This window comes from Plutella xylostella, chromosome 25 (assembly GCF_932276165.1).
Source record: "Plutella xylostella chromosome 25, ilPluXylo3.1, whole genome shotgun sequence".
Classification (NCBI taxonomy): Eukaryota; Metazoa; Arthropoda; class Insecta; order Lepidoptera; family Plutellidae; genus Plutella; species Plutella xylostella.
In genome coordinates this window covers 3,471,532-4,567,389 of record NC_064005.1, presented here as the reverse complement: position 1 = coordinate 4,567,389, position 1,095,858 = coordinate 3,471,532, and the positions used below count along the sequence as shown (strand labels likewise).

General features: G+C 38.8%; 86 protein-coding genes and 6 long non-coding RNA genes across 122 annotated transcripts; 42 read left to right on the top strand and 50 right to left on the bottom strand.

Annotated features, from left to right (window-relative positions):
* Positions 1-63,295: 63,295 nt before the first annotated feature.
* LOC119690555 lies at positions 63,296-68,318 on the bottom strand. Its single transcript, XM_038106015.2, has 2 exons — positions 67,452-68,318; positions 63,296-63,380 (listed from the first exon to the last, which is right to left on the bottom strand). The coding sequence occupies exons 1-2, from the start codon at positions 68,303-68,305 to the stop codon at positions 63,368-63,370; spliced, it is 867 nt and encodes a 288-aa protein (XP_037961943.2). The 5' UTR covers positions 68,306-68,318; the 3' UTR covers positions 63,296-63,367.
* Positions 68,319-114,806: 46,488 nt separating this feature from the next.
* LOC125490546 lies at positions 114,807-121,350 on the top strand. Its single transcript, XR_007267736.1, has 3 exons — positions 114,807-114,857; positions 120,661-120,763; positions 121,276-121,350. It is a non-coding gene; the product is annotated as an uncharacterized LOC125490546 (long non-coding RNA).
* A 5,364-nt stretch (positions 121,351-126,714) lies between these two features.
* On the top strand, positions 126,715-160,635 carry LOC105382407 (Down syndrome cell adhesion molecule-like protein Dscam2). Its single transcript, XM_048630236.1, has 31 exons — positions 126,715-126,912; positions 129,003-129,103; positions 133,154-133,228; positions 133,308-133,452; positions 133,778-133,953; positions 134,284-134,374; positions 135,118-135,268; positions 136,221-136,385; positions 137,347-137,482; positions 139,164-139,283; positions 139,653-139,817; positions 140,499-140,643; positions 141,007-141,155; positions 141,778-141,985; positions 142,223-142,418; positions 144,016-144,179; positions 144,334-144,416; positions 144,526-144,663; positions 145,113-145,316; positions 145,539-145,668; positions 146,144-146,328; positions 146,704-146,883; positions 147,036-147,224; positions 147,382-147,606; positions 148,089-148,285; positions 148,650-148,764; positions 150,491-150,656; positions 155,186-155,337; positions 155,749-155,916; positions 157,372-157,479; positions 159,089-160,635. Exons 1-31 carry the CDS (start codon positions 126,779-126,781, stop codon positions 159,205-159,207), a joined length of 4,680 nt encoding a protein of 1,559 aa, XP_048486193.1. The 5' UTR covers positions 126,715-126,778; the 3' UTR covers positions 159,208-160,635.
* A 1,712-nt stretch (positions 160,636-162,347) lies between these two features.
* Positions 162,348-163,933, bottom strand: LOC105382336 (protein NDRG3). The gene has a single exon (XM_038107522.2). It carries the CDS (start codon positions 163,500-163,502, stop codon positions 162,522-162,524), a length of 981 nt encoding a protein of 326 aa, XP_037963450.2. The 5' UTR covers positions 163,503-163,933; the 3' UTR covers positions 162,348-162,521.
* A 7,972-nt stretch (positions 163,934-171,905) lies between these two features.
* On the bottom strand, positions 171,906-174,330 carry LOC125490604. Its single transcript, XM_048630396.1, has 6 exons — positions 174,280-174,330; positions 173,831-173,932; positions 173,451-173,552; positions 172,889-173,003; positions 172,401-172,649; positions 171,906-172,099 (listed from the first exon to the last, which is right to left on the bottom strand). Exons 1-5 carry the CDS (start codon positions 174,328-174,330, stop codon positions 172,411-172,413), a joined length of 609 nt encoding a protein of 202 aa, XP_048486353.1. The 3' UTR covers positions 171,906-172,099; positions 172,401-172,410.
* Positions 174,331-175,999: 1,669 nt separating this feature from the next.
* LOC105381421 (translation initiation factor IF-2) lies at positions 176,000-182,889 on the top strand. The gene is made up of 8 exons (XM_048630395.1): positions 176,000-176,065; positions 180,677-180,698; positions 181,032-181,144; positions 181,273-181,328; positions 181,429-181,676; positions 181,844-182,115; positions 182,215-182,287; positions 182,528-182,889. The coding sequence occupies exons 1-7, from the start codon at positions 176,000-176,002 to the stop codon at positions 182,272-182,274; spliced, it is 837 nt and encodes a 278-aa protein (XP_048486352.1). The 3' UTR covers positions 182,275-182,287; positions 182,528-182,889.
* A 115-nt stretch (positions 182,890-183,004) lies between these two features.
* LOC105381423 (putative nuclease HARBI1) lies at positions 183,005-185,125 on the bottom strand. Of its 2 annotated transcripts, none has more exons than XM_011551142.3 (6): positions 184,520-185,125; positions 184,235-184,431; positions 184,029-184,161; positions 183,807-183,966; positions 183,225-183,372; positions 183,005-183,143 (listed from the first exon to the last, which is right to left on the bottom strand). In XM_011551142.3, the coding sequence occupies exons 1-6, from the start codon at positions 184,772-184,774 to the stop codon at positions 183,077-183,079; spliced, it is 960 nt and encodes a 319-aa protein (XP_011549444.3). In that variant the 5' UTR covers positions 184,775-185,125; the 3' UTR covers positions 183,005-183,076. The 2 variants fall into 2 exon arrangements, with proteins under 2 accessions (XP_011549444.3, XP_011549445.3); XM_011551143.3 differs by having other exon boundaries at positions 183,011-183,143; positions 183,807-183,948.
* An 11,643-nt stretch (positions 185,126-196,768) lies between these two features.
* On the bottom strand, positions 196,769-206,033 carry LOC105382408. The gene is made up of 13 exons (XM_048630272.1): positions 205,762-206,033; positions 205,520-205,617; positions 204,880-205,054; positions 204,151-204,384; positions 203,212-203,373; positions 199,904-200,041; positions 199,674-199,774; positions 199,496-199,589; positions 198,939-199,100; positions 198,421-198,669; positions 198,147-198,324; positions 197,699-197,895; positions 196,769-197,521 (listed from the first exon to the last, which is right to left on the bottom strand). Exons 1-13 carry the CDS (start codon positions 205,804-205,806, stop codon positions 197,363-197,365), a joined length of 1,992 nt encoding a protein of 663 aa, XP_048486229.1. The 5' UTR covers positions 205,807-206,033; the 3' UTR covers positions 196,769-197,362.
* Positions 206,034-217,400: 11,367 nt separating this feature from the next.
* Positions 217,401-220,468, top strand: LOC119694820. The gene is made up of 3 exons (XM_048630394.1): positions 217,401-217,806; positions 218,218-219,544; positions 220,453-220,468. Exons 1-3 carry the CDS (start codon positions 217,401-217,403, stop codon positions 220,466-220,468), a joined length of 1,749 nt encoding a protein of 582 aa, XP_048486351.1.
* Positions 220,469-223,050: 2,582 nt separating this feature from the next.
* On the bottom strand, positions 223,051-226,995 carry LOC105382339 (protein max). Of its 4 annotated transcripts, none has more exons than XM_011552197.3 (6): positions 226,774-226,995; positions 226,630-226,695; positions 226,270-226,398; positions 225,947-225,997; positions 225,389-225,512; positions 223,051-224,816 (listed from the first exon to the last, which is right to left on the bottom strand). In XM_011552197.3, exons 1-6 carry the CDS (start codon positions 226,813-226,815, stop codon positions 224,662-224,664), a joined length of 567 nt encoding a protein of 188 aa, XP_011550499.1. In that variant the 5' UTR covers positions 226,816-226,995; the 3' UTR covers positions 223,051-224,661. The 4 variants fall into 4 exon arrangements, with proteins under 4 accessions (XP_011550499.1, XP_011550500.1, XP_011550501.1 ...); XM_011552198.3 differs by having other exon boundaries at positions 225,947-225,991; XM_011552199.3 differs by having other exon boundaries at positions 225,947-225,973.
* A 4,161-nt stretch (positions 226,996-231,156) lies between these two features.
* On the bottom strand, positions 231,157-233,877 carry LOC105382343. Its single transcript, XR_005253823.2, has 3 exons — positions 233,008-233,877; positions 232,707-232,798; positions 231,157-231,448 (listed from the first exon to the last, which is right to left on the bottom strand). It is a non-coding gene; the product is annotated as an uncharacterized LOC105382343 (long non-coding RNA).
* A 2,721-nt stretch (positions 233,878-236,598) lies between these two features.
* Positions 236,599-238,090, bottom strand: LOC105382409 (testis-specific serine/threonine-protein kinase 2). The gene has a single exon (XM_038107326.2). It carries the CDS (start codon positions 237,832-237,834, stop codon positions 236,812-236,814), a length of 1,023 nt encoding a protein of 340 aa, XP_037963254.1. The 5' UTR covers positions 237,835-238,090; the 3' UTR covers positions 236,599-236,811.
* Positions 238,091-238,212: 122 nt separating this feature from the next.
* Positions 238,213-251,810, top strand: LOC105382344 (exocyst complex component 5). The gene is made up of 14 exons (XM_048630301.1): positions 238,213-238,684; positions 238,876-239,004; positions 239,572-239,679; positions 240,182-240,379; positions 240,623-240,871; positions 241,202-241,419; positions 244,096-244,323; positions 244,812-244,971; positions 245,769-245,912; positions 246,436-246,524; positions 246,771-246,960; positions 247,938-248,094; positions 248,777-248,949; positions 251,521-251,810. Exons 1-14 carry the CDS (start codon positions 238,652-238,654, stop codon positions 251,614-251,616), a joined length of 2,172 nt encoding a protein of 723 aa, XP_048486258.1. The 5' UTR covers positions 238,213-238,651; the 3' UTR covers positions 251,617-251,810.
* Positions 241,717-242,879, top strand: LOC125490581. Its single transcript, XR_007267777.1, has 2 exons — positions 241,717-242,273; positions 242,517-242,879. It is a non-coding gene; the product is annotated as an uncharacterized LOC125490581 (long non-coding RNA).
* A 550-nt stretch (positions 251,811-252,360) lies between the features above and the next one.
* On the top strand, positions 252,361-366,476 carry LOC105382345 (ETS-like protein pointed). Of its 4 annotated transcripts, none has more exons than XM_011552207.3 (12): positions 252,361-252,518; positions 269,375-269,507; positions 276,339-276,453; positions 335,630-335,746; positions 341,060-341,263; positions 341,576-341,704; positions 361,121-361,230; positions 361,629-361,764; positions 363,675-363,833; positions 364,270-364,388; positions 364,705-364,862; positions 364,980-366,476. In XM_011552207.3, exons 2-12 carry the CDS (start codon positions 269,385-269,387, stop codon positions 365,041-365,043), a joined length of 1,434 nt encoding a protein of 477 aa, XP_011550509.1. In that variant the 5' UTR covers positions 252,361-252,518; positions 269,375-269,384; the 3' UTR covers positions 365,044-366,476. The 4 variants fall into 4 exon arrangements, with proteins under 4 accessions (XP_011550509.1, XP_048486253.1, XP_011550512.1 ...); XM_048630296.1 differs by lacking the exon at positions 252,361-252,518 and adding an exon at positions 266,762-266,787; XM_011552210.3 differs by lacking the exons at positions 252,361-252,518; positions 269,375-269,507; positions 276,339-276,453 and adding exons at positions 317,805-317,963; positions 325,953-326,358.
* On the bottom strand, positions 266,053-266,966 carry LOC105382346 (ATP synthase subunit d, mitochondrial). Its single transcript, XM_011552211.3, has 3 exons — positions 266,805-266,966; positions 266,504-266,722; positions 266,053-266,357 (listed from the first exon to the last, which is right to left on the bottom strand). The coding sequence occupies exons 1-3, from the start codon at positions 266,918-266,920 to the stop codon at positions 266,090-266,092; spliced, it is 603 nt and encodes a 200-aa protein (XP_011550513.3). The 5' UTR covers positions 266,921-266,966; the 3' UTR covers positions 266,053-266,089.
* Positions 366,477-370,291: 3,815 nt separating the features above from the next.
* On the top strand, positions 370,292-372,303 carry LOC105382349 (39S ribosomal protein L37, mitochondrial). The gene is made up of 5 exons (XM_011552212.3): positions 370,292-370,510; positions 370,644-370,991; positions 371,181-371,470; positions 371,663-371,832; positions 371,989-372,303. The coding sequence occupies exons 1-5, from the start codon at positions 370,332-370,334 to the stop codon at positions 372,235-372,237; spliced, it is 1,236 nt and encodes a 411-aa protein (XP_011550514.3). The 5' UTR covers positions 370,292-370,331; the 3' UTR covers positions 372,238-372,303.
* Positions 372,304-372,946: 643 nt separating this feature from the next.
* Positions 372,947-382,013, bottom strand: LOC119691097 (E3 ubiquitin-protein ligase synoviolin). The gene is made up of 12 exons (XM_048630295.1): positions 381,722-382,013; positions 381,317-381,409; positions 380,915-381,067; positions 380,299-380,493; positions 379,254-379,438; positions 377,464-377,606; positions 376,242-376,511; positions 375,786-375,919; positions 375,280-375,291; positions 374,735-374,835; positions 374,012-374,164; positions 372,947-373,625 (listed from the first exon to the last, which is right to left on the bottom strand). Exons 1-12 carry the CDS (start codon positions 381,848-381,850, stop codon positions 373,556-373,558), a joined length of 1,638 nt encoding a protein of 545 aa, XP_048486252.1. The 5' UTR covers positions 381,851-382,013; the 3' UTR covers positions 372,947-373,555.
* LOC105382411 (AT-rich interactive domain-containing protein 4A) lies at positions 380,991-409,679 on the top strand. Of its 2 annotated transcripts, none has more exons than XM_048630283.1 (26): positions 380,991-381,082; positions 382,901-382,944; positions 384,880-384,990; positions 385,266-385,422; positions 385,819-385,984; positions 387,819-388,037; positions 389,332-389,494; positions 392,533-392,670; positions 393,034-393,161; positions 393,487-393,655; positions 394,068-394,204; positions 395,614-395,864; positions 397,949-398,030; positions 398,874-399,017; positions 399,920-400,043; positions 400,707-400,856; positions 401,123-401,165; positions 401,575-401,685; positions 401,987-404,246; positions 405,000-405,139; positions 405,546-405,731; positions 406,085-406,196; positions 406,657-406,754; positions 407,171-407,308; positions 408,151-408,291; positions 408,711-409,679. In XM_048630283.1, exons 1-26 carry the CDS (start codon positions 381,049-381,051, stop codon positions 408,740-408,742), a joined length of 5,478 nt encoding a protein of 1,825 aa, XP_048486240.1. In that variant the 5' UTR covers positions 380,991-381,048; the 3' UTR covers positions 408,743-409,679. The 2 variants fall into 2 exon arrangements, with proteins under 2 accessions (XP_048486240.1, XP_048486241.1); XM_048630284.1 differs by lacking the exon at positions 380,991-381,082 and adding an exon at positions 382,286-382,457 and having other exon boundaries at positions 382,903-382,944; positions 407,168-407,308.
* A 6,448-nt stretch (positions 409,680-416,127) lies between these two features.
* On the bottom strand, positions 416,128-427,574 carry LOC105382350 (pre-mRNA-processing factor 39). Its single transcript, XM_048630300.1, has 15 exons — positions 427,393-427,574; positions 426,619-427,302; positions 426,336-426,476; positions 425,824-425,979; positions 425,060-425,221; positions 424,506-424,631; positions 423,729-423,855; positions 423,114-423,261; positions 420,940-421,090; positions 419,054-419,164; positions 418,471-418,635; positions 417,911-418,131; positions 417,170-417,438; positions 416,682-416,880; positions 416,128-416,493 (listed from the first exon to the last, which is right to left on the bottom strand). The coding sequence occupies exons 1-15, from the start codon at positions 427,429-427,431 to the stop codon at positions 416,280-416,282; spliced, it is 2,913 nt and encodes a 970-aa protein (XP_048486257.1). The 5' UTR covers positions 427,432-427,574; the 3' UTR covers positions 416,128-416,279.
* Positions 427,575-429,022: 1,448 nt separating this feature from the next.
* On the top strand, positions 429,023-430,812 carry LOC105382351 (39S ribosomal protein L9, mitochondrial). Its single transcript, XM_011552214.3, has 5 exons — positions 429,023-429,156; positions 429,414-429,573; positions 429,662-429,831; positions 430,029-430,229; positions 430,589-430,812. The coding sequence occupies exons 1-5, from the start codon at positions 429,085-429,087 to the stop codon at positions 430,745-430,747; spliced, it is 762 nt and encodes a 253-aa protein (XP_011550516.2). The 5' UTR covers positions 429,023-429,084; the 3' UTR covers positions 430,748-430,812.
* A 1,889-nt stretch (positions 430,813-432,701) lies between these two features.
* On the top strand, positions 432,702-433,866 carry LOC125490582. The gene is made up of 2 exons (XR_007267778.1): positions 432,702-433,260; positions 433,504-433,866. It is a non-coding gene; the product is annotated as an uncharacterized LOC125490582 (long non-coding RNA).
* A 1,669-nt stretch (positions 433,867-435,535) lies between these two features.
* On the bottom strand, positions 435,536-439,562 carry LOC105382412 (translation initiation factor IF-2-like). Its single transcript, XM_011552290.3, has 3 exons — positions 439,430-439,562; positions 439,033-439,189; positions 435,536-437,689 (listed from the first exon to the last, which is right to left on the bottom strand). The coding sequence occupies exons 1-3, from the start codon at positions 439,450-439,452 to the stop codon at positions 435,548-435,550; spliced, it is 2,322 nt and encodes a 773-aa protein (XP_011550592.3). The 5' UTR covers positions 439,453-439,562; the 3' UTR covers positions 435,536-435,547.
* Positions 439,563-441,211: 1,649 nt separating this feature from the next.
* LOC105382352 lies at positions 441,212-442,294 on the top strand. The gene is made up of 2 exons (XM_038107607.2): positions 441,212-441,467; positions 442,024-442,294. Exons 1-2 carry the CDS (start codon positions 441,254-441,256, stop codon positions 442,173-442,175), a joined length of 366 nt encoding a protein of 121 aa, XP_037963535.1. The 5' UTR covers positions 441,212-441,253; the 3' UTR covers positions 442,176-442,294.
* LOC105382353 (scaffold protein salvador) lies at positions 442,284-449,708 on the bottom strand. The gene is made up of 10 exons (XM_038107608.2): positions 449,516-449,708; positions 449,143-449,311; positions 448,837-448,918; positions 448,352-448,477; positions 447,771-447,888; positions 447,299-447,409; positions 446,509-446,686; positions 445,928-446,064; positions 442,993-443,125; positions 442,284-442,476 (listed from the first exon to the last, which is right to left on the bottom strand). Exons 1-10 carry the CDS (start codon positions 449,598-449,600, stop codon positions 442,407-442,409), a joined length of 1,209 nt encoding a protein of 402 aa, XP_037963536.2. The 5' UTR covers positions 449,601-449,708; the 3' UTR covers positions 442,284-442,406.
* A 377-nt stretch (positions 449,709-450,085) lies between these two features.
* Positions 450,086-451,498, top strand: LOC105382354 (diphthine methyl ester synthase). Its single transcript, XM_011552218.3, has 5 exons — positions 450,086-450,286; positions 450,390-450,572; positions 450,796-450,967; positions 451,057-451,188; positions 451,278-451,498. The coding sequence occupies exons 1-5, from the start codon at positions 450,152-450,154 to the stop codon at positions 451,457-451,459; spliced, it is 804 nt and encodes a 267-aa protein (XP_011550520.3). The 5' UTR covers positions 450,086-450,151; the 3' UTR covers positions 451,460-451,498.
* A 45-nt stretch (positions 451,499-451,543) lies between these two features.
* LOC105382413 (rap guanine nucleotide exchange factor 2) lies at positions 451,544-456,947 on the bottom strand. Its single transcript, XM_038107289.2, has 2 exons — positions 456,669-456,947; positions 451,544-456,092 (listed from the first exon to the last, which is right to left on the bottom strand). Exon 2 carries the CDS (start codon positions 456,052-456,054, stop codon positions 452,527-452,529), a length of 3,528 nt encoding a protein of 1,175 aa, XP_037963217.1. The 5' UTR covers positions 456,055-456,092; positions 456,669-456,947; the 3' UTR covers positions 451,544-452,526.
* A 483-nt stretch (positions 456,948-457,430) lies between these two features.
* Positions 457,431-471,849, top strand: LOC105382355 (serine/threonine-protein phosphatase 2A 56 kDa regulatory subunit epsilon isoform). Its single transcript, XM_048630298.1, has 9 exons — positions 457,431-458,348; positions 459,785-459,981; positions 461,345-461,539; positions 464,594-464,784; positions 465,257-465,335; positions 465,720-465,854; positions 468,423-468,542; positions 468,946-469,175; positions 470,572-471,849. Exons 1-9 carry the CDS (start codon positions 458,210-458,212, stop codon positions 470,654-470,656), a joined length of 1,371 nt encoding a protein of 456 aa, XP_048486255.1. The 5' UTR covers positions 457,431-458,209; the 3' UTR covers positions 470,657-471,849.
* Positions 471,850-472,404: 555 nt separating this feature from the next.
* LOC105382356 (nuclear-pore anchor) lies at positions 472,405-477,962 on the top strand. 2 transcript variants are annotated; one of them, XM_038107642.2, is made up of 4 exons: positions 472,405-472,873; positions 474,653-476,295; positions 476,374-477,421; positions 477,802-477,962. In XM_038107642.2, exons 1-4 carry the CDS (start codon positions 472,699-472,701, stop codon positions 477,849-477,851), a joined length of 2,916 nt encoding a protein of 971 aa, XP_037963570.2. In that variant the 5' UTR covers positions 472,405-472,698; the 3' UTR covers positions 477,852-477,962. The 2 variants fall into 2 exon arrangements, with proteins under 2 accessions (XP_037963570.2, XP_048486242.1); XM_048630285.1 differs by having other exon boundaries at positions 472,406-472,873; positions 476,374-477,448; positions 477,802-477,924.
* A 6,186-nt stretch (positions 477,963-484,148) lies between these two features.
* Positions 484,149-485,138, top strand: LOC105382357 (polyglutamine-binding protein 1). Its single transcript, XM_011552221.3, has one exon. It carries the CDS (start codon positions 484,224-484,226, stop codon positions 485,076-485,078), a length of 855 nt encoding a protein of 284 aa, XP_011550523.2. The 5' UTR covers positions 484,149-484,223; the 3' UTR covers positions 485,079-485,138.
* Positions 485,139-485,284: 146 nt separating this feature from the next.
* On the bottom strand, positions 485,285-495,210 carry LOC105382358 (cystathionine beta-synthase). Its single transcript, XM_048630393.1, has 10 exons — positions 494,853-495,210; positions 494,568-494,674; positions 494,191-494,361; positions 493,014-493,195; positions 491,472-491,711; positions 488,245-488,377; positions 487,287-487,464; positions 486,798-486,932; positions 486,126-486,311; positions 485,285-485,789 (listed from the first exon to the last, which is right to left on the bottom strand). Exons 1-10 carry the CDS (start codon positions 494,942-494,944, stop codon positions 485,693-485,695), a joined length of 1,521 nt encoding a protein of 506 aa, XP_048486350.1. The 5' UTR covers positions 494,945-495,210; the 3' UTR covers positions 485,285-485,692.
* A 260-nt stretch (positions 495,211-495,470) lies between these two features.
* On the bottom strand, positions 495,471-519,518 carry LOC105382360 (venom carboxylesterase-6). The gene is made up of 12 exons (XM_038107574.2): positions 519,380-519,518; positions 512,759-513,066; positions 509,444-509,682; positions 507,942-508,136; positions 506,567-506,762; positions 505,666-505,800; positions 504,845-504,980; positions 503,877-504,110; positions 498,458-498,636; positions 497,916-498,085; positions 497,263-497,370; positions 495,471-496,351 (listed from the first exon to the last, which is right to left on the bottom strand). Exons 2-12 carry the CDS (start codon positions 512,888-512,890, stop codon positions 496,174-496,176), a joined length of 1,902 nt encoding a protein of 633 aa, XP_037963502.2. The 5' UTR covers positions 512,891-513,066; positions 519,380-519,518; the 3' UTR covers positions 495,471-496,173.
* A 1,463-nt stretch (positions 519,519-520,981) lies between these two features.
* On the top strand, positions 520,982-522,526 carry LOC105382362 (lipopolysaccharide-induced tumor necrosis factor-alpha factor homolog). The gene is made up of 2 exons (XM_011552225.3): positions 520,982-521,490; positions 521,685-522,526. The coding sequence occupies exons 1-2, from the start codon at positions 521,093-521,095 to the stop codon at positions 521,797-521,799; spliced, it is 513 nt and encodes a 170-aa protein (XP_011550527.3). The 5' UTR covers positions 520,982-521,092; the 3' UTR covers positions 521,800-522,526.
* A 112-nt stretch (positions 522,527-522,638) lies between these two features.
* LOC105382414 (lipopolysaccharide-induced tumor necrosis factor-alpha factor homolog) lies at positions 522,639-523,830 on the top strand. Its single transcript, XM_011552292.3, has 2 exons — positions 522,639-523,023; positions 523,581-523,830. Exons 1-2 carry the CDS (start codon positions 522,719-522,721, stop codon positions 523,684-523,686), a joined length of 411 nt encoding a protein of 136 aa, XP_011550594.3. The 5' UTR covers positions 522,639-522,718; the 3' UTR covers positions 523,687-523,830.
* A 62-nt stretch (positions 523,831-523,892) lies between these two features.
* On the bottom strand, positions 523,893-524,543 carry LOC105382361 (NTF2-related export protein). Its single transcript, XM_011552224.3, has one exon. The coding sequence runs from the start codon at positions 524,447-524,449 to the stop codon at positions 524,039-524,041; it is 411 nt and encodes a 136-aa protein (XP_011550526.2). The 5' UTR covers positions 524,450-524,543; the 3' UTR covers positions 523,893-524,038.
* A 763-nt stretch (positions 524,544-525,306) lies between these two features.
* On the bottom strand, positions 525,307-543,607 carry LOC105382364 (ribosome-binding protein 1). Of its 9 annotated transcripts, none has more exons than XM_048630286.1 (22): positions 543,454-543,607; positions 542,791-543,000; positions 540,785-540,946; positions 540,085-540,258; positions 538,748-538,910; positions 538,050-538,256; positions 537,566-537,705; positions 536,460-536,572; positions 535,914-536,046; positions 535,384-535,464; positions 534,952-535,107; positions 534,443-534,548; positions 534,064-534,191; positions 533,471-533,602; positions 531,138-531,278; positions 530,488-530,592; positions 529,597-529,866; positions 528,835-528,951; positions 528,103-528,162; positions 527,425-527,520; positions 527,091-527,153; positions 525,307-526,978 (listed from the first exon to the last, which is right to left on the bottom strand). In XM_048630286.1, exons 2-22 carry the CDS (start codon positions 542,989-542,991, stop codon positions 526,958-526,960), a joined length of 2,769 nt encoding a protein of 922 aa, XP_048486243.1. In that variant the 5' UTR covers positions 542,992-543,000; positions 543,454-543,607; the 3' UTR covers positions 525,307-526,957. The 9 variants fall into 9 exon arrangements, with proteins under 9 accessions (XP_048486243.1, XP_048486244.1, XP_048486246.1 ...); XM_048630287.1 differs by having other exon boundaries at positions 535,914-536,049; positions 536,463-536,572; XM_048630289.1 differs by having other exon boundaries at positions 535,914-536,049; positions 536,463-536,572; positions 542,791-543,016; positions 543,454-543,595.
* A 116-nt stretch (positions 543,608-543,723) lies between these two features.
* LOC105382366 lies at positions 543,724-549,341 on the top strand. 2 transcript variants are annotated; one of them, XM_011552232.3, is made up of 5 exons: positions 543,724-544,057; positions 544,274-545,430; positions 545,520-545,697; positions 547,080-547,187; positions 547,426-549,341. In XM_011552232.3, exons 1-5 carry the CDS (start codon positions 543,964-543,966, stop codon positions 548,994-548,996), a joined length of 3,108 nt encoding a protein of 1,035 aa, XP_011550534.3. In that variant the 5' UTR covers positions 543,724-543,963; the 3' UTR covers positions 548,997-549,341. The 2 variants fall into 2 exon arrangements, with proteins under 2 accessions (XP_011550534.3, XP_037963366.2); XM_038107438.2 differs by lacking the exon at positions 547,080-547,187 and having other exon boundaries at positions 543,728-544,057.
* Positions 549,342-549,345: 4 nt separating this feature from the next.
* LOC105382367 (dimethyladenosine transferase 2, mitochondrial) lies at positions 549,346-553,258 on the bottom strand. The gene is made up of 7 exons (XM_038107694.2): positions 552,765-553,258; positions 552,299-552,440; positions 552,005-552,144; positions 551,368-551,517; positions 551,108-551,247; positions 550,509-550,673; positions 549,346-550,062 (listed from the first exon to the last, which is right to left on the bottom strand). Exons 1-7 carry the CDS (start codon positions 553,164-553,166, stop codon positions 549,900-549,902), a joined length of 1,302 nt encoding a protein of 433 aa, XP_037963622.2. The 5' UTR covers positions 553,167-553,258; the 3' UTR covers positions 549,346-549,899.
* An 8,956-nt stretch (positions 553,259-562,214) lies between these two features.
* Positions 562,215-579,326, top strand: LOC105382368. 2 transcript variants are annotated; one of them, XM_011552236.3, is made up of 5 exons: positions 562,215-562,457; positions 575,448-575,555; positions 576,641-576,739; positions 577,389-577,477; positions 578,519-579,326. In XM_011552236.3, the coding sequence occupies exons 1-5, from the start codon at positions 562,346-562,348 to the stop codon at positions 578,852-578,854; spliced, it is 744 nt and encodes a 247-aa protein (XP_011550538.3). In that variant the 5' UTR covers positions 562,215-562,345; the 3' UTR covers positions 578,855-579,326. The 2 variants fall into 2 exon arrangements, with proteins under 2 accessions (XP_011550538.3, XP_011550539.3); XM_011552237.3 differs by having other exon boundaries at positions 562,218-562,457; positions 576,641-576,718.
* Positions 569,694-571,594, top strand: LOC125490579. Its single transcript, XR_007267775.1, has 3 exons — positions 569,694-569,976; positions 570,560-570,719; positions 571,474-571,594. It is a non-coding gene; the product is annotated as an uncharacterized LOC125490579 (long non-coding RNA).
* Positions 572,085-572,667, bottom strand: LOC125490580. Its single transcript, XR_007267776.1, has 2 exons — positions 572,608-572,667; positions 572,085-572,475 (listed from the first exon to the last, which is right to left on the bottom strand). It is a non-coding gene; the product is annotated as an uncharacterized LOC125490580 (long non-coding RNA).
* A 1,269-nt stretch (positions 579,327-580,595) lies between the features above and the next one.
* Positions 580,596-585,446, top strand: LOC105382369 (ecdysteroid-regulated 16 kDa protein). Its single transcript, XM_011552238.3, has 4 exons — positions 580,596-580,818; positions 582,427-582,537; positions 584,423-584,607; positions 585,071-585,446. The coding sequence occupies exons 1-4, from the start codon at positions 580,746-580,748 to the stop codon at positions 585,161-585,163; spliced, it is 462 nt and encodes a 153-aa protein (XP_011550540.2). The 5' UTR covers positions 580,596-580,745; the 3' UTR covers positions 585,164-585,446.
* Positions 585,447-587,942: 2,496 nt separating this feature from the next.
* On the bottom strand, positions 587,943-610,242 carry LOC105382370 (glucoside xylosyltransferase 1). The gene is made up of 6 exons (XM_011552239.3): positions 610,051-610,242; positions 609,459-609,765; positions 608,886-609,078; positions 608,573-608,688; positions 608,219-608,401; positions 587,943-588,800 (listed from the first exon to the last, which is right to left on the bottom strand). Exons 1-6 carry the CDS (start codon positions 610,200-610,202, stop codon positions 588,624-588,626), a joined length of 1,128 nt encoding a protein of 375 aa, XP_011550541.3. The 5' UTR covers positions 610,203-610,242; the 3' UTR covers positions 587,943-588,623.
* Positions 610,243-610,421: 179 nt separating this feature from the next.
* LOC105382371 (putative OPA3-like protein CG13603) lies at positions 610,422-612,047 on the top strand. Of its 2 annotated transcripts, XM_011552241.3 has the most exons (5): positions 610,422-610,662; positions 610,747-610,915; positions 610,997-611,139; positions 611,225-611,446; positions 611,602-612,047. In XM_011552241.3, exons 1-5 carry the CDS (start codon positions 610,521-610,523, stop codon positions 611,673-611,675), a joined length of 750 nt encoding a protein of 249 aa, XP_011550543.3. In that variant the 5' UTR covers positions 610,422-610,520; the 3' UTR covers positions 611,676-612,047. The 2 variants fall into 2 exon arrangements, with proteins under 2 accessions (XP_011550543.3, XP_011550542.3); XM_011552240.3 differs by having other exon boundaries at positions 610,423-610,662; positions 611,225-612,047.
* LOC105382372 (probable DNA-directed RNA polymerase III subunit RPC6) lies at positions 612,043-613,366 on the bottom strand. The gene is made up of 4 exons (XM_011552242.3): positions 613,065-613,366; positions 612,776-612,980; positions 612,445-612,696; positions 612,043-612,325 (listed from the first exon to the last, which is right to left on the bottom strand). The coding sequence occupies exons 1-4, from the start codon at positions 613,262-613,264 to the stop codon at positions 612,089-612,091; spliced, it is 894 nt and encodes a 297-aa protein (XP_011550544.2). The 5' UTR covers positions 613,265-613,366; the 3' UTR covers positions 612,043-612,088.
* Positions 613,367-613,823: 457 nt separating this feature from the next.
* Positions 613,824-614,471, top strand: LOC105382374. Its single transcript, XM_011552244.3, has 3 exons — positions 613,824-613,932; positions 614,113-614,234; positions 614,311-614,471. The coding sequence occupies exons 1-3, from the start codon at positions 613,858-613,860 to the stop codon at positions 614,468-614,470; spliced, it is 357 nt and encodes a 118-aa protein (XP_011550546.3). The 5' UTR covers positions 613,824-613,857; the 3' UTR covers position 614,471.
* LOC105382373 (mediator of RNA polymerase II transcription subunit 6) lies at positions 614,467-616,265 on the bottom strand. Its single transcript, XM_011552243.3, has 5 exons — positions 615,952-616,265; positions 615,694-615,868; positions 615,295-615,400; positions 614,835-614,995; positions 614,467-614,726 (listed from the first exon to the last, which is right to left on the bottom strand). Exons 1-5 carry the CDS (start codon positions 616,140-616,142, stop codon positions 614,511-614,513), a joined length of 849 nt encoding a protein of 282 aa, XP_011550545.2. The 5' UTR covers positions 616,143-616,265; the 3' UTR covers positions 614,467-614,510.
* A 150-nt stretch (positions 616,266-616,415) lies between these two features.
* On the top strand, positions 616,416-618,562 carry LOC105382376 (protein farnesyltransferase subunit beta). Its single transcript, XM_011552250.3, has 4 exons — positions 616,416-616,762; positions 616,852-617,665; positions 617,749-617,857; positions 618,031-618,562. The coding sequence occupies exons 1-4, from the start codon at positions 616,676-616,678 to the stop codon at positions 618,251-618,253; spliced, it is 1,233 nt and encodes a 410-aa protein (XP_011550552.2). The 5' UTR covers positions 616,416-616,675; the 3' UTR covers positions 618,254-618,562.
* Positions 618,563-618,806: 244 nt separating this feature from the next.
* LOC105382377 (cysteine protease ATG4D) lies at positions 618,807-620,780 on the bottom strand. The gene has a single exon (XM_011552251.3). The coding sequence runs from the start codon at positions 620,597-620,599 to the stop codon at positions 619,184-619,186; it is 1,416 nt and encodes a 471-aa protein (XP_011550553.3). The 5' UTR covers positions 620,600-620,780; the 3' UTR covers positions 618,807-619,183.
* A 247-nt stretch (positions 620,781-621,027) lies between these two features.
* Positions 621,028-626,519, top strand: LOC105382415 (U3 small nucleolar RNA-associated protein 25 homolog). Its single transcript, XM_048630100.1, has 8 exons — positions 621,028-621,614; positions 621,772-622,392; positions 622,597-622,839; positions 623,205-623,479; positions 623,791-623,961; positions 624,434-624,629; positions 625,061-625,237; positions 626,301-626,519. Exons 1-8 carry the CDS (start codon positions 621,159-621,161, stop codon positions 626,463-626,465), a joined length of 2,304 nt encoding a protein of 767 aa, XP_048486057.1. The 5' UTR covers positions 621,028-621,158; the 3' UTR covers positions 626,466-626,519.
* A 151-nt stretch (positions 626,520-626,670) lies between these two features.
* LOC105382379 (putative transmembrane protein INAFM2) lies at positions 626,671-638,193 on the bottom strand. Of its 2 annotated transcripts, none has more exons than XM_048630237.1 (2): positions 637,797-638,193; positions 626,671-628,482 (listed from the first exon to the last, which is right to left on the bottom strand). In XM_048630237.1, exons 1-2 carry the CDS (start codon positions 638,086-638,088, stop codon positions 628,301-628,303), a joined length of 474 nt encoding a protein of 157 aa, XP_048486194.1. In that variant the 5' UTR covers positions 638,089-638,193; the 3' UTR covers positions 626,671-628,300. The 2 variants fall into 2 exon arrangements, with proteins under 2 accessions (XP_048486194.1, XP_037963461.1); XM_038107533.2 differs by lacking the exon at positions 637,797-638,193 and adding an exon at positions 630,991-631,638.
* A 1,648-nt stretch (positions 638,194-639,841) lies between these two features.
* LOC105382381 (4-coumarate--CoA ligase 1) lies at positions 639,842-644,424 on the top strand. Its single transcript, XM_038107350.2, has 9 exons — positions 639,842-640,295; positions 640,451-640,658; positions 640,814-641,132; positions 641,311-641,494; positions 641,731-641,876; positions 642,181-642,307; positions 642,723-642,950; positions 643,263-643,433; positions 644,168-644,424. The coding sequence occupies exons 1-9, from the start codon at positions 640,173-640,175 to the stop codon at positions 644,294-644,296; spliced, it is 1,635 nt and encodes a 544-aa protein (XP_037963278.2). The 5' UTR covers positions 639,842-640,172; the 3' UTR covers positions 644,297-644,424.
* A 96-nt stretch (positions 644,425-644,520) lies between these two features.
* LOC105382380 (3'(2'),5'-bisphosphate nucleotidase 1) lies at positions 644,521-646,872 on the bottom strand. Of its 2 annotated transcripts, XM_011552253.3 has the most exons (6): positions 646,651-646,872; positions 646,396-646,515; positions 646,140-646,284; positions 645,929-646,033; positions 645,180-645,466; positions 644,521-644,854 (listed from the first exon to the last, which is right to left on the bottom strand). In XM_011552253.3, exons 1-6 carry the CDS (start codon positions 646,768-646,770, stop codon positions 644,591-644,593), a joined length of 1,041 nt encoding a protein of 346 aa, XP_011550555.3. In that variant the 5' UTR covers positions 646,771-646,872; the 3' UTR covers positions 644,521-644,590. The 2 variants fall into 2 exon arrangements, with proteins under 2 accessions (XP_011550555.3, XP_011550556.3); XM_011552254.3 differs by lacking the exon at positions 645,929-646,033 and having other exon boundaries at positions 646,651-646,870.
* Positions 646,873-648,989: 2,117 nt separating this feature from the next.
* LOC105382382 (zinc finger protein 3 homolog) lies at positions 648,990-657,204 on the bottom strand. The gene is made up of 11 exons (XM_048630391.1): positions 656,834-657,204; positions 656,227-656,514; positions 655,615-655,765; positions 654,946-655,049; positions 653,411-653,598; positions 652,589-652,722; positions 652,138-652,346; positions 651,307-651,444; positions 650,199-650,330; positions 649,666-649,803; positions 648,990-649,235 (listed from the first exon to the last, which is right to left on the bottom strand). The coding sequence occupies exons 1-11, from the start codon at positions 656,957-656,959 to the stop codon at positions 649,005-649,007; spliced, it is 1,839 nt and encodes a 612-aa protein (XP_048486348.1). The 5' UTR covers positions 656,960-657,204; the 3' UTR covers positions 648,990-649,004.
* Positions 657,205-657,847: 643 nt separating this feature from the next.
* Positions 657,848-662,202, top strand: LOC105382383 (TRAF3-interacting protein 1). The gene is made up of 6 exons (XM_011552259.3): positions 657,848-658,033; positions 658,220-658,337; positions 658,589-659,667; positions 660,460-660,612; positions 660,901-661,112; positions 661,961-662,202. Exons 1-6 carry the CDS (start codon positions 657,899-657,901, stop codon positions 662,115-662,117), a joined length of 1,854 nt encoding a protein of 617 aa, XP_011550561.3. The 5' UTR covers positions 657,848-657,898; the 3' UTR covers positions 662,118-662,202.
* A 2,509-nt stretch (positions 662,203-664,711) lies between these two features.
* On the bottom strand, positions 664,712-666,414 carry LOC125490603 (cyclin-dependent kinase 7-like). The gene is made up of 3 exons (XM_048630390.1): positions 666,307-666,414; positions 665,736-665,908; positions 664,712-665,271 (listed from the first exon to the last, which is right to left on the bottom strand). Exons 1-3 carry the CDS (start codon positions 666,412-666,414, stop codon positions 665,130-665,132), a joined length of 423 nt encoding a protein of 140 aa, XP_048486347.1. The 3' UTR covers positions 664,712-665,129.
* A 1,299-nt stretch (positions 666,415-667,713) lies between these two features.
* Positions 667,714-671,092, bottom strand: LOC105382385 (cyclin-dependent kinase 7). The gene is made up of 7 exons (XM_038107610.2): positions 670,847-671,092; positions 670,544-670,712; positions 670,286-670,420; positions 669,815-669,980; positions 669,305-669,482; positions 668,734-668,906; positions 667,714-668,269 (listed from the first exon to the last, which is right to left on the bottom strand). Exons 1-7 carry the CDS (start codon positions 670,898-670,900, stop codon positions 668,128-668,130), a joined length of 1,017 nt encoding a protein of 338 aa, XP_037963538.2. The 5' UTR covers positions 670,901-671,092; the 3' UTR covers positions 667,714-668,127.
* Positions 671,093-671,322: 230 nt separating this feature from the next.
* Positions 671,323-673,793, top strand: LOC105382386 (DNA-directed RNA polymerases I and III subunit RPAC1). Its single transcript, XM_011552262.3, has 6 exons — positions 671,323-671,551; positions 671,681-671,981; positions 672,182-672,301; positions 672,487-672,669; positions 673,016-673,243; positions 673,654-673,793. Exons 1-6 carry the CDS (start codon positions 671,498-671,500, stop codon positions 673,761-673,763), a joined length of 996 nt encoding a protein of 331 aa, XP_011550564.1. The 5' UTR covers positions 671,323-671,497; the 3' UTR covers positions 673,764-673,793.
* Positions 673,794-674,180: 387 nt separating this feature from the next.
* LOC105382389 (mucin-5AC) lies at positions 674,181-693,201 on the top strand. Its single transcript, XM_011552263.3, has 7 exons — positions 674,181-674,494; positions 681,703-681,868; positions 683,143-683,480; positions 689,515-689,703; positions 692,256-692,444; positions 692,639-692,817; positions 693,067-693,201. The coding sequence occupies exons 1-7, from the start codon at positions 674,260-674,262 to the stop codon at positions 693,124-693,126; spliced, it is 1,356 nt and encodes a 451-aa protein (XP_011550565.3). The 5' UTR covers positions 674,181-674,259; the 3' UTR covers positions 693,127-693,201.
* LOC105382388 (NADH dehydrogenase [ubiquinone] 1 alpha subcomplex subunit 8) lies at positions 677,556-678,280 on the bottom strand. The gene has a single exon (XM_038107604.2). It carries the CDS (start codon positions 678,129-678,131, stop codon positions 677,601-677,603), a length of 531 nt encoding a protein of 176 aa, XP_037963532.2. The 5' UTR covers positions 678,132-678,280; the 3' UTR covers positions 677,556-677,600.
* Positions 693,202-693,265: 64 nt separating the features above from the next.
* On the bottom strand, positions 693,266-694,150 carry LOC105382390 (40S ribosomal protein S29-like). Its single transcript, XM_011552265.3, has 3 exons — positions 693,990-694,150; positions 693,799-693,898; positions 693,266-693,336 (listed from the first exon to the last, which is right to left on the bottom strand). The coding sequence occupies exons 1-3, from the start codon at positions 694,049-694,051 to the stop codon at positions 693,328-693,330; spliced, it is 171 nt and encodes a 56-aa protein (XP_011550567.1). The 5' UTR covers positions 694,052-694,150; the 3' UTR covers positions 693,266-693,327.
* Positions 694,151-694,548: 398 nt separating this feature from the next.
* Positions 694,549-701,094, top strand: LOC105382392 (adipocyte plasma membrane-associated protein). Of its 2 annotated transcripts, none has more exons than XM_011552268.3 (7): positions 694,549-694,652; positions 695,406-695,534; positions 695,882-696,090; positions 696,366-696,654; positions 696,886-697,079; positions 698,753-698,970; positions 699,381-701,094. In XM_011552268.3, the coding sequence occupies exons 2-7, from the start codon at positions 695,413-695,415 to the stop codon at positions 700,266-700,268; spliced, it is 1,920 nt and encodes a 639-aa protein (XP_011550570.3). In that variant the 5' UTR covers positions 694,549-694,652; positions 695,406-695,412; the 3' UTR covers positions 700,269-701,094. The 2 variants fall into 2 exon arrangements, with proteins under 2 accessions (XP_011550570.3, XP_037963211.2); XM_038107283.2 differs by lacking the exon at positions 694,549-694,652 and adding an exon at positions 695,180-695,202.
* On the bottom strand, positions 697,274-698,311 carry LOC105382391 (transmembrane emp24 domain-containing protein 5). The gene has a single exon (XM_011552267.3). It carries the CDS (start codon positions 698,023-698,025, stop codon positions 697,312-697,314), a length of 714 nt encoding a protein of 237 aa, XP_011550569.3. The 5' UTR covers positions 698,026-698,311; the 3' UTR covers positions 697,274-697,311.
* Positions 701,095-701,640: 546 nt separating the features above from the next.
* LOC105382417 (presenilin homolog) lies at positions 701,641-707,305 on the bottom strand. 2 transcript variants are annotated; one of them, XM_048630238.1, is made up of 9 exons: positions 707,012-707,305; positions 706,292-706,524; positions 705,818-706,027; positions 705,111-705,331; positions 704,821-704,919; positions 704,596-704,673; positions 703,827-704,015; positions 703,023-703,135; positions 701,641-702,580 (listed from the first exon to the last, which is right to left on the bottom strand). In XM_048630238.1, exons 1-9 carry the CDS (start codon positions 707,159-707,161, stop codon positions 702,425-702,427), a joined length of 1,449 nt encoding a protein of 482 aa, XP_048486195.1. In that variant the 5' UTR covers positions 707,162-707,305; the 3' UTR covers positions 701,641-702,424. The 2 variants fall into 2 exon arrangements, with proteins under 2 accessions (XP_048486195.1, XP_048486196.1); XM_048630239.1 differs by lacking the exon at positions 707,012-707,305 and adding an exon at positions 706,607-706,671.
* A 460-nt stretch (positions 707,306-707,765) lies between these two features.
* On the bottom strand, positions 707,766-711,088 carry LOC105382393 (26S proteasome regulatory subunit 4). Its single transcript, XM_048630241.1, has 9 exons — positions 710,977-711,088; positions 710,597-710,884; positions 710,298-710,468; positions 709,821-709,949; positions 709,423-709,608; positions 709,027-709,127; positions 708,841-708,937; positions 708,378-708,587; positions 707,766-707,962 (listed from the first exon to the last, which is right to left on the bottom strand). Exons 1-9 carry the CDS (start codon positions 710,977-710,979, stop codon positions 707,828-707,830), a joined length of 1,320 nt encoding a protein of 439 aa, XP_048486198.1. The 5' UTR covers positions 710,980-711,088; the 3' UTR covers positions 707,766-707,827.
* Positions 711,089-711,273: 185 nt separating this feature from the next.
* Positions 711,274-714,208, top strand: LOC105382394 (signal recognition particle 54 kDa protein). The gene is made up of 7 exons (XM_048630075.1): positions 711,274-711,553; positions 711,633-711,809; positions 711,912-712,141; positions 712,321-712,471; positions 712,809-712,957; positions 713,305-713,566; positions 713,681-714,208. The coding sequence occupies exons 1-7, from the start codon at positions 711,476-711,478 to the stop codon at positions 714,137-714,139; spliced, it is 1,506 nt and encodes a 501-aa protein (XP_048486032.1). The 5' UTR covers positions 711,274-711,475; the 3' UTR covers positions 714,140-714,208.
* A 213-nt stretch (positions 714,209-714,421) lies between these two features.
* On the top strand, positions 714,422-716,772 carry LOC105382395 (CCA tRNA nucleotidyltransferase 1, mitochondrial). Its single transcript, XM_011552273.3, has 6 exons — positions 714,422-714,547; positions 714,678-714,874; positions 715,197-715,480; positions 715,604-715,924; positions 716,015-716,231; positions 716,450-716,772. The coding sequence occupies exons 1-6, from the start codon at positions 714,437-714,439 to the stop codon at positions 716,766-716,768; spliced, it is 1,449 nt and encodes a 482-aa protein (XP_011550575.3). The 5' UTR covers positions 714,422-714,436; the 3' UTR covers positions 716,769-716,772.
* On the bottom strand, positions 716,764-718,759 carry LOC119691076 (abscission/NoCut checkpoint regulator). Its single transcript, XM_038107591.2, has 6 exons — positions 718,595-718,759; positions 718,428-718,514; positions 718,282-718,355; positions 717,755-717,992; positions 717,343-717,585; positions 716,764-717,125 (listed from the first exon to the last, which is right to left on the bottom strand). The coding sequence occupies exons 1-6, from the start codon at positions 718,640-718,642 to the stop codon at positions 716,916-716,918; spliced, it is 900 nt and encodes a 299-aa protein (XP_037963519.2). The 5' UTR covers positions 718,643-718,759; the 3' UTR covers positions 716,764-716,915.
* LOC105380368 (DNA repair protein XRCC3) lies at positions 718,450-719,951 on the bottom strand. The gene is made up of 2 exons (XM_011549901.3): positions 718,771-719,951; positions 718,450-718,516 (listed from the first exon to the last, which is right to left on the bottom strand). Exon 1 carries the CDS (start codon positions 719,837-719,839, stop codon positions 718,877-718,879), a length of 963 nt encoding a protein of 320 aa, XP_011548203.3. The 5' UTR covers positions 719,840-719,951; the 3' UTR covers positions 718,450-718,516; positions 718,771-718,876.
* Positions 719,952-720,608: 657 nt separating this feature from the next.
* Positions 720,609-731,270, top strand: LOC105398349 (probable pterin-4-alpha-carbinolamine dehydratase). 2 transcript variants are annotated; one of them, XM_048630078.1, is made up of 4 exons: positions 720,609-720,841; positions 721,085-721,288; positions 721,534-721,635; positions 731,209-731,270. In XM_048630078.1, the coding sequence occupies exons 1-3, from the start codon at positions 720,692-720,694 to the stop codon at positions 721,615-721,617; spliced, it is 438 nt and encodes a 145-aa protein (XP_048486035.1). In that variant the 5' UTR covers positions 720,609-720,691; the 3' UTR covers positions 721,618-721,635; positions 731,209-731,270. The 2 variants fall into 2 exon arrangements, with proteins under 2 accessions (XP_048486035.1, XP_037963512.1); XM_038107584.2 differs by lacking the exon at positions 731,209-731,270 and having other exon boundaries at positions 721,534-721,770.
* On the bottom strand, positions 721,814-725,553 carry LOC119691073 (L-threonine ammonia-lyase). 2 transcript variants are annotated; one of them, XM_038107582.2, is made up of 10 exons: positions 725,397-725,553; positions 725,150-725,260; positions 724,968-725,038; positions 724,584-724,871; positions 724,261-724,423; positions 723,889-724,047; positions 723,584-723,720; positions 723,093-723,192; positions 722,637-722,768; positions 721,814-722,072 (listed from the first exon to the last, which is right to left on the bottom strand). In XM_038107582.2, the coding sequence occupies exons 1-10, from the start codon at positions 725,415-725,417 to the stop codon at positions 721,914-721,916; spliced, it is 1,341 nt and encodes a 446-aa protein (XP_037963510.2). In that variant the 5' UTR covers positions 725,418-725,553; the 3' UTR covers positions 721,814-721,913. The 2 variants fall into 2 exon arrangements, with proteins under 2 accessions (XP_037963510.2, XP_048486034.1); XM_048630077.1 differs by lacking the exon at positions 725,397-725,553 and having other exon boundaries at positions 724,968-725,040; positions 725,105-725,222.
* On the bottom strand, positions 725,744-728,365 carry LOC119691018 (L-threonine ammonia-lyase). 2 transcript variants are annotated; one of them, XM_038107316.2, is made up of 9 exons: positions 728,186-728,363; positions 727,919-728,029; positions 727,758-727,828; positions 727,303-727,593; positions 727,053-727,215; positions 726,830-726,985; positions 726,611-726,747; positions 726,288-726,513; positions 725,744-725,996 (listed from the first exon to the last, which is right to left on the bottom strand). In XM_038107316.2, the coding sequence occupies exons 1-9, from the start codon at positions 728,210-728,212 to the stop codon at positions 725,826-725,828; spliced, it is 1,353 nt and encodes a 450-aa protein (XP_037963244.2). In that variant the 5' UTR covers positions 728,213-728,363; the 3' UTR covers positions 725,744-725,825. The 2 variants fall into 2 exon arrangements, with proteins under 2 accessions (XP_037963244.2, XP_048486033.1); XM_048630076.1 differs by lacking the exon at positions 726,830-726,985 and having other exon boundaries at positions 728,186-728,365.
* Positions 731,271-733,630: 2,360 nt separating the features above from the next.
* On the bottom strand, positions 733,631-737,223 carry LOC105398696 (L-threonine ammonia-lyase). The gene is made up of 9 exons (XM_038107317.2): positions 736,923-737,223; positions 736,731-736,841; positions 736,029-736,099; positions 735,589-735,879; positions 735,145-735,307; positions 734,715-734,870; positions 734,429-734,565; positions 734,027-734,252; positions 733,631-733,858 (listed from the first exon to the last, which is right to left on the bottom strand). Exons 1-9 carry the CDS (start codon positions 736,944-736,946, stop codon positions 733,688-733,690), a joined length of 1,350 nt encoding a protein of 449 aa, XP_037963245.2. The 5' UTR covers positions 736,947-737,223; the 3' UTR covers positions 733,631-733,687.
* A 610-nt stretch (positions 737,224-737,833) lies between these two features.
* LOC119691019 (L-threonine ammonia-lyase) lies at positions 737,834-743,050 on the bottom strand. Its single transcript, XM_048630074.1, has 9 exons — positions 742,783-743,050; positions 742,308-742,421; positions 742,085-742,155; positions 741,470-741,757; positions 740,982-741,144; positions 740,277-740,432; positions 739,507-739,643; positions 738,357-738,582; positions 737,834-737,996 (listed from the first exon to the last, which is right to left on the bottom strand). Exons 1-9 carry the CDS (start codon positions 742,807-742,809, stop codon positions 737,838-737,840), a joined length of 1,341 nt encoding a protein of 446 aa, XP_048486031.1. The 5' UTR covers positions 742,810-743,050; the 3' UTR covers positions 737,834-737,837.
* A 986-nt stretch (positions 743,051-744,036) lies between these two features.
* Positions 744,037-745,007, top strand: LOC119691020 (DNA-directed RNA polymerase II subunit RPB3). Its single transcript, XM_038107321.2, has one exon. The coding sequence runs from the start codon at positions 744,149-744,151 to the stop codon at positions 744,974-744,976; it is 828 nt and encodes a 275-aa protein (XP_037963249.1). The 5' UTR covers positions 744,037-744,148; the 3' UTR covers positions 744,977-745,007.
* A 114-nt stretch (positions 745,008-745,121) lies between these two features.
* On the top strand, positions 745,122-749,762 carry LOC105398695 (L-threonine ammonia-lyase). Its single transcript, XM_048630304.1, is given in 11 exon segments — positions 745,122-745,313; positions 745,405-745,509; positions 745,611-745,681; positions 745,774-745,906; positions 746,269-746,420; positions 747,576-747,738; positions 748,145-748,159; positions 748,162-748,227; positions 748,760-748,896; positions 749,195-749,420; positions 749,645-749,762. Coding segments are annotated over 11 exon segments (1,242 nt in total). The 5' UTR covers positions 745,122-745,247; the 3' UTR covers positions 749,753-749,762.
* A 71-nt stretch (positions 749,763-749,833) lies between these two features.
* LOC105398657 (40S ribosomal protein S25) lies at positions 749,834-751,194 on the bottom strand. Its single transcript, XM_011570815.3, has 4 exons — positions 751,105-751,194; positions 750,797-750,889; positions 750,325-750,508; positions 749,834-749,951 (listed from the first exon to the last, which is right to left on the bottom strand). Exons 1-4 carry the CDS (start codon positions 751,105-751,107, stop codon positions 749,872-749,874), a joined length of 360 nt encoding a protein of 119 aa, XP_011569117.1. The 5' UTR covers positions 751,108-751,194; the 3' UTR covers positions 749,834-749,871.
* A 4,789-nt stretch (positions 751,195-755,983) lies between these two features.
* Positions 755,984-762,950, bottom strand: LOC105398658 (peroxisome assembly factor 2). The gene is made up of 11 exons (XM_048630196.1): positions 761,758-762,950; positions 761,575-761,682; positions 761,288-761,421; positions 760,635-761,145; positions 760,337-760,504; positions 759,692-759,838; positions 758,776-758,934; positions 757,979-758,141; positions 757,474-757,555; positions 757,046-757,103; positions 755,984-756,639 (listed from the first exon to the last, which is right to left on the bottom strand). The coding sequence occupies exons 1-11, from the start codon at positions 762,866-762,868 to the stop codon at positions 756,500-756,502; spliced, it is 2,781 nt and encodes a 926-aa protein (XP_048486153.1). The 5' UTR covers positions 762,869-762,950; the 3' UTR covers positions 755,984-756,499.
* On the top strand, positions 762,647-775,291 carry LOC105398659 (peripherin-2). 2 transcript variants are annotated; one of them, XM_048630195.1, is made up of 6 exons: positions 762,647-762,706; positions 773,032-773,200; positions 773,659-773,830; positions 774,205-774,325; positions 774,652-774,759; positions 774,976-775,291. In XM_048630195.1, the coding sequence occupies exons 2-6, from the start codon at positions 773,128-773,130 to the stop codon at positions 775,252-775,254; spliced, it is 753 nt and encodes a 250-aa protein (XP_048486152.1). In that variant the 5' UTR covers positions 762,647-762,706; positions 773,032-773,127; the 3' UTR covers positions 775,255-775,291. The 2 variants fall into 2 exon arrangements, with proteins under 2 accessions (XP_048486152.1, XP_037963382.2); XM_038107454.2 differs by lacking the exon at positions 762,647-762,706 and adding an exon at positions 772,607-772,816 and having other exon boundaries at positions 773,032-773,188.
* Positions 775,292-775,685: 394 nt separating this feature from the next.
* On the bottom strand, positions 775,686-778,461 carry LOC105398660 (isopentenyl-diphosphate Delta-isomerase 1). 2 transcript variants are annotated; one of them, XM_011570819.3, is made up of 6 exons: positions 778,320-778,461; positions 777,836-777,964; positions 777,419-777,604; positions 777,058-777,186; positions 776,438-776,613; positions 775,686-775,991 (listed from the first exon to the last, which is right to left on the bottom strand). In XM_011570819.3, exons 2-6 carry the CDS (start codon positions 777,962-777,964, stop codon positions 775,850-775,852), a joined length of 762 nt encoding a protein of 253 aa, XP_011569121.3. In that variant the 5' UTR covers positions 778,320-778,461; the 3' UTR covers positions 775,686-775,849. The 2 variants fall into 2 exon arrangements, with proteins under 2 accessions (XP_011569121.3, XP_011569122.3); XM_011570820.3 differs by having other exon boundaries at positions 778,370-778,390.
* A 747-nt stretch (positions 778,462-779,208) lies between these two features.
* LOC119691165 lies at positions 779,209-806,034 on the top strand. The gene is made up of 10 exons (XM_048630226.1): positions 779,209-779,255; positions 779,340-779,418; positions 779,657-779,767; positions 780,099-780,286; positions 785,898-786,058; positions 786,384-786,558; positions 801,854-801,954; positions 802,259-802,357; positions 802,803-802,981; positions 803,473-806,034. Exons 1-10 carry the CDS (start codon positions 779,209-779,211, stop codon positions 805,759-805,761), a joined length of 3,429 nt encoding a protein of 1,142 aa, XP_048486183.1. The 3' UTR covers positions 805,762-806,034.
* A 330-nt stretch (positions 806,035-806,364) lies between these two features.
* LOC105398661 (probable cytochrome P450 6a14) lies at positions 806,365-809,053 on the top strand. The gene is made up of 5 exons (XM_011570821.3): positions 806,365-807,256; positions 807,454-807,656; positions 807,741-807,989; positions 808,063-808,314; positions 808,781-809,053. The coding sequence occupies exons 1-5, from the start codon at positions 806,577-806,579 to the stop codon at positions 808,951-808,953; spliced, it is 1,557 nt and encodes a 518-aa protein (XP_011569123.3). The 5' UTR covers positions 806,365-806,576; the 3' UTR covers positions 808,954-809,053.
* Positions 809,054-809,527: 474 nt separating this feature from the next.
* Positions 809,528-811,524, bottom strand: LOC125490602. The gene is made up of 2 exons (XM_048630389.1): positions 811,518-811,524; positions 809,528-810,747 (listed from the first exon to the last, which is right to left on the bottom strand). The coding sequence occupies exons 1-2, from the start codon at positions 811,522-811,524 to the stop codon at positions 809,528-809,530; spliced, it is 1,227 nt and encodes a 408-aa protein (XP_048486346.1).
* A 428-nt stretch (positions 811,525-811,952) lies between these two features.
* On the bottom strand, positions 811,953-815,479 carry LOC105398662. Its single transcript, XM_011570822.3, has 6 exons — positions 815,310-815,479; positions 814,485-814,667; positions 813,871-814,018; positions 813,209-813,352; positions 812,674-812,887; positions 811,953-812,507 (listed from the first exon to the last, which is right to left on the bottom strand). Exons 1-6 carry the CDS (start codon positions 815,455-815,457, stop codon positions 812,001-812,003), a joined length of 1,344 nt encoding a protein of 447 aa, XP_011569124.3. The 5' UTR covers positions 815,458-815,479; the 3' UTR covers positions 811,953-812,000.
* A 5,231-nt stretch (positions 815,480-820,710) lies between these two features.
* On the bottom strand, positions 820,711-833,606 carry LOC105398666 (transmembrane protein 245). Its single transcript, XM_048630280.1, has 13 exons — positions 833,075-833,606; positions 832,641-832,787; positions 832,135-832,363; positions 831,435-832,014; positions 830,898-831,069; positions 830,298-830,465; positions 829,352-829,547; positions 828,959-829,143; positions 828,368-828,502; positions 827,864-827,960; positions 823,014-823,185; positions 822,238-822,417; positions 820,711-820,908 (listed from the first exon to the last, which is right to left on the bottom strand). The coding sequence occupies exons 1-13, from the start codon at positions 833,435-833,437 to the stop codon at positions 820,890-820,892; spliced, it is 2,643 nt and encodes an 880-aa protein (XP_048486237.1). The 5' UTR covers positions 833,438-833,606; the 3' UTR covers positions 820,711-820,889.
* Positions 823,575-825,639, bottom strand: LOC105398663. Its single transcript, XM_011570823.3, has 2 exons — positions 825,277-825,639; positions 823,575-825,050 (listed from the first exon to the last, which is right to left on the bottom strand). Exons 1-2 carry the CDS (start codon positions 825,427-825,429, stop codon positions 823,578-823,580), a joined length of 1,626 nt encoding a protein of 541 aa, XP_011569125.3. The 5' UTR covers positions 825,430-825,639; the 3' UTR covers positions 823,575-823,577.
* A 12,559-nt stretch (positions 833,607-846,165) lies between the features above and the next one.
* Positions 846,166-1,015,096, top strand: LOC105380823 (zinc finger protein 541). Its single transcript, XM_048630388.1, has 23 exons — positions 846,166-847,221; positions 902,161-902,218; positions 949,892-950,028; positions 950,991-951,070; positions 965,858-965,959; positions 979,044-979,180; positions 990,454-990,572; positions 991,725-991,867; positions 992,184-992,212; positions 992,621-992,723; positions 993,641-993,750; positions 997,323-997,457; positions 1,008,806-1,009,009; positions 1,009,490-1,009,631; positions 1,009,947-1,010,137; positions 1,010,240-1,010,809; positions 1,010,894-1,011,142; positions 1,011,401-1,011,602; positions 1,011,944-1,012,138; positions 1,012,480-1,012,718; positions 1,012,947-1,013,066; positions 1,013,168-1,013,265; positions 1,014,081-1,015,096. The coding sequence occupies exons 2-23, from the start codon at positions 902,201-902,203 to the stop codon at positions 1,014,220-1,014,222; spliced, it is 3,465 nt and encodes a 1,154-aa protein (XP_048486345.1). The 5' UTR covers positions 846,166-847,221; positions 902,161-902,200; the 3' UTR covers positions 1,014,223-1,015,096.
* Positions 1,015,097-1,019,330: 4,234 nt separating this feature from the next.
* On the bottom strand, positions 1,019,331-1,031,053 carry LOC105380797 (dolichyl-diphosphooligosaccharide--protein glycosyltransferase subunit STT3B). 2 transcript variants are annotated; one of them, XM_011550401.3, is made up of 15 exons: positions 1,030,759-1,031,053; positions 1,030,459-1,030,677; positions 1,030,136-1,030,379; positions 1,029,612-1,029,810; positions 1,028,141-1,028,312; positions 1,027,635-1,027,813; positions 1,026,125-1,026,315; positions 1,025,618-1,025,808; positions 1,024,840-1,024,942; positions 1,023,890-1,024,132; positions 1,023,533-1,023,630; positions 1,022,733-1,022,861; positions 1,022,166-1,022,250; positions 1,021,862-1,021,885; positions 1,019,331-1,021,463 (listed from the first exon to the last, which is right to left on the bottom strand). In XM_011550401.3, exons 1-15 carry the CDS (start codon positions 1,030,938-1,030,940, stop codon positions 1,021,386-1,021,388), a joined length of 2,337 nt encoding a protein of 778 aa, XP_011548703.2. In that variant the 5' UTR covers positions 1,030,941-1,031,053; the 3' UTR covers positions 1,019,331-1,021,385. The 2 variants fall into 2 exon arrangements, with proteins under 2 accessions (XP_011548703.2, XP_011548704.2); XM_011550402.3 differs by lacking the exon at positions 1,021,862-1,021,885.
* Positions 1,031,054-1,034,641: 3,588 nt separating this feature from the next.
* On the top strand, positions 1,034,642-1,046,665 carry LOC105380798 (BTB/POZ domain-containing protein KCTD3). The gene is made up of 14 exons (XM_048630317.1): positions 1,034,642-1,034,802; positions 1,035,014-1,035,327; positions 1,035,763-1,035,916; positions 1,036,218-1,036,294; positions 1,036,406-1,036,499; positions 1,036,746-1,036,966; positions 1,037,233-1,037,445; positions 1,037,630-1,037,746; positions 1,038,019-1,038,158; positions 1,038,733-1,038,907; positions 1,040,569-1,040,665; positions 1,045,223-1,045,398; positions 1,045,606-1,045,620; positions 1,046,393-1,046,665. The coding sequence occupies exons 1-14, from the start codon at positions 1,034,756-1,034,758 to the stop codon at positions 1,046,554-1,046,556; spliced, it is 2,004 nt and encodes a 667-aa protein (XP_048486274.1). The 5' UTR covers positions 1,034,642-1,034,755; the 3' UTR covers positions 1,046,557-1,046,665.
* Positions 1,046,666-1,048,343: 1,678 nt separating this feature from the next.
* On the bottom strand, positions 1,048,344-1,053,180 carry LOC105380824 (CAAX prenyl protease 2). The gene is made up of 6 exons (XM_038107165.2): positions 1,052,891-1,053,180; positions 1,052,529-1,052,773; positions 1,052,036-1,052,203; positions 1,051,683-1,051,751; positions 1,051,450-1,051,512; positions 1,048,344-1,051,156 (listed from the first exon to the last, which is right to left on the bottom strand). Exons 1-6 carry the CDS (start codon positions 1,053,004-1,053,006, stop codon positions 1,050,954-1,050,956), a joined length of 864 nt encoding a protein of 287 aa, XP_037963093.2. The 5' UTR covers positions 1,053,007-1,053,180; the 3' UTR covers positions 1,048,344-1,050,953.
* Positions 1,053,181-1,053,384: 204 nt separating this feature from the next.
* LOC105380825 (F-box only protein 11) lies at positions 1,053,385-1,085,424 on the top strand. The gene is made up of 15 exons (XM_011550432.3): positions 1,053,385-1,053,776; positions 1,056,449-1,056,701; positions 1,058,632-1,058,799; positions 1,059,435-1,059,642; positions 1,060,067-1,060,229; positions 1,065,842-1,066,066; positions 1,068,145-1,068,389; positions 1,068,827-1,069,153; positions 1,069,507-1,069,614; positions 1,071,057-1,071,143; positions 1,071,512-1,071,817; positions 1,082,154-1,082,334; positions 1,082,719-1,082,866; positions 1,083,139-1,083,237; positions 1,083,523-1,085,424. The coding sequence occupies exons 1-15, from the start codon at positions 1,053,680-1,053,682 to the stop codon at positions 1,083,650-1,083,652; spliced, it is 2,745 nt and encodes a 914-aa protein (XP_011548734.3). The 5' UTR covers positions 1,053,385-1,053,679; the 3' UTR covers positions 1,083,653-1,085,424.
* A 6,229-nt stretch (positions 1,085,425-1,091,653) lies between these two features.
* On the bottom strand, positions 1,091,654-1,095,516 carry LOC105380799. Its single transcript, XM_011550404.3, has 8 exons — positions 1,095,283-1,095,516; positions 1,095,005-1,095,187; positions 1,094,687-1,094,917; positions 1,094,444-1,094,584; positions 1,094,115-1,094,235; positions 1,093,651-1,093,795; positions 1,093,491-1,093,547; positions 1,091,654-1,093,400 (listed from the first exon to the last, which is right to left on the bottom strand). The coding sequence occupies exons 1-8, from the start codon at positions 1,095,394-1,095,396 to the stop codon at positions 1,091,858-1,091,860; spliced, it is 2,535 nt and encodes an 844-aa protein (XP_011548706.3). The 5' UTR covers positions 1,095,397-1,095,516; the 3' UTR covers positions 1,091,654-1,091,857.
* Positions 1,095,517-1,095,858: the final 342 nt, after the last annotated feature.

Below are 1,095,858 nucleotides of genomic sequence, written 5' to 3'. Positions count from 1 at the left end.
CGAGATCTCTCTAATAGTTATAGACCAAGATGCCACTACATGCTGAAACGCTTGCAGACTTCGTCCAGACTTTTCAAATTATAATTCCAAATAAAAATCGTCACCACCGCCACGTTCCGAAAAAATAACATCGGTAAAGTAAAACGTACATACAACGTAGATATACCTTAGTACAGTTCATAATTAGTGATCCCTTTGCCTAGCCGCTTTCAATGCTCCAAGCTAAAGAAAACGCCTTTCAGATTCGCCTTTGAGATTTTTTCTCATATTTCTTTTGGTATTTACTCGTTAGGGTTCGGATCGGACTAAAATAAAACGAGATTACGTAACGAGCCAACCCAAACGACCACGTGTCTCGCAAGTCTAGGTAGGCTATAGGATCTATATACCTTGTTAGATTAATAAATAATCAGTAAATAATTGATTAAGTTCCGATATTTCTAAGTAGGTACCTATGTGGACGGATTGGTAACTAAACTTATTACCTACTTACCTGCATAACAACGATAATGTCTCTAATGAAAGTTGACTTTGATTCCACCAATTTCACTAGGTACTAAAATTCAATCCTGCGTAGGTACATATGTATAAAGCACATAGCATAAATAGGTTTATTAAATATAGATAACATTTAACCTCAACGTTTTTGAAACAGTTTTGCTGCCTGCAACCATAATTTTGCCGCTATCTGCACATTTTCGCGTAACAAAACACACAAAGGCTGTTTTGCAGTGTACCTACACTGCGTTTTATTCAGGTTTTATTACAGGCACGCGTCTGACATTCTACAGCGTAAAGGACAATGCCCACCGACAGCACATTTAACATTTTCAGTTTTTTTATTAGTCTGCGGGTTTAATTTCACGTTCGCGGTACGCACGGCCACGAAGTACCGGCCAGCTGCGAGTAGGACCCACATATTGAGGGGTTGCGTTGATATTTTGGATCAAATTAACACTTTATTGTATACAAAATACATTAGGTAGGTACAGTAAAAGATTAAACTAAACAGTGACAAGGGCGGATTTATCGCCTTAACGCGATCTCTTCCAGTCAACCCTGAAGGTAAGGAATTTAGGGTAGTTACTGATTTATTTACTTTGTTTAAGTAGGTACCTTATAATAAGATAAGGATACTAAGGATGTATAAGTATTATAGGTGAGTACGTTTATATATAACCCCTATTCTAAAAGGTAAGTTTTGTACCAAAGTACCTATATTATTAGTTTGAAATGTCTGGTATCTGTGTGGTCTGCTATGGCTGCACTCTGGCACCATGTATACGAGTATGTTACAGTTAATGAAAAACGAGAACCCTGGAAACATCCTTTGAAGGATGGACTGATATTCGAACATAGACAGCGTTCGTTGCTGCATTTAGGCACGGAACCCTAAAAATGTGGGTACCATACCCTTGGTAAACCCACCTGTTATTAAAGCTTGCGAAGCGTAGACGAAATAATTCCGGCCCTTTATGGAATGGGAAACCTCTAGTCACTACCACTCACGATTTGAGCTCTTGGCTCTTGGATGTGGGTTGGCTGGTAAGTACCTACACATAAGGCCACTGGTATAAGCCGTCCTATCATACATTATAATGTGTACTAGCTACCTATCATACTACAAAACATATTGAACCCGAAGCCCTCCCTTATTGGCTTGGGGCGCCTCCTGTGATAATCTAAGGGCACCACCAGTATTTGGTCAGTATACCTACTATCTACGGTAAGCCACTGTACCGTTGTAGGTATTTTGAATTATACAGGATGTTGAAAAAGTGGTATACCAGCGGTGGTAGCTCAGTCGGGTAAGCGCCCGCTTCTCACGCCAGAGATGCGGATTCGAATCCCGGCGCCGACATGTAGCAATGAGTTCTTTTAACTTAAGTACAATGTATACCATTGCTCTTACGGTAAAGGAAAACATCGTTTAACGAAACCTGCATATCTAGATCTAGCACATCTAGATTATGTGAACCCACCAACCCGCAGTGGACCAGCGTGGTGGGGAAATGGTTCAAGCTTAGGAAGGCAGTTCAGACCTTGGGGATATGCATAACGGTTCCATTCGAGAGAGCCAGGTGCAGGTACTTACACTCCCACAGAGAATAGAATAGAATAGAGTGGTATAACGTAACGGCACCAGTAATGGACACCTTAAGGATTTTTTACAAATGATTTGGAAGTTAATCGCTCAGTTTTTGAGTTAGAATATTGAAAGTTGGTATGAATCGTAGGAATATCTTGCTGTTTAAGATGAATGTACACTAGCTCGATTTGAACGATTAGTATTTCAGGAAATTTTATATTTGTAAAATATGTCCTAAAACCACAGTAATGGACACCCAAACTCCAGTTATGGACACCCAATGTTGGACAGTGATTTTTTATTGGATAAAAGTATAAAATATGATTTTATGCTTATATTATTATAATTATAGCTATGATTAGTAATCATAACCGTTTACACAAACATGCTTGGTCGCCAGTTACACTGTGGGAGCTATCAAAGACGGCTAATTTAACTTTCTAAAAAAAAGTTTTTACGGAAACACTAAAATTTCCAATTCATAACATTATAAATCCTGTCCTACTGCATTTTATTCATTTTCTTTGTATCATTATGTTCCCCTAGTGGGGCAGAGGGCAAACACAACAGTTTTCTATCGCATACTGTTGACATCAGCCAGCTTTGCATCGGACCACGTGATTCAAACTTCCCACATCTCCGTCCGATCGAGCGCCGCCAGGTCTATTTAGCGGCCTTGCTTACGCTTACCCTGCTGATTCCATTCGAGAGCCTGTCTCAGGATTTTGTTTTAGTCTCTACGCAGGGTATGGCTATTCCAACTTCATTTGCGGCGTTTTGTCTGTGAACCAAAAGGATCTTCATGGCAGCTTTTCCTCAGATCTATGTTGGAGATCATCTCGGGCCAGAAAATCTTTCACAGGAGACAGCGTTTAATGAAGACCTGCAGCTTCTGTGTACCTATGTATCTTTGTGATCTACCAGGTGTCGCAAGCGTATAACAGTACCGACATTAGTATCGTTGGTGATACATATCTTTCACTGTAATGGAGAGGTGTTTTGACTGCCACATGTATCGCAGACATGTAAATGCACCGTTGACCGTATAAGTACGGGCACCCACCTCTAGGCCAATTCCACCATCTCTCAACAACACTCTCGTCTCAACTTCTTGCGTTCCTAAAATCCTCTTGTCATATCATATCATCTGGGTTATCCAGGTTTTGCATTTACACCAGCCAGAAAATGCTTTTAATTTAAGTCTTTTCCTTTCACAAACTTTTATCTCACTATCCTTTTTTCTACTAAAATTTTGCTCTTAATTCCTTCTCCTTTTAAAATCCCTTCTTTTCAAATTCTCATGATATTCTTACCAAGCTTAACTGTTCTATTCGTCACACGATCACTGTCTATTTCTATTCTCTGTGGGGCTGTAAGTACCTGCACCTGGCTCTCTCGAATGAAACCTTTGTGCTTGTACCCCTAGGTCTAAACTGCCTTCCTAAGCTAAGGGAAATAGTCCATTCCCACTATGGTGGTCCACTGCGGATTGGTGGGTTCACATATTTAGATGTGCTAACTACTACTATCATATTACTAGTTTTATTTCAATTAGGTACATTCTGCTTCTGTGAGCGTGTTTTTCTACAACAGCAACAGTCGCGTGAAGACTTGGATTTTCATATGCATCTTGGATCAATACTTGTTCTGGAACACTAGCAATAGGTGTAGGGGTTCCCCCTACACTATGTTTGTGTCTCCATAACGCATGGCTGCAGTGGCCATCATGTACATCCATAATAGCATCTCCCATTTGCTTGGGCGTATATACGTTTTTCTAAGGCAATATGAAAAATCCAGTGATGGACACCCAATTATGGACACCTGTACAATACTGGTATCCTTCATTTTATTCATGTTTTACAAAAACTACCAATATAATTATGAAATTCTAAAGACAATGAAATAAGAAAATTCAACATTACCTTAAAACATTATTTTCGACACCTGTCCATAACTGGATTTACTGAAAATTTGCAAACCAGTAATGAACACCCCCCTCTGAAATCATTTCTATAAACGTAAGCTCTCCTATTCTTTTATAAATATGTGCGTAATTCAGTATAGTTTCCATAAAATCACAGCAATTTCATATACCTAAAATAAAACGAAATCACCGACCAAAATCTACACTTAAGTCCTTAACGAATTCCTTAACAAATCTCGGTTTCATTTGTGAACCCCCATCAAATGAACTTTTTTGCCTCACAATTTTGAATCTAAATGGATGACATAAGTAACTTGTCTATATAACAAGGAGGGATGTCTAGGCTTTGAAACTAAGGTGTTGCAATTTTCGTAAAACTATGCATACTCTTATTTTAAACAAAATAAGTTTGTAAGTGTCCATTACTGGTTCCATGTCCATTACTGGTGCCGTTACGTTACTAAGCCGAAACGGGGTAACTCAGAGGGCCATTCTGAATAACTTTTGGAAACTCGAGTTGTTTAAAATGACCCCCTGAGACCTCCCTGCCAGACACCTTTCGGAGTATTCCTCTTTTGCAACAATCTGTATATCTTCAACAAACTCTTGAATAGTACCTGAGGAATTATAAAAATTTATAACAACGGATGAAAATGTTATGTTTTTATTTTTAGGTGTTGTAATATATTTTGAGTAAATGAAATAACACCGCTATAATCTATAGTTATTAAAATCTATTGTGTAATTACGGTATTATTAGTACTTATTTAATAAAATGAAAAAATGTGACCGTTAGTATGAATTAATTTCTGTTTTGTTACCATTCTTGGGGCCTAAATAATTAATTAAACTTTAGATATTCTTTCAATTTAACGTATTTAAAGGAAAGCCACAGTCTTCTTAAATGACATTATCAAGGGAAAAAAGTCGTATATTCTTTAGAAATCAGTTAAAAATTCAATAATGTCTCAGTTTTGTTACCACAGTCAACAAATCAAGAATTATTTTTAATGCCTGAGACGTAATTTAAACCACAACACATTAATAACTTTTACATAGGTTGGGGAATAACTAATATTAAATAATTAGAACCAAATAAATTAGAAAAGTAAAGAGTTTTAAACAAAATAGTACAAAATCTTCGAACAAAATGCAGGGACAGCTACAAAACGGACGGTAACAAAATAGTTGGGCTTGGTTTACATGGCACCAGCACAAAATTTTAACATGATGAATCTAAAACATGGGCCCTATTTTACATGAAATTCACTTCAAACATCTTCATAATAGGTTTAACTCTAAATTGGGTTATATCGCTCGAAAAAACACATTTATAACAAAAAAAAAAAACAATAAATAAACAGTCATAGCAATCCGACTTCCGTTATTAAAGTCGCCATGTAAACCGATTCTGTTACTTTTTCGTTCCAACTATATGTGACCGTACCCTCAGTAACAAAATCGAAGTAACAAAACACGCCCACCTAACCTTTGAAAAAATATATTAGCTGTTCAGTTACTAGCAGTGATAAACCAAATACCACAATTTGTTTAGCATTAACCATGCCTTTTTATATTAATTTATCGAAAGAAATGTGTTAATAAATAATTGTTTACGGTAGTAACAAATCTGACGACTAATTTGGTCATAGTTTGACCGGTAATAAAGACAGTCTCACAGAGCTACCCACGGAGGCCTTTTTCATTTTTTTAAGCCGGCAATCTCTAATATCTTAATATTGCCATATTTTAAAAACGAAAAATAAGCATTTGGTAAATTTTCTATAGGAAAAAATGCGGTAACAAAACCGACATTTCCGGAAGTATCAAAATTAGGGCCGCAATTATTTTCGATTAAAAAATATAAAACTGCTATTATTCGCACTTTTAATGATGTCAAACGATAATTATTTAGTAGATCTTCCATAAAAACCACTCCAAAAGTTCGGCTACTCAGATTTTTTTTGAATAAATTGAGCTTAAAGTTTCATTTTATGCTGGGGACAGGGCAAAATCGTGGGTCACGACTTGTTAAAATATTTTTGCAAAATTCAGTTTAAGCAGGATTTAATAACATTTTAGTTTTAAATATAGTCAATAAGTTATATTTTCAGTTACAAGGCATTTTTTACCAATATAAGGAAAGAAATCCCTGCAAATAAATAAAGAAGTTGAGGGACATGCCAAAATGGCCGTTGTTATAAATTTTTAAAATTCCTCACCTACCTAATTCGAAGACATAACTCGTCAGAAATCATCACCCAATGACAATAAGATGTTACTATACGACCTTCAGAGTGTCCCGGAGGGTTAACCCAGCTTTAGAAAAAAATTAAGGACGATCGTAGCTGGAGCGCTTTTAAACGCTTCTTCTTCGTTTTTCGTAAGCTAGGGTGACCCTTTTGGGTCTGGGGGCATCGATCACGGAAGCAAATAGAACGCTTTACTACGGTCGCAGATATAAAACTCCAAGATTGCCTCCCGGACCTTTCTGTGTAGAGTTAGGACGGATTACATCCTTTTTTTGAGGATATCAGAGGATTTCGGACGAAGCTGTACTGGGGTTCTGTTTATTTATGTAACAAAAGGTTTATGTTTGGAGATACAAATGTTTTACTAACAAATCATCATTCTGTTTGCTAAAGTAGGTAGGTAAGTATTTCCTCTTTTTGTTTTAACTACTTTTTATTCAAATAATTTTCTATCTTGTTGAAGATTTCAATTTTTTTGCCTTTATAAACAAAACAACAATCATATTATCAACTGAAGCTCGAGCTTTGATTGAAAATTTGATGCAATCCGTGTATTGAGAACTGCAAAGTCGATTTCAATCAAAGTTATCGCTCTATCCATGCTCTCAGTAAGGAACCTAGGTACCTATCTTGGTAGGTAAATACGCGGCGTGGAGATAGTTTCAGCTTTTCAGTTTTCAGCACCACCCTGCTGCGGAATAGATTTATTGCAATTTACAATATGCTTCAGCGTACGGAGCGATGGAACGGTAAATTTATTTCAGACAGTATAAAAGCTTCAAAATTATGTTAAGTAATTGTGTAAAAAAGTAGTCATCAGCAATCTCTAATAGCTACCGGGGTTTGGATCTCAGTTAAGAAAATAAGGTATACTTAGTCTCTACAATCTGTGAACCGCACATCCTGTTTCATTAACTCATTTTATTTATTTAATTGGTACTTTATTGCAGAAATACCTATAATTTAGTTATAAGTGTATAAAATGTGGACTTAATGCTAATCCTAATTAATATTATTATATCCATCATAGGTTTAAGTAATGTTAAATGTTACAAAGAAGAATTTATAAATTCGCAAAAGCTTTGCTTTCTGTATAGCATTATCGTTATCACTTATCAGGAAGTAAGTACTTACGTAGGTGGTCTGAAAAGTTTCCGACCTCAACGTGAAGATGGTAGCACACATCAATTAAAGTCAGGGAATATAATTGTGCATCTTTTGACAGCAACACTTCAAAGTTTCAGCCATTTTTGACGCGCGGTTTTTATTTTACAGTCGTTTGAGTGAGTCGATGTGAGCATTTCCGTGAAAATGGAAAAAATCGAGTATCGAGCTGTCTTAAAATATTTGTTTTTGAAAGGGAATGCCCCTACGAAAATCAAAGATGAGTTAGATTCTGTGTACGGGGACTCTTCACCGTCATTTACCACAGTAAAATTTTGGGCAGCCGAATTTAAACGTGGCCGTAAGAGCTTCGGAGATGATGAACGTTCGGGACGTCCAAAAACTGCAACTACTGACGATAACATCGTTAAAGTTCACCAAATGGTGTTAGACGACCGCCGAATTAAAGTGAGAGAGATAGCAGAGGCAATGAAAATGTCCAGAGAACGTGTTTGTCACATATTAAATCAAGATTTAGGCATGAGAAGGCTGTCCGCGCGTTGGCTGCCGCGTTTGCTAACGTCAGACCAACGACGTGTTCGAATGAACATTTCCAATGCTCTGTTGGCGCAGTTTAGGCGCAATAAATCCGAGTTTTGGCGCCGCCTAATTACTACATCAGAGACTATGTAGAAGAATAAAAAGAAATTTTAAGAAAAAAAATCTTATATCTATGTTAGGTCGGAAACTTTTCAGACCACCCACGTAAGTATAATGAACATGGAGTTAGCTAGTAAAACTTCCACACACACAACACAAACACTCACACCTTGTACTAATGTACTCCCTTGCGGGGTAGGCAGAGGTGCATTGCTGCACCCACTTTTCGCCAGAGTGTTATATTAGTCCCAATGTAATAGGGGGCGGGCCTATTGCCATTTTACGGGCACATAGGTACAAGACCCGAGAACAAATATCTGTGTTTAAACAAATATCTGCCCCAGGCGGGAATCGAACCCGGGACCTTCGGCTCACTAGACTCACTAACCACTACGCCATTCGGTCGTCATTGTAAAACTTTCACTTTCTGGTATATTCCTAGAAAGATTGTTTAAATCAGAGTTTTGTTACTGCTTGTGATTTATTTACTCGATTTTACACCGAGGTATACATACGTATGGTTGTTGCGCCGCACCCGACAAAGATAAACTATCTACATGGCAGGGTTCGTACCGAACATGACATATTTTGTAACGAATTTTATAATAAATACTGCTTAAATTTAACACACACGTACTTACTACATGCTTCCCATATTATGTTGTAATTTAACAAGACAATTAATCTGGAATCATACTTTAGAAACAGATAATGTATTTAGTACAACGTGTCTAACTGAAAATTGGGTGCCCAGATTGTCTACTGTGAAGGTGCTTCTCCATCTATGTAGTATATATTATACAGCCTTTAAGTACATAGTAAGTATTTTGTATGGTTTAGATATCATTTAGGTAATAACTGACCCACAAAACAAACCAATAGTTGCACTACACTGTAGAGATGCATAATTGCTTGGTATCGTACAAAATCGAAGCTTATTCAATTTAGTGTTCTGTTGGAGGGCGGGGATTGGATGCGGCGACTGCGGTCAGAACTCGATGCCAAGCTGCATGAGCTAGTTAAGTATCAATTTACAAATAGTATGAAAACCGCGTTTTACTGTACGGTAATTTTAATATTATTTTGTTGGTAAAATCAGAAATATTTGGTTAGAACATTAGTGTGTTAATAGTAGGTCTCTAGTGGGTATTATCTATCATTGAATGCCCGTCTAATATCTCATTGTCTGTCAAACAAAAAAGATATAATTGACAACATTTCAAAATTTTATACAGTTGAAATTCGAAAACCATTTAGAGATATGGCTCTAATATTCACAAAAAAAAATGTTTCCGATTTTTCTATTCATTTATTTCAGAGAAAAACATAAAAATCTAAATTATCATTCGTGAAATCACGTTGTGGCATAATAATAGGGAATATGCAAGTGGTTCAAATAAAGGTCAAATATTATTTATAATAAACTTTGTTGTTTCATAACTACGACTCCATCATTATTTTTGATTATAATTTATTTTTGAGCAAGTAAATGAAGTTGAAAAGTACAAAAAAACTTCGGTAAATTCTAACTTCCGAGAAACGTCACCCATTTTCTTAGGGCGGATGTGACGTCATAATTCTTTATATATCAATCTCAGAATAATAACTTCTTTGGTCGTGGTTCGGTCGTATAGTTAAATAAATGTCAAGTGTAAACAAAGAAATGTTAATGTCACCGAGTATTTGTGATGCTCGTTGTGATCAGATACGATGGATCACATAAAAATTCTTCCAATACGTGTAGATCCTAGCCTCCTATAACCTCTCCACTTCTTGTTTGATATGCTTGTTTGTTTGCAAAGTTTAGGACTTTTTATATTTTTTGTTGGTAGTGTATGGGCTGCCACTAGTTGTTCTATTGTAATGAGGCTTAAACAGCCATTCGCTAGTCAACGAGCCACTCAAATATGCTCCATATTGCAACACAATAAAATTAAATTTGTATTGTAAGTATTATGACATGAACATGACACAAGTTGCTCTTTCTACTTTTAGGTTATAATGGCAGTCGTAAGTATATTTCAAAAGTTGTTATTTTTTTCTAAATTAAGTTATGGAAGAATTCTCGTAATCAGAAGAACTGGACACATTAAATTTATTACGCAGTATGAACGAGTAAACTGTGGCCAGCTGCGGAAAAGGACAGCAAAGACTATTGAAAAGTCGAGAGCCGTGTGCCCAAATATTAGGGAATATGCATATATTTTTATACTCTTATTCGATAGTTTAGATAAGGGGGTTTAGACCTTTGAGATATGCACAATGGTTCCATTCAAGAGAGCCAGGTGCAGGTTCTTACACCCCTACAGATAATAGAATAGAACAACCCACTAACCCTAGTCTCTCTTACTGAGAACCAAAGTTACAGTAAGTACTTACATACAATACAAATATAACTTTATATTCATATTGCCATAATAGCGTAATATTGTGTACAAAGGTCCTCTGGTTTGCGCGCTCCCATTTCAAAAGAGCTACTAGCAGCTGTTTACGAGCTCCTATTACAAAACAGCCACTGGTCACACTTTATTACCATTACAAAACAGCCACTGATTACACTTTATACACTTCCTTTTTCGTTTGTTACCATGACAACATTGGTTTGTTGAAAATACAAAAGTACTCTGTGATTACTTGATTAGGTAAAAATCTATGCCGACTGACGGGACTCATTATTCTGAGACGTGAAATTAAACGATTATGACGTCACGACAGCCCGCCATCCTGACGGGAATTTCAAAGTGGTCGTTGTCGCGCTTATGAAAAATGGCTAGCTAACGGGAGAGGTGAAATGAGAAAGCCAGGGTTTAGCTTGACACAAATTTATTTAGAGGTCAAGTGTGGGTTAGGCCTACACTACACGATCAGTCAGTTTTCAGTTGGCACGGATAGGGACTCCCCTGAGTCGAAGAGTATCGGCGTGGAATCCCGATAACGCGACCGGCGTGGAAGTCCTCTTCTCCAGTGCCCAGGTAGGTAGGCAGGCAGGTCACGTGGCCGTTGCGTGCGCGTGGCGTGTAGCTCGGCTGCGCGGCGTGGCCAGCAACACGGAGGTAGGGGGTTGCCGAACCAGCACGTAGAGGGCGAGCCGTAGAAGTAGGTAGAAGTTCCGTGCAGTCGGTAAACCGTACCGTGGACGTAAGCGTGAACCTCGTAGTAGTAGCGTGGACCTTGGAATAGATAGACATCCAACGCATCAGTACACAGTTATCATCTAGGTTCCACATACCGTCATCAAAACCTACAGAAGAGCACCTAATCTAACTTGATTGAGGCGGCAGTGGAAACCAGAACGGAATACCTAACATTAATTAAATAAGAAATAGTAATAATAAGGAAAGGCCGAAAGCGGTACACTAGCTGCAGCATAATTTGGAATAAAACTACGTTAATGCATTTAGGCAAGCTAGCGTAATTAAAATAAAAGAAATAAAAAAGCTGATTATGATGAAATGTCTAAATGATCATGCGTAATTGCATATCCGCCATCTTGGCTGCTATAAGTGCGCAGTTAGTAAAGTTAGCTAGCGCGTAAGCAAGCGAATAAAATAAAATGGAAGCTAAGTTATACAAATCTATGAAATTAACACATTTAAAACACAATTTAATACGTAAGAAAGCTAGACAAATCTGTTCACAACTCACCCGAAAGTGGGGAAGATTCACACACTGAATTTAGACTTTAAGAATGAATAACTAACATAAGTTATTATATATTATGCAGCGATAAGACGTCCGTTCAGAGCGGAGCAAAGTGGAAATGCGCGCTGGTTAGAGAGACACGCACTCGGCGTCCCGCGGTCTGAGGTGGAATGGAAGGAGCGCTGGCCGCCGACCGCTGATGGCGGGGCAGGCGGGCCGGAGGGTCGAGAGGGGATACGCAGCTAGGCAGGTTCCAAAACAAAAGGGCCAGTGTTGTAGTTAGTGTCGATTTTAAGAGTTTATCGAAACGTCGATAGTTAGTATCGATAAGTAACTAAATAAATGTTTTATTTAGGTACGTAACTACTACTGTCTTACTAAATTAAATTTATATTAGGTAGGTATTTATGTCTAGTACATAAATAACGCTACAGTTACCCCGCTCGCTGCCCAAGGATTTTGCCTACTGATAGAAAAAAATCCGCAGCTAAACTAATGCTCCTATCAAAGATACTACCTTAAAAAAATATACTTCACTTTCAAATTCTGTCATACTTCACCTTTCAAAATAACCTTATTAAATATAATTTAAAATAATAAGGCGTCCTTACATAAAAAGGCAACTGATATAAAAATCTGTTGACTTAAGCAGATGTCTTTGATAAGACATAAAAATTAAAGGGTAACTGTTTTAATGAGGGAAAAAAAAGTTGACTACTGTGCATAATTAACTAGCTTCAGGTCCTTAATATGCCAAGCACCAAGGTCCTTTCCAGTCATGTCCTGCAATTGATAAACTAGAGGAGATTTCTTTGCAGTGACTCGACATTTTAAAAATTTGGGGGCTAATTTCTTGCTGAAATGTTGGTCTTTGTCACTCTGAAAATACGTTCTCTTGTAAACTATGTCGTTAACTTGAAATTCGGCATTTCTTCGCCTTAAATTGTAACGAGACGAATTTTTCATGTGCGCTTTCCAAAGAGAAGCTTGGACGTTATTGAAGATACCGGCCAGATGACCAACATTTTCGCAATAAATATCGCGAGGTAAAAACAATACTTCGTCTCCCAAATCGGAATCCAGGTAGTGGGATCCGCAGGTGACGAGTTCCCTACCATGAACAAGAAATGATGGTGTGTAACCGGTAGCTTCATTTACAGAATTGTTCATGGCGAATTGAATTTTGGGTAAGTTAGCGTCCCATGACCTATGATCATTCTCAATGAAAGTTGAGACGCACGTCATGACAGTTTTGTTGTAACGCTCAACAGTGTTCACTTGAGGAGTGTACCTTGGCGTAAAATAAACATTAGGGACTTTATATTTTTTAAAGAAGGAATCCAAGTTTCTACTTATAAATTGGCTGCCGTTGTCCAAAAAGATGGTCTGGGGGACCCCGTGGACCAGAAAAACAGAATCCTCTAAGTGTTTGATGACACCATCGGCTGTTGCCCTTCGCATTGGAAACGTCAGGACATACTTAGAGAAGCAACATACTACCACTAGCAAGTATGTATTTTGCTTCCGACTCGAAGGTAGGGGGCCGACAAAATCGATGGAAATCATCTGGAAAGGACGAGAGCATTGTTTTGGCCTTCCCATCTCACCCAAGGTAGTATGGTTAGGCAGTTTATAAGCAAGGCAGGTGGGGCAAGAGGAAACAAACTTGACAATATCACCGTGCATACCCGGCCAGAAGTAGTGCAGAGCCAAACGATGGTAGGTTTTGTGAATCCCCAAGTGACCAGCTGTAGGTGTAGCATGGTTTTCGGATATCACTTGCTGACGCAATTCGTTTGGTACTACTTCTTTCCAAGCAAACTCAGAAGTGAGGTGACATTTGTTTCGGGAAAGTCGAAATAGGCGTTTGTCTTTAATTTGGAAGTTTTGAAAACCAGAAGGGTTATTCAAACATTGGTTATAAATACTTTTATACCAACTATCATTAGTGGTGGAAATGTAGTCTGCTGTGGAAATTGCAGAGATAGGGACAGCACGGGAAAGGGCGTCGGGGATAACATTGTCTACACCTCTACGATGCTTAATATCAAAGTTAAACATCGAGAGACGGATACCCCAGCGAGCTAACCGGCCAGTTGGATTGTTTAGAGATAAGAACCACTTTAAGGCAGAATGATCTGTATAGACAGTGAATGACTGCCCATTTTCGAGGTAGCAGCGCCAATGTTCAAGTGCTATCAAAACAGCGAGAGTCTCTCTTTCCGTTATGCTATAGTTCTTTTCTGCTCCCGTAAGCGACTTGCTCATATACGCAATCGGACGTTCAACACCATCTACAGTTTGAGTCAGCATTGCACCTACCCCATAATTGCTGGCATCGGTGTGAACCTCAAACGGTAGGTTGTAGTCGGGACAGGAAAGAACGGGTGCTGATATGAGACACTCCTTTAGCTTGACACAAGCGGCATCTGCTTCAGCAGACCAAGAAAATGGTGGGGCGTTCTTTCTGTTCGAAGTCAGCTTATTGAGTGGTCCAGCAATGGTGCTGAAATTTGGAACAAAGCGGCGGTACCAGGTAGCAGTCCCAAGGAAACGTTTTAGATCTTTCCTGGAAGTAGGGGTAGGGAAATTTAGGATCGCCTCTACCTTCTCGGGATCTGTCCGCAAGCCTTGTGCATCCACCACATAGCCTAAATATTTAAGCTGGCTGCGAAAAAATTGGCATTTATCAATATTTATTGTGAGATTAGCCTGCTGCAACTTTTGAAGAACACAGAGTAGAAGGGAAACGTGCTCTTCAAAGGAGCTACTCACAGTGACGATATCATCTAAATAGCAGAAAGCTTTCAAATCGAAATCTGGCCCAAACAGTTTATCAACAAGACGTTGCTGAGTCGCAGGGGCATTGGTTAAGCCAAATGCTGTAGTTTTGAAGCGTAGGGAACCGCGTCCGGGAACGTAAAACGCCGTTTTGTCTCGGTCTTCCTCTGCGATAGGTATTTGCCAAAAAGCTTTTGACAAGTCGATTGAGGACATGTATTTAGCATCCCTAAGGTTGTCCAGGATTTCAGAGATGTAAGGAAGGCTATATGCATCTTTTTTAGTCACCGAGTTGAGCTTACGACTGTCGAGACAAAACCTAGGCTGACCGTTACGTTTGTAGACGATGAGGACTGGAGAGGACCACTCACTCTCACAAGGCTCTATTACGTCCAGCTTCAGCATTTCGTCTACCTCTTGTGTAAGGATACGCTGTTTCTCAGGTGACATGCGATAATACCTTTGACGGACGGGAGGGGAATCACCAGTATCAATGCGGTGGGTGATTAAAGAGGTCCTACCCAATCCCTTTCTTTCCATGGAGATATCTTTAAATTGTTCTATTAGATTGTCAGCAATGATGCGCTGCTTATCATCCAAATGATCATAAGAAGTGACATGAGTGTCGGTGGAAAGGGACAAAACTGAAATAGGGGCTACATTAGAACTGGTTATGTCGATAGAGCCAAGATACTTGGGACATAACTGGAATTTACGCCAAAAATCGATACCTAATATAAGTGGAGTATCAATTGCAGGAACCACATAAGCTCTAATGATATGAAAGTTACCCTCAAATGTGATAGGTAAATTCACATAGCCAACACTCTTAATAGTTTGACCACCAGCAGCAACTACAGTCACGCAGTCATCTTTTAGAATGGGACAATCTAATTTTAGGTCATTATAACTGTTGTTACCTAAGATGGTAACGGCAGCACCAGAATCAAGCAAGCCACAAGCTTGTATGTTGTTAATCAAAATATTTGCGTAAGGCCTAGAATCGTTTTCTGGTTTAGATTGCAGAATTGAAGTTACTTTATAGTAAGTGGAGAAATTTTTGATGAACTTTAACCAACAAGCCCAATCTTGTTCATCAAAGTTGTTGGCACTACAATTCTGCTTATTTAGTTTTTTGGCCGAAAAGAAGCGTTTTGGCAATCGGGACAGTCATGAAATTTGACGTCAGGACGACCACAGCGGAAACAAACAATTTTACGTTCAGCTTTACAGCTTCTAAGTCCATGGGAATCAACCCGGCAGCGAGGACAGAAAAGCTTCTTTTCAACTGTGTGAACAGGTTTAGGACCTTGAAAAGTTTGTCTATAATTATTATTATTACCATTGTTTTGAAAATTAGGCTTGTTATGGTAATTTGTGTAGCCGGATCTTTGATTTTGACCATAGTTGGGGTATTTATTGTTACCAGAATACGGTTTAGGGTAAGATTTTACGTTTTCTGAAGGTGCTGTGTGATAAGGGTAGGCATAATCCGGAGCGAAAGTAGCAGAGGTTATCTTAGGTGGTTCGTGAAATTGAGACAATCGTGATTGCACGTTCTCATAATTCTTGCAGAGAATTCTAAGAGACTCGATGTCTTTGATATCTGGGGAAGACGTTAGTACTGTGGCATATGCAGGACGAATATTATGTAGAATAATCTCCAATTTCTCCTCTTCAGACAGTTCCCTATTTAGCTGAGAGAACATTCCTGCCATAATTGAGAGATATATGGTTATATTCTCCTTCTCACCTTGCGTACGTGCCCTAATTTCAGAAAGAAAACGGTAGTCGTAATCCGCATGAGTGAAATCGTCTTTCAAGCGTTCACAGACCTGATCCCATGAGGATACCTGCTCTTTAATACAGCGAAACCAATGTAAGGCCTCGTCAGTAAAAATCTCGGTTGCAAAGGACAACACCTTATTCGGGGAGATATTACGCGCCTTGATAAACTCGTTCACCCGTATTATAAATGCGCGGGCACAAGATTTGCCATTAAATCGCAGACTAGAGAAGTCGTTGGAAGAACCGCGGTCACACGTGACGTTAATTTGAGGAATTGGGCAGATGGGAGTGTAGTTACCCTGCGAAGTTTGGGGCTGAGGCTCATTGTCAGCGAACTTAAATTCACCCAATTCTTCAGTTAATGATTGATAGCGGCCCATAGAGACTTCCAAAGCTTCCAGCATTTGGGGTGAAGTAGATGCATCAATGCGATTGATCCTATGGAACAAGTGGCTAGCGAGGTTTTGAGCACGTTTAAATACATTTAGGTCAGGTTTGGTATTCAACGTTTTGATAAAACTCTCCAGTTTATCCAAACTCAAGTTTACTCCGGCTATATCCTCCTTTATATTTATTGAAGATTCTAAAATATCCTCCGAAGGAAACAATCGACATAATTTCGTTATTTGTTTGCGCAATTCTTCAACCGTGCCATCAGCTTTCTCACCACGAATAGCTACTTCGTAGGAAAGCTCGGGCTTTTGAAGAGACAAAAATTTTATAACACGTGCCATATTTTAGGTTAGAATTTGAAAAAAAAAATCTCGCAAATCTAAAGTGAACCAGTAAGTGTGAACAGATTTACCTAAACTAAATGATTCCGTTCTGTTACAAAAACAATTACTAGACAATTCTTTTCTTTGCACACAAAAAAATTTACAGAGAAAAAAAAAAATTGCAAAGTGTGCAAAACACGCTGGAATAAAATATATAACTAATGTCCTGTGCGAACCAAAATGAACAGAAAATTAAGGAAAATAGAAAACAATATTTTATCGATATCGATAAGTTTAAATTTTGTCACAACACTAAAATATTGGAATGTCGCACAGCACTTTAGTTACGAAGTGTAGCTGAAATAAATAGAAAAAAAGTCTTTACAAATTGCACGCACACAAATCAAGCTACGTCACCAACCAAAAAATGACTGACCGTTAGAACCACGTTGGGCGCCAGTGTCGCGCTTATGAAAAATGGCTAGCTAACGGGAGAGGTGAAATGAGAAAGCCAGGGTTTAGCTTGACACAAATTTATTTAGAGGTCAAGTGTGGGTTAGGCCTACACTACACGATCAGTCAGTTTTCAGTTGGCACGGATAGGGACTCCCCTGAGTCGAAGAGTATCGGCGTGGAATCCCGATAACGCGACCGGCGTGGAAGTCCTCTTCTCCAGTGCCCAGGTAGGTAGGCAGGCAGGTCACGTGGCCGTTGCGTGCGCGTGGCGTGTAGCTCGGCTGCGCGGCGTGGCCAGCAACACGGAGGTAGGGGGTTGCCGAACCAGCACGTAGAGGGCGAGCCGTAGAAGTAGGTAGAAGTTCCGTGCAGTCGGTAAACCGTACCGTGGACGTAAGCGTGAACCTCGTAGTAGTAGCGTGGACCTTGGAATAGATAGACATCCAACGCATCAGTACACAGTTATCATCTAGGTTCCACATACCGTCATCAAAACCTACAGAAGAGCACCTAATCTAACTTGATTGAGGCGGCAGTGGAAACCAGAACGGAATACCTAACATTAATTAAATAAGAAATAGTAATAATAAGGAAAGGCCGAAAGCGGTACACTAGCTGCAGCATAATTTGGAATAAAACTACGTTAATGCATTTAGGCAAGCTAGCGTAATTAAAATAAAAGAAATAAAAAAGCTGATTATGATGAAATGTCTAAATGATCATGCGTAATTGCATATCCGCCATCTTGGCTGCTATAAGTGCGCAGTTAGTAAAGTTAGCTAGCGCGTAAGCAAGCGAATAAAATAAAATGGAAGCTAAGTTATACAAATCTATGAAATTAACACATTTAAAACACAATTTAATACGTAAGAAAGCTAGACAAATCTGTTCACAACTCACCCGAAAGTGGGGAAGATTCACACACTGAATTTAGACTTTAAGAATGAATAACTAACATAAGTTATTATATATTATGCAGCGATAAGACGTCCGTTCAGAGCGGAGCAAAGTGGAAATGCGCGCTGGTTAGAGAGACACGCACTCGGCGTCCCGCGGTCTGAGGTGGAATGGAAGGAGCGCTGGCCGCCGACCGCTGATGGCGGGGCAGGCGGGCCGGAGGGTCGAGAGGGGATACGCAGCTAGGCAGGTTCCAAAACAAAAGGGCCAGTGTTGTAGTTAGTGTCGATTTTAAGAGTTTATCGAAACGTCGATAGTTAGTATCGATAAGTAACTAAATAAATGTTTTATTTAGGTACGTAACTACTACTGTCTTACTAAATTAAATTTATATTAGGTAGGTATTTATGTCTAGAACATAAATAACGCTACATCGTGATGGTTGTAATTTTTTAACTTTCTTTAAAATACCTTAAATTACTTATTTTGGCGTTGAATTTTTTTTTTACTATTATAAAGTGATGTAAAACTATCCAATAAAAGTATTAAAAAAAATTACGCATATTCCCTATTAAACGCGCTTTTACTTCTAAAACATGAACAAAAAAAAACATGTTATGTCACTGTGACAATGACAATGACAAACATCACTCAAATGTCTGTCACTTTTATGTGTCCTTGTCAATGACGGAAGTTCGTGATTGGTCCTTGCCACAAAATAAAGTTGAAGTTGAAGTTGATTGGTCCTTGTTCATGTCAAGTTAATGTCATCCAACTTCTTTTTTTAGGTTAGGCAGGCAACCAAAATATTTTTATCCTAAGCCTCGACGTGACGTCACTCAAACTATAAATATTTTGAACTTTGAAATTAAAAAAATATATTAAAACATAGAAATATTAAGAAATAAAAGTACGGGTCATCTAAATTTGTGATATCTCGTCGAAAATAAAATAAAATCGGTGAGCATTTTATTTGAAATGTTGTCAATTTTAGTCGCCGCCTCTATGACACCCATATACATCTGTCAAACATAATAGCCTACTACTTGCCTACTACATACACCTCTTTTAGCTTAGCAAGTAGGCCTTAACATAATGTATAGGTAGTATAGGTACCCTTGTGATAGGTACTATACTATAATGTATCTAGAATTCCCTTAGTCCTATTTCCTCAGTTGCCCGTACGCAGCAGCGGAGGACGGACATTGTCTAATTGTTTATCTATAAACTGTTTGTTGCGCGTGCGCGTCAAAGATAAAAATGGTGAAGTGTGCCAAGTGTAGTAAACTTGTTGGCAAAAAAAGTCCCGGAGTACAGTGCAGCAAATGTAACAAGTGGTTGCATGGCACCTGCGCGTCCCTATCCACTGAGCAGTTGAGTGCCTTGTCCCTAACGGACTCGATTGACTGGAAATGCCGTGGATGTTCTAGCGCGGCGGGAGGTAAGCCGAAACGCATCTCGGTCATTCTACCAGACCTGGAGGACGAAGACTCAGAAGTTGAAGGAACTAACCAAGGTACTCAAGAAAGGCTGTTGCACGAGATAAAAAAAGAGGTTCGTGAAATGCGGCAAACGGTCCGCGAAATCATACGCGATGAATTGCAGAGTACCCTCAAATTTTACTCCGATAAAATAGATGACTTTGAAGATAAAATGAAAGACTATGACTGTCGAGTAAAACTAATGGAAAATCAGTGCAAGAACGCAAACAATAAAATTGCAAACTTAGAACTCAAGAACGAGGTCCTGCAGCAAAAAATCAATAAAATGGAGCAAGCCCAATTCTGTAACGACATCGAGATCTGTGGCGTCACCGAGGACGAAAAAGACGTTAAGAAATTAGCTTCGCTTATGAGCAAGATAATCCAACAAAAAGAAGAGGACATTGTAAAAGTGTACAGGAAGAAAAAACCCATCAAGCCCGGCGTAGCACAAGGAGCCCGTGCCATGGCAGATGCGCCTATCGTCGTGACCCTGCGTGAGGGGCGCCGCGACTCATGGCTAGCCGCCGCGAGGAGTACCAGCATCAGCGCCAGGGACCTCGGGGTCAGTGGCGACTCTAAGGTCTTCGTGCGTGCAGCATTGAGCCCTACTACGGCGTACCTGCTATGGAGAGGAAAAACAGACCTGAAGGAGAAATCACTATGTAAATATGTGTGGTGCAAAGATGGCTTGGTAATGGTACGTAAAAATGACGGGGATAAAAAAGTGTACTATGTGCGATCTGCCAACGACATCGAAACGATCAAGAAGGAGCTGCTAAAATGAGGTATGTAAACTTACATTAAAGTTTACTCCACTTCTCTTAACTGCGACAATATTTGTTTTATATTGTCATTACAAAATATACATCTTTAATGAATAATTATGAAACAGAAGTATATGAATCAACCCACTCCACTTGGAGCGAATATACCCATGATATAAATCCTCGACAAAATAAACTACTACTTTTACAAGTCAATATAAGATCACTGATAAAAAACCATTCCCAACTAGAGTACATTATCGCCACAAGCAAGCCAACTATCCATATAATAATCGTAACTGAGTGTAATGTGAATGACCTGACAAAAACACTGTTTGGATTCAATAACTATACAATGTACACGGAGCTACGAAGCAACCGGAAAGGAGGAGGCGTTATAGTGTACGCTCATAAAAGTGTAACTTTCCTACAAATACCAGTGAATATATCTAGTTTTGAGTGCTTACTTGGTGAAGTGATAACAGCCGATGGCTATAATATGTATGTGTGTGCTATATACCGGCCCCCTAAGTTAAATATTTGCAATTTTATTAACGAACTATCAAGAGTGTTGAATAACTATCCGATAAACTCAAACTTTCTAATTGCTGGTGATATAAATATAGATATCTTGGTGTCTAGTCCGTTGGCAAGCTCTTATCAAAATACCTTATCTGAACTCGGATTCCAATCGTATATTAATCAATATACCAGAATTGAGACCACAGTAAAAGGCACATCTAAAACATGCATTGACCACATTTTCGTACGCGATACTAATGATCGAGGCGGGTACAATAACACTACCCTACACTCAGCTGTTGTGCGAAATGCACTAGCCGACCACTTCATAACCGGTCTCGCCTATATCAGTCAAAAGCCGATTGATCAAAATATAACTATAAACAAAATAGATGATAATAAGCTGAGATTAGAGCTTGACAATATTGACTGGACACCAGTATTTGATATAAATAACCCTAACGATATTCTAGATTTTATAGTGCATAAATTTAACAGTATATACGATCAATGTTGTATAAAGAAAACAATAAAAACTAATCAAAAATATAACTGTAACTGGATATCAGATAAACTTAAGCAAATGTGTAATAAAAAATCAAAATTATTACAAATACATTTAAGTGATGTAACTAACAAACAAAATGAGATTATATACAAAAGATATAGAAATAGAACAAACAGATTTATTAATAAAGCAAAAAATAATTTTACAAAAAAAGAAATTTATGATAACTTTAAGAACCCAAAAAAGATGTGGGAAATTGTTAATAGACTCACAGGTAGGATTATAAAAGCTGTAGATGACATCCTATTAAAGTCCTTTAGAATTAAAGCAAAAAACCTAGCAGATAAATTCTCTCAAGATTTTGAGAAAAATGTCTCCGACATTGTAATCTCGTGTAATGAGCCATTGCTTGATGAAAATTCATATATAAATACGGCAAAAGTATCACTAAGAATTAATAAAATTAATGACATCATAGTAGAAAAACTTATTAAAAAAATTAACGACAAAAAAAGTCCAGGATACGATAAGATAAGAGCCAAAGATATAAAATACATCTCCTTCAAAATAACACCAGTTATAAAACATTTAATTAATCAATGTATAAGTACTTCGACTTACCCCGACCAACTAAAAATCGGTTTAGTTAGACCAATTCACAAAAAAGGTTGTTTTACAAATACAAATCACTATAGGCCTATTACTATACTATCTTGCGTAGATAAAATTATAGAAAAATATTTTGGACAAAAAATTAATGAGTTCTTATCGAACAATGGCATCATTCATGAGAAACAATTCGGATTCCAAAGAAAGAAGAGTACCACTCAACTTCTATCTTTGTTTACTGAGGAGGTTAATAATCACTTGAATAATAAAAGACATGTACTTGCAATCATGATTGATTTCAGCAAAGCTTTTGATACACTTAACCACGAAACGCTTTATAAAAAAATGCAGCAGAATGGCATACAGGGACCAACGCTGGATTGGTTTAAAAACTATCATACTAACAGATACAATACAGTTAGTATTGCCGGTGAGCATAGTGACCTAAAACAATCCTTACGGGGCACGGCCCAAGGGTCGGTTATTGGTCCAACTGAATATTTGATTTATGTAAACGATATGTGTAAACTATTCCAGCGTGCTTCTGTTTACCAATTTGCTGACGACACATGTCTAATAGTAGGATGTCATGACCTAGAGGTTGCGCAATGTACAATGCAAAAAGAATTTGATCTGTTATGTAAATGGGCGCACGACGTTGGTTTATCCATCAATTATGAAAAAACTAAGTTAATGCACATTCACTCATCATACCTAAAATCTAGCATTACACCAACAATCGTAGCCCACGAACATAACTGTATGCATCTTCAACAAACACCATGTGATTGTAAGCCTCTTGAAATTGTAAAACAACATACCTACCTTGGCCTAGTAATAGACGATAAATTTAATTGGGGTCCGCATGTGGACCATGTGTGTAATAGGTTAAGAGCTATATTGGCTAAGATTAAAATTCTAAAACAAAAGATACCATACAACACCTTGAGATTACTATACTTGTCCATGGCAGACTCAATAATAAACTACGGCATAACGAGTTATGGCTATACCTATAAAACATACCTAAAACGTATTTATAACATCCAAATCAGACTGTTAAAAACAATAGTACCATTAAAAATTAAATATGAACATAGAAATAATTATGAAAACTTGTTCCAATATTGTAAAGTAATGAGTGTATATGATAAAGTAAAACTTGCAATGGACAACATTTCATTTTCTTTACCCTATATTTTTATTAGCTATTCGTAAAGTTTATTAAAAATTAGAGGACCCGTATTTTTTTATTTTGTATATACATAAATTTTTGCATGTTATTTTTAACTTTAAAGTTAATTATTTTAAAACCGGAAGTGTCGTCACATATTAGGCTAAATTTTTATTTTTGTCTATTGCCCTAGTCTCGAAAAAAAAACATAAATGACACTGACAAGTGACATTTAAACTTTGTTTACATGCCAACCAACAAATGGGTCATTTTCAAATGACATTGATATTTCTGATGATACAAAGTACCTACTTATCATGAAAAAAAATAAGCAAAAGCATTTTTTCAGCTGTGTAGGTGGTGGCATGCTCTGGGACATATTATATAGAGGTCATATCTTAATACATACTAACCATTTTATATGATAATTAAAAAAAATAGTCAGAAAGTGTCAGAACAGAATTTGTGAAAATGACCCAAATAAACAACAACATCACGATAAAACGTCAACGTCAATCAAAAATGAAAGTGACAGTTACTTTGTTTTTAAATCTATAGGCTTTGATCATCAAAATGCATCGCACCTGATGCATGACGTCATCAGCACTTTTTTACTATTTTATGATTTTCTCGAAAATGATACATCCAAAAAATACAAAAACATTTTTTTTGTGGCCTTTAGAGCTAAATCTCGAAATGGTTTTCGATTTATAGCAGCTTTAGTTTTTTGAAATGTTGTCCATTGTATGTGATAATCAGAATAAGATACAGTCACTTAACTTAAAGAAGAGATATGGTAGCCTACGAACTCTGCCAAAAACACCCACATTTAATATACCTAATTGTAATAACGAATACGGAAGAAGAATTTGGACGTACAGCCTACCCCATATATTAAACTCACTACCAAAAACTTTAATAAATAATGTAAGAGATGCAAATCCAAAGCAAGTTCGAAGTTTACTTAAACGTTACTATATATATGACAGATATAAGAAAGAAGGGGATGTACGTGCAGATAATTCACATCCAGAATGATAATTGTACTATGTTTGTATTGATAAGGCACTTAATTATAACCACATAGTTATGTAAATGAGGGCAACCTTCCCAGGGATAAAAATCTCAAATATGTAAAGATTAAACCCGGGAATTACTAATTTATCCAATTAACCTTTTTTATGAAATAAACAGTTCAAATTTTAAAATTTTAATTTTTTTTTTTCTTAAACTGTGACAGAGTGGCCCGACCTGTAGCACCTCGGTAGCAATAGGAACTTTGGAAAACTATTACGTGGTATGAAGCCAACTTTATATTCTGCGGGCAAACAAAGAATCCGCGATTGAAATAGTGATGGGACGACTTGAATGACTATGTACAATGTTTTTTTTTGTATAAATAAATACCTAATAGGAGTATTCTTGTTACCTATTTGAAGGTTCTGACTTTTATATTTAAAGGTAGTCTTTACCATATATCCCTATATTCTTTCTAGAGCATTGCTATGATATTATACAGATAACAGACAAAACTCTACCAATTTTGTTGGTTTTAAGTAGTTTATTGTTGTAAAAACTATTCATAGTTACTTATTTAAAAAATAAAAAAATCTGCAAAATATTATCGTATTTATATGTATGTTTTAACATTTTAAATCTCTTAATAAATATTGACTCATGTGCAGTAATCACTCTCTAGACATAAGACTCACGTTTTCATCAACACTCCCTCAGAATACTTCGAATACTTACTTTTCTGCTAGGCACGAGTACACTAGAGTACGCGCCACTGGCTGAATCTCAAAACTCAGTCAAGTTTTAAAAAGTAAAAACTCTTGCCGCCACATTCAAGTTCGAAATTTGAATGTTTGTGTTTGTGGTAGGTAACGTACGCACACCAGGAAAATTACTGTCATTTTTGAAAATTTAATGAATGTCATTTTACCTTTCTAGCACTATAATATGTTAGTAGTTAGGTTAGATACAATATTTTTAACTTTATCTTGAAATTATAAACCACATTTAAATGAAACTTTTCATTGACATTTCGTACACTTCAACTCTTCACGAAAAAGTTCATAATATTTCTCCCACAAGATTCCCCATCTACGCCGTCTAAGCACTAGCACAATCTTCCTAACCCTCTGAACAAATTTATTGACTTATGAATTTTTCATTTCCTCCAGAGGAAGTTCTCGGCGGGAGTATTCCAATTATCCCCGTTGGCCGGAGTGGAGCACCCGCTCCATCTGCTAGATTGTTGTTTATCGCGCCATGGAATATCGGCAACTGCTTATTATTAGGTATACTTACAGATTTTACACATGGTGACTTGGAGGTTAAAGGAACAGCACGTGTATAGTGGATAAGACCATAAGTCTGTATGTTTCGCTAAACAAATTAAACTTTAGATACAGCGATGTAATGTTCCATCGATGCCGAAACATTAACTATTTCGCAAATAATGAATTTAAACTACGACTGGATGTTCCGAGGGATTTGTTGCGCTTTGGAAGGGTTTTCCCGTGGGATTTTTGGAAAAGTTGTCTATTAAATCATTCAGGGTGTCGGCTAACTTCGTGCCAAGCTTCGTTGTACCGATTTCGGATCACAGAATAATCAAGATAATTATTCTGAGTGTAGGTGAGCCTTAATATTGATATCGGCGAGTTGAGGGTAGAGGATAATATCCACGTAAGCGAGCAGCGCGTGGGCACTTTTCACTTTTGTGTGAGCAGCCGTGGTGAGCAGGCGGTCAGATTGAGAGAGTCGACCAGGCGCGTGGAGCCGAGGCGGAACACCGTGTGCGAAGCTAAGTCACCTTTCTATTTACTTTTTATCTCTCGTATATGATTGAGAAGTTATACCTACACTTTATTTCTTGAAGGACGCTAACCCACGGCTGCAATTTCCATCACACTGGTATAGGGATTAGATAGGTACACTAAAGGTCTTCTACCTCGCTCATTCAGTATTTAGCTAGCTAGAGAAAAACCTACACATTACACATTCCCTAGCTTTGGTTCAACTTATTTTAGTTTAGAATAGGGACTTCTGGATAGATACAAATAGGCAGAAGCGGGATGGTGATGATGATGATGATGATGATTATCAAATAACTAAAACCTGACAATAGATCTCACTTCAAAAATAATAAATTCTTATCAAATAAAAAATATACACCTACCTTCAAATTTGTTCTATGGATTTTTGTTCAAATTATTGATTTTTCATTAGGTAAATAAATACTTCTATAGAATCTATGCTATAGTAATTATTCAAAGAATAAAGTAGATACATACTTAAATAAACTTTTCAAAGATGATTTATTGTAGTATCTATATGGCAGAGAAGATTATTTGACTTTGAGTTTAAAAACAAGTAACAGCGCAGGGAAAGAATTGATTGACGGAGAAATTTACTCTAATAAGTGTCAAGATATCACAAATAAGGGTCCTAGATACTTAAACTAAATCATTTCTGGTCCTATATTGCTCAATAAATACAAATGGCTTGAAGGTAGATCAGATTCCTGTCCAATTTGCATATTTTCAGAAAGTTATGTAAATTCTTACCCATAGAAGTGTTTGTTTCCTTGTTAAATCAATAAATTCTAATGTAAATAAAGATAGCACGGATATAGTAGGAATAAAGTTAGCTAGGATATATTTATTACAACTATTTATAATATATTTGAATAAGTTTATATAATATTCACTATTTCATAACAATTATCCTATATTCCAATAAGATCAAAGAATATTCACTATTTCATATTATATATTTAATCTTTTAAAATAATAAATCACTTCCCACTTGGCTACAAAATTAGAGTCATATTATTATATTTTCAAATACTTATCTATTATGAAATTCATGATTTAATTAAGTTACTATACTGTAAATTATTGAACTATTCTAGTTTCAGTTAATTTATGTTTATAAATAAAATTGTCCCCTTTAGCTTTGACAGCATGTATTCATGTTGATTTATTTACATGAAATAAATATAAAACATGTAAATATATAAGGTTAGGAGCAAGGGAAGTGATTAATAAGTTGGTCGGAGGAATGTCCAAGTCAATGGTTGTGTTCCACGAGGGCTCCGATTGAATATTTGCTATTATTTATGTATTTTAGAGTCTTATATATTGATTCGATCGGGTGTAGTGATCAAGGCCTACAAAGCGTATGGAGGGGCTTCCCTTATTAACCAACTCCAAAAAACATTATTATCTATTTTATTATCTTTATGTACTTACCTGTAAATATGTATTTATCGTACAAATAAAAGTTATACATTAAAGTTGTAGTATATAGGTCAATAATTATAGACAGGTAGGATGTATGTAATAAGTTCTAGGTCATAGTTTTATTTAATTCACTATTCTTTCGTTTATTGGGTTACAACACAACGTAGGGTTTCCCTGGATGTTTCATGGCCAATCTAATGCAGTATTTGTTTCACTTTTATTTCACTCAGGTTAGTTTTGTTGTAGTTTTCAAATATCTTCTTAGTAAATCCATTAGGTAGGAGTTAAGTAGGCAGGCGGTAGGGCGAAACGTTACAATTTGGTGCCGTGACCAGGATATTAGGGAATTTGCTTCATCTCTTCATGTTAGATATCAGGCAGGTAGATTTCTGTTCTTTTATCTGGAAGTTAACAAGCCAATTTGATTATGATAGTACTTATTTACAAATAAATCACAATATAAACTCACTTTTGCATAGTAGGATAGGTAACTTACGTTTGTCTTGAAAAAACATTAAGGTTTTTTGTTTGCCTTTGCGATTAGTAAGTAAATATTTACTCAATATGGCAGTTTTCACATAAAGGCATTTCTTTTAATGTTATGGCTAGAAGAAAGTTTCAAAAGTTTGTTTTTAGTCGGAAAAACTTTATGCAGTATTGCACCACAAACAATAAAAGACAAAAGGTTATTTTTTTTAACAGAGTAACTTTTATTGCGTCACAGACCAGTATAATATTTGGCAGTGTGCTGTGTGCATTATTTTACATTACATGAAAATCACTGCAAGTTATAATTTTTCACTTTACTCGTACTAATACTCTCAATATGTTTACGTTATAATAAGTCTCTTGCGTTTTGTTCGTAATGATTTGTTACATACTAGGGGTAGGAAAGTGATTATATCCTTGATATAATCACAATTTGTTGCCGTGGAGTGATCGAACTTATAAACGAAAGAATTACCTATTTATCATGAAATAGGAAGCGCAAGAGGCTAGGTTTTGTATTGGAACGGAATGTAATAGGGAAGCATTTGTGAAGATAGATAGGTAGGTAGTTGATAAAGTTAGGATGAGGAAATGGAAATAATCCATTTATTAAAATGTACTTAATAAGTAGGGGTTGTAGTAATGTTATGTAGCTCATTAAAAAATTACAAAAGATTAGGGGTTGTATGTGGCTATGCTCCTCATGGAGAGGAAATAATAATCATCATCAGCAGGGGTTTGTATATGCATTTAAGATATGCTCCTCGTGGAGTAAGGGGAAATAATCATTATCATCATCAGGGGTTGTGTGTGTATAAGACTATGCTTCTCGTGGAGTTAAGAGGATATAATCATCTTCTTATTCAGAACATTTTCTATAATTTTTAATAGGTAGGTACCTACTTACCTTTAAAGAGATTAACATCAAACATAGTTGTATAAAGACTGATTTATCTGTAGGTAGGTCATATTAGTGTTGCTCTGAATCACTATGAACGATCTCTCTGATTATGTAGCTGATTAGGGAATTATTAGTGAATAGGGGTTGTAGGTAAAATAATGATATGGTCTTATTTTAGGTAAAAGCAGTAAATTTATTAAAATAAAAAATTATAAAAAAAAACAAATGTAACGAAAAGACGGCGCATTTTAGTCCTTATGAACAACCTGAAATTATTAGAATAGATATAGACATTCTGGCTCAGGTAGATGAGGGGTGGGGATTTTGGTCTGGAGGTGCGGTCGGCTGCATTGGTGGGTCGAGGAGTTTGCGTGGCGGGGCTTGTATGATTGCTGCTGGATTGGACTGGCCTGGTTGGGGGGGGATCGGTAGTTATAGCAACTAGTCTATAATTATTAATCATCCTTTTGGCTGGGTTGGTTCAGTTTGGTATTGGTTGTATGAGTTTTGTTGTGCGGGTTCTTTGGTTTGTTGATGTGGTTGATTGTGCTTCTGGATTGGATCTTTGCTTGTCATCGACTAGGTGCTTAAAAACTGGGCTCTAAAATTACTATACTTGAATGTTTGAAAGAGTAGATAATATATTATACAACATTGATCATAGGAGTTGGGATAGAACTGTAACACTATCTATGCTATCATCCTAAATTAGAGTAACCGGAAAGGTCCAAATGTCTAATTATCAGATTCCAGAGAGCCAATTAGTAACAGATGTTATCAGACATTTTCCTAAACAAATACAATGAGTTACAGTTAATAAAGAAAAGAAAATATAACATTAATCTCATTTGAAAGAAAAAATAATAAAAAATATTTTGTGATGAAAGGGTACTGGTCAGACATAACAATAAATTTAGAAAACAATTAATGTGTAGCAAGTTACTGTTGTTGATAAGGTGTTAGACCAGGTGAAGTAGGCTAGGACCTCATTTAGTATCAATATTTGTTTGTAAGTTAAGAACTATGTGGGTAGTTTAGTTGTTATTTTGAGCGCGGTTGCAATTCACTTCTTCATCTGAGTCAGGATGTTTACTTCATAGTATATAAGCTCAGAGTTTGGTTGTCAAATAAAGAACATCATCATCATCATCAGCATTCAAAAAGTATGTTATATCCTGAAAAGAAGAATAGAATTTAATTAGAAAAGCTAAGTATTGTGATGATTTACATAATTATAAAAATTCAGGAAATGACTATTTAGATCAATATAACTTAAGTAGACTAATAGGATAATACATTTAGGGAATGGTTTTATGAATGGTAATCAATATTGGATCTACAGGGGTATGATTTTCATAGCAATCTAACAAAATCTAAGTACAGGGTAGTATAATTAAAATTGGATTACAACATATGTAGAAAAGAAATAGGTACTTACTTATTGTAGAATAGTAACTTTGGTATATAAGTAGTGAGGGATTGTGAATGTTTTGTCACAGTGGATGGTTTGATCAGTGGTTTATCATGGGTTTTAGTTCAACAAAGAGTGTAGTTGGGTTTGCATTGTTATGTTTGGTCCTGAAATAAAACAAATAATGATATAGGTATAATTCAAATAAAATTATGTAAATATAGGAGTTGGAGACCAAATGATTAGGATAGGTACTTATTTAAAAGGTGAGGGGTTGACAATAAGTTAAAATATGTTGGTTAGTCTTGTCAGTATTAATTCAAAACTGTATGGGGGATAATTAACTGAGTTAGATTTTTATAACAATAGATCTATTATAAACACAAGATCCGTAAAACAGAGCTATTGTATGTATAAATAACTAACAATTCAGAGGTTGTTTATTTTGAATCACGATAGTTTGGGCAAGAGGACTTAGTTTAGTAGCATGCATACAGGGTATTTGAAAGAATAATGACATTTACCTGTAAGATTCACTCATTATTTTAGAGTTTCGTAAGTTTAATCGGGTAAACTTTAGATTTCTTCGTGCGATCGATGTTGTTGAACACAACGACGCATGCTTTTGTTTTGATTAGTGCGGAAAAAAAAAAACAGCCAAACAGGTTAAGGTTATGTCAGGTTGACATTGACAGTTTAGTTTTAATAAATTTGACAGTTAGACAGGTAAGGCACATTTACACAAACAGCCTAGAATAAGGATAATGGAGACCGTGTTTTTCAAATAGGGGTTGTGAAGGAGAGTTGTAATATCTCAGAAATATTTTAAGTTACCTAGTAACATTATTTTCGACTTAGGTAGTTACTGAGGGTAGAAAATGGTTGAAGTAGAAGTAGTAGTTAGACATATTTGATAAAATAAATAGTGTATTAGTGTAATAGGTTGTAGAAAAAAAAACTAGATGGCGGTATTTTAATGTTTTGGTATCGATGGAGTATTGGGGTGGATTTGTCTGTTACATGAGAGTAGGAACTTTCAATTTTGGTAAAATTGATCTGATATAATTTTCTTTTACATAGAAAACAAAAGGGTAGGGTATTTACATAGCCATTTCCCGGAGATTGTGTCGTGATTATAATGTTTCGAAAAATTGAAAGGGCAAAGAATGTGGAAGGAAGAAAACTACTTTAAACGTCATTTTAAAGTCTGAATGATAAGAATGTTAAAGGTACCTGGCCAGGTCTCACACAGTTGATTAAAGGATGATGAAGAATGAAGTTTTACTTATTTGATATTGAGTGCGATTTATAATCATGACAAATACAACTGGGAAATGAAGGGTTTATTGATACTTCGTTCAGACACACACACACACATTTATAAGGGAAACTTTGGTATATTGTTTCTGTAAAACTTGATTGAGTAGTTACCTATTATATAGGTAATTATTTAGCTAAAAAAGAAATTTATTCCAAAAGTTACCTTTATTTCACAAATATTTTCCAAATGATCAACTAATGTAGATACAAGAATTATTGCTACTTATGTAATAAGTATTTTAATAAAAATTTAAAAATAATAATACTGAGTAAAATCTTAAAAGAAAAAAAAAAGATTTTTATAAATAAATAGTTAACTTTTTTAAAACTACTAACTTAATAATATGTGGGGATATCTCACACACGGCCATCCGACCCTAAACTAGGCAGAGCCTGAAATATGGGTATAATATCGGACCGTTAGTTAGTAGTGTGCAAATTGGTTCAAGTAATTTACACACCATACACTCTTAGTCTTGCTTTTGTAGTAAATTGGCGAAGAAAGGCGGTTCTACTCGGGCACAAACGTGGTACAAACGCTTTAGTCGATTTATTATTTAAGTTAGCTATGCACGCATTAACACATCGACGTCTATACAGGCTATAGATGTTTTTACAAAGTACCTTTTACAGACTCCACACAACACACTACACTTTACACAAAAAAATACAATTACTTTGAAACAATTTGCTTAGAAAAATATCTACATACCAAAAGTTGATCATGACGGAAAACAAATACACTTTACACCAAAAACACATTCTGATCGAAGTGTAAATAAACTAGATGTATTTTCTTTTAAATTTAGGTAGGTAAATGATAGAAAATAAAATTAATAATTAGATACATTATATTTTATTGATTTAATCAGTGGGGAGGAAGAAGGCCTTGATGTTTATTAGAGTGGCGTGAATCAGAGAAAGAGGATGAGAGTTGTGGTGAATCGAATGTCTAAGAACATATGTATTGAAAAAAAAATACCTACAAACATATAGTTAAGTGAAAGTGGCTTTAGTAAAATATCATGGCTGTTCTCCTGCGCTGAAGGAAAGATTCCGATTTCACCTTAATCACACAACACTATACAAAAGAGAATATTTATGAAGATTTTGGTGTTAGGTTAGGACAGCATAGTCAAATTATACTGTTGTATGTACAGTATCTTCATAATATTCTATACTCAACATGTACTTACTTACTTAAAGAAAAATATATATTTTCAACACGAATTTTGTCATTTTGCTGAATTGGAGAGGGACTGAAAAGTTGTGAATCAGTTGTAAACATGAATGCAATAATGGTTCACAATAATAATTCTCTTTCTAGTTTTGGTAAAATGATAAGTAATAATTCTACACTCTACATCAAGCTCGGAGATTGGTGGACATTGTTCCTGGGGATTGTTAGAATGAGACTTGAACTTTATTAATTTCTATTGATGATGCATCGTCGAAAACATAGGGCGTGGGAGAGTTCGTGCTCTAAGAGGGCGTGTTAAAGATGCTATAGAATTCTTAAAAATAAATTTAAGGTTTTGTGGTTTCTCATTTAGCATTGGATCCTTCTGATCGACAGGGTATCCCCTTGTTCCCGGTTTATTGGAGCATGAATAATCTACTAAGTATTCGATCAATAGTTATGTAAATAATAAATAATAATAGGGATGGTCGTTGATTTTTGATAATTTCTGGGGATCTTGTTGGCTAATCATCTGAGTCATTTTACACTCACACACACAGACATATTGAGGTGATTATCGGAATTTCCTTTTACAAATTTTTCATCGTTTAAATTCTATGAATTTGATATTTGCGAAAATAAAGGGTGGTGTATATTATTGTGTATATTTTTTCCATATCTCAATTATATCATATACTTGCGATACTACAAAAATATAAGGGGTTGAATGTAATGTTCCATCGATGCCGAAACATTAACTATTTCGCAAATAATGAATTTAAACTACGACTGGATGTTCCGAGGGATTTGTTGCGCTTTGGAAGGGTTTTCCCGTGGGATTTTTGGAAAAGTTGTCTATTAAATCATTCAGGGTGTCGGCTAACTTCGTGCCAAGCTTCGTTGTACCGATTTCGGATCACAGAATAATCAAGATAATTATTCTGAGTGTAGGTGAGCCTTAATATTGATATCGGCGAGTTGAGGGTAGAGGATAATATCCACGTAAGCGAGCAGCGCGTGGGCACTTTTCACTTTTGTGTGAGCAGCCGTGGTGAGCAGGCGGTCAGATTGAGAGAGTCGACCAGGCGCGTGGAGCCGAGGCGGAACACCGTGTGCGAAGCTAAGTCACCTTTCTATTTACTTTTTGTCTCTCGTATATGATTGAGAAGTTATACCTACACTTTATTTCTTGAAGGACGCTAACCCACGGCTGCAATTTCCATCACACTGGTATAGGGATTAGATAGGTACACTAAAGGTCTTCTACCTCGCTCATTCAGTATTTAGCTAGCTAGAGAAAAACCTACACATTACACATTCCCTAGCTTTGGTTCAACTTATTTTAGTTTAGAATAGGGACTTCTGGATAGATACAAATAGGCAGAAGCGGGATGGTGATGATGATGATGATGATGATTATCAAATAACTAAAACCTGACAATAGATCTCACTTCAAAAATAATAAATTCTTATCAAATAAAAAATATACACCTACCTTCAAATTTGTTCTATGGATTTTTGTTCAAATTATTGATTTTTCATTAGGTAAATAAATACTTCTATAGAATCTATGCTATAGTAATTATTCAAAGAATAAAGTAGATACATACTTAAATAAACTTTTCAAAGATGATTTATTGTAGTATCTATATGGCAGAGAAGATTATTTGACTTTGAGTTTAAAAACAAGTAACAGCGCAGGGAAAGAATTGATTGACGGAGAAATTTACTCTAATAAGTGTCAAGATATCACAAATAAGGGTCCTAGATACTTAAACTAAATCATTTCTGGTCCTATATTGCTCAATAAATACAAATGGCTTGAAGGTAGATCAGATTCCTGTCCAATTTGCATATTTTCAGAAAGTTATGTAAATTCTTACCCATAGAAGTGTTTGTTTCCTTGTTAAATCAATAAATTCTAATGTAAATAAAGATAGCACGGATATAGTAGGAATAAAGTTAGCTAGGATATATTTATTACAACTATTTATAATATATTTGAATAAGTTTATATAATATTCACTATTTCATAACAATTATCCTATATTCCAATAAGATCAAAGAATATTCACTATTTCATATTATATATTTAATCTTTTAAAATAATAAATCACTTCCCACTTGGCTACAAAATTAGAGTCATATTATTATATTTTCAAATACTTATCTATTATGAAATTCATGATTTAATTAAGTTACTATACTGTAAATTATTGAACTATTCTAGTTTCAGTTAATTTATGTTTATAAATAAAATTGTCCCCTTTAGCTTTGACAACATGTATTCATGTTGATTTATTTACATGAAATAAATATAAAACATGTAAATATATAAGGTTAGGAGCAAGGGAAGTGATTAATAAGTTGGTCGGAGGAATGTCCAAGTCAATGGTTGTGTTCCACGAGGGCTCCGATTGAATATTTGCTATTATTTATGTATTTTAGAGTCTTATATATTGATTCGATCGGGTGTAGTGATCAAGGCCTACAAAGCGTATGGAGGGGCTTCCCTTATTAACCAACTCCAAAAAACATTATTATCTATTTTATTATCTTTATGTACTTACCTGTAAATATGTATTTATCGTACAAATAAAAGTTATACATTAAAGTTGTAGTATATAGGTCAATAATTATAGACAGGTAGGATGTATGTAATAAGTTCTAGGTCATAGTTTTATTTAATTCACTATTCTTTCGTTTATTGGGTTACAACACAACGTAGGGTTTCCCTGGATGTTTCATGGCCAATCTAATGCAGTATTTGTTTCAGTTTTATTTCACTCAGGTTAGTTTTGTTGTAGTTTTCAAATATCTTCTTAGTAAATCCATTAGGTAGGAGTTAAGTAGGCAGGCGGTAGGGCGAAACGTTACAGCGAGCGGAAATAAAAAAGTGGACCTTTGTGCCTTTGTAAGTCAACATCATCAAAGTGTTTTACCCTCATCGCAAAATTGCTATGATTGCTGCGGGATGACATTTTAAATTGACAGTTTAAGCACAATAAAAAAAATGCCAGCGTATTATCTCAATCCGCACTCCACAGCTGGGCTGGTCTGGAGTCAACATAATCCTCTCCCGAGTAGGTATCTCTAAGCTGCCAAGGCACGCCACGCCACTGCCAGCACAGGTATTATGGTCAAAATTATGTTTACTTATGTATTTGGTTAATAGGTAAATTGTAAAGTCTCGGGGTGGTTTAGATTATGAAAAATAAAGTTTCAGGGCTCTCTATTTCGAATGTTACGTACTACGTACAGTGCTCCAAAATTGATAATGCGCATAGAAATCTTTGACAGATCGGTTGTTTTCGATTATGTGACACATGATATTGACTCCTATTTCTTTCGATCATGGTGCAAAATGCAAGTGTTTTTTTAAGGCTCTTACGATTTAATGATTCGGGTTTAAAGATCTGCATGTGCATTATTAATTTTGGACAAGTGTACCTTTTTTATCTTTATGAAGTTACTTTTGAATCTAAGAATAATTTGTAACGTGAATGTAATAAGTAATTAGGCAAGCTTGGCCAACCGAATTCCGAGTACTTATTCTTATCCTTCGTCGAAAAAGAAAGGACTTAATTACTCTCTGCCATGATCCATGCATTATGCATGATAGTAGAACAACGACCCTGATTTGTTATTGCCTCTTCCAAAATACCTTAGATTACAAAAAACGAACTACGGTAGGATCTACCTACTTAAAAATTATACGTTATGTAGGTAGGTAGGTACTTACCTACTACCTGTAGGGAAGATTTATGTCGGAGAAAATGTATCAAGACTATTTACGATGATTGCAACAATATTCATAAACTTTTATAGGCACAGCTAGTACTTGTAAAATAAAATGCTTTTATAAAAGTGGTAATATTAAATATCTCCCATTAGACATCCGTAAAGCACCATCATTGGCTTCATTTAAAAGAATGTTGAAGGAACACTATCTTAGTATTTAACTGCATATGTTGTCTTGTTTTTGGAGCTCTTATGAGCCGTTTTCCTTGACAGCTGTCAGTTGAGCTTTTGGGTAAGCCGATAGATGGCGTGAAAACGCAGTGTACCAACTGTAAAAAATTACATAGAGAGCAAAGAGTACTAAACTCAGAATAAGAACTCACTAGTTGTGATTAAATGTCGGGTGGTAGCGCGAGCCATCCTTCCGAGGCTCAGACTGCATGTGGCTTGGGATAGTGCTAAGTATTCTGTGAATAGTTCTACCCGCGCCGTCACGTAGCGTTCTTTTCTCTATGCGCGCCGTTTGAACGGGTGCTGCGTGCGAGAACTGATTTTCTATTTTTATTTATTGTATGATCCTAAATAAGATCCCAAAGAAATACTTACAAGACAAGATGAGAATGTGTGCCGTCGGAACGGCTGTACGCACAATCGCACTGAACGCTGAAGCAACAGTGACATCGACATCATAGAGAAAATAATACTACAATTCTACCTACCTACGTCACTTTCACATTTCGTTAGCCTCACAGAATAACATATTGTGATCTGAGTGTGTTCTGAGGGTTTGAAAGTTGGTATACCCCAGACAACGCCATCTATTTCTCCAAAAAGGAACTTTTTTTTTTTTTTAACAAACGCCTCATTATATTATTTCAGACTTACGTATATATATCCTATTAAATCTGATTATTATATTTATGTAGGTCTATGTAGTCTATTATAAAATATATATCCTTATTTTAGGTATATAAGTATAATTACATGTAAGTTTATAGATTTACCCCCTTATTCATAGAAAAGTTACAATACGTTTTAACTAATAAACTGTTTTGTCCCTCTCCGACAAAGAACAATTTGTTCTTTGACAGAGAGGGACAAAACAGTTTATTAGTTAAAACGTATTGTAACTTTTCTATGAATAAGGGGGTTAGTTTGTAGGGACTTACCCCCTTATTCATAGAGAAGTTACAGAACGTTTTAACTAATAAACTGTTTTGTCCCTCTCCGACAAAGAACAATTTGTTCATTGACAGAGAGGGACAAAACAGTATATTAGTTAAAACGTTTTGTAACTTTTCTATGAATAAGGGGGTTATAATATAATAACTAAATCATTATTTTAATTTTTCCTTTACATTTCTTTAGTACACTTGACCCCTCTTTAAACAAAATATCCTTCCACCCTAAGGTTGTCTTGAAAAAATCGCTTTAAGCGATAAGACCGCCATTTTTGTACATATATGTTAGTATTTAAGTTTTTGTAAGTTTCTTTTATGTGTACAAATAAAGAATATTCTATCTATCTATCTATCTAAATAAATAACTTAGACTTTAAGTACATGATTTTGGCCAAGAAACAAGTTGGATAAAAGGACGATTCCGTATGTGTTTTCTTTTTGAGAATATGGGCGAGTCTTGGCATGGTCTGAGCGTCTGATTTCGCATAATGAGACTACCGCGGTATCTATTGTGACATGTGTGCATGATGTGGTAGGACTACCGAGTGCATTAAAATTTTAATCGAAATTGTATTCCATAAGTATTGTGCAATGAAAAAGTTCCACTCACAAAAGACCGACACCAACCAACCCCAATTTTTTTAAACATTTAATATAAAATTTGATCAACATATTATTGTTTTTAGTTGGTAATACCATTATGCTCTGTTAAATGTACTTCAATGTTGAAGAAGGCGTCATTAAGCTAGCTTTTTCTGTTTAGGATTAATTTGGTGCTTTTCTCAGTGGTAAGTTTTCATTGCCCGTGCGTGTAGTACTCGTATAATTAGTAGAGCTAATGAATCCTTATATAGTTTTGTAACGATATTCGGAGTAGTCGTGAAGTCAGAGGCCTTCAGGCAGCTTGAATATATCTTAAAGGTGGCTTGACCACTTACCCGACAACTCTTTCAAGACTAGGCCTGAAATCCTTCCCTGTTTGTGATGATGATTCGGAATAGTAATTTTTAAATTCATTGATGTGATATTTGAGGTAAGGGTACGAGGTAAAATAAATGTACTTAAGTATAATTTGAGCACACGTAACTGTCCCACTTGTTCAGAGTCCATACAATCAATAACTCATACAACGCTGATATTGATCACATCATTCAAAAGAAGTGCCCTTTCCGTTCGCGAAATATTTTTTTACAATTTCAGTACAGGGTGAGCTGACCTCGTTCGCACATGCGGAATGGAAAATCAAACTCTTTTTCGTGGTAGTGTAGATTCAGAGTCAATACAGCGATGTGCGGGGGGTCGGGAGTGGGGACGGGAGGGGGCGGGGGGGTCGGCTGGTCCATTAACCCCCTCGGCGCGTTTATTCGCCGGAATAGTGTGCAATAAAATACGAGCGCCGACCGGCCACTGGCCGCGGCAAAAAATACACCCAGAAAATTATTCTTTTGAACGGCACTGGGATAGATAGATAGCCGCAGAGTACTACAACCCCGTGCAGAGGGGGGAGGGGGGCTGCGGTACTTTTTCCCCTGTTTGTTTCCCTGTTTGCTGTGCAGCCTCGAATTAAGCTGAGCTAAAAATAACCCGACGTGAGATCTGACTGGACGACCGGCTGGGATGATCTTGATGCATACCGAATGTAAATATTTATGCTTCGTGAAAACTGATGTCCACGGCTGGTTGGGCTGGCGGCTGGAGCCACTGTGAATCATTTCTGAAACGTTTAAAGTTAGGTACTACCGACGATCTTTGTTTATTAAATACTCATATAATGCATGTCGACGATATATATGATACATTTTATGCTTTGTGTTAATATTATTTACTAAGGACGTTAATTTGACCTCAAAAATACAAGAATTTATTTGTTCCAAGATCACGAAAGCATTTATAGTAAAAAGAGCTTGAATCACAGAAATAAAAGTCTCACTGGACACAGCATTAATGTTCCTCCACAGGTCATCGTAAAAAGGTTAAATGTGGTTTTATAGCACGTACTTAGGAAGTACGTGAATCTTTTACGGTGATATAATAAGGTTTGTAAGTATTACTTAGAATTTCTTGAGATGTAGTGCCAATTAGGTACTGAGACATTATAATGAATGCAGTTAGTTGTACGGGTTGTACCCTCACCCACGGTTTAGGAGAAGGAAACCACCGTAACAGACCTGCACATCTAGATAAGTGAACTCATCAACAGCAGAAAAAATATCGTTCCACCTAAAGGTTGCCTGGAAGAAATCCACTACTTAGACGATCACAACTACGAACCCATGTCATAATTCCAAGAAACCATTTTGTCGGGAGACCTGTTGGAATTGTAGTAAAATACAATTTTATAGTTGCTTAGGTCGGAGCTAAGCCTCGCTTTATAGACGCGAGAAAGTCGGAGGCACGCCTGACGCCACTCCGCTTCAACCGCAGGTCCATTTCCATCCAGACGCGATTTTTACAATTTTAATCGCATAATTAAAACCTCTACCGAGAGTGAGGAGCTGCGATATAGCACATTGGACTTAAGAGGGAAAGAGATGCCAACTGCCAAGAACTGGTAAAAGCCGCTGAATGAAAAATTCAAGTGGAAGTTTAAGTCCGCCCAACACTTACGAAATATAATGCAGACGGAATAAAACAAGAGCATTATTAAGCAATTAGGCTTGTCGGGATTTTGCTTCTTTTGAAGTGATAATTTATAATTGCGTATAACTCCAATTTACTTACTTTTACTCTTTTGTTACCGCTCATATCCATTTTAATTTCGCAGGTAGTGACAAGTAATGGCTTCTTAACCCGAACATGAACTGTTATACAAAATTAACTATAAAAAATATATTAAAATAAATAATTTTTACAATTTTTAATGTAAATTACCATAACATATATGGAAAGTGATATATGGGATTGTATATCAGATGTTTGAAAATTGTAACAGCATAGTCAATAATCATGTTAGTTCCTACTTCATATTGTATAATATAACCAACATTGTAACTGTATCACAAAAAAGAATTGGTTATGCATACCATCGGCTTTTGTACAAAACAAGCTCAAGCACTCATACGCTTTAGTTTTAATTAAAAACAAAACTATGTTATGTGCAAATAAAATAAATGGAAACTGACCGGCCGGCCATGTGCACATGACAGTTAAAAACGATGTTCAAACACACTTTACCAAAAACTGCGAACAAACTAACACAAGTGTTTTAGAGCGAAAATAAAATGGCTTTTGAATATTCCGCGACAGCCAGCTCTGCGGAAACTGAAAACTCTAATTCAATACGCAAAATCCATTTCCGATCGTTGCGATGAGGATATTTTTTCGAGCTGTACAAAGGAAGGGTTTTCAGTAGGTATGTATGTATAAGTCTTGCTTTCTTGCGTCCTTTTGGTAACGGACGCATTATATGTATATCTATCTATATTTATAAAAGCGAAAGGTCCCGTATACAGTACTCATCACGAAATCTCAGAAACTACAAGTTCTAGGAGTCTAAAATTTTGCATGGGGGTTCTCACTAAGATGGGATTTTGCGAAATTCAACGCCTAAGGGTCAATTTATACTGGGGCAGAGTCGAAGCGCAGCAAAGCGTCAAATTCTTCACAACTAAAGTAAAGCCGCACGAATGGTTGGTTGCGTTGGTCACGCGTAGACGCGCGAATCGCGAAGAATGCGTGCGACTTTTTAAAATCTCAGTAGCAATGTGTGCGTTATGCTGTGGAGTTAATGTTGTATTTGTATTGTTCAGTATTGAATAGACGCTTCGATGCGCTTCGACTCTGTACTAGTATAAATTGACCCTAAGGGGATAAAAGGGGTGTCAAAGTTTGTAAGAAACTTCTAATGTTTTGATAGTAGGGTTTTCAAATTTGGAAGGGACGTAGTTGAGGTACCGTAGAGGTGCACTTAAAATAGGTGATCCCGAATTTCACACGCGAACGCGAATTACCGAGAATTTTTTTTTTTATGGAAAATCTAAACTTCTGACAATCCGTTTGGTCCGAAGTGTGTGATAATAAAACGTGATCTTACACTACCAGAGGCATTACCCGAATCCGCGCTTCATGACTAGAGGCCACTTACATTAGGCATGTATGTAAGTGTCATTTCGTAGTCCAATAACTCCAAAAACTCGGGTCTTGGGTGTTGATATTTATATTTAGTATGACTGTATCTATGTATGTATTTGTGTAGATATCTCAGCTGTCCAACACCCATAACACAGGTTCTGCGTAGCTTGGGGCCGGATGGCCGTGTGTGAGATGTCCCCACATATTACTATTATGTTGTGTCGTTACCATCTCGGGACCATGGGGTCCCGGACATTTGGAAGGCGTGAATGGGGCCGAAGCCCACATGTAGAGGCCCGTTTGAAAACATTGATCTATATGAAATTTATTATTATTAACTGCAACGTCACTGATAAAGCTACTACTTACAATGTATAAAATTTAACCCTTGGCTAGTCCCCCACTGTATCTCAGTACATTATTTCCGAGGAGCTTGACACTTCCTTATTCTTCAAAAAGTGTATTATATTTTTCACGGCGAAGCAATCTTCTGTCGCGTCCAAACCGACGGGCCATAAAGTATGCTCTAAAATGTACTATAAACCAGCGTAATGCTGTACTACTGCTGTACAGTATAATCTGAAATAAATTGTGTCGGCTGCTGACGTTCCCGAGTATGTTACCTATGTTCTTATCTTGGTATGTAATGGAATATATTATATTACATACCAACATAAGACCAAAGGTAACATAAGTACTCTTTTTTCCGGTTCACTTATAAGTGCAGGATGTATTTGTGTAGTAGGTATAGGTTGAAAAATCACACTAGACCACACTTTCTTTGTAAGTATACCTATTTGATTCGTTTTTACTATTAAAATATCAGAAAAAACTCTTTGTAATGTAGACTTAGATTTATTACAGTAAAATCAAAAAATATTCACGGCGTTGCTACGACGGCCGTCGTAGCTCCGCGATGCTACGTCGTAGCGCGTAGCATGCTACGTTGATCTCGTAGCATGCTCGTAGGCTTATCGTTACTGGTGGCAGTGACGATGACGTGCGTGCGTGTCATCAGATCAGACTTATTTCAGTACTAGCTGTTCTCGCGAGCTTCACTTCGCCTTTATAAGTTTTTTCCGTGGGAATTCCGGGATAAAAAGTAGCCTGTGTCTTATTCTAGGGTGTCGGCTAACTCCATACCAAATATCATGTAAATCGGTTCAGCCGTTTTGACGTGAAGAAGTAACAGACATACACACACACACACAGATACATACTCACAAACTTTCGCCTTTATGATATTATAGTTGGATGTAATGTAGTCTATATTATATTCTAAACAACTAATTATCAATTCCAATCCCAGATACTATTTAACTACAAATAACTACCATTTTACACCACAAACACTGCAACTTTAAACTGCAGCCAGAAACGCCCCACATAGTAGAAAACAGGGCATCCGCAAAAGCGGTCCGTTTCAAATACCTACTTACGAAATACTTGTGAAAGGCCGGGAAACAAATATGGCGTGTAAATGCAACAATAGAACGTCACGGCGCGCAGTGCTCGCGGCTCGCTACAGACAGAGAACGTAATTGTTTAAAACTTTCGCCGCGCGCGTAATGGCGCGGAAACAAAAGAGAAGCGGAGTGCCGCGACGGAAGTGTCAAGATCGACCCCCGCCGGGGCAACGGAGTACTGCCGTATTACAATATACTAGAGAGAGGTTTATTATAAGCACTTTACAGTCATTAATCATTATCCATTGCCAGGTAAGCGAAGGTGTTTTTTTACTTTTACAGTTTAAGAGTTATCTATATGGCAATAACATGAACGAAACTAATGAAGCTATACATTAAATTTAAAACAAATAATATACACCTGTTACACTTAGGTGCATAGTTTTACAATATGAAATTGTTACCTCTTTTACAAATAATGCATATAAGTACTTAAATCAATATATGTAGCAATGAAACAATAGCTTTTATTACATTTTGAATATAAATTTCCAATATTTTATACCCATTTAGGGTGCACCGCTATAACCACAAAATTAATGCGGTATGAATTTAGCTTATTAAAATTACGATATTTAATTTGAATTCCTACATTTATAGTATTCACTTACATGTAGAAAGCTTTTAGTCAATTCAAATACGCGAATTTTGTACTTATGAATAATATTTAAGGTATATTCCAGCATTGCAGTATACAGGATACACGATTGAAAATATTGAAATCAATCATAAAAGGAACTTTGCATTGGTGCACAACATCCGTGTAATGAATAGGGTAACGTAACGTACCTAGGGACATTTTCGACTACCCCAACTTTGAATGAAGCTATCGCAGCGTACAACTAAGATATTAATGTGAAATTTTCTTTATTCGGTAGGATATATAATCTATTATCACTAGTATTTGTGCTTAAGCTTTAGTGTGGCCAGATTTTATTAAATTAAGATAAAAGTAAAAATGCTTGTTTTGACCCAAGGTACGTTACACGTTTGTACCTTGGGACACTGTTTCCTATAGCTTTGTACTATGGAAAATGCAAACTTCTAAATAACGCCTTATATCTCTGTTCTTATTTATTTACTGCATCTCTCTTCTGTCTAGTTTCACTCTGGCACTAATAAGAACAGAGATATAAGGCGTTATTTAGATGTTTGCATTTTCCATAGTACAAAGCCATAGGAAACAGTGTCCCAAGGTACAAATTTAATCGTGTCCCAAGGTACAAAAAAGCAATATTTAACCAAAATTTAAATATCTTTATTTTTAATTAATAGGAATCTTTCAGATAATTGCCATGTCATAAAATTAAATAACTGAAAAGTTATACGTGACATCCATGTCTTTATTTTGAGCATGCCTCAATGAGATAAAGCAACACAAAAAACTATACAAAAGCTACTTTTGACTCCAAAAAACTTCATACTGTCTTCACCACACACTAGATGCTGGTATGATCACGAGACTCACTAGTTTTGCCAAGCGAGTAAAATACTATGCCTAGGGTAGAATTTTAATGTGTTTATTTAGCCGGTTTTTAAAATACAATCAATGTCCCAAGGTACAAGCGTCCCAAGGTACGTTACGTTACCCTACTTGGATTTATAAGCAGATTGCACTTATGAAATACGCTCTTCCTTAGATGCCGAATGATTATTTGGTTCAGAGATAAGAAAAAGTTATCGTAAAAAAATCCCAGCACCGAGAAACCGATGAAGCGATAAGGGCTCATTTTGTAGATACACTTACTTTCTATTTAACGCCCAAATAAAACGGGCCGGCCTAAAACCGAAATACATTTCTCATAAAAATGAGGTCAAAGCAGCCTTTGATTATCTCGTCGGAGAGCAAATAGCCATTCGAGCCGATACGCGGCGTAATTCACGAAGAAATGCACAAAATGTGTTCTGTTTTATTAGCCGGGCCAATAAATTGTGTACGTGAGTCAATACCGCCCCACGCGCCGCGCATCACAGGAAATGGGCGACGCGTGAGCCTCTTATTACTTATCTGAGGAAAGAACCAATGAGATACTATAAATATATCTTTTCGCAGATCTCTCGATGTAATCAAGGACTAAGCTACTACTATCCACTACCATTTAATTAGCTCATACACGCACCGGTGTACCAGAGACGGAGAGGTCTGCTTGGCCACTGTTTGTCGTGTGTGGTGGACTCTGGTCACCGGAGTTGAGGTTCTGTGTATTTTCCGATTTAAACATTCTATTCTATCTTCCACTCACTCTTTGGATATAATTGTTTCACTGGGTCCACCCATAGACTAGAATGGTCTACCCCAATCCTATCCATACCTATTACTCTGCTAACGATTATTTTAATGACTGTACATTAGATTAAAGTTACAGTATAGAAAGTATAAAATATAATTAAGCTTATTTTACGCATAGTTCTTTGTTTGAACCCACCATTGCCCTGCACAATGCACAACTAAGAATAAAATTTAGATCCCACATCTTAGCCTCACTACGTTCACGGAAATTCGTTAGTTACCGTAAGTAAATACTCCGGTAATTCAGCGGGGTACATAAATCCACATGCTCTTTAAAGAAGTAAATTAATGTTTGTACAAAAAGTCTATCTATCGGGATCTCGGCGTTTTAAAGCTCCCTTCTTGCTGAAATCGATTTGCTATCGAGAGCTCTGTAAACAGTGCCTTCGATAAGTAATTTTGGCTTACCTTGTAAGCGACTCGGCTTTTGCGAACAATAATTTCTAAGTACCTTCTCAGTTTTGAAGCATTTATTGTTAGATTTAAGAGTAAGTAATTAAAAATGTTAAGTACACTAAACGTTAAAACCTCACATTTGGATTTCAAGATGTAGAAGTAGGTAGATGCGTAAATCCTTGTTCATTTAATTGGAGGTTAAGAAAAAACAGTAGAAACACTTTGTATCCATTTAGATATCAAACAAAGTGCCTCGAACGGAAAATTGAATAAATATTACATTTGCCCTTGAAACATCGGAGCCCTGCTAATGGTTGGTTTTCTTTTGTTACAGAAACAATCTCTACATTATTCATTTGAAGGCTTTGAGTAATGGCGCGAGGATCAGGGGGGGAACGTCATAGCTGGTGGAGGCATCCAGTCATCATTACATTTTAACCTTTCTTTAACTTCCAGTTTCTCAACATTAATTTGTGTATCACAGTTACTGCCAATCATCGATAGATAGAATTAAGTGCATCACTGGCTTTTTTTGGAATGACAGACTAACAAACGGCAAATGATTTTTCCGTATATACTTTAATAATATTTTATAAAGCTAAACTCTAGAGCAAAATAATTATCATAATAAAATTATGAGCAGAGATTCTGCACCTGTACGCGTTCATAGCCTCATTTTTTTTCATTATTGTTTTTTATAAATAATAATTGATAAATAAGTACTTACTTTTTTAATTAGGTACGCACAAAAAACAATTTTCGTGTGATTAACTTAAGAAAATTGCTGAAATATCTCTGAAAAAAAAAATGTAATAAGGTTGGAATTCGAGGTGGGTAGGTATTAAAAATAACTCTTAGTAATACGATCCAGCGGCCCGCGCCAGCCCCACACTTGGCGACCCTCCAAACAATATTATATCATTTTACCACATTTATTTAAGTCCGTTAAAGCATTTTGGCAATTATGCAACGGCACCAGTCTTGAATTTTTGCTTATTTTCATTTCCTACATGTATGCTGTTTTGGTTCTATATTCGTCTTTCCTTTTGCCTTGTTGTTATATTATATCAAATAGTTGTTTTCTGAGATATACAACCCACAATATGTATTTTTTAAAATATAATAATGTGTAAGGTAGATATAACCCGTTTGAATTGATCTTCTCAATATTTCAACTTTACAACATATTTAAACTACGTACAATGAGTTTTATCATTATAATAATGAACCTAAAACTTCATTTCGAATCTGGTATACCTATACCTCAAGTATCATTGAAAGTATAATATAGAAACAATACCGTCGGCAAACGGGATAATGGTACATCCTGCCGGCATTAGGACGAATGGAATGGACAAAGAGAAGAGGGAATTTTTGAATAAATTTATTCAGCAACGCAAAATTGAAATCTCAGGTGGGTAGCTAGCTGGCCGCCCGGCTTGACCAGCCTTACTCGACCCCTCTTACCTCCAGCGCTCTTCCACAGACACATTGTCAAAGCAACGATCTATGGATATTGAAGTGGCAATGTTGTCTGGTTGGTATCACCTTGAATTTGTATTCCACACCTTTCCTGCCTCTGGCCGCCAATCCTTAGCGATTTGGAAAAAATCCCCCTTGTAAATCTCCGTACTTTATGTGATCAAACTCATATTGGATGGTGCGTGTCGTAGCACATATTTATATGGCGGATAAATCTATTTGTGGCGAAGGAAAAGGAAGAACTTGACAATTGAATAACGAAATCCATAAACTATTAAAACGGGGTTATGTTTGCAATAAGTATTACAAACATCGTTTTGTGCATACCAATCGACATTATGTCATCAAAAGGTGAAGAAGGAACAAGGACAAGGAAGGTTTTGAATGACTTTTCCATTCACCCTTTTTTCAACACCCCAAATATGTGCGTACCTAAACTAAGCACACACTAAACTTGCTATTGTTTTTTTCCGTATAGTAACACACACAGTAGAAGTGTTATATTTGCATCAAATCATCGTTCACGATGTGTAGTGAATCGAATCTGTCGTTTGGAATTTGTGTAGACTTCGATTTGCCGGTCGTAGAGAGACGAAATGTGCGAGTGTCGGGATTGGATCAGGCGTCAAGTCTGCTGCTTTTTTACCCACACATGGTAACGTAAGTGTTGTACGTTTGGCTGTCTGTCGGCGCAGCTCCAAAACTGACGTGCCGATGTGAAAAGAAATGTTATGTGATCGGGTTTGTTTTAAGCCATATTTTAACAATAATAAGTAAACTTAAACGGAATTATAAAGACTTTCCCCCTTATTCATAGAAAAGTAATAGAACGTTTTAGCTATTGAACTGTTTTGTCCGTCTCTATCTAAGACCTCCGAGGTTTATCTTTCAGTTTAGTAGCTACTTTATGCCGGGTGTGAGACATTTTAAGTCCCGACCCCAAGATAACCCATAAGCCATATTGTTGTTTCAATATACCAGACTCGCGTCCCGTACTACGTTCATGAGGGGAATTACCCCGAAGAAGCTGCCGTAATATCCCCCTGTATCCGCGGGTACAGCATCCCCCTGTATATCCGCGGGTACGCCATTGCGCGCTGACGGAGTCTGTGGTGGCTAAACTCGGTTTATCGGATAGATGGAAAGGAAATCGAAATATTGACGCCTTTACCGCGACATTTTAAGGAGCCTGTATGTGAAATAAACTTTTTATATCCATCGTACAAGTATCGCTACCAGATTATTAATATTTTGTTTAAGTATATTTCGTAAATAATACGATTTTTCGTAAGTACATAAACCTTTAAAACTTCACGAGTTTCACGACACACAATTTCTTTAAGGCTATTAAAGTTGTCGAGTATCGCTGGCAACGCTCATTACGAGAGCTTGTCACAATCCTCTCAAACAGAGAGCGGCAAGCATCAAACAAAATGATAATAATGGAGCTTCCCACTGCCAGACTGTGGGGAAAAGATTTATTTGCGCTTAGAAACTCATTTGGCGTGGACCTCGAAATAAAAAGCAACACAACACAGCTTGAAAATATTATTTGTGTAAACGCGGCGGAGGCCCGCTACGCTAATGTGTTCGCATAAAAAATAAACATGGCCGCAGTTCTTGCTTTCCCGTGTAAATAAATTGGCACTTTCGCCAACTCGATTTGGGTTTGCGTGACGATTAGGTAAACACTGCGTGACATTGTGTAAAACCTTTAGTTTACGCATCCTCAAGTAGCCTGCATGTATATTGCTTGTTGTCGTTTGATTAAACTGTAGATAAATCATTCTCCAACTAGTAATCATTGTCTGACTAATATAAGGTCAACCGGGGCCATTGCGCCACAATACTTTGACTTTCATATTCATTTGATCATAACAAACAGACTATACGCCCTATTTAGCTATAACTTGTGATACGTATTAGGAAATTTTATCTAGTTTCATATTTTGATACAATTTTGTAGAATTTTAAATATCTTCTACATGTTAACGACGTTTCTACAAAAAATGGGATTTTTAGGCGCAATAACCCCTAGTGGGGCTAATGCCTCTTTCACTATTATTGTGTGCTTGGAAGAGTTTTTTACAAGTTTAAGTAGATATAATTTATAGAATTACTATTAACGTACCTAATTATTAGCTTGTTAACTAAATACTGCGCTTAGTTAAGGAGAATTAGTTGATCAAAAATTTTCGGGGCTATGTCGCCTACATGCCCTAATTTCTTGTAGTGGCATTTACCCCATCCAAGATTCCAGGGGTGCTCAACATTTTATTTATGAATACTTTATTGGACTTAAAAAAGTATAAATACTTACATTACAAATTAAAATACAGTATAAAAGCATACAAGGGCATATTTTTTCTAATTTTCAATCAAACCACAACTTTAAATTAGTAAGTATACAATTTTTAGAGTCTGACGGAATTTTGCTCTTACAAGGATAATCATTACAAAACTATTTAGAGTTTTAAAAACAAGTGGGATCATTCTGTTAATATGACTATTTTTTAATTATTATTGATTGTACGATTATTTTCTATATACCGTGTTAACAACATTATAATGGCGACACCAAATGACGCCAATTTTATAAAACATTTAGTTTATAATATACTCAAATTATTTACGTTTTAGTTGAATTACCAATCTAAGAATGTTAATTCTGATACGCTGTTAAATGTTCTTCAATATTGCAGAAGGCGTCATTAACCTTGTATTTTTCGTTTAGGAGTAATTTGGTGCTAATGTCACTGGAACTTTTTCATTGCTCGTGAGTGTATAAAATACATTTATCATAACATAAAATGTTTAGAACCTCTGAAAATGGGGCTATTGCGCCGTAATAGAGGCAATAGCCCCAACAGCCCAGAGGCATTTACCCCAAAAAAAGAGCTAAATCTACAAATTTTGAATTGCATATTGTGTCCGAATCTTACGTTATTTCAATAAAATAATCATTACAATATGTAAAGCAACAAAACAATAACAGTATTAACAGTTAAGAAACATAGATTCTTTTAAACAAACACACATTTGGAACGATTCAAAAAAACGTTTCAGGGAACCTGAGGTGGCCGAAAAAGGTGAAAAAATTAAAATGGCAGATTATTTAAGAAAATTGCCCCGGATACGACATCTACTGGTCAGTGGTAAAAGTTTGAGTTCCAAAGATAGATAGCAGATGACTCCAGTAGTTCTAAAGTTTGTGGTTCGGAAGATAAATGGATTCGAGGCATTAGCCCCGTAGGCGACTTGGCCCCGGTTGACCTTAACAATGAATGTGAGCATGTGCGCATGTGTGTGAACAATGTTTTTACTATAAATAACGTAACCTATAGGTTTGCATTTGCCAAATAGCTTGCACATAGATGTAAATTGTACAATATTTGGTAGCAACACTAAGTTACCTAAACGTTTAACCTATGTGAAACAGGTAAATATGTACTTATCACATGCCAAAAGCGTTATCTAATAACACGAGCCGCGTACATCGCACAATATTCGCGCCGCGGGCAGTGGAATCAGTGTGTCGGACGTCTCATATCGACCTGCCGATATTCAAATGTACAGAGATGGCAGGTTTCTGAATAAAAAGGCAATTGAAAAATTCCCGGCCGGCGACGCGGCCCTCTGTAGGTAGACACGTGCCTGATACATGTGTTGGGTGTCGGCGCTTTGTGTCCGGAAAAGAAACTGATTTTGGTCCACTGGTATGCATGTGTATTGGGTTTCAGATGGTTTGTAATTCGTCCTGTTTTGCTTTACAGATTTATTTTTTCAAAATGTTTGGAATGGGTTTTAAGTAAAGCGTGTAATCTTGTATAAAAATGAATCTACTTCTTCACTACTGTAGAGCTAGACTAGGGTTTGTCACCGTGGAGAAAGCATAAGAAAGTCAGCGCAGGGAACTAACTGATCTGATACTTGAAGAAGCTCCTTTCGTGCCCCCTCGCAGTCTACTCCTATTATATACTGCTATAAACTATATTACCTATAAAACACTCTTTAATTTGTTCCACAATAAACAATCAACAAGGCGGTGCACTATAAACTATAGCTTAGTGCAGCCTCTCGGCGCAGCGAACGGAATTCATTTAAAAACTCATTTCTCAAAGTCACGTAAGTAATGTTATAAGCTGTCGATCGAGAGTTCTCGAACTCTGCTCCAACTACACAAAGAAAACGTGATCTCTTCATATTGCAGATGAAATATTACTGGATACAGCTCGGCTCACGGTCTTTAATGATGCCTTCAGAGCATGTAGGAAGTAGGATCTCATCTCTTTATGATGATATAAGTAGCACAAGTTCGAATAGTATGATGGAAAGAAAATACATAACATGGCGGATAAGTTTTTCCGTGTCAAGAAACAGTCCAATGATGAATAAATAAGTCCGCATTAGAGAACGGTTGCGGAATCTGTTTTTGCATATTTGCATTCAGGATCGAAACGTAAGCGTCGGCCATACTTCATAATTCAAATTTTCATTTGATTAATTACTCGATACGGTTGCGCTGTAGCTCCAATTGCTTCCAAGCTTACAATTTTCAGTTTTCGCCAAATCATAATGGAATATTCGGCGATACAAACTGGAATTCAGCCCAAATTCCGATGGGCGAATGCTGTTTCAAACGGCGCTGGCTCGATTTGCCGCGCAAACAAAAATCGTAAATTGCTTATAATGGCGTTGAACAAAGAACCCACTCAGCTGTTTTGTTCCAAACTCACAATAAATTATGTGAACACATAAATCAGAATTGAATGTTCTTTTAGTATTTATACTCATGGTCCTCGGTACTAAATTGAAAAGTTTATAAGACTGTTTAACGGAGAGTAAGTACTTAATAGCTATAGAAACTATCTTCCTAAATAATATATTTATACAAGAGTAAGTTTTAGTATAAATTAAAAAAAATAGGTTCGATTTTGTTTTCTAGTTTTTTCTTTGTATAATTTTCAATCACATGAATGTAGGTATTGTAGTGTGTTGTAGTTTTGCATCTATAGCAGTCGGTCATATAGTGAGGGCCACAACGGCCAGTACCCCTACTCTTGAAAGGCAATGTATTGCGTCTGTCTTGCGTTCCCAAAGTCAAAACTATCATAACTTCTCTTCAAAGACGTTTTGCCAAACAGTAAAAATACAAGTATGTTCAGGTAGGTAATGCCCATTTTTAAAACCTAGAAACAAGAACATAATGCTTACAATTTAGAAGTTACTTTGAAAACAGGATAAACATGCTGATTCTGGCGGAATCTAAAGCAAATTCTTCATTCTAGGTAATAGATTCTTGATGTTAGGTGCAAAAATCGGCTTACATAGCTGAAAATATTTGTCTTTTTACTTAAAAAAAAAAGATTTTGAATAGAGGTTAGCGTGGTTTTAATAACAAGAGTAGGGGTACTGCTTTAGTTTACTATCTTGATTCGGCAAATGGATGTCTCCTTAAAAAAATCTACCAGGAATTGGAATCCGTCACCTTAGGAACTAGCTTAGACTAAGTAAATATAATAACTCGGCACGCCACAAGCTGAGTTTAACCAATGGCGGTGTAATTTCCTCTGTTCGGCTCGACATCCGCTCACTAGCGCCATCTCAAAACTACCAATATGTACCCAGATGCGATGTTTGCGGCGCGGATTACGGCATGTCTACACCCTGTATGTACCGCGTGTGTGGGGGACAGACATCTCTACGAGTTCATGTACTGCTGGAGCAATATGCCGATGTGATGCCCAAGTTTCAGGAGAGGTTTGTTTGAAAACTTTAAATAGAAAAACTTCTCATTCATTATACTTATGAGTGCTCTATGAGCAATTTTAGGTGGTAGTTGTGAATAGGCACTGTAATTATACCTACTCTATTTCATATTTTAAAAGTCAAAAGAACAAATTAATGACCACTTCATTTTGAATATCGACCAATAGGGAGTCTCTTCTAGTGATTAGTGATTCGCCTACATTAGAAAAAGTGTGGATTGGTTTATATCACACCAAAATATTACCTATTGTCTTTTCTAGTATACAGTATAGGTAGTTGCCTTATTATTTTACCCATTCTTTTTATGATAATTAAACGAATAACATTTATGTAGAGAGGTTATTGCGCAAGGAACTTAATCTCCATAAAAACATGTAAATACTATCCTTATTCTGATTGTATCCCGATATATTTATCGACATGTTACCGTCCACACAACTGAGATCACAGGATAACCAACAAAGCGATCTCCCGTGGACACCGGACAGGACAACACATGTCGATAGTCATTGAATAGCTTCCCACTACCGTAAACAAACTTATATTTACCCCCCTTGCAAACCTTACTTAATCCTCCGTAAGGATGAATATTGCGTGATTTACCGCAGAGTGTTAATTTAATCAACCTGTTAAACGTCGAACAAAATTAAAGTCCTATTCTGTGTCTCTGTGAGATTTTATGTATCGTTTTATGGTTAATATCATGTAATATAATAATCAATAAATTTGGAATAGTTCTAGTTGTCTATGGTTCTAGAAAGCAGAGGCAATGAATCTATAAAAAAACTATTCCCATGGCTTACGTGTATCTCTGCTTATGTATTTGATATTTTTATTTTTGGATTTACTAATTTGATACTAATTTAAAACTAAATTAAATTTGATATTTAATATGCACCTAACGGTACTTCATGATATGATGTACTTAATTAATATATAATGTAGTATGTAAGTAGGTACATTTTTTACCAGCTAGCCCTACAAAGTATGTTATTGACGCTTAGCCTCTGATAGACAGTGTAATTAATAATAATGAGCAACTTTTAACATCATCGACTCTACTACCATTAAACTACAGTGTGTCCTTTTAGCCTACCTAACTACAATAAGAGATCATCCTATCAACATGAGTGCCGTCAGTGGCTAGCTATGGACAACATTTCAAAAAACTAAAGCTGCTATAAATCGAAAACCATTTCGAGATTTAGCTCTAAAGGTCACAAAAAAAATGTTTTTGTATTTTTTGGATGTATCATTTTCGAGAAAATCATTAAATAGTAAAAAAGTGCTGATGACGTCATGCATCAGGTGCGATGCATTTTGATGATCAAAGCCTATAGATTTAAAAACAAAGTAACTGTCACTTTCATTTTTGATTGACGTTGACGTTTTATCGTGACGTTGTTGTTTATTTGGGTCATTTTCATTAATTCTGTTCTGACACTTTCTGACTATTTTTTTTATTTATTATTAAGAGATGACCTCTATATAATATGTCCCAGAGCATGCCACTGCCTACACAGCTGAAAAAATGCTTCTGCTTATTTTTTACATGATAAGTACCTACTTTCCATCATCAGAAATATCAAGGTCATTTGAAAATGACCCATTTGTTGGTTGGCATGTAAACAAAGTTTAAATGTCACTTGTCAGTGTCATTTATGTTTTTTTTCGAGACTCAGGCAATAGACAAAAATAAAAATTGAGCCTAATATGTGACGTCACTTCCGGTTTTAAAATAATTAACTTTAAAGTTAAAATTAACATGCAAAAATTTATGTATATACAAAATAAAAAAATACGGGTCCACTAATTTTCTATAAACTTTCCGAATAACTAATAAAAATATAGGGTAAAGAAAATGAAATGTTGTCCATTGTCTGCATGAAAGAACTGAATAGCCATAGACTAATATTGTTGTACTAGAATAGCCGTCCTCCATTAGCGGTGCGCGATTCTAGCCATAGACATCATAGAGGTGGAACTAAACGGCGCGGTTACATACTCTTTGGATAGAGCCTACGCACAATGGCCGCCTCATCGCAGGAAGCACACGCGAGCGAACCTTATTCAGGATATCAGGGTGGCGGCGCGGTGGCATTTAGACTCCAGAATAGGCGTGTTTAAGCCTTTGTTCCGCAGGTGTGCACTCGTCAGACTCGTCACAATAGTTTTTACACAGATTATAACTGTTACTATTAACACAGAATAATAACTAGCAATAAAGTACGTTTTTACACGCGTGCACAGTAGTCTTTATATTTTTTGACCACCAGCAGTTCAGGGATAGTCAAAATGGAGATGCCTATATTAGAATAGAATAGAATACTCTTTATTATGCACCATTCAAGAAAACATTACAAAAAAAATCACAACTTATAAATAACATAGTACAAAAAAGGCGGTCTTATTGGTTAAAGCAATCTCTACCAGACAACCTTTTGATGGAAGAGACAATTTTGACATAATTATATTATGTTCATGATACCTAATTACCTAAATACATTTCATTGTTTAGAATTTTTTGTAAAACAGCAAAGTACTCAATTCATAGAACAACGCGGACTCTGGTGACCATTCATACTCAATTCGAATACGACTACAAATCTCTACGCTGCAGCTGCTTAGCCAAGTTTGGAAATTGTCCTTTTATTAAACGTATTTCCTATTAAATTTCTGTGTCGTAAGAGGCCAAATTTTCAGTATATTTGTTACATACCTACTGTGCTTGGCCGTTTGGAGTGTTTGTTTTAAATGGTAAGTACCTATACAGTATACATGTATAGATATATCTCGTTATAACCACCCCGCGGGACTATCCCCGTCTCCTCTTGATTCGGCCTTCGTTACCGTGTATTGTAATGTTGGTACTTAGATTAACAATATACGAGCGGGATCGTGTGTCACATACAAAGACGAAGCAAAAAACTGTCCACATTTTGTTTTTTTAATTCCAAAAAGTTTTAAGTTCTTCTTTATTATGAAAGCAGTTTGGAATTCTTCATAATAAATACCAATTCAAAATAAGAGCTCTTTAGAAGTGAGGTGTTATTTGTTCGTTTCTGACACTCCATCTTCGTATATTTTTAATCTAAGTGTTGAATGATACAACACGCTCAGACGGCGTTCGTTTACGCATTACGCTGTTCGGGAAATAGTCCCGGGAATACGTCCATGTATACTTTGAAATAATCACGTGATTTTCCTGCTTCCTAGTCGATACACATACAGGGTAAGTCTTTCGTAGGTGCATATCCGGAAGTAGTTATGTTACAGAGCTCTTTATTCTGAACAACTTTTGTTATAATGACCTTGGGATATAACGAAAAAAAAAGATGCTTCCCCATACAGAAATTGGTTGTGTACGTGACACTGTGTATGGTGAGAAGATTTTTTTTTTCGGGAATATCCCAAGGTCAGCATAACAAATATTGTTCAGAATTAAAAGCTCTGTGACATACCGATGTGGATCTATGAAAGACTAACCCTGTATAGTAGGTAAGTACTTGCAAGCTATGACGTTTCTCAGTGACTCTACCGATATGCTTTTCTTATTGTTTCAGACTATATTGTCCATTTTTAATTAAAAATATTATTATTATTATACCATAGCTACACTATTTTCTCCTAGATTTATTACAACCTACTAGCGAACCAGTAATAAGCTTTCAGCCGATGCGAGTGCTTTAATACTTCTACTTTTTGAAAAGAGTTAAAAAACATCACAAACCAAAGGCCGAGCCTGGATCTGGGGGCAACTCATGCAATTTGCGAAGTTAGAGCCTTGTTTAGACTGAAGTTACCTGCTGAAACTTCTTCAGGCAACTTCAGAATTCGATGAGCCACTGATTTGGATTGCCGAGTTTTACCCGCAAAATATAAAGTTTATTCACCAAAGTAGCCGCCTTTTATCACGGATTTTCTTATATTGAAATGCAAAATTGAATATTTTTATTGCTTAACTTGAGTGATGGTCAAGTTTAAATTATATTCAGTCACCAATATTATTATATATATTATTATACAAATAAGGTTTGTACGGAATTTGAACAACCATGTTTACTGTCGATTGTTTATTTTCAATAGAAGTGGACTTAAATAACAATCTCAACACTCTGCTATGGGCCGCACTCTATAGGCATACAACAACGTAATTCAATAACAAACACCAGCCTCTAAGCGGTTCACACCACACCTCTGTAACATTCACGTGCAGAGAACAAAGCCAGCTCCCCCCCTCCTCCCCCCGGCATTAGTCCTAACTGGGGCACATTTTTCGCAATTTCCCGTCACCACAGACCTCTAGAGGCGTTTTGTGGCGCTCCTTCCGCGCTCGGCCTGCCGGGTACGCCCCTCTTGATATGTGGGAGTGTGGTGCGGCAGATTGAGAAATATATTCTTTTCGCTTTGCGTTCTAAGACAAATCAGTTAAAAGTTCAATCTGTAATTGGTATTAGAGATTACCTTTAGTATAAGGCCGCCAGATATACTGTAATTTTCTGTTCTATACAATGTGTTATTTTTCGAGTGATTTCATCGAGAAAAAAACCCCCATATGGGGGGTCAAATCTCAATATTCTAGAAATGGCGGCCTTTTTTAAGTTTTAGATACTTGGTTTTCATAAAAAATCTTGAGATTTAAACGTCTTACGGACATGAAATAAAATGATTTTATCCGCAAAAAGTCATTTCTATCCAATAAAAATATGCACAACTGCTAAAAAGTTACATAAAATAAGTTACAAGCATCTAATTTTTTTGACAAAAAAATCAGCAAAAGTTAACATTTACTTGAATTACTTTGAAAATAGCCCCCTTTGATGGTATCTTTATGGATGGAGTCCTCGGTCGATAGTTGAACCGGTTTGACGTCCGATAAGAATTGACTAACGCGTAAATAATTATGTCTCATAGTGTTAACGTGTAAATATGGAGAGTAATAAAGTGATAATAAACGAATTCTTGACATTTGTTCAGAACAAAATTGATAAATTAGATGAGTTAAGCGTGGTACAAATCTGTGCTACCAACTTTAACGATAGTGAAATTGAGCATGGTAAATCAGTGCTGTATGAAAACATATCTGACAGTGGAAGGTGTATACTTCGAAAAGGAGATGATAAAACAAAGAAAAACATAAAGGATGTCATAAAACTATTTAAGGACACGCATCCGGATCGGCAGCCCATTTTTGTGGCTCAGGATTTAAATAAACTTCCCCCCGTGACATTCGATTACATCGATGTAACCCGCCTGTTGAAGGACCTTGTGACCATGAAAACTGAATTACAAAATCTACGAAACGACTGTGTCTCAAAATCTGAGATCAAAGGGTTTGAGGACAAAGTTTGCGGTGATCTACGTAATTTAGAATCATCGATAAACAAATTGGATGCGCAAAAATACCCCGCAACTACACCGTCAGTTCAAAGGAGAAGTCCTAGACGTCGAACTAATAATGAAAATATGAACGTAACGCCATCCTCTAACAAGATACCTAACGGATCTAACGATGTTGGTAGCGCGGTGGATCTTCCTACTAGTCAGTCGAGCCCGCGACACACGGAACCGGTTCGCGTGCCGACGTACAGAGACATCGCTGTGCGGCCGGCAGTACCTACACGGCCGCCCGCCGTGCCGCTGCAGGCAAACTCCACCCGTCCTGTGAGGGCCGATAAGCATGATAATAGCTTCACTCTCGTCGAGCGTAAGAAACGTAAGCGCAACACTAATATGAGTGGGACTGCGCAGAAGCCGAGTAAGTTACAAGTGGCCCAGTTGCCGGTAACTATCTATGTTTCGCGACTTATGAAAACAACGACCGTGGATGATAAGGGTTCGATTCCCGGCTGGGGCAGATATTTGTTTAAAGACAGATATTTGTACTCGGGTCTTGGGTGTTGATATTTATATTTAGTATCTATCTATCTATGTATTTGTGTAGATATATCAGCTGTCCGACACCCATAACACAGGTTCTGCCTAGCTTGGGGTCGGATGGCCGTGTGTGAGATGTCCCCACATATTTATATTAAAGACCATATTCAGGAAATGAATGAAGAATGCATCGACGTTGAACTGTTAACACAATCACGAGAAATGTGTTTCAATTCATTTAAAGTGTTAATATCACAATGTAAAATAGGTACTTTCCTAAGTAGTGACTTCTGGCCGTCTGGAGTTAAATTCAGGCGGTACCGTGACAGTAAAGTACCTACTCGTAAATAAGCAGTAATATGAATACTTTAATATGGATAGTACAACTAACAAAATCAACTTGTTATCTTACAATTGTAAAAATATCAAAAGATCCGTAGAACATGTCCGTACCCTGTGTCGTGACTTTGATATTTTAGCATTACAGGAAACGTGGTTACTCCCGCACGATCTAAATTTTGTAAACGAAATTGATGATAACTTTAACTGTGTGGCAAAATCATCCGTTGATACTTCAGTGGGTGTTTTGAGAGGGAGACCATTTGGTGGACTCGCTTTACTATGGCGAAAAACCAAATTTACAAACGTCTCATTAATTGAATGTGATACCGACCGTATCTTAGGTATTAAAATTAGTAATGGCTCTAACTCCTTCTTAGTTTTCTCGATCTACATGCCCACTGATAGTATTGATAACCTGCCAGAATTCACAAGTTGCCTGGCGCATATTACTGCTAGTATTGATAATTACGAAATACCAAATGTATATATTTTAGGTGATTTTAACTCTCACCCCGGCACCTTATTTTGCAACGAAATGTTTAGTTTTTGCAATGACCAACTGTGGACTTGTGCAGATACAGAGTTATTAGGTTTACGTTCAAACACATACACCTTCATAAGTGAGGCGCACGGCACGCGCAGGTGGTTGGACCACTGCCTGACGACGACAGCGGCCTGGAGTACCGTCGTCTCGGCGAGGGTATTGTACGACGTGGGGTGGTCGGACCATCTCCCGCTTGCTAGAGTGTTCGTTTCCTTGTGAATTAGTCAAACCAATGTGTTCTAGTCAGAAATCTAGTTTACCTAAAAGTATTATTTGGGGTGAGAGAGATAAGGAGCAATGTAGCCTATATTTTAAACATTGTAATGAGAAGTTGAACGGTGTAAAAGATGACGTAAGCTGTGGCGAATGTATGAATGACTGTTGTATGAATTTGAGTAATCATTATTTATATATTGACGATGTGTATGCTGATATTATAACTGTACTACAGGAGGGCTCCATAATTAGTGCAGGTGTGCGTCTTGTTGAACAGAGAAGTAGAAAGAAAAAGGTGCTAGGTTGGAACTATCACGTGCGAGGTAGTCACCAGCTGGCACGATTGCATTTCCAGTGCTGGGTGGCTGCAGGTAAACCTAGTGCAGGAATCATGTTCGAAAATATGAAGTCGAGTAGGACACACTTCAAAAACACTCTAAAATGGTGCCAGAAAAACGAAGAGACCATAAAATGTAATATTATAGCGGTACATAGGAAAAACAAGAATTTTGTTAAGTTTTGGAACTCCACTCGAAAACTTAGCTACAAGCAAGGTCTACCGGCTTCGGTAGAAGGGCTGCAGGATCCTGGCGAGATCGCCGATATGTTTGCTGGCAGGTTCAAGGTCGCCCCGCGGGCGGCTTCCGCGGAGGGCGCGGGCGGCGAGCTGGCGGGGGCGCGGCTGGCGGAGGAGCGGCTGCAGTTCACTGCGCGGGACGTGGCGCGCGCCCTCGCCGGCATGAAGCGAGGCAAGTCGCCCGGCCTAGACGGACTTAGCGTGGAGCACCTGTTGTATGCTGGTGAGAAGATATGCACAAAGCTATGCAACCTGTATAATATGTGTATTAGGTACAGCTACCTTCCTAGTGCGCTAATGAAGACCGTCGTTGTGCCGGTGGCAAAAAACAAGACCGGTGACCTTGGATCTGCCGGTAACTATCGTCCTATCTCGTTAGGAACCATTTTGGGTAAGGTGTTGGAGCGTCTGCTGCAGCCCGAACTGGTGGGAAAGTTAGATATTTCGGATGCTCAGTTTGGTTTCCGCCCCGGTCTTTCAACGGACTCGGCTATACTGAGTTTAAAACACACCGTAAAATATTATACCGATCGATCTACCTCAGTATATGCCTGTTTCTTGGATCTGAGCAAGGCATTTGATCTAGTGAATTATAATATTCTCTGGAACAAATTGTCGAGCTCAGATGTTCCGAATGATGTGATAAGTCTGTTGAGGTACTGGTACGGAAACCAAACTAACTGCGTGAGGTGGGGCGACGCGACATCTAACGAGTACAGGTTAGATTGCGGAGTTCGTCAGGGTGGGCTCACCTCGCCGGACCTCTTCAATCTGTACATCGACGACCTGATTCGGGGTCTGCGGAGCACCAATGTCGGCTGTCATATTGGGGGCGTTTGTGTAAACAATCTCAGTTATGCGGACGACATGGTGCTCCTCAGCCCCTCGATCAGGGGTCTGCAGAAACTACTTTCGGTCTGTGAGCATTATGCAAATGCGCATGGACTGAAGTACAACGTGTCGAAGACCGAAATGCTGGTGTTCAGAGCGGGGAGGGGTCCGGAGAGGGTGCCCGAAGTCGTTCTGGATGGGGCACCAGTTCGGGTTGTGCAGCAGTTCAGATATCTCGGCCATATACTGACGAGTGACCTCAGGGATGACACTGACATAGAGCGTGAAAGACGGGCACTCTCGATCAGATGTAACATGCTTGCCCGAAGATTCCACAGATGCAGTGAGCAAGTTAAAATAACTTTATTTAGGGCATACTGCCAGAACATCTACACTGGGCATCTGTGGATCAACTACACCCGGAAGGCGATGAGCACCATGAGGGTGCAGTATAATGACGCATACCGCACCCTCTTGAGGCGGCCGCGGTACTGTAGCGCGTCGGGCATGTTCTCTGAGGCGGGAGTGCCTGACTTCTTCGCAGTCCTGAGGTCACGTATAGCGACATTCTGGTCGGGGCTGCGCAGCACTGGGAATGCAATACTGAAAGTGGTAAGTGAGGATTTTAGAAATCCATTCTACAGACACTGGCTCTCTGTTCATCAAGACGCAAATCGAAAATAAAAATGACCTTACCTATGTAATAGGTATATATATGTAACTGATAATAATTGTAATACTACAATTTAATTTATTTGTGTAAGTATGTTTGTGTTTTATATAATGTGTAATATGGGTGTCTAGCCTGAAATAAATGACAATTTTTTTTTTTTATTTTTTTTTTAGGTATTCTTATAAAAGTATTTGAGCTAAGCTAAACAATGATACCAAAACCGTATCCGTACGTGGAGGCAGTCAAGAATTATTGAAAGTTTAAATACACCTAACGGAGCTCGTGTAAGTTGATTTCCATTACAATCAGAACTCTTTCACTAAAAATTATGAAAGAAACACCAAAAAAAGTGGTTAGGTGTGTTTTGAACTTTCAATAATTTTTGACTGCCTCGACTTACAGATACGATTTGGTATCATTGTTTAGCATAACTCAAATACTTTTATAAGAATACCTCTAATCTAAAACTTTAAAATGGCCGCCATTTCTAGAATATTGAGATTTGACCCCACATATGGGGGTGTTTTCTCGATGAAATCACTCGTAGAATACACCCTTAAAGTTTGTCGGGTTCGAAAAAAAACACATTGTATATGTAATAGTTTTTGTTTAAAACACTGTCACGGAATAATTACTGCATTTTATTTTATAGAACTTACGACTAAAAATAGGGTTCAATGTCGAAGGTCCAGTGAGTCTTGCCCTGTTTACCCGTCTCTTGGTCTAAATTCGCAGTAATCTTGTAATGTTATAGTAAGCGATGTTTATTCTGGCCGGCGGAGTACGGTCGCCGATTTCTTTCACTTATCGAGTTGCCTTCACATACGATTCTTAGAACTTTATCCAGGCTGAGCTAAGCTAAATATAGAGGTATAGTGATAGATATGGGAGCGTAGCAATGAAACACGAGTGTCTTACGAAAGCCGGTTTATTACTGCCCGCTCCAGTGTCGCGTGCGTATTCATATACCACATTTCTTCACCCTTAATTTGAGACCCTGATAACAATGGACAGATATTTTACATCAAGTATTTTATACATAATCTTATATCTAAGTTAATTACTATTGACACGATTTAATTCTTATAATTTATTTTCTTAAGCCTAGGTCTTAGTCGATCAGCGTACGGCGTACCAACAACGTTTTCATCAGCAGATGGCTGGTCAATATTGCGTGGGGGTTGTGTCCCACTGGTACTCATTGTTGGTGCGCCGCTACTATCGCCATCCCCCGACCGCTCCGCCGATGCTTCCACCCACACTTCATTTTCAATGTCCGTCTCCCTGTTAGGGATATCATTTTGCGATGTTGGTAGTTCAATTGTTGGTGGAAGCTGTCGTGGGGGTGAACCTTGATCCAACGGTGATGCTACATCCGGCAACTGTGAGCCGTTTAAATGTGTATCTAGGTGAGCATCAACGTTGTTTCCCACTAAACAATTACCTTTATATCGTATAAGTTGATCGATATGTCTTTTACAAGTTACCGCATGATCAAAACAATAAACTTCATACATCCTTTTACCTATTGTTCTTGTAATTTTGCCCAATGTCCATATTTGCTTTTTTGCTAAGTACCACCTGGCCCACACAATAGAACCCATTTCAAGATGTCGACAACTATTATTAACATTGTTATGTTGTGTCTTTACCATCACGGGACCATGGGGTCCCGGGCATTTGGAAGGCGTGCATGGGGCCGAAGCCAACACGTAGAGGCCCGTTTGACAACATTAATCTATATGAAATGTGACACTAACCGACGATTTTCCCTGTGTAAACTATAGAGTAAACCCAAGGAAAATCCCCGGTTAGTGCAGGACTATTGTAGGATATGGAGAAAACTAATACAGGGTTATGGAAGGGGGTGCTAAATGGACTGGGTAACTGGGACTATGGAAGGACTATGGCCCCTGCCTGACCTATATGTTTCACACACGGATAAAAAGGCAGGGGGTGACTCGCACACACAGTAAATGGACCCCCAAAGCAGTCGCTAGCACATTACAGTGACGTAGCAACAAGGGGGCAACATGGCATGAGGTGCTTAGGATGGAGAGGTATTCCACGGCTCTCAGGACAATCGCGTTATCGGTCAAGATCCCTACAAGCACCTTACTGGGTAATACATCCTTCCTCGAGCATTGCTGCTCTAGCGGTACACCACTCAAGCCAGCCAATGAAGGCAAGCAAGAGGTGGGAGATCCTGTTCCTCGTCAGTGTTCACTCTGGACAACCAATAAAGGCAAGCCAGAGATGAGGAACAGGGGTTCTCCCCGGCATCGGGTGGGTGGGGTCGCTAATGCCCAACAGCTCGCCACAAGCTGCCCTGCCGCAACATTGTTATTATTATTAACATCGTTATCGCAAAGTTGACGGAAAGATACAATCTAATCTAGACCTTAGGTTACGGCCGAACATTAACTGGGCAGGGGAAACTCCCGTTGTACAGTGAGGCGTATTTCTATATTCGAAAAGGTATCCTAACAATTTTTCGTGCAAAACAGCATGTGAAATATCGTCTTTTAAGATGCATTTAATCATCTTCTTGCACGTTTTTACGGAGTTTTCCGCCTGACCGTTGCTGCATGGATGATAAATAGGCGAGTTAACATATTTAATTCCGTTAACCTTACAAAATTCATTGAACTCATGTGAATTAATTTTGGCATCGTTATCTGATACTATAGAAATTGGCAACCCATATAGGGAAAAAGTATATTTTAATTTTTGTATAAGTTCAGAGGTAGAAGTACCTTTACTCATTTCTAAACACTCAAGCCATTTACTATAAGAGTCTATTACTATTAAATATACTCGTTGCCCAATAGACATATAGTCAATGTGAATCCGTTGCCACGGACCGGGAGCGCGCGGCCAGGCGGCGGGCGGCGCGGCGGGGGGCGCGGGGCGCAGCGCGCTGCACGCTGCGCACGAGGCTATCCAGCGCTCGATGTCGCCATCGATTCCCGGCCACCACATTTTACCTCGCGCGATACTTTTAGTTTTTACTATTCCTAGATGTCCTGCGTGAAGGTCCTCAAGCATCCTATTTCTAAATATCGGAGGAATCACTACTCGGTGTCCCCGAAGTAGACACCCGCCTTCTATTTGCAAGTCGGTTTTGCAGCGGAAGTAAGGCAAGACTTCCTCACAACGGATTTTACGTGGCCAACCTACTATCATATATTTCATAACAGTTTTTAATGTTTTGTCACTTGAGGTGGCTTCTAAAATATCCTTTGAATTTATGGGCGCAACATTACTGTTCAAGAAATTTAGAACCGGTTCCACTATGTCTAGCCCCTCCTCCATATTACTTGATAACGGTAACGGTGCCCTTGAAAAGAAATCGGCTACGACATTGTCTGTGCTAGATACATATTGAATTGTATAGTTATACGCTGATAGTATTATTGCGTACCTCTGCAATCGTGATGCTGCCATAACCGAGATGCCGTTTTTATTACCGAATATGGATAATAATGGCCTGTGGTCTGTTTTTAATATAAATGGTACCTGGCGACCATATAAATATTGGTGAAACTTTTTTATACCAAAGATTATCGCCGTAGCCTCTTTTTGTATTTGGCTATAATTCTTCTCGCTATTAGACAAGGATCTAGAAGCAAAAGCTAGAGGTTTTTCAATGCCGTCGGGCCCGCGTTGTGCCAACACTGCGCCGAGCCCGCCGGGGCCCGCGTCTACGCACAGCACCAGCTGCGCCGCGCTGTCGAAGTGCGCCAGCACGCGCTCCGACGACAACTCACCCTTCACTTCCTCGAACGCCTTCTGCTGGCGCTCGCCCCATGTCCACTGAGCATCAGCCCGCAGCAGCTCGTGAAGAGGACTCAATAGAGATGATGCGTTAGGTATGAAACTTCGGTAATAATTAACCATACCTAAGAATCTTTTCAGTTCCAATGTATTTGACGGTCGTGGAATGCCTAATATAGCCTCAACCTTCTTAGTGCTAGTTCTTAATCCATGTTTGTCAATCACATAGCCTAGGTAGGTGACACTATCCCGGAAAAATTCACATTTTTCCTTTTGCAGCCGTAAGCCCGCATCTTTTAAACGTGCGAGTACTTCTGTTAACCTTTCCAAATGAATTTGTTTACTAGGCCCTGTGATACATAAATCATCACACCATACACTAACCCCTTCTATTCCTACCAGTAACATTTCCATGGCGCGTTGGAATATAGCAGGTGCGTTCGCTAAACCATACACAAGTCTCGTATATTTATACAAACCTTTCTGAGTATTAATGGTGGTCAGCTCTTGAGAAGACTCTGATAGTTCCATCTGATTAAATGCGTTACTAAGGTCTATTTTGGTGTACTTTTCACCCCCGCCTAACTTAGCAAAGACCTCTTCAATCCGTGGCATTGGATATTTATCAATATTTAGAACTTTATTCAGAGTAACGGAGTAATCACCCGCTATTCTTACTTTTCCACTTTCTTTTAAGACTGGTACAATAGGTGTGGCATATTTTGAAAATTTTACTGGTACTAATATACCTAAATGTACCAACCTGTCTAGCTCTTCATTGACTTTGTCCTTTAAGGCGAACGGTACTGGCCTAGGTTTAAAAAATTTAGGCTCAGCGTTTTCTTTTAAAGTTAAATCGACTTTAAATTTGTTAAAACGCCCTAATTCATCATTCCATAGCACACTAAATTCGTTAAAAAGGTGTTGAATGTCCTGCCCTTGATGTTGTAAGCTAATATTGTTATTTAATGACGTATCAAAGTACATGTTATACATCGACATAAAGTCACGTCCCAGTAAAGGTGGTCCGCCGTCCTTTATAACGTAGATTTTAATACTTTTGGTTACTGATAAATAAGTTATGTCAGCCTCAATATAACCCAAAGGTATGATTTTATGTCCTGTATAGAAACAAAGTTTCAAATCACATTTATGTAATAAAAGTGATCTAAAGTATTTATTATACACATTTTCTGAAATAACTGTCGTTGAAGAACCAGAATCCAATTCCATGTCTATCGCAATATTATTTAACAATACTGATAAAGTAACTGGTTTATTGGTAACATACCTCAAATTGAATAAATTGCATTCCTTACAATCATGAACATCCTGATCCTCCATCACTGCAGATCCTTCGGAACACAAGTTGTGTAAATTATGCACTTTTTTATCACTGCACATTCTTTTTAAGTGACCTTTAGCACCACACTTTTGGCATTTATAGCCTTTGTACCGACACTTTTCTTCCGAATGACTTTTTAGCCCGCACAATGTACAACGTCGCTGGTTAACGGATCCCGCTCCGTCAGCCTGCCTCGCCTCAAAATGGCTGCCGCTGCCGCTCGCACCGTGACCTCGCCCGCTGTTGCCAGCCGCCATTCTGTAGACTGGCTCCTGCTTCACCAACACAGCTTTAGCCTGGCGTGCACAAGCTGCTTGCTGTGCGACCTCCAAGGCTTTTGCTAACGTGGTCGTAGCCAAGTCCATCTCAAATAGACGATCGCGCTCCGGTCCATCGTTCATTCCGAGCACGAATTTGTCTCGAAGAAGTGTGTCCAGCTCACTGCCGAAGTCGCAGTAGACAGCCAGCCCCCTCAGCCGTGCCGCCCACGTCTCGACGCTCTCGCCGTCGCCCTTCGACGCTCCATAAAACTTCGCCCTGTCGGCGAATGACGACCTTTTTGGTGTGAAATGATCGTCGAGTTTTTTTACCAGGTTTTCGTAGGTGGTCGCTTCTAATTCGCTCGGATAGACCAAATTCCGAGCCAAGCGATAGGCTTCATCACTCAGGTGCGTCAGTAAAACTGCACTTTTGTCTCCTGCTTCGATTTTGTTAAGCTTAACAAACTGCTCCAAACGACTTTTAAATATTTTCCAATCCTGACTAATGTCGAAAATTGGAATATTCCCGATAAAACTCATTTTTTTCACAATTTTTACAACACGCGGGTAGTCGCCTAGTCCTCGCCGCCAGATGATAGATATGGGAGCGTAGCAATGAAACACGAGTGTCTTACGAAAGCCGGTTTATTACTGCCCGCTCCAGTGTCTTCTTCTTCTTCCTTGCCTTATCCTTATTTAGGGTCGGCTTTGTTGGTCATGTCACGCCATTTTACCCTATCCTCTGTCATATCCTCATTCACTCCACACTCTCTCATATTTTCTTTCACGCAATCAAGCCACGTCTTTCTTGGTCTTCCTCTCTTGCGCCTTCCTTCGGGTCTCATTTCCAACACTTTCTTTGTCACATAATCATCTTCTCTTCTCATGACATGCCCAAACCAAGAAAGACGATGGCTTTTCATCTTCTCCACTATAGGAGCCACTTTCATACTTCCCCTTATATACTCATTTCGTATTCTATCTTTTCTTGTAACACCACACATCCATCTCAACATTCGCATCTCTGTCACATGCATCCTTTTCTCATCGCATACTTTGGTTGCCCAGCACTCAGCCCCATACAACATCACCGGCCTTATGACGCTTTTATATATTTTGCCTTTGATCTTAATTGGCATCTTGCGATCACACGTCGTGCCGGTGAGTTGTTTCCATTTCATCCATCCTGCATTCATTCGTCTCGTCACATCCCTGTCAATACTTCCATCACTCTGTAGAAGGGAGCCGAGGTATCGGAAATCCTCACCTACTGCCAGTGGCGAGGTACCCAGAGATATCGACGCAGCTGAAGTAGGCCCTCCGAATTGACAGAACATGTATTCTGTTTTGGTCCTACTCAGTCTCAATCCCACACTCTCTAGGGTATCTCGCCACTGGTTCAGTTGCACCTGTAATTCATCCCCACTCTCATCGACAAGCACGATGTCGTCTGCAAAGAGCATGCACCAGGGCGCCTCCTTCTGAATTGCAGATGTTAATGCATCCATTGCCAATAAAAATAGGTATGGACTCAGGGATGAACCCTGGTGCACGCCTACTCTGACCTCGAACCTGTCGGTGACCCCGACTGCGGTGCGGACCTGTGTGTTGGCACCTGCGTACATGTCCTGAACAATACTTATGTACTTTACGGGTACACCCTTGTTCTGCAAGCACCGCCACAACAGGTCTCTCGGGACTCGATCGTAAGCCTTCTCAAGGTCAATGAACACCATATGCAGGTTTCTTTGTACAGCTCGAAACTTTTCCATCAATTGTCTCACTGCGAATATGGCGTCCGTTGTACTCCTTCCAGGCATGAAGCCAAACTGGTTTGCCGATACTGTCGACTCCCTCCTAATCCTACTTTCGATAACCTTCTCATACAATTTCATCGTGTGTGCCATCAACTTAATTCCCCTGTAATTTCCGCAATCTTGAATATCTCCTTTCTCCTTATAAATTGGCACCAGATAACTCCCTCTCCAATCAGTTGGTATTGACTCCTCTGCGAAGATTTTATTGAAAAGATAGGTCAACCAATAAATACCATCATCTCCCAATAATTTCCAAACTTCTACAGGTATGTTATCTGGGCCAACAGCCTTCCCATTACCCATTTTTCGTAATGCAAGCTTGACTTCCCATTCATTAATCTTATCTACCATTCCTAAATTAAGGCCCTGCGGTTCCGGTAAACCCACTCTATCATTCTCTACATTCAGCAATTGTTCAAAGTAATTCTTCCATCTCACCTTTATTTCTTCATCTTTTGTTAATACTCTTCCATTCTCATCTTTCATACATCGTATCTGAATCATATTTTTTGCATTTCTTTCCCTATTACGCGCTAATCTAAATAGCGCTTTCTGTCCTTCCGGCTTTTCAAGTTGTTTATACAGTTCTTCTTGTACTTGGGACCTTGCAATCGCCACAGATGTTTTAGACTTCTTCTTCATAAGCTGATATATTTGCCTTTTCTCTGCTCGCTCCAGTGTCGCGTGCGTATTCATATACCACATATAGGTAATTGTGTTTGTGAACTAAAGTGTCTTGCAAGGGATAATTACTTGTACTTACATGTGTATTTTTCAGAAAATAGCTTTTGTGTCGTATCTACGGTGTGTTGTTTTTCGGACCCGACAAACTTTAAGGGTGGATTCTACGCGTAATTTCATCGAGAAAAAACCCCCATATGGTTTGTCTGACTCCGAGTCGAGTCAGTCAGGATCAATAATTGTGGTTTAATTAACTACATTTTCAACACTCTGTATTTTGATAGAATACTAAAATATCTACTTACCTAATGATAAATGAGTAATGTTTGTACTTTTATGAATATTTTCTATTTTATTTAGAATTGGGACATTGGGACTAACATAACGCTCTGGCGAAAAGTGGGTACAGAAATGCACCTCTGCCTACCCCGCAATGGAGTACATTAGTACAAGGCGTGAGTGTGTGTGTGTGTTTTATTTAGAACCATGTACGATAATAAAATTAATACAAGAATAAGAAAATGTATGTAAGTATAATGTACGTTTGATATTATGTTAATAGTAAGTTTAAAGAAATCATATTTACGTGGAAATATTATTTTCGTTATTGAGGTTACAAGAAAAAGGGTGCGGCATAATAAGTTTATTTCTTAGAAATAGACAAATTACATTTATATATACCCAGTATAATAGTAAATACATTAAACTTGTACAATGTACATCTTTCTTCATGGCAATTGCTCTGCTTTTTTTAAAGAAGAAGAAGATTAGTTGTTCCAAGTTAGGTGTTAAGCGTTCTTTATTGACTGATGTCCGAAAAGCAAATAATTTATGTTGTCTGAAGGGCATGTAAACTACATGTAAAACAGTCATCTCTTTCTAGTCGTGTGACCGTCAACCGTGATTGCAGGTAAAAGTATGAAAAAGTATGTTTATTTTTCATAAGTAATACTTCATATTTCATCAGGGATTTTGAAAAAGGCTACGAAACAATGAGGTGGCCCCAAATGGTTGCGTATTTGTTCGCACAAATGACTCGCGGGTGGTGTGAAAGCCTTTCAAAGGAGGGGCAGAAAGCCTTGCCTTTGTGCGGAAGAAAAAACCTACAAATGCCTACTTTATTTCTGCGTCTGGGGTAAGTTCCCCTCTTTTGCATCTGTTATCAAAGTGGTCTTATTAAATACCTACTCCCTTTCTGGATTTACCGAAATATCTTCTTTGTATATGGACATGATGCTATTTGATATCCTCAGATTGTTATAGGTTTTGTACGCGATCTTCATTTGTTTGGATTTTTTCCTCTATCTCATCTTCCCAAGTCCCAACTCACAATCCAATATAACACGGTAAGTTTACGTGATCGAAAATATACATTTTCTATTAAATGTACTTTTTCAATTCAGAACAAAAACAACACACTTTGCACCTCTAACTTTGTACATCCTTTCTTTTTGTTTTATGTAAGAACTTGCAACTTTGCAACCATTGTGGCAAAAAATGTCGTGCTGCTATTGGACTATACAGCCATCAACGACGGTGCGGCCGTCGTAACTCATAACCCACGAGCGCTGCAACAATCATCTATATAGATGCTGTGGCCAATGATGATGATGTAAGAACTTAAGAAGCGTCTGAGGAAACCAATTTACCTTCATTTTGTACAAAGTTGTAGAAAATAAATACACTTTGAAATGAACGTAGTCGCTTCTGGTTAGGTCAGCTTAGTGGTGAGCCGTCGGAAGATACAGCCACCACCTGATATACATATACTGTTAGAAAAGAGATAAATATTGATTTACGTCCATATATATAAGTTGGTTGTTATACAGGGTGGCCCAAAGAGTGACGTCCAAAGGAAAATGTTTGATTCCTTAGGTCAAGGGGTAGCCAAATCACCCCCATGTATGTTCAGCAATTTTTAGTAGTTTAGGAGTTATTATTTTTTTTCCAATTTTTCTACGAAAATCGACCTCGGTGGATTAATTATGTTTTATTATTTTTTGGATAACTTTTTTAAAGCATTTTTTATTTTTGTGTCATCCTCTGAAGTTGTTCTTTTAACCATAAAAGTTTCAGCTTCCTAGCTGTAATGTAAGTTAGTAATTTTTTTATCGAAAGTTCGAATTATATCATCGAGCTAGACTGCTCTGAATTTTCTACTTGAAATTAAAAATTGAAAAAGATATTCTCATGGTCCCTTATTAATTTTAAAAACTCCGCAAGGTTCCAAAATTACATAAAAATAAAAATAAACTATTGCTTAATAGGGTATTATTTGCAGAAAAAAGCCTTCAAAGGTACCTAGGTGGAAATTACCTAATTAGTAAATTGTTTCAGAAAGTTGAAATATTCCTGTTATGTCATTACTAAGGACTAATTAAGTTAGAAAATGTATCAAATTAAAGGGAAAATTAAATTATTTACTTTTTTTTAAAATTTAAGTTACATTTTTGAATGTAAATTCTTAGAAAAATGTTTTAGTCTGAGAGTAAGATTTATGAGATAATTTTATTATTAATAATAAGTAAATAAACTCTAATAATTATTTTACACATTTACTCACAATAAATTTTCAAAATGGCGACCTCCCATAGCAATACACAACCTACATCTACGCAAAAAATTCTCTTTAAGTCAAAAAAGTGACAAATGTAAAAAATATGACATTTGTCAAAAGGTTAAACATGTAAAAAAGTACCTTTTCTCAAAAATGTGACATATGTCAAAAATTTACATTTGAATGAAACAGAGAAGCGTATAGGCGACTTAAAGAAAATTTCTTGCGTAGATGTAGGTTGTGTATTGCTATGGGAGGTCGCCATTTTAAAAATTTATTGTGAGTAAATGTGTAAAATAATTATTAGAGTTTATTTACTTATTATTAATAATAAAATTATCTCATAAATCTTACTCTCAGACTAAAACATTTTTCTAAGAATTTACATTCAAAAATGTAACTTAAATTTTAAAAAAAAGTAAATACTTTAATTTTCCCTTTAATTTGATACATTTTCTAACTTAATTAGTCCTTAGTAATGACATAACAGGAATATTTCAAGTTTCTGAAACAATTTACTAATTAGGTAATTTCCACCCAGGTACCTTTGAAGGCTTTTTTCTGCAAATAATACCCTATTAAGCAATAGTTTATTATTATTTTTATGCAATTTTGGAAACTTGCGGAGTTTTTAAAATTAATAAGGCACCATGAGAATATCTTTTTCAATTTTTAATTTCAAGTAGAAAATTCAGAGCAGTCTAGCTCGATGATATAATTCGAACTTTCGATAAAAAAATAACTAACTTACATTACAGCTAGGAAGCTGAAACTTTTATGGTTAAAAGAACAACTTAAGAGGATGACACAAAAATAAAAAATGATTTAAAAAAGTTATCCAAAAAATAATAAAACATAATTAATCCACCGAGGTCGATTTTCGTAGAAAAATTGGAAGAAAAATCATAACTCCTAAACTACTAAAAATTGCTGAACATACATGGGGGTGATTTGGCTACCCCTTGACCTAAGGAATCAAACATTTTCCTTTGGACGTCACTCTTTGGGCCACCCTGTATAATAAATGTGATGGTATAGTCAGCAAAGAGATAAGGAAATACAAATTTAGCCGCAGCCCTTTATACTTTCGTAGTAAAATCATAGATACCAATGTTAAAATGCTGTCTCAACAGAGTGCACTTATTAATCTTGTCCTGTATTGTGTTTAAACGTTGGATGTGCATCGGTATGAATTTCTTCTTAACATATGTCATTGTCCGTCGTTATAATCAGTGAACAATCGTCCACAGCTGAACGTAAAATTTGCCTTTATTATCTACAGAAAATCTGTAAAATAATAACTAAAATACATCCGAAGATTGCATAAAATGGAAATTGATTACCAGTAGTAACTTCACCTTGCATTTGAATAGGTATATTTGTTTCTGTATACTCTAGTAGCCTACATACAGAGTGTTTAATTAAAACCCATTTATATCGAGGCCCCTCCACTCGCTGCGGTCACTACTGAAAGTGTTTGATTAGGATAGTCCTTTATATATCTTGGCGGATTTTCATATCCAAATATACCCGAAACAGTTAAGTATAGACAAAATAATGTAAATAAGAATTACTATTTAAGTGCAGACAATAAAAGGCCTGGGTGACTAGAATAAATAACGTGGTTCAAGTTATATCCTTATGTGCTAAGTTATAATATGATATTTTATAGATATAATACATACTTAAATCACTTTAAACCATTGATACCCGGGTCCGCGTTGTATGCCTTACACTGTCTTTACTCTATTGTCTAAGGCTACGACGCGATCGTAACAGCAAAGTGCTACAACGCGGTGGCGTAGCAAAAGTGCTACGACAACGGTGTAGCATTCATTTCATAATAGGAATCGGTGAAACAATGGAACGGGAATAATACGTTAATTACCTCTAAAATATAAATAAACACTTACAAGTAAAAAGTAAGATGAAGATTATTGGTAACTTTTTAGTTTTTTTGCTTTTACAAATATAAATGCTTTTACATATGGTAGCATGTTCAAATGCATGGTCAATATTAGCCTAATGCACCGCAGCTACTGTTTCGCAGGCCAGACGGACTTTTCATAATTTAAAATGAGTAAAATAAAGCAACCTTGACACCGGCTGAGAATAGCCTAGACAAAGTAGACAGATATACTTAGGGCGGATTCGACCAACGTCGAGTAACTTTTTACTCACGAGTAAAGTACCAGTTACTCGCGAGTAAGCAGATTTTGCATTCTACCAAACCTGAAACCAAGATAAGTAGCTTATCCCAAGAATAAAATGTTATACCGCCAAAATTTACCGTGTAACGAGCTTATCCGAGAGTAATTTTGTAATGGCGGCAGCACATCAGCTGATTAGAAAACCGTCATAATGACATATAAACACATCTGTCAAATCATAAACAAAAGTACGTTAAAAGGCAAATTCTCAGAATAACAACAGCGAATAAAATATTAAAACATAAACAATTTCCTACTATTATAATCCATTCAAACTAAGTTGGCATGTCATTTCTATTGCATGCTTTGAAAACGCAGCTATTTTTATTTTAGTTGCAGTATAGTTTCGTTCCTCGTTCATTCAATTAATCATGGTATAACTTGGTAGAATGCAAATGTACTTATCCCAGATATTTACTCGCGTATAAATTTTATTCCGGTATAGTTATTCTCGTGTAACGAGATGTTTGGACGAATCCACCCTTAGTGGTGTTGCTGAATAATTTAGTCGATTAGGTAAATAATGAGGAAACGGTTAGATTCTGAGAATCTCTTCAAAGTTTTATTATTATATAATATATGTATACTAGCTGTTCCCGCGATCTTCGCTTCGCAAAAGTTAAAAAGTTTTCCCATGGGAATTCCAGGATAAAAAGTAGCCTATGTTCTTTCCTAGGTTCTAGACCGTATTTGGTATACAACCAAATTTCATTCAAATCCGTTCAGTAGTTTTGGCGTGAAAGAGTAACAGACAGAAAGACAGACAGACACAGTTACTTTCGCATTTATAATATTAGTTAGGATTCTATTCTGATGAGGGCTCTCTATGAAAAGTACGTTGTCCTTTCGAGTGGAACCTTTGTACATATCCTGATTTCAGCTAAGCAGCTAATTATAACTTTTATGGGTTTGACAATCATAAGGCTGTTAACTCGGCTTTGAGGTGCTAAACTTTGACTTTGTAGAAAACTCTAGAACATATGCATTTATGTACATTGTATAGGATTTTAACGTTTTATGTACTTAACATTAATTCGATCCTACTCATTAGTACTTTATCTCGCCGAGACGTGTCAGTTTCATAATTAGTTCAATTATTAGAGAAAACGTATCGCTTTGTCCCTGTATTTCGCTTCTACTGGGTATAGTGCGACATGCCTCAAAGGTTTCATCTGATAGTTGCCAGTTTACTGAATGAAGACCCTTTTAAATGTGTTGTATATTTTGTATTATGAATATCTATGCCCGATGACGCATAGTAGCGATGCTACGTGGCGTAGCAAAACGCTACGGGCTACGGCGTAGCATGATTTATCAAATATGTGATATAACAAATATGAGATAGCAAGTATTATAATTATATTAAATGTCACGAAGGTATATGTATAAAATTGTTAGCTCTCCATATATCTGTAAGCGTAACTTTAAATATAGTACAGTAATCAATTGTTTCAGAATCGTATCGGGCGGTATACTGCCGTATTTATAGATTTGACAAAGGTTTTGCAGGTAAGTAGAGTAAAACATACTAATTTTCTCAATGATTTAAAAGTTGGCGCTACCTATCAGACTGTCATCAGATCTGATTGAGTATGACTAAGCTTTTTACCATGGTGGAACCCTGATTTAGCTCCAATGTTGAAAAAAATGAAATTCGTGTGTTTCGCGTCGATTTATAAACCTGCTATAAACCTTCTGTCTATGAATACGGCATGTACAGTGTATAACTGCGTGTGCTGGAGTAGCCAGTGATCGATGAGCACGGGTCCCGTGGGTCCCGGGTCCACTGTCTGTCATAAATATCCATAAGCGGAGCTTTCCTTTATGCTTCTGCAGTGATAGGTATGTAACGGCTTATCGTAGAACCTAAGATCTTGGCCTACCTACAAGGCTAGAAGCAAAAATAATCTCTAACCTCCTGACCCCATAATAATTAAAGGTAGGACATAAAGTGAATCAAAATTCCTGCATCTGACATTTCTACGAATAGTCAGGAGGCTAAATACACTTTTCCTCCCACTAGTAAACCGAATCTCTTAGATATTCAAAAACGATCAAAAGTTGGGCATGTTGGGATACGGATTACAAGACTTAAGTGCAGGACAGGACATCTGGCAAGGCGGGAAGACGGCAGTTGCTCCAAGTCAGTGCTAGAGTGATGCCCACAGAGCCTTAAATACAGGTTTCAGAATAGAGTTTTAAACTTACGCTACGCTAAACTAAAGCTTACCTATACTTGAGCTTTTATTTCAAAGCGCATGCAAGCGTGTGTAGCTCGGTATAGTGGTAATATTGTTTACGATAAATGAAATAACGAGCTATGAATCCTTTTGATTTAAGCTGTTAAATAATAAAATATCACAATTTCTCGTAACTTAGCAGTCACAATGGTGATTTACGACACATTCAGTAACCCAAAAATCCTCGTACAAAATTTCTAACAGCAATTTTCACAAACCGATGTCGAATGGCAATGAAAACGATACATCAAAAACGCTACAAAGCGTCGATACATTATATTCGCTTTCCGTATACAAATAGGCAGCACCAGTGATGAATGGCCCGCGGCTCCAGATATAAAAGCAGATGATATTGGAATTGCCCGTAAGCCGCTCCGATATTGGGATGAGTCCTCATAAATTGTGTTGTGCTTTGCGTGCATACACGTGACTTTGATGGTCTTTATATGGTCAGTATGACGAGGAAGGCCGAGGAAAAGTATTGTGGTGCCTATATACCCTATTCTTTAGTACACTTGACCCTATCTGAACATAAATATTCTACCACCCAAAGATTGTCTTGAAAAAAATCGCTTTTAGTGATAAGACCACCTTTCTTGTACCTATGTGTTTGTATATAAGCTTTATAAAATCTGTTCTTGTGTACAAATAAAGAATATTCTATCTATCTATCTACCCGAGTCAGAGTTGTTCTATGGCCTATGTGGACAATTAGGTTAGGGGCCTGATGATTATAGACATAATGTCTCAAGTAAGAAACAGGAGACAATATTTTGTAAGGATGTGGACACCTTCACATTGTAGAGAGAATGAATATCGTTAGAAATATAACTATATATTTTTTAAATCAAATGTGTTAATAATAATTAATCACTGTTTATAATTGCATTTAAAGTAATATGTAAGTATGTCGATAATTTTTACTTCTGAAATCGTTTCCAATACCCCATCCATAGGGGCAAGTTATTTATGCATCGATTCATCGTGTATATTGTACGAGTAATAAATGTGCGGGTCCCGAATCCCCGCGGCCGCCACATTACCGCGCCATTGATAAAGGTTTCCGCGCGGGAGCACATCATTCGCAAAAATATAAATTGCACAGCGAAATATCTCACGGCCGGTATTCATGGCGCGCAACTACAGAGCGAATACTAGAAAGAAAAGGTAAAAAAGCTTTACCCTTTCAAAAAAAACACGTAAATAGGAGAACGCTCGTTCGTTTGGTCCGGACGCACACTGGCGCGCGCCGCCTACATACGCCGAATAAACGACGTGAAATGGGAAAAAAGTTAAATATGTATGAGTGCGGGCAAATATATAAATCGGTATATAAAAGCGTTTATATGAAACAGGGAGCGCGGCCGGCCGGTGGCTCAGTCGCGCCTCAGCCTCCACCGGGGATGGTCGTCGCGCGCAACTTACGAGTTGCTTCGTGCGAGTGAATGCGAACTTTCACGATTAGATTGTTTGGTGCGTTAGTGAGATGACTTTGTTACACTATGTTGGGACTTTCCTAAGTTCTCTGGATGGAGTTAGTGAACTTTGTAAGTAAAGTTTGTCTCTTTTTGGCAAGTTTTCTAACTGTTCGAGTCGTTACAACACGTAACTTCTGAAAGTTTCGTCTGAAATTCTAAGGACTTTCATTGCATTAGTTACATTTTTATTTTTTTTGGATTATACACCTTCTTAATTATTTCAACATTTTAAATCTTCTATACAAATTTTAACATTATTGCATGCATAATATATTATGGTTCATAAAAAGTATTAACTTACATAACAGTGAGATGGTAAGTTCAGTTCAGTACAATTACAATACAATTCCTTCCAATGAATCTAAATTTATATATAAATAAATCTAAAGGATAAATTTTAACATAAGTGCAAAACGTAACGTAACATAGTAAAGAGGTGTTAATAAAAGTACAGCCACCGCGATAATTTATCTGATTATCATAAAAACCCCGCGGCACTCGACGAGAAAAATTCAAAGTTTAAAATAATTATCACAGCGAGCAGACTCCACCGTTTTGCAAAAGCGGTTCTCATAAACAGCTCGTTAGGGCTCAGATTAGCGTGAAAGAGTGAGTTTGACAGGACTCTGTTCATGAGAAGTGGTTTAATTATCTTAGCTGCGGTTTAACAAAGTGTAGATGCCGTAGTCAACTCTTTGTCTTCCTCTGTTCCACTGCATTGTCAAAACATAACTAGATCTGGAGATTTTCTGAGAGTTTATATTAGTTTCATTCCAGACTTAGTAATTTAATTTCAGCATTAGTTGCAATGGAGGTTCTACTAATGGATTTTATGTTTCCGAAAACTGTATGTAAAAAGGAAACTTATACCGTGACCGAAATTTAACCTTAAGTGGTAGCTACTTACTATATTTTGGACACGTGTGTCAAAAAATAATGTGTACACCAACTACATATTTGGCACCACTTCGGTACGTAGTGTAGCGCAACCAATGCGCTCTGCAACTATTCCAAAGTTAAAACAACTTTAGACAGTGGCTGGTACTTGAACACCGGTACGGTTTAATTAAATGTTTTGATTAAATATAAAAAAGCTTTAAGTTTAACGTATGAAACATGAGCTTGCACTCAACTCGAATGCATATTGTATGTGTTTTCAATTTTGCAACGAGTAAGTTCTGATCATAACTGACAGACAGACTGAAAAATATGTAAGTAGTTCATTAATAGTTTTATAAAGGTTCATATTTTAAAGTCAAAACAGACTTACTTCGTTTGGTAGAATCACATAGATATTTAATTATATCATACATGGATACATACATCTACCTATTACAATGAAATAAAAAAACATTTTATCCTTAATATACGACTACGTATTTATATAAATTATCATTGCGGACATGTTTCTCGGTGTAGGTAAATGTGCTCGTGTTAGGGATTTGTCCGTTGTCGGGAAAACAGACCGTGACCACGGGACGTGCTTCCAAGTTTACTATTATATTTTGTGCGTAGTTTGGTAGCGGGCTCAACAAAGCTCTACTACTCTAGTAATATACCTGACTGGCAAAGATTATTATATTATCGCAACGTTTTGTTCTACAACTTTTGAAATTGACGGCAAAATTACATGGTCGCCACGTCATTCATCATTTATGCTGGATAAAAACAACACCCTGCTGTATTAGTATCCAGTAAACCAGTATTACCGGTACAGACTGCTCAGCAGAAACCACCAGCGATTAATCAGGTGGAACAGTTATTATTCCGGCCTCAGTCGGGGCTGTATATAATATTGAAACAATATATTTTCGCCGCAATTCCGTTTGACAGTTAAATTAGGAAGTCTTGGGGTGTGCAAATGAAACGTCGGTGAGCGAGCGCCGGCGGATAATGGTCCAATCAGTTGAATACTTGTTACAGTCGACTCCATAAATATACTTTTAATAATATAGACTTTAGAGCTATCGATACCTAAAATTATTTGTTAAAACTTCGTATTTATGTCAGATTCTATAAATAAAATTTTCCAATATAGTTTGACTGTAGATTGACATTGGTAAAACAAAGGGCGAATGAAATTATGTGCCTTCAGAATTGACACTATCTATTCACTTTTGTAAAAAAACAGCCAATTACTAATGAGGCCGTGGTACACTCGACGTAGCCAGTTCTACGATACATATTTGTTGGGTCGACTGTACACGGTGCTTCGGTAGGCGCGTTTGTTGGAAAACTTTTCATTGATTTATTGGATGTTTTTGATATTTGATTTGTTGGATAAATTTTGCATTTTGCTTGCTGTTGTTACTGTTGCTTGAAGTACAAAGTACCAAGTGTGGGTAATTAGAAATTTAAATAACTGAATTTAATTATGGCTAGGTACCTACAAAGTCATATACATATATTGTTTCTTTTATAGTAAGTAATAAAATAAAACGTCTTTAATTTCGTTTTTACATGTATGCTGTAAGTATTCATGTATTTTTAACTTCGTGAATATATCAAAACTGAACACAGTTGTCAAATAACTGTCATGTATTTACATAGATGTCACTATCCCGCAAACTACATCGCGGTATTAAGATTTCTTACATGTGAACGACCGTATGAAATATATAAATAAACATTACTTCTACTACCAGCGATCCGATAAGGCTACCAAGCCTTTTCATGGTCCTTACGAGCCGGATCTTCAACTTCGTGAATATCTTAAAGTAAAAAAAAATAATTAATTCTACTAGCGACAGAATAATATTTTTATAAAACTGTGTAAAGAAAAAAATAGTGATTGTGGCTACATGCAGTCATGCAGTAGCTCGACGGAATTCACAAACATTTTCAACTCGGGGGAAGAAGTAACTTTTTAATCTTTTATGAAACCGCAAGGTGGAGCTCCCTTCTTTTAAATTAAATTGAAGAAATGCTTTCCCCGGGACTCTAAAAAACATGAAACGCAAACACAAATGTAATTTGTTAAGACAGCTACACAAACATGTTAACGAAACATTTTCTACAGAACTGAGAAGGATTTTTTGAAGAAACTGAGTGAATTATCAAAGTGTCAGTACTGAAATCAAACGACTCTTTACTTATTTTGTGGAAAAACTTCAGAAAACACAGCAACATTTCAAAAAAGAGCCTGGAACTATAAACTCTGCCCCGGTCAGAAATCAATCCCGGGCCTGCGGCGCTGTGGTCAATGTCCTACCTACCTAAGCTCATAAGCTTCATGGATAAAAAACATGAACGCTTTATCATTTCAAAATTTCATAACCTACTTACATAAGCTTCTTGTTCTTGATATTAATTGAACTGAGATTAAAATCCGTTTCAGTATTTTCTTAATGTGTTGCGGGAATTTTGTAATTAGGCGATAAATACTAAGGAAATTTAATTAAATTTGTTTGTAGGTTCTCTGAAAGTGCCTACTTACCTGTACTGAAATATTAATATACATGTTTTGATTTATACTTATGTATAAGTAGTTTCAATTTGATGTTGAAGATTAACTTTAACTCACTAAATTTGATCGGCTGATGATAATTATAGTATCCCAAACTAATTTCAGTAGTATAGTGTTAAAAGAGTATGTAATCTTTCCACTAGGCTTTACCTCCCTGGCTAATATAAATTAGACCTGGACTTCAATTATTTTTTTGATTTTTTTGCTTCTTTAGACATAATGCTTAGTTGTAATTATTATTGTTGTTCATACTCTAATTTGTTTTTCTGTTGCAGGTTAAGATGGCGTTCAAAAATTTGCTCCTAACTTTATTTTTAGGTAAGTAAATACATACACAATTATAGAGAATTATAGTATGTTTACATTATGATGCTATGTGAAATATATGTACAACGAGTCGCAAACTTCTTATAAAAAACAAAAGCAGATGTTTAGGACATAGTTTTATCTTTATCTGAATCATTAAATGCATTTAACATGCCATCCGCATGCCCTCAAGCATTTCTAAACTTATACTCCACCGTTGGACCCTCTCAATATCTATTATATTCGCGCTCGCGAGACATCAAAGAAGGTAATTGGTACTCGCTGTACTCGTTTATTTGTCGCCGGCTGCTGTGAGCCGTGGCGCTGGCGTCCGCAGGGTTATTGTGTAACTTTCACTGTCGAAGGCGAGAGCGAGTCGCCGTAGCAGTCATAATTTTTCACCAATGAATAATTTATGTTTAGTAGGTAGATGTCAAATAAGTAAATTTTAGAATTTTAATTTTTAATCTAATGGTGTCTAGTCTCGATGTAGCTTCTCTCCCACCATGGTTTAAGTCACATAAAGGCTCATTTTTCATTGGTCAGATTTAAAAAGTTATCTGGGTAATAATTCTGATTCTCTCACGTCTGAATGTTTGCTTCCTCATAGTTACCTGACTATTGAAAAACGTTCCCTCCTCGTCTACATACTGTCATTCTCGGCGGCAACTGTTTCAGAATAAGGCTCCACAGACCGGCAATTACCGCATGTTCCGCCGGATTGGACCCGCGCAAAGAGAATAATTACACCTTTGATTACGAAATATGAGTGCGTATTTTTTGTGTACTCATATGAGTTCCGGTGACGTTTGTTGCCAGAAACAGATGTATTAAATTGAATATAGGTATAGCGTTGACTTCTATTACAATAGCAAGAAATACTAGTAGATGCTATATATAGATGGTGTATTTATATCTGTGGTAAAAAAAGAGAAAGTTAGAAGTGATAATAAGATAATCACACATACAACTCTAATCCAGATATTTAAAACAGGTTCTTAAGGTTATAGAGATAGGATAAAAATGTATTCAATCAGCAGCCCTCTGGTCAGGGACAAGGTTGTAATAAGGCTCTATCTGAGTTCAACATTTAAAAGGCATAAGACGGATTAAAAAGGCTTTAATACTTTCTTGTAAAACATTCACTTTGAAGATTTTTTGCCTCTTACAAGGTTTACTCTGAAAAAGTTCTTAGTAGATGAGTAATATTCTTTCAGCTGTATTTTTTCTAATAACATTGGAAACATTTACATTGCCTAGCCTAGTTTGGGGTGGTTGGCTTTGGCCCGTCGTGAGTGAGATGTCCCCAAATATTATTGCCAGTAGAAGGTTCATGAAGAACACCGGACAACAAATCTAGAAAATCCCAACTAGGAAAACCGAAAAAAAATAAGCAAAGCTTGCGGGAATAATATAATAGCAACATGCTGTCAGCTTATAAAAAAACTAGTTCAATATCGTTGTCCGTCATTAAACTATAGAAGCATCAACTTTCATACCATTATATTTACAAATATAAATACTATGTATTTGTGTAGATATGTCAGCTGTCCGATACCCATATTACAGGCTCTGCCTAGTTTGGGGTCGGATGGCCGTGTGTGAGATGTCGCCACATATTATTATATTATTTGCAGCCTCCTCTCGACGGGACATGAGTTTATCTAGAAGCCCGGCCGTCCCTGCGGCAATCTTTTCCCAAAATGCGATCGTAACCCTTCCAAATCCCGCTACTAACAACATAAAACTAAATACGTCCTTATATTTAGCACTTACGTAAGCATATAATGGGACGTCGTAACATCCCAGTTGCGATTAAATAGTGCGGGCAAGCGATAGCTGCGATCTTGGACTTGGCCACTTGTTTTATTTTCTGAGTAAGTTTATTTTCAGGCAAGGTATGAAATTCACAGCGATTAATAATTAACAAGTTAAAATATCTAACGATATTAATATAGGCTTGCAAGTCACTTTTACCGACCTCTTTGTGGATTACAGTCATAAGTATTATGCAGTATGCTACCAACAGCTCTACCCATGCATTTTGTGAGCTTCACGTCTCAATCAAGAGTAATGTTAATTATTTATTCATAAATAATATCAGAGAAGCAGAGAAAATAAGCGTTTCAGGACGAAATATCGCATAAGCCACCGAAATGACAAATTGAAACCTGAAGTCTTTCCCGGGCTCTCGGAAAAATGCCAGCTATTATTTGTTCATTTGTTTCCTTGTAGCAAGAACGTTGAATTTGCTCGTAACGGCTTCTGCCCCACATAATGAGTTCCTTCTTCGACTTTTGTTAGCGTACGTGGAACATTATTCTGAGTTCCATACGCATTCTGTACATGGAGTGTGTGTTTACTTGAGAATATTATGTATATGACTGTATATGTATATAGATTATAATAAAGTTTCAGTATTTATTTTATGAAGACACAAATTGTTTGATTATTGTGGTTTTGACTCAGGGGGGGGTCACTGCCTTAATGGCTGAACTTTTAGTAGAAGGTAGCGGCATCTCTTTATATTACTCTTATTACCAAAAAAGATGTAAGATGGCGTTATGAACAAGACCATAGAACAATAACAAGACACATAGATAAGTAGTATTTGAATGTCAACATTGTCATGATCTATGGCTATTATGAAGAAATTGCGTGTCAGTGTCAGTTCAGTTGTCTTACAATGTCTCGCAAATAACATTTTTGTAATAAAAGCCTATACTCTCGGTATACTTATCGTTATTTATAAATTTTATATACCTACAAATAAAAATAAACATGGTGTGTTGAGAAAAAGCATCTTTATCCGCAAAAAGTGTTTTTATGAAATTCTTGTGACCTGACAGATTCCATATGGATCCAGGTTCCATGTGGTTCCACGGCACTGGCAAAGAGCGATCGACATCTTCATATCCGCTGAAGATTAAAATACTATGTGTACCAAACTGATAAATGTCGTCAAAGATTTGCCTCGCGAGGATAAATGATGCACTATTGGACGAAATGACTTTATCACCACAAGTGACAAGATTTGCTTCTCTTGGGAAACATAAACTAGCAAAACATGAAGTGGTTTTCATGGTGAAAGGAATAAAAAAGGAATACACACACCCACTCGCATATTATTTTACAAGTGACATGAACAAAACTGAACTGAAACATTGTTATATGCGAGGTAATAAAGAATTATATAATAATTTGTTTTTTATTTATTGTTGCATGTAGGTAGGTACATAAATAGATTGAACTTACATTTAGCTAATAAATGTAATAACTGTTGTGTGTAACTACGTTAAGGCAAATATGTCTTATATCTTTATAGATTGAAGTTAATAGCCGGATCCCCACCAGACGATCCAACGCGATCCGATCGCGCGATCCAAGAATTCTTACATACTAAACTTCTTGGATCGGGCGATCGGATCGCATTGGATCGTTTGGTGGAGATCCGGCTATTAACTTGTGATAACAATATCTATATATATACAGGGTGTCCCAACAGGGCACCCTGTATGTATGTACAATGAGGCTGAGAAATATAAAGAGATGGCGTGGCGCTGTTCAGTATGACGTATAGAGTATGACAAAAAACTCCTCGAGATGCCACTCTTTTCAGAATTGTTTATTTTTTCTCTATGTTTTGACTGATGACATTCTTATGGACTTTGGCAGAACTTGATACATAGCTATCAAACGACAGAAATAAAAAAAAACTCATTTGGAATTAAAAAAAATACAGGTTTAAGGCAAAGCGAAGCTAGTTAAAAACCTAAGTGAATTAAAGTTAAAATTTTATAAAGCTAATAGTGGAGCTCCTAAAATGCCAAGCGCGTATTACACCGTATAAAATTACAAAGAAAACGTTGTAAATATTTAAATGTAGTATCAAGATTCAAGCCTTAAAATATCTACTTCACATCATTTTTTTTGTATGAAAGCAAACTTAGGATCACTTTTACCAAACGCTAAACGTATTTAAAATTGTATTTAAGTCTAATTTTAAATACATTTTGTACCAACTGACAAACGTTTGACAGGCTAGTAAATACGTTTAGCGTTTGGTGAAGTTCATCCTTAGTTTTCGTTCTGAGTAAAGGGAAGAGATATACGACTCCCATTTAATTTTAAAAAGGGACATCTGAAAATTCGTATAAATAACGTCAACGGCCACATAACGCACAATCGGGTGACAGGGGCATGTTTCAGGAGGCATTTACATTTTTTTTCCATTACTGAAACCGACAGCCCCTGTAAGGCCGGCCATTAGCCCAAATGGGGATAACCAAACGATATATACGACGGCTAAATTTACTATCTAGTTAGAACATCGAATTAAGGAGCAGAGTAAACTAAGTAAAATTTTGTTATTGTTAGCTGTTTTAAGAACTTCAGGCCAATCAATTTGCTTTCCCAACTCTTTTGTTGTGATCGATATAGTCCCAAAAAATAGAGACTTACCTATTTTGATAATTTACAGAATGTTCCAGTAGACAAGACAGCTCTCTTATACAATTTTAGTTTTATCTATCAACATCAATACAAAATTATATTTTTATTATGTTTGTGTGTGATTTTACAACGGCAGCCGATATAATAAATATAAGGTTTGATGGAGGTTGCCGTTACATTAGAAAATAAATTTAACGTAGGCACCATTTAATTATTTAAAGAGAAATCTTTATGGCCTGATGTTAAATGCACTGCAATGTACACATCTAGAATCTGTTTCTGTATTCCAAATAACAACAAAAATATCTGCAAATGTAAGTCCAAAGGTCTCCCGCGTCTCCCGCCATATCTCGATGTCGGTTTTGGTGTATTTTTCCTCATTCTTACGAAACTAATTGGGTAAACGTTTGACATTTGTTCGCATTACGCCGGCTAGGATGTCCTGGGTTTGATAAATTTGTCGAAATTCTTCCACGCAAGCCTGGTATTCACTATTAATTTTATTACTATTTTGGGTTCTGTCCATAGAACAACGCGGACTCGGGTGTGTTCTGTCAGTTGTCTGTTACCTAAGTATACAGGGTGTTGCAAAATTGGTATACTAAGCCGAAACCTACATGTGCAGCATGGTATATCTAAGCCCGAAACTGAAATCAGAATTTGAAAATTCGCGAAAAAAAAAACATTTTCCATAGAAACTTTGTTGGTCACGTGACTTTTTACTATGGAAAATTAATTTTTTTTTTCGCGAATTTCCAAATTCTGATTTCAGTTTCGGGCTTAGATATACCATGCTGCACATGTAGGTTTCGGCTTAGTATACCAATTTTGCAACACCCTGTATAAGAGTTTAATTTTAAGTATGTCGTACCTAATTCGGTATGTTAAGTATTTTTTTTATGCTAATTCCAAAACCTTTTCAAGATATTATCTTCCTAAAAACTGCGTAATTCATAAAAAAAACAAATATTCAAAGATTCCGATTCTTTTATGAAAAATAAAAATATTATTTTTCCTACAAGACGCTCCGCAAGGTTTAAAGTTACAACTAAAGATATGTCACTTCGTAATGTCACTTCTGTGCAGTACATGAGTACGTAGACGTACATCCTATAGTTTGTCAATTTAAAAATGTATTTAAAAAAATACATTCAAAAATAAGAAAAGGGTAGGTGAAACCTTACCTTAGATTTTAATTTATGGACCTAACTGGCAACAGACATAGCTACACGCATTACAACTACGAGTACGCCAAACTTCTTATACTCCCTTTTCCCGAGCGGTGGTTAACTAAATGCTCTGACTGAATGAGACTTTATGATAATGTATTCCATTCCACGATTTAGCAAATATCTCGGGGCTAAAATAAAAACATAACAGAGACTACAATGCGAAGATACGTTTGTTTGTATAAGAGCATATAAAAATGAATTTTGAACAATATTCGAGGGAAAATCTCTTCAGCGAGAAAATACTGTTCACTTGAAATATGAATAATGTATGGACTTAACTTGTGTTTTCTATTATATAACGTCACTTGTTTTTATTGCTTCATCAGACAGAATAATAAATAATTAGATGGTCTGGAATAGGAAATTTTGAAATGCGTACTAACATCATTGTACACAGACAAAAACAATATTATAGGAACAGTACACTTAACTCTTTATTAACCTTAAACCTAACAAGTGTCCCTACTAAAACGTTTTTCACTGTCTTAAGTAATTTAAATTTATGAACGTAAATACAATACTTTCATTATCAATAAACATTATTACTCAACTTCAGTACCTACTTTATACACATAAAATTTACAATTGCCGTTTAACATCACGAATTTCAGGTGTGAATAAACCACATTATATTTATTATGAACGTGTAAGTATTTCGATATTGCGAATGCCGTGTGTTAGCATGGGCTTATTGTTTGACACCAGTAATAGGCTCATTAGCATTGACGGTCGACTGGTGTAGTGGTTAGTGACCCTGACTGCTGAGCCGAAGGTCCCGGGTTCGATTCCCGGCTGGGGCAGATATTTGATTAAAGACAGATATTTGTACTCGGGTCTTGGGTGTTGATATTTATATTTAATGTCTATCTATATTTATGTATTTGTGTCGATATATCAGCTGTCCGATACCCATATTACAGGCTCTGCCTAACTTGGGGTCGGATGGCCGTGTGTGAGATGTCCCCACATATTATTATTTATAGTATTTATACCAATACCCGATTACTACTCATAAAGGTGCCAATTGGTGGCCCTCGAGTACAGGTATTACAATTTACGAAAAAGTATACTGTTTAAATTTTTTCTTCGTTTCATGATAGTTTCCGCTCCAGGCCCCACTTGGTATCTGAGAAAACGTTAACTTTTATAGTTTTCGACTAACCCGTTCTAGACGTACTGGTTTCTAACATAAGAACAGGCCAAGCAATCCATCGCCACCAATTTGCATCTTAAGTTAACAACTTTGCCCGAGATTTTTTCAACCGATTTTCTTATTACTCTGTATTGTTAGTATTGTTTTATCTTTTTTTATTTAGAGAATGAAGGATTCATTTGGTTTAACATACATTGAGTCACCTCTTTTCGGATTGCGTTACCTGGAAAAATATATGTAGCTACAAACGTGCTTCCACACACTGAGTGTCCAACAGAACACTAGCATAGCAGCTAATTCAATACACATTCACAGAGTAAGCTTTATTATTCTGTTGCATGACACACAATGCGATATTGTTTTGTTTCAGGTAAAGCCTACCATGTACCTGCTGTGTGTGCATGAAATAATGAAATTTGGCTTTTGGGCTGAGGCGGCTCAGCCAAACCGCATTATGCCGTTTTTCCAGCAAAGATATGCTATGCTACGTTGCTATGGATTCATTTCCAATCATATTCATTGGTTCACATAGCATATCGCTGGTGGCCGGTACCTTTCACATTATCGCAGCATAGCTGCATAGCTCATCTCAGCTGCAAACTCTAACTCAGCTTTGCATACGGCAACTAAAAGGTTTTATTTTATGGTTGATTAACTAGATATCGGTTATTATGTAGGTATAGTTTTGACTATTTTTGCATCATAGCATGGGTCCGTTTAAGGATTACCTAAACGTCTTTTTAACAAGGAGGAATTTCAATTTCAAGTTTTATGTACACTACATAGGGTAACATAACGTACCTAGGGACATTTTCGACTACCCCAACTTTGAATGAAGCTATCGCAGCGTACAACTAAGATATTAATGTGAAATTATCTTTATTCGGTAGGATATATAATCTATTATCACCAGTATTTGTGCTAAAGCTTTAGTGTGGCCAGATTTTATAAAATTAAGATAAAAGTAAAAATGCTTGTTTTGACCCAAGGTACGTTACACGTTTGTACCTTGGGACACTGTTTCCTATAGCTTTGTACTATGGAAAATGCAAACTTCTAAATAACGCCTTATATCTTTGTTCTAATTGATTTACTGCATCTCTCTTCTGTCTAGTTTCACTCTGGCACTAATAAGAACAGAGATATAAGGCATTATTTAGATGTTTGCATTTTCCATAGTACAAAGCCATAGGAAACAGTGTCCCAAGGTACAAATTTAATCGTGTCCCAAGGTACAAAAAAGCAATATTTAACCAAAATTTAAATATCTTTATTTTTAATTTAGGAATCTTTCAGATAATTGCCATGTCATAAAATTAAATAACTGAAAAGTTATACGTGACATCCATGTCTTTATTTTGAGCATTCCTCAATAAAATAAAGCAACACAAAAAACTATACAAAAGCTACTTTTGACTCCAAAAAACTTCATATTGTCTTCACCACACACTCGATGCTGGTATGATCACGAGACTCACTAGTTTTGCCAAGCGAGTAAAATACTATGCCTAGGGTAGAATTTTAATGTGTTTATTTAGCCGGTTTTTAAAATACAATCAATGTCCCGAGGTACAAGCGTCCCAAGGTACGTTACGTTACCCTACGTACATAACTGTACAAAGTAGTGTCGCGTAGAACCATTAGTTGAAACCTTTGATAAAGTTTAAACCCATTCATACCCAACTACAACATAATATAATATAGAAAAGGGAATCACTTAGTTTAGAGTACACAGCCCAGGGACGCCATAAAACTATAGGAGGTAGTGTTTTGTAGTCCCTCAGGTGAGCAGATGGCCGCGGGTTCAAAGCTCCTGCGCGGGGAATGGGAAGGGAAGGGGGGTAAGGGAACAAAAGATGCTCGTTTCCTAGGTCCTTCCGCACCGCAGGCGACGGCGGGGGCGGCGCAGGCGCGGGGGGAAACCCTACAATAGAGGCATTGTTTGTGCCCGGTGACAGGAAAAACTCCGACCTCCGTAGTGTTTCTCTGCATTTTTTATTTATTCCTTTTCTTTTTTACGCTGCCTTTGACTCCGACTGCGCTGGAAATCAAAGTCGCTTTGCGCCGTGCGCCCGAGTCTCGGATATCGTTAGTCAATAGCAGAGTTCCCGAAGCTTCATGACGTGAGGAGTTGAGTACCATTATGGGTGATGAAAGGGTGGAATGTGTACTGAAACTTCTGAATGATTTCTGTAATAATCTGAGTCTGATTACACAGACACAATGTGATTTCTTTTGAGCCGGCATGCATGCTTTGTACCAGTCTATATAGACAACTAAGATTACTGGCTTATTATATTAGACTTGTGAAATACCAGTAAAAGGAAGTCTCCTAAAAATAAGAGCTATTAAATAAACTGAGGTTTACCCCGTAAATGCCTACTCTACTTCTGCCACTCGAATGAAATCTTTGTCAATTTATACTGGGGTTTACATTATGTTTTGTTTATGACCGTTCAGCTATAAAAATGTAGATGAAATATTTTTCTTTTAAATGTAACATATTTCTTAAAACCTTGGCCACAGATCATTCCGTTTGAAAGCTTCACAGGAAGTGAAATTCACGCTCGAGCAACCTACACTGGGTACCTTATTATTTATGTACGGTCAGCAATCGCAACCAAAATGGAATACTTACCAGAACCTGCGTATTGAAATGGACGGACTATCGGACAGTATATTAAAAACTGTTAAATAAATAGCTAGAAAAATATGTTTTACCTATTGTTTAGTTAAATAGGGCTTAATACGGATACTAAACTTAAAAGCTATGTAATTGTATGTTTGCTAACCGCATAGACTAGCTGTAGTAAGATGGCAAATTTAGTAAGCAAAATTACAAAGGTACAAACTTGCTCTGCTGGCTGTACAAAACACGTCCAGGCAGTGCTACGTAAGGTCGGCAATCCAACACAGGACTCGTAAAAATTTTATGTAACACAACGACGACCGAAAGCATTGGACGATGAAGTACTGGCTACGACTACTGTGTATGTGTGCATGTGTGTTTGTGTGTGTGTGCGTGTGTGTATAGGAGGGGAGGAATCATCTATACACACATGTTGACTTTACGTAAGATTTCGTTAAGTTACACAGTAATACAGTTGACCAGAAACGAATACTTACAGGGGTTATTTACTTTCGTAAGTTTTTTTTTTATTTCTGAAGGAATACAATCAAACCATAAGAAATATAAATCCAACTTCATAAAAAGTCACATAGCTAAAAAAGAACACTAACAAAATCAAACATTTGTTGGAAACGAAACAATTTCACGAAAACATTTTTCATCACACATACACACATACGGGCGGCAACAGGATGCGCCCCCCGCCCCTCTTGACCCTTCCCCACCCCGCGGCCCCGCATCATTCGGATTCCTTATTTACCAGTTTTTCGCTATCACCCCGCGCCAATCTGGCCGAAGGATCTGCTCATCTAAATTGTAGTTTGGGCCGTCTATTGTTTCTTGGGCTATGTGATTATTGTGGCTTAGCCCTTCGTCCAGTGGACGGTAATTGACTTTCGTGGGCTGTTTCGGACCTTGTTCGTCTTTTATGTTCGTTTAGGTTAGTGTTATACAGGGTGTTTTAAGTTAAAGTACACATGTGGAATAAGTCACAAAAGTTACGAGTACATTCTATCCTACTTAGAAGTATGGAAAATCGTCATAAAAAATACTCCTCTTGACCGCTAAAGCTACTATGAAGTGCTAAGTAAAAAACGTAATTTTCTTAATGTCATGAAAAAAAAGTTGTTTGGAATAATATTAATAATATCATTCAAAAGTGAACTTTAACCTTGGACACCCTGTATGAATCCTAGGGCGTCCAAGAAATGTAATAAAGGAAATGGTTAGTGCTTAATTGAGTTAAACTTCAGCGGCACAGCATGGCGGGTGGAATAACTGAATGGATCATAAAACACTATAGCTACAAGGCGGGCGAGATAACTAGACACCTGGGTTAAATGACATTTGTCTTTAGTACTGAGTGCAAAAAAGTAAATATCGATATTACCAAAAATATTTCTTTTCATCCTCTGATAGCAAATCAGTATTTTTATAATTAAGCTCGGAAAAATAATACCTCGCCATACTGCGCAGTTTTAATGAACTAATTTTATAAAGAAAATTGTTGCGGGAACGTAAACATAATATTAGAGATGCCACGAATATTCGGCTACTATTCGGTATTCGGCCTATTCGGCCAGTTTTTTCAGTATTCGGTATTCGGCCGAATAGTAAGTAGTATTCAGCCGAATACCGAATACTTAAAAAAGTAGCAAATATCTTACAAAAAATAATAAAAAAAAACAATTTAATCGAAACATTTAACTATCAAACAATAATTAATTGCGAAAACCTGAATACAACATCGCGCTTGCGACAGTTGCGCTTTTCTTCATAAAATATACAATACCTGCTACTGAGACACAGGTATTTTTTAACAAAATATACTAAATTTGGCTACTGATTCGAGTTGGCACAACTGGTGGTCAACCAGTTATACGGATCTGCCGTAAGATTAAGAAGAACACTCTTTAAATAAAACTTTAACTTATTGAATTATACTGGATCACCTGCCGAATATTCGGTGGCCGAATATTCGGTATTCGGCTGAGAGCGCCGGCCGAATTTTCGGTATTCGGTATTCGGCCAAATCACTATTCGTGGCAACACTACATAATATACATGTAGCGCCCCTATATTTGAAATTATTCTGGCTATCAAAAAACCCGCATGCGAAATACATACTTACCTGACTTTTGTTGTATTGTAATAAAATTACAAAGTACAGAAACTTTGGTTTCGGCTTAGTATACCCTTTTTGCAACACCCTGTATAAGTCCTGGCTGTCCATGACACAGGCATGTTCACCACCTTTTAATTTTTACCAAACACTGCAACCTATATTTTTTGTAACTTTCATAATCTTTAGTTTAAATTTATAAATATTTTTTCATTTCAAGTATTCAAGTTGTTACCTACAGTACCTAGTAACAAAAAAGTATGCGATAAAAAATAATTATTCTTAATCGTCTGATAATTCTTATGCTAACGCTACAAAAGGACGAGAGCGGGGCCTCGCGCGGGGAAGAGGGAGTGGGGTAGTTTTTTGGGCCAGGTGTCTAGAAACTTTGCGCGGGTTGTACATACTGTGTTTCTGCTCCGGCCGGTCTCTCTACAAGTTTTATTGCAAGATCGTAAAACTTTTTGCGTAAACTGCAGACCTAGTTAACTATTATACTTACTTAAAAGCAATAATCGTAATAAACTGAAACGACACCGGAAAATAAACTAAATTTTAGTTAAATACATTTTTTTCTGTTGAAATTACGTATCTATACTCCATCAATAACCCATATTACCTATAATCATATATAAAGCATCTATATTAAACAAATAGCTTCAAAAAGCCATATACATATAGTTACAACCTAAAAAGCGTGTTTTTAATTTAAAACACACACAGTTTTAAATTTCAAAAGCTAATAAAAACAATGCGATAAACGGCGTCTTCTTTGAAAGCGTCCATAACGACCCTTGTATGAGACATTTATGTGCAATATTCGCCTGAAGAGGGACAATTTAAATATTGCACACAGGACAGAGGGGGGGTGCCCCCCCACTTACCGACAAGAACAGGAGGGTTACTCTATATTGACGAAAAACTAAGGAAAAAAAGCTGCCGTGCAATCGACACGTTTATTGCAACGAGATAGAGTCGTGGCTCGCGCAGCAGCGCTCCGAAACTTTGATTTTCGTCATATAGAGTGACTCCCAGGTCCTAGGCACAGTGCACGACTATTATAGAACAGTGGTTATTGAATATGTTACCGTTTGGCTAAAAGATTCTGCCTATCCATGGGCGACACACGGAACTTTGTATATTATTGTTTTATATTGTTTGTTTAGTGGGTGTGATAATAATATAAGAAATCGAGTGTGTATTGAGGCTGTAACAAAAAGGATAAAATAAAACATTATATATACAATAAAGTACCTATTTAAGTGTAGGTCTAATATTTTTTTTATATTTGAACGCGTCTGTGAAAAAAGTAGGTATAATGCTACTATTGTTTTTTTACTGTGCCCTAGGCTGCCTAGGTAGCATCCCTAGGTCCGCGTGTGTTTCCGCATGACCTATTGTTTCCAGCTGCTTTATGATGTAACATGTTATCCATTTTTTTCCTGTTTCATGTTTGTGACGGGCTAAAGTTGCAGTTTTATTGTTCCTTTGTTTCATTTTTTATAGCGTAACAGTATTGAAATTAAAATAAGGTGGGGCTGAAATATACGGTAACCGTTGTTGTTATATAATTGTAGAAACGAGAGCAATACTTTTCTAATTCCTTCTGCTTTTATAAATGCACCATTAGAAATCCTAAAATATTTTTGACCCCGATACCTCATCTTGCTTTTAGTCTCTTCAAATTGTCTTTAAATACTCCATGCCACTTGTTTAAGATTCCATGTCATTATTTTTGATGATGATTGTAACAGACATTGTGTTTTTTTGGGTTTTGCGCAAATGTTGATGCATAAGGCAGACGCTGGGCCTACAATAATATTGTGCAATACCTATATTGATTATGCAATTAAATTTAATTGCGTTTTGAATCCAAATGACGTTTGCGCAATCTTAAATATTAACCCTAGACGATGAATTATATTACATAATTTCAAATATTGCGCAATATAATTGATCGTCTAAGGGGCGCCTAAAAGACTTTGCAATTTTGTAGTAACGAACATGTCAAAAATAAGTTTAAAACAAGTTCATACAAAATTTCCTCTGGTAGAAAATACACATAAACTGAACAAAATAAAGCTTGCAGGCGCCGGGAAATGAAATTCACTCTCAATTTATCGTAAACTTGGAAAGAAAACCCACTTTTTACAGCTTCAGTATTCATTTGAAACTAATTAATAGGGAATAGCGGTTTTTAATTTCCGTTTTAGCCGAACTATTCAACGGAATTAATTTAAACAATCACCAATGAAGAGGCGGAAAGGGTAATTACAATTAAATTTAGATTTTCGTATAATTTCGGCGGTTCCATTAAGTATATTGGACAGTTATTACTTAGGTTATTCTACCCGTATATTATATTTCAATAAAGAAAAATCTATTTATATGTCTGGTTTAGCTAAATTGGTTTAGATTTTTTTGTTAAAGTTCAGGGTAGGTATAACAGGCAAATTTGATTTGATTCGGGGAATTTTAAAAAGGAAATCCGGTAAAGTTTAAAAAAATACAGATACAGGCTGTTTCAATAGTCGAAAAGAAGAAGTTGTTCAGTACGACCCCTTTTTTAACACTGTTTAAACCTGTACATTTGGGAGTTTCGGTGAGTGAGCCTGCGAGGTCATTGTGCCTGTGACACGATGGCGGCGGTGCATTTCCGCCGGAAGTGCAGTGACGCCGCTACACTCCATGTGGGGACACCGATGAATGGGAAACCTTTGCTTTCTAGACAAAGGTTTGTTCATACATATAGGTACTTTCATTGTTCTTAAGTTAAATAAAATATATTGTACCTATATGTATTTTTAACATTAAATTAATCAATTGCTTCTATTTTGTTTTACATTATGTAGGTAATTTATAACAATCAAAACCCAAAAAAATCTACGCCAGTCGGGAATAAAAAATATATGTTATTTTTTATCAACGAGGTTGTCAGTTTTGTGATTGGATTTATGATGCCATGCATGGCACATGCCTACTAAATTCTGTTTGAGAAAGTTGTTATGGTTTCACACGCATAACAGTAGAAAGGTTTTAATTAATGTGATTGAACCCCTAATCACTTACTAGAAGTTAGTAAGTAGTATAGGTTCATCCTAATCCTAACTAATATTATATAGATGTCACCGCCTGTAGCACGTCCCTTCTGGGTAAGATCGAGGACTGGAAAGTCGACGCAAACTTAATAACTTCTGACCACAACGCAATCACCTTTACACTGCGAACGGGAAAGGCACTAGAACACCTAAAGCCAATCACAACGCGTATGTGGGCCATTATTTTATTTTGGGTACAATTTGACATACTTTTACAGATATTTTTTTCAAAAATAAACTTCTTATTAATTAACCTTTTAATATTTATTTATGTTAATTAACATTTATATTATTCATTAAATACATTTGCAGCGATGTTTTCTTGCTATTTCTTAAAGTTATTGACGTTTAATCGAGGAACGATGAGAAAAAAATACTACTGCGTTACTTTCATACAAAATTATGTTTTATTGTTAGGAACATATATTTTGGTTCGTAAACATATACCAGATAAAAAGTAAGAAAAAAAACATTAATCTAACAGTTTAAATTACAAAATATTCTCAGTTTTGTTATTCATTCTATAATAAAGTTTCCCACTGCGTTACCAATCAATAAGTTTTAATGCAATACTTTTCGAAAAAAGGACAAAATAATCATAATTTTTTGCTCAAAGTTTTAGAAATAGCTCTAAATAAGGTCAATTATAATTATTATATTTAGTTTAACATTCTTTCTAATATAGAGTAGCTAAAATGTTTGTGAATACTCTCAGGAAACGAGGGACAAATAGATAACGCAGTGGTTAATTGGTAACACAGTGGTATCTCAATCACAATCTTTATACTTTCTTCAATTAAAACTAATCATAATGTGAAAAAAACTATCAAACTAAAATTAACAGAACTCTTTGTTTAATATCAAACATTAAAATCGCTGAAAATATAACAACTTAATACTAAGAAATATTTCTCATTTTTTTTGCCTATAAAGCCGTTGTTTTTCAGCCGCTGTTTACGTCATTGAGTCTGAAATGTTATACTGTAACAATATAATATGCTCAAATGTTATATTTGTACCATAAATTGAGTAACAGATACCTGAAAACTATAAGAAAAACCCCTGAGTTACTATAGCTACAACTGCGTTACTGAAAAAGTAACGAAGTGTAGCGGTAACGCAGTTGTAAAACAATAACCTATTTGAAGTTAGTACTTAAATGAATACACATACATGGGATATCAAAATGCCCTAATAATTGTTACTAATTATTACATATATTGCATGAAATAAAATAATAAATATCTATAAAACTCACGGTATGTCGCCGGTAACTCAGTGGCGTCACAATAAATACACGCGCTTCTCTCCAGGACTCTCATCCGAAAGACTTGTTCATTTTATCCGTCCCGCTCTCCTTCCTGCACTCCGATACAAATACACAGCCATTCAAATGATCTTAGGTGTAAGAAAGTGAAAAAAAGTTTATTTATGATTGAATTTCCTAGGGTAACCTAGTGTAGGTGGATTTTTTCTTAGGCTTGGGGACTCGGCCAGGAATATTAATTGTCCCATAATATGTTCATATACAATCATGAATATTACCGTGAAGTAAAGTTTAAATAATGACTTATTCGTTATAATATTCAAAAAAATTGTTTCCATTATAATTTTTTACACACGTTGTGCTTGTTTCATATGACTCGCTCCGAGGGACAGACAATTTTTGTATGAAAAACAATTGCGTTACCAAAAACAACAACAGAGTTACCGTAATTTGTAAATAAATAAAGTATTTTACATAAATTCATTATATTTTCTGTGACCGGTGTCTTATTTAATTGCTACAGACGGTAGCTATATTCCTGAATTTCATTATTTAATTTTTTTAAAATGTTTCTTTGTAGGGGACCGATAATTGTCCCTAAAATAAAATAATGGCCCATGTATAATACCAAAAAGGCGAACTGGTCGAAATTTGCGTCAAAACTAAAAACCCTCCTGGTTGAGAAAAATATCACAACTACGTCCGTACAAGAGTGTGACAATCCAGAAGATCTTGAAAATATGATCTCAACGTACACTGAAGCCATCCACGAAGCCTGCGAAACGTCCATCCCAACCGCAGGAAAATGGAAAGGGGAACCCAAACCCCCGTGGTGGTCAAAGTCGCTTGAAGATCTCAAAAAAGATGTGTTGAGGAAAAAAAGAAGAATAAGGAATGCTGCTGCAAGCAGAATGCCCTATGTCATAGCGGAATACCAAAAAACTAAACTAGAATACTCCGAAAAAGCCGAGAAAGCCCAAATAGAGAGCTGGAAGGAGTTCTGCACGACTCAGGAAAAAGAAAGCATGTGGGACAAAATCTACAGGGTGATAAAGAAAACCTCAGGCAGGCAGGAAGACATGCTCCTCAGAGACACTGCGGGCAACACTTTATCCCCACAACAGTCAGCAGAACTCCTAGCAACGACGTTTTACCCAGATGACTCCGAAAGCACCGACCAACCATTCCATGCGGAACTGAGAGAAAAAACCAAGGAAATACCACGGGAACATCTAAGAGATAACGACCCACCCTTTACAACTGTGGAACTCGACCTTGTGCTACAAGCAATGAACCCAAAAAAGCCCCAGGACCCGATGGCTTCACTGCCGATATCTGTGGCGCAGCCATCCAGTGCGAGAGGGAGGTGTTTATGGCGATAGCCAATAAATGCTTATCATTTAGACACTTCCCATCGCAATGGAAAACGGCGCACGTGGTGATCTTGCGGAAAGCTAGCAAAGAGGACTACACGCACCCAAAATCCTACAGACCTATAGGGCTACTCTCAGTTCTCGGAAAAATAGTTGAAAAAATAATGGTCGCTCGCCTACAGTGGCATATCTTACCGACGCTCAACAAAAACCAGTACGGCTTTATGCCCCAGAGAGGTACCGAGGACGCTCTCTATGACCTTGTAGCACACCTAAGAGAGGGAATGAACACCAAAAAATTTGTTGTACTTATCTCCTTGGACATAGAGGGCGCCTTCGACAACGCATGGTGGCCCGCTTTAAAACATCAACTGGCAAAAAAAAGGTGCCCACAAAATCTGTACGAGATGGTATGCTCATATCTCAGTGACCGAAAGATCAAGGTCAACTACGCTCGAGCGGCATGTGAGAAGGGGACCACTAAGGGATGTGTCCAAGGCTCCATAGGAGGACCAACTTTCTGGAACATCATCCTCGACTCACTGTTGCACAAACTAGAGGCTGAAGGAGTGTATTGTCAAGCATTCGCAGATGACGTGGCCCTTGTCTTCACAGGTCTAGCAGTAAAAACCCTAGAGGTGTCGGCTAACAAAGTACTCGATAAAATAGTGGAATGAGGAACTCGCAACAAACTCAACTTTGCACCACATAAGACCAACGCGATGCTGTTAACGAAGAAGTTGAAATACGATTTGCCCCAACTATTCATGGCTGGTACAAAGATAAACCTCGTAGAGGAAATAAAACTGTTGGGCCTCATCATAGACCGCAGGTTAACTTTCAAAGCTCACATAACCGCTCAGTGTAAAAAGGCAGCAGACATTCACAAACAGCTAGCGCGCGCAGCGAAGGTAACCTGGGGACTAAACGGTGAAATTGTGAGGACAATCTACATCGCAGTAGTGGAGCCCATCATGACATACGCCGCAAGCGTCTGGTCACAAGCCGTCGAACTGGAAAGTAACAAAAAACTGCTTTTCTCGCTACAAAGAGGTTTCGCACAAAAAATATGTAAAGCCTACCGAACAGTGTCGCTCACATCTGCACTGGCACTGTCGGGCTTGCTGCCTCTCGACCTCAGAATACAGGAGGCAGCAAATCTGTACAAATCAAAAAAACTCTTGTCAGCTGACTACCTCCCACCGGGCAAAGATCTCGAACGGAATGTAGGGTACTTGGACTTACCACATCCGTCCACACTTACCTCTACCAAGTACGAGATCCTTGAAAACACCACCCTGCTGGACACCGGCTCCCAAATCTTCACGGATGGAAGCAAGATAGAGGGAAAAGTCGGCGCCGCCCTAAGTTGGTGGGAGGATGGCAAAGAAAAACTGTCCGAGACTTTTGGTCTCCACCCATCGTGCACGGTCTTCCAATCGGAACTTTATGCACTTCACAGGGCAACAAAACTGGTGAGCTCTAGCACGGATAAAAAAGTGAACATCTTGAGCGACTCGAGATCATCACTCGATCTGCTCCAAAATCCGAAACTCAGCCACCCCCTGGCAAGAAGCATAAAGGAAAACATTGCGAGGGCTGTGAGCGATGGCGGAGAGATACAAATGTTCTGGTTGAGGGCGCACGTAGGAACTGCCGGGAACGAAAGAGCCGATGAGCTCGCCAAAACAGCAGCACTACACAGCACCTCCCACGACTACGACAAAGTTCCCCTGTCCTATGTCAGAAAAAAGATCAGAGAGGAATCGGTCCGAAAATGGCAAGATCGATACGCGACCTCGAGTACAGGAGCAGTCACGCGTAAATTTCTACCGGATGTCAACCAAGCATACCGAATTACGCGAACTTCTAAATTGACCCCTGCTCACGTACAAATGCTGACCGGACACGGGGGGATAGGAGAATATTTGTACAGATTCAAACTTAAAGGAAGCCCTGGATGTGATTGCGACCCCAACATCAGTGAATCGGTATGGCACATCATTCTGGACTGCCCCCGTTTTCTTGCTGCAAGACATGATCTGGAGACATCGATAAACAGGAACTTGGTGGAGTCGGAATTAAAAGATATTCTGGCAGACACCAATCACAGACCTCATTTCCTATCATACGCAGATCGAATCTTCCGAGTAGCAGCAAGGAGAAACAGCACAATTTCTCGCCCTGAAGCCCAATCAACATCAGTATTCCAATCATCAAACCCGACCATCTCAGCACCACAACAAGTGACTCCAAAAGCAACAGCGACAAACCAGCTGTTGTCTTGTGGCGAAAAAGGAGAAGCCGGACTAAGACGCCGAAGTGTGGCTCTGTTCATGGACAGTAGCAGCGAAAGACTCGGCATCAGCTTCTGTGTCTCGGGGGCGCGAAAGCGTGTAGCCATATCACCCGGCCTAGCCTCTCTCCTAAATGGAAGCACATCCAAAGCTACCATGAAACGTAAAGCCTATGACGCACTGCCGGTAACACTAGTGGGAAATCAGTCCTGCAGATTAGTACGATGCCGTAACAAGACCATCGCACTATTGGAATGGGCCGATGACACCCCGTTTGTCCAGGCATGCTCATGGCTCACTACGCTTGGAGAGAGAGCACAAGATAGTAACGTCCCCAAGATAATAAGCGTAGACGCAATGGTGATCGAGCATAAGAAAGGTGAAATTGTTGACCAGCTGGGCTGCCTAAAAGCCTCAAAACAACACGAAATAGTTGTGTATGAGGACAGAGGTGAAGACCTAAGCTTTCTCAGTGGACACATACCCGTGAGGAACAACAACCACCAACAAACTGAAGCGGTCACCGGATCAGAACGCCTACCGGAGAGGATGGCTTCCGAGTCCGTCGCTGCTGCTGAACAGCAGGAAATAAATATGAGGATGCAGAGCAGAATCTCGCAGGGGCGCGCACAAGGGTTCCTTCAGGCATTCAAATCAGCTGCCCAAAGCCTTATGGGGAAACCACAGAGGACACCTGAGTGGCGCCAAATCCCCAAAGGCCCCATCCGAAAAAGAACGGCCCAAAGAACCATAACAAGAGCCGACATGGGTCAGGTGGTCCCACCGAAGCTAAAAACAGCAACCTCCCCTAAAGAGCATTTGGAGAATGCCGTCATAGAATTTGTGGCAATAACAACCGCCACAAAGCAGGTAAACCTCTTGTCGTGCAAAACCATCATGCAGACCTACAGGCAAGAAAACGAAGGCCGGCTAAAAATTCTACTCGAGGAGGCCGAAGCCTGCATATACGATAACAGTAGTTGCCAAGTCCTCAGAGGCAAAATGACTGGAGCGTATATGGCGGCTTACAGCGAGGAAAGCGGATTTGTACCCTGGGAATGCAACTCCTCAAAATTTACTGTGCCACACAACAACCAAATAGTGGTCGTCGCCCAGTGCACCAGGATTATGCTAGAGGATAAAATCCTAGCAAAAGTGGAAACCATCAACGCCAACTGGAATCACTGGACGATGCCCACTATCACTTGGGTGAACGGGGTACCTGGATGTGGGAAGACAACCTGGGTGATAAATAACTTCGATGTGAGCAAAGACACCATTATCACAACAACAACTGAGGCGGCCATCGACATAAGAAACAGGCTAGCGCATCGTATTGGTGACATGGTCAAAACTAGGGTGCGTACGATGGCATCAGTCCTGGTAAACGGCTTTAGAGAACATGTCGGTTGCCAACGCCTGATAATTGACGAAGCCCTGATGAACCATTTCGGGGCAATCGTAATGGCCGCCCACCTGTCTCGTGCCTGTGATATTGCTCTGATCGGAGACATCAATCAGCTACCATATATCGACAGAGAGAACCTATTCGAGCTTAGGTACAATCGCCCAACACTGGTAGCAAACATCACCCAGGAGCTGTTGTGCTCATACAGAAACCCCATGGATGTTGCATACGCCCTAAAGGAAGTATACTCAGGCATATACGCAGCCACAGCGCGCATCCAATCCCTGCAGCTGAAAAGGTTAACAGACGCAGTAATTCCCAAATCCCAAACCAACACTCTGTTCCTGGTGCATACACAGGAAGAAAAAGAGACCTTGACCAGCTAAGGGTATGGTGAAGGAATGGGCTCACGCGTCCTAACCATACACGAAGCACAGGGATTGACGTACGAATCCGTTATTATCATAAGAACAAAAGATAAAATAAAGTTGCACGATAGCATACCTCACGCAGTAGTGGCGCTGTCGAGGCACACCACCACCTGCACCTACTATGCGGATGACACCGAGGACGCTATCGGCAACCTCGCTAAAACGGCAATAACTTCGCCAAAGAAACGCATCCTCGAGTACAATCTAAAAATGGCAGTTAAGAATCGAGACGAAGAGGTCATTGCACTTTCTGGGGAAATGTTAAGAAGGCAAAACGGGCCGGAATAAATCATAAAATATAATTTTGGTTAAGAGCGCAAAATATAGGTCAAATTGGGAAAATAATTTATATAACTAACCTATTGATTATTATATCATAACTAACAATTAAAATAAGTTATCTTTAAGAACAGAGTCACACACTAACATCAGGCAAAACATGACCTATAACGACTGAGGGGCCGAGCCATTGCCAGGTGTCTACTAAGTTCTCCGAAGACAGCTGGCATTGGCCCTGTCCTTGTTAAGTTTGTTGCCATTACTAATGTAAGTGTGACTCTGAAAACCATTAATTTAAAAAAAAAGGAAAAAAAAAAGAAAAAAAAAAGAACAATATATATATAAAAGATAGAATATATATACCTATATATAAATGAAACTTCCTTACCGAGTAGAAAGTAGATAAAAGAATTAAAAACTATCTCATAAAAATTACCACTCTTCAAAAGGCACGGACATAAAGTCTGTGGAGTGATAACAATAAAAAAAACTAATATTATACCTTCCCACCATATTCTTTAAGTCATTCCTCCACCCAAAGGTTGCCTGGAAGAGATCGCTTTTAGCGAAAAGGCTGCCTATTGCTTTAACTGCACTGTATAAATTGTTATTTGTGTTATTTTTAGTCAATAAAGTAGTATTATATTCTATTCTATTCTATTATAAATGCGAAAGTAACTGTGTCTGTCTGTTACTCTTTCACGGCAAAACTACCAAACGGACTTGAATGAAATTTGGTATATATATTGTCTAGACCCTGAGAAAGAACATAGTTTTCTTTTTATCCCGGAATTCCCTACATGAAAACTTTTTATGGGGAAGCGAAGTTCGCGGGATCAACTAGTAATGTAATACTTGGTGGTTAGATGTTATTTATACAGTACGTTTTTTAATAAATACTGTACGTATAAAAAATTTGCCTGCGTATTTCTAGACATAAGTATTCCTGAACATCCTGCAGGCAGTCTGGGGCGGTTTCCGGCGGATATCGACTTCTGTTGCGACTTCCTTTCATTACGATTCGAATAACTCTCCTATTTGCTGGAAATTCCACGTATGTGTGAATGTGCATATGTGTGTGTATGTATTTGTGTACCTATGTGCCACAGACGTGTAGAAAAACTGTAAGTTTGCTTGTTACAGCAACATAAACAACTTTTTTTAATTTAAAAATTTACTTCAATATGATTCATTGGAATGTAATGTAACAATATTTTTTAGTTCAAAGGCTGATATAATTTAATGATTTAGGTATTAAAAAAAAAAAAAAACACGCACTCACGCCTTGTACTAATGTACTCCCTTGCGGGGTAGGCAGAGGTGCATTGCTGCACCCACTTTTCGCCAGAGTGTTATGTTAGTCCCAATGTAATAGGGGGCGGGCCTATTGCCATTTTACGGGCACATCCAAGACCCGAGAACAAATATCTGTGTTTAAACAAATATCTGCCCCAGCCGGGAATCGAACCCGGGACCATCGGCTCAGTAGTCAGGGTCACTAACCACTACGCCATTCGGCCGTCTATTATTTAGGTATTACATAATTATTATCGTAAAGTGTTTCTAAGCTCTTAAACATTTTAATTAAAAACTTTCATCCTACCATCCTCAGACTGCTACGGCCTACGTAGGCTACGAAAATGCTACGAGTTTACTACGAGAAGCCTACGAAATGGCTACGACATGCTACGACGAGCCTGCAATTTTAAGTTCATCTCAGTAGCGTTACTAGTAATATTATATGTAGGTATGTCTAATAGTTCAGGCAACACAGGCTTGCATCGTGTCAGAAAACTTCGGAAAGCAACAGAGTTCGCAACAACCATTCACATGTGCTTTACAACCACTACCAAAAACAGTATAGGTAAATTTCAAAATTAAAAATATTATAAATTTCCTAATCTAAAGCCGCGTACAGACCGGGCAAACGAACGCAAACGAACGGGTTTTGTTGACCTTCGTTGCTGCAATCTGCCCTGTATTATGTATGATAAATATCCATCGTTGGGCGTTCGTTCGGCGTTCGTTGGCCGGTCTGTACGCGGCTTAACCTGAAAGTCACGGTTTAGCTATTTTGCGCATACATACGTAACGGCTGAACTGGTTTTGATGAAGCATGGTTCAAACACTACAGGACCAAGTTAAATAATTGTGTGTAATACTTGTCATTATTGAAAAGAATTATGTTTTTCTGGAAAATGTCTACGTTATTCTGGTACATAATATCAAGTCATAATCAATTAAGTATATATGATGTTGCGTAATAATAATGTATCTTCAAACCCTCCCGCATTTCAGATACGTTCGATACACTTGGCATTTGCATTTACGCGGCGCGCGGCGGCTTCAATAATAGTGGGTGTTGTTCATGTGTGTTTTCCTTTTTCCAGGTTCTCTCTCCGGGGCGCATTGTTCGAGCTGGCAGGCCGCCCCCACCCTTGCCGCCCCCACCGCCCCGCGCCCCTATAGTGGGTTACGGTACGTCGCTCATTGCCCCCCATTTTTTTGGCGAAAAATACATTGGAAATTACGTTTAGAACTAGGTGAGGTATTCATGCAATTTCTAATAAACTCACGAGCAATGAAAAAGTACCAGAGACATAGCACCAAATTACTAGCTCCTACGAGAGATTACCTTAATGACGCCGTCTAATATATGAAGTACTTACCTTTAACAACGCATCAGAATATTACAAACTAAAATAAAAGAATAAATATTGAACAAAATCAAATTTTAAATTTAATGTTTTTTTTTCAATATTGGGGTCGGCATTTTGTGAGTGAAATTTTTTCATAGCTGATTTTTAAATTATTTAACTGAACACAGCTTTAAGAACTTCCTATACAAATCATTCTAGGGTAAATTGGATTTATTGTAGGCTACCTACTTCTATTGAGCTTGGGCGCTGAATGCAATCAGTACATAGCTTTTCTTGTCTAGTACCTTCACAATACAGGTTTTGTAACATGAGGGGATCAGCCAAATTCGTTTTATTGTTAGTTCTGTACAGTACAGAATGTATTCTCTAATGTTTTTATATTTAATCCAGTGTAAAGGAATGAAGATTAGTTCTTGCAAGGATTGTAGATGTAAAAGTTATATGAAGATGAATGCGCCAGCTTAGTAAGACGTAAAGTGCGAGCGCAGGTAATAAGACTACTATTTCTACTTTCCTCTGTCGTGTTTTGTAAACTTAGAATAAAATATGCTGAGTAAGTAAGTCTGCTACAAGTTTCCAAACGTGTGCCGTAATGGAGGTGTTAGGTTTTAACGGTACCAACTATATATTTTAATTATACAGGGTGGATTTTATCAGGTGTGTCTAACTAAGAACCGATCTTGTACTCCTTCTAACGGAAATGTCGCTGATAAAATTCCAACCAGTATTAATATATAATTACTAGCTGACCCGGCGAACTTCATACCGCCTCTTACCCTATCCTACCCTACACTACCCTACACTACCCTACACTACCCTACACTACCCTACACTACCCTACACTACCCTGCACTACCCTACACTACCCTACACTACCCTACACTACCCTACACTACCCTAAACTACCCTACACTACCCTACACTACCCTACACTACTCTACACTACCCTAAACTACCCTACACTACCCTACACTACCCTACACTACTCTACACTACCCTACACTACCCTACACTACCCTACACTACCCTACACTACCCTACCCTACCCTACCCTACCCTACCCTACCCTACCCTACCCTACCCTACCCTACCCTACCCTACCCTACCCTACCCTACCCTACCCTACCCTACCCTACCCTACCCTACCCTACCCTACCCTACCCTACCCTACCCTACCCTACCCTACCCTACCCTACCCTACCCTACCCTACCCTACCCTACCCTACCCTACCCTACCCTACCCTACCCTACCCTACCCTACCCTACCCTACCCTACCCTACCCTACACTACACTACACTACCCTACCCTACCCTACCCTACACTACACTACCCTAAACTACCCTACACTACCCTACACTACCCTACACTACCCTACACTTCCCTACACTACCCTACACTACCCTATACTACCCTATACTACCCTACACTACCCTACCCTACCCTACCCTACACTACCCTACCCTACCCTACACTACACTACACTACCCTACACTACCCTACACTACCCTACACTACCCTACACTACCCTACACTACCCTACACTACCCTACACTACCCTATACTACCCTACACTACACTACCCTTCCCTACCCTACCTTTCTTACCTTTTAAACCTTCCCTGAACTTCCACGAATATTTCAAGACCAAAATTAGCCAAATCGGTTCAGCCGTTCTCGAGTTTTAGCGAGACTAACGAACAGCAATTCATTTGTATATATAAGAAAGGTAACTGTATATTAGTACGAGCTTTATACATTACACACACAACTGTCATTACGAAAAATAGGTAAGTGCTAGTCAACCTCTTTACCTTACTTCAAGGAAAAGTAATATTGTCACACGGAGTAACAAATTGTGTTAGCTTCCCGGCGCTTTCCCGAAACCAGCGCAGATAATGGCACTCACGGCTTCATGTTGTTTAGTGAAACAGCTTAATGCTTTATTTTAACCATTTAAATAGGTATAATGGGAAGGGTATGAAAGATGAAATTATGCTAGAAGTCCGGTGAACGTAAACAAAATATATTTTAAGTAAAAAAAAGTCACAATAACTTATCACTGAGGTACGTAACTAAAGTAACGGTATAGCATAAAATAAGGTAACAAACAAACAAACTGAAATATATACTTACTTTCTTAGCAGAATTTCATTTTAATGTGCATGAATATGATTTATTATAATGTTATCGTGTCATTGTAAGTGCAATAATGACATTGCAACAATTTCATAATCTATGAATCCATCTAGATACAGTTACAAGTGACCGTTTTATGGGTGTTTCATGGAAACAGATGTCCCACATTACGCGTGGGGCCACCCAGGTGCCGGAGCGCTACTTCAGCTTGAAATGTATTTTTTTCGTAAACTAGAAAACATATACCTGTCTCACAGTTGGGTTGACCAGTTACCCGACAACTGTCTCAGTACAAGCTTGCTTATGTTGGGGTCCACCAACCCGCACTAGTCCAGCGTGTGGGACTAGGAGTAAAACCCTTCCTCCATTGAAAGGAGACCCATACCCCAGCAGTGGGGATATGGTGATGAAACTAGAGTGACCCGCAAGTACTCGTGTATACAGCACTTGATAAACATCATGGTAAACACTGTCTGATTTACTGCACACTGTTGTCAACTGTTCTTTTTTATGATTTCAGCTGTAACTTCCGTCTTCTTTAAAATTTGCAACAAGTGCCTAGCTAATTGGTCCGATAATTATGACTAACTATAACAATGCATTAAATTTGGCAATAAAAAAGTGCATAGGTAGGTAGTGTTAGTTGGTAATTAGTGACAGAAATTCAGTTTGTTATTTAAATTGTTTGTTTGCGCCAATAACCAATCAGAATAACATTCGCTGCGCCACGAGTAGTATAATGTATACTAAAATAACGAGCGTTTCGGACGTGACGTATGTACCTACGTATAGTTTTTGCGCATATGCAAAATAAAACAAACATGTTGGGTTTACGCAGCTGGTGTACAGGGGGATAAATAATGCATGTTCGGTGCTCGTTGTCGGGACGTGATAAATTGCTATAAGTTGGCCATTATTCCAACGATCTATCATCGCTGCCGATACCGCGAACCTCCATAATAAACACACGTCACGCTTTGTTTTTCTAACCACCCTGTGTATAAAGCTTTTTCTCGTACGAGCGAAGTAATGAAGAAAGATACGACCTCGCGCCGGAGTTCAGAACAATGTTTGGTAACTTCGACAATACCTGAGATAATGTTCTCAAAATAATTTGTTTTACTCACTTTAAGTTACTTGCTAACCATTCTAAGGCTGTATACAGAAAGAAAGCTAGTTGCCAGCGGCGATCGCTTTATACGGACATTTTCACATTCGGTGTAAGTAGCCAGCTTTTTTTCTGTATACGACCTAACTTCTCATGTTGATATGGAGTGTGCCATGATATTAATGTCACGCCTTGCAAATCGGGATCGCAAAGCCTTAAAATCGCTGCGCTTCATATGTTTTTAGTTTACCTGCATATAATTATGATAATATACAGAGATATTAGCATGAAAAATAATAAAATAGCTACATCAGACGAGCGTGATGTTACTTTATTACACGTTAAACTACCAGACAGTATAGCGCAGATAAAATAGCATTATAATATGCAACAGCTTTGAAGGTTGCCTCAGGTGACGATAATGGTTATCAGTAGCTCGTTATAACTGTTATATGCCCCAACTACCCCATTCGTGCAACTCTTTTTTAGCTATAGCAAATTTGAAGTGCATTCATGCGAGGCACACTGCATTCTCCTTGAAACTCAAAACCCCGGAGCGTTGATGTAATACGAATCGACTATCGTTTAAACCTTAACCATCTTTTTTCATTGGTTTCAGCTAATTTCTAATAAAATTAGTACTGACTACGAATAAAGATAAAGGGAATAATACTGTTCCTAACTATAAATTACTTTTTTATAACAACAATAAGTATACGAAAGATACGACCATATTGTGAAAATTAATAATTACGGTTCAATGTTCACGTTATACTGATAGTAAATTGATACATGTGTTTAATACTATTTTGATTAATTATGAGTATCTGCTGTGTTGGTAGCTAATGGAATTGGGATTGTTGTGTTTATCAGATAAAGTAAAATAACTTTCACGGTGGAATTCCAGCATAAACATGAGCCTAATTATTCAGCTTCCCAAATTTCAAATTTTATCAACATTGTTTGGCATTTTTTTAAATTACACTCCCGGGCAATGAAAAGTTTCCACTGATAAAAGCACCAAATTACTCGTAAACGGAAAAGGATAGCTTAATGACGCCTTCTGTAGAAGTACATTGTAGTACATTTATCTAAGTATTAGGATATTAACAACTAAAAACGATAATATTTCGGTCACATTTTAATTTAAATATTTGACTAAATTGGGGCTGTTTGGTGTCGACATTTTGTGTGTGGAACTGTTTCTTTGCACGTGAGTGTAGTTTGATGCGCAAATCAAAACCTTGGCAGACTGTTATCCCCTTGCCTATCTTCTGTCTATCGAAGATGCATTGTTAATATTCACTATGACCCCCCCTCCCCGCCCCCGCCCCCTAGAACTCATTCATCACCCTATCGATACGCTTGACGCCCCCGCTGTAATGACCTGCGATTAGTCAATCTAGGTATTAGTAGGATGTGGCTTTACGGGCGAGTCTCCCGTAGCGTATCCGAGGCATGTATTTTTTTTAGTATACATAGATTGTTTGACTTGACATTGAAATAATATTTATGGCTTAACATTTATCTCATTACGTGCTGAAGTACATTATTATTAGAGATCATTAAAGATACATTACTGCTACAGTAAAATTATCAAGTCAAATAACTTATTACAACAAGGAAAATACGATATAAATACATCTATCCATATTACACTTTTAGCGTAAGTACCTCGGCTACTTTCATACAATGTACGCTCTATGGGTAGTCCTCCTCTATTCAGGAGACTAGATCCTAAGTGTTCAAGGCACTTAGGTATCGCTACCACCATTGTTATAAAGAAACCTGCATTTTTCCCCATAAGGAATGCCTATATGATAATCTGGTTAGTTATATTATCCGACAATTATTATAATTATTTTATAGTGTAATTTTGATTCATGTCCTATGCATTAAACTACAGTAGAACATGATTTGTAAATTATAGGTAATAGGTAAATAGCAACTCTTAAAAAATCCTATGGCCAAATTAAACCAAAACTTTAGTAAAAGGTCACCCTTCTTCAGTTTACTACTTATACCGTTTTTTACACACACAGTATATCTCCCAAATAATTTATCACGACAAAAAATAAAAAACAAACGGAAACAGCATAGATAGAATGTCTCTTTACAAAAGATAGTATCGTCGGGAGCTGTGCCAGGCCTGGCGTCGAACCGGCTTACCCGCCCTGAGTAACTGCCGGCTCACTTTGCTGATTGTTTTACTATGGACTTCCCCGGAAATTTACTAAGTATATTGAGACATTGATATTTTTGTACGTTCGGTATCCAACTTTTCTTTACTAAATTTATATATTGTTTATTGAGTTAGTACCACAAACTTTATGTTATGTTAATAGATACATTATGATAGGTTTTGCTCACGTATGCAAGTTGAAGATCCAGGACTCGGCGTAGGGGTCCCCCGAAGATGAAATCCGAAGGAATCTTGATGCTTACTCACTAAATTCACTTTGTCTCTTTATAATATAGTAAACCGAATAGCACCGCCAGCGGTTCGCAGACAGGCCGCTGCGGCCAAAGACCGACTTGCGCCATCCTTTGTATGGTCATGTTCCAGTGCAGCAGCGCCTTAAATCACGCAGAAGCTTCGTCACAACCGAACCGCTGACTAACGAGACAGCGCAGGAGTTCAGGTTGAGCCGCTGGAGAGCCGATACTTCCCACTTGCGTCGGTTTGTCCAGCCAGCCGAGGAGCTGCCTGCTGGAGGGTGTGAAGAGGTGGCTGGCGTTGCCCGGACGAAGGACAATTTGAGGCGATGGGATATGCTCCCAGCCAATGCCAGCACTCTATGCAATTGCGGAAGCCTCCAGACTACGTCACACCTTATAGAGTGCCCTAATGCCCCAAAGTGCAGTCAAGGAGACCTGATGAAGGCCAATGACCACGCAATAAGAGTAGCAAAATACTGGAGGAAGTTAGCTTAGTGCATTTACACGATAGAAGAAGATATAGTAAACACATACAATGCCTAATGGTAGCTGGTAATATTCAACCGTATTTCAGAATTTCACTATTAATCCGATAATTACGACTGCTCCGAATTACAATGCAATGGCAGTACAACCCGACGAAGACTAACAGCGATAAGTGAAATTAACCTACCATAAAAAAGAATACTTAGATTATTTTTATCTACCCACATACAAATATTAAAAGTGTTCGACCGGTATCAAACCTATAAGAAAAGTTATAGCATGCAATTAACATACTTAGGTAGGAAGTTATGTAAACCCAAGAAAACCCCTAGTCCCTATTTTCGCTAAACAAATAATTTATAATAACATTAATACAATTTAGGTAGGTACGTTGTACACCACTCCTCCACTGTAAAATACGGTGATTGCAAAAATAGTTTGAAGAAGTTTGACCCTCTCGTCACGAGCAAAGTTCCACGTTCTGAACAGCTTGTTTTATATTAACTTTTCAGATTTTTCATTCAGAGCATGCACTTTATGAGAGATTTTCCATCCGTTCCTTTCTAAGAGCACATATTAAAATTCCATTGTTTTATTGAAAGCTGGATTTCTCGATATTTTCCATTGAAGTCTTTGTTCTCAATTGCTTTTGTTTCATAGCTTTTTACTGAAACATTATTATATTATTGGCTAATGTACGTTACTATATGTGACATCAACTACTATGTATGTACCTACACATAAAAAGCCATTAGAGCTACAAGAACACAGAGAATTTAATTTCCGTCTTATATTGACTCACAATGTTTATCAGGCTGGTATATTCATTAATAGCGTACAGTAAAGCTTTATACACTTAATTAAGTTCTCAAGATGCCGTATCTCTATCACATGTAAGTATATTCATAATATAATGTACATATGTAGTTATGTAGTTTATAAAGATTTATCGAAGAAGAAAAACAAAGCATATTAACTAGTACTTATTACTAAATAATAATTTGAAAACTAAAAAGAACAAAGCGTATAAAATTCGTAAATTAAACTAAAGAAATTATCATTATAACTAAGTACCTATTTAAAACTAAAAAATAAATAAAAATGAATACGTATTATTATATTTAACAAGGTGCCTCGCAAGCCAGTCACCCGCTTTTCGCTGTACATTTGTACGAGTACCATAGAATAACGAGTACTAGTACTACTACTGTACTTGTTATTCTATGATTTGTACACACGTCATAGATCGTGAGCCGTATCGCCGTTTTTGAGTAAATAAGTATGTCGTTAGTATTATATAAGTAGTAGTATTTAAGATCTTCAAATCATTTATTCATAAAAACATACAAGTCACAAACATGCATTATATCCACTAGAAGTTTCGTCAAAAAAATTAATATTAATTATAATATACCTACAAATATACTTACTACTTACTTATTATAACTAACTAATCAAAAATACCCCTCCGAGCCACACCCGACCCAAAGGTACCCATGACACTGGCAGCGTTACCACGCTGCACAGCCAGGGATAGCCTCTGCATCAGGTGTGCCCCGGAAGAAGATCCCAGACCACGACTCCTCAAGCGTCTGGTGATTTCCCTTAAGAAGGCCCTGCCCTCTTCTCCCCACACCCCCATCGTCTCCACAGCCAAGGGCACAAACAGATAGCTGGCTATATTTAAGTAATTTAATATATTCTTTCTACTTGGCAGGTGGCGCTGGATAGGGGATTACATGTGCAGAGAAGATGGAGGAATCACAAGTGAGTTACTTATTCATACATTAACTATTACGCCGATATATTACCTGACCAGACCCCTTAGCTTGAATTTTCATCGTGAACGTGAAGCAGAATAATTCATCGAGTAATTTTGTATGAAAATATGAACTGCGCCCCCTGGCGGTTGGTAGCAGAACTAAAATTTTCCTACAAAATTCATCGAGTAATTTTACTTCACGTTCACGATAAAAATTCATGCTAAGGGGTCTGGAAAGCAAGTGCAGTTTCTTAGCCAACCGGCTAATCAAACTGACGACTTACACTCACGAGAAATGAGAAAGTTCCAGTGACAACAGCACCAAATTATTAATAAACGGAAAAACTAACGTAGCCGTGAGCATTATTGAAGTAAATTAAATGTAAAAAAATAGGGTCGTAAGTGCAACTTTTTCATTGCTCGTGAGTGTACACAGCAGAATAAATTGAACAGAGCCATTTAAAGCAAATTTCATTTTGAGCCATCAGCATGACCAATTTCATCCCGTCGACTTTCCGTGAAATAAAATGATAGGAAAAGCCTAAATTGAGCCGGCTAGTGTGAGATATTGAGTGGCGCCGCGGCGCGACGTGTGTTGGACGAGTGACTTTATTTGCCGCTACATATTGCTCCCCTGCGTATCAGACCGGTTGAGTGGAAGAGCCTATTACAGACGTAGGTTTATTGGGAATTAGTTGAAAAAGATGTAAGGAAGAATGCTCTCCAGGCTAGTGATGGACATGTCCGTGTACGAAAGGAACGTCTATAAATACGGCGCACCCAGCAGTCAGCAGACAGTCAGCAAATTAGGCTATTCTGACTGACTAATCTTTCACCACTAGTGTTTGTCTTCGAAACTAGCGTTTAGAAGAAGAACTAAGCGCCACACAGTAGGCATCATCCTCTCTCATCTAGTCACTATATTATCTAAAGTAGTATATCAGCAATCATTCCTGCCATCTTACTTGCCTTGCCATCTCGTTTTCGGAAATTAATCAATTAAATGTAATTAGATTCAATAATCCGTTCCTTCGCTTAGCTCCGTCAGCTAAGCGGCTTTTAAACAACTTAACGCTATGTTACCTCAAGCTGCGAACATGTTTACTGTTCGATTAGTGAACTTTCAGCACCAACTACTAACTTTATTAAATTAAACTTAACATAAGATGGGTCTGGGTCGTGCATAGTTACTCAAGAGCTTGAATACACTCGCGGGCAATGGAAAAGTGCCAGTGACATTAGGACCAAATTACTCCTAAATGTAACAGGCTAGCTTAGTGACGCCGTCTGCAATATTGAAGAACAGAATCATATTATGAACTACAAACTAAACTAAACGTATTTACTAAAGAGCACACTGCAATCCTAATATGTAGAAAAGGGCTTCACTTATGAAGGTAAACTTACGCTTATAATTAAGTACAGAATATTGTTACAAAAATTGGTTTAGTAGGAAAGTAGGACTCTACTTGTCATCCTGAATAACGTTTAACTACATCTCTCATTTATACGACGACCGCCAGACCTTTTTGTTTTACTGTCCCATCACTTTTGCATCACCCTGTATAGATGGATATATCGTTACGCAACCGATAACCTAAAAAGGTTTTGAATGTAGCGACAAAAAGCCTCTTACCCGCGTGTAGCCACTGACTGATGGCGGCCATCAGCCTCCGGATCAATCGACCGACTGATCGACCTGTGTAGTGATGGGACAGTCAATAATCATTGATCTATGTAGGTATAGCTTTGTCATTTCATCTGGTATATTACACTCACGTGCAAAGAAACAGTTCCACACACAAAATGTCGACACCAAACAGCCCCAATTTTGTCAAATATTTAAATTAAAATGTGAACGAAATATTATCGTTTTTAGTTGTTAATATCCTAATACTTAGGTACATAAATGTACTTCAATGTTACAGAAGGGGTCATTAAGCTATCCTTTTCCGTTTATGAGTAATTTGGTGCTTTTATCAGTGGAAACTTTTCATTGCCCGGGAGTGTATTAATATTATTTGTTTGTAGGTACTTACCGCTAACAAGAAGTAATAAAAGCGGTTTGATGATTAATTTGAAGCTATATGCCTATAGTTTTGATTCTACTCTGTGAACCTAGAGGTAGAGACATACGGTCACGGTTATTTTTATGTTTCTTGACCTGTTTCCTAACAACACGCTGCAGGTCAGACGGATATATAATACATTTTATTTGTCATAAAATGCAGTCTCAAATCATTGCGCAAACATTGTGCAATTTTACGGGCAATTTATTCGAAATCGTTCTATCCGTTGCAAAAATTTCAGCGCCGCCCCGGAAAATGGCATACGAAAAACAACAGTGTAACAATTTGTTGCGGTGCATACAATAATTGCGAGTGTCATTATCGCAAGCGTTCGGATAAAGCACCCACTTACTCACTCAGTCACTCGTTCAGTCATTCGTTCACTCACTCACAGAATTACACAGCAACATGGAAATTAACGAGCGTTTTATTTGAGCCATGTTCGATGGAAAACGTTTCTCATTATGTGAGGAGAGAATAAATTGGAGCACACTGTTTGCAGAACACTTCAATGGTGCTACGGATCCGGACCGATTCAATTTGGACGAAATTAAACTGCAATCCGGATCGGTGGAACAAAACCGGATTGTGGATATAATCCCTTAAACACGAAAGCGGTCAAGTAGGCGTATAAAACTTGATTAAATTAAATGTTAAGAGTTGTGTCATTGATGGATATATTTTCTTTTCCCAAAACAATTTTCGTGCAAAACAGTTCATATATTTTGGAACTACGAGACGTTATTTACCAAAAACAGCTCAGTGAACACATATTGATAGACAAATCAAACTTATAATACCCCGTTTTCGCGGTCACGGCTCTAAATACGTAACAATATCAACGTTAGAACCCATGTACAGTGTAGGTACATAATCTCTCTAGCGCCATTGACAGCGGCTGTCAGAGCTGAGAAGGGTTGAGAAATACATTATGGAGTCATCTCACATCTCATAAGTATGGTTATTGAAATAAAGATTTATTATTTATTATTATTATTATATCCGTCTGAAGGTCACATTGGCATAACCAGGTTACCGAGATGTTTGTGTAGCGGGATCCCGATCGATTGGGCAAGGAAATTATGTAAATCAACGGTTGTTTATGGTTTCATGAGTAAACACTTTAGTGCAATTGTGATAGGTAGCTGCTTAGTAGCTGAAATTACTGAGTTCTATTTATTGATTTCAGACTATTGCTCAATGCTCAGTACCAAAAATAAATAATAGGTATATATATATATATTGTTGTTGTTTACTAACAATAGTGAATGTTATTACATGTTGGGTCTGCTCTAGTAAGTTTAAAAAATCTATGCTGGTTACATAGACCTACCGAGAGGAAGTTCATTGATGAAATTACACCTGTAAAGTTTTAGTTGAGTGAAAGAGTGTTTTAATGGGATACGAGTATATATAATACATAAGTAATATTTATATAGTTGTAATTGAGCACATTAATAATTATATTAGTTACCTAGATACTAGACCTAGCTTAAGGCAGCACTGTAAAATAGTTTTTTTCCCCTGTGTGGGTTAAAAAACTTAATAAACCATCCAATAATTGAATTTCACAAAATAATTGGAGCACATGAAACGATTTACCTGTGTGACCCGATTCGGGGAATTTTCAGAATATTTATTTATTAACGGATAGGTTTGTGACAAAAGCGTACCTACACTGACAATTAATTGCATTCGCATTCACATCGAATGTATTTTATTTTTTGTTTTTTACCGGTTGTATAAATGATGCGATATTATGTACCTCGCTAAAAGGGATCGTATGAAAAATTGAACATAGGTTTCAGTATACGCCATTCGAAGCAATTCAATTTTTTCAATTTCAATTTATTTATTCTGAGCAACATATATCGCATTGAATATTTACATAATTAAGTAGGTACTAATTTAACATGCATTTACAATACAATTAAATAATATTATAATACATTAAACAAAGTAAATTATTAAAATATAATTATTCACATGATCTATCATTTATAAATTCATTAACAGAATAGTAACATTTCTTTAATAACCATTTTTTTAAATTTGTCTTGAAGTGATTGTATTTGCTGACAGATTTCAAGTGTAAGGGTAATTTATTAAATAACCGCGTATTCTGGTACTGAGCGCTGTGCATATAAACTTGCAACATTGGCAGAACTGCGCCACCCTTGCTGGGGATGTCCTTCCTTCTTGTTGTCAGTCTAAATAGTCTTTCTTCGTCAGTCTCTACCGTCTCAGGATGCTTAGCCATATCGCAAAGTAGAACTAGCAGATAAAGACAAGGAACAGTCAAGACTCCAAGTTTAATGAAAAAATCTCTGCATGATTCCCGTTGAGATATTCTAAAAATTATCCTTATGGCCCTTTTTTGTGCAACAAAAGCTTTTGTGATATTGTATTTGTAGCTGTTTCCCCATAGTTTAATGCTATATCTCAAGCGAGATTCAACTAGTGAATGATATATCATTTTTAATTGCGATATAGTCGCTTCGTTTCTAAGACTTCGCAATACGTAGCAAGCTGAGCTTATTTTATTTGTCACACTCACTAGCTCTTTTTTCCAATTTAAACGAGAGTCAATGTTTACGCCGAGGAACTTGACTTCATCCACAGTTTCAATATGTTGTCCATTTAATTTTACATTTAGTACTTCATTTTTACCACATGTCGATTGAAATAGCATTACATTCGTTTTATCAGAATTTATTATTAAATTATTATTCATAAACCATGTTGAGAATTCTTGAAGAGTCAAATTTATTTTATCATTTAATTCGTCAATATTACTAGCTGAAATTATAGCGTTAGTGTCATCTGCGTATATTATTGGAGTCACATCTGGAATCTTGGATCCAATATAGTTTATTAGGTCATTTATAAACACTATAAAAAATATTGGACCCAAAATTGAGCCTTGCGGAACTCCGGTTTTGAGATCTACCCAGTTTGAATTGAAAGTTAATTCTTCACCATAATTAATGCTTTTCAACTCTACATATTGTTTTCTATTACTTAGGTAACTCTTTATAAGATTCAGTTGTTCATTACGTACTCCATAGTGCTCGAGCTTTTGCAATAAAATTTGATGATCTACGCAGTCAAAGGCGGAGCTTAAGTCCAGAAACACACCTGCTACCTTAAGTCTCTTATTCAAATCAGTTCAACAAACTTTGGAAATACGTCGTAATAAAGGGTTTTGGCTAAATAATAAAAGTTGTTTAGATCTCAACACGTAACACACTATCAGATGCCTAGTTGATGAATTTAATGGTGAAAAAATTATGAAAAGGCGTCTGTTTTTCGGTGTTACGAACATTTCAATTATTAGCTAGTTATGTATATCATCGGATACTTCGGATAACTTATCCGATATTATTCAGATCACAGGTTATCCGTCAGAGGACTAAGGTTACCGATATAGCTGGGACGCCCTCCTGCCCGTTGGCTGTGGCTGGATGAGGAAGGCCGAGGACCGAGTATTGTGGCGCTTCTTGGGAGAGGCATATGTCCAGCAGTGGTTGATTATTGGCTTATGATCATGATGACTCAGATCAGATCATATTGTACATATTAAGTATTCATATATGTGATTATCAATGTCACCCAGTACTATAGTACCTACATAGTACATCGTTTCTACTAGTCCCTATGTCACTGTGAAGTGAAAGCTCTATCGCTTACGTCTTCACATACCGTATATCGTTATAGTACAACCAACTTTGTCCTACAGCCTCCCCTCGCGGCCACGAGACAGAATGGCGCATACTGCGCTCCACAGATGGCGCTGTTTGCATCTGCACCGGTCAGCGCTACAGAAAGGATTATCTCATTAGGTATGAATGTGTTTTGTTTTTTTCTCTGTCTTCCTCTTCCTATGGTTTATTTTGCGACTTTGCGTGGTGCTGGCTTTGAAGTACAGCCAATTAGCGCTTTGATATATCATACGTTGCAGTAATGAATGAGGAAACAAGATATAAAATACGTTATTAATTAGTTTTCCATTTTCTTTTCGCGTTATATTTTTTTTCTATGTTTGTAGTAAATAATTAAATTAACTACATATTATTATAATATATTATTATGTGTACTTACTTCATTAAAATAATATATTATAAAATTTAAGTAATCATTATTATTTTATCACATAGTTAAACGTTTAAACCGTGAACATTATTTTTTTATTAGATTTTTAATACCTGCGAGTAAATTACACCAAAGCAGTGGTTGTACGACGCCTCCCTGGCCTGTCAGAAAGCCCCTGACTCGCGTAAACACTCTTTTCCTTAGCTTCACAACGATAACGAGGTGTAAAATGTTTTCCTTCAACTGTGTTCGTTATTCACAGCAACGCAAGTTCGCTCGTTACCGCCGCTACGGACGTGTCAGCGGCCGTCTGGGATACAGGTGAGTCTTATACAGGGTGTCCCACAAATAGTTAACCAAATATAAGAGACATTTTCATGGTCACATGACTTATTTTACTAGTTTTACCATGGAGAAACAATAATCGTTTTTCGCGAATTTTCGAAAGTCATTTAACAAAATATAATTTGACCCCCTGAGTCACACCTTTCAGTTGGTCCACTAATTACGGGACAACCTGTATATTATTATAATATTAATATTGTTCGACTATTGATAAAAAAATAATAATATTCTTATTGTGAGCTTTGAAACAATGGTAAAATACTATTGATAACCTAGGGATTTATTTGCGACATTGTAATCTATCTAGGTAGTCCATAATCCATATACTTAGTATAATATTATGAAGTTCGCAAAACATTACTAGTATCGCTACATCATCATTACTCCGAAGCCGATATATGGCAGAAGTTGCGAACTCATATCTCACTTCTACACTTTCTACACTTTTAAAGGTTTCCCGTAAAAATGCATACAAAAGTATTCATATTGTATTTATACTTAACGATGGTTCCGTTAAAATGCTTCAATGATGTGAAATAAAAATGCGAAATACCATGTTGGTAGTAGTATTGAGGTTTCTTTGTTTAGGCTGTCACGGTAAACTAACCAAATCATTAAGGCCTGGGTCTCCTATTTTATGCTATATGCGGCGTCCGACTTTGACGTAAACGTTTCGATCAACGTCCTACGGCCTACCTACGGCGTCTACGCGCCAACGTCGGCGTGTGAGGGAGACCGCATCAGTACATTTCTATAGTGAGCATAGTGACGCGGTCTACGGCGTGACGCTGGACGCGACCTACGGCGTAAATAGGAGACCCAGGCCTAACATTCTAACCGCAGTCAGCTCAAGTTTATAGTTATGTTAGGCCTGGGTCTCCTATTTTATGCTATATGCGGCGTCCGACTTTGACGTAAACGTTTTGATCAACGTCCTACGGCATACCTACGGCGTCTACGCGCCAACGTCGGCGTGTGAGGGAGACCGCATCAGTACATTTCTATAGTGAGCATCGTGACGCGGCCTACGGCGTAACGCTGGACGCGACCTACGGCGTAAATAGGAGACCCGGGCCTTAGAAGTGAACGAGAAGCTTCCAAAAGCTTCCTAATTCCGTTAATATAGGCGGAGTAATGTCTGATGACAAAACATGTTGTTTGCGGCAATCACGCACAATGGTGGACTGACCCCAATCCGAGCTGGCATTTCAGATACCGTCTGCAATTTGGACCCAGCTGTGGGCGACGGCCGACTAGGACTTGAGTTAGGGGTATACTTAATTGTAAATTGAAGTTTTCATGTTTCACAATCAATGAGATTGAGCTGATGATTTTGATTAAGTATGATGAAGGTCTCATGTTTTAACTTCAGATAGATTGAACTGGACCTATTTATTATTTAATGTATCGTTACATTACTCATATAGGTAGAGACAGATAGTTTAAGTCTTTCCATTACTTTTATATCTCTAGTCCATCCATCCAAAGGTTGTCTGGAAGAGATCGCTATAAGCGATAAGACCGCCTTTTGTGCCCTAGTTAAGTGTCTATGTAAAATTGTTAATCATTTCTTGGTATACAAATAAAGAGTACTCTATCTATCTATATATTCTATATGGACAATATACAGAACATAATATATGAAAAAGTTATACATTCATATCAAAGAAATAATTCATTCTGATCAATTTTAGTGCCCAAATAATCTGCAACATTAGTTTTGATTGAATTCTACTTTTAATTTTGTCTAGGCTACTAATTAAACATAATATTTGATGATTCGCGGGAGGGTCCAGTGTGATTGTCCGGTCGGTCTCGGCGTGTGTCGGCCCGGCGAGGGCGGCCGAGACAACAAATGCGGGATGAGCGATCAAACGACTTTGCATTTTTCATCGGTTACCAACTGACTTTGCAATATCGCCGTCCTTTTAACGAAATACTCCGAATACCTTTTCAGATATTCTGACTTTGTGCCACTTTCGAGTCGCTTAATTCAGTTGTGTTTTACTTTTTATCAACCTAATAAAAGTCGAGCTTCAGGATCGATCGGAATGAAAACGTGTTCTTATTACACGGCAGTCGGACGGACTTTTAAAAGTAACTATTCCATTTTGTCTGCTCATAAGAACGTGCGGTACTCAAAGGGGAGATATTGCGCTCTCTGTTTGAGTTGATTGAGAACAAGAGTAATTCTCGGCTGTTTCGTTTTGTCGTGCACGCCGGGCGAGGACGACTAAAAGCGGTCTGTTGCATTTTTTAAGGCGTCAGCTCGCGGCCGGTCCGTTTGCGAGCACAAACACACGGCTCAAGCCAACTAATGGACTTTTAAACGCGTTTTTTCCTCCCGCCGCGTTTGCATCGCATTCTAGGTTAAAGTTCTACATCTCGGTGCCAAGTATTGCGAGCTCGTGAAAATATTTACGCTCCTTTCCGTGCTCTTTGTAGATTCGCTCGCGATTAGGTTTAATTTCGCCGGTGGACGGAGCCCGAGACACTGCAACTATTTTGTACTCGACACTACCGAGAGCCGGGGATTTATTGCGTAACTTTTACAGTCGGTACTGGAGTTTTGGAAACTTTTAATCTACTAAAAGGTTTTGTTTTATTAGTAGGTACTTAAGTGATAGTTTAACCTTTAAACATTCATTGCACTACGGGCACTAGCATTTTCATTAAATATTGCTCATTTCGGTTAAATAGTAACGTGAGACGTGTGTGGAAGCGCCGGCGGCGGCGGCGGCGGCGGGTGGGCGCGGGGCGCGGGGCGTGTTGCATTCCACAACGGATTCGCAAAGCTTTGAGGGGATGAGACATTGCAATTCATTCCCGCGTTTAAAAGCAAGACTGTAATTTCGCAGGCCTTTGTCTCGAGCCCGGGGACGGTTTGTAGGAAAATATGCGCATTTAGAAGGAGACTTTTATCGTTTCCCAAGTGCGGCTGAGCTGCGTATTCACAAGAATACGTTGTCAGTGCCATTGCGAGGTTTTGTTTCGCAAATGAAGAAATAATTTCACCCGCTGCTCGTAAAAGAAGAATATTACTTTTTTCACATTCCAAGATAGCTTTTCTCTTATGTTATAAACTAATTAAATTCTGGTCAAAAATGCTCAGTAAAAATTACTTCAATAATTTTGAATGAGCGCGGAACCACCCTTTCAATATACTCAGATTACTTTACATAGGTGTGTCAGAATATTTACACGAGGGTTCATTCAATTTCGTAGTAATTTATACGGCGCAGTGGGTCACTGCACCGGCTGAAAGTTTACAGTATTGATTTTATTGGACGCGCCCGAAAATATAAATTGGGTCTCGTTGTAACTACAGAACAATCCCTTGCAGTGGAGTTGTGTTATACACATCATGTATTACGTCGGTGATTCTGCATGAACCTCTAAGGGTATAAGGGCTGTAGAAGCCTCACTGTTGGTGCTATGGACTGTGCTGTACAAGCGGGGTCCATTGGTTTAGGCGGAGTAGGACGTGAATAGGCCGGAGTGCGCCGCGTTCTAGGAACGATTTCAATTTAGAGCCTGCCATTGTTCGATAAAATTATGCGATCAACTAAATGTTTTATTGTAGATACAAAATTTTAACGAGTAAATCTCAGTAAGTATTATACTTATACTAAGGTATTTTGCGAATGGATACGAACTGTGTATAGAGTGCTTCTGTAACTCATACATTTTAAAGAAGTCTGCCTTAATGAATATTTACTAGCTTTTGTAACAGCTTTGTGCCGGCTGGAAGGAGAAGATCTATGACTTTCCCTCATCTTCGGCTTCTTAGAGCTACTCTGTGATTTATTTTATGTGTACACTTAACTTTCAACCATCATTCATACTCTTCCATACTTTCTTGAAAAACCTACCTACTTTACTAACCTCTTGCAGACAAATTTAGCTCTTACCATGCACCATCTTTATATAAGTATATGGTATGTATGTATATATATAAGTATCTATTATATTTGTATGTATGTATCTAAGTATTTATTATTAAAACATAAAAATATCACTAGTATTTAAATGCAATACGTGTACACCTTCCTCTTCTACTCAATAAGTCTCTCATTCACCCAAAGGTTGCCTGGAAGAGATCGCTTTTAGCGATAAGGCCGCCTATTGTGCTTACTCCTTTTGTAATTTAATGTATGTTGTGTGTTTTGTTCAATAAAGTTATATTGTATTGTATTGTATTGTATGCACGTTTTAAAGATGATACAAAAATCAAAGTTCAGCAGTCTGTCTATGTATGAGGCCCCAGTAGATGTGATCCAACGATCTATTGTAATGTATTCAGCTGGAAGACGTATGGCTGGTGAAATTGTAAGAAGCGTATGCTGAACGGTAAAGGTGATCCAAGCAGAAGGAAAACACTTAGATATTTTAAATATTCCATCATGATATAAGGTATAAGGAAAACACCTGAATATTATGTCTATACAAAGAGGAACAAATATTTTCTTTCGATAACAAATAAGAACTTGTCAAGTTATTTTGTTACGATAATTGAATCATTACACAAAAAATAATGAGGGGTTATAATGTTTATTTTTTGGGAATATGATTTAGAAAACTAAAAGTGTAGTTTTCTCGTAACGAAACAAGAAAAGTAAAAAAAAAACCATCATCACCAGTAAACAGAGACGCTTAGTGCGTCCTCTGCTGCACAATGCTATAACTTTCACAGTATTTCTTAGAGTCAGAGACATAGTCTTCTCTTTCGCTAGCATTCCCCATACAGGAGTCATCGCTCTAAGCCTTACTCTCACTGCAGCAGCTACGGCTTGCTTCTGACTCCAGCCCAAATCTCAGACCCAGAGGAACGGACGACATCCTAAGCTCCATTAGCGGTCTCCACTCAACAACTCGTCTATTTAATTTCTACCCTTGGGCCAATCGATTATGCAAAATAGAAGGATTTATCCCATGTCGTCTGACTAAAAAGACTTATTTGCTAATATTCCCAAAGCCAAGGTAATCCGGGCTCCATCAATAAATTCGTTAAAAGCTAAACTCGGACCCATAAAGATTATTGGGTATTAAACCCAAGGTACACGATTCGCCAGGTATTATCGCCCAACCATAGCTCGTAATCATATTAATTCGTACGCAAATATGAATTATTATTTCAACGCTATTAGCTCACCGTCCGTACTCCATTAGCAAATTAATGGGATTATCATTGACATGGTATAGTAGCACTGAGCGACCGCACGAACGCCCATAAGTATGTTAAGTGGTAACCATGTTAATTGCTATTTATTTATTGATGGTATTTTTACTAAGCCCGATGGTCTGATGACATTGTTAAGGTGGCCGTTAGACACTGGACTAGACTCGTACAGGACCGGAAGATGATGGCGTGATAGGGAAGAGGCTTATACCCAGCATTGAGCAGATACTGGCTAAATGTGATGATGATGATGATGATTTTTATTAATATAATATTTTATTCCACAGATTACAGCGCGCTTGTGAGACAGCTAGGGAGGCGCGGGATTAAGTGCGAAAATGTACTGAAATGTAATCTTCTAGCCGCGAGCAAAAGGTGAGCTACACACTCCACAACCCCATTCACGCCCTCGCCCCATTAACAATCATAACACATTGTCTCTGAGGTTGTATTCACATTCTATAGCCTCACAGCTTAAGGTTTAAAGTCGGGTGGCGTAAGAAGGCGTCGCCTCAGACACTTGTTACATAATTAGGAGTCGCGCGTCGTCGCGGTCATTGCCCCGGCTGACTTTGACCCACTTTTCACCCTAATTTTCTCGTCTCACCCCGCAGACAACTTTGTCTAACTTTGCGTAATGATAACATGCGTTGCCGTATTGTTTTACTGAAACTGGGAACTTGCCAACCTGAGATAATGCCGATTTTAATAATCACTTGTACTTGTAACTCATGCTAAAATACTTTTTGACTTTGTAAAATATTTTGACATAAAACTGTGTTTCTTTCTATTTTCTTCATTCGTACAGATACTAATAATAATTAATATATAATTTTAATTCATAATTAAAAACTAATATATTGGGATAGTTATCAGAAAACCGTCATGTATCATGTCATGTTGTGTATTGCTTGCCATTAACTGTAATAGAGGTAATAGCTTTCATCAAAATTCGAAAGATGTAACAATGTTTAATGGATATATCGGGTCAGAAAGCTTGAAAGGAATAACATTTTTACTTCCATCATAAAAGTGGAAAAAGGATAAAAGTAAACTGCAGTGCTAGTAAGTAATATTGGAGATGGATTTTGTGGAAACTTATTATTTACGATGTTGGGTCCATATTATACTTTCATGTCAGATCTCGGGACGAGCTTTCGGGACTCGAAGCTTTTAAGGCTAGCCGGAGTGTGTTTTCTTTCCATTATACCCGCGGGTGCGCACTTCTCCTATGATGTTTTAGGTTTTTATAAGCAGTCCGGAAATAGCATAGTAAGAGGTCGATTTGTATTAGAGAACTTTATAGTTTCGATATTACTCGAATACCTTACAAGGTATTACATAATATTTATCCTCTATTTTGCATTCAATACTTTCAGCACAACTTGTTATATTTAGTATTATAGGTACTTACGATATCGATTTATCAAATAAATCCGTATGTTACGTGAATTGTCTGTTTAGTATCTGAAATAAAAGAATAGACGTTACACATTTGCTACGAATCAGTCGTAACACGGGCTACACATTTGCTACGAAAGTTTCGTAGCATGGGCTACATACAATGGCTACGAATGCTTGTAGACAGATTTTTTATACAGATCGTTTATTTGAATACATTCTTGCTTAATTAGTATGTTTATTACTAATAAGTATGTTTAATACGTATGTATTATTTAAAACTGTGTTATTGTTTCGGAATCCAATTAGTTTTACGAACACGCACGTGCGTTACCAATTATTTATTGTAGCGACATTTCACATGTTCACGTCAAAGACGACGAGAGCAAACGTATTCTGAATTTATTCATGATTTTCCTTCGTCTTGGGTCTGATGGTAATTGCCAGTGTCCCGGCCACATCAAACAGAACTCAATTATGACCTTTTAATTTCGGTTTACTCTAATTGAATGCCTTTTATTCTATTGTAAATGGAAAATGGTACGGCGGCGTATAATGAATGTTCCAAATTCAATTTCGGTTTTCAAACTTTGTGCGACTTGTTTTCGTGTCTGTGGATTGGTTTGATGCTTAATTACGATAGGTTTTGTGAGCGGTTTTTTATTTAATACATCGAGAATCTCGGTGAGTATAGTTTACTCTGCCTGGTTTGATCGGGCTCTGGAGGTTTGAGAACTTTTAACCTCGTAGGATATCCTAACTAATATTATAAATGCGAAAGTATCTGTGTCTGTCTGTCTGTCTGTCTGTCTGTCTGTCTGTCTGTTACTCTTTCACGCCAAAACTACTGAACGGATTTGAATGAAATTTGGTAGCCTATGTTCTTTTTCAGGGTCTAGACCATATGTATATCAAATTTCATTCAAATCCGTTCAGTAGTTTTGGCGTGAAAGAGTAACAGACAGACAGACAGACAGACAGACAGACAGAGTTACTTTCGCATTTATAATATTAATATTAATAATAATATAGTAAGGATTGTTAACACTTTAAAATTATTACAGATATGACGTCAAGCTGAGGCTGAACAGAAAAGATGGAAAGTTGCAGAAATATGGATGTAAATTTGATAAACCTCAACATAACATTAATCGACACAGACATGGTAAGTACTAACCTATAAGTTAATAGTACAGTTTAGGTGTTAGACCGGGATTCGAGCCCGGGGCCTTCAGCTTCGGCAGTTTAAAGAGTGAACTAACCACTGCACCATTCAGCCGTTAGGCGGTTCTCACACTGCTACGTATCGCGCTGCGTGTTGCGTGAATGCCTGTTGTTGCTTGTAAGTACCGTACGTATAGAAAACATGCACATTCCAACACACAGAAATCGCATCTACATGCGGTCACGCAACACGCAGCGAGATGCGGGGCAGTGTGTAAGCCGCCTTATTCTCAAATCCGTGATTTCAAATTCCGAATACAGTTACGTCACGAATCAAGATGTATTGGCGGCGGCGGCGTTTGGAAAAATGGAAATTCAAATGCAATTCCGCCGCCGGCATACGTTATTTCCCGGCACGCTGATGTAGGTGGCGCTGCAAATTGCCGTGAAAACTTTCAGATACCAATGAAAACCTTATAAGTTTTCATAATTATTGTGTGCGAGCGTGCAAAATTGTTATTCTAAATATCTTCGTGGTATAATATCAGCAGAAAGAAATACGCTTAAATTAAGAGAATAGTTATTTCTGGGATGAAAGTTATATGTCTATCTATATTTAGGCCAATATTCGTCCGAACCATAATAATATATGTTTCATTGAAAAGAATATTATAATTACTTACCAGATACAATTACTGAAACCCTGAGCTTTCCCCTTAATAACGAGTGTATGTACGCATATCTACATGTATATAGGTTTAAAGAATACCCGAATACATTTTCATATCTCCCGAGTATTTTCGTCTATTCAGCGGCGTAGATCTCGATTCCTCCCTTCATTTCCCGCAGGTGTTTTATTGCCTTCGGTCCGACATAAATTGTCTACACTCGCGCACAAAAATACCTTGTGCCTTGTGCCTTACTGCGTACCACGAGCCGAGCGAATTGGCGAGAAATATTACTTATTACATGGTTTATTCTTATCACACACGCGCAGAGGCGGACTCGTTTAAGTAACCCTGTTGGGACTACATAAAATAAAAGCTCTATTTCGTAAATCACTCTAATGAAATTACGACGACGTGGTCTGCGTTTTTTCTTCGGCAAAAGTTGTATATATACGTTGGAAGGTCCCTAAAAGTATATATTAAACGAAGAAAGATGATGATTTACAAATATCAGTTGCTACTTATTTTACCTGCAAAGTCTGCAATGGACGGCGCGCGTTCAAAAGTTCAAAAACAGAACAATTCAAGACTAGCCCAGGGGGCCCTGTTATTCGATCCAGGTTTCCAAAGTCCGAGTTAATAACAGTCTAGCCACGTCTAGCGGTCTAGATCCGATAAATGTTTAACAATTTATGTAAGTACTAGTTTCACTTCAGTCCGAATAAAAATACCTACGAAGAAGAATAAACTGGACTAAGCAAGAAGTAAGTTCCAGTTGTAGAAACTAAAGCTTTGAAGTTAGATGCAACGGCAACTCACGGAAAAACAACTTGAACTAAGTTTGAACTTCTCTAGAACATCAGTAGGTAATACTTAGTAACTACCTAGTAACTTATCGGTATTTCTTGGGATTCCCGCTGCAGGGATGCAACTTAACTGATTTTTTTTATGGTCTGGATGGTGTGGAATACCACACTAACATCTTAAACTTGCTTCCTAGAAATTTAAATTGCGGTGCCAGAAAATAGAGTCAAAGTTTAACAAATACGTGTATGTATGTTTTATCAAGATTGTATAAACTTTTTCTTCAGATATTATTTTCAATATTTTCTACCTAATACTAGAGTACGCTAATACTAGTATGTTAAATATTCAATGATGTTCAGTCTGTAGTTGGTAGGCGGGCCAGTTTGCTATTTTTGCGAGGTCGCCCGCGCCCGCGGCGTCTGCTCGCTGCATCACAATCAGGTCGGAGTAAACTTAGCACGGCCGGCAGCCTGCTATTCCTGGCATAGTGGATTTGTATAAGGTTTACGTAGCACAATTAGTGGCAGAGCCGAGGTTGCGTAACGGGTAAAGGTAAGCCTCCACCTATCGTAGGTATCGCACCAAACGGTGATAGTCATAAATGTACGTATAGTATAATGAAACGGCATCCTCAACACCGATGCAGTGGACGCTCTTGTGCAAATGACTATACAAAGAATACGGAATGCGGTGCGTTCGTTGCGTGCGATGCCAAAAGGCCGTCGTGGATTCAAACGTTCAAACCCAGAAATAATGCAATAAGTAACTATTACATACTCCAACAAGTATTGCTACATCCAATGGCATTTAAGTGCTGCTTATGTGGAAGGAAATTTTTCGTGAGGAAACCTGCACTATGCACAATGCAGTTCCACATTCTAGGCATGTATTTCCCTAATAAAAAATACTGCGAAATAGCTTGCGACCTATTACCTCACTTAAAAAATAACAGTGAAAAGCTCTTGCTAGTCACATCTGACTAACCCTTCGGATATTATATTCGTGAGCATATATGTATTGTATATGTATATTATATATATACATATATATATATACTCCCTAAGGTAGTTCACCCCTCGTGTGTAAAGGAACCTTTGAAAAGTCACGGCTGACAAAACAGGCGCTAGACCTTACATATTCTAATTTGTGATTAGTACCAGTTAAAATATTTAGTAACTTTCATAATGATTGAAATTTCAAACATTTAAAGATTATTAGCTGGCAAATGACTGTTGCTTAGAATATCAGGTATATCATAGTAGTACTATCTTACTATAAATGTTATCGAAAGTAACAAACTAAACTATGAAAACTTTGCCCGTAATCCTTTATTGAAATCTCGCGCGCAAATTTTGCCTGTAAAATTTAAGCGTGGTCATCTACATAAAGGTCAGCAAAGGTCACGCTTGATCCGAACGTACGCGGTGGAAGCACTGAACGCTAGGTTATATCCGTAGGGTGTCAGATCAATACGAAATACGCGAGGTAGCCAGCCTCCGAATGTGTGTGATTTTGCGGAACAAACGTACGACCAGTGACCTACAAACAGTGGCCGTCCGACGTGGATTTTTTTATTCCTCGTATCGAGAGTATCGAGACAGAATAGTAATGAATGTTTACCAAAGATATATTATATCGCCTATGGCAATGGAAATATTGAGAAAATTTAATATTGGATTTATATTGGCAATTCTTGTCGCCGCCCGGTGGCGGGAATTTACGATTGTAGCTCTCTCCGCATCGTGGGGCTCACCATAAACTGCTAGATAATCGATTCTATGAAATAACTCGGTGCAGACTCCTGATGGAAAAGGGAACGAATTTGACGTATTCAGATGTGATAAAACCGGCGCGGCTCGCTTGTAGGAACTTTCTAAATTGGAATAGTTCGTCGGATATTTTGGACCCGTCCGGGAGGGGGGAGTGGGTGTGGACCCACACTTTTTTTGTCAATGTTGACTGACGAACTTACTTTGTACTGTTTGTACGTTAACGTGCTATGTAGCCGGGTATACAGGGCATATGCCAACGTAGTGCAGCCAGAAGTCATTCTACATTATAAGGTTTTAACTTTATTCTATCTTTCTACGAGATCGAGATTTATCTATAGTTATTGTTGCGAGCTTTGAGGAAACAACCAAATAATTCAAAGTAAAATTTATAATTATTAAGTAATTGTATTCGTTCAATTTAAATAATTATTTGCATCCGAATGCAATTTTACGTAATACTAAGTATTTTATCCGCGACATAACAAGAGCATAAAGTCTTGTTTTGTACTGCATTTCCATTCGGCGTTTTATCCGCGCCAATAAAGGAGAATCCAATTTTATGTTTGTCTGGTCAATTTAGTATTCTGCTATCTGTGTGGCTGTAAATTTTTCTCTGCCACTTCGATTTAGTGCACGTTATAAATTCTGGACAAATGCTCTTCAATAACAAATAAAATGGAAAAGTGAATTTTTAAAACCCATTTTCCTTTATTTTCTTGCATTGCACATGGCCTCAAAAGGCAGCACAGCGTAGAGCTACGACATAATAGTTAAACTAACGAGTAAAAATTATTACCGTTGCAGTGGTCTGCAGTTTAGCGAGCAAGAAGAAGTCGGCATATCATATTTTCAAGAGGAAACGTTTAAAACGCTCAGCAGGTAATAAAAACTCTTTGGTCACGATCCGATGATTCCGTTCCGAGAACATGCATTTTCATTAATGAACTTTTTCTTACAGAATTGCGTCCCGAGCTGGTGTATACGTTTATAGAGCAGGCGGTGCAGCCGGGGGCTCATGTGGCGTTGAAATGTTCGGCGGTGGGCGAGCCCCCGCCCCGGTTCCGATGGACGTTGGACGGACAGCCCATCCCGGCGCATCACGGGTAAGAACTCGTTAGCAACGTTGTAGCACTGATAGAACAACGTTGGATGCAGAACAATGTTGGCATCAAAGTGCCTGTCAGCTTGTACTCGCTACCCAAATAGGCTACTGCAAAGGCTAGTTCTCTAGTAAAATACGAGTATCTTTCCGAATTATGATAAGAATCAGATTATAAATTTTAGCTTCAATCTAAAATATTGATATTTAGTTCTTTCCATCACTCAAATTTGTAAGACATTATGATTTTATAATTACCTACTAATAGAAAACTTCTTACAAAAAATACTTTCAATGAATTTGTAATCACGCAATCAATAAATTTTTAGCGCAACAATATCCGAAGGGCGGGAGAGTGGTCAAGGAGGTCTCGGCTCCAGCAGCAGCTACATGCTGTCGACCCTGACCATCAGCAGCGCCAGGGTAGAGCACGGGGGCCGGTACGAGTGCCGCGCGAGCAATGCGCATGGAACTGTCAGCCATTCAGCCAGGCTCAATGTCTATGGTCAGTACAAGATTGGCTGTTTGACAAAATTCCATTGCCTCTTTGTTACTTTTGTTTATGGTGATAAAAATGCTGGCTGATTATTTTTATTGATCGTATTTTTAAAACAAAACAGTGAATGATTTCTTTTTTGTTACTGGCCACTAATAAATTAAAATTAAAAAGAAAGTTTAGGTGGGAAAAGTAAAGAAATATGCTCTTCAATTTATATGTTTTTGTTTGTTGTTGTAGGTATTTTATATTTTCAGATTCTATACGAAACGTTTGTTACTTATCTGGAGTTTGCTTTACTTACATAACTGGGTTATTTCATGTAATGCAATATTCCAGGACCTCCATACATACGCTCCATGAATGCAATAAAGGCGGTTGCGGGGACAGATATTACTGTGTGGTGTCCCTACTACGGATTTCCAATTGAGTAAGTTTTTATTCTATCTTACCTATCTTCTTATTTATTTTTGTAGGCACATTTATATTAACTTTAAGAATACTTTAAGAATACTGTAAACATATTCAGAAATAATTTTAAATATGATTATCACTTTCTTAATGCTTAAGTTAAAAAATCTTTATTATTTTAGGTCATAACTAACATCATAATAAAATTATTGTATAGGTACTCTGTAACAAATGTCCATTGACCTACCTATGTATTACTGTGCAAATCCATAACTAGTTTCAGCTTTGCAACTGTTTCACAGCTACCTAAACATTCGAAGTAATGGTTTTCAATGTGCATGAAACTAGTTTTGTATTGTGCTCAATATATCGGCTCAATAGCCAGTTAAGAGTATCGAGGCGCTCTTTGGCATAATCCTATATACAAGGTGTTCCATAAGTTAACGTAATCCCGTTAGGAGTTGATATAATTCTTAATTTTTATCAACTTTCATTTTATTGACATAATTATATACAATATTGCAAAATTTGCGAAAAAACATTAAACGTCCCATACCAAAAACTAACACAAACAACAGAACCCAAAAAAAAACACAAATTTTCCCAAAAATAAAATTTTCTTAAGATTTGTGTCACCTCCTACCCGGATTACGTTAACTTATGGGACACCCTGTAGGTATATCAACCAATGTGGATGAGGATTTGGCCAAGTTGCATCTCCGGCTATATGAACTGGCCCTAACGCATCCTCTCTCTGCCCAGTTCAGTAAAATGGGAGGGCGGTTCAGTCGGGGACCCCCGCTACCAGCAGGTGGACGGGCAGCTGCGCATCAGCTCCGTGGACAGGACCCGCGACCAGGGCGCCTGGACCTGCTCCGTCATGACTCCTGGAGGAGAGCTGGCTAGGAGAGAGGTGGGGGTTTGCATTGACACTATACTCACACACGGCGATCCAACCCCATGCTAGGCAGAACCTGAGATATATGGGTCTCGGGCAGCTGATATATCTACACAGATACATATTGAATGTACAAACGACAACCAAACACAAGGCAAATATAAATGCTCATCACACAAATGTTCCGAACCCGCCGCCCCCAGCTTCGGAAGCATCAACACTACCGCCTTAGCTACGGTGCCGTCTAGGTAACCACATTGTAGGTAACCTCACAGTTCAGTGAAGTGGGAGGGCGGGTCCGGCGGCGACCCCCGCTACCAGCAGGTGGGCGGGCAGCTGCGCATCAGCTCCATGGACAGGACCCGCGACCAGGGCGCCTGGACCTGCTCCGTCATGACGCCTGGAGGAGAGCTGGCCAGGAGAGAGGTATAAAGTAACTTTCACCGCGAGGCTTGCTTCGCAATTTTCGATTTTTTGGAAATTCCACTATAAAAAGTACGTTTATTATATAAACCTTCCTCTTAAATCACTGTATCTAGTATCTGTTTAAAAACACATATGAATCGACAGTGAATTGTTATTAAATACGAATATTTACATCAATAACATTTTTTGTTCATAATTTGTAAAAGACAGTTAATTTTCTCTCAAACGCTCTGTGACAAAAATAACGATAGGCTTACACTTGTCCAAAATTAATAATGCACATGCAGATCTTCACACCCGAATCATTAAATCATAAGAGCCTTAAAAAAACACTTGCATTTTGCACCTTGTTTGAAAGAAATAGGAGTCAATATCATGTGTCACATAATCGAAAAAAACCGATCTGTCAAAGATTTCTATGCGCATTATCAATTTTGGAGCACTGTACTTACTTACTCCGCTGGCGCAGAAGAACAAGAATAAATTAATAGATACTCTCACATTGTAAATGCAAACATTTTAACTTATTATTCTCTTTCAGGTTCAAATGACGGTAGTGTCACCACCGATGCTATCACCGATGATGTTTCCACCTGGACTGAGGTCCGGCGAGAGGACCCAGCTGACCTGCACGGTGACCTCTGGAGATATGCCCGTCTACTTCTCGTGGCTCAAAAACCAGATGCCTATATCTGGAGCCTCGCAGGTGAGTTTTATAATACCTAATAATCATCAGTTATTTCGGGTCTTTTGTTAAATGTAACATAAATCACAATAAAAACATATTTATACAACGAGAGCACAATTCTAAAAGTATAGTAAAGTGCTGTTTAAGTAAAACAATATTTAGACCGATCACAATTTATATACATAAGTATGTACTTAAAACTTACCTAAGATGCGTAGGATAAAAAAAAACATAATAAATACTACATGTTTCAATCCGTACGTCCGTAGAATACGGATACAATAAACGAAATGATTCAATATATTAAAAGGTAAAGTATCTGTAGTCTTTTACCAACAACGGACTAAAGTTAATCAAATTAATTATTTAAACCCCGAATATTACGCATAACTTGAAAGTATCCGAGGGCATTTTGTGTAAAACATTTCAGTTATTTTTTTAATTAAATTCCTTTTAAGAAGCTTTACCTAGGTAAATAATAAATACTGGTAAATATAACTATGTATAACTTCCTTCAAAGGAAAGCGGAGTCCATTGAACTACAATGTAATTACAGGTAACGAAATTAAGCTATTATATCTGAGCCTTGACCAGAAACAACAGAATAGATGTTATTCGCTAATGATATTATTATCTTTTAGAAGCGCCCAACAAAAACAAAAAATATGTACATAGATATAATTATAAATACCAAAACCAACAACTTTACAACACTACAAAATCTACTTCAGTCTTGCTCATCAGTAGCAATAAATTCAACTAATCACGGCGTTCAATATAGGTACTCAAGTTATTCTTAACTTAACATTTTCAAGTAGGAAACTGGGCTATGGCGAAGCCCCATTAGTGCGTTGGGTCATTGCAGCGTCGTGACTACCATACATATTTTATGTCCGTTCCTTCACGACGCAACGCAGTGTAACGCACCAATGGGGCCTCACCCTAACAGACTATTCTCTACCATCCTTACTACTACCAGGTGGAGGAGCGCACGGCGGAGTTCCTCAGCATGCTGGTGTTCAAGAGCCTGGCGGCGGCGGACAGCGGCGCCTACACGTGCGTCGTCACCAACGCCGCCGGGAAGGCCAACACCTCGGCTGAACTCAACATCAAAGGTAACCTTAGTGAACTACGCTAGTGAAAAAGTTCCACCTGCCAATGACGCTCCGTATGTCAGTGGAACGTTTATTGCTCAGGTGCGTCGTCACCAACGCCGCCGGGAAGGCCAACACCTCGGCTGAACTAAACATCAAAGGTAACCTTAGTGAACTACGCTAGTGAAAAAGCTCCATTGACGCTCCATATATTATGTCAGAGGATCGTACATTGCTTGTCGCCGCGGCACGTGTTTGTGGTCGACGTAGAGAAACGTCGCAATATCGCGATTCGCCATAAATACGGTGTAAATGGTGGTACGCGCATTTAACGAGTTTATCGATGTCAATAATGAAGTTTAAAGAACCCGTGCCGAGTGGCTAGCTCTACGGCCAGTCCCCGCAGCACGGGTCCGTTATCGACGTAGGCAAACGTCAATATATGCCATACGGGGCTGAGATTGGTGGAACGCGCATTTAACGAGTTCATCGACGTCGAAAAGGTATCTTATAAGCGAATGTCGGCAATAAATCTATGCCTGTTCTTTCTGTACTTACCTATACTGTCAAAGCAAGGCAGCAATACGTTTAAGTTCGACATTAGATTAAAGTTATTTTCTGCAACTCAGCGTTAGTGGACAAATTATGTTGGTATTTATTCCGCGGCACGGGTCCGTTATGCGAAACGTTACAATATCGTGATACGCCATAAATACGGATCTGTCATTGGTGGAATTTAACGAGTTTATCGATGTCGATAAAGAACCCATGCCGCGCGGCCAGGTGGAATGACGTGCGGCCGAGTCCCTCATGCTGGTACATCAATGTCAGAAATAACGACAGAATATTAATTGTTGCCTAATAAACTTTTGCTAGTGTTGACACTCTGTTTTACATTGCATCGATGGCTAAATTAGGGAAATTTATGGCACTAATCTCGTACTTATTTGAAAATATTTGTTTGTACACATTATGTATGCGTCAATAAACTGTGAAATACATAACTTTGTTAACAAAATTATTTCCCATATTAGTAGGTATTAATACGATTCGTGAAATGTATTCCATTATTTGGTATTACATAGGACTGACACATTATTTGGTTTACGAGGAAGTCTATAGATTTACAGTTTTACAGTGTGAGAATAGAGGTGTAAACATTTTCCAATGATAATCACGTGACTGAATTAATTTTACCCTATAATAATAATAAACCACTGGTTATTATATTATTATGTACACAGGTAGCGAGTAAGGGCTTGTTTACCTATATCAATCATACGTCTGAACAAAAAACCGCTTCAGCGGAAAACCGTATGCCGCAACGCAATTAATTTTGACGTTTCGATGTCCAATTTAATACGAACCCACGTCAAAACCAACATTTATAATATTATTTTGATCCTTGAATTAATTCATCATCACGTCCCCACTGCAGGAGTACCGGTCTCATTGCGGTCACGTGTAGTCAGGAGCTAGTGACTGTTGTGAAAGTCATAGTTTTCGACCCCAAAGAGACAAGTATTAAAAAATACATTTTTCCTATTATATTATTAGGTATTGTTCTCGATCGATTTTGATCAGAATTTACCATCCAAATACTTGTGAAAAGTGGCTATTCTTATTCCGTTATATGAAATCTAAGAGAAATGAGTCAGTGCTTATTATCTATTTTATTATAATGCTGTTGAATTAATTTCAGTGCCGCCATACTGGCATATAGAGCCCACGGATGGGTCAGTGTTGCTCAACGGGTCACTGACCGTTAGCTGCGAGGCCAGGGGACATCCGCAGCCCAGCATTTACTGGACCAAAGTTACCGGTGAGTTTTCATTTTAACTCATTCTAATTTCCTAGAATATTTCCTCGACACGGTTGTGAAAGTGACAAATTAATTAGGTTTTTAGTTATGAAGTTTGCAGAGAAAATTTTACTTAATTACAGTAAACGCTGTTTTTCATAATTATGTCAGTCGCCAACTGAGATAGCCTGCGCGCGTAACGCGTAGAGTGAGCGCAAAACTAGCAAACCTGTAAACAATGAAATGCATTCTAAACCAATACGCCCCGCTAACTCATTCGGTGTCAAACTTTTTAACAAGATGCAGATAAATTACCTACGACGGTGACAAAGGCTTTAAAAACCAACAAAATAAACTTTCGCAAATTGACATTAGCAATTCTTCTCACAGGCAGCACTGAGACATCCCTAGGCGGAGTATCGGACCCGGTGGTCCTACGCAACGGCTCCTTACGCCTGGAGTCAGCTTTAGCAGAACATTCTGGACAGTACCGGTGTCGGGCAGACAATGGAGTCCCGCCCGCCCTCACCAAGTCTCTCAACGTACATGTCTATGGTATGATGTAGTTTTTTTTTCAGGAACATTTCAATTTAGTTTTTTTATCTTTTTACAGATCGAATTGATCCTATGTATGTATTTTTCTGGATATCAATTATTATATTGCCTAAAATACATAACGTAATGATATGATGAAGCAAAATAGTAATTAAATCACTAGTTAAGTAGTTATAGTTGTAGTATACAATAGAATTTAATCTCAGTAGCAATTTTCCAAGAACTCAAAGAAAAACTAAAGTTTTTTTAAATATTTACTTAATGCAAAACGCAATCTTCTATAGAGCCAGTGCGGTTTCAAAGTTGTCCGGCTAAAGCGACGGTAAAAGTACGAGAAATTATTTTTGTAGCTGACATCTTGAGTTTCTCAGTTTTCATACTGCTTTTCTTTCAAACATTCTTTCCACCAATCCTAGCACAAACTAAGTAAGTATACCTATATAATACAACCTTGGAAATGCTTCCAATTAAAATGTCACGATATAATATCACTATGTAATCCTACCACCCCACATGGCTATTCCTATTTGCGTATTTGCCAATACTGCCATGATTGGTCAGTATATTCGCACAAATTATTTCCGAATTTGCCTACATTTTTGGTAAGTATTTGTCACAAACAGCAAACATCCAATCACAAATACGAATAGACAAATAAACAGCATAAAATTCTATGCACAGAGCCGGCTCGGTTCGAGAGTCCGTCCGCGAACGTGACGGCGAAGCTCGGCGAGACGGTGCGGCTGGCGTGCGTGGCGCGCGGGGACTCGCCGCTCACCACCGCCTGGAGCTACTCGGGAAGGGCGCTGCCCAACTCTAATTATAGGTATCTGAAGGCCTAGCATGGGGCGCAAGATGCACACGTCAAGATGGGAGGAAAGTTTTTCGCCGCACTCGCTGTGAGTGAGCGCGACGCAAAGCTTTTGTCACGTCTTGGCGTGCGCGTCTTGCGTTCCGTGCTAGGCGTTCTGAAGATAGCAATTTGATGAATATCTATACTTATAGTTATAATCGGAGAATGACGGAAAAAAAAAAGTTTGCGTGAATTTAGATTCTTGTGGATTCTCACCTCGTAGAAATTGAATGTCCACCATCTTGCTTTTCTATTCATTAAGCTATGCGATACGAGAAGTAGAGGCTTGTTTAGATTATTGTGGCTCTATATGTATGTGTGTTCCTCCTTTTCTAGAATGAGCATATCAGAAACCCGGAGCACAGAAGGTCTGCGCAGCGAGCTGGTGATAGAACGGACGGACAGACGAGACTCCGGGGTGTACCGGTGCCAGGCATCCAACCCTTACGGGAGGTCCGACTTCTTTGTGCATCTGGCTGTTCAAGGTAGGAACTCAAAATTATTGTTTCCTTTTTATGAGGTGGTTTGATGTTGGATGGAGGATAATGAATCTTCTTCTTCTTTCGTGTCAGTGAACATGCGAATTTTTATATTTGTTCAGACCAAAAAGAAGCAACTTTGATAGCATTCTGGTTGGCCTGGAGTAAGTCTTCCCGTGTGCAGGTGGAAGGGCACAGGGGACAGGAGAGTAAATGCTCCATAGTCTGGGGGGCGGTACCACAGTCGCATAGGTTGATACCGACGGTATAGCCCCACTTGCAGAGATCGTCCTTGCAGCAGCCTACCTCTGCTCGCAACCGATTTAGAGTCTTCCAGATGTGCCAGGGAAGACTGTTACCGGGAGCAAGTTTTTCCTCAAGAGGTAGGAAAGGATCCTGGGGCTGCTTTGAGGATAATGAATTATGATTATTATCATAATATTCAGGCCATCCTCAGTTTTCTGACTCAGTGATTCACCCTACCTAAATAAATGTTCAAATTCCTCTTTTAGAGATTTTATAGGATAATTGCATCATTCTTCATTATTTTAGCGATATTTATGCCTAAACTAACCAATTTAAGCTCATGAGGAAAATCATCATGGAGTGGTCTTATTATTTCCCTTAGAGCCTCCAGAGCCACCAGCAAACTTCAGAGTGGTGGAAGCCACTTCCAGAACAGTACGACTACAATGGCGGAGGCCCTACGATGGAAACTCACCAGTTTTGGGATACGTGGTGCAGTACCGCCGCCATGACTCCACCGCGCCCGATGTGTGGAGGGACGCTGACTCGTACAATGTCACTGTTTCCAGTCATACTGCTGAGTATTCTGAGTAAGTTTGTATGACCATTTATTTTTACTTTCACAGGTCTACTGTTAAGCTAAAATTCTGTGTTCATGTCCAGTATTAAACTCTTTGAGTCCTTTGATTTTACTTCACTCTCTTGTAGTATTACCCGTGAGCTTCCCAAAAGCGCGGTATTGCGCAACACACTATATATTATTTCTTGTGACTGATTTCATGGGACACGGTGAATGCACCAACAGAGTAATATTTATCTTTTCTTAGAATGGAAGGGGCAACAATATCCGGGCTAGAGCCAGCCACGGCATACCTGGTGAGAGCCAGGACGGTAACGGCTCAATTTGCCTCAGCTCATACGAGGGCTCTACTGGCTCTTACCCTCCACGAGCCACCATCGAGAGCCCCACTTGGATTAAGAGCTGCTGCTCCGAAGGCTTCTACTATTGAGCTGTTGTGGCAGGTAAGAGGTTAAAAAAATCATATAAAGTACCTATTTAAAAAATATCATAATGGGGACTACCGTTTTTTTGCTCACCAGTTGGCGCCACTGTCGACTGAGGTTAAGAGGTAGCATAGCTGTCAAACTTATCAAAGGCGACTTTATCAAATTGGCGCGAAATAAAGTTTTAAAATCTTGAATCTTATAAGCTTATTAATTATAAAATAACTATCATCATATCAAGTTACTATGCCGCAATGTTGTGCAGATCCGTTATGTTCGGAAAGAGAAGGAGGACATATACCATACCAAGTGATAAAACTGTTCTAAAACAGTGGCTTGTGAAATAATTTTTATCCGACAATCTCGTGTTTGTGAAAATCATTATAACCAATTTCAGAAAGAACATAATGTAAATAAGGATTAGGCATTTAATAAATACAATAAAAATAAAAGAATTACACACTGATTTAACTTTTATTTATCCTTTCCGTTTAAACACACAAAAAATATAACACATTAGTAATCCACACAATGAATGCTGTTTTATCACGATGTTTTCATTCACCGTAAGAGCGATGGTATGTATGGTGGCCTGCGCCTAAAAGTATACGGGCGGAGATTTTAAAATAGCGATCTCATGCTCACATGCTGCTCAAGCAAATCCACATAAACACCACTGCTACACACATCACACACAACACATCCCCGGATTTATAACAGATGTAGCTGGTCCCTTCATCATCAGGGATCGCTATTTTAAAAACTCCGCCTGTATACTTTTAGGCGCAGATCACCGTACACTGTACATAAATTCCAAAGTAGTTACTCATTGGTGACAATATCTAGATCTGGAGTTTCATTTTTAGTGTTCACACTGCTATACAAAGTTTCTGAAGGCCACTCAACAGTATACACTGAATCATTTTGTTGTATGATGCTGTCCTCTACGTTTCCAACCAAGTTACTGTTACGGTCATAGTTTTGGTGTCTGTAAAAAGAAAAAAACATAGCTGTTACCTAAGCAAACAAGCATACATGTCGTAAAAAATAAGTTTGTAAACAGTAAACAAACTAACCTCTGAAATAGCTGCTCTTTGAGACCGCTTATTTATGCGCCTCTTTTCCTTAATTCAGCTTTCAAAGCGTGCACATTCATCGATAAATAATCCATATCTGCGATAATTTCGCGAAAAGAGATCACTTTTCAACAGGGAAATGAACGAAAATATAATTTATCACGAAGCCCGCCAAACAAATTATATGAAAAGTAAAATGTCACTTGACCTCAGTGAACACCAGCGCCCCTAGCGGCAAATTCACACGCGTTACTCCCCATTGTAGTATAGGGTGATTAACCTGCTGTTTCAAGATTGAACATAAAATATGTACCATGTACCTAGCTAATTCTGTGTTCTTCTCTAATTTTTTTTTTGTTGATGAAAATCACTCTTTTCTATAGCTATACCAAGCTCCGGATATTAACCCTTATACACTCACGAGCAATGAAAAAGTTCCACTTGCCATTGAAGTTCCATAAGTCGGGAACTTTTTCAATGCTCGTGAGTGTACCTATACTTCTACTTCCTTCACTAACATCTTCCCTCCACCCCCCTAGCCTCCGCCAGCCCTATCCTGGAACGGGGAGCTGCTGGGCTACACGGTGTGGTGGTGGCCCTCGGCTGACAGCAGCATGGGCGGCTCCAACGTCGGTATGGAGTTCGCCACCGTGCGCGGGCAGATCAACAAATATGTTATTGAGGGGCTGGAGCATTATACCAGGTAATTTGTGGTCTTAGTTTTATGTCAAGTAAGGATTTGTCTAATCGGCAGTGAGTTAACAAATATTCCAGGAGGTGTTAAAATTCTGCCTAGTAGTAGCACCACACAATAATTGGTAATCACATGAGTAAGTAATTGATTTGTTTTCCATCAGGTATTCCATAAGCGTACGAGCTTTCAACAGTGCTGGGGCGGGACCGGCTACAGCATCTGTCAATACACTGACACAGGAAAGTGGTAAGTCTTCAACTATCTTTTTCCTGTCTTCTCGACTTCTCCGATTTCGTTCTATTATAGTTTTAGAAATCCGGTGCAAAATCTCAGAAGCCTCATATTCCCTCCCTAGTGCCGTCAGAAGGCCCGCGCGCCGTGCGTTGCCGCGCCGTCTCCCCTCAGAGCCTGAAGGTGGAGTGGTCGCCGCCGCCTGCGCACGCGCACCATGGGGCGTTGCTGGGGTACAAGCTGCTGTACCGGCCCGAACATAGTGAGTTGTATGTTTGTACTTATTGCTACCAGATATAGAGCGAAATGGTGAATCGTGTGGGGGAGTCAGACTTGGACAACATATCAATATGATACCGCTGTGTTTTGGAGTGGATCCAATAAGCTGACCCGCTACAGCCTAACCCAAAGACGGATGAATGTTATATGTATCTATGAATTCGTAGGTACATAGGTCTCAACAATATTCATCACGACCCATTACGTCCCCACTACTGGGGCACGGGTCTCCTTCCAATGAAGGAAGGGTTTAGGCCTAGTCCACCACGCTGGCCAAGTCAGGTTGGTGACAATATTAACATTCCATTAGTCTATTGAAAATTCTTATTGCCACGCGACGTCAGTGTAACAAACTCCTACATAAACTCAATCATGTATCGCCAGCTATATGTCTGGTACTGATGCTAAGCGATGGCAGTTGTTTGTCGGCAGCGGCGGACTGGCTGGAGTGGGAAGTGCGGGGCGGCGGCGGCGTCACCGCCACGTCTGGAGCTGAAGTCAAGCGCGTGGCCGGCGTGGAGACGCTCCTGCTAGCGCTCAGGCCACACACCAACTATACCATACAGGCGCTGGCGTACACGGCCGCTGGGGACGGCGTGCCCGCTCATCCTATACATTGTACCACGCAGCAGGATGGTGAGTCTACTTCTGAGATTTTAATCATAATTACTAAGTATTAAGGTGACATGCAACAAACATTAAAACATATTTGAATCTATTGGTCACTTGCTTTGAGGGTATAGTAAGACAGCAACTAAATGGTCGAAGGACAGCAACATACTTAAATATTTTACTTTTTTGGTTCAAGTCACCCTGTATTACTGCCTGTAATATTACCTGTATTTTTTCCTACTTTAGCTCCCGCATCACCGGCCGCTGTGAAAGTGGTGGCCACATCGGTGACGTCCTTGGCCGTCAGTTGGCTGCCTCCAAGTCGGCCAAACGGACCCGTACTCTACTACACAGTGTTTTACAGGGAACTTGGCAGGTAATTACTAATTAATTTACGAGTGTTCATGTGCTTGAGTTAGAATAAGAGGTAGTGCCTAATAAGTTTGGCAGTTTAATTAAGGTACTTAGATTTCTGCCATCTGTGTTAAATTGTTTTAGCAATGTGTTGTGTAATGAATGAGTCGTAAAACAATCCTATTTCTTCTCGAAAGTTCTCTACATGTTATAAATCTACCCTAGTGAGTAGGTACCAGCTTTGCCAATAATATATTTACAGTTTATATAGTACACGGTAATATAATATTCATAATCGTGCGAAAGACCAGAAGGTGTTGTGGTGACAGAAGTGAATAATTTGTCTTTAGTATCAAATATTTATTTACTGGTGTTGATAAATTACCTATGTTATATTCATATTTTTATACAAACTGCAATAACCTTCAGTTTTTATGGGCACTACCTACTTCATTAAATCTTACCATTTATAACTAACCTAACGTCCTCGATCACAGGGACAGGCCACCACAAACAGTGACAGTACAAGCGGAGGAGGCGGACGCGGCAGTGGGCCTCGGGGGCTCCACGGAGCTGAGGTCTCTGAACGAGGGTGCCACGTACGAGGCCTGGGTCTCCGCACACTCAACCGCCGGCGAGGGCGAGCCGTCCGCCCCGCAACCTGCTACTACTACTTCTAGAGGTAAGGTTCTATACAAAAAGAAAGCTGAATAAAGGTTACCTGCACCAATCTGTCAGTTTCATACTATTTCCGAACCAGCGCTGATAAGCAGTTTTCAGATCGGGTCCGGAATTAGTACGAGTACTAAGGTTGGTTTGTTCAGCTGGTTTATGGCAAGCGGAACATATTAACAGTGACATTTTTTGTGAAGGAAGAAGACTAACTGTGAATTGCTGATATGCGGTATCTGAGGTTGAGAGAAGCGAAAGCGATGTATGAGATACTGCTAAAAGCGAATCTGCTTCTCTTCTTCAACTTGCTTTAAAATAGTACCTCTAGATTTATCAGACATAGGTACCTAACAATATCTCCCATCTGTGTACATTTTCCCAACAGCCAGCGCCCGGTTGCTATCATTCGGCGTATGGGCGCGAGTGACATGCGGACACCCTCTTCGCCTGGCTTGTACCTGGCGTGGGGAGCCCCCGCCGAGGACGCGGTGGCTGCGAGGAGATAGGCCCGTCACTCACGACCCGAGGGCCCATCTCACTCCGCATGGACATCTTGCTATTCATGGTGAGTTCAAAGCCTTTAATTTGAATCTTTAGTTATGTGACGTTGCATCTACCTTCAGATCTTTTTGTCAGGCTCAACACTAAAAAACGTACTCAAATAATCACACGCTAGACATAACAACACCTTAACCAAAGCCACTTCCATCCAAACAGAAGTGGACGCATCAACGTCAGGCAACTATACATGTTCGGCCCACAACTCGTTTGGGTCCGAAGAGGTGACGTATAGAGTGGAGTGCGCCACGCCGCCGTCCTCTCCGCTGCTGAACTTGGACCATGCCGCTCATAAAGAGGCCAAGCTGACCTGGAGGACCACTCATCATCCGGCGGCTCCACCTCATGGTGAGGTCTTCTCTATTATAGCTAACTCTTCTTCTTGCTTTTTTGTTCAACAACAACAACAAAATACTTGTTAGCCTTCCTTCTGTAATTTACGTGCTGGTTTTTCTGATACACTACCGATCTATAGCATAAAAACAGTGGCTATACCTCCAACCAGGTTTCACAATCTGGTGGGTGCGAGTGCGCGACGAGAGCGGTGACAGCATAGAGTCAGCCATCCGCAACGAGGAGGAGAAACGTCTAGAAGCCGGAGGGGAGGCGGCTAGCGTGGTCCTCAGAGCCTTGGCATGTGGTGCTCTATACTCTGTGAGGGCCGTCGCCCATTCCCGGGCTGGTTCTTCGCCGAGCTCCGCGCCTCTGTTGGTCAGGACGAAACCGCCAGGTTGGTTATTATTACGCTTTGTCCATTCGACGCAGATGTATATAGGAGTCAATAAATAAAAAAAGTTGTGTTTTTTGTCTGTATCCTACTTCCTACTAATATAAAAATAACGAAAATTTGTGAATGTGTGTGTATGTGTAATGTGTATGTGTGTATGTTTGTTACCTCTCCACGTCAAAAAGGCTGAACCGATTTTAATAAAATTTGGTATAGGTAGATATCTGACACCCTGGATTAACACAATAGGCATATAATCCCTCGCGGAATTCCCACGGGAAAACTTTTTAAAACGAAGCGAAGCTCGCGGGTACAGCAGGTTAGCAATTACTTCTAAATTCCTAAACTTAGCATTTAACTAAGATGTTAGGTGTGACTTCTGAGTCACCAACTCATTACACATGAAAAATTCCACGTCATACAGATTTTCTTTTACCTTCGTACCGTCAAAGCCCTATCGTATAAGTACATCATCTTCCCCCCAGTCCTAGTATGGGAGGGCGGAGGGGACCACTCGGAGGCGGCGGAGGCGGCGGTCTGGAGCAACAGCTCGGCGCTGGCGCTGGACGCGCGCAAGGCGGTGCGGTGCGGAGCGAGGCTGGTGCGCCTGCAGTGGAAGCGAGCGGATAGTGGCGCCGCCTGGCGGGACGCTGACTTGACGTCTCTTCATCACCATCGAGAGGTTAGGACAACTTCATATCATACCGATCCAGTTCAAGCGAGTCCGTTATTATTCTTTAGATCCAGTTTAATTTTTTTACTCACTTTCCTTTCTTGACAAATCCAATAGTCATTTATCTAAACTATAGTTCGAGATTCTTGTAGAATTCTCATGTAGCTCACGCCCTTACGTCTAAGGGTAATTTCAGACAGAGTGGAACATGCAAGCGTTTAATATTTACATTACAATTACAATCCTACTTATTAACTTCAGCGCCCTTGGGTGCTTCTATGCTCCACAACAATGACGAAAGTTTTCAGTCCTTGTAGAAGTTGAGATTTTCAGAAGAAATGTAGAATATTCTAGAAGAGTTTGCTTCTAACAGGTGATAGTGGGAGGCCTGACCGCAGGCGCATGGTACGCACTCCGACTCTGGACTGCCACGGAGTCCTCACGACATCAAGCCGTCATCTACGCGGCCACCACCACACATTCTGGAGGTAAGTGCTTATGATAGTCCGGTTCACTCAACTTGACCAATTCTTGTTGTCGCCATTTTGGTCAACTTAAGTGAATTGGACTTTATGCTATCAATGATTTATAGGCATGGTTGGTTTGTTAAGTAAAGTTTTATCTTTGGTTATTTCCTTTAGCTATAATATAGGTATATAGTTAGGAACATGAACCTTGTTACAACTAATTAGTAATATGTAGGTACATATTATAGATACCTCAATATGAAAGTTTGTAGGTATTTGCGTACATTAAATCCCCAAAAGTAATTTGATGCTTACACGGATATTTCATTCTCTTGGGACTCCTGTAACTCGCCTTAATCATAGAACTATAATTTCCATAAACTAATTAGTTAGAGTCTAAAATGGTTTCGTAGTTATAAATATTCAAGTCCGATTTTGTATTTCTCGTTCCTAGTTTATGAAACTGGACTACCTAAGCTGTACTTTTTGTGCAGGGTCAATAACGATATCGTTGTAATTATGTTTAGACTAACCAATCCCTTGCATACTCATGGATAGTTAGCTGCAAAACTCACAAATCGTAGTAAAAACTTCTAACATTAAAATCCTATAAATTTCATCTATTATAGGTTTGGTAACAAACAAAAATTGTAAATCCTACCTTCGTGTTGTTCAACAAACTTCACGAAGTTGAAGAGTTGTTGTATTTCGTGACTTGCAGCAATATTCCAATTAGGGTGCCCGCAAATATGCCGTAATGTCACCCACTAACTTAGTCAGCGACTGCGAAACTTGGGGTTTCATTGCTCTTTTTATAAATAAAAGGTACAAAATTCAATTATGTACTTCTATGGAATGGGTATTTCATGTTTTAAAAGGTCCTAGGTAATGAAATGGAACTTTATAACTTGGAACCCATATTTTTCTATGAACTCCGTAATGTATACCTATACCATTATTACCTATAACAATATTTATACTTCGACCTCTCAGAATACGTGACCGAATTGATTGTGTTCTAGGAAATCGTGAATAACTGTAAATATTAGAATATGATTGGGAATATCTGAATATTATCGACAGGTATCGCAGATTGAGTGGTTAAATTTCGTCAGAATGAATTCTCGTAGCGTGAAATTTCAGCTATTGCTTTACTTTAATCTGTATTCATATTAAAGATCAATATTCAGATTAAAAAATCCTTTTTATATAGAGCTCCGATATTTCTCGTTAACGTAAAATAAATAGCAGATGTTAATTTTATCGGTTCATTCAATGGATTTATTGATAGCGTTGATTGGTAAAGTCAAGCAATTCTTGATATTGCCGTTATTTATGGCTTTACTACGGATAATTACCTTGTACTTAATAAGTAAGTATACTTACTATAACCACTCTATACAGAATCATGTAATTAGGTATTCAAAATTGAAAGTTTACAAAGGACTCTCACTAAATCCGTTTTAGCGATAAGATCACAATTTTTGTACCTATCGTATTTGTAAGTAAGCTTTGTACTTGCTCTTGCGAGTGTACAAATAAAGAATATTCTATCTATCATACATACATAGGTACTGCTTGCATAATTTAATAGATAATAAAAAAATAATCATTACTATGATCATGATCGCGAAAAGTGGCGTTCATGATCTTTTGCAGACACAATAAAAAATATTTTGTCTGCAAAACATATGCCACTTTCTCGCTGATAGCCTCAATTAATTACTAATTTCCCAAATACCCCTAGAGCGTCTCCGCCGCCCAGTAGCCTTCCAAGCGGAGGGCGGCGGCAGCGTGGGCGGGCCGCCCAGCGCGGACGCGGAGCGCATCCTGGGCGCCGTGTCGCTCGCCTTCGCCGCCCTGGCCGCCGTGGCCGTCACCGCGCTGCTGTTCGTGCTGCTGGCTAGGCGGAGGTATGATTCATTCACTGACACAGAGACACATATTAATATACTTAGCCCATACCTAAATAGTGCACTGCTGGACATGAGCTTTAACAGCCACCCGAGACCTAGAACAAGTAGGTAAGTACTCCCGATGCAAGGCGGGCCGGCAGATATTTATTTATATACTCCCCCCCATGCCTTGGATCGTACTCTGGGCGTTTGGCACAGCAGTCAGTTACCACTACGTTATCCAGTCGTACATACAAAACATACTGATGTACAGTCGAACTATAAAGTCCTGACAATAAAGAGTGCGATTTTGCTAAGACTTTTTATCATTGTCAGTTGATTACTTACTTTTACATAAGTACATTTTAAAAATAAAATACCGATTGAATGGTATTCAATGGATCAATTTAATACGGTCTTTAACAATTAGTGACGATCCACTTCCGTTTTCAGGACTTTATAGTTGCACTGTACTTATTTCAGCCAAAGATTGCTATAGACATCAACTGCAAATATTATGTTATTGTTCATAAGTCAGTGTTTTATTTCAATATTTCAAGAAAACACAAGGCATTAGTTATTTAATCGAAATCAAATTCCGCAACATCGTTTTACCTATCAGTCCTACCACGGTAAATAAAAGAAAGACGACGCTATAATTTACTCTATTGACCTCTTTTGTTTCCTCCTTTAACTGTCCTTGTTTGCAACTCCATTTCAAAGGACAATAACAATCAATTTGAATCCACCTGAAACTTGAGACTTTGCCGCTGCCGGCCAATAAAAGTCAACATTTTACAAAGCAAAATGGGTCACAAAAACCTTTCTTGATACCGATCTTTCCGGGTACTGGAAGTATAGCTTTGAATTCGTTACTCGGAATTCTCGTAAACATCTTATTACAAATAAATGAATGAGTACCATTTTTATTATACTCGTATAAAATAGGTTTAAACGGGCATTGTAATAGGCAAGTCACGTAAATATTTTTCCAACAACTATACCTATCTACATACTTACTTTACTCATCATACTCAACGAACAATCGAGCCCTCCATTACTTAACATACAGGAGTATTTACTATAAATGTAAGTAGGTATAATACACCTTAACAGTTTTCTATCACGGAAGCTTATTTTATCAACAAAGGGTAAACTCCAGAACATAAAAAGGTTCCACACCCTTTCATTCGTTTGGTAAGTGATTGTTAACTGAGAGATAATCATTATTTCCCTTTCAACTTTACTGAATAGAAGAAGTTTACCAATTTTCGTAACAACTTCCTAACAGAGACGTTAGAAGGGTACCTACTTCTTTACCGTATTTGTTGTGACTCGTATTATTATTTAATAATAATCAGATATTTTAACACATGTTACGAGTGCAAGCCCTCTCTACACATATTTCGTCATACCCATATTCAAAGGAACTGTATTGTGATTGCTTCATTATTCATTTAGTGCTGACAAGTAAATTCCAAAAGTTCCGTGGGACAGTTTTTAGTGTTAAAGGTGTCTTTGTGCTCCAATCGCGGTAGCCGAAGGTCAATCCTCTGATCATCGAGATCAGATAGTTATAATTAGTTTTAATCACTTCTATGTAATCATTTAATAATAATTAAATATCTCAAAAATCAATTTGAGTTTTTAAAAACCCTCTTCGGCGTCCAGTTATCGTAATTGGCGCAGTCGACGGAGAGGTAGTCGAGTCAGTGAATCCAACTTCGATCTACTGATAGCAGCATCGCCGCCGCGTTGACTATCTCTACGAACCTACAAGTGTCGCCGACAGAGGACCCACCCGCGTCTTCATCCGAACCTCGATGAGCCCAGGCGCTATGCAGAATCATCTGTTAATACCGATAATGACCCTAATGGTGGTCCAAGCTCAAGCCGACCATCCACAAGCAACCAACATCCGACTAGACAGCTTAGCTGACAGCCCTGGACTACTACCCTTCAGACTTGGCCCCACTAAAATTATTTCCCACTACCATACATTCCTTGAAGAGATAGACCTTGAAAAAATAGACCAATAAATAGATCTTATAAAACTTCAACTTACTGACTTAGCTAACGGGATTCCCAATCAGCACTTCTTTTCTTTTAAATACATTATCTTTCACCTAACTAATAGATTAAACGAAATTTCAACTAAAATCAGCACTTTTGAACCGACTCGAGTTAAACGCGGTTTATTTAATCCGTTAGGCACCTTTATAAAAAGTATATCCGGAAACTTAGACAACAATGACGCTCTGAGATTCGAAAATGCACTCAAAATTCTGCAGAATAATGAAAATTTACTGTCTGAAAGTTTGTCTCAGCACATTAGTCTATTTAAGGAACTATCCTTACAGCAAAGTCAGGTATTGAATAACATAAGTAGTAATCAGCGAACATTAGAAAAGGCTATCAGTTACATAGTTAATGTCACTAGTACTGATAAGGACCTCTCAATAAAATATATGCAGCTGTCGCAACTGTTCACGATATTAAGCTATAATATTCAAAAGCTTTCCGACGAAATTAGTAGAATAGAAAATATATTAGCATTTAGCCGCACTAAATCCATTCATCATTCTTTACTATCTAGCAAAGATCTTAAAGGAATGTTGAAAAAATTAAAACAGTTATACACTTCAGATAATGTTTTAAGTTTAGATATTAGGTATTACTATGATTTAACTAGCTTAGGATACTATTTCATAGAGAAAAAAATAGTTATAGTATTAAAGTTTCCTTTAGTTTTACTGCCCACGTATGACCTCTATAGACTCTGTCCCGTACCTAACAAATATTCCCAAATTATCCTACCCACACTCCCTTTTATGGCAACTAATTCCAAGGAATTTGTCTACATGGAGGCAGAATGCCAGAAAGTCGCTACGTGGTACATCTGCAATCATAAAGCGCGGATCCAGAACAAGGAACATCGAGATTGCGTCTATGACCTCATCTACCAACAGGAGATAGAAGGAACGTGCCACCCCACGCCTATCTCTCTGTACAAGGAAGCTCTACTGGAGCTAGATAGTCAACACTATATCATGTCATTCCCGAAACCAACTAAGGTGCAACTAAAATGCGGTCAAGAAGAACATCGACTATTAGAAGGCAGTTTCCTAGCTACAATTCCACATAATTGCTATATAAAATCCCCAGAATTCACTGCTTACAACATCGAAAATAAAGTTCTTGGATATGCCGTTGAAATCACCGCTTCCCAGAAATTGCCGGAGTCATCAAAATCACAAGTTCGCTATAACTTTACAACAATCGACTTGAATAAATTGCACAATATTCAACAGCAAATTATGACAGAATCGCCAGCGAAACTCGATACTGCTGATGTGAGTTCACTGTATCACACCACTATACCTGTGTACATCATCATACTATCCGGTGCATCTGTACTGACAATTATTATATTGATTCAACGCCGTCGAAGAAACATAAAATGGAAGCCAAAGCTGCAGTCGAATGCTGAGACGAAGCTGCCCTCTTCTGCGAATGAGTCCATGACGTCCCTGGAGGAAAGGAAAGCCGCGACATTTGCTGTACACGTCAGCAAATAGTCACTCGTCTAGGAGGGGAGGTGTTACGAGTGCAAGCCCTCTCTACACATATTTCGTCATACCCATATTCAAAGGAACTGTATTGTGATTGCTTCATTATTCATTTAGTGCTGACAAGTAAATTCCAAAAGTTCCGTGGGACAGTTTTTAGTGTTAAAGGTGTCTTTGTGCTCCAATCGCGGTAGCCGAAGGTCAATCCTCTGATCATCGAGATCAGATAGTTATAATTAGTTTTTAATCACTTCTATGTAATCATTTAATAATAATTAAATATCTCAAAAATCAATTTGAGTTTTTAAAAACCCTCTTCGGCGTCCAGTTATCGTAATTCACACCTGTGACAGTCAATAGTAAAATTGTTGTATAATATTGTGTGCTTCTTTTGACACTACTGTCAAGAATTTAATATGGAAATGACGTACAATTGATTCTTTTGCCTGGTTACGATTACGATCTAACCGTCTATGGAGAAATTGGAGCTAAATCACGCAAACATAAGTTATTTGTAGCTATTCTGAAGTTAGAATTTCTAATTTTGACGCTGTCAAACTTTACATTTTGCTAACTAAACATGACATTGGTAGCTATTCTGAAGGCAGAAATTCTAATTTTAACGCTGTCAAACTATAAATTTTGCTAGAAAAAAATGACATTTACGGGAACACTCATAGAGTCGCATTTTAATTAAAGAAATTAAGGTTTTGACAGCGTTAAATTTAGAATTTCCGCCTTCAGAATCGACATCATTGAAATACAGGAACAGTCATAGAGTCGAATTTTAATTAAACAAATTTAAGTTTTGAGAGCTCTAAAAGTAGAATTTTTGCCTTCAGAATCGACATCATTGACCTGTCTAGTTCACATAAAAAAACTATTTTCCATATCATGTGAAAGTTGATAAAAATGACCCCCTGACTTACCGCTTAACCTATACCCTTATATAACACCCTTATTATGTGATCCCCCTAGCACCCTCTGGCCGTGCGGCGGTCCATCGGACGAGGAGATCCGTCGCTGCAGCCACTCCGCCGCCAGCACCGACAAGTCCGTGTGTCCCGAGCAGCAGAACCTCAGGAACTGCCAGCACGACTACAAGCATGACAAACTGTCACCCGCTTCTGGTGAGGAAGGATTGAATGTGAAGGCTTGTAGACAGCGAACTATAGTTCGTCGCTTATAGTAGATAAAACTGCTACTGCTATTGCGAATCGTAAAGATGCGAGCAAAGACGTTACGGTTTCTCCTATGCATATGTCCCCCTTGAGTGTAATTGCATGTGTGTGTGCGGTTTTTGCTTTGTTCCCTAAAGTCCGTTTTAAATTAGGGCAACAGTGACGGACCTATAAAACTGTTTTTTTGCACTTAACTAGTACGTACGCGTAAAAACCAGGTTGCTAAATTGTGAATCTTTACCAGTCCGCAGCTATAGACATTGAAGACAAGATTCTAATAAGTTAGCCGGTAGTCATTAGTATATGTAGGTACAGATGGACGAGAATATTTATCCACAACTATCACACTTTTCCCTATAGATGTATACGAAATAAGTCCATACGCGACGTTCGCGGTGGGCGGGGAGGCTACAGCCGCGACTCTGGACCACACGCTCCAGTTCCGCACCTTCGGGCACCGCGAGAACGACGCGCCGCCGCACCGGCCCTGCAGGAAGCACCCGCAGAGGCACCGCGACCGCGCTGATGGTGAGCATTTTGTGTCTTAACTTCTTCTTCTTAGTTAAATGTAAGAGCCAGGTGTAGTTCCCGCCACCGCGGTCTGTCACAAGCCAGTTCTATCATTTCTTGGTACGACACGACATTTGCCTTAGGTATTATTAAGTTGGTCTACATAGTTTTTTCTCCGTCTCCCTCTTCCCTTATATTTATTACATTTATAATAAAAACACAAACATAGCTAGTTATCTCTAGTTAAATTCAGAAACAAATTGGGCTATATCTGCCCAAATTGATCATCCTTTGAGTGAATGAACGACTTAATTAATAATACTTAGAAGAGGAAGTATGTACTTAAACATCACAATATATTGAGCTACATACGCAAACAGATTCAGAAAACCACTCAGCTAATCTTGCAGTTCAAACTATGTAGGTACACTGTAAAACTTCCGGGCTGCTCAAACATCGTGTAAACGAGCTTCAGCCTTCATTCTAATCTTAGCAATATCCGCATTTCTAAAAAACCACTTTGGTTTCTAATTTTTTACGGTAGGAAAAACATTACAAGAGAATTTTTAAATAATCTTTTGAGGCCTTTCGGCGTCGACTTTGTCTAGCTTACGTGACAACCAACAAAAAAAAAATATCTCCAGTCAAACGTGTAAAACATTAAAAATAAATCTACAGTCCTTCACCAAAAATGTTATTCATATTCTATTTGCACTTAATAATATCGAAGATGAATACACATAAAGTTTGCATTGATGCAAGTTTTCCCAGTGACACTAGACTAGAGCATCTAGGTATTCTATAGCAGAGGTCTGTAAGGCGAACTACACAGAGATCGTCGACAGTACAATCTCAACTTTCTCAATGGGATATTGTTTTCCTAGTTAATTATTTCTCGTCTGTTGGATGTTTTGTGTTAAAATAATAAGATTCTGAATGACTTTCAGCCGGAGAAATCTTTTAGTAGGTATTCTTTTTGTGCTTACCCTTTTTCTTTAGATTCGAAATGGAAAAAGTATCTCGATGCTTTCGGATCACATTACCTATTTACAAGTTTTGTAAAGGGATCGGCCGGGATAATTGGTATTGAAGATCCGAGACCGGCTTTTGTGTTCTTATCATTGATCATCTCAAGTATCTTCTGAACTAATAAGTATGATTTGATCAATAATAATTGGAAAAATAATATAGAATTCTGTTTTCCCTTAATGTTTAGTGCCTATTATGTATATGCTATTATACATTTGTCCGTGAAAGTATGGATCAAATAAAAGGACGTGACTCGGGGGACTTTGTCAATAACTTGATGTAGTCCTGCTACTTTCAAAAATATGAGTTGTTTTTCATGCTTTATCATTATCAACTTTGATAATCATGTGACTATTTTTATAGACTTAGTTCGGAAAATGCCATATCCATACGTTCACTGACACCCTGTAGACTAACTTTAAAGATTCCTTTTTTCATGAACAGTGGAGAAGCACCACTCGGACTGTGAGCTGCAGCAGCTCAGCCGGTACGAGAAGGTGCGGCCGCGGCACTGCGCCGGCTCCTCGTACTGCGTGCCCCTGCCGCACCATGGTGAGCCTCCTGTCTCTCTCTCTCTCTCTCTCTCTCTCTCTGTGAGCTGCAGCAGTTCAGCCGGTACGAGACGGTGCGGCCGCGGCACTGCGCCGGCTCCTCGTACTGCGTGCCCCTGCCGCACCATGGTGAGCCTCCTCTCTCTCTCTATCTCTCTCTCTCTGTGTGAGTTGCAGCAGCTCAGTCGGTACGAGAAGGTGCGGCCGCGGCACTGCGCCGGCTCCTCGTACTGCGTGCCCCTGCCGCACCATGGTGAGCCACTCTCTCTCTCTCTCTCTCTCTCTCTCTCTACCTCTCCCTCTCTCTCTACCTCTCCCTCCCAAGACCCACACTGGTGATGATGATCAGTTCCCATAGAAGAGTAAGTAGGTAACAATTTACAGGCGTTATATAGCGAGAATCCATCCATCCATCTATCATAATTTCAAATGTACTGTTGCATCGTGCTTTCGAATCTGGCCAATTGAATTGTCTCTAATCTTAGGAGAGTCAATGATCATGATCATAGAGCTAGAAGGTTGCCGATAAATATAATTTATCTGTGCTTCTACGATTCATTTCAAAAAGTATAAAGTGGATATTAAAAACAGTTCCTCGAAAGATAACGAAATAAATTGAAAACTATAATTAAAGTACATTATTTGACGGCCACCGGGATGAAATAAAACGAACCCGATAGCTATTTTAAGCAATCGTCTGGGGAAGGTTCCGGGAAGCTAGCTGGCACTTAGGGCCATGTTTGTTTATTGTTAACCTTTGAGCCAGTCCAAAGAGTGTTCAAAGGGGTCACTTAGATGTCACTGGCAGCGGAGTTCACGATTCGATAAATAAATAATTCGCTTTTGACGCTCATTCCCCGTTTGAAGTTATAGTAATTACTGAAAGCACGTATTTACAACCTTTTACTTACAGATTAATTAAGGATAACTGGAAATTGGTGGCCACACCCATACAGACGAACGACCCTCTGGTTGTTTTAACTATTGATAGAGCTATACTATAGTTACTTAAAACAGTGTGTTGTTAGAAAGAACCGAATCGCACCACAACACAAATCCTTTTCTTTGTCAATCAATATAGGTCTGTACTAAGTATCTACTTACGTATAATCAGTGTGCCGGTCTCCAAATAACAGGACAAACATGAAATAAGTCCGATAAAATAAAGTTAATCTGTTGACGTAGGTTCTGTAGTCCCATAGCGTACACGGGAAATAAAAACGTCCAACTTGGTATTAGGATTGAGTTAGGTTAGCTTCTGATCATAAAATGACCGCAAAGGGACCTATGTAATACCTATCTAACTTTTAAAATAAATTGGAGTCATTGGGGATAAGGGATAAACAATAATGGGCTTTACTGTACTTATTTACTTCTCCGTATACAGGGGATTGCAGAAAGGAACTCAGTAACTCATTCTATCCTCATACTAAAAAGTCACGTGACTTACGTGACTACCAAAATTGTTCAGCTTTTGTTTAATCACCCCCTTTCGAATCACTATACCTATCACTTTTGCAAAACCCTTCATTACCAAACGTGTAACCGACAGGAAACCCCTATACCATGTCTATCCTGAACATCTTCTATCAAGCACACAAAAATTGCAGGGGCAGTGAGCGCGGGCGGCGGCAGCGGCGGGGGCTTCTCTGAAGTGTACGCGGGGGACTCCAGCGCGGAATCAGGCCCCGGCTCGCTGAGCCCCCGCACCCACCACGAGCACAGCTAGCGCCAGCGCAGGCCCACGGACCGACGCAGCTAGGTAATGGGGACTTGTGTGTGAGGGGCCTAAATTGCTACAACCATACAACTGAAATGCTTGTCTCTCTAGAAGGCAACGCAGGCCCAATGGAGGGGTAGCTAGGTAATGGGGACTTGTGTGTGACGAGTTCTAAATTACTGCAACTGAAATCCTTTGAAATGCTTGTCTCTCTAGTAATGTTCTTTAACAAATTGCACGCAGGCCCAACAAGAAGCGTAGCTAGGTAACGGGGAGTTAAGGAGGAGGAGTAAGGTCTAATATGATGGAACATTAATGATTGTCCCTCTAGTAATGTTCTTTAACCCTTATTATGACTTAAACAGGTTTCACCATCACAACGCAGGCTCAATGAGAGGCGTAGCTATGTAATGGGGACATGTGTGTGAGGAGAGGCTTAAATGCTGCAACTGAAATGCTTGTCCCTCTAGTAAAGTTCTTTAAACCTTTAGACCTGTGTGTAAGGAGATTTCTACCGCAGAGTTATCCGCTACCGCTGGCAGAGACGGTGATGGTATATTGCGGTCCCACTATTGTCATAAATTATGTAAGTACCTATAGTGTACGTAACCCACGGCGGCAACGGATAACTCTGAGTTTTAAATAGGTCATAAGACTAAATTGCTGCAATGGAAATACTTTTTCTCTCTAAAAGTTCTACAGATCACGTGATGATTATAGAGTAACACAAAGGTCTCGTAATGAGACCTGTTAGTTATTATTAACATTTTTAATAAGTCTGAGATCTCTCCTTACTCCAATAACTATTCCAAGTCTTATGAAAGAAATCTTTTGTTAGCGTATTATATGAAGTATTATAATACAAACCAACACTGCCACTGCCCTACACTACCAACGAAGACTTTACAATATTTATTTACAAGACAATCTTATCGATCAATTTGTATTGTACTTCTTCCTAGAATTGTATACATCGTAGGTAAGTTTTCAAATCTACGTAGGTACTCAATCAATATTCAACGACAGAACTTTATACATAGTTTTCTTTACACAATCAATATACACTAATTACGTACCTACATGTTTAGATGTAAGAAAACTGATATTGCCAAATACTCAATTAAAAATGTTTGTTGTCTGTGGTAAAAAATAATAGCTGTGTAGTTAAGTAATTATTTGTGAAAAACACTAGTGAAATCCTGTAAATAACTTTTCTAGTCAGACTGAAATATACTTTTATCTGAGCTTAATCTAAATGTAAATATTTTGTAGATAACCGTCAAATTCTAGTCAATTTATATAAATTTTAATGTTGTTAATAATTATTATGTATGACAATATGATTGTATCATGTTAAGAGGGACATAAAAATGACTAGGTGTTCCCTACTTATTTGAAAATATCGAAATTAAATGTAAAATAAATAAATCAGTTTCAAACCGGCCTTTGTATTTTACTTAATCTTCCTCGTTATCTTAATTTAACTTTGCACTGCTTCCATTATCTTTAAATTATGAATGCTTATTCGAACTGTCCTTTAAAAAGAAATAACATTATTTACTGAAATTACCTACCTTTTACAAACTTTGAAGTAAGAAAACATCATAATTTCATGCCTGGATGTATGAATTCCTTAATTTTTATTTTAAAATAATTGAATAAGTATTAAATAATAAAAAAAGTTCTTTTATATTTTCAAGTACTAGATATGTAGATGTGCCTAACTACTATATTAAAATAATTGCTATAAAAATACAACAATTCAATAGCGAATTCACCGTTAAATCGTGTCAGCATTCCAAACAAAATAGCCTACATTTTTGGGACAACCTCGCTAAGGAATTCTCGGATTGAATCCCTACATTTATATCTTCTATTGGTTACCTTCACTCACCACCGTCGATACAATATGTTTTCCTAGAATTTAATTTTATTTGACCGACTCTCCTCTATGTTACATCAATCATGCGAAGTTTGCCTGAAAGGTATGGAGGAAGGCCCATCCTCTTACAAAGAGATTTTCTGTACAATAGCTCAATATACTATACCTACTGTATAGGTAGGAGGCTAACATATTCAGATACAATTTTGATGGATCTATACAGAGGGTTGAGAAGGTAGGTATTAAGCTATTGTTATAAGTATCTAATCTATGTATGTAAGTAAATGTAAATACATAGGTAATAATAATAATAATACAGTATATTCGCTCAACACTACCAAAACCTTACCTTTCCAAATTCGTTAATTAAGTAGTCGGCTTACCAGTAGGTACCACTTACTCCATTTGAAAGTGGCCCATAGAGAGTACCGTCATTCGAGAAAATTTACCGCCCTCCGCCGCCCAGAATAATTCATCTAGAAAATTTTATTCCTCTTTTTGTATTACCTATATTTTTTGATGAAATATTTTCTTAATCCGTTCAGCGCCGCCGCGCCGGTCAGTTGAAAGGGGGGATATGGGGGGACGTGGCTTCTCTGTCAAAGGATCTACCCCTCCCCCTCTACCCCCGGCAGGGGTGCCAGCATGCACGCTCGTTCAGTAAAAATGCTCGCCAATAAAAAACGAGTAGAGCGTCGAATGCATATCGTAAATTAATTAGAAACATCAAAAACGCTTACTTGAGCTTATATCATGTTTTTTATCAGCTGACTTAGTCGTAGTAATTGTGGAATAATCATTTATAAGCGTTTTTGTGACTAGGTTGCTCTGAAAGGGATTTTTAGCAAGAATATTTAGTATCTACTTCCTTAATAAAAATCGCAGCTCAGCTGCTGTTCAATATAAATTAAATCCTCGGCTGTATATGTATATATTTCAGTTATGTATCTAAATTAAATTAATTAAGTGCTCACTCCATAAATGCTCGGTCAAGAAAATATTTCATGAAGTAAAATCTTTATCATCCATTAATCCTGCCAACCTGGCTAACGGTACCGTAATATATGCAAGGAAAGTGAGTAATACTGTAATTTAAATTAACTCATTATAAAAGACAATACACTTTAGCTGAATTCAATTTCCATTATCCACTTTAAAATTGAATATGCAAATTAAAGCTCATATGGAAGCTCTCTCGCAGCTACCTTGCACTTTCTAAGTAGGATATGGTATAACTAGTCCAACTTTACAGACAATAATAATTCACTTAGAAGCCAAAAAATAATTTATTTCCATAAATATCTAAACAAGGAACAACAATTTGTCTACATTTGCAATGTGTCTACAACAAATGCGTTCGTTAAAGCTCGCGTGAAAGCATCATCATGTGCGTTCATCTAATCGGTCGATACAGGCGGCGCGGCGGCGGGGCGCTAGCTGACTACCTGAACAGCCCCTCGCCCTGCACGAACAGGCGGAAGGCCTCCGCGATCTTGCCGGGCTGCTCCTCCAGCACCATGCCGCAGTCCGACAGGCTCAGCCACGACGTCTTCACCGGGTCCAGCCGCCCGTTGAAGTTCACCGCGTCCTCCACGTGCGGCGTCAGCGCGCCCGTCACGTTCAGCACCGGCACCTTCAGCGTCTCCTTGTTGTCCCGCGAGATGCCCAGGTCCGAGCGGCGCAGGTACGCGTCGATGAACAAGGACAGGTTGTGCGGGTTCACGTGCGAGAAGCACTCCTTGTACACCTGCGACAGGTCGTGGTTGCGCTCGTCCGTGCTGCGGCCGAAGTGGTGCCACATGAGGTAGTCCACGGCGCCCTGGGTCATGCCGCTGGCGCGCAGCTGCCGCGTGTTGATCTTCTGGTACAGCCACTCGGTCCAGCCCGCCTGCGTGGACGTGCAGTTGATCAACGCGAGGGCGTCCACTTTCTGCGGGTTCGCGAGCGCGTATCGAGCTAAGATATTCGCGCCGGCCCCGACCCCGAATCCGACGAACGATCTGATCCCGAAGTGTCCGAGCACGAAGTCGATCTGCGAGGCGAGCTCGTCCATACTGGGGTAGTTGTAGTCTACGGGCAGCGGGGGCGCGCCCTCCTCCTGGCCGGGCGCGTTGATGTGGTAGATGCAGAACTTGTCCAGGATGGGCCGCATGTCGGTGAAGTTGAAGAAGGCCTGGAAGTTGGCGGCGTAGTTGAGGCCGAGGTCGTGGTAGGTGAGCAGCGCGGGCCGGCGCCGGTCGCCGCGCACGGCCACCAGCAGGTCGCCGCGCGCCGTGGCCACGCGCTCCTCCGCGCACGCGCCGTCGCTCAGCAGCCGCCGCTCCGACGGGAAGTGCAGCTGCACGCTCTTCAGCTCGTCGTCCATGTGGTCCAGCGACATCATGTCCAGCAGGGCAATGTTTTCTGTTATTGTCGTAGGCATTTTTATATTTTATTTATACTTCTTTCCTCAAAAATATCAATATGGGTTTCTCCCAAATTGTTCTATCGATTGAATCGTTGCTTTGAACACTTCGTAAGTATATCTTGTATAATAACAAAGTAAAACGTTTTCTGGATGTGGGGCAGTGTTAATTTTCTTGAAGCGCTAATAGGATTAGTGCAGTTGCGTCAACAGCTCGCCTATGTTTACTACGCCCATCTCTTGTTACTGACCGCGACGTACCTTGTGGTAGGCGCCTGGGAGCCGGTGTCTTCACTGCATCTCTGTGTCGTCACTTGTCTTTGTTTCCGCGTCGTCGGTGGTTGCGTTTCACTTATAATTTGTGAGGAAATGGTCAATAAAGGGCTGACCGTGGTCGCGTGGAGTCCCCCCGACAGTGTGTTCGGCACTGGTCGGGCGCCTCCGCCGGCGCTCGGGCCGCTCGCCGCTCACTTCACGCCGCTCGCAACTCGCTTAACTCCGGTCCCGTGCGCATGTCAAACGAAGAACGTCGATTCTGGGTTTTTTTTCCCTAACTTTGGCAGGGACGTTGTTGTGTAACTTTCGTTAGGTCTCTTTGTTATTGCGTTAAGTAATATACTTACCTCCCTATCTACCTTCAAGGCCCCACTTTGTGTAGGTTTTGATGGGCGATTTAATCAGGTTGATACTTTTTTCTGTGAAATATTTTGATAACTGAAGGAAGGTCTCAAGTATTAGGTAGGTAGAAAAGCAAAGTGTAATGAAAAACTTTATATATATTATGTATACTTAAATAAATTTCAATAATTTTTTTATATTATTATAATGATGTGAACTTAATAAGTAATTATTAAGTTAATAATAATTATACCTACTATAACGTGGGCTAACTTATTATTATAACGTCAAAATATTATTGGCCCCTGCCTAATTAATTACTTAATTAAATATAACATTGAAGGACACCATCAGAAGGTATTATAGGTACATACATACTTTATTTAAATTAAAACAGTAGTTTTTACTTCTATTACGTCACGTTTCACGTCTATCAGCGTTAACTGCCCCCCAATATGTTAATTAAGTGCCCAGGTGGGTATGACTTCGTTAAAACATGTTCTATGTATAGCTACGTACTCGTAGCATTTTCATGTCGTGTGCGATTGTATTTTGTATCGAACCAACAAGAATTAATAAATAAAAATACGACTATGAAGTTGGCAAAGAACGATGAAAAATGCAGCTTTGTGCTTGATAGGGTCGTGACTAGGGCATGCAATACCGTAATACCGGTATTGCGTAATACTGGGATCCCGGACAAAATCCACGCTTTTTTCAATACCGGTATTGAAAGTTAATACCGGTATTGAAGTAATACCGGAATCGGTCTCTTTTTAGGCTTTAAATCAAGCGATTAAGATATCCTATATACTATGAAAGTGCACTTGTTTTCAACCGTTACATGCGGTTTTTGGCCTTTGGAAATCTACTTGTTGTCCATGCATTCTAAAATTTTAACTCTAATACTCAATTCTCATAAAATATATTACATAATACAGAATTTGATTGCTTTTTCTTGTTGTACTTTGCCCTATACGACCTTTAAACAAAATATATGCCATTTATAACAAGGAAGTCTAATACCGGTATTAATACCGGGATCCCGGTATTGAGTTCTAATACCGGAACTCAATACCGGTATTGAAAATATTACCGGTATTGCATGCCCTAGTCGTGACTCCTGATACAGTTTTAGTACATACAAAATATACATTTTATACTGTTTTATTTTTAGTTTATAAGTCGTTTTTGTGTTACTTCCTTTTGGCGCGAAATAGTTTTGTATTAAATATACGAAGTATTTTCTGGCAAACTCCTAGCAGCAAATGTTTATAAAGGAGCAAAAGCAGCTGTCGCGAATGCAATCAGCGGTGCAGACTGTAGAGGACACCCTTCGTTATCGACTATTGAAACCTGAACTCTGCTATCTATTGAGCTCAGATAACTTCTGTGCTGCGTCATCAACTTTACTATCGGTATGTAATGGTATTGAGGTAGGTTGGTATTAGTAAATTAGTAGTCTTTTGTTTAGGACGTAGTACCTAGTCTTATACGACGCGGAAGACAGTTTTCAAGGGAAAAAAAAACGTGTAGTCTGTATGCAACTTATATTTGCGTCACATGGCTTAAATTAAAGAAAGGCACAAAAAAAGAACATTTCCCATTTTAACATATTGATAGTACTTACCTACTTAACATATTTATAAATTATGATGAAGAATTAGTTTAAGCCATAAGTAAGTAATAAATTAACTTAACTTTATACGAGTAGTTAATATCCTCGAACTAAATTGAGTATATTTAAGTACTTATCTTAATTTAAATCGTACTACGTAACTTTACATACATTCGTGACAAGCGCCATAGCGTGTCGACTGGTGACAAATTAAAAATAAGCTGTAAACTCAGGTGTAGGTGCTTCAAGGCTTTACAAAAACACACTCATAACGTTTAGAGCTATAATTTAATAGTGAATAGCCGAATAATAGAAGACCCGACGAATATAATATTTTCCCTTCCATGTTTAGGTAGAATAAAACTACAGTTTATGTAATCAAAACTTAAAAAACTATTTTTTCAGGCCTACTTTATTATGACCGTAAATTGATCCAAATTAAGTTTTCCCGCTTCAGAATCATACCTGTATCGTATTGTTCTATACTATTCTACGACCACCACTACTACCTACAATCATAATCTTCTCTGTACTACACTGCATGTTTCAAATTTCCGATTGGCCCCCGCAATCCGCAAGCGAGCAGGGGCCATAATTACTGGAATAGCCACCTCCACGGCCCCATTATCAACATTATTGCCTAAATACCGGCCGCTTGTATAGGCAGCACTAATCGGCTGAATTACAATGATAATCTAGCATTTATCATTGTGCAATTAACACATTGGTTAAACAGAATTGTTACTAAGTTTTTAACTTTTATTTATCTTCAGTTAAATCCCATCATTGTATATTCTCGTGTTTTGCTGAACACCAACAATACCTATAAATGTTGAAAATACCTATACAGTGCCACCGCACGAGTGGCCACTGGCAATGCAAATCAAATAATACCAGCAGAACATTAGAGGTATACCAAAACAATAATTACTTACTTACACTGAAAACTTTCAGACTCTGCATGATTTTCTCGTAACTCGGATGCAGCTTAATTAAAAAAAAACACTGCCCGTGAGTTTTTGAATGAGATTTAAGGGATTTATTTATTTAGGGATGGTTTAGTCTAACGCTAAAGTCTGTTACAAAGTTAATTTGAATCTTATATTCATAACACAGAGATTTGAATGAGGTAACGACAAAGTATTGTACCTGTTTAAATCTTGAAGTAATTCAATGTTTTATTTTGTATATTTTTAACATGAATTAATTCTATTTCCTTTCAATTTGGTTGTCTGGAAGAGATTACTTTTAGTTATAAGGCCGCTGATTGTGCTATTTATTTTCTGTTCATGTTTGTAATACTGTTTCTATTTTTGTGTGCAATAAAGAGTATTTTATCTTTATCTTTATCTTTACACTACACAAAAAGAAAATGAGTGAAGAAACTTTCCGCCATAATAAATGTATTACTCACCTGATCATTGTTCGGGAAAGGTTCTCTATAACAGTAAAATAGATTAATTAATGGGGCTACGTCTTATCTGCCCTTCCGTTTCCTCAGACAGTGGTCGTTGGCTGTGTGCTCACGATCTAAAGGCTTTAACTACTTCAAGTTGTAAGTAGAATGTTCTAGAATGTTCCAGTACTTTTGGAGAGCTTCGCAATTGATAACTTTTTTAGTTCTTCAGACATTTAAACGTGAAGTTATTACAGCACGGGGTCTCTCTGAAACGCAATTAAAAACTTCAGTGGAGCGCGACGATTTTTCAGCTTCGATACAAAGATAGTGGCTACTATACGAAGACCTGCCAATCCCCTAAAACGCTAAGCAAAGGGGCAGTCACACACAGAATGGAAGATCCAATTGCACTGGTCATCCTGGACTAGTTGGTAATTTTGCTCGTTTTATTCGTAGTTCAGCCGATAAAATCGATAATCGTTTGTTTTTACTGCCACGGCTGTGTGTGTGGTGTGTGTTCGATGTTCGTATATCCTTCTACCTACCTACCCTCTACCATATCTGCATACATGGGAGTGGACGTGGAGGCAATAAAAAATGACGAAAATGGGTCACGTTTACTGCATGCACACAGATAATAATGGGAATGAATATTCAATTTAATTTTCGGTTGGCTTTATTGTTTGCATACGCAGAAACATCTTATGACAAAATTAAATGATGAAAATAGTAATTTCGTCTTAGTCTAATTGATAGGGTAAAAACACTAAAAACTCAAAAAAAAACTTACATTAATGTAAGTTTTTTTGTGAGCTGAAGAACCCACTACGTTTTCGAGTTAAACTTGCGAGCGAGGGACATCCTCCTGCCCAACCTTAGACAGGTAACGTTAGTGGATTCGGAAGGCCAAGAGCTGAGCGTTGTGGCGCCCCTTGCCAGAAATCTATCTCCAGTAATGGACGACTACGGAGTAATGATGATGGAAGTTAGCGGAACCACAATAAAAAAAAACTGAAAATAAAATAAAAATGTATCTGCAAATACCACTAGTTACATCTAAACCGATATCCTAGAGCTCTACCTAACTATATTGTCCTATAAGTCTCTACCTCTAGATTCGTAGCGAGCATTCTGTCAGGACGAGTAAAGAAGCGATATACAGGGGGATCCCCGACACTAACGAACCACCCACCGGGACGGAATACACCTGTGTACGAGGAAATACCAACTCTTTTATTCGATACCTCGTTTGTATTCTTCAATTCGATTTGCTTCAGGACACTGTCGTGTGAATTGTACGATTCTGACGGAAAATCTTTGTTCGTATTGGTCGATGTCGGTTTATCTGGATGATACTGATGTAATTTAGGTATTTGAGTTATTTCTAGAACATAATACTACTTCTTCTTGTCATGTCGATGGCAACCGTCTTAGACTTGCGCGGCCCAGCCCAACATAATACTGTTTGTTAAATAAACAAAGAATCAGAATCAGAATTTATTTAATAAAAAGAGATTACATTACCAACTACAGTGGTCTCCATGCACACTAGGCTAAATGCCTGTATAGTGACAAACTTCATCATCACTTAATATAGCTTCATCTAATAAATGTTGAATTAACCAATCCGTATAGTATCTATAGCACATATAAATATGTAAAATACAAGAAAGTTGGTACATTTGCCGTCTACGCTAGCTACTCTTCAAAAGTTCAAAAAATCCACTTTGCTGAAAGATTTTCGGCTTCCTTGTATATTTTATTTGTCAATGAAAATGTCTCGAACGTAAACATTAGTCGCGCTCGATCGTGTAGAGCTCTCAGACCCTTCATTAGCGATGAGCCTCGGACACTTGAACAACCTTGTTAGACACTCGATACCTCGCCGAGTCCTAGCATGGCAAACACAACCAGCAAATAGAAAGTAAGAAAGAAAGAAAATTCGTTTATTTCAAACACACCCAGAAACAACACATACATTTACAGGAAAAGGATAAAAAGTAATAAAACTTAATAAAAAAAAAACCGGCCAAGTGCGAGTCGGGCTCGCGCACAAAGGGTTCCGTAGCAGCAAAATTACAGTTAAATCAACCTATCTCAAAAACTATAAGAGATACTTTGATCAAACCAAAAATCGTTGAAAGAGTTAATTAGCATGCATCACCTCTATTTTTTTTAGAATTTTATACCCCGTAGTTATAAAAATAGAGGGGGGGGACATACTTTTTACGACTTTGAGAGCTGATATCTCAAAAACCGTTCACTTTAAGAAAAATGTTTTTTAGAAAACTTTATATCATTTTAAAAGACCTTTCCATTGATACCCCACACGGGTATGTACATCGAAAAAAAAAAATTCATCCCTCAGTTACATGTATGGGGGGCCCCACCCCCAATTCTTTTTTTTACTATTTAGTGTCATATTTTTGTAGCGGTTCATACAACACATATTCCCATCAAATTTCATCACTGTAGTACTTATAGTTTCCGAGTAAATCGGCTGTGACAGACGGACAGACGGACAGACGGACAGACGGACATGACGAAACTATAAGGGTTCCGTTTTTGCCATTTTGGCTACGGAACCCTAAATGAGCACGAATGTTGCTTCTCGGTGCCTATGACATTTCCTCGTATTTACAATTATTTACATCCAATATCTATAAAATTTAGCAGGCTGCGGCCCAAGACGCTATGCTAAAAAGACACACAAAGATTGTTTACCTTTTATTTGTTTATTGATATTTTGATTAAAAAGACACACAGAAATTGTTTACCCTTTGTGTTTAGTAAGAAGAAATAAGCAGTGCACAGGAAGCTATGACAAGACTTTACACGCTTCATGCTAGGCCCCCTGATTTGAACTCCTGTACAAGTGAAAACAAGATGAAGACTTGACAAACCCCGTGGCGAATGATAAGGGTGCCTAATTCGAGGTGCAGAGAACAGGCTGCCGCATCTTAGGTACCTGGGGCCCTATTTAGTAAGTAATTTTTGTCATATTTTACACAATTTGAATCCGATATCGTTGTCAAAATCAGTTTGCGATAGAGAGCCTGCCTTAAGTGCCTGAGTGTTTAATAGGTTCCTTATAGAGTTGTTGATAAACTCACGGATGATGAAAAAGTTCGACGTGCCATTGACGTTCCATATTATTATGTCACTGGAACCTTTTCATTGTAATTTGGCAAGTCAGTTAGAATTTGGAGTGTGATACAAATATTTCTTATTTGATACGTATACTCGTATAATGTGTACCTACCACTACTATCTAATCTTTCCTATTTTTTATAATGATTCAGATTTCAGGCCAGACCTTTGTGTTACTGACACACTGCCGTAACTTTTCCACTTTAATATAAAATAAATTCTATATCTGTGGCTAGGATGTAAGTATAAAATTGCCGCTCTCATTTATTCTGCACACCGGATGTGCCGGACTGTCCTCAGGAATATTGCGGAAGTAAATCGTGATTTCTATAGTTATTACCTAAAAGTTTAGATACTATACCGCGCGCAATATGGCTATTGATAGGAAAATCGAAAAAGGATTTTAATGTGCTGTCGACAATTCAATATGAGGTAGGTCCTTTAGTCGCTTTCCAGTGATGTATGGAACGGCAATGGCAGGTGGAACTTTTTCATTGCTTGTGAGCTTATTAAAACACATAAAACGAATCAGTGCGTACAAGGGCAAGCTTAATATGGTAATCATGGTAATGTAACACTGCCAAGGAAACTAGTTATTGTTGTATACTGACCACCCGCCGAGTACCTGCAGTGTGGAAGCCGCCGGCAAGTCTGTAGAAACTAGAAACTAAGCTTTGGCATTGTCTTGGGCCAATAAACATCTTTCTAAGTATCTAGGTAGGTAAATCCAGTTTAGGTTTTTTGATTATTTTGGTAAGTAAATGTTTCACACTCGCAACAAATGAAAAAGTTTGACCCCACAACCCACCCATTTTTTAAAGCATTTAATTTTAATGTTTTATTGGTTATATTCTGATAAAAAAAAAAACAAAAATAGTCTTAATCTATATTAAAGTACATCCCTTTTAAGTTCGCAGAACCTGTATTAGGGATGAACGCTCTTTCCCAATAAGTGATCTGATGCGCTGTTGAATGTATGTACTTACTTCAACATTGAAGACAGAAGTATAATTTGGTGCTGAATTTTTTTATTGCTCGTGAGTGTATAATATTAACCAATGTTAAAGCCTATAATGCCTAGTTTAGTAAACAAATTGTTACCAGGTATACCTACTTACTTACTACGGGTTACTACGCTACCTGATGTAGGTTTCTACCTAACTACAGGTAACGGGACTATAAGTACCTACAATTTATCTTGAAGAATTCAGGTACACCTCTGCCTAAGACCATGGATATCGCCTATTGTCTCGATTTTGAGCGCTTTTGTTTGAGTTTTGTAATTATCGGTCTTATTTAAGTAGTTTATCTATTATGTAGCTGGGAGTAAGTTTTCCAACAATTTGGTCAACTACTAGTCTTCTTGTCTGAATGTAAATAAATATTATTATTCGGATTTATGTAAGTACTAACGGGTAATCCGGTGGTCGCCTAACCTAAAGTCCTAAGCTTAGCTCGACAGTTTGAAGCCTGGCTATGTGTTCTCTACAAACAGACACGCTCACAGAGCGGGTTACATACACCTAAGAACGTAATATATGGATATTGTTTTGAAATCGGGACAGCATGGTTTCACCGATCATACAATAGTTAATAGTAAAAAAAAACAATAATTGTAGTTAAAATATCAGTTTATTTAGGTACGTATTGCACAATTAATAAGAATCGAACTAGAACAATTATTGCACAATAACAAGTCAATAAAATTAAATACTTAATTAATACATTTTCACAACCGTTGATATTCGATGATTCATCTCGTATGTGTTAAGTTGCTGGCACTGGTGTCTTTCAACTTCATAGAAGTTATCAATAATTTCGTATTTTTTTCTGGAATAAAAAAAACACATATTTAATTTCATTTATACAGTAATTAAATAAAATCTGAGTACCTATATTATATCAGAAACCTTTTTTATAAAAAATACATAGGTAAAATTCTCATTTCAGTAAATTCATTTTACTTCCATGAGTAAATTAGATCGTCATAATTCATAAGACATCATGCCCAATGATAATTATATCATACCAGCGCTGCTGCACAGCATACTTGATCTTGTCGTTCTCAGTAATGAACTAATGAAAGTAATGAAACAGGCAGTTAATACACAAACTACAAAACACTACTCACCATAGCCAAATCATTCTTTCTGTGCGACCCGCCTGCGCGCGCGCCGCGGCGGCGACCTCTCAGCCGGCTCTGACAGCCCGAACACCTCCTCCGCGTAGCCCAGGTCCACAGGCTCGAGGTCCACCAGGTCCGTGGTGCTGAGGTCCAGGTCCACCTCCAGGTCGAAGTCTAGACCTAGGTCTAGGCTCGGAGGCACTTGTTCCTCGTGTGCAGCGTCCATTGTGGTGAGGCGCGCTTCGGCGTCCGCAACTGTATTAAGAATGAATTTAGTGAGTAAATACTTATTATTTAATACTCAATAAATTACAAAACTAAAGGTTTCATGGTGAAATAAAAAAGCACTATGGGGACATAGCTAAGCTGACTTTTTTAAATAAAAAGAATATAGGTAAACCCTTATTATTTCTAGCAATAAATTGTCTATCTAATAAAATTATGATGCTGCAAGTAAATAATTATAAAATAATCTCACAATAACTATCTCTTACTTTGTCGTTCAAGCTGCGCGTTAATTCTCCTCAGCTCATTGATATCCTCTGGGGGGCTCTCGGCCGCTCTCCGCAACTTGTGGGTTATCTCTATGATCACATTGGATTTCGCCGTCTGTAACAAGACATGTTAGAGTTACAGAAATTATAAGTGTAGACGTAGATTGTAATTGCTCCAGTTTCAGCTTAAGTTTTCCCATGAGATAAACGTAACCTGATAATTGTCGCTGTAATCCTGTATTTACAATAAGTCGGTACAACCTGTTATGTTCCCTATGCCCTATATCAATGCCGTCAGCAGAAGTTCTTCTACCTACACATGTATGAAAGCATCTAAAAGGACAATCAAGGTTGTAGACTCATTCAGTTGTATTCAGCTCACCTATAGTAAAATTATAGGGAGCTGGTGTCACCACCAGTAGTTCACTAAGGGCAGATTTTTCAGTAGGCAGATAAAAAATAAATGTGGGGAATAATTCTGATTCGGTCTCGTCTGCCCTAAAATCAACCCTAAACGTATTATATATTATACCAATTTAACATGGTTAGAGAACAAACTGACCTTAGGATCGAGGTTGGCTATTTCCTTGAGCTCCTGCAGGATCTCGGCCTCCTCCACGCGCCGCCCGCGCTCGTAGAAGGCGTTGCGCATGCGCCGTTCCTCCTGACATACACAAGTATATTAGTAAGTTCAAAGGCAACCTATACGATATCAATATTTTTTGAGATTGATATAAAGCTTTCCTTTGAATTGAAAAGTAGTTGATCAACACAAACACAGTTCGGTTGTAGGTACGTGTATGATTCCGAAGCCAATCATTATTAACTTTATGTATATAGTTTCAGTTCATATCAGATAATATGCTTTTAAACTGCTATATGAAAAATACACACAGATGAATTGAGATACTAGATAATAATGGGACAAAACAACAAACTTACAGCGTTCAGTGGTTTGGGGTTCCCCTTGGGGCGGCCGCGCGTGCGCTTGTCCCGCGCGCCCACCAGCGGCCGCCGAGACTCCTGCACATACAAACAAACCAACTAAACAATAAAAATCACACTAATGATAAATCCCACAATGAGAAAAATACTGGGTGAAAGGCAGAATAGATGCACATAACGTAACGAAACCTGAAATTGTAACGAAACTAAGATTGATTTTACAGAAACTGATCGTCAGTTTCATTTCGGTACATTTTCTGAATTCTATTCTACCCTACTAGAGCTTATACCGATACAAAATATTATTATTTATTTAGGACTTTTCATGGGGGGAATTTAAGCCAGTGGGTTGGGTGATGATGATGAATATTTGTTAATAAGATTTGTGTTTTTTAAACTATACATATACATTTTAACAAATACATAAGTTATGAGAATGTCCTTACCTGGCTACTATCCGAGCTGTCGTAAGCGTCCCGATAACTAGAACGATCCATTTTACACCACACACAAACACAGTAAACACACACACAACACAAGCCCTTGGTGCAAAAGACAAGAGTAGAACCTGTCTGTACAAAGTGTGAAAGTAAATTAACATAATTTTTGCATCCCCACGGCTTTTATATGCGCCTGAGCACACTAAGGGCTGCGTAGATAGGGCGCGGTGCGGGGAGGTAGGTGGAGGCTAAAACAATAGGCTTCTCAGAATAACCAGGTACCTACTTAGGTCTCCCATAGGTAAGCAGGTAGAAGAGAACTCAGGAAAGGTCAAAAGATGTACCATTTGATGGATTAACACTTATTTGGAAAACTTACCTACATTTTTTTATTCTTCACTGAATATATTTTCTGTGTTTTATTTAGGTACATTTAGGTAATATATTATTCAAGTTTGATACGTTAAATTCGAATAATCTCTTGGTCAGGGCATATTTCAGCAACATCTAGAAAACCGTATGAATAAACAATGATTACTTATACAAAATAACACCATCTAGAAATCTAGAGGTTACTTTACTTGCGTTAAAGCACATACCTACATATATAATTTACTATCGCAATAGTATAATACATCAACCTTACGTCATATAAGAGAAAATACGTTCTTTACATATGCTTTGGAATTCTATTATATTCTATTCTATTCTCTGTGGGGGTGTAAGTACCTGCACCTGGCTCTCTCGAGTGGAACCTTTGTGCATATCCCCAAGGTCTAAACTGCCTTCGTAAGCTTGGACCATTTCCCACCACGCTGGTCCACTGCGGGTTGGTAGGTTCACAATAGTTCACATATCTAGATGTGCTAAATCTAGATATGTAGGTTTCCTCACGATGTTTTCCTTCACCGTAAGAGCGATGGTATACATTGTACTTAAGTTAAAAGAACTCATTGGTACATCATACATGGTCAGCGCCGGGATTCGAACCCGCATCTCTTGGGTGAGAAGCGGGTGCTTACCCGACTGAGCTACCACCGCTCCAAATATGCTTTGGAAAGAATTGATTTTATTAAAATTCAAAAATTTAAATAAACAAAGATACTCACAAAATGACCTAATTATAACTACGGCAGTAGCTTCAACGCCCAGATGATTCTACCTCGCAACTGACCAGGGCCCCAAGTCTGCTATTGGTTACAAAAAATATCAATGAAGATATCCCATAGAGACTCCATTGCAACTCCATTGTCATTGGCCCAAAATCGGTAGTCCCTACGTCTCACGGCCAGTCTCGATAAAATATAAATGCTATTGACACAGAATGACTTCTGGGTGATCGTGACGTCATCTTGGAATATTATCAGTGTTGCCGCTTTTGTTAGAATTGTAATGCCAACATACACGGATCGTCCGACTTAGGCTTAATTTGACGTTTTTCGACACTATTTATTTAAAAGTATAACTGTTTTATCTGATTCGATGCTTTTTAAATTCAATGAAAGACGTGTTATGCCATTTAAATATATTTTTCATATATTAAACTGGCAGTATAAGTAAGACCATTGGCAAAAAAAAAAAACTCTATGGTCGTGTCGATGTGTTTTGGTTTTGTTTCTTCTGTCATCAATCATCATTAACATTTTATCGTTGGCTACAAAACTTACAAAATAAAGTTGAAGTTGAAGTTGTTTTGTTGTGGTTTTGTCTGCAGTTGAGGATAAAGATGGCTCCACCATCACTGGAGCAGCTAGAAACACTCCTGGGCTTCTTGGAGGAGAACAAGGAGCTAGCTCTTGGCCGGTGCAATCGCACAAAAGAAGGGCGCAGTTTGGCGAAACGCCTTTGGTCACAATGTGCGAATATTTTAAATAGTGTTTCGGCAGATTGTCCCAGGCGTGAGCCCGATGCGTGGCGATTAGTAAGTACCTACCTAATTTATATTGTGAAGTTGTCGTTTAAATATGACTAGGCTCATTTACTGCCAGTTTCTATAACTCTATCTATCCATAACTGGTAGTTACTTTCATACGATTTTGACATAATCAAAAGTAACAATCTGTCAAAATCGTATGAAAGTAACTACCAGTAATGGATAGATAGAGTTATAGAAACTGGCAGTTAAGGCTGTCACTAAAGCTGGAAGAAAATCAGAATCTGTCAAATCTAGTGAGGGGGGGTTGAGGTATGCGGGGCGTTCTACGGACAATGACATGAAATTTTAACATAGTACTCGAAAACATAAAAGTGAAGACATGCCACTTTGTTAAAAATATACTAAGTAAGTAATATTGTTTTGTGATACGAAAATATTTATTTTTATTTGAAAGTATTTTTAATATTTAATAATTAATTATATATAAAGTCGTACCCGTGCCGATATTTATACAGGTTGTTGCAAAAAGGGTTTAATACTATGCCGAAACCTACGTGTGCAGCATGTTATTGATGTTATTTCTAAGCCAGGAAATGAAATCAGAATGTAAAAAAATCGCGAAAATATTATCAGAGTTTAATAGTTCAGGGTGTTGTATTAAACTCTGCCCCCGTGTAATAAAAAAAGTATAGTTAGCCGAAAGGGCGTTACTCAGGCGTCACTCTGAAAAACTTTTATCCTACGTAATTTTTTATATTCATGAAAAAAACGCTTCTTCATATAATTTTTTTTTGGTCACGTGACCTTTTAGTTAGACGACCTGTTTTTTTTTGGTGTTTCAAAAGCAGAACAGTAGTTTGCAGAACTCTGCATATACAGGGTGTCACAAAAGGTTACGTAGCTGGCAAAGGGATATGGGGAGGTCACCAGAAAAATAATAACATGTAAGTACCCCCGCAAGGGAGTACATTAGTACAAGGCGAGAGTGTGTATTTTTTTTTAAGTACTTATGTGTATTTGGGATATGATAGAAATAATATTTTTGTTTCTTAAAAACCAAAAAATTTACACCTTGCTGCGCTCTTTTGCTCACTGTAAGTACACCTACAAATATTGCTGTATTAAAAAAAACGGTTTTGTTATAACGATTATAAAAAAAAAGTTATTTTCATGTCAAGGAGTCATTTACCTAATTACGATTTCACTCAACAGCAGGTGAACTGAAAAAATAAGTTCTAGTTCTATCATCACTTTAGATCGCAAACATTGTAACTCCACTTTTCTCGGCGAAAAGTACTCTTTAGTGTCAATAGAAACGTTTTTTGAATTCACATGTTTTCCTCTTTATTCGAAAAAAAAAATGTATTCCGCATTTTACCATTTGTTTTCCTCTAAACCCCAAACCGTGATTTTTAAACAAGAAAACTTAGTAATTATACCCTTTATTCTCATATACAACGTGCGATGTAGGCGAACGTGAACGAAAACTATGCAATAAGCCTTTGTTTTTATTACTACTTTAGTAAATTACAATAACATACTCAACAATGTTAATTTTTTTTTGCAATGTTATGTTGTTAAATTAAGATCTAATATTTTATTAACATGAAGTTACTTTCAACTTTTTTTTGCATCTATGCGTCGAATTACAGCATGACGGCTGCTGCAGCTTCCTGCTGTCCTGTCCTCCAACCAATCCCACCAGTACTGCAGGTTGCGTCGAATACGAGCCATTCTCTTCGACTTGACAAGACAGGTGCTCCCGGAAGGATCATAGATCGCACGGAACCCGTACCGTATAGAGGCAACGGACTCCTTTGCAACAGCCCCCCAGATTCGGAAGTAGCCCATGCACTGCATGGCGAGCACAGCTGCAGCAATTTTTTCGTAATGAATCATTGGGATGTCATCCCCGAAGGAGGCTCTCAGCCTACCTCACGACCTGTGTGACATTAGAAAAATGCACTGTGCTAACGCCGTTTGCGAGCTTGATTTGCAGGACCGCGTTGTATGCCAAGTTCCACAGCAGAGGGGTCCAAGACCTACCGCTGTGGAACTCCGCAACTGAACTTCTTCAGTGAAAACAAACCCTCTCTTTTCGCATCCTTAATGTACTTGTTAGACACGTATGACCTCTGTCAATTTTCTGCAGATGACGAGATAGAGAAGACAAGTGATGGTATACAAGAGCCGCCCTAAAGGTTCGCCCTCTAGGGGATAGAGTTGAACGCGGTTACTATTTTTAAGCAAACAGCCAGCGCAACAACTCGCCCGTGGTTCTTATCCTGCTCCGACAGTGAACGAACGCAAAGTATTGTACCCACTATTCGAATCCGCATTTCGGATGCCAAACTGACTGTCCGAAAGGTCGAAACCGTACCACCACAGAGGTATGACTCGTTCGAAGAGCTTATCAGGCTCTTACAGCAATCAGATGTGTCGGTACACTGAAAGATAATCTACAGGCCTGCTTTATTTATTTAGGAGCACTAATGGCCTCCTTTCAGTCATTGAGTCACTGGCACTCAGGCTGCGGTTGAACAGGAAGATAGACTGTCTAAACAAATCATTTTTAGGCTAGTTAAAAAAAACTTTAGGTGGGTAGTATGCCAACTAGAACTACAAATAAAACAGTATTTTTGTCTCCTCTAAAATTTGGTCACGAGGAGTTACGATGATTACGATCTAAGGTGACGCTGACGATATTTTATACAAGGTATTGAAAAAAGGGTATAAAGCTTAGCCAAAAGTGGATTTAGGTGCCATTCTGATCCACTTTTCTTCTACAATTTTGAAAATTCACGTAGCAAAACCTTTTACATAGAAACTTATTCGATCACGTGACTTTTTTACTATAGAGACCGAATTTATTTTTCGAGAATTTCCAAAACTTGGAGAACAAAAGTTGTTCAGAATAACCCCTGAGTCAAACCCTTTCGGCACAGTATACCCTTTTTGCAACATCCTGTATAGGTAATATCAGGTTTATAAAAGACCTGGGCCTGTAGAGTGAGACTCGGCATGGGGAGTCATAATTTATAGATCTTTTAGGTTGCAGTGGCGAATGGGCACTGGTAGCCCTGCCCTTTTCTATAACTATAACTATAGGTAATTTTATGGCAATTTAAAAATGGTATAACATTTATCTATTTGAAAAAATCATTAAAAATATACATTACCTATCACCCTAATTTAAAAAAAAAATTCAGCCCTTACTTTAAACTTATAACACCCCTCTATTTCCTTCAGGGGTTAAAAAACCTGTGTATTTAATATTTTCTTATGAGTTTTTTTTAAAAACTAGGCTCTTACATAGTTGTACATAATATTATGCGGTATTTTATTCCACTTGTAACGCATAAAATTCATAGCTACAGTAAACATTTCATTTTTTTCATGGCGAGATACAGTCGCACTTAACCGCTTTTTTGCAAAGCTTGTTAAATAGATTTAAAAAAATATGTAAATTTTAGATCTTCAATTTTTAAAAATACTTACTTATTTTTAACAACCTGTAGTGTACAGACTACCACATCTTAAAATATATATATTTTTAATTAACTACGGTTTTTGGTTTCAAATAAAACAAATTATGAACTTACTTTTCAACACCCTGTATATTGTGTAGCTTACCTACCATACACAACCGTTAAAATAAAATAAATTACCCCTCAGAATATAAACAGGCTCGCGCTTTGGCATACTGCATTGACCGTATAGTTCTTATTCGGAGAATCTAATAAGTGTCATTATGTGCAATGTTTACCTTTATCTATGCATCTGTAACTCTATAGTAAAAAATGTAAACAAATCGAAAAGGCGAAATGTTTTCTAAGAATTTTCGGCTTTTCTGCATCTAAAATGATTAGAAAATTAACTTTCCATAGCAAATGCATATGTATTATAATACTTGTAGTCATAATTTGTTGATTTAATCAGTTTTTGTGAAATATTTGATAAAAAATAAAATGGCGTGGGTATCGCTCCTAACAGGCCGCCACCAGGGCGACGACTGAAGAAATCTGAAATCTGTCACGGTGTCATCATTTTTAAACCGGAATTTATTAGTTTTTTGCAAAAAAAGTTGACTTCTGGTCCATTAAATCCAACTCTTTAAGGTAACTTTGTTAAGAATTTAATTACCTACACATACATATAAGATTCCATGAAAATGGGCCCTCTGATTTCGAGGGTTTTTTCATAATAAGTCAAAAAATGGCAAAAGACATGGTGTGTTTGCAATTTTTTTTAACATACTTATTATAATCCTGCACCAATTTCTAAGCAACTAACATGTTCAGTATACCCTCTGCTACAATATATATTTTTATCAATGTGATAGAAGCTACCGTTTTTCCAATCTAATCAAGTATATCAAGCCGACTTTAGCATTTTAGCTTTAGGGATCCCCTTAATGTAAAATATCTACATACCCTTACAAAACTTGTAAAATTAATTTACTTTTGTTTCCGTTTTAGTACTACAACGAGTACAAATCCAAGGTATTGCAAAAAATAAAAAAAACAGAAGCAGGAGCTGTCGGCGACAGGTAATGATAACTCACTGTTATTGTAGTAGTCACAATCTGAACAAATATTTAAATGTCTTAAGCTGGTATTCACTATATGCAAACTCAGGTCGAGCAGCCTCAACTTTATGTTTGCTTCAGTCTGAGGCTGCTCACTCTGAGAGGAAGGCTCGAAGCACATCAGCTTGAGGCGAATTGCCTCATCTTGATCCGCTACGTGAGCGTTTAACCACCTGTCTCACTTACCATGTTGACTAATTTACCTTATGTTGCCGTGAGCGTCAGGTTGTGCAAGTGTCTCCTAGCACGGCCTCTAGTGGATACCCAGTTTTAAGCTGTTTTTATATGTTCCAGGAGGAGGTGAATATAATATAAAAGATTTAACTCCTCTTCAGGAGCGGCTGTATGCCATATTGGGGAAAGATGTTGGGGAGCCTTTGCCTGGAGTCCGCCACAATCCCCTAAATGTAAGTATTTAAAAAGAAACTGCACATTAACATATATTATAGCACATAAGTTCTATGCATATTAATTTCTTATTCTTACTTATTTCTTAAATCTAACACTAATCTAACTTCTTGTTTCATGTTAATAGAATTCATCACTTGAGGCTGTGCAGAATGAAGTTTCTGTGGAATATATGGAGGAAGTGTAAGAAACATCAATTTAACATTTCATATACGAATATGTCTAATTATAATTATATGGAGGTACCTAATTAGTAGAAATTTATAAGTTATTTTAATTTTAGATACCCTGAAGACCCTTTGGCCGGGCCATCATGGGCAGAACCGACGGCGTTACCGCCACATGTCGCCGCCATAAACCAAGAGGTGCTCGCAGAGGTGCACGCTAGTGAGCTCGACATTGCTGAGCCGCCAGCGCCGCCAACGCCCCAACCTGCGCCACCAACGCCCCAACCTGCGCGGCCAATGCCCCAACCTGACTCTGCTGGGCCGCCGAGGCGACGTCGTCGACGACTGAACGAGGGACGTCATGGTGTGTTATCTAATCTAATATTAAAAAGTCAAGTCTTTTTCTTAAAAAATATTTATTACTCTAATCACATTATTATAAAATAATATTAAAATGATTATTCTCCATTATTGTTCATTAATACCTGTAACAATAGACAGTGTTAGTAATCACAAATCTTTATTCATCAGATCAAGAACAAACACTTTTGGAGCAGGCTCAGCAGAGGCACTCCGAAATTGACGCCCAGAACGCCAGGGCGACGGTGAGGCTGGCCGAAAGCCACGAAAGACGGGCTGAAGCCACCTTCAAACTCGCCGAAAGCCAAGTGAAGATGGCAGAGAGCCTAGGAAAAGATGCTGAGGGCAAAATGCAAATTGCCCAGGCAATAACTAGGCTCTGTGCTATAGTAGAAAATTACGGGGCCAAATTTTTCCAAACGTCAGTCAGCTCTCCCGTAAAGGTATATTTTAGTAACATAAGTAGGTACCTACATATTATGTAAGTTCTTCAAACAATTTATTTCTTCTGATTAATTTTAAAATTATCATTTCCTTTTTAGACGCTCAAGAGGAAACATAGAACGCCGCCGTCGCCGCCGCCGGATACTGATAGCGACTAATAGCTATGATAGGGTAAGAAAACCAAGTTAAACTTTGGCAGCATAATCGAGTGTGCCTTTCAGGTTTGTGCCTGTGCAATTAGAACTGGGGAACTAGGCACAGTCACCTAAGGCGCCATCTGTAATTAGCTTTTAATTAGTTTTTCTCCACATTAACCATCTAATCTCTTGTTATTATTAAATACGTGATGCTGCCCTTGATTTTGGATACACAAAATATACTTCCACTAACATATTACCTTTCTCTCCACAGCCTATCAACGAGCGCCTGCTGAAATGCCCGTCCTTCTAACAGGTCCCTATTAATACGACGATTGCGTTGATCATCGTTGATGGCATTAAGTAAAATGCCAGCCTCAGTCGTCAACTGATTGCCAACCTGAAAATATAATATAACATTGTTGATTTTTCTAGATTGTTTAATTTAAAGTTAGATTATTGTTGCTTTCTCTACACTGTTTAATTTAAAGTTAGATTATTGTTATGTTTCTAGATTGTTTTATTTAAATATACATCTTATATGTATATTAAAATTTATAGTTAAAACTTTAGGTAAGTACTCTAATGTAGCAAATTAAAGACTGATTATTGCCAAATATAACATTGTTGATTTTTCTAGATTGTTTTATTCCAACATACATATTATATGTTTAGTACAGAGGACGACACCTTAAGCTTAATAATTGTAAGTACTTAAACTTAGACTTGCCTGATGCTGCCTTTGCTTTTCGGCTTCAACTTCCTCTGGTGTCAGGAATGGCACGGGTGCACCAGTTTTGTTTGCTATATTGTGCAAAACACATCATGCATTGACTATTTTCCCTGCCATGATTGGGTCATAGTGGAGGGCACGTGCCGCAAGTAGACATCTGAAGAATTATTTAAATATGCTGTATATTGATAATTGTAAGGTTCATAATCTAAGGTAACTTATGAAGAATTTTTTATACCTGAATCTGGCCTTCAGTACACCAATGCAGCGCTCCACACAATTACGTGCAGTCACATGGAGGTTATAAAAATTATGTTGGGGTGTGCCTTCCACTGTATTTAAAATTGGGGTGACCATTGTCCTCCTTAAGGGATAGCCGCTATCACCTGTGAAATATATATAGTTAACTTTCAATCTATAATACCTGTGACATTGTGATAAGCAATGAAAATGTGAACCTAGATGATTTTTAACACCATTCAAAATCAATAAATAAATATATAACTTAGGTTGCCAGCAAAGCCATATCATTAACTAAATCTAAAACCTCCACAATGTGGGTTGGTGGGTTCACATATCTAGATGTGCTAAGTCTAGATATGCAGGTTTCCTCACAATGTTTTCCTTCACCGTAAGAGCGATGGTATAAATTGTACTTAAATTCAAAGAACTCATTGGTACATGTCAGCGCCGGGAATCGAACCCACATCTCTTGATTGAGAAGCGGGCGCTCACCCGACTGAGCTACCACCGCTCTTATCGACTGAGCTACCACCGCTCTTATCTGATTCTATATAAACTTGATTATTCTAAAACATACCTAATAAAAACACATGGTCACCATTCCTAGCCGCCTCTGTCAAGTGCTGACACAGTGGATGGCTTTGCCACACATTGGAGTCATGGGCTGATCCCGGGGTACTAGCATCCACACATAAAATATTCAGCTCAGAGTCGCAGATCTGTAAAAAAACAGGATACTAATAAAGTCTATAGGATAACATATCTATAATTAAGCACCAATTTTCAATAAGAAACTTACAATCATAACATTAAGCGAATGATATCCCTTTCGGTTAAAATACCGCTCCTCATGTTCAATAGGTCTTAAAATGGCTATGTGTGTGCCATCAATGCAGCCTAGTACCCCTGGGATTTTAAATATTTCATAAAATCTGAAACAAATAAGTACTAGTTAGTTAGTTTTAAGATGTAAATTATGTGTGTTGTGTTTGTTTATAGACCTACCTTGCTTTGATTGCAGTCCGTTCAGTTGACTGCATTGGCCATTTTAAATATTTTTGTATTATCCTGGCATCATTCAATGCCGCAGTCACTTGCCTCAATGCCCTTGAAACTGTTTTTTGGGATACATTATGTATCGCACTTTGGCCAACCAAAGTTTGGTAGGAGCCCGTTGCGTAAAATGTTAATGCAATCAGTATCTGAAACATATTAGGTAAGTATTAAGTAGATAGTCTTCTACCATCCAGTACAGAACTATTTTATGCCAAATTATAGACGGCTCCTTACCTTCATCATAACAGATATACCATCTTGCCTGCGTTCTTTGGCTATCAGGGGAGTTAAATCCGCGGCAATCTCCTTCACCACATCCTTACTGAGGCGAAATGTCTTGACAAACTCCGAGTCCGGCAAACTTACGAAAGGATCGACATTCCGCCTCATGAAGGCGCGATTTCGACGCCGCTCCTTCAACTCCCGCCGACCTCTATCCACTCTGTCTGCTAATATCAGCATTTCCCACCGCAAATTGAATCGATCCATATTGACAACGTATCAACAAACAACGACACCGTGACAATACGTGTATATTAGGTGTATCTGCTCAATGGCCTCAGAATGGTGATTTTTGACAGATAAACCATAATGAAGCAACTGACGGAAACGTCAATAAATAGTGGACTAGGAAAATTGTCACCCGAGAGACGATATCGGTGTGGCACTTGTCAGTGGACTAGCGTGTTGTTCAATGTATTATGAGTGGCTTCACGGTGGCTTCCATCGAGCTGACACTATGCTCTTAAAAAATACAAGACTGCCAAATGTGTCATTTTGCGCTGTCGACATACAATCGACATCCAATTTTACTCTAATGCTTTTAGTAGACTTGGGGCCCAGGTACAAACAAACTGATAATCCCTACCGAAGGTCATTAGCTGATCCCTTTGTTAATTTCCTTAAAATAACAATTGTTCATTTAAAAAACAGCTGTAACGCAGCTTTTTAAATTTATTACCTGGGTTTCTTTGTAAAAAAAAATGTTAAGATAAAGTGTAACCTTTTTATAAAAAAAACATTAAGTATTAATAATTATATTTGGTACGTATGTTATGTTTGTGAATAGCCTGCTTTGGTTTTTGTTTAACCAGAAGAAGAGGTATATTTTATAGGTAGGTAGGTACCTAATTGTTTTTTTTTTCAAAATTTAGTCAGATTTGCCTACAATCTTATGAGCAATATTAGCATTCGACCCGCAATTTCATATTTTCTATCAATGCTACGCATCTACTACGCTCGTAGCAGGGCTACGCCGTAGCTTACGTAGCAAAATGTGTTCGTAGCAGCTCGGTCAAAATCAAAAACTCGCAAAACTTATTTTGTTTAGAAATCATACAGCAACATCACAAGTTCATACATGCATATACCTATAATGGATTGTGTACAGTAAATTTAAATCACTTGTGCTTTTGGAATTAAGGGAGGGAGTGAGGGATAACAATTCTAAGCATATTTGTAGGCACTTCTTTAGTTTGGTTATGTCTTATATTGATCCCATTCCCATAAATCTAATGTGATTTTGGTGTTACACAAAGCTGTCTCCTGAAACATTACTTTGTCTGAATGTAAATTGAATTTTCCGAAAAAAAAACTGTTTTTTTTCACTATCATGATGATTACTAAAGCTGGATGTGCTTACATAATAAAATAAATAAAAGAGTACATGTTGTGTACACAAGGTTCGTTAGGAACGGAGAAGACCTACATCGGCAAGTTGTTATGTACCTATACTGATCTATGTTCTAGATACAGAGTATAGTTGAACATACAACACATTGTGTTACTACTTTATAAATCACAGCCTGTGTAGTTAATAATTTATAAATTTAATGGAAAATATTTAATTTATGTTACTTATAGTCTGCAAAATATATATTATACCCTCCCATCGTAAACACTTAGTGTTGTGGAACCTCAACCTTTTATATATCTCGACCTTTTTATACTTTGATTTCCTTTTTTTACATAATAATTTGAATTTGTATTTATTTATCATTCCTTCAGCCGTCAATATTATCTTTCATTACATACGTTTTTCTTGACAACAAAACCCGTGTTTTCGTATAATTTTCCCCTTTAAAGTAGATTATACAGTCCGCTATCCAGTTCCCAATAAAGTGGTCATATCGAGCCGCGAAAGCCATTTACGATTAACTAGTTTCTTTTCCCCTTTGTTTTCCCCGTTTCCAGATTTTCCCCCAGTTTCCCACAGAGTGTTTTCAGGTTTCCATACCGAAATATTATGTAACGCAGTGAGTTATAAGTGATCTGATTATGATAACCCGGAGCCGCGCAAAGGATTCAGTGTGTGACCAAGCGCAGAACCCCGACATGGAAATAACACAACCATCCGTAGGTACAAGTCGAGAAAATGTAAGTACCAAATCCCACCATATTATGAGCGTAGCCAGCTCCCACCGTAGCTCGCGCTCCACAGTTCTGGCACAAAGATTGTCCGTTCAGGCAGAGTTCAAGCGAAAGGCCTTAGAAAGGGAGCGCGCCTTAGCTGAGCGAGAGGCCGAGGTGGAAAAGCTTGAATGCGAAGCGGAGATGATGGCCATCGAGGCCAGGTTCGGCAGCCAACGTAGCGGCAGTCATCACTCTCAGGCTCGCTCGGTTGTCTCCATCGACCGAGTGGAGGAATGGTTGGATGTTAACCAACCCCTACCTGCTACTATACCATATAACACCCTCAACCCTGCCACACCATACCGCAGCCCGATCATAGGCGCGAATAAAAATATGGACGCCACCAAACCCCTGCCCCAACCCACACCCAAACCCAACCTTTACAACGTCGATTCCGTAGACCTTGCGACTATGGTCAGAGCAATCGGCGACACCGCCACTGCCGCTAAAGCTCTAGCTTGTAACAAACAAAAACCGAACACTAATCTCCCTACCTACAATGGGAATGCTTTAGAATGGTTACAATTTAAACGTATCTATCAATATACTGAAGATTCGTTCTCCCCTATAGATAACATATCTCGACTGCAGGCAGCACTCCGCGGCGCCGCCAAGGAATGCACCGCGACCCTGCTAGCGACAACCCTCAACCCTCAGGAAGTAATCAACGCACTGGAACAGAGGTTTGCGAGACCGGAAATAATAGTTAACCAACAGGTAACATGTTTAAAAATGTCACCTAAACTTACCTACGATTTAAAGGATTTACCTAATCTCGTAACTAAACTACAAAACTGCGTTGCTACTTTAAGAGCACTCGACCAACACGATTATTTGATTTCACCGGAACTTTATCAAACGGTTTTAACTAAATTAACCCCTATCTTATTAGAAAAATGGTTTGACTACGCCCATTCCCGCAACTCTAATAAAAAACTGGTCGCGTTATCAGAATTTTTGGAAATAGAATTAGTAAAACATGTGAAGTTTGGTTCGCTAGCCAGCTATAATCCCATTCTACCGCAGGACCAAACTAGATTTAAGGGTGCTTCACACAGGCGCGAGGAAAACGTCTTAGCCACAACTAGTAACGCAAAAAAAACACAATGCGTATATTGTAACAATAAACACGATATTAGGGAATGCACACCGTTTAGGGAATTGCCAGTCAATGACAAGTGGGCGTGGGTAACAAGATACAGAGTGTGTTATAGGTGCCTAAAGAGCCATCCACACACGTGGAGAGAATGTTCACCGAACCTAAAATGTGGAGTTGACTCATGCAGTAGGAACCACGACCCGATGCTACATAGGCAGGAAACGTCAGGTCAAATAGCGAACAACACAGTCAACGTAACATGTCCACAGCCCTTACCAGCTACAGTAGACGAACCGTCAAACAACACCACAGTGGTCGACACGATCAACACAGCTATCAACACATCATGTGAACAAAGACAAACTCTATTAAAAATTATCCCAGTAACTATTAGTGGACCAAAGGGTAGCTACGACACCTTCGCTATGTTAGACGATGGGAGTACAGCTACTGTCATTGACCAAGTCGCTGCCGGCATTATAGGAGCTGAAGGGCGCCCGGAACAAATTAGCGTACAAGGAATAGGAGGTATGAGGATAGATGTCCAAGTCGAGTATGTCAGCTTCGACATAAGAGGTAAATACGCCAACGACAGCTACAAAATCAACAATGCCAAGAGCATGGAAAAATTAAATCTCCGTGAACAAACAATACAACTAACAGACGTTCAAATGTTTAAACATCTATCTGACATAGCAGACAAGATATCATATTCCGATGCAAAACCAACAGTGCTCATAGGAGCGTGCGATTGGAATTTACTCATTACCCACGAACATCGTATTGGGTCTGCTGGGGAACCAGTAGCATGTCGTACTGCTTTAGGTTGGACACTATATGGTTCTATGTCAAGTCGTAACGTTACCAACTTAGTCGCCCAGCATAATATCTTTCACACAAACACCCACAAAAAACACAGTGACAACTCGGAGCTAGAGTCCCTCGTTAAAACTCAATATAAATTGGACTCGTTGGGAATAACCAAACAAGTTAAATTAACGGACGCAGAGGAGCGAGCCATTCATATTTTAGAGTCCACGGCACGCCGTCTCCCAACCGGCCGATTTGAGGTAGGCATGATTTGGCGAAATGATATCGAGCACACACCAGATAGCTATTATCAAGCTCTTAATAGGTTAAAAGGTTTAGATAAACTTATGAAAAAAGACCAAACTTTCGCCGACGCTTACAAGACATACATAAACGGCCTACTGGAAAAAGGTTACGCAGAAACATGCGAACCATCTACGTACCACGAAGTGTATCAAAAGATGCCACCGCACGAACCAATACGATGGTACACTCCACATTTTGGTGTTTACCACCCACAAAAAAAGAAATTACGCGTTGTTAACGACGCTGCTTGTAAGACATATGGAGTCAGCTTGAACTCGCTTCTACTCCCGGGGCCAGACCTACTACAACCCCTCTTAGGAGTGTTGTTTCGATTTAGAGAGGGACGTATCGGTCTCACAGCCGACATTAAGGAAATGTTTCCACAAGTACGCATCCGACCACAGGATCGTGATGCACTCCGCTTCCTTTGGACAGAGAATTCAAACATAAAGGAACTAAGAATGACTTCCGTTATTTTTGGCGCATGCTCAAGCCCATTTACGGCGCAATTTATTAAAAATAAAAACGCCTTAGAATTTAAGACTCGTTATCCTGAAGCGGTAAACGCCATTTTACAGGACCATTACATGGATGATTATGTAGGTAGCCAGGATGACGTACGTAGCGCTTCCCGCATCGCATTAGAAATCGTGTCCATACACGCAGCAGCTTGTTTTGAAATGAGAGGCTGGATTTCAAACGACAGCGAGGCTTTAAAATTGTTACCCGAATCGTTAAGAGCTACCCAACCGACTGAGGTAGAGTTATGCAATTCTCAGAATAATGTAATTCGCACTTTAGGCGTAGCTTGGCTTCCTCAACCTGACTTGTTAGGTTTCCGTACAGGATTGGGCGGAGAACCTATCAGTAAACTAACAAAACGCAAACTGTTGTCACATCTAATGAGGGTTTACGACCCGCTAGGACTGTTAACGCCCTTAATAGTTAAAGGCCGCATCCTCTTCCAACAATTATGGCGTCACCCAAACATTGATTGGGACGCACTACTACCAGACAATTTATGTCAGCCGTGGTTGGAGTGGTTCGAAGAGCTCGCTTCAATTGATACACTACGCATCCCCCGTTGGTACGGCGTAAACAGTTCAGATGCTGACGTAAGTAGGGAGCTCCACGTATTTGCCGACGCGAGCGAATTGGCGTACGCTTGCGTGGCATATTTTAGGTACGTATTTAAAGACGGTTCCGTTAAAACCGCGCTTATAACAAGCAAAGCCAGGGTATCGCCACTCAAACCGGTATCTATACCTCGTCTTGAATTGCAAGCTGCACTAATAGCTTCTAGAATCGTTATTAGTATTAAGGAACAACATAGGCAGAAACCCACACAAACCTTTTGCTGGACAGATTCTATGACCGTTCTACATTGGATTAGGAGTGACGCCCGAAACTTTAAACCATTCGTTGCACACCGCTTAGGGGAAATTCTAGAAAATACTAAACCAGTCAACTGGAGGTGGCTACCGACCAAAGTTAACGTGGCAGATGACGCAACCAGAGCAAAAACTATTAACTTTAACGAAACTCATAGATGGTTTACGGGTCCGCAGTTTTTCCTTAACGCAGAGACCAACTGGCCTGTAGAGCCTACCAATGTCGATATCCCGCTCACAGACCTTGAAGTGAAGGGGGCATCGGCCACTGTCAACGTCCTGAATACAGACCTTCTTCCCTTCATACACCCAGTTGCCGCGAACCCCACACGGTTTAGTGAGTGGACACGATTGCTAAGAGCGACCGCAAGGGCTCATCAGATAGCCGCGTTTTGGAAAACCTTAATTCAGTTCAAACTTGGGCAAAATTCCAAAATCCGATCATCAATAGAACATCAGTCACCACCATTGAAAATAAATGTTAACACACACCCCTCACCAACATTGCCCCATCTCACCGCGTCTGACTTAAAAGTAGCAGAAAATCACGTACTGCAAAGATCGCAGCTCGAAAGCTTTAGCGAAGAACTGAAGAACATCATTGAAGGGAAGCTAGTTCCAAAAACTAGTCGTTTGAAGAATTTAACACCATACTTAGGGACAGACCACATACTCCGAAATAACGGGAGAATCAAATTTGCCCAAGGCATTGCAGACGAAATGAAAACCGCGATTATTCTCGATGGAAGACACGAAGCAGTTCGGCTCTTAGTACATCACGTTCACAAAAGATTAGGGCATGCCAATAACGAAACCGTGGTAAATGAATTAAGGCAGACATATTGGATAGTCCACTTAAGAAGCACGGTTCGAAGACTAGCAAGTACCTGTCGCTTTTGCCATGTGAGAAAAACCCTCCCAAGCATCCCTCCAACTGCAGATCTGCCACCAGAACGACTTACCCACCATGAACGTCCATTCACTTGTAGTGGGCTCGACTACTTCGGCCCGACTGATATCACTGTTGGACGTCGCAAAGAGAAAAGGTGGGTAGCGCTGTTCACCTGCCTGACGACACGAGCGGTTCACCTCGAAATTGTGAACACCATTTCAACTGATTCTGCCATGATGGCTCTTCGTCGTTTCATCGCGCGCAGAGGAACACCAAAAATTGTGTATTCAGATAACGGAACAAATTTTGTTGGAGCTGCTAAGCAATTGAAAGAATTTTACGGATCACAAATTTTCGACTTCGCCGCAAATAGAGGCATAACATGGAAATTTATCCCGGCTAACGCGCCCACGTTTGGAGGTGCATGGGAACGATTAGTTAGAAGTGTTAAAACGGCACTATCAACCACACTGCTGCAACGAGCGCCGAAAGAAGAAACGTACGTAACGTTCCTAACCGAAGCCGAAGCGATCGTCAACTCTAGGCCTCTCACACATGTGTCGACAAATCCCAATGATGAGGAAGCTATCACCCCATTCCATTTTCTAATTGGCTCCTCATCTCACCTAACCATACCGACGCTTGATGATACCGACCTATCGCGAAGACTGGAATGGAAAAAAGCTCTGAGGCTAGCAGATCACTTCTGGAGCAGATGGGTACGTGAATACTTACCGACCCTCCAACATAGAGTTCCCGTCCCGACTGCCCCTACAACTTTCGTAGTTGGTGATGTGGTTATCATCGCAGATCACACCCTCCCAAGAGGGGTTTGGCCTAAAGGAAGAGTCGTGGCCACCTACCCCGGAAAAGATGGAGTCGTCCGGGTAGTCGATGTCTGTGCAAAGGGCTTCATACTTCGCAGACCCACAAGAAAACTAGTCAAACTTTAAGAAGCAGCATTTAGGAACCGGCCGCGGCCCATCCTTCGTCATACTATCATTATGTACATTCTCCATTTCGTTGCCATCCGATAATTACATTGTTTTTATTATTATAATACTTAATTTAGTTTTCTACCGTATTGACATGTCAAATTCGTCTTGTTTTGTTTTGTCTACCGTATTGACATGTTAAATTCGTCTTATTTTGTTTTGTTCTTTTTTTTGTTTAGGTAGGTACGTCTTTTTCTCCCATTATACTCCACATCCAACATAATTATTTCCCACATCTAGTAACTTCTCTCACCAACTGAGCTTCCACAATTAACAGCAGTTTGTGTGCCACTAATGTCGCACACGGGGGGAAGTTTGTTGTGGAACCTCAACCTTTTATATATCTCGACCTTTTTATACTTTGATTTCCTTTTTTTACATAATAATTTGAATTTGTATTTATTTATCATTCCTTCAGCCGTCAATATTATCTTTCATTACATACGTTTTTCTTGACAACAAAACCCGTGTTTTCGTATAATTTTCCCCTTTAAAGTAGATTATACAGTCCGCTATCCAGTTCCCAATACTTAGGGTGGCTTTTATCAAAGTGATAAATGTATTTAACTTGTTATTTAAACACAATTTGAAATTAAATTTCGTAAAACATCTTTTACCACGACTTAAATATGATTAGTAATCTGTTAAACCTAAATGCGGTCAAATGGCTATTTAACTTTACTAAACACATTTATCTACTACGCATGTCATGGCGTCAGTCGCGGCGATCAGCTGACCGACCGGCTGTCAAGAGAACTTTTCCATTTCTAGCATTTTTCCTCAGTGATGTCTAGTTGTTGTCTGTGAGAGATTCAGAGGTCATTGTTCAGAGGTTATGTTGAGGTTATCTAATAAATAATGGATTTGTGGGATATTTTGTTTGATGACGATGATGAAGAATTACTTCTCTATATGAATAGACCTCGCTCATTACGCTATATTGCAGAAAGAACTAACTTATTTGAGACACTACCGGATACCAAAATTGTTAGGAGATTTCGTTTGACAAAACAAACTGTATCGCTATTCTATTCTATTCTATTCTATTCTCTGTGGGGGTGTAAGTACCTGCACCTGGCTCTCTCGAGTGGAACCTTTGTGCATATCCCCAAGGTCTAAACTGCCTTCCTAAGCTTGGACCATTTCCCACCACCCTGGTCCACTGCGGGTTGGTGGGTTAACATAATAATATCTAGATGTGCTAGATCATATATATATATATATATATATATATATGTAAAGGATATATATATATTTATTTATTTTAAAACATAGTAGTAGGGATCTAGGGATTGAGGGTGTTTGCCCCGCGGCGCTGGCAGCCCGCCAGAGTTATAAATGTAATACGATCCAGATACCGAACACAGATAAAACAACATTTTATTTGATTATATCAAAGACTTTGTGTGATATTTGCTCTTTTCGTGTTTTATTCTTGCGTGTTTTATGTCTTTGTCTTTACTTACTAGTACTACATACATTCGCAAGCAATGAAAAAGGTCCACTCCCAAAATGCAGACACTAAATGGCAGACACTAAAATTTAAAACAATTTTTTGTGTTGGTAAAATTCTGTCTCCCTGTTAAATGTACTTCTTCAATATTGCATTTCCGTTTAGGAGTCATTATTTGTTAGTATGTCACTTTAATAGGGAAGCAACGAGATTTACACAATAGTCGGAGTTATATAATACAAGTTCCACATAAGTTACATAATTTGTACCTAATTACTCATAATTTTTTAATGCAACAAGAACTTTAAACTAAAAATGACCGTTAAGTTATTGCTGCCTTGCTTTTACAGTTCCGGATACCAAGTAACAGACTCTTGCAAAGCGGCAAACAGCAGTTCTAATTAGAAATAGTTTTTCCCAAGCTAGTTTGACCCCTCTACATATTATACATGTAAAGTTGTACACAATATCACATCGTAGAAACCATATTCGCGCGCCAAGCGTTCAAGCAGCCCTAAAGTGCAGGCTACACAATATTTCCTTCGCATTTCAAAAAGGAAAAGAAAATATGTACGCCATTCCAACTGTAGGGAACCCTTTCACACGAGATTTATGATTTACCATTTGCAAGAAAGGTCTGCAACAGTCAAACGGTCTTACATTTATAAATGTCTACTTACCTTTGCTTAGCTACAGTGTTTTTAGAATGCTCATTTTGCTTTTATTAAATTGTATTAACGCGCTCTTTCTATAATTCTATGGTTAGTTTACTAATTTGTTTACCTTTGATCTCCATTTTGAGAGGACTAGTCACCAAAAGGGTGACGCAAGACCAGATTCATTAACTTTCCTGAAATTAATGTGCTTTTGTAGACGATACACTATCTTAGCAATCTCTTGCAGTGGCAGGGAAACGACGGATATAAGCTACGGCATGCTACGGTATCGCAACACCGAACACAAGGATGTCTAAAGTCTATTATATATACCACCTTTACCTCGCTACCTGCAGAAAGACTGCCACCACCATATTCCAGACCTACTACCACTACAGACATGTAATGTTTATATATAGGGTGTTTCAAAAATATTATAGTAATTTATTTTTTTCGCAAATTTTGGCGTTCTGATTTAATTTCCGGGCTTAGATATAACATGCTGCACATGTAGGTTTCAGCTTAGTATACACTTTTTGCAACACCCTGTATGAGGCATATATGTGACATTGTGTGTTCGTGTGTGTATCACAGCCGGTAATGGAAAACCTAGAGCTGAATAGTTGAGCAAATAGCGCGAGACCGACTCCCATTGTGGGCTCACCGACTCATACTCTGTACTTGCCAGATGGCGGTAAGCGAATGTGTACTTTATGATTCGGAGAAAAGATTGTGGAAACCGGTTCTCGGTTACTTTTTAGTTTTTTTGTGGCTTCATTAAGTTGGCTGCCTTTCAAGCTATGCTTAAAAGAAGTAGGTAGTGTTTCAGCAGTTCAGCCCCCCCTACTCTTGAAAAAATATGTATTGCGTCTGTCTTGCTGATCATATTAGTACTGTACGCTTTTGAAGAGAAGTTATGATTTTTTTAATGTTGAAAACAATATTGACACATTACATTGCCTTTCAAGAGTAGGGGTACAGTAGGTGTGTAAAGAGCAAAAAGAGCATTTATTATTGAATTTTATAGGTAGATGATCTGAGGTGCGATCATAGGATTCGAAACTACACTGGAAAAAACAAATGAGGTTTCCAATTTTATAATCGCAGCACAGGGCCGTACGTTTCAACGTTTGTGCATGAATTAAGATATTTTGACATACTTTCACTGCAGCTATAATATAATATACTTATTTATGCGGGTACCTACTGTACAATCTCACTAATCCAGGACTTCTATACCACAGCACGTCCAGTAATCCAGCAAAATATTATAAAGCCTTAACCGTAATTTGAAGAGGCGCTGCATCTTCAGAAGTATCAGAATAAAGCTTAGTACTTAGATGTTATAATATTATGATTTATGCAGGTAATATACCTATTATAAGTAAATGTATGCTGTACTCATCTGAAAGAAAAGTCTGCTCATGTGAAGTGAGATGCATAACTTGAATGAGTACATTTTTAATTAAAATACTGAGTAACAAAAATACCGAAACATACCTACTAATAATAAATACTAACTGTAGATATCAAGAGCTTTATTTATAATAAGTATAACAACTTCTGAGCTATATGCATGAGTAAGTAAAGTAAACCTATTAGGAAAGACAGGACAATTTCAATGAATGAAACTAAAAACTCGTCAATTAATTGGCAATTACCTTTGATCTGAATATCTTTACCCGGGACACTGGAATACACAGTCACGCTCTTTGAGTGAGACTCTTTGTTCTACAGATGAAAGACATTCAGATATCGAAGTACCTAATTTGATTAAGATTTATTTAATGTAATACTTTGGTGAATATGTATATTTATGTATTAGTATACTACCTGCCTCAGCATATTGACTTTTTCATTTCAATGTATCTTGACAAAAAAAAATTGGCAAAAATGTAATACTTAACTAAACATTATTATACATACATAACAAAAGTACCTCAATTATTTTTTTTCTGAAGTTTTAGTTTGTGTAATACGTATACAAATTCTTTAAATGCAAATGGAGAATATACCAATGATAACAATTGAATAAATGATTTGCAAAACGACATTTATTTTTGTGAAATGGCCATAACTTTTCAATTGGAAACAAATTATATTTTCAATTAACTAGGTAACGGGATAGGACGGGCACCTCCGAAATAGTACATCACTCGATAATACATTCAAATTAGAGAAAAAAATATGTTACTATTCCTCCACACATACGTAGGAACATTGATACGATAACCCAAAAATATAGGTTGGTACAGTAGGTAGAAAGGGGGTGAATCAGCAGGTCTAGTACAAGTTTGATAGTTTGTCGAAAACTATAAAAGTTTACGTTTTTTCTCGCATACTAAGTGGCGCCTCTAATGGAAATTATCATGAAACTTTTGACAGATAATGTATGTAGATGACAGGAGAAAACGTAAACTTTTTCATAAATAGCATAAACCGTAGGTACTAGAGGGTCTGGACTCTGGCCACTATTGATACAATACGAAGCTATGGATGGACCTTTTCACAAAAGGCTCGTAAGTCTCGGAACACATTTCAAATCTTTTGCTGACACTTTCTGTCAGTTTAAATTAGTTTAACGTTCCTTTGTGCATCTGGGCGTCAGGCGTTTAATGAATGATCAAACAAGAAGGACCTGCAAAAGCTATGGAATCAGTTAAACGCTATGCATTCTGTTTACGGACCTAACGGTATGTGTGTTGAGTTGTAGACAGAGCTGATCAAATATGAACCCTATCGCTGAGAGCCGACAGTGCAAATCATATTGAAATTCAACTCATCCCAGTTCGATATTAGCTACTTGGAAAGTTAGATCTTGATGTAATAAAGCTCAGCTTAAGCTTCATATATTTCTGTGAATAAAAGTTGTACTGAGACAATTTTTGTTTAGTTTTTGTGTAGGAAGGAATGCAACCTTATCTCGAAACTGAATGAAATCCTCTTGAGAAACCAATAACATTAACTTTATTCGTAGTATAAGATTGAGTTACAAACACTTAGAGATAGCCCTTAAAATCTTTTCAATTATATGTTTGAAAATTATAATCACAAATGACTGACCTAAAGCTTATTGATTTCAAAGCCGACTGTGACTAAACTGTGGAGGAGGTCGTCGAAGTCTCTAAACCTCTTCGCTTTACACGCCGCGGCCTCCGCACTGGACAACATTTCAGTAAGAGCCGCTGAAAATTGCCCCAGGATTGCCTCTAAATTTGTATTCTGCAAATTAGAAAACATTGATTAAAATAGCATTTTTTATAATGCTCTGATCCCCGATTGTTACTTATAGGCGGAATTTCCACAGGAAACTTTAAGCACGCTGCAGAAAACCTAGCCATAAAATATCTACGCTTTAAAAATTGTAGACCAACTAAATACTATACTAAAACAACTTACAATGTAAGTGACCAAGCCAGCCACGGCGGTCCTCTGCAGCATCATGACCTCGCAGCGCCGCAGGTGTCCTCGAGCTGACTCTATGAGCGCGCTGACCGTGCGTCCCTGCCCTGGAGACAGCTGCACCAGACTCGAGGGTCCTCTCTGACAAGCGTCTCGTGCATCGCATACTTCTACCCACACTTCTGTACCTCCTTCTAGAAGAATCAGATAAAAACGGCATTTAAAAAAAGTCAGTTATGAACTTTGTCATAGTTAACCACACTATGGATTGAGTCGTTTATTCATAAATGTTATAATTGCATTAAGTAATATGTTTTTACATGGCCTTAAATTAACTTACAAACACACTTTACAGTATGTACTAAAACATTGGGTAGGTATTATTCCGTTTATGAACCAATGCCCAGCAGGCTATTGTTAGTAGAATTTGGCTTTTGTTTCTTACCGACATAAGGCAAGAAGGTTTCAATCGACAGATGTTCGTAATAGAATCCTAAAAGTAGAGAGTTTTCAGCACCAAGTCCGCAGTAGAATGAATATTTTAACGGAGTGTCTGGGTCCACTACCGCCAACGTACTTATACGATGGATTGACTCCAATGCTACGCCTATGGGCGGCGATACCTGAAATATGACATAATTTAATTGAGTAATTAATTCTCTTGGCTTTCAATTATTATTTTTTTACAATTCAATTCAAAATATTTCTAACGTGTTTACCATAATAATTCCAGGCATGGGGATCGTATTAACTTGGAACATAACGTCAGCATAGACAAATCCTTGCGTGGTGCAACCCAGGGCTAGGGAACAGCCGCATTCAACCAGGATCCTCGCTCTTCCCGCATTTCCCGCCATTTCCGCTGTCACCTGACGCCATTCGGTCTCGTTGGAGAAATCGGCCAGTTCGTTCAAAAAGTTTTCTTCTAAGGAGTATATTGTTAATGTTTCGGTTAATGGGACTCCATGCTGAAAAAAGGTAAATTAATGATCGACACCATCGTTTATTATCTTAATTGCTATAGAAATTATATTATAGCCACGTCGACTATCTGACCTTAGGTACAAAGAGACCTTTCCCAACGATACTATTCAGGGTGTTGCAAAAAGGGTATATACTAAACAATGTAATACTAACTAAGAATATGATTTATCTAAGCCAAAAAATCGCGAAAAAAAAACCTTACCCTTTTTGCAAAATCCTGTATGTATTGTACGTACGTATGTTCTCAGCATACCTGGCATTCACTTCCAGAGCAGTTGCCTTCGCCCAGGCTGGTGTGCATCTGCTCTTCAGCCATGAAGTACCAGGTGATGCTGCAGCTGGGCGCCACACGGGTCGCGTTCACCGTCAGCGAGACCTGCGCGCCCGCGTTCACCACTCGCGCTACTGGGGACACCTGGACATAGACAATTACACAATCACATCACGACCCACCAGTCCTTACTGCTAGGGCACCGGTCTCCTTACCGCCTACAATTAATTATACAAGTAGACACATTCTACAGAGAAATTAGCAAGGTTACGGTATCATTAAATTAATTTTGATAATTGTTTAACGATGGTTAGATGGTATTGGACTAATTAATTTACTATGGATGATATATGTGGAAATAAATGTTTAAAAATAAAAAAAATATATCAGTTTAGTTTTAAAAAAGGTAAGCAACTACAAGCGAGGGGTCCAGAGGTTCTATTAGACTCTATAAGCACGCCCTCAAGAGATCTAATGTAGCCAAAAAATAACCGCTAACCTTGTAAGCCATAATAAACATTGCTTGTATAAAAACTTTCCTGTAAAACGGGAAGAACTGATTCAACAGCTTCAACGATCATTTTGGCGGACCCAAACTCATCTTTTACTGTGACTGTCACTGAAATCTCGTACCTGAAATAAAGGTAAAATACAATTGCATTTAATATGAGAATGATAAAAAATATGATTTTTGTACATTAAGTACATTTTACTTACTTGCCCGCTTCAGGAATACCAGGATCTATTAGAATTTCATTTGAGTCTTCATTTGTAAAGAGATCGCAAGGCTCGTCGTTCTTTAAGCATGACCATTCGTGCTGAAATTCATCAATCAATTTCATAAATTTTATTAAGATGCTTCTTAGCGTCGAAATAATTCAAGGGTCTATATTCAAGGGTAATTAGAAGTGTCAATAATTATGTTCAAAAGTGGTAAAAAAATTAACCTTTAAATCGTCGGCATAGAAGTCATGGCTGAACACAGAAGCCTCGAGGTAGAAGGGCGTGTCTACGCTGACGGCGAGCTGGTCCGCGCTCAGGTACACCTCCAGCCCCCGACGCAGTACGCTGAACGGCAGGATCGCCTGCCAAATATAATAATAAATAAATAAATAAATAGTCATTTATTTCGGGTGTATAAAGCCCATATCAGAACATTACATCAATAATTATAAAATTAACGTTAAAATTAAAATTAGGTACATTTAGGCCTAATTTCACACCATTCGGTTAGGTTAAAAATACCTCGGTTTGGTTACATGTTGGACCGTTAAGGTTAGTGAGTGTCCCACCATGCTAAATCACGGGGTTAACTCCCTTGATCGGGTGATAAACTTGATTGCTGCTGTGGGGTTCCGCTAAGACTTGGTTAAGACCGGTAACCAGGCAACGGGTTGTTTACTTGTCACTCATTCTGTCAAGATTCAAGATGGAAAAATGAACAGAGCCTTTGATAAACAATGTTTGTTTGTTTCAATGTATTTATTAAGTATTCATAAAAAACACAGTACAATTAACAATGACCCACAAAACCAGTTTACTGGTTTGTCTGTGGATTCAGACTTCACTCTTAATAAACTAATTATATTATATTCTATTTTTAAGAAACTTAGTGCTTAACAATAAATTTAACTTGATACTTGTTTAAACATCAGACAATGATATCGATTCTGAAGGCGGAAATTCTAAATTTAGAGACGTCAAAACCTTAATTTCTTTGTTTAAAATTCGACTCTATGATTGTTTTCGTAAATGTCATTTTATGCTAGCAATTTTTTTAGTTTGACAGCGTTAAAATTAGAATTTCTGCCTTCAGAATCAACATCAATAGGTATCTATATTTTACTTAACAAATGTTTTTTTAACAATCTTGAGAATCTTGCCTTATTTGTTTCATCCCTTATTTCAGTAGGTAGATCATTTAATAATTTAGGTAATTGTTTTGTTAAGGTTCCACCTCCATAGAAGTTATTAACCCTAGGTATTTCATATTTACCCTGAGTAACCATCCTAGTACCTATACCATGCTGCTGTTGTGTTATATGCTCCGTACTGCCATGGTTGTTCATTGCTAATAAATATTTATGCTTAAGGCTGACTGGTAATACTTTAAGAATTTTGAATTTTGAATACTTTAAGAATTTTGAAAATATACGAACTAGATGTTGTGTGACATGAAAAATGAAGCGAAACTGTCTGGGTTTTATATAATGTCAAACCGAGATAAAAGTTTAAATTTAATGTCCTCACCTAACTTGGAACCGCAATATAGAAACACAAATTGATGGCCCTACCTGGAAATCGAACCCGGGATCCCTGGGTGATGAAGCTGAGCTTCTACCGCTAGACCACAGAGGTAGATTCAAGAAGTTAAACCTAATGACTTAATGAGAACTATTGAATTAAGTGAAAAATCTTCTAACAAAATATTTTAAAATAAGACCTTACTTAGAAATTGATATGTTATTTCCCGAGAAGTTTCTTTTGGACTGACACTCCATCTTGTTCGTTGTATTGTTTTTCAAAGGGCATGGCGTAATAATATTATTTTCAATGACGGATGTCAAAAAACAACCTCGGTAGAAATAGTAACCATGGCAACCTCAAAACCAAAAAGTTTGGTTGTTTGAGGTTGTTTGAAATCACAGAGACTTACCCCCTTATTCATAGAAAAGTTACAATACGTTTTAACTAATAAACTGTTTTGTCCCTCTCTGTCAAGAAACAAATTGTTCTTTGTCGGAGAGGGACAAAACAGTTTATTAGTTAAAACGTATTGTAACTTCTCTATGAATAAGGGGGATAGACAACAAATTTCAATGAATATGACAGAATATTGAGTGAAGTGTGAGGGAAATGAGTGAATGATACACATAATGCTGGATTTATGAATGGTCTGTTAGATTTTCGTCGTGGGACTCATCCAGTTAACAAGGGTAATAATCCTTAAACGCGTCGTCAGCAAATCCGTTATTGAGACTGTAACTAACAGAATCATGAGTAACCAGGTCTTAGAAAATAATTCTTTGTCATTGTCATTGTTTTTATAATTAAAATTATATAAACATACGTATTAATATAAACATACCTATTTATTTAACATTTCCAGAGCGTTGCACCTTCAACCAATGTTGGTAGAATGGATGGTTGAATGTTGAATAATTGTTGTTTAATGTTGAATATACTCAAGAGCAATGAAAAAGCTCCAGTAAGGTATGAGACGGCAGGTGGAACTTTTTCATTGTTCCATAGTGTATGCTAATAAGTAAGTAAGTTAATTTTATCATAACATCACTTAAACACGTATGTTTAATTTTTATTGTGATACCTATACATTTTATAACAATACCAATATTACTATCTTATTCCTTGGAACCATAACCATACATTTGGCGTTGAATACGTTGAGCCCTAGGCCCCCTAGGATTTTTAGACGTTTAACTAGTTTCATTCATTTACAAAAAGGCGGAAAATACTTTCATGGCAGTAGCATACTTTTCATAGTAACATCTCCTAGTTTAAGTTCCGTTGCTGTAAATCTGGCACTGTAACGTATCTCCTATTTACTCTGTAACCAACAGCAGACAAAGTAGGGTGCTATAAAATTGACGGAAGCCGGAGTTATCGGAAAGTAATTGTAAGTGAAAATTGCGTGAAAAACTGCGTGAAATGAGACTACCAGCCCTCACTATAGTGCCACAAACTTATCTGTTCCGGTGAGAGCGAACTAAATTGGTCGATTAAATGCGAAAGTTTGTTAGTATAATATATGTGTGTGTGGGTTACTTCTTCACGTCAAAACGGCTGAACCGATTTTTTACGAAATTTGGTATGGAGTTAGCTGATACTCTGGATTAACACAAATAATAACTACCTAACTAACTGTTTAAGGTGAAACGAAGCTCGCGAGAATAGCTAGTATAGTATATTTTCCTTTCTAGCGAGCTGGTTGCTTTGCTTAAGTTTTTCGTGTTTTTTGTGTTTGATATCCAATAATCATATTCAAATCTCCACATAGCATAGCACTAAATGGTTTTTTTCACCTAAGTAATCGTAATTTATACACACACATAATCGCACATTTATGCGGAGATTACACTAGTACAAGAGTTAGTTTAAGAGTATTGGTCGTAGCCCGATTATCCTACTTCTTTATTAAATGACGTGACGTTGTTAGAGAGCCCTCGGTACTTGGGTTTACACGTTTATCATCAAAGCAACATATCTGCTACAAAAGCACCCAGAAGCAACTTACATGAGTCAGAAAGGCGCCGCTACTGGTCTTGATGACGTCGACCTGTGCGTTGTAGGCCAGGTCGGCCACCATGGACATGGCGGGCACGGCCAGGCGAGCCCCGCGCTCCGAGCTGACGTCCACCTTCGCGTCCGTGGAGACGCTCTGGACTGTCCATTGGAACTGTGGAACAGGAGGGTTACTTTGTACTGACGAAAAACGAACGAACGAGAGCTGTCGTACAATCGGCACGTTTAATACAAAGAGATAGAGTCATGCCTCGCGTAGCAGCACTCCGAAACTTCGTTTTTCGTCAGTGTAGAGCAGTGTTTTTCAACCTGTGGGTCGCGACCCCCTGGGGGGTCGCGAAGCTTCTGTAGGGGGGTCGCCAGTGTTTGAAAAAACTGGGTATACTTAGGTCTCCAACCATAAATAATAATACAGTAACAGTACATGATAAGAAACCGAAGGGTCAAGGGGGTCGCGGAATATTTATTTATGCCAGGGGGGTCGCATCATGAAAAAGGTTGATAAACACTGGTGTAGAGTAACCCGCCAGTTGCGGTATAGGTAATTAAGTATTACTATGCGTATAATATGCTCATGAAACAACTCGGACTCGAGTGTGCATACCCTCAATGAATATGGTCAACTCTCTTAATTTACCTAATTTTTTAGCGATGGTTTTGGCCTTTTCATAGATTATTTTAGGGTAAGTATTATTTAATTTTGACTCAACGTGATTTTTCAGATCTTATCTTGTCGGCGAAAGCACACACGAAGACTTGGGTTCATCATCGGGCTGACAGGATTGGATAAGTAGGTAGTCATATTAGCGTTAGTCGCTGACTAACCAAGTGTAACTCGGACGTATAGTAGGACCACGTAAGGAGGCTCTTTCGTGAAACGCAAAATATTATAGATATTGTATGCATCTCGCATTTAGTTTTACTCCCTTACATGATAATCCTCAGTCGGCGTGCACATGGTCACCAGGGCCTCCAGCACATACTCCACGTCGGCATACGCCACCTGGCTGCCCAGCAGGCTGATGGAGAACAGGTCCGCGCGGCCCTCAACATGTTGCAGCTTGGAGTCCCCTGCCGAGTTGTCGATGTGGAAGGTCTTGGGATCGCTGGTGACGCCGTGTGAGGAACCCGTCACGGTGAACTTGAAGTCTACCCCGCGGAGCAGCTGGAAGTTTGGATAATCTTCGGTTTTAAAGCCGGTGTGGGTAGATAAAAAGAGACAAGAGTAACAGTTCAGTGTAATGCATCAAGGGAGCTTTTACATATACAAGTGCAATGGTTAGGTATACTTAGGACTTAGGTAACTACATCAAACTGAACTTGAACATCTAGAACTAGAAAATCTATGATTTTCACACACGCACAGTGTGTGAAAATCATAGATCTTTTGTGGTGGTAAACGGTTCACAGGTAGTGAAAACATTATGTGTAGAAACTATGTAACACCCCTCCACAAATTGTAACTACCTAAACTAGAAAGCATACTGTAGGTGCCTAGGGTATGAAAAACATTTTTAGTTAGCTCGTGTAGAGACTACTAGAGACCGTCTAGCTGCGCCCCTAATATTGTGTTAGTTAAATATTTCGCCATTGTTTCATAAAGATCTTTCAAAAAATTATCAGTAAGTAGTTGGCCTCCAGCACTCGCCAGCACTCTAACCTGCTCGTTCTCAATAACATAGACATAGGGCACGGGCTGCGGCGCATTGAGCTTGGCCTCCAGTGCGCGGACGGCTCTCCACACCATCAGCGTGTCTCGCTGCGAGGGCTGCTGCAGCGGCGTCCAGCGGACTGTCCACCGCATGTCCAGGTCCTGCCCTGCCGCTGTCTGCACCCTGGTGGTGGCGTGGGTTTGTCAGGATATCAATACAAGCACATTATTTGGACCAAAAACAAACAAAAACAAAAACCCAAAAATAATACCTACAGTACAAAGAGGCGGCCTTATTGCTTATAGTATCTCTACCAGACAACCTTTGGATGGAAAAGAGAGAATATATAAAGGGTGAGATATCGATATCGATCGATTTTCTTTAATACGAAGCAGTGCAATTTATAGAACGACTCGAGTGAAATTCAAAGCTCAGTATTATTGATTAAGTAGGTACTTGATTCGCCTTAAAATATTTTTGGCATTTCCGGGATCACAACTAGCGTTAATAATCCTGGTTATCAGCTTAACTATTTTTTTTCTTAACACATTTCATAAAAATTGGCCCAGCCGTTTCCCCGTGAAACAGTAACAAAAAATCCATAAATTCGCCTTAATAGACTATAATAAGGTCGTTGTAGCCACTCACATAATAACTGTTTCTTCAGGTTTTTCAATGATTGCTTTGTCATCCTTAGGACAGACAAATTGTGGCGCCAGAATGCGAAAGGTCGGCTTTTGAGCGTCCTGAAAATCCGTCAAAATTGGTATAACCTGATTGATAAGTACCATACCTAAATTACCTATATAGTAGTTAGCTTAGACAGCACTAAGATATCTGTGAATATTGTTTTATAAGAAGTACCTAATACTTAATAAAATATTACTCACAATAATCACCGCGATTATGACAGTAATAAGAGTTATTCCAATCATTTCAGTAAGGGTCCACGAGAGGGCATTCTCAAGTGACGTGCCACTTCACTTGTTCCTTGGTCTACGACCAGCGCACCCTGGGCATTCAGCAACTGACAACAATCTGAACGGCCAATCCTTTCCGCTGACAAACCCTAAGTAGACAAGAATTGATGATGGTGATGTCCTCTTCGTCGTATCCGACAACAGCGACTTGCAACAGTGTTTGTCACCGACACGCTAAGACCTACATAAGGTTGTAAAGGAAAAACTATAGCGACTGAACGGATAAGCTCGCTTTGTAAAAACTGAATGAGCACATTGTTTCAATGGCCTCTTTGTTCGGAGCTGTTTCATGTTTGCATGTCATTTTACAGTCAGATTTTTAACGATAGCTTTTACATGTATGTTGGAGGGGAGATTGACTTAATTGCTCTGAGCGAGGGTGGAGTGAAGCAATTAAAGTGAACGTAGGCATGAAAAGTACCTAGAAACCGTAGCTACCTTATACATACTAGATATTATAGAGTTTTTTTTGTATATTTGTAAATACAGTATGCTAAAACTCTACCCTCTACCCATTAATTGTCATAGATCAGCACATTGCGAAGCTTGAGCGACACTTGATAAAAGCTCAGTGTTGGTTTGCTATACCTACCTAATTAGACACCTACCCAAGGGCGTACCCAGGTAGGGGCAGGGGGGGGCAGCTGCCCCCCCCCTAGAAGATAAAATAAACGTAATTTTTCCTGCCAAGTCGGAATTAAAAACGTGTTATCTACTCTTACCTACCTACCTATTTTGTTTTGTATCTTAATCAAACTAATTAAGGTCAACTGGGGTTACGTTGTATTTTTAGATCACTAAAAGTTTTCGGAATAATGGGAGCAAAGGTATGAAAATTTTAATGTAAAAGTTAGATATTTACTTTAAGAAACTAACGACTATTGAACAACTATTTCTTAACAAATTTAAAGCATTGATTTCTTTGCTGGAATCTTATAAAAGTTTCTTATTTAGTGTCTTAAAAAAATCGTGATTTTGAACGCATTTTCCAGGTTTGAGGAAAATGTGTTTTTAGTATGTAACTATTCAATAGGTAAGCTTTCCGTGAAATAATTATAAACAAACAAAAAACCCGACTGCACGCTAAAAAGATGAAAACAAGCCCCAATGTTACTGGAAAGTATCGCAGGCGTGGACCAGCAGAGGGTTCACCATTTAGCTGAATGTGACTTAGATAGGTGTATCTTGTGTGGCGGTCAAGTTGGTCCCCGCCTGCGATACTTTCCATTAACATTGGGGCTTGTTTTCATCTTTTTAGCGTGCAGTCGGGTTTTGTGTTTATTTATAATTATATTTTTTATTTGTAACTTTTTAGTTGTTTTTATTTTATGGAATTGTACTTATGTTAGTAGTCACGTTTTAGTTTATTAACATTTTTTATTTCAATAATTTTGATTTTCTGATTGAAATACCTACAATATGCATATTTTTGTAATGTGCTAATCAAGCCCTTTCATTTGATACCCCACACGGCATAGTTGGAAAAATATTATTTTTTCGATCATCCCTTTATGTCCTCTAGAGGGCGCTTTAATGTAACGTCACATAGCCTATAACCATCGCGCAATAAATACGCTTCTAACGATACATCATACATCAAAATCTATCAAGCCGTTTAGGCTACAGGAGGGAACAAAGAAACAGACATACATACATACATACAAACATACAATCGAAAAACATTACCCTCCTCCTTCGGCAGTCGGGTAAAAAATAAGAGACTTTATCCAGTAAATTTTTTTGTGCAATAGTATGGCAGTTAATTTAGCCAAAAGAAACTATTGACGAATTCACAGGTGATTTAGTAGAAATCAGGAAAATGCGTCTAATTTTCATGGACGCATTTACTCCATGATAAATCCTAATAACATTTTTATGAAAAAAGAACTAGGTACCTAAGTACTCCTGTAAAGTGAGTAATAATGTAGATTTAATAGTGGTGACTGACAGTTGTGAATAAAATAAAGTAACATCCTCTCATTTATATTCTTTAGAAAATAGTAAGATTGGATCAAATACGGGTATTAAACTTAGATATCAATTAAAATATGTGCATGGCAAAACCCATACCCTTCAATAAGTTTAGTGTTCATAAATAGTAAAAATCCTTATCGAGCTGGTTTCAGTGATCGTAACTGATCACTGAGGTTAACACATGGCACGGCCTTGGATGGATGACCGATTTCAAATGGTTCTTTTCTGGACGCTTCCGTGCTTTGGATGGCACGTTAAGCCGTGGGTCCCGGTTGCTGCTTCGACAGCAGTTGTTAAGCCTAGTCAGAGGCCTTCGGGCAGTTTGAAAAAATTTGACAGTCGGGTTGTACACTTACACTTACCCGACAACTTTAGTGTATTGTACTCAATAAAAAACGGCGATACAAAGGAGAATGGCCATTTCTCTATGGCGCCATGACCCAGAGCGGCCATTGATGAAACATACACTGATGTGTAGTCCGTGACTACAGCATATACTGGTATTAATTTTATTATTATAAGACATGGGAGAACGAAGATATAGGTGCTGAAAGATCAAGTCTTTCTACTGTACTAGATGTTACCCTCGAGCTAAAAATTGATTTTAAAAGTGTTTCCGTGGGAATTCCTGGCTAAAAAGTATTTTATGTTACTTCGGGATAACGGGAACTTGAATAGAATGAAATAATTTTTGAAATTGGTCTCTTTATAAAAATAGGTTTCTGAGTGTGAAATGTGCAAAAATAATTATGATATTATTTGCATAAATAAAATCATGTAATACATTTTGTGATGCGCTATGAATTGGGAATCCCATGATTTAGATTATAAAACTTATTTGTGCGTGTACCATTCAGCAAAATCTTATTTAACGAAAAAAATATATTTAATTAATTTACTTTTGAACCCTAATATCTCAAGAACCCCATGGTTTAGATTTTTTTAAATATTTTTCCCTGATAATAGACATTTTTATCAATAACTTAAAATAGGTTTGGTGAGTGGCTGCTAACTTATGCAAAGCGGGTCAGGTTTCGCCATTCTTCTTTACAGCGAAAAGCGGGTCGTGAGCATAATTATGTATGTAGGTATTAAAAGGTTGACGATTTCTGTTTTGAGGCAATGCGTTGCAACAACCGCAATAGCCCCATTACGCCTAACGCATTTACACCAAGACTTTTATCAAACATAAAAAAATTAACATCATTAATTCATCAAATAAAGCTATTTCATTGAAAATTTGTGTCTATATAAGTAGCCCAATGACTATTGTTTAGAATACCTACTGAATAAAATCAATTGATAAAGAAAACTTTAGATTCACATTTTCAATCACCTGTCACAGTACCAAACTTTCAAAAAAATGTGCAAATCACAAAATGACTGAATACTTGGATAATATTATGTTGACTACAACACCATCTGTCTGCAGTTCATGTAAAGTATTTAGTTTAAGCCACCGTAACTAAATGGCATTTTTCAATATTGATAAAGCCGTTTTCAAATAGGATCGAAAAGATTAATTTGGCCCGTAGACGCAATGGGACGTAGACTGGGGGGAGTAGTAGATCCAACAGGTGGGACAGACTTGGACATAGAGAGTCGTCTGAACAAGGCAAGAGGCGCGTTTGCCCAGTTGAAACCAGTGTGGAGCTCCAGCGTCATCACCCGGCGAACAAAAGTGAGGATTTTCGAGTCTAACGTGAAGTCAGTCCTGTTATACGGTTGCGAGACATGGTTCGTTCGGAAAGACCTATCCAGCAAGCTACAAGTATTTGTCAACAAATGCTTAAGGCGAATCCTGCGGATTTACTGGCCACGAACCATTTCGAACGCGGAACTGTGGAGACTGACCAAGCAGAAACCTATCGACCAAGAAATCCTCATTAGAAAATGGAGGTGGCTGGGGCATACCCTTAGAAGACCTGGAGAAACTCCTTCGAAGCCCATACTCACCTGGCAGCCACCTGGAAGCCGTAAAAGAGGCCGCCCAAAAACAACCTGGCGACGTTCTGTGGAGAGTGAGGCAAAGGTTATGAGGATGGAGTGGGAGGATCTCGCAGCCGCTGCCCAAGATCGAGTCAGATGGAGAAATCTTCTCAAAGCCCTTTGTCCCTGCTGAGGGACGTCAGGATGGATGTATGTATGTATGTATGTAGACGCAATTGGCCTAGTTGACCTTAATAAAAGACAATTTTCATGATTTTTGTTTCAATATACCCGACCGACCATCATCTCAAGAGCTGCCCCCCCCTAGCTGAAATCCTGGGTACGCCCTTGCTGACCTACCTACCAGCAGACAGTATCATCACATCACTATTTGGTGCATTAGGTACGGTCACTTGCTCGAGTAGGTACCTAAGAGATCGTCATTACCAATAATCTAGGTAGTCTAGGTGGACTAGACTACCAGATACTAACTTTAATCTCTACTTTATTTCCCCTGATGTTCTTCTTCTATCTCCTGACTGAAAGTATGACTTAAGTAACCTACCTATTGGGTGAAATCGCCAAAATTTGTACATTTTTTGTCCATTTCTCTTGGTTGCACTAAAACCTACTAAATGAGAAAAATAGACGCATTTTTCCTGAAATAAAAATGACATATTATGTATCTAGCCTATCTGAAACCTAGTTAAACATTGTGAGATATGGCGTTTCGACTTTCTCCGTGTTCGGCATCATAAGGGTCACAGTGACAGTTAAACAAAGTCCATTTTTCTCTCCACCTTTAATTTGCAAGGTGCGGGTGCCTATATAAATAGAGTGAGTCGCCCGCGCGCCTCAGTTGTAATATCACCATGCAGAAATGACTAGGTTTCAGATAGGCTAGATACATAATATGTCATTTTTATTTCAGGAAAAATGCGTCTATTATGTAGTCTGAGCCTATCTGAAACCTAGTTAAACATTGTGAGATGTGTTTATTATCGCATGGTGGAGAGAAAACCAACTGTGACCCATAAGCTACTGATGAGTATATCAGTAGATAAATATTTGAATCTATAAATTTATAATGCATAGATTTCTAGGTAATAGATATACTAAAAAGAAAGGTATAAGTATACATAAGACTTAAGTACTTCCTTATTATTCCTGACTTGTCAGAAAGTTATGGAAGGTATGTACCTATACATATAGGTAGGTATTTATTCATATGGATACACACAGTGCCTCTTCGAAAGCAATACTTATAAGTAATTATTGATCAAAATCTTGTTATTGTCAAGGCAATATTTTTAACATACACTAGCCAATGGATGGAACCAGTGAAATACTTTGTAACAATATTTAAAAGCTGTAAAATGTAGAATATCGATCCAGGCCGCTGGGGCTCAGGCCAGCACATGCTGACTAGGGTATGTAATTCTGGACTGACCTCAGAAATGCAGCAGCCGACCCTGGAGCCTCGAGGACCTGCTCAGTCAGCCCTGTACGACGACACGGCCTGCAACACCTGGCGCGGCATCTAGTCCTTGGAACGAGGAGTGGTGCTTGAAGGGAAGATAATTTTACTAAATATCTCAGCCTCATCAGCTACTGGGAAAGATTAGATGAAGGCTGTGACACTGGCGGATAACTAAGTATTCAGTTTTTCAAAACATGATGCAGGTCACTATATTCATATTCTAGATTGACAAGTAACACACAGTCTAATTTTGTATTCTAACTAACTCGGCGGTTAACGAGTTCCTGTGCAGTCCTACTAGGAAGGAAAGTTATTTTATAAGCCTTTGCACTGATTTTGTCGGCTACTATCATTCTGTATCATCATGTGTGAATATTATGAGCTCTGGCAGCATTCCTTGGTAGATGACATCAATTAATAAAGATTGATTAACACAACAATAACAATTATAATAGTTGATAAATGAAACCCGGCTAAATGATCAGTCATGCCACCAGGATAAGTAAAATGTTCAGTACTTCATATGAAAAACATTAACAAGGTCACCTTTAGGTATGTTCGTCAACACTAAGGGCAGGTCTCGGCCAAAACCTTAAGGCTTCGCCTTGTTGCAACTTCAAAGGTACGTAGGTAGGTACCTACTTACATTGTTGTAGGTTCGATTTTGAAACCATTAAGTCAACCTAGATAAAACAAAATAAAATAGCTCGATTAAATAAAGATGGTACGTAAAGATGTTAGTTGTACCTGATCAGACCTGATGCAACGACAGCCAACATAGACTCTCTAATCTGTGGAAGCAACAATCATGGTGGCGGGAACATGGACAGTTGGACGAGCCACCTCGAGCCTGACTTATCAATCAGAACTGACAGTTCGCCAACAGCCGATAGCTTGCGGCTATCTATAGGTAAACTTAGGTAGTTAGCTATACCCAAGAAAAAGTCTTTGGACATCGATATGACAGTGGAACGGCGAATAACTGCGACATTCTTTAAAACAAAAAGGCTTGTTGTTGTCCAGCTAAGGAAGGTTACCTACTTCAGCGACCTGGTATGGTATTGCATTCTGAAAGAACTGCGAAGAGTTAATATTATGACTAATAATTATTACTTATTTAGAAAGTTTTCAGCAAACTCTAATAAATCAAGCAGCTACCACCTCACCGCTCCCGGTTATAACTCTGTACTAGCTTAGTAGATATATATACCAGTTCTAGCCTTCAGCTAGAGGCCAGAGAGCTCCTAAATGAGATGCGAGTACGAGCATGACACATGTAATTTTTTACTTGGTAACTAGTTACGTAACTAACTGAAAGATCCATAAAACAGTTGAGGATTACTCAAAATGGAATTGTGAAAACGGCACGTCTGCACCTTAACCAGTCAGTCTAAGTAGTTTCAGCAGATACAGTGTTGAAAAATAGTTATGAAACGTTTGTGCCAGAATCGAATTAAAAATACATTTTCATTAGAGAAGCCGTTTAGGCATGAATAGGTAGGTACTTTCACACTTTGGATTGTGCTCCAAATGATGACCTTCGAAATTCATAGAAATTTAATGACGACTGCCATTGTTTATTATCTAGCCCCGTACATTGAGTAGGGCTGCGGCTATACGTGATGTGATACACAGTACACAGTAGGTATATGCATGTTCCCAGAATAGTGGAAGTTATAATTTTACCAAAAGGTAGTCGTCTCGTGCAAGAGCACCGTTACTCGATTTATTCGATACACAACTAGTAGACAGCTGCTTCGTAGGAGGTTCACGCATTTTTCAACAAAGAGCTCGGATACACACTCACAATCCACTGGGACATAAGGAAGACAGCTAATATGGTGCCACTCAGAAACCGCGATGACACTCCGATCATGATCACCCGACAGTTCATAATAAATTCGGTAACTTGTGAAGCGGTATGGTATAGCAACAGCGACTTTCACGAAATCAGGAATTAGCTCAGTGCTTTTAGGTTGAACACTCGCCGGTGGGATTCACTTTGCTCACAGCCGAGAAAAGAAAAGACTCAAAGCTGGAATCTGCCGATGTATCATGACACTTAAGATAGTGTCTGGGGGGTCACTTTATATGACGAAAAACGAACTTTCAGTGCACTGCGGCGCGAGCCGCTCTATCTGTTTGTATGTATTAAACGTGCCGATTGCACGACAGCTCTCGTTCGTTCGTTTCTCATCAGTATAGAGTAACGCTCCTGTACTTACCGTGCGTCACCATTCCCATGAGCAGTCCAATGATCTTTAGGCAGTTTAGAACAAAAGCTGCATTAGTCAGTTTCTTCAGCAGAGACATCGAAATAAAAAATTTATTGCACAACTATCCCCAGGAGCAGTCTACAGGTCACTTTGGGCAGTTCAGAAGAAAGCTGCTTTAATAGAATTCCCTACCTCAGCGGAGGCATCAAATTGAGGTGCTATAACACTTTTAGAAGCGGTGCACGTTACCCGATTTGTTGTCATCCATGCCGATGCGGCTACGGCGACTGCAGGTGGTTACTCAGGCTTCGTTGGTGTGCCCTTGTATGGCTAACATGACCAACCTTGGCAGTAAACGTTCGTCTGCATATGCTAAAATCACTGATGAATAGCGCACGTTCCTATATACCTTCTAAATAAGTCACTCATAATGATGGCTGATGATGATGATGACCGTGCTAGCAATAGTGCAGGCGGTTCCGCTGAGCATGAAATCTCTTCCCAGACAGGGGGCGTTTGGATCTGGCAACCAGAACAGGAGTGCCAGTTGTGCGCAGCGATGCAGGTGGGACAACACAGCCGCCAGGGCAGGAGTACATGGCCGGGTCTATGCAGCGATGCAGGTAGCACAAACCGGTGGCCAGGGCCAGGACCGGGTGTACGCTGCGATGCAGGTGGCACAAGACGGTGGCCAGGGCCAGGACCGGGTGTACAGCCGCCAGGGCAGGAGTGCATGGCTGGGTCTATGCAGCGATGCAGGTACCACAAACCGGTGGCCAGGGCCAGGACCGGGTGTATGCTGCGATGCAGGTGGCACGAACCGGTGGCCAGGGCAGGAGCGCAGGGCCGGGTGTACGCTGCGATGCAGGTGCCACGAGACGGCGGCCAGCGCGGGAGCACAGGGCCGGGTGCAGGTTACACGAAACTTCAATTTCACCGAATCGGCCTGCCTACCCTCAGCGGGTAGGTACCGGCGGATCACATTACTCGCCGCACATGCCACAATGTCCCAACATACTGAAACTCGGAGCCACGTGCTTCCTGTAAAAAATCCTATGACGGTCCTGGAAAGCTCCTGTTTGTAAAGCCTTACATAAGCTATAATCAAGTGCATTATTGTAATAGCAAAGTTTTTATCAACTGTTTTCTAAAAATATTAGAAATTGAGGGTAGAAAAATATATTTTTATTATTTTTTCCTGTATAAAATTAACATATGCTTTACTTAAAGCGGTCATTAATGTAAGTATCTAGCTCAAGCGCCACTAGTAGGACCGGAATATGTGATCAATCATCACCACGACTATTGAATCGGACCCTACTGCGTGGGATAAAAACCCCAAGCGCCGGAGCATTATGACCAGTGGCTGAGCTTTTAAAAGCAGTAAATAATAGCATTTTACTCACGGCTTATCAACTCAACTGAGGCGCGCGGGCGACTCACTCTATTTATATAGGCACCCGCACCTTGCAAATTAAAGATGGAGAGAAAAATGGACTTTGTTTAACTGTCACTGTGACCCTTATGATGCCGAACACGGAGAAAGTCGAAACGCCATATCTCACAATGTTTAACTAGGTTTCAGATAGGCTCAGACTACATAATATTGTTATATACAACTTCACATAGAAAATTTTGGTAAATCATATTAGTAGAATAAGTAACGTATTAAATAATTTGTATTTTATCATATTTTGTACAGTGGTTATTGAAATTTACATAAATTTAATTCTTAATAAAAATATCATATTTCTTTGTTATGCTCTTTGTAACAGTATTTTTTTGTATAAAATAGTATTAAATCTAAATTATTTTACTGGCATCACCACGAGCAAAAGTTTTCTTAGAAGTGGCGTTAGTGTCGCGTCTTCGCCATTTTGTTTGTAGTCGTTATCGAAGTTATAGTGAACTCGGAAGAAAAAAGACTTTTCAGTGTTCCCCTTTGTAACAACCGACAAATTAAGTTAAAGGAAAGTATTTACAAAGTAATTCCTGCACGTAAAATCATAATTTCAGTCTGTTTACTTTGCAGTTAGTCAAATTTTCGGAAAACTAAATCCACGTGTGTTAAAATATTTTTAGCTTATGAACGTAAGAATTTTTGTTCCATTTTGTTACAATTTTCTTTGTAACGTTACAAAAAGGAAAGCTAAGGGCACATTCAGACTGACAAGAATGTGATGACATTTTTTAAACTAATAAATTACAAAAACATATTAGTTGTACAGAAGTTTAATTTCAATTATCCTAACTAGTGATACCTAATACCAAAATAATTAATAATTCAATTAATAAAAAAAAACCTCATAGATATATATATTTTTTAAATATTTTTGTTCAAAAATTACGAAAGTAGTTCGTGTTTTAATTATTCAATAGATACGGTCAAAATCATAACCCTCCTTTTCGCTTCGCCGTAGTGCTGATTAAATAAAAATTGTTTTATTTATTCATAGTAGTGTGATCGAGTCCGTATAGTTCCTTTTTGTAACATTTTTGTAACGTTTCCCTTTTGTTACGTACAAATTTTGGCGATTTCACCCTATGTCTATGGTTGTAATAATGGATTCCCGCCTAAAATAAAAAAAAAAAACATGGCTGTCAAGTTGTAATCTGCCGCCCCGCTTATGAGCATTATGAGTGTCTACCTATCTATACATACAGTCCACTTACCAGTTTAACATTTCTTATTAGACGCAAATAAAGATTCATACAGAACGCATGTTTGTTTGAGTTTAAATAATCCCAGCAAGTAAAAGCCGACCTTATCATCCTATCATTTGGTCCAAATCGAACCGGACTGAGCGCGAGCGAGCCTACCTGCGAGAACAAAAAGAACCACCGGGACAGAGATAAGGCGGCCGGCGGACACCTGTTTATTTGCAAGATTTAGTGCAATTATAATTGAAAAGTTATAAACTTGAGTGCGAGTGCATAAATAAACAATAATTACGTGATTTTGAGACATTCTTAAAAACTTCTAATATGAGACATTGAGTGAGTGAGTTACAGACTATGGACAGGGTGCATTTACGTTGTTTTTAAGAACTATACCTACCTAATAAATTACGGACTTAGTGCTTGTGCTGGGATTATTACTTGTGAGCTACAATGACTACTACGAAGGAGGTGGACGAGCTTATATCATTAGAAGATGAGTTATTCGATCAGTTGGAGCGATCTATCAAAAATTACAAGAAAACGGCCAAGGAGAAAATTAAGCTACCTTATTTACTTACAAGGTTGGAGTTGTTGGAACAATTATTTACCGACTTTAAAGAAGGACATAAGGCGATTGTGTTAGCTTCGCAAGATAGATCTGACGCATATTTTACGCAAAATACGTATGACATTTTCGAAGATAATTATGTGGAATACAAGGCGGCGTTACAAGAGGTTATCGAGCGGTTGTCACCGAGTGCAGCGTCATCGTCAGCGCCCGCCACCGACACCGCGGCGGCGGCGGCGCCCGGCAGCAGCGCCGAGATAAAGAGTGAAGTTAAATTACCTCAAATTAACTTACCTACATTTAGCGGAAGATATGAAGAGTGGCAAACATTTTATGACATGTTTTCGTCGCTTATACATAAAAACCAGAGCATTACGGCAGTACAGAAATTACACTATTTAAAAAGTTATTTAACTGGTGAAGCCAAGAATCTATTGAGCAACTTTTCAACTACAGAAGCTAATTACGAAGAAGCTTGGAAACAATTAGTGAAACGTTATAACAATAAAAGAACGCAATATTGAGAAGTTTATTTGCTATGAGAAAAATAAACACAGAATCAGCTGGTGCAGTGAAGAATTTACTTGATACAACATCTACTTGTCTGAAGTCCCTGCAAAATATGGGTATCGATACGAGCTCGTGGGATGCAATTATTGTATTTTTTGTCGTATCAAAATTAGACACAGAATCCATGAGACAATGGGAGCAGCATGTTAGTATGGTTACTGATGAGTTACCAACCTGGGAGCAACTACGAGAATATTTAGAGCACCGATTCCGGTCGTTGGAGATGATCGACACTAACGTGACGCGTCCTAATCAACCTGCCAAGCCTGTCACGAAAGCTAAAATATTTCACACTGCTATTGAGAATAAACAGAAGAGCAATGATGTTGAGTGTGCGATGTGTCATGAGAATCATTATATTTATCACTGCAAGCGGTTCGGGCTAATGACACCTAATGAGCGACAAGAGTATGTCCAGAGTAACCGACTGTGCTTCAACTGCTTATCACCAACTCACGCAGCATTGAAGTGTCGGCAGTCAAGTTGCAGAAAATGCGGAAGGAGGCACCATACCATGCTACACTTCGAGCGAGTGGAGAAGGAGGCCAGGCGCGAGGGTACGTCAGCGAACGAGGCTGCAGCGACGGCGTCACCGAGTGGGCACGAGAGGCCGAGCACATCCCAAGGTGACACGCACATCACCGCAGCGCATTCCAGAGGAGAAATGCAACCCAACAGCGTGCTTCTTGCGACGGCTAGAGTAAAGGTATTTAATTCGACAGGTTGTAAACAAATTATTAGAGCTTTACTCGATCAAGGATCGCAGGCATCTTTTGTAACTGAGGCTACTGTACAATTACTAGGGCTTACACGTAAACCTGTTAGTGGTTGGGTGTCAGGTCTGGGAGATGGTCGTATGAGAATAAAACACACTGTTTCGCTTCGAGTAGAGTCACGCCATAGCCCAGAAAGTTCGATACAAGTTAATGCGTATGTGTTACATTCCTTAACTTCTTTACTTCCCGCAGCTGAGTTGACAGTTCCTGAGTGGTCAGAAATTGGTCACTTACCTTTAGCTGATCCTACATACACGAAACCAGGTAAAATAGATGTACTTCTAGGTGCAGAGGTGTATGCTGAAATATTGCAAGATGGCTTGATTAAGCAATCTGAAGGGAGCCTACTAGCACAGAATACCATATTCGGATGGATTTTATCTGGAAGAGCGGCGAGAGGTCCTGAGGAACTAGCAAAGGCAAATGTTATGAGCATGCATGTACAAGTGAAAGAAGATGACTTATTGAAGAAGTTTTGGGAGATGGAAAATGAGCCTAACACAATACACAAAGAGATGACCAAGAGTGAGAAAAGGTGTGAAGAGATTTTCGACGCAACGACAGTGAGAGATGATGAAGGAAGACTGGTGGTAAGGCTACCATTTACAACAGAAGATCCTAAGAGTCAATATGGCAATTCAAAAGAGATAGCTATCAAGAGACTAGAGATTTTAGAGAGAAAACTAAAGAGAGAACCTAAACTGAGAGAAGAATACAATAAAGTGTTTGAAGAATATTTGAGTTTAAATCACATGAGAAAGGTGAATGAAAATGAGCTTGAGAATCCCAAGGCAGTCTACTTGCCTCACCACGCCGTAGTGAGAGAAGACAAGGAGACCACAAAGGTGAGAATCGTCTTCGATGCTTCGAGTAAAGGGACTAACAATGTCTCGCTGAATGACGATCTACTCGTGGGTCCGAAGCTGCAGCAAGACTTGAGACACATACTAATGAGATGGAGAAGGCACAAGGTGTGCATCGTCGCGGACATTGTGAAGATGTACAGGATGGTCCGTGTGGCTGATGAAGACACCGATTTTCAGCGAATAGTTTGGAGATTTTCATCGGATGAGTCACAACCTATACAGCACTATAAGCTGTTACGGCTAACTTTTGGAACAGCATGTGCGCCATATTTGGCTGTCAAATGCCTACAGAGACTTGCTGAGTTAGAAGAATCTAAATATCCGTTAGCGGCAAAATTAACAAGGCAAGATTTCTATATGGACGATCTAATCACGGGAGCTGAAACAGAAGATGAAGTTATGAATATATACAATGAGATGAATGAACTATTGAGATCAGGAGGTTTTGAGCTACAAAAATGGAACAGTAATTCAGAGACAGTACTACAGAAGATTAGGAAAACAGAGAAGACAGGACAGGAGCAAGAAAAAGGATCTGATTCAATCAAACTAAACAAGAGTATAAAGGTTCTTGGAGTGAGTTGGAATAGAGACGCTGATAGTTTCGAGTACATGTTAAAGTTACCAGAGCCCACAGATTCGATATCAAAGCGGCAAGTGCTTTCTGATGTCGCAAGATTATATGACCCTTTAGGCTGGATCGCCCCTGTCATAGTTCTGGCGAAAATTCTGATACAAAAACTGTGGCAATCGGGTCTAGAGTGGGACGATCGTTTGACTGAAGATCTACTGAGTGAGTGGCTTGCATATCGACGCGGGTTAGTAGATTTAACACAGCTAAAGCTACCGAGATGGTACAATGCTACTCAAACCTCGAAAATCGAGCTACACGTGTTTTCGGACGCTTCGAAGTCAGCTTTTGCAGCAGCAGTGTATGTTAGAGTGATAGACGAGTGCAACCAAGTACATGTACACCTGCTGACAGCAAAAACCAAAGTTGCCCCCATTGAAAAGGAGATTTCGATTCCCCGCCTCGAGCTGTGTGGGTCAACGTTGGCAGCAAAACTTATCAGCGAAGTGTCGCAAGTGATGGAAATACCTAAAGAGGATTTATATGGCTGGACTGACTCCACCATCGTTTTAGCATGGCTTAAGGGAGGCTCAAGTCGTTGGACGACTTTTGTGAGCAACCGAGTGTCCACGATATTAAACATCATGGAGTATGAGCAATGGGGCCATGTATCGTCGGAGACAAACCCTGCGGACTGCGCTTCGCGAGGCATGCAACCACATGAGTTGCTACAAAACTCATTGTGGTGGAATGGGCCGCAGTGGCTTTCTGAGCCTAACATCGAGAGTGATGGTACTAAGGTTGAGGACACACACGAGGAGGAAAGAGTCAAGGCTTTAACTGTTTTATCAAAGATAGATGAAGAAGAATTCATTTGGACAAGATTTTCGTCATTATCGAGAATGCTAAGAGTACTAAGTTATTGCAGAAGAATTTTGAATTTAAAGATACCAGAAACCGAGAGAGCTAAATTAACAAAATTTGTTACAGTAGAGGAGACAAATGAAACATTACTTTGTTGTGTTAAAGAAGTTCAAAGGCGAGAATATGAAAGCGAGATAAAACAGTTAAAGACTCGAGGATGCGTTCCTAAAAAGAGTAATTTACGTACTCTTTGCCCTTTTCTTGACGAAAAAGGAACATTAAGAGTTCAGGGACGTATAGCACAATCAGACGCATGTTATGACACGAAACATCCAATAATTATGCCTGCTAAGGATCACCTTACCAAGCTCATAATTGTTGATGCTCATCATCAAACTATGCATGGAGGTCCTCAGATTATGTTAAACTTTCTAAGAGCAAAATTTTGGATTATTCATGCCAAGGAACAAGTCAAGAAGGTTTATCGAGAATGTGTTATCTGCTTAAGATATACCACCAAGAAGACAACTCCATTCATGGGTCTTCTTCCTGAGGCGAGATTAAAACCAAGTAAACCATTCAGGTCTACTGGAGTGGATTACTGTGGTCCTATCAACATAAGATTTTCACCAGGCAGAGGAGCTAAATCGTATAAGGGCTACATATGCCTCTTCGTCTGCATGGTTACCCGAGCAGTCCACTTGGAAGCGGTTACTGACTTAACTGCTAAAGGTTTCATAGCAGCATTCAGGCGTTTTACTGCTCGGCGAGGCCATTGTCAAGATTTATATAGCGACAATGGCACTAATTTTGTCGGAGCTGATAGAGAGATGCGAGACATGTTCAACAGTGCAAAATCATCACTGACGGAGGAAATTGCTTCGTTACTTACCTTGGAGCGTACAACGTGGCATTTTATCCCTCCCCACTCCCCAAATTTTGGAGGTTTGTGGGAGTCCGGCGTACGTAGTACAAAGACGCACCTGCGTAAAGTAGTTGGGAATAGTACACTTACCTATGAGGAGATGTCGACAGTTCTGGCGCAGGTGGAAGCGTGTCTAAATTCACGACCTATTTCCGTACTTAGTGACGATCCAAGCGACCCTCTCCCCTTGACACCAGGCCACTTCTTAGTAGGTGAACCTTTGTTAAATCTAGCTGATGATGATTATACTAAGTTTAATGTTCAAGGATTAGACAGATGGCGCTTAACGCAAAAAATTGTAAATGATTTTTGGAACCGATGGTATAAGGAGTACTTAGTTAATTTAAATCAACGGTACAAATGGAATACTAAAAGTGTTGAGCCCGAGATAGGAGATATTGTTATCCTGAAAGAAGACAATTTACCCCCTGCTAAATGGGTACTAGGTAAAATAATACTTAAACATACTGGGCCTGACAATATTACTCGTGTAGTATCAGTGAAATGTAAATCTGGAGTGTTCAAGCGTCCAGTAAGTAAAATTTGTGTAATTACTAAATAGTTAAGTTAAATAAATTGTTAATGTCTTAGAGGCTATTTACTTTAAAGATTGTCAGTTTATGTAGGTTGTTAAATTAGAATAGTAAATGCTGAAGCTGGCAATTTCTACTTGTTATATTTAGTATTGTTTAAATTGTTAACATTTTGTTGTCAATATCTGAGTTTAAGTTTTAAGCTAGAACTAATACTTACCTGTTACAGTGAGCAATGTTATGTAATGGTGGGCGGCTAGCAAATACTTACGTTTTAAATAACTACATGTATTATTATATTTTAGAGATACCTATTTCATTGTTAATACGTTAGGAATTTAGGATGTTGATACTAAAATGTGTTTTGCAGTCGTTAAGTTTATATCGAGTTCGTTCTAAGATATAAATTAGTTCTAAGTCTAGAGGTTTAGTTTGCATTTATGATCTGATATTTTAAATGTACCTACTTAAGTAAAAGAACTAAGTTCTTGGTGGGCGGAATGTCTATGGTTGTAATAATGGATTCCCGCCTAAAATAAAAAAAAAAAAACATGGCTGTCAAGTTGTAATCTGCCGCCCCGCTTATGAGCATTATGAGTGTCTACCTATCTATACATACAGTCCACTTACCAGTTTAACATTTCTTATTAGACGCAAATAAAGATTCATACAGAACGCATGTTTGTTTGAGTTTAAATAATCCCAGCAAGTAAAAGCCGACCTTATCATCCTATCACCCTATTAGGTAACTAATTACCTACTATTCACTAGTTTGAGAACCTTCTCCACTTTTTTAGCCGGTTAAACAAAATAACATCGCAGTTCGACGCTCCAGTTGATTTAGCTCAGCAACGCAATAAATTCTGCATTTTAAAATGAGATTGCGGGAATATGAAAACAGTTTGGTGAGCAAACAAGGTTGAATACAACAAAGAGGAAAGCGCCTCGCTTGCATTGCAGCTGGATTCAGCGCAGTCTGCTTTAAAAACAGTGACGTCATCGATAAACAAAGGCAGCGAAACGGGATGAACCACACCTTTTTTTCTGTTGTTTATATACCCATAGTTAATATAAATGTAAATAGGTACTAAGACTTTTAGGTACCTAATTACCTAATTATAATTAACATCACAAGGCTATACATTTTATAGGTATACATATATACCTACGTTACTCGGGAAAGCACCTTTCCTGCAACCCTAATTCGTATTCATTCAACAGTTTAGTAGATACTGGTAAGTTACCGTAAATAAAAATACAGAAATGTATATTTTATAATATATTTCATCAAGTCTTCTAAAATGAAATAGGTATAAGAATACATTATTGTATTTAGGTACACTTCAAGAGTAGGTACATCAAAATGTCATCATGTCAGCAAAAAAGGATGATAGGTACTTATAGTAAATACCAGTGATTTTAATGTGGTAGTTAATCTGAATTAAAAAAGAATTTCCTCAATTCCACTTCCACATATAAAAATTTACTGAATTTCAATCAAGAAGACCAATTAATTATACTAGTACTTAATTGTAACCTTAATTTATGCCTAAAACTTACTTAATTGAATTTTCTTAAAGCATTAAGTTTATACTGGTAGCGGTTTTGCCTTATGCATTTTAACATCATATACATGTTAAGCTGCAAAAAGCATATATTTTTCGTTATTTAAAAGTTTATCTGTATGTTAGGTACATTGATCCGTATGATTTATACAACTGTATCTTTAAGAAAATTCAACAGGGACTAATTTATTTTAGCTTACTTAGATATAACACTATATTAATGCTTATGATTAGAAACAGTGTCGGTTAGCGATCAACGTTTTTGATTAATTTCACATGGCTTTTATATCAATTCGACAGTTCTTCAGGAAATATATTAATTATTAGGGTGCTTACATAGAGAAACGGGTTCCCTGTACCGGTAACCTAATTATGCGACAGCGCAAGCGCTCATGACATTTAAAAATCCGGGAAATGCTCAGTGAGTGAGTGCTTTCGCATAACCAGGTTACCGGTACAGGTAGATTAGGATTAGGGAACCCGATTCTCTATGTAAGCACCCTTATGGACGAAAAAGTAGGTATGTCACAAACTGACGTCATTATAATGTAGAGGGTGTTTCAGAGACAACTAAAACGGTCACAACGAGATTGTTAGCATATCTATTATTATAATATTATGAAATCTCCAAAACACCCTTACTTCATATTTTATTAATTGTGTTCATTATAAATATACATTCTAAATATACAGAAATGTGTGTCAAACACGCTTTAAACCTGGTTTAATCCTTTTTGTGGTAATATAGCCATTTTCTAAAATGTATTTGGCACCTATTTACATTCAAAATTATCCCACTTTGTTACCTGGTTCTGACTTTAAAGGACTTGCCTGTTCACATGCATTTAAACTTAAGGCTTTAGGCTATATCAGCTAATGTTATCATCCAATCATCAACAAACCTAGGTATATAGCTATAGAAATATCATGTATTTTGACAATAAAATGTAATACAGAAGTTATACTGTAGAACTTGAGTATGATATAAAAGATTTAGAACACTCACTTATTTTTTCCTGAGAGTATTTTACAATTAAACTTACTCTGACATGATCTAGATTTTACAAAACTGCCTACATATAATACAATCGCTAAACAGCATAAAAAAACATAGAAAACATAAACAGAGTCCGTTCGATTAAAAACGCGTTAAACAATCGCACAGCTTTACACTCCCATCCATTTAAATCCAGTTCCTTACCGCACAACCTTTTTAAACATAGAGATAGCACTACTTTTTAAAAAGATGTCACACTTTTTTGCACTTGCCACTTTAGTTTCTGCAGGGGGTGTGTAAACTGTACAGGACTACCTATGCGGAGACGCCGATCTTGAGTTTCTTGACGCGGCGGGTGGTGCCCTCGCCGTCGGAGCTGTCGGTGTCATGGGAGCTGCCCTCGGACTTGAGCCCGAGCTCGTGGGCTTCCATGTACTGGCCCGTCGCCCGCGCCTTCTCCAGGGTGCGGACTAGAATGGGGAGACAGGGTTTGTTATTTACTTTAAAGTGAAGTTTATTCTAATATGTTGTAATTAGTTTCTTATTTGGTATGATCAGGAAATAATTAGTTATTAAGGTAGGCATAAATGGCTCAGTGTTAAACTATTTTTAAAATTTTCATAATCAATTTAGATTGTTTTGAGGAGGCATATTGCTGATAACATTTGTTATATAGGTTAATGACGAAGCTTTTAGTGGATCGTAGATTTTGAATTGATTTTGATTGTAGAATTTAAATTAATGAAATATGTATTTTAAAAAATTTAGAGTGTGATATTGGTCAAAGTTTTTTTATTATAATACTCTTATGCCCTGTATATAAAGCCAGAACATGTACCAAAGGATGAACTCAAGTTCAGCACTATGGTAAGTCAGTGAATGATAGCACTGTATGACAATTTTAAGTTGTGCTCAATTTGTCAATCTCTATTGTGAACATGACAAATTAACAAATTGAATGTAGTGGAAAAATGTGCAGGTAATAATTTTATTTGCTTTCAGCTTATTATCTTTAATAAGATCGTCTGCAGAAATAACTTACTTTGTGTTTCCAGCATAGTGTTCTGTCTCCGCAGGTCATCAATATCTTGCTGGTGTGCCATATTTTTCCTCCTCATGAATGATATGTATTCAGCTGCCTTCTTCAGTATCTGCGCGCGACTGGCCTGAAGATAACAACATTGTTTACATTAGGAATCAATTTAAAATCAAAAGTTCTAATAATACCTATTCTCAAAATAATATTTTATGGCAATGTTTTATGCAAGGTTTCATGCTTGAGCAATATTTTGTATACAGATGCTTTATATTTTTATTAATCAAACACAAGAGTTCATGGATAATATTGTCGGCTTATCCCAGTATCTTTAAAATTCTTTTAAAAATACTAATTTAGGACATAAAGCCAGAGCTTCACAAATGTACAGGCTGTGGGGCTAAATAGGCTTTAAAGTTTAATCATATAATTGTAATGACCTTGTGACATGAATAGAAACTAAGGTCGTAATTAACTTATGCTAGACCATGAGAAATGAAATGTTTTGATACTCTATCCCTTTTGAACCGAGCCCGCAGGCCCGGCAATGATTGATCTCCGTACCTTCTCCGCTGCACCACTTTGCTTGCTCTGCTTAGTATGACGATGCTGAAACTAAAGTTGGCTTGATCAAAGTATATGCCTTACCACTTGAAAGATATTAAAGTTTAGTGAGTTTATCCCCATGTGCACTGATAGTACATCAACCTTGAGAGTGCCCTTGAGCTACAAAGGAATGTTTGACTTTAGTGATAGGTTTTTTACTACTGAAAATCAAACTTTTTACTTATTCCACTGGAGGGAAATACCCAAAAAACTTTAATATTCTTTAAGTGGTAAAGCTTTACTTTTAATTTGTGATTGTTATTTATACAGGAGATACACACCACTTTTTCCCCTTGCAGGGCTGGCACAGCGTCACGTAATGAGGTAAAACTGTCTTTGATGTGATCCCTTCGTTTCCTTTCTAGAGCATTATGGTGAGCTCTTTTTTCCGCCTGTAAGCCACTACCACCCTTTAGAGAGAAAAAAATCTTTATAGTTTTGAATGAAGTCTCATAATTACATTAAGGAAATATAATAATAGGTAATAATAAAAATATAATAATAGGTTCATAATACAAAGAATAAACTATAACAAAGATTTACTTTTGTCTACTTATCAAGTGACAAAATGTAAAGACCATGTCTCGTGCTTTGCTAAATTACTGTAAAACATAACCTATGAATGAAGGGAATAAAATTACCTGGGAGTAGTAGCCACCACTCAAACTATTTCTCGTGTGTGAACGGGAGTCTGAGTCATTATCAGCCTGAAATAAATATTGATGAATAAAAATAAACAGAAACTCTGATATTGATAAGCACTGTCAAATATGGTAAACACCTACATCACTTTCAATGTCGATATCACGATCGTCGTCACTCATCATGTTTATCGCTTATGGAAACCTATATTCCTATAGAATTACACAGAAAGAATTTGTTTATAATAAGGTAATATAAAAACAAACTAAAACTGTAATTGTATTATAAAAAACTATTTTTCGCGTTTGTGCATGACATGATCGCACAAAAGCGTGACAATTTTTTTACTCGACTAAATAAAAAATATATCGCATGTGTACAAAAAACACCACAGATTGCGATGCACGATGTAACAATATTATGAATAGAAAGAGACAGACGTATTTGACATTATCGATCGTACACTTTTTGTTTTAGTCGGCTTATTTGTCGAGGTCATGCCCATATGTCATAGGTACGTCAGAAGTGCGTTCAGAGATAAGTGTTAAAGATATTTTAATTTTGTTAAAAGGGCATCGGCAGTCGTCTTTTGTTTGTTGAAACCAGAAGAATATACCTATGGTAGGTAAATATAATATACATTAATGTTTTTTTCAAATCAGGTATTTTTATTATACTTCAAATCTATAAATATGAGCCAAAGCCTTAACTAAACTTTCGAACGCTTTCTATATAACGTTCGTTTAGAAATAAGGTATGGAATTTTAGGACAATTTATAATTATTATTATTTACAACAATATACTCTGTTATATATTGTTTAATTAACAAATGAATAAATACAAATGGTATTAATATGAAAATTTATGCACAAAACAAGGAAAAGGCCAGTCAGCCTCAAGCATCCTTCTTCTCAAGTTTCAGAACGTAACGCGCCGATTGAGCGCGATATTGAAATTTTTAGTTTTTTACGCTGTTGAAGTTAAGTTGTGGTTAATTTAAGAAAGAAAAGATACTCGAATTTTGTTTTGATAAAAGTTATATTCAACAAAAGTTATGAATTCCAGTAACATCGAGACGGTAGATGTAAACGATGCAGATTTTTACAATCAATTACAAGAAGAAATTGGATTTGATATGGCAAGATTGAAAAAAAGTGTAACAATTGTGAAAAACTTACGGCGTAAGTCTTGAGGTGTTATTAAACCTTACAATAATTTACCTAGTTAACCACAGAGGAAACAAATAACTAGATACTTACTTAAAGTCTACTTAAGATAGCTATCTAAAGCCGCACTCGGGGTAGCCAGGGGAAAGTTTAATAGATCGATGCAGTGTCTCTCCTAAGCTGATTAAGTATTTGTTTATTTACAGTAGATGCGGCTGAGATGGAAGTTGAAACGGCAGCCTTGTATCACGCAGAGCTGTGGCACGATATAGAAGAACTGAAGAATTCCTCGGAGAAAATTCATGATGAAGAAACCGACCAGGAACATACAAAGTAGTAAAATAAACACTTTAACCTACCCCATACTTATGTAATTCAACTTGCTGTGGATTTATTTTCTTTTGTCGCCATTTATTTATTTATTTATTTATATTTTATAATACTTACATAAGAAAAAGACAAGCTTAAGGATACTACAATATTTGATGAGAACTTATTTATATATATACTTATTTATGATGAACTGATGAAATTTTAATAAAAATAAAATCGTCATAAACTTATACGAAAAAAACCGGCCAAGTGCGAGTCGGGCTCGCGCACAAAGGGTTCCGTAGCAGCAAATCAGTGTAAGCACAATAACTTAACCAAAATTACAGTTAAATCAACCTATCTCAAAAACTATAAGAGATACTTTGATCAAACCAAAAATCTTTGAAAGAGTTAATTAGCATGCATCACCTCTATTTTTTTTAGAATTTTATACCCCGTAGTTATAAAAATAGAGGGGGGGGGAAATACTTTTTACGACTTTGAGAGCTGATATCTCAAAAACCGTTCACTTTAAGAAAAATGTTTTTTAAAAAACTTTATATCATTTTAAAAGACCTTTCCATTGATACCCCACACGGGTATGTACATCGAAAAAAAAAATTCATCCCTCAGTTACATGTATGGGGGGCCCCACCCCCAATTCTTTTTTTTACTATTTAGTGTCATATTTTTGTAGCGGTTCATACAACACATATTCCCATCAAATTTCATCACTGTAGTACTTATAGTTTCCGAGTAAATCGGCTGTGACAGACGGACAGACGGACAGACGGACATGACGAAACTATAAGGGTTCCGTTTTTGCCATTTTGGCTACGGAACCCTAAAAATACAGTTAACTTAGTTATATATGACTGCAGCGCGCCGCTACTCCGGGGACGAGGAGGAGAGAGCCAGGCGTCGCAGTCGGTGGCCGCCATCATCATGAAATCATGATGGTGTCCGACAACCCAGGTGCATAGCTATATACTTGTATATTGCACGCGCTGCTTTAAATACTTAGTTATAATATTTTCATTGTTATCAGTTGTTTTGGAAAACCTATCAAGTTTAATAGTTTTTAGTAGTGCTGCCACGAATAGTGAATTGGCCGAATACCGAATACCGAATATTCGGCGACGCTGCCGGCCGAAGCGCCGAATATTCGGCGCTACAACCTGTTTTTTTTGTTCCTGGAACTGAGAAATGCTAATTATTAGGAGACAGAATGCTGTGGCAAACGAGTTGAATTTTTATTTGATAATAGTTCGCCTAGATCGGATGGCCGATCCTTACAAGGTCAGCAAACAAAAAACAATACCCGAACCTTTTGAAATTTGCAAAAACTTATCTTTCTTCACCGTGAAGTAGCATTTATAGTGAGAGGTTATTTTCTGAGGATGGTTACAATGAAAAGCGCAATCGTGGGCTACCAAAAAATGCTGAAATACTCGTTTTTATCCAGCACAACTTAATATTGATTAATTTTAAGTACTAAAATGTTGTGTTTTGGAAATAAATACAAAATTTTAATCAAAATAACAAGTAATTTTTTACATGATTTACTATTCGGTATTCGGCCCGAATAGTACGCACTATTCGGCCGAATACCGAATAGTAAATCATGTAAAAAAAACTGAAAAAACTGGCCGAATAGGCCGAATACCGAATAGTTGCCGAATATTCGTGGCATCTCTAGTTTTTAGTTTATTCTAGAAGTACTATCTTGAACGTTGGATCATACGGGATAACTATAACTAGTGGATCGGTATGGGCACAAATCCCTTGAACTGTACGGTGTAGTGGCGTGGCTGGTCGATACTGCTGAACTGAGAGTAGTCTATGGTCAGGACATAACTCGTATCGTTGTACGTCACGGAGTTGGGTGCATCCAGGTCGCTCAACCCTGACACTGTCACGTTCACGTAGCTGATCGAATCAGGAGCCGGAGCCTGCAGTAAATGTCAATGGTATCAGCAAGGTGTCATGTACATACCTACCTACCTATCATCCATATAATAATCTAATCTAAGGGGCCGTCAATTAATCACGTGAGGCTCAAAGGGGGGGGGGGGAGGGGGTACTGAAAACCTCACGAAACATCACGAGGGGGGAGGGGGGGTTCTCGTTAGACATCACGTGTATTATTTTTTTGTCAAAAATTAGGTATTTCTGAACTGATATTTTGGACGGCGCAAAAATTTTAACGATTTGTAGTATGACCTATTTTTTTTCTAGTCAAAAATTGCCTTTACATAGACTTCCAAAAAATACACGTGATCGAGAGGGGGGAGGGGGGGTTGGTCCCAAACCTCACCAAATATCACCAGGGGGGAGGGGGGGGTCAAAAAATGAGAAAAACGACCTCACGTGATTAATGGACGGCCCCTAATTAGGATGCCATAAAATCAGAAAGCCAATTTATAATACACGGCTTGCGAGCGTAGCTCATCGCTGCTTTTGCGTCCATAGCCATATAACCAGCTATAATCATCTACTGATGTTGCTGTTGAAGCCTCTTACCAAAGGATCCAATTCCACATTGGTAGTTGTATTCACAATTTCACCCTCTGTTTTGCCTAAGATGAAGTAATAAATTTGGTCTTGGCCTGAAAAAAGTATCAAATTAGATTCCACCAGAAACTTTCTTGTGTCAGTAGTTAGTTCAATAGCTAAGTAGTTAGGTAGTTACTAACTAACTTACCAAATTCGTAGACAAAGTCTTTGCACATAGCAACAGTGAACGTAACGCAATAAAATAATAATTTTATATGCCACATTATTGCAAATTAATAAAACTGATATTACTCTGTGCCGCCCAGGTATGAAGTACTAGGAAGTATAGGAACCTAGCTCGCTATGCTTATTGCTTTGATTACCTAGGTATGTACCTACCTACGACTGTAACTTATTTGGACACACTAGTGATTATACGGTGCTTATGTATTGTACTTAATTATAACTGAGCTATAATTAATTAGTAATCCGTAACCAAAGAGTACAAACATCTTAAACGAAGTTATTGTGACCGGCAATAATATATAATATAAGTATTAATATATATATTTTGGACCACCTTGATGTAAGTAATATAAGTATTCAATTAATTTATTTAGCGTTGGATTATCCGCTCTTTGGCCCCGTTTTCTTGGTTAACGGAAATGGAATTATTCCCTTAATCACGACGACGTAGTGTTTCGGCTTTCCGAGACTGCCGCGTAGGGAGTAGTTTATTTTGACGAGGCCGATTTTTTCGTCGTATAAGACGGACTCAGGAGTGTCCAGGAAGCTCGATCCGATAACTGTGACGGTCACGTGACGAATCATACTAGGCGAAGCCTGCAAGTAAATGGTAACTAATTTTATATACATAGTTAGGATCTTGTGAGTAGCATGCAAGAAATGGACTCCACATTGGCCCCTCTTGTTTGACGAAACATGAAATTTCGGGGCATAATGCAATGAGGGTAAGTAGAGTCGTTGCAAACAAAATAGGGTTTCTGATTTCTCGACCTGTTTTCGTTCTCGAGCTTCGAGAATTCTCGAGTCTTCTCGAGTCTCGAGCTTTTCTAAGAAGACCTTTAGAAAAAAGTTTTATTTACATAAAAAAACACAAAATCTCCTTTTTTTACTTTGTCAACTTAATCACAAAGAAAATACTCTAATAATACTCATAATTAGCTGTCTAGCTAATATTAGTTTATTTTGTTTATTACTAGTACAAGGTGGGCCAAAAGTAATCACCCTATTGGAAGTTGCTCTCATTTGTGAAAATGGCCACCAATTTCAAATCCGTTTTGATATTGGTGGACTAGACAAATGCAGAATACAAGTTCAGAAGCCATGGAGTGGTATACTCCCCAAGAACGTGGAATAATTGTGTTTATTCAGTTTTCGGGTCGCCTTTTTTTCGTTTTATCTCTTTTTTGGTTAGTTTTTCTGGGGTTTTTTGAAGTCCCGTGTTTATGTGAATAAGCTCGTGTCTCTGGAAGCCCTCAAGGACAACATTCGACACGAGGGCGAGAATCTCTCGCCCGAAGTTTTCGCTGAAGTGATGAGAAATGCCATAAAACGAGACCGTATGGCCGATATACGGCTAAATGGGCGCCATCACAATTGATCTTCTCGACTTTAACAATAAAATTGTAAAGGTTAAAATAAACATAACCAAAAAACAGAATCGTACAGTTTTTCATTTATAAAAGAAATGAGAGCCAAACAATATCGGATGACTTCTTTTCGTCCACCTGAACTAAGAAACAGTACGTAACTATTACTACGTTATCTTTTAATCATAAATTGGTATTATCAGTACAGCACTAGCTTAAATGGAGATGAAATATAATAAATCATAAATACGCGCATGGTATGCGTGTGTATGTTGCTAGGCGCAGGAAAATTTTAATTGAATATTCTTATTTTTTATCTCAAGGCTCGAGAAATTCTCGAGTCTTCAGATTTTTTTCTCGTCTCGAACCAAGCCGAATTTCTCGAATCTTCTCGAGCTCGAGAATTCTCGAGCAGAAACCCTAAAACAAAACTTCCTATTGTGTCCGTCAAGTGAATGCATGACAAATGTTATAAATAGGTTAGTTACCAGTTGATTCAAGTATACACCTGTTTTAGTCTGGCGACGTTCTATCTGGCCCTCCGTTCTACCCAATTCAATGTAGTGCGGGCGATCTGGTCCTGAAATATTTAAATTACCTATTACTTACGTATAATTTAAATTTCTGAAGCAAGTCCAAGCAAGGCTTGCCGTTGGGCACGAAATATTATCGCAATATGCTGTGGCGACAGAATTAATCACGATATTCGAAAGAATATATAATTATATCCTGCTAAGAGGTATTAAAAACGACCGACTGTGGTGCGGAAGGATAAATTTAATACAGTACCTAACCCGAAGTAACCGTTGGACAGTCGCCCACCAAGCTAAACCGTCCAGCTTGGTTGGAGGATCCTTCCTTTTTAATTGAGGAGTTGCAACACCTTCGATCCACCATATTGATTACCCTTACAACATCGAACACGACCTGACGATGGCCATCCAGAGCAGCAGCAGCAGGAAATCTTCCTCCAAGTCCACTTCACAGAAGACTAGCAAACCTTCCAGCACCTACAAAATCCTTCTCCTAACCTGCCTACTACTATACCATACCATTCATCGTAACACTTGTTTATAGCTAAATAGGTAGTTACCCTGATTTAAATACTTAAATTTGTTGCTACCCAGATAACATGTTAGCTTGCTGCAAGTTTGTTTTTTGTGTGATATACAGTTGCAACGTCAAATTTCCTATGGCAAGTTTATTTCAAATTTGCTGTAAGATTGTGAAAGAAGGTTTGCACACAAAAAACAAACTTGAAGCAAGCTTACATGTTATCTGGGCGGGTGGGACCCACGGCTTAACGTGCCGTCCGAAGCCCGGAAGCGTCCAGAAAAGAACAACTTGAAATTGGTCACCCATGCAATTGCTGACAGTGCCAGAAGTTGCTTAACCTCAGTGATCAGTTACGATCACTTAGGCCTGGTCTAGGATAGGTACCTTAGCTATAGGCTGTATTATAATAACTATGGCAGTTTTTTATGGCAGTGAAATCTTACTTACCAAATTTGTAAATAAAGTCCTGAAAGTTCCGAGTGCTAAGCACTCCAGTAAACGTTGCAAATAGTAAGAATAATTTTATATTCAACATAATTACATAAAAATATATAGGTAGGTCAAGCTTACGGGCAACGATGAGAAAAAGTAAGTAATAAGTTTACTACGTTTTAAATACCTATATTAACTATAGTTACTTAGTTAGGTAAGACTTATCTACAGGGTAAATAATTTATAGGTAGGGTAGACCGGGGACAAAAGTACCTAACAGCGGGTAGAAAGTAACAAAGACTCTGTGGACTTCCCCAATAGCTTTAACGTCTATAACAGGTGGCGAAAGATGGCGAAAAATAAAGATTTTAAATTAAGACTTTCACTTTATTTTATTTTCGGGCAGAGGTTCCCCTTAACTAGGTGTCTAGGTGACGGTGCAGTAAAGAGTGAGGCTCTCTCGGCCCTTACATCTGGTTTTATAAGAACTCCCAACAATTTGAAAAGTATCGTAATCTAGGCGGAAATGGAAATGCTTACAGTATCTAGATATTCTATATATTAAAACTATATAATCCAAAACAACTCGTAAAATCATTAATTATTTATATTATAATTACTACATACTAATAATATTTTTAAAATGATCTTTTAATTAAATAACAAAACTTGGTACTTAATTTAACTGTTCCGGTAGTATAATGGCGCCACTGTCGCTAGTGCGAAAATAATGTTATATTATAAAGCTATTTATAACTGTATATTAATAATTTCAGATATAAATCATATTCTATAAATCTTTACAGTAATTTGATCAACATATAAACAATAATTCAAATCCCTACTAATATTAAAATGTACATCCGGTAGTGACGTAGCTACTGCTGGGATGCATTCGCTAACACGTCCCAAGCGACCGCTGGTTGTCAGCATGCGATGTCCCCCACGCTTGATATAATTTTCCGCGCCCATGCTGCGAGGTTGTTTTAGTAAGCATTTCGTGATTTTACACACCAAAAGTAAGTTTTTTGGTGTTTATTCATTTAGCGTTTACGTAGAATTAATATGCCAAGAACCATATGACAATTTTTTCATTGATTCATTATAAGATTGTCTGTAGCATGTCATAAATTGTTTTCGAATAACACGTGCTGTTTTAAAGTCATGTCGCCTGATATTTCAAAAATGGGGATGGGTACAAAAGTAACAGCTCGCAGCAGGACAAAAGTAACGTGTTACTTTCGTAAGTTTGCCATGTCACATTGTAAATTTTTATTTTTTGTTGTTTTGATTAGATATTTGTGTCATAATATTGTATATTATGGCGCAAATAAAACAACTTCTTATCAGTTACTCAGTTTAAATGATGGATCTCATTTACAGTTTATATTAAGAAGTTTTTTTTAGTTTTGTCAATAAGTAGGTACTAAGATTTTTTTAGTTTTGATAGTTTTTTAAGAAGTTTTATTATCTAAATAATTTGATTGTTTTTTTGTTCTTTCTTTTGAATCGTATTTATAACTGTTACTTTCGACCCATGCCTTGTTACTTTCGTCCTGACCATGGGGTCGAAAGTAACGATTTCCCTTTTTTTTGAGGCTTCACAATTTCTTAAATTCGATATGCATTAAGTAAAGTAATAATTGACTATATACGAAAGTTTTATGTGACTATTTATTTTATCGTAAATGTTATTAATAACGAGAAATCAGACAGAAACTACAAACTGTTACTTTTGTCCCCGGTCTCCCCTACCGGCGTTGTAAATTTATAATCGATTTTAGTACCTAAGCAATTTTTGCATGGTTTTGGTAATGGTATGTAATTATCGGCTTACTGCCGGTTTCTATAACTCTATCTATCCATAACTGGTAGTTACTTTCATACGATTTTGACATAATGAAAAGTTACAATCTGTCAAAATCGTATCAATCGGCAGATAATGTTATATGAAATCCCACCAAAATGCCAACTCTCTCGATTCAGTCATTGCCAAGTCACTGTAATTATAATATACTTAAATGTTGATTTATAACAGTAACTAGGTACGAAATAATTTGAATAGGGCTTGGCTTCTATGAGATCTCATACCTTTTTACTATGGGAAGGCTTTAGTTTTCCACCAACCAAGAGTTGGCTGGAAGAAATTGCTTCTTGGCCTTTGTGTACTTCTTACTTTTTCTGTCTTCATGTTTTTGTCTGTGTATGTTTATATCTTTTGTGCATACAATAAAGTGTCTATAAATAAAAGCTGAATCAAGAGACTTGGCATTTTTTACAATTCTAATTACACAGCTTTCTTTAGACTATAAAAGACAACATTTAATAAATATTTAATGTTCATTCATTACGATAAAGAGCAGCTCTACAGTATGTTATAATTTGCCTTGCAATCTAGGTGGACAAAGGTGTACGGTATTTAAAAAAACTTTCGACTGTTCACCCAGGTGATCTCGAGAGGTGTGCGGTGGGCAAAAAGGGCGCGAACCTTCACTAAAAAGTACTAAAATAAGCATTTTTTTTATGCTTGCGTGCCTTATCGTTATCGAAGCACCAACTTCAAAAAATTATTATGTACCTACTATTTTTTAACGTCTGTCGTCTGAGCGCCTGTATCAGCCAGCTCTCAGTGACGGATAAGCACAGTTTTTTTACCGGTCTTCATCCAAAATATGGATGGGATGTACCTACTTAGGTACCTACGAGATGTATACTTGACGGCTTATAGTTTAAAGCGATTTCTTCCAGACTACATAATGGTGGAAGGAGGGTGGAAGCATATCAAGCTGATGATGATAACTAAACATGGGAGTTAGTGTCAATACATTCATACCTATGTGCCTATAGCCTAATAGTTAACCTCTATTTATACTTAATGAAAATCCGAATAAATATGTTTTGTAAAAATATATACGTATTTATTTTCACTATTGGCGACGAACAAAAGTACAGCCGACAATTGTAAAAAAAATATCAAAATAAGTATAAAATTTATAAAATCTGTTGGCCTAATTTATTAAAAAATAGAGTCATTTTTCACTGTATGTTGCTTGCATGATTCCAGTGGAGGGTGGGTGCTAGTTGACGGGGTGGAGGCGGCGGTGGTCAGTCGTGTGAGCGCATGTGTATGTCGTCGTGTCGCTCGCGCGCGGCGTCGCGGTGGTCGCCGGACACGCGCGCCGACGGGCCGGCCGCGTCGTGCTTGCCGTGCGCGGGCGCCGGCGCCGACTGCACCAGCCGCCCCACCAGGCTCGCGCTGCGGTCCTTGCGCGGCCGCGTCCACTCGTGCGACAGCACCCGGTCCAGCGTCAGCCGCAGCGTAATGTCCGGCTCCAATATATGCCTCACGATCGACTTCGCCGCCGCCGACACCGAGTCTCTGATCCGCGAGCGGAACACCCAGTTGCGAGACATCTGGTCCTTCAGCAGCTTGCGCAGGTTCGAGTCGTCGAAGGGCATCGATGCGTTCAGCATGATGAACAGGATGATCCCGAGAGACCACACGTCGGCTAGCTTCGGGTTGTAGGGCGTGCCGCTCACCACCTCCGGCGCGGCGTACGCTGCAGAGCCGCAGTACGTTTGACTGAGGACTCGTCGGTTGTCTCCATCCGTGCAGAATCTGGCAAAGCCGAAGTCCGCCAACTTCACGTTAAACCGACGCGATAGTAGAATGTTCTCACACTTGAGGTCACGGTGCGCTATATTTTTACTATGAAGGTATTGCAACCCGCTTGCCATCTGTCTGAACCATAGCTTCGCTTGATTTTCTGGGACGACACCGTTCCGTTTTATAAAGTCTAAGAGGTCACCATTATCAGCATATCGCATAAATATAAACACTCTCGGTCCTCGCTGTAAAATACTGTGCACTTGAATGATGTGTGGATTTTCTATTTTGGTGAGGATGTCCAACTCTCGGGGGAAAAACTTTTCTAAAAAATCCCTCGGGGCCTTTTCTTTGTCGAAGATCTTGCAAGCGAGGTGCATCCGCTTGGGGCTGGCGGCATCGCAGTACTCGGACAGGTGCACACTGGCGTAGGAGCCCTGCCCGATCTTCCTGCCGATGAGGTAGCCACGCTGCTCTAGTGCGTTCACCTCGGAGCTTCGAGGGCCGAGGCGCTCAGCCATGGAGCTCTATCGACTTTATCTTTACCCGTTTACGATACATTTGACATCTCACTCACTGTCTACCAATAGTGTCCAAAATCTCCTCCGGTCTAATGTCAAAATGCTCTGTCTACAGAGGGTAGTTTATCTATTCACAGCCCTCTTATGAGAGAAGTTATCAACGAAAATAAAAAATCGCTTATAGCACGCACAAAATTTAGGGTAAATATTAACTACATCACAAAAAATTTGGATATAAAAAACGCTTCTACTTGTGATAAAAAAAAACTTCTGAAAAGACGTAAACCTACATGAATGACGTTTATCGTTGGTTTCTAAAACTAAAACAATATTTTTTCAAATGTGCCTGTGTTAGAAAATGTCCAATAAGGTTTGATGTATCATTGTGTTTATGATTTTATTTTCCCTCAAACAGCCTGCTTTTTGGAAGAAGTAGCAGATCATAATCCAGTAAGTTCCTTGTCCCAGCCAGTCCATCTATAAATCTCTAATCATTCAAACTCAACGTGTGACATCTCAGAATAATAACGTCATAGCGCTTCTTCAAACTCTCAGAATAATAACAGTATCGCTTTAATCAAACTGAGAGCAACATCAAAACGCAGTTATCTGTCATGCATCAACTGTCTTGTCAATGTCATTGTCAAACTAAATGTCAAAGCGGCTGTAATTTTTGTGTTTTGTTTGTTTGTGGGTGGATTTCCGATAAAAATACTAATAAATAAGCACCAACACAGTACTTTTAATATACCATAATTAGCTTCATGATCAATTTTGTTCGTCCATATTCAACTGTTTATAAATTTGTGCCTTCAAGATGATGAACCAATACTTGAGAGAGTTGGAAAAGGTTTGGCAATTTTTTTACCTACTTACTACATCTACTCAATAATCTTTACGGGCCTTAGCATGCTATTCTAAAAAAATATAAGATTGTGGTTTAGGCCCCTTCTCTTCCTCATCCAGCCACGGACAGTTCTTAAATGGAATATTTATACTTTATTCCAACACTTTCTTATTCTAATATGATTGTCTTTACAGGACCCTTTTGATCCAGATGAGTTTGTGGAGAGGATGGTGAGGCGCAGTATGGAAGAATCAGGCAATCAGAATGAAATACAACCTGAAATGATACATGATATCTTCACTCAAGCCATCCAAGACTTAAAAGTTAGTACCTATTTACCATCTATTTACATAATTATTTATGTGTATCTTAAGTGGTCCGTATAGTGCTGTGTGGTTTTGGGTGCATAACTCACACATCAACTGGATCTTATAATATATATTGGCATACACTGGGCAGTCAGCAATGATTTTTTCAGACTGGCTAATCCTTTCGCCATACTGACTAACTGAAGTCAAAGCAATGAATTAGGTAAAAATTGTCATCATGCACCATAGTATTAAGGAAAATATGATAAAAAATTCTCAGAGCACATGCGTGGTGGGAAATGATCCAAGCTCAATTATATAGTTTAGCAAAAATCAATTAGAAAATGCCAAGTGCAGGCACCTCTGCAGAGAATATAATGGACGAGGAGCAGCTAAAATTAAACATTGTTTTGAATAGCATAACATATTTATGTTAAAATTTGCTGCAAAAAAAAGCCAAACTCTCTCAACACAACTTCTGCTCTTTGGGTATGTCTGAAAATCATAAAAAAACGATACCTAGAAGTAAAATACAGCATTGTTCAAGCAAACTCACAAATTGACTATTGACAAATGTTTCAGGTTCTCCAGGAGAGGCAAGAGAGGAAGTGCGCCCGCCTGGAGCAAGCCGTGCAGGAGGAGGAGAAGCTCTACGGAGCCAAACTGTCAGAGATCATGGACCAGCACACTGTGAGTATAGCTGCTCGTAGAATATGCAGGATATTTGTCCGTTCAATTTAAGATGTCATATGTGATGCAACCCTTTTAAACATAAAGTACAACCTGATGGTCATGACAGTGCTTCATAGCTATGACTGTTGTGCTAAGAGCCTCTGGGGATGATAACAAAATTTTATAAACTCAAATAGATTTGTTCTTAGTGTCCTGGTTCTGCCTGGAGGATTGCAATAGGCTTGCATCTTATTACATTGGGTTTCTGCTAGTCTTACATACTTACTTTTGCCCTCGACCCTCCAGCACTGTGTGAGTCTGTGCAACTTAAGCTGTGTACAGACCGGCCCAACAAACGCCAAACAATGGATATTTATTATACATAATACAGGGGCACATAGCAGCAATAAAGGTCAGCGAAACCCGTTAGTTTGGCCGGTCTGTACGCAGCAGCTTTACTAAATGCATCTGTATGACCCGCACAGTCAATTCTGCCAATGTCACATTTCAACCTCTCCAGCACTGCGTGAGCGTGTTCAACTCGCTGGACGAGCGCATGTCGCGGTGCGGGGGGCAGGCGCAGGACGTGGGCGAGAAGCTGGGGGCCGCGCGAGCGCCGCGGGCCCGCGCCGCCGCCGCCCGGGACCTGCTGGCGCACCTCGCGCACTTCCTGAGCCCCGGGCCCGTGTTGACGGACCTGTTTAATGATCCTAATAAGGTGGGTTTGTGTGGTTTATTATTTCAATGATCCTCCCGTTTCTCTACTAGTTGTGAGGTTTTCTTATTATTATAATAGTGAGTGATTACCCAGGTTGGTCAATATTTATGTAAACAGCTATAATGTCTAGTTTACCCCATTGCTGATGCATACCTCCACTATCTCCGCATAGTATTAGTGTGTAGTATATTACAAAATCATCATCATCAGCCTGTAAGATTAAACAAATAATAATAATTCCAGCTAAACGAAGCAGCGGATGTGATTCAAAAACTGCACACGATATCGCAAGAGCTGCCTCCGGAGAAATTCGAGGTGGCCAAGAAGAAAATTGAAGCCAAGTACGATGAGATAGAGAGGAGCCTTATTGAAGACTTTGTGAAGGCGCAGAACCAAGGCAACTTGGATAAGATGAAAGACATTGCCAACATCATGACCAACTTCAAAGGGTATTCGCAATGTGTTGACGCATTTATTGAGACCAGTCAAATGGTATGCACTTATTTATATATATTTAATATTTTATATAATATATGTTAAGGTTTGTTTTACTGTCTAATCACAAACAGTTTGTTTTGTTCTGATAGTTGTAAGAAATGCGTAAAAAATATGCCAAAAAATATACTAACTTATTTTTACATGGAGCATATTTTGCAATAAAATTGCTGGTAATTTCACAGTCAAGTCATCATTAGAATTATGAACAGCCCAGTGGCGGTTGCCTCTACCAGAAAGCTTCACCAAACTGTCCTTGGCTTCTTATCCATCCACTACCACCTACACCCCATATCCAATACTAAAGTGCCTTTATACACCCTACAGAACACTCTACAAGGCAAGGACATATTCTCGGCAGTCCTACCCCTGTGTAAGAAGAACTACACGATAATTCGAAGCGTTTTCCCGAACCCCGAACAAGTGATGAGCAAGTTTGTGCTCAACATCTTCCATCTGAAGCTACAGAAGTACATTCAGACGAAATTGGCCGACAAGAATGATGTGGAGAAGTATCTGAAGAATCTATACGATATGCATACTAGGTAAGGTTTATTGGATGTAGATTTTTGGTTAAACTATGGTAAAAGAAACCCGTACTTAAATACTTTGTCAAAGAATATTCAAATGAAGTTATAAAGAGAGTTGTTTAGTCCTGTAATCTAGTTTTCGCAATACGACTGTGAAAGTGTAAAACATCAGCACGGCTAGTATGGCCATAATAAGACAACATGTGAAGTGACTGATTAAATTGAGTCACTTTTTGATATCAGTCTTAAATGTTAGCATAGGGGGTACATGGGACTCGTTTTATTTGTGTGATTCGGAATTAGTCCCAGTGACACTGTAACTTTTCTGCTCTGTGCAAATAAGTTTTTCAAATGTAATTTTTTTCCGAAAATCTCTCATTTGTGGTTGTTGTTTGTATTGTCTATGGTTTTTTGACAATTAAAATGTCACCAAACGTCAAACTTGAAGAAAATTTTGACTGTTTGGGGCTTTCGAGAGTTTCGAGTGTATTATTTTGGTAATATTACTTTGCTTTGCGCTACCCCATGGATTCATATTGGCTCATTAAACTACTTTATTGAGTTTCTTGGACATCGTCTCATCAAATGATATACGACCAAGCTTGCTCCCGACCAAGCACGCTCAGATTCCTTGGGAGCTCCTGCTATCGGCAGCCGTCGATGCATCGGATCCCTGAGACGAAGAACAAAAACAGCATGCCACCTGACTGATGACCCACCCACTGTCTACCCAGACCCAGGAGCTAGAAGGCCTTGAGAAAAAAGCCCGGGCAGGATCATGACGGGCGCAGCAGAATATCATCTTCGATGCTTGTCCCACGGCCTGACTGAATAATATTTATATAATCAATGGAAGGAAAAAACAGTAGGTAAGTGCCAGTACCCGTGACATCTTATTATAATTGGGCATATGCACACAAAACAACTCAAAAATTTTTTTTCACATGGCACTACTTGGTCGGCTAGGCCTAAACCCTTCCTTCATTGGAAGGAAACCCGTACCAGCAGTGGGGACGTGATGGGTTATGATGATGATGAAGATGACAGTAGGAGTCATAATCTTAGTTCATAAGTATAACTAAAATCTAATGAAACATTTTTGTTTGTTACAGAACATTGAAATTGGCTTGTAGGCAAGACGGAAGATGGTCAAAACTGGTCAGAAATTGATGGCCTAGACACGGTTGGAGAGCTCTTGTTGGCAGAAACCACATGAATGGTGAATGGTGGTGCTGAATGATGGTCAGATGACATCAGCAACCTTGTGGTGAAACAATGAACTGGAGCGGCACCGAACTGAAAAAGTTGAAAAACTTGGCATACATACTATGAGACCCATTTGATGACTGATATTTGCAAAGTTCAGACTGATTATTGTGATAGTTGATAACTAAGAATACCTAATATGCTTTTATGGTGTGTGAAATAGTATACTTTTTATAATTTATTAATTAAAAGTTTAATAAATGTTTTACCTAAAGAAAATTTTATATTTTTATAACCATTTAAGATAGTTGTAAGTACATGCTAGCATACCCACTTATTTTTTTATAGTTAGTGTGTAGTTGATAAATAATAAAGCCTGACTAGGGTTTGTCACTGTAGTGAAAGGATTAGTCGCTGACTACCCGGTGTGCCGGATGTATTCAATGTACCGTTTATATGATTTACACTTCATGAACTCCACATTTAGCATTCAAACTATTCAATTAGCCACTTCATCTCAGTTAGTGTGTTGTTCATGTGTTGTTGATAAATAATAAAGCCTGACTAGGGTTTGTCGCTGTGGTGAAGGATTAGAATGAGTCGCTGACTGCCCGGTGTGCCAGATGTATTCAATGTACAGTTTATATTATTTACATTTCGTGAACTCTATATTTATCATTCAAACTATTCAATTAGTTACTTCATTACCTACATACTTTGACGTGAATAGGCAAACTTGAAGTATAAGTATGAGAGACAACTGAAAATCTGTGGTTTGTTCCTAAGGGCAAACATATGCGCTGAGTTGCTTCCCTTTTGGTCTGCTTCAACACACACATTTCGCCTCTTAATTTAAGTGTACAAATGTTTAAGTGGAACAAATTAATGTCTATCTATCTAACTTATTAGCACATGTCAGCGACAGGATTTGAATCCACATCTCTTCCGTGAGGGGCGGGCGCTTACCCGTCTGAGCTAACACCGCTACATATAAGTAATATGATATATAATTTTAGTCAAATAAAAAGAGGATGTGTTTTGACAAATGTTGTTTTTAAAGCATTTTCAACGGGTTATTAGAGTCCCGGATCATCCTCCCTATAAGTATTATAGTAATTTTCCTTTCCTGCATCTCTTCTTGTAGAGCAACGATGAAATTAACAAAAACTAAACAAATAATAATTTGTGTCACATGTTATCACCACCTTCGAATTTGAGTGATAAAATGCTACCTAAACAAATGTCAAACTGAGACATGTGTGGCCAAATTGGTACACCCATGTTAGGAAATACGACAAATCTTCCAATCTCGCTGTCAAAATTGTAACTCACATCTTTTAGTGATTATTTCGTGTTGGCCATGTTAGCGTTTGTGAGGACAACTGATATCACGCAATTTGTTGCAACTAGCTGTCATTTATATCTTGTCGCAGCCATACTGTGCTACGCGTGCAGGCGTGTATTAAATTAGACCTTATCTCCCAGCACCCAACGCATATGCGACGAGCTGATATCAGCGGGGCTGGTCTCCGCGGCCGGCAACTCCTCCGGCGGTGAGCTCCGTCGAGAGGCGCTTATCAACGGAGCCATGGCGGCTGCGGGGGATGGGTACAAGGAGCTGCAGTTGAGGAGACTCAAGGCGGTGATGGCCAACTCGCTGCATAAGTACTATAGTGAGAAGAGTCACACGAAGAAGCAGATTCAGGGTGGCGGGTATGTTGTGGTTTGTTTGTTTTATATGATTAATAGGTTTTTGAGGAAAGAAAAATAACAATATTGGACTCATTGATGGGTATTGGGTACGAAGAAATAGTGGTCAGACAGTAGAGGAGATGGAAAATTATAAATACGTAGGTATATGTTATTCAACTCATCAACGGAGCCATGGCGGCTGCGGGGGATGGGTACAAGGAGTTGCAGTTGAGGAGACTCAAGGCCGTGATGGCCAACTCGCTGCACAAGTACTATAGTGAGAAGAGTCACACGAAGAAGCAGATTCAGGGTGGCGGGTACGTTGTGGTTTTAATTTTATACGCTTGATAGGTTTTTTTAGAAAGGAAAAATATAATATTGGACCTATTGATGGGTAAGAGAAATTGTGACCACCATATTAGTTAGCCCCAGTACCTAACAGCCTTCAATCTAAATTCTGCATTTAAAGTTAACCAATCTGATCTGAGTCATTTTCTCCCCCCGTCCAGTTTCCAAGAGCTCCGGCGCGACCTGCAAGCAGTTATCGGGGCTCGCGCCAACATCAACATAGCACAGATAGAGAACTACGGAGGAGAGACCTTCCTGAGCGAGGCCCTGGTGCAGAAGATGCTGGCCGAGTCCAGCACCGCCTTCCTGAGGTGCAGGACTGTGAGTAAAACATTCACTAGTGCTTCTATGGAACTGTTTCCACGCCTATCCGCAGTGGCAGATAGCAGACGTGGTCGCTGTCATTGTCTGAGAATTAGTTTACAAATCTGACTCTGAATCTGTTATAGATTTTTACTATTTATTTCGATAAATTTAAGCTAATTTAAATCTGGCTACTCTTGGTTGCCGAAATATGAAGTTTCGGAGAAGTATACAACATGTTGTTTTTCGAACCCGACAAACTTTAAGGGGGGATTCTACGGGTAATTTCATCGAGAAAAAACGAGTAAATGTAAATTTTTGCTGTTTTTTTGTCAAAAAAACTAGATTAGGTGCTTGTAACTTATTTTATGTAACTATTTAGCAGTTGTGCATATTTTTATTGGATACAGATGACTTTTTGCGGATAAAAGCATTTTATTTCATGTCCGTAAGGCGTTAAAATCTCCAGATATGATTTTTTATGAAAACTAAGTATCTAAAACTTTAAAATGGCCGCCATTTCTAGAATATTGAGATTTGACCCACATATGGGAGTGTTTTCTCGATGAAATCACTCGTAAAATACACCCTTAAAGTTTGTCGGGTTCGAAAAACAACATATTGTATAATATAATGATAGTAGTTGGTACGTTAAATACGACTAGTCATCGTTGAAGGCTGCATGGATCGCAGCCCGAAATGCGGTATATGATCAAGCAGTGAGAAGCTTTCCTTAGAATATGTAACGACGCAATCTAAACATAGTTGGAAACCAACATGGCTTAATCACAACTAATTAAACATATTCGTTCCAGCTATGCACCCCTACAGAATTACCCGGGGTGCTCTCCTCCCTGCTGGACGTGGTGATCCAGTACGTGCTGGTCGAGCACGTGGACTACGCGCTAGACCTCGGCATTCAGTCCATACCGATTGCAGAGAGCAAGTCGCCGCCTCAGGTGGGTGTTTAAGAAAAAAATAACAATTAAAAAGAAGTAAATATATTAAGATATTAATATTTCGGTTAAGTACTTAATATAAACCATCTTCTTTCTTCAAAGCCTTAAGCACTACCAATCACTTTTTCAACATCACCAAAGGTTAACTGGTAGAAAATGCTGCTAGCATTAAGTTCGCCTTTGTACCAATTTACTTTGTGCAATAAAGAATTTAATAATAATAATAATAAATAAAGAAAGAGGTTTTGTTTATAAATACATAAACTGTGTCATTATAATATAAAACATAGGTGAAATAAATACATAGAAATATACACAAGAATAAATAATAATACATCAACAAAATAATTCATGCCCAGTCTAAGTTGCCGGTGCATTTATGCAGCGTCAAAAAACCCTAAGGACTAGTATTGTAGCACTGTCTTTTCAGCAAGGGTGGCAGGCCCTTGCTGACATCGCGTTTGATTTCTAACCGGTTAATTTGAATGCCGTATATTTTTTAATACTTATTTGTTGTTTCCAGATTTACTTCTTCGACATTGTGAATCAAGCGAGCAAAATAATAAAGATGTTTGAGCAACACTTTCAAGAAGCCATCGTGCCTTGCATTAGGTAAGTAAATTAAACTACATTACGGTTAAATATTTAGTAAGGTTTCTACTTCGTTATGTATTTATCAGTATTGTAAAAATTACGAGCACTAATATCATTAGCCAATACATTGTTCTTTAGTAAAACTTCTATGAAGAACTACCGTCCAACAACACTCTATCTATTGCCACGCTTACTAAAACCATTATAGTCGCCCTATCAGCTCAATTAAAACCCAGACCACAAATCATAACCTTCCCTCAACAGCTCGTCCTCAAAACAAGCTGACTATATCCAGAAGAAGTCCACCATCATGGAGCAACTGGCCAACAAGCTGGACGCGGGGCTGGAGCGCGCGCTGGCGGCGGTCGTGGGCTGGGTCAAGCTGCATCTGCAGACCGAGCAGAAGAAGACCGACTTCAAGCCTGAAGGGGACATCGACACTTTGGCTTCGCCGGTGAGAATTTAAGAATGTAGAGGAGGAGAAAGAAGGGTGTCAGGATCGTTCCTTGTGGAGGCCCATAGGGTCTCTGCCCTCTGGGAGATCTCTTGGGTCAAGCTGCATCTGCAGACCGAGCAGAAGAAGACCGACTTCAAGCCTGAAAGAGACATCGATACTTTGGCTTCTCCAGTGAGTACTAGGAATGTAGAGGTAAAGAAAGAAGGGTGTCTGCATCGTCCCTTGTGGAGGCCCATAGTCTCTGCCTCCCCCTTTGGGAGAAAGGCGTGAGTATATGCGTCCTTTCGTCAAGTTACTGCAAGATGGCCCTATCGTAACATCGCAAGTGGCTAGGTAGCGCCACCTAGTGTCGGTCAGTGCAACTCCGTCAAAGAATAGCGTGAGATTGGCTTTCAGTATATAGGTAGTTACCTATAAGTTACAAGACGCCAACAATCATGGGGCAACCAGGTAACAAGCTGGACGCGAGGCTGGAGCGCGCGCTGGCGGCGGTCGTGGGCTGGGTCAAGCTGCATCTGCAGACCGAGCAGAAGAAGACCGACTTCAAGCCTGAAGGAGACATCGATACTTTGGCTTCCCCGGTGAGGATTTAGGAATGTAGAGGAGGAGAAAGAAGGGTGTCAGTATCGTGCCTTGTGGAGGCCCATGGTCTCTGGGAGATAGGCGTGAGTATGATGTATTCTTGCGTCCTTTTTTCAAGCAACTGCAAGACTTTAAGGTTTTTACGTAGGCTGAAGAAGAATAATAACCAGTGTGTTTCCACGGGGAGTCTGTAGTGTCAACAAAATCCTACGCAATGTAGAAAGGATAGCAGAAATAAGATGTAAAATAATAGGTATAGACCAAAATCAGTTTATTATGTGCGAGTACGCGCAGTATACACTCTATTTTGCAGTGTATCTGCCATCTTTTTATGCCAGTCTTTTGCTAATGTCTTGTTTGCTCATTGAGCTAATCCAACGTCTATCCCTCAGGCGTGTCTAGCGGTCGTGGCGTACCTAAACACGGTGTTGGACAACATACACAACGGGCTCGAAGGCGACAACCTCAACGCTGTCACGTTGGAGCTGGCCATCCGACTGCATCGCGTCATTTACGAACACTTGCAGAACTTCCAGTTCAATTCTGCTGGTAAGTATTTTGTTTGTAAATATGTATTTGGATTTTTCATGCAATCATGGATTAAATTAATGTAAACCTTACTTGTGTTATGGTTCCTTGGTACAACTTGGATACTTAGGGATTTATAGTAAAATTTGTACATAAAATAAATTGGTTAGATTTCCTAGAGCACGCAACCATGTAACTATGTACCATTGTCAAATGATTCGGTTAATTCGATTAATGAAATAACCCTACGACACACTTACAAACCGGCCTTTGCATCACTGTCACTATTAAGGAGTCTACACACCAAACCCGCCGACCCGCCGACACAGCCCGGCGGCTTGGTGTCGGCGACTTTGTTTCAAGAATCATGTCGGCGACTCGTACCCGCGCGTGCAAGTACTAAAAAAGTTGTACTGATTTCTTGCCGCCGACACTCACCGACACAGCCCCATGACACATGTTGGCGGGTTGGCGGGTTTGGGTCGCCGACACCAAGCCGCCGGGCTGTGTCGGCGGGTTTGGTGTGTAGACTCCTTAATAGTGACAGTGATGCAAAGGCCGGTTTGTAAGTGTGTCGTAGGGTTATTTCATAGTAGAGTAGACTCCTTTACATTCGAATCCTTCATCAGAACAACCCGATGTCAACCCCATTTTCGACTGCCTCAAATACTAAACCACTATTAACCTCCCAATCCCTCCCCAGGTGCAATGATAGCGATATGCGACGTCAAAGAGTACCGCTCGGCGGCGTGCTCCCGCGGCGCGCGGTCCGCGCCCGCCCCCGCGCACGCGTTGTTCGACGCACTACACGCCTTGTGCAACCTGCTGCTGGTCAAGCCCGAGAACCTGCAGCAGGTGTGCGAGGGAGAGACGCTGGTGAGAGACGCACTGTTGTACGGTGTTAGAGTGAGACGAGAGATAAGCAATAAGCTCGTTCTCTTCGATGCGCTACACGAACAGTGTAACCTGCTGCTGGTCAACCAAGAGATCTTGCAGCAAGTGATCGAAAAAGAGACACAGTATGGTATGGTCGGACTGACTTGTTAGATTGAGAGGGAGGACCAAAAATATTCGTTTTTTTGCGCTCACAATAAAATGACTAGAGTTCGCGTTACGACTAAAGTCTTACGGCAAAATCGGGAGCTAATCTAGCCTATCTTATTATCTGAAATTTCTAAGAATGAAGCCAAAGAGTAAATAAGACTACGTTGGAAACAGCGCTATATGGCTATCAGAATTCAGTGGTGGCGCGGACTCTTAAGAATCATCTTAATAAGTTACCCGTGCAACAAAAAAACCCTCATCCAATCGGTCCAATCTTCTCGGAGTTTAGTGGTCTCACATACTTCACCGAGAGACGTATTATTATGTCAGAGATCAGAGACTTACAATAAGTACTATTTTTGATAGGTCATAAAACATAACAGGTGAACATAAATTTATATTACCTCTTTAACAGTCTACTTATGTTCTACATTAGAGGTGTCATGGCCGCCATAATTCAAATGCGAAATTGCACAAAAGCTCGACAGGGGAAAGCTATAACTTTGACACTAAACACATTTCTGGCTGGCAGTCAAAGCGAATGTAAACACTACGTTTTTACACCACTAATTTGCGTTTTATAGACGAGTGTTACTGGTTGCTGAGGGCCGGTTCACATGACTACAGAATCTCTTGTCAGGTGGTATACAAATAGTACGATACTTAATTTCGAAAACGAGTAGAGCAAAAGTTTTTCTGACCTACGGGTTAGGAACACCTTTTGAACAAACACAAGTGCTATCTGTATTATGTACACTATACTCTGTCCATTATATTATTGGTTTTTAGACAGTCGAAATCCCATACATTACATATTTGAGGACTGCAAAGGAAAACCAACTTTACTTACCAGACATAAGGAAACGTCAAAAATACAATAACATAGTGGAAGCTCTATAGACAGAATTATCTACCATTTCCTATTATGTAATCTTACGAATGCTCAATGCTATGGTCGCCGACGTCACAGCAGAGTATATGATACATAAGTAATAAACTAATTTGTGATCATGATTGCTATTTTTGTACCCTACATCGCCAACGTCCACACCATGTTGAATATGTCGCAGGCATCTGGTTTAATCTCCTGTTTGATTGAACCGCTAGCCCGTTCATTGGATGACGCTAATCAGTTGAATGACTAAAGAACAACTCGTCAAGTGGTTGACTGTAACGTCCAACGTCTTGACTGAACGTTATTCAGCGAAGTCGTTAAATGGGATATAGTATAGCAACTTTGTAATGTCTAGTTAGGATGAACATGACCAGACAAGAGTCAACAAAAAGACTATGTTACAAAGCTCTCATCTCACAAATTAACTAAACAATAACAATAAACGTACCTTGATATTGTTGTTCATAATTATCCAGTTTCAGCAATTTTTTTTATTTGTAACTATCCGCCGGCGGTGTAATAATAGGTAAATCCATGTTGTCACTCTATTTTAACATAAATAACGCACTACAAAGCTAATTTATTTGCAAAAAATAACAATACAAGTGCTTTTTGTGTCAGCTGTTCGCTGTTAGACGCCATATTTCTTTTATTCACCACCTGACTGATTTTAAGTCCGCTAACTAGTTGGACGTTTTGTGACGCTTGTACAATCAACGTTCGGCCTAGTCATACAACTGGATAGCGTCATCCAATGAACGGGCTAGCGGTTCAATCAAACAGGAGATTAAACCAGATGCCTGCGACAAATACACCGGTTCTCGTCCGATCACCGAAGTTAAGCAACATCGGGCGTGGTCAGTACTTGGATGGGTGACCGCCTGGGAACACCACGTGTCGTTGGCTTTTTGCATTTTTTTTATTCATAAAAGCCATGACTCGTCTTCTGTTGGCCTTAGGCTCCTCAGCCTTCCTCATCCATCCACTACTGGATCTCTGAGGAAGGCCATAGGTAACGTAGTTTACAACGGACGTCTCCTGAGTTCAGGCATTTCTTTGAAAAACGTCTGTTCTACTATGAACCTTTATTGGCCTATAATTATGATGATTCATCTTCATCCTACATAATATACCTATATACGTAAATAAAGAGTCAAATCTTAGCTTTTTCCGTCTATCCAGGGATTCTGCCAGCACCCGTAAATGGTACTTGTAAGATGGTTTTGACGATAAATCACCACTGTCTATTAGTCTACTCCAAAAGTGTGTGTCATTTAGCATAATGCAATTTTGGACACACGTGCCTTTCAATAAAACGTTTAATTATAATTACTGATTGCATACTAATTAGCACCTAATTACTTATGTTATTAAGTTAACTATAAAGTAAAGTTATAAGGAGGCCTTTGCCCAGCAGTGGGACACTAAACAGGCTACATAAAAAAAGTAAAGTTAAGTTAACTATAAAGTTATGTTTTAAGTTAACAATGTTATAATTTTGTTCGCAGGCGGAGTTGGATCGAACCATTCTTCTGAACTTCATCCAGCTGAGATCCGACTACAAGAGCCAGAAGTTGGCCAACTGTCTCAAGGGCCTGTCATAATATTTGAACAACAGTGTCGGATTCTTTCAAAACACATAGTGAAACACTACGGTGGTACTACAATAATTGTTGCTCTAATATCAGTGGTTAGTTTATATCTTCAAATGTCAATGAGATGCAAAGTTTTAAAAATGAATATGCTAATTCGGTGCACGGGCTTGGATGCCCTTTTATCATAATTATGTGTATATTTAGATGATGTTTTTTTATTTAATCGTAGCTGTAAGGTAAAATGTTATTTATAAATATTTAAACAACGATTATTTTAGATGTTATTTATTATAAAACTTGAAAGTATTATGAAATACACAGTCACGCTATTTTTTAAATATTCGTGTGTTGTTATTTTCAGTTAAATGATAAAATACAGTAGTATATGTTCATGTTAATGATAATTAAAGAGTCCATTAATAGATCCAGTAGATTCAACCGGAACAATACAAAATATCCGATTAACTTTTTAAATGTCTCGCGCGCCCATGTGGGTTACATTAGCGGTGACCTCATTATTTTGTTTAGACAATCTTTCATCGAGTTTCACTTCGAACTGACGGCGCAAACGGCTTCACATTTCGCCAGCTATGCAAAGGTTTTACCTTGACGACACCTAGAGGGGTCGGAATCGAAGCTCGTATCATGTTATTGGATAATGGTGCGCGCATACCGTGTTATCAGCAGTATGTACTCGGCTCCACTACGTTCATTCATGTCCCCTCCACCGCGTCGGTGAATGAGCGCGCGAGTGTGCGTGTGCGGCGTGCGCCCGCGCCAGTCCCGCTCGCTCCGGCCCCGTGACCGCCGCCCGCCGCGTCTCTGTGCTCCACTCAGTGTCAACAACCAAACTATTTAACAGTGTTCTCGTGTTCTATCGCTAATCTGGATAATCTCATCAAAATTGAGAGGTGAGTCTGCGTACAATCGCACCCAACGTTTATTTTCATTCAAGCCCCCGCCGCCTACGCTCCGTGTCGCTATTTGAGAGCGACGAATTTACATGTTATGTTTCGTTCATCGGATTATTTCGTTTATCGCTGGTGCGATGTGAATGGGTGATTAGGGTGTCGCTCGCACAACATCTAAGATGCGTTGTGATTCATGTGTGACGTTGTGGCCATGCGTCCACGGTGTCGGCACTCGGCAGTACGAGTGTCGGGCTAGCAGGGCGATGGTATCTAGGCGCGGCGCGTCCGCTTGGTTTTTATCCCATCTACCTGCTTGTCGAGTGCCTTTTGTGGGATCGAGCCCCCGCTAATGGTAACGCGTATCGGTTCCAATACCTTCTGAGCAAGTTCAGTTTTTATTTTTACACAAGTGGCTTGAGGTTTGCGCTTCTAGGAGTGCTGACTTGTTGATTTGCAGGCATCGACTTTCTGATAAGTACCTACGGCGATAAGCGTTATTAGTTTTGTAGGTTTCTAACTTAATCCCTTTGGAACAGTTAAAGTGAACTTGATCCTTATTTAATTTGTCTTCCTTAGCAGCATGTTCCAAACCAAACTACACAGCTACTTTTGTGTACTTAAGCCCAGGGTTATTAAGTTAGTTTAGTAGGTACCTACCTACTTACCTACCTTAAACCTCTTATCTGATTATGCTACACTTTGTACTGAATGAATTCACTCTATTTTTGAGAACGTGTTCACTTTTACTTTGAAGCTGAGAAGGAATGTAGATGTAGGTCCAAACTTCAACTGCCAATGTTGGTTGGTAGGTAGGAATCTCTAGCTAATCTTATCTGGAATCACGTTTTTGGTTTCCAAAAACTGTCGATATGTAATCAAGATAAACTAAAGCATTCTATTATTAACTAATGGTTGATTACCAGTACCACCTATGCAGGCAGGTACTTTTATATTCATTATGATATATTATCATTAATTAGTCATAAATACTTAATTATTGGCTAATTAATGGTTTGCTTACAATAATTTTGTGCTGATGATAGTCAACTGAAGTTCATAACTCCTCTTTACGGTGCTATTGCTAACCGTCGTTCTCTTTCATACATAAAGTTAGTTGATTTAAATGATCTCCTTTCTTCGTTCGGTGGCTGCCGACTTCTCGGAATCACAAGACTGTATCGCACAAACGAACACTGTAATAAATCTAAACCATAATTTACTTATTTATTTATTTAATTCTTTATTGCACAAATATAAAATAAATGTACAAAAGGTGGGCTTAATGCTAAGAGCATTTTCTACCAGCCAACCTACAGGAGGTACAGGAAAACTGGTGCAAAGATGTGCAAAAAAAATACCTAAATAAACATGAAAGATGAAGGAACTAAAAACGTCACTTAATAATTATCTAAATATAAATAATAAAAATACATTCTAATACTTATATAAATTAATACAAAGGATACATAACTATAATATGTATACAATTAAAATAATATAATATATAAAAATACAAAATAATAATATAATATCCAGACAGATATATAATAATAAGATATTTAAAGTTTACACACACACACACACACATTAAATTTAAATTTGTACCTTTGTATCAACGTTTGTAATAATATAGTACTTACCTCTGTATCCAAATGCTTATGCTTAGGGCTAGGTAGGTACAGTAGGTACTAGGTAGTAAAATAACTACCTATTTAGTCTAGTTTAAGTATACTTAACCTATTCCCTCAGCCTACTACAGGTCGTACTTTTAAAACCAGAACATCTTCAAGTCTAATAATTTCAACATCGTCAGCGCCCGACAACTAGAGGTAATCGGACTGGATAATCCTGACACAGGTGACAAATGCTAGATCGCTATTAAGTAGGTATAATAAATAATACACGCTGTCTCTAGAAGATCATCAGATCGGCATGGTCTAACTACCACTCTACTTAATCAAAATCAGGCCTGGTTTCACTGAACTAAGAAATTATTTCTTTATACTTACCCAAAACTATGTAGGGGAACCCGGGGTAAGATGGGGTCGCGGGGTAAGACGGGACCCCCCACTTATATGCAAAACTATACATCTTAGGAATCTGAGTAATGAGCCAATAGAAAGGCTTAAATGATTGACCTTTAGTGCGCCAGTGTCAGCAGGTGTGAGCGCATGCGTTTTTTGTGTAAGCTCAATTGTTTGTTTTTGCGTAGTGTCCATGTTATTTTTGACCGGTAGAAACAACGTCACAACACAGTAAGTAAAACAGTGGCATTTTTGGTAATTGTGTATTTTATTTAAGGTTTGGTACGCTTTGTTTAAATATGTGCAAAATCACTTTAACATTGAAAATATTTTTTTTATGAATTATTTTTATAAAAAATATAACGTGGGGCAAAACGGGGTATTTTTTGAGGGGCAAGATAGGGTACGGATCTAGCTTAGTTAAGATTTTTTTTTTCTCCAACTCGATAATTGACATTGTAGAAGGGCTCTAAAAGGGCTACAGGGAAGTTGGCTTAAAGACCAAGCAGATACTGCCTACGAAGAAGAATAAGAGCGAAGATGACTGTGTCTACCTCTACTGTGAGGATATCAACAGTCCTACTTTAAATCTAAGGAAAAGTGGGTCGGATTTCAAAGGTGCAGGCGTTGGGCAGCACAGAAAAAGTATTGTTTGTCTGTTTTGTGCCCCACATAGTATACTTACCCCATCTTACCCCGTACATGGGGCAAGATGGTTTATTTCCCATTTTTTACATTTCTTAAAATAAGTCAATTGTAATGATTACTTTTTTGGCAAAAGCTGTGCCAAAGTGTTCGTCATTAAGTTCCTAATGAGCCATAAATAATTGATAACGTTGTGGTTATAAATACCTGTTGTTTTTTTGATTTTCCCTTAGCGACCCCGTCTTACCCCGGGTTCCCCTACCTACTTACTTATTTATATGAATGATATTAACATACCAACCTACTGTTTAGGTTGATTTAATAGATCTTCATTTGATATTTCTGTCGTGGCTATAAAAGGCAAAGTTGTTAGGAATACATTTTTTACCCAAAATAATGCCAACATCCGGCGAAGTTAAGCCGAGGAACATCTAGGCTCCGGTATCTCTACAAACATTGCGACTTCACTTCATCCTAGTGAAGCATTACTTACTACATAATATGTATAGTAGGTATATAAACATCTTGTATTTATGTCCTACGTGTTCTTTAATCTGCACTTTTGTTCAATGACATGTAAATTCAGATTTAACTAACACGCACACATATATATCTGTATCATATTCTTTTTATATAAGTACATAAATATATCATTATTAATTACGAATGTCTGAATGAAATATAATTACATAACCAAACGGATATAAAATATAAATTAATGAATGACTTATGTATGCATGTATGTAGGCTTAAACTCCTAATCCACTAATCCTTAAAATACTACCATAGTTTATCTCCATTTACTAGTAATATTTTCTAAATAACTTTTTATGATAGATAGTGAAGTATACCTATCACACAACTTTTCCCTGTATGAATCACGCGAGTAAATTTTCTTAATTTTTCTTGTCTTGTTATCACGATGCGCACTCGTGACTTTAATTTATAAATATCTCTTTATGCAATCACATCTGAAAGGGAAAACACCGTGTCTTTAATTAAACTATCACGCTGTATCAAATAAGCCCTAAACATATCTGCTGCGTATCTGATGCGGCTAGATAAACTAATGTGACACGACACCCACAAAATGTTACGAAGATAGTGGAACATAAACAGATTGTTGGGTAGGTGTAGGTACTGATCTATTTTTAAGTAAATTTGTATCATTACTTATTTCATGAATCTTTACTAATTAAAGTATTAAAACGGAAAATTGTTAGCACGGTTTCTTAAACTTCTAAAAGCTCAACGGCCAGTAGTAACTTTAAGTTTTCATAAAGTTTGTTTGTTGCCGTTTGAGATTACAAATTATTTTTTTGCAACATCCTGTATAGCAAATCCAGAATCTAGCTAGCTGCATTCACGTGACTTCATGTTATCTGCTGCCGCTCATTTCGTTGCCAAGGTTGGTTTGCAGCAAATACCTACCATAAAAGTTTATTTCTTTATCGTTTCGCAGATGCAACTAAAGTATAAAAGTTTGTAGGTATGATATAAAGTACTAACAAAATCCTATAAACGTATTGAATTAATGTAAAAACATCGTAAATCTATCTCTCCATCCATACCTAGCAATGTCCATAACAAACCTTATGCTTATAAAATTCACCTCAAAGAAGACATTTTTGTGTATGCCCCCCTCATTTATGATTGAAGTATTAATGGCATCATTATGATCTCCACGCTAGGAAAGCGAGGTGGAGATATCACAGACATTGGTTTAGTATCTAAACTATCTAATCTAATGTAATAGAAGTGACAAAACCTATAGAGCTGTAAATTTGTGAAGATGTTACATATATTATTTTGCATTAGCTACGTATTTATTCGTCCGTGCGCCACCCGCCAACGTTGAAATTATTTTATAACGACGCCTTCTGGCGTACACATCTTGAGACAAAATAAAAAATATGTCGATCAACATGTGACGGGCTGAGCCACAACACGCACACACACACATACATACATGTGAGGTCCCAACTTTGTCTTGCAGTCCTTGGGCCAATAGGATACGTGCGTGTGCCTGCTTGGTTGCTATTTTACTAAGGTGCGGCAGGAGTCGGATTCTGAAATTCGAATAGTAATAGTTACCTACATAGGTAAGTACTCATACTTTTGTTGTTGTTGTTGTTGTCCTATGGCAACCCAGAGGTACAGGGGGTATCTACTAACGTCCGCCCCTTTTCTTCGGCTGCATTTTTGGCCTCATACTATTAATACCTCATTTTATAAATTGTAAATTTTATCGTTTTTAAAATATATTTTTTAGACAAACAAAGCAACTGGCTAGCATCCCGGGACCAAACTTACCGTCTAATCAGCCTACCACTTTCCACAATTCTCACCCTAGTGTGCGTTACCTCACCAATGTGTGGGTGTAGGGTGCATAATATACACTGGTGTGCATATTGCACCTTGCACGCAACGGGACCGCAGGTAGTCCCGACGACCAGCTGACACATTGTGACTCCACAGCAAACTGCTATAGTTGTAGCACTAAAATGTATTGTGTGGATAGTTTATGGTTTATACTGCAGTGTTTTGTTTGAGGTTCGAGGCTCGTGCTGAAATTTCACAAGGGTGTTTGATCCTTAATTTGGTTTATGCTTATGGTAGATTTAGAATAAGTAGGTACATAAATAATGACGATGACCTTGCATAATGAAAACACCTATCGAATCATTATTTTATAAAATTCTACCTCCTTAGATATACTGTAGATCTTTTGCGACGTGTCTTCTATCGTATCTTTCTAGGCCTTCTTATGCATTTATAAGTTATTCAGAATACCCATTAGATTATATATAAGTACTTACCGTACCTACCTAAGGTTGAAATAACTTTCTATAATCAAGCAAAATAAGCAAGCTATGCAATACAAAAGTAATCCTGGCATGACTGCCAATCATACGATCTTCCCATACAGTAGTGAGTAGTGACACAGCAACAACCGGCCCAGAGCTAAATATAGTACAAAAACAAAATAAACCGACTCGGTCGCCCTTCATACTCAATACTCTCTCATTTGCAACCATAATTTCACTTCAAATAAGGTTCACAATCCAAAAGCATGACATCTTTGACTAATTGGTTGACGCTCCGTATGCGCCCGCGCACTGAATTTTTAATGATGAATTAATTAGTAACGAACACTATCAGAAAATTGCTTAATCCCGGCAATGGCTTATAGTTACTCTTTCTAGTGCGTGAAGATAGGCAATGTCGTCAGCTCTGATCAGGAAAATACCGGTTTTGGAGTTCCTCAAGGAAGTATTCTGGGCCCTACTTTATTTCTAATATATATAAACGATCTTTGCAACCTTAAACTAGAAAACGGCATTATTCTGTCGTACGCTGATGACACTGCTCTACTTTTTTCTGCTGACGCGGAAAAGAAAAATCTAGTTTACGATTATGCACAAAGAGGTTTCAATATTGTTAACCGCTGGCTTCAGCATCACCTACTTACACTTAATGCCGAGAAAACAAACTTTATTGAATTTTCAAAACAAAAACCCAAATCACAATTAAAAATTCCAAACGTATACGCTCACTATTGTAAATCCCTGGGCTATCCCTGCACCTGTCCTACAATTACTAACACAAACAAAACTAAATATCTGGGTATTATCATCGACGAAACTCTATCATTCAAGCAACATATAGAAGCTCTAAGCAGCAGAGTTCGTAAATTAATATTTGTATTTAAAAAGCTTCGTTTTATATCAGATTCCAAAATTATCAGACAAGTCTACTTTGCGCTGTGCCAATCAGTATTAACATACTGTATCACTTCGTGGGGTGGCTCGGCTAAAACCTTATTATTGAGAATCGAAAGAGCTCAAAGAGCAGTTCTTAAAGTCTCAACATTTCGCCCTTTCCGTTATCCGACGAAACTTCTATATGAATCATGCAAAGTACTAACAGTCCGCCAGTTATTTATTTCAAGTATAGTTTTAAAACAGCACACGGCACTTCCCTATAGCCCAGAATTAACAAACAAAAGGAGAGTAGATAAAGTTTGCACAATAAAAACAACCAAACATGCGTTAACATCTAGGTTTTACTTGTTCTTGGGACCAATCCTTTACAATAGGTTAAATGCTAAATTAGTCCTCTACCCGTTAACTTACACCAAGTGTAAGAACGTTCTCCAGAAATCTCTACAAGAGATGTCCTACGAAGATACAGAGAACTTATTAACTATTGTCAAGTGAGAATTGTTACCGTTAATTTAACTTATTATTATTAGTGTATAACTAAACAATACTTTTAACTTATATAATTACCTACACCTAACATAAATTGCCTTGTTTATAATAAATCTAACATAAAACATTTAGAAAGTAAGATTACTTAATATTTTCTGTTCTAAGATTATTTAATTTAGATTCTAAAATTGTTTAATTTAGAGCTTTTCCATCTGAAATACAGGAAAAACTCTGTTATTTCCTAGTTCAGATCAGCATTTTAAACTACCTTTAGCATTAAGAGTTGACCTATTATTGTATATCACATTTAGCATTAAGTATTTTCTGAATAAATATTCTATTCTATTCTATTCTATTCTATTCTATTAGTGACAAAAAAAACTTGACTTAGTATTAAGAAATTTATTAGATCTCTATTTATCTATTCAGTCACAGGGTCCGTGTTGTCCAAAATTGATTAAAAAATATAGCCCACTTTCTGCAAATATATATTTACTAACATTATTTTAGTAATGCGATGCAAGTGTGTATCCTCGCTACGTCCATATGCTCAGAGGTCGTTGACATTCTGATAAATATTAATATCTCTTCATGTCCAATGAATAAAACATAACAAATACGTAGGTACTTACTAAGTTCTAATTCAGTTTTGAAGCTTTTATTAAAAGTTAATTTAACTTAGTAGGTATTAATTGTAGATGAAGGAGTCTCAGGATCACTAATCTGAAAGTTAAGTGGCGGACGTTAGTGGAGACCCTCTGCACCTCTGGGGTGCCATAGGAACAACAACAACAACATTAATTTAGGCAAGTATTAGTTATAAAATAAAAAATCCTTAAGTTGAAATATCTACAAGCACATAATTACGTAAAGTAAGGCCAGTTTTCTCGAACATGTCGTTTTATGAATCCCTGTATCAACAATAGGCGATAACTTGGTCACATGTTCTTCAAAGTCACCGCAGATCGTAGGTGTTAAAGCCCAAACACCAAACATTCGCGTACAACGAACCAAATAAAAGCGTATTTTTCTTCAAAACTAGTTTTCCATTATGTGGGTGTCAAATCAATGTTTGAGTCAAGGTATTAGCTTCAACCAGTTCAAGCTTCATTGTCCCTTGAAAGCTGTAAGTGGACAGCAAAATTAACCCTTTATATCTTAGTAATAAGAACTATAAGCCTCAATAAGCCGGGGACAAGCTTCGCGTTGAAGTGTGAGTTCCATTCATTAGTTGCGACTTGCGTGGGCGCCGTTGCGTTAGCTTTGAACTTTACTATAAACAGACTCAAGTCCAGTAATAGGTCCTAAATGCTTTGCATTCAAGTACAAAAGCTCTCTCAAAGCTTTCAGCTACAAAATGCACTTTGTATAGGTACTTACTTTATTTCTTTAGCTTGGCACACTTTTACCATGAAGGATCTAAATAAATACCAATCTACTTTTCTAACTAGAATGAAGACTGAACGACCTAAAGATAGTGTTTCAAGTAATTTTACTTATTCATCAACACAGGTTTCCATTCACGTAGATACTGGTGGTGAAGTAACGGGTAGAATAAGCGGTTAAAATCAATGTCGCATGTTACTTTAGTGGTTTCCAATGTTAATTTGTACTTTCTTAGCAAATTATCCCCAGGCTTCCTGCCACTGTTCTAGTTTCACGTCTCACACTTGTTTTGAACTAAAGAACTTGCCCACGATTTTTTTTCCGATAAGTGAATATGTAGCACATAAAAAAAATCCTTCAGTTCAGTAATGACTAAGATGTAAGTTTATGAACATCTAGACTTAGTATAACTAGCTAATATACTACAACTACAATTCTTAGACATCTATCTATATATATCTATCCTATAATGAGCAACGGCAATATCGTAAAAAATACTGTCAAATTTCGAAAGTTGAAACTGAAAAACGACGCATCGCCCGCACTAGCACGGCACCCAGTATTTCTCACATTAGTCACAAAGAGTTATGAATGGCTGCGAGTCACAGGCGAGGGCAGAGGGGGGGGGGTGCTAAATATAGAGCTGGAACAGGTGGCCTGCACCCTCCCTGCCACGCAAGTTGGAGCTGCAACCTCTGTGGTTAACTGTACCGGATTACTTGTACGACACTGCAATAAAAGTTTACCTAGTTCCTTCACCGGTACTTACTAGTACTGCTAGGGTACGCATAAAACGTTATCAATCGTCAGATAATATTTTGACCCAACAGTTCGTCCTGTGTTCACACACGGTCTTGTTAATACTATCTTGTTATTATAACTTACGATCTCGGTTGTGAATGAAGTAGGGTAAAACTGCCAGTTATTAGCCATTGTTAGTTACTGGCCACTATAAACTTAAAAATCATAAAATAAGGAATGAGGCATCACCTGCCATCTGTGTTTTTTAATAGAAATTTGTTATCTAACTGACTTTGATTTTAGTACAATTTTTTGCCACTATGAAAAAAAGCGCCATACTATGCCGCCTTTTTCTGACAGTTGGCGGTCGGACTTCCGCGTGTACGCTTCAGAGTAACGTATTTCTTAACGAAACACATTTCTTCAAAATTGACATTATTGGTGATTGAACGCAATTTGAGTGATTTCTTTAGCATATTTATATGGTGTTAATCGTAAGTTTTATTAATATATTATAGTTTCATGCAATTACCTTTGGGAAGGTGAGTTTTTGGGGGTGGCCAATAATTGAATCAATATATTGCAAATTTTCTGTTACTGGCCGCCTATGCCAATAACTAAATAAAAATGCAAGTACTCTATTAAGATGAAAATCGGCTGTTTTCACAATATTTATAAGTTGTAGTATCGTGTGGCAAAATATCACGCACTTTTATCAATTAAATCCAGTTACTGGCATAGGTGGCCAGTATTTAGTGGTGAAGTGGCCAATATCCGACCGATGTATTTTGTTATAGTGCGCAAACCATCAGTAACGGGATGCCACCTAAACGAAGACAGTATTCTTCAGATGACTTAAATAAAGCCTTCAAATTCATAAAAGACATAAGACAATAGAAAATAGTTTTCAGAAATTCAACAATATTTTATTGAAGGATATCGATCGACGAACCGTCTTGCCCAAAAGCTCGACGACTTTCAGCCCCCAGAGCAAGCTGGGTTTCGAAAAGACTTTAGTACAATAGATCTACACAGTAACGCAGATTATACAGAAGACCGAAGAGTATAATCAGCCTCTGTGTCTAGCCTTTGAGGACTATGAGAAAGCCTTCGTCTCCATAGAGACGGGCAGTTTTGGACTCGTTGGGGAGATGCTAAATCGACTGTCGCTATATCGGGGTGTTGAGGTGTCTATACAATGCTGCTACTATGACTGTCCAAGTACAGGACCACAAGGAAAGACCTATCCAAAGGCAACGAGGAGTGAGACAGGGTGATGTGATATCTCAGAATCTGAAGACCGATGCATTAGAAGATGTCTTTAAGACGTTGGACTGGAACGGACATATGTCACACCTCCGCTGCGCAGACGACATCGTCAATATGGCAGAATGTCTGCCGGAACTCAGCTGGATGCTAAGTGGCCTAAATGCTGCTTCCCAATCTGTAGGCATCCCTCAAAGCCTGAAGACAAAAGTCTAGTCAACCACTGCACAGTGATGACGTATGGTGCAGACTGGTGCACCGATTTAAAGTGCACATGCTATGGAGAGAGCTATATGCTTGGGGTTGCTCTGATAGATCGTATCAGAAATAGGGTTATCTGTCAAAGAACTAAGGTTACCGACATATAACTGTCAAAATGTGCTTAGATAAAATGGCAGTCATATCTCCCGATTCTGCCGAAGAACCGATAACCGTTGGATTAGACGAGCTCTCGTATAGAGACCACGACCAGGCAAAAGCAACGTGGGACGCCCTCCTGCCCGACGATCTTATGCGGGTAGCTGGTAGTGGCTGGATGAGGAAGGCCGAGGACGAGGACCGAGTGTTATGTTTGGGAGAGGCCTATGTCCAGCAGTGGATGAGTATTGGCTGATGATGATTCTATGACGATGAATAAAATACGCACGTACAGCGTCGGTAGATCTTGCTTTGCTTGATTGGTTGTATGTAAAGTACGCAGGAACGGTGTTTATTAAGTAATTATATAATGATGTATACAAAAAACATGTAATTGTAAATGTTATATTCCTAATATTTTATTCTTAGAAAGTTGATTGTTTTTTTTGTTTTTGAAGTTTAGTTGTGGTTAATATTATTCTGCAACTGATTTTAATAAAGTTTTTATTAAAGGAGACAACATTAATTTCAATTTTTTTGAGGTTTAAAGCTTTTTTATAAAATTATTTCCTGTGGCCAATAACCAGCCTATGGATGGCCGGTAAGTGATTTTTTTGGCCAATAACTGCAATTTTACACAGGTTTGCAATAACATATATTTTTTTATCAGTTATAGTTTTCTAAATAAATTATTGATTTACTGCGAGGCAAAAGTAGCTTTTCTAGATTACATTCATACACCATCTGTCAATTTTGGTTTAATCTGTATGAAATAATTCAGCTTTGAAGTGGCCAATCCGCTTAGTTGGCCAATAACTGGCAGTTTTACCCTAGTAACTAGTAGATTGAATAGTCGATTGTCATGAATGATATCGTTATGAATAGTTGGTTTCGTGTTTTGTATTCACACAAAATTTTCCATGTGCTATCATCAGGCCACGGCAAGTAGATATTTTAGTAAATTAGATTGATAAATCTCGAGCCCTACACTTTATCTACTTAGGTATATTATATTGTTTTATATTTCAGTAGATTTCATGCAAAATTTGAAGCATTTTATTAATTAGATTCCAAGGTTTAAAATACCTACTCTTTATGGAAGTACATTAATAATATTACTAGGTAAGTACTCTTAAAGTTTCCCAAAAAAATATTCATTGAAAGAAGGCAAAGGTAGTTATTCGGACATTATCTCTCAGTCAGTGATTTTCGACTATAGTTTCACCTCCTTTGGAAAACAAAAGGTTCGGCTGTCTTGAAAAGTAGGAAAGCTCATCCATATATTTTCGTCAATAATATCACGTGATATTTACTTTAATTTATATAGATACTTGTTATGTATACGAGTACACACTTAAGTTGAAAACTTGAACATTGGGTAGCCTATATTTAGGACGAAGCTTATGTATGTACGGTATATATTCTTATCAATTTCACAGCTCGTTACACATACGTACTGTGATTGATATTGTAATTAAATTAAGGTCTCAATTTTATTGTCCCTGCATGCTTATCATAGTGACCTTACGCCGATAGTCCTACGAATGATTCTAAACCTTTAAAAACACCTTTGTCAATGAGTGATCTTAAAGAGTAGGGTACAGTGCTCTCATTAATTCCTTAGGTACAGGGGTTAATTTTGTTATTCATTATAGCTATTATATAGGGTACATTGGCTTGCTATTAAGGATTCTCACTGACAAAATTCTACGTACTATAAAAAAACCTTCTAGAATTAATGCAGTTCCTAAACAAAGCTCCCAATTCGTCGTAAGTCGCTGCGCTGATTGTGACTTACTGGGTCTGTAAATCTGTAAACGGGATATTTTTTCTCAGAAGCGTCTGTCGACCAGCCATCTGTCCAGGTCCAGATGTGATTAACCCTCCCATACCTACGTCTGGCGTTTACATTTCGTTCATAATCCATCATCTCTCGTCATAATATCACTGTACTTATACTTTGTTTTAAAGATTTATCTTCTGAATTTAGAGTTTGTACCTATAGGAACAAAAAATTATCGCTAATTCCGCGTCTCATCTCTTACGTAACAGTTATCACTGGGCTATAAAGATTGATTTGACCGAGCCGCAGATTATTAATAACCGTTTGGAAGCGAAACGGCACCCGATACCGAGTGTCGTCCATCATGAGTCGCTAGTTGGCGGTGTCCCCGAGTGGCGACCCTGAACGTGGTAATTATAGCCGCTGCAGCCCTGCACTTGGTGTTGGCCCCGTCGGACCAACGAACTTTATCTCTCACCAGCATATATAATCCTCTAGCGTCGTCGTAGGAATAACCAACACTCATTTATGTATGAAAAGGTTTTCACAAGACCCTGAGCTTCCTCATTGTGCAGGTATTGTTGGATATTCTGTAACCCGTGTGGGTACCTCACCAGCCACAGTGATAATTATTTTAGTTTCTCACCGCTTCAATAATTTTGCGAGATGGATTGGCTTGTGCGTTGTGACTGGCTAACTCTCTCTCTAAACCATGGAAAATATGTTTGTGTGTGTACTTGCTGCTAATATCAGAGATAAAAAAGAAAGTAAATAAAATTCTGGGCTAGAACACAACGGTTTTATCGGGATAGTGCTGAGAATGTTCCGATAACTCTGTCGATGTTTACACAGCATCCAATGTGACCGACCGTTTGCCTAAACAAAGACTTGCGCCCGAATACCTGCATCAAAACCAACTCTGAAGAATCAACACATGATATTTTGATTATACTAAACTTCCAACTTTAACTTTATAATGTTTTATTTGGAAGGTATATTCCTAGTCTTCGAAGTTGCCAAATTGCGCCGTTGACCTTTCGTCGCTGAATAGAGAAACTTGGCAAATAAATAACCGTCATAATGTTCTGAAAATGACATGAAGATAATAAATGGCATGCTTATTAGCTCAAAACAGTTTATTTAATAATAAACTAATCAAAACACCACCATTCCAGGTTTTCCTCGTAATCCCTTTGGTGGTTCCTCTGGTTTAGCCATAGGAGGGGGAGTCTTGTCTTCTTTAGGGGTTTTCTTATCATATCTGGCGAGGTCGAAGTTGGGCTGTTCCTCAGGGGTGTGGGGCCAGAAGGTGGGGCAAGCCACGAAGTCCTGAGCCATGTCAGGGTACAACTCGAAAAACATTTCCATCGTCATGTCGTCGAATTTCGGTAAAGCCGCAATCCGCGCCAGCTCCTTCTTTGCCCTGTGGGACAGGAAAATTTAGCGTTATCAATAGGAAATACAACTGAATTTAAATAAACTTATATAGGTACTTTGTCTACATAGATACTTTTTCAATAGTCAATAAACAAAGCGTAAGGCGGTTATTCCAAAGCAAAAATATCGTACGCGGCAATCTCCACGTTCCGTTCCGTTTTGTATTTCTGTATTTCCTCCTTCACCTGTTTCCATTGTTCTTCTATCTGTGCCGTCTGCGTGTCCTGAGGGTAGGGCACCTTCAGCTGCTGGTAGCACTGCCTGAACATGTCCACCATCCCCTCCACGGGCACGGTCTTCTTGTACAACTCCCAGTCAATCGGTGGAGGCGTCTCGGGAAACGATTGGACTCTGGAATTAACAGGACCATTTATTTATATTTCAGTTTAATTGCCAAGGGAATACATGGTGAGGAGGTAAGATTATGTTATACTTTCTCAAATAGCTATCAGATTTGGCTTTGAAAGCCATGTATTGGGCTTTTTGGTTTAAGGCAACTTTCTTCTCCATTTCTACCCAATTGATAGAGGATTTAGCAAATTTTGCCATTCTTATTTGTTCAAAAATTGCACAATATTGTGTTACACAGAACCCAAAAACCACTATTGATTTGTACCATAGTGAAAAATAAAAAATAACCCTCTATGGATTGCAATCAATAAAGAGGTCAGTGCTACCAAAAGTTTTTGTCGAACTCCTTGGTCTTTGGAGTTAACATCCCACTGCACCTCAATCATTGCATTCTTTAGAAATTGTCCAAATATTCAAAATAGCGGCGGCAGTCTACAGTCCACAGCTGCTAAATGAGCTCCCGGCAGACATGTCCAAAATTCGGATCAACGCATACATAAGTGATCCGATTAGATAACACGCAATATTGAACAGATTGAACATTCATCACATGAGAGCTTGCGTGCCTGCTGCTGCGGCTCGGGTTGCGAACCTTATGCCTTCATAACAAGGAAATCTAAACCCTTAAGCACGATACATAAGGACCAGTAGAACTACCCTCCGGCAATGTTAAACTTAAGTGCATTGTCCGGAGAAAGTGGTAGGAAGGTTATTTTTTCACAAGATATTCCGTGATGAATTCTAAAATTGTTGTTCTCTCCAAATGTGTTAGTCTGTTTGGATATTCCATTGTGTGCTTCTGCAATCTTATCTGTTGATTCTTGATATCTTTGCAAATGTGTTCGTGATATCTGTGATGTGATATGATATGATACCCGTTACTTCATACCATTAGAGTTTGTTATAAATATGACGTGAGCCATAAAATCATGTAAGTATAGGTACGAAGGCAAACTTTTGTTGGTTATTTATCACATCATGTCCTATTATCTTATGCCTAAGAATATTTAATTTTGAACGCTAGAGTTAATCTTTCAACACAATCGACATACCTAGGCGCTCCACTACTAATACATTCGTGGCTAACAAATCCTTTGCAGCTAATTCCGAACCTTACCCTACTCTATAAAATCAGTCTACAAATTGCCATTCGAGAACACTCTGTTTCAATTACGACAATATCAGTGTTCGGTGCTTATGTTCCACACCTCGCTAACTTTTCATGTAGCCTTTGCCAGTTAAACATGGTCTTTAAAGCGATGTTCGGAAGGGTGATAGAATGGTTATAGATAGAGACAAACGCGTCGTTTCCGGCGGATGTTACCCGGAGTGACGGCGTCGCAGCGTGGTCGCATCACAGGCGCCGAATGCCGACGATGACATATTTACAGTGTCACCTCGACTTCACACTCCATAAAAGCCAAATTAGCCTCTACCCCCTTCTTAATAAGAAGATAACCTTGACTGGCGACCACGTGCCTCCAGGAACTGTTTTCCGGTAGATCAACCCGTTAATTGTAAACTAATTTAGATCGCTTTGAAGGGATTAAAATGGTTTCTGGGGATTTAAATTAAAAAGTGATGAGTTTAAAAGTGATAGGGGGTGACAGTCAAAGAGTTTTTAGTTGAAGTTTGTTGCGGGCTTCAGTATAACAGATGTGATGGCCATTATTTTGGCTTCACTGTTTTGTTTACTTCCCAAAGGAAGTGAGTTGATTTTTTGCTCTTGTGGGTATCTCCCAATTTACTAAATTTCTTTAGTTAAGAACTTGATTGCCTGTCAATGGCTGATTCGCAAGCTTTTCTGACAATAAACACTTTTATCTAATTACTAACCCTCAGGGCTTAGAAATGGAAGCGGAACGATAATTTATTCGGCAAGCCATCTCTTCAATAGTAAGTAATTCTAGTTTCCCCATCAGGCTTCTTACTTGTCCTGTTTTTACCACGTAATGCCGTGGCGCGGGCAAAAGGAACAAAAGCCCCGATAGAGCAAGGTGAGATGGTAACCGGTTCGAATCCTGCGGTTGCGGTGAAGCCTTATTGGTGGGACGTTTGGCAGTGACGGTGGGAATAGCTTTTGACAAGTGATTTTATGATTGAAAGTGATTTTACTCGGTATCGGCTACAATGTATCTGAGGGTGTTTATGGGCTTACGAGAATCACTTTTTATCCGTTCATTGATCTTATTGGATGATGATGTACGGTCGAACGAAAGTATACTTGTTAAAATTACTTTTCATTCCTTATAGTTTTTTTTCTGGCAGCAGTAGAATGAGTAGGCTAAAAGCAAGGACTTTGTGCTAAAAGCTATTGACTGTGGTGTAAACCTTATGGGTTCGTAATTAATAATGTGCTTCCAAGTTCCAACCACAAATACCTACAAATACGGCTTAGCCGATGAAGACACATAAAATTTCTAGGTTGGATTAATTACCACCGATGAAATTTTCATGATGACCTGAAGGGCTAGCACGAGGCGCAAGACGCGCACGGCAAGACGTGGCTGAAGTTTTACAACGTGCTCACTCACATCGCGCGGCCTTGACAGCGACCGCGACGGAAAACTTTTGTCATGTCTTCACGTCGTATTTCGCCCAATGCTAGCCCTTCCAAAGTACCCTGCTAACCTGGTATATCCTCTTCCTCAGCCCCAGCGCCATGAAGCTGGAGTGGACGGACGGCGAGGACTACGGGCTGGACGAGGCCGGCTTCTACGAGGGCACGCCGCCGCCCGCGCCGCCGCCCCGCAAGCATGTCTCCTTCAGCTTGCGACTCGATCTGGTGAGTTTGTATTTCTTAACTACAGGGTATACCGATTACGGTATTTTTTTATATACTTACACCGTATTGCACACCAATTAGATAAATTATACAATACATTCTTAAATTATTTGCATAAAAAGACGGGCTAATTGCCAAAAAGCAATTTCTTCCAGCAAAACTTCGATTGATGGAGATCTATTGTACTTATGAATCTCTTTTTGGTATACATGACTCAGTAATAGAGGGTACCTAGCACTGAGGAGTCACTAAAGATTGCAAAAAAATGGAGTTTACGAGCGCTGCCTAAGAATGTATCTTTTCTAATAATACAGTATGTATTCTATTATATTCTAATAGTCTGCGCCTTTACCACCATCTAATCTATTTTGCGACTTAAAAGTGATATCCTTGTAGTTGTCTACTTGGTGCATCAGGTGATGGTTACGGAAAAAATGATTTTGTATGATAGGTACTTGATTACAGTTTGATAAAGGATTAAATATTCAGTACACTGAGGTAAGTAAAACTAGTCATAACATAACATAAACAAAGATAACTAGGTATCTGATTTGATAAGTTACTTAAAAACCTTATCTCTTGCTGAAAACGTGTAAATTTATTTCAGATAAAGTACGGAAACGATTAAAATACCTTTCGTTTGGAGTTGCTATGCATGAGATAATACACACTTTGAGATAGGAGGTACTTGGTACAAACAAAACGATATTATGAATAATTTCACTGAGCTGAATATACCTGGGTTATTTTCTAATTACATATGTACTTAGGTACGCACGTAAATATAGGCAAGAATCACGTTCTGACGGTGAAGTTGTTTTGCTCAAGAAAGTAAAGATGTCACCCAACAAAGTAGTATCGTTTAGAAATCTTTGATTCAGGTATTTCAAGTACAAGTTTCTTTATAAATAAGACGTTTAATTGTAAAACAGTACCCACTTAGAAACAGTTGCCGATGACCCTCTGCAAATATTATTGTGAGATTTGTAAGCTTCCGTGCATTTTCACATTCTTTATTGATCTTGGTTATTCAAAAAACATAATATTTACATGTTTGTGGTAGAGTAGAGGTACATAGGTATTTAAAATTTACTGAGTACCAAGTTGGTGCTAAAAACCTGCTTAGGTAGATACTTTGTACACATAACAGTTAAGACCTAGTTCAGCAATTATTTATAAAAAAATTACTATAACGAAAAAGTATCTAGTTAGTTGGTTATAGATAGAATACACTGGAAAATGTCTTTACATTGTAAAACAGATCTTACCCTGCAATTATTGATTCTTCTTCTTCAGAAAGACCAAGAAAAGTATCCGTAAACATGCATTTACTACTGTTATAATATAATTCTAGAGCACAGACAGAAGTAGCCTATCGGGTATCGGTAATTACTAGAACCTATACTTTTTAAAACCAGTATGTTCTCTTACTGCAGGTCGACCAGTTTCGATGAATGGTCTTTAAGTGAAGCCTGTATGTTTTTTTTTGTGATTGTTTAAGTATTTATAGAACTTGTACCGACGTTCTGATAGAGATCAACACGCAATTTATTTGCGATTATTGTGAAGTTGTGAAAACGATATATATGTCGCAGGCATCTGGTTTAATCTCCTGTTTGATTGAACCACTAGCCCGTTCATTGGATGGCGCTATTCAGTTGTATGACTAAAGGACAACTCGTCAAGTCGTTGATTGTAACGTTCGACGTCTTGACTGAACGTCATTCAGCGGAGTCGTTGAATGGGATATAGTATAGCAACTTTGTAATGTCTGGTTAGGGTGAACATGACCAGACAAGGGTCAACAAAAAGACTATGTTACAAAGCTTTTATCTCACAAATTAACTAAACAATAACAATAAACGTACCTTCATATTGTTGTTTATAATTATCCAGTTACGCCACAATTTTTTCTTTGAAACTATCCGCCCGCGGCGTAATAATAGGTAAATCCATGTTGTCACACTATTTTAACACAAATAACGCACTTTGAAGCTAAATTTATTTGCAAAAAACTAACAATATAGGTGCTTTTTGTGTCAGCTGTTAGCTGTTAGACGCCATATTTGTTTTGTTCACCACCTGACTGATTTTAAGTCAGCTAACTAGTTGGACGTTTTGTGACGCTTGTGCAATCAACGTTCGGCCTAGTCATACAACTAAGCAGCGTCATCCAATGAACGGACTAGCGGTTCAATCAAACAGGAGATTAAACCAGATGCCTGCGACATATACATATAGAGCTATCTTTCTCTCTCCTGGTGGAATTATTACTTAATAAACTGATAATATGTGTAAGGTACAGTCGTAAAGGTCCTATCTGCTAAATATGCTGTATTGTATGCTTATAATTAGCGTTATCCGCAATGTGACCATTCTTCAAAATTCATCATCAACTCTATATGATCAGAACATTCAGAACATACATAGTGGGAGTCACACATACCTTCAGCTATGAATATCCTGGGGAACTTTACCGACCCTTCCTACACAAGACACCGCACCGGTATACCGGATGCCGTGTCGCCGGGCGCACCGGACCGTATACGACGGACAACGGATAACCAACGCTCATATTTTTTTTTACACCAGCTCTTCAGCCAGTAACTGAACACCACGCTTCTTGGCCACGTAGCCCCTAGTGCACTATGACGACCGTGTTGGAGAAAAAGTAAATAACTGACCACACGTCATTAGATTGTTGATCGGTTCCGATCTTAGATTAACAATATACGTTCGTTCTATGTTCGTTTATTGTAAATCTAAGGTCCCGATGGTAAACATTGTAGGACTGCAGATCTGCGTCAGAGTTTCCTATCGCGTCATAGAGTGTCTTATGATTACTCTTAGCTTTGATTTCCAGGTAGTACTAAGTAGGTTGTACCTAATTTAAAAAATATACCTTAGAGCCCATAATTTTATAGAAGAAACAGGCTGAATGCGTTTTAGGCGCCTAAAGACGAAAGTAAACAGAATATTTCATCTTATATTTTATACCTCATACTTTTATACCTATGCATAGAGAAAAAAATTCAAACTAAAATGCTCACGGTCAGAATTTCCGGCTGCAAGCATTTGCAACAAAAATAGCGATGAATTAATTCTCGTTTTAATGAATACCACATTATAAGTTCCTACCTCACGAAAAGTTTGAAGAATTTAAAATGTTGTGACAAACCTAAGCTCATCAGTTGACAGCTCATTCATCATGAAAGTTTTAAATACCACAGCTTTAAATGAGATCTCAATAAACTTCTTAATAATTTAAAGTGTCGACGTTTTGATTTAATATCTCCATTAATATAATTGTAACGTACTTTAATCATAAACGGCTTTCTCCCTCTAGGGATGATCATTAAATAACTGAAAGGGTTACGATAAATTAAAAGTACGCCTTGTCTCTGAAGATAGATAACCAATAGTATTGATAGATTGTAAGCTTATATTTTTAACTACAACCGAAAAAGATGTGTGATATGTATAAATACTAATAATAATAAAATAACGATGCACGTTTTTAAAAGCCTTCGAAGAATATTATGTTCAGGGTATCCAATTGAGCTAACTCATGGCCGAAACAAATATTATAGCCGATTCTAACTGAGTATATTTTTCGTCTCGTGAAATGGGTATCCACCGGAGCGCGTCTCATTAGAACTAGTCGACTTCCGGACACCCTTAATTACAAAGGGTGTAGCGACGACCGACGAGCTTGCTCCAGCAGGCAGGATATGACAAATCACTTGTAATATTTCTACTAAGATACCCAAGTTAGTTATAAATGTTTAGCAACATAAGTCCAGTCGATTTGAAGAAGAAGATTGGCTTATGTCAGTGATGAAAATTCTATAAGAAAGACTTGAAACATTCGCATGTGAGACCAAAATGTTAATCGTTGAATATTAGTGCAAAGTTAGTAAGCTATAAATACCTAGTGAATGATTATTGTATATAAGTATATATAATAACTAATAAAACGAATTATTATGTTTCCAAACTTTGCAATGTTTCATTTTCTCTGTAAACCGGTATTTCAGAAACGTGCAGCATATTAACAGTTTATCAACTTGTTACATAAACTGCCCTTGTGTTTAGTAAATAAAGTAACTGTTTTCAAACTATCCTCGATGTTTCTGCGAGGCGGTCGAAGTCGCAAACCTACTGTTTCTCACTGAAAAATTCACTGGATTCAGATTGTTTTCGCAACAAGCCAATAAAGGCCTTCCATCTATGCCAATCACTGGCTGAACTTTAGATACTTACTTATATCTTACTGTGTTTATTAGAAAGCTACTAGGCATAAACCTCCACCATGCTATGTAGGTATCAGTTTTCATAGTACCAAGTCAAAATCCTGCCCATTAATCCCAGCTCATTCGAATAAGAAAGTTTATGTTCATCCCTTCAGCTTCGGTAAAGATTAAAAAAGCATATAAATTACTGAAAACATACGAGACGCTTGACAAAGTGAGACAAGATCGTCGAGGGCCGAAGATCACTCCGCTTCTGAACATCACTTGACAAACAGCCAATTATCTTCAACATTCATTGCATGAGCGTGCTTTTCACTAAACAAACTACGTGTTTATTCTTTGCACATAAATAAAAAAAGAGTTTGAGTAATTCCTTAGAATTAGAACCTTATTTAATTATTATTTATTATAAGGTAGAAAAGTTCGCTAATAATTAGCGAGCATTTGTTACAAAATCACTCAACTCTCACATCAACCGTTGTTTACATTTAGGCTTATTGAGAACCAATTGTTAACCCTTTACCGCATGCTATAACTCAGAATGACCCCGGGGCCTAATAGACTCTTGGGTCGGGTCCCTCACTTCACGCAATGGTGATTTCGAATCACTATCCCCTCGCTTTCCACGAAACAAAATAATTTAAGGCCAATTTGATTTGCCTGCCGCTCCTTGACTCTTCAAGAAAAATGCTTTTGATTGGGTGGGTCACTTCCGGTGCTCCTTTCTGTGATGTTGAAAATATGTTTCTCAAAATAGGGCATCTTTTAAAATACGATAAAAGAGTCACTTTGACTAATGCCTACGCTTATTCTGGTGAAGTACTGCGCTGTTTCCGCCGGGAACAAGATTTCTTTCATTGAGACAAATATAAACAAACTATCCATCGTCAGGGGGGATAATGAAGGTGTAAAAGATTTGGGTTCGTGCCCCTCAATAAAGATAATCACGTGCCAAGAAGCCAACAGGGGTTGCCACGACCCCACAAGTCGAGCGTAAAAATATACTTACGCCTGCATTGTAGTGTTAACAGATTTTGTCACTCCAATAAATACATGAAGATTATTATGTTCTAATCAGTGTAATTATTTATTGATGCACAATATAGGTACCTACCTATAATGAAAATGTAACGTATGATATCTTCTTCCCACCTCCGAACATGTAGGTACCTACAGATTTATTGTATTAGGGATCAACTACTGATCAGTGTCATCATAACAAGATGACAAATAGGTGAAAGGGTCCCCTTTGACCCCGTACAAATGTGACGGCCATACTCTGATTGAGTCGGGGGACCCTGTAATTCGATTTTGATGTTTTTATTGTGTCGTTTTGATATACTTTACAATTGAGAGTGTCAGTTGTATGGAGATAAAATCAGAAAGGGTTATTGAAATGATTTCATTTCGGTAACGATTGAATTAACTTATTTTCCCAGTATAAGTAATGTATAATGTGTAATATACAGTCAATGCGGGTTGTAAATTATACGTACTTACATCATTTATTCGTCCATCTGTGGCTGAAGACATAGGTCTAGATAAGTTTATTCGTATCTCGGATCTAAATGTTTTCATAGGCGTGTTCATTGTGGAAATTTACTATGATCATTCGATTGTTTCAAAATTTTGTAGGTAGAGCACTGACAAAGACAAGACAAATTACAAATCACTGACATGTCCAGTGTCCGCCAAGGAAGGAAGCATACTTTACATTTATTCAAACCACAAATCAGTTTTACATTCGCTGAATTAGACAAAAAAGTTCAAAGAGCTTTTATTATTAGTTATTTGTATTGTTTGTGAGATATTTCCACGCGGTGCATGTCTGCTCAACGGAAGCACGATCGTGCTTTGATTAGAATATCAAATTCAAGATCGAATCATACTGTAGCTTTTCAATTGTTTGATGATAATATACCTAGCTACTTAGTTCTTAGTATCTAGCTTATTCTACAGTACGATATCTATGTTTATCTATATTGTTTTTGAAAAACATACAGCTCAAATTTATAACATCCAATAGAATCAGCTGTAAAAAGCCTAACATATTTTAAATTTTAAATAAAAGATAGGTAGAGTTTTGTCCGTCAACCTCCTGAAGTTTTAATAAGTAAATTGAATGCTTCGACTAATTTTAATGAATTATGTATGTACCTATAGACTCTTAAAAGAGTAAAATTACTGAACTCACACGGAAAGATATCTGACACATTTTTAAGGCGTTTGACAGCTTCTTGGTGCTTTTAACTGTTTTAACATGTAAAATGATTTCTGAAAGAGATCGCTATAAGCGATCAGACCGCCTTTTGTACCCTAATAAAATTTAAATGTGAAATATTTATTTATTTTTTGGTGTAGGTACAAATAAGCGTACTATATGATCTAACCACGTTCTTCATAAAAAAAGTTATAGGACACTTTCTTCTTTCTTCTAGCCCTTGAACTGTTTAGTCACACTCTCTGACAGAGAACAATTTGTCCTGCGTAAAGCGTCCTATAACTTTTTCTATGAATAAGGGGGTATATTTTGGTTTACCATCATTCTATTCTAAAACTAACTTCTCTTACCCCTTAGTGCGACGAGGGCGGCGGCCGCGCCGACGGCATCAAGAGCGAGCCCGAGGAGGAGCCGCGCGCCATGCAGAAGGTGCCCTCGCTGTCCGACCTCACCGACCCTGAGGCCTCCTTAGGTGAGTGCCATGTTTATCTTCTTCACTATCAAACAGCATACCAAAGCTACAGTAGGGTTGGTCACGCTTTAGAACTGCCATAGTGACCAACAAAGTGCTTGCTCTGATGAAACTGAAAGCAAAATACACAAAACATGTAATAAAAATTTGTTGTCAACGTCAAAGAGGTTGTCCACTCAGCTTATGCAGCGCCTTTGGTTAGATCAAAGGACACTGCGATGGTATTTCAGTTCAAGCCTCGTTAGTGACGCACTACGTTTAGGTAGTTAAAAAAAAGAATCGCATCATTCTATTGCGATTTACGAATTATTGTCAGATTTATATCACGGCAGCCGTAAGCATTACCCTGACTTGTCGTTCACACTACCACTACTGACGTTTTACGTATTGCTCAATAGATGTAGGTACAGGATTGAAGACTAGATTCTAGACCAGATGTAGACTTCCTCAGTTAGGCGACCATCTCCTGAGGAAGACGCCAATCGACCGTTGCCGGCACGTGGCGAGGCGGTTCGAAATTTGAAATCAACTGTCATTTATAAAGTTGCCAGTTACAATTTGAATAATGGTGATAGTCGTTTTGATAAACAAACGAGGCATCAGTTAGGATAGGCGAATTTGTACGTTAGTAAAAGATGCTTGGATTTACTTTGCTCACCAAAGGATATTGTAAACATTAGATACCTATATACCGGTTGGAAACAGAAACATACCTGTTATACCGCTTTTCCTCCTCAAATATGATCAAATATTTCGAAATAAATGTATGATCAATGTTACGACTCATCATAGTCATCATAATAACAATTATTAATCTTATCTACCCTGACTCATGCTCTTGTCAATTCATTTGATGTAACATACCTACTAGGTGTGAGGGTCCGTAGACAGAATGGCGACTGCCCAGTATAATTTTCATCACTAATTAGCTAGGTCAGTCACGTCGAAGTTAATTCGTTACTTAACGCACGCATACACATACCCTCTTATTATAAAGCGAATAGTAAAGATAGTTCTGGCTTTTATGAAATGTCTGGATTATAACCGGGTCTAAACCAGAAATATTTTTAGTCAACGTTTTATAATAAGGGGGATAATAGTCATACTATTTAAAATTTAAACATAGTTTCAATCTTCTCACCTAAACACTCTTATTACGTATGAACTTAATGATTTGTTGGCATTAATCAGCCGTTTTTCTCTCATCGATGATAGTTGTACTCTGAATAGAATAATGTGCGGTATCCTCTTTACTGAAGTGGGCCATAGTTTCAGCGCGCTGGCGTTTTGTAGGTGACCCACTTAATACTTGTTCTTTCCCATTGCCCCATTGTATCATATTGCAGTAAATATTCGGTTTCTTCAGGTACCTATAGAAGATACTCTATTCTTTATACCTCTTGATTCTTAACTACGAAAGTTATCTTGTAACAATGTTAACTTCTTAACATATTCCATGTGTCGGCTTCTCCTTAAAGTTGTACCGACTCATAATTACAGAGTCACTGGTATCAAATCCAGAAATATTGCTTACCATAATTTAATTTCCTGGTCCTACCCTTAATTAGAATAACAAATTATTGCAATTACTTACCATATAATTATTTAACCCACACAGGCCATCGAACTTTCATGTGACGAAATGTTGGGAACAAACCTTACTTTTTCTTTTGAGTCAACTAATAATTTTCCGTATGTAGTCTTGTGTTAAGGTCGATGTTGTGTTACTGGCGGGATGGCGGCTGCAGGGTGGTCGGTAGAATACGGGCCCATTGTTTTGGGTGTCTGTTTGTATGTAACATACTGTACATATATGTACATTGTATATATTTGAAGAGCTCTTTCGTCGGCGACACACGTGGTTATTTATGAGTCAGTAATGGCTCCCAGATCTCAGTGAAGGACAATGATGTCTTTGAATTTAAATGAGACATCAAAAAGCTCTACTACATGCAAAGAGCTTTAATACCATTGAAAACTCTTTTGTCAAAAACTCTTAATATTTTAATTAAACTACGTTAAAAGATCCCAGGATCAATATCTGTAGATATGTATGATAGCTATACGTATTCATTGACAGAAAAATATCAATTTTACCTATTGTTCAGCCTGATGCTAACAGTCTATTTTTTGCCACTCAACCCAAAAAACCTTGTGCCGACATATTACCATTTCATATTTATCATCCAATCTGAAAAAGGAATTGACAAAGAGTAACAAAACCAAATCTCCAGAAGAGACAGGGCAAGTTCATTACCGTGACATTTGGAGACGAAAATAGCCGCATTTCGTTGTTTGAGATGAGATGTCGTTTTGTTTGCATTTTTGGGGCTGTCTGTTGTAATCTTTATTTGTCATGTCTGCTCTTGTATAGGTAGTTGGGTCATTTATCTTTGTTCCAAGTCAATTAAAGTTATACTTTCGTGACAGTTTTACTTCAACGTTAATTATTGTATAAAAATATGAGCATTTAAATGTTTAATTTGGTTATTTTGGTAATATTCATTCATTTGGTTCCCTAATTTTTTCTTGTAAGTATTGATTTACGCTTAAAGCTACGTTTGTTGCGTAGGTAGGTATAATATGTTCATTATTTGCATAAAAACTCCGCAAAAGCATTTTTATCGGACGATTATTGCCTCGCACACCGCTCCGCTAGCCCGCTCCGCTCTGGTGGACAGGCAGCCTAATTCACTAGGTATATATATTTTTTATGCAGTCTGTATAGTGTCCCACTGCTGGGCAAAGGCCTCCTTATGAACTAACTGAACACCGTTCCCGTTCCTGTGCTTCCTATTTTAAATATTAAAAATAAAATATATACTAGGTATACTATACACCCTTCTAGTAACAGTAAGCATCTTCACAAGTCGGCTGTAGTTTGATACTTCGCCCCCAGCGTTCCGAGTGATCGGTGCGTCTCGCTTGAACACAACTAATTATTCCTCTACAAAGAACCTATCTTTAGCGGGGTTTAAGGTTTCCTACCACCCTCGTAGTCTTCTATTACACAGTAATGTAGTCTTCTATAGTTAACAGCCTTTGAATACATTATTTACATAGCATTTATTAGCTCAGACGTGGTAGTTTAGTGACATAGATAATTTAATTATTCATTATGGATTGAATTTTAGGTTCTCGGATCGTTTTCATACATAGAAGTCATTTCGAGAACTGCATTGCATTGCATAAATACTACAACTGAAATTTAAATAAAAAAATTGTAGGTATACATACATAGTTATCATTCGTCAATAATACCTACGTGTTGTAAAATGTGATAAAAAAGCCATTTATTTTCCATTTAATAGAGCGTGGGCGGCTAAAATGTAACAAACTCAGTAATTACTAATGCAATATGAAGCGACCACTGTTTGTTATCTGCCGAGTTATCGTGTACCTACTCTACCTACCGAGTAGAGAACTACTGTATTTTGCAGATTGTAATGTTCTGTTATTTAGATGGATTTGTATATTGATTGATGCATTTAAAGTTATTAGTTGGTAAAGGCCTCCGCCCTTTGCCCAGCAGTGGGACACAACGTAGGCTATTTAAAAAAAAGTAGGTTAAGATTCTTAATTCAAACAATGTGAAAGCTTTATACAACGCACACACATAACTTGTGCGTTATACATATAAAGCTGAAAATATAGCTTAAGTAATTAAATTATGTATTATACGAACCAACCTTATCATTATTATGTCAAAGACTGAGCTTTTGAGATCCTCCTACATAATTATATACTTATTACAACTACATAAACATAAGTGATGCAGTATTATCAGTTGGTAACATTATAATTAGGATTCAAAGTGGCGGTAGTTTTTGATCTAGATGACCCATCAGAATGTTATGCTGTAAACATACTGGTATTTGCCGAACATAATTAAAGCTTAAATTGTGATATTTGCCTAGTAGATAAAAGTAAATGCTTTAGGCAATAAGGGCGCCTTTTTTAGTTATTTTTTTAGGTACTTATTTTCTATTTTCGTGCAAATATGTCGTAATAACAATGTCTTCGTTTTTATCTCAAGTAGGTAAGTTAGAAGAAAAAAAAGGGAAAGAAGAAGAATACTTACCACCTTACAATCCATCTCCATGTTGATAGACTATACAGGATGTTGCGGTGTCCACTTCCTGCGCTCGCTGCACTGTTGATGCGAGCACAGGATGTTGCCAAAACTTTGTAGCCCGAATATTTTCATATAATGTTACTACTTGTAGTTGGATTCTCAGAACATTCAACGGATTTAACAACAATTTTCTGAAAGGTTTACTAACAGCAATTGTATTACAAATTAGACTTATTGTAATAATATAAAACTGGCTAGTTCTTGTGCTCAAATAGAGCTGTTTCTTCTGTAATATTATAAACAGTTCATGTTTACCTGCACAATGAATGAAAAGGGAACCTCCTCTATTGTTGAAGTCGGTTTATAATTACATGAGTTGTTAGTAGAAATTAGAATATATGTACAACTTTTTGATATATACGATCAGGGTTATCAATCTCCGCTTCTAATAAGTATAAATCTTCAGCATAAGCTTGAACGCTTTAAGCAGTTATATTTTATTATAGTCCTTTGAATTACTTATGTATTTTTCAAGTTTTAACTAGTAATTCTAATGCTAAAGTAGCCTTAAATATCTATATATTTTTAAAGTTGGTAAAACTGCGTTAAATACACAGTCTCACATGTTGCATGTCATGCGTGGTCGCGGTCGCCGTGCGTGCGAGTTTCATTCAATATTCACGTTTTTTTCTGCCCCATCAAGTGGAATCGACGAAGTATCGAATAACATCGAGTTTTAAAAGGGCTTTTAAAATTTATATTAACGGCTTCAATGGACACCTTGAGGTAAATAACCTTTTGAACAGAATTATATATACAGTCATACATGGTTAGATGAGGAGGATAGAGTCAGACGTAAATTATAACATCGACCAGTATAAATACTTAAGTAAGTGCTAAGCGCTTATTTGATCTTAATTTTCTCAGTAATTTTTAATGATACTTAGGGAACAGTAAAAAGACAGTAGGTAAGTAACTCTCGAGATTTTGAATAAAAAATCTGATGTTCTCCATTAGTGAGTAATGAGAATAACAAACGAAATCTACGATAATCTTAGATTTTATGGATATCATTAGAATGAGTCAGATCCATCTTTATGATCTGACAATAAAACGTGTGTTTATCATTGATTATCATCATCTACAATTACCTAATCATTTCACATTTGCTTTATTTTGCCTTTAATTTGGATAGACTGGGAGGCCAAACAGGGTCGCCATCTCCAATTGAAAACATGACAACTTCTATTTAATTGTGTTTTTCTAAAACTGCAACGTTACGTAAATCTGTTTGCAATGATACATTCTACATGCCTCCAAGTACATAGTATCTAGTACTTACTCTAGACTCTACGAACTAGCTGTAGTAACGCCCTTAAGAACTTACATACCTTACCTCACTAGTTGACTGCCACAAAAGAAATTAAAATACAGATTCGACATTCCAATCACTGGTATATTTCCCCGATGCCCACTGCCCTCGCATTTGGTTCTAACCGTTGACTATTTCTGTCCTAACCTAAGTTCATTCATATCGAGAATGCCGGACCATTCTCACACACATGCGCTAATACTGCACTCACATCACATATCCACGTATTGATGCATATGATAATGACACACACACAACATATAAGCACAAACTTACATCAGTTATGTTCATAAATGTAGAATATTATTTGTCGCTTTAGTTAGAATTTTCATCATCTGATGATAACTTCTGTTTCTGATTTGATCTTATTTAAATAAGTACCTATCTGATTAACCGTTGAATAAGAAACTTAGTAATACTTAGGTACTTCAATCAAAGAAGAACAACTGACGAAGTACCTATATCAGTAAACAACATTTTAACTAAAGCTTTAGCCTGAATGCTACAATTTTACCTCTATATCAATAAAAGCTTGTAAATATCAGAAAGTGAACTTAACTTTTGTAACAGAGCGTTGGATTAGAACGTGCCGCTTCATTCATTCATTCAAGCTAACGAACATTGTATTTTATGAATGGAGTGGAAGAACACAAGTTCATCTTGCAACAACGTCGACCTTGCTGCCTTGACCATAGAAATCAATACGTCTTGTCATCTCGGTGAATGGAGGAGACAAGAAAAGCTCTTCGGAAGCCTGGGCGCCTGGTACCGGAGATCGACTAGTCGACGGACATGTTGGTTTATTTGTTGGGCAGTTGTTGTCAGAATAGATTTTAAGTTCGATTCTGTACGAATTTTTAAACATTTGACCACTCTTCTTTAGCTGACTGTGAAGTCAATGTACCTTCCTACCTAACCTAATCTGCAGATTTGGTTTTATAGCATTTATTAGTTTAGTTTACATTTACTTAAATACACTACATAGAGGATAAAGAATTCTCGAGGTATATTTTAAACCTACTAAGGTGATTCTTTATCACAAAAGCAATAAAGTAAGGCTTGATATCACGTTATAAACATGCGTGCCGCGTCACTGGTGCCGAGATGGCAGTAGCATCGCAATAGGCTCGTCGTCACCTCTGCCGCGTTCACAGAATACTAATCCAGAATTATTATTTTTTAAGTATGAATATCTCTGGATTTAAAGTTAAATATGGCACTATGTTGTCTGTAATGGAAAAAGTAAATGAGTGAATATGTACTGTTTTTTAATAAAATTATCTTTTACGAATTGATCTCAAAGTCATTCTTCATGACATAGAAAATATCTGCGGTCATGAATTTCGTATTTTTGCTCAGAAAATACTTTGATTGCTGATCCTTTAAATATACTTAACCTCAAAAAAATTATGTAAATATGTAGGTACTTAATCGTAAACATAGGATATTTTTTATTTATTTAATTTGCAGCTAGGTAAGTAGGTAAATAGTAAGATGGTTGTTTTGCATAAGTACTTAGGTAAAACCTTGCTGTTATGTCAATATTTACATAGGTTTATTAGATATTTTGTGTCAAAACAGCAATAATCTCCCTGAGTACTTATAATAAACTCCTTAGCTGTAAAATTCTGAACAAACACATTACTAAGTTTGTTTATACAATACATAAGTATGTACATGTAGGTAAGTGCTGAGGTAATCTGTAAATAGGTTTATGATCTAAATATCTATACCATATAGCTCGATAGTGTACTTAATTACTAATTTCAATATCTAACTGTGCCTGTAGTCCATCCACTGCAGGTCATAGGGCTCACCTAGGCCACAAGGCAAGGCATTGTTCTTGACATGAGACACTCGCGTGTCGCGTAAATGAAGATCTGCAAACCCCAAATCTGTGATTTATTTCTAACTAGCTGTTCCCGCGCGCTTCGCTTCGCCTTAAAAAGTTTTCCCGTGGGAATTCCGGGATAAAAAGTAGCCTATGTTCTTTCCCAGGGTCTAAACCGTATGTATACCAAATTTCATTCAAATCCGTTCAGTAGTTTTGGCGTGAAAGAGTAACAGACAGACAGACAGACAGACAGACAGACAGACAGACAGACACAGTTACTTTCGCATTTATAATATTAGTTAGGATAAACAATAGACGACTATGAGTTATGATGTGATAACCTGGCACGCTGCCTGAAACCGCCCATAATGATGCAATTTATGATAAAATACACACAAGAAGTAGGTACCTTCGTTCTTACATAGCTAGGTACATAAGTATTTACTACTATATCCAATAGCTATTACCTATAGCATACATATAGTAATGTATAAATAAACAGTCCTTTTCTGGCTGATGTAGTTTAAAAATACACAGCTTCATGCGTATGCGCATTGTATTATAAATAGTAAGCAGCGCCATCTACCCAAAGCCTTTGAAAACACAACGCAAGCAATATCTGGAAGTTGCTTAGTAGTTCATTGATGTGCTACCAGGTGGCGTTTCTGTTAGTTCTTTGACAACATGATAGATGGCGCTACTGGAACTGAAAAGTTTTTTACACTGCTGCTCTGTATTGTGATTTTGTGAATGTGGAATAGTAAGTGCAATAGTTAAACTTTTAGTAAACTTAATTTAAAATCTACCATCCCTTTATTAAATAATTATTACTTACTTATTTGTATTATAAGTAGGTTGTTACTTTATGGGTAAGGCATTTAAATTTATACTAGGTGCCTACTTACAATAAATTAAAAATATGTTTTGAATCATAATCTTAAAATCTTTAGCCAATTTAAAAACCCAAAAAATCCATCAGCAACATTAATTGCATTGTTTTGAAACATAGCCCCTAGTGTAGTTGTGACGTCACGAGGGCGGGTGAGAGCGGCGGCGCGGGGCGCGGGGGCGGCGGCCGTGGGAACCACGCGGCAGGTGCGAGCCGGCCACTGATCCTGAACACACACACACACACACACACGGGTCAAGATGCTATTAGTGAACATGTGTGGGTATCAGACAACTCAGGTGATGGTCTTGAGAAAGATGAATCTCGCTGAATGGCTAGATCTCGAGTGGCGTGGCATTTTGGCAATGGCAGTTTTATGTAAAAAAAACCGGCCAAGTGCGAGTCGGGCTCGCGCACAAAGGGTTCCGTAGTAAGCACAATAACTTAACCAAAATTACAGTTAAATCAACCTATCTCAAAAACTATAAGAGATACTTTGATCAAACCAAAAATCGTTGAAAGAGTTAATTAGCATGCATCACCTCTATTTTTTTTAGAATTTTATACCCCGTAGTTATAAAAATAGAGGGGGGGGGACATACTTTTTACGACTTTGAGAGCTGATATCTCAAAAACCGTTCACTTTAAGAAAAATGTTTTTTAGAAAACTTTATATCATTTTAAAAGACCTTTCCATTGATACCCCACACGGGTATGTACATCGAAAAAAAAAATTTCATCCCTCAGTTACATGTATGGGGGGCCCCACCCCCAATTCTTTTTTTTACTATTTAGTGTCATATTTTTGTAGCGGTTCATACAACACATATTCCCATCAAATTTCATCACTGTAGTACTTATAGTTTCCGAGTAAATCGGCTGTGACAGACGGACAGACGGACAGACGGACATGACGAAACTATAAGGGTTCCGTTTTTGCCATTTTGGCTACGGAACCCTAAAAACAGCGCGCTTGCTGAAATTAAGTATGCATGGTAAGTTTATAAAACCCCTATGTTAGATACATGGTGCAAACTACTTGAATATACGCGACCCAAATAATAAAGTATTATAATAGGTACTTAGTAGTACTTACTAAAATTTAAAAATTTCTACTTATCTGTAGGTCTGTAGTTATACATTTTATTACTTATTTGTTCCGAGTTTTCGCATCGCCGCCGCCACCGCCGCTGTCGCCATCACCCTGCAGTAAACTCAATAAAAGCTCGGTTGAAAGTCAACAAAAATTAGATTCCTTCCGAAGAGGGTGAAAAATACGAACTTGATAAAAGCCTTTGCATACCGATAGCTTCGTAATTACGTTTGAGTGGTTCCCTAAGCGCTGGTGAGCTTTCTAAACATATATAGGTACTTACTTACCATAGAGTATAGCTTATAAACACACGGGCAATGAAAAGGTTCCGCTGAGAAAATCGCCAAATTACTCATAAACGGAAAAGGCCACCTAAATGACGCCTTCTGCAACATTGAAGTAAGTACATTTAACAGAGCATTAGGATATTCACAACTAATAAAAAAATATATAAATAAACAAAAAACCCGATTGCACGCTAAAAAGATGAAAACAAGCCCCAATGTTAATGGAAAGTATCGCAGGCGGGGACCAGCAGAGGGTTCACCATTTAGCTGAATGTTACTTAGATAGGTAGACCTTGTGTGGCGGTCAAGTTGGTCCCCGCCAGTTTTATTTGTAACTTTTTCGTTGTTTTATATTTTATGAAATATTATGTCAGTAGTCGGGTTTTAGTTTATGAACATTTTCTATTTCAATAATTTTGGTGTTGTGATTTAAATACTTACCTACAATATGCATATTTTTGTAATGTGCTAATCAAGCGCTTTCATTTGATACCCCACACGGCATAGTTGGAAAAGTATTATTTTTCGATCATTTATGTCCTCTAGTGGGCGCTATATACATTTTAATGTAACGTCACATAGCCTATAACCATCGCGCAATTAAGACGCTTCTAACGATACCACATACATCAAAATCTATCAAGCCGTTTCGGCTACAGGAGGGAAAAAAGAAACAGACAAACATACATAAAAACATACAATCGAAAAACATTACCCTCCTCCTTCGGCAGTGGGGTAAAAACGGTAATATTATGTCAAAATTTTAAATTCAATGTTTGAAAAAATTGGGGTCTTTTGGTGAGTGTATTATATGTAGGTATAACTAGGTATAGACATTAGGCTATCTATGTACAATTATATCGGATCCAAGAGTCGCAAGACACGCAAGCGAAGTATACATTCCAAAATATGTATATATTACAAAAGTAGTTCAAAATAACGAATCACCCCCTATCGGCTTACTATACTTATACCACTTTTACAACACGTTCTATATCCTGAAAAAAGCAGCATTTAAATAAGTATGAAAACATTGTTAGCTACTTACCAAAACCATTTAGAAACGACTCCATGGCTCCTTGGCGTAACACCAACCTATTGTAGGCTTTAGTCACAGTGCAAGGTTCATTAGGACGGATCTAGGAACAAAGGTGGGATACAGTCGCCTGAACACTTCACAATACGCCTTTCAAGATTCGATACCTGCCGTGAAGCTCTGATTGGCAAGCCGTTTCAGTTTCGTTGGGAAATTTACACGAAAAGTTTCTAAAATGTATGTAATAAGTTACTACTTTTGTTTAGCAAAGACTTTATTTATCTACTTATCAAAAAACCCACAAAATTGTTAGCTCAATCCATGAAATGAAAAAATATATTCTGAACTTATTTTTTTAAACTCCAACTTGGTAACTTATTGTAATCTGTGCTCCACAAATCTGCTTTAGATACTTGGAATTCAGACAAAAAGTGAGCTTTGAAAAAGCTTATTGCATGTAAAGGCACAATTACGTGTAATCGACACCTCATTGTGAGAAAAGCTCCCGCGATTTAAACCGTAAAGCGCTGCCTAGCTATTAATTAGCGGAGTTAACAAATGGTTAATAAGTGCTATTAGCTATCGTAGTGTAAAACTGTTAAATTATGCAGTAGGAACACGATTGCAAATTGAATTGAAATTGGAACTAAGAACTCTACATAAATGAGATTCTTTACAAGTCTGTCACCAAACTAAGGTTACTGGTATTTACTAGGTGACACTTTCAGTTTTATCAAAGTGCTATCATTAAGCTGTAAGTAGGTATAAAGGACAAATTCATCTTTCATTCATCATCAATAGCCTCTCTATTATCTATTACGAAAATAAACAGTCTCGTATGATTCGTTTAAAATACATTCATTTATCAATAGTAATCCTAAAAATATTATGAACTATGGTTTATTGTATATTACCTATTGGGCCATTAATTAATTTAGCGATGCAATTTCAAAGAATTTTGAATTTAGTACTTACAAAGAAGTATGTATATTTAAGGGTGGTGTCACACAGAGCGTGACGCGGACACCTGCGCCCGCGCCGCGTCCGCAGTTCCCACATTAGCACATCAAGTTATTGCTACATTATCACAGAGTACTTACTAAACTAAAACAACCACGTCTTAGTTTATATAGGCAATACTTCAAATCACAACCCATCACATCCGTCCCCACTGCTGGAGCACGGGTTTCTTCTAATGAAGGAAGGGTTTAGGCCTTGTCCACGGGAGGAAATAAGAAGATTGTTTAAATTAAAATGATTGAACTACATTATAATCCAATAAGTTCGTCGCATCGTTTGGATTGATTTCCTTGACCTTATAACAGACTTGGTATAATAACTAGTACTTACCTAGATAACCATCATATTGTAGCGTACAAATGCGTAGTTACGAAATATACAGTAGCACTTTGACTTTGCACGCGATTTGTAACTTACTACCGTCGAACTGAGTCCCTGACGAAGTATTTCAAAAGCTGGCAAATAACTGTCGATATTACATTTAAATATGTTAGTTTATTTATACATTACTTTTACTTCGTGTAAAAAGAGATATCTGAGGAGCTGTTTAAAACAAATCAAGAAAAAACAATCTCAACTAAAAGCAATCAGCACAAAATTGCAGCAATTAATGAATGCGATTTACTTTCAAGTGTCCATTCTATTGGTTGCTAAATTGTCTTTAATTAATTATAATTGGAGACCCTTCTAAGTGGTAGCCGTTATGGCGACCCGCATCGCAGCGGGGGTGAACTACCACATTGTTTACAACATAAGCACTTGGAAGTTCTCACAAATACTTGACAAAATCTATGTGAAATGACGGGTGAATAAATAAGCACTTAACGCCAGTGTCATAACATGAGTTCATAACCGTTGGCCCAAGACCCAAGACCTTTCGTTACAGTTCACTGCTGGAGATGAGCCTCGGGTCTGAAGAAATTGGTAGGATCTTTCGCATTGTCGTTTGGATAATGTAGCACTTAGGTACGTATGGTATGTTATACGGTTGTGCAAAGACCACGTCTTTCACTAACGTAAGATCAGATGTTCCCATTATCTGGCAGCAACTTTTCCAAACCCGGAACACACAAAGAAAGTCGAAATGTATCGTCTATCTATAATCTCCACTAACCTTCTGGGAAACTTTGAAACTGAATACAAAAATATCAAGAAGAGGGACTAATGCTGCGACCGCTGACCACGACTGTGCCGTGGCGTGTAGGATTTCATTAGCCAGAAGCTGTGTTCCTGGGCTTCCCGCGGATCCACAATGGCGGCGCTTCCGGCCGGTTCCCGCCAAAACAGAAATAACCTGACCCAGTTGCGTACGTCCGGCTCTCCCGGCGCACGCGCAGTCTGCGTTTGCATTTCCGGTCCATGACAAGTTATTTTACGCCGTATGATTTTTTCAGCCCATACGTGAACGGTTTCGACATCTGAAGATATACTTATTAAACATAGAATCGGTTCCAAAATTTCCGCTAGGACAGCGTTGCACACAGACACTAAAAATAGCAATCGGCGCACATCCGATCGACTTGACCTCGCAAACTTTTCTTCATATTGTAATTAGGGCATGCAATACCGTAATACCGGTTTTCGTAATACCGGTATCAGGGACCAAATCCACGCTTTTTTCAATACCGGTATTGAAAGTTAATACCGGTATTGAAGTAATACCGGAATCGGACTTTTTTAGGCTATAATAAAGCGATTAAGATATAGTATTCCTATGTACTGTGAAAGCGCACTTGTTTCCAACCGTTTGATGCAGTTTTCAGCCGTTGGATATCTACTGTAGTCCATGCGTAAACGGACACTGGATGTAAAAATAATAATTTATTGTAAAATTTTAACTCTAATACTCAATTCTCGTAAAAATCTATTACAAAATACTGAATTTCATTGCTTTTTCTCGTTTTATTTTGACCTATACGACCTTTAATCACAATATATGCCATTTATTACAAGGAAATCTAATACCGGTATTAATACCGGGATCCCGGTATTGAGTTGCAATACCGGAACTCAATACCGGTATTGAAAATAGTTCCGGTATTGCATGCCCTAATTGTAATGCACTGCTGCGATCATAAAGTACGTTTAGTTTCTCTGTCCAATCTGTGCCACAGTCTGTAAAAGATGCTTGTTCAATTTATTTGCAAGTGACGGTATGCAGACAGTTCATTCGGTAGTTTCGTAGCATGTGTCCGTTGTACACACAGCATGCAAGGAGGCTTGCATAATGCTCGTAGTTTGTAGAGCGGAAAGGGACATGAATCAAGTTGCTTCATTTCAGCTGTGACCTTGCTGTTTCGTGCCACAACTGTGGTGTGACTACACGTGTGTACCTCCACCTAGTGTAGCTTAAAGGTACTTGATCTCTACACAATATATATTATTATGAATGACGTAGGTATGAAAATGTATGCTAAAATCGTTTTGCTCGAAATTTTGCGACTACGCACTTTATGGTTGGACAACTTCTCATAACAATATTACGCTGTTTTTTTTTCGCAATTGTAATTAATGAGATAAAATTTAAAATATATTGTTATTATTAAAAAAATGCATGTTTACCGCATGTCGGTGACGAGTGTGTCACTAACTGGGAATGATAAGGAGCGGCAGTTTCTTTGTCGGTAAAGATCAAACGGTCATTCCGCGTATGGCGAGTCTCACTTCACGAGAGTGGGCTCAATCGTCAAACGTTACACTTTCGCGGTTCCTGGAAACACCACGTTTTGTGGAAGGAGTACAGGAAATAGAATGTTGCAGATTAATGAGTATAAGCTATTCATTAATTAGCTACTTAGTTCGAATTTTCAGGAATAAAGATAAGTACTACTTTATTAAAAACATACATTGATGGTCTAAATAAAATCGGGGGCACTAAAAAAGTCTCGAATCCTCGATTAACGTATCGCCTGCTCCTTATATATGTATGTATATAGGCAAGTACATGACATCGTGGCCAGTAGTTGATGAAGACGCCCATTATCTCTTGTCTCTGTTATCTAAACTTTCGATCGCCCGAGAGCGGCGGCGGCGGCGGCTCGTCAAATTGAACATGCTCGATTGTAACGATTTGTTTTATTCGATTTCATATCGCTCCCGGCCCGATTAGGCCACGATTTCAACGATTAAGTAGCCGATTAAATCGAATGATTATTGCCTACTCTTGAACCCACGTTTGTGGATAGACAGATGATAAAATAAAAGTTTAAATGAGTCAAGTCGACTACTCAAGACATGTGAGTGTGGAAGTGGAAAGACAGTAGATTTTGAAATATCTCACGATTTATCCATATGTTTATGCGAATGTATTTTTTTCTACGTAGATCGGAAGTCAAAATTTGATTTTGTATTTAGCCAAAATATACTTACATACTGTTGTGATAACGAGGCTATTATATTCTGATTTACCGAATGTAAAGTGTAAACACAGCTTAATTCGTCTCTGTCATTTCATTAACTTGCAAATTTCAGCCTAGCCCTGTGTCTGTACCTCCATGCAATAATAACTTTGTATGTTATATAGCCTATGGCTAAAACTGTAGTTCTATATTCAAATCCTGCTACTTTACCATACTTTACCCTCGTGGTATGGGCGCAATGCCACTCTCTAGCCAGAGTTTTGAGTCATTGTTAAAAACAAAAAAGAAAGCATAAAATTATAGCATCTATAATGCGAGTGTGACTTGCAGATCTATTCTATATAATGGTATTTATCAAGTATATGCTTAAGTTGTGTCCGCGTATTAATTGCTCCAGTTTGAGACTTGGTGGGTTGGCACAATGGAAATACCCTAACGGCTTGTTTCACAATGTCTGGTTAGTGGCTACTTGTGAAGATACATGATGTCACTGTAAAAAGAAAATAACAGAAAGTGACAGCATGTATTTTATCTCACAGGTAGCCACTAACCAGACATTGTGAAACGGGGCCTAAATGTACAAAACTGTTGCAGACAAATGTAACTGTCAGGCACTGTCTTAGGCGTGTAAGTTACACCGTTAAGATTTGTTTGAGTAAGTACCTAGGTGCCGGATATTTACCCGCTCTGCCGGTAGGAGCACGAAACAAGGATAAATACCGTATCCGATTATAGAATAGTATAGAATACTCTTTATTTTGCACCCTTAAAAAACATTACAATTTCACAACTTATATATAAAATAGTGCAAAAAAAAGCGTTCTTATTGCTTAAAGCAATCTCTACCAGACAACCTTTGGATGGAAGATAGGATTATATAGGATTCATAACCTTAGTATTTATTATTGAATTAAATTTTAAATCTGTTTTGTTTATTTATTGATTGTAAACATTTCCTCCACTAACAGTAATAAAACACTCACACCTCGTACAATTACAATTATCTCAGTAACAATATGATTATATCGTTAAATTAGCTTTCCTTATTTTTCACACTTGTGTAGCGTTGATTTTTATCTTTTTATCCAACTTTTAGAATATATAGGTACCTACGTACTTTAAAATATGCGATAGATCTTTCGTTTGTTAATGTTTAGTTCACGCTGCGGCAACCGAAGGATTGTGGGACTTTGTTTAGATCAGTATTTTCAGGCCAAACAAAACATACTGAAAACATATCTTTACTGTCATAGTCATCATAGAATGTTACACATATGCTCACAAAATAACTGTGCCTGTTCACGGAAAACCTAACCATTGTAAACATCTTATTAAACCAGCAGAAAACAACCTGTTCGATTCCTATAGTAAAAGTAGTTAGAGATTATCTACCCAGAGATTTGTGCCCTGACTAGGTTGGCTGTATCCCGAGTGCTTCAGACAGTCTTAACTGCCCTTTAGGCCTTAAACTAATATCCACCTTATCGTATGTAGCGAGGGTAAAATTTAGCTGTAGCTAGGCAGTCGGTTAAGCCGGTACAGGTGGGTGCATGATAGGACACTGGTCTCGGGTGCTTGGGCGGCAGGTGTTTTCTGCCTCCTCCCATCGGCTGGGAGCATTGCTCTAGTTGAGATTTACTTAGGTATTATGCACCTGGCTGTTCCTGGGTTGTAATGCCTTTGTGCGGAACGGCCAGTTTTAGTCGATATGGGTATCACTACTTACTACTTACGTAAGTATATTGATTTTCAAAAGATCATTCAGATTTCAGTATTAACAGACATACTGAAATCTGAATGATCTTTTGAAAATCAATATAAATGTAAGTAGTGATATTCATATAGACATACTTATACGCAACTTATATGAAGTTTAATCACGATGATGGCTTATTTTTAGTGCAGGATAGAATTAGAATTGTAAAACATTTATATAAATTTCAAATCCATGCCAGAATCGTCTATCTATGAGAAATTATGCTGTAAAACTTAAAGGTTGTAGATTTTTAATTTGCATTTGTGTTTTAGCACGTTCTACCTCTATAGCAATTATTCTTTTATAATTCACACCAGTTCGTTATGCATACGCTTTATGAATTTCACACTTAGTTAATTCAAAGTTCCCTTAGAATCAGCAGACGCGGCAGTCAAAACAGTATTTTAAAACTACCAGTTTCATTTTTATTGGACTACTGGTTTATTTATGAGTTTGGTGGTTGCAATTAAATCGTGCTTGTAATTGTTGATGGGCGTAGCTAAGCTGCGTGACCCGGCGGCGGCTACCGGTTCTATCGTATCATGGGGCCAACTGTACCCAAGTAATGCGACTTACGAATGAGTATTAAAGCTTAGTATTGGTGCAATGGGAACCGGGTGCATTGAGTTACATAGTTAGGTTTTGCCTTTTGGTGACCTGCTTTTTCAGTCCTGGTCTGAGCGAAAAAGGAGAAATTGTTGTCAACTGTGGCTACGCAGCTTGAATGTGTATCCTCAGCATCAGCTTACATAATACATAATATATGGCTCTAATATATTTTTCGAGGCATAATAATAGGTCTAGATAAATATCGATAGTGGTGCCCTCCTTCAGATGCCTAGTTACTTGGTCGGAGTTTACTTGACCGCAGCTTCTCTCACTAGTAAGTTTTAATATTGGAAACCTCACGATGTTCCACTACTATAGACATTACCAAAGTTTAATTTAGCAATTTAATCTAATAGCTTTTAATTTAAATCTCCGAATCGCCGTTTCACTTTAATTTCTTCAATCAATTCGGTCAAATCACGCCTATGAGACGTAGTAATACGTACGTACCTAATAATTATAATTTAAATATTAATTATTAACACCATGGCTAAAGAGCTTCCAGAAATTAATCGTATCCGTTATGAATAGGATATTTCTTAAGATCATAATAAGGTTTTGAGCAATTCATGAATTTAATTACCGTTCGTTAGAATCATCATTAAATTTATGCCACTTTATCAGTGCCATCGCCGTTTCCAAGTCTATGTAGGTAAGTAGGTACACGCTGATTGTCATTGTGTGATGCAACTCTCATATCGTGAAAAGGAATGATCTGGACCATACATTTTGTAGTAAATTTTAGTATTTAACTGAAAAGTATTAAGTAAAATAAAAGATGTGATATTAGTAAAATGCACCTACAGCGAAGAGCGGTTGGAGCTTGCGACTACCCCTTCACCCCCCCTTCGGGGATTACAGTCGTGAGTGATTTAGCTGTATTTTGGCCAACGCTTTCACGTGGTCAAGGAATGTTTACTTTTTCAATTACAATGCTATTTTATCAACAATAGAGGTAGATAAACAATATTTAGCAGTACCTATTTCACTCCCTGGTCTTAAACCCTGAATTACTCCAGGCCTTATTTACGTTGTATATGTATATGAGCTATACTTACACCCATATACCTAAATCTATCTATCCCTTTTGCACCTATTGTATATGATGGTTTGCGAGACAAGGCCAGCGTTGCAGTATCAAGAAGGACGTCATCCATCACTGGCGCGTAATGCGTCCATGATATATGATCGTTTTACGGACGAATCCGGTCTCTAAACGACAGGATCGATTTTGAAACACACTGTTTAATTCATGTTTTCATTTGAGCCGTAGTAGCCCATTCATTTTGGCCGTTAAAATAGAATTGTAAAGGGTTACTTAAAGCTTTTTAAGTAGTTTATGTATAGTTGTTACAATAACTTATGGAGTGCCAGCCAACGAACTACACTTAGAATCTGCATTCATAGCAACATGTAGATTCGATTAGTAGGTATAGAAATTGTTAAGTGTATGGAATATATCATTTTAGCATATAACCGTGGAATCAATAACTCAGTTTGGGTAAATACACTATTTTATCACTAGAAAATAAAGTCTTGATTTTAAATATAAATACTAAACATTCTGGCTTCTCCAAGACATGCTGCAAGATGCTCTACATGCTGACTTTCCAATCTACTTATAAAATTATTAGACGCGGACTACTAAAATGAATCAATGATACTTATTTAACTGTAGTTCCAATAGAGAACGTACAGTTGTAAAGAGGTCATCGTTTGTCCGAGCAGACAGACAATTTAATGTGTAGGTTACAAGTTAACGGTAGCCGGAGCATCGCGCACGTATATGTAATAATGTACCCGCCTGTACCTACACTCCGACACTCACTTTATATTATTACACACACACACACACACACACCACACACACACGCACAGCGCAATGAATGGGATGCTGCCGCCACCGCTTTATACGATTGTTAGGGTTGTCAAACCAATCACGCTATAAGTCACACGTGTTGATTTTAATTGCAGAATACGAACCATCTCAATATCTCATTACAGTTTTATCGGGCAATAAACGTAGTTTACAAGCGCCGGCAGCAGAAACCGCGATTGCGGTTGATCAGGGTTGGCTCATTGGGTTTTATTCGCAACCCTATAAATAAAGCTGAGATTATTGAGCGAGTTTCCCACGGGGCGCGAAACTGGTTGGCGGCTCGATAAGCTGAAACTTACCAAGACCGTTAAATTAGTGCCCCCAGTGACAGTTTCCTGCCTCGTATATGCCTGCTGATATACTCAGTCGATCAGACCAGACCATGGCCAAACATATATATGTAGGTACCTCACAAATAAACTTATATTAAAGAGATTTTTATACAGACTGAATGGTCAGGAGTCGGGGTCGGGGTGTCGGTTGATCACAATCACAAGCCCTTACTTATCATTATCACGGTTAGCATTTTCAAAATACATATTACTGTTGTTTTTTCCATGATAATGGACAGTGCAGTCCGGAGCATAAACTATCTATCAATGAGGCGTTTGTTAAAAAAAAAAAAAAGTTCCTTTTTGGAGAAATAGATGGCGTTGTCTGGGGTTGTACCAACTTTCAAACCCTCAGAACACACTCAGATCACAATATGTTATTCTGTGAGGCTTCCGAACTTCCATGAATGTTTTCGCAGTTTCCAATCAATTTTTCGCACATTTATCCGAGTCGCCTTAATCCATTGTTGCGCCTGGCTTTAATCATTTGGAAATTTATGATGTCCTTTATTTTTACAAGTTGCGACGGCACACATTCTCATCTTGTCTTGTAAGTATTTCTTTGGGATCTTATTTAGGATCATACAATAAATAAAAATAGAAAATCAGTTCTCGCACGCAGCACCCGTTCAAACGGCGCGCATAGAGAAAAGAACACTACGTGACGGCGCGGGTAGAACTATTCACAGAATACTTAGCACTATCCCAAGCCACATGCAGTCTGAGCCTCGGAAGGATGGCTCGCGCTACCACCCGACATTTAATCACAACTAGTGAGTTCTTATTCTGAGTTTAGTACTCTTTGCTCTCTATGTAATTTTTGACAGTTGGTACACTGCGTTTTCACGCCATCTATCGGCTTACCCAAAAGCTCAACTGACAGCTTTCAAGGAAAACGGCTCATTGTTTAAAACTATGATTGGCAGAAAGTGACAGTTTTCAAACGATACGATATCTTCATAGCGATAAACCTATCTCTGGTTAACTAACAGTACAGTTTACAATCACTTTACAATTTGTTTAGTTCTAGTCACGCCGCCGATGGCTGTCAGGCGGGTGGTTTCGGCGTTGTTCTCAACGATGCATAATTTGTTATGACCCGCTCTCACATTTGACACAGCGCTCGCACGACTGGGTCGGCGACTCAGTCGGCAACTGAGTCGGCGAGGCGCTCCGATGGACCCCGGCCCGTTTTTTATTGCTGATCGTTAATGGATTGTTTATTAATATCGTAATTAGTCCGAAGCGGTCAGTCAAATCACGCAGCTTCAGCATGAGAAACTGTTTCACATATCGATCCATATAAATAAATGGACGATCTCGCTTCGTTTAATAAGACTTTTAAATGGAAACACTAGATTTGAATATGATAGGTGGCTGATAAATGAGCGAGATAAAACTGACATATTGAAACAATTATAAGTGAAGTAGCGAGATGTGTATTAGTGTGGTGAGTGCTCCGGTAGATCTTGTATAAGTGGATCGGGCTGTCAGAGGTCGATGTATTAATTATGTCGATAAATCAATCTGCTAGTCCACGAAGGATTTCTTTTATTAATGTCTTTAAACAATTCACCAAAAAATAATATACCTATGAGGTGCTATGATATATTATGTAATAGGTTTATGCTTTTGAATAATCCAAGTAGTTAACAAAAAATATATTTATCGATAATATCACAGTACTTATCGGTATTATTTACAGTAATACGGTAGTGTTGCTGGCGTGATGAATATGGACCCACAGCACAGGCCCACAGCCCAACATCACGTGGCCCAGAGCTCGACAAGTCTGCACACACTCTGATTCACCTCTGACACACACAAATTACGCTCCGACATATGCACGATACTCTTTTGTTTCAGCATCGCAAACAACTGCCGGCGAACAAAATAACCATTATTGAAACAACGCTTAATTATCCCGCGAGATTTTAGCTTTATTTTTTCTTTATCGCCGGCCGGTGTTTCACTGAAAATAGTCCGAGTCGACATCTCATTAAGGCCGTCAGCAGGCGCCGCTTTGAAAAATGTACCATTTAACCCTCGACTCCTGTAATAGCCGCTGAAGGGTTAACCGCCACGAATAGCCGAATGCGGAAGTGGGCGATGCTATCGGCGCCAACTCGTCTTTTTAATAGTTTTAATTAGGAAATAGTTTAATTTTTATGTTGTGTGAACGTTGCCACTAGTTGTCAACCGGCGGCGATGGGCGTGAGAAATGACCACTTTTATTGGCGACCGCTCGGTTATCTTAAAACGACGGAATTTCTAATTCGACATCGTTTCAGACCTAATCTTAACACTTAATATTAATAGTGCATTTTTTTCTAATAATAATCGGGTCTTTTATGTAACCAATAACGTGTCTAACAACTTTTTGATACATTTTGTCGCGACAGACAGATAAGGGGTGTTTCACAATAGAACGGTGTCATATTCCAATTATGTCAGTGACATGTTTTGCATGATGATTCTCATTGGGAGCTGTCTGGTGACCACGCCCTTTCCTCCAGGTGAGAGATGTGACAGTTACATGTAACCTCACCCTTACGTCTCAACTATATTTGGGGTGCACGGTTTAATGAATAAGATAGGTATATTTATAGCATGTTCTTATGTATACAAATAATATATACTTACCATTGTGTCATTCTGAAGCGACGCGTCAGCGAAAGGGTGCATAAAGCTTCATATTCTATAAATCCCAGCTATATTTTAAAATTATCATTTGCTTTTTTTCAGGTAAAGTACCAATGCTCCATACACTTCTGAAAATTCCAGAACATGTTAAGGTAAACTAGACTACCTATTAAACATCACTACATATACCCCGGAGTCCCTGAAAACAGTTTAAAAAAATATGAATATATAAGGAGACTCCCTTCTTCAGAATAATAACGGCCTCTCAAACTTATTTGCCCTGTTCAAATACATCTACATAGGTACTTTTTTATAATGATTAGTTCTTATTCTGGGCAGCCATGGCTGGTTGCGTGATGTCGGCTCAAACTGGATTCGTATTAGAACTGACAAACCGGTTGCGTCCATTCAGTAACGGACCCTGATGACCGGGTAATCACTGGGAAAAAGTTCCAACTCATTGATGCTTAGGTAGCCCGCCATTAGTCCACGCTTTGATTAAAATTATTAAATCTCGGCCACACGGCGTTTCAACATAGAAAATTGTTTCTAATAGGCTTAGTTAAATGTCTTATTGGGATTGGGTTTTATTGACGGGTTACTAATTAAGTTTCTACAATCCGTGTTGCGTAGGATTTTGATGTCTCTATAAGATGACAATCCGAGGGTTAAATTAAATATAAAATTTGAATTTAGAATAATAAATTTCGAAAAGAAAAATGGCCGTACTGATTACTGTGCATTAAACGGGCGGACAGGTGCGAGGGCCTCGTCCCACCGGCCGGTTATTTTCAGGCGAACTCCGAACTATATCGGTGCTGGCACGTTTCGTTTTGTGTTTTGGAAAAACAAAACTTCGGGCGTAACGGTGAAAAATCACCTCGCACTTTATGATTGATCATTTCGTGAAATTAGGCCTGTTCTCGTTCGCACGTTAGATCTGGGAATGAAGACAACCGATTATTATTCATAATTTTATTATTATGCTTAAGATAGATAGATATTATTTACCTCTGCCTACCCCGCAAGGGAATACATTAGTACAAGGCGTGAGTGCGTGTTTTTTTATATTATTTATTCTTATACAAAGGTACAAAAGACAATAAAATTATCAATCTCTACTTTTCTCCTTTAATATTTTATATTATGCTATAGCTCTTCCCGCGATCTTCGCTTCGCCTTAATAAGTTTTCCCGTGGGAATACCGCGATAAAAAGTAGCCTACGTGTTAATCCAGGGTCTCAGCTAACTTCATACCAAATTTCGTTAAAATCGGTTAAGCCGTTATGGCGTGAATACACGCATACATACATACTCACAAACGTTCGCATTTATAATATTAGGTAGTAGGATTTTTAACCGTATTATATTTTTTTGTTTAGTTCCATCCAAGCTTCATACGGGAACAAATCCACCCGTTCCCAGACTTTAGCCGTGAAAGCGCAAATGTGTTGATTTAAAGAAAAAAGCAACCAACACCAAGTGAGATATTGTGGTAATTTGCTGATGGCCGTTGTCTTGACGCTTTCATAAGTTATCGGTTAATTATAGCTTTTTAAATGAACTTACTCGATGTTGTTTAAAATTACTTAAATAAAATGCGCTAAAATATGCGCGCGAGTTCTTAAATGGCACTTGTAAACGATTGTCTATATGATTAATTAAGTTCTTTAAAAATATAATTTGTGTTTTTGTTGCTTATTACTTTAACTCACGGAGATAATATGTAGTATTTTGGATATAAGTATGTTTTCTTTTTCAATTTAGATACACATAAGAAAGCCTTATATAAGCCTTATACTCAATAGTGGACGAAAGAGGGCTGATGATATGTTTTCAACATTTCCCAAGACTTTGAAATATATCTATCACTTCCGTATAGTGAAGTAAGTAATAGGATACAATAATCACTCTTCTTATTGTGTGCGAATCGTATCGGGTGACGACGACAAATCGCTCGTGCATAATCGTAAATACGTTTTTTTACCTCACCTATTCAGGAACAACAATCGAACTATATCCGGTGCCGTGAAGAAGCCATACTGTGAGACACAAAACATTGCTCACCGTTTAGCCACTCGAAACTCACCACTAAGACTATCGTACCAGAGTACTATATGCAAACCTGTGTAGAAGTTTGCATTCCAAAAATAAAAAGCATATCCTTTATTTGGTTACGCTGCAGATAGTTTGGCACCAAAAAGGTTTTTTGTAAGCGCAAGCTTTGTAAAGGGAACTCCTTGCTTCCAAGAAGTTCGCATGCGTCCGCGCGGCTCTTACTGGCCAGTCTCAAACGAGGTTGCGCAATTTACCAATTACTCTTTGCATAAGAACCTCCTTAGTAAACAACTCCATGCTCGTTCTGTTGATTATTTTCAATCATCTTGATGTGGGATGGGATGGGATATGTTGCTTATATCCCTCAATTGCAAACTAAAGTTGCATGATTGATTATTAAGACTGATTATTATTTATCATTACTTACATAGTTTGTACAAATGTATTTTGTACTTCCTCCTAGGACTGAAAATATACAGTGTTATTTTGGGCTCGACTTCAACTGCTTTTAGCTTAATTTTGTAACCATTAAAATTAACACATTGTAGCTACCAACATTGCGTAATTATTGAAATAGCACACGTTCGTAATACTTAAAATAAAACGAAGTAATAAAAGCCTTCATGAACCTAATTATTATTATTTAGACAGAGAGAGATAAGATAGGTAAATTCAGATGTTAATGTTATATGCAAATCAGAAGTTTCAAGATAGACTATCTTTACATGTAACACTATACAGCAGAAAAACATTCAGTACGTAATTTCAAAACGATCAAGTGGAAACGTGACACCTTCAAGTGTTCCGCTATTGACCAGCCAACTGGCGTATCGAGTGGAGAATCGAGAACCAGTCGAGAATGAATCGATTCGGAGACGCTGCCTTCATTCACAGATTACTAGCAGATCTTCGCGAGCAAACGCATCCCATTCAAGACAAGCGAGTAAATCAACCGAGAACCGAGTTACTGTAAAAGGCAGAACGGGTGCGGGCTCGCCGAACGGAAAACAACTTTCAGCGGAAGGTTGTGGAACCACTTTCGTCTGCACGCAGTTTGAGATACGGCTTTTTTAGATGGCTATTTCTGTAGGCTCTCTGCTCCAATGTAAAATGCAGTATGTACTTTAAAGTTTTTTCCAACTATGAACCGTATTGTACTGCGATAGGCTTTAAAATGATGTTTTGTGGTATGGAGTTGTAGCGTTTAGTAATTGTCGGTGAATTTATGAATGAAGCGCAGCGTTGCGAGCGGAAGCTGGTCGGTGGTAGTGGCTTTCCCGCGCTGGCTGGTTTCATTAATAATTAAAACACTGCAACTGGATGAAATGGCCGGACGTTGAGATGATTTCTAGCCGCTCTCGGCGCGGCGGCGGCGGCGGCGGCGCGAACGCACCTTGTAAATGAAATAAAACTACTTACATATGGAAATTGATGTTGGGATTGTGTAAACTTTCCTTTGTTACGTTGCATCAATTACCATTTTTGTCGTTGTATTTGTATGTTTTATTCTTACTCTTCCTGATATTGGAAAAGCAAATAGATTAGTAGTAAAGAGACAAGCACCAGGAACCTGATCCCAGAACATGAATTACCCTACATGAGTAGAACTACCAAACTTTCTATCCACAAAAAAGTTCCTTTTGTCGGTGTTGTACGAGTAATCTTCCTAAATAACACTGATGCATCATAATAATGTGCATCATTATACAGTAGCCCGTACCGTCTCTGTCTATCATTCCAAAGATGGCTTGCATTAATTTGTATCTACTGACCGCAGAGTCCACAAGGCACACGAAATAAAATTTGACCACGTCATTACGAAATTCATAATCCGCTATAGAACGAGATGGATAGAGCTGTCACAACCCGTGTTAGAAGCAGACGGATGACGCTAGATGACGGATAGAGAAGGAGCTATATGGTCGGTAGTAGTGGGAGAAGGACAGATGCAGTAGCAAGATACGCCGCTGCGTCCGGCGTCCGACTTCCGGCGCTAGGATAGTGGCAGCTACTGTCTTTTACATGAATCTAAAATGGCTATTTAGATCGACATCAATCGATATATCTTGAATTAAGATTGGTTTATTTCGCAAAGAAAAATATTGCGTAAAATAGAAATTTGTGTTTAAATTCACGGCTTGACGTTACACGTGGCTGTTACCTATTATGCACAGGATATGATTACCAGTTGCGTTTGAAAAAGTTGTCACATCAAAACCACAAACTTTTCTGTTTGCGTAAATTAACAAAAAATACCGTCAGCTTAAACGCACTTTACATAATCTGGTTAACTGGTGTGCCACAAGGTCCTGCGGGCCTCGTCCGGTGCCCACGTCCTATTTACTCGCATCAGTAATTGTTGGCCCGTCTTTTTGTTCATCTCTGACCTTAATGCCCTCTAGATCCGATTCCCTCAGTGGCTTTATTAGATTAGCCGCAGTTTTTCGTTGTATCAATCTGCCTGCTACCTTACATGTAGTACGGTTATTTTAGAGTTATGTTTTTGTATTATAATAATTATTTTTATTTAAAATACTTATGCTTAGATATTTATCAATCTAGTTTAGGTTATAAATATTTATGTATATATTATAAAGTTAAGTAACTTATTTCCTGATAGCGAATACAGTATCTTTATTCTTTTTTTCTGATAGAAAATGAGAAATAACTTAACCTAAGCTTTTTAATGAAGTTTAATATCTAATTAGCTCCTTCCTCTGCCCACGCCCTGTACAGTAAGTTGTCTGGACTTATTTTTATCACAATTAAAGATAATTCCATTAATAGAACTTCATATTTAACAATATAATCATTTAATTTCAGAACGCGTTTTGGCGTGATCTTTCACTTTGTATGATTCTATTTTCAGCCAGCAACTTTCTTGTTTTCTAAGTTGGCAGCCCTGCGGGGTCCACTCTGTCTAGTCTATGCATTAATGGCCGCCACTTCCGAGGCGCACACCCCGCTAATAGTGGCGCTCTTTTTGTTTCTGTCTGCCACTCAAGAGTAACTCGATTAATGCAATCAGAACCAAGCCCTTTGACTCCACAGACCCTTACTCTGTGAGACAATCATGGGAATTAATTGTGTTATTCCTGGCAATGGAAGTTTTTGTGTTTTTGCTAAAATTGAAATTTTCAAATGTTTTCAGTTTGTTACACGCAGCCGCAGGTTACACGTAGACAAGAAGGAAAACTGTAAACCAAAATTTTAGAACGATGTTAAATACGCACTATTTATTCTCTGATAGGTTTTTTGTTGGATAGGTTTTTTGTAAAAAAAAAACGAATTATACCTCTACAGTGAATTTTGGATTACGGTACTGTTAATTAATTAATGATTTTTATTGCGCAGTATATATTTATTGGGTATAAAATAACATCCGCTGGCCGTTTCCATTCAGGTTCACACGAGCCTCAAATCCAAGCCTAGAGATGAAATGAGTTAACAAAATGTTTGTTCACATTTCTACTCAATTAACTGGTTCGTTTCATTCATGCTTAATTATTTACGCTTCCGAAACGTAATTTAAACCCTGTCTCTATATAAATATGGGCTAATCATGCCTGTAGCCTCGACTTGTCATGTGACAGAATCGCGTCGAACACTCATTTATGAATGAACGCACAGTGGAGCGACTTCCGGCTAACTGTTGAGATAGTACGACACACTTCCTGGTTCCTGCCATAGTATCTTTAATTAATGTTCGAACATAAACAGACCGATATCTCGACGCGACGCGCGACACAAAAACAACCTCAACCTGTTGGATTAAAGTTCGTGTTTGAACGAGCGTAATAATCGTGAGAGTCGATTTCTGGTATCGAGATCGCTTGCAATATGAATAAAGATATTCTGAAACTGACCAAGTCTCTCGCCTGTGCCGAAAGCGTTCTTAAGTGATGGTTATAAGGTGTTTTTCGTGGTGGCTCGCGGGAGCGGTGGCGACTCGTATCCTGTCGAGCGTGTTTCTCCCGGCCCTTCCCGGTGTTTCACCGTTACGCAATATATTGTAAATAATTAGCGGAAGGAGATGCCCGTGTCTTATGGAGATGCTGGCTTTCTGGTTTTTTCACCGGCCACTTCCGGCTAACTGTGTAACTGTGCATGTGGGCACAGCGAGTACTGCGCAGTGGGCAAGGCTCGTCACGTGTTGCGTGGTACCTCGAATAAACTTAACTTTTCACGCGTTCTCGTAGCAGCGTACACTATGACTATTATACGAATTATTGTGATATGTGGGGACATCTCACACACGGCCATCCGACCCCAAGCTAGGCAGAGCCTGTGTTATGGGTATCGGACAGCTGATATATCTACACAAATATGTATATAGATAGGTACATAGATATTAAATTTAAATATCAAAACCATGACCCGAGTACAAATATCTGTCTTTAAACAAATATCTGCCCCAGCCGGGAATCGAACCCGGGACCTTCGGCATAGCAGTCAGGGCCACTAATCACTACGCCATTTGCCCGTCATTAAGATGAATATGCATTATTTTATGAAATTTTGAATAAGTAGCTTTTCGTTAAAATTCAGCTTGGACATTCGAATACTGGAGATTCATTAACTTTCAACTCTATTTGTCGCTGTGGCGCTGTGCCCCAACATGGTAGTCGCAACTACCTACAACAAGTGCTAGTTAATACAACTACAAAACAAGTGTTCACAGTCATTCACTAGCTGGTCTCCAGTTCTCTACGTCGGCGGGTAATTGACAAGTGTCGTGTGACTAGTACTAGTAGCGATTTCTCGGAATAGCAAAGCCTCTTACGAAGGTTCATTCATACTAATTCTCTTTCACCGGTTAATGGCGCAGCAAAAAAGGCAATTGAATGGCTCGCAATTTTCTGTCGAAGCTAAAAAGGGTGCGGAATTTTAAAGAGTGCTTTAGGGATGTGCTTTTAATTTAGCTTGTGCTTCTGAACAGAAAAGTAAGATTAAATGTTGTCCTTAAAATACCTACAAACTTATAATTTAAAGAAGGTGCACAATATCCAGTTGAAGAATGGTTCATCATCATCAGCATATAGCAACATCCTCTCCCAAAGCACGCCACAGGATGCGCTCTATAGCTTTGAATAATGGTTGAATAATAATTATGGCAATTTGTGTATTTTTAATCTAACTCTAGATGCAACAATATTTTGTGATGGAGCGGGCAACTTTGTGTTCGAAATTAATTAGCAATTAATTACTTATTTACTTAGCAATATCTAAGCTTAGTTAGTTTTATTTTGTTATGTTCGAAATTAAGTATTAAAAATATACTTTATTGATAAAATGTTTCATGTCATCACTTGTGTCCGACTGTGCACGACTGTGTAGTGACGACCGCCGAGCGCGCACCGCGCTCTGAACCTATCTCTAATTGCAGTTATAACTTTCAGCAAATTGCGCTCCTCGCCCGATCATATAAACTTTAAGCTCTCTACGGTCGGTTATTGCAGCTTCTGCTTACAAAAATATTCTAAGTGAAACTCATTGATTTAGTCACTTAACTTTACGAAGTTTAAAAAGAGTAAATAGCATTTTTTCATAAAGTATGAATAGGTATAAGTTTTTCATAATTTATATTGAACTTGTGACTAATTTGGTAACGTATTTTAAATAAAAAAATAAGGTATTTGTTTAACGATTGTGCACATTGACTACATGGCTAACATAATTCTAATACAACAAGCAGTTAAATCCTATCGAACAAAATCTAAACACACTGCTCTATTTGAATAACATAATTATGGTGAAGCGAAGCTCTGGATACATATTAAAATATACATATTATATTGATAATTCTTTTTTAATCGAGGTTCAATCAGGTCGGACCGGTCCTCAAATGTGTTCCACGCAACATAAATAATATAAATAAATATAGTTTGGTCGCCGTGCGAAAGCGCCGCGCGTGAGAACTTACCATCGACCAATCGGGACCCGGGGTTTTATAAAAACCGACAGTAGAAAGTCGAGTCTATGGGCAAGACCTATCCGGAGTTTTTGGACTACGGGGAGTAGTTTTTAATTGACTTTCGTCTAAATAATGTATAAATTTCACGCCGAATAAAAATTATTTTTTCTTTCTTTCTGCTTTTAGAGATTTCGGAAACCTATAGCTACAACTTACTTATAAAGAGATAACGACTAGAAAGTAATGAAAATGATAAAGGATGAATGTTATATTACCTACCTGCTAAGTACGGCGAGAAAAAATCCTTACATTTAAAATCAATCACATAATAATAAAGCTCTAAGAAGCATGACTTTTTCTAGGCTGGTGAAGAACACACAGCTTAAAAAAGTAAAAACAGAATAAGTTACTAATTTTATTATTTAAAAAATCCGCGAGTTGGTATCGACCCTTATTTTTTATCATACGAGTAGTCTATATATCTTTTCATTTATGTCTGGGTCCAATCTGCAGGGTATACGAGGCTGGGGCTGATCTTGTAGTTCTTGTCTTCATTCACAGAGAGACCTCACATCTCTGGTTTGTTTCGGGACAGTTTTTGTAGCCATCTCTATGAGTTAGTAAAAAACACGTTAATGACGCTACTTAAATATGCATGATTTAATACACTTGATTTTTTTTAACCTACAGACATAAACCGTCTCTGTATCTATATCATACTTTTCTTTTAAGTAAGTGTACAAATGTTTTCAAAATGGTTCCATAGTTGTTTTGGTAATCCGTACTTATACTTATAACATATAAATAAAAAACCGGCCAAGTGCGAGTCGGGCTCGCGCACAAAGGGTTCCGTAGTAAGCACAATAACTTAACCAAAATTACAGTTAAATCAACCTATCTCAAAAACTATAAGAGATACTTTGATCAAACCAAAAATCGTTGAAAGAGTTAATTAGCATGCATCACCTCTATTTTTTTTAGAATTTTATACCCCGTAGTTATAAAAATAGAGGGGGGGGGACATACTTTTTACGACTTTGAGAGCTGATATCTCAAAAACCGTTCACTTTAAGAAAAATGTTTTTTAGAAAACTTTATATCATTTTAAAAGACCTTTCCATTGATACCCCACACGGGTATGTACATCGAAAAAAAAAATTTCATCCCTCAGTTACATGTATGGGGGGCCCCACCCCCAATTCTTTTTTTTACTATTTAGTGTCATATTTTTGTAGCGGTTCATACAACACATATTCCCATCAAATTTCATCACTGTAGTACTTATAGTTTCCGAGTAAATCGGCTGTGACAGACGGACAGACGGACAGACGGACAGACGGACATGACGAAACTATAAGGGTTCCGTTTTTGCCATTTTGGCTACGGAACCCTAAAAATTGGCTTATATATCAGTTAAGAAACAGAATATATACCTATACATATACATATTTGTTTTGGAAAATAACTCTAAAGACAGTCCTTTTCAATTCACTCATTGTAAACAAAAGCTGTAGGTATATAGTAATTAAGACATAATTATTCCTATTCGTTTATTTAGGAAGACACTTTTAACACAAACACATACATAAATCAGACTACAAAACCAAAAAAACCGCCTAAAGGGCTTATTACGAACAATTAATTTATTCCAGATCTTTTCACAGCTCCAAATATAATATTTAATTAAATCGGGGCCAGTGACCTCGCTCAATTAATTTAAAACAAATGATTATAATATCTATTAAAGAAATCAAGATACGCTGAAGTCTGCCTCGCGTTTTATGCAAACAGACTATTAAATCTGTGGCGTTATCTACAGAAGCAGCGGGACTCCGAACTAATTAAAAGTATCTGGATATCTTATCTGGGACCATAAGCAACACTATCGGGGGCTTATGTAACCACGCAGCTACTGCAGCAGTATGCTGTCAGGTTTTCACGAAGACTGGTCCTTCTCATTTTAGAATGACTAGTAGCAGATCTCTACGTTGCTGTTAGTTAAACATGTAGGTTTTTTGTTTCAGATTGAGATATTCTTTAACTTGGATATTTATCATAAGCTTTTCAAAGGTAGCTTTTATAATTATAAATAGGTATGGGACGTTGTTCGTAAAATGTTATATGCTTATACTTATGTAATATTACATCTTAACAATGTTTCCTCTAATACCACACGCTTTCCTGAAACTCACTGCCATTGATCAGCGAGCATTATATCGAAGCCTGAATCGAGCGATCTGAAATATCAATGTAAACGAAGGTTTCCCAAGCGAACCAAATAGTCACCTTTACCTTTATCTATTAATGAAGCAGTGTTTTGAATAAAATAGTAATTAATACCATAGAGTCAATATTTACGAACGATCCACCTCGTAATTTTGTCCGCATAAATTTACAATTTGTGTATAGCTTTGCGTATATATTAATTTGTCGGCGCTCTATGACTGTCGAGGTATGTTCACACGTTATAGAATTAGGAATTTCCTTTTATTTGATTAGTTTTTTTATGGACTTTAAGCGATATTAAATTTAAATTACAATTTACTTTATATTTAAATATGGGTAACGAATTTCAGTTAGATATTTGTTTTTTTTTTATAATTTGTAGTACTTAGTATGTTTTGCATGTATAAGGGTGCTTTTCCACCAGAGATGTGCTATGCAGCTATGCTGCGAAGATGTGATATCTACGCTACGAAAATATGTGACCGTTTCCACCAATACTACGCTAGGTAGCTGTGCGAGGAAGATGCGCTACGAAGATGCGCCGCCGCAAAGTAGCTGTGCGAGAAAGATGCGCATCTCGAGCTATGCTATGTATCGATAGTAGGGAAACGACGGGGGCGGCGGCGCCATAGCTACACCACTCGCGATGGTCCATAGCACATATCCATAGCACGCATCCATAGCACACATCCATAGCACGCATCATTCCATACAAAAAACATATCTTAGTTGAATCCGTTTCCACCAGTGCTAAGCTATGTGCACTAATAATTATGATTGGTGGATATCAAACGCATCCATAGCATCGTAGCATAGCACATCTCTGGTGGAAAAGCACCCTAAATCCTTATTCTTATTTTTGCTGGTACAACCCATGCCTAAGGCGCCTCAAGAACTTCTCAAGACAAAGGCAAAAAAATCGATAACGCATCCAAGACTATTGTCTTATTTAAATGTTATCTGACCATTTACGATAAAGCCAGGTTTTCCCATAGACGTAATGCGCCTCTCTGCCCGAGGCCTTGAGTCACTGTTTGTCTTTCTTTGTGGTCATCCGCGGTGTCGCTTCAGCAAACAGACCCATGGCCGGAAATTTGTACGCGTCCAAAATGGAGATACAATCACTTTTACTTGACGTTACGACGACTGTTTAAACATAATATATGCTTAAATCCTTTTGAATGAACAGTTGCTTTCTCAGTTTTACAACTTCAACTCTGAACTGAGTATAATATCATTGATGCCATAGGTATAACATGAAAAAATGGTTATTTGGTTTCGTTAGAAAAGCCGCTATTTACTTTGGAATCACATAAAATCATACATATTTGAAAGAACTGCTTAATATTCACATAATCATCTACACACAAGTACTTATTCTAAGTAGATACAAAGCATATTGATCTTGAAGGTGGAGCTTCATTCAGCGGCCGCTCCCTTGTGAATGGTGGTCGCTCAATGAAGTTAATGTACCGTGCCACGAGCGTGGAGTAGGACCATTGATTTATGGCATTCTATGTGGACGTCACACGCCATTGCCTGCTGATACTAAGTGGGATCGAGAGGAAATTGTCTCTGGATAGTTATTAAGTTGCAAATATTACAATGATTTACTTAATGAATACAAAGAACTTTAAAAAGACCAACAATAAAAAATACAGCTATACTATACTCTGGTAATATTACAGTTTCTTCCCTAATACTTGACTGAGATAATTTGCTTACACTGGACATAGGTAACATCTGCATTGATTGATTGATTAAAAATAAAATAATGAACCTATTATAATCATCAGTTTGGCGTGCAAAAAGCACATTAGCAGGCAGGTGCTACTATTTACTTGCTGGAGTAATGTTAATGAGATATTTTATGAAATGTTATGAAAAACGGGAAATTATGAGTGTTTTACGAGTCGAACAACTTTAAGTGTGGCCAAGAAATATGGGTTTTTTTTGCTACATATAATTAGAAGGCTTTATATATTATCACTGATATGATGACTGTGACCAAATATTCCATTAAATTTTAAGAAATCGGTCTGTGCATGTTGAAATACCTTCGACCTACTCTTCCAACATATTACTGCCTTCTCAAATATAAAACATAAGTAATACAATACGATAAACTGTTATTTGCACAGACTTAAGTATGTACACAAACTTGTGGTTTTAAGAAAACGAAAGTGTTATAGTGTAGTTGTACTTTTAAGAGTTTTTTTGTAACTTCGAGCGCCTTTGTAGGCCATAAACTTAAGGCATAAATTCATATTTGTTCTTTTACACTAGACTATATACAAATCGTTATTAAAAATAATTAAAATGCTAACATTAACTTTTTATGTATCCCGTTGTCAAGGGATTTTTATCAGTGGGTAAGTAAGATTTAAATGCATAACGAGAGTTACTTGATAAGCTTTTACATCGTATTTTTTCAATAAAACTTTATTGAATTTTGATAAATGATTATTAGAAAGGTATTTGTAGAATTTTATGGACAATAATTATAATACCATATCACTAATAATAATACCTATACCTATGATATACAATATGCAGGTACTTACTTTAAAAAAAGTAAGTACGCACGTTGAACTCTTTTCTATTGAATTTATTAAATTATGATCGAACTAACTTTCATTGATTATTGATTATCAGTTTTTACCAGTTTATCAGTGAGCTCAAGTGAAACAGTTTGGACTATTGTCAAATGTTAATTGTCTATGAAAAATATTTTATTGCTATTTAAATTTGTTACTATATTATTAGATGTTGCAAAACATTTGCCAACCAAAATCGATCAAGAAATAAATCAAAAATAATTATTCAATTTATCTACACGCCAACGTATCCACTAGTAATAGATGTATTCATCACAAATATTCATGGTTGTTCATAATTAACACAGGCTATAACCATCGGTTAGATGTAAATTATATCACTATAACATTATAGTAAATAATTACTGAGGAAGCACGCAACTGGGCTGCCATCGTCTCATTTAATTAAATGTATCAAAGTATCGACTGTTCGTAAATATGTAGAGTAGGAATAATGTTACAAAATATTTGAATCATTATAGCTATCCATAGTTTAATTAAATTAAATCATTTTTCCATCAATTATTTTTCATTACATTCTATGCGGGGATGTGAGTACCTGCACCCTGCACGTGACACGAATTTTACAGTTCATTGGAATTAGCACAACGGTTCAAAATATGTTTGAGCTCAAATGTAACTATTAGCACAGAATAATAATTAGTACCATTAGTGATAGATCTAATAGTGATCTACTAATTACTTATTAATGACTTGAAGTATTCTCCATATCTTTCCTAGGCTTAGAAACTTAAACATTACAATATATTCAGTGGCGGCGATGGCCAGAAACTAGTTCGTATTCTCCAGCCGAGAATATTTACGATTCCGAAACCAAATTGATATTGAACTATAAGAGTATGTTTAAAGCTTCATTGAATAATAAATAAAAGTCAGGTTTTCAAAACTAGATGTGGAGGTAGATTGGGAAACTGACAGAAACATGGATCCATATGACAGCTACAGACGCAGACAAAAATATGGCCCTGATCATTATATTTGGAGTTTTATTTGTTTATCGTGAGAAAATTATCTACTATCCACCCATGTAAAAAGTTGATTTTGTTGCTGCCGTTTTTTACATTTGTATCCAAGTACCTACATATAACTTTAAAGTAAAGTAAAGTAATACAGTGTTATCAGAGTTTTAGTTAAAAATATGCAGAGTTTGTCGCCTTATTTTATCAAAATCATATGACGTACTGAGTAAACATAATTTTAATAAAATTTATAAAAAAAAAAAACGTTTTGTCTACGGAATCGGAAGCTGTCCGCAAAATACCTAACTATACTTTCATAGTTTCTACAAGAAGCGTGGGTATTTTTTTATTTCCACGTTTTCTTACAGTTGACCACCCGCGATTAACAACCTATTACGATTATTTAAGACGGGGAATTAAAATTTAGTTTCGAATCTATTCTCACAGTGGTTTTAATGAGGTGATTTTTTTGGTAGTTAGGTAACTTAAAGTTTTTTCTTCGTATAAGGGGCCGTCAGTACTCGGATCAATTATATTTATTTCTTGAAATGGTACATACTTATACAGTTCAGTTTTTTTTATCCTTTTTGTGACATACATAAAACTCCACCCCGTACATAAATCCGCATTGCGCAACAGAAAATTCCCACCAGACACTTAGCATACAATTTGAGCAGTACAATCCTCGGAGGTCTAATTTATAAATATTGGATATCTTTTCATTCGAATGCAACCTTCTCGCTGATGAAAAGATTTGGGCATGTTCTCATGAGCTGCGCATTGTGGGCCGCCGCCGCGGTCGCGAACAAAACGACGCGCAAACCAAATGTACCCCTAGAAGACAGGGTGGGTCCCGGGAATACTGCTCCATTGGACCCTTTGGATGAGGACTGTGTGTGGCTGCGACTGATGTTGACTAAATTGCATGTGTGATGGTCATCACTGAATTCACTTTTTTTTGTAGCTAGTATGAGTGAGTGTGCATACTTAGTACAATGTAAGTGTATGATATGTAAGTATTATCATTTTATACGTACATACATTTATCTATCTTCAAAGACTGCATAACCACAGGACAAAATAGAACCATAACATAGAGTCATCTCATACTTATAAGTCATCTCATATCATTATTAAATGTTAAATCAAAAGTGCCCCACTGGGTTCAACGCTCAAGTCGAACGTGAAATGGAGCGGAACCATAAAAAGTTGAGCAAAAGGCGTCGAAAGAAGGCAGCGAATTTTAGTCAAACCTGTTTAATGAGGATCGAATTTAAATACGAAAACACAGTTCCCACGGTGACGTCGGAGAACGGAAGCTGGAGGGAAAGAGACAGGCTCATATTGATAGAGGGAGAAGACATCATTGCTACGGGACGAAAGCTACCCAACTATTTGATTCCTGTAATAGCTTTATAGAAGCTAAATTTAATATCATGCTGTAACAGCCTACACTCTGGAGCGACGGCTTTTTACTGGTGGCAGGTGAATGGATGAGGAAGGTCGAGGATTGAGGGTTGGGGTGCTCCTTGTGGTCTATGCTTTGGAAGGAACCGGTAATGAGTAGATGAGGAAGGTAGAGAATAGAGTGTTTTGGTGCTCTCTCTATGTCCAGCATACTAATGGTATGATGATAACATTATTTAAATATAACATAGTCCAACATAGCTTTCATATGGACTGATTATTTTGTATCTTTGAAGATATAAGTGACCTTATAAGCTGTAAATTTCAAGCAAAAACTGCAATCGCTTTACAGCTGTGGACTTAATTGCATCGTTTTCATTCACGTGATTTACTGGCGATGCCAAAATCTGGAATGAGTTTGAATAAAATCCGCCTTTCGCTGTCCGTTCCCACAGTCTCTCTTCATAATATTTATTTATTTAAATTTTATTGTAAAAACGAATATAATGCTATAAACTTTTTCTAGTAGTCGATAGGTCGCTGCTTGCATCTTTTACTAGTGTAGTGAAATACTTGAATAGATAGACTTTACAATTTATTAGGTAGCAATCGTGTTCTTCTAAATTAAAATGTTCATATTGCTAATTCAACTGACAACCATTAAAGCGCTGTTCAGGTAGGTACACAACAACATTTTGATTTAGAAATGTACGGTCAGGTGCAGAGAAACCTGACCCCCCTCTCATAGTAACAATGCTTCTGAGGGGGGTCAGGTTTATCTGCACCTTACTGTACCATATCAGTGTATGTATGTTTATTTGTGTGTGCTTCCTCTGTGACTGGGTACTTCCGATCAGGTGTCTTCTGGAGAGATATTTACTACATGCTCTTATTTTTTATATACATACACCTATCTTAATCCGGCTTCGTTATAAGAAGTAAGCCCTAGTCGAGATGTTGACAACCAAACTAATTTAGTAAGAAACGACAGACCTTACCCCTAAATCAATAAATTACCAAAAGTACCTAATAATAATCCATTTTTTCTCCTTCCCATGTCTTAATAAATCAAAGTATCAGACGTTTAAACTCCTGGCAGTCGAGGAAAAGCCCACTTCACATGTGGAGATCTCAGAGGGGGGTAATAAAGTTCACGGGGTGAGGGGAGGGGTATGCGGAGCACCTGGCGCTTCCAACATCGACACAATAATTTGTTCCTCTTTACAGGGGAAACCAACCCTTGTTACAATGTGTGAAGAGTGTGAGTTGGTGTAGTGTGTAGATGCTGCTGTTGCCTTGATCACTGTGATTTGTTGTGGGACTACTTCGTCCTTATTTCGATTTTGGATTCTTTGTTCTCCGTCTGTTCAGCTTACTTGCTCTCTGAGCTATACTGAAGTAACCTTACTTCTCTTTCTATAAGCCAGTCTCAATAACTCTATCGATAGCTGACAGTTACTATCATACAATTTTGACTGTTAGCCTAAATTATATTACTTTTTTAAGTAAAAAAAGGCTTTTGTTCTTACTTATAAATTTAAATAATAGCAATGTCAGTAAAATGTTTCAAACTCTTTTATTTACAGAAGAAAACCTAAGATTTAAAAATAAATTGCTTAAATAAATAAATACATGAAAAAACGGAATTGGTGAATATTACTTTAACCATTGGTTGTGAAACTGAATGTGGCAACGCCGCCACATCTCGTCCTGTTTGCACAAACGTCTGGGGGTCACTCTATGTGACGAAAAACAAAGTTACGAAGCCCTGCTGCACGAACCGCGACTCTATGTCGCTGTATTAAATGTGCCAATTGCACGATAGTTCTCATTCGTTACTTTTTCGTCAGTATGGAGCAACTCTACAGTTCGAGTGAAACTCTTTACGTGGAACTTGTTACGTTGGTTTACGTCATTAACGGACTCATTTATTAGCAGAATTTACGTCTCGGGAAATCTTTTTACAAAAAAAAATCATCATCATCATCATCAGCCTATAGCAGCCACTGCTGGAGGTAGGCCTCTACCAAAGCACGCTACTGGATGCGATCTCTAGCTTTACGCATCCAATCATATCCAGCCACCTTTCGCAAGTCGTCACCCCATATAGCCGGAGGGCGTTAAAGGAAAGTACCTTTTGGCATTTCTCGCGCACAGAAACAAGTAAAGAAAAAAGTTAAAAAAGTAATTTAAAAAATGAGCATGTCTGTTTGTTTTTAGGGAGCTTTCGTCTTACACGTAAAATCTCTTATACATTTCTGCACCCACTTATTTTGCTGTTAATAATATTATCCCAAATATAATTATGATAGGGAGAGGCGAATAGAAATAAAATATGATTGTCATTATTAGTTTCTTAGTAGATATTCCCTGTATCATGGCACAGTGAGCCTGATTAATTAATTGAGAAGAAACGTAAGCTTGTATTGGATACCAGTACAAGGTGCGATGGAACACAATATAGGTAACTATGACTAACGATGAAAAAGTTACAGTTAATTATTCGTGCGAAGCAAGAGTAACTTTTGAGGTTGATTATATGAGTTGCATAAGAGTATCCTCCACTCTACAAAGTATAATGCTATAATAGGGAACAGAAAATTAAGGCCAATTATTTGTCCTTTTTTCCGTTTATAAAGTTTGCAAATATAACCAAAACAAATTTTAAACATACCCATACCTTTGGAGTTATACTATATTTTTTACCATAGACCATATCCATAACCATACCGAATCAAATTTTAATTCCACATGTTTCACTTGGCTTGGTGACAACCATCGTACTTCCACAATGGCCGCCACTAACCCGCCGTGAGCCGATCCGGAAACTGCCATTAACATCAATATACCTTCCCAGAACTCATCCGACAATCCTTCTAACTCAAGTTTTTTTTCCAACTGTCCACGTGCTATTGAGGAGACAAATACGAAGAGTCAATGTTTGACACGGGCCGCTAGAGCCGCGCCCAGCCCATAGATAACAATAAGTATTGAACCTACTTTTAGTGAAGTCTGGCACTCCTTGCTGCCTAACCCTGAATGAGTGTGGATTGGATTTCTTTCTTTATTCCTTGGCCAGTATCAAATCGCTACGAAAGGGTTACAGTTGAAACTAAAGCGTAACCCTTTATTGTGGCGTAGCCGTTGTTTTTTGAAGATTATGATAGCAGAGTACTGAAAGATTAATGCAACATATGTGGCAATTTAAGTAATGGTTATTTTGTTTGGTTATTAATTAAAATTTGTGCAAAGATAAGAAGTCAAAATAAGTTAAAAGTTTTTCATGATGTAAGTGTAAAATTTTCTAATATTATGCGATTCGTAGCATGTTTGCTACGAAATTACACAACTAATGACCACTATAGAAATTGATAAAAACTTTGCTCGTTATCCGGACCGGAAGCGCTACTCGGGCGAGCAATCACTGTAGACAAATCTATGAATGAGCGCACGGTTATCCTTTGTCAGGGTACAAAAACCGAAGCCTCGGTTGATACCTGTGCCTGTGGCAATCCCGTCTCGGCAATATTTACTACGCCTCCCGTCCCTTTCACTTCCTCTACGTCGGCGACAACCTGCCGCGAGCGAGACGCACGACGCCGCCGCTCACACCAGAGGGAGACGGCAGATTCATTCATAACCGTGTCCGCCGTCGACCGCCATCCGGTCCGCGCTTTGCCTCACGTGAAAAAATAACACTTCATCTCCTTCTGACGCACAGTCTCCTCCCGAGTGCGAGCAGGTGGGCCCGGATGTGCGGAGCGCCAGCGCCTTCCGACGGAAACCGACAAAAAACTGTGAGAGCGACGCTCCCAAAATCTGCATCTAGACGAGTCGGAGAAACCACACGAGTGACGTGTAGCAACTATCCTAGTGCTTGCGGAGATGTCGAAGTACCGCGGTTAATGAGGGGGACACTCGCAATTTTCGTAAGCTCGCTGGGAGTGACATTGTGGCGAGCTTCGCCCCTCCGCCGGCACCCATTCAGCCAGTCGCGCTCCGGCATCGGAGACTCGCGCGCGCGCCCACTCACGCTCGAACCTGGAACCTATTCCTAATTTGATATGACCGGTCCGAAAAACAAAAAACTGTCGCGCCAGCACCGTGTTCCGAACGCCACGGTGACCGACCGAGTGGATTTTTTGTAATTAGTGTTTTTTTGTGTGTGATATTATTTTCACGGGAAATACCTACCTACTGAGCCTACGATGTCCCGAATTGTACTAAATGGGTAATTGCAGTATGTCATTGGATAATGGGCCCCGCTGATACATTTTGCGGCTGGATCGGGGGCGTGGGTAGCCGCGTTTCGCACTTGACTCTCGCTGCTCTTTGTTTGATGTTCCATTTGAATATTTTCAATTCAACAATGCATTTTTCTGTTGCCACGACGTGAATACGAAATGGTGGTGTATGCTGGAGCTGGATAGGCGGTATCGGACTGTATTGTTTGGTTTTCGATAACACGCGGTGGCTATGACATGACTGCATAACTGTTTTGTGATCTGAATGCAGATGAATCAATAGAGTTGTAATTAAATTAACTCTAAGCATGTAGGTACTATAACATTATAACGCCCTGATTCAAAAGCTAATTCCAGGTTATGGCCTAATGTATCGCATTCGTAAACAACGGCATAACCTTAAATTAAACTTAAATATTATTTAATTTAGGATCCAAAGCGTGTAACTAAAACTGATTTTGACAACAGTGTATGTGTATAAGCAGGTACTTATGCCTAATTCTTATGTTTACATTTAAAAAATTTTGCCTACACTTAAGTTAAACGAAACAGTCCTTTTCAAATTTAGTTTAACTTCGAACGATGACTCCAATACTCTACGCACGGCCTACCTACTTACACACGAAAAGTAAAAATAGTGCTGTCATATTCAGGTAAGTTGTTATCAGACAAGTTTGTCAGAGCCGTGGGAATGAGCTGCGAGGCTAAACAATGGGAGAGATAAGGCTCTGTGGCTCTACCCTCTATTACCTTACCTCATAATGGCCACGCTATTGGGACGATGAACGAACCTGAATATGTAAAGAGTGAATTACTGGAAGATAATTCGTTAAAAAAGGGATGAGTGAAAAGGGGAAGTTTTGTTTAGAATGTTTTATTTTGAATTTACTTAAAGAATGAGATTAGGTTCTCAATTGATAAGTAAAGTTTTAACATTAGGCTTTATACTTAGTATTTTATTTAGGTTTCCTGTTTGTACTTAAGTGTTAAGTGTTTAGGTACTTTAGGTAATATTCAAAATAAGCAAGAAAATATATTCACAACTAATGTTAAAGCAAATTTAAATAAATTTAGCATGATAACTACATGGCTCTTCCACTCTTAAAAGTATATTACGGTGACCCAATTTACTAAGGGGGGAGGGGTTATTCCTGTTTGATGTATTTTTATTTTTTAAACATTATGTTTGATTACTGCCTATTTTATGAAATAAGTAGTCATTTGCTTAATTCCGATTATGTAGGTATACCAGTAACATTTTTTAGTTATTTACTTTGCATATACATAAAAAACTATCATCATTCCGATTGCAAAAGTCAACGTAATTTCAAATGTTCAAGGGGAAATTATGCATTTCAAAAAAACGCATTAGAAATGTAAATCAGTAATTAGTAGGTATTAATAATCGGATAGGCAGAGCGCGGGCCGCGGGTTGCACTCACATCCGGCCGCGGCGGATACAGGTGCCATTTATTTGGCAGCCATGTTGCAAATCGTTACGTTTAAAAACCTCTTTTTTTAACACCTAAAAGGAACTTTTAAAAAGTATTGTCTGCTATATTTTTAAAGCTCGAACCTTTTAACATCTGCTTCGTTTCGTTGAATATGTCTTATGAAAATTATACATTGTTATTGTACGCACTTAGGTAATTTCGGCTGTATGTAGTTTGCAATTAGTAATTAGAATCCTAATGTCTTAAGTCTTAACTTCTATAATAACAAGAGCAATTTAATTATACAATACAAATAACATTATCTTAGTCCAAACCTTCAAAAGGCTAAGTAAAAATATCAATAAATCAAGCTTTTTTTCCATTGACTAAAAAATATATAGGTAGGTAAGGTACTAGAACTTTGTAGTAAGATTTTTGAGTATTACATAGTCTATAAATTTGTATAATTATCACAATAGCGATTTCAGAACTATGTACTTGTACTTATAGTAAGAGGAGTATAAAAAATTGTTAAAGAAACCTTCTATGCGCAATTAAAATAACTTTTTAAGTTTTTTGTTTAACGGCCAGTCATTAAACTATTTGGTGAGCCAGTAGTCTCCGCGGAGGTCGCACCACGAGGGGCAAAGGTTTGAATTTTCGCAGCCAGCCGACCGTGGCACTGACTCACTTCACTCACTGCCACGACAAAGGAGCATTAAACCGAACACTTACATTCTCAACCCAAAAACCGTGCGTTACAAAAAAGATACGTAGGTTTATTCGACCAAATCATTCGATAACACGGTACCTACAGCTTAGTCGGTTATTTTTGTTGTAAATATCGTTGTTTTCACACTGCAGTCCGAATTTAAAATGTTAGTTAAATTTAGCTTTATGTTAATAGACACTAATATCGCTTGTGTCACCACTGGCTAATTCAGAGGCTGAGTGACGAACTGGGAATGCGAAAGAAATCGCTACCCGCGGGTTTACGATAGTGACCGAAATAGGCACCCCACGGAATCATGACGCGCGTTGACAGATAAGTTGATGTAAGAATAAGAGCCTGTCTCAAGATGTCTAGATAAAAGTTAGCATGCTGTTAAAATCTTATGGAATTTCAGAGACTTTCACAGAAACTTTCAGCAAAATTTATTGCTTTTACAAATTCGAATATGATAATTAATACAAACAAAGTAAATGAACAAAAACAAAAAACTGTTCTCAAATGGGAATATTACATAAAATGGCCGCACCGACACTGAACTTAACCTCACCGTGAGAATTTGCATACAAAACTTCTGAAAACGCATCTATTTAAATGTTTAACGACAGCGGGGAATCGTTTATTCCATATCAATTTCAGAATTTAGAACATTTACATTTATATTGAGTTTTAACGAAATACAATACCTAAGCTTTAGAGTTTATTCAGGGCGTAAACAAAGAACCCATCAAAATATATTTTTCCTCTTCGAATTTCAAACGTAGAAGCTTATCGAGCGGTTGCGTTTATTTTTCTCTAAGATTTTTCTCGGCTCGTACCGTGCGCATGCGCGTAGGCGACGGGAGGCGCCAGCCAATCCGCGCGCCGCGTGCCCCCGCCTCGGCACGCCTCGCCGACACACTGAAAACTGCTGAAACGATACCATTCTCAATAACACGCTATATGCCACCTTATTACATTATCTCCTCCAACAAAAAAACTAGTCTTCCTGACACCCATCATTTAATATGTATTTCATCAAATTGATTAAATCGTGGCACACGACTTTTTCCGGATATATATGAAACCTAATAGTGAAAAAAGAATGTAGGAATAAAATCCTTTAAAAATATATAGGTAATTTATATTGTGACATTACATCACACAGCTAGTAATTTAGTATCTCTACTTACGTCTAAAAAAAATAGCGCGAGTGTTGCGTTGGGTACGTGAGTCACGTAGCTTATCTACCCTTTTTTTCTCGATGCTACCAAAAGTGGCAATAACTTAGGTAAGCAAGCTGTAAGACATTTTTTGCATCAGTTTAGCCCAGTTACCCTTATCTGGCTTAAATCCTTACTTAAATACCAATCATTTAAATGCAAAGCTTGATTTTCAGCTAATGTTATTTTCGAGTTAATTAGGCACTCGCTTTTACATTATTCTTAGAATTTTAACGTATGTAGCGCTGTAGTGATTTACGATATCCATTTTTAAACCACGATCTGTAAGAGCAGCGTTTGGATATTAATTTTATGTTAATTACCTATAGTATTACAGCCATTCTGAATGTACTTAGAATTACAACTGGCCTTAAACATCCATACCAGTTCACGTAGAAGAAAAATAAGATTCATATTTCGAACAGAAGCGCTATTAGCCGTCAACAATAGAGTCCGAGGTCCGAGCCAGCAGTGGCCAGTACAGATGTAATAACAGTTTAATCGAATGTTCCGAGGTCAAATCACTTGCGGTCCGTCCGACCCGCATTCCCGCCTCGCTTCAAAATATTACACAGAAATGGAACATTCTACACAAATTATTTATCTTTCTGGAATATTGTTAGTTAATCCAGTGATAGATTTATTCGTTTTTAACCGTCGATGATCGTTGTAAGGAGGTATATTTGTTAGATCGTTGCGGAAATAATGAAAAGCTTTCAATTCATATTCAAATTAATTTTAAATCTAATACATTGTCAGCAAGTGGATACAAACATACTGCATTGATTAATAGACCTAGATATGCACTATTGCACTGGCCGGAAGCTAGCCTGTTCAGAAGATGGTAGTTTAGTTATTCACACGTGAACTATGCAGACAATGTGTTCCAAGCTGCCGTCATTGTATTCCAAGTTATCACTAACAACCATATAAATAAAAGCTTAACTGCTTACGTCCAAAGCTGCTATGTGCATTGTCACATTGATATCAACAAAATTGTTGTTAACGGCTTCTGTACAACACTATTGTTCTAAATTTGAATCGATTTGTTCGAACGAACTGCCGTGTTGTTGACGTTGAGGCAACAACTCGCAAAATTTAGTAACTGACGTGCCGGGAAGCAAATTATACCTACTTAACTTTGTTGCAAGAAATTATGCAAAACCCTATTTACAGTTGTTAACCCCATTTTCAGCGCCGTTTCAGTTTTCTTTAATATTTTAACCAACATATTTTTTAAGTCCATCCTTTTATAACCAAAATAACATCACTTGTTTTTAAACTGTCACTCACGGCAATTATTGGTCCCGGACAAATAGTATCGAATCAAATCGATTATGATCCCGGTCCGATCACTCGCGCTAATCGCCACAGATTGAAGGGCCGGGTCAGCTAACTCGATTGTCGCCTCGTCCCTCACCCCGAGGCTATCATTTGTCTCCTTTTATTTTATTTAAGCTCAACTGATTTAAGTTAAATTGATTGAGCGTCCACTGCGGTTGTAACTTAATATGGATATGGTAGAGAAAGTATGGCACCTAATTTGTTTTTTGTGTTGCTTTCAACACCTCTTTTTTACTTGACATCTAATGCTTGTAACTTGTTTGTGATCAATTTGGTACTTATAAATAAACACTATAAAAGTAGGTATATGTGTATTGACCACTACCTATAAAAGTAATACTTATTATGTTTGTGTGCAGCTAAAACCTAAGACAAGATGAGTCTCCCGACTAATCCTGTCAGTAGCGCAATTTAAAGTCGCAACGCAAGCAATTAAAACCACAGAGTAAATCTTTGGTGTGGTGTCAACACGGCCACAGAGTAATTAAAGATAGGAGGCGCGTGTCTCCCGCCCCGGGGTCAGCGGGGTCACGGGATCAGCGGGTTCATTCTAACTTACGTAAAAAGAAGTATCAGAACGCTACTGTGCTAACCACAACTCTATCTAGTTGTATTAACGTTATATGCCGATTATATGACAGCTCTCTGTGTTTTGGTTTTTGTAAAGCTAGAGTAGACTCAGGAGACCCCTACACGGTCTGAGCCCGCATACGAATGGGAGGATGCTGCGGCCAATTAAAACCCGATTTTTGACTGACATTCTGTTAGTAACAGGCTAATAAGTCTTTCTGCTGGTCAGTTAGCAGCGGTTTTTGTAGATTTTTTGTATAACTTGACAGCTAAGAAATAGTGATCCAGTTCTGTTGTGTAATTATAAAAAATAGATGACAATTAAAGATTCAAATTCATAATGAGCTGTCCAAAATAATCAACTATCTGAGTTATCGCTTTAAAAATATTTTTGATGTCTAAATTAAACCATCAAAAGAGATTAGACCCAAAAAATCATATCAATCAGTGATATACAAGGGCTATTAAAGTCACAATCATATTTTTCAATGGGACAATTCAATGCAGAGATTGGTTCCTTTATGGTAGGTAGGTACTTTAAGCTTTTTAGATTTTATTACTCGAAAACGGTCACATACAAAGAGATCGTGATCACATAAATTAGGTGATGATATAATATGATGTATGGTATGATGCTACTTACATCATAGTGCTCTGTACTGCCTTAAAGAAAGGGACAGCTTATAGCAGCTAGGCGGGAGCGAAAGAGGGACCAAAGGTCCGGTAGATCTTTGTTGGCAACATAAATTATACATGTACGACCTCTCTTGGACATAATAGAATGGTTTTGACGTCGATCGTTCAACCAGACATTGTTCCTTAATAAGGAGAGCGGTCAGTTGTGTTGAATGTGTGATATAAAGGGACCTGCATGTGACTTTTAAAGCAAATTATATCCAAGTTTGTAAAGCTACGTTGAATTTGAAACAATAAATCATAGTGACTATAGTAAGATGTCGATAATTAACCGTTGTGCCGCTGTCTTAAAAAAAACTGTACTTATTACTTAATACTTAACTAAAATTACAAACGATTGCATAACTTTTCAAATGGTGAAAGAGGGTTAAAATGATTTTGATAAGCCACTTCGTAAAAAAACATAAAAAAAAACGAATTATTTTCATTACTACCTTGCAAGGAGGCGCCTATGTACCTACCTAAATACATACATACGTAACAGTTTATAGCTGTGTTTTCCAGTTGGACATTAATAAGTCATCCCACAAAATTTGGCCCCATAATGTTTCTTTATGTCTGTATGTATTTAAATTTGTTTTTGATTAAGAGCTACTTCTTTCTATTAGGTTCCTAAATGAATTAGATGAAGTGTATAAGGGCCAAGGGTCGCCCCCTACATTCATCTCAGTACAGTTAGATTCACTTAACTTGTATTTTTTTTTGTAATAAAATGTTGCTTTGGTATCTATGAAATTTAATTAGTTAGGCAGATACCTACTTTGACTCGATCAATATTCAAAACTATATATTCATTTTCGATATGTTTAAACTAAACAAGTACAAAAATATTTTTATCTGATCTTAACTTTTGGATCCGTACACAGAGTTAGAAACAATTTAACCTTCTTTTTAATATTCGTGGGACTTATAAATACCCTTATTACTTATTACTCACAGTAATGATTAAAACGCGTGTAACAAAAGGATTAACTTGGGGTTTGTAAAACTTCAATATATTTCCAATAAACCAACCAATTTAGCCCCTTTCATGGAACAAATAGACTTGTTAGACAACGAGCTTCACAAAGCCACTTAACCCTTGAACTGGCGGGTGGGTCTCATAGACCGCTGTTATTAAAAAGCCGATGATAATTTTATTAAGATCTTGTTTGCTGTGTGTGATCGTTTTGTGAGTGAATACAGTTCTATTACATACAGATGAGGGTTTAATAATAAATTTGTAAACAAAGAAGACATCATAGTTAATAGCACCATTTAAATATGTTTCGTTTATCTTGTTCTAGTAATGATACATTTTGTAATAAATTGAGACCACCTTTAGTGCTACGGGAACCGTTAAATAAAACAAACATATTTTTAATTGCTTGGTGGTCACGCACATCAAAAATTACTTGTAACCGTCACTTTCGATTTGAGGGGTGGGCTAGCACGACGCGAGCGCTGGCAACAGGTTGTCCATTTACCTGCAAAATTTATTTATTATGAGTTTACTTATTAAAAATACAATTTGATGCAGTTACTTCTTATATTTTACATAGAGCTAGCCCGTAACAATGTTTAACGTCATGCTTCAGAATTTCACGTAAAACTGTAACACGGTCTATGACAGTAACCGTGTAAGCGAAATGGCCCTTCACGGGCGGGCGCGCCGTGTGGGAACCGCAGCTAGGGGTTGACAGGAAGTGGCGGGGAAGGGAGGCATAGACAAGTGGGGTGCAGCCGGAAGCACCCTGCATCGGATCGCGGTGCCACCTGTGGGAACCCGCGCAATTCCAATTTGAATACCGAAGCTTTTGTCTCGTCGCAGCGCGCGTTCGATATTTGAAAATTGTGTCGTGGCAACAGAATCCTTGTTTTGAGAGTCAAGTGCGAAATATGCAGGTTACTTAATTATTCGAGCGTTTTTTACAGATGTTGAACTGAATTAAGCGAACTATGAACAGTGATAATAGTTTTAAAAACATTTCCACCGTGACGTAATAAAAGTACAATCAAAATGAAAAACAGCGAAGAATGTTTAAAGGACTCTCCATCAAGAACTCTAACAATATTGTGATATAAATTGATCTTTAATTAATTAAAAAGTTAAGTTTTGTATATTGTGATTGTTGATATTATAAAAAGACGTTAATATATAAAGACAGTATATTCTATATAGAATTAAGTAAAACCAGTGATAAAAACGGGCTGATAGAGCCTACTTCTGAGTAGGCTGAAAGTGGAAGTATTCAGTCCCAGGCAGAGACAAGTGGAGGCAACGGCGGCGACGCAGGCATGGGAATCAAAGTCATGATGAAAGCTTTCAATAAGCCTAAAGGTGAGTGTCTTATAATATACATAGTTATAAACTGAAATGAACAAGAGTGAGGTGGGTGTATTAAAAAGTAGAATATCACTTTTGTAAATACTGATCGTCTTTATTATGTCCAACCAGTAATCAAACTGTTATATCATCAAATGCTAGATTCAAACCGACCAGTTCTAAAAATTCAAATTTAGAATGCTCTGCCCCATTGTGTATTGCGCGATGTGTCGGTGTATCATCCTCGGGCCGCTAAAATGACGCAACGCTCTCGGTTTCGCGTGCACTTGTCCCAAATGTGAAGTCGGCGTGACGCAGAAAAATATCGCGTTCGTTCTCTATACTATAATATTGTAGGTGTACCAGTAACGTGTACTTTAATACGCTTTACACGGTTGAAGTCCGACAGATAACGAGTAGGTTTGAAGTTTGAGGAGCGAATGTAAAATATTATGTGAAATCTCGCAAGGATTGCACACTGCATGCGTTGTCTGTCGTCATTTTAGAGCTGCCCGGCCCTATTCCTTGCTTAGCAATCATGTCAACCTATAAACGCTTTTTTTTTTTCGAGAAAGGCAACTAAATAGGTTGTAGGCACAATTTTCTCAGCGATTTAGAACCTCTAACGAGTTTCCAGATAGCAGGGTAGACCGTTGCGTCAGTGAGGCGGCCATTACAATAATTACACGAGGTACGTCTCACGCAGTATGAGTAGGGAATACAATCCCGGCCTTTATTTGGGATCCCGGGATTTCGGGACTGGATGAAGACAATCCCGGGATCCCGGGATAGTCCCGGGATTAAGGTCACAAACAAAAACACGTCTAACGAATCAACGTTTTTAGGTTTATTGGAGACACAGTATTTATAATTTAACTTTGTCAGACCATACTTAGTTGAAAAAAAAATATAGTCAACCGGGGCCAAGTCGCCTACGGGGCTAATGCCTCGAATCCATTTATCTTCCGAAAAACATACTTTAGAACTACTGGAGTCATCTGCTATCTATTTTTGTAACTGAAACTTTTACCTCTGACCAATAGATGTCGTATCCGGGTAAATTTTCTTAACAAATCTGCCATTTTAATTTTTTCACCTCTTTCGGCCTCCTCAGGTTTCGTGACACGTTTTTTTGAATCGTTCCAAATGTGTGTTTGTTTAAAAGAATCTATGTTTCCTAACTGTAAATACTGTTATTGTTTTGTTGCTTTACATATTGTTTTGATTATTTTATTGAAATAACGTAAGATTCGGACACAATATGCAATTGAAAATTAGTTGGTTTAGCTTTTTTTTTGGGGTAAATGCCTCTTGGCTGATGGGGTTATTGCCTCTATTGCGGCGCAATAGCCCCATTTCCAGAGGTTCTAAACATTTTATGTTATGATAAATGTATTTAATACACTCATGAGCAATGAAAAAGTTCCAGTGACATTAGCACCATATTACTCCTAAACGAAAAATACTAGGTTAATGACGCCTTCTGCAATATTGAAGAACATTTAACGGCGTATCAGAATTAACATTCTTAAAACGTAAATAATTTTAATATATAATTAACTAAATATTTTTAAAAATTGGCGTCATTTGGTGACGACATTATAATGTTGTTAACACGGTATATAGAAAATAATCATATAATAAATAAAAAATAGTCATATTAACAGAATGATCCCATTTGTTTTTAAAACTCTAAATAGTTTTGTAATGATTAAAATTCCGGCAGACTCTAAAAATGGTATACTTACTAATTTAAAGTTGTGGTTTGCTTTTATAAGATAAAGATAAAGATAAAAGATAAAAAGTATTTATTCGGTGTCTAGCACCACACACCAAAATATAATAATAACATAAGTAAGTACACAAAAAATAAAACATAAAAACGAAATTAAAAGTGAAAACAAACAAACAAAAGAACATTAAGAATAATTAAAAAATAAATAAATTAATAATATATATAATGGTGTGAGTTGTCCAGCACCGAAAAGGCCCGCGCCTCAGCTTACACCGCTACAGATGAGGTGGCATCCACCCACCTGACGCGGCACTGGTTTTCAGTCGCGTCCTAGAGTGACTGTCATTTGACCTACTTTTATAAAAAAATATATATATATATTGTATATAGGTATACGGTTATACGTAAATTTTATACTTAAATACCAATACTGGATAATATAATAACAATCATAAAAACATACACATAATATATAAAGCAAGAATGTATACAATAATATGGTCCTAATGCAGAATAAACTAATAAAAATACTAAATGAGGGTAAATGTGCCTTCGGCGTTTCAGCGGGCGAGCGACACCGGTCACACCGGTCGCCTCGCTTGTTTCAGCGCTCAGAACAGCCCGTGCCGTCGGCTGAACACTACGGTGAAACAGTTTTACAAACACAATAGATACAGTGTGAGTGAAAAAGGAACACAATTAGCACCACACAAGATCTATTTTTCAATTTTTTCCAAATTTATTATTTTCAAATTTATACTGTATTTTAATTTATCACGTAAGTATTTATACTTTTTTAAGTCCAATAAAGTTTTCATAAATAAAATGTTGAGCACCCCTGGAATCTTGGATGGGGTAAATGCCACTACAAGAAATTAGGCTACGTAGGCGCCATAGCCCCAAAAAAATTTGATCATCTGATTCTCCTTAACTAAGCGCAGTATTTAGTTTACAAGCTAATAATTAGGTACGTTAATAGTAGGTAATTCTATAAATTATATCTACTTAAACTTGTAAAAACCTCTTCCAAGCACACAAAACTAGTGAAAGAGGCATTAGCCCCACTAGGGGTTATTGCGCCTAAAAATGCCAATTTTTGTAGAAACGCCGTTTACACGTAGAAGATATTTAAAATTCTACAAAATTGCATCAAAATATGAAACAAGATAAAATTTCCTAATATGTATCTCAAGTTATAGCTTAATAGGGCGTATAGTCTGTTTGTTATGATCAAATGAATATGAAAGTCAAAGTATTGTGGCGCAATGGCCCCGGTTGACCTTACTTCTTAAAAAAAGATAAACAATAGGCTACTTGACTCTTTTTTAAAGTAGGTCTAATATGATTAATAATTTCTCTATTAGACCAAACAAAATAATCTATTATTTTTTTGGACCTAAGGTGGGTCTACGCTAGACGAACCGAGCATGAGCGGAGCCATTCAAGGTTTCGTCGTTCACGGTGTCAGGTGTGGACTTATGTACAACGAACCTACAACGATTACTGTCCTCGAACACTGCGAGCGCGAAGCAAAACCCTTTGTGTTCGTCAAAAAACCGACAACAGGCGGAACGCAGCCGAGCAACGAACGAAATGTTCGCAGTGCGCTCGTTCGAGGCTTGTAGGTCGGTCCACACTATACGAATTGTGTTCGACTCGTACTCCGCTCGTGCTCGGTTCGTCTAGCGTAGACCCACCTTTGCCAATTGCAAAACTTTAACTTAAAAGTTCTATTTTTCATAAACAGGCGAAAACGGTGTCACCCATATTTGTTTATAAATTATCACATCTGTGACGTCACACGGGTAGAAAACAATCATTTGACATTTAACTAATGACAACAAAGCTACGAGAATACCCTTACATACTAATTTACCCTTTTTTGTCAATCCCGAAAATCCCGGGATTGGCAAATTTTAATCCCAAAAATTTCGGGACTGGAAAATGACCGGGATCCCGGGATCCCGGGGAGCGGGATCCCGGGCTTGTATTCCCTAAGTATGAGCCACTGATCTTGAAAGCGAAGACCTTGTCTGGGAATTGTTACATTATTGTGTGTTTTGAACAAAACAATGCTATTTTGGGTATGAAGCTTTACGATTAACCGGATATTACTTGGTGATATTATAATATATTATATTATGTAGATAGTTAATTTTCATTACATAAGTGAATGATTATATCACCGAAATTAAATGTCATTTAATAACGGTGATAAAAATGTTTCATTAAAAAGTTCTCAACGGTAATAAATATAAATAAGTATACCTACAGAAGCATTCGAGTATAAAGCTGTCAAAAAGCTGGTCGTACTTTATGGTCAAATGTTCCCAACATCATAAAAGGTAGTAAAGTAACAAATAAATAACAATCGAACACAATAAGGAGCGAGACTCGACTACAGTAGCTAGATAATAACATGTTTCAACGGAGGTACAGTGGTAACACTCCCTGACAGACTAAAAAACGCATGTCTAAGTGATATACGATATACCTACTGTCTCTATTATTCTTAACTAAATTCATAATATGGATCAATTTAGTGTAAAATATTTGCATATATACCTACTTACGAACATAATCCTCAATATCATTTACTTAAGTCTCCTTCAATCACGAACAACAATGTGCTGAACATTGTCTGTAAAGCTGCTACTCACTTTCCATCCTCCTTTCTAAACCCTACAACCACAATGATCATCATTAGTCAGTATCATACAGGAGCTACTGTACCCGCACCCCGTATAGCGGCGCAGGCGCAGGAGGTCATTTCAGCTTACAAAAATCTAGGTTTCGGAACGCTTCTGCGGTAACCATGACTCTATCTCGTTATTTTAAACGAGAGCTTTGGTATTACATGACAGCTTTCGTAAGTTTAATTTCTTACCATGCTAGAGTGACCCCGCAGGCGCGGGGGGCGCGGGGGCGGCCATTCACGACGCGCGACGCTGATTGGTCCATCCGGCCGGCGCGCGCTCAATGAGTTGATGCGGCTCAATGGGACTCGGCCTCTCGCCTACATGCTAGATCACTAGATAGGCTAATAGACTACGTACTCATCTTTGTGGCTTGTTTAGTACGGAATTGTATTTTTTTCATGATTTTTTACTACACAGCTACTGAATCTGAATGAATTTAAGTAGGCTCTGTAAACGAAATAAAAAAAACTTCAATCTTTTTGGTGTTCGAAAGACAAAATACTCAGGTCCAATTCACGTAACATCGTCAACTTTTTAGACACCTGGTAAATTGATTAAATATTATTATGTAAATAACGGAAAAGTATTACGATTCGGCTAACTGCGGAACCCCAAAAAATACCCGTCTCATAATAACATGAGCACCGTTGAAAGTTAAGACGAAATATCCATTTGTTTCATTTACCGCTTGACTAGTTCAACTTATGTGTGAAACGGTTTGAAAAATAGCATAGGCTATACCGTAAACTGAACGCACCCCTTTCATGGCTGGTTGGACAACCACTTTATGACATCGATACCCTGCTTGGCTCGAGTGCGTTTTGAAACGCATTCTGATTAAAAATACGTATTACCTAAAATTAATTGCTGTTCTCACGGCATTTTTAAGGATGATTATGAGTTTTTCGATCTTACCAGGGTGCATCATACAAGAAACACAACAAACCTTGTTCTAATGTACTCCCTTGCGGGGTAGGCAGAGGTGCATTGCTGCACTCACTTTTCGCCAGCGTTATGTTAGTCCCAATGTAATAGGGGGCGGGCCTATTGCCATTTTACGGGCACATCCAAGACCCGAGATCAAATATCTGTGTTTAACCAAATATCTTCCCCAGCCGGGAATCGAACCCGGGACCTTCAGCTCAGTAGTCAGGGTCACTAACCAATACGCCATTCGGTCGTTCTACATCGGTCGTCGCCATCATACAAATTTACATTGTTTCTAAATACTCTCTTATGTAGGTATAATTCATAATTTTCTATAAGAGTTTCAGTTTATTTGTACAATCCTGAATTACAAACGCCTTACTGACTCTCGTAACGCATATTTAAAACAGCTATAACTCATTTTCTCCCCACCACTACATACGGGCATTTGCAGCCGCTAACAAAAGAACATGCAAATTCCTTGTTCGTAACTTTGAATAATGCACTTATTGTGTTGTTGAGTATCGCAGATAAAACCTTGAGGGTAAAGAGGGGAAGAGGTGGAAACAACAGGTGTACGACGAGGGTGGTAGAGAAACACTTGTTGCATCCCCGACAGTTTATTTTATTCAACGGCCAATAAAATTGCTGGATTACTTAATTCCACATTAAGTTGTAACCAAAGTGCAACAATTTATATAACTTCCAACGCGATAAAAAAACTCTTCAGGTGTACCTTTCCTTGTAAATATATTGACTTAAATTGCCTTTTTATTGTGGAAGCGATCAGATAAAGTAAAAATTCCAACATGTTAGTCTTAACAGCGTTCTAGTGTTTTCCTTAACCAAAAATAGTGTACCATCCACCCATCAGTAGGTTCAAGTAGGTTGTAACAATGGTCTGTGGCCACGGCCCACTGACCACAGACACAGGGCAGAGACAAAAGCTCGAGCCATTCTTTTCGTCGCCATTGTTCGAAATTTGAACTTGGACAGTCGCGTGACGTAAGTGGCGCGTGCGCAGCTCCGCATTTAAATGAAGACTTCTAATTGGTTATAATTACCTCAAATTACAACTGCGAACTTCACTTTTAAGGGATTCCGGCCTAATTCCGGTTTATGCTTAATTATTCTGGACTTCGAGTGCGAGTGGTTTAAATTGACTTGTTTCATATTTATTTCATAGATCCTTATTCCTAATTTTGACAATTCCGTATGAGGTCATCCCAATGTGGATGCGTTGATTTACCGTTGCAGACAAGGTAGGTTTGATCACCTTGAACCGCCCCCCATGGAACTAATATCTTAATATCCGGCCCATTGTAAAGATATTTGCGCTATTCACAATTATCTATGGAGAACTTGTTAAAATACGTTTTCACCTTGTTTTGTTCTCTGGCTGTTTCAATGCCTCCGTCAATTGTCTTTAAAGTTTTAATTAAAATTCCCATAATCGTTACAAAGTAGGAAGGCAAGACTGTCGAAAATTCTTTGAAAACCTTTTTTGTTGTTGAAGGTAATGTTTATTCGGGTTGCAGAATTTGATGCAGCCAGAAAGGCATTTATCGTGCAGCCTCCCATTCTTAATCCTGTCCATTCATTAGCAGTACAGTGTGGTCAGCGTAGAAGAGAAGCTGTCTGGAGCTGTATTGAGCTCAATATGTGTGTGTTGCTCGTGACGTATATTCCCTGCTCTCGCCCGCTGTGCAATCTCTGACGGATGGACACCATCGGAAACGGGCCTCGTAATTAAACCGAAATCACTTGAGACACTAATTACAGTAATTACGGAAGCGGAAGTCTTGATACTAGTTTTTGTGGCGACTTAAAGAGAGTAGGAATGACAATCTGGCCGCTAAAATGCCCGACATGCATGTCGCGTATTCCCTTAATAGCATTTGTTTTATTTCAAAATTGACATTCCTTTGTTCCTTGAAAGCAACGTTTAAAACCTAACGGTTTCTTTTTTCATAAGGTTTTAAAGATGGAAAAAGGTTGAATAGGATTCGCTTAAGCAGTACGGTTAAGATTTTAACCTTCTTCGGACTGCAACATTACATTATTTATTCTTTTTTCTGCTCGCCGCGGCTGCACCTGCGTTTGTAATTCTTATATCATTATATCATTCTTTATATCGCACCATGACTTTACTTTTATCTTATGCGTATTGGAGTCGTAACAAGAAAATTATTTAAGGCCTCCATTACCCTTAATGTGTCAGTTTATGGCTTGCGTGCTCCAATTTCAAATATAAAATTTAATTTATATTCTCTGATAGTCGATTCAAGACATTCCCATAAAGGATAATAATGAACATGTTTTTATTCGATAGCTTCACGTTTCGCAAAGATGCTATCTTCAAAAGCATAGATTAGCTTGAAGTTATCACAGAAGAGCTGTATGGAGATCGTATCAACAATAGTTACGACCCTGTACATAACAATCGCACACGTATATTGCTTTATACTGCCTACATTTTTATGTGTATGTGTCGGTACGCAATTTCAACCGTGAATCAAGCGCAGCTGCGGCAGAACATATAGTTATATATTATTGTACATATATTATATGTACATAGGTACTGAAAGTAAATCACAATTCTCATACGCAAGAGTGCAATTAATGTCTTTATATTTTGCCAACTGCGATGCATTTTATTGCATCCTTTTTAACATAACTTGTTGTGCAACATTTTAAACGCAGCACAGCCGAACAATGTGTCGGTACATTGAATGTCCTAATAAATCGTCATATTTTACCACAAACGAAAGGTCACTACTTGTTCTAATCGGAAATGCAAAGCTCGTACATGGCATACAGAACTGAACTGTATCGTTTGCCCTTTGCAACCATATACGTTACTGAAGATGACACAACTACAGTAAACTTTAACTACATTATGCCCTACGCCAACGATTTTGGAAAGCTTTATTTAGCTAAACCTTCACAGTAGCTCACAGATTAATAGATTAGCCTGCAGCTACCACGGCGCCAAAACTTCCTCACAGTCAGACGGCCGAGTCAATGACCCGTAAACGAAAAAGTTAGTATATTGAATAATGATAACAAGAAGGCTCGGATAGAGCAGATCAGAGCGCGATGGGGCAGCGACCGTGGGAGAGCAACACAAATCTCCGCATCTCAGAACTGGTCGGCAGGTGTTCGGAGCAACACTCACACACTCGCAGCCACAGCCTGCCACACACACACACACACACACACACACACACACACCCACAGAACAAGCCCGTTTATGAATGAAGCCTGCGAACGAGATTTAAAGTCACTTTCAGTTTGTTTATCGCTGATTTATTTTACACTCCGAATGCTAAGGCTTTCTTTATTAAGGCTTTCGTTAACTTTCATCGGGTCGCCGAAGGATTAATGAAGGGTTTAAATTAACATGTTCTGCACTGTCTCCTGTAATTGATACCGGTGTTTATTAAAATAATCAATTTGTTAAGCTGCTTCTGAACTGCGCGTGTAATGAACAGCGATATATTTCAAGAAGATCATCATTTATTTAATGTAGGTGTTTTTCTTTTATTTGTATAAGAATACTGTATGAGGTATTTTAGATCTATTTTTAGATCTAGAATTATCAACCCACCATACAATTATATATTCTGCAAGAAGAAAAGACATGTTGGCATTTAGCCATGCAGTTCACTTTACCAAACCTTGCTGACACACAACCACTTTAGCCAACAAGTACTCATCAGCGCACCGGTAATTCAATAATATTCAAAAAAAATTTAGTGCCAGCAACTTATTGGACAGGACCTCTTTGCACTTTGAATTTCTCGAACTATTTTCTGCCGCAAAAAGATTTAGTGCCAACTTTTGGTAATAAGGACCTCTTAGCACAGACTTTTCGAAGTTTTATCTCGAACTTTTTCCTAAGTGTTTGTTTTTTTTGTTGCAGACATCCCGTCTCAGGTGCCGCCGCTGACGCCCGGCACCAACAAGAAGATGGCCGAGGCGCTGAAGGCCACCTTCGCCTCTTGGGAGAAGGAGCAGCTGCGTCTCGGCGTACCTAAAGGTGAGTCTTCATGATCATCATCATCATCATCAGCCTATAGCAGTTTACTGCTGGACGTAGGCCTCCTCCAAAGCACGCTACTGTATGCGATCTATAACTTTCCGATTTATATACACTTTCAACCTACTTGATGCCTAAAGATAAAGATGAGACTCACTATGTTATATCCATTGATTGGAATACTATTCTAAATAGATTTCGTACAGCATCGCAGTGAAATAACAAAATAAAGAAGTTAGACCCTGATTGTCATCAGCCAATTAATCCGTTTACTAAAAGATTATCCAGTCGTATAGATTAGTTAGTATACCTAAGTAGACATCTATGTATACCTACCACACTAATCGTGAGAACATCCTGTAAAGCTATTGCATAATATATTATATTATATTTGTTTTCTATCACAGCTCGCTCATTGCAGGAAAAGATCAATTAATTTGCAAACGCCCTTAGCTATCATTTCCTCGTGTCAACTTAGTAGAAAACCAATTTAAATTACGTCCAAGATCAGAATCTGTATCAGTACTGAAAACTTAATCAAGTGAAAAAAGTTTACCATTAACTTGCAGCTAAGATGGTTTTATAGATGGTTCAATAACTTCATCTACGTAAAGACAGGGGCGGAACTGACTGTATGGTGTTCATAAAAACTGCTGAGCCAATGTAATTTAAAATGGAATAATAGTCATAAAAAATTGCACAGCTTGATTATTCTAAACTATTTAGCAGTTTCGTTTTACGATTGCAAAGCAGTCGCAATAAAAAGTTTATTTTAATTTGTAATCCAGCATATTTTGTATAACATTTTGATCTCTGGTATTCAACATTTGAATCTACATAGATTGTAACTTTAAAGTCAGTTACAATCTATGTAGGTTCAAATGTTGGATACGAACAGTAGATTCTTATTTAATGTAACGTAATTATGTGCATAAAGAGTTAAAGGTCTACTGCTTACATACTAATCAATAAAAATACTACCTTGAGTACCACTATAATATTAGTACCTCTGTTACTGATTTTCGATAATCAATAAAAATATTTGTTGTTATACAGATAACAACATAAAAATATTGCTATATACATCATATTTATATACTCGTATCATACAGTAGACTATATATTAAGTGGGGGCACCCACTATAAATAGAAAGTCTAGTTTTATAATTATCATCATTATCAATTACCTTTATATATTCAGAAATCATCCTGCATCGACTAACGTGTACAAGTTAATAAATAATTACACCATAACATTACAGGGTCCTAATTTTCTGCTGTAGCGTACACAGGGATGGGCACCTATTATGCGTAGGTACTTACATAGTAACTTACCACAGTTAGTGACCGTAGCTTAGCATAATAATGTTATGATAATGCGACGGCTTAGCCAGGCTCAGCGTGGCTGTCCTGGGCCAGTTGACAACTGTTGTCGTCAGGACACACAGTATACAGTGATAGATGAGATAAAGTTGTGGTTAGCGCTGCAGTTTTGTTTTTCCTAAGCTTTGGAGAGCTTCGCTAACACGACTCTATCTAGTTGTATTAAACATGCCGACTGCGTGACAATTGTCATTCGTTTATTCGCCGTTTTAGAGAGTAACCTCGCAGGACAGCATGGATTACGAAGTTTCGGATATCTATCATGAATTCGGTTGAAATCATTTAGGCTTCGTTCCCAGAAAGCAAACTCACTCACTCGTTACTACGCACAGAGAGGCAACTGTCTAATTATTTACAGCTATCACTGGCCATGTTATCTTCATCATCAGTCACCGATAGATCAGTGATAGCGTGAGATGGGCAGGTGGACGGGGTCACTGACCTGCGCCGGAAGTGCGTGTGTCTGCGTCGCGTCTGCGCGTGCGCACTTCCGACACCTATCCGTGGTCATTCACCATCCCTAGTCCCTCAGGTTCTGAATAATAACAGTAGCGACCACCCCTAAAACTTTGAAATAGGGATTATATTTGGGTGGATTTTTCGCTTGGAAAATGACAACCTATAACTGAACCGATTGGGTTGCCAAATCAGGATGTGACGTATGATTGTGGTGTTTTGATTCAATTGAATTCTGTCGAGGTATTTCATAATACAGTAGTTTTCCTGGAAGATTTTCTTACTTTAGAAATCGATTTTAGACACAACAAATTATTATGGCTAGATGGTTTGCCCACTTAAGCCAGCTGAAAACCAGCGCTGTGGCCACAGCACACACTGAGCTGGTGCCTTTTCTGGACAGCAACCTTGTTTGTTTGTATTGTATTATTTTCTGTTTTTTTCAAAAGTTTTTTTTTGTAGTATTCTTTTTTTTTGTTTCTGTTTTTATTCTTCAGTGTGTAAAATAAATGTTTCTTTCTTTCTACTTCGAAAAAAGGAGGAGGTTCTTAATTCGTCTGTATGTATTTTTTCAATATTCTCCTGTAACCAGCCTGCAATACTGTTTTCCAAGTGGCAGCATGTAGCATGTAGTTCAGTTTTCCACGGCACCAACACACAATGCTGCCGACTGATAACACGGGGGCCGATAAGGAACAGGTCCTGCCGGTAAATAGCTTTCCATGCCTTTAATTAAGGCTGATCGGTGTAGCGAAGGTACAGCAGTTCAGAGTGGGGTAGGTTTCGGTATTTTAAACCAAAATTTGTATTTTCATACTCTTCCAACTTTTATATTAGGTAAGGTTGGGTAAATAAGTAGTAGGTACATAGGTAGTTTATTTGTATTCACAAAAATATATTAAATAATTAATCTACATTTCATCAGATCTTATAATCCTACAAAACTTGTAGGATATAAAATATTCACGACGGGTGAAATAATTAACAACAAAAACATTACAAGTGATTGAAAAGTGATCACTGTCAGTAGCTGTACCTTCGCAATGTGTCTCCTTGGCTAAAGAAAAACGATTGTCGATGCAAAAGATAACAGTTTGCGCATACATAGGTACCTATTCTCGTAAAAACTTTGACTTGTACATCACGTCACTGCGAGAATAGGCCCCCCACTGTTTATTGCTCTCGACAATGCATTTTAATTTTACGATAAAAATCGGATAATGAGTATGCTTTACTTTGCATAAATTGTATGAATAAAGCCAACTATTGCGATTGCAATGCTGAATGAAAAAAAACTAATTAAAATACAAAAGCGTGCAAATAATGTGGAGCTATGTCGGCAGTCGTGTAAAACATGCAATTCAGTTTTATAGTGAATTTTGCACTGTATTTATGTATATCAAAAACATATTATAAATATTCCGGTCCACTACTTAATTGCATAGAGTCACTCGGCAGGAACACTCTTTTATATCCAGGAAATTATTATAATCTTTTCAAAGCTTTGCTTTCCTTCATCAGTTAAATAAGTTATATGATTCTATGAAATCATAGAACAACTGAAATTATATACAGCATGATTTCTATCAGTCAGATAACTATTATACAGACATTTAGAAACAGGTTCTGAGAGTGTCACTACAAATAACACACATATTTAATTAAATAAACCCCATGTCTGTTAGTGTGTCCAAGAAGATGTCCAGATTGTCCAGATAACTCTCCCGGCTTGTTATCTGGACATCTCTTGTAAATGTAATTGCCATACGGTCTCCGATGCACTTTGTTTTACATACGTTACGCATTTTTAACGTTTTTGTTAATTTGTCGAGAGTCTTAATTAGAAGTGTGCTTTTCACAACGATAATGAGAAGATGGTTGGCTAAGAATATTACATTTTATTTTTGTAAATTTTACATAATTTTATTAAAGCCTATCTTGATGTAGGTATGCAAATTTATTATTTTGAACATAACGGTAAAGATTTATAAAAGGACAGTCGCTTACAAAACAGACAGTTTTAATTCTACTCTCAATAGCTAGAGAAAATATGCACTGCACTTACCGCGCTGCCGCTGCTCCGTGGCTATGTCTAGATATCATGACAGTATTTATCGACTAACTTTATTGCGCGTTTCCATTTCTACTCTCCTCAAAAAACAATAATTTATCATATTTTTAATAACATTTTGCATAAAATCTAAAGCTTTTGTGTGTGTTTGATAATCTTTCACATAAAAACTAATCGACGAATTGTAATGAACTTATTATTCAGAAAAGTGAATATTACTTTAAGCCTGGATTTACTATTGGCTACATTTTAACCCGGAAATCCCACGGTAAAACATTTTAAGACGTTGCTATAAGCTCGCGGAAAAAACAAGTTGTAATTTAAAAATAGGGTTGCCACAGCCTATGGACACAGTGGCGATCGTCCCCGGTTAAAAAGCCAACATTACAACATAAACATAAAAGTGCGTGCTGCGGCGGTCTCCTTTACATCCTTAATTAAACTAGTTATTCGTAATTAACCTGTTCGGGGGCTTTTACCAGGATCCCTCTTAGGGCGGCCAATTTGTTACTTTGTCGTCGATCTATTGATTTATCGTTTTTTATGGAAGGCACAGACTTTTTAAGTGAAGGTTTTGCGTTCACTGAGGGAGGGTAGACGTGAGGATAGGTTTTTGTAGGTAGTTATGTTTTGCGTTGTTTGTGAAGCGACTTGTTGACTTATTTTGTTATACAAGCTATTTGCTTGCAATATGAAAACTTACCTATTTCAAGAGTTACATACCTACTTAAATAGTTTTCAATAGTGGTACTTTCAGCCAGTAAAGATCCCCCCTGTACCCTCACTGGCCCCGTAGTCCGCAGTCCATACTACAGTAACTGCGCTCGGCTCCTCCAAGGTCGGTGGTCTTCCGTCGATGAGGCAAGATCCGCCGTTGCCCCACGCCGCGCCTCGCTGCCCAGCTAATTGTCGTTTGTATCATGCTGTAGCGTGCTATAGTTCTGTGTGGTATGATTGTTGACATGACCTAGGAGTGAAAGGGTTCATGATGATGAATACACACGCTTCCCAAAAGATAATACTAAATAATAAAGGTTGACTAGAAGAAATAGAAGCGAAGAACAGTATACAATAAAGTGCTAAATAAATATTGCGTAAAAAAAGTCATGGCATCGCAGAATTTTGAGCAAACGTAGTCAATACCACACCCTTTATTATTATACACTACTTACAAGCTACTAGATTCCTATTTTAACAAACTCTGAAAATCTCTTCGAACAGTAATTTTACTGCCCAGGATTCTAAGAACATTAGTTGCATAACACCCTCTCCACCATAGACCAAATATATATATCCTATAGGGCCGACCCTCCTTCACCGCAACACACCTAACCTCATTCCTACTTTCAGACCTCTTTCTTCACCCACTACCATAACACACCTAACCTCATTCCTCCTTCCAGACCCGCGACAGTGGAGCGAGGCAGCGGTCACCGCGTGGCTGCGCTGGGCCGCCCGGGAGTTCTCTCTGGAGGGCGTGGCTCTGCAGCAGTTCGCCCGGGCCCAGGGCAAGGACATCTGCGCCATGGGACGAGAGGCCTTCGTGGCCCGCGCGCCCGCCTTCATGGGAGATATATTGTGGGAGCATCTGGAGATACTACAGAAAGGTACGTTGGGTTACTTTCACAGATGTAGGTATGTGTGGTGGAAAAAAGAGCCGAATGGAGGTGACTCAGAGGCTGATTTTGCGCTGTGATTTTTAGGAATTCGTGAACCACTTTGGCAATTCTCTGTAATTATAAGCGAATTATTTGACCCAGAACCCAAAAAGGTCCACAGATTATGTAGCTGAATCTTGACAACATCTGTTTAGTAGAAACAGATACCTACCAATAACGCGCATCTACAAACAAAAGACGACCACCAAAACAAAACTTTACCCTCACTCCTTGGCACTAATTCACATTTCCCCTCCTCAGACGTGGAGAAGGAGCGGTCCCTGCTGGCCAACGTGCCCCCCAACATGTACGAGAGCAACGTGTGCCTGCCCGAGCTGCCCGACTACCTGCCCCCGCCCGCGCACCACTACAACAATAATAATAATACTGGTGAGTAAATAATATACTTGAGTGCATATTTATGTCGATCCTGAAGGCACAAAAAAATATTTTAGCGATGTCAAACTATAAATTTTGGCAGTGGAAAATTAGATTTACCTAAACACAAATAGAGACGAATTCTAAACAGAATCCATAGATTTCATTAAAATTGTAGGATTGGTGCCTTTAGAATCATCATCATTGCTTAGTTACTTATACTGCCATAGGGCAATGTCTATAGGGTGATGGTGGACCCAAGCTTCTGAACTTACAGGAAAAGAGCCTCCTCGAGTGACGTATTATCTATACCTTAAATACGTCTGGAATTAAAAAAAGGACAGGTACTGTGCTTTGCAATAAACGGAGTTTAAGTATACCTCAAATATAACAGTGACACATCTGATATAAAGGAAGAAAACATACACACAGTGACAAAGTGATATCATTTGTAACACTCAGTATGTGTAATATACAATAACCATACCTACCTGAAATGTATTTTGGCATCGGCCACTAAACACACCGCCACCTCTCTGTACCAACCTACTTATTCTAATTTTACATTTAATTATTTCACAGTCAATTTAAATTTCAAATCATTTATGTCACCGTGGGTGTTCGTCCCTCGTCTTATTAAGATAAGCTTTATTAGTTTTGTTTCTTACGAGTACTCTACTGCCGTCACATTTACATGACTGAGAACATGACTTAACCTCGTAGGTCACTTTCCTCGCCGCATATATCAATACTTACGCTTTACGATCAGAAACGTGACACATTTAGAGTGATATTTCAAAGGCTTCGTACTTAACAGCACGCATAAATCTTTGCCTAAAGCAGTAGCGCGGACAGCGGGCAATCAAATGACAAACCCTAAATTAATCGCGGCATAGTATACTCTATGGTCTGTCAAACGTTCACAGATAAAAGCTTATTTCGATTAAATGTGTAACGGAACGTTTATGGCGCGTAAATCATACAACGGGATGTTTTGACTGGCAACCACGCTTAACTGAAAACTGCTGAAATAATAAGAGCTAGGAACAAGCACAGAGCTGCGGGTGTCATTAACATGGGTGGTCTCGTCTATCATCAAACGTACTATACTTATTTCTGTTATTAAATTTAATACTTGGCCGGTAAAAGGGACGATAAAACAGCTTCAATTCCGCGCTGTATGAACTTGTTTTTTTTATGCGTGAAAAAACTTAAAGCAAGAAAATGGCGATGCTGAAAATTTAGCTTAACTTTGTAATGATTGTTTAATTATACCTGCATGGATATTAATTTTATTATTTAAGATTTTGATGAAATAACATGCATTTGTGTCTAGATTCAAATCGTATTACTAAATACGCATTACGTCCATACCACGGTTGACAACTATCTCTAATCGACATTATTGCGTAGTATCAAAATCCTTGTGGAAAAAAACTAGCAACATTGTACGTCCTGTTAAATTGTCCGGAACAATGTGTCTCGGAGGCGAGCCATCGTTACAAGCATTTGCAAAACGTACAACATAACAATAAATCATACTGTACCTACAGTGTGCAATTACAGTTTTTTGCAAAGCTAATGTAAGTGAGAGCCATCAGTATGGAAATGGTCTAAGTAAAAGCGAGAGTAGCTATTCGCGACTATAATTAAATCGTTTACTAACAATATTATCAACTCAAAAATAATAACTCAAAATTCATGCCTAAAAAGATTATTAATTATTCAGGATTACTTACATTACTTCAGCTTAATTTTATGTAATATTTTATTTATATATGGAATAAAAATAGGAATTTAAATATGTATAATTACATATTATTCTTGGCATTCTTACTAAAATCAATTTCTTCTAAGCAGTTCATTCAAACTTTGGCCCGCTTTCGCCCCCACCCTGGGACCCTCCGTACATCCATGTGCGTTTTACTGCATCATGCATCGGTGCTTCTGGCGCAACTGGTGGTGACCTTGACGCCATTTTTCCGCTCTCTTTCCAACGTTCTCGAGGTCCCACCAAAACGTCTTCGATGTACAGCGAGATACATTTCGGTTTTAATACACCCCGGCGAGGTCAATGGATGTGATGTGACATTGCATTAGTGCTACGCCGGTTGCTACGACATTTCGTAGCAGTTTTTTTCTTTTGTTTCATATTTTGATAATGCTACAGTCAGTTACAGGGTTGACCTGCTGAGAATTGACTTTTTAGATAAGTTGACAGGATGCAAAACATGAATTATTTACCTACTTTTAAAAATATTCATATTATTTAGTTGTAGCCACTTCTAACGTTTAAGTCTATATAGTAAAATTATTTACATTTAGTTCTAAGAATGTTATAGTTGCATGCAACAAACATGCGTTGCTAATGCGCAACTCATGAAAACATTACATGCTCAATATAATTGCCGGATAGATAGCCGTTACTTGCCACATTACCAATCGACCATCAATACACACATCCTTTGTGCAAACACCAGTAGGTACCAGCAGTTTAACACTGCATTAAATCATGTTGCGTAACTTTGAAATGCTATTAAGATCTTGATAAACCACTTATAATTTGGTTTTACATATCTATTTTCCCATTAAACATGAGGCCATCTCGATTGAATTATAAGGTTTGTTCCACCCCTCCACTGCGGTTTTCCCTCCACTTTTCGAATGTGGAAAGCGGGCCGACCTCGTGGTCACTCAACGGCCACATTTTAGTCGTTCCTCGGCGAACATGTATCGTTCTTTATTCAAAAGTGTTAGTTCTAATCCAGTTTGAAGTGGTTCAGCGTTGTGGCTTGTCTTCGCAAGTTCAGTGTCAATTTGTTTAGTATTTAACACACTCTTTTTAATTTATGTATCCATTCTTACATGTAAAATTTAAAGTCACAGTTTAGGTAATTTGTACTTTTTGCTCTTGTTTACATGATCAACTCACTCTTTAATTTTCTATCAACACTTTAAAAATATTTAATTATATTTCCATACATTAAACACCAATAGTTTCCCAACTTCCCTCACAGGTCCCCTGTTAGTTCGGTGCAAAGTGCGTGTGTACAGTGGTAGTGGTTCAGTATGGATGTAGGGCTCGGGGTGACATAAGCCATGTTTCTGCACCCGAGTGCGCGCGCGCGGGACCCCGTCGAGCTGGATCCGGTGATGGTGTGGCGAGGTGAGTGGCTCGAGTGCATCAGAAAACATACACGGTTTCAGAGTCAATGTTATTATTTGTGTAAAAAATCTTATGCAAATTATTATAAGTAGGTTTAGTATGTTGTCAGCACAGTCAGATCTGTTGTATATTTGTAAAACTTTAAATTACTATTTATTTACTATACGATGTTGTGAAAAAACCTAGGCCACCCACATTTCAGGGTCCAAAGCCAAATACCATTAACAGTTTCCACGCGTGCCAATAAATAAAAGAAAAACTGCAATAAACATTAATTGAACCCAAGTTTCTACGCAGGCGTCGCCAACTGAACCGTAGTAATGTAAACTAATGCAATTAGGTCACATGAAGGTCACCGGCGCATTCGCCATATTTTGCAACTAATTGTATTTGTGTATTAATATAGTGCAGGCGCGAGTGTGTGCAAGTATCCGCTGTGTCGCAAGGAGCATCCTCGGTTGCGCGCGCGCAGGTAATCGCCGGACGCGGGAAGCGCTTGCGCAACGCCTGAAGGTTTCATGGCCGCCGCCTAAACCCTTCATTTGGGCCTTATCGATTTCTTCATCGATGCGTAGCACCGTGAACACGATCATTTCTATGATATTACATATACTACTTACGGTTTTAACCAACATTTAATGTTGATAGAAGTACATAATTCAATTTAACGTTACAATTAATGGATATAGGATCAAGTCGCACATGTCGTTCGGTTTACGCGGCCGCCTTCGATCATAATAATTTATTTCCATAAAGTGATATGGGCAGTTAATCTAGCGCAGTAAATGGCCGCGATGGCCATATCCTGCGCATGCGACGAGATTTATCACCTGGTCGCTGGCCACGCCCCCCAGATGGCTCAATACGACGCGCTATTTCTAATAGGCATATCTATTGTCGATACGAATACAAGTATGAGGTTAGCAAAGGGATCTTAAACATATACTGCGATTTCATCGTAGATAATTATTACAACATAGGGCGTGCTGGCTTTTTATTCACTGCCATAATTACATCGTTCAGTCATTCAGTATTTTTAAATGTTTTAAAACGTCATAGACTGCATCCAATCAAACAGCTGGCCCAAAAGTGGAGCACAAAGTCAATCGTATCGTATCGTTTTCATGCCACTTCATAACTGCCAATCGATTTGAAGTGTCGACAAGAAAAATATTGAGCTTTCTTAGATGTCAATAAAAAGATACGTGTCGTATCGAGCAGCCACATCCGGTCGCCATTGTGCTTCCATTGGCTTCCGGTGCAACCCGATACTCACTCCTGCGCACGTGCGCGACCTTTTCAAATATCGAACTTTGAAAATTGGAACAAAGGGCGTAAGAGAGAGACGGGAAAATTAATTGAGTGTTTCATGGAGGTGGAAGAAAAGGATGGGGAGCTGTCAAGTTTAAACTCTGAATTTATTTATTAAATGACCGATTCAACCGTTTCTTTAGGTCCTAAGTCATTGTTAGATGACGAGTCAGAAGTGGCTCGAGCCATTACTGGCGGCACAATGTCATATAAAAACTGAACACTCATGAAAGTTTTAAAACAGGCACGTGCGTTCATGTCTTTGTCCTCTAGATTATAATTTAATGTACGGTGGCCTGCGCCTAAAAGTATACAGGCGGAGTTTTTAAAATAGCGATCTCAAGCTCACATGCTGCTCAAGCACATCCACATAAACACCAATGCTACATACATCACATACAACACGTCCCCAGATTTATAACAGATGTAGCTGGTCCTTTCATCATCAGCGATCGCTATTTTACAGGCGGACTGTATACTTTTAGGCGCAGGCCACCGTACCTACGTCAAGTTAGGACAGCTCATCTCCAATTATCAATTTATCGGTATTCAAATCGTAACGGCAAATAAAAGGCTTAACATTTCCCCGCAACTATTTACAATGCATACTTATTAGCATCAAAAGATTTAGTTTTCATAACATTCTTATGTGCCATTGTTGACCCTTTTATACACACATTGAGCTAGTCTAATAATCCGTAAAAGTGTACAAGCATTGTACAAGTTGATGTAAAAAATCTTACATAATAGCTTCTTTAGCATCAGAAGGCAGGTAAGAAGCATTGTGGAACTCAAGGGTTGGCCCCCGAAAAGAGCAAAAGCTTTAAATGTACTTATACATGTGGGGTGCTCGGTGAGGGGGCACTTGTCCTTCAATAAGGTCTTAATAAGGGCCCTTGCGAATGTCTTGCACCCTTTTATTATATCACTTTGAATAGTATTCCCTGTTTACTACGAGTTTGCCGCTCGTGAATAATCGAATACGGACCATACGTATCGTATACCATCGTGTTAAGCAATCATTTTAAACTGTCACTAGGTATTCTTTACCTCTCTGTTATTATTTATTTGACAATGACAGCATGTAGCCACTAACCAGACATTGTGCAACAGGACCTGAATATAATATAATAATGATAGATAGCATTCGTTGGAATTAAAACCCCCAAACAGAATATAGTCTTACTTGTTAATTGCATTATTATTATTTATGCTAGAAAGTAAATACAATATATAGCTCTCTTCGTATCTATTTATATAATACACAATCCTCGCGTTACCATGTTATACTTCAGGTGTCCTTGATTCGAATCTAAAATGTGATTTGTATGTCAATGTTATTGGTTCTGAATCAGCTCTGAATACGGCCATCGAATCACAAAAGCCTTTGATATTTGGAATGGAGCAAGCACCTTTCTTTAAAAATTCTTTCGTTGGTATAATTACAAACCCCATATATTTGCATAAATTTAATAAACGTGGAATTGTATTAAAATATATTTGATTAATTACTTATAGTGATGCGACTTGTTTTTAATTTAGCTGATAGCGGCACACTTACATATTTGATATCAAACTTATTGTCTGTCGCCTGTTATCAAACTAATACTTCTGAGAAATTCGGATGACACAAAAATGCCGCTTCTTGGAATAGTCCCGAATAAATCATTATCGATACCAGATTATTTCTATTAGGTACTTACGGAGAAAATATTATAAATCTTGAACTACAGCTTCTGCAAATATCAAAGTACCTATCAATTAAAAACTAAACTCCGTTCATAGATATTTTCACATACATACGTCTATGATATGTTACATCTGACTTACCCTAAACTTTGATCTACTAACTTGGATATTATACTCGATATCATCTTAACTTTTATTATGAAATTAAATATAGGTAGGTATTATATTAAACTTAAGGTGCCAAATCTAAAATTTAATAGGATGATAATATCGAACACAATTTAGAAGTAATAAGACGAAATCAAGCGATGAAGTATTTTTTAACGGCTTCAGAACTATGTATATTGAATAAAAACCTTAATCATACGATTATTTATAAATTAAAAACCTTTTTACACGAAAACTGATATCTATGCAACAAAAAATCTATATTCACAATGCAGGTGTGATTTTCGCAATACTCGTTAAAAATCGAACACCGAGCATAGACATAGACGATAATCGAACACCGACCTATGCCGTGAGAATTATCTCCTCCAAAGAGTTTTCGCGGGTTCCCTGAGAATCGCATATTGCAATACGCGTGTCGGGTAACACGGGTTCTGTCTGGAACACTTTGTAGGCGCCGACAAAGCCCCGGAGCGGCACCTTTGATGCCGAATTCAATTAATTGAGTATTTGCGGTGCTCTACGCCGATTGCGGGAATCCCGGCAAAAACAAATATTTGCCTCTCCCAGTCTTCATTACCCGTTATTAGGTGGCCGCTCTGCATTTTAATTGTCATCGCCATTTTGTCGTCGCTCGTGGGAGATGATCGCGTTTCCGGAAGTTTCCATTCAGCTTCAGGTTTTTTTCTCGGAGCTTTAGTGCAGTTCTTTGCAGTGAGCTTAATTAATATGTAGTAATTATCAGTCTTACGTCGTTTTTTTTCTATTATTTTCAAACTTATGATAATTCATTAAGTACATTTAATTAAGTATAAAATATGTACCTGGAAAACATAAATTTCCTAATTTATTTACATAATATTTATTTATTTATTTGTAAGTTACAAAAACAGATTGTTATTAACACATTCTTATAAATTCATGCTTGTGGATCTTAATGTAAATAACAGTCCAAAACTATGTAACAAAAGCATGCTAGAGTAGTTTGCTACACAAACATTTGTTTAGGTTAGTAATTATATTTTAAACTTAATTTTAAATCTATGAGGTAACTAGTTAAACTAAATCATTAATTAGGTTAGTTCTAATCTAATATAAATCTATTTAATGGCAATAAGTGCATTCGGCGACAAGAGGCATTATATTCGCGCAAGTTAGATTTGACAAATAAAATATAAATTAGGATGGAATTAGTAACAAAATTTAAATTTCCATAAAAAAATAGGATACGTGCTTAGTCCTACAAGTCTTAATAACGCTTTCTGAAGCGCCCTTACTATATTTTTTACCAGCCAGTTAATACAAAGTTTTCATATTGTTATCATGAGAATTGGGTGGCAGCCGGACAGTAGTGGGCGTTAAATATAATGATACTATATTAAAATATTTTATATACTTTTGCAACAGCTATATATGCTACTGATAATGCGAATAAAAGTAATTATATACACCCTACCGCAGCACTGATAGCTATAGACTATAGGTAGGTACCTAACTGACATATTTTTTCCTTCTTACATTATTATCACCCAATTAATACGGCATGTAGATTTCAAGAACTGCAACTTTAATTGATATTGCAATGTCAGAAAAGCGTAGGTACATCTAGATAAGAGGCACGATCTGAAACCCAAAATATTAAGATCATTAAAAAACTTATCAACCGATGCCTCGTGAAGATAGTTTGTGAAAGTGTCCGTTTTCATGCTAAAATGTACTTATATTTAATTTTTAGGTTAAATTGCAATAAATCTAGACCTACGCGTGACACCAACTACAACTACATTGCAATGTTTGTAATTTTAATTGTACTTATACATACATAATATAATAATTCTTATTCTGACCGTAGGTGAATATTCTGAGAATTGTTCCACATTTAAAAAGTGGACAAATGTCGTATCGCTGGCCATCTCCGCGTGTGACGGAGAAGAGATGAATTATGAGCACCGGAAGTGGCGTCATAGACATGCTCCAATTTAAAAATACTGTATCTAAATTTGTTTCTATTAGATTCATTGTGATATACACAGCCAAGTATTCCCCCTCGTACAGCAAACGTTCTTGATAAATATTCAATAGGCTAATTAGTTTCTAACAATCGTCGATATCCGTGCGATATCGAAAAATCACAGGATGCCTAATGAGCACAATAAATGAAATAAAATCGGAACGATCCCGAATTCCTAAAAGCGGATGTCATATTCGATTAAAAATTTAAATTGTGTTTTTGTTTTATTTGTACTTTTGAATACAGCTAAGGTTTAGGTTTAAATAATTTCGAAGATACAGCTGAAAAACCACCCATAATAATATTACGTACTATTAAGAAGTATTTAGTCGTATCAGAAAAGGGACGGTTATTTATTTTGAAAACGGAACAAAGCTGAAGTGGGTTGGTATTCACATTCGTCTGCTTTGACAGTTCTGGATGAAGTGCGCCCGCGCCGTTGCCGTTGTACAGATTTATGGTGTGTTTATTAGTGTTTTATCTAAAAAAGATTGTTTATCTGCCACTTCCGTCGCCCACCGCGATACGCTCACTAGCGCTTTATTGTTTACACTTAATGTAATTCAAAGCAGGGAATTCCTTGGTAAATTGTGTTTTTAAATTTAAAACACAGCCCGCTGGGAATGGCGGTATTTACTTTGTGCATATCGATGGCTCGGCGGCTTATTTTAACATCGCTCACCTCTTCGATCGACGCTCTTGCCATACGTAATTTTGTTTCCTTCTTATCGTGTCAACGTCAATGCACTATAGTAATTCAGTAGCTTTCGTAGAATAGCGTCTTTAAGATGAAATCCGATTAAAATTAACAACTCCCCCATTTCATATACGAATGACAGTTTTCTATTTCCTGCAAGTACCAGGCTATTAGTGCATCTGAGGAGGTGTTCGCTAGTCGGCGGAACAATATCCCGTGTGTGTTTATTTCCCGCCTCATTTATTCAAATATGGAAAACTCATTTCCTCCCCCATTTCCCGCCAACTGCCGCCGCGCCGCGCTGCTAATTGCTTTTCTCCGCTGTTTTGCTCTTCTTCATCTTAATTTTTTACTTATGTATAAACGGTATAAAATAATAGTTCCTGTATGGAAGAAATCAATATCTATCTATCTTCAAACAATGAATGACTACTATAGAAAATTGCATACAAGGCGGCCATTGTCATCGGAATAATAGAATCTATACTTATAAATCCGTTACGTGTGGTCTAGCCTCCTTCCGTTTCGCCGTGTCATAAAACCCAAAAACCATATTTACTCCAATCAAATCCATTAATATTCTCCACGGGCCTATTGCACGGCGTCTAGTCACAAAAAATGGCGATTACATTCGGATCTGCGTCGGAATAGCTTCCTCTGCGGGGACAATGGGGGTTATATCCGGTGGCACACGTGCTCAGGTGTCTATTATATCTGCTCTCGAAGCCCCGGGTCCCGGTCCACCCCTCGAAATTTGACCCGGTTTGCGCCCGGCCCGCCCCGCGCTCGTGCCCTCCCATCCGAATTTCATTTGTCGTCATCTTCGTATGGGGAATCGATATTTTTGCACATCTGCCGTCTTATATATCCTTTGTGTGTAGTGTGGACCCTAAATTTTACAGCAGTAGATAGAGATACATAAGTACTTACATAAAGTTTTTATTATGATAATTGCGCTGAAGTATTTGTTGTAGATTCGTGGCTGCTCATTTCATTGCCACGGCCGCGGCGAATGCTCGAAATGGCAATTTGAAATTCAAGCGAGCCTGTCGCGCGAACAATGGGAACCAGCGCCAAGGCCGAGTGTGCGTCACGTAATTATATTATAATTACTTCATACATACGTTCAGTAACGATATGATGAGGTTTTAAAAACAACTCGAAGGACTTCAACTTTAATCAAACTTTTAAGGCTATTTCTAGTATGGTTTATCTTTTTTTCGACAGAGTCTGAATAGAGTTTTAAAAAATTACTTACCCGGGTTTTACGATTTTCGTTCTTGTCAAGCAAAAACTATAAACTGAAATCATTTAACTTATTTCAACTCAAGGTTTTAAAATATATCTAATTACCTACTATCACTAATTTACTAAAGACTCTACCTACATTTTGAAGATATGTTTATTACTTATACCGCAAAAACTAAATTGGGATAGGTGTTAAAAGTTAACGTCGATGATTATTCTAATCCTACGACTAATTCCTTATTCTATGACTGTGATGAAAAACTGCTTTATGTGACTAATGAAATAAAATGTATTGCTTTTTTTCTTACTTAAATTATTTAAAAAGCATGTGAGTTCGACAGCCGCAGTGTTCCCATCAAAATAAGGATATATAAGATTCCCCGAAAAATATCTGTTCAAATAATGTGTTATCTTCATTCTTTTGTTCTTTGACTGCAAAAAATAGAGCGTTGTTTAACGTATGAATCGTTCATTTTAACAATAGATTTAAATGTAACGTCATTAGGTTAAGCTATCTTATCAGGGTATGTGAAACTTTGTGTCAGTACCTAACCGGTTTTTTGTAACTGGTGATAAGCGTTTTTGTGCAAAACTAAAGGGTATTAGTATTAGGTATGTAGTTATGTACTTATTATCTTATTATCAGTAAAGATGATTAGTAAATAAATGAACTTTTCTAACACAAGTAACATTACAAGAAATCCTAATTACTTACTTTTATTTACGAAGTTATTTCATAAAAGCTCTTACGACCACATTTTTTTTAAATGTTATAGGCCTGTATCAAGTAACAGAGGTTTAATCAATTCTTAAGGCGCCTGAAAAGGACAGCATAACGTCAGCTAGATGACTGAAAAAAGCTCAAATGTAAAATGCCCATAGGTATCAAAATTAGACGTAACCTAAAACAATGGGGCAAACTCAAATTTTCATAAATTCGAGTCAGCACACCGCGTAGGGTTGGCAAAAAAATCAACGGTCGCGCAACAGTTGTGGCTGCAACAGGTGGCGCGACAGGTCGCCAACGATCGCGCGCCTCGGGGCCGCTCGGCCGCACTCGGCTACGCTCGGGCCGATTTTCCACGGCCGCCCTCTTGCCCGCCCGAAAGCTCGCAGTCACAGACTAGTACATCTGTTGAACGCACACGCTAAGCGCGCACGCTCTGTGCTGTTCACGAATACGGCCGACGAATTTAAACGTGGAACTTTTCGATTGCACCGTTCGATGACAAATTTAAATTGTTATTTTTGAATTATATTTTGCGTTCGTTCGTCAACGTTTTTAAAACTTACAAAATAATCGTAAAAAAATTAACTTAACGTTTTTAAACAAACCAACTTAAAATAAAATAAACCACAAATGTTAACAATAAATTTGAGTGTTTCCAAAAGTGTTACAATGAGGTGCTAGTGCTTATCTCAGCTCGACCGGCGGCATGTTGCTGCTGGAGGTGCCCCGAGAGGCCGCCGTCGGGCCCGACCTGCTCCCCATGTCCCTCACCAGGACCTACACAGACTATACCAATAAGCTAAACAAATTCGACGCGAGTGTAGAGCGGTTAGGTTACGAACAGTCACATGTGAACAGTATAGCGAGGTTGAATTATGAACATACACCGACGGCGAAGTACCCTGACCAGAGGTTGTTCGATCCGGCGGCAGAGGCAGTCTGTTTAGACCCCAACTATGCTTTGGCTACAGGTAATGTGCTTTTTTAGGCCTAGACAAGTTAAGCTTTATAACAAGTGAGTTTTATTATTGTTACAAGTGAAACCGTGTAAGATTTTCCTTAAAATGTTTCCTTGTATAATTTTAATCTATTTATTGAGCCCTCAAATACTTTAGATAGATAGATAGATAGATAGATAGAATATACTTTAATGTAACTTTAGAAGGAAAATGTTTACGGAGTTCGCCGCAATTCAAAGCATTTGTTATCTTTCTGTTCATTAAATATTTCTAATTGGGAATAAACTTTAAGGAAAATAGTTTAATGGTTAATTTAATAACGTACTTACTAAAAACAAAGTACCTACACTGTGAAAAATTATTACTTTTACAACTCTTTGCATTTTATATTATTGAATGAAGCTTTTAAATAAAACTTGTATTACAATAAGCATATTTTCAGTTGACAACCTAAAAACAGCATAAAATAAACACAAATTCATTCACATTAAATTAAAGCTTATAAATAAGTGTCAGTGCGTCCATTGAGAGCTTTCAAAGCTCGCACCGGAAGCACTTTCGCCGTCGCCATGTTGGATCCGGCGCGGGCGCACTTCCGCCGCGTGATGCGCATAAAAAGCTCGCAATATACACGGTCCTTTGCATAAAAATCAATCTGATTCATAGATTTTATACTTGTATATAATTTATTATTATGAATTAAGCTTACAACAAAGTTAAGGAGAAATAAGTATAAAAAACATATAACACGTAAAATTATTGTAAGTACAAGAGTTCTTGCCTACAGCCCAATTAAAATCGCATTATGTGACCCACCACCACCTTGAATCACGCAAAAACCAACTGACTGAAATAAGCAAAGTTAATATTATACATTTTACTTTGTGTAAAGTGCGAGGGAGGTGATTATTCTAAGTCCAGTTCTCACATTCGAAATATGAATAATTCGGTGGCAGATAGCGATCTGTCTTGTCTATGGCTCGGCAAGGGCAGCAGTTCCATACAGCCAGCTAACGGTGCAGGTCGGTAACCTGCCGGTAATCGCTTCCTTCCTTTAGCGGCCAGTAGCAAATCTCATTCAGCCTAGCTGACGTGACTGAAATCGTTAAATACTAATTAAATCGTTTATTATCGGACTGCAGCTCTTTGCTTTACGATGTATTGAGGGATCTGTCTTGTTTATGGCGTGAAGGTGCTGCGAATGTGTGTGGATAGTTGGGTGTGCTCATTTTGATTAAATTTTTATTAGTAAGTAGGTACCTGGTATTTATTTCACACAGTGCCGAAGTTTTTAGGTAGTATAAATAACAAAATACAGTGCCGAACACAGTAAAAAAAAGTATAGAGGAACGTCATTCCACAGATTGTAATAAAATTATGCCTATTTGATTAGGTTAAGTCAAAGGTTGAGTAAAAAATACTTTCCCGGTCTTTGATATTTCTCGGTAGTATTGAAGTTACACAGAATTATTTTGATAAAATACATGTTTTCGACTTTAGATAACCTTAACTTACTTAGGTTTTAAAATATCTACCTACCTACCATCTACGTAACCTCACAAGGTACCTATCTTAAAAGATCCCTCACTTTGAATTCGGTTAAAACAAAGGAGCCGCTTTATATCCATAAAAATACAACCGATAAGTCGTTAGAACCAAAATAAATGTGTTAGAAACACCTGTCTATGAACCGGCGACGTTTTGCTCACAACAGCTGTTTCACACCCATAAAACATACAAAATATTCAACATTTCACCTTCAAATGTTATCTTTTTCTTCCTCCTGTGTCAACCCACTGTGTTGTTTCAAGTTTCAAGACCTGTGCTACACTAATGCCCTTTGGTTCTTTTACTTTCTTTATATCATTGTAATATTGCACCAACCCTCCCTTTGCCACCACTACCTTGTACCTTGATCCATCTGATGTTGTCTCACGTAGCCAGGTGCCAAATTATAAGCTACTGCATAATAACCAAAAAAAAATTCATCCAACCTACTTTTAGACTTAAATCATGTGCAATATAAGTGCAAGACCACACTTAACATACTGGAGTAAAACCTCAAAGATTTTAAATTTAGAATTGCATTGTTTTCATTCGTCAAAACCGGCCAGCTATAAATACGGTTAGCTGCGTTGCAAAATCGCCTCTCAGCTCCCTACATCCGATGTGCATCTGTGACGTCACTCGAGTTATCGTCACGTGCCGGCCCATTCATATGGCGACTTCCGGCGCGGGCGTCGCCACTTCCTACTATCATCCTCCATTAATACTGCGCTAGAGTTGAATGAAGCCGTAACGCGTGTTACTAATCTCACTATAAGCACCCATAAGACTAAGGTTATAAGATAAAATATTAGTTACGCATCTGATGTGAAGTATATTTAAGTGAACACTTTTTAAAATGAAGTTACATAATTAGAAGTGATGCGGCTTCAATGTAATTTTAAGAATATAAATGTACGAATATGAGCTATCGTATCTGTCACAAACAATAATAATTACAAACATGAAACAGGAGCTTGTAAAGCAGGCATCCCGTAATTTCATTAACTTGATGACGTCACAGTGCATTTGACCGAGTGCCCGGCCCGCCATTTCCGGTCTGACGTCGAAACTCCTTGCTTCCTGTCTACAATGCGGTTAGGCGCAATCACGGCACAATGGCCCACAGCTGATACTCTGTGAACTCTTAAAAGCGTTCGAAGTTTGAAATCACCCATAGACAACTTTTTTATCATTGCTTTAAGTTGCCAGTAAAAAAGGTGCAAATAGGTGAGAACTTTTTACCTTATTTTATGTAAATCTTTAATTTCGAAATTCGATCCATCCGCTTTAAAAAGCTAAAGTAGGCAAATCGGCTTATCGGTGAATAAACGTTTAAATAAGAATAATAATGTAACATCATAGCTTTAATGGCTTCCCCTGCCTTATGTCGTCTATAAACGCAAGGCGAGCCCCAGTGTTTGACTTAATTTTGCTCCGGTATAGCTACAGGTGCTCCTAATTTTTACTGACCCTTCGTTGTTCTTTCGTAATATAAACAACTGACTGTCTCTACATCTATTTTATGATTACAGACTATACTATTACACTGCACCGATCTGATTACCTAAAATTTAATTAAGTAACTTCTAAGTTTTACGGCTATGAAGCTTTTTCTGAAGATGCGACTCTGGTTCAAATGTAAAGTTCTTTTATATCCGAAGCTACAGAACACTTCAATTTTTATTTATCTTATTGTTTACATAATACCTATATACTATACAACCTAATCCACATAGCTTCCCCCCTACACTAGCAGACTACCACGGCCCCAGTCCTCGGTTAGCACGGAGCAGGTGCCGCGACACCTGCGCAAGCGCATAGAGCGGCCGGCGGGCGCGCACGATTCGCGATCACACTGCTGTCGTGCTATAACTGCTTCTAATACCACGTGATAGAGTCCTGGTTAGGCTTCGGGATACTCTGGCTTTCTGTTTTTAACGTAATTTGGTATATAGAGTCGTTGTTAGGTTAAGCCGATGTGGATTTGTGTTAGTATTCATCGCTCAAAGGCTTCCTGGATGAACTCGCTTCTGGCCGTAAGGCCGCTGCTGTATACACTTTGACCTAGCTAACAATTTTAGAAGACTTTTATACTAAAGCGATGAATAACAATAAGAAACTAATATTTTAATGAAATCAGAGGGCTCATTAGCATTGTAAAGCTATCGACAGCTGCAATAGAAACCTGCAATCTGCGGATTAAATTATGACGCCCGTTGATTATACCATTTCCAATGCACATGTTCCAATCCTATTAATGAATAAAAAAAACATTGCGAATTAAAACGGATATTGCTGTTTAAATGTTTAATATTACCCACATGTGACTGGAATCCTATATAAATGCTTTTATGTAATAGGGACTTTAGTCTGCACTGCCATTGCTACAGGAGTCTATTAAGTAGGTTAAGCCCCTGTTCCACAATGTCTGGTTAGTCGCTACCTGTCGCATAAAATACATGCTGTCACTGTCTAAAAAATAATAACAGAGAGTGACAGCATGTATTTTATCCGTCAGGTAGCCACTACCCAGACATTGTGGAACAGACCCTAAGTTTCGTTTCCTTTGGGTATCACATAGTTAGCTCTATGTACTTAAGGGCCCTACGCACCGCTGCAACCTACTACCAAAACCAATGAAAATATCTAGTTATGAACCTAAGAAAAACTTAGTGCAAAACATTGGCTACGCAAATACAGACACACTCAATTTAAATTAAATCTTCAGTTTATATTTATTATAGTTTACAGATTCAATGCCCAGCTGCTACATATTATTAATAAATTATTAAATCTGGAATGATACTCGACCGGATATCATCATGTTTTTATTTGATTTTTGAAGGCACCCTGTTTACTTTCATTGATTTATATTAGAAAAAAACATCAATGTAGGTATAGAGAAATAAAATGGCCGCTGTAATTAAACTGGGAAACAGTTTATTGGCAATAAATATCGGTGATCTGGTGTTAATTTCTCATTGCTCTGCGTACGTCGGCCAAAACAGATTGGTCTTTTATTTTTAAACAGAAGTTGAGGTCATAGCAGTAGCATTGTGTTTACAGCCAGTGGACGCTCACTCTACCTCAGAACATTAATTTTAAAGAAACCAAATTATACTAAATTGCTTTGCTGAGCCATTTATCTACATTTAAACGTAGCAAGAAATATAAATATATGTAGGATATAGGTTAAGTAATAAAATGTTTAATATAAAAAAATATAATTATGATTTTGAGTCGAGATGACACCGCGCTGGCCGGCGACACTCCGCGTAAATTAAACACATCCTGTCGAAAGATGTTCCAATTTTGAATTTGATTTAAACACCATACGCTGACAGCCATTTCCTTTCATTCTTAAAAACTGTCTTTTCCGCGGTTCTTAATTTTATTTATAATTTCTCCAACCTACATATTTCCACTGCAGTGGCTACAGCTCGACAAATTAAAGATGCTGGGAGTGTATCACACATTTTACAACCATTATAGACGGGCTCTCATATAAATTTATTTTTATTTTGTCATCGTGTTAACAGTCTGGAGACATGGTTTTACTCACTTATACTCCACGCCAATATATTTACGTGTATCATCTGCTGAGTGAGATAATTCCATGTCCCCTAACCATTAATACAGCTCTTAACTTATTACATCCTAAATTGTTTTAATTTTGTTTAAATTACTGTCAATTAAATGTGAATTAATTTAATTGATCAAATGTGTCAAAACAAAGTGCAGACAGTTTGACTTTAACTGTCACCATACGCTCACCTGCGATCTCCCGAGTTCTAAATTTAAAAATTCATAATTATTTTGATTGACTTCCGCTCTAAAATGGGAATTGGCGCCAACGTTCGTTTATAGTTCGCTCGTATCGTATAGCGCTAGTTACCCTGTTAAAAAAGCTGAATTTAATTTTGTGTCATGAAAAGGACAAATTATTAAAAAAATAATGTTGTCATCAAGTCGACGCCATATGGAGAGCTTAGCGCGTGCTACAAAAAGTCATCATCGTTTTCGCAGGTCTCGAGTTTCGGCGAAAAGAAAAATAAAAAAGTTTGAGAGTGCCATGTGGCAGCTGGCGCGGGGTCTAAGGTTACTCTCGCATGTGCCACGGCTACAGCGTTCATTAATCTTCAGTTTTTATACCAGGCCTAACTGTACTTAATAATCTTATGGTAACAAAGACAGAACACAAGTAATACCTATCTACAATCTACATCCCTACCTTCCTTTTTAGAGCATTAGGTACAAGCAAGGTGTTTATAGCAATTTTTGTGATACTTAACTACCTAAATGAGAAAGAGTATACTTAATAAATAATCAGTTTGGTTGGGTCTTTATTTTGTCTTCGGCACCCGTAGCCACATACTACATACTAGCCATACTATTTGCACTCCATATACAGACAGAATTCTTCCAAATAATCCAAATTCGCCTCATCTATATCAATTTGAGATTGGAAGCGCCCTTGAGCCCGCCAATCGCAGCCGGTGGCGGTATCAGCGACCTTTCGACCCGCGAGGCGTGGCCGCTGATTGGTCCGCCCCCCGCCCCGCCGCCCCCCCGCCGCGCGTCCACGCCCCGCGCCGCTCCATCGAGCGCTAGAGCGCTACGCACTAGCCTACGAATGCGAATCTTGTAGAGATTTATTTTCCGTGCTCGTACCTAACAATCTTTTCTCGGGAAATTTTTATTTAGTTATAATATTTTTGTCACTTCATTGGTGCATGTTAGTATCAAAAAATACACTCTCGTTTTAATTAACCATTCGGGCAAAAAAATAGTTTTTATTCTTTAATTTTCTTTTTCTTCACGCCTCAATAACATAACTGTCCAATTTTCTCTAAATACCTAAGCATATTTTATTTATACCATATTTATACATACTTCATTGGTAGGTATGGTATCTGGTTATAACTATCCCCTACAACACTGACGCATTGCAGGTCACAGGTTCACATCCCGAGTCGGCTTTTTACGTGCTTTCACGTTTTGTCTGAAATTTATTAGGCGTTTCAGTAACGTCGTAATTACACATGGGCATCATTAAAATAGTTGTATTTGTCGACTTGACAGTAACAGTGATTTGTTAACGCCACTGTTCTATTGTGATGTTGCGGTATTTTAAATACTTTCCGGAAAATTATGGACATTCTTGGCTTTTTACCTAATTTAGGAAATGGTTATTTCAACTTATTGTTGTGTTTTGTTTTTTTTTATAGCGCGATGATATTTAGATTGGTTAGAAGTATTTTTGGAAGTAGGTAGGCAGTTAGTTTGGTCTGGTACTAGTTATTATTCTGTGGTTTGGTAAAGTTAACAAAGAACTTACCAGATACGTAGGTAGGTACTTGTAAGCCTTAAAATATCAAATAAATTTTACTCAATTAGGTACCTACTTACTATGAAAAGTTTCTTTACATTTTGTAAATTAAAGGTCAACATATCCTTCTCTTAACTTTCCATGAGTTTTCATACTTTTCATGCAACTTCTTAAAAAAACAAACGAGTTCGAAATTCAAAGAGTTTAAAAACAAAATGTGCATCTCCCATTCGGCCCGCGGTCTGTGGTACAGTTCAGGCGAACAAAGGGCGCGCGGTGAACCGCGACCGTTCCGTGCGCTGCGCAGGCCTCACGCACGCCTGTCTGTGCCTCTGTGCTTTATTATTGTTCCGAGGAATCGTGGAACGTTCCAATTTTGATTTTTGCATTTTGCACTGCAGAAGAAATAATGTGATATTGCTGCTCATACACATTCATTCATGCCCATAGGTATACTTAGAGCGTTGATCATCATCCTATGTTATCTAAACCATCCACTTGAGAAACTTACGGCCTCTCATTAATTTCTGTACCCATACGACCAGCTAACCCTGACCTCTGTTCTCTTCCAGGCGGGTACACCACGGGAGGTCCTCGAGACTCCCAGTACGGATACGCCGAGCCCACGGGAGCCGCCGCCGCCCCCGCGCCCCCCTCCGCCGCCCCTTCGCCCCTTGATGAGGTAAGTTACCGTCATGGAAAAGTTTGAGTTTTACAATACAATATAACTTTATTGATATACCTAACACACACTCTTAATAGCCTGCCTTATCGCTAGTAATATCTTTCAGACCACCTTTGGTTTAAATTAACAAGCCTAAGGTGTTTGTTCCACACTCCATGTATCGATCGCCATCATAACGCAATCTCTGATTGAATTATTTTTAGGGTTTAATGCCTCAAAATGTAAAAAACCCTTATTGGCGTGATGCATTTACTCGTACTTCAAACATTATTAAAATGGCATGCGAGCGAAATTACGTTTTCATATGTTTGAAATTGAAGTTATCGCACGACAAAAACGCATCTTGTCATCCATCACATTGGACTTGCCTTTATTAACCCCTCGCCCGTCCACAGTACTACCAGCCGGAGTACCCGGGCCCGGCGCCGGCGCCGCTGTACTCGGAGGAGTACTACCAGCACGCGCACCCGCAGCCGCTGCTGCACGACCACAAGTACCAGCCGCACGTGTACACCAAGCCTTATCCAAGAGGTGAGTGTGTGTAGTCAGCCTTATCTAGGAGATGTTTGTGCGTAGCCTTAGCTAGGAGATGCCGCGTGTGTAGCGACCACAAGTATCAGTCGCATGTGTACACCAAGCCTTATCCAAGAGGTGAGTGTGTGTAGTCAGCCTTATCTAGCCTCATGCGAGAGGTGAGTGTGTGTAGGAGATGCCGCGTGTGTAGCGGGCACAAACTTACCAGCCGCACGTGTACACCAAGCCTTATCCACGAGGTGAGTTGCCTTATCCACAAGGTGTGTGTGTGTGTGTAGTCAGCCTTATGTAGGAGATGCTGCGTGTGTAGCGGGCACAAGTACCAGCCGCATGTGTACACCAAGCCTTATCCACGAGGTGAGTTGCCTTATCCGAGAGGTCAGTTGCCTTATACGCGAGGCGAGTGTGTGTGGTGAGCCTTATGTAGGAGGTGCCGCGTGTGTAGCGACCACAAGTACCAGCCGCACGTGTACACCAAGCCTTATCCGCGAGGTGAGTGTGTGTAGTGAGCCTTAGCTAGGAGATGCTGCGTGTGCAGCGCGCTTAGATTATAATGCTTTAGGCCCTAAAAGTTTGGGGTCTCCTCTGCGACACCCGGAGTGAATATTATAGTAAATAATTGATTGGGTATCAAGTATCAACTCTCTTTTATAGTTCGTTCTGTAGAGTCATTCCGGATCCAAAAATCTCAATTCATTGACCATACTACAGTAGAAAATTACAACAATTACTTAATTAGTGCAGAACAACGTTTGTTACTACAGAACAAAGCTAAGGTTATGACATGAGATAATAGAAGGATAATAGCGACATTAGTGAGTCGAAATATTCTCCATTTAGCGAGCATTCTGTCGCTACTAACATAATAACCTATTTGTACTTAGTTCCCATGTAAGGAACGCAAACCACGCGGCCTGCTGGCAAAAAGTTAAGAACCTAATTACCAGGGCAATTGAGCTCTAATTGGCTTGTGTTTACCGCTTTCCCGCCTGCAATTAGACCCTCTTATTGGCTATAAACAAGTGACGGCCGGTGTAGATCCCCATTTGTCTAAATTCCATTCAATTCCGCTAAAGATCGAGATTTTTTGCTACATTTTTGTGTAAATAATAAAGTACGGTAATTAACTGTTTTACCTGATTAATATAGCTAACTATGAGACTGAGTAAATTAAAAGTGTTTTTTTTTACCAAAGCCACTATTAATAAACTCACGGGCAGGAACAAAATCAATATTCCTATCGTTTCTTCTTCCTGTCCAACAGATAGCGGGTCTTAGACAAAAATGGCTTGACACAAACACTAAAGTGTGCCAAATATGGGTCCGAGTTGATGGTGTATGACTTAATAAAAAGTTTTAGCTGCGTTCACTGCCCGGAAAGTTTTTAAACGTAACTGGCACAAAAAGTTTCGAGCTGAATTTCCTCCTTTCAACATCTGAAATTCTGACCTTCAGTCCTTCATGTTACACGACCTCTTTCGACAAGTTCTTAGGTTCATTTAATTAAAAACAGAGTCCAATGAATCTGGCAGATAGTATTTCAAACGACGATGTAACAAAGTGTGGCTCTGTCATCTCGTTATTAATTCAGCGTCGGGTTCGTTTCTGTTGTATTTTAGACGTGCGCGTGCGACTCGTCAACGTCTCTAATTGGATCGTCTAATTGATGTTATTTTTAACGCTCTTTTTCCCCTACACATTACATTGTTATGACTGTCACGGTTGGAATATCTTCAAACTGCATTGACCATTGAACCTCAGAACAATAAACCACACCACAAATGACAACAAAAAGTTTCAAATATGTAATCCAGATTTTATTTTCCAGAGGCACAGACCCACACCACAAATCCTCATTCGACAAAATAATCAAAAATGGAATCCTAATTTTCTTTTTAATTCCTCAGGCACAGGCGCCCGGTACGGCGGCGAGGGGTACGGGGAGGGGTACGCCACAGAGTACGCGAGTCCCTGCGGCACAGAGTGGAGCGAGTGGCAGGGCGACCAGCACACGCTCATACCGCAGGACAAGCTGCCGTATGCCGGCTCCGGACCGCACTTTACCGGTACGTGTTATGTGGGATTAATGGATTATAAATTTGTTTGGGCTTTGAGCCAGTCAAATTATAATAGTGGCTGTAGTACCTACTACGGTGACAAAACAGTCTCCTAGTTATAAGTTTTTACACGCTAAGAAGAACGCGTATGATTTATGCGACGAATCTGCATTGTTTTTATAAGCTTTCATCTCTAACTTGTTGTGAAAGAACAAGGTGATTGAAACGATAACATTCCAAATAGAAATTCAGTTACTTTCGCTACAGGCCTATGGCGCGGCGTAGCAAAATCGTAGTTCGTAGCGGTTTCGTAGCACGTCGTAGCAAAAATTTTAACCCCAATAATCATTATTCCTTTTTTGATTAAACCTTGTTGCGTATTCAACCTCTTTAATGGTAGGCAATGGTCCGTATGTAGTAAAGCAACTGTTTCTCACGCTTGCAGGTTCAGGCCCCATCCAGCTGTGGCAGTTTCTGCTGGAGCTGCTCACTGACAAGAGCTGCCAAGGATTCATCTCGTGGACCGGCGACGGCTGGGAGTTCAAACTCACTGATCCTGATGAGGTAAGTTTTTAGTATTTTATTACTATAGGTGCAATAATATATGTGCCCTTTTTGAGAGCCCTTTTTCTTACGGAATGGGGAGCAGTTTTTAGTTTTTAGTGGACTTTCGTAAAGAATGTATTCATTTTACAAATAATGTTTGCTTTCTTCTTTCTATCTTTCAATAGCTTGCGCATATTATCAGTAGCAATTGCTATACATTTGTCCTATATATACCCAGAAATCAAAATATAAATCCTAATACTTGGAAGACAAATCACATAGGTAACATACTTACATGAAAACTATGTATATTAATCCCAATTTTTTGCTACAGGTGGCCAGACGCTGGGGTATCCGCAAGAACAAACCCAAGATGAACTACGAAAAGCTGTCGCGCGGCCTGCGCTACTACTACGACAAGAATATCATACACAAAACCGCGGGCAAACGCTATGTCTACCGCTTCGTGTGCGACCTGCAGAGCTTGCTCGGGTAAGATGTAATGTCACTTGGAATACAACATTAGGCTGTATGTGATCAATCAATACCTTTGCCAATTAAAAAAAATAGAATTAAAAAAATAAAATCTTTTTTTCTTTTTTTTTCTAGAATATCGCCGGAACAGCTCCACGCAATGTACGAGCCCAAGATGGAGAAGAAAGAGGAGGACTGAACTCAAGCACTCACTCGCGACTCGCCGCTCATCTCGTCACCACATTTAAATTATTGCCCAGTCACTGTCACTCGTTCATGATTTCAGTTGTCTCCTACTTAATCTGTGTAGGTGGCGTCCATGTCGCGTTTGATTCAACAGTCTGTGTTCTGATCTCCCGTGCAGCAGCAGTGGACTCGTCATTGTCTCTCATCTCATATTCATAGTCCCAGATAAACCAATGGTGCCTTAATACATCCCGGATCCCAGCGTACATTTCACACAATACTTGTTCATTTCCTACATATCGGTCACAGTCACTTCCTAGCGCCAGTATTATGCGGCACTGTATCTTGTCAAATGAAATTAAATTAACAAAACTTGCATACGATAGTCGAGTTACATTTCAACAAGCCAATTCGTTTGTCAACTAGTGAATTTTATACCATTCGTTTTAATATACATTTAAAATGATATATTTGCAAAATTAAGTGCTAAAATAGTGAAATTCTGCATCATTTTTAACGATAAACTGTAAATATAAGTTAATTTTGTTACTTTATAAAGAATAATTAGGTATTATATTATAGTAGGTATTAAGTGTTGTATGTTTGATTCGCAAATTGTTGCAATATGCGGCTTAAATTAAATACATAGGGTAGGGCGATGATGATACTGAAACGATTTTTATAAGATAATCTCAAAATGAAAAATCCAAAGATTTCTTGTTCTAAATTCCCACCAACACAAGGGTGAAGTCAAATGACTATTTGTACGTATTTTATTACATATCAGATTTTTACTTATTAAATTACAAAGAAAACCTCCATGTGTGTCCGAATCGATGGTCAGTTAGTAGAATCGAATCTCAATTCGATTAAAAGATGGCCGATTCGATTATGAATATCGGAGAGGTACTCACTCAGTTTCAATACTTGAAGACATCGGGTCCCGTGTGAATTTGTCGTTGATCTCGTGCTAAGGGATTGTAATGTCTTACTAGATATGAAATTAATTAGTTGTATTATTTTCAATTTTTATAGCTCCTAGAATACACCGAAGATATTTCCATAAGTTTTATTTTATAAAATATCTTTCCTCCATCAATATTATACTTTGTTTCAAGTGGTTATTTCGGACTCACTTGAATAAGCTAATAATGTAATCGGTGCTTCTAGTGTTTTTTTACGTATCTATAATTTATGATCCATCTTCACCATGGCAATACTTTAAGTTTGTATAATGTCTTCCTGCCTGTTCATACATCAAATTTAGGTAATTCTCACTGATCAATAGTTATCCAAAATAAGATTCTTTCAACATTATCCTAACTGGAATATATGCCATATAAAGTGAGAGAACTATTGTAGTTATGGCCAAATTTTTTAATGTATAAATGTCGTTGTATGTATTGATGGAAGATATAAAATTAAATATATATATTTACAAAATGACTGCTTGTTTTTATTGTATTGTATTGTATTTTATTTATATAACAATATATAACAATATTAACAATTGTATTTGAAAATCTTAATGTCTACACCACCACCACGTAACATAATATAATTAATTAATATGATGTGTTATACAAGTCAAACAATAAATTTTTATCTATATTCAATTTACAAAATATAATAATCATTAAAAATCTCATGTGGATAGGTTATGTTAAATTTAAAATATTATCAACAATTAGAATTAAGTTAAAATTTAAATTACTTATTAATTATAAAAAGATGTCAGACTTATCAGTATCACTTAAATATTCTTCCACACTATAGTAACCCTTCTCTAACAAATACGCTTTTAGATTGTTTTTGAATTTAGTATGGGAGACAATCTGTTTTAGATCGCTTGGTAGTTTATTAAACAGAAGCAGGGCCTGATATCTCGGTGTGTGTTTAACAATGTTAAGCCGTGGACACATTTCAGTTTTTAGGTTTTTTCGCCTTGTCTTTAATCTTTCTGTCCTTTCTGCAGCAGACTCGAATTTATTTAAGTGTTTGATGAGATTAGATGTGCACACCAGGATATAGAGGCATGGCGCGGTAAGTATGCCAAGTTGAACAAATAGTTCCCGACAGGATTGTTGCTGTGGAATTCGTAACATTGTTCTCACAGCCCTTTTTTGCATTACAAATGCTTTTTTCATATTATAGTGGTAACTGTTACCCCAAAACTGTATGCTATAGCGCAATTTAGATTCGACTAATGCATAGTAGACTTGCATGAGATTTTTTAGTTTTAGTTCATCTCTTAGACTACGGAGGGCAAAACAAGCCGAGCTCAGAGCACTTTCAATTGACTTGAGTTCCTCTTTCCAGTTCAGGTGGCAATCTATCTGTATGCCTAGAAATTTTGCAGATTCTACACATTCCACTTTTTTACCATCAATATAAACATTAATCTCGTCATTGCTCCTACATGTAGATTTGAAAAGCATTGCATTTGTTTTGCTTGCATTTAGTTTTAAATTATTGATACTAAACCATTTGCAGAAGGCACTTATGGCCATGTGAACCTTCTCGTTAAGCGAGTCTATGTCTGTAGCATTGAATATTGCGTTAGTATCGTCCGCGAATACAACTAATTGAGTATCGGGTACAGATCTAGTGACGTAATTAATTAAATCATTAATAAATATAATAAATAGTATCTGGCCTAAGATAGATCCTTGAGGCACACCTCTAGCAATTTTAACTAAGTTTGATCTATGTACAGTTTCATGGTCGTCCTCTATGGTAAGCAGTTCTACAAATTGTTTCCTATTACTAAGATATGACTGTAGTAGGTTATAAAATTTACCTCTGACTCCGTAGTGTTTTAATTTATAAAGTAAAATTTCATGATCCACCAAATCAAAGGCAGCACTTAGATCCAGGAATAAGCATGCTACTTTCATTTCTTGGTCAAGCATCATCGTTACATCATTTACTAATAAATCTATTGTGCCAATTGATTTTTGATAGCCAAATTGTCTATTATTAATTACGTTATTAAAGTTTAAATGGAGTGTCAATTGATTTTTAATAATTTTTTCAAAGATTTTTGATAGAGTTGGTAAAAGTGATATGGGTCTATACTTTTTAGGATCAGTGCGAGATCCTTTTTTGTGAACAGGTAGTATCCTAGCAATTTTTAGCTGCTCTGGAAAAATTTCGTTCTTCAGACAGTTATTAAAAAATGTACTGAGAGGTTCTGCTAAAATGTCTATGTTATTTTTTAATACGCAGATTGGGATTTCATCATAGCCAGATGATGTTTTTGTTTCCATACATTTAACAATTTTAGCTATGTCTTCCGGGGTCGTGAGTCTCAGATTTATATCATCATTAATCCTGTACTAAGCTTGCACAATACAGATATAATATTCTTTGGAACCTACATAATACTGGTAGAGATTGCTATAAGCAATAAGGCCGCCTCTTTGTACTGTTTTATTTTTAAATTTTGTTTTTTTTGTAATTTTTGTTCTTGGTGCAAATAAAGTGTATTGTATTGTAATACCTCCTAATCCCTGTGGTGCTCGGAATCTAGAAATTAATCAAAAAATCACTAATGACGCCCCTTCCTGGCGGCATCTTCGGCAACTTCTGCATTCCAGGCACCAGGGGTTTGGGGGTAGATTTTATAAAATGGAATTGGCATGACGAAGGAGGTGGCCTTGACAGTTTTGGAAAAAAAGCTTACAAACTGAAGTTATAATATTTTTTTCAACGTGTGCCTCTAGTTCTGCCTAACGTAGTTTTTTTTCCTCAGTGGTACTGCCTATCTCCACAAATTACATATTATAAAATACACCGTAGTGTCTCCTACTAAAGGAGAGGCGTCTTCTATACTTACTGGATTCATTGGATGTCCAGCTCTGGATAGAGACGGGCGATTTTAATCACTGTTAACTAATTACGGTTTAATGTATAGTGCCACAAACTTATCTGTTCCGGTGAGAGCGAACTAAATTGGTCCATATAATCTATGTCAATATGAAATTCATTAGTACAGTAAGTAATGAGGTATGGACCAATTTAGTTCGCTCTCACCGGAACAGATAAGTTTGTGGCACTATACTTTTTTAATATAAAGGATAGGGTAAAATGACGTGACGCACAAAGCCGACCCAATTTTTTTTCTATTAATCTGTGTAAATAAGTACTTATGTGTGACAAACTTATCTGTTCCAGTGAGAGCGAACTAAATTGATCCATATCTCATTAAGTACTTACAAATGAATTGTATATTGTAAATGATTAGATGGGTTTATTAACACCGCAAGAGCGAATTAAAAATACGAGCAAACTTAAAATCTTATAGAATTAAGGAATATTAGTAATTTATGTGAGCTGTCACCGGAACAGATAAGTTTGTGGCACTAGTTACTTACCTAAATCATGGCAGGTTCAAATTTTTTCAATCATACTGACAACTCTGCTCCACCATTTGAGCATTCTGCATGCCAGGGTTAGCACGATACCAAAATCGCTTGTCTCCGTGATCACTTGGGCATGGTAGTGATATCCACTACATATACATGGAAGTAAAGCCTCGTATTCACTAGGCGACAAATCGTCGCAGAACCTGTCTAGGCACATGTCGTCTACGTGTCGCCGCGACGTCGCGCTCTGTTCTACGACGTCGCACGCGACTATACAGCGACATCTACGTGTCGCAGAACAGGTTCCGTGTTTTGGCTCGCGAGACAGAACTTCCTGCGACATCAGTCTAGCGCACAGAGTACTTTGTGTCTAGCGACCGTTGTTGCAGAGTGTGGACGCGTGCGCGACTTCTAGCATCAACATGCCCGTAGAAAAAACTTTATTGACTTCCTCGGGCGACATCGGCGGAGACTGCTGGTGTGGACAAGCAACATGTATCACGACATGTTACCAAAATGTTCTGAGAACACGCACCGTAGATGTTCTGTAACAGTCTCATAACTTGTGCCCTAGTGAATTCGAGGCTTAATAAGTACTTACGTACATACCAAAATATTACTCACCACCTCGCCAAACTTTATTCATTTCCGGAATTTCTTCTTCCGGTTCCTTCCGTCAACTTCCGCTTCCGTCTGTGAAATAATGACTCTGTGATTTCAACATTTTTACTCTGTAACAATGACGAAAGAAAAAAGCTGTAACGACGTTACACAGACCAATGTAGTCAACTGACAATCCAAATATTTTGACATTTGACTTTGACAAGTTTGACAGATATGTTTTAAAGAAATTTGAGGTTATAATATAAAAATAATAATCCTTCGATTCCTTCGTTGAAGATTTTTAGTAAGAAAAACATATTTAAGTTGAAAAATGAGGCTAACGCAGATTCTAAATCGTCAACATATAGGTTTTATGTTCAAAAAGCATTGGGTTGTGCAAGGAAAGCGGGTTCCCCTGGACACTGGCATTGAGGCCGAGCTCAGGGAAAAGGGCATCCCAATAGAGGATGCTCTGGAATTTGTAAAAGAAAAGCCACAGCAACATGAACGGCAAGTTATTTATCATTATAGAAACAAATAAATAATTTACTTAGGAGATCCATAGACGATTTATAGTAATTTTTGCTACTTCTAAATTTTGTTTTGTTTATATTGAATAATCTAAAAACTACGTGCATTACAGGTTAAAAATTGTTGGATTCTACGATCCACCACTACCTCTTGATGAGAACCACCCTGAGTACAAGGAGCGGCCATGCTACACCATTTCCACCAACAATGTCTTACTTGAGGGCATTTCTCAGGCTCAGGTTCTCACTAAAACCGTAATAGCGGAGGACAGACTACCTCAGAAAATAGAAGAGCTGGCCAGCCGAGAAACCCCCAAGGAAATACATGTGGGTGTGAAGAAAGCTATATTATCAGCTAATGTGTTTGATTGTGAGCAGAAGAAACTTCCTAAAATCAAGGATCCTGTTCGACCAGCATACAACTATCCCCGGATCTTGGGTATTACTGACAGAAGAAAGAAGTGAGTTTCTATTTATTTTACTATTTTAAGGTATGATTTCTTAACTGTTTTGTTATATGGTTTTAATGTGTTGTTGACTTTATATTTATTAGTTTTTGATTGGTTGTTGCAACAGCTCCACAGAATCGGAATTTCACAAATATCACAATTTTACTTAATTAACTACAGATATCTTTATTTTAATTTTAGTATAATCCTTACCAACAAACTCCTGCAGTTGATAGAAAAGACATCCAACACTGACACACCCAAAGGCCGATATGTCATCAATGACGCTGAAAGCAAAGCTGTATTTGAGAAGAATGAAGAACTATTCCAGTTCCAGGAAGTATCACACATTCTGGTGACTTCCAGGAAGCCGCTGAAACATGATGTTTCAGAGAAAGATATTCCATTTGTCCAGATACCAGACTTGTACCCTGTTAGACACACTGTCACCATGAATCCAGTACATTTCTACAGTGAAGACAGCAAATACCGTGAGTAAACTTGATGTGTATACTGTATATTAGCTATATTTAATTTGTGACCATTTTATGAATCCCTTAAGTATATCTAATTATATTTATTGTCATAATTGTTGAATGTTCTTTAAAACTCTAGCTTAGATAGATCCTGGATATTAAATAATCTTACCACAATAGTAATACATAACATATATTTTACACCAGCAATCCGTCCATCGGTGAGCGTGAAGCATCCTCACACCACATGGCTGCACTACAACCACACAGAAGTGGCCAACCTGTTCGAGACGCCGGTCACCAATGAGCAGCTGCTCGGCAGGTCACTGACACATGCCTTTGGAGTTGCTACTGCTTACGCCAAGCAGTTACATGGGGTAGGTGTTATGATACTGTGGATATCTTTTATGTTACAAACATGTATAGCATGTATATAATTAAGGAATTCATTTTATATGCAAATGTCTGACTGAACTCTAGAGCATGTATATTATCTTTATGAGTCGTCTTTAATCTATTTAATTTGCTTTCAGGACAATGTCCAGGACCTACCTGAACCCGTCTACATAAACTGCATACAAACAGACGGACAGAAGTACCATTTTGGTGTCCTAGAACTTAACACTTTGAATCTAGATGGAACTGAAGGCACTAAGAACGTATGGTATTGCAAGAACAATGTAACGCTGTATGATTCAAGCAGGTATTTCAATGGCATGCCAGTACTTGAAAACTATAATCCTGAAGTGTATGGATACATAAATGCCTTCTACAACTGTTAAATTGTAAGTTAGTATTATATTTTAAGTAGTGTTATGATGAAATATAAACAAGGATAGACTTTGAAACTTTTCTTATTTTATTTTCTAAAAGTAGATAAGCTAGATTTTGTCTCAAAATATTTTGGCTTATCAGGATTGGGATAACATAATCTACCTATCTTAACATAGATGGTGATGAACATCTTTGAAAAAAACTCTGATATAATGTGTGCTTTATACACAGTGTGAATGCATGATACATCAGTAGCTGTCTCAACTTAACCCATACATAAACAAGACAATATTGCAAATTACATGTGAGTAAATAATTAAGGAATTCATTTTATATGCAAATGTCTGACTGAACTCTAGAGCATGTATATTATCTTTATGAGTCGTCTTTAATCTATTTAATTTGCTTTCAGGACAATGTCCAGGACCTACCTGAACCCGTCTACATAAACTGCATACAAACAGACGGACAGAAGTACCATTTTGGTGTCCTAGAACTTAACACTTTGAATCTAGATGGAACTGAAGGCACTAAGAACGTATGGTATTGCAAGAACAATGTAACGCTGTATGATTCAAGCAGGTATTTCAATGGCATGCCAGTACTTGAAAACTATAATCCTGAAGTGTATGGATACATAAATGCCTTCTACAACTGTTAAATTGTAAGTTAGTATTATATTTTAAGTAGTGTTATGATGAAATATAAACAAGGATAGACTTTGAAACTTTTCTTATTTTATTTTCTAAAAGTAGATAAGCTAGATTTTGTCTCAAAATATTTTGGCTTATCAGGATTGGGATAACATAATCTACCTATCTTAACATAGATGGTGATGAACATCTTTGAAAAAAACTCTGATATAATGTGTGCTTTATACACAGTGTGAATGCATGATACATCAGTAGCTGTCTCAACTTAACCCATACATAAACAAGACAATATTGCAAATTACATGTGAGTAATAAATTAGGAAGAAATAGTTCAGACAGCCTACAGAAGTGACTGATACCTCAACTATTCAATCAACTCTAGTTGATCACGTATATACTCGATTTTCATGAACCCCGGGAATGTGACTATAAGACCAACATCACTTGTCTAAGAACTTACAAACAAAAATTACGATGTGATGTGAGGAGTCGGCAACAAAAAGCAATCGGGATGTAATGTATTCATGTGTATATCCAATATATTTACATGAACATAAATACATTATTTTTGATTGATGCACAATGCTAACACGTCACTAAAACGCTTTGTACATTAAATATTAAATATATTATGTTATAGTAAAGTGAAACAAAAAATCAAAATTAAGTGGGCTCATTTCTCCGTTGTGAATTTCTGCAGTCGTCGTCTTCTTAACTCCTCGGCGGCGGCGTCAGTCGAGTCACTGGGAAGAGAATATTGATATGAATAAATATAATTTATAATATTAACCATGATTACGTTACATCATTTCTAAAGGGTATGGCAAAAATGGTAAGTATACAAAGCGAAAGGAGGTCATACTGAACAACTTTTGTTCTACGAATGACCCCATGACAGTCACCCCATTTCCGCTTAGTCTATTTTGCAACACCGTGTATTGCTTTTTGATAAGTCTCAATTAGGTATACCTAAATCAAAACTGTTTCCATGTATTAAGAACGAAAGAGACTGCCAAAACACAGGGTAGGTATCCTAGTAGGGAAGCTAGGGATCTTAATTTTAATAACTTGTACTTTCTCGAGTTCAATATAGAAATTGATCTCATTAAATTACTGCACAGATACGTACTTGCTAGTGCTAGTGGAGCTCATAACGCTCGAGCTGGGCAGGTCCTTGCTGGGCCCGGGCTGGGCCGCACTGGGCCGGGCGTCGAGTCCCGACGGCGACGTGGAGTCCGGCGCCGGCGCCTCGCCAGCCCCTGACCGCTCTGGGGACTCTTTACTGTGGAGGATAAAGAAGAGATAAATAAAAATTATTTAAATGGATATTGCTATAATATATGATCTGACAAAATACCAGCTAAGGTGACCTCATTGTAAACCGGGCCATCCAAAAGGAATGAAGCCTGAAGACTGCTAGTTTGTACTGTTCACATTCGTCACTATAATCTGCTTCTGCAGGTGCCTGATCTCAATAACTGGCGACAAGTCCGCGGACAAATCCGCGTGTGAATGTGTTGGTGGGTGCGGCTCGCCGCTCGGCGCGGCGCTCGCCGTCTGGGTACGCGAGCGACGCGTGAAAAACAGATTATGTGCCTTGTGCAAGGCTCAAAAAAGTTCACAATCGACTACACTGCAACTTGGGGCTCATGTAGTGTGTGGGCGATGACGAATTTGTCCACGGAATGGTACGGCTCGGGGCTCGGCTCGCGGTACGTGAATTGAATGGGGTGCTTTAGAGTAAACCACTCACACGGAGTCAGTCTGGCCACCGTGGAGTACTGCTGCATCAGCAGCACCGCCGCGTCCAGCATGGCTTGGATCTCTTGTAATACTAGTGTACATCACTCACACGGAGTCAGTCTGCGTGGCGACGGTGGCGCCGGGGTGCCGCGCGGCCACCGTGGAGTACTGCTGCATCAGCAGCACCGCCGCGTCCAGCATCGCTTGGATCTCGTGTAATATTAGTGCACATCAAGAGCGGTGGTAGCTCAGTCGGGTAAGCGCCCGCTTCTCACGCCAGATATGCGGGTTCGAATCCCGGCGCTAACATGTACCAATGAATTCTTTGAATTTAAGTACAATGTATACCATCGCTGAGGAAGCCTGCATATCTAGATTTAGCACATCTAGATATGTGAACCCATCAACCCGCAGTGGACCAGCGGCAGCGTGGTGGGAAATGGTGCAAGCTTAGGAAGGCAGTTTAGACCTTGGGGGGCACAAAGGTTCCACTCGAGAGCCAGGTGCAGGTACTTACACCCCCACAGAGAATAGAATAGTGTACATCACTCACACGGAGTCAGTCTGCGTGGCGACGGTGGCGCCGGGGTGCCGCGCGGCCACCGTGGAGTACTGCTGCATCAGCAGCACCGCCGCGTCCAGCATCGCTTGGATCTCTTGCAGCAACTGGAATTAACGCATCGAGGGTTAAAGTTTAACTGGTTGAGGCCCGTGAAAAGAGACACAATTAAACATCTATTGGGTCTTTACCACGGAGTTTTGAAGGGTTTTTTTATTTTATTATTAAGACACATCAACAGTACTTACATTATACAGTTACAAAATGGTGGATGGGGTTAATAGCCGCGTATCCACCTGTCGCACGACTCGTCGAGGCATGCCTCGGGTTTGCTTGAACGCGATCCAATGCTCGGTTTGTATGGTCATCACCGAGGGTACTTTTATACAAACCGAGCATTGGGTTGCGTTCTAGCAAACCCGAGGCATGCCTCGCCGAGGCGTGCGACAGGTGGATACGCGGCTAATTAGTAGTTAATTGTAGAGTGCACAATTAACGCTATGGCACTGGTAACAGAGAAGCTACTCAAAATGCAGCCTCACTTCGTTGTTAGTTCGCTCATTGCACAATAGACCCCACTAGTAATAGAGCATCAACTCACTTGCAACCTCGCCTCGATATTCGCTCTTTCGTTTCCCTCCATGCGTTGTAGTTCAGCCAGTGAAAGCGTGGCGAGCCCGGCGGGGCGCGGGGGCGGCGGCGGCGGGGGCGGGGGCGCGCCCCATGACATCATAGCTGGGGAGGATAACAAAGTAAATATTAGAGGTTGTTTTACTACGTCGCCTGTAATCGTGGACTACAGGATATATCCCTCCCAAGAAGCACCACAATACTTCGGCTTTCCTCATCCAGCCACTACTGGCTGCCTGGCTAAGGTCGCGGGCCGGAGTATTTTCCACGTTTAAACTATCCTATTTATGGTGGTTACACTGGTCGCTTTGTAAATCTCTTGCAAACGGTATGTCTGTAAGATCTACGAATAAAGGGGTTAGTCCGCCTAAAGTTTGACACATTTTCCAAAACTTAGAACATAATCTTCCACCAAAGCTTTACTTACGAGGCGGCGGCGGCAGATTCGGCGGCAAGTTCAAGTTCGGCGGCATATTGAGGTTCATATGCGGCATATTGAGGTTCATATGGGGCAGCGGCATGTTCGGCATGTTGGGCACATGGGGCGGGGCCGCATTGGGCGGCGCGGGCGCGGCGGTGGGCGGCTCGGGCGCGCGCAGCACGTTCAGCCGGCAGGTCGGGCACGTCTGCTGCCGCTGGAACCACAGGCGGAGACACGCCGCGTGGAATATGTGGTTGCATGGCAGCTTTTTCGCACCTGAGAATGATGGTTTTAGGTTTGTTGAAAATTCCTATAAAGAGCTGTACAAAATAATTTTGCTGAATGGTGTCTAAAAGATAATTTGTTGTGGTTTGTGAGGTCGCGCCTTTTCATCCATTAACCATGCCTAAAATAACGTGGCATAAAACATTTGTAAGAGGGATTTTATATTTACACAACCTTGTTTTTACAACAATAGCAATAATATGTGAAGTTGTGTTTCTCTGACCTTGCAATCGCTTATGTGACGTTATTTTAACAGTAAAATCTTACTGAAACGGTACCTATTTGGGCCGATATCGCTTATCACAATCGATTTCCTAGAAATTGTTAGCCGGTCACACTTTTTTATCAAAGGGCTATACTGAAGTCTTTTCATACTTGGAACTATGAAAGTCCGGGTACAGGGTGTTTATTTATTTCAAATAAGGATCTCCAGCAGCAGGGTGTTCAATGTTCATGTTGCGTATCACACGCGACACTGAACCTTATCTCGTAGGCAGTAGGGGCGACATACCGCTGTGCATGTCCTCGCGACAGATGATGCACTCGTTGTCCGCCGCCGCCAGCTCGGCCGCCGTCGCGTCCGGGTACAGGGTGTTCATTTTGCGTATCACACGCGACACTGAACCTTATCTCGTAGGCAGTAGGGGCGACATACCGCTGTGCATGTCCTCGCGACAGATGATGCACTCGTTGTCCGCCGCTGCCAGCTCGGCCGCCGTCGCGTCCGGGTACAGGGTGTTCATGTTGCGTGTCACACGCGACACTGAACCTTATCTCGTAGGCAGTAGGGGCGACATACCGCTGTGCATGTCCTCGCGACAGATGATGCACTCGTTGTCCGCCGCTGCCAGCTCGGCCGCCGTCGCGTCCGGGTACAGGGTGTTCATGTTGCGTATCACACGCGACACTGAACCTTATCTCGTAGGCAGTAGGGGCGACATACCGCTGTGCATGTCCTCGCGACAGATGATGCACTCGTTGTCCGCCGCTGCCAGCTCGGCCGCCGTCGCGTCCGGGTACAGGGTGTTCATGTTGCGTATAGCTCGGCGGGAGAGGACCACGTCGTTGTACGCTTTCTTGAAACTCCTGTAATGATTGTGAATAGTGTTAAATTTTTTTGTACTATCCTACTGTAATAAGTCGAAAGTACCTAAGGAAGATTGTTACTTTTACACGGGAAACGGCTGGAGCAATTTTAATGAAATTTGGTATGTAGGAAGCTGACACCCTGGGTTATCACTTAAGATACCTTTTATCCCGGAATACCCACGGGAAAACCTTTTACGGTAAAGCAGAGCTCGCGAGCTAGTAAAGTAAAAATTTGAATAAAGGTGCACCAATAAACCGTAGGTAATGTCAACAGTCAAGGAGAGGTTGTAGTTTGCAAATGATGGATATTTTAGCGTCTGCTATAATCTTGACTTGTCACCTTAGCCTCTCCGTCATTGTACATTCATAAATATTATGTATCTTAAATCTTTCAAGGTAAATTATTCATACCACACACGTATGTTGCCTTTTACAAAACATCAGATTAGAAGTAACAAATTAACATTATTTCGTCTAATAAATTAACATTGAACCAACACTACAATGGGCAGACTTCCTGAGGATGTTATTATGTAATATACCTTCAGACGTAAATTCATCGCACACTAACTATTAACTAATTAGAACGAAGATTTAATTTAATTCACAATAGCGTGATGGCGACCAGCGAAAATCATCATTATAATAGTCGATGGGATCACTCTAGCTTACGAAAGAAACATCTGAGTGCTGTTTTACTAACTCCGAATCTATCTCGTTGTGTTAATAAAAGTAACAACTGCATGGCAAATCTCGTTCGTTTATTTTTGGCAAGATAGAGTAACCCACAAGTGCATTTTCCTGCACGCACTATATTGCTCATCCCGTTTCACATTAGTTTTTCTTACATCTTTGGCATTACTTATTTGAAGTGATTGAAAATAACATCATTAGGTAATTTGTGTAAGAAGTAAAACCTATACCACAATAACCACATTTATAATTTGAATTACAGATGGAACTAATTGTTATTGTAAGTTAAAATACTGTATCTTACCGACATAATGCATAACGCATGATAAAGACAGACAGGGATGTCATGTTTAATGTAAACTTAACCCAGACGTCGAAAATTTTTGTAAATAACTATTTAGACTAGAGTAGTGCGACAACTCGTTCACGCTCTTGAGTAACCAATGAGCCAAGTTCGAAGATAAGGAACGTGTTTTAGTAATATGTGAATTATAAATTAAAATACAGTAGGTACATAGTCTATAGAATACACGTATATAGTCTATACACGTGGTATCTAATCTACAAAAGGTGTAGCAAAAATGGTGTAGTAGGTAGGTATATCGAAGAGTCACCCACAGATCCAACAGAGGCTGATTCTAGACAGCAACTATCTAACCTACTTTCCAAAAGCCAGAAGGGCATGGGGCGCAAGGCGCGCAAGACTTGGCAAAAGTTTTCCGTCGCGCTCACACACATCGCGCGGCCTCGAGAGCGAGTGCGACACAAAACTTTTGTCACGTCTTGCGCCTTATGTTAGGCTAGCTGATCAAAACGTCACCGTCCACGAAATCACAAGCTAAACCGCTTTCGACCAGTTTTGCTACACCCTGTAATAGTGTGCCTTACCTCATAGTCTCATACACACCCGCTTTCGGCCATTTTTGATACACCCTGTAGTAACATCCTCACCTCATAGTCTCATACATGGGCCGGAACGCGAACAGCGGCAGCGTGTAGATGCGCACCATGACGGTGACGAAGCCGATGTACAGCAGCACCTTGAGGAAGTTCACTGCCAGCTCCGTGTACAGCAGGACCGCGGCCTTGGACTCCCAGGGCGCCTCCCAGCGGGAGTCTATGGCGTGCAGGATGTACTGGGGAGAGCAGGGTTGTGTTTAGAAGGCTTAGGTTTTGTGTAACTGTGGGCTTTGTAGTGGTGTATTAGGTCAAGAGCCCCTTATCCGAACGGACAGTTAGTTAATAAAAATTTACGTCCATCAGAAAAAAATATACATATTTATACGATGAATAAAAACATTTTACTTTGTACTTGAAGGAAGTTGTATATACAGTTAAGTTATATCGAGCACATGTTGAAGTTTAGAGTTTTGAGGAATACATATTTATTTATGATACCATTGCATTGCAATCTAAAGGCATACAATGATTGGCAAAGGCTTTGGAGATTACCGCGAATATTTTCTAAAGGGTTCCGAATTAAAAGGTGCCCTTGGGAACCAGAATTAATTTGATTATTACAACATTAGGTATAGTTAAGTAATAATTTAAGTCTATTGTAAATAGTAAATGAATACGTATTCAAACGATAGAGTGTAGAAGGCGAATGTCAAGGCGCAACTGTGACGTATGGACCGTTCATTATTTATTTATCCAACCGCCAATGCATGCATACAATGTAAACATGTGATGTCGTGTTCATATGCTATTGTTATTATTTATAACTCCTGGAATACTTTTAGGCCGTTACATATGCAGATAGGGGATTTAATCAATGGGAGCATTATGAGCAGTATTTTCCTCAAGAGTCGGTAACCATACAGCTTTTGATTACAAAATTATGTTTCCTACAAGTGTTGTTTTAACCATGTCATATTATACATTCATAGATTTACATTAGAAGAAATCCTTCACCTGCTGATGGACCTGCAGACCATCTATCCATAATGCCATCCAGTTACAACCTTTAAACGGTAGACAAAAGAAGCTAGCTCACCTTGATAAGTATATTGGCAATCATGATGATCAGTATGGCATACTCAAAGCCAAAGACCAGTTGCACCGAAGGTCCCTTGGCCATGGTGACCTGGTACGCGTGCACTATGAAGTACATGTCCAGGTGTGCCAGCAGCATGAGGAGGGAGAGGATCCTCACGTGGAACACCAGGCCAATGACTGGACTCCGCTCCATCTGGAAGGGATAATGATAATTAAAATATGTAGATAATTTGTGGAGGGGAATTTTCAATAATGGGTAAGTACTCTTACTTAAGCTTTTAATAATAATCATAAGCCAGTCTTCCATTGCTGGAAATATTACTTTGTACTGACATCTCCCAAAAAATACTACAACAATTATTGTTACACATTATTTAACTGGCTACTTAATAGCATTAAAAAATATTCCACTCCTTCAAGTAAAAAATCTTTGTGTTTATTGGTGGTGACAGCAAGTATTGTTGGTGGCAATGAAAATTATAGATGGAAGATTTCCAGCTCACAATATGAGAGAGTGAGACAAGGCACTTTGACAACTTAGCTTGATCCTTGTATGCCAGAGGACCTTTGTACCACTCTTTCATACATGTATTTTAAATAACTTTTCTACTCACATAGTCAACCCTGTCTTCGGCCAACCAATGGAATGCTTTCAGGAAGAGCAGCACAGTGAACAGAGCTATGAACTTAGGGTTGAAGTCATCTCGGAACACTGTGAAGGCTAGACATGTCTCTGTGATGGCATACCATGACCTCTCTATTAAGTGCTGAAAGAAAATATACCATTTGTTTAAAGGGCATACACTGATCTGAACAAAGGTAAGATTAATATTTTTTTTACTACTATTCTGATCTTCTAATAATAGCTCTTTCAACCTTCAATCATCAATGTACATTAAATACTATTATAACTTGTTATTATACATTATTATTATTATGATTAGTCTAATTAAATCATTTAAATTTGTAGTAGTATTTGTAAGAGTGATATAATACTCAGTTGAAATGGCTCTTACCTCAAATTCTGCTGGTCTTAGTGTTCCAAAGAATACTTTCCTCATAAGCTTTCCAATTAAAAGAACTAAAATAAAAGCTTGCAAGTACATCACCTGAAATTAATAGCTAGAGTTAATATTTAAATGAGATTGAATAACTTTATAAAACCTAGAGATCTAGAGAAAGTAGATACAAATAACAAACTGGTATACCCAGCATAGTAATTTTATAATCATTGTGTACCTATTGTTTTTATCCTTTAAAACTAGCATACAGATTTTAGACCATATGCTTTTATGATAAAATTATCATAATTCCAAGATTTTGCCTACTTGTTTCTTACAAGATCTATAGGTGCAGTTCATGGTCAATATGAAATGGAGAAATCTCTCTACTGCATAATTAAAAGAAGCTGGAATACTCACAGCCATACTAGGGTTGGAATTAGTCAGGTACACCACCGAGGGATAAAACTGTTTCTTCTGGTAATAGGCATTGCCGATAACCACGACCGTAAGAGTCAGACTAATAACAGTGGCCAGTAGGGCCTTCATCTTGATGTTCTAACAATCTACAGCAACACAATCACTTCAGCTCGTCACATTAATGTTACAGGAAATTTCTAGACACTCCAAACACGATTAATTATCAACAAATTCATTTTCAAAACATCTCTTCGTTTCGTTCTAATCGAAAGTAAAAATTATTTTGACGTGTTCATTGTGTCATTGGTGAAATTTTGTGCATTCAGAATTTAGTGTATTCTAAAATCAGACATTTCATTTATACATTTATTAAATAGTTCTTGATAGGAACTTAAAAATATGATAATCAATCAAAATATAACTTAATTTTGATTATATTTGTTGTAAACAGAACGTACAATGCCATTTAAATTAAATTATGAATAACAATAATATTGAATTGATATTGTGTTAAGAACAGTCGTGGCAGAGACTAGAACTGTCCATAGACAACATAGAACCTTGATTAAAAAGTATAAACAGCTGTCAAAATGGAAGAAAGAAGAATGGAAGCTATCGTTTATTTTCATTGATTTTTTGTGATAAAACTATAAATTATGGTGAAATGCTTGGTTTATTATTAATTGATTAAGTTATTTTTACTATTGTACTCACTTAGTCGCAAGATACTGGTCAGGTAAGCTTCAATTTCACTAAGAACTCAGTTACCGCGCAATCAACATTATTCTTCTACTTTCTATTTTGTTTCTAAACCAAATAATAAATTTGTCTCGGTTTGTTTGGTATTTATTGTTGTGATCAACCTCACAGATATCCACATAAAGTACATACAGCGTAGCATAATCTAAGAAAAACTTAAATAATTAGGCTACCATGCTAAGGATTCTTCTGTTTTCGTTGACGATGCAATAATGCTTGAGGGCGTACTCCGTCGTAGGCACCCAGTCTCCGCCAGACATGTCTACTGACGACCCGTATACCTTAATGTTTACATAAAAATGCTGTTTATATTGTTTATGTCCCTTATACTGACACTTAAATATTTTAAAATTATTTTCCCCTACAACAGTAATTTGCGTATCTAGACTTAATTTACTCATAAGTACCATTTTCTTCTGCAGGTTACATTGTCTGGATTCAGTCAAAGGTTATTGTTAAATATGGTAAGTGTTCTTAAAATGTTAATTCAAAATTACACCCCAAAATTTTATCTTATTGAAAAATTCAATATAATCATACAGTCAACCCAACTAACTACATACCTATGTACAGTAAGCCAACATTGAGATACATTAAGAAACTTCTATGTCTATGCTCAAAACTCTCTTCTGGAAAAACTTGTGTTTTATTATAATTTATCCATATTTTAGTCTATTTTGATTTAAGTAGTCCAGATACATAAAAATCTTTATATGTTATTACAAATTGTAACTACACTCGCGAGCAACCAAATCGACTCAAGCCTTGACGGCGCAAACATACATTAATACAAGTAAAATTATGAATAGAAATAATAAAAATGATATGTCATTTAAAAGCTTAAGATGTCAGCTTTAATTTGATATCATTATTATTGAAATCCATTCATCATTTTTGAAATAAATGATGTCTGAACGCAATTGTAGGAAAAACGGGAATTTAGGAAAAAAGGGTATGGGTATCGTATTATACAAATTAAACAAAAAATGTTAAGATAAAAATTTATTTATTTAAATCAATACTTTGTATTGCCCCCTCTTGCCCTAATTACAGCCTGCAGCCTGTTTCTCATAGACCTTATCAACTTTTTGACAGTTTCCTGAGGAATGCCGTCCCACTCCTCTAATAAAGCTGTCTTCAGCTCGTCCACGCTTGCAGGGACTGGATTCCTGGCCCGAACTCTTCTTTTGAGCTCGTCCCATAAGTGTTCGATGGGATTCAGGTCAGGACTGAGCGCAGGCCAGTCCATCGTGCGCAATTCCTTCTCTCTCAGAAACTGCCGACTGACTCGTGCCGTGTGGCAGCGGGCATTGTCGTGCATTAGCACGAAGTCTTCACCGACAAATTCTGCATAGGGCACAACATGACCGAGTAGAATGTCGGTGATGTACCGATCAGCTGTTAACCCGCCTCCTCGGCCGCCTCCAGGCACGAAAACAAGTGCGGTTTTTCCCTCTAGAGAAATACCAGCCCACATCATGCAGGAACCGCCGCCATATGCTACTGTTTCAGCGAAACAACATTGGGCAAATCGTTCCCCCGGACGCCGGTAGACCCGGCCTCTCCTGTCACTGCCATGCAGACACACTCTGCACTCATCAGTAAACAGGACCGACCGCCATTGCGCAATGCTCCAATCGAGATGCTCTCGAGCAAACTGAAGACGCGCTTGTCGGTGGCCTGCAGTCAATTTGGGGCCTGATGCAGGTCTTTTTGGTGTCAAGTTGGCTTCCTTCAAGCGTCTTCTCACTGTCCACTCGCTGACAGCCACTTGTCGTACACGTCTCAGTTCTTGCTGCACATCAACGCCCGTAAGGTGTCGATTGCGCAGCGAGGTTGAGACAATGAAGCGGTCGTCTCTCTCTGAAGTGCAGCGGTGGCGGCCCGTTCTTGGTCTTCGATTGAAGGCACCAGTCTCTTGGAACCGTCTGTATACTCGGGATACAGCAGACTGGCTCAAGTGGAGCTGGGCAGCGACTGCTCGCTGACTTAACCCTTGTTGCAGCAAGGCAACAACTTGAGCAGCTTCTTCTGGTGTGGTATCCATGGGTTTGCGAAAACAAGGAATACAATGCAACGAGATGTGTACCGGTCAACTTGCAACAAGCGACTGATAAGGTACACCGGATGTGGAAAGGTTTTATAGCGGGATCAGGTAGCGCAAGGCGTGGATTCCTAATGAGGTAATTAACACTGACGGGCAATTAAAATGCGTCATTAAATCTGCGCTTAGTTTTTTTTTATGGTATTGATCTTAATTGAAAGCCTAATTCTTCAGCTTTCGAATGACATATCACTTTTATATTTACCATTTATCGTTTTAGGAAAATCAATGTATATGTGCGCCGTGAAGGCTTGAGTCGATTTGGTTGCTCGCGAGTGTATAATAACATTTTCAGCAGGGTGATGACCCCCCCTTCTTGCCGGTTGGCACTGATGTGAGTGCCAAGTACAAGGGAGCTTTCTGTGAGGCTAAGATTAAGAAAGTTGTTAGAAACATTAAGTGCAAGGTGAGTTAAATAAGTGGGTCATATAAAATTATTAATCTATTTTATGTTTACTTTCTTACAAGATTTATAAATAAAGAAATGTATAAAAAAATTAAAGAAATTGATTTTTGGTTGTATGTATTTACAACCTAGCCATCGTAGTTATCTGTACACATGTTAGTACACATGTTATCTTGCAAGCTGTTACTCCATTCTACATGTGTACAATGCCTTTGTACCACAAATATAGTAAATACTGTGCATTGTTTAAATCATAATTGAACTTTACTCTCCAGGTAACTCTTAAAGCTGGTGGTACAGTGACAGTGAATGATGACGTCATCAAGGGCACACTGCGGGTGGGGAGCACCGTGGAGATCAAACAGGACCCCAAGAAGGATGCCATGGAGGCTGTCATCACCAAGATACAGGATTGCAGTCAGTACACTGTCGGTGAGTGGACAAGATAATTGGATTACTGCAATAAAATTTACTTGCTAAGATATGCCATCACAGTCAATTCAAATGATCAGGAAAATTTGGCCTCTAAACACGGGTTTGATGCAGCCTCTATCAAAATTCATTGGCAAAAACTCGATTCTTTATTACTTTGTGATATTGCTACAAAGATCTGAGGGATAACATAATTATGAGAGCTAAGGTATAAAAAAATGATTGTTAATCAATATGACGGTTGATTAAAAGTATAACAAAGAATATCAACTTTATTTGTCATCTTAATAAAATCTGTAATGTTAGTATACCAGTTCTATAAACCGAACCTTTACTCACATTCAGTGTTATACAACTTATACACGAAACCCGTCTTATCACACTATTTTATTCCAGTATTCGACGACGGCGACATAACAACACTGCGTCGGTCGGCGCTGTGCCTCAAGAGCGGGAGGCACTTCAACGAGAGCGAGACGCTGGACCAGCTGCCGCTGACGCACCCGGAGCACTTCTCCACGCCCGTCATAGCGGGCAGGCGAGGGAGGCGGGGCCGGGCACAGTGAGTAGAGCGTTGCATTGGGTTGTTTCACAGACGTCTATTCTACTAGATTCCCCAATGGTATGTACTGCGCGTGTCTAAAACTAGTAAAAAATTGAGCATTTCTCCACTTTTGTTCATACATTTAGCTCCATCGAAATGTGTGTACAATAGACGTCTGTATAGCTGAACATAAAAGAATAGAGAATCATTGAGGGCGTGGCAATCTAAGAAAGTGGCCACACTATTATAGTATAGAAAACGGACAAAAGTATCACGATACTTTAGCAGAAAAAATCAAAACGAGAAATGTTTCAAATATTTACTAATTATAAAATGCCACTTTTTGGGGAGGTTTATGTTAAGAGAAGAAATTAGTAGGGGAGAGGGGGGCAGTCTTGAATGAATTTCATTAAATCAAATCAACTGTAACTTTTATTTCATTGTGTATTTCATAATGTTTTTTTTTGCACTGAAACACTTATTGGATATGGGATAACCAACACGGTTATCCCATTATAGGAGAAAAGTGATAGTATCACACATCGATATTTTATTACAGTTTTTTCTTGCTCAGGAAAAAGTTCAAATGTGCCCCGGCAATTCTTCTAAAACTGTGTTTACCGATTTTCCTGCAACAAATTATTTAATTGGTCAGAAAAGCAGTGACTTGCAAATTATTATGTCTGGGGAATTTATACCGACTCTTACACTGAGTTGCAGAAAGGATCTTTAAGTTAATGTCGGCATTAAATGTATTAATGCCTTGCTTTGACAGTATACGGACAGAAAGAGACAGACATAGATTTAATGTCGACATTAGCTTAAAGTTCCTTTCTGCAACTCGGCATTACATATTCTTACACATATTTTTACAATAGGTACTCTAACACGGAGAGACCGACACACATAGACACCTACAGCTGTAAAACTTATCGATACCCTTTTTGAGTCGGGGGTTAGTAAAAAAGTATCTAGACCTGATGTTTTAACGACATTCGCATCCAGACCCTGATGTCATGTAACGTTTGACACTAGTATTTTATAACCTCTATAAGAATAACAAATACACATTGAAAGGCATTCTATTACATTAAAATAGTACTTTTTTACAAGAAATATAAGCAATGTATGTTAATGGTTAGAAATTAAGTACCTACTCACCAGTATAAAACGCTGCTCTTTCATAAACATCGTATATATTGACTAATACTTCTCCAGCCTCATTCTCCGCCAAACATCGTAGGTAAACGCTGTAAATCATCTGTCTAGCTTCGCTGCGAATGGCTTTATTCATTTTCACCTCGTGAACAAACTCAACAATCCACAAAACTCCAAAATTAAGCAAAATTCGATTTGTTTATACAGGAACAGGGCGAGTTTGACATTCAAACCATAGAAACAGACCACAAATCACAAGTTTTTTTTATTGCCAGGTTTAAATCTGTTTAGTTCCAAAAACATTAATCTCTACTTTTTTGTGTTCAGCTATAGGTTGTTTAGTTTCCGCAACTAATGTAATAACAATGCCAACTTCAAATTCTGTGAAGCTGAAATGTCTGTTCGCCAACTTCGCTTCGCCCTAAAAGGTTTTCCCGTGTGAATTCCGGGATAAACACACATACATAGATACAGGCAGTCGCGGAATGCGTTTGCTTATGTTTATACATACTATGTGTGATAATATTTGCATACACTGTCCAGTTGCTAATCCGTCCACCTGAGAATCTGTCCAGTTGCGACTATCCACTTATGACGGAAGGCATAAATAAGTCAAGTAAAAAAGATCGCTTTACCAACAATTCCTTTAAACATCTTCAACTACATAAACCCGTAACCCTCACATCCTTCACAGATCAGACGACAGCGACACCGAGTCCACGTCCCGGCCCTCCAAAGCCGACAGCGCTGAGCGCGAGCCGCACGTCGGCCGAGTAGTCCTGGTAGAAGCAGCGAGCGGGGCCGAGCGGCGGCGCCCGCAGCAGCCCGCCTTCCCCGCGCTGGTGGCCGCGCCTACGGGACAGATTAAAGTCAAGGAGGATTACTTGGTGCGGTCGTTTAAGGATGGACGATAGTGAGTACAGTGATCTTTTTTCTGAATCATGCTTTCTAAGGACTTAAGGGAATATGGAGACCCGAGACGTTGCTACGAGTGTACGACTGCGTTGTTAGGTAGACGCACTAGGTATCTATAAACTAGCCACTACTATCGGTCGAGTAGTGCTAGTAGAAGCAGCGAGTGGGGCGGAGCGGAGGCGCCCACAGCAGCCCGCCTTTCCGGCGCTGGTGGCCGCGCCTACGGGACAGATCAAGGTCAAGGAGGACTATCTAGTGCGATCGTTTAAGGATGGACGATAGTGAGTATTACTGACTTGCTGGAATGTATAGAAAAATGATGGTATTGAGTAAAATGCGGAATACCCGCCAAACGCTTGCGAGCGACGCTTTTGTATTTAGGATAGCGCTAAGGGAGAGGCTTCCCGCGTGGGAGAAGGTATTTATGTGCATTAGGTAGAGGCGCTACGCATCCTTAATTCAGTCACTAGTGTAGTCACTAGTATCGGTCGAGTGGTGCTAGTAGAAGCAGCGAGTGGGGCGAGGCGGCGGCGCCCGCAGCAGCCCGCCTTCCCCGCGCTGGTGGCCGCCCCGACGGGACAGATTAAAGTGAAGGAAGACTATCTGGTGCGGTCTTTCAAGGATGGACGATAGTGAGTATTGCTAGAAAGTAGAACGCAGAATAAGCGCCACACGCTTGCGAGCGATGCTTTTGTATTTAGGATAGGCGTAATTAGAGAAACATTCCGTGTGGGAGCGTTATTACACCAGCGTTTTATTAGGTAGCTAGACACACCATGCAGCTCTTAACTACCCACTAGTGTTGGTCGAGTAGTCCTAGTAGAAGCAGCCAGTGGGGCGGAGCGGCGGCGCCCGCAGCAGCCCGCCTTCCCCGCGCTGGTGGCCGCACCGACGGGACAGATTAAAGTCAAAAAGGACTACTTGGTGCGCTCGTTTAAGGATGGACGATAGTTAGTAAATTATTGCTGTGAATGTTGAAATTTTGAAATGTTGTTAGAAAAACCCGGCACCCGCAATAAGGTACTATTTCATACTGCATCACGATTCTGCTGCTTTGATTATATAAGCTCAATGCAGCGGAAGCCCTAAGGAGGTATCTAGAGAATACGGAGAAACGTGACGGTAGGACACCGCCGTCAAAATAAAGTGCTGTCACACAAATCTACATAACTAAGATGTACCATGTAGTATGCCTTTACCTACAAAGGGCTCATATCCAACAGTAAATCCCTACTACATAATAATATTCATCATGATGATGACACTTACAAAAAACCCTTCTCTATCCCCAGCTACACAGTCCCCAAGAAGGAGGCGCGTCAGTTCCGCGCGGGCGGCGCGCCGCTGGAGTGGGCGGGCGTGGAGGCGGCGCTGCAGTACCTGCACCACGGCGTGCTGCCGCCGCACTGGGACCGAGAGTCGCTGTTCAGCGAGCCCCGGAACACGTCCGACGATGTGAGTGTGTGTGCTGTTGTATACTGCATTCGTTCTTGCGTGATACAGAACGGAAACAATCTTTGTGTGTCTTTTTATTGAAAATATTATTAAATAAGTAAACTACAGCGAAATTAAGCATTGTTGTTACAGTCGTCGAAATATAATAGGCACGTTTGGACAGCTACACAAATTTGCTATTTACGCTTGTTTTACTTGATATTGAATACAAAAAAGACACATAATCTGGCTTATTTTTTAACGGCCGAAAGGAAAAAGAACTTTTAAAGCACCAAAACTTATTGTTGAGATTAGATGATTAATATTTGACACCAGTTGTCATCCCATACATTTTGTCGGCCCTCTTATATTTCGAGGACTGTAGTAAGTATGTATTTCATTGTTTTTTTTTTGTTTTATTTAAAAACTCGTTTTTTCATAAATTCAAGTAAAAAGACACACTATAAGCCCCTTCTCCCATTACGATCGCGCGACTCTATACTCTCCAAGACCAGTCGCCGCGAAGTATCTCACATACACCGCGTAGAATACCAGTAATATCGTAGTGTGAGAGTGTCCACATAAAGGTATGTGAGACAGTCGGCGGCGCGTCGGTGCGCAAGAAGGAGGCGCGTCAGTTCCGCGCGGGCGGCGCGCCGCTGGAGTGGGCGGGCGTGGAGGCGGCGCTGCAGTACCTGCACCACGGCGTGCTGCCGCCGCACTGGGACCGAGAGTCGCTGTTCAGCGAGCCCCGGAACACGTCCGACGATGTGAGTGTGTGTGCTGTTGTATACTGCATTCGTTCTTGCGTGATACAGAACGGAAACAATCTTTGTGTGTCTTTTTAATCGTAATATAAACTACAGCTAAAAAATGGTTCAATTACGAAAGTAAGCATTGTTCCTAGTAAGTTTTCGTTGGTTTTTGAGTTATATTTGAAAAACTGGTTTTTAATAAATTCGAGTAAAAAAACACACTAAGTACGCCCGTGCGTTTCTAGTGTCTGAGACTAGTTGCCGCGAAGTATCTCACATACATCGCGTAGAATACCAGTATCGTAGTGTGAGAGTCTCCACATAAAGGTATGTGAGACAGTCGGCGGCGCGTCGGTGCGCAAGAAGGAGGCGCGTCAGTTCCGCGCGGGCGGCGCGCCGCTGGAGTGGGCGGGCGTGGAGGCGGCGCTGCAGTACCTGCACCACGGCGTGCTGCCGCCGCACTGGGACCGAGAGTCGCTGTTCAGCGAGCCCCGGAACACGTCTGACGATGTGAGTGTGCCGCACGGTTGTAGCTACAGCGAAGATAAGGTCGTATAATAGAGTAAAGCGCCGATCTGTCAGTTTCCTACTTTTTCCAAACTAGCACTAGATAAGCGCTTACAAAGTCTCAATTGAAAAATCTATCGGCGCTGATAAGAAGCGCTGGCAGACTACACATAAGTGGCTTTGAAGCTCTTACCGCAAAGTCAACATCATCCTTTATCTACTCGTATCTAAAATAACAGTGCTGTCGACTTAGCGTAATTCGAAAGCCATTTGTATGATATTTTGATCAGCGCCCCTGTCGGTGACGTAAGAAACTAATAGAACGCATAGGCAGCGTTCCCACTACGCCGGACCGGCAGATCTGCCGCGCCGGTAAATCTGCCGGAAGAGCTAGTGGCTGTACAATTTATATGAAGCTATTCACATTATCCCGGGTCCGGCATTTTTGCCGAGCCCGGCATTTCTACCGAACGTTTTGTCACTACGAATTGCCGGTAGAACGACCGGGCCCGGAGTAATGTGAACGAGTTTGTGCCGGTATCTGGCCCCGCTCGCCCCGCTCGTGCTCCCCTCGCCCCTGGATGTAAAATGAAAAGCATGGAAAATCTTTCCCGTAAAATAGGGTGTAAGTACCCAATGTTTTCTTTTATTTTGCCTTCTATTAAGATACCACCACAACACAACAATTTCGTCGTCCATTGTGCGTGCAGGTCCAAATTCAACTGAGGACTGTCTGAATTTCTTCCGGGATCCGATGTAATGTGAACACTCTGTCCGGTGTCCGGTTTTCGGCAGATCTGCCGGTCCGGCGTAGTGGGAACGCTGCCATACAAATCGAGTGAGTTTTTTGGTGCAAATAAAGTGTATTGTATTTTATGTGGGTTCCGCTCATCTCGCATAATCTTTATTGACCAAAACTCATTTCGCATAACTCGTATGGTCTAAACTTTTTTGGCCGAACCATCACTTTGCCAAGACTTATGTGGCATAAGGCTCGTTTCGTCTAAAACTCTTTAGGCACAATCTTTAAACACCTAAGTTTCGTTAGCTCAAATTTATGTTCGTCTATACCTATGTATAATCTTGTTTCTCCTAATGTTATCTTAATAAATAATATATTAAGTATGTAGTAAATGTACAAATTGTGGTATTTTTCTCCTACATCCCGAAAATCACGATGTTGTATGATCAAAAAATCGAAAGTTAACGACCATTATAATTATTACAAACCCCATGAGATTGAAACCTAAAAATAGGTGCGACGACGAGCAAAGCGAGGAGGAGCGTGTTAGGTGCACATGTTCATCAAAACCAAAGCGGAGCGCAGCGAAGCGGAGCGGAGCGTTTTCCAAACAGCGGAAACAATACAAGGCACCAGTTTGCGCTATGTAGGGAGACGCTCCGTCAAAGTTAAAGCCAAACGAATATTATTACTTTGTATAAACCTATGCCATAGCATTATTAGGCTGTTCAAGATTTGGCCATACCATTATTAGACTAAACAATGTTATGCGAAATAACTTTTTACTAAACGAGATTTATGCCATACGATTTTCGGCGTAACGAGACTTTGACCAAACGTTACTATGCAATACGAGATTAGGCAAATAAATCTTATGCCAAAAAAGGTAGAACCATTTTATGTACTACGCATTTAGGCTCAATATTGCTGTCATTATGTGTACATATAGGTACCATAGGCTACTTACCTATGAATCCGACGCGAAGCTCCAAGAGTCAAGACCACGCTTATACAATATTTATTAAATTTATTTAAATCCCCTAATTCCTCCACAGAGTTCAGACGACGAGCCGCGCGAGGAGAAGGACCACTTCGTGGCGCAGCTGTACAAGTTCATGGACGACCGCGGGACGCCCCTCAATAGGAACCCCACCATCGCTAACAAGGATATTGATCTGTACCGGCTGTTTCGGGTGAGTAAAATTATGTTGTATGTAATTATATACTCACTAGCAATGAAAGCAAGTGACAAAAGCACCAAATTACTCCTAAACGGAAAAGGCTAGCTAAATGTAACTTTTTTCAACAATGAAGTTTAATATTGTAATGAACATTGAATAGCGCATCAGAATATTACCAACCAGAAACGTAAATATATTAATCTAATTCTCTTATTCTACATATCTCAATGAAAACTTGTAGCACCAGTGAAACACATTTGCTGCACTTGCGTTTGTCAGCGACACGATAAGAAGAAGAATAAAAAAGATTCCGACGAATTGAGAACCTCTTCCTTTTTTTGAAGTCGGTTAAAAATATGTTGATACTGTTAACAGGTGGTCCAAAAGCTCGGCGGCTACAACCGGGTAACAAACCAGAACCAGTGGAAGACCATCGCGGACAAGATGGGCTTCCACCCCGTCACCACCAGCATCACCAACCTCTGCAAGCAGGCTTATAAGAAGTAAGTGCTGGATTTATAAGAAGTAAAAGTGCTGTCTCTTCACATACAATAGCTGACTGAGCTGTATAGTGTATAGGTCACTTCTTGTTCGCAATATGATTACGTATATAAGAAACGCGTTCATAAACTACAATGTTTGGCAGTAAAACTTATGACGAAAGTTGAAAAAGCTAAAGTGACTAGTGAGGGAGGGATGCCCATGAAACTTTAGCTTATGTGTGCCTTTTCTTCTGATAAACCTGTAGTTGTCGTTTTTTCATGGTGCTGTGAACGTTACACAACATCCAGCCTTAACGTCTGCGTACTAAAAGTCGTATCTTTCCAGATTCCTCCACAGCTTCGAGGAGTTCTACCGCAAGCTCGGCGTCACCCTCGTGGCGCACCCCCGCGGCGCCCGCACCCCGCCCGCCGGCAGGTCCCTCATCCGGGACCGGGACAAGCTGCTGCCCACCTCCTCCAGCGCCTCATCCACGCCCACCGGCACCCCGCAGCAGGTATGTAGCTGTCTCTGTCGCACCCAGCACTAGAGACACGCCCCCGGCCGGCAGGTCCCTCATCCGGGACCGGGACAAGCTGCTGCCCACCTCTTCAGCGCCTCCTCCACGCCCACCGGCACCCCGCAGCAGGTATGTAGCTGTCTCTGTCGCATCCAGCACTACCGGTCCGGCCTCCACCTCCATCCGGATAGATTTAACTGAGGCATACCCTTACATCCTCACAAGTCACCTTCAGTCCTTGAAACTAAACTAGCAATAGTAACCAATCAGTTAGAATATAAAATAATAAAATATGTTTTTTATGAAATGTTCATTTTAATTATAAAATTTAAAACTACATAACACTTTGTTACAAAAACCCAAAATTACCTATTGTAACCGTTAACTTACCTCACATTAAATCCGGCAGCGCGTCAACCGCGAAAAAGACTCTGACAAGAGCGAGACAGACAAGAGCGAGAAGGAAGACAAGGCGCCGAGCGCGCGCGCCAGCGACGGCGAGGACAGCGCCGACAACCAGCCGCTCGCGCCGCCCAACAACTACAAGTAAGATAAATGTACTAGGCTACAGTCAATTACTAGACTTTGGCTATGCCCTCTGTTAATAAGTAAGAGAATAGAACTCTATTGTTTAGGTAATAAGAGGCATTTTAGATTACTAGGTGCTGGCAATGGTTTCCCGGTAAGTAAGAGAATTATACTTTATTGTGGATGTAAATAGAGCTATTGTAGATAACTAGGCGATGGCCCTGCCCTTTGTAAATGAGTAAGAGAATTTAAACTATGTTGTGGAGGTAAAAAGAGCAATTTGCAAACTACAGTGAAACTATAAAGTCCTGAAATTAATGTTTGAGGAACTAAAATTTTCAGGAGCCTGGCACCATTAGAAAAGAAACATAAAAGTCATAACAATTGTTTATGTCAATAGGCGGTTGGCAGTTTTTTTGAATCTTCTTATTAATTATAAGGATAATCTAGATAAAAGCAACAATTTACGCTTGGTTGCAATTAGGAAGATGAAGATAAATATTCGTAGTCAAGCTAGTGAAGTTATTTATCGAGTTTTATACAATGTTTAGCGGAACATCAAGCTGGACACATTTTGTCGAATTTGGAGGATGTTTACGCTCGTACAGCGCGTATGACGGGTATGTAGCATTGTACAAATTGTAATAACTCATTTTTTATTAGTACCAACGCTTCATTTATCGATAAACCTAGGTTTAGAGCCCAAGTCGAACATTGTTTACATACCACTGATTGTAGGTTTCATCTGGTTTCAGTTGAGTCAAACCTTAACATTTTGATACTTGAAGATATATTTTTTGTTTACTTACTAAATTCACATTGTGTGAATTTGGGGGGCATTGTGTAACTCAAAAAGATTTTTTTATTTTATTTTATAGTTATATCGGACCAGCGTGCCAAAGAGGGCAAAATATGGAATATTTCTAACTCCTGGAAGAAACAGAACTGGCCGTCCAAAAAGAGAAATTGATGTCTTTACTATGTGTGCCCTTCGTCAACAGATCCAGTTTTTTTATACAGTTGTAATAACGTTATGTAAATAAATATTTATTGGTTTCACTATTATAGCCTTCATATTAACACCTTCTAGCTTGTATAAGACCTTTTTTGTGGATGGTAAGTTGTTTTTAAAATACATAAATAGGTAGGAAGTTAACAGGCAAAATTTCAAGTATCAAAGTCAGTTATGTTTCGCTATATAGGGTTGCTACATGAAAGATAGCAGTGCCCTCATTTAATTTCAGGACTTTATAGTTTCACTGTACCTAAGTGCTAACGGGCGTCTTTGATTAGGAGGCTGTCAAACTATAACATAACCAAATGTAAAAATAACAAGGACGATAACTATGCGCACTAAGACTTTCTTAACAAGTGTGAACCTGTTTATGTTTATAATGTACTCAACTTATTGTTCTTGTCATCAACAGGATCATAATCGAAAAGGAAAAGGAGAAAGAAAAAGAAAAGCCGCCACCGCCGCCGCCGGAGAAAGAACGCGAGAAAGAGAAGGAGAAGGAAAAGGAGAAAGAGAAAGAAAAGGAAAAAGAGAAGCTTCCAGAAGAGAAGCCGCTGATAATAAAACCACGCTCGGCGTCCAAGACACGGAGTCTATCGGCCGTCAAGTCAGATACCTCGGAGAAGCGGACGCCCAAGCCAAGGAGACCTATGTCTTCTAAGGGTATGCATTATTTTTTGTGTTGTGTTTTACCTTAGTATTAGTTTATCTATCATAACGTTGAATTATATTATACAGGGTGGCCCAAAGAGTGACGTCCAAAGGAAAATGTTTGATTCCTTAGGTCAAGGGGTAGCCAAATCACCCCCATGTATGTTCAGCAATTTTTAGTAGTTTAGGAGATATGATTTTTTTAACAAATTTTCTACGAAAATCGACCTCAGTGGATCAATTACGTTTTATTATTTTTTTGGATAACTTTTTAAAATTATTTTTTATTTTTGTGTCATCCTCTTAAGTTGTTCTTTTAACCATAAAAGTTTCAGCTTCCTAGCTGTAATGTAAGTTACTTATTTTTATGTCGAAAGTTCAAATTATATCATCGAGCTAGACTGCTCTGAATTTTCAACTTGAAATTAAAAATTGAACTAGATATTCTCATGGTCCCTTATTAATTTTAAAAACTCCGCAAGGTTCCAATATAAAATAAAAATAAAAATAAACTATTGCTTAATGGGGTATTATTTGCAGAAAACAGCCTTCAAAGGTACTTGGGTGGAAATTACCTAATTAGTAAATTGTTTCAGAAAGTTGAAAGATTCCTGGTATGTCATTACTAAGGACTAATTCAGTTAGAAAATGTATCAAATTAAAGGGAAAATAAAATTATTTACTATTATTTTTTATTTAAGTTACATTTTTGAATGTAAATTCTTGGTAAAATGTTTATGTCTGAGTTGTAAGATTTATGAGATAATTGTATTATTAATACTAAGTAAATAAACTCAAATAATTTTTTTACACATTTAGCAAAATGTTTAAGTCTGAGTTGTAAGATTTATGAGATAATTGTATTATTAATACTAAGTAAATAAACTCAATTAATTATTTTACACATTTACTCACAATAAATTTTCAAAATGGCGAACTCCCACAGCAATACACTACCTAAATCTACGCAAGAAATTTTCTTTAAGTCAAAAAAGTGACAAATGTAAAAAATATGACATCTGTCAAAAAGTTAAACATGTCAAAAAAGTAACTTTTCTCAAAAATGTGACATCTGTCAAAAAGTGACATCTGAATGAAACAGAGAAGCGTATAGGCGACTTAAAGAAAATTTCTTGCGTAGATGTAGGTTGTGTATTGCTGTGGGAGTTCGCCATTTTGAAAATTTATTGTGAGTAAATGTGTAAAATAATTAATTGAGTTTATTTACTTAGTATTAATAATACAATTATCTCATAAATCTTACAACTCAGACTTAAACATTTTGCTAAGAATTTACATTCAAAAATGTAACTTAAATAAAAAAAATGTAAATAATTTTATTTTCCCTTTAATTTGATACTTTTTCTAACTGAATTAGTCCTTAATAATGACATAACAGGAATCTTTCAACTTTCTGAAACAATTTACTAATTAGGTAATTTCCACCCAAGTACCTTTGAAGGCTGTTTTCTGCAAATAATACCCCATTAAGCAATATTTTATTTTTATTTTATTTTGGAACCTTGCGGAGTTTTTAAAATTAATAAGGGACCATGAGAATATCTATTTAAATTTTTAATTTCAAGTAGAAAATTCAGAGCAGTCTAGCTCGATGATATAATTTGAACTTTCGACATAAACATAACTAACTTACATTACAGCTAGGAAGCTGAAACTTTTATGGTTAAAAGAACAACTTAAGAGGATGACACAAAAATAAAAAATAATTTAAAAAAGTTATCCAAAAAAATAATAAAACATAATTGATCCACTGAGGTCGATTTTCGTAGAAAATTTGTTAAAAAAATCATAACTCCTAAACTACTAAAAATTGCTGAACATACATGGGGGTGATTTGGCTACCCCTTGACCTAAGGAATCAAACATTTTCCTTTGGACGTCACTCTTTGGGCCACCCTGTATAGCCACACTACTTTTGCCTTTATAACCAATTTCTATAGCACGGTTCCTGATATTTTAGATCGCTCAATCTGTGTTTATACACGGCGATTTCATTGGTTTGACATTCATTGTACGAGTTTAAGAGAGGACTCGTTAACCAGTGAACATTGCAATAATATCGGTATATATTTCAGGTGAGCCCACTCCGGGCAGCTCGCGGTCGTCGCGGCGGCCGCACGTTTCCACGGACAGCGACAGTTCTGGACGAGCTTCCAGGTATTATTGAGTAACAATATGTAGTTCCAATAATCATCTACTACCAATCTCTGTGCTTGCTGTGTTTGCCAGTTTGTGGTCTCCACTCGAAGAAATATTTTTATCGTGTCTAGGGTTGGCCACCCTGGTAAAAGGATTAGCTAGTCAGATTGGCATCAGTCGCTGACTGTTCAGGTTGGCCAGGAGGTATGCATACTATAAGAAAAAAAAAATTAAATCGTTTATTCATTTTCAAAAAAGACATATACATTTATGCATAACACCCCAAACAATACAATTGTTTCTCGGGGTAGTACACTCTAATTAGCTAGGTATTTTTATAAACGCTTAAAGTAAACAAGTGATACCTCACTCGAGAAAGCCCCTTTCGTGTGCCTTGCTATCTTTGCCAGTTTGTGGTATTCACAAAAGTTATCTGCCCCAAAGGGTTATCTTTTGGAAAATTCTATTGGCCTACTTACAACTTGCAATCTCATTGACCATCTTCAGAAATCCGATACATTATAACCACATACAGCCTTCCTCTACATCTATTCCATAATAACGTATCACAGCGTGCTGTCGGGCACCCCCCGCAGATGCGGCCTGGTGCAGAAGAAGCTGCAGAGCCGCCGCAGCCAGAGCGCCAACTCTCAATTTGCCACCTGAAATGTTATCTGCCCCAAAGGGTTATCCTTAGGCAAATTTTACTGGCCTACTTTAACTTACAATCTGATTGACCATCGTCAGAACTGCCAAAACGTTCCTCCCTTAACCAGTAAATTAACAAAGAAGTATCCAAATTCCTAAGCCCCAATCACATACAGCCTGTCTTTCCATGTATTCCATAATAACGTATCTCAGTGTGCTATCCGGCACGCCCCGCAGATGCGGCCTGGTGCAGAAGAAGCTGCAGAGCCGCCGCAGCCAGAGCGCCAACTCGTGCAGCAGCGGGAACACAATCGCGTCCAATAGCAGCAAGCGACCCAGGAAGCGGAAGATTACTGAGTGAGTATTGGAGCCGGAGGGAAGCGAAAAAGAGAATGAAAAACTTTATACTGAATTAAAATTGTATTGTTCTTGTGTAAGTGGTGTAGCAAAAGTGGTATAGTAAGCTGAAAGGTGGTGGTGAGCTCGTTCTGAACAAGTTTTCTTCTACAACTTTGGGAATTCGTGAAAATCCCCATAGCATAAAGTCCAAAGTAGAAACTCAGTTAGTGTTCAGTCTATGTATTTATTTAACACCCATGCCCAAATAACCATATTTCTGGAGGTTTGACGACAAACCTCACTCTTTGAAGCATGTCGTCCGTAAGTATGAAAGAATGGACGACTAAATAGATTGGAATTGGGATGTTTTTTCAACTTCAAGTCTCCCTTTAGAGATATGCAAAGTTTCAAATCGGCATTGTATACGAATAGATATACCTAAATTACATGTAATGGACAACATTTCAAAAAACTAAAGCTGCTATAAATCGAAAACCATTTCGAGATTTAGCTCCAAAGGCCACTTCTGAAAAATTCTTCTGCTTATTTTTTTTACATGATAATACTTTGTATCATCAGAAATATCAATTTCATTTGAAAATGACCCATTTGTTGGTTGGCAGGTAAACAAAGTTTAAATGTCATTTGTCAGTGTCATTTATATTTTTTTTCAAAGCAAAGGCAAAAGACAAAAATAAAAATTGAGCCTAATATGTGAAGTCACTTCCGGTTTTAAAATAATTAACTGTAAAGTTAAAAATAACATGCAAAAACTAATGTATATACAAAATAAAAAAATACGGGTCCTCTTATTTTTTATAAACTTTCCGAATAGCTAATAAAAATATAGGGTAAAGAAAATGAAATGTTGTCCATTTCACTATTACACCGTATTTAATTGAACATCATCAAATTTCCAGACCATCAACAAGCGAGCCACGTCGTATAGTGGGCACGTCAACAAAGGCGCAAGTGGGCGACAAACTGAAGGTCTATTACGGGCCCACACAGTCAGAGTCTAAGGTGAGACAGAAAACTAGCGTGGTGAGTGGACACTTCTCTTGTCATAACCCGGGCCGTTGAGGAGCGGAATCCAAAATGGCGACGAGTATAGCCTCGTTCAGTTGGTAGTTAGAGCTTGCGAGACAGTACATAAATAAATAAATATTGTATTTATTCGATTTGTTTGCGCAATTATCGTTTGGTCTGCTGTTTTGTGAGCGTTTGGTAGTTTTGGTAGATTTTCGATTGTGTTGCGGATTTCGTAATTGTGTGAATAAAGGTTGAGTACACGCGCCATTTTGGGTTCCTTTCTTTTATGGATGGGTTATACTATGTGTGTTGTTTGAGATACATAGTTCAGCTCTTAAAGTTGATTTGCATGAATAAGTATAATTAGAAACATTTAACAAAAATAGCTTTTAATTTATAAGTACTACAATTATTATGATCTTAAACTTAAAGGGCGCGGCCCCATTGTTGCGTTGCATCGTCGCTGCCATATAAATAATGTTACATGACCGTATCTTTGCGACGATGCGACACCAACGCAACGCACCAATAGAGCCTCACCCTAAACCATATCCTCCATATTTGTTTGCATTGTGCATTGCGAAATATGCCCCCGAATCCCAAATAAACATTTCTACTTTAAGCCCCAGCGTTCCACTAGAAGATCCTAATTTCCTTATCTCCTTACCGCTTCAGGTGACATACGAGGCGAAGGTGATCGAGATATCTGCAGAGGGCATGCTGCGGGTGCACTACACCGGGTGGAACACCAGATATGATGAGTGGATCAAGCCGCAGCGGATAGCGTTGAACGTGTCTCAGCATGACCGCACGCATAATAAGAAGGTAGGGTTGAGTTATGTGTTTCTGCATTTGAGATGGAGTGTCTGGCCCGGGAATCGAACCAGCGAAATGTGGACTGAAATATGCTGTGATTTGTGATTGATAGAGCTATCGGAATTCATGAGCATTGATTTCATACAAATAACATAGCATATTTAACAAGAAATAGTCACAATTCAACATAAATATTTCCAAATCAACATAATTATTTGATTAATTATGCCTGCGTTTCATTTTCTTTGGTTCTAATATATTTTATCACATTACAGAACAGCAGCAGCACACGGCGAGTAAGAGCTAAGAGGACTGAAGGTAAATTGACTTTATTCTCATACCAATAATCCACTTCATCCACTTGCATGGAAAAATTATCTTGCTGTAATGAGCCGCGATAGAGTACTATATCTGCTGATGATGGTAACGCTGAGTCAACTTGAATCTGGATGTACCAATAGAATCAATCATTGATGATAATTATAGTGTGGCGATTAGTGTAACCATTAGTGCTGTGCACTCCCTGATGCATGCGCGGCGAGATGCGGGGCGAGGCCGCCACAAGCGTGACAGCGCAGTAGCTTATTCCCCCCCCCCCCCCCCCCGTCTCGCTGTGCGCATACCTCAGGGAGTGCACATCACTAATGGTTACACTATAGTCAAATGTGTGATATGGTTAGGATAGCAGTTGATAAGATTATGCTGATGTATATGTTTTTATTTACAGAATCGTTGGCTCGCACGGACTCCGACAGTGACTCGGACAGCGCGGGCGCGCCGCGCGACCACAAGCGACCGCCCAAGAAGTTGGATGATAAATCATTGTCCAGCAGTAAACGTAAGCACATTCAGCCCTAGTCTCGATAACAGTACAGTAAATCATAAGACAGTCATATTTACGAATTACTTATTCAATTGTTTCACTTGGAAAAAAAAGTTTAGCATTTTTACAGTATACTTACCACAAAAAGGTATCCTCTAGCTAAGTAAGCCAACTCAGTTTGTAAGGTCCCCTATGCATTGGCATTAAAATAAATGGTGCACAGTAGGATTTTGCATTTTTGCATTTATAAATATGAATACATATGAATATATAGTTGGCATGAATTATAACGCTAAACCATCCTTCACATCAACAGCGCCATCGCGTCCCAACAAGGACTCGGGCAAGTCGAGCGACAGCAACGGGTCCAGCAAGCCGCGCAAGCGCCCCGCGCGCCCCGCGCCCCCCTCCCCCGCCAAGAAGCCGCGCCCCCCGCCGCCCGGCCACCAGGGCCGTGACTACGACCTCAACGAGATACGATCAGAACTGAAAGGACTACACACAGTCAAACAGGAGCCAGAAGACGCAACTAAGACTGAGGAGAAAGAGGTCACTGGCCAGCCTGAAACACAACCTGATAAGCAAGCGGAGGATGTTTACGAGTTTAAGGAACCGGAGCCTTTTGAGTTGGAGCTGCATGATGATAAGAAGAAGCGCACGCATAGAATATTTGACGATATTTCTCCAAGCAAGTACACGTCGACGTTGTCCAAGTCGCTGAGTGAAGAGATATCAGAGGACCCGCTGAGACGGCCGGCGTTGAGGTCCCCATCGCTGTCGCCCTTCAGAGACTTCTCCTCTAGGGAAGTCCCCGGCCAGAGCCCTGAGGAGGACTCCAAGGACGCAATGTTCTCAATGGACGATGATTCCTTCCCATTCGAGGGCAGCTCCGGACCGATATTCGAAGGGTTCACGCCGGCTAAGAACCAAGAGACGTATTCTAAGAAAAGCAAAGTGTCTAAGCTACGGGAGCTGATAGATGACTCTCCGGACAGCCCGGCTGATGACGAACAGTCTTCAGACGATTCTGATGAGATTATGAAGGAAGACGTGAAACCGAGAGAGAAGCCCAGGGACCTTACACCAGAGCCACCGGCTCCGCCTAAGAGTCCTGAAACTCCGAAGTCTCCGGTTGTAGTTAAAGAAGAACCCAAGGAACCCAAAGTGTTGGTTCTAGAAGCACAATCGCCTAAAGAGGTGACGCCAACTAAACACGAAATACCTAAGAATACTCCTCCAAAACCAGCTGAGACAAGCATTCACTTGGCTAATGTGAAAGATGTGCCCAACATTGAATCCATAACGATTATCAAGCTAAGTGATTTGTCGCTGCCGTCGATTATAAAGAGAAGTGACATTCCGCTGCCGAGCTCGCCGGCGCCCAGCCCGGTGGTGCCACTCGACATACCGCTGCCAAGCGAAAATCCACCCAAAGAGATGGAGACTAAAGTCAAGGTTGAAGCTAAGAAAGAGAAAGTTGAACTCGAAGAGAAGGAAAAGAAAGCTAAGAAGAGCGAACTGGAAGACAAAGAAAAGAAAACCAAAAAGGCAGAGGCAGAGGAAAAGGAAAAAAGAGCTAAGAAACTTGAGCAAGAAGAAAAGGAAAAGAGAGCTAAGAAGCTTGAACAAGAAGAGAAGGAGCGTAAGGCCAAGAAGCTGGAACAAGAGGAAAAGGAAAAGAAGAAGAAACTGGAACAGGAAGAGAAAGAGAGGAAATCTAAGAAACTTGAACAGGAAGAAAAGGAGAGGAAAGCCAAGAAGGCTGAAGCAGATGAGAAAGCTAAACTTAAAGAAGAGAAAGCAAAAGTTAAAGAAGAGAAACCAAAGGTTAAAGAAGAGAAAGAGAAGGTGCAACCTGAGCCAGTGCCAAGTCCAAAAACACCAAAGAAGATTGAGCCGCCTGCTAGTCCGCTAGTCGATACAGAAGAGGATAAATCAGAACCGGACAGTCCGGCCCGGATCGACGTACTACCGGACCCGCCGCCCGGGTTCCTTCTACACTCAGAAGGACCTAAGATAGCAGAGAAACTCCTCAAAGCCATCAACAGCGCTAAGAGACTGTCCATGTCCCCACCGCCAGCCACCGCCGACGCCGCCGACCGACCGAAAACACCCAAGAAAGATGCTCTCAAAGTTACCAAACCAGACGCCAAGTCTTCTCTATCACCCGTTCCAGAAAACAAAACGCCACTTGGCAAAGAAATGATCAAACCACAATCCAGACCAGGCTCAGCCAAGAAAGATCTGGCTAGAAAGACACCAGACGCACCTGATTCTATATTTGGCGAGCCATCCAAATTTACGGATGCCAAACGTGAATTGAGTGACATCAAAAAGGTTAGGCCTAAGGAGGCGTCGCCACCAAGACTTCAGAGTCCATTGAGTGTTCTAGAGAGACGTAAGAGTGTAGCTGAACTACTAGCGCCGCAAGGGAAGAGCAATAAGGTTCTAAGTGACACCATACAGAAGTTGTCAAGCCAGATCAACCAGACCGCCAACATCAGCCAGATCCCGCTGCCTCCGTTCCCAGTTGAAAGTAGAAGTGAATCGAGCGACTCAGATGATTCTGATAGAAGGTAATTTCATGTTTATTTACCATAAAATTGCTAGTATCCAACAATTATAAATAATTAAAAACTGGCGTCAATGGAAATATGCGTCAAAATCTAGGATCCACTTTTTAATTCGAGAAAGCCTCTCCAGCAGTTTCTAAAAACTATTAACTTGGCATCATCCTTAATGGGTCGATTACACCTAACAAGTACAGTGGCGAGTCAGTGCTCGGTTGGTATAAACACTTTGACGAGTGCTGGGCCGAGTACTCAGTCGAGAAAAGAGGCGAGAGAGTCACTGTCACTAGCATCCCAATTTGTTTACTAGGCGGAGATCCCACCACCCCGATATTCTTCTGCCCCCGCAGCGACACGCTATCCCGCTCGGCACGTATAAACACGCACTCGCTTGTCACTCGGCCACTCGTCACAAGGTGAACATATAAGGCTCCTCTCCATGTAGTCATTTAGGTTTCGACGATTCTAAATTGGACGGCACTACCCTCCCCATTCCAAGCTACCTAGTTCATGTCCACACAACTCTGCAGGTTAATAATTGACAAGGTGAATAAATATAAGACTTCTTTCCATGTAGAGTATTTACATAAATAATGCTTCTAAATTAAGCGTCACTACCGTTACCGTTACCGTTAATAATCGACAAGGTGGGCTGGTCTCCATGTAGACAGTTCATATATGTTCGACAAGCAACACTTCTAAATTCAGTATCTCTACCCCATTCCAAGCTACCTAACTCACATCCACACAACTCGGCAGGCTAATAATCGACAAGGTGAACATCGAGGGCTGGTCGGCGGGCGTGTCGCGCACGCACATCGGCAAGTCCCCGGGCGAGTGGTCCGCCGGCGAGTCGCTGCTCATGCTGGAAGACGCCTGCAAGAACGAGAGGAAACATAGTGAGTAGAGCTGTCTCTGTCGCGCTAGGTGTTAAGTTGTGTTTTAGGATTGGTCTTTGATACACGGGAGCAGTAAGTTAGAGTTAATTATGTGCATATGAAATAAACAAATTAGTGCAGTAATAAACAAAGTTGTATAAACTGTAACTTTGACAGTTTACGCAACGAGAAAATTTGCATACTCTTGCATATAATGCAACGGCTGCACCTACAAAACATGAATGACAAAACTTGTAAATACTCGTCAAACATTCTTCTTTTTAGGGTTCCGTACCTCAGAAGTAAAAAGGAACTCTTATAGGATCACTTTGTTGTCCGTCTGTCTGTGACCAGTCACCACCCTTTTATATTATAAAAACTTACACTTACCATACTGAATCCTCATCCTAAACATCACCTCTTCCAGGCGCGAGCGTAGTAGTAGCGGGCGGCATCGGCTCGGCTCTCGTAGACGCTTGCAGCGGCGCGCTAGAGCAGGACAGCAACATCTCGCTGCTGCTGTGCGAGGAGAGCATCCCCGGCTCGCCCGCGCCCGAGCCCGAGCCCGACGCGCAGGCGCCCTTCGCCTCGGCTGCGCGCGCGCAGACCACTAGTAAGTATACATACGTTTTATGCTTCTTGGTTGAATTTTTACAGTAAAGTTTAGCCATAGCCGATATATGAGAAACTTTTTGAACTGGTAACCAGAATGTCAATAATAAAATTTCACCCAGTATAAAATACCTATAGCTTATTTTATTATAAATTTTATACTCTGCGTGTTTTGAATGTTGCCAGATCACCAAAATGACGGCCATTGTTAAATAAAGCTAAAGTAAAAAGTCTTCTAACTCTACTTGGACGTATTCCAAACGCAAATTGACATCTCGTATTGCAGAACATTCAAATGTATAAACACTCGTCTTTTTTCGACCTTAATACGTCATCATAAATGCATATTTACAGAAGAGCGTCGCACAGAAGCGAACCCAAACACTGCGAACCCGTCGTGGCGGCGCGAGGGACAGGAGCGCTCGCCCACCGCGTCGCCGCCGCCGCCGCCGCACTCGCCTATACGGTCAGTAACGTACCCCATTTACTAATCATGTAGAGATGTAAAGAGAGACAAAGGTAGTGTAGGCGCCGATGTGTGCTTTGTGTATAAGAATATATATCATGTTTTAATTGGCATAGTAATAGTAGTACTATCACGCTGGCACCATTTCATCCAGGTTACTGCGTGAGCGCTAGATTACACCTACCGAGTACAGTGGCGAGTCAGTGTCCTCGGCAAAGCACTCGGTTCATTGGTCGAAAATCGGCCGAGTATACTGTCTCACCACTGTATTCGTTAGGTGTAATCGACCCATATTTCTATTCGTCGCTGGGTTTAGCGAAGGTCCAATCTCCAACCTCCAACCTTAGAATTTAGATACGACGATCGCCACAAGGCTTGGTGGTCTTCCGCCTTCATGACCTTACCAAAAGGCTCTCCCTCAAAAGTAATAAATATAACAAATTGTAAATATTTTCCTTAGGGAGCGCAGTGCGTCGGAGCGCGGCAGCCCGGTGGAGCGCAAGGAGGAGGAGGATGCGAGGCGAGACGAGACGCCCATGGAGATCGACAAGCCCATCGGTAAGCACAAACACAGTATATTATGCTTCCATAAATATATTGTGAATGATGTTGGAGGAACCCTAATCAGAATGCAGTTGAGATTTGTCTACAGAGCCGATTTTTAGGCTTATGGGTGGAAGATAGATGAATGAAATAATATTTTATCTATTTACAAACAATCTCTAAATATTTAATTAAATAAATTATAATTCATTATATTAAAGTTAAATATTTTTCATGTCATGTATCACCCGTCAGTGGATCATAAAATTAATGTGTTTGCGCTGGGATGGCATCAATATAAATTTTACTGACTGTACAGTATTGAAAACAGCACTAAATTAATATGGCTATGTCTTCACTCTCATAATCATAACCCAATTAGAAATTAATCAATGGGTATCTAACATTTACATATTTGTCTCTATCAGTAGGCGTCCGCAGCCGCAAGGCCTCCGAGAGCTCGGGCGCGGGCGCGCCCCGCCGCGGCCGCCGCCCCCGTCGAGACACCGACGAGGCGCCCGCCCCCGCGCCCGCGCCGCCGCTCAAGTACAACTTCTATGTCGATCTGGGTAAGTGGTGGTTTAGTAATAAGTGTGGACGGTGCCAGTTTCTTTTGACCGATTATGTAGTTTAACTTAGGTACTTATTATTTATTTATATACTTTATTGTACACATACAAAAGCAAACATAAAAGACAACAGTTACAAATCAAAAAACACAAACGTATATAAAGGCGGGCTTATTGCCAAAAAGCAATTTCTACAAATTTAGGTGAAACTGGGTGAAAGAAAAATACTTATTTAGGAGTAGTATTTTTTTACGTATGGCGATTACGTCGCCAGCCACTCGGAGGTCTAATGGGCACATACAGGCGTTTATTTCTGAACACAAAGATTGAGATTGTCAATATTCCTACTATTACTTCAGTATGCTCTTGGCTATGTCACCCAAAACAGTATTAATCCTTGTTTATTGGTATAGTTGATAATCTGTCAATTATTTTGCCCTAATCCCATACATTTTTAACAATACATATTCTTTATGTACACTCGGTAGACTCGGGGAGCCACTTGAGTGCGTCCATAAAAAAAAAACACACACACACACACACGCCTTGTACTAATGTACTCCCTTGCGGGATAGGCAGAGTGCCTATCCCGCCACTTTTCGCCAGAGTGTTATGTTAGTCCCAATGTAATAGGGGGTGGGCCTATTTCCATTTTACGGGCACATCCAAGACCTGAGAACAAATATCTGTGTTTAAACAAATATCTGCCCCAGCCGGGAATCGAACCCGGGACCTTCGGCTCAGTAGTCAGGGTCACTAACCACTACGCCATTCATCGTCCATTTACCAATATTAAATAAGACATAACTGACCAGTTACTAACTAGAACCTTCCACCCGTAGACCCGTCGTGGGACAGTCAGAAGCGCATCAACGTGCTGACGGGCCGGCTGGCGGATCTGCGCAAGGCGTACCACTCGGTGAAGGCCGAGCTCGCCGCCATCGACCGGCGCCGCAAGAAGCTCAGGCGCAAGGAGAGGGAAGGTAAATAGCTGCGTCGTCATTATATTTTCTAGTAAATTGATTTCAGCCATCCGAGAATCCATAAGGTTGACCTGGTACCAAGAATCTGACATTAACCCCCAGTTTCATCATACTCGGTTAGATCATTACAATGGATTAGTTCATCAATTATACGTCATCTTCATAATACAAATCCCTGGTTATGATCTAACGGAGTATGATGAAACTGGGGCTAAGCGAACGAATGGTTGTTGCAACCTTTGCTTTGGCCACTTTTAAATTGAGTGTTGCAAAAGTAACAAATGTTAGCAAGTTTGTGTGTGAAATCTAGTAAATTTTCGCGAATTTTCTAAGGTCGTGGAACGCCATTAAGTTCAATTATCCTATGGTTTTGACGACCCTGTGTCAAATTTTACTATAAGTTGTATTTTTGTTTCCAGCTGTGAAAGCGGCAAAAGCGGCATGCTCTTGATGAAGGGTGAAGTAAGCTTATCGCAGTGCCGACGACTTGGATCTCACACGACAACACTCTGGCTGAGGAGTCTTCATTCCTGGTTCCTGCCCTTACGTTGCTTCTTATTTAATTTTATATGAATATTTTCTATAAAATATCCGTGACCAAAAAATGACACTCTCAAAGCTTTTTGATGGATATTTTTATGATCATTTCTTATGTATACTTATTCAATTATGAAATATTAGGGCAGGAACCTTCGATGTGAACATTCCGTGGACTGACTTGTACCGTTGCGGTTATTCGTTGTAGAATAGCCAACGACAGGATTTCATTTGTTAGAGCGTACTTTGTATCGGTTTTTGAAACGTCGACCCTATAAAAATACAATAGATTTGTTTCATTTTTTGTCGTTTGGCGTTTTGGAAGCCGATATGTATGAATTCATATTATGAGTATGCATTTGTGAGACGAACCAATAACAAGCCTTGGTTGTTGTCAAGTCTCATTTTTAAACGCCGCGCAGCCTGATGGCCTAGTGGGAGTTTTTGCACCGTTGCAGCAGTGAAAACCATACCTAAATTTGTAGCAGTGCAGCGAATATAAATCGCGCGCTGATCAAGGGCCATCTATGATGAAAATGGTGGGTGGCAGGAGTATTGACAGTCATACAAATATGGCGAAACAAAATGAGCGCCATTTTAAATTAATGTATCTTTATACTTTATACCGATAGGCAGCATGTGCTATAAGAATTTGCTTTTAGTTTTTACTTCTAGAACAGTGCAAAAACTAGAATCTATAACCATGACCACAAGGGTTACCTTTTATTTTTGTTGTAAATTTAATGATGAATGAATGTTAGCAATTAACACTCATCATCGATATATCTCCGAATCTTATTTATGTATGTAAATAAACTAAAATAGGTATATCGCTAGAGGTGCCACTCGTGGTAATAGACGCATTTTTCCTGAAATAAAAATGACATATTATGTATCTAGCCTATCTGAAACCTAGTTAAACATTGTGAGATATGGCGTTTCGACTTTCTCCGTGTTCGGCATCATAAGGGTCACAGTGACAGTTAAATAAAGTCAATTTTTCTCTCCACCTTTATTTGCAAGGTGCGGGTGCCTATATAAATAGAGTGAGTCGCCCGCGCGCCTCAGTTGTAATATCACCATGCAGAAATGACTAGGTTTCAGATAGGCTAGATACATAATATGTCATTTTTATTTCAGGAAAAATGCGTCTATTATGTAGTCTGAGCCTATCTGAAACCTAGTTAAACATTGTGAGATGTGTTTATTATCGCATGGTGGAGAGAAAACCAACTGTGACCCATAAGCTACTGATGAGTATATCAGTGGATAAATATTTGAATCTATAAATTTATAATGCATAGATTTCTAGGTAATAGATATACTAAAAAGAAAGGTATATGTATACAAAAGACTTAAGTACTTCCTTATTATTCCTGACTTGTCAGAAAGTTATGGAAGGTATGTAACTATACCTATAGGTAGGTATTTATACATATGGATACACACAGTGCCTCTTCGAAAGCAATACTTATAAGTAATTATTGATCAAAATCTTGTTATTGTCAAGGCAATATTTTTAACATACACTAGCCGAATGGATGGAACCAGTGAAATACTTTGCAACAATATTTAAAAGCTGTAAAATGTAGAATATCGATCCAGGCCGCTGGGGCTCAGGTCAGCACATGCTGACTAGGGTATGTAATTCTGGACTGACCTCAGAAATGCAGCAGCCGACCCTAGAGCCTCGAGGACCTGCTCAGTCAGCCCTGTACGAGGACACGGCCTGCAACACCTGGCGCGGCATCTAGTCCTTGGAACGAGGAGTGGTGCTTGAAGGGAAGATAATTTTACTAAATATCTCAGCCTCATCAGCTACTGGAAAAGATTAGATGAAGGCTGTGACACTGGCGGATAACTAAGTATTCAGTTTTTCAAAACATGATGCAGGTCACTATATTCATATTCTAGATTGACAAGTAGGTAACACACAGTCTAATTTTGTATTCTAACTAGCTCGGCGGTTAACGAGTTCCTGTGCAGTCCTACTAGGAAGGAAAGTTATTTTATAAGCCTTTGCACCGATTTTGTGGGCTACTATCATTCTGTATCATCATGTGTGAATATTATGAGCTCTGGCAGCATTCCTTGGTAGATGACATCAATTAATAAAGATTGATTAACACAACAATAACAATTATAATAGTTGATAAATTAAACCCGGCTAACATGTCTTAACTGGGTAGGTAAATGATCAGTCATGCCACCAGGATAAGTAAAATGTTCAGTACTTCATATGAAAAACATTAACAAGGTCACCTTTAGGTATGTTCGTCAACACTAAGGGCAGGTCTCGGCCAAAACCTTAAGGCTTCGCCTTATTGCAACTTTAAAGGTACGTAGGTAGGTACCTACTTACATTGTTGTAGGTTCGATTTTGAAACCATCAAGTCAACCTGGATAAAACAAAATAAAATAGCTCGATTAAATAAAGATGGTACGTAAAGATGTTAGTTGTACCTGATCAGACCTGATGCAACGACAGCCAACATAGACTCTCTAATCTGTGGAGGCAACAATCATGGCGGCGGGAACATGGACAGTTGGACGAGCCACCTCGAGCCTGACTTATCAATCAGAACTGACAGTTCGCCAACAGCAGATAGCTTGCGGCTATCTATAGGTAAACTTAGGTAGTTAGCTATACCCAAGAAACAGTCCTTGGACATCGATATGACAGTGGAACGGCCAATAACTGTGACATTCTTTAAAACAAAAAGGCTTGTTGTTGTCCAGCTAAGGAAGGTTACCTACTTCAGCGACCTGGTATTGTATTCTGAAAGAACTGCGAAGAGTTAATATTATGACTAATAATTATTACTTATTTAGAAAGTTTTCCGCAAACTCTAATAAATCAAGCAGCTACCACGTCACCGCTGCCCGGTTATAACTCTGTACTAGCTTAGTAGATATATATACCAGTTCTAGCCTTCAGCTAGAGGCCAGAGAGCTCCTAAATGAGATGCGAGTACGAGCATGACACAAGTAATTTTTTACTAGGTAACTAGGTACGTAACTAACTGAAAGATCCATAAAACAGTTGAGGATTACTCAGAATGGAATTGTGAAAACGGCACGTCTGCATCTTAACCAGTCAGTCTAAGTAGTTTCAGCAGATACAGTGTTGAAAAATAGTTATGAAACATTTGCGCCAGAATCGAATTAAAAATACCTTTTCATTAGAGAAGCCGTTTAGGCATGAATAGGTACTTTCACCCTTTGGATTGTGCTCCAAATGATGACCTTCGAAATTCATAGAAATTTAATGACGACTGCCATTGTTTATTATCTAGCCCCGTACATTGAGTAGGGCCGCGGCTACACGTGATGTGATACACAGTACACAGTAGGTATATGCATGTTCCCAGAATAGTGGAAGTTATAATTTTACCAAAAGGTAGTCGTCTCGTGCAAGAGCACCGTTACTCGATTTATTCGATACACAACTAGTAGACAGCTGCTGCGTAGGAGGTTCACGCATTTTTCAACAAAGATCTCGGATTATACACACTCACAATCCACTGGGACATAAGGAAGACAGCTAATATGGTGCCACTCAGAAACCGCGATGACACTCCGATCATGATCACCCGACAGTAGGATCATAATAAATTCGGTAACTTGTGAAGCGGTATGGTATAGCAACAGCGACTTTCACGAAATCAGGAATTAGCTCAGTGCTTTTAGGTTGAACACTCGCCGGTGGGATTCACTTTGCTCACAGCCGAGAAAAGAAAAGACTCAAAGCTGGAATCTGCCGATGTGTCATGACACTTAAGATAGTGTCTGGGGGGTCACTTTATATGACGAAAAACGAACTTTCAGTGCACTGCGGCGCGAGCCGCTCTATCTGTTTGTATGTATTAAACGTGCCGATTGCACGACAGCTCTCGTTCGTTCGTTTCTCATCAGTATAGAGTAACGTTCCTGTACTTACCGTGCGTCACCATTCCCATGAGCAGTCCAATGATCTTTAGGCAGTTTAGAACAAAAGCTGCATTAGACAGTTTCTTCAGCAGAGACATCGAAATAAAAAATTGATTGCACAACTATCCCCAGGAGCAGTCTACAGGTCACTTTGGGGAGTTCAGAAGAAAGCTGCTTTAATAGAATATCCTACCTCAGCGGAGGCATCAAATTGAAGTGCTATAACACTTTTAGAAGCGGTGCACGTTACCCGATTTGTCGTCATCCATGCCGATGCGGCTACGGCGACTGCAGGTGGTTACTCATGCTTCGTTGGTGTGCCCTTGTATGGCTAACATGACCAACCTTGGCAGTAAACGTTCGTCTGCATATGCCAAAATCACTGATGAATAGCGCACGTTACTCGATACCTTCTAAATAAGTCACTCATAATGATGGCTGATGATGATGATGACCGTGCTAGCAATAGTGCAGGCGGTTCCGCTGAGCATAAAATCTCTTCCCAGACAGGGGGCGTTTGGATCTGGCAACCAGAACAGGAGTGCCAGGTGTGCGCAGCGATGCAGGTGGGACAACACAGCCGCCAGGGCAGGAGTACATGGCTGGGTCTATGCAGCGATGCAGGTAGCACAAACCGGTGGCCAGGGCCAGGACCGGGTGTACAGCCGCCAGGGCAGGAGTGCATGGCTGGGTCTATGCAGCGATGCAGGTACAACAAACCGGTGGCCAGGGCCAGGACCGGGTGTACGCTGCGATGCAGGTGGCACGAGACGGCGGCCAGCGCAGGAGCACAGGGCCGGGTGTATGCTGCGATGCAGGTGGCACGAACCGGTGGCCAGGGCAGGAGCGCAGGGCCGGGTGTACGCTGCGATGCAGGTGCCACGAGACGGCGGCCAGCGCAGGAGCACAGGGCCGGGTGCAGGTTACACGAAACTTCAATTTCACCGAATCGGCCTGCCTACCCTCAGCGGGTAGGTACCGGCGGATCACATTACTCGCCGCACATGCCACAATGTCCCAACATACTGAAACTCGGAGCCACGTGCTTCCTGTAAAAAATCCTATGACGGTCCTGGAAAGCTCCTGTTTGTAAAGCCTTACATAAGCTATAATCAAGTGCATTATTGTAATAGCAAAGTTTTTATCTACTGTTATCTAAAAATATTAGAAATTGAGGGTAGAAAAATATATTTTTATTATTTTTTCCTGTATAAAATTAACATATGCTTTACTTAAAGCGGTCATTAATGTAAGTATCTAGCTCAAGCGCCACTAGTAGGACCGGAATATGTGATCAATCATCACCACGACTATTGAATCGGACCCTACTGCGTGGGATAAAAACCCCAAGCGCCGGAGCATTATGACCAGTGGCTGAGCTTTTAAAAGCAGTAAATAATAGCATTTTACTCACGGCTTATCAACTCAAACTTTCGTTGCGAAATCCTCAGCAATGGCTGCGTGCGCAGCAGCCGGCAGGCCCCGCGCCGCCTGGTCCGCATCACGCTACAGCTCCCGGCAGCGAGGACTCCGCAAATTCAATATTATATTTTTCCCCGTCGGAGCGAAGCCGACGAGAACCGTGGCTACATTGAGCCATTTTGCCGAAGTGTTCACTTCAAAAATCAAAAACCAACTGAGGCGCGCGGGCGACTCACTCTATTTATATAGGCACCCGCACCTTGCAAATAAAGGTGGAGAGAAAAATTGACTTTATTTAACTGTCACTGTGACCCTTATGATGCCGAACACGGAGAAAGTCGAAACGCCATATCTCACAATGTTTAACTAGGTTTCAGATAGGCTCAGACTACATAATATATTACAATCTGTTTGTTGACTTATTTACGTATTTAGTTCTGTTAGAATACGTGGTGAATAGATACATCATGTCGGTACAAATAAGAAAGATTTTTTTAATGTCATTTTCTCTGCCTAACAGTGCAATGAACTGAAATTGATCACTTGTCTCCAATTTATCGAATAATTTAACTTATAAAATTAATTAGCTTTGTCGTGTTATTATTTTGAAGTTGAGTTTAACGCGATTAACAAAGTTATAAAATCGCAATACAATAAAATATAAGAAAATATTTATAAACATGCGATGTAGAGTTTGTTAATTGAGTTACACATAATTATTATGGATAAGATATGGTTACTTTTTAATGAATTTAAATATAGGTATGTGAAGATAAAGACAGTTTGTTTTCTTTTGCAGTTTATTTTCTACACTTAAAAACAAATGCAAATATTGCAATAAAGTGCGCCCATTGTCAATGACATCATATTCTTCTACCAATACAGACTTCTGTGTACAATATAAACGCTAACATCATACTATACACAATAAAACCAAACAGGTACTTGGTGTTTGTTTTGGTGCATCCACACAAAGTTCATTTAAAAGTGTCTTACCTCAAGAACGGTCGTGAAACATTATTTGCCACAATAGTGTTATTTCATCTTTTAGAGGTTGCGAGTCTATTTTGCACACTGTGTAGATGCACTTTCACATCGCATTCCGACTGCTTTCAAATTGTTTTTGTATGTGTGTAAAATGTAACCACAACGAAATCTGTGCAAACAACCAATAGGTGGAGTTAATAAAAGAATTATTTACGAAAGTTAATCAAGTCAAATGTCTAATTCATAAAACGACTACCCCAGCCGGTAACTTAACAAAGACATGGTTGATGACTTAGCCTAGCCCACTCTGGTGCAACAAAAATTTTTCCCTGAACGTCGCTTCCCATAATGTCGCTCCTCAACAGACGTCTTACCTGCATTCCCATTACATCGCTGTTCATGTTACTGTTAGTCCCAGAATGTCGCGCTAACTTATGGTACAGTCATGGTTAGTCTTTTTCAAACAATATTTTAAGATTGCTCTCATATTTGAGCTCTCATTTTTCTCATATTGCTCTAAAATTGTTCTTATACAGGGTGTTGCAAAAAAGGTATACTTACTACAAAATTCGTGAAAAAAATTGTTAATTTTCCATAGAAACTTAGTTGATCACGTGACTTATTACTATGGAGAATGATTTTTTTTCGCGAATTTTGAATTTCGGGCTTAGATATAACATGCTGCACTTGTAGGTTTCGGCTTAGTATACCCTTTTTGCAACACCCTGTATAATATGTATACAATAATTAAAATAAGAATTCAATAGCGTTATTTATTTGTTTTGTATTTCTAATTATTATAATTTTTATGAAAATTCTGACTCTGACAGTACTGATTCTAACCATAAATGTGGCGCGGTGTGCCGGGAACCACTGTGAAGCGAGGAGCGAGGTATTGGGAATTGAGGTAAAACGCAAAGCGACATTATGGGAAGCGACGTTAAGGGAAAAATTCATCTTAACATCTCCCGCTAGTTATCATAATTTTTGTCCGACCGACAAATCAACCTTTTCCATTTACACTCCGTCACAAGTTGTTACATCACTAAACAAACGTTCGTCTATCTCGGAGGATGGAACCTCGGGGCGCGGGCCGCGAGGCGCGGTGGTCGCTAGTAGTAGTTGGGGTACTGCGGCCAGCCCGGGTGCGGGTGCTGGTAGGGCCCGGGCGGCTGCTGGTACCCCCACGGCGGCGGCTGGTAGCCCTGCGCGTAGTTCTGGTCGTATTGAGGAGGCGCGGCCGGCGGCTGGTAGTAGCCGCCTGTAGGTGCCGCCGCGGCCGAGTTGTTGGTCGTGGAGGATTCCTTCTTCTTCACGTCGGTGGGCCTGTGGAGAGGGTAGTGATTTAGTATGTTTTTCTGGGAGCAACGTTGTGTTCTCGTCGAAACACTTGTATATTTTAATCAATAACTTCAACTGCATTCTTTTATAATATTTCATGTTCTAATTTTGTTGATAGTTTAGCTTTTTAATTGATTAGAATCAATCAAATAACTATAGCGTCCAACACTCACGCAGCAGGCGCAGGCGCGTCATGCTTCTCCTTCCTGGCCCGCTTCCTCAGATGCTTGGCTAAGGCCCGCTGGTGCAGCGCCGCCGCGCGCGCCGCCGCCGCGCCGCCCAGCTCCTCCGCCAGCTCGCGCCGCCGCCACGCGAACCGCGCGCTCGCCTCCGCGTCCGCGCCCTCTTGCTTCTCGTAGGACTGGACTAGCTCTGTGGGAGAGATGATGGGTTAAGGTGATTAGTTGCAAAAAGGAAAACTTTAGACAGAAAATATATCAAGCATTTTGTCACATCAAGCGACGGCTTCGGAAGATTTAAGCGTAATTGATGTAAGTTTATTACTTATTTATAATTTATAAAGCCGAAATAAGTCAATGTTATCCAATAATTATTTGCTAACAAGTAAAAAATATATTTAAAACTCGCGATGTAGTTCTTGAAAAGTCTTACTGACTGATCAAGTTGCGCCTATAAATATTATTATCGTCAAGCAACGTACCTTCAAGCTCACTAAACGGAGTATTAGGCGTGTGCAGCGCCAGATCCAACCGCTGCAAGTGCAGCCTCTCATTCAGCGGATCCTTCGCTATCGCGTCATCCAGCACCTTCCTCGCTCCCGGCGCGTCCGCCCGCACGTGGTACAGGAACCGCGCGTATTTGATCGCGAGCGCTGAAGCGATGGACTTGCTCTTGGCGGCCGCGATGTACTGCTCGTAAAGCTGGACACATTTGTCGTAGTCGCCGCGCCGCCGCTCCAGGTTCACGCGTCTGTCGAGTAGAATGGGATTGTTAAAAATTACCTCGTTTTTAGGACGCTACAAATAGATTGTGAATAGCGCGGATATTTTATAAGGTACACTACGATTTGTATGCATTTTTTTATTTCGAACGTTACTTCAGAGAGCCTTATCAATATCCCGTACAAATCCCGGTGAATCGGCAATCTATCGATAATTGTATCAAAATCATTTAGGATCTCTGTTATGTCCTAGGTCGTTTGAGGTTGTTTGGAGGTCGCAATAGTCTACATCGTACCTATCAATTTATTTCTTGTTTCTGCGAAGGACGAATATTTAAGAATTCTTGATACCTAAGATTAGAGAATCTTACCACTTTCCGAGTATTTGAGTCCATTTACCGCTATAGATAGAAAGAATACTATTTGTACAAATTTAACAAGTTGTACCTAACTTATTTAGAGTACAAAAGGCCGTCCTATCAGCTAGAGACAACATCTCACCGGTACTGTATCTGCACAAGACTCGGCTGCTGCTTCTCGGCCCTCTCCAGTATCTCGGCAGCTCGCGCGTCGTGCCCGCGCGCCTCCTCGAAGTGCGCCCAGTGCAGCGCCAGCTCCGGCTTGTCCGGGTGGTGCACTGTGCAGGCTCGTTCTAGCACGGAACGTTCTAGAGCGACGAGCTCGGGGTTGGTTTCCGAACGCTCCTCGAGGAATTTTATTAGCTGGTGGGGAGAGAAACTCTTGATTTAAAATTATTTATTTAGCCTAATAATATACATGTGAAAATTGTGTTCTCATTAAAATCGGTGATACGACTAGCGAAATATCATTTGAATAAAAATTCATATAGAAAGTGAAAAATGCTTGCTTGAGTCATTTAACTACCCTTTTGGGGACAGCCGGTAGCTGCTGCATATTGCATGTCCTCAGGGTCCTTAATGCACTCAATGTTAGCAATAATTAAAATTACATTAGTCAAATATGCAATCCGGTATTTGTCCGTAGACTTTGCAGGTTTCTTCAACTATTCGCCAGCTTACACTAAAGCAACCTTCACTCACCCGCATCCAAAACTCGTCATACAGCGCACATGCTATCAGACACCGCTCGTGCAGCACGAGCGCGCGCTTGAGCGACCCGTGCTGCTTCTCCCACTCCAGATACGCCTTCCAGTTCTTGAGCTGGCACCGCTCTAGGGGCTTCACGTGGAAGTAGGGGCGCTTTATCTGTGAATTGAGGGGGGATTTAGTTGTTGACTTCACTTGGTTGCATGTACGGTATACTGAATTAAAAACGGAAAGAGGTGTACAATTTAAAATCAAATAAGCACATAACTTTTGAACTTTCGTACCCGTTTTGCCGATTATAGGAACCGGAACGTCTAGACATAGAAAAATTGGGTCGTAAAACTACATGGTACATGAAGCAATCTAAAGTCTGTTTTTTAACATTCTGAACGCAAGGTAATCTTTCTATTGGCGGAACAATTGATTGTTGATGAACCGTTCAGAATCTGACAATTTAGTATCTGAGATTAAAAAACAGACTTTCCGCGATGCAAATTATACCTAGAAGCAAACGACAATATTCTATTGCACAATATGTGCAATATCACAATCAGAGGCTACAACAGCTCATACTGACCCCCTCCTCGAAGGTCCAGCGCGCGGCGACCTCCTCGCTCGTCGCCTTGTGCACCTTGCGCCGCGCCGCGATGATGCGCTCCTTGATCGCCTGCGCCTCTTCGTCGGATGCCTGCACAAACAACATATATGGGGTTAAAGTATGGTATGAAAGGGAACCCGAGGAAGCCCTGGGTAGTGCCGAGTATGGTAGTGACCAGACTTCTAGATAGGGTCGTTACTTTCATACAATTAGTACACTGAAAAAGTAAGGATCTGGGCGTCGATCACGAGTGCTGTCAACTCAAATCGCTAGCATAATTCGATAGCAATTTATATTACAAGTGACTACGTTGGCGCTGTTCTTTTTCCATATGTTTGTCGTACAACGCTAACGTATTGCCACGTTAGCCCGTGATAGACACAGTGGTATTATAATAGTAACGACCACTTAGTGATAAAGTGCCCATAAACTATCCTGTCATAAATACAGGGTAGTTTATGGGCATTTTATCACCCTCGCCCCCCCACCTCGCCTGACTCTCACTACTACAGATGTACAAGCGACATGACTCACCACGTGATCAGGCGGCTCGTCTTCGCCGGGCGGCAGGTCCAGCGCGCCCCCGCGCCGCGCACCTCACCCCGCACCTCCCCTGTCTCTCATCGCTACAGCTGTATAATCGTTTGCAATAGAATCCAACAATCATGTAAACAAATATGGCGGACTGACATTGACAGCGTATTGTTTATGCCCATAGTGATGTCATAGTGTTCTAATTAGATTAAATATATAAGCCATAGACTATAAAATAAAACTGATTATATATAAAAAGTGTTTATTAAAACAAATTTAAATCTTCGTCTTCGTCATCATCACTATCAGAAGTGTCGCCGGTGACCGTAATTATAAATGGAACCACTGTGTCATCGCTTGCCGTGTCTAAAATGCCGTCGAGCTTTTTCATTTCTTCCTCTTCCTTTTTTCATTTTGATTAATTATATTAAGCTCTTGAATTTTTTTTTATTGTATTTAAATAATATTAAATTAAAATAATTTATTAAATTAAAAATAAAAGATAACTTCAGATTACGAACAACACTAACTTTTCAATGACTTAGGTGGAATTTCACCAAACGCTAAACGTATTTAGTAGCCTGTCAAACGTCTGTCAGTTACTACAAAATGTATTTAAAATTTGATTTAAACACTATTTTAAATACGTTTAGCGTTTGGTAAAAGTGACCCTTATAGAGTTCGATGAGTAAAAAACTAAGATGACAGCTTGTCAAATACTTCGAAATTTTTACGTTGCAAATGTTTTAACAAATTTAACTTATAAATACAAGTTAAACCGTGTTGAAAATAATGTAAAAACAATGGTGCGTTCGTTGAAATCAGACTATGTTCATAATTGCTCGTCAAATGTATGTGATTACGGAGTAATCGTGACAATTTGGTTTGTTTACATGATTGTTAGATTCTATTGCAAACGATTATATACGACTTGACTCACCACGTGGTCGGGCGGCTCGTCCTCACCCCCCACCCCCCGCACCTTGCCTGTCTCTTTAAGTCTCTTATCGCTACAGCTGTCTGTAGAGACTCACCACGTGGTCGGGCGGCTCGTCCTCGCCCGGCGGCAGGTCCAGCGCGGGCCCCCCGCCGCCCCCCGCGCCGCGCACCTCGCCCCGCACCTCCCCTGTCTCTCATTGCTACAGCTGTATACAGGGTGTTGTAAAAAGGGTATACTAAGCCGAAACCCACATGTGCAATTGTGCAGCATGGTACCTATATCTAAGCCCAAAAATTAAATCGGAATTTCAAAATTCGCGACTATGCTGCACATGTAGCTTTCGGCTTAGTATACCCGTTTTGCAACAACCTGTATACACGACATGACTCACCACGTGGTCTGGCGGCTCGTCCTCCCCCGGCGGCAGGTCCAGCGCGGGCCCGCCCCCGCCCCCCGCGCCGCGCACCTCGCCCCTCAGCCGCACCAGCTCCTCCTTGCTGACGATGTTCTTCACCGACTCCGACATCACGTGCTCTTGGAAACTGGAAGGGAAGTTGTCATGAATGTCATGTCAGATGTAAAGGTGGGGTTTTTACGATGACATGACGTTGAAACCATTGGAAATCCTACTAAAAGGAGGCATAGAAGAGAAGAGCTCACGATAAATACAAAAACTTTCGTCAAATGTGTAAAGCGTGTGACTATAATATCTCTACACCATTGACATATATATTACTAGCGTAAGGACAGGGCCTCCCACTCAAAAAATGGCACCCGCGCGTTGGCCCTAAAATCGTCATTTTAGGGCCAACGCTCCTCAGTCGACAGTTGTCTGTGGCCGAGAGATGGTCTTGTGAATCTTGTGATAAATATGTAGTTGTGTTGTGAAAGGCTGCAAAAACCATTATACGAAGGTTAAAAAGAAACATCGAATATCGTATCATCGGTAATTACCATTAAATTAAGTAATAAACACATTCATCACGACCCATTACGTCCCCACTGCTGGGGCACGGGTCTCCTTCCAATGAAGGAAGGGTTTAGGCCTAGTCCACCACGCTGGCCAAGTGCGGGTTGGTGGACCCCAACACAAGCAAGCTTGTGCTGAGAGAGTTGTCGGGTAAGTGGGCAACCCGACTATCAGATGTTTTCAAGCCGCCCGAAGGCCTCTGACTAGGCTTAACGACTGCTACCGAAGCAGCAACCGGGACCCACGGCTTAACGTGCCGTCCGAAGCACGGAAGCGTCCAGAAAAGCACCACTTGAAATTGGTCACCCATCCAATGGCTGACCGTGTCAGTTGTTGCTTAACCTCAGCGATCAGTTAAGATCACTGAGGCCCGCTCGACTACGGACGCTACACACATTATAAATTGATAATTATTTTACTACCAAACTCTTCAATGGCCGCGCGCTGTAACCTTGTACGGACGTCATTTTTTGTTGACTATCCTCCGAGAACATTTTCTTGTTGCACACACTTACGTTTTGGAGCGTTATTTTTAGTCCATTTGTACGGGACGCTCTACAGGTCTACAGCCCAAAACAGATTTGTCTTAAATTATTAATATGGCGCCTGCAAATAATAAAACAATGTCCGGGACAGTAAATTATTAACGCACGTACAAGGTTACGTCGTCAAGATAGTTGCTAGGCACTGACATAGTTCAAACAAATTATGACAGATGACAGTTATTTTGCTTGTATAAAGTAGGTTTGAGTAAAATGTTCTGAAGGGCCTATCCTTCCTTTTGAAATCATTGCTCTACACATATCTAATCTATCGCTTTGGATAGTGGCAGTGGGAGAAGGGGTGATAATGCATCTTACATGTCGAAGTGCTTGGTACATCCGACCGTGGGCTTGCCACTTCACGTCCACCTACCATCCGAGTGGAACTCGAGGAATGTCACTCCAGCTTTACGAAAACTATGCAAACGAACTTGCATCGCGATAGAGCTATGATTAGCAGCGTCGGAAATATTATGGCTTTCGAAAAGCTAGAGTGACCTTCCAGGACTCACGGCTCGCGCGTCGCCCGCCTCTGTGCTGTAGGGAACAGGGGTGATGCTCACTTGTCGAAGTGCGTGGTGTAGCCGAGCGTGGGCGTGGCCAGCAGGCGGTCGTAGATGTGCGTGACCTCTGTGCTGTAGGGAACAGGGGTGATGCTCACTTGTCGAAGTGCGTGGTGTAGCCGAGCGTGGGCGTGGCCAGCAGGCGGTCGTAGATGTGCGTGACCTCTGTGCTGTAGGGAACAGGGGTGATGCTCACTTGTCGAAGTGCGTGGTGTAGCCGAGCGTGGGCGTGGCCAGCAGGCGGTCGTAGATGTGCGTGACCTCTGTGCTGTAGGGAACAGGGGTGATGCTCACTTGTCGAAGTGCGTGGTGTAGCCGAGCGTGGGCGTGGCCAGCAGGCGGTCGTAGATGTGCGTGACCTCTGTGCTGTAGGGAACAGGGGTGATGCTCACTGGTCGAAGTGCGTGGTGTAGCCGAGCGTGGGCGTGGCCAGCAGGCGGTCGTAGATGTGCGTGACCTCTGTGCTGTAGGGAACAGGGGTGATGCTCACTTGTCGAAGTGCGTGGTGTAGCCGAGCGTGGGCGTGGCCAGCAGGCGGTCGTAGATGTGCGTGACGGCGAGCGCGTCGCCCGCCTCCGCCTGCCACTTCACGTACGCCTCCCACAGCCGGTCCGAGCGGAACTCCAGACCGCACGCCTCTGTCGGTGGGAGTAGGGGGTTTTAGGATTGAATAGGTTGATGCTTCTTTATCGGTATCGACAACAAATATCCCGATACTGTCATAGCAGTGATGAGCTACGCTACAGGTGATAAAAGGACTAAAAATAATTCATCCATAAATAAGTGATCAGGAATCCGAATTATCCATATTTGAGGCATTATGTAATAATAAAATAAATAATAATAAATAGTCATTTATTTCAGGCTAGACACCTACACACACACACACACCACACCACACCACACACACACCACACCACACACACACATCCACCACTTCTGTAATAACACACATACCATGAGCTATACAGTAAATAAATATACATTTAGAAACAGGCATTCAATGGGTAAACATTCGAGAGAATTTAAGCCACTTTTATCCACGACACATTCTAGAAGACGTGTTATAAATTAGAATAAAAGAAGAAATATTATTTTCACTCACCGATGGCGCGTTCGTACTGCGAGCGGATGTACGCGTGGTCCTCGCCGCGCGTCGCTTTTACATGGTTCAGGTAATGAATCCACAGGTCCACTGACAGTGGGATGGCTTTCAGCCCTCTTTCCAACACCTGAAACATTCAGACGGTGAGACAAGCCCAACGGGCGACCGAGTGGGCCGCGAGCGACGCCACTGAAGCAAGGGATTCAATGTATAGCATTTATGTCTCATTCAATTTAGATATGTATATAAGTGGTCGGGCATATTACACCTGTTCGCTCGCCGCGCCGCGCCTCCCGCCGCCGCTCTTCTGTTCTAAATGCCAATGGCTATAAGGAAGCCCTGTAGGGTCCATGTTGCCATGGATTAGTTAGTTAATCTTAAATATATCCACGGTCCATTTTGTATGTACTTAAATAATATACATGGAAAAGTATAACAATACATCATGCGTGTACAAAGTATCATCAATATAAGCACTACACTATAATAAAATATACAGCACAAATGACAAATCACTAAAATGAAATTGTAATGAAGATAATAAAACACTCCAGTGTCGGTCGGCTTTGTGTAACGAGCATCGCGGGCCTCGACGCACTGTTGGGAAAAAAAATAGTTGCAAAATACCAAGTTATGAACTAAATCAATTTAAAATCCAAGAGTTCACATTAGACATAAAGTATTTAAATGAAAATTATCATTCAGTGTAGTATAGAAGCCTTACCAAACTGACCAAGTGATCTTAAATATTAGGCATTTCAGTGGCACGGTACTTACGTCGAGACACTTCTTTTTACTTCCTTTTCTTTTTTCGTAGTCGGCGTACTTGCGCCAGTAGCCGTAACAGTACGGATAGTGGGACAAGAAGGCGTCATACGCCTCGCGCGCCGCGTCCACGTCGCTCTGAAGACAACGCAACACACTCAATGAGACATGTACTCAGTCTACGGAAAATATCAATGAGCGTCAGTTTATACATCAGTTGGCCCTTGCCAATCGTCACTGAGACTCGGTGCCTAATCGCTTCATAAAGCTGATTAAGTTATTAGCTTGTGTTTTCATCATATTGTACCTAACTTATCCCACTTATTTCCTCTTTATAGAGTAAAGATTTTATCTCACTTTTGTTTTGTCTTAATTTATATCTGCAATGTGCGTACCTAGAACGGGGCGCAATGCAATCACCTTTTCGTGACGTGACGTCGCAAATTTACCGTCGCACTTTCTCTCAAGGCCGCGCGATATGATCGAGCGCAACGTAAAACTTTTTCTCATCTTGGGTCCCGTGCTAGGTAGCTGTTTATGAATAGAAATAAGTAGTGGCCACTCACCTCTTGGTCGACGTACTGCAGCAGGTAGGTCCAGCCGGTGAAGTCGGTGGGGTCGTCGTTCACCACCTTCCAGTACTTGTCCAGTTCCGGCAACACTTTCTTCTTTGGCTTCTCGTCTGTTGAGGACCTCTTCTCAGCTGGGATCGGCTTGCTTTCGCCATTCTACGATAAATCAAATAAAATTTCGTTTATACGTTAAATTAAGTGAAATGTAATGAAATCGTTTATTTTTTCGATGTAGAATATTAGAATTACTTGTCAAAAGTCATAATCTACCACCAAGTGATTTATATCATACCTATTCTACTACTTTGCATTACTTTCTTCAAGTTAATTAGATTCACAAACCTATTCAATACTATATTTAGTACTTAACATACATAATATTAAGTATGGATGAGACTTGTTAATGCAATTATAATTAGTTTTTAACTGCATAAAAACAATGGTAATAAAATTACCTAGCTATAAATATACTTGCTAAGCTGTTAGGCATATTTATAAATGTTTATTTCCTATGACCAGTTGGTGTAGTGGTTAGTGACCCTGACTGCTATGCCGAAGGTCCTTGCTTTGATCCATAGCCGGCGCCGGCGCAGATATAATATGTTAAGACAAAATACTTTGACTCGATCTTGGACGTTCAATGTGTGTTGTTAGTATCATGGAATTGTTTTTGAAAACATATTGTCTTTTAAAGTGTACTCAACTCGTGAGTGACATTCTGTAAATAATAAACATATATTTAAATCTACAGTACATACCTTAGCTACAGCAAGCTTCTTGCTGGCGGACTCGCTCTCCGAGGTGGGTGACTGGGGGTCGTAGTCTCCCTTCTCCTCGCTGCCTTCTGGCTTGACTCGTTTGCGGGACTCCTTCCCCTCCTTCTTGGCTGAGGGCAGCTCATCTTCTGACACTACCTGTGATGCAGAATAAATTTTGTGAAGGCAAACTGCAGTTATAGATTGAAATCATGATATTTGACTCTAGTGACATCAAGGCATAATCAAAAATCAATGGTGTCAATTTTATCAGCATCTGATAATAAAATCGTCGGTGAGAAACAGAAAGACATTAGAGAGTTAGTAGGATTTGTCACTATGGACGAGGGATTAGCCAGTCTGAACAATATCAATCACTGACTTCCTAGGGGGTACCGGAATAGGTAACTTGCGGACTCCCTTCTATAATTTGAACTTATCCTTTTGATTTATGCAATCTACCAAAAAATATAGAAGCCACCACTCATTATGAAACTGTTTCTCTATGTATATACCTCAGTATCAGCTGGCAGGTCAGCAGGTTTGGGTCCAGGCAGTTCATCATCAGACACATTTTCTGCATCCTTGACACTCGGCTTCTGCACTGCCGGCAGCTCGTCCTCAGAAACCACTTCTGTTTCTTCAGCTCCACCCACCTAAGGCAAAAAATACAGTAAAATTCATGTCTTTGATGGAACTGAACAAGAATTCAACAAAATTATTATGCTTTACATAGACCAAATTAATTTAATAATCCACATAGCTAAAATAAATATCTACACAGTTTAAATTACTGACCTCTGATTTTATTTCTTTTTTAACTTCAGATTTGACTGCTACAGCTTCTGTTTTTGTGACAGGTGATTCTTTTTCCTCTTCTTTGGAATCAACTTCTTTCTTTATTGTTATCTTTACTTGTGATTCTTCTTTGTCAGATTTAATTTTCTCTTCCACATCCTTCACCTCTTGTTCAAAACCCTCTGTAGTGGTATATCCTATGTTAGCGAAGTTACTCACATCATTTGAGACCTCACTTTCAGGCTCATTGTCAGTCTCCATTTTAGCTGGTTGACTCTCAGACAGATCTCCGTCAGTATCAATAGAAGGTCTCTTGCTAGCAGCATTGCTGTCTGTGTCTCCTGCTGCGAGCTTGTCCCCGTTTTCCCCCATTTCACTCGGTCGAGAGTCCGCGTCAGACAGCAAATTATTCATAGAGTCACTAGGGTACTGATTGGCGTTGTCTCCAACATCAAATGAGTCTGTGTTGAACCCCTCGGCGTTGTTCTCGAGGTAGTCGCCGACGCTGCCGGCGGACAGCTCCACGGCGTTCAGGAAGGCCTGGTTGGACGCCGACGACTCGTCCACGCCGACCGCGTCCACGCTGTTGAACTCCCCCTCCGTCAACAAGTGAGATAGACCGTTGGAATTCTCATTTATGAGAGGACCTTCATCGGTGTCCATCGGCCCGTCGGATATACATTTCTGAAATGTGGTATTTTGTGTCAAAATCGCTTATAAACTCTTATCAAAGGTTAGATAGGTTATTGTAAAAGAAATGGAAAGATAACTTACCTGCAGTTCAGACTGAGCGTCAGCCACTTCCTCATCCATTTGTAAAGAAATTTACCACGCTCACGATCGTTAAACTAAGTTGTATTGATCAAATAAATTCACACAATCACTAACACAATGCTATTACCCGTGAAACGAAAATCGAAAATGGCGTTGATTTTGATTTCATTTCATAACAAAATGGCCGGTCGAGTCTTTTCTCCTGTCATATCAAACCAACGTTGGAAAACAATGATGATTAAAACATAAATATATTTGTTCAAAATGCACCGTTGTATGCGTAAAATTATGTGTACTTATTTTGAGCATTTCAAAGGTTTTTTAAAATGTATGATTCTGCTGTGCGTAAATAGGTGCAGGATTCCTTCAAGGAGGATGGCATAGGATCATGGATCATAGGGTGGTGCATTTGGATGTGCAGGGATATGAAACCGGCATCAGCCTGAGGATACCAATGTGATTAATCTTCTAAGCTTGCCGGTGCGGTGGTGTGATTACAAACTGTTACAGTGAAACTATAAAGTCCTGAAATTAATGTTTGAGGAACTAAAATTTTCAGGAGCCTGGCACCATTAGAAAAGAAACATAAAAGTCATAACAATTGTTTATGTCAATAGGCGGTTGGCTGTTTTTTTGAATTTTCTTATTAACTATAAGGATAATCTAGATAAAAGCAACAATTTACGCTTGGTTGCAATTAGGAAGATGAAGAAAAATATTCGTAGTCAAGCTAGTGAAGTTATTTATCGAGTTTTAATACAATGTTTAGCGGAACATCAAGCTGGACACATTTTGTCGAATTTGGAGGATGTTTACGCTCGTACAGCGTCTATGACGGGTATGTAGCATTGTACAAATTGTAATAACTCATTTTTTATTAGTACCAACGCTTCATTTATCGATAAACCTAGGTTTAGAGCCCAAGTCGAACATTGTTTACATACCACTGATTGTAGGTTTCATCTGGTTTCAGTTGAGTCAAACCTTAACATTTTGATACTTGAAGATATATTTTTTGTTTACTTACTAAATTCACATTGTGTGAATTTGGGGGGCATTGTAACTCAAAAAGATTTTTTTATTTTATTTTATAGTTATATCGGACCAGCGTGACAAAGAGGGCAAAATATGGAATATTTCTAACTCCTGGAAGAAACAGAACTGGCCGTCCAAAAAGAGAAATTGATGTCTTTACTATGTGTGCCCTTCGTCAACAGATCCAGTTTTTTTATACAGTTGTAATAACGTTATCTAAATAAATATTTATTGGTTTCACTATTAGCCTTCATATTAACACCATCTAGCTTGTATAAGAGCTTTTTTGTGGATGGTAAGTTGTTTTTAAAATACATAAATAGGTAGGAAGTTAACAGCAAGTATCAAAGTCTGTTATGTTTCGCTATATAGGGTTGCTACATGAAAGATAGCAGTGCCCTCATTTAATTTCAGGACTTTATAGTTTCACTGTACAAACTGATTAGGGGTCTGCGTGTCTACGATTAAAAGTTCCGAATGCTGTCACTTGACGAACCATTGACGAACGAGTAACGACTGCATGAAATGTCAATCATATGTCAATCTTATGTCATGTCACCGAACTCTGTGGTTTGTTGTGGAATGGAAAGAAAAGAAAATAACCTAAAACATTTGTAATTTTAAATTAATTTATTTAGATTTGTAAGGTGTGCAATTATGTTTGGCATACGTGCTAATATCACTAAAAGTGTTTCAGCAATCACTGATATATTGAAACTACAGACACGGGTGTGTATATAAAATATTCATACTCATTTTCAGGAACAAACCTTCTCTCTGCTATGCATAGATAGTATAACATTTCAATCCAATTTAATAATACGTCTGGTCTATATAAATAAAAGTTATTTGAGGGCCAATTGCTTTTATTATCATCAGCCCGTTATTGGCTACTGCTATACATATAGGCCTCACCCACGTCTGAAATTGTGAATACATTATTAATAACAACAGTAACTTAAAATTTTAATATTCACATATTTCAGAACACATTTGTCTTGAAAAGGAAATGGCCTCCTCCACTGCATGGTAAAGGTGGTAAACCATCCAAACTAAGAGGAAGACATTTTGTATATGATCTAGTTCAAGATACCAACATTCAGAAGAAGCCAGATATCAAAATTATTTTGAGTCAATATGTTGATGGTAAGTTACCTATTATACTTTTGAGCATGTACTTATTCACTTTTTATGTGTATTTTGTTTTACAATTATTAACAATATCATGTTTCAGGGGTTGGTACTGTTGGAGATGTGTTGTCTCTTCGTCCAACAAAGGCCTACAAAGAATTCCTCATGCCAGGTCTGGCCGTGTACGCCAGTCCGGAGAATTTAATGAAATATCAAGTAGATGAAAGCAAACCCAAACAAGATGATACTTTCAGTTCACCGTATGTGCAAAGGGTAAGTTTTAATTTACCTAGATTATTATTGTTTTTAAAAAAATACCACTATACTCAACAATCATAACATGCAAAGTATAAAAAATATATATTTAAAACTTCTAAATCTGATGTAATTAGCAATGAGCATCATAATAATACTAATTTAAATGTATAACAATTCCTGAACTCAAACTGATAAAACCTGTTTCTTTTCAGACTATGAACTGCTTATCCAGACTAGTGCTGCAAATCTCAATGAGTAAACACGAGCCGTGGACATTGGAGCCGTGGCACATCCGCACATCATTCCGGAAAGCCGGCTTTGTAGTTCCAGAACATGCCATAGAGATGCCTCCCGCACAGATCAAAGGACCAGACCCTGACTTGCAGGAGAAAGAATTCTACATTACTGTTACAGTAAGTAATAGTTATTGCCATTAGCAAGCCACTGTACGAAAATATGATTGTGAATAGCAGCAATGACATATTATTATTATCTTTTCTAAACTGTTTACCTCTCAAAGACTCAGATACCTTATAAATACATATTAGATTTCCCTTTTTTGGCAGCTGCTCTTATCAGAATTTTGATAATTTTATTTTTTATACATAATGTGTACTTATAGTAAATAAGAAAATCGACAAGCTAGTTCATCACAGTAAATTTGTAAATGATGTCATACATACCTAATGCTGCTAATGATTCTATCTAATCTCTATTCTGGAATGCAAAGTCTCTTTAGGCGTTTTATTTATACCTACACCGTTAATTCCAGATAAACAAGAGAGAGAAGGTGAACGTCCGCTGCCGCGTCCACCACTGGGCGACGGGGCTGGAGCGGCTGCCGTGGGCCGAGGCGCACTGGAAGCAGCCGCGGGACGCGCTGTTCCCGGAGCAGGCCGCCGTGCTCGACGCCATGCCGCTGCCGCAATGAGTCGAGTTATTGTAGATTTATTGTATTATGTAATTGAAATTAGGAATAAAGTTGGTTTAGTGTAATTATTGAGTTTCGGTCTAAATGCGGGCTTGGAGCGCGATATAAGTATTTTCTAAAATACGCTGTGATTGGTTTAATGCGCATTAAACTGGTTTATCGACGTAGATAATGTGTGTAGCAGGGACTGGAGAGCCAACCTAAACTTCACAGTCTAGCACACCATGCTACAGCCACTGGCATGGCAAGGAGAATATGAGTAAGACTTGGGAGTAATAAGTACAACGCGTGTTTTTTAGCAGAAATAATTAATATTCTAAAATAAACTTTATTATACTTACCTAGTAACGATAAAGAATATTCAGTAGCTAATGAGCGAGATAAGTAGGTACATATGTATAACTATCACAAGAGACATGAGACAAAATAAATGTATTATAAATTTATAATAGAGGTACAGCTTACAGTGCAGTGCAGTAGATACCGATACCACCTTATCCTATTTATTTATTTATTTATTATGGTTCACCAACATTTGTTACATCAAAACTATTACAATTCTATAATTAAATACAAACTAGATGCACAAACAATTATAGGTAAACACTGCATGCACAAAATTAAAAAAAATCGTCAATTTAGTGGCTACTTAAAATAAATTTAACTACTTATACTAATTATAAAAATAAAATTATAATTGATTAAATTAAATTAAAAATTTAGATTAATATATTAATTGATTGAGAAATTAATTGTATTTTTAAATTTAAACAAAGAGTCAGCATGAATATCAATTGATCCAGAACATTTATTTAACAATCTGCTTAACCTAGGAATGGCAGAGTTAAAACCGAGAACTGTATTACGGTGAGGCGGACACAAAGGTTTTATTGGTTGTCTGGGAAGTCTTCGAGGCACCAAAAAATTAAACTTGGACAAAATTTGTGGACAATCAATTCTATTTCTAATGATTTTAAACAGAAAACTTAGGTCTAGTAGATCTCTTCGTTTTTCTAAGGAAGTAATTTTCAAAAAATCTAATCGATCAACGTATTGTTTTTTTTTATTTAAAATTCCTGCAAAATATGATAAGTGTCCCACGAAACGCTTTTGGATACGCTCAATTCTGGCAATATGGGTTGAGTAGTGGGGACGCCATACTACACTACAATACTCTAACACACTCCGAACAAATGCATTATAGAGTAAGATTTTTGTGTTCGGGTTCCGGAAGGCTTTGCTATTTCGAAGGACAAAACCAAGAGCTTTATTTGATTTTTTTACAATGTGGTCAATATGCGGCAAAAAAGTTAATTTTTTATCCAGTGTAACGCCAAGATCTCTTACTGTTGTGACTTCTAGCAAAGTATTTGACTGAATATTATATGTAGACAATATTTCGTTAATATTACGAGTGAACCTAATATAAAAACATTTTTTTGCATTTAAAAACATGCCATTTACTTTGCACCACTCGTTTAGCACATTAAGGTCATTTTGTAAAAGTATTGATTCATCTGCGGATTTAATTACCTTTGCAAGTTTTAGATCATCAGCAAATAAAAATGGTGTCGAATTTTGTAGCAAACCAGGGAGATCATTTATAAAAATATTAAAGAGAATCGGGCCCAAATGCGATCCTTGTGGGACTCCCGAAGTTACTGAGTAGTTCCTTGATTGAAAGCCGTTGACAACAACATAAAAATTGCGATCAGTCAAGTAAGATCCTAGCCATAACAAAAGCGACCCGAAAATTCCATAAATACTCAGTTTTTTTATTAAATTTTTATGATCTACTTTATCGAATGCCTTACTGCACGGCTAGTATGGCCATAATAAGACAACATGTGAAGTGACTGATTAAATTGAGTCACTTTTTGATATCAGTCTTAAATGTTAGCATAGGGGGTACATGGGACTCGTTTTATTTGTGTGATTCGGAATTAGTCCCAGTGACACTGTAACTTTTCTGCTCTGTGCAAATAAGTTTTTCAAATGTAATTTTTTTCCGAAAATCTCTCATTTGTGGTTGTTGTTTGTATTGTCTATGGTTTTTTGACAATTAAAATGTCACCAAACGTCAAACTTGAAGAAAATTTTGACTGTTTGGGGCTTTCGAGAGTTTCGAGTGTATTATTTTGGTAATATTACTTTGCTTTGCGCTACCCCATGGATTCATATTGGCTCATTAAACTACTTTATTGAGTTTCTTGGACATCGTCTCATCAAATGATATACGACCAAGCTTGCTCCCGACCAAGCACGCTCAGATTCCTTGGGAGCTCCTGCTATCGGCAGCCGTCGATGCATCGGATCCCTGAGACGAAGAACAAAAACAGCATGCCACCTGACTGATGACCCACCCACTGTCTACCCAGACCCAGGAGCTAGAAGGCCTTGAGAAAAAAGCCCGGGCAGGATCATGACGGGCGCAGCAGAATATCATCTTCGATGCTTGTCCCACGGCCTGACTGAATAATATTTATATAATCAATGGAAGGAAAAAACAGTAGGTAAGTGCCAGTACCCGTGACATCTTATTATAATTGGGCATATGCACACAAAACAACTCAAAAATTTTTTTTCACATGGCACTACTTGGTCGGCTAGGCCTAAACCCTTCCTTCATTGGAAGGAAACCCGTACCAGCAGTGGGGACGTGATGGGTTATGATGATGATGAAGATGACAGTAGGAGTCATAATCTTAGTTCATAAGTATAACTAAAATCTAATGAAACATTTTTGTTTGTTACAGAACATTGAAATTGGCTTGTAGGCAAGACGGAAGATGGTCAAAACTGGTCAGAAATTGATGGCCTAGACACGGTTGGAGAGCTCTTGTTGGCAGAAACCACATGAATGGTGAATGGTGGTGCTGAATGATGGTCAGATGACATCAGCAACCTTGTGGTGAAACAATGAACTGGAGCGGCACCGAACTGAAAAAGTTGAAAAACTTGGCATACATACTATGAGACCCATTTGATGACTGATATTTGCAAAGTTCAGACTGATTATTGTGATAGTTGATAACTAAGAATACCTAATATGCTTTTATGGTGTGTGAAATAGTATACTTTTTATAATTTATTAATTAAAAGTTTAATAAATGTTTTACCTAAAGAAAATTTTATATTTTTATAACCATTTAAGATAGTTGTAAGTACATGCTAGCATACCCACTTATTTTTTTATAGTTAGTGTGTAGTTGATAAATAATAAAGCCTGACTAGGGTTTGTCACTGTAGTGAAAGGATTAGTCGCTGACTACCCGGTGTGCCGGATGTATTCAATGTACCGTTTATATGATTTACACTTCATGAACTCCACATTTAGCATTCAAACTATTCAATTAGCCACTTCATCTCAGTTAGTGTGTTGTTCATGTGTTGTTGATAAATAATAAAGCCTGACTAGGGTTTGTCGCTGTGGTGAAGGATTAGAATGAGTCGCTGACTGCCCGGTGTGCCAGATGTATTCAATGTACAGTTTATATTATTTACATTTCGTGAACTCTATATTTATCATTCAAACTATTCAATTAGTTACTTCATTACCTACATACTTTGACGTGAATAGGCAAACTTGAAGTATAAGTATGAGAGACAACTGAAAATCTGTGGTTTGTTCCTAAGGGCAAACATATGCGCTGAGTTGCTTCCCTTTTGGTCTGCTTCAACACACACATTTCGCCTCTTAATTTAAGTGTACAAATGTTTAAGTGGAACAAATTAATGTCTATCTATCTAACTTATTAGCACATGTCAGCGACAGGATTTGAATCCACATCTCTTCCGTGAGGGGCGGGCGCTTACCCGTCTGAGCTAACACCGCTACATATAAGTAATATGATATATAATTTTAGTCAAATAAAAAGAGGATGTGTTTTGACAAATGTTGTTTTTAAAGCATTTTCAACGGGTTATTAGAGTCCCGGATCATCCTCCCTATAAGTATTATAGTAATTTTCCTTTCCTGCATCTCTTCTTGTAGAGCAACGATGAAATTAACAAAAACTAAACAAATAATAATTTGTGTCACATGTTATCACCACCTTCGAATTTGAGTGATAAAATGCTACCTAAACAAATGTCAAACTGAGACATGTGTGGCCAAATTGGTACACCCATGTTAGGAAATACGACAAATCTTCCAATCTCGCTGTCAAAATTGTAACTCACATCTTTTAGTGATTATTTCGTGTTGGCCATGTTAGCGTTTGTGAGGACAACTGATATCACGCAATTTGTTGCAACTAGCTGTCATTTATATCTTGTCGCAGCCATACTGTGCTACGCGTGCTGAAATCAGTATACACGACATCGACTTGCCTATGCTCATCAATAGCTTCCGATAAAAATTCCACAAATGAAACTAAATTGGTGCACGTAGACCTCGATTTCATAAACCCGTGTTGATGATCTGAGAAATGTCTTCGGAAGTGATTATGAATGTGGGGATATACGAGGAGTTCAAATACTTTACTGAATATTGTAAGTATAGAAATTGGTCTGTATTCATTGATTAGGGTGTCATCACCGATTAGGTACTTATGTATATCAAGTGAGGTTCCAATGTAAAGCTTAAGTTTAAAAAATCGCTTTTAGTGATAAGACCGCCTTTTTTGCATTTTGCATTAAGTTTGTATTTAAGCTTTGTATAATCTATTCTTGTGTACAAATAAAGAATATTCTATCTATCTATCTTAAGTAAGTACTTGTAGTGAAGGATTAAGCTATAATTTCTTCGTATGTCACTGCCTGCGTGATGAAATCCGCATTATCCGCATCGATGTGAATCTATTCCTGAGCTTTAACATTAGGTTCTAAGGCGTTTAGGGCTTCCGGTTGTTGCTCATAGTTGGCTTCGACCGCCGCTGGTTCCTCTGACAGCACCTCTTGTTCAGGGAATACTTCGGGTTGCGGAACTTGGTCATGAAGTTGAGGATCCGCATACACATTTGCTTGCTCAATTTGCCCAGTTTCACCAAATTGCCCATTAGGGTCGTATTGGGCGTTTGGATCATATTGTGCATTAGGATCATATTGTGCATTCGGGTCATATTGTGTATTTGGATCGTACTGTACAGTCGGATCGTATTGTGCGTTTGGATCATACTGTGCGTTTGTGTCATATTGCCCAGTTTGGTCGTATGGTGCGTTTGGATCATATTGCCCAGTCTGATCGTACTGTGCGTTTGGATCATATTCTGCAGTCTGATCGTATTGTGCATTTGGGTCATTCGGTGCAGTTTCATCGTATTGTGAATTTGGATCATATTGCCCAGTCTGATCATACTGTGCATTTGGATCGTACTGCCCGGTCTGATCGTATTGTACGTTTGGATCATATTCTGCAGTCTGATCGTATTGTGCATTTGGGTCATTCGGTGCAGTTTCACCGTTCTGTGTGTTTGGATCATATTCGCCTGTTTGTTCATGTTCTACACTAGGGTCGTACTGCCCTGTTGGTTCGTAGTGCCCAGTGGCATTAGGCGCCACTGAATCATTTTGAGCCGTTTCTTCTAAGTTCGTGGATGGTTCATTGAACTGCCCAGTTGTATCATACTTGCTAACATCTACAGCTGGAGTTACATACTGCTTATCTTGGTTGGGGTCAAGTTGTTCTTCCACTGTTTCATTTTCGGCATACACCGTCTCAGGATACAATCCTACTGGTTGATTATTGTTAAAGGGCTCTTTCTCAGAATATTGTGGTGTATTATCAAATTCATTTTGATCAGTGTTGTCGAGCTTGTTGTAATCAACATTGTTCTCTATTTCAGTGATGTTATTATCATAGTTCGTCGACTCTGCGTTATTCAGTTGGACATCTGCTGCATTTGCCCCGATAAAAGCATCAGAATCATCTAAATTGTTGTCATTTTTATCAAAATCAATATATTTTTCAGCCGGTATGTTTTTATCAGAAACATATGCATGTGCTGTCTTAATTTCTTTGACTTGCATATGAATTCCTATATTTTCTTTTTCTATTATACTTTGGATTGGGACAGTTAAGGCAACATCTTCTTTTGTTGTATTGTTCGAAGTCGAGTCTTGTATTTTGGTTTCAGTTTTATTTATAAAATTTTGATTGATCATAACAGGTTCGTCATGTTGTGGCTGGTAATGTTGACGTTGGGGGTTGCATGAGTTACTGTATAAGTTTGCTTTAATTGGACTATCGTATTTTGTCAATTCATCATTCTTAGGGTAGTCAACATAATTACTCTCACTTGATGGTGTCAGATCTAAATCATTGAATTCTTCATTTAATTTACGCTCGTATTTTTCTTCTTTTTCATCTGAAGACTTGAATGTGTTGTACCCGTGCATTTTCTCATTATTTTTATTATCATGAGCTGAACTCGTGTACTTAGGATTAACTATATCTGCGTGTTGAGTGAAATCATAATCTGTCTCTCCAGTTATTGGTTTAGATTTGTACATTGAATATTTGTTTGGGCCTATTTCAAGTTTTTTAGGAAGCTCAAACGTATTTTTAGAAATTTCACGATCTCTATCTGGTATTTCACTGTAATCTTCTTCGTTCAAATCAGTATAATCTTTGTTGTTACTTTTACCATAAATAGTTTTCACACTATCTTTCGGTACAGGGTCATATTCAGAATCTTTTTCACCTTTTTTTAGTTTGGACAAGATTTCGTATTTTCTTTTCCAGTCGTTTTCATTGTTTTCATCATCATTTTTTTTAGGAGTATAATACTTGGTGTCAACTGGTATTCGGTGGTCTGATTCTAACTTTGGTATAAGAATGTATTTCTGACTGATCTGCTGGAGCAGCAGTTGTTCGTCTAAGAATCTTCCAGATGAAGTCATTGGCATGAGAGCCATATCATGTCTTGCCATTAATCTCAATTCGTCGCCATGCTTTGGATTTGCATGTTCGGGGCTATAACATTTTTGTAAAATTTTTGGCTTAAAAAAAAACAACATTTAATGTATTTTCAGAAAACAGTAAGTATAATTTCATCATAATCATCAGCCAATAATCATCCACTGATAGACAAAAACCTCTCCCAAGGAGCGCCACAATACTCGGTTTTCGGCCGTCCTCATCCAGCCACTACCGGCTACCCGCCTAAGGTCGTCGGTCCAGAGGCAGGAGGACGTTCCACGCTGCGTTTGCCTGTTCGTGGTCTCCACTCGAGAACTCGTCTTCCCCAACGGTTATCGGTTCTTCGGCAGATATAACCAGCCCACTGCCACTTCAGCTTGCATATTTTGACAGCTAGCTCAGAGACTGAAGACAAAAGTATTCAACCAGTGCGTCCTACTGACACTGACGGTAGGACTGGTCTACCGATTTAAAGTCGCTCAGCGTACTATAGACAGAGCTATGCTTTGGTTTGGGTTTCTCGGATGGATCGTATAATAAATGAGGTTATCTGTCAGAGGACTAAGGTTACCGACATAGTATAATGTTGAATAAGTTTTATCTGATCATTATTAGTAAGACATGAACATATTTAGCTTCGCGGACGACATCGTTATTATGGCAGAATCTCTGCAGGAACTCAGCTGGATGCTAAGTGGCCTAAATGCTGCTTCCCGACGTGTTGGCCTCGGTATGAACTTGGACAAGACGAAATTCATGTACAATGCTCACATCAAACCGGAGCCGGTCGCCGTTGGTGAGGCAACAATCGAAGTTGTGCAAGAATATGTCTACCTCGGGCAGACTATTCGGCTAGGCAGAAGCAACTTCGACAAGGAGGCTGCAAGGCGCATCCAACTGGGTTGGGCTGCATTCGGGAAACTTCGCCACATATTCTCCTCGGCCATTCCTCAGAGCCTGAAGACAAAAGTCTTCAACCAGTGCGTCCTGCCAGTGATGACGTATGGTACAGAGACGTGGACACTGACGGTAGGACTGGTCCACCGATTTAAAGTCGCTCAGCGTGCTATGGAGAGAGCTATGCTTGAGGTTTCTCTGATGGATCGTATCAGAAATGAGGTTATCCGTCAGATGACTAAGGTTACCGACATAGCTGTCAAAATATGCAAGCTGGAGTGGCAGTGGGCTGGTCATATCTGCCGAAGAACCGATAACCGTTGGGGTAGACGAGTTCTCGAGTGGAGACCACGAACAGGCAAACGCAGCGTGGGACGCCCTCCTGCCCGCTGGACTGACGACCTTAGGCGGGTGGCGGGTAGTGGTTGGATGAGGAAGGCCGAGGACCGAGTGTTGTGGCGCTCCTTGGGAGAGGCCTATGTCCAGCAGTGGATGATTATTGGCTGATGATGATGAACATATTTACCATAGTTGGCATCCGATGGTGAGAAGCTGTGGGGATAGTGGATCGTAACTGGTCGAGGCGTGCAAGAATAAACTCATTGCGTTCTTTTCGTTTTTTATCTTCTTCAAGAAACGTTTCATAATGCTTTTTCAAAGCATTTACTACCTCTGATTTTATTCTGAAACGTACGTAAGCACTTTTAATGAATTTGTGACGGTAATAAAGTACTTAAGAGTGGATTGGTTTTAATGCGGTTCTGCATATTCAACTTGAGTTCTAATCTGCAGTTATCTACTAATTACATAGGTTACATAATACCTACATACAACACAACATAATAATCTACCTAAAGTGAAGACTTTCAGTAGTCAAATATTTAAACTTCCTGAACAATATTTTCGATTACTTAATAACCTACCTCTTCTTATCCTTTTTTCCCATGAGTCTACTTGGAACAACAAATGAACAGTTACGATGCTAACACCGCGGGCCAGCAAGGAGCTCGCATGGTACTGATGTAAACAAAGCTGTGATGCGACCTTCTGCAAGGTTTCGCGACCTGGCGCCTTCTGACACGAACAGTTTATTGCTGCTCGTTCAGATATGAGAACTTTTTGAATGGAAAATAAAAGAGGGATTTGATGGGCATAAACATTGCACAAGCATGTTTAACGGTGATAATCAATACACGTTTTGAACGTAGGTAGTACAAAAATAAGATATTTGGGCCATAAAGGGAAGATTTATGAAATTGGGCAAATTGACCCGTAGTGCAAAAAAAGATCCCGACGAACCTCCTCCTTTTTTTAAAGTCGTTAAAAATAGAATCAAATATTTAACTTCCTCTTCTAACTAAACAGAAAAGCAAGAAAGGTATAAATAAACGTGAAGTTAACACTTTCAGGCTTCTAGTAAGTAGGTAATGCAGTCTGTACGTGCACCAGCCCTGCGGCAGGCGGCACCTGGCACCGCCTCGCTGCGCCCGCGAGCGAGGTGACTCTGACCTTCGACTGAACTTTACGAGCAGAAGCACGAAGTTGATAAATTAGGCACGAAAGAACCTATCTATGTATATGGAGCCGCAGGTTACGGTAGATTTGATTAGGTACCTATTAAGGATAATATTATATGCATAAATAATAATTTACTTCGTAGGTACCTACCTAACTAGTAGTAATCAGACAAGAAGAGCCCCTGCTAGGGCATGCAATACCGCAATACCGGTATTCGTAATGAATTTCATTGCTTTTTCTCGTTTTATTTTGACCTATACGACCTTTAATCACAATATATGCCATTTATTACAAGGAAATCTAATACCGGTATTTATACCGGGATCCCGGTATTGAGTTGCAATACCGGAACTCAATACCGGTATTGAAAATAGTTCCGGTATTGCATGCCCTAGCCCCTGCACCCACGATGGGCATTGAGATGTAGACGTACCTAATATAGGTAGGCACATTGGGTCGGTGGCCACCATGGGCATTGAGATGATGGTATCTAAGTAGGCACAGTGGCTTGAACAGAAATCTGACCTCGTGACATTGCTACTGAGAGAGGGTCAGGTTTATTTGCAGCCCCTGCTAGTGGTGCTCAGTCGTTGTGACTCGGAGGACAAGTAGCTTTTGGCAGCGCGCTCCATGTTAAAAAGTGTTTAAGCCATATCTGCCGAAGAACTGAAACCCATTGGCTACCGTAGGGATTGAATGTTAAAGGATGATATCATCACGACCCATTATGTCCCCACTGCTGGGGCACGGGGGGCACGGGTCTCCTTCCAATGAAGGAAGGGTTTAGGCCTAGAGGAGGATATAGAAGAAGCTAATTCAGCAAATGAGATTAGTATCTTTGTTATTTTTTACATAAAATCCCAAGTCCCAAATCTCCCTTGCGAGTTGCGTCGGGAAAGAACCTTTACGTGCATGAACTGCGATTCAAAAATTATTCTGAGATTTCTAGTACCCATGTAATTCACAGAATATTATTGTTTACCTGTCACTGTCAACCCACAGTCCCAGACCAGACAAACGAAACGTCAAAATACATAACCAAAACAAGGCTTTATTTTTGGTGAGTAAAAATCAATTTATGGTATTGATAAACCGCTAATTAAAGAGTTAGCAGAGCTTTACTTTCACCAAGAATCCACCAGAATTGTTATATCCAAATTTAATATCGTAGAAAAACTCATTACATAAACATAACCTAAATTGTGTTTCAGAAAATATTAATTTAAAATATGATTCACAAGTGGTTCCACAAGATTGTTCGTCGCAGAACCAGGCCTATTCCTGAGGACAAGGCGTTTGTTTGGAAGCAGAGATTGAGTATAGCCTATGGCCTTATAGCTTGGAATTGCTTTGGCTTAGTTTGCTACAGTGTTTATAAGGGAAAAGCCGATTGGGCACATTATTATGGCCTCAAGACTGACGAGGAGAAAGAAGTTTCCCCAGGTAATATAATATAATAAGTTTTAACTATCCACTAATTATCAAATTAATTTTGGTAAGATCCAATCTGTCCATCTCGTAATTACATTTCATCATTATTTTTGTTACATATTTGAATTAAATGTTACATATACTTTTTGAATTCAAATCGTGTATGACTGGTGCTAACTAGTAACATTAATTACTGCAGTAGAAGGCTACAGTTTCAGGAAGTTGTCCACTATGCAAAATATAATAAGCATTTTGCAAAGAGCATTTTTTGTTTATATGAAGAATAGCTGTTCCCGCGCTCTTCTCTTCGCCTTAAAGAGTTTTCCCGTGGGAATTCCGAGATAAAAAGTAGCATATGTTCTTTCCAGGGTCTAGACCGTATGTATACCAAATTTCATTCAAATCCGTTCAGTAGTTTTGGCGTGAAAGAGTAACAGACAGACAGACACAGTTACTTTCGCATTTATAATATTAGTTAGGATATTTATTAAAAACTGTAACTAATAACAATTATGATTGATAGGATTCCCTGGTGAGCATAGTTTAATCAAATATTATTTTCTTGCAGGTTTGGCCTGGTCAAGGACACTGAATATACCAAATGCCAAAGTGATCAGAGTGTCCGGTTTGAAGAAAGTTGATGAGTATGAAATTGTAAATGGACAACAGGTGATGAAAGAAAAGAAGGAGCTGGGAGACCCTGAATTGTTAAAAGAATAATAAAATTAGTCAGTTTATTTAAATGTAATGATAGTTTGTAAATAAGTGTAAAATATACAAATATGATATGATTCAGCCAAAAGATGAATCATTGAAAAAACAAACACCTTTATCAAGAATTAATTTATTCTTATAAGTTAAGGCACAATATAGGAAGGCATGAGTTGATAAAATATAGTTGATTTTTCTTAAATTATAAAATCACAGCTGAGTAAGGCGGAGTGTTGTGGGTCAACAGTTGGAGTGGGGGTGGTATTGTATACCACGCCTCCTCCTCTCTATCTCTTGAACCAGAGCAGATCTGAAACAACAAAACATGCATAAATTTCCAGAATAGATATATTATCTATACACATTTGATAGAGATTATTGGAGATAACCTACCTTGATACCACATATATCATAGATATACACATTTTTATCATTTATTGTTGGTTAAGCCATACAGCCAAAATATGGATAGGTACTGATACAAAGTGCCAAGAGAAGGCCATACAAATGTCAGACTATATTTAACATTCCCATGGAAAATTGTTAAGGTGAAATGGAACTAATGGCAAAAAGCTAAATAGACCTATGTAGATAACGTCAAGATGGCACATGGCGGCGCACAGTGGACGGCGAGGTGCGAGCGCAAGGCCTGAGCTGGACGGAAGCCAGAGCGGTTGCTGAGGACAGAACGGCGTGGCGCACGCTTGTAAAGGCCCTCTGTACCACCGGGGTACCATAGGACAGCAACAACAGATAACGTAAAGAAATGTATCATAGGCAAGTTATGTATTACAGTAATGAATAAACAATGCTCGAGTGTACTGACCGGTACTGCTCGTACTTCATGACGATGAGCTGCAGCTCCTGCTTGTAGAGGCGCGTGAGCATCGCCGAGTAGCAGTCCAGCTCGCTCAGCCGGAACATGCTCCAGCGCAGCTTGTGGTCAAGCTCCTGGTCCGCTGCAGGGGAAATAGGGGTTTTTCATTTGTTTTTAATGTACAGACTTATAAGTCGTTTGCAATAGAATCCAACAATCATGTAAACAAACCAAATTGTCACGATTACTCCGTAATCACATACATTTGACGATCAATTATGAACATAGTCTGATTTCAACGAACACACCATTGTTTTCACATTATCTTCAACACGATTTAACTTGTATTTATAAGTTAAATTTGTTAAAACATTTGCAACGTAAAAATTTCGAAGTATTTGACAAGCTGTCATCTTAGTTTTTTACTCATCGAACTCTATAAGTCATTGAAAAGTTAGTGTTGTTCGTAATCTGAAGTTATCTTTTAATTTTAATTTAATAAATTATTTTAATTTAATATTATTTGAATACAATAAAAAAGAATTTTCAAGAGCTTAATATAATTAACCAAAACGAAAAAAAGAAGAGGAAGAAATGAAAAAGCTCTACGGCATTTTAGACACGGCAAGCGATGACACAGTGGTTCCATTTATAATTACGGTCACCGGCGACACTTCTGATAGTGATGATGAAGAAGACGAAGATTTAAATTTGTTTTAATAAACACTTTTTTATATATATTCAGTTTTATTTATAGTCTATGGCTTATATATTTAATCTAATTAGAACACTATGACATCACTATGGGCATAAACAATACGCTGTCAATGTCAGTCCGCCATATTTGTTTACATGATTGTTGGATTCTATTGCAAACGACTATATGTGTTCCATTGTTGGGCAAATAACAACCTATGTCATTACAGCAAACTATAACGAAGATTTGGTAATGAGGGTTACAAAGAATAAGTATGCTATGGATCGAACCAAGCCATATTCAATACAGTGATGTTAACTATAAACTTGCCTGCAGGTAAATAAAAATATCATTAACCTATTGCAATCAACTTAGGTCGGCTCCAATAGCCAGCGCAATTTAACACTTGTCATATCCTGCGTCTTGCGATTCATGCTATGGGGCGAAGTACCGGTGCACTTTGATCGTGTCAAGTATAATTCTTCTTAAACTAGAGCTGGTCTATGGTTGGTCATCATCATCAGCCAATAATCATCCACTGCTGGACATAGGCCTCTCCCAAGGAGCGCCACAACACTCGGTCCTCGGCCTTCCTCATCCAACCACTACCCGCCACCCTCCTAAGGTCGTCAGCCCAGCGGGCAGGAGGGCGTCCCACGCTGCGTTTGCCTGTTCGTGGTCTCCACTCGAGAACTCGTCTACCCCAACGGTTATCGGTTCTTCGGCAGATATGACCAGCCCACTGCCACTTCAGCTTGCATATTTTGACAGCTATGTCGGTAACCTTAGTCCTCTGACGGATAACCTCATTTCTGATACGATCCATCAGAGAAACCCCAAGCATAGCTCTCTCCATAGCACGCTGAGCGACTTTAAATCGGTGGACCAGTCCTACCGTCAGTGTCCACGTCTCTGCACCATACGTCATCACTGGCAGGACGCACTGGTTGAAGACTTTTGTCTTCAGGCTCTGAGGAATGGCCGAGGAGAATATGTGACGAAGTTTCCCGAATGCAGCCCAACCCAGTTGGATGCGCCTTGCAGCCTCCTTGTCACAGTTGCTTCTGCCTAGCCGAATAGTCTGCCCGAGGTAGACATATTCTTGCACAACTTCGATTGTTGCCTCACCAACGGCGACCGGCTCCGGTTTGATGTAAGCATTGTACATGACTTTCGTCTTGTCCAAGTTCATACCGAGGCCAACACGTCGGGAAGCAGCATTTAGGCCACTTATCATCCAGCTGAGTTCCTGCAGAGATTCTGCCATAATAACGATGTCGTCCGCGAAGCGGGGGTGTGACATGTACTCGCCATTTATACATATGCCATGTCCTTTCCAGTCCAACGTCTTAAAGACATCTTCCAATGCATTGGTGAACAGTTTCGGAGATATCACATCCCCCTGTCTCACTCCACGTTCACGTTGCAGTTGGATAGGTCTTGTCTTGTGGTCCTGTACTTGGACAGTCATAGTAGCGGCATTGTACAGACATCTCAACACCTCGATATAGCGCCAATCGATTTGGCATCTCTGCAAGGATTCCAAAACTGCCCAGGTCTCGATGGAGTCGAAGGCTTTTTCATAGTCAACAAAGGCTAGACACAGAGGCTGATTATACTCTTCGGTCTTCTGTATAATCTGCCTTACTGTGTGGATGTGGTCTATTGTACTAAAGCCTTTTCGAAACCCAGCCTGCTCTGGGGGCTGGAACTCGTCTAACTTTTGGGCAAGACGGTTCGTGATAACCCTTGAGAACAGCTTGTATACATGGCTTAAAAGCGAGATCGGTCTATAGTTCTTCAGAAGGGTTTTGTCACCCTTCTTAAAGAACAATACCACGACGCTCTCAGACCATGCCTCCGGTGTAATGCCATTGTGAAGAACCGAATTGAAGAGCCTCTGGAGCTGTTCGAGGATTGCAATACCTCCAGCTTTCAGAAGCTCTGTAGTAATTCCGTCTTCACCCGGAGCCTTGTTGTTTTTAAGCTGCTCAAGGGCTATCCTAATCTCGCCTATGTCGACGTCAGGGATGTCGTCAGTGTAGTGGCGTATTAGTGGCGCTCTGGAATCGGTGAGCTGAGCCACAGACTTCTGCGCGTGTGAAGCATAAAGTTGTCCGTAAAAACGTATGGTTGGTCACCAAGGTTAAAAGTTTAGCCAGTCAGAATAGAGTCAATGGCTTGCACCGGACAATGGTTACAGAAACAGTTGATTTAATGAACCCTATAGAATAATGGATATGTTACCTTTAGAGTAAACAATGAGCCAGTGCGGGATCTCGTCGAGCAGGTAGGGCGGCACCAGCGCCCCCGCCAGCGGGCTCACCAGGTAGCAGCCGCCCACCAGGCACGGGTGCGCGTAGGTCGTCTGGTGGGTTATCTCACTGTTGGTGGAATGTGGGTGGTTAGCGGGTGGGTTTATATGCTGGCCTATGTATAGTAGGTAGGTATACCTATTGTATGACTGGCAATTACTTTCATGCGATTTTAAAGTTAATCAGTCACATAGATACTACTCCTTTTTTAACAGACACGCAGTCACAATTTCAGACGAGAGGAAAACTTTAAACATACATAAAAATATGCTCACGACTGTAATTCCCGAAGTCGAGACTCGCAAGCAAGTCACCCGCTTTTCGCTGTACATTTGCGAGCCGTATTGCCATTTTGGTTGGAGTACATACAATGCACTGGGCACACACCTAGAAGTCTAGAATAATAAAACTCCATGGCTTGGTAGTTCCAGACTTCTGGACTCAGAATCAGAACTATAAATGTAAATAGTTCTGATTCTGAGTGCTTGCGAGTCTAAGCAATGACAAACTAACTTGAAGTAATAAACGCCATGGCTGGGCGTGGACACCCGCTGCCACGGGCTGGGCACGCTCTCGAGCGGGTGCGTCCAGTGCGTGGTCTGCGTGTTGTGGTCCATGTAGTAGCGGCGGCCGCGGAGCGTGCGGTCCGCCGACCAGCCTGGGGGCAGGGGCAGCTCGCATTCTTCTGATGCTGGAAAACGGAGTATTAATTATGTAGGTATTTATGCTAATAGACATACTCACAGGAACAGACATAATGACCTTGAGTAATTTATTTTTGGAGCACTTCAGTCAGCAAATAGTAAAATAATGGCTAAAGTGCCTATTACTGCTATTGCATGTCATTCGCTGATTCGCCTTGCGCCTTCCCTTTGCCTATTGCGTTCTAATCTATAGCTAATCCCAGACAAGGATAAGCTAGCAATTGAACACTTTAATATAACCTCACATGTTTTAGAAGCACATAGCTCACAGTGGGAGTACGAATCATTTCATATTATGTATATGACAATCGAAGAACCGAAGGGGTAAACGTGTTTTGGAGTGGAGACCGCGAAATGGGGGCAAACGTAGTGTATGTAGGACGCCCTCCGGTTAGATGGGGTGACAACATGCGAATAGGTGGCTGGTAATGATTAGATGCGGAAAGCTATAGATCGCAGTGGACTGCTATAGGCTAATGATGATGATGATATGAGGCTATCAGAGCAAAATAGGCGTATCTTTTGCAGACACAATTGACTTTTAACTGGAAAGGAACATCACTTTTGCGCTGATAGCCTCATATGAGGATCTTCCATACCTTGTTGCGTGGAGATGACGGTGCTCCCGTGCGCCGGAGCGTGGTACGGCAGCGCCGACGAGTTCACGTAGTTGGAGTAGATCGGGGACGACTGGCTCGTGCTGGCGAAGGCTGGAACAATTCGGTAATTGTATTAGTGGCAAAATGTGATGGATGGTATTACAAAATCCGGAATTTACCGCAATAAGAGAGATGCTTTTTCATTTTTCGGCATCTACCATTTGCATTGTCAAAGACATGCAACATTACTGCTAAGCAACATTGTTATCGGTTCTAATTCTGTAGTAGTCTGTAGTAGAACCTTGGTAAACAGGTTGCTAGTATGAGTGTTCATCATTATCATCCTAGTATTTATCCGACCCTAGCATCCTCCCAGTGTCCATATTTCTGAACCATTAAATAGCAGGATGCGCAGAATTCGATTACGAGTTTACAGTCATGGAGTATGGAGCTGGTTCCCAGCTTTTCTCACCGTCAGGATGCAGCCGTATGGAGTGCGGCGCGGGCGAGGGCAGCAGGCGCGCGCTGGCGCCGAGCTGGCGCAGGCTGGCTTCGCGGGACCCGTACACCGCCTGCCGCTGTTGCTGCACCTACAGGTCACAATAGATGTGCATAGAGATTAACATCAATCAGGTTAGTAGAGATATACCAAATTCAATATATTTTTTTTTAAGTAATAAAAATTTCTGATGAACCTCTTATTTTACAAACTACTGCCTCTTCGGATAAGGGGGATACCATCAATGCAACTCATGCCATGGGTCATGCCAGGGTTTATACAACACAATTTCCATTAGGTTCCCTTTTGGATAGACTGATATTATTGAATATTCACCTCACAATATTATGATGGGGAAGTATCTCATATCATCTTCCCTTACTAATAGAATAACTATTTTGCCACTGCTATTTTGATATAATATATCTTACTGCTTTCCCTCCAGCTGTTTGTCTAGGGTTCAAATGAAATATTAACTGGAATTCATTCAACAAATGATTCATTATGCTGCATCATTAGTTGGTAAAGCTAAAGAATAAAGTAATGTTGAATACCTGCTGTTGATTCTGGTATATGGGATCCTCTGGTTGCTGCTGCGGCGGAGGCAGCTGGCGGTAAAACCTGTGGCTGGTCTGCCGGCTGAACGAGCCATCCAGGTCATTCAGAGTAGACTGGGATGCCTGAAACAACATTTTACTAATATTGAGGCTTATTTTACAAGCCAATTTAAAATGTTATCACATACTTTATATTTAGTATGTATCCTACTTTTGTACAGCAAAAGCAATAAATAAGTTAAGATACTTTTTATTAAGTACATAAATCCATAAGTTAAATTATTAACATGAAGAGTAGGAATAAGAATATGAAATCAATAAAACTATTTCAAAAATATTTCCTTAATAAAATACTTATGTAAAATTATAAACCAAACCATTTGAGCCCATATTCATCCACTCCTGGACAGGACAACAAATTATACCTGTCATGTTAATTTTCCAATTAATGATGTAGGTATTAGTTAGTCCCAAGTCCTTACCAAGTTAGATTCCAGGTGAAATTGTGAGTTGTAGCTGCTGGAACTGCTGCTGCCATCACAGTTTGTGGATAAACTTGCAAACCTGAAATGACACATAAACAATGTGTAAATCTTACCATTTACCATCATGATTATGATAGAGAAGACAATAATAAATTGAGGTACAGTTAAATACTGTCTGTAATTTAATAACTACTTACCTATTTATACTATTAAGATGGTTCAATAACATAGTATCATCACAATGAAGATAAGGCACCCAGCATTATTCTGTATCTTTTATACATTTATTAAATAGTATGTTACCTGTGTGCTAAGCTGGGAACAGATTCACTGGGGGTGTACTTCCCAGCATGCCCACTCATGGTCTGAGCTTTACCGAACTTGTTCTCATGGCTGGGGCTGACGGCGTCGTGCACGCCGAACGGCTGGCTGCGCGGCCGCCGGTTGTGACCCGTCGTCCACACGTTAATTACTGGAATTCATGCAAAATGACTCACTGTTTATTTTTGTTCATAACATTGGCATTGCCGCAAACTGAAATGTGAGTATTGCGTAGATATTATAAGAGTGGCGTAAGATACGAACGGGAAGTAGGAAGTTAGAATAAGTTTTTGAAGAAAGTGACAAGTAAACACTTGCAAACTTAATCAAAACACGTAATCTAATGAAGGCTTACTTGGTAAATCTGGAGGAGTGTCTTTCTTAATATATTTTCCAACCACTCCTTCATTTGTAGTCTTTTGTCCTTTCCGTGATATCATTTTTTCTGTTTACTAAACTAAACCAAAACAAATTATACAAAAATATTTTTGATAAAGTTTCACATCACAAACCAAAAATTCAATTTTGACCATAGAGAATATTTTAGTCTTTTTTATTTGTTTTTTTTCAAGCAATGGGCATTATTTCATACAGCTTTGTCTTATATTATGTCTTTAAATATTGGAGGCCATTTGAAGGCAAAGAAAAAACTCTTAAATAAACACATGCTTGTTTGTTGTTAGGAATTTTGGGATTAATATCGAGGGATGATAATAGTAATATGGATAATAATAATAGTCTATGGATTTTAGACGATGGATGAATGTCATTCTTCCGAGCTTGACATTGACATGACAACGGTTCGTTCCCTACAGGTACAGTCTCGGTCTCGTCTACACTAGTGAATAGAAGATATACCAGTCTAATTAAACTCTTATGAACTACGCAATAAAAACGGTGCAACAATAAAGTTTCCTTTCTTTACTGTACTGTGTATACTTTTCACGTGTGGTAGAGTGGTAAACCAAAAGTTTTATAAAATTAAGATAAAATGTTTTATTTAATTGGATTAGGACTAGGGGATGCTAAAGATATTACTGTCCGAGGTTTAGAAATTGTAAAAAGATGTGATAAAGTATTCCTTGAAAGTTATACCTCAATACTTACTGTAGGAAAAGAAGGTTTGGTTAGTTTCATTTGTTTCTATTACTTAATTAATTGGTATTTAAATTAATCTGGTTGTATTAAATTCAATCTGATTCTTTACTTTACTTTGTTTTAATTTCCAGGAGGAGTTTTATGGAAGGCAGCTAATATTAGCTGATCGAGAACTGTGTGAGAGCAGCATTGATGAGATACTGAGGGAAGCAAAAACATCTGAAATAGCTTTATTAGTGGTTGGAGATCCTCTAGGAGCTACGACACATACTGATATGCTACTACGAGCTAAGGACTTTGGGGTTGAGACTCAGGTTAGGAAAACATATATCTATACAAATATTTTGATCAGCATTTTTTTAGCCTATTTGATACAATGTCTCTACATTTGATTGTGTATCAAATAGGCTCCAAAACTACAGATAAAAAAATGCTTTCAGAATTATATCCTTGTGGCCTATAGGCTGCTTTATATCTTGTAATTCCCATTAAATCACTATTAGCAATAGTAATAGTTTTTTTTTCTATATATTTCAGATAGTTCATAATGCATCTATAATGAATGCAGTAAGCTGCTGTGGACTGCAGCTCTACAACTACGGAGAGACAGTTTCTATTCCATACTGGACAGACACTTGGAAACCTGATAGCTTCTTTGAGAAAATTATAGGAAACTACTCCAGAAACTTGCATACTTTATGCTTATTGGGTAAGACTTTAGTTAATTGATGGAAAGGGCTCATAGTGTCACACTAAAAATGCTGACAAGGAACTTACCTATTACAATGTTTTTTTCAGATATCAAAGTAAAGGAACCAACTGAAGAATCCCTATGTAAGAAAGTCCGCCAGTATATGGATCCTAAGTTTATGAGTGTGAAAGAGGCGGCATCTCAGCTATTGCAGATTATTGGAAATAAGCCTGATGCAGGTGTGTATTTTTACCAAAAATTATTGTTACATCAGGATAAAATCTAACTATGCAGAATATTAATTATAAAATTAATTTGACTATTTCAGGTCTTAGTAAATCAAGTTTAGCTGTTGGTCTATCAAGAGTTGGGTCCCCTGAACAGAGGATAGCTGTGAAGACATTGGAGGACATGCAGAGCTTCGACCTCGGTGCTCCGCTGCACAGCCTGGTCATACCCGCCCCCAACATACACCCATTAGAAATGGACTACTTAGCTCAATTCAGATAATATCAAGATTTAAATTGAATTACATTATGTATATTGTAAATTACAACAGTGTTTATCTACACTACAGCAATAAAACATTTTTAATGAAGTAGGTAATTATATTTTTATTATTTACAATAAAACCATATTATAAACAAAATTCGAGTCGCAACTATAGAAAATAATAATGATGTATTAACTCATAAATTGGTCCACAAGCTACCACATAACTACAACATAAAACTAGGATTTTAAATTATATGATTTGTAATTTTAAAAGGCATAATAGTTATTATTTGGTCTAAGTTTCACAGTTATAAAATATTGAGAAAATATTATGTTAAGAATATACAAAAACGGAATGTAGACATATACCATAAGGTTAATACAAATTTATATTATTCAAACATTTCTAGATAAAACTGGAGAATGGTGGGTTATAATTATTTTAATTAATAAATTTAGAGGCATAACTTAGAATAGTATGGAATTTTACACTATATAACACTAGGACAAATTCTTAATTTATAATTATACAGTCTTTAGACTTAGGGTACATACATGATCATAATAACATTATTATTATCAAGAAAAATACATTTTAACTCGTGCTTTTTATCTATCATGTGAGATTACAAATTGTGAAATACACAAACATATAAATAGACGATTCATCATAATTTTGTTCCACTCACTCACAGGAACGAACATACCAAGGTCTCAACAATAGCGCACGCATTCCGGTGTTAAATGCCGTATTCATATCATGATTGATAATTGTCATTTCTCAGCTCCTTAGATTTACTTTCCAGCTGTTGTCCATAAAATGAACCTCAGTCTAAGTTTCTTTTGGCAAGGTTTCGCCTGCAGAAATATACAGTCTGCCATCAATAAATTAATAGATTTGGAATATGTACAGATCTTTTTTGCTACTTCTTGCAACCATACATAAGATGGATTGAAAAGAGAAGAATATAGAATATGATCCAATTCATAGGGGTATTTGAAAATGGTAGTTAGCCCATGATCTAATGTGTGATAAGATAACCATTTTCATACGCCAACTACCACTCAGCTCGTGCGTGAGTTCAGACGGCGGAGACCTGCTGGTCGTCGTCGTCGTCGTCGTGCGGGTCGTGGTAGTAGTCGACGTGGCGCGTGACGCCCTCGTGCGAGTGCGCGCGGCTCAGGCGCTCGAGGCGCGCCACCTGCGCCAGCGTGTAGGGCGCGGGCGGCACGCGCGGCGGCGGCACGGGGCGCCCGCACGCCGCCGTGCACGAGCCGTGCCCGCTGTCGCTGGACGTGGCCGAGCCCGTCTTGCGCAGCGGCATAATGAGCGACGTGACGCTGCTGCTCTCCGCGGAGAGGTCCACGGGCAGCGGCGTGGGCGTGTCCGAGTGCGAGCGCTCGTGCGCCGTGCGCGGGCAGCACATGCCGGGCATGGCCGGGTCGCGCCGGTGCGTGCACGGCGACGGGCCCGACGGCGGCGGCCGCGGCTGGTGCGGCCGGGTCTTGGCGGGCTCCGAGAGTGCTAGTAACTTGCGTACCGCCTGCGGAGATGCTGCACCGAACTTGTTGCCCTGAAAACTCTTTTTGCTCTCACTGGCTGAGGATGCGCTGCTGGTCGTGGAGAGAGACGGTGACGGGTGCCGGCGGCGAGGCATGGCCGGGGCCGGCCCGGCTCCCTCGCACTCCAGAGACAGTGCGTGAAGACGATCTTCATCTGTTTCCACATGCATGCGATTTAGGTAAGCTTTGACTCGCCGTACCATTTGTGCTTCTTCAAACATCTTTTTGGGGTTAGGTACATTTGAGGACTTTTTCCGTCTTTTTACGGTCACTTGTCCTTGCGGGACTCCACCCGTAGTTAGTTGGTTCAGCGCCACCATAGCATTGGAGGGCGGTTGTTTCCCGAGTTCTAATAATGTTAAGAGATCATAAGGTGAACTGCACATGTTGACCAATGTTCTCACTTCTTTCGCAATCATGCGAAGTTTCTCGAAGTTCACCATGCCCTCTACTTTAGTATCATTGCCCAAGTGGATAAATGTAAGATCTTTCCTCACCACTGGATAGAATGGTACAACAGGTGATCTGACCTGTTCTGTTGTAAGTAGTTGTCTGTATTTGGACATGTTTCTTGAGGGATCCATCAATGTTTGTAAGTCCGAGAACAGTTTCAGGTATTTGGTAGGTAGTTTTTCCCATGACATCCTCAATCTTGATACTGCACCGTGCCCAAGACCAGATATTATAGCAAACATTGAATTGAAGTTTTTACATTCTTTGCAGTGTCGGGCTACCTTTATAAACTGTTTGATTATTTTTGAGCGACGCACAGGGTTCTGCTCCGTGACGACCTCGGTGACCACCCAGAACATCTCTTTGTTCACGAGCTCTGCGAATTGCGACAGCATGGGGGTGCCATACCTACTGTTCAGTTCAAATAAATCGTCCACATACTCAGTACTCTCTATTTGTCTGAATATGCAGAAGTCTTGTAGTGTCAACTGAACCGCAACTTCAACGGCATTCAGCTGTAAGAAATGCACAACACTCTCTCTCAGAAGTTCAGGTGCCATTTCATCAGGTACTAATGTCTCACTTATTCCTTGTGTTTTTAGGTAGTATCTAGAGCTAAGACCAATTCTTTCAGCAAGGTTTTGTAATTGGTCTGGCAAGCGGTGCTGTTTGATGATACCTCCTTGTGCTACAGACACTTCACACAGAGCAAAGTTGGAACTGGGATCAGTGATACCAAACTCTTGCAAGGTTAACATAACTACCTCTCTGGCAGTTGTTTCTTTGTGCACTAATAAATATTTGCATGTTTGGTCAGCTCTGTATACTTTCAAAACATGTTCAGGATAATCAGATGATTGATATTCATCATAACAAATAGATATCAAGTCAGGATTACTGTGTGAACTATAGAATGATGTGCTACTATTAGCCTTGCTCAGCGATTCAGTGTTGGATAAAATACTGTCATCATTATGCAGACCATCATTGATGGTATTTTTTGGAAGTATATTCATCTTCATCAATGCTTTTTGCAATCTTCTTTTTGGGCCCAATGTCATGAAACCTTTCTGTGGTTCCTTCTTGACACTGAGCTGTTGTGGTTTCTTAGTTGGTGACTGAAACACAGGATTCAATGTATCATCACTCAATAGTTCAGCTGTAGATAGCCTTGCCCTTGGATCTGTTTGCCATCGCACCATGTTGGTGCATCCTCTTTGCCGTGGAGAGTTTTCAGGTACTAGGAGCATCTGCTTAAAAGCCAATAAATTGCTTTTTACCGTAATGCTTAAATGTGTTGATCCAGTAAATATTTCCATGGCCTTTGCATGACTGACATGCCTAAATGACTGGCCATTAACCTCTAATACTTGATCACCTCTCTTCATTCCTACTTCCTCTGCCTTTGAGTGTCTCTCAACTTTAAGAATAAATATTCCATATCCTCTCTCATATCCACCTAGAATAGTGAAATTCAGTGGCTCATCTCGGGATGATCTTGATAATGTAACATTCCTTGTCCGTGCCTTAGCAGAACATGCAATATTTAACAGTCTCAGTTGGCTTTCCATCTTTTCTCTTTCCAAAAGGGTTTCAAAGCTTTCCAAAAAGTCCATCATGCTAGGATCTGTTTCAAAGTCAGTAAAATGGTTGTTAACCCACAGTAGTACAACTCTTGTAACTTTGTCTCTTACAGAAGGCTCAGAAAACCATGATAGGAGCTGTTTTGCCACCACCAGAGGACCCTCAATGAATGTTCTATGAGTCAATAAGAAGTCTTCAACATAGGTTGAGTCCCGGGAGTTATCTTCAATCAACTGCAACATTAGATGTTCTGGAGTTCCTCTAATCACAACATGTCCTTGTTGGTGCCCAGAGTCTCCGGCTGCACCCCTGAACTCCGTCACCAGAACCACCACACCATTCTCATCTTCATGACGTTTTATGTTCTCCTCACCTTGGTGTAAAATTCTGTAGTAATCAGTCTGTGTTATGCAGACAAACTGACAATCATCACATCTTGTAGTCATAATGCCTCGATGGTATAGCTTCTCTAATGTAGCCTCAGCCATTCCAAAGCTATCACCAACATCCAGGTGCTCAACTTGTCCATTCTGGTGTTTAATCTCAACATGTCCATTGATGAGGACCGACCATGAGTCATGTTCCTCTCCATCATTCATGACCACAGTTCCAGCTTTCTCCACAACTGCAAACACCATAACTGCACAGAGCGCTCGCCTTACAGTCAGAGTCATGTTTGTAAATGCTTTAAAATGCTGAGTAAATTCTAGGAGTATTTCTATGTCTTCATCTGTGCGTTCACTTGGATCCTTTTCTAGACATTCTCGAACAGCGTCTCGGACAGTGAGACTGTCCAAGCTCTCCTCCATATCTTCTTCCTCATCTGAGTCCACAATGGACTCAAGCAGTCCAGACAGATCTACCTCCATGTCCATGTCGAGGGAGCTGTGTACAGAAGTCATGGTGTCGCTGCCGCTGTAGGCAGAGCTAGTGTCACTCGCATTAGAGCACTTGAGAGTGTGGGGATACAGCTCCGGACTGTGACGGCCCCCGCGCCCACCTCTCAACATTGTGAAGATTCTGGCCTCTTGTGAGTTACGTCCAGCCTCTGCAATAACAAATGAATTTGTTAAAACAGCTGACTAAAGTATTACACTATTAGGTTTATTTGGTTGTTAATTTAAAATTTAAACTAAAAAGGTTATTATTATTCTTGTTTTGTATAAGGTTTTCCCCAATAATAATAGAGCCCAAACTCAGATGTTCACAAATAACACACTGCATACAATAGAAATGCTGCAAAATATAGCATAATATTGTTAAAAACTTATAGCCTTTTGAACCTATAGCATACATTAACTATTTACATAATACACACAACAGAACCCACATATCAATGAATGCTTGGCTAACAGCTTCACAGTGTATATTACAATGGTATTATGAAACTATATACTTTAACAGTGGAACTAAGTAAGTACTTCAATTACTGCGGGTCACTTTCTTCCACAAGTGCGTCAGCTCAGTGGGAGCATAATCGTAGCCAATTTCGTCCACTCCAAGCTCAATATTGAACTTGAATTTGGGTATATTTGTGCCCACCAAATGCAAATAGATGTAATAATATTGTAGGAAACATAATTTGTATCTTTAATTGCATGCAATAAGACACTCGACCACCTACCTTTGAAATTTCTATTTATTTTGCATTCATGGCGGAACTGTCAGCGCTTCCATGTTGCTTTCTACTGATTTATCTACACCATCACCCAGTATGTTTACGTAACGATAATGCCTTTCAGGATGTGCTCAACACCACGTATCACAAACATATATTGATATGAAATCAATTTCAACTCAATATGCACATGAATGAGTAAATAAAATACAAAAAGAGATTAGAAAGCCACTTTCGCCCAACCAACAACGAACGCTGATAAACCATAAACTAAAAAAAAAAACTAAACGTCCGACATAGACAAACAAAATGGCGGCTAAACATCATAGAGCAAAAAAAAATATTTGAAAAGAACAGTGATATTATATGAACAGTGATATTGACTGGATAATACAAATGCAATAAATAAACACATTATGAAACATTGTTTATTTAATTTTTATTTAAAGTTTTGTTAAATAATGTTTAATTAATCGTATAAAAATGTCTATGGTCGGCCTACGTTTGGCGTTGAATTCTAAATATTTGGAACGAAGCTGTAGCACAGGAAGTAAATAGGCCTATGAACCTTCCATTTAATTAAAATCTAAGTTTAAAGCAGTTAAACCGCTAACATCATATTTTAATCTTCTTTATTAAATTATAATTGAGTTATTAAATATTGATTTAGCCTATTAACGGCTTTACTGCAAAAATATAAATAAAAAGTAATTGCACGACTACTACGAAAGCTCCGATACATCTCCATCTATTTTCAGAAATAGGTACTTTTTCTATAAGTATAGCGTTTTCGCAGCTATAACCAGTGATGATAATCTTTTAGTTTTATTATCTTTTAAAAATTAATCGTTTTTCGCAGTGGAATAAGTCGCAGAAATATATAATAAACCCTGTGAAAGTGCAATATCTCGGAATAATCTCATGATTCGCGTTAAAATGCGTCCAGTTTTGCTCTTGAAACGGATGGTGAGCGATGGCGAGAATACGGTGATAGATTTTTGGTGTTAAATTTTGCTCCGTGTCATCACCCGTTTAGTATCTCATCGCGTCCAAATCGGATTATAACCAACTTGTTTTGCAGTTATAAGTGTTTCTAAAGTTAAATCAACCAATATTCCGGGACGATTAGTGCGGGGAAATATATTGTCATTGACTGACCGGCTGATATTACACGAGGCTTGTATGTATATGTGACTTCTGCCTTCTGCTATTCGCGACACGCCTCAGAAAATAAAGTTATCATTTGTGAATCGAATTGTTGGGTTTTGTTATTGTGTCATTTTGGTGTTATAGACGTTATAAACTTACGTAACTGTTGTGGAATCTTGAAGTGTGTAAAGAATGGCCTGAGTTTGATCTCTCCATTACCGTCATGAGTGACGAAGGAATGTTTGTTTAGGCTTGTAATATTGTGCTGCGACCTCACGGGAAGTGCGCGTTCGTCTCATAGAGCTGGCTGGATCATGACTCTGATTAGGGAATCAAAACAAGTATCACATTGATCGCGCTCGACGTTTTGTCATTTGGAACAATTTTATATCGCCAAGATGTCTTCGGGAACGTTTGTGGACAGGATTGATCCCTTCGCCAAGCGGTCTTTGAAGAAGAAGACCAAGAAATCCCAGGGATCGTCCAGATACCGCAATACGCAGGATGTGGAACTGCAGGCCTTGCCCCTGCTCAAAGGTGATGCCCCTTCCCTCCCGCAGCCTGCCCCGGCCCCCCCGGCCTGCCGCCAGCATTCTGCTGACTGCTCACACCACACACACTCACTCATTGATACCTTCAGTTTTACCTGACTCAACAACTTGTTGTAGTGACCCAGTGTATGTCATTGACATCAATAATTAGGTTATGTGATTTCTAGTATAATGTGGCTGCTTGGAATGCCTTAATTTCAATTTTACTGTTAGTGAAATACTTCAGTGGAGTAGGTGTGACATTTATTTACCTACATAAATCAGTTAAAGTGGACCAATTAAAATATGTGGCATTAGACATTGATCAATTAGTTGCTTATAATAGGCTGAAATTCTTCAGGAAACAGGCAACAAATTGTAGCATTATCATGAAATAGTTACATTAAATAACATTATAATATGTCTGCATATATATTATGTATTATGTTGTAGATCAGGAGCTATCTATGTTACTGTTGACCTCTAGTTTACCATTGCATTTTCTCCCTATTTTATTGATACAGCCTAGCATGCCATTCTGATCTGTCTTCTGTGCACCTTTGGGCAGATCTTGAACCCATTTAAACAGCCCCTGCTCTGCTCTGCTGCCAGTTGAATCTTTTAAAGTGTCAATTGCTTTCATTGTAATTTCTATTGATGTGAGTAGAAGTTTACTGTATATAACTATAGGCACAATACACAGTTATGAGTATAATATCCTGAGCTTTACCTCTGGCTGACTGTACTCATATCAAAAGATCTATCAACATTATCATTGGACAAGTAGCAAGACATTTATAGTAAAATCACATTTTTGTTCTATTGATAACATATTACTGTTATCATCTTTGCATATGTGACCACTATCTCTGTTTGATAGTGAGAAATTGATTTCAAACTGTTAACCATGCAGTCTGTAGAGTTATGTACCTACTGTTAACTTATTATTGAAATCATAATGATGTATGTTTACATTATACTAATATTATAAAGAGGAGAGATTTGTGTGTATGTATGTGTGTAATAAAATAAACTCATGGTACTGAATTGATCTCAAAAAATTCAGTATAATCATCATGATAATGCTACATTATTTATGGATGATAATGGCTACAAAAGATCCTGAAATACCTATAGGAACTTACATTAAATGAGATACAAAGCATTCGCGAAAATATATAATAATAAAACGAACAATATTTATTTTAGAATAAATTTATTATTAAAATCCTTTATTACATTCCATACATTTACATTTTACTCAGTTAATAGATAGGCAAGCTCTCTAACATTCAATATAAAAAAAAAACTGGTGCCCAGTTGGTATATCATCAACACATCCTTAGAAACTGATTATAGTATGTTTCCACACCACATAATTCATCATCATACATTTACTTATTCCAACTACATAGTGCTAAAGCACAATAATTCTGATTTCAGACGTGGCCAGTAGCGAACAGGAGGAGTTATTTATGCGCAAACTGCGGCAATGCTGTGTTGCGTTTGACTTCATGGACCCAGTGGCCGACCTCAAGGGCAAGGAGATCAAACGTGCCACCCTCAATGAACTAGTGGAGTACATCACCGGGGGCCGCGGGGTGCTCACCGAGCCAGTCTATCCAGAGATTATTAAAATGGTATGTTCACTGTGCTAAAATTGAACATGTTTAAAAACTAGCCGTTCTTAATGTCTCATTTAATCTGGCTTATTCACCTCAATTTAGAACAAATCGGTTCCCTAGCATTGCAATAATTCATAAGTTCTGAGACCCAAATGATCAGTTACAAAAAAATCCTTAAATTTTATGCTAGTCTTCAAAGGTCAACAAACCTTTGTAAATGAAACTATTTTTTATCTTATCACAGACATTTAGCAGTGGATATTATTGATCTCTTGACATTTTACAAAGCAGATCACTGATTTGGCACCTTTTCAGTTGTACTAGTTAGTTTGTTGTGAATAGTTTGAATGATCACCATTCTTTCATATTATTTATTGGACTGAGTTTGTGTCCTTATTAATTGTTTTTGCTATCGGAGACAGCTCTGCCTGGCTTCTCTGATGGTAAGAAATGAGGTTATTCATTAAAAATAGCAACAAAGCAATAATAGCTCTGTAAAACCGCAAACCATTTATTTAAGAAAATAACTATAATTATCTGCTTAGTATTTCAATTTTAAGTTAACGTAATGAAACTGAGGAGAGATCTGGTAATTACCATAAACTTAGATACACACGGCATACCAGCTGGAGCTGCATCATCCTAACCTGAGCAATGGGGACTGTAACAGAAGTCGTAACTGAAATCAGCTACTGCAGAAATGTCTACACATAACAACAGTCTATAGCTTACATACACAAATATAAACATATAGCCATCAAAAATCTTGCAACACGATCTCAAGGACTGGTAATACCTAATTTAGGAGAAATTTGATCTATCTGCAGTCTGCCTGTTGTTGATTCTTATACTACACCTCTGGAATACCTTAGGTAGATAAATAAATCACAGACAATACATAAAATGCTCTGTCTATACCTATTAGGTGTTAGGTGTTAGATAATATAAGTATTAGAAATAAATAAATTAGTGGTCTAGCATGCCTGCGGCAAAAAGTCTGGTTACACCTCTGAGATAAGGAACTCTCGACTTTGCCTATTTATCGGACGCATGCCAGCCTTGCTGTAGAGAAATAAATGCTGGCCAAACCGTCCATAAATAAACTTCATTTGGCGAAGCCTCTTCTCTAGGATGTAAGTAGGTACTTTAGGATGCCTGCACCGGTATGTCATTTCACACTTTGTGCTGAACCAGCGCCGATACCCGCTGAACACTAACTGTAACACCAGTCATGGTAGCCAGCTTCCCTAAAGCGCGTACACCAAACTGCGGCCCATAACACGCGCGACCTCTCGCTCTCTCCCATGAAACAACCGCGAGTGGGAAAGAGACATCCTACTTTTATCTTCAAGCTCTAAAGTCCTCATTACTGTCGCAGATTTCGGCCAATCTGTTCCGCACGCTGCCGCCGAGTGAAAACCCGGACTTCGACCCGGAGGAGGACGACCCCACGCTGGAGGCGTCCTGGCCGCACCTGCAGCTGGTGTACGAGTTCTTCCTGCGCTTCCTCGAGTCCACCGACTTCCAGCCCACCATCGGGAAGAAGGTCATCGACCAAAAGTTCGTCCTGCAGGTAATGTACAACTTTGTTTGGCAGTATTGTATTGGGTTTTACTGGTGAATGATGATACAAGCATCTACACATGAGCGTTTTATAGTTAAGGAGGTCACAGAATACCTATTTTAAACTGTCCAAATCTAAAATTATTTGGTGCCTAACCTATTTATGGAAAAAATGCTCTTATCATTTAAATTATGCTATGCCAATATTTTTTTGCGACAGTTTGTTGCATCAGCGTCACTGTAACACTGGATTAGCCTAAAAATAGATAGTTTTTGCCCCATGCCGAGTTTTCAGTCTAGAGATAACTATTTGCATCCGAGACTGAAAAATTGCATTTTTTAAAGTAAGAAGTTACTTACATAAAATGTATAAAATCTAAACGAATAAGATAATGAATCTATCCATAACACATAGTAAAACTGTCCAATCCTATCCTAACAATGTTTTGTTTACAAGTTGATAAAAATAAGTTGTGACTAAGCGACTAGCACTTGCATAGTAAATAAACCGCAGGAATGTATCGATATAACATTATTTCATAAGTTAAACCGAGAACGACAAATACTGAAATAAAAAATACTATATAAAAATGAATAAAACACGTGGATATCCGCGTCTCCACTCCGCACTGAGTAACAATAGAATGTAATTGGACTTATCAGAATAGACGATTATTTGAACCGTTCAGGAAAATACCGCAGATAAATAGTTTCTTCTAATACTACGATACTTGGAGCTAACCTATTGACTCTGCCCAGTACATAGTTATGACAATGTGTATAATCTAATAGTGTCGGTCGCTTTTACAAATCAATAATAAATCACTGTTGTGGTTATCAGATAACTTTAAAACTAATACTTAGATGTATTTGAAAGATAAACAAAATCTACGATTTAGTGCTACAACAAGGCGCAAATATACAACAATGTATATTGAGTTCTACGATTTTGAACGCGGGATTTACATGCATACCAGAACTGGATCCCTATTTCTCATCTGTTTGGCATATGATACTATAAGTACTTTTTTCTTTGCAAATGTATATTACTTTTTTTAATGAAACGTATTATTATTTGAAAATGCGGCTACTGTAGGTCCTATCTAGAGATATATTTGTATAGGTTTTTAAATGATTAGAGGAAGCCTATTTCTATTGATTGTTAGGAAATCTGTTATGGATAACTTCAATTACACAATTCACACAGATACAATTCCTAGCACAAAAACTACACTCATGTTAAACATAAGTTTAGTGCTAAATCTGTTGTGTGTGGCTTCAGTCAGATATGTTTTATTAACGAATTTTTGCTCTGACTCGTAGGACCGTAGAAACATTCGGAAGTAGCCCTTTGCGTTTTATAAATACCTTGAACGGAACTATCCTACAATACATAGACAATCCAGCAGGTTCATGGACATTACCTACCTGACAGCAAAATTTTAAGAATAAGAACCAGTTTCTGCCCCAGCAACAATTAGACCCACAATAATTAAATTTCGTCGATCTATTTCCAATTGCACGACCATATTTTGGGCTATAGGACGTCACGTGATCAAATAGCCATAGCGCAGTAGTTATCCGCAAGGTCATACGGCATAACCGCATAGGCACTTATAAGTAGGTCCCTGCCTCTCGGAACAATCAGATTACTTATTCTTTGTGTCGTCGGCTCATCAGTTCTGTGCCTCCTCTAGAGTGTTCAAAGGTATTGCGTTTATTAGTTCCGCATGGGCAACCACACGGTTTGATCTTTGAAACGGATAATGATTTAACACTGTCGCACATATACATATATTTGTATATATACCTATATTCTATACTCGTCTTCACCATTATATTAGATGGACTGAAGCCCTTACACGGCTGCCCCACTAAAGGTTCCTACACACGTATAACCAAGGTGTACTTATGTTGTATAGACGTGCAATTAAAACAGTTCTCGGGCGCTGGGAACTGTCCGGGTTTAATTGCAGATGTTGCTGTTTTCACTTCTTTCAAAGTTTCACGTAAACAAAAAAGTTTTCACGTGCCATTACACGTTCTGGCTAGGGTTGTAAAAGTAGTTAAGATTATAAGTTTCTATCGTAGATGGAGCTATGAAAATGTAATTACATCGTGATCTTACTCTTTAATTAACCAGACTACTTTCGGGACGAATACTCCCATAAACCGCTGGATATCGAAGTTACATCGACTTTGAAAAACAGACCGATTTAAAACTGGTACCTAAACATTACTTGTAAACTTGCTTAAAAGTTTAATTATGAATTGTTCGTTTATTTTCGTCCTACGAGATTGAAATAAGGAAATTAGATTTTATCAACTAATTTTAAGATCTATTTTGGTTGAGATGGCTGAACAAATGGCCGAACGGGGTAGTAGTTTGTACCGAATAATCTCAAAAACTTTACTGAACCGATATCAAAAATATTTTGTAAGAGATAAAATTGCATCTGCCTTTTCCGTCAGCTATATTTTTCCTCAAAATCTTTTAGCTCACATTGAAGAATAATTCAATAAAACGAATTCACCGCCAAAATCTTAATCAAACCACTTTTCCAATTGGTTTTCGTAATTTTTTATGTAACCGTACTCGTGGTCACCAAACAACAACAGCCTACATGAGGAAAGCCTAGGGTGTCAGCTATTAGTCCTTGTCGGCCGTGGTCTGTCGGCTGACATAGGATTTACTGACGGCGTGTTGGGTGACCAGAGGCTTCGGACGACAACACAATATCAGTCATTCACAGACGCTGTCGTCCTGTCGTGCTAAATTATGCCAGCGCCCTTGTAAACAGAATTTTGACGAAACTGGACACAGAAGTTTGTCGATTTTCATTCACTTGTGAACTGCTAAGACTGCTCGAATTCATATAATAATAATAAAGTATATCTATGTACAATTATTTTAAAGAGTCTACTGCTTAAGTTCCGCATCCAAATAGCTTCTAAAAAGCCGTTTTGTCGTGAAGACGTCACAAACATACAAACACTCACACTTACAATATTAGTACTTAATATTAGTGGAATTTTATCTCTAACCACCGACACACCCCCCCAGCTCCTGGACCTGTTCGACTCGGAGGACCCGCGCGAGCGCGACTTCCTCAAGACGGTGCTGCACCGCATCTACGGCAAGTTCCTCGGCCTGCGCGCCTTCATCCGGAAACAGATCAACAACATCTTCCTGCGGTTCGTGTACGAGACCGAGCACTTCAACGGCGTGGGCGAGCTGCTTGAGATACTTGGCAGGTGAGTGAAGAAGCCGTGAAAACATTTTTTTTTCAGCCACATAAATTACACTGGTGCAATAGTGACCAATATCTAAGAGTGCTTAGCATGAAGTTCATTGAATAAAAGCGACTATACCTACTAGGACTACTAGCTTGCGATCCCTAAATTAATTTAATAATAGCTAAGTACTATAATAGTTGAGATCCAGAAAGTTTAACAGCAGTTTTAACAACCTTTACCTTTATTATCAATCTTTTAACATTAAAGCGTAGGAAATGGGGGTGAAGTCTTATGAACATAAACATCGTCCATCAAACGACCAATACATTTACATTAGAATCCTCTCTCATCCGGCAAGCTATGATTAAATAGTTTATAGGCGAATTTTTTTTGATGTACAGTCTGTGTCAACGAAACCTGACCCCTCTCAGGTGGCATTCTCACATGGTTTCTATGGCATAGTCCGCTAACGTGGGGTTGTCTGTTTCAGTATAATAAACGGGTTCGCGCTGCCGTTGAAGAGCGAGCACAAGCAGTTCCTCGTCAAGGTGCTGCTGCCGCTGCATAAGGTAAAAAATACTTTGCTTTTACTTATAATTTTATTATGTATTTGATTTTAATGATAAATTGAAAACTTAATTATTACCGTTGTACACTGTATTGGTTTCATGTCGAAAATATGTTTATTTTGCTACAGCACACTTTAAATACCTACACCATTAACACCATGCAGTTGATTTTAAAATAATCTGCAAAATTATTTAGAACCTACTTTGATTTCACTTGCTTACGATGACAGAACTTGCTGGAGTATTCTGGAGAATTCTGGAGATTAATATCTGCTATTTTCACATTTTCTTAATATGATGTTATTCTACACACCTCTTCGAGCCGATCTGTCGGATCGGACCCTAAGTCCAATTTTCGTCTTCAACATTCCCATATCTCCGCAGGTGAAGTGCCTGTCGCTGTACCACGCGCAGCTGGCGTACTGCGTGGTGCAGTTCCTGGAGAAGGACGCCACGCTCACGGAGCCCGTCGTGCGCGGCCTGCTCAAGTTCTGGCCCAAGACCTGCTCGCAGAAGGAGGTAAATACAATATAATGTTTGTGAACAGCACATGATGAGTGAGTGCCATTTTGCAAAAAAAACTGCTGACGTCTCCCTCTCACTGAGAGCGTGATGACGCCGGTGTTTACGGCCTCTTACTTCTTCTGTCTACTTATAATACTCGTAGTTATCAGGTTGTTAAGGTATCTTGCAAGGAGTACCACTAGCTTCGCGTCCTAAATATGACTTAGGTTTACGTGACCATACTAAAATTAATCGAAATATTATAGAAGATAATACAAAAAATCTTTGTTGTTAAAAAAAATTATCAGCTGAAAGAAATCTACTCCCATTTTTATGTTTATTCATTTTTTTTATCATCTTGTCGACTTGTTTACGTTGGCTTCTTCAATGATCAGTATAATCAATCCGACAGCATTGTTGTGACACTTCCTTGTGTGTCGGAGCCACTCGCAGCCGGCCAATCACTGAACTGTGTGAAACTGTCCGAGTTATAAATAAAAATAGACCATTGTGTTTTTATGGATCTGCAAATTGCTTGGCAATTTGCTTAGCAGATAATAAATATTGAAGAAAGTGATGACACTTGCCTAGTTTGTAATATGTAAGTTGTTATGTTTATTCTGGTGTATAATTAATTTCAGTGATGTTTTAGACATTTCTAATTAGTAAATTAATACAACTACGGCAGCCGAAACCAGGCTCAGCTATAGGCTAGGCTATACGACCCTTTTAAAAGTTATCACCTATTACACTGTTTAATGGACAACATTTCAAAAAACTAAAGCTGCTATAAATCGAAAACCATTTCGAGATTTAGCTCTAAAGGCCACAAAAAAAATGATTTTGTATTTTTTGGATGTATCATTTTCGAGAAATTCATAAAATAGTAAAAAAGTGCTGATGACGTCATGCATCAGGTGCGATGCATTTTGATGATCAAAGCCTATAGATTTAAAAACAAAGTAACTGTCACTTTCATTTTTGATTGACTTTGACGTTTTATCGTGATGTTGTTGTTTATTTGGGTCATTTTCATAAATTCTGTTCTGACACTTTCTGACTATTTTTTTTAATTATCATATAAAAATGGTTAGTACGTATTAAGAGATGACCTCTATATAATATGTCCCAGAGAATGCCACCGCCTACACAGCTGAAAAAATGCTTCTGAAAAATGGTTCTGCTTATTTTTTTACATGATAAGTACTTTGTATCATCAGAAATTACAATGTCATTTGAAAATAACCCATTTGTTGGTTGGCATGTAAACAAAGTTTAAATGTCACTTGTCAGTGTAATTTATGTTTTTTTCGAGACTAAGGCAAAAGACAAAAATAAAATTTGAGCCTAATATGTGACTACACTTCCGGTTTTAAAATAATTAACTTTAAAGTTAAAAATAACATGCAAAAATTAATGTATATACAAAATAAAAAAATACGGGTCCTCTAATTTTTTATAAACTTTCCGAATAGCTAATAAAAATATAGGGTAAAGAAAATGAAATGTTGTCCATTACTGAGTACTGCCTAATTACATTTATTTACTTATGAGTATGATCGTAATAAACAGTACTTACATACCAGACAAGACACGTGAGCGGTGACGTCACGAATATTTCGGCTTACCCCGCGACACGGCCAACCACCGCCCACTAATAGCAACACCGTGACTCAGCTCGGGAGGCTTCTCCTTATACGCGTAAACACCCCGCCTACCAACAGACCGGCTATCTACATTGTCGCGTTTTATTATCTAAGGAAAACTGTCGTATATTTTATAGGTGTTGAAGAATCTACGATTTGTCCAGCTATAAATATGTGTACGGGTGGGCGTGGTCTGTATGAGCCGATTTTATGTTCTCAAATATGGGGAGCACATAAATATGATAACACCCGACGATTAAATCCTAATGAAACGGCGTGAAGTCGAATAGTCTGGTCTAGGAGACGTCAGATGTCTTCGCTATAAAACTTTCCAGTTTATTGGGTTTGTTGTCAGACGACCTACATAGTGTCCATCAATGAAGTGTTTCATTTTGTTAGCGTGATGTTTTATTTGATATGCCTATCGTTTAGTTGCCTATAAGCTAAAATTATAACACATTTAAAATACCGTTACTACTTTTCATACACCTACTAGAACTAACTCTGCTACCGTAGCACCATCGAACATTAACAATCGATAGTTCTTAATCCCTAACCTGTGCTGCAAACTGACAGTTGTATCTGACGGAATTTTGACATGCATTGGCAGCCAGCGCTGCTTAGTATTTTTGTTTCCTAATCGGTTCGGTGGGGGTACGGTAGCTGCGGCCGCTAAAGTTCATTATAGACGTCGATAAACACGTTTAATGCGCGATCCAACAATCACAGGGCCGTGATTGGTGTAGTGACATTTATCTATGTCGATAACAAACTCGTGTAGCGGCAGCTGCTATGCAATTTGACCAACAAAGTTATATAACATTCTGTAGGTACACGTAGGTTTCGGCTTACTATACCCTTTTTGCAACAACAACCTGTATATATGATTATAGCAATAAGGGTATAAGTAGTAACGAGGCATGGTCTCCGGTTGCAGGTGATGTTCCTGGGCGAGATCGAGGAGATCCTGGACGTGATCGAGCCGGCGCAGTTCGTCAAGATACAGGAGCCCCTCTTCAGACAAATCGCCAAATGCGTCTCCAGTCCACACTTTCAGGTATGATCCTTATCTACGACGTCCGCCTATAGTCTGTGCTAGGGCTTTGTGGCATCATTGGCTGCACGGTGACCTCATGCCTATATCGAAAGAATGCTGTTATGCCACCATGTCTTTAGCGATGCAGTTCCAATTTTTATGATATTCCAAGATACATTACTTGTAGTTTACACTTTTGCATCAGTACAAAATTAATCCATTAATATGCTGTATGCGGCCTGCTATTACTTTAGTGTATAGTGTTTCAAACTTTAAAAATATTCTTCCATATAATATTTCCCGGCTAAGTAAATAATGCTAAACAGTTTTTATGAAAATATTCTGCCCTGTTGTGGTGTTAGTAACACAAATAACATACATATTTACTATTTTTAGTATAAAATGTGATCTGTCACGTTTCCAGGTGGCGGAACGCGCACTGTACTTCTGGAACAACGAATACATAATGTCGCTGATGGAGGAGAACAACCACGTGATCATGCCGATCATGTTCCCGGCGCTGTACCGCATCAGCAAGGAGCACTGGAACCAGACCATCGTGGCGCTCGTGTACAACGTGCTCAAGACGTTCATGGAGATGAACTCGAAGCTGTTCGACGAGCTCACCGCCAGCTATAAGGCGGAGCGGCAGAAGTGAGTTGGCTTTTGTTTTTGAGTGAGGTTTGGCCGAGGGCAGCCGTGAGGTCCCGTTGGTGATGGGCGTCGCACTGCGTGGTTTTCAATATTTTGACAGACATGACACTGGAAAATATGTGGAAAACAACGCAGCGCGGCGAAGTACCACAGCAATTGGACCTCGACCTAATACTTAATATTAGTAGGACAACGTCACTTTCCAAGCAAGGTTAACTCTAGCATTACGCCCCAATTATACAAAAGCATAAACAACAACACCCTTTAGTACATAGAAAGTAGTTTAGGTAGATATTAAAGCCGTTTATGTTTACTGAAAGCTAGATTAACATTAAGAGAGTTAGTCCCGATGTTTATTCGCTTATTGTAGAATTTCGGTGCTTACCAACTAAGTTAACATCCCTTAAAATTTTATGAACAATCGATACTAACGTGAAATTATCACGAGTATTACGTCAATCAAGCTCTTCACTATCTTTATGAGCTATCTTTATATCCCATTGCGGATTACGGTACGATATAATTCGCGGAAACATTTAAATACACTTTGTAGTGACGCCAAATTGGTAGTTACTAGTAATGACGGAACGTTTGAACGACTTTGCCTCTCAGACGGGCGCATGTTTGGCGCACTTTAGCACCAATAACTCTCTTAGCACAATATTTCATACAAAATATGAACGGTATGACGTGTTGGCTCGCATATACATTCCTTAGATAGCTGCCCGACCGTCATTGGCGTTACCTGCTGTGTGAAATAGACGTCTGCTATATAATTAGCACGTTGATTGTTGACTAAAGTTGTCTGCACGTTTTCGAACTATAAATAAACAGGTAGTAAACAAAACTGATTAGCTGATTACTGACAAGTGATCGCTGAGTTTCAATATTAGAGCGCGCGTTCCCGCAATCTTATATACTGCGCTTTCTCGTTTACTGCACCACTCGGTTTTATAGACGGTTTTATTGGGATTCTCCCGAAGGATGCAGGCATTAGAACCGTATCTTAAAGAACTCTTAATCGTAATAAAAGAATGAAATGGCATATAAACGGTATTGCAATAGTAATATTTGTTTGGTTGTGCAGGAAGTTGGTTATATCGTTTTAGAAACCTTATCATAGAAACGGATCTCGTTGGATTATAAAGGCGAAACTTGTTTTTATTCTTTCACTTAAAAATTACTGAACAGCTTTTCACGAAATTTGCTGGAAGCTGATACCCTGGTTTATCAGGCGAAGCAAAGCTCGCGGTTTTTCAGTAAAAGTCTTTTTCACTGAACCTAAATACGAATTTAGGTTTTACACGATAAGGACCGCCTATAAATTTATTGAAACATTGACGGTTCGTCAGTGACCGTACACGATAGTAACTTGTCCTTCGTACGTTATTTCCAGAGAGAAGAAGCGCGAGAAGGAGCGCGACGAGCTGTGGAAGCGGCTGGGCGAGCTGGAGATCAGCAGCCGCGCGCCCGCCAAGTGATGCCGCGCGCCGCGCCACTAGACTAATGCGATCGATTTTATTTTCACTTATGTATTCATATTATCTATTCGATTACATTTTTGTTAATGACGTTATTAATTTTTTATACCTCTAACGGCAGTGTAGTGGAGCACGGCGACGCCGCCGCCCGCGCCGCCGCCGCCAGTCCGCGGGCCCCTAGTGCACTGTCCTTCTTGTACTTGTATTTTATAACAAACAAAAAAACATTTATATAGGTCACTAGTTTACTTTTAGGATTTTTTAATATTGTTAAATTGTTTAAATAAGTTAAAAGTTGTATTGTATCGTTGATGCATGGTCGATTGTATCGCATTTCGAAGCACCGAGAATTATATTAATCGGGCACACAGCTTTCGGCTGATTACAATTGTACAAAAATGATAGGAAAATTTGAGAGATAATAATTTGTTTAGATTGTGCCTCCCGGGCGGCGCTGCCCCCGGGCTCCCCGTAGGTTGTTGTATGAAATTTTCATTTCACTTAGATGCTCGATAAAAAAATGTAATTTCGTCGTACTATCATTTTGTATAGTTACATAGTGTAAATAGGCATTTATTTATTATAAAATTATAGCAGTGTGATTTTTATACATAGCTGCGGGTGTGGGACAGGTCCGTGCGGCGGCGGCGGCCCGGCCCGGGCCCGGCCACGGACCACCTCGGTCCACGGACCAGCGTGGACCAGCGCGGGCACGGACCGCGCGGGCCGCGGGCACGGCCGCGGTGGCGCGCCAACACCGAGGTCAACTACTATGTTAATTCGATCATATTTGAGTAGAACAATGCTAAAGTAGTAGATATGATAATTTGTAAGGGAATAGTCATTAATTTGTATGATATTACTGTAGCCTTAATATTTTTTTCTATCTTGAGTGGTAGCGGCGGCGGAGCCCTGCGCGAGCCACCGGGTGCGCATGTATGTATGTACACTATGGAGATGTTTGTTATGTAAAATGCATTAACATTGCATAAATTATATATGATACTTATATATAAATTACTATTATAGAACACAGTATGGAAATAAAAAAATTGACTCACACTGTACATTATATCATTGAATTCTTGAGTGATGTGTATCAGCGGGCCACGCTGGCGACCCCTCTCTGAGTTGCGATCATACAAACTAGCTAACTACGCCATTCGAGAAATACACTACAAATTTTCACATTACCCAGTTTTTCATTTCATATTTTTTAAATGTTAAATGTAGTTGTAACAGTTGCGCGACCTTCGGCCGGACATTAACTTTAGGGCGACCTTTAGACCACCTGAAACCTGTAATAATATATTTAAATTAGTTTCCGATTGTTAGGGGTTGCTTGATTTATAACGTGATAAGGAATATTTCAGTACAAATTAGTTCCCAGAAATACTGAATTTCTAGTGACGATATGAGAGCTAGGTAAAACTGAACTTAGTTTTGTACTTATTTTAAATACACATGGATTAATAGAAATAGGAAATTATCACTTTAATTTATGCTGGGTTTACATTTGTATAATTTTCCCGAATACATCTGATCTTCGTTGTTGGCCTCGGTGCGAATCATGGTTGATAATTTGAATATTTATATTGTTAATTTAAACGTAGCCGAACTTATAGAATGCTATATTATCTTCCAGTCAACCTAGGGTGTTGTGGACAAAGTGATAAGTACCTACATAGGTTAGATTCATATTACGCCGCACTCACACCGAGGCTACGCAACGGAGATCTGATAGGTTGTACCCTTTTGACGGGAACTGATAAAAACGTGAACCCACTTTAGCCAAGAACAGTATGTCAACAAACAGAATGATACCCAAATATCCATCGGTGCGTTGAACCGAGATCGATACTCCGCGCCACTCCTCAAGTTCAAGTTTGGCTTGTCGCCATGGCTACCGGCGCACAACACCGCATGCCGCGCTCACTAGCCATTCCTCGACCCGCCACTTGGCACCGCGAGCCACCTCCGAGCGGTTCCAACTGTCGCATCTTGAGTCAATCACTTCCTGCTACACTAGCACGGCCGCCAACATGTGGCTGAGCGCCTACGCCCCTCCCGCGCCCGTGCCGCAGCTCCCGAAGGGCCTGGTGGAGTTGATGGAAGGACTCAGCAAGGATGTCCTCAAGAATAATCCGAGTGAAGACGAACTGCTCCAGTTCTGTGCTGATCACATGAAGAATCTGTTGAACTTACGAGGCGCCAGTGGTAAGTACTGGACTGTGGTACTGTATTGGGGTTCTTATGGTTATCAGGGTGTCCACTATCTGGAAAGTCAGGGAAAGTCAGGGAAAAGTCAGGGAAGCTCTAGGTGGTCAGGGAAAGTCAGTGAAATTGATGGGCCACCTGGAAAGTCAGGGAAAAATGACCTTTTTCTAGCAAAATTGTTAGTACTTTCCTTTACTAGTAAGACTTCTTTTTTACGTGAAATACATAAGTCATAAAATAAAATCTCGTTTAGTTTTGGAATATTTTTGACCTTATACAATTAAGTTTTTTTAAATCTACGTGATTTAATAAAATATGACAGTTGGAAAAAATAGTAGGAATTCTAAAAGATTAGCTAGAACCCAGACTCAGCTCGTATATATACAGGTTGATGCAAAAGAGGGTGACTCAACTCACCATTCAAAACAAATTTAGTTTAAAGACTTTTAGAAGTTTGTGAAAAAAGGGTCATTTTGTTGGTGCAGACGCGCTCATTAACTGACTTGGAAAAAAGGAAGAGGTTCTCAATTTGCTAATTATTTTAAACGTCAGCGTCAGTGAGATCGCATACGCTGCCTCCGCGCGGCATCTATTAATAAATAATCTATTTTTTTACTAATTTAGCAGAGCAAACCTTTATTCTATTTTGTACTACATGTTTAATCAAAGTTCATAAAACACAACTAAGTAACAACTTTGTCTGGCAGGAGAAAGCCATACTTACAAAAAAAATAGTTCTGTTTCAATTTCTATTTCGGTTTCAATTTCTACTTTTATGGTAATCAGTCTAATTTTGGTCAGACTATTAAACTAGGCAGTATAGCAACTTGGACTAAGGAAGCTGCAAGGCGGATGCGGATGATGATTTTTTCGGAAATTTTCAATACTCACACAACAAAAGTTGTTTAGAATGACCTCCTAAGGCTTAAGAGGGAACCTCGAGAAATAGGTATTTAGGAAAAGATTTGCTATCGTTTGTGCACTCATTCCCCGGGGCTCAGGTGCTATAGAGATACATGTAGCTCGTGACAAACAAAGGTACTTTTCTTGATAAAATTTCACGGGAAATCGTTATTCACCAAGTAAATATCAACAATTCTTTTTGATTTTGATTAAATAATATTCTAACGGTAGGTTTCGCCTTTAAAAAATACATTGTTTTTGTTTAACAACGGCATGATTCGGCGCAGTTTTGATCAAAAATTTGCGTTGCTTGAGGTGCCTATAAGTTTGAATCTAAGTATAGCAAATTTAGAGAACAAAAATAACTATAAACCTAGTAATTTATTGTGTCGTTAAACTCGTTAATATCCTAAAAAATCATGGAGATTTGAAAATATTTAGAAGTAGAACAACGTTAGTGTGTCTTAAGTGCTATACTTCCCTATTAATATACCATTTTTGCCAACCCTGAATACATATTTTACGCAGTCAAGTTATAATAAGTGTCAAACAAATGAATGTAAAACTTTGAAATCAAGATTTTGTCTTCAAATTACTTAAATTAGGTTCATATGTTGATATTTGGTCAGGGAAATTTTCTGGAATGGTCAGGGAAAGTCAGGGAAAAGTCAGGGAATTTTTTGGAGCATTCTGAGTGGACACCCTGGTTATGTAAATCGGCCCTTTGTTCTTTGTCTTGTCACAGTAACAGCTCTTTGTCTCACTCGCTAAGAGTTGGGGGAGCGCAAAGCCCTAACTTTAAATAATATACTGTTTTACGTGGTATGCTACTTCTCCTTAATGATGATAATATCTCAATTCATTTTTGATTTCCAGAAGGTAAAAAGCCACTATCATTGGAACAAAAAATAATAAAGGCTCAAGAAAAGATAAGAAAAAAGGTTGTACTACGCATGAAGAAATATGACGAGCAACTAAAGCTGCGGTCGAAGAGGAGTAGTGAAGGAACTAAAATCAATATTGAAACTCCTAAATATGAAGCTTCAGATAAAGCAGAAGAACAAACTGAGGAAAGAAATTGTGAAGATGTGTCAGCAATATTGGCTAAACTACCTGAAGAGAAGATAGATAAAAGTTGCGAAGATATTTCTCTAATTGAGAAAGCTGATCAACCAGATAATGAAGATAGTGGAGAGAAAGAAACCGTACAACTGATTGAAAATGATTCAGAAAAAGAAACTGTAGTAATGACTGAAAGTCTTGATAAATCGGATACCGACAAAGGTGTTCATGATGAACAAGTGAAGGAAGAAATTAAACCTGTAGTAAATACAGATTTGGAAAATTTGAAAGATACTGAATCAGCAGAGTTGGTTGTTGAGCAACCGAATGAGATAGAAAATGCCAATGATTCTCTTATATCCAATGAAATTGCTGTTGACAAAAACAACACTGAAACAAATAATAAAGAACAGGAAATAATTGAGGTTCAAGTAGTAGAAATTCATTCAAGAAATGGTGTATATATTAATGATGATACGATCGTTGTTGACGCTCAACATATTGAGGCACATAGTGAAGCAGATAAGGTAGAAATCGAAGAGAACAGTGATGTAACCATAGTAGATAATGACATACTACCCGAGTCAAATTCTACAACTGACGAAGCTGAAGTTACTGCTGATATCAACCTTGTTCCATCAGAAACAACGGATGATGGAGAAGCAAGTGATAATGTTAAAGAAGATGAATCTTTGCTTGTCGTAGAATCTCCTAAGGTCGAAGATTCTACTATTGTTGCTGAAATTGCAGAAACATCAACTCTTGAACCAGCTGAAACACAGCCTGAAAAAAATGTTATTGATTCAGATGATTTGGACACGGCTTTGGTTGAAGCTGGAGAAAATGTACATACCAGTAATTCACAAATTGAAGTTGACTCCGAAGTAGAAAATGGCATTAATGGAAACAACGAAGGTAGCATGAACGACAAATCTGTTGAAGAACACATTGAATCTAGCAAGGCTTATGATACTGTATTGGATTCTGGTAAGACTGATGCTACCGAAACGGAAACAGCTTTTTTTAGTAAGTCACCAGAAATTATAGATGAAGATTGTTTGAAAGATAATGAAGTATGTATTATTGCAAAATCAAACTCCACTGAACAGGAAACGGGATTAGTGCATGACGCTGGCGAAGATCAAAACTTAAAAATCGCTACGGAGGATGACGTTGCCGCTGACAAATTCGTATCGGATTTTGCCACATCAGAAAATATTGACATAGACATTAATGCAATAGCCAGATGTGATAGCATTAATGAAGACATTCAGGATCGCCACAAGAATATGGACTTAGAAACGGCAGCTGTAACAATACAAAAAGTATTTCGGACTTTCATGTTCAAGAGTCGAGCGTCCACTTTGGATGAAACTGCTAACGAAGCAGGGTCCATGGATATGCCCTTCCCTGGCGATGAGATGCTTCCCAATGACGCCATTAATATACTGAAAACGGTAATATTTTTGAACTTCATTACAGTGTAAAAATTATTCAAAATTGCTTTGTTCTAAATTTCTGTTTCGTATTTTCAGGAGGAAGAATATCATAACTCCAATTTGAAAGACCGCAGGCCACTCGGAATAACCAGAATGGATACAGTATTGCAAACGGTAAATGAGGAGAAATCCATGTCACTGTCCGATGACTCGTCCCTGTCGAGCGCAGCCACCATCATCCAGGCCCACGTGCGAGGGTTCCTCGTCAGAAACAGACTGCATTCACTGAAAGCTGCTTCTCTCGGCTCTGTGGTAAACACGGATCGAAGATCAACATCTTTGGACGTCAACAATGAGCGGAATAAAAACAAAACTGTGTTGAACATACACATTGTGCCTGAAGGTGGACATTACCTGAGCAGAGACGAGAGTATGGCGATGTCGCTCGACCTGCCCTACGACAGCGAACCACCGCACTGGGGCCCCTCCTCGTCCCTCAACTTACATCCTCTCAGCGAACGACGGAAGCAACTGAAAAGAGAGGACGCCATTCAGTCAATTTCCCCACCCAGTAACAACAGTGGAAAGCTGAGTGAAGATGTCGAATCGGTTAAAGATATGTCTGGTAACGGCGCTGAAGCAAGTGCACAGAATTTAGAAACACCTGCTACCCTTGTTAATGATGCTGAAAATACGATGAAAGAGGGTGAAAATGTCGATACGACTAAAGAAGATGAGAATATCGATAACTCCGCTAAAACCGACGATGATAAATCTTCCAAACCTGACGACAATATTGATGAATCATCTAAACAAGACGATAACATTGACAGTGCGACCAACGAACCAAGCAGTGGGGCAACAACCCCCACAGCGAGTGTCACTGGAGAAACGGTCGTGGAAGTCCTCAAAGATGGAGAAGATATTGAAAGTGTTGATGATAAACCTGACGAGATCGCAGAGAACAATGTAGATGTCATGAAAGCGAATGAGGAAGATGAAATGGATGTTATAACGAAAGAAGATTCGCACAATGGGTCGATAGCGGACTCTGACAGTACATCTAGATTAGTTAACTCGGGCGAGTTTCACGACCTAGTCCTCCCTACTCCGGTGAGCCGAGGTGACGCCACGGTCGCGCGCGGTGAGTGAAGACAACCTCTATTAGCAGGTGATAACTCTTTCCCTCCTAACAAGGCATCGCATGATCGCTTACTCTTGTAGTCAGATAGAGTGTGCGCTTATGCCTCGTATTTAGCTAGCTTAGTTAGAAAGTATGCCGATAAGTTGACTGTTTTTAATGTAGGTAGGTAAGTATACTTGTTGTGTTTCATTCTTTGTTTTTTCGATATACCGTGGAGTTATGGTACAGTAGTTAGATCGGATTGTTGTATTATCTGATAGCATAGGTAGGTACTCACATGAACTTATTTTTATTAACAGCTATAATTAAGCTCATTATTATAAATTCTAAAAACGACTAATCAATTTCCGAATTAATTTATAATTTTGTTTCTTTTTCAGAATTCAAGGAGGTGATAGTGAAATATCTGCTTTGGAATCATTCATCATGATTTTATCGTTATGATTAGCTATTAATGTAATTTTATTATAGTAAGTAAGTATACACAATGTTTTAGTTTTGTTAGGAAGTGCCTATTATCACTAATTTTAAATAAATAAATTATGTACGGTGGCCTGCGCCTAAAAGTATACAGGCGGAGTTTTTAAAATAGCGATCCCTGATGATGAAGGGACCAGCTACATCTGTTATAAATTCGGGGACGTGTTGTGTGTGATGTGTGTAGCAATGGTGTTTATGTGGATGTGCTTGAGCAGCATGTGAGCTTGAGATCGCTATTTTAAAAACTCCGCCTGTATACTTTTAGGCGCAGGCCACCGTACCTACCTCAGTCTTAGGGCGCCTTCAAATTAGTCGCTAATTGTCGCGCGGAAGCAGCGCTGCTGCAGCGCTGCAGCCGCGCTGCTGTCTAAATTCCATATAAATTATTAACGCGCGACTGCAGCAGACTTTGAAAGCAGCGCTGCTGCAGCGCTACAGCAGCGCTGTTTCCGCGCGACAATTAGCGACTAATTTGAAGGCGCCCTTACATTAATAACTTTATCAATCATCATGTTTTGTAGTAAAAGCAAGGAAGACTTGCTTAAGTGCATTTTAATTACCGCACTTAACTATGTCAGAAATAGTCAGACATCCTTAATTTTTAGGTAGGTATCTCCAAAAAAAAGTTATAGAAGAAATTCGGTACCGCGAGCTTGTTATTATTCTGAGAATGGATCCACATTGCCGTGGTTCACAGATTATAATGTTACTGTCTAATCTCAAAAGTCAAATGACACTTTACAAAAAAGTCTTGTGGTCTTGTTTGGTTGGTTTTTTCCGGGGTTCGCGTTGGTTGGTGCTCACGTGTTCCTCAATTTTCGCGTCTTTGGACCCCTTTTTTGGGTCAATTTAGCAGTTAATTCTTGTTATTTGTAGTAATTGTGGTGTTGGTAAGTGTTTAGTGTTGTGTTCGTCCATCCATTAAAAGTGTTTGTTCCATTTTAATAAAAATGGAGCATCATTCGGATCCCCCGATCCGGCTGCCGCCAGATCCCCCTGATGGCGAAATGCACAGTATGCAGACGCCCGAACAACCCCCGCTATCCCCCATATTGTTCACCGAACCATCCCAGGAGACGCGAAAGCGTCCCAGGGATGATCAACAGTCGCAACCGCAAGGTAAGCGCGTTATTGTTAGTCCCGATCTGGCATCCGCTAGCATCCAGACTATCTACACCCACCCAAGCCTCGACGCCGTCAAGGTGTACGATGATTTAGACGCAGGCCCGTTCATTGTTAACGTCAGCCAGGAAGTCCCTTCTGGAAATCCTGCCTCTGGTGCCCCACTTAGGGCTATCAAGTTCGGCCAATTTTTATATCAAAATAAAATAATGGATATTACCCGAGATGGTGTAAAAATGACTGGTAGAAACAGAGTCTCAGTTGAGTTTAAGACCGCAAAGGCAGCCAATGAATTTGTCCATCATCCCGCACTTGCGCAAAATAAGTTCAAGGCTGTTATCCCCACATATAACATCACCCGTATGGGTGTTGCCAAAAGAGTCCCGGTGGATCTCTCACTGGACGATTTTGTCAACTCCCTTGACCTACCACAGGGCTGCGGTATGGTGCTGAAAGCCCGCAGATTTAGCAGAAAGGTGGTCAATGATGGCGTTACAACTCATGTCCCAACGCAAAATGTAGTGATTACATTCAGGGGACAATATCTCCCCGAGAAAATATACTCTTTCCGGGCTGTGGTAGAAGTTGTGAGGTATACATACCCCACAATTCAATGCTACGCCTGCTGTAGATTTGGACACACCCAGGCTCAATGCCGTTCAAAACCAAGGTGCTTCAAGTGTGCTCAACCACACTTGGGTGAATCGTGCAATACTCCCCAACCAACTTGCCTTTACTGTTCTGGTAATCATCCCTCAACAGACAAGAATTGCCCTGAACAGTCAAGGCAAAAATCAATTAAAGTATTAATGTCGCAGGACAGCATCTCCTTTGCTGAGGCAGATGCTCGCTTACCCTCAAGCAAAAAGTCTTTTGCTGAAGTTGCTTCAACCAAACCAAATGGCCAGCCTCCCAACCATTCCTACAAAAAAACTGTAGTCACACAACGCAGGCCTAGGTCCCCCCTTCGTCCTGGATACGACAAACTTGCCCATCAGGCCATCATCTCTTCTCCACCTTCTTCACTTCCTAATGGAAGTGCCCTGAGTGTAATCACTCCCAACGACAATTTGCTAGACCACCTCTTGTCTCTGGTTGTTAGTCTGCTGGCTAAATTCAGTGACACCTTACCGCCCAACGTTGCCCAAAAATTACAAGTTATCTCGTCCCTAATTCACAATGGCTCTGAACCCACCCCCAATGGCTGTGAACCCGATCCGGGTTCTTCAGTGGAATACGCAGAGCATTAGCAGCAAGAAAAGCGAACTGCTCACATTAATTGATGACATCAAGCCCGCTGTCCTTGCCATCTCGGAGACATGGCTTGTGCCGGGGTCCCGTTTTCGGGTTTCTGGTTACTCATGTCTGCGGGATGACAGGGATGACGGGTATGCTGGGTGCGCTTTGCTAGTAAAGCGTTCCCTTACCTTTTCTTCTATCCCTATCCCCCCCCACGGGCAGGAGTTTAACGTCGTAGCTCTTAGGGCTATAGGCGTTACATTCGTGTCCGTCTACTTCCCTGATCCTCACCCTTCTCTTCTTCCTTCTTTTTACAATATAATTTCTTCTCTTCCACGGCCTCTCCTGATCATGGGGGACTTTAACGCCCACCACTCCTCTTGGGGCTCTTATCGTACTGACGCATTTGCTGTCGCCCTTTTAGACGTGCTTGATACCTTAGATGTTTGCATTTTAAATGACGGGTCTCCAACCCGTCGAGTCCATCCTCATCAAAACCCTAAAAGTGCAGTGGATCTATCCTTCTGCTCTCCTCTTCTCTCATCATCTATATTCTGGAGGGTCCTTCCAAATACTTTTGGAAGTGATCATTTTCCCATTGCAATCACCATACCCAACAAGACCAGCATTCTCACTGACAGATGTGCCTTTCCAAGGTATATGGTTGGTGAGAAAGACTGGTCCAACTTTATCTTATCAATAGAAGATAAACTTAGCCTGATCCAGCCCTGTTCTAGAGATAATTTCCTGGCGAACTATGACATGTTTGAGAGAGCATTAACATCCTCTGCAAAAAACAAAAAAACTCGCAAATGCCAAAGAGTCTCACCGCCTTGGTGGGACTCCGACTGTACCACGGCCATTGACGAACGCAATAATGCAGAGGGTGTTTATCTCTCAAACATGAACATGGACAATTTTATTAATTATAAACGCATAGCGGCTCGCACTAAAAGGCTTCTTAAAAAAAAGAAGAAGCAGGGCTGGTTCAGGTTTTGTGAACGTCTCTCCCCCAGATCCCCCCCTTCCTTAGTGTGGAGATATATCCGACGTTTCCGCGGATCTCTGAACGTTGAGGATACTACATGTAACGATCCCTCTATATGGCTCGAAGGGTTCAGTGATAAGCTGGCCCCTCCATATGTCCCACACTATGACTCTTTTCCTCCACCCCCGTCTATTATACAATCTTCAGACAGACTGGATTCACCATTCTCCATGGATGAACTTCAATCTGCTCTATCAGGTCTATCCGATTCATCTCCAGGTATTGATGGCATCCCGTATTCTTTTCTTTCAAAATCAAGCCTAAGGATCAAGCGGGTCTACTTGGAGCTGATAAATTACTTCCTTGAGTATGGAGTTACTCCGAGCTCTTGGAGTAAGCAGATAGTCGTACCTATATTGAAATCTGGCAAAGACCCTCGTGATCCAAACTCCCGACGACCGATCGCCCTATCCTCCTCCTTGGCTAAAGTTTTAGAACATTTAATAAAGTGCAGGCTTGAATGGCTAGTCGAGAACAAAGGCATCTTAGCCAAAACCCAGTTTGGGTTCAGAAAAGGCATGAGCACTTTGGACAGCCTCGCGATTCTTACTACTGACATCCAAATAGCCTTTAAGAGGAAAGAATACCTGGTGGGTGTCTTTCTTGATGTAGCATCTGCTTACGACAACGTACTTCTTCCTGTGCTCAGGCAGAAAATGCGCCAGCTGAGTATTCCAGTGAAGCTTACCCGTCTGGTTTGCAGTCTATTGATGGAGAGATCCATTTTTATTAAATCACCTACATGTTCAGTAGACCATCCCAAATTTGTTTGGAAAGGCCTCCCCCAGGGTTCAGTCTTGAGCCCTCTTCTGTACAGCCTCTACACGTATGATCTTGAACGGTCCGTTGACTGCTTTTGCGATATTCTACAATATGCTGACGACCTAGCACTCTACTATGCTTCCTCTTCATTAGCAGAGACCAATGTCCAGCTGAATCTGGCCTTAAGATACCTCTCGGACTGGCTGACTCGACATGGCTTATCCTTATCCACCCAAAAATGTACAGCAGTCGTATTTACCAAAAAGCGTACCATCCCTGACGTGGACATCGTTATTGGAGAAGATACAATTGCTGTATCAAGTGAAGTCAAATTCTTAGGCGTGATATTGGACTCCAGGTTATCAGGTACCCATCACATGAGCTATGTGGCTCGGAAGTGTGAGAGGGGTGTCAATGTCCTCAGATCACTGTCGGGTGTTTGGTGGGGTTCTCACCCGTACTCACAGAAACTGCTCTATAATGCTATAGTCCGGAGCCATTTCGACTACGCTGCCTTCATAATAGATCCATGCAATAAAGCAGCTCTGGAAAAAATAGACAAAGTGCAGTATAAATGCCTTCGCATAGTTTCGGGAGCGATGAAATCCTCCCCCACTAATGCCCTCCAGGTTGAGTGCGTTGACCCTCCTCTCTCACTTCGGAGGCAATACTTATGTGATCGATTTTTCTTCCGAATTTTTCAATCAACCTCCCACCCTTTATTGGCCAAACTTGATACCCTTAACCGCCTATGTAATGCTCAAGAAACCCATGGACTTTCCTATCTACTAAAAACTTATATCTTTTCTGCTAACCTCCCTCACCCTACATCAAAATTTAATATTAACCCTCTGTTTGATGTTCCTTACGACGCCTTAGTTTTTCAGCCCAATGTAATCATGGATTTAGGTATCCGTAAAGACTCTCCTGCCGCTGAAAAAGCTCTAAGTGCGAAACTCAATTCAGAGTGGCCAGGCTGGCTCCCCATTTTCACAGACGCTTCCAAACTCTCTGAAAACAGCAACGTGGGTTTGGCCGTATGGCTGCCCAAGTACAAAGTTGCACTCAGTTTTAAGCGTCCCCCTGAGTCCTCGGTCTTCACGGGCGAGGCAACAGCTATTCTCGAGGCGCTTCTGTACGCTGAGTCACACAAACTTAACAAAACTATTATCCTTTCTGATTCGGCCAGTTCCTTACAAGCAATTATTTCCTTTCCCTTTAAATCCAAATCCAAATTCCCTATCATTTTAAAAATTAGAGAAACCCTATTCCGTTGCATGACTCAGGGTATAGAAGTAGCTATCGCTTGGATACCTGGGCACAGTGGTATTATTGGTAATGAGTGTGCAGATTCCTTTGCTAAGGATGCCGTTGGCTTGGGCCTGGACACTCATTACCAAAATTTTGCCCATGACCTTGCCTCGCTCGCAGGACCGAGGCTGGATAGATCCTGGAAAGTGTCCTGGGACACTTCTAGGAATTTTAAAGGTAAATTTTACTCCCATATCCAACCTCATATCCCAAAAAAGCCATGGTTTTTTAAAGCAAAACACTTAGATAAACCAGCAACTTCCACTCCTTGTAGACTGCGTCTGGGCCACGCGTGCACCCCGGTGCACTTGGCTAGGATTCGGGTCCGTGATAGCTCTGTCTGCGACTGCGGTGCCAGTGAAGGATCTGTTGATCATCTCTTTTTCGAATGTCCCAACCTTCAAACCTCCCTATATGACATCCTCCCCCCCACCATTCCCAAACCTATAAATACTAACTATCTTCTTACCCTTGTACATACTCCCCTTGTTAATATACTGTACAAATTCCTTAAGACTAACAATATTAAACTGTAAATGTGTTTGTACATATATACTAACAAATCTAACCATTACTTGTGATGTCCACTTATTGTTTGTATATATTGTGTTTGTCTGGTTGTTTCAGGTTTTAACTGTAAATAGTCTAAAATAACCGTAACGACTGCTTTCCAATACTGTGAGCATTGGTCACGTGACTCTGGCCCAGTTAGCCGTGTTAGTCACACACGGCAAAGAGCCATTCAACCAAAATTGAATTGAATTGTTTGGTTGTTTGTATTTCATTACCTATTCATTTTATTGGAGTATTACCGCAACTTTCAGTCTTAAAACAATAAAAATGCCTTTGCCACCTGCATTGGCCGCCAGACTGGCCAAGAGAGGTCTTTTAAAATCTGGTTCAGCCACCGAACCGTCTTCTGGAAATGGTCAACCTGTGCCTCAAGTCAATGAAGAAATTATCGCCGAAGACTACGATAATAAACCCGATGAGAATAAGAATAGTGACCAATATTGGGAAGGTATCGAGGGTATCAATGTAGACCCTATCAAAGGCCACAAAGGCTGCCCAAACAAAAGTAATATTTACCATGAATGTTCGGAATTCTGTGTCAAAACATGGAAGCAAGGCAAAGTAGTTCCTGATGAAATCTACTTGGAGAATAAGAGAAAAGTACTTGAGCTATGGCCGCTGCCCGCTGGTTGGGAGGAAGTATGGGATGAAGGTTGTGGGCAGCATTATTTCTGGAATGTTCACAATAATCTTGTGTCATGGCTTCCCCCAAGCCATTACGACGCGGTGCCGACAGAGAGTGCAGCTCACCTGCGCGAGGAGCGTCTGCTGAAGGAGGGCGACGACAGCAGTGAGGGGTCTGACAATGAAGCCCCACCCCCAGAGATCAAGAACCAGGAGATACAGAAAGAGAAAAGACGCAACCGCTATGAGCGAGAGAAAGAGTTGGTGCATCACAGAGACAAGAAGAAGGGAAGAGTGAAGGACAATGACTTGGACCCCATGGATCCTGCATCTTACTCTGATATTCCTAGAGGCAAGTGGACATCAGGCTTGGACTCCCATGCTAAGACGGGAGTAGACACCACTGCTTCAGGGTCTCTGTATCAGATGAGGCCCTACCCAGCCCCGGGAGCTATTCTTGCAGCTAACAGGGCTAACTCTCCACCACCTAATCGTTAATTCTAGTTTATTTAGTAAACTCATTTGTATAATAATTAATTAAATATGTTTTTCATGTGATGCATTATTTATTATTTAATTCCTGGTAAAGATCTAAAATTACCAACAGCAACCTTGTTGAAAATTCTGTAGGACCTATAGAGTTTTTCAGCCCAATTTTCGGTTTTGGTTAAGATGATAGCAAACTATGAAATAAAACAAAATAGTATGTCAGATTGTGATGTATTGATCTCTGTAAGTAGAACAATTTCATACATCTAAAAATAAAAATATGTGAGGATAACTCAATCGGTTTAAGTATAAAATAGATATACGATGAATGTAAAATAAAATGCATTACATAAAGGCTAAATGTCATTTTGTAGAGAAACCCATTGTCATATAAGTTGTGATTATCTTAGGTATAAACGTACAAAAACCACCAAAGGTAAATGTTTAAATACATAGTCAAGTCTTTGTACAAGTTTCGTAACATAATATCTAATAGAAAGTAGAGGAAGCCCATACTTAATTTTAATTGCATTTTCCTATTAAATATAATTTGTTGAACTTATAATACATTTTGTGAACACGTCTTTCTTTAAACTTAACATAATTAACTAGAGTGGAGGGTCCTATTTCCCGTTCATTTGCTTGGCTGTGATGTGCGTGAGGAGGTCTTCGGAGGTGATCACTCCCACCGGGGTCTCTATCTTGGTGGCAGCATCTGTAGACAAAGAAAATATATTTGACACTAAACAATAAAACATTGAATTAATGAATAGGAGGTTTGTGAGTTTGACAAGATAAAAAGTGTACCTATAGCTACTTATGAATCAGACTGTGTACCTATCACTAAAATACGCTGAGTTACAGAAAGGCACTTTAAGCTAATGTCGGCATAAAATCTATGATGAAAGCGACAGACATAGATTTAATACTATCAGCATCAGCATAATGTTCCTTTCTGCAACTCGGCATAAGTCAGCCATTGATTCCTCTAACACATTACTTGTATCAAATAGCTCATCTTCCATAGAAACAATCAAAAGCAATCGCTTACCAGTGTCAACGAGCACGACAAAGTTTGCAATATCCAGCATCCGCGACACCTTGCCGAGCGTGGGGCGGCTCGCCAGGTCCAGCCGGCTGTACTTCTTCACGAGGAACTTGTCGAGCGAGTCCGCGGGCGAGCCGGCCAGGTTGGCAAGCCGCCGCCGCGCGTAGTCGGATGTGAACACGCCCACTAGCGATCTGGGGGAGATAATCATTATTGGTCGTTTGTTTACAAAGTGGCCAAAGACGTGAAAGAGCTGGAAGTGTTCGACTGGTCACTTTTGGCACTTTAATGTTGGAGGCCAAAATCCACTTCTGGTCGCTGAGCCAGCGGAGTAAGTAGGTAAGTAAGTTGGAAATAAAATTCTACCCCACATATGGTTGACAAACTGTAAGTTGGTCTAGGGTTTGTCACCATGGCGAAAGGATTCGAATCATTTGCTGCACACAATTGATACGCCTCATCATAATGATGACCAGCCCGTAATGATGCAATGCTGGACTGTAGGCCTCTCCAAGGACCGCCACTCCATTATGCCCTAAGCCTCCATAATAACCACCCCTACTGGCCCACGCTACGTTTATCTGTTTGTAGGTTTCACTCGATATTTCTTATATTGAATGACCACAAACTTCAACTTCAATAGCCGGATACATAATAAATAAGCATGTTACTATACTAACCCCTTATCGTTCAGGACGGTGAGTAGCGGCGCGCGACTGGTCTTCAGTTTGGTCAGTGCCTCGATGGGGGTCGCCGACAGAGAGATGCTGGGGACCTGCGATGCCAGCGCGGAGTTCACCTCGTTTTTCCACCACCTGGAATCATGAGTAATTACTTCATCAGTACTCAAAACAGTACAGTAGTAAGAGACGTGTAGCGCTCATAAGAAGGTCTAGCTGAGGTGTGAACATTGACTGATGATGATGACAGCGGCAAAGGGGGTTTTTCATTTGCAAGTCATCTCTGGCTAAAGGGATCACTGTGGAAAAAAAACAAAGGGATTACGTAATAGTTGTTACCATGACTGTATTGCATAGGTACACCCTTCTCCTTCCCTTGTTTAATTGCTATGTTAATCCGAAAGAGGGTTGGAACAACTTTCGACTAAAAAACTTCGACTGGAAAACTATTCAAAACTGCTACCGAAAATACCATCACAAATCACGTACCAAACGTTCTCCCTGTCCTCGACGGGCTTGAAGTCGCGGGTCTCCATCCACTGGTCGGAGATGAACTTGGTCATGTAGTTGCGTATGCTGTCGGGCAGCAGCACCACGCACTTCTGGCCCTCCTTGAGCGAGCGCGCCGCCTCGATGGCGCCCGCCATGGCCGACCCGCTGCTACCACCTGGCGGTGAAAGATTTATTAAAATTTTGCCTTTTTGAGCGAGTTTCGCATAGCCTTGGGGTAGGGTTTCCTTTGGATACTCCGTAATAAAATGGACTCTAGGAATAAAGCTTTATAATAGGAAATTAGTTTGGGATATCGGTCTTATAGTTTCGGAGCCTATCCAGATTTAATTATTATTCTTTGCATTAAACATTGCATCTTCCAAAAATTCGAAGAATTTGATTTCAAACAAGAATTATCTATTAAATAGCTCGAATTCATTTGCATTGACCCGTTAACACTGAAGAGGGCTGTTATCAGACTGGGTATGACGTATGATTATATTTTTTTGCAAAAGCAATACATAATCAATGTATTTACTTCTTGTTTCTACAACATTGACCGAGTTATCGGTTTGCGAGACTAGTAAATATTTAGAGACATGTCGTCATTGGTAAAATATTTGTTTTGAACATAATATGCGTTTCTTTTCAGAAATACTTAATTAAACCGTAGCTGTTTTACGTAAGTATTTGGTCTAGGTAAATCGGTCTAGATCTTAATCTAGGTCAAGCAAGCAGACAGTATTAAGAATTTGTAAGACGTGCAAGAAAAACACGCGATTCGACTCTTTGAAATAGTCAAAAATTTGTGTAGGTACTTATCATACGCGCACGTCAAGACCTGACAAATGTTTTGCATCGCGCTGACTCACATCGAGCGTCCTCGATGGAGCGAGCGTGACGGAGTACTTTTGTCACGTCCTTAGCCCCATGCTAGGCTAGCAGGTCCACTCACCGCACAGCAGCCCCTCCTCGCGGATGAGTCGTCGCGCCATCTGCAGCCCCTGCGCGTCGTCCACCTTCACCCAGCGGTCCACCACGCTGCGGTCCAGCGCGCGCGGCAGGAAGTCGTACCCGATGCCCTCCACCTGGGGGAATAAAGCATTATTATTTATAACTAGCTGTTCCCGTGCGCTTCGCTTCGCCTTAAAAAGTTTTCCCGTGGGAATTCCGATATAAAGCGTATGTTCTTTCCCAAGGTCTAGACCGTATGTATACCAAATTTCATTCAAATCCGTTCAGTAGTTTTGGCCTGAAAGAGTAACAGACAGACAGACACAGTTATTTTCGCATTTGTAATATTAGTTAGGATAATGATGTCGAAGAACCGATAACCGATAGGTTTCGATTAGTTCTGGATTTGAGACCGCGTACAAATGTATAATAGTTTGCAATAGAATCCAACAATCATGTAAACAAATATGGCGGGCTGACATTGACAGCGTATTGTTTATGACCATAGTGATGTCATAGTGTTCTAATTAGATTAAATATATAAGCCATAGACTATAAAATAAAACTGATTATATATAAAAAGTGTTTATTAAAACAAATTTAAATCTTCGTCTTCGTCATCATCACTATCAGAAGTGTCGCCGGTGACCGTAATTATAAATGGAACCACTATGTCATCGCTTGCCGTGTCTAAAATGCCGTCGAGCTTTTTCATTTCTTACTTCTTCGTTTTGGTTAATTATATTAAGCTCTTGAAATTTTTTTTTATTGTATTCAAATAATATTAAATTAAAAATAAAAGATAACTTCAGATTACGAACAACACTAACTTTTCAATGACTTATAGAGTTCGATGAGTAAAAAACTAAGATGACAGCTTGTCAAATACTTCGAAATTTTTACGTTGCAAATGTTTTAACAAATTTAACTTATAAATACAAGTTAAACCGTGTTGAAGATAATGTGAAAACAATGGTGCGTTCGTTGAAATCAGACTATGTTCATATTGCTCGTCAAATGTATGTGATTACTGAGTAATCGTGACAATTTGGTTTGTTTACATGATTGTTGGATTCTATTGCAAACGACTATAGTGTGGATCGCCCTCCGGCTAGATGGGGTGATGACTTGCTAAAGGTGGCTGGTTATGATTGGATGCGGAAAGCTATAGATCGCATCCAGAGGCGTGCTTTGGGAGAGGCCTAAGTCCAGCAGTGGACTGCTATAGGCTGATGATGATTTGTAATGAGTTGTTTGTAATCAAAATCCACCAACACCGTTCGTTCGTCCGGTATAATCACGTCACAATTTTATTCCTTAGATTACATTTATCTGATCTGATGAAAACTGAGTCCTAAAGTAGAACGGAGTTGGCCGATTTTGATACCAAACAACTCATATTATGTTACGGGGTGTAGTGTTGGGTAATGATTATGATTATTAAGATTAGATTAACCGAGAGGAGCTGTTCATGTTGGGAGTTCAAATCCAATCCATTAAAAAAGCTCTTTGGAAGAGGTCTACGTCCAGAATTGAACGATTAATATTGAAACATTTTGCGATTCATATCATTTTATCATTCATCAGGGACTATCACGTGTATATTTAAGTACTACCTAATCACGTGAAAATTGATAATTTACTTATAATATCTTAGTAGTCATAAAACTCATAAATTAACCCAGATAAATAATAATTACATTACTTAATTAGATCGAAGTCACGATCATATTCATCTCGCAACGCTCATCACATGTTTGTTGTTATTGTCAATTAAAATTGATAAAGCCGTTTTGTTGTCGATAGCGACTTTAATTATGAATAACAATGAGATACGATTTATACAGCACATTTACTTTAGGTAAGTAAGTACTTATTATGTAATGATTTTTTGTAACTAGATTCATAGTTAAAAACCTGTCTGTAGGTTCGTTACAATATGTTATTATTGTAAAATGTATAATAACTATCTTCCTTATTGCCTGGTACTAGGTAGGTACCTAACTATGTACATTAGTGCAGTTTTTATCTCCAGACATACACCGACAGCATTTTTGCAAATGCATGCTAATAAGATCCAAGGCTACTGATTTATTTATGAGGTACGTATCTAGAATAGAATAGAATATTGCTTTACTGAACACCACATAAATCAGACATACTAAAAACATACTTATAGACTAGAATTAATACATACTACTAAATTGTCATACAAATGCATATTATAGGACTCAGAGTTACTTTTATGTTATAGAGGTGTAACTTTGGTGTGAAAATAATCACACAAATGATTTTATTACGTACCAACCCTTCCCTTTAAATTTCTTTACTCAGTAGATTAAATCTACTAGTATGTAAAGTAGTAGATTATCGAACTAAGATCGTCAGCGGCACCCACTTCTGAGAGATCAGTATTGGCGATATGGCCGTCTACTGTGTAGATACTGTTTCCTAAATATTTTTATGTTCAACTTGGTGATTAATCAACTTCATAAAACTGCATATCGGTCTCATTCAGTTGTTGTGGTTCCGCCAGTATTGATTCTAGATATAGAGTACGTACAAACCTACCTCACTCGTTCCACAATTCAGAAACAGTACCACCCTAACAAAAACAACCACCAGCAGCGCACCACCAACCTCTTAGAACTGCACGTGGGTCTCGTTGAGGTGGTCCGGCTGCGCCAGTATGGAGCCGCGCGGGTCCACGCCCACGAGCACGCAGGCGGGGCAGCGCTCCCGCAGCTTGTGCCCCGCGCCCGACACCGTGCCGCTTGTACCCGCGCCTACTACAACCATGGCCACGTCGTCGTCTAGGGACCATTAGACGCTACTTACCTATACACTAAGTAACTAACTAAAAACGATTAGGGTGAGGCCCCATTTGTGCGCTGCGTCACGTCTAGGTAACTTACTAAAAAAACGCATAGGATGAGGCCCCATTTGTGCGATGCGCCACGTCTAGCTCACTAACTTAAAAAACCGCTTAGGATGAGGCCCCATTCGTGCGTTGTGCGTCGTTTCGCGTCGTCAATGTGACAACGCCCTTATGAAGCTTACTGTATTATACTAACCTCATAAAAATGCACATCCGTCTCATTCAGTTCCTCCGGCTGCACTAGTATAGATCCACGCTCTCAGTAGATCCTAGAGATAAAGTACGTACCTCGTTCCACAATCCAGAAACAATACCACCCTAACAAAAACAACCAGCAACACACCACCAACCTCATAAAACTGTACGTCGGTCTCGTTGAGGTGGTCCGGCTGCGCCAGTATGGAGCCGCGCGGGTCCACGCCCACGAGCACGCAGGCGGGGCAGCGCTCCCGCAGCTTGTGCCCCGCGCCCGACACCGTGCCGCTTGTACCCGCCCCTACTACCACCATGGCCACGTCGTCGTCTAGGGACCACAGGATCTCTTCCGCGGTTCCGTCGTAGTGCGCGAGAGGGTTGCATGGGTTGTTGTACTGCGGGGGAAGGATTTAGGGTTATTAGAGGCTTTTAAGACGAATATTTTTTTCAGCTTTTTTAGGTCAAACATCAGTATAAAAAATGCTACATATACATAGGATATCTGTCTCTCCTAATGTGCACCATATAGCTAAGGTCCGACCGAAGGTTTCGGTTTCGGTTACGACCGGAAAATCAGTTGCGGTCGGACCTTACATTATAACGCCCTGTCCTTGTGGCTAGGTACTATATTCAATTGTTTCAATTGTTAAGTACCGAAACTATCAAGGAATTTTCATCATTACAATAAGTCAGTAATCACAATACATATATCGAAGTAGAAGAGTGACCTACATCACCATGCCAATCAGTATTGAAATTTCTTTCAAATTAAATCACACGATAACGCATTGATCAACACACACACTTGTTTAAACAATATTGCGTCTTATCTTGGATATAAAACTAAGCGGGCCTTCAATGTTGCTATCAGGAAGTTAACGCAAAAATTAAATCGAAACGCTTTATCTTATTGTAATGTTAATATGAAGTCGTCGGAAGGAAGATTGAATAGTCACATTTGTTGTCTTCATCATCTACCCTAGTCATTGTGATTTTCATGAATTTCAAATGCGATCACACTATGATTATTTGCGATATTATTATCAATCATGAGTAGGTCGTATAATCACTATTGATGTGATGTGATGTAGAATTAGAATGCAGGTAGGCAGCTTACGAGTATATCACTGCCTGAAAATATTGGGAGGGTACACCCAGTCAGCGTTGTTCTATGACATAGACCCGTGACGGTGAGTCTAATTGCTACATACTTAAAACGGGTTTAAAATACTTTGTTTGCCAATTGTCCTGTGAAAAGGCTGTGTGTGAAGTGAAGTAGTCTTAACAGAAACATACATAAATAGAGACACCGAACCGGCACCGTAGCTTAGACGGTAGTGAAGCTGCTTCCGAAGCTTGGGGCCGCGGGTTCGAATCCCGCCCAGGGCAAACATTATATCTATGTATTTGTTTAGAGATATCAGCTGTCGACACCTATATCACAGGCTCTGCCTAGTTTGGGGTCAGATGGCTGTGTGTGAGATGTCCCCACATACCTACCCCCCCATTACCTATTATAATATTAAGTGCCAATTTCTCCATAGTCGGTTAGAGCATAACCAAGGAGTAGTTGACTTTCGTCACAGCTGTCATGAATTTTATATGGAGACGACGTTTAATTTATAAATCAATCCCTGTCGGTTAGATAAGCGACTATGGAGAAATTGGCACTAAACCCCTTTTCCTGGTGCACGTACCTGGTCCAACAGCACAGCGTGCGGGATCTCGCCGGCGAGGCGGCGCGCCACGCTGATGTTGCTGTCGGGGTCCGCGGACGCCGCCTCGGTGGGCGTGCGCACGATCTCCGCGCCGAGCGCGTTCAGCGTGTTCACCTTCTCGTCGGACATCTTCTCGGGCAGCACGATGATGCAGCGGTAGCCTGGAGGATATTTGTATTTGTTGGTCTTTGAAGTTCATTCAAATTTTGATGCTATTGCGCCTAATACTTATTTGAAGTGCTATGCAGCGTTTTCGTGCACTCCTAATATGGCTAATAATGAATTAAACATACACATATTGTTATCAGCCAGATATAAACTTTCTCCCTGTTAAGGCCTTTCAAGTAAGAACCATCAATCCATACAAATATAGTATTTAGTTGTGGGCATCATCAGTGGGTATCTGTTAGCTGATGATGATGACACAATCATTGGTTTTAAACATGTCTTTTGTTCTTTTGCGTTATCATCATAGCAGCTTGATATTAAAAATATTACATAATCAAACTTATCAATCAAGTTTCTTAATAAAGAAGCTTGATTAAAAGAATCAGTAACTTTGACCTTGTTTTTTATTCTATCAATAAAATATTTACTCTCACATATTTGTCGCGCCTATCAGTAGGTATGTACTGACTTATCAGTTCAAGTTGTTTACATGGTCATATCCACAGGAAACCAGTAACCTCACTCTTGTTTTCTAAACACTCAGTAAATAATTATAACAATATCCATTTAGTTTCAATTTACAAGTATTTTTAATTAACAGCTATTTACTCTTCTCAATAAGTAGCTATGTTAGAACATTGCTAGGCTGTAGAATAGAATAGAATATGTATAATTTCTATTCTATTCTATGCTGTAGATATGCCATAACCTGCTTGTAGTACCATTCTTACAATGAAGTTACTTTATGTATAATTTAAAGTGCATTCAATGATCATCATCACATTACTTTCTGCCCTAGTTTCTTTGAGTACTAGTTTGTTGTTTATAAGTTATCGTATACTAAATTTTTATTTAAAAGTTATTGTTGCTGTCCTAAGGTACCCCAGTGGTACAGAGGGCTTTTACAAGTGTGCACCACACCATCCTGTCCTCAGCAACTACTCTGGCTTCTGTCCAAAAAGTTATTGTGTAAGTATAAGTAAGTTACCTCTGACAGCAGCGGCCAATGCCAGACCAATTCCGGTGTTCCCGGAGGTGGGTTCTATGATGACAGACTTGCCGCGGATCAGGATACCTTTCTTCTCTGCATCTAGCACCATGCGGTAGGCAATGCGGTCTTTTACTGAACCTCCAGGGTTCAGGAATTCACACTTGGCATCTAAAATATATTTTGTATTATTAGAGATACTCTATAAGTAGTTTATTGCATCCTAGATACCATCAATTTTGTAGTAAAGCAGTGATTCACAGAAGCAAATTAGTAAATAAGTTGGCATACTTATAAGGTGACATATACCCAGTAGTAGCCTGTGAAATTATGATATTATAAAGGTAAGTTTGTTATAAAAATAAAAGTATACATACACATTTCACATTTTAACCCTTCACTTTTAGGTATATTGTTTAGTTTAACTAGAGGAGTGTTGCCAATCACTTCCAGTATGTCAGGTTGAATCTTCTGATTCCTGTCTCTGAAAATAGTAAGTGAAATTAAATAACGAAGTTCTAAGCCTAGTTATATTATTAAATGCTAATGAATTATGCTATACATAAATTTACTTATGCTACTACTGCGTTAATTTCATATTGTTTACTTTTTTTAAATGTAAATTCCTGAGAAATAAAGTTAAATTGAGGAAAAATACTTACAGAACTCTTACGATATGATCCATATCTTTGAGGTTGAAGTAGCTGGTTTCTCCATTGGTTCCATTAACAGCACCGTTGGTATTTACCGACATTTTTAATGAATTTAATAAGTTCTTACAAAACACAAAACTGGTTTTAAAGAAAATAAAAAGTTTAAAACTTTGCTTGATTGAAAATCTTAAAGTTTATATATCAACATTAATATCATTGGACGCCTTATATTACTACTGTATAAAAAACAAGATTCGTAAAGAAATCAACAAGAAACTTGGCGATAAATGCGATTAATAAAAATGCAAAACTAAATTGAAGAGCCTCGTGCCGTGCCAGCAAGCGTGCCAAAGACAATGTCAAATTTTCATTTTCAGCATTAAATGTCAGATGTCACCAATCTAGTTTGACATATGTCAGACGTCACTTTTCACAATTACACACAGACTAAGATTTGCAGCCCGAAGACTTCGCAGAGTAATGTGCGTTTACACGGCTATACGGTTTAGGACATGTCGGGTGGGTAGGCAACGGTGGCTCAGTTGGGTCGGGTACACTTGTTCGCGATTGGAATAACTTGAAATGGGCAGGCAGGTTCTATAATTTACTCAATAAAAATAAATGGCATTTAAAAACAACATTTTATTATTAAACTATCAACTTTGTAAGCACTAGTTATAGAGAGATATGCATATTATTTACATTAATAATACCTAAGTCAGTACAAATAAAACTAAAAACACAACACACTAGTAGTAGGTAGGTACTTATTCCATATTTACAGTAGCTACAAACACTATCAACTTTTGTATAGGTATACCAAAATTGCACTGTAAATTTATGGGCTCCATCATCCATTTCTAAGCATGAAAGAAATGGAGCAAGCCACAACCACCTTTTCAATCCACTAATATTCTCATACGTAGGTACCTGTAAGTACCTTCACCATGCTTACACTACCACCTAATTCTAGAGATCAACAGTCATCCATGCACAGTTTACACGAGCGATATCGTAAAATCATGTTATCCGAAGTAATAAAAACTATAAATTGAAATACGATATAGTATTTGCTATAGAGGAACTATGTTTATACAAATAAAGCCTTAGCTTAAATGTTTAAATTAAAATTTACATTATGCTGTAAAAAATCTAGTTAATATAAATCTCAACAGAAAAGTTATAAGTAACCTACAAAAACTTCTTCAAAAATCCAGATTAATCGCTCGTGTAAAACTAACCAGCTTCATCACTTCACCATCCACGACCCTATTCCTACTCATTTTAGTTACACAGTAACAAAACAAAGTCCCGAGGCGGCCCGGAACGTTCAATGCTTGGCGAAGGTGTCATAGAGCCAGTCCCAGAACTGCACCCTGGCGCCGTCCGGGTCCTCCTCCATGGTCACGTTGGCGTCGATGTTCAGGTACCGCACAGTGGAGGTGTCGTTCACTGGCAGCCACTTGAAGTCCACTATGGACTCGTAGTCTACTGGTGGTGTGGGGTTGCTGTAAATGTGAAAGGTGTTAGTTTAGTTTTGTTCTATGGAAAAAAATATTACTAAGTACTTACAAGATGTTAAAAAAGTTTAAGTCGGATGAGTTCTAAAAGGCTGTGCTACGCGTTGAACTCTTTTGTATTGAGAAATGTAATTTTATATACATATTTATGTATTTAAAATTTGGGCATAAATATTAACATTAACACATTTATATCTGTTCAGTCAAATGCTGCTTCCCTACTTGCAGAGCTGTATGAATTAAATTCAACAAAAGTGGGGTCTCTCTTCAGCTAGATCTACAACGACAACACGCTTGCAAGTCGGGTCCACAAAAGAAGCCTAGCCGAGAGACGTAACATCACCGTAATTACCGAATGTAACCTTAAGGTCTTCGCACATTATAACAACTCACCGGCGACTCGACTCTATGCTAGATATTGATATTTAAGCCCTGTGTCATATGTTCAAGGTTTAATTTCAAAAAATGATTATAAAGTAGTGTACATGTACGGTGGCCTGCGCCTAAAAGTATACAGGCGGAGTTTTTAAAATAGCGATCTCAAGCTCACATGCTGCTCAAGCACATCCACATAAACACCACTGCTACACACATCACACACAACACGTCCCCGGATTTATAACAGATGTAGCTGGTCCCTTCATCATCAGGGATCGCTACTTTAAAAACTCCGCCTGTATACTTTTAGGCGCAGGCCACCGTACAACGAGTGGCCTACGCATCGTACACTAAATGTCTAGAAAAACTATAGGAGTGCTAGTAGAGTTGCTGCCGCGTTGGCGTGTTATAATGTGCGAAGACCTTTATTCTCCAATGACTGAAATCTAATCTGACTGGCTAGATCCTTTTACTGCTTAGAACTCCAGAACCCAAGATGATTATATTATTATGATCTTTACCCGGTCTTGGCGAAGTTGGTCCACATCTGCACCATGCGGCGCGACACTGCCAGCTCGGGCGAGCCGTCGTCCAGCCGGTAGTTCAGCCGCGAGAAGTAGAACAGGTACCTGCGGGTTGTACAACCATGTGTTAGGAAAGCATATAAGTATTATATGAGAGATTCCAATGCAGGCTTTTTATTTGTATAAAATGTTGCAAAGTACCTAAATGGTACTCAAACTACAGCACTTGTCTTTGGATCCACACTCTTTACCAGATATAAACTCTGGTAGTTACATCTCTAACCATGAATCCTGCACAACAGGGGGCGCCGGCGAGTGCTATCGATCACCGACTTCTTGATATCCAAACATGTAGATGCATCTCAGAGTGACGAGTCTACTCACGAGCCCCAACACTCTTTTAGCCCTATCCTAATCCTAATCCTAACTAATATTATAAATGCGAAAGTAACTGTGTCTGTCTGTCTGTCTGTCTGTTATTCTTTCACGCCAAAACTACTGAACGGATTTGAATGAAATTTGGTATACATATGGTCTAGACCCTCAGAAAGAACATAGGCTACTTTTTATCCCGGAATTCCCACGGGAAAACTTTATAAGGCGAAGCGAAGCTCGCGAGAACAGCAAGTAATGTATAAATCACAAGTTACCCCATCTCATCCCCATGGCAGGCGCCGGGGTGCGTGATGCCGAGCATGCGCTTGAACAGGCCGAGTGCTCCGTCGAACGCGAACCGGTAGAAGTAGGTGGGGCTGCGCCGCGCGCCCGGCCGCCGCAGCGTCTCCAGCACGGGACGCAGGAACATCACGTCTGTGAATAACTGCGGAGGAGAAGAATGATTAATAAGTTTAAATCGATCTTGTGTATTAGGAAGAGTAGGAACAATAATCTAAAAATATGGGTTTATGAGCCGAAAGTTTTCTTCCTCTAGCTCTTCAAACTAGCCTTAAACGTGAGGTCGCAGTGCTTCAACCTGCCTTAAAACATGAGGTTGTCACAACAATAGTATAGATAGATAGATAGATAAGTTATTTATTTACTTAACACACACGTATGTGTTTCTATAGGATTAATTTGGCGTCTAGCGACATGACGCTCGACGATACGCCCATAGAATATTTCATTACAAACCAGTAGAGCCGTTGAAACATCCTTCAAGTATCATTTCGCATGTCTCAGGTTAATAACTCACATCAATCAGACTGTCCAGGTTCCTGTTGTCGACCGGGCGGTCCTGGAAGTAGAAGGAGCGCACTAGATCCGTCACATTGCTAGCGAGTGTCTCGTCCGCGCCCGCCAGCAGCTCGGGGGGAACCACGCGCCGGAACTCGCGGTCCAGCTCGTTCAGTAGCTTGGGGTAGCGCTGCAGGCCTGGAAGAGGGAGAGTTGGGGTAAGTAAGTGGGGGTAATAATAATGCAAAAAGGATTCAACCATAGACAAAGTCCAGCTCACTGAGTAACTTGGGGTATATATAGCGCTGCAGACCTGGAAGAGGGAGAGTTGGGGTAAGTAATATTAAGAATACTGAATGAGGACTCAAAAATGTTGTCACTCTTTGGCAACTGGAACTTGAGATCCAGTTGGTACAGCGATAAATCTTTTGTTTTAAAGATACTTCGCATAGACAAGCGTAATAGAAGCTTGGGGAAGCGCTGCAGGTCTGGAAGAGGGGGTGTTGGGGTAATACTAATAAAAAGGACTCAATTATAGAGAAATTACAGCTCGCTCAGTAGCTTGGGGTAGCGCTGCAGGCCTAGAAGAGGGAGGGTTGGGGTAGGTGGGGGTAAGAATACTGAAAAAGTACTTAATAATAAGGCCAATTCACACACTGTTTAGTGCGATTGTTAATAGACGTACATTGCTGAGTATGTATGGCTGATTCAAAAGTTTTGGAAATAATATCCACCATAAGCCAAGCAATGTACGTCTACTTAAGACTCGCACTAAACACTCTAAACAGTGAATCAGTCTATAGAGGAAGTAAAACACTAGACTGAACTCGACCTCATGTTGCAGAAATACTGTCACTCTTTTGCAGATTCAGACAGAAACAGCGATAAATCTTTTGTTTTACACTTTGCATAAAGAAGCTTCTATAAGCTAAGGGGAGCGCTCCAAGACGGAATATGGAAGAACATATTAGGTTCCTGCTGAGTGCATCTTATAAGTACTAGTAGTTACGCATACCTACTACTTATAGATATTTATCCATCATTTATTATTTATGTCAGCCAAAGAAAGCTAATACTTTATTACATTGCAATCTACTTAAACGTCGTAAAACGTATGTAAACAAGTGTAATAAGGTGAATATAAACGTGGTTAGCGATGTTTTGTTATGCAAGTGTATCACATAATGCTCCGAACTGTCTAGTGTTGTCTTGTCTCATTACCGGCATTATGTGAGGGCGTGTTTACATAACGCAACAGCGCAGGAACGCTGTTATTCTTCCATTGAAACTAGGAAGACTGTTTTATGGATTTTGCTCTTTTGTTGTTATTTGCAAAAACAATTTAGCTCTGCTTATGTACATACTAAGTAATGTTGTTGAATAATCGCTTACGATTTTCAATCGAATGATGAAGCTGAATAAATCCTCCGCTAGAAAACGATCATTGCTAACCTAGCCAAGTCCATAGTCCATGTATAATTAATCCGCATTCAAGTTAGCCGAGTTCAAGTGGAGTAACGACCGCAGCGGCGCAGTGGCTGCGGTCGCACTTGCCTCACTGGTTACCAAACTGCTGACTCCACCGACACCGGCTTCGACCACCAATACCACACTTCAAGACTACTAGACACTCTTGTATGTATCCATATCCATAGTAGATGGGATGATACCTGATACCTCTACCTAAATGTTATTCACACCATGACTCCAACGGTTCTACCTTTTTTGGCATAAGATTTTTTTGCCTAATCTCGTATTGCATAGTAACGTTTGGTCAAAGTCTCGTTACGCCGAAAATCGTATGGCATAAATCTCGTTTAGTAAAAAGTTATTTCGCATAACATTGTTTAGCCTAATAATGGTATGGCCAAATCTTGAATAGCCTAATAATGCTATGGCATAGGTTTATACAAAGTAATAATATTCGTTTGGCTTTAACTTTGACGGAGCGTCTCCCTACATAGCGCAAACTGGTGCCTTGTATTGTTTCCGCTGTTTGGAAAACGCTCCGCTCCGCTTCGCTGCGCTCCGCTTTGGTTTTGATGAACATGTGCACCTAACACGCTCCTCCTCGCTTTGCTCGTCGTCGCACCTATTTTTAGGTTTCGATCTCATGGGGTTTGTAATAATTATATTTGTCGTTAACTTTCGATTTTTTGATCATACAATATCGTGATTTTCGGGATGTAGGAGAAAAATACCACAATTTGTACATTTACTACATACTTAATATATTATTTATTAAGATAACATTAGGAGAAACAAGATTATACATAGGTATAGACGATCATAAATTTGAGCAAACGAAACTTAGGTGTTTAAAGATTGTGCCTAAAGAGTTTTAGACGAAACGAGCCTTATGCCACATAAGTCTTGGCAAAGTGATGGTTCGGCCAAAAAAGTTTAGACCATACGAGTTATGCGAAATGAGTTTTGGTCAATAAAGATTATGCCAGATGAGCGGAACCCGACTCCAACACCCGCAATCAGACATGGTGACTGGCGCCAAATTGCAATGATTTGTTAGATGACCGGCGGTTATCGTTATTATTATCCAGTAACCACCAATCATCGTAGCTTCAAATTATTTTGTTGCTCAACCTATGCTCAACTCATAGATATTGACGGATATTATCGAGCCGTCAATAAAGCAATTTTAAACGTCGAAGGCCATATCGCAAGCTCATCGTTCAATGGACGCTTGGCATTATGTTCGGCTTTGTTAGGTCAGCCACATATTGTGGCCATCATCTTGGTTAAGCAACGCAGATCCTCGAACACAAAGTCGAATCATTCAAATTATGTAAACGGGACATTGCAAAATGTCACGTGCGTCATGATTTTATGTTTCCAGAAGACTTCATTTAGATACGGACGTACCGGTACGAGCAAGCATTGCAAAACAGTTGTTTTGATAAGTATCCTTGGCAGCGTTCGCGGAGTTGTATAAACACGATAATATCCGTTAGCCGGTATACTTACTGCAGCAGAAGTGTTAAATTATGTTATTCTTCCTGCTCACACAAACGGGAAGGAACTAGCTAAACTCTCAGACGGGATTGGAAACACGTGCTCAGTATTACATAACTATAATAGGTAACAGATTAAACATAATATCCACACTGATTATAAAATATAAATGTGAAAGTGTGTTTGGGTATCCTTCTCCCACGCCAATGCCATTTTACGTATTATTCGATGCCTTTTAACTATAAAATACGTTTATTTACGCCGGTTCCTGTTGACCTTAATAACCCAGAGCCATCTCCACAGAAGCGTTTCGATAATTCAGCCCTCCCATTAAATTAATTTCAGTATGTTCCTGGTTGTTATCTAACCGTTGCTTTGTGTGCCGTCGAGGGACATGGCGCGTAACACTGTAATAACATGAATTTTCTTCGTGATGGGTCAAACAACGTCTGCAATATTGTATCGTTACTAAGTAGAACATATAAATTGAGGAGCAATTCTTCCGGGGTTGCACCCTACCGAGAAAGTAACTATAGATAGACAGATATAGTATTTTATTTTTTTATTATTACTGTTAAAAAAAAGCCTCACCAGTTGGAAGTGCATTGCTTCCTTTTCTTTCCGTATTGTAATTTGTTTGAGTAAATGTAGATTAATAATGGTTCCAAAATATCCCATAGATAAGTTAAGGATAGCAAATATAGGTAAGTACATAGTATTTTGAGGACGTATATGCAAATGCTGATTTTATATAGTAAGTACATATTAGATTAGAAGTGGATACGGAGGGATTCTTTATTGAAATCTTCAGCACGAACGTAAAATCTCTCGATCAACCTAGCCTGTGCCTATTTATCCTTTATCCGACTTTTCCAAACAGTTTTATTGCGATCGAAGCAATTATAAGTAAGTAATTTATAAATGTCAGTATTTTACGTTATTTAGATAATTTTATCAAATTACACAGGCGCGGAATACAGTTGCGAAGTGGTTGCGAAAATGCGATATTCTGATATTCTGAACATGTTATCAAGTACCACAAGAACCTAGGGCTCGCATATTTAGGTTCATAATATTAAATTGCAAGGTGAACCACCCAGGTCTTAAGACCTAGGGTTATACGCGGGAAAGACGCAATTACTTGTTACATTTTGTGTTTTAATAAAATAATAACATAAATGGAAGCCTGCCGATTCCGTCAGGTTATCAGGGGCCTCGTACGGTAACCAAATTTTGTAACAGCTCAAAGTTTGTATTGGTACAAAATAAGAAATACAACATAATGTGAAATTAATCCCCTCCATACCACAATTTGGTAAAACGAAAACATTAAATTAAACTTATCGGTAAACACAACCCTAACCTCAAATACCTACCTATAATATGTACGATTTAGAGAGGTGAGTGATTTGAATTTAATTGATTTGCATTCAACCCACTAAGCCTATGCTCGTGGCAATCATCGGTAGGGTCACAGGCTTTCCGCTCACTTGCGACACTCTCGGGACTTCCGCCCCCAGCCCTTGTAATTGCCGACTATCCGCCGCGATGTGGACACCCTAATCACATAATTGCTCCCTTGTGACATATCACCGTTGCCACTTGGTGAACGTGCGAAACTTTGGATTAATTAAGAAAATTGCTGTAGGCTTTTAGCCTCTATTTTTCGCGTAGGTACCCTTGTGTTATAGTGGTGAGGGTAAATATGGTTGACGATACAATAAACAAACTATTAAAGTACGTAATAGGTACTTACCTACTCATATTTATTTACCAGCTATAAGTAGTTTTAAAAAGCTTTCCTGATGTCCGGTTAAATGTCCGTAAGAACTGTACAAGAACACATCCTTATTGAGGCGCTCATAAAGTTGATAAAGTGATGAGATAAGTTTTGAAAGCTCTCTTATTTTATGTGACCGTGGTTGAGTTTGAAGGTTAGCAAGAATACATACAAGCGAATAGCATTCCTCAAGATAGTATTACATGCATACCAACGAGCCATACTTTATAATTTAATATGATTTATTACGTGTTTTATAATTTCAGATTCCAATTAATTAATTGAATTAAGTATCTTAATTAAATATCTTAAGCATATTATGTCCATTAAAGTCACTCTATTAAGTAGGTAAGTGGGTCATAAAATGCCACTTTAAATACTTTTCATTGGTACAATATCTAGACGCAGTGACGAAAATTCCGATTTTCCAGCCTAATCTTGACACAATATACTGCATGTAAAATGTTATTGTTGTGTGTTTCTTTATGTAAATGTACACATGCCTAGCCATAATATTACTCTCGTGAGTATCTCATACTATTGGGCAATTATGTCTGTGTGACAAGTGTTTGCCATTGAGAATCGAAACAAGGATTCGAAAATAACTAATGTATATTGCACCACCACTACTACATTTATCCGGTCCTAGAAGAAATAAAAACAACAAAAACACAATCAACAAACTCACGTCGAAACAGTATAATCCCTTCCTTGGCATTGTACCCGGTCATGAACGGCACGTCAGCGCCGGGCAGGGCGTCCCGGGGAGCAGTCGTGAGGAAGGCGTCCGGGCCCGGCGGCTCGATCACCGGGACGAAGGGCAGCGCCACCGTGCTGTGCAGGTCGGCCGCCGGCCCGGACGCCCCGGCCAGGCGTGCCCCGGCCTTCACGAGCAGCTCGCTTGGAGTCGCTCGGAGGTAGCCTGTGGGTGGGTGGATTTGTTAGTTTTATGTTCTATAACTAGAGGATGCTGTAAAAAGGGTACACTAAGCCGAAAGGGGGTGACTCAGGTTTTACCTTTTCGGGTTATGGCTTACCTACGGTTTGCCTTTTTTGCAACACCCTGTATAATGGATGGCACATGTGGTTAAATAACTTTAATTCTAACGATCTCCTCAGGTTAACTCAGTGAATCGAGCTAATACTAGTATTTTGTTGACATGCAAATCAAGTTACAGTAATAGATAATAGAGTTGAGCTCAACACTCAAGCAGTTATCCGGATTGTGCACGCGACTGTGAACCGGCCCACACCGCATGACATAACAATAACACGCATAATATCAGTCAACCAGCCGCGACCACGACGCGCCGTGACACAATGCATGATGACGGCCACATCTCACCTACTTTCGGTGTTTGGAGACAATTGGATTTTACAATGTGGAAATTTGATACTATTTTTTAGACTACACATATATTATGTATTTTTGAAATTGCGTAATCTGTTATCCAATATGTAAGACGAATTTGCGTTTCCGAAACAATACTGAATCTAACACTTTTAGATTGAAATAATGAATGAAAGTGGACCCAGTGCGCCGCCTTGCGGAACTCCACATTTATTCACGGTTTTCTATCATTTTTTCTTCATAAACTTGTTCGTTTAACCGCTAAAACGTCACCTAAAACGTATATTAGTCATAAAGATACTGACCAAGTAGCTCAGCGGTGCTGTTGGTGTCGATGCCGAGCTCGCGGCCGAGCGCGAAGGCGCGGTCCCGGGGCGCCGCCGCCAGCGCCCACGGGGATATCGCCACGCCGCTCTCCGCGATCGCGCCGTGGAACAGACCCTGCAAGTGTGCGCGATTAGAGATGGTTTTCATTGTCACGCTTCGTTGGTATATGTGAGATTGGCCTTTCTTAAGTTTTTAGTCTGATACTTACAAGGTTTTTCTGATTATACTAGTTCTTATTTTTAATTGCGATTGCATCTTTTCCAAAACAAATACACTGGTGCATGTCACCCTTAGCTACCTATTTATTTTAAAAACAAAGTTTACAAAGTTTTGATACCATCAACTGTTTATGAAAATGAAGTAAAGAAACATTAATATTGTGGAATAAGCCATGAACTCAACTAAGCTAGTATTTAGTTCCAGTTTCTACTTCCATTTTTTATCAGTTATTCTGTCTATTATCGCGCAACAGTGCCAATGGTCACTTCGTCTGACAAAGCCGATGGGACCTAGAACCCGAATAATAAAAACATTAAAAAGAAAGCGCGTTTGCTCGTTGAACTCTTTTCTATGACGAAGCAAGCTTGCTACGAAATATTTTTTTTGACATTTGTTTCAATATACCTTCCACTATGCCTCATGTCTCATCATTTATAACTGTTAAAGGTAGAATAGAATTGAATAAAATAGATATTCTTGATTTGTACACAAAAAAACATGGTTATAAAAAAACTTAATGGTAACATATAATATTATGTACAAATGGCGGTGTTATCGCTTAAAGCGATTTACCAGGTACCTTTGAGGCGGGCGACAGCATGTGTAGGTGCACGGAGGCGGCGCCGGCGGACTCCCCGAAGAGGGTGACTCGGCCGGGGTCGCCGCCGAAGTACTCGATGTTGTCGCGTACCCACTTCAGCGCCATCACCTGGTCCTGTAGGGGAGACGTTATTGTAGGTTTTTGATTGTTTTGCGGTTCTTTAATCTAATAGGATTATATTTTAAACATTTTAATAAGTTTTTTCAATGATCAATTTGGAAAAGCCATGCATGAGCTACCCAATTTATTTTTTAAATACAAAAATCTAACATTTTCTATAAATTACAACAATTTTTCATTTCATCAAATATGCATATTTACAAGTCTTCAGTATCGGTTCATATATTAATAATAATGAAATACCGAGACGTCCTTAAGCCGAGTGCATTAGTTCTACTAGTTAGCCTTTTATAATACTTTTACCGGACCAAATGCCGATAGTATTTTCGACCTCAAGTAATTTTAGTATCAAACTTGACCCAGTTCTACTAAAATAATAATTAAGTTTAAATACTTTTACGTTACTTGGCTATCGGCCTTTTTAATACCGACCAATGTCAGATGTAGATCGATAATATGAAATTAAAATGTGTTATGCAAACTTATGTAACGTAAGGCCAGCCGCATTTTGATGACAACAACAATGTTACGCAGTCATAAATTTTGGATTCCAAATGTATTCTTAAAAGTATTACGGTCTTATAACATTGTTAGTTTGTGTCAATAAAAACTGCACACACTACCGCATTACTGCTTATAATATATTTGTAAGATCCAAAATTAATACTCGTATAAAACAGCTAGGAACGTAACACTAAAAATCTATTATCCACGCTACCAGAAAACGAGACACTAGCCATCACAGCTCCAAAACCCTTACCTTAAGTCCCATGTTCCCAGCGACCTCATCATTCTCCAGACTGAGAAACCCTAGCGCCCCGAGGCGGTAGTTGAGGGTCACCAGCACCACGCCGGCTCCCACCAGGTGGTCGGGTCCGTACAGGAACGAGTTGCCGCTGCCCACCGCGAACGCGCCCCCGTGGATCCACACCATCACCGCTAGCTTCGGGTTGTAACTGTAGGGATGGGTATACGGTATTAGGGGTGGTTCCAAAGTTATGTGATAGGTTTTGATCTGAGGGTTAGAAATCAGAAAAGGGATATTCAAAAGGCTTGTAGTGCGAATTGTCGAATGAATAAAAATCAGGATAAACTGGGTTTGCATTTGTTATGTAATAAGTAAATAAAGAATGAAAATATCTGATCTCGCGGGGTGACGAAATCATAACACGAAGAAGTAAGTTATTCAAGACATGTCTGTAAACTGTTGAACTCCATGTAACGACGTCTACACAGACAGTTTTGTTGCATAAAAAACTGTTGTTTTATTGCAATCTTACAACGGTAATGGGTCTTAACAATCGTAACAATAACTCTTTCCCGTAAAACCCGTAAGTACTTGATGGCTGAGCAATTAAGTTACGTACAGTGCAAGCCATCTATATAGCTCATCGTTTAACTACTGCTTCATAATGATATATTTATATAGGTAGATATTTTTTTCAATTTAATTTACAAAGTTATGTTATATAAAATTGATATGTGGTGTGGTGCGTGTGCCATCTAATAATAGGTATTTTGCCGCATGTTATAACATCTATATTTGGATTAAATGAACCGGTGGTTTGACCTTGACCAGATAACAAACGGTTAAATATAGGAAATTTTGAATATGTTTTAAACAAGTTTTACCACTGTTTTACTTATTTCATCTCGGTGACATAACATAACATTCATATTGCTCAAATGCGAAGTAGACATGTATACATTTATCTCTAGTATGATGTAATACATACCTACAAAAATATTTGGCTCAAACGGGATATAATCTGATCGCATTTTATTCTTTACTTTTATTATTATTACTCACACTGTACCAACATACTCTACATAAGTTGAATGAGTTGCTCCATATCTCGCCGCCACACGTTTGGAGTAAACCGTGTTTGTGTTTTGTTTTTCCCAACAACTACACCTCTAGACTACGTAGAGTAATTACATTGTTGGTTGGGTATTTACGTCTTTCACATGGTACTAGGTTGGCAGAACTATTCTGAGAAAATTAACATACGAGAAATGTATAATCAGCTCCAAAAAATCCGCATGGTTTATTATATTTGGTGGTGACGGGAACCATCCGAATATCATCACATTCATCACCCTTCTTAGTAAGACACCCTTCAGTCCTCACTTACCCAGTGAGCGTATCCGGCAGAGCCGGCGAGTACACATTGAGGTACAGACAGTCCTCATCCCCCTTGTAGGTGTCGAACAGCATGAACCGGTGGGGACAGACCGCGCCCTCCTCTAGGGCATCTCGCACGCCCAGCCACGGCTCCAGCGGCGCGGGCGGCCGGAAGCGGAGCGCCCCGCGCGGCGGCTGCGCGTATCTGGAGGCGAAATTTAGGGGTAAACTCTAGGTAGGTTGGATGTGAAATGAGGTGGATGTGAGCTCCAGCGGCGCGGGCGGCCGGAAGCGGAGGGAACCGCGCGGCGGCTGCGGGTATCTGCGATGTGGGATGGAGATGAAGTCTGGGTAGTTTGGATGTGGAATGATTTGGATGTGAGGGGTAGGGAAAATATGAATGAAAATGAAAATTTTATCAGCTACTTATTGAGTTTGTAGTGAGAAATGCAGCTGTTAACTCTGGTAGTTTGGAGTGAAATGATTTGGATCTGAGGGGTTTTCAGCTATTGGGCAGGTATGTGGCTGCTACCCGTGATGAAAAGTCGATGCGGCGGTGAAATAAGCGGTAATTAATAAGTTATCGAATTACCGGAAACAGTCTAAAGGTCGGTGTAAATTGACGGTAGTAGTAAAGTAAGAAAATTCAATGTTCCTACTTAGTAACCCTTGAAGATAGTACTTTATCTGTATGTACTAACTAGTGTCTAATATTAATCATTATATGTAATTAATCCATCTTTCGACCGTCCGACTGATCCAATCCTACCCTAGTAGTATCGTCAGTATCGTTCCATAGTAGAGGTATCATTAAATCGTCGAAATGGGTAAATACGATTGCATTCATCGCAAAGATAATTCAAGCTGTCCCTTCGGTACCTTCATTAATATTTATGATTCAATCTTTTGCAGGTGATTATGAGGTAAAATAAATGACGGCGCGCTGGATTCCACAAAGCGCAGTTACATTTAAGTATCCATCAATCTTCTTCAAACACAAGTAAATGACGCTTTAACAATGTACACTTCGCTTTAATACGAAACTCAAGGGAATCAACTTTTTTGGGCCAAAAATGGCAAATGTTTACTCAAAGGTATGCGCCGGAGAGGAGTGAATTTATTGAAAGTGCCGGCTTTCCCTTGTAACCAATAGTTTCACGGTTCGGCTCATTCAGGTCTACATTACAAGCGTTGCTTATTTCGACGACTTTTACCCAATACTGTTGTACTGTTGCCTTGTTAAGTAGTTTGAATTTTAAAACAACCAATAAGTAATTCATTATCCATACTTCGTACATTGCCACGTGGACCAAATGGAACGGTAGATAAGGTTTTATACAGATAAAGTTAGCAGGTTGGTTACTTTCTAGATACCTATATTACTAATGTCGTATGTCTCTCTATTCTAGAATCAGAACCAATGGGAAAGCTTCCACGGGAAAAGGAAAGCAAAGCCGTTTAAAAATATACCGGTAAACAAAGTAATCTCATACTATGTTTGGCGATACATACCTGATCCCCTTAAAGCTATAATACGGGGTCTGATTATTGGTCCTCGTGATGAGCCGTCTCCCCCTTAGCTCTCCCAGCTGGGTGCGCACGACGGGCCCGCCGCCCACGCGCATGCGGTCCACCAGAGCGTGGACCAGCCGCGCCGCGCGCGCCGGCACCGCCTGCAGGCGTCTCAGCGCGTGCTTGAGGCCCACTGACTCGCTGACCGTGCTGGAGAGGCGCCGCCATGCTCCTGTCACCTGAGGGGAGATGGGAGGTGTGAGTTTGTGCTTTGGGGTAAAGTTGTTGGGGTCAAACTGGATTCATATTCGTTTATTACAATATTGTTTGATTATGTTACAACCTACGAGTGCTACCTACGAGAATAAATAATACCTACCTACCTAAGCACCAAATAAAAACTGGTATTAAAAAATCCTCTTATCCGTTGCTAGTAACATAAGTTATATCAAGAATTACAATACATGTTCACCTGTTCTACTTAAAGTACAATAAAGAGCTGCTTGTAAAGATGAAATGACACAAAAGTGTCGATCAGCGCGAACATTCAGACTGCGACACGCAACGTGCAGTTAAGAGCTCGTAATAACAATAATCAACATGTCATTCACCCAGTGTGACCACCAGCCAACATAATAGCCATCATTGAATATTGAAACCACCAATCATCTCGTCTAGAACTTGCCATCTTCACTTAGACACCTCTCAAACGAATGGCTTTGAAGAAAATATTATGAGGAATGATAATGAATAAAGTACCTAGGTGCCCCAAGTAATCCATGCCTAGCTTAGTACATGTTAGTACTTAGATACTTCAATTAAAAGTTTTAAAAATAAGTTATGTTTAAGTAGTTACCTATCCTAGTTAGCTATTGCAAATTATAATTGACAGTATTGAACTTCAGTGGCGAACACTGCCCTCATTGACTTACAATTTTTAAGATATTTATATCTTTAATATGAAAATCAGTCATAAGTGTCATAACCCATAAAGGTATTGTTATGTAGGTATACAGGTACTAATTGATAGAAGATCGACCTCTGCCCTGCGTCACGCGCGACTTTGACACAGATATATTGTTATTGGTTATCTAAATAGGTGAACATAATCTATTAAAGTTGCCGTATTTAGGAAGAAATGACACTAATACATATTGCATTTTAAGTGGTATTGCTTTACAGTATTATTAGTTGCACTTGTACTTAGAACAAAACACTTTGTATAATAGATCACTGCGATATATGGACCTCACGAAAAAACTTTTTAGTCCTATTCTCAAATTCATGCAGTACATATTATTATATGAGTAACTATATACCTTAAAGCTTTAGTATCCATAATTTTAATGTTGTTTGCGAAATAAAACGCTTTAGAATTTACGTCCATCACGTGGGATACTTAATATTAAATTAACGTGATTTTTTCAGGGCATACACCACACCACTTTAATATCAATCATTATCGTGAACTTTTAAAAGTGACAAGTGACGTCCAGTTATGTTAATGCCTCGACCGCACAGTGTTTAAGCATTTCTTTATTAATATTATGTTACATCATGTAAAATGCGATCCTCGTCATGTGGTTATTTGGGACATATTGGTAAAGTACAACCTCCGTGGATCACCTTGTACCTACATCTTAATGAGATAATCCATATATTTTTTGTTAATAAGTAAGTACTTAAGTTTATTATTGATTACTTCTTCGGTAAAAGGGGCAGCGAGGAGTATTATATACCTACCGTACAAGCCATACAAATAATATAATTGGTATAATAAAATAATTCCTTAGTGATGTATCCTAAAGCTCACAGTCTTATCATTGTGTTCATTCACGTATTCATCAACTTACAATGTAAGGAATCGATTTTGATCACGGTCCAGCCAGATGTGTTTAGTAATACATTATATTGCTTGTATGTGAGTACATATAGATATCATGATATCATTCATTAGGTAGGTAAAGTCATAGTAAATAGGCAACAGTTTAACCTAAAACTCCGCAGTTACTCATACTTAGGCAATTCTAATAACTATATCACACTGGATCGAATAAGAAATTATTTCTTTGCGACACTGGTAATTCTAATGTAGGTTCATTTATTACTACTTAGGTATACATAATGAGATAAAATATACCTATAGTGTATAGTCACGTTTAGTGTTACTACGTTACCAGGAACGATTTCAGATTAGAAATCACAGAAATGAGGAAAATATTAGTTTTCTTCTTATATTGTTACTTGAAAAAATATTTAAAAAATCATTAAGTTTGTACGGGTAGTAAGCAGTTACATGGTATAGTACGGATAGGTTAGGTAGATTGGTGTATCAACATTTCATTATTTTATCATACTTAATGTTAATTGTTGAAGGAACGAGATTATTACATTTTGGAATTCACTTTACGTTAGAATGAGTAAATTATTTAATTTACTTTACTCATAATTCTCAGTAATTATTTAATTTACTCATACCGAAGGTAGACCGATGGTACCTTTAAATATCCCTTAGATGTCTCTTTCATGGTAGCAATGGTAGTCTAATTTAAGTTGTTGCAACTTTGCAATTTTCATTTTCTTGTGAAGCCACCACAAAGCGTGCAGATGCTAATCTTTTGTAATGTCGTTATTACTCGTACGCACGTCCTGACGAACGGCAATATTCGGTTTCATCACTCAAATGAAGAGGAAATAATGGGATCCTTTTAATTCTACTCGATTATTCTTGCTTCATTTCGGTTTTCTTGTGCGCAAAATAGAGCATCATTTTGAAACCGCATTCAATTCTCACGTGAGGAAAAGTAGAGCACAGTGTCATTATTGTCATTCGGATTAGGAATGTGAGCTTACGCAGATCTTTTATATGCTCGTAAATATTGGGTAATACATACCTACATACCTACTAACAGCACTTATTTATATTAGAAGTTTGTTTGTATGCAGGACTTGCAGGAGGTACATATACAATATAGAGTCATCATCTACGAAATGTACCGTGCTTTTCTAATTTAACATTAATTAACTATAGTTACTGTATAGTATAGTTGATGAATTCACACATATGTAGGTAGATATTATATACCTACCATATATGAGAAAGGCAAGAATATTAGGTACGGCCTGGTGATGATGATGATGTTATGGGGTAGTAATTCAACTGGTTTCCTTTTCAAAAAGGGGGCGGATGCCCCGCACCCACAGCTCTAACATCTTCGGATCGGACTCGGTACAGAACTGCTTTTAACCTTAACCTTACCTATTTTCTGTAATTTGGATGTAGGTTCTGACTGAAATCATGAGTAATGGACTTACTTTCATAGTGTTGAGATGCGTAGCCGCGTTGGCGATGACATCTCCGAGCGCGGCGGGGGGGAGCGCGTTCGCGCCCAGTGCCAGCGCGCATGCGCACACCAGCGCCGCCCGCCACCAGCGACCCGCGCGCATGTCGCCCTGCTGCCCTGATCACTGACCACTGTACTGTCCACTGTCCACTGTCACTAGCACCGTGTCCGACTGTCCAGCCAACACCGTGGCGGAACAATCATGTCAATGCCACTCACAGCTGAAAACTATTTCGGCACTTCTCCCAGTAGGTACCGAAGGTAGTTGGCAGTAGTAATCTGAAAAAATAATCTTTGCTTGTAAAATTACCAACAGTAAAGTTGTATTTCGGGGGTATTTTGTAACGTTATGCAGCGTGCGCTGCTTATGTATGGTAAAAATTACAAGAATATTGATTATGTCCAGTTAATTTGGGCAAATTATGTCAGTGTTGTCGGTAGCTCGCAATTACAGTACGCAGCATATAATCAAGTTGTCGTTGAGTCGAGAGCTCTCTAGAAATTGTAGAGTGAGTGGCGTTTTATCGACACTAGCTACCTACTATCACATTTTGGTAGAGATAAATACAAAAGGATACTAAAGCCACGGTAAGATTCGTCGATCTTCCTTCCGTTTTCTAACTATGGGTTTACCATTGTATTGTAAATGCATAACTTAGTATGATCAGTGGGACTTATAGCTCAGTGCAGAAGCATTATGAGTCCGAAACCTCCACCACCCTACACGGCCGGGGTTTCTGATTCAGATTTAAGTTTAAACATGTTAGGAAAACACTGAAACGTATCCGGAGCCGGATGTCAACTGATTCAAATGGCAAATACGTTTACCCTGCTGACCGAGTCTAGCTGCACATTTCTACCATTAACCTCTACTCGCACGGTACGTTCTCATGCAGTAAACTCTCGATTGGCAATCAAACGTGTTTACAGCATATAAGGTTTATTTTTGCTCAACGACAAGCAATGTGCGTAAAAGGTTAGACCGTATCTGACATAACACATATAACCGAGTTACAAACTTACAACACTAACGTCTCCTGAGAATTTCGGCAAACGCGCTGAGTGTGAGTGATGGCGTTCCGTCTGTACTCGTAACATTTCATTATAGGTTAAGTATTGGTGTTATTGGCAACCGTTTAACGTATTGTTAACTTATGTTACGGTTACGTATTTGTTGAATCATAATATTACGAAAAGTAATATATATATATTTAAGATATATGTACTAACACCCATATGATTAATTTTATAGGTTGGTAGAGATACCTAATACCTACTTACTGACTTTGAATAAAGTTGCTTATGAAATTATCATCTTCATTACTTATCATGAAAAAAAACTAAATAGCCTTAATTGGACACTACAACAAGCCAGCACTGAGTCACACAAAATACAGATGAAAATAAATGTATCATGCTGAAATGCAGATCCTTGCGTAGATCCTGTGACCCAGTGGGCCCCGCTCGCAGACACAAAGTCACTTTCACCGTCGGACTTGCAACACCGCGACTCTCAACAAAACTGTCCAGATACATTCATCGACGACTCACACAAAATATTCCATCATGAGTGCAAAACACAAAGGGACTAAAATGTAACCTGTCTTAGCTATTTCTATAATATGTATAGATAATGAGTACAGTGAAAGGTAACTTTAGTAGTTCTGTAAAATTTTATGTCATTACGAATGCACATTAATTGTATAATACCTACTTAAGTACATCCGAGTTGCATTTGTACACTTAATAGGTTCGTCTATCTTATGTATACCTACTTAATAGGTAAGGTACTTAATAGGTACTTCTAAGCTGGCAAAAACATAGGTTTGAGAAAGGCATAATGTTTTACAAACTCTGTGTAAGTTTAAATGGATTTCCAAAACAATCGTAAACAATTGTGTTTAATTAGCACCGTGCCAATGACGAAATATTAACATTTCGGCATCTTGGTTTCATTGCATAGTTCTTAGAAGTTTTTTTTTATTTGAATTGCGATCTGATAAATATTGCAATTTATTTGTATAAAATGTTAGTAAGTACTAGGTACCTACCCAACGTTGACAAAGAAAAAAAAATAGGTTTACATTCAATTAAAATAACTTGACGATTTGAAGTGATTTTATTTAAATAGGTACAAAACTTGATATACAAATCAATAGTATAAACATATCTTAGTAACAATTTATTAAAAATCCTTAAAGATAGGGTACGATCGCACCGACGACGACGAGCAATAATTTAATTTTGTATATCAACTTTTTTTTCATACAAAAGAGTTCAACGCGCGCAAGCCAGATTCATAATTTTATTTTGTATATAGTCTATACCTACTTAGATATTATATATTATCATGGTACTTTTTTATTTGTATTGAAATCAAACTCCGAAATGTTTTATATACCTAAACATAAGCGAATGATATACGTTTATACTAAGGATACATTTCGCAAAAAAACTTTTTCATTTAAAGCAATTTGTGCTGATCAGATTCGATCTTCGACTATGTGTATAGCCAGCAGCCTAGTAACTATTACATTACATAATACAGTTGTATAAGTAGGAAGCTTCAAGCAACGGGTTGAAAACCACCATAGAAGGTTCTGTACAGTCGGATTGCTGTAAAGTGATACTAGCCGTTGGGTTCTTGCTCCTACAATGAACGACATAAGATTGGAAAAAGCTCATGTAATGCCTTGACGGTACTTATCGTCTGTGAGATCACTGACTAACTTCCGCGCTTTGCGTGTTTCTTCCGGCAGCGGCCATGTAACGTAAGATACGAGTAAATTCAGTGAGATAAAAGTTACAGCACTTTCTATTTTGAACTAACGCGAAGCCAATGGCTACAACCGACTAGGTAACAATACTAATTACAACACTTGTAGTGGTACATAGGTACAGATAGGCACCTGTACATACTTAACCTAAACAAAGAAATTACTTAATAATCTCCGGAGCCCTCTTTTTTAACTCCTTTCTAGGTACTACCTACTTCTACCTACTTACTTAAAATTACCGCAACACATTGATAGAATGATTCTCGAAGCTCTCGATTATGAGCTAATGGCCTACTCCTGATGTGGTGACTCTTACGAAAATCTTTCAAAATCTTAACTTTTCTCAACAGTCGTTTATGAATAGGCAACTATTGTGACTCGCTGGGAAAATTGTTTGGTATTTTTTTCTAGTTGACGACATGCATGCATGTGAGGTTACGGCACTCGCATATACATACAGACATACATGCATATGTATAATAATGTGATTGTTGTGCCAGGACGTAACGCCTAGTGCCTAGGTAGGTACTACGTATGAACCAAATTATGAAAGAATTAAGTAAATAAGTACATACATTTAGGGTAAACATTTGGGGATATCAATTCACAATTGTACCAAATTAAGCCACTTATATCTACCGCGGCATTGATTCACTTACCCGACGCGCTATAATTAACCTCCTGATGCCTAGAATTTATTTTTTATTTACGTTGTTCGTCAGCTCGAAAGATTACGTACTAAGTATAGTGTTTTTTCTCTATGGTCCCAAGCCAATCCCAAGCTCCTAAGTCCTATGTATGTACGAAAAAAAATGTACTCGAGTCCGCGTTGCTGTGTGGTTGCTGTATGGGCTGTATGTGGCTGTATGCTTCTTAGGAGCTGGGTAGAATTTTTTCTATGTCTGTCAAAATTTACACGTAGAGAAGTGAAGTGGCCAGTGGCCATAGAACAACGCGGACTCGCCAGTGGCCAACGACTGGTTTGTTTTTGCATAGAAATCCGCATAGCGGATTCGAATGTAATTACTGTCAACAAAAAGAAAATGTTAACCATCTCCAGCCCCAGGCCACACTCAAAGAGTTTGATCCTAACTCAGGTTGAGGATATTCTATTCTATTCTCTGTGGGGTTGTAAGTACCTGCACCTGGCTCTCTCGAGTGGAACTTTTGTGCGTGTCCCCTAGGTCTAAACTGCCTTCCTAAGCTTGGACCATTTCCCACCACGCTGGTCCACTGCGGGTTGGTGGGTTCACATATCTAGATGTGCTAAATCTAGATATGCAGGATTCCTCACGATGTTTTCCTTCACCGTAAGAGCGATGGTATAAATTGTACATAAATTCAGAAAAGAACTCATTGGTACATGTCAGCGCCGGGATTCGAACCCGCATCTCTGGCGTGAGAAGCGGGCGCTTACCCGACTGAGCTACCACCGCTCCACCGATATTGATATTATTTATCAACGACTATTTGATCTATAGTTAGGTATATACGATATATATAATAAATAATGAACCCTTATCACCCATCAGAACTTCTTAAAATAATAGGGGAGGGTGTTCAGAGTCCACAACTCCACATACATATATCCTAATCCTAACTAATATTATAAATGCGAAAGTAACTGTGTCTGTTTGTCTGTTTGTCTGTCTGTCTGTCTGTTACTCTATCACGCCAAAACAACTGAACGGCTTTGAATGAAATTTCGTATACATATGGTCTAGAGTCTAGACCATGATAAAGAACATAGGCTACTTTTTATCCCGGAATTCCCACATGAAAACTTTTTAAGGCGAAGCAAAGCTCGCGGGAACAGCTAGTTTATAATATATCTTTTGCTGACTGTTACCACTAATTTTTTGGTGAAGAAAAACCGTTTCAAACTAAGTATAATGCGTGGTGCACTACTTATTTTTATTTTTATTTTTATTTATTCGGGTTGACAAACAGTTGTACATTGTAATAATTATAAATAAATATCGGTAAATCTTAAGATATAAATGTACAGCCCACAACGTCATCCACAGAATATTTACTTAATTACCTAGTTGGGAGTTAACAAACTTATAAAACTAAAACATCTAAAGAAATTAAATTATTCCTAGAACTTAAAAAGACATGCAAAATATGCATGCATAATAATGTGTATTTAGAGAGGACAAATAAATAAATAAATAATTTTTAAAAAAACAAGCGGGTATAGCTATGGAATACATGTGAGATATAAATCTATAGGTACCTAAATAAGTTAAATTAATATGCATGTATGCAAGTAATTAATCAAATTAAATTAAATAAAAAGTAATTCTAATTACTACAAGACAAATTACTGATAATATTCTTTTTGAATGTTGATAGAGGCTGGTGGAATATGTCAATTTCGTTAAAAAATTTATTGTACGTATCGACCATGCGATGGAGAGGTGCGCGCTTGCCTGCATTACTTACTAGAAGTTGTGGAGAACAGTTGGTAAGCGCGGACCTCCCGACGATGGACAGTTCGCGGTACGACAAAGCAAATTTTATTGGTCAAATCAATACAATCAAAGTTATTGTGACATATGCCGTACAGTGTCATTGCCTCCAGTAAAGTACGTCTATCTTCAAGAGTTTGAAGTTTATATTTCTCCAGAAGTTTTCTGTAAGATAGAGTGGCACGATAGCAACGAAAATGCATTGCACGCAAGAACTTTCTCTGCACTCTCTCGATTATATCCTTATATTTGGTGTAAAACGGATTCCAGATAGATACAGCATATTCCAATTGGGGCCTAATCAAACTTTTGTACAAATGCAGGTAAGTAGAAGGTTGATGGAAATCATGCGAGGCTCTCATTATAAAACCGTACATTTGATATGCTTTATTAACTATTTTATCAATATGTAAGTCAAGATGTAGCTTATGATCAAATAGTATTCCTAGGTCTCTTAGTGATTCGACTCTTATTAGCGGTGCATCGCAAAGAGAGTAGGTAAAGTTAACATTTGTAACTTTTTTTGAAAACGTTATAAAATTGCACTTTTGTAAATTTAGTTTAAGTTTATTTTGATGGCAATATTCACTCAAGCGGTTTAAATCTTCTTGAAATAAATAACTGTCATTAATACTATAAATAGGTACTACACTACAGCAAGCTTTTTGCGGAATAAACTGTAGCAATGAAGACAATCAACCACCCATTACTGGCAAGAAGTGAAAATAACAGGATATTTACGTGGTACCTACATGTAAAAGTGGATTGATTAAGGGACATTCCTACACATCTTCTGTGGTCGCAGAGGTTGCGGATGATCTTTGCCTAGAACTCTCGTTGCGAGATCCGAAAATTACCACCGCAATGTTAGTCATCATGAGGTCAGGAAGCAGCCTAGGTACATACTTACGAAAGTATGTACATTTCTATTACTTATCTAGATGGTTAATTACTTAAATGGCTAGGGAATAAACAATCTCTACATTACAGGAGAGCAGTAAATTGTAGATAAGTAGATAAGCACATGTTAAGTTACTAAAATAAGGGGTGATCACAATAGGACCAATACTTACACATCCCGATCAATTAAAATGTAGTTACAAATTGTACAGTAGTTATTGACTATAACTACTGTACAATCTGTAGGTACATTGTAATTTTAGGAATCAATCGTATGTTAATGTATATTAAGGAATCGTTGGACACACTTACATAAGTTTATTAGTAAACATTACAAAGATATTACACATAATCCGTTGTGTGTGTGCGTAGGTATATGGCAACAATTAACACTAATAAATAAACTAGGTTGCATTAAAAGCGAAGAAACTTGATTTTTACCTATGCCGGCTAGTTTTTGTCGTCAAATGGTGAATAGTTAGTGGTTGTTTGGAAGGTGTTGGTTTTATCGCGTTCGTTTCGAGTGCGTGCGCGTGCTTTGCTCGCGACCGGCCGAGGGACTGCCGGCGCCCGCGCAGCCGCCGCCACTCTTACTTACCTAACACCACCCACCACCGTGGCTGCTAAGACTACCTATTATAATACCTACTTAGCTACTGACATACTTTACCGGCGATAGTTTCAAGTATTTATTCGACAGAAAATTAAAAGATTTGCAAGTTGAAGTGGCAGTGAGCCGGACATATCTGCCGAGGAACCGATGACCGTTTGGGTAGGTAGACCATCAGTTCTGAAGTGGAGACCACGAACATGGCCGAAGCGTCTGTAGTGCCTAAGCGCTGACCAGTAGGTAGTGGCTAGATGAGGAAGGTTGAGACTGACTACTGTGGCACTGCTTAGTAGGCGATCTTATCAAGGAAATTATGTACCTACGTATATCTAACGATAAGAGTCAATGATATTCTAAGGTGTCCTATCTCTGGCATTTGACGATCGCGATGCTGAAATAAATTAAAAATAAGTATATGAAAATCGGTACAACCTCAGACCAACAACAAAGGTATATACAACCGTTTCGGAGCTACGAAATACGAATATATACTCTAAGCGTCAATTCACACGTACCACAACCACACCACGTCGCAGCGACATAGTGTGGTCAAGCTGTGGTTACGTGTGAATAGCGTGGCAGCGGCTTTTTGCAGTTGCGTTGTGGCAGCGACAAAATGTCGATGTGGTTGTGTTGTCGCTGTCGTTGCGATGTGGTAACCACGTGGTCGTATGCAGTTAATAGGGAAAGGTTGGCGGCGTTGGTTGGAAGGCGCGTGGCGACGTTGCCGACGTGTATGTGGTTGCGATGTGGTCGTATTACACAGGTGGTCGATGACAACGGCAAAATGTGGCACGTGTGAATTGGTTTATTCATTTTCAATACAAAATATACGCCCGGCCACACGGCGTAGTTGTGGTGTGGCTGTGGTGTGGTTGTGGTACGTCTGAATTGACCCTAAGGAGCTACGCTACTAGTTACCACAGATAGATATATAAATACATACATACAGTGCGGTGCGACAAACTTATCTGTTCCGGTGAGAGCGAACTAAATTGATCCATATCTCATAATTGACTAATGAATTATATATTGATATAATAGATTAGATGGGTTTATTGACACCACAAGAGCAAATTTACCACTACTGACAAACTTAAAATCTTATAGAATGAAGAAATATTACACATTTAGGTGAGCTGTCACCGGAACAGATAAGTTTGTGGCACTGTAGACACGTTAAACTTATAACAAACATCTTTTTGTGTTGATGTGTTGTGTAAGTGATAAAAAATATAATGAACATTTGAATTTACCGCCTTTTTCTCGAAGTTGTCCTCCTAACGAAACAGTAAGCACTGCACTAGACTTGTGTAATTCAGGCTATAATTTTTATTTATGAACGTAGCCAATAGTTTTTTTTATTGTCTCTTTGTTTATGTTGTTGACAGTTGAAATGACAGCTGACTGACAAAAACATGACGTATTTTTATCAATATTTTTTCTAGATTTCCTGATAATTAAATGATTGTCTGAATATCTTTCACATCAACAGTGCTAAAGTGTTACTAGTATTTGCCATCTGTTATTAGTATTTTCCTAAAATGGCTGCAAATCAAGGCCCTAGTATGCCTGCCTCGGCGCCTGAAGATCTTCCTCCGCCGTATGCCTCCGTGGTTGGGAACCAGCAGTACTACGGCTTCGTGCCGCCGGGCGGGCCCGCCACGGTGACGGAGCCGGGCATGTACCCGCACCAGAAGTTCTACACGCCGCCGGGGGTGTACCCGCACCCTCCGGCCTCGGTGACCATGATGCAGCCACAGTCGAGCGCTGCGCCGCCGCCGCCGCCGGGCGCTGTGGCCGTCGTGGTCTCGCAGCCCGTCGGCAACGAGCCCGCCACCGTCACCTGCTTCAACTGCAACAAGGTGGTCACCACGCGCGTCACCTACACCACTGCCTGGCACACACATCTCGTTGCCGGATCTGTCTGTGTCGTCACCATGTAAGTGCTACATTTACCTTATTGTTTTTCAATCTATTAATGATTTAATTTAATTAAATTATTACCCAGTGCTATAATAAATCCATAAAGTGTGTTAGATTATGATATGGGTAACTTGATTATTAAGCATTGCGCAATGTTTTACTCAGGTATTGTTTCTCATAATTTTATAAATTATGAATGTTGTATTTCAGGGTATGCTCTCTGTGCTGCCTGGGGCTCGTGCCGTACTGCTTTGACACATTCAAGGATGCCGAGCACTACTGCCCCAACTGCAACACCTTCATTGGAAAAAACAACAAGTGCTAAACCACTTCCAGTGAAATTCACAGCAAAACTGGTTACCATCAGGCCATGATTTAAAATAATATTCAACAGAGAACTTCCATTTTCTTCTTATGTGTATTACGTCTTGATATTTCAAACAATTTCTAGTAAGTAATGCATGAGTCACTCCTTCACAGAGACATTTCATAACATCACGGAGTGCACTTGCACTTATTGATAATTCTGTTGTTAGCGTTGTATCATCCAGTGATTCACTCCACATGCAAGTATCCATGTTATCATCAAAACAAGTTCATAATGGGTTTACTGGAACAGTTGTATTTTTCATAAAATTCCTACAATATTTTATTATATTTAGGTACATTCCATCATTTTCTATAGTATTAAAGTTTTGTTCACTATTATATTTTAGACAATATGACTATGAAATCTATAAAGTATCCAGCCAAGTTGAGTTGGTGCTGCCAGAAGTGAAGCTAAACAAAGTGATAAATTGGCCTTAATTAGACAATTGTTGTACAAATTTAATATAACAAATTGTGTATTAGTATTGTCTGATTCACTAATGTGGATGTGCTTATATTTCTTCCTATTTTGTTTTATTTTGATGTGGTTTTTTAGTTTTACTTTATTTAGCAGCTTTATGTTAGTGAAATAATTGTAAGATTGTATCTTTCCTTATACCTATTTTATTGTGATATATGTACCGTTTAATAAAATGTAAATAAATGCTTTATAAAAAATAAAATACAGTATTACTCTTTACCCTTATAAATACCAGCACAAAGGTACAATATAATCACATAGATATAGATACAGTTATCTCACCTGATAAGACAACAAAGCAAATAATGTTGATAACAGCCTTATCACACACCACATTATGATCAATAGACACCTGTGAATATTTACATGGAGTACAGTGAAATCAAGTGAGAGAATGAATAAAGAAAACATGGATAAAGGTGAAATGGGATTGGCTGAACTGCAGGTACAGTCAGAGACAGTGACGGTGCACAGAGAGGTGCTGGCTCCCCCTCCGTACACGCCTTATGTGGTGGACACAGAGGCGCCGTCGCGGGAGCGCCCAGTGATCCACCAGACCATCATAGTGCAGCAACCCCTCAAGAGTGGCCCCACCAGCTATGTCTGCCCTGCTTGCCACACCAGAGTCACTACCAGAGTGGAATACATGAACACTAGGAAAACCCATATGTCAGCTGGATTCATCTGTGGATTGACATTGTGAGTTACTGAAATTCCTTTTGTGTTCAATTTGAAAATACGGTTATCAGGGTCTATAGCTAACTTTAGGTCCTTTCTTTGTGGATTCTTGTAGATTTTACATGGAGTTATGAATGTGTTTCTCCTCCTCTGACTCTCTGCTACCTATATTGAATTGAAGACTAAAAGTGACTGAATGAAAAAGATTTTTGATTATTAAAATGTATACTTATCTAGGAACCTGATGATTTGTCACCATATTTCCCTACTTAAATGGTAAATATAACTGTGAGATGGTTCATATTTTATCTGCAACAGATATGGTAGGATATGTGATTATAATTTTTAAGCTCAGCTAGCTGCCAATTACTGTGCATACATATAAAGGAGAATCAGATAATATGCTTGAGCCAAGATTATAAGGAGGATACAAGTAGCATACCTAATGATTGTCTGGCTGCCTTTTGTACTGTTTTTTCTGTTTAGGTGCATTTGCATTAGGACATAAAGAGGATTGTAATTGATTATTTTGTAAGTATGGCATCATGAATTACAATGACATGTTTTATTTGTTCCAGTTGGTGCATGCTCTGCTGTTTGGCTGCTATTCCCTATGTGGTTCCATGCTGTAAGCAAAGTGCCCATTACTGCCCCAATTGTAAGACTTATTTGGGAACAAACTGATCAAATTCAACAAATTTTAAGCTAAGACAAAATTTAATATTAATCAGTGTAAAACATTGTGTTGTGATTTGTGCTCATCATTGGGATAGGGACGTCATGTTATACAATACATTTTCTGTAAATAAAATTTAAACAGGCATCCAATTAACTGAGTTTCTATTTTGCTCCCCAACAAGACTTAATAAGAATTTCAATTAAACAATTACTATGTACTTAAGTAATGCTGTATTAAGAAAAAGTTGTTGTTAAATACTAAATAATTGCCATATTATCCTTGAAGTTAGGCTTAATTGGCACAGAAATGTCCAGTTTATACAATATTAATCTTCACACACTTAATTATCACAAACTCTTAACTATATGGAACTTGCAGTCTGAAACAGTCGGATGCGATCTTCCACTTTCCGTCCACGGCCACGATGAGGAATGTCTGTTGGAAGGGCTTCTTGGTGTCGTTGTTCTGGTATGTCACGTCGCCGCAGGCTTGTATCAGGTATGTCAACTTATTAGCAACTAAATTCTCAGCCAGCGGTTGCGCATCTAGTGTCTTCAAAGTGTGAGAGCTCGGCGGCAAATCCATCAGGAACTTTTGTATCTTTTCATTGCCGTTGATTCCGTTTCCGTTCCAAACGAGTAATCCAGTGTCCAAGTACAGCTTTGAGGTTAGGTGGCGGCTGTGATCCACTTGTTGATAATATACTTTGGTGAATTCTTCGGCTGTTTCACAAGCATTATCGATGTTTTTTATTACAACTTCAGCCATTTTAATGCATGTAATTTCTCAAATAAATGTTTTCAAACAACAATAAAAGCGTTCAACTTTGTCAAAATTTGTGATATTTGACAGTGACAGTATTAACGATGGAAAATATTGACATTGACAGTTCTAATACTAATCACAGAATACAAATGCTCGCGTAGCGGGATTATTATTCTGAGAAATTACCTTATTACTTTTTTGTGTATTAAGTTCAGAAGGCAAAAGCAAAGTATCGTTTATTTTCTCTATGACGCAAATATGAATAAATGGTGGTTGTTGGCTTGTTGGCAAGAGACCGAAGCGAGGACACAATGCTCGCTCAAGCTTGTGTCCAGCACAGAGCACAGGAAACTTTTTATTCACACAAATATATTTTTGAGCTCGAGACGGCTCGAGTTGACATCACTGGCATTATTTTTGGGGAGACTGGCCAGATTGTAGGACCCAAACTAAACAAAGTAGGAAATTGCATAAAGAAAATAAAATACCATAGGTAATAGGTATATTGATGTCGATTCTGAAAGCAGAACTTCTAATTTTAACGCTGTCAAACTAAAAAATTTGCTATCATAAAATGACATTTACGGATACAATCATAGAGTCGAATTTTAAACATATAAATTAAGGTTTTGACAGCACTAAATTTAGAATTTCTGCCTTCAGAATCGACATCAATAGCTTGTTAGTAAAAAAGCTATGACCCTATTATGGCTGATATTATCCCTGAAATCAGAGTGATCAAGATGCACGCTCAAAGTCTGCCGGCCGGTGACCATCAGCCGATGCCCGTGGTAATTAGCTTCATACACCGTATAATTGCGCGTTGCATGCTAAATGTAAACTATGAATAACAAAAAATATTTTAATTATGAAATATTTTATTTGATGTCTTTATCCAATATATTATAATCATTAATTATCATACAATATTACTTACCTAATTTACAAATAATTCGATATTGAAGCTTACATACGGATATAATAGTCTCCAGAATTTCATAAGTAATTTGAATTAAAATCGAGTCAGACGGAAATACAATAAAAATTGTCAAGTAGCAACATTCGTACAACATCGCGCTCATTTACAACTGATGTGTAAATTGTTAGTTATTCATGCGATTGCTTTAAATTATATCTAATTCTAAAAATAATCATTATGTTTTCAATAAATATGTAATCATGGCAGTCCAATGCTATTAAAAAAACTGATTGAATCTGAAAACGGAGCTTTTCTTTGCAGTCTGAATTGTTGGGCTACATATGAAAATATCTGAATCCCAAGTCCATAAATAAACTTCAATTTAAATGATAACAATAGAAATTTATAAAAAAATATCAAAATCAATCAACTAAGTACCTAAAAGTTTACTATTGCAAAATCACATTGCATTTTATAATTGCTGGCTACTCACAATACACTGGAGCTCATACAATTATAAGTACACATAAATATATCCCGCTGGAACAATCAACATATCAAGCGTAATTAACGGATTCAAAATTAAAGAACCTAAATATAAAATATTAATAATGGCAAATTTAAATCTGTCAGTCACAAAATATCTTCACGAAAACGTTATTATTAATTTATTCAAGACTTACGAAAGTGAGCTGGGACACAAATTATCTAAAAATAAGCATTTTTACTTGCAAAGTCAATTAATTCATTAACTATGTACCGCTTATACAGTTATGATTATGATAAAACATTAAAATAAACTCATTTTTCATGATATTTTTATAGTGAAAATACCGAAATAGTTAGTTTTGTTTTATACAATAAAATCATAAAATAATTCATAGATCGATGATGGTATACATACTTAAAATGGATTTGTGTGATAATAAAAAAAAATAATGCGTATGCGTACTTACACATTCCTAAAATAGTGAAATAAGAATTAAGTCTATTGTAAACAATTAAAGTATACTTTGTAATTAATTAACAATTAATTCGAGGATGTTAACATTCATAGTCACTTAGACATCAGGCTGCCATTCATTTACGTAGGTACTGTAAATAATTAGGTTTAAGTAAACTGAACACTATAAGGTCCTGTCTCACGAAAGAATGCACTGTATCATGTATTACAAACACAATAATTTGTGTAAGTGCAATAAATATGTATTACCTAAATATATGCTAAATATTAACGTTGGCATTGACACGTGCGGACTTACGTGACACAGGATGTTCATAGATATTGGTTGCACTACCGTTACTTCGACAACAATTCAATTCTTTGCTACTTACTACATATTGCATTCCACCAATAGTCCAGATTCAACTATGAAGCTGTCAAAGACAAAATTTGTATGAACTTGCCAACGGTACAGTTTATTTAGAATTGTGTTACACAAGTCGGTCGCAGGCAATGGCAGCCCGTGAACTATCCCGTATATAATGTAGTTTGCACTGCTCTCTGCCGCGCGCTACCTCCGGGTGGCTAGCGGCCGCACACTGGAATGACGTTTCGCCACTTCTATAAACCCTCCTACCTTATTTAACTGTTATTTTTCTTCTAAGTCCACCTGTAAAAAACGTTCAATATTATTAGTACATCAAGTTATTATTATGTTAACTAAAAAAATAATTGTATAGTCGGTGGTAGGATATTGTATGAATTTATAAAATATTTATTACCTGTAAAGGTCCATTGCTTGAATTCAGTTTATGTTTGTCTGATAAACCTCCTAGTAGTCTCTCCTGCAAACAAAGAAGCATGAATCAGTTTGCAGTTCTTGCAGTTTTAACTTATACAACTACTTATACTTATAAGAGTGGGGTCGATATAGTTTTTTTTAAACAGTTTGATGCTATGAATTTAGAAAGATTCTGCTATCTCTTCTGGTAAATACAGCATTTTCAAAATGGAGAGAATTAAGCTTTATATATATTTGCATTTTCTGAAAAGGCGAGCAGTCATATAACTCTATGTCAAACAAACGTAGTTTTACAGTGCGATGTATGTCGTTACCTGTGTAAGCCTCTCTGCGTCTGCGAAGCTGTTGTTGTGGTTAGCGGCCTGCGCCTTCCGCAGCTCTGCCTCCAGAGAGTCGATTTTGTTCTGCAACTGGAGAACAAATTTTATGGTTACTATCGCAATCACAGTTGTTCAGCTAGTGAACGAAACCGAACTTCAAACAGCAGTAGCCAATCACAAGCGATCTTCAGAAACAGTAGCTTGTTTTTGTACACGCCGGTTGAAGTTTAGATTTGACTGTATATTTATTAGAAAGGGATAGGCAAGGACTAGAACATAAAATAACATATGTTTGTAATATACAATGTACATAGAGGAAACGAGCATAGATAAAAGGAACGACATATTACTATAAGAAAGACAAGATCGTAGAAATCCGTAGACATATACAAATAAATGGTCGAGCCTAATGAAAAATTAAGGAAAGTGTTCTTGTACCACATCACAGAGAAAAGAGCCAAGTTCCTTTAAGGTTGGTTTTCGTTGCAAAAGCATGGGAATACTCAATACGAATTGAAACCGGGCCGTTAGTAACACTTTTAGTCAGTGTTCTTAATGTAACGACCGGCCAATCATGTAATTATATTCACATGCTTTGCAACCGACGACACGGGGGTACGAAACAACAGCCACGGCCACAAGTAAGCGTCACGAGTCCGCTACATTCAGTACCTCGGCCACAATGGTCGGTAGCGTCTTCTCTATGCACGCGTATGCGAACTCCAGGGGGTCCTGTTTCACCATTAGTTAGGTTAATGTTAGTAGGAAAGTGCCAGTATTTATCATCAGCCTTAAAATTAGAAGAATATGTTTTGCAGGTTTTGTCAGGCACATGACAGTGAACTTCGTTACAGGCTAGGCAGCGGCGACTGCATTATGCTTCGCTGGATATGTTAGTCAATGAATGGGTGAAAAAATTGGAATAACAAAAGAATGTGTCGCCATTCATAAAATTATTAGATAGGTTAATTTCTGAGTGCATTTTATACTTACAGTGTATGCCGTTAGTACACCACTCGTAAAGACAACCATGGAAAAAAACGGTACATCACTCTCCACGCGATGTGGCAGAGCGAGACAGACAGCTGTTATTTGTCTACGAGCTACGTACGCAGATTCACTGTCTTGTAGTCTTTACACAATTTCGCACCTAATCCTCATGTAGACGAGAGAGAGAATTGTGCTACGCCACTCCACAGTCTCTCAGGCCGCGAGTATCAAACTTACGACGGGCGGGGCGTCGGGGGCTCCGCCGTATCCCGTATCGTACACAACGCTATGTTTTTAATGCATTTGATTACATAGCCGTCGCGCCGCTCCGCCGTCGCTCCGAGCGCCGCGAGTTTCGTACCCGCAGACTGATGACACATCTATTGTCTCCAGTTATGTAGACGAGGTAGTTACCTGCGCGACGGTGCGGCTGCGCACGTGGTCCAGCTCGCGCTGCTGCTCCGCCAGCTGCTGCGCCCAGCGCCGCTCCTCCGCCGTCACGTTGTGCTGCAGCCGGCTCAGCACGCCCTCCTGAGGATATGTTATTGATGTTGTATATGTGATTCGTATGACATCTTCATCAGTGCCCCTGTCGGTAATGTTTGAATTCGAAAGTAACAAAACGCATACGGATTCGGGTGAACCGCCAAGAAACATCATCTCGTGTATTTTTTCTTGATATGGACGCTAGGTGCTGCTATAGTGCGTTGTAAGCAAAAGAGGGTGACTCAGGCTCAGGTGATATGAATTAATGAGTCAATATATTTTGTAACTACGCATTATCGTTGGATTTCACTTAAGTATAAATACAATATAATCTAATCAGGTATGATAGTGCTGCAGCACTGGTAGGAATTCTGAGGATAAAAATGTCGAAATATTAGGGTTTCCCAGATGCTATCCGATATCTTGAAATAACCGTCAACTTCATTTAATCATTGTTGGATACAGATTTTGTTGTGATCCTATATATTTGATATCGGCACGTACACGTAGTATTGTTTGAAACACATGTATTTATGCTACATGACTTTTTATCAAATAATTTTTTATCTTCTTAGTACCTACCTCCGCACTCGAAAATTTAAAATATATTATGCAGGTATTAAATTTGCACTTGCGCTCCCAAATATCTTATCAGCATTACTTTCTGCACTGACGCAAACAAGCACTTACCGTGTCATCGATGATCGTCTTGTACTTGTCGACTAATCCCTGCAGGTGTTGATTCTGCGCGCGCATCTCCTCCAACTTCGCGTCGTCCTTCTGCGTGGAGACGGGCGATGACGTCACCTTCTTGGCTTCTAGCTCCTTCTTGAGCGAGGCGGCGAAGGCATCGAGCCACGCGCGCCCCGGCGCCGTGGAGGGCGCCACCGTCGGGCAAGCTGACTTCAAGATGGCCGCCACTTCCGAGTATTGAGCTTCTTGCGCTTTTGTTAGAGCATCCTGGTGGGGTTTCACACGTTTTTGATAAGTGTGTTAGGTAAATTTAGGTTGGAATGACACCGATAACGAGCAATGGAAGGTTACAACAACAAGCATTCAGGATCGAGGGTAATGTAACATAGAGGTTGCAATGCGAAGCCGGCCAAAGAATTTTTACATCCATACCTACCAAATTTTGATACATGTGCTGGAAATGGCTGCGTGATTACTTAGAGCATTGACGCTAACATAGGTCCTATAATTTAGTACCCAACGCGTAATAATTTTAGTTATATTCTGTAAATTTTAACATAACCGGATATTTTAAGCACTTCGCACCTTGTAAGTGAGGTCGCACGAATAGTTAAAGCCCCAAGGATTAAAGGAGTATGTACAACATTGACCGAGGAATGGGAGCCAATCACACCAGCGATTTATAAGTGAGGCCAACCGCGATCAAGTGATGTAATTTCGTGTGAAATTTAACGTAAAGAAAAAATTGGAATAAATGATGTAATAAACACTATGCATAAGTCATCTTCTATCATGAACGTTATGTGTGTAATTTTGCCCAATAAACGGTAGGGTGGCCTAACTTACAAATCGCTAATACTCTTGGATGCGGGGTAAAGGTGGACTTACACGCAGCGAGTCTTGGGCCGGCATCGCGCTAGCGGGTTTCGACTGAAGAGCTTTTTCGGCCGATTGTAACGCCTCCATTACTTTCCAGTTTTTAGTTCTCAACTCCTAAGTGGGAGTTAATAAGAAGCTCCAGTTAAATTTAGTGGTAAAAGAAAAGATTTAGATTTGATTATTAATAGCATCGTTTATTCGAATTTTATTCAAAGAATGTTTACTTTAGAATCTATGCATTTATCTGTGATAGTGATAAAACACATACACATAACAGACAAACGTTAAGTATTTTAACATATTTTTTGTGCGTTGAAACGACGTGGTGAATATTAATAAAAAAAACTTCTCTATTGCAATTTATTTGAACGAAAACTTCTGTCGTATGCATACATTACTGTCCAAAGTTTAATAATTGTTTCCGCTAGAGACGCCACTTTACAAAGCGTTAACTTTCTGTTTTATGACAACTATCAAACCAGCTCAGCTACATACCACCACCGACACATTAGCAATCAACAATCCATAAGCAGCTTCGCTCGCCTGTCAGATCCATACAAGTTCCATCCGATATGACAAGCGAGCAACGCTACTTAAGTATTGTCAATCGCTAATATTCGGTGGTGGTAACCCCCCTGTACTAAGCCTCATATACTCACATTGTTCTTATCCTGGTAGGCCTGCAGCTGCGCCCGCAGCGCCGCCGCCTGCTCGCGCTGCTCGCTACAACCTCGCTGCGCCGCCGTGAGCTCGGCGCGGAGGGACTCGATCACGCCCTCCACTTTGGCTAGCTCGGCCGCCTGCCGGGTAGAGAGTGGTAATGTTACATAAATTTGGTGTGAATGATTGATAACTCGCTGTATTGTAACAAATAAATAAAAGAGGAATGTTATTTATTGATTATCTCACTTTTCGTTTGTGGGTGTTTTTGGAGACATAATAGGGAATATGCAAGAGGTTCAAATAAAGGTCAAATATTATTTATAATAAACTTCGTTATTTCATAACTACGCCTCCATCAATATTTTTGATTATAATTTATTTTTGAGCAAGTTAATTAAGTTGAAAAGTACAAAAAAACTTCGGTAAATTCTAATTTCAGAGAAACGTCACCCATTTTCTTAGGGCGGATGTGACGTCAAAATTCTTTATATATCAATCTCAGAATAATAAGTTCTTTGCGTTTACGGCGGAAGTTAAATAAATGTCAAGTGTAAACAAAGAAATGTTAATGTCACCGAGTGTTTGTGACGCTCGTTGTGATCAGATACGATGGATCACATAAAAATTCTTCCAATAGATCCTAGCCTCCTATAACCTCTCCACTTCTTGTTTGATATGCTTGTTTGTTTGCAAAGTTTAGGACTTTTTATATTTTTTGTTGGTAGTGTATGGGCTGCCACTAGTTGTTCTTTTGTAATGAGGCATAAACAGCCATTCGCTAGTCAACGAGCCACTCAAATATGCTCCATATTGCAACACAATAAAATTAAATTTGTATTGTACCTAAGTATTATGACATGAACATGACACAAGTTGCTCTTTCTACTTTTAGGTTATAATGGCAGTCATTAGTATATTTCAAAAGTTGTTATTATTTTCTAAATTAAGTTATGGAAGAATTCTCGTAATCAGAAGAACTGGACACATTAAATTTATTACGCAGTATGAACGAGTAAACTGTGGCCAGCTGCGGAAAAGTTTTTATTATAAATAAAAGATAATATGTATGTTATACGTTATTATTTTTGTAGAATTAAATTCGGGGATAATCATGTAGCATGTGAAAGAAAACATCGTGAGGAAACCTCAATATTTAGATTAAGCACATTTAGATATGTGAGCCCACCAATCCGCAGTGGACCAGCGTGGTGGGAAATGGTCCAAGCTTAGGAAGGGGGTTTAGACCTTTGAGATATGCACAATGGTTCCATTCAAGAGAGCCAGGTGCAGGTTCTTACACCCCCACAGATATTAGAATAGAATGACCCACTAACCCTAGCCTCTCTTACTGAGAACCAAAGTTACAGTAAGTACTTACATACAATACAAATATTACTTTATATTCATATTGCCATAATAGCGTAATATTGTGTACAAAGGTCCTCTGGTTTGCGCGCTCCCATTTCAAAAGAGCTACTAGTAGCTATTTACGAGCTCCCATTACAAAACAGCCACTGGTCACACTTTATTACCATTACAAAACAGCCACTGATCACACTTTATACACTTCCTTTTTCGTTTGTTACCATGACAAAATTGGTTTGTTGAAAATACAAAAGTACTCTGTGATTACTTGATTAGGTAAAAAATCTATGCCGACTAACGGGACTCATTATTCTGAGCCGTGAAATTAAAAGATTATGACGTCACACCAGCCCGCCATCCTGACGGGAATTTCAAAGTGGTCGTGATGGTTGTAATTTTTTAACTTTCTTTTAAATACCTTAAATTACTTATTTTGGCGTTGAATTTTTTTTTACTATAATAAAGTGATTTAAAAATATCCAATAAAAGTATTTAAAAAAATTATGCATATTCCCTATTCATTTAGGCCGGTTTTATTGGGCGTTTAACAAAGTTATAGGTACTATGTTCTTTTCAATGATTGTAAGTAATCTGTCGGTATTTGCAAGTAGGACTTAATTTAGAATGAAAAGACTCAAAGTTAAAATTATATTAATCATAAAAATGTTTTTTTTATTTTTTTAAAAGAAAGTTGGTAGCAGCCTGTGCGGACAAAATATATAACAAGGAGGAAGTGAAAAGCTTGTAGGTATACACTGTTAATAAAAATAACATTTAATGTAAAGCAGACATGAGTTGTAGAGGGCTGATTTCCTCCTACGCTGACTTTACTAGCGCACCATAAACACAAAAATCTACAGGACACTTTTTGTTTGACATACATTTTCATACATGGCGCTGTATTAACGCCCACTACCCAGCGTAACAGAAAACCATCCCTTAACTTACACCGCGTTGTACATACCTTGTGCTGATCAGTCAGGTTAGACGGCGGCAGTCCGTTCTGCGCAGGCGCAGCCTTCATTTGTTTCAGCTCGGCGATCTCTGCCTCTCGCGCCGCGGCCGCCTCGCGTAGGGCTGCCACCTCCAGGGAGAGCTGGCGTGGTGATAATGTGTTACTACTGTATGGGGGTGCTTTGTGCAGGTAAAGGTGTCTAAATGTAGCGCGGCATAGCAACGTACGTACACTCACGCAATGAAAAAGTTGATGTGACATAGCACATGGTAGGTGGAACTTTATTATTGCTTGAGAGGGTAAATGTCCGCATTGGTTACTCTGAATGCGCTTTTATCAGCGCCATACTAAACTCGTGGCAGCCGCGCTATGTTTGGGCGCAACTTTAACACAATACACGCGCAAAGCGATTGCATATCTCGAAAAGCAGAATTCGAATCTAGAAAAATGTACTAGCATGGTAGTGCAGTGATTTATGCATTTTCTATCGCTTTGCAAATTCATTTGTACAACGGGAACAACAAATCTTGGCGATATGTGAAAAGCTTAGATCTCATAAACGACACGAAAAATAGATTTTTCAATGTAAAAAAATAACTCACTTGTTGCTTCTGTTTGTCGTTTTCCTCCTTGAGTTTTTCGGCTTCAGTCTTGAGTTTCTCGGCGTTGCTCTCGGCAGTCTGGGCGCGGGTCGTCAGCCGTTGTACTTCAGCTTGCAACTCAGAAACCCCTGAGGACATATTTTATGTTTCATTCTTCTACTCCAATTACGTTTATAATAACAATCTCATGATGGAAAATTTATGGACTCTGAAAATTTTGCTTATAGACCGCTATCGACAAATGCATTAGCAGTCTGTGAATTTTGTAAACATACGGGTTTTGCCAATGTAGACAGTTTCTTCTGGATGTTTCCATTGGAGGGAGAGGAGGATTATTCAATCACGTGGCTAGCCTCCTGCAACACCCTGTATAACATACCGTGGAGCGTCTCCTGCAGCGCCCGCAGCTCCTGCTGCGCCGCCGCCTCGCCGTGCAGCGCGCTCTGTCGCGCCACGTCCAGCTCCGCACACACGCGGTTGGCCTCCTGTAATGTACAGGGTAACATGGTTAGTTTTATTGGTGTCCACAAAAGCTGAACCAAAATATGTAAAATATCAATGAAACTTGCTATGAAACCTCAATTTATTGAAATTGTAGCCATCATAAATATCCAAACTCGATCCAATACGATTTGCATCGTAAACTATCACCCCTTAACACTCGATTGTTCAATTCCATGCTTCCAGCCCACCCCATACCTCCCGATTGGCCAACCTCAATCTCCCCGTCCTCCCATTGGCTCACCTGCAGCTGCTGCGCGGTATCAGCGGCTAGTTGCTGCGCGCCCAGCACGGCGTCGCGCGCGGCCGCCGCCTCAAATACGACCGCACAAACAACAACAGTTCTTATTGGCCAACCCTAACCTCCCCGCTCTCCCATTGGCTCACCTGCAGCTGCTGCGCGGTGTCGGCGGCCAGCTGCTGCGCGCCCAGCATGGCGTCGCGCGCGGCCGCCGCCTCGCAGCGCGCCTGGCCTGCTTCTAGGGCTCGCGCGTTCAGCTCCGCTTGTAGCGCGTTCAGTTGTGCTACGAGGGCTGTTTCGGACTGCGGGATATGAAGAGTATAGGTTAGTGTATATTGCTACGTGAACACATTTACAGTAGGGCTATAATAAAAAAAATGTAAATGGTCTAAAGCCCACTGGCTGGATAGACGACCTGAGATAAATTTTAATAGATTGTATACCTAATGATTCAACGAGGACGTAGCCTGTTGTAGTTGAGACGAATAACGATGTAACTTTATAAAACAGTAAGTAGAATGATGATATACCTAATGATTAAATGAGGATGAGTAAAATACGTCATGTTTGATTGTTACCTCGGACAATCGCTGGATGTGCATCTCCATTTGGACTCGCTGCGCCTGCGCCTCCGCTTCAGCGTTCAACTTGGCTTGTAACTGTAACAATAAATAGTTTGCGTCAGTATCGCTAGCTGTTTATATTATCAGGCATGGAAATTAGTAGGTATTTTCTATAGTGTTTATACATGTTTTTTTTGCCTACATCTTTTACAAAAAAAACTGATGCTTCAAGAGAACGCTCCGCAATAGAACGTTTTTATAGCTTTATTAGTTTATTAAATCGGTTCCTTTCCCCCAAAGTGAGGGCAAAGGCAAGTCAATGTAATCCTCATTGACAAAAAAAAATTACCGACTATGCGTAGTTAAAGGCAGAGTCAGTGTAATCCTCATTGCGACCGCAGGACCAATAACCCTTAACCGAGTATCCATTTTATACTGACCAGCATCTTGTCCTGGTGCTTCTCATCAGCCAGGCGCTGCAGCCGCTCGCGAATATAAACCTCATTGACAACAACTATTGAACCGACTATACAGGGTGTACTGACCAGCATCTTGTCCTGGTGCTTCTCGTCGGCCAGCCGCTGCAGCCGCGCCTGCGAGGCCGCCAGCTCGGCCGCCGCCTCCTCCGCCGCGCGCGCCGCCGCCGTCGCGCGGGAACGCTCCGCGTTTAGGGATGTTCTGTGGGGTACGGGGTGGGGTTAGTTAATTAGGAGCTATTTAATGTTGAGCTCAATAAAGATGTATTCGGTAAGTGATTCATGCTAAATAAATAGTCATTATTCATCGTTCCGAAACGGATTGATAGTGAATTCAAAGATCAAGAAAGCCAATAAGTCTGGCCTCCCAGTGGTGGATCCTTGTGGTTACACAAAACCACTACCATGATTACCCGGTCGAGAGTGTTGAAAAGACATTGCATGTTTATGGTTTCTACTTAAGAACCCATCATCGTTTCCCACATGGCCTACCCACTACCACTTTAGCTTACAGATATGTCTGTACGAAGTATACTATCAGGACTATTATCGGTTGGTTGTGACGTATATTTGTCTAGCTACGCTTCAACCTATATCAGAACTGTTGCTGTGTACCGTAGCTCCTTGAGCTTGGCGTGCAGCGCCTGCGAGGCGTCCTGCTCGTCCGCCAGCGCCTTCTCCTTGTCCGCCAGCTGCTTCTTCAGCTTCTGCATCGGGTCGTTGGGGCCCTGAGGAGGTGGAAGGTTAATTATTGTATTCATGTTACAGGGTAACATAATATAACTTTCGTCTAGTCCAACTAACTCCTAGGCGCCATTTACCGTTAAACAATGGCAAAAGACATCATAATAATATGAAGTAAATAATCAAGGCAATATGTGATGTAGTGGGCTGTAAAGAGCGGTGGAATTGAAATTATCTGGTGGTGAAGAGGAACTTATCGTAAAGTTAGGTTAGGCTCCTCACTTCAATCTAGTTTTGTTGTTGGAACTTGGAAGTATCTTCTATTTATCCAGTGTTTATTAGTAATGTGCCGTGTAGTGTACAACTGTACATACCTCGGTCCAGTCGGCGTGCTGCAGCGCGTCGTGCTGCTTGTTGAGCAGCGTGTCGGTCAGCAGCTGCGCCTCGCTGCGTGTAGTGTACATACATACCTCGCTGAGTGTAGTGTACATACCTCGCTGCGTGTAGTGTACATACCTCGCTGCGTGTAGTGTACATACCTCGCTGCGTGTAGTGTACATACCTCGCTGCGTGTAGTGTACATACCTCGCTGCGTGTAGTGTACATACCTCGCTGCGTGTAGTGTACATACCTCGCTGCGTGTAGTGTACATACCTCGCTGCGTGTAGTGTACATACCTCCGCTGCGTGTAGTGTACATATCTCGCTGCGTGTAGTCTACATACCTCGCTGCGTGTAGTGTACATACCTCGCTGCGTGTAGTGTACATACCTCGCTGCGTGTAGTGTACATACCTCGCTGCGTGTAGTGTACATACCTCGCTGCGTGTAGTGTACATACCTCGCTGCGTGACTACACGCAGTACACTAGTACATACCTCGCTGCGTGTAGTGTACATACCTCGCTGCGTGTAGTGTACATACCTCGCTGCGTGTAGTGTACATACCTCGCTGCGTGTAGTGTACATACCTCGCTGCGTGTAGTGTACATACCTCGCTGCGTGTAGTGTACATACCTCGCTGCGTGTAGTGTACATACCTCGGTCCAGTCGGCGTGCTGCAGCGCGTCGTGCTGCTTGTTGAGCAGCGTGTCGGTCAGCAGCTGCGTCTCGCTGCGGGACAGCGCCGCCTCGCTGATGAGCCGCACCAGCGACTCCACGTTCACGGCCGCGTCTCCACCTGGTCAATAACGCACTTTTAGATGGATATAAATTGCATAGACAGGCACTTCTACTCATGTAATCATGGTGAACTCTCTTGTCGCTAGAGTTATGTTAACCGGAATGTTATAAGAAGTTTCCCATTTTCATTTTTTCAGCTCATAAAAGAGACAAAAACAAATATCGGTGGTTCAAACAAAAATCGAAACCGCGGCCCCGGGATCCACTGCAACTTTAAGTTAACCAAACCATCAGTCACTAATAACTACCTGTTCCCCTCAGCTCAGGGTAGAGCTGTAATAGCAAAGAGGCGAACAGCAAAAAAGTTCTATTAAAAAATAAATAAAGTCACTAATTACTCACTCAACAGCGTCATAACATTGGGCTCCTTGTTCTTGTTCTTCTTGGCCTTGGGCGGCGGGGTGGCGGCGGGCGCGGGGGGCAGGGCCTGCTTCAGCAGCTTGTCCGTGGTGAGCTCGCTGGGCGGCGCCACCGTCAAGGGCGGCACGATCTCCTCGCGAGCCACTTCTATGGCTTCTTCGATCGGTGACTTCTTTTCTGGCTTCTTGGCTGTGGGAGTAAATTTACGTCAGATACGAGTACACATAGTTCATAACTGTAGGACTTGGCGGCACTACAGATCATTGTAAATAGTTTTAGAATCTATCGGTATATCATATGCGGTACTGGAGTTCACGATTGGAAGTGGAAGACATAAAGTAAAGAACTCAGGGCAATGTCAATGTTATTGCAATTACTCTGTAGATTACATCACAATTTTTATGAGTTTAGTGTAGGAGGATGTGTACTGAGATAAGGGCATAATATCATTTACAAACTTTTATTTGAATCACAGGCTGGAAATAGATCTTTATTATTACTTTATATGACAAGTAATAAAAACATGTGACAGGTATCTGGTAGCCGATGACTTATGAGGTTTGAGGTCCAACCGTGGACTACGGGCTGATGATGAAGTCAACAGAGAATTTGGGAATTCTTTGACTATATTCCACATGTGGCTGTTGGATAAAGCTATAAAGTACAATAACAACACTAACCCTTCCGTTGTTCCTTGGGCTGGTCCCCGCTGTTGCGTCGCTCGCGCTCGGGCTCGGCCTTGGGCAGCGCCTCCACGACCCTCGCGCCGGTCTTCGCCTTCACCGCCTTCTCTTTCTTAGCTTCTTTTTTCTCAATCACTACTTCTTCCTTTTTCTCGGCGGCCTGTATTGTGAGTATCAGGTTTAGTTTTTGATGCAAGGAGGTTGTGCGTTTTTTTTGTTTAGTTGGTACAGTTATTGATTTTGTAGGTATACTGGTTATGCTTATTAAGTATACGGTATACTAGGATTTTATGGATGTGTATTATGTAATGTTCAGTTAATTGTTAGGGAAATCTTGTCGTGAATTGAATACTCAATTATGCTGTATTAAAATAACATGTACCTAATACTTATCAGGACATAATATAAAACACATAACATGCACGTCGCATACTTCATGCTCATGCTTTCATTCACAATAAGCAATAAAACATTAGGTACGTGACAAGCACAAGACCGCAAGTCGTAAAGTATAATAAATATTTCCATTAGAAATAAATCGACGCCACGTTTTATATCGACATTAATTAGAAAGAGAAATCTACTGAAACACACAAAAACTACAATATATAGATAACACACAGCTAGAACACACACACTGACTACCCACTACTGAAGCCACCAACAAGTTACAAAACTACTGCCAACACCAATATCTACACTACACGGGACACTAAGGGGTATAGAGGAAAGGATATTTGGTTTGCCAAATCTGACAAAACACTGGTCTTACAGACCAATATTTTCTGGAATGTCCCTGTGCATTGCCAGATTTAGTTAACCAAAACCACATTTCATTCAAGAGAAAGACACTTCAGTTGTACTTCGTAATGTTTACTCATTAGACGCTGCATAAGATAAATATTTCAGCGCATGTTGTTGATGTTTACCAAATAAGACACGACAAATACCTAGAGAGCAATAACATTACGATACCGCACTGAAAAAACGTTCTCATTGAATTAACGCTGGTCCAGATGAGGATATGTACCGTCGTCTCTAGCGAATTACACAATACAATAGGTACTAATAAATCCCATAATATTTTCCAACAGAGATGTGCAATGCCGCGTTACTATGGATGCGTTGGTTATCCACCAATCATATAAGTATATTATTATGTATTGGTCTACATAGAATAAATTTACTGGTGGGAAAGGATTTCACAATATCGCAGCATAGCATATCTCTGGTGGAAAGGCACCCTACAGGTGTAATTAGCTAGCCGCGATAGCCACATCTAAACCAGCTCTAGGACCAGGGAAGGGAAGGGAGGGGACGGGAGGGGGACTCACTTTGTCGCCGACGAGCGAGGATTGCAACAGTTCGAAATCGTCCTTGGGATGGATCTCCTCAAAGTGGTTGGAGGCGGCGGGCGTGGGCGGCGCGCTGGGATCGCTCACGCAGCTCGGATCCTCTTTGTTTAACAGTATCGGCTTTACCTTAGGATCCTTGCCGCGCTTGCGTATCTGCAGACAGGCGCATACTGTACTACCACCTTTAGCTACGTCGAGAAACCACGCTACGGATATCGGGTGATGATATGATGATAAGTCACATTTGCTGTGCATCAGCCTGTGTTTTTTAAGCCGTGTTTGACCAGTTCCCATTGTGCATAAACATTAAAGTATGATATGCATGATGATAACTTATTTAAACGACTTAAATAAATGAATAGCATGAAAGATATGGCTTAGTAGGTTGATACAGCGAAACAGTGATAAAGTTGCATAACAACGATTCAGATAATGTGACGTGACGAAATTAAGCATTACAATGTTAACATACCATTTATATATCCACGAGGCAAATAACAAGTGAATGATGAATGAAGGACATACAGAACAGCACCGTGACCCATTGATTGTGAAGATGGCGAGAAATGTCTTACTATAATTATTCATACATCCAAATCCACCACCTTTAAATAATGTTACGGCAAAAGCTCTTAAATCTACAGAACATAATGGGGTCAGTTATAAATAGCATATGTACCTTGACATTGGGCACATTGTCTCTTGGCACGTCGACGACGACAGGTGCGGTGAACTCGACGTGGGGCCGCGCCGGGGCCTCCTCGTCCGCGCCGCTCTCCGCCGGCGCCTCGCTCTCGTGGTCGCTGCCGGCTGTCGACTCCTTCTTCTCTTTCTTAGCCAACTGTAATAATGTGAAGTTTTATAGTGGGATGTATGTGCATTGGCTTTTGATTGGGTTACTATTACTACTGGTATACTGGCAGAGTGACTCAGTCACACAATACATTTTAAATATCCTGTAGATATAGCTGATCCACTAATGGCAGATCTGGTGATGTAGACTAAGGGCCAGTTTTTTGATCCCTAGTTAACTCAACCATTGGTCATAAATGGCAACCATTAGTTAAAAACCAACAAAATTCGTATGCAGCTGTCATGCTTGACACGTGACTTGACTAATGGTTAAAGTTAACCACGGATCAAAAAACTGGCCCTAAGTATACTAACAAATGAAATTTATGTGTAATACATAAGTTTTTGGTAACTATTTAACCCATATTGAATTAGAACAATGTATGATCAATGAAAATTCTAATAATTCAACACGCTATTGGGAAGTACCTACTGAAAACATAAAAACTATATCAAATAGTCTGTCGTATTCTACTAGACAATACAACAAGCTGTTTAAATTCATGTTGTAATGTCTGACGCACATAAATTACCGAAAGTGTAATATTGAACAAGATAATAGTAGTATAATTGCAATGCACACATAGTTGAGGAGACAGAGTGTTTAAACAGATGCGAAATTACACGCCACTGATGTCATAGTTTTACTATTATTAACTAAGTACCTACCTAGAAACATTGAAAAAATATCCTATTAAATCTTATTATCAACCTTTTTTTAAGATAGACATATTTAAATATTGTGAATGAAATCTACTGTTTTATAGCAACTGGATGAGGAGAAGCTTCACATCATTATCATTCCTGCATGCTATAGGCAACTTTTTATACTATAATTCCAATAGGAAACCCTTATTGACTACTAAAAATTAAGTTAGTTCTGTATAGTTCTCTACATTTATGCATGCAAAATTGGCTAGCAATAGTAAAAAAGCCTATGTGTATACAATAAGGGTGGCCTTGGCTCGGACTTTGAAGTAGTGTGGGGGTGCGCTTGGCTTAAGTTGATTGCGCCTCAATAAATATTAGTAGACCCCAACATACAATGTATTTCATAATTCCAAGGAACATTACTACTGCAATCTGCACCCAAACACAAACATTGGCCAAGTTTCAACACACACTATTAGTATGTGGATAAGTTTAATTGTAACTGCATGTTCAACAAAGTAGATGAAAAATAAATAAAATTGTGTTTATATAACACTGCCACATACACTGTTACATTATTTAATTCAAGATGTGTGCAATACATACATTCTTTACTATTATGATTGACAGGCATAATCAGAAAAGATACAAAGTAAGAATGTATCTGTTATCATATCATAGCTAAATCCACTTCAACTTGCGTAGATAAACAGTCATAGATCACAGTTGGAATTTGCCACAAATCCATAGTTATGTTATCTTAACAAAACTCTGCCTATTTGGATTATGGATATCTTATGAGCCATCACAACCACATGAAACTTCCACTTAGCCTTTTATGCCTTGCATTGTAAATATGTTAATAATTGTACCTGATAATTATTACAACAAATATCAAAGATGATCCTCTAAATCTCATCTAGGTTTCCCCAGCATCTTCTAATTTCCCTTTTACCACAACAACCCACAGCTGTCTGGAAAAGTTCTGTCTTAGATTTATCATGTGCAAACACCAGACATAAGTAAATATAATTATAAACAAAGATTCTTCCACTTTTAAAAAATAATTTCACTTAATGTAAGCTCTGCTGTTTAAACCTATGGCTCTTCACTTTGACCTATGACTGTGCTCAGGGATGAACCTCATAAATTTCTTATACTAGATTAGTCATAACTCCTCACCTTCTTGTTAGCCTTCTTCACATTCTTCTTGGGCTTGTTCTTGCTCTCTGCCAGCGCGAGCAGCTCGCTGGCGGCGCGGCGCTGCTGCGCCACCGCCTCCTCGTAGCTCGTGCCGCTGGCGGAGAACAGCCCCACCAGCAGCAGCACGGCCGCGCCCGCCACGACCACGCCGCCCAGCACCAGCAACGCTTGCAGCTCCATCGCTGCACCCTGCAATCAGCCGCCGCTTTTTAATTTTACGCGACAGCACAAAGACGCGCTTTAACGGCAGTTTTAGACGAACTTACGGTATAATTAAGGTGTCTAGAATGTGGAGTTAGTGATGGTTACAAAGGTTTATTGGTAGAGTTCGTGGGCAAAGAGCCGGTATGCGGAAATTTGCATTTGTTGAAGAGGACCAGCCACCACAAAATGAAGGTGAGCTGACACGTAAGCAGTGACACATGTCAAAGGTTATTGACAGTGGATTCTTCTTCAGGAAAAGCGAGGATGAGAAGAGTTTGCATTGCTTTCTGATGAAAAAGTATTGTGAAGAAATGTTAAATGATTCAAATAAGAAGCGATGTTCTTCCACATTCCTGAAACGAAGTGTACCCGTAGGCAACTTCTATAAACTGCTGCTAATGCTAATAAAACTGTATTTACATTTTAAGTATCTCTTACCTGTACTTAATATGATGGTATGAATATTTTAAATAGGTTTTTCCTTTGTTCAACTCACTACGACATGTAAATTACAAAAAAAAACACTTCACGTTCACTTTACAACACCGCGGCCGCATCAATAGGTGACCAAAGACAATTTTCTGATTATTTGTTTTTTTTGTGCATTCTGTCTACGTCTCAGAATAAAGATTTGTAGACTGGCCGTTCCATTTTATTTACTTAATACCAACTGTACCAAAAACTTGAGCAGTGTATGTCAGGCGTTGCTCTGTGTTTTATTGACAGTTGATACCGTTTAATTAATCTGTGTTTTTTGTCCTTGTTCTTCCTCGTAGCCAGAAAAATAACAGCTGTCCTCAATTTAATAAAATTATATAGTTCTTTCATTTCAATTCAGTTTAAGTTTAAATAATATTACCAAGTGCAGCCTTGTGACTTTTATCCACGAATGTAGATACCTACAACTATTATTCTCTGGAAAGATAGAGAGACTTCTCCTGGTAGAGAATGTCGATTCCACCACTTGTTTGCAGCACTCCACCACCTCCAGACCAGTGCGAGGACGACAAAGACACAGAGGATTATGATTTACGCTATAACTGTAAGTTTCTCATGTTCTAGAATTTGTTAAAATTGCGTTGAAAACCATCATTTTAATGGGCTTGGTCCTGAGTTGGATTTTTTTGTACAAGTGTCATTATGTATAAATTCAATTAGTTAATTTTAATTATAATGAATCATAGGGTGTAATGACGCTTAGACCCTTTCTTTTTCTATAATTTAACAGTATAAGTATTATAATAAATCTACTTTTCAGATTCACAAGATGAAGATGATGATGACAGCAGTGAATACTACGGAAACTTCTCTTCCTTTAGTTTTAAAAATAATCCAGAAGAAAATATTGAACTACCTAAAGTGATACCCAAGGATGTAGAAATAAGTAGTGTATCACCAGAATGTGACTTTGTAGGAAATTCTAATAACTCTACTAAAACAGCAGAGATTCATGAAATTTTTCAATCTGTGGATCTTCCAAAACATAATGATTTTCAATTAGAATCTCCAAAAGTGGAAAACAATGTTGAAGTAACTAATCACTGTGATAATCTAAAAGCTACAGAAGACTCTAAAGATGACCATTTTCAAGAAGCTTTGGATTCTGTCCAGGAAGATAGTACTTCCGACAATGATAAATCACTAAACAAAGAAGAAGTTGTTGAAGAATATAGTCATACAAGTACTTCAAATCATGTAGATGATGAATGTACAGAAGCAGGTCTTCATAATTTACAAGATCCTTCTGATGATCAAATTAATTATAATGAAGAAAGTCCTGAAAAAGAACATGAAGAAGTCACTGCCACTAGCATAGTCAATGATACTAACATAGATGATATTGGAATTGAAGATCTAGATTTAAAATTTGACCAAGTATCCATTGACAGTGGAAAAATTACTCAAGAAGATGATGTTGAAGAGCCTGTCTGTGAAGTAAAAGATAATATAGTATTTAATGATGATCCATGGGGCAATGAAGAAGACAATAGTGAATTCCAAGCAACATTTGATGATTTTGAGATGAAAACAACTGAGCCAAAAACTGAACCTGTAGAAAATAATATTAATTCAGAAGCAGTTGCCGATGATGATGACTTTGGAGACTTTGATGATTTCCAATCAGTGGAGGTTAAACCCAATGAAGCTGTACAGGCACCTGAAAATCCACCATCAACCAGTTTCCAATCTATTGAAATCCATAATGAAGCAGTAGAGAAAGTGCTTAGTTCTATATTTGAACATGATATTGAAGGTACAGAGGATGAAATTGTGAGAACATTAGATTCTTCTCTCGGAGAGACTTGGAGACAATTAAAGGAGATTGAAGTCAGACAACCCTACATGATCAATTGGAATAGCTCATTTGGTCAAAAGACACTTCTGAAGGCACTGTGTATAGATTCCAGAAACATTGTAAGATTTATTCTTTAACATTTATTTTCCTCTTACAGTAATATTAGGCTGCATAATAAAATAACTAATTACTGTGTTTAATTTTCTAGCTCTTTGGACCAAAGTGGCAGCATAATATGCCTAAATATGCTGCAAATTTGACTGCTGCACCATTGCAACCTCAGAAACCTGTCACATCTAATCTGTCTACTGATGCCCTGGCTGCGGACCGAGTCACCAGCAAACCCGACACTTGGGAAGATCCATTTAGTTCACATGGGAAAGAATGTGAGTATCAGTCATTATTTACCAAAATACATCATTTAACATTGTTGAGTTTACTATTACTAACAAATCATTGACAGAATCGACTAACACTGTTGTAGAAATGCTAAAAAGCACATCACATCTGAATCTTACAATCAAAACACGCAAAATAGCACTGGGATGTAATATAATATGAACTGACACAACTATAACACGGCTAACCAACTGAGTTTTAGATATTTATGCTACTGATCATCTGAGCTGTATACCACAAGAGCCATCTTCCTGTAATTTTAATATTAACCTTTAAGTATGGACGTGGAGTCTCACAGGCTACCTTATGTTTACGTTTTCATAGTTTTGCCTATTTCCCCCCGCTCCCCGCGATTGAGCGTCTCAGTAGCTTTTGTTTTAGTTGCCAAATTACCAATGAGGGAGGAGGTTGAGTCGTCCGGTGAATATCATGTGAGTAATGACCATCAAAAAATTGACTGGAGCCTGTCAGGCTACACGTCCATTGTTTTCATACAATGTATTTTGTATGGGCAATTATGTTTTTTTTAGATTTTTTTTTCAAAATGTGAAAAATAAGTAATGCTGGTACTTCTAAAGGTAAAGGTAATTTCTAAAAAAACTAGCACTTGTGCATGTAGTGCCTCATGTGCAAAGACGTGATATAAATAGACGATTGCCAAGAGAACTGAGGTTGACTAATGAATCGAGTTTTAGGTGATGATAATTATGGTCACAGAAGGTGTCCAGGATCAAGAAACCAGTCAAGGGTCCACAAGAGCATGTAGAATCTGTCCCGCGAAAAAACATAAGATGAATACCTATGTTTGTGTTGCCTGTGTGTCTCCAAGTGTTCTAGACCTCTGTGCATTGACTGCCAATAAATTGGCACTATTAGACTGTGGTCAATATTTTATATAATAGTTACCTGAAGCAGGTGTTTTGTGTTTTCGGTTACTTATGTATTATATTTTAAGAAAATAAGACTAATTTTGTTATAGTAATAAGTTTGACTGTTTTTTATACCAGAAAATGTAGCCTCAGTAAATTAGGACTTAAAAGTGCCATAAGTTTGAATTTTTAACATTTCTATATTTTTAAAAATAATATTTGATTACATAAGCACGTTATTTTATTGCTTAATGCTTTAAATTCAATATCCAATCAGTTTTAAAGTAATCTAATATAAAATTCTCAAAAAAAAAGTGTATGCATATAGGAGCCTGTGAGGCTCCACGTCCGCACTGGTGTTAAGAAAAAATGACGTCCATACTTAAAGGTTAATGTACTAATCTATGGAATACAGCTTCATAATTATGCTCACAGAGGTGTTTTTTGCATGTCTTGCACACGGATTAACTCACCCCTCCTTGCTTAACCCGATCCCTTAGTCTCCTATGCTGAAGCCCTCCTCCTTGACCTAGAGCACCTAATGGCGACTCTCGACCAAATGGCCCATAACCAATCCTCCCTCAAGATATCTGATCTACTGTCTCATGGTAAGTGAACACTTCATACATTCATAACTCCCTGTCATGTTTGTGATACATGTCATTTAAAATTTACAAGAAGAGTGTGGTGTTTGATGATTGTAAATTAAGTAGGAAATCAAAACACAGAGTTAAAACTTATTTAGCATTTATAATGTAGTAGTAGAAACTTCAAGTAAGGGTATGCCTCAATCACCATTACTAAAAAATTGTAAAACATGTTAAAATACAAACTTTAATGTTCCAGCTTGCAACACCGAAACCAGTACAAGCAGCTCCCCGCCGCGACCGAGCAACCTGGACGTGTTCGACACGACAACCAGCACGGCCGAGCAGATATACCCCTCGTCCATCAACGTGCAGCAACTGCGGCAGATCAGCCTCCCCGACACACACATCTTCACCCCCACTGACTCCGAGGTACCTCGTTCCACCACCATACATTACGACACTGCCACTGGAGTGTCGCAACCAGAGGAGGAACATTCAGAAGATGAATACTCCGACTTTCAAGACTTCCAAGCTACAACGTCAATTAGTAAGCCTGAAGCTGGCACTAGCACTCAACAGATACAGGAACCAGTTGTCGCACCGGTGAAGCCAGTTGTTGAAAACAATCAATATGCGATAAATTTACTTCAACCTATAAAACTGGAGCCGACGACGCCGACCCTCAACTGGCCCGACCCGGGCGAGGTCAAAACCACCTTCGATGATTTCTCAGACTTTGTGTCGAGTGCCCCGTGGCCCTCAGAGCAACCTGACTCTATGAAGTCAATCACAACTGAAGTAACCCCCAGTACTGAGAATGCTAACTTCACTGCAGCGTTTAGTGATATTCCTGATGAAATAACCGCCAGTGAACCGTTACCGGCTGCATCGACTGCTCAGCCAGCACTTCCCACAAACGATGATATCGACGACGATGATGACTTCACCACATTCCATTCAGCCATTCCATCAGTCACTAGTGTCTCAAAAGACGTGGATGGGCCGAGCCCAACGTCGATACAAAAAGTTGCAAACGAACCTAGTCTTGATTTCACTTATCCTCTGGACTTCAATGTAGACTTTTCGAGCTTCGAAAGCAGCGTATTCAAAACTAGTGACATATCAGACACAAAGGCGGCAGTTATTCCAGAGCCATTGGCTACAAATAAAAATTACATTCCTAATAGTTTTAGTGTAAATGCTAAAGTAGAAAGTCATAATGCGGCGGACACGTCGCCCGCGCTGCCGGCCGGCGGCCGCGTGCTGCTGCCCACGCCCGCGCCCCCCGCGCACTCTGCGCACCTCGCGGCCCCCGCGCCGCCCGCTGCCGCCGGGCAGATCCTGCAACCACTATCTCTAGAGGGATTCTCGCAAATCAACTGGCCTAACCCAGGATCGCTAGACTTGCAGGACTTGTCTAGATTCAATCCTGTGGAGACGCTGCCGTCCCTGAAGGGGGAGATAAACGGGGGCATGAGTAAGAACTCGTCGCCGGCGCACAGTCAGAAGAGCCGCGCTTCGGATGACGACTGGGGAGATTTCGTGTCGAGCCGCCCGCGCGCGGCGCCCCGACGCCCGGCGGCGGCGGCGGCGGCGGCGGCGGATGATGACGAGTGGACGGACTTCGTGAGCAGCCCCGGCCCCGCCGCACACAACGGAGTCAACACCATCAGCTTCAACGTGCACACCAACCTTAACGTCCACAAGAACACCACCAAATACAAAATAGACAACAAATTACCCGTCGACTTGCCCAGCCTCAACTACGTCACGCCAAAGGCGAACCAACACAGGAGTTACAGCGACCGACATTTCCAAAACTTATAACAAGACAACAACGGCTGTGTTTTTGTCACTACTTAATGTAACTATGTACTTAATTAATTAGTTTATTTATTGTACGATAGGATGGTGGCGGTGCAATAGAGTTAATATATTTATCAATTAATTAAGAATTCCATATTTTAGCGAAATACCACATGAGTATCACATTCTATGACGTATAGTTACTAGAGAGTAACATCAATTATTTTAAAAACTGTTTTATCAAAATTCAATCGATAAACCAATGAATTGTAGCAATAATTAATATAGAATTACATTTATAAATTTGTATTTGTGTAAATAAGTATCCTTGTGTATATAGTGTCTCAGAAGTAAATAATAATATGTAAAAGAATATCGCATAGTCAAGGAGATAGTTACCTGGTGAGATTGTTTCATAGCCTCATTATTCACTTCAGTTTCAGTATTTCACTATCTCTTGCAAGTGATAGTACGTGTGTTCTTATTCAAAATTCGTAAAATAATAGGTAATATTATAGGTATTTTTATTAGAAACCAAAATTACCTAACATAATGATGAATGCTATTAAGTATTATTGTTTAAATTCATTTCATGATCTATTAATGTTGTTATTATGTACATAATATTATAAATGAAATAAAACTAGATATTCTTTAAAAAAACAAACTGTTTATTTTCGATCCGGTATTATATATATGGTGTTTCTTCTATATTTTACACGCTTCCATTCTCAATTTTCAACAGTGGTACATAACAATCAATCGACATTATTATTTACCATAGGCACTGTCTGCTTCGTGTAAATAGTTTGATATGAAATATTTACACACATACTCCGAACGGTCTATACGTCTATACCCATAGCCCTATCTCTTTCTGTCACATGTATCTCCACTCTTGCCAGAGGCAACAGCTAGTGTTCCCTAGTGCTCTTGCTCCACGTCAGAGGCCTCCATATCGTCGTCTATGGGCGTGCCCGCGATGGTCTCCTTCTCATCCAGGTCGATGGCCGATATGAACTTGGGCAGGTTGTTCTCCATAGTCACTCTGAACGGACACTGGTCGAACTCCGGCCAGGATATGAATCTGGAAATAGAACAAAAATCGTAGTACCTAGTGTAGTAAAGTGCACGTGTCATAATTGGATTGTAGGTTTGAATGGGGCTTCACGAATCACGCACACAATAGGTTTTCGAACGTCATGTAGGTAACAAGTTGGAGTAAGGGTTTGGTAAAGATGTTTTTTAAAGGTGGGATGCAAGTCTATTTCTAGAGGATTCATTCATATTTATTACTGACTGGCGTCAGCCAGCGTATCTGAACTAAATCGATGGAAGGTAACTGTCATCATCACTCCACATAAAAGGCTCACATTACGCAAACTAACTCTGCTGTACGGGATCATTATCGACGTAAATAAACGTCGCGATTCGCCATAAATACGGCGCTGTGATTGTTTTATCGTCGTCGATAACGAACCCGTGTACCGGCCGCTGCTCTATTTCGCCTAAAATTCTTACACATACACATACTTTTTAAAAACCGTAAGCTTCTGCTGCAAGGTGAGGTCCCCGAACTCGGTGAAGATGTTGATGTGCGGTAGCGGCGCGTCGTGCGGGCCGGGTGCGCGCGCCGCGCGGGACTCCGCCGGGTCCTGCCCCGTGATCAGCCACACGCCGCAGCCTGGGATCCACTGCCTGGGGTGGAGGGGTTCATTTGTTATCAACTGGGGTAAAATTTTACTGTAAAGCTACGTACAGACGGCCCAACGAACTCCTAACGATGGATATTTATCATATGTACATAATACAGGGCAGATTGCAGCAACGAAGGTCAACGAAACCCGTTCGTTGGCGTTCGTTTGGCCGGTCTGTATGCAGCTTTAAACAATTCGTCTCACTACAAGTAGGTAGGTAGCAGTATAGTCAGAGTACAACACCTACAAGGTAGAACGAGATACCATGAGTCGGTCCGCCATTTATATAACTTTTCTTTATCGGCGCAACTTTTATCTTCAACTGGATTGTGCAGCTTTGTCCTAAGTTCGTGTAGTTTGTAGGTATGTGTTTGTACCTGCGACTTTGGCGTCAACGGTTTTGCTCATCAGAAATAATAGAATAAAGGTACTGACTCCAGCATCGGTATAATCCGCGTTGACTTGGAGATCATGTGCGGTCTGAAGAAGTACCACAGCAGAGGCAGGTTGTCGCTCGAACACGGCAGTTGTTGCTTCTGCTTTATGTTCACTAAATACAGGCAGTATTCGTCAATCTGTAAGTAAAAATATGGGTCAGTTAACCAAACAAAATATTTGTAATGCAAAAACTAGAGACTCCAATCTTCCTGTATTTCTTTAACAAAAAATAACGGAGTCATTAAGAATATACATACCACCGACGCTTTTTTCTTATCTGGTGGATGCATCCATGGAAGGTAATATGTCTTTGGTATTTTCGTGATGACTTTAGTGTCAAACAGCAGCTGGAACATCGCTGGCAGTGACTTGTGCTTCACATTCTGCATGCCTTGGTCCGTGAGGAACTGGAAGGTAATATTGTAGAAATGGTTGATTGCATATCAAAGTGAAATATTTTCTGTCTTCTTCTCTTCCTTAAGAAATGGATAGTCCTTTGTCTTTGAGAGGACAACAACAGAAGGAATGTATATGACTATTAATAGTATTCATACAAAATTTCAGTATTTTATTTAAAATAAAATCTTATATTTATTTATTTATTTGATACTTTATTTCACAAATATGAAATATAAGTGTACAAAAGGTGGACTTAATGCTGGCTATATTCTGGCTTACAGATGACTCAGGATGTTATAATTATTTATAAGTTCAGCTATCCTACCATAGGATGTAAGCCTTGCCGAACTGAAAATAATAAGATGAAACAAGGACACTTCAGAGAGCCACATACAGGAACTTTAACCCCTTTCCAGTCAGGATGTTATGGGGAATTATAATATCAGAAACTTATGAAATAAAAATTGGTTATAATATTTTGTGACAGCATCTTACATTAAAGTAGTCCCCGGGCATGGCCATGTATAGGTCAGGCCGGCCAAGCTGGTTGTGAGAGTGGTGGAAGATGATGGTGTTGATCAGGTGCCTCACAAATGATATGCCAGGCATCGCCCCAACTATCTTCAATATTCTATCTGAAACAATAATTTATACATTTCATGTGTCAATGCTTTTATTGGTTGCAGAACTATGCTACTGATAATATCATAAAATTAAATAATAGAAAATAGTGCTATTATGAAAATTATATTATGAGTTTATGACTAAAAAACCTTATTAAACACTTACCATTATCATCTGTTGTGAGATCCCCCAATAGTTCTTTGATTCTGTTTCCATTGTCAATTTTATCTTGAAAAGCTAATTTCCACATGCCAAAAAAGTCTGCTACCTTGTGTGAAAATTTATCTGGGTACTTTTTTTGTAGTTCCTAAAACAATTAAAGCAAGTATTAAATAATCTTACCTAAGTATTCTACTTAAGTATAATTATTCTTAGCTCTACAAACATACAGACGCTTGGGATTGTATCTGGCAGAAAGAATCTCTCTGGCTATACAGCCAGGTAATGCAGCTAGCATTATGGGAACCTTTGAGCCAGGTACGGTAAGAGGAGGTATTTTTGATTAGTTTAAGTAGTTTTTAATTTGCATGTTTATTTGTTTATTAAAATTATTATATAGTTATTTAAGTGACATTGTTGTTCTATTTTATTTTATGTACATTACTTATTATACTTCCATAATCATACCCACCATTATGAAGGGAGAAAAGTTGTTTGAGACTTCATACAGATGAAGAGGTTCTATACGATGTTTCAGGAGTTCTTCAGTGAGGAATCCAAAGCCAGGGTTAACCTCAACCACAGGTGAACCGGTATTTAAATGTTCCTTAAGTGTTTCTGCTATATCTGTTGCGGTGTTTTTATGTATCAAATACATACTTTCCGGAGTTTTGTATTTACGAAGCAGTGTTTTAGGTATGGTTTCCTTGATATTATCATAATAAGGCAATGTTTCCAAATACTTCATAACATCTGGAGCTAGTTTCGGATCCACTTTTTCAGTTTTTTTTAGTTTGTGTCGTAATCTAAAGGGATATTTTAGGGGCTGCTTATTCCCAATGGAGCACAAACAGGTTCTTGTACTTGAGAACATTGTTTATAAAACCAAATTACATTAACACCACTTTATTTTACAAACAAACAAATGTTTATCAATAATAATAACCTCAAAAAAATGCTCAGCTGATAGCATTTGACACTTCTGACAGTTGACCGGACTGAGTGGACTGCATTGACATGGGAAGCTGCGTTGTAAAAGCGGGGTGCGTATTGCGACGTATAAAAACGAAATGTATAATTTCACATTAATAACGTTCACAACATATAATGAACGTTACGTATAACAACAAAATCTATATTTTCATAAGGTATAAGATTCAATTGGTATAACGTACATTTTATATAAAATCAAAATATATAATACTTACGAGGACTAATATCAATTCGTATAACATACATTACGTATATCGATTAAAATATATACTATCATTTAGTATAAAGTTCATAATCTGTGTTTAATTACCCAACACCGTCAAACCCCCTAGCACCAAAACCTAAAGATAGGTGCGACGACGAGCAAAGCGAGGAGGAGCGTGTTAGGTGCACATGTTCGTCGAAACCAAAGCGGAGCGCAGCGAAGCGGAGCGGAGCGTCTCCCCACACAGCGCCAATAATAATAATGTCAAAACCCCTAGTACCAAAACCTAAAGATAGGTGCGACGACGAGCAAAGCGAGGAGGAGCGTGTTAGGTGCACATGTTCGTCGAAACCAAAGCGGAGCGCAGCGAAGCGGAGCGGAGCGTCTCCCCACACAGCGCCAATAATAATAATGTCAAAACCCCTAGTACCAAAACCTAAAGATAGGTGCGACGACGAGCAAAGCGAGGAGGAGCGTGTTAGGTGCACATGTTCGTCGAAACCAAAGCGGAGCGCAGCGAAGCGGAGCGGAGCGTCTCCCCACACAGCGCCAATAATAATAATGTCAAAACCCCTAGTACCAAAACCTAAAGATAGGTGCGACGACGAGCAAAGCGAGGAGGAGCGTGTTAGGTGCACATGTTCGTCGAAACCAAAGCGGAGCGCAGCGAAGCGGAGCGGAGCGTCTCCCCACATAGCGCCAATAATAATAATAATGTCAAAACCCCTAGTAATAAAATAAAATAAAATAAAAAGCCTTTATTTGTTCCCAAATATAAACCATTAATCATCACATTAAAAATTAAAAAATAGTTATGAAATAATTACATTGATATAAGATTTAAAAATTGGTAGGTGTGTTGGATTAAATTCGATTAGGTACAATAAATAGCATTGCAATTAAATAAAAATCTCACCATAATAATAAAAAATAAAATAAAAAATTATAAATAAACATTAAAACTATTAAAGAAGAATGGCGAAACCTGACCCGCTTTGCATAAGTTAGCAGCCACTCACCAAACCTTTTGCTGAATGGTACACGCACAAATAAGTTTTATAATCTATATCATGGGATTCCCAATTCATAGCGCATCACAAAATGTATTACATGATTTTATTTATGCAAATAATATCATAATTATTTTTGCACATTTCACACTCAGAAACCTATTTTTATAAAGAGACCAATTTCAAAAATTATTTCATTCTATTCAAGTTCCCGTTATCCCGAAGTAACATAAAATACTTTTTAGCCAGGAATTCCCACGGAAAAACTTTTAAAAACAATTTTTAGCTCGAGGGTAACATCTAGTACAATAGAAAGACTTGATCTTTCAGCACCTATATCTTCGTTCTCCCATGTCTCATAATAATAAAATTAATACCAGTATATGCTGTAGTCACGGACTACACATCAGTGTATGTTTCATCAATGGCCGCTCTGGGTCATGGCGCCATAGAGAAATGGCCATTCTCCTTTCATAGATTAAAGAGACTCATGCATTACAATTAGGTCGTGTATGTACATTAAAATTTTGTTTTCACATTTTTATAATAAAATTACATCTCAAACATTAAATTTATTTATAAATTGGTTCTAAAATTTTCATTTATTTACCTACAATTTTATTTTATATTATTCATGCAACTTTAAAAAAATAATGAGACAAATGAACATGCTTCAGTATTTATACAATTTAACCCTAACTTATTTTTTGTTTTATATAATGGGATCCCGTAGTCGGGTAAAGGCCTCCTCCAGATTTAGCCACTCGTCTCTGTCTAGCGCTACGTCCATCCAGCTATTGCCGGCCACTGCGCGGATTCCATCCACCCAGCGCTTGGGCGGGCGGCCTCGGCGGCGCGAGCCGTGGGCGGGGCCGAGCCACGCAGTCACCAGGATGCTCCATCTGTGGTCGGTACAGCGAGCTAGGTGACCAGCCCACTTCCACTTCATACGTCTCGCATGTAGTAGTGCGTCTTTAATTCCAGTCCTCTCTCTGATATCTTCATTTCGTATTTTGTCTTTTAGCCTTATGCCAAGGATGCTACGTTCCATTGCTCTTTGACAGGTTGTTATTCTTTTTGCGTTAGCTTCAGATAGACTCCATAGAGCAGTGTTTTTCAACCTTTATCGTGATGCGACCCCCCTAGTGTAAAAAAATATTTCGCGACCCCCTTGACCCTTCGGTTTTTTTTAATCATGTATGTGTACTTATTTATGTTACAGTACCAATATTCATTCTATACGACGTATTTATGGTATCCATGATAAGGATATATATAAGTACATACTTATCGGATATAAAAACACATTATTTTACAATTAAGTCTTCAAAGGCGATGTCATCACTACAAAAAACAAAATAAATAGCTTTATCAATAAAACTTGTGGTCGTCGTCTTATATCCAAAATAATTTTGATGCTTTTTCGTCGTCATAATCTTTTACTGAAGAAGTCGGTTGTTGTGAGAACATCAAGGCATATACAGGTTGTTCCAAAAGTCAACGTCATGCCTTGAACGGCTGATAGGCCAGCTCGGGAGTGGCCAGAACATATTCTTAGTAAAAAATCCATAATTTTCGATATATTGACACTAAGTATATAAATTTGCTGAAAATAGTCACCTCGGTTTTTGCGTGCCGCCGCGCCGGTACAAAATTCCATATTGAGGTGTTTTTGATGTTGCATGTCTTCCATGTCTTGCCTGTATAATCCTACATCACAGTCCAAGAAATAACGAGTAATGCTGTATGTTTTATGACTATTGACAAGTAATTGTAAAATTGTACGTCAAAATAAACGATACTTCATTAATTTCAAAGACCTCAATCTAAAATTGTTTGAAGATTATTTTTTTAAAGTTTATTTTAAATTTTCGCTATAGGTAACAGCTGAGACCTGGCGACCGACCCCCAACAGAAGCTTCGCGACCCCCCAGGGGGTCGCGACCCACAGGTTGAAAAACACTGCCATAGAGTAAGTAAAAGAGAGGGCGCTACTGTGCGCAGAGTAAACATTAGCTCCGTGTTATTTAAACTTTAAAAATAATTTTACCGTCTAAATTGTCAAAAACTCGAAGCCTAAAGCTAAATTTAAGTGAAATATAATAGTGTAAATAAAGACAGATGTGTAAAACACAAAGAAAGTGACAAAAAAGGTCAAAAGTGATAAAGTCAATAAACCAGTGATTAAAGTGAAATAATGTACTAGTGCAGTTTGAATACCAAAAAAAAAGGCTTTTTATAAGTGATTCTTAAGTGGATAGTTATAAACACAAACCCAAAAGCCAAGGACTATCGAATAATTTGTTTCATAACCTACAAAAATTGCATACTCATTCTCATAAAAACAGTACAGTCAACACACTACAAGAAATAAGAATAACAACGCCATCTATCAATTCCCAAGATCAACAGCTAGTTTTGTTTTCGGATGATCAATCAATAAAGTTTTGCCACTCAACAATAGAGGGCGCTGTATGCCAAAATACAAAAAACGAAAGTGCTGCCACCAAGTCTTAGCGTCAAGTAGCGTAACAAAAATTGTAGAGCTTTATAGCGATAAAATTGTAGAGTAAAACTCCAACGAAAAAGTAGAGCTATACATGAAAGTGTAGAGTCGCACGCACGTAGAGACATAAAAAATAAAATAAAAATATATAAATTAAAAATATATATATATTGATACAATGTCTGAATATCACCAACTACTAGAAGCAATTAAAAACATGAACTTGGAGATGAAAGACCAGCTTATTACCCTGGATAATAAAATTGAATCATTGGAGGCAAATATAACAGGCAAAATCATAAACAGTATTGATAACAAATTCGAAACAATTCAATCGGAAGTGAACACTTTAAAGGATAAAACTAATGCACAGGAAAAGGAACTAGAAAGAATTGACCGTGAATCAAGAAAGAGGAATATAGTTATATTTGGAGTAGCAGAGGAAGAAGAAAATGGTGCATATGCCGAATTGGAAAAAATGGTGACAGATATAATAACAATAAACCTCGAAATTGAATGTAGCCGGCAAGATATACAATTTGTGACTAGAATGGGGAAGAAGAGGGAGAATAAGCCAAGACCAATATTATTGTCAACCACTACAATGGGAAAAAAGATTGAAATAATGAAAAATAAATATAAGCTCGAAAGCACCGGTTGCTATCTGAAAGAAGATTACCCTAAGAAGGTGCTAGAGATCAGGAAATCACTGCAAGAAGAACTAAAAAAAGAGATAGAAAAGGGGAACCGCGCTTACATAAAGTATGATAAACTGGTGATACTCAATAAACCAATCAACAATAAGCGTCGCCTATCAGAAAGTCCTGAACACCAAAAAGAGGCTAGCACATCACAAAAAAATGAAAAAACACCAACAAATAGCCAAAATCAACCTATAAAGAGAAACAAAACGTCCAAAACAAGTCCAACAAAACAAAAAAGTATGAGTTCGTTCATAAACAAGAACTATAGAGAACTTAAAGCAACTACTACTAGCCCTACTCAGAATAAGCTAAATGATACAAAAACGACACCCAAAAGAGTTTAGCAACGACAATCAGGCCCCCCCCATAGCACATTGCCCCCTCCCACCAATACTCTCCCAACACGGCTGGTCCCCGCGGGAGTTAGCGACTATAACCCTCCAGACACACTAAATAAACTACACATATGCACTTATAATGTACGAACACTTCTACAAGAAGAACGAATGATAGAGTTACAAAATGCGCTGAAACATATTAATTGGGATATCATCGGTATTTCGGAAATCCGCAAAGAAGGATATGGCATTGAAGAAAGAGACTGGTGTATTTTTCACTACTTTGGCGAAACTCAAGGCACAAGAGGCGTAGGTTTTCTAACTAAAAAACACTTAAGATCTCAAATCATAGAGTTCGTTGGATTCTCTGATAGAGTTGCCTTACTAAATCTGAAAACTCAAAATGATCCACTCTCTATTATACAAGTTTATGCACCGACAGAGCGAGCCACAGATCAGGACGTGGATGCATTTTACCAAGACATTGGTAGAGCAAGAGAAAAATGCTTCAAGAATACAATCATCATGGGAGACTTCAATGCTAAAATTGGTATCCAAAAAGAAAGTCTTGGCAAATTGGTCGGCACTTATGGCTCCGGCGATCGAAATAATAGAGGAGAAAGACTTATAGACTTTGCAATGGAGGATGACCTAGCAATAATGAACACCTTTTATAAAAAGAACATAAACCAACGATGGACATGGTTGTCGCCTGATGGACATACAAAGAATGAAATAGATTACATCCTGTCAAATAGGAAAGATCTCTTCACTGATGTCGAAGTCCTAAAGAGTATCCCTTTCCGTTCAGACCATAGACTCTTACGAGGCACACTATACCTTAATAGTAAGAAAAAAAGCAGAAAATACTTTACGAACAGCCACTCTACACTAAAACATGAAGAAGAACAAAACAAATACATAGAGCTACTGGAACATAAAATTGAAAAATATCTAATAGAAAATACATCAACTCAACAGTTATACGACACAATAGAAAAGGCAATAACTGAAAGCTTAATTGAAGCAAAAAATGTAACTAATAATAATGTAAACAACAATAAATTCAATATATCGGAATCCACAAAAGCGCTTATACTAAGGAGGCACAACTTAATAAACAAAACCATTAAAACAAAAATAGAGAAAAAATGTCTAAGTGCTCTACATAAATCCATCTCAAGAAAACTAAAAGAAGAATATAAAAACTACAAGCTTAAAGTTTATGAAGAATGGTTGATAAAGACAGGAGGCCTAAAACGTGCAGAAAAAGCTCTACGAAAATCTAGAAATTGGATTCCTAACCTAACAAAAGAAGGCAAAACTACGAACAATAGAGAAGAACTTATATCATTGGCCACTGAATACTATAAAGAGCTTTATAAACCGAAAGTTGACGACGATGAGTTATTAAATCGAGATTATACACCACTAAAAGGAACGGAATGTATCAAAGAATTTAATTTAAAAGAAATTATCACTGCTATGAGACACCTCAGTAACGACAAATGTCCAGGATCTGACCGTATCATAAACGAGGCAATCAAATTGGGCGAAAAGTTATTGGCAGGTCTACTATGCCAACTTTTTAATAATATCCTGAAAGAAAAGAGAGTTCCGAGACAATGGACTAAATCGGAAATCATACTTATTTACAAAAAAGGTGACCCGTCAAATATTTCAAATTATCGACCAATCAGCCTGATGTCAAGTATATATAAAATGTTCGCTTACTGTCTTCTGAGAAGAATCGGACCGACAATTGACCAGAGACAACCAGTTGAACAAGCGGGTTTCAGACCAAAATTCTCAACGATTGATCATATCCATGTCTTAACACAAATAATTGAAAAGTACAAAGAATTCAACTCTTGTCTCTATGTAGCGTTTGTTGACTACAAAAAGGCATTCGACTCAATCTCCCACCGGTCTATTCTAGAGGCTCTACAACACCACAAAGTTGAAGAAAATTATATTGAAATTATTAAGAACATTTACGAAAACTGTGTTAGCAAGATCAGTCTTGAAAGGCCCGGAAATGAATTCAAAGTCGGCAGAGGCGTGAGACAAGGTGACCCATTATCACCAACAATTTTTATAGCCGTCTTAGAGACCATATTCTGCAAATCTAGATGGAAAGATAGAGGAATCATCATAAAAGGCAAGATGCTGAGCCATTTAAGGTTCGCTGATGACATAGTCCTATTCGCGGAATCGGCACGAGACCTAGAATTTATGCTACAAGACCTCCACAATCATAGCACTAAGGTGGGCTTAGAAATGAACTTAGATAAGACAAAGATAATGACAAACGGCTGTAGAAGAATAATCAAAATTGATGGAGCACCAATAGAGTACGTTGAGGACTATGTATACCTAGGCAAGCTAGTATCATTCAGAGATGTTGACAAGGAAGAGATAGAAAGAAGAATTGCAATAGCATGGAAGAAATTCTGGTCTCTTAAGGAGATCCTGAAATCGAACGTAGCAATAAACCTCAAGAAAAAGGTTATGGACTCATGTATCCTTCCTTCTCTTACGTACGCCTGCCAAACATGGAAAACCCCTAGTACCAAAACCTAAAGATAGGTGCGACGACGAGCAAAGCGAGGAGGAGCGTGTTAGGTGCACATGTTCGTCGAAACCAAAGCGGAGCGCAGCGAAGCGGAGCGGAGCGTTCCCCACACATAACGTCAATAATAATGAAAATACGAAACGACAATCTTTTATACTTTTTGTGCATTATACATTATGATAATTATATCCGTTGTAGAATATATGTTATAAACGTTATGCATTTTAATCGTTATATCAATTGAAATTATATTTTTTGAACGTTATTCTTAACGAAATTATGTATTTAGTAATTATGCCTTTCGTTTGTTATGCACAGTGATCGTTATACTTAATAAATTTATATCATATGGACGTATACCTTGTGAATGTTATACCATTCGTTTTTATACCTCGTATTACTTACCCGTAAAAGCGATATCGCATCGTAGTTGGTACCATTTTTATAACTTCTCCCGCGACCGCGCCATAGTTGATGTCGATAAACTCTTAACGAGTTTGCGCTAGGAGTAGATAGTAATACGCTTACCTCCAATCACAGCGTCGTATTTATGGAAAATCGCGATATAGTTAGTGACGTTTAGGTACGTCGATAATGAATCCGTGGCTTAGAGTAATAAACCCGTGGAGAGCGCGCCACTGGATGCGATCTTTAGCTTTCCGCATCCAATCATATCCAGCAACCTTTCGCAAGTCGTCACCCCATCTAGCCGGAGGGCGTCCCACACTACGTTTTCCTAGTCGCGGCCTCCACTCCAGAACACGTTTACTTACCCCCAAAGATATCTGAAAGAATACCTACCTCATTTAAGTATGTATGATGCCATCCACCTGAAGCATGATTATACGTAGTTAGCTCTAAATGGCTCGCGTTAATAAAAATATTAAAAATTTAGATAGTTAAGTAGGTACTTAGTTACTTAATACTTAAGGAATGTTGTAAAATTATAATTATTGTTCCATTCTTTTATGATTGTTTCCCACCGAAACGAGAACAATGTCACTGCCATCAACGACCATCACAACATTGACATAGTAGAGCTAATTCACCTAGATATCGAACTGGCTGTAAATAAGCAGGTAAGTATATAGTTAAGTACCTACTTATACCTAAATATTGAATAGGGGAACTTCAGGCCAAAATTTCATCCCGAAGTCCCTAAATAACAAATAGGAGGACTTACTTAATACCTATAACTAAATAATGTAGTATCCGATGGCCTATGAGCTTACCTAGGTATTCCTAGGCTATCAGTGAGTTCGCCCTTGCAGGGGCAGTAGCGTTTGTATGCGTAGGCAGCATGTAGTAGAGTAGGTAACTTTCCAACCCTGTCCATGGGGTAGGTACCTACTTATTGGCGTTTTGGATAGGATAGGTATACATAGGTATAGGTACCTACTTACCTACATCATGACCTGACCAAACAGTTCGAAGAAAAATGCAAGCATCATGATTATCTGATTTACGTAGGTATAATCGTATATAAATAATAAAGCTAGTTGAATATCGGAATCATTCTGATAAAAATCAATTTGACGCACCCACGATAGATCTATAGGTATAAATAGATGTGAGTAATTACCTGGGAAAATAATTAATCAACTTCTTTCATTACTTTAAATTGTCTGGCTTATCTCTGATAATTAAACGTATTAGCGACAACGATACAACTTGGGTAGTCGTTGATTTGTTTTCGTGACAAAAAGTTTGAAAACCAAGTGAATGCATTTTGCGAATTATACTTATTGCAACAAATTACAAATGTTGAGACTGCTGTTGATGCTGGGCCTGGCCGTGCTAGCCAGAGGATCCTCCGTTACCTTCCACGATTGCGGTAAGTACTTACTAGCGATTTGAAATAACTACCAACACTAAGGAAATAATGTTTGTCTGAATCTAGCTAACCCCTCCGGTAGTTCTCCAAAACATGCATACTTACCTAATTATTAACATGCATTGCGGATAACGAAGTACCTAGAACCTAAAATGGTGACACTATAATATAGTCAGCAATAGCAGGCTTGTGAGATGATGTGAATAGCGAAATTTTCCGTCCACGCTAAGTTGCATTGTATATTCACATCTGCTGACGTGACGGCTATAAAAGCTCTAAACTATAAATAGTTTTTTTGTTACTTATAATAAATCTTTAAAAGATTAACGATTAACTAAGTACTTAAGTGGGTAACTAGGTTCGTTGGGTATAAGTAGTTACTGGACACCATTCAAATCCAGGTAGATTAATCAGAAATGATTAAAATAATTTCAGTTAGTATTATAAACAATGAAAAATCGAAAATGAGGACTGATAAATTTGGCAAGTAAATGTAGAACTTAATCAGGTTATCTTATGCAGGTAGGCAATTATACGTACCAATATGATAAATTAAGACAAGTTATCTTTGATGAAGCGGCGATGGCAACAAAATAAAATAAATAAGTATCTACATACCTACCTATGCAAAAAAAACATTAACCTCTACATGTCACCGTATGCTTTGTCCTACCCTTGGTCCCGAATCCTTATCTATCTAACTACCTAGACTATAATGAAACATACCTAATACAACAGCATAGTAAGGTAAGTAGGTACCTACGATGAACATTAATTCAGTTTTTAAATAAATCTTTTAAAAAACCCAGCTAACATAGGTTGGCAGTTATCGTAAACATTGATTGTTAGTTTTATTTGCGACTGCTGAGATTTAAAGATAACGTCATCGATTCATCGAATACTGATTTATGTTTATTGTGATAGCAAACACAGCTCATAAAAAAGTATTAAGTACCTACCTATCAGACTAACCATTTAAAATTACATAATTATGAAATAAAAAGTAAGTATACTAAAAAAGTTGTTCAGATTGACTCCCTGAGGCACCCCCTTTCCGTTGTTCCACTATTTACGGGTCACCGCTGTACTTATAATAGTGTTCTCAAAAGTGCCGAAATTATCTGTAATGCACTAGGAGTCTACTTACTATCGCTTAAAAATATCTTTTTGGCTAATATTTTCACCACAGTGAAAAACCCTGGTCTAGCTCTTAAATGTCAATAAAAGAAGGAGTCGTACCTCGGAAATGGAATTCGGCTTTTATCTCACCAATCCATAAATCAGGTCCAAAGGATCGAGTTGAAAACTATAGACCGATCTCGAAACTGTGCTTAGTCGCTAAGGTATTTGAGCGCATAGTTTACAGGCAACTGTACAATCAACTTAGTGCTTCTTTCAGTCCGGCTCAGCACGGGTTCCTTAAGGGTCGGTCTACGGTTTCCAACCTTGTCCTTTTCAATGATTTCGTTACTGTACAGATGGATTCCGACAATCAAGTAGCTACTATTTATACTGATTACAGCAAAGCTTTTGATAGAATTGATCATGCACTACTAATTCAAAAGTTGCGAAACTTAGGTGTTAGAGGCAGCTTGCTGAGGTGGTTTATTTCGTATGTTCAGAATCGGAGTCAGGCGGTTGTACTCAATGGGTTTTCCTCGTCTTGGATGAGCATTCCATCGGGAGTCCCGCAAGGTTCTTTATTAGGGCCTTTGCTTTTTATAATATTTGTTTATGATATTGAACGGTGTTTTGTCAATTCTGAGTATCTTTTATTTGCCGATGATATGAAGGTATTTAGAATTGTCAACAACCCTTCTGATGAGATGCTCCTCCAAGATGACCTCCACAGGTTGGATCAATACTGTTACACCAACAAGCTCGAATTAAACGTGGACAAATGTTTTTTTATAATTTTCACCCGTAAACGCATCCCTTTTAATAGCACGTTTATTTTAAGAAATCAGGTACTGAAACGTGGTTCACACACTAAAGACCTCGGTGTCATTCATGATAGCAAGCTGTTGTTTGATCTGCATATAAGCAATATTATAGGTAAGGCTTGTAAAGCTATGGGTTTTATAATGAGGGTATCTAAACCGTTCAAAACTATGAAATCCCTTAAAATATTATACTGTGCTTATGTCCGTAGTCACCTGGAATACGCCAGTCAAATTTGGAATCCCCAATACGGTATATACAGGGTGTCCCAAAAGTCAACGTCATCCCTTAAAGGGCTGATAGGTCAGCTCATGAGAGGCCAGAATATCACAATATGACCTTAGTAAAAACTCGATAATTTTCGAGATATTGACACTTTTATAAATTTGCTGAAAATCGACACCTTGGATCAGTTTTTTGGGTACCGCCGGTAGAAAAATCCATATTGTTAGAATTTGTTTGGTGTTGCATCACCCTGTATAGCCCTGCTATTGATCGCAGTAAAAAAAAATATCGAGTAATGCTGTATGTTTAAAAAAAACACGCTTTTCAAAGTCATAAAAGGTAATCGTATTTTTTTATAAACAACTTTGACTCTACATACTGTAAAAAAAATATACCACGCAAACCTGGCACCTTATTTGAAAAGATTGCTCATTTAATGCAGTTTCCGAAATGGTATGAAACGTTGCTATTGTTTCAGTTAACAAAAAAGTTATTGCTATTTTAGTACAAAACGACCTCGATGTAAAATTGTTTGAAGGAAATTTATCTTACTGAATTTATTAAGGGTAAGTCATGTTGGAATGAGTTAAAGTAAAATAGGTGGTCGGGTCAGCCGTGGCAACATAGATGACGCAAAAATAGCTAAGAAAAAAATTACCAAACTCTTATAAAACATATTTTGCGTTTTTTACAACTTATTTAAAAAAAAAAAACAAACATTTATTCACTTTTATTTTTATTTTTTATAATTATAACACCACATTATTATATTAAGTAAAAAATAATACTCATTAATGGTCATAATCATAATTTTGGGAGTTTGGTTTTGTTTAACAATAACTTTAAAATAAATAACAAGTAATTAGAGGTAATGTTAATGACAAACTGATATGTCCCTTTTTTGGATACTGTGGGTGTACAATGTACAATGTGTAAGCGTTTTACTTGTACAATATCACACATTTGCACTATTCAGGAATGTACGTTACCATGCGCTACATTTATGGGGAATGTGGAGTTGCTATAGTCCACTTTTTTCGAGAAAGATACTCAAAATGCGTTTTTTTTTATTAACTGTGACAACGTTGTTTCTTTTCCCACTTCCGGCCACACCACCTATTTTACTTATACTCATTCCAACATGACTTACGCTTAATAAATTCAGTCAGATAAATTTCCTTCAAACAATTTTACATCGAGGTCGTTTTGTACTAAAATAGCAATAACTTTTTTGTTAATTGAAACAATAGCAACGTTTCTTACCATTTTGGAAACTGCATTAAATGAGCAATCTTTTCAAATAAGGTGCCAGGTTTGCGTGGTATATTTTTTTTACAGTATGTAGAGTAAAAGTTGTTTATAAAAAAATACGATTACCTTTTATGACTTTGAAAACCGTGTTTTTTTTAAACATACAGCATTACTCGATATTTTTTTTGACTGCGATCAATAGCTGGGCTATACAGGGTGATGCAACACCAAACAAATTCTAACAATATGGATTTTTGTACCGGCGGCACGCAAAAAACTGATCCAAGGTGTCGATTTTCAGCAAATTTATAAAAGTGTCAATATCTCGAAAATTATCGAGTTTTTACTAAGGTCATATTGTGATATTCTGGCCTCTCATGAGCTGACCTATCAGCCCTTTAAGGGATGACGTTGACTTTTGGGACACCCTGTATATTGATAGGTTGGAGAGAGTGCAGCGGAGATTTACTAGGTTCCTGGGTTTCAAATTTAAATTGCCACGCATGAAATACGCACAGAGATGCATAAAGTTTCATCTTTTGCCTCTATATCTGCGTCGTGATATCTCCGATGTCCTCTTTCTTGCCAAAGTTTTAAGGGGTTCTATTGATAGTCCTGGCCTTACTCCCAGCGATGAGTGGCTGAATCGATTTCAACAAAATCGCTAATATCGTACTCCCACCGCACATTTTTGCGGCTCATTGTGTTATGACGTCACGCAAACCGTTCAGTGAAAATTATAGCGTTACTGGGTGAATTTCCCGCGGCCAAAAATTGCGTGGCATCAATGAAATCGGTACTAAAAAACCAAGTTATAATTTTCTAATATTTTTTTCCGGTCAAGTGAAATAGTTATCTATGTGTAGCACTAAATATTGTATTAATAGGATTAATGGATATTTTTAAATAAAATATTAAACCTCCAAATCTTTCATTGCCGTGTCTGTCCCCACGTAACCACGTTTTGTATTATTCTTCATTGATGAAAAAATATTGAGTATTGATAGTTAAACTTAGTTTCATTTGATACATTAATAGTTAAAGTATTGTCACGGAATACATTTATTGAAATATATAAAGAATATAACGAACGGTAAGTGAAAATTCATGTGTCCCAGAACTTCTGTTCATCGCCGTGTCCTAAACATGATCAAGGATATTGTTTTACCTATGAACTTGGGTGCCCCTCTGAGTGCGCTAATCGTTTCTTACAAGTGTCGCCTAACTGCTCGACGTGGCAGGAGGTTCATCGGTGCCCGCGTTTTTGCGCAATAGTAAAAATCAGTAAAATTTTTGGGGACTGGACAATTTTTCTTTCATTGCCGTGGATAGATATAACTTCTATAAAATTAAGTTTGTCTTCTAGAATAAGCATTCAAAAGAAAGCTTTTTGAAAATATTTACCTTATAAAATGTTTATTTCTTCGAATAGTTAATACTTTTTTAGTTATTTATATTTAATGCCTTGGTTTTCATCGCCATTCTTTCATTTCCGTGGCTTCCGTGGCCAATATTTGCTATGGCAATGAAAAAAAAGCCACGGCAATGAAAAAAATTTCATTGCCATGTCTTGTTAAATAATTTGTATTCATTGCCGTGGTTAGGTTATTCATTTCCGTGGTCAGGTTATTCATTTCCGTGACTTATGTTTTCATCGCCGTGGTATGTATGATTAGGCAAAGTAATATATCTTTACCATCTTTTACCTGTAATACAGGTAATACCGATCACTGACATTACCTACAGGACTAGTCAAATTACCTCTTTTTGCAGTGCGTTAAAACGGGTGCGTATCGCGATGTATAAAAACGTTTCGTTTTTATACAAATATTATAATTATAATTATTATAATGAACGTTATGTATAAATAAGATCGGTGGTAGCTCAGTCGGGTAAGCACCCGCTTCCCACGCCAATGATGCGGGTGCGAATTCCGGCACTGACATGTACCAATGTGTTCCTTTGAATTTAAATACAATGTATACCATCACTCTTACGGTGAAGGAAAACATCGTGAAGAATCCTGCATATCTACCTATAGATTTAGCACATCTAGATAATATGTGAACCCACCAACCCGCTGTGAACCAGCGTGGTGGGAAATAGTCCAAGCTTGGAAAGGCAGCTTAGACCTTGGGGATATGCACATTGCACAAAGGTCCAGTGGAGAGCTCATTCGAGAGAGCCAGGTGCAGGTACTTACACCTCCCACAGATAGTAGAATAGAATATAATAGAACAAACATCTCTGCAGGAACTCAGCTGGATGCTAAGTGGCCTTAATGCTGCTGCTTGCACCGTGTAGGCCTCCGTATGAACTTGGGCAAGACAAAAATCATGTAGAATGTTCACATAAAACCGGAGCCGGTGATCGTTCGTGAGACAACTATCGAAGTTGTGCAATAATATGACTACCTGAGGCAGACTATTCGGCTAGGCAGAAGCAACTTCAACAAGAAGGCTGAAAGGCGTATCCAACAGTCTTCAACCATTGCGCCCTGCCAGTTATGACATATGGTGCATATACGTGGACACTGATGGTGGGACTGGTCCACCGATTTAAAGTCACTCAGCGTGCTATGGAGAGAGCTATGCTTGGGGTTTCTCTAATGGATGGTATCAGAAAAGACTTTATACGTCAGAGGACTAAGGTTACCAACATAGCTGTCAAAATATGCAAGCTTAGGCAGGTAGCCGGTAGTGGCTGGATTCGGAAGACCGAGGACCGAGTGTTGTGGCGCTCCTTGGGAGAGGCCTATGTCCAGCATTGGATGATTATAGGCTGATGATGATAACATGAACATTTCATATTATTATACCAATTAAAATATACTATGATTTAGCATAAAGTTCATAAAATATTCTATCATATCACATAATCTGTTAAATTACACAACACCATCAAAACCTCTAGCACCACAACCTAAAGATAGGTGCGATGACGAGAAAAGCGAGGAGGAGCGGTTAGGTGCACATGTTCATCAAAAGCGAAGCGGGGCTACATGGGGAGACGCTCTATGTTTAGGTTTTGGTGCAAGGAGTTTTGACTGCGTTATTATTATTGGCGCTATGTAGGGAGACGCTTAGCTAACCAACATGTGCACCTAACCGCACCTATCTTTATATTTTGGTGCTAGGTGTTTTGCCGGTGTTGTGTAATTCAGCACAGATTATGTCATATTATAGTATATTTTATGAATTTTACATAAAATGAACAGTATACTACGAATTGGATATTATACCTTATGAAAATATAGATGTTATAGGTAAGGTTTATCATATGTTGTGAACGTTATTAGTGTGAAATAAAACATTTTGTTTTATACGTCGCAATACGGACACCATAATGTTACTAAGAGAATTCCATACTATATTCTTATTTTTTTTATACATACTGTCGATGTCGTTCTTTCTTTCGTTCCAATATCTATCCAAATATTTCTGCCATACATACCTGTCTAAGTTTGCGTTTCCCACACAGTATTTTTAATTAATTGCAGTGGATTGATTCTTTCATTTCCATTGTATACAGTTCTTTCATTGCCGTGGAAGTTTGTTTCATTGCCGTGGGCCTTTGTTTCATTGCCGTGGACGCTTGTTTCATTGCCGTGAACGCATGTTTCATCGCCGTGGCACGAGATTTTTAATCATCCGTATCTCATTCAGTTTTTAACTTATCTGCTACCCATTTAGTAAGAACACTAACATTAACAAAAACTTTAATAAAAGCGTTTTTCTAATATAAAAAACCTCAAGATAAAAAAGTCCACGGAAATGAAGATTTTTTAGGACTTGTTGAAATCCACCCTACTAAGCCAGAAATTCGCACCACGAGCTCATCACACAGACTAGATTATAATGTCAAAATTGCACTGAGCCGCCCCTTTGAAAAAAGTTCCTATTCTTGCAACGCAAAGCCATTACAATGGCTAATTTTCCTATTTTTGTAAGAAAAACAGCCTGTAATTATACCTACAAAGTGATGTGAAAGTAGTTACTGAGGATTGCAAACCAGTCTCCCTGGATATTCAAAGGAGTTGACGGACAATTTGATTGAAGACTTTAGCTCCATGAAACTAGCTGATTTTAGCGTAACAAATAAGGTGAGTATCCACGAACATAATAGAGGTACATGTGAAAGTTTCTTCAACTAAAGGCGGTGATCTATTCGCGAGCAAAACCTCCAATAACCTCTAAGTCCGCGGTCTAAAAAACCTCCAACGAGGTTACAAAAAGAAGGTTTGCTGAAGTAAAGTGACAAAGACCCTTGGTCTGGAAGCACGCCACGACTTTGCCAATGATGAGTGTAGACTGTTTGGTTCGCTAATGGATCACCAACGAGATTCGACAAGCCAACAAGCAACAATCTATACCGTCGCCTCGCCAGTGGATGACCGCCTTAACACTCATGTTCTTAAGGCATGAAGAAGAAGCCTTAAAGGAAATATCCTTCAAAACAAAGACAAACCTTATTTTACCATTGTTGTAGTCCTATGGCACCCCAGAGGTGTCATAACATCTGCCACCTATCTTTGTTTAACCACCTATGTTTGGTCTCGCTCCAGCCAAGTCCAGTGGCTAACAATATATACCTACTAATAATAATAATAAGATAAACCTTCCTATACTATCATAATGTCTGTAACCTAAACCCCATGATACTAACCAGAATTTTGGTATTTGTAGGTTTTTACTGCGTTGCAACTGGCTCCAGACTGGAATTTATAACCAAGACTAAATATTCAAGTGCCTATCTGAAGTACTTAACAACAAGTTGTATTAAGATCTTATGAAGTTAATACCTACCTACATAAGAAACTAAATTGGCATATCATTCTGCTACTGAGTAAGTCACTTAAGCTGATTTCAATTTTCTTATTTGTAGCAAAAAAACCCTAGCACAAACACTTTAATTTTATGATGCACTGACAGTATGAAAAATAATTTACTTGGCTTGCTTATCTAGATTCTATATCTATAAAATATTATTTGATTCATCTGTTTTCTAAGTACCTTAGGATTAAACTGTAGTGCTGCGGTGGGTATCTTTTGTAGTAAAAAAATATACCTATGCTGGCTCAATCTCCGCCTACTACAGAAACAAGACTATCTATTCTTGGACCAACAGAACGCCTATCTCAGCTATTGGAACACCCAGGCTTGCTGCTCCATTTTACTTGAGAGCTAGGCTGGCTGAGCTAAAATTAAGGGGATATGTACAAAGGTTCCACTCAAGAGAGCCACGTACAGGAGCTTCACCACCTCTCAGAATAGAATAGAATAGAAAATCTACTAAATAAAGTTGTATCAATACCTTGATAGTGCAGTCAGCAATAGATATTTATGCCACCCCAGTAACAAAAATTTTATCCTCATGGGTGGAATAATAATATTTTATCTATACTTACTAACTTAAGTATTACTTACCTTAATATTAGTTATCATTATTTTCCATGTTACATAAATATTACCTATCAGTGGTCATAATATCTAAGGGCTTGCGTTGGGGTGGCATACATATCTCTTTGGTTGACTGTACAATATATTATTATTATATCCTAACCTATAGAATTACTATTAATCTATTAATCTTATTTCAGATAATCAAGAAGCAGTTTTTTAGCTAATAGAAGAGAACCTTATGCTTGATATTTCAGAACACTAATAATAATTGTGATGTGATTTAATATGATACTTAATAAACACAAAATACAGCAAAAACCATGTTTCATTTCATTATTTACCTGTTGATGTTGCACTTGACTAAGAGGTCATTCATGATCCTATTGATTTATAAAGGCTTGATAGGAAGTATTCCTTCTTAAGAGTCCGGCAATGATAACATTGCAACATGGAAGAATTGTATAAGTATGTAACATTGTAAGTTGTACTTTTAATATATGGATACCTTACCTGTTGCAATGTTATACCCTTGCTATTTCACCAACTGAGCAGAGTGGCAAGACAGTACTCTTCGATCTTAAACCATTCCGCGGATCACAATTTAACAAGAGTGCTCAGCGGAGGACACTGTCTCGGGCCGCTCTACTTGGTGGTGTAATCAGGGTGTTAGCATTATCTGCTTTATGAAGATTAGGTAGACACATTTTTTATGTTTAAAGCAGGGTTTACTTACATGATAACATTGTGTTTTTAAATAAGCAGACACTTGGTCCATGCATATTGTTACAACTCTTATTACTAGTTATTACTTAGAACTGCTTTAAACATAAAGAATAAAAAATAAAACAGCCGCATTCAACTTTTAATATGATTAATACATTACGAGTAATCGTTTATAGAGTTTACAATGCATGAGTCTAATAAGTACATACCTAAACTATGATCACTTACGACTTACGAACTTTTGGATTTCGATATGATTATGGAATTGTATTAAGTATGTGGTTGAAAGCACGATCTTAGAGTATGGGTTTGCACTTATTATTCAGAAATATTATCACGGTACAAGATATTGTTAGTATTTCACTGTAATTGTAGGTTATGTTGAGTATTTTTTCAATAAATTTCCGCCTTGATTTAAAACTTTCACAAGATATTTCCTTGGCTATACGGTGACACGCAACGTCTTCTTCTTCTTTCTGTAAACAATGATTGATAGTTTAATATCTATAACTTTGTAACAAATTATCGTAATATTTTATCGGTCTATTTTATAAATCGAGTCGATCTGAGTCTGCAACTTAAGCACTCCATCAGAATACTATACTTACGTAATATTATTATGTATTTAGTGCACAAATATCTATTTAAATAAGGAAATTCCATTTGTAATTTTGTTTTATCATTGTTATTGTATGTAGTATGAATGAATTTCACAGGTTCACAGAGTAATTTGATTTTTAGTTTGAATGCGTTCAAAAGCCCCTAATTTCAAATTTTAACGTTTACAACGTTAAGTTTTTGTGAATAATAAGTAAAAAATGGCATGAGTGATGACTTTAAACTAGTGTTTAATAAGTATTTTAATTAATATTTTACTAACATTGAAAAAATAAAAACATAATATGGACTGATGATTACCGGATTTCTTATTTCAAGCTTCGCTAGTACTTCGAACGCACACCAATTTTTTCCTTGTCAGAGCGAGAAAAAACACAAGATCTTATACAATTTTATAGAGCGACATCTCTTTCTTTCACCTCTATTGAAATACGATCGCAACATCGGCCTGATATCGGCTTACTTCGGCTACCGTTTCAAAAATAATCACTAGTCGTTTCTTGATATATTTTCTACGTTGTCCCTGGTCCGCGGCTCAGTCAAAACCGAGGTGGTGGTACCAACTGAATCGGCCTAAATTTTTGAACTGAGTTTTAATTGGCTTTTTTGGATAGCAACTATTAATCGCTGGGAGTAAGGCTGCTGATCTATTACGTAAAATAGGATTAAGAGTTCCTCATCACAGGACTCGTAAAAGGCCATTATTGCATATACCGACGTCTAATAGTAATTACCGGCAGAATAGTTTTTTGGTACGGGCAATTAATACATATAATAGGGTTCTCTCAGATTCTGAAGTTGATTTGTTCTGCAGTAGTCTACCTAAAATAAAAGACGTTCTTATTAAGGCGTCGTCGGCATCTACTTAGTGGGTAGCTCCTAATTAACTATCTAATCTAATATTCCTAAGTTCCTAGCATCTTAAGTGTTTTTCTTACTTTACGTTTTCGCTTGTAAGTTTTGAGTAGGCTCATTAACAATAAACAGTGTACTTAGACGTGGCGCTTGCTGCTATTATTATTATGTAATAATTATAGTTTATTTTTATTTTTGATTATAACTACAAGTCATTACTTTTTGTCACTATAGGTGGGAACCTATTAATGGCATTTCCGTGTTTTGTAGAATTTTATAATTTTGTTACCATATAAGTTGACGCAAATGCTGTTGGTTCTCCATGAACAATATAAATAAATAAATATAAATAAAAATAATGTCACCGACACGAATAAAAATAATACTTACTACTAATATGGGAAGATAGGTACCTACACTAAATAGATAGGTACACAAATAGACAAAACCCTTCTATTTTAAGTCGGAAACAATTAACTACAATGTTATTATTACTAATTCAATATCTATCACTTAAAGGTTATTATCAAGTTATCAGAGATAATCTCCCTTATCTCCAATAATCAGTTTGAATATGGCGGTTCCATTGTATTTTTGATAGTAGGTAGACTGCTATCAAATCTATTGGAGATAGTACTGCATGTGCATACGTAGGTAGAAGGCTATGGCGCCATATTTAGGTAACATTAATTAAATTGCTATCAAAGCATAATACCTATTTATATGTACTTTACCTAACAATGGAGATACCTAATCAACAGGAACGAACTTCCTCCTTCGAGGTTAGGTTAGGAGGACGCTGGTAGGTACCTAGTATAACTTTTATTCCTAGGTAGAACATTGAACTTACTTACGTTTACAACCAGGTTCAGATCAATGAAAACATCTCAAATACATAAATTAGGTATGCTAGCAAATCGTAAAACTACTTACTTACCTAAAATAACTAGAGATTCACACAATCAGAAATGAACATAATATACCTAGTTATCTAGGGGAGATTAGTCCAAAACCGGGTATGTGGGTAAAACCGGGACATGTCATTATAACCACTTAGCAAGTGTCTAATTTTCGCGCGCTTTGCTCACTGCAGTCGGCCATCTTGACGACACTGTCAACAAAAGTTGAAGGACACTCGTGTGCGCTCGTATAAAATAATTGCAAATCAAGTTTTTAGAGTGTTTTGATCTAATAATTCATGGAATTCATTCATTTACTAAGCGTCGGAACATCCAGGTATGTGGTATTGGTTTTTAATCTTGGTTAAAAATGTTTTCATGTTTAATAAACACTGCTTAGATTTTTATTGCATTTCGGTTTGTGGTTAGTTTTTTTATTTTTTTTCTTGCCAGGGTGCTTGGGGCAAAACCGTACGGGGTAATACCGGGTAACCGGGTGGTACCCGGTTTTGTACAAGAATCAATGACTAAGTGTTTAATTATTTTGAAAAATTGTTATTATTACTTCATCACCGTACAAATCGGAAATCGAACAAAATAACATCACAAAGAATAAAAAGACAAATCTTCCGGAATTTAAGATTCTGTTGTTACCGGTGTTAGGGGCAAAGTCGGGTATATAATAATGGTATACCCGGTTTTGGACCAGGCATGGGGTAAAACCGTAAAAAGTTAAGATTTAGAAAAACATTATTATTATTAATTAGAATAGTTTAAACATTGATTTTGTTGAGCAAGACTGTTAATTATAAGGCATAGTAAGCAAATTTTAATAAAGTTGATTAAAGCTCCTTAATTTTGATTTTTTATTAATTATTTACCTTAGCGTCCCGGTCTTACCCCACATTCCCCTATATACAGAATGGTTTCGAATTTTTTTACTAATTATAAATGATCAAGATTTTGGATACCCAAAATACCTCAAAAGTAGTCAACTTACGTAGCGCAAACCACTGAGCAAATTTAATATGTAATCAAAGCGCAAACCACACAATACTGTGACCTGTCTATTCCAGGGTCCGCGTACGACCTGGAGGCGGTGGAGATCGCGGGCTGCGGCGCCACGCTGCCCTGCTACCTCACCCTCGGCGAGGACATCCCCGTCAGCCTGCACTTCTTCGCTGGTAATGTTGCCATACATAAATGTCGATAGATAAAAGCCGTAGGTAATATCCCTATAAGCACATACATATGTTCACGACTGTAATCCCCGAAGGGGTAGTCAGAGGCGACTTGCAAGTGAGTCACCCGTTTTTGCTGTACCGGCAAGCCGTATCGCCTAACTATATATAGGTATTATCTAGTTCAGAGGTTCCCGATTGGTGCTCCGCGGAAGGAATTGTAAAATAGCCCATAACTTTAGGAGCGGTGGTAGCTCAGTCGGGTAAGCGCCCGCTTCTCACGCCAGAGATGCGGGTTCGAATCCCGGCGCTGACATGTACCAATGAGTTCTTTTAACTTAAGTACAATGTATACCATCGCTCTTACGGTAAAGGAAAACATCGTGAGGAAACCTGCATTTAGCACATCTCTAGATATGTGAACCCACCAACCCGCACAGCGTGGTGGGAAATGGTCCAAGCTTAGGAAGGCAGTTTAGACCTTGGGGACATGCACAAAGGTTCCACTCGAGAGAGCCAGGTGCAGGTACTTACACCCCCACAGAGAATAGAATAGAATAGCCCATAACTTTGCTCGTCTGATATACTTAAAGAAATCTATTAGGTACCTTACCTACCTACATATCGGATGTACAAAGTCTGCGCCGACTTTAACTGTTTCCTATCTCAACCAACCTAGACTAGTCTAGGTCTAACTAAATGACTAAGTAGATCGTTCATAATTTCAACTAATTTCGAGTTGAAGAGCAACGGCTATGCCAAAAAGTTACGTTTATTTCCGTGATAATTTGCATTTGGTATTTTATGGTGGCGTGACACTGAAAAACAATAGTTTATTTATTTAAATTCACTATGTAAAGTATATTATGCAGCGGAAAAAATAGACTACCTACTGCCTACTTTGGATGAATCACCAATATGGATGGGTAGGGTGGATGGGACATGTCGTGGATATAGATGGCCCCTTTTACACAACGATCTCGGCCAAAAGTATAAATTATAAATAAGTTTTTATTTTAAGCGTTTCTATGACTGGCTGGATAGACTAATTTCGGTTCGATCACTTACAAAATCAATTATTGTTTCAGATTTCGCCTCCTCCAGTTTGGATCAGAAGGTGATAATTACCGTAAATAACATCAATTTGAATACCGAAGTTACCCCAGGTAACGTTGGACTTTTTTTTGGTAAGATCATGCACAATTTACTTATCACCTTGAATGAAAATGATGCATTAGGATCAGTTTACCTACATATCAGCTAATCAATGTAATTTATCAATAACAAAAAAATATTTATTAAGTACGATAGCAAATCTTATAAATGCATATAGGCTAAAAAAATTGATTGTAACTAAGTACATTGTATAATTTACTTCATCATCAGCCAATAATCATCCACTGCTGGACATAGGCTTCTCCCAAGGAGCGCCACAACACTCGGTCCTCGGCCTTCCTCATCCAACCACTAACCGCCACCCGCCTAAGGTCGTCAGTCCAGCGGGCAGGAGGGCGTCCCACATAATTTACTTACATAGACATATTTCTAAAGAAAAATCGTGCTTTTCTGATTACTTTATCAGCATCTGCTACAACCAAGGAGTAAAAAATCTGATGCTTGATTTTAATTGAAAGACCTTAGGAGGAAAGGACTCTCCTTATAACTAAAATGTTTAAATACTTATCCTAATTTAAATTAACACCTCTACCTCTATATAATCGGCCCACCCCGCAAATTAGTATCTCGGTACAATACCCTATATTTATATTTAGGTAGTTATTATGTTAATAAAATTACCTTCCTTCGCTATAACTTACCTTCCCGGTACCTTTGCAGAGCCGTGCGAGATGGCGGTGTGCCCGGTGCCCACGGACTGCGTGTCGTCCATCACCAGCGTCATGAGCGTGCCCCGGAACATGGCCCTGGTCAGTACACAACAACATCATCAGCCCGTACTCGTCCAGTAATGAACCAGGGGGTCACTCTATATGACAAAAAACACAAAGTTTCGGAGCGCTAGCCAGGACTCTATCTCGTTGCTAAAAACGTGCTGAATGCACGACAGCTCTCGTTCGTTTGTATTTCGTCAGTATAGAGTAACCTTCCTGCAAATAGGAAATGATGATTCGGAGCGGTAATGCGCTAAGCTAGCTTGCACGATACAGCTCTCCGAAACTTCCTACCCGAATTGCATTGCCCTTTTCAAAGCAGGCTTTACAAGCACTTCTCAGAACGTCTCGGTTAACCCACTCGTAACTTTATAGGTACTTAGAATGAGCGCTTCTGTCTATAAAAGTACATATTTAATGTAAGTGGTAACTATATACCAAGATATTTCATGAATCCAAACAGCATGTCGTTTTGTAACCATTAAGATTAGTGCGATACCGGAGCCATTCTCATAACAAAAAAAAACGTTAGGTACTGCGTGCTTACCACCATCTTCTTAGAAGTCAATAACAAGGTCTCAGGGTCCCTCCGTTTAAAGCATATATTATACTTATGCATATTATACATTCTTGTCATAATACTAACAAATTAAGAATAATTATAACAAGGTAAACGCATAACTTGTTTTACTTACAAGGAGACCAACTAAGTGTAATCTAGTAATAGGCGCCAGAAGCGACTCGAACGTAATACTTACTGAGAAAGTAAGCTATAGCATGTTAAAAATGTGGTGATAGTAAGGTAAGTTATGTACGTTATCCGAAAATAAAGTTAACGTATCCGTTACCGATACGTTAACCTCGTCGCAGGGAACTCAGTATGCACTACGGCAATAGGACTGCCATTTTGAACTTTATAAATTATACAAAGATTAATTAATATTGTAAAGTCTGTTAGGGTTCAGCTTGACTGCTTTTTGGTCCCTCAGATGAGTTAAATCCGTCTGTGCTTAGTAACATTTGCAGAACTTCCTCTTTTTGCATTTTTTTTGTATGAATAAACATGATAATCCGCAGAACTCGCGCGGCTACCTGCGCTGGCGCGTGTACAACGAGCGGCGCGTGCAGGTGGTCTGCTACTCAGTGCTGGTGCAGACCCAGAGCCCCCTGCAGAAGATGCTCCGAGCGGCCGCCACCAACTACACCGCACGCCCTCCTCACACCCCCCGGGCAAAGAATGCTCTAGAAGGAAAATCGAAGAATGCAATTATGCCGGTAGCCACCGCACCACCACTCCACACCCCCCGCGCCGTAAAGAAAGCTCTAGAAGGAAAATCGAAGAATGGAATAGCGCCAGTCGGTAGAAGGTGCCGCGTCAACCCAACTGTTAAAGCAACTGTTGAAAAGTTATAATCTGACTGTAGTTATGATGTTAAATAGAGATTTGTAGATAGATTGGTGGCGGTGTGGCACGTGTAGTGGTGGTAAAATAATAGACGTTGAAAACATTATAAATATTCTGCAAATTCCCATAAGCATTATAAATTCATTAGAAAATTATTATGGCAAATCAATAAATTCCACTAGGTGCATTGGCTGTTCCGCCGTTTCTGTACATTTATCCACTAACTAAGGCATATAATACCTGGTGATTGCCTACAGCTTATTCTTATTATTATCAAGATTAAAATTTTATATTTAAAATTATTATGCGTAGGTATTTTAACTGTTTCGATATGTATTAGATTAGAGAAATGTGATATATTTTATTTTAACCCTTACTATTTTGTTTTTATAACTTTCGGAGGATATAATTTCGACACTATGAAAATTCTAAATTGTTTTGTTTTACTGAATAAAAGACTGACATTGTAGTCGTACATGATATGAAAGTTTCATTTCATGTTATGAAAACTGCCTGAAATAATAACAATGTCTGGAAGAACAAAGATCGGACAACTAAAAACATTATGCATACACAGTAGGGTGTAATATAATAAGAACTTAATTTAATTTGTAGGCACATTAACATTATGGGTCTACAATCTGAGAAAAGAATTTGGGATATTAAGGTCTTCAGGGGTTCTTTGATTTTACGGAATCAGTCTAGTCTAGTTCCTTAAAATCTAATGATTATGATGATGATCATTTGCGTGAAAAATAATGGGCGACTATAATGCGTACCCAACTTAAATCTCGAAGAGAGGTGTCTCGCTAACTATTAACTTGTTGTGTGTATTGAGGTTTTGAGTTAAAATTTCATAATGAAAGTAACTTTGTCAGACAAGCACCTTGAATTAAAAGAAATGCGATAAGTGATTGCATCGGTTGCTAAAGTTTTATTTCTGTTCAAAGCTACGGTTACTATTCTGCCTACTTGTTCTTTATCTTTCTTCATTACAATACGGTGTATCTAGATATAATCCGAAACCAGCAGCTCAAGTGCTCATATTATATGGCAAGAGTGAGGACGTAATGTTGGTGCCTTATTGCCGTGTGTTTTACGACTGCCATGTCGGTGTGAAACACGAACCGATGTGCGAACATTGGTTATTATATTACATTTTCTTATTATTTCTAACAAAACCACTCCTTACACTAGCATGATTGGCAAGCTAAAGAGAAATACCATATTACTTAGGTGCTTAGTTAATCACACAATAATCTAAGAAACCACCAAACCGCCCCGCGCCGTGCGGTTAACATATCTAAGGTTGTTTATAGGTTTGCATAGAAACTCTAAAAGGCAATCCTGGTAAAATGTGGATAGTAAGTAGGTATGCTGCTCCATAGAAACTTTGATGGTCACGTGATTTTCTACTAAGTATTATTGGTGTGCAGTTTTTTTCGGTTTACAGTTCCAAATTTCGTAGTACAAAAGTGGTTCAGGATGACCCCCTGATCCTTTCGGCTTAGTATACCACTTTGGTAACATCCTGTAGTCTAGGTGCTAACTAGGTAGCTACTTCAGGTTGCAGAACTATAGCAACGGTTGGACTAATAACTTCTGACCAAATTATCCCCCATGAATGGTAATAGGTCTGGTTAACGATAATGCACATCTTCATAATGAAATAATTAATTAATTGAATGGCCCAACTAAAGCTGCCGTGCAAACGCACCTTACTTTTCCAAGACAACAAAAGAGTCGCGGTTCAAGTCGAATGCAGTCTTATTGTGATGCCATAAGGTCGGAGGTGAGATGGGGGCATACGGCAGTCTGGGAGGCTACTAAGTGGGCAGAGGAGTGGAAGCATCAGTGCTTGTCCGCGCCTCGCCCCGGTCAGTCGTCAGTTGCTCCACGATGGCCCTCCGCTACCTCCTCGCGTGTGTGCTGGTCGCCGCCGCCGCCGCCACAGACGTCAGCCAGTGCCCAGGTCAGTTCTACATTACTGGAGCAATACAATCACTCCTTTACATAAGCCGAGATCTAGATCTAGTTACCAAATACCGTTGTAGCCGGATTTACATCGGTTAAGTGTGATTGTCCACTTTTCAGTTTCGTTTTCGTAGGAAACTTGTAGGTTGATTGGTGTCGTGTGTTTTCCTAGATAATATTTTGCAATAGAACCCGGGAAAAATCATTGGACTGCTTGTTAGCTCTGTGCTTATATCAAGTACCTACTGGACTTATTAAAGTTTTGTGATTGTGACCATGATCCCATGACCCTACGAACTATGAATAAACCGAAAAAATAGATAAGAATATGTCAACACAACACACAAGATAGGAGCAAGCTTAAACGACAAGGATATAATTATGTATAATTTATACGGAGCGGAGACACTTTATCTTACTACAAAGCGTGGACAAAGTGCATTTTCTATTCACCCGCAGAGGTGTGCTATTCTTAGAAGTAATTCATTACACTAGAAATTGCGAGCAGGTTTAACGTTGTATTACAGCATAGGTAAGGCATAAGTATTTAGATAGGTAACTTACTACAAATGGGATGAATACATTTATGTTGTTTGGAAGTAAGGAAGCTACAATTATTGAAAGTGTTCTTTGTTTTACTAAAATCGGTTCTTATTTTTTAAAGTTAAAAATGCGCTAGCGATTAGCGTTAGTTAATTGAATTGTCTTATTCTTAGGTACTATTTTATTGATAGACAGTTACGATGGCTATTTAAAGTACCCATTCAAAATGCATCTCTCTAAACGGAAGCAGGAAACTGGCAAAGAAAACTTGCGCGTGCAAATGAAAGAAACAGTAAATATAGGGCGAGTCTCACGGTTAGGTCAAGGGAGACAGCTGCAGACAACTTGTCATGAAATCTAGCCTAGGTATCCTAGCTTTTAACACTAATTGCCCTACCATGTTTGTAAGTCAGTGGGTGCACAAGAACAACCTCTGATTGAAGATCTATACCTGCTGCCTTCCTTAATTATGTTCTGTATTTTAATGAATTTATAGATATTTTTATAATAATAACATTATATATTTATACCTAACCACCTTATAAAGCTTTAGTAGGTACTTTTATACATTATTATGATACTAAAATATCCAATAAACATCGGACAAAGAAGTTAATCGTAAAACCTACTGCATTTAAAATTATGTATTATTCCGTTCTCACATTCAACAAAAATTAATGATTCCGATCATACGAGCCGGCAGACCGCCATACATTATTTATAAGGTTTTTGTTCTGCACACAGTAGATCGCGTGACGTACTCTCAGCGTGAGGAGTCTAATTTATTCCAACAATAAAAATCCTGTAGGTACAAGTAGAAAAACTCAAAAGAAACGTACATGATGCCGGTTCGACTTATTTTAATACGATTAATCAACAGTGAGACCTCAAAAAACTACGGTACCTATAAAATATATTAAATATGGGTACGTAAATTAAACATAGTTAATTATACGGCACGGGTACCCCATCAAATTGTATCTATGTAGTTAACAGCTGCTTGTTTCTCGATTATGTTCATACATATTCGCCAATAATTAATCTAATCCCCTTACCATTGCAGGCAAGTCGGTGGAGAACCTGACGAGCGACGTGAAGCTGGAGAAGTGCGCGGCGCCGCCCTGCCGCCTCAAGAAGGGCACCAACCAGGCCATCACCGTCAGCTTCACGCCAGGTACACACACACTCTCCTTATGATGATACCCGACTTGGATATTCGTATTTGTGATTGGATGTTTGCTGTATTTCATCATCATCATCATCACGACCCATCACGTCCAGTGAAGGAAGGTTTTAGGTCTAGTCCACCACGCTGGCCTAGTGCGGGTTGGTGCACCCCAACACAAGCAAGCTTGTGCTGAGAGAGTTGTCCGGTAAGTGGGCAACCCGACTGCTGTATTTGCCAAATACCTACCAATAGGCAAATACGGCAATAAGTTTGGCGAATATAGGTACTGACCACATATTATGGATATTTTGGCAAATAGGTACGAATAGCCACGTGGGGTAGCAGAATTACGAGTAAGGGCCCGTGCACTGCGATTTTTGTAGCGCGTCAGTTTGAAAAAGATCTTTAAAAGTCACGCTATTTAAATAATTTCTCCGCATTTTACAAAACAAGAGATTTTTTTAGAAACAAAAAAATCGCACTACAAAAAATCACAGTACCCGCACAGCCTAGCCTAATGCAACAAAGAATCGCATGCGTTTTTATGTCATCACTTAACACACTTATTACCGAATTCGTAATAGCGAGTCATCAATAAACTAAAATTTATAATACTTATAATTTGTGACTATGAACTGCCAATCTGTACACGCCTAACCGGGTTAAAACAATTAGTAAAATAATGCCATGTACTACTCATTACGAGTTATGACCAATCGAAGTTTGATTACACAAATTAGAACTTTCATTTGAAAGGTTTTGGACGCGCGTTGATGTCTTTTGTATGGGGACTGGTGTTTGCTACGAAAACGATCAAATTCAGGCAAAAACAAAAATAGTAAATTTTTCTAAAAATATCGCTACTGTAGAAATCTTGGTAGTTTTTACTTTATTCGAGGAAGATTAGAAGTCTTGTTGTAACGTCACAAATTGTACGATTTAGTTAGTATGTTGCTGAAATAATTTACCAATTGGTAATGAAAAACGTGTAAAGTGTTGATTTAAATATGATTTAGAAGATTTTGTAATGAACAAAGAAATTTGCCGGAATAAAAAATCGCATTTGATTAAGTATAAACATAGGTATGTATTGTGTACCTATGTACATAATATCAACATAATATACATAGGGAAATTATAAGGCGTGTAATAAAAAGGTATGAGGAAAAAACAAAAACACGTAGCTAATCGTGTATTTTTCTTCGCTTGGAGATGTTAATTATACCTACAAGAGCTGCTAAACCACTCACTACAGTGAGCATAAGGTCAACCGGTCTGACAATAGCACATCAGCAAAAACTACTGTTTTTGTCATGAAATGTATTTTTACACTTTTTACATCCGTTTCGTAGTGGGACAAAAAAATGTTTAGCGATCAAAATATTTAATATAAAGTTTGCCTTTTAGGTAGTTGGATAACATCTTACGTTTAGGACCTTTCTGTCTCGGTACTCTCGCGGTCCACTTTTGGGCGTTGAATTTGTATTGATTTGTTTTATTTTATATACCTGGTGAAAAGTTTTTCTGCTCATATAACTTTAGGAATGTATTTATTATTATGATTATTAGCAAAACATGCAACTATTGCAATAATTGTATTATTTGCTAGACATAATTCCAAATACACATGCCTACCACCACTTAGTCTACCCTTACAATATTAATACCACCTTCCACTACCACAAATTCTGTTCATCTTTCAGTCCCAGAACAAAAATCCCTCCACGTAATTACTACACTCACTCACTCACTCTTGATGGCTCGTTGACCCAAAGTGGATCTTGGCCTCCGCTACCAAAAGACGCCACTTCTCTCTGTTCTACGCAAGTTCTCGCCAGTCGTCCGTTTTGAGCTCTTTAATTACTACAACCGCAACTAATTCCACCCGCAGACAAAGACATGTCGGACATCCGCAACCACGTGACGGCCGAGGTGTTCGGCGTGAAGCTGCCGTTCGTGGGCGTGGACGGCGCCTCCATCTGCGGCAAGCTCGAGACGGAGAGCGGGGAGAAGGCCAGCTGCCCGCTGAAGGCCGGCACCCGCTACCTGTACCGCGACGCCTTCCCCGTGCTTAAGGTAACAATCTTACCGGTAGCCCTTCATCATCATGCAGCCTTCTATCGCCCACTGTTGGCTATAGTCATCATCATCAGCCTTCTATCGCCCACTCTTGGGAATAGGCATGCTTATTTGTACAAAAAATCTACCGGTTCTGTGCCGCTCTGGTCCACTGCTTCCCCGCAACCCTGCAGATGTCATCGGCCCATCTAGCAGGTGGTCTGCCAACAGCATTGCGTCCGTCTCTAGGCCACCGTTCTGTGACCGCCTTTGTCCACCTTCCGTCCTCCCGATGAGCCAAGTGCCCCACTCCCATTTCAGTTCGTTACGACAGGTTTTTAAAAAACCTATTTAGGACACCAACGACCCAACATAATTTAATAATTGACGTACTTACGCTAGTGCCTACTTAAGCTTGTTGTAAGCAAACCAACTTTTCTGAAATACATATTTTAAGTCATTTTTAATTATTTTTTTAAAGGTGTACCCCACGCTGTCCACCAAGGTGCACTGGGCGCTGCAGCACAACAACAAGGACGTCGTCTGCTTCGAAGTACCCGCCAGGATCAGCTAAACAAAAGAACGCGATGACGCAGCAAAAATTGACGTCTTTAAAAATGTATTAGGGTAATGATTTTGTTTTGTCTATGCCATGAGAATGATCGAAATAGAATCGTCAAGTGTAGGCCTATAATTCTATGACTAGGTAAGGATGTGTGTATGACAAAGATCGCGGAAACGCAGTACTGTGACTTTGTTTAACGTGACTATTATACTAAGTAGTATTGAGAATCGATTAAATAGTTTTTAGATTTAAGACACTAATGGGAATATAATATATTTATATTTTTAATAAGTATGCTTTGTTTTATTTGGCACAAATATATAAAATTGACATGTAAACTACACGTGTCGTAATAAATAAACAAGTCATCGATGAGCGTGGTGGCCGTGAATGTCCTATTGAGCAATGTGTACAAACACATCAATTATGTAAAAACCAGTCTTCCACCAAAACTTGATTTGCATAACATTTTACAATGATGTGGTCTCGGTCTCGACTTCACAGGCAATGCAATATTATATTCAAAACGAGATTGTTTTCAAAACCACGGCAAAGTGATCAATATCATTGCCTATAAAATGGATCTACATTTTCCGCTTCACAATACACGTATATTTGTAATTAAGTTGTAATTAAACCCGCTCGATGGCCGTCGCGGTACAATTAGTAGTCCGACATCACAGCTCAGATCTCATTAGGGAAGTTGCTTTGATAGAATACCTATGTACTTACTTATGTTGTATGTACTGGAAAAGGTAATAAAACTTAAGCGAATTATTGTACTTTAGACTGTTATCTGAGCTAAATTTATGTCACGCCGCTCTAACTATTTAAACATGTGTGTGTGTGTTGGTATCACACAATGGACTCTAAAATACATCGAACATCTCGCGAAGTACTAGCAAATAAGTACTAAATATTAATGTTTCATGTCGGTCGATGTTAACATCCATATGTAACGGCGATGAGCCATAAAAAAGATGATATATATCTAATAATAATAATAATAATGCGGCAGGGCAGCTTGTGGCGAGCTGTTGGGCATTAGCGACCCCACCCACCCGATGCCGGGGAGAACCCCTGTTCCTCATCTCTGGCTTACCTTTATTGGCTGTCCAGAGTGAACACTGACGAGGAGCAGGATCTCCCACCTCTTGCTTGCCTTCATTGGCTGGCTTGAGTGGTGTACCGCTAGAGCAGAAATGCTCGGAGGAAGGAAGTATATCCAGTAAGTGCTTGTAGGGGTCTTGACCGGCATCCGCGATTGCTCTGAGAGCCTTGGTATACCTCTCCACCCTCAGCACCTCATGCCATGTTGCCCCCTTGTTGCTACGTCACTGTAATGTGCTAGCGACTGGTTTGGGGGGCCCATTTAATGTGTGTGCGAGTCACCCCCTGCCTTTTTATCCGTATGTGAAACATATAGGTCCAGGCAGGGGCCATAGTCCTTCCATAGTCCCAGATACCCAGTCCATTTAGCACCCCATTCCATAACCCTGTATTAGTTTTCTCCATATCCTACAATAGTCCTGCACTAACCGGGGATTTTCCTTGGGTTCACTTCTATAGTTTTCACAGGGAAAATCGTCGGTTAGTGTCACATTTCATATAGATTAATGTTGTCAAAGGGCCTCTACATGTTGGCTTCGGCCCCATGCACGCCTTCCAAATGCCCGGGACCCCATGGTCCCGAGATGGTAACGACACAACATAATAATAATAATAATATGTGGGGACATCTCACACACGGCCATCCGACCCCAAGCTAGGCAGAACCTGTGTTATGGGTGCCGGACAGCTGATATATCTACACAAATACATAGATAGATAGATACTAAATATAAATAACAACACCCAAGACCCGAGTACAAATATCTGTCTTTAAACAAATATCTGCCCCAGCCGGGAATCGAACCCGGGACCTCCGGCATAGCAGTCAGGGCCACTAACCACTACGCCATTCGACCGTCTTCCGACCGTCCATCTAGATGCAATATTTTTTACGCTCGCAACAAAACTACATCATAATTTATATATTTTTAGAGTTAAATTGATTTAATATAAAATAATGAGTATGCAAAGCTGAATGTTACACTGAAATGCTAAATTGGATTAAAATAAACAATACAAATTTATTTCACAAAATATAATTGTAAGAATAATGAATCTCATTTTCATAATCTCAAGTACAAAAATGTAGGTAAGTATTCTAAATATTTGAACATACTTAGCAAGGCACTAACTTTTAGTGAGGTAAAAAAATCTCTCATGTCGACTCTCGTCACATTATCTTGTTTAACGTCTATAGATCATTAACAAATAAGTTTTGAAGCAAACAACTGCGTCTTTGACGACAACTTTGTTTATCGAGGCCGGGATTCAAACATAGGACAGATCCGGTGACATATTATAGGAATTATTCAAATTGTTTTGCCCGACGACATACCTAATTACTACTATTGTGACAATATCTGATAAAATAAATAACTTAATCTAGACGCTAAATAAATATGCCTAAAAATAAAGTCTTATCCGGATCATTGTATTGTACGTATAATACTTAATAATAATACTTAAATTAATCTTAAAGATAAATAAACAAGTCATAGGTTAAAACGGTAATATTAAATATTGTAGGACCCTGCATTGTAATACTTTTATATGGTAGATTCGTCTGTAATTACATATTAAACAAATACATACATAATAAACTATGTTATGACTAATTAACTATTACAAACCAATATGTAAGTAATATAAACAAAATGACCTAACAAAATGAACTAACATATTTTGTGAATACATACAGAGAGGTTCAGATAGTTTTATGTTAGATAAACGTAGTAAAAGTTAATACAAAATTACAATTGAAAAAACTTAACGGTAGGCATATTGATAAGAGTGCCTACATACAAAAGGTCAAATAGATGCATGTAGACCAGTATTAGTAAAAACTTGTTTATAAATACATTATACAAAAATACCTATATCTACCGTAAATACTTGCTTTTGTATAAAAGCCAGTCTCACTCTAAATAAGGCCAGTATCTAGCTGTTCTCTAATTTACACGGAAAAAATCAAATTCCTCAATTCGACGATTAACATACAATAAGCAAACCAAACTCTTAGTTTTGTATGAGTATTTCTTTTCTATTGTATAAAATTTAAACTATACATATTCAAGTTGAGTGTAGTTAATATAGTTTGGCTGCATTTGAGAGCAGGACGCAAAGATACATTTACAATGAGCAAAGAGACAGCACCCAAAAACTATTATATACACAAAGACATCGATAATACAAGAACATAACTCAAAATTTACCTAATTGTCATCCTTCAAATGTAAGCTACTGCAGGATAGTTGCAAGAGTAGTATAACAAGCCGAAAGGAGTATATGGAATGACCACCTGAATTACCCAATTCCAACTGACTATACCGCTTTTGCAACACCCTGTCTTACCTCTACTCTACCTCGTGGGCAGTGTATAGTTCCCGAGGGTCGCCCGTGGTACCTTGAGGAAGGCGTCCCGCAGCGCGCCGCACGAGGTGTTGACTGCGGCCGCCAGGTGGCGCTCCAGGCGACCAATCACAGCGCCCGGTACATCCGAGCTGAGAGAGTGCTCGTCCACGGCCTTGTAGATTGCCTGGAAGGAGACGAGCGGTTAGATTTACAGATTTATAATTTGTAGGTACATACAGTTTCTTAATTGGTGCATCGAAACGCGTATAGTTATAGTCTCATAGGGCATAGGACCTTCACAGTTCTTCTCCAGATGTTATGTCCTGAGAATCTAAGCCATTGCTCAAAATCTGAATAAAAAGGTATTACACGGTGAGTCTTGCACGGGCCACCTATGCAACGCATCGAATGCATGGTCCAACATGGCGGCTGAATTTAGGAGGGCAGTGTTATGTAATGGTATTGTGGAGATTTTTTTCACAGCAGCAATTATCTGTAAGCTGACCAAGCTGTGGGCCGCGTCCTCGAGTGAAACGGACAGGCAAACCTAGCGTGGGTATCCCTCCGGCCCACAGTGGTTATTTGGGAAGTGCAATATGTGTAAGAAAGTAAATTCGACCAAAGATTTAAATAGTTATATAACTAGGTCCATAATAAACCTAACTACCAAGTTGAGGCAAATCTAATCTAATATAGATTACCTTCATCTTGACATTATAAATACACAAGAACGATGGACATACGAGGTTGCAGTTTGATGTTAATAGTTTGATCTATTAACTAATATTTAATCCTAGACTTTTATTTTCTGCGTGCAACACGTAAGCTCTTTCAACTAATATTTGCACAACTGGTCTTGTTTGACCACGCTAGTCCGGTTAGTGATAGGACAAAGATACTTTTAATGTTTATTTTTGTACTTTAATCACGCTCAAATAGTATTTTTTGCGTCTTGTGGCAAAATTACGACGATAAGAGGTCTCAAAACAAGTTTGGTGAGAGACAAAAGACAATCAGGTTAAAGATTCCGCATTTGATAAGATTTAAACCGCCTTGAACTGTTGTTATGATTATTTTTATCTATGTAATGCCAACGACACGCTTTGTATGCAACAGCCATACCCAGAGTTGGGGACTAGTGATATTCTAGAATAATAATATAATTAGCAACTTTATTTCATTCATAATTATTTTCAGTATATTTGTGGAAAATTTCGAACACATCATTTACGAATGCAATTAGTGTAAAAATGAAATTAGAAATACTTCATGGTTCAGTTCTTTAACGATTCCGAGAACCTACTCACGCCTGACCTACGCTAATAAATATTAAAGAGGGTATCTAATTACTTTTAATAACGTATAATAAATAATAACAATACCTCATAATTACTACCTATCGATAAGTAATTACTAATGAATACCTACAAATAATTAAACTGACATCATTTTACAAAATAAACAATAGAAATCACTATTAGAACACCACCAAACGATTATACGTACTAAATCAAGAATTTGCAAAAATACTTTCCTGAATACCGCATTCAAATCAATTCAGTCAAACGCGACATATTCACGGATCATCATCATCACGACACATCACGTCCCCACTGCTGGTCTCCTTCCAATGAAGGAAGGGTTTTATTACTTTTATTCCTAGTCCACCACGCTGGCCAAGTGCGGGTTGGTGGACCCCAACACAAGCAAGCTTGCACTGAGAGAGTTGTCGGGTATGTGGGCAACCGAACTGTTAGATGTTTTCAAGCTGCCCGAAGGCAGAGGCGTTCTCACGGATAAACAACAACCCTTTAACCAGCAGAAGGATCTAAGTGTAGCAGAAAAATGAAACTTTGGGTATGGGTTATATATGTAAAGCTTAATTAAAATTCGAATTTTAAAAAAAAAAAATATATATTTTATATGAAAAAAACATGGTGGCAATTATAAACAAAATTATACCTTAACAGATGCTCAATAACACTGATGATAATTTGAAAGAAAGGAAGCAAATAAAGGCACCGAATCACCAACTAACAATAATAAATTGCAATTTTCAATCCAACCAAACAATCTGTCTTTTCTATATTTTTTTTCTAAGATGGCCGACCCCGGATCTTACTTCCTCTTTCGAATCACAGACAAACCATAGACAATGAGCGATTGCTCCGTTCCAGCTATACTCTGGTCAATCCCAGATCTCAGAATAATAGCTAAATTACAATAAGATCATTATAATGGGAAAGAGTGTTACTTATTTAATACAAGAATAGTATTTAAAAAATGTAAACGCTAACAGTCGGCCGTCCTGTTATTAGGAATGTCCCCATTCCCTGTCGGCCATTCGAACGCAAGCTAAAAACCTCTAATTTGTTAACAAACCAAATGAATCAACTAAATTATACTTAAACCTATTAATTAAGTTACTAATATATGCATTATTCTCAAGTGCCCTTAGCAAACATTGAAACACAATCTTCTCTGAGAAATATTTAAAAATAGGACTAAACGAAGTTCCTAGATAATTAAATTTGTAAACCATATTCCGGTTGTTCTTATAGATGTGATGCTGCTACGCTGCATTCGTTGTTGCTCGGAGAATCTGAAACAGTACCACATATGCGATTAGAAAAAAAATGATATTAATTCGTACAAATAGACAATTTAAACATTGATTAATAAATTTTTATTTAATTTTTATTTATTATAAGATAAATGTTGGGCTATCTTAAAGTGAAAAAAGATACTCCGGCTAGAGAGCCGGTGGAAAGCTATAAATGGCATCCAGTGGCGAGCTTTAGGAGGGGTCCACGTCCAGCAGTGGACTAATATAGGCTGATGATGATGATGATTGTGATGAGAAAGATTGATATTATAATAAAAATGTCATAAAACTGGAGTAAAGGCTTAGTTTACGTTAAAAAAAATGTCACTAGTATTGTGGGCACCGCTTGTGCTTCGGCATACCATTCACAACCCAGTGTGAGTACCGCTTGCACATCGGCATACCAACCACATATACTCGGACAACATACTTACTCTTTATCAGATAAATAGTATAGTGGGCACCGCTTGTGCTTCGGCATACCATTCACAACCCTGTGTGAGTACCGCTTGCACTTCGGCATACCAACCACTGTATACTAATTATCATTAGGTGAGCACCGCTTGTGCTTCGGCATACCATTCACATCCTAGTGTGAGCACCGCTTGCACTTCGGCATACCTTTCACCTTTTATTATAACATTATTAAAGTGTGCTAACCGTCTTCAATATCAGAACAATACTGTTCGGCCAGCCATTCTCGTTATACATTTATAATCTTGTTTTCATAGGTAATATATTCCAATTCTTCTGCTTTATATATGATATTCTTGTATCATCATTTATTATTATAACAATTTAAATATCTTGATCTATTAAAACAATACTGTTCAGCCAGCGATTCTCATAATATGTATATATATATATATATAATGTAAGTATCTTCTTTCGATATTCTCATCATGTATTTCAATTCTTCAATTTTATCTCTTATATTATAATCATCATCATCTTGTCTTCATATTAATCAACATTTTCTTTATAATTTATATTTAAACATTTTTATCCTAAAACAAAAAGAGGGATAGGAACAGGACAGTGTGTACAGGAAAAAGTCAGACTACGTTTATTTATTATTTATTTTTATTTATATTAAATTAAATTGTCCAGTCAATAAGTCAATAAGTATATAATGTCAGTCACTGAGAATTGTCAGAGTCTCCTGAGCTTTCTGTTTCGTCTAAGCAATTTGATGTTATACCTGAGCCACTTGTGTCATCGCTATTGAACGTAATCCATTTTTTAAGATGATCCGCTGGATAAACACTTTTATATCCCCTTTTTGAAAACCCAGGTATACTTGTTATTTGGTATCGGTCGTTTTCCAAGACTGCAGTAATTTTATATGGCCCTCGATATTTGGGTAGCAACTTTTTACTCTTACCATCCGCTGGGAGATTATGATTTGGGATCATGACAAGATCGCCTTCGTTAAAGAATTTAGTCGGGGCTCTGTTTTTATCGTAATGCTGTTTCATTTTTATCCTATTCTTCTCTAGATTTTCTTGAACAGTCATTTTGATTTTGTCCCTATCAGTTTCATGTATCTTTCCATCTTGAAGAGCGTTCTGAATAATTCCCTGATTAGTACAAGTGGTCCTTTTACCAAACACTATTTCTGATGGAGCTGTCCCCGTACTCCTATTAGTGGTGTTGTTTAAACTCCATTGTACTTTTCCGATATGAGTATCCCATTCACGTTCGTCCAAACCGTGATTAGAAGCAGCCAGTGAATCCAAAATGGTACGATTATATCGTTCGATTTGACCATTAGCACGTGGGGTTGCTACGGCATTAAGAATGTGCTTAACACCAATGGCCTTTATGTAATTTTGGAACGACGTTGATGTGAAGCTTGTACCCCTATCAGATATGATAATCTTAGGACATCCTATGATGTCAAATATATCTTGCAAAATCTGAATTGTAGTTTTAGTTTTTACATTTTTAACGGCCCTGATGAAAATGAATTTGCTGAACCCATCTATCACTGCGAAAATATACGTATTACCGCTTTTACTTCTCACAAATGGACCTAGATGGTCCATATGGAGGGTATGGAATGGACTATTTCCTTTAGGGATTGGATGTAAATAACCGCTGCGCTTCGAGGTCGAGGATTTGTTGTAGGCACAATTGAGACAAGCTGAAACATATTTACGAATGAACCTATTCATTTTGGGGAACCAGAAATCTTGCTTTATTTTGTCTAAAGTCATCTCTAATGAAAAGTGGCCTGACTCGTCGTGGTTCAATTGGCAAATCCTCCATCTCGCAGCATTCGGTACGACCCATTTTAGTGAAGTACCTACTTTTCTGTATAGTTTATTATCTTTGATTGTGTAATTATCTGTGATGTCTTTAATCTCTTTGTTACCTTGTTCCAGAATCGTTCTAATCAATTTTAACTTTGAATCGGTCATTTGCACAGTATGCAACCACTCTGAGGTATTTAGAGCATCAACTTTGAGGACGTCAAATTCGCGAGCTTCCGCCAAATTATCACTTTCATTGCACGGTAATGGGTTTCTGCTTAAAGCGTCAGCGTGTCTCATACTATCTCCCGGTTTGTACTCTATCGTAAAATTATACTCTTGCAGTAAGAGCCACCATCTCGCAATCCTCGGAACTAAGTCTCGTTTTGAAAGCGTGGACCTTAGTGCATTGCAGTCAGTGCACACTTTAAAATTGAGTCCTATTAAATAGGTACGAAACTTTTTAAGACTAAAAACGACTGCAAGAGTCTCTAGTTCGTAGGAGTGCATAAATTGCTCATCTTTGGTAGTCTGCCTGCTGTAGTATGCAACTGGTCTCAATGGCGACTTTTCATCAGGTTTTTGCAGCAGAATTCCGCCAATACCCAATTTGCTCGCATCACAGTGAACTTCGGTTATGTAACTCGGGTCGTACAGAGCTAATAGTGGTCTCTCAACCAGTTTGCTTTTTAAAGTTTCAAAAGCTTTTATCTCGGTTTCACCCCACGACCATGGTGTGTTAGCTTTGGTGAGCGTAGTCAGAGGTCTTGCGATACTCGCGAAGTTTGGTATGAACCTGCGAAAGAAGCTGGCCAAGCCCACAAATTGCCGTATCTGATGAACGTTTGTAGGTGGGGGAAAGGAAGATACCGCGTCGATCTTCCTTTTTCCTGGCCTTAAACCATTGTTTGAAACCTCGTAACCTAAATAGTCTAAGCTGGTTTGAAAGAAATTACATTTTGTGATGTTTAAAGTGAGACCCGCTTCGCGTAGAGATTTTAGTATACGCCGTAACTTTTCTAAGCCGTCCTTAACTGTCGTAGCTGGTGAGAGCAAATCATCCATGTAAGGTATTGCTAAATCATATCTATCCTTTCCCAGTGCCTTATTGATCATGTGTTGGAAAACAGCAGGGGCATTGACTAGACCAAACGGCATTCTGGTATATTCGAAATGGCCATCTGGGGTAATAAAAGCCGTTATATGCCTTGACTCCTCACTCATGGGTATCTGATAATATCCAGATTTTAAATCAAGACTGGTAAAATATTTTTTACCATTCAGTCTATCCAACTGATCGTCGATCACTGGCATGGGATAAGAGTCCTTAACAGTTTTTTTGTTAAGGGCCCTGTAGTCAACGCATAGCCGATATTCTCCATTTTTCTTCTTGACCAGTACAATAGGGCTCGCATAAGCTGATTCCGATTCTTGCACAATTTTGTTCTCTAACAATTGATTGACTAAGTCCCTAACTACGAGACGTTCGCTGTAGGGCAAGCGATACGGTTTGTATGAGACCGGTGTCTCGTCTTGTAATTTAATATGCATTTTGCATATGGATGTTTTACCTAATTCGTCCATGTTTAAGGCAAAACAATCTCTGTACTCGTTCACTAAACTTAGTAACAAACTTCTTTCTTCCTCTGTTGCGTCAGATCCTACATTAAGCATGTCAATTGTTATGTCGTCTACTCTTACATCCGTGTTTTTGTCATTGTCCTCGAGTATAATTTTATTAACATTTAATTCATTATGCTGATCTTCAGATTGTACATCAATTGGTAAAATTCGTGCACGGGACAATAGCTGACCTTCATGTAAGGTTATTGCTTGGCTTGAAAAACTAATAGCCACTATCTGACACAACCCTTCATTTATCGGGTATACTCCCGGTAGAACAATCAACTCATTTCCACATTTAAAGTTAGAACTGCCGGGTAAATATAAATAACCAGTGATATTTTCGTTGGCTCTAGTGACTAGACTATGGATTCCATTAATGCAAATTTTGGATACATTATATAATTTAATTTTTTTGTCATCTGCCAAATCGGATTTATCCGTGTACAAAATTAGTTGCGTGTTTGTCTTATAAATGATAACTTCCGATCTTTCAGTTAAATTTTGGCCAATAAGTAACTCGTAGCCAAGAAATTCATCTGGTACAACATACGCGTCTATCTTTGCATTAACAAAATCCACAGTCACATCTATTTCTACACGGCCCAAAGGTTGCATACAACCAAATGCGAATCCTTTCAATATTGGCAAACATGTAGTTTGTAACTCTAAATTTAAGTCCAGAACACAACTTTTCTTTATCATTGTACATTGACTTCCTAGATCTAAGAAAGCCTGCCTATCAGTACCGTTTACTTTGACTACTTTAAGATAAATATTTGATTCACATTTTGGGGTTTCATTTCTATTTATATTATTAATCATATTAACCTTTTCATTAGATGTAGGCTGGTTTGGCCGTTCGTTCCTGTTGACCATACCTCTTCGACAGTGTTCAGGAATATGTCCCAACAAATTGCATTTGGTACAACGTTGCAATTCTTTAGGGCATTTAGGGACAGTATGTCCTAGTTCTGAGCAATTAAAACATCGGGGAGTCCTTTGCGAATTATAAACTCTATTGTTTCTATTGTTTTCTGAGTTTCTGGGTTGCAATATGTTCGTTCTTGCTGTAGGAGCCGTCCGTTTCAAGTCCTTACTGGTTTTTGTTGATATGACTCGCAGATACCGCAGTAATTTATTCGGGCTCTTAAAATTAGCGCCTTGTGCGTTTAGTCTTATATTGTTATCGTAGATTCCATGAATGATGCAATCTACAGCATCCTTGCCTTTAATATTACAGTGATTAACAAGTTTAGCTTTATCATAGAAGTATTCTTCTAATGTCTCCTCCCGGCGGCTCTTACGATCAAGCATTTCGGTTAATCTGTCTGCGTAATTTCTATCATCTGGGAAGTTCTTTAATAGCTTCCTTTGCCATTCGTTCCATGTTAAATCAACAGACGTAAGGCCCTCGTACCATCTACGGGCTAGGCCCGACAGTTTAGAAAGTGCGTGGAATATTTTCTGCTTTTCCGTCCATTTATACATAACCGCGATTTCATTGACCTTATTAAGCCATGCTCTTGTGGATTGGTTCTTTAGACTTGGGTCAAGTTTTGGTACTACATCCTGAACTCCCACGAACGCATTATTTTCATGATTAGTGAAGGCGTTCATGAACCTTTCCATCACTGATATTTCCATTTCACGATGGGAACGGGCGTGACGCTGTCGCTTTCGAGAGGTTCTACGCGTACGTGATCGTGATCTACGCTCGCGGTAGCTGCAGTCAGTTGCAGTCAATGAGTCAGAGCTGTTGGTAGAACTGGCATGTCGTTTACGTTTACGATCATACTCGTAGATCCCATCAGACGAAGATGAGCTTGATGATTGATGTCTCTTATTTCTGCCTCGCAAACGTGTACGTAATTTACGGGAAGACCGAGAACGATATCTTCTTTTCCGTGATGATAGCGATGCTCTTGTTCTCGTCCTGCTACGACCTAAATTTCGAGAACTATCAACGGATAGTTCTCTGGATAGAGAAGTTCTTGGGGTTATTTCGGTCTGTTCCCATGACTTCGACGGTAATGGCGGTGTATTAGACATATTTTCATCTTTCAGCATTAATTTGAGAATAATTTAATCAGGTAAGTAAGTATTGATATAAAGTTGTAATTAAAACAGTAGGTATGTACATATAGTCCAAGTCATCGGGGTTTTAGGAAATTGGGAGAGAGATTGCAGATTAATTACAGATAACAACTTAGTTATGTAAGTAAAATGTTGTATAACTTATTAGTACTTTTATGGTAAATCGTTCATTATAAATTATATCTTCAATATATTGTATCAAATAAATATAATACACTTAGGCATAGTCTTATGCATATTAATTATAAATACCAATAGTAAAACTATATAAAAAGTCAAAAGTAGGTATTCTAAAATCTCCGATGTACACGATGGCCGGTAACAGGTAGTTTTACCCTATATTCGGTATTAGACTTTATGACGGTAACTGGTAGTTTTACCCTATATTCGGTATTTGACTTTTAACATCTCGCTCCGACGTGGATAGGTTCTAATCGTCGTAATCATACGAATATGTTGCAGATACCAGATACGCTGGTACGTAACCAGACACATAGAACACTTTAGTAAGTAGGTAAGTAGATAAAAGGTAGGTAAATAGGTACCCGCCTTACTGTAAGAACTGTGAGAATATTTCAAACTTATGCTGGTAGGGAATCGAACCCATTTATTTAGAATATTATTATGTAAACATCTGAGTTTGTTCGACACGAATAGAGTAATATACTTAACTCTAGTTATTACTCTGTGGAGTATCGAACGTATGTATAGTGCCACAATCTTATCTGTTCCGGTGGTCAAAATGTGTACTAACGAGACGTCATTGTCAATCGTCATTTCATACTCTGTGCGTTATTTGAGTTGTCAATTTCTGCGAAGAGGCTGACGCTACGTTATTTAATTTGTTTTGTGATTTTCGGCGTGTAATAATGCCGAAAGCGCTAAAAAGTGATGCAAGAAAAGTAATACTAGATATATTGGCTTTTATGCAGGAAGAATAACATATTCAGGCGCCTTTAATTCCGTTTGAAAAATTGGAAAACGAGTTGCAGCGGCTACAGGTTAGTGTTGCCAAATATGACGAATAATTTTACCCATATACTCACATGTAATTTTAATAATATTTTCCCGAGAGGCCCGTACCCCAGCAGTGGGGACGGGATGGGTCGTGATGAAAGTATATAATCTTTATTTTTCTTTGATTACAGGTGTGAGTGAAGCTGCGAACCTTAGGCAGTATACCAAGAAGAATTTCTCGCACCTGCAGTGATTTTAGACGAAATAATAATGATTAATGACACCTTCTTCTTCCACTACGAGTATCAAGGGTTGGCTGGAAGAAATGGATTTTTGGCAATCAGCCTTTGTACATTGTCTGAATTTCTTTTAATTTTATGCTCTTGTTTCTTGTTACTTTAGAAAATGAAAATAATTAAGTATTATAAATAAATAATAATTAAGTACATAATAGTTTTTTTTTAAGTTTATCTATCTCGTTATTCCCACGACCCACGATATCATTGTAAAATCTAGATTAAGGGCCACTTGCAGAAACATATTAATTCTAGATTTAGTGTTAAATCTCGATTTAGTGTCAAATTTTATATGGACTGACGTTTCTTAAGTCGACATTTGACACTAAATCTAGATTTAATTTGTTGGTGCAAGGGCCCTTAATGTCTTAAGTGCGCCGTGCGCGGCATGAAGCGCGGCAAGGCGCCGGGCCTGGACGGGCTGAGCGTGGAACATGTGCTGTGTGCGGGCGACAAGGTTTACGCCAAGTTGTGCAGCCTGTTCAACATGTGCGTTAGGTTTTGTTACCTGCCCAGCGCACTCATGATAACTGTGGTCGTGCCGGTGGCGAAGAATAAGACAGGTGACCTGGGATCTGCTGGCAACTATCGCCCTATCTCCCTGGGTACTATCATTGGGAAGGTGCTTGAGCGGCTGTTACAACCTGAACTGGTAGGCAAGCTTGACATCGATGATGCTCAGTTTGGTTTCCGTCCCGGTCTGTCAACAGACTCGGCTATACTGAGTCTGAAGCATGCCGTAAACTATTACGTCAAGCGTTCAACCTCAGTGTATGCCTGTTTCCTGGATCTGAGCAAGGCATTTGATCTGGTGAATTATAATATTCTTTGGAACAAATTGCTGCGCTCAGATACTCCTAAAGAAATTGTGGGTCTCTTGAGATTCTGGTACGGAAACCAAACCAATTGTGTAAGGTGGGGCGACTCGACATCTAACGAGTATAGGTTAGACTGCGGGGTGCGTCAAGGTGGGCTCACCTCTCCGGACCTCTTCAACCTGTACGTCAATGAGCTTATCGTGGGTCTGAGGAGCACCAAGGTCGGTTGTCATGTCGGGGGGGTTTGTATGAACAACCTCAGTTATGCGGATGACATGGTGCTCCTCAGCCCCTCGATCAACGGTCTCCAGAAGCTACTTTCAGTCTGTGAGAATTATGCCAATTCTCACGGGCTGAAGTACAACGTATCTAAGACGGAGATGTTGGTGTTTAGGGCTGGCAGAGGTCCGGAGAGGGTCCCTGAGGTAGTTCTGAATGGTACACCAGTTCGGGTTGTGCAGCGGTTCAAGTACCTTGGCCATATTTTGACGGAGGACCTGAGAGACGAGTGTGACATCGAGCGGGAAAGGCGGGCACTCTCGATCAGATGCAACATGCTCGCGCGTAGATTCCACAGATGCAGCAGTGATGTCAAAATTACTCTTTTTAAAGCATACTGCCAAAATATGTACACCTGCCATCTGTGGATCAAGTACACCAGAAGGGCGATGAGCACCATGAGGGTGCAGTATAATGATGCATACCGCACGCTCATGCGGCTGCCACGCTTCTGTAGCGCGTCGAGCATGTTCGCGGAGGCGGGGGTGCCCGACTTTTTCGCCGTCCTCAGGTCACGTATCGCTTCTTTCTGGTCGGGGCTGAGCGGCTCCGGAAATGCAATCTTGAATGCTGTATCGCAAGATATCACCAATCCTTTTTACAAGCATTGGATATCTGTTCATCAGGACGCGAATCGCAAATGACTGTCTTTTGCAAATAACTAGTGTAACCCTTTACATTATACTAGTTATTATTGTAAGACCTAAGACTGTAGATGTAGATTTTAAATTTTAATTTTAATTTTAATTATTTTTAAGACAATATGGGTACCTATGCATTACCTGAAATAAATGACTATTTATTATTTATTTATTTATTAAGTATATCAGAACATAATCAGAACTAAATTTGTTTCTGTTCGCCGTGGACAAATTTTTTATACAACAAATGGACGTAGTTACGCAGAAAGGACTCAACCCACACAATCCTAGTTCTGAGATATAGACGTTTTAAGTTCTAATCGGTATTCTTCAGCAATGAAAAGCATCTTATATGTGGAAATTATCTTAAATTATGCATATTTATTGTTATTTTACTATTGCAAATCATGGTATAGCTATAACGAATATTTATTGAGTTATTAATGAAAATATGCACTTGGATCCTTTCTCCTAAATTGCTTTTTCTATGCAAGCAGGAAAATTCGACGTTTCGCAGAAAGGATCCAACCAAATATTTATTTTTATAAAATATTTTTTTTAATAACAATGTGGTTTTTAAAGTAAAATATTTATATTGTAGACACAAGACATTACTTTTTTACACAAAATAAAAATTATAAATCAAAATTAAACCTATTATTAAATAATTTATATTGAAATGTAATCGGAAACAACATTTCACATCTATATAAAAATCTAACCGGAACTGTATTCTCAAGCGCAAAACTCTGGATCAACTTAACCGATTTTGATATTTTTTTTACAAAATAGAAGCCTACGTTTTTAGTGAGTATCTACGACCCGTTTGTATCCCATAATTTTCAGGATAAAGCATTTTGACGGAAAGCAAACCTCATAGAAAAAAGTTGGGCACGAATAAAATTCTAACCGGAAATGTGTTCCTAAGCGCAAAACTCTGGATCAACTTAACCGATTTTGATATTTTTTTTACAAAATAGAAGCCTACGTTTTTAGTGACTATCTACGACCCGTTTGTATCCCATAATTTTCAGGATAAAGCATTTTGACGGAAAGCAAACCTCATAGAAAAAAGTTGGGCATGAATAAAATTCTAACCGGAAATGTGTTCCCAAGAGTAAAACTCTGGATCAACTTAACCGATTTTGATATGTTTTTTTACGAAGTGGAAGCCCACTTTTTTAGTAAGTGTCTACGACCCGTATTTATCCCATAATTTTCAGGATAAAGCAATATGAACATAAGCAAACCTCAAAGGATAAAGTTGGACATAAATAAAATTCTCTTTTACTCTAACTTCACTTCATCATCCTTGGTATATTGCAACTATCCTCCTTTTTATGCCTCTGTAGGATATCCGTCGTTCCCTGTGCTTACCATACGATCGCTGAAAAGTGGGATTTCAGCGATCGTATGGTCCGTATCACTTCGACTTTACTTTGGGGTTGGATATTAAAATTTATGTCAAGATGCAGAATAATTATAAAACTCATAATCATTAACCATCATCACGACCCGTCACATCTCCACTGCCGGGGCATGGGTCTCCTTCCAATGAAGGAAGGGGTTAGGCCCAGTCCACTACTCTGTCCCAGTGTGGGTTAGTGGACCCCAACACAAGCAAGCTTGTGCTGACAGAGTTGACGGGTAATTGGGCAACCCAACTGTCAGATGTTTTCAAGCCGCCCGAAGGTCTCTGACTAGGCTTACAGACTGCTATCGATTTTATTATAATCATAAGGATTGCGATTATGCTTCTTGCCATACATCAAGATCTGGATCTGGATATACAAGATGCTCCTGGTTTACTGAATCTGCATCCAACTCCTCAGATGCAGACTGGTTTAGATCTTTAAAAACTTCGGCAATGTGGTCATACCATCTTACAAGTCGGTCTTCCATAGTAACAAGGAGATATCCTGGGGTTTGTTGCAATGTCTATTTGATTCTTTCTATAGATCCTTCATGGCAGCCGCTGTTTGTTTTCTCCAAGATATATAATCAGACTAACAGCATTGGTCCTTTTTTTAAATTACGTTTGATATTTTGTTCACAAAGAAAATACTCGTACGCAACTCGTGCTTCTTTAGAATGGTAGTCTAGTTCGATGTTAAGTTTTCCTTGGAGAGTTGATCATATGCTATGTTCCTTTAGACATCCATTCTTTCTTTAAAGCCTCGAATTCACTAGGGCACAAGTTCTGAGACTGTTACAGAACATCTACGGTGCGTGTTCTCAGAACATTTTGGTAACATGTCGTGATACATGTTGCTTGTCCACACCAGCAGTCTCCGCAGACATGTCGCCCGAGGAAGTCGTGGCAGTTAGTGCTGCGTGCTAGAAGTCGTCCACACTCTGCAACAGCGGTCGCTAGACAGATGTCGCAGGAAGTTCTGTCTCGCGAGCCAAAACACGGAACCTGTTCTGCGACACGTAGATGTCGCTGTATAGTCGCGTGCGACGTCGCAGAACAGAGCGCGACGTCGCGGCGACACGTAGACGACATGTGCCTAGATAGGTTCTGCGACAATTTGTCGCCTAGTGAATACGAGGCTTAAGTGTTCCTTGTGCCTTATTATTTCTTTGCAACTTTTTTAAAACATGTCTTTAATGCCAGTGCAGTTATCTTTGAATGAGGCGCGTCGCCCACACTTAGTAGGTGTTGATGTTGTTGATGGTATTTGTTGTGGATCTGGATACTAAGTTATCTTCTGACTTCTGGGTCCTGCAGCTTATTTACAGCGACATCTTTGGCAGATCTTGTGGCCTGCTTCTGAGCTCCCGCTATCGTCAAGCAGATTTTTCCAACGACTAAGTGGTGATCACTCTTGACTTTAGCAACCCTCTCTTATTTCTAACATCTAGAAGTGAGTGTCTTCATTTTCGAATAATCAAAATGTGGTCGATTTGGTTCCCGGTCCGAAAGTCGTGTGAGACCCAAGTCACCTTCTGACATTCCTATGGAGTTACCACCACCGAACATTAGCCATTAACAATCTTTAAGCATCGTCGCTCGCTTATCAAATCTTGTATGAATCTGATAGATGTTTGAGAGTCAAGCGACGCTGTTTATGGATTGTTAATTGCTAATGTGACTTGCCCACACTAACATACGGTGCCGATACATGGACGATGACTAACGAAACTGTGCAGCAAATCAGAGTTCCACAAAGAGCTATAGAGAGAGCCATCTTAAGTATTTCGCTTAGAGGTATTCCCAACGTGGTGATCCGTCAAAAGAGGAAAGTGTTTAACGTCGGTATGCGGGTCGCCGAACTGAAATGGAAGTGGCAGGACACTTGCCTCGTAGGGAGGACGGAAGGTGGAAAAATGCGGTGACAGAATAGTGGCCAAGAGACGGAACAAAAACAGTTTGAATCCTTTCTGCCAAATAAAATTTGAACTGTTTTATTAAAAACTTATATTCTATGAAACATCTCAGACAGTTTGAGTCCTTTCTGCTTAATACAAATTGACTTCTTTCAATCAATAAGTATTTCGCTAAAACGACTCAAGACGGTTTGAGTCCTTTCTGCTAAATACAAATTGTCTTTTTTCAATGAATAAGTATTTCTCTAAAACGACTCAGACGGGTTGAGTCCTTTCTGCTAAATACAAATTGTATTTTTTTAATGAATACGTATTTCTCTAAAACGACTCAGAGCGTTTGAGTCTTTTATGAAAAACTAAATTTTTCATGGTTTCATAGGAAATGCGTTTCTGTAAAAGGACTCAAACAGTTTGAGTCCTTTATGTGAAATAAAAAAATGTGTGTTTCATACAATGTGGGTTGGTCCCCCACATCAAAAAAGTATGTTGTAGTTGGTTTTTTACTGTGTTTGTTTTCTTGACAGGTAGACCCTACGTTAAATATCATGTTCTAGTATATAACTCAATTTTGACGAAGTTGTGGATTGAGGCCTTTCTGCGTAACTACGTCCAAATGTCGTTTGATATATTATATCCTCTTTCATTTACTATCGACCCTATATTTTGATTTATCTATACTTAATTACTTATGAAAGTACCTAATTATAAAAATAGGTAATAGCAGAAATGCATTGTCGTTTAAACCAGAAATAGGCAAAATTTAATCGATGGCATCACTGGATTCGATCACAGCGAAGTCGCCACCGGAACAGATAAGATTGTGGCACTATAGGTACAACCCGACTATAAAGTGCCATGCCAAACCATAATCAATTGACATTTTGTTTTCAAAATGCTAGTAAATAGGTACCTAGCAGTTTTTGCAAAATCGCATTCTTCATTTTCATAACTTTATGGTTGTACTGTACTGAATGTGTATTTATTTATTGAATACTTTGTTGTAGCTACCTAGTGACTTTGGATTTATCAATCTAGTCATGGAAGTAAATGAACTTTGCTTTACTTTAATTATTGTTCCGTTAAATTTGTAGTTAACCAAGTAGGTATGTGTATAGTTTTATTTATTAAAGTACGTAATGTGTTTATAGATTAACTTAGCTTATAATACCTACTTATTTTATACAACTGTTGTGATTAGGTACTAATCATCAGGCTGACAAATTTTCGTCGTAAAGTCAGTGCCGGGTCACAAGGACAAGACGCCATTTTACAATCGTAAAATGAACACACTCGGGTTAGCGTCCGCGAGATTCAAAAAGCATGACGCAAAAAAAAATAATTAAGCAAAAGTAATACAAGTAAATAAATACTAAACATTAACTAGCTGTTGCTGTTAGTAAATCTCCGATTACAGTTTTCGGTATTGAGATCTCAATAATAAAGTTAACACTAAGAAAATACGTGACTATCGCGTTTAAATAAACGCGTGTTTTAATAACTTTGTGTGGGTTAGTCTGATTTGAAGTTTGTGTGATATTAGTTTAAAAGAATAGTAAATTGCTTTTCAATAATCATAGAGGCTACGTAGTTCTAATAAAGATTACGCTTCGCCGAGCACTTGTTGATGAGATTGTAAAGTTATTTTAATAAAATGACTTACCGGTAGGCGCGAACCACTTTCACTTCTGATATAAACAAAATTATACCTTAACAGATGCTCAATAACACTGATGATAATTTGAAAGAAAGGAAGCAAATAAAGGCACCGAATCACCAACTAACAATAATAAATTGCAATTTTCAATCCAACCAAACAATCTGTCTTTTCTATATTTTTTTTCTAAGATGGCCGACCCCGGATCTTACTTCCTCTTTCGAATCACAGACAAACCATAGACAATGAGCGATTGCTCCGTTCCAGCTATACTCAGGTCAATCCCAGATCTCAGAATAATAGCTAAATTACAATAAGATCATTATAATGGGAAAGAGTGTTACTTATTTAATACAAGAATAGTATTTAAAAAATGTAAACGCTAACACAATATAATGTACACTGCCGGTTTGAACTTTGGTGGAGTTTTGTTTTTTCTTTGTTTCTTTTGGATAGTGATCTGCAATGAGTGGAGTGAGGCGGAGTGGGGTCTTGTCGGATGATGCAGTTGCGCATGAGTTGGGGGATGCGTTTGGTGTTCCGGATGGTGCGGTTTCTGGGGATGGTTTGGGGGAGTCGTATTCGGAACGGGTTTCTGCCCGGGGTGGTTTGGTGAGGGTGCTTGCAGGTGGTGGCGTTCTGCTTGGTTCGGCGGCGCTGTCGTCTCCGTCCTCATCGGCTTGTCGGTCTCCTTCACTTGCTGGACTTCCGGGCGCTTCGGGATCGGCACCGGAGGCTGTGTCGAGGTCTTTCGGCTGCAGGACCTCGGGGTGCTTCGGTGTCTGCACTGGTGTCTGCCCGGCGTCGGGGCCGCTCGGCTGCGGGAGTGCCGGGTGGCGCGGAGCCGGTTGCATCCTCTAGCATGCCGGATGGGTTGGATGGGGGTGAGCTTTCGGATTTCTTGTCTTCGGATTCGGGTGAGGATGGGACTGGTTGGGGGGAGCAGGAGTGGACCCGGGGGCCGGATCTCGGCTGCTTTGGTGCTCCGAGGGTTCGGTCTTCGGAGCGGCTTCCGGGCGGAGCGGGGCCTCTGACCTGCTTTTCTTTGTTCTTTGGTGATGACGTGCTGGACATTGTTGTGGACCAAACTAATTTATACGCTGTACAAGTAGGATCGAGAAATTATACACCAACAACTAAAGAAGAAATCATGGCTTGGTATAAATTGGTTTGGTCCACAGTGGTGTTTGGTGCGTCATCGCTGAAGAGTGGAGGGGTGGGTCGGAGGTTTCGTTCTGTTTGGAGGCTGTTTTGGGGATTGAACTTTCGGAGTGTCAGGGTGGCTGATCTGGTTTCTGGGTCCATTCTTGTTTTTTCCAGTCGGTCTCATCTTTGTCCGAGTCTGGGTCTGGGGACGGGGGGTCCGGGGGTTCATTTTCGTCTGGCCTGTCTGGTGTGTTGGGGGATGCGGTTGGTTCTGCGTTGCTTGGTGCTCTTGCAGCTGGGCGGCTTTGATGTTGGTGAGATGTTGGTGCAGATGTTGAGGCACTTTGGGGTCTTGGGGCTGGGGGACTTCGGTGTGGATTCTCTGGTGTTGGTCTTGAGGTGCTTGCGGGTCTGGTGGGTGGGGGAGATTGCCAGGCTGGTGGGGGAGATTGCCAGGCTGGTGGGGGTGGGGACGGTGGTGCCGTCGAGCTGGGTGGAGCGTCGTCGCCTGTGGGTGCCCTCACCGAATCGTTTTGGGTGGAAGCTTGTTCTGGGTCCGGTTCTTCTGGGTCATCTTCGGAAGTCGTACCATCTGGAGTGCCGGGCATGTCTTCCGGCTCATGGGCGGTGGCATCATCTGGTGGGACTTTGTTCCGCTTCATTGTGGATCGTTGTCTAGAGGAAGCAGGGAGGGGGCGGAGCTTTGCCGGGGTTTGGACTGGCGGTGTACATTATATTGCCACCATGTAGGTACCTACAAGTTGATAGTGGCATATATATGGCCACCACAAAAAAATGGAAATTCGAATAAAAAATGTCGATTTTGTTTATAAATAGTGATCATATCGTCTTCTATACTACATGTTTATATAAAAAAAGAAGGTTACTCACATTTTTATCTGCAGGATTGATGAGATATTTTTAAATAAACTTTGTACTTTTGAAATGAGGCAATTTTTTTTCAAGTGATATTTTTTTTATTTAATGTTGGCACTACTAATTGATTTGATTGAAGAAAAAAATACTGATATGCATTCAGCTATGTATTAGTGACGTTTCCAGTAGCAAGATCGAATAAACTTTTAGAATTCTCAGGCCTATAAGATGGTGGCACGTATATTGCCATCATCTTAAATCGCATCGTTAATCTACGCAATCTAAAAACCTATTATTGAAGTTTTTCCTAATCAGCATTGCAGTAACCGACAGACGCGTCGCAATGACGTCACCATCGAAGTAGTAAAAAAAGGTGGAAGGAAGCTCGCTAACTAAAAATTGAGGCACCCTAAGGCTGGCCATACACGGACAGCTTGAGCAGTTTGCCAGTGACCAACATACACGAACTGCTCGAGCAGTCAAATTCAACTGCTTCAAGCTGCCATTGATAACTGCTTGCAGCAGTTGTTATTGCACTTATGCGCGTCACAATCGATGTTGTCGTCCATTGTAACAAATGAAGCGTGCGGACGGGAAGCGTCCTCGACGTGGAATGAAGAGCGCGGGGCCCGGAGGTAACTGCGCGAGACCAGTCGACAGCTCGAGCAGTCAGTGTATGCCTGGCGACTGCTTGACCGCACGATGAAATTTCACCGTGCTGCCGACTGCCCGAAGCAGTCGTAACTGCTCGAGCGGTTCCGTGTATGTGTTTACGTAGAAGACTGTAGTTTGCTGTGCAGTCGCAGCTTCAAGCAGTCTATCCTGACTGCTTCAAGCTGTCCGTGTATGGCCAGCCTAAGTAAATCAAAATTTCATGTTACGACAAGCCGAATCACACACATTACGTCGCACCTACGCACTCACACACTCTCATGTCACCGCCATTGTAGTGCCTCAATTTTTCATAAGCGGGCTTCCTTCCGCCATTTTTTTTTAATTCAATGGACGTCACAGTGCCTACTGACCTGGAAGGCGGGGTGTCGCGCGGAGTGGAAGGCGCGCCGGCTGCCGTGCGCCAGGAACACGCCCCGCGCCGCCGCGCCCGCGCACGCGTCCCCGTACACGCACTGGTCCGTGCGGTAGTTGTACCGGCACGGGAGCACGTGTACTGCGCCGCCGTTGTAGTGGAAGATTATGTTGATTATGTCCTGCGGGGTCATAGGTTTTAATTGCAGAAATATTTGTAAGGCAAGTCAATCTACAGGATATACAGGAAAGTTCACAATAACATTAAATATGAAACAAATATTTTCTTTTTATGATAATATGTGTGCAGTATAAATATGATGTTATAGGAGTACAGTTATTAAGAAACATACCTGATCACCCCAAGGGATATAAAGCTTCCATTCTAACATGATAGGAGTGACATAGTCCACCCAGGCAAAGTCTCTCATTCTTGTTAAATTCATCAGCATCACTCCAGAGTTCAGACCTATGAATAAATAAAAGCAACATAATTATTAATTAAAAATATATTGTGTATTGAATATGAATGGGATGCCAAACTCATATTACCTTTATTAACAGTAGGACTAATGTAAAATGGTATTTTATAACATAAAATCATTTAGGTAACTCAGACATCCATGCACACATTATAAAACTGTCCACCTCTTAAATAATATTTACCATTCTTTCCATAAAAGGGATGCTTGGCAAATCTAGGGTACCATGACATGTTGGGGCTGTCATCTTCCAGAGTCATTGCAGATATCTGGGTGCTGTTGAACTGACCAAAGAACTGCCATAATTCCTCCGCAGGGCCTAGGAATATTGTGTCCACATCCACATATATCATGGCATCAATGTGCGGAAGCAGCTTCTGTAAAATAAATCATACAAGCATGCTTCAGATATTTTTAGGCATTATATGTACCTAGGTACCTATAGGTACAACAAAACAGTATTTTTATTAATTTAACTTTTCTTCATCCCACACTATCAAAAATTTCAACTGAGAGAATGATTTTATCCTGCTAGGGTTGCTTACTTACTAAGGCTTTGAAATGACCTTTAGATGTTCTATTCAAACCAATACTCTAAGATTCAAACTTATCTTTAGTTATAAAAATAAGTTTAAATAGAACATCTAAAAGTCATTAAAGCCTCAGTAAGTAAGCAACCCTAGCCGGATAAAATCATTCTCTCAAATTGTAGCTATAAATCCACCTACCTAATGTACCTAAGGTGGTTTGAACTTACCGGTATGAAGAGCCTCTGAGCAGCGCACTTGCTGAACAGATACATCCAATCCTGCTCATGATCTTTAGGAAATTTTATTCTGTGCAATTCAAAGTCAAATTGATTTCTAGTGAGATTCTTCCAATTATTTAACTTTTCAACAAACTTGGGATGTAAAATATCATCCGTGAAGATTACAAAGTGCACAGGAGATTTTGTAAATATAAGGACTGATTTAACAACATTAAGAGATTCATTGAACCTAGTATCACACACTACAAAAGAAACTACAATTTTCCCACTTGATGTTTGATATTTTTTCTCTGGTCTGAAAATTAAAAAAGAAATTAAAACATTTGGAACCAAACATACTGTACTAAATTAAATAAACACTTAATAAAATGAAATTAAAAATATGTTAAGTATCTAAGCTGATACTAACAATTATTATGGTTATGAGTTGAAGCTTTCTTTAAGTATAGTTTGTTGCGGATGGATTTGTAGGGATTAGAATTGGCTACTAGAGTAAAATATATTACATGAAACTGTGTAAACTAAACACCCTTTACTTAAGTTTATTAGCTGAGGAAGTAGAAGTGCCGACAACAATTACCTTTCTAAACTCTTTGAAAAACTCTTAGACAAACTTTTATGAAAATTTAAGTTAGGACGGCTTGTAGAGTTTCCATTACTAGAAAATATTATCACTAGAACCAATCCAATAAACAACACTAATAATATCTTTAAATAACTAAATCTCCTCATTTTTACCGTTAAAACTTTAAATTTTTGTTAATTTTGTGTTTTTGTTGACATTGTTTTGTTGTTGACGTAACTGTCAATTTGAATCCGCTAGCTAGAAATGCCAGAATTTTGTATACTGGGATAGGGTTTGAATCTTAAGAGACTCATTATTATTTCGAGGAGTAAAGGAGAATTCAATAGCTTACACTACGAACGTCAACCATCTGTCAAAGTGTGTTGGTCTGTGTCGAAATAGGGTTAGTTTTCGAAAAGTCTGATGTTATGTGAAAATATTTCTTGTACATTTTTGCTGTGTGATTGGCCTTTATTAGAGTTACAATGGTTGTAGGGGCATTTCCTATCGCTAAACTAGCGGTCCTATTAGTAAAACAGATCAGTAAACCCATAGCAAATGCATGCAAGGAAAGAGCGAAACATCATCCCTTTTTCAGGACTTATGTGTGTATGCCTCCAGCTCAATGTAAGTAAACACCATAGAAATATTTCCTAACTGTAACTCCCATTCTTAACCTGAACTACATTTACATTCTTACTTGAATTTCAGTTTACAACTGGTGTGAAGTGAAGGCCAAAATGTGGGTATTGAATCTTGGTAAACCAGTGAATATACCTGTTCTTAGCCAAGAAATGGCTATAGAGCTTGGTGCGAACCTGCTAGGCGAAGGAATTATATTCGTCATTGGTGCTGGCTTGCTGTTTATAGAATACAACAGGTACGTGGGCTATTTTCTTAGTAATGATGATTACTAAATTGGAAGGCTATTATTATAACTAATACTTTGTGTAAATTACAGACAGAGCAACAAGGAAGCAGTGAAAGAGGCAAAGCGAGAGGAGGAGATGAAGCACATCAACAGCACACTGTCGGATCTGTTCTTCACTGTGCAACAACAACAGGCACAACTCAGAGAAATGGAAAGAGTTGTTGTTGAATTAGGTTAGAATTTTACTAATGAAATTAATTATAGTGAAATTACAATCTAGGCAGTAATATAATACTTACATATTTTATTTTCTTCTAGCCTCAAAACCAGCGCAGCCTGGGAAAGTAAAACCATCACCAAAGAAATCTGATGAAGGTCCTGGAAGTGGGGCCCAGCCAGGGAAGACTCCACCGGTCACCAACTGTGACTACATTATAGAGAAGACACCTTTAGCACACACCCCATACCCAAACACGGGATTCATTCTCAGATCTCTTAACTACATACAGATGGATGTGTTGAGCTCATCAGCTTTTACAGGTACAGCAACCAACAAAGTAATTGAGAAAACAGCTAAACCAGAAGGCAAGCCTGCAGTGACCACCCGCAGGCGAGACCAGGCTATTGTTACAGGGGCTTTAAACAACATTGAGAATGACTTTAGGAGTTTATTCTAAATTATTTATTTGTTTTAGGAGATCAAGTGACCGACAGTCACAACATTTGGATAAATGGGGACATGTATAAGTCACATCTAATACACTTGTAATATTGGTTTGTAGATCTTGTAAATATGTTTTTCTGTTATTGTTTTAAATAGCAAGCTTAACTTCTGTTATATTATAACTGTATTAAGTATAAGACTTGTAAGCTTTCAATATAATCATTTATCTGAACCTAACTGCCATGCCAGTATGATGTATTTATATCTGTTTGCTTTTATTTAACATTGTTTTGATTAAATCAATAAATTATTGAGTTACACTTACACATATTTTTAAATATGTATAATGTACTGTTTGTCTTGTGTAATCTTTGTAATTTGATAGTTAAAAGTAAGAAAGCTCTTTTTGAAATAGAAAATAGTCACATACATAAGGGATTGTAAGATTCAATGATGTAAATAAAACTTTAAATTACATGAAATTGTGTTTATTAATTTAAAGTTCCTGTTAATCAAAACTATTCCAACCATTCAGTCATATATGAGCAATCCTGCGGATTCACCAGACCAGTAGGGCAGCAGTTGTAGACTAGGGGACAGACTCCACAAGGGACCTGCACCAACCCAGGTGCCGGTATCAGGGACTCTATGGCTCGGTACACTCGGCTTCCATCAGGGTAGACACTACTTTCAGCCTTGCCATCATAAACTAGAGTGTTGAGAATTGTAATCACATCTTCCACATCAAGTGTAATCTGTAAATAAATAATGAAAGTGTTATATCCTCTCTGTGAAGAGAGGTAGGTAATACCTACATTTATAAGTGTGCCTATCATGGTTGGGTATGAGCTATTTAAATAGCATAATTATTTACCTTACTTATTCCTAAATCAGCAATATACTTTTGCACTTCAGCTGCTGTGGCATATGACTGTGTTCTCCCAAAGATGGGTCCTCGAGGATTGTTCTTGATTTTGTCAGCTCTCTGCTGCAAGAACCTCAGGCACTGCCTGTTTAGAATATCAACAAACTCAGACTCAAACTCTTGATCTTGGTACCATGCACCCCCAGATATAGACCTGTCTGGTTCCAAATTATACAGCATATAAACTTTTTTTTTGGATGCCTGAAACATATAAATAAATTACTGTAAAGGTAGCAAAAGGAGGGAATAATTAAAAATACATAGAAATTTAATTACTTACATTCACACATTTAACAGCCTTAATCAGCTTTTTACTCTCGAGGCTTTTTAATACTTTATTCAATTGGGTCATAGCAAGATTTGATCTCCTCCTGATATCTCTAATCCATATTCCCTTATTTTCTGCTTCTTCTATAAGGTTATAAACTACTTTTTCTTCATTGTCAGCTCCTTTCACTGCCTGTTTACTAGATGCTGTTTTTAACCTGAGGACGATAAAAAAACAGCTGTTAAAACTTTGTTTAAAAGTAAGAAATAATTTTAAATAATACATATTAGTAATCAATAACCTGTAAATGAGCGCGCCTCCTTGATTGTATAAATCAAAGGAACCCTGCTGTAACAATGCATTTATAGCAGTAACTCTATCAGCGGGAGATAATTCAGGAAATGCAGCTGATATATCCTTGTCAGATATTCCTTTTGGATTTTTCTTTGCAATAGCTAATATTTTTTCAGTTATCGAGTCTTCTTCTTTTACTGTAGCCATTTTACGTTTATGACTTATTTGTGGTTTGCAAAATCGTATAATTTACAAGGATATAAAATAAAATTTCCACTGAAATTCTCGAACAAAATATAACCATATATAACCTACAAAATGCCTGAAAAAAAAAGCGTCACAGATTAGATATGTCATTATCTCGGAATGATAACGGCCTCGTTTGTCAACATACCCTTTTTATTGTTTTTATTAAAAATGCCGACAGGCTAGCGGACTTAAAGATATCTAGGTATGGAATGCACTACGCTGTTCAAACTATCGGACGTAAGTCGCGGACGTAACCTTGGACTGACCTTCAGCTTTCAGACGTCCGAGAGCGATCTGGCACGAACTGTCCCAAAAGACCGTGCACATTATCAGTCGCGGCTGACAGCCGCGTCCGCTAGTGTGGTGGCGTCTTAAGCTGCGTCTGCTAGTGTGTCCTTGTGGCACCTTAACTTTAGATTTTTGACATTGGCACTTTAGTTTGGGTCTGTGTCTAGGTTTTTTTTACAGTTATTAAGTTTGTTTCAGTTCACTTTGTTTACTTTATTCAACACATATTCTTTTTATGCCCTGTTTGCCTGTAGCCTTAAGAAATGGCTGAGTTGGATGTGGAATCTTCAGCTATATCTGTGAAAACTAGAAATCGTACCTTAGAACCAATTACTAAGGTTAAATTTCAATGCTAACTTGATAACCCCTACATCATTGACTTAACTATATATTCATTGCCCCACATGCTGAATGTAAAACCCAGATTTATGTTCTCAAATGACTTAGGTACCTCAACTTACTACCTCCCTAAACCAATTTTAAACACTTTGAAACAAAGAGATTGTTTTTTTTTCCAGGCAGGGTACATGGATGGAGCAGCTGATGGCCAGGCTTCAGTTTACCAATCTAGCTTTGATGTAGGCTATCAACAAGGTTTACACTATGGAATTAAGTTTGGATTGCATGATGCGCAGAACTGGTAAGGAATTATAGCTACTTTTATAATGTCTATTACTTTCTCATTTCATGTACTAAATACTCTTGATTGATTTCAGGCTAAAAAATTCAAATCTACCTATTGGAAATCAAGAAATGAGAAGTGTAAACTGTCAAATATGTTCAAACAGCACTGTGCCACAGCAAAACATAGTAAATCTTGTAAATGAACAAAAGGAGCAAAATGATAAATACCTAAAAGATAAAGAATGTCAATAATTTCATGAGTTTCATTTAAATACAATAAATAATAATTATTTTACATAGATCTAGGTTTCTTTTCAGGTGGAGGTTTCATGTTCTCTTGCTTGATTTCAGTTTTGATTTCGGCATGTCCTTGAGCGTTGCCATTGGTCATCTCGCTGGTGCCGGGGTCCACTGGCTCCTGCTTGATGGTCACGTTGGACACATTGCCATCAGCTGTCTTCTCATTCTTTTCTGTTGCATTTTCTGTTTTAACTGTGACTCCATTAGCCTGTAATTGTAAGGAATTTAGGTTCTGGTCTGTTTTTGCCTACTCAAAAAACAGCTGACAATCAAGTCTCAAGTAGTCAAGCAAGGATCTAAGTGAAAATGATCATACCTGATTGGTAGTTTGTAAGGTAGGCAGAGGAAACTGCCGGACCAGTTCTGCCAGCAGCATGTCCACTCTTTGTCGCTGGAACAGTGTGGATGGCTCTTCCTTGGGAGTAGTTGACACCTCTTTAGGAGCTGATTGGCCGGCAGAACTGAATGGGCTTAGACCTGAATAAAATAAAATTAATGAAAATATCAGCATAAATAAAATTACATTTCATAAAACTAAATATATTATTAGAGGTATTTATAAAGAGGCAACTAATATAAAATGATTATGTCTACATGAGTCTAGTTACTTTAAATAGTTAAAGGTACATTTTAATAATAGCTCGGTCCTGGTTCCTTTCTGGTGGTCTAGGAAGTGGTGTTTAAATATTGTATATTTGTATGAAGAATATGTGTTATCTGAGGTCTAAATGACTGAGCCAAGTTATGTTTGTTTCAGTTACTGAATATTTACTTACCAGGTTTGTTTGCTTTGAAATCCCACCAATATCCCTTGCTGGGATGATATCTGGAGTAAGACATAGTCTCTTCAAAGGAACATTGTAGATGGTGGACTGCTGATAGCTGCAAACCATAAACCACATCAATATTGATGTTAAATCTTAAGTAGGTAATGCTATGAGCTGACAACTGATAATAACAGCTATTACCATGAACATTTGAATCTCTTCCTCATACTTTTATATATATTTTGTTGACACTAATGCTAAAGACCAAGGTCTTGTAACAGTAGTTAGTACCCATAGATGTATAATACATCCATGTTAGTACCATTATCAGAGTTAGTTAAAGGTTACACAATCATTAATTAAAGCTTAAATTTAACTTTTGTATCAAGATGAATAATTTCAATTTACCAATCTTGAGTTGAGTACACTAGCCAGATCTGGAGCTTGGTACACAATACCAGCTATAATGTAGTAGTCGGCAAGTGGGATTGCATTGGTTTGACTTTGCCTGTGTTGCTTACGGATCACATAAAGAATGGGATCTTGCACATGTATAAGTGCATATTCCACACCTGTCATCATCCTGCAACAAAAAGTCAAGAGTAAAATACATTGAGAAAATCATTGAGTTGTAATGTAAGCGAGAAGTTTTATGCTTTTGCTTACTTCAGTTGATCCATGCTTAAACGCTGCATTTTAACGACTTCATTATTACAAGTTCGATCAAAGAAAGGATTAGATCTTTCTGAGAAATAGTCCATAATATTGTTAGGGTTCAACAAAGGTATTAGTGCCGAGTCGTGCCACGAAAGCCCTAGTGGGTTTTCCGAGGCAATTCCAATTCTTCCAGGCATCATTTTTGATAGTATAATATGTTGACTTCACGATACTGATAATTTTTTCACGAAAAATGTAAATAAACACAACAACGAATGCAAAACGATCAAGGAGCACGGAAATCACGGAATAGGACTAACCACAGAACAGTAAAAAGGTAAAATATTGTTCGTGTCAAGTACGTTTTTGACACAGACCACACACTTTTTTTGGTGATTAATGGGACTCACAGAGCAGAAATAAATATGTATAATAAAATATGTTAGAAATTTTGAGGTTCATTTTATTAAAAATCTGATTTGTGTTGTTTTATAGAATAGAATTGCAATTCTATTAATTAATCGTTGCTGAAGGGTATCGTTTTCAACACTCGTTTTATTTAAATCGCTTAGGATTTACAAATTATTAATACGGCGTTTGTAACCCTTTTATAAAGGTTAAGATATTTTGGTTTGCTGTTACCAGACTCTACCCTAGTTTAATCATCAAGACGTCCTCAGAAATAGATTAACCGTCGTTTCGATCATAGGTATAAGAAATAAAAGATTTCATTATGGAAAACAAAATACGATGTTATCACGATATTGTATCTCAGGCGTTTAATAATGAAAAAGTAACAACAGATACATCTCTTGATCAGGTAAATATTGTAATACCTCCTACCTATTTCATTATTATTGCAATGAATGCATATATTCAATATTTTATTAATTCAATTATTTATTTCAGATTGAAGTCGAAAATATGGTCTTAAAAATTTACAAACAATTTGAAAGAAAAGCAGCTAATGATCCTGATCTCCCCATACTTAACAAACATGTACATAGCAAATTATTGAAAACCTGGCTCATGAGCTTACCAAAGACTTATGAATGTCTGGATGCGAGCCGGCCGTGGCTTGTGTACTGGATCCTGCATGCACTGTGGCTATTGGACGACATGCCGGACGCAGAGACTCTGTCCCACACCGTGCAGTTCCTCTCTCATTGTCAACACGCAAATGGTGGCTACGGAGGAGGCCCTCTGCAGTATCCTCACCTAGGAACAACCTATGCAGCAATCAATGCTCTTTGTATTATTGGCACAGATGAAGCTTATGATTCAATAGATAGAAGTTCATTACAGAAATTCCTATGGACTGTCCGTGATGTTGATGGATCATTTGCTCTCCATAGAGGGGGAGAGCAAGATATACGCGGAGCTTACTGTGCTCTCAGTGTAGCCAAACTCACTAACACATACACGGATCTCCTGTTTGACAAAACTGCCGAGTGGGTGGTCCGATGCCAGACATATGAAGGAGGGTTTGCAGGGAGCCCTGGCATGGAAGCCCATGGGGGCTATGCCTTCTGTGGTATTGCAGCCCTAGCTCTCATGAACAAAACTCAACTCTGTGACACTGATTCATTGCTGAGATGGTGTGTAAATCGCCAGATGAGACTTGAAGGTGGCTTCCAAGGTAGAACCAATAAACTTGTAGATGGATGCTACTCCTTTTGGCAAGGGGCTGCATTCCCCATCATAAGTGCCATCTTATCTAAAGGTCAGTTGCATTATTTATATCCTACTCTTCAGTTGTTGTGTTTGCCAATGGTCAAATATTAAAACAAATGTTATATTTTGCAGATAATAAGGAGTTAATAGAGACAGTATTGTTTAATCAAGGAGCCTTACAAGAATACATAGTGACATGCTGCCAAGCTCCAGAAGGTGGGCTTATTGACAAGCCTGGAAAGTAAGTAATTCCTTATTTTAATGTGATGTGAATTTGTTTTGTTTTTTGTGATGTACATATTTTAATTGCACCTGCTTTGAACATAAATACAATTTACTATCATTTAATACTCAACAAATCAGATAACAATTTTTTAAAATAAATGTGATTAAATACATTTTTAAATTTTTCAGGCCTCGTGACATATATCACACATGTTATACTCTGAGTGGATTGTCAGTGGCTCAGCATGGCAGCGGTGTGGGAGACCCATTTATTGTTGGAGCTCCTCAAAATGAACTGAATAGGGTTCACCCTCTACACAATATAGCACCACATATGGCATACAATGCATTACACTACTTCATAAGACATCCACCCCCAGTCATAGACAAAGAAGTTAATGGATCCAACTGAAGTGTGAAATATGTAATTATGACTTTTTGCTGTAAATAAGTGTTACCCTACCCTGGAATGTGTGGGTTTGTTAATAACTCTTACCATAGACAATTTATGTAGCCTTGTACTTATGACTCTCATGTGGAGTAAGCAGAAGTGCTTTACAGCACCACATACTTTACGATAATGATACATAATATATATGTTACTCCTGGGAACTTCTGCAATGCAAGCATCTGGCCCAGATGGTGATCTAACTTGGGACAGACAGTGTACTACCCACTGCATCATGCTGTGGTTTTTAATAATTATCTCCTAAAATATAAATATAGATATATAAACATAAATATATAAACATAGAAATGGTTTCATTTCTATTTAGATGTATGTTTTATTAAATTAATGAATTGGCTATTTAAGGTTCTCAACTTTATAACTAATCAACCTTTCCTCTTTACCAAATAAATAACATCTATTTTTTAATATAAAATATGAACACAAATATTTATTGTTTTATTTTTTTACTAACATATTTATGATACCTGGTTAATTAGTGATTTAAATAAGTTAATGAATATTTAATTTCCATTGGTTTATTTCTATGTAAGTATATACAATTATACAGGACTATAATTATTTAAAACAGCCAACAATAATGCACAAAGTGCAACTTCACCTACTAGTTAATGCAGACAAATATTATGCAGTTAGATTTGATAACAGTAAAGTTATAATAAGCTGTTGCATCAACATACAAGTACAAGACCACTATACAGAAATATATTACTAAATTATGTATAAAATTAAAAACCGGTAGTGTGTTCAGGTAACTCCAATATTTGCACATAGTTAACAATTCCAGATTGTTTCAACAGTATCAACATTGAACTACTTAAATGAATAGTCATTAATATGGTGATATCCTCATTTAAATGACAATAATCAAAATTATATTAACACAAATTCTTCTGACTCAATATCCGTATCACTATCATTTATTGTAGGAGTAACCCAATTTTGCTCAGACTCATAAATAGAATATCTTATATTAGGAGGGTCCATCATGTGTTTGCGAGATCCATTGTGAATTGTAAAAATGGGATAGTCATTGGTGGTTGATACTCCCTGAGGAGTTATAAATGGCTTTATTACATTTACAAATGTTTCAAAGTCACTCTCTGTTGCTAGATAAAACCCTAAGCAACATGAAGGATCCATTTTAGTTATGGGCATTTTTCTAGGTGAGCGGCAATGAAATGTTTGCAGAGAAAAGTTTGGCTGCCACACATCAACCATCTCTTGACAGTAATGTGGATCTAAATGTATTAATCTATCGTCTTGGTACCCCACAAAGTACAAGGAATGTTTTGGTCTGCCACCAATAATGCCAATGCAAAACTCCAGTGTGAGTAATGAAGTAAGACACGGGCCATAAATGGGATTAAGTTTGTCAGTGCCTAATTTTACAGGAACTAAAAGAATGAGTGACTTCCAAGGACCAGTCGCTTTTCTGCATTGTGAGACCACATCTTGCACATAAATAGTAGAATCTTGAGCTACATACACTTCCAAACTGTCAAATTCATAGTTCTCTTTGGATGCATCTGCCATGACAGCCTTCAAGCAATGGGCAACTGAAGCAGGGCCATACCAATCTCCTGGTTTCTTTCCCAAGCTCTCTCCTAGCTGGACCATTTGATGGATGGACAAAGGACTGTTGACTGAAGATTTGTCACCAAACCATTTCACTATAGTACGGTGCAGACAGTCTTCTTGAAATTCTCTAGCATTTTGTATAGTCATGTCAGGGGCCCACCTCCAGGACCTGCCGAGGAAGTGGCAGACCAGGGCTTGGGCCAGCAGCATCTGTCCGCTGCGCAGCATGCAGCCCCAGCCACAGTCTGTAGTGAAGGTCGACCCTGACATGGTGGGGAACTCTCTTCTGTATGTCATCCAAAGTCGGCTAGTGAAGTCAGACTTAAAGCCCTCAATGCCTTCTCCATATATCTGTTCAATAGGTTGGTTAGCTGTTGCCTCAGTTCCGATTTCAGTTGATGATTCGAGTGATCCCGTCGGACTCAGCTTCCGATGGTAGCATCGACCCAGCAACCACACTGGGGATTCTTTGGAAAAACTTGTCTTCATTTTAACTGTCCATCCAAACTTCACATTATTCCACATAGACAATAACCGAGACTCAACTTTTCCTTTTAAATCTGATGCTTCATCATTGGTTTCCCGTGGAGGAGCCTTAGCAGCAGCGGGTCTATCGAGGGCCGACAAGGAGGGCATATTTTGCGTCAACCCATTTTCTGAAGACATAGTAAATGAAGACTGCGGCCGAACGTTACTGGAGCCGTTCATTACTATTTACATTCATAATAATGACACAGTAACAGACTACACAGCTTTTTCCTGTTGACTCACGTTTATGTACTCAATCATTACATTTTTCCAAAAAAATAGCATACGAAATCGAAAATACACAACACAAAACTTGTCAAAATCAGACCATTGCCATCAAAGACAAGAGAAGATATTGACAACCAAGAAAATACACAGATTAAATATGCTACCTATACCTACTTTTAATTTTTTTAAAGATTGGTTTCGTTACCGGTCTAGCTACCCGTCTACTTTTGGATTTTTGGTGATGTGCGATGTGTAATAAACTGACGAGAGAGAAGTCTAGGGTTTAGGTCTATAAGTAAATGCCTATACCTAGCAAACTCTTTATATCATACGGTCTATGTGTAGAACGTACATACAGACAACAGACTACTTTTTTGAGATTCTCCAAAAAGAAAAAAAAAGTCATAACAAATAAACCACGAGGACTGTGAGAGAATTTGGGAAAATATTTAAAATTTATGAATTAAACATTTCCATACGTCTTCGTTGAGGATATTTATTCAACCTTGCAATGGGAAAAGGTGGAAAATATTTAGGAAAAAAGAAACGAGGCCCGCAGCGGCCTACAACAAAAAGGAAAAAGAAGGAACCTAAAGATAAAGAAATTGTAAACAAAAAAGCTTTATTCAATAGGTATAAGAACAAACAGAAAGTGGAAGAGGAGATCGCCAAGAAGAAGAATCTTGACCACCGACTACAACTGCAGCAGAGACAGGTTACTCACTCTGAGAGTGAAGAGGAAGAGGAGGATGCTTTTGGTCAACTAGTGTCATGTTTTAGCAACAAAGCGTCGAGGAAGCCCGCCGTAGTGAGTGAGAGCGAGTCCGAGGAGCAGTCCGGTGACGACGACGGCAGCGACGCGGACATGGCGGCGGCGCCGGCCGCGGGTCCGCCTGCCGCCGACAGTGACGACATGCAGGCCGAGTCAGATGATGATCACGATGACGAAGATGATGACGCTAATGAGGTAATATCCCTTGTATAATATGTATAACTATATTATTCACAATCAAAATTACTGTCCACATAGGTCACAAGGCTGCACATTAATTAGTACAAGGTGTAAGTGTAGGTATTATGTTAGGTCAGGAAATCTCATTTATTTATAAAATGTTTGTCTACAGATTGAAGAAGATTCAGAATCTGATGCAAACCTGGAAGAAAATGAAGAGCCTGTAGATGATCCATTCACACAACACTATGCTCATGACCTCAGTGATGAGCTGCTGGTGTCGCTGGCCAACACCCCGGTGGCGTGCGACCAAGTCTCCAAGTCATGGCCCGTCCTAGGAAATATCTCCATCACAATACCAAAACCAGTTTCAACTCTTTCAAAAAAAGTGAAACCCAAAATGTCTATATTAGAAGAAAAAGTTTTTGCAGCTCCAGGCACTGTACCTCATATTATAAACCACATCGATTTTAACAAGTTACACATTAAACCACAAATACAGAATAGTTTAGTTTCTGCCAACAAATTAAACTTAATAAAAAAAGATTTAGAACTAACAGAAATGTTAACACCACTGCAAAAGGAACTGTTTTCTGTAATGAATAATTACCAAGACTTGTACTATCCTGAGAGGAGTTTCACGAATGCTGATGAGATCCGGTTCACCTACTGTTTACATGTTGCCAACCACATGCTGAAGACTAGAACTAAGATTCTACACCATAATGCAAAGTTGGCCAAGAAGCCAGATACAACTGAAGAATACAGAGACCAAGGACTTGTGAGGCCTAAGGTGAGAAACCTATAATATTTAATGTTGAAGTGCCATCAATATTTTCTTTTTATTATCTAGAGTTGTATATTGTCTGCATTCAAACTTGTGTAATGTGTATGCTATATCTACAAAGATATCAGTATATAACTAAAAGCTTTTATTTTGCTGTACAAAAAACACTCCATAACTTAAATTAACAATAAAACCTTTGACTAATTCCAGGTATTAATAGTGGTTCCCTTCAAAGATGCAGCCTACAGGGTGGTGAACACATTGATGGACATACTGATGCTGAAAGAGGCCGGACAAGTTGTCAATAAAAACAGATTTGAAGAAGACTTCACAGGGGGTGAAATTGTCATGCCAAGGAAGAATCCTAAGCCTGAGGACTATGAGTTATTATTCAGTGGCAACTCAGATGATACTGTCAGACTGGGAATGACTTTAACAAAGAAAACTTTAAAGGTTTATAGCACTTGATAACACATAGCAGTTACTAAAAGAATGATCAATAAATATGTATAGTGAACCAGGTGTATATTGCTTAGGCATTCTTAATTAATTTGTTCTATTGTAGTTGCATACCTATCATCATCACGATCCATCACGTCCCCACTGCAAGGCACTGGTCTGCTTTCAATGAAGGAAGGGTACCTAGCTGACTGGAAATGGAATCATCCTTGAAACAAACTGTCTTTCAAATACTTCATAATTTCAAATAGATCTATTTTATATTATCTATCATCAATTTTATACCATTCCTGTTTAAATATCTTTCTAAGCACTTCATTAACAGCAAACATACCAAACTAATAAAATTCTTGTTTCAGTTATACACAGACTTCTACTCATCAGACATAATAGTGGCATCTCCCCTCGGGCTGCGCATGATAGTGGGCGCGGAGGGCGAGGAGGACCGCGACTACGACTTCCTGGCGTCCATCGAGCTGCTGGTGCTGGACCAGGCCGACGTGTTCCTCATGCAGAACTGGGACCATCTGCTGCACGTGATGGACCACCTGCACTTGCAGCCGCAGAAGACTCACGGCACAGACTTCTCGAGGGTCCGCTCGTGGGCGGTGAATGGATGGGCGAAGTATTACAGGTGAGTTGTATTTTTGTTACAATACTTTATTAAATAAGGCAGTAATAGTTACAAATAATTATGTACAATTAAAATTCGTGAAAAATTATGATTAATTACACGGCCCATTCCTGTACTATTCCAAAAGATAGGTAATTATAATCCAACGTCACCAACGTGTACAGTGGGCTGCAAAGAAACCCGACCCCTTTTCAGTAGCAATATCAGGGTCGGTTTCTTTGTCAGGCACTGTACAAGGTACCATCTAGATCTAGAATCATGCATTTACAATACAATCCTCTTACTATACTCATTTTGCTCCCCTATTCCAGACAAACCCTGCTATTCTCGTCGGTGGACCTGCCCGAGATCAAGGCGGTGATGAACCGCAAGTGCCAGAACTACCGCGGGCGCGCGCTGGCGGCGGCGGCGGCGGCGGCGGCGGCGGGCGGGCGCGGCGCCATCCGCCAGGTGCTGCTGCAGGTGCCGCAGGTCTTCCACAGGTAAAAAACTTTTTTTTTTAAATAGCCTACTTGTTTTTACACTGCTGGGCAAAAGCATCTGAACCCGCTAACTTATTTACTATATTAAGTCTCGTATGTCACTTATGATGAATGGATTGCGGAGTCATTAGTAACTCTGACTGGTATAAAGTCCCGGGGAACACCTCTAGGGCAAAATATTTGTTTTCAGGTCTTGAGTGTTGAATGTTTGTATTGTGTGATATGTACAACTCGCTTTTTTAGCGTACAGACGATGGGAAGAACCATCCGGTCTAGTATGAGACCCATAGCTAAGGTATTTTACAAGTTCATTGTATGTATGCTCTAAAAACAGAATTAACCCTTTTAAATGCAGACTGATCTTAAATATTATCACCACATTTTGAACACTACTCCATGGACCTAACGTGAAACACCATTACTCACCTCTATACCATTGACTTAACTTTGAATCATCATTACTCACCCCCAGATTCAACGCATCATCTCCCCTAGACGCAGTCGAAGCCCGCTTCCAGTACTTCGTCAAGTCGGTCCTGCCGGCGGCCCGCGACGCGCTCATGGGCCACACGCTGCTGTATGTGCCCAGCTACTTCGACTACGTGCGCCTGCGCAACCATTTCAAGAAGGAGGATGTCAGTTTTGTGCAGATCTGCGAGTATTCTAAGGTTGGTTTGCAATGCCTTATTTCTATGAGTACTGGTAAATACGGCAAGAGAATAAATTAGTATATCGTGTTAGTTATAACACAATATAGGTACTAATTTATTCTCTTTGTGATACATACTTATACTATTCTTGCCTTCACTGGTTACCTCCTTGTATATATTTAAATGATCAGTGACTTCCACTATAAACCGCAACATTTCTTAAATGTTATATAATAAGTGAGAGTAAAGAGGCATATAGACAAAGCAACGATAAGAATATAGATCAGCTGTCCGATACCAAGGGTCTACATAGTTTGGGGTTGGATAAGATGTCCTGTGTATAATATATCCCCACATATTATTACTATAGACAGGATCAGTCCGTTTGCCATTTGACATACTTGTTTATATTCGAAGCCTATATTAATTTCATGTATTTATTCCCCCAGGACGGCAAGATAGCCCGCGCGCGCGACATGTTCTTCCACTCGGAAGCCCACTTCCTGCTGTACTCGGAGCGAGCTCACTTCTACCGGCGCCTGCGCGTGAAGGGAGTCCGCCATGTGGTCTTCTACCAGCCGCCCACCTACCCGCACTTCTACTCCGAGATATGCAACCTTATGCAGGTATGGTTTGTATATTTATTGTTTTGTTACATAATACTATTATCAAGCGTGTAACATGTATTATAGTTAAGTGAGGCAGCAGCATGAATTAGGGATACATCTTCAGTCTCTCGATATCACACTTTATTATAAGTATCTTTACAAGTATCGATAATAATTCTGTTGATTACTAACACACGGCATACTTGACAAATTCACTAAAATTCAAGTCCGTAAAGTTGCAACATACACAGATATAGCGTGCTTCTGTTACCAATGAAAACTCGAACCCACCTGCCACCAACCGGAAACCTTAACCCATAAGGCCGGCTCCATACGTTGGTCCCAACGCTCGTACCAACGTTGGACTGCAAATTGGGTGAGGCGTACATACGTTGGCTAATAAACTAGTTCTGTCCTGGCAGGGCCAACGTGAAGATGTCCAATATGTTAAATGAAATAAAAGACAATACAATACAGAAATGTTAATTGCTCTGACCACTTTTACAATACTTATTCTGTTGAATGCTGCGCTATGCATCAGCTATTTAATTTTTATTTTTATGTTCCTTTCGAGTTGTGTCCCATATTGGTTGTTGATATTAAATTTATATTTAGTATGTAACTATGTATTTGTGTACATATATCAGCTGTCTGACACCCATAACACAGGTTCTGCCTAGCTAGGGGTCGGAGGGCCGTGTGTGAGATGTCCCCACATATTTATTTATATTATTGGATGTGCTTTCAATAAATTCTAAAACTTTTTCATGATTTCGTGGATGAGAAAGCCATTTTCGCTCAACGTCCGCACTCGTTGCGTGTTGCAACAGCACTGAGCAAAGCGCCAACGTGTGGGCGTGATCGCGAGCGTTGGCGCAGATTCCTTTGATAAAACCGACACGAGACGGCCAACTACCAACACTCGCCCCAACGTTGGGGCCAATGCAGTTTTCTAGATCCATACGTTGGACGAGTAGCGTTGGGACCTGCGTTGGGGCCAACGTATGGAGCCGGCGTAAAACCAGCACTACGCAATCTCTCTCCCAAAATTACCATAAACAATAACCTCTACCCGTTTCAGGAGTCGAACCAAAACAAGTATGGCGGCAGTGAGTTCAACATGAGTGTGACAGTGTTATACTGCAAGTACGACCTGCAGCGGCTAGCGGGGGTGCTGGGAGCCCCGCGCGCCGCCGCCGCCGCCGCCGCAGAGAAACAACTGCACATGTACATGACCGGGGACTAGTTGTGAAGCTTGTATGTACTGTTTGTTGATATTATATGAAAATTTATTTCGACACTTTTCACACTTTTATTGTGCCCTTGAATCCTTTTTGCAGTGGACTGATAATGTGTGACAGGCAGTGTGGATTTATCTCTTTCTATGTCGTGTGATGTTGAATACTCACTATGCATTTGACAAAAGTAACAGGACAAAATGAAACACTCAGTGAACGTAAATAATATATGCATTTTATTGATACGAGTAAAAATCGCTCTACAAATTAGGATGTCATCTAATCTACGGACATTGTATACTATTGATATGGATCAGTACGCGGGCCCACGCTGTAGGTCGGTCTATTTCCAAATTATTATAATAAATAAATTGTGTATATCGCCAGACTAAAAGTCCAACTGCAACTTTGTAGCCACATAACCATTACAGTTTTAATTATGTAAAGCAAATATAATCGGTCCGAAAATAAAAAAAACACATTATTAGTTCTAATAGCCACCAGTTAAAATACATAGCTTTTAAATGACCAAAAAGATAAAAGGTAATTCTAAAACTGGGCGGTATTTTAATTATTGTGATAATGTCGACTTCAATTCCTTTGAGTATGTGTGGAGGGTCTTCTAAGTTACATGTCCAGCTAACCCCTGATATGGTGACTAGTTGTTCCATTCGTACAGTAAACTATGTACTTTCCTAACCGTTATATGTAGTATCGAGTAATGAGATCACTAACAATAATAAAATTAATAAGTAGAACAGTATAACACCGATACTACAAAACATCTAGTATACAAGTCATTTCTAGATAAAACTTAACATTACATAAGTACCATTCTCACTTATTCTTACACAATTAGGCAACTAGGAAATAATATTTTAAAATGCACAATTAATAAATCATGCTTATATAAAATTTTACTAACGTAGTATTATTATAATATAATAGTAAATTGGTGTCATGGTATTTAGTATATTTTGTAAATAGTCTATCGTGGAGTGAAGCCGCATGGCTGGCCCAACGAAGCGTATGTTTGAATCAAACATGTCTGAAACTATTGCTGATCCATCACGTCACATTTTACAAATAGCGTGTTATATTACATCGTCGTGTTTGCAGATATCGATTTCAAATGGTCGACAAAATGCCTTTACAATGTATATTTCCATTAATGTCGTAGGTATTACCTATAATACATGTAGGTACACTTACAGTCTTCTTACATCCAATTACTTACTTATCACGATTTAATCCCTTTTCGGGGTGGACGTCGAACGCGAAACGTTACGCAAATGTTATAATTACTTAGCCGTCTACCGATATCAATCCATTAATGCAAAGATACGCTTCATTCGCCTAAACTCTAGTAACTTTTGCACTGGTTAGTGGTGGCGAGGAAGCTTAGCTTAGCTAAGAGGCATTTGCGAGTCTCAAATTGTGTTGTGACGTTCCATTATCCAAGCCGGCACCAGTGCAAAAACACTCAAAGATAGTAAGGCATGAAGCTAACAGTAGTCGCTACTGTGCACAAATTATAACTTAAACAATAAGTTATGGAATACCCTTGGAGCGTTGGAGGAAGAACCACCTGTATTGGCCGAGCACATAGTTGTACGTTTAAAAATTTAACAAAAGTTTAACCTACATGTTGTAACATTTCATTTCCACTACATTGCATACCATAAACTGAAAACCCCTTGGTGTTTATACAGTTTATGCAGAGTTGAAATCTTAAGTGAAATGAAAAGTTACATCAGCATAGTTTACACTGAGCTTAAACATTTAAAGCGGCGGTGGTGTACAACTTGTTCGTGTGGTTGGACAGCGCGGAGGTGTTCGTGTGTCATGTGGCTTGGCCTGGTGTGTCGGGGGGCGCGAGGGACGTGTGGTTGGCGTCGTAGTCCTCGCCGCTCGCGAGCGCGGGGTCGATGCTCGGCGGCTCCTCGCTCGGCGCATCCTCGGTCGATGTCGCGTTCTCGAACGGCTCCAGACTCGCGGAGTCGTTCATTGAGATATTGCTTCCTCCTAGAACAGATTTAATATAGTGTGGTGAGGGAGAGTGACTTGAAATTTCAATCGCTATCTCTCTGCATCGGAAACGACTTGCATACACAAATACACATCGACAGTTAAGTAATCGTTGATGCAAAACGAAATTTGTGTTAAATAATCGGTAGTTTAACATTATTCAGTTCTCGTGCCGCTTGCAAGATTAAAATATCTAATGTAAATATTTAAAATATTTTGAGCTTCCGAAAAATTCGCTATGCCAATGAATCACTTCGGTAAAAATATACCTATTGAATATCTAATGAAAACATTTTTATTGCGTCTGTTAACAGGAGTGTTGGTAATATAAACAAAGAATAGCCGAGAAAAACACCGTTTGAACCAGGTCTATTGTATGTTGCTTTATGGCGCGTGGCTCTCTGAAGCGTTCAGTTATTTCAGGCATTATGGCGCAGACGAGATTTACGTCTTATAAACATAATCGGACAGATCGTTCAGAAATGTTCAGTCGGACGGAAGGTATATTTAGAAGGTGAAGTTGAGCGATGGCTTGAATGTTCAATGAGCTCCCGATTATGAATTGTATGATGAAATCCATCAGAGTTCGGGCGTCTTGTGCCGGGGGTACTAGGGAGTTTAGACTACCTGCAGTTTTCTACTGCACTGCAGCTATATTGTAAACTTTTCTATTGTCATACCCGTCTAATTAAATATTAGAACTGGCAAGTAAGTAGGTATGTCTTTTGTTACACAGCTTTTTATTGACATGATGATGATTAGGATTACAATAGTTGACACTAATATAGGATTTGATTCTTCTCTAGTCTCTTGTCAGCCAAACCAGGATTTGTCGCCGTGGTTACAGGATAGACAGTAGATGAGAGTCTCTAACTGATTTTCACTAGGGGTGTACAGTACAAAAAGGTTTAAATGTAAAATGTGTAGAAATGAATCCCACCAAACACATAACGATCGGTAGGTACTACTAAAGGTAATCTATACATAGAAAAATAAAGAGGATCGCCCAACTCGCTATTTCTAATAAATTTTGTTCTAAAACTTTTTTAAATTCGCAATCTTTCCCTACAGAAAAGAAAAGTGACCAACAAACTTTTTAGGTCACGTAAAAAACTTTTTTTTCATGAATTTATAATTATTGACGAACCATAGTTAAAACAATAATGATCAGGGTGTAACACAAGTGTCTACCTTTCGGCGTAACATAATTGAAACACATTGTTCTTACGGGTAGGTATCGCTGATTTAGCAAAATTATTTTTACACATATTACGTCTGCCCGAAGAACAATAATCTAAAAAAAATTGAACTTCGAACGTAGTCTACGAAATTAGAATAAAATTCTTTTAAACAGCGATGATATTATGGATGAGAACTTCAATTACCGGTGTTAATTGAAGTAGTAGGTAATGCTAATTATCTTAATGTACTGATTAGTTGATATGAAAGCTCGTTCAGTCTCGTTTAATCATTTATTGCTGTTTGGTCGTAGATAGGTAGGTAAATAAGTATCCACACTGAAGCCCATTGCATTGCATTAACATTTGCATTCTATTATGAATTGATGAATTTTTTTATATCGTAGCCCCATTTAAATGCAATCGTATCCAAATCTCTACCATGAAGACAAGCATTGCTGACCTACATCGGACTCGCGGTAACCTGGTTTCTTGCCCTTCTACCCGCACTGCCCACTACCATAAGTGCAATGTTTGTGCCTGCAGAATTAGATCATTATGAAGGTGTACCCATATGCTAAATGGAATGATAAACAACAATATTCTGTCTTTAACAATAGCGTTTCTAAAACCACGATAGGAAACTGAAAAGGAATAAGAACTGATATAGTTTGAAAAGTATACATCGTCGGCACCACACGCCACTGCACTGTGACTGTGACCTGGTTTCGTAAATCAAAAGTAGGTCTTCGCTCTAACAAAGTCAATAAAATTCCCTTCTCATTTGAATGCATGGAAATGTTCCTATAGTAGATACACCTACCTAGGTATATGTGAGATTTTCGTTTATGAGCGATTATTATCTAAACGTTCTTATTATCTAGCAGCATATAATTATGTACAAGGAGGGAATAATGCACATAGGAAACACACTGGGAACACAGATCTATCTACACATAAATTGAATTGAATATACTTTATTGACAGAAATTTGTGAGTACTAGCTAGGATAGCGACACCACAACTAATATCACACAAAAAGTATAAAGAGAAGTTGATAACATGTTATACATAAAATATGTATGTGTTTGACCTCATCTCGGAAATGCTTCAATTATTAGGATGCAGTCCGTTATGCATGAATTTTAATTTTGGTCTCAAAAGTCTAGCAATCTGAATGTTTTTGTTTAGTCTAACAATAAGAGGTGCAACTTGGTTATTGAGAGCTAGCTGATGCCGGCCCTGCAGCCGGTGCCTCATCGTGAGCATGTGGAGTAGAGTTAGAGAAGTGAGTGAAGCAGGGAAGCGCGTCAGTCGTGTGACCTACCAGTGTAGGGCATTAAGCATGTGGGCAAAGGTGTGGTGCTGGTTTGCTTCTCTACAGTGTGAGCCACCTTGCGTTGCGCGTACGGCGCGTCCTTGGGCTCCCAGAAGAAGACGTAGTAGAGCGAGAGCATGATGGCGGCCAGCGACACGCAGAACACGTACACGAGCACGGTGAGCACGCGCACGGACTTGTTGTCGCCCTTGCGCTCGTACAGCGAGTCCAGCACGTGGTGCGTGGCGGGCGCGGGCAGCGAGCGCACCGAGCCGCCCGAGCGCCACGACATGGCCCCCTGCTGCCGCCGCGCTCACTGCGCCGCGCCGCCCGCCGAGCCCACCATTCTTTATATTGTTTATCCCTCCATATCGCGCCTCGCTTCTATTCCCGACTCGTCACGATCGCGCCTCGCCTGTCATGCTCGGGGATTAACGCAGATTGCACCGTTTAGCGACTCGCCGCTTTTATCAGACACTGATTGTACGACTTCGGTTGATCAAACAGAAATAATAAAGGTTTGTTCGTGCGGTTGTTGACAGGCCGCGTTTGGGTGTCGGGTTGTTATTTGCGCGGGGCTCGGATTAACAAAGTTAATTTGGCGTTGTGTGGAGGACAGTAAGTGGGCCGCAGCCGGGCGGCGCGCGCCACCCCCGCCCCGCGCCCCGCCCGCCCGCGCGGGTCGATACGGTGACACCCTGGAGATGCACTTCCTCAACTTGTCAGATGCTTCCAGACAACTTGTTGGAGACTCGTTCAAGGTTGCATAACTCGTCTCCACCACGAGGGAGAGGGGAGGGGGATGACTTCAGTATTAAACCTTCATTCCAAAATCCAAACACGTACCGGGCGTTAGAATAGAAGCATTGATCGCGCACCCCTTGCTCCTTAGAAGATTTAACCCATTCACAATGTCTCTCTTTAGGTAACTAGCTACCACTAATTCATACACTCAAAGAAAAACAAGACCATTGATTGGTCTCTCGGTAATGGCGGCAATAACACTGAAAGTTTTTTATTTCAGATATAAAATTTTATCGTAAATTTTCTCAAAGACAGCTTCCGCTTGACCGTCGTATTCATCGTCATGAAATTAAATGTATGTAAATGTAATGCTAATGCACCTACCTATATGCAGTACTTACCTACTGATTAGCCAAGGGGAGCTATATTAAGTTCCTAGAGGTACGTAGAAAATTATATTCAGACTATATCATGAATACATTATCTGTTAAACGAGAGAGAGAGAGAGACGAGACTCCATAAACACCACAAATTGACTCTGATATTTGCATAAAGATGAAAACTATCTATCTATAGCTTATGCATAGAGTGGCAGCAGCATAATTAACTGCACCGATGGCGCCTAGAGCCCTCTATTAGATGGCGGCGGTGGCGTGTCATGCCGAGATCGCCGAGCGTGGTTGATGACTCGACCGGACGTCGAGTGCTCGCAGCCGGAGCGCCGGTCGGTCGTTACTGTTTTACGAGCCACTACGACCAGTCTCTGGTTTGGCTCATTTCAGTGGCATACCTATCTTAAGAGCCATGTACTTAAATAATATTGAAAAAGTATTCTAAAATTCGAGACCAAATTTATACTTCATAGCGTCAACTCAATCGAGGAAAATATGATAGGAATAAATGCGAACTTGTATGGCGCCGGCTGAGGCAGTGCAGCGTACTCCCCTCGCACCATACAAAATTGCGTTTACTTTTCATTGCTCGAACAGTGTAAACTGTAAAACACTCCGCATAAAATTTCAGTAATCCACCTCTGGCACTCCGGTAGTCAACCGCGTGCCAACTCTGTATCTGCATTAATCCGTTGCATTAAGACCTCTTGTTGCCACATGCCACATGCCCAAAGTCAGCATCCGATTTCCCTTGGCCTTCCCCATCACTAATGAGCATTTTTCATGCAGGTAGGTACCTTAATGCCATGTTTTTTTTTCAGGTGGGATTTTTTCCGGTGTTTGATATCCTAGTAACTACCTATCGATCGGCTACGGGTTGAGGATAGCAATGGAATTGCTCCAATAAGTAGAAATGGATTAGGTACCTACTGAAGTTTACACGAGCGACACACACACAGAAAGAATATTATTAAAGTTTGCGGTTCGACACAACACAATTGGGTTAGTCGACCACTAATCGCATTAGAGAAGCCATCCTCGCCGAATTTACAACAACTTCACCAATGTTAAGCAAATTTACCATAAGTACCTATACATACCTCGAAATTTGTGAAAACTTATAAACAGCGAGTACTTGCATAATGCGCTTAGATCGGATACGGTACAAATGTAGTAATCCTCTTAGGAAGCTGGCGGTTTCTTCTTCACCGAGGCCTTCCTTAGCTTATAATGCTCATAATATTGAGATTTTTTAAATTTACCTAGAACTTTTTTGTCACTAGATCTGTAAGTCTTTAAAAAAATATTTGTAGATCAATGGGGCCAATGACGAATCGTCATTGAATGGGTCAGATTCGCAGATTGATGTATTTCCGAATTTTCACAAAGCTTATTACCTTTTTGAAAATATCAAACATGAACAGTGAGACAAGTGAGTAAATAAATAATGCACTTCTTCAGGCACTAATAGGCAATTCATATCGCAACTAATCCGATTGAGTTCTAAGTCGTTGCTTACCTAACGCCTGTAGCTGGCGCGGGCGGGAATAGGTACCTATTGATCTTCGATACTTTGTTTAGATTTAATGAAATATTTATTCCTCATCTGTGTGTAGCATATGCTACCTATCTGTTGTAAAGTGTTAAAATAAATATTAAAATATTACGCCTCTAAATCGGTGACCGCCGCGCCACTGCAACACTGATTAAATATTTAAAAAAAAAAAACACTTACACCTTGTACTAATGTACTTCCTTGCGGGGTAGGCAGAGGTGCATTGCTGCACCCACTTTTCGCCAGTGTTGTGTTAGTCCCAAACTCCCAATGTAATGGGGGCGGGCTTATTGCCATTTTACAGGCACATCCAAGACCCAAGAACAAATTTCTGTGTTTAAACAAATATCTGCCCCAGCCGGGAATCGAACCCGGGACCTTCGGCTCAGTAACCACTACGCCATTCGGTCGTCAAAATGAAATATTATAAGTGGGTCATTCTACCAAACATCGATTTTTATGTTCGCGTGAAATAACTCTTAAAATATAATACCTAGACGTTAATAATGTACTATCACAATCAAGCCGGGATCGTGTTCTATGTGTTCTCCATAAAATATAATGAAAATTTTCATTATTTATTGAAAAAACCATATCGACACTATGTGATTTGTCACGTCGTGTCGATTGTTCGCGAGCGTGGTAGCACGGTTTGAGCAGCTATAAAAAAATATTGTGTAGAGATAGGATTATATTTCACATAATAAAATAAATTACAATACTTTTACTTATTCATAGTTAAATATTATATTTTTCCAACAATTAATTAAAAAAATACAGACCATTCTACAACCGTTATAAAAAAATAGTCACAAATGTCGACGTTCATAAATCACGATTTTATGAAGGTAAATATTTTACTCTGTGAACATATTTTTTTATTAATGGCAACTCTAAACCACACCTGTCATTGCCAAGTCTAAAATTTTCGTGGGGAATGAATAGTTTTTTTGTAATTCAAAATTCAATATACGTTCTACACCTGTGTCAAAGTTGACCTGTCACAAATGAGGAGGCTATAAAAAATAAATGGATCATTCAATTACAATTTTTGTTACTTGACTTAGTGAGTATGAGAGTACTTAGCACATTTTTAAAACATGCACAAGTTTAACATCATATTGAGGCTGATATGGCGTATTTTGTCGATGTTCTCACTAATGTCGATGTCACGCGTGATGAAAAATTGTTCGACAATTGTGATTTTGTTCGACACGAGGTGACAGATGCTTCTAGGACTTTGGTCAAATATCTATTAACTGTGTATTTTTTTTTCTATTGCTTATTGCATTCACTAATATAATTGTTTACCGAGATAAATATGTCAAAAAAGTTAACAGATGTATCAAACATGCGATGCAGGCGTTATTATATGTCTTGTCGACACTTGTGATTTTATTTGATCGACACAAGTGACTGTAGCTTGTAGTGTGTTGTGAAATTTCTGTTAATTATACTATATAATGTACCGATCTTTTTACCTAGGTTTAGGGTTTTTACCAAAATAGGGGTAAAGACGAAGTTAAAGCACAAGAAATACACGGTTTAAGTAATAAATATTAAAAATGAGTAATTTAATGCTAGAATAAGAAATTTGACAAAAACAATACAGTAATTATGGAAAATACTTTAAAAAAATAAAGTTTTAAAAAAAAAGGAGGCACCAGGATTAATGCAGATTATTTTAGACCATTAAAGGTTTACGATTATCAAATCAAACTTATTACAAAATGTGCTAAGGAAAAGACAAGGATGAAAAAAGCGATTCTGAGATTATTGATCTAAATAAAAATAAAATATTTGGAATAATAGTCCCAAATAATGTATTATTTTCATTTAATATGATTCCGATGACCTTGATTCATATTTATTTTGTGGTCACCTAATAAAACCTAAATTTCCACCATCAAAAAATTTCGACATTTGTGAAGACACTTTTGTCGAAATTTTTAATATATTTTTTAAACTTTTTTCAAAATATAATTTCAATAGACAAAAACATATTATGGTTTATATGTGATGAGAATAATATTATAGAGTAAAGTTGAGAACCTTAAATGATTATTTTATGATAAAAAACATGGATTGTATCACCCATGTCGACTTCATAGTCACTCGTGTCTATTTAATAAAACAAAAAGTTCATATTTTTTCCTAAAATAATTCTACTATATCTCTGATTTTTTTATTTAAAGTTCCCATCATTATGTAAAAGTTAAAAATCTACTTCAATATGCGTAAAAGTTGATTTTGTTTTTATTTATTTTTTTAATCCGTACGGTAGAATTACCCAAGTAAACAAGTATTCATGATTTATACATAGGTACTTAATATGTAGTTATGTAACTAATGCAGGTATATCGGACTGACAATTTACAATTAGCATAAAAATATTTTTACGTGTTATTGCAGTAGTTACCTGTCTAGGTACCGACTGTAAAAACCTATCGCAGCCTTTTGGCACTTCTCCCAAAAACACAGTCACTTAAAAATCCCTGCATAAGCAAGCACTTAGTTTTTACTTTTAGAAATGTGCTACTAAAGGCGACATCAGACGGTTCATATTTCGTTCATTTCTGTCTTTCATTCGACATCTTTCATTCGAAATGATACGTGTGAACACAAAATGAAACAAGAGTGCCAAATGAATTAATCAATGAACCGATCCAACAATGTTTGATTTTGGCAGTAGAGCTATTCGGACAATTTACTATTACTACTACTACTACTACCGTTTTTTTTTAAACTAAGTAGTTACTTACTGCTTAATTACTACTTAATCACGTTTTTTTGTCTTTGCATTTATGTATTTGTAATCAACCCTTCGTTGAATATAATATTATTATTCTGTGCCATCGTCTGCTGCGTCATGCATCGTTTAATTCATTTAAATCTACGACTACAAATATTGCACCCGTCATTTAGATGGGTGCACTATATGTACCTATATAGTCATTTAAGAGTGATTAATGATCCAACAATCCTTTAAAATTTAAATATACTAAGTACTTGTATTTCTTATAATTAAAATGGTAAAACAAAAGCACTTGGCGAATGAAACCACTATCACTCTACGTAGGTACGGTGGCCTGCGCCTAAAAGTATACAGGCGGAGTTTTTAAAATAGCGATCCCTGATGATGAAGGGACCAGCTACATCTGTTATAAATCCGGGGACGTGTTGTGTGTTATGTGTGAAGCAGTGGTGTTTATGTGGATGTGCTTGAGCAGCATTTGAGCTTGAGATCGCTATTTTAAAAACTCCGCCTGTATACTTTTAGGCGCAGGCCACCGTACCTAAGTACTTATATATTTTGTCCCTTCATAAATTGCACCTTACCCTATCCGGAGTTGATCAATTATTAGATAGATAAAACAATTTAGGTACTTATCTTGTCTTTTCATTATTACGATTAATGAATATTTATAAAAACTTGGTCTATTTACGTACTTATTAACAAATATTTAGGATTGGATCGCTATGGAGGTATTTTAAAATATTTCATTTTTCGCAATGTAGCATACAGCATACACGATATTGCAAAAGTGATATGGTGTACACTAGTCCGAAAGAAGATGACACGGTCAGTAAGAAATTTAATTATAAGTACCTAATTCTGTGTTTTTTTGTGATTTGAAAAGTCGTTTTTTATATTATTTTATCTATAAAAACTTTGTCTGTCTGTCACATGATTTTTACTTGTATCTCCATAATAAATAGCTACTTATTCTTGTATCAACTAAATGGAACCCGATAATTATGGGTAATAACTTCATAAAGTAATAGTAAACCTAAGTACCTATGTCGTTATATTCAATAATGAAATGGGCTAGCTAGTTAGTGGTAGCGGCTCACACATTGACCGATTCTGCACTTGACCGGCTTTTGTTATTTCTCCTCAATTAATTAATTGAACGCTTCATTAAACCGAAAAGGTTTTACAGTCGTGGCTTATGTCCATTTATAAATTAATTAAAGTGAATGAAAAGGTATGTAATTCGTATGTTTCATCATTGTAATTATGCTTCCTTTACTTATGGAACCAGTCGTAATGACTTAATAATCTCTAGCTACGAATCTGAAGTGTTGTCATAAATGTTGGTGATGGTCAGTTATCAGCTCACCTGCATGCGTGTGGTGGTGCAGGCGGTCCAGCGCGGGGCCGGGCCCAGGGCCGCCGGGGTCGCGGCGCGCGCTGGGCCCCAGCTCCGTCTCGTTGAGCGGCGGCAGCTCCGGCGACTTCCACACACAGATGTAGTAGAAGGACAGCAGGATGGCGGCCATAGACACGGACAGCAGGTAGGCCAGCACGGTGAGCACGCGCACGGCCGTGCTGGAGCTCTTGGCGTACTCGTCGCGCGGCAGCGGCGCCTCCTCGGAGACGCTCTCCTCGTCGGCGGGCCCGCACACTGACATCCTGCCCGCTCCGGCCGCGCGCTACATCTCCCACCGCCGCCCGCCACCGCCGACTGTCCGCGCAACCACACAGCTCCCGCTAAACCGATCAACTACGTCATCGGCTTACGCGTGTTACCACTTGTAATCACATCAAAATTTACAGTCAAAGACGCGATGGATCGCGCACTCACAACTCTCACGTTTGGCGGAAGTCGCCACTGAAATAGATATGGATCACGTGCATTCGCCGCCTCGACCGGTATTTTAAGTTATTGACTTTGGAAATGGGGCAGTGAAGTTGACCAAAATAGAGGCTAATATTGAATGAGGCATATTTATTGCATTAACTGGGTGGTTTATTTATCACCAAGCCCGAACCGCTAAATTATATTAAAACGGTCTATACTTTTTCCTGTAGTTATTTGCCTAAGTGCATTACTAAATACTTAAGTATCTATGTAAGTAGGTAGTTACCTACTTAATTAGGTACTTAAGTACTTATATTTATCGTAAGGTATACCTACCTAGGTAGGTACAGTACCTACCCAGTATGATTTCGGGATCAAATTCCAATGTTAGTACCTAAGTATAAAGACCGAAAGGTCCAATGTTCGATGTACAACCAAAAACGTACCGCGTACAATTATACCTATTTATGTTGACAAGATAACCATGTATTTGATACCGGTCCAGTAGTTTCGAAATCAATTCAATTAAACCAAATTTATCCTCTTTATAACATTAGTGTACCTACATCTATAGATACATAGATGTACCTATTATTCCAAGCGCTGCTATCGTAACCACGGTTTGCAGAGAATTAAGCGTAACTGTGTACTTACTAATGATACATATATGGCAGCTGTGCACTCTTCTCAGGCTCAATTTACAGCCATTTTTGATCATTTTTAATCCCAGTAATTTTTGTGTCCCATTTAATTTAAGTAAAGTTGTTTAGAAAGAGCCCCTGAGTCACCCTGTTTCCAATCCTTTTACGGACACCCTGTTTAGATTTCTGTGTTAGCTACATACTTACAATCTTTTAAAACCTCTACCAACATACGATAGTTATAGATAGCTATAGGTAACGCGTGAGTACCACGATTGTCTATTGTTTTTGAAGTACCTACATCGCGGCCCGCCCACTTGGGAGAGGAAGGTCGTCCATTAGGGATAATTGGATCAGTTCCGAGGGTATGTGGGTAGACACAGGCCCTTGTCGCATCGCAATCAATCAAACTCCAGTAGATAGGTAGGTAGGTGATCTGTACTATAGCTATTATTGGCACTAATATAATAGTAAGTATCTATGTAATATGTAAAGGCACTCATGATACTCAGCAACTAGATACCGGCCTTCATTACCTACGATAATTGGATCCTACCCCTTGGGATGTGCGTGAGTTCTCTATTATCTACTTACAATTTAATTAATTATTTAATATTATGTAACGGTTGTTAGCTATACGGTTTACATAATATTATACTCGTAGGTACTCGTATTTGCAGCTAGAATTTTTATATTTAAATTTGAATTTTATTAGTGGATTTTAAGCCATAATATCAGAATCACGGATTAGATTATAATTAAATTCGATACCAAGCATTTGTCCAAGGAACATCATACTTATCTAAACGAGAAGCATTTTGTCATACATCGAAATAACTATTCTTCTGAGCTACGAACAAACTTTATCACAGAGTAAACGTCGTGTTTTGACGTCTTTCAAAACAAATACGCGGATGCTAATCTATGATCACTAAATCGCCGCAAAATTCGAGGTTATTGAGACAAGTTTTATATTTTTTGCGCATTTTATCCAATGATATTGTATTGTATTGGCGCGGGTCGTGTATAGTATTCGAAAAAGTACAGCTGAATTGAAATAAACAGTCTTGTGGCTTAGTAATAAAACTATTCACCAGTCGGAAGATTAATTCAATCTTATCTCGCCTAATCGGTATTTATATGGTTTAATCTCAATATTTTAATAGATAAGCCTTCCAATAGGTTTTTCTTTTTACTTTGTGGAGTATTCCACATGCACCGTGCTATTATATATTGATCAGCTGTTTCTACAAGATTTAAATCTTATTAAACAATGGCAGCGCGAATTCATAACAACATAGTGTACGGGCCCGAGGAGCGCGGCATTCCTGCACATTTGTCTTACGGACAACTTATGTACGATGGTTTAAAAAAAGGAGGAGATAAAGTAGCCCAGGTACGCATTAATTTATCATGTGTTCAAAGACATCTTTTTTTAAAACATAATTATCTTATTCACTGAAATTCATTTTCTTCACAGTTTCTTTTGGCATTACTATTCATTCTTTCTAATAGTTGTAATTTTTCATGTCTCTTTTCTTTTATTTCTAGGTTTGTGCTGAAACAGGTCAAAGCACAACATTCAGAGAAATTCTCCAGAAAAGTGTTAATTTAGCCACAGCGTTGCAGCAGCTGGGACTAAAGAAGGGAGATGTGGTGGCTCTCAGCAGTGAGAACCGGTTTGAGTTCACAGTGGCGTCGCTGGCCGTCATGTTCAGTGGAGGAGTGCTCTCTACTCTCAACATCACATACTCTCCTGGTCAGTTTTACATCTTCTCATCATCTACATATACATGACATAGAAAGAGAGTGAATATCACATCTCAACTAATAATTTTGATGATCTTTCAATTCTACTCATGCATGCATGCTAATCATATTGGTTAATTAATTATATATCAATTTGTTTTTCAGGAGAGATAACTCACCTTCTAAACATAGTCAAACCGAAGTACATATTCACCTCACCCATATCAGCACAGAATGTACAGGAATGCAGCAAAGGATTGAGCTTCGTTGAGAAGATTATCCTTTTTGGTGATTACGAGGTGGTGCCGGCCATCATGTACAATGAGCTGCTGAAGGTGCACGTGGAGATTGATGACTTCACGTTGGTGGATGTGAACGGGGCGGAGGACACCATGGCCATCATGTGCTCGTCGGGCACCACAGGCCTGCCCAAGGGTGTCGAGCTCACCCACGTCAACTTTCTGCTACTCACTGAGCATTTGAGGTATATACACTGTAGTTGTTAAAACTTGAAAAAATTAACAAAATGTACAAAAAATACTATACTAAAAACTAATATTTAATTATTTCTTTACATTTACTTTTCCTTACCTTATGTATTACATACATTGCACTACATTTAACTCTTGATCTAATCACAAATATACTATTATTATTTCTAGGTATTACCTGGAAACGTCCATGGCTCAGCGGCAGCACAACATCCAGTCCTTCCTCGCCATCATCCCGTGGTTCCACGCGTACGGCTTCATCACGTCGCTGGGCGTGCTCGCTATCAACCTGAAGGTCGTGTTCATGGTGCGATTCGAGCCTGACCTGTTTTTGGAGACCATTCAAAACCATAAGGTAAAACATTGAATAATAGGATATGTTATGCATTTCTGTCAGGACATGGGAGTTTTAATTAAATGTCAAATTTTTTATATGTCCACTATTATGTATCCATATTATTTATTTTTTTATGCGTATAAACGGTATAAACGTTACTGTTGCTCATTGCGTGTTCATCCAAACTTCACACCTACACGAATGACAACTATGCTATTATAAATTCACGTAATTCCTAACTCGGCACACTACAGGTGAACATGGCGACGATCGTGCCGCCGCTGGCCGTGTTCCTCGCGAAGCACCCGCTGGTGGAGAAGTACGACCTCACGTCGCTCAACGAGGTGTGGTGCGGCGCCGCGCCGCTCTCTACAGAGATACAGAAAGCCATCTCGAAGAGGTATGTTACAGTAAGAAATGCGATGTATAGATACATTTTGTAAAGAAATTTTCAATCGATTCAGTTTTTGATTAATTTATAACATTATTGTATTAAAAAGCGAAACGTTTCATGTTTTCCAAAGAATGGCTCAAAGCGGGGTTGTCACGAAAAGCCCGATTTTAGTTATTGGCCCTTGTTGTCGGAGAGCGCTCGAGTAGTATATAATAATAGCAAGATATTCACTCAGCTCGAGCCTATTCTTACCCCAAAAACCCTGAAGTCCGTATATACTATCGAGTTCTTATCGCTCGTATGTCCCCAGAATAGGAATCGGGCACGTGCGGCAGGGCTACGGGCTGACGGAGGTGACGATGGCGTGCTGCGTGGACCTCTCCGCCGCCGGCCAGCCCGGCTCGTGCGGCGCGCCCGCGCCCGGCATGCAGATCAAGGTAGGTACTCAATAAATAAATGAAATAAAAGAAACTAACTTGGTCCTCAAACTAGGATTACCTGCTGTGCAAAAATACACGGGCTGTAATATTAAAATTATTGAGTCATCTTCATTATTATCTGTTCGTAATCGTAAGATAAGCTTCATCATATAGCTATACGCTTGTATCCCTTTACAAACATACAAAACATCAATGTTTGAATGAATGAATAGGCAATAGGAGCTCTACCTAGGGTACAAACACTAAATTCTCAGCCTCCTCCATGCAGGTGCTACCGGCTAACTGATGTACCCGGAGCTTAATAAATGTAGTTTTTAATTTAATTCGAGCAGATGCCTACTTTTCGAAACTTCAATCCCCATGTGCAAATGGCAATTCCATTCCTTCACATAACACACTCGTACCACTCCAGGTGATCGACATAGAGAACGGGCAGCGTCTGCCGGCGCGGCGCGAGGGCGAGCTGTGGATCAAGTCCCCGTTGCGCATGAAGGGGTACCGCGGCGACCGCGCGGCCGGCGACGCCCTCGTTGACCCACAAGGGTTCGTCCGGACCGGGGATATTGGATACTATGATGAGAACGGATACTTCTACATCGTGGATCGGCTGAAGGAACTCATCAAGTATCATGGTTTTCAGGTTAGTACTTTCTATTGAAGTTTATTTTATTTTAGGAGTGTTCTAGCCATCCCTCCGCATTAGCGCCTTTTTATTAAAGGTAACCAAGGCATGTAAATTCTTGAGGACCATATACCGTACAGTCTTTAAACAATGTATTGTTTTGTGATAGACTTGTGTTCCATTTATTTTATTTGCATGGCATAGAATTTACCCAGCTACATAATAATAGAGCTTTTCCACAAAATAATTATAAATATTCACATCTCAACCAAACTTTTACACTCGCACTATCCATCAACTCCACAAAACCAACCGCCCTTCGTCCGCTAGGTGGCGCCAGCCGAGCTGGAATCCCTCCTCATCCAGCACCCGCTGGTGGCGGAGTGCGGCGTGGTGGGCGCCCCGCACGAGGCGGCCGGCGAGCTGCCCACCGCCTTCGTGGTGCCGCAGCCCGGTGCCAACCCCAGTGAGCAGGAGCTGGTGGACTTTATTGCGGAGAAGGTAATGTTTGGCAATGTTACCCATGTTATGCTGGCACACTTGGCTATTCGTATTTACATATTAGCCAAAACTGCTATGTGTGGTCAGTATATTCGCCTAAATTATTGCCGTATTTGCCTACTGTTTTGGTATTTTTAAAATACAGCATATACGAATAGCCTAGCCTAGTGTGGTACCAGCACTACTAACGATAAATTTTAGAGTAAAAGTAGATGGGATATTTCAAAAAGAGATGAGTATATGAAACTATTATAGTTAGTTAGTTAGTAGTAGGGTAATACATAGCTTTTTAAATTCTGCAAATCGAATAAGACACATTTTGGATAAAAATGCAAATATAAGAGATTTTATCATTGCAAAGTAGATTATTTATGAAACGAAAGAAGCTTCAAGTTTAATTATACTTTAGACATCGCATTCAGGAGACATGCTAATTTTACTTATTATCAGTGATTAATTCGTAGCTATGATAATGATAACAATACATTATGTTTTGGATTAAAAATAAAACCCTCAAAGCTAGCGATAGTAAAATCGATAGCAACTACAATGTACGAGTGACCATAACATCGGTCTCTGTCCTTTGAATACGCATATTTTTGTGCTCACATCAACAGTCGATGTAAAATTCTTAATTCCAACATTCACAACATTTTGGACTTAAGAATGCATCAATGACTCATCTTTCGTCTACAGTTATCGTTATCAGTAATATGCCCATTGTTTGGTTGCAGGTATCGCCGGCAAAGCGACTACGAGGCGGCGTCATATTTGTAGAAGAAATACCAAAGAATCCATCCGGAAAGATCCTCAGACGAGAATTGAAGAAGCTACTACTGACCAAGCTGAAGAGCAAACTATAACAGTGACCTTTTATTATATTACTAGTCAATTCCCCCCTTATTCTTAGATAGATGATTCTATCGGTCTGGTACCGATCTGGATAATGTACCTTCTGAGATTAAAGGCTACGCTTAGTTATTTTTTCCTACACATGCATTTAAGTATTATGTTGACTTTACTTTAAGTAATGTGCATATTCCAAGACGATTTCCAATGAACAAGCAATAACAAATAAAAACATATGAACTTGTTAAATATAAACCTTTTATTTCCAACATTTACACTTACATACATTACACCTACACCTAAACTCATCACTTCTTCGCTAATGCATCTTTGAGTTCTTGCGGTATTCTCTCTAGCGCGTATTTATGTAGCTCTGGGTTGACGGCGGCGAGGACTCCGGTCTTGTTGGGGTGTGGCTCGGCAGGCCCGTACTTGTAGCGCCGGCCGAGGACGTCGGTCAGCGCGCCGCCCGCCGCCGCCAGCACCGCCTCCGGGGCGCACGTGTCCCACTTCTTGCAGCCGGGGCTCGCGAACACGTATACGGAGGCTTTGCCTTCTAAAAGTTGTAGCACCTGGAGGGTTAATGAAGATTTGTACTATTAATTACACAAAAGGAGAAGCTTTTTGTTAAGTATGATAAAGAGGAATGTGAAATTGATGATAATATTATTATGTACTTAGGGTATATGCATCAGTTTATCAGTAGAAAACAGTTGAAAAGAATCAGATTCAAGTGTGAGCCACATATAGACAACACTTGAGTGCAATAAATGTAATTCTTAACTACTCATGTGTATTGGACAAACATTATCAGTGCACTTCAATTACAAACAATGTAACAAAATATCTTTGTCAAGTGTAATCAGAGCATCCAAATACTACAAAATGGTATCAAACCTTGTAACCAGCGCCTCCCACTCTCAACACTTGTGAAGCATTCATGACTTGCAGCGCTTGCTCGACCACGGGGTTGGAGTGGCTGCGGGTGGTGGTGATGATGAGCGAGGAGGGCGGCGGCGCCAGCGAGAACCCGCCCACGCCCGCGCCCTGCAGCCCCCATATGTTGCGCCCCAGCTTCTTGCCCACCCCCAAGCCCTCCTTGTAGTAGGGCTGGTGGATCACCCCGGCTACTGGTGTCTCGTTCACTGATATGCCTATCAAAACTGTCACATGCTCAAGGAAACCTGAAACAAAAAATGGTTTTGATAAATTTTTCGTAAATATAGAAACTGCTAGATGATAAGCAGACATGCATTGTACAAAATATATTTAATCAGGAATGTATGTACAGTGTTAAAACTCAACTACAATGTTATAGGTTACATGATATACCTTTTTTCATGAGGAAAGACATATGACAGGACCCTTATTACATTCGAATAAGGGTGGTTTATGTTTGTATCAGATGTCTTTCCCCGTGAAACAAGGTAGGTATAATCATCAGGATATTATTTTATGATTACAAACTGTGCAAGAAACCAAGGTCAAAGTTATGTGCTCCTATTTAATCATTGTTGCCATGGAAACATGTTATAATGCATGGTTAATAAAAATAAAAATGAAGTTAGTAAACTAATAATCTAAAAAACTAAACACCTACAAGTTACATAAAGCCCATTTGTATTCTTCAATGTAAATCCATTTACCATAGTTTGATTGTTGTAAGCTTAGATACCACTTCATACTAATAAAAGGGTGGGTCATGTATGTTTTCCATCTTTCCCATGGATCTCTCTTCAACATTAGGGCACCTAGAATTAGGAATGTCTTAAAATGTCCTTACTGATACCATATTAAATTTACTAATTAATATAAAATTTAAGCGAATACTTTGGGTAGCAACAAAAATAGATGTACCTTGAGTGTACTCAGAGGTGCCGTCGAGTGGGTCCACCCACACCACCACTTCCTCTTCCTTCACCCCCTGCAGGTTCCCGGGACACACCAGCTTGAGCACTTCCTCATCCCCTTCTGTTATGAGCCAGTCACTTGGGATCTCACCCTGGGGAATATAAATAATAATTACCGAGTCTGGAAATATTTTTTTATCATAATCACACAAATTACTTACTACAAATTAAAAAGGTATATAAAGTTTTAAAGTATGACTTACCTCATGCTCAGGTGAGCCTTCCTCACCAATGATGTTTATTTTAGGATACTGCGCTGCTAAAGATGAAATTATACATGTTTGTGCTGACCTATCAGCTTCTGTTTGATAGTCATCTTTACCCTGAAATCATTTCTGATTTTAGTAAAATATATAGATATAGTCACTTTAGTACAGGTGTGATTTGTGCAAGCTATTAGAAGCCACTACATAAGTATTATTGTTCAGTGAAAGATCTTAAATTAAAAGGAAACTAACTTTTTCTACAATACCAAGTTCCCCTTTGCTCATCACATCGCGCACAATTTTACCCGCTCTGCTTGCCACTGAAACTGACGAAGCTAATAACCTGACAACAAGAGGAGCTGCGGTAGCCATGATCTTGTGAGTTTAATTAGAATTTATCAATAATTTTCCTATCGCTCGTAAATCCAAACAAAATAAGAAAGTGAAGAGACGTGACGTCAATGACCTCTGTTTGACGTCTTTCGACACAGATTCGTTAAATATAGCTTTTGAATTTAGCGTTATTATTCTAAGGGTATTCAAATCAAAGAATTTTATGAAAGTGGAACACCTTTCTCTTTATGTACCCAGCAACCTCAGAATATTCCCAAATTCCGAGAGAAGCGCGAGGCTGTTAATATTATGAGAAAATATATTTTCCACCCAATAGCTCTGCTGCCCGCCGACCTCCAGGGCACTAGAAGAAGGAGAATAACTTATGATACCTACTTGCAGTAAAGATAGGCAGATGTGCATATGAGCGCCAAGCTTGGCGCCCTTCAGCCCGCTGGACTGAGGACCTTTGGATGAGGTAGGTACGCCGATAACATTCATACATACATCCATCCTGACGTCCCTCAGCAGGTACAAAGGGCCTTGAGTAGATTTCTCCATGTGGCTCGATCTTGGGCAGCGGCTGCGAGATCCTCCCACTTCATTCCCACAACTTTTGCCAACGCCGATAACAAAACATTATAAATAAATTATGGTAACTACAGTAGTTTCATACTTCTACAGCTTCCATCATCTAGTTGTATCAAAGTCTACAGAGATTCATTGCGAGTCTTGGCTGATGATGATGAGTGTTCAACTGGCGTCGATAAGCTAAGATTCTGAAGAACCTATTTGACGACTTCTCCATAGTAATAACTAGTATTATACCATATGAAGAAAAGTATGAATCCGTTTCAAAAGTGTAAATCTGTTCTGTTTGCTATATTTCATTTGTAATATTCTGTTCCGGTTTATATGGTCATCTAGCGACATAAAGTATACATCCTATTGAAGAATCAGAGGGTGTATTAGGTATTTGGTATAAAAATAATTATGTTATCTAATAAAATATATTTATTTAATATACTGATTTATCCCCATTGCCATAAAATACTTAAAACTAAAAAGTACCTACAATATAATATTTTAATCTTATACATACTGATTTAGGTAGAACAGTGATAAACAAAATTATTAACAATTTAAACAAGAAGGCACATTAATTGATCCAACAATAGAAAACAATAAAATATTTTGTTCAATATATGATCACGCGATGGCGTATTTCCTACTAACACTCTGTTTGATAAATGCAAAGGTGAAACATATTATTTACATTTCGTTTCTGCCTTGTTATTCTCAAATTAACAGAAGCATAACGATTTTTAACAACGTTAACATTTTAAGTACAGAAAGTACAAAAGTAAATAAAATACAATTTGATCTGGAATTTTCATGCATGCATCTTTCACAAGTCCTTAAAAATAGGCTTAAATCTTAAACTAATAAAAATTCTAAACATAAACAACAGTTACAACTTCTATGATACATTTAAATTGCACATTGTAAATTACGCAAGAGGTCAATAAAACTCGGAAGTGCAAGAAATATTCAGATTAACTACGTTTATAAATATACAGTAAAATATATTCTTAATCTTAACATGTATGTTGTGTGTTTTGTTCAATAAAGTTATATTGTATTGTATTGTATTGTACAACTCAGATGATCATGATCATGCAGGTCTTTTCTCTATATTCACATATTGTAGGTTTTATAGTCTTTTATCATAATCATATCCTATTAAATAGATAAATGGGACAACTCACAACAATTAACAACTCAACACTTGCATATTACTTTTCGGGCGAAGATGATGACTCTAGTGTACCTAGTAGTAGCAGCACTAGCAGAAGCACTGTATTGTAGTGTCTAGACTGTCTAGAGGAATCGCTGTAAAAGCTTTGTTTTCATCCAATACCAGACACGAAAGATTTATAATAAACGTAAAAAGTAGCATTTCTTCAACCAAAAATAAAATATACAAGGTATTTTTAAGATATTTAGCAATACATTTAAAATTGGTTCGCGCGACCACTATCATCGATAAACGCAGAGACAGCGTACAATAGCCTCGGCCAGTCAGTCGGGAGCAACTTCTTCGCGTGTCATGCTACCACCCCACATGGTTATTCGTATTTATGTATTTGCTAAGCTGCCATGTGTGATCAGTAGGTATATTCGCCAAAATTACTACACTTTTGGAATCAGGCAAATAAAGCAAACATCCAATAACAAATACGAATCGCCAAGTGATCATATCGATCACAGTTCTAGCTCAAGCTGTCCACGAGCATGCCGGTGTCGTGGTCCTCCTCGCTGACGTCCAGTATGTGCGCCACCACCTGGTCGATGGTGTGCGTCTCGAGCATGCGGCGCACGCTGGCGTCCTCCACCACGCGCAGGAACAGCTGCTTGCAGTTCTCTCGGAGTCGCTGCACTCGGGACCAGCGCCCGCGGTCGGCTGGCGTGCCGTCGCATTGGGTGATCACTTTTTCTAGTAGCTGTGGAGGGTATAACGTTGGATTGTTAAATTATGGACGTGTGAAAGAAACCATGTAATCGTGAAAGGGGAACTGTTGCAAAAAGAGTTTACATTCAAAGATGGGTAGCGGCGGTAGCAAACTCTTTCTATGTTCTACGAGTATCACACATAAAATATACTGTTGAAAGATTGTTGGAAAGATTTGAGCGTATTGAGGGCAGTTTGCAGGGGCCTACTGCAGAGTCTTTACTAGTTCTAGCTTATGTAGTAAATACCAGCACCCCCCATAATAAACAGTTTATGATTAACATCATATAATTTTTCCTTACGATTCGCCGTCCTACTCCATGGGGGGTCACACTCGTCCAATTATTGAGTGACCCCCTGGCCTCACTGACTGTACTTAACTCGCCATAATGCAGGTTGTCCATAAATGTAAATGTACTCACCACGTCGACGGACTCGCCGGGCCAGCCCAGCTCCTCGAGCGTGTGCATGTCGATGAGCGCGGCCAGCAGCCGCCGCACGCTCTCCGACAGCTGCGCCTCCGACATCAGCGCGCTGTGCCCGCCCGGCGTCGTCTCCGGCTGCGGGAGAAACAGTTGTCGTGAGTACTTGTACAGCAGTGGTGGTTTATTAGAAGCAGCGACTTTGTTATATTAATACAGGGTGTTGCAAAAAGGCTTCGTATATCCTTTTTGCAACACCCTGTAGATTATGATAAGCGCTCCTACACAGGGTGCCGCCGTCGCGCCGCACCGTCACAATGTAGATTCCATTTGCCATAATTTGAAATATTTACTATACTGGTGTGGCTTGTTATGAAGATCACAAGCAAGGTAATGTCAAAGTTATGCGGCAGCGGTATCGTGTGTAGGACCGCTAATTAGCGAGAAAATGATTTTTTAGCGCTATTTACCACCTCTTAGTATTAAAACGACATTCGACAGCCATTAGGGCTGAATTTCAAACATCACAGTACCTTCTTCTCAGGCGAGGAGGCGGCATCATCCGACCCGCCGGTCTCTATGTCCAGCACCTGCACCTCGGGGCGCGCGGCGGCGGTCTCCATGCCAGCGAACAGCACCTTGGAGTAGGGGTGATCGTTAATGGTTTAATTCATTAATTTATCACATTAATTATATTTATTAATTAACTACATTGACATAATTTCATTAAATTGATATTGATAATTTAAAAAGTTCGTCAATTTACCGACCGTCCGTATTTGACTTGCAACGCCCTCTATGATTTTCGATCAGAACAAATTGATCGCCAAGGCGCGAGGCGGCCAAATTCAAGGTCACGGTTATTCATTATCGTATTGCAATGTAATGCACAGGGTTATGGTATTTATGTGTATAGTAATAGATGCGAATTATCGTTGAATGCTCCATTAACGTTTAAGCGATGTAATGCACAGGGTTATGGTATTTATGAGTATAGTAATAGATGCGAATTATTATTGAATGCTGGATATACCATCAACCATAACTTTATTTTCACTAATTCACTGAATGATAATTTAAACTCGGAAGTCGAAAGTAAAATAATTTTCACGTCGCGTAAGTATTATTGTTATTGACGTCGAGTAAAGTATTTCTTAAGTTCGGTTTCGGAAGTTGTAGGTACAGTGTGACAAACTTATCTGTTCCGGTGAGAGCGAACTAAATTGATCCATATCTCATTATTTATTAATGAATTATATATTGATATAGATTAGATGGCTTTATTGAAACCACAAGAGCGAATTACCACTACTGGCAAAGTTAAAATCTTATAGAATTAAGAAATATTACACATTTACGTGAGCTGTCACCGGAACAGATAAGTTTGTGGCACTATAGGTATAAAGTAGGGTTAGTGTAATGATTAAGTTAGTTAAATTAGAGTAATAAACTGTACAAATAAACTTGGATTAGTGATAAGTGATTGCAGTAAACTGTAAATAAACCCATTTCGAGAAAAGTGCCAGTGGTGTTAAATTTGCTACGAGTAATTTCTGTAAAAAGACTCTTTCTTATAAAGGAACCACTACAAACTTGAAAACGCATTCAATTATGATATTTTATATTATCAATTAACCATTATTCAGTTTTAACTCTTATTCTCATCTCTACCTTGGAGCCGTCGTGCTCGTCCAGGATCCGGTCCGAGACCGCGTCCAGTAAGTTGAGGATCGAGTCGAGCTCCGAGCGGCGCACTTGCCCGATGTTGTCGTTTGTGCCCTGCGGAGGTTGGGAGTGGCTTTAGTTTCATTGTGGGAAGGAAGTGAAATTAAATTTGAATAATTAAGTAATATTCTATTTAATTTTCAGGTGCATCGAAATTGGTACGCTCAATACTACAGATACAAAAAATTCATTTGAATCTCTATTGTCACGGATTGATAAAAAAAACATTATTACTTTGACACAGCGGACTATGTATAATAGCAATACATACCTATACATACACGAGATTTTATTCTAACCGCGTGTACTACTAGGTACAACGACTTTCAGCGTCAACAGGGCCGCACCCTAATTCCACAACTACACATATCACACTCATCAGCAAATCCATACCAGCACTTGTCGCACATGCAGCAGGTACTCGTTGAAGATGGCGGGGTGTTTGCTGCGCACGTGCCGCACCAGCATGTGGCCGCGGATGTAGACTTTGGCTATACATATTATACACTCTCGACATGATTCTAAACCCCTTGTAATACGACTACAACCTTGCGGCATTAACAAGACTCGCACCCAAATTCGACAACAACACATATTACACTTTAAGTACACTTCAAAGCTTCGGCGAAACTGACGCAGCGACAGTAAATTGTAACTGTGACACTTCTACCGAACAAAAGTTACTGTCGCGGCGTCTTCGTTACTGGAGCCGCTTTGCTCTCAATTCTCTTAACCGTAAATGCATACCAGCACTTGTCGCACATGCAGCAGGTACTCATTGAAGATGGCGGGGTGTTTGCTGCGCACGTGCCGCACCAGCATGTCTCCGCGGATGTAGGCGCGCGCCGTCACACAGTACATGCAGCGGCGCGGGCGCTCCAACTCGTGGGTCGATGTGTGGCGCTTGAGGTTGATCTCGGTGGCGTATTTCTTATGGCAGACAGTGCACTGGTATTCTGGGGAAGGGTGGTGGGAGGAGATTAATAAAAGGGGTGGAAAATTTATTGGGACTCCTATCTACTATAAAATTGCCAACCGTGCGGCACTGTTTTATTATTTAGTACTGCTGAATAAGATAATAAAAAGGAAATAATTTCTACGAGCTAGAACGGTTGTTAATCGACATTATATACGGTCTTTGAAATTCAAAATATAAACACACACGCATATACGAATTACTACAAAGACTATAACTAACTTCTGTCCTCATGAGCCTTCATGTGGTCGATGAAGATCTGCTCGCTGGAGAACTGCCGCTTGGAGTAGGGGCAGTCCTCGAACGAGCAGAGCAGCGGCGCCAGCCCATTGTGCTCGCGCATGTGGATCTGGAGCCTGCAATATACAATGTTAAGTATAATAATAGTAGGTGAACAACGATTCGTGGGAGGAAAGGCTCAAGTTCGATTTCGCGCCACTCCAAGTACATACTAACTTAGGCTGGCTGACAGGATTTTGCTGTTTCAGAAGCACATAAACACGTGTAGGCGTATTTTATTATATTCATCCTGCAATTCTTCGCAAACACATTCACAGAGCAAATCACATCAGCACGCACGCAACTGGCTACCTGAAATATCGAAGTATTTTCATACATCGTTTCAAAAATAATTCATACGTCACAATAACTATCTGCTAGCCTTTAAATACCTGGCGTGAGACCTGAACGTCTTATCATACTCTTTACACAGGAAGTTGAGGTGGCTCTCCATGTGCCTCCGCAGCTGCGCCGACTGGATGAAGGACCGCGGGCACTGCGCGCACTTGAACTACACTCACTCATTCACTTTGTAAAATATAACACGAGTCCTATGACGTTTGACAGGTGCCTGGGAAATAAAGGTGGTTTTCCTTGAAAATATATAAATTTATGGATTTGACAGCTGCCATAGGACTCCTGCTATATTTTCTCTGATTTTAGCTACATGCCTTAACCTTAACATACCTGGCTTGCTATGCTTGGTTGACGTTTAATAAATAGCGTTAGTTGATAAAGAATAAACCTATTAAAAAATAAGCATACCTGGCGTGAGACCTAAACGTCTTATCGCACTCTTTACACAGGAAGTTGAGGTGGCTCTCCATGTGCCTCCGCAGCTGCGCGGACTGGATGAAGGAGCGCGGGCACTGCGAGCACTTGAACGGCTTCTCGTCCGTGTGGCGCAGCACGTGGCGCCGCATCACCTCGATCGTGTGCGACGTGTAGCCGCACTGCGGGAGACAAGTTAGGATTAGTACACAACGCTAGCGCTGGCGCCCTGTTTGACGGTATTATAGTACTACAGTAATACAACACAGTGACCCTGACTACTGAACCGATGGTCCCGGGTTCGATTCCCGGCTGGGGCAGATATTTGTTTAAACACAGATATTTGTTCTCAGGTCTTGGATGTGCCCGTAAAATGGCAATAGGCCCGCCCCCTATTACATTGGGACTAACATAACACTCTGGCGAAAAGTGGGTGCAGCAATGCACCTCTGCCTACCCCGCAAGGGAGTACATTAGTACAAGGCGTGAGTGCGTGTGTGTGTTTTTTAATACAACACATCTTAGCGTCATAGCGCGGCGTCAAGTTAGCGCTCGGTAACGCGCTCTTTTTGACAAACCCTTTAGCTTGACGAACAGCGCACGCGTGGTATTTCAGTATGATGTGCATAATACTAGACTACTAATCTTGTGAGACCTGTAAAGAACAACAAAGAAAAAGATGGGCCGCAAAACGCGCACGTCAAGACGCGACAAAAGTTTTGCGTCGCGCTCGCGCTCAATCTTGAAAACTTTTATCATGTCTTGACTTCCGCGTTTAACGCCCCCTTCTGGTGAGAACTTAGTTTGACGAACAGCGCACACATGGTATTTGTGAGTTGCACATGATTAGCTTATTAATGTTATTTGAAACTCGGCGTATGATGTGCAAAATACTATAGACTACTAGGGTTTATGGCCATGAGGAAAGGATTGGCCAGTTAGCGTATCCGACTGACCAGGGTGTGTTAGATAGATAGAAGGAAGCACTCGAGGAGGCTCTGTGCTAGGTATGTGGTTTGTTTCGAAATGAGCAATGAGTCGATATTTTTAGGGAGAGGTCACACTGCAACTGCACGCCTTAAGTACCTATACATTTTATTTCTGCCTACATACCTGTTTTGATTCAAAGATTTGATTTATTAAATAGCTACCAAATTGGATTTTATGACTAGCATTAATTGGTAATATGTACTGATTTGTGATTACTCACCCTTCTATTTGAGTCCACGTTAGTATTGCAAAAGAGAAAATTAATAGCAGGTTAATAAAAGTAAAGACTGAAAATAAGGTTACGATTTATGTTACGTTATGATGATGATGTATGATGCTGGCTGGATTCAAATTGAGACTGGCGGCCATCTTAGTGACGTAGTACACTATTTTAATAAATAGTATATTAAAATACTTAAATCAAACATGATGTACTTTTTTGTTGTCAGTTCTTTTAGGCGATGTATGACGTCATGCTGCTTTTATTGTAACAAATGTGCGGTAATTGTAGGATGGTTATAAAAAGGTAATAAGCTTACCACTTCGCATGCAAACTTCTTGTCTCCATGTATTTCTAAATGCTTCATCAGCGCTGGACGAGATGTGGTTGACTTACCACAGTGGTCACACTCGAAATATTTGGCTGTAACAAGAACTTATATTATACTAGCTGATCCGGGAGCTTCGCTTCGCCTTAAAAAGTTTTCCCGCGGGAATTCCGGGATGATTGTAGCCTATGTTCTTTCTCAGGGTCTAGACCATCTGTATACCAAATTTCATACAAATCCATTCAGTCGTTTTGGCGTGAAAGAGTAACAGACAGACAGACACAGTTACTTTCGCATTTATAATATTAGTTAGTCCAGTGTTTCCCCGCGAACTTGACTATATCGTCCATCCATCTTGCGGTCTCTCGCGTCCTCTCTGGCTATACAGTGAGGTAATGCAGCCAGCATTATGGGAGTCTGCATCATGGATGAGTCTTTGAGCCAGGTACGATAAGAAGAGGTGTTTTTGACATAATTTAAGTAGGTTAAGTAGTTTGTAAATTGCATGTTTTTTTGTTAATTAATATATTTTATTTATAGTTTTTTAAGTTACATTGTTTTTTTAATTTAAATGTGACATTGAATTAATTATGAATTAACTTTGTGATCTGATTAATTTCTAATTAAATTAACTACATTATTAGTTATTGTAATACTTACGCCAATGTACTTTCTGTACATGATTCACATAACGTCTGAATGTGTGAGCGGCAAACTGGCAGTGCTTGCATTGAAACGGCTTGTTCACTTTGATGTGTGACCTGAGGTGCACCAGTAAATTATCCTTTCTACTAAATGATTTGTTGCAAATCTGAAAAATAAGGTTTGCTTATACATAAAGTTTATGACATTATTAATGATGATGATGATGATAAGCACATCCTTTCTTCAAAACCATTTTAGTTCTATTCCATTACTATTCATGCTAATTAACTGTGCACTTGACTGACAAAAACCAGAGGTCATTTTAACTAGGGTGTGACCCCTGGTTCTTGTTGGCCAGGTGAACAAGTAGTACATAGACATATTTACTTTATTAGGTATTGAGTACAGGTACTGGAACATCAAACATCCCAAAATTGTAATAACACTATCTGTCATGCTTGTAACCATACATTTATAAACTATGAATTAAAACAACTTGCAATATTAATACATAGCAAAGGCAGGAGGTTGGTGAGCCTTTTCCAAAGGAAATACTTAAATAAATTTATCAACAATATTCCAATGTATTTAATGTTGATATCAACCTTGTTTATAGTAGGTACTTACTTCACATGGGTACTGTTCGGGCACGCCGGTGCCGCAGCCCAGGCGGCTGTGCCTGAACACGTGGGACGGCCGCGAGAATATCTTAGAACATGTGGAACATTCATACATAGGTCTCTCGTGAGCATTTGCCTTGTGTTCGGCAAGAATGTTGTCGTTAGGACATCGCGCTGGGCATAAGTCACATTTTACACAGTCCGGTAAATTACAATGTTCAGTACGGACATGTTTTTCATAATTACTTTTAAATTTAAACTTTTTGGAGCATTCTTTGCATGTGATTTTTTTTTCCTGAAATAATTACAATACTTATTATTTAATAAATATAACAACATGGGCAAAATAAAAACCTCAGCCCAAATAAAAGCTTATTAAGCCTATATTTTGGTGGATTTAATCCTTCATTGAGACTGTTACATATTTTATTTTAAATTGAAAACATAAATTGTTGTCATCAAAGCCATCATTTCTTGCTAGAGATTAGCATTCAATAGCTAACAACCCTGGCGAGATATCCCATTCACACTTAAACTCGGGTACTAGTTTAAATAACATCAAGACCAACACTAGTATTTAATTCAGTTCTTACGTCTTGACAAATCACACTTACATGAACACTGGAGACAAGACCCTCTAAAGTAAGTTTGTTGGATTCAGACTTAGTTTTCATCATCTTGACCTTCGTTCTCTTGCGCGATTTAGCTTTGGAAACTTTTCTAGATTTTTTAGGTGGCATTTCGAAGCACCACCACCACCAAGTTACCACTTATAACTATTATCAAAAGTTTCCTGTTAGATTTCTTCCCTGAAAACTGTTTACTTCCAGTTGTATCCTGCCTGCCCCTTTTATAAACACACTTGGAAGAACAAGTTTTCAAGTTTGATATAACTTTTTGTTCAGGCGTCGAGTATATTTTGTCGACGATTTCACTATTTCTTCATAGCAGGCGCAGGCGCCATTTTGATATATATTAAAACCACAGAGTAATTTTATTAAACGTCATCAACGTAGTGGTTACTTTCTCCGTAAGCCGCGTCCGCTAGTGTGTCGGCGCATTTATTCTGCGCTCAATGTGAATGGCTGTCAGCCGCGATTGATAAGTGTGCACGGAATTTTTGGGACAGCGCATGGACAGTGCAGCGATCATAAGGCCTTGTCCGCACAGCGAATATTTCGCCGCGCAAAATACAGATACGGCAGTTTAATATTTAACTATCGCAACACTGATTCAGTGTGAAACATTTCCGTTTCCGATTTGCCTCCACGGCGGAAAATTTCAAATGATATTTATATTTTATGGCATACTTTTAGTAGAATAAAAGTTGTTCCAGATTTTTTTTATTTAAACCAACAATAAATAATCTAAAATTCTAAACTCTAAAACTAATTAACAACCTAAACTAAAAGACAACCTTTAAAAATAATACTTCGTTATAATAGTTGTTCCTTCACAATTTTTAAGATAATGGGTACGTGGGTATGGGTACCTATCATAGTACAACGCAGTCTCGCGTGTATGGTGGATTGTAAATAAAATTCTATCCTCCTCCGTTCACAAGTTTGGTAAATGTTTGGTAACGGAACGGAAGGGACGGTTGCTGTGGTAACCACACCAAAACAATGTCACTTGCATAGTGTCATTTAATTATCAACTTTGGATTGTCGGTATGTGCAATGGAAAAGGAACTGGACCAAGAAATAATAAAAGCGACGCAGAACGCTCTTGGGAAATATGTAAAACGCCCACCATTAAGTGAAAAGTTACTTAAGAAACCCCCTTTTAGATTTCTTCATGACATTGTTACCTCGGTTAGTCAAATATTGATTTTATGCTAATTAAAAAGTAAGAAATTATAGTGTGTTCTTATGGTTCTTACCTTACCAATAATAAAAACAGTATGCTAGCTGCAATAGTCAATACTTATTACGTAACACTTGCAGTAAATAATACTTAAAATGCTTTTTAGTTTTAATTTTATACAATTTATTTTTCAGGTACTAAAAAGTACTGGTTTCTTCGAGGGGTTATTCGATGAATCTGAACTAGTGTCTGATAATGTAAAAGATCGTGAAACCAAGATATTATTCTTAAATAAAGTTATTACAGTTGTGGGTAAGTACACACCTATAACTATACCTTACTTGTTAGATAAGTATTTGATGTAGATAATATTGTGGTGCAAAAAGTGCTACAAAATCATATTCATTGTTACCTACATATAGTATGCCCAGTCAAATATTTATGATTTCTTACATAAGTAATTTTAATTAAGTAGGCATGTACCAAATAAGTCAATGGCAGGTACATTATACCTTCCTACCCTACATTAACTTACAGGTACCTATTGTTTTTTTATGTTTCAGGTCTAACAACAGGTCAACCTCTATCAGTAAAACCGTCAAAAATTGTTGCTGGTCAAGAAGCTGATAAGACAAATGAACTGTTACAAAGTATAGCGTATGCTCTAGATAATAAGCTAACGTCTCATGATGCAGTTAAAAAGTTTAAAGATGGAACGACCAAGACGGAAAAATCAGAGAAGAAAGGTAAAGATACTACAAAAACAGTAAAGAAAAATGAAGAATCCAAGCTTACTTTGAAGAAAACAGATAATTCAAAATCAATACAAAAAGATGTAAATAATGAAAAATCTACAAAAGCAAAAAATGAAAAATCTGTTACCAATTCTACCAAAAGTAAAACAACTAAAGTTGAAAAGGCCAATGATAAATTAACAGTTAAAAAGGAAAGTCTCCCAAAACCATCTAGTAAACAAGTAAAGGTAAATAAACTAGGAAAATCTAACAAAGATGGAGTGGATGGCATTGACAAACAAAATAGTAATGAAAATAGTAAAAATAAAGTTGATCATGAAGAGTCTGAAACAATAACAAATAAGATTGAACTAGAAATTAGTGAAAAAAATGGGGTAATGGAAGAAGATCTCAATAAAGAAAGAGAAGGTGTAGATGCCCCTCTTAATTCTTCCTATGTTATAGCTGAGAATGACATCAACTCCTCATTATCTTCTCAAGATTTGATGGAACCTGACTTGAAAGCCGTTGAAAGCAAAGACATTGCCAATGATAGTAAAAAACAAACTGACTATAATGACTCACAAGAACCGAAAGAAGCAGTCGACGCTAATAGCTATGAAGCGACAAGTAAGAATTTAAATGATGAATTGGTTCAAGATCTAAAAGTAAAGCCTCAACCTATTAAGCTAATAAAAGATGTTAAAAGCTCAAGCTTAGATGAAGCGCCAAATGTGAAACCTTCGGAGAAATCTGGTGTCGTCAGTCGACCGCAGTCAGTGCGGCCGTCGTCGTCGCGACCGGGCGCGCCCAGACTCAGGGAAAAACATGACTATGTGTTAAATGGAAACGAAAACCTTATCGTGGGTAAAGTCAACATCATACAAGAAAATATGTCTATAGATGAGGTGAGTAAGTATAATTTATTTAAAACTAGCTGACCCGGCGAACTTCATACCGCCTCTTACACTATCCTACCCTACACTACACTACCCTATACTACCCTACACTACTCTACACTACCCTACCCTACACTACACTAAACTACCCTACCTACCCTACCCTACCTTTCTTACCTTTTAAACCTTCCCTGGACTTCCACGAATATTTCAAGACCAAAATTAGCCAAATCGGTTCAGCCGTTCTCGAGTTTTAGCGAGACTAACGAACACACGAACAGCAATTAATTTTTATTATATAGATAGATTATATATTCTATTCTATTCTATTCTCTGTGGGGGTGTCAGTACCTGCACCTGGCTCTCTCGAGTGGAACCTTTGTGCATATCCCCAAGGTCTAAACTGCCTTCCTAAGCTTGGACCATTTCCCACCACGCTGGTCCACTGCGGGTTGGTGGGTTCACATATCTAGATGTGCTAGATGTGCTAGATATGCAGGTTTCCTCACGATGTTTTCCTTCACCGTAAGAGCGATGGTATACATTGTACTTAAATTCAGAAAAGAACTCATTGGTACATGTCAGCGCCGGGATTCGAACCCGCATCTCTGGCGTGAGAAGCGGGCGCTTACCCGACTGAGCTACCACCGCTCCGATAGATTATATAGCAAACATTAGTTTTGCCAATCAAGGTAGAGAAAAAGGTTCCACACTCTCGAAGAAAATGGAAATAACCCCCTGTAAACTCACTAAGTGCTGACTAACAAAGTGACTTTATGTAACATGTATGAAACATTCCAGGAAGATGATTCTAGTATAATCATAGTGGACCCGAAGGCAGATGCAGCTCCGGAGGAATCATTGCAAATGTCATCAAACCAACATGGACATTTGGTGCAGCAGATTTTGGATTCTACCAAGGAATTTTCACAGAGTACAGGGAAGACTGAAATAGTAAGTAAGAAAGTATAATGAACATACACTACAAGTGCCTAAAAGGTCAACCTAAAAATCCTTCAGGCCCTGATTGTTAATCCAGCTGGGCCAGAAAATCCTATCTTTTCAAGTCCCATACACCTTTCATCATTAGCTGCGTTCCTCAGCCCACGGGCCATAGACCGAGCATAGGATCGAGTTAAGAACCGTGAGGCAAGCCTCGCTGAGGTGAGACTGGTGGGTACCTAGGCGACTATGAATACACGTCCCTACCTACCCATCTATAACATGTGTTCCAAATCACAGGAATGGCAATTTGATGCACTGAAAGCGAAGGAGGCGTCTAGTCAAGAGATTGAACAGCTGAGGTTCAACATACAAGCGCTGTCGAGGATCGCGAACCCGCTGGGCAAGTTGCTGGACCACATACAAGAGGACGTAGAGGTGATGAGGCAGGAGCTGCAGCAGTGGACCAAGACTTACGAGGATGCCGCTAAGGAATTATCCAAACAGAAAATGTAAGTAATTTTCTGAGCAACAATTTTCCGTTGGACATCAGGCGACGAATTTTGTACCAGAGATTTTTTGTCTTTGAGGGCTTGTAGGTTAATATAGAATATATACAAGGTATGGCCGATATTGCCTAATGGTTGGTAGGTTACATCTACATTCATAGAATATGACTGAAAGACATTCTACATATAGGTATGTAGGTGAGTAGGTACGAACAGGCGGAGGAGTGCGTAGGTATTCACTATTACCTGCGATTGCTGTATTTGATAATGATAAATGGTAGGCATTAGATAGGTAGGTATTATATTAAATAATAGGTAGGAAAGTTACGTCTGGTTCTTATAACATTATGTATCTTGATATAATGAGAAATAAGGATGTTCTACTTACCTCAAGGGTTGAGATTCATCTGATTCAATACTGAAGGATCTTCTTCTGCCAGAAAAACTTCTCTTATGCACACAGATGAACATATTATTTTCATTATCAAAGCTTGAAAACGTGATCCTAACGAAATATACAAATTCTTAATACTCTGAATTGGATAAAATAGATAAATACTTATGTAATTACAAGCATTCAATAGTACAATACAAAATTTTACCAAAATTTAACATTCTACATTATTGTTCTGTTATTTAAGTTAGATCAAGTTTTTTATGGTGTGCAAATAAAGTTTATTGTATTGTATTGTACTGTACATTTGTATAGGTAGGAATACACAACCTATTAAATATAGGTGGAAAATAAGGATTGCTCTAGTAAAGTGATGACCATGAACCATGAATAAACAGTGCAAATTTCTGTAACAACTTGAGTAACTAAGTACTATAACCGGAATTAATGTTCACAGGGCCAATGAAGAGTCACTTCATCCACTACATACAAGAGTAAAACAGTTGGACATGGACATTAAAGAGAAACATGAGAAAATCAATGATCTGAGGGTCATTATACACAAGAACACAACAAGGATTAACAAGTTGATAGCTAATGGCAATGTGCAATAATTATTATACTATAATGTAAACTAGGTAATCACTATTAATTTCATTTTACAAAAATCTTGCAATATATTTTTATCCTAAGAATTTAGATTGATTGTTTTGTTTTAATTAAGTCCTACCATGTCCTAACTACTAGTCCCTAACTAAGGTAAGGTAAGGTATTCCCAAATTCACCAAACAGAAACACTTTTAGCGCAATAGGTATTTTTAATTTCAAACTAAACCATCTAAACTATCACTATTTATATAGATAATATATGAAAACTAGCCTAATAAATTGAGTGAATACATGCAAAAATATTGATTGAGTAGATTTGCATGTAATGCACTCATACAATAACATATTATTAACTTAGCCTATTGTTAATCTTTCAATGGACAGGAAAACAAACCATATGGTACTGAACTGCTGGAGACTAATATATCTGTTCTAGGATTCATTTCTTGTATTGCTATTGATAAGAGATTAACAAATTACATTTATTTTAATATATAGATTCTATGTTTTTTTCATCTTTTCAAATTACTGTAGGTTTGTTGAGATTGGGAAACATAAACAATACAATGGTAATATTATTAAATAATGCAAACTTAAGTAAATTTATATTTACACTCAACTCATATACCTTTATTCAAATGCATTAAATATCCATTACAGATAAAAACACAATCTGAAATCAAATTCATAAAAATACAAGATGGCTACAAATAACAAAAATCATGAATATAATTGAAAATAACACAATATTTCTCCTACTTAGGTATAGGTGGATTATTTGAGGATGTACCAGCCACATCACAGAGGCTGACATAGCAGTTGCCCCCAACTCGAGCCCGTCTCTGCCCTTTCAGCATTAACGCAGCTTGCTCTATGCGCATCACCAGCCTGTGTTGGTTCTCTAGTCTCTCTAGGCAGTTTTTGCAGATAGTTTTGGGGAGAGGATCTGATCTAGATACCTAAAATAAAATGTAATAAATAATTACATTATGAAAAGGACAGATATAGGTCGGACTGACCATAACAGGAGCATAATTAGGCAAAATTTACTTACATTAATTGAAAGGTATCTGTTGATTTTATCAGATATGCTCAGGCGAATTCCTTCTTCGCCATAAATATGAAGCACAACCCGATGCATCTCCGAACACAATCGACAGATGAAGCCTGTGAGTATTCCTCTGTCTAGGCTACCCATCTTGTGATGATTACGAATAACAATCCACACAAAGTAAAGTTGATCCGCAGCAGGTTCAGAGTATCTTCCACGGTAAACTTTCCATAAAATTATTTGAATTGATGATATTTACTTGAAGTTCTTTAATTTATATCTAAACACGAAAATTTCTCTTCTGAACCCCAATAAACTATATTTTTGTGTTTATTTATTTATTTTTCAACCAAAAGATCAAAGACCTTGGAAAATCGATGATGTACACAGAACAGAATACATAACAATATTTGACAGCTTCTTTTTCTTTGCTGTACAGATAAAGTCAGATTATAACTACAGATCTCAGAATAATGCTAAAAGCCTGTTAAGCCGCGTACACACCGGCCCAACGAATATCCAACGATGGATATTTATCATACACAATACAGGGCAGATTGTAGCAACGAAGGTCAACGGAACCCGTTCGTTGGGCCGGTCTGTACACGACTTTAATGTTTTGTTGGCAAATGATGGAAGACAATCAGTGAATAATTGGGTGTGCTCATTATCACTACACACACAATATTAGTCTCAAGCTGCGTACAGACCGGCCCAACGAACGGGTTTCGTTGGCCTTGTTGCAGCAATCTGCCATGTATTATGTATGATAAATATCCTTCGTTGGGATAACCGTTGGCGTTCGTTAGGCGTTCATTGGCCCGGTCTGTACGCAGCTTCATATAATCAAAGATAAGGGTCAATTTATACTGGGGCAGAGTCGGAGCGCAGCGAAGCGTCAAATTCTTCACAAGTAAAGCAAAGCCGCACGAATGGTTGGTTGCGTTGGTCACGCGTAGACGCGCGAATCGCGAAGAATGCGCGCGACTTTTTAAAATCTCAGTAGTAATGTGTGCGTTATGCTGTGGAATTAATGTTGTATTTGTAATGTTCAGTATTGAATAGACGCTTCGATGCGCTTCGACTCTGTACCAGTATAAATTGACCCTTAGTCTATGCTCACTATACTCAAATTCATGTTGTCTTGGTTGTTTTAAGCCGCGTACAGACCGGCCCAACGAACGCCAACGAACGGTTTTCGTTGACCTTCGTTGCTGCAATCTGCGCTGTATAATGTATGATAAATATCCATCGTTGGGATAACCGTTGGCGTTCGTTGGCCCGGTCTGTACGCAGCTTTATAGATGCTGCACTGCATGTTCACTTCATATCTAGATGTACTGGCCTGGATGACTACCAGGGTAGCAGGAGCTTCTCTTTGGGCTGGATCCACTTCTCTCAAATGCATTACACCTGTATCTCCAAGATAAAGGTGAGGGATTTATTTGTAGATACCTATATACCAACCTTACCAAATATAGGAGATTCCTTCCGCCTTTTTTTCTACTTCGATGAATGTTATGATAGGATTTGAAAATACAAGACAAAGACAATGATATTTTTTAAAAGGGCATTTTATTTGCAAAAATATATTTGATCTTATCATAACTCGATCGATCGACTCGGAACCTTTAGTTTATTAGTAGGTATCCCTGCCCCAACGTTTAGGCATCTCATCTGTACTGTTTCGTTGCTAAAAAGACCAGCTTATTTAAAAAATCCACCCCTTTAATAATTTCACTTATGTTTATTATACTGTCTTCTGTCTTAAATTAAATAGTCCTAGCGTTAATTACTCAGGACAACAAACTAGCAAGTTGAAGAGACAACCTATGAATAAAAAGATAAATTAAAGATTATCTCTTTGTAGTCCGAATTGCACTTCATTATTTTGTACATAAAAGTCCGGCCATAGCCGCCTAATTACTTAGACTTCGGTCTATTAAAAATGATAGCATTAGAAGTATTAGAACTGCAGTCTTTTCGCCAGCGAGCCTCCGTCGATGTTCTCTAGAAGCTTCCTCTTGAGCGAGGGTTTCTCCGTCTCCACCTTGGACAGGTTGGAGGGCATCGGCAGCTTGTTGCCGACCGACGGCGCGGGCTTATTGCTGAAACAACATTCTATTATCAAACTACTTTCCATATGATTGTATGAAAAAATGCACGGTCAGCTTCATAAGTAGCTATAAACTTTTGTAACTTCCGAAACTTCCTGCAGAACAAACTGTCAATGTTGCCCGTTTGAATTATAATGAATAGGCAGTTTGTGAGTTTCTCTTATCTACTCGGGTACTCTTGTTTGGCAGCTAGCATCACAACAGTAATAAATCTAGGGCAGAAAGAATTTCCCCTACAGTACTTAGGTCGGGTCTTGATGGATGTTGAGTGAAAGACGCATGTTATACGTATGTTCAATCACTAATTTATTTCTATAATTAATGGGTATTTAAATATGTGCATTACGTGCATGTAAAAGGTATTTCCGTATTGGTCAGCATTATTATTACTGACTAATACGGATGTATAATCTAATGTGTACGACTGTACGTGACAAACCGTACAATACACGCACCTGAAGTAGTTCATCTGCAGCGCTGCGGTGCAGTCGGCGCGGCGCGGCGGGAACAGCGCGAGCAGCCGCTCGAGCAGCAGGATGAGGTCGTCGGGGGCGGCTGAGAAGATGTGCCGCAGCTGCTGCGCCGGGAACTGCTTGAACTGCACGTAGTCCGGCAGCCCTTTGAGGCCCTGCAAGGTGGTTGTGGGCTTAGTTACCCCATTCCTTGGTAGATAATTGTTTTGAGACGAGATATTTGGCTTAAAAAGTTTGCGTGTGGGTATTCCAGTATGAAAAGAGCGCAGTCATAGGGAACTTTCAAATTATGCATATTAGTTCTCGAGTTTTAAAAATGGCGTAGGTATGCTTGTGCTGGAGCGGCCATCGGCACAATGGAAGACGTCACACTGCTGTTTCAGTCAAGTAATATTTTCTGTCTTTTTTGTTCCGAAAAACCGAAAAACTAATTCTAGCATTACAAACTTCACATGCTTAAATATCAGGTTCTACTTTCTACAGTGAGCTTACAAGAAATTCCAATTAGAAGCAAGCCTTCCTCCCAAATACCCATACAGTACAAAACACAAACCGGCCAATTCTCCTCATTGGGTGTTCCAAACACATGGAAGATCTTGGTGAGCTGGTCCAGATCAGACTCCCCGGGCAGGAAGGGCACTCGCAGCAGCAGCTCTTTCATATTTACTTGAAGTTCTTTAATTTATATCTAAACACGAAAATTTCTCTTCTGAACCCCAATAAACTATATTTTTGTGTTTATTTATTTATTTTTCAACCAAAAGATCAAAGACCTTGGAAAATCGATGATGTACACAGAACAGAATACATAACAATATTTGACAGCTTCTTTTTCTTTGCTGTACAGATAAAGTCAGATTATAACTACAGATCTCAGAATAATGCTAAAAGCCTGTTAAGCCGCGTACACACCGGCCCAACGAATATCCAACGATGGATATTTATCATACACAATACAGGGCAGATTGTAGCAACGAAGGTCAACGGAACCCGTTCGTTGGGCCGGTCTGTACACGACTTTAATGTTTTGTTGGCAAATGATGGAAGACAATCAGTGAATAATTGGGTGTGCTCATTATCACTACACACACAATATTAGTCTCAAGCTGCGTACAGACCGGCCCAACGAACGGGTTTCGTTGGCCTTGTTGCAGCAATCTGCCATGTATTATGTATGATAAATATCCTTCGTTGGGATAACCGTTGGCGTTCGTTAGGCGTTCATTGGCCCGGTCTGTACGCAGCTTCATATAATCAAAGATAAGGGTCAATTTATACTGGGGCAGAGTCGGAGCGCAGCGAAGCGTCAAATTCTTCACAAGTAAAGCAAAGCCGCACGAATGGTTGGTTGCGTTGGTCACGCGTAGACGCGCGAATCGCGAAGAATGCGCGCGACTTTTTAAAATCTCAGTAGTAATGTGTGCGTTATGCTGTGGAATTAATGTTGTATTTGTAATGTTCAGTATTGAATAGACGCTTCGATGCGCTTCGACTCTGTACCAGTATAAATTGACCCTTAGTCTATGCTCACTATACTCAAATTCATGTTGTCTTGGTTGTTTTAAGCCGCGTACAGACCGGCCCAACGAACGCCAACGAACGGTTTTCGTTGACCTTCGTTGCTGCAATCTGCGCTGTATAATGTATGATAAATATCCATCGTTGGGATAACCGTTGGCGTTCGTTGGCCCGGTCTGTACGCAGCTTTATAGATGCTGCACTGCATGTTCACTTCATATCTAGATGTACTGGCCTGGATGACTACCAGGGTAGCAGGAGCTTCTCTTTGGGCTGGATCCACTTCTCTCAAATGCATTACACCTGTATCTCCAAGATAAAGGTGAGGGATTTATTTGTAGATACCTATATACCAACCTTACCAAATATAGGAGATTCCTTCCGCCTTTTTTTCTACTTCGATGAATGTTATGATAGGATTTGAAAATACAAGACAAAGACAATGATATTTTTTAAAAGGGCATTTTATTTGCAAAAATATATTTGATCTTATCATAACTCGATCGATCGACTCGGAACCTTTAGTTTATTAGTAGGTATCCCTGCCCCAACGTTTAGGCATCTCATCTGTACTGTTTCGTTGCTAAAAAGACCAGCTTATTTAAAAAATCCACCCCTTTAATAATTTCACTTATGTTTATTATACTGTCTTCTGTCTTAAATTAAATAGTCCTAGCGTTAATTACTCAGGACAACAAACTAGCAAGTTGAAGAGACAACCTATGAATAAAAAGATAAATTAAAGATTATCTCTTTGTAGTCCGAATTGCACTTCATTATTTTGTACATAAAAGTCCGGCCATAGCCGCCTAATTACTTAGACTTCGGTCTATTAAAAATGATAGCATTAGAAGTATTAGAACTGCAGTCTTTTCGCCAGCGAGCCTCCGTCGATGTTCTCTAGAAGCTTCCTCTTGAGCGAGGGTTTCTCCGTCTCCACCTTGGACAGGTTGGAGGGCATCGGCAGCTTGTTGCCGACCGACGGCGCGGGCTTATTGCTGAAACAACATTCTATTATCAAACTACTTTCCATATGATTGTATGAAAAAATGCACGGTCAGCTTCATAAGTAGCTATAAACTTTTGTAACTTCCGAAACTTCCTGCAGAACAAACTGTCAATGTTGCCCGTTTGAATTATAATGAATAGGCAGTTTGTGAGTTTCTCTTATCTACTCGGGTACTCTTGTTTGGCAGCTAGCATCACAACAGTAATAAATCTAGGGCAGAAAGAATTTCCCCTACAGTACTTAGGTCGGGTCTTGATGGATGTTGAGTGAAAGACGCATGTTATACGTATGTTCAATCACTAATTTATTTCTATAATTAATGGGTATTTAAATATGTGCATTACGTGCATGTAAAAGGTATTTCCGTATTGGTCAGCATTATTATTACTGACTAATACGGATGTATAATCTAATGTGTACGACTGTACGTGACAAACCGTACAATACACGCACCTGAAGTAGTTCATCTGCAGCGCTGCGGTGCAGTCGGCGCGGCGCGGCGGGAACAGCGCGAGCAGCCGCTCGAGCAGCAGGATGAGGTCGTCGGGGGCGGCTGAGAAGATGTGCCGCAGCTGCTGCGCCGGGAACTGCTTGAACTGCACGTAGTCCGGCAGCCCTTTGAGGCCCTGCAAGGTGGTTGTGGGCTTAGTTACCCCATTCCTTGGTAGATAATTGTTTTGAGACGAGATATTTGGCTTAAAAAGTTTGCGTGTGGGTATTCCAGTATGAAAAGAGCGCAGTCATAGGGAACTTTCAAATTATGCATATTAGTTCTCGAGTTTTAAAAATGGCGTAGGTATGCTTGTGCTGGAGCGGCCATCGGCACAATGGAAGACGTCACACTGCTGTTTCAGTCAAGTAATATTTTCTGTCTTTTTTGTTCCGAAAAACCGAAAAACTAATTCTAGCATTACAAACTTCACATGCTTAAATATCAGGTTCTACTTTCTACAGTGAGCTTACAAGAAATTCCAATTAGAAGCAAGCCTTCCTCCCAAATACCCATACAGTACAAAACACAAACCGGCCAATTCTCCTCATTGGGTGTTCCAAACACATGGAAGATCTTGGTGAGCTGGTCCAGATCAGACTCCCCGGGCAGGAAGGGCACTCGCAGCAGCAGCTCGGCTAGGATGCAGCCCACCGCCCACATGTCCACGCCAGTGCCATACTGACGCGCGCCGAATAACAGCTCTGGTGATCTATGGAAATGAGAGTAAAGTATGAATAAGTATCATGAATGTTGCTACAAATTTGAATTACTATAACTATGCCATGCATATTGATCAGGCTTTGACACTATTAACGTATTTTAAAGGTGCATGGTGAGGGGCATTGCGATAGGATGCACTCCAAATACCCTTATACTAATCCTTTTTTGCAAGATGGCTGCCATTATAGCAAACATAGGTCATTGTTTAACAACAACAAAATTACTGAAAAAGACATCATTCATTCAATAATTAGAGAAACTTATTTAATAAGGGTTGTTTGCATGTTTATTGCAATATATATTAATTTATACATATCTTACCTGTACCATCTGGTCACAACTTGATGTGTGTTTATTCTGGAGGGTGACCCAAAAGCCTTGGCAAGACCAAAGTCACCAATTTTGAGGATGCCTTCTCTGTTTATGAGCAAGTTGTTTGGCTTCAGATCTCTGTGCAATATCCAGTTCTGGTGTAAATATTCTAAACCTGCACAGATAACATGCTTTGGGCATTAAGTCCACCTTTTGTACACTTATAATTATGTCATATTTGTGCAATAAACTATTAAATAAATAAATAACATGTACTACTAAACATAACATCAACATTTAAAGGGTTAGGTAAGGCTAAGATGACCTTGATAGGCTGATTATAAGATTGGTAGTTGAAGCACTAGATGGCTACTAGGGAAAAAATATTATTATTAGAGGGATGGTGGCAATTGAAAAGTTGTGGTAAGGGACTAGGATTGATTCTAAATAATTTTTTTTAAATATTTGTTATATAATTACCTTTTAAAGTCATGATCATGTAAGCCTTAACATTTGCTGGGGTAAGTACAATATTAATATCCTTTATAATTATTTCCAAGTCCGTATCCATGAAGTCAAACACTAAAGATACATTAGATTTCTGTCCAAATACATCTGAAACAGAAGGCAGAGCATTGTTAGAATGAGATAGGTCTGCAAATACCTATCAATGAGAAATTGTGTTAATTTTTCAATAGCTAATGAGGGTAAATTGTTATTATACATTGAGTGGCAGACCTAATAGTCCAATAAGGTTGATATGTTGCAGCTCTTGCAGTAACTTGATCTCTCTCAAAGCCGTCCGGTTGATTCCATCCTGGGCCTCCAGTCGGGAGCCTATTTTAATCTTCTTGACAGCCACTATCTGTTCTGTCTTTACATCTCTAGCTTTGTATACCGTAGCAAACTGTAAAACAAAAAAGGTGAAGAATGTATGAACTTTGGTTTAAGGTTAGGATGATATTGTAGGTGTTAAGTATTGGCCATAATGTTATAAAATTAGACACAGATGTTTCTACGGGTTAAAACTAAATTAATTACCTGCCCTTCTCCTAGGAAATCTATTTTTTCATAGCGTGTAGTTGGCTCATCCATTTTAAAGTAGTTTTCTTCAATAACACAACACAGTTACAATAACATAGCTTTGACATAGATCATATCACAATTTTATTGATTCCCCTGGCTTATTATAACTGCGTTTATACGGATAATAAAGTATAAAATCATACAAAATTATGAAAAACCAACACGCTAAACGACGACAAATTTCAAATTTGACGTAAAGTTTTGTTTACAAAATTTAAAAAGTTTTGCTTTTGTCTGTGAACCACACACAGCCGAATGACGACACAGGCAGCAACTTGCGTTGCGAGAGCAAGTATGTAAGATACGAACCTAAGAATGGTAACACACAGAGTGCCTAGTTCATAGTGCCCACAGACTATAAAATATTGACACTGACAGACTTGAAGAATTGTCAATTTCAATTTCTTTTCACTAAAAGTGGTTGTGGTTGTTCATGTTTTCAATCTTCATTAATATTTTAATTAAAGTAGTTTTCCATTAAAATAATAGAAATTTATGAAATTCTACTGAAAAGTGTTACTCTGTTTTTGTTCCTAAATATACATACAACTACCAGAACTACTCAAACTTTCTAAGAACAACTGTAAATAAAAGTAAACAAAAACAATGCCGAAATTGGATGAAAGACCTAAAGTAATTATGGAAGAATTTAGAGTTAAGGTATGTTTTTAACCGTGTCAATCATATATTCCTATAGTAGGAATACGGAATACAAATTGAACTAACTTTTGCTAATTTAAAAGTATAACCTAAGATGTTGTTTTGAAAGCATGACATAACCTCTTTCAGAATGCACCTGATGATTATGGAATGGAAGATGAGAAATGGAACTTCAAAAAGTACAAGAAAAACTTCCGCATCGTTATTGTCCGTATGAACAATTTAGAAATGGAGTTTGACCTCATTGGCACTTATCCTGCATTTGCAAATGCCTTCCGTCGTCTGATGCTCAGTGAGGTGCCGAGCATGGCTATTGAAAAAGTAATGATAAAAAATAATACCTCGATTATCCAGGACGAGGTACTGGCACACAGACTGGGGTTGATACCACTCAAAGCTGACCCAAGGAATTTTGAATATCGTTCACCAGGTATTGCAAGCCACTTATTGAATTACAATAGAATACAATAATTGTATTTCATATTTTAAATTAAAATCATTGTATTTTAGATTAAATACTAGCTTTTGATTAATTAACTGATGATCAAAATTTGTGATTTACTGGTTTACAACCTTATTTTGACAAAGAAAGTTAAAATTCAACAATTTATTTAACAAATTTAATTGCAGATGCTACTGAAGGGACAGAATTTAACACATTGGAATACTCCCTGAAAGTGAAATGTACCAATAATCCTTCACAACCTAAGGATTCATTCAGAGCTGAGGATATGTATGAAAATCACAGTGGTTAGTATATTATTATTTAATACATAACAAAAGTAAAAATAAATAATGCACTTACTGATACTCCAAATGAAACATAGATGAAGGGCATAATTAAAAAATTATAGCATATACTTACTGTACCTAATAAAGATTTATTTATAATGAATTCCATTCTTTCACACAGTACATGGTATTTTTTCCGACAGTGTATTCAAAACAAATAAAGTGGCATCCCCTCGGCAACCAGTCATCAGTCTACAAGGAGGCGGACGTGGGGCCGGTACATGGAGACATCCTCATCTCCAAGATGCGGCCGGGACACGAGCTGGACCTCCACCTGGTGGCTGTCAAGGGCATCGGCAAGGACCATGCCAAGTTTTCACCTGTTGGTGAGTTTAACTGCTGTAACTGGAGATTTATAAGATGACAATTAAGATACTGAAGATGTACTAATTTAAACTATAGGTAGGTATGTACACTGGACTGCACAGAAACCAATTGGAGCACTGTCACACTAAAAGGGGTCAGCTTTCTGTGCAGGCTATGTTTAGGCTGTACTATTCTAAAAATGTTAGCCCATGGATTATGTGTGTATTCTTCAACACCATTTTATAAGACTGTATGTTTTAGGACTCTCAGGCATCTATTTATTATAGTAGTTAACTAAACTGTTACTCATAAACATAAATCCTTGCCTCAAAAAGCCCCTTACTAATTAACAAATCCTTCTTCTAGCGACGGCCTCCTACCGGCTCCTCCCAGACATCCAGATAACTCGTGAGGTGCGCGATGCGTCGGCCACGCTGCTGCAGCGCTGCTTCTCGCCCGGCGTCATCGACATCGACGGCGAGGGACGCGCCTTCGTGAAGGACGCACGCTACGACAGCTGCAGTCGCAATGTGTATAGATACGACGAGATCAAAGACGCAGTTGTGCTCAGTCGGATTAGGAATCATTTTATATGTGAGTCTTTTGAAATGTATGACATGTGTGGACAATGAACTTTTTCGTAAAATCCGGATGATATTGTGCTATATTGGGCTCATTGATCTGCCTATACTCCTAATAGATATAGTTTTGTATATTTTGGAACAACTCATTATTTTTATCCAATGCCTCAGTATCTCGATTCACTCATTTCAACATTTTGGTCCCAGGTTCAATACCAGGGTTCAACCATCTAGATTGATCAGAATAAAAAATCGGTATCGACTAATAAAAGTCAATAGTACCCTGTCCTTCCAAGATACAAGAAGAATCACTAAACAAGTGTGAAAAACGTAAACTCAATTCTAAACCTCACTAGTTTTTTCTTTGACAAACCTTACACGCAGCCTTGTGCTGGCACCTATTGACCTGCATCATTGTTTCAGTCAACGTGGAGTCGGTGGGCGCGCTGCCGCCGGCCGCCATCTTCATCGAGGCCGTCAAGATCCTGCGCGACAAGTGCAAGTCACTGCTGGAGGAACTCAATAACATTTAATATTTTTGAAAATAAATTATGAGGTAAAGACGATTGTTTTGTTTTTTATTTATTAGGGGATAGTTGATCCAATAGATCGAATCGTTCGCGAATTCAGTGTTTTATCAATATCGGTAAGTATCACTTATTTACTTACACTTATTTTTTACCTATGTGTTTATATGCGCGTGGCGCTTAATTTAGGTACTTAGAAGTTTTTTTCTGTAGGTAAGTCCGAAGATGGCTGATGGCTGGTTTCAGGGAAAATGAAGTTCGTAACGGCAGCAGAATAGCTACACAGATCGGTTTTTAGACATGATTTATTGATAGTTATGATTTAGAAATCTGATTCGCAAAAACTACTATAATCCGATTGAAGCGAAATAATTAGGTCACGTCAAACCGTCAAACATTCAGCGCCCTGAAGGACAACCATTTAGCCGCAAGCTCCCAAACACTGCAGATAAGATCAGACTCACTGAAGCAAGAAAACTGAGCGAAAGTATTTTGTCCGTCAATGGATATCTGTTGGTGCGACTGGTCGCTTATGCAACGCGGGGCGCGTGCGGCAGTCGTTAGCGCCGCCTCGGACCGACCGCATCAACAACATTACAGTGTGAAACCAGTGCCATTTTTACATAAACAAATAATTAGGAATAACTTTTATTTTTTTGTTGAAAAAAATATCGCTAAAATGTATTTTAGGAAAATTTTAATACTGTTTGTTTTCACATTCGTGTCAGAAAATCCAGGTGAGTGACCTATTGCTTTACTTAAGTACTTTACTTGCATCTTAATTTTAATGTAATATGCCCAATTAAGTAGTTTAGGCTAGATGGTGTACGTAACGGTCTCTCCGTACGCATCAGCAACAAGCTCGGTGCAGCTCTGATAATGCCGGCTATTGTATAATAGGTACGTATTTACTCCAATTTAATTAGGTAAACTTGTTACTTACATATTATTATTTAGGTATGTTATTTTATAGATACAGGTTCTTTTTTATTTACGTACCTATAGGTATAGTACCTACCTACATAAATATATGCAAACGATGAAGACCTAAATATTAACAAACTTGACGAAAATAGTGTGAACCCTGTAAATATGGAATTCAATAAAATGTAAGACATAACTTAGTATGTCACATAATAATATTATTATGTAGGTACTTGGAGGAAGCGGAAAGCTTTTATAAAGTCTACCTATATGTAACGTATCTGTCTCTACCCAACATGAGAGTAACAGTGGTCAACCGCAATTTTCTCAACTCAATGGTACGCCAACTCAACATAATCCTCCAAATATTTGTTATTTAATAACATTAGGTACCTATTAGGAAGTTGGAATTCATTCTATCAAATTTTCCCAAGGCGAGGTACTTACCTAGATTTTAAAGTGTGGTAAATGTGAGTTAAATAACCTTTAAAAAGAGTATGTATTGTAGTATTATGAATACATAAGTAACGTGTTATACGTATTCTTATAAGATTTAATATATCAACATAGTTTCGATGCATTTGGTAATCCCATAAGTCGCATTCGGAACGCATGTTGTTAATATTGATGGTATTTACGAAACCATAAGTTAAATGAATGCCTGTGTCGACCTTTGGCCTTGTCCCCTCCAGCTGCAGACCTATTAGAGACCTAACTGCTGATCCCTTCGCAATGTCTGATGAAACTGCTCGTCTAACCGCATCTAAACCGCGGAGATGGGGCAAAATGTACACAAGACTTGGATTATAGCCATATCATGTTAGAAATTGGAAGATCGTGTGTTCTGTATTGGCCGTTAAAAATTATGGATGCATCTCGAACCTATCAAAGAAATTTCAGCACGAATGTTAATTTTACAACTAAGTAGATTCGGTGTAAGTATACCTATTAGTTCGTTAGAAAACTTTCCTAATTCAGGTTTCTTACAGCGTATAATACCATCTCCAAATAGTAAATTATGTCAATGATATGCATTAGGATAAGTTAGTTTATAGTTTTTTAATAACGTATTTATAAGTAGGTACTGAAGTTCGAATGTCAGTTGGTATATTAAACACTTCTTTATTTAGCTTACACGCGAGCTTAGCATCGCATTTAAAAGATTTATATAGCCATCATATTTCGCATGGGATAGTGGATAAAGATAAAGATAAAAGATAAAATACTCTTTATTGCACACAAAAGAAACAGTATTACAAACATGAACAGAAAATAAATAGCACAATCGGCGGCCTTATTACTAAAAGTAATCTCTTCCAGACAACCAAATTGAAAGGACATAGAAATAATGAAAAAGGGTAGCGTGTGAAAATAAGAGATATTTATAAACTACATTAATATAAAGTATAAACGATATGTAAATACCTACATATAATAATATATAAAACCTACATAGTTAATAATAAATATATACCTATATATTCTATAATAATACATAAATATTATTAAAAATAAATAAATAAATAATTGCTGGTGCATTCTAATCAGGATAAGATAAATTTAAGTAGTGCTGTCGGAGCTTGTTTTTGAAGGATGGTAGAGAGGGTGCGAGTCTGATTTCAATGGGCAGATCGTTCCATAATTTAACAGCCTGAAATGTGAATGAGCCCTCATAAAACACAGTTGTGCAAGATGGAACATGAAGGCGAAGGTTATGAGATGATCGTAGTGAGCGGCTATGTGTAGAGCATCTCAACTCAAAACGCTCCTTAAGGTATGTTGGGGAACAAGGATGTACTTACCTATGTAGCTTTATGATGTTTAATAAATACATTAAGTAAGTATTCACTTTCTGAGCTTATTTAGTACAAACAAACAATCAAATCTTGCCTCTTTATCATGCTCTTTATAATACTAGTGTAGATAGATAGCAATCTCAGCTAAGGTGCTGGCATTTAGCGTAGCGTGTGTCACTGCATGTGTTAAACGGTACCTACAGCGGATTTAAGGAGATTTATCATAAAGTGCTATAACTATTGTTGTTTTACGCAGATAATTGGTTAGTAATTAGACATGAGCCCGCGGGGTCAAGGTTGCTGCGCGAAAATAATCCCAGTCGAGTGCGGCGCCGGTGCCGATTTCACAAACAAACGTTTGAGCAACGGCGTAATTAAAATTAGGGATGGTTCATTTACTTCATGTCTCTTATTGAAACGATTATATTTTTGTTTAGAAGACTTTAAATCAAGTGTATTCTACCTACCTACAAGAAAAGGGGCCTACCTATATAATGTTATTGGAAGCCTCTACAACTACGTATAGTGACCTATCCAGAAGTGTGTTTTGTTGTTTATCAACGTGATCAAGTGTTCTTTTGTGATTCATTTCATTACCTACCTTGACGTGATTATGAAATGTATGAATCATAATAATTATAATAACGCAACACGCTAAGTTTATGAAATAATAAAACCCAAAAGCTAGCTTTAGAGCTTTGCATTTTTTTTACGTCCAGTAATTATGCTCCAGATTGTACATTTTCGCAACACCGGCTCTCAATGATAAAGTGGTTAACCCAGTTGTTGGTGCAGTGACCTTCGGCTCCGACTGCAGCCTGCGACCCACAGCCAGTCCGCTTTGGTCAAATATTACGTGAATTATCCGCTTTCAATCACTTATTACCTCCGACTACTATCACTTTATGTCTGTTGGCGCACCGCAGATAGCAACCAATATATCTGATTTATATAGGTACTTACTAAGATTTTAGATACAGTATGTACGTCCTATATGTACCTATCTAGCTCGGTAGGTATATTAGGTAAGTATAGACCATCAAGTTATGAACGCCAAATAAAGTCAAATAGGTAGTTTAATATAGTTTGCTATAAACATAGAGTTATCAATATTCAAAAGCCATTACTCAGTCATGTAGTGATATCTGCTGTTGAAGCGCGCCCTCGGGCGCGGCGCGTCGTCGGGCAGGCGTGGGACGGCCCCCTCGACGCAGCACCCCTCCTCCCCCTCCACCCGCGGCCGCTGCGTCTCGTGCACCCGCGCCCGGGTGAAGTACCCGAAGTCCGGCCGTTGCACGCACATCTTATCCAGAACACACTTGTCCAACCCAGCTTGAGTGTTCCGGCATTGGCTCAAGCTGAAATCTCCGGAGCTTTTATCTATGCAGTTGGCGTACTGGGCGAACTCGTCCCTGCAGGTGGCCTTGAGGTGTTGGAAGAAGGTGAGCGTGCATGAGGTGACCTCCTTGCCGAGCGGCAGACAGGCGCGCGGGTCGCCGGTCTCCTGGCGACACAGCATGAACTCGTTGTTGACGCTCTCGCAGCGGAGACCGAGATGCGGCGCGGCGGCCATCAGGGTGGCGGTGGAAAGGTCCACCTCCTGCACCTCCAGCTCCTCGAACGTGGGGAGCTCTACCTTGTCTGTTATCACCATGTTGTTGAGAGATGTAATAAGGCCGTTATTCGAAGTAGTACCTAGTTGAAGATAACACAAAGTATGCTATAGATAATGAATGAAAGATAATATTTTTGTATTTTGAATAATATTTGTGTTTGAAGAACTTGACGCATCCGACCCTGACAAGTGACAATGACATGTGCATATGTACAGTGAAACTATAAAGTCCTGAAATTAATGTTTGAAGAACTAAAATTTTCAGGAGCCTGGCACCATTAGAAAAGAAACATAAAAGTCATAACAATTGTTTATGTCAATAGGCGGTTGGCTGTTTTTTTGAATTTTCTTATTAATTATAGGGATAATCTAGATAAAAGCAACAATTTACGCTTGGTTGCAATAAGGAAGATGAAGAAAAATATTCGTAGTCAAGCTAGTGAAGTTATTTATCGAGTTTTAATACAATGTTTAGCGGAACATCAAGCTGGACACATTTTGTCGAATTTGGAGGATGTTTACGCTCGTACAGCGTCTATGACGGGTGTGTAGCATTGTACAAATAGTAATAACTCATTTTTTATTAGTACCAACGCTTCATTTATCGATAAACCTAGGTTTAGAGCACAAGTCGAACATTGTTTACATACCACTGATTGTAGGTTTCATCTGGTTTCAGTTGAGTCAAACTTTAACATTTTGATACTTGAAGATATAATGTTTGTTTACTTACTAAATTCACATTGTTTGAATTTGGGGGGCATTGTGTAACTCAAAAAGATTTTTTTATTTTATTTTATAGTTATATCGGACCAGCGTGCCAAAGAGGGCAAAATATGGAATATTTCTAACTCCTGGAAGAAACAGAACTGGCCGTCCAAAAAGAGAAATTGATGTCTTTACTATGTGTGCCCTTCGTCAACAGATCCAGTTTTTTTATACAGTTGTAATAACGTTATCTAAATAAATATTTATTGGTTTCACTATTAGCCTTCATATTAACACCTTCTAGCTTGTATAAGAGCTTTTTTGTGGATGGTAAGTTGTGTTTAAATACATAAATAGGTAGGAAGTTAACAGGGAAAAATTTCAAGTATCAAAGTCAGTTATGTTTCGCTATATAGGGTTGCTACATGAAAGATAGCAGTGCCCTCATTTAATTTCAGGACTTTATAGTTTCACTGTAATAGCTGTATGCTGAACACAAAAGAGTAGAGATTAATGTTTTTGGAACTAAACAGATTTAAACCTGGCAATAAAAAAAAACTTGTGATTTGTGGTCTGTTTCTATGGTTTGAATGTCAAACTCGCCCTGTTCCTGTATAAACAAATCGAATTTTGCTTAATTTTGGAGTTTTGTGGATTGCTGAGTTTGTTCACGAAGTGAAAATGAATAAAACCATTCGCAGCGAAGCTAGACAGATTATTTACAGCGTTTACCTACGATGTTTGGCGGAGAATGAGGCTGGAGAAGTATTAGTCAATATATACGATGTTTATGAAAGAGCAGCGTTTTATACTGGTGAGTAGGTACTTAATTTCTAACCATTAACATACATTGCTTATATTTCTTGTAAAAAAGTACTGTTTTGATGTAATAGAATGCCTTTCAATGTGTATTTGTTATTCTTATAGAGGTTAGAAAATACTAGTGTCAAACGTTACATGACATCAGGGTCTGGATGCTAATGTTGTTAAAACATCAGGTCTAGATACTTTTTTACTAACCCCCGACTCAAACAGGGTATCGATAAGTTTTACAGCTGTAGGTGTCTATGTGTGTCGGTCTCTCCGTGTTAGAGTACCTATTGTAAAAATATGTGTAAGAATATGTAATGCCGAGTTGCAGAAAGGGACTTTAAGCTAATGTGTACATTAAATCTATGTCTGTCTCTTTCTGTCCGTATACTGTCAAAGCAAGGCAACAATACATTTAATGCCGACATTAAGTTAAAGATCCTTTCTGCAACTCAGTGTAAGAGTCGGTATAAATTCCCCAGACATAATAATTTGCAAGTCACTGCTTTTCTGACCAATTAAATAGTTTGTTGCAGGAAAATTGGTAAACACAGTTTTAGAAGAATTGCTGCCCCGGCCCGGTCAGTTCATTTGAACTTTTTCCTGAGCAAGAAAAAACTGTAATAAAATATCGATGTGTGATACTATCACTTTTCTCCTATAGTAATTACATAATGGGATAACCAACACGTGTTTCAGTGCAAAAAAACATTATGAAATACACAATGAAATAAAAGTTACAGTTGATTTGATTTAATGAAATTCATTCAAGACTGCCCCCCTCTCCCCTACTAATTAAATTAATAAACCTCCCCAAAAAGTGGCATTTTATAATTAGTAAATATTTGAAACATTTCTCGTTTTGATTTTTTCTGCTAAAGTATCGTGATACTTTTGTCCGTTTTCTATACTACACTCACGGGCAATGAAAAGGTTCCACTGAGAAAATCACCTAATTACTTCTAAACGGAAAATCCTAGCTTAACGCCGTCTTCTGCAACATTAAAGTACATTTAACAGAGCATCGGGATATTAACAACTAAAATCGGTAATATTTTGTTCCAGTTTTAAATATTTTATTTGAAAAAATTGGTTTCGTTTGCTGTCGGAATTTTGTGAGTGGAACTTTTTCATTGCCCGGCAGTGTATAATAGTGTGGCCACTTTCTTAGATTGCCACGCCCTCAATTATTCTCTACTCTTTTATGTTCAGCTATAATAGAAATAGACAATCAAACTTGAAGCGGGTTGTTTTGTTGTTCCATAAAGTAGAGACGGCGGCGACGTTTGTTAGTCGTTACACTGTTTACATGGTTGCCTACATGTTCCTACCTAGGTACTTTTATAGTTCACGTACAATCGATAGATACTTATCTATCCGTTTGGTTTTCTGTCTAGGTACTTTCTTATAATTATTTAATTCAAACACGTCAACAAGGTCATTACGCTCGCTCAAATCATAAGTTAGGTTCCTTCTATAAATACATAAACTTAAAATCATTATGTCGTTGTATGCAATACATCGCAACATTTCATGAACGCAATCAATCATTGCAGAGCCGGTGCCCAATTTAGTTTTTGCAACACCCGCCGATCTTTGCACTTCAAACAGTATAGTAACATTCCTACAGAAAGCACTTTCCTTTTAACACATACCTAGTAGGTAGGTAAATAACTAAGGGTAACTTACCTCTGCTTTGAATAAATTTACCTACGGAAGGTACCTACCTAAGGATATTTAAAATTAATTAAAAGTATTATTTTCCTAGAACTTCCTAAGCTGTATTTATTTTCATACAAAAGAATTCAACGCGCGCGTACTATGACTAAGTTTTTCTCCAACTATAAAAATAAGTAGGTACTTATTTATTTTATCGAATTCACGATCATCACATAAGTTTCATAATATTATCCGTCCTACCAGAAGGCACAGGAATCGATCGTCGCAAAAGTAATCTGAAGGGCTGGCACGGGGCGCATTTAAGACACGACAAAAGGTCTCCATCGCGCTCGCTCTTGAGGCTTACTTTTGCGGCGATCGATTCCTGTGACGTCACGATACCTACAACCCAATCAACACTTGCCATTTCCAGCTCACAGCCAATCAGTGTCGTGCCCGGCGGTGCGCACGACCAGCGGCTGGCTGGACCTGTTCCCGCTGCCGTGCAAGAAGCGCGCAGACTGCACGCCCATGGGCGCCAAGCATCTGTGCTGCAAGGGATTCTGCACCAAGGGCGTCAAGACTGCAGCGCCGATACGGTAGGTTTTTGCCTGCAAGACTTTAGCTTGGTTTCTTCGAAGCATGTCGTAAAAGAGCACTAAAGCTGGACTAGGGGTCACCGTGGTGATTATAGCCAGTCATGATTCGCTGAGTGCTCATGCAGGGTGCGCCGGGCGTATTTATACATAGGTATAAGGTACACTTGATACGTACTCTGAGAAGCTGTTTTCATGCACCCCAGCTTGGTTCGAGTTTATGGGTTAATTTTCTTTAGTTAAAAAAAAAAAAAAAGTTATTAGGATATTCTTTGGATTTGCGTACCGCTCTTTCTAATGCTGGAATTGCGTCTGGGGCAAACGATTTCGGAATCGGAGCTGCATGTAGAGTTGGCTATTGACTATCCAGTTGAAAGCCTTTGCTATTTGGATCGAATCATAACAATAGTTACTTATCATACACTTGCACGTGCAAGTCACATACAACAACGGACCATTTCACAAAGTGCATGTGATGTAATACTCGTAATAAGAGCTTTTCCGTGACGCAGTAACAGGCATGCGGCCTCTGCTAACCCAAATCAAATAGTGTGTAAAAATATTATAAAAATATGTAATACCTATTAAAAGTAGATAGGTATATATATATATATATACTACCACCTTTCCGGAAATGATTTTGGTGGTTGTAAAGAATACCTACTGACTTACCTAATTATTAAAAGATATGCACTAAAAGACAGGATGCATTAAATTAAATACTAAAAACTCCGGTCAGACTTTGGATTTCCCTGATTGCTCTTTTAGTATTTTAAAATTCCTTAAATATAGTTACAACAATATTTTTATACACAGGGAGTTTTATTAGTAATCAAGTCATGCCAATTAACGGAAATTATTTCCTTCAGAGTCTGTCTATTAATTTTTACATGGCCTACCTAATATAACTATGATTACAGACTGATGGATGGTTAAAATCTAGCCTGTATACTACTTATACTTTTCAATCTTTAAGACATTACATCTCTACCACCGCTTTGTACATAGGAATATGCATTTATTGCTTCCATTATCATTTTTCATTAAGTAGATGCCATAAGTAGTAACATATTATAATAGTTTAGTTACATAGCTCTAAGGAGTTAAAGTATGTTAGATATTTTTATTTAATTGTGCTTGTTTGGTTCTTACGGGGCGATTGCATGTAACAGTGTTTGCTTTATAATAATTCAAAGTTGCTCATACGTTTGTTAGGAATGCACTTAAGTACCTACCATATATTTTATTCACGTTTGTCACTAATCATTTCATTGTAGAACCACCGAACCGAGCAAGAGCGACGCATCACCACCGCCCGATAACCTCATACCAGTCATACCATTGAGTAGTTCGAGTAGCACCACCTCATCTACCACGACAACGACAACAACCACCACAACGACCCCCAAACCGACCACTACAACGACTACAACGACCCCCAGACCGACTACTACTACAACAACTACAACTACAACGACTCCCAAACCGACTACCACAACTACAACGACCCCCAGACCCAGCACGGAGGCGCCGCGGCCGTTCCTGCAGATCCTGCCGATACAGACCACGCAGGCCTCCGCGCCGAAGGCCGTCAGGGCTACGCCGCAGAAAGTTGGTGAGTCATTGCTGTCATTTTTTTATTTAAAGAAATGATTATTGACTGCTTCTTACTAACCCATATTCCTTAGAAAACTTCTATAGCCTAGTTACAATGTTTTTCAAATAAACTGATAGCCTCTTGGTAGGTACTTACTTGAGTAAAAAAATATTATATTTTAATCTTATTCTAATATTAATTTCAGTAACTAAGTACTTGCAATGATTTCGTTTATGGATGAAGTTATCTCTACTAACTCAAAAGCCAATAGGCTAGTGCTAAAGATAGATGGATAGCCCACCAGAACAATCATCTGATGTAGACTAAACTTCTATTTGTTGTTGGTTAGTTTTATAAATTGCAGCAATATTATACTATTTAATAATGAGTATGGATTTGGATTTTCCATTTATACGAAATAAAATATTATGTACAACTTAAACGATACTGTACCAAGTATTTCTCGGAAAATTACCAACAGTTACGGATCTCGAGATAGTTGCGAAATATGAAGCTCTTGCATGCATGATACTTATATTTAGCCGATAGTTTGTAGTAAAAGGGTACTTACTTAAGAAAGATAACTAAATATTTATGCAGTGGTAATAAATATCATGATATACAAATACATATATATCTATTGTTATTACGAGTAAGGTAGATAAGTATTAGGTATCATTGAAGAAGTTTTTTATACTAAGTAAGTATCTAAAATATCGATAATTATGATTACCTACGTAAAATTGATAGATATTTATAATATAGATTAATTATTAATTGCAATGAAACAACCGACCGTATAATTCGACTTGGCGCTTTATTACTGAAAACCATAGAGCACGACCATAGACTATAGAGGTGTTACCATAGAGTATAGAGGGCACGATGCAACGTGCCAGTGCTACGTCTACACAGAGTACACGACAAACACATCACTCCTCCACACTAATTTTGAAACCTGTTAACAAACAATAAGACAATAAAAATACAATTAAAAATAAGACTTATGCTAAAACTTATAACTAACATTTTTATTTCTGGGCCGTAAACACATACGAGGTGGCGATGTAGGTGTTAACGGCCGATCGGCCTGTCGTGGAGGTGTTAACGGCGGATCCAGTTGACCTGAGGTGTTCGGAACCGAAATCCCTCGCTCACACTCCACATGCCCCTCCTCCTCCACTATTTGTTCCACGGGCGGGTCGGCCACGACCGCGCTCGGCACAGGAGCCTCGGTCTGCACTGTTGGAGATGGTAAGGCCAACGGCATGGAAACAGACTGATACTGGGCGGAACTATTAGCAGTGACCGAGCTCTGTGGCGATGATGAAGGTTGACTTACATCTAAGTCACGGCTAGCATCTACACTCTTAAATAACTGATCGATATGTCTTACACATACTTCATTAATATCTAATATATATACACTGTACATTCTATTTCCTAAAATTTCCTTAACTATTCCCTTTTTCCAAAACCCTTTTCTGGAACTGTACCAACGTACCCAAACTGTATCACCCTCAGTAAATTTCCGTTTTGAAAGAGGTTGTTTATTTACACATGTTATCTTGTCCTCTTTAGGCAATATTAAGTCTAGCCGTGATCGTAAATTTCTTCCAAACATTAATTTCGCCGGAGACTCACCTGTAACACAGTGCTCTGTATTTCTGTATACAAATAAATAATCCAGCAGCCGTTCACAAATTATTGTCTGAGGTAGATTGTCACTAATAGCGCATTTAATCATTCTTTTGCAGATTCTAACAGCATTTTCAGCTTGTCCATTACTAGCTGGATGATAAATGGGTGACGTCATATACTTTATACCGTTGTTGGAACAAAATTCCCTGAATTGTGACGAGTTGATTTTGGCATCATTATCCGAAACTAGAGTATTACAAATTCCAAAAACTGAAAATAAATATTTCAGCTTTGAAATCAACGCGCTCGTAGCAGTGCCATTATTCATAAGCAAACATTCTACCCATTTTGAGTAGCTATCCACCACCACGAGGTACACACTCTGACCTAACGACATGTAGTTAATGTGCACGCGCTGCCAGGGGCCGGCGGGGCGCGGCCAGGGCGCGGGGGGCTCGCGCGGGGGCGCGGCGCGCACGCTCACGCACGTGCCGCACGCGCCGGCGCAGCGCTCGATGTCGGCGTCGATCACATCGCATCCCTGGCCACCACATCCGGGCACGAGCATTACACTTCATTTTAACTACACCCAGATGAGTGCTATGAAGCTCCACTAACATTCGTTCTCGTAACGATGACGGAATAATAACTTTATGACCTCGCAATAAGTATCCATTCTCGTATTGTAGGTCTGCTTTACATCTAAAGTAAGGTAGGACTGACTGACAACGTACTGAACGCGGCCATCCGTGTTGCATGTATTTGATGACAATTTTCAAGACTTCATCATTATCAGTGGCCCTTTTAATATCGTCTAACAACACGGCCGGTGTACTTTCGTCCAGGAATTTCAAAGAAGTGTACATGTCGAACTCTCTGTCACTATCAGAAACCGTTTCTGCAACCGGGGCGCGCGAAAAATAATCCGCTACTACGTTATTTGCACTTGATGTATACTGTATGACATAGTTATAGGCCGACAGAATAATCGCATATCTCTGCAAACGTAACGCCGTGGTTACCGATATGCCCGAATTTTGATTGAAAATCGACACTAAAGGCCTATGGTCGGTTTGTAAAATAAACGGGTCGCTGCGTCCGTATAGGTACTGATGGAACCTTTTCACACCGAAGATTATAGCCGTAGCCTCCTTTTGAATCTGGCTATAATTTCGTTCGCTAGCATTGAGAGACCGCGAGCCGTAGGCCAAAGGCCGCTCGGAGCCATCCTGCGCGCGCTGCAGCAGCACGGCGCCCAGCCCGTGCGGGCCCGCGTCCACCGCCAGCACCAGCTGCGCCGCGGGGTCGAAGTGCGCCAGCACGCGCTCGGACGCCAGCTCGCGCCGCACGGCCGCCACGGCCTGCCTCTGCCGCGCGCCCCACTGCCACGCCGCGCCCGCCTTCAACAGCTCGTGAAGTGGACTCATTACAGCCGACGCGTTTGGGATAAAATTCCTGTAATAATTTACAACGCCTAGAAAACGCTTGACCTCTGTGACATTTTTAGGCTCCGGAGCATTTAAAATAGCTTCAACCTTTTTAGGGCAAGTTTGTAGACCATTTTTGTCTATAACATAACCTAGGTAGGTTACACTGTCTTTGAAGAATTCGCACTTGTCTTTTTGTAAACGGAGACCCGAGCTATTCAATCTATGTAGTACCTCCCGTAGTCTGGCCAAGTGAGTAGTTTTATTAGGCCCCGTGATGCAAATGTCATCGTACCAGCAACTAACGCCTTCTATCCCGGATAGGACTGTCTCCATCGATTTCTGAAAGATAGCCGGCGCGCTGGCTAGGCCGTACACCATACGGGTGTATTTAAATAAACCTTTACTAGTATTAATAGTTGTAAGCTCTTGGGATGGTTCATTTAGAACATATTGATTGTACGCGTTTTTTAGGTCTAATTTTGTGTACTTCTCTCCACCTCCTAGTTTTGCGAACACTTCTTCAATGCGCGGTAATGGGTACTTATCGACTAAGAGGTCTTTGTTCAAGGTAACCGAGTAGTCCCCGGCTATCTTGACCTGTCCGTTTTCCTTCAGTACCGGCACAACAGGAGTCGCGTAGTTGGAGTGGTTGACTGGCACTAAAATACCTAAACTCACTAACCTATCAAGTTCCGCTTCAACTTTATCTTTTAAAGCGAATGGTACCGTGCGTGGCTTAAAAAACTTAGGTACGGCATTATCTTTCAATCGAAGGTCAACTTTAAATTTATTGAAAGTACCTAACTCATCGCGCCACAATTCAGGGTATTGTTCCAACAGCGTGCCTACCTCACCATCAGTGTAAATTTTATTTAAATTTGTAGTTAACACTAAGTTAAATGCGGACATGAAATTTCGACCCAGTAATGGCGGGCCGCCATTTTCCACTACAAATATCCTAATCGGTTTTGTCTGACCATTGTATGTAACATTCGTTTCAAAATAGCCCAGGGGAGAAATTTTATGCCCGGTATATAGACACATTGTTATGTTACAAGGCAGCAGTTTATACAATGAGAAGTTACTCTTATAGAAACTATCTGAAATTACAGTTGAGCCTGAACCAGAGTCGAGTTCCATAGTAACATACTGTTGTCCCACTATCAAGTCTAAAATAAGCGGTTTATTTGTCACGTACCTTATATTAAAGTTCTGGCATTCCTCACACCCCGAGTTATTATCGTCATCCTCAATATTGTTTATTCTTGAGTTCTTGTTAGTACACACTTTTCTTAAATGGCCCTTAGATCTACACTTTTGGCACTTGTAATTTTTAAAACGGCACGTATCTTCTGAGTGGTTCTTCATACCACACACCCTGCACCGGGTCTCTGAGCCCGGGGCGCCGCCGCCGCTGCCGCTGTCTCCCGCGCCTCCGCCGCCAGCGCGGCTCGAGCCGCCGCCGCCGCCGCTGTAGCCGCCGCCGCCGCCGCCGCGACGCGGGCCACCATCGCGCTGAGATTTAGCATCAAACGCAGCACGGTATATTGGTTCTTCCTTGATGACCAATTTATCAAATTGTTTCGCCTCCCTTGTACACTCCGCTTGCTGCGCCAACTCCAATGCCCGAGCAAATGTTAATCCTGTTGGATTTTGCTCAAACAATTTGTCGCGTTCGGGACCTGAGCCCAGGCCGAGGACGAAACGGTCCCTGAGGTTCGTCTCCAGGGCTGCGCCGAAGTCACAATAGCTTGCTAGACCTCTGAGTCGCGCCGCCCAGTCCCCTAAGCTTTCGCCTGCACTTCGAGTCGCCCCGTGAAACTTAGCCATGTCCACGAAGGAACATTGTCTAGGCTTGAAGTGAGCGTCGAGTAAAGCCACCAATTCCTCGTAGCTTAACTTATCCACATCGCTTGGATAAGCAAGATTTCGAACTAGCCGGTATGATTCATCGGAAAGATGCGTTATGAGAATGGCACTTTTACAGTCTTCTTCCACTTTGTTAACTTTCACAAATTGTACCAAGCGTCCTTTGAAAATGTCCCACTCGCACGATTTGTGGTCGAAGGTAGCCAAATTACCCAAAAACGCCATTGTTATCCGTTTTTGCAACACGTGAGTAGATTATCCTCGTTCGACAGTGATAGATATTTATAATATAGATTAATTATTAATTGCAATGAAACAACCGACCGTATAATTCGACTTGGCGCTTTATTACTGAAAACCATAGAGCACGACCATAGACTATAGAGGTGTTACCATAGAGTATAGAGGGCACGATGCAACGTGCCAGTGCTACGTCTACACAGAGTACACGACAAACACATCAAAAATACATAACAAAATTAGAGATATATTTTCGCGATAGGTAACGAGAGCAAGAAAAACAAGAAATTTTCATAATAACGACGTATAACTATAACTAGCTCCACTAACAAGTTTAATTACGGGCTCTTGCGTTTTGCGTATTTACCTACAAGTTTATTACGTGAATTACCGGCTGTATAGAACGAATGCTTTCTGAAGTCGAAGCATGGAGACTAGGTACTCCATAGCTATTAATTCTCAAATAAATGTTCCACTTACTGAAAACTGTGTAGAACTTATTTTTATCGCACGCGTTGATGTCTTTTATAAGAGAAAATTTACGTCTTGGAGAATAGAGTAAGTAGGTACTTTGTAGCGTAGGTGTCTAGACTGTCTAGGTTCCCCAAACTTCAAACTCCCGATATAAAGTCGCTTTGTGTTCTATGGAAAGAGCTGTTGGAGTTATCTTATAATGATATAATGGTTACATCAGAAATGGTTAAGTATAGATTAGGGAAAGTTCGACATAAGTTAGTTCTTAAAACATGTAAGCTGAAAGTGGCCTGTCAAAGAAAATGACCGTTAGAGTAGGTAGAGGAGAGAGAGGCATATCCAACACTAGACAGCGAAAAGCTGAAGATCAGCGTATTAAAAATGCCCTCAATCCGCAGGCAAGTCATCGTCATCGAAGCTGGTCTGCCCGAAGCCGGGTCAGGCGGCTGCACAGCTGTTCCCGCTGCCGTGTGAGAAGAGCTCGCAGTGCCGCGCCAGTGTGGGCGCCGACCAGGTGTGCTGCGAGCGGCGCTGCGTGCGCGGCGTGCCTGCGCCGAAGCCAACCACGCCCGCGCCGACGCATCAGCGTGAGATATACTTACTGCCCTTTTCTCTATATCTATAGGCTTCTGGCATTACATTTAAGTAGTTAACTACTTATACACCCATCTACTTATATTTCTGTTAAAATGTATGAGCTGATTTGGCAGTGGGTTGGTCAGCAGGCAGTGGCGGATTTACAAATTTGCCGCCAGTAGGCCATTAAATTTTTGCCGCCCCTACTGACTTCTGAAATTCAATTTGTTAGTTTAATCCCGTTATTAGTATGATTGTGAACTTAATGATGTGGATATTTCTAAGTCTATCTGTCACCAACTTCAAATGTTTCATCAAATCTTATTTAAGGTTCCGTACCTCAAAAGGAAAAAAGAAACCCTTATAGGATCACTTTGTTGTCCGGCTATCTTTTTCTCATAAACGGGTAAAAATATCAAAGCTGACATTTCGCAAAGATATACAAGGTGGGCTAAAAGTAATCACCCTATTGGAAATTGCTCTCATTTGTACAAATGGCCGCCAATTTCAAATTTGTTTTGATATTGGTGGACTAGACAAATGCAGAATACAAGTTGACAAGCCACGGAAGCCACACTTCCCAAGAACGCCAAATAATTTTGTATATTCAGTTTTCGGGTCGCCTTTTTTTTTCGTTTTATATGTAATTTTTCCCTGCAATATCGCCCGATTTAACCGTTTCAGACAGTTTTTGTGGGTGTTTTTTCAAGGCCCATGTTAATTTGAATAAGCCCGTGTCTCTGGAAGCCCTTAAGGACAACATTCGACACGAGTGCGAGAATCTCTCGCCCGAAGGTCTCGCTGAATTGATGAGAAATGCCATAAAAGGAGCCCGTAGGGCAATCAATTGTGACGGCGCTCATTTGGCCAATATCATCTTCTAGACTTTACCAATAAAATTTTAAATGTTCAAATAAACATAGTTAATAAAAAATCAGAATCGAAGTTTTTCATTTAGAAAAAAATTAGAGCCAATCAAGATAGGATGACTTCTTTTGATCCACCTTGTACAAATGTACGGCATCGACAAACTAGTAAAATAAATTAATGAAAAAAAAAAATGTTACCTTCCATACATGTAAAATGGGGATGATTTTTTTTGTTGGTGTAAGGTATTGCACAGGTCTTTCAAAAATATCAAAGGTCTTCTCAAACCATTTTTTTATTCAGTGACTGGTTTGCGAAATATTAAGCTTCAAACTGCGAATTCTTGGTAGACTCAAGTGACTGTTTGGTCCAAAAATATCACTGATGTACTTAGTACATGTGACAAAATTCCACATTATCCACATAACTACCATTACAGCCGTTTCCAGTTTCTCCAAATTCGAAAGTATTCCCGCCGCTCTATTCCGGGTTTTGCCATTCCCGATTTCACTCATTTATTTAAGCCAGCGTTGTGTCGAGTTTACAAAAAATTCCTGTAGCAGCATGAAAAAGCGTCAATCTTGGCTAGTTTAAGACGTGACATAAGTTATGCATCGCGCTCACTCACATCGCGCAGGCTCAAGAGCGAGCGCGACGACGTCGAACTTATGTCACGACTTAAATGCGCCCCGTACTAGCCCTCCTGAGCATGATTTAGCAGCCATAGTTGCCACTAAATTCAAAGAATATAGGTACCTACATACTGATTATATGACAGTGCGTTTATTTATATGTAGATACGTGTACACACGTAAATTTATATTTAAAAAAAACTGTAAAATAAAAAATCCTAAATTTGCCGCCCCTCTAAATCTGCCGCCCTAGGCACTGGCCTTTTTGGCCTATAGGTAAATCCGCCACTGTCAGCAGGGAACCTATCTACAAAAAGTACCAAGTTCTAGAGTAGGTAGGTAGTCTATGTAGACTTAGAAGAGCGCATCCATACCAACATCGATCATTCTTACAGACATCTGTTAGCGGCCGACAAGTTCATTTACTTCTATGTGCCGAATGACTTTGGATTGGCCAAAAACTAACGAATGTTCATAGGCGAACGACTAAAGAATACCTAAGTTGATATCATGTAGTTTTATCTTGGCAGGATGTAGGTAGTTTAGTAACTAGCATTACCTAAATGTTTATCCATATTTAGAGCGGCGTCAAGCAACTGACAAGCAGTTCTACTTCCAATAAGGAAATGTCGACTTGTGCTGTGCACTAATCATACACATTTCATTTCATGCATCGCGCTTTTATTGCTGTGGTTAGCTAACGGACATAAAATGTAACTTCAATGCTACAAAGAAATCATCTCCCATGTATTGTATCATTTAGTTTAGGGTGTTTCACAACATAACTAACTACACTACACGGTCGTCATGCACAGAATGTATGCAAGAAGAGTATTCCATATCTGCAACGCTTGACGCTGCTAAGAAGTAATCATTATAAGAACATTAGGCATCCACCTTTACTGACACAATGGTTAACTTTGCTGAGACCTGGTTATGTTACCTATATTTTTTCCGTTGCAAAGTTAGCGTTGTCGTCCTCTACCTTCCTTCCTTCCTCGACAAAGTAAGTAGAATACTTACCAAAAGCCGTAACCGGAAAACATGTATGTTTTACCCAACAGCCCTCCTAGGAGTGATCCCGCGCGACTGCCCATCCGAGCCGCTCGGCGAGCTGTTATTCGAGCTGCAGACGTGCAAGTCCGACGCGGACTGCTGGCCGCGCGTGTGCTGTCCCGACGGGAACAAGTCCTACTGCCGCACCGCCAAGGCCAGGCTGGACCTCGTGCCGGTCGCCAGGCAAATTGACGGACGTAAGTTCGAATGATGTTATTATTCTGAGCGTTCAAGTTTGAGTTGTAGGTTAGTTAAATCTAGATGGCGCTAGAAGTAAAAATAGTTGCATTCAATTAAGTGTAGATGGCGCTCTTAATTCAATTAAATAGTACTAAATGCCAAATTTAGATGGCGTTACTACCTATATAATTTAACAAATATTTTATTGCAGCGGTGAGAATGTTAGAAAAGTACGTGCAATGTACGGCGCCGCCGCAATACGACCTGTTCCCGCAGACGTGCAGCTCGTCAGTGGACTGCTTCCCCAACTTGTGTTGTGCTGAAGGCGGCAAGAAGCACTGCCGGCCGCCACAGAGGAGCTTGCTGGCTCTGCTTGCCGGAGTCTCTCAGGTGAGACAAGTGCAATGGCTATGGTTATTATACTCACCCTTAATAGAGCAAAACGCAATCTCTGATTATTATAAATTCTCACTCTTGGTAGACCAGTGGTCAATGGAGGGTCTCCAAGTGATGTATCATGGCTGGCAATCACTTGAACATGGACATCCGAAGTATGCCAGTGTGACAGCCATACACCACACCACTTCATTTAGAATGAAATACCTGACTGAACTAATTAATTATATATATTTTTTACAGAGATTTGGATCAACGATAGGCAACCTGCGACAGGCACAAGCAAACCAGAATAAAGTATAGCTGATATGTACCTAAGATGTGATGAAATTGTTTTTATACTTTTGTACTTAGCCAATAAATTAAAATGTTACTGAAGTCGTTTTGTATGATTTCTGTTCATCCTCTTAGAAGTGTTGTAGTCTAAATAAAAAATATTAAATTGGATTTAAAAGCTTTATTGGTTTAGTCTTACATTAAGAAAACAGCCAGCTGCGTGGCACCTTAGTCCAGCTGAAAATAAAGAAAAATATGATACATTCTGAGGGCAAAAATACAGTTAAATGGTGTTGAAAGGAAGTTAGATGTTGGTTTAACTATCATCAGCCTGTAATCATCTAATGCTGGACATCTCTCGCATAAATAGTTAAGACACAGCACAGTAGATTTTTGTTTCACAGATATAAAATTTAACTAATGGAAATATGGCATATCACTCTCAATTTGGATTTCCGCCGACACATATTAACAAAACTATAACACACATACTGTTGCTGTCGTACAAGAAAGGCATCATATTCCACAAATATCTAGGTACACCTCTTTAAAAAGAAATAGACTATGCAGTTTATTATCTAGGTACTTTAAGTGAAAAGGCTTTGATACCTCCTGAAGCCGGAGGTCACTAGGTATGCCATTAGTTCGGAACATAATCCTCGGGTGAGTGTTGTTGAGTAAACTCAAATAGTACTTTACCTTCTTGAATCCAATGTCATTCGCGTATTCCCTGAAGCACTGTCTGCAGATGTTCAGACCGTACTTGCGGATGAGACCGTGGCGGTTGGAGCAGGCGCGGCTGAAATGATACAACACACGTGTTTCAAACCACTTTTACAGACCTTGCAGGTTATGTCGCGATGAGTAAGTAAATCGTGAACTAAACTTACCATGACCGGGAGCCCTGTCCGTATTTACGGGGGTGAGAATACCAGATGTTGGCGTGACCCATTTTGTATGGTTATTTATTTTCGCTGCAAAGCGACGAGAAAACACGTCCAAGATGGCGAGCGTTTTTCAACCGGAAGAAAGATTTGACTTTTGATTTGACAGTTCACAAAACTGACGTGACATTTCATGATCGTTCAGAAATAATCGTAAAAAGATCATAGTAACCTCAGAATAATAACGATTAATAATCTTTTAACTATATAAATAGATTTGGAAAAAATAAAGAGTACAAGTAACTACTTTTTTTGCCAGGTTGTATAATGCCCGATACATATAAGATACTGACACATATAAGATACTCTCCCTTTTGAAGATTTCTCTTTACTGCACATGGAAGTTGTTTCTTTCGTATTTTTTATACACCATACCATGCCATGCGAACGAAAGATATATCAAACATCTAATTCAAATAAAAGCACCATGCAATTTTTGAGATGAATCGCAATCGCTGGTTCGCAACGTAAAATATGTTCGGTCTTAAAATAATAACAAATTTATTTTGAAATCTCGGTTTGACTTTGACATTGACAGGTGTAAGGTCAATGACATTTATTACAGGATTTTTTTGTAAACCGGATTTTGGATAGCAAGCCGATATACAGGTAAATTTATTAATTATTTTAATATCAATTAGACTATTCATGTAAGTTAAGACTAAAGACTGCGATGAGAACGTTCTGTAGTAAATAATTTATGCAGGTAATGTATGTAGATGGTTGAGAAAAAAACACTTGATCATAGTCCACGTAGGAGCTATCAGAGGCTTCGTAAGAATCAGAGAATCCGCGGTGAGGTGAAGTCATACATCGGTACAATATACTGACTGTAATCCTTGCTACCTACAGTGTATCGTTTACTCTCTTACCATAAGTACCTACTTCATAATAATGCCTATGTGAATGATAGGTGACCTATGTACTGGCCATCAACCTTTTTTTTTTTAAGTATGTTCATAATCTCAGATAAAATAAATACTTAAAACAAAAATGGATTAATCACATTAATTCAGTCCACTGAAAATCATTATAAATTGATACCATAATAACAAGTGCATTATCTTATACTCAGTATTACATAAAGCTTATAATGGATCCTCTTATCATGATAGTGTAATTAGAAATTTCAGAATATATGAAAGCTGGTGTTAAAAATGTACTTACAAAATTTAATTGCCACTACTAGGTGGCATCTGTATTTACTTTATTTGTTGGTTTAGCTAACAATAATAAAAGTCCCTATGCAAAATTATCACACTTAAACAAACTTACACAAAATGTCATCTTAATACCTGTAATTAATGTAAATTGCACATTTGTATCTAGTCATTCTCAAGTAATTATATTGTTCATTTGTAGGATCACCATGGGCTTCATATTCGGGCTCATAAAGAGGATAATAAGATGGAGTTTGTATTTAGCACTGGTAGCTGCTGCTATTGTGCTAATACCCAACCTGCCACCTTACACCGACTTCTCAGTCATTCCGTAAGTACTTTTTAAAAATATTTTAAGAGTAATATATGTAGTTATTCTTTATATTTTTGTATTATTATAAATTATTTACACATGTTTATCACACTCAATTATTAATCTGACTTATAACTAATCAAAAAGATAAATTAAAGATTAACTATTAAAAAGCACAAAAGATTTGTCAAAAAGTTGAAGCAACATTAGCATACCACTAGCAAAACTATTAGCATAAGTCAAAGTAATACTATTAGCATAAGTCAAAGTAATACTATTAGCATAAGTCAAGAACTACAATTTATGTGCACTATTTATAGATATGGTATTCTACAAGATTGATTACAATGTTTATTCCCTTACAGACTTGAACCCACTCAACCTCGAGAAGGGCCGTTAGCACCTAATGAAGCATTAAACAATGCCCAGAAACTGTATAACGGGAAATTGCTGGGGCCTGAAGCATTCCAGTTGTATGATGGGGAAGTGTACACCAGCCTGGCTACGGGTGAAATTGTCAAGCTTTCACCGGGAGGCCATGTTACTTTTGTTACAAAAGTAGGACAACCTTGCAGTAAGTATTTTTTTTAAATAAAATGACATACATATATGTTAAGATCTAATGTATCTGTTGTTAAATCAAAGACATTTTTTTTGTGTAAGTAGTCTTGCATTTGTGTTAAAGCAGGTAGCAATTTAACACCTGTATGCTTACTTTCATTATCTTTATTACTTTTCGTATAGATGTGCAAAGTGCAATAAATACCATTGCGTCATTAATGGCAGACCATGCAGCTATATTCTATTATATCATAAACATTTTCAATCTATCCCGACATTCAACTTTAGCTGGCCTTCTGGATGAAGAGAAATGCGGGCGACCACTAGACTTCGAGATTGATGAGAAACAAAAGAAGCTCATCATAGCGGATGCTTACCACGGCATCTGGAGAGTGGACCTTAAGACTGACAAGAAAGAGTTGCTTGTGTCTCCGCGTATAGAGATTGAAGGGAAATTTCCAAGACTGTTCAACGGCATCGCACTTGACCGCGACGGTGACTTCTTCTGGACGGACTCTAGCTCGGACTTCTCGTTGAAAGATGGAGCGATCAGCTTGCTGACTGATCCTAGTGGCAGGTGAGGACTTTACCTAATATTCTCGATAGTGACGTAGGTATCAATTGTACCAACTAACAAATACAAATCTGATTGGCCTAATGGCCCTACCTTTTTCCTTTCTGCTTGCACCTTCTAAGACTCACTATCCTCCTTTTCTTATCTTATTCATCATCATCACGACCCATCGCGTCCCCACTGCTGGGGCACGGTATTTTAATTGTCTTATTAAAATACCAATCTCCTTTCCAGATTGTTCCACTACAGCGCGGCTAAGAACTCGAGCCGCGTGCTGGTGCAGAACCTGTGGTTCGCGAACGGGCTGGCCGTGTCGCCCGACCGCCAGTTCGTGGTGGTGGCCGAGACCGCCGCCTCTAGGATTGTGAAGCATTATATCGATGGGCCGAACAAGGGAAAGACTGAGGAGTTCGTTGCTGGGTTACCAGGTAATTGCGACGAAATCTTCAATGTCTTGAAATTATGACGACTACATTGCATAGTTGGATTATGATTTATGATAGCTGCATTTGATTACAGATATTTTTTAGACTAAGTAGATGTACTTATATTGATAGTAGGTATTGAGTGTGCTGGATACAGAAATAATATTTTGTGTAAGCCAAGGCAAACAGGCTGCTAGTTCAGTACTTACAAATCTTTATTCAGTTACAAAACGTATCAATAATAGCTCTTCAAATCTTCAGAGGGCTTATTAAACAGCTTCTTGATCATGTAAACTTGCACAGCACCAACTAGAACCATACAGCAGATCTGCAGCGCGGACCACGCGTCGACTACAAACGTCTCTTCAAACGCGAGGTAGCTGTCTCGGGTCTTGGTGGCCGCGTACTGGTCCATCATGTGCCTCGCTCGCACCACCTGCGCCAGCGTGCGAGACATCGACGCCGCGATGTGTCTTATCTCCACGAAGTACTGCTCGCCGTTCTCGTCCACTCCCATCCACTCTAAAACCTCTTCGTTCTGGTCCTCCTCGACAATAGCTTCAGTAGACTCTTCGATTTTATCCTCTAGCAGCACATACACAAAGACGAGCTTCGAGTTCATGCGGCTATAAGTATTGTCCATGCAGAAAGCGTAGTCTCCGTCCTCAGTCAAGTCCATGATGATGGCGTTCTGCGGCTTCTTGTAGTCGGAGAGGATCTTGGAGCCGCTTGGGTCGATGATGTCGAAGGAGATGTCGAGGTCGCCGTGCTGTCCGTCCAGCACCTGGTACTGCGCCTCGAGGGTCTGGCCGGCGCGCGCGCGCTCGAAGAAGCACGTCCGAGCGCCCGGCTCAACCCTAAAGTTCATGTCACTGTGAACAGGCGATATCACTTGGCATCGCGCTGACGCTAGCAGAAGAAGGGTTAAGAGTAACTTTGTAAAGGACATTGTTGTGGGAATTGAGCGTCGACTGAAATCGATTTTGTGGAGTGTTGCATGGTCGTTGTGCTGTAATGTTTGAACAAGTGTCTTTAAGTGTTGTGTTTGTGTTGGTGGTATTATTTGCTATAGTTATGATTATGACTTCGTTAACCTTATGTTTAACTTCATTTGCAACTAGGTCGAAGGTTTGTGTTCAAAATTGATTATGGGATATCAGCATCCCATAATCAATTTGAAACACTTCACATTCATTTATTCTAATGCATTACTTATGCGATGCTAACCACTGACTGCCTGTGTTATTATGTTATTTACTTACATACGATCGAAGCGGTAGCATTGTGGCCAGCGATGACTCACGCATTACCGTATGCGTCTAAGTGATTTAATCATTGGAAAGATATGCAAATTTATTTTTTATATGAATTTAACTGTACCTACTTAGTTAAGGTTATTGCTACAACCAAGATGAAGGATAACTTTATATCTCTAGTTATATTCGACCAACTTTCGTAAACTTAGTATAGTATTTTAGCCCATCCACTGACGGGTGATACATGACATAAAAAATACTTAAACTATAGATAATGTTTGAATGTATCGATAAAATATTATTTGATTCATCTATCTTCAACCCATGCCCCAGGATCAAACTGTTTGTGCTTGGCTGGCATACCCATCTGTTTCCCTAACTGTACACTACAAGCTAACACAACCCTCTCTCTCCCCTCAGGCACACCAGACAACGTCCGCGCTCTCCCCGACGGGTCCGGCATCCTGGTGGGTCTCTACACGGTGCCGGACGCGGCGCACCCACTGCTGACCCGCACACTCGCCGCCACGCCCGCCGCGCGCAAGCTGCTGGCGAGGGTGCAGAGACTGGCTGAGCTGCCGTTCGAGTTTCTGAACCAGCACTTCCCGAATGTCGTGTTCCAGGAGATCGTGCACAATGTGAGTGGAGTTTGATATTAAGAAAATAGTATAATAAGCTGAAAAGAATTGTATAGTAGGCTGAAAGGCAAGGGTGACTCAGGAGGTAACTCTCAACAACTTTTGTTCAAAGACTTTTGAAAACAAACTTTCCTTTTTACTTCATAATGGAAAGTAATTATCTTTTTACCAATTTCGAGAAATGGTCAAATTAATCATTTTATAAGAGTAAATCAACTTATTCATTACCCTCTACCCTTTTATATTTTTTTTATAATGACGGTTTTATGTTTCTTCATAATGGAAAGTAATTTTCTTTTTACCAATTTCGAGAAATGGTCAAATTAATCATTTTATAAGAGTAAATCAACTTATTCATTACTCTGTACCCTTTTATATCTGTTTATAATGATGGTTTTATGTTTCTGCAGATCGGACATTTCAAAACAGTAGGCGGCCTGCTGCCCCCGACGTCGGGACTTATTCAAATTGACTGGAACGGCAAGATCGTAGCTTCATACTACAACACAGACAAGAGTGTGGTGTCCATCAGTGACGCCATTGTGGTGGGCGACCAGCTGTATCTGGGCTGTCCGCACGTGCAGCAGTACATCGGCGCAGTCCCCGCCCCTGAAGGACTGAAAAAAGCCTTCGCATCCGTCCAAAAAGCACCCAAGACTGAAGCACCCAAACCTAAAGTCGAAACCAAACCCAAGGAACAACCCAAAGTGGAGAAGCCTGTAGTGAAAGAAGCGCCGAAGCCAGCGGCCGCCAAGCCACAAGCCAAGCCCGTCGAAACACCCAAGCCCACGCCGAAACCCATAGAAACCAAACCGAAATCTGAACCCAAACCGACCCAGCCTCCCAAGCAAGAGAAGCCAGCGACGCCACCACCCAAGAAGGTGGAAACTACTACACCACCACCTAAAGAACAGAAGAAGGTGACGACACCCCCTAAACCGACGAAGCCAGTCGAGAAGGCCGCGCCGACGCCCGCCCCTAAACAAGCTGAGAAGCCCGCCGCGGCGCCCAAGCAAGCGGCCCCTAAACCAGCCGCCGCGCCTACCCCCAAGCCAGCAACCAAGCCGGCTGAGAAACAGCAGGAGAAACCGAAATCCGTCCCTAAACCGGCCGAACCAAAAGAGGACAAAGCCAAAAAGTCTCCCGAACCAGAGAAGAAATCAAAGTCTAAGGACAAGAAGGTTCCCGATGAGATCCCCATCCAGGAGTACATCCCGGTGGACACGGCCAAGCCCGGCAAGGAACCGCTGAAGGTCATCAAGAAGGAGGGGCCCACAGAGATCCCCAATCATCTGTAGATAGAAGGTTGTGTTAGGGTAAGTGAGTGTCCAGTTGAGAACAAACTGTGGAGCAAGCATAAAGTAAATATATTTTATATATTTTTAAATTATAACGAACGCAGAAGCGAGTTGTAAAAACAATGCAATGTGAGGATGGGTAACTACTGATTCAGTAAGTTTTTTTAAACATTAGTACCTTATATCTGAATCATTTTATAGAGTTTAGTAACTTTAGATGTGATAAATCAAATTCCAATATTGAAAAGAAAAACATTCCGATAGTCTCGAATTAGTATCCGAATGGGTTGGAATTCGTATTTTTTATGTTGTTGTGGTTTAATAGATTTAAATTATTTTGATTGGTTAAAGTTTTTATAAATGTATATTTGCAATATTGCACGCTCTTAAAAGTAATTTTCAATTTTATTAGTTGTGGGTACGTAACGATTACTTTAAAGCGACATACATTATGTAAAGTGTTTAGTAATATTTTTTTATTTATGTTTAAAAAACTATTGTAGAGTGACCATGATATTTATAGTTAGTTACCAGAAAGTGCAATCTCAATCTAGCCTGTTACTCATTTATACTTCTTATTTTATCATTAGGCAATGTACATTATTTTCGTGTATAAATCAATCTCGTATAACGTACAAATAGTACAACAAATTTGTATTTTCATTCACGCCACTTGCATTTCACATACCTACATACATTTTAATATGTTTATATTTTAATATTTTTATCTTCTTTTTATACCAGAACTGTGTCTTAATTATGTCGTTATTGTTGATGCGAGGAATTGTAAATGCGATGTAAGCAATAAATGATTTTATTAAAATTATAACTTGTTTCCTATAGTATTTTAGTTTCAATTCGTAAAGTATAAATTAAAAGATTTTAAATACATAAAAAAGTTTATTCTTAAATATTACCTTGACTTAACAATTTGTGAGTTACTTAGGAGCTATTCAACAAGGGGATTGTAAGGCAAAATTTTATATTAGCCGATATCAACTACGTAGTCATAAGGTAATAGACCTGCAACATGGGAGTTGGAATACAAATGTTGCCAACATAGGGGGTCCCGCTTCTTGTTTCCTACTTGCCTAGTGCTAGATTTTTATAAACGACACACAAAAAAAACAGCCTAGGGTTATTTAATTTTGTAGAGCCGAAACTTACGACCGGTGTAGACTCAGTACATATACATAGGTAAATAAATGATTTTTCACGCACCGACAGTCTTCCACACTCCCACACTGGCTGATCTCGGCCTGACTTACAAAAGCGACAGGATCTACATATAGTACCTATGAACTACACATAGTACCTACCTACTCGTCTGTCAAACGTGGAATGTAATTAAATAAACAAAAGAACACAAAAATCTTATCTTCATGATATTTTATTATTATAGCAAAGTGATTTCAATAAATATTTATCACAACGAATTAGGGCTTTCACTAGCTTATGTAGGTATTTACACTATCGTATCTATTGGTGTCTAGTCCATCCCATTACTCACAGACATTATGACTATCGCCATCTTTTTACATTTCAAATTCAGTCCACACATATTACAATAATTAATCCTAAAATCTCTAACCAGCTGCTTATGTGACTCTGTGTATGTATTTTTTTTACATTTAACGTACGACGAATTATCATTAGATGCTATTATTTTCGAGTTTTAAGTAATACTTATTTAAATATCCCTTGTACATAAAGGCGCATTAGTTATATATTTCATACGCAAAATCACATAGGCATAGGCATTTCGGTAGAACAAAGATAATTCATAGGTATAAGGAATGACTATTCAATCAGTATAAAATAAACCCATCATTTAAACATAGGACTGCAATTTTCGGATTATCTTGGAAAAGATGGACATAAAAAATAAATTGAGTTTTAATAAATACTGAAAAATTAAATAAATACCTAGTACCTGTTATGTACTAGCAAATTACCAGAGATTAATCAATTTTATAGGACCAAGAATTACTTTCATATTGCTTCCACATACGCCTGCTAGATCCACTCAATCCGTTACATACATTCTTACCTAACATCCTACCTAACCGTACCTTAACCATAGACTAATATTAGTCTATGCCTTAACTAAAGAGTTGTCTAACAAGTAACGAGGCACGAGTCGGTGACGGACGGAGCTAGATGAATACTTGTTCCGAGGCCAGCGCGTCCGCGAACGGCTTCACCACTCCGCGCGTCGCGAAGTAGAAGATCAGACCGAAGGTGATTGATATCGGCAGCGCTGGCAACGCCTTCTTTAGTATCGCTAGCAGTAGGAGTGTTAGGCAGAGACCCTGGAAAGAAATTAATACGTTATAACGCACGTTTGTAATGGCTCCAGTAGGATCGTCGATCAATCCGTAATCTCTTCTAAGAGCGCCACAACATACCTACACTCTTTCTCATTCAGCGCCTATATTGGCTACCTAGCTAATCTATACAGTGAAAAGCTTATCCCATGAACTCCACTTCGCCTGAAAACTTTTACTATGGAATACCGGGATAAAAGGTAGCCTGTATATTCATCGAGGTGGTCAGCTTCCTACATACCAAAGTTTATAAAATAATTGCTAGAACATTTTCAGTTTTCCGTCAAAGCTTAGGAAGGCAGTTTAGACCTAAGGTATATGCACAAAGGTTTCACTTGAGAGAGCCAGGTGCAGGTACTTACAGAGAATAGAAGAGATCAGAATTCATCCACCAACACCTACAATCCTAAGTATAATTGATACGTACAATGAGTATGGCGACGAAGCAGGCGAGCGTGGTGTTCCAGTCGCCGTACGAGCTGGCCTTGCCCACCAGCACGCTGTAGAAGATGAAGTCGCCCAAGCCCAGCTTCACGCCCTCTGGAACACACACGGGAGGGTTGAATACCAAGTTATGTCACAAGACACGGATTCTGTTCTGATTCATGATACGCGCCGGAGCTACGATCATCATCATCTCAGCTATAGGACTTCCACTGCTCAACATAGGCCTCCACTAATGTTTTCCACCTTGTCCGATCTGAGGCGGCCCGTATCCAGCGCTTCCCCGCAGAAGTGACTATATCGTCCGTCCGTCTCGCAGGGGGCCGCTCAACTCTTCGCGCTTACATGCTCATACTTTCTCGCCGGTACATGGTCTCTACTCAAACCCCACTGCCATTTCTACCCTAAATTATACATCAATTCCTCATACTGAAACAAACTAAAAACCATATTGCCACTAACTTTCTTCCTCCAGCTCCGGCTCCCGTGGCTCCCGGGGCTCCACCAGCGTGGCGTACCCGGCGGGCGCGCTGCGGTCCAGGTGCGAGCTCACAGCTCGAGGCGCGGCCCCGGTCGCTGGGTGAAGCTGAACTAACTGCTACTCAAATACCTCATCATAATAGAGACACTACTAGGCGCTTTCTTCTTCCTCATCTACCTCTTGTAGTGGCAGCGACTAGATCCTGCTAATCTGAAGGCGCGTTTTATTTCAGATCCACGAGGCAAGCCAGTAGCCTCTACCCATCATACTTAACAACCAACAGCTTAAATACAATAAGTGACTAACTTTCTTCCTCCAGCTCCGGCTCCCGCGGCTCCCGGGGCTCCACCCGCGTGGCGTACCCGGCGGGCGCGCTGCGGTCCAGGTGCGAGCTCACGGCTCGGGGCGCGGCGCCGCTGGCTGCCCGTCGCGTGAAGCTGCCCGTGAAGCCCGCCGCCGCGTCCGCCTCGTCGGCTGAGGGTTGCGCGGTTGTGCCTGTGAGGAGAGGGGTTGGGTTAGCTGCCGTGTCTGACAGTTGAGGGGTTAAGATAAATATACAGGTTGCTGCAAAAGTGGTATAGTAAGCCGAAAGGGGGTGACTCAGGTGGTCACTCTAATAAATTTAGTTTTACGACTTTTGTAATTCGTGAGAAAATACATTCTACTTCGCAGCGTCACCTTTCGGCTTATTGTACCCTTTTTTAAATATCCTGTACATATACGTAGAGGGAGTGAAAGCATTAAGGGTCAGCCAGTAAGGTACAAGCACCCTTTTGCCGTTGTTATAAATGAACAATTTGTAGGTATAAGCGCATGCGAGGATGATAGGATATTTGAAAAAAAATGTAAATAAGTTAGAAAATGAAATATTCATATTCATATGAAATAACACCAAAGTGAAGATTTAAAGATCTGGAAAGATAGCTGAGAACATTGCTGCTCCCTTATGTTCTTACGATCTGGTGACTTGATTAAACTGTTATATTTAAAAAAATATTAGACTAATAGAGTAGAAGACAGAGAAAGGCACAGTAGGTGAATGGGGTGTGTGAGCGAGAGGGCAGGAGGAACGGACCGCGCGGGCGGAGGGGGTCGAGCTCGCGCCGCTCACCTTCGCCGGTGGCCGTCGCCGCCAGGCAATACATCACCGTCGCTGGAAGAAAACGATGCGGTTAAGGTTCATATTTCTTTAAAACTGTATTATGTACTTATAGGTTTTCCAAACAACATTTTGTGTATTCGTGTTAAAAAAATGGTCTTAGGTAGCTATAATTTTTTAATTTAATAATTAAATACTCACATGAGTAAATAAGAGCTGGGAAAATTGGCTCATTTCTTTCCTGGGCGGTTTCTACTAATATCCTTAGTGGTCCTTTTGGTGTTAATACTGCTACAAGATCTGCAAAAAAAACTTATTAATTAGTACGGGTTGGATTGTAGTTAAGTATTAGTAGGATGTCACTATGCATAATGCATTGAGTTATGAATAATAATAAGACCATGAAGACAGGTGTGTCGCAAGATTTATAGAACTTTTTGATGAACCAAATAAGATCAAATTTTTATTGTTTTCTACTCTACACAACTCACCCCAAATAGAGATAACCGCGAGCACGGCCCAGGTGGTCCACTCCGGCAGGTACTTAATGAAAACGAGGGCCATGAGCGCCGCTATGAAGATGAGGTAGGCCTGCTGCAGCCGGAGCGGGCCCTTCCAGTGGATCACCACCATGCCCACCACGCCGAAGTTCCACATCACGAACGTTAGAGTTATGAAGTCCATTGGGATGTTGTAGGCACGTAGGGCTTCTCTGTTAAATAGAAGTAAGATATATTTTTATGTACAATCTAAAGAATATGATTCATGTGTTATGGACTTTATGCATACCATAGGGATAATCTAGGTGCTTAGAGCTTCTTTGTAGGACAGGCAATGCTAATATTAGTGCAATATGTATATATTTTTTATGTTTCGTGATGTAAATTTTATTAGAGAGACTGCCATCATTCAGGTCAATGTTTTTTGCAGAGCCAAAGATCTGCATTTTTGGTGCTGCAGTGCAAGGCCTTATACTATTATTCTTTAAAAAAATATATTTTATGTATAAGTTACAATGTATTTTATAGTAATTTCATAGGATAAAACTGTCGGTTATTGAAGCCAAGCCTCACTTATCACGCCTTTCCTTTTATAGCTTGTGGTAATTAGGGAAATATGAAACACTTAGCTTAGCATGTAACAAAATCACAAACAGTCTTTGTATGTCAAGACAAGTATAAACAAATACAAAACTCACTCTAAGTACAGATACGAGAACATGAAGAGCAGCATCAGAGACGAGAGAATGAGCCAGCCGTGGATAATCCGGTAGCAGCGCTTCTTGTACAGCACGATGAGCAGCACGGTCATGAGCGCGATCACACACAGCAGGATCATGGAGTTGGCCAGCGCGTTCCACACCTTTGTGACTGCATACGGACTCTCCTCGTGGAATGGTGTGTAGGCACTGAAAGTTAATGAAAATCATTAATTTGTATAAGTGTTTACATGATACAAAGATGGCCCAAAAACAAGGGGTTTATTGGTGATTTCCAGGATACAAGTTGTCTAATAGCTTTATAATTATTATTTTGAAATTGATCCTGTATTCTCAGAGCATTTTGAATCCAAACAAACAATTAAATATTTTCTTAAGAGGTGTGATTTGTAGTACTAGCTGATGCCCACAACTTCACAGTAAAAAATAAAAATAAAAACAAAAACTACTCACAGGTAAACATCTTTCACAGAATAGAAGTTGATGGAGGATATGGTGGCGACCACCACGATCATGCACAGAGTGACGGGCACAAACAGCTTGATGACGTGTCGTGCGCCATACTTCAGCTCCAGCTCTTCGACCATGACCTCTGTGACTGTGGGCCCGGCTTGCCGCGCCTCCGCTGGCCTCCGACCCTCATTGCCGCCGTTGCCACTGCCGCTTCCTTCATTTTGTTCCACACTCTGTGGATATTAAATTCAAATATTTAGTGTTCTTTTATTTTTGTATCTTTTTCAAAAACTTATATACACCTAAAAAACTTACACTCATTTCCATTTTATAAGTTTTGGCCAATTCCACCCACAGAAAGGTCCAACCAAGAAGACAAAAACCTTAAGGGAGGCAAACTTTTTGATAATCCAAATAACACACTAAAGCTCAAGATTATGGAGAAAACATGAATTCAAATAAACATAATCCATTTCATGAAAGCCAACTAGATTATAGTGGACAATAACTAATTTAATAACTATCAAATGCTATGCATGTTTTTGCCAATGATAAAACTAGGCATGAGTACAAATAAAATAGATTAGATACGTGGACGTGTAGGTGTACTCGGTACCTACAGGCATGAGTAATCTCATTGTCTCGACAACCAACAGCCGTCGAGTATCTGAACAGAGTTTCCCATATAAATAAACATGTGGGAGGAAGTCTGGTACTTACGCCGTAAGAGCGTTGGCTTTCTGTTTTAGTTTTTCGTTTTCTGGCGATCCGTTCAGCGATTTCCCTGTCGGGGCGGGCTTCAGCGATGTGGCCGTCCATCAGGGCAGTCTGCTCGGTCGCCTCGTCTGAATCACTACTCGTGTCACTCATTCATTAACTATTGGACTTCCTTTCATTTTGTAAACACAAACCAATAACAATTTCTTGCGTTTTAACAATAAAAACCGTAATTTTGTGCTCTACTTTCGCGCAAGAAGCCGTGTACAGCTATAATGCTACCAAGTTAGGGCAACCATTTGGTTTAACAGATTTTGTTGTTTGTCTCTTTCACTCATATGGGAATCGCTATCTTGACTGTCTACCAATACGTTACACTAGCCACCTACTGAAATTTGCCGCATAACAATGCAAAATGACATGACATTTTACAATACGTTCAGAAATACATACTTTTTTAGAAGCTGTCAATGAAAGGCCTTATTTAATTACTTAGAATACGGAATACATAATTATTTCTTAGTTTTGCTGTGTTTGTGACTCACGACAAAATCCTCCGGGTTCGGTTCCCAGCCAGGCAGATATTTAATTTTGGACTTTCTTTCGTTGTAGTGGACCATACCACTGCAAAGAAAGAAAAAATATAGGAACAAGGCATGACTGGTCCCTCATCAAAAATGGTAAATGAATGGTAACGCTGATTTATAATCTTTACGTTATTTAAGTAAACAACGACAAACAAGATTAAAACACGAAGCACTATTGAAAGCTTTTATTTGTAATTAATACATTTACGAATACATAAAACTCATATGATTTTTAAAGGTATAAGCCCTCCGGGGTGCCCTCCTTCTTGCGGTAGAGCACGCTCTCCTTGGACTTCTTGAAGTCCTCGTTGGTGACCTTCATGCGGCGCTCGCGCAGCGCCATCAGACCCGCTTCTGTGCAAATAGCCTGCGAAAATAAAACAGGAGGTTAAAAATACTGATAGGTATTGCCAAGTCAGGGTGGCCACTGGCCAGTTAGTTTAATTTCCTCAAAAGAGCAGCAGCAGCATCGGTGGCAAGGCGCGTAAAATAAGACGATGTAAGAAATTCACGCTGCGCTGCTTAGAACCGCATTAAATTTTTTTTAGGATTCGGGTCTTCTTTCTTAAAAGTTTAACATCGTACGCCCGGCACCGCATGGTATTTACAGGTGTATATTATTATTTCCATTACGGTATTTTGCAACATACCTAATGCTTCATGACGGCTTATCGAGCGCTGTCACTCTCCATACTATTGCCCTTTTTCTATATTTTATTATTTCTATTCAAACTCCAGCCTTTCACCCCCCTAAACTTAACCCTTCAAACGTCTACGCTTACCTTAATATCAGCGCCCGACAAATCATCCTTCGACATGATGAGCTCGGACAGGTTGACGTCCTCGGCGAGCGTCATGCGCGACGTGTGGATGGTGAAGATGCGCTTCTTGGTCTTCTCGTCGGGGAGAGGGAACTCGATCTTGCGGTCGATGCGGCCCGGCCGGATGAGAGCCGGGTCGAGGGTTTCGATGCGGTTGGTCGCCATGATTACCTAAGGGAATGTTGTTTTTTTAAAGTGTGTCGTGATGTTTATGGTGCTTTCTACTGTTATATATATATATAGTATATAGTTACATTGAGATTTATTTTTTAGACACATATTCATAGGGGCCCAAACTGTCTTTTATCGGCTGCCTATTATGTATGACTCCAAAATAATTTTATTGTTTAAATTCTATAGTAGTGCAGGTTTTTTTAGATAGATAGGTAAATAATTTATTTGATACACTATTCTAGGTATTTACCTTTACATCCCCTCTAGAGTCGAAACCATCGAGTTGGTTCAAAAGCTCCAACATGGTTCTCTGAATCTCGCGCTCACCACCAGAATTTGAGTCGTAACTATGAAATAAAATACAATAATTATGTTAAGATTAAGATCTTTCAGATTTCTTACTGAAAGAGGTATTCTCAAAAGGAACAAATCTTACCGTTTGGTACCGACAGCATCAATTTCATCAATAAACACAATGGAAGGTGCATGCTCTTCTGCCACTCTGAATAACTCTCTCACTAATTTAGGTCCATCACCCTGGAAAAGAAATAAGGAATGAAAGTTATGTTATTAGTGTTATTACCTTGACTTGAGGTAAGTACAAAATTATGAAAGTTTTAGTTGAGTTGACAATACAACCAAATAAGAACCCTTCATTCAAGATGATGGTCTTAATACTATTGAATGTAAGTTCTTAATATAGCTATGTTGTTGTTGTTCCTGTCCTATGGTACCCCAGTGGTACAGAGGGCCTTAACAAGCGTGCGCCACGCCGTTCTGTCCTCAGGAACTAAATGAATAAATTATCTAAATTCAATCTAATCAATCTTACCAAATACTTCTGAATGAGCTCAGAGCCGACTACACGCAGGAATGTGGCGGAGGTCTGGTTGGCAACGGCCTTGGCCAGCAGAGTCTTGCCAGTGCCGGGCGGCCCGTACAGGATCACTCCCTTCGGGGGCTTGATGCCCATCTCCTCGTAGTACTCCGGGTGGGTCAGGGGCAGCTCTACTGATTCCTGTTAAGGAAACATGCAAAGTTAAGGAATGTACAGTTTACTGCAAACATTAGATCAGTTGCTAACCTTGTACAAAGTACATACTCTCTTATGGGGTAGGCAGAGGTGCATTGCTGTTGTCAATTTTCCTCAACAACAAATTAAAAAAATATTCATAAACTTTGCAAGTAAGCAATCTAAGTTAGAGCAGAATAGAAAAACTTTATAAGTACCTTAATTTCTTGGATCTGTATGTCCAGTCCACCAATGTCTGCATATGTCTCCTGTGGAGCCTTCTCCAGCTTCATGACGGACACCATCGGGTCTGTGTCGTCTCCCAGCACTCCCACCACTGCATGCACCTACAAACAGTACATTAACTCAAAGTTACTGCAACTAAGAAACTTTCAATAAGGTGACACATCAAATTATTATGAACATACTGAACTCTGTTTGTATTTGAATAGCAATGAAACATTTCATTTCATTAATATTCCCATTACAACTTGTTGAAACCTTTATTTATGTATGTTTTAAAAGGTAAAAATTTAAAACTTTACATTGTAATTCTTCTCTTTTCATTCATACATTATACAAGTGAAAGGTCATCTGCTTATTAAATTTCATCTAGCATTCTTGTAGCCTACCTACTAACTTTTACCACCTAAAATCACAATGTGACTTGATATAAATATATCTGAATATGTTACCTTATGGTTTAGCAGCACTGAACAGCCGGGCTCCAGCTGGTCTTTGTCCACGAAGGAGAGGATGCTGACGTAGTGCTCGCTGCCCACTGATGTGGACACTATTGCATGATTGTCATCTATGATCTCCTCCAGGTTGCCCACCGACATGGGCGTCCCTCGCAGGTCATCGACCTGATGAAACAATATGCAGAATAGGGTGAGATGCAGTAATTTTTGTGAGCAGCTAATTGGGTCACATAAACATCAAATAAATTCTGTGCAAATCACAATGAAAACAAACTTGATAAAGAAAGACTTACTTTAGACCTTTCTTCCTCTATTTTCTCCTCCTGGGGCTTCAGTCTTTCTTGATTGCGGATGAATTCTTCCTCCATCAGCAGGTAATCCTTTATTCTTTCGAGTTTTAATAGTTTTAGCCTACATCTAGTGTGAGGGGTGACTTGCGGCAATTTGAGTGCGGCATCTGGTCCCTTTGCCTTGCGCTTCTTCTTGCCAACTCTGGTGGGGATCGGGGGCTCGTACTTCTTCTTTTTATCTTTGTCATCCTTCTTGTCCCCACCGCTACCAGATCCAGATTGATTTTGACCCTAAAACACGAAGTAAATAAAATTATACAAAAGATATAACTGACTAAATCGTTGATTAGTTAATGGTGTTGATGAATTCACTACATATTTACCATTTCAATGGGTTTTTATCAAAATACTTCGGTTTTGACTAAAATAATAACCTTCCGTGAGTTGACAAAATTACAAAACGTTTTTTTTTTACTAAGTGATGGGATAATATAGCCGCTATACCGATTAATTAATTTACCGGTTTTTAGTACAAAATAGTACTTATTCTGAGTATTCACACGTAGGCGTTTTGTTATTGCTAGACGGTAAAAAAACAAAATCAGTCAAAATACCGAAAACGCTGACTTTTATGCTTATGGCTGGAGAAAAGAAGAAACAAAACGCAACTTACAAATTTGACGTGTCGTCGTGTTCATGCCTTGTCAAAATCGTCTCTCTCAGTCTGATTACATTCAATTTATTTAGAAATAGAAAGTGTTTTGCTAAGTTTATGTGAGTTAGTTACATTGGTAAAATGTTCAATAATTCTTTATCATAGTAATTTAACTACTAACAAGACTTGTGTAGTATTAACCAGGAAGAAAAACAACACACATCAAAATGGTTTTAGCAGATTTAGGTCGAAAAATTACCACTGCTCTGCAGTCCCTGAGCAGGGCTACAATAATCAATGAAGAAGTGAGTATACTGAAGCTTAACAGACAAGATTTTCCTTCCAATCGCGATTGTAACTTATTATGTGTAACCTTTTTCGTAGGTGTTAAATTCTATGCTGAAAGAGATATGTGCTGCTCTATTGGAAGCTGATGTGAACATCCGTCTCGTGAAGAACCTGCGGGAGAATGTGCGCGCCGTCATCGACTTCGACGAGATGGCGGGAGGGCTCAACAAGAGACGGATGATACAGTCCGCCGTGTTCAAAGAACTTGTCAAGGTTAGACTTACTAATGTGACTACTAATTGGAAAAATATCGGAACATTTATTACATATACATATATTTACATAATCTAACCTTCTTCTTCTCAAATATTTCAGTTGGTTGATCCAGGAGTGAAGCCCTACCAGCCAATCAAAGGAAAGCCAAATATCATAATGTTTGTTGGTCTACAAGGATCAGGAAAGACCACAACTTGTACAAAGTTAGCATACCACTACCTGAGGAAGAACTGGAAGTCTTGCTTGGTGTGTGCTGACACATTCCGAGCTGGTGCTTATGACCAGGTCAAACAGAACTGTACTAAAGCCAGAATACCTTTCTATGGAAGGTGAGACTAGTTTATAGTATTACTGATAACATTGTGTAGGTTAATGTATAGTCATTAATATGTTGTTTTCTTTTCAATACTCATTCAAATTGGAATTTCCAAACCTCCTAGAGTTAAAAATTATATTAATCTATTGCATCCAATAAATCTAATTTTTCACAAACATAACTCAATTCCAGCTATACAGAAGTAGACCCCGTGGTGATTGCCACCACAGGAGTAGAGATGTTCAAGAAGGAAGGCTTCGAGATGATCATTGTGGACACGAGCGGCCGGCACAAGCAGGAGGAGTCCCTGTTTGAGGAGATGTTGGCTGTTGCTACGGCTATTGTAAGGACATTTATATTAATAGCAGCCACATGTTACATGTGTAGGCATTTAAAAAGTCGCCAAATTAACATTGTGATGTGTTAGTGCTGAAATAGCACCATCTGTAAGAACAGACAACTAGTATTGTTAGGCATTGTAAGGCAGCACCTTAAATGATAAATAGCCAAACTTTGAAGTATGTATAGCCAATTATTACTTCACAATGATAAAAATCATAATTTGAGCCACAGATATTCCAATGAAAAGTCTCAACATAACTACTATAAACAGTCTATCCATATTAATCACTAAAATCCCAAAAATCACACTATCAAAATCAATGTAACAACACCAACAGAAACCCGACAACATAATCTTCGTGATGGACGCGACGATCGGGCAGGCGTGCGAGGCGCAGGCGCGCGCCTTCAAGGACAAGGTGGACATCGGCTCCGTCATCATCACCAAGCTCGACGGACACGCCAAGGGAGGAGGCGCCCTGTCCGCGTATGTACAACCTTCTACTATAAAACCCTTCCATCATTGGAAGGAGACCTGTGCCCCAGCAGTGGGGACATGATGGGTCGTGATGAGGCTATTAAAAACACAATATGATTATGTTTTTTGTGAAAGATTATAGTCTGTTTGCCCTAAGACTATTGACAGTCTTTTACAAAAGCATGCATAGAACTGTGATAAAGAAAATGGAAAGTAGCAGCATAAGATTTAAGCTCCAAACTATTTATTGATATACCTAGCAAGCACATAAACAGCAACATTCGTAGGTACTATATTAAGGTACCTGTTGTCTTTTTTAACTATACATTTTCTATACCTAAAACTAAAATTTCCAGCGTGGCCGCAACACAGAGTCCCATAATCTTCATCGGTACGGGAGAACACATTGATGACTTGGAGCCATTCAAAACGAAACCCTTCATAAACAAACTACTGGGCATGGGCGACATCGAGGGACTGCTGGACAAAGTGAATGAACTGAAGCTAGATGATAACGACGAGCTGCTCGAGAAACTGAAACACGGCCAGTTCACGCTCAGAGCCATGTACGAACAGTTCCAGAACATCATGAAAATGGGACCCTTCTCACAGATCATGGTATGAATTTTTCATCAACATAAAGTTTATATTGTGGCTCACCTACCACAGTACCGATTATACCAGTATTGATATATCTGATCTTAAATTATTATATTTGAATATTCTTTCCAGGGCATGATTCCGGGTTTCTCGCAAGACCTCATGTCAAAGGGCAGCGAGCAGGAGTCGATGGCGAAGCTGAAGCGTCTGATGACGATCATGGACTCGATGAACGAGGGCGAGCTCGACCACCGCGACGGCGCCAAGCTCTTCTCCAAGCAGCCCACGCGCATCACGCGCGTCGCCAACGGAGCAGGAGTCACGGAAAGAGATGTCAAAGACCTCATAACTCAGTACACGAAATTCGCAGCAGTAGTAAAGAAGATGGGCGGAATCAAAGGACTCTTCAAAGGCGGCGATATGGCCAAGAACGTGAACCAGACCCAGATGGCTAAACTCAACCAACAGATGGCGAAGATGATGGACCCGCGCATCCTGCAGCAGATGGGCGGCATGTCGGGCCTGCACAACATGATGCGGCAGCTGCAGCAGGGCTCCAGCGGCATGAGCGGCCTCATGGGCGGGAAATGACAGTAAACCCAACGCCCATTTTGTTATAGAACCATATTATTATATCCAATAAAATGATAACAACTTCCAGTATGGTATTTTTATTTTACAGCATCATCAGGTCCACCGCCACCGTTAGTACCTTAGAGTAATAAGTTAGTACCATGATAAAAGTATATTAGTATGTCGAATACAATAACCTGGCAAGGGAAATCTGTGAAAAAGAAAAGTTGCAAACCGTATAGAGTCCTCAGAATAATAATCTCACAATTTTGCAATCTAGTAGAACAAAATACCAATATTTTGAATCACAGAATAATGTATGGTGTCACTGTCACATTGTTTTGTTTGTTTCACGATGTCGAACTTGTCTCAATTTTTTTAGTTTTGAAATTTGCTCACTATTTGTGTGATTTCTATTTCAATAAGTTATGTTCTGCCTATCTAACAATATTTTTAAAATATACCACACCGTACAATTACGTGTAAAGTACTTTTTCGGTATTTAGTAGAACTATTTTTTGGAATGAACAAATTAACATTATAATTTTCCTTTTAGGCCTTTGCCAGTGTAACCGTGGCGGGAAGACGAAGGAGATCCAAAATAGACATGGATCTAAAAAGCAGAGAAGACCCAATCGTCACCAAACTAGATTCATCAGAATTTAAATCCTTGTTTACCAAAGAGGTTATGGATCTGAAGAGTCTCTTTGATAAATACCAGTATGAAATTCGAATAGCTGGTGGGGCAGTAAGGTACGGTGGCCTGCGCCTAAAAGTATACAGTCGGAGTTTTTAAAATAGTGTACTCAAGCTCACATGCTGGTCAAGCACATCCACGTAAACACCACTGCTACACACATCACACACAACACGTCCCCGCTTTTATAACAGATGTAGCTGGTCCCTTCATCATCTGGGATCGCTATTTTAAAAACTCCGCCTGTATACTTTTAGGCGCAGGCCACCGTACTATTAGTCATCTCCTTTTCCAAATTGAAAAGTAATAAATTGTAGTAATTTAAATTATGACCATACTGATGCAATAATAACAAACATCTTGTAAATTGTAACCCAGGGATCTTCTAATGGGACAGCAGCCTAAAGACCTCGACTTCGCCACCACAGCAACTCCTCAGCAAATGAAGGACATGTTCACTGAAGAAAGTGTGAGGATGATCAACATGGCGGGAGAGAAGCACGGGACTATCACTCCCCGGATTAATGATAAAGAGAACTTTGAGGTGACAACCCTGAGGATAGACATGGTGACTGATGGACGCCACGCCGAGGTTGAGTTCACTACTGACTGGAAACTGGATGCTAATAGAAGAGATCTCACTATTAATTCTATGTTCCTAGGTAAGCATTATTGTAGCATTCCTGAAACTCAAATGCATAATCTACTGCAGGACCTGAGCTTCCTCCAAGATTGGACCTAAGCTTCCTCCATAAACTATAAATTACATGCACTTCATGTTTCAGGATTTGATGGCTCTGTCTATGACTACTTCTTCGGGTATGATGACTTGCAGAAGAGGAGGGTAGCATTTGTTGGAGATGCTGATGTGAGGATCAAAGAGGATTACCTCAGAATACTGAGATACTTCAGGTTCTATGGGCGCATTGCCAGTGCACCGGACAATCATGAGGAGGAGACCTTGACAGTAATTGCCAATAATGTGGGAGGGCTACAGAATGTGTCCGGCGAGAGAATATGGATGGAACTCAAGAAAACACTCCAAGGCAACTTTGCCTTTGAACTGTTGAAGACTATGTTGAAAGCTGGGGTTGGAAATTACATAGGTTTGTTCTTATTGTATACAGATTTAATTTTCATTTATCATGAAAAATATTTTTATTGGCATGGAACTACAAGTATTAATATATTAACAGGGTTACCCTCCAAGCCCAACATAGAAGAGTTGAATAAATTGCAGCAAAGGAGTGGTCACCTCGGCCTGCACCCCATGAGCTACCTGGCGGCGCTGCTGAGAGACATGGACGAGGTCACGGTGCTCCACAGCAGACTCAAGTTCTCCAGCTTTGACAAAGACCTGGCATACTACCTGGTCGAACACAGGGGTGATAAGGTCGCAGAACGACCACTTATGTAAGTTGCTTCTTTTGTTATTCCTCTTCCATCCTTGAATTATTATGTTGCAAACATTGGGTAAAACACTTATAGATGTAAAACAGATTTAATTCAAAGTAGGTAGGGTACCTAACACCTAACATAAATGTTACGTCCCTACTAGGAGCCTACTGAGGCAAGGTACCTTGAATTAAAATAATTAAATTTTCCTTGAATTAATATTGTCCTAATTTCAGGCCATATGAAAAACTAGTAATCAATGCTTCAATGAAAAAGGATATTGCTGTTGAGTATGTCCGAGAAGTCCTCAAATACAGAGGAGATGAGAAACTGCTGGATCAGTTCAACAGCTGGGAGATGCCCAAGTTCCCTATCGGGGGCAAGGAATTGAAAGACAATGGAGTCCCCCCGGGCAAAATGTATGGAAAAATTATAGCCAGGCTGAGGGAGATGTGGATAGAAAATGAATACAAGCAAACTTCCAGTGATTTAGTGAAATTAATACCTATTGTTTTAGAGGAATTTGAGAATCTAAAAATAAAGAAAGATAAATAATTTACAGAGTTTATATTTCATTTATAGTTAAAGGCACTGGAAGCAAAATGATAAAATACTTACACATAAAAAATCTCATTTACACTGATATTGGAATAAATTGGTGAATAATTTCGTAAGAAAAGCTCTTCTTTATCTTTACACAACTTAAATTCCTTTCGGTGGCTTATAAGGTTCATATCGGTTGCAGCCATCATCATCATCTCTATGGTCGAGGTAGCATCGCTTGCAAAAGAGGTACTTGCAGCCGAGACAGCGTAGTGTCGCGTCCTCGTTGCAGATCTCACAGAATGGCAGCTCCTCGCTTGTGTAGGGGCCCACCGCCTCCTCCACTTCTAGGGATGCCTCTGCTTTGTACTGAAAAAATATATAAATCGTTAGGGGAATATCTATTTTGATTGTTGCGAGAGATTTACGTGGAAAACGTTTGGTGGGAAAACTTAAAAAATCACTTAAATTGACCAAGAAGGCATTAAGCATGGCTGCGACACCACTAGGCTTTGCTCTCTTACCATTCGTCCATAAAAAAATACTTCCGGTAATACATAATAATCAATTAAAACATTTTGCATACCTTGTTAATGATCTTTTTAATCGTTTCCTCTTCATCTTCTGACTCTGCATTTGGTGCCTCTACACCAGCAGTTGGGTTGCCCTCAGAGCCTTTCAGTTTCATGAGCCTTGACTGGATGCTGTCCACGGACTTGTCAAATTCATCCTTGTACTGGGTGTCCATAGTGGTTTGCTCTAAATATTGCTTCAACAGGTCATCTGCTTGTTCCTGTTCTGTCCTACGGTCTGCAGTCGGCAATAATACCTATAAGTTATTAAAGTTATATTAATAGTGTCTCAAACAAGTAACTTTATGTAATGTATTTATTTGCCCAGCAGTGGGTTATTGTAGTTAGGCCTAAATAAATAATCTATCACATAAAAATACAATTATAAATAATAAATAAATATCATATAACAGCTAATGAAAATACCTTATTTGTAGTAGTAACAGGATTAGGGGTGCCCCTTAATCTGGCCAAGCGTTCTTGTATTTCAGCATCAGAGACAGATGGAACATCTCCCTTGATTTTTTTAAGTCTTTCAGTTATTTCTTCAGTTGTTACAGCAGTCTTATTTTCAAGTTTGTCATCTTTAAGTTTTTGTAGCCTGCTCAGTATTTCTTGATCAGTGGAGTGTTCTGCGCTACTACCACTTGAGGCTCCAATGCGCCTGGAAATAGTTTTGAGGGTGTTTAGTAGAAAAACAGACAGATGGACAATAAAGTGATAAGGGTTACGTTTATTCCTTTTGAGGTATGGTTCCCTAAAAAACATAAAAGGAAGGAAGGTAAAACTCTATATTGTGTAGTAAATTAGTTTATTTTGTTTTTACTATTAATGGGACAGTCAAACTAAAATTGGTTATGAAAAAAGAAAGGATGAGGGGCGAAATATACCCACCAACCGATAAGTTCAGAGAGAGATTTAACAACAGGTAAAGCTATTAGATATAATCTTACTTATAGTATGCATCTGGAGGTTCAATTTGTGATGATTCCCCTGAATTGGATTTCTGCTTGCACTTCACACAAACCTGCAAAATGTAAATGAGATAAGAAAATCTGTTATTTCTAAATGAACACATTTTATTTATAAATTGATCTACCTTTGCCTCTGAATTGATTTTCTTTAAAAACACTTTGTTATCTAAACATTTTGAACAATAGCTGAATCCACATCCTGGGCACCCTTTCTGAAATAAGAGAATTTGGTGAGTATCTACTGTTGATATGAATCATTGTATGTATATTATGGATGTAAGAAAATACTAACTTCTTTCCGTAATAAAGAAAATGATTTTCCACATGTATTGCAAGACATATTGGGAATTATTATTAAAAAAGACAAGTATTAGATAACATAGATGAATATATATTAAAATCAAATACAATTTTTGAGGCAATTTATGTTTGTGACCACAACAATTTTGACAAACCAACAAACCTTCTTCAATCTCTCACTGTGACAATCAGCTGATTCTTTGACAGTGCCACAGATTAATAAAGACAATGTGTTCCACTTCTCCGAAATGCTATCTCTTTATTTATCAGAATTTTATTGTATAGCTTTAAGGCCAGATTCTGTAATAATAAATTCTGCTGCTTCATTTGGAAGGTCTGGTGCGAAAGCCACATAAAGTTCTCTAACTTGCACCATGTTCCGTGCCATATCTTCATGGTGATAATTATCTTGATTCAGGCATATGGATCTTGACTTTCTGAGCCATAGTCTGGTGGCTACCATGTTAGACCAAGCAAGGCCCAGTGACGGCAACACATTATCCCCGGTACCTTCCATAGAAGAGGTCACTTGGTTTATGCAGACTACAGCCAGGTTAAACTCACGGGCTACCTTCAACAGTGAAATAGCCATTTCTCTTAATTCTTCAGCTCTTTGAATGTAGTTTGTAGTTTCTGATCTAAATGGAGCAGCAACAGAGTCAATTACTACCAGAGAAACATTATTACTCTCCAGCAGCTTGGGCAGCCGGATTCTAATACAAGACAACAGTTCATGTGACTCTGTTACATGTTCTACAAATACAGACTTCCCATAGTCATGACTAGGGTGGTAATTTATATTGTTCTTGGATATTTGATTAAATCTTTTCACTGGAAATAAATCTTCAGTACAAATGTAAACTGTCCCAGAAGGCCAATTTGTAACTGCTGCTTGGATGGCCACTTGAGTTTTACCCGAACCACTTTCTCCGTAGAGCTCAGTAAGGCAGCCTCTCTGAAACCCTCCAAGTAAGAGACCATCTACTGACATACAGCCCGTAGCTACTCTCTTCCGTAAAACATTCTTCATTTCAAGTAGCCTGTGTCCAGTTACAATAACTGGGGAGCTTGATTCAGCTGCAACGTTTTTAAGCAGCGCTATATCTTCGGAATTCAAATTGGTCAATTGCCTAATACTCCACGGTGCCATAGTTATTATCTGTTTGACTGTAGAAATACCAGCTCTATCTATTTTTTCGAAAATCTTAGGCGGCAACAAAGATTTTAAGCTTGACATTTTAAGTTTAAACAAATTATACCTATTACTAACTATAGCTTGATCGTAATAATACACTTTCACATGGAATAAATAAGTAAAATAACGTGAAAAGAACCAACACAACAACTTCCATCAATCAAAACAAAATCAACAAAAAACTCATAAAAAGGCAAAATGGTAGACATGGTTGTCTATGCTAAAAGCAAAGACAAGTTTGAAAAACTATCAAAGATTTGCTCTGTGACACCAACTTTAGAATAAGGTATCAAAATTTATCACCGTTTCGTGTGAACCTCTCGTTAGGGAACTACTTATGTTCCTTGGTGTGAGCGTAACGACGCTTCGCCAGTTTCGCCACACCAAAAGCAGTGCGGTTACGGATGGCTATAGAGCGTTACATGAAATAACATGAGTTAAATAAATTAAATACACCGTTCAGTCCAATGTAACTTTGGTATCCCGTCACACTGCTTTTGTGTGCCAAGCCATCGCCAATGATCGCCAACCACTAAAGTCCCATAGTTTTAAATTTTTTATCTAGTTCGCTGTGAGCTATGTCAGAGGCAGATTAGTTCCCGAAAGGTTCCCGATTTTGCTATCACTACCGGCAACGTCAACTGTCATTAATTTTATATTTGACAGATCTTACGTCATATAATATGTCAAACAGTATGAAATCAAATATCGACTTTAAAGTCATGTCCTTAGGGCACAATATCACAAAATTAACAACTTACTTCCATTCGTAATTCAAAATATTTTTGGAATTTTGTTTATTTAATTAAATAACAAAAGAAAACGTATAGCAGTTCTTAAAACCCGTCATTAGTTAGTACTTAATTAATTACATACATGCTATAAGCGATAGGCATGGCCGTGGTGGGGCAACGGTGTTTTTTACGCGCGGGTTCGGCAGCGATAAACTTTCACCCCGCAGCCTTCGCGCTCCGCTCGCCCGCGATCAATGCCACTCGGGTTGCCTGTCTCGCGAGCGCTACCAAGCCTTCAACAAGGAAAATGGTAAGTTACATATCGCACACTCATTAAAATACTAAACTGCTTCAATATTTCCCATTATTCCTTCGAAACTTATGTTAAAATGTCACAAGTTAGTGATTGATCAATTTAATAAACCAGTTCCAATTTATTGATTACTCCCAACTGGCTACTTGTTGAGTAATTGACCACTTGTTGAATATTGCCCAATCTGCTAAAGTCCAGTCACTGATGAATAATACTAACCATTTTTCTTTTTAATTTCAGGCAGACAAATTAAGTCCCTCAGATGCCCTGCTCCAGCCGCTGCTGCAGAATGGCTGGAAGGTGCAGGCCAAGCGGGAGGCCATAGAGAAGGAGTTCATGTTCAAGGACTTCAATGAGGCCTTCTCGTTCATGGCCCGCGTGGCGCTGCTCGCTGAGAAGATGGACCACCACCCCGAGTGGTTCAATGTGTACAATAAAGTGCAGGTTGGTTCAATGTATTGATGAGGTTTGTAACATAATGACTTCCAAATTCTACCTAAAATTTTTAGATCTGCACCAGAACTGGATATTTTTATTATTTGAATATTTAGATTGAGTTAACTTAGACTTCTGCTCTACACTACATAGGGGATTATACTATTTAGGGTTTTTCAGACTAGGCAATAGGCAAGGCAGATAATTATACTTACTCCATACGAAAAATTCAATAATTGATTTGTTTTCCACAGGTAACTTTAGCATCTCATGATGTGAACGGGCTAAGTCAACGGGATGTGAAAATGGCTTCATTCATGGACAAAATTTACAAGTAAAAGAAAGAATGTACTTACAGTAAACAGGTGACAATATTTTGATCTATATTTTTGTTATTTTGCTTTAAGTGTGTTTAATATTATAAAAGTAAGTGTGTGTATGTGTATTATCAGAATATGTGATTGCAGAACAATATAATATTATGTTAATTATGTGGTTGTATGTATTTTATTTATAATAATGATAAGAACCAGATAAGAAAAGGTAGGGTTGGTATATTAAAAGCAGATATTTCTATAGTTACGGTATACAATATTACAAAATAAGTGCATTACTTGAAGATTTCTGGTTGTGTTCATACACTTGATTTCTTTCTCTTAATGAAGCAAGGACATGTGGTTCTGTCGTTGAACGGTGCTGTGTCGAACGTCACCAGGTCAGGGTACGCCCGATCCAGAAGCCTCTTTAATTCCAAAGCATGTTCCAGGCTTTTAGTTTCACAGGCAAGCTTTACCTGCAAAAATTAAAAAATACTTATTACTTACCTTTTGTCTACTCTACACAATAAACGGTATGCATGCTTACATAATGATGCAATACGCAACTCTTTTGATTATATCACCCAAAAATTGTTATCCCTTATCGAACTCAGCTAGCAACTTCCAAACTTTAAAACATAACAAGAGATATAGTCACTCAAACTTTGACTCCAGTAACAGCTGACGTAAATTATTTTGCCGATCGATGGTAGGTCAGTTAAGTTGGTTTGAGTATTAACAAAGTACTCTGTGGTTGGTTTCTTCATACTATTATAGCATAGCGCGCTTCTAAAGCCCTGCCCTTTTTTTCGCTCTTAAGCCCTACTCTCTTTTCGCTCTTAACCTCAAGCAGATCATAGGTACCTACACTGTTGTGACGAATTGTCTTTGTTAGGTATACTACGGCTTCTGCGGAGATACTCTATTGCATTATTTGGCGAAAAACTAGGTTTCGGAGCGCTCGTAATAAACGTGCAGATTGCACGACAGCTCTCGTTCGTCCGTTTTACATCAGCACAGAGTAACCCGTCTGATCTCACCTGCACCTTGAAGACGTCCTCGGCGGCGTGCACCCTGTGCAGGTCCCGCGCGAGCGACACCACGTTGTAGCCGCCGCCCGCCAGCAGCCGCAGCAGCTGCGTCGACGAATTCAGCCCGAGCCCTATGTCCACCTGTAAAATATGGTTATGATAAAAAAAAAGTTTGGGAAAGCACACGGTGCATTTCTGCTTAGTAAGCCGTCAAAACTTTTTTCCTCATCTGATTTCTGAGTCCGACTCGCATTCTTTTGTTTACCTCTGATACGCCTCTACATAATTTCCGTTCCTCCTCTTCTTAAGGACTCAAACTTTCGTCTTTATGCCTTCTCTTCTTTAGCAAATACCTAAGTACTAATAATTATGAACTAACATTTACGTTGCATTGGAATTACAACCGATATCATACAATGACCAAATCTTAACAGGATATAATTTCTAATTAGTCAGAGGACTTACACTAAACCTGATGAGCCGCCCGAATGCCGCTAATCCCCTTTGCAGGCCTCGACTTAACTGCAGGGGATCCACATTCCCACCACTTAGCACGCAGACGACACTGAATAGGTACATTAAATAATTTACACCAATTCTAAAGACCATTCAAGGAAATTGATATTGTAATAATAAAGATTTAATCAATATTTTTGCCCTTAATTAATAAAAAAAAACTGTCCAATAATGTGTCAAAGGGTTATAAGTACCTATCTATATAATTTATGTTCTTATGCTCATTTTATATGAGAAAAAACGTGGGAGTAGTTACTTATTCGTTTTTGGGTCGGTTGGTCATTCGCTATGAATATCCTTCAAGCGTGAGAAAAACCTTGCACTTTCCTCTAAAAGCTTTTGCGTGTAAACCGACGACTTCATAATAATATCATTCGCGCACACTACGTTCGTACAAAAAAACGTATAGAATACCCGGCTAAGTATATGAATTTACTTACTGTTTCGTCTTCAACTCGGGAACTAGGTTTCCGATAATGGCAGCTAGGGGACATGCTCCAGAACCTTCGACCACCATTTTTTCTTGCTCCAATAAATGTGTCATGGCCTTTGTTATCCACTCTTCTTTTACCATTAGCTGAAATTGAGCGCAATTTATGTTATAAAAGATAAAGATAGGTGAATCCATATAATGCATAGTGATTGACCTTGTTAAGTGAAACACTTAAAAGCATATAGGTATAGATTAGAAGCTTCACAGTAAATAAGGATAAAGGAGTTTCAGATAGTTATCCATAATCCGTACCAATTTATCCATTAGTGGTTTAGCTGTCTGGTAAGAATTAACGCCCACAGCTGTGACAGCTATTGCATCAGCTGAAGTTGGAGTGGGTTCTATAACTAACGAAGGGTTATCACCTTCTAGCGCTTTAAAGAAAACTGGCATGGCTTCTGGTGAAATGCCCTGAAACAATAATGCAAACGATATTTCGGCCGGCGAAACTGTTTAAGATTTATTCATGTTAAGTGAAAAAGAAGTGAAGCAGGTTGGGGTCACCATTGTTTACGAAAAACAGAGTTTCAGAAACGCTGCTGTGCTAGCCAAGACTCTATATCGATGTATAAAATGTACCGAATATATTCATATGAATCAAGCGAATCAGCCAGGTATATTTACATAGACGAGACAATCTGGTTTGAGGTGCTTGGCGGCGGTGGCGACGGCGGCCGCGAGCCCGCCCGAGCCGAGCGGCACGAGGATGGCATCCACCAGGGGGACGTCCTCTATGATCTCCACTGCTAGGGAGCCGTACCCCGCCAGCACGGCCGGGTGGTCCCGACTGGAAGCCGAAGGAATACGGGAAGAATACCGTTAATATTGCCAACAAGATGCTACATGGTTGTGTCCATAAAATACTTAATAAAAATATCAAAGGTCCTTCTACCGACTACGAAGTACGAAAATAAAATAAGCTATGGACTAATACATAATTGATACACCTGTTGATATACTCGAGTCCTCTTTCCTGAGCAACAAAGCGGGCAAACTTTTGGGCTTCCAGTAAGTTGTTGCCCTGCAGTAAGACTTTGCCGCCGAGGTCGTGGACGCTCATTATCCGAGCCACGGGCACGTTGACAGGCATGACTACAGTCACCGGCACTTTCGCCTTGGCTGCGTGCATGCACATGCTGGTGGCGAAGTTGCCAGTCGAAGCCACTGCTATGCCAATCTTCTTTTGGTTTTCGGGTAGTAACTGGAATACGTTGGCTGCACCTCTTTCCTTGAAGCTGTAATGATTGAGCTTGTTAATGATTGAATCATAATTCTTTGTAATTCATCATCAATTTTATGGTTAAACTACAGAAATTTAAATTAAACCATACCTGCCTGACTTGTGCATAGTCTCCATTTTATAAGTAAGATGCATTACGAACTCTTTTTGGTAATGGGATGGCTGTGAAAATAAAGATTATTTTATATAAGTACTAACATAATTAGATCATGTACCTCTGCGACGTGTCTGCGACTGATCCAGAATTTGAGCTATGGTGACTGCGTTACTTACAATACAAGGCGTTCTTTCTATCATCTTTGAAATACGTGCGGATGCTTCAGTTACATCGTCAAAATTCAGTATTTTAGGGTGTTCTGGGTCGCTGTTCTCATCCAAATTTTCCTGTTATTTAGAAATGATTACTTGATTAGAAAACAATGGGGCATAGGTACCTATCTTCATCAGATACTCAAATCATACAATACCTACTTGAATGTGACTACAACTGTAGTTTCTATAGTTTGAAATGCGTGCTTACCTTGCTTCGTGCTGGCGCCATTTTAATACGGGTGTGTTGGTTTTATTAAAATTGTTTTAGTGTTTAAATTTTGATTTTGATTATGATTCAATTTGTGTTTTTACATTTTCATTTCATACATTTTTCATACTACTTCTGTGTTCTGTGGAGTCGGTGGACGTCTTTACCCAGAGAAGAAAATATATTCTTTCTTTTGTGATGATCTTTGTATTCAGCGAGTATTCAGCAGTTCAGAAAACTAATTATAAACTTAGAATAATCATTAATGATCCCCGTTTTCTGATTTTCTGCTAAGCGCAGCAAGCGGTTTTTCTACCTATTCTCTTTACAAAATAATAGGTCGTTTATCTAATTTAATTGAATCAAGTTTATTTCATTAGACAGTTTCGATCATATCATTATCAGGTCAATAATTTCAAGTAGCTGGGTCTACTTCATCATGCAGACAGGGTTGGGCGCGAGGCAGGGCCCGCGGCGCTCCGTCGTCACGCGCGCATGTTCGCTGAGCTGGTGGAAGTAGGCCTCCTTGTAGTGCTTCTTTACTAAATCCGTCAGCTCCTTCGCCTGGTTCAAGCCCGACGTCTCCGCAATCACTTTCACCTGGAACATGGAACAAGTATGTGTTGATTCGTTTTGTCTACTATAATATTTTTTATTACCTAATTCTATCCTGGAATATGAAAAATTACATAGCATGAGAAAACAATCCTTACGCATTGGTTTGGCTTATAATGTAGTAAGTACAGAATTAGGATAGTCTCGTATGTATTCAAAAATATTATGATAAAGTGATGCGGTCAATGATTTTAGAAATCAGACCAACAAGTTCTCGAGTACCTACTATCCATTCGAGAAATCGTTTTTGTTAGTTCGTGTTAGGACTCAAATCACCTCTGTATAAAAGATCTCGCTGGTGACCCAAGTGCGCTGCGGGACAAAATCTCTAATGGTGACTCCTATGTTGGACATGAGCGAACAAAACTCTGTGAAAGCTCCTTCTTTATCCTCGAGTGTGACCCTGAACTTCACCAGGCGACCCTCAATGGCCATGGCCCGTTCGATGCACCTAGACAACACCTTCGGATCCATGTTACCTCCAGAGAATACACACACCACTCTGAAAAAATATATCGCGAACATTACATATTAGTCTAACTAGATCAATAAAATCAGATACATTGAAGAATGAAATCACTAGCTATAAATTGTGTTACTTTTTCCCCTTGAGATTAGGAAGGAGTCCGGCCATGATTGTAGCAATAGTGGTAGCCCCTGCGCCTTCAACTACAAACTTTTCTTCTTCGATCACATGTAGGATCCCGCGCATCACCCAATCCTCTTTCACTATAATCTGCAACAGAAAGTGTAGTCTTTTGCATTACCATCGTTATTCTTGTCCATTTAAAATATATTTTTATAGATATTCTATTTACCATCTTGTCAACCGTTCCTTTTATACTGGCGAATGAGTTTACTCCAACTTTGTTGATAGCGAGCCCTTCGGCAATGGTGTTACTGATAGCAATATGAACTCGCTCGTTCTTCCTCAGAGTTTCAGTCATGGCAAATGTTTTATCCGTTTGAATGCCCTAAAAATGTATCTGTTTAATATAAGTTGCAGATCAAAAAAACTGAAATGTTAGACACGCTACTTACATAAATTTCTGTATCAGGTTTTAGATGTTTGACGGCAGTAGCGATACCGGCGATCAAGCCACCTCCCCCCACGGGCACCAGTATGGCGTCGACATCTGGCAACTGCTCTACAATTTCTATACCGATCGTACCCTGCCCTTCAATAATGTTCACATGATCGTACCTGTAATTATTATCATTTGCCTAAATAAGCTTTTCTTTTATGGTACCAATATTTTGATTTACGCGTGTGCACTTCATAATAGCTTACCCATTAATATAAACCATCTTCTTTTCTAAAGCCAGATCGAGAGCGTGTTGTTTGGCCTCAGCTATGTCTTCGCCGTGAATTACAACTTTATTGCCAGATAGCTCCCTGCACTTTTCCATCTTTATTGGACTAGCACTCGCAGGCATCACGACGCAGCATGGGATGTTATTCCGCATCGCGTGATAGCACATGGCGAGGGCGTGATTGCCGGTAGAAGCTGTTATAACGCCAAATTTCTTTTGTTCGTCGGTGAGACACGCCAGGACATTGCAGGCGCCGCGTTCATTGAAGCTGTGGGAAATAATAATGGGTGTGTTATTAACTAATTTGCTATCAAATTGACCAATACATATTTGTTTAAGACTTCAACTTATTCCTCGAAAAGTTGAAGTCGGTTGGTTGTGATTGTTTGGTTGTATCGGCTGATGGTGAAATAATGAATAGGTATTATTTACCTCCCAACACGCTGTAAGAATTCCGCTTTGTAGTACAAATCCATGCCATATTTTTCTCCCATGTGGGATTTCTGCGGAGAATATTTTATTTATTGACATTCAGTTACTTAAAATTGATTAGCCTACCTAGTTTCCATTTATTATTTCAAATTCGTGCTTACCAGTAAGGGTGTCCTCATAACAATTCCAACAATGCGGCGGGCGGCGGCCAGGATATCCTCATATTTGACTATTCTTGGATTGTTAGGGTCACAGTGTTCATCAACACCATGCTGAAAATCAAAAACAAAAAGGTTGGTCCAAATAAACAATGTGGTTTAGAATGACCATTGACCACCTGAGTCACCCCTTTCGGCTTAATATACCACTTTTGCAACATATATTAATTTTATTTTACCACATTTTATTATAATATTGTTTTTACATACCTCATTGGAAATATTAGAATCCGCCATTTTTATCTAATAATATATGGAGGAGTGTAAAATTTAATTACTTAATAGCGGAGTATTGGGTTTGGAAATAATTTTTGGTGGGTTTTGCGTGGTTTTGCGGAAATTTTATAAATTTTGAAGGTGAATACAAAATACAAAGCTTGGATTCTGAATGAATATCCTGTGAACACCGAAGGCAATCAGAAGGTCAGAAGAAACGTTAACTTGATTTCTTATTCTAAGTTTGTTAGGTATATCTGCTACAAACATGCTATTATATGTGAGGGGGATAGTGCCAAGGATAGTGCCTCATAGTGCCCCCGCACCTGGCTCCACCTGTGGGCTCCACAGATTGGCTCACCTTTGTTCGCTGCCTTCCTAGCTTGAACCATTTCCCACCACGATTTTCCACTGCGGGTTGGTGGGTTCACACAACATGTGCAGGATTCCTCACATGATACAGTGTGCACAAATTCCAAAGAACTTATTGTTACATGTCACAGTCGGGATTAGAACCTCCTCAACCTCCTGCATCTATGGCGTAAAGGCGCGATTAAACGACGCAGGCTAGCCCGAGCTTTAGAAGCCAGCGCTTACCCAACCGAGCTACCTATCCGTAGTCCTATTGTCAACCATGGGTGGTTTGGTATCAAGTGGCAGACAGATACACCTGTCTAACTTCTGACTAATCCGTCTGTACGTACTGTCAGCGCTAACCGTCGGTTGCTCGTCGGTTGCGAAAATACATTCACTGCTACGCAGACGGCGAACTGCGATGTATATTGAAACCATGCGAGCGGTCACGCGGCATTGACAAAGGAATAAAGAGAGGACATGGCATATCCACGAAAAAAATGCGCCTACCTAAACTTTGGTTTCAATTAAAATGGCGGCTTTTTTCTTGAAAAATGTAAACAAATTGTTTGACAGCTTAAGTACCTTGTGTTTGGATGTCAATTAACATGGCGACCGGTCGCAATGATGTAATTTTAGGCAAAGACATAACTACTGTTGTCCTCATGGAAGTAATAATACAACAGGAATGCGCACTGTACCAAAAAAACGAGCCGACAGAGATAGTCAGCACGGAGCCCTCCATCTCTTTCTATTTTTGGTGACCATAATTTTAGGTAATTCATGAGACATCACTTCTAATTTATCATGTCGCGAATAGGTGTCGATGGTCTCAAAGTCACCTATTATTCGAATTGCAATGTAGGTACTATGTACCTAAAACGTGTTTACTCTGTGGGTGTTCCGTTTACATAGTCTAGTTGATGAAAATCATAAGATTTCAAAAAAAATATCTCAACCTAAGTGCTTCCGCCGGTTTTAAGCTTGATAAATTATCTTATTATACTCATATCTATCACCAAAAAAATCAACAGCTCATAACTCTTTACCAGCCTTATAAGATAACAGCCACAATAATACCTAATGATACTTAGGTATAAAATAAAACAAAAAGTTGAATGAAACAGGTCCTAATTAATGGAAAGTGATTCAAAAGTACGAATGAATGGTCACCCTAACCATAACGTCTCTCACAACAGTATAAACGTCATCCGTCATATTGACAACTTCGGTCTTGTCGTAAAGTATTTAGAAAAACTACCAATATTTTTTTGGAAATTATTATTCATACAAATACCAAATATTTCATTAAAATTACATGTTTATAATGATTTATTTTAAATTTGTTTTTGAAAATGATATGATATACAGTAGTCTATGAATTAATTTAATATTTTTTTTGCATAGCTCTCTTCGTACAAAATCTACTAAAGTTTACACAACTAAATCCTGGCAATTGTTAGAAAGAGAGGAAGGGCTCTGTGGTAACCCTCTCTATCGGCTCGCGGCCTCTTTCACTTCAAATATAAATCTTAAGGTGAATTCGTTAGGTCTATTTTTGTTTGAATCATTTTGGTGAGTGCGCATTCCTGTTGTATTATTACTTCCATGGTTGTCCTTTTTTACGTAGGATAACACCAATAAGTTAAAAAGAGACGACGATATATTTTTAAGTACCGATTTTTATGCCAGGTCCTCTCTTTATTCCTTTGTCATTGTCACGCGGTCGGTCGCTCTCTGTCAGCGAAGCTTCACGTCCTCGACGAAAGTTCGTGCTAAGGGCTCTGAACGCGTCCCTACAAGCCATTGAGTATGAATGGTCTGGAGACGAAATAGGCAGACGTTCCCTTCTGGCGGGGTGGTAGGCCAGAAAGGCCCACCGATTTATAAAAACTAGTTGCAGTCTCAATTTTCACTAGTCTCAATCTAGTTGGCAAAGCGTCCGTTTCATAGAAAATGATTTGTTTACATACTAAAATGACAGCTTCAATTCATAGAATATCCCAAGAATATCCGGATTCCGGATTTGATCACCGATTTGGTCATGGTTTATTGTTATTAGCTGTTTCCTAGCAACCAATGTCAAAAAAATGCAATAGTGATGTACCGGTATGTAGATATGTATTAATCGACAAAAAAGGTCATAGTTGGGAAGCGTCCGTAGTCGAATTGGCTTCAGTAATCGTAACTGATCACTGAGGTTAAGCAACAAATGACACGGTCAGCCATTGGTAGGTACAGCATGAGTTACCGATTTCAAATGGTTCTTTTCTGGACGCTGCCGTGCTTCGGACGGGACGTTAAGCCGTGGGTCCCGGTTGCTGGTTCGGCAGCAGTCGTTAAGCCTAGTCAGAGGCCGCCCGAAGGGGTGGCTTGAAAGCATCTGACCGTCGGGTTGCCCACTTACTCGACAACTTCAGTGCATTGTACTCATTCAAAAACGGCGATACGGCTCGCGACCTATCACGTGAGTATAAATGTACAGCGAAAAGCGGGTGACTTCGTTTATTAATCATTCCTAATTAAATTTAACTATACCTATATAATTTGAAAATAGTATTTCTAACCCATGTTCTCGAATTCATCGATTACACTTATCGATAATTGGTACATCCATGGCAAGAAAGAATGACGACGCTTTGTTCATAATTAAATGTCTCCTTTAGTGATGTAACGAATATTCGCATTCGCATTCGCATTCGCGAATATTCGCATGTTTTTGGATATTCGCATTCGCATTCGCATTCGCATTCGCATTCGCAAAATTTTGTGCGAATGTTTTGCGAATATCAGTACTTATTAGAAAAAAGTATTTTAAAATAATGTAGGTTAACAAAATCAAAATCCATTCGCCTATAGCCTTTTATTACATGTTACCCTCTTAATGACATTACCACTCTTACTTTATCATTTGGTATTTATTTTTTTGGTTAATGGAACTTTAGAAATAGTTAAAACAAGGTGGGCCAAAAGTAATCACTCTATTGGAAGTTGCTCTCATTTGTACAAATGGCCGCCAATTTCAAATTAGTTTTGATATTGGTGGACTAGACAAATGCAGAATACAGATTCAGAAGTGATATACTCTCCAAGATAGCTTAATAATTGTGTATACTTATTCAGTTTTCGGGACGCCTTTTTTTTCGTTTTATCTGTAATTTTCCCTGCAAAATCGCCCGATTTTGCCGTTTGAGACGGTTTTTGTGGGGTTTTTTGAAGACCCTTGTTTATGTGAATAAGCCCGTGTCTTTGAAAGCCTTAAGACAACATTCGACACGAGTGCGAGAATCTCTCGCCCGATGTTCTCGCTGAAGTGATGAGAAATGCCATAAAAGGAGCCCGTATGGCAATCAATTGTGACGGCGCCCATTTGGCCGATATCATCTTCTAGACTTTACCAATAAAATTGTAAAGGTTCAAATCAATGATTTCAAAAGGAAGGATACGCCCTTCAGAACATTTTGCTCAAACCTTCTTCATACAAGCAAAATAACTGCCATCTGTCATAATTTGTTGGAACTATGTCAGAGCCGAGCTACTTATCCTGACGACGCAACCTTGTACGTGCGTTCATATTTTACCGTCACCGGACAGTAGGTACATAATAATATGAGTGAGTTGCATGTGGACGTCCGTACAAGGTTACATTGTGCGGCCATTGTAGACGTTGGTAGTAAAATAATTATCGCTTTAAAATGTGTTTATTTATTAATTAAGGATGATACGATATTCCATATTCCTTTTTGACCTTCGTATCATAGTTTTTGTAGCCTTTCACAACAAAATAGGCATATTTATCACAAGAAACAAAGACTCATCTCTCCGTCACAGACAACTGTCGACTGAGGACCGTTGGCCCTAAAATGTCTATTTTAGGGCCAACGCGCGGGTGCCATTTTCTTGAGTGGTTTGGCCTGTCCTTACGCAGTAATATATATGTCAATGGTTCAAATAATCATAATCAAAAAACAGAATCCATGTTTTTCATTTAGAAATAAATGAGAGCCAAACAACATCGGATGACTTCTATTGGTCCACCACTAAAAAAATGCAGACACCCAATAGCCCCTATTTTTTTAAACATTTAATAGAAAATTTTAATAAAATATTAACGTTTTTAGTTGGTAATATTCTATTCTGATGCGTCGATAAATGAACTTAAAAATTGCAGAAGTCGTCATAAATTTTTTTTTTGCGCTTAGTAGTAATTTGGTGTTTTTTTATTGATGTTTTTCATTGCCCGTGAGTGGAAATAAACAAACAAAAAAAGTATTTTGACAGTATAGTGTCAGAGCAAGACAGCCATACATTTAAATACGGTTAAATGTTTCGTGTAAATCACAGTCGCAATTTGTCGTAACTGTTACGAAGCTAAATAAAGTGTACTTAACATATTTTTTTTAAAATTGCGTCTGGTATGTATTGTTTAATCTTATTCGGAATGCACCTAAAACGGAACGTACCTCGTTCAGTACGAGACTGCCACCAAACCATACAAATAACGCCAAATTTGAACACAAACTGAATATTCGCATTCGCATTCGCATTCGCGAATGTCGATATCAGATATTCGCATTCGCATTCGCATTCGCGAATGTCCAAAAACACACATTCGTTACATCACTAGTCTCCTTACATAACCCTTATTGCTAGGAAGTAAAACACATAATGACATGTCCCATGAGACAGAATCAAGGTAAACGGTAAAATTTCCCCCCGCAAAAATTGGCAGACTTTTTTGCATCAAGAAAGGTCGCTATGACGCTTCCCGAGGGTACACCCGAGTCCGCGTTGTTCTATGCTACAAGCTCAGCTCGTCGGTCGACCGACGACGACGTACGCCGACCAACGAGCCCGACCCACGGCTAGACCGACCATACGCGCGTACCGTCAGCGTAGCTGTGTGCGCTGTGCGCGTTCATGCACTTGTATAGATATAGCTACGTCAACCGACGACGGTCAGCGTTGACCATCGGTCGAGCACTATTTCCACAGTCGTAATTTTTACAGTTGGTAATTAGGCTTTTTGTATTTTTACCATATTTTTTTATGATTGTGCACTGTCTTAAAGCTTAAAACACAATATTTATATTCGGTTCACTTTTTAATTTAAATTTTTTACACTCTCTCTAGTTGTTAGATCTATTTCTGCATGCAGACGGGGTTTGGCGCGAGGCAGGGGCCGCGGCGCGTCGGCGCAGACTTGGTCTTGGCGCTCAAGTCGTGGAAGTAGTACTCCTTGTAGTTCCTCTTTATGACCTCCGTGAGCTCTTTCAGCTGGTCCATGCCGGTCACCTCTGCTACTACTTTCAGCTGAAATCAGAGATTTTTATAGTGACAATGAAACGAGCACTAAAAGAAAGTATGTTTGGATGCACTTCGGGTTTACTTGGCATCCCTAGCCATATTGTAGCATCGGAAAACCTCTCTTAGCTTAGAAAGACACAATTTCCAAAAAAAAACTAAACAGCATCCTCTCACCTGAACGCTGAACACATCGCTCTTGACCCAGGTCCTGTCCGGCAGCATGTCTCGTATCCCCACGCCGATGCCGGTGAGCAGCGCGCACAGCTCCGCCGCGCCGCCCGGCCGGTCCGCCACCGTCACCTTGAACTTCACCAGCCGACCCTCAGCTCCTAAAGCCCGCTCTATGGCGCGAGACAGAACTTTGGAATCGATGTTGCCGCCGGAGCATATGCATACCACTCTGGAAATGTCGTGCTGTGTTAAAAGCTTTGGTAATTTATTATATAAATCTTTAAAACAGGGCCTTTGTCTTCAACGAGGTTCACATTGATCTTCTACGTATATGTCTATGACTTGTTTATTTTTGACCACGATCTCTACATATACCGTTCTTATTTCTTATTATTTATTACTCACTTCTTCCCTTTGAGGTTTTCGAACATGCCTGCCATGATCGCAGCGAAGGCCGTGGCGCCGGCTCCTTCAACCATGACCTTCTCGTCTTCAAGAAGATGCATGATAGCACGCATCACCCATTCCTCTTTTACTACAACCTAAAAGTAAACATATATTTTATCAATAATAAGTATAACAAGATTCCCATGCTACAAGTAAATCGATCATCAAAATAAATGGACTGAAACCACACTGTAGCGGAAAATCTAATTGTTACAAGTTCCAAATTTTATATTATTGGGCTTACCATTTTGTCCACCATTCCTTTGATGCTGGCGAAGGAGTTGACTCCCGCCATGCTGACCGCCAGCCCGTCGGCGATGGAGTCTGCGTAAGGTACTGCCGTTAACTCGTCTCTTCGGACTGATTCCGTCATTGAGCACGTTTTCTCCGTTTCAATGCCCTGAAAAAATGTTATATCAGGTTTATTGAGAATTATTTATTCATGTGGTAGGTATAGAGAAGTCTCGGTTTCCTGATCATCTGATGTCCATTCAGTGAAATGGTCGTTACCTTGGCAACATATGTACAATTCAGTGGACTGTTCATGTACATCGCAATAACCCTTTCCAGTCGCATCAGTTCGTTGTATTGGGTTATTTAAGTAGTGAAATCGGTCTTATCTCATTATCGAACTTTCCATTCGCCAGCTACAACAAAAACCATGTCATCCTCACATAAATCTCCGTGTCAGGCTTGAGATGCTTGATGGCGTTGGCGATGCCGGCCAGCAGAGAGCCGCCGCCCACCGGCACCAGCACGGCGTCCACCGTGGACAGCTGCTCCACCACCTCCAGCCCCACTGTTCCTTGGCCCTCGATCACGCGGATGTGGTCGTATCTGCAGGAAAAATCTTGTTGGTCGTTTATTTATTAAAGTAGTTGATTGGTTGTTCATAATCTTGAACCAATCACGTGCAATGATATATCCCTTTTGGTATATATCAGACTAGCAGACTGGACGGAGATAACTAACGAATGATCTCGCTGACTAGCACCTTATAACTAAACTATACCCCATATCCTTACGTTGTACGTGAATCGATTAGGTACTAGTGAAGCAATAAAAATCTTACTTATATAAAGAAGTCTTAGGTAATTTTGAAATCATGAAACACTTACCCATTAACATAAAGCATCTTCTTCTCCTTAGCTAATTCAAGAGCGAACAGTTTGGCGCTCATGATATCATCTCCGTGTATGATAACCCTGTTTCCCAGCATGGCCTTGCACTTGGCAATTTTCATTGGACTGGAATTGGTTGGCATGACGACGTGGCACGGTATGTTTGCCTTCAGGGTGTGGTAGCACATGGCCGAGCCGTGGTTGCCGGTCGTGGCCGATATCACGCCATGCTTCTTTTGGTCTTCTGTGAGAGTCGCCAGGAGATTGCTCACTCCACGTTCTTTGAAACTGAAAAGTGAATTCGTATTTGAATGGAATGTACGAAGGCCGTGTTTGCCGGTCTGTACGAAGTACTCCAGGATTCAGCGCAAAGTAGATGTATGCAGGGTGTATGGTATCAAAGTTGACAAAGGAAAGTTTGTTTCAGTTCTACTGACCTTCCTGTAGGTTGAAAAAACTCAGCTTTGTAGTATATTTCCATGCCATACGCTTGACCCAAGTGGGCTTTCTGCAATAGATAATTGGTTCAGTAGCAGTTATTGAGATACCTATCTAAATAGTAATTAAACACACCGAAGGAAAAGTCTGTATTAGATCTTATTAGGCTACGATGGCTAGTTGCTGTCCTATGGTACCCCAGTGGTACAGAGGGCCTTTACAAGTATGCGCCACGCCGTTCTGTCCTCAGCAACTACTCTGGCCTCCGTCCAGCTTAGGACTTACGCTCGCAGCTCGCCGTCCACTGTGCGCCGCCATGTGTGCACGGGGCGACTGAGTCTGCGGTGACCGCCAGGCGGTTTCCATTTGAAGACAATGCTCGCTTTGCTCTCGGCTCCTTTTCTGATGGTGTGGCCAATCCATCTCCATTTTCGCCATGCGATTTCTTGTTCGATGGAGGTCTGCTTACACACGTTCCACAGGTCAACGTTCCGGATTGTGTTCGGCCAGAAGATGCAGAGGATCGACCTCAGGGATTTGTTGACGAACACTTGTAGTTTGTTCATCAATCCCTTAGTCACTCTTCACGTTTCACAACCGAACAGCAGAACCGATCTGACGACGGAGTTGAAGAGGGAGATTTTCTACGATAGCTACCTTGTGTTAAACTATTGGTGCATTGAAAATGGTTGAGTACTCACGAGCAAGGGCGTCCGCACCACGGTACCGGCGATGCGGTGGGCGGCAGCCTCTATGTCCTCAAACTTCACCACTACCGGGTTGTTAGGATCAGAGTTTTCATCAAAAGCGGCCTGCAAAGGGTAAGTAAGCGGTACAAAATTTTGGTTGTTGTTGTCCAATCTAATGGTGATAAATCATAAACAAATTCTTACTGCGCCTGCGGTAGAGTTCGGCATCGTGATTTTATATTTTAGGGATTAGATTTTAGTTTCACACTTTCACTGGACATTAGCAGTTAGGTATATTTATTGTTCAAATCTTTTCGGGATGCATGGTCAACACCCCTTTTTTGTTGTTGTTTGGGATTAAGTTCATATTTCCACTAGCTTATTTAAGTTCTTCTATGATTTCCAAACATCATTATTTTGCTGATACCATTTGATAATTTAAAAACATCTAAAAGAGCTCTAAAAGAGGGAGATCCCATGGAAGATCCTTGTGACACAGGTGACATTTATATTTTTAGAAGAATAGAGCATGAATAGAGTCTTCTGATGGTTTCGTTGCCAGTATCCAGTATCTCAATATCGATATTATTTCGATGCTGATATTTTTTTACCCGACTGCCGAAGGAGGAGGGTAATGTTTTTACGGATATCTATCTAGACTAGAGACTTGGATGGATGAATGCAGACCTACGGTAACTGGCAACTATCTGCTTTGTGTTGGCAACTATCTGGACTAACGAAACAACATCGAAACTACCTACTATAGGTCCTAACTGTATCTTATCTTATAAAAAAAGTGAAATAGAGTTTAGTTTTCAACTTATTTAATAGTTACAAATATCACAGATTTAAATACACTAAACAATAAATTTGAAATGATCACCTGCAATAGTGATGCTTATGATCTTCGTTTTTTACGTATACAACACCTAATGAACATTAGACTCATCCGCGTAGGTACTACATCGAACTGGCGACTGACTGACTAATCCTTTCGCTACGGGTGCTAAACTATGCACAATAGCACACATTATAAATTATGTGTTTTGAATTATTTACTATTATCCTTATTATTGTAAATCTATCACTTTTTTTAACCTAATAATCTATTCTGCTACCCTAATGCGAGACGTCATCGTCATCAATAGAGGCGTCGTCTGGCGTCGGCGGCAGCGTGTCGTGGTCCCGCGCGAAGTACCACTCGCGGTAGCTGTCGCTGATCATGTGCTTCAGCTCCTCCATGTGCTCGGGCCCTCGTGTCTCGCAGACTACTTTCACCTGGAAGATGGCACGCAATGAAAATGTGTGTAAAATAGAGCTCAATAGGTAACTAAAACGTGGGGATCCATTTGTTGTATGGTTGCAAGAGCTTGGATAAGATTTTTGCGATGGAGATTGTAGAAGATAACAATTTCATTGAGATACTCAAGCAAAACCGTAGGTAATAATAATATGGGGTACCTAATGCATTGGGATTAGCAGCACATACTCTCTATGAATGAACTATTTGGTATGGTGCAGTCGCAAAAATAGCATAGGGGGGAGTAGTACGTCATCGTTAGCTTCTCATAAAGCTGTAGCAGTGACGGCATCGCATTTTACAATTCACTATTCAATCACCAGCAACCAGAAACTCACCCGAACACTGAAGATATCCCCGTGCACCCAGGCCCTCTCCTGCATGATGTCCTTTATAGAGACTCCTATAGAACAGATGAGCTTGCAGAGTTCAGCGATGCCGCCGGGCCGGTCGCTGACGGTGACCTTGAACTTGACCAGCCGCCGCTCGGCCGCCAGCCCGCGCTCCAGGCAGCGGCCCAGGATCGTCGTGTCGATGTTGCCGCCGGATAGGATGCAGACCACACTGAAACCGGAATGAGAGAAGGAATGGTGAAAATCTGAGAATTGGTGAATTTCTTGGAAATCGGAGCTGCAGTTCGCTATGGCGATTTATAAAGTCTGCAACACTTTTACTTGGCAATTTATGTTCTTAGATAATTCAATTCAATTTCATTTATTTCAGAAATGTCCATAGAAAATGTTCCGAAAGGGAAAGCAAGAAGAAATGTAGATAAAATCTTTTACCGGTTTGAAATAGCGCGTGTTGTTTTCTGAACATGTGCTAGATAATGATGTTATCTCGTGTCTAAATTGTGTTTATAAATGCTCCAGTGAAGTCCGGTTTGATTTCTCATTAGGTAATGAATATAGATTGGGGCCACTTATTACTAGTTATAACTACATCTTATGTCGATTTATCGATAAGAAATGATAAAAGATTGCTCAAAATTTACCACGGAAATAGAATACTAGGATAATAAAATGAGAATGTCTGGAGTTCAATATCTTCCTTGATAAGTGTTTATTAAAAAGCGGTTATTAATAACGTAGGTAGGATGTAGTATGCTGCTTCAGATTCTTTGTGAGATGGGGAGAGCTTATGCTTGCTGACTTTGGAGTTTTTCGGATTGATCATATTATAACGATTTGAATGACCGACGCTTGGCCGACGTTGTCAAAACCTCCATATGAGCACGATATCCTGTGGTAACCGGTAGATGCTGGATAACATGACTGCATGAGTGGTATTGTGGAGCTCCTTGGTAGATCTATCTGTCCTGGTACTCACGTCTTATTGGCCAGTTCCTCTACCACACACTTTCCCTACTCCATCGTGCAGTGAGCTAGTCCATGACAGAGGCCTCTGTTTACCTGTTGTCTGATGATGCCTCAACTTCTGTTGACAAGCAGCACGAAGCTTGATTGGTCGACGTATGATGCTACTCACGTCTTATTGGCCAGCTCCGGCACGAGCCCGGCCATGATGGCGGCCACGCCCACGGCGCCGCCGCCCTCCACCACGTACTTCTCCTGCTCCACGAGGCGCAGGATCGCGCGCGCCAGCCAGTCCTCGTTCACTGTTATCTGGGAAGAGCGGAGCGTTTTTAAAAATTACATACTCTTCAATTTAGGTATACTACATACTCCGAAAAACAAAAGCATTGTAGTTAATTAAAACTTTTTTGGTCCCGTTTCTTTTTCATCTACTTATCTAACTACGTACTTAATATTTTATGGGGTAGTTATTAATTTCTTCCATGGTTTACATAAAAAATGAAGATGATAACATACTAATTAATTTATTGTTATGTGATGTAGGAAGGCACGCAGTAAGTGTTACTATATCGTATATCTACGCATCAATACGCTATTATTGGTAGGTATAACATCTGATGAGACACTTATTATCTCTAAAGACCTTGTAATAAATTATATTGGGAAGCATTTTTTCAGTCGCGTGCTTGCTGTATGATTATCAGTAGGGGTCATCGTCTTTAGTTTAAAATAACTCAAGTAGGTACCTAAGTCTATCGCTATTAGTAATTTTGATAGAAGGTACCTGCTTACTATAACAGTAATGGTAATCTACCTACACACATACAAAAAAAAAACAAAAACACATTTCGGAAATATGCGGATCGGTGGATCCTTCCTAGTTGATAGGGGGAAAAACTTAAGTAAGTAAATAATGCGTACACAAGTAGATGAGGTACTCACAAGTCTATCAATAAGCGGCTTGACGGTGGTGAAGGCGTTGTACCCGACGGTGGGCACGGCGAGCCCGTCGGCCAGCGTGGAGCGGATGTCCACGGACACCGGGCCCTCGCTGCGCATGGCCTGCTGCATGCTCGGGCACTTCTCCGTTTCTACGCCCTGGGGAGTGGAGGTGGGGTTGTTAGGAGGTCGGTTGTAGTGAAGGATTTTATTCCTTCTTCAGGAGCCCTATACACTATCGTAGGTTGCCTATCATTATGATCCCTATACAAGTAAACCACCCGTTATGATCACTTGGGCCCGGGATGTTGTAGCCAGTAGCAGGTCTATTATGGATTTTATTTAGGGTGGATTAAATCGCAATTTTATACGGCATGGCTTTTAAAGTCTCCATATGTGGTAGTGGGAAGGTTAATAGCTGAATGACTTGATGGAGTGGTGTAGATGAGTGCTTCATATAGGAGACCTCAAATAGGCAAACGTAGTGTGAGAAGCCCTTTAGTTGGCAGCGGCAGCGGTCCGCTGAACTGAAGGCCTTTGGCAGCTCTATAGCTGCCAGCAGTGGCTGGACATGTTACCTGGAAACAGCTTTGGTAGAAGTTTCTGTGAAATCTTATAGTTATCTGCTAGTGTTGCCGCTGGTTCTTAGGGAAATCTCTTAATATCTGCTAGGAGTCCGCGTTGTTCTATGGTGGTTGGAACACTCACATAGATCAGCACGTCCGGCTTCAAGTGCTTGAGCGCGGTGGCGACGCCGGCCAGCAGCCCGCCGCCGCCCACCGGCACCAGCACGCAGTCCGCGCCCGGCACCTGCTCCGCGACCTCCAGCCCCACCGTGCCCTGCCCCGCCATTATGTGCGGGTGGTCGTAGCTAAGGGAATTTTACATTGCATTAGGTATCACGCTTTGCTTATAATGATGTGGTGTGAGTGTCAACTCACATTATATGATTAATAAAATGGCTGTTAAGAACCCAAAAAAATATTGCCTTTATACCATACAGCTAATAATCAGTAATAATATATGTTCCTCGATTTAAGTGACGTTGATTTCAGGAATGCGGTAAGTAACTGTTACTACTTTCCAACAACTTTACATGCATACACTGAAGGCCAATCGCGCAATTTTGCACTGTGTAACGTGAATTAATCTACAAAAATCTACATTACAGTGTACCAACGCTTTCACAAACTCACCCATTAATATAAGTCAATCCGCGTTCCTTAGCCAGCATCATCGCGTGGAACTTGGCCTCCTTCATATCATCACCATGAACAATCACGTTGGCTCCATACGAGCGGCACTTCTCAATCTTCATTATCGGAGCCACATTAGGCATGACCACTGTGACGGGTATGTTGAGGAGGTTGGCGTGGTAGCTGAGCCCTTGCGAGTGGTTTCCGAGGGACGCCGAGATCACGCCCTGCTTCTTGCAAGTCGGGGACAGGAGGAGGAGCGCGTTTCTTGCACCACGCTCTTTGAAGCTGTTGAACATATTAACTAAGTAGGTATATTATAGCTAATAACAAACAATAGTAACTAATGTTTCATCTTTGCTTTAGCTAGATAAAATTAAGGCGTTAAGGCGATAAGTCCGCCTTTGTGTACATAGACTGTCAACCTGTAATGATCTGTACTTACCTACTTTGTATGTTTTTATTTGTATGCAATAAAGAGTTTAAATAAATAAATTACCTCAAGTAGGTACCTACTCAAGTACTTTATGGTGTTTAAAAGTAACATAGTATGTACTTAGTTATGCGTTAAGTTTATAGATTGTTGGTATTTATGCAGCAGCAGACATGGCCTACCTTCCGGTATGTTGAAGAAAGTCATTCTTGAGGTAGATGTCCATGCCATACGTTTTGGACATGTGGGATTTCTGAAACAAATGGATGAAATATGGCTATAATAAATTTACTTCTAGTAATCATAATTTATCTATATTGTAAGCTAGAATATTTCATACTATGTAGGACCTACGACGTTAAGTTATACTGTACTAGCTGCTTATATGCACAAAAAAATACTTACCACACATGGTGTCTTCACAATCCCGCTCTGTATCCTGAAGGATGCGGCCGAAACATCCTCAAAGAATATCTTCTGTGGATTCTCCTTATCGCACATGGGATCATAGTCCACTATCTGGAAAACCATGTTAATTTTTAATTATTATTTTTTCCCTCCGCAATCCCAGTCGGCAGCGGTTTGGATTCCGAAATGGGTATTGCCTTTCTCCGCAAAATCTTATCAATAAACTACTTAAGTACTTCACAAATAATAACAACAAGATCGTTATTAATATTAATTGGGATCAAAGTTGAACCACCCATGATCGAAGAAAGAGGTTGATGTAGGAAGTAGGTATTTATGTCGGGTAGGAAGATTTTAAGTGGGCTATTTTATATGTAGTGAATATAGTAAATACATAGGTATAACTTTGATATTAGCAAATAAATAGATTAGACCACAATATTAAATTATTATTTTAAATCTATGTACTTACAGACATTTTCCGCTCGTAAGATTCCATGGTTGCTTTGTCGTGAAGTCTAACGAGTAAAGTATTAGTTATTTTGTTTTATCGCTAAAACAGTAACCGCTCGAGTGAACGTGATATGCTGATATGCATTGGTCACTACTGATTAACGAGAGGTCGTGTTGAGTCTTTTATTAACTGCTCTTTATCGGAAATTTGTGTGATCAAGTTATTAAGGTTCATTCTCGGAAGGTTTCTCCTATTTTATTATTTTTAATGAGTAGATGGGTAAGTAGGAACTTATATTATGTAGGTATAGGAATAATTATAAGAAAGTTTTATAGGACTTAAGTATTCATACGTTCATGTACATTTCATACGTTCAGTTTACTAAATGATTTCAGTTTTAGATTTTTCAACAAACTACCTACAAAGTTTCTATGCATTCAATCAACTTTAACTCACAGAAGAGAACATAAATTATTGTAAATTGTACTTAACTCTAAAGTATAATTTAACTTTTTGCCGCCACTCTAATGCCAATTTCATTTCCGGAATTTTCTTTCTTCCGTTTCCGCCGCCGCTATCATATTCACAGATTAGATGCCAGAAAATCGGACATAGAACAACACGGACTCAGACAAGGACCTCCTTGTGAGTGTTCTGTGGCCAAGGACTCCAGGGCGTCGACACATAAGCGGACGCGCGTTAAGGCGCCGACAAACTAGCGGACGTGGCTTACGGACGCGGCTGTCTGCCGCGACTGATAGTGTGTACCTACGGTCTTTTGGGACAGTTCGTGCCAAATCGCTCTCGGACGTCTGAAAGCTGAAGGTCAGTCCAAGGTTACGTCCGCAACTTACCTCCGATAGTTTGAACAGTGTAGTGTACATTCCTTACCTAGATACCTTTAAGTCTGCGCCTTTACGGACGCGGCTGTCAGTCCGATACGTCTGATAGTTTAGTGTACATTCCTTACCTAAAGATATCTAGGTACGGAATGTATACTACGCTGTTCAAACGAGAAGGACTCGGCTGTTGTTTCGGACATGTCAATCTTGCGATTATTTACAGTCCAAGAGAATAAGAATACAAGAATACAATATAATAAGAATACACTCGTATACGGTTCAAGGCATCATACAGTAGTAGTTAGTGTAGAAGTGACGTCAAGCATCGTCTTCGACTCGTCGAACTTTAGTGAGTGTGAAGCATAATTGTAAATTTGGTCTGTGCGTATATCTGTCATTTTCATTATGCTGTCAGATGTCAAACAATCATTTATTTTTTGTTGTGAAATTACCGAAAAATTTTGATAAAAATCCAGTTTAATTGAGTTTAATTTGGTATTCCCAGTATTATTATTGTCCGAATCGATAAATAAAGTGCAACTATGCCTTACGCAAATCAGCCCTCTGTGCATATTACGGAACTAACCGACGAAAACGTTAAGTTTGTCGTCGAAGACACCGAACTTAGCGTCGCTAATAGTATGCGACGTGTGTTTATTGCTGAAACACCAACGATGGCTATTGACTGGGTACAACTGGAAGCCAATTCGACCGTTCTTAGTGACGAGTTTCTGGCACATCGAATAGGTCTCATTCCTCTCATATCTGACGACGTCGTTGACAAAATTCGCTACTCGAGAGACTGTATGTGCGCCGACTTCTGTTCCGAATGCAGTGTTGAGTTCACGCTCGACGTGAAGTGCACGGACGAGCAGACGCGGCACGTGACGACGGCGGACCTGAAGTCGAGCGACCCGCGCGTGGTGCCGGTCACCTCGCGACACCGCGACGAGGACCAGGCCGACTATGGGGAGACCGACGAGATCCTCATCATCAAGCTGCGTAAAGGACAAGAGCTCAAGTTGCGAGCTTACGCCAAGAAAGGTTTCGGAAAGGAGCATGCCAAATGGAATCCTACAGCTGGAGTTTGCTTTGAATATGACCCTGACAACATAATGAGACACACCCTGTTCCCTAAACCAGATGAATGGCCAAAGAGTGAGCACACTGAGCTAGATGAAGACCAGTATGAGGCAGAATTCAATTGGGAAGCAAAACCGAATAAATTCTTCTACAATGTGGAATCTGCGGGGGCGCTGAAACCAGAGAATATTGTGTGTATGGGGATTGTTGTGTTGAAAAATAAACTGTTGAATTTACAGGTTCAACTGGCTCAAGAAGCCCAGAATGATGCATTAGCTATTAATTAATTTAAGAATAACATACAATAAAGTCTTCAAACAGAGCTTTGAGTTTCAATGATAAACTACATTTGCAAGCAATGAATATTACAAAAAAATATGCTGTATGTTAAATTCCATAGCAAGAAAAAATACTGCTCTATGATTTATCAAGAATGATAGATAGAGGAATGTCAAGTCAAGTCAAATCAAAACTAACCTTACAAACATTTCACAAACTTACAAACAAATCAATTTGAGAAATAACTAGGTTAGAAGTAACACAAAATTTAGGGTCAGTATGGATTTTACAAAATTAATGGGTCTCAATCAAGCCTATTCTGATATTGATAAATATTTGAGTTTGGTAAAGTATTTTTTTTCTAATTAATATGTACCTATAGAGTATTTTAGAATCAAATTGGTTAATTTAATTAATACTTATGTTGTTATTGTAGGATGGATCAGTTGCAGATGTTGAATATCCAGAAATCCTATCTTTTGATGATATAAAACAAGCAGCAGACAGAATTGAGGGAGCAGTCATTCATACCCCTCTTTGTGTATGTACTTTATATAAAAAAACCCTCTATTTATTAACTACCTACCACTAAACTAAGCTCGTCAATAATCTTAATCCTTTGCTTACCTGTTTCTTCATCAGGAAGCAAAGCTCAGTAAATTTACTGATTACAATATATATTTGAAGTGTGAAAATCTGCAGTTCACTGGGAGGTAATTTAGTTATATTATTTTTTAATTATTTGTATGTTGGTTCCATAAGTAACTACATAAAGATTCATACATTATCTAAATTCCTTGCTTAGTTATGCAGAAAGAGGTATGAGAAATGCTCTAGAAGTGTTAGATGAAGACAGGAAGAGTCGCGGGGTGATCCTGGCGTCCACCGGCGACATGGCGCTCGGAGCCGCGTACCACGGACGGACCCTCGGCATACCGGTTGGTTAAGTATAAAATCTAACGACAGATAGATATATTATGGTAGGGTAGTGGTGGATGGTGAAGAGCAGTATTGATCCTACATGAGGACAGCTACAGTTAAGCGTAGTCAGAATCAGATACTCAAGTCAAACTAAAACACCAGTTTTTTCGCCAAGCGGCATAAACACCCTCAAAGTGCGTTGCTAGCTTTGGACAGTTTTGTGACGCTGCTGGGAGAGATCTAATGGTTGCGCAATAGTAGACGATGGCGCGCTATTCATGACTGATACGTGTTATTGATCTACCTATATCTGTATGTTGTTACTCTTGTTACCTATGTCTAACATGGTGATGTTAGTTGAAACTCGCCCCCTGGCCAGGTGACGGCGGTGCTGCCGGAGGGCTGCGCGCCGGCGACAGCGCAGCGCTGCTCGGAGCTGGGCGCGGCGGTGGTGCTGTGCGGCGCCTCGCTCGACGACGCCGCCGCCTACGCCAGCAAGGCCGCCAGGGAGACCGGACAGACTGTGCTGAGGTTTGGTGTATTCCTTCAGCTATGTACATAGTAGGAAGCTGTTCCGTTCGGATACTTATCTACACAACGGGCGTGTCATGCTAGTCGAGGCTTGGCCATGGCCTACCTGGGTTATGGAACCTACTAGGTATAACTACCTAATACAGACCATCTCCGATGGACCGGAGACCTAAGATAGATACCTAGCGGGTCGTGGCTGAATAATGAGGAGAGGGCCATTACCTAGTGGGTGATGAAAGGCTGATGATGACGAACGCTTGCCTCCCCGTAGCTCGGACGACATGGCGTCGCTGGCGTGTCTGGGCGGCGTAGTTTGTCCATATTGCCGTCGTGCTCGTACTCATAATCATAAATACCTACATAGATAAAAGCCTCCATTCATAGTCAATTTTACCGTCATAAAGCTTGTCCAAGGCTTAGTGTGGCGTCAAGCATATGAAGCATACTAGATTTGTAGCTGCCAAAAGCAGCCCAATTCTTGTCGACAGGCTTGAGAATTGATCGTGGCAGCCCTTCATTCAGTACCTATTCATGGTATTAGTAGTTATTGATTGTGCTGCTCGCCGGCGCACCGTGATCATATATATAGATAAAGGCTTCCACCAATAATCAATTCTGCTGTCATCAAGCTATACCCTTGTAGGCTTGGTGGGGCGTCAAGCATACTAGATTTGTAGCTGCAAAAGTTATTAATTTGGAGCCTTTCAGTAGGTACCTATCGGGGCATTAGCAGTTTTTGATTGTTGGCTGATATAGCTCGCGGGTTTCCCCCTTAGCTCGGGAATACGCTAGTAATATATACTTATGTTAATGGTGGGAGCCCTTCAGTACCTATCGTGGCATTAGCAGTTCTTGCTTGTCTCCCCATAGCTCTGACGACATGTCTTCGCTGGCGGGGCTGGGGGGCTCGGGCGCGGAGGTGGTGCGCCAGCTGCCCGGCGCGGACTGCGTGCTGGCGCCGGCCACCGTGCTCATATACTTACATAGATAAAAGCCACCTCAACCCATAATCAATTTTACCGTCATCACCAAGCCGGTCCAAAAATACTAGATTGTAGCTGCAAAAGTTACAAAACTGGCAAGTCAATTCTGGTCGAGGTCTTTAGTACCTATCGGACCATTAGCACAGTGTTTGATCGCTGGTTCTCCCTGTAGCTCGGACGACATGTCCTCGCTGGCGGGGCTGGGCGGCGCGGGCGCGGAGGTGGTCCGCCAGCTGCCCGGCGCGGACTGCGTGCTGGCGCCGGTGCGCAGCGGCGCGCTGCTCGCCGCCGTGCTCGTCGCCTGCAAGAAGATGAAGTGCACGTGTCTGGTTTATGTGAGTTTTTGGCGGGGCGGTTAGTATTGTTTACGAGATTGTGGGTGAAGCTAACTACTCGTTAAATAACTAAACTATAATACGTTGTTACCGGGCTCTTTGCATAGAGCCTATGTACTTTACCTAGGTACCTAAGGGTCTAAGGATAGAGTGCCTAGCTAGGTACCGGTAGACGTAGCATGAATAAAATTATAGGTACCTAGCTGTTACCAAACCCTATCTACCTACCTACCTAGGTACCATTACAAGGGTTGTTATATCCCATTCCACCAGACAGAACCCTTATTACATTCGAATAAGGTCAGTTTTTGTTTGTGTCAGATGTCATTACCCGTGGATATACTATCAGTAGTTATCTAAAATAAGGTTAAGATAAACACCCAATCATAAGTATCTACGTACCCAGGGTGCGGAGTGCTCGGCGAGCTGGGCGCCTCGAGTGTCGGAGCCAACGCCTTCGCTACCATCAAGAACAGACTAGACAGAATGGTACTTCCAATCATAATTTTTAATAGCGGTTAGGTTACCTACAGACGTAATATTAGCTATTAAAATTGTATATTAAATGGAAGTGGATTAAATAAAATTGTACATTAAATGGAAGTATCTGTGGGCTGCAACGTATGGGGCCAGCCATATCTGCCGAAAGCACCTACCCATTACGGGCGTTGCGTGCGGCTGATGAGTTCTAGACAACACCAATAACCAATGTCGGTATGAAACCCTCCAGTGTGCCAGATAGGTACATCGGCTGGTAGATGTTGAGAGAAAGGCCGAGGAGACTGCTGTAGGAGGAGAGACCATTCCAGCAGTGGACGTTTGCACGCTGATGATAATGTGATATCTCCAGCAGTGTGTAGGTACCTACTTAGGGCTGTCACACATAAAAACGATACGACGTCGGCCTCGTGTCGAAAAAGTCCTCACTCGAGGTGTTCAGAGAAAGAGTGAGCGTCGTATTGCGTTTGTGTAAAAAAGTATTATTTTTTATAATATGACGTAATGTTCCTCTAATCTGCAGTTGGTAGTGGAGGAGTCGTGGGTGGCGCGCGCGACGGTGGCGCTGCTGGAGCGCGAGCGGCTGGTGGCGGGCGGCGCGGGCGCGGTCGCGCTGGCCGCCGTCATGCAGGGGCTGGTGCCAGAGCTCAAGGGGAAGAGGTATGCGGAGGGGAATGACAGTTTTGTTAAATCATTTGGAGAGGCTTATTTTTTGTTGCAGCTATAAGGCCATTCCTTTCACACCACCAAAATTAATCATTGGTTATGTGGTACGGGTTCTCTGTTATCTTGGATTCTTTAAGTGGAAATAACGTCATCATAATATATCAGACCACCTTTCCTTAGGTACTTACGGGACTTGGCCAGTTTTTTGGCAGCTAAAACTGCCACAAAACCGATTCGAGTATCTTTAGAAAGCTACTACCTATTCTAATTCCACTTCTTCATCCTTCCCCAGAACGGTGTGCATAATAAGCAGTGACACCGTGGACGCCGGTCGACTGGCACGCGTGATCCAGCGCGGGCTGGGCGCGGGCGGCCGCCTGCTCCGCTTCGCCGTGCCTCTGCCCGACCACCGCGCGGGGTTGGAGGGCCTCACCAAGGCCGTGTTCGATGAAAGCGCCGTGCTTAAGAGCATTGTGACCGAACAGATGTGGCTGCATGGCGATGTTTGCACTACTTGGGTAGGTTTTTTTAAGTTACCTATCTAGAATAAACAAAAATGATTGCTTTCAGGATTTAAAAACATATGGCAATGGAAAAGTTGTTCTCATCTCAAAATAAACCTTTTACAAATTACTTATAAATCCTCCTTCAGTCCTTTCAGACTTGAAAGAAATATGTCAATGAAATTTTTTCTCATGTCAAAATAAAATCTTATGAAAATGTATCCTGTTATTGATTGCAGGCCAATGTGGTGGTGGAAACGGCAAGTGAAGAGCACTCCGCTATCTTCAAGGAAAAACTAAGAGAGCTCTACCCGTCTGCAAGATTTGCTGTTATGTTGCAAAAGTGAAGCTACCCAATAAAAATATCTACATTTTGATATTATAGTCCTATTTGTAACTTCCTTAAGAGTAAAAATGAAACAAGTAAATTTTTGTGATTTTTTATTTTTGTAACTTATCCATAACCTTACGCAACGGGATCGTCACCCTTTGTCGCCCTCGTGTAGATGACCTGTCCGTGGTGCTGCACTACCTGCTTGATTAGACCTGAAACCAAGCAAACATCTCCATTAGTCCACTATTACTGGCCATTAGAATAGAATACTAGTGTGGGAGGGAACAATCAGACTCAATATATCAGTATTTTACTGTCATGGTTTTTCTAGATAAAGTCAACATCACATTGGTTCCTTCAGTTGTATGATAAGCAAGCACATTACAGAAAGGATGATTAGAGATCTATGTTCGCATAACAATAATCAAATAAGATCAACTATTCAAGCAGCTTATTAAAGGGAGGTTAGGTAAACAATTGGCCACTGCTAAAATATTCAACAAAATGCAATACTGAATACAACAAATAGTATCTTCAGTACCTAGGTTTAGAGCTATAAACAAAATTCATGCTTTCAGTACAAACCTTTTTCTCTAAGCTCGATGAGTGCCCTCCTGGCGAGGGATCCGCGGACCTTCAGTCTCTCGGAGACCACGGCGGGGGTGATCAGCTTGTATTGGGGCACTTCTTTGTACAGCTTCTCGTAGGTTGCCTTGTCAAACAACACCTGGTTGTTCAACTTGTCACGGACTTTTCCCTTGGACCACTTCTGCAATGGACAATATGGATGTGTTAGAAGGATATTCAATGAGGATATTATGAAGTGCTGTAGTAAGGTAAGCCATCAGACTCAATATATCAGTTAATTTACTCTCATGGGTAAATAGAGGAATAGATGTATAATCATTTGGCAATTTACACTTTCTTAATAAAGATACTGTTTGACATTCATAAACATTACTTTCAATATTTGGAATCAAGATATTAACAGGAAACTAAAGAGTAATAAATTGACATGTTCATATAACCTAACTTTTTGACATCAGCACTGGCTTACCTTCTTCTTGGCTTTGCCGCCACCGGATCCCTCCTTCTTCTTCTGGGTCTTTTGTGGCTGCTTGGCCGAGGACTTCGCATCCTTCTTGGGCGGCTGGAATTATAAAATATTGTTGACAAGCCATGTTCGCCACGAGGTTATAATAATTCACTGAGCACTATCACAAAGAATACTTGGAGGGAGCTTCTAAAAATCTATATTTGGTCTTTAATTCGCGAAATTTCATTACCACATTGATTAATTAGTCTAAATAAACTCTTAAAACTTAAAATAAATTAGAAAAAATAATGTGCGAACTAAACACTCACCATCTTGAAACCGGAAAGATGGCTGAAGAAAAAATTACTCCGATTGTCTGTGGTCCATACGAGCGGAAACACAAAATGGTAGCGTTCAGAAATTTATGAAATAATAAATTCGAGGAATTTTGATCTAAATCGAAGATAGAGAGGTTTATAAATAATTTTTTTATACTATTTTGGTGTGTGAGACCTTGGTGAGACTATGAAGTAATAAACTAAGTGTGAGACTATCCCATACATTTACGATATTATTACAAATCTTTGTTCTGGGCATTGACATATATAGGGTAAAACACCCAGTAACTGACCATGTGCCAGTAACTGACCACCTTCCTCTTCAACTCCAATAAATAAGAAATATAGCCAAGCAGGGCCATCTAGTGAACATCCAGTCTATTTTGTGGTTCATTGAGAGCATTACTGATACAAAAGATTTTGGCAGCCGCCAACAGATGGATAGTGAGCGATCGAAAAAGTTCAGTTGGCGCGCGAACCGAGTAAATTGCAGTTGTGACTAACGTATTTGTTAAGGTAAGTGAATTTTTTGATCGTAAAATTTACCATGAAAAAAATTGAAATCATTGAAAGAAAAAATTATACCATATAGATTTAATTATAAAGATTACGTTTTTGATAAGATTCAGCTTATTCTTTCCCGTTTGATTGTTTTTAATGGGGTGGACAGTTACTGGACGACAAAACAGCGATTTTCCAATAACTGACCACCTATGTCGGTTATTGGGATTTTTGGTTGAAGCTGAATTTAGGCAAAATAAGAACGTAATATTAAAGCTCATATGTGCCATTTTCTTGTGTCAAAATATGAGCATTCTATCTTCACTCCTTCCATTTACTGACATAGGTGGTCAGTTATTGGGTAAATTGGTGGTCAGTTACTGGTATTATTATATATGATATATTTTTACAGCTTTCAGCGAGATGAAGAAGCGCCAAAATAGCAAAAAAAAGTATAGAAAAGGCAATTCCACTTGTCTGAGACGAACTAGGATCAACCAGACATTCCAAAATAATTCAGGGTGACATGCAAGCACCTTTTAAAATATAGAGAATTCAAACACAAAGTCCAAGTTTGTTCCAGATTCGGCATTAGCTGATGAGGAAGATAAAAACGCTAGTAGGGCATACTATCAGCCTAGGATAATGTGGATTCTCCAGGATAAAGACAGATGTCACCATTTTTCCTTAAAGATAATCCTTGGAGCAGTCCCTTCAAGATGCATTCTTGAAGGGACTGCTCCAGACCAGGAGAAAAATGGCTTTCACCATCTCACTCTATGAAAAGATACTCAAATGCTTTCTTCAGAACAGCTGAAGGCGTACCTAACCAATGCCAGCGCTTGTGAACCAGATGAAATTGGTTCCACGTGCACAAAAGCACTTGGCGAACAAGACCTCAATGACGCTATTAATGACCCAACCCGAATATACGTTACCGACGAAACGCGCCTCCACATTTTTCCAAAGACAGGCAAAGCCACTTCAGCAAAATAGGAAAAAGATAGCATCACTACAATGCTAGCACCCTCAGCCGGTGCACCAACACGCCCTTCAATGGCATTATGAACGGCCAGCGGATTTCAAACAGAACGGTAAAATTGGCACACAAGAAATGGGGCATTCTTCTATAAGTTGTTACCACGACCAACACCCCAGCCATTTGGAACCGATACCACAACTATCCGAAATCCACTGGCAACGCTATAATATCATTGGCAGACACTTTAGTCCAGCAGCGGAAAATGCAAAAAGTACAGCGATGTTCTGCTTCAGTGACGCCTCTTCAACGAGGCAAAGATTCCATGTTCCCCTTGCAGAAATGACTACTCCTGTCTTTGGCCAAATACTTACCTACGAAAGCACGTTTCAACAGCATCCTAAATATTCCAGTTGAATCCTCAACAAAGTCCTTGAAATCTCGTTCGTCAAGGCATCTTTGTATCCTGAAAAACTAACCCCCAATATCTGATTCGGTCATAATTACAATGGCTAGCCTCAATGACTCTTTTAGCCGCACTGAAAGTGTCTGGGTGGGGTTTCAGCAATAATGAAAACCATCTGTCTCTGGTCCTACATCATTGAAAGGACCGGCGGGGAAAGGGCCTACTTTTCCGGCGGGGAATTTATGTTTTCCCAGGCTGACAATACAATCCGCCACGATTCCTCCTCCTCATCAGTTGATACCGAATATGGAAAAGACCGGCTTTAGCGCTTGGATTCGCTACTTTATATTTAAGAAAATGCTCGTTTCTGGCACCATGAATGCTTCATGGGCCTGTCCCACTGATCCTGGCTTGTTCCGGACAAAAAAAATCGCCCTTTCTGTGACTTATCTGAAGGTACTACATTGGGGCCACTTAACCTCCCTGAAAGCTGTAAATTTAAAATGCGTTTTCACTATGTGCATGTGTGTTTATTCCTTTGTTTTTAGTATTTAACAACAATGCATAAATTGTGTTTTTAATAAATAAATGGTTGATTATTAGGATAAAATATCATTTAAATTATGCATTAATCTGATTTAATGCACTTTTCAGTTAAGAAACCTTGAGCAAAAGTGATGTGTCACACATTAAAAGAGACCAGAGGATCGGTACTATTACATGAAGTAATCAAATAAATAAATAATAATAAGATTTAATCATAATTCCATTTTTAAACCATTTTAAATTGGTGGTCAGTTACTGGCATCGAGTGTGGTCAGTTACTAGATTTTAGTGGTCAGTTACTGGGAAAATCACTACTTTTTGTTTGCAAAAATATATAAAAAAAATGAGTAACTTCTACATGTTTGCTATTTACTCAGGAATGTAGCTCTATTATTCTAGTTTCTAAAACAAAAATCGGATTTAATAAGCGATAAGAATTGAGCCCGCTACAGATAAATTACTGGAACAACTCCCTTAAGGTGGTCAGTTACTGGGTGTTTTGCCCTATTACTGCGTAAGGACAGGCCAAACCACTCAAGAAAATGGCACCCGCGCGTTGGCCCTAAAATAGTCATTTTAGGGCCAACGGTCCTCAGTCGACAGTTGTCTGTGACGGAGAGATAGTCTTTGTTTCTTAAAGATAAGATAAGATAAGATAAAAATTTATTTATTGTAAACATGGGTATACAAAATGGTGTTACAAAAATATCATAGGTAGTTCTCCATGCTTTGCACTATACAGTACGTACAACTTTTTGCTTACACTTTAAAATTCATGCAAATTTACAGTTTGTGATTCATAAAGAAGTAAAAATAAGTCCAAACTAACATTACACAATAATAGTAATATAATAATGAAATAGTCATATAGGTAGTAATAGTCATTAATTTATACAATAGATTTATAATATGTCATTTATGTAGTCATTAATTGTATAATAACATTTTTTTTGAAGAATAGTATTTAGTTTATTTTTAAATTGGATAAGGTCAAGACATCTTATATTGTTAGGCAGTTTGTTGTCTTGTGATAAATATGCCTATTTTTGTTGTGAAAGGCTACAAAAACTATGATACGAAGGTCAAAAAGGAATATGGAATATCGTATCATCCTTAATTAATAAATAAACACATTTTAAAGCGATAATTATTTTACTACCAAAGTCTACAATGGCCGCACGATGTAACCTTGTACGGGCGTCCGCATGCAACTCACTCATATTATTATGTACCTACTGTCCGGTGACGGTAAAATATGAACGCACGTACAAGGTTGCGTCGTCAGGATAAGTAGCTCGGCTCTGAAATAGTTCCAACAAATTATGACAGATGGCAGTTATTTTGCTTGTATGAAGAAGGTTTGAGTAAAATGTTCTAAGGGCGTATCCTTCCTTTTGAAATCATTGGTTCTGGGTCATAGTTTTGGTCACCTCAGAATAATAATAACCTCATTCAGTGCAAAAGAGCGGTTCTCTACAAGGATGCTACAAGGGATGAAACTCCGGGGCGCCTGAGTAGGAGTGTGTGTACCCAACTAAAAACTATATACCACCGCCGCCGCCACCACTCCGTGAAAAAAACCGATTGGTATATTATTATTAGGGTTCCGTAGTAAACTAGGAATTCTAGGAACCCTTATTAATAGTTTCGTCATGTCTGTCTGTCCGTTTGTCCTGGTTGGTTCTCCGCCGTCTGCACCGATTGCCACGAAAATTGGTTTAGAGATGTATACTGATAATCCAAAAATTGGTTTCTAAATTAACAAAAAATATTTTTTTTACCCCCTTACATAAAGCGAAAAAAAAGACATCGTGTGGGTATCGTTAAAAAGGTATCTTTAAATACAGCAAAAATGGCTTTGAAAGCATGTGGATCGAACTCCCTAGTCTCGAGAGTCGAGATACATTAATACCAAATTAAAATTAGGGCGTCCCCCCCTGTTAACTTTTGAAATACCAATAAGTACAATAATTCTGAAAAAAAAATGCTGCATACCTCCAAGTAAGTACTTCCAACTAAAACTATAGCGGACTCTGTATCATGCATAGTTATTTTTATACAACTCGACCAACTTATGACGTGTACGGTGGCCTGCGCCTAAAAGTATACAGGCGGAGTTTTTAAAATAGCGATCCCTGATGATGAAGGGACCAGCTACATCTGTTATAAATCCGGGGACGTGTTGTGTGTGATATGTGTAGCAGTGGTGTTTATGTGGATGTGCTTGAGCAGCATGTGAGCTTGAGATCGCTATTTTAAAAACTCCGCCTGTATACTTATAGGCGCAGGCCACCGTACTACTGTACGGTCTTTTTCTCTGAAGCGGTCGGAACCCTTTCATGTTACCTGTCCGACACGCTCTTGGCCGGTTTTTTATAGTTCGTAATGAATAATCAAGTCTATCTTCCGACCAAAGCTAATAAAAATAAAAAAAACAGTCAATAGTAACAAAGTTTTTATTCTTAAAATTACCCAACAAGCGTTAAAAATATACAATTAAAATATCACAAATAACAACATAATAATTATATCCCTTATCACGTCACATTTCATGATTATGCCCAACAACAACAACAGTTTGCTGAAAGGTTACTAGTCAATATCCAGGCGTCGCAGGTTGGATGGAGATCATATTTTAGTCAAAACAGTCTTAACAAAACCTATTTTTTTAAATAGTATGATAGACGTTGAGTAAGTGAGCCGTACTTATGGCCATACGCCTTTTTCGTTCGTATACCTACTTTGTTAAACAATACACTTTTGTACCTTGTCAAACTAGCCTAGTCATTTTACTTTAACATTAGGTTCAAGGTAGAACAGTGTACAGCGACTGATAAAGACGACTGTACCTACTTCACATCAAAAACTTCATTGCCTTACATATACTGACTCGTACGTCTATCAGTATATCACAAATCACAAAGTGTTACACTGTACTGCGGTGACTCTACAGTCTACATTTGGTGTTTCAACGCCTCGTAATAGGCCAGTTCTTCGTCAGTGACGGAGCAGCGGAACGCCGCGACCCCGCGCTGCATGTCCGACACTGAGATCACCACCGAGTCGGCACTCAGCTCACTCTCCTTCAGCAAACCTGAAACAGAAGATATTTTAGGGTATTTATTTTGTAGGTGCTGAAGTGAAGTGATTATTTCAAGAGCCGTATTGCCACTACCGCTCCAAAAAAAATAACTCCCTGTCTGTTATTTACATTGCTAGCCGTCCGCCCGGATAGGGACCCTAATGTTTGTAAAGTAAGTATGTATGATGAATAGCAGTGATCTTCTCTCTAAAATTTTCATTATTTAGGTTCGGCTTTGTGTAATTTCACGCCATTTTACCCTTTCCTCTTTCATACCCTCATTCACTCCCTTCTTTTCTTTCATGCAATCCAGCCACGTCTTGTTTAGTCTTCCTCTCTTACGCCTTCCACCAGCTCTCATTTCCACCATATATGTTTTTAATAAGTATAATCATCTTCATGATATTGGTAACATTACCTTGTTGCAGTTTGTGTACGAGCGCGCGCACGGCGGCGGCGCGGGCCGTGCTCACCACCTGGGAACATGAGCATCATCATCATTAGTCGGTAATCGTCTCGACGTTTCAGTCAGTTTAGAAATGTTGTTATTCATATTCGTTTGTTAAAAAATTGGTGCACCTAATGTTTAGAGGGAAGAAACTTATGGCTAAATGTTTATGTAGATGCTATGAATGCATTCAAATGAATTGTTTAAAACTGAGAAGAGTTTCTTTCGCTAATTCTTCCACTCAGTGACCGAGCCTTTGTGAAATGGTGGTAGAGTCATAATTTTTACATAATGCGCCTGCGAGTCACCTCTGACTACCCCTTCGGGGATTTCAGTCGTAAGCATATTTATGTAAAATCCAGGTAAAATCTGAATGATGAAATCTGAAATGTAGTTACCTGCAGCAGGTCAGCGCCGGTGACGCGCTCGGGCAGCGCCTCCGCCACCAGCTCCAGCGACACCGCCGCGTCCACATTGTGACTGCGATAGACAAATTAATGTTATTATTATTATTCATCATACAATATATATATATATATATATATATATATATATATTTATGAACATCTATATCTACAAACTACTCTCCGAAATCAACAAAAGTATCCTAATGAATCGTGCAGTGGTTGGTGACCTTGTCTGCTACGCCCAAGGTTCCGGGTCCGATTTCCGGTCGGGGCAGATAGGTATTTGTTTAAATACAGATATTTGTACTCGGGTCTTGGATGTTAATATGTATAGTATGTATCTATGTCTCTATGTACCTGTGTAGATATTATATCAGCTGTCCGATAGCTACACATTTACAGGCTCTGCCAAGTTTGGGGTCAGACGGCTATGTGTGTGATATTATTATTAATGATAATAAGAGAGGATCCGAAGCGCTAATGAAATGAGCGTTACCTCCGACACAGCGACTTGAGCACCTTAGTCTTCTCCTCGACCCCGCAGTAGGGGCCCACGTAGATGAGCTTGTCGAGGCGGCCGGGGCGCAGCAGCGACGGCTCCAGCAGGTCCGGCCGGTTCGTCGCGCCGATTATGAACACGAAGCTCGTGGGGTCCGCGTCTGGGAAAAAAATAAAATTGCTGTTTTATAAGGGATTATAAATATGCACGGTTGTCCACAGCGCTTGACTGCTGGGTATCAAGAAGTGGGATGTTAAAGTTGCAAAAAAGTTAAATTAGAGAAAAAACTTTATATTCTCCGTTTTGGAGTGCTACTGCACTAACCACGGCTCTAACTCGAAATCTCTAAGCGTATCGACTGCATAGCTTGTCAGCATGAGGAGTGCGAGTTTTTAGTTAGTTTTTAGCGCCGCCCGAGTCCCCGCCGCGCCGGCCCTCTGTATGTATATCTCGCAGGCATCTGGTTTAATCTCCTTTTTGATTGAACCGCTAGCCCGTTCATACTCAATTGTATGACTAGGCCGAACGTTGATTGTACAAGCGTCACAAAACGTCCAACTAGTTAGCTGACCAGTCAGGTGGTCATAGTTACCTTCCCCAGTAGCGACTCCGTCGAGCTCGGCCAGTAGCTGGCTGACCAGGCGGTCGGCGGCGCCGCCCGAGTTCTCGCCGCACCGGCCCTCTGTATGTCTATATTCCATTCCACGGTGAAAGACATTTGATACAACTACTATTATTCGAATGTAATAAGGGTTCTGTCAGATGTCTTTCCCCATGACACAAGGTATAGTTACCTTCCCCGGTGGCGACTCCGTCCAGCTCGGCCAGTAGCTGGCTGACGAGGCGGTCGGCGGCGCCGCCCGAGTCGCCCGCCGCGCCGCGCCGCGCCGCCAGCGCGTCCAGCTCGTCCAGGAACACGATGCACGGCGACGACGCGCGGGCCGTCGAGAACACTGGGGTACAGATAGTGATGTTAATAAATCTTAATACAGGGTGTTGCAAAAAGGGTAAGCCGAAGCCTACCTGCATGTGCAGCATGGTATATTTAAGCCCGAAACTGAAATCAGAATTTCAAAATTCGCGAAAAAAATAACATTCTCTATAGTAAAAAAGGGTTTATAGAAAAATTATTATTTATATGTCGAATTAAACAAATTAAAAGAAATAAAGTTAAAAAGTCACGTGACCAACAAAGTTTCTATGGAAAATGTTTTTTTTTCGCGTATTTTGGAATTCTGATTTCAGTTTCGGGCTTAGATATACCATGCACATATAGGTTTCGGCTTAGTATACCCTTTTTGCAACACCCTGTAGATTTCTAATGGGCTCCGACAGATATCACGATACGTCGTCGGGTCGTGTCACTGTCTCGCTCTCTCCTATGAAACACATGCGAGTGGGAAGGATACGATTTTATAACGCAATCGTGTTTATGTGCGGGCGCTTTATACAGGATTGATGATCGTTCTAATATTTTAAAGGCAATTTATACAGGATTGATGATCGTTCTAATATTTTAAAGGCTATATTTTGTTGTAAATAGGTACCTATGTGGATTTTGTTAAAAATTATTATGTAGTATGTTTACTATCCTGGATTAACACATTGTCTACTTTTTATTTAGGTAATCTCACGGGAAAACTTTTGGAGACAAAGCGGAGTTCGCGTGAAAAAGCTAGTTTACTATAAATATTATACCAGTAGAGTTACCTTTTCTAACATTCTCTTCTGACTGCCCAATGTACATGTTGAGTAGTTCCGGTCCTTTGACGCTCAGGAAGCTGACATTCATCTCTGTGCTCACAGCTTTAGCCACCAGCGTCTTGCCGCAGCCCGGCGGACCGTACAGGAGTATGCCTGTGGAATGGTCATGTCAGTTATTAAAACAGCATAACGGCAGAAGCAGGCCGCCTATAAAGGCTTTAGCGGGTGCTTGTGTTAGTTAGTAGTACCTATTAGACCTATAGTACCTAAACACTTAGATATGACGTTATACACGAATGCTATTTCGTGACCGCGCGAGAGGTCAACGCGCAAAATGATCAAGCACTTAGCCAAGAATGGTTCAATAAAGATCAATAAGGTGGCAATCTTTATGAGAGGTATAACATTATTATTTATGTAGGATCTATGATATTTCAGAACGGAGTGTAGTAGAAGTATTGTCTATCTTCTTTCCTTTTATGAATGAGGCTCGCTTGCAAATATGGCGCTTAGCACTAAAGATGGTTTTCTTATTTGGGTGTAAATAAATTAAATTACATTGTTTCAAGTGCATCCGGCGGTTTTATTTTCATCCCACATGTATTATGTCCAACAGTGCAGTGATTATGATGATAATAATAAAGCACTTGCCTGATCTTTTCAAAGAAGAGTTCTTAAACAGATGCGGGTATTTGATAGGAAACTCGATGGTTTTCAGCAACTCCTTCTTGAGCTTGTCCAAGCCGCCGATGTCGTCCCAGTACACTTTTGGTATTTTCGGAGCATCCAAATGTTGGCTTTGGAGACTTCTCATTGATTCTTTAATACAAAGAAATATAAAAGTACATAACTTTGCACACAAAATAGACATTGTGTAAATGATTTTAGGAGTAATAAATGATTGTTTAGTTCAGCGATTTTTCATAACTTATGATTGTTATTTTGTTACCTAAAGCAGAGTCGAAGTGTTTCTCTTCCACAATTCGCATGTCAGTATCTGCGGCGGATTCGTGTGAACTGTGATGTTGCTGTAAATACGACTCTCTGAGCGCGAAGTGGAGCAAAGTGTCGATGTCCCCATATCTGAATGTTTCCGTCTTGGCTGCCACTCTTTGAATCATTTCCTTACACTCTGTGGATACACTTGATTCATCAGCATGTAATCTTAATTGCGTCTTCTGTTGTTTCTCTTCACTATCTCTGTTCGCTTGGTTAAATTTTAAACCATGAACTAAAGAAAACCATTCTAGCATCTCACATCTTTGTACATTGCTGAGTTTTGGAATGTGGAATTTCTCTAAAAATATTCTGAGGATATTTGGCTTCAGGTCTTGTCTTTCTGTGACTGCAACAAATATGATGCTGTGCTTTGTGTAGTTCTGATAGAGGTCCCTCAGAGAGTTCTCGAAGTATTCTATCAGCCTACAGTCTTCATTATTTTCTGCATCAACTGCAAATACCTACAACAAAATGTTTTGTTTTTCTTTGTTTGTGATTTATTTTCCTAGGCTGTGCTATGTAGGTACATTGTACACTAAACAAGCAACTAATATACATATAAATAGATTTAGACAGTTTGGACTTTCATTAATTAATTCTTACCTCAAAATTGTCCATCAGTACTAACACAGGGGCTGCAGTCTTGGCTCTCTGTATCATTGTACTCATTTTGCTTTCAGTCTGCTTGGCAGTGGAGCTCTGCAGTGCATTGCAGTCAATGCGGAGACAATTGATTCCTGAAAAAAATAAGACAATTTTAATGAACAACTAACATATAAGAGACTGTAATGCTGAACTACTTACAATCAAGAAGGTAAAGTAAATAGCTGAGGATGAATTCAATAAATATATGCCAGCTATGACACTTTGCAATACTAGAAGTTACTTACCATTGTACTTTGATAAGGTTTTGATCAATATTTGTTTGCCAGATCCAGATGCCCCAGTTAGCAGCAGTATTGGTATAATGGGGCTGGACAAAGCTGATGTCAATTCATCTGAAAGGACATTATATTTGCTATGAAACAGGATATCTTAAATAAAATTTAGTCTTAAAGGACATAAAATCATACTTAATTCTCCAGACAGAAATGGTGTGATTGTCTCCTGCATGTCAGTAAATATATTTCTCAGTCCAGTGGGACAGGTGCTGATGTTTGTTTGACTATCACTGCATTCTGGAAACCTGTAGTATTCATCCCTCGGCTTCAGAGAGTGAACCGTCTCACCCAGAGTGAGCTGAGTCACTCCCTTCACTATGAAGAATGGCTGATCTATCTTCCCCACATTTTGAAGCTGATCTGAGTCTCCATTTAGCTTCACACATTTTAAATACAGCCTTCCAACTGAATCCATCAAGTCAAGGTATTTGTAGTGAAACTTGGCTGTAGTCTCCGGTGTCAAGTCTATGCTGAATATGTCATTGTTGTGCAGCAGCTTTGGAACCTCAAAGTAGTTGTTCAGCACTTCTTTAATGAAATCATTAGAGAGGTCATATTCATTGACTATTAAGCTCACCTCTGCCATAGCAGCTATCTTTGGTGCATAGTCTAGAGACATTACAGGATGTACACTGATCTCAATGTCTTGATCATTGGTAGTGTTCAAGCCCAGTGAGGCAAACATATTGTGGTGCTCAATCTCAGATGTGGCCACCACATCCTCCTCAATACAATTGGAACCAATGATGGGCATTACTCTGCAGTTATTATATGAGCCAGAGTTCATGTTGGCCCAAAGCTTTTTATGTACTTCAGAAGTTATAAAGTTAAGATTATATTTCATGAGTTTCTTCTTATTTACTTCTTCATGCTTCTGTTTTTGTTTTGTTACATTATTGGGGCTTAATTTCAGTGTCACCCATAGCACACCATTGTCTAAATAGAATAGATTTTCAGTGGCTAACTGTATGTATTGATTTCTAGATATAATTAAGCATTTGTGCGAGATAACACTCGCATTATCGTCCGAATATCGCTTGGCGAATAACCTTTGTACAGGCGCGGATATAGTTTTAACTTTGTAAGTCTCCATGACTTTCCTGTGTTTGGCTCTTTTATTATAATGTTTCCGATATTTTATGGCTAAATATACCAGGAATGATTGGTAATTTAATTTTGGGTAGACTATTCGAAGGCAAAACTTTACCACCCATAGCAATTTTGAAGGCGGTTCCTTGTTCATAGTAAAATTTTCAATGTTGGTTCGCCACAATAAGTTGCAATTATTTCTTACTTTAAACAGCTAATTCTTTTGATAAAATTATGAGAAAATAAATTAATAAAATCTTATTTTAATCACAACAAAACAGAAAGGACATTGACAATGACATTTCGTTATTTGTGACATTGACAGATGAGTTGCTGAATAATGTTTGAAACATCCTATAGGTACTGACAAAAATATAGCTATGAGTCAGGTTGTAAATGGTTGTAATGCTCAGAATAATAACAGGTTTATACCTCACGTCATCGTAAGTTCAACAAACCAATATTAAGGGTGGGTTGCATCAACATCCCGGTTATCGTAATAGTTAAGGTTAAACTTAGCAATGACAGAGTCGTTACAGTTAATATTTTACTGTAACGTGTTGCACCATCAAATCGTCGGTCATTGTTAATGTTATTAGGGTTGCTATTCGTTTGAGACATAATTATCCCCAAAGTTATTGTGGGAAACGTTTTTATGTAAGGCAATACCAAATCTAGCTGTCGGACTGAAGCCGTCACAGAGTACATTGTAGCCGTCATTCTCTGTCAAAGCACTCAAAGTCAACATGTCATAGGAACTAAGTCTGTTGTTCCTCCAAATATTGACCAAAAGATTATCATCAATAAAACCCGCGACAAAGTAGACTCTAATAAGCCTTTATTAAGAGCGGTGGTAGCTCAGTCGGGTAAGCGCCCGCTTCTCACGCCAGAGATGCGGGTCCGATCCCGGCGCTGACATGTACCAATGAGTTCTTTTAACATAAGTACAATGTATACCATCGCTCTTACGGTGAGGAAAACATCGTGAGGAAACCTGCATATCTAGATTTAGCACATCTAGATATGTGAACCCACCAACCCGCAGTGTACCAGCGTGGTGGAGAAATGGTCCAAGCTTTGGAAGGCAGTTTAGACCTTGGGGATATGCACAAAGGTTCCATTCGAGAGAGCCAGGTGCAGGTACTTACACCCCCAGAGAATAGAATAGAATAGAAGCCTTTATTATTAATTATCTTATTAATTAATTCTTAACAAGTTGAAATAAAAACTAACGATGTAATCTATTAAAATAATTATTTATTGACATCCTTCGATTATGCTCATCATTCCTGTTAACTGCATAGACAGGTTCCTCTTCATCAGATGATGAATCATCATAAAAAACCTAGCTGGTGGTACAGCACAGGGTCTCTATTTTGTTTACATAATATATTATGCAGCTATGCCGTAGCCACATAAATGGGCTGCACTCTTCTTAGTTCTGTCCTTATTTTCATTGATATATTTCTGTATTTGAGTGATTGCTAAATTTCTGAAAACAAGGTTATTCAATTAAAGAGTTACGTAGGTTACTTTGATATTAGATTGCTGCGCTGGACCAGCAACCGGCAGGTAGCCGGTAGTGGCTGGATAAGGAAGGCCGAGGGCACAGTGTTGTTTCGCTCCTTGGAAGAGCCTGTGGGTTTGTCAGTCTGAAAAGCGGAGCGTATGAAATGAAGGACTGATAATTAATTTACTTTGTTATATTGTGGACCGAAACAAATTACAAGTATTTATAAAATTAACAATTTTACAATTGAGAAGAAAAATCTAAGCGGGAAAAACAAGAGGCGGGCGAGTGTCTATGGCTACGTTCAAGGAGCCAGTTCCCGAGCGCCCGCCGGAAGTTCGAGCGCCCGCCGGAAGTTCGTGTTTCTTCCTGCGACGACTTCGTGTGATTCCCCAATATTAGTACCGCGGAGCGGAATCACAGTACAGCGGGTTGTGCCACTACAAGCCCATGGCTAGAAGTGGACGCTTATTTGGTGGTGAAGATGATCATTACACCTACAGCATAATAATAGGTGCACTTACTTCGTCGTTGGAGGCTGTAAGAAAGGTTGTAGTTTTAAAGCCAACACACGAGCCACATTTTTGAGACCTGGAACCTGCGAATCTATCAGTTCTCTGAAAGTACACCTTTCTCTTCATATTTCGTAAGTTCCGTACTTACTCCACCTCAATCTCAATTTCTGAGGAACTTGTTTCAAGCACTATTTCACGTAGAAGCGACATGATAAGAATTATTGAATATTAATATTTGTACGTAATACTGTTACTTTGAGGTTATACAACGGGTTTGACAGCTACCTGACTTTAACAAAAGCAGTAACCGGCCAACATGGGGTGGTTATGGTTATCGTTAAAGTTATGACGTCATTTTAACCATAGTTGAATGGTGCAACCAAGGACTTTGTATAATAACAGGACTGAGTACTGCCAAAATTTTAATTACTAAAACACATCGTAAGCTGTTGTAATAAGATTCAATTTGGCAATCAACGTTTCAAGAGACAAAACGAGCCGAGCGAGATAGCTAGATTAGAGGCCGTTTGTCTTTTTTTTTTTTTTTAAATCATTTATTCGCCGGAAACAAGTCCATAGGCATACAAACATACAATAAAAACAGAAAATAATAAACTAAACTAAAATAATTACAGATAAAAACACAACAACATTAAATTTGTTCAACAGTAGTTGATATAAAATTAAATAAACACTTATACAGTTTTTGGTTTGCTAAAATATCTTGAACGCGGCGGGGTACAGCATTCCGAGGATGACAGGTGTCAGCTGTCATTATCTGTGCAGGCAAATCAGGCATTGACATCAAGTTTGAATCAACCGATTCAACCGTTTCTTCCAAGGCATCCGAAGCCGAAGTGTTCGTGGTCTCGTTCTCCTCCTCCTCTGTATTCAAAGCTTCTCGTATATCAGCCACAAGAGCTAGTCTCTGCATATTAAATTTGGGACATCTCATAACAATATGGGTCAAGTCTGCCCCATCAGCTTCACAGTAAGTGCATTTGTTATTGTCAGTTATCTTCATGCGATGTAAATGGGCAGGCGTTTGGCAGTGTCCAAATCTTAGGCGATTTATTGTGGTTATATATTTTCGCTCATTGGCATCCTTATGGTTATGATACCATGGTTTGATTGGAAGTTCTTTTTGGATCTCTGCATACCATCTTCCTTTCATTTTCGAAACATCCTTGTAATATTCATTCCATAGTCGTCTTTTATCGTTCTTTAAATTCGTGTATAGGTCAGTAAAAGGAATCTTGCATATGTTGCTATGATCTTCATCGTGATTAGAATTGACTGCTTTGTCAACCACTTCATTGCCTTTGATACCTCTGTGAGACGGTACCCATTTAAAAGTCACATTTATATTGAGATTATATACAATATTTCTAATCTTATACACAATATAATTGACCTTATAATTAAAACTGAAATTTTGTAATGATAATAGTACACTTTTAGAGTCAGAAACTATTATTATTTCATTGTATTGTTCAATATTATTCAAGTTTTGTACATACATAAGAGTTTGATAAATTGCATATGCTTCTGCTGTATAAATACTACAATTTTGATCCAAGTTAAAACATTTAGTTGTCTTATTTTGAGGGTCATAATAACCAGACTTTACAGAATTCAAAGACTTTGACCCATCTGTGTACAAATATAAACTATTAGTTTTATTAGAACAATATTATTGACGACCGAATGGCGTAGTGGTTAGTGACCCTGGCTACTGAGCCGATGGTCCCGGGTTCGATTCCCGGCTGGGGCAGATATTTGTTTAAACACAGATATTTGTTCTCGGGTCTTGGATGTGCCCGTAAAATGGCAATAGGCCCGCCCCCTATTACATTGGGACTAACATAACGCTCTGGCGAAAAGTGGGTGCAGCAATGCACCTCTGCCTACCCCGCAAGGGAGTACATTAGTACAAGGCGTGAGTGTATGTATATTCTTTAAAATCTATTTCATCTAGAATAAAACTAGTATCTACATTTAGTTTACATATTAATGCTTCATATTTACATTCATATACTGGCCATAACTGACTCTTGTGCATATTTCCAGACAAATCAGTGACAAAACCCATAACCCGGGTGATTAAAGGATATTGACTGTTAAGGATATCCGCTGCCGAAACATAAGGAGTTGTTTGTAAAGACGATTGCAGAACCTCAGGTAAACAGATCCTACTACTAACTATATCATTATTTATTGCTAAGACTTTTAAACAGAATTTCTCTGTAGCAAATAAACGCCTTATACATAAAGGTTGTATACAAGTCTCTGCTTCCATATTATTTATAGGAGTTGTACACATAGCACCACTAATAATGCGTAACGCCATATTTTGTATTACATCTAATTTTTTCAATAGAACTGGGCTTATGTTCATGTATACAATTGCACTATAATCAAAGTGGCTGCGAACTAAGCTTTTGTATAACATACTTAGGACTTTAGGGTCTGATCCCCAAAATGTACCAGCTAATGATCTCATAATATTTATACCCCTCATTGCATTTCTACAAATATAATTTATGTGTTTTTCAAATTTTAATTTTGTATCAAAAATTACACCTAGAAACTTTTTTTCTTCTGTTTGTGGTAATTGGATATTATTATATTTTATATTTACAGACCTATTGCTACCAAATACTAAAACTGAACTTTTACTTGAGTTAATACTTAGCTTTAATTCATTTGAGTAATAAGAATTAAGCTTATCTAAAGCTAAATTAATGTTTCCCTGAGCAACCTGTACATTACTATTTACACAATATATTAAAATGTCATCAGCAAACTGTAATATTTTAACATCTTTGGGTAAATGATGGAGAATTTGTGAAGTATATAAATTGTAGAGTATTGGAGACAAGGAGGCACCTTGCATTAGACCTTTGTATGCGTTTTTTGGGCCATGTAAAATATTATTATACTTAACATATAATGTACGACCAAATGAAAAGTTAAACAGCCACTTTATTAATTTTCCAGGTAGTTTCAACGAATGAAGAACCTTTGCCATTTGATGGAGATTGACATTGTCATAAGCTCCCTGCACATCAAGGAACACACACACTGCTGTTGACTTAGACAACAAACAGTTCTTCATATCTATCAGGTATGTAGTAAAACTTTCGACTGCACTTTTTCCTTTCCTAAACCCAAACTGGCATGAAGGAATTATATTCTTATTTTCAACATAATAGTCTAGTCTTATCTTTATCATTTGCTCACATAACTTTCCTATACATGAGGCTAAAGAGATAGGTCTGTATGAATTAGGATCATCATCCGGTTTATCTGATTTCAGTATAGGTATAACACACTGAGTTTTCCATGACTCTGGAATCAGTTGTTGTGACCATAGTGAGTTTAGGATCTGTAATATACTATTTTTAGCTGATATGTGTAAATTTTGTAACATAATATATGGAAAACTGTCTAATCCTGGAGTAGTGTTCTTTCTTAAAGCCAATGCTATATTAAATTCCTCATCTGTAAATGGTTGTAACAAAAATAATGCTGTATCATCATTACTATCTGAGTTAAAGATATATTCTAAATCTATATCTGTAGCATTATTTGCAGGTTGTGCCAATTTGTCTATAAAATTACCTATCCATTCGTCATTCTTAGATATATTTCTATTGGTATTTATTCTTTTAAATCTCCGTATATAGTTCCACACTCTAGAAATTGGTGTATATCTATTAAAAGATGAACATAACTTTTTCCAACTTGAGCTTTTAGCTTCTTTAATAATCATTTTTTTCCTAGCATCTAATCTTTTGTAATCAATATAATTTTCAATTGTCATATCATTCCTATACTTAGCTAACGCATCTTTTGATTTCTTTACAGCATCAGCACAGTCCTCGCTCCACCACGGAGCCGGAGCCCTACATGTTTTACCAGCATGACACCTATACACAGGTACACACACATTCCTTAAAGTATTAAGTATTTTACACATTTCATCATATTTTTGTAACGGACTATCTGAATTAGAATTAAAATCTGTAAACAATGTCTCTGATAAGTTATGGTAGCTTTCCCAGTTTGTTTTATTAAATAAAAATTTCTCAATATCATCATTTACTTGATAGTTTGTAGTAGATACAATAATGTCTGTAAATGTCTGTAGGTGATAGCTACCCATAGCATCATCACCCACGCGCCACTCACATAATGGAGCAAGGTCTGGGCTGACACAGGTCACGTCTATAGCTGATGCATTACATCCAGGTCTACCGACAGTGGTCGGTGCACCAGTATTTAGTAAACATAAGTTGCACTCATCAAAAAGGTCTAATAATTCCCTACCTCTAGGATTAGTAATTTCACATCCAAAAGTAATATGATGTGCATTAAAGTCACCAGATACTATACAAGGTTTCGGTAGTTGTTTTACAATGTTTCTTAGTTTATTTATCCTAATGAGACTATTGGTGTTTTTTGTTTTAGGTGGGCAGTATACACACAGGATTGAAAGTGGACCGTTTGCTGTGGACAAAGAAACTGCTATGGATTGAATATCTTGATAAAAACTAGTCTTCAGATGTTTATATTTAATGGAGTTACGGATTAAAATACCTACACCGCCATGTTCATTTTTAGCATTTTTTCCTATATAATTATAACCAGATATTGATAAATAGGGGTTTGAATCTTTTAGCCAGGTTTCATTGAGAAGACACACATCTATATTATTTTGAATTAATGATGATTTAAGTAAAGCCTTTTTATTATTGACACTCTGAATATTATGTTGCATTATTTTTAAAACAGCCATTATTTGGTAAGATTTTGAATCAATATATCTTTAATGTGTGTGGTTGTGTTTGTTTTATTTGAATTAGCTAACGTAACTAAGGTCATTATTATTTTTTGTAAAAAGATATCATCTTTTACAAGGTAGTCATAGGACAAGGTATTGGAGTTAGTAGTCGGTGTTGGAACGGTTGAAACCGGTGTTGTGATAGGGGACTCATGACTATTTTCAACTTTCTTAACTGGGGTAGACTTGGTTTTCAATGCAAATGTCACTGATTTGTCTGTTTTCGGTTTGGGCAACGCCGGAAAATCTTTGTCTGATACTACTTTTGAATACATCCTAGTCAGGTAATTTGATTCATGCCTTTTACGCTGTTCTATTTTAATGGGACATAACTTCGATATAGCTAGGTGGTCCCCACCACAGTTGCAACACTTCAAGTTATCTGATGTGCACTCCTTGTAGGAATGTGCACCTGAACACCTTGAACATACCTCATCATTTCTACATATTTTTGCATTGTGTCTAAACTTCATGCACTTGAAACATTGCATCAGTGGTGGCACATAAGTGTAAACCCTGTACCTCCACTTGTCCAAAAAAACATACTGTGGGAGGGAAGTGCCTACAAATGTTACACTCACCGTAGTGAGAGGGACTATTTCCTGACCTACTTTCTTGGTGAACCGTCTCACAGCTATAATTTCAGCATCAGCCATCAGTTTTTCATACAGTTCTGCATTACTCGACTCCTTATCGACGAATCTAATGGTGCCGGTTCTCTCCACCGACGCCGCTGGTATGTACGCCTTCAAATTGTTCTCCTTAAGACAACTATGGCTTAGGAAGTCATTTGCTGCTACCGCCTGTTTGAAGACTACCATAATTTTGTTCGCATTCAATCTACGCTTTTCGACTATGCCCTTTACATTTTTGAAAAATTTTGAGAGATATAAGGGGTTTTTGTTCCCAATTTTCTCATTAATTCCTTCAACATAGATCGGGAATTCCTCCTTAGAGCTGTTGTCCGGGTATGACCTCTTATATTCAGGTTTAAAGTAGGGTTTGTACTTATCGTCCGGTGACGAAGCCGCCGCTGGAAGCTGCTCCTTCATTTTCCGCTTCTTTGTTGTCCGCGGTGTCGCCATACACCCATCGTCATCTCCGCCGCTCTCCGGCTCCATTACGATGAGCCCCAGATAGGTATTTTGTAAGTTTACCAAGTTATTTGAATTTATTTAAAAATTTGTTCAAAAAAGGCGCCCTTCCAGTTCCCGCCAAAAAAGGAAGTCGAGTTAATATTTTCAGGCCGTTTGTCCCTTACTAACGCTTGCCATCCCAAAAAAAACGTGATAGTTGGTAGAAAATATTTGATTTGATCTGAATTGAAAATGTTAGATTTTTATTTCAAACAATGATTTAATTATCATACGAACTCTAAGCATAACTTAGTAAAGTAAAGTAAAATCATTTATTTGTTCTAGAATTTGGGTACATGAAAAGGTGTTATATACATAGTTGGATCCATCAAATTCAGCCCTATGGGCGTACAAATATTTACAATAATTATCTTAATCTATTAAAAAAACTATTACTGTAGGTAATTATGACAAGAATAATATATACAAAAATATCAAATCATTAATTATTCATTAAAAAATTCATTAATTGAGTAAAAACAATTGGACATTAAATATTTTTCTACTTTACTTTTGAATATTTCTATTTTTAAAGTTTTAAATTCATCAGGCAACTTATTATACACTCGTATGCACATACAGTACACATTGTTTTTATACAATTCTAATTTAGAGGTAGGAAAGTATAATTTATGTTTATATCGTTCACCAGTACGACTGTTCATTTCCTTTTTTGTTTTAAATATTTCCGGGTGCTGTTTAACAAATAAACAGATCTCTTGGATGTAAATACATGGAAGTGGCAAAATATTTAGCTTCTTAAATAATGGTTTACAGGAATCCCTATAGTTAGCCAAGCACAACGATCTAATACACTTCTTTTGTGCTTTAAAAAACGGAATCCTATTACCTAGCTTCGACTGTCTGCCCGTCTGTCTTTCAATGTGCCATGACTAATTATATATTTTATTTCTTTGTCAGATTTCCCAAGAATGAAGATAAGAAAAAAATATAGCTGGATGTTGTTCCGGTGTCACAATAGATCATCATCATCCAGTTCAATGTAATGAGGAACCACACATGAGTTTCAGTTGTGAAGGCATTAGCTAATTCATATTTAAATTTTAACATACTTATTCCATAATGGAAAATCTAATTCCTTAAAGAATTTAGGCAGTAAGATTGGCCTCCAGCAGAATTGTATAAAACAATATTGTTTAGCCATGTTTAGTAATAATAAAAATAAATTCAATAAATACAGTGTCTTTTATTTGAATTTGTGATTAATTTGTGAATGAAATTATTTTGTGATTATCAAGGACGGCGATAGTTTATATCCCATTCCACGGGGAAAGACATTTGATAAGTCAAAGTCAATATATAAATACAAACAAAAACTAGCCTTATTCGAATGTAATAAGAGTTCTGTCAGATGTCTTTCCCCGTGGAATGGGATATAAACTATCGCCGTCCTTGATAATCACAAAATAATTTCATTTGTCATAGACAGCATCCCGAAGATATACATATATCTCCGATATATGCAACTCCGAAGAGTGACTAAGATTTTGTCGACCTAAGGTAGCGATTGTTTAGTAGAATTATCCATAAATTGTCTAGGTAGGTACCTATAAAGCAAAATTATATTTTTTTGGGTCCCAATTTTTTATCACTGTAATAATTATATTTTTACAACAAGTCCCCAAAGTCCCACGAACACAAATTTCGTGGTCACCTTATTAGAAAGGGACAAACGGCCTCTTTACTACACCTCCTGCTCGGCTCGCTTTTGGGTTCCGAGTACTCAGTCCTGTTCTATATACAAAGTCCTTGGGTGCAACCAATTTTTCGCTTAACCGATGCTTTGACAGACGATGTGACGTTTGTAATAGTTAAAGTTAAATGGTGCAACGCACCCTAATTGTAAAATAATTTGTTACCAAGAATGTATTTAACGTGGTCTTCCTTCAATAATATAAGGCTGTTAATGATGGCCTTCAAGCCTATAGTGATATTCTATTTGATATGGCTTGTGAATACTTCAGAAACGATTCGCAGCGAAGAAGGTACCTTGCTGGATCTTGTATGCTGGCCCGATGGGAACGCAATCCCAGTTGTTATCACTTGTGCATCTGTAATAGCTGTTATAATTCAAGTAAATGTTGTACTGTATTCTTTATCATTATAGCAATTTCTTTAAAGTATATGTAGTAACATACCTGTAGTTATATACCTACCCAACAACTAACTTTAAAGTCTGACTGAGATGTACTACCTACCTAGTCTACCTACCCCTACATTCCCTACATTGCTTAAGCCAGCTTTGAGCCTGCAGCTAACCTATCATTCTGGGTAACTGGGTTGTTTCAGCTCTACGGATTGTACCAGTTATTCAGAGCTGGATTACCGAAGAAGGACCACGATGTGACCAACGGTCTCTTCTATTACATATGGGCTCTAATTATCATGATCATCGTTTTTCTAGCGATCATGTTCTATTCAGGGCTACAGTCCACTATTATAAGAGGTAACTTAACTTGTAAGTACCCACCTACAGTCCTACATAGTTCTGAATAAGTTAAAGTATGTATGTATCTACCTACCACAGCAACTTGGTCAGTGTACGCTACGGAGCTATTGAAATCATTATGAAATATGTTAGGTACCTAAATATAGGTACCTACTTAGCTTCTTTCAACCAGAGCGTATTTCTGTAGTCAGTGATTTCTATTAGAGATTACTTACATGTTACATAGTGTACCTACCTACTTTTTTTTTCATCATCTCGCGGAGGTTAGCAATCATCCTGCTTATTTCCCTCTTGGACAGGAACCAATGGCGTATAAAGATATACCTCCTTTGGCTCCTTTGCTAGACACAATACAATCTAGAAAATCCCAACCCACTCCCTACAGAATCATATTAAGTACTTACCTAATAACTAAACATCCCAAATCCTCAATCCAACGTTCACCACAAACCCCTCCAACGTTGCAGCAAAGATAAAGGACGGTATATCGAAGGCGATGCTCCGTTACGCGACCCACCTGCCGTCGAAGGTGGCCATCGACCGCCTGCAGACGAGGTTCCACTGCTGCGGCCGCGTGACTTACGAGGAGTGGTTCTACATAGCCTGGTACGCGACCGGAGACTCGGATACTGATGAGGGGTTAGCTAACTGCCTGGATCTAATTTCTATTCTATTTAGGACCTATTGTGATCATATTAAATGGTAGCCCTATTCACCTAGTACCTACTCACCATATATCATAATGTACTTACTCGTACGCGCCGAAATCTACGATAGTCTGAAACCGCTCGTAAACGATATCCCATAGGCCTAACTTGGGAGTCTTGGGACCTATAAGTATACCTACTCTACAATGTACCAGATATATGAAGACTGTACAGATTATTAAAACGGGTAAAGCTAGGGACCAGCCTTTTATAGGGCGCTATCTATCTAGCAGCGAGTAAACAGTATAATTGGTAGTGTAGGTAGGTATGTAAGTGCAAGTCCTGACATCATTTTTCGCCCGACAGCGACGGCCACAAGTTCGTAGCGGACAACGTGCCGTACAGCTGCTGCTCCATGGAGGCGATGTGCCCCTGCATCCACCACGGCGTCTCACACACTGGCACCTTCTACAAATATGATCCACAGGTACGGAACCAGCTATAGCTATAGGCCGTTCAGGAGCATAAAGTACCTATCGCAAAATGCACCGCGGAGATTTTATTTTTATTAGTATAATGCACCAATCGCAAAATGCACCCTTCGCATAATGTACCTATCGCAAAATGTACCCTTGCAAACAAAAACCTATTATACGATTTTTTACAATTAAATATTAAGGTTGTGATCCTATGTGAAAATGGTGGAAGGACTCATGCTATTTCGCCTGGTATAGATATGCTATTTGTGGCATACAACCATTTATGGAATGCCGAAATTCTAATCCCACTATCACTAGCTGAATAAAATTACAGAGACAGCTGACGATCTGGCAGGCCGGCTGTGAGGAGAAGCTCATTAATGAAATGATGACTGTCTCTTGGAGGTTCAATGCTGTCATGGGTTTGAGCATTGTTGCTATGGTAAGACAATATCTGGTACCTACTCACTAACTTTACTATATTATTAACTATGTATTCATAAGTCTTAGCGAATATTAATTGCTACCTTAGTATGAAAGATCTACGCTATGAATACACATAATAATATTATCTTTGCATCCTACACATTTCCATTTCAAATTCACTAATTCCCCTTCTTGAACGTGAACCTACCATCACAGTCACCACTCCCCACAGATAGTGCAGCTAGTAGCAGCACGGTACCTGCACACGGCGTACCGCAACGGCCTCCACATCGGGAACCAGGTCATCTGCGAGTCCTACCTTCTACGCTCAATAACTGATGTCGACGTCATGGCATGTAAACTCGCTGACAGGAAGGTTCGAAGGAGGTCGTCTAGGTCCAGGACCTCACAGTGGGTGGCGGCGTCGTACAGCAAGCTCGGCAGTGCCACTACGACCAGCTCGACTGATTTGAACAGCTCTGATGAAGTATTGAAGCCCATTGTGGGATAGTAATAATCTTTGGTGTATGATGTAAGGGTTTTTTTCGAGGATAGGTATGTTAATAATAAACTTCTATTAATACTCAAGTTTTATATTAAAGCACCATAACTTTTTACAGTGTTAATTCAAAATAATCTGATAAATATTTCACATGTTTAAAAAGGTAAGAAATAAAATATAATATATATGATTTTATTATTTATTAGCGTACCTAGTCTTCCTACCTAATATATAATCAAATGATTGAATAGTAAACGAAATCTAGACTTTTGGGTATTAACTTAGTAACTACGACTTGATCTTAAAAGTCTACTAAAATATATTATTAACTATGAAGATTCCAACTTAAATGCATGACATTAAAAATATAATGAATAAAGAGTGGGCAAAAACTAAAAAATATATGAAGTTAACTCGAATAAACATTAGACAATAATAATAATCAGCCCGATTTTTCAATGGTTACATAAAATGTCTCTGGGGAATAAATCTGATGCTGTCGCGTCAGAATGTTTGTATTAAACAGTGACGGCAACAATTTTGTTCCATACATAAAATTTATCTGACCATTAAAAAATCAGCCCTTAATCTTATACTAAACATATTATTCATTGACAAACTTCTGTATCTTGTGCGGCTCGGCGAGGTCCTTGAGCCGGTGCAGGTTGTCCCACCACAGCTTGAGGCGGTGGCGGCGGATCATGTTGAACCACGGCGTCAGCGGGCCCTCCAGCGTCGGGATGAAGCTGGGAAACGAGGATTGATATCATTTTGTTTTTAGGGAGTAAGCTCCTTTAATGATAATCATAGCATTGTGCTGAGTCAGAGCCCTTTTGCTAACTGCATAAATATATGTACATGTTGCTATGCATCTATATTATAACGTCTTTCTGTATGTTTGTCATATTAATATCATGTGTTTAATGATTACATAATGCACTGTTCTATTTTCGTGTAACCTGTGTATGTATTAAGTTTAGTAATAATAGGCCCGACATAATAAGACTACGAACGTCTAATAAACCACCGTCAAATAAATAAATTGATCAATCACTCTGTCGCTGATTTATTGTTTCATAACACATAGTTAGCCATTATGACGCGATGACGACTTCTTTGATGGACTGTAACGTCTACGTCTGTAACTAATACTTTCAGCTAAAAACCTATAAATAAAATTTCAAACACTCACGAATTGAACTCGTTCTTGGGCACGAAGCAGTACTCGGAGATCTCGTTGCTGTTCGGCTTGACCTTCACGTCGGCCTGGTAGAACAGGATGTGGTCGATCTCGTGCTCGCCCCACACGCCGTCGCCCGGGTCGTGGTAGTGCACGCGCGTCATGAATGTGAATAGGGCTGGGTCCATCTGCGGGACAGAGGATTAGGTTAGCTGTAACACGAGTTTGTTGTCGACGTCAATAACCTTCTTTAATGCGCGTTACACGAATCACAGCGCCGTATTTATGAAGAATCGCGATATAGTGACATTTATCTATGTCGACAAAGAACCCGTGTAGCGGCTGCAGCGCAGCGGTTCAGATGATTATAAAACAAGAAGATAAATAAAGGTTTAGATATGTTCTGTGAATCAGTCTATCAATTTTTATTTTTGCATTACGTTTTCATGTTTGAAATAAGATTAGGAGGTAAAAAACAACAAAAACGAGAAATAAATAACTATATCACTGAAAGATTCCAGAAGACATTTAAAACTGGTTTGAATTTAACTTCAATACAGTTTTCAGATACATAAAAATCTATGTAAGGGTATCTTAATGGAGAAAAGAGATAGAAAAGGGCGAAAAGTTACCTCTGATAGTGGTATTCCAAATTCATAATTGAGTCTTCTTCTAGCTGCTGTAATGATTTCTTCTGGCTGATCATCAATGTACAGAGGGTGGCTGCAGCAGGCATTGGTGTAATAGTCAGGGTATGTCACCTGAGGATTAAGAAACATAATGATGACTGCTGATAAAATTTTAATGACAAAATTATTATTTTAAATATTAAAAAATTAAGTGATAGGCTGTAGATTTGGTTACATATTCTTTATTTCTACACAAAAACAGGATACTTAAAGGTTTAATACAAAACATTTTATACATAACAGTTTCAATACACACTACCTATAAAGAACTGTGCGTTTCAAGCAGTTTTCCAGCTGTGCTTACCTTTTGGCTAGCCCTCCTCTGCAGCAGCATGTCTCCTCTCTTGTTGAAGAGGAACACGCTGAAGGCGCGGTGCAGCGGCACCTTCCCGTCCTCGCCCACCGTGTGGCACACGCGCTTGGAGGCTGTTCCGATCATCTTGTCCTTCTCGTCTACTAGAAGACAGATGTCTTTGTCTAGCGCTTCTGCCTGGAGTTACAAATATTATTTTATTTTAGTTTAAAGTTGATTAGATGTAATAGAAGGTAAACAAGTGCTGTATCCTTCAGTAGGTGAAAAGAGCCTCAAACAGTGACTACCAACTGTATCTGTAATCTATTCACCACAGTGAAAAACGCATAGCTGTTTGTTACCAACACAATAAGCAGAGAAATTGAGTATTTCTAATTACTACACTATAATTATTTAAAAATACAATACCTGTAATGCATCTACACCATCTTCACGATTTTCAGATTCAACTGGCTTCACTGGGTCTGAGGCCATCTGCCTGGACTGCACGCGAAGACCCGACCATAAGGACCGGGATAGAAGGTTCCGGACAAGCATCTTTAACAAGAAATGAGACACAAATGAAGAACGAAACTTCTAATTCGTAGATAATTCAAGCAGATTAGGCTCACAAAAGCATAAAAATAAGCCATAGCCATCTGATAAGAATGTAAATTAACTGCTTGTTTGTTAGAATCTTGATAACCTATGCTTATGATATCAAGTTAACAATGGCAATGACGACTTAGGTTGAAAATATACATTGAAAAGGAATAGTGTCGTTTAAATATTGGTATTTTAGGCATAGCAGGAACATCGTCGTATAGTTGCCGACATCTCATGTACACCTTCAAGAATATTTTGAGAAGTGATGATTGGGAACAATTCAGGATAATATAAAGATTTTCATTACCTTTAGATACTTAACAAGAAATCCTCAAGAGAATGTACGTAAAATCTTACTTATTTATGTTGAATTTTCCAAGAAAAAGAGAAATCTGCAAGGAAAGAACGATAAAATTGTAAACAAAATGTCAGTTGCTGGCAGTTTACAGAATATAATAAATGTCAAACGTCAAAAATTGCTTATGATGAATCTTCTGCACATTATTATTATTTTAAGATTAAAAAATGCAGTGTTCGATTTTTTTTTACTTCGAGTTGTTGCATTTCTATCGCAATCAAATCAATCGCTCCGGTATCATGAAAGCATTGAGAACACTAAGCATGCCACTGAGTTCCTCTGGAGATGGCGCTTGCATAACGACGTTATCTTGATGTGTAGGTAGGTACTCGCCATGTCGGTATTGGGTGGATTATGAAGGCCGAGGAGAGCAGTGTGGTGCTCCTTATATTGTAGACTTTGTTTTAGAGGTGTATGTGCTACAGTGGAATACGGGCTGATGATGATGATGATAAGTTTAAATTTCTAGGTATTGGCCAGAAGATGACCTATAACTTAGGTACCTTGATATGTACTAGATAGGTAAGTGTCATAACTAAAGCCTAAATTAACTAACGCTAGGCTAACAACAATACTAATCTCAGTTAGATTACTAGGTAGGTACTTAATTTGCTAGCTGACATAAACTACGCAAGTTGTTATACTATTTCTATTCTTGCTCTGCTTTCTAACACAGGAAGTCCCTTATGCCGAAAATAACTTAGTCAGAAATACTCTCAAAGGAAAATACTCTCATACGTCGTGAACGCTGCACTGCAGCTGCGTTTGAGTCGCCGCGCTTTTTATATTAGTAAACATTTCACTGAATATTTCCTTTGATTCTTATTGCTATTGTAAAATGTCTAACGTTAGGTTGGCTATCAGAGTGCGTCCGTTCACTGAAAGGCTAGTTTAGTATAACATTATTTTGCAAAACTTTTGGGATTTAACTAGCAACTTTAACTAACTAGTTATGTGTGTTTTTTTCAGAGAGTTAAAATTGGATAAGGAAAAGCTACCGGTTGTTAATGTGGTAGATGAAAAGACTGTGGCCATAACGAACATTAAGGTAGGCAATTAGAACCTTTTATATACCTGCGATGATTCAGTGTTCACCGTGTACTTACTGTACCTTATTAGTAATTAATAACCTACTACTCGTGCAAATTAACTGTGCACCTGACTGACAATAACCAGAGGTCATATTAACTAGCTTTGGCGTACCCTGCGTGATCCCTGGTTCTTGCTGGCCAGGTGCACAGTTAATTCGCACGAGTATTACTTACATAGAGCATCTACTATTGCAGGTGAGCGTGTCGGGCGCGGGCGACAGCCGCCTGCGCGTGCGCAGCTACCGCGCCGACTACACCTTCGACAGCCACTGCCCCGCTCTACCGACTTATGCATCACAGGATAAAGTAAACCTTAATGTGTAATTTTTATTAACAGTTTGGTGAAGAAACTTATTTTATTGATCCACTTCTTTTAGAATTAGAAATCAAAATTTTTGAATTACCTACTTAAGTCCTTTTTAGTAGGTACAAATCTTGATTTCTTTATCAGAGGTTATTCAGAAGTAGTTGTAGCCTGTCGTAGCATAAAATTTACAAACATGTTAACCTACCTACATAAATGCTAACCACCAATGGCAACAAAAATGCGTAGTCTCATTACCGCTATGCTGCCCACAGCATAGAATATTTTCGTAAAATAATTGCACATTGATTTCTTCGTTCTCTGCCTCTTCAGGTATTCGAGACGCTCGGCCGCGACGTGGTCTCCACGGTCCGCCGCGGCGTGTCAGCGTGCGTCCTGGCGTACGGGCAGAGCGCCACCGGCAAGACGCACACCATGATAGGCTCCGAGCTCCAGCCCGGCCTGCTGCCCAGGGTCTGCCGGGCGCTGGCCGAGGGCGGGGATATGGCTGTCACTGTCAGGTTGGTGTTTGTGTAAAGGTGGTAAAGTATACAAGTAGCTAACTACTACACTTTAGACTGCTACCTCTCACCGCGGTGTCTAGCCAAGCTTACGTCTTTAACAACATCAACATAAGATATAGGTCTGTGGGTAGGGGCCTACATTATAATGTTTTGATAAAACCCTATATTACCAAGGTGTACACCACTATACCCCCCCTTTATTGTGGTTCCGTGACTACCAGTAGATGGATGAGAGACTTTAGACTAGATACCTATAATTAATAATAATAAATAATCTTGTGAAGTACTTAACTGTCTATGTAAGTACCTACATCATATGTAGATCTTCAGAAACGACAGAAGATAAGCACCTTTTAAATTACGTAACACAGCAGCAACCAACGTGGTCCTAGAAGGTATAAGTATATGAATTCTCAACGATATTTGCAATAATTTCACAAGAAGATACCCAAACAGTGAAATTAAGTTTCAACATGCACATTACTGGGTTGAATAATGCACTTCAAAACTTAACTTAGAGATACGAATTCAATCTAAATGTGCATTAAAAGTGTCGGAAAGCGTAATTTAGTCTGTTCTTCAATCTGCATGTCGTGTGAAGAGGCAATACGTTCCCGCGCGCCAGAATTCAAAATGAAACCATAAATACCATCGCCACTCCTGCCACCTGCGACTTGAACCGAACTCGGCTGAACAGGGTGCAGTTTTGTCAGTGACCTTTATTTATTTATTATTTATTGCACAATATACAAAAGTAATTATGTACAATCAGGCGGACTTAATGCTTAAAGCATTTTCTACCAGTCAACCTGCAGGAGGTATAGGGAGCAAATTGTATGACCTTCCCGTATATTATGTAATTTGATGGAAATTTTGTATATTTTCATCAGAAACAATGTGTGTTGGGGGTAACTCTGTACTTTTAACTTAATAGTAAACGGATTTTGCCCATCCTGCCTGAGTATTCGATATTCAAGTTAGTATTTGGTTAATTTTGGAAGAGTCGTGGAATTATAATTAGTTAAGTAAGTACCTAGAGAAATAAGTACATGAGTTATATTTACAGAGCGCTACGCGAATCAAGTAAAGGTCCATCTAAAATCTATCTAAAAGATAAACTAATCAAACACCCTCCTTTCAGCTTATTGCACTCCAAATCAAACACAATGATAAAATTTAAGATAATGCTTGTGTATGCCAAAAGCATTATCTCATAAACATATTTATAATTAGTTAGTCAACAGTTACATACCTATCATACCCATACCATTCCAACATTTTTAAGGCCTCTATTCATATTAAACAGATACCCAAAAAACAAAACTATAAAAAGCCAGACGCTATCGCGAACAAAGATTAATCAAGTGAAGTCGTCAGAAAACCCATCAAGATTTGAAACTTTTTTTACGAGTTGATTCGAAATTGGTGTGTTTTTTCAGCGTGTTGTAATAATGTCTTGCCGCGATAGCCTGGATGGCTATAAACGGAAGCGACTATTGTCTAATCAAGGCCGACACGCGATTAGCACCCTCACACCTTGTGGACTTATCTTCTATGTGGATACGGCCATATTGATTTGCAGTCATATGTGGGGTATGTTATGATTATGATACATACAGCAGAACTCATTTCTATGTATGTAAAATAGGAACTTGGTGAAATACGATCCGATAATACCTTATTATTCGGAACGATTGCAACTAAGTACAGAGTAATTTTTACTTTACTAGCTATCTGAAATGCTCTACAGGGTGTTAAAATTAGGGTTAGATACAAACTATAAAGTTGGCACATAATGTGAATTTGGAAATGACGAGTTTCAGCGTACAAATACCACTTCTTCATTAGGAGAGTGGGCCTTCAACACATCATAATAATTAAAGATACGACATTATTATTATAATTTCATTACATTATGAAGTGGCCTTTACATTGGTCTCGTGCGGGCGGGCGTGCAGAGTGCACAGTGAGGCTTCAGCATTCCGCGCCCTCCAGTCACTCGCGCTACGCCGCCGTAGCATTCCCGTAGCCCGCCCCGCGTAGCGCGCTCGTAGCGAGTGTTCGTAGCCCGCCCTGCGTAGCGCTGTCGTAGTGAAGCAGATTATTCATAAATAATAGTTTTATTTATGTTAATATGTTCAGTGTGAAACAAAGTTTTGAGCTTGAGAATTTATTATTGTGATAAAGGTAAAGTTAATGTAAGAAATATTATTATAGCTAAGTACCTAATTGTATACTTTGTTTCAGTTAATAGAACCTTGAAAAGTTTGTTTTGCAAGAAATTAATTAAGGGTTTTAGAAGACGAAGATTCTGTTATTCATTTTGCTCAAACAACACATGGCCTTTTTATTTACCACTGGTAGGAAGGTTATGTGAAACAATCGCATATCGTACAATCGTATGTAAGTTTTATAATGACTTCAAAAAATTAATACCTATAACTTGGAAAATCATATCTATTTCTCATTTTGATAAGTCAACCTTTAAAATTGTTTAAGTATTAGCGATGCGGCATCTAGGTCACAGATAAGTTAGTAAGCCGATTAAACGGGGCTCTAGGTAGGGGGTAGCCTTTGCGATTGCCATTCCACGCATTTATCTATATCTATCTAAACGTAATGATGTGTGAAGTCTTTGTTTACTTACACAGGGGCTGTATTGGGACTGTTGAGAAATGTTAATTAAAACTAAATTCTACCCTTCGTTTACCTTGTAGGTATTTCTTTTATTAGACATCTCATAGAACAGCGCGGTCAGCTGTAAATTGCAGTAACTTTACAAATAAATGTGGGAGCCAAAGCAGCGCAAAAATATTTGGTGTCACCTTCAACATGCTATTTCGATTCACACGGTCTATCAATTTGTTTTATTTTTCCGATTCAAATCACGAAACTTACACTTGCATTTGTGGTGTGACTAGACTGCATATACCGATGGCCTACGTCGGTGTTCGGTTCTTTTTATTGGTGATGAATGGAATAAAGTTTCAAGTCACGAAATAATGTACTTATGTCGTTGCATTGATTTATAATGTGCACTACAATCTGTTTAGATGGAACCTATGAATTCAATACAAAAAATATTTATAGGTACTATAAAGTACCAACTCACTAAAACAAACCTTAAAAAATACAGTTAGGCCACGTTCAGATGACAAGCGCTCAACGCGCGTTTTGTTAACGCGCGTTTACAACTACATACATTTTATTCAGGCTGTACACATGCTAAAGCGCGTCACGCGGATTAAAATCATCAAAACGCGCGTTGAGCGCTTGTCATCTGAACGTGGCCTTAGATACATAAAACAATGCATAAGTACACCTAAAGTTAGTGTTTATAATATGGACATAATATCAAAATGTAAGTCATTTCATAACTTAGCGAACATCCCGACAGAGTTGTAGGGTTCACAATTAAATAAGTCTAGTTCATAATGTATGAAATAAGGATCATACCGTCCAAAAGAAGTACCTATATACATGTTGATTAAATAATTATTTAATGAAGAACTAATCGCCTAGGTAGGCAGGTATTCAATCAAACCATAGAGCCATTAAGCTGTCCGTGGCGGCAGCGAAAAACAACATGTTTTGGGTTTTGATTAGTTTGGCTACAAGTAAGATTTGTATGGTACTTATACTTATACATCGAGTAAGATGTATATGTTAAGTACCAAGGTTCGAATCATTTTATTACACCTATGCTATACAGTGGTTGTTGTAAAAATGGTATACTAAGCCGAAAGGGAGTGAGTGACTCAGGGGGTCATTCTGTCTGTTCTACGATACAAGATTAGGAAATTCGCGAAAAAAAAGGTGTTCTCTATAGTAGAGTTCTCCAAGTCACGCGTCATGCAGGCAACAAAGTTTTTTTAAACAAAACAATGTTAGTTGTTCAAATAATTCCTTTCTGTATGTATGAATCAAAATATTAAACAACGTTTAACAGGTATTTGTGTGAGGATTGACTAATAATGACTGACTGACCTTAGCTGCTAAAAGACTAATGTAAATCGCTATATACTTGTTAGATTAATGTTTCTAAATACTTATGAGTTTGAGCTGTTGATTCATTAGGAACACATAAAGTCATGTCAAGGTATCATTTGCTAGTTAGAAGGTAAATCGCAAATCTATTCGCTACTTAATATAATAGTTAGCAGGCAGCGTTTCCCTACTGTTTATATTGTAACTACATGGCTTTATAATTTGGCGGGGATTACTAAACTTTTGTTATTAAGGAAATTAACTAGTTTTGTTGTAGTGTCATATTATCTGGTATCTACCTAGCAATCTGACATAGTTGGCAAACTTATTTAATAACTATCAAACGCAATCAACTATACTTCGTAGATTTGTCTGATGTTACAATTAAGCAAAAAAAAACAACTTGTGAGTATGTATATTATCATAAAAAATATATAGATATCAGAAACAGGGCGAAGTTACGGCATGTTGATCGATGCATATGAATTTAGTATGTATTTAATATTAATCAATAATTCAAAAAAAAAAAAATTCAAAAATATTTATTTAAACACCACAGAATTTAGAAAAGTTAGTAGGTACAAACAAATAATTTTAGGAAATTAAATAAAAGGGTGAGAGGTTATAAATTATCGAAATTCGGTGGCTTCCACACTAGGCTCAGCCTGTGTCGTGGATGCCAGTGTACTTGGTTACAAATAAAATGATTCACTAGGTGGTTAGGTAGGTGGTACTTATAGAACTTTTAAATCTAAATTATGTTATGAGCTTAATAGGTATGCGTTAAGGTAGGTATTTAAATTAATAAAACTAATTAGGTACTAATCTTAGGAACATTTTTGGTAAACATAAGTAGCTAGCAAGACAAAATAAAAACAATAATGAACATAAATTTAACAATTTTTGGTTATCAAAAACAAAGGAACTTAAGTAGGTACATTCTTATTTTATAAAACTTATTTATTTAAAACTTATTTATTCAAAACTTATTTATTCAAAACTTATTGACCGGCTAACAGAATATGTATAAAATATACTATGTAGATATATAAATAGTTAAGTATAGATATCAATGATAGGAATAAATAAATAGTAATAAACATAGGTACTTATATAACCATAAAATACAATTATAAGTGTCTGTAAGTATAATTATTATTTATCCTAACTATCCTAACTAATATTATAAATGCGAAAGTAACTGTGTCTGTCTGTCTGTCTGTCTGTCTGTCTGTCTGTTACTCTTTCACGCCAAAACTACTGAACAGATTTGAATGAAATTTGGTATACATACGGTCTAGACCCTGGGAAAGAACATAGGCTACTTTTTATCCCGGAATTCCCACGGGAAAACTTTTTAAGGCGAAGCGAAGCTCGCGGGAACAGCTAGTATAACCATAAAATACAATTATAAGTGTCTGTAAGTATAATTATTATTTATTTATAATTAATTATGTACTTAGAAGTATAGTAATATAGTGTAGGAAATCAATCAATTGGGCAGCAATGTTTAGTCTATTATTATTATATTCCGTAATTATTCCGTAAGTCTCTAGCATACTCGTACTGTACCTTTACATTATGTAGCGCAGTAGGTACTGACAGAGTTCTTCTATTCCAGTTTCCTAGAGATATACAACGAGCGCGTGCATGACTTGCTGTCGTCAGAGGAGCCTCCCCGAGCGCCGGAGTCCGCCTTCCACTCGCTGCCGAGACGACGAGGGAACGTCAGGAAGGACCTGCGAGTGAGGGAGCACCCTGACCGAGGCGCCTATGTGCAGAGTAAGTTGGCGACAGATTGAACAAAGTTGGATAAACAAAACTAATAAGATACATACCTAATATGTCACTACTTGATGATAGTGATGTTATCATGTATGCAACTATGCAGAGTTATCGCTCCAAATGTGCGCTATCGTTACGGACCACTGGGATGTCCGTTTAGTGTAGTTAAAAGCCTAAGCAATCAATCAGCTAACGCAACCTGTTCCTAGATCTCCTTCATGTGTCTATCCACGACTCCAGCAAGCTTGCGTATCCCTGAGCTTCCTCAGCTCAACATGCGAACTGCTAGCCACATACCTAACATATTATGCCTTCTTCCCAGACCTCCGCCGCGTGTCAGTCCACGACGTCGAAGCCCTCCTGTCGCTGGTGTCCGAGGGTGCCCGCCGCCGCCGCTGCGCCGCCACGCGCCGCAACCCCGTCTCCTCGCGTTCACATGCCCTGCTCGAGCTCTGCACTAGCAAGGCTACTTTGCATCTGGCTGATCTAGCTGGCAGGTTCGTGTTGAGAATGTGTGTCAAGTGCGGAGTAGACTGGTAGTTCTCAGAATCTTTGCTATAACCCCGGAGGTCGTAGGTCAATAAGTGATTTTGTTACCAGATGTTTATGAACACAATACTACACCTCCTGTAGAACGTAGACATCTGCCCCCTATCTATAAATATAGAATTTGGTACTACGGTACTACTTCCTAACTCTTCTTCTCGGGCCATCTTAATTCAATGAGGTGCGCTAATTGGATCGATTAGATCGATGCTCAAAAATATCAATTAGACTAATATATTGATATAAATAAACCGTTAGTAGTATGAAATTGGGCATCCTGGCTCACGGTCTTTCAAACATAATTGAAGTTTTAGTTTTCAGTTATATGTGAATAGATCAACTATAAGCGCGCATGAGAGGCGCTCTTCGAGCGCCTCTTGCGCGCGCCATGAGTCGATCTATTCACATATAACTGAAAACAAAAACTTCAATTATGTTTGAAAGACCGCGATCCAGGATGCCCAATTTGATACTTTTATTATAAATCATATTAATTTAAAAACGTAAATTATAAACTTTAACATTAATTGAACCTAGGCTAGGCTAGAATTTTAATTGCTACCTTATTCAATCAATACCTACATACTAGATATTACTTCTTATCTGTAAAGAGTTGATTTATTCAAAGGACTAATTTAAATTCATATTAATACCTACTTATATACGGACACTATACTAAATGTTAACAATAACTGATTAACGTATACACTAGAACTCCAATTAGTACTTAATTCAATCAATACCTACAACTATTAAATTATTGCTCATGCATAACGATAGTTGATATATTCATTTTTATTGCGTTGGAATGAGTGTCATTGCTATGATGTGAATAAATACATAATAGGTGTAAAATTAAATAATTAAATCAGTTGCACAGAAAACTTTATTTTCTAAACCATTGTTTAAACACAACACTTTACAATTATTTGCACATAAAAATATAGTTTTAGAAATATCCGGTTCTATTTTCAGCTGCTAAATTGTCAGTAATTTTAGAAATCAAATCTTGAGCACTTTTGTAAATTTCATCCTTGAAAAGGTTTTTCACAATATGCTGGCAACAAATATCAGCATTGCACTTGCATATACCTTCACCTTTTAATATTTCAGCATCATATATTTCTAGCTTGATTACTTTATGTCCTTCCATAGGCATTTTGATGTGTGAATAAATAATACTTTCTAATTTCCTCCTTCTTAGGTTGGAGTTTTCACCACCTTGTTTTGCAAGGATATGATCTGGCGCAATGAAATTGAACATCGAACCCGAATCCTGAAACATGAAAAAATAATACATTTTATCCATTTATCCATTTATAAGTAGGTAACTTACTAATAAACATAAAAAAATTATAATATAGATCCAACGAAACAAAAAAAAATACTTACAGACATGATGATGTGTTGACACGTCCGTCCTCTCTTTACGAACAAAATTATGAGTATAAATATTATTTTTGCTTTTAGAATATCCAACATACAGGGTGTTGTAAAAGTGGTATAGTACCCCCAGAGCGGATGACTCTGGGTAATCATTCTGAACCACTTGTTCTACGATAAATAAAGTAGTCGTAGTACGGGTTAGTCACCCCTTTTCTTCTTAAGTACTATCCTTTTTTAACACTCTGTATAAAATAAAGCTCTAAAATCTGTTCGTTCTTATTCTTTTACTTTCCAAAATTCGAAAATAAATAGCAAGTAAACCCTGGTTTAGTTACTAGTATTGTCAAAGTATCGAGTGCCGACTAATTAGGATAAAATGCTGACTCAAAAACACGTGTGGTACTGCACACTACAACAGTCCATGCATCTCTTTTTACGGGCAATTGTGACGTCGTACTCTCGTTCAACAGAAGCTAAACACATGTACAATGCAAAGTTTACTTATAGGGGTGAAATGGCGGGAGTGATTCATTTTTTTCGTCACCGGCTACCTGGTTTATCAGATCAGTTAATCAAAAGAAAACTTGTGTTTTATCACTCCAGTACTTATTGAAAATGTAAGTATTCATTATTAAGGTTCTTTTAATTACTTGAATTATCGAACCAGTTATACAATAAGCGTATGAAAACTAACGTTACTCATTCTTTATTTTAGGGCAAGCGCAAGTCGAGCTGACATCATTCTGAGCCCTGAAGAGAGCTCCTCGAGCAGCAGCAGCAGCAGCAGCAGCGAGAGCAGCGCCAGCAGCCGGGAGGCGTCGCCGGTGCGAGTGGCCGACCCACCATCCTCATCATCTGCTAAGAAATCTAAGAAAAGGAAAACGGAGAAAGAAAGAATGCCTGCTGCCCCCGCTAAAAAACGGTGAGTAATTGAATGCTCAACTTATTTAAATAGTGACATAAATTTAATTATGGGTATTTTAAATGAAAATTGGTACTAAATAATCAAGCAGTTTTATATTAATGGTAGTGAATTTTTACTATGTCCAAAGAAATAGTTTATTATTATAAAATACTACTTTTTATACTATTCGTTTTAAAATAACTTTTTTCAATCGAAAATATTTTTCGAATACGTTAGTTCTTAGTTTATTTGTTTTGTTTATCATGTTTTTTAATTGTCCACTTTCAGTGATATAAAAAGTTATAAAGAGAATTATTAAAACAAGTTCATTTTAAAAGTATGATATTACAAAACATACTGTATTAAAGTTGTTTATTATTATAGATAATTTAATGTTTTATATAAAAAATAATTTTAAATGATCTATTTTCAGTAATATACAGAATTATTAGTAAAAGTAAATATATTTTAAATTGTTTACGTTCGTATTATAGAGTATTCCGAGAAAGGTAATCATTAGAAGAATATATTTTTAATACCAAATTATTTTTGAATTACAGGTCTAAGAAAGAAAATACAGAAAAAACTTCAAAGAAACGGGATGGAACTACTAAGTTGAAGAAAGAAAACCAAGTGAAGGCTGCAACGCAACTTGAATCTCGACCGAGTACTTCATTGAAAACCACAGCTAAGGACATTATGGGCGTAGATTCGGATATCGATGAGGACTTATTGAACAATGGTAAAAAAAGTGACTTAATCTCATATTTTAGTCGGCGTGTGGCTAATGGTATATCTAAACAAACCCATCCCGATTTGCAGGGTACCCATTTTATTGACTTGAAACTTTATATGTGTAGCGAAATTGAAAATGTAAGTCCGATGAATAGGTGGCGTCATTCAATTGTGACTGTAAAAGCAAAATCGAATGACGATTCAGATGCTTGGAAGTATTTAATTAAGTTTTTACAGGAGATTAAGAAAGATTTTAAGGATTCTCCTGTGACTTATGTTAGCTCATATAATCAGAATAATTAAAATATATTATCATTTTATACATAATAATTAAAATGTATTATTTTTCAATTTACTTAATAATTATACAGTTCTACATCTTATTTAACCAAATATTAACTATTTACTTACTCTTATTACAAATAAAAATAAAATACAATTAACAGTATCTTTATGTTTTTCTTTCAGGCACTCACCTTATCCCAAATATGACCGAAAACATTATTAAGATTGATAATGGTTTATATTTATGTTCCAAATGTAACATTCATCTTAAGAAAAGTAGTTTAAAATGTCACTTCAGAACAAACTTACATAAAAAAAATTGCTTATTGTCGAGTCAATTCAATAATGTAAACATAATTGCCACTGCTTTCAGAGAAAGAATAACTTCTTACCGAATAAATCCGACAGAACTGTCATGTGATGGTCTTGAACAGTTTATTAGTTCAAATGAAAGTACTATAACAGAATTAATCAACTTGTCCTTAATCAAGCATAGGGCGCTCAAAATAAATTTTGAATTATTTGCTTATTTTATGTTACCCACTTCTGAAGAAAAACAATTAAAATCTTTCAACACAAAATTCGTTGCTGTTTTTCAAAATGCTGACTTAAAAGATCTTTATTCAAAGAGTAGAGAAATATTTTCCCAAAAAATGACTGAATTTCAGCACTGTGAATCTGGTTGGTCATTTATTTCTGTAAGCCATTTAGAAGTTAACATCAATAGATACTCTCCCCTTAGAGGTGGTAGTAGTTATTTAGAATTGCCACAAGCAATTAGAAGCACTAAGAGCTGTTTAAATATAAAAAATAATGATGATTGCTTTGCCTGGTCAATTGTAGCTGCATTGTTCCCCTGTAATAAAAATGCGAATCGAACTAGTTCGTATCCGTGTTACTCATCAGTTTTAAATGTGAAAGGTATGAATTTCCCTCCATCACCGAATGATATTAAATTATTTGAAAAAAATAACGCTAATTTAAGTGTGACTATATACGGTTTAGATAATAAAAATCAGATTACAGGACCGTTATACTTAACAAATCAAAGAAAGATAAATCATGTAAATCTACTATATTTTCAGGAAGGTTCTAAGGGACACTACTGTTTAATAAAAGACTTAGTAAAATTAACACGGAGACAGATAAGTAGACATCACGGTAAACCGCACTTTTGTGAAAACTGTCTGCAGTTCTTTGTTACAAAAGAAAAATATGATTCACATGTTTGCTCAAAAGTTCTAACTGTTTTACCTAGCGAGAACACAAAAATTACGTTCAAAAACTATGAGAGGCAACAGAAAATAAATTTTGTCATATATGCTGATTTTGAAAGTTTATTATTAAATCATAGTGCTAAAACCTCTAAAAATACAAGTCAGTTTAAACAACATCAACCGTCATGTTTTGGATACTATGTTTGTTGTTCCCATGACTCAAGTTTAAATAAATATGTTTCATACAGAGGTGAAGACTGTGTTAAAGTATTTATTGACTACTTAATAAGAGACGTGAAATATATTTCAAATATAATTAATGATAAAAAACCAATGACCCCCTTAACAGAGAAGGAAAAAGAACTATTTAATTCAGCTAGTCGCTGTCATATTTGTAAACAGTCTCTGATACTTGATAAAGTCGCTGATCATGATCACATTACTGGTAAATTCAGAGGAGCTGCACATTCTCAATGTAATTTATTATACCGTGTTTGTCCATTCATTCCAGTATTTTTTCATAATCTTTCAAATTATGATTGCCACTTGTTTATAGCTGAATTAGCCAAATATCCCGGTGATCTAAAGATTATACCGAAAACGAAAGAAAAATATTTAACAATAACCAAGTACTTAAAAGATGTAAAAAATCCATCATCTTCTATTCAAATTAAATTTTTAGATTCATTTCAGTTTTTAAGTTGCAGTTTAGATAATTTAAGTAGAAATCTTACAAATGAGGATTTAAAACACCTATCACAAGAGTTTAAATCAAAAAAGCAATTAAAACTTCTTAGACAAAAAGGTATTTACCCGTATGATTACATCGATTCATGGATAAAATTTGATGAAAAGTGCTTACCTCAGAAAAGTAAGTTTTATAATACTTTAACCGAGTCCCACATAACTGATGAAGAGTATAACCGTGCTCAAAATATTTGGAATACTTTTCATATTAAAAATCTAGGAGAATACACAGACATGTATCTGAAATGTGATGTTTTATTATTGTGTGATGTTTTTGAAAAGTTCAGGCATAGTAGCCTTCAGTATTACGGACTTGACCCTGCGTATTATATAACATCTCCGGGGTTAAGCTGGGATGCTATGCTTTTATATACAGGCGTTTCTTTGGATTTGATTCATGACTTGGAAATGTATGAATTGATCGAAAAGGGTATACGCGGTGGGCTAGCTCAGTGCTCGTTAAGGCATGCTGAAGCAAACAATAAATATATGGCAGAATATGACAGTTCAAAACCTTCTACTTATCTAATTTATTTAGATTGTAACAATTTGTACGGTCATGCAATGATGCGAAAATTACCCATGTCTGAATTCAGATTTTTATCACAAAGTGAAATTAAAGAACTGAATATCATGAGTGTATCAGATAATGCCGATTTTGGTTATATATTGGAAGTTGATATGACTTATCCCTGTTATTTACATGAATCTCACAGTGATTTGCCTTTTGCAGCGGAAAAACATGTTCCTCCTGGTGGAAAGACTGCAAAACTCATCGCAAATTTATATGATAAATTTAAATATGTAATCCATTATATACATTTAAAACAGTGTCTAATGAATGGTTTAATATTAAATAAAATTCACCGGGTTATTCAGTTTCGACAAGATAATTTCTTAAAAAAGTATATAGACCTTAATACACAATTACGTCAGGAATCTAATTCAGAATTCGAGAAAGATTTTTTTAAACTATTAAATAACGCTATTTTTGGTAAGACTATTGAAAATAGGAGGAAACAGGTGGATATTAGATTAGTGACATCTTGGAGGGATACATGTAATAAAACGAACAGGCTAGTAGGAGCTGAAAACCTGATTTGTAAACCAAATTTTAAAAGTATCTCCATATTTTCAGAAAACTTTGTAGCCATCCAATTAGCGAAAGAAAAAATATTGCTGGATCGACCAATTTACATCGGATTTTCAGTGCTTGAATATGCAAAGCAGCATCTATATCAGTTTCATTACAATGTGATTAAACATAAATATAACGATAAAGCACAGCTTTGCTATACAGATACAGATAGCTTACTTTATTTTATCAGAACTGATGATTTTTATAATGACCTTAGTAAAAATATTAATTTCTATGATACAAGTAATTTTGAAACTAATAATATTTACAACATTCCTTTATTGAACGTAAAAATACCTGGTCTTTTTAAGGATGAAATGGGAGGTGATATAATAAAACAATTTATTGGTTTGCGTGCTAAGTTATATTGTAACGAAAGTGTGAAAAAAGAGATTAAAAAAGCTAAAGGTGTATCTAAACATATAACAAAAAAGCTCAGACCCGTTGACTATGAAACTGCATTAATTAATAATGCGAAAGTAAAATGTAAAATGAATATCATAAAATCAATGAAGCACGTGCTTTATTCTCAGAGAATTAATAAATTAGTATTAAATAATAGCGATGATAAAAGGCGAATTTTACCTGACCATATAACTACATTACCATGGGGTCATTTTAAATCCATAATCTAGATTAATTTTAATAAGTATACTTTAAAAATAAACTCCATGAGGATAATAATATGCAATCATAAGAAATAAGATAATATTAAGTCATATTTTAAGAATGATTATAAATTTAATTTATAAGTTTTAAATAATTAATTTAAACTTAGGTATATATAAATGTGTAAACTGTATTAACCTATAGTTAAAGATAAATTGTAAAATTATATTTTTTAACATATTATTTAATATTCAATAAAAATGCTTCCAACAATTAACTTATTTTTTTATTTCATTTCATTCTAGGTATGTAACCTACTCGCTGCTTTATGGATAACATGAGTAATTAGTATTTACAATAAAGGTACCTAAATGAGAGTGGATACAGTAAAATACCATTTTATTTATGAGCGATAGCTGCTGTTCTCTCTTTTTTACTTTTACTTTTACTTCTAGCCAAAAATATATATTCTAACACATATATAAGATGTGATTTCTATTTAAACGGCTATAATATTAAAAACTTGCTCACTATCGTTATGAAGGTTATAAAGCAAGCATCAAGCTTAGACATTATTGATTACAGTACTGATCCGAAACCACTCCATAGCAGGCATAGTAAACTATTACCTTCTACTATAAGATGTATAATTTGTGGTCCGTCTAATTGTGGTAAAACAAACGTGATGATCAGTTTATTATTACACAAAAATGGTTTAAAGTTTCGTAATGTCTATTTGTTTTCTAAGACTGCTTTTCAACCAAAGTACATGTTCCTGAAAAATGTTTTTAAAAGAATACCTGAAGTTAAATTATTCATATTTAAAGAAAATGAGGAAATTATCCATCCGAATAAAGCTCATCCTGACTCTATAATGATTTTCGATGATGTTGTATGTGAAAAGCAATCAAATATTAGGAACTATTTTGCTATGGGAAGACATAATAAGGTTGATTCATTTTACTTATCTCAAACATACTCAAAAGTACCGAAACAGTTAATTAGAGACAACGTAAATTTATTAATAATTTTTAAGCAAGATGATATAAATTTGAAACACATTTATACTGAACATGTCAATAATGATATGACCTGGCTGTGTTTTAAAAATATTTGTTCTTCAGTATGGAAAGCACCACATAGTTTTTTAGTTATCGACAAAGACAGTTCACTCAACAATGGGCGGTACAGAGAGAAATTTGATAACTTTATAATAAATACTTAACTATTATTTTATTTATTACTTATATAAAATCAAAATTAATTTTATAACATTAGTGTCTCTTCATTTAGTGTAATTGATGGATGTGTAGTAAGTCGTAATCAAAATGGAACAAGACATTAAACAACAATTGATTCAATCAGTAAACTCGATTCAAACTAAAATAAAAAACATGAAAAACGAAGAAAATCAAACTGATTTAACTATGTCGAGGTTACTGAAACCTATAACTGTTCCAATAAAAGCGCTGGTTGAAAATAGCTACGATTATAATAAAAAGATATATCGTAATAAAAATACAGGAAAAGTTAATTTATTGCATAACACAACTTCATCAAGTGAACAATTTCAAGATTTAAGCTTGGAAAATACATTTATTGAGGAAAAGGATGCTGATGCAAATGATTCGTTCGAAACCTCTGCATCATATGAAGAAGATCGTAATACTTTATTTAATTCATTATTAAAAGATGATCTATATGATGTATATGATGATATTAATATTCCATGCGGGGTAAGAAGTCAAGATAAAAATCTATTTATGGGTAACTCTAAAGTGATTTTATCTAAAAGTGATACTTGCAATGATGGACGCAAATTTTTTATCACTATTAATAGCAAATGTTATGAATTAACGCCAGGATTAAAAGAATTGTTGTTATCTAAGAAACCTGATTTAGGCTTGGTTTCAGAAAATGATAAAATTCAATATAAAAATATGCTCTGTGTTACAAATGCGCATAGAAGAGATTACCACCCTGATAGTCAAATCAAAGGTGACAAAAGTGCAAAGTATCGTGAAATCATAAAACCGTTATTTAAAAACCCAGGTGCTATGGAGAAGCTAGGGGGAAACTTGACAAAGTTTAAGTCATATAGATCTAATACTGATTTAGTGTACTGGGATGATCCTAATGAGTTGATAGAAAGACTTCAATTATTAATTGCTTCAAAAGATGCTGGTAACACCAACCATGACAATGAAATCTTGTCCATCATTGAAGAATTAAAAGAAGCTGGTATTATTAAAGAATAAAACTCGCAGCATAGTAAAATAAGCTTTAGTATTGAGTATAGAAACGGTTAAAATGAACGTTGATAAATTTGGTCATCATATACATAAAAGTAAAAGAATAATAAATAATTTAATACCAGCTTCATGTGCCCTGAAACGTTTAAGTGATAATAATTTGGATGCTCAAAACAAAATCATAAAAAACATAAAATTACCAGTCTGTGGTACAGACAGCGCGAACAAAGAGTATGTTGATAAATCAATAGAAGTTATTTATAAAAATATAGATGAAAAATATAGTACGGATAAAGAATTGTTATATAAATCTTTAGAAAATAGCCACAATACCATTCAGTTATTGGATAAAAAGTTGAACGAATCTATAATTAGATTAAATAATTTTGAAAAACATATAAATAAACCAAAAAAATGAGCAAAGCCGATGTAGTAAACGAAATACATAAGAATGTGAGAGTTAATTTTCGAAGACGAAGAGTTATTATGAGAGATATAGATGATTTGTGGCAAGCTGATCTAATTGATATGCAAAAATTTTCTAAAGAAAATCATGGCTATAAATATATTTTAGTAGTAATTGATACTTTTTCGAAATATGTATGGGCATATCCCTTAAAACAGAAAACAAAAAATTACATATGTAAGGCTTTCATTACTTTATTTAGCAAAGGACGTGTTCCTAAGAATTTACAAACTGATCTTGGTACAGAGTTTTATAATAATGAATTAAACAATATTTTTGTTAAACACAATATAAGACATTATTCGACATACTCCGTGAAAAAAGCTTCTATTGCAGAAAGAGTAATAAGAACTTTAAAATCGAAAATGTATAAATTGTTTAGTTTAAAAGGCAATTACAAATGGAGTGATTCTACATTAAATGATATAATTCACGAATACAACAACACCTTTCATAGAACCATTGGACTAAAACCTATAGAAGTAAATAAAAATAACACTAGGATGTTGCTTGAAAGATATGTTAAAGCTTGTGAGCCAAAGCAAAAGCTGAAGAAGAACAAGTTTAAAGTTGGTGATTTTGTACGAATAAGCAAGTATAAAGGAATATTTGATAAAGGTTATACGCCTAATTGGTCTGCAGAAATCTTCAGGATTGTCAAGGTCCAAAAAACGTCTCCACCAACATATTTGATAGAAGATGCCAGAAATCAAGCTATTTTAGGATCATTTTATGAGCAAGAATTATCGAAAACAAAACACCCTAATATATACTTAATAGAAAAGGTTTTAAAAACGAAAGGAAAACAGATATTTGTAAAATGGTTGGGTTTACCCTCGAATGAAAATAGCTGGGTTAATAAGTCAAATATAGTATATTAATATAAGTATATTCACCAAATAAATTAGTATAATACAAGTTATGGTAGACAGCAGTCTGCTGAATTGTCTTATAAATCATTTACCTTTTGAACTACACTTACCCGGATATAATTATTGTGGTCCTGGAACCAAACTCACTAAAAGGCTTATTCGAGGAGATAGAGGTATAAATTTACTAGACGAATACTGTAAACAACACGACGTAGCTTATAACAAGTCCAGTTCACTGATTCATCGTCACAAAGCCGATATAAAATTAATGAAAATGGCAAGAAAACGAGCTCAGTCATCAAATGCAAGCCTGGGGGAGAAGTTTGCAGCTAATTTAGTGAATAAAGCTATGTTAGCTAAAGTCAGTAACGGCTGTGGTCTGAAAGGAAGTAAACTAACCAAAAAAGAAAGCATGAAAACTGGAGTTGGCTTGAAGAAACATTTTAAAAAGATTGTTTCTCATACAAGAAAACATTTACAAAAACTGAAGCCTAAGTGTAAGAAAATGGCTATCGAACTAGCAATAGCAGCAGCTAAGGAGTCCATGAAAGATTCATCTGTAAAACTTCCTCGCATGATTCCTATCCCAAAGACTGGTGGTATTCTTCCGCTCATACCTATATTTGCTGGACTTTCTGCTGTGGGAAGCTTAGCTGGTGGGGCAGCAGCAATCACTAAAGTTATTAATGAGTTTAAAGCAGCTAAAAAACAATTTGCTGAATTAAAGCGACATAACGAAAAGATGGAAGGTTTGTGCATCGGTAGAGGTTTAGAAGTAAAGCCATATAATAAAGGCTTCGGCATATTCATTTCGAATAAAAAAAACTAAGTAATCGGCTACCTAATCGGTCCCTGACTAATATTGATATTATAAAAAATGCTCAGGATATCCCATTCTTCCGCGGTGTTTTCATGCGAGATGAGCTTCCGAAGTACCCATTTTTAAAAGAATGTGGTATTATTAATCTAGATAGCTCAAAAAACCCAGGTTCTCATTGGGTAGCCTATGTAAAATATAATAAAAGTATAACATATTTTGATAGTTATGGTAATCTAAGGCCACCAAAAGAATTCATTTCCTATGTAGGTAATTGTGATATAAAATATAATCATGAAAATATTCAGAAAAACCACCCTTTTAATTGTGGACATCTATGTCTTCAGTTTCTTAGAAGCTTTTGGTCTAAAAGGAATAAATAGGCAGTACCATTTTCTAGTGTATTAGTGCACTTTGAACATCGGTGTAACATAATGTCTATTACATTGACCATCACTGGAAATAAGTCACACTTAGAATCACAATTCCAACCTCCTTTAGCTCTTTGGGAAAATTGCGAATGTGGATTATTATACTTTTCCGCTTTAAACTCTATACCGAATGTTACATCTCGCAATAATATATTTACTTATGGTGAAGAAAATAAGCAATTAATAATACCAGAGGGAACTTATGATCTTTATGATATAGCGGAATATCTTGAAACAAACATCATAGATTGTGAAATCAAAATTAAGCCGAGTAATAATACACTGAAATGTTACTTATATTGTTCTGAAAGAGTGAACTTTACAGCAAACAATAGTATTGGACACTTGCTTGGTTTTCAGAATACAAAGTTAGAACCAAATAAATGGTATGAATCTATGAATCCGGTAAACATTCTCCCTGTGTCCGTGATAAGGATCGAATGTGATCTAGTTCAAGGATCGTATATTAACGGATCACCGTCACATGTTATACACGAATTTGTGCCAGACGTTTCACCCGGGCATAGGTATATAGAAATACCGAAAAATATTATATATCTGCCTGTTCACAAAAATAATATATCATCATTGAGCGTAAAGATACTAGACGAACACGGAAATTACATTAATTTCAGAGGAGAAACTATTCAATTGCGTCTTCATCTACGTAGGACAACATGATAGTATTTTATAAAGTTCAACATACGAATAATAAACGTATCAATATACCCCGCAGTGTTAAAGTGAGCACACGTGTTAAAATTAATAAAAAAATTACAAAAAATAACAAAAAGTTTCTTCAGGCCTTAGGATTTAAAATATGAGTATTCTGGGAATAAGCGATTTCCCTCAGTATGATAATTCAATTGAAAGTTTTGAAATGCATACTTATAATCCATATAATAATAATTTTAGTGAAAATGATGAAATAAGAATTCCAATTCATCAGCAAGACATATACATATTACCATCAGCTAGTGCCATTTATATAGAAGGAGATATAAAACTTAGGGGCAAAGATGACAAACCTATACAAAAAGCCATCACGCTCACTAACAACCCAGTTCTATTTCTGTTTCAAGATATCAGATATGAAATGAATGGTATCGAAATAGACCGAATCAAAAATGCTGGCATAACAACTACAATGAAGTCATATATATCAATGAATGAGGGGGAGAGCAAAGTTGCAGCTATATGGGGTTGGAATTTAAACGGAACTACGAGCAGTCAGAGTTTTAGCGCTGTTATACCTCTCAACAAAGTATTAGGATTTGCGGAAGATTATAAAAAAATCGTAATGAAATGCAAGCATGAACTCATTTTAAACAGGGGCAATAGTGTATTAAACAGTGTCAGTTTATCAGATGATGTAGCTTATGTTAAAATAAACATACAAAAAGTACAGTGGCGTGTACCTCATATTAAAGTATCAGATTATGAGAAACTATCGCTACTTAAACTTCTTGAAAAAGATAAACCAATACAAATTGCATTCAGAAATTGGGATTTATATGAATATCCTATATTACCTAAAACAGTTAAACATTCCTGGTCAGTTAAGACTGCTTCACAAATAGAAAAACCTCGGTATGTGATTTTGGGTTTACAAACTGATAAAAAGAATAACAGAACAAAAGACTGTTCAAAATTTGATCATTGCAATGTTACGAATGTTACACTATTTCTAAATTCACATTATTATCCATATGAATCTATGCATTTAAAGTTTAATGAGGATAAATACAGTATATTATACGATATGTACACTAAATTCCGTCAGTCATATTATAACATTCCAGCAGATCCACTGCTTAATCTAATAAATTTTAAAGATAGTGCTCCGTTGTTTATAATTGATTGTTCAAGACAAAACGATAATTTGAAAACTGGTCCTGTAGATGTACGAATAGAAATCGAATGTTCTGAATACTTACCAGAAAACACAACAGCATACTGTTTAATTATCAACGACCGTTTGATTGAATATAAACCCTTGAGTAAAATAGTTAGAAAATTATCATGAATGTTATTGTAGACGTACAAGGTTTTAAAACAGACGATAATCAATTCATTCTTAAAGAAATAGCTATGATACATGAAAAACAAGTACAAGTTTTTCTGATAAAACCACCATTTGCATACTATGATCTAAGTAAAACAGAAAGAAGACAAGTAAGTTGGATCGAGAGAAATAGAGGAATTTATTGGAAAGAAGGTTTCATACCATATTCATGTCATAAAAATTATATTGTACAGCTATTATCAAATAAGATTATTTACACTAAAGGAATGGAAAAGGTGAAGTGGCTTATAGAAATAACAAAGAATAATAATGTTTATAATCTAGAAGATAAAAATTGTCCTAGTTTACTAAGTTTGTATGATAAATATAATGATTCAATCGATGTTATAAGTTGTATGTATCACACTGATAAATGTGCTTTAAAAAATGTAACGTGTTTAAACAAATGGTTAAAAGAAAATAAAGTTTTTTAAGAAATTTACTTAATCTTTAATTTCATACCTTAAATTGAATAGATCAACTCTTTACAGATAAGAAGTAATATCAAGTATGTAGGTATTGATTGAATAAGAAAGCAATTAAAATCCTAGCCTAGCCTAGGTTCAATTAATGTTAAAGTTTAATAATAATAATTTACGTTTTTAAATTAATATGATTTATAATAAAAGTATGAAATTGGGCATCCTGGATCGCGGTCTTTCAAACATAATTGAAGTTTTAGTTTTCAGTTATATGTGAATAGATCGACTCATGGCGCGCGCAAGAGGCGCTCGAAGAGCGCCTCTCATGCGCGCTTATAGTTGATCTATTCACATATAACTGAAAACTAAAACTTCAATTATGTTTGAAAGACCGTGAGCCAGGATGCCCAATTTCATACTACTACCGTTAGCGTTAAGTTTGAACAATGAATAGTAATTGCGAATGAAATCAAGTAGGTAAGTACTTTAAATATAAAGCGACCAAATCGGTAAGATACTCTAGCCACTAAATTTGTCGTGTGTGATCTTGACCTTTTCACTTGTAATGCCGTGCACTCTGCACGATTCCACTGCATCGAAATAATGTTACAGCATTAAACATATTATTATGGTCTATAAGTACCTACGTACCCAATGCTTCGATTGAGTAGCGATGTAAGAGTTAAAGAGGTTTTTGGAAATACAGGGTAAATCTATCCACTTCTTTGAAGTAAATAATACAATGAATAAATGGTTGTTAATGGCTGACAACGTCCCATTAAGATCAATCTGTAAGGAACGAATTTATGTAGAGTACACGTTGAAGACATTTAAGACGTGTAACCTCCGTTGATAATGGTCTAAGAGCATGCGAATTAATGTAAGTTATGTCCAATCCAGTGAGAACGCGAGCTGGGAGGGCAGTGCCGGCGGGAGACAGAAGGAGGGCGCCAACATCAACAAGTCCCTCGTCGCGCTGAGCAACGTCATATCAGCGCTTGGTAATACATTCCTCACTTTATTAAATACTAACATTCTTCATCTAAATACACTGCGTAGCCACCAAGTAGCCACAGACAGTTGTATCGGCAGTAATCGGCACCCACGTCAAACTTATGTGGCCGCTCCATTTGCACTCCTTTTTACTAGTTTCCCTGTATACCTCCTTTAAGTTGGCTGCTAGAAAAATTAGAAAATGCTTTTAGAATTAAGCCCACCTTTTGTGCATTTATATAAATGTTTGCAACTAACAGTAAAATATATATATAAATAGTTGGGAGTTAACATGTAGATTTTGCTTCGTAGTGTCGGGCCGCGGGCGCTTCGTCCCGTACCGAGGCTCCGCCCTCACGTGGCTGCTCAAGGACACCTTCTCTGCCGGCGCGAGCACTTTCATCATCGCCAGTAAGAGCTTTACGTAACCACCAGCCTTTTCTAACCCAAACACGTGCGTGGCTGAGGACCGCGCGGCGCGTGTGCCAACTGCAAACACGCTGTATTCTGCAATGCCTTGAATTGTAAGTGGATACATCGGAATCGGTGAAGGGTTGATGTCTCAAGAGATTGGACTTCTTTGTTGTGGATTTAATGCACCAATGCGCCGCAGTCTTTGTGTGAGGTTTGAAGTATGATTAATCTGATTATACTGCACATTACCTATTCAGTGCCTAGCTAATAACTATTTAGCATTTATTTGTTTATTGGTTAGTTTACTATTACGTACCCACCTACCCACATTCAAAAATATAAATAATGACCTTCCTTTAAGTTATTTACTTTCACATTTTGCATAAGCTTCAGTTTCTTCCACTAAATTCTCACTCATTCAAATTTCCCTTTACACTCCTAGCCGTATCACCCAGTGCCTCTTGCTACGGGGAGTCAGCGTCGACGCTCCGCTGGGCGGCGCGCGCGCGGCAGCTGCCCCCGGCCCGGGCGCCGGTCCGGAGCGCCCAACTATCCCGGACGCAACTGCAGGTGACACTGACGCGGCTCCTGGACGAGCTCGCCAGTCACCACATACGATATGTGAGGAAACCTTATTGTTACATTGCGAATGTTGTGTGTACTTAGGTACGAGTTAGAAGTGGTTCAAGGCTGTGAAAATTGCAATTTTATGTTTAAAGATTAAGTTAAATAGTGATTGAGGTACTTCAATCGTTTAAGCCTATTATAACGATGGCGTCATAAATGGCATGGTATTTGTTTAATAGTTTTTTATTGATTGTTATGTGTTTGTTGTGTATTAATTGCATAAGATTAATGATCTTCACAAATACATTTACGGTGATGGATGAGTCAAGGTTCCTTCTAAACAGGGTCGTGCCAATGACCACATTAGAGTGTTTAGATAAATGTTTGTATTACTCGAGATAAATGCAGCACCATTTAAGTAAGGTCGTGATTATATTTACAAAGCTATAAAGGTTCTATTAACACCGCAATGTGTGAAAGATTTACTAAACGATTTATGGTTTAAACTCACAAGTCTAAATAGGTACCTATTATTTTTGTTACAGATACCTGAAACTGGAAATATATCTTACGACGATAAGCATTGGAACCTAGTGAATAACTTCTCGTATGACAATTATATTTCTAAACAAGAAGTAGAAATGAATCCATCTACAGTCAAAGCAGATGCACAAAACTCAGAATCGACGGCTTCGTCTGTTGCAAGCGGCAGCTCCGACGTACTCAACACGTTCGATAAGAAACAAATGCCGAGTCTCACTTCCGTCATTAACAAGGAAATGGACAATCTCTTCGGACCTTCTTTAGAAAGAACTAAAAGTGGTTCAGACCTTAAAGTCATTGCTCCTATGCGAGCCAAGAGACGACAATACCGGTCCCAGGAGGTTTTACCGATCGATAAGACTTTGTTATCGGATCTGGCTGTACAAGTTAATCAAGCTTTGGATCCAAGTTCATTAATGAATGAATCAAAATCAGGGAAAATTGATTCGGAATCTACCGATGTAAGCCGAAATAATCAATCTATTCCAATACTGTATGATAATAATCAACGAGCTGAAATTGTAGCTTCAGTCACAGAACGATTATATTCAAAACTTAAAAAGAAAGAAGAATCAGCTGTGGCAAAAATGGAATCGATGGTCGACAAGAAGATAATGGAACCTTTGAGTGAACTGAGAATTTGTACAAATGCTCGCCAGCGACTCATGGATATCAGCCAAAAAGCAATGAGAAACAAGCGAAGAATAGGAATACCCGCACATACGCAAACTCGCAAAATGATAACAAGAGTGCGGGATCAAGGTGTGGATATACAGACGGATTTACAGCCATATTTTATAAAAGAAAGAGATACATTTATACCATATAAGGACATCGCTACAGAAACAGTTGCAACTACACCTAGATGCAAGGAAATTGCAGTCGGGCCTAGATGTGGCTCAGTAACTTATAGGGATAGTTCAACTACCACAGGTGCTATAGTACAATATAGAAATTCATTTTCAATGACTGATGATTTATTGAAATGCGAACAATGTACCCAAACGGTTGTGGTACCACCACCAAGACGGAGAAGATCTACATTTGCAAAATATCTGAAAAGTGATTTTAGGAGGAAAAGTTGTGTAGAGAGTACACCACCGCCAGTTATTAACATAAATATATCACAGGCGTATCAAACAGATTCCGAGTCTCCTTCTGAAGATGGCGCAAAATCTTTGCCAGTTACGAGTCAGCCTACTACTTCAAATAGTAATAATGCTCCTCTAGTTTGTATGCCTCCGGATTTATTAAACAATCATAATGCGTTAAAAAATCTAAATGCAGATGATGATGAAATAAAAACAGACCCTGTCTTAAACATTATGTCAGATGATACCACGGATAACTGTGACGGCCCCCCGCTAGAACCAGAAATACACGTGTTCTCTGTAGGACATTTAAATAGAAGTACTACAGATGAAGATTTTCCAGATTTAGATTGTCCTCTACCGCGAGTAACTCCGAGTCCACAGCCTATTTGTTATCGTAATGATATAGAAGAAATGATATTATGTAACAAAAACACGTATCCATATAATATTGTTTTATCACCACCACATGAGAAACTAAATGGCAAAAGGTCGGTTAAATTTCAGGGAGTTGATGCTCATTCAACAAATTCGATATCAGTAGCTTCTCAAACTAGCTCGGAGTGGAAATCCTGTTATAAAATCCAATCTTGTTCGGATTTGTCAAGTTCCGAAAAAGATGTCCAAAGTAACAAGTCTGAAACAGCGCCTGATGTAAATAGTACCGACTCTACAGACTCTACCAAAGTTGATAAAGGATTTACTTTTAAAAATTACTCCAGTGTCCCACAAAACAAAATATTCCGAAAAATAGGTCATTATACGCCTGTGTATAAACATAATATAACCAGAAATAAAACGACAAGGTCTAAAATATACCGTGAATTTTTGGGTCTGGATGACGAGGAACATCAACTTAGTCAAGATTCTCACAGTGATAGCGGCGATCACTCGCAGGAAGACTTCAGACAGAAGAGACAATTCTTTGAAAACCAATTCGAACAAGACTACAACGATTCTTTCGATCGTGTCGAGAGAAATTTACTAAAGTCCTGTCACAGGCTGGAAGCTACTGTTAACAAATATGATAAGTATTTTACTCCAGAACAGCCGAGAAGCAGAAATAACTACTTTACTCATTCGGCACAAAGACCCAGGGAATATCTTCAGCATTTAGTACAAATACGAAGGCAGGTAGTGAAAGGGGACAGTGACATGAATGGAACATCGACGGATAGCAGCTCACAAAGATTATACTGAAGAAGAAACAATTCATTTTATAGTAAGTAGTCTAAGTTTAGTACCTATAAGTTTACATTTTAATATCCAGTGCATGTATATTACATAATACTCAAGATAGTAGTGTAAATCAATAATAACTTTATTATGCAATCAACATCCTTATTCCCTTTGGATCGATTTGCGAGAAAGTTATCTTATCCTGTTATGTCCATGCGAGTCCGGTTTAATTTTGGGCGTCCCGTTAGTCAGGCGAAACATGGGAGAAATGAAGAATGGTTTGGATGGTTTGAATTTAAACAAATTTTTACGGTGTGTTTAAAATGTTTGTATGTTAGTACAGTTAAGTTTGTTAGTTAATAAATGAAAATGTATTTTATATTACCTAAATAAGGATTTTTTTTTTTTTTTTTTTTATGCAGCCTGTGTCGTGTCCCACTGCTGGGCAAAGGCCTTTAAACTTTATAATAATATTGATGTATAAATTAAGTAATTAGATTAATTATAATAATATTTTATGTGTACGAGTAATAAAGAAGCCGTATTAAATTAAGTAGGTAATTAGCTTCTATGTTTCATAAAAAAGTAATTTTCCCACTTTACAATTTCGTGTGCAGCATTTTGAATGGCATTTCTTGTAGAGGTCACGCATCCGCGGAGGTGCTCCGTAAAAATTTGCGGCTTTATAGCGATACCGACCGCGGCCGAGCCAGCCGCGCCGCGATACCACTTTATTGTACCACCATCAATAAAGCCTACTTTATATACTTGTTAAAACATCAACCACAAATGGTTGTTCCTAAAATAAAACCATAAGTTCTAAGTGTTCACTTGCAATGGCAATTTTTCAAATCTACGAGTATTTCGGAGAGTTGATAAGTGCGGTGGTGATACTCTACACCTTAGCCTACTTGTGGTTCCAATACAGCTTCTCGTATTGGTCGAGCAAGCGCGTGCGCGGGCCGGCGCCGGCGTTCCCGTTCGGGAACATCCGTGACGTCATCACGAGGAGGTCGCAGTTCTTCCAGCCCTACTGCGACAACTACTTCAAGTACAAGCATCTCCCCTATGTGGGCATGTACTCGTTCAACCGGCCGGTGCTGTGCATCAACGATCCGGATGTAGCGAAACATATCCTGATCAAAGACTTCGATTACTTCCAAGCGCACGGAATATTCTCTGCGTCAGAGGGGATCGACCCTCTCGCGGCGCACCTGTTCAACAGTCACGGAGACAGATGGAAGAATTTACGAGTGAAAATGTCACCGGCGTTTTCATCCGGGAAACTGAAGACGATGTATCCGCTTGTGCAAAAAACAGCTGAGGAAGGAATGAAATACTTGGACTCGCTGGAGTCGAAAGGAAACTCGATAAACATTTCGGAGTTTTATGAAACTTATACTATGGAGATTATTGCAAGTGTGGGCTTTGGAGTGGAGTGCAATGGTTTTAAGAATCCTAATACGGAGTTCTATGTGAGGGGACATGAATACTTTGAACCGACGTCTTTGTATTGGTAAGTTAAAAGTTTTACCCTTGTCATGCACGATCCAACCCCCATCATATTATTTTTTGTCTATTTGTCAGTATTTTTCAACCAAGACGTAAGTTTTGAAACTTATGAAATATGCTTTTTAAGATTATGTTTACTATAAATGCCTCAATTTAATATGAAATGGGTTATATGTGAACAATTTCAAACATTGTTTTCAGGGCACTAGCTCGCGCTTTAGCATTTTTTGCTCCAGATCTATCCAGACAGCTAAAGATTCGGCGATTCAGTCCGGGCATGATAGAGTTCTTTTACGGCCTCGTGAAAGACACCGTCGAGTATCGGCAGAAGCACGAATTCAGGAGAAACGATTTCATTCAAACATTGATCGAACTGAAAAATGGACAGTCCGTAGATGAAAATGGTAAAGTTTTATTAACCCTATTCATACTTAAACTTTAAACTACAAGACGATTGCAATGAAAGTTACAAGCCGAGTATTTTTTAGGTAACATAAAGCCGATAGAGGGGTTCCCGTTTTCCATGGACGACGTGGCAGCGAACACGATGCTGTACATGGTGGCTGGCTACGAGACCTCGGCCACGGTGGGCCAGTTCACGGCGTACGAGCTCGCCCTCAACCCCGGCGTGCAGGCGCGCGCGCGCGACGAGGTGACCCGCGTGCTGGCCAGGCATGAGAACCAGTGCACGTACGAGGCACAGAACGAAATGACCTACTTGAACATGATCTTTGATGGTAAGTGCACAGTCGATACTTAAACCCAATAAGGCGTTACTACAATAGGCCATTTACCGTGTGTTATTTACAGAGACCATGAGGAAATACCCGCCGATGCGAGCACTATTCAGAAGGTGCAATAAAGAGTACAGGTTGCCGGACAGTGATCTAGTGATAGACGAGGGTACGCTGGTTTTCGTGCCGGTGCAAGGGATACAGATGGATCCGGATATATTTCCTGAGCCGGACAAGTTTGACCCGGACCGGTTCCTCCCTGAGAACAAAGCGAACATGCACCCCTGTCACTGGATGCCGTTTGGGGCTGGCCCGCGAAAATGCTTGGGTTAGTAATTTATAGCTATAAATAGACGCAAAGACCACCTGTAGACGAGTAGCACCGGCACTTTCATAATCACGGTCAAGGCGCTGTTGACTTTTCGAAAGAAGGTCAATTGCTTTCATCCGAATATTTTAAAGCTTTTAATTTAATCTATTGTAGGTGCTATTATTTATTATTCATTTATTTTAAACACATGGTTTGTTGATTTTGACCTTGAGACTGATGTAATCATGTTGTGATGTTTGTTTAATTAACGTATTATAAATTAAGAAGCCTTTATTCTACTTTCACTGCATATTTGCAACAGCCTTATATGTACCTATGTAGTTCCTTACAATTCCAATTTATTATTTCTTTCCGTTATTAATTTAATAGTAACCCTTGTGAAAATGTCAATACTAGCCAGATACTTTCAGCGAAAAAGCTCCCCTACTTAACAAACAATAACATAGATACCTCCAACTTCCAGGTCTTCGTCAAGGCTATATCCAGGTGAAGATAGCTCTGATAAAGATCCTGCAGAAGTACGAGATCGTGCTGGACGAGCGGACGGCGGTGCCCATGCGGGTCAAGCCGACGGCCATGTGCTGCGCGCCCGACGGCGGCGTGTGGGTCAAGCTCAAGAAGCTGGCTGACCAGTGAGGGACCAACAGCGATAAGGGCGTAAACACAGATATGTTCGCCTACCAGCTGCCGCTACACGGGTTCGTTATAGACGTAGATAAACGTCACTATATCCAAATTCGGCGCAGTGATTGGTGTAACGCGCACTAAACGAGTTTATCGACGTCAATAACGATCCCGTGTACGGGCCACCTGTAGCGCCGATTTATTAGCGCGTAACCGGTGCAGGAATGTTAAAAGGTTCCATAAAAGAGAGCTAGGCACTATGGACAGGAAAGACTATGAACTTGTCAGCGAGGTCTCATGGTTGACAAATCAGCCAATAGTCAGATTTCTATGTGCTAATGTAAGTCTCAAGAATAGAATAATGTACAAAGTTCGATAGGTTTCGATCGCAGATACCAAAGAACCTTAGCTTATGGCTGGGTGCTGTTAAATAATTAACCGATATATTAATTAGTTAATAATAATAATAATAATATCCATTTATTTCAGGCATCAATGGCCCATAGCATAAAATACACAAATACATTTTAAAATAAATCAAACAATATTAATATATACTCTAGAAACTTATAAAAACTAAAACTAACTAAACTCTAGCACTATTACGAGTATCAGGGGGTTTAATAGTCTGTTTGGCCTCCCTGTATCGGCGGAACACTATCCCCGCAGGCCAGAAGTTTTTATCCAACAGAACCTTCTGCTGGGCCGCGGGAATCCGAATACGGAACGACTTGAAGTCCGTCTGCTTGGCGGATTGCAGCCTCTCGATCGCCAGCACCTGGACTGGCTGTTCGGTGCGGCCGACACTCCTCTCCTTAATATAGCGCACGATGTTATCATGCGCCATATTCGCGTGGACGCGGGAGACGTAGATGTCGACCGTGGGCGTGGCGGCCTTCAGCGAGCAGGCGGCCGGGGCGGTGCCGCGCTTGTTGCGGTTGCGGCGACGGGGGCTCCTCTTCTCCACCAAGATGAAGCCATCCTTGTCGACGACCGCGTTGCGCGGGGCGCGGGGGGGCACCGCCGGAGCTCCGGCAGCCGCTAGCGTCACCTGGGGTGCAGCAAGCGGCGCGGCTCGACGGCGGCGGCGGGGGCGGGGGCGAGGGCGGGGGGGCGCGTATGCAAACTCCTGCTGGCTCCTGGTGGTGGAGGGTGCAGCAGAGGGGCGCGGCGGCGCGGTGGCGGCGGCTCGCAGCGGGCACGCGGCGTCACGTGTTCGCTCGGCGTAGGTCGCAGGCGGCGGGTCATTTGCCTGCCGCGAATCGGTGTCAGTTGCAGTAACTCGATCCCGCTGCGCTTGCACTTGACGCGCAGGCGGCGACGCGGTGATCGCAGAGTCAGCATTACGCGGCGACGGAGACTCACGTTGCATCGCGCTGGCACGTTCTGAGGCTTCCAACTTGCCTCTAATTTCAGCTATTTCGGCCTTTAACAAGATGATGTCCTTTAGCAGCCGGGTTACATCCACATGATCGAATGTCACCGGCGGCAGCTTGTAAAGGTCACGAGCCACGAACGTAGGGATATTATCCGGATCCGTTTCCTGAAAGACCCGGATGATATCCTGAAGATCCTTCTTGCCACATCCGTCGCCGCGGCGCGGCACGAGGCGCACGGCGGTGGTGGCGGTGTCGGCGAGCAGCTTCTTGGCGGCGGCAAACTCAGCCTCCTTGAAGCTGGTGACGCAGATCTGCTCGAGGCTGACCACGTCCATCGTGTCCAGCTTGCTCTGCACGAAGGCGAGCAGCTCGCTCACCATGAGGGTGTCGGAGACTTTAGTGGCGGTGGCCATGTTGCGGTTGCACTCTGGAAATGAGTCACTACGTGTCAAGTTAAAGATTATGTTAAAGATTATGTTTACTCAATAAGATATTTTTCTACAAATATGGCCTATGCGTTTTAATTTGTTTTTTTTTAGTTATATGCAATTGTTTGCTTGTGAAACATAAGTTTAAAGAATTCGCAAGACAATCAAGGTGAGGGAGTGTAACTTTCACAACAGCTACCTAGTAGTAGGTGTGTGTTTTGAATCAGCAAATGATAGGTCAGGCTGCCGATCGCAAATCGGTGAAGGTCAATTTATGCGTTATTTTACACATATAAAATTAAATTTAACCTAACGATATATGTACTAACAGTACTTTAACGCGACTTGGTGATGTCATTAACCTATCATGTATTTAGAAATAGAGTTAGGTACCTATAGACCACTATCATCGATGTGGAAATTTGATGTGTCATAGTGGGTCAGTTCGATAATTTCCGAAACTCCAAAGGTACACATTAGTGATGTAATTTGGTTTTGATTCATCAATGGTTTCTGCCATCATCGAGTTCGAGAAGAAGAATGTGGTGCGTGTCGATATAATAATTTTGATTACAAATAATGCGTGAAATACTATCAGTGTTCGACACAAATGATTACTGCTGATCTAACCAAAAATAAATTAGAATTAGGGTCTGTTTCACAATGTCTGGTTAGTGGCTACCTGACGGATAAAATACATGCTGTCACTCTCTGTTATTATTTTTTAGACAGTGACAGCATGTATTTTATCCGTCAGGTAGCGACTAACCAGACATTGTGAAACAGGGGCTTAACATCATAAAGGTTTATGAATTTCAAATTGAATATTTATCTAATTTTGGGTAAGTACCTACATACATTGACCTGCTTTAGAATCGAACACTAAAAAAATGCACGTCATATTTACTAGGTATACCAACCTCCTCAATTGTTCTGATGATGGTGTTGGGCATGTGAGTGTTCAAGTGGTGGCCCGCATACGGGCTGACGTGCGCCTGGTGCGGCCGAAGCCACTCAAAACAAGATCGGCAAGGTCGGATGTTTACGCAATAACCCGAGAATTCGCTTTTGTAAGATGACAAACACGGCGACCGTGACTCCTGTGCAATTGTTGAAATTGTTTATATTGGCCAATTACTTAAATTTCTTTTCGGGCTACAGATTTCGATGCAATATTACAAGTTTTTGAGAACAAAGGCGTGGCTAATTGTAAATGTTTTTAATGTAACCGTCAAATTATGACATCGTTGTTTTATTTCGCAAAGGATTTCTTCGGTGGCGTTAGCAAGTTGATGTCTTCTGTTACATTCTCGGCAGACTTCTCGAGCTCGAACTCGATGAGGTCGTCGACGAAGTCGTAGAGGAACCTCACGATGAACCGGTGCTGCTTGGGCTGCTTCTTCAGCGCCGCTTCTCTGGACGAGTCTACCCAATCATCGTAATCTGCGCTTTCATTAACAGATTGCGTCTTGGGTAAGGGAACAATGTAGTAGACTTCGTCATCTATTTGTACTTTCTCGAGGTCTATGGTTTCTTTTCCACTTGCGTCGTCCGGTAGTTTAATTGTGACGTGTTCATGTGGCACCGTGCCTGGAGGAGTGACGGCATCAGCCGGGAACACCGTGCCGGGGTAGTAGGCCACTCCCGGCCCCTGAGGGTAGTTTAGGGCCGCGCCATCTTTCTGAACACCCTTGTCTCTTTTCTCTTTGCCGATCGCTAACTCTGGGTAGACACTTCGAATTTGTTTCTCGTTTCGTTGCTTTGGGTGATAGAAAATATAGGATTAGCTTTCATAAAGCTAGTATCTATAATTGATCGAAATACCTATATAAAATATTAACACATTATAGAATACCCCCACTTGAATCCTCTTGCTAACCTCACCCTAAAACCCCACTAAACCACAGCCCAAAACCCAAACTTACCAGCATAACATCCAGATCCCCGTCCAGCACGGCCTGCACCCTCACCAGCTGAAAGTCGACGGCCAGCGCGACCCGGGCCAGCACCAGCGCCGCGGACAGCAGCCAGCACGCCGTGTGCGTCCAGGCGGAGAGGACCGTCAGCCGCGTCGCCTGGTACACGCCGCTGATGCGACGCTCGTAGAGGAGGGTCACCACGTTGATGGCGTACGAGCATCTGTTAGGAGATTATGTGTTGAGGAGGTCGTGAGCGCTTTGTTAAGAACTAGTTGGGGTCTTGTGTGTAGCGCTAATACGAAGATATACCTAGTATTTATATTAATTGCATGACTCGATCTGTGCAAGGATATAATGGGCAATAATTTTTATTATTATTATTAATAGCATAGAGAAATTTAGAAACCTACGTACACAGGAGTGTTTGATACGAGGGAGAAGCAGCAACTTACGTCTGTCCCAAAATATCTCAACTGGTCTTGCTACGAAGGTAGCTAACAAATTATTTGGATAAATCACGGTAGGTATAGTATGAACTCACGTCTGGCTGTTGGTGGCCTCGGCGAGCTTGTTGCAGAACTCGGCGAGGCCGGCCTGCGTCAGCACGGACGCGTACACGCACAGCGCGCCCATCGCAACGGAGAATATGAACACCGGCAGCAGGATGCGCCACGGACTCTGCAGACTAGAGGTTCATTATTGAAACACTCACGCCTTAGGCTCCCTTAGTGTGGAAGCATACCGAGAGACGTAGTGAAGTATGCTTCTACACTTACAGGATTTAGTTGCAGCTACCTTTTTTAGGTGTTTATATTTTAGTCGTAATGTAGAGCTCATCCAAATCGTTAATTTGGTATAATAATCTTGTAAGTACCTATAAGTATACCTACCTAATATCTTCAGATCGGTGGGAGGTAGGAACCTTATACCAATTATAGCAACGCTTCACGATCTATGCATAAACGGCAGTATTTATACTTTCCGGTTATCAGGTGATCAGTGTTACATCAGCGTGTGTAGTAGTATAGGTAGTTAGGTACCCAAGTCATTCAAATAATTATTCTGTCTCCATAGGGCTAGTAGCACGGGGCGCAATAATTAAGACGTTAGAACAGTTTTCTATCGCGCTCAATCAGACCGCGTAGCAGCCTCCAAGTTTTACTTTAAGTGCGCCCCGTGCTAGCCCTTCAGTTAATAACTGACCCAGTCTGCGTGCGGCTGCCGGCGTTGCACATGAGCAGCATGGTGATCCACACGAGGCCGAAGATGCCGGACACCAGCGGCACGAACGTGGGCAGGTAGCACACGTTCTTCTCCACCCACTGCGTGCTCAGGAAGTCTACCGGCAGCGCTGGGGCCAGGGAGGAATAACGTAGATTGTGGGAAGGGAGGAAGCATATTTTTTTAAGTTACGCAATACACGACGGTTTTCGTTAGTAATCAATCTGCTATCAAGAAGTTAAAGGAAACAAAAGAGCAGGGCAGAGGAATCCGTTTGGTTTATATCATACTTAAATATTATTATATCCAATGAGTACTTAACCGCAATAATGTAGTAAGCGTTTTGGACCAATATTGAACATTGATGTCCAAAAAACCCATTTTACTTAATTAGGGGTTTTAGGATTGGTAGTTACGCAGATCATGGTAGTAACTAAAACTAGCTCTCTCATCTAAATCATTTACTTACCTAAACTCCCTAATCCAAAGCATTGTTCCAGAACAGTTCCTTGGCTTTATTTAATACACAATACAAATCTATTGTTTTTTACCGCGATATCAAGACTACGAAAAAGGTTGAAACCAGTTCCACTAACTATTAGCCAGCTCCTGCTCCAGCGGCAGGTACTCGAAGATCTTGCTGTGCCTCTGCGCCGACAGCGACAGCAGCTTGGGGAACAGCACGCACTTCTCGTCGAACATGTACATGAGCATGTGGAAGCAGAACGTGCAGAACGAGCCGAACACGAAGGCTAGGAAGAACAGGAGTAAGTGGGCGCCTGGAATGAGGACGTTTATAAGTAGCCTCTGGTTCAGAGGCAGTACAGGCAGGGTTGACTGGATGGAATCGCTTTACGCCTAGGTACCTACCCTACTTACTAAAATATGAATTATTCTGTGTTTTGTTTCATTGGACTTGCGTTCAGAGTGACGCAAGCCGGCCATCCTCAGCCAATAATCATGCACTACTGGGCATAGGCCTCTCCCAAGAAGCGCCATAACATTCGGTCATGGGCCTTCCTCATCTAGCCACTACCGGCTACCCGCCTAAGGTCGTTGGAACCTGGAATATGGACGTTTATGTTTCTCAACCTACGGGCAGGGTTGACTGGAAGGAATCGCGTTTAGCCGAGTCCGCTCTTTGTGTATACCCTGGCTCTCCTTTAGTGAGATTGTATAAAATGTAATCTGTGAAGGATCCAAATCGAAGAACCCATAAGTATAATAAAATCAACAGTACCTATAACCTCTACTGTGCCTATTCGTAGGTTAGGTGATGATGATGCTATCCGCTATCTATCAGACCAGCTTTAGCAACCGTTGGATGTGATTACGATAGTAATATTATGAAGGTAAGGTCCTTATATAGAACCGGCCTATGATATACCTAACTATAAGGTACATGCGAGGTATATACTCACTCTTCCACGTGGAGTTGATCTCGTGTTCGTTTCTCTCGACGAACCTGAGCTCCTCGTACAGCAGTATCTTCTCCCGCCGGTGCGCGCGCGGCTCAGAGAACTCGGAGCCTTCCTCGGTTGTAGGCGTTATTGGGTCTTCATTCATCATTTGTATTTATTTATATGCAGCGATAGATACTATTTTTATTATTGATCATATTTTTTTGAATTGTTTATTTTTTCTCTATGGTACCTACTCTGTGTGAGTCTGTGCAGTCATGGTGCAGTCCAAGTGATGAGTCTGTGTTTTTTTGTATATTTATTTGCTTTTAACGGAAAAAGCTAAGGGCATATTCCCATACTGCCTGTGCCTGGTCTTTATTATAATAATAATATAATAATAATCATTTTATTTCAAACAACAAGGTCCATAATTAATTACAAAAAATCATTAAAAAAAAAAAACACATGCAATAAAATCATAAATAATTACATTACATTTACATTAAATTAACATTAAAATAAAATTTCATTAAAAATATCATAATTAAAAATACAAAAATATAAAATACCAAAATCATACATTATAAAATTAAAAATAAATTAAGTAAAATATCACAATCACGTCAGAGCATCATTCAATTCTTATCATTGGAGCGTGCAGGCTGGAACAGTGTCGCATGTACAGGAAGTCCAGCCTACTCGCGATCATGCTCAGGACGGTGTTGGTGCTGCCGCGCACTCGGCACAACAACGAGGAGGCTCTCTTGCGCATGGTGGCGTGGAAGCAGTCCACCCGCGCCTCCGCGAACATGCCGGACGCGCTGCACCAGCGGGGCCGCCCCAGCAGCGCCCGCAGCGCGTCGTTGTACTGCACCCGCAGCGCGCTGTACCGGCGCTGCGTGTAGCTCGCCCACAGCGCGCACGTGTACAGGGAAGTGCAGTACGCCCTGAACAGCGTGATCTTCACCTGGCGGGTGCAACGCGCGAACCGCCGCGCGATCATGTTGGCTCGGACTGCCAGCGCACGCCGCTCCCTTTCAATATCGGCATCGTCCCCCAGGCCAGATGTGATTATGTGACCGAGGTATTTAAACTGCTGGACTCGTTTCAAGACGGAACCATTCAGTTTAAAAGGTGGTATATTATTCGCATAGCCACAACCAGCCCCGAAGACCATGCATTCGCTCTTCGTCGTATTATATAACAGCCCATGGGAAGCTGCGTATTTCTCGCAGATACCCAGGAGATGTGCGAGGCCGCCCGGCGAGGCACTCAGCAGAGCCATGTCGTCCGCGTAACTAATATTGTTGACGCAAACCCCGTCGATGTGACAACCGACACGACACCCACTGAGCTCCTCAATACGGGCGTTTATGTAAAGGTTAAACAAGGAGGGCGAACTGAGCCCCCCTTGCCTCACCCCGCACTCCATCCTGTACGGTCTCGAAAAAGTGTTCATCCACTTCACCACATTTGACTGCTTTCCGTACCAATATTGGAAGACAGAAATTAGTGCGGTAGGTACTTTCTCTTTACGCAGCTTTTCCCATAGGATATCATAACTGACTAAATCAAACGCTTTTGATAAATCCAGGAAGCACGCGTACACGGCAGTCTTTCTATCAGTGTAGTAGCTAACAGTCTGCTTCAAACACAATATAGCACTTTCCGTGGATAATCCCGGCCTGAAACCAAATTGATTATCATGGATTTTCACGTACTTGTTAAGTTGTGTATTTAGCAGACTGTCAAACACTTTAGCTGTTATTGTAGCCAACGATATCGGGCGGTAGTTATTCGTGTCGGACACAAGACCAGTTTTATTTTTAACGATAGGGACTACCACCGTTTTCATAAGGTCCACTGGCAGATAAGAGTGGCCAAGGCAGAGCGTGTACAACATGGCCAGCACCCTGGGCAGGTGTGGACCCGCGTATATGAAGTGCTCAATACTAAGCCCGTCGTGACCCGGGGATTTCCCTCTTTTCATGCCCTTTATGACATCTCTAATGTCTTTTGCACGAAAAATAATATCTAATTCCGAGTCACACCGGCCTTCAGCATCAGAGGAGGGCTGCGACGGGCCCAGCGGCGACACCACCGTGAATTGTTTTTTGAATTAAACACCCGCGATCCCTTTATTATTCTGAGCTAATAATATATAAAGGGTGTTAGAAATACAGTATAGTGGGCTTATAGTATATTAGTATACCACTAATGCAACACCAGTAGGATTGCTGTTTACCAATATGCATTGCAGTAAATAAGGAATTTATTAAAACAATTGATGGAAAAACTATAGAATTTTCGGTAACACTAATTTAACAGTTATACTGCAAATAACCCGGGCGGAGTAGGATCATCCCAGGAGAGAAAGGGAGGCATGTCGAAGGGTACTATAAATAAAATAGTGTCTTTCAGTAAAAAACAATTATATTTCCATTCATGATAGCGTACTATTTAGGTATTATACAAATTAGCAATCAGTGAAAAATACCTCACTAAAACATACATAGAGGCCAATAATAGCGGCTAAGATTAGATTCAAAGCGACATCACTGGTTGGCACTTGGTTAAAATATAAGTACAGCTCACTTAACTCATAATGACTCAATAATGTTTAATTATTAAAATTTGCTCCCTGCAACTATAAAATTGGCAGGACAATATGCGTCAGCCATACCTTAAAATGTGTTAGCGATTGAAATACATTTTTGGACGTTTGGGCATGAACTGATAAAGGAGTGTTTTTAATATAGTAAGTAGTGTTTTGCATACTTAATTATATCTCTCCTGTTTGAGAGATGTTCGTCGTTTTTTTGCAATACTCAAAGTTAAGATAACTTCTATACTCACAGATTTTCATATTTGCTTATACATAAATTATGTATATTTTATGGAACTTATCTTTTAACTATTTCGTAAAATGTGTATAGACCAAAATTTTACATACGTTTTGATTTTAGAATACTTACAATGGTGTTTAATATAGCTAAGCAGTACAGCATACTTATAGGTATAAAACATATTATTATAACGCGTGCGGATAAAGAAAAAATATGAAAATTCTATATTGCTCTAAACATACCCATTTAATATTTTTCAAATTAATTTATTATAGCTATTAATCCGTAGATCTCAAGAACAGTGTTTTAATTCATTTTTGAGATATATAACTTTTAGTCCTTCAAAAAGAGTAAGTAATTATTAAATTTGTTTTAAGTACTTATAGTATGAGACATTATTTTTGAGACCCATTATTTTCTCACTCCCTCACACTTATTTATTAGCCGTAATTTTCATATTATACCTACGGTTTTTTATTCACGCGCGTTATAATATATCCAGTAAGAAGTTACGAATTTACTATATCTGTGACTTTCTTTAAGTAATTTATAAACAGTTAAGAACCTTTGATTAGTTATAGCGTGTGTATTATAAAAAAAACATTATATATACCTACCAGACGTATGGTCTTAAAATAATCTAGCACACAATGTTAAAAAGTCTCACTCAAAAAGCACCATTTCAAAATATCACAAAAGAACACAGATTTAAAACCGATTGATATTAGGGACTCATAGTAAAACTGTTATGTTAAGTTCATTATAAAGCCTAATTAATAGTATATGCATTCTCATGTGTTTGTAAATGTAAAAAAAGAACCAAAACATTAAATACATACAGTGCTCCAAAATTGATAATGCGCATAGAAATCTTTGACAGATCGGTTGTTTTCGATTATGTGACACATGATATTGACTCCTATTTCTTTCGAACAAGGTGCAAAATGCAAGTGTTTTTTTAAGGCTCTTACGATTTAATGATTCGGGTGTGAAGATCTGCATGTGCATTATTAATTTTGGACAAGTGTACATATAGGTATAATGGACAACATTTCATTTTCTTTACCCTATATTTTTATTAGCTATTCGGAAAGATTATAGAAAATTAGTGGACCCGTATTTTTTTATTTTGTATATACATTAATTTTTGCATGTTATTTTTAACTTTAAAGTTTATTATTTTAAAACCGGAAGTGAAGTCACATATTAGGCTCAATTTTTATTTTTGTCTATTGCCTGAGTCTCGAAAAAAAACATAAATGACACTGACAAGTGACATTTAAACTTTGTTTACATGCCAACCAACAAATGGGTCATTTTCAAATGACATTGATATTTCTGGTGATGGAAAGTAGGTACTTATCATGTTAAAAAAATAAGCAGAAGCATTGTTTCAGCTGTGTAGGCGGTGGCATGCTCTGGGACATATTATATAGAGGTCATCTGTTAATAATAAATATAAAAATAGTCAGAAAGTGTCAGAACAGAATTAATGAAAATGACCCAAATAAACAACAACGTCACGATAAAACGTCAAATTCAATCAAAAATGAAAGTGACAGTTACTTTGTTTTTAAATCTATAGGCTTTGATCATCAAAATGCATCGCACCTGATGCATGACGTCATCAGCACTTTTTTACTATTTTATGATTTTCTCGAAAATGATACATCCAAAAAATACAAAAACATTTTTTTTGTGTCCTTTAGAGCTAAATCTCGAAATGGTTTTCGATTTATAGCAGCTTTAGTTTTTTGAAATGTTGTCCATTAGGTAAGAATTTATTTTATTATGTACTTAACCGGATTTTATTAATGTCTTGCTTATCTAGGTATTATACCTACTACTTATGCACTTCAACATCACATAAAGATACTAATAAAACAGATTGCATTTTTAATGCTTGTTTTGTGAAGTACTTTTTGAAATCAAGAGTAACAACAGTTTATATAAAAACTTAACATTGGTGCTTGTTTTTAACTTCTTAATTATTGTATTCTAACTTCTAACTATGGTTCAAATAAATTAATATAACAAACATTATATCTAAGAAAATACAGTTTACTTTGGCATTAGTTAGAGATTAAACATGTAATTTCATTGTAATTTTAGATAATTAAAATACTTATATAATATAATGTGCTTACGGTTGTTATCCCAGAGTAGTCAGACACACAAGCAAGCTATTATGTTGGTCATACAATCAATGAGTCTTTATTTCTAATACATATACTAATATATAAAATATATTAACATAAAAATATGTAAAATTAGTATACTTTCACCTTTCGCTGAGGCCGAGTGATTAAAAGCAGCATGCTTGATACTTATTTTTATTATTTAGCTCATTTTCAATGAACTAAGTAAGTTCAGGTTTTTTATGAATAGAATAGAAATTCAAATGAATCTACAGAGTGTTCCAAAAGTGGTATACTAAACCGAAAGGGGGTGACTCAGGGGGTCGTTCCCATCAACTTTTAAAGTCGTAGAACATAAGCTGTTCCGAATCCATGAGTCACCCCCTTTCGGTTTAGTATCCACTTTTGCAACATTCTGTAAGTATAATAATAACATTCGATTTATACGCCTTTTTGGGGTTGATTCTAAAGGCACACGCGAAACGAGTGATTTTGTAATCTTCACGAGTATCAGACGACCCGTTTCAGTGTTAGTTTGGTTTAAATAACAGGTACATACGTACACAAATACACTTGTATATCTTCGTCACTAAATGTTAGTCCATGCATTCCGATCACAGATAAGCACCGAGCCTGAAAATAATAATGTAATAATTAGAATAAGATAATATATAAATAACACAAGTTTACTTGTAGTTGAAACTTTACACATACTAAGAGTGTAAGCCTACCTATCCACCAGAGCGTAGCGGGCTAGCGGAGCGGTGTGCGTGCCAAAAATTGTCCAATTACATTAGGTACATGATCGGAGTTTTTATCTAATTTCATTGGACAATTATAGTCTCGATCACCGCATTGCTCTGGTGGACAGGGAGCCTAAGCGAGATGCAATAAAAGTTAGCACTGTTTCATACTTCAGCTAAACATAGCCTTTCGTACATAAAATAAGAGTTAATTGTCATGCTTTACTTCAATAAATAAATATGGGGCAAGCTTATAGATTAAGTACGTTTACCTAAGCATATACATAGAATAGCAAAATGCAAATAACAGTATTATAATAAACACCAGAGTGCCAAGTGTAGGTTTTTATTAATCAATCGAGCAGTGAAAATGGACGCAAATTTATATGGCGCGTATCTAGTGCAGTGCATGTCACCGCTAGGTGGCGACTCTCTCGCACCATACAACTTCGCGTTTACTCATTACTCGAACGATGTAAAAACTTGGACTCCGCATGCAGAATGTTAAGGACAGAGTAGACATGCAGCGTTTATAATGCAAGTACTCACCACCACAACCCGCGCCACAAACTACATGATAATTTCATAACAAAATACCTTTGTAAATGGTACTTTTTGAGTGCATGGTTTGTAAAAAGGATTTGAAAATCTAGTAGCAATTACAAATGGGGAATTCGGCAAAAAAAACGAGCAAAAACTTATGAAATCAGTTATAAAAAACACGCTAACTTTTCATAGGTTCTTTGGTAAAGTCACACCTTTATGAACATCCAAATAAAGACCTAAGTACAAAAACCACAGTTTATTGTCAAAAACACATCTTAGAGGTATAATTTATTTACAAAAAAATGCATGAGAACACCATAAAACAGAAATGCCTATTGGCTTAAACTTACATACGTAGCTTATGAATTTGAGTACATTTAACAAAGCATCAAAAGCGTTTGTTTTTAGCCTGTTAGCTTTTACTATTTTAAATAATCCTTGAGATAATATGACCTAGAATGAAACATTACATAGACTTAAGTGTTAATGATTCATCTTAGTAGTTTAAAAACACAAACATTAACTTTACTGAGATTCTTTGACAATAATAACAGAAAAACGGTAAATAAAATATACACAGTGCAATAGACTTTTAAAAATCAATAAGTAATTAAGTAAATCAGTAAATCGACGACAAAAAGAGTCCTATTCTGAAAACAACAATATATTTTACCTGACACGAGAGTGCAACGCAGCTCTTTCTTCCGAGGGCGTGTCTCGAAGGAAGGCCGAGGACAGGTTGAGCACTACCATGAGGCAGCACAGCAGCAGCGGGCCCAGGATCGCCCCCTCCGGGCCCAGGTAGAATATACCGCCGGCTATAGCCAGCCCGGTCACGTATGGGTGACCGCCACTGGAAGGTGACAACATGATCATAAGCGGTGGAATGGATGATACTTCAAGATACGTCCTATTTCATGGGCTTGGAAATATTATGAAGGGGAATTACATTAAGGTTATCAAAATTATGTATCAACTCTCAACTTTGAGTACACTTAGTGGGTGAACACGATTCACTCCACTGACCCGTTTAACCGATTCAGACTGTGTATGTGTATCACGAAGTTCCAATTCTAACCAATGTAAGATAAGGAGTGAAATATTTTTTATCCAAATGTCGATTCGCCTTTGAACCCTGCAGTCACATTTATTTTCTATTTCAATGTTATCAGTGCGCTAAATTTAGACGATGAATTATTAAAAGCAAACTCAAGGTAGTTGTATATTTATTTCAATCAATAGTAACATTTGGAAAAGTAAAAAGATTCGCTGGTTTCCTCGGTCGATCGAGACACCTATTTCAGTAGTCAGAATAAGCCAGTCAGTTTATTTCGTGGTCTCCACTCCTAAATGAAACCATCAGATGGATCCGATCACATCTGGCAGGCTAACTAGACGCAGCTGTAAAGTCTATTTTTACTTAAGATAGTCAAGAATGAAAGTACTCACTCTTTAATCTCCTTATAGACGGCTGCGTCGAGGAAGGCGATGGGCGCGGCCTGCGACACGACCAGCAGCAGGGCTGCCACGGGCCGGCCCTGCAGCCACACGTCCACGCCTGCTGGTAGACCCGCCAGGTACGGGCCCAGAAACGGCGCCGCGCCTAGCACTGCCGCTAGAACTGATGGCGGAGAAGGTGATGGTGTTAGTAGATATGAATCGTAGCGATGACGTCACTTATGATAGTAATTTGGGCTAGAACTGCAACCAGACGTTTACACCTGCCGGTATAGGCTGAGAAACGGACTGTACCTACATTCTTGCGTTCTAATTTTATTTCAAGTCGTTAAAAGGTTTTCAAAATTAAAATACAGGAAGCTGTGATAAAGATACTTCTATACCGTCATACGTGTAGTATATTATACATAGCTCGGAATGATGTTTACGAATAAGTAATGAAATTTGTGCCACGACTCGAGTTGATATCCTTATGCAGTAAACAATAAAATAAGCTTTTAATTAAAAATACATTTTATTAAAACATAATTTTTCAATGAATCATCATCATGCGCCTCAAGTCTTTAACGGCGATTCAGTTTTTGGTGGCCTCAATTGCGCGTAGACATATTTATAGAAATCTAACGCCTTCTGCTTGTCGTAAGCCACGGAGTTTCTGCACTGGCCTCCGACACAGCGATCTTTCGGTGCATCCCCTTTCTCAGGAGTTTTCTGACAGGGCTTCTTCGAGTTGGTACTTCGCAGAGTTTCCTCAAAGTCTTTGGAAGAATCGAATATGATCCTGACCGTCGTTCGATTGCTGATGCTCGCATGGCTGTCTTTCAGCAGTCTGTCCTTGTCTACGGCCGTCATGGCGGCACTGGGGGCGTCTCGAGGAGAATTAGCCTGCTTTATGAGGTAGAAAGTAGCTGTTGCTTCCGTTACGTCCTCGCTTGTTGAAGTTTCTTTATTGGTGGTGCCGTTTTTATCGTAGTACAGGAGACACATGACCTGAGGGTCCAGGTTGAGTTGGCACATCGCGCTCTCCTTTAGTATCTTGACAACTTCCACGGGTAGCAGGCATGGCGCGTGTAGACAAGTGTTGTTGCTCTGTAGGTTCATTACCAAAGAGGTCAGCTCTGAAGGCGATTCTCCGGAGTTTAAGAAAGCAATGTTTGTGCATCTACAGTCGATTCTGTTTTCCCTGAACAAGATCACTGTTCTAGCAGTTTTACAACTGGCGAAGTCGAAAATAAGAGAGTTGGGTTCAACGTTCTCTATGGTATTTCTCATGAAGTTGAAATGTCTTCTGCTGGCTTTGTTGATACCACATTTAACATTGGAGAGCGCACTTGTTTTCAACGTCCGGATGTAATTGTTTGTGATGTCGGAATTGGCAGATTTTATCAATAGGCCGTTAGACTCAATATCACCGAAAACATTTTCAGTTATATGCAGGAAGTCAGAAGTTATGTTGACGGCGTTCGTTTTGAGATCTCCAAATCTGTTAGCCGATATAGTGACCAGCTTAGCGTCCACAGTGATACTTTTGCTCATCAGCTTATCAATTCTGCAGTTGTTCATAGTGAATCTATAGATGCCTTCACCGAGTATAGCCTCTATAGCTTGACTCTGAACCTCGTCAATAGTAACATTAGTGAAGTCAATCAACCGCGCGCCGGTAACGTTATAAATAGCGCCCGTGTTTACAACGCTTATCTTGGCGTTCCTGACGAGTACTTGTCTCACATGCGGCGCTCCCATGCACTTCCTTTCAGAGGTGTTGCTCGGAGACTTGAACAGCCCCTGAGGGAATGCTGCTATCTGTCCTACATTGTCTATGATCACTTCTGGCGGTGTCTGTACGAGGGAAGAACTGGATAAGGTGACGAACTCTAGCTTCTGGCAGTTCTTTATGGAAAAGCGTTGAAGGCGGGAAGTCCTCTGCAGGATGGGACAGTCCACTACTACTTTAAGGTGTTTGCAGTTTTGCACCGTGACGCTGGTTATGTCGTCTGTGTAGAAATCCTTTATGTGGATGATGTGCTCCTGAAAAGATATCATAGTTTTAGAAAATGCGAATACACCACTGTATATTAATAATTATTGCAAGTTCTGGTTAACGATAATGTTTTTTTTATAAACATAAATCTCAAGTGTAAGGTTTTATGTTTATGTTAAAATCTCTACCAGGTGCTCTCTACCTATTTTTAGGTGTTGCATATTGATAACCATAAACTGTTTATTGTTTATACAATTAACGTGTGGTACTTACATCGACAGCGGCTGCACAGGTGTACACAATATCACTGGGCTCATTGCGTAAACAAGTCCATTCCACACTTTGACAGCTTGTAAAGTCTATTCTCAGTCCCGTAGAAAACCTCACCAGCACAAAAACACAAACTAATATATTTCTATAAAACATTATCACTTGTAAATATCATTTTTTTATTGCTAGCACGGTGGCGTTTAATCCGTCGGAGCGGAGATATATTTATGTTGAAAAAAACTCGCGTCGCATGCGCATCATCTCGCGATAAATATTAAACGCCAATCGAAAAACAACGCTGCGGTATCTGCAATAACAAAATTATCTCCAAAAGTATACCTAATTAATTGTAACAGCGAAGTTCGATGACTTATTATAACTAAAAATATTACTTGAGTTAATTAACTATGTGATTTCGTCTGAACATTATGTAATTGCATTATCTGTTATACCTATACCACCAAATTAAATGTGATGTGATATTTTGGATTACATTAAGGAAGCACTTAGATTACGTGAGAAAGTTCATGGATATCGTAGTTTGATCTACATTTTGCCTATACCATAAACGCCTATCGTAATATTTTTAATGAATGCCTGTATTCTGCGAACAGGCAACATGTCTGGCGCATGTGACACCGATTGGAAGTGACATTGTCGGTGTGAATCACGAGTGGGAGCAGTATAGATAGCGCGTCTGGCTGCAGGTGATATTGTGGTATAGGTGTTTATAGCCATAGCCACGGAGGGTATAGGTAGGTATATTATTATCGGGTACACTACAGAATTTCGAATTACTTTTTTACGAATATGAAAATAACGATTTTCATAATTACGAATTTCATAGTTCCGAATAATTCACAATCCCGAATTTTAAGTTTCCGAATAGCGAAAATCACGAATAGTATAATAAACGAAATTTCATACCACAGATTAATTAAAATGACGAAAGTCATATTTCCGAATATTATAATTTCGATGTTTCAAAAGTACGATTTTTTATTATATCGAATTGTTAAAATTACGAATTCCGAATTTTTAATATTCCGAAAATACAAATTCCCGAATGTTTTTAGTGAACAAGAAATAGTCATATATTAGGAATTGTACGAGTATGTTTATTAACAGCATAATCCGTATACAAACAATATTTTTTAAGCTGTATTATATGAAACGCTCCGCTCCGCTTCGCTGCGCTCCGCTTTGTTTTTCGATATCTATGTGCACCTAACACGCTCCTCCTCGCTTTGCTCGTCGTCGCACCTATCTTTAGGTTTGGGTCCTAAGCTTTTTAAGGTTAACCACCGTAAAAATCCGAGCAATTGTATTATATTATATTTATATTATATTGGCTTTGTTCTGTAACTTAACAACAAATACAACAAATATTTTACTGTATAACAAAAATTTTACTCTATATTTGAAACGCTCCGCTCCGCTTCGCTGCGCTCCGCTTTGTTTTTCGATATCTATGTGCACCTAACACGCTCCTCCTCGCTTTGCTCGTCGTCGCACCTATCTTTAGGTTTGGGTCCTAAACTTTTTAAGGTTAACCACCGTAAAAATCCGACCAATTGTATTATATTATATTTATATTATATTGGCTTTGTTCTGTAACTTAGCAACAAATACTACAAATATTTAACTGTATAACAAAAATTTTACTCTATATTTGAAACGCTCCGCTCCGCTTCGCTGCGCTCCGCTTTGTTTTTCGATATCTATGTGCACCTAACACGCTCCTCCTCGCTTTGCTCGTCGTCGCACCTATCTTTTGGTTTTGGTTCTGAAGTTTTAAAGACGTTTATGTATTTTTGTCAAATGTAATCAATTTAGTAAAATTAATAATGAAATTATCTTAATTTAAACTAATAATGTAATAAAAATAGAGTAAGTACTGATATTAATTGGTTAAATTAATAAATAATGTATACTTAGTTATAGAAATGTGTAATCAATTTAGTAAAGTTAATAATTAATAATGCATCATAGTGAATTTAAGATAATTGATAAAATTTTGATATAGAATGTTAAATTATAAAATGTAAAACTATATAAAATTAATAATTAAGTCACTTTAGTTTGGAAATAAATGGCATATTATATGATGAATTTTTGTCAAAATCACGAATTATCATATTTCCGATCGGGATTTTAATTTTTCGTGATTTTAATAAATAGGTATTTTATTTTTCGTATATTAAAGTATTCGTATTTTTTAACGTTCGTATATTTAACAATCGTAATAACAATATTCGTGATTATAATATTCGAAATTATAATTATCGTAATTTTTATAATTCGATATTTTAAAAAATCGGTATTGCAATATTTCGTAAATTACATATTCGGTGTTATCAAATTCGGAAAAAAGTTTTTCGGAATATTTGGGTGTTCCCATTATTATCATCTCAAGTTATAAAGATATAAATTATTCTTCAAATCATGAAAGGCGATGGGAATGAAAGAAGCTGCAGTAGTTAGCACTAGCGAACTAGTATCAAGTAACAGTTTAGATTCATACATATGGCACATACAATAGTTATCATTGACAACTTGTAGAAGGAATCAAAAGGATAATTAGACTCACCTGATGGGAGGTAGACGACTTTGGCACCGAATATGTTGTGGACCAGCCACGTCCATAGGCCATAGAATAGCGCCATTTTGAAAGAAGCACGGAACACCTAATAAAAAATACAAATTAATATTACCTATTTAGAAAGAAAAAGTAGGACGAACAAAGAGCAAAAATGCGTATTTATTATATTCTTACGGGTGGTAGATTTGTAGTGGAGGTTATGATACCGAGATAAAAGATTGAGCTAACTTACAACATTGATTTAACCACTTATACATTTGTGATATGAAGTAGGTATCGTTAGAAGTAGGTAGGTAGTAGAAGAAGTGGTGCATGTTAAATTTTCAATCCGATGAGCTATCAGTCCTAAAAGAGCAGGTGTTCCTCAAGGTAAAACTTTAGCACCGTTCTTATTCTCTGTATATCTTGACGATATACCATTTTAATTCGACAAAATCTTCCACTTTCTAATTCGAGTAAATCGTCCAAATAGCACTATCTCCTGTCACTTACCTGGTTGATAGCGACGGAGAGCGCGATGCCGAGCCGCGGGCCGAAGTTGGGCTGCGCCTGCGTGATCACCTCCACCGGCTTGTACAGCGCGTTGCTGGACGCCAGCAGGTAGAATAGCGTCGTGAAGAATACCACCTGGGGAGTGAAGGTTTATGAGTCCAGTGACTATATTTATAACTAGGTGGTAAATTGTAACGTCGATGAATAAAGACATAAGTAATTTTAAAATTGCCGACGGACTTATGGCATCTTGCTGTATGTCGTTGTAATCGTAGGTCTTTTAAAACTCCTTTCAACTCTCGCTTATGTAACGGCTGCTATTTGTATCATGTATCTTTATTTTAAACCCTTCCTTCATTGGAAGGAGACCCGTGCCCCAGCAGTGGGGACGTAATGGGTCGTGATGATGATCTTTATTTACAGGAGTTATAAGATCGGTTAGTAGAACATTTAGGGTTACTTATAGATTTGATATAGCGTCTAGGTTTGGTTATTTTTTGAGCAATAATAACCTTTAGCAGAACCTATCATAAAACACATCATGACAAAAAAAGTCAGAAGAAAAGACCAAAACAAACGTTCCCCACTCACCAAGTTAATAAGGAAGTTGATGATAGCCCCGCCGCCGCACAGCAGCAGCGAGGTGAAGGCGCCCACAGACCCCGCCAGCAGCGACACGTTGCTCGCGAGCGGCGCCCACACGCTGCCCGCGATGGCTGTCAGGGTGCCCACGTTGTTCTGGACCCACGAGATTAGGCCGCTGAAGTCTAGTAAACCTGGGAGGGAAATATAGATATCAGGGCTTTGAAGATGGGGTTTTAAATGTCAAAATAATGATCAGCCCACACTTCCAGTATTTGCTTCTACGCGCGCCATCTTGTTGGGGTCACTATTTTAAAGCATCCTTGGATGGTTGCACACCGATATGTCTTACCTATACTGCTAGAAAACCAGTTGCATTTCAGACAGCAGTAATAAACTCACCAGGTGTAAGAGACACGTGGCTGACGAACTCGTCCCAGGAGTCGCTGACGGCGCCGCTGTCGACCTGCGGGCCCGCGCCGGCGGCCGCGAAGTGCCCCGACACCCAGCTCTGGTACACGCGGTCCCACACCTCCAGCACTTGCTGTTCTACTCGCGCTATCTTGTCGGGGTCACCTTCTTTCAGCATGCTTTTCACCTGTTGGGTTGGGTTCAGTTAGGGGGGTTTTTGAGGTAAAGGGTATTCTGTAAGTGTGGTTTTACAGTTATACTACACTGACCGTAAGTGTTGAGAATAATTATTAGTATGTAACGACAAAGATGAGTTATCAGAGCCTTAGGAAAGATAGTGAAAGGGTAAAAGTTATTATGTATCTAAGATAAGAAGGAATTGTCTATCACATTATTCGAGAATGAATTACGAGTATCTTTATCGCATCATTGCAGGAAATTACCCGTGAAAGTCTATTGTGTCTGGCGCGATATCGCGAAGACTGTAGGCAAAAGGTTAAGGTGACGTTAATTAGAACAAATTGATAGTGCATGTAGTTCTAATCGAGAATAGGTAATGAATAGCGAGGTGCTAATTACGATAATGAGCATGTAGATCAACTTTTACAAATAAGTAATTTATTTTTACATAAGACTTACATAGCTGTCTATCTAAAGTACGGCGGTATCCAAAATTAGAGCATACAAAAACACAAATGTTAAGAAAATAGGTTAAATACATAGGTAGTTACACTAGCAGTATATACATTTTTTAACATGTTAGTTGTATAAGCTGCTGGTGTTCCAGATTAAATAAATAAATAAATAGTTAGAACGAGTTATTTCAGAAAATTCAAAATATGATATATAAAGATTATTTGGTCAGTTCAGAAAGACCTTTTGGCCCTTAGTAGTAATTTTATTTCATTAAATATTGTATCACGTTTGAATAACTTACGCCTTTAGAAATGCCCTCTCTTCCATACGTGTAAGCGTTATCAATGAGCGAGTCGAGCTTGTCCTCCCAGCCGTCGGGCAGGTACTGATGCAGCTCGCTGTTCTGGACGAAGGTACTGTTGAGCAGCGAGCCGCTCATCTGCACCACCACTATCGCTTCTGAGTATATCTGTGTAATAATAATATCATAAGAAAACGTGTAGTCTTTTAACACATATTTATATAAATAAATAGACCAGGTACAGTATACAGGTAATCGAGAGCTAGCAGCGGACTATTATGGTCTGACGATGCTTGCAGCGTACTGCATAGATTATGTAGGTGGTGATTGAAAGTACCATTTCGACCGAGACACTTTTTGCAGTCTGAAGAAGCTGCGAAGTTTTAACAAAGTGCATTCGGGACGCTATAATTGCCACCTTAACGATGGCAAAAATCATGGTACGAATACGTATTGTACTGTTATAATGAGCTGCTACACATATCACACACAACACGTCCCCGGATTTATAACAGATGTAGCTGGTCCCTTCATCATCGCTATTTTAAAAACTCCGCCTGTATACTTTTAGGCGCAGGCCACCGTACAACCTGTACATACCTGTATACAAATGAAGACAGTCCCGACGGCCAGGAACAGGATGAGGCCGACGATGACGATGCAGCTGGACACGGTGTCCACGCAGTCGAACGCCACGTCCGTGAAGCGCCGGTTGCACAGCGCCGCCATCTTGGACATGCCGCGCACGTGCGCCGGCAAGATGGCCGACTTCCTGCGGAAATGTATACGTATAGAGTAGGTACTAAAGCTACTCTATGCTTTTGTATTGGTTTATTGGTCTCTTTTATTGTACTGTTCATCGTTTAATATGAAATTTTAAGCGCAGTTTACACTGGAAATAATGAAAATAGTAGTCTTCTAAGACTGAAAAGTTCATATCATGTGAAAAATTTGCAGAATTATGCTTGGCTTGGCACATCGGTTTACACCCTTGTACAAGTCGACTGGTGCAATTTTTATTGCAATATTATATAGAAACTTTGGTGCCTATTACAGCAAAAAATATTATTGCTGTGTAATAAAATAGTAACTAACTATTATGTATAAGAACATAAATAAGATTGAAGAATAACTCACCTGTCCTCAATCCAATCCTTCACTTTAGCCATAATGCAATTATATTGATTCTCACAAAACAGCCACACGCCAAAGAAGTCAAGCAAGCGCTTCATTACGTGAATTCCTAAGAAGAACAGCAGAACCGGCAGCAGCCAGATGTGTTTCCAGACCAGCATACAGAAGCAGCCAAAGAATAGCAGCTTGAAATATAGCGCAGTTTCATCATCTGTGTCGAAGTGATTTCTCATGTAGTTCTCATCCAAAGATCTTTGCCTGAAAGAGGCCAATAGTCGACTTTCGTAAGGAGTTTTGTGTTTAATATTCGATAGGGGAAGCGTGGACATTGTGCGAGTTTTGAAGAGCATTTTGGCGTGTCTCGGAGAACTGTGAGGTGGGTCGGTTCCCGTCCAACTTCCCCTTTTGGGAATAGTGTCTGGGGTCACTGGAGAGACATCTTTTTCAGACGGTGAGTCTTGGTCAACGCTATTCTGTTGATCCTGATCACTGGACTTTTCACTGGGAGATTCTGTCTCTTTCTCTTTGCAGTCTATGTTTAGGAGTGTGTTGTTGAAGGCTGTCAGCATGGATGCCTCTGGATCTGAAAAAAGTTTATTCATAGTTGTAGAGATAGATGGTAGGTAATTATAGATAACTAAGCTTAATTAAGTAGATTCAATGAAATGCAAATTGTTATGTTGATTATGAAATTTAAACGAACCTTTCATAAGCAGGGTTTTATGCACATCCAAGACCTCTATAGCAAAGCCAGTGACACCAACAATTTGCAGGAGAACAAACATGTAGACTTGGAAGGAGCCGGTGAGCCCAGCGAAGAAACCGGTGATCACCAACCACAGCAGCAGAGCTGTCTTCCTGAAGACTCCAGCTCTGTCGGGGGTCCATAGTGTTGACACACTTATAAAGTATGCTAGAGCTACTGTTAATGTCTGGAACAAAATAAAAGTTAGATTGTTAGTTAATATGCTTTTATAGATGGACTATGTATAGGATGACTATACCTTCGAGATTTTGTTAGCTGTTTGGTCTTCAAAGAGCCCTGACTTACCAGGATACCATGACCATGTCATCAATGGGTTCCAAGCAGTTAGTGTTAAAAAAAAAAAAACTTAACTTACTTAACCCTTGTCAATGTTGCCTTGTATCACTGACAAAATTACCTACACAAAATTTACGAGTATGCATTCAATCTTTTATAATACTCACAATATAGGAACTGCTGAAGTTGATGAGCAAGGTGGTGGAGTAGCCAATGAAGCTCGTGAACTGCCAGAACATGCAGGCGAAGCTCCGCGGCACGGCATTGTACAGCCATGGTGCTACGAATATCGCTGACAAAAGACTCAGTACTGCCTGAAAAAATAACTCAACTTATAAGATACATAAATAAGATTGGATGGAAAAGGAAGAGCTTGGAATGTGTTATAAAAACATTACAAGAAGAAAGAGTTGTTTTTTAATTTATTTTATTTTTTGCTGGCATAATTTTCATAGCATAAACTTAATCTACATCTTTTAGATACTTTACTCTGCTTATGACAGTAAATTTTACCTTCTACCAGATCTAGCTAGGTAATCTTAGCAATAGGGTGTGGTTCTGGTATTATTTTAATTTAATATATATGTATCTGCAACTTTACCTTATAATGTTCCTTGAACTGTTCTCCAACTGTATCTGATGCAAAGTTAATAACATTCACGGGAATTGTCATCAAACCAAATACTACAGATGTGTTGCTTCTGTCCAGCCCCTCAAACCATGACTTTAGTTTCTTAGACAATTTATATTTAAATGGATGAAGTATTGACCCAACAAGCAGAGCCCAAAATAAGGGTTTGAAAAATGGTTCTAATATCAGGAATAGTACATAAACTGCCACACAGCAGATCGTTAATATGAAAAGGGCAAAAGCATTATAAAATCCATGTTTCATAGGCTTTTCGTTTCCTTCTGATAGGCCACCTATGATGTTGAATATGTTCTCAAAAGGTGATTGTTGCATTTTGGGTTTAATGGGATTTGATCACTGCACTTGTATGTTCTTTATTCCTTATCTACATTTGAATAAATTAAATTTTATAATAGGAAGGCACAGCACAACACTCATGATATCATTATTTATTTTGAGACTACTGTAACTTCACTGTCAGTGTCAGTCTGCCAGCTGTTCATTAACTCAAACGTCAAACAGGCAATGAACGCGTTCAGAACTCACTGATCGTTGCTATCCAATATTAGAAATCAGTTTTAAATCTATCAAAATAAAATTGTTATACTTTTATTTTAATGTCAGCTGTACTGAAATGATATGAACAGATAAAAATAAAGTCCTTTCAAGCCAAAAAACACGGTTCGATTTGATTTTTTTTGAGGTTTTCTGACAGTTCATTAAAAAAAGATCCAAAAATCTCCGATAGATGGCGATAATGTGTTTTCTTTTCAGAAAGTAGGTAGGTACCGTTTTTAGGACTAGGCCTCAGGACTAGGCCTAAAACCCTTCCTTCATTAGAAGGAGACCAGTATAAATAATCTACTCTGTGAAGGAGACCCGTGCCCCAGCAGTTGGGACGAGATGGGTCGTGATGATGATGATGAATGCACACAACAACGAAGCAGCTGCACGAAAAGCGCGGGAACCATTGAAAAGACCAGGCGGGATTTTCGAAAAATTTATTAATAATATTCATTAAAACTACTGCAAATACGTAAATTACTATTAAAAACCAATAAAAAGTTTGTTGCATACATAATAAATTAAAAAATAGCAATGGGGAAGGTGAGAACAAGAAAAAAAAGGAAGAAGGATGATGAGGGTGATAAGTCCGACGTCGATACGACGTCCTCCGAATCAGAGGTCGAAGTTTTGGATATTTCAAAACCTTACTTAGTTACAGATTACAAGAGGCGTTACCCAGAGGATTCCGGAGCTGCAGAATTTGTAGTTTTCGTAGAGTCGTCTAATGCGGAGATGCCCATCGGAACCAGAGACCTTATGTCCATATTGAGTTGCATTAAACGATTCAATAAAGGGGTAAAATACTTAAGATCGATGAACAAATTTAAAATTGCAATTTATTTTGAAAAGGCCAGCCTTGCAAATGCCTTTCTGAATAACTCCACGTTTCTAAAGGATTATCAATTTAAGGCCAACATTCCAGCACAAAGCACAGAAATTACTGGTATTATTAAAAATGTGCCTACCAACCTGACTAACAAAAAAATCTTCACCATGCTGTCTAGTTACAAGAAGATCATATCTGTAAGGAGATTTACAAAGAGGACAAAGATTGACAACAATTTTATTCTACAGCCCCTGCAGACTGTAGCCATCACCTTCGCGACGTCAGTACTTCCAGACTACGTCGACTTGGACGGTTGGCGGCATGATATTACAGCGTATGTTCCTCCAGTCAAGCAATGTTTCCGGTGTCTCAGGTATGGCCATTTAGCAAAGTTTTGTAAGAACTCGGAACGCTGCTCCATCTGTAAAGAAGAGCACTCTTTCAAAGTATGCACAACACCTATTGAAAAGGCAAAATGCTTCCACTGCGATGGCAATCATGTCAGTATCTCAGCACAGTGTCCAATCAAACAAAAAAAAATCCAGGAAAACAGACAGAAAGTTAAGCCACCATCATTTGCTGACATATTCAATAATGAAAGTTTCCCCCCTCTAGGTCCAAAGAAGCCTCTTGATCTTCTGTCTTTATTGAAAAGTAATGACAAGGCACTAAACCTTTTAGTGCAAAGCATCATAAAAATGATAACATTAAATAAGACCCAAGATACCCCAATATCTTCTAAAAATGTGTTAGAAGTATTGAATGATATTTGCAACCCCAGTGAAACAAAAAATATTAGTTCCAATTCACAAACAAATTAAAGATTGTACAGTGGAATGCTCAAAGTTTGCTATGTAATCGACATATTTTTACAAAATTTTTGTATGATAATAATATTGATATAGCTTTAGTTTGCGAAACATGGCTTAAGCCTACACAACGCTTAAATATTAAAGGATACTCAATAGAACGCAATGATTGTGGTAATAAACATAATGGTGTTGCCATAGTCATTCGCAGTAGTATAAAATATAATAGATTAAATACATATTATGATGACTCACTCCAAAATATAACAATTAAAATAATATATAATAATAGCTCTCTCACCTTAGTTAGTATGTACATACCAACAAATTGCACGCCATCTTTTAAAAAAAATAAGTTAGTAAATTTAATTGATTCCTTACCTAAACCATGTTTTGTATCAGGCGATTTTAATGCTCATCACACCATTTGGGGCTGTCAATCCGTCAGTGCTCGTGGAAGAGATGTCCTGGACTCTATAAATGATTGCAATTTAGTTTTATTAAATGACACTTCACCAACCACAGTAGGAACAAATAACTGGAGACCAAATGGTTTAGATTTGACAATAGTTAGTCCTTCTATAGCTCTTAATTGTAACTGGACAGTTCATGATGATCCCCTGGGAAGTTATCATCTACCCACAATAACAGATATTCTATATAATACAGTTAGCGATCCATCTTTAAACAACTTTACTTCTCAAGATTACATAAAAGAAGTAAAAAGACCAAACTTACGTCTAATAAATTGGGGAAATTACTCAAAGCTAGCCAATAATTTAATTAAAGAATTTAATGTTAATTGTTCCGATCCTTTACAGTCGTACTATGACTTCTGTACCATTTTAAATAAAGTGGTAGATCTATCTATGTTTAGAACTAAATCCCATAATGTAAATAATAAGAGTAAGCCAGCAGGAAACCATCCTAAATATCGATATTCTCCTCTTCCATGGTGGAATGAAAAGTGCGCTAATGCTGTGCAAAAAAGTAAAGAAGCATTTATTGCATTCAAACAGGATCCTAGTGAATCAAATTATATTAATTTTAAAAAGTTTCAGGCTGAGAAAAAACTAATTATTAAGTTAGAGAGAACAGATAGTTGGAATAAATATTGTTCAGACTTAAATAGATCAACTCCTATTTCAAAGATCTGGCAATCTATGCGTAAATTTAATAAATCTTACAGTAAAAATACCAAACTTCATAACAATAGTGAATCATCTTGGATTAATAACTTCTTAAGAAAATATACACCTGATTTTGTCTCACAACCACTGCATTTAAATAATACCACAATTAACCCCACCAATAGTTACATCAATAATCCTTTCACTTTAGATGAATTAAAAGCAGCAATTAAATCACGTAGAGATACCACCTTTGGCTTAGATTGCATTTCATACAAAATGTTACAGAATATTAATACAGATAGTCTACACAAATTTTTACACATTTTAAATTTACTTTGGGATAAATCAATAATTCCTAAAGAATGGAAGCAAGATTGCTTGGTTCCAGTTCTTAAAGCAGAAAAAGACCCAAATGATGCAGATTCTTACCGACCAATAGCTTTAACATCCTGTTCAGGCAAACTCTTTGAGCAACTAATAAAACAGCGTCTTGAGTTTTATATTGAAAGTAATCATATCCTTCCAAGAAATCAATTTGGGTTTCGTCGTGGTCGATCAGCAAGAGAAAGTATAGGTCATCTCTTCCATGATATTAACACTGCCATTAACAGTAATAAACATCTTATATGTATCTTTTTTGATATTGTAGGCGCATTTAATAACATTAACCATTCAGTTTTATGTACAACTCTTTCTTCTTTGGGAATACCTGAAAAATGCGTAAGGTGGATTCATGAATTCATTAGTGGAAGGGAAGTTTACGTAAAAATTAGCTCTAATTCAATTTTTGGACCCAGATTATCTACCAAAGGCGTTTGTCAAGGTGGTATTTTGAGTCCTCTTTTGTATATACTTTATATCCATAGGCTAAATGAAATGTTAGGATCAGAAGTAAACAATTTACAGTTTGCTGATGATTTGGCTATTTATTGCAGTGGTGATAACATCTCAGACACAAGTAAAAAACTAAATTTAGCTTTAAAAAAACTTCATAGTTACTTTCAATATTTAAATCTAGAAGTTAGTCCTACTAAAAGTAAAATAGTTGTATTCTCAAAGAAAAAAGTTTCAACAGTTAAGATACAGTATAATAATAATTGATACCCATTCATCCATATGCAAAATTTCTGGGAGTAATATTTACTCATAACCTGTCTTGGTATAAATATGTCGATTGCATAGCAGAGCGAGCTCTACATTCTACAAATATTTTGAGATCTTTGGTTGGCACTCAGTGGGGTGCGATTCCAAGATTCTTTTATAATGCCACAAACTTATCTGTTCCGGTGAGAGCGAACTAAATTGGTCCATATAATCTATGTCAATATGAAATTCATTAGTACAGTAAGTAATGAGGTATGGACCAATTTAGTTCGCTCTCACCGGAACAGATAAGTTTGTGGCACTATAACTTTATATAAAGCCCTAGTTCGAAGTCACTTTGACTATAGTTTTTTCTGTTACTGCATTGATTCAAAATTAGTAAATAAACTTGAAAAGATTCAAAATATTAATTTAAGATTAATTTTGGGTGCCTTTAAATCAACTCCTATTAACTCAATGCAAATTGAGTGTAACTTGTGTCCATTAAATATCAGATTTAGTCATTTAAAATACAATTTTATTCTAAGATTGTTGTCTGAAACTGACAATCTTCTTCTTTCCAAACTATTGAAGTATAATTCTTATCATTTCCTATGTCATAACATCCATCAAATTTTAACATTTAAGAGTGAATATAATATTCACAATAGTACCACTTTACCCTGCTATGGGGGAACGTATGGAAGCAAATTTTGTAGCCTTAATATTGAAATAGATAGGACACTGACTGACAAATATGCTGTTTACAATAGATTGGATGAATACAGAGACTTTAAGCAAATTTATACAGATGGCTCTAAATGTAACGATAATGTCTCTATGGCATATTATGTTCCTGCTTATAAATTGGGTCATGGCTTAAGATTACCTTCTAATGCAAGCATATATACAGCAGAAGCTCAGGGCATTTATGCAGCCTTAGAATACATAGAAGCAACTAACCTTAATTTCAAGAAATGGTTGATCATTTCCGACAGCATGAGTGTATTAATGGCTTTATCAAATCCTTCTTATAGTAGTGGCACAAATTACATCATATACAACATCAGGCAGATTTATAGCAGGCTTTGGCTCAATCAAGACAGAGAAATCCGCTTTATTTGGACACCTTCACACATTGACGTTTCGGGTAATGACCTCGCTGATAAACTTGCCAGCTCCATAGTAAAAAATCCCAATATCCAACAAATACCTATTAAAAATATTAAGTTGCCAGGTTCAGACTGCAAAGTTTTAATCAAGAATATTATAAAAGACCAATGGATGACTCATTGGCATGAAACAATCCAAAGTAAAGGAAAATGGTATAGCTCTATCAACTCCGACATTACTCAACCCTGGTTCATCAAAGGAAAATTTATAAACAGAAACTTTTATTCAACTATTTGTCGTTTAAGACTTGGACATGGCAGATTCAATGAACACCTTTTTAGATTAAAAATGATACCTTCCCCAAATTGCACATACTGTAATAATGATATAATTCAATCCCTGGATCATATATTTTTTGATTGCTCTGCATTTAATCTACAAAGGATTATTCTTATTGACAATTTACTGGATTTATACAAAGAAGCCCTGGATGTCCCGCGCTCTATTCAGGATCTTCTCAAGAATACGGATACATTCTACCCCATTTATGAGTTTATTAAAAATACGATTGGAGTTATTTGAAAAAAATAACAAATACCGGAAAATACACAGTACCCTGATATAACGATACATAACGATAGACAAGGCTATAAGCCTCGACAATATAATACTGAAGACTTGGTTTCGACCTTATATTTACAAGAAAATTTGAAGATTACAACGAAAGACAAGGCCTTTGGCCTCGAACAAAATCACATAGAAGACAAAATTAAATAAGACCAGGCGGTATGGGATAATGCCCTTAGCCTTTTCCGTGAAAAGGAAAAAAAATAACCAAAAAAAAAAAAAAGCAGCTGCACTACCAAAGTCGACGTCCACGCCGGATGGCGACGAGAACACAAGTGTGACAACAACGTGAGTGGATGGTTCACCCTTATTTTACGTATAATAAAATGATAATTGGCCTTTGCCCAGCAGTAGGACACTGAATTGGCTTCTTAAAAAAAATAAAAGATAATATTCTATTCTATTCACCGAGTTCGAAGAACCTTCTCGCCAGTTCTCGCCGAGACTTCTCAGCGTGAGTCAAAAAACCAGTACCTAAGTAAAAATTATGCAGTGCTTTTAGTATGAAGATGAAGGTTTTACGATAAGATGAAGATTTTTGATAACCAAACATGTGCAGTTGGAAAAGAGATGGATCCAATAATAAATAAATGTGTTAGTCCCGACGAAGAAGAAGACGAAATTGAAGAAGACGATGCGAACAGTAATGCTCTTAGTGAAATCAACAGTCAGTAGACAAGACAGTCATGTTTCAGTTACAAGTAGCTACCTATGTACAACTTTGCGATTGAGCTTTGTGAATGATATGAAATTAATAAAGTAGGTACCTATGTACCTACCTAGTTGGTTACTATAAGTATATATTTTATATTGCATAAGTTAGGTACCTAAGTAGTTAGGTAGTTAGTTAGGTTAGGTATAGTACCTACTTTACTGTAATTATAATTATTTATCTAATAAAGATTTTTTCTATTTATGTTATGATGTTTGACCTCACTAGGCTATTGGTATGTCGTACTCGTACTCGTAGTTCGTACCCTTGGTGCAATAACCAATAAAAGCACAAATTTATATTAAAGGCACATTTTGACAAAAATGAGTTCTACTTACCTAATTAAGTATCTACCATTAGAATCTATTAAGTATACTTACATTAAATTAGTCATTAGGTACGGTCAGGTGCATAGAAACCTGACCCTCCTCTCATACTAACAATGCTTCTGAGGGGGGTCAGGTTTATCTGCCCCTTACTGTACCTACTAAAAGTAAACTAAAACCATAGCAAATGATAAAAAAGATGGCCTGTATACACTAAATATAAATCATGGGATGATTCAATATAATAACAATGGTATTTTCGCCGCATAAAAGTGAGTGCCAATATTTTTCCATGTCACTTGGCAAAGATTAGTGAATAAAAACATGTGTCAATTATAATCTGAAATGAAATGGTATATAAATATCTAAGTAGGTAGGTACCTACGTACCTACCAATGGATTAATAACAGCTATTACTCATGTACCTGTACATGTAGGTATTTATTTTAATATAATATGTATTTGTGTACGCTACTTTCTTATAAATCTATCATATCGCTGAAATATTTATAGGGTTCACAATACTGTGATGACTACTCGTAATTTCAAAAGGGAAAAAACTGCGAAGGGCCTACTGTGAGAATAACTAAACATACCTTCTGCATCTGAATTTCTGTGCAGAGTTGCTATATTCAACTGTACACACGGCAACGTTAAATGGTTGGCAGGGCACACTAACGTAGGTAGTGTATGTGTGTGTCGGCGACGTCGACGTAATTATTTAGTTCTGGGCAACCCACACACCGATATTGTAAGCATGTAGTTGTGCCAGTGACAATGATTCATTCATTCATTTGTTTTTATGATATGAAGCAAAATTTTGCAAGGCATTGTAATAGATTGAATGGCTCAGTTGGTATGTTACAAGCTTTACATTAATCGGAATGGTGGTTCAAATCCCACTGAACTTCCAATATTCCTTTTTTGTTTTTTTATAGATTTAATTTATTTTTTAAGATGGTTAATAATAGTATTGTAGTATATACGAATAAAAGCAACACAGAAAGTAAATGAAACAAGTTATTAAGTGTTAAAATTACCAAATTTATTCTTGCCGTAACATAAACATTAAGGATGTTACGTTTTTGTTGTTTTTCGTTTTAAAACATAGTTGTAGTTTATATTAATAAGGAAAATTTTCAATTAGCAGTTTTAAATCATAATTAACATCAGAAAAGGATGGACTGGCTGTTAAAACAGTAAAGTAAACTAAAGTAAATAGGCAAGTCATTAGTTAAGTATATGAATGAATCAACATGTTAATTAGCTAGAAATAAGATAAGTAACTTATTCTAACCTCAGTAACAATAACATCATTAACACATTGGCTTACCCATAATTGTAAATAATGATAAGTATTTAACAAAATAACTAAAATCTTATACAAATGGAAAAATAAAAATTACTGAGCTAACCTCAATAACTATAATTTTCACCACTTTTTCGCCATAATATCTTACGTCCATCCTTGTCTGACTTAAAGGACTTTTCATCACTAAATATCACCACATTGTTGCACCAATCAAAGTTTAAAATAGTCAGTCGCAAAACGCACTCTGTTTCGACGATGCTGATCGGTTTGAGCAATTTTCTTCGCCGGCCTCCGACACCGCAACCCAGCAGCACGCAAGTGAACCCGTATGGTTTGTTGGGATAGATTATGTGTTGTGGCCGTAGAACGGGTGCTGCAGAACGGATCAGCGCTATGTGCAGCTACGATTTCTCGATGGCGTGGTGATGCATCCGTATAGACGACTACTGTCTACATGTCCCGAATCTGCGTATCGGTGAACCCATAATTGAACAGTTCTCCTCTGCAAACAAAAAAAACAAATACTTAGCTTATACAAATACAAATATTTTAACAGTCAAATAAAATATTTGCAATTCTATGTTACTTACCGTTAAACGTCTTGCGATTTTACTCATTGTAATGTTTTGTTCATATAAATACGATTATCTCCGCCTTTTTGAACATGGTTAAGTGACTTTCCATAGTGACTGCGAAGAGTTATTATAATTAAATTGACAAATCACAAAGTGAATCACTTTGCAGACGCAGAGGTGAATTGTCACTAAAACTAAAAACAAATTTCGTTTATTCATATTGTATGAGGGTAGAATGGTTTTAATACTCAAATGAAGAACGAATCATATATTTTTGGCGAAGAGAAATAGTCTACAGCTATGCAGCTTGTAGTCATTTCTCAGTTTCAAATAGCAAATAAATTTAATAAAGATAAAATAAAATAAAAAAATAAAAAATAAAAATTGCAAAATTTGAATTAAATTAAATAAAAATAAAATAACCATACGTGGACTCGAACCCACGACCTATGTTTCATTAGTCTAACATTCTACCAATGAGCTACGAAGGGTATAGACACATGCAGTGAAATTTTGCTTCACATCAATTTATAACTAACTATTTCACTAACACTACCGGTTGATATTTTTATGTCACAGGCTCACAGCTGGTATACGGGCGTTTGCCTAAGCGCAAACTCGTTTTGTGCGGTTGTGTGTGTGTGGTTTGTTACTGGTGTGTTGACCGATTTCTGCGTTTATGCACACATAGACAACGTTAGTGTGCACACATACACTACGTTAGTGTGCCCTGCCAACCATTTGACGTTGCCGTGTGTACAAAGATTTCGCGCACTCATGATAACAACAGTTGCTTATGCGACTGTAGGTATGCGGTAGCTGATTTAGCCTAAGCCTTTTCTATAAATTTCTTTAAAAGTGAATTAAAGAAATTTATAGAAAAGCTTCCCTCTATCAAATTAAGTAAGTACCTATCTAGGTGCTGAAACTGAAAATACAATCAGCTAATAATTTAGTGAAGGTTATATTTTTTATAGGTTTAGTTACTAATCATTCTAGTCAGCTCATGAAAATTTTCAGGGCGGCAGCGGTGGTACTTTTCCATCGTGGTTAATATGAACCTGACTGTACGTGAATGAAGTAAGTAGTTCTAAAGTAATTTCCAGCTAAATTGGTCGAGTTCCGTCTCTATTTTATCCGGCAGTCAGCTGGCAGCCGTTTAGTGAAAGTTCCGGCGCCGGACCGGACTGCCCGGGTCCTGGATCCGGTGTGGCGGGAAATATAACTGCTGAGAGGCGCCATTTAGTAGCAGCTGGGCTTGTATCACGGTATTTCGCTCGTTTTGTGGTTATTCACGACCAGCCAAATATAGCGACGCCCTCCGCCACAGAGGACTACTTGTATCATCATCACCGAATGTTGCCAATCATCAATCCTTAAAGAAGCAGTGCAGCTAGAATTGGGCCCTGGTATGTCAAGGAAGCAAAAATATAGTTATGTATTTGATTAATATTATCTAGTATTTACGTGTCCCCACTGAAGTTGACACATATAACAAACATCTTCACTCCGAGGGGGGTTACGATCGAAAGTTGCGTAATTTGGTATCTATTTCAGTTGCAAAAGTTAGCCAGAGTTCAGAGTAATCAGATCTGAAAGGAATTCTCGTGTCTCTATCAAAGTGTCTCTCGAAATGTTCAAAGTTGTCAGGGCCGACGTAACTAATTCTTTAATTCGTTAAAAAATACTCGTACTCAAATCTAACGGTGAATTTAAAAAATGCTTTCACCATTATGAATAGCAATCATACAGGGTGTTGCAAATATGGTATACTAAACCGAAAGGAACTCATTTTCTGAACAACATTAATTATTTGATGACTGTTGAAAATTTACAAAATAAATTAACTTTTCCAGACAAAGTTTCTATAAGGACCCCAATTGTTTTTACGCGAATTTTCATAAGTTGTCTACAATGACCCATTAAGTAACCCCCTTTCGGCTTAGTGAGTATACCACTTTAGCAACATTTTTATAAGTATCTATCTATAGTACTAATATTTTATAGAGGAAAGATTTGTATTTTAAAAGCAAAGCTAGTATAAAATAAATGCAACGCGTAGCGTATTTGTATAGTAGTCTGCAAGAAATTACTCGTAGTAATAAGGCCGCCAATGTTGTAATTTATGTGTTTGTATGCAATTTACTATTAAGTATCTATCTTTATTTGATTTTATACCTGTACCGTTCAAAACACAATAAGCCCAGCCCTGTATAAATTGTTTACGGAATATTTCCCTTCTTCACTAATTTGGCTTTGTCGAGCCGAGATGAAGCAACCTACCTATAATATCGATCGGTTTGTTGAGATTGAATTGGAATGATTGGGGTAATTTTAGCGACATTTCTTTCCTGTTAAGTTAATTTGCGGTTTGCGGAGCTTTTTGCCTTAGGAAATATTGACGCCAAAGAAGTAACTGTGCTCTTTAAGGATATGAAATTCTATTTGTTGCATATGCCTATAAAATATATGAAGACAATCTTTGGTGCATATGCTCTAGGTATTACTCGTAGGTTGTGCAATTAGGTTGTGTAATAAGTATGTACTTAAGTGCTTAAAAAACGAATTATGTAACCTACATTGGTTACGAACCAACTGATTTCAGCAGATGAAAACGGCATAAAATTAGTGTACGACAATTAAATTTCAAACCATTTTTTTGAAAAATCCCGAGCCTCATAATTTTTACTGGTTACCGATATAATTTTGCTAAGAGCTTAAGGATCCTAAGTCAATTTTATTCTGAGAGGGAGCTTCATGATCTCCACGGATACTTGAATGTTTTAAATAAACTTGGCCTTAGACAAGGTTTTTAAAATATTTAGCGTGGGTACGATTATGAAGCTTTATTAATAAAAATTTTAGGTAAGCAATTAATAAAAAAATTAACCATGTTTTATCGGCTTGTTAATTTCGTTAAAAGTGCCTACATAATAAATAAAAGAACATCAATAGGCATTAAAAGAAGCTTTTAAGAGTTGTCTGAGTCGAGTTCTCAAACTATTGTGACTCGATAATTGAATAAGACAGGTTTGATTGTCTGCGATTATAGAGAAAGAAAGACTTTGCGGGGTCGCGAGCGACGTGCTCGACGACCGTCGAGGCTGAGGGGTTTTCATTAGCGCACTTTGAAAAGCTTACTTCTCTATATCTAATTAGATGACCTACCTATACGGGGTGCAACTGTGAAATACAATAAAACAATTACGTTAGTGGATCGCGGGCCACCCATTTGTCAATTGATTCTCGATATAATGGAGGCTACATGGTTACATTAGAGCGAGCTGTCAGATGTGGCGGGGGAGGCTGGCGCGGGGGTATCAAGCGTTGCGTGCAGGCGTCCCGCTCGCACCCGCGCAGCCTCCGCAGACTCCCTCTCCCTCCCGCACAAGGGGGTCACTCTCTCAAACAACGAACTAACGAAAGAGAATTAACACGCAATCGGCACGCTTAATACAACGAGATAGAGTCATGTTTTCCGCAGCTGCATCGTTTCAGAAAGTGACCCCCCAGTTTCAGTGAGAAAGTTGCGTGCTGTTCCATTACGACACGCGTTTGTGTGGCGCCTTGTTTATGTTGAGGTTGATGCCTCCTTAAATTGATTAGTTTCCTTTCCTGCGGATCCTTTTGATGTATGAGAGCTGAACGCTCTAAAACAGTTGTTTACTTGCACAGAGTGGCGTCAAGTTCTACCATTTTTAGTTAAACAATACAAATTAATGTTTCATTAAATATAGCATTTTATTTTATGATTCCTAATTGGCTGTAAAGTTTTTATAGAGGGCAGTATATTGCCAAACACTCAGAACATTAGAAGGCAATAAAACTTTTAGAATATAGGTAATCAAATCATCTAAGTCTATAAATACGATGTAGAGCACGCGTGCGCTAGATGGGCACGCACCTGTGAAAGCGCCTTTAGAGAGTTTTCTACTCGACACCAACACACGCGCACACCACCGCGCGTAAGCTCCGAAAGTTTCAGTGAACTGAACCTCCGCACATACCGTCGTCTCGCTCGCGCCTGCCAGCGTCTTGCTTCAACAGGTTTCGCTTTTCAGCGCTCGCAGCGTCCGCTGCGTACTCTTCGTAACTCAGCTGAAATACTACGAATTACACACATCGCATCCGTGTACTGAAAGCATAGTTTTTCAGGCTCCTTCCACACCGACTGACACTCAGCCGACATGCGCTGTCCAAATTCGAATAGCTTATCTCAGTTGGTAGGAGCGGAGCGGCAGATTCCGAGAGAGAGATAACTATTAATAAGCAGCATCGTCTGCGGCGGCGTGGACCGGCGGTGGGCGCGGGAAAGTCGCGAGCGCGCCGCGGGCCCCGCACGTGCGCCATGCCCCTCCACTCGCTCTGTGCACTCGGACATCACAAAACTACAAACAACAACTATTTACGCGACTTTTATGCAAACCTAAATCCTAAGAAATGAAACGGTGAATTGAAATGGAATTTCCCAAAAGTTTTCGAGACGCGGAAAGTTCGCGCGAAATGTAGAACGATGGGTGGTTTTAATGTTTACCTCTTCTGTGTTGTGAATAAAACATAATTTAAATGTAGTGAATAGTTATTTGAGAGTGACGAAAATGTAGGTGTTGAGGAGGAATGTGAGTGGAGGAACAGCCGTGGGGTAGCGGAGTGCGGAATTCTCCAAAGTGCCAACGATCTGTCCGTTCTTCTGGATAGACTGTACAGTAAAGGTTGTAACATACTCATAAGTTGTGATTAAGAGCTAAAAGATCTATTTATACGACGAAACCTTAAATTTAAATTCTTATATTTCTTGATGTTAATATAAAGTACCTGTCCCGGTGTTCCGCTGGGACTTTGTTTTCGCTCGCTGATGCTGAGAGGTTGTGAATATTTGCAATAAGACATTGACTAGTACAAGTAACTGTTGGTTGTGTCCGGTTATAAGTGTAGTGTATGTGCCGGCTGGCACCAAGACTCCTTGTGTCTACTTGTATATATGTGTGTTACTCGGACGGATCTCGACGAGTGACTCGGATACCATTTTATCAGGTACGTTACTTTATACTTTTATTTTTAATTAAGTTGTAAAAAACCTTACTTTGTAAGTTTTAGACTTTTGTCAATTAAAAATAACAAGTAAATAATAATATGTCCTTGTACGAGTACGTAGCTAATGATAATTCACTTTCTTATCCATCTACAATGTAAGCTAGTCGTGCATAGAATAGTTTTTAATTTACTTATATATAATGTGCTTAGGTATTTACGTATATCATATGGTTATTATTTATGTTTTGTGATTTAAGGAGGTATGTAGGTAACTCAACTGCGTGAAGAAATATATTAAATTAAAATTTAATACGTATTCATCGAGTATTCCACTATGTTTTAAGTATTCAAACTAACAGGGATCGTTAGTGCCAACATCGAAATGAAGACAGGTCCTTGACATTATAATACTAAAGACAAAATAGCGTGAACATAATATATTATAAATATTGTAAAGAAATAATAAAAGTTAGTAGGCATCGTTAGTAGCAGATGTCCGAATATTTCACGCTGACTTATGAGCTTTTGTTAGTCAAACGTTTACAGTAACAACTCACTAATAATCCTGTTCCGATAATAATCTATGAATTATTACGCAAATTAAATCTGTATTCAGTGGGTTGTCACTGGATTGTTGAAGTTATTGCGAGACACGTACGAGTAGTTATCACTCGGCAGAGTCGGTAGCCTCCACGGAGCGCGACTAATAAATGAGTTATATTTTGGCAAGCTGAACATGTTCATTTGCTGACACACACCTGATTCATACAATTTATTGCCTATATTTATATATCCACTAGACATTGTTAAAAGTATTATTAACCATTTCAAAGATAAAATATAATAAATCTTGTTAGAACAATAAAACTTCCATGATTTATGAAATTTCATTATCTAAAACGACAGCGTACGTCACGGCGCGCTCTGAAATTCTTCCGCTAGAGAACAACTGTTTGAAATATCAAAACAAAGGCCAGACATAAATTTAATGAGAATGGCTCTAATAAAAGCGGTATCCCGATTGGCTAATTTCGACATTCCTGCTATAAGAGATATTCTGTGTAAACTATTTGGTTCGACAAGTAGCGGTACGTTATTGAATTGTCTCTGAGCCAAATGAGCGGAGTGACGACTGCCAAGGCGCATTGTGGAGCGCCGAGCGCTCCTAGACTAGTCTCTACACACTATAGTACGATTATATAGCAGACTCGGTACATATTTATTATTTTAATTAACCTGAATAAATCTTCATTTCGGATAACAAGATCCACAAAACAGACAGAAAATAACAAAACAATTGAATAATTAACAAAAACATAAAAATATAACTCCAAAATAATAAAAACTAAATACGTAACACAATACTAAAAAATACAATACGGAAAATGATTTGGTGGATAGACAAAGATGGTAGATTTAAATAATAAAGATGTAAGTATCTACTGTTTTAAAATAAGTACCTACTATCTTAAATAAACAAATGTAAAAAGTCGCGGGTTTTTTCCTACCCTAATAAGAAAATCTTTGAAATTGTAACAGTTATAAGGAAATAATAATTCGAATGTCGATAAATCTACATCGGTGCGGCGGTAGGTACGTATTTCTTTCGCCACTTCTAATTTATCGCAATAAGCCTTTAGACGGATCCTCTCCTGTCAGATTTTTAATAGCAATACCAGGAAAATTACACAATAGAGCCATACAACTCAACGCAACTTTGCAAAAAAACACGTGCCAACACCAAAAAAAGTTTGTTAGGGTCACAATCACAAATTATAATATTATAAATGCGAACATTTATGAGTATGAGTGTGTGTGTATGTTTGTTACTTCTTCACGTCAAAACGGCTGAACCGAGTTTAATGAAATATGGTATGGAGCTAGCTGACACCCTGGATAGCACTGGATAGGCTACTTTTTATCGCGGCGTTCCCACGGGAAAACTTTTAAGGCGAAGCAAAGCTCGCGAGAACAGCTTGTTTGTAATATTTATCACTGAAGTGGAAACGTGTTCATTAAGAGCTACCAGTTAAAGAAAAAAAGATATGCCCCATTTCTAACCCGGTGCAAAGTTACCGTAGTTGGATACTATGCCCCCAGTACAGTAACAACAATAATAATTAGTCTGCCGGTGTTTCAGTGCGATGGTAAACAACAAAGTTGTTTGTGTCACGAACTCACGACCGTGGCTTGGCCCGTGACTACAAATCGCCTTGTATTGTATTGAGCGGTCTCTTGGCATGCCTGATGAACTGTTTCGTATTGGCATTTCCATTTCATACTGCATTCTATAGCTACAGCTTCATGAGTAGGTAAGTGAAGGAATTAATAATATTAACAGTGACTAAGTCTTTGTGAAATGGTTGTAGACTCATAATCTAGAGTTCCTGACAATCAACAAATACTTAGTTGTAAAATTTTACGTTGAATAAATGATCAATCTATGAATCTATCGAACAATACGAAGTCGTAAATATCCTAAATATTAACACTGCGGGTATACCTAAGGGGACGTTAATATAATGGCAAACATGGAATAACTAAGGTTGAGTCATTATTTTCCTGACCTGAACGATGATGGTGCCGACCTGTCTAGTTCAAGTTAGGCACAGAAGTTCTTGACCTTTGGTTGCCTAGGCGGTAAGTAGGTATAAATTTGCTTTGTGGCAATTAAAAACATAGGGCCTTAAACATAATTTAACAGAAGGCCGTCAGAAATACAATTTGGACACAAACTTTTATCTTTAAGGGAAGCAATTAGGAAAGGAAAGTCATTAATGTTTTTTTAATTCCTTTTAATATTTCCCTTCGTAGAATTATATTTTGTCTCTTCTTTTTTGGTGTGTCCGCATAAAATTCAGGATAGTCTAATAAATCACACTTGTTTTTATGTTCTAAAAATCATGCTCGAAATTGAAACTCTCCGAAATATGTTGTTGATTAACTGTAATCAATATGGGATTGTATGATATAATTATGCTAAACCCTAGATCAGCTCGATGGTGATATGGTGCGCAACCTATCACATGAGTACACATGTGCTACGAAAAGTCGGTGGCTCACTTGTGAGCCACCTTTGACTACCCTTTCGGGGATTACAGTCGTGAGTGCATATACATACATATACATACCAAGATCAGCTCTTGTGTTGGTCACCAACACGGCAAGAAGAAGATTTAGGGCCTGTTTCACAATGACTGGTTAGTAGTAGTAGTAGTAGTATTAGTAGTATAACTTTATTGTACATAAAACACTTAAATAACATTTAATACTTAAATTAATTAATGTTAATGGTTACCTGTGCGATAAAAAGACACGCTATCACTCTGTGTATTTATATATTCTAGATAAAAAAAAAAACACGCACTCACGCCTTGTACTAATGTACTCCCTTGCGGGGTAGGCAGAGGTGCATTGCTGCACCCACTTTTCGCCAGAGTGTTATGTTAGTCCCAATGTAATAGGGGGCGGGCCTATTGCCATTTTACGGGCACATCCAAGACCCGAGAACAAATATCTGTGTTTAAACAAATATTTGCCCCAGCCGGGAATCGAACCCGGGACCATCGGCTCAGTAGTCAGGGTCACTAACCACTACGCCATTCGGTCGTCTAGATTCTAGATAGTGAAAGCATATTTTATCCCACAAGTAGCCATTATCCAGACATTGTGAAACAGGCCCTCAATGTAACAGTCGTAATGGTTGTGGTGTCCGCGTGCACTCCTGCGGGCCGCGGCCGGCGCGTGCGCCGCAAAACAGAATAAAAGCGACGATTCATGTTTGTTAGATACTATGCGCGGTCTATTCCTATCCGAATTAAAATTTACAACGTGTTTGATTTTTACCCCAAGTAGGTAATTTAAAAAATAATAATTATGGTCTTTGAAATGCTGAGCTTAGTGTACTTATTCGTTTTTATTTTAATAAAAAACTAAATCAACTTAGGTTTTCCAAACAACGAAAAGGTTAAATACTCTTTAAAAGACAACTACTAAGATCCTTGATTTAGGTCAAATTAAAAGGAAAGAGTAAACAGAAATCAGAAGCGTCACAAGACTGCATGATCATTTCGGATGCGCCCGTCCCCAAGGCCGCCGTGACGGAAAGAATGCGTTGCGGACTCACACGGAGCCCGAAATAGACACACGCAGAATTCGTCTCGACGGCTGTCATAGCGCTTTCGTCTTCTGTTATAGATCTATTCTGTCCGACTACAGCACGTTTATTCTATGATGGAACGTTTCTTGTGTAACGTAATATGTTATTTGAAATATTGGGTATCCTAAATGGAATTGGACTGTCACCAGTTATTTTTAAAGTTTTGTTGCAATTTATGTAAGATTTCATAACAGAAATCGATTCTTTCCTGCAATCTAAGTTACTGACGTAGCACTTTCGTAGCGCCTTCGTAGCGCCTTCGTAGCACCTTTGTAGCACTTCCGTAGCGGTCGTAACTGCAAAGATTGTAACTTATGTAACTTAAAGATTTTGCTGATATATTTATTTTATTGTATCATATTGGAATAGTATTTATACGACACAATAAAAATCATTTTTTATTCCATAATAGGACTACAAAAAACCATTACCATAACGAGCCCAAACAAACACACCTTCTGAAAACGGCCGAACAATAACTCTAATCGCCATCTTTAAAAAGTTTAATAAACAAAAAGGTCGGCCTCCTTTCGAGCGAGGGATGCAAAGTGAAATAACAAAAAAAAAACAAAAAGCATCGCCATGGAGGCGCGAAGGGTGCGATAGCCGCTTCACGCCGGCACAAGTGCTTGCTCATTTTAATATTTGCAACCTCGGACAAACATTTAGAAGAAGAAAAAACACAATACCTTTTGTGAAACATTTTTACGCATGGACAAGGCCATTGCTGAAATAAACGTAAATCTGTGTTTATCAAAAGCTAAGTTTTTTAGTGTAGGATGGTAACTGGGGGTGGGTCTTTTATTGTGTAATAATCAGGCATAAATATATTCATATTAATAAAATAATTTTATCAATTAAGTTATGACAATTACTACAAAACATGAGTTTATTCAGTGTTACCTTATTTTTTCAGAGATCATGTTACCTCCTACCTAGTTAACTCTTTAGACAAAATGAATAGCGTTGTTTACTACCGCATAAACAAGAAAACACTTATGCTGGCAAATTAAGAACCTTCCTCAATACCTTTTCAGTTAACTCACTTGTGAATTCTAACATAATGAAGAACTCACACCACTTATAACTTTTGTATTTAAAAAAGAACGGTGGGTTACTGGGTTAACTTAGACAAGTAATCTCTGGTTAAAATGCCAGTTAAATGCAGTGAGTGGTGTCACATCTACCGCTTCATCTTAGTCCGAGATTTGCAAGTTTCCCGTCGCGGGCGTCATTATGAGACGAAAGTAGGCCAGCGGGGCGGTGTAGTTATGTGTATAAAGTGCCTGATTTATTTGTTATTGCATGGACTTATATTTGTTATTTTTTTCATCTCTACAGTGAGACTTTTGGACGGAGCCGCTCGCTGCACGAAGAGTTATTTGTTTTGCTTCGGGCATTAAGGAAATGAGTCATTTCTTTTGTAGATAGATGATTTATATAGATTTGGCGGGATAGAGTTACATAGGAAGTTTAAGTGTTAACACCCATTTCATTTGTTTTTCCTGTTGTCCTTTTTTCACGCAACTTTTTTTAACTTCACCCCAACAGGGGATCCTTTGTATCCGTCGAGAAAACTTTGAATAGGGCCACGGCGTCCCTTGCAGCCCATTGTCCTTTGTGTGCCTCCCTTCCCGGGCTTTGTACCTCAGATTCACGCCTGTTCACGTGATCCCGGAGTCATATGAATAGCATGGCTCGAGGTAATCTTTCATCACAACCTTTTAAGTATTTTTATAAATAGTAGCTAGGGCAATTTTCAGTATTGTGTAGTGATTGTAAGGTATTTCATTATGTAAGTATATCCGGAATTGCATGAGTTATGGCAAGGTGCGTTATTTACAGGCGGTATGGGTAGTGTTGTAAAAAATAGGTATAATATGGGTTCAGTTCACTCTATAATGGTATGTTCTCTTCTAGGAGATAGAGAGATTCACGTAAATTGTAAAATGTATTCGTTTTAACCTAAACCCATCAGTAATGCGAAGATCAATACTGTGAAAGTCTGAAGGAGCAGTACAAGATGAAGTTGGTAGATAAATCGTGGTCTTGTCAGACGTCGGCGGCGGCGGCGGCGGCGGCTCGCCACCAATGACTTACAACTACAAATGAAAGACTCTGGCCTTTCGCAATTTGCAAGCGGCCGAAAAGTCCAAACTTTTTGAGAAATGGATGGGAAAACCACTTATTATTTTTAAACTCAATGCCTGAAAGAAATGTGAGAAAGATTTATGGACACAGCTGAATAGGTTTATGTACCAAGAATATTTTAAAGTATGTGCGAGTAGTTGCAGTGTTACAGGGTTGCGTAAGTTGCGTTTAGGAACCAAATAAGTCGATGATTTCCGGGTAGTTTGAGTTCGTGTTCTATGAGTGAAGAGAAACGTTAAAGTATTTTGGGTGTATGCACCGTACGTTTAACTATATATTTTGGTATGTTTCTGTTTGAGGCAGAAAGTATCTTGGAAAATACTTACCCTTCGTCAACGAGAAGAAGGCTTAGGTATCATCGTTATGGATGATGATCCATATTTATACTGGTAGTACTTAATATTTTTACAACCACCGATATTTTATACAGCTCTACAGCATCGACAGGCATAAGCCTACATCCACATCCGCATAGGTATGCAACACAGTGACTAGTAGTGATAGAGCGCTGTCTCTATCACTACTAGTCACTAGTTATTATTCTGTGTCTTCATTTCTCAACATGTCCATAGTCTCCCTGCAAGGCCGTATCATGGCGCATGCAGGCTCGTATGTCATGGAGTAGCTCGCGGCGTCAGCAGTGCCATCAGTATCAGCAGTGTCAGCGCCTAGCTCGAGCCAAATCTTCCGAAACATTACTCAATGTATCCGAGCAGGCTGTCTTGACATTTTTGTTAACTTTCGTATTGATTTTCAGTTATGAAGTGGGTGATGCTATTTGAATTTAAGATTGAGTAAATAGATCTTATATCGTTAATTTATATATCTTTATAACAATTATAATGTACCTACTTACTTACATTATTACCTTTGTGATGTGCTCAAATTTTACTGTCGCATTGTAATTTTAATCTGCGTAAGTACTGATTACAGTCTAAAATTAATTCAAATGGCAATGTTTAGCGAGACCCCCTGTGGTCTTCCGTATATGCGAATAAAAACAGCTTGACATAAAATATACTTGTTTTAAAGTTTCCGGTTTGAAATTGAATGTTGAGTCTCATTTCCGAACCCCTCAAGGGTCGCAGTTACAAGGAAGGAACGGCGAAGTGACGCAACCAAAAAGGCATTATCACTGCCAGATTCATAAAATTATACGAAAACAAACATGCCATGTTATACTCAATGCGGAAATTTTATTTTAGTATCGGTTATGTTAAGAATTAGGTATATTTTCAAAGATATTCCAAATGTAAATTGACAATCTAACTTTTTAACGATAAAGTTGTATGAAACATGAAATATCAGTTAGTATAAAATAAATAATTTGTAATATATTTTCGCCGCTATCAGCTGACAAATCTTTTCGATTTTGGCTTTTACAACTTTTCTGTTGAATGTTTGCTTTATATTCTTTGCTCCCATACTTTAAATCTTTGAATTTTTTATTTAATTTTTAAGTAGTTTTGAATTTTGTTTTTTTTTGGTTATTTCTACACAGAAACAAACTGAAATGAAAAATGTGAGTGGGTGTATTTATTCCTATCAAGGATAGGACCTAGTGTCTAGATTCTAGATATTCGTTATTCAGATAGAAGATATCATTTATTTATTTATTTATAATGCTACCTGTAGGCCTGTAGCTTATAAAACAATACAACACACAAGAGTTGTACCTAAGTATAGTAGAAAACGTTCAAAATGTAAGAAATAATAAAATAAGAACAATAAATTACTTACTTACGAAGATATACTTAATACAGGTACAGTCAGCTGCATGCTGTACACTTTTGTACCTTGTCAAACTCACAAACTGCCTATTGACGGTTTGTTATGTAGTCGGTATAACAAAACGAACTAAACATTGACGGTTTGTTATGTAGTCAGTATGACAAGGTACAAAAGTGTATAGCTACTTATGCAGCTGACCGTACATATCACCACTGCAATAAAGCTGCTAGTCCTCTGGCCACGAGTGTGTATTACTGTGTATAGTAGTAGTGTGCGGGTAGTGTTAATGGTAATAGCATCCGAGTCTCGGTTTCGGCCGCCGCCGCCGCCGCCGCCGGTAAATCTTCGTGCAGCTGTCGGCCTCGCCGCGTCACGCTACCCTCATCACCCACTAAAGGGTTTGATTTCAACATCGATCTTCTGTGTTGTTCCACTGCGTAAACCCAGATTATTTACCTGGAGGGTATCGAATTTTGCCTACGACTAAACAAATGCATAAATTGCAACCAGAGTATTAATAACAGAAAGTGAAGTCTTTCAACTAATTCACTTTAAATATAAAATGGAAGTATTTAGTTTAATGTCTTCTTTGATCTGTTTATAACCGAATTTATTGTGTTCAAGCATGCGCTAGATTGACGCCCACGTTCACAAAGATTAGACAAAGCTTCGCCGTTATAGAATAATTCAATAGGCGTCGCACGGTTTAGACTTCGGAGAAAAGATTTGAAATTCAATTTGAAATCGCAACGTTTGTTAGTCCCGATGAGTCAGTAGGGCGGGCGGGCGCGAGGACGCCGCGAATGCTAATGATTTATGTTGTTGCTCGCAGAGACATTCGCTCCATCCATGTTTGTGATAAATGTGTGTTACATAAGCGACCCCTCTATAGCGCTGCTTCGCTGCAATGTCTGGTGCTTAGCATCTTTTGTTTTGCACATTACTATATTACGTGATTCTAAGAAGTTAAATAACAAAATCATAATATACTTACTATACAATGTAAGTAAAGTATTTTCTTATTGAAATGCGTGTTATTCAGGCGTGTGACCGAGCAGGCTTATAGTGAAAGCCTCGCGTGCCGCAAAATCAGTGGCCTCAAAACGAGGTATCGACATGAATGATTTATAAACACGGATAATACGGCGCATTAGCCAAACCACAGCACGTACGTGCACTGGATTTAGCAAAAAGAGATCTCGCCATTATTGCGCGGCAGATTTACCGCCGCGGTGGCCGCGCGTTTTTCTCGCTCTACCGTTTTTATGGCCGTATGCTGGAGCGATCCTTAATTTTAATGTTCTGTTATTCTCCCGCCGGCAGAGTTTCTAATGGTGGCGTCGTGCCGCCTTTATTTTATGCTCATTTGACGGCTTTTCCAAGAGCCTAAATGACTTAAAAACTTGCGAGAAAGTTTAGTTTTATTTCAGTACACAGGGTGGTAAAAAGAGGTTCTGCAAAAAAATGTAATGCCTTGGGCCATTGGGTCCCCGCTGAGGTCTAAACGGGCGATAAACCCTGGGTGGCCAGCGGTACCGCGTGCACTTATTTTCACCATTTTTTGTGGAGTCTGTCAATAAAGGACCGGATGTGGGCGCGCCGCCATTGCCGCAAATTGTAGTTCCGGTCACGTGTGCAAGGTTTAGTTAAAGGAGGACTTCAGCTACATCTGCCACCAGCTCACTTCAACGCCCTACTGTAGTGTAGTGTTTATTCTGAGATGATCTATCTATTTTTATTATTTAACGTTCGTTCGGTACGTTTTTTAGCATAATTTTATTTCTTATGTTAAATAATTGTAGTTAGTTACTTATGTATTCTAGTATCCATATTTTATCCATTGGTAACATGTGAAATCCTGGGCCACAGATACAACGCTACAATTAAGTTGCTTATCTTATAAGTTCTACTTCATTAGACATTTACTTGTCCCATCACATCACCGACGACAGCCAAGTGTGCGACAACATGTTATTTGTTTACACAAACAACTATAACATGAGGGCTACGGCAGGCAACAAAAGCCATTACAAGCAACTTTGTATCCAATCTTCGTAAACAGCGATCCGACTTGTTATTGCCCATAAAAAGCGATGAATAACGCAACCGTCCTCCAAATCGAAAATATAACTCGGCCAAAGTGGACTAAGAATGTGCAAGCTAGCGTAGTCTATATCTAACGCTGGCTAGCGCCCTTCGCAAAATTATTGCACGCCGCCCCCGAAAATAGGTCAATTGCCTCCCTCCAGACAGAACGAGACGGGCCAGGGACTGCGGTGCGCCAGACAGGGATAGCACGTTAATTCGTTCAGGTGACGTCACGACGATTTTAACAGGCCTCTATTCGTTTTCTTTTTGCTAGCTTTTGTTTTCGTTCGTTCGGAAACCTCATGCGGGGCCGGCCGCGGCTCCGTTTATTTGTTCGTCATCGTGTAGAATCGCTTATGCGAGCAGCCATCGCGTTTATCGTATGGAACTTTGTTTTTCTATCGTGAGCTTTTCATTTGTAGAAAAGTACCTAGACCGTGCTAAGGCAGTACGTCTGGTCCTGGGGGGCGGGAGGGGGAGACTCGGGTCACTTTGATGTCGATGTGTTTTATTGTAATCCGCGGAAAACACTTTTTATGTTAAACTTCCCTCATGTTTTCGTTGAATGCTCAGGTTAATGTTAACCTTTGATATTTGTTATTGGTTGATGTATTTTTCGATTTTCTTGGTACCTAAATAAGTAGGGTCGTCTATACTTTATTCTTTCTTAGGATTAGAAAAATTCTAAGAAGTTGTCAGCATTGAAGTGCAAACCTTGCGGCTGGTAATTATTTTCGTTAATTAAACGCCCTTCTGAAGGTTCTAGTCGTTGAGTTTTGCGGCTTTCGCTCTTTAAAGAATCAGCCGAGTGTGTGATTGGGGAGGGGGTGGGGGGGTGACAGTCGACGGCGGGTTTGACCTCAGGGGGAGAAACACCAATAAGTCACCGGGCTAATGTGTCACAGTGTCAGACGGCAGATCTGTGGGGCCGTAATGAGAACTATTATGTTATACACTGGCGAGCAATGAAAAAGTACCACCTGCCATTGAGCTTACAGTGCCACAAACTTATTTGTTCCGGTGAGAGCTCACGTAAATGTGTAATATTTCTTCATTCTTTAAGATGTTAAGTTTTCCCGTAATGGTAATTTACCCTTGCGTTTTTAAAACACCCATCTAATCTATATCAATATATAATTTATTAGTAAATAATGAGATATGGATCAATTTAGTTAACTGTCACTGGAACAGATAAGTTTGTCGCACTATACATAATTATTATGTCAGTAGAACTTTTTCATTCCTCGTGAGTCTATTTTGTCCACCCGAGTACGCAATTTTCTATGACTGTAGACAATATATTTAGATCATTCGTAATATTAAAATTAATGTGCCAAAGTGGTAGTAACTCGTCAATTTGAACAACGTCTGTTCTCCAACTATTTGCTTGTTTTTTGAAAATCTTTTGGTCACATGACCGTTTAAGTACATGTATTTATGTATGTATGAAATGTATTTATGTAGGTATCATGTGTATATTTATATTGTATAGGTATATTTTAATATTTCGGTTAGGTACTCAATATAGGCCATCTTCTATCGTCAAAGCCTTAAGCACTACCAATCACTTTTTCAACATCACCAAAGGTAGAAAATGCTGTTAGCATTAAGTTCCTTTGCACCAATTTACATGGGGCAATAAAGAATTTAATAATAATAATAATTACTTCTCACGAATTTCCATAAGTCGTAGACTATTGTTCAGATTGATGAGCTTCGTCTTAATATACCACTTTCCAACCCGCCGTATAATAATATTTTGAGATGCTTACTGTATCTTTCGTATTTTTCTGGTAGGGTATAATAACAATTCCATATAATTCTACTCCTCATTGTACATTTTCGTCAGGGATAATTTAGTGGGAGGCAACATGTTAACGTAATTTAGCTTACAATTGTTGCTAATTTCAGCTTGTTGGCGAAACGGTTACTTAATTAGACACAATCCTTTTACTTGGATTGGTTTAGTTTGCCCTAATTCTGGCGTCCCTTCTAATTGCAGGTTAAACTGTCTTCAAGTGATTAGTATGGGTCATGTGCGTTGTACATTGTACACATGGAAGTAAAGAAAGTAATGTACCTAGAACACCGCTATTTTTTCCCTTTAAATAATTATTTTTAAGAGTTTTTTGATGAAAACGATAATTTTAATTTTTGTTGCTCATAATTATTTTACACAATTGTTTTTCGGACTTACATTACTCATAATAATTATAATATATTCTTTGAGTGTAAGTATTACAAACTTTTGTTTTGTATGACTAAACTAGCTTCGGTGTCCTCTTCGTCCTAAATGAAGGTTTCCCATGGGAATTCAAAGCCATCAATATGCAGCACAGCCGTAGTTTTCGACTATACGCACTCAAGGAAACTGTATAGTATAAAATAAGTAGTGTTATGCGAAACTCTCGATGCCAACTTTAATGTGGGACAGAGGCAATGTTACCGACACGACACCCCCCGCTAGGGGTGTTGTGCCGCGGTTCCTTGGAACGTTCCTGTCAGAACCCGCCCTGGAAAACAAATATAAAAAAATATTTTATTACTTTCTATAGGGTAAGTGATTTCATTTTGTCACTTCCGCCCTCGCTCAAATCACAGAAACATAAATGGATTCATAAATAATGAATTATCGTACATTTACTTTGTTATTATTAAGTGACATGAAAATATAGTGAAAACGTTGTTAAATAAAATATAACAAAGTATTTTTCATATTTAAACTCCATAAACACTATCTAAATCATTAAACTTAGAACTTATACTTATATTTTATGTTCTCTCCAAAAATATATAGGTATCAGGTAGGTATCAGGGTTCGAAGTGAGCAAAATGTATACCTTGGCCAACTAGTGTCTCACACATAGAAGTAATAAACTAATGGTCTCACATACCCGACTAAAGTGGCAAATGAAAGAGTGTTTCATTTAATTCGCGCCTCGCAAGGCCATCATACGCGACTAAGTTAGACATTCAAAGAGGAAATGGAAGTTTGGGCTTTGATAAAGTTTTAATATATTCTTCGGCAAGTTTCCAACTTGGCTCGCAGGCTATGACGCCTGTGTGTCCCCTTATTTGAACATTTTTTTCGGTTTCAGTTTTGTTTCCTTCCTGCGAAGGTTTTAATATGAGATGTGAAGACGGCTGCGCGTTACAGTGGAATGTGACGGCTTTATGAAACCTCAACACGATTCAATATGTGATTTCTTTCAGACTGATTTGGATAAATTCTTCTAGATATAATTACATATTAGTTGTGCATATTAGAGATAAAATAATTATTGGCTTTTGTTCGTTGTAGGAATTGCTTGATCTAAGCTCATTAATGTTATCTAAAATAGAATATCATAAAACATAACATTAATAACTTACTAACAGATACTGTTGAGATTCGTTAAACACATTCATTAGGTATGTTAAACAACCTGAAACACAGTTATTAACACAGTTATTAACACATAATATACAATAACGCAGTAATTACTGTAGGTTTCCATAATGAGTGACCCTTTAGCTTTTAATTCCAAGCGCAAAGTAAATCCACCGGTTTCCCCAACAATGGCTGCCTGATTGCAAAAAGATTTGGTTTATACCTTTTTTATCAATCGCCAACGAGCATTTTAGAAGTTTGCCAGTGGCCGGTGAATTCATTCTAGAAAATAATAACCTCTAGCGGCCGCTGTCAGAAACAATGAGCCGGGCCACGGCGCCAGAGAAACGCTTTTTTTAAACTTTAACGACGCGACGTGGCCACAAAACACACTCGAGACACAAGAAAATAGGAGTTCCATTTGTCTATTAAGTCTATTTTATCGGTTTACTCAATTTTTAAATACCGGCTAGCCGAGGCGGGGACATGGAGAAAAACAGTTTGTGTTTTGTGTGAAAGATGCAAATTAGCAATGGCTCTTGCAAGCTCATATTCTGATACTGATTGCCTGATTGCGGATTGTTGGTGCTGAAGAATGTAGAGTCGATTAAAAAGTAAGTATTCAGTATGTATTGACCGGGTGCATGAATTTTTATCGTTAATCGAAGTTACTTTTTTATGCCTTAATTTTCTTAATATATGTTTCTCTAATAACTGTAAAATAAAATAAGTTTATTAATTTATTTATAGAAGCGGTTAGTAAATAGAGAACCTTGTTATTATGTCTAGACAGAACTGTCATTTGTATTTGTAGAGCTTTATTTTTTATAATGGCGCTGATTGTACGATAAAATTTTATATATCATTCATTGTTCTCCGCTTCTTTTCCGTGTTAAAACTTGACGATTGGCCAAGAGGGAGGGAACAGTCAATTATTTTTTATGAGAAACTTAAAATATTTATTTCTGTTCGCGGTTTGTGGGCCATTTTGTCTAACTGAGGCGACGATCCGTCTACTGGATGTACAATCGCACAAAAAAAGTATAATAACCTTTGATAAGAACATACCTCAGTAATCACAATAAGTAGTAAGTTTTTCTGTGCCCTGTATTTTTCCACGCATTTGTCCCCGATTCTATTTCCTCCATAGCTACAGCGCCCAAACTTATGTCACACTGAATTCCATTCCATCACACTGTGGCGGTTGTCGAGAGATAGTGTCCAATCGTATCGCGACAAACAATGCTCCAAAATTAGGACAATCCCTATACCTGTCCCGGTCACACATGCGTCGTCCGCAATCACCCGTCTCTATCTGACGACCTGCAATCATTCCCGACTGCTGTCCCAATGATATTTGCGTTTGCGTATAATTAAACGCATGTCCTCCTTCTTCGAAATGTCAAGCTGTCTTTAATTAATAGCGTTCGTATAATAATAGATTGGTCTCGTTTTGTCTCCACTAGTTAATAGGGTAACCAAATTTCGTTTATCTGAGTCATGTATTTGATGTCACTGCGATTAGGACTCAGTATATCCGTACGTTAGGCTAATGTAGTAATGGTAGGAGTAGGAACAGATTATTTATTCATTTATGTTATTTGACAAAGGTTGCAAACAGATCTTGTTTTATTTTGTAAGAAACATTCGTATTTCCATAGTCATGGAATCTTCGAGAAACGAATTCACAAAGTTAAACTGCTTTATTAAATGGAGAACCTAGACTCTTGCGCCGTGCCGGAGCAATGTTCACTCATCTCTCACAAAGGCACTTTGGACGAGGAAAATGTAAGCAAGATGGTATTTTGTCAGGAAAATAATATTGTATTGCTCTAAGTTACTATAAAACGTTATTACCTGCTATCTCCCCGCCGAGAATGCAGAATAATGATAAAGAACACAGGGACTGCGATGAACAAAGATTTTCATATTGTCTCATACGTTATAGTATTTGAATTTAATATAAGACGCAGACACTCAAAGAGTTCCGCTTATGTTTACTTAGACGAGGTTCTTTGTGAGCGACCATTGTACCTGTCGATGTGTGCGCCGGAATTTATGAATTTAATTAAAGCATCTCCGAGCTTTTGAGAAATTTCATAACAGTGTCTTGGTGCATAATTTTTAATGTATGCTGTTGCAAGAAGGCAGCACTTGTTACTAACAACAGTTATTTCACTATAATACATTTTAGACCAGTTATTTTTTTATGAAAATGTGTAGTCTTGTCGTTCTTTGTCGCTGTAACATTGTGCATAAAACTAGTTAAAATGTTACTTCCAGCTAGCTCTAATTGAATTATTAAATAAATTTGTAGAGAATTCTGTACTACCATTGCACACAATGACATAAGCACAGGGTCTCGTTGACAATAACAACTCCTTTGCATGTCATCATAATACCTATAGGTATTTGTAATATTTTAGTTAGTGTTTAGCACCTATATTAATTGATCTATATTCCTTTGATGGCGTAATGACGCACCCAATCTCAATCTTTCAGTCCATTCATTCCATATCCATCCAAAGGTTGTCTGGCGTAGATCGCTTTAATTGATAAAACCGTCTTCTGGACCCTAATTAAGTTACAAATTGTTAATTTTATTATTATTTTTGGTGTAACAATTAAGAGTACTCTATCTATCTATACCTACATCTATCACCAGCAAACCCAAAACGAAAGCAGTGTTTTGAGAGATCAAGAGCTATAATATCAAAAAGATGGATACTCATATTCATCTCATCTTCCAGGCCATAACACACGTTGCGTAACCAATGGAATCCATGCGATAACAGGCAGGGGGCTCGCTTGGCGAAAACAACACTATTTATCACCGCAGAGGTTCCTTACTGAGCCAACTTCGGTAATAAAAACCGCAGGATTACAGCACTAACATCGTTGAGGACCACCACTTTGGCCCAGTCATAAGTCGAAAAAAAACAACTTTGAGTTACTACTGTCTTAATAATCTGAGTATGTATCAGTAATCGCGGATGTAGGAGTAATAAGTGCATGTTGTTATGATATAATATGGAGATTATGAATAGCACACAGTCTATAGAGAGATATTATGTGTCAGTTTGATTTCACTAGACCAAGTATACGTTAGGCAACAACTATTCTAGGAAAAAGAAATTGCTAAATTACATCTTGGTCCAACTATAATTGATAAAGAGTGAAAATTATGAGTTACACCGCCTAAAGGAGACTGAAATTTATCTTTATTTGCCATCAATGACATCGTGTTTATATTAGAGTCGACGCGCGGCATTCGGGCATTTATTATATTAGCGCGAGCCGAACCGAAATTGTGCTGTTTATTCGTGACGAGATGAATACGTAATGCAGGTGCGGTGATTGAGCTCTGCTCACTGGCTTCACCGTTAATTGGAATGTGGAAGATGCACGCCTCGTGTGGGTATATCATTAGTGAGTCTCGATGCAATATGTATTATGCATTTCATTTATCTTCAAATTCGAAGCGCACTTTCAATAGCGGCGAAGCTCCACTGACACAAAAGCTTGCATCGTGTTCCTGAATTAGCGTATAATATTCGTACAAAGGCTAGACGTGATAGCAGAAAGATCTCAAAGGCTCTCGAGGAGTTATTTGCAGTGCTATCACGTTGGACCGTTTGGACGTGACATCAAAGGCAGAGGTTACGGTCGGCGCGAGCTGTTGAAGGCATCAGTATGTAAAACAGATATTTCTGCTTCAGTAGAGTCGTTGGAACTTTCGTGCTTGGACAATTTTATTTTTCTCCCAAGTTTGTGGCCGCGAGGTTTTTCCTCTGCAGTTCGCTCATTTAAATATTACATTGCGTCGTGATGCTAATCAGGGTGACGCTGCGTGATTGCGTCAGGGGCGGGTCTCCGTGGGGTCGGGTTTCGCCGGCGCTTTGCTCTAATTGCGCAACCTTCGTAGTATCGGGTTGATTAACCCATACAGGTTATTAAGTGGATTGCTCATAGGTCCGCATTCGTTCTGGCGGGCGGCCAGCGGCGACAACAGGAGCTGTGTCGGGCACAATAGCGACGCCCACGCCTCTCGACGTATCTAATATACGGTTCGGGTTGTCATTGCCGTCAGCTCGAGTTAATGCTAGCGATACACTCTTAATGATCAATAAAATTGTAATGCCAGTTCAAATGGCACAATTGAGATGGAATTGAATACAGAAATTAGAGTATCGGCGGGTTCCGTCGTGTCGGGCGAGCCGTCACTCTGTGGGGAATGCGGCGCCAGTTTTCCATACATATTTCCATTTACTTTGGAGGTAGTAATTCTTTTTTTTTTAGCCCCTTGCTTTCATTGCCGTATGCCTCGCAATTACATTCATTATTTTATGTTTTTATGTCAGATTTAAATTTGATGTCACGTGGCAAGCGCTTTTAGAATATTACTTGTCGTGTGACCTTGTTCAAAATTAAACGGGAATCACATAAAAACTAAAATAAAGTTAGATTTCTTGTAAAACAAGAAAAACGCTTTAAACCAGCTAAAATGTTTTACATTTTGCTGTGTTATGCCAATCAGCGTGTAATAAATAAGGCAAGTTATGAGGGCTCCGAAAGCTGGGAAACAATTAGTTGTGGCGTTTGGGCGGGAGAGCGGGCGGCAGTGCTGGGGGGTTACTCTATACTATACTGACGAAAAGCGAACGCACGAGAGCTGTCAACGAACAACGACATAGAGTCGAAACTTGGTTTTTCGTCATATAGAGTGACCACCCTGGGCTAGTCTCCGTTATCGCTATTAGCAGCCGGCGCGGCATCGGCATGGGAATAGCCTCTAGGATTACTCTAGCTTCACGAAATACGATGCTTTATAAATCTGTCACGCGGTATTGTATGTTTTACGCAACGGGAAAGAGTTGTCAGGCGCTTTGGATTTCGTGTTAGAATAGCTAGAGTGGCCCCTGACGGTGTCATGCGCCTCACGTCCGGAGGCGAATAACGTCGATTCCCGCATTTGTATAAGTAAGCCATTTGTTTTTACCCACCCCGAGGAAACAAACAGGATGGTTATGATTTTTGCTGGCCGTCTGCTACAGGGGAGTAGGTAATTTTCCGAAATTTTACAAAGTGACATAAAAGTATTAATTTGTTTTGGTTTACGGCGGCGAGCAATGACATGACATCCAATATAGTAGGTATATACTGGGTGTCCCGTAAGTTAACGTCAAGCTGGCAGGAGGTGATATAAATCATGATTCTAAGCAAAAAATTATTTCGAAAAAATTCGAAATTGTGTGATTGAGTCGCGGCGTCATTAAGCTAGCCTTACCATTTAAGAGTAATTTGTTCCTATTGTCACTGGAACTTTTTCATTGCTCGTGAATGTATTAACCCTTAAATAATTGTAGGTAATTATTGCTGAATGAGAATGCTGTTAGCATTAAGTTCACCTATCTACATATTTATTATAGTGCAATAAATATTTAATAATAATAATTATTCGTACCTGAGCACCTGAGTACCGACTCGTCTAAATTCGCCGCGCGATATGATGTGTGAATCCTCGCTGTGACACGCGGAGTATTTCTGTCGCCCGATCAGCGATCACAGATATTGCGATACGAGATGACACAACGCGACACTAACCCCCTTATTCATAGAAAAGTTACAATACGTTTTAACTACTAAACTGTTTTGTCCCTGTCTGTCAAGGAACAAATTGTTCTTTGTCGGAGAGGGACAAAACAGTTTATTAGTTAAAACGTATTGTAACTTCTCTATGAATAAGGGGGTTAAACTATAAGCGAAAATGTATGAGATACGCGAATTTAAATTTTGTTTTATTTTCTTACTTACCTAGTTACCTATTTTTTTTCACGGCTGGCTGTTTGGAGCGATAAAAAAAATATGTTGTAATTTTAAGCTATCGTTGAAATACGAACATTAACTTATATTTTTACGAACAATTTTATTTATAGTAACTTTAGTCACAAAAATAAACAACTAATTTTACTCTTTGCAAACCTGACCTGACTGCGAAACTGACCATTGGTTTGACAGACAGACAAGCAAACAATGAAAGCTTAGTTACTAAAAGGTCCCCGTTGGCCACTTTTAGAAACAATTCTACAAAAGACTGATATTCAACGAATAATTTTTTCAGGTCCTATTTGACAATGTCTCGTTAACTATCTAGTTACAGCATGTCTTTTATCCCACAGGAAGCCATTATCCACACGTTGTGAAACAAGCCCTTAGTGCGCATGTTAAAATATCAGCTGTGTGTATTTTATCCACATATTTTATTTATTCTGGCATGTGGCGGTCTCCGCTGATTCCGCCGGATATTTCCAACACATGACGGTGACATGATTCCATTTGTTCTATGTACACACGTGACGTATGAGGTTGTTCTAAAGCTTCCTTGCGCTAAGAAAATAACCAATTTTCCAATTTGTAAACGTTTTTACTAACAATGTAAAAGCTTTTCACGGTTTCCGTGAATGATGTGGGTAGATAATATGTGGGTATTTGTGAAAATTTAAAGATAAACATATGTCAAAAAAACCAAGTCTCGTAACTCAGTTGTTCTATGGTAAAAAGTTGTGAGTTCCATGTAATACCAAGTCTTATCCACGCACGCATCTCAATCTTAAAAATATTTTAATGTTTTATATAAATAATTTGACTCGGCCATCGCATGGAAACACGTGTTAATTAAATTATTAAGTGTAGTATTACATGGATCTCACAACTTTTTACCGTAGAACAACTGAGTTACGAGACTTGGTTTTTTTGACAAGTATTGTTTTTGATGGGATCTCATTTCTTTTTGTATTTTTAGTGCGCCTATATTTACTTGGTGGGGCCACTGCCGTGCCCCCAGATATGTGATTATGAAATTATTTAAGCAGTTATGTACCTATCTAGAAAACTGAACCAAAATTGAAAAAATTTACTCGAGTTGGTGGGGGCACTGCCGTGCCCCCAAATATTTTAGTTTTTCCTTGGTTCATACACCAAACACTACTTATATTCCAAATTTGAAGCTTCTAGGTCTGCTAGAAGTGCTTTAGAATTTTTATGATCGGTGAGTGAGTGAGTGAGTGAGTGAGTGAGTGAGTCAGTGACAAAATTAAGAAACTTTGACCCGTTATAATTCTTAAACTACTGTTTCAAATTTAATGAAATTTTAAATATACCGTGTCTTTATAATGCCTGCATGGTTATTGAAAATTCAGTCTTCTAGTTTTATCCACAACGAAGTTACAGGGGGTCGAAAATGGCCTGAATTGCTTTGAGAAAAGGATGGTACGGCCGTGCCGCTCTTTTGCTCGACTTGGTGGGGGCACTGCCGTGCCCCCAGATACAAGCACAGTTTATATGTAGATGGGTAAACAAGATTATAATAAAATGCTTAAGTATAGAATATTTTTGCAACAAAGAATGACATAATTATTAAATCTAAATAATTCGAAGTTAAAGTGGTCCAAGACATAGCCCCACTTGCACAAACATATTAAATCTAGATTTAGTGTTAAGTCTCGATTTAGTGTCAAATTTTATATGGACTGACGTTTCTTAAATCGAAATTTGACACTAAATCTAGATTTAATATGTTTCTGCAAGTGGCTCTTAATTCTTAAACTTACCTAAGCATAGAGTATCTATTGGTTTCCATTTTAATTCAATTTAAGTAGGTACTTAATATTTTTCAGACAAAAACATTAAATTTCAGCCTAGCTATAATAATTAATATCTCATCTGTATTTTATCATTGACAGAACAAACTCTTTGAAAATATCAAGACAAGGTGATTCAAATTAGATTTAAACATTAATTAAAGTGTGTCTAGACAGTCAGCAGTGTCTCTTAGTCTAGATCTAGGGCGAGCGGGCACTCGGTTACCAATTACGAAAATCTCAGCATTTATTGTTATAAATTCAATTCATTCCAAATTATTTTATTCATATTATGCTTAATAAGTAACGGTAGGTACATGCCTCAATCTACAATGCAAGTTGCCGGTATGAATGAATAGCAGTAGTAAAAACAATTATTGCACTTTTATATTCAATATATTATTTTTGTTTTCAGGTAAACATTCAGTGGAACTTCTAAAAGGCAATTAGTCTCACTGATAAACCAGGTAAAGTATTCCATATTTTATGTCAAAATCAATTAGGTACGTAATTGGCGCACTTATAAATTCATCTTCGATCTCTCATGCTTGTTTAAATATAATACTCTTTTCCACTTGGTGGTACCCAGATAGATAGATAGACATAATACTGCCACGGGTAAATATTACGGCATTCCAGGGTCATCTATAGTAATGTATGAATATTAAGATGAATACAATTCACGTGAGTAGGTGGTTTATTAATTTCCGAAGTTAAATTCGGTGTGACGTCAGCGAGCGGAGTTTACATACGAGAGTGCTTCTGACAAGCCCGTGAGCCGACTACATAAAGTTTGATAGCTGAAATTGTTCATTTCGTGAACATTTAAAAATAGTGCAGCAATGTTTTTTTATAATTTTCTCTGCCTTCTAAATTTATATTAGTGTAAGTTAAAACAAGGTGTAACAAACTGGTGCAATTGTGTACATTAGTTTAATTTTTTCAGAGAATCGCAAAGGAAATTAGCCCATAATGGACACAACATCAATCTTCCCCTAGGCTCTTTATTACAACGACTTTGTTTTATATAAAAAAGCGTGTAATTTGTTACTGGACGCAAATTAAGACGGGATTTTTCATCAACTTTCTGAACGAGAAAATGATTAACAATATAATAGCTCGAGGGATTTGGTTTCAAATTTTCCATAAAAGTTTTTTCGTCATTTCCTTTATGTACAACTAAAAGTTTAATTATTGTTGTACCATTTTGTGTACAAACTGATCTTTAGACGTTTTATACTTAACATTTACTTTTGAAATGATTATACATAGTAGGTAATTTACTACTGTAATACAATAGTTAATTCCTTTCTAATTTTCATATTTATAAAAAAAAAAAACACACACACGCACTCACGCCTTGTACTAATGTACTCCCTTGCGGGGTAGGCAGAGGTGCATTGCTGCACCCACTTTTCGCCAGAGTGTTATGTTAGTCCCAATGTAATAGGGGGCGGGCCTATTGCCATTTTACGGGCACATCCAAGACCCGAGAACAAATATCTGTGTTTAAACAAATATCTGCCCCAGCCGGGAATCGAACCCGGGACCATCGGCTCAGTAGTCAGGGTCACTAACCACTACGCCATTCGGCCGTCGGCCGTATATTTATTTACTTTCTATTCTATTCTTATATTGTCTGTGGGAGTGTTGGTACCTGCACATGGCGCTCATGAATTCTTTGTACGAAACAGCAAGGCGAATAAAAACTTACTTACAATATTTTGATAATATAATGATGTAAGGCAAGAACCGCCTTAGGTACATAATTAATTATATTTTCACACACTGCCCCGAATCAAGCTGCATCGGCCTAAACTAAACTGCTGGGCCAAGGTTATAGGAAAGTTAACTTTATCTTATATTTATTGTAATACAGTATGTCATATTATGTAGGTCTATCAGGTATATCAAATCTATCTTAAATTTTCCTAGCAAAACCTCCCTATTGCCATGGCAGTTTCCGTTTGTATGTTTTGACGTGTGTCGAGTTCTTTTTGTGCTAAGATCAAACAAAAATTAGGTACATCTCCCCAATAGCGATTTCTTTGAAGATCTGCGGGTTATGAGGAAAAATATTGGAGTAGGTATAATAGCTATGTACAAATACGTAGGTACCAGTAGCCCACCACTGCCTTTGACATGCTCTTGTACGACTGTAAGCAACATAAGTAGCCTAATAGTTTAAATAATGGATATTAGAAAAATACAATTCATAGCACATTTAAAGTTTACTTTTTTTTTGAATAAACACCTAATTTAAGCGCCTGAGTCTGGCGATCCAGCGGGGCAATGTCGCTAGCATATTGGGAACCCTCCCACAGGGATTGGACCTAGAAGGGCTATTCCATCTATAGATTTAGTTATCTACATAGGTTTAGTTTGTACCTATATAATATATAAGTAAATACTTTAGTTTGTAACATATTATTTATTACTAGGCTTAAGTTTACTTAATATTCTTTTAACACAATAATAATAATATTATTAAACAGTTATTAAAATAATAATTGATCATGCATGTTAACTATAAGTACAGATTATTACGTAATATATGGGTAGTTTTCCACCGGGGAGACAAGGCGAAGAATTGTCAGAATTAAATTGAAATTTAAATGGGATTTTTACAAATTTCTATACAAATTTCAATTCTCATCTTGTCTTGCCTCGCTGCCTGTGGAAAACGACCTTAAATATGTATACAACTTGAGCCATAACATATTTCTATAAAAAAAAAACGATGTTACCTACTTATTGGTTAAAACAAACGCGCACACTAGGGCATGCAATACCGGAATTATTTCCAATACCGGTATTGAGTTACGGTATTACAACTCAATACCGGGATTCCGGTATTAATACCGGTATTAGACTTCCTTGTAATTAATGGCATATATTGTGTTTAAAGGTCGTATAGGTCAAAATAAAACAAGATAATGCTATCATATTCTGTATTTTGTTGTAGATTTTTACGAGAGTTGACTATTAGAGTTAAAATTTAGATTATTTTTTTTTCACATTCGCAGCTAGCTAGCAGCTGAAAACTGCATTAGACGGTTGGGAACAAGTGCGCTTTCACAGTATATAGGAATACAACTAACTAAATCTTAATCGCTTTAATTATAGCCTAAAAAGTCCGATTCCGGTATTACTTCAATACCGGTATTAACTTTCAATACCGGTAGGGGAACCCGGGGTAAGACGGGGTCGCTAAGGGAAAATTAAAAAAACAACAGGTATTTATAACCACAACGTTATCAATTATTTATGGCTCATTAGGAACTTAATGACGAACACTTTGGCACAGCTTTTGCTAAAAAAGTAATCATTACAATTGACTTATTTTAAGAAATGTAAAAAATGGGAAATAAACCATCTTGCCCCATGTACGGGGTAAGATGGGGTAAGTATACTATGTGGGGCACAAAACAGACAAACAACACTTCTTCTGTGATTTTATCGTCAACACCAGCACCTGCAGTGTGAGCCCAACGCCTGCACCTTTGAAATCCGACCCACTTTTCCTTAGATTTAAAGTAGGACTGTTGATATCCTCACAGTAGAGGTAGACACAGTCATCTTCGTTGTAATTCTTCTTCGTAGGCAGTATCTGCTTAGTCTTATTAGCCATCTTCCCTGTAGCCCTTTTAGAGCCCTTCTACAATGTCAAATATCGGGTTGGAGAAAAACAAAACTTAACCAAGCAAGATCCGTACCCTATCTTGCCTCTCCAAAAATACCCCGTCTTGCCCCACGTCATATTTTTTATAAAAATAATTCATAAAAAAATATTTTCAATGTTAAAGTGATTTTGCACATATTTAAACAAAGCGTACCAAACCTTAAATAAAAAGACAAAATTACCAAAAATGCCACTGTTTTACTTACTGTGTTGTGACGTTGTTTCTACCGGTCAAAAATAACATGGACACTACGCAAAAACAAACAATTGAGCTATCACAAAAAACGCACGCGCTCACACCTGCTGTCACTGGCGCACTAAAGGTCAATCATTTAAGCCTTTCTATTGGCTCATTACTCAGATTCCTAAGATGTATAGTTTTGCATATATGTGGGGGGTCCCGTCTTACCCCGCGACCCCATCTTACCCCGGGTTCCCCTATTACGGTATCGGATGCCCTAGCGCACACATTATGTTAAAATTAATTAATAAACATGAGAAACTGATCCCCTGACTAACCCCCTTTCGGCTTACTTTACCCTTTTTAACACCCTGTATTTGCTAATACCAGGTCGCCATACACACCTATACCCGTACCTATAACAAAATAAGTAAGTACCTAGGTATCGTCATTATAATGAACAGACAACGTTAAAAATCTCCGATATTAATAAATCTCACTAAAAGTCGCATAACTTAACGTTTAAGCCGTTTTTGATAAAATATGCCAAAGAACACTCGGGGTAACATTATCTCTGATTAAAACGCTAAAAAAGAGAACCCAACCACACACAACCGCAAGATACGTTAAACTAATAACACCCCTATTCTTTTGGTTAAAAAGGAATTGGGACAAAACATTAAGTTTAGTTTTACGAAGTGTTTCATGAGACGCGCGAAGTATTTATTAGTATAATGTTATTTGTGAGCAGTTATTTATTTACAGCTTTTCCTTGACACCTTGTAACTGTTACAGCACATTGTAGCCGACAATTACGTTTCGTTACTTTATCGGAGCATGTATTATGTCCATACATATGAGTGATTCTATATAATTTTATAAGTATATTTATATACCTACTTAGTACTTCCGTTTTCCGCGAGCTTTATTTTCACTTAATAAGTTTTCTGGTGGTAATTCGTCTTGCATTACTGTTAAGTGTTACACACTTCGATCAATGATCGAAGGTTACATATATTAATTCGTTTAGTAGATTAAATAAAAGTGTAAGTAAGAAAGCAGTTACACCGTTTCTCAGATAGGAATATCTTACTATAGAATCAAGCTATTATCACTCCTATATCTTCCATATAGTTCCTAGTTGACAGATGTCACCCACACCGTCCTACACCATCGAATAGTATGACTGTAGTTAGTCTGAGAATAGTACAGTCCGATTGTAGAGCAAACTGAAACGTGACATAGACTGCTCGTCATGGAATATTTTAAGACTAGAGTTTGTGACGGAAATATTATATTCTGCAGTCGTGGGATGTGTCACTAATAACACGCGTGGTTTTTGTTTTAGAGTTCCGCAAATAACTACAAAACGCATGTGCCGTCATCTGTCTTTCGCTGAGTAAATATGTTTAATGCAATCGTAAAAGTTCGAATTTTAGTCGCGTGCACTGAAACTAGTCGGACAAATGTAGTGCGGGAATATTAGTGTCCCATTATTCTATTATTGATAATTGAAATAACTTCGTTAGATAATAATATGATTTCTTGAACAGTATGTTGTTCATTTCAACTATTGTATTTATACTGAAAAGCCATTCCATTAATTTCTTGAACTATATTGAAAAATTTACGTAAATTGAATTCATGTAAAAACCTATATATTTTTAAAAAGTTTTTCATGAATTCAAAATAGCTGCCAACAGTTTCTATCATACGTAGAGGTATGAAGTTCAATGCACTGCTCGGTGATGCTCATTCAGAAACACCACTTGCCTCATGATCGCTGGGCAGCCAGCATCTGTGGAATGGAAAGTTCGGTGTCCTTTTTATTGATGCTTTTTTGCAATTGTTTTGATTTAAGAATTGCGTTCAGAAATCAAGGAAATAGTCGAGAAGACGGTCTCGACCGTGACATGAATTAGTGCGCGACAGATGCGAGTTTCAGGACGCATTCCGAGTGACCGCCGCCGCCGCCGCCGCCGCCGCCGCCGCCGCCGCCGCCTGGAATAGACTGTTTTCAGTTTAAATGACACAATTCTTTTTTTTACTTTTAATAAATAACGGTTGTTAGGCGCTGAAACTCTGAAAGCTATTGTAGTAACGACTGCACACGTAATCTGCAAACCATTTCCTGCTTCGTAATGTATGAACTAAATGGATGTCGTCATCGCACCAGCTTTTGAAGATCTCCGTACTTTAACGCTGTATAGAATTTAATCAGTGAATAACTGCGAAAAACTTACCTTCGAGTACAGTCAAGATAATGCAATGGGCACACTTAGCAACATCTAAGTATAACAGTTGTAGAAATTATATTGTGTGTTTTAAATGTGAAACAAAAATGTAATTTCTGTGGAGATATATCATGACTTACTGTGAATTTTATTTCTTATTAGTAGATATAGGTATTTGTTGACTTTTAGTGGATCACTGATGAAATTTCACTCTGTACCGGTACATTCGACAAGGGCCAACCTTGAGAGCGCTCCATTGACGTGGGGAGTGATTGTACTCATTCCTCATCCGCGCTAAATGAATCTTGGTGACGTCACGAGTACAGTTCTACACGTCAGCACATGCCACAGCTTCGTACGTAATTCTGCATAATTATCGCGAATTTCGTAAACAACATGATTCCTCCCTGAAATATTTGTTCACACTTGACTTGAGATGTGGGAGTAGTTTTTCTTTAGTTTTTTGTATGTTGGTAGACCTGTATAGAGTGTTTTTGTGATAGAGCCGGCTTTTTGCACTTAATATGATTGTGACCTGTTTTTTGTAGGTACAAATAAACAACATATTATTTGGGTATTTATTTATACTTGTGATAATCAAAACGATTTGTCTGGTTTTTCCTAGTTATTTAAAAAGTAGCACCTTACCCAGCCCACTAATAATGGGTACGTATTTAGAATTCTTCGCTTACAATATTTAATACCAGCTGCTCCCGCGAGCTTCGCTTCGCCTTAAAAAGTTTTCCCGTGGGAATTCCGGGATAAAAAGTAACACACATACAGATAGACACAGTTACTTTCGTATTTATTATATGTATTAGTTAGGATTTCACTCTATCTATCCCTTCTCAATGACATGACAATAAGTACTGATATGTACTATCCGGGGCAAACTTCACTATTATTTTCTATGAGTCGGGCGGCTAGTAGTTAGGTACTAGTACATATGACATTAATATTTCGTGGCGGCTGGCTCCGAGCCCAATGCTCTTTGACGGAAGAGACAAAACAAAGAACTAAATCACCGGAGGTAATAGAGACAATAAACTTCCAGATCACAAAAAATAACGTTCCTTTTAACGAATAGTACTTACATATTTTGACGTAAAAAAGTGTATTTCAGGAGTCTCTCAATTGTACTCACGTCGCGTCACAAGCCGTATCGCCGTATCAAGAATCGAGATGTGCAGGTTTCCTCACGATATTTTCCTTCATCGTGAGAGTGCATGATGCAATTGTACTTAATTTCCTTAACATGGCAGGATTCGAACGCACGGCCTCTCGAATGAGAGCCGAGTACTTAACCACCACTCTACACACGACTCTACTTTCCGTTTAATATTTATGTTAATCAAGCATACACTCTACAACCATAACAAAGCAGTCATACTTATACCAGCGACAAGTCCGTAAGAGTACGAATCGATTGGATTTAGGGGTCCACTAGAAGGTTCTACTCAGTGTAGAATACCCTGCCGTTCGGGCGCAACATGAAAAAGGTTGGCCGCGGTATTTCAATCGGGCCATTTGAATTTTTCTACCCTCTAAACTCCATAAACTCTTTGTACATTTAGTTAAATAATCTATTTTGGTACTGGAGCTTGAGTTCAAAAATATTAAATACTATTCCACTTATCAATATATTTATATTGGTGGGTATGACAAACACTGGAGGTACAGTGCGACAAACTTATCTGTTCCGGTGAAAGCGAACTAAATTGATCCATATCTCATTATTTACTAATGAATTGTATATTGTAAAAGATTAGATGGGTTTGTTAACACCGCAAGAGCGAATTAACAATACGAGCAAACTTAAAATCTTATAGAATTAAGAAATATTACACATTTATGTGAGCTGTCACCGGAACAGATAAGATTGTGGCACTGTACTAGGGTTCGTCACCGTCATCGTGGTGAAAGCAGGTGAAATAAGCGTCAGTCAGTGTATAACTTACATTGGGTACGTCATTTGCTTTTTCGCGTTAGTGGTGCAATAAAGCAGTTTTGCTTCACTTTACATAGATTTAATTAAAACCATGTTTCTACGAATGAGGAACGTATTAGGCATTTAACTCGTGAGCGAAATAATTAAATGCTGGCACCAAGATTAAATAAAACGAAAAAAAAAAAACGTTGTGAATGCTGTCATAGAGAAATACGTTTGCTCATTGCTGTTTGCTGGAATCATTTACTGTAAGTGTACAGCCTGGCAAGAAGCCTAAATATAAATTAATAAGCACGCCACTTTTCCTAATAGCTAAATAGAACATGGTCACCCAAGTAGCAGTCCCATAGGCGTAAACAGCGCCAGCTGTAGGTACTTTTTACCAAAAACATTGTATTCATACAACGCATACCTTCAATATAGCATAATCCACTAAAGCCATTGCACGCTATGCCGGTTGTATCTACATAGAGTCAGTGTGACGGCGCCTAACCCGTCGCGACACCCGTGATCCAATCACGCACTGCCACGTCACAGCACGGGCATGTGACACTGAGCACATTTTAATATTATACCTACCTTCCATTTTCATGGAAATATGCACTGTGGAATCACTAGCGACATTTCCTGGTACAATATTATTATGGTTGTAAAGGTATTTATTCGTATTTTGAACGTCATAGAACAACGCGGGCTCTTGTGTAAGGTACGAGTATACTGAATGTTGTATGCAGATTTTAGTTAACATAATATAGTATTTGCGGTGGAAATATAAGAACTTCTATTAGAATTCGCGTTTACGAAAAAAATGCATACATTAGATAGCTAAATAAAATTCGTTTCAAGATTCCAGAGCCGATAAGGTGGTAACATCGAAATCCTATCGAGACTTTGACAAATGCTTCATTTCAGCAGCTGGAGCTGAACTAGGTCAGGCTCCAGGGACTCGGGCGGACCTGCGATAGACCAGGGAATAATATAAAACGTCAGGTGCGCTTTATTATTGGAAATTCGTAGAACTAGATAGGGTTTCTAATATTTAAACCCTACGAAAAGCTTTGTTACATAAAGACTAATACATAGAGACATCCATGAGTGGATTGTGTAAACTGGCCCTATCAGCGGATAGAGCACAATGTGCCAAGTTCTCTAAGCCTTACATTTCGTTCCAAAGAAGGTGTTCTGTGAAAAATATTAGATCAGAACTGTCATTAGATCAGAGCTTTGTCATCACGGCGATAGGATCAACCAGTCGCTTACTGCCAGGGTGTTTCGGAAGTACCTGCATATTATAAAGTACTCGTTATCTATGCGCCTCAGGACAATTAACAGTATTTTGTATACTCAATGAAATTTAATTTGAACTATTAAAGTACATTAGTTCTCGTGATCTCAGCTTAGCCGAACATGTGGTCCCGAGTCAGAGAGATTGTAGTTTGCATACTGGAAATGTTAATCTGTTTCTAGTTCCTACAAGGTAAAGGATGGGAAAAGAAACCGCATTAAATACTTAATAATATTTATTATTATTATGAAATTCTTTATTGCACATAAATTAATTTGTACATAGGCGAACTTAATGCTAAAAGCATTATCTTCCAGTTAACCTTGGGCGTTATGGATAAAAGTGATAGGTAGTGCGAAAGACAGTTTAATTTGATTAATATCTATATTGTTAAACACTAGGATCTATACTTACTTAATATTTGATTTTCGAATTTCATCATTAGTGAATTATAAATTTAAACACTCTAATTGAATATCCTATGAACCTTTACAAAAGCTTTGCAATGAGTTTTTCTATTCCACTTATAATGAGTTTAAACTTGATCTACCAATTTAGATGAAACGTATTTAAAACTTTCTACAACCAAAAAAAAATCGTATCCGTGTGTTCAAATTAAGTATACTATATTATCCTTTACGGTTAGGATGGTTAAAATGCAGCACCACCCAGTATTGTTTTTATTTTATAATTATTTAATTTAGACTAGTGTGACTGTTATTTAGTCGCATACACCCAGCTCTAGTCTCTGCTAGCTGTAAATCCCTAACGTAGCCTATACTCAACTACTTACATAACTGCAGACTCTCTATCTCGTGATTAAAGGGTCTCCAACTCTAATCTATTCTGCAAAGTCGGTAATATACGGAGTTATTTGCATAATTTAATTATTAAAGCGTAGAAAGCAGTAGTATTAGCACCAGGTTTGTAAATATTAGTATTATTAAGATATATTAGTATTATTAATATATGTTTTTTGGATTGTGGACCGAAGCCCCGTTGTAGTTTGTAAGCTCTCCAAGCAACGCTCAATAAACAGGTCCTGAGCTCAAATCCTCGTGTATACTCCTATAATATTTAAAACAAATGTCAACAAAATGTCATAAAATGATCATTTCAATATGTGGGTTTACATGACTAGAATGACTAAGTCCTTAATCCCCTCTCGAATCAGCAGAATCAGTATAATAGAGTGCTACGTTTCACCGAGGCATCACTAACACACGGCCGAAATCAAATCTTTCCGAAAGTAAAAGTTTCCCCGAACGGGCGGCTCAATAGGTAATTAGTTTAGTTAACTTTCCTCTAACAAATTAGCCGCCCCTAGTTTGTTTACAATACGGCAGGTGAGCCGGCCGAATCCATTCAGTACTCAACTAAATATGAAATAGCACAACTACATAAAATAGCCTCATCATATATGCGGTAGAGTTTTACAAAGAGGTTCAATATTCATTTTAATAAATATATTGCATCAAATCTCTATCCCCTTCACTTTATCTATTAAATCGTTGCCGCGTTGTCTGGAAGACATCACGCATCGGTGGTGTAATCTAAAAAATATTGTTTTATGTTAAAATAATGACTATATCTTTCTATTAACGAAGTAAGTATGTAATTTAATTCAACCGAAAGTCACATACGACCGATTTCCATCACCGGGTTTAAAAAAGTGAATAAATATTTGTCAGTGTATTTGTCGTTGTCGGAATTCGCTGCATAACTCTACACGGTAGTTTCTCATTTCATACAAAAAAAAAGTGAAATGCAAAGCAAAAGCTTCCTGTGGCAACCCTGCGATGTAATTGGCCCAGTTAACTTCTGCTCAACAAATTAGTTCGAGTAGTTTGTCCCACTATGCAGGTGATCCGGACCGCGGGTTGATCTGGTTTCAGCTGCGAACTCCCACATACTTTTGTGTGCTTCGCCTTAAGCTGGGTTCTACGTAGTTCCACCCGGCTGATAGAGTGGGGGTATTAGGCTGCCTGTCCAAGGTGTGTTATGCATCTATGCTGCGATTATGCGATCAGTTTCAACTAGTGCTATTCTATGTGGATAAATGAATGTGATTGGTCGATACAAACGCATCCATAGCAACGCAGCATAGCAGATATCTGGTGGACAGGCACCCTTAGGTTGCTGTTTGTTTCATAGATCTAAGCGCTGATTTCTCAACAATGTTGGATTTTTAACTAAACTTCGCTTATTGTTTCCCAGTTCCTGTTAATGTTTACATCCCGTGCCGTATTTGTGTGGATCCATTCAGTCAACAGCGTTCGCCGCTGATTTGGTTTCTCGCTTGAGGAGGCGGAACCCTGCAAGTACGCTTCAGGGACTCCGATATAATTGTTGGGGTTCAATCGGCCGAGTTATCAGGACGTGCTACGTGTTTAGACGACGCGAGTGAGCGGTTTCCTCACGCACCGCGGGATGTCATTATTATCGTTTGCAGACTTGAATGGAAACGCACGGGGCATGGCGGTAATACTGATTGGATATTCAGAAGCATAGAATAGACCAGAATATATCTCAGAGGATGTTTTTAACTATTTATTTTGTCTATTACTACCAATAATAGACAAAATAAATAGTTATATACCTTTAGGGAGGCTTTATCAGAGAGATATCCTAATGGCAATATTTTGTAACTTCAACCTAAAAAAATATATATGTTGGGATATTATATAGGCACTATTAGGTACATCGGTTTGAGTGAACAGATATAGTGTAGTAGTGTAGTGTAGTACAGGTATAGGTCATGACTATTGTCGTCAACCACATAAAATCCACTATGAAATTGCGTCTACCATGTATTGAACATTAAACTGGGTCAAGGAGTGTTCCTCCGGTAATCCCCTGCTTGTGTTGGTACAAGATTACTCGTCTAGTGTAAGCTATTTGTATCTGAGCTTCTTATTTCTAGTCTCTGAAATAGATGCTAGTAGAATAATAATTGAAATAATGATAGCCTAGTAAATGGTGGATATGACTATATAACGCTCAAACAACTGTAAACTGAAGATAACCTTAAATAATTTATTACAGCCATGGTTGGAAAGCATACAGTATAGGAGACTGGTAGAAATAGATTGAAATTCGACCACTTTAAAGTTCCTTCTTACAACTACTGTGTATAAATGAGGTAATAATAACCCCTTTTAAAGTATTTTATGTACTTAGCTATAACGATACCAGTTTTTTTAGGGTCAACTGATATCCCTGAAATAATGAAATCAGAAGTCAAGAGGCGCCCACCATTGGACCACACCGGGCTTTAAACTTTTACTAACGAGCTACGAAAACAACCTGTCAGATCAACCTTTTATTTGGGCGTATAATAAAACAGGAGCTTACTCTGGAAACCACAGCTATATTAAAGTTGTAAAGTACCTAATTACGGCAATTTATTTTCTCAACCCATATTAGGAGCTTAGAGACGTGTGAGCTATCAAAATATACAATTTATAAGGTGAATGCTGGCACATTGTGTCTCGTTACAGCATAGTTTGTTGAACCTGAATACGTAGGTTTGGGTAATCTGGGCGGCCGGGGAACAGAAAACTTTTTCAACTAACAAACCCGCAGCGAACTCCGCTAAACCCTGCTTACGGGCCGCGGCCTGTCGGCTCGCTCCACCGCACCGAACACGATACAGCTCTGTTTAACAATACATTTGTTTCACCATCCACCAATTTATTTATTTTATTCCATTGTCATTTTTGTCGGAACCCAAACATAAACATTAATTGGCCTTAGAAGATATTCCATTGTAAATATTTGGGACCGAACGGAAACGGCTACCGAGGAAGTAGGTTACGTAAACCTTGAACTCTTTCACTGTAAAAGCGTATTTTCCGTGAAAAATATTTGCTAATGTAATTTCATTTCAGTGAATTGGTTTGTTTTAGCATAGTTGCTTACTTTGGTTCGTTTGTTTATTTTTAAGAGTAAATTTGCAAATGATTAATTAAACTATTCTTGTGTCTTTCTTAAAAAATACATAGGTACCTACTTGCCGTCTTCACTTGTGAACTCGTTTACTACTACCCGAATAACAATATTCTTACACAAGTGCTATCCCGAGTTAACTGATAAAAACATGGCTAGATATTGTAATGTTTTAATTTTTAAACATCACTGTTATTATTTATTTACTTACCTACGCTTCGCATTAAAAAATATAAAACATAAAATGAGGCTGCATTATTTATTATAATGTTTTATCCATCATAACACGTGAGTAGTAATAGGTAATACAACATTATTGGAAAATAGCAAATATATTCGGTATTCTACAAAGAAACCATTGAGTCAGGAGTTCAGCGGAGCATGCCAGCAAAAATGTAATTGGTAATACGAGCCCGAATCGCAAAACTTTTATATTTATTCACAACCTGAAGATTGTTCGGAATATTTTATTTTATTATAATAAACAGCCGTGGCTTCAGATGGCATACGTTGTACGAATGATTGAATAGGGCTGATACGCTGCCGTTAGAACTTACCAGGTCGGGCGGTCTAAACACTGATGGTTGAACACTTACATTTTTAAATAATCTAATATTGTATATCGTATATTTTTAATCTAAGTTCCTATATGTATAGCCGGAAGTAGCCGTTGTTAGTGAAGGTGGACATAGAACAACAATGAAGATGAAATAGTAACAGGAAATACTTAATATTATGTAGTCTGAGCCTATCTGAAACCTAGTTAAACATTGTGAGATATGGCGTTTCGACTTTCTCCGTGTTCGGCATCATAAGGGTCACAGTGACAGTTAAATAAAGTCCATTTTTCTCTCCACCTTTAATTTGCAAGGTGCGGGTGCCTATATAAATAGAGTGAGTCGCCCGCGCGCCTCAGTTGGTTTTTGATTTTTGAAGTGAACACTTCGGCAAAATGGCTCAATGTAGCCACGGTTCTCGTCGGTTTCGCTCCGACGGGGAAAAATATAATATTGAATTTGCGGAGTCCTCGCTGCCGGGAGCTGTAGCGTGATGCGGACCAGGCGGCGCGGGGCCTGCCGGCTGCTGCGCACGCAGCCATTGCTGAGGATTTCGCAACGAAGGTTTGAGTTGATAAGCCGTGAGTAAAATGCTATTATTTACTGCTTTTAAAAGCTCAGCCACTGGTCATAATGCTCCGGCGCTTGGGGTTTTTATCCCACGCAGTAGGGTCCGATTCAATAGTCGTGGTGATGATTGATCACATATTCCGGTCCTACTAGTGGCACTTGAGCTAGATACTTACATTAATGACCGCTTTAAGTAAAGCATATGTTAATTTTATACAGGAAAAAAATAATAAAAATATATTTTTCTACCCTCAATTTCTAATATTTTTAGAAAACAGTTGATAAAAACTTTGCTATTACAATAATGAACTTGATTATAGCTTATGTAAGGCTTTACAAACAGGAGCTTTCCAGGATCGTCATAGGATTTTTTACAGGAAGCACGTGGCTCCGAGTTTCAGTATGTTGGGACATTGTGGCATGTGCGGCGAGTAATGTGATCCGCCGGTACCTACCCGCTGAGGGTAGGCAGGCCGATTCGGTGAAATTGAAGTTTCGTGTAATCTGCACCCGGCCCTGTGCTCCTGCGCTGGCCGCCGTCTTGTGGCACCTGCATCGCAGTGTACACCCGGCCCTGCGCTCCTGCCCTGGCCACCGGTTCGTGCCACCTGCATCGCAGCATACACCCGGCCCTGTGCTCCTGCGCTGGCCGCCGTCTCGTGCCACCTGCATCGCAGCGTACACCCGGTCCTGGCCCTGGCCACCGGTTTGTGGTACCTGCATCGCTGCATAGACCCAGCCATGCACTCCTGCCCTGGCGGCTGTACACCCGGTCCTGGCCCTGGCCACCGTTTTGTGCCACCTGCATCGCAGCGTACACCCGGTCCTGGCCCTGGCCACCGGTTTGTGCTACCTGCATTGCTGCATAGACCCAGCCATGCACTCCTGCCCTGGCGGCTGTGTTGTCCCACCTGCATCGCTGCGCACACCTGGCACTCCCCTGTTCTGGTTGCCAGATCCAAACGCCCCCTGTCTGGGAAGAGATTTTATGCTCAGCGGAACCGCCTGCACTATTGCTAGCACGGTCATCATCATCATCAGCCATCATTATGAGTGACTTATTTAGAAGGTATCGAGTAACGTGCGCTATTCATCAGTGATTTTGACATATGCAGACGAACGTTTACTGCCAAGGTTGGTCATGTTAGCCATACAAGGGCACACCAAGGAAGCCTGAGTAACCACCTGCAGTCGCCGTAGCCGCATCGGCATGGATGACGACAAATCGGGTAACGTGCACCGCTTCTAAAAGTGTTATAGCACTTCAATTTGATGCCTCCGCTGAGGTAGGGTATTCTATTAAAGCAGCTTTCTTCTGAACTGCCCAAAGTGACCTGTAGACTGCTCCTGGGGATAGTTGTGCAATCAATTTTTTATTTCGATGTCTCTGCTGAAGAAACTGTCTAATGCAGCTTTTGTTCTAAACTGCCTTAAGATCGTTGGACTGCTCATGGGAATGGTGACGCACGGTAAGTACAGGAGCGTTACTCTATACTGATGAGAAACGAACGAACGAGAGCTGTCGTGCATTCGGCACGTTTAATACATACAAACAGATAGAGCGGCTCGCGCCGCAGTGCACTGAAAGTTCGTTTTTCGTCATATAAAGTGACCCCCCAGACACTATCTTAAGTGTCATGACACATCGGCAGATTCCAGCTTTGAGTCTTTTCTTTTCTCGGCTGTGAGCAAAGTGAATCCCACCGGCGAGTGTTCAACCTAAAAGCACTGAGCTAATTCCTGATTTCGTGAAAGTCGCTGTTGCTATACCATACCGCTTCACAAGTTACCGAATTTATTATGATCCTACTGTCGGGTGATCATGATCGGAGTGTCATCGCGGTTTCTGAGTGGCACCATATTAGCTGTCTTCCTTATGTCCCAGTGGATTGTGAGTGTGTATCCGAGCTCTTTGTTGAAAAATGCGTGAACCTCCTACGCAGCAGCTGTCTACTAGTTGTGTATCGAATAAATCGAGTAACGGTGCTCTTGCACGAGACGACTACCTTTTGGTAAAATTATAACTTCCACTATTCTGGGAACATGCATATACCTACTGTGTACTGTGTATCACATCACGTGTAGCCGCAGCCCTACTCAACGTACGGGGATAGATAATAAACAATGGCAGTCGTCATTAAATTTCTATGAATTTCGAAGGTCATCATTTGGAGCACAATCCAAAGGGTGAAAGTACCTATTCATGCCTAAACGGCTTCTCTAATGAAAATGTATTTTTAATTCGATTCTGGCGCAAACGTTTCATAACTATTTTTCAACACTGTATCTGCTGAAACTACTTAGACTGACTGGTTAAGATGCAGACGTGCCGTTTTCACAATTCCATTTTGAGTAATCCTCAACTGTTTTATGGATCTTTCAGTTAGTTACGTAACTAGTTACCAAGTAAAAAATTACTTGTGTCATGCTCGTACTCGCATCTCATTTAGGAGCTCTCTGGCCTCTAGCTGAAGGCTAAAACTGGTATATATATCTACTAAGCTAGTACAGAGTTATAACCGGGCAGCGGTGACATGGTACGAGTAGCTGCTTGATTTATTAGAGTTTGCTGAAAACTTTCTAAATAAGTAATAATTATCAGTCATAATATTAACTCTTCGCAGTTCTTTCAGAATGCAATATCAGGTCGCTGAAGTAGGTAACCTTCCTTAGCTGGACAACAACAACCCTTTTTGTTTTAAAGAGTGTCACAGTTATTCGCCGTTCCACTGTCATATCGATGTCCAAGGACTTTTTCTTGGGTATAGCTAACTACCTAAGTTTACCTATAGATAGCCGCAAGCTATCTGCTGTTGGCGAACTGTCAGTTTTGATTGATAAGTCAGGCTCGAGGTGGCTCGTCCAACTGTCCAGATTAGAGAGTCTATGTTGGCTGTCGTTGCATCAGGTCTGATCAGGTACAACTAACATCTTTACGTACCATCTTTATTTAATCGAGCTATTTTATTTTGTTTTATCTAGGTTGACTTAATGGTTTCAAAATCGAACCTACAACAATGTAAGTAGGTACCTACCTACGTACCTTTGAAGTTGCAACAAGGCGAAGCCTTAAGGTTTTGGCCGAGACCTGCCCTTAGTGTTGACGAACATACCTAAAGGTGACCTTGTTAATGTTTTTCATATGAAGTACTGAACATTTTACTTATCCTGGTGGCATGACTGATCATTTACTTACCCAGCTAAGACATGTTAGCAGGGTTTCATTTATCAACTATTACAATTGTTATTGTTGTGTTAATCAATCTTTATTAATTGATGTCATCTACCAAGGAATGCTGCCAGAGCTCATAATATTCACACATGATGATACAGAATGATAGTAGCCCACAAAATCGGTGCAAAGGCTTATAAAATAACTTTCCTTCCTAGTAGGACTGCACAGGAACTCGTTAACCGCCGAGTTAGTTAGAATACAAAATTAGACTGTGTGTTACTTGTCAATCTTGAATATGAATATAGTGTTTTGAAAAACTGAATACTTAGTTATCCGCCAGTGTCACAGCCTTCATCTAATCTTTTCCAGTAGCTGATGAGGCTGAGATATTTAGTAAAATTATCTTCCCTTCAAGCACCACTCCTCGTTCCAAGGACTAGATGCCGCGCCAGGTGTTGCAGGCCGTGTCGTCGTACAGGGCTGACTGAGCAGGTCCTCGAGGCTCCAGGGTCGGCTGCTGCATTTCTGAGGTCAGTCCAGAATTACATACCCTAGTCAGCATGTGCTGACCTGAGCCCCAGCGGCCTGGATCGATATTCTACATTTTACAGCTTTTAAATATTGTTGCAAAGTATTTCACTGGTTCCATCCATTCGGCTAGTGTATGTTAAAAATATTGCCTTGACAATAACAAGATTTTGATCAATAATTACTTATAAGTATTGCTTTCGAAAAGGCACTGTGTGTATCCATATGTATAAATACCTACCTATATGTATAGGTACATACCTTCCATAACTTTCTGACAAGTCAGGAATAATAAGGAAGTACTTAAGTCTTATGTATACTTATACCTTTCTTTTTAGTATATCTATTACCTAGAAATCTATGCATTATAAATTTATAGATTCAAATATTTATCTACTGATATACTCATCAGTAACTTATGGGTCACAGTTGGTTTTCTCTCCACCATGCGATAATAAACACATCTCACAATGTTTAACTAGGTTTCAGATAGGCTCAGACTACATAATAGACGCATTTTTCCTGAAATAAAAATGACATATTATGTATCTAGCCTATCTGAAACCTAGTCATTTCTGCATGGTGATATTACAACTGAGGCGCGCGGGCGACTCACTCTATTTATATAGGCACCCGCACCTTGCAAATTAAAGGTGGAGAGAAAAATGGACTTTATTTAACTGTCACTGTGACCCTTATGATGCCGAACACGGAGAAAGTCGAAACGCCATATCTCACAATGTTTAACTAGGTTTCAGATAGGCTAGATACATAATATGTCATTTTTATTTCAGGAAAAATGCGTCTATTTTTGTGCACTACTGGAAAAAGTCGCCGAACAAAAGTATTTACTTACTCGTTATTTAAATGAAAGTTTTGTAAAGTTTACCAAATATAGGACACTGTTGTGTTTCTGCTAGGCACTTACTTTTATACCAGCACGGCCTATTACAGGTTGTGAAAACTGGAGACATAGGAATCTCCTAAATCTGAAGGATTTTAATCTAAACGCTTGAAACATAATTTTACTATGTAGGTATTATAAAAATTATGTATTTATAAATCTCAACCAGAAATGCCAGTTAGCCAACTTACAAATTTTGGAATAATTAATCAGCAGGAAAGAGCCAAAATAGTCCCTAATTAGTTGCCTAAGTAAGTTTATTTCTTACAGTAACTTCACTACCTCTCCGGAGGTCTCCCTGGATAAACATATCGATGAAATAGATGAACGTAGAATTTGAACTCTAAAAACAAGAAGTTAAACTCCAAAGTTAGGAAAGCAATGAAAGTTGCAAGACCTTCAGTCAGCCAATGAATTAACAAAGTTTAGGGAAAAATCGCTCTCCCAATGACTTTTGGACTTGCCCTCGCCCTGGTTTGGAAAATTGGCACAAATTGCCATTAAAAATGTAAGTACCTTTTCATAATTTACCACTAGGTACCTACTTACATAAATTATAACGAAAACAAACTGAGTGCTGTAATTGGAATTGAATTTATTTTACTTGTTTCATGTAGGTTCCGTACCTGCTGTGGCAAAAAAGAGTGATTACCAGCGAGGGACTTAACTTTTTAGAGACTATACTTTATAAAGTATTAGGTACTTAAAACTCCAGATGGTACTAAAATTTTTGCCAAATTATTATACCCAATTGGAAACCTATGTTTCATACTGTACCTAGGACTACACAATTTACAATCAGAAGAATATTATAAAAAGTTTACACGCAAAAAGATCAATTAATATACAGTACCTGAACATGACCACACTGAAGGTACTTTATCTATTTTAATTAGTTCGCGGTGCAGATATAAATATGAATACTCATATCGTTTCATGTATAATATATTATTTATACGTGTATATGAGTGCTTATATGCGTTACCAAACCAATTTAACAATATTTACAATTAAAAAATAATTGAACGTTATTAATATTTTGTCCAAATTGAAACAATTATGGAACATCGGTATAATGCCATTAACGTTATGATGATTGTTATCAATTTTATTTCACTGCCCAGCGCTGTGGTCCGTGACAAAATACTATTACATTAAAATTGTTTTAATTAATTAAAATAAGATCGCAAGTAACTGCCCGACATACGAATAGCATATTCTATTCATAATGAATTAATGAATGAAATCTACCCCTTCTTTTAGACCCTCTTAGATAAGGAAAGAAATATAGATAGATAGATTATTCTTTATTGAACACAAACACAAACAAAAATTACAAGAAGAAATACACAACATAGACGGTATATATAATTGGCGGCCTTATTAATAAGAGTAATTTCTTCCAGACTACCTCGGAGGAGAGAAATTATACACATGAAAAGGGGAAATATAAACCTTTATTGACACTCTCTGTTTCATAAAATTATGTTTTATTTAGACAGGAACAGTACCTAAGATATTTCACACAGTTTACCTTTTATACAGACAGGCTTTAAGAATGTTGCTATATCATATTATAAACTATAGCTCTACAAAATCTAACTATACGCAGATCACATTAACATTGTGCTCAGCGCGTGCTCTTCCCAGTTTACAACTGTTTACTTGCTTCGTGCAAACAAAGTAATTGAGTAAAGAGGTTGCTCGTACTGAAACATCTCTTACGAGCACATTAAACAAATTAAAGTGTTGGCTCGCCGCGGAATCACGACACTCGGCGTAAAGCATAACTGCTTTAATAAAATAACATACGTAAGTATACTATACTTATACCTACCTAGGTTACGTTTTACTCCAACGTACCCCAATGAGTGCTCCAGTGAAAGATCACGTGTCACACACACCGGCACGTAATTATACTCTGTGTTCTGACCCCTTAGGATGATTTTTCATCGTGAACGTGAAGTAGAATTCATGGAGTAATTTTGTATAAAAATATGAACAGCGCTCCTGGCGGTCGGTAGCAGAACTAACATTTTCTACAAAATTCATCGACTATCATTACTTCACGTTCACGATGAAAATTCATGCTAAGGGGTATGTTTATATTGATGTGCTGCGTTAAAATTCGACAGCGGAGGGAAGGGCCACGCACATACAAGATGGCGCCTTCCCGCAAAAGTAATTATTCATTCATGAAGTTCACCGCAACCCATAACGGCTGTAGGTGCCAATACGGAAAACTTTCAAATGCTGTCATTATTGCTATTTATTTATTTATTTATTTATTCTTTTATTGCACAATATACATATGTAATTATGTACAATCAGGTGGACTTAATGCTAAAAGCATTTTCTACCAGTCAACCTGCAGGAGGTACAAGAGCAAATTGTATGGTAGTGCAAAAAAAAAAAAAAAAAGTTAACACGATTTTGCCAAAAAATTAAAACTACTTAACTAAATAAATTACAACAAATTTATACTAATAGATAATATATAACTAAGCCTATCTGAAAATAAATACAATATATAAATATTTAATACATATATACATACTTATATAATTATATAAACACACAACGACTGAGGTGCATGAAAATGTGAAATATCTTCTATCCTATCCTGCTGAGATAATGAGCCCGAACCTGTGATTTAAATACTGCTCGGCTGGGAGCCTTGAGCTATAATTGATACGGCTTTGTGACATCAGTTTCTTTGTGTTTCTTTAGATTCTATACGTATTATATTGGCTATTTTGAGATATTATGGTGCTGAACTTTTTCAGTACTACTCTTTAGTAGAAAGAATAAGCTGCACAGAAATAAGGTTAACAGCGAAGTGAAGCAACGGGTTGTGACAGACATGGAGGGATCTGCATCGACAAAATAAGAAGAACAAGATTTGTGAAAACCGACTACGTAGCGTGTAGCGTGTCCGATTAATAGTAGACATAACATCTTCGAGTGTCTGCGTGCTCAGCACCTCGACCCGCTCACCTCCTGACACAGAACGAGTAGGGGTGTCAGCAAAGCTCTCGCTGTAAATTCCTACTCGGCACGCTTATTCAACGAACCAAACCAGCGCATATGTATCAGCCAAGGCACATTAACTCGATTATCAAATATTTCCGAGATTAGCAAAACGAGATATCGCAAACAAACGTGTTTTACGAGCGCATGCCCGCGCAATAAATCCCGCGTCGTTACACGCGAGAGCGCACACGTCGCGTACTCCCCGCTCTGACATAACTCCTACCGCAGCTTTACTCAATTTAGAATGAACGTTTTACGTATGCCACAGTTATACTGTTACCGACAAAACTAACAAAACAACGTGTCCGCAGCGGCCGCAACTACAAGCGGCAGTCATGTTGGTTTTTTCTCGAGAACACTATTCCGCTCAACCTTTTCTTTGCAGCACGGTTTATGCTGTGACGTTGTGTTCACTTGTAAAACAGTTTTATTGTGAAATAAACAGGGCTCCGGTAGACTGCCATTGACGCGGCCGTGCTCCCGTTACTCCTAGACCTGCGTCTCATAATAACAACTTTTATGACGAGCGCCGTGCGTGGACGTGAACACGCGCGTTTACACCGACAACGGAAATTGGGAAACAATGTTCTGAGGAGAACAATAAAGAACACACAAAGTGGTTCGAGTGTTTACTCCCCAGCAACTAGCCTGGCACAGGGCACTGGCCACAGTGAAAGAACTTGGCTTAGAATCCTAAAAAATAAGTTGGTTAGGTACCTATATAGTTATATAGTAACCGCCTTTAGTTTAAAAACAAACATAAAATTTAAGTAACAAAAATAAAATAACTAATGTAATAATAAAAAAAGTCGATGATGTCCACTAAAATCAGCTTATTGTTTTTGCGTTCATGTGTGGGAGGTAATTAGTACGTCGATTAGTTCCAATAAAATTATAGTTTCGGTCATTTAATAAGCTATAAAGAATTCGACACTCGTACGTACGCTGGCACTGTATCAAGACAACAATACATGTTTCGCCACAGAGAGGCGGCTCGGTGCCGCCACTGAAGCATATCGATCACGATTTATAAACGCTCAAAACAAGACTGTAAAGGTACCTTGAATAACTCGATCATAGACACACATTACTAAATAGTCCTATAGTCTAGGTGGAAAATTGAATAAACTGACTGGACGAATCTTAGACTCGTCCGCGATTCTCTATAAAGAAAATACTGATATTTCTACTTTGAATAAGTATTACCAGTACCAGCAGAAGTACCTAAATTACACATAAGTATTTTTGAAAACTTTACTGGTGTGTGTGTTAGATATAGATTTATATTTGTAAGTTTAAGAATATACACTGTATGAAGAGAATTGGTCAAATATCTCACAATAAATAGAAATGATCTTCCTTCAATAGCTTTTATTATTGATCACAAAGTTTGTTATTTTATATGTCAAAATGTCATGTTACTTGTCACCGTACTTTCTTTTTATAAATCAAAAAAGGATCATCAACATTCTCCCGGCCAAAAAAAATACATAAATTTAAAAGATACAAAATAAAATTAAAGGTACAAAATAAATTCATTCAGAGCTACCTAACACTATTAATTTAGTTAGTGGTCGCCGCAATATGCCGCCCGACGTCCGAATGTCCGCTACTCTACATAAACCGTCGGGCCCAGGGAAAACTTTAACAACCACTCCTCTAAGCCAAACATTCCTAGGTAGAGATGGATCCGCTACCAAAACCAAAGACCCCTCGACTAACAAACAATCCTGTACTCGAGACGGTCGAGGAACCAATGTGGGCAAGTACTCACGCAGCCATCGCTTCCAAAACGCGTCGGCTAACCGTTGCGCGTCTCTCCAGCACTTTCGGGAAACCTGATCACAGTTACCCAACCAGGGTACATTAGATGGTCCACCCATAAGAAAATGATTAGGTGTAAGAGATTCTGGATCACTCTCGGACACAGAGACGTGCGTCAAGGGACGTGAGTTCAGCGTGTGCTCAACCTCTGTCAGCAATGTCATCAGCGTTTCCTCCTTTGGTGCTTGTTCGTTGAGGACCGTTTTCAGCGATGTTTTAACGCTCCGCACTAATCTCTCCCAGCAGCCGCCCATGTGCGGAGCCAGCGGTGGATTAAAGCGCCACTCGATCCTTTCATTGGTCAAAAATTTCGATACTTCCGATTGATCTACTTCCTTCAGTACCCTTTTAAGTTCAGTGTTCGCGCCTCGGAAGTTGGTTCCGTTATCGGAATAAATGACCTTTGGGTTTCCCCTCCGGTTCATCATGCGTCTCAGCGCCATGATGGCCGAGTCAGTAGTCAAGCTGCCGGCCAACTCGATGTGCACCGCTCTGGTCGTCATGCACGTGAACAGTGCACCGTATCGTTTCTCGTGCCGTCTCCCGATCGTAACAGTCATGGGACCAAAGTAATCCAGCCCACAGTGTGCGAATACTCTGTGATGATGAGCTAATCTCGCTAATGGTAAGTCTCCTGTAGGGGGGTGTAAAGGCTGAGATTTTCGTTGACGACAAATCAAACAGCTGTGTTGAACAGCCTTGACAGTTGATCGCAGATTTATCACCCAGTACTTCTGTCTCAGATCGTTCACGACGGTTTCGGTATTCCCATGGAAGGCCTTTTCATGGTAATGACGTATCATTAATCGCGTGTACTGGTGCTTTCCGTCCAGCAGTACAGGATCAAGTGTACCCGTGTCTACGTCTTGAACCACCCTTGCTCTTCCTTTCAGTCGCAAAACTCCACTGTCGTCTATATACGAGCATAAGTTCTTAAGCTTGCTGCATTTCTCGATCGGCTTGTTCGTTTCGATTCTGGCTATATCTTCGCCAAAGCTTTCATGCTGGCTCTGTATGATCCACAATTGCTCAGCACGATCCATATGCCGACTCTCCAAAGACACTCGTGATTTATTTCGGAGCCTTTCAACAAATAAAATGACGTTAGCTGATGCTCGTATCAAACGTAACCATCTTGAGAAACGATTAATGTCAGGTAGTGGCATTGCTGGTCGGGTACGTGTCGCCATTGTATATTCAATGTCATCTAAGATAGTAGGCGGCGTAATCTTTGGCCATCTATCTTCAGTAAGTTTCAAGAAATCAGGGCCCGTCGTCCATTTGAGTTTTGTGGTGTCATGTCGCTTTGCCCTTGTCGCTTCATCGGCAACATTTAACTCGCCTGGTAACCACTTCCATTCATCTGAATTTGACAGCTCTCTGATTTCGGATATTCGATTCGAGACGAACGATTTCTTGTCTTGCGGGTTGTTCTGTAACCAGTGCCACACTACTCTGGAATCTGTCCAAAAAAAACGATCCACAATATTCAGGTCATGCTCCCTTTGAACAGTGGCGCCTAGTCGAGCACCCATGAGAGCCGCTTGAAGCTCTAGACGAGGTATGGTAATCAATTTCAATGGCGCGACTCTACATTTTCCAGCTGCAAAGGCTACCTCACCGTTGTGTCTACGCAAGTAAGCTACTGCCGAAAATGCTTGTTCTGAGGCATCCACAAAAACGTGCAGTTGAAACTGATCGAAAGCACTGAAACCATAACAACGAGGTACCATAAACTCTTCACACGACTTTAAATCTATCAGGAATTCACTCCAGGTTCGTGTAAAGGTATCACCTATTAACTCGTCCCATTTCACGCCGCTTCGCCAAAGTTGTTGCAGCAAAATTTTGCCTCGAATTAACAGTGGACCAAGGAAACCTAAAGGATCGAAAACAGACATTATGACTTTAAGCATTTGACGTTTAGTGGGTTTTTGTGATCCGTCGACAATGTCTGCTTCCAACTTCTTGAAACTCAGGTCGAACCCAAGAGCATCTTTCTGTGGCTTCCATATCATTCCCAAGGTACGCTGAGAGCTCTCCGTTTGCAATAAGCTAACCGACGGCGTCTCTGTTGGCTCAGGAAGACATTCAGGTTTATTCGATACGAAGCCTCTTATCTCGAATCCACCAGCAATATGAATCGCAGTGACGTCGGCTACTAGTTGCTTCATCTCTTCAACTGTGTCCACGCTATCACAGTAGTCATCTACATAGTGTCTTCTTTTAATAGCTATCACGGCGCGCGGATGAGATTCAGCATATTGGTCAGCATTCTTTCTAATAATGTACGTAGCAGTACACGGGGATGATTTCGCGCCAAAAATCATCGAAGACATTTTGTACGTACGGGGAGGTTGATCTCTATTCATCCCACGCCACAAAAATAGTTGCGATTTCTGATCCTCTTCGTTTATTTTGACACGCATAAACATTTCTTTGATATCTCCCGTAACTGCTACCGCCCTCTCTCGAAAACGGAACAAAACACCAACTAATGAATTAAGAAGGTCAGGGCCTGCTAGCAACTCCGTATTCAGAGAAATGCCTTTTGTTTCTGCTCTCGCATCATGCACTAGGCGAAGCTTTCCCGGTTTAGACGGATTGCGTACTCCGAAATGTGGCAAGTACCAAAGTCTCGGGCCGGCCAAAGTTTCATGGACTTCTTCTGCATAATGTTTTTCCAGTAAATTATCCACCTGCTTCGAATAGTCAATCGAGAAAGCGGGGTCAACGTCCATCATCCTCTCTATCACCTTCAGTCGCTGCACTGCGCTCCCTTTATTCTCCGGCAGAGCGACGTCATCCGATCTCCACAGCAGCCCGGTCTCCCATCTGTCACCGATCTTCCTGGTCTTCGCGTCGAGAATACTCATAGCTCGCTGTTCACCTGGTGAAAACTTATCATTCTCTTCATGTTTTACACCAAGGCTATCGACACGAAAATAATCATTAACCAATTCATGTAATTCGACGTCAGCTTCAGAGTGATGGAGATGGTTTGTGAATTCTTTGTTTACCTTACAACTAGATGATACGAATCCGTGAAGTACCCAGCCTAGGTTAGTCCGCGAAGCAACAGGCTCGTTCGCTCGTCCTTCTCGGTTCTCTCTTATCAATATCAGCTGTAAATAATCCTGGCCAATTAGAATCTCCGGATAGCCATCATACTCCTCTAGCGGCACATCCTGTAAATGTAGACAACTTTCTATTAATTTTCTATCGACCTTTTGTGTGGGCAAGCGGAGTGAGTCTACAGTACGTATTTTCGGCAAATAAAAGGAACCCGTAGAAGTGTGTAACGTCACGGCAACTGCAAGGCTATCGTTCTCTCTTTTCGTTTCGCCGACAGCACCCTGCAAATTAAGGTTCACGCGAGGACCCTCTGCACCAATTTTTTCAGCTAGGCGGGAGTCTATCAAGCTTATGGTAGACCCCCCGTCTATCATGACACACGTGCGGACGCTACCAGCAGGACCCTCCACATTGTAAGGTCATCACAGGTAAGACTCCTACATACCTCCGCCCCTCTTGTTCGGGTTTAGTCCATAAGTTCGCCGTAGTCTCAGTCGTTTTATCATTATCGCCATTAGACTGCTTACTTTTGGTCCAATTTAGCCAGTCTTCGCGATGAAGCAATGTGTGGTGCCCACGACTACACGTGGCACATTGACGTCTGGACCTGCAGCGCTCACGTCGATGTTTGGGGCTGAAACATTTGAAACACAGCTTCTTATTACAAATCCAGTCCCATCTCTCGTCCACAGACCTAGAACTAAATGGAGAACAGCTGTTCAAGTCGTGACCATCTTTCTCGCAGAAGGGACAGTATGGTCGTGTTGTGTCGGTCTGCCCACCGCGCTTCTGAAAGGAAACTGCATTGATCGAAGCCATATTAGTCGCGTTGGCCGCACCGGAATCGGAATAATCATCGACCATCGCGAGCACAGGATGACGGCCAAAACCTGAGGAAAAAGTCTTAGTCTTTAGTTGCGGCTCCATTACCCCAGCCCTACACACTAGTTCGGCCTCACGCATCAAATAATCGGATAATGCGGCTAATTTCGGACGGCGGGCGGCATCTCGGGTAACGCTATAATCTATCCACCTATAAACTAAGTTCTCAGTTAATTTATTTACAATTTCCATTACCAAATCCGGGCTGTATAAATAATCTGAACAGTTGGTCGCTGTGATAGCAGCTAAACAATTTGAAACTTTAGTCGCGAGCGTCACTAACTCCGTCCTAGAGCCACTTAGCTTCGGTATTTTCTTTATTTCTCCAATAATCTTCTGCACTATAAGATCTGGTCTTCCAAAGCGCATTTCGAGAGTCTTCATGATCTCTTGGGCCGAGGACACGGTGATGATGCGGGCCGCTACCGTCTCCCACGCCTCTCCACGCAGGCATCTCTGTAGGCGGGCTACGTTTTCGTCTTCCGAGTACTGGCCTATTCTAGTCGTCGACTCGAAGGCGTGTTTGAAACGCAGCCATTCGAGTGCATCGCCAGAGAACGTAGGCAGGTCTCTGGCTGACAGGCGGCCTAGCAATTTGTCACTTCGATTCGCTTCAGGCTTGGGCGAGTGATTTTGATTAAGCCAATGTACCACTCGTGAAAGCGAGGCACGACTTGAGGCCTTCTCCACTCGTGAAAGCGAGGCACGACTTGAGGCCTTCTCCACCTCCTCGACCTCTATTTGGGCCTTTTCCTCCTCTAGTCCAGCCTCTATCCTTGCGCGCTCAGCCTCCAGGCGCCGTTGCTCCAACTGTCGTTGCTCTTCCAGGCGCCGTTGCTCCAACTGTCGTTGCTCTTCCAGGTGCCGTTGTTCAGTTTCCAGCCGTCTCTCCTCCAGCTCGGCAAGCTCTCGAGCCGCCCGAGCCTCCGCCAGCCGGCGCATGGTCGCGGCGCTGGAGCGCGCGCTCGATGATCGATCGGAGCACGGCACCCTCGGCTGTTGGTCGTCAGGCCTACTTTCTTGGTCAGCACTTACTTCATTTTTGTTTAATCTAGCACTACGGCGTAGTGGTCGGTCCATGCCGGACTCGATTGGACCACAAATGAAGAGAATTGGTCAAATATCTCACAATAAATAGAAATGATCTTCCTTCAATAGCTTTTATTATTGATCACAAAGTTTGTTATTTTATATGTCAAAATGTCATGTTACTTGTCACCGTACTTTCTTTTTATAAATCAAAAAAGGATCATCAACACTGTATGTTTTCTCTTCTAATAAAATAAAAAATAAAATAAATAAAATTATAATTTAAACATCCAATACAATTATATTATCAAAATGTGATGTAGGTACATATAAGATCTTTGTACTAGAGTGGACACTTCGTCGACTAGACACGGAGTGTGGGACGCCATCCGGTCCACCGAGTTGACCGACACTCGAGTTGATGGTAGGTTCTCCGGTTCCTCCGAAAAAAGCGAGAAGATGCGGAAGAACTTAAGAATTATCCAAATCAGGGGAGAAAACGATTCAGTCAAAAATACCATAAAATCCTATTTTTACAAGTTCCTGTGATAATTATGCATAAGTCTACCACCAAGTTACGATGAAAAAAAGCCAACAACTTTAATGCTCTCGTCTTAGCGGATGTTTTCCAACAATTCTCTTTTTAAATTCCCGAGTGTATACCCGTGACAGGGCATCAATCTAGAGACCTCTAGCGTCCACCTGCTTTACTTAGAGCTCTTAATAAATGAATTTTTAAGCTCATCGCGTTGGAGATGTCCCCCCCCCCCCCCGCCCGCGCCGCGCCCCGCCCCCCTCGACCTTGCTCCGGAAACGCCGCTCATTTGTTATTTCGCACAGATTCTGTCGGATGACATTCTGCGCTTTGTACGTTACTCCGCTGCGCCGCTTTCGTCGTGGCCTTTGTTTTTTTGACAATTTCATTGTTTGATCAATGCTATTATTAATTGCTATTTTCCGTTTGTGTTTAAGACGGGATTCCAATGTTAAAATATGTTATGGGTAACCATGGTAAAGGAGTTAGAATATGTGTTAATGATACAGAAAATTCAAGAAACAAGAAAATCTAAAGATCTCTGTTTTAATATTTATTAAAACTTTTTGTTATAAACTTGGCTTTGAACAGGATATCGAATTACCAATAGAAGTCGACGGTATCTAATAGCTGCGTATTGATTGAAACACCAATACTTTGTTTTCAGTTTCAAAATTAAAACAAGAACTGTCAAGAGCGAACCAACTCGGCCCAAATACAAAGTTTTGATTTGAAAGCCTTTGTGGAGAGCGGGATATGAAATATTCAGATATTTGTTTGTGTAGCTAAATCAATATGGAACGCATAGGGTTTTTACGATTTTGTGTTTGATGTAAAACAAAATTCAATCTAAACTATATTTAAAGTGATTGTAGAGCTGAAAATTTAGTACAAGGTGTCCTGGATATTCAGAGAGTTGACGCGCCATATCTACAAGATGCCCAATACGTTTACGTAATCTTGATAGGAGGTGATACAAATCATCAATTATTTCGTCGCAGTCGTAGAACAGTGACGGATCTGATTTTTTTCGATTTTCGGATTATTGCAGATTCTTCTTTAAAATTTCATTATTTACCTATACAACAAAAGTTTTTTTTAAAATCTTTTATAATAAGCGAAATACAGAGTCGAACACTGACGGTTTTGATTTTTTCGCGTAGAACATGGGCGCTTGTGCCGTCCCGTCCATGTTCCGCGGTGACCCTCGCCCCCCGCGACCCGCTGCCGCGCGACGGTTTGTTTGTTCTGTCAGTGTTCTCTGTAGGAGCACATGGAACACGTAATGAGTACCTAAAATGTTTTTTTGCTATAATTATTATTGAAAAATTCTGTTTTCCAAGTAAATATTTTTTTAGTACTTCTCCCATAGAACAAAGACGGTCTCTTAAATCCGTCGTTATTCTTGGAACTTGGTTTAAAAAAAATAAAAGCCCTAGTTTTCGCTAAAATCATTGAGAAGTTAGTTATAATTAGGTACGGTGTATTAAAAAAACAATATTGTTTGTTTGTTAAATTTAGTGACGGTATTTCAAATGCGACTATTTTCTTTGTCCTAACTATTGGTGTTTTGTATATACCGTCATTGTTCTATGGATAAGTGGTAGACGTGTGTAGATAACCGTCGTTATTCTTTGGAATTATTTTAGGATACGTCGTTGTTCTTTCATAATATTACGTATTTTCAATGGAAAATAAATAAATTTATGATTTTTCAGTATATTTTTGCTAATTTATTATGTTTTTAAAACTATGTGCTAAAAAATAATGTACAATAATGTACTTAAGTACTTTTTTTGTTCATCAACTCTACTGCCAGAGGCAGGTGACGATGGGAGCACGGTACCATGCGGGTAGGTTTGGAATTATGTTTTTCCAGCAATTTGCATGAGTTACCAAACATACAAACCAAGTCAGCCGTAGAATCCACATCAAACATTAAATTTCTGTATTAACAGCTACCGTTACATCAACTGCAAAGGAAAAGTCCTAGCATCAACCGAATGCTGGTGATTGTCAAACAGCTGAGGATAATGACCATCGCGAAGCAGTTTGAGAGGATCCTTACATGGCTACGGATAAGATGACAGCAATTTCCTTCATTGACAGACCACAATCAGTAAATTCTCTAGTTCTAGGGGTGAATGGCATCGCGGGGGAGTCAACGTGATCGGACAGCAGAGAATTTACTGTTTGCGGGCAGTAAATAATTAAGTAAATTGGTATCATCTTATCCGTAGCTATGTAAGGATCATCTTGAACTGCTTGGGGATGATAATTTTCCTCAGCTGTTTCACAATCACCAGCATTCGATTGATACTGGGGCTTTTCCTCTTAAAAATAGGTGAGCCCACTTTACTCACATATTAATGTCAGTAAAAATTCCCCGCAAATTCTATAATTCTCACATTATACTTACTTCTCCATAAAAAGGGTGAGAAATCCGACCTCGGAAACTATAGACCCGTTAGCTTGACATCACACATGTATAAATAATTCACAATCGCATCCGTTTTCTGCTGAACTAACATCAACCACCAGAACAAGCCGGTTTCCGACCAAGTTATTCTACCGCGAACCCTCTATCTATACACGCTCAATCAGATTATTGAAAAGTTCACACACCACTTTACCATGTATTTATTGACTATACAAAAGGTTTCGACAGTATCTACCATCAAGCAATACTTTCCGCCCTTAACACCACAAAATTCATCCAACCTACATCGAACTCGTTGGTACTATCTACATAAACAGCTCAGCCAACGTGAAATTGGAAAAACCTGGTACTGGTCCAACGTTTCCGATTGAAAAGGGTGTCATACAAGGCGACCCTCGCTGTACACGCTTTACAATTTTCCTATAAGAGGTTTTCAAGAAGTTGACACAGTCCTGGGAGGACAAGGACATCAATTTCGGAAGTAAAAATAAGTCAAACCTCGGCATTGCGGACGATATTGCCCTATTCTCCCACTCAACGCCCGAGCTCCAACAAATTTTGCGAGAGCTATCCACGGCAAGCCTTGAAGTTGGACTAAAAGTGAACCGTTCGAAGACAACAGACATGACCAACAGCACGAAACTTAGGGTTGAGGTAGATAGGCAGGAAATACAATATGTCAATGAGTAATTTATTTGGGCGAGATAGCGTCCTTCGTCGTGGGTGCTAAGACCGCCAAACTGAAGTGAGACTGGGCGGCGCACGTCTGTCGTATGCAGCCGGATAGGTAGGGTAAAAATGCTACCAAATGGGTAGCCGATAACGGCCGCCGGCACAGGGGCAGACCCAGAAGAAGATAACGGGATGACCTAGACGTGTTTAGTTGGAACTGGAATGAGGAGGCCATGAACAGGGATAGCTGGAAGACCCAGGAAGAGACCTTTGCCCAGCAAAGGGTCACAAATGTCACAATTGAGTTGGGAAACTCCGTCACATATTCTCCTCGGCCATCCCTGATCAGAGAAGAAGACTTTTAACATTAGAGCCTGAAGACAAAAGTCTTCTTCAACCAGTGCATCTTGCTAGTGATGACGTTTGGGGCAGATAGGTGGGCACTGACGGTAGTACTGGTCCACCGCTCATTTAAAGTCGCTCAGCGTGCTATGCTTGGGGTTTCTCTGATGGATCGTATCAGAAATGAGGGTATCCGTCAAGAGGACTAAGGTTACCGACATAGCTGTCAAAATGTGCAAGCTGAAGTGGCAGTGGGCTGGCTATATCTGCCGAAGAACCAATAACCGTTGGGGTCGACGAATTCTCGAGTCACAAATAAGGACAACCGTAGGCTGGTAGCCAGTAGTGGCTGGATGAGGAAGCCCGAGGACCGAGTGTTGTGGAGCTCCTTGGGAGAGGCCTATGTTTAGCATTGGATGATTATTGGCTGATGCTTGGACACAATGGGGTCTTCAAAAAACATTTTATAAAATAATTGTATTTTGTAAAAAAAATTTGGACCTAAACAAAAAATAATATAGCGCAATCAGCACCCTCCTAAATAGGTTATTTAAAGATCCGTCTTTGAATTTTTCCATATATTCCCTAAAACAACGACGAAAAGTATAATACGCCATTAGATATGCAATAAAAGTCCGTAAAAAAACGACGTATCATATAATGCGACATAGTAGGATACATAGAACAATGACCTATCTGATTTTTCAGGAAACCTAGACTTATTACAGACTAATTATACAGGCTATATTGCAAAAGTCCATTCGTATAATAATGTGACCAAATTTCAAATGAATCGCTTCAGCGGTTTTCATCTTATCGAACAAAACGTTGTTTAAAAACTTTAACTGGCTCTCCTGTAAAGTTGCTGTTTTGCAGATCCGTCATTGTTCTACGACTGCGACGATTTATTCGTGAAAAAAGTGCATGATTATTACATATTTTTTCTTTTGTTGCAGCCGGTAGTCTAACTACCAACGTCGAGGCACCGATGACGTAATGGCAGCAGTTAATTCGGTGAGTTTTATATTGATCACTGATAACTTTCACCCTGTTCAAATCTTATTTAAAGGATTTAAAACCAGGGCTATAGTGGACAAATAGTAATGTATTTTAACAACTAAATTAGACAAATTGATTGTTACTAAACACCTACCATGCGGTAAGTTTTTATGTCATTTTTGGATAAAAGCGAAAAAAACGTTCTATACACTAGTTTATTGCAATCGTTCCTCTTCGCCGTAGTCAGATATTTATGAGATTATGTTGCCGGTTCTCGTTACAATATCTTTAAACATTTTATGGCCGCCAACAAGAATCTGCAGCCCGTCATAAAACATAAGATAAATTGAGATTGGCATTCAAAGTATCTCGCGCAGCGCAGGCGGAATCGTAAAAACAAGCCTCTGTGACCAATAAACTTATAATACATTGATGTGCGTAAGTAACATAATATCGCGATTTTCAGAATGAGTTGATAAGAGTGTACTATGTTAAAAACTAGCAACAGCTGCCTGGCTGACATTTTTCTGAGTAATAGTCTATTCTTTTAACTTCAACTTTATTTTGTGGCATTGTGTCGGTTTTATCTCAGATAGGTACTAAAATGAAAAGTGCAAAACTTGCCATTTGCGCTTGTCAATTGTATTTGAGGTAACAGTCTTCTAGAAGAACCGTACATTTTACGTGTAATAAGGTATTTATAGTTATATTTTGACCGATATATATTACTATCATGCCATAAGCTCAGTTGTTGATTAAGAACATAATTCAATGTTGGATTCAACTATAATTAAATACGTTGACTGTTCCTGAAAAGTAATAATTACTTTCGAAATAATAGAGACAAGCTTGTGGACCACCATTTTGAATGAGGATTTCCCGGAAACTTAACGCAAAATTAGCGTCGGTTTTTAGTTTCAAAGAAAACAAGATAACACAGAAGAGACGCCTTTTACGGCCCTTCACTGCGAGTACATTGCGCCATGGTAACCAACATATTCAGTACTCATTAGCTGCCATCATAATGTACGCAGGAAATTCGCAAGCATCACGAGGAGTTGCCTAATCTATGACACATGCGAGGAGGTGAGAGCTCTGAACGCCGGGAGGCCTCATTAAGCAGATTTCTCCAAAACTTAGCACATTATGCTCGACACTAATTGGGCGCACAAGCGTCTAAGACTCTAAGTAATGATACTTCGTAAATACACAACTCGAGTATTCAGTGTTTGAGTCCTACTTTTATGATCAGGTGTGCAGTGAATCGAATGTTTTGGTCGTCCAATATATAAACATTATTATGTACTGAATCAAAGGGAGCCCTGGAGTGACGTACGTATGAACTATATACCTTATATACATTCGGACCGCCCTAAGATCTAATCTTACACTCATCATCAGCTTATTTCAACCAAACGTACTTATCAGTGTAGTGGGAAACCGTCAATCAGGTTCACTTTTACTTACTATTTTAAAGAACACTCATAAGCCCTACTGTTCATAATCTTCACCATGAAAATCTTATGAAAAGAGTTTTAAAAGTTTTAACTTAGTCTTAAAAGTGTTCGCTCGCTGTCGTTCAGCGCGGTGCTTACGAAACTACGAACACGGCACCGATCGATACGATAAAGTTGAGGCGTAAAGTTGCTTCTTCTAAGCTCTTTGTCTTATACACTCGACGTTCGAGCCCTGAGCATGCCATATCCAACTTTACCATACATCCACGCGCTACCACGCTGATCACTACTCTAACGTTAGGTATTAGAGCTAGTAATGGCATGGCAGCACCAGACACTGATGAACGCAATGTATGTAGTTGTTGTATCCTTGAATGCTCGTAAATACAATACGGGTGTCAAGTCATGGTCTATTATGATTTCACAAGAATTGGTCTAGTTGTTTGCGTTTTTTTAAGAATTAAATCTATTGATACATTGATAGACAAATTGTGGGTTAAATCTGGGTTATGTTTATGTAACTATACAAATTATACTAAATAATAATGTAGAGCCATAAGTTTATCTTTCACAAAAAAAAAAACGACTTTACAGGTTTAGATGCAGTTAAGTTTTTCATTGTATAAGCTTTCTGTGCAGAAATTACTAGGTACGCATATTTTTTTAAGGTAAAGGAGATTGTGGAAAACTCTATATAAAAATAAACTCATTAGGTTTCGGCTTAGTATGCCCTTTTTGCAACACCCTGTATACTTAAATATATTTTACGGTAATGTACAATTTTGGCCGGGCCGTGTCTGACGGCACTGCATGTAAGTCAATGTCGTTAATGGGGTCTCGACTCGAGGCAGTCATGGACACCTTCCAAATCGCCGCATTTGAATCGACTATCAGATTGGCACAGCCCATTATTGCAATACATGGATGAACTTTCCACTTTACGTATTTTAGTTTAAAGTGTAATAAAAGTGATAAAATATATTTTAAATATTATGATTATTTATAAAATTTATAGACATTTTATTTTATACAAAACACAGTTAAAACATAAAAATTATACCTACGATGATTGCTTTCGTAAAAGCTATAACAGCTGTATATTACGTAGCAAAAGCACATCCGATATCTACGCCACTTTGAGCGATCGACCACCGATAACGTAAAACTTTGCTTCTCGTATTTTACGGGCAAAAATGCGCAGTCACATTTTTTATAAATACTTGGTAAGTCACAAGCGAACTACAGAGATTTAGGTAAAAAAAACGTGAAGCAGCTGTTTGAAGGTAATACCCTCCAGGCGACTTATCAGCGATCTTCGGATCTCTTTTTACAGCATCGGAAAATAATAAAAAGGGAAAAGTTGGAGGTCCGAGCGCGATCCGGGACTCGCCCTAATGAGCTGCGACATTTATTTATTCTAACTACTCAGTTGAAGTTCGTAAGTTTATTCTGTGCTGTAGATAGACAGAAAGGTAAATAAAACCATTTACTGCGAGTTTAAATGATGATATCCATAACTATTATCTAACTATCTAGTTACATACTTTCATACGATTTTAAAAAGATGTTATATGAATCATGGCCGTAAAGTGATTATCAGAGATCCCGGTTACAAGAGCGGCATAGTTGATTTTATGTAAATTACCTATTCTGTAGTCGAAATTTGTTGAAGAAGCCATTACTAATTATAAATATAATATAATATAAAGTTAAACTATAAATGAGAGATAATATTCCATTCAAATCGTTATAATCTTTCACGAGTTTATAAAAAAAATTTAAGATCTTTCAGTGTATGTTTATCTTAAATAATAAAGGCACATAACTAATTATTAATATATTTCACGGGGAAACAATAGTTTTGATGAATTCTGTATATGGTTTCAGTATTCGAGAAGACCATTTGTTACAGGTATCATATTGAGAAGCTTCATATATCGCATATTATGACTATAGTCAGACATGCATCAAGGATTAACACAGACTTTCACGGAGCTGAACAAAATGTAAAATCGCAATAGTAACTCTGTGCACAAACCGAATATAAAAGGCAACTGATATTTTATTGTTGACCTAAATCCTTTCTGTACAAAGGATTAATTTTACCATGTCCGTACATCAAAAACTGCGTTTGAAAGCTTCCATTGGAATATCATAAAATAGTGATCCATTTTTGGTAAAAAATATCAGTAAGAATGAAATGGAAAAAGTTAAATAATTGTTCAACAAGCTCCACCACTTTCGTCTTGAAGATCTTAATTGAAATAGCCCCCGATCTTTGCATATACAAATATTGTCTTGCTTTTAAAACGTTTGAGTAGGGAAGTGCGAGCGGGACAGCGATAGGCGAACAACAGTGATGAGGAAGGGTTTCTAATATTGTAGTAGTATGGCCGAGCCCTTTGTACGCGAGTAATAAATGACATTCAGGGCTGGAGTGGACCCAGCGGAAATTTAATCTGACTAAGGATCCTTTGTTAAAGAATTTTTGTCCCTAGATAAGTGCCTGTAGACATAACAATAAGCAATTGTTTCAATTTAATTATAAATAAAATAAATACATTTTAGAGAATCTTTTCAGGACTAATTTATAGTAATTTATATAGAAACAAATACCTATCTAGGTTTAATATCTAAATTGATAACAGAATTATATCACCCACATTTTTACATAGGGGGTTAAGAATACAACAAAAAGATTACAATAAAAACATTACCCTCCTCCTTCGGCAGTCGGGTAAAAACAAAATTAGCGACGGCGGCGGCGTTCTATGCTTTCATTTCGTGGCGTGACCTACCTCGCTATGCGCTACGCGCTACGAGCTACGCGCTACGAGGCTACGAGACTGGTACGGCTACGACCTTGATACGAATACAATAACATAGTTTTCTTGCAAAAAATAGTTCTTGTTTTTGCTTCAAAATGCTTTAATGTGTTTGGTCATATATTTATAATATACTTTGGTAGATCGTTAAAGTAGATTCTAATGGACTCTAATTAAAACTATGTTTTGTCAAAAAATACTTTAATTGGTTTATTAGACATCAAGGGGACAATATCAAATACACTGATATCTCTACATGCAAAATATCTACTTCAAATAAATATTTATACTCGCATTTTACATTTTCCGGTATGCTTTAGATTCATTATATTTCACCTTGATGGCTTAAATAAAATAATAAATACATATTTCACCTGCTAAACTTTTTGACTTGAACTTATGGGTAAAAACTTATCTTACTATAATATATTTTTATTTTTTATTATACAGAATATTGCAAAATGGGTAAATAGTAAGCCGAAAAGGGGTGACCCGGGACTGGCAACACCGTCAAAATCAAAGCGTTTATAAAAGGATACTTTCGGTAATTTTCAAAACTTACTGAAGAGGATGAAATTGTTTCTGTTTAAAACAACATCCGTCCCTTACAAATGGAACATAATGTTCTAACTATTGTTTCTGTAGCCCCGAGGCCACGGACAAAGGAATACATACACACTAACATATTCATGAACTGCTGAAGATATTCACTATGTTACAGTTATAGTGTAAAATGACTCATAAGCCACATAATTTATCAATTCAAATTTTGCACTTCTGTTCTTTTATAATTTAAAATGTTTTTTTTTTAATTGTTGGCCCTTTTATCTTCTTTCAATGTGATATCATAAAAATATGATAATAATTCTCACTGACTCTCAATTATAATAGGCACCTGTAGCATAGTGGTGGTTGACTTAAATAGAACTGTGAGAAACCAAAGAACAACCTTTACAAAGATAAACTAGGTTTATTTTAAGGACCTTACCAAATATCAACTCACGAATATTGTATTTAAGTATACTTAATTTCAATTGTTTCGCAAGTTGGTAGAGCGAAGTCGTTTTCGTGAAATTAACCCCCAATCTGGGATTAACCTGAGCCTACTTGCGCGAAGTAGAAACGTTACGGCAAATACAAAAGTGCTCGTTTCATCCTTTTTGTGCTCAGATGACACAGCCACGGGCCTTTCCTGTTACACCCACATATCTTATAACTGTATTATTTTATAATAAATTCTTTACTCGAAATTGCAAGAAATGTTATTCACTGTTATGTAGGCATGTCAGAGGCAAGTGCAGTTTTTTACTGAATAACTGACTGTAAGGTCTGCATTAATCTTTAAAATAAAATAGGTATCGACAAATGCTATTAATTGGAAAAATACAAGTTCTGATTTTGTAGAGCTGGGGTATAAGATGAGGATGATGATCATGATGATTGGTCCGACCGATTTCGGCCATGGCGACCACTTCGACCCCTAGTTCTGTTGGCGCGCGTGCGCCCTAAGATGCCTTATATAATAAGGTATAAGATAATGAATTATCAGTCCACACAGGAGTGGCCCGCTTGGATACCTCCACCCTTGGACAGGCGCCAGCGACGTGTCTGCACAACTTCGCTCAGGATTATCCTATTTCAAAAGGTTTTAAACTAACTCGTAAGTCAGCTGTCATCGTAAGATTCCCGGAATGTCTTACATATTTCATATGAGAACTTTGATTAATCGCTGGGGTTTTCATTGTCGATTCAGATTTATGTGTTCTGGATTCATCAGTGTTCCATATTCATAATAAAACGAGGTACATTCAGAAAATAGTTGATTGAAAAAAGTTAATCGTTCAGTGAGCACGAACATGCAACCTACAGCTGAAAACATATAAAATAACTTCATAAACATTTATATTACAGATAAATGCTCACTTTGCCGAAAAAGTTATGGTAATATAGTGATAGGAACTTACATTTTGGAAGCTGCTCAGCCCGAACGTGTCAGCTCCATTTGTCCATTAGAACATTCACCGTTTTTTGAGGGATATATCGAGTTATTAAAGTTACCTACTTTCTTAATCTGAAATTTGATTGTCATCGTTTAAAAAAGTAAATCATAGGTCCAGAAAAGTAAAATAGTTTCCTTCAGCTTCATCTTCACGGTTTAGTTTCAAAGTTGAGCTCAGTGAAGTGGGCGGAACCTCGGCCTGGACCGTCGCCAGCGCCGTGTCCCGAGGGATCCCGGGCGCCTACTCCCACATACAAACACCTCGCTACAGAAGAAGATCTGCTAACCACGATCTCTATTGTACTTGTACCAAGCGTCGGCATGGCAGCGGTCCCTAACCTCGTGATCGCAAAGTCAGAGTAAGCTTCTTGCTTCGCCAGATAGCTTATATAATGCTCTCGCAGACTACCAGCTCGCCTTTTTACGACAATTTTTAAATTAAATTACTAAAAGTAGGTTGTGCTCCTTGTTTTGTGAACTGGCCGCTTTGGCATGCGCCACCGTTTTGGGATAATTCTACTAAATTTGGAAATATGCCTCGTTTAAGCCAAATGCTCTGAAGAAATTTCAGGAACGTTTCCCGATATTCACCGCGTATGTATTATTAATTTAACTAGAATCGTAATTTTAAATACCTACCTACTTAAATTCGAATGAAATTTATTTAAATCAATGCTTTAATATTTACTCGGCATTAGGCTCAAACTGTTTGTTCATATCTATTTTGCTGACTGCGTACCTACGCTACGTTAAAAATGTTGAGTCATCGATGTCCAAGAATAGGTTGTTGGTCTTCCAAAATCCCAGTTAGTATGAAGCGAGATAAGCCAGTCCCGGGACGACTGCACACAAGCAGGGGCTATAAATCTCAGACTCAGACAAACCGGACACTTGACTTTGGACTGTATTCTGTAACATATCAATATCTAGACCACTGTTGCGCTGGTAATCTAAGTGTTCTTATTTTGTCGTATTTATTTAAAAATTGTCGTAAAAAGATCTATAATTTAATTTAATGGATTCAATGTTATACAAATAAAATATTTATGTGTTGATTTGATATTTGTTGGTAACATAAAGTACTTAACAGGATAACGCGACAAGTCATTCCGAAATATATTTTTTCGACTTACTGTACCACTTTTGCAACACCCTCTATAAAATTAATACAGAAATCGACCTTGTCGAGACAAGAGGTCATTGACCTCATTACTGAAACATAAGTATTTGAAGAGGCTAGATTAAACAGCCAAGTACCTCCCTACGTACTTCAAATTTAAATAATGTAAAAATACAGACAAGATTTAGGTACGCAGTTCGCTCAAAACTTAAATAATAACGTTATAATTAAGTAACTTTACGATGTACCCACTTCCGTAGATATACATTTCATTAACTTTATGAAAGGAAAACTACCTTCAAGTTTTCCAAGTTTCTCTATAATTTCAATTAGCAGTATCTAGTAGAATAAACTGAAAGCAATGATATTTAATGCAGTTTCGTTTTGAGTGGGCCAAGTTTGCATGTGAGAGGTAGGATCCTAGTTCATACTTAGTTTGTAATCTTATCTAGATCAAGTCCTTCTAATTCTGCCTAGGGCAGTAACCCACCAGGTCAAGTCAATCACTTTAATTGCGGACCCATTCAATTCACGGTATCCCAGAGGAATTCGTAGGGGAGACCTCTTGAAATGAAAATTATTACGGGAAAAAAGCCTGTTTCGTGTATAAGAAATCAGTTTTTTTAAAAGTACGTAATTACGCATTTAAAATAATTGGAAAAAGTATTTGATTATAAAGTAATTAATAGCACTGAAAGTATCATACATACACCAAACATACCATTTATGTGTAAGTATAGTATCTTTATATTGAATACGTCGAGGCCATGCATGTTTACAGAAGAAACATAAAATAAACCAGTATAAAGTTGTTGTATGAGTACAAAACAACACGGCCACCCTTGTGAGTTGACATCACAGGTCACTCCACACACACACACACACTCACACACACACAGGTACATACCTACAGGACTCAACACGCTCTGTTTCGTCTCCAAGCAATATAGCTAATGGGTTTTCGCATAGGACGAAATAAGTCTAGCATCATATACAGCTCAAAGAGCAGTAGGTATACAACCATATATAGGTACATATAGTTTTACATTATGTGTATTTTCCGTTGTCGTGAACACACGACAGGTGACTGTGGGCTGCGGCGAACCGAAAGCTCTCAAGTATCTCATGTTATCGCTAAGTATTTGATTTCTGTTATTGTTGTTTGTTGTTATATTCGAGTATAGTTCTGTTGTGTTAAGTCCCTATGGACTGTTGATAATACAACGAGCTTGCGCACTAGTTCAGTCACATATATTCTATGATTGGGGTGAAATTACCTAGTATCCTACACATACTACCTAACCTATATATGAGCCTTGGTGGTGTAAGATCTCGTACTCTCATTCGAGAAGCCGTGGGTTCAAATTCTACCATGTACAAATGAAGTGAAGGAAAACATCGTGAGTGAACCTGGATATCTAGATTAAGCACAATGGACCAGCGTCGTTCCAGGTTCTATCTCTGGAGAGCTTTAGGTGAGGTACGTATTTTTATTCACAAAGTACTTATTGAGAAGCTCCGTATTGATATGTGACATCAAGATCAAATTATGATTCGTTTTGTAGCCTGATATCAATATCATGAAAACAATAATTAAAATTTAGGTATATTAATAGACAAAGGAATTATTTTCTCCTCTATTAATACCTAAGTGCTTAGTAAGCCCTCTGTCCCATAATTCAAACCACATAGAAAAACGTTCGCCTATAAATAGTCAAGTCAGTAAAAGTTCATTAAGCATGAGCCGCATTTCATAAACAAAGAAATTTAATAATAAAACCTCAAAAAACGTGAGCACAGCATCGTCGACAATCAAAAGCTAAATGATATCAATTTGCAAAGAATTTCATTAGCAGCCGACCCCGTATAAAATGAGGACTGTACTTAGCAAACTTATGATATAATTAAATGAAGAACAGGTGGAAGCTTCACAAAATAAATCAAAATTAATCTGGCGTAATTTGACAGGATCGCGTCCCGGCTTCATGCTTCATTTCATTATACATAACGAGATACGAGATACATAATATAGGTACCTTGATATACATTATGTATGTACGCGGTGGTGAGATAATAACTAGCACTATGGTTTCTAGATGTAGTATGAATCCATGATTCCCGATATTGTTCTACAGTGCTTGTAATAGGTATCCTAACCAAAACTATAAACTTGATATTCATTGTCACTAATAACTTAAGGGTCAGCAATAGGTAATCGAGGGTTGGCATTGTCATAGAATTATGTAGTAAATGATGCTCTACAGCCTTGAAAAAAATCACACCGGTAGTCGAAGAGTCTAGCTAGGTGCTGAATCATTCGAATTTAAGTAAATGCTTATGGATAACTGTAAATTAAATTCAGAATATGACGAAAAACCACTCCCGTATTGTAACAACTGTGTCGTAATCATCAAGAATTTTCATATGATTCTTATCAAATTATAAAGTTAAAGGCTTGGGCTAGGCGCTAAATACCTTGTTTTTTAATAAACATACACTTATTTTGTGTAAATTAATCCCAAACTTGAGCAATTTTTTTCCCTCAAATCTTCATACAAATATCTATGGCGGCTTTCTGTGATATAAAATCATAAACACAAGTGACGTTTGACTCAGTTGGCCGCTGGCCTCCAAAGAAGGGTCACGTCGGTTTAGGCAGCACTGACAGCTCGCGATCTTATCGTGTACAGATACAAAATCACTGCACATTGGTTGTCATTGCACTTTTTCAACTTTTATGACACCAACATAATTTGATTTGAAATTGAGGAAGCATAATTCTTCCAGTATATTCAATACATTAAATTAAATTGGGTACACTACATAATTCCGAATTACTTTTTTACGAATATGAAAATAACGATTTTTAAAATTTCGAATTTCATAGTTCCGAATAATTCACAATCCCGAATTTTAAGTTTCCGAATAACGAAAATCACGAATAGTTTATAAACGAAATTTCAAACAACATATTTATTAAAATGACGAAAGTCAATTTTCCGAATATTATTATTTCGATGTTTCAAAAGTACATTTTTTTATTATATCGAATTGTTAAAATTACGAATCCCGAAGTTTTAATATTCCGAAAATACAAATTCCCGAATGTTTCTTAGTTAACAAGAAATGGTTATATGAATTATGCAGCATAATGCGTATAAAAACAATATTTTTTAAGCTATATTATGTGAAACGCTCCGCTTTGTTTTTCGATATCTATGTGCACCTAACACGCTCCTCCTCGCTTTGCTCGTCGTCGCACCTATCTTTAGGTTTAGGTCCTAAGGTTTTTAAGTTTAAACACCATAAAAATCCTAGCTATTGTTTTGCTCTAAATTTGAAACGTTCCGCTCCGCTTCGCTGCGCTCCGCTTTGTTTTTCGATATCTATGTGCACCTAACACGCTCCTCCTCGCTTTGCTCGTCGTCGCACCTATCTTTAGGTTTAGGTCCTAAGGTTTTTAAGTTTCAACACCATAAAAATCCTAGCAATTGTTTTGCTCTATATTTGAAACGCTCCGCTCCGCTTCGCTGCGCTCCGCTTTGTTTTTCGATATCTATGTGCACCTAACACGCTCCTCCTCGCTTTGCTCGTCGTCGCACCTATCTTTTGGTTTTGGTTCTAAAGTTTTAAAGACGTTTATGTTTTTTTGTCAAAATCACGAATTATCATATTTCCGATCGGGATTTGACTTTTTCGTGATTATAATAAATCGGTATTTTATTTTTCGTATATTAAAGTAATCGTATTTTTTAACATTCGTATATTTAACAATCGTAATAACAATATTCGTGATTATAATATTCGAAATTATAATTTTCGTCATTATTATAATTCGGTATTTAAAAAAATCGGTATTGCAATATTTCGTAAATTACATATTCGGGGTTATCAAATTCGGAAAAAAGTTTTTCGGAATATTTGGGTGTTCCCAATTAAATTAGATAGTGTGCAATATTCTCGTGACATTACAGTCTCGTAAAGGTCTGATGAGGAGCAGGAATATAGCGAATGGATCTAAGTGATGACAATACGCACGAACATTAGGTTAGGGATCAAAAATACAGTCTCTTGGTGCTGGTTGAGGTATGGTCTCGTGAGGATCTGATGAGGGCAGTAACACGGTGGTGGCTCAATTTTATTTCAAAGATGTTAATAGCTAAAAGCATCGAGTTTGGGCTATTAAGTATGTTTTTCAGAGAGAGAGAAAGAGATTTTATTTTTCCTCTGGATGTGTTAGGTTTACTGTGTTTACTAAGTTAATTCTGTTAATGGCATCAAGTTGTTATGTGTTCATAAGTAATAATTATTTATTAACAAAATGCTGTTGGTTCTCTACGAAAATGTAAAAATAAAAATAAAATAAATAAAAATAAATTCGTAACGTAAAATTGTCAATGACGGAATTTCTTCTATAGACAGTAGCCACAAAAAAAACAAACGATAGATAGCGTGACTTGAAGATAAAGATACATTTATTCGACACATAGACAGCAACAACAAAAAAAATACAGATTTAAAGAAAACAAACACATACTTATACAAAACAACAAAGAAAAAAAAGGATACACATCAAAATAACTGGAAAAAATATAAGCCCCAATTTACTTGTGTGGGACAGGGAGTACCTACCATAATATTTTTTTTGGGTTACTCCCCATCTATGTGAAATATCAGCTTGATATCTTTACCCGTTTCTGAGAAAAGGGGCGGTGACAGACGGACAACAAAGAGATCCTATAACGGTTGCTTTTTTTCTTTTGACGTTCGAAACCCTAAAATTAATTAAAAATATTATGCTGCTACCAAAAAATATTACTTACTTACAGGTATTGAAAAAGCGGTATATAGTACTAAACAAATTATAAACAAACAAAAAACCCGACTGCACGCTAAAAATATGAAAACAAGTCCCAATGTTAATGGAAAGTATCGTAGGCGGGGACCAGCAGAGGGTTCACCATTTAGCTGAATGTTACTTAGAAAACGGCCTTGAGTGGCGGTCAAGTTGGTCCCCGCCTGCGATACTTTCCATTAACATTGGGACTTGTTTTCATGTTTTTAGCGTACAGTCGGGTTTTTCGTTTGTTTATAATTGTATTTTTTTTTATTTGTAACTTTTTAGTTGTTTTTATTTTATGAAATTTTACGTCAGTAGTTCATGATCATTTTTTATTTCAATAATTTTGGTGTTGTTATTTAAATACCTTCAATATGCATATTTTTATAATGTGAAAATCAAGCCCTTTCATTTGATACCTTACACGGCAAAGTTGAATTATTATTTTTTCGATCATCACGTTATGTCCTCTAGAGGACGCTATGTACATTTTAATAGAACGTCACATAGCCTATAACCATCGCGCCATCAATACGCTTCTAACAATACCTCATACATCAAAATCTATCAAGCCGTTTAGGCTACAGGAGGGAACAAAGAAACAGACAAACATATATACATACAATCAAAAAACATTACCCTCCTCTTTCGGCAGTCCGGTAAAAAGGAGTAAGACAGGGGGTCATTCTGAACTTTTGCTCTACGAGTTTTGGAAATTAACTTTGTTGGACATGTGACTTTTTACCATGGAAAACGAATATTTTTTTTCGCGAATTTGCAAATCTCGTAGAACAAAAGTTGTTCAGAATGACCCCTTGAGTCATCCCCTTTTGGCTTAGTATAGCCCTTTTGCGACACTATGTATTTACTTTGCTTGGTCGTCGGGGTTCAGTTGGCTGGAGGATGCCCGAAACTTATTATCTACACTTTAATACTTGTAGTTACCTTTCTACAAGTAAATACCACATTTGTTTGAGAAAGCTAATCGGGTTCCGAGTATAGAGTAAAGTGGCACCCCTATTAATTTCTACTCTTTCCTGGTGCCTACCAGTGTAAGTAAGAATTATACTTACTTACCCTAAAATCACCCAAAATGTACTTGAACATAATTTTATTGTCAATAAAGTTGGCGAGTAAAAGTTTATCGACCCACTGTGCAAACTTACATGTGTGCGTGTCACTGCGTGTGCTGTGTGAAGAGCATTGAAAACCCAAAATTGGCGCGGCACGTCACCCTGTACGGGCCCTTAAAAAAATCGGCTGCATGAATCGCCAAAAAACAAAAAAGGACTAGGTAGGTATGTATGTTTATAACAGTGTAACTTTATATCAGTGTAACTCAAATCCCAAAATCTTGAGTTGAGTTGATATACCTTCTACTCGTAAAAGCCCATACACTTTATACAAGAAGGCGGTTTACAAATAAATATAGAACGTGATGATCGGAGATCTCAATCAGTCGAGTGGAGCGGTCGGGTGCTCCCTCCAACCTCTTTATAACAATCTGAGGGGAAACTTTACTTGTTATCGACGAAATATGACAACATATTATTATATCGGAGGCCTTTATAGAGAAAGTTTGGAGAGCCACCGATCGGCGGCCTGTCATAAGAGTTATAAATAATAGGCTCAGCGATATTACGTGGCGGACTCGATTTTAAGGGTTTGTTAAACTTTTTTTAGAAATTGAATTGAACTTCCGTGTTTTTAGGCTATCTTAAAGCAAGCAAAATGAGACATAATAATATCATATGAGTACCTATTTATATTTACGGATACATTATTTGTAGCTGCAACATTTTGGTATACTTACATAATAATATTTATAATATTGTATGTATGTTGTATATAAAAAAATAAATTATGGCCAGTTATGATAAAACTGTGAGAATTTAGCAATTTAACCACAGTCTTCTTATTCCTTAACTTTAGAGTGTTCATAAAGATCAGATTAAAATACATAGATAAAGTTTGCACTGATGTCAGTGAGCTAAAATAAGAAGTTAATGAATTGTTAAACTCGACATAAGGCCAGTCTTTAGTGGTTCATTTATCGGTCAGTTTGGAAACTTAGCGGCGTCAAACTTACCATGTCTCCTCGATACTTAAACATGGAAGAAACTTTTAAACTTAAACACTTAAGCATAAGTATAACTTTTGTTGCCACCCGCTTTCGGTTTACTATACCCTTTTTGACATCCTGTTGCAGCTTAGCTCACGAAATATCATGTACGCAACTACACATAGCTACATATAGGTTTCTATAACATTACGTTAGGTAGAAGGTAAGTAAATCAGTAAACTGAAACAGGAATATTCTAGATATGTTTGTTAATGAAATATAGATAGAACCAATTAATTGGAATCGAAATGGATGTTTGAATTATCAGGCCTTTGATTCTCTTGGCGGTGGGCTGTGTTCAGATAGGAATCTGGCAAATTGATCGTTGTTAGTTAATGAATGATTTTATCTCGGGCTACAATTACGGTTGAAAGAGCTAACTTGTCTCTTGCTCAGTTCAAAAATAAGATAATTTGGAAATCGCCTGTAGAGTACAATATTTACATTGTAGAGTCTTATAGTCTGTAGAAATTATGGCCGGATGGCGTAGTTATACTTTAGTTACTTTAGGTCATCATCAGCATCGCAGGTGAGTCACTAATGCTGTGCCGATGGTGCACTGTATGTCGCATTAATGCAAGTAATGATGAGATGAAAAGTTTCCAGTGTGTTGAGTGTTTTCTATACAAACGGATACACTTACAGGCAACGTTCGACCCCGAGTTCACGCAACCTGCAGCGTAATGTGTGGCCGTGGCTGCCGATGAACAAGTCTCACAAGTCTGCAACATAAACCGATCCAGACGAAATACCTAAACCTCCTAGAAAAGTTTCAGCTGGCCTCAGACATGGAAAGTTTACACCTTGCAGAGTTTTAAAAACGTTAGTGCCTCAGGGAGAGACCATACATCACGACGGTGGCGGTCCGAGGCAGATTTAGAGACCCAGGGACTATGCACAACCATAATGTACACTTAGCCTAGCTTAGCCACCCAAAATGTGTTACTTTCTTAACTAGCGCTTGAGATTTACCAACTTATACCAAATAGTGTGTTTTATGAACATGAATAAAAATGTGTGGTAGGTACCTAAATTGTTCATCAGTCATTGCGATTGTATGATTAAAGATTAAAGTAATGAATTAATTTATACATACAATCCATACCAACCGAGGGAGCTGTAATTAAATTTCGTGTCTGTATCGTATTATGAAATGAATATTACTAGAGTTCGTGAACGAAACAGAAATATTTTGTAATTATTTAAATATTGTTTACTTTATGAAACAGATCAAAAGGGAAAACTTTAATAAGTAGGTTAATGTAAATAATATGCTGGAAGAAGGAGACCCAAAACTTACTAATTAAATATTTTAACCTCTCGTAACCTCACTCTAAAACGGTATGGCTAAGTATAAAGGTACAATGATGGCCTGTCTGGCCCTGCAGTTGTCACCTGCGCTACAGTTACAAACCGAACTGGGGCAGATACATTTATTTATATTAACCCAATATTTTCGACATGTTTTCTAAACCGTTTTATAGTGATTAAATCAGAGAAAAAACTCAATGCCGTAAGTGCTGTTTACTTGAATACATGTACACTCACGGGCAATGAAAAGGTTCCACTATGAAAAATACCAAATTACTCTTTAACGGAAAATGCTAGCTTAATGATGCCTTCTGCAACATTGAAGTACATTTAACAGAGCATCAGGATATGACCAATAAACTACGGTAATATTTTGTACAAATTTTAATGAAATGTTTGAAAAAATTGGGGTCTTTAGGTGTCGGCATTTTGTGAGTGGAACTATTTCATTGCCCGGCAGTGTATAACAGGGCTATAATTTTTTTTAATATCTACGGCACAAAACCTCTGCATTTACAAAATAAATGTAGTCTTTAAACTTAGAAGAACTCTCAAGATGCTTCAAGCTGAGGCTTCAAAGGGAAGCTTTTCTGAGTCTTATGCCTTTGTAATAAGGTACAAAGATGATTAGGTCAAACTAATAGGACGACTAGGAGGTTTCGCGCCATTACCCGACTACGGAGAAAACCGGAAAGGCTGCACGAGGTAGCTCCTTTGTTTCAGCAACCCGGCTACATTTAATTTATGTGAAAAGAGAAAAAAACCACTAATTATACTCGTTTATTTACTGTCGTCGGAACGAGAATGTAAAATAAAACCACTTATCATAGTTCAAATATGATGTTTGATTTCATTTGGTCATAAAAGGTAAACGATCTTAGTGTCTCTTTACTTAAATCATTTATAAATAGGTCACATAACAGGTTACTCCCCAGTAAGTAAGTGCTATTGATTATAAAATAGGAAATGCATACAACTATTGTTAATAACCTGAAATTTCAGCATTTACCGTTAAAAATAGTGGAAGTTCAGTTTATTTATAAATAAAATTAATTATGTAAGTACTTTGTTTTTCCCGCCTGCCATTGAAAACTAGAGAAAATTATTGAAAACCAGTTTAAACTTACGAGTTCGGCGAGAACAAAACAAAATCTAACAGAAACAAATCACCCTGGGAAATAAACGAGTGCCGATGTCACAAACAAAGACCTAAGCTCCCAGAGGGCGCTCGGCAAAAACTAAGTGGAAACACAATGTAAAATTATCGACAAATAAAATTGAAAACTTGAATACAATGGTGCGTGATGGAGCGAGCGTGCGAGTGCGCCGCGCCTCATCAAACTTGTGTTTGTTTTTCAATTCGTTTTAGAATCCTTCGCTTATTTTAAAAATACACATAACACCTGGACAAGCTAAGTTGCACGGCGCTGGCTCTGCTCGACGAAACCGGAGCTTATTGTATGTACAATATCTCGGCTCGAATCGTTTCATTTTACCAAACCCGACACCCCATTAATCTCTCGCCGGTACAATAGACCGACTCAATTACAAAGGGACCGAAGTAACCAACTTTCCTGAAAAAATGTACTGTAAAACATCGCGACCTATTTACGTCACAAGCAAAAATTTGCTTTGCAGAAATAATTTCCAATAGCCTCGACTCAATGCAGGAACCACTACCGTTCCGTATGAATGGAGAGCAAATTTGTACTCTTTGTACGTCCCCGTGCCCCATCGGCCGTCCCCCTCGCACTGGCCACGAGCCCCATTAGCCCTCTCACTCGCACTCGCCCCCAGCGGGACACGATTCATGGTTGTATTTTTTTAATTTGTAAAGAAACATCTCGCTATTTAACCTGAAGAAATGTCGTGTTAAGTATCGAGAGTAAAGCTGCTTTAGCCCGGGGCGCTCGGGCGAACATTTTTCTTCCGAGAATGCCATTCACCGGTACTATCATCTCTATTTTCTAAATAAGAGAGACGTTGCTGTCAACATTTATCATTCACTTGTTTTTATCCACTAAAGTTACATTTATGTAACTGTTATGTTAAAGTAATCAGCTCTGCGCTTGAAACAGGTCAGGTACAGCAGCATTCCATCGTCAAAGGCTGCCTAACGAGGCATTATGCTTGAAAAAGGTCAACATCAAAATACTTTTAACTTTAGACGGATGAAATGTAACCACAACATCACAAACTAAGGAGGCAGCGAGCGTGAGTTACCTCGCCCCAGTTCTGTCACAAACAGAGCGGGGAATTATCCCCAATACAGAACAGCGGTATTCCATCATCGGCCCTCGATGACTGCCGCTATAGACCCTTTTCTCTCCCTCAGGGCCGCCTCACAGCCGGGCCTGCTTTTCATTTACCTATCTTTTAAGGCTGTGGTAATTGAAAGGGACATTGAAACGACTTACTCGACTGGAACTGATAGAACGCGGACTGAATGTATTGAACAAGAATTTTCAATTTTTGGACGCAAAGTGAAATATTATGTTTTGTGAAGCTTTGCTGAAAAGCTTCCGTGAGAGCAAATGAAAATATTTATTAGACCTTCTTCTTCAACTCAGTAATGGGTAATTCTACCGTACGGATTAAAAAAATAAATAAAAACAAAATCAACTTTTACGCATATTGAAGTAGATTTTTAACTTTTACATAATGATGGGAACATTAAATAAAAAAATCAGAGATATAGTAGAATTATTTTAGGAAAAAATATGAACTTTTTGTTTTATTAAATAGACACGAGTGACTATGAAGTCGACATGGGTGATACAATCCATGTTTTTTATCATAAAATAATCATTTAAGGTTCTCAACTTTATTCTATAATATTATTCTCATTACATATAAACCATAATATGTTTTTGTCTATTGAAATTATATTTTGAAAAAAGTTTAAAAAATATATTAAAAATTTCGACAAAAGTGTCTTCACAAATGTCGAAATTTTTTGATGGTGGAAATTTAGGTTTTATTAGGTGACCACAAAATAAATATGAATCAAGGTCATCGGAATCATATTAAATGAAAATAATACATTATTTGGGACTATTATTCCAAATATTTTATTTTTATTTAGATCAATAATCTCAGAATCGCTTTTTTCATCCTTGTCTTTTCCTTAGCACATTTTGTAATAAGTTTGATTTGATAATCGTAATCCTTTAATGGTCTAAAATAATCTGCATTAATCCTGGTGCCTCCTTTTTTTTAAAAACTTTATTTTTTTAAAGTATTTTCCATAATTACTGTATTGTTTTTGTCAAATTTCTTATTCTAGCATTAATTTACTCATTTTTAATATTTATTACTTAAACCGTGTATTTCTTGTGCTTTAACTTCGTCTTTACCCCTATTTTGGTAAAAACCCTAAACCTAGGTAAAAAGATCGGTACATTATATAGTATAATTAACAGAAATTTCACAACACACTACAAGCTACAGTCACTTGTGTCGATCAAATAAAATCACAAGTGTCGACAAGACATATAATAACGCCTGCATCGCATGTTTGATACATCTGTTAACTTTTTTGACATATTTATCTCGGTAAACAATTATATTAGTGAATGCAATAAGCAATAGAAAAAAAAATACACAGTTAATAGATATTTGACCAAAGTCCTAGAAGCATCTGTCACCTCGTGTCGAACAAAATCACAATTGTCGAACAATTTTTCATCACGCGTGACATCGACATTAGTGAGAACATCGACAAAATACGCCATATCAGCTTCAATATGATGTTAAACTTGTGCATGTTTTAAAAATGTGCTAAGTACTCTCATACTCACTAAGTCAAGTAACAAAAATTGTAATTGAATGATCCATTTATTTTTTATAGCCTCCTCATTTGTGACAGGTCAACTTTGACACAGGTGTAGAACGTATATTGAATTTTGAATTACAAAAAAACTATTAATTCCCCACGAAAATTTTAGACTTGGCAATGACAGGTGTGGTTTAGAGTTGCCATTAATAAAAAAATATGTTCACAGAGTAAAATATTTACCTTCATAAAATCGTGATTTATGAACGTCGACATTTGTGACTATTTTTTTATAACGGTTGTAGAATGGTCTGTATTTTTTTTATTAATTGTTGGAAAAATATAATATTTAACTATGAATAAGTAAAAGTATTGTAATTTATTTTATTATGTGAAATATAATCCTATCTCTACACAATATTTTTTTATAGCTGCTCAAACCGTGCTACCACGCTCGCGAACAATCGACACGACGTGACAAATCACATAGTGTCGATATGGTTTTTTCAATAAATAATGAAAATTTTCATTATATTTTATGGAGAACACATAGAACACGATCCCGGCTTGATTGTGATAGTACATTATTAACGTCTAGGTATTATATTTTAAGAGTTATTTCACGCGAACATAAAAATCGATGTTTGGTAGAATGACCCTAATTGGAAACAAAACATAAAGGTGGGATGTATTTAATTACGGATTTGTATAAAATATCTTCATTACCTATAATTAAATAAATAAAAAAAAAATTAAAAAAAATTATGGTAAGTAAATAACAATAATAATACCATTTATTTCAGGCATCAATGGCCCATAGTGTAAAATACACATATGCATTTAAATAATTCAAACAAATTTTAATAATTATATACGTACTTTTAACAAACCTATACTTAACAAAAACTAACTTATCTAACGTACAACACATTACAGATTGATATCTTGGAAGAATTTAAGTTCCTAAAGTCAAACTTTGTTTGATGAAATGGAATCTCCATTTCTCCACAACCTAGTTATTTCTATAAGCGTCGAGAGGCATCCAACAGTAGACCATGTTATTATTGCGTATTGTGGTCTTCAACACGCGAAAGGACGAATCCAAAATTCGATCACGCAGCCTCACAGCACTACGCACACACTGAAGCGGCGTGTAACTAATATTTACACAACCGTATTTGTAAAACTTATTTCGATGAGATGCTCGAGGCGCGCGCCGCAGATGCTAAGTGTAAACATGTAAATTCACTTTAGTTTGGCGCAGACTTCAGTGAAAGTATGTAAATTCGGCGAGTATGATATCTTCATAACATGGTAATCCGTTGTAAGTGACCAATTCGAACTCAGTCTCTGTGTTTATACAGAAAAATTTGTTCCAAGTTTTTTGGTTCAGTCATTTGTTTTAATGAAAGTACGTTATAAAGATATTTCAGACAACAAAACCAACTAAAAGTCGCTTTAAATATTAGTTTGTTGAAGTATATTTTTGTCCTCCTAAGTAGTTTTTACAGTTCCCTTCACATCAAATTTATTTGTAAGTAGAGCATTCACTCTTCTGCTTCCACTCTCACTGTCTATTTGTTCACAAGTTTGTAGAAGCATGTAGACTCAAGCCGTGTCGCAGCCCTGCTGAGACATTGTGGGCTCGCGCCGTTTAAAGTTAATTAAATAACTCAGGCATTTTATATACCTACTTATCTCACTATTCTTCAAGAAGTAATGCGAATCCTAAGTCCTGTGTGTCTCGTCAAATAAAAACATAAGTATATTTTTTTTCAATCATGACACCACCTAGTTTTATATGTAGCAGAATTAGAATACTTTTTTCTTTTCACTTCTAAAAGATACCCACTAAGTTTTTAGGAGTTATCTTATATAATGTCCTTAGAATCGTTTTTCCGTTTCTTTTTATCAACTTTTACACACCTTATTTACCTAATTATGTTTGCTTAGCTGCCTTAAAATATTACTGCAATGCGAAATATTTACAGTGCATCATATTATGGTTTTATTATTTAGCAAATAGAACATGGAGCTTCCATGTTCAAACAAGCAAAGCAACTTCAGTCAATTACCATTGAAGCATGCATTTTCAGACTTTATCAAGTTACATTGCACCTCATTGCTCTATAATTTAAGGTACTCGTATCTAGTGATTTGTATTAAACATGAGCTTTTATTTAAGTTAGTAAAATGTTTGATATGAAAGAGAAGATGAGGTATAGATTATAATTTTTTTATGAAATAATTAATATTTCTTCAAACTATATCACGCCACAACTTAAGATGGACTTTGTATTTTTTTTCTAGTGTCTACATAATACTTACGGTATGAAAAATAAAGATGAGCGCACAACATTGAAAAGTTTCAGATAACTATCCAAGTCGATACGGAGCTTGAGGGCAAATGCTAGGAACAGCAACAAACACGCATCTTTCTTAGTCGAGCCGCGGCCGAGCGGCTACAACTATGTGCCGTGTTTCAACAACCATAAATAAGTACACTTCTCCAAAGTTTGCACGCGGCTCAGGGGGGTTACTTCATATAGACGAAAAAGTTTCAGAACGCTGCTGCGAGCTTCGACTCTATATTTATTTATTTAATACTTTATTGCACAAATATGAGAAATAAGTGTACAAAAGGTGGACTTAATGCTAAAAGCATTTTCAACCAGCCAGCTATATCGTTGTATTAAACGTGCCGATGGCACGATAGCTCTCGTTCGTTAGTTTTTCGTCATATAGAGTAACCCTCCAGATGTACTGAGCACATTCCCAGTAAGGAGCTTACCGCTTGTTCTGTGTTCGAGCTCCACGATAGTCCCGTAACTGACTGTACTTTATCTTTCCGTGTTACTTCGATCGGTCTTATTTGTTTTGTTAAATTGATTAGAAAGCACGAATTCATTGTACTTATTCGTTTTATTATAAAAGGTCCGGATGCAACGGCCCTTTTAGGTTCAAAATTGAATGTATCAGAATCAGAATAAATTAAATTTAAATGATTACTAAAACCCTCTTCTCCTTATTTCAACCCATAATCCTATTAAACCATCCCGATGGAAAAGTTAATATAAAATTAAAGATAAACTTCTGACATCACTTTTACGCAGCGCTAAAAATAAAACGGAAACCCTATCTTCATCGAAACATTCAGTTTAAATTAATGAACTGGGAGTAAAATGGAACCCGGAGCCATAACTATAGCATTGGCAGGAGAAGCAAGCTGCAAGCTCGGGAATGCTTTACCAATGTTCATATTTGTAGTGCGCCCGCCGCCGCCGCCGCCGCCCCGGCTCGGCTCCAGTTTCACCTTTTTCATGTTATTTTTATTTACTCATCATGTTTACTCAAATGTATCCGCCGCAGCAATGCCTTTGTGCGATGAAATGGATCCCTGACGGACTACAGTGCATCTCGCAAATCAAATGGATACAGTTATGTACACACCAATTATTATCTGTCTGCTGAATAACATTTTCGTAATAAATTCTCGGAAATTATTAAAATATATTTATAATACCTGACGATGACTGCTACCCTCCTCTACAAAATTTTATATCAAAAATAATTTTAAATACTAAGAGTTTATTTTTATGTGTTTCACTGATGAACTTTCACCCCTTACTTATTCGGAATCATTAAGTAAGATTGCTATATTATAGTATATTTTTTCAGTTTAACATTTTTGTGCTATGTCACCGAAACTTTTTCATTTATCGATATTGCGCTATACATGTACATCCGTCAGCTTACATCAATGTCCGCTCGAAACCCAATATTTAATAACTAACAGAAATTTATAACCCACACAATTAGAACTGTGCTGAACTGAACACCGAAATTATGCAATTAGCTTAACTACATAATTATACAATAAGTATTACTTAATTAAATACAAAACCAAATCCGGAAAGATATAAAACGCAACGTTGACGCCCAAAAAAAGAGAAAAATACAAGCAGACAAAATCTAAAATGCGCGCACAAGCACAGTTATTCAAAGTTGGTAAAATTAGCTTTCACGAGGTTTTCTTTTTTCCTTCAAAAGGCTGCATCACGGTCGCGCACGCTGCAGTACAGTCGTGCACAACGGTGCTCCTGACTAATTGCCTCAGTTCCCACCGCCGACCACTTTTCAAAGGAACTGTACCATTACTGCCGGCGCGGACGTAGTGCTGGCGAGACTTTTCAATGGCAACTGTGGGACGGAGAGACGGTCTTTGGGTGAATCTCGACTATTATTATATCAATGTGACCTATTGATACTCGCAATCGCTAAGGTTGGCTGATTCTGCTTTGATTGATTTTTTATGTTTTATTCAGTAACATAATTACAATCTCAATATACCTATATAATTACAAAATTTATTATACAATATGGGATATAGGGTTTTTTTCCGGAAACGATAAAACAGGCACAGACATTTTAAAACAACCTGACTCATTCATCTTCTTAGCGTGTTGGCGACAAACACTACAAGTAGACTTTAACTTTACTTTACTTTAAATTATGTCTATGTTTCATTTTTAGGTTGCGAGTTCATTCAGTTTTTGATTACAATATACCTAGTACCTACTCATCATTTTAATTATCATTTCGCCTGTAGGTACTGAGTGTTAGCGAACTCGAAATTTTGGTCGATTGGTAAATACATTTTCTGTTTTAATTAATAATGTTTCATTCAAATACTTGGTAGGATGTGGTTGCGCGTGCAAAGCTGTGCAATATTAAATAATATTAATGAATGCCCCTATAACATTTATAAAATGCAGTGGGTATAAATAAATTAGCGTAAATATTATTAGCGAAATTAGCTTTTTTGTAAAGTTATTTGTTTATCTGAGATTTGTCCGCCTATGCGGTTGTTTTGGCTTTATCTTGGTCATACCTTAATTTTAGATTGGCATATGTCATTTTAAAGATTATAAATTGATTATGTTTTTAAGCTAAGCTAGTGCCTGAAAAATTGTCAGATTAAATTCTTTTTTAATTTAGCTTTTTTGTTTTCACCTTTCGTAACATTTTTTTAACGTTCAACTATTTTGATGCACTGTGTCTAAATTAAGTAAAATATTGCGCAATTGATAATTATAATTAGTTGGCTAAGGTGTCACCAATGCAAAACAATCAAAAAAGTTTTAAAAAAATTGTTATTTTTTGAAATATTTTGCTTTTAATCATAAATTTTGGCAAAAACCTGAAAAAACGTAAAACTTAAATAACTCAGAAATGGTTGACTTTAGGATAATGCATTATGGGGTTCAATCGACTGGAAATGCCTTAGTCTACAACCCATTTAAAGGAATACATCGACTTACCAATCACCCTCTATATAAGTACAGTGCGACAAACTTATCTGTTCCGGTGAGAGCGAACTAAATTGATCAATATCTCATTATTTACTAATGAATTATATATTGATATACATAGATTAGATGGGTTTATTGAAATCACAAGAGCGAATTACCACTACTGGCAAACTTAAAATCTTATAGAATGAAGAAATATTGTCACATTTACGTGAGCTGTCACCGGAACAGATAAGTTTGTGGCACTATACATCAACCTTTGACCAAGTAGTTACGATCCACAAAACATACGGTACTTGAATAAGCTTACGAGTTAAATCTCAACAATAAAATACATCCTCCGTAATGCGAGTAGGCATTAAGAATTATAGGTCCCTCAAATTTAGTTTATGTAAGTAATAATCGTAAAAAACTAAGTCGGTTTCGATTGCGGAAACTTTGTCGGAAATAAGAGAGGCAATAAAATGGGAATATTTACGAGCTGAGTGCGGTAGACGATATAAATTACGCTTTGTGGTACGAAGTTGGAGTCGCACCTGCAACCTCCAGTGCGGCGCTATTCTGTGACACCCAGGAGATTCAAAAGCATCCGACAACTAGCCTATCTTGCAACCACGTTGCAACGTAACCTTATCGCATACTTAAGAAGACGCGGGAAAAACAAGCATGGAATTTAAAACTACACTGGTAAGTACTGACATAACTTTTGTAACAGCTTATCGCACTCTCTACGTGTAGTAATCTCCAAATTTATTAACCAAATCTGAATCGCCAATACCTTTATTTTCATTGCTGAAACCAGAAAAATCTTATGTACAAAATATATTTTGTATTGAAGCTCCTTTAGTAATTCTTGTAAACACGTTGAATAATCTGCAACTGCTATGCAGAATAGGGCTGCCTTATCGCTGCACACGGCGCACGGGCCTTTGCATCTAGAAACATCACTTACCTACCTACGTACGTTTTGAATTAAATTGTGTTTCTGATCGGACAGAAGGCATTATTTATATACTTTAAAGTTTTAGCTTTTAGACGTGTTAGCAAATGACTACGAAAGGTCGAACTGACTATTCTTTATATGCCTTTATGGAGCCATAAGAAATAATAGTTTTGGATAGTCATCAGCAACAATTCATGCTAAACAGTCAACATTAAGTACATCAATTTGTCAGTGTTTTATTTTCGAAGTGGCATAGAAGGCATTCATAAAGTTGTAAGCAGTACATAACAACTTTACATCAAAACACTCCGCCTAGTAAGAAACTGCGTAACGTAAGTAAGAAACTGTTGATGTAACAGTTCGGAAACCAAGAGGTTATTCTATTTTGACAAAAAACGGATGAAGTTGAGCTGAGCTAAAACCATGGTTGGCGCAGCTGCGGCTACGATTTGGCGGAAGCTAGAGTGAACTCCCCGGCCAGCCCCACAAGTTACGAACAAATATTGACTGCCCATGATTAATTTCCTCATGTTCCAGTCACTGAAGTTCAAAGCATTTTGCCGGATCCCAGTAGATTATTTATCGGCACAGTATGAAATATGCATTAATAACAAGTTTTGCCGCGTTGTGAAGCGCCGTTCTTCGGCACTGTTGAAGTTTGCCCTCAGAAACTGTCTACTAAAGTTAGCAAATAAGATAGGATGTTTTTTTATGTTATTGTAATGTTAACACCTAATGTATTATGCTTAAATTTTATAATACTTACAAAGGATGTAACAATACCCACTCCACCAACATAAAACTATGAATGTTTTCATTGACGACAATGTTATGTTATGTAATGTATCTACCTATCTATAGTATAATATTGTTACTTAATGTATTAAGTACCTACCTATAGTATAATATTTCTGAGGAAGTTGTTACTAATTATAATATATCTGAATAGAAAAACAACAAATAAATATTATGTGGAAAGAACAAAGGAAGGCAATTTTCGTTGGGTCTGTTATGAGAGGACTCGGCGATGTCCGAGCACTTGACCGCTTTACGTTGAGAGCCGCATCCTGGGGGTCACTCTATATGAAGAAAAACTAAGTTTCAGACTATCTCGTTGTATTAAATGTGCCGATTGCACGACAGCGCTTGTACATGTGTTTTTCGTAAGTATAGAGTAACCCCCCTGATCTCCCGGACTTTATGGAACCAATCAAAACATACCAGCCGTTCCATTTAATGTCCCCTGGAATAAGTATATAGTAGGTACGATTTTAAGGAAAATATCTACTGCTGAAACAATATTTCCGCCATTTTAACTGACAAATATGTACCTATACATGTAATTCTTACATGGCTGTATAGGTACTAGCACCCGATCGCAAACTTGCTTGACACTACTTTAAAAATGATATTAGTTTTATCTTCGCGATACCGCTCCTGTAAACTATAATAACGTCACATAATTAACTTTGTGCTAACTGATAAATTTAAGGAAGTAAAAAAAATACCTTAGCTTATTCCTTTTCTCTACAAATTCTAGTCTTTTTCAATAAAATGAGTAACAGATGAGTCCCGGCGGGGCAGTGATTGACAGATGGCCTGTCTGCATAATTGAGACGAATCCGCTCCTGTCTAACCGTGGTCTAACCCGATAAATCGATGGTTAACTTTTATCGAAATTATGTATACGTGAACGAGAGAGTAATAGCTATAAGCGGTTATAACTTTAGATATACCTATATTCAATAGTTACACGTAGTTATAAGCACCTTATCATATTTATCTTTATAATATTTCATAACATGTTTAATCTTCAATAAGTAATAATTTATAATATATATATTTATATATCTAAACTAACAAATTAATTTATAAGATATATGTGTAAAACTATAAAAAAATAAACCTGATCCATGTGTATTGTGCAATCTTTTACCCCCGACGAAAAAAGAGGGGTGTTATAAGTTTATTTATTTCTGAAAAATACCTACATAGTATTAATTTTTTCTTTCTTTTCAGGTAAACATTAACAACTCTTCATTAGACATCTTAAGGTGGTAAGAATATTCTAACTCTATAATGAAACGGTATAACAATAAAACGAAAACTAATTTAAAGTCTTGACTTCACACCAATTCTATGCGCTCTAGCTCTAAACATAACTACTTTTAAACTGCACTTAAACCTCCCGAATAACCTCGAGCTAGAGGGCAGTAGAACTGGCACGTATTGTTATAAACACCAGAGATTCTTGTTGTGTTTCTTATAAGTACTTACTAGGTTTTAGTTGTACGCTGTTTCAAGTCTAGTCTCGGCCTTATATTAAATCCATCCATAGCTCTCCGTTGTATGTGTATTTGTTCTATAGAGAAATAAGGCTAGTTTAGTACCGTTTGAGTGCGCAATAAGTCGTGCTAAATACACTTATTTAAATTTTACTACAAGTCCCTCGTTAAGAGTCTCTTAACAACTGTATTAGAAGCACTCTACATTTGAAATTGCGACAGTCTACGCGAAGTACGCTTTGGGAAACGGTAGTTTAGAAGACAGTTTAACTGCAGCGCCCTCGATAGTTCTAGGATAACATCTTAGATGGCTCGCCTCGGGGTGGCCGGATATTATACGCGGAATATATGGGCCATTCCGGGCCAGCACCTGCAGATTACTTCACACGCCGCCGCCGCCGCCGCCGCTGCCGGGCGCGCAATTTACCACATTTACTTACAGTGAACAATGGCACGGATTTTTTGCCACTATGTTAGGATTTTAGATAGCCGTTTTTATCTTCCGGTTAGAAAATTGCAGATTTTTAGGGGAGTTATGTTGCTAAATGTAAAATTAATTTTAATATGACTTAACCTTGACTTAACTGTAAAAACCGTGACGCCAAAAGAATTCATAGCTTAAAATAAAAAAAGATTCTACCTAGCGAACCTTTTCATTGCCATCTCAAGGCTTCACCACGCTTACTTTGTCATGTCCTTTGTTTAAGAAAAATAAAGCGGAAAAGCGGTACAAACCGAGTACAATGGCTCACACAATTTTGTGAGCTTCTAAAACAAATGAGTGGTAATATTTTGTTCGGTTTTTGAGCGTGATGCTGATGAATGTTGCGGGAGCAGCGGGCGCGGGCGGATAGTGCCGTGCACTCCGTCACACAGGCTGAGTGAGTTGGCACTCATTTCACACTGCATGCAGCAGGGTTACTCTATACTGACGAAAAACGAATGAGTAGAGCTGTGTTGTGCAATTGGCACGTTTTATAAAACGAGATTGAGTTGTGGCTCGCGCAGCAGCGCTTCGAAAATTCCTTTTTTGTCATATAGAGTGACCCCCATAACCCGCGACTCACGGCTAAATGAAGCTAATAACAAGCAGAATCAATATTGATTCGATATGAGTTCTCTTTTTTAAAAAAAGGTTGTATCTGTGGTGAATTGAAAAGTGAAATGAATGGTTAGGTAGTTAAATTATCAGTCACTGACTGCCCAGGATGCACCAGACGTAAATAAGGACCATTCATACGACACTCGAGGACGCTTCTTTAGAGCTTCTAAGACATGAGTTGAGTAAATAGGTACTTAAGTGTAAGTAAGACCTTTCACTTAAGTATTATTGAAAATTAATAGGACTTTAACTCTAAAGGCAAACTGCAGTTACGTTGCGAAGTTTCAGTAAGGATCTCGCCTCTCCCAGGTTCTCAAGACAAGTCGGTCTAAGATTGCAGTTTCCTGAATTATGACCCTCTCAGACAAATTCATTATTCGGTAATCCGTATGCTTTAAACTTTGGAACAATAACTCTTGTGCAAGAGGTTCTATGTAGATATTATTATTATTAAAATCAGGAAAAACGCCATGAAGTCAAATATAATTTTAAATATATCCTTATATTCAACATCAAGGTTTTTTTACAAATAGTTGACATAGAAACCTCTCATATGACTGTGTACCCAAAATATTCAGCACTGAAAACAAATATATTAATTTTAGTAGTGCTCAATCAAACAGTTTTCGGGTGGACACGTGCCACTTGACAATAAATGAATAAGGAATTCGATATTAATTCTGGAAAGCGTGACAAAGCAAGTTTTGGCATAAAATCCCTTTAACAAAAATGGCGTAAACGCGCAAAGCCTTTATGAACTCTAAAATTAATTTAGCATGTTTTGAAAACTCAATTTGGGGTTTATTTTATCCGGCAATATTTACGGAATATCAATTATGTTCGACCAGTGGGTGGCGGTCGATTGGAGCCAAGGCGTATTATTTATAATGGGGCCGCTGTATATTAACCTATATTTTGAAAACAAAAGAAAATGTACACTATTATTGTAAGGAAGGTGAACCCAAGTTCCTTACAGTTATGACATACAATAAGGTGAATGCCATTTAAATTAATATTGATTTTTTTTTTTGTTTGGCAACTCAAATAAAAAACGAAACATTTTTATAAATGTTATCTAGGATTACATTGTTCGTTGTTTTGCTAAGTGCTTTGTACTCGTTAAAAACTGCGATACGGCTCGTGACCTAACGTGAGTACAAATGTATAGAGAAAAGCAGTCGATTAAAAAAGAAAGTGATGCTGATAATGATAACTGTTATTATTACTTTGTACTGAACCACGGAACCGTAAATGATGCATTCCATTTTATACTAAACTATTTATTGTCCTCAGAAAAGTAATGTCGGCATTATTGTAACCCTTACATCTGTTTACATACAGAAAAAAGCTAACAAAATGCATCGTTAGATGAAATATATTGAGCTATAAATTTCAATAAATTGGGCCTTGGAGACGCCATGGCGTTCGTTCACACACAAATGTTATCACCCGCGCAAGAGTGAGTTACGTCCTGTGAAGCCAACCACTCATTGTGTAATAATAAATGCAGTAATAATAAAAGTGTAATAGCAAATGTACCTACTTAGTTCCTTGTGTCAATAAAATCAGTTATTTGATAATTATTGTAATCATCTAACAGTGTACGGTGTACATGTACGGTCAGGTGCAAAGAAACCTGACCCCCCTCTCATACTAACAATGCTTCTGGGGGGGGTCAGCACCTTACGTACAGTGAAGGTCAAGAACTCCTGACACCCCTATATAGCTATAACTACAACCCTCCCACTTAGGCGCCACCTATATAAAATAACCTTGAACTACATAAACCTTGTTTCGTTACTAAGACTTCTGTGTGTGTGTTAAAAGATGGCGCTAAATATCGACCTTTATTAATTTAAGCGCCATCTTAAATCAAATATTGGAACTAGCTTCATAAAGTTCATGCCAGAATGTTAAAACCTGTGTTGTTCACTTTTAACTATTGCAAGCCAGCTCAGTGTGATACGAAGTGATTGCATTTTTCACCAGTTTAACTACTTGACGGTGTGGTCTAATCGTTAAGGTATTCGGCTTTCAATGTGGAGGTCCAGAGTTCAAATCTCTGGAAGGAGTGACTTTTAAAATTTATTTTTATGTTTTTCTTTGTTAATCATTATAGATAGGTTATTTTAGACTATCTTTATCAATATGAACAGGAAATAAAATAAAAACATAATATATAAGAAAAAAAAGCTTTATTTCACTAAACAAGTAAATACGAGTATTATTAGTTTGTATGCAGAATAATTATGAACAAAAGTAAACAAATTCAAAAATTGTAGAATTACAACAAAGAGAACCAACATGTTACTAAATTTCACAATTTACATCTCTTGTTGTTCTACAATTAAATTATAAATAAGCAACAATTTTATTACTAATTACTTATAAATATGTAATCAATTATCTTAACAGTATGAACAATTATCTCACTAGTTACTAAATAAATTTTACTCATACTTAAACTGGAGACCCGTTAAATACCTACTAAACGTATAATAACATAGTTATAATGTTCCATTTCTTCAATGCGAGTTGTGCTGTTATCTTGTAGAAGATATTTCTCACGCAATGCAAACAGCAACCATAACATCATCTTTAAAATTCTCAAATTGATTCTTGTCATGCGTTTAGCTATTTTATAACAGTTCTTCAGGGCCCATTATAGGACATCCATCTTCGGTAACCTTTAAAAACAATAATTTGATCATGCCTTAATAAATATAATAATTGTGACATTATTACTATAGTGTAAAAAGTATATTATGATAATCTATAAGTAAAATAAATAAAAACCAATAATACTTATATAAAGTAATCAATAAAATTATAAAGAGAAAATACGAACCCAATGTTGTCCTGGCACTTAACTCAATTAACAATGACCTTGTTAATAAATTCGTTTGTCATCGTTACAAATTAATAATGTTGATAACAAATTAATAATGTGTATTATACGTAAATATAAATCAGATGGAATTAACAAAACCCATCTCAATGCAACAAAACATTCTCTTCAAGTCTACAATTTCAATTGAGAAATAAATTCAAAATACCCTCTGCGCTTATAATATTTCATATTGTAAACAATTATCACTACATAGATTATACTTTTGCTAATGAACCGCAACATATTCACTATTTTGCAAACGAGTTTAACAAGCTTCGTGGCGTAGCGGGCAAATGGTCGGTTTGCGGATAATTGCGACGCGGGTTCGATCCCAGATGAAAAACAAAAAGAATTTAAATTTTGTATTTCATAATATTATTGTTCTATGAATTCGTTAGTTTGTGTAAATGATGGATATTATCTAAATGATGGATATAAATAGGAGAATAGTAAAATAGTTCTATATCTATCTAAAGACACGAGCACTACCGCAACATACGTCACACCGACAAATTGGCTTTGCGTAGTTAGAATTTCTATTTGAAATGCAGGGGGTCAGGTTTATCTGCACCTGACTGTACGAGTACATACGAATTGATCCTTTTGCAAAAAATAATTTTAAACTAAGATACGTAGGTAATACATTTTACAGTTCCCAAAATAGATAATTTTAAATACGATAGGTTTATGAAGCTACGCAAAAAACTTGGGAGACAATTTTAGCGAAAGTGAGAACTCATACTCGTATTTCGATCTTAAGAATGATATCACAGCGTGTAATTCGTTAATGCCACATTAAAGTTAATACTCATCTCCTAAAGACGAATAACTGGTATTAATCCAGTCGTTTCCCCCAACAGGTGATTGCCATTAGACCAGTCTGAGCTGCCAAGAATACGTCAAACTGGTGTGATATTTGTGCCAAGTTTGGCACTGGAGAAGTATTCCAGTCGTTCGCCTCTTCCCCTTACTTATTCATAACAGGCTCGACCCGAATCAAAAGTGTTTCTTGATCATAACTTGTGACGTAACAAGGGTTACAATAATATGAGGTTGCGTTTTTAGTGGCCGCCAGGTTTATTCAATATTTTTATTAGAAAAATACAATAGAATATAGCTGATAAAACAAAACTCAAATACGTACGAGTATAACACAGTTCAAACAATAGTATGCAAAATTTCTTCCAGGCACTAAGATCATACAATACAATACACTTTATTTGCACCAAGAAAAAATTACAAAAAACAAAACTTAAAAAATAAAACGGTACAAAGAGGCGGTCTTATTACTCATAGCAATCATTCGTTTCCCCATCATTCAATATTGATTTAGAGATCATTGATTTCATATGTTAAATTTAAATATTGTATGTTTAGCGTTTGAAATCTGTATAACACAGATGATATACAATAAGTAGGTACGTTGAATTTAATTATAAATAACGCATAACCTACATCTGCTAGAGTTTTCCGTTAGCAACGTTTTCATGAAACTACCTATGTATGTATTTCTTGAAGCTATAAGTCCACAACAGGCTTACGCTTATTGAATAAATCCTAAAAAGAACCCACCTCAGCACATGTATAAAAGCTTTTCCGTGTATTTGCAGATCAAATTCACATCGAAGGTCACTTCGGCCTTACAGCTTGGAGGTAAACGTTACAAGATATAAAAAGTCGTCCCAAACAATTAATTATTCATAAGGTTTTCTCGAATTTTCTCCGTCGATTCAGAAGTTTGCGTCGCCCTGTCACGCCCTAAGTGACAAATTATAGCCGAAATTCAGGCCTTTTTATGGAGTAACAAAAATGTGAATATTTTTTTTACATAGTTTCGTTGGCACCTATTTGTTTCCGTAATACCATGTATTCTGAATAAATTATTACCTCAAACTTACTGAATCTAAATATAATATACTTACTTTAAAGTCTATCTGATCCCTTCCTGACACTGGTCTCTATTAATTATAATTATTTATTTAATTATAATAATTATCAAATTATTTTCTCGAAACGATCAAATGTAAAACAAAATCTGAACTTGAACAAAAACAACAACGTCAAGTCGCAGCAAATAAAACAGATATAACTTCTCATGACACATATTGAATTTATAGTAAAAAATTACCATCGTAATGGTAAGCGAAAAATATGCACTGATGAGCCTAGTAAAATAAAAAAATACTTATAAATAATGTGCATAGGTGCATGTTTTAAATATCGTTCCGGAAATACACTCACGTGCAAAGAAACAGTTCCACTTACAAATTTCCGACACTAAATGGCCTAATTTTTTAAATACATTTGATAGGAAATTTGATTATTTTTTAAAATTTTTGGTAATATTCTGGTGAGCTTTTAAATGTACTTCAATATTGCAGACAGCGTCATTAAGCGAGCCTTTTCTTTTTAACATGATGATTTTCTGACTGGATCTTTTTCATTGCCCGTGAGCGTAATTTTGAAATAATCCCACAAAAATTCTTCGCAATAGTCTGCCATCCCCACTTTATATTAGTTGAGAATGTGCTGCTCCGCGTCCCAAGTCTCACGTTTTTATCGAAAACAGCGCCGTCAGCCGCGGCTTTGTTATTCCGCAGTTACCATCCCCGTCCTCCGGCGTAAAGGACGTTGTCATGTTCTGTGCCTCAAGTTGCCTGGCACGCGTCCAACCGCATTATACGCGGCAAAAACAAACCGAAACTAACTCAAGATAACAAAAATACGAACCGGCGCGAAATCTTGACGCAAACACAAGAATACTTCGCAGCAATCAGACTTAATTTACAACTCAAAGAGCGTAAAATAAAATAGATGTAGCAAAAAATATGAACGAAACAACGGCTCAAAGCAACCTCGGACTGGAATTAAAAAAGAAGCAAATAAATAATGTCTACACTCCTCGCAGCGTCGCTGATATAAAAAAATAAGGCCATCGCGAGTCTGACTCATCTTTTACATCTAATTACCAGAGACATTCTGATGTACTTGTCTTATTTTTAAGGCATCGTTCTATAAAATATGTTGGTAAGACTCTTAAACTAGAGATACCTTGAAATCGTGCTACAAATCATAATATAATTATATACATCGCACTGTGGAGGAAAAGCTACGCTGTGTGCTACGAAACGCTACGCCACCGCCACCGCCGCCGCCGCTCTACGATGCTACGTCGTAGTATTAACAAAATTAAATTATTATTGTTAGCAATTTATTGGATTATAATTTTGGAAGGTTTAGCAAATTAAACATAACAGTTCCTAATACAACTGTGGAAATAAACCGTTTATTTAGTCCTCTTAAGTAGAAATGTTAGTACTAGTCGACGTTAGGTTTGGCCAAGTGCCTGCCCGCGGGCGGAACTAAATCAAATTAACCTGAACCTAGTGAGTGCCTAAATTAGGTTTACAATTCATTGCACGGAGTCCGGTTCATTGGAGACAATGCCGGTTCGCGAAGCTTTGTTTACAAGAAATATGGTTAGAGCGATGTTGTTAGTGCGCCATGTTGTAGACTAAATAATTAAAAACAAAAAAAAAAAAAAAAAAACACGCACTCACGCCTTGTACTAATGTACTCCCTTGCGGGGTAGGCAGAGGTGCATTGCTGCACCCACTTTTCGCCAGAGTGTATGTTAGTCCCAATGTAATAGGGGGCGGGCCTATTGCCATTTTACGGGCACATCCAAGACCCGAGAACAAATATGTGTGTTTAAACAAATATCTGCCCCGGCCGGGAATCGAACCCGGGACCATCGGCTCAGTAGTCAGGGTCACTAACCACTACGCCATTCGGTCGTCTAAAACTAAATAAATGTAATATTTCTTTTCTAATTCTGAAAATACTTTTACCTAAATTGAAATTTCTACTACTTTTATTTGAAAAACGCTGAATTTTGCTATTAACACCTACACGATTACGTACTTATTACCGCACTATCGACTTTATATCTTATGTTATAAGAGTATATTTTCATCGGCTTTCCAAGTTGGAACTTAAATCGGTGCTTATGGCGCATTTAATCGAGCAATTTAATATAATGAATGTGCTCTATTACTAGAGTTACGCTTCTATCTAACTCCTGCAACCCTGGTCGCCCGTTTGTATACTTGTGAAAAATAGTACTTCGTGTTAGTACAAAGAAAGTTTTATAGTTTATTCATAGTTTGTTACGAAGTCTTTTGTTTTTAGAAGAGAAAAAACATGAGTTAATATTAAATGAGGCACACACATAGTATATCTCTATATTAAAAAGAATATGAGCTGAGAGGGTTATTTATTCCAACATAATTAGATGCTATGTAATACTTACCTTTGTACAAGAAAAAATAAAACATCTATCATTATTGGGGATGGGGTATAAACATAAACAGCCAATACTGGACATGGACCTGAAATTATTTTTTTCATAGCAAATGAGTTACACATATTGAATACTACCTGTCTGTATGTTTTTTCTATATTTTTATATATTTTTTTTATTTATGTACCTACCAACTACCAACCACAACCAAAGATGTTACCACTCCAAGATTTACCGCATATAATAGCCACCCAATATCCTGAGAATAGTAGCAAGCGGATATTGAAACATTCTCATCTGTATTCCGTGCACGTCAAGGTACAAAGTCGCTTTGATCAGCGCCAGATCCGGCTACTAACAAACACCGTCCATTTTTCTTGTCAGCTGCACATTTTTAGGTCAGAAAAAAGCAATATATTGCTTAGAAGTCATACATTATCTCATATTTCGTCAAGATTATGTCTGATTACTAAGAAATTGTCATATGAGTAGATATTATAAAATTCTAATTGCTACGAGTATGTGTACGACAATTATAATAGTTTATATGTAAAACAGGGTCAAATTATACACTCACGACTCTCACGAGCAATGAAATAGTTCCAGTGACGTATGCAACGGCAATGGCAGGTGCAACGTTTTCATTGCTCAAAGAACAATCCCTGAAAGTTTCAGGAGGATACGTTTGTACGGAGAATTTTGTAAATTTAGAAGATAAATTTAAATTTTCATATATTGTATAATATAAGGTATACATAGGGTCACGTAGTCACGTATGATATGAAACAAAAAGTCAAACTCGTATAAACAGAGGCTGCGCGCAGACAATGGCCAAACTGATTCCTAAACCAACAACACTAGCACCATTTCACCGATAAATAACAGCAATATATCTCGTCAACTACATATATTTTATCGCTGTCAAATAAAAATTTTACCATTCACCTATTACCAGGCGTTACCCCCCGGTAGATGGGACGTAGTTCACGCTAACGAGACTTTACTGGTCTCATCTGACCCGTAAATTCACTGCGGTATTCTTCTTCCGATGGGATTTCGCATACATTTCAGTGGAGTAGTGGAGCTGGCGGCGGCTCTCATTCCATTTGGAACCAATACACTTTGTTCTTGAGCTCTGCCTTTATGGGATATATCCGTCTGCGGCGCGAATACTGCCGTATTTGAATTGAAATTGTTTCGTTTGAAAATGATTTTATGTTTTATTCGAACCTTGTTTTGGGTCAACTGATCACCACAGAGGCTTACAGCCAACATACAAAAACAAACCATGTTTTCAAATTCAATGTCTGTAAGTTTTAACTTAGGTCAGATTATAATCACAATTTGTGTATAATAAAGTGCCTAAATCTTAGTTTAATCTCAAGAAAAGCTTTAAAACAAATGAAGTGCTTCACTATACATAATTAGGGAGTACTCTTCAGACGGGATGTTAATTAAAATTACGGATATTTTAATGAGGCCTAAATACATGAAGGGGGCTCGTCATTATCCCACCGTCTTGACTTTCGCTTTTTATACGAAACGAAAATAATTTTCGTAATGCCTTTCACGCGGCCCCCTCTTCCCCCCCCCTCCCCTTTCGGGGATCATTTTAAAGGTGTAGGGATATTTTTAATCTTTACTATAACCGTTTTTGTTCCGTAGTGTGGGTGATTACCATAGATAGAATAGAAGTAATAAAACTAGTAGTAGCTTTATTGCCATATCTTAGGTAGGATTTTGAAATTCCGACTTCGAACACTTGCGTTTAGTCCAGCCCGGGCTTATAATGACTAGTTTATTGTGTACACTTGAATAAGATATATATAAACAGGGTATCATCTTCGTCTTTTTTGCTGTTTTACAAATACCTCGTTGTGCTCGTGTAAGTACTACTTGGCCTCGGTTATTCCGTCCAATGAAGCGGAATTCTTGTAATCCAATTACGAGCGAGGAAACAAATACTTACCGAAATTATTCCATTTTCGGGGAATAAATACTAATGTCGTGATAAAAGGTCCTTTAATGCCGTTTGCACGCGATAACCTGTTAAAAACTACATTAATATCCCGAGTTTGGCGATAAGAGAGACAATGGCCGGCATAAATCGAGCATTATCGCCGCGGCCGCCCGAGACCCGTTTGATTCAATTTCTACAGTTGGACCGCTCCAATGTAAGTCGTTACCTACCTAACTTCATGCACAAATGAAAAGAGAATCTATATTTACGAGCTATAAGAGTCACGTGAAAATTTAATCAGGTAATAAGGTATTACTCGAATTTACAGGCGGGCCCTCCTGACATGTTATGTTGCCATGGTACTCGCTAGAACCGCTCTCTGTGATAGCTCTGCCTCCCCCATCGAGCATCCCTTTGGAAACCATAAAAGCTCTCAAAGAGTACCGTCAGACAGAAGTGAGATTTACGGAAATAATAAAATTAATACGTATTTTCGGCGAAAACAAGCGCGTTCGTAGAAAAACAACTCATAATGGTAGATTTGAATCACTGACTCGTGGCGCTGACAGTTATGGCCGGTTTCTTTTGAGGCACTTTTGTCAGCAGGAATTTTATTAACATTTTATTGCGTCCTCAGCGTTTGTGAGTTACGGCCATCCTGTCAGCAGCTGCCGCCGGTCCTGATGAAGTGGGCGTCATCATGTTCGCAAACATTATCGTAATTCCTCTACTCGATAATCACTCCCTTGAGGGTTAATTTTATTTTACCACAATGTGGTTGTGGCACTTTTAAATGATTCATTTCTCTTGTGTTACTACCCATACTGAATACCCAGTTACTCTTCTGGGAAATAATGTGTAGAGATGGGTACGACACGACGTATAAATAGTATTCACAGAATACTTCATCGTTAAAGGAGCTTCAATTCAATTGTACAAAAGTACTTGAATTATAAATACATTATATTATATGAACGGTATGCTTGCGTATTACGCAGGTAGTTCCCCTTTACAACGCGTCATTTAATTCTAATAAAAACAAAACGGCAAAGATGCCCGGAAAATTAATTCGGCCGGCGGCGGCACTCAGTATTAAAACGTCCGTCTCAACCGACCGGGAGACATTCAGCCGGTGTAATGAAGCATCAAATCCACAAAAATTAGACAAGTGAACAATTTAGCGGAGTTTCCTCCGCTCTCGAACCATTTAACCCAATAAATTTCCGCCATTATCCGTGTCCGAGCGGCGCGGCAATAAAGCGTTTAGACGCGCCGCGGACGCACCGGCACAGCCAGTTTGACGCTTTGTTATATTTTTGAACCATTTTAAAATCGTGCCTCTCAATTTTTCAATTATTTTACTCTCTATATTTCGTTAGTTAGGTACAAGAATAACGAATACAACTCCTTATTCTATGGTACACATAGTCATGTGATGTAATTTTTTTATTGACGCTGGCCAAACGTACTTCAGGTGAAAAATGGGTTTAGTGAGTACATGATCCGTTTAAGCTATCGTCGAAGCATCTCCATTCTTTGGAAGAGGTGCTTAGTTTTCTTTGTTTCTAGGCTCCAAATAGGTTATGTCGAAACATGCGTGACAAAAGCTGGAAGTATACTATATTTTACGTTTTTGGTCGTATACATTATCTCTATAACATAACATTATTCACACATTTGGGCTCAAGCCAACGGGTCAAAAGTGAAACATACATATCTAAATGGTGCTTTCAGAACTCGTTACACTTTTTTGGCACACGGACACGGCCCAAAATGAAATTAATTTGGCATAATTGGCGTATTATAAAACACCCGCGGCAGGTCCCGACCCGCTCATTACCAGTACGTCATTTATATAATTTATTATAGCAACATGCTATTATCTAGGTAGGTCCATACATAATCTAGAATACTTTTTTACACTATTACTTGCCCGAAACGGTGGTGTGATCTGTGAACTATTGGCCGGGCACTGCTGAAGTTCTTAAAAGGTTACTCTAGCTTAGCAATAATTGGACAAACGAGAGGATAATTGGAGATACGCGACGCCGCTCCTACTCAACAGGCGACTGATGCTGGCCGTAACTCAATAATTAGGTGATCACAATGTAGCACTCATAACAATGACTAATTAATAATCTCTTCTAGCTAATCGCACATTAAATCACTTACTATAATGCTATAATCCTGGCCAGTCCATTAGCAGGCCACACTGTCCAATACATAGCACATAAATAAGCGGAAATCCCATCCATACAGTAAACGTACACGTCAAACGAACAAAAACAAAGAAAAAATATGAATAACAACAAAACACGGCCTGGCCTAAGCCGGAGACAATAAGCCGGCACAGGACCATTGAAATGAATAAATAACATGCAGTTGCGTCCAATAACAGAAAGTTCTATCGGCTTAGTGTAATACAAAATCAATACCGTAAGCCCCAATTAATACGTACGCAAAGCGTCGGGTAGTCGGTACAGAGCATTTACATGGAATATTACCCCCACCCCCCTTGCATACGGTAAGTTTTCCCGCATAAATACTCATTATTGGAGTGCTCGATGGGGCTTGCGTTAATCTCTTCTGGGTAGTCTTTGTTGTTATTATCACTACAGTTAAGACGAAGATGACTTATGTAAGATTAATATAAGATGCGCAGGTATTAGCTGATTGGTTGAGGATTTTGAAATCTTGCTCAGCCGACTTGCCAATTGAGTCCACGGTTTGTGTACCTATTGATAGCGCAACAACGCTGCTACGAGCTACGAACTAAGCGTAGCGCTACGAGCTACGCGCTACGGGCTACGAGCTACGAGAGCATGTGTGAGAACTAGGCCCTACAAAAAATTATTACTTTTTCACATGGCGAGTTACATGGTCTCGTCTTAGCAACATTTAACATGAAACATTTTGGTTAGATATAGTATTCGCTAGAAGCACGTATCTGCAGTCTGTAAGTTAAAGTAGCTACGCACGGCATAAGCTTAACGTGAAATGCTCTGCTATCCAACTTTTTTTTTATGTTTTCACCAAGCATTGCCTTCAAAAACTTTATGTACTTAGTAAGTATGAGTAGATAGGTAAGGAAGTTCTTCGTTCAGCGTCACCAAAATATATATTTTTATCCTCATTGGGCAATAATAATGAAAACTCTCAAATGAAATATAATAAATATGAGCCGAATTGTTTGTCTTTTTCTGTAGCTTAGATGAGTAAGTATTCAAAATAAAATATCTAACATGTTTTTTTTGGATCAACCGTTACTTGCAACACAATACCCATATTGCATGATAAAACAATGTGACAACATGTATCCCTCCTGCACCTACAAGTGGGTACTTAGTTGGTGCGTGTGTATCAAAGCTCGATAAAGGCCGCCTCGCATTGCCCGCGCTTATTTCACGCCATCGCAATACAGCAGCTCCAATTCCGGGGAAATACCGCATTATTGTTAACGAAATTGGAAACTTCAATGTAATATTGTTTTATACACTTCCACGTCGAAAAGCTGACTCCATAAACAAGGGGCCGAATACCAAATAATTAATAAAGCGTGAATATGAACTTTGCTGGTGGGACGGACTATGTACGTCGGTGGGCAGAGTATTTGAACAGGATAATGTACATGGGATGCCAAAGTAAATAAGCGAAGTATAGTTTAAGTTCTTATTATAGTGAATACTGTTAGAAAATTGATATTTTTCTTGCTGGCATATACAACAAATTATTAGTTAACACGGGACTAGACACATGTAGAACACATGTTAATTGCCATTAATGTACAAAATAAGGCATTATATCATCAGATATTATAAATGAATTTGTTCACGTGCCTAGGTATTTTTCTAATGTTAACTATACAAGTACTAACGTAAATATTAACTACTGCAGCTCAGTTAGTAAACTGAGTTTTGATTGGAGCACGTGGAAATTTGAAATATTCCGGCCGCAGTGTAAAATATGACTTTTTCCTGAACACAAATTGAATCCGTTCCTATGGAGATGAAACCTCGTTACGCAGCTAACATTCCCAGCTTCAGTTTTACGGCTCATAAAAAATATTCACGTGTGTTTTATGCCGCGCGGGAATTTTAACGTGCCCGTTCTCACCTCGTCCGTCCAAGTGTGTGTTATGACGCTTCAAATTATACGTAGATGGAATTCTGTACTGTGCTTGTGCTGTGTTTGCTTAGACGACCGAATGGCGTAGTGGTTAGTGACCCTGACTACTGAGCCGATGGTCCCGGGTTCGATTCCCGGCTAGGGCAGATATTTGTTTAAACACAGATATTTGTTCTCGGGTCTTGGATGTGCCCGTAAAATGGCAATAGGCTCGCCCCCTATTACATTGGGACTAACATAACACTCTGGCGAAAAGTGGGTGCAGCAATGCACCTCTGCCTACCCCGCAAGGGAGTACATTAGTACAAGGCGTGAGTGCGTGTGTGTGTGTGTGTGTGTGTGTGTGTAAAAATAGAGCCTCCATATCTAATTGATATATATGAATTTTAAATAAACATCAAATTTTTTAAATATGGAAATAAAGGTATACTACCAACCACACAGTTCGTTTTGAAGTTAACTAGCGGTGAAATTAATGTAATCGGATACAAAACATAAGAAAACTTAAATCTAAAGCACCATATAACATGCGACATAATCATAATCAATAAATGCAAAAAGCCTTTGGAATTATGCCAATTCAGTTACACTCATTGAGTATGAATGGTCTGGAGACGAATTAGGCAGACGTTCCCCTCTGGCGGGGTGGTAGGCCAGAAAGGCCCACCGATTTATAAAAACTAGTTGCAGTCTCAATTTTCACTAGACGCAATCTAGTTGGCAAAGCGTTCGCTTCATAGAAAATGATTTGTTTACATACTAAAATGACAGCTTCAATTCATAGAATATCCGGATTCCGGATTTGATCACAGATTTTGTCATGGTTTATTGTTATTAGCAGTTGCCTAGCAACCAATTTCAAAAAAATGCAATAGTGATGTACCAGTAAGTAGATATTATGTTATTGATCGACAAAAAAGGTCATAGTTAAAGGATCTCACAATTTATTTTATTTTGCAAAATATTTCTTTCATATCTTACAAAGCGTCCGTAGTCGAGCGGGCTTCAGTGATCGTAACTGATTACTGAGGTTAGGCAACAACTGGCACGGTCAGCCATTGGATGGGTGACCGATTTCAAGTGGTTCTTTTTTGGACGCTTCCGTGCTTCGGACGGCACGTTAAGCCGTGGGTCCCGGTTGCTGCTCCGGCAGCAGTCGTTAAGCATAGTCAGAGGCCTTCGGGCGGCTTGAAAACATCTGACAGTCGGGTTGCCCACTTACCCAATAACTTTTCCAGCAAAAGCTAGGACTAGGCCTAAAACCCTTCCTTCATTGAAAGGAGACCCGTGCCCCAGCAGTGGGGACGAAATGGGTCGTGATGATAGTTACAAAAGTTAGTAAGTATAATATAATTAATACATAGTTATATCAATAAATACTTCGTTTAATTCATAATTTAAATAATTTATAATTATTATTTCCAACCCATGTTCTCGAATTCATCGATAATACTTATCGATAATTGTTACATCCATTGGCAATAAAAATGACGACACTGTGTTCATTATTAAATGTCACTTCACATAACCCTTATTGCTGGGAATTAAAACTCATAATGACATGTCCCATGAGACATAATCAAGGTAAACGGTAAAATTTCCCCCCGCAAAAATTGGCAGACTTTTTTGTATCAAGAAAGATCGCTATGGCGCTTCCCGAGGGTACACCCGAGTCCGCGTTGTTCTATGGTTACACTACATTTTGCGCATTACAAAAATGTAAAACTATTGTTAAATATGACACACACTTTTTTCCCGAATGCTCTTATAAATCCACCATTCTCAATACTCCAGGACGGCGTCGTCGGTGCCAATTCCTGGGGCGGGACTCAGCGATCGTAAAAAAAACAATATAAGTGCAAATTTACGGTTCCCGGACTTTTACTACGTTTATGTTTTCACAGGTCATTCATTACGTTCACTCCACTTTAAGTGTTTCGGAATTAAGACTCCTCGTCCGTTTATGTCCGTTTCATGACGTCATCAACGAGGGAAATAGATGTCGTTTGCTAACACATGCTATATTTAGATAGATAAAACGTGTATGTACCTCTAGTATACCTACTATTTACTACAGTTGCTTCCTAATGAGACTAAACACAATATAGCTTACTTACGTATATTATTGCGTGAGAGCAGTGATTCTCGCCCGCAGTGGTAATAGTATCTTTGTCATTGTTCTCAAGTAATATGAGATTTCTACCTGTACGAACCCTAGATATGGACCGAATAAAGTACTTCATATAATTTTACATTATTGTATCACTCACTCAGTCCACGATAATGGTGGGAATGAGCCTTCTTCATCAATACTACATACTGGAGGAATCAATACTACATGCTTACCTATAGGTATAATACAACGTCGAGTAAAACTAAATTCATAGGTATGTGCTATAAATTCTTACCCCGCATTCATAGAGCTTTTTGTCACTTTAAAATAGGTTTACAAATTAATTACGTTGTGATAAACTTCGAAGTTACTAAGTAGGTGAACGTTCTCTAAACTTAAAATATGGTTTATCAATTTAGAGATTAATCGATGTTTTATACTAGTTATCGCTTGATATTACTAACAACAATAAACAAGCGTTCCAACAAACATTTGTAAAATTTGCTTCCGATATCAGTTTCAGAATATATTTTTCTTGGAATAAGCAAAAAATACTAAAGACCACGAAGGGCCAAAGGACAAAGGCTATATTTGAGCAGCGGGGGTCCGCTAACAATGGACGATGTAATCCCTCACGCGAAGGCTCTTCCGAACTGCGAACGCTTCAGGTGTGTTTTGGCACTTAGCGCGCTGTGCGTGTTGCAAATACCCACGCTTTTTTATTAATCTTTCGGTTAAGTGTGTACGCAATATAGTTCTCATATCATAACCTGAGATCTTATAAAAAACGGGTGCTTGACACTAATTGTTTAGTGTCAAATAATTATATCGTACATAGACCTACTAGGTATATCGTATCATAAAATAATTTTGTAACTTCACAGATATGCAACGCTTAGGAAAATCACGAAAATTTCTATTTTATGGTACAAATTGTGCGTCAGACTATTAACCACACTAATTCGACGCATGATTTGCCATTCGCTGGCTGTAGGTAAACCAAAAGCGTGGATAAATCTATTTTGCATGCATATTTGGTTCAGAGCACTAATGAACTCTATATACGACGTAATAGAGATTGCTTTCCAGCACCGGTAAATAGTATCATTGTAATTAAATTGATTTGCAGCGGGGCAAGTGAAATATCCAATTGTTTACTTATTGGTGCCATGTGGCGGCGAGTCTAATCAAACATGATCTGAATGTCAAACATTCAGCCCACAGGGATTTACTACAAATAATTACAATAGCCCACACTTACCTACTAAGAATATGCATTGTTTAAGTAAACACTTTTATGAGGTCTTTTACAGCTTATTTTAATACTATGTTATAAAATAATTGTGATGTAAGTCACAAAACAGATAAATAAATCAATTAATCTATATCTTAGTACAGATACATAACTGAATTACCGGCACGCAAACCTGGCAGTATGACTTGAATGTCACAATGTCTCTCTACGCTCGCACCACTAACTTCATCCCGGATACTCGATTACTGCCGTCAACCCTAATAGGGAATATGCGTAATTTTTTTTAATACTTTTATTGGATAGTTTTACATCACTTTATTATAGTAAAAAAAAATTCAACGCCAAAATAAGTAATTTAAGGTATTTTAAAGAAAGTTAAAAAATTACAACAAAGAATTTATTATTCTGAGATTGATATATAAAGAATTATGACGTCACATCCGCCCTAAGAAAATGGGTGACGTTTCTCGGAAGTTAGAATTTACCGAAGTTTTTTTGTACTTTTCAACTTCATTTACTTGCTCAAAAATAAATTATAATCAAAAATTATTAGTTAGTTAGTTAGTTATGAAACAACAAAGTTTATTATAAATAATATTTGACCTTTATTTGAACCACTTGCATATTCCCTATTATAGCTCGAGGAAGAATAACTGTGTTACCTAAACTAAGAGGGTATGCCGATGGTTACAAAGCAACCTTTCTATGCACATTGAGTCGGCACGTATACTTACGTTTTATAAACAGAATAAGAAAAGTCGTGGTTAAGTCATTATAATATCGAGTGCATGTTAAAACGATCAACTCTTCAAATGCCGAGTTGCAGTACGGAAGTTTAAACTTTAAGGAAGTTTAAATACTGGCATTAAATTAAAACTATATCTGTCCCTTTCTTTCTGTCTGTATAAAGTCAAAGCAAGGCAGTTTTTAGCTTTTCAACAACTTAGCTTAAGTATAGTTCTGTCACTAAATAAAAAGGTCTAAACAAGAAAATAAAAAAAACAACCATGTAGAATTGAAATATGAGTACTAAAAATAATAATTACAGTGGTGGTGGGTTTAAGCTAATTTCTAGTCTATGTAGATAAAAAAATACTAAGTAGGTAAGTACATGAGTAATGAGCATGGGGAGGCCTTTGCCCAGCAGTGGGACACAAATATGGCTACATAAAAAGTACTTACATGAGTTTAAGAATACGAGTGTTCATATATTAGGTACATTCTCATTTCAATAGGAAATGTAGATAATTCTATTTATAGGTAATATGTATTCAATCTGCCATTATAAGAAAAAAGCTTTGACATAAATGTGAGCATTTAAATATTTAACGCATTCAACTTTAAATAAACTAAAATTGTTTCTAAGCCTTACTGTAAGCCTTTTATTACATAATACTATGAAGGGCTTCTCTTGTCCTGAAAGTTTTAAGCCTTTTTCGTTAATTTGATTAATCTGTTAAGTAATAAGTAGTTTATTTACTTAGGCAGGTACGCATTTACAAATTTTATTAAGTCTACAACTGAAGATAAAAAATGTCTACACAAATTATATATATATTTTTAAACTAAAATTAGTTTTTATTAGGCTAGTTCTGCTATACATACATAATATTTCCCTATAGTGCTGGTACTCAATTACGTAAAAAACATACACACAAAGCAGCTTTCTATGCATCACTAATATTCTGAACACCTGATAATAATATTTTTAAATGAAATAGGTACCTATCTTAAGTTAGGGTCCTGTCAGGGGCCAGAGGACATCTGGAGTGCACGTAAATTTGAATATGTCCGGTGCAACCTTGGTTTGGCAGTCAGCTACTAATCGGATGCTAATCCTTTCATCACGATGACAAACCCCAGCTTCTAGCTCTGTTCGTCACCGACACGATTAGCACAAGGGATCTCCCTATATAAAACTTGACTAACGATACCATTTTCTGTCCCTCAGGTGGCATCATCGCGACTGCCGCTGCCGTCGTTCTCGCCGCGCGCCGTGTTGATGTACAGCGCGGCGGTGGGCGGCGAGGGCGCGGTGGCGCTGCAGCTGCGAGAGGCGCGCCCGGGGGAGCGAGGCGCCGCGCCCAGGTCTGTCACACACACACACACACACACACACACACACACACACACACACACACACACACACACAGTGGTGCTGATGTACAGCGCGGCGGTGGGCGGCGAGGGCGCGGTGGCGCTGCAGCTGCGCGAGGCACGCCCGGGGGAGCGAGGCGCCGCGCCCAGGTCTGTCACACACACACACACACACACACACAGTGTTGCTGATGTACAGCGCGGCGGTGGGCGGCGAGGGCGCGGTGGCGCTGCAGCTGCGCGAGGCGCGCCCGGGGGAGCGAGGCGCCGCGCCCAGGTCTGTCACACACACACACACACACACACACACACACACACAGTGGTGCTGATGTACAGCGCGGCGGTGGGCGGCGAGGGCGCGGTGGCGCTGCAGCTGCGCGAGTCGCGCCCGGGGGAGCGAGGCGCCGCGCCCAGGTCTGTCACACACACACACACACACACACACACACACACACACACAGTGTTGCTGATGTACAGCGCGGCGGTGGGCGGCGAGGGCGCGGTGGCGCTGCAGCTGCGCGAGGCGCGCCCGGGGGAGCGAGGCGCCGCGCCCAGGTCTGTCACACACACACACACACACACACACAGTGTTGCTGATGTACAGCGCGGCGGTGGGCGGCGAGGGCGCGGTGGCGCTGCAGCTGCGCGAGGCGCGCCCGGGGGAGCGAGGCGCCGCGCCCAGGTCTGTCACACACACACACACACACACACACACACACACACGTATATATATCCTGCAATAGTCCGGTTCATAACATAGCCCTTCTGATGTATAATTTGTATGATTGAAGGAAAACACTGGCGATTCAGTAAGGCGACTCGTAAGTTTCTCGTAAATTTCTTCAAACAAGACTACCCCGCATTGTGCGGTAAGCAATGTTGATGTAAAAAAAAATGGGGTGATGATGATGCCCATATGTCAGAAGAAAAAAAACCGCATGTTAATGTTGCAGGTTCAACGAGGAGCGGCTCGCCATCGCGTGCAGCGAGCCCGAGCTGCTGGCCGACCTGCTGCACGCCGCCGCCGACATCGGTCAGTACTCCTTGTTTACACTCACGAGCAATGGAAATGAAGTTCCACTTACAAAATATCGACACTAGGGTCAATTCAGACGTACCACAACCACACCACAGCCACAACCACACCACAACCACGCCGTGTGGTCGGGCGTATATTTTGTATTGAAAATGAATAATGCAATTCACACGTGCCACATTTTGCAGTTGTTATCGACCACCTGTGTAATACGACCACATCACAACCACATCGCGTCGACAACGCCACCACGCGGCGGCGGCACGGCGGCCACCTCCTCTCCTTATTAACTGCATACGACCACGTGGTTACCACATCGCAACGACAGCGACAACACAACCAAATCGACATTTCGTCAACGCAACTGCAAAAAGCCGCTGTCACGTAACCACAGCTTGACCACATTATGTCGCTGCGACGTGGTGTGGTTGTGGTACGTGTGAATTGACGCTAAAGAGGGTACATCCGAGTACGCGTCAGTCTATGACGCCAAATGATCCTAATTTATTTAATTTATAATTTGTTTAAATTAAATAAATGTTTGTCAAAGTATTTCCGCTTAAAATTGGCAATATTCTGACGCGCTGATAAAATGTAGGTACTTCAATATTGCAGACAGCATCATTAAGCTAGTCTTTTCCGTTTAGGAGTAATTTGGTGCTATTGTCACTGTAACATTTTCATTGCTCGTGAGAGTATTAGCAATCGCAATACCAACATATTTTGATGACAGACCTAGAACATTTCAATCACTACTGAAGGATCTTAACCGTACAGTCTAATTAAACAAAACGCGCAATCAATGTTTCATCGCACTGATGCACTCTACACAAATACTGTAGCTACGTGAGCATTAATTATAGTTTCACATCAGGTATTGGTTCTCACAGAGACATTGCGGTATGAGCTATAGGAGTAAATATATGCATAGATGTAGAGGATACCACCACAAATACTACTGAGTGTAGAGCAATGATGATAGACGATATTACCGTTATAGATCACTGGGTTGTGCAAGGAGCTCTTCATAAATAGAATGTTCACATAGTTCAAAGGAGGAAATTATTAGCTTCAACCAACAGAGAGCAAGTACGTATTACCCGTTCACATGAGAGGTTACTGTTAGCTTCAGCAGAGCCGCAGTAAACACACAATAGGACTTGAATAATTTTATGGCAAACGATTTGCTCTGCCGTTTCAGAAACCAGACTCCGTATGAAGTAAATTAGGCACTAAAACGTGTTGGCCATATTGGCATGCAGTTGTCGTCCGCAATGATATATATTCGAGTTATTTTATTTGCCTGCCGAGAGAAGAATCATAAAACTTGGGAAGATATCTGCCGGCTCGCTTCCGGATCCATATTTTGAAATTCAAATATGGATTTTGCATTCGCTGCCTGCCGCCGGGCGCATCGCAGTTAGTGGAGGTGCCATTTAGATCGCGCGATGGTTGTTTCGCTGTCTCCTCCAAATTGTGAAGTGATTAGTTGACGCGGGAAGCATGCTAGTGAAGTGCCAACTACTGAGGATAAAGAAAATCTCGTTTTTTCAGTAGCCAATTTTATGTTTCCGTGAATTCGCTTTCAGTGTATTCAGGTTTTATGATAAACGTGTCAGTACGTTTTATATTAAACAACTTTGTCAATAATGTTATTTCCTAATATATAAGATACCGAAAAGAGGAAAAGTAACGTAGCCTCGGCGGAAAAGTACTACTTACAGCTATAACTTGAAGCACTTGAACAAACTTGAACTGAAAGTATTTTTTTGTTTCCAGAGTCAATGTTCCCGCAGATTATGAATAATAAATAAGTGTTCACAAAGGCGATGCCCTAAAAAGGTTTTATTCAGACAATAATCCGCTTTATAATGATGAAAATATTTCATTTGCCTCAAATATGGAGGCGTGAAGAATGTTTGTTTTGGCTCCGTACGAATCACTTTTATTTATCTTGTTCAATTTCTTTACACTTCAGAGGTCTAGGAACCTAAGAGTAGGTATTAATTAAAAGTCGGGGCGTAATTACTCTCTGTACATTTAAATTATGAATGTATACAGCTGGGACATGTGACCCCGAGTCGGCATTGTTCTATGCTTGTGACATCATGTGTACAAGTTACCAACTCTACCTCTACATGATTATGTACCTACTTACATATTAAGTAATTTCCTAAGTGCTCATATATTTTATTTGTGTAAATTCTGTAATTGACCTATATTTTAATTATACTTAAGTATAACCAAATCAAATGTTTTATGTATAAAAAAGATCTAACAAAATACGTTTATTAATGTTCACAGATGCGATCCTTCAGCCACAAAATACCCTTAGTGGCAGTTGCAAACCCATCTAAAAAGCTCCCAAAACTCAATATCTCCAAAATTGACCCAAATGAAGGGCTTCATAATACTACCCTACAGAGCTGGGGGCAATTCCACAACAGCGAAGACTCGTCCAAATTCACTTTGCAGTCGCTCCTTGGAGTTTTAAAATGCAAACTCATGCAAACGAGCTGCGAAGGCCGCGTTATTGAGTTAGAGACCCTCAGCAGACTGGATCACTGCCACTGTTCCGCTAATTAATGTAATAGGAAAGGCGTATTGACGGCATTTCCCGTGTGAAATACTTTTTTTGGTGTAAACATTCTCGTTGATGGAACACTACTTTATTTTTCAAAGGTTTAAAGGCATTACAAGATAGGTATCCTCTATAGCTAGCTACCTATCTAGCTTGATATAAATTGTTACTAGTTTTCAATACTATACATGTGTACTATGGATAATTATGAAACACGACACATATGCCCATCAACGGTCTTGCATAGTCCACACGCAGTATGACATCGACCAATATCGACACTTTAACTACCAACACTATGACAATATATCTCTAATCAATGTACAGTAGACAAGTCTATCTACTTGTAAGCTGTAGGTATACTGCTGAGTACTGTAATAAAATAAAATAAATACTAGGCGTAACGGTCAGCATATGCCACTCATAAGAACGTTACAAAAACAGATATAAGTACAACCGAAGTTCTATTAGTAGAATAGGTTCTCTGGACTTGAATGGAATAAGTACACGTAAATATGGAACAGAGCCGGATATCCGGCTGTCGTTCTATTTGAATCAATTAGAAATATCGTTACCAGAAAAATACGAATCGAGAATTCTATAATAGGTATATTTTTTTGTTCTCTTTTGTAATTCAATAACTACACTTATTTTAAGTTACATATTCTTTTCGGAGGATTTATTAAACAGTATATTTGCTAGCTTCCTCATCACATGTAGATTAACATTATAACGCTCGCTAGTTCCACAAGAACGTAATGTCACTATTCTGGTAATTAAACCAGAAGCAGCGTATTACTAACGAGTATAAAGCAGCGTCGTTAGCACTAAACTACGACTAATGATCACATATCACAGGTTGCCGGCTCACATTTATCACTTACTTAGGTAAAAGACTTCGCTATTCTAAGTTCATGTACTGACGGTATTAGTTTCAATACAAAGCTACATTTACTTGTCGCCCATACTGCGTAGATGGTGGATATACATATTTTCTTGATTAACAGTATCAAAAGGATAAGACATTATGTACTTACATTTCACGTAAATATGTACAAAATCATGTAGCCAATTTACATTGTACGATTTTTACTTTTATTCAGGTGCCATGTTAAGTATTTATACTAAATACAGGGATTCGAGACTGATAACTAAGCCTATGTATAGCTTAGAACAATATTGACCTGAGAATACACTTGAAGCGAAGCGGGACTGTATCACTTGATTATAAAAGCTGATTAAGTATATGTTTTAACTGCACTTTTATTGATTATTAGACGATTAACAATATGCACACACATCGGTAGGTGGGTAGAGAGAGAGAGAGTTTCCAGACGACAAAATAACATTAAAAATATACATTTATGTTGGTGTTGCCAACACACTACTATTCTATGAGTAGCTATGTAACCCCTACCCGAGTCCGCGTTGTTCTATGATGTAACCCGACCAAACTTCTGAGCCCTCGATTCACTTATTGACAGGTACAGCCAGCAAAATATTCATATATAATATATTATTATGTATGTCACTACAGCTTACTTTAATTTTATGATCCATTGACGGATGATACGTGACTAGAAAAATACTTAATCGATAGAATTATGTTAAATTTCTCACGTTAATCTAGGAGGGTTGGGCAAGGTACACAGTATCACAAGTACCTACCTACCTATTTTGACTAGTACAGGAGAACTTTTGTCTCGTGTAAAATTTAATGTGTGTATTATAAATATATATTTTTTTGAAATATTGACTTTGTATTGATAAACTATCATTTGTTTCAACTATCTTCAACCCATGAGTCTTACGATCAAACTAACGGCGCTGGTGTGGCTTACATATCTTTTTTACTGACTGTACATACAGCCGCGCCGCTGCCGTAGGCTAAGCTAATGTCTTTGTATATTGTATACCATTAGTGGATCCCTGTGAGAGTGTGTTTAAATAACAGACACTCATTATGCCTTGCATACGTTATACGATAATTTATACTAACTTGTTCGAACTTCACTTTGAATCCGTGATCCTTTACCACGACTGCCATTCGCAAGTAGGGATAGGCCGATTTCAAATTCGTTGAAATCGAAGGTAGCTTTTACTGAAACGTGTTCATTCGGTTAAACCATGTTATCGGTACGTTTCACGTTCGAAAGTTTGGCCAAAGTTGGCACAGTACATTACACTCCCGACCCATCTCTACTCGCCGATAAATAACGCATTATTGATGATTACTTTGTTTACTCCAATTAAAGGGATAGGAAAGTTTGTTGGCGTACACCTGTGTTTATTTTTAGATTAATGTTATTTTACCTTTTATTTGATCCATGCTAATAAGACAATGGAATAATACTCCTAATATTTGCATCTAAAACAAGCTTAGGCTTACTACACGCGACAAAACTAAAGTAAGTATCGTAAAGTAAGTTCTATAATCACGACCATTTTGTATGAAATACCGCCGCAATCATATCGCGATCTGGAACAAGCCAACACATACATTTGCATCAGGCACTTCGCGTAATGTAAACAACCCCGCGAACACACTCACAAGATATTTGTAAGGTAACTCTAGCTTAGCTAAAAACTAACCCCCTTATTCATAGAGAAGTTACAAAACGTTTTAACTAATAAACTGTTTTGTCCCTCTCCAACAAAGAGCAATTTGTTCTTTGACAGAGAGGGACAAAACAGTGTATTAGTTAAAACGTTTTGTAACTTCTCTATGAATAAGGGGGTAACTTTCGAAGCGGCGCCGCACTAACCACGACTCTGTATTGCTGTTTCAAATGTAGTGATTGAATTACTACTCTCGTTCGTGCATTTTTATCAAGGTAGAGTGACCCTGGCGCACACTCTCTGCCCGGAGTCGGGAAGCAATAAAAAGTCCGGCCAGTAAACAATGTAGCGCGGCGCTGCAATATGAATAAGTGGTAGTTCGCATATTTTATTCAGTAAGAGGGAAGCACTCAAAAAGATGAATTGTCACTTTCGCGGATTATTTCTGCGTGGAATATAGGCCGTGTGGCCGACGCAGTGCCTCTGAGCCGAGATTGAGGCGAGATTATAATAATAATATTATAAAGGTAGTTGCGAAATTATATAGTATACCAAAACGGTGATAAAATAATTCTAAACAAATAAAATTTTGTTCGAAATTGTTTTTATTTCATTAAAAACTCTTCATTTTAAAAATTCAAAGTTTCTATGAGAATGGGGAAGCGTTTTTTTTTTACTAAAAGTCGTAGATAGAATATTATATATGTTGTTAAGATGGAAGCCTTCGTACGTTCGTCTAAATGTACCACTTTGAAACACCCTGTAAAACGATTACTGTCATGCAGTATGATGATTAACACAGCAGCGCTCTGAAACTTATTTTTTTGGTAAGATAGAGTGACCCCCGGGCGCGCGTTTCCGCCGCACCTACCTTAATCATCATCAGCCTACAAATGGCACACTGATTGTCGCTAGCGAGGTTTTCCTGGTTAAAGTAATTGAATCGTTTTTTTTTTCCTTAACAGAAGCCTTTTTAAACGGTTGAATAAATAAGCAATTAATTAAATTAGAACTAAACATCTGATGTTATTTGTAGATTTTAAGGCAAATAAAATGTAGGTTACAATTCAATCTATGCTTAATTTGCACTTGCAATGCAATCCTAACTAATATTATAAATGCGAAAGTAACTGTGTCTGTCTGTCTGTTACTCTTTCACGCCAAAACTACTGAACGGATTTGAATCAAATTTGGTATATATAATTATGGTCTACACCTAAGAAAGAACATAGGCTACTTTTTATCCCGGAATTCCCACGGGTAAACTTTTTAAGGCGAAGCGAAGCTCGCGGGAACAGCTAGTAAAACATAAAGTTACTAAGTAAGTAGGTACTTATAGGAATATTTATTTAGCAAATTAATTTGAAATTCAATAAGCTCATCATTTTAGAAAGCAGCTGGCGGCGTCACGATCAGTGCTCGTCCTGCTAAATGGCAGCTAATTATCCGTATCTAGTCGGATCTATGCACTAGCCATATTGTGATGGACGGTTGCGGTGTTAAAGCCACAAATGAAATGTTACTATAAATTGCAACTACATAAAAGCTCTACTACATATATACAAAGTATAATAATTTTACATAAATTCAAATAGGTAAAGTTTGACTGTTTTGCGCAAAACCTACTGTACGGATTTTGCGGATATGCAGGTTGCTGGCTGATTTACCATTTACATTCATTCTGAAATTCTTACAAAAAACATATTAAAAGTTGCAGCAAAGTCGACAGGAAATGCTAATTTATCGTATCCTTTATTATCGTCTCTTCCTAAGTATACTTTTTGCTTTTTGATAGCCCTATTTCGAAAGCAATAATGGTTGAATGCTTTTTAATGACATTACCAATAAACTCTCGTCATACTGATATCCGTCCTTTAGTCACTTATAATAACAAAGACTTAAATAGCCAACTCTAACCAGCGTAAATTATCGCCAATGTAGATAGTTGTGAACTAATGGACAAAGTTTAACAGTCTTTGACTTACCAGCTAAAGTAATAATCGTCAGTCCTGGTACTCCTCGTTATACCCCAAGTGGTAGAACTGAGTTTATAAAGTGAGTGTATACAAGGTGTTGCAAAAAAGGTATACTAAGCCGAAACCTAGATGTGCAGCATGTTACTCGTATATCTAAGCCCGAAAATGATATGAGAATTTCAAAATTCGCGAAAAAAAACATGCTGCACATGTAGGTATCGGCTTAGTATACCCTTTTTACAACACCCTGTATAATTCTCTCTGGGTCTAATTATCATTTATTTACAATGAAAGAAAGTATTGTTAAGGGCGTTACTACATCCGATGCGCCCCGCCTATGGAAAGTAATCGTAACTTCTATTTAAAAGCTGTTTTTAAATAGCCAGTGCTGCATCCTAATACCTAGTAATAAACTTAAATCTTTATAAGTTAATTAAATTTTTGACATAAAATAGTTTTTAGGTTTTTAAAATTGTTGTGCAGATACAACTAGCCGTTAATCTTTGCAACAACTTCTAGGTATAATGTAAAGACAAATCGAGATAGTACGTTTTCCTTTATAATCTTGTTAAACAAAAGAGTACTTAGTTATTCGGTCACATAATATGCACCCTTGTAACCGACCCCGGAACAAATCAATTGTAGGTCGAGGTTGATTGGTTCCAGGAATGTTGGACTATTTTGTGCTTCGATTTTCTGCTTGTTCCAAACTATACAGGGTGTTGCTAAAATGGTATCAAGCGAATCAAGGGATCCTTCTGAACAACTTTTATAAATAACAAGCAAGAACCTAGAATCGAACCCGGGCCTTCAGTATAACAGTCAGTACCTATTACTAACCGCTACGCTACCCAGCCCCCGTTAATAGCAACCCTTTCATAACCAATAGGTACAGGGGGATCATACTAGCTTACGTAAAACTAAGTTTCGAAGCGATGCTGCCGCTTACTAAGACTCTATCTCGTTGTACTAGACTAGTCGGACCGATCTTCAAGCTAGAGTAATCCCTCTGTGCCTATGTCGGTTCTCAAATAGGAGGGACGTTATTTATGACAAACATGGACCTCCATAATAATGTAACTTTGTTAATAATAATAACCAAATATCTGGCCAAATATCGTAAAATCTATTTTAGGCAATAATTATAATAATAATAATAATAATATCCATTTATTTCAGGCATCAATGGCCCATAGTATAAAATACACAAATACATTTTAAAATAAATCAAACAATATTAATATATACTCTAGAAACTTATAAAAACTAAAATTAACTAAACTCTAGCACTATTATCAGGGGGTTTAATAGTCTGTTTGGCCTCCCTGTATCGGCGGAACACTATCCCCGCAGGCCAGAAGTTTTTATCCAGCAGAACCTTCTGCTGGGCCGCGGGAATCCGAATACGGAACGACTTGAAGTCCGTCTGCTTGGCGGACTGCAGCCTCTCGATCGCCAGCACCTGGACTGGCTGTTCGGTGCGGCCGACACTCCTCTCCTTAATATAGCGCACGATGTTATCATGCGCCATATTCGCGTGGATGCGGGAGACGTAGATGTCGACCGTGGGCGTGGCGGCCTTCAGCGAGCAGGCGGCCGGGGCGGTGCCGCGCTTGTTGCGGTTGCGGCGACGGGGGCTCCTTTTCTCCACCAATATGAAGCCATCCTTGTCGGCAATCGTGTTGCGCGGGGCACGGGGGGGCGCCGCCGGAGCTCCGGCAGCCGCTGGCGTCACCTGGGGTGCAGCTTGCGGCGCGGATCGACGGCGGCGGCGGGGGCGGGGGCGAGGGCGGGGGGGCGCGGGCGCGGCCTCCTGCTGGCTCCTGGTGGTGGAGGGTGCAGCAGCAGCGGGGCGCGGCGGCGCGGGGGCGGCGGCTCGCAGCGGGCACGCGGCGTCACGTGTCCGCTCGGCGTAGGTCGCAGGCGGCGGGTCATTTGCCTGCCGCGAATCGGTGTCAGTTGCAGTTACTCGATCCCGCTGCGCTTGCACTTGACGCGCAGGCGGCGACGCGGTCATCGCAGAGTCAGCATTACGCGGCGACGGAGACTCACGTTGCATCGCGCTGGCACGTTCTGAGGCTTCTAACTTGCCTCTTATTTGAGCTATTTCGGCCTTTAACAAGATGATGTCCTTTAGCAGCCGGGTTACATCCACATGATCGAATGTCACCGGCGGCAGCTTGTAAAGGTCACGAGCCACGAACGTAGGGATATTATCCGGATCCGTTTCCTGAAAGACCCGGATAATATCCTGAAGATCTTTCTTGCCACATCCGTCGCCGCGGCGCGGCACGAGGCGCACGGCGGTGGTGGCGGTGTCGGCGAGCAGCTTTTTGGCGGCGGCAAACTCAGCCTCCTTGAAGCTGGTGACGCAGATCTGCTCGAGGCTGACCACGTCCATTGTGTCCAGCTTGCTCTGCACGAAGGCGAGCAGCTCGCTCACCATGAGGGTATCGGAGACTTTAGTGGCGGTGGCCATGTTGCGGTTGCACTCTGGGAATGAGTCACTACGTGTCGGCTACAGACGGCGCCGCTAGAAAGCGACCGTCCTAGCCGGTGTCGGAATTGCAACTGTATAATGTATATAATACTGTATAATGTTGTATTGTCTGTAGCATAGGTACAGTTACATAAGTATATCGGCTTTATTTATGTGGCAAGACATAACTTTACTACCTTATCTGCCTAATTTCATGTTATAAATTTACTTCTCCGTGAATGGAACTGCCCAAAAAAAAGGATGATAAATAATTATACCTCTTTTAAATTAATATATATTGGCCTGCCTCTGTGGTCTAGTGGTAGAAGCTTCGCTTCATGACCCAGAGGTCCCGGGTTCGATTCCCGGGTGGGACCATCAATTTGTGTTTCTAAATTGTGGTTCTAAGTTTGGTTAGGACATAGAAGGCTGATCACCTGATGTCCGAAACAGTGAAACGATCCATGCTGTCGGATGGGCATGTAAAGCAGTCGGTCCTGCGCCTAGCTCTCTCCAGTCGTGTCGGTCAATCCGTCCCATTGGGCTATGAGAGTGATGGAACAGAGAGTGCTCCTGTGTACTGCGCACACACTTGGGCACTATAATCTACTCCTGCGTACATGGCTGATCTCAATTGAGATTGGCCGCCGTAGTCGAAATTCGGCTAGGAGGACATTATTATTATTATTGGCAACGTAATATACTCGTTATATACGTCTATATCAAGTCTTAATACTTTAAAAGGACATTTCCTGAATAAGCAGAAACCTTTTAATTGGAGCTGAAGTCATCTGAAAATACTGAAGTTTTTATTAGCAGGAAACAATTAACGCTCACTCCATTTTACTTTATTTCAAATTTAAAATAGCTTTACAATTTAGATGTGGAAAAGTTAAATTTAAATTATATTTTCTTTTTTTTCTTTTTCCTAACCGTTTAGCTAGCCATAAACAATTGCCTACCTAAATTAGCTAACCAGCTAGTTTACTAGGTGGTTTTTTTATTAAAAATATTTCCATGATCGTCAGAAATTACTTTGATGTTTGTGAAATTATTTTAGTACTTATGTATTTATAATAATAGTGCATGCAATTACTGAGCTAGTTTAGAAAACGCTCCCCTCTATTGAGACATTTGACTGTGAGCGTCCTATCCAATTTAATCTCATTATGTGTGATTTTCTGATATTAATGAGATCTCGCTGCGATGCGACGACAAAGGAACAGTCTATCTAGTAACGAGTATATTGTGTGCAGGTATACGTCTAGAAGTGATTTTCTTCAGAGGTCGTAGACTGAAAATGACAACTTGCTATAGAGCTTTTACATGAGCTTCAATAGTTGCGGTAACCGAAAATTTAATCTTTTAGGTTCTATTCCTCTACAGAAATAAAACTATGATATTCTTGTATATCGAATATATATATATATATATGTCTCGCATGATACACTTTTGATTACTTTATTCCGTTAGATATGTAATAAGTTTCTCGAAAACTGATTTTAAAATGTGTAATGTAAATGTAATTCATAAAACAAAAGCCACACAACCACTTGAATTTGTCGATTGTAGAAGTCGTGGAACAGAACTAAATAAAATATTAAATACTTTTACTAAGTTTGTTATTTGCGAAGCGTCTAGAATAAAATCCTTTAAGAGAAATATCAAATAATCTGCAAACATTCTGCAGTTGAACTTTTCAGTTTGCATTGGGAAGCAAAGTGAAGATAAGTTTGGTGACATAGTGTAATCTCACAGACGCTTCCTTTGTGTAGGCGCATAACAGGCGACATCGACATGCGACAGCGGCTGGCGACAAGACAACAGGCTACAGCGTCAATTTTCATATATTTTGTTGTCGTCGCGACTCCGTGACTTTGACGCCAAGTATGTGGAGCTTTGAACAAAATATATGAAAACTGTCGGCCGTAGCCTGTCGTCACGTCTAGTCGCCAAGCTGTCGCTGTCGCCTGCCGCCTAGTGTGCCCCTACACTTAGCTACAAGCTACAAGTTAGTCGTCGATGTAACGAGAGTGTCCGCTCGAGCAAAACAATTTGAAGGAAAGATTGCGACGGAACGATTTGTGCTGAAGGAACTCAACTTGTTAAGTGAGCGCTTTGCAGATCCCTAGCGGAGGCAAAAGTTGTTGGGAGTTTTTATTGGAAAATTAACATTCATATATTACAAATGCTTAACAGGATAACCCAGGAGCTGTACTTATGGATTTATTAGAAACTAGCTTTTGTCGTGAGGAGACAGCCTTAAAATGTTTTTCCGTTTGAATTCCGGCAAAAAATTTGGTTAGGCTATAAATATGAATTGTTAATCCATGTTTATAATTTAATGAGAATACCTAATTATGTACCTATAATTGTAAGGGAATAATACATCATTATGCCTCTAAAAACAATTCAAAGGGTGAATCAGACGTTGTGACTATTTTCACTTTTACGACTACGAAGGTACACAGTTTTATTTCACTCTCTTTTATATTTTCAAGAGTCATAATTCAGTTTTAGGACAAATAAATGTGTTGGAGGTGTAAAACACCTGGATTTATTGACATATCGTAAATATTATTAAAGGTTGGTATACATATTATACTGTAATAGATCATAAGCACGCACTTTGTCTTGGTGACAAACTGTAAAGCTAGACTTGGGTTCTCACCATAGAACAACGCGGACTTGGATGTTCCAATGGTTCTCACCTCGATGTTAAGATGTTTACCTACTGATACGATGACCCTTGTGTCATGACACTATTTTTTTACCTACTATATCTACGTCAGACATAGACATCCAACTGCGAAGACCTGATATCATATCCCGAAAGTGGCCCTACAATGGAAACCCCAGGGCGGTTCAAAGCGGCCCGGTCGACCAGGTCATACCAGGAAGCGGTCCATATTCAGCGAGGCCCATAAGAGAAAGGGAAATGTGGCCAGAGCTCAACTTGCTGGCCACCGACAGAAAAGGATAGAAGCGCCTGGTGTCAGCCCCAGACTCCTCGGAGGAGTAGCGGGATTGAAGAAGAAGAATATCTACGTTTTCCACGGAAACATTACGACAGCTGCGGAGACGATTAAAACTAACTCGATGTCTTCATTACACCGCGCTGCGGGAAATTATTTATAAGACACTGAATAATCCACTTCGCCCTACTACTTACCCCCACCACACTTTCATTCACCCCCTACACCCGATAATAGCTCTTATTTCCAAGCACTTCCACCTAAATAGCACGTAAGCGATAGCGACAAGTATCTTTGCGCAGAACTAGCTCTAAACGGTTTAATTTAAAAGCGACTCTGGAGAGTTTTTAAATACCCCTAAACATATTACAGTAGTTTTCTCTTCATTACTAAAAGTGGGGTCGGTATTTCACATTAACTACCTATTTAAAACTAAATGTACTTTTTTAATCCTCTTCGTTTGGCGTGGGTGCCACCTGCTACGAGAAGGAAAGGAAAACTTTTTCTTCACTCAGTTGGCAACACAATTCCAAATATAAATCCGACCTCTAAAGGGTCTTAAATAATGAGCGGCATTTGTTAGGAAACATTTTTGTTTTGAGTCATATTGCGAAAAACGTTAAATGCTATCTGTAATCGTTACACTTCCTATTAACAGCTTTTCTTTTTTGTAATTTCAGGCAAATTTAACTTCGATAATCAGTAATTACTTAGGTGGTAATATACCTACGTAATATAAATATATTTTTTGAGCCAATATTTTTATATGATTAGAGGAACTTAGTACGTTCTCACCGATAAAAAATCGAGCCTGAAAGCCGACAAGTGGGAACAGGGGGTTATGTCTTGTGAAGGTCAGCCAATAGCATAAAAGTATAATATTGTTAGGTAGGTACATTCGACCAAAACATCCTCGCTCGTTCACTCAATATTTATCCGCAGACAAAAAAATAGGGGCTCTTTTACAGGATAATAATTTAAAGAAAACTGCCCGGGAGTTTTTTCATAAAATAACCGGGTGAGCGGGGGCTAGTCCGACCGTCCGCCGCCGAAGGGAAATGCGCTCGTAAAGTTGCAAATGAAGTAATATCGCCGCGGGTGACTCGCTGCCGAACTCGGCGGGCCCGCCCACAACAAACAACCCACAATTTGCTTAGCCTCATTTAATTAAGTCGAAAATATTGACCGAGAGACAGATCGAAGCGAACTGTTGGTTTTGCTACTAATTACCTGCGCTGTTTGATCTAAGCCGAGTTAAATCCAGAATTTACTTTACGTATAGAGTATTTCTAACGTCTGTCTCGGTAAATGATATTCTGGTGTTACTTTATAAGAACCAATTTTCCTTCGTTTACTTTAAAGTATAACTCTCACAGAGACACCCTAAGTTATAAGATATCTTATTATCATGAAAGAAACAAGGTCTCTTCCTTCAAAGTTAATAAGAAGCCAAATATCGCTCATGAAAAGCTACACAAATCTGACGTAATTAGGGAAACGTTTCGCTCTACCATCTGAGAATACTGCGCAAATGTCTTTAATAATTTATAAGGATTCCAAGCCGCAAAAGTCTTAAGAGCTCCTTAGTATTTCTGCGTTTCTGGTACACACTTACTTGCAATTGCAATCATGATATCAGATATCGCCGCAGGCATACAACGTTGTTTTGTTTTGTAAGTTGAAATGGTTTCCTCTGCAGCATATTTCCTGTTTGTACACTCACTTGAATATAAAAGTAAATTGCTACGTTAACGTTACATATAACATTTATTACCGGCAGCAGCTAGCGAGCGGACAAGTACCTATGTAAACTATTCATCGTCGGTAAATGCAGGTTCCGATTCCAAGTAATTTAGATAGACGCAAAATGCTGTTCATAGTCAAAGAGGAAATTCATGGAATTTTTCATTTTATTTGCGTTATTTCGTTATGTCCAGTTCATACCCATATTACCCATGTTACGTTCTAAGTTACCTACCTACATGAACATCAAAACTATTCTTACTAAGCAAATACTATGCAAGTTTTTTTATGTATCAACTGATGGCCATAATCTACGCATACGTCTCTACCTTTCTTGTATGTACTTATAGTCTGGGGCCGAGAAACCTGACCCCTCTCAGTATAATTGTTACTATATTACCTACGTACCTATCAGTTATATGCACGTGTCTATTGTTATTATTCTTAACAGACATTTGTATTTCCGTGCAGGTGGCGAGCAGGATGGCTTGTCGTCGCTGCTGGGCGGCCGCTCGCCCGACGCGGCGGCGTCCGACCTGTCCGACGGACTGTCCACGCCCGACCACGACCACGGTGAGTACCACCGACGCCCGTTCTGTACTCATCGTCGTTAGCCGCTTGATTCCCTTGAAATCACACACATCTCATAGAAATTGTTGTCAGGCGCGATATCGTGACTTCGGCACGCAAAGGGTTAATAGTCACAGTCAGGGTTGTTGTCTACTTTGTTAGTTTGTGTTATTATGTTTTAAACAATAGTTTACATAATGTAAGTATTCATAAAATATTCTGTGAATTTATGTAAATTTCAATCATTTCTTTCTATGTAGAATGCTTACAAAATGGCAAATTACCCAGTCATCCTAATTTTTATAATTATTATTCACTTTCTATGTCAAATTGTCAACTCTTATTTCAGCATTTGACTACTCATTACAGACCTTTCTCTTACGGACCATAAAGTTACATTAATTTACTTACTTCTATGTTACTGCTGAAGTGACTAACTACTATCGGCAGGTAACATATTGACCCATTCGACATTATCAGACTGGAGCTGTAACAGAGGCCACAAATCATGGAGCCAATCCAGAGTTATCAACCAACACGCGGTGACTAATGTTGCCGTCATTATCATTAATCATTGTTTCCGCGGTACTAATTAAGCCCCGGTTTGCCATCCTACTAATACTTATCCGCCGTAATGGTTTCTGATTTCACTCCTTTGAATACCTACGGTATCTATTATGTATGTTGAATGAGCCTCGTGCTAAGTCGTGTTACTTCTACAGTAATATCGTATGTGTGCTGAATTTATGTGGAAGCTGAAAATTATTTCATTCATTACATTACCCGTTAATGTTAGCTATGTAAGTTTACATTCAATGTTGTAATAGTATCAATAGGTTCGGCATATTGAATAGTCCAAAATAATCGCCTCAGGTATGTCGCCGTGCATTGATCCGAGTGCAAATACACTCATCACAAATTGAGCGTCCGCCGTGATCAACATACTTTGTTGAATATCCCTTTGACGCGTGTTGCAGTATATTGCGTCCGAGTCAATATTCGGAATCAGGCATTCCGATTATTCCCCGCGGATAATAAATGCTGACGATTGTAATTCCTGAATAGTATTCAGAGGACATAGGTAGGAGGTATGCCATATCAGCGTTTAAGTTAGGAAGATATAAATGCCCTAGCGTTTTACCTACTTTTCCGGGAAATCAGACAAGTTGAAATGATATCGTGTTCTAAACGGATCCACTATGATGATTAAAAGAAAACCACTCACTTATAATTTCAAAATTTTAAATATATTGATACTTTACTATTTTTGTTGATATTCACTAAAGGCAAGAGACGAGAGAGAAAATTAATAACTGTCGTAAGATCAACAATCAAAATATACTGTAAAGTTTAAACTTTATCTTTGTAGGTGAGATATACGACACACGTTTTATTACGAAGCTACTAGCTCGAGGGCGAGGTGGTCCAACATTGTACTGAGATTGTTCAGCAACTCGGGACGGGAACTAAACTTGCAGTATAAAGTGAGAGGTGGTAAAACTTACATAACATAGCTTATGTCTACTTTATGATACAGGTTGGAGTTAAAAATAAACAACGAACAAAATTGATTTTTCTAGGAATATAATTATGGTCTTTGTATGAATTAAATTTATTTATTTTAATCTTTGAGTAAAAAGCTTTCTTTCAATTAATGAATGTAAAAAATATTGTAAATGAAAAAGAAACAGATATCGAGTATCGTTGTCAGATGCATTTTAAAGATCCCGCAGATATCTTGAGAATTAAATTTCTCACCTTTTAAATGGAACAATGTTAAAATACTGTTGTTGGTGTACAGGTAATGCATTGCGTCTGTCTTTCGTAAACCGTTTTTACAACAAGTAAAAATATTATAAATCCCACCTCATTTTACAACTACTTTTAAGTGACAGAGTAACAAACATCCATTATACACAAACTTTCACGTTTATAATATTAGTAGGTGCTTCAGTTCCACAACTAAATATCACATCGCTTTTCTATATTCATCGCTACTCACCATTACTCAGACACTGACGTAATCTCGAGTTGCTTCCACGAGTCTCTTCTCAACTAGCATTTGTCACTCGCGTACAATTTCAAAGCGAGTTTATTTCAAGTGAAGGGATGCTACACAGCGTGTTGTAATATATTTTGTAGGTACAAACTAGTTTTAAGGAAGGCATAATTGCACATTAGGTAGTAGACCAAGTTGTTGGGTTCACCGTTTAACACATTAACACAATAGAGGGACACACTTTCGCCTGCAAGTTACCGCTAGGGGACCCGAAATATGGCTTCCTGAATGCCAGCCCATAAAACTTAATAACTTTTACGAATAGAATATTCATGGAATAAAATTTACGCAATGAAGTAAGGCGGTTATCACACTGCCGCGCATCACGCTGTATGTTGTTTGAATTTTCCGAACGTAACTTGTTTTTATAGAAAACACGCACAGTTGAACACACAGAAAACGTATCTATAGTGCCACAAACTTATCTGTTCCGGTGAGAGCGAACTAAATTGGTCCATACCTCATTACTTACTAAATGAATTTCATATTGACATAGATTATATGGACCAATTTAGTTCGCTCTCACCGGAACAGATAAGTTTGTGGCACTATACGTGCGTTGACGCAAAACTGAGTGTGCATAAAGGTTCGTACAGAACGTATAACATTCGTGGGAGCTTGTTGAGGAACCATTCGTGTTTCTGAATTGGGACGATAAAGCCGCACACATAACGGACAGTTACATATATCAAGAGTCCGTTCCATTTCGCTGCTGCTTTGTACATGTACACCACGCCTTGCGGCTATGAAATATCTCTGTCACATAATACAAAGTGTTTCTCGCGGAGTATGTCGGGGCCTCCATCAGGGCGTATTTGTCGCCTCTTCTTCAGCTGTCTGACCTAGACTCACCTCAACCACGTTCGTAAATAAAACATGTCGTTACATGAAATGCGTCCGTAACTAGGCGTACTCTAGCTTGAAGATTCGGAACTTAAAAGCCAGATCAGCGTCGCAGAAATGCCTACACCACGCTAGCCTTAGTGTGCGGTCAAAATCTAATAATAAACCAACTATTTATTTTTCAGCTCTATTAAGCTTACACTTCGAAGGCTGTACGGCGGTGAATATGTTGCCAATTTTCTGACAAGAGTTTTGACGAGCCAACGCGGTGGCGTGCCGCAGGGGTGCATGAGGGATCCCTCTAGCTTACTGAAAACGAAATATCTGTGACTCTATCTCGGTGTATTAATTAGGCAAGTAAGAGTAACCCCCCAGGGTGGAGTGTGGCAGACGTGCGCGTGCTGTGAAATGGGATCTCAACTTTAAACGTTGCTTTAGACATCTTACAAAGTATACAGCAAAACTTACCTGGTAAATTATGCATAATTTTAGGGCCAACAACATTTTCTTTTGTTTAAACCCACTTTGGTTGCCTACTTAAACCTCAACGTAATAATTTAAGCTAAAGCTAATGAAGGGATCAATTATGTTAAAATTTTATTCATTCGTTTATAAACTAAGTAGAGGCAGGCTTCCTACTTCTCAAATTTAATGAATAGGTACTAGCTGCAGCAATCTGGTACGGTCGAGGACAGCTGTAATATCCGTTTAATAAAATAACACCTGCACTGTACTATTTAGAAACCCAATGTTGTCCTAAGCTAGTTGCGAACTTTACTGTACCCAATCGAATGATAACACGACAATCGTTTGCCCCGATACATAAGTAGGACAAATCCTGCCGAATGGCCCGTCACGTCATTAGGGGAAATAAGAGGGGGTGAGACGTGTCGGGGGAGAGGGGAGGGGGTAGCAATTCGTCACCGAATGGTCATCAATTATTCGGGAGCGCTCGCGGCGCCTGCATTATCATATCAGGCCTTGACACGGTTTGTACGTAAACACTGAGAATTGTAACACTGTCACACGCACGATGCCAAACGCGGACCGTTTATTTTTTAAAGAAATCAGAGTAAATTTACGATCGTCCTTTGTTCCCAGTTAAGCTTTTTCTCGGGCAATAGTATGGCCTCATCTCAAAGTACTTAACGGATTATGGAAAACATGAGGGGATACCTAATTAATTTATTAAATTACTAATTAGAATAGTACATAATCAAAACCCAAATTTGGTGTTTCTGACTTGCCTAATACGGGTATTATAAAATAAACATGAATTTATTAACAAGTTGCTCATTTAATACGAGTAGTTTAACATTATGTAGATTATGTAGCTCGTTATGCAAACTGAATATGAAAAGGCCCGTTGGCATTTTGGTTTGATTTAAGCCGAATTAAGGCTAATCATATTCAGATTATGTATCCACTAATTTTTTAAACTAATCCGTAGCAAAAATACCCTCCCTAAAACTAAACTTATCAATTTTTCGATCAAAACCAATTAAGCTACTATCATAATAGGAAAATAACCCATAATACTCTACCCCCATTTCGTCTACTAAACCCATTTTTTCAACACTCTGTATAGTCAAGTCAAGTCAGCAAATAACTTCCGATATCGACCTGGAACTATCCCAAATCTGTTGATTAATCGCGCCCCGCTAAGAAGGGGGCGACTGCCACAAGGAATACGGAATATGGGACAGAGGGGGCATCTATAAATCTATCGCCATTCGTAACCGGGCGTCATCAATATTCGCAGCCGCGCTGGCGCCGCATTATAATACCAGAACAGGCGACAACGTTACACGCAGATAGCAGGCATTCACCGACTAGTGACACTTGACTTGACTGGCTAAATATGGGCTAACTCCTGCATTTGGTGTTACAAGCATCAGACGTCGCACGATTGTTAGTTTTTTCTCTACTTGACGTGAACGTACTGTTTGTGATTTAAACCGAAAAAGCAGGTCGCTAGTCAATAAATGTCCTTATGCAAATCATAAATCTAGCGACAACGCTCAAATCGTGCTCGAATACATATACGTGTTCCATAGATACAAAGGTACTAGATTGAATCTATTCTCATCTTCAGACTGTAAAGCTAAGTAATATGAAGACGTTCTCGTGCATCACAATATGCAGACAATATGCCTGAACGACAATATCCGGAGCGAACCTCGCGAGCTCGACTGCATTCAAATTACAATTTGCTATTTTGAACCACGCGGTACAATAGCAACTCTGCAGGAAGGAAATTTAAACCTGTTACCACTTAGAACTCACTGAATGAAATTATATATTAAGTATTATTAAAACCTGAACTCTTCCCTTAACGTTCCAGCTGTAAATACAGTATTTCTGTCAACATTATGATAACGAAAATGTATTTTCTAAACTTTATTTCATAAAGAGTCTCGAAGTTTGGTTCGTGAGAGCGTCTCGACAGAACAATGTGCAGGAAGCAACGTTTTATTTTGTCCTCACTTCACTTCTTAACGTCACAGTGGTCGTATTCTATACGGTGCATTATTTTAAAGGATATTTTCTAATGTCTAATTAATTGTATAATTTGCAAAAATGTAGCGTGCCTTGTGCATTATACCCCAAAATATATAATACTTACTGGTAATTAAATTATATTTTGAAAACTTTGAAACAACTTAAAACTGAAACAATATCGCATGGAAATGAATTTGGGACCGGACAGGAAACCAGAATAACGTACGATGCCGAGTCTATTGTAAAGAATAACGAAATGGTTGACCAGCGCCGCCGCCGCCGCCGCCGCCGCCGCCGCCACTCGGAAATATCGACGCAGCCGATCGCTTATGCTCCGGTGCCTCTTTGAAAAAGGCTTGAAACTTCTAGGGCTTTGTCGCCAAAGTCTGTGGGGAAAGTATTGAGATACTTACAGTGGGTAGGTATTTCACTCAGTTATTTTTATAACATTTCTGCCAGAAATTCAGCGACATTTTTATACCAAATATGAGGTATTCATGGCGACTTTCAAAGATCCCCTATACTTTGACAAGAATCCTACGGCGCATTCTCCGAATATTTTAGTTTACCATTGTAGTATGGATAAGATTAAATTTTTACTGATAGGGGCCGCCGAAGACCAATCCAGCCGTCAAACTACAGGATAATGTTGCCAGCTAAGCCACTTTTAATTTTTCTTTCTTCTTCAAGCTTGACGGCTTGATCGTGAATGTAGCCCTTTAGCTTTACAAGCGATAGGCAAAGAAAAAATACGTTTTGACATGAAACGAACGCTTTTCTCTCGCTTAACTCATGTATTTGAGCTTGTGAAAACACATTTTCTTTCACAATAATTAGCATATTTCCTTGTTTTGGAAGTGGGTGAAGGGAGGCGGCTACAAGTGCTGCACTCGAGCGATCCATTACTGCCTCTCTCCGCGCCCGCCTCGCCGTCAATCATGTGAATACTTTCTAAGAAAGCTAATTTATAAACGGAGAACAAACGGAAATTGTGAACGAATTTCTTTCTATGACTGAATGGTTTATTATTATAATATCTGGGACTGTTTATAGATATGGAGTACGCAAGAATAAGCGAAGCGGGTGACTCGGTTGTGGCTCTCATTGGGTACCCCTTCCTGCATTATGTAGCTATATAGGTGTAGATATTATTAATTGGCATAAACATATCGAAGACTTCCTAACGTACACCTCTACACAAGTAGGTATTACGCACAATCATATCTGAAAAGTCGCTCGCTGATGCAAGGTTTAAGCTGTAGGAGCTGTAAGACCACACATTCTGCCTCCCGCTTAGCTTTATCCCGGCGAAGTCGGTTCACCTCCAAAAGCCGTGGTCGCAGCTACGTTATTTATCAGGCTTGTCACGTTTGCCGCGAAATTTATCGCAACCAGCGATGGCTGGAGCCAAGCTGTGACTGTTACACGACAGGCGAGATTGCATAGTATTAAGCAACTGAGCGGGAGCTGAATTACCGCACGAGTTTTGGCGGTACTCGTAACCTTGGCGCTAGCGGGAACGCTGGCAGTTTATAGTTTTGTTTTTCTTCCTTTTTGCTTGTTTACTCTACTTATACGTGAAGAAAAAAGTTAGTATTTTTGACGATTTTTATAAATTGACGCCCTCATTTTTCATATGTAATGAATCATTCTATTTTTTCTGTACTAGAAAGCAACCAAGACACTTTCTATAAATCCTAGCACAGTATAAATTGTGACTCGTATTCGCTACGACACTTGAATATTGTTAGATAACAGATTAGAGCCTTACGGAGTACGTGCACTGTACGAAATGTACTTAAATAAAATGATTTTACGAACTGCCTGAGATAAGCAAGCGACACGCAAACCAAATAAAATATAACCCGAGCACAATATATTTGTTCTCACACACGTAAAGAGCACGTATATTATTATATCATTGGAAATGTCATCAATAAAAATACAAACTGCATGATGAAGTATTCATCTGAACAGGCATAAAATTATGATGTGGTAAGGGTCAATTCAGACGTACCACAACCACACCACAGCCACAACCACATCACAACCACGCCGTGTGGTCGGGCGTATATTTTGTATTGAAAATGAATAATCCAATTCACACGTGCCACATTTTGCCGTTGTCATCGACCACCTGTGTAATACGACCACATCGCAACCACATCGCAACCACATCGCGTCGGCAACTCCGCCACGCGGCGGCGGCACCGCGGCCACCTCCTCTCCCTCTATTAACTGCACACGACCACGTGGTTACCACATCGCAACGACAGCGACAACACAACCACATCGACATTTTGTCGCTGCCACAACGCAACTGCAAAAAGCCGCTGCCACACAATTCACACGTAACCACAGCTTGACCACATTATGTCGCTGCGACGTGGTGTGGTTGTGGTACGTGTGAATGGACAACATTTCATTTTCTTTACCCTATATTTTTATTAGTTATTCGGAAAGTTTATAGAAAATTAGGGGACCCGTATTTTTTTATTTTGTATGTACATAAATTTTTGCATGTTATTTTTAACTTTAAAGTTAATTATTTTAAAACCCGAAGTGATGTCACATATTACGCTCAATTTTTATTTTTGTCTATTGCCTGAGTCTCGCAAAAAAACATAAATGACACTGACAAGTGACATTTAAACGTTGTTTACATGCCAACCAACAAATGGGTCATTTTCAAATAACCTTGATATTTCTGATGATGGAAAGTAGGTACTTATCATGTAAAAAAATAAGCAGAAGCATTTTTTCAGCTGTGTAGGCGGTGGCATGCTCTGGGACATATTATATAGAGGTCATCTCTTAATAGTAAATATAAAAAATTGTCAGAAAGTGTCAGAACAGAATTAATGAAAATGACCCAAATAAACAACAACGTCACGATAAAACGTCAACGTCAATCAAAAATGAAAGTGTCAGTTACTTTGTTTTTAAATCTATAGGCTTTGATCATCAAAATGCATCGCACCTGATGCATGACGTCATCAGCACTTTTTTACTATTTTATGATTTTCTCGAAAATGATACATCCAAAAAATACAAAAACATTTTTTTGTGGCCTTTAGAGCTAAATCTCGAAATGGTTAACGATTTATAGCAGCTTTAGTTTTTTGAAATGTTGTCCATTGACGCTAACACTTTGCACATTTGGAAGCTACTATGAAGTTACACTTAACGGCATTTAGACGGCGAAACGTTTCAAATTCTCTTACTGTCTGTACATTTCGAGATTACACACTAAATAGACACATGTCGGCGTCGCTCAGACAAGCGTCTACATTTACATTCCGTGTCCCCCACGTGTGTAGACATTAGACAAGATGGATGGCGGAGACTGCGCGGGGTAATAGCAGATATAACTGTATACGGAAAATTGAATAGAAGGGAAGTAATAAAGCTAATAATTTCCACATCCGTGAGCGCGGAGACGACGCCAAATTACCTCGTCGGTGTCGACGCCTGCAGAGGTAATGTCGACACTCACACACGAACGCCTTGTTGACACACACACACGCACACACAATGTCAAGACTCACAAACGCACACGACGCCGGAAAATACGAGTACAACGAGCTTTTATAATTGACCGTTAGCGAACGCCCGCTGAAGGAAAAGATTTCATAACATTGCGCAAGTCGCTCTTCATTGTATTTTTACTCCCGGATTTATTTTTAGTGCAAAAGTCAAAATAAACCGACATAAAAATAGTTTATTGCACGTTTAAAAACACTAGAGCGTATCCACAACCCTCTTTATTGTCATGGACCGACCCATAGTTTCTGCCAGTTTGATGGATCGCGCTTCTGTGGCCCATTTATTTGATACGATCCCTTTCATCCCGAATGATATAATCAATTGCGACCTAAACATTCACATAAAATGTATCATTGTGACATTGTTTGATAATACTACGTTTTACACACACAATACATAATGTCTCCATTTCAAATTCGGTAACGTAATATGTATATGTAACGTTATTTTGAATACAACACCTTTTCACAAAAAAAAATATAGGTAAAATTCTCTAGAGAAGAATTTGAGCTCTTGACGATACAAAGGTAGGTTATTTTTATTATATATGTAGTAATGTAGTAAAAGAGATGCCTATTTATACAAACACTGAATCAGATGGGAGCTAAGCCAAAGTAATTTGTATCATTGATGTTTGTCAACGCGCAGCGCTGGCCGCTGTTACTATTAGGACCAGTTTACTCAGACCATTGATAGCTCAGTCTCTATTCACCAATTCCGGTTTTATGGATAATCCTACAAATATAGGGATATAGGGGCAGTGCCAATGTACACTAACAGTTATGGCTGTGGGCGGTCACTAAGCAAACATATCAGTTACAGTAAGATGATTAATACATATTCTCCTGAGGCCATTTTGATATTTGATTATTATTTAGATAGACTAGAATTGACTAGATGAAGTTCTGACTGTAAAGAAGTGAACAGTTACAGGCAATATTCAAAATATTTCATTTTAACGTAACTGATCAACTCACCTACTCTGCACTCGTGGAATTTACGTTCTATAACTTTTTACTTTGAGAGGAACCTTCAATAAAACCTGAAACTTTCTGCAGAAGCCTTAAAAGCAGTCCCTTATTACGCATCAAAACTCAGCCCAAATACGTCGTAAAAAAACTTGAATCGTCAATAGATAAGCTTCCCTCAAGGTAAAACTCTTTGTTCCACCTCCTCTTTTCTTTGTTACCCTGGTACATTGTGCGCCGCGCATGGCGGCCTTGGATTGCTATTAAAATGATAAGAAAGAATAAACAGACAACAAAATATGTTTAATAAATACTACCTACAATGAATTAAGTTGAGCTGGCGCCCTCTGTAAATTAAGCCTCTAATAACCTGCTACTGGCCATTTTACTTGGTAGCACTCCATTTATAACCTAAACTCTACATGTAAAGTAAGTCTCAAGCGATTTGAATACAAATATCTCAAAGGCCACCAATCGGGGTGATGGTTGCGGTACATCCGAGCGACATTCAGTTCGATTACAGCCTGCCGAAGGGCATATCGAGTTGAAAGCGCCGCGGCCATCGCCATTAGTTAATGAATCTCGACCGAGAGCGACCCGACTCAAGCCGTGAGTGACATTCTCGAGATAGACCCCCCAGAGAACGTGCAATCTGCATGTTCATGTATAGGGTATTGACACATTTGCTAACTATGGGCTTAACGTTTATTTGTATAGTTTCGAATGTTCTTTTTTATTATATTGATTATAAAGCTATGTAGATTAGTAAAAAATATTAAAAACTTAGTAGGTATAATATTATGATATTCTAACTACAAGTTGCCAATTGGCACCGATGCTATATGCGAGCATTGATCACTACTACAAAATTATAAAACTCGCTGCCTGTTGATTTGTCCCTAATTATATTAATGTACTTAGTCGTTTATGCGTTCCACGTATTTTAAAATGAAGGAGGTCGAACAATTGTTTACTTTCTTATCTTCATTACAGTAGCACTCGCTAGACATCACTCGCCAAACATAAGAAGGTACTTTAATACATATTATGATTATCATGAATAATTTTCCTATCTCCATATGGGTTCATATTTTTGTGTGAGTTAGAATTTTATGTCGGTGCGGGAAGACTTTATTTTACAGCCTGTAAGGATAAGTTTTAGTGAACCCTTAATTTTATGTAAGGATTATTTTTTATTGGGGGCAATATTATGTCAATAAATAGGTATTCAGTAACGCTGTATAGTACCTGAATTAGTTACAAAGATACATTTAATTATAATTGCTATAAAGTTGGAGTCTTATATTTTGTAAACATTTGAACTGGCACCTGCCGTGTACGTGCACCCACGATGTACGACTTGAAGTTATTCTAACTGCTGAAGAAAGTTCCCTCGGGGTTCTTTCATTAGGAACAAACTTTGTTTCGGCCCCGGAGGCAGCGCGGCGCGTTGACTGGCAACACCACAATTATAACGAAGCCAGTTTATTTTACTTTATTTTTAAAGCCACGAGGTTCTTTAAAAGGCATTTTCTAGCAGTCTTTTACAGTGACATAAATTATTCAACAAGCGAGGAACTTCGTTTTTTCCCGTCTCCCTTTGTTACTGATGTGCCCTTCCTCCGAGAGATCGGACATCATTTTTCTCCCTTCCATTAGCGGGCTCCGCTTAGTTAGGGGCTAATGTGAAACGTCTAGAAATACACACATATCAGTCTATAGAAGGTCCATCTAATGGCTCCGGCGAGCGACAATGAATGGTCTGTTATGGACGGCATCAATCGGAACCCCAGATCCGATTTGAATCGGTCCGGAGCGGAGGCTCGAGCCGCCGGTCTCACCGCCGCCATTGTGGGCAGGTATATCGCGCCTGATTGCAATCTAGCGCCGAACTGCGCGACAATGCCTTAGATCAAACGCTCTCTATTGAGTATGTCCTCCATGGCGCCCTCCTCCGATGATTAAAAGCAAGATCGTGTCTGCCTTCTCACCCCAGCACATGCCAATATGATGTTAACAAGACTCCCGTGCATAGCGGTCCTCACATTGTCCGTTTCACATAAACCTACTATAATTAGTGGCTGGCTGAGCTCAAAATTGGTGATTGGGGTAGGTGTTGCTTACACGCAGCATTTATGTGCAATTGCAGTATCGAGTGAGCCGGCGGTCGCTAATTATTCTCGATTATTCCGTGCACGCTGCGCTGGGCGGGCGGATCGGGCGACTATCGAGTTTCGTTTCATGAACCCGGCATTCTCGCCCTCGCCAACTTCCTCCTTTCATTCGAATGAAATTGTTTCAATACGCAAGCATCCTGCTAATTCGAGATTTTTTGCAGCTCAGCGGCACAGAAATATCGCACATTTTTGCCAATTGGAAGCAGAAAATTAGGAACGCCGAAAACAACATGTTTTAATAACGCTGATATTAAATCATGTTAAACAGTGAGCGATTTTGCGAAGTGGGCTTGAAACTGGGTCGTAAATTTGCATAGCTATAATGCAAATCCTGGTGATTCAATATACTGATAAAAGTTCTGAATGTACTGCTGTAGTTTATGTTACTTTAGTTCGATTCCATCGGTTCAATTTCCGTTGAAAAATGCAATCCTTGGTATCATCCTAACTAATATTATAAATGCGAAAGTAACTGTGTCTGTCTGTCTGTCTGTCTGTCTGTCTGTTACTCTTTCACGCCAAAACTACTGAACGGATTTGAATGAAATTTGGTATACATATGGTATAGACCCTGGGAAAGAACATAGGCTACTTTTTATCCCGGATTTCCCACGGGAAAACTTTTTAAGGCGAAGCGAAGCTCGCGGGAACAGCTAGTATTTTATAAAAGTACCTTCATATTTTTCCTGGTAACCTATCTCATATATCATTCATAATACATACACTGTACATAATAATATATTTGTATTGCCGTTGCGGGTTACCGTTACGAAATGAGGGAATTACAATTATGTTTTCATGACAAATACTTTTTGTTTATTCATTTATTTGCGCGACCTTCTTCACCTCACATCCATCACACGAGTCACAGTAGTACATTGTGGCTGTAGTCTTTAAGCCCCCTCCAAGACATAATAGTTATTGCCACAAGTTTAAGATTAGAGGACACCTTTGCCCTTTCCCCCACATTAATATTACTTATTTGTCCTCAGACTGCCTGTCGTCGAGCAGCTTCCTGAGCGGGCTGGCGACGGTGTCGGTGGCGGTGGCGGGGCTGGAGCGCCCGGCGGCCAGGAAGCCGCGCCCCAAGCCCGCCTCGCCCAACCGACAGGGGCCCCAGCAGTGTCAGGTCAGTGAGAATTTACGAGACTGTTTACCTATCACGTATTTGTTTTGACAACCATTTTGACATCGCGGTAGGGTGGCGGTAGGTCCCCAGCAGGGCGATCACGAACAATATAGAATCGAATGCGAGTGTGACTAGTGTCAACTTGACAGCACTTTCGAACACTTTTTACCGATCGAATTGACAGTTGTCGCACTCGCATTCGATTCTATACGTTAGCTCTGTTTTTCGTGATCGCCCTGCTGAAGGCGGTAGGATATGAGTAAAATTTTATAGCCCGTAGGATGAATGTCGAAACTCATGTTATTAGTTGCGGGTGATCTATTCATATACTATTTAGTTTTATTAATTATCTTCCATTGTGCTAAACCTAGTCTTGATTGTGCGAACATAATTACGTGTGAACAATAATGACAATAACAGATACGAAATGTTATCACACAAAAACATCACGGAGAAACGTCTTCATAAATATGTGGCGGAAACAGAAAACCAATCACAAAAAATACTGGCCAGGAATCAATAAAAAAAACATAACGCTAATAAAGAAAAGCGAATCCAATCGAAGCCCCGGCGGGGCGTGCTTAGATAAAATAGATAAAAATGACCTCTATACATGACCGTACGTGACGTTTTCGGGCCGGCCCGCTTCCGACCCATCACCGCCGCTCGAGCGTGGCGTTTGCTTCAATTTGTCCCTCTAGTTACGCAACAAAGGGCCGGCCATAACATTTTTACTATCACCCTGTATTAAGGATAACCTCGACAGATGACAGATGAGATCCGGCGAGATATGCTCGAATCTGTAACTTAATAACAAGAAATTCATCATTTATAACAAAGAATCCGAATAAAAACAGATAAAAAAAACGGCCAAGTGCGAGTCGGGCTCGCGCACAAAGGGTTCCGTAGCAGCAAATATAATAAACTTTAAATCAACCTATCTCAAAAACTATAAGAGATACTTTGATCAAACCAAAAATCGTTGAAAGAGTTAATTAGCATGCATCACCTCTATTTTTTTTAGAATTTTATACCCCGTAGTTATAAAAATAGAGGGGGGGGGGGACATACTTTTTACGACTTTGAGAGCTGATATCTCAAAAACCGTTCACTTTAAGAAAAATGTTTTATTGAAAACTTTATATCATTTTAAAAGACCTTTCCATTGATACCCCACACGGGTATGTACATCGAAAAAAAAATTTCATCCCTCAGTTACATGTATGGGGGGCCCCACCCCCAATTCTTTTTTTTACTATTTAGTGTCATATTTTTGTAGCGGTTCATACAACACATATTCCCATCAAATTTCATCACTGTAGTACTTATAGTTTCCGAGTAAATCGGCTGTGACAGACGGACAGACGGACAGACGGACAGACGGACATGACGAAACTATAAGGGTTCCGTTTTTGCCATTTTGGCTACGGAACCCTAAAAATACCGACGTAATTTGCATTTTAGGAACGAGGTCCCAAAAACGATAAAGTTTATGTACCAAGCTTACAGAGCTTTTCATAAAACTTGCAAATTGAATGCGTGAGCGTGCATGAAATAGACATAGAGGTCAAAAAAGGTATTACAAACCAATCCATGTACCCGCGCTGAGTACATGGAAAAGTCCAACTATCGGTTTTTGTTTCTTTGCTCCATTTAATTTATACAAAAATACGTTTCGAATTTTAAAATTCATTTCTGACGGAATTCGGCGAATTTCTGTGTGATTCGCCAAAACTATAAAATATTATTTTTTGCATGCCTTTAATAATTGAAAGAACTCCACAGTAAGAATAATAATAACAATATATTTCGATACGAGTGCGGATTTTTTTAATGGTATGCGCGTTATTTCGTGTATACTCGCAAGGTGTATTGAAAATAGTCCCGTAGCTTTACGTTTGTACTCCACTACCTATCGTGCAAACACTGGCGTACTTGACTGTGAAATGATCAACTATTATGTCGATGTCAACACCGGAGGTTGGTGTTTTAATGTAGTTTATATTGGAGCTTAAACTAAACCTCATGACCAGTTAAAACTTTATTAAAGTAGAGTAAAACGTATCAAGAAACTCTATCTTACTCGCAAAACAAATATTTTACTTGTCGTTGACATTACACGTATCACTTAATCAAGAATGCCATAAACAACAGCGCTCGTATTCTCTTACCCGCTGAAAGAGCCAGTAAATGCCTCGACACTTAAATCCTCTTCAGTGTTTCATTTCCGAACGATATTTTTTCTATCAACGGGTCCGCACGCGAAGCTCACACACGTGTCGTTATCAAATACACGCGAACCAATTTCATACTTCTGGCTGGCCACGTGATTTTGAAATCTATTCCCCTAGTTTTACAGTTCCCAGTTAGCGAGAGGTAGAGTTGGTAATATTCTTTTTTCTTGAACGCCCCAATCCATGAGGCTTATTTTCTTATTCCCAAGCGCTGCGGGTAACATCTCTATCCCACTTTGTTTGAAGGGTGCGTGGCTCAAAAGGAAAACAAAGGCATTCTTTTGTTACCAACGTCTGTTAAAGACTGCTCACGCAGGAAATATATTTTAAATGTATTTATTAGCAGCCGTTTCTGTATTAGCCTTAGTAAAACAAAATATGTAAGTACTTTCTCTTGTTATTGGTTACTCAATATTGAGTTTGTTTTATACATATATATTATGTTGCTAAACTATATTCGATGGTTTACAAACTGACCGAAATCCAACAGAAAATCATTCAGCGAAATACAAATGTATGGGATGAAGTCAGCCACACAAAGACGGGAATCTGTGTTTATAGGTCAGCCGAATGTGAGGCGGGGGCGGGGGTGCGGGGGGCGGGGGCATAGACCCGCGTCTACCTTCCACGCTATTGTTCGATGTTTTGAGACGAGCCTTATTACCGAACGACCTTGACCGGGGATTTCATGGAAATCAGATACAATTTTAGATTATTGCTTATTGGGAAGTGCTTCTGTTTCATTGTTAGGTACTTGATAATAATCAAGTTGTCTCCTTGAGTTACTGGCAGTTCAGTCGATTTAACATCAAGGTAATAAATGTATAATTGTAAAAGGAAAATTGGTTATAAAGAGCCATTCTTTACTTTACTAGGAATCGGAGCAATAAGATTTTATCTTTATAATACATACACTGTACCTATGGGTTCCGCTCATCTGGCATAATCTTTATTGACCAAAACTCATTTCGCATAACTCGTATGGTCTAAACTTTTTTGGCCGAACCATCACTTTGTCAAGACTTATGTGGCATAAGGCTCGTTTCGTCTAAAACTCTTTAGGCACAATCTTTAAACACCTAAGTTTCGTTTGCTCAAATTTATGTTCGTCTATACCTATGTATAATCTTGTTTCTCCTAATGTTATCTAAATAAAAAATATATTAAGTATGTAGTAAATGTACAAATTGTGGTATTTTTCTCCTACATCCCGAAAATCACGATATTGTATGATCAAAAAATCGAAAGTTAACGACCAATATAATTATTACAAACCCCATGAGATCGAAACCTAAAAATAGGTGCGACGACGAGCAAAGCGAGGAGGAGCGTGTTAGGTGCACATGTTCATCAAAACCAAAGCGGAGCGCAGCGAAGCGGAGCGGAGCGTTTTCCAAACAGCGGAAACAATACAAGGCACCAGTTTGCGCTATGTAGGGAGACGCTCCGTCAAAGTTAAAGCCAAACGAATATTATTACTTTGTATAAACCTATGCCATAGCATTATTAGGCTATTCAAGATTTGGCCATACCATTATTAGGCTAAACAATGTTATGCGAAATAACTTTTTACTAAACGAGATTTATGCCATACGATTTACGGCGTAACGAGACTTTGACCAAACGTTACTATGCAATATGAGATTAGGCAAAAAAATCTTATGCCAAAAAAGGTAGAACCCTGTACCTATACACCAGACAAGTCAAAAGACTGGAAAAATCTGATGCTTAAATTGATATTATTGATCTCTTTGAATATATTCTGCATAAGCAATAAAAATATTTGCATTCAAATTTGTATAAATAAAACCGCAAAGCGCAAATATGAGATTCATTTTTTTGTTTACTTCATTGCATAGAGTGGCCATATATGCAACGTATTTATCCTCATAGGATAAATAAATAACGCTCTAAAAGGAACGACATAAATAAATATTGAATCATGATGGGGGAGTGATTGAAATACCTTTAATAACGTGTTTCATAATTGGAAACCATACTAAGTACTGAGTGGGGACGAGTATCTGCAGATATCGATCGCTGAAAATCCCGTAATAATTGCCTGAGCTAATAGTATTGATAGTCCGCGCCAATTAAAGTTTATAGTAGTTGGGTCACTCGGCCCATCTGACCCTTGTCTCTCTGTTCTGTCACTACCCAGATACACCTACATCTAAACAGAATTACGCAAAATGGCCACAAGAAAGCAACTTATTTTAAGAAAATATTATTTTCTCCCGTGATTAGTTACCGTTTAAATGGATATTCTCAAGAAAATTCCGGTTTACAAGTAGCTTTAGCTGTAACCTTTCACATAATTAAATATAATGTACATTTCCAACACATAAAAACGAAAATCATTTATTATAACCCGCTACGGGCTACGAGCTACGGGCTACGATATGCTACGGCGCCCCGTAGCACGCCGCGGCGTAGGCCAATCGCTTATCTACAGATATCCTTGAAAAAAAACAAGTGATAGTATTTCTCAATATCCTATCACTTCTCTACTAATAACTAAGTAATAAATAAATAAATAAAATAAAGCTATACATAATATTGTTTCGTGCATAAATATAATTTACGTTCCATCCAACCTTCCAGCGCCAAAAATCTGGATTGGACGGCTGCCATTATTGGATTGATCTGTTTCACGCAAACATAAACTTCGCTTATTTCTACTATTGACATTATATTTTCATACAAATAAATCAAAGAAGCATGAAAATTCCATAATGTAATAAAAAAGGTGAAATTTGAAATACTTACTCGTACATTCAGAGTGAACACTTTCATCATAACTGAATTTATGCCGGCAACCTCAAACTAAGCTAGTAATCCTTAAATCTCGGTAAATCTAGGTGGATATCTCGACAAAGCAGTTGGAATTAGGACCCATCCGGTGATGCAGAGGGCGGGAGGTGTGGCAGGGTGTGGGTCCCGAGCTTCAAGGACCTAGCTGAAAAGCCCCCGTCGCAGCCCCCGGCACAAGGCCCCGTCACAGCCCCCGTGGAAAACCCCCCTCCGCATGGCCCCCGCCATCACGCCCGGGCCGCGGGCCACGTCACGACTCACTCACCTGCCAGACTCATTCATGCCGCAACTTTTAATAGGTAACTCTATCCGGCATGCGGGTGTTCAGTTTACCCTTTCACGTTCATCTACACAAAGGCCTGAAAATACCGATTAATTTCCATTTGTGCCAAAAATCTGTTGAACAAAAGATGGATCACGACATGGACACGTCTAAAATGGATGAGAATTGGGGACCGTCGTCACATTAACGATGTGTGTTTACGAACCGCGAGGTGCGATTACCTACTCACTTACTCGGACCGGCTGTTTGCCGACGGACACCCGGCAAAAATAAATCTTGATCCCCCGCGATAAGAGACGTTTCAGCAATGTCAACGGCAAATACGCGGAAGAAACGTTTTATTGTAAAGCTCAACAAGGATATTGCGTTGATCCCGAAACAAAACTTGTACACACGCGCGGGCTGATCGCGGCGGCGGCGGCGGCGGAGCCCCGAGCGGGGCCGGGCCGCCGCCAAGTGTTGGCTTAACTCGACGGAATATCAATCTCCTACCTATTTCACATTATATTTATGTTTGTAAGTGGATCTTCTTTTGTTTAGGCAAGGTGAATAAACCTTCTAAAACCAGGTGCCTTAAAATTTCCATACCCGAATTGGAAATTTTCGTTTTGTTTGGAGAACCGGTTCAGTTTACAATTTAAATTGTCAAAGAAAAACAAGACACGCTCATTTGTCAGTAGGAACGGCAAAGGTTCAAAATAATAATGTCGTATTTTCAGTGCCAACGAAGATATTATCTGAATCGTAGTCAAAGATAGTAGGCACTAGAGTAGCAGTGAATGAAACAAAAGAAGTGAGAAATAAATGAATGTACAATAGTCGAACAAGGGAGACGCGGGGAATACTGACGGGCAAACAGCTGATGAACTGGCGAAAAATATTAAGCAACGACTATATCGAATAGTCCTTTAATCAAAGTGGAATATCACGTACAAATACATAGTAGTAAAAAACAAAAGGGGTCAACATCGTTATTACGTATAAGTTTTAATTATATAATACCTACTCGTGAAAGGGAGGTTTTTTATGACTACAAATAGGTATTCTGATAACTTCGACTTCTTCTGTCTGTAACTAGATATTACAGTGACTTAATTTTTTAATTGGAAATTAAGTTTCTGTTACAAAATAAACCTGAACAGTAGCATTTCTTCCATCAAAGTCCACAATGTCAACACTAGTTATTGCCCGCCGCGAACAGTGGCCGCCGTGGTCGGCATGCCAATGACAAACCTCAAAGCCACTGATTAAAAGTGCCACTGAAAAGAATGTTCCTATTGTCCGCTACTCGATATAGAAGTCACGTCTTGAAAAGCAAAAATTGCTTTTTATTAAATTTATTATTGTTTGACTTGACTGTATTTTTATGGAGTTTTTATTGCAGCGACTTAAATAAATAAATAAGATGGTGCACTCCGTTTGCTGTTTTATGTATGTAGAGAAGCTATAAATTATCTCTTCTAACCCCCTTATTCATAAAAAAGTTACTGAACGGATTAACTATTGAACTGTTCTGTCCCTCTCTGACAGAAAACAATTTGTTCTTTGACAGAGAGTGACAAAACAGTTCAATAGCTAATCTGTCCAGTAACTTTTTTATGAATAAGGGGGTAAGTATATTATTTTGTTGCAGGTCATCTATGATTAATTATTTGAGAAATACAATTCATCTCGTGTAGACTGACATGTGTAGTACTACTCTCTAATTTCACACATAAGTATAACATAAATTGAAATGGAAATGCATCTAACATATTGCATTGCAATAGCCATATCAATTTTCAAACACACATATTCAAATGGATTTGCCAGTAAGTTGCCCCCTACGTGAGCTCAGTAACAAGCTTAGGTGGTTCCCAGTCACACGCCTGGGACTTGCGCATAATTATCAAACGACTCGCTTCATTCATATTTGAATCACACACGTAGTTGCTAAATAATATCCTATTATTCCTAAACGACCCTAATTGGACTTAAAGCGTCTACGGAGTAACTTTATAGCATAGGACGTTTGAACATAAACATCTGAATAGTATTTACTCATTTTTTTAGGATATACACTTTGTAAGATATTATGAAGAGTTTTTTTGTCTCCTCACGAGCTGATGATTATTTATTTTGATTTAATAGTGGTGCCATAACCACTGACCTACTTATCTTTTATGTACGTAGTCTAGTTTATAATTTAATTTAATCTATTATCAGGTAATAAATCCCATAGTGGATTAATTTTTTCCTTGACATAAAATCACTACCATCTTCTATTATAATTAGCGAGTACAGCTTTTCATTGTCTTTTTATCAGAAAAATCTTTTAACTACAAAATTAATATTAGCGTGCTCTGAAGACAAAAGATTTTTCCTTTTATTAACTTCTTAGGGTGTTAACATAAAATGTTGCAAATAATTTTCATGTTATAATATTAGTACAGGTACGAATAAAAAATAACTCGATACACAAAAATTACGATTAGCATGAATTCACGTGCATGAAGAACTTACTCAGAATTCATACGTGAGTTTAATCTGACCTACATTTTCGTTTATCAATACGAATGGAACTAGGTACATATTATGTCATTGTAATGTATTTGAACTGACTGATCGATGTATAACCAAAGAACAACTCGGACTCAGGTGTTTACTCAACACTAGAGATTTGTGGAAACTTGTAAATTGCAATGAACGTCTACCTATCTGATAAATAATTACTTTTAGGTATAGGAGTTTTGATAAAAATCAGTTCAATTCTTGTTATGTACTCTAAGTACTGTAGGTGTAGCTAACAAAGTCCAGTAATGACTCGGGGAATAGTTATTATTTCCATAAATATTCAACGGAGACAATTAACTGCTTAATCCTCTCACAAAGCGTCGTATCTAAAAGTAACACGTAGTTGGTACGATCTGCAAATGGGTCGAAGCGGCGGGTAAGTGCGGGAACAGCCGCGTAGGTGTTATGAGGTGACCTTACCTACTGTAGTTTCGGCGGATATATCCCACACGGTATTACCTATTCGCGCTGGGTTATGACACACTGGGATGTGAGGTTGAACCTTTGAGATATTGTTATTATTTAATTCTCGCAACAAAATGTCTCTCTCTTTGGATACCTGCAACTTAACATGACGTGCAATATGCTCATGTGACTGTAATCCCCGAAGGAATAGTCACGTTTTTCGCAATACCTTGTACTCATGTGATAGGTCGCAAGCTGTTGGACATTTTGGAATGGGTACAAAATTCTTTAAGGTGCACATCTAGATTCTAGATCTTTCCTTACGATCTTTTCTCTTTAAGTTCGTTTCTTACTTTAATTATTTATTGGTATGCAGTAGTGATGCAATATACTTAAATCATAAGTTAGGCCCAAACCCCGAGGCCGCCGGGTGTTCCCGCCACGTCAGCTGAATATTTCAGTAGCTCCGAACATATCGCGTTTCTTACATCTCTTCTGTTGTGTTCGTAAGAGCTTTTGCATCTCTGCTTAAGTTTTTATAATATTGGATAAAGGCCTTTACAAAAAATCTATTTTTGTTACACTCACCCTTAAAACATTATTTGGTATTCAAGGGAGCTTATCCTACGGCTTCTTTTGAGGTTTTTGGGGCGAAAATGTGACGTAAAATTAATCCCATTCATGTTCTTGAATGGTCTCAAGAACTCAGTCATTTATTTTGTCATTGAAGTTTATGATTAATGGGCCCTCATCGTAGATTAATAGCAAAGTGGGACCTGCACTGAAGAACTTTCTTTTTGATGAAGATTGATGCTTGAAAAATTTGCGTACACGTTAGATAATTATGAGATATACCTACATATTTTGTACGCATGGGTTAATTTCTCAGAGTTAGCTTTAATAAAAAAAATATAATTATAAACAAACACAACACCCGACTGCACGCTAAAAAAGACGAAAACAAGCCCCAATGTTAATGGAAAGTATCGCAGGCGGGGACCAGCAGAGGGTTCACCATTTAGCTGAATGTGACTTAGATAGTGTACCTTGTGTGTCGGTCAAGTTGGTCCCCGCCTGCGATACTTTCCATTAACATTGGGGCGTGTTTTCATCTTTAAAGCGTGCAGTCGGGTTGTTTGTTTGTTTATAATTATGTTTTTTTATTTGTAACCTTTTTGTTGTTTTTATTTTATGAAATTGTATGTTAGTAGTCGAGTTTTAATTTATTAAAACATTTTTTATTTCAATAATTTTGGCGTTGTGATTTAAATAACTACAATATGCATATTTTTGTAATGTGCTAATCAAGCCCTTTCATTTAATACCCCACACAGCATAGTTGGAAAAATATTATTTTTTCGATCATCACTTTATGTCCTCTAGAGGGCGCTTTATACATATTAATATAAAGTCACATAGCCTATAACCATCGCGCAATCAATACGCTTCTAACAATATCTCTTCACATACATCAAAATCTATCAAGCCGTTTAGGCTACAGGAGGGAACAAAAAAACAGACAAACATACATACAAACATACAAGTAATCGAAAAACATTACCCTCCTCCTTCGGCAGTCGGGTAAAAAGGATTCGTGACAAGAAGAATCAACCATTAGTGACACAAATGCAAAGTTGTACCAAATTATACCTATCTTTAATAACATAATTATATTTCATTTAAAAATCAACCACAAGTAAAACCTACTATGTATAATATAATATACATTCCTACAATTTGTTAAATAAAGATTAAATAAAATGTTCCGCAAGGTTCAATAAACACGTTTTTCAAGGTGCTTAAGCTTTACTGACTGACCGATAAAAGCATCTCTAATATCTTCCTTAGCACCATGTAGCGACCACTAGTGCCGGCTGCCTCGATGTTTATAAACTAACAAATGGCAAATAAAACGTGAATGATGGCTTTTCCCTTTATTGTGCTCTTCAAATCGATACTATAGTTTTCCTTCCATGATGAATGGACACTTTCAACGGAATTGCAGCCTTTTGGGAAAGGAAACATTAAGAGTTTGAGTTTAGAAGAAGTAGAGATAATAAGTTTATATTCCATAGGCACTAAAATAAATAAATAAACGTGTGTGTTTTTTTTTATTTAAATGTTATTAACAACTTTGAGATGTGCAGTATGTACAGGAGCTAGTCGTAACTCGATCTTAAAATAAAACTAAAATAACGATAACGATATACTCCACTATAACAGAACTTTGCTCCAAAAGCACACGTGAATTCGGTCTTCATGACAAAATTACATTCCACGCTCTATTAACACTGTGAAAGGACGGAGCGTCCACATCCACAGTTAAAGAGGCACTCGAGAGGCCCGGAGAGGACACAAGAGGACGAAATAAAAACAGCATTGAACGAAAGGTCACCTAATTAGATAAAGGACAAACATGGTGGAAGAGGTCAACCCTCTCTGGGGTCGCGTCGCTTGTTTCATCGCCTGAAGGGAATTTTAGGATAGTTCTGACAAAATTGGATATTTACTTCGTTAAACGTGTGTAGTTAGGAACGGTTTGTTGGTTTTAATGTTGTTTTTGAGACTTATCCGTATTAATTAATTGGTTCGACAGAACTTTTGGTAGGTACAGTAAAGAGCAGAAATACCTGACCCCTCTCAGAAACATTGTTACTATGAGAGGGGGGTCAGGTTTCTCTGCACCTGACCGTACATATAATCCAGTATTTATAACCTAATTAAGAGTATAAAATAAAACACACATTATATAGGATATTGCAAAAGTAATTCAGCTTGTCATTCTGGACCACTTTTGTCCTACGACTTTCGGAAATTCGCGAAAAAAATAGTAAACCACTATTTGAACGGAGTCAAAACTCGCACTCTCCATGCAAAAAATCCACCTGAGCTACCCCTTTTGGTTTACTCCTGCTTCTTTTTCCACGTATCAGCAGTAATGAGCACCAAACCTCCCAACACTCATGGTGTATTTCCCCCGGCAGGTGTGCAACAAGATCTTCGGCAACGCGTCGGCGCTGGCCAAGCACAAGCTCACGCACAGCGACGAGCGCAAATACGTGTGCTCCATGTGCTCCAAGGCCTTCAAGCGGCAGGACCATCTGTGAGTATCTACTGGGTGTCCAGATAACGCAAACACACAGCCTGGGGGGTTTCGAAGCGCTGCTGCCCGCACCACGACTCTATCTCGTAGTATTAAACGTGCTGATAGCACGGCACCTATTGATAGTTAGTTTTTCGCCGGTTTATACCGATTATACATTACAGAAGGGTGACTATAGAGTATCCATGAGGATCCAGGACATGTACTTCTCGAAAAGTGGAGGGTTATTGCGATATTCTCCACGCTTTGGAGGGTTGGATATACACGCAACAGAAGTATCTGCGAATGTCTCACCTACTGTTAACTAATAAATACCTACACAGTGTTAGTAGCAAGTATTACTCCTTGTATTAAAATAAATTGAGGTTTATGAGCTAGAATATCAAACAAGGATAGACGGACAATGGTGCGAGTTTCTCCAAGACACTTATCCCTCCCTCCACCTCGCCATACTTCCATGAATATTAATGCGTCATCCCCTTCACAAAGTTACGATATTAGCTGAACAGTCAACCCTGACCCAATAAGTTAATTGACAGAAATACTGAGCTGCCATTCACCCAGTACCTACTCCAATTAGAGCGGAATATTATTATTATTTTCAACAGCCAACAGCTTATAGAATATGGTTTTGACGTTTTCAAGGAGATTCAAAGGGAGCTTACGATCATTTGGGTGATGATTGGAATGCCGCGTCAAAGGTGAGCCGTAATTATATCAGCTGTTCCGCGTCTGTAATTATCGTTTGTAGTGTGGAATAACTAATTATGTTCAGAGTTCGGAGCTGGCATAACACGCTGCTGGCACTATAGTAATTAACCGAGAATATGATCCTAAGGAAGATGGTGTTCTTTAGCGATATCAAACATGATATTATAATAATAACGGCTAGAAACACTAGTTTTTTTCTTGTTATTACTCGTGTATAATTTATCCAATACTTGCGTATGTTATTATATTCACGCCACCTCTTTAAAGGAGTGCCAAATATTCCAAATACTTATGCTTGGACCAATAAACTGTAGTGCAACTGAAGCGTTTCATGAACTCTGGTTCTCCCATGTATTTGGTCAAATCGCTACTGGTGTCTACCCATTTGCCCTTCAACCGTACATGTACAATCACCATCCAATGAGGCATTTTCTATCGCAGCAACGGCCACATGCTGACGCATCGCAACAAGAAGCCCTACGAGTGCAAGGCGGAGGGCTGCGGCAAGTCGTACTGCGACGCGCGCTCGCTGCGCCGACACACCGAGAACCACCACCAGCCCGCCGCCAACAAGACTCTCATAGGTATGTACACACACACACACACACACACACACACAGGAGTGCAAGGCGGAGGGCTGCGGCAAGTCGTACTGCGACGCGCGCTCGCTGCGCCGACACACCGAGAACCACCACCAGCCCGCCGCCAACAAGACTCTCATAGGTATGTACACACACACACACACACACACACACACACAGGAGTGCAAGGCGGAGGGCTGCGGCAAGTCGTACTGCGACGCGCGCTCGCTGCGCCGACACACCGAGAACCACCACCAGCCCGCCGCCAACAAGACTCTCATAGGTATGTACACACACACACACACACACACACACACAGGAGTGCAAGGCGGAGGGCTGCGGCAAGTCGTACTGCGACGCGCGCTCGCTGCGCCGACACACCGAGAACCACCACCAGCCCGCCGCCAGCAAGACTCTCATAGGTATGTACACACACACACACACACACACACACACACACACACACACACACACAGGAGTGCAAGGCGGAGGGCTGCGGCAAGTCGTACTGCGACGCGCGCTAGCTGCGCCGACACACCGAGAACCACCACCAGCCCGCCGCCAGCAAGACTCTCATAGGTATGTACACACACACACACACACACACACACACACAGGAGTGCAAGGCGGAGGGCTGCGGCAAGTCGTACTGCGACGCGCGCTCGCTGCGCCGACACACCGAGAACCATCACCAGCCCGCCGCCAGCAAGACTCTCATAGGTATGTACACACACACACACACACACACACACACAGGAGTGCAAGGCGGAGGGCTGCGGCAAGTCGTACTGCGACGCGCGCTCGCTGCGCCGACACACCGAGAACCACCACCAGCCCGCCGCCAGCAAGACTCTCATAGGTATGTACACACACACACACACACACACACCCACACACACACACACACAGTCGTACTGCGACGCGCGCTCGCTGCGCCGACACACCGAGAACCACCACCAGCCCGCCGCCAGCAAGACTCTCATGGGTATGTACACACACACACACACACACACACACACACACACACACACATACACACACACGGTCGTACTGCGACGCGCGCTCGCTGCGCCGACACACCGAGAACCACCACCAGCCCGCCGCCAGCAAGACTCTCATAGGTATGTACACACACACACACACACACACACACACACACACACACACACACAGTCGTACTGCGACGCGCGCTCGCTGCGCCGACACACCGAGAACCACCACCAGCCCGCCGCCAGCAAGACTCTCATGGGTATGTACACACACACACACACACACACACACACACACACACACACAGGAGTGCAAGGCGGAGGGCTGCGGCAAGTCGTACTCTGACGCGCGCTCGCTGCGCCGACACACCGAGAACCACCACCAGCCCGCCAACAAGACTCTCATAGGTACGTACACACACACACACATGAGCCAATCGCTAACATTTAATTTCATATTCTTACAATTAAAATCATACAAATGAATATCTCCACCACTCCTCTTTGCAGAAGTTTGCATGGAGGAAGATGAAACAGTCTCCCATGACTTGTTACATTGCAAAGGCGTGAAGACACTAAAAAACCCTCCGATCTCCGGTGTCCCTCCCGAAATTCATAAGCAACCTAGGTAGCTTGGGTGCCTAATAGCTAGTCACACCATAGGTAAATCATGCATAATGGCCCACCTTAGAGGCTAAATGCGGAAAATCAGCTCGCCATGATAGATAAAATTGTAAGTCATATTCCATTTGATTTCACGTCCTAACATTGTTCCTCTCCCCCGCAGAGTCAGCAGCGTGCAGCAGCAGCAGCGGGTCGTCCAGCAGCTCGAGCAGCGGGGAGCGGCGCGCCCCCTCCCCCCCCTCGCCCGGCCGCTGCCGCCCGCCGCACTCTGAGGTGAGAAGAGTTAAGATTAAAGATGATGATGTACGGTCAAGTGCAGAGAAACCTGAACCCCCTCTCATAGTAACAATGCTTCTGAGGGGGGTCAGGTTTATCTGCCCCTTACTGTACCTTGTCGATGTACAATTCCAATTAATAACCAATTAAATAATGTATAATTTGATAAGGTGCAGGATAGAAGAGCAACCTATAGTGATGATTTAGTATTTAGACAAAACGTATAAAAAGCTTGGATCACAACCACACCAGCGTTGAACTGAAGGAGCAAAAGAATTACATACGTTGGTGAAAATTCCTAAACAAACTTGATGTACGGTGGCCTGCGCCTAAAAGTATACAGGCGGAGTTTTTAAAATAGCGATCTCAAGCTCACATGCTGCTCAAGCACATCCACATAAACACCACTGCTACACACATCACACACAACACGTCCCCGGATTTATAACAGATGTAGCTGGTCCCTTCGTCATCAGGGATCGCTATTTTAAAAACTCTGCCTGTATACTTTTAGGCGCAGGCCACCGTACTTACACTTATTCTAAATGCTATGTTTATGACCCCAGTTATTACCTTATTTTGTATGATGAATTTCACTTACATTTTCATGTTGAAACATTGTATGTCCGATGTCCGTTACCAATTAACGAGTATGGATACAAACCATTAGACCTGAAACTGAATCGGACTTGACCACCACAGATTTCATTTACCAATGTATTTCAATATCAGCACATGATGTGATCGGGCACATTCGAACCGTGAACACTAAGCGGCTTGTTCCTAACTACTAGACCGGTGGTGTTATGTTCTAGTGCTTCCAAAAATATGATAGATTTATTTACCTATCGATAGTTTTCATACATACCTATTCTTGTGTGTGCCTGTAATTATTAGATAAACAATGTGCTAATAAACTCACGGGCAATGAAAAAGTTCCACTCCCAAAATGAGATGATCCCGATTTTTTTTTTAATTTTGAACAAAAAATGTTTTTGGTGGTAATTTGAAATAAACAAGTCATACTAAAGATATCGATAATCGTTTTCGCTGGAAAACGAATACCTGACTTGGCAAAATGCAATGTGAAGAGTATCCATCGTTCATCATCATAATTTTTTATGTTCATGACCAATGCTTCTATCCCCAATCAGAGTAATCAGGAACATAAAGCTCCCTGTATTTTGCCCCATTTTAGTTATTATTTTGTGACTCCGCTCGATCTTTTTTTGCACCTCTTGCCTGCCGATCACTATAATCATTGGCCACAGCATATGTTGTATCTGGTAGTAGCAGCACTCAATATAAGTTTATGCCAGTCGATAGTGACCAAACTATCGATACTTATAACAAACTAGCGGTGACATACCTACCAAGCGGTGTAACTACGCAAGGCAGGCCGACTAATATTAACACCGTGTAAACAAGTAGTATGTTGGTCCTGGTCCCAACTAGGGAGGGTATTCGGAACGACAAGGCGTGGGGGTCACTTAAAGGACATGCTGTAGCGCGCCTACTGTTAATTGCATCTATATCGGACAATACTTTGTTTTTAATGTATTTGTTGGAAATTCGAATAAAAGGGGATGTCGGGCATATGCCCTTCTGCATAGGGTTTATTTTTAGTAGGTTATAATATAAATAATTCAGCGAGATTTAATCACTAATGTTATGTTTTTAGGGTTGATTGTACGTAATTAGTATGTCTACTCTGCAATAATATATGTAATATAATGATAAATGAATTAATATATATAATGATAAATGAATTAATAATAAAAAAGCGTCATTTAATAAACCTTACTGATAATACCGCCCTTTGTTCCCTAATTAAGTCACAGCTTGTTAATTTAATTTATAGTTTTAGTTTTACGCACAAATAAACTGTTTTCTATCTATAAATTCACGAGAAACTAATTATACTTATACACTTTTATTTTAAAACATTCAAGCGTCAATAGGAAATCGAAGTCCATTTCGCTGAAAATCTTAATCAAAGAGTCAGTAACCCGTGCAGCCTTTCAACCTTATTGATTAACCAATTAGCCCGCAGATTCGCTGTTTACGCATTTAATTTCGCAAAAGCATTAAAGGTTATACTAAAAACAGGAACAGGAATCTGCAACGGAATTCCGGGGGCGGCCGTCCGGTGCCGGGCGACCGGTGCCGGGCCGCCGCAAACACGGCCGAAATCCCTCTCTCGGCTTTAAATAGATTACAATAAAATCGATTATTCATAGTATAATGTACCTTTTTCACGAGTAGATACAAATTTATATACGTATACATATAGAACTGCTTTCAAACGGATTAATTCTCCGGCTTAACGCGTGGATTCAAAGTGCTCAATGTGGTAAATTTATTTTATTTTAATATTTAACGCTAGTTGTTCCTAATCCAGTTTAATATACTCGTATTTTATTTTATATAATTTATTTAGCTTTATTTACACTACGAATAATGAAGCCGAAATTTTATACACCGATGGAATGTTTCGGCGAAAATTTTGTAATACCTAACGTCGGGGTTAATCAATATTGTTATGCGTCAGCGATTTGATAACCGTTGTAAAAACGAGCTATAAAAAACTGATAAATTGTGACATAGGGGACTATTTAAATAGAGATTCACCCAAAATGTTTTTTTACCGGCGAAATGGAAATGAATACATCGTTGTATGCCCGTCCGTGCCCAGTACATCTTTACATTATAATATTTGAGAAGGGTTGAGGTTAAGTATTTAATTAAGGGTCAAGTCATTTATTAGGAGTCACTTGTTTACATGTCTAGGTTGAGCTGAGCTATAATAATATGTAAAAGTAAATGTACACGAGTAAACTTAAAGTGCCTACTTTAAGTTTAAAGCTTTCAGGAAGAAAGAGCAAATCTAGGTTAATTACTTTTGCATTCAGATTTTTTAAAGATTTAAACTTTGAAGACTTTTATAATAAAATCTACTTTCATAAATAATAATAATGTCCTCCTAGCCGAATTTCGACCACGGCGGCCAATCTCATTTGAGATCAGCCATCTACGCAGGAGTAGATTATAGTGCCCAAGTGTGTGCGCAGTACACAGGAGCACTCTCTGTTCCATCACTCTCATAACCCAATGGGACGGATTGACCGACACGACTGGAGAGAGCTAGGCGCAGGACCGACTGCTTTACATGCCCATCCGACAGCATGGATCGTTTCACTATTTCGGACATCAGGTGATCAGCCTTCTGTGTCCTAACCAAACTTAGAACCACAATTTAGAAACACAAATTGATGGTCCTACCCGGGAATCGAACCCGGGACCTCTGGGTCATGAAGCGAAGCTTCTACCACTAGACCACAGAGGCAGCTTTTTCATAAATACTTAGTTGCTAGTTGTAGAGGTACCATTTATACAAAAACCATACGTATATGGAAAACTATATTAAACAGCTTTGCAAGGGGATTCGGTCACATTATAAACTTTTTATAGTCATTCTGTACCTATAATTATGTTGATTAACTTTTATCTCCATGTTCGGACTATCCAGCATATACTATATTAACATACTATTAACACTTATCCCGCAGTCGAGCAGTTCGAGCGACAAGTCTAGCGGCGACAGCAGTCCGCCCGCCACGCCGCCCGCGCCGCCCACCCCGCCCGCGCGCCCGCGCCCGCCCCTCAAGCCCCCTCTCGTGAAGACCAAGACCTTCATGACTACGGTAAGAACCCTGTTACTGTACGTCTAGTGCTGAAGGGTCCAATAGCCTCTGATTTGATATTTAATATGCACTACAAATTTTATTATTGGTATCTAAGTATAGTTTACGTATCCTTAAGCAAACAAACTTAATCTTTCGTCATTGCATATTAGATTATTTTTAGTACAATCATACATTGAATTAATAGCTACCGTACCATCAGTATGTATAATGGCTAGCTAATATAACGTCAGTTAACGAAATCTTTGAACATACCTACTAACCTATTCATAAAATTCACTTTTATGCATTAGTAATGTCATTCGTCTCTTCTTGGTGGGTACAAGACTATGAAGAAAGGGCAAGCGACCGAAAAAACCTCAATGTTCTTTGTAATCATGTAATGGTACTTACAGTAATTTAATAGGTACATTTTTGAATGTTATCTCCACTATAACGAGTAATTAATTCATACAAATAATATACTAATGTATTACTCGTTAGTGCGGTCTGCGGCTTCTTCATTGTATTTCAATTAGGTCGAAATTTAAACTGCAATTTTCATGTCTGAAATTAATTTTAGGTTCCATATCTAATTAAAGTATCAGTAAATATCGGGCTTTTTAGATAGGTACAAAGTGGTTGTAATGGTTGTGGTCTGTACGTTTGAATCAATTCGCAATTACCCTTTCACTATTGCATTCTTCAGCTCGTATTTTCTTTCTCTCGGAAGCTACAAAACAAAAGCGGCAAGCACCAACAAAGCCTTAGCTTAAATCGACCAAATCTTCTTAGCTCCTAAAAGAAATGTTGACACTGGGAACAAGTGCTCCATCTAAAGCCATAAATTGTCCGTTAAAGCGTTGCAAGCTAAATAAAGATAAAAATGCACTAAACTCCTGTAAATTTATTGGTTTAAATTTACATAAATCTCTCCGAAAACGTTTAAGGGTGAAACAGAATAACTATTTCTGCTTCTCTCTGACCGCAAACTTGTGAACTAGAAGTTTGTGAAGCGTAAATTCGACGTACGACTGCTGACGTAGGCTGTGCTACGCCGCGTAGCCGCGTAGCACTTGTAGGCGGCTACGAATAGTTTCGTAGCAACGATGTAGCAAATCTCTGTTAGTTTACGAAACGTTAGTATTTAGGATATTTTATTTGTATTCGGAATAACGCTATGGTGGTATTGTAAATATTAATGTGGATAGCGTTTTATTAACACAAATATTTCGTATAAAATATAGCATAGCTCGATAGTTAATTCTTCCGTATTTAATCATCCATTTGTTGTAAAATAATGTTAGTAGCATGTACAAAATAAGTAAATATTCAAAAAGTGGTTTCATTGAATTTAATATCATCAAACCTGTAAAACTTATGGATGCAATAAATGATTAAGTATTAAGTATTGGTACATCTAGCTGTAACTTTAAGGTGTTTTGTAATTATGTATCAGATTTTAACAAACACGAACACAGCACTTATAAAGCACACACTAGAATCATTCCATAGACTACAGTATCTATAGAATCTTGGACACTCTGGACCGTGGGAAGAGACACGCTTTCTTATGCAAATGTGGTCCATCGCGATTTGGACACTGCGAAAAGAACGGTGAATTAATTCTGCCATTCATCCTTTGTGCGTTTAATAATTCTGATAGATACAAGTGGGGTGTTGCGGAGTTACAGTGGGGTAGTAGAGGTGGTCACTGTGTGAGGTCAGTGTGATTTAAAGAACATAACACTCATAATCCTTATAAAAAAATCATGATAAATAATAGTAATCATTCCAAAGATCATTCCAACTGACCTGTTTTTTTTCATATTTACTTGTAAGAAGGAAAGTCAATATGTTTAATGCTCCTTTACAAGATTCTAACAGGAAAATAAAAATATTTGTGTAGGATAAACTAATAAAAACAATTGTAGTTTACATACTTATTACCGTAAAAAGTGTTTTTATTCGTTTTCTCTAATATCAATATTTTAACACAATTACCAATAAAGTGTACTGTACCTCCGTAGCACTCTCGGTCGCGAATCAAGGGCGCCGCGCCACCTGTCCGCTCATTCCCACAACTCGCAGATTCTACCCTCACTATAACTATTCCATTTTCAAATCTAGTTCTGCGTCCATTCAGCGAACAAATCTCGTTGCTTTATCTATAGCGTATCGACCGGATTCTATATTCAAATTCGGGCATGGGAGAATGGGAGAAAGTATGGTTAAATCTTGGTTGATGTTTGAATCATTTTTAATTAGGGTAGCTTGTTTATAGTTGCACTGTATAAGTGTGTTAATATATAATAGGTTTGGTTTAAGCATTTATATATATTATAAAGATAAAGTTATTAATTATTCAAATTCTAGTTCTTGTGTTTTACAGTTCAACCTTGTGTTTATGATTATTCGAAATTCAGTATAAAATCTTCCGGTCAATGTACCCGGACCATATTATAATATCTACCTTTGTAAACAACAAATGTGATTAACAAACAGAAGCGTCTCATCTGCCCCCACGTCAAGTCCGCTTTAATAATGCTGTAGGCAGCGCCGGCCGTCGATAATACACGGCTTTATTTAAAATGGCCCCTTTGATCGCAGTTTGATTCGCCGTCAGCTGCAGGCTTCAAATCAAAGCCTCGATTAATGGGCTGGAGGCACCGCCCGGGGCCCGGCCCTGGAGACCACCAGGTACCCATTTACTTGATTATAAATTGCGCTTTTGTCACCCGTTAGTACGCCATCGCCATTTTATTTCCAACACGCTAATGGTTTTTTGATGTAAACGAAGGTGCTTTGTCTCAATTCGACAATGGATGCTGTATTACTACGGCAAATGGAAAGCAGTTAAACATGTAATAAAGTTTGCTTAACTAAGTGACTACGACGACATTTCCGTCGTAAAAGTTGTTGATACTACGCCGCTCGCTACAAATCAAAAGCGTTTAAAATTCTCTCTTTGCAAAACAAACAACTTCTGCAATTTGGCATGTCAAAGGCACATATCTACAAATGAAAGTTAATAAATTCCCAACATTCCGGTGACTGTGACGCGTGTCCTGCTGCATTGTAAATACCGTCAAAGCGCAGTAATACATGCGCCGGTCTTCCACCCGACTGTCGCGAACAAAGCCAGTATTTGCTAATAACTTTATTTGTATTTTCAACTTTTGGCTCCGATGATGTATTTCACAAAGGGCCTGGCAGAGAGTGCACAAAACAACTCAACATAATTAAACATTGATTGTAAACTACGGCAGGCGCGCGCGTACCTACTAATTTCAGCGCGGTAATTCCTTTTTTGGTCAAACAAAAGCCGGTGGAACAATTCAAACAATAGCATGCTCTTCAGCAAATGCAATTAATATAGAGAGCCGTTTCAGTGGACATCTAAAATTAAAAGCAACGCGTGTAATGCTCCGCGGTGATAGTGAAATGAAAAAGTCATTTCAATGTCACCACCCTGTACCATGTTGCGAGCCGGAGTATCTTGCGCTCTACAAAATAAGTAGTCATCAATCTTTTTCTTTTCTTTACTTTCAAAACTACTAACGTTTGTCAAAAGAATTAATAGGTTTTCATTTTACTCATTCACAAAATATAAAACAAAGTTTTAGGTGCTTACGTTTTGGTTTGCATTTTAATTAAATCACCACACCGCTCACAGTTATTGGAATTTCATAACTATCAGATATTTCCGCATAAAAGCGCACAAACTTCCAAAATGTCCAAACTCACGGATTCATAAAATAAATAATTAGAGTATGAAATTCAATCAAATACTCGCCAATGTAAATTTGAGAAGAGGATTGTAAATTAACAAATATGTAATAAAAATATGTACATAAATTTTGTTATAAATGTTACATAACAATATTTTCCGCAGTGCAAACAGTATCTAGTTTCAAGCAGGCAGCAGTTAGTGGAATGTATTACAAAACTGCTATATTAGTTTTAGCTCAAAGCTTTTGATACAAACACGCGTAGTTTCAATTTCTGGTTTTGTTTTGCAATTCAATATTCCGTATTGTATTTGTTTAATCTCTGTAGTATATTTTTAAAATAAATATCTGCTTTTAGTGTTTGATTTTGATGTTAAATAACAATGGGATGATGTTGCTGAGATTATAGTGCCAGTATCGGTCTTTTACTGAACGTACCGACTATTGAATGAAAACTGTGAAAAGGTTCTGAAAATATATTTATAAGTAAGTATATTTTAGTACTTATAAATAAACTACTTATAATCTTATAGGGTACTTGTGCCAAGTCGATGAAATATATTTCTAGGTATAAACCTTAATTTGACGCGACTGCGGTGTAGAACCGAACGACTTGTGCCTCAGGTCACCTGAGCTGGGGACTCCCACAGTACCAATACTGTATATTTTTATAAGTTTTACACGAGTATTGTCAATTTTCCAACAATCCCGCAAGATTCTCACTTGAGGCACAATGCAGAATATCAGCTGTCTGGGGAGGCGCCGCGCCTCAAATTGGATTTGGGGCATCGGATTTTTGGAAGTCTCCAGTCAGATATATCAGGTGTCGGATGATTTTATACCTTCTCTATCAATTGTGTTGGCTGGAGCACTATCTTCAAATCTACGATGATAGGATTTCGATTGGGTTTAAGGTTCATGCTTATGACTTTTTTTTACACATTAGTAACTGGGCTTCTAATTATCAATATCGATTAAAATATTTTAAAAGTGCTGTAAATTTTCAACTTCTTAAAGAATTAATAAGTATATCCAATTTCATCTATCTTTACAAAATATTAAACCTGTAAAAACATGCTTATGACCAAAAATCAATTTAGGTTTAAATTATAGACAAACACACAGCTCCAGTGTCCTAAATAAAGAATGGTTACACGCGAACTGCCCCCGCGTGACACTGGGTTTTAAAATCAGGCTAAACATATTCGGGCGCAACTTTTGATGTGAAAATAACTTTGCCCAGGGGGCGGCGCTGGGGCGCAGGGGGGTCACTCTATATGACGAAAAACTAAGTTTTAGAGCCTGAGACCTAACCAGACTAGACTAAGACCCTATCTCGTTGTATTAAACGCGCCAATTGGACGACAGCTCTCGTTCGTTCGTTTTTCGTCAGTATAAAGTAACCCTCCAGGGGCGGCGAGGCGGGGGCGGTCTGCTAGGAATGCGCTCGTCCTCTCAATTTTACAACTCTTTGTGTCCACGGCCCGTGCAGGCCACTGGAGCCACACTGCGTTCCGTTCAGATGTGAAGAAGTCCAAATATTGAATTGAACCTGCATTTTGCGGCACCCATTGCAACACGATTGTTGTGAATTGAAAGTGTTGAAATAGCAATTTTTTGTGTGTAACATGGACTGTCAAAGAAAATCCTTTTCTGAATGAACATTACTTTTGTAATAGTACTTACCTAGGTTCTTGAAGACTGAAGACTGAAACAATGACTTCAATATGATTTACTTTAATGACTTAATTTATCAAAAAAACAGATAACACGCGCAATAATCGTACACTACAGGTGTGGACTGCAGTTCATGATAACGACTCCTTCTGCCACCTGATCATCGTCTCTACCTTTGAGAACTTAAAGGTCTTATGTTACCAATCAGATGTAGATAAAAAACCGTGAATTTTCTAGCAACATTCCCCGAGGGGTCCATCAAATGGCAGTCGAACGGGGGGTGGGGTAGACCAAGCTATCTTTGTCGAGTTAAAGGTCTCAAGAAGCCACTAGGGTGTCTTTGTATGAAGCTCACGCATGGCGTACATTAATAATGTAGGGTGACAACGACGCAGGTGTGACGGCCGCCTCTGGTAAACGTCCCGTTGCATAATTGAGAAAGTGTGCCTACCCTACGTCTACGTGAACTTCGTCTTCTGACACTTTATATCTGTAGCGATTTTCAATATTATAAAGTGGTTTCTGATTAGTCTATTCTTAGATTTAATATTATCAACATTGAATATCAATCGCTCTCTACCTGCCTATCACAAGGTCTCTGTATCTTTGACATTATACTTATATATCAATCTTTCATAAATTAGTTCTTATTTAGAATTTTTCCTGGAAATGGAAATATTAACCCTTAAATCACAATCTCCATACTTCGCAACGGGTCGCCATTCTTGTCATGTTTGTGTACGCTCGGAAGCGGAAGAATAGTTAAAGTTAAATGGGGCAATAAACGGCGCGTTTGTTTGAAGCGGTGCATTTTATAACAAGGTGACCTTTTGACTGTGACCTGTGACCTCGAGGAATCTCGGCCACGTGGCGGCCAGCACAGCACACACTCCGTCTCTTTCTCACCCTGAAGATGACATAAACGGGGGGTGAGACAGATAGAGATACAAAACCCACCCTACCCAACTAATTAACATATTTTATTGTTTACATTTTTCACACGATCCGAATTGTGCTGCTTGATTCTTATACTTAGATTTGTGTTTATGAAATTAATTCTGGAGGGTGCCGTTTATTAGAATGATTTTGTTTAGCTATAAAATGTTCGGAATACTTTGAAATTTACGCGCACCAAATAATAATGAAGCTCAAGAATTTCGGAGCGCAATCCTGACAATCATAAAACAATTCAAACAAATAATAATATCCAAAACATTTTATTATTAACAAAGCAATTATTATCCTGAGTGGGTACCAATACGTAACTCACACATTTAACATCAGATATCAGGGTCTACGACTCCGTATAAGCACGACTTACAACTTGATATTTGGTTACCTAATCGCACGGCTACTATAAGACACTTCGCAAAACTCAAATAAATTACGTTCCCGACACAAAACAGTTCACAAAGTGAGTTTCCTTACTTGGACGCTCGCTACGTGTAGGAGAGCCGGATGTCCCCGTGGACATGTCGACAGAACTTGCAGGGGGGCGAGGCGCGGCGGTGCAGGCGCGTCCCGGGCGGCCCGTGCGTGTGGCCCGCCGAGTGTGGAGCGTGGCCCGGCGGGTGGGACGCGTGGCCCGCCGAGCGATGGTGGCCTGTCGAATGGTACGCCGCCGCCGGCGTGGCTCGAGGGATCTTATCCTGGTCCCTTATGCCATACATAGGGTCCGGCATGTGGTGTATGATGCGGGGGCCCGCGTGCGGACGCGCCACCAGCGGCATATGATGGTGCTGCACTACCGCCGGAGCCAGCTCGCTCGGACTCATCGAGAATGTAGACTCATCCTCCTCCATCACTGGCTCGGGTTCCACCATGTCGCCTTTATTTGCCCTATTAGATAGATACTTCTTTGATAACTGTACGGCTGTCTGCTTCCATGCTTTACAAGACTGTATGATTCCATCTGATTTCCATGTACTATCTTGTGGCTCCACATGCTTTTTTGTAACATCTTCGTTGCAATTTTCCTCGTTTTCACCTTCTTCTGATTCCTCCTCTTCAGCAGATTCGGTGTCTGATTCAGAGGAAGGCTCGGGTGCTTTCTTATTGGGCTTGGGGTTGTAGATAGACAAGTATTGCTTCTGCTTCTCGTAGCAGTCGTAGATGTCGGTGGAACTGATGCTCCGGGGATGTCCGAGCTTGAAATGCTTGTCGTATATGTTAGTGTAGGATGGTTCAGATTTTTCAACTTTTGGTTTCTTCTTCGTACGAAACAACTTTCTGAATTTGTAAAATTTTCCTCGTTTTTTTCCTTTATCCGTCTCACCTTCCTGGTTTTCCTCAGCCTTGGAGTTCATGGCTCTGAGCAGCAGTAGGAGAAGTAGGGTTGCTATTATGTACCGGTCAGTTTTGCTATTTCCACCAACTAAATATTTTTGTTATGTTTAGTTTTAATGTTACTAAGTACAATGATTTTTCACATCGATCATGTAATTTGTTTGGCTTTATAAACTGAAATAATTTTAACGTTTGTAAATATTGCGATTTGTGACATTTTGTGACATAGATAATAATAGTGTCAAATATTATAACGTAGAACACAGGCAAAGATTTCTTACCTTCAGTTGCCTGACCTTACAACAAGTAAAAGTAATCATAAGTGTATTATATTTTTTTAGTAAAACCAAAGTTGTGACCACTGGGTACTTGGGTAGCACCGTAGCACCAATATAATTGTCTACTACCGGAACGAGATAATAATATAATTAACACAGTGGTGCTGACAGGATTCTAACTAGAATTATGAACAGGATGAAATCGTAGCGCCAAAATTAATAGAAATACCTAAGTGCCTCAAAGGCTTATCTGTTAAAGACAAATTAAATAAAAGTTTACCTCGACTCTCTCGCAGCTCGCCTCTCGCGCTATTAGCTCAAACAAGTTCATTTAACTTATTTAATTAATTTACAACTAGATTAGCATAAAAATACACTTGGAGTTGGATCTCACAACATTAATCCATTGAACTAATAATACTGAAGAGAATTATGGTAATGAGGTCCATGACGATCCTCTTTTGTTATTGAGTGGTGATCTCGCGGGATTCGCGAGTTGGCCAAAAGATTAGGGTCAGTGCTCACAGGGTCAGCTGGTCAATACTTGATTCTGCATCATTCTTAATTTGGGCACCGTGAGATCAACATTGTAAACACATGGTGCATGCACTCTTAATATTTTATAGAGCCGTGATTTTATAATGTGATATTTTTTATTTACATTTTGATTGTTTATTTTGTGTGCGCTATGGATAATTGGATTACTCAGCTGTTTCAACCACAGTCATTTCATAAACCCAAGGTAATATTTTTTATATATTTATTCTTCGTTCTTCCTCTTCCCACTATTTTTCTATTGGAAAAACCGCTTTTTGTTTTATAAAATGTGCATTACTTGCAATTATTTTCAAACTAAAAATCAATTTATAATTTAATTCTATCTGATTTACCATTACATACCTACCTACGTTTGCAGTAGTTTCATATCCTAATACAACATACAAGTCAGCAAATACCAAACTAAATCGCAAGGCAAGAAACGGCACAAGTTAACTGAGTCAGATGATATATGGAGCTGGTCCCGCAGCATCTGCTCACCTCCAACGCATTACCCTAACGAGGAGACCTAATGGCCGCGTTAGGGCTTCGGCCAAAAACCTTCCCGAATCGAATAAATTACCACCTCCGGCAGAACATGTGCCCTGAAAAACCTTATCAGAACGTGCGACAAATTGGACGCTTTTTATTCCGTGTAAAATTTGTAACTTTAAATCCAACCGTTTCTGTCTTTTTTTTATGAAGTGAAACATGAAACAGAATGAATGATTGTGTACATTACTTTGTAAAAGTACTATTGTAGGAGAATACGAAGGCGACTTAACGCGTCGGTCTGAACAACTTTTCGATTTTGAAAAATCCGCAAAGTAAACTACAATACACTACTTACAATATTCCGTGTCTTTTTAGTATGGATAACTATTTGTAGGCATATGTTTTTTTGCCTTTTTAACCGACTTCAAAAAAAGGAGGAGGTTCTCAATTCGTCGGGATCTTTTTTTTTATATATTTTTTATGTATGTTCACCGATTACTCCGCCGTTTATGAACCGATTTTGAAAATTCTTTTTTTGTTGTATTAGGTTGAGCTCCCAGGTGGTCCCATTTTTTTTTCAGTATTTTATCTCACCCCCAAGGGTGGGTAAAGGGGTAAAAACAGGGTATGAATTTCCATTTTGGGCACATATTAACCGATTCTAATGAAATTAAGAAAAAAATATGATGGTGACCTTGAGCTGATCTGATGATGGAAACGGAAGGCAGTCAGGGGAACTCCTCAACGGTATATAGCAACTACTTCGTGTTTAGGCTTGAATGATTCGTATTGATTAGTAGGACTTTTTGGTATTATTTGCACCTTACTTTTGATTGAAAATTATTGCAAATAAACTAAAAACTATAAAATAAAATAATAATAAAAAAAAACCGACTTCACATACGAGTAGAATTTGTGTAAACCTTAAATTATTTAATACATTTTAGTGGTTTTTTTTAAGTCGGTTTTTAATTTTTTTTTAATTATTATTAGAATAAAAAAAAGATTCATACAAAACTAAATTCTTGTAACAATCAAAGCACTTACTCGAGCTCTAACCCTCAAATAATTTTTTTTACTTACATATTAATCTACTTAAGAAAAAAATATATAAGTACCTACTTATTTAAGTGCGTAAGCGTGGCAGTAGGTACCTGCATTACATTGTACAAGTGTTGAAACACAACTTGTAACACAATGGCCTCACTAAGGGACGTAGAAGTAGAGAAAGTAATTGTAATGCGACTTCGTAACTGCCAAGTGAGCGGAAGGGCGCCCTGTTATTGTTTTGGAAGCCAGCGATAACAATAGAAATGTTTTTGAAGTTCTGAAACTGCGAAGTGACAACCCTACACCGGCTTTAGGGTTAATTCTCTCGAGTTCCGTGTCTATATCTTCTTCAGTTATGTTAAGTATATGTTGTATCTTCAACTCCATTCACTGTGACGCAAAAATAAGTATGACACTTTCTAAATAGGCACAGAAGGTACACTTTCGGTTTACTTTATCATTTTCAACAATTTTTTAAAGCTATATTTAAGAGTGTAAGTACTTAGTAAGTCTTCATTTGTCAGGGAGTGCATCTACGTAGTAGAATGTACGGTTTAACATTTAATTAAGTTTTCATTTTTAGCTTACCTACTCTTTTTACGTTGCCGCTATGTAAACCTATGCCCCTAAAATTAATTAACGCACACATACGGCTGCACGGTGAGTAAAAACAAAGAGGTGAACGGCGCAAAATGTGTAAGCGATATTCTATTATCTATCAGCCGTGGCCACGGGGCAATTTAACAGATGATGTGGCAATGTTTGAGGGAACAATGGTTGCCAGTGTTGCCAGTTGTAAAGCGCCGTGGTGGGTGCGACGGAAATCCGCAACTAATTAAAATTCTAGTTGAATGAGTAACTGCAGTGCGTCACCAACGACCGCACTCGGCGAACAATTTAAAAATTCACACTTTTCAATTACACGAATGGAAGTTTTGCGCTGAGTGCCGCGAGACGGGTTTGGTGTAAGATTTAGGGTTCTTGAGTGAATGTTTGAGCCATTGAAGATTGATGCAATCGTTTTTATTATTCCACCTATTTAAAACAGTATTCAGATTAATTTATTCCTGCTACTTGAGCTTTTGGCGTAGGGTCTGATGGCTAACCTAGCCCTAGCATACCTAATAGATTCACTTCTTTTTCAAAATACCAGTAGGGTTACCACCACCGAACGTTAGCAATTAACAATCCTAGCGTCTCGGTCGCTTGTCAAATGTGACGTAACTTGTATGGATCTCACTGATGTACCAATATCCATCCAATACAAAAAACACGGAAGTTAGACTTTTTCTACAACTCTCTTCTTCCTCACCAGTCTCAGCAACGTCAGCACTGCAGCACGAGCGGCGCGTCGAGCGGCGCGGGGAGCGGGGGCGGTGCGGGGGCTGCGGGGGGCGCGGGGGCCTCCGGGCGCTCCAATGAGGTCAAGCCGGTGGAATGCAACCTGTGCCATCGCAAGTTCAAGAACATCCCCGCCCTCAATGGCCATATGCGACTGCATGGCGGGTACTTCAAAAAGGTGTGTAACGTAGCTTTTAAGTATTGTGATATTTATTAAATCAATCAATCAATGTTCATGAGAAAGGCAATCAGTTTTTAAGTCCGTTATGATCCGTTTTATTTATGATAATATTAGTATAATAAAGCTCCTTGGGAGAGGCCTATGTCCAGCAGTGGATGATTATTGGCTGATGATGATGATGATTAGTATAATAAAGAGTTAAATAATAATAATCTAATAACGTCATAAATATTTGCAGAAAGAATCATAATTCCTTATAAAAAATTGCTGCATTCCTATTGAGAATGTCGAATTATCCGGTACACTGATAAAATTTCACCACGTGTAAAAATCTACTTTGTATATTCGGTCATGATGACCTAGTCTTGAATGTAAAAAAAACTTTCCATGATGCTGTAAACGGCTGGACTTGCGACACCCCCAACAATTACCATGCCATGAGACACCAAAGCTTATTTAACGCACCCTCTACTCCAGGACTCAGACAGCAAGAAGCTGGACAAGAAGGAGGCGCCGGGCCCGCCGCTGCAGACGGCGTCGGTGTCCGTGCGCGCGCTCATCGAGGAGAAGATCATCAGCCGCCGCGGGGCTTCCGCCGCCGCCGCCGCTGCTGCCTCAGGTATGTAGAAGTACCGATCTCGAGTAACAGGAGTCGCTGATCAGAAATAAGCAAAAGATTTTAACGGTCACCAAACAATTTATGAGAAACTATATCGGTAACGAAGTATCCCAGCTAGCAGCAGCACTATCAATAGACGGTTTCTTGCAGAGTAAGTTGGTTACTCAGCTTTGTCGGAAGATCGCCTTTTTTCAATGGAGTTTTCATGCCAACCACATAGCATCTCAATGTGTCTATCTTAACCATCTACCGCCGGCACAAATGCGTTTATTACCTATTTTATGGCCAAAAAAGCTAACAGCAACTCACTTGCAGCAGGCACATCATCAGAGCCCTCCACATCACGGGCGGGGTTCGTTGCGCCCGCGCCGCCGCCGCTGACGTCACGCTCCGCCGCCGCCTCCCCCGCCTCGCCCTTCGCCTCCCCGCGCGCCCCGCCTGTGCTGCCCCACGCCGGGCCCAGGGACTCCACGCTCATTGAGCTGCTGAAGAAGGGAAGCACTAAGGTAGAGTTTCATTCACGTAATCTGACTAAGTAATTTATGGGTTTTATCTTTCAACCAGCAGATGGATTTGAACACAATTTTACAGCACGTTTGTTGTTACAGGTGGTAAAAAGATCAGCTTCAGATCCCGGTCAAGTATCTCCGCAACAAGATACGAGTTTCCGGCAAGACTTCTTCGGCGTTTCGTTCCATTCCGACGACGGCTACTTCTCACCGGCCCTGAACGAAGACGCGTTCCAGTTCACAACCACTCCGGAACACCTGGAAGAGCTGGCGTCTTTAGAAGATTACGCCACTGTTGCGGCGTCCATCAGGGAGCGGTCGCCAGTCACGTTTCCCTCCAGCCGGCGCCTCGCCGCCGTCCTCAACTCGCCGCTGCCCGAGTCTCTGGCGGACTTCGGCGCATGCCACGGCGGGTCCCCTGTGCCTTCCCCGGGTATCGGCTACGCTACCTCCCCCGGCCTGTCGTACTCGACGGGTGACTCGCCCGGGCTGCCGTTCACCGCCACGTCCCCGGGCGGGGCGTACTCCGGCCACGCCGCGGCGTCGCCAGGCGTCGCCTACCCCACCCCGCCCTCGTCCCTCGACGCCCAGTCGCCCCACACTGCCCCTCGTGCCTCATCACCGCTCTCAGCTGCCTTTTTCACTGCCACCATGTCTAGTCAAGAAGAGGTAAGCATAACATATTAAAAAATAGAGTATACCTATCAGTACAGTGGCTATTTTACAGTCTCATGAATCTTCTCCCTTCTTCAGGTGGAAGAAGCTCTAGAAGAAGTTCTTCCAGAAGAATGCGGATCTCTGGACGCGTTCACGCTCGACCCATCGCCAACGTCGCGCCGCATCATGCTCAACTCCGAAGACCCGCTTCTGTCCAGCAGTCCACGGAACTTCACCCACCAGAGGTTCCTGTTCCGGCAACAGAGGCTGCCGAGCACCTCCACCGCCACCTCCGCGCTGCCTCACTGGCACACGCCCAATCAGCAGGACAGCTCGTCTCTTCAGGTATGTTTTTACTTGTGTTATGTAGTTCATCTTATTTCATAGATATAATGAATAAATCTAAAAAATAGAGTTAATTAACCAACTGACCGTAAACTCTTAAATATGAACTTCTTCCATATCTGAAAGGTCACTTGTCATAACCCCTCCGTTTGGCGGGAATCGGGGTCGGAGATCTCAATATTTGAAATAACCGATTCCCCCCCATTTCCTCAACGAAGATCTAGACAATCTGCTAATTTTCACACCCCTAATGTCCAGGTATGCGTAGAAGGGCGCGACACCGTCCCAGCCGTGTTCCTGAGCCCCAGCAGCGTGCCCGCCTCGCCCCGCCGCAAGCGCCGCGCGTCGCCCGCCGGCCCCTACCGCTCGCGCATGCGCCGCCTGGCCAACCACTACACGCCGCAGCCGCTGCTGCCGCCTGACAGAGACGGGCCCGGCACCTTCGCTGAGCTCACTGCAGGTATGTGGCTTGTTCAATTGCTTAGAATGTGAGTGGACGGTGACCGATGGTGTTACCAAACATCAAAAGTGTGATGGCTTATGCTGTCTTATCGGCATGATAAGCAATCATGCATGCATCTTACTCTTGTGATCTGACTGGTCTTGTTGGTCATCCATTCCAATTATGATAGTAATGCAACGGAGTGTGCAATTTTATATGTATTCTGTAAACACTACAGGGTCTACAGGTAATCTTCTTCTCCGTATTCGTCAAACCCGCGATCTCTATAATTTTGTCATCCGTGCTTCAAAACTACGGATGAAGGAAGTTATTATACGGTTGTATATCATATATTCCAGGCATCCCAACCCTAGACTGCGAGACGAGCCAGCTGGAGGCGCCGCGGCCGCCGCAGATCAACGTGGGGCGCGAGTTCCAGGCGGACATCCCGGCGCTGAGCGCGGCGCCGTGCCGCGACCGCCTCGACCTGCACCGCCAGGCCGAGCAGCTGCTGTGGGACCCCGGCATCAACGACCGACTCGATGACAACGAAGGTTGGTATAACAGGCACATTGTGTATGTGTAGGTCTCGTACTTATGAAAGGAATGATAAACTTCCAGTCCGGTAATGATCCTGAAGTCGCTGTAGACTGCAGTACAGATGGATATAATAACTAACCCTTTCATTCCGCTGGCATTTATTCATCCGGAACAAACTTTATTCGAATCAGCTACTACAATGTACACAATACTGAATTCTGTGTCAATATATTAACTATTCAATGTCGCCAATACAGCTATCAATTTTCTGGATGGAACACAATGCAAGTGCGACGCAGAGCTTGGTCTTCTTGCCCTAAAACATATTTCAACTATTACTATCCTGTCTCCGCAGTGCGCATGTTCATGGAGCTGGCGATGTGCGCGGCGATGCCGGTGGGCGGGCACTCGCGCGAGTTCGCGCTGCAGACGCTGGGCGAGTGCGGGGGCGACGTGCGCGCGGCCACGCTGCGCCTCATGTCGCGCCCCGCCGCCGCCACGCCCTTCGAGCAGCGCTGGGCGCCCGAGGAGGTGGAGGCCTTCCTGGCCGGCTTGAGGCACTATGATAAGGACTTCTACAGGATTGCGCAGCTGGTAAGTTTATTATTGTGTAGCCAACAATTCTGGAGGTAATACTCCTATACTGCTGGATTGTGATATGATCCAGGAAGACCCATAATTTACATCTGCAAAACTTTTTCATCCAACCGCTACCAGATACAAATATTAATAGTAATGACAAACATGATCGTTTCTATAGCAGATAAGTTTAGTTCACAATTACTTTAAATGTGTATCTTAAAGTTATTTTGTCTATTCCAGATAAGAACAAAAGACTCGAAACAATGCATACAATTCTACTACTTCTGGAAGAAAGTGACCAAAGACTACAAATCGTTCTTCATGCAGAGCTGGGTGCCGGAGGCGGGCTCGTCCACACAAGTAAGCGCTGACGCCGACAACGAAGCCAAAAACCTCATGTTTATATCTCTAAGTCCACCCAAAGGGTAACCGTGTATTTACACCCTTATTGTTGCACTCAGGGTTCCGTAAGCGCGGGGTCCGTAGCGCAGGCCCCCTCGAGCGTGTCGTCTCCTGTAACGTACGAAGGCGAGGAGTATCCTTGCAAGATATGTGGGAAGTAAGTGTAGGGGTCTCAAGGAGTACCACCATTAAACGCTTCCAAAAAATCGCCAAAAAACGCCTTTGCCATTAGTGCGAAACATGATTTGAAGTTGCTTTAGCGATCTTACGCGTTTCTGTAGCGGCAGTGAAATCAAATACTTTAGATTAACTATCTACTTGTGTGTTAGCAAACTAAGAAAAAACCATATAGCTACGGCTTTTTAGTACACAACTAATACTAAAATGGAAGAGACGATATTTTGCACAGGCTAGGTAAACATGTTTGATGTTATATTTTAATAAATAATATTAAATGTTCGTTGTATGTATGGAAGTGTTCATTTAGTGTCTGCGGTCTCGCGGCCATCTATGTGTTGAATTACGCGTAACGTTGATGTTTTACTCGTAATCAAATCAGTCACTTTCATAATATAAATGTTTTTGCATAGACGGTAATTTTTGTTAGCATAATTCGAAATAATAGTTAAACATCGATCTAAACTACATAAGTAGATACTTTGTAAATATGAATTGTGAAATATTTTGTATTGCATAATTATAAAATACCTAATTATGTCTAAGCCAATGAATTTATGTCCATTTCTTAGATGAATAGCAATTAATGTCATTAATTTAGTATTATTACTGTAGGGTTAAGATCTAACTTAAAACATTTTCTGTAACAACGTCATTAACATAGTTATTTTCGCTAGGACTAACGCTTTTCGCCTTGCTTTTTCTCGATTCCGCTTTCGTTTTCATCCTTTCGTTTGGTTTGGCTTTGAGATTATTGTTTTGCTGTTTCTAATCGTGTACCCTGTTGTGTTTCAGAGTATTTAACAAAGTTAAAAGTCGTAGCGCGCACATGAAGTCGCACCGGCCTCTGGACGCCGAGCCCAAGAGGCCTAAACTCGAAAAGCCTTTTGAAAAGGTGGACAGATCAGACCCCTCGCCCGGTAACCCTGCCCAGTAGCAGGCGGCGAGGCTCCGCGGTACAATACTCATTCCTATCATTAAATCGGCGCTGCTTTCTACAAGAGTCCTTCAGAGACTCGGGCGGCGCGGGCTCCGTCAGTGCGTCACCCACCGGCGCCCCACGTCCTGCCGGTGACTAGTGACGGACACTGCCACTCTGATCACGAGCCTTGCCTTCTTTAGGAACAATTCAATTCGCCAGTTCCCACGGACTTGGACTAATGCTGACGTTTAAGCATTTACTACTTTTTATGATACGGATTAGAATTATACATATATAAATATTTAATTTAAAATGAACTAAGAAATGGAGAGCGTAGTAAATAGCAGCTAGAGGAGAGGTAGTTTGAATTAAATACCTAAATTTAAAATTAAATTTAAATCGACAGTTTAGAAATTCTATAAAATCTTGGAAGAGAACGTTAATAAATATTTTGTATACTTACATAATGATTGAAATATAGGAATAGATAGTTGTTTATAAACTTTTTATATGATGTAAAAACGACTAATTAATATGAACGTGAGTTTGTGTAGTGTTACACTACAGTGTGAGCACGAGCTGCGTGCCATCTCATCGCCTTCTTGTTTGTCTCAAGTACTTACGATCATTTATCATTCTGTAAACCAAAGTCGAATACAGAGAGTTACTCCTATGCACTACCTCGTTTCTTTATTAATTATTTTTTTCATTTACAGAGCCTAGCTCGTTATCATTTGCTCATTACTAGTTAATATTTTTGTTACGTTTTATGTCTTTAGGCCATGTGCATTGTACATACTTTTACGGCTCAATACTACTACTAAAAGGTACTGTGGCCCTATCGCGAAGCCAAAACGAAATAACATTTACGGAGTAATAAGTGTCAAACTCAATACATTTTTGAATCTGAAAATCGCTAAAATTTATCAAAACATGTTTGTAATAGGTACACTGTACTGGCTGAAACAACCGAAGATCGTTTAGTCTATTATATTTTGTTACCTTTTTCTAACTTTAGAACTAAGTTATTTATTACATTATTGTTGTGAAACGCTTCAGAGCCCGTAGTCACATATCACCCTGATTACTTGAAATTGAAGCCAGCGAGTTGTATATTTAGTAAAATTTTAATATTTATGTGCTCAATTATTAAATGTTGTTGATATGAGACACCCTGTTCTTGTTGTTGTTTGATCTGTTTCTACTTAGGTAATATAATTTGATAGTGTTAGGTACATAAATAATTTTACTTGATGTAAATTAACTGTACTACGTGTTGTGATAAATGTATGTTTGACTAAGTAAACACCCCGGGGACGGCGCCACTCGGCCGGCTCAAACGAATATTCAATGTACAAAACACTCATTTAATGCTCAAAATTATTTACAATAGATTATCTATTTCATTGGAAACATTGTATTTTGTATCTTTACCAAATGAACGGACTCACTGCCCCTGTATTTGGAATTAAAACAATATGAATTCGTGGTTGTGAAGTGTCTTAGTTGTGACTCTTTTGTCGTCTTCCCATGTATTTTCTAACAACTCATTGTAATCGTATACTCATTATTAATTTTCACACATAGATAATTCCTTGTAAAAGACATGTTTTAAACCCCCTTACTTAAACGATAATTTAGGCTACTAACATTATAATTATTATCTAGATGGAATTGTGAAGCGACATTTAGAGTATTTTTCTTCAAACGTATTAGGGACTTCTTTAGATGTGCCAAAACATTTTATTGCAGATACAATCTGATTAGTGTATGATTTTATTGAATGACAACGTTTTATCTACATTTCTTGTACTTACTTAATTATAAGTATAATAGTAAAATTTGCAAAAAAAAAGTCAATAGTGGATATATTATAAGTAAATATTCAATAGGTCAAGTTGGAGCTGTTCATTTTCCTTCCACATGTACCTGTGTACAACAAAATGCAGATAAATAAACGTTATTTTTCAAATATCTACTTAGCAACAGTCTCCAAGACAGTCTCTGAATTAGGAGTCATATTAAATAAATACATTAAAAACGAATATGTGAAAGATGTCCTCATTAAATCTATTATAAAAAGTACTCAATCTACTTTCAGCTGGTTTAGGTTATTATCTTCGCTTGTTGGAATCAGCTGAATTGTAATAAGAACCTATAAAAACGCTACAGTTTGAAATCAAAATAAATGAAATAACATGAGGACATATTTTATGGTACTTAGTCGTATTTAATGTATTCTTAATGTGCTCGTCAAGATGTTGATGTCTATTCAAAAGTAGTCTATTAATATTCTTAATTCAGATACTGAATATTAGTCGCACAAATGATCTAAAGTAACAAACTATTTACTAACTTATGTGATTAGTCGGTTGTGTTGTGTCTTAACTAAATGTTATAGATCAAATCTATTTCTGGATTAGTTAATTATTCTATTTATTTTATGTTTACGGACGTGCCAAAATATGCCAATACTTATGGGAAATCTGCCAAATTAGTAAAATTAACATAAGAGTGAGAATATATAATAACAAGAGGTGGCACTTAGGTAAATAATTTATTTAAGATTTAGGCAAAAGCCAAATTAAGCCTATTTAAGTATTGCTCTCTGTATTTAAGGTACTCTCTGAAAAATTCAAACTTAAAAGGTCTATTTACCACCTTTAAAGTTAGGAACTTACTTATTTTAGTAGATAAATTCAGACAAGTTATTTTCTTAAATAAAATAGAGGACAACATATTTTTTCACAATCAAGTCGGTACTTTCAACAAACCAACATCACATCTAACAGTAAATATTTATTAAAGACAAGTCCCTCCAAAATTTATGAACAATACTCCTAGTTATTAGGAAAGTTTTAAAAATCTAATACCTGCATATATTTATTTTGCAGTACGCAGCATATAATATAAAATTAATGTATTTTGTTCTATTCTATAATACGACATAATATAAAATTACCTGCATAAGCAGTGCAACAGAGCGTTTCGCTACGCTGATGCATTGGCGCTAGACAGGCTCCTATTCCACAACCAATCTCACCAGAAGCGAGCGGCTAAAGTCACCTTAATGTCACTCTTGCTTGCCACAAATCAACATCGTAACAATACGATATAAACAAAATAAAATCACATGATAGATCGCGAGCTGTATCGACATTTTTGAATAAGTAGGTACAATATGTATGAGAAGATTACAAAATGGTTCAGATTAGTTATAGAATATGAGCCCCAGATCTATGGCAACATAATACCTGTTATTGGTTTCCCGTTTATGCAGTGCTAGAACTAAATTAGGTACATACAGTTATCTTTCATAATATTAAATGTGAGATTGTTGAGAGAAAAATCTTATTGTAAAATTTATTATGAAAGTGCCTTACAGATTAATTTTTAAACCAGCGTTTTCTGTTCGTTTACAATTTCTACTCGATTTTTAAACGATTGGACTAGGTAGTTACGTAGATGAGATAATTAATAATTATTTTATATTAAATACTAGCCATAAATCAAAGATTACATTCAAACAAATTAAAATACTTACATAAGTAATAGTTCTAACTATAATATAAATAAATAGATCATACTCGTATGAGTTACCATCTGGCCTTACATTCTTAAAATTTAGAGTTTCAAATATCCAGATACTCCTCGCAATAACCATTTTAATGATCATGAAATGATAATAACTGAAAGTCAATTCTATTTAAATAAAAAAATAATTAGACGAAAATATTTCATTATTTCATCTGATGACGTAACAAACCTAGGTTTACTTTATACTAAGAATATTTTTAAAGCCATGAATGCCTAAATTAATCACTCATCGAAATTTCCTGTAATCTTAGAGCCTACGCCGCCGGTTCGTAGCGGCTTCGCTACGACTCGCTACGACGTAGCTTGTAGCGCTACGAAATTTCGTAGCCCGTAGCCACTCGTAGCATTTAATTTAATTACAATATTATTATTCTGTATTTCTTTACTTATCTACTTAAATGTTATCAAGTTAATAGTTGTATTCTGTCTTACTTTGTTATATACTATTGAGCACTTTATGTACATAACACAAATTGTGTCACAGCGGCTTAAATTGAATATTATGGTAAAGTATTATTAATACTTATGTGTAAGTCTATAAGTAAATGGATGGATTATAATAATATATATTCTTCTAATTTTGTATTGGATTCTAGAATATGTATGTAAAACGCACTTTTCAGATCCATGTAGGAACTTCCATAATTATACCTCAAGAAAGAATCTTGCGTCACGTCTTGTAATGTACTGCATTGCAAGGTAGCATTACTGCATCCACTATATTTCTATGAATGGAGATTCCTAAATGGATAAGTACCTGCAGATAATGGAACGGTGGACTATTTTATAATTGAATTGCTGTTTCCAGAGTCCAACTGTAGCCTAGTCCCGTGGGTCGCCGCTAGGCGGCGCTGCACGTTCGATGTACTTAAATTAAATACGTATTTGTAACATGACATAGATGTAATACTCGTGCGTATGGCACGATAATGAATATAACACTCTGTGTTGTGATTTTAAATGTTCTGTAAAATACCAGTCTTTGACAAATTTGTAGACTCCTTTTTAGATTAGCACCATTCTTCGTAGACATGAATTAGACATAATTTGGAGGTGTTAAGTGTAAACGGTAATATAAATTAGTTTCATTGTTATATTCAGTGTCAGTGTGACAGCTCGTGTGAACAACGATTAGGAAGCCGTTCTTTTCCGACGACTTCACAAATTTCGCATATCCTTGAAACAATAAGTAATTAAATAAATAATCTATTATATATATATTGATAAATTTATTAGGCTAACTAATTTTAAGACAATGACTATTACGTGATCTTTTAGATTGTCTTTATTAATAAATATATAGTGAAGGTTTTGTCAAATCGTTTTGCATTATTAGTTTTCCTCTCTAGTATGTACGGCCCTGCTATTTTAAGTATTACTTTCTGCCGTATAGAACTTACAAAGTTTTGTAAGAGGTGCGTAAATCGGCGACGTTCAAACATGATCATGACGGTTGACTGTGTTACGTCACTCAAAAAGTCCTAACGCTGCATGAAAATGTAGGTATAACAAAAACAGACATTAAATTACTCTTCAATTGTTTATTTAGAACATTGTCAACTCACAATGGATAATCTACAGATTAATTAAACTCTGTCAAGTAATATGAAAAACAAAGTGCAGTGCAACAATACAATAAATTACATTTCAAATGGACTTCCACACCGGTTGTTTATACAATCGTCCATTTTAGATAAAAAAAAAACTGTTTAGAACACATTTTCGAGTAACCATACTCTCCATTCAACACGTATGAAAATAACAGTGTGACAAAAATTGTGATAAGAAATAAGCATTTGGGGCGAAACAGTCTCTTATAAAATCAAACCACAATATTTCCATCAAACAAAATTAATTATCTCCCTTCTCCATCCCATTCGTGCAAAGTAAACACTTGCTTGACCAATATTGCTAGACATATTATTTTAAACTACTTATTAAATATTAAAATGGACGTTAAATTACAAAATTCTCTTTAAAACCGATGTCATAGAAAAGACCGTAGCAGCACAGACCACTCCAGTGTGCAATCAAACCAGTGTATTGTCATTTCATTTTGAATCTAAAAGAACGGGATCTTAAAACAGTGGGCAGCCTGTTTCCTACACTCCCTTGATAATGACATCGCAGAGACAAAACATCAACTAAAAGGGAAATTTCAACAAACAATATTTTACTGGACTAAATACGCAATACATTACAATTGGTGTCAGTCGTTCGTCAGGTTATTGTCAGTGGTAAGAATGCAAGGCGGGCGGGCGCGGCGGAGGTCACGTCTATGGATATGTCGCTCATTAAGGACTCCAAAATGCAAACACAGCTCAGATAAATTGAACTTCGGTAAGTTTGCTGAATTGTAGATAAACGTATTATAAAAAATGAACTAATTATTGCTATTCCCAACTTTAGCAGGGAACGCAATGATCATACCTAGCACTTTCTAACACATGCAGAACTAGTGATTTACAAATAGTAACCTACATCCTCTACCGCAGAGCTATACAAATTCATCAACTGTTAATAAAATTTGTATGCGTATAAAAATAGCCCTTTCCCATGACGCCCCATACCAACGGCACATTCCGTAAGTCTAAATAAATACATCATCAATCACACTGATAATTTGAACATTTGTGCTCCGGAATAAATGCAATTTCAAATGACCTCTGATAAAATTCTAAGTTTACACAACAACACTCTAGTATAGAATAAATCACTGAGTAAAAATTTTTAATCTTTAAGGTAAGGTTACTAGCGTACAAGTACTTACAGGAAATACACACCGGGTAAGAATGAATAGGTACACCAAGGAAAATAAATAGATACATACGATACATAATATATTATACACTATACCTCACAAATCATTGCAATGTTACCACTGATTGATAACTAAAAATCATCCAAATATATTGATACAAGATATAATAGGATCACGGTTTTGAACAAGACTTAATACGACGAAATATTATCTTGTATCAATTATTTTGAATCTAAATCCAGTTGGCACGAACGATTATGTTGCTTTTTAAATAGCTTTCTCGAGAATTTAATTTCATTCGTTTTTACATAGCCGTTATTTATAAATATGTTATAATCGCTCATGCCAGCTGGCGCTAGCACCGCATAGCTTGAAAGAGTCGTTATATCTTTTTTCTATTACTTGTTTTATAAAGATTTTCGTCATTTTTGGCAGAATACGGAATAAGCATACAATATTTTCCTGACAGCCAATTTAAATACAGATTGTCGACTTCTCAAGCTATACGGCGCAAGTAATAAACAGATACACAATGCACATACAAGTTAAAACTGTTCACACACTAACCCATATTGTTCTAAGTAGCTTATAAATGCATTGTGTAAATCAATCTGTGTCTCGTAAGATACCTTAAGCAGTGGAGCGTTGGGGACGGCGCGACCTCTTCCTATAACTGCACACAAACCTATTCACAGCTCCAATATTATTGCGTCATAAGTCCCGTCCCGGTCCGCTCTCCTGCCTAAGGCAGCCCTTGAGTGCGCTACACCTATAGTAACATCTTAAACGGCTAGGTGTCCGCGCGGCTAGGGTTGTGACGTCACTCCAGTCGAGTCATCTTCTTGCCTTTGACTATTGTGGGCTTGTTCTTTAGGATGCCTCGTCTCCTTCTGGTTGTCTGTGGAAATGATACGTAGGTTAGTCGGGAGCTAAGTTTTGTGGGATGAAAAAGGACAGAAGCATACAAAGAATGCATATATGTTATGAAAACTATATTCATGCCAACTTAACTGCATCTATACATTATACCAGGTGTTTGCGTACGAAAACAGTTGTATTCCGACATGACTTTACCGACTTGCCACGGCTATTCAATATTGGACAACAGTGAACTAACGTAATTTTATCTATGACTAATTAAATGATATTCACATGTAAGGAAGCTACCCAAAACTAATACTTACGATCAAATTACTTAAAAAGGCATGCTGACAAACGAGACCACTTTTAATAAAAAATAAACAATACATAGACACCACACACATACAACACATTAATTATAAGGATCTTTTATACCATTGAAGAAGATCCTATTGCTGGCTGAAATAGGTAAATATAGTAAGTGTTAGTGAAGAAAAAACTAAATTCCAATATGTTACTTTATAAATAAATTACTTTTAAAGATAGATCAGATACCAATAGAGTACTGAAGTAAAAGACAGTGAGCATTTAAGAAGAAGGAATTTGAAAAGTTGAGTCATCGCCAGGAGAGTATAGATTTAACAAGCCAAAAGTAGCATGTAGAAATTTACAAGCATATGGTCAGTTTAGTTAATGGTTAGTTGAATGGCAGTTATATAAAATGAATCAAATCAATTACCTTTTTCGAAAGAGTATTTGATAGCTGTAGACTCCTTTTTGATGCCGGCAGCTTCGGACGATTGAACTCATGAGGTTTCTTTACCCTGTAAAAAACAGATATGGCTGAGCTATGTACAACCAATATAAACTGTACCTCTAAAGTTATCTTATCAAAATGATCATTAGGCATAAATATCGGTTGATGCTACTAATAAAATAAACATGTAAATGTGGATGTAAGTTTGTTTGACGCTCTTGACTTTAGAAATTAAAACCAAAAATGTGGCATATAATTATGTACTTTTGTTTGCATGAAACCTAAGTGCCTGTTCACTGCCGCCGTCACTGTCACGTCACCGAGAACGAGATGACGGCGCCGAAGTAGCGGTACATACATTTTACTTAACCGTGTGTCGACCGCACATCTGTCACGTTGCCGTCGATCTATATTATACTCGATTATTAAATTCGATCTGAAAATAATCTCGTTCTCGGTGGCGGCGAGCGGTAGGCAAACGCTCTTAGGCTCCTAAGTTAGGCCAACAAGCAGTTACTCCCTAGGTATCTGTGATATTGTGGTAGTTACCTGTATATCCGGACGAGCCAGTGCTGCGTGGTGTAGGCCTCCTCCAGGTAGGTGAGCTTGTAGCCGCGGTTGCCGGGCAGCGCGCCGCGCGTCTTGTCGTAGCCGGGCGGACTGCCGCCGCTGTCATATCTGGGAGGAAGTCAGGGTTATTGGAGATATTCCATTTCTATTTAAATAAATTTTATTGTTATTATAACAATCACACACACACACACACGCACTCACGCCTTGTACTAATGTACTCCCTTGCGGGGTAGGCAGAGGTGCATTGCTGCACCCACTTTTCGCCAGAGTGTTATGTTAGTCCCAATGTAATAGGGGGCGGGCCTATTGCCATTTTACGGGCACATCCAAGACCCGAGAACAAATATCTGTGTTTAAACAAATATCTGCCCCAGCCGGGAATCGAACCCGGGACCATCGGCTCAGTAGTCAGGGGCACTAACCACTACGCCATTCGGTCGTCTGACTACGCCATTCGGTCGTCTACTACGCCATTCGGTCGTCTACTACGCCATTCGGTCGTCTACTACGCCATTCGGTCGTTATAACAATCAATCGCATTACAATACAAGGTCGTGTTGGAAAGCGCGCGTATGCCGAAGCGATCGTATACGCGCTGAAAAATATGCGAGTCTGTAACCGTCCAGATAGTTAACAAAGGCTAGAATAAATACAAACGCTTTCTTAAACGTCCTCCAAGATCATATCAATCTAAAGCCAATCAAATAAGTTGTAATCATAACAATAATATAATTTCTCTCTTATAAAAGGGAAAATGATTTGGGAAAATAACTCACCGATAATATGATAGCTTATACATCAGACAATTCAACATAGTTTTCGATCCTTCGTTGTCTATCCGATACTCGCCGCGCTCCGTGAAGTAGTCCGCTTCCTGAAACATAATTATACAAATTTAAATTTCATAATGGCACTTAATGTTTCAATCGGGAGCGTCCAAATCATTGCAAAGGTCAATTGAATTAGACTGACTGATCTACCAATTACTATGCTTCAATCAAAAAATATTCAAAAGACTCTGTGCTATACACTGACTAGCTCATTAAATTAACCTATCCCTTGCATCAAGTCGTCACTCGAATGACATAGCGTAAAAAATATTTCTAAAGAACATAACTTAAAACCAAACTCACATGAATATCCTTAGGATGCTCCCCTTCTGCTATCCTAACCATCCAGATAAACTTGTTAATGTCATCCCCAGAATAGCCTATGGCCCCTCCGAAGATCACCAGCACATAGTCCACGTCCAGCATGGTCATGATCTCGTATGCTGCCGACTCGTTGCTCGCCATCGCTTTACCGACTAGAGCTATGTGCGAGTTGTTCCATGTGTTGTTGTCCACTAGTGTGGTGCGGTTGCCCATGCCTGCGATCTGGGGAGGTAAGGGGTGGTGAGAAAGGTTATAAGTGGAAGACAGACGAGTAACGTACTTTTGGCCACATTTTTTTTTCTTGATAAAGCAAGCATTCAAATAGATAGTAGTATATCAAAAGGGATTTTTGAGGGTGGAAAATGAAGTCTTGGCACTGCAAGCATTAACATAGTCTGTCAAATCTGTCTGTCAGCCAGCCCAAAAATGTCGGTATTGCACTCCGGCCCTTTGCGCCCCTGCGCAACGACCATGGGTTATCATCATCATCATCATCATCAGTCCGTAATCATCCACTGCCATAGACCTACGGTTAGGCCTCTTCGAAGGAGCGAGCGCCACAACACTGTACACTAACGGCTACTTGTCTAAGGTCATCATCATCAGCCAATAATCATCTACTGCTGGACATGGGCCTCTCCCATGGAGCGCCACAATACTACGGTCCTCGGCCTTCCACCACCACCGCCGGCAACCCACGTAAGGTCGTCGGTCCAAGGTAGTAAGGTAGTAGGTGGTCTAAGGTAGTAAGTGCTAATGCTATATCCCATTCCATGAAGACATCTGATACAAACAAAAACTACCCCAATTCGAATGTAATAAGGGTTCTATCAGATATCTATCCCCGTGGAATGGGATATAAGGTCGTCGGTCCAAGGTAAAAAGGTTGTCTATGGTAGTAAGTGGGAAAGCTAGGTGTGGGTTCTGACCTGGTACCCGTAGTCCCACCAGGACATGACGCGCGCGTCCTCGGCCGTGTTCTGGGACAGCCAGCCGTACGCCTCGCGGAAGTCGTCCAGCGTCTTGCGAGATCTGACACAAAAATATTACAGTAACATTAAAATGTATTCATTTATTGATGAGATACCAACTAACAAATATTTCATTTATAAATTGAAGCACGTGAATTGATTTTGAACCCAGACTACTAAAAGTTTAATGATCTTTATTTATCTGATCTATATGTATAATATCGCCTAGGTTTTTAGGACAAATCAACCCACCATAGCTTTACTTATTCATCCATTACATAATTATATGCCTAATTAGGAATGAATAAAGGGGTGAAATGTTAAACCTCTGTTTAGTTATATATCCATATCTATTGAAAACTTATTCATGCATAACGATTGCCGTAAAACTAAATGAGGTTATCAAACGCTTATCAAGCAGTATGGACGATAAAAATAGCATCGTAAATATGTGTAAAACGTGGATAAAACTTAACAACCGGACAAAAACCTCCGTGATTTAATTCGTTCCTATGGTTATTTAACAACAATAACAAAGATAAACCACCACTACCAATTATTGATTTATAATTTGCACTATCAGTGTTTTATGGTGTTGTGGCACCCATTAGGGTCTCAGCACATATTATTATAAGCGTAATCTAAACGGATCGCCTTTTTTTCTGTCGGTTGCATCGGTACATATGAGGAATCATCAGAACAATACATCCAAGTACTTAGAGTAGTAGAAACTTACCCATCAGGGCCGTAGCTAGCGAGCACAATGCTCGGACTGGAGTACGCGTTCGAAGTGGCCCACGTGCAGTGAACCGCGAACAGCATCAGAAGAATCATGAAGGAGATGAGGATTCCTGAACGCACGTTCATCCCGAGCGCCGAGTCGGCGGGGGGCGTGGCCTCGTGCGTTCTCTTTTTCAATTTGCCGGCCTGCAAGGAGGTTGGATTGGTTAGTTTGAGGTTGCGAACCTCCGTGCTGGTTGATGGGTTTTTTATGTTTGAAAATGGAATGACTTAATTTTTTTAATTCAAAGCGTAAATCATTTTAATTTTAATTGATATCTGACCAAATACTTTTTTAACACGGTAAGTTATTATATATTTATCCCTTTTCTGTACCTCCTGTTAGTTGACTGGTAGAAAATGCTTGAAGCATTACGTCCACCTTTTTATACACACATTTCTGCAAACACGCTACATCACATTGCCTTTAAACACAAACCACCAGCCACACAAGCCCACTCACCTTATCATACAGATTCTTGGAGTCATCAGCGCTCTCGACCGCCGGCGCCGGCGCCTCGTCCTCCCGCAGCGCCAAGTCCAGTAGGATCGAGAAGGCGATGCCGGAGAGAACACACACCACGGGAGTGAGGGTCAGCATGAGTCGCACCATCACGCCCGCGAAGTACACCGCGCTGATCGCGTAGAGGGCCACTGGAAGAGGAGTTGTAGGTTGAATAGCGAAATGTTTTATTTGTATGGAAGTCATTATGCGTTTTTAATATTATATCTCGCTCTCATTGAGTCACTGAGTTACATTACTTAGGCCGGGGTCTCCTATTTACTCCGTAGGTCGCGTCAAGTGTCACCGCCGTAGGCCGCGTCACGATGCTCACTACATCTACGCGCCAACGTCGGCGTGTGAGGGAGACCGCATCAGTACATTTCTATAGTGAGCATTGTGACGCGGCCTACGGCGTGACGCTGGACGCGCCCTTCGGCGTAAATAGGAGACCCCGGCCTTACCTACATAGGATGCGATGCCGTGACCCCCGTTTTTTTTAATTTGCCAGTGATAACTGCCGGTAACCCACCGGCCGCATGCTTTGGCGAGGCATGCATCAGGTTTTCTAATTAGTTAACCAATGCTCGGTAAGTCGGTATGAATGGTCGTCCCTGAGGGCACCTTCATACATACCAAGCATTGGATGGCGTTCAAGGAAACCCGAGGCATACCGGCATGTTATAATAATAGGTAAGTGATTTCGGCAGACATAATAATTACGTATATGAAACAATGTTTGCCGTCTCGTAAATCTACAACATCGTAATATCATACACATCATCTACGCTACAGTCTACAGTGGATGGAAAATGAACAATGTAGGTACTCAATACTGTTTACATAGTATCACATTCATGATAAAATCTGAATCTAGTAGTACAATGTAATTATGCTAAGTACCTAGTACATCATTGTTGATATGTAGATCATTAATGTAAACAAAATCCGGTCGTGTGCAAGTGGATAATAATATCGTAAAAGCAATATTAATAGGCATAGTGATTTACTATACCTACATGTTTTATTACCACACAGTAGGTAATAGGTATATGTGGATATTTTATGCGGTAATAACTTCGGCATAAAATAGTGCTCGTATAATGAGCGTAAAATTGATCTAATAATTTATCATTACGCTCATTATAGTGGTAAGATTACGGTAAAATAATGTTAGTGGGTTTAATACACCGTCCTGTATCTTAATTATTCCCACGTAATAGTGCACATTCGAAGGATAGCAACACAACTGTTTTCCTTGTTTATTTAAACACTTTATTGTATACACAAATTACATAGTTCCTTAATAAGTTTTGTCCTAAGACTATTAAATCTATTTCCTTTGGCTTGTATGCTTATATTCCACATCTATATGCAATGATTTTATTCCCCTATGTGTACCGAATAAATAAATTAAACATTGGCATTTTTCTTTTAACTACTTCAAAGAAAAACCACAATCAAAACTCACCAAACACTCGCTCGTCATTGATATTCTTGATGCAGTACCACAGGCCGACGGGGAAGGTGCACACCAGCACGTGCAGGTCGAAGAAGAACGACGACCACGTGGTCGGCTGGTGCTCCGAGACCGACGCGATGATCGGGATGTGGATCTTGGCGTAGCCCGTGTCCCAGAGAGAGTAGAACCTGGGAAGATGGGGGTAGGAATTTATTTATTAAGTATGTGATTGATTGTTGGTTTTCGTGTAGTTTGTTCATTTTTAATTCTGGATGCAGTGAAAGGTATGTTTTCGCGACTCGACCAACAAATTTAAAAGATAGAAGCTGGAAAGTATTTAATACGAGTTGATGCCCTGAAAGCAATTTTAGGAGAATGTATCTAAAAACCAACACCATTGGGATTCATAATAGGCTAATATTAATCTATTATGACATGGCCTTCTCTATTTGTAGCGCCGACAGCCGCCATTTTTAACGAGTAAATACATACATAAATAGAACTGCTTCACTAACCGTCCGCTCCAAGGCGCGATGACCCCCATATACGTGAGCGCGACCACAGCGAGGAACACGAGCGCGGCGGCCCCCAGCGCGCCGGCCACCAGCAGCTGCTTGAACTGCCCCCGCGGCGCCAGGCTGTGCAGGTAGAGCAGAGCTCCGACGGCCATTAGGAGTGCGAATACACCTGCGAGGATTAGATGGTGATTTAGGGGGGGAGAAAGTGATTTGGCGCATTAGAGCTAGACTCAAATACACCTGAAGGATTAAATAGATATTTTAAGGGCAACAAACTGTGAATCAGCACCTTAGAGCATGAGTTGAGACATCCCATGGATTGGAACTTCAGAGTGTTTAGGCTCTAAGAGATATTTTGGCGGTTCCATTATCATTAATATCATAACATTTTGGTATTTTAGAGGCATTGTGTGAAGGAAATTATTGAGAAAATGACTGTTTTATTAAAATAAATGGAACTGTTTATATTAAAAAAGTAATTAGTATAATCCAACATTACAAAATAGCTTTATCTTATCACCACATTTATAGATAATATACATTTATACATGATTGGTAATATAACAAAGTACAGTTCCCCAAAATTGATAATGCACATAGAAATCTTCGTCATTGTTCGGCAACGGTCGTATTCCCGAGCGTTAGAAAACTATTATGTATTTAGAGTGGTTAAGTGCATTTTCTTCATGAAATTTTAGTAGAATTATGTAATTGGTGCTAAAAGAGATAATTAATTTATCAGTAACGAAATTTGATTCAATAATTCATAATATTCCATAATATTAAAATTTACTTCGAAAATGTTACAGTAGGTACTTTTCAAGTGTCTTACTGAAGCTGATGTAAAGATGGATGAAAGAAGGTTTGAATAACACAAGGTTTATATTATAAGGAGAAATGGATTTAAAACACAGGTTTATATTAAAAAAATTAAATCTCAGTTCAAAAGTATTTACAGCACTGATTATTTCACATTAATAAAAATGTTTACATTAAAATCTCAGTTCAAAAGTATTTACAGTGCTGATCATTCACAATAATATTACAATTACAAACTTGGTCTTTTGGGTGTGGCTTTATTGGCAAAGTGAAGTCTATCAATGTGACGTATATTTTATTCTTAAATGTGCCTCATAATATGGCATCGTCAAAAATAATTAAAGTTGAAATTAAATTCACATTTGAAAAAAATAACAAGAACGATGTGTAATTGCAGCTCTTTATAATTCCACAAAAGTAATATTGATCTTGACCTTGAGACCCTTGACTGATCGGTGACAGCCACCGACCGCCCAAATTGTTTTCGATTATGTGTCACATGATATTGACTACTATTTCTTTCGAACAAGGATCAAAATGCAAGTGCTCTTAAGATTCAATGATTCGGGTGTTTCCGGGAATACGACAGTTTGCGAAGATTTGCATGCGCATTATTAATATGGGAGAACTGTAAAAGCATTTTACTGACCAGATGCAGCCATGTGTTCACTAGTCCTGATTGGCTGGAAGCCAACAAAAGGTATTTGCATGGAGAGGAGAAGCCCCACGATGTAGAACACGGAGTAGCTCACGAACAGCCTCTTGGAGAACCGCCCCATGATGAGGAGCACAAACACATGCAGCGGGATCAGGTTGATGATAAACACGTATCCGCCCCATGCTGACACCTAAAATATAAGTGTTTATGTTATTAGGTACTTTAATTATTATAATTAAATATAACACAGAGATGCTTATAATTTTTGTGCTACTTTTAAATGTTGAAATTGCTGTAAAATACATTCAGGATATCTTGGTGTTGGAAATGGAAATTAATGAATCATAATATTACAATTTAGTGACAAATTGATAAGGGTGGCCTCACAGCATTTGTTTACATAACATACTGATATTTAAAATATAACTGACCACAGATACTACTTAGATTTTAATTATTAACTTCATAGAATATTACAGTAGGATAATTTATAATTATAAATTAATGTTTCTTACCATGTAGAAGTATGAAATGGCAGTAGCAATGGACCAGGAGATAGATCCACTCTTAAGACTCTTCAGCCAGAGCCAGTAAGTGAACTGAAGGGCAAATATGGCAATTCCCTCATTGTCATAACTTCCTGCTACAGACCGACTGCTGTAGCCCGGGACTATGGCAATAAAACATGCGGCAAACAGTCCCGCGCCCCGAGACCACAGCTCTGAGGTCAACAAGTATGTCGCTATTGCTGTTAAACCACTAAAACACACAAAAATACTCATTCAATATCAAAACCATTTACATAAAAAATAATTGACATAATCGCACAATGATTTACCTGAACACAGGAGCAAGGAACACACATATATCTCTAATATGAATAGGAATGTTTAAAGTGTGAAGTATCCAGTGAATGGTCCCTGATGTGATCATCAGACCAGGGTACACTGTGCCCCCGACTATCCGCCCGAGAGGATACCACGCCCTCTCGTCGAACCAGTTCAAGAAATTGTAGAATCCATGCTGAACCATGTACGCTGTCGACCGATAGTTGAACCTGAAACAGGCCATTTTTAAAGTAAACCTGTGTTGAAGGAGACTTGTTAGCCTTTCTTATAGGAAGTTTATGATGTCTTACCATGGGTCGAATTCATGGATAATGCTCTCAAAGCGTATAACAGCGAAAAGCCGGGATGCAAAGCCGGTCAACCACGCTAATAACAGCACTGTGACAGTAATAAGGGTGCTGAAGCCTGTGGTATTATTGTAGACGCCCTTACCCCGGGCAGCACCGGGCTTTGCAACCGCGGCTGCCGGCATTTCGCTACGAAATAAACACGGATATTTATCAAATTTACACTTCACACGAATAAATTCACCACATCGATAGAGAAAAAATGACTTTAGCCGAGTTTTGCTAAATGACACGTCTATCCTAAAATTTATTGCCAGTAGCAAAAAATATATATTAAGTGATGTACCTACAAATCCATCGATTATGATTTTATATTAATGGTAAACTAAAAACATTAATGTTAGAAACGACGTACACTTACGCAATATGACGTATAAAATACGAAATTTTGTATGATTATTCACGCTTGTACTAGCATTGTGGGGGACAGTTAGTGTGTTTGTAAGCGTAAGCTTAAGTAGCGTGGGATACGACGCATGGGCAGTGCTTTTTAGTTTTGCTTTAAGTCCCAAGACTCACAAGTTGTAAAGTACGTGGTTAGAGAATGTGTTAGGTCAAGACTACTCAAGATCACTACGCACTCGCACTAATCAATGTGTGAATCCACCCTAATTAAGACCACTCAACTCGTTGCCATTTCACACTTTTACATCCTCATAGTTACATATTTATCGCAACAATGCATAAATATAAAAACGATATTTTAGGTGGAAGTCTGAGAGTCCTTTATGGAAAAATCTAGCTCGTGGGCAACAGTTACAGTGAAACTATAAAGTCCTGAAATTAAATGAGGGCGCAGCTATCTTTCAAGTAGCAACCCTATATAGCGAAACAAAACTGACTTTGATACTTGAAATTTTGCCTGTGACTACCTACCTTATTTCTGTATTTAAAAACAACTTACCGTCCACAAAAAAGCTCATTATTCAAGCTAGAAGGTATTAATATGAAGGCTTATAGTGAAACCAATAAATATTTATTAAGATAACGTTATTACAACTGTATAAAATATACGGATTTGTTGACAAAGGGCACACATAGTAAAAACATCAATTTCTCTTTTTAGACGGCCTGTTCTGTTTCTTCCAGGAGTTAGAAATATTACATTATAGAGCCTTCTTTTGCAATATGCCAGACGGTACTGTCCGATACTCCTATAAAATAAAATAAAAAATACTCATTTGAAACTACCCTTAAGTTAAGAAAAACAGAGTTACAGAATGAGAATTTAGTAAGTAAACAACAAATATAACTTCAAGTATCAAAATGTTATGGTTTGACTCAACTTAAACCAGCTCAAACCTACAACCAGCGGTATGTAAACAATGTTTGACTTGGGCTCTAAACCTAGGTTTATTGATGAATGAAGCGTTCGTACTAATAAAATATGAATTATTACAATTAATACAATGTTACATACCCGTCATAGACGCTGTACGAGCGTAAACATCCTCCGAATTCGACAAAATGTGTCCAGCTTCATGTTCCGCTAAACATTGTATATAAACTCGATGAATAACTTCCCTAGCTTGACTACGAATATTTTTCTACTTCTTCCTAATTGCAAACAAGCGTAAATAGTTGTTTTTATCTAGATTATGCTAATAATTAATAAGAAAATTGAAAAAACAGCCAACCATAGAGAAAAGAACACTACGTTTTAAGAGATGGGAGTACAAGGGAAAAAAAAAGATTAAAATACTTGTATTTTTTTTTATTCACGCGTACTACCAGAGGGTACCAACAAAACAAAAATTATGACGTACAAAACTGCCAACATAGCCCCGCTGAAATAGTGATGTGCTTCTTATGGATATTTTTTATCGATAACTAGTAAAAAAAAAAAAGTGCGAGTGTATGTATTCCTTTAATTTCAGTTTTACACAATAGGATTTCAGTGTTACACAATGACACCAACGTTAAGTCTCGGTTCAACGTTATGTTATGTTCCTATTTGAACACAAAAATATAATCCATAAAATAAACTCGAGATTTTCCGTTGACGTAAGTGCTATGATATAATGTTGAAATAAAATAAAAGTGGAAAAATATAATTATATTTATTTATTATAAAATAAAGTGTCTGTTAAGTCCCACACATGGAATTGTTTTTTTTTTCAATTGTGTTCTTAAAATGTTGTGGTAGAAAATGATTGCCACAAATTCGTTTAAGTTGATGTAGCTTTTCAATAGGCACATAAACCAGATCCTCCTTAAAGGTCATCTTAACCCACTGTTTACATCTGCAAACAACATTTTTATAATTATTATTAAACAATTGACAACATTTCAAAATTTTATACAGTTGAAATTCGAAAACCATTTAGAGATATGGCTCTAATATTCACAAAAAAAATGTTTCCGATTTTTCTATTGATTTATTTCAGAGAAAAACATAAAAATCTAAACTATCATTCGTGACATCACGATGTGGCATAATAATTAAACGCGCTTTTTCTAAAACATGAACAAAAAAAAACATGTTATGTCACTTTGACAGTGACAAACATCACTCAAATGTCTGTCACTTTTATGTGTCCTTGTCAATGACGAAAGTTCGTGATTGGTCCTTGCCACAAAATAAAGTTGAAGTTGAAGTTGATTGGTCCTTGTTCATGTCAAGTTAATGTCATCCAACTTTTTTTTTAGGTTAGGCAGGCAACGAAAATATTTTTATCCAAAGCCTCGACGTGACGTCACTCATACTATAAATATTTGAACTTTGAAATTAAAAAAATATATTAAAACATAGTAATATTAAGAAATAAAAAAATACGGGTCATCTAAATTTGTGATATCTCGTCGAAAATAAAATAAAATCAGTGAGCATTTTATTTGAAATGTTGTCAATTAAATATTATTTAAGTAGGTATAATAAAAGTCACTGGTAATTTTTGTATGGAGATCCGAATTTGATTTTCGCTAATTTCCAAAACTAGTAGACAAAAGTTGTTCTGATTGATGACCTGTGCGTACTAATGATAAATAAAAATATCGATATCGATAAAAAAAACATTCATGCACTATTGTTGGTTGTGCTGACCCTCCAGTTATTTTATTAGACTTTAACTTTTTTATACATATAAAAAATCTAAATCCTATGCTTTAGCCTTTAATTGTAGCTTACCTTTCCTCATCCAGTGGAAATTTGGCCATGAAAATTCTCTTTTGGCCATCTATACGACCGGCTAGCGGCTCTTAAACCACATATTTCACAAGTTTTATAAAACATAATTATTATCAATAATATCAAGCAACACTAATAGTTAGGTACCTCCACACAAACACTGCACTTATCCACAGTAATAATAATATATAAATAACTGTTAAATCTTAATTTATTTATGATTTTAAATTATTTTTCAAACTAAACGATTGACTGACTGACACTGACAGATGACAAAAACCAAAGATGTCTATGATAGCGTAAAAAGTACTCTGTGAGCGGTGGTCGCCATTATTTTACGTACGCGTTCCATACTTATTTTTTCCCAGACTGTCTTTCGCCAGACTGCAGCCAACCGCCAACTGCCATAAACAATTGTTATGACTTTTATGTTTCTTTTCTAATGGTGCCAGGCTCCTGAAAATTTTAGTTCCTCAAACATTAATTTCATGAATTAATAGTTTCACTGTAGTAGAATAATAAATAAAACGCGTGAAGCTGAAACTGGCCGCTCCCACAATTTATAAACTAGCAACATTGAAGTATGTTCCAAAATCAATTTTCAAAAATGGTGGAAACAAAGAGAATGTTAGCGTTCGGTGCCTACGTCAAAACGTCAATTTCATTGTCATTTGTTAATCTGTGAACAAATAAAAAAAACTTTTTTCCATACTTTTGATTTGTTGATTTTTGGACGTCTCTTGAAATGTAAATAAATTTGCTATGCTAGTTTAGTGAAAAATCTTTATAAACTGATGATAATCAGCGTTTAATATGTCTAATTATCAAGAAATAGTTAACTTAAACATCGGTGGGACCAGGTAACTATTGTAGACAGTCATACAAAGTAAGCCACGTAAAGAATATATTCTTATTTTTATTATCTTCGCAAATCTTGCGAGATCTTAATTGTCTCTAGTAGACTCTTGGATTCACATACCTCAACAGACCCCAAGATGACCCACCAGTTCTTCATGGCATTAAATTTGATCCACCAAATTTCCATAATAACAAAATCTACCTATGTTTCAGATTCTCAACATCATGGCATACTTTGACATGGGTCCCAGACACATTCTTCACAGCCCTACTCAGTGGCAGGATACCCACAGTTCGCGACGAAAGTGGGGCCATCTTCATAGATAGGGACCCAAATCTATTTGGGCTTATATTGAATTATTTGAGAACTCGAGACATAGATCTGAACAATGTGAATATTAGAGCCTTAAGGCATGAGTGCGACTACTTCGGAATAACCCCCCTGAGCAGAAGACTGGCCCTATGTGATGAGATGAACCATTCTTCATGTGGTGATGTCTTATTCTATGGTTACTTGCCACCACCATGTAAGTTACAGCTCTAACATATTTATGTTTTATAACTAATTCATTGTTTTTTTGGGCTCTTACTTTATTTATTGACACTAAAACTAGCAAAATCACTTGTTGCATTTTAATCAGTCAAACTAAAGAGAACTGATAACAGTAAAGTTTATTGGCCTTATCTATCATACTATATTTGTGCAGTAAACAATATTTATTTACTGACAATCAGTGAACTAATCATAATTATCATCACAATTACATCTTTTATGGTATTTTTCTGCAAGAAACAAAAATTATGTTTATCTCACCACCATCCGTCATCGCTTTGATGAATAATCTAATCTACTGTTGGAGAAAAACCACTCTCACATACAAACTTCCATTTGACCAAAACCACTATATTACACAGTGTATCACTAAGGAAATGTATTACAAAATCAATGGTATTATTTCCAGTGAACTCGCCCGTGCCGAGTAGACACAACAGCAGCTGTTCTCGCAAGAGCTCCACCGCATCCACCACGGAGCCACCAACCAACCGGACACACTCACGCAACTCCTCCCTCGACCTCAGGAATGTTGGCAGGATTGCTGCTCAGGAACCTTTGAGGTTGGTTGCTTATTTGTAAAGCTTGTAAGCTATTAAATGAAGGGCAGGAGCCGGGGAGGATTACCTGGTTGCGTAATATTTCTTGAGCTGTAGATCTGTCTTTAGACACTATAGATTTGTATACATGTACAATGTGTTCATTTTGGAATGATCTTTGCCCATTTGAGATTTTTGTAACTTGTATAACCTGCCATTCACATTATTCCACGTCATTCCATCAAACCATATATGTGACACAATCTTTTGTCATAGTGTTCATGTCTCGTTTCTGGTATTAAACATTATGTAAATTTAATTTCAGCCGCTGCGGCAGAGGCCACTCAAGAACAGCATCTCTTGGTAATGCCGATTGCAGCAGAGGACACCGCCCACCAGAAAGTAAGTTTACAAGTCACTACCACTAGGCACCTCCAAAAAAACCTTAAAAAATAAACTACATTTAAGTTACTAAGATTGAACAAACACATGATAATTTTGTGATTTTTCCAGTTAACACTTGGACAGACAGCATGAAAGTACAAATTATAAAAGCTCATCACAACTGGATAGCTGTCGCCTCTACACATTTTGTTACTGGATACAAGTAAGTTTTCAACTTGTAGGTATTTATCTAGCAGTGATTGATACATGGCCTCTAATTAACTAAGGGTATATTGGCAACATTGCCATATTTTGTTATATTGACAACACCTATCTTTGAATATTATGAGGACCAGTGAACTTATAGCTATTTTCAAACTTCTTTGCAATCTATCTATAGATACTCCCTAAACAACCCCATTGTCCAGACCCGTTTAACCGCCTCACCACATATAAATCCTATCCACAGATTAACAGACGCCTGCGGGTGGTACGTAGTGTTCCAATCTCCCGTCCAAGACTCGCCCATAGACCGGATAGCGCTCAACGCGAAGACCGGAGGCACCGGCGCCAGCACTAGCGGGGCCACGGCGTCGGGGACTGACATCATGCTGGGCATAGCTAGCGGGTCGATAGTGAGGCTGTGGGCCTTCTCCACGCACGGGGAGCCCGTCAGACGGACTCTGATTGGTGAGTAGCGTTTGTGAGGATATAGAAACAGTTGCAAGAAAATTATACTAAATAGACGCTGGTCAGTTTTAACTGACTTCGTTTTTTTATCTATGTATGTTTTTTAGGTATTCAGATAAAGTTTCACCATACTTTTATACCATAATTGTAGAGTACCTTACCTACCCTTGCGTCACAAAAATAACGAAGCCCCCTACTGCTCTCAAGTTTGACACTGCAACTATGACCACATTTATTCAACCTACTATAACTCCCTTACCCTCCAGGGACCTTCAACCTCGGCGTCCGCGTAGAACACCTACTCTTCGTGGGTCTCCAACTAGTGGCGCTGGCGGGCGGCGGGCGCGGCTCCAAGTGTGGAGTCTGGCACACCAGCACACAGCACTGGCAGGTGCAGGATGTGGCACACTTGACCACTCATGACACGGCGGGGTCGTTCCTGTTGCTGGGGACTAATACTGGACATATTAATTATATTGGTGAGGGATTTTCTGTTTGTATTATATGTCGGTAGATCAGTGTAAGGCCCCTTTTTAGGACCCATTCGTAATCTTCACTAGATGGCGCTACCATTAAAGATCTCAATGGCAATTTATATGAAATCACTAAAACTACATGTCATTGTTATAGTATCTTAGAACTGTGAAATTAATATTGTTTCAGACATGCAGAAGTTTCCTCTTCGTATGAAGGACAATGATCTCCTAGTTACTCAACTCTACAAGGACCCGAATCAAGAACCAATCACTGCTATCTCTGTATACCTAACTCCTAAAACAAGTGAGTTTATTTTTGTTTTTTTTTCAAACTTATTTTTGTCAAAAAAATTGCTTCCGAAATATCATGTAAACTACGCACGGCCAACAGTATTCTAGAGCTAGGCTCTTAGGACTTAGTGGCGCTGTCATCTCATATGTTTTTTCTACCATCAAAATTGGTTGGCCGGCTTACTTTAGAAGTCTGGTTATTCTTCCTAAGTTTGAACCATTTCCCACTACAAACTGTAGCAACTGGCCAACACATTTCTCATACTTTTTACTTATGCCTCTCAGATCTGTGCGGCAACTGGATCGAGATAGCGTACGGCACTCGCTACGGCTCCGTGCGAGTCATCGTGCAGCACCCTGAGACGGTGGGCCACGGGCCGCAGCTGTTCCAGACCTTCACTGTGCACCAGAGCCCTATTACTAAGGTACACTAGAAACGTTAAAACCGCGTGACTCTATTGGTTGGTGCGCCATGCCGCGCTTGGTCGCTATTGGTCTATTAGCCAAGCCCCGCTCCGAATGCTCTCTTGTAATTTGCGGCATGGGTTAGTGTGCGTCATCGTGCAGCACCCCGAGACGGTGGGCCACGGGCCGCAGCTGTTCCAGACCTACACTGTACACCAGAGCCCCATTACTAAGGTACTGTAGAGTCTTAGAAGACGTTTTAATGCCATTGGATGCCATTGGTGCGCGCTATGCCGCTCGCCCGCTATTGGTCAGTTGCAGCATGGGCGGGCTCCAAATCCCCTCTTTTCATTCGTTCATAAAGAAGTTGACTGACTGAGTTCCAAAGTTTCTCAGTACATGGACTTTCGTGCATTGCATATCCCGTATAGTATGTACACAACTACACGCATTACACTTTTACTTAATGACAAGAAAGTCTCTAATAAAACTTCACCTATCTAAAAATGCTATGTGAGACAGGTTTTCCATTTCCATCACCCGTGTTACACCAATTATAACCCTCTAGTCAACACTTCTCCCCCTTTCTTCCAGGTGTCCCTCTCCGAGAAGTACCTGATCTCCGTGTGCAGCGAGTACAACCACGTGCGGTCGTGGCGGGTGACTCGCTTCCGCGGCATGATCTCCACGCAGCCCGGCACCACGCCCAAGGCCGCCTTCAAGGTGCTGGCTCTGGAGGCTATAGCTGCGCAGCCGCATAATGATTGTGGTGAGTGAAATTTCGCTATTTGAACTAGCCCCATTGGTGCGTTGCATCGTCGCTGCCATAATTTTAGGGAAATTAGGATGATCGTTTCTTTGGGAAGACGCAACGGGCATCGCACCAATGGGGCATCACCCTTACGGAGCATGAGGGGACCTTATTACGCAGCCCGGCACCACGCCCAAGGCCGCCTTCAAGGTGCTGGCGCTGGAGGCTATATATAGTTGGCTACTGTTTGAGCTGTGGTGCTGTTTGAACTAAGTTTTATTAATAATAGGTCGGATGGGACTGCTTAGTGCTTAGAGCGAAGCCCCATTGATGTATTGCGTCGTCGTTAAGTGACGTTATGACCGGTCCTTTGCGACGATGCGACGCCACCATTCAGCCTTAGGCGGGGCATGATCTCCACGCAGCCCGGCACCACGCCCAAGGCCGCCTTCAAGGTGCTGGCTCTCGAGGCTATAGCTGCGCAGCCGCATAATGATTGTGGTGAGTGGAACCGTCCCTGGACTTCCACGAATATTTCAAAACCAAAATTTGCCAAATCGGTTCAGCCGTACTCGAGTTATAAGTAGATATATCCAACATAGGTCTGACGGGACTGCTTAGCGCGTTGCGTCGACGTCGCTGCCATATATTGGTATTTATGACCGTTCCTTTGCGACGCAACATAGCGCAACGCAGCAATCACTCTTAGTGCGAGGCATGATCTCCACGCAGCCCGGCACCACGCCCAAGGCCGCCTTCAAGGTGCTGGCGCTGGAGGCTATAGCTGCGCAGCCGCATAATGACTGTGGTGGGTTGATGGATGGATGTTTGTTCGTTGTTTTGTTAATAAGACTGGCCGGAACGGCGACCTTCATACCACCTCTTACCTACCCTATCCATACCCTACAAACCCTTTAATCCTTCCCTGGATTTCCGCCACCTAGTGATGAATAGCGGAACTATCAAACCAGCTACCAGCGTCACCTATAGACAGTTTTTGGTACTTTAATCCGGAAGTGAATACTATTGCTGAATGCCACCTATTGATGAATGGCTGAACTATCAAGCCGGAAGTAACTACAATAGCGCCATCTCAGGGCAGACTTTGGTACTTTTAACCGGAAGTACATACTATCGCCACCTATTGTTGAATAGCAGAACTATTAAGCCGGAAATAACTACAAAAATGCCATCTCAGGGCAGATTTTTGAACTTTTATCCGGAAGTGAGTACTAACACCACCTAACAATGAATGGCGGAACTGTCAAGCTGGATGTAACTACAACTGCGCCATATATACACCTTACGATAAATAATGTAAATATTAAACAGGAAGTTACTACAATAGCGCCATCTATAGGCAGATTTTGAAGATATCAAACCGGAAGTTACTTCAATAGCACAGCAGCGCCATCTGAGGGCAAATATAGGCACTATGAAATAATAGACTACCCACTCCACAAATGAAAAAAATACACTACGTCTACGTACCACTCTTTCAGCTATAAAAAAAAGTATCGGTTTATTTGCCTCATGTACAAATTATATCATCACTAGCTGTTCTGTAGCTGATTGTTGATACATTCGCATAAACTGGTGGTGGATGATGTTTCTATATTTTACTTCTTTACTAAGAACATGTTGAATGGTGGTTGTAAATTTATTTATTTTTGTTTCAGGTCCATACGGCGAGCAAGATGAAGAACAGATATTTATTCAAAAAGTTGTACCTGACACCGACACGCTTTATGTGCGAATGGCTTCCAATGGCAAAAGGTAAATTAATTTAATAGAATAAACAAGGGCCTTACTAGCAAGGTGATAGAGGTTCCATCTTGCTCGATCGTTTTTAAAAAACTTGCAAACAAAAAGTCTGCCCGAGGTCAAAGATACTTAACCAGCGGCTTCTACACGGGTTCGTTTTCGACGTAGATAAAGTCGTTTAATGCGCGTTCCAACAATCGCAGCTCCATATTGTTGGCAAATCGCGATATAGTAATGTTTATGTACATAGATAACGAACCCGTGTAACTGTAGCAGATATTTGTATTCAAGATTTTATTTTATTTTCTTATGATATTCAGATACAGATACATTTTATTTGCTAGAAACATGGTTACATGAGATCTTAAAAAATAAAATAGTGTCTGGCAAGTTTCACCGAATGTTCGGTATGCAAATTTACAGATGCATGCATGCATGCTCATGCTCACATTAAATAATAATTAAGCAAAAATTTACACAATATTACAAAATCACATTATAATTAAAACATTTTGATACATTATACCTATAAAGTAATAATAATAATATAATTTAATTGCAAATGTCATGAAATAAAATAATTGTTAGCGAATTCTAAATATTGATTGACAATTGAATAATTATTATATGGTATGCTTAAAAAATTCATCCATTGTATAAAATACATTTTTAATAAGCCAGTTTTTAAGTTTGAATTTAAATTGTTGTATAGGACTGTTTTTTATGTCGCTTGGTATTTGATTAAACACTTTAATAGCCATTATATGACAGTTTTTACTGTATAGAGCACTTTTATTTACGGGTAGTACAAGACGGTTTTTATTTCTAATGTCAAAATTGACTACATTTCCTACTTTTTTATACATGTCAGGATTTTGTTTTACATGTGTCCCAATTTCAAATATGTACATACCTGTCAGTGTCAGTATATTAAATTTCTTAAATAAAGGTCTACAAGAGTCTGTTTGTTTCCTACCACAAATGGCTCGTATGCATTTTTTCTGGGCTATAAAAGCTTTATTTATGTCTGTGCAATTTCCCCATATTAAAATACCGTAGCTTAAGATAGATGACACATAGCCATGGTAAGCTGTGAGCGCTACTTGTAGGCCAGAGATCTTGTTAAGTTTATATAGTACATACACAAACCTATTTAATTTGTTACAGATAATATCTATTTGGCATTTCCAATTACAGTGTCTGTCAAGAGCGATACCTAGAAATTTTACATTATCTGACTCTTTAATTGTTACATCTTCATGTTTTGCTTCAATATGTATTCTATCATTGTTATAGTTTTGAAACTGTACGTATGTAGTTTTATCTATGTTAACATTGAGATTATTAATTGAAAGCCAGTCTACTACTGATTTAATAGTTACATTGACTTCCTTTTCTATGGAGTCTTTATTGTTTGAAACGATTATTGATATATCATCAGCAAATAACGTTGTTTGGTAGGAAGTTATCTGTGTCAAATCATTGATGTACAACAGAAACAAGAGTGGTCCCAGGACACTTCCTTGTGGTACACCGAACTTAACCTCTCTTGTGGAAGAATCGAATGACTCAATTGCTGTGTCAATATTTTTTTCGAGTCGCACAAACTGTTTTCTCCTATCCAAATAGCTTTTGATCCAGTCCTGAGCTGGGCCTCTAATTCCATAATATTGACATTTATTTAATAGAGTTTGGTGATCAACGAAGTCGAACGCCTTGGTCATGTCAAAGAAGATTACCACCGCAGGTTGCCGGTTGTCAATGAGGCTGGTGACGTGTTTGACCAGTGTATAAACCGCCATAGTAGTGGATTTATTTTTTTGAAAACCAAATTGTTGATCTTTTATTATATTAAATTTGTTCAAAAATCGTACTAGTCTTTTTTGGAAGATTTTTTCAAATATTTTTGACATTACGGATAAAAGTGCAACCGGTCTATACTTATCCATGGAAGATTTAGATCCTTTCTTATGTAAAGGTTTTACCATAAATAGTTTTAGTGTGTTTGGAAAAATACCTTGTTCAAACGACACATTAATAATGTAACTGATAATTGACGATACTAAATCGGCCGTAAATTTTAAAATTTTGGTCGATACCTCATCTGGACCAACCGAGTTTGTATTTTTTAATGATATTATAGTTTTGAAAACCTCTGCTGGATCGCAGGGATGAAGATACATGCTGTTGTTTAATTGTTCTAATTTAACCTTATTGCGATCAAGTGATACGTTTTCCGTTATACCATCTATAAAAAAATCATTAAAACATTCAGCCATCTCCTTTGGATCCTTGATTGATTTATCATTTAGTTTAATTTCTTTTATGTCGCGTTTTACTGATGTTGTTCCATTTGTATATCTATTTATAATTTGCCAAGATTTTTTACATTTATTTTTTGATTGTTTTATTTGTAAGTTATTAATATTTCTCTGCGATACATGAATACATTTTTTTAAAAGTTTGGAATAGGCGTTAAAGTGTGTTTTATTGTCTGAAGAATTAAATCTATAATAATGAGAACGCAATCGTCTTTTTGTTATACATGATTTTTTTATTCCCTTGGTAATCCACACTCTACGATCCATTACATTTGATACCTTTACTCTGACTTTTGGAAAACATAGTTGATAAAATAATACGAACAAGGAATGAAAATGATCAAAAGCCTCATCTAAGTTATCCGCTTGGTATGATTCACTCCAAGTAAGGCTACTTAAGCATTCTCTAAACTTTACAATGTTATCATTATTTAAATCTCTTTTGTAAATATAGTTATATGTTTTGGGTTTTTCGATTTTTTGTGCAACATCTAGAATCTGTCCTGTATTGTGGTCTGACAAACCCAATTCGATTACCGTACCTGTGCTGTCCGTGATATTGCTTACAAAGAGATCCAGACAGGCTGCTTGTCTGGTTGCGGATGTGATATGAGATACCATGTTAAAATTCAAAAGAATCGACTTGAATATTTTTGAGTTTTTTTCGTTTGACTTGATGGTGTCTATATTGAAGTCACCAGTTAGAATAACTCTTTTGTTAGATTTTATAACTAAATTGTGAAGCAATTTATTAATATTATCAAAAAATACATTAACATTCGAGTCTGGTGTTCTGTAGATACATAACAAGGTAAAATTTTGGTGTATAAGTTCAATACCACAACATTCAAAGGTTTTTTCCTGGCAGTAACTTTGCAGCTCTGAAAGAGTTCTGTATTCAATGTTTTCTTTAACAAAGATACATACTCCACCTCTCTTTTTATCATTTTTAATTTTCCTACAAAAAAAATCTGCCAATTTATAATTGTTAAAATGTAGGTTTGCCTCTTCTCCTTTTACTACGAATGTCTCCGATAGGCAAACCACATCAACAAATATATTATCATCATATAGATTATCAAGACAAACAACTATTTCATCTTTTTTTGATAAAAAGCCGGCAATATTTTGATGGAACAAACTTATCTTATTTTGTTTTTTACATACGAAAGGAATTTATATTTACCTTTGTGTTCACTGTACTGTTTTGAAAATTTTCTGATATTTCAAGGTTTTCCTCGTGCCGTTTTTGACGTGTAGCTACCATGTTATGAAAATAATACGGAATGCTGCCCTTTTTGAGAGGATTTGCTTTTGGCAAGTGTTTTTCTAGTTTATTGCACAGAAACTTTTCGTTATAGTCGATTGTGTCAATCATAATATTTAATTCATGACTCAAATCTTTTAAATAAGTGTGCCTATTTTTGAAGAATTTCTTAATGTTTACATATTTGCAATTTATTGAATTTTGACATAGAATTTGTAACATATTATTAAGTTTATTTTCATTTAAAAACTGGCTTTGCAAAATATTTACAATAATTACAGTGGATTTATAATATGTTTTTATAAAGTGTGAAAGTTCCATTGAAAGCTGGATAGGATTCTTGTCATTTTCTCCAACACAGATTATGACCTTATCGGATTCTGTAATGTTGGTGTTGTAACAGGACTTTAAGATTTCTTCACAGCTGGCATTTGATTTAATGTAAGACATAACTTCGTATTTTTCGTACTTCGTATCTCTTCTAGAATTAATCACGGCTGACGCCAAACCTGTACATTGTTGACCTCCAAATATTAAGATGCGTTTATTGCATTTTATTGTCGCATCTGGTCGCTTCTCAGAGCTTTGCGCCGTTGTTTTCTGGCTGGCAATAGGGGCTGGTGTTTTTATTTCCGTACACTTAGATTGCTCTTGTAGTTGTGGTTTCGGTTCCACTGGTTCTCGTACCGTGACAGTCGGGGGGTCAAAATGATGAAGAGGTGTGCTTGTATCATTGTGTGTTAGTTTAAGACGTTTTGGTTTTATTTGAGACTTCCTAGAGTTAGATGCAGGCGTTTTTTTTTGCAGTATCCCCACAAATCTTTTGCAATAGTCCGGCTCTCTTTTGTAGTTCCAGTACATCTGCTTCAAGCTTAATGTTACAAATAATTGACAAATAATAACACAGATATGAAGTCACCAAACCCTCCTACCCTCTTCTAATCCTTTTATCGATCCACTAAACCCCAACCTCCTCTACAGGGTGTGCACAATCCGCTCAGTGGACGGTTCAGCGGTCTCCTGCTTCGCTCTAGCGGAGTGCGAGGGAGCTCTACGGCCGCGGCGGCTGCTGCTCTGCGGCCACCGCTCCGGCGCCACGCAGATATGGGACCTCAGTGCCGCCATTGATAGAGCCGCCAAGACTGCGTGTGTGCAGACTGCAGGTGTGTGTGATTAGGAAATTGGATGTGTCTATAGGCCTGCACATAATAGCATAGAACGCAATAGCATAGCATAGAATATAATAGTATAGCATAGAACATAATAGCATAGGCCCCGCCGCCTGCTGCTCTGTGGCCACCGCTCCGGCGCCACGCAGATATGGGACCTCAGTGCCGCCATTGATAGAGCCGCCAAGACTGCGTGTGTGCAGACTGCAGGTGTGTATTGTGTGGAAATTGGATGTGTCTATGATGTCCTCTTCGTCGTATCCGACAACAGCGACTCTTGCTACACTCTGTTATGTGCTCATATGTGGCTAGCAAGTCCGAACTTCGTCTTGAACACCCTGTCACACTGAGCGCAGTAGAGCTGTCTGATATGTCTATAGGCCTGCACATAATAGCATAGCATAGAACATAATGGCATAGACCCCGGCGCCTGCTGCTCTGTGGACACCACTCCACAGATATTGGACCTCAGTGCTGCTATAGATAGATAGAGCCGCCAAGACTGCGTGTGTGCAGAGTGTGCAGACTGCAGGTGTGTATCGTGAGGCACAAAAGCTCTAGAGTCCAGATCCGTGAAATCCTTAAAAAAATCCTTGGCATAGGTGGATCTAAATTGTATAGCATTTCAGGGCAGGTTTCGCGTCGTCTCTACAGAGTTTTCCGGGATTAAAAGTAGCTTATATTACTGGAGTTAATGGAGATTTAGAAAGAACTTTTGAAATAGGTCCAGTAGTTTTGGGGTGCTCGATAGGAGTCTCCACCTGTCTTGTATCAACTGTGCCGAATATACATCCGGTTAATGACCATAAAGATCTAATTTGGCTAGTGTTTTCGCCACGGTAGTAAACTCTAGCCCGGCTCTAGTGTACATAATATGTCAGCGACACGTAGTATAGCCTATTTGATACAAACGAACAATCCCATCTTTCCTCTGCAATGTTACCAATACATACTAACAACCAAACAATGAAACAATCCACAGGAGGATCAAACAGCGAAGACAAGCGCGCGTCAGAAGACGACGCGACGGTCCCGGACGGGGGCCCTACTCCGGACGAGCTGGTGCGCCTACTCTCAGCCTGCGACCTCGACGCCACGCCGGTCGCGGTGCCGCAGTCGCCCAACCGGCCCATACAGGCGCCGTGATCAATATGGCGTCAGGACACGGATGCGTGTGATTAGGAATGTGACGCGGGAATGAAATGGGGTTTGTGATAAATTGGCGTAAAATGGTTAACTATTCTCTTATATTATGGATGTATCCAATCAAAGATAATTGAATATGAGTATCAGAATTATGTAAAAATAGGGTCATCGTCTCATTAAGGAAAATAATTATATAATTGACTGTATTATGCCGGGAACACCCAAATATTCCGAAAAACTTTTTTCCGAATTTGATAACCCCGAATATGTAATTTACGAAATATTGCAATACCGATTTTTTTAAATACCGAATTATAATATTCACGAAAATTATAATTTCGAATATTATAATCACGAATATTGTTATTACGATTGTTAAATATACGAATGTTAAAAAATACGATTACTTAAATATACGAAAAATAAAATACCGATTTATTATAATCACGAAAAAGTCAAATCCCGATCGGAAATATGATAATTCGTGATTTTGACAAAAAAACATAAACGTCTTTAAAACTTTAGAACCAAAACCAAAAGATAGGTGCGACGACGAGCAAAGCTAGGAGGAGCGTGTTAGGTGCACATAGATATCGAAAAACAAAGCGGAGCGCAGCGAAGCGGAGCGGAGCGTTTCAAATATAGAGCAAAACAATTGCTAGGATTTTTATGGTGTTTAAACTTAAAAACCTTAGGACCTAAACCTAAAGATAGGTGCGACGACGAGCAAAGCGAGGAGGAGCGTGTTAGGTGCACATAGATATCGAAAAACAAAGCGGAGCGCAGCGAAGCGGAGCGGAGCGTTTCAAATATAGAGCAAAACAATTGCTAGGATTTTTATGGTGTTTAAACTTAAAAACCTTAGGACCTAAACCTAAAGATAGGTGCGACGACGAGCAAAGCGAGGAGGAGCGTGTTAGGTGCACATAGATATCGAAAAACAAAGCGGAGCGCAGCGAAGCGGAGCGGAGCGGAGCGGAGCGTTTCACATAGCATAGCTTAAAAAAATTTGTTTTTATACGCATGATGCTGCATTATTCATATAACCATTTCTTGTTAACTAAGAAACATTCGGGAATTTGTATTTTCGGAATATTAAAATTTCGGGATTCGTAATTTTAACAATTCGATACAATAAAAAATCGTACTTTTGAAACATCGAAATAATAATATTCGGAAAATTGACTTTCGTCATTTTAATAAATGTGTTGTTTGAAATTTCGTTCATAAACTATTCGTGATTTTCGTTATTCGGAAACTTAAAATTCGGGATTGTGAATTATTCGGAACTATGAAATTCGAAATTTTAAAAATCGTTATTTTCATATTCGTAAAAAAGTAATTCGGAATTATGTAGTGTACCCTATTATGCCACTTCTATCCAGCCAGATTCGTAATGGTTTTGGTATTGCACCCATTATAAAACAAGAACTGCGCTTGCCAATAATTCAATCTAGGCCCTAGCGAATAGATAGTATATTTTGGTATAATAAAATAGGAGGTATATTATTTTTGTATCTAACATATTATGAATATTGAACATTATGTAGCTATCTATATGATCTATATCGATTTAATTGACAAAATTTCTTTGATATTGTCTAAAAGTCACTGACGAATGATTGTAAGAAAAGTATTCATATGTATAATCGATGTTTATACATCGAAGTTTAAAGGAATTTTGAATCTTGTGGATCACTAAAATTTATAGTCATCAAAAGGTTATAAAATTTAAAAATTTATTTTATTGTTTTATGGTTAGATTTTATAATCACAAAAGACTGCACGGCCTTTTAATTATTTATTTTTATAGAATGTGATGATTTAATTTATACATGAATTTAATTTATAACATCATAATGTAGTTCTTTGTAGTTTTTGACGGACTTAGTTTCCTTAATTTTGAATTACAATTAACGCAACCTTATGAGACAAGCATGTATAAAATTATACTACAGTGGTCTGTTTAATATGATATTGTTAATAGGTGTTGTAAAATTTAAACTGAGATTTTTATGCAAACACATGGATTTTAACTGCAATAAGGTCTCATACTCGTATTAGACTAGCGTAATGCTTGTTGAGTGTTTAGAAGAAAAAGCTAGGAAATATAGGCTAACGTAACGATATTTACCATAACGAGACCCTATTGCAGTCTTCAATTTGAACATGTACCTATAATGAAATTGCAAATTTTGGATTGTCAACGTTGATACAAACTAAGGCAAACATACCCTACGGTCCATATACGGAAGGAAACCAATGGGCCCAAAGCGGGTCAATATACTATGCGAGCAAAATAGACATTCGCGCATCAGTTAGTGAGGGGTTATATTCAACTTATACCGGTATATGAAAGCCCGCTTTTCTTTTTCGGGATACCAAATTTCAAAACGATAATATTTTCCCTATTATCTGTAAGCTCTACGGGAATGTCTGCCTTTGTTTAGAACAATCCTTTTTACTTATATTAGTGTCTTATTCTTATATAGGTTATAATTATATACAGGAAATGCAAGATTATGTCAATATTGCATATAAAGAACACATGAAATAAAATTTAAATATTTACATACATTTATTTCGTTTAAATTGACTTTTTAAGTATTTTAGTAAAACAAAACATTATTCGACAACTCTTATACATAAAATAAAATAAAGAAACAACTTGTAAATTGACTAGTCAAAACAATTCATTCACCATTTACTTTAGTAACTAAAATACATTTCAAGTTAATTAAGAACTTATGACAACTTATCTTTTTAATTTTAATTGGGATTAATGACTGTATAATTTCTTAAGCAAGCTTATGACAAAATATCAGTAAGTACTTTAGTAATAAATAATTCCTTAAAATTATGGCATCAAACATTCAGTCACTGAATCAAACTTACTATCTCATACATTAAATAGCAGAAAGCAAAGCACAACCCCGCCTCTGGCACCTTGTCAAATACTACATTTATATTATTTTCTTATCACTGGTTGCAGTAATCTATGGTTTAAAAATATATTCTACAGGGTGTCCGGGTCCGATAACCCTCCAGAAAACTGGATACAGCAGACTGTCCTGTCATGAATCCACACCGTTATACTGTATGTTTTCACATGTGTGTTTTCTGGCTAAGTAATCGTTTTTGAGATATTATACCAATCGGTCATGAATGTTATTTATTCATTTATGAATCATAATGAACTATCACCAGTTTTCCATTAAAAAAAATGGTCTTCACTGGCTTCCTGTATAAGTCATTCTAGTTTGAAGCAAACCAGTTAGAAGATATTTCGTTTCTCAATTCAGAAACTGGACTGCAATCATACATTTGGATGGCACATGACAATACTTTACGAGGTATTGGTACAGTATTACTATTCTTTAAATCTATGAATCACATCCATATTCCTACCTAAATCGGGGCAAGTTAAATAATATAGGTATTTAATGTAGGTAAGTACCACGTAAGAAAAATACTTAAATAGGTATACTGAGGTATAAACCATAAAATACTAAGACCAACAAAAAAGTGTCATGTAAGTAATAAGAGCGAAGAATTTCACTGCAAAATTTAGTACCTTCAGTTATTCAGGTAACATAGCACATATCCACTGTATAAACTAATCTAGTGTGAAACATCATTCAGGCACTGACTGTTCGTTTAGTGTGAAGATGCGGCCAAACGGATACGGTCACAAGTTATTGTCACAAAACCTAACCAAAAATCCTATTTAATTTTCATTGGTATATCGACGCTTTAGTGGTAAAAGTTGCGATTATATTGTTAGTTACCATGCCAGTGAGTTATTCTAAGTAGTCTCGTATTCATTAGAACGTAGAGTGAACGCATCAGTTTGGTCTCTTCTTTATTATTAGTACTTAGGTATCTATTTAACTCGTAATTGCATAACTATAATCTATGAGTGTACAAAAGGTGGACTTGATGCTACAGCATTTTCTACCAGTCAAAATTTACTTATTCAAACGGTGACAAACAGATAAATTACTCATGTACTAAGAGATCATAGTATTAGTGACAATTATTGAGTCTTTCTTCATTATTTCTCACGAATACAAACCTTGAGTTATCATTATCAGTGCTTCTATTGTAAGTTGTAATAGTTTACGCATAGGAAAGTATACATCTGCTAAGTATACAAATTTCATACAATGCAGAGCCTCTAGTGGTCAGTATAATAAATCAAATTACAAAAAAGTATGCAGTGTAGCGTGTAGTTCGATTCTATCGATTGTATGAAAAAGCGATTCCACCTCCCGTATCGTAAACGTTTGAAGTTTGTTTGCAACCCTTTGAATCAAGTGTCAATTTTCGTGACCGCTACACTTTCTATTTCGGTCTGCGTAAACTACCAAAACTTACACTTCACACCGCATCTTCCTCTACGTGTCAGCATAGATCTGGTTGTCATACAGCGCCGGGTCAGTAAGCGGATTCAGCAGCAGACACCACAGCAGCAGGCCGGCAAGGAACGCCGCGATGATGACGGCCTGGTGCGCCGGCTTGTGCTGGCTCACCTCGGAGAAGTTGGGGAATCCCATGTGGTTGCAGAACATGTGGGCTACTAGTGGCGCCACGAAGTGACCTACAGAGGTTATGAGGTGTTAAGTAAGTTTTGGTTTCTTCTATTGAATACTAGATGGCGTTGTAAAGGTTGTTTACATCACATTATGAATGTGTGTAACCTTCACGTAATTGTTGTATTGATGGCCTTATTTACTGAGATGAATGCATTTAATCATTATCTATGTATGTATTAGATTTTACAGTATAAATCATTAAAAATCTCTTGCGCATATTTTGACAGTGGTGGCCAATAAAGATGAGATAACAATGTATTTGTTTTTTATCGATATAAAAAGTGTGTATGTTTCTTACCAGTCCTCAAGAACAGGTACGCTGAATACGCTCCAAATATACTCGTATACATAAATTGGAATGCTGAAACGAAAATTCAATGTTTATTATAGGTACTTTTTAGTAAAACAAATACTAACCAACAATATATCATTCTCATGGTAAACAATTAAATGATTCATTAGTTCAATATAATTATAATATAGATAGATTGATCCTAATTATCTTACGATATAAATTGGCAGCATACTCACATGAGATCATTAGGGCCATCTTGAAATCAAAACCAGCCTTCATTTGTTCGTACATGTGATGAAAGTGTGCTGGGGAGGTAAACACAGAAAATATAGTTTTTTGCTATGTCCTATCTTAGTACAGTATAGCATCTATGTTATGCCTAGGATATAAGTATTTTAACAATAGTATTTATTACATAATCTGGTCACTAAACATAAGGACTATAATATTGATTATTCATAATTAGGCCAGAATAATAAAGCTCAGTGTATTTAAAACTGCATGGTTCATTATAATATGACTCATTTACATAGCAAAGACTGACTATACTATGTAAAATTTATATCACAAATTCATGCCTCATACATACCAATGCCAAATAGCAGTGGTCCGACAAACACGGCGGTGATGGGCTCGAGACACTGCAGCAGTAGCGGCATCATGCACGCGCGGAACACCCACTCCTCGCTCAGTGGCGCCATGAAGTGGTTCCGCACCCACACCCAGTCCTTCCAACTGGACAGCCAGTACACTGGCTCTGCAAGAAAGTGGAAATATGTGATGTTAGAGTGTAATGTTACTTTTTATTTTCCTTCCAGCTTGATAGCCTTGGACACTGGCTCGGTAAGATGCCCCTTTCTTACAGAGCAAATGTCCAAGGCTATCAAGCGTGTATATGTGATTTTACAGTGGAATGTAATTTTTTTATGATTTTAATAACATGCCTACAAGCTTGATATGGTAGCACTTCTACTATCAGGCACCCTTTTTATTTGCTTCTTATTTTTATGTAATTCTTACTAATTTTATTACGTAAAATAAGTTGATTGGTCTGGATTACTGTAAAATTATTGTCACATTACCTGCATACAATTTCCATATCCCTGAGAAGAACTGCATAGTCAAGGGGCCTAAGAATAATATAGCAGTCAGTATTAGTGGAACTATGGAGGCCTGCACCACGCCTGCGGCACGGAGCCCCAAGTGTCCATACACATCCCCTTTCACTAGGGTGCCCTCCGTGAAGAAATACTGAGTGAAGAATGGTGCCAACAACATCATGCAAGACACACTGAAGAATCTTCTCTTTATGGTGGAGGGGTGGTCTCTGAAATATACATAATAATATTTAGATAATAATGTTATGTCCTTGTTTTGATATGTAACCCAATATTAAATAAGGTAATGAAGAATATGTCAATATGTACTTTAAAGGCTTAATTACCTGTTTAATGTTGATCGCCAAATATATAAACTCCCAACATATGCGAAGGTAAGGAAAATACAAGCTAAAATTGAAAATATACACGTATTGTTATCTATAAACTGTTTTACAGCCATATTTATAAATAAACGTTGTACTAAACTAAAACACAAATCAATAGTTATTATTCATTTTTCACAAAATAATTGAAGAAAAGTTGCGCAATGCGTTTTTTGTGGAAATAATAGTTTTGTTTGCATCAAATTTTTTGTTGGTCCACAAAAATTGGTTCACATCACAGAGTATTTTTTCCTGTCATTTAGCACAGATTTCACTCGAGCGCTTCCGCAAATCAAATGTTTATCTGTGAAAAATGGGTTGACTTTAGATCCATGCGTTTTTTAAATATTCGACACAGACCAATCGAAGTTTTCGTATCTGCTATCTCTTTCATATCAACGACTTTTTGAGTTATTTCATGCGACCTCCTCCGAAACCAAACTAAAAAAAAAACATAATCCGCCATATTTTTCTTGAGAGTCGCCCATTGCTTGCTAGGTGTAGTAAAATTAGTGAAAAATAGAAAGAACAATGATTTTATGAATAAACGCTTATAGATTTAGTACCAGTGTTTAGTGCGTTAGTTGTTAATTTTAAATAATTAGTAGTTACGTTGCTGATTTGGTGGAATCCGTGTTTCTCATCTCGTTTCTCCAGTTCAATCTAAACAGAAAATGGCCGACGGTGTTGGTGCGGGTGTCTCCTTTGTTTAGGACTGGATTTTAGTGAAAATAAGCATCAAAAGAAATAATGCCTAGTGCCTCGTTTTCCTCTTCGCGTTCTTACGTCCGTAGATCGCGAAGAAAAGGTGGCCACCGTATACCGCTACCGTCTAGGACCCAATCGAGTAAGTAATCCGGGTCGACCAATGTCGCCTCAATCTTTACAAATGAAACGATTATCGACATTTCATTTTAGTTACATGAGAGTACAATGATGCAAAGCAATCACACGCTACAGGAATACATTACAAACTATGTTAAACACTACGGAATAACGATGGCATGCTGAAATGTTGATTTATGTTTCACGGTGGTTAGATTGCAAGGCCTAAATAAAAATTATAATTCTTTGGTCATTGTTTCCTGTATGTTGATTACTATGCTAATTCCGTTGGTAAAGATTTTGATGGTCTCTATTGAAAAGCTAAATTTTGCGTCATTTTGCGCAATGGTTTGTATTGATTTGAATGAGATGAAACTTTTGAACCAACATGACAAACAGCTGTTCTAATATATGTCTTTCGTTGGTGTGGGAAGATTACTTTCTCAAATCTGGATATAGATCAAGGAATGCTATGTAAATAGATAAGAATGACTATTACCACTGTACTCTGATGTAATAAGAAAACTGATATTTATAGGTAAAGCTTAAATGCACTTCTAATTCTGTGCCAAAGTTAGTTAGTTATTGATAATGAGAATGGGTGCATAGTTCAAGACAATTTATATTTTACAACTACCTACTCAAAAAATATAAATAAATACAAAGCTAATCCAATAAAGGTATAATGTAAAGCTGTAACAGTGGGAACTGTTTCACTTACTTATTGCAATGTTGTTAGGTACTGTGACTTCACCTTATTCTCATAACCCTCCCACTATAACCATGATAATTTATGATTCTAAAAACCGGCCAAGTGCGAGTCGGGCTCGCGCACAAAGGGTTCCGTAGCAGCAAAATTACAGTTAAATCAACCTATCTCAAAAACTATAAGAGATACTTTGATCAAACCAAAAATCGTTGAAAGAGTTAATTAGCATGCATCACCTCTATTTTTTTTAGAATTTTATACCCCGTAGTTATAAAAATAGAGGGGGGGGACATACTTTTTACGACTTTGAGAGCTGATATCTCAAAAACCGTTCACTTTAAGAAAAATGTTTTTTAGAAAACTTTATATCATTTTAAAAGACCTTTCCATTGATACCCCACACGGGTATGTACATCGAAAAAAAAAATTTCATCCCTCAGTTACATGTATGGGGGGCCCCACCCCCAATTCTTTTTTTTACTATTTAGTGTCATATTTTTGTAGCGGTTCATACAACACATATTCCCATCAAATTTCATCACTGTAGTACTTATAGTTTCCGAGTAAATCGGCTGTGACAGACGGACAGACGGACATGACGAAACTATAAGGGTTCCGTTTTTGCCATTTTGGCTACGGAACCCTAAAAATGGAAATATTGGGATCTACCCAACACAGCACTTTGAGCAGTAAACAGAATGTTTGTATCTATGTCGCAGGCATCTGGTTTAATCTCCTGTTTGATTGAACCGCTAGCCCGTTCATTGGATGACACTACTCAGTTGAATGACTAAAGAAACTCGCTAGCCCGTTCATTGGATGACACTACTCAGTTGAATGACTAAAGAAACTCGTCAAGCGGTTGACTGTAACATCCAACGTCTTGACTGAACGTTATTCAGCGAAGTCGTTAAATGGGATATAGTATAGCAACTTTGTAATGTCTGGTTAGGATGAACATGACCAGACAAGAGTCAACAAAAAGACTATGTTACAAAGCTTTCATCTCACAAATTAACTAAACAATAACAATAAACGTACCTTGATATTGTTGTTCATAATTATCCAGTTTCAGCACATTTTTTTCTTTGAAACTATCGCCGGCGGTGTAATAATAGGTAAATCCATGTTGTCACACTATTTTAACTTAAATAACGCACTTTAAAGCTAATTTATGTGCAAACAATAACAATACAAGTGATTTTTGTGTCAGCTGTTCGCTGTTAGACGCCATATTTGTTTTATTCACCACCTGACTGATTTTAAGTCCGCTAGTGCTAACTAGTTGGACGTTTTGTGACGCTTGTACAATCAACGTTCGGCCTAGTCATACAACTGAATAGCGTCATCCAATGAACGGGCTAGCGGTTCAATCAAACAGGAGATTAAACCAGATGCCTGCGACATATACATAACATAAATAACAAAGTACTGACCTACTCCAACTGAATTCCAGCAAATATAGAAGTGATTCAGACAGTCCTAATGTCTATTATCATTGCTAACCTTCCCTTATAAATTATCTGCTACATTAATAATGTATTTGTGCCCAAATTTTGACCATGGTGGCCAATCTCATTAAGATCACCCAACTGAGGAACAGGAGTAGATTATATTGCCTAAGAGCACTCACCATCAGCCTCAATCTACCCAATTGGATAGATGACTGACACAAATTGGCAGAGCTATGTGCAGGTGCAGGAAAAACTGCTTTACATGCCCATCCAACAGCATTGATCATTTTACTATTTGGACATGAAGTGAACCCATACATAGTGAACATAAACCCTCTTGGTCCTTACCAAATTTGGCACCACAGTAAGAAACATCAATGCATAGCTGTCCCATCCAGTTGCCAAACCTCAGGAGACCTCTGGGTGATACAGCAGAGCTTCCACCACTAGACCACAAAAGCAGTAGTAATTATTTGCTACTACATAATAGATAGAAAAACAAATTACTGACCTACCCCAACTTCCTTTCAGCTGAACCATGTGAGTCGGTGCCGTGCCCTAACAACGTGCCAGGCAGCGCGATGGCGGCCACAGCGGCGTGCGCGGGCCCGAGTGGCAGCGGCGGCGGCGGTGGCTCCCCGCCCGTGCCTGCAGCCGCCGCGGCCTCCACGCCCGGCCATCACAGCCCATATGATCTCCGGAGGAAGTCACCACCAGCGTACCACGAGCCCGGCCCCAGTGGCAGTGGCACCTGCTCTCTACCAGCTAGGAAGCGCCCTAGAACGTGAGTGGTTTTTGCTTTTGCATATACAAAAATATACATCAAAATGACTATGATATGAGAGAAACTGTACATTGGTATTGTAACTATTGTAGGATGTGTAGCAGCTAGATGAAGACAAAGTCCAAAAGATAGTTGATAGTGTCACTTGCAAGTAAACATGTATACTTTGGAATAGCATGCAGTGATGAGCTGGGTAGACATACACTTATGTCTAGTTGTGCCCACAGCCCCACATTGAGATAATGATACTATACCCTAATTTTTAGGGTTCCGTAGCCAAAATGGCAAAAACGGAACCCTTATAGTTTCGTCATGTCCGTCTGTCCGTCTGTCACAGCCGATTTACTAGGAAACTATAAGTACTACAGTGATGAAATTTGATGGGAATATGTGTTGTATGAACCGCTACAAAAATATGACACTAAATAGTAAAAAAAAGAATTGGGGGTGGGGCCCCCCATACATGTAACTGAGGGATGAAATTTTTTTTTTCGATGTACATACCCGTGTGGGGTATCAATGGACCTTTCCATTGATACCCCTCACGGTCTTTTAAAATGATATAAAGTTTTCTAAAAAACATTTTTCTTAAAGTGAACGGTTTTTGAGATATCAGCTCTCAAAGTCGTAAAAAGTATGTCCCCCCCCCTCTATTTTTATAACTACGGGGTATAAAATTCTAAAAAAAATAGAGGTGATGCATGCTAATTAACTCTTTCAACGATTTTTGGTTTGATCAAAGTATCTCTTATGTCCTGTTCGAGCCCTATGTCCCTGATGAGGGATAAGAGGATTTCATCATCATCATCATCATCATCTCTTATAGTTTTTGAGATAGGTTGATTTAAGCTACGGAACCCTTTGTGCGCGAGCCCGACTCGCACTTGGCCGGTTTTTTCATTTAATAAGTTAAGCTAATTATATTTCTGGATTCTAATCATCAGCCAATAAACATCCACTGTGGAACAAAGGCGTCTCTCAAGCAGCACAATACCTACATTGGCATAGATTATGGCCAGTGTATGGAAGTTAAAATAATATGTTTGCTAGTGCGAGGTCAACATCATAATGTGGAATTGTGGAGGTCAGCTCTAGACTTCCTAGGTTACTTCAGTGATAAAGTCATAAATCAATAGTTTTGTCAGCTGTTGTCCATCTTCTGTGAACATTATTATTATTATGAATTAATGAGAATATAGACCTATGACCTCTATAATATACCTATAGCATCTTACATAGCCTAAAATAGATTATGGCATAGAAGAGATTTGTTCAAATAATTCATTTATGAATTACTATTTTATATTTATTGGTCATTTCACTTGGTAGAAGCAAAGTTTAAGACATAAAATAAAATGGTTGATATATTTCATAAATTATATTTTCAGAAATATTATTTGTCCTCTAACCATGCTTTGTTATATTTTGTTACAATAAATGATATAGGAGAGAATGCACCTCGCTTATTATAACAATAGGTTAATGAGAGCAAATATAGTTTTATTAATAATTATATTGTTTAAGTACATTCATTAATCATTTTAATTAGTGTTTTTCACAATAGTTGATGTTACAGGTTTTTAGTAATTAAGGTGAAAGTAGTTGAAATTTACTTATTGAAACGGATACCAATACTAACTTAATATGAATAATGATTTAAAATCACCACTATTTCAACATCCAGTGGCCTATACAATATAAAAACATGCTATTATATCTTTGGTACATCCATATAATTATGTACCTATATTTCTTCTCCGAAGCCTAATATAAATATAACAGACAAATAGAAAGAAGCGTAAAACTAAATGATAAATTTGCAGAAATACCTATAATATTCCTTTTTTGTTCCCATAATCTTTCCGATCAGGGAATAAATTTTACATCAAAATTTTTATCTACCCTCCTTACACATACCTCTATCCCGCAGATCGCTGTCCCAAGGCGTGGATGTCAGCAACGTGTCCCAATACCTGCAATACGAGCTGCCAGATGAAGTCCTTCTGTGCATCCTGTCTCACCTGACCGAGCGAGACCTGTGCCGGGTGGCGCAGGTGTGCAAGCGGTTCAACACCATCACCAATGATACGGAGCTGTGGTGAGTGCAACTTGCCTGTCATTGGTTGGCGCAGTGCGGTATGGTATTCTGATTGGCTGTTAGGATAACTCTATACTGGAGCAGAATAGCCTTGTGATTTTTCAGTGACGTTAAAATGGTGTAGCATACACTTCTCATCTTTTCATACGTTTTATGGGTGGTAGGTGTAGACCAGTAGACCGTACATAATTTCTTAGCCATTCTCGTATGTATGGTTGAGCTAAAACACGCAAGACGCACCTAGGTATTTTAAGTATTTACAACTTATCACATTACTTGTGTAAATAATATAACATTGCTTAACTTTCGTCTCTTAAACGTTATGTTTAACAACTTGCACTAGAGAAGTGAAAGTACACGCCCGGCATCAGTTGTGTTTCCTGTTTAGTCATCATAGTTTGTTACATCTTGAACTATCTATCCATAACCTTATGTAGAGTATGCATACCTAGCACGGGGCACAACATCGCACGAATAGACGTCTAGAGCGAGCGTCTCGCTGGCTGATATGTCATATCTACGATGTGTTACAATCAACCTATGTAACGAAAATTCATAGTTCAAGTAAGAATTTTATCCTAGTGATAGTCCTTTAAACTCAAAGATCCCCTACTCATGTCCATTTCCCTCCACAGGAAGAGCCTCTACCAGTCAGTGTTCGAGTACGACACGCCACTCATGCACCCGGCTCCTTGCCAGTTCGAGTTCGTGTCCACCGAGGACTGTGAGGCCGACAACCCGTGGAAAGAGAGCTTCCGCCAGCTTTACTACGGCATACACGTGCGGCCCAACTACCGGCCCAAGAACCAGTCGGGGCGGATGAAGCATTTCAGCACTATACGGGTGAGTATTTAAATGTTCTATTCTTATATTCTGTGCTGGTGGTGTAATGTAATAGTGCCTCCATCTGGCTTTCTAAGCTTGGACCATTTTTCTACCATGCTTGTTCACTGCGGGTTGGTGGGTACACACATTCAAATGTGCTAGATCTAGATCTGCAGGTTTCATCACAATGTTTCCCTTCACCGTACCTTCACAAAGCCCGCTTTATATCTTCTTGCGCCGGACCGTCCGGTTGCTGTTTGACGTCATGCTGAAGAAGGTGAAGTTGTTAGAGTGTGTATATTTTTGTATAAAAACTGTGTGCGCAGTGTATGAAGGTCATTGAAGGTGTCAAAATGGTGCTACACTGCGTGCTACGGTTCGTTTCAAATCGCTTCTGATGTTATCCTGAACAACAACCTAACATTGCCAATATTATTCTCAGAGTGCCCTCGAATACATCGAGGAGCGCAGCGGCGCGTGCTCGTGCGGCGCGGGCTCCACGTGCAGCTGCCGCCGCCCGCCGCCGCCCTGCCCCGCGCTCGTGTTCCTGCACGCCGGCCTGTACCAGGAGGAGCTGGCCGTCGACTCGGACGTGCAGCTCATTGGTCAGTACACACACACACAGTGCTAGAGTACATCGAGGAGCTGATTGGCCAGTGCTCGCTGATCTATTTATGAACGAATGAGTAATGAGCTCCATAGCGCGCAGCAATGTTTCTCCCGCTCCTCCAAGGGAACCTAAAAAGTATCTTTTGCGCTTATTAGTTGAGATACGGAGTTCCCAGTGTACTACAGTAGAGTAAGGTGCAGATAAACCTGACCTCCCTCAGAAGCATTGTCAGGGTGTCCACTTTCTGGAAAGTCAGGGATAGTCAGGGAAAAGTCAGGGAAGCTCAAGGTGGTCATGGAAAGTCAGTGAAATTGATGGGCCACCTGGAAAGTCAGGGAAAATGACTAGTAAAGCATTTTCTTGTAGTTATTTCCTTTAATAGTTATCATTTTTCTTATATTTTAAACAAAAAATACATAAGTGATAAAATAAAATCTCGTTAGCCAAATTCCAGACTCAGTTCATAATTTGTTAAATAAAAAAATTATGTCCCATTGATTCAATTTCTTTCAAAAGAGTGTGACTGAGCTTGCCATTCTAAACAACTTTTTTTTAAAGTGTTTTAGGAGTTTGTGATTAAAAATAAGCCCCCATATAACATGTTGGTGCAAACGCGCTGTATCGATAAATTCTCATACTTTGCGCCGGCGGCGGAAGCGCATGCAGACGTGCCTCCACGCGGCACCAAAAATTTTTTTAAAGCGTCGCGCCCATTCGAAAATATTTGATTTCGGTTTTGTTTTAATTAAGTTAATTAAGTACTGAATTTACAAAGCTAAACACGCTTTATTCGAGAGTTGATGGCCCTAAGATTACTATACCCCTGGCAAGTTTTATATACAAAATTTAAAAGTTTATTTTATCTACCTGCTTCAAAACTCGCATTTTCTAAAAAAAAATATGAGGAGTCATACTTTTAAAGCTCTGTCTGTACTAATCCTACAATCAATAAGTGTTCTTTAAATAGTTCTAACTAACGTATTTTGCAATAATAACCAACAGTGGATCCCGCTTGGGTTTCCAAAATTTTAATGAGTTTTTTCCAAAGTAAAACTTTTTGAAAAATATAAATTATTTCTCAATTTTGCAAATACAAAAAAGAATTACACGTTATGGCAAAATAAACGTATTTAAACTTTGTTGTACAAAAAAAACAAGTAGGTAGGTACCTACTTGTTTTTTTACCTACTTGTCTTATTTAATTGAAACTTAATTTATCATTGCTTTCTATACAGAATATTGCAATAGTGGCAGGTGAACATAGCCGAAACGGGGTGACTCAGGGGATCACTCGAAACAACTTTTGTTCTACCTAGTTTTTGAAATTCGCGTTTTTTTCTAAATAGTAAAACCTGACCTGAAAGTTTGTATGGAATTGCAAGTTTTTTTTTTTATTTTGTTTTTTTTTTAATTATCTGTCTGAGTCACTCTCGTCTCTTTCGCGATAGGTGCATTTTGCGATAGGTATATTATGCTAACAAAAATAAAATCTCCGCGGTGCATTTTGCGATAGGTACATTATGCTCCTGAACGACTTACTGCCAGTTTCTATAACTCTATCTATCTATAACTGGTAGGGTAAAAGTACTAGTAACTGGCAGTTTAAGCGACTAGCAACACAAAAAAATATATTAAAAATAAAGTATTGGCCTGATTTAAGCACTAGTAGGCTTGAATTACTGGCAATAAGATGACGAACAATTATAGGCATAAATGGTAAAGATATATGATTAATATTCGATTTTAATGAAGTTTATATCCACTACCCCCAAAAAACCTAGTAACTGGCAGTAAAAATTAGTAACTGTCACATGATGTTTCAGTAACTGGCACCTTTTAAAAAATCATGCAATTAGGTCAATAAGTACTCTAAAATCAATAATATATTTGATATTAGGTAATGTACAATTACCTGTCTAGGTTCTGTACCGGTAAGACTCAAAATCACCGTTGTAATGGTCGACTTCTACGACAAAATGACAGTACAAGTATGCGACGAATCGTGGGTCCATATGAATGCAACAAATCGAGAAACCCTTGGATTTGGAAACGGAAATGGAGAACGCAAATGCTTGTGGACCTTGATGTATTCATTCAGCAGCTTGGGAGAAGTGACCTGGCTAAGTTGAAGACTGCTGACGGTAGTATAGTTGCCTCTAAGCTGAAATTTCTTGCGGAAATTGAAGGTTTTTACGGCTTTCAGCTTCACATGCTCTGGGTAAAGACAGAATTAGTACAGCTCTTCTGAAAGCTATTACTATCCTCGAACAGCTTCAGAAGCTCTTCAACCAATTTTGTTTATAAGTCATGTTTTCAAGCTGTTTTATAAGGTCATCACGAACCATGTTTCTATCAAGTTCTTCAAGGACTATAAGAAAGCCTTTGATTCCATTTAGACCTGGGCGGTTCTGGAATTCCCTCGTTGTAACATGCATAGCGGCCTTAATGCAGCAACAGTATATTAATTATGTCTACCTTGGACAGTCTATTCGACTAGGCAGAAGGAACTTCGAAAACGAAGCTGTAAGGTACATAAAACAAAATATGTATTACTGGATTGGACTGCATAGGGGAAGATTTGACTAATTTTCACATAAATGCCTGAAGGCAAAGGTCTTCAGTCAATGCGTCTTACTGGTGATGACGTATGGATCATAGACGTGGACACTGACGGTTGGACTGGTCCACCGATTCAAAATCGATCAGCGGGCATTGGAAAGATTTGTGGTACTTTGAAGGACCATTTATCAGAAATAAGGTAATCTGTAAGAGAACTTGAGTAACCGATATAGCTCTTAAATTCTGTATGCTCAAGTGGCATTAGGCAGGCCATAGCTGCCGAAGAACCGATGACCAGTGGGGCCAACGCGCTCTAGAGTGGAGACCACGAACAGGCAAGGGTAGCGGCGGATACCTTCGGGCCAGCTGGACCAACGACCTTATAAAGCTGACCGGTAGTGGCTGGATGAGGAAGGTCGAGAACAGAGTGCAGTGTCACTGCTGGTGAGAGGTCCAGCAGTGGACAATTACAGACTACTGTAGATTGCCTTGATTTTAGTCATTTTTCTGAAAAGAAACATGAAAGAAATTTTACCGCACCAGTAAGTGCCAGTTATTGGTGCGTAAAAAAATGTATGCAGATAAGTAACTGGCAGCCCCGTGCCAGTTATTGAAACAAAGCTGCCTAGACACTGGGGGTTTTTACAGTGCACTTTAAATCGTATTTTCTGTCGATAGAAGGTATAAAATAGCTTAAAATCACAAAACCCAAAATATTAGTAACTGGCAGGGGGGTGCCAGTTACTAAGTGAAGATATAAATTACATTTCAGTAACTAGCACCCTCAAATATAACTCAAAAGCAACTAAAATCACAGCGCAACACAGAATCGGGCTATTATGATATTGTTTAGACCTTCCCCTACTTCCTTGGTATTGTCACACTATCAAAAACTTATTTATTTTCGCGAAAACAGGCCATACAAATTTTGGTGTCTCCTTAAGAAAAACTTAACGCACGTGCATTTTTTTGGCGATCTTCGCCGCTTTGACTGAGATAATTTCCAGCGCCGGAAAATACCCACCTAGCGCCGTAAAATTAAACTATAATATCAATGAATAATTGGAGATTGCTGTAAACACATCAAAGATGGTCTTACTATACCCAAAAGCTTAATATATTTAGTTTTATAGTCAAAGTGCCAGTTACTGACACATGCCAGTTATACCACGATTTACCCTAGTTACTTTCATACGATTTTTACAGATTGTTACTTTTGATTATGTCAAAATCGTATGAAAGTAACTACCAGTTATGGATGGATAGAGATATAGAAATTGACAGTTACAGCCCCCTGTATAAATATTTTACGCAGTCGAAGTTTTTTTTATAAGTGTGAAGCAAATTAACGGAAAACTTTCATTCAAGCTTTTGTTTATTTTGATCACTGGTCAGGGAAAATTTCTGAAACGGTCAGGGAAAGTCAGGGAAAAGTCAGGGAATTTTTTGGAGCAATCTGAGTGGACACCCTGATTGTTATTATGAGAGGGGGTCAGGTTTCTCTGCACCTGACCGTACATTCGGTCAACATCGGTATTCATTATGTTTGTGGTAGCATTTTATGGCTACATAATATAGGGTACAATTTAAATCATCACCAAAAAAAATAATTGTACGCTAATACATTGCACCAAAAAAAATAATTAAAACCAAATTAATTAAATCAACTCCAAAATCGAAACCCCAAAAAAAAACGTTTACGTTCCAAAATAAATAAACACGCCTCCAAATAATTGCAAGTTTACAATAGAAAATCTTTTTCGTCGCCAAAACGGATAAATCATCACCAAATTATGCTATACTAAAATATAAACATTGACACCAAAACTAAGTGTTCAATTTTTTTTTATATCACCAATAAAGGTAATCGATTTACCTGTTAATTTTAATATGTAGGCATTTGCGGCTTTAAGAGTGGTGCGGCATGAATTTTGAATTTGCGCGATGCTTGTGGACGCAATGTTGATGTCTAGTACATCGACCTCAATACATCGCGGCAAATTCACCCCTTCTGGACAAGGTCAAATTTGAGCGGCGCCATCCCCCCGCGCCCGCATACTCATATACATACATTTACCTATCATCATCATGATCATCAGCCAATAATCATCCACTGCTGGACATAGGCCTCTCCCAAGGAGCGCCACAACACTCGGTCCTCGGCCTTCCTCATCCAACCACAACCCGCCTTAGGTCGTCAGTCCAGCGGGCAGGAGGGCGTCCCACGCTGCGTTTGCCTATTCGAGGTCTCCACTCGAGAACTCGTCTACCCAACAGTTATCGGTTCTTCGGCAGATATGACCAGCCCACTGCCATTTCAGCTTGCATATTTTGACAGCTATGTCGGTAACCTTAGTCCTCTGACAGATAACCTCATTTCTGATACGATCCATCAGAGAAACCCCAAGCACCAAGCACTTAACTATAATAAATTGTATTTCAATTCCTTATTTCTATAGAATTTATTGGTACATGGCAAAATTCAAACCCTCGCCTCGGCCACACGAATGGGAGTCGAGATGGCGTAACGGATAGATTTTACTAGGCACATAGGTACTAATGATTTAATTAATTCATAAAGCAATTTAACAAGTGACTTTGTTTTGGGATAAGCTATTTATTATTTGGTATAAACTTAATTTTTAATATTTACTTTTACTTTTTTTGGTTAGAAAGGATTATTAAAATGATACTGATAAAATAATATATTGGTTACATCTATATAGCGATGATATACTTTATTTGGTTTGAAATAAATTTTAATGGTGCCAATATAGTTTTACAGTATGCAGTAAAAAATAATTTGGTTCATTTCAAAAATATTTTGGGAAGCATGATTTGGTGATGATTTATCCGTTTTGGCGGAGATTTCGAATTTATTGGCGGCAGTATCATATAATTTCTGGTGGAGGTTTAAATACAAGCCCATAATATACTCAACACTTCGCGGTTTCGCCATTATTTGTGTCGTATCCCGTTTAGTCCTGGCAAGGATCTGTATTAGATTGCCACCACCCTTCACCATACTAAACCCATCTCTCCCCGCAGGCTGCGCATCAGGCAACGTGGCCGAGTCCGTCATCCTAGAACGCGAGGCGGAATCCACTCTAACATTCGCTGAAGGAGCGACGCGGGCGTACGCCGGCCACATGACGCTCAAGTTCTCCCCCGACGCCACCAGCACCATGCAACACCACAAACACTACTGTCTGGAAGTGTCGGACAACTGCTCGCCGACGGTCGACCACTGTGTCATACGGAGCGCTAGCGTCGGTGAGTCTAATAACAATATATATGTCGCAGGCATCTGTTGGACGTTTTGTGACGCTTGTACAGTCAACGTTCAGCCTAGTCATACAATTGAGTAGCACCATCCAATGAACGCGCTAGTGATTCAACCAAAAAGGAGATTCAACCAGATGCCTGCGACATATATACGTAGATGTGTAGGTATCCTAGTGCATTGTTCTCTCCCGACGCCACCAGCACCATGCAGCACCACAAGCACTACTGCCTCGAGGTGTCGGACAACTGCTCGCCGACTGTCGACCACTGTGTCATACGGAGCGCTAGCGTCGGTGAGTCTATCTATACACTTGGACGTGTAGGTTCTGTATCCAGCTAGCGTCGGTGAGTCTATACTGTTGGATGTGTAGGTTCTGTATCCTAGTGCATTGTTCTCACCCGACGCCACCAGCACTACTGCCTCGAGGTGTCGGACAACTGCTCGCCGACTGTCGACCACTGTGTCATACGGAGCGCTAGCGTCGGTGAGTCTATCTATACACTTGGACGTGTAGGTTCTGTATCCAGCTAGCGTCGGTGAGTCTATACTGTTGGATGTGTAGGTTCTGTATCCTAGTGCATTGTTCTCCCCCGACGCCACCAGCACCATGCAGCACCACAAACACTACTGCCTCGAGGTGTCGGACAACTGCTCGCCGACTGTCGACCACTGCGTCATACGGAGCGCTAGCGTCGGTGAGTCTATCTATACTGTTGGATGTGTAGGTTCTGTAACCTAGTGATTGGTTCTATCTATACACTTGGACGTGTAGGTTCTGTGTCCTAGTGCATTGTTCTCTCCTCACGCCACCAGCACCATGCATCATCACAAGCACTACTGTCTAGAAGTGTCTGACAACTGCTCGCCGACTGTCGATCACTGTGTCATACGGAGCGCTAGCGTCGGTGAGTCTAACTATCTATACACTTGTAGGTTCTGTATCCTAGTGCATTGTTCTCTCCTGAGGCCACCAGCACTACTGCCTCGAGGTGTCGGACAACTCCTCGCCGACTGTTGACCATTGCGTCATACGGAGCGCTAGCGTCGGTGAGTCTATACTGTTGGATGTGTAGGTTCTGTATCCTAGTGCATTGTTCTCACCCGACGCCACCAGCACCATGCAGCACCACAAGCACTACTGTCTGGAAGTGTCGGACAACTGCTCGCCGACTGTGGACCATTGTGTCATACGGAGCGCTAGCGTCGGTGAGTCTATACTGTTGGATGTGTAGGTTCTGTATCCTAGTGCATTGTTCTCACCCGACGCCACCAGCACTACTGCCTCGAGGTGTCGGACAACTGCTCGCCGACTGTCGACCACTGTGTCATACGGAGCGCTAGCGTCGGTGAGTCTAATAACTATCTATACACTTGGAGGTTCTATGTTGGCACTATGTAGCACCACAAGCACGCCTGGAGGTGTCGGACAACTGCTCGCCGACGGTGGACCACTGTGTCATACGGAGCGCTAGCGTCGGTGAGTTTATAGACTTTGATGATGCTGTAAGTTTTTATAGGCTAATTTCATGATTATAATCGGATTGTTAGAGATTGCAATCCAGTCCAGCGGATCGATACATTTTTTGGTGCTTACCGGAACCCTTAAAATCACCGGATTACGGGATTGACGTTTTTCCGGTTGGATCCGGCCGGATTGAAGATTGTACCGGATTGCAATCCCTACTCGTTGGTAAACATTATGGAAACATTTTATTTACATAATTTTTTTAGTTAATATGAGCTTAAAACCTAATTCCTCTATCTTTCTAGGACGTTGTTCTAATCTTAAATACTAGATTGGCTAACAGTCACAGATGTATGTTATCTAGAGCTCTGTTTGTAGGCTCTACCTAAACATATGAAACCATTTCGCACAGTAAACTCTTATCATCCTATCAAAAGTTTTCGCCATTTATAATGTGCCATGTCATAAGAAGCAACACGGTAACAAAAACTGGTCTATAGCTTTAGTGTCAGGGACACACTAAAAAGACTAACCACAATGCATGTAATCTTTCCCCCCATATAAAACCACAAATATACTCACCATCCCTTCCCCCCACAGTCGGAGCGGCAGTATGCGTCTCAGGCGCGGGCGCCAACCCGGTCATCAAGCACTGCGACATCAGCGACTGCGAGAACGTGGGCCTCTACGTCACAGACTACGCTCAGGGAGCCTACCAGGACAACGAGATCTCGCGTAATGCGCTCGCCGGTATATGGGTGAAGAACTTCGCGAACCCGATCATGCGCCGCAACCATATACACCATGGGAGAGATGTGGGGATTTTCACGTTCGAGAATGGATTGGTGAGTCGCGGGTTTTATAGATATTATCGATAAAGAGATCTGATGATTAGCCCATATATGCCCAGAACTAGTTTTTAATCAAGTAGTTTTACTTTGGGGTATGTTTAAGATTCAGATTCTAAGTGCAAATATGCAAAAAACTTAATTGGGTCGTTAGACTCGTTAGCGACCCACTGGGCTTATATGGGTTAGTATAAATATGTGTCGGTTTATGGCAGGATGCAGTTGATTGAATTACATTTCTGGGCTATGTTAGGCGAATTTTCGTTTATACAATTTTCATCAATATTGTCCGTCATTCTGTTACCGAGTATACGAAACCGAGACAAATTATGCTTAGGATAAAGAAATTCGGATAAAGTGCTGATCTTTCACGGTTCTCAATCAAACTTCAATCTTCTACAAATTTCGGTAAAGAAACTAACATCTCATTGCAGGGCTACTTCGAGGCTAACGACATCCACAACAATAGAATCGCCGGTTTCGAAGTGAAGGCCGGCGCGAACCCCACCGTCGTCCACTGCGAGATCCACCACGGCCAGACGGGAGGCATATACGTTCACGAGTCCGGCCTCGGACAGTTCATAGACAACAAGATACACTCCAACAACTTCGCCGGGGTGTGGATAACGTCGAACAGTAACCCCACGATTCGGCGCAATGAGATCTATAACGGACATCAAGGCGGCGTGTACATATTTGGCGAGGGCCGAGGGCTCATTGAACATAATAATATTTACGGGAACGCGCTGGCTGGGATACAGGTTAGTTAGATGGTTGTTTGATTAGTTTGAGTAATTGAATGTTTTTTGATATAATAGAATCATTGAAGATATTTACAACCAAGTTAGACATTCCTATGTATGCTTTTTGATGACTCACATGAAATGCCCCATTCCACCGTTGGCCCCGTGAATAGACTCCTTAGGCTGCAGAATTATTTAATATGCCTCATACCTTGATATCCACCAAGCAAAGATAAGTATAAATTCATGTGTAGAACAACGGTTTATGCAGACACCGAAGACACGTATTTCTTTCTTCTTTCCTTTTAATAATTTTGGACAGCATTTTGTTATAACAAAACATTAATAATGTATGTATTTGTACTGTACAGATCCGCACAAACAGCGACCCGATAGTGCGGCACAACAAGATCCACCACGGCCAGCACGGCGGCATCTACGTGCACGAGAAGGGGCAGGGGCTCATCGAGGAGAACGAGGTAACATACGCATAGTTTATTATCAAATAACACTTGTAATATAATAACACATTCATACGAATGTTTTCATAGAATGCAAAATCACTGCACGTGTGGGTCTATAGAAAGAGTCGAACAAGTCACTTACCTTGGTATGCAAATAGATGAGAACTTCGGATGGATCAAACATGTAGATTATGTTATGAACAAATTAAGAATTTTATTAAGTAAATTCTATCAACTAAGCTTTAAAGTACCTAGAAGTATATTGAAATGTCTTTATCTAGCCCTGGTTGACAGTATAATTGGTTATTCTCTGCACTGTTATGGACTTACATTCAAAACTCATATTGAAAAGATAGAAAAAATGCAAATAAAATTCTTAAAATTAATTATAGATAAAAAGACAAAAGCTAAATGTAACCACGATTATAGAATCCTTTTTGAAACATGTAACATTTTACCAGCAAGCCTTAAGCATAAATATCTCCTCCTTGTAAACAGCCATGGTAGTGAAGAACATAAAATACCTATCCAGCATACTTGCGGCACAAGAGGGGCTGTGCAAGGAAGGTACCAAATACCATATACAAATAATTATTTTGGTGGAAGAATGCTCTGTAAACAAATACCCAAATTATATAATGAATTACCGGTAAGTATTAAAAATGAGAAAAAATTATCTTTATTTAAAACATTATTAAAAAAACATTTACTTAAAACTTATTATGATTGAGAGTGGTGCCTTCCTTGCACTGCTCACTTGACACAGTCAATATATTGTTTATTTTGTTAATTTTTAAATAACAGCTTAATAAAATGTCACCGTTTACCCACAGTCAAACCAAAAATATTGGTTTTGTGGGAATTCTTCTGTACCCTATGTATCACTGCAATGTTTATAAATAAATAAATAAATAAATAAATAAGTTGTAAACTAGCTTTATAATGAGAAAAATAATGATTTACTTAAAAATGTTGGAATAAACGTAGCCTCTAATTTTAAAACTAATGTTAGGTCTTTACATATTATACAGAAATGATCTTATAACATGAAGGAAAATTATCTTAGTCGGTAATAACTAATAATCCACACGAATATGGGACTCTTCCAAGACTGGAGGGTTATTACCATTTTGGCAGGCGGGTTGAAGATATCACACAACAAAAACAGTCACAATAATCCCGGCCGGGGATGGGCATAGCATTTGGAGTACCTAACCACTACACAGCTTTTTGGTACTATACAGGTGTTGCAAAAAGGGTTTAGGTACTAATCCGAAACCTACTTTGTATACCCATTCTGCAACACTCTGTATACGGACATTGCATAACTAGTTGCTTCTTCTATATATCCTCTATGCACGCAGATACTTTCACTGATACTAGCGCTCACGTCACGACATTTCATACCTTTCACTTTATATCTGAACCTGCATGTTAACAACATTCTATGTTTACAGGTGTACGCGAACACGCTGGCGGGCGTGTGGATCACCACGGGCTCCACGCCGGTGCTGCGCCGCAACCGCATACATTCCGGCAAGCAGGTACGTACATAAGACATTACATGTATCGTTTATTCGTCCCTTTTAGGGATGTGAATTCGCATCGCAGTTTTGTGTTTGGGCACTAAAAGAGACAAATAAATAAAAAGCTACTGTGTTTACGGTCTGAATTTATTTATATTATTCCACTTATTGTGATATAACTATTCGAGCCGATATGCGCAATTTCTCAGTTGTAAATGTGTTATTAAATATAACTGTGTTATAAAATAAATCAAGCTACAGTTATAGAAATCAGAACGTTAGTTAACGAAGTATAAAAGTTATTATTAGAGACCTAACAGACAGTTTCCAGAAAGCATAGAGGGCATTGTAGTACAAAATACTTATATACCAACTTATTTCCCCAGGTCGGCGTATATTTTTACGACAACGGCCACGGAAAGTTAGAAGACAACGATATTTTTAACCATCTATACTCGGGCGTCCAGATCCGGACCGGTAGTAATCCGGTTATTCGCGGCAACAAGATCTGGGGCGGGCAGAACGGCGGCGTCCTAGTTTACAACGGCGGGCTAGGCCTGTTAGAACAGAATGAAATATTCGATAACGCGATGGCCGGTGTCTGGATCAAGACTGACTCAAATCCGACGCTCAAACGGAATAAGATCTTCGATGGCCGCGATGGGGGCATCTGTATTTTTAATGGTGGAAAGGTAAGTTGTGCTTCTCCCAACAATTTTATAATACCTATTGTTTTTTAAATACCTCCCTCCTGCCTGTCTAAAAACGCTGCTGCCACGACTCTACAGGGTGTTGCAAAAAGTATACCCTTTTACAAGGTTTGGAAATATTCGTTCTCTATGTATAATAAAAAAGTCATGTGACCAAGAAAGTTTCTATGGAAAAGGAATTATTATTTTTTTGTGAATTTTAAAAACTTGTGGAACAAAAGTTGTTCAGGATGACCCCCTGAGTCACCCCCTTTTTATTTTATTTATTTATTTATTTTATTTTATCGTATTCGGAAAACTTACAGCTATCTTAAACTAGTTTACATTTATATGATGCATCTAAGAGCCATTTAATAGTTTTCGCATATGGTAGTAAATTATTACAAAAAGAAAAACAGTTATGGTAAGTCTAATTTACACATTTCGTAAAACTACGCAATTAGCAATTACAAGAATTAAATTACGCTAACAGTGAGAATAAGAACTTATATTGTTATTTTAATAAAGAATACTAAAGCTAATCGTTTGTCTGGGAACCAAAGTACTCCGATGCCAAATTTCTTTTCAACGATAATAAACTACAGTTAAAAAAGTCAATCTCATTTGCCATAGCATTGAACTGTCTACTCACCCGTACAAAGAAACTATTTTGCCTATAGTTAGTGTTAGCTTTAGGTACGTGTAGTTGAAAACCAGTTCGACTTGATCTTGTAGGTACCTTCATCTTAACACACTCAAGCAACTCAGGAGAATCGATATTACCATTGATGATCTTATGTAGGTAAGACAGGTCAGCTATCCGCCGCCGTAGTTGTAAAGGTAGCAAATGATGTCTTTTACAGCGAAGGTCATAACTTATGTCATAAATACCCGTTTTAAACTGTATGTATCTTAAAAATTTACGCTGGATAGATTCAATTCGATTTATGTAATAGTCATAACGTGGGTTCCATACTTCAGAAGCATATTCTAGGATACTTCGTACAAGAGAACAATACAATATCTTAATTGGTTTAATATTTTTGAATTTAGCACAGGATCGTATTATAAATCCTAGGCTTCTTGATGCTTTTTTAATGATATTATCTATATGCCTATCATAGAGAAGTTTGGAATCCTGAACTAGGCCTAAATCTCTGATGTAGTTCACAGAGCTAACTGATTGATTTTTAAGTTTATAAGAAAAAATTAAATTGGAATGTTTTCGTGAGAAAGTGATATAGAACCATTTTGATACATTTAGATCCAGTCTATTTACTTCACAATACTTGCTAAAAGAGTCAAGATCCCTCTGTAGTGATACACAATCTTGGTCAGAGTGGATTTTATTGTAAATTTTCATATCATCGGCAAATAATATGAATTTAGATGAGGCAAAACAAGAATTGATATCATTTATAAAGATAATAAATAACAGAGGACCTAATAACGATCCCTGCGGAACTCCCGAAGGAACAAACTGCCATCCCGATGTAAATCCATTTATTGTTACCGCCTGAGATCGATTATTGATGTATGAGGTGAACCATCTGAATAAATTACCATGGATACCAGCACTTTGAAGTTTTTTCAAAAGAATAACATGGTCAATGCGATCAAATGCTTTGGAATAATCTGTAAAAACTACATCTACTTGATCACCTTCATCCATAGTCGATGTGATATAGTCATTAGATATAACTAGGTTAGATATAGTTGAACGTTTTTGCAAGAAACCATGCTGTTCCGGAATAAACCATGTACGTAATGATGCATAAACCTGGTCATATACAATTTTTTCGAATATTTTAGCAATTATGCAAAGTTTAGATATAGGTCTATAATGATCTATTTGATTTTTGTCTCCTTTTTTATGCACTGGAGTAATAAACGCTGATTTCCATACTTTAGGAACTAGGCCCTCGGCCAATGATCTTTTAAAAAGCATTGCTATCGGTGAGTATAGACTATCCGCACAATTTAACAGAAATATGCCAGGTAATTTATCAGGACCACATCCTTTATGGACATCAATTGCTTTGAGTAGTTTAAGAATCTGTTTAGGATTAATTTCTATATTATTTATAAAGTTATTATTAGGATTAGGAATAGGATCCTCAATTACATTATTAAAGTTCGCTGGAATGGAGGATAGAAACGTCGTCTGAAAGTAATCAGCAAAAAGGTTGCAGATATCATCTCCAGTATTTGCCTTTGAAAGACCATAGTTCATGACAGATGGAATGGAATTGTTGTTGGTTTTCAAATTTTTCGTGTAAGACCAAAACAGTTTAGGATTGGTACATAACGCATTTTCAATGTTATTTATATAGACTTCATAGCACTGGGCTTCCACCTCTTTACAACGCCTCCTAAGCAGTGAGAACGTTTCATAATCTCCTAAGTTTCCATATCTTCTATATTTTAGATAGAATTTATGTTTTTCTTTTATGATTTTTTTAAGGGCGGAACTATACCAATAGGGAAATTTAGAGGAAGAGACAATTTTATGCGGTATGTGTTTATCACGTAGGTCAAAAAGAATTTTATAAAACGATGCTACCGCATCATCGATAGAACCACTACATAAGATAATATTATACCAATCAACTGAATCTATATGATTGGTTATACTTTCATAGTCAGCTTCCGCAGAGTTATACAAGTAGACAAGTTTAGGCAAAGACACAAGGGGAGTGGCCTCGATGAGCGACATTTCAATAACCAGTGATTTGTGATAGGGATCCTCACGCACTAGCGGGTCGGTACAGGCTCTGACCTTCACTGACTCACTTGAAAATACAAGATCTAGTATGCTGTCAAAAGAGTTATTATTACCGTTATACTGTTTTAAATTGCATTGAACAATTGTATCAATAAATTCCGTTTGATAACCTGTAAATTGAGATGGTTCAAAATAATTGGATGATGAGTTCCAGTTAATACAGGGTGTCCACTTTCTGGAAAGTCAGGGATAGTCAGGGAAAAGTCAGGGAAGCTCAAGGTGGTCATGGAAAGTCAGTGAAATTGATGGGCCACCTGGAAAGTCAGGGAAAATGACTAGTAAAGCATTTTCTTGTAGTTATTTCCTTTAATAGTTATCATTTTTCTTATATTTTAAACAAAAAATACATAAGTGATAAAATAAAATCTCGTTAGCCAAATTCCAGACTCAGTTCATAATTTGTTAAATAAAAAAATTATGTCCCATTGATTCAATTTCTTTCAAAAGAGTGTGACTGAGCTTGCCATTCTAAACAACTTTTTTTTAAAGTGTTTTAGGAGTTTGTGATTAAAAATAAGCCCCCATATAACATGTTGGTGCAAACGCGCTGTATCGATAAATTCTCATACTTTGCGCCGGCGGCGGAAGCGCATGCAGACGTGCCTCCACGCGGCACCAAAAATTTTTTTAAAGCGTCGCGCCCATTCGAAAATATTTGATTTCGGTTTTGTTTTAATTAAGTTAATTAAGTACTGAATTTACAAAGCTAAACACGCTTTATTCGAGAGTTGATGGCCCTAAGATTACTATACCCCTGGCAAGTTTTATATACAAAATTTAAAAGTTTATTTTATCTACCTGCTTCAAAACTCGCATTTTCTAAAAAAAAATATGAGGAGTCATACTTTTAAAGCTCTGTCTGTACTAATCCTACAATCAATAAGTGTTCTTTAAATAGTTCTAACTAACGTATTTTGCAATAATAACCAACAGTGGATCCCGCTTGGGTTTCCAAAATTTTAATGAGTTTTTTCCAAAGTAAAACTTTTTGAAAAATATAAATTATTTCTCAATTTTGCAAATACAAAAAAGAATTACACGTTATGGCAAAATAAACGTATTTAAACTTTGTTGTACAAAAAAAACAAGTAGGTAGGTACCTACTTGTTTTTTTACCTACTTGTCTTATTTAATTGAAACTTAATTTATCATTGCTTTCTATACAGAATATTGCAATAGTGGCAGGTGAACATAGCCGAAACGGGGTGACTCAGGGGATCACTCGAAACAACTTTTGTTCTACCTAGTTTTTGAAATTCGCGTTTTTTTCTAAATAGTAAAACCTGACCTGAAAGTTTGTATGGAATTGCAAGTTTTTTTTTTTATTTTGTTTTTTTTTTAATTATCTGTCTGAGTCACTCTCGTCTCTTTCGCGATAGGTGCATTTTGCGATAGGTATATTATGCTAACAAAAATAAAATCTCCGCGGTGCATTTTGCGATAGGTACATTATGCTCCTGAACGACTTACTGCCAGTTTCTATAACTCTATCTATCTATAACTGGTAGGGTAAAAGTACTAGTAACTGGCAGTTTAAGCGACTAGCAACACAAAAAAATATATTAAAAATAAAGTATTGGCCTGATTTAAGCACTAGTAGGCTTGAATTACTGGCAATAAGATGACGAACAATTATAGGCATAAATGGTAAAGATATATGATTAATATTCGATTTTAATGAAGTTTATATCCACTACCCCCAAAAAACCTAGTAACTGGCAGTAAAAATTAGTAACTGTCACATGATGTTTCAGTAACTGGCACCTTTTAAAAAATCATGCAATTAGGTCAATAAGTACTCTAAAATCAATAATATATTTGATATTAGGTAATGTACAATTACCTGTCTAGGTTCTGTACCGGTAAGACTCAAAATCACCGTTGTAATGGTCGACTTCTACGACAAAATGACAGTACAAGTATGCGACGAATCGTGGGTCCATATGAATGCAACAAATCGAGAAACCCTTGGATTTGGAAACGGAAATGGAGAACGCAAATGCTTGTGGACCTTGATGTATTCATTCAGCAGCTTGGGAGAAGTGACCTGGCTAAGTTGAAGACTGCTGACGGTAGTATAGTTGCCTCTAAGCTGAAATTTCTTGCGGAAATTGAAGGTTTTTACGGCTTTCAGCTTCACATGCTCTGGGTAAAGACAGAATTAGTACAGCTCTTCTGAAAGCTATTACTATCCTCGAACAGCTTCAGAAGCTCTTCAACCAATTTTGTTTATAAGTCATGTTTTCAAGCTGTTTTATAAGGTCATCACGAACCATGTTTCTATCAAGTTCTTCAAGGACTATAAGAAAGCCTTTGATTCCATTTAGACCTGGGCGGTTCTGGAATTCCCTCGTTGTAACATGCATAGCGGCCTTAATGCAGCAACAGTATATTAATTATGTCTACCTTGGACAGTCTATTCGACTAGGCAGAAGGAACTTCGAAAACGAAGCTGTAAGGTACATAAAACAAAATATGTATTACTGGATTGGACTGCATAAGGGAAGATTTGACTAATTTTCACATAAATGCCTGAAGGCAAAGGTCTTCAGTCAATGCGTCTTACTGGTGATGACGTATGGATCATAGACGTGGACACTGACGGTTGGACTGGTCCACCGATTCAAAATCGATCAGCGGGCATTGGAAAGATTTGTGGTACTTTGAAGGACCATTTATCAGAAATAAGGTAATCTGTAAGAGAACTTGAGTAACCGATATAGCTCTTAAATTCTGTATGCTCAAGTGGCATTAGGCAGGCCATAGCTGCCGAAGAACCGATGACCAGTGGGGCCAACGCGCTCTAGAGTGGAGACCACGAACAGGCAAGGGTAGCGGCGGATACCTTCGGGCCAGCTGGACCAACGACCTTATAAAGCTGACCGGTAGTGGCTGGATGAGGAAGGTCGAGAACAGAGTGCAGTGTCACTGCTGGTGAGAGGTCCAGCAGTGGACAATTACAGACTACTGTAGATTGCCTTGATTTTAGTCATTTTTCTGAAAAGAAACATGAAAGAAATTTTACCGCACCAGTAAGTGCCAGTTATTGGTGCGTAAAAAAATGTATGCAGATAAGTAACTGGCAGCCCCGTGCCAGTTATTGAAACAAAGCTGCCTAGACACTGGGGGTTTTTACAGTGCACTTTAAATCGTATTTTCTGTCGATAGAAGGTATAAAATAGCTTAAAATCACAAAACCCAAAATATTAGTAACTGGCAGGGGGGTGCCAGTTACTAAGTGAAGATATAAATTACATTTCAGTAACTAGCACCCTCAAATATAACTCAAAAGCAACTAAAATCACAGCGCAACACAGAATCGGGCTATTATGATATTGTTTAGACCTTCCCCTACTTCCTTGGTATTGTCACACTATCAAAAACTTATTTATTTTCGCGAAAACAGGCCATACAAATTTTGGTGTCTCCTTAAGAAAAACTTAACGCACGTGCATTTTTTTGGCGATCTTCGCCGCTTTGACTGAGATAATTTCCAGCGCCGGAAAATACCCACCTAGCGCCGTAAAATTAAACTATAATATCAATGAATAATTGGAGATTGCTGTAAACACATCAAAGATGGTCTTACTATACCCAAAAGCTTAATATATTTAGTTTTATAGTCAAAGTGCCAGTTACTGACACATGCCAGTTATACCACGATTTACCCTAGTTACTTTCATACGATTTTTACAGATTGTTACTTTTGATTATGTCAAAATCGTATGAAAGTAACTACCAGTTATGGATGGATAGAGATATAGAAATTGACAGTTACAGCCCCCTGTATAAATATTTTACGCAGTCGAAGTTTTTTTTATAAGTGTGAAGCAAATTAACGGAAAACTTTCATTCAAGCTTTTGTTTATTTTGATCACTGGTCAGGGAAAATTTCTGAAACGGTCAGGGAAAGTCAGGGAAAAGTCAGGGAATTTTTTGGAGCAATCTGAGTGGACACCCTGTAATATTACTCATATTAAAATCACCTATTACTAGAAACTTATCATTTGGACAGTTGGTAACAATCTCAAACAGTTTCTCAGTAAAATTTATAAGTTGTGCATTAAAAGAGTTGTTATTTTTGCCTTGAGAGCATAGATAGATGGTACATATATGTAGCTTCATTTTCTCCATATTTTTATTTTTAAAAGAGACAGTTACCCAAAGGTCCTCTGCGGAGGATCTCCACTCGGGTCGTTCTACGGCATCCAGCTCCCGGCGAACCGCCAACAGCACTCCGCCGCCAAGAGTCTGCTTAGTTAAAGCATAATCCCGATCCCGCCTCCAAACAAAATACCTATTGTCTATAAGGGTGCTTTTCCACCAGAGATGTGCTATGCTACGATGCTATGGATGCGTTTGATATCCACCAATCATATTCTTGGTGCACATAGCTTAGCACTGGTGGAAACGGATTGAACTAAGATATGTTTTTTGTATGGAATGATGCGTGCTATGGATGTGTGCTATGGATGCGTGCTATGGATATGTGCTATGGACCATCGCGAGTGGTGTAGCTATGGCGCCGCCGCCCCCGTCGTTTCCCTACTATCGATACATAGCATAGCTCGAGATGCGCATCTTTCTCGCACAGCTACTTTGCGGCGGCGCATCTTCGTAGCGCATCTTCCTCGCACAGCTACCTAGCGTAGTATTGGTGGAAACGGTCACATATTTTCGTAGCGTAGATATCACATCTTCGCAGCATAGCTGCATAGCACATCTGTGGTGGAAAAGCACCCATAAGTTCATTATCAAAGATTCCCTCCAGCAACCAAGACTCAGTAACCGACACAATATCATACGAGCCTAGCAATAAATTTCTTTTAAAAATGTGTGTTTTAGTACGGAGACCCCGTGTATTTTGGTAATAAATGTTAAGGGCAGTCATTGAAAAGTACTGACAATAACTCATCAAAAGCACAAAGCAAAATAAATTTATTGTAAGTAGCTATAAAAGCTAAAAATAGTGCGGGTGACCGTTTTAATAGGTGACAGAATCGTTTTCTTATCATATGGGTTAACGCATTATGTAATACTACATGGTAATCTATAGGTAAATATCTGTCAGTAAGATAGCTTATTATTAATGCCACATAAAATACCATTCCTCCATCAAAAAGCGGCAAGCGTTCGCAGCAGGTAGATAGCAAAAATAATCGCAAATAAAAAACAGTGAAGCAATAACACCCGTATGCAGTACTTAAGTGACGAAGTACCATAGAACTTATTATCATTACGATAGGGACGATATTAGTGTCGTGTAGTAATGGTATAAGTTCGACCATGGCAAATGACTTCAAGCAAAGTGAATAATTCGAAACAAGTAAGCAACTAGGCACGTTAGCAGTGGTTCCCAAAATGTTAACTGTGATTAGATAGATATGACTGTGTGATGTTAGAATTTTTTTATTGTAAAATAAGTTTATTTTATCTTTAAGAGATCTAATTCGTTTTTTACAATAAACGGAGGAGAGGTAGGTGATTTTCGAGCCATTATTTTGCAGTGTTTCACCCATATGTATTGGAAGTTTTTTTCTTTGGCGATTGATTTAGCCTTGGTCAATAAAGACTTGTTGTACACTGTGAGATGGTCGTTTACATACACTCGTCCTGAACCACTGAAGCCAAGCGATTCCAAATTTAGTACTTTGCGTTTACGCATTGCTGCCACAAAGTCCTCCTTAGTGTATCGATTATGAAAAGATATTATAATCGGTTTCTCATTATTCGGTTGCCGAGTAGGTACTCTAGTGATGAAATTACAGTCCTCCTTTTTTAATGTAATCCCGAGCGTGTCGGCTAATTTAAAAGCAATATCATATAAATTCTCATTATTCTTAAGGGGAATACCCTTGATTTCAACGTTATTTGCCCTTAGCCACTGCTCACGTTGATTTAACTCGTTGTCAAGTTCGATAATCTTTTCAAGAACAGGAATCAAGTTCGTTCTATCTTCCACGATTTTCAGTCTTGAGGAGAGGGACGTTACCGTGTCATTGAAGTCTTTTATAGAACTGTGTGCGTTTTCCACGGAAACCATCAGTCCATCAATATCTGACCTGATTGTTTTGACTTCCTCGACCAGTGTTGCCAAGGGGGCCAGCTTCTTTGAAATAAGCTGCAATTCTTCATACAGTTGAGTGACGTTGGGCACTGACGAGGCGGCGGTGGCACGAGGTGCGCCAGGTGAAGCTCCTGACTTGCAGTCCGAACAACGCCAGGTGGCCTTCCTGTCTCCCAGCTTCCGGAATCCTGCTTCAGTAATTCCAGCACATGGGAAATCGAAGTGGCGCCTACAGACAGAGCACAGGGCACTATCAGATACCTCGGAGTTGCAACGCCCGCACGTAACCATTTTAGCGAGTAACGACCACGGGTTGAGAACCACTGAATATTATGAGCAGAAGCGCGCGCGCGTGTGTATGTGTCGAGACTTACCGACTGACTGACTACTTTGCCTTAACATACCCTGTTTGCAACACCCTGTATATCTCTATGGTTGTATTAAATGACACATCTCACTTGTAAAGCCAGAGTAAACCCTCTACAGCTTATGCTTCATATTCTAGAAATCCCCGCTTGCTACCCTACCTTTTTTAAAGCTACATTACATACGTAACATGCTCGTAACTGTAATCCCCAAAGGGTACAGTTCCCCAAAATTGATAATGCACATAAAAATCTTCGTCATTGTTCGGCAACGGTCGTATTCCCGAGCGTTAGAAAACTATTATGTATTTAGAGTGGTTAAGTGCATTTTCTTCATGAAATTTTAGTAGAATTATGTTATTGGTGCTAAAAGAGATAATTGATTTATCAGTAACGAAATTTGATTCGATAATTCATAATATTAAAATTCACTTCAAAAATGTTACAGCCAGGTAGCACACTGTACTTTTCAAGTGTCTTACTGAAGCTGATGTAAAGATGGATGAAAGAAGGTTTGAATAACACAAGGTTTATATTATAAGGAGAAATGAATTTCAAACACAGGTTTACATAAAAAATTTAAAATCTCAGCTTAAAAGTATTTACAGCTCTGATCATTTCACATTAATATTACAATTACAAACTCGGTCTATCAATGTGACACATATTTTATCATTTAATTTGTTTCGTAATAAGGCGTCATCAACAATAATTTGATTTAAGTTGAAATTAAATTCACATTTGAAAACAAAACCAAGAACGATGTGTAATAACAGCTCTATACATATAATTTCACAGAACTGACTGACAAGAGAACAAGGACCTTTGACTGATTGGTGACAGCCGCCGACAGCCCGAATTGTTTTCGATTATGCACACATGATATTGACTACTAATTCTTTCAAACAAGGTGCAAAATCCAAGTGCATTCTTTAAGGCTCTTACGATTCAATGATTCGGGTGTTTCCGGGAATACGACAGTTTGCGAAGATTTGCATGCGCATTATTAATATGGAAGAACTGTAGCTATGTAGCTTTTCGCTGTACATTTGTACTCATGATAGGTTGCGACCCGTATTGCCATTTTAAAATTTGTTTTAATCGTATCTCTCTCATCCACAGGGCGTGCTAGAAGAGAACGACATATTCCGCAACGCGCAAGCCGGCGTGCTGATCTCGACGCAGTCGCACCCGGTGCTGCGGCGCAACCGCATCTTCGACGGGCTGGCGGCCGGCGTCGAGATTACCAACAACGCCACCGCCACGCTCGAGCACAACCAGATATTCAATAACCGGTTTGGAGGTGAGGATTTTTGTGTTGTGAGGTGCTACGTGTTGAGTAGTCACTTGTTTGGTATATGTCATGGCGGTTTCGTGTATTTGTGGAATGATAAACGTGACCCCATCATTATTGTGATGCTGTACGTTATGTTTTGAACCGTCACACGTAAGAAACATCTGTACTACATACATCTCTACTACACACGGATACCTTTAGGCAAGGAAGATTTTTCCAGGATCACGGTTATTAACAATGAACACCTCATCAACCATTTCAAAACTACCTATGGATTTGTTGAAGAGAGAAAACACAAAATCTACAAGAGTAACTTCTCACTAGCCCTCAATAAATCAAGTCCCTCTATGAATACCTCGACAAAGCTAAAACCCTGTTATCTCTCCCCAGGGTTGTGCCTAGCGTCAGGCGTGTCCCCGCTGGAGCGAGGCAACAAGATCTTCAGCAACCAGGACGCGGTGGAGAAGGCGGTGGGCGGCGGCCAGTGCCTCTACAAGATCTCATCTTACACTTCCTTTCCGATGCACGATTTCTACAGGTAAGTGCTTGGCAAAATATTGCGTAATACAAATTTCCTCATGCATGTTTCAAGGTTCGACCCTTGAAACATGCATGAGGAAATTTGTTCACGCTGTTTTCCGTGGTCTATCCGGCCAATACAATCACGAAAAAATCTAATCTTCATCTTCATCAGCCTCTCCCAAGGTGCGCCACATATAGCACCTCATCAGCTATAGTAAATGGACATCGTCTACTTCCTTGCATGTCTTTACCTATGATTTGTAAGCTAACGTGCTTATTTACTTCCAGATGCCAGACATGCAACACGACAGACCGCAATGCAATCTGTGTAAACTGCATCAAAACTTGCCACTCGGGACACGACGTAGAATTCATCCGCCATGATAGGTTTGTTACTTGTTTTCTACATGAAATAAATCACAGAACAAAAACACAGTATCCAAATCTTTTGTGGATATTTGGAGTATCGTGAATTTTCAAAAGTCGTAGAACTAAAGTTATGAATGACCCCCTGATTCCCCCCTCTTTCAGCTCAGTATACACTTTAATGAACACCCTTTATAGCTGTACTGACGTAGCCTTTATGGAAACCCGTAATAGGTGTACTGACGTACTCTTTATTGAACACCCTGTATAGCTGTACCTACTGACGTAAGCAATATTTCCTTCTAGATTCTTCTGCGACTGCGGCGCGGGCACGCTGTCCAACCAATGCCAGCTGCAAGGCGAGCCCACGCAGGACACGGACACGCTGTACGACTCCGCCGCGCCCATGGAGTCCCACACGCTCATGGTCAACTGAGTGCCATACACACCCCGCCACCGACGGTCAAGCAATATCATAGTTACAATACGGGAGTGCGCAGATCTGCCGTGTAAATTATCTTCGTCGTGTCGCGTCGAGTCTGAAAACTTTACATGAACGTTATTATTTATTTTAGGTATTATTTGCCAGACTGCAATGATTATTATAGAATATTTTCTTATTTTAATTCGTGAATTATCTAATTATAAATGTTATATCGATACTATTTTATAATATACAATTATTGAATATCTCTTTTGCCACCGCAATTTTGGTTTAGCAATTATGTTTATTATCTAAAACTTCGGATTACTATAGTATTTACCATGTGAGGAGTCGCTGATTGGTACAGCTGTTTACTGTAATGCCATGTTATTATAAAAATTACCATTTACATATTATTGATTATACTATATCATTTTATTCAAAATGGGCAATGTCGTTTGATCATATATTATTTCTACATCGTTACAAGTGTATATGTAGGAACACATTTTGGTCGTCAGTACTTAATATTGTATTTATCAAGTAATCTTGCATTCCCAAATTGTAATTGTACTATAATCTTTAAAAAACATTGGTATCTAGAATAATGGTATTCGTTTTATAAGATGTATGAGTAGTCAATGATATCTTCTATATTATAGTTTCATTATTATCATGGAGAATTATTTGGTGTTGTGTTAAAAGCAAGTGTATTATTTAGTGATTTACTTTAGTCTCTCGATCCAGCGACTGCGGCAGTCAGGTCAGCTCGTTATAAGTGATATTTTAACGAATTGACGACGCAATCAACACTCTTTGTTAGTGCATTTATTGATTAGCTCCCTGACTATACGTTCGGATGTTTTAGTTAATAAAGATAGTTTGCAGCATCGGTTTGGTTTGTGGGCGAGTAGTGTTCAGTGTTGTCCGTGAGGCGCCAGCCCGCGGCCGCGGCGCGTCGGCCGGATCGGGCGGGGCCTCCTCATTTCGATTGGGAGTCACCCTCGCCTAACTATAAGGGCGCTCCTAATGCGCTTTGTAAATATTTTATGTCACACAATAATCGAAATGTAGTAATTAATGTATTTGTAACATTATATTTTTATTATTGATCACAATATGTATGTTAAATATGCTCGTGGGTGTCGCATGTCGCGGCATAAGGTTGTATAGAGCATGGAAGCTAATCACTAGCCCTAGTTAGCGTTCCAAGTTATCAATATCCGTCACGGCGGTCTTAGTGTAAAATACATGCAAATTAAGAACGAATGTGCGTATTAAATTGGTAAGATCTTAGGTACAATTGATATTTTATTATATTGTTAATTTAAATTTGGTAATGATATCGATTGAGAAGCAATGTTAGGAACGGATGTCCCGTGCAGCGGCGGAGAGGTGGTAGCGATAAGTCTAGCCAATAAGCTATAATGAAGTCTAAATTACTCAGTATCCACAACTTTCGAAATTGTTAAATGTCTCCATAGCACGGTATGTCCTCTGATCTGCTTTTTATATATAAAAAATAATATTCTTTAATCTGTGATCATCGCTAAATGTGTAAGAAATAATTTAGTTGATCTCCATGTTGTGAGTTTGGGTCGATTTACATCAGTATCAAAATTATATTCTGGCACAGCCGATGCTTACCTATTTACTCATCGTGGAAAATGTTATTTATTGAATTCTCAGTATGTTCTTAAATTATTAAATTTTAAAACTGGATATTTTGTTTATACATTGAAATACCACTGTAAAAGCCGTGATATACATCGTATAATATTATACATCAGAATTTTATTTTTAACATCCTTTAATTTTAACATCTATGTATAGGCTCTAACTCTAGAATGAAGTCACATTTAAATTAGTAATTTTCATATAGTTAGTATTCGGAACTCCTAATTCATAATAGAAAAGATCCTCTAGGAAAAATCTCCCTAAACTTCCACAGTATGTTTTATAGAATTTCAATAGTTTTCATTTGGCAAATGTGACCACCCAACACTTTCACCAACCAACAAACACCACTGTTCCTCTAAGGCAGCGTTCCCACTACGCCGGACCGGCAGATCTGCCGCGCCGGTAAATCTGCCGGAAGAGCTAGTGGCTGTACAATTTATATGAAGCTATTCACATTATCCCGGGTCCGGCATTTTTGCCGAGCCCGGCATTTCTACCGAACGTTTTGTCACTACGAATTGCCGGTAGAACGACCGGGCCCGGAGTAATGTGAACGAGTTCGTGCCGGTACCTATCTGTCCCCCGCTCGCCCCGCTCGTGCTCCCCTCGCCCCTGGATGTAAAATGAAAAGAATGGAAAATCTTTCCCGTAAAATAGGGTGTACCCAATGTTTTCTTTTATTTTGCCTTCTATTAAGATACCACCACAACATAACAATTTCGTCGTCCAAATTCAACTGAGGACTGTCTGAATTTCTTCCGGGATCCGATGTAATGTGAACACTCTGTCCGGTGTCCGGTTTTCGGCAGATCTGCCGGTCCGACGTAGTGGGAACGCTGCCTTACGAGTGCCCAAAACAAATCTTTTACCATAGTACATCATTTCTCGGTCCTGGGTTCGAATACCGGGATGGATTTTCACGGAAATAAACGGCAGGACATTACGCCCTGAGGTTTTTTTTTGTAATTTTTTCTTTTTCTATCAGTTAACTTTCCTCAGGCAGGGCGATGTCCGATATGTGTCTGTTATACTAATAAATGATAACGATTGGGGTAGGTATTTATTTCAGTCTGGTATAATGATCGGCGGACAGGAAGAGATCCCTGATAAATACACCACTCTACACACTCTGTTCATCGTATATAAATAGCGCGAGGGTTTGGTTTGGAGTAGATAAGATACCTTGGGGGGCTTGTCGCTCACGTCCGTAGGTACAAACCCTAGTTACCCTACACGTGCCCCCTGGGTGGTGCTAACGAGTGACAACGCCGAATGTCGGGCGGCGGTAAATCGACCCGACCTCCTCTCCTAGCAGAGGCGGCGATCTCCCGCCGTAAAAAAGGAGAATCACCAACACGCCTGCCAAGCGCGGTGATTATGGCAAATACACCTCCTAATGATGGAAAAAACAAAGCCCCGGCCCCCAGTCCCCGGCAGCCCCGCTATCCCGGACTCCGGTAGCGGTCACGGTAACGGCGGGGCAGGGGGTGCGAAGAATCTCCGGCAGAGAGTCGGCTACCAGCCCAACCGACCCTTGCACCTGGCAACATATAACGCACGGACACTGAGGGAAGACGTGAAGATAGAGGAGCTGGAAGAGGAAATCAGCAAGTTAAAATGGGACATTATAGGGTTATCCGAAGTCCGACGAGAGGGAGAGGATACGGAAATTCTCCAGTCCGGAAACTTGCTGTACCACCGGGAGGGCGACCAACTGTCCCAAGGGGGTGTCGGGTTCATCGTCAACAAGTCCCTCGTCAACAACATCGTTGAAATCGGAAGTGTGTCGACACGGGTTGCGTACCTCATCCTGAGAATATCTAAACGATACTCAATGAAGGTCATACAGGTTTACGCACCCACATCTAAGCACACCGATGATGAGGTCGAACTTGCGTATGAAGACGTATCGTCTGCCCTGCGTAAGTTCACTACTCATTTCACGGTGGTGATGGGAGACTTTAACGCGAAACTCGGAAAACAAGAAGGCGGCGAGACGAAAGTGGGGTCACATGGATTTGGAGTCAGGAACCATCGTGGGCAAATGCTGGCTGACTTCTTGGAGAAGGAGGGCCTCTATATGATGAACTCCTTCTACAAGAAGAAGCCACAAAGGAAGTGGACGTGGATTAGCCCCGATGGGAAGACTAAAAACGAGATCGACTTCATATTGACGGATAAGAAGCACATATTCAATGATGTCTCAGTGATCAGTAGGGTTAAGACCGGCAGCGATCACCGACTCGTAAGAGGCACTTTGAATATAAACTGCAAAATAGAACGCTCCCGTCTAATGAAGTCCACGCTCCGTCCTACTCCTGCTCAAATCCAGGATCCCGAAAGCTTTCAGTCTGAGCTTTGCGACCGCCTGATATGTTTAGAGAATTGCGTTACAGTTGACGATTTAAACAATAGGTTTGTGGAAACTGTCCGAGAGGTAGGATCGAAATATTTTTCGTCCCGAACCAACCGAGGACCTCAAAAACTCTCAGATGGGACTCTGAGTCTCATAAGAGAACGGAGAGAAATGAGGTTGCAGTCTTCAGTTGATATGGTCGAATACAGACGTCTAAACAGACAGATCGCCAAAGCAAGACGTTGCGATATGAGACGCTACAATTGCAAGCGCATTCAAGACGCAATAGAGCAAAACAAGGGCTCCAAAGTCTTTGCTAGAGATCGATCTGTTCGGCAGACTCTGTTGACCCAACTGAAGACCGACACTGGCAACACCGTTTCATCAGTGCCCGAAATTCTGGGAGAAATTGAGAGATTCTACGGACAGTTATACACCACAACACAAAACCCTATTACCAGCGGTGCTCACGACAGCCGAGCGCCACTCACCCGACACTATACCGAAGATATTCCGGACGTCAGTCTAGACGAGATTAGTATAGCTCTCAAACAGCTAAAAAACAACAAAGCTCCGGGAGATGATGGAATAACGACAGAACTTCTGAAAGCCGGCGGTAGACCGATTTTAATAGCACTTCGGAGGCTGTTTAATTCCGTCATACTCGAAGGCACAAGCCCGGAGGCATGGAGCAGAAGTGTAGTGACTTTGTTCTTCAAGAAAGGCAACAAAGCCCTATTGAAGAATTATAGACCCATTGCACTTCTGAGCCATGTGTACAAGCTGTTTTCGAGAGTTATTACGAATCGTCTCGAGCAAAGACTCGACGACTTCCAGCCACCCGAACAAGCCGGGTTCCGAAAAGGCTATAGTACCATAGATCACATACACACGCTTCGGCAGGTTATACAGAAGACCGAGGAGTATAATCTACCTTTATGTCTAGCGTTTGTGGACTATGAGAAAGCCTTTGATTCTATTGAGCTCTGGGCGATGCTTCAATCCCTTCAGCGGTGCCATATAGACTATCGCTATATCGAGGTGTTGAGATGTATGTACAATGCTGCCACAATGTCAGTTCGATTACACGAACATAGCACAAAACCGATCCAGTTGCAAAGGGGCGTGAGACAGGGAGATGTTATTTCTCCGAAACTGTTCACCTGTGCACTGGAAGATGTTTTTAAGCTTGTAGAGTGGAAAAGACTGGGCATTAACGTCAATGGCGAATATATCTCTCATCTACGATTTGCTGATGACATAGTTATTATGGCGGAAACGCTGGAGGAGTTGGGCGAAATGCTCACAGACCTCAATGATGCCTCTAAACAAGTTGGGCTGAAAATGAACATGGACAAGACAAAGGTCATGTCGAACGAACATGTTTCATCATCGCCCGTAACTGTAGGAGGTGTCACCATCGAAGTTGTTGATCAGTATCCCTACCTAGGACAAGTGATCCGATTAGGTAAATCCAACTTCGATAAAGAGGTAGCTCGTAGAATCCAACTCGGATGGGCAGCGTTCGGGAAATTACGACACATCTTCACTGAAAACATACCTCAGTGTCTGAAAACAAAAGTTTTCAATCAGTGCGTGTTGCCAGTGATGACTTACGGAGCCGAGACGTGGTGCTTCACCAAAGGGCTTATCCACAAGCTCAGAGTTGCTCAGCGTGCTATGGAAAGGGCTATGTTAGGCGTGTCCCTGCGAGATAGGATTCGTAATGAAGAAATCCGCAGGAGAACTAAAGTTACCGACATAGCCAAAAGGATTAGCACGCTGAAATGGCAATGGGCTGGCCACGTAGCCCGCAGAGCCGACGACCGCTGGAGTAGAAAGGTTCTGGAGTGGAGACCCCGTGTCGGCAAACGGCGTGTCGGTCGCCCCCCAACCCGTTGGTCTGATGATCTGCGGAAGGTAGCGGGAAGCCGCTGGATGCAGATGGCGGGTGACCGTTTGGGGTGGCGATCGTTAGGAGAGGCCTATGTCCAACAGTGGACTACGGAAGGCTGAGAGAGAGAGATAAGATACCTATAGAGCAGCTATACTCATACTGCGGCCCGCGGGCCGCATGCGGCCCGCCAGGCCTTTATCAGTGGCCCGCGTGCCATGAGAGATAATAGGGAATATGCGTGTGTTTTTTTATATTATATTCGATAGTTTACATCGCTTTATAATAGTTAAAAAAAACAAAAAAATATTGCTTGTGGCCCGCGAAACCATGACTTAAACGATTTTGCGGCCCGCGAAAAAAAAAAGGTTGAGTACCAGGGCTATAGAGCTTCCACTGTTATTGCATTTTTGACGTTTCCTTATGTCTGGTAAGTAAAGTTGGTTTTCCTTTGCAGTCATGAAATATGTATGGGATTCATTGAGTATGAATGGTCTGGAGACGAAATAGGCAGACGTTCCCCTCTGGCGGGGTGGTAGGCCAGAAAGGCCCACCGATTTGTAAAAACTAGTTGCAGTCTCAATTTTCACTAGACTCAATCTAGTTGGCAAAGCGTTCGTTTCATAGAAAATGATTTGTTTACATTAAAATGACAGCTTCAATTCATAGAATATCCGGATTCCGGATTTGATCACAGATTTGGTCATGGTTTATTGTTATAAGCTGTTTCCTAGCAACCAATGTCAAAAAAATGCAATAGTGATGTACCGGTATGTAGATATATATTAATCGACCAAAAAGGTCATAGTTGGGAAGCGTCCGTAGTCGAATTGGCTTCAGTAATCGTAACTGATCACTGAGGTTAAGCAACAACTGACACGGTCAGCCATTGGTAGGTACAGCATGAGTTACCGATTTCAAATGGTTCTTTCTGGACGCTTCCGTGCTTCGGACGGGACGTTAAGCCGTGGGTCCCGGTTGCTGCTTCGGCAGCAGTCGTTAAGCCTAGTTAGAGGCCGCCCGAAGGGGCGGCTTGAAAGCATCTGACCGTCGGGTTGCCCACTTACTCGACAACTTCAGTGCATTGTACTCATTCAAAAACGGCGATACGTATCGCGACCTATCACGTGAGTATAAATGTACAGCGAAAAGCGGGTGACTTCGTTTATTAATCATTCCTAATTAAATTTATAACCGAGTGGGTGCCGAGCGACGGACGCAGGCGCCCAGGTAGACCTAGGCGGAGATGGCGGGACGACCTGGACAGATTTTTGCCGGATTGGCGTCAGGTGGTCGACAATAGAGACGTGTGGAGTGAACATGGGGAGGCCTTTGCCCAGCAGTGGGACACTGAAATGGCTACATTAAAAAAAAAAATTAACTATACCTAATTAATTTGAAATTAGTATTTCTAACCCATGTTCTCGAATTCATCGATAACACTTATCGATAATTGTTACATCCATTGGCAAGAAAAATGAAGACACTGTGTTCATTATTAAATGTCACTTCACGTAACCCTTATTGCTAAATCGCGAGCGGTGGTAGCTCAGTCGGGTAAGCGCCCGCTTCTCACGCCAGAGATGCGGGTTCGATCCCGGCGCTGACATGTACCAATGAGTTCTTTTAACTTAAGTACAATGTATACCATCGCTCTTACGGTGAAGGAAAACATCGTGAGGAAACCTGCATATCTAGATCTAGCACATCTAGATATGTGAACCCACCAACCCGCAGTGGACCAGCGTGGTGTGGAAATGGTCCAAGCTTAGGAAGGCAGTTTAGACCTTGGGGATATGCACAAAGGTTCCATTCGAGAGAGCCAGGTGCAGGTACTTACACCCCCACAGAGAATAGAATAGAATAGAATAGAACCCTTATTGCTGGGAATTAAAACTCATAATGATATGTCCCATGAGACATAATCATGGTAAACGGTAAAATTTCCCCCCGCAAAAATTGGCAGACTTTTTTGTATCAAGAAAGATCGCTATGACGCTTCCCGAGGGTACACCCGAGTCCGCGTTGTTCTATGATGGGATTATATGATTTTCTGTGAAGTAATTAAATTAAAACAAAGACATTGATTCAAAATCATTCATATTTTGCAAATTGCAATAATTAACAATTAAATCTATATACAAAATGGCCACTGGATAATCACAAACAAATCATATAATTAATGAAAACACCTAATTCTAATTAAGTACATTGCGTTTAAAAAATGATACTTTTATATCTAGTCACAATTAATTCTAAATGATAATAAATATAGTACCTATCTATTCTAATTTCCTTGTAGGTAACGTTGGAACTTTTGTCGAGGAGATTGTCTTCTGGGCGAGATGTGCACTGCTTTCATTGGTGTGTTGAGTCTCCGGGCGTCGGTGGCAACTGGTGTGCGTAGCGGCCGCGACGGACAGAGCGACTTCTTCAAGGCGGGCGTGTGTGGCGTCCGCATGGCGTGCGACTGAGGCGACACCACCTTCTTAGGCGTTGCTTTTTTTGAACGCCAGCCCTCACTCTCTCGTCCAGGGTAGTTGGTATTCTGCCGATTCGAGCGCATGGGAACCGCTGGCGCGACATTCCGACTCATCTTCGGCGGCACGCACGGCGGGTCCTCTACTTTTGTCATCGCGGCCGCCATCATCCTCTGCGCCCTGTACGCGTGTTGCGCGCTCACCCTCGGCCGCCTTGCGAAGCCGCCGTGTATCACTTTGTTCTCCCTTTCAGAAGATTTATCGGAGCTAGTCTCGAATAGCTTGGCTTTGGCCATGACCGCGCCCGCGTTCTGCCGCCGCAGCTTGTTAACAGACGGCCTTCCTGAGTTGTTGCTGCCCTCGACCTCGCCAGTTTTGTCCATGAAGAAAGCTGCCGCGTTTCTCCACTTCTGCTGCGAAGGGCTACGCCTCGTTGACCGCGTAGTAATATTTTGATAATGGTTCGGCTTGTTCATAGAATCGTTTGATTTTCCACTTGAATTTAGAGTGGTGTTGTTCAAAGTGGATGTTTCTGAAGCTGTGCCGTCGTAACTGTTGTTCGTTATGTTGAGGGACCTCCTTGCGTGCGGTTTGCCGATCGTTTTGTTTAGATTGCAGTCTGAAGCCAGGCTCGTGCGTTTCCGTAGACTGTACTTGCGACTGGAGTTTGAAATATCGTTTGTAGACTGTTCTGAAGCTGATCCCTCCCAGTCATTACCTTTTGTCTTTGGTACCGGTAAGTTATTGGCAGTGCTTGTTCTCTCTCGATTCAGTCCGATGTATGGATAAAACCTATCTAAATTGTGACTAGATTGTGAAGACACGTTCCATGACTTGTGTCTCACAATTTTTGTGATGTTTTCTTTGGATCGCCGTCTTATATTGCCAATTTTCCTGGCGCTCGGCGATCTGATTATCTTGGCTTGTTCCGTTGGCCGTATCTTCAGTTCTCTGCTGAGGCGGCGAGCTAGCGTGTCCGACTGGGAGCAGCTGTTGAGCATCGCCACTTCCTCTAGCGTTTGTTCGTAGACGTTTTGAACATTCTGCAGGGGTTCCACTCGGGGCCCGACATCCGTGAACTCTCTCGACAGTCTGTTCTCTATGGCGGATACTCGGCTTTTGATTTCTTCGTACTCTTGTTTGGGTATTCTGACGTAGTCTTTGTTGTCTTGCTTCATGTCGGGAGAGAGGTCGATGGTGTCGTGGGCGCTGAACAGGTGTTCGGAGGAAGTGAGCATGTCCTCACTGCTGATGCTTGTTTCGGAGTTTTTGGAAATGTACTCTGTGTGCATGTTGGGTGTGCTCCGAGCGTCCACTAGACTCAGCCGTAGTCTCTTGCGCTCGAAACCTCTGTCGAAATACAAATAAAATGTTATTTAATAATATAAAAAATGAGATTAACATATTACTTTGTAAAATAATAACTACATAAGTACTTACAATTTCATTGGGGTGAATGACAACTCTTTTTGGGGTAGATTCTTCTTGATATCTTTCCTGAAAATCATAATTTAAATTAGCCACTGTATTCTACAAAACATGGACTATGACATGGTTTATAAACTATATGTATATAGCTTTCTGAACTGATTAAACTCACTTCGTTTTAGCGGAAAGCCCTTCATAGCTGTCGAACTTTCTCTTGGCGGCGGACTTGCTGAGCACCGGCGTCTTGCCGCCCTCGCGCACCGTAGCCGGCGTGTTGACGCTGCTGGAGACCATCTTGCGTAGGCCGTTCAGGACTCCTGTGTTGTAAATATTATTATTCGTGAGTTAAACTCCATTAGTCATCTTTAGGCAAAAAATATGTACACAGCTTACTTACAGATTACTAAATAGGTTCGGTTGGCGTAACTAGTAGCTATTAACCGTTGTATCTTTTCAAACTAATGAGCCACCAATGTTTTTTATGAATCATGGATTGTTATTTTGACATGGTACTAGTTGCTTATGAAGCTTACTGACTGTACTGCATAAACTTGGTTTATGTAGAAGACTATATCTTTCCAGATATTTGATAAAATTATGGAATAGTTCAGGCCAATATGTGATAGAAAGACTCACGGTTTAGTGAACCACTTCTTCTTTTCTTTCTCTTTGCATGATATACATCTGAATCATCATCCAACTGTGACATGAGATCTTCTGTTAGTATTCCAATGTGTTGAGAATTCTCAATGAATATCTGTAATAAGGCAAACAGTAAGATTATTAATATAAATTATAATCTGCATTGTGAAATATGCTAGGGCTTCATTAGGTGGTCATAAGAATAGAATTTATGCATAAATCTATGAGAGAAAACATTACTGTTACCATTCTTTTGGAATGTTTCTGATAGCTTCATCTTTGTTCCTATAAACTGAAAGTTTCATAAAGAAAATATTGTATACCTTGACAAGTGCAACATGGTGCTCCAGCCTCTGTGCCGAGGCTGCGGCCGGCAGTGGCATGATGCTCGGAGCCATCACTATGGCCAGGTTAGATGTGTCCATCAAGTTGTCTTTGTGCCTTGATGCTATGAATTTGAGCAGCTAAAAAAAGGAACAGATTAGCTATATCTACTCAAACTATCAATACTATTTCAAACAACATTTATACACAAATAAATAAGACTATGTGAACAGGTCACTTACCTCTGTAATATAATGTAAGAGGTGCACATGTAGAACAGGGAGGAGCAGGAGTGTGTTTAAAATAGACTTCAAGGCGTTGTCTCCGCCTGAGACTTTGCATTGGAGCAGCAGGTCCTGTACTTCTGCACTGATGAGAGGCTCTGGCAGGTTCCGTAGGTACAGCTTCAGTACACTAGCCACATCTATCGGGTGGTGGCCTTCCGATACACAACCTCCTGCATCGAGAAGCCTCTGAAATTAGTATTGGTACATTAATACAAAAATTTCATTGAATTGCCAATGTATTGCTTGGATAGTAAATAAAAATAATAAACAAACCTTTATGTCTTTCTGGCGGGTTTGCGAACCAGCTTTCCGGAACAACCCCTCTACATGTGCATTGGCTCGCAGCACACAGGACATCTCACTAACGACCATAGGGATGCTCAGGGTGCTTCCACAACAAATGACGCTGCATGACGGCACTTTGAATAAAGGTGCTCCAAATACAGTTTTACCATCCTGAAAGAAGTAAGGATGCTTAGGTATTGGTCTGAGGATTACCTGTTAATCGGTAACGGTGATATTTCGATCGTAATTTGGTGGCAATAACTTACTTTCACACTTTTTGATATGATTTTCTTTAATCGGTGCTTTAACCCCGCTTTCTTCAGTTCACCTACTATAATTGATTGTAGTTTTCCGTGGTTTATTCCATCGGATAATATCATTGTGCTTATTTTTATGATTTCATGTAAAAACAAAATATTAATTCACCGCAAAAATAAATTTTCAAACCCCAAAAGTCGTTGGGAAATTGCGTTCCATTATCATTCAATCAAACTCAAGTCAGATTATTCACAGACTAATGATACCAAAAAGCGCGAGGCTGTTATTATTCTCTCCCATCAACTTTTGTACATCGTCCAGAATAATAATAGACGCATTTTTCCTGAAATAAAAATGACATATTATGTATCTAGCCTATCTGAAACCTAGTTAAACATTGTGAGATATGGCGTTTCGACTTTCTCCGTGTTCGGCATCATAAGGGTCACAGTGACAGTTAAATAAAGTCCATTTTTCTCTCCACCTTTAGTTTGCAAGGTGCGGGTGCCTATATAAATAGAGTGAGTCGCCCGCGCGCCTCAGTTGTAATATCACCATGCAGAAATGACTAGGTTTCAGATAGG

Coding starts and splice junctions, on each gene's coding strand:
- LOC119690555 (XM_038106015.2), bottom strand. CDS start 68,305: ATGAGTTTTATCGGGAATATTCCAATTTTCGACATTAGTCAGGATTGG.
- LOC105382407 (XM_048630236.1), top strand. CDS start 126,779: ATGATGATGATGATGATTTTTATTAATATAATATTTTATTCCACAGAT. Junction 145,669..146,143: donor TTTTACAGGGAACTTGGCAG/GTAATTACTAAT, acceptor CCTCGATCACAG/GGACAGGCCACCACAAACAG. Junction 155,917..157,371: donor GCACCGCGACCGCGCTGATG/GTGAGCATTTTG, acceptor TTTCATGAACAG/TGGAGAAGCACCACTCGGAC.
- LOC105382336 (XM_038107522.2), bottom strand. CDS start 163,502: ATGCCTACGACAATAACAGAAAACATTGCCCTGCTGGACATGATGTCG.
- LOC125490604 (XM_048630396.1), bottom strand. CDS start 174,330: ATGGATCGTTCTAGTTATCGGGACGCTTACGACAGCTCGGATAGTAGC. Junction 173,933..174,279: donor ACAGCTCGGATAGTAGCCAG/GTAAGGACATTC, acceptor TTTATTGTTTAG/TTGGTTTGTTTGTATGTGCA. Junction 173,553..173,830: donor ACCCCAAACCACTGAACGCT/GTAAGTTTGTTG, acceptor TGTGTATGTCAG/GAGGAACGGCGCATGCGCAA.
- LOC105381421 (XM_048630395.1), top strand. CDS start 176,000: ATGGCTCCACCATCACTGGAGCAGCTAGAAACACTCCTGGGCTTCTTG. Junction 176,066..180,676: donor TGGAGGAGAACAAGGAGCTA/GCTCTTGGCCGG, acceptor TAAAAAAAACAG/AAGCAGGAGCTGTCGGCGAC. Junction 181,677..181,843: donor ACTGAACGAGGGACGTCATG/GTGTGTTATCTA, acceptor TTTATTCATCAG/ATCAAGAACAAACACTTTTG.
- LOC105381423 (XM_011551142.3), bottom strand. CDS start 184,774: ATGGATCGATTCAATTTGCGGTGGGAAATGCTGATATTAGCAGACAGA. Junction 184,432..184,519: donor GTATATCTGTTATGATGAAG/GTAAGGAGCCGT, acceptor AATATGTTTCAG/ATACTGATTGCATTAACATT. Junction 184,162..184,234: donor CGGACTGCAATCAAAGCAAG/GTAGGTCTATAA, acceptor TATTTGTTTCAG/ATTTTATGAAATATTTAAAA.
- LOC105382408 (XM_048630272.1), bottom strand. CDS start 205,806: ATGATTGGAATAACTCTTATTACTGTCATAATCGCGGTGATTATT. Junction 205,055..205,519: donor CCTGAAGAAACAGTTATTAT/GTGAGTGGCTAC, acceptor CGCCACCACCAG/GGTGCAGACAGCGGCAGGGC. Junction 198,325..198,420: donor CCATGCCTGGAATTATTATG/GTAAACACGTTA, acceptor GTCATATTTCAG/GTATCGCCGCCCATAGGCGT.
- LOC119694820 (XM_048630394.1), top strand. CDS start 217,401: ATGGTTACTGATGAGTTACCAACCTGGGAGCAACTACGAGAATATTTA. Junction 217,807..218,217: donor GAAGGAGGCCAGGCGCGAGG/GTACGTCAGCGA, acceptor TACTTCCCGCAG/CTGAGTTGACAGTTCCTGAG.
- LOC105382339 (XM_011552197.3), bottom strand. CDS start 226,815: ATGATGAGTGACGACGATCGTGATATCGACATTGAAAGTGAT. Junction 225,998..226,269: donor CCCTGCAAGGGGAAAAAGTG/GTGTGTATCTCC, acceptor AGCCAACTTTAG/TTTCAGCATCGTCATACTAA. Junction 225,513..225,946: donor AAAGTGGTGCAGCGGAGAAG/GTACGGAGATCA, acceptor TGTTATCTTCAG/GCCAGTCGCGCGCAGATACT.
- LOC105382409 (XM_038107326.2), bottom strand. CDS start 237,834: ATGGCTGAGCGCCTCGGCCCTCGAAGCTCCGAGGTGAACGCACTAGAG.
- LOC105382344 (XM_048630301.1), top strand. CDS start 238,652: ATGATGAACCAATACTTGAGAGAGTTGGAAAAG. Junction 240,872..241,201: donor TTATTGAGACCAGTCAAATG/GTATGCACTTAT, acceptor TACACCCTACAG/AACACTCTACAAGGCAAGGA. Junction 248,095..248,776: donor CTTCCAGTTCAATTCTGCTG/GTAAGTATTTTG, acceptor ATCCCTCCCCAG/GTGCAATGATAGCGATATGC.
- LOC105382345 (XM_048630296.1), top strand. Junction 363,834..364,269: donor CTCCGGACCGCACTTTACCG/GTACGTGTTATG, acceptor TCACGCTTGCAG/GTTCAGGCCCCATCCAGCTG. Junction 364,863..364,979: donor GACCTGCAGAGCTTGCTCGG/GTAAGATGTAAT, acceptor TTTTTTTTCTAG/AATATCGCCGGAACAGCTCC.
- LOC105382346 (XM_011552211.3), bottom strand. CDS start 266,920: ATGGCAAAATTTGCTAAATCCTCTATCAATTGGGTAGAAATGGAGAAG. Junction 266,723..266,804: donor TCTGATAGCTATTTGAGAAA/GTATAACATAAT, acceptor TGTTAATTCCAG/AGTCCAATCGTTTCCCGAGA. Junction 266,358..266,503: donor CGGAACGTGGAGATTGCCGC/GTACGATATTTT, acceptor CCTGTCCCACAG/GGCAAAGAAGGAGCTGGCGC.
- LOC105382349 (XM_011552212.3), top strand. CDS start 370,332: ATGAGGCTAACGCAGATTCTAAATCGTCAACATATAGGTTTTATGTTC. Junction 370,511..370,643: donor AAGCCACAGCAACATGAACG/GCAAGTTATTTA, acceptor CGTGCATTACAG/GTTAAAAATTGTTGGATTCT. Junction 371,471..371,662: donor CAGTGAAGACAGCAAATACC/GTGAGTAAACTT, acceptor ATTTTACACCAG/CAATCCGTCCATCGGTGAGC.
- LOC105382411 (XM_048630283.1), top strand. CDS start 381,049: ATGACCTCTCTATTAAGTGCTGAAAGAAAATATA. Junction 393,162..393,486: donor TGCAAGCAGGCTTATAAGAA/GTAAGTGCTGGA, acceptor GTATCTTTCCAG/ATTCCTCCACAGCTTCGAGG. Junction 408,292..408,710: donor CAGGCGCAAGGAGAGGGAAG/GTAAATAGCTGC, acceptor TTTTGTTTCCAG/CTGTGAAAGCGGCAAAAGCG.
- LOC119691097 (XM_048630295.1), bottom strand. CDS start 381,850: ATGAAGGCCCTACTGGCCACTGTTATTAGTCTGACTCTTACGGTCGTG. Junction 377,607..379,253: donor CCCATGTATGAGACTATGAG/GTGAGGATGTTA, acceptor CAATCATTACAG/GAGTTTCAAGAAAGCGTACA. Junction 375,920..376,241: donor GAATCTGCCGCCGCCGCCTC/GTAAGTAAAGCT, acceptor TATCCTCCCCAG/CTATGATGTCATGGGGCGCG.
- LOC105382350 (XM_048630300.1), bottom strand. CDS start 427,431: ATGGATGAGGAAGTGGCTGACGCTCAGTCTGAACTGCAG. Junction 425,222..425,823: donor AGAAGCTTGCTGTAGCTAAG/GTATGTACTGTA, acceptor GATTTATCGTAG/AATGGCGAAAGCAAGCCGAT. Junction 416,881..417,169: donor TCCGTTTAGTGAGCTTGAAG/GTACGTTGCTTG, acceptor TCTCTCCCACAG/AGCTAGTCCAGTCCTACGAG.
- LOC105382351 (XM_011552214.3), top strand. CDS start 429,085: ATGTTTGGCATACGTGCTAATATCACTAAAAGTGTTTCAGCAATCACT. Junction 429,157..429,413: donor TATTGAAACTACAGACACGG/GTGTGTATATAA, acceptor CACATATTTCAG/AACACATTTGTCTTGAAAAG. Junction 429,574..429,661: donor TTTGAGTCAATATGTTGATG/GTAAGTTACCTA, acceptor ATCATGTTTCAG/GGGTTGGTACTGTTGGAGAT.
- LOC105382412 (XM_011552290.3), bottom strand. CDS start 439,452: ATGGGAAAAAAGGATAAGAAGAG. Junction 439,190..439,429: donor GGAAAAAAGGATAAGAAGAG/GTAGGTTATTAA, acceptor CGTACGTTTCAG/AATAAAATCAGAGGTAGTAA. Junction 437,690..439,032: donor ACCATCGGATGCCAACTATG/GTAAATATGTTC, acceptor TTTTTTTTTAAG/CCAAAAATTTTACAAAAATG.
- LOC105382352 (XM_038107607.2), top strand. CDS start 441,254: ATGATTCACAAGTGGTTCCACAAGATTGTTCGTCGCAGAACCAGGCCT. Junction 441,468..442,023: donor GGAGAAAGAAGTTTCCCCAG/GTAATATAATAT, acceptor ATTTTCTTGCAG/GTTTGGCCTGGTCAAGGACA.
- LOC105382353 (XM_038107608.2), bottom strand. CDS start 449,600: ATGATATCACGGAAAGGACAAAAGACTACAAATGAAGGAGTGGTTGGA. Junction 446,687..447,298: donor CGTCATCTCCACGCAACAAG/GTATGGAAGATC, acceptor TCCGTTTTCCAG/CATCAGAAGAATGCGAGCTG. Junction 446,065..446,508: donor CATGGCGTTTATTACTTCAA/GTTAGTTTGTCA, acceptor TTCCACCAACAG/TGAGATAACCCACCAGACGA.
- LOC105382354 (XM_011552218.3), top strand. CDS start 450,152: ATGTTTTATTTAATTGGATTAGGACTAGGGGATGCTAAAGATATTACT. Junction 450,287..450,389: donor CTGTAGGAAAAGAAGGTTTG/GTTAGTTTCATT, acceptor TTTAATTTCCAG/GAGGAGTTTTATGGAAGGCA. Junction 450,573..450,795: donor ACTTTGGGGTTGAGACTCAG/GTTAGGAAAACA, acceptor TATATATTTCAG/ATAGTTCATAATGCATCTAT.
- LOC105382413 (XM_038107289.2), bottom strand. CDS start 456,054: ATGTTGAGAGGTGGGCGCGGGGGCCGTCACAGTCCGGAGCTGTATCCC.
- LOC105382355 (XM_048630298.1), top strand. CDS start 458,210: ATGTCTTCGGGAACGTTTGTGGACAGGATTGATCCCTTCGCCAAGCGG. Junction 458,349..459,784: donor GGCCTTGCCCCTGCTCAAAG/GTGATGCCCCTT, acceptor TTCTGATTTCAG/ACGTGGCCAGTAGCGAACAG. Junction 465,855..468,422: donor AGACCTGCTCGCAGAAGGAG/GTAAATACAATA, acceptor CTCCGGTTGCAG/GTGATGTTCCTGGGCGAGAT.
- LOC105382356 (XM_038107642.2), top strand. CDS start 472,699: ATGTGGCTGAGCGCCTACGCCCCTCCCGCGCCCGTGCCGCAGCTCCCG. Junction 472,874..474,652: donor GAACTTACGAGGCGCCAGTG/GTAAGTACTGGA, acceptor TTTGATTTCCAG/AAGGTAAAAAGCCACTATCA. Junction 477,422..477,801: donor TGACGCCACGGTCGCGCGCG/GTGAGTGAAGAC, acceptor TTTCTTTTTCAG/AATTCAAGGAGGTGATAGTG.
- LOC105382357 (XM_011552221.3), top strand. CDS start 484,224: ATGCCTTTGCCACCTGCATTGGCCGCCAGACTGGCCAAGAGAGGTCTT.
- LOC105382358 (XM_048630393.1), bottom strand. CDS start 494,944: ATGTCGGTAAATACCAACGGTGCTGTTAATGGAACCAATGGAGAAACC. Junction 494,675..494,852: donor GATCATATCGTAAGAGTTCT/GTAAGTATTTTT, acceptor TACTATTTTCAG/AGACAGGAATCAGAAGATTC. Junction 486,312..486,797: donor ACCGTCCTGAACGATAAGGG/GTTAGTATAGTA, acceptor TATCTCCCCCAG/ATCGCTAGTGGGCGTGTTCA.
- LOC105382360 (XM_038107574.2), bottom strand. CDS start 512,890: ATGCGCGCGGGTCGCTGGTGGCGGGCGGCGCTGGTGTGCGCATGCGCG. Junction 509,683..512,758: donor CGCATCTCAACACTATGAAA/GTAAGTCCATTA, acceptor ATCTCCCCTCAG/GTGACAGGAGCATGGCGGCG. Junction 506,763..507,941: donor CTGCCGGATACGCTCACTGG/GTAAGTGAGGAC, acceptor CCATCCCTACAG/TTACAACCCGAAGCTAGCGG.
- LOC105382362 (XM_011552225.3), top strand. CDS start 521,093: ATGGCTGCAAATCAAGGCCCTAGTATGCCTGCCTCGGCGCCTGAAGAT. Junction 521,491..521,684: donor TCTGTCTGTGTCGTCACCAT/GTAAGTGCTACA, acceptor GTTGTATTTCAG/GGTATGCTCTCTGTGCTGCC.
- LOC105382414 (XM_011552292.3), top strand. CDS start 522,719: ATGAATAAAGAAAACATGGATAAAGGTGAAATGGGATTGGCTGAACTG. Junction 523,024..523,580: donor TTCATCTGTGGATTGACATT/GTGAGTTACTGA, acceptor TATTTGTTCCAG/TTGGTGCATGCTCTGCTGTT.
- LOC105382361 (XM_011552224.3), bottom strand. CDS start 524,449: ATGGCTGAAGTTGTAATAAAAAACATCGATAATGCTTGTGAAACAGCC.
- LOC105382364 (XM_048630286.1), bottom strand. CDS start 542,991: ATGGAGCTGCAAGCGTTGCTGGTGCTGGGCGGCGTGGTCGTGGCGGGC. Junction 536,047..536,459: donor GCCAAGCTCAAGGAGCTACG/GTACACAGCAAC, acceptor CGTACCCCACAG/AACATCCCTAAACGCGGAGC. Junction 535,465..535,913: donor AGCACCAGGACAAGATGCTG/GTCAGTACACCC, acceptor TTATTGTTACAG/TTACAAGCCAAGTTGAACGC.
- LOC105382366 (XM_011552232.3), top strand. CDS start 543,964: ATGTCGATTCCACCACTTGTTTGCAGCACTCCACCACCTCCAGACCAG. Junction 545,698..547,079: donor TAGTTCACATGGGAAAGAAT/GTGAGTATCAGT, acceptor CCGATCCCTTAG/TCTCCTATGCTGAAGCCCTC. Junction 547,188..547,425: donor ATCTGATCTACTGTCTCATG/GTAAGTGAACAC, acceptor TTAATGTTCCAG/CTTGCAACACCGAAACCAGT.
- LOC105382367 (XM_038107694.2), bottom strand. CDS start 553,166: ATGTTCTCAAGTACAAGAACCTGTTTGTGCTCCATTGGGAATAAGCAG. Junction 552,145..552,298: donor TCTCACAACAGATGATAATG/GTAAGTGTTTAA, acceptor TTATTGTTTCAG/ATAGAATATTGAAGATAGTT. Junction 551,248..551,367: donor ATAAGAAAAAAGCGTCGGTG/GTATGTATATTC, acceptor TTTTACTTACAG/ATTGACGAATACTGCCTGTA.
- LOC105382368 (XM_011552236.3), top strand. CDS start 562,346: ATGCATTTTGCGAATTATACTTATTGCAACAAATTACAAATGTTGAGA. Junction 576,740..577,388: donor TAACGTTGGACTTTTTTTTG/GTAAGATCATGC, acceptor GTACCTTTGCAG/AGCCGTGCGAGATGGCGGTG. Junction 577,478..578,518: donor TGCCCCGGAACATGGCCCTG/GTCAGTACACAA, acceptor GATAATCCGCAG/AACTCGCGCGGCTACCTGCG.
- LOC105382369 (XM_011552238.3), top strand. CDS start 580,746: ATGGCCCTCCGCTACCTCCTCGCGTGTGTGCTGGTCGCCGCCGCCGCC. Junction 580,819..582,426: donor AGACGTCAGCCAGTGCCCAG/GTCAGTTCTACA, acceptor TTACCATTGCAG/GCAAGTCGGTGGAGAACCTG. Junction 582,538..584,422: donor CACCGTCAGCTTCACGCCAG/GTACACACACAC, acceptor TTCCACCCGCAG/ACAAAGACATGTCGGACATC.
- LOC105382370 (XM_011552239.3), bottom strand. CDS start 610,202: ATGAGGAGATTTAGTTATTTAAAGATATTATTAGTGTTGTTTATTGGA. Junction 609,079..609,458: donor CTCAGAGGCTCTTCATACCG/GTAAGTTCAAAC, acceptor TTTATTTTACAG/AAGCTGCTTCCGCACATTGA. Junction 608,689..608,885: donor TCCCTTTTATGGAAAGAATG/GTAAATATTATT, acceptor ATTTATTCATAG/GTCTGAACTCTGGAGTGATG.
- LOC105382371 (XM_011552240.3), top strand. CDS start 610,521: ATGGTTGTAGGGGCATTTCCTATCGCTAAACTAGCGGTCCTATTAGTA. Junction 610,663..610,746: donor GTGTATGCCTCCAGCTCAAT/GTAAGTAAACAC, acceptor CTTGAATTTCAG/TTTACAACTGGTGTGAAGTG. Junction 610,916..610,996: donor CTGTTTATAGAATACAACAG/GTACGTGGGCTA, acceptor TGTAAATTACAG/ACAGAGCAACAAGGAAGCAG.
- LOC105382372 (XM_011552242.3), bottom strand. CDS start 613,264: ATGGCTACAGTAAAAGAAGAAGACTCGATAACTGAAAAAATATTAGCT. Junction 612,981..613,064: donor GGAGGCGCGCTCATTTACAG/GTTATTGATTAC, acceptor TATCGTCCTCAG/GTTAAAAACAGCATCTAGTA. Junction 612,697..612,775: donor AGGCTGTTAAATGTGTGAAT/GTAAGTAATTAA, acceptor TATATGTTTCAG/GCATCCAAAAAAAAAGTTTA.
- LOC105382374 (XM_011552244.3), top strand. CDS start 613,858: ATGGCTGAGTTGGATGTGGAATCTTCAGCTATATCTGTGAAAACTAGA. Junction 613,933..614,112: donor CCTTAGAACCAATTACTAAG/GTTAAATTTCAA, acceptor TTTTTTTTCCAG/GCAGGGTACATGGATGGAGC. Junction 614,235..614,310: donor TTGCATGATGCGCAGAACTG/GTAAGGAATTAT, acceptor GATTGATTTCAG/GCTAAAAAATTCAAATCTAC.
- LOC105382373 (XM_011552243.3), bottom strand. CDS start 616,142: ATGATGCCTGGAAGAATTGGAATTGCCTCGGAAAACCCACTAGGGCTT. Junction 615,869..615,951: donor TTAAGCATGGATCAACTGAA/GTAAGCAAAAGC, acceptor TTTTTGTTGCAG/GATGATGACAGGTGTGGAAT. Junction 615,401..615,693: donor GTGTACTCAACTCAAGATTG/GTAAATTGAAAT, acceptor TATGGTTTGCAG/CTATCAGCAGTCCACCATCT.
- LOC105382376 (XM_011552250.3), top strand. CDS start 616,676: ATGGAAAACAAAATACGATGTTATCACGATATTGTATCTCAGGCGTTT. Junction 616,763..616,851: donor CAGATACATCTCTTGATCAG/GTAAATATTGTA, acceptor TATTTATTTCAG/ATTGAAGTCGAAAATATGGT. Junction 617,666..617,748: donor AAGTGCCATCTTATCTAAAG/GTCAGTTGCATT, acceptor TATATTTTGCAG/ATAATAAGGAGTTAATAGAG.
- LOC105382377 (XM_011552251.3), bottom strand. CDS start 620,599: ATGAACGGCTCCAGTAACGTTCGGCCGCAGTCTTCATTTACTATGTCT.
- LOC105382415 (XM_048630100.1), top strand. CDS start 621,159: ATGGGAAAAGGTGGAAAATATTTAGGAAAAAAGAAACGAGGCCCGCAG. Junction 622,393..622,596: donor AAGGACTTGTGAGGCCTAAG/GTGAGAAACCTA, acceptor GACTAATTCCAG/GTATTAATAGTGGTTCCCTT. Junction 623,480..623,790: donor GGATGGGCGAAGTATTACAG/GTGAGTTGTATT, acceptor CCCCTATTCCAG/ACAAACCCTGCTATTCTCGT.
- LOC105382379 (XM_048630237.1), bottom strand. CDS start 638,088: ATGTCAGTGTGCGGGCCCGCCGACGAGGAGAGCGTCTCCGAGGAGGCG. Junction 628,483..637,796: donor GCACCACCACACGCATGCAG/GTGAGCTGATAA, acceptor AATCTGTTCTAG/GAGGAAGCAATATCTCAATG.
- LOC105382381 (XM_038107350.2), top strand. CDS start 640,173: ATGGCAGCGCGAATTCATAACAACATAGTGTACGGGCCCGAGGAGCGC. Junction 642,308..642,722: donor CGCCCGGCATGCAGATCAAG/GTAGGTACTCAA, acceptor GTACCACTCCAG/GTGATCGACATAGAGAACGG. Junction 643,434..644,167: donor TGGACTTTATTGCGGAGAAG/GTAATGTTTGGC, acceptor GTTTGGTTGCAG/GTATCGCCGGCAAAGCGACT.
- LOC105382380 (XM_011552253.3), bottom strand. CDS start 646,770: ATGGCTACCGCAGCTCCTCTTGTTGTCAGGTTATTAGCTTCGTCAGTT. Junction 646,516..646,650: donor AACTTGGTATTGTAGAAAAA/GTTAGTTTCCTT, acceptor AAATGATTTCAG/GGTAAAGATGACTATCAAAC. Junction 646,034..646,139: donor CACCTCTGAGTACACTCAAG/GTACATCTATTT, acceptor TCCTAATTCTAG/GTGCCCTAATGTTGAAGAGA.
- LOC105382382 (XM_048630391.1), bottom strand. CDS start 656,959: ATGCCACCTAAAAAATCTAGAAAAGTTTCCAAAGCTAAATCGCGCAAG. Junction 655,766..656,226: donor CCGAACAGTACCCATGTGAA/GTAAGTACCTAC, acceptor CTTATTTTTCAG/ATTTGCAACAAATCATTTAG. Junction 652,723..653,410: donor ACGTTTAGGTCTCACGCCAG/GTATGCTTATTT, acceptor TGTATATTGCAG/GCTCCAGATCCACATGCGCG.
- LOC105382383 (XM_011552259.3), top strand. CDS start 657,899: ATGGAAAAGGAACTGGACCAAGAAATAATAAAAGCGACGCAGAACGCT. Junction 659,668..660,459: donor AAAATATGTCTATAGATGAG/GTGAGTAAGTAT, acceptor GAAACATTCCAG/GAAGATGATTCTAGTATAAT. Junction 660,613..660,900: donor GTACAGGGAAGACTGAAATA/GTAAGTAAGAAA, acceptor TCCAAATCACAG/GAATGGCAATTTGATGCACT.
- LOC125490603 (XM_048630390.1), bottom strand. CDS start 666,414: ATGAAAGAGCTGCTGCTGCGAGTGCCCTTCCTGCCCGGGGAGTCTGAT. Junction 665,909..666,306: donor CCAATGAGGAGAATTGGCCG/GTTTGTGTTTTG, acceptor ACCACCTTGCAG/GGCCTCAAAGGGCTGCCGGA. Junction 665,272..665,735: donor CTGCAGATGAACTACTTCAG/GTGCGTGTATTG, acceptor ATGTTGTTTCAG/CAATAAGCCCGCGCCGTCGG.
- LOC105382385 (XM_038107610.2), bottom strand. CDS start 670,900: ATGGATGAGCCAACTACACGCTATGAAAAAATAGATTTCCTAGGAGAA. Junction 670,713..670,846: donor ATTTCCTAGGAGAAGGGCAG/GTAATTAATTTA, acceptor TTTGTTTTACAG/TTTGCTACGGTATACAAAGC. Junction 668,907..669,304: donor CCAATGAGGAGAATTGGCCG/GTTTGTGTTTTG, acceptor ACCACCTTGCAG/GGCCTCAAAGGGCTGCCGGA.
- LOC105382386 (XM_011552262.3), top strand. CDS start 671,498: ATGCCGAAATTGGATGAAAGACCTAAAGTAATTATGGAAGAATTTAGA. Junction 671,982..672,181: donor TTTTGAATATCGTTCACCAG/GTATTGCAAGCC, acceptor ATTTAATTGCAG/ATGCTACTGAAGGGACAGAA. Junction 672,302..672,486: donor TATGTATGAAAATCACAGTG/GTTAGTATATTA, acceptor TTTTTCCGACAG/TGTATTCAAAACAAATAAAG.
- LOC105382389 (XM_011552263.3), top strand. CDS start 674,260: ATGGATATCTGTTGGTGCGACTGGTCGCTTATGCAACGCGGGGCGCGT. Junction 681,869..683,142: donor AAGACTGCAGCGCCGATACG/GTAGGTTTTTGC, acceptor ATTTCATTGTAG/AACCACCGAACCGAGCAAGA. Junction 692,445..692,638: donor CGCCAGGCAAATTGACGGAC/GTAAGTTCGAAT, acceptor ATTTTATTGCAG/CGGTGAGAATGTTAGAAAAG.
- LOC105382388 (XM_038107604.2), bottom strand. CDS start 678,131: ATGGTGATAACAGACAAGGTAGAGCTCCCCACGTTCGAGGAGCTGGAG.
- LOC105382390 (XM_011552265.3), bottom strand. CDS start 694,051: ATGGGTCACGCCAACATCTGGTATTCTCACCCCCGTAAATACGGACAG. Junction 693,899..693,989: donor GGACAGGGCTCCCGGTCATG/GTAAGTTTAGTT, acceptor GTATCATTTCAG/CCGCGCCTGCTCCAACCGCC.
- LOC105382392 (XM_038107283.2), top strand. Junction 696,655..696,885: donor CTGACTGATCCTAGTGGCAG/GTGAGGACTTTA, acceptor TCTCCTTTCCAG/ATTGTTCCACTACAGCGCGG. Junction 698,971..699,380: donor TCCAGGAGATCGTGCACAAT/GTGAGTGGAGTT, acceptor ATGTTTCTGCAG/ATCGGACATTTCAAAACAGT.
- LOC105382391 (XM_011552267.3), bottom strand. CDS start 698,025: ATGTCCTTTACAAAGTTACTCTTAACCCTTCTTCTGCTAGCGTCAGCG.
- LOC105382417 (XM_048630238.1), bottom strand. CDS start 707,161: ATGAGTGACACGAGTAGTGATTCAGACGAGGCGACCGAGCAGACTGCC. Junction 706,028..706,291: donor TCTGTGAAAGATGTTTACCT/GTGAGTAGTTTT, acceptor ATTAACTTTCAG/TGCCTACACACCATTCCACG. Junction 704,674..704,820: donor CCCAGCTCTTATTTACTCAT/GTGAGTATTTAA, acceptor GTTTTCTTCCAG/CGACGGTGATGTATTGCCTG.
- LOC105382393 (XM_048630241.1), bottom strand. Junction 709,609..709,820: donor TACAGATCCAAGAAATTAAG/GTACTTATAAAG, acceptor TTTCCTTAACAG/GAATCAGTAGAGCTGCCCCT. Junction 708,588..708,840: donor ACTCTAGAGGGGATGTAAAG/GTAAATACCTAG, acceptor ACATTCCCTTAG/GTAATCATGGCGACCAACCG.
- LOC105382394 (XM_048630075.1), top strand. CDS start 711,476: ATGGTTTTAGCAGATTTAGGTCGAAAAATTACCACTGCTCTGCAGTCC. Junction 711,810..711,911: donor TGTTCAAAGAACTTGTCAAG/GTTAGACTTACT, acceptor CAAATATTTCAG/TTGGTTGATCCAGGAGTGAA. Junction 712,472..712,808: donor TGGCTGTTGCTACGGCTATT/GTAAGGACATTT, acceptor CAACACCAACAG/AAACCCGACAACATAATCTT.
- LOC105382395 (XM_011552273.3), top strand. CDS start 714,437: ATGTATGGTGTCACTGTCACATTGTTTTGTTTGTTTCACGATGTCGAA. Junction 714,548..714,677: donor GTGATTTCTATTTCAATAAG/TTATGTTCTGCC, acceptor TTTTCCTTTTAG/GCCTTTGCCAGTGTAACCGT. Junction 715,925..716,014: donor TGGGGTTGGAAATTACATAG/GTTTGTTCTTAT, acceptor ATATATTAACAG/GGTTACCCTCCAAGCCCAAC.
- LOC119691076 (XM_038107591.2), bottom strand. CDS start 718,642: ATGTCTTGCAATACATGTGGAAAATCATTTTCTTTATTACGGAAAGAA. Junction 718,356..718,427: donor AAATCAATTCAGAGGCAAAG/GTAGATCAATTT, acceptor TACATTTTGCAG/GTTTGTGTGAAGTGCAAGCA. Junction 717,586..717,754: donor CTGTTACTACTACAAATAAG/GTATTTTCATTA, acceptor AATAACTTATAG/GTATTATTGCCGACTGCAGA.
- LOC105380368 (XM_011549901.3), bottom strand. CDS start 719,839: ATGTCAAGCTTAAAATCTTTGTTGCCGCCTAAGATTTTCGAAAAAATA.
- LOC105398349 (XM_048630078.1), top strand. CDS start 720,692: ATGGCCGTGGTGGGGCAACGGTGTTTTTTACGCGCGGGTTCGGCAGCG. Junction 720,842..721,084: donor AGCCTTCAACAAGGAAAATG/GTAAGTTACATA, acceptor TTTTAATTTCAG/GCAGACAAATTAAGTCCCTC. Junction 721,289..721,533: donor ATGTGTACAATAAAGTGCAG/GTTGGTTCAATG, acceptor TGTTTTCCACAG/GTAACTTTAGCATCTCATGA.
- LOC119691073 (XM_038107582.2), bottom strand. CDS start 725,417: ATGGCGCCAGCACGAAGCAAG. Junction 725,039..725,149: donor TAGAAAGAACGCCTTGTATT/GTAAGTAACGCA, acceptor TTATTTTCACAG/CCATCCCATTACCAAAAAGA. Junction 724,424..724,583: donor GGACTCGAGTATATCAACAG/GTGTATCAATTA, acceptor TTCGGCTTCCAG/TCGGGACCACCCGGCCGTGC.
- LOC119691018 (XM_038107316.2), bottom strand. CDS start 728,212: ATGGCGGATTCTAATATTTCCAATGAG. Junction 727,829..727,918: donor TTATGAGGACACCCTTACTG/GTAAGCACGAAT, acceptor TATTCTCCGCAG/AAATCCCACATGGGAGAAAA. Junction 726,986..727,052: donor AACCTGATACAGAAATTTAT/GTAAGTAGCGTG, acceptor ATACATTTTTAG/GGCATTCAAACGGATAAAAC.
- LOC105398696 (XM_038107317.2), bottom strand. CDS start 736,946: ATGCCGAACTCTACCGCAGGCGCA. Junction 736,842..736,922: donor CGAACTCTACCGCAGGCGCA/GTAAGAATTTGT, acceptor TACCCTTTGCAG/GCCGCTTTTGATGAAAACTC. Junction 733,859..734,026: donor GCGATGTGTTCAGCGTTCAG/GTGAGAGGATGC, acceptor CTCTGATTTCAG/CTGAAAGTAGTAGCAGAGGT.
- LOC119691019 (XM_048630074.1), bottom strand. CDS start 742,809: ATGGAATCTTACGAGCGGAAAATGTCT. Junction 742,156..742,307: donor TTGTGAAGACACCATGTGTG/GTAAGTATTTTT, acceptor CATTTGTTTCAG/AAATCCCACATGTCCAAAAC. Junction 737,997..738,356: donor GGGATATCTTCAGTGTTCGG/GTGAGTTTCTGG, acceptor GCCATCTTCCAG/GTGAAAGTAGTCTGCGAGAC.
- LOC119691020 (XM_038107321.2), top strand. CDS start 744,149: ATGCCTTACGCAAATCAGCCCTCTGTGCATATTACGGAACTAACCGAC.
- LOC105398657 (XM_011570815.3), bottom strand. Junction 750,509..750,796: donor GCGGCAAAGCCAAGAAGAAG/GTAAGCCAGTGC, acceptor TGTCCATTGCAG/AAGTGGTCCAAGGGAAAAGT. Junction 749,952..750,324: donor CATCGAGCTTAGAGAAAAAG/GTTTGTACTGAA, acceptor GCTTGGTTTCAG/GTCTAATCAAGCAGGTAGTG.
- LOC105398658 (XM_048630196.1), bottom strand. CDS start 762,868: ATGAACAAGGAACCGCCTTCAAAATTGCTATGGGTGGTAAAGTTTTGC. Junction 761,146..761,287: donor TACTGATGGACAATTTTGAG/GTAAGAATTAAT, acceptor ATTTTGTTGTAG/GTATTTGCAGTTGATGCAGA. Junction 757,104..757,473: donor CCGGCGCTGACCTGCTGCAG/GTAACTACATTT, acceptor TCATGTTCCCAG/GTGGTGAGCACGGCCCGCGC.
- LOC105398659 (XM_038107454.2), top strand. CDS start 772,607: ATGTATTTAACGTGGTCTTCCTTCAATAATATAAGGCTGTTAATGATG. Junction 773,831..774,204: donor GACTCGGATACTGATGAGGG/GTTAGCTAACTG, acceptor TTCGCCCGACAG/CGACGGCCACAAGTTCGTAG. Junction 774,326..774,651: donor TCTACAAATATGATCCACAG/GTACGGAACCAG, acceptor ATAAAATTACAG/AGACAGCTGACGATCTGGCA.
- LOC105398660 (XM_011570819.3), bottom strand. CDS start 777,964: ATGCTTGTCCGGAACCTTCTATCCCGGTCCTTATGGTCGGGTCTTCGC. Junction 777,187..777,418: donor AGAGGAGGGCTAGCCAAAAG/GTAAGCACAGCT, acceptor CTTAATCCTCAG/GTGACATACCCTGACTATTA. Junction 776,614..777,057: donor TTGGAATACCACTATCAGAG/GTAACTTTTCGC, acceptor TCTGTCCCGCAG/ATGGACCCAGCCCTATTCAC.
- LOC119691165 (XM_048630226.1), top strand. CDS start 779,209: ATGTCTAACGTTAGGTTGGCTATCAGAGTGCGTCCGTTCACTGAAAG. Junction 779,256..779,339: donor GTGCGTCCGTTCACTGAAAG/GCTAGTTTAGTA, acceptor TGTTTTTTTCAG/AGAGTTAAAATTGGATAAGG. Junction 801,955..802,258: donor CAACGTCATATCAGCGCTTG/GTAATACATTCC, acceptor TTTGCTTCGTAG/TGTCGGGCCGCGGGCGCTTC.
- LOC105398661 (XM_011570821.3), top strand. CDS start 806,577: ATGGCAATTTTTCAAATCTACGAGTATTTCGGAGAGTTGATAAGTGCG. Junction 807,990..808,062: donor CTTGAACATGATCTTTGATG/GTAAGTGCACAG, acceptor TGTTATTTACAG/AGACCATGAGGAAATACCCG. Junction 808,315..808,780: donor TGGCCCGCGAAAATGCTTGG/GTTAGTAATTTA, acceptor TCCAACTTCCAG/GTCTTCGTCAAGGCTATATC.
- LOC105398662 (XM_011570822.3), bottom strand. CDS start 815,457: ATGATGAATGAAGACCCAATAACGCCTACAACCGAGGAAGGCTCCGAG. Junction 813,353..813,870: donor GGCAGCCGCACGCAGACTGG/GTCAGTTATTAA, acceptor ATGAACCTCTAG/TCTGCAGAGTCCGTGGCGCA. Junction 812,508..812,673: donor GGGATCTGGATGTTATGCTG/GTAAGTTTGGGT, acceptor TATCACCCAAAG/CAACGAAACGAGAAACAAAT.
- LOC105398663 (XM_011570823.3), bottom strand. CDS start 825,429: ATGTTTTATAGAAATATATTAGTTTGTGTTTTTGTGCTGGTGAGGTTT. Junction 825,051..825,276: donor CCTGTGCAGCCGCTGTCGAT/GTAAGTACCACA, acceptor ATATCTTTTCAG/GAGCACATCATCCACATAAA.
- LOC105398666 (XM_048630280.1), bottom strand. CDS start 833,437: ATGCAACAATCACCTTTTGAGAACATATTCAACATCATAGGTGGCCTA. Junction 827,961..828,367: donor TCTCCGTCGCTATCAACCAG/GTAAGTGACAGG, acceptor ATTTTTTATTAG/GTGTTCCGTGCTTCTTTCAA. Junction 823,186..827,863: donor AGTCGTCTACCTCCCATCAG/GTGAGTCTAATT, acceptor CTCCGCCATCAG/TTCTAGCGGCAGTGCTAGGC.
- LOC105380823 (XM_048630388.1), top strand. Junction 990,573..991,724: donor TTCAAGCGGCAGGACCATCT/GTGAGTATCTAC, acceptor TTTCTATCGCAG/CAACGGCCACATGCTGACGC. Junction 1,012,719..1,012,946: donor TCTACAGGATTGCGCAGCTG/GTAAGTTTATTA, acceptor TGTCTATTCCAG/ATAAGAACAAAAGACTCGAA.
- LOC105380797 (XM_011550401.3), bottom strand. CDS start 1,030,940: ATGCCGGCAGCCGCGGTTGCAAAGCCCGGTGCTGCCCGGGGTAAGGGC. Junction 1,027,814..1,028,140: donor ATCGCGCCTTGGAGCGGACG/GTTAGTGAAGCA, acceptor CCATCTTCCCAG/GTTCTACTCTCTCTGGGACA. Junction 1,022,862..1,023,532: donor TATAAGCTATCATATTATCG/GTGAGTTATTTT, acceptor ACTTCCTCCCAG/ATATGACAGCGGCGGCAGTC.
- LOC105380798 (XM_048630317.1), top strand. CDS start 1,034,756: ATGTCTAATTATCAAGAAATAGTTAACTTAAACATCGGTGGGACCAG. Junction 1,037,446..1,037,629: donor TGGACATATTAATTATATTG/GTGAGGGATTTT, acceptor ATATTGTTTCAG/ACATGCAGAAGTTTCCTCTT. Junction 1,038,908..1,040,568: donor GCAGCCGCATAATGATTGTG/GTGAGTGAAATT, acceptor TTTTTGTTTCAG/GTCCATACGGCGAGCAAGAT.
- LOC105380824 (XM_038107165.2), bottom strand. CDS start 1,053,006: ATGGCTGTAAAACAGTTTATAGATAACAATACGTGTATATTTTCAATT. Junction 1,051,752..1,052,035: donor ACCACTGCTATTTGGCATTG/GTATGTATGAGG, acceptor TTACCTCCCCAG/CACACTTTCATCACATGTAC. Junction 1,051,157..1,051,449: donor GTACCTGTTCTTGAGGACTG/GTAAGAAACATA, acceptor TAACCTCTGTAG/GTCACTTCGTGGCGCCACTA.
- LOC105380825 (XM_011550432.3), top strand. CDS start 1,053,680: ATGCCTAGTGCCTCGTTTTCCTCTTCGCGTTCTTACGTCCGTAGATCG. Junction 1,058,800..1,059,434: donor ACCAATGATACGGAGCTGTG/GTGAGTGCAACT, acceptor TTCCCTCCACAG/GAAGAGCCTCTACCAGTCAG. Junction 1,082,867..1,083,138: donor CCGATGCACGATTTCTACAG/GTAAGTGCTTGG, acceptor ATTTACTTCCAG/ATGCCAGACATGCAACACGA.
- LOC105380799 (XM_011550404.3), bottom strand. CDS start 1,095,396: ATGATATTATCCGATGGAATAAACCACGGAAAACTACAATCAATTATA. Junction 1,094,585..1,094,686: donor TCTTACATTATATTACAGAG/GTAAGTGACCTG, acceptor TCCTTTTTTTAG/CTGCTCAAATTCATAGCATC. Junction 1,093,548..1,093,650: donor GGGCTTTCCGCTAAAACGAA/GTGAGTTTAATC, acceptor TATGATTTTCAG/GAAAGATATCAAGAAGAATC.